This window comes from Homo sapiens, chromosome 1 (genome assembly GCF_000001405.40).
Source record: "Homo sapiens chromosome 1, GRCh38.p14 Primary Assembly".
Classification (NCBI taxonomy): Eukaryota; Metazoa; Chordata; class Mammalia; order Primates; family Hominidae; genus Homo; species Homo sapiens.
The window spans coordinates 33,432,804-34,457,207 of record NC_000001.11 but is presented as its reverse complement, the minus strand read 5'-3'; the positions used below and the strand labels follow the sequence as shown (position 1 = coordinate 34,457,207).

Sequence of the window (1,024,404 nt, the reverse complement as noted above, 5' to 3'; positions counted from 1 at the left end):
GTGGCTGAGTGAGTGTGCTGTAAAAGCTTAGTGACAGAAAAGCCCCACTTAGCCTATTTGTGATGATTTCCTAAACCGGGCAAATAACTCATCTGAATGGCTGAGGTGATAAACTCACAGGAGGAGAAGATGCTGGAGGAAGTGTCATGTGTCCTGCATGTAGGTACCACTTCACCTCCCAGCAAGGCGATGCTGATAGCAACGTTTTCCTTGGGTGTTGAATTTTCCATCCTGCAATTACGTCTTAAGCCATAGATAAAATTCACATCCACGTTTCACTCAAGATAAACCTAACATCATAATAATACAGAAGATTAATTCATTGGGGAAAAATAGAAGAAAATTGGTCTTGGCTTAAAGAGAAGTCAACATTTAGAATGTGTAGAAGGGGATTTCTTCTGGATCACACTCTGTCCTCAACAGTGGCATGTGAAAATGTATGTGGTTCGCTTTAGTGCATGCATGTTTGTGCCTGTCCCACTGACACATCCACAGTGTGACCCATAGAGGTCCACTTCTAAGACCCCTAACTCTGAGTCCAACCCACCCTTTTGGGCTCACTGCAGTCATTTCTCTCTGAAGTCTTCCTTGACAACCTAGGCATCATCAGTTTTTCTCTTCTCTGATCATCTTAGCAAGTGTATCCATAAGCTATAATCACAATCATGCTGCATAACAAAACCAAAAACTCAATGGCCAATAACAATGAACATTTATTTTTTGTTTTCATGTCTAGAGGCCAGGTGGGGGGTGGCTGATCTAAGCTGGGTTTTGCTCTAGGTTAGATTTAGTCTAGGTTGGCCTCACATGTCTCTCATTCTTCAGGTGTCAGGAGGCCACCATGGGCCTGATCTTCAGGACAGATGCCTCTTAAGACTTGGGCTTTGACTCATACACTGTTACTGCCACCCATGTCCTGTTGGCCAAAGTCAATTTCATTACCAAGCCCAAGATCTGTGGAGTGGAGAAATGCATTTTGAAGGGGAGGGAGTCAATCTGTAATGAGCACCATGATGTACCATAGAGCATTTGTAGTCATGAGCCTGATTTAGACACTTGGTGGGGTATCTCTGTGCTCTTAGGAATTGTGTCTCTGTGTCTGTCAGAGGTGATAACATTGGAGCTGAGCCTTAAAAAATAAAAGTTTCCTCAAACACCTCTGTGACTTCTGTGATGCCTTCTGTTCACCACCCACAGTAGCACTGAAGGAAGAAAAGTAGTAACATGTGAAGTGCATAGGCAGCCCAGGGAGTCATGCATCCTAGTTCTGCAAGGAGGGTGCCCCTAGCCAGCCCTTGATTGCCTCCCAGTTTTGGAGTTTGTAAGAGTCACAAATAATCACACTTCCCTCTCCTCAAAGTTCTGAACCAACTAAAAATTATACATGGGAATTTGATGGGGATGAAAATATGGACTTTATAAGTAAAAATGAATTTGAGAACAGCTTGGACCTGAAGCTGAAGGGGTTTCCTTGATACTTTTCATCTGGATCCTGTAGTCCACCTGAGGGTAGTTGTGGGTCTTCATGGTGGACTTTTAACCAGATGCATGAAAAATTGTGGCCAGGAGAGAGGCCACACCTGAGAGGGATGTTTACACATGAGAAACATAGACCAGTGGGTGTCAGCCTCTTGCCACCTCAACAATTATGCCAATTTCTCCTACACACAAATGAAGGAGAGAAGAGCTAAGTGTGAAAGGAAAGATGGAACTCTGTCCTCCCCATCTAATCCGGGATGGAAGCTGTCTGTTGCAGGGACCAGCATGAGGTGGGGAGGAAGGATGACCCCGGTGATCTAGAAAATGGGACTGATGCTATTTAGACGGCTGCCATCACTGAGTCAGCGGGTGTGGGCTTCTTTATGCACTTGCTAGAAATGGGCCATCAGGCCACTCCTAGTGTGCCCTGGAGCAACTTGTTCTTGTCTGCAAGTCCAGATGCAGAACACCTAACTCCACTCCACTTCATCCCCAAATCCCAACCCGTCTTCACTCATTTCCGACTGAACCAAGCCACCTGAGTGTCGTGAGTTCACCTGTGTGTTCTTGCCATCTCCTGGGATGGAGTCCCCACAGGTCAGAACACTTGAACTCATTGTGTAGAACCAGATTCTCTCCCACACTTTTCTCTCTCCTCTCAGAGGCCAATTTGTTCTGCAGTCAATTCTGCAGAAGTTAGAAATAAAGCATGGTGACCAATCAGAGATGAGAGAGGGTGTGGTTGGGCTGAGAGTCACTTTTCAGAGCTTATGAAAAGCTGCAAACCCGGTGGATGGCTTACACTCTTTCCTCAAGGGCAACACACTGAGTGAGAGGGTGCTGGAGGGGGATGCTGGGGAAAGCGAGCTTGTATTCAAGGAGGCCTGTGGTGTCATTATTTACAGTGTCACACCTGATCCTCCCAACGACCCCATCTCTAGGCTCTGGAAGTTAGTGGTTAAGAGCACATCTCTCAGGCTTGTTCACATACAGTTGTGTGACCTTGGGCAAGTCTCTGTGCCTCAGTTTACTCATCTGTAGAATGTTGGTAGAGGAGGATATTAAGAGTAACTACCACATAGTGGTGCTGGGAGGATAAAATGATTTAATAGATGTGATGGGCAGCTGTGGGGATGGCTCCCAGTGATCCCTGTCTCCAGGTATCCATGCCCTTGCTTGTAAGGAAGAGAATATGGCAAAGTTGATAGGCTGTCTCTTCCAAGATCAGGTTACAAGAGACTGTGAACTCCCTCTTGCTTACTTTCTCTTACTCTCTTTCTTACTCCAGTGGAAACCAACAGCGTGTTACGAGCTGCCCAGTGGAGAAACCCACACTACAAGAAACTGTGGATGGCCTCCTCTGGTCAATAGCCAGCTAGGAATAAGGCCTTCATCCAATAGCCCATGAGGAACTGAATCCTGCCAAAAACCACACACGTGAGCTTAGAAGCAGATCTTTCCCCAGTAGAGCCTTGAAATGACTGCTGCCCCCACCTGACACCTTAACTGTGGTCTGTGTGAGACTCTGAAACAGGGGGCCCAGCTAAGCCAAGCCCATATTCCTGACCCACAGACGCTTTGAGATAATATTGAATAAATTCTTGTGGTGTTAAGCCACTGAGTTTTAGGGTAATTTGTTAGACAGCGATAGATAACGAAGACAATACATTAACAATTCTTAAGATACCCAGTGGATAGTAAACCTTCAATAGATATTGACTGTCTTTATTATTAATATCTCAGTTTCACAGATGAGACAAATGAGGCTCAGAGTGACTTCCCAGAGTTCGACAGTTAATATGCAGTAGAGTAGGGGCTCTGCCTTTGTTCTATCTGACTTCAAAGTCAGTGCTCTCAAAGCATCACTATTTGGAAGACTCAGCTCCTTGAGGTGCCTAAGCAGGATTTGTAGAAAAACAGAGGGCAGATTTCCATGGGCTGCCTTAGATAGGTGAATGACCCCTTAAGGCTGTAGAGGGCCAGGCCTAGGGCTGGGGAGAGCCATGGCCAGCTCTTCAGGGAGTCTACATGGGTAGGAGGACTAGCTCCTGCACCCAAACTTCACTAGGGGCTAGGTCTTCCAGCACATGGGAGAACCAACGCATGGCTGAGTCTGCTCCTAGAGTTTGTAAGATGCTGTGTACTGAGAAATGGAGCTCTGGTCTCTCCTCGCCCTCTGCTATAGTTTCAATGTGTTCCCCAAAAAGCATGTGTTGGAAACTTAATCCCCAATGCAACAGTGTTGGGAAGTAGGGCCTAATGGGAGGTGTTTAGGGCATGAGGTCTCTGTCCTCATGAATGGATTAATGCCGATTATAAAAGGTCTTGAGCATGTGAGTTCATTCTCTTGCTCTCTCACAATGCTGTCTTGCCCTTCCACCGTGAGCCATGGGATGATGTAGGAATCATCCCATGATTGGTGGCACCTTCATATTAGACTATGTTGGACTTCGCAGCCTCCAGAACTGTGATAAACAAATACCTTATAAGTTACGACACCTCTGATATTGTGTTATAGCAACACAAAACAGACTGAGACTCTTTCTCTCATTCCCTCTGGGAGCTCATGAACTAGGAGCCTGAGATAAGCCCCATTCAGAGGAGTCTCATCTGAGCAAAGGCCGTTTTCGTTGCTATCCTATCATGCTATAGACAGCAATGATGAATCAACTTAGCTGATCGGAGGGCAGTCAGCACCATCAGAAACAACATGTCCTCTTAGCACAGTAACTGCTGGGAACATCTACAAGATTCCTCAGGGTGTATGGGCAACAGACACAGGGAGCGTGCAGAGAGGCAGGTGGCACAGCCCCTGATATCTGCGGTGGTGAGACGCACAATGGGAGCAGATTCAAGCTTCACCACACAGACACTCAAAGAATCAACGGATACACGGAGACACCCAGGCACCTGCATTAATACCCATATACTCCCAGACACATGGCCACACTCATAGACACACCTACAGAATGACACACTCAGACATTCAGTGTGAAAGACACAAATGCTCAGATAAATGCCCAGGTGGTAGGGAGGAACATTAAAATCCCACAACTCATGTTTCCAGGGAGGGGAAGTCTTTTCCATTGCACCATGCAGGAGGGAAAAGTATTGAAGGAACACTTCTTGCCCTTGTCCATCCCCTCACCCATTTCTCCCCAGAGGAGAGTTGGTGAGTTTGGGGGAGGAACAGAGCATGCTCAGTCTAGTCTCCCCTAGGGCTTCTCTGTCTTTTACCCTGCCTGCCTGCAGAGGGGAAACAACATTCTCATCAGTCCTCTGGTACTGGGTGGCCTCTCAGGGTCGGCTTGGCCCCTCTGGGGAGTTGCCTGGTGTGACCAGTGCCGATGGACACGTCTATCTAATTCATTGGGGAAGAATTTGCAGACCCTTTGGCTACATATCCAAAGCCACATTCTTTACTTGACTGTACCCAGTAATAGAGCTGACATTCTGATCTTCACCTCTATCTCTGAGGCCTTATTTCTCAGTTGGTGTCAAACTTGCGATTCCCCGGTTCCAACACCAAATATTCCCACTTAGAGGAAAAACAGAAACATGGACAAATGTTCAAAGACACAGCAGAGAAACATAGATGAGATGGTACATTTGCTCTCCTGAGTGGAGGGAGGATGGTTAGAAGAGCAGTTCATGAGTCTGGCTGGGTGTTAGAATCACCTGGGAAGAATTACAAATAGGTACTCATGTCTGGGTCCTACTCCAGACAAACTGATTCAGAATCTACTGGGTCAGGGCCTGGGCAGTGGTCAATTTTAAAGCTCCCCAGGTGATTCTAACAGGCAGCTTCCCCACTCCCCAGCACTCCATGAGGAGCAAAAGAGTGTTGGTGACTGGGGGCCTAACCCATCGGTCACAGACCTCCCTCAGACGTCACTTGCTTCCAGCTATAGCTCCAAATTTCTCTCCTATGGACATTCTGGGGATTCTGGTAGCAGCTGAGGGCTGTGCACTAAGCAGGCAATTGCCTTTGGCTGCTGCTCTTCTGACTCTTCTAACTCTTCTGGTGGACCATGGGGGCTGTCTCACCACTCTTCAAGCAGAAGTCCCTCACTCCTGCCTTGGATCCCCAACACGTACGGATGCTTAGGTCGACATGGTATTTTTCCTCTTGCTTTCAGTCTAGCTTCCTGTTGCATCTCTGCTTGGTTGGCCCCTGGCAGAGCAGGTGCACAGGACACCGAGTGGAGAACTGGCCCCAGTGACAGTGGCTCGGCACATGCTCTTCATCCCATAGCCAAAGGCACTTTCTTTGTGATGCATGGAGGCCAAACTCTTCTGCCAGCAACAGAGAAGCAAGGCCAGGCTGATGGCTGCAAAATGGTGAGGTTCACTGACCTTGAACCTGGAGCTATCCAGATCCTTCTCTGCCTTTTCTCTATGCATTGGAGAGAGCCACTGGAATTCTGACCAGGAATCTGGTTTTCTTCATCTGCCCCTTGCTCTAGGCCCATAATTCTCAAACTTGCATGTATTTGAATTACCTAGAAGGCTCATTAGAACACAGATTGGTGGGTCCCACTTCTAGAGTTTCTGAGTCAGTAGGTCTAGTGTGGGCCTGATAATTTATTTGTATTTCTGACAAGTTCCCAGGTGATGCTGATGCTGCTGGTCCAGGGACCACACTTTAAGAACCACTGCTTGAGGCTGCTTCTCTGGCCTGTTTGGTGTGTGTGTGCATGTGTGTGTATGTGTCCTGTCATATGAGGATCCAGGAGGGAGGCACCTAGGTAACTTCAACAAAAGGGATCATGATCAAGTTCCCTCTATTGACTCCTTACTATAAGCCAGGCACCATGCTGAGTGCTAATACGCATTATCTTACGGAATTCTCCCAGTTGCTCTTTAAGAAAGGTACTACTATTTCCCTGATTTTATGAATGAGGAGACTGAGGTTAGGTATTTGACTCAAGGTAACATAAAGCAGAGTTAAGAGGTAGCTGAGCTGGGACTGGAACCCAAGCCAGTTATAGTCTTAAAATACGCATTCATTCATTTGTATATACATAATGAATGTGTTTGACAAAAATTTCTTAAACATCTTCTATATTACTGGCACTTTTCTAGGTCCTAATGATGCATCAATGAATAAGGCAGTGCAGATGGCTGCTCTTAGGAAACTGAAATTCAAGAGGAGGAGACAATAACTCGCATATGTTTAAAATGCACATGAATTTTGATCAATTGTTTTGTTGTGATTTACAATGAGGGAGGACTTGACTCAGAGTGAGGTCAGGGTTTTGGGAGGATCCTCTGTGGAGGAGTAGTCAGTGTGATCTTCAACTGCCCTTGGACTCTCCCAGGTGAGATCGATGGGCAGCACCCGGGGCCAGCCCAGTCTTGGGGTCAGCAGTTATCAGCCCCCATCCCAACACAACTCCATCCTTGGTCAGAGAGCCACTGGGTTCCCTCCAGACTAAGAGATACTTTGTCCTTTGGTAAATTGCAGCCCTGGTCATGGCAATATGGCTCAGTCTGGGTGAAGATCATCTGATATTCATTGTATAAAGAGAAATGGCTTATTGAGCTGCTTCACTGAACTCATTCACAGGGTGAGCAGGTGAGGGGCCTGCCATGTAGCTTATTTTAGAAAGCAGCCATCAGCCTAATCTTTATACAACTCATATTGAATACCCATGCAGATGGAGTGCTAAACTGTCTTTTATTGGCTACACACACCATCATGACAGCCGCCTTCTAGCTCTCTCCATCACTTATCAATATATGTCCTCGAGCTTACTGAGCGTTGCCAATTTAACTGAACGTCAGAAGTCTGCTACTCGGGGGCTCTATGAAAGCACTGAATGGATCTTAAAAATCTTAATTTCTGCAGTATGCAGCAGAGTGCCTGACACTTAGATTTCAGTAAATGTTGGATGGATGGATGAATGGGAGAGTGAATGAATGAAAGAGATACGCCCTGCCCTCTTGCCAATCCCTGCTGCCCCTGGGGCTGCTCAGCTGCAGACACTAACAACCTCCAACATGCAGATTCAATATCATGACAGTTTGGCTGCCTGTGAGGAGCGCAGCCACACCAGCAGTGGGATCTGGGGTTAGTTCTGTGGCTCTCAGTGTGGTATCTGGAGGCAGAGGGAGTGCCTGGTCCTGAGTCCCCATGAGCCCCAAGCGCTCCTCATTATCCACTGAACCACCTTCTCCAAGCTTAACCATCTCAGTATGATTGCATGCTGCCTCAGTTTCCCAATTGCTCACTAGTCCCCTGCAGGGACTAAGAGCTTGCCTTAAAGTCACCTGCTGTTCTAGAACCCTACCAGCCTACCTGGATCCTTTTTTTTTTTTTGAGACAGAGTGCTCTGTTGCCCAGGCTGTAGTGTAGTGGCACGATCTTAGCTCACTGCAACCTCCGCCTCCCGGGTTCAAGAGATTCTCCTGCCTCAGCCTCCCGAGTAGCTAGGACCACAGGCATGTGACACCATGCCTGGCTAATTTTTGTATTTTTGGTAGAGACGGGGATTTTCACCATGTTGGCCTAGCCTCAAGTGATCCACCCACCTTGACCACCCAAAATGCTGGGACTACAGGCATTAGCCACCATGCCCAGCTTTACCTGGATCTTTTCAGCTCTTTGACTTAGGGGCTGAACCCTGCCTCTGTAATCCCAGCAGGTTCCTGGTGGGACCATCAGAATCGCAATGCCCCCAGGCTCCTGCCACTTACCTCCATGTACACATTGGACCCATAAACACCTCTAGGCTAGAGCTGCTGTATTTCTTCATACCTCAGCACTGGGACATGGTCACTCTTTTTCTGCCAAGTTAGGCACCCAAGATACAGTCAATGGGTTCAACTTTTCTTTTCTCAGTGGCCTACTGACACATAAACCTCTCTGGTTATAGAGCTTATGCAGGTCAAACTATCCCGGTTTCTCATCTTTAGTCTCCTTCATGTTTCTCCCTCTGGGCCAAGGAAGATTTGATGGGTGTCTTCTTTCCCCTTTCTACTAACTCTGGGCCAAGTCCTTTGCCTACTGCCCTGACCTTCTATCAATCTGACACTGTAAATGATCTCCTCAATTTCTCTCCTTCTCACTGCAGCTTCCAAGCAGACCCCTGTGTCTTCTGGGCACAGTAAGCCATTTCAAACAAAAATCCAGTCTTCCCAACATCGAATGTATTCTTGCTAATCTGCTCACAGGTGCTTTTGGCAATCCCAATGAGAAAAAAAAATACTTTAAATATTTAAGAAGCAGTTCATGTGTCAGTTAACTGCCCCATTTCTGGTGTCAGACTGCTGGGGTTCAAATCCTGGCTCTGCCACTTTCTAGTTATATAGCCAAAGACAAGCTAATGAACCTCTCTGGGGATTGACTTCTCCATTTGTAAAATGGGGGTAATAATGGTAACTGCTCTTAGGGCTTTTGAGAGACTATGCATAATAAGCACTCTATAAATGTGAGGTATTCTGGTATGCATGCTGATTGTGATCAAAGAGCTGTTTATTCATCTATGCAAGATATAGTTATTAAGAACCTACCATGTGTCAAGTCCTGTAGAGCAGTCAAAGATGCATGAGATAGGCTCTGGAGCTCCAGCATGAAGGGAAGCAGACCCAGGCTCACCGCATGCCAAAGAGCGAGTGTGGACATAGATGAGTGAAGAGAAGGGGATAGGAGGAATGAGGATGGCACAGCCCCAGCTGGAGGGTTGCACATAGAGGTGCTGCATGGGGGTGGGTTGGGAGGTGTCAGTTCCACTCTGTCCTTAAGGCAGTCTAGAAGGTAAAGAGATCCCTAGGTCTTGTGACAAGAGATCAGGCTGGACAGGGAAGCTCCTCTCAGCCGTGGACTTATGAAGCCCCATCCCCAGGGCTCCAGAAGTCATGATCTCAACATGTTATGGTGCCTCAAGCAATGGGGCATCATTGACTGGCAAGGGCCCGGGGGACAGTCTCACCCAGATGTTGGTGCCACAAGTGGGCTTGTGTAGACTGGAGCCTTCCAGGTCAGTGGATCTCTGGTGTGGGAGCCTTTGCCCTTACAGGATGGGGCTGATTTCCCCTCCAAGGTTTTCTTCCAAGGGACACAAACATTTCCTCTGCCTGCTCGGCAATCCCTGCACTCACCCTTCTAGAAAAACACTTTGAAAGGGGCTTTCTTTTATTTGCTCCTCAGCTTCTTTTTTGAAGCTTCCGGCATTAGAGGCCCTTTTTTTTCTCTCAGAGTTTCATGGAAAAACTATGATGACTTCTTGCCTCTCCATTTTGTTCATGATTTAAGTCAGATGGCTTCTCAGCATTTACCTTTCCCTGGCTATTTTTTCTGCCCTCTTGAGTCAGCCCACTTCTGTCACCCCTGTGCCACCTCCACCCCTTAATTCTTTTAACAGGCCAGTCTATCTTCAGAGGGCTCCTTGGAGAGGCTTGGAGAGTTAACTCTATCTTGGGGCTGATTCCAGTCCCCAAGCAAACTGCCGTCTTAACTGCCAGTGGTAGATTGCTACCTCCATTTACACAGAAGGTGCAGGATGTTAGACCACCCAAATAAACTCAGCAGACAGAAAACAAACATCTCAACAGAGAACTCACAAACACACGAGGACTTCATTATCCTGAGATGTCCCTAAGAGATACCAAACATCTGGTAGAAAACAGTAAAAGCCGACAATGGCTCCATTGTCAGCAAATGAAGCTTGCAGTTGAGGGTAGACCACCCTTTCTAGAAGTTCCCTAGAGGAAAGACTAGGAGAATAGGGTGGTAGTTGAAAAATACTTGAAGGAGGATTTTCTTTGTGTGGGGAGACTTGAGCCTGCCTGGAGATTGAGGAGAAGGATGTGGAGGAAAGGGAGAAGTAGAAGATACACGAGTGTGTGCATGTGTGTGTGCATGAGTGTGCGTGTGTGTGTGTGTGCGTGTGATCGATGGATGGGAAATAGGACCCAGGGTGCATGTTCTAGAGGTCGTCTCTGGAGAGGGGAAGGGGAAAAAGGCCACCAGTCTAATAAGAAGCCATATTTATTTAATTAATTTAATTTAATTTATTTATTTTATTTTATTGTTTTGAGACAGAGTCTCGCTCTGTTGCCCAGCCTGGAGTGCAGTGGTGCAATCTTGACTCACTGCAACCTCCACCTACCAGGTTCAAGCGATTCTCCTGCCTCAGCCTCCCGAGTTGCTGGGATTACAGGCGTGTGCCACCATGCCTGGTTAATTTTTTGTATTTTTATTAGAGATGGGGTTTCACCATGTTAGCCAGGATTGTCTTGATCTCCTGACCTTGTGATCTGCCCACCTCAGCCTCCCAGAGTGCTGGGATTACAGGCGTGAGTCACCGCACCCAGCCAAGAAGCCATATTTATGGAAGGCTCACTGCACTGCAGACACCATGCTGAGAACTTCACATGGATCATGTCTTTTCATGCCTCAGATGGGCACTGTCATGTCCTCATCTTCCAGATGAAAAACCCAAAGGCCAAGGAGGTTAAGTGACTTCCTCAAGGTTCCAGAGTTAAAAATGACACAGCCAGGACTTCAGAGCTCACATTCCCACTGTTTTATATTTGTTTAAGTGTTAAGCTTCTTGCAAAAAACAGTAATCATTGCTCACATTATTCACCTCATACCCTGTGCTAGACACTGTGTTTTACGTGTGCTAACTCATTTACTCCTCAGCAGCTCTGTGAGGTGGAAGACACCACTGCTGTCCCTATTTTACACATGATGTAACTTGCCTAAGGTCACACAGCTAGTAAGAGGCAGACTTTGCTCTTGACTCTGATGGACTGACTTTAGATCCCAACACTTAATCCATGCTTCACTGACCTCTTCTTTTAAAAAGAGAGCGTGGTGTAAAGATGGGAGCAGAGGTGGCGTGTACCCATCCAGTGGCCTTGATGCTTCTGTGAATATGGAGGTAAGAGGATCTACTGGAGATGGATGTGGGGTGGAGGGATGTAGGTTAGTGGGAAATGGAGGTAGCAGACTTCCGGAGAGTAGAGGGGATAGGGAGAACCCTCCCTACGCAGTGTGAGCAGGGGCAAGGGACAAAACAAAAGGTGGACTGTGAGGCAGACCCAGTTGAAGCTGCCATGATTGTTTCAGCTTGAAGTTTCCTTCAAAGTCCTCAGCAGAGAGCTCAGCAGAGTTGATGCCCCTGGGCCTGAGCTAGGTGATTGGGAATGCAGCCCAGGCAGTCCTAGATCTCAGACTCTAGGAGCTGATTGGTGTCATGGGGACCCCATGTTAGCTTTGAGAGCATCCGATGGACAAAAGGGGCTTTGCACAGAGAAGAGACCCTGTGAGGTTTAAGAGGGTATTAACTCAGGAGAGAGACCGCCAAGAATGTGTCCCTGAGGGCAACATGGGTGGTGGCAGAGAGAGGGTATTTGCCTTGGCACATTTAACCACTGGTCTCCTCCAGCCTCAGGGAGCCACCCGGACATAGGCTTCCTAATGAGAAGAGTCCTGGGCATTTAGAGACTCCGCATGCTTGTGCAAGCCGAGTCTAAAGTATTCATGGTCTTTAAACTCTTCTGGGTAGGAGCTGACTCTTCAGAAGAGGGTGCAGTAAGAAAGATTCAGAATTAGTCAGATGTTCACAGACTCCCTCGCCCAGGTCTCACCCCAGTCTCTTTCTGTCTTGGCTCTTTCTTCAGGGGCAGATTCCTGGCTCTTGGACTTGACTGGTGCACCCTTTGGTCTCTATCTCTGGTGGCTCATCTCCTTGGCCTTGGTAGCTCCATGACTTTCTGGAATCATAAACTCAACCTGGTTCAGAATTGGCCACTTCTGGGCCAGTGCCTGACCCACCTATGCTGCGACTTAGCACAGTCATTGCCACTGGAACTTCCTCCCATCAGTGTTCAGTGCTCAGAGGAGACAACCAGCTGTGGGAGCTCTAAGAGGGGCTGGGGCAAAGTTCCATCCAATAATCCTGTGGAATTTCTCTCTGGACAGCTGTGGACAGATGTGAGGGTAGTGACTGTTGATGCATATCTGTCCCCTGGAGTAAGAGCCTCAGGGGCTTTGCTCAGCTCTTGCCAGCTGGGAAGAGAGCAGAGCCCAGCCACATCCTTGAAAGGAATAGCAGATGTAATGGCCAGAGGAAGCCGTGTGCAGGGACGCATCTGGAGAGTTCAGAGGACTCATTAGAGCATCATCTTGCTCTGATAAGCTGTTAGTTAAAAGTTCACCTGGAGGGGCTTTTATTGCACCCCACTGAGAATTCCTACCTCCTGCTAGGAGTGCATATTGGGAAGGAAGAATTTTATAGATGGTATAAATGGCTAAATGTCTGAGTGTTAGTTATTCGAGCCTCACGTAATTGTGCTCTTTGGACCTATAGAAACCCAACCCTTTGTTGACTGTGTGGCAATCAAAGGAATAATGTTAGTGCAGAATTAGGGGCTAACCATTGTAATCATAATAACTGTAATAAGAATAGTAGCAGTAATTTATGGAGCTTCTATATGGTAGGCACTCTGCTTAGCACCTGCAGTGGGCTGAATAATACTCCCCCTAAAATATGAACCTGTGAATGTTACCCTATGTGGCAAAAGGGACTTTGCAGATGCAATTAGGTTAAGGATTTTGAAATGAGGAGATTATCCTAGATTATCTGGGTGGGCCCTAAAAGAAATCACAAGTGTCCATATTAGAGGAAGGCAGAGGGAGATTTAGCATAGAGGGGAAAAGGAAATATGACAATGGAAGCAGAGAGTGGAGGGATGTAGCTAACTGCCAAGGAATGCCACAGCCACCAGTAACTGGAAGAGGAAAGGAGTGGATTCTTCCCTGAAGCTTCCAGAAGGAACCAGCCTGCTGACACCTTGATCTTAGCCCTGCAAGACTCATTTCAGACTTCTGGCCTCCAAGACTGCAAGGGAATAAATTTCTGTTGCTTTAAGCTACTAAGTTTGGGGCAATTAGCAACAGCAGCAATAGGAAACCAAACACATACATACCTTGGCTCATTGACTCCTCATCCATCCTGTGAATTAGGCACTATTATGATTTCCATGTACACATGAAGAAACTGTGGTTCAGAGGGGCCAAGTGGCTGCTTCAGGTCAACAGTGCTAGCTAGTGGAAGAGCAGAAAATCAAACTCGGGTCTGTCTGTCTCTGGATCTCATGTCCTTCACCATAAGGCTATACGCCTTGCAACCACAACTCAGTATTGGCCATGATGAAGATGGCAAAGAAATTGGGCAGCCTCTGCAAGATTGGGCTAAGAAATCATGGAGTCAAAATTGAGACTACTTCATGGAGTGTCCTTGGGTACAGACACTGTCATGAGAAAAGCCCCCTGAAGAGAAGGAGGAGACACAGCTACAGGTGTCACAATCAAGATGTTGCAGGGAGGGGAAGTGCATGGAAGTTAGGTTCTGGGATAGACATGGTGGGAGCTCAACCATGGGGAAATAGAAGTAATTGAGGTACCAAGAAGGATGAGAACAAGGGTGGAGGTGCCGATCCAGAAATTGGTGGTGAACATCAGAATCTCTGTGGGCACCTCTGTATGACTGAGCCAGTGTTAAAGGTGTTATTTCCCAGAGAACCCATGCTAGGAGGGGCTGGGGGTTGTGTGTGACTGCAGCCCCTCAAGTCAGATGGGCACAGTGCTTCCCATCCAGAGAGGGTATTGCCCAGGTGCTGCCTGAGGGGTGAATGAGGCAGAACACCAGGTCTAAGACCTTGGTATGGGGTAGAGCTGACAAGGGCCAGTGGGGTGTTAGGGCCTCCTTTAAGTGTCATGGGTTTGGGGACAGGGCTCTGGTCCCAAGAAGACAGGTGCTGGTTCAGGAAACCAAAGCAGAACTCAGTTACTTGGGTTGAACCCACTCTACAGAGGCTGGGAAAATGTGTGCTTCACTGGGCATGCAGATGGCTAGGCCTGTCCCAGGCCTCCAGACTCCTCCTGTGCTGGGCTAAACTCAGCAGCAAGCTTGGCCTGCAAGTGAGGGGCTGGGGCTGGGCTTCCTCGTGGGTTCCCAGCTGTGCTCAGCACCAACTCAGAGGAGGATGCTGCAATTGAGTGGTGCAGGAGGGTGGGGAGGAGAAGGCAGGCTGGCAGCAGAGTCCCCTCAGATGGAACTCCCCCAGGCATGACCATTCAGGAAGATCTGGGGCACTGGTTCTCAAAGTATGGTCCCAGACCAGCAGCATCAGCATCACTTGGGAATTCGTCACAAATGCAAATTCCTGGGCCCCACTCCACACGCACTGAATCAGAAACTCAGACGGAGGTCCATCCATTTGTGTTCTAATAAACCCTCTAGGTGATTCTGCTACCTGATGAAGTTTAAGAACCTAGACCCTCACCTAGGAGATCATGGGGTTGCCTGGGAAGATTGGGGTCATGGACTAATCCTTTGTATTTTCTTCCTCCCCACCCATGCCACGCCAGTGGCAGATTTTCCAAAGATGTTCACAGCTGTATCCAATGCAATCTTGTGCACAAAAGGAGGCTTTTTATTTTTCTGCTTTCAGGGATGTGAATTTCTATCAGCAGATGAGTATCTCCTTTCACTGGGGCTTCTGAATTATACAGGACCGTGGGAGGAGTTCAGGGAATCAGATATATTAACTAGACCTTGAAATATTTTTTTTCCAAATGGATGCATAGTCTTTATTTAAGTAGAAAGCATTTCTGGCTAAATTTGGTGGCTCATTTGTAGGAAAACCAGCAAAAACCTGACTTCTGGGAGTCTCTATGATTTAAGCCATGTTAATATTAGCTGCTGGTTGAATCACAGGGAGAAAATCGACAGATTCATTCTCTTGGGGGCAGGGAGGAGAGGGAGCTCCCAGCTGAGCCAAGAATCTGCCAGTGCTGCGTCTGGCTGATTAATGGCATTAGACTTCGGTGCCCTCTTTAGCGGTCCAGCCAGTGACCTTAGGGAACCCCCGCAGCATTGGGCTTGTTTACGTGAAGCAGCTCTGCGGGTTGGGGACAGGATGTAGGGGCATCAGGGAGGAGACCGAGGCAAAAGAAACCACCTCCATCTTCCCTCCCCTGCGGAGCCGCCGGCCTGCAGTCTTGTGCGCCATGAAAAAATGATGACTTGACTTCATTAAAGCCTTGTCATCTTTCCCCTACTGACAGCTTGAAAAGAGCACTCTCGCCTGAGCAGAACGGGATTCCAGAGGCCCAGGGGGCACAGAAATCACAGACTGAACTTTCGGGAAGAAAAATCCTTCTCTTCTTGTTAAGCAAATAACTGAATATGAAAATGAAGGAGGGTGGGGAGGAAATTTCATTTCAGTTTCAGTGGTGCGGGGGCCTGTACAGCAGAGGAGAAGGACTTAGGTATGTCCCGCCTAAGGGGATGCGGTGCCGTCAGGCCCCTCCCCTGCCATCCTGGCTTCCTGAAGCTTGACCCAGTCTTGCTGTTTTGATCTGATTTCCCTCCAGCCCTTGTGGTTCAAGTTATTGATATCCACTGAGCATCTAAAAGGCCCCATGGTGGGCACAGCCTCATGTCATCCCCCTAATGCCCTCTTTGAAGGTGGTATCATTACCCTCATTTTACAGAAACAGAGGCTGAGAGAAGGGAAAGGGGTAATTTGTTCAAGGTGACACAGTAATGGGACCATATCTGGAGTTCAGGCTTGTCTGACTACTGTGGGTCTTCAGGTGATTGAGAAACAAGGAAAGTCAGGGAGGACGGAGAGCTTCGGTCTTGGACAGAAACCTAGAGAGATTCAATGCCCTGTTGACAGCCACTCAGCTCATGAGTGGGGAGACCAGAAGAGACCCCAGATCTTCGGCTCATGGCCTGATGATATTCTCATGTATTTATTTATTCAGCAACTTTAAAAAATATTTTAGAAATCTTGACTTTTATAAGTGTTTTAAAACAATGTACATGGTTAAAAACAAGTCAGATAATATAAAAAAGTTTGTAATGAAAAAGAGCAGTCCCTGGCCTAATCATTTTAAACTCTTTTAGGGTGTTTTTCCTGGCATTAACTTTAATTCTGTATCTCTAGGTTTATGCCTATACAGGACTTCTATTTCTTGATTTATGGGAGGGAGAATTTCACTGTCCCCCCACACCCTACTTCACCCCAACCCCAGCATCCTAATATAGTCCTATTATTGTTTTTACTAAAATAAGTGATTAGTGTTTACTCTATTTCCTTTCTTGAACAGATTTTGATTTTCTTTAGAGTTAATGGTTGCCTATTTCACTTGCTTATTTTTTTTCCACATATATGTCTTTAAAGTTTTCAAAATTAATCAGGTTATAATCTACCTATTATTATTTTTTACAAAAATTCCATCATATCACATATTTTATCATTCCCCCATGTAAAAAATTGCTGGAGCTCTTCATTGTAAAGAATTTCTTCCTCTTATTTTCGGTTGAACCAGTTAATCTATAGGCCTTCTGCACAGTTATCCTCCATGGACTTCCTTTGCCCTTATCCTGGATTGGATCCACCATTTCTTGATCCTTTGTCTTCCTCCTTCTTAGATTCCTCCCTAACTTTGCTGGAGCACATCCTTCAGCAGTTTATAAAGAAAGCGTGCATAAAAGTTATTTTTTTTCTGAGTCTTTTATGTCTTCAAATATTATCCTCACACAATTTCTAATGTGGCTGAATGTAAAATTTAAGGCTGAAAATAATATTTTATTTAAAAATGTGATGGCATCTAGCGTCCAGTTTTTTTCTTGGGAAGTTAAATGCTATTCTGATTATTATTTTGCATATAGTTTTTTTCTCTTTGGAATCTTTTGGGATCTATTCTTTCTTCCTGGTGTTCTGAAATTTTATATAAGCCCTAAAGTAGAAGATGCAGCCTAGTTCCAGGAAATATTATTCATATCAAATCAGATTTTTGGCAATTTCTTCCTCTCCCTTTTTCTCTGTTCTCATTTTATATTTCTCCCATTAGTCAGATATTGAATTGCTGGATTGGTTATCTAAAAGGTCTTATGTATTCTTTAATATTTTCCATCACTATCTTTTTCTTCTGCTTTCTAATAGATTTTATTATCTTTACTATCTATATCTTTTATTGAAGTGTTTTGTTTTTTCTCCTGTTCTTAATTTCTAATAGTACTTTCCTGTCTCCTTACTGTTGCTTCTTTTATAAACCCTATTCTTTAATGCATCAATATCTTCTCCTATGACTCTGAGTTTACTAATTCTATATTATCTTTAAGGTTTTTTTCTGAGTCCTATATTATCTCTATTTTCTTCAGCTCTTTTTTTCCTGTTTTGATATCGGTGTTATTTTGTTTATTTTATTCTATTTTTTGTTTTAGTCTTTTCTTAAGTGTCCTTCATTGTCCATTAATGTAATAGGTACTAAATAGATGATTGAAATCTCTGTGTATGGGACTGAGGGGAAGATTATCAGCTAGTGGGATTCACTTTAAGATGATCAGACACCATGCTGATGCTTCATTTGGAAATTCTCAAATGACAATATGTAAAGTCTTTTCTTTGGACCCATTTCATTTAACTGGAAAAAGAATCCTTTTATCTTTTGCCTAGCTGGTAGAGTTTTAGATTCTAAAGAATTAGACATGGGGCAAGGGATGGGCCCACCCAGGGATATCACCTTTCCATGTGTTGGCTGTTAAAACATTTTTTATTTGGGTATAATTTATGTATAGTAAATGTAAATGAAAAAATATTCATTGTACATTAGATAAATGTTTATATTTCAACCACCCTGAAAATTCCTTGATGCCTCATTTGTGTGCAGACTTTATTTTATTTACTAATTTATTTATTTTTTTAGATGGAGTATCCCTCTGTTGCCCAGGCTGGAGTGCAGGGGTGCAATCTCAGCTCACAGCAGCCTCCGCCTCCCAGGTTCAAGCAATTCTCCTGCCTCAGCCTCCTGAGTAGCTGGGATTACAGGCATGCGACACCACGCCTGGCTAATTTTTGTATTTTAGTAGAGATGGGGTTTCACCAAATTGATTCCTGTTTTCAGTCTTGTACTTGGCTCCCAGCTTCCCTATACCTGATGTCTCTGAATCTTGGTCCTCTTCTGTTTTCCTTCTCCAGAGAATAACTCCCTCTTTACCAAGAGTCTAGCTGTAATTGACAGAGACCTAACTTTTACTGGCTTCAGCAAAAATATTGTCTCACATAATTGGAAGTTCAGAGATAGGAAGTGCTCCCGGTGTGATGTGGATGAGTGGCTCAGTGATGGCGTCTAGCACTAGTGGTTTTTCAGGCTCTTTGCTTTGCTCTCCTTAGCATCTGATTTGAATGAGCTGATTCCTTTCACAACCATAAAATTGTGCCACTAGGACTTGAGCTATGTCTCTGTCATTCAAGTGTCGTCCTTGAACCAGCAGCATTGGCATCACCCAAAAGTTTGTCATATATGCAGAATCTCAATCCCTGTCCCAGGCATACTGAGAATAACCTGCATTTTAATGAGATAATCAGGTGATTCAAATGCACACGAAAGTCTGAGAAGCACTGGGCTATATACTTTCATGTTTGCATTCAACTGAAGATAACTAGAGAAAAATCTCTCTCCTAGTACATATTTTCTAGGTGATTGGACTAACCTGGGATATGATCCTGCCTCACCCTACCCCATCGGAGCCCATTTGAACTGTCATGTGCTTACTGACTTAGACAATCAAACTCCATCCCTTAGATCTGAGGATCGCATCTTCCCTTGAAGCATATGCTTCATGGAAGAGGGATTGATAGTCTAACAAAAACAGGGATCTGCTAGGAAGGAGGAAGTGAGTGAAATGGAAATTTCAGTGAACCACCTATACAATCCACAGGAGAGTTTGGCCACTAAATGTAGAGACTTTCAACTAATCTGTTTTGTAGCCCTGAGTTTCCCCCACTGCCCTCCACCCTGTCTAGGGCCTTCAAGTCATGACATCTCCAAGGACCCTCGCGTAGGGCAAATCGCTCTCTTTTCTTTACTCTCATGCGTATTTGCCTCTGGAAGGAGTTTCCAGTGCAGGTTCCGTCTCCCTGATAAAAGTTACTACACCTCCATTTGCTTTGCATTTTAAAAAACTGTTGAAACATTTCACTTGTGTTTTCTCTCCCTATACTTTTTGTTCTCTAAAAAAATTCATTGCTATCATTTTTTTGGTGTCTGGGGAAGTAGAGAAAGTCAACACATGTGACCAATCTACCCTCTGTAACTGAAAGAATTCAGCAAGCACGATGTTGGTGTAGACACTGTGCCACACCGCTTCTTTATGATCAAAACAACAAGGAGATGTGGAAAAAGAGGTGTGTATGTTTGTGTGTGTGTGTGTGTGTGTGTGTGTCTTGGGGGGAAACAGAGAGAGATACACACATACTGAGAGAAAGAGACAGAGACAGAGAGAACCAGAAAAGGTGGCCTGCAGCTCACCTTGAGGGAAGTGTGGGATATTCCATGAGCAGAAGAGATGATAAAATTGAGTGCCTAACTGCCTGGAGTGAGAGGATTTGCCATGCATACAGGGCAATCACTTGCAGCTGACTTGTGTTACCTGTCTTGTAAGAAGAAGCCTAGCAGAGTGTCACATGGCTGAGCCATAGACCAGCAGGGTCAGGATCAGAACAAGGGAAGGGCATGGCTGAGAGTGAGCACCTGAGTGAGTACATGGGTATGACTCTGAGACCAAGCCAAATGGGCTGTTTCCCCAAGGTCACAAGCTACTACACTTAAAGGTCAATGCTCGCCTTTCTTCTCATCCCTGCCTTGCTTATCTCAAAACCACTATGCTTTGAGGTTGCCCCAACAAAAGTGACTGTTTAAATAAATTGTGGTTATGTATGTGTAAAGAGAAATATGATTCATCTATTAAAGTGACAATGGCTACGGCTACTGAGATGGAAAGATGCATAGGATACATTGATGAGGTGCTAGTGGGGAAGGAGATATCTAAGAAGCAGGTAGAGTCTCGTTCCACTTTTGTCAAATATCTGTTTGTAACTAGGATGTCTCAGACTTCATCAGCCTGTGGGAATGTCTTTCAACTAATAGCCTAAATTACAAAGGCTCCCAGTGCTGCTTGGCTGCAGGAACAGAGCCTCCCTCAAAGGGTCATCCGGTTATTTCTGAGGGTGCTCCAGAGCACTGCCTGCTCACGTTGTCCTACTGAGTAGGAGCCCACCCCCTACCCCCCAGCACAAGGAGTGTTCTGAGACATCTCTGCTCCCAAGGTCAGGCCCAATAGCCCTGGGACCTGGAAGAGTAAGGCAAGCGTTCCTTAGTGCCTCCTCTAAGGCTCACCTGCCCAGGCCTGGCTTGCTTTCCTGGGATCTTTTCTTCTCTGGCAGTTGCTGATGCTACAAATGCTCATTACTCCTTCAGCGAACTGGGCAGGCCTGTCTAATGGCCTCTAAGCAGTCAACGGCATTGAGTACAGTAGCTCAATATCAGTTTCTTCCTCCAGGGCTGTGGGAGGGAGTTATTTGCTTAACGTTTTGTAACAAAAAGCCCATTTAAAGGGTTTTCCCAAAATAAATAGTCTACTCCTAAGATCAAAGTCAGTCCTTTCATGACAAAAACTGTTTATATCAAAGCTTTAACCATCAAGGTTAAAAAAAAAAACCCCAAAACACATTAGATCTAGAATTTCCGCTAGACATTAATTTATATATGTATTTAGGTATGGAAAATTTGCACAAAAATGTTAAAAAGAGGCGGCTATTTCAGAGTAGTGGGATGAAGAGTGATTTTTCTTAATTTTCCTTTGGCCTATCTGCTTTTATCTATAATAAACATGTATTATTTGTAAAAACATATTTTAAAGTTAGAAAAATGATGAGGCACACTGTTCGTGTTCCTTCAACCAGATCCTTAATAAAGATGCTAAATGCTGTGGGTGTGGGTACTGCCTCTTGCTGGCCTTGTGCCCCTAAGAGAATTCATCATGCTTTAGATTTCCCCAACCGTCAACTTTGCAGCTAATTTCAGTCCATTATGATGTCCCAGCAAATGTGGATGGATTTTCAAAAAAGGCTAGCATCAGCAAACATTTATTCTAAAATCTGAGCAGGAAAGGGGCCATAGAAATGGAAGCAGTACTCTGCAGCAGTGCCCCAGGTTGCCTCCTTGCCTTCCTGCCATCCCCATCCTGGGAAAACCTGTAATAGTGGCCACCAAGCCCAAAGGAGAGGAACAACCCCAGAGAAGCCCAATTCCAGGCAGCTCCAAGGTTAGGGACCCTTGGGAAGCAAAGCAGAGGTGGCCAGCGCACCAGAAACAGAGAGGGCTTTGTCAGGAGTATCTGAGGGAGGCACAGTCCAGGGCTATGAAAGGGCTTGCAGGACATGAGCATCACAAACCAACACCAGCCTGGCCAACATGGTGAAACCCCGTCTTTACTAAATACAAAAATTAGCTGGGCTTGGTGGTGTGCACCTGTACACCTGTAATCCCAGCAAGTCGGGAGGCAGGAGAATCGCTTGAACCCAGGAAGTGGAGGTAGCAGTGAGCCAAGATCACACCACTGCACTCCCAGCCTGGGTGACAGAGTGGGATTCCATCCGCCCAAAAAAAATTTAAAAAAGGAAAAGGAAAAGAAAAGAAAAGGAAAAAAACCCAGCAGAGCCCAGGTGGCTTCCGTGTAGTTGGCGACTGGGGACTTCAGCAGTGAGATCTGAGGACGAGTCTGAAGGTGTTCAGATGCTCATGCTAGGTCCCCTCTCTTACCCCCTTTCCAGTGGTTCAGGAAGGTGCCCCCAGCCCTGTCACCCAGTGCGTCAGGGCGCTTGATCCCTTGGGGTCTCACTTCTGCAAAGGGTAGCTGAGGGTAGCTTCCCAGACCAGTTCTGGTTTCCAGAGAGGTCTGGACAGAATAAACCTGGCAGTTTCTCCTACTCTTCTTGGCTCTGTGTGAGGTGGGCAGAGCTCAATTGGGTGAGGTCCACACGGTACTGTGTCTGCCAGTTTCCTTACCATGGGCTCACCATACCATCCCACCTTGTCTTCGCCAAGCCTCGGGCCATTGCTGATCTTTCTCCCATCCTGTTTGTGTGCACTCAGTTTGGGGCTCAAGGGTAGGAGCTATTGTGGATCCTTGTTAATTCTCCTTGCACTAAATTCAGTCCCTCTGTTGTCCCACACCTTTTGTGTCCCATGCAAGAGGGACTGTGGTGTAGTGGTAGGAACAGATGAGCAATTCAGTAGTAGTTGACCCTAGAAGGGATGTAGGGCTATCTCCTTAGGGCAAGACCATGGCACAACCTGGGGTATGGATTAATGTTCATCCCTAGTGGAGGGACTAGTAGAGTCCAGGGTTCTTGCCAACTGGGACAGGGGTGCAGGGCAAGGCTCCAGCCTTGGTGGGGTCATGAACACTGGGCAGGACTCCAAAACAGAGGCTCGTCGTATAGACTGCTCAACTGGATGGTAATCACGGGAAAGGAATTGTCTAGGAGGTGAGGCCCATCCAAGAGCTTGAGGATCTGACTTAGTATGGCAGGAGTCTCTCAAAATCTTTGTGCCTCAGATTGAGACATTAAGAGTGATTTCAATCTCTACATCATGGGTGGGAAAGGGGTTTCCAATATATTCTCAAGCCTACGAACAAGGCAAAGCTGAGTCAATAATTGAGAATGTACTTGTGCCAGACACTGTTCTAAGTGCTTCACACACATTAACTCATGTAATCCCACCTCATGGGATACAGAATTCTATTATTCTCATTCAACAGATGAGAAAACTGGTTTCATAGATGGCAAAGAAGATAATTTCAAAGTGACTGCCCATGAATAGACAGCCCACCATGTTCCTAATGGTGCCCTCTACCCTCTCCTCTGTCTCTCTCTCCTTCCTCTCTCTTCGTGCTTCTCTTTTACTTCCTCAGACCTGGGATCAAATCATGATGGAATGGAATCACCTGGGGGTGGCAGACACAGTTGGAGTGTCTAAACTTATCCTCTCTGCACTCACCATTCCCTTCCCAGCTAATGGTTTTCTTCTGCAAGCACCTGATCCCTCTGCCTTGTGGTCTTCTCTACTTGAAGCGTGCTCAACCAGAGGGTAGTACTGCCAGGGAGTTAGCACCCCTGAGAATAGCTCTCAACCAGGGAAAGAATAGAACATAAATACCCAGCTTCTTTGCCCTTGGGCATGACAAATGTGAGCATGTTCCACACAGTCTCCCAGAGGTTCCCTGTGGGGCTGAGTCCCAGTTGCCCATATTGAAAACCTGCAACTGGCTTCCTTCCCTGCCCTGTATTTTACTCTGCACTCTCTTACCTGGAATCAGCTCTCCTATAAACTACTTGCACTCAAATCCTTGTCTCAGATCTGATACAGCCCCATCCGTCTGCTCTTCATTTGGCCTGCCCTTCATTTGGCCTGCCCATTAAGACTTCTTGGGTCACACCCATTATAGTTGTCCTCTTTGTTTCCAGGAGCGCTTTCTGGGGGTGAGAAAAGATGGAGGAGGCACAGTTTCTGGGGGAGCTGTCAGCTCAGTTCCTGAGTTGAAAGGAATGACAGAACATTATGCTGTCAGAGAGATCTGCTGCTTTGCTCTTCAAAAGACAGATGCAGAAGCATCCCCTTCCTCACTTGTCTCTTAGGAATATCAGTTCACATCTGATTGAGGTGGTCCGTGAAAGATGTGTGAAGATGAGGGTGCAAAAGGTTTGCTCGGCCATTCAGCAATTTGGGAATGGTGTGCCGTCTCTCTAATTTGACTGGGAGCTCAAAATGACAAGCCTAAAGGATCTAGAGTCGGTCTTCCTCCTCTGATTTTAACAGGAACTACAAAATACTAAAGAGGGAATTAGAATTGGATCAGGTTTGCTTAATTGCTCCGAGCCTTAGTTTTCTTGTCTTAAACATGGAAAGATCAACCCAGTGAGAGCATTTTGTGGTATGAATGTATGGAAGTATCTGGCACACGGTGTGTGTGTTTGGTTGTTTGGGGGATGGCTGGACAAGGTTGTCAGTTTATGTTGGAAGTCACCATGGGAGTTCAGGGTCAGCTGGGGTTGGATGGGTTTGAGGAGTAGGAGAAGGGCCTGTGAAATTAACACAAATGTTTTTTCAAAGCTCTGTGACTGCAGTTAGACTTCCCTATAGTTAGTGAATGGAAGAGTGTTTTAAAGTCACTCGCAGATCCCTCATGCTTCAGGGTCATCCATGTTTCTTATGTCCCCCACAGAATCCCTGGTGGCCCACACATTCTGCTCAATGGCTATAGAGCTGGCCCCACTGCACCCTTTGGATTTAACTGATACTGGACCCATCATGACCTTGACCCAGCCATCAGGCTCCTCTGCTCATCCCTTCTATCTGCTGGAGAAATGCCCATCTTGCTCTCAGTGCCCGGGAGAGGCTCTCACAACTCTCAGCTTCTCAGGGTCCCCTTATGTTCAAACACTTCAAATGGACTTGAACTTGCACATCCAGATTGTCCCTTTTCTTTAGGAACTTGGGAAAATCCATGCAGGGCTGGGCTTCAGGGCAGTCTGTGTGGTGCTACACTAGAACCCAAAGTGCCCTATGACCCTCCTCTTCAAGTTTAACCAGAAACAGCTAAATTTGAAATGACTTCCTACTTAAATAAAAACTACACATCCATTTGGAGATATTTATTTCCAGGTCAAGTCAATATCTGGATCGTTGAACTCTTGTATAGATCAGCCTCAGTGAATAGAAATATTTGGTTTCAAGATGCCCAGCTCTGTGTCTGGATTTCTGCCTTCTCACTTCTTACTGGGTTTGGCCAATGGGGGACACCAGCAGATGATCCCAGGAAGGAGGTGAGTGAGGGCGGGTACATCTTCCCCTGCTTCTCTGCTTGTGGGATCATTGTAAGCTGGCTGACACCTTTGATGGAAAACCAGAGCTCTTTCTGTCTCCAGATTTCTTGTTCCTAGGGTCCTGCACCACCTCCTGGGGCTTCCCTATGCCCTGCCCTCTCCGTTACGAATGGTGCCTCTATAAATGCTCCTCACTGACCCTAGGTGAGGATCTGACTTAGTGAGGCAGGAGTCTCCCAGAATCTTTATGCCTCAGGATTAAGACATTAAGAGTGATTCCAATCTCTATATCGTGGGTGGGAAAGGGGCTTCCAAAATATTTTCAAGCACTGGAGGGCCCCTTCCTGCAACCCTCATTGGGCCACATGCCCAGGCAACCTCCATCAGGAAGAAAGCAGGAGCCTCTTGGGGCCATGTTTCCGCCTCCCAGATTATATCTTAAGGAGGTAAGGTTTGCAAGTTGCTGAGCACGAGGCCCACAGTGAGTATTCATTGAATGTTTTCTATCATTTTTATTATCACTATGTATGGAATATGGTGATACTCCATCTCTACCAAAAAAATTAAATTAATCAGCCAGAAGTGGGTGGCATGGGCCTGTAGTTGAAGGTGCCATGTATTTTCTGCTGGGACTCTGACTGGTACACAGAGCCCAGGACCTTTGACTGATTGAGGACCTTAGTTACAGGACTCAGCCTTGAATCCCAGTGAGGATCCTCTTTCTTCCAAAAGATTCTCTGCAAAGAGGTCACACCCGCTGTGCCCCAGCGCCTGAGATGGAATGAAAATTGCATAGTTAATAAGGTTACATCTTTTTCATTCCATGACGGTTCAGGGCCTTCAAAAAAAATGGCATTGATTATTTTTCTCCTTATTCATATTTTCCTCTTTATAGATGTCAGTTTTCAGAAAAAGGAATGTCCTGAGCCCTAAAACCTGAAAATAAGGATGCACTTTTTGGCATTTTCATAACACTTAAAATGAATGGCTCTCTGTTAGTATTTTCAATTGATTTTATTTACTTTCCTGGATGTCTCTATATGAAAACCTCCCTTTTTCAAGATTTTTCTTTCTTTCTTCTTGTTCTTTTTTTTTTTTTTTTTTTTTAATATATCGGAATTGCTGTGAGCTATCCTAAGGGCCTGGAATCTGGCTGGAGGTTGCTTGTGAAATTGGTATTTTTCTTTTTAAAATGTAACTATTCTTTTTTTTTTTGTCTCCCTCCCCCACACCAAATGGGTAACTTTTCTTTTAAAAAAAAAATCAATATGTTCATTGTGATACCTTCACTTGAGATTAGATCAGATTTTCTGTAATAAATATTAGCTTTTACCTCAGAATACCTCAGAATGATATTTGGAGGCCTCAGGGTACTTGGGTCCTGATGCACCTTGTCTGGGGGCCCTGGAAAATGCTGTTGCCTTCCTTGCTTTGTTGGTGGATGGTTACTTAGAGCAGAAGGTTCCAAGTCCTGTCTGTGGACTTTTGTTAGGCTGTGATGCAGCCTCGCCCGGCAGCAGTGTTTTTCCCTGATATGTTCCTGACTGCTGTGGGTTGGCTGATCCAGGAGGCTGATCCAGGCTCCAGGATTCACTGGGTGGGACAACCCTCATTGGCCCACACGCCCCCGCAGCCCCCATCAGGGAGAAGGCAGGAGCCTCTTGGGGCCATGTTTCCACCTCCCAGGTAAGGTTTGCAAGTTGCTGAGCACAAGTCCCACAGTGAGTACTCACTGAGTCTTTTCTATCATTATTATTATCACTATGTTTTGAATATAGATCCCCAAGGTGACAAATTTATATCAGGAAAAAAACCCCCATGTAATATCATAAAATAAAATTCTACATTGTCATTTTTCTGCTTTCAAAGAAAGTTTAAAGACCATCGTTTCTTGTTGGGGGATGGATATGTTCATCTAAGTTTACCCGCTGTTTGTTTTTGGAAAGGATTGTCCTTTATTCTGATGGTATGCCCTCCTGGTTTCTCCTATTAAAATGTCCTTTTTTTCATGAAATAACAACAATAGTAGGTTTTAAAAAAATATCCTAGAGCTGAATGTGGTGGCTCACACTTATAATCCCAGAACTTTGGGAGGCCGAGGTGGGAGGGTCGTATAAGCCTAGGAGTTTGAGACCAGCTTGGGCAACAACATGCGGAGACTCCATCTCTAGAAACAAACAAACAAACAAACAAACAAATAAATAAATAAATTAGCCAGGTGTGGGTGGCATGGGCCTGTAGTCTCAGCTAGTTGGGAGGCTGAGGCAGGACGATCACCTTGAGCCCAGGAGTTTGAAGCTGCAGTGAGCTATGATCACACCACAGCACCCCAGCCTGGGCAATGGAGGGAAGCCCTGTCCAAAAGAAAAAGAAATTTTTACAAAGTAAAAAAAAGTTTGTAAGTTTCCCTATATTTAAGCTCTGATTTGGAAGGTGAAGAGCTCTGGGCTTCTGTGGTTTTGCATGAAGGGTAATGATCAAGGAAAGGAGATGAGGTGGCACGGGCTGCTGTGGGCAGTAGCTGTTCTCAGTAGTGAATTTAAAAATCTCACAGAGCCTTGGCCCAAGCCTCTTGTGTCTTGGGCACTGGGGACATTCCAAAGGGTTGTAGAGCATACCTATTCACAATGTGGAGGAGAATGGAAGGCAACCAGCATTACTGTGTTCATTCACGCCACAAATATTTACTGGGCATCTACTATGTGCCAGCCTCTGTTCTAAGGCTATAGCTATGAACATAACAGAAAGAAGATTCTCTGTTCTCATGAAGCTCACATTATATTGGGCTTGGCAGGTTTTCAGTTTGATCCTCCAACAACCCTGGTGAGGTACCTATGAAACCTCCATTCTCAGTGTGAGAAAACTGAAACGGAGAGGTTAAGTCGCCACCAGAAGCTGTAGTTTAGTGCCCTGGTCTGCCTCCAAAGTTTCGTTCTTCCCATGGAGCCGGGGCCCCCCTGATGGTCATGCATCTGTCATCTGAACATCTGTCCACACCCTAGTGGTGCGGACAGGTTGGCCTTAGGAGCTGAATTTGTCTATGCAATTTTCACTCCAGAACTGTTTTATCAGCAGAAACCCCAGACTTTGATGAGAAGCCTGTACTCCATCCCTTAAAGGGGTATTGAGTAGGAACAAAATGATGGAAAAGTTCTGGCTCTACCCACAGCTCTGCCACTGAGAGCTGGGTGACCTTGAGGCCTTCACTTACCCTCCTCATGTTTACTCTGGCCATAATATTACCCCTGGCAGCGTTTTTGCAACTGTTCATAAAACAGCATATGTGAAAGCACTGAGCTCATTGCCTGGCAAATGTAGTTGCTCAATAAATGTTAGTTGAATTGGAATCTGAAAAATTAAGGCACAGGCAGTGAGCCTAATTCCTGAGACTGTAGACTTCATTTGGCTCATTGATTTGCCTTTAAGCAATTGGTTTTATATGCCAGGGCACACATCAGGATGGTGCAGGGAACCCAATTTAGCAAGCCTGTTTTATCTGATGTGGATGTGATCTGTGATTGAAATAAGGAACACTTCTACACAGGGCATCTGAATGCTTTATATATGGATGGCCCAGCACACACACACCTGTGGATTGTGTATATCTCAGTGCCAACCACATTGCACTTCCAGTATCAAGCAGGCCCCTCGTGCCTCTCCTCTAAGGCCAGCAGGAGGCTTGGGGAAACACAGAAGTTGTTTCAGAAAGCTAGAGGAGTCAGGCACCTCCTCATCTCTGCTGCCTCTGCCACACTTAGGATGACAGCCTTATCTTCTCAGTGAGTGGGAAACTCAGTACCTTCAAAGAGCAAGGAGTAGGGTGGTTAGGACACTGTCTTGCTAATTTTTTCGGGTGTCCATGAGAATGATGGTGATGGCATCAGTGGAACTCCCAGTCAAGGCAGTGGACTTTATTGTCTTGATGCAAGAAACTGTGGTGCTGCTGCTGGTCAACCAGGAGGGGCTGAGGGGCCATTTATTTGGAAAGAAGGTAGTTCCCTCTTTCCAATGGGGAAGGAGAGAGAAAAGAGGTGCAGCCATGCAGTCCTTCAAGCGGACTGGAAGGAGGAGTGTTTCTCATGCACACCTGCAGCACCTGGGAGCAGGCGCCAGAATCATGTTGCCAGGAGGAGGAGCCAAAGCTAGCAACAAGTGTCCAAAAAGAGCCATCAAGCAAGCAAGCTGGAGGTGGTGTCAGGAGCAGAGGTAAGAAGCTGAAATAAGGAAGAACAGGCAAGGTACCAGGGGCTCTGCTCAGTCCTAGCTCCTGCCTGCCCTGGACAGTAAGAAGAGCAAATGTCCAGCCACTAGCCTGGACATGGGTCAGAGTGGCCATGTTGGCCACGCAGGCTGGAGGTGGAGACCCCTGAACTCCTGGGCCTTCTGATGGTAATCAGGATTCATCCTGGAGGTGAGGCTACTCAGGTGGCTCTGGCTGAGGTGGCAGCAGGGGGGCAAAGGCAGGTCACCATGCCCATGATAGACTGAGGGCCCTGGTGAAGACCTGGGTGACCTCAGGAAGCTCAGGGGTCCTCTCTGGGCCTGGGAAGCACTCAGCATGCTCCAGCTCCTGGGGTGGGGGGTCCACCTCCTGAGATCTCTCACCTTCTAGTCACAGGCTGCCAAGGCGGCAACGCAGATGACCTGATGTCTCTTGCTGGCTGGGGCCAGGCAGTATGTTCCTACAGACACCCACATAGCTGACGGGCTCGGGAAGGTCTACTGCAAGGGACTTGTAAGTGAGTAGCTGTTGGGAGACTTATCATTTGTCTACTGATTGGAGTCCTGACAAGTTAAGAATGTTCTCCTTTGGTCCCCTAGGGACTCAGCAGGAGGCCCCCTCCTTACTTAGCCTGAGCAAAGCAGAGGACTGAAGCAATTACCCAGATTATTCAGGCAAAAGTCCCCACAAAGTGGCCATTGAGATAGGGAAGATGCAAGTGGCACCTTCTTTTAAAATCCTACATTCTCTACTTCAGTTGCTTTAAAACAACAACAACAACAACCAAAACCTATTGTGTTGAAGTGTCTTTAGATGTAGACTCAGCTGGGAACCCATTGTGCTCCCCCAGGATTCACATCGGCCCCAGCCTTCCCAGATCCTCCTGGGATGATTGCAGCATTGAGTTAAAATTGAACAGATTAGTAAATAGATTTCCATCTTTGTGCTACACAATAAACAATATTGGAAAGAACACATGAGAGGATTACTGGATAAAAAAACCTAATCAATCCAATCAGAAGGAAAGGAGTCTTGGCTATGACACAGCACAGGGTGTCAGCAAACACCTGGAAGAGAGGAGTTGCTGAAACTACTGAAGTCTCCTCTGGGAACCAGTGAGTCATCCAACCAGGACCAGAACTTCTTGTCAGTCCCTGCCCCTCCCTTTTCTGACCATTGGCAAATTCTGTTGACCTTTCCCCAATAGACTGAGTCCAAGCTGGCCCATCTAGGTCCTGTGTGAGTTCCACCAGCCACAGGGCTTGGACCTGGACTATGTCTTCCTGGTTCTGGAATGTAGCATGTGCTCATGTGCCCATGGAACTGCACCCTCCCCTGACCCTCCTCCTGTGTGCCCAGCTTACACAACTGGCCTCTGCCTTGAGTCTTGGTAGTATTGTTTGCATGGCCCAATGTGTTTATAGAATGGTGCCCAGCACAAGTAGTTTTTTTGGTGGGAGGTGATGAAGGGAGATGCATTATCAGGTGACTCTTCTTCACCCATGTCAAGCCCGAACATAGGGTTGATCATCACATTCCAACCAGGAAGCAGGGGCTCTGGGCTTCGAAATCCACCCTAAGCGTACAGGATCCTGGACTGCTGGCAGCATGGCTAGGCCTGGATATGTCTGCTTGTAGGGTTCTCACCCAGGCTGGGATAGGGCAGGATGAGCTCAGAGTCTATGTGGGTAGGATCTCCAGACAGGTAGTCATCTGAATCTAAAGATAACCATGAAGGTGGCAGGCAGGGGAGGGGACAGATAGCACACTCTGCCTACTGATCATACAAGCGTGACCCTGGGGATCACAATCAGGACTTCAGCCAGGGTCAGCAACTCCTCCCATCTCAGTGTCTGCCAACACTTACCTCATGTCATATCCTCAAGGCATGGAGGAGTCATCCCAGACTTCTTCCTGCTTAGAACAGACTGTGTTAGTTGAATTTTTCTCCAATCATCCTTTTGTTTCCTAATTCTGGAGGTGTCCATTTTCTAGTACGAAAATACAAATCCTCTTACTATGTGATCAAATTTAACTCAATATGACAATCACTAGCTTGATGCAAGGGCTGCATGTTTATAACTCATGAGGTCTCATAAGCAGTTGATTTGAAAGCAAGCTGTGTCTTCTGGGTTGAATGCTCCGCTTGTATGCATGCATGTAACTCCTGCGTGACCTTCCCACTGGTGTGTCCAGAAGAAGATACAAACATAGGGAGGATGCTGTGTCAGCACAGTGATGAGAAGATGCTGTCCACATGCTAGAGATGTCGGAGAGCCACTGGACATTGGGCCGCCTGAACCCCTTCCCCTGGGCTTTCATCCTCTCCATCACAGATTCTGGTCTCCTGCCCCCTGCACTCATACCTGCTCTGGGCCCTGCAGTTTGGTGGCTCCTCCCATCTCTCTCTGTGTTTCAGAATTCAGCTTTTCTTTGTTCTCATTGTACATTCTTTTGGTTTTGATGTTCTATGGAATATCAGGGAAGAAACTCCATCATTTTCTTGCGTTCACTGCGAGATAAGAGCTGCTTGGACGCTTCCCAAAACAGAGCTGCCAGTGAACCTCATAGTTATCTCCGCATATGGCTTTTCTGGGCTGCTATAGAGGCAGAGAGAGCTCCAGCTCAGGAGTTTAATAAATCTGACTTTAAAGCCTGGCTACACCACTTTATTGCCTTGAGTACCTGCCACAGTATCCTGTGTGCTGTGGGTACCGAGAAATTTTGTGCCTAAACAGATGACCAACAGTTTTACTATTAATTCTGGTGAGTCATGGGGCTAGGAAGGGTAGATCCTCAGCTTTCTTTACCGTATGTAACAAACATCTCTTGTTTTTGTCTATTCAACTTTCCTTTTCCCTTCTTGTACAGCCACATCTTCTGTTTCGATGATGAACACATAAATGAAATAAATTTAGTGGCTTGAAACACCATTTTATCCTTTATGATTCTGTGGATTTACTGGGCTAAGCTTGGTGGTTCTTCTACTCCTCCTGGTATCAGCTGGGCTGCAGTTATCTGTGGTTTGACTAGGCTGAATGTCCAAGGTGGTTCCTCATATGATAGTAGCTGGGACTGGCTGTCAGTTGGAAGTCAGCTGTGGCTACTGACCTGAGCACCTCAGTTCCTTTCCATATGGCCACTCTATGTGGCTTAGGCTTCTCACAGCGTGGTGGTTGGGTTGGAGGAGGGAGCATTCCAAGTGAGTGAAAGCAAGTTGCAGATTTCTTAAGTCCAGCTTTGGTGATAAAATAGCACCACATCTACTACATTCTACCAGCCAAAACAAGTCACAAACTAGCCCAGAATCAAGAGGGGGAGGAACATATTCCACCTCTCTATGCAAGGATGCCAAAAAAGTTTAGGCTTTTTAGTCTACCATAACAAACTTTGGAAAACTGCCAGTCAGAGCGCTAGACCCCTGTTCACAGAGATGGGCAATTGGTCCACACCTAGACAATCAAAGTTCCCTGTCATGACTCTCTCCCCTAAAAGCCCCATCTTGGCAGTTGGCCTACGGATAGGCACCATGACCAAAGTTGAGTCATCAAGACTCCCTCCTTGAGATCTAATATATGGGCAAAAGGAGAGACATGCTTCCCTCTTTATTTGGGGGCTAGGTGGCTGGGATGACATGAGCCTGAAGATGTCTATAGCCAGAGAGCTCCTCTAAGCCACCTATCACAAAAGCTCATCTGCTTTATGAAACAGTCCTGCAAATGTTCAGAAAAGAGTGGGGAGACAGGAAGGGAGGGAGAGAGGTTGAGAGAATGGTATGATGAGGAAGACAGCAACAATGATGATGACGATGTCATTGGTTGAGGCCTGGAGTCCGCAGAATTCCAGTTACAGCCAACAGATTATCTATTTTGCTAAAGCTAGTTTTAATTAGTTCTTGTCACCAGTGATTGCAAAGGTTCTGGGATAGGAGGAAGTCATTCGTTAAAGTTTGGCTTCCCATCTAGAAGAAAGTGATGATAGTAGGACCTATTATAGGCCAGGTACTGTGCCAGGTGCATTATATACTTTTCTTTTCTTTTTTTTTTAGACAAAGTCTCACTCTGTTGCCCAGGCTGGATAAAGTGCAGTGGCGAGATCCTGGCTCACTGCAATCTTTGCCTCCCGGGTTCAAACAATTCCTGTGCCTCAGCCTTCTGAGTAGCTGGGATTACAGGCATGAGCCACTGTGCTCCACCATATACTTTGCTTTTTCTTCATTTATTGCTCACAGGAATCCTGAAGGGTCAGTATTATTGTGCCCACTTGACAGATAAGGAAACTGAAGCTCAGAGACTCAGATGTAGACTTAGCTGGGATCTCACTGTGCTCCCCCAGGATTCAGGCCCTACTCACATTGAACACAACCAGGAAATGGTGTAGCCCTGCTTCCAACTCTTTTGAACAACCAAACCCAGGAGCCATCCACTGCTCTGCACTGCCCCAGGGAGGGTATGTAGGTCAGGCAGGGAAGGCATGGTTAGAGTGAGGCTTGGGGTGACTTTCTGGGACAAGTGTGCCAACAATACAAGGCCATTGGGAGAAAAAAGGAAAGGAAATCCCATATCTCCTCTAAATTCTCCTTCTTTGGGGGCATCTTCCTAGAATCACAAACTCATGGTCAAAATTAAGCAGAATCAGGTCATAGGTAGTTCTAAAAATTTGGGAAAAGAGTGTTTCTTTGTGTTTTAAATTAAGCTTCTAGTTTTAACATACTCCAATTTTGAGGAAGAGAAGAAGGAATTAATAGAGAGTGCAGGTCCTCCTGCCCCAGCTCTGGAGGAAACTCACAGGTTTCTGTCCCAGCTCCCAGCTCCCCTGCTCTGTGTTCTCAGCTGTCTTGTGAGAGCTGCTTCCTATCTGTTATTTGCAAGTCACTGACAATTATCAACCACATGGACGTCTAACAAGGGGATAAGCATAGCAGAGCAGATTAGGGCAGTCTTGGGATTGGACAGTTTGCTAAATGTAAAAATAACTCTACCCCTTTCCAAACATTTATTTCAATACCCATTACCCATATGAGTCTATTCAAGGCCAAGATGTCAGAGCTGGTAAATGTCTTCAGAAAGAGAGCAGCACATTTCACTAATATTTACTGAGCACCTATGATGTACCAGAATTGACCAACAGTAAACCTTTGATGCTGCTTCCTGTGTCAGGAACTTAACCAAAATCTCATCCCTACGCTGTCTGTTCTCTGGCCCTAGGCAAGAATTATGCAGAATTCAGTTAGCTTCCTGATGACAATGGACTTGAGGCTCTAGTGGGATAAATAAACACACACCGGGTGCATCCAATGCACCTTTTTCTGTTTCTCCTGGCTCTGCCTGGGGCTGGGCTTGGGCTGCACAGACTGAGGCAGCTCTTAAATGACACACGCCCATCCCTAGATACTGAAGATGTGATGGATTCCCCAAAACTTCTTACTAGGGGAGGTTCCTCCACCCTGGCACTGGAAATGATTGCTTTTGCCATAACTGTCCCCCTTCCCCATGCTCCCATTTTAAGACCTGAGTTTGGAAATCATCTCTCAAACTCAAGATTCTCTCAGTGCCTTTCAGAATAACCTCCAGGGCTCCTTCCACTGGAACCTGGAACAGCTTTTACTTGCTGAGATGTTAAATCTAGCTCACATCAGCAGTAACTGACCAAGCTTCCTCTTCCCATGGGGGGTGACAGTGGGAGATTGAGGCAGGCCAGGTAGGAGCAGCAACCTTAGGCTGGCAATTGGGGAAAGGAGGGTTTGGACTGATGCTGCCCCCAAGTCTGGGTGGCTATAGATGTCTACATTTGCTGCACAGCCCCTGCTGCTTGCCATAACCAGACAGCCCTGTCCAGCCCACCTGAGGAAATATTTGAAGCTTCCTCCCCTCTAGGAAGCAGGCTTTGGAGCACCCAAGTACCTGTGAATGAACCCATCAGCTGATAAACCACTGGCCCATCTGCCTGTCAGCCCTTCTGATGAACCCCCCTCCCCAAAAGAATGGGTCTCTGCACCTCCCTTCTGCCATCCCTTACCCAAAGAAGACTGGGATGCTGGTCTTGCTCCAGATCCTAGTGGCCCCCTTTGCTGGAGCCGGACTCTGTTTTAGGGCCCTTCCTTTACCCACCAGGACACACTTAGTAGAGTGAAGTTAGTCTCTAGAATGGTCTGATCAGGCTGTTGTAACAAAATGCCATAGACTGGGTGGCTTAAACAATAGAAATGTATGTCCTCACTGTTCTGGAGGCCAGAAGTCTGAGATCGCGGGCAGGATTGGTTACTGGTGAAGTCTCTCTTTCTAACTTGCAGACCTTCTATCTGTGACCTTATGTGGCCTTTTCTCTGTGAGTGCATGTGGGGAGAGAGAGAGAGCATGCTCTGGTGTCTTTTCTACTTCTAATAAGGACCTCTGTCTTATCAGATGGGGGTCTTATTGGATGGAAGTCCTATTGGACTGGGGGTCCTATTAGAAGGCCCCACCTTCATGACCATATGTAACCTTAATTACCCCCATAAAGGCCCTAGCTCCAAATACAGTCATATTGGGGTTGGGGCTTCAACATAGGAATTTTGGGGAGACACAATTCAGGCTCTAATAATCTCCTATGCTAGGATGATCCCAAACACTGCTTGAAACTCTGGGGAGCCGCCACTCACTCCTCCTCATCCCATCCCCTTTCGACCAAAATCCTTAAAAATCGAAGCTGAATTTGGGCTTGCTTCATGTCCCTGAAAACTTGATTAGAAAAATCACAGACATTTCTACCACTCTAGAACACCCAGTCCTGACTCGAAAGGTTTCCCTGAGCCCTGAGCAGCTGTCGTGGGACCCCATTTAGCTCCTCAGTCCAATCCCATGACCCTCCACCAATTCCCACCTGCTTGGATCCAGGGTTGGGTCCTGGGTGCCTGTTAGGAAGGTGCGGCAAACCTCGTAAGTCTCCTTTTCCATTTGCCTCAAGGTCCCCTGCATTCCCTTTGAAAACTTTCACTTTATAATGCTGGGGAGGGAACAAGCCAGGAAATGAGGTGAAAACATCAACATATTTTATCCTAAAATGTATTTATTTGATATATTTTGAAGTGGCTGCTCAAAGAGCCAGCCAGCAGAAGTAGCCCTGCAAAGCTGTCTGTTGTCGGGGGGATTTGCATCTGTACAGAATGTGCATTGATGCAGCCAGGTCTTCCCTTGTCCGGATCTAGGAAAGATTAACTGAGAATCTGACATCTTTAAAGGTCTGAAAGAAACATTTACCGTCTATTCTCTCTGAGGGTTGCTACCTTTGAGGTTCCATCTACAGAGCAAGACCACCTTTGCTAGCCAGGCCTCCTCTTCTCTTCCCTCCAATAACCTGATCACCACCATAACCTGGTTTGGGTCAGGCTCTGACCCCTGTTCTTTCTGTAATCTCAAAATGGTATATAAGGTTCTGCACACCATTGGAGATGCACGTGTTAAAAAATTTATGTGCCTTTTCTCCAATTAATCTGCCTTTTGTGAGCTGATTTTTCAATGAAACTTCAGAGGGTGAAAGGGAAGTTTTCCCTTGGCCCCTGCAGGAGTCATACAGATAAGGGTGGAAGGACTTGGGGCTGGGGAAGGGAAGACACTAAATGAACTCTCAGCAGCCCTGTGGGTAGATGCAGCAGGGAGGAAACCAGATCAGGCAGAGGTTGAGAGCAGCTGCCTCATCTCAAGCAAGGCCGCCTTTCTTTGCCTCCCCTGGAGCAGGGCTTGCTGTGGTCTGGCTGCTAAGAGCTTTCTCAAGCCAGCAGCTGTGCTAGGGCACAGAGTCCCCAGTGCAACGGCTGAGCTCCTTCACTCCAAGAGGGCCTCATATCCTTTTCTCTTGCAAACCCCTGTTAAAGGCTGAAATGTGGCCCTGTCTCATCCTCCCTTGGCTTAAGCTTTTGCCTCCGAAGGGCACCAGAGGGAGACATCCCTGCAGGTCCTGTGGGAGAAGCTTTTTCTCCTGCATCAGGGACCACGTGATAGGCCTAGAGTGTAGCAGCCAGAGATGCCATAGCATCTGGCCCTGCCCTCTTGTCTGCAGGAAGCATAAAGACCTCGCTGGCCTCCTGCAGGTCCCAGATGGGTCCAGAATTCCCTGGGGATCTATGAGGACTTCCTGATTTGTCTCCCACTCTGTGTTTCCCACCATATTCCTATGTATGTTGCTCGAGCCTTAGCTCACTCCCGCCAGTTCATTCATTATTCATTCACTCAACAAATACAGCACACAGATTCTAACAATGTGCTGGAGCTGCAAGAAGGAACAAATAAGACCCCCGCCCTTGCATAGCCCATTGACTAACTGAAACAGTCAATGATGAGTAAAGCAACAATAAAAACATAAAGGGCATATATTCTATACTCTAACTCATATATGGAAGCAAGGGGTGCTATGGGAACACCGAGTTGGGGCCTGCATTCGTTTCCTAAGGCTGCTGTAGCAAATTAACACAATTTTGGTTTAAAACAACAGAAGTGTATTGTCTCATAGTCCTGCAGACAGGAAATCCAAAATCAAGGTGTTGGTCGGGCCCTGCTCCCTGGAGAGGCTCCAGGGGAGGGCACTTCTTGTGTCTTCCTCGCTTCTGGTGGGTGCTGATGACCCTTGGCATTCCTTGGCTGGCAGCTGCATCTCTGTCTTCAGAGGCACATGGCATTCTCCCTGTGTGTCTGTGTCCAAATTTCCCTCTTCTTATAAGGACACCAGTCATGAGATTAGGGCCCACACCAATCCAGGATGACTTCGTTTTAACCTGATTACATTTGCAAAGACCCAATTTCCAGATGAGGTCACATTCACAGGTAGTTGGGATTTGGGGACTTGAACATATCTTTTGGGGGTTTACAATTCAACCTACAATAGGGTCCTTAACCTGGACTTGGATCATCAGGGCAGGCTACCTGGAGGAAGTAAAATGAACCTTTGAGAGGGAATAGGAGTTAGCCAGGTAAAGAATGAAGAGGGAAAAATGTGATAAGTCCAGGCGCAAGAGAGGGCTTGGAGCATTTCAGATGATAAAGGTAACCTGCAATCTGGCATTGATTGGCAGTAGGAGTGATACAGGGTGGAAATAGGGCTTAATGGTACCCCATGCTGCATGTTAAGGGACTTGGATTCTATCCTCAGGGGAATGGGAAGCCACTGAAAACCTTTATGGAAGAGACTGACATGGTCATATTTGTATTATAGAAACATCACTCTTGTGGCTATAAGTAGAATTGATGGGAGAGGGCACCTGGGGACAGGGAGACAGGTGAGGAGGCCTGTATTATGGTCCAAGCTAAAGAAGATATTTTAGATTATGGTCAGGGCATAGGAAGTGGAGAGAAGAGAATGGGCTGGGGAGATACTTATGTAGTGGAATCAACAAGACCATATGATTGAAGGGGTGTGGGGAGACACTGCTAGTCCATAGCTTCGGGGGTTTCAGGCAGGCCTCTGGCCCAGGGGGTTCCCAGAGGGGACAGATCACACCTCCCAGGGGAGCTTATGCCAAGGAGGGGGCCCCCTACATAAAGCATGTACAGACATGTTTTGGGCTTTGATGTAAAATGCTCATGGCATTTACACAGTGTGGAGCCAAACGCCCAGAAGGCGAGGGGCCTGTTGTTCTTCAAAGAAAGCTGTAGTCAGGTTTCCACCAACATGGAGCAGCCACAAATTATGACATTACTTGGAGGAAGCAAGATTAAAAGACAAAAATCCCAATCCAGGACCTACCTTTAAGACTGGGGTGAAACGAGGGAATGCTGCATGGGTGGGTAGGGATTGGAGGGGACCGTGGCATGCGTTAGGTAAAAGGAGCTCTGGGTCTCCATCCCACATGATTTGCTTCTGGTCTTTTGAGCTCACAACACCTGCCCATCTCCCTTCTCCTCCACCTCCCTCACCTAATGCTCTGGATTGATGGTTGTTCTGTCCCTTTCCCCATGTCCCACCCGAGGCTGGCCTGACTTGCCTGTCCCTGGACTGCAGCCGCCAGGTCTGCCTAGCTCCTGAGGTGCTCTTACAGGCCTCCCAACCTGGTCACAGGCACTCCCTTCCTGTCCCACGAACCCTCTCTCCCAACCCCAGCTGCTGATCCAGCACCTCTCCCAGCAGAAAGCAGCTGACCAAGAAACATGGAAATGAAGTTACATTTTAGACTCTGAGAATTAGAGAGGTTTTGGAATCCTGGGAGAAAAAAAACCCAGGATAATTGGAGTTGTTATTTATGAAGCCAGGCACTGTGCAAAGAGAATTGCATGCATCATCTCATTTGATCTCCACAATCCCCTGAGTATTACTCTCTCTGTTTTACAGATGAGGTGATGGAAGCACAGAGAGTTAAGTGACATGTCCACAGTCACACAACTTGCCCAAGGTTATATGACTAGTATGTGGCAAAGTCAAGATGCAAAGCCAGGTCTGTGTGATTTTAAAGCCTGTGCTGAGGATCCCTCCACTTCCTGTCTCCCAGCACCTGACTGCACGTGGACTGCTCCATCAGGGATCTTTGTTGCACTATGTCCCCTCGTGACCTCATCAGTCAGAGTGGGATGCTCCCATCCCCAAATCAACCCCAGAGCTAGGCTCAATGAGATTTAGAAAAAAATCTCTGATACAGAAATTATGTTAACCATACTCCTTGTCTCGTAGCTCATTATCATAAAAAGTCTGTGCAAAGCCTTCCATTGTTTTATGGGTTCCTTTCCCACTTTATCCACAGTCCTCACTCCAATTCCCTTTCCTCCCCTAGGTACTCACCATAGGGTATTTGATATATGGTCCTACATACTCATGGATCCTTGTTAAAATCTAATGTTGTTTTGTGGTGTGTATGTGTTTTTAATTTACACTGATGGTGCTGTGCTATAAATCTTGTTCTGTTCTTACTTTTTTTTTCCTACTCTGCACTAGGTTTTTAAGATTTATCCCTGTTGCTCTTTACACTGCTAGTCCATAGCTTCAACCACTTCCCCCATCTCTTTCCTTTCCATTCTCCCAGGCTTCAGCCAAACAGGAACAGTGCTTGGGTGATCATTCTGAAACATGTCCCTTATGAATCTGTTCCCGAAATGGCTCTGGACTCTTTTCCCAGGAGAATATTTTTGGGTCATAGACTTTAGACAAACTTAGTTTCACTAAATATTTCCACAACATTTTCAGAATGGCTCTGGACACTTATTTTGTTAGTAGCAAAGTTTCCCATCTCTCCATTTTTCTTCCAACACGTAGAGCTCACATGTTGAGCTCACAACAGGTTGAGCTCACAACACCTGTGAAGTAGTTTCAGCTACTTCTCTAATTGTGAGATTGATTGGTACTCAAAGGAGGGGAGCTACAAGACCACAGGGCCAAGCCCATCACCTACCCCAGGGTAACAGCTCCTCCTTAGCTGCTGGCATTGAGAACTATTCACACACCTTCCGTGCCCTGCCCTGTGGCATGTGTGAATCTCCCTCTTTCTCTGTCTGTCTTGACTTGTCTTGCCCTGTTTAATCAGAGCCACTGTCAGCATCAGGTAGAACTCAGAATTAGTTGTGTGATTTGGTGTTCTTGTGTCTGAGGATGTGCCCACTGTATCAATATTCCTCCCAGACCTTGCTTAATTGACTCCAAAGATAGCTGTGCTTCTTTCTCATCTCCAGTGCCAGCCCTTCAGGGCCTCAGTTTTCCCAGTCCTCTCAATCTCAGCTACTTATTCCTCCTCCCTGCCTCATACACGCCATCCGACCTAGGTGGGAATCTCAGAATGCTCTCCTCCCTAGGATGGATGACCATTTGCATAACTAGCAGAGTAAACTGCAGAGAACTTATTTTTGGCTTTTCACTATTGTAGAAAGACATTTCCCTAAATTTCCTTGGGGGGATTAATCAGAAAGAAATGGTGCTCCCTCACCTTCCACCCTATGTTGGGAAGGGGAAAATTCTCCTTTGTGTGTCTAAGATTTGGTTTCTTTATGACTGGCTACTCCACTGTGGAAGAGAGAGGCAGAAGAAGTCCTCTGTGTTCTGGAATTTGACAAATAAACTGGTCTGATGCTGGGAGACACTCTTGGGCTAACAGTGGAGTCCTAAGAATCAATTTACGTATAGCATCCATGAGGCAATGTGTAAATGGAAGAGAAAGCAAAGAAGCTGATGTTTAGAGACAAGGATGAGGCGGAAGAGCAGAGCAAAGTAGAAATGGAAAGGTCACGAGGAACTTGAAAACAAACAGAAATGGGGAGAATCACTGCTTGACAATAGTATCAGCTTACCAATGTTACAAAAATACTGCATAACAAACACCCAGACAATCTCAGTGTCATATGACAAGTATTTATGTAGCCTGTGCACCTATTGGCTAACTGGAATTGGCTGATATGGATGGGCTTAGCCAGTTGGTTCTGTTGGTTTCATCAAGGCTCACTCTTGCATCTGGCTGGCTGGGGACTGTCTGATCTAGGTTGGACTCTGTTGGTGGCAACTCAGCTTCACACTTCTCTCGTTTTCCTCTTGGGACTAATGGGCCAGCCGAGGCCTGCTATTCTCATGGGAGTGGCAAAGTGCAAGACGACAAGCCTAATCGTGCACACGCTTTCCAAAGCTGTGGTGTTGTGTAGCTTCAAAACGATTCCAAACACTTATATGGTTTGCTACATGAATGATATATGTGCTGCTGTGATAAGAGCTCAGAGTGAACTCCCTCTGCCTTTGGGATTATTACATCACATCTTATCAGACCCCATATATGAGTTACTGACCTGAACCAGTGGACTTCAAAATACATGGAAACCTAAGAGTTTGACAGACCTTTTGAGAGCTTAGGCTGCAGTAGGTTACACTGTTGGCTGCTTTTCTAAAGACAGAGTCTACAGTGTACAAGGCTGCACTCTGTCAGCCTCTTCTCCAAGACCCACAGCTCAGGCTGTGTGTGACAGGGCCACACCTTATTAGCCTTGCCTGCCAACACCGCACCACCCTCTAGGAGGAAGAAAGGACTGGCATGAAGTGGAGCCAGGGGTTAGAATCCAGCTGATGAAGCTGGGAGGAGTCAGCTTCAAGTCCAAGTTCAATTGGCCCAGGGCCATGGGATGGAGCCTTCATGCATGTGTGTGTATATGTGTGTGTGTGTGTGTGTGTGTGTGTGTGTGTGTGTGTATTTTATCATTGTACTTCAATGAGGCTGAGGCAGGTAGGTACTATAGAAGGCTGGACATCCAGGCGAGAGCTTCCTCTACTTCTTTCCCTTCCTCCCTCCTTCTTGGAGAGTGGGAACCATCTGGGCTACCCCTGCTGCCTGCCAATGCCACTGCAGAGTTATGGGTAGTCCCAGTGGCCCTATCCCTCACTTACAACAACTGTTCAGGAGCCAGATCTTTGGGAGTTTTATGGGTGATGAGAATGTATGAACCAGAACAAGTTTGACTCCTTGACCCCCCATTGAACTAGCAACAGGAAAAGTGAAATCAATTCTGGTAACCTGAGCAGCAGGAGAAAGCAGGCAAGAGTAATGGGAAACCATCAAGGCCATTTCTCACCTGCACAACAGGGAAGAGGAGAAAAAACCAAGCCAATAACAACACAACGATTGTGTATCGATGCCTGCTATGTAGCAGACCCTGGGCTGAACAATGGGATGCACAAATGCATGTCCTGGAACTGGTGCTAGTCTGGTTGAGGACAGGGTCCACACATATAGATACCTAAACACAGCACGCTGAGATGGGATGAAAGACAGAGTGCTGTTTGAACCTAGAGAAAGCAAGACCAGGCAGCTTGGGCAGGAAGTCCACACAGGGAGTCCTAGCATGGGCTAGGTTCTGCTGCAGCAACAAACCACCTCAACTTTTAAGGTTTAAAACCAAGGTTTTGTCTGGGCACGGTGGCTCATGCCTGTAATCCCAGCACTTTGGGAGGCAGAGGTGGGCGGATCATGAGGTCAGGAGATCGAGACCATCCTGGCTAACACAGTGAAACCCCACCTCTAGTAAAAATACAAAAAATTAGCCGGGCGTGGTGGCGGGCGCCTGTAGTCCCAGCTACTCGGGAGGCTGAGGTAGGAGAATGGCGTGAACATGGGAGGCGGAGCTTGCAGGGAGTCGAGATTGTGCCACTGCACTCCAGCCTGGGTGACAGAGCGAGACTCCATCTCAAAAAAAAAAAAAAAAGAAAAGAAAAGAAAACCAAGGTTTCCTTCTCCATTGTGGGTTAGCAGGGACTCTGTCTTACTCTGGGACCCAGGTTAAAAGAGCAGCTGGCATTTGGCTGTTGCTAGTCACCATGCCAGGGGGAAAGAGAATTCTAGAGAGCCTCATATGGGCGAGCAAATGCTCAGGCCCAGAACTGACAACTGTCACTCTCACCTATGACTTACATCAGGGCTTGAACATGCAATCCTATAGTGTGCCCAGCACATGGGGAAAATGAAAAATCTGGTGAGCAGCACTCAGGGATGCCACAGAACTTTGGAGATTCTTCCCAGAGGAGAAGAATTTTGGGATGGGGTTTAATGAAGAAGTAGGCAATGAGGCAGAGAAGGGAAGGACCTTCCAGGGTCAAAGGCTCCATGGAGACATAAAACATGTAAGGTGTGTTCCAGGAAGCCTAAGGGCGGTGGGTGGTGGAGGGAGACAGGCGAGGGGTGGCCTCAGTGTAAAGCTTCTTGTGAGCCTTACTTGGCGATTTGGAGTTTATCCTCCAGCAATGTGCAGGCAGCAGACGTCTCTGAGCAGCACAGTGCTGGGGTTGCTTAAAAGGAAATGCCCGGGAGGATTTGGGGAGAGCTATATCGGGCACTCAGCTTCCCAAGCAGAGGCCTGCAGTCAGCTGGCCTCAGCCTTCATTGTCTTTGTTTCCCTGGATAATGCTTTTTATAACTCTGCAATATCCAGTACTTGCTCTTATTTTAAAGATTTTAAAAACCTGCTGTTGTGACTGGGGCAGTTTGGGTGAATGAAATCATGCTTTTTGTTGGACTGTGGAGACAACATATATAAATGATATCATTGGCGCTGAGAGCTTGGCAGCTCCCGGATGTATCAGAGGTCGTTCTTAGAGCCCTCATTAAGGCTGTACATCACAAGTTGCCACAAGACCGAAGGAGGGCAATATGATTTTGTGATGAGACTTCTGAGGACAAATGTCTCTGAAGAGGGTGTACAGCTGCGTTTTCAAGTTCCCATCTCCCATCTCTCTAGATAATTCCCTCGTCAACATAAAGAGAGGAGGCTGGGCAGGGAGGGAGCTGTGGAAGGAGTTGCAATGTGGGAAGGGCTTAGTCTAAAATACCTTTGTCAAAGTTGAGTCCTTGGAACCATGTTTGAAACATTGCACTGCTACAGAGGAGTTTTCACAGACGGTGCCCCCACTGGGGAGAACCCTTAGCACTCTCTCTCCTGCTTGTACAGATGAAAGAAGACTTCAGTTCTGGTTCCCAAGAGGGACACATGTTGGAGAAAACACTGATAACCTCCCTCTTGCCTACATCACTGTGCTCACTTCCTCTGGTACCTGTATTCTTTCTGTTGGTGAGCTTGACACTGTTGGCCAGGGTTCTAGGGAGCAGGATCACACGGCAGTGCTGGTCTCTCTTTCATGCCGCGATCTCTCACACAGACACAGCCTATCTCAAAGAGAGATGAGAAGAGCCAGGCCCCCTCTCTTCTTCCTCCATGCTGTTAGCTCACCAGGGCAGATCTTGACCTCAAAGAATGCCGTCTTCCCTTCTGGAGCTGGTCCTGTGATGTGAACCTGGCTATCTTCAATTCACAGGATAGGGAGTAAGACATTTCATTTTGGCCTTAGGTCCAAGCCATCTTCTTCAATGTAGCTACTACTAGAGAGCCCACAATGAAGCCAATAATTGGCTCCCCATTTGGCAATTTGTGTCCCTTTTCAGAAAGAGGAAGGGTTAGTAATCAGCACTTTTAAGTACCAGCATGCAGCATTAACAAGTTCTCAAGGCCTGCAAGCCATAGGGTTTCTGTCTTCCCTGTACTGGCCTTGTAATCTCTGACCATGATTAGGGTAAGAGTTAAGACACTCCCAGGACAGGAAACAGAAAACATCAGATTTGTGTTTTGGAATGAACCCTCTTGGCTGGATGTGGTGGCCTGTAATTCAGCACTTTATAAGGCCAAGATGGGCAGATCACTAGAGCCCAAGAGTTTGAGACCAGCCTGGACAACATGGCAAGACTCCATCTCTACAAAAACTACAAAAATTAGCTGGGTGTAATGATGTATGCCTGTGGTCCCACCTACTTGGGAGGCTGAGGTGGGAGGATCCCTTGAGCCCAGGAGATCAAGGCTACAACAAGCTGAGATCATACCACTGCACTCCATCCTGGGCAATAGAATGAGACCCTGTCCCCGTCAAAAAAGCAAAAACATTAAAACAAAACAAATAAACAACAAACAAACAAAAAACCCAAATAGAATGAACCCAAATAGATGAACCTGGATTTATAAACCAGCTCTGTCACTTACCAATCTGTATGACTTTAGACAAGTCCTTTAAGCTCAGTTGTACAATGGGAACAAGGGTAGTACCTACTCAGGATGATTTGGGGGAGCAGGGTTGAAGGATGGTTTGGAGGAGCAGGGTTGAAAGCAAAGGGCCCAGTTAGAAGACTACGCAAAATCCAAGTCAGAGATGATGCTTGGGAAAAGGTGTGCATCGGTCAGGGCTTGAAGAGAAAAACAGAACTGGTAGAAGATGTATGTAAGAGATTTATTGCAAAGAATTGGCCGACATGACTGTTGGGGGCTGGCTAGGTAAGCCCAAAACCTGCAGGGCAGACCACTGGAAAGGACAGGCTGGAACTCCTAGGTGTGGGGTGGAGCTGCTGCCCACAGATAGACATTTGTCTTCCTCAGGGAAGCCTCAGCTCTGTTCTCAAGGCCTTTCAACTGATCAAATCAGGCCTACACCAATATCTAGGGTGATTTACCTTACTTTGAGTCCACTGATTATGGACTACACATCTACAAAATATCCACCTAGATTTGTGCTTGATGGAGTTACTGGGGACTGCAGCCTAGCCAAGTTGACACATAAAATGACCACTCCAAAGCGCTTTGTCCATTCTCCGTATAACAGAGACCCTAATAATTTAGAACAAGACTTATTAGAGGGGCTCTTTGGCTGTGCCTTGATGTTGGTCACAATAGCATAGCAAGCTCCAACTGGCTGGTTGTCAGTCACTACCTAAAGTAGCAAGGAGCCAACTGAGGGAGCATGGGTGGCTTGTTACTCATTTGCCCAAAAGTCCATAGAAGAATTTCATGGCCCCAGGCAGAAGCTGCAAAGAACTGAGCTCCCTGTTGCCACAGGTGTAACATGAGGGTACTGATACCCACTTCAGAGGGTGTTTTTGAGGATTAAATGAGCTAGAAATGACTTGTAAACTGCAGCTATACATATGTATCAGAGTTTCTGATCGAGACTATAAAATAATTTATACGTATCTGTCTCCAGGTCTAAATGTCTTCACTTATAAGACTAGTGTTCCTCACTTATTACCAATCAGCTTTAGCTTTGTTAATAAACTAGATTTCAACAATGTAATAATAAAGCTCAACCTTAAAAAGCATGAATCAGTATTTTAGAAAGTTATGCGAAGCTATTTCAAGAAGTGTGGTAGGAATGACATTTATGTGACTTGTTTCATACATAATCTTGGAAAACGCCTACTTATCTTCTCACATGTAACCGAAATGTTGCGTCCTTGGTGAAGGCTGCCCTAATGTGCCCAGGCCTGGTTATGGGCCTCATCACAGGGTGACCACTGATGACGGATGTCCAGAGACAGACTTAGCCACTTGCAGCCTACCTCAGCTGTCACCACCTAACATGCACCTCCAAACGCCATCCCCAAATCCTACAGTCCTGCCTGTTAGTGTATTTAGAGCCCCTTTCTGCTTGGTGAGTGGGATGAAGGGGGTCTGGAAACCTGGTCCTATCACACCTGGTGTCTGTTGTCCCTGAGGACCTGAGCCCCTGGATTGAGCTGAAGCTCCTTTCCTCCAATGGGTGAGCCACCATGCTTTAGGCACTATGCTAAATGCTGTACATGAATCATTTCAGCTAACATTTATAGATTTACTGCCTCTTACATTTTAGCCACTTTCCTAAGAACTTCATATATATTAATTTACATAACCATCATAACTCTATGAGTAGGTACTATCCTTGTTCCCATTGTACAATTGAGCTTAAAAGACTTGTCCAAAGTCATACAGATTGGTAAGTGACAGAGCTGGTTTATAAATCCGGGTTCTTCTAACTCCATGGCCAATGTCCTTAGCCATGACCCCATATAGCCTCCACAAAACAGCCTAGATAGTCCTGTCTCTATTTCACTCTGCCACCTGCCCCTCCTACACACACACACACACACACACACACACACACAAACAAAAAAACAAAAAAACAAACAAAAAAAAAACACTTTCAGGCACCTGAGATATTACTGTAGTTTGGAGTCTGTGGTAACCTTAACTTTGCAGTTTGGGCTCCTGAGTCCTCTCAAGTAACCCGGTTAATTCCTCAGTTAATTCCTAATCTTCTGTTTGCCTGTCTTACTCTCTCACCCCCCTCCATCAGTCCTCCAGCAGACATAGAATTAAAAAAAAAAACAAAACTGAAGAGCCAAGTCCACTTTCCTGTGACCATCGATCCAGGCTTCTATTCACTCATGGATCCCACCGCACCATCTATATCTGATGGTGCATCTGTCTCTTCACTGGCCTGTTCACTCCTTTCGGGCAAAGATTGGATCTTACTTACCTTTCTCTCCTCAGATCCCAACTCAGAGGACTCAATGAAAGGGTGAGTTATCTGCAACATTAGTGGGAAACCTCTGCTCAGGCACGAGGTGGAAATAGGGCCAGTGGGAAAAATTAAGGGGATTAGAGGGGGGCAGATAAACCTCATGGCTGCTGGCTGAGTGGAGATTGGAGAGTGGCAGTTTGCATTTCCACTGAGAGCTGGGGACTTAGGGAGCTGAGGAATTCATATCAGGGCTATGGTTCTTCCCAGAATCAGCTATGCAATGATGTTGACAGGGCCGGCCCCCTGATTCTGTCGAAGCATCATTGTCCGGATTTCTCTGCCATTTGCATTTATTGAATTTCACTCTTATTTCCAGGGAAAGCATGACAAAGATACAAATGGTAGCACCTTAACCAGTTTAGAGGAAGGTCATGAGGGAAAGAGAACAAAAGGGAAGAAGGCGAGGGGGCAAGAAGAAAGGAAGGAGAAGAGAGAAGAGGAGATGGGGAAAAAGCAAAAGCATGGGGGAAGGGAGAGAGAATATTTCAAACTGACTTCAAGAGGCTTTGTGGTGTGGATGTTAAGAAATCACAGATTAGAGGGTTCTAAAAGAATCTCTACCATCTGTCTTCAGAGTCTCAATTTTGCCCCTGTAAAATGGGCAGTAACAAACTTGCCCTTCACGCTAAACTTTGCCATGAAGAAGGATTTAGGCATGATCTCAAGAATGTGGTGCATTCCTTCCCAAGAATGTCACGAGTCTTGGTGAGTTGTTTTGCAAGATTTGGGACAGCTTAATACTGAGATGGAGAAATAGTTAATTTGCCAGACTTCCAGGAAGGCTGTGGAAGGCAGAGCAGCCTCACAGGGCTCTTGATTCGAGAGGCAATTGGAACAGGGCTAACTGGACCATCCCTCCCAGTGGGGCTGCATGTTTAGGTCAAGGTCTCTTGGCAGGAGCAGCAGGTTTGAATGAAAGCAGGGCTTGAGGGAGTGCACTAGAACAGCAGTATGCAGTCTTTGGTCCCTTAAAAATTATGGAAGACCCTGGCCGGGTGCAGTGGCTCATACCTCTAATCCCAGCACTTTGGGAGGCCAAGGCGGGCGGATAACGAGGTCAAGAGATCGAGATCATCCTGGCCAACATGATGAAACCCCGTATTTACTAAAATACAAAAATTAGCTGGGCATGGCGGCGAGCGCCTGTAGTCCCAGCTACTTGGGAGGCTGAGGCAGGAGAATTGCTTGTACCTGGGAGGCAGAGGTTGCAGCGAGCCGAGATTGCACCACTGCACTCCAGCCTGGCAATAGAGCAAGACTCCGTCTCAAAAAAAAAATTGTGGAAGACTCCAAAAACTTTTATGTTTTTTTAAACCCATTGGTTTTAAAAAAATATATTGGTAATTCAAACTGAGGACATTTTAAGATACCAGAATGCGCAAGCACACATTTCATTGGCCCTCCAATCAGTGACATCATCAGGCATCAGGTAGATGCTGGAGAACTTCTCTGTGCACTTGACAGAGCATGAGAGTGGAAAATGCAAACCACATTTGGCGTGGTTATGAAAACAGTTTAGATCTCTCAGACACCTGTGTACTCCCTGGCCCACCCTGTGAGAACCTCTGAACTACAGACGTGGCAGAATGTTACACCAGATGGAAATCCTGCTGTAACTCTTCAAGACCTCAGACAAGGCGGTGACCTCATGTGATCACAACTGCGATTGGATTTCTTGAGCTATGTGTACCAGTTAATGTGCAAACAAGTCAGAATGATTCACTCAGCCAGAGGCACAAAACTAGAGGGCTCCAGAGAGAAGTACAGTCAGGAATTTGGGGAAATCACAGAAAGGGCCCTGGATCCACGTGAGGTATGAAATTTGAGGATTTGGATCCACTTCGTCTAAATCTGCCAGAAGCAGAAATGCCCTGTGTATCATCTAGGTTCAAACTTGTTGCTGTAAGTTCAAAAATATAACTCTTCCCAAAGGCCTTGAGCCTATAGCAGCATCTGCACTCCCCTTATGAGGTCAGCGTCTGTGCTCAGCCCTACCAGCCCCCTCCCCTTTCCCAGTGCTAGAGAAAACATAAAGCCACTGCAATCAAAATGAAATGTCAAATTTTTAAAAACCCGAGGAACAGCTGTAATTTGCAAGGAGACAGAATGCAATTAGCATACACTTGTCAGAACGGGAGATGGCTCTGTGAGCCCTTTATTGCCTTAGTTTTATTAAGACTGGACTGATTATTACAGTTTCATTTGCTGTTTGCCCCATTAATGGCCAAAGCAGAACAATAAACAGGAAGGCAGTGGAGAGCGTTTAGGAGCAGCATGCCATGCCCTTGAGGGTCTTCATGGAGGTGAGAGAGGAACCAGGTACCTGCGTGTGATTTTGTTTGGAGAAAGGGGAAATGAGGGCCTCAGCAAGGATCCTTCAACCTCTAGTCTACCAGCACTTTTTGTAACTTTTGCTTCCTGGATCGCAGTGCTTTGGGATAGAGGCCAAGAAAATCAGGGCAGAAAGTAAACAATCACAGTGTTAACCTGGTAATCTAGATGAGGCCCTGTGGGGAGATGGGAAATTAGAGTTCCCTAGGCATGTCCCAGGGTGGTCTTTAAATTATTCTGCCGGGGCACTATTCTCTGCTAGGGGACATTTGTCTGCAATCGCTGCTGCCTGCTGGGCCTCTACCCCTGCTCTTACCTGACCTTGCACTGGGGGTTGTTCCCTGAACCCCAGTCCTGCTCTGATTGCCACTGCAGGAGTTTCTGCAGCCCTTGAATCAGACTCAGCCTCCCTGGGTGGGAGGCAGTGGGGTTGCCCCCCAGTCTGTCATCTGTGCTCACAGTCCTGCTGGAGTCTCTTCCGTGGGCTCCATTAAAGGACATGGAGCCTGCTCATTGAGTGAGCGCAACCTGAAGATACGACCGAAGAACAGTTTTATTTTTGCTCCCATTCTTCTTTTAAAATTTATTCAGTGAGGCCCATTTTTTCCCTTGCCTGAGGATGAAATGTCTGTGTCAGGCAGGCCCCATAATTTTCTCCCGGCTTTAAGGTAATAAAAAGATCTCTGGTCACTTTAAACCGCAAATAGTCTCAATTCAGTAATTAAAATGGTCTATTCCTAGATAATAAAAATTCTGGACTTGTTTTAATGCCAGCTAAAGGGGTCCTTTACAGTGGAGAAGCAGCGGGGTCTTTGGCTTCCCAGCCCAGTGTTTCTCCTTCTCTGCCAGCTGACCTGGGAGTTTCCGAGGTTTCTGACCCTTTCAGGGTTTGACTGGTAGAAGGTGGGGTAGGAGGAAGAGGGAGTGTCTCCAGGAAGCAGACATAGGTCTGTAGGCTGAGGCTTCCTCTCTGGACACCTTCTTCCAGCCTCATGAAGACCCCTTAACCTCCAGTTTTGCAGCACTATCTGCCACACAGCAGAATCAACTCACTGGAATATCTTTGCCCAGGTTCAGATTGCTTCTTAGAAAATCTGGGTGGCTGCAGGACAGTGCACTGTCCTTGCTGAGAAAGTGGGGCTCAGTTTGTCCTGCTGAGGTAGGGATTCCCATCTCTGCCTACATTGTTCTGTCTGTTTTGCTTTCTCAGGCTGACAGGCACTGCCTCTCACTTGAGATTCCACAGTAGTTTGTGTGGGAGTCAGACATCAGTTTAAGTGTTCCCACCACTCCAGGGGCCACATTGTGGGGCCTCTATGGGTCCCATTAATGGTACTTCTATAGCTGCAGGTGAAGGAGGTAATATAGACCACCATCACTGGCTTTTTGTTTTTCAACTCTAGTCACTCTTTAACTCTCTCTTGCATATTTTCATCTTGATCAGAGGTCCTGCTGAGAGGTCTAAGGATTGTGAAATTTGTTCTCAGCCTCTTCACTTTGGTAGGCAGCATCAATTATGTTGAAATTGCCTTTTTAACATCCTGTAATGACACTCATTGGATGCCCAGTGGCTGCACTCTCTCCTTCTGGGAATGGTGCTTGGGCAGGTTTGGGAAGCTGCTCTACCTCCCTCCTCAGCCATGTGGCTTGACAGAGAGGTGGCCCCATCCCAGCTCCAGCAGTGGGTCCTGATGGGTGTAGGCCAATCAGCATATTCTCTCCCTCTAACCACAGGGATTGACTCAGCCATGGGCACCTCCTATGGCTTGAATGTGTTCCCTCAGAAGCATGTGTTGGAAATTTACTCCCCATTGCAACAGTATTGGGAGGTAAGGCCTAATGGGAGGTATTAAGGTAATAAGGGCTCTACTCTCATGAATGGATTAATGCTGATTACAAACTATAAAAGGGCTTGAGATTGAGAGTTCAATCTCTTGTTCTCTTGACCTCTCTTTGCTTTTCTGCCATAGGACGATGCAGCAGCAAGGGCTTTGCCAGATGCTGGCCCCTCAGTCTTGGACTTCCCAGCCCCTAGAATCATGAGACAATACATTTCTATTCATTATAAATTATCTAGCCTCAGGTATTATGTTATAGCAGCACAAGGTGGATCTAGGCAAAAAATTGGTACTGGAGAAGTTGGTGTTGCTATGATAAATACCTGAAAATGTGAACATGGCTTTGGAGCTGGGTAATGGGCAGAGGCTGGGAGAGTTTGGAGGAGCAGGCTAGAAAAACCCTGTATTGCAGTGAATGGAGCATTAAAGGGGATTCTGGTAAGGACTCAGAAAAAAGAAGAACTGGAAGAAAAATCTGGAACTTCTTAGAGATTACTTAAGTGGCTATGATCAGAATGTTGGTAGAAATATGAACAGCAAAGGCCATTCCGATGAGGTCTCAGATGGAAAAGAGGAATATCGTATTGGAAACTGGAGTAAAGGCCTTCCTTGTTATGAAGTGGCAAAGAACTTGGTTGAATTGTGTCTATGCCCCAGGGCTTTATGGAGGGCAGAATTTAAGAGCGATGAACTAGAGTATCTGGTGGAAAAAATTTCTAAGCAAAATATTTAAGAAGCTGCATGGCTTCTTTTAACTGCATGCAATAAAATGAGAGAGATGATTTAAAGAGAGAATTTATAATTAAAAGGAAACAGAACTTAGGGATTTGAAGGATGCTCAGTTTGGTCATGTGATAGAGAATGAAAGAGCATTTTCAGGAGAGAAAACCAACGCTGTGGCCAAGCCACTGACTGATAACAAGATTAGTATGCATAAAATGAAGCCAGAGGCTATTCTTCAAGACAATGGAAGAACAAACCATAAGGTACTTTGTAGATTACTAGTGCTGTTCTTCCTACCAGAGGCCCAGAATGCCAAAGTCAAATGACTTCTGGTGGTAGCAGAGAAATAAGCTATACCTTATAGCCTAGGTGTGTAGTAACTGGACCATCTCGGTCTGTGCAAGTACACTCTATGATGTTCACACAATGACAAAATTGCCTAATAAAATATTTCTCAGAACTTAGCCCTGAATTAAGTGATGTATGACTGTATGCCAAAAAAGAGGCCTAGGGCACCCTGGGGACCTTGAGGCTCACTGTCCAGAGCTGCCTCAAGTCTCTGCTCCTGAAATTTTGGCAAAATGCTCCCAGGTCACTCCAGGTGTGGCTCAAGGGGGGTCAGGTGTGGCTCAGGCCACAGTTTCAGATGAAGCAAACAGCAAATCTTGGGTAGCATCCATGTGGTGTTAAGTCTGCAGGTGTGCAAATGCAAAAGCTGTGGAGCACAGTTTCTTCCATGTAGGTTTCAAAGGATATCTCAGGCAGCCTGGATGCTCAGGCAGAGACTCATCCCAGGGGTGGAGTCACTGCAGGGAGTCCCATGAGGGCAATGCTTAGTGGAGTCATGAGGATGGGATCACCCCCAAAACTCCAGAACTGTAGAGCTACCAGCATGCAACACCAGCCTGGGAGAGTGGCAGATACCTGACTTTAGCCAGTAAGAGCTGCTATATGGGCTGAGCTTGGTAAAGCTATAGGGGCAGGGCTGTTGGAGTCCTTGTGGACTCAACCCCCATGTCAGTGTGCCCAGAGGTGGAACATGGAATCAAGGAAGATTATTCTGGAGCCCCAAGATTTAATGTTATTTGTCTTTTGGGGTTTTGGACTTACTTGGGACTAGTTGTCCTTGTCTTCTTGCCTATTTCCCCCTTTTGGAGTGGGAATGTCTATTCTATGCTTGTCTCACCATTATTTTGGAAGTAGGTAACTCTCTTGGTTTCACAGGCTCACAGTTGGAAGGAAATTTGCCTTAGTATGAATCCTGCCTTGAGTCTTACCTGTATCTGATTTAGATAAGACTCTGACTTTGGACTTTTGAGTTGATGTTGGAATGAGTTAAGACTTCTGGGGCTATGAGATGGAATGAATATATTTTATATGTAAGAAGGACATAAATCTTGGGGGCCAGATGTGAAATGATATGGTTTGAATGTATCCCCCAAAAGCATATATTGGAAACTTAATCCTCAATGTAACAGTATTGGGAGGTGGGGCCTAATGGGAGGCGTTTAGGTCATGAGGGCTCCACATTCATAAATAGATTAATGCTAGTTATGAATTATAAAAGAGGATAACGCTGCAAGTTCAATCTCTTGTTCTCTCTTGTTCTCTCTTTGCCCTTCTGCCATGGAGGATGCAGCAGCAAGGCCCTTGCCAGATGCTGACCCCTCACTTTTGGACTTCCCAGGCTCCAGAACCATGAGCCAATAAATTTCTATTCATTATAAATTACCCAGTCTCAGGTATTATGTTATGGCAGCACAAAGTGGACTAGGACAGCACCCAAACAATCAGCACAGAGAGAGGCGAGGAAACATGCTGAGGATTTTGCGTGGGAAGATGCAGTCTCTGTTCTGTGGGAATGACCAAAAAAAGACCACTTCTCTTCCCCTAGGCAGTCAGGTCTAGGGGAGACTGTGAGGTCTGCAATTTTGATGGCCATTTTACTGACACAAGGGGAGAGTGTGGAGCTACCAGGGTCCACCATGTGTACCCTGAAGATGAGCCAAGACCACAGCCTTCTGTGGTCTTGGCTTATCTGTGCCTTGATCATGAGAAATCAGGTCCTGGTGACATCAATTGAGTCACCAGGTCAGGTCTCCTAAAGCTAGTTTTCAACTGGGGGGGATTTTGCTCCTTCTCCCCAAGGGGACATTTAACAATATCTGGAGGCATTTTTGATTGTCATAACTTGGGAGGTGGGGGAGGTGCTACTGACATCTAGTGGGTAGAGATCAGGGATGCTGCCAAATATCCTACAGTACACAGGACAGCTCCCAAAACAAAGAATCATCCAGCCCAAAATGTCAGTAGCAATGAGGTTAAAAAACCATGCTCTAACACCAAAACTGTATCTGGACTTTTCAATCATATGAGCCAATGTGTTTATTTTATTTGTTTTAATATGCAGTTGGTTTTCCTACGATTTGCAGTTGAAAGAATCCTGACTGACAGTTCCTAAAACAGGACACCTTCTCATTCCCAAGTTCCCTCCTCAGAGCCTCACCTAAGGCCTGCAGGCCCCTCCCAGGAATCACCGTTCTTGACATAGTCACTGTTTCTGCCTCCTTGGTAGACACTTTTCAGAAATAGTGTCCTCCACTCCAGGAATCCCCATGAAAAATCCCATCTTCTCAAGTCTTAAAGATACTTGGATGAAAGCATTTACAATTTTGCCCAAAAATTTCAAGATCACAATTTAAAAATTTTAGTATGAACTATTTCAGACCTACAGAATAAGTGCTCACCATCCTGCTTAAGAAATACATCCCTTTTCCTAATAGCACTTTCCTTTCCCTCCTCAAGAGAAAACAGTTTCCTAAATTTGGTGCTTATCTTCTCATGCTTATTTTTTGTATAGTATCTTCTCTTCATATATTCCTAAATACTATATTTCTTTGAATCTTTTATATACACTTATATAAATGATATCATGTGGTATGTATTCTCATGACTTGTTTTCTTTGTAATGTGTCTTAGAATCCACCAGACTGCTTTAGGTAGCTTTGGGTTCTTCTGGTCTATGTGATGTTTCCTTATGTGAATTTAGATATCCATCCTCGTGGTGAAGCTCAGCCCAATTTTTCCACAAGTAAAAAGATGCCTCTGTGGAGATTCATGAGCCTGTGTCCTAGAGCACATGTACACAAGCTTCTATTGCATTCACCTAGAAGTGAATGTTGAGTTGTAGTGTGTGTGCACTTTCACATCCTACTAGCTGTTGCCAAATTGGTCTCGAAGGTCACCTGAAATTTACTCATGCTATATATGTTGTAAAGATATCTTAGAGGACACAAATATTGTTCTTGGCCCTCATCCATCTCAGTCACTCCTGAGATTTTTTGGATCTTTGTGTGCAAATACTATGTGAATAAGTACAATAGAAAGAATAATGGCCTTCCCAAAGATATCCACTCCTAATCTCTGGAACCTAGGAATACATTAAATTCCATGGCAAAGGGACTTTGTAGATGTGATTAAATTAAGGATCTTGAGATGGGAACATTATCCTGGATTACCCTGGGCCCAATGTAATCACAAGGTCCTTATAAGAGAGAGGCAGAGGGGTCAGAGTCAGAGAAGTCAATGTGATGAAGGCAGCAGAGATCAGAGTGAAATGAAAAGTGGCACACGAGCCAAGGGATGCAGGAGGCTCTCCAGAAGCTGGAAAAGGTAAGGAAATAGATTGTCCCCTTAGAGGTTTTAGAATGAATGCAGCCTGTTAACCCACTTTGTGATCTTGATCTCCAGAAGTGTAAGATATTAAATGTATGTTGTTTCAAGTTTGTGGTAATTTGTTACAGCAGCAAGAGGAAACATGCAAGAAGCAAGGCCAACTCAGAGCAAAAATTCAGAAGGCAAAGCTGGTCTCTGGTGTGCCCACATGCCCAGTACCATGACTGACAAGTTGGCTGTCTTAGTCTGTTTGGGCTGCACTAACAATACCATAAACTGAGTGGCTTATAATAAACAGAAATGTATTTCTCATAATACTAGAGGCTGGGAAGTCCAAGATCAAGGTGCCAGCAGCAAGGTGCCTCTGTGTCTGGTGAGGATTCACTTTCTCATAGATAGTGCTGTGCCCTCCTTACATGGGAAGGAATAAGGAAGCTCACTGGGGCCTCATTTATAAGGACACTAGTCCCATCTATGAGACCTAATCACCTTCCAAAGGCCCCATCTCCTAATAACATCATCATCTTGGGGGTTAGGATTTCCATATATATATATATATATATATATATATATGGGGAGAAATATAAACATTCAGACCATGGCATGGGCATTTAACAAAGGTTTAGCCCCTTCTCTTTTCCTCCCTGTTCAATCAATCCCAAGTGCTGACCCCTCAGGCCACCCTGAAGGTCCTAGTAAAGAGGAAATCTCCTAATACAGGTTTTAATATTAGAACATCTAGGAGATCCCTTAGAAGCTCCAACAAAAGAAAATCACATTCTTATGTTAGGCACTGCCCGAGGTGCCTTCACATGGTATCTCATTTGAGCCTCACAGAAACCCAAGGAGGTAATAATAATAATATCAACAATCATAAATACTTATTATTGAGACGTGTTTTTGATTCTAGGCTCCATGCAAGGGATCAGTTGAACTGTGCAGCTAGGCATGGTCATCTCATTTTTATTGATGAAGAAATCAAGTGAGGCTAAGTGATTTTTCCAAGACTCCAAAGCTAGTATGTCATGGAGCAAGGGTTTGTAACGCAAGTCCATGTGATCTCAAAGTTTCTGCTTCTTCTATGGCAATTTCCTCAGAAAATAGTTGTAAAGAGAGTTCCAGCCAATCCTTCCCTTCATAGCACACAACCATAGTTCTTTTCCTCCCTCCTGTCAATACCCTATGTCCATAGTGAATCCCACCTCCTCAATGCCAGAGATACCTGTATTCTGCATTTAGTGACTGCAGAGAATTGGGCAATTCTTCCCCAGTTCCAATTCCTCTGCAAACATTTCTTCCTCCATCTGCTGATGATAATCTTCTGGCTTGCCCCCTGTCCTATCAGAGGCAACCGTCAGAGGGCGTCTGCAAGGAAACTGTGATGAGTTGCTACCAGCACGTTCCCGAGTATGCCTGTGTGTGTGTCTGTGTGCTTATACATGCACACAGGTGACTACTAGACTGCTGTATAAGTCCCTTTAGGATGGCTGGATTAGCCCAAAGGTCTCAAGCCTAGAGGCCACTGTAATCTTTGATCTATTTATGAAGCTTGGAGATAGGAGTAGGGCTGTGCATGAATGAGGAGGCTTCAGTGGCCACTTTCCTGGCAATGTCAGTTTTATGGGCCTGAAAAATATCCCATCTCTGCTTAGAAAGTTGCTTAAATGAAAACTCAGTTTGCCAAGTTGCAGGTAGTTGTGATCACATGACTAGGCATAGGGCAATAAAATGTGAGCAGAAGTGATATGTATAACTTCAGGGTCATTTCCAACAGAAGACAAGCCAACTTTCCTGGATGTGGCTCTATTTTACCCTTCCTGAAACTGAGGTTTCTGACTGACTTCATGAAGCGAAGCTGCCCATCATCTAGGCTGTCTGGATTGTTACACCAGTGGGAAATAAACTTCTACTTTATGTAAGCCACTCTGTTGCGGGGTATTTTTGTTACGGCAGTTGAGCAGTTTTACCCTAATTAATGTAACTGCATTCTACGAAGCATCAAGAGAGCAATTACCCAGGCTTTATATGTGCAGAAAGGATGACATCATTTTGGGCATATGCCTTGTTTTTTTTTTTCTTTTTTTTGACCAGATGGATTACAAACTGGATCATCCACCCCCATCTCTACTTCACTTTTGACTATGCAGTGGAATTGCATCTTAAATTGGGGTTTGTTTCTATAGTTAGGGCGCATAAGGTAAGAACCGTTAATATTAAAAATATTCTTATGGACTCTCAATAAATCCAGTGCAGCCAGCATTTTCTCTAGCTTTGAAAGATGTCTGTTTCTTTGGTCATGCTCTTGTTAAGGATTGCCATTAAGGACCTTATTCTATTAAAAATATGTTTTAAGACATGCTTATTTCTTTCCACTCTCCTTCAACTTTTTCTTCTTGTCTCTTGGATATAATTGGATTCACCTAGGTTTAACATGTGTATGAAGCAATTCAGTATAAAGACTGGTGGTCAACAGCTTGGCTGCCAGGAAAGAAGGGGACTCTGAATGCTGGAGGCCAGAGAGCTCCCAATCCATCTGGTTTGCTTCAGGTGCAGTCTTGCCTTAGGTTAGGGAGTTGGACACCATGATTTAATGAGATTGCTTTGAGCAAAGGCAAGAAGCCCCCAGAGTGGCAGAGGATGCAGTTGCTTGCATAGGTAATTATTTCTGTCTCTCTTCCCATCCTCTCCAACATCCACCTTAAGTATATACTGATTTATACCTAAAAATCTTCTTACTCTGGTTTAATGCTTTAAGAATTGTTTCAACACAAATCCTTGCAGTATTTTCCATTATTCATCATTTATATATCATTTTTGCAAACTCAGATTATTTATTAAATGTTCACTTTGGGCATTTGGTAAAGACAAAAGTACCCATACTCTCATCACCCTGCCTCAACAACTATCTTCATTTTAGCAGAATCCCTTTTAGTTTTTGTTCAAATGAATATATTTTTCCTTATTTGTAATTATACCAAACATACCTTTTTATTTCAAATTTTATTGCTGAATTCTTTCCATGTAGTTACACCTTTGTAATTATAATTTTAAGAGTTCCATAAAAGCCTATTGAATTTATGTATTATATTTTACTCTGCAGTTGGCAGAGTTCACAATGGAGAGAATAATTATCTACTTCTCTGAGTTGTTAAGGGGATTATAAAGGTATGTGGTGCTTAGCTCAGTACCTAACATACTACAGGATTGGTAGAGAGCATGGTTTTTGGACATAGACTTCCTGGCTTGGAATTCCGGCTTCACCTCTATCTAGCTATATTTCGGAAGTTACTTACCCTCTGTGTGCCAGTTTCCTCAGCTATAAAATGGGGATGATAGTAATTCCTAAACCATAGATTTGTCATGAGAATTAAATAAGTTAAGTCCTACATGTGTCATTGTCATTGTCATCATCCTTATTTTTATTCCTCTCCGATACACTGGGTCATTGCCAAAGTCTGAGAATCAATCCTTTGAAGTAATTAAATTTCGTGTCTTATTGCTTTATCTAAAATTCCCACAATAATAAATTATTAAAAGCTTATCTGGCATATTTGTTCTGTTGCTTATTTTAAAGTTGATACGTTTTTATAATTGTCATTAATTGGGTTTTTGTGTACAATGGGTATTATTTTTTATACAAAAGTGGACATTTCTGTCCCTTTTTAAAAATTCTTGACATAAGGAATAGATGTTAGATTGTATTAAATACTTTGTGTCACCCATTGAAATGATTATGTTGTTTCTTGCTTAACTATTGAAATGATGTGTGCATTATCTAATCATTTCTTTTGATTTCCTTTGGATTTTTGTTCCTGTTGTCCTTTTCCTGCTCTGCCTGTAATCTCTACACATAAGGTAAATGGTAGGTATCTTAGAGTTCTCCATAGAAAGAGAACAAATAGGGTATATAAGAGGAGATTTATTTTATTTTTATTTTTTATATATATATATTTTTATTATACTTTAAGTTCTATGGTACATGTGCACAACCTGCAGGTTTGTTACATATGTATACATGTGCCCTGTTGGTGTGCTGCACCCATTAACTCGTCATTTACATTAGGTATATCTCCTAATGCTATCCCTCCCCCCTCCCCCCACCCCACAACAGGCCCATTTAACATAAGAATTGGCTTATGTAATTTTGGAGGCCAGTAAATACCACAATCTGCTATTTGCAGTCTGGAAGGCCAGTGGTATTGTTCCAGTCCAAGCTCAAAGGCCTGAGAACTAGCGAGAACAAAGGAGGAGAAGGTGGATAACAGAGCTCAAGCAGAGAGCACATTTTCCCTTCCTCTGCCTTTTTGCTCTATTTGGGCTCTCAGTGGATTGGATGATGCCCACCACATTGATGAGGGTGATCTTCTTTATTCAAATGTGAATATCTTCCAGAAACAGCCTCACAGACACACCCAGAAATAATGTTTTACCAGCTATCTGGATATCCGTTAGTTCAGTCAAGTTGACACATCAAATTGACCATCCCAGCAGGAAAATTTAGACAAGGTTTATCTGGGCCTGGAGGTTATGTGAGTACTCCAGCCAGTGAATGGACAAGAACCAAGTGATGAAGTGAAAACTACTTCTATTAACTTCTAAACTGACAATAATAGATGGCTAGCAACAAGTATTAGTTAAAATAATTTAATGCATTTGAGTATTTATTTGCTTAATATTTGAAAATTAATCTTAGCATTTCTACAATGTGTAATGTTAAATAACTTACCTATTTTGAACTGAAAAGGATTTCTTGTATATGATTCTGTGACTGTTACATGAGCAGACATTTGACAGATCTACTTGTATCCTTGGAAACGAATATTTAGTCACAGACAACACTGCATGACTCAAAATTTTTTTCCGAACTCATTAAGTGTTTTATCTGGTAGGAATATGATAGTTAATTGTGTTTACAAGTAATGTGTGCATAAATAAGTAGAACAGGCAATATTAATAACTGTTAAGAGCTTTTAGAACAGCATATGTTATTACCAAGTATGGCTGATGTGAATAGATTTCTTCACTATAAACCACCTTTATTTTGCAGGAATAAATCATATATGTTCCTGGTACATTATTCCTTTAATGTAAGGCTGATTTTACTTATTGATATTTTATTTCAATATTTTCTATTTGTATTCAAATATTACGTTGGCATAGATTTTGCTTTGTGGCTATATCTTTATCAGATTTCAGACTCTGTATCATACTGACCTCATAGACTAATATAGTCACCCTAAAAATTTTTCTTGCTTTGGAATAGCTTATAGCACACAAAAATCATTCGTATGAGGAATAATTAGCAGCACATTTTTATGGCCTTTGTAAATAATCTTCAGGTTAAATCTAACACTGTTTTCCATTTTTTTCTTGCATCAGGTTTAGAATGCCATGTCTTTAAGGACATTTTTTTTCTACCTTATTGAGGTTTCAAATTATCTGACAATTCTGGATAATACTCTTTTATAATTTTTAAAATTATTTTATGTCAGTTGTTATATTAGCTTTCTGATTTTAATTTTGTTAATTTGAATTTGTTTTTGATTGGCTTTACTGGTTTAGGTTTTCTTATTTTGTCACTTATATTTTTCTTTCTTAGTTACTTAGGGTTTCTATTGCTGTTATCCTTGCCAATAGTGTCCCTTGTCCATGTAACTCTGGCCCCTTTCCTAGTCAGAGATAATTGGCTGACGCAGGCAAAGGTCTTCCAAAAGGTAGGATTCATTATTAGAGTCTTACTCACTCGAAGTGCAATTAAGAACCCCAAAGACGGCCGTGCACAGTGGCTCACGCCTGTAATCCCAGCACTTTGGGAGGCCAAGGAGGGTGGTTCACGAGGTCAGGAGATCAAGACCATCCTGGCTAACACGGTGAAACCCCGACTCTACTAAAAATACAAAAAATTAGCCGGGCGTGGTGGCGGGCGCCTGTAGTCCCAGCTACTCGGGAGGCTGAGGCAGGGGAATGGCGTGAACCTGGGAGGCGGAGCTTGCAGTGAGCTGAGATCGCGCCACTGCACTCCAGCCTGGGCGACAGAGCAAGACTCTGTCTCAAAAAAAAAAAAAAAAAAGAAAAGAAAATAAATAATAATAATAATAAAAAGAACCCCAAAGACTGTGATGTTAACTGTAAGGAGCCAATAAGCAAAGTCAGAGTGTATATGGACCAATATTGCCACCAGCAAAGCCCCATGCAAGCTGAAATCAAGGGAAAGAAGGATATCAGCTTGAGGTGTGAAAACTGATAGAAAGAAAGACACGTGTGTGGAGAAAAGCATGAACCAAGAGCCATGTAATCCTGGGGAGATGAAGGTGGACAGTCGAGCCACGTTTTATCCCTCTGGTTTCCATGAGGTCTGACTATGCTTCCCTACCACGTACTTCCATGAGGATACCTTTCTATTTTTATATAACTCTTATCTTACCCTTGGGCTAGAGTTCCTGTTTAATGCTATCAGGCATGTCTTAAGATATTTTCTTATGTTTTTAAACTTAATGCTCACTTCATTTACTTGATTTTTAAATAATTGAATAATTTAAAGTAACTAAGAGGCTGAAGTGGATGACAATTTATTATTTCTCTCATTAATTACTCAAATCATGCAGACCCTCTGATTCTTTAACAATCTTTGCTTCGTCCATTTTTTACCTATTCTTAGCACCCAACACGAGGACACAATTTATTCTCAATGGTTGTCTTAATGGTTTCCCAAGTAGATAAGATACCAGATTCTCATCTCATTCTTTCTCTGAATTACAAATACAAATTAGGTAAAAAAAAATCCATATTTCTGTGAATATATATCTATGTCTCCATAGAGAAAAAAAGATAGGAAGAAAATAGACCAAAGTCTTACCAGTGCTTATTCACAGTTTTTATTTTGTTTGTGCTTCTCTGTTTTCTGCAAACAATGAGAGCGTATTATTTTGTAATCAGATAAATGAAATTATATGAGACTAAAAAATGAACAATTAATTTCTGAGTCTGACTTTGCTGTAAAACAGAGGTTTTTACGTATAGTGTTTTTGTTTTCATTGATTTCCGCATTTGCTATTATTTGGCCCAAATGTAATTCTGCAGAGGATTTTTTTTTTAATTTACAAGCTTTAAACATGTTTTATCTATTTTAACTTATATTACTAATAGATCATTTTTTTTACCTGACCACTAGACTTGAGGGAAAATTGGGTCACAACCCTGGTTATTGGCTCTTCTGCATCTCCTCTCTTTACTGGTTCTGATCTGTCTTTTCTAGGCATAGGCAGAACATAAGTGCTTGACACGGGCAGATTTGTTCATTCATTGCTTTTAACAATTATTTGTGCGAGGCTTACAGCACACTGGTACTGCTCTAGGGTCTGAGGATGGGATACAGAAGTTAACAAGACAGACAAAACCCCTGTTTCTATGGAGTTGATATTCTAATGAGGAAGTAAGCAAGCAAATTAGTGTGCAATGTATAGAAATAAGAGCTACCCAGAAAAACAAGTTTACGTGGAATATGATAGGGATAGGGTTTTCAGGAAGGTGTATTTGCAGTGGCCATATTTACAATGCAATCTGAAAATATGGAAGAAATCACTCCAGGCAGCAGGGGCACTAGTGTGAAGGTCCTAATGTAGAACAAGTGTGGATATTGAGAAAGACAAGGAAGGTCGCCGTGGCTAGAGTTGAGTGGGCGAGAGAAAGTGAAGTAAGAGATGAGGCCGGAGAGGTGAGTACAGGGCAGTTCATGAACGTGCAGATCAGAGGAAGGGATGTGATTTTTAGGTTTGATGGGAACCCACTGGAGCATTTTAAGCAGGGAAGTAATGTGATTTGTTTTATATATTGAAAAGATAACTTGAGGACTTACATTCTGGGCAGATGGAATAAAAGTACTTTTCCCTATTCCTGCCACTAAGTACAACTAATAACCCTGGATGTTATACATAAAACAAATGTAAGAACACTCCTAAAGGTAGAGAGAAAGAAGCAGGCTGGATGAGGACCTTAGGACCTCACCAATGGTGAGTTTCTTATTGTTTCTGTAAATTTTAAATTTTTGCCTATATATCCCAGACTTGGAGCTGAAGAAGCCAGCAACTCAGAAAATGGCACTGATGAAAAAAAAAAAAAAAAGCCACAAACAAACAAAAAGCCCAAACAAAAACTTACTCTCTAGGCAAAGGACCAGGAAAGAGGCTGGCTAGCATGACAAAAAACGTTTAGACAATAACTGCTCTACTCTAGCCAAACACCACAAAAAAGCTGTGGGTCACCCACACCCATGCCAGCAAAAGCTAAGTAGGGAGCCTAGTCTTTTATCCTTTACTGTCTATAATGAAGACCACAACACCCTTGTGGGGGAAGTGTCAGAGAAAGCCAAGTAGGGAGCTGGGACTTTCATCATGACAGATGGTAACAAGCCCTTGACCCCCTGCAGTGTGAATGGAAACCAGCTGGATAACCTGTACATCCACCGCCACCTGGCACTAACTAGATGCCTTTCCCCTTTCCCATTGAAGTGGTTCAGACGAAGCCTAGTGGAGATACAGGACTTTCACCACTGCCCAGAAGTAAGAAGGCCACCACTTCCTCTTTGGTGTCAGTGGAGGTCACTTGGGGGACAGTAACAAGGCACCCCTACCCTTCTGAGCCAGGAAGGTATGAGTGGAGACCTAGTGGGGAGCCAGGACTCCCAATCTTTCAGTAGTAATGAGGGACACACCCTCATGGAGGCTGGATTGGGAACCTGAACTTCTATCCCCTCCTGGCAGTAACAAGGTGGCCCCAACCCCTTTTTCCTGGCAGCTAAGTGTCAGAAGAAGCCAGTTAAAAGAGATTTAAATAAGATTCATAGTACAATACCCAAAATGTTTCAAGAGAAAATTACTTGTCATACTCCAAACCAGGAAAAGTTCAAACTGAATAAAAAATGACAATCAATACATGCTAATACTGAAATGACAAGAGAGGTTAGAATCATCTGACAAAAATGTTAAAGCAGCCATCCTAAAAAATGCTCCAAAGAGTGATCATGTATGCACTTCAAGCAAGTGGAAAATAGAAATTCTCAACTAAGAAATGGAAGATATAAAGTAGAACCAAATTGTACTAAAACACAGAATAACTAAAATTAAAACTTACTAATGGGCTCAACAACAGAATGAAGTGGAGAAAAAGGAAGAAATCAGTGACCTGAAAGATGATAACAAAAATTACCCAATCTGAACAACAGAGAGAAAGCAGATTACAAATAAATAAGCAGAGCCTCAGGGACCTGTGCAACTATAATATTCATGTTGCAGGAATATTGGAAGGAGAGGTGAGAGAAAGTGAGAGTGAAAAAGTACTAAAAGAAATAATGGTTGAAAACTCCCCAAATTTGGCAGAAACAAAAAACATCAGACTCAAGAAGTTGCGCAAACCCCAAACAAAATAAACCCAGAGAATTTCACACTAAGACATCATAGTCAAAGTTCTAAAAACTAAAAGAAAAATATTGAAGACATTGAAGAGAAATGATACCTTATTTGTAAGAGAAAAAAATTCAAATGACTACAGGTTTCTCAGCAGAAACAAGGGAGGCCAGAAGAAAGTGGGATAGCATTTTTCAAGTGCTGAAGGAAAAGAACTGCCAACCCAGAATAGACAGTGAAACTGATTTTTAGGAATTCAAGAGAAATTAAGAAATATTCAGATGAAGAAAACTATGACAATATGTCACCAGCAGAAATGTCTTAAAATAATTGCTCAAGGAGGTTCTCTAAACGGAAAGGGACTGATAAAAGAAGGAAATTTGGAACATCCAGAAGGAAGCAAGAATGTAGTACAAAAAAATGGGCAAGTTCAATAGATTTTTCTTCTCTTCTTGAGTTTCTAAAATTACATTTGACAGTTGAAGCAAAAAATTATAACAGTGTCTGATGTGGCTTTCAATGTATATAGAAGAAATATCTAAGACAATGTATATTACAAATGAGAGAGGGTCAAGGGCCATAAAGGGAAGTAAGGCTCCTATATTTCACTTAAACTGATGAAATGATGACACCAGTAGAATATGGTGAGATATGTATACACAATGTAATACCTAGAGTGACAATTTAAAAACCTATACAAAGAGTGACACATAAATAAACAAAAACAACATAAAAATAAAAATATAATTCTAAAAATATTCAAGTAGCCAATTGGAAGGTGGAAAAAAGAAAAAGAACAAAAAATAGAACAGCACTAAACAAAAAATAAAATCGCAGACCTAGGCCCTGACATATCAATAATTATATTAAATGTAAATGGTCTAAATTTACCAATTAAAAGAGAAAACTGGCAGAGTGGATTAAAAAGTATGATCTAACTATGTGATGTCTACAAGAAACTCATTTCAAATATGACAATATAGGCAGGTTGAAGGGAAAAGAAATAGAAAATGATATATTATGCAAACATTAAAGCAAAGCAGGAGTGGTTATATTAATATCATATAGAGTAGATTCAGAGCAAATAAAATTACCAGAGCTGATAATGGACATTATATAATGATAAAAGAGTCAATACACTAAGGAGACATAACAAATCATAAATACATAGGCACAAAATAAGAGAACTATAAAGATATGTGAAGGAAAAGCTAATGTAACTGAAATGGAAAATAGACAAATTGATAATTATGGCTGGACCTTCAACACCCTTCTGTTAATAATTGATAGGACAACTAGACAGAAAATCAACAAGAATATAGAAGAACACAATAATATTATCAAACAATAGAATCTAATTATTGATAGAACACTCCATCCAACAACAGCACAATACACATTCTTTTAAAATGTCCACAGATAACAAGATACACCATATCCTGGGTCATAAAACAAACTTCAACAAATTTAAAACAATTGAAACCATACAGTGTGTTTTCCAACCATAATAGACTCAAGCTGTAAATCATTAACAGAAAGACAACAGAAAAATATCCAAACATTGGAAGCCAAACAATATACTACTAATAATTCATAGGTCAAAAGGGAAATCTCAAGGAAAAAAAATTGAAAACATTAAACTAAACAGAAATGAAAATACAGCATATAAAAATTTGTGGGTCACAGATAAAGCTGTGATGAGAGGAAGATTTATATCACTAAATGTACACATTAGAAAAGAGGGAACGTTTTAGATCAGTAATCTAAGTTCTTTCTTCAACAACCCAGGGGAGAATATGCAAAATGAACCCAAAGCAAGAAGGAAGAACATAATAAAGAACAGAAATTAATAAAGTCAAAAAGAAAAAAAGAATACAGAAAATCCATGGAAGAAAAGGCTTTTTTGGAAAATATCAATAAAATTGACAGACCACTAACAAAACTGATAAAGAAAGGAAGCCAAGACAGAGTACTAATATCAGGAACAAGAGAGGGAATGTCACTGTAGACTCCGCAGACATCAAAAGAAAAATAAAAACACTGTGAACAGTACTGTGAATATTATTCATAAACATTTGACAATTTAGATAAAATGGACCAATTTCTTGAAAAACATAAACTACCATAACTCACTCAAGATGAGATGGATAACTTGAATAGGCCTGTAGCTAAATAATTAATTCTAAAGCTGCCAAAAAATATTTCTAGGCCTAGATAATTTCATTGGAAATTTTGCCAAATATTCAAAGAATAATTCTTTAATTATGTTTACATTATAATTATAATTCTTTAATTATTTATATTATAACAATTATATTATATTATAATTATTATATTATAATTATTATGTTAATTATACTATAATATATTATATTATAATTATGTTAATATTTATATTATAATTATAATTCTTTCATTATTTTAATAATTCTTTAATAATTCAATAAATTCTACACAATTTCTTGCAGAAAACAAGAGATAACACTTTTCAATTCATTTCATGAAGCTGGTGTTACCTTGATACCAAAACTAGAGAAAAACATAAAAAAAGAAAACTGTGTTGGGGGTGGAGGCTCATTCCTGCAATCCCAGCACTTTGAGAGACCAGCATGGGAGTTTGAGACCATCCTGGACAACACAGTAAGAGTCTGTCTCTATAAATAATAATAATAATAAATAGCCAGATTTTTTAGGGAGGCTAAAGTGGGAGGATTGAGTCCAGGGGTTTGAGGCTGCAGTAAGGTCAAGATTGCACCATGGCACTCCAGCTGGGGCAACATAGGGAGACCCTGTCTCTAGAAAAAAAAATTAAAAAAAGAAAACCACAGACCAATATCCCTCATGAATATAGACACAAAAGTCTTTAATAAAATATTAGCAAATAGAATTCAACAGTATCAGAATTTTATAGTTTTGTTCATATAGATCTTGTACCTATTTTGTTAGATTTATTAAGTATTTAATGTGTGGAGGGGCTGCTGTAAATAATATTATTTTACATTTCAAATTCCAATTGCTTTTTGCTAGTATATATTAAAGTAATTTGACATTGTATATGAACCTTTTACGAAACCTTGCTATAATTGCTTATTAGTTCCAAGAGTTTTTGTTGTTGTTGTTGATTCTTTGGGATTGTCTACATAGACAATCATGCTGTCTGTGAACAAAGGCAGTTTTCTTTCTTCCTTCCCAATCTGTAAGCATGTTTTTCATTTTATTGTCTTATTTCATTAGCTAGGACTTTCAGTATGGTGTTGAATCAGGGTGGTAAGAGAGGAAATTCTTATTTTTTATCTTAAAGGCAAAGCATTTAGTTTCTCACCGTTAAGTACGTCGTTAACTCTAGGTTTTTTGCCGATGTTCTTTATCAAACTGAAGTTTCTTCTTATTCCTGGGTTGCTGAGTTTTTATCATGAATGAGCGTTGGATTTTGTCAAATATTTTTTGGCATTTATTTATTTGATCATATGATTTTTCTTCTTTAACCCATTGATGTGATGATTTACATTTATTATGTTTTGAAGAAGTCTTGCACATCTGAGATAAATCCCATTTGGTTCTGATATGCAGTTCTTTTGACACATTGTTGGATTTGATTTGCTAATATTTGGTTAAGGATTTTTGCATCTATGTTCATGAGAGACATTGATCTATGTTTTTTCTTTCTTGTAATGTCTCCATCTGGTTTTGGTATTAGGATAATATTATCCTCATAAAACAAGTCAGGAAGTATACCCTCTGCTTGTATTTTCTGGAAGAGGTTGTAGGGATTGGTGGCAGTTCTTCCTTAAATATTTGGTAAAATTCACCAGTGAAACCATCTGGGCCTGGTGTTTTCTTTTCTGAAAGTTATTAATTATTGGTTAAATTTATTCAATACATCTGTTAAGACTATCAAGAGTATTTATTTATTCTTGTGTGAGTTTTAGTAAATTGAGTCTTTCAAAGAATTGTTCCATTTTATCTAAGTTATCAAATTTGTGAGCATAGAGTTGTTTCTAGTATTCCTTTATTACCATTTTAATGTCCATTGCATCAGTACTGATGGCCCCTCTTTCATTTCTAATACCAGTAATTTGTCTCTTTTCTCTTTTTTATCCTTAGTAAGCTTGGGTAGAGGTTTATTAATTTTCAATAAACCAGCTTTTGGTCTTGTTTTCTCTTTCCACAAAATAGAGTGCATTCTGTTTTCAATTTCACTGGTATCTGCTTTAATTTTTATTATTTGTCTTCTGCTTGCTTTAGCTTTATATTGCTTTTCTTTCTCTAATTTCCTAAGGTGGAAGCTGGAAGCTTAGATTACTGATTTTAGATATTTCTTCTTTTCTAATATATGCATGTGATGTAATACATTTTCCTTTAAGCATGGTTTTCACTATAAGTCACAAATTTTGATAAGCTATATTTTCAGTTTAATTTAGTTTGCAATATCTTTTTTTTTTTTTTTTTTTTTAGACAGAGTTTCACTCTGTCATCCAGACTGGAGTGCGGTGGTGTAATCATGGCTCACTGCAGCCTCCCAGGCTCAAGCAATCCTCCCATCTCGGAATGGCCAAGTAGCTGGGACTACAGGCACACACTGCCATGCCCAGCTAATTTTTATTTCTTTGTAGAGACAGGGTCTTATTATATGGCCTGGGTTGGTCTCAAACCCCTGGGCTCAAGTGATCCTCCTGTCTCAGCCCCCCAGTGTGCTGGGATTACAGGCATGAGCCACTGTGCACAGCACACTTCACAATATCTTTAAGTTTTCCTCTTTGAGCCATGTGTTATTTAGAATTATGTTGTTCAATCTCAAATACATTGGGGTTTTCCAGCTGTCTTCTTGGTATTGATTTCTAGTTTAATTTCACTGTGTCCTCGGGCATATTTTGTGTCAATTTTAGTCCTTTAAATTTGTTGAGGTATGTGTAATAGTCCAGCATGTTGTCTGTCATGGTGACTGTTCCATATGAGCTTAAGAATAATGCATATTCTGCTGTTGTTTGATGAAGTATTCTGTAAACATCAATTAAATCAGTTTACTGATGGTTCTGTTTAGTTAAACTATTTTTACTGATTTTCTGCCTGCAAGATCTGTCAATTATTGATAAAGGTGTGCTGAAGTCTCCAACTATAATAATGGCATTGTTTATTTCTCCTTGCATTTCTACTAGTTTTTGTCTCTGTATTTTGACACTCTCTTGTTAGGCACATACACATTAAGGATTGTTATGTCTTCCTGGAGGATAGAGCTCTTCTCATTAAGTAATGCCTTTGACAATTTTCCTTCTGAAGTCAGCTTTGTCTGAAATTAATATAGCTACCCCAGCTTTCTTTTGATTTGTGTTAGTATAGTTTCTATTTTTATTAACCTTTTTTTTGTTTTTTTTTCTTTGGCTTCTTTCGATATTTTCTTTGTCTTTGATGTTTTGCAGTTTGAACATGATATGCCTAGGTACAGATTTTGGGGAGTATTTATCCTGTTTGCTCTTCTCTGTGCTCCTTGTGTCTCTGGTGGTTGTCATTCTATGGATCTGTCAATATCTGTCATTCATTTTTTAAAATTTTCAGTAATTATTACTTCAAATATTTTTTCTGTTCCTTTTTCCCTTTCTTCTCCTCCTCATATTCCCATTGCATGTATTTTACATCTTTGGCAATTGTTTCACAGTTCTTGGGGTGTGCTGTTCCATTTATTTAATTCTTTTTTTTCTCTTTGCATATTTGTATGAGTAGTAGTTTCTACTGACCTTTCTTCAAGCTCATTCATTTTTTTCAGCTGTGTCCAGCTATTGATGAGCCCATGGAAGTCCTTCATTTTTGTTAGTGTTTTTTAAATATATATTTGGCATTTCCTGTGGATTCTTTCTTAGAATTGCCATTTCTTTGCTTATATTACTCATCTGTTCTTGCGAGATGTCCACTTTTTCCATGAGAGCCTTTAGCATATTTATTTTCGTTATTTTAAATTACCGGTCTGATAATTCCAAAATCTCTGCCCTATTTGAGTCTGGCTTTGACACTTGCTCTGTCTTTTCAAACTTTGATTTTTGCTTCTTAGTATGCCTTGTAATTTTTTGTTGAAAGCAGACGTGTTGTACTACATAAAAGGGAAATGAGGCAAATAGGCCTTTGGTGTGAGGTTTTGTGTTTATCTGGGCAAGAGTTAGGCTGTTCATTCTTTGCTGTAGCTATAGGTGTCAGAGGCTAAAATTTCCTCTGGTACTTGCTTTCGTCTCTCTTGTTATCTTGGGCTTTCCCTGGAGACTTTTTCTTTATAAGGACTGAGACAATGTAGTTCTTCCTATTGCAATCCCCTGGGAGTATATTGAGGCCCTACTGATGTCGTGATAAGGGGTAGAGGTAGGGGAAGTATTCAATAGTCCTATGATTAGGTGTCAGTCTTTTTTTTTTTTTTTTTTTTTTTTTTGATACGGAATCTCGCTCTGTCGCGATCTCGGCTCACTGCAAGCGCCGCCTCCCGGGTTCACGCCGTTCTCCTGCCTCAGCCTCCCGAGTAGCTGGGACTACAGGTGCCCGCCACCACGCCCGGCTAATTTTTTGTACTTTTAGTAGAGATGGGGTTGCACCGTGATAGCCAGGATGGTCTCGATCTCCTGGCCTCGTGATCCGCCCACCTCGGCCTCCCAAAGTGCTGGGATTACAGGCGTGAGCCACCGCGCCCGGCAGGTGTCAGTCTTTTAGAGAACCTGTGCCTTGGGCTGGGACCTTCACAAGTACTTCTTACTTCTCCCCACCCCAACCCCTTAGATGAAAGACGGGAATGCTATAGGGAGTTGGAGTCGGGGGTTTCCCTTCCCCAGGTCAGTGAGGCTCTAGTAAAATAGTTTCCTTTGATGATGACTTTCATTAAAGAAGAATGAATGCTCTGGGCATTTTTCAGATGATTACTTTCCCCGTGCTCTTGTCATAAGCACGAGATTTATCTCAGGTTAACTCCCTGAGAATCTATCCGTTGGGACTGCTGGAGATAAAACTCATGTAGATGTGGGAGCCTCCCTAAGACTGGCCTCCCTGGAGTTTTTTTCTCTCAAGCATGTCCACACTGAGGCTTCAGTAATTCATCAGTTACAGCATAAGTTCTCCTACCCTACTTCTGGGTCCAGCAGCAGGCTTCTGTTCCTGAACTTCTGCTCCAGTAAGCTGTGATTTTTTGTATTTGCCTGCATCTCCAATTTTGGGGGCAACAGTTTTCTCTGTGACCTAAATTCTCTGACAGATCTATGAAGAGTTTTTGATTTTCTGTTTGTTCAGCTTTTATCTTGTTGTGAGGATGGGAGTGGTGACTTCCAAGCTCCTTACATGCTGGACTGGAAATCAGAAGTCTATCCCTTTACTTTTAATCTATCTGTGTCTTTATATTTAAAGTAAGTTTTTAAAAAGACAACAAGATTATTGGGACAGTTTAATCAATAACAACCATATTTGTTTCTATTTTCTATTCATTGTACTTGTTCTTTGTTTCTTTAAAAAAAATCTGTCTCTCTTTTTTTATGACCAGCTCAATATTCTGGTTGTAATTGGGGATTTTATATGATTCCATTTTCTCTCCTCTTTTACCATATCAATAATGCTTCTTTTTAAAATTTATCTAGTGATTGTCCTAGAGTTGCAGTATGTCTAAGTCCACTTTCAAATAACACTATACCACTTTATGGGTAGTACAGGTACCTTATAAAAGATTATTCCTGATTCCTCCTTCCTGTCCCTTATAACATTGTTGTAATTCTTTTACTAATTCACAAGCTATAATAATCACCCAACACATTGTTGCTATCATTGTTTTGAGCAAAGAGTTATTAGATCAGTTAAGAATAGGGAAAATAACAGATTTTATGTTGCCTTCGTTTTTTCCTTCTGCAACACTCTTTTCTTTATGTAGCTATGAGTTTCCAACCTATATAATTTTCCTCCTTTCTGAAGAACTTCTAACATTTCTTGCAATGCAAGTTTATTGGCAACAAATTATTTCAGTTTATGTTTGTCTGAGAAAGTCTATTTCCCCTTCACTTTTGAAGGATATTTTTGCTGGATACAGAATTCTAGGTCGGTGGATTTCTTCTTATTTTTTTAACGCTTTAAATATTTCACTCCATGCACTTCTTACTTGCATGGCTTTTGAAAAGAAGTCCTATGTGTTTCTTATCCTTTTTCCTCTATAGGAAAGATGTTCCTCCCCTCACACTCTCTTCCCCCAGCTTCTTTCAAGATTTTCTCTATGTCTTTGGTTTTCTGAGTTTAAATATAATATGCCTAGGTGTATTTTTTTTTGGTATTTATTCTGGTTGGTGTTCCTGGGTATGTGGCAGCTAAAACCAAGCTGGTAGCCATGAGGGGTGGGGAGTAGCATTAAATATATGACAATTTAGAAAGATGAGTCAATTGAGCAAAATACAAAAGAAGAAAATTTCAACATACTACAATCTCTTCATTCAGAATGAAAACTCTTATTACCAGTTGTACATATTTCTCAATTTTAATATATATAAAATATTTTATTTGCTAGCCTGCCTTATCACTTATTATAAACATTTTTCTATTTAGATAAATTTTATTCTAAAGCAATTTTAATAAATACATAATATCTGATTATGGGCTACACCAAAATTTACTTAACCCATTCTCTTCTACTGGACATTGAAGCTATTTTCAATTTTTCATTGTTTTATGAACACTTACTGCAATGTTTATTCTATTAGCTAGATATACACAGTCTCACTTAAATAAATAAGACTTTTTATAGCCGGCCTTGTCATCAATGCAATTTGTTAAGAACAGTTTCCTAGATGCATATGAAAGGTTTGCATGTTCTTAAGGATTTTAATATGTGTTTATCAATCATTCTTCAAATTATCTTCCTACCAGCAGTTTATGAATACCCCACAGCACCCATATTAATAACTATCTACTCACCACAGAGTATTATCTTTGTGTTTAATCTTTGCTAGGCTGATAGCGAAATAATGTTATCTCATTGTTTTAATTTTTTATTCTTTGGTTATAAGTGCGGTTGAACATTTCCTTGACTACATCGATTGACTCCTCTAGTCATGTATTCTGCCCTTAGGACTGGGGGTAGAGTCAGCCTCATCTGAAACAGATGGACTGAGAGAAGGGAAGTGGGGGAGCCTCAGCTGAACATTGAGATATTATTATCTAAGTGGGGCAAAAATGCAAAACTTCTACCACAAAGAAAGCAAATAAACCTTCTCGGCCAGGCGTGGTGGCTCATGCCTGTAATCCCAGCACTTTGGGAGGCCGAGGTGGGTGGATCACCTGAGGTCAGGAGTTTGAGACCAGCCTGGCCAACATGGTGAAATCTCGTCTCTACTAAAATTACAAAAATTCACCGGGCATGGTGGCACAAGTTTATAGTCCCAGCTACTCAGGAGGCTGACACAGGAGAATTGCTTGAACCCGGGAGGCAGAGGCTTCAGTGAGCTGAGATCACGCCACCGCACTCCAGCCTGGGCAAGTCAGAGCAAGACTCCATCTAAACAACCACCACCACAACAATAAAAAACAAAAACAAAAACAAAAAAAACCTTCCCTCTTTCTCTCCACCTAATCAGGCTCACTAAATCCATCTAGGACTCTTTTTCTTATATGTATGGTCCTTGGCTGGCATTGGCAGAGAATGGCTAGCCGGCCTTGTCATCAATGCAATGCCATATGGTACATATTTATTGATTATACACAATGGGCAAGAAACAATAGTGGTGCTGGAGGGGAAGGAGGAGGATATCCAGAGGTTTTACACATGGTTTCACCCCTCAGTGAGTTCTCAATATTTGAAAGAGGTGGAAACAACCAAAATTCAAAGCAGAAATTAAGTGAGGACTAAATGCAGGTAAAGTAACCTGAAGAGACAAAATAAACTGGGGTGCAGGCGGGTCATTCAAGGAAAGCTTTGCAAGGCAGCACTCAGGCTGAGCCCTCCACACTGAGTTGGTTTTCCATAGGTGGAGAGAATGATGATTCTTTCACATGAGCCCACAGCATTCAATATACTGTTTCCAAATCCTTTCTCGCAGAGCTCCGTGCAAATGACGACTTGTAAATTATAGGGAATTAATTGCATCATTTATATTCCCTGCAGATCCAAGCCAGATCTGGTCTCAGCCTCTTTAAAGCAAACAGCGCGGCCACATTCTTCCCGTATGGCAGATGCCACTTCTTTCAATTATTTAAGCTCATTTGGATGGCTTGCTGGGGCCCCGGCTGCAAGGCCCCAGCACTCTGTGCAGGCCCATTCCTGGGGTCACTGGGGGCAACTGGAAGGCAGGTCAGGCAGCACCAGGCAAGCAGCCCCAGCTGTGTTTGATCTGATTCCAACTGGGAAACACTCTTTAGAAAACAACCTTCCTCATAGTTACCGTTTTTAATTTCTCCTGAAATATTGACAGGGGAAGGCCCTGGGGAAGAAAAATGAGCCTTGAGAGATTATTCACTGACACAAGGCGCAGTCACGCTCACGGCCAAGCCAGGTTGCCTTATCACGGGCTGCTCTATCCATTCCCCTGCCCAAATTCCTATCAATAACCTGCTAACAATAACAAATTGCTACCTGACACCCTCAACATTCTATTGGGACTAAGCACCTGAAGAGGTGTTTGCAATAAATTGGACTCCTTTCCTTTCCTTTCCTGTTCATATTTCACAGAGTCCACAAATATTTATGGAGTACCCGCTTTGTGCCAGACACTGAACAAGACCAAGAAGGCCCCCTCCTCATGTGAGGCTGACATTCTATGGAGGGGCCCATACCCAAGCAAAGAAAAATAAACTCAGCATCTCAGACAGTGGACCAAAATGGGGTCACAGAAGAGGACCTGACTGCGAGGGAGCTATTTCCTACTGAGTGGTCAAGGTTGACCTCTCAGGAGGGAACATCTGAGTCATAATTTGAATGAAGAACAGGAATGAACTATGTGAAGAGCCAGGGGAAGAACATTCCAGAAAGAAGAGACAAACCAGGAATGTTGGAGGCGCAGAGAAGCCCATGGAGCTGAATTGCTGTGAGCCAAGGAAGGGGTGGTGGCGTCTGAGTACATTCTGTCTCCCGGCCCTGCTCCTTCTGCCATCTTCCCTCCTCCTCCCTCTAACCCCTTTCCTCATCCCTGTCCCCTGTCCCTTGCTCAAGCCAACAAGATTTCTCTCCGTCAGCTGCTCATTCTGTACCTTCCAAACTCATAGACTTCTGGGAGTCCAGGATATTGTGTTTTTTTGAAAGTTTGACTCTTGGCAAAGAGCCAGTGCTATTTCCATCTTGTGTGGAAAATATAGAATTACCGTGAATTATATTGAAAAATTAGATTCATTCACTGCTGTGATAATTTATCTCCCAATCTGTCTCAGAGAGTTAGCAGCTGGTGAGAAAATAAAATGTGATTTAGGCAAAAAAAATCTCACTTTTAATCTATGTCTGGCAGGGAGAGAGGCTATTAAGTGAGTTTACTATTTGCCAATCAGGTGGTTTTCCTTGGCACACCCTCAAATGAAATGTTGTGATAGAGACTAATGGGTAGCTTGCTCTCCTCAGATGGGCCTTGCCAGCCGTGGGCTGTGAAGTCAGGCCCCGCTTAAAATGCAAAGCTTCCTAACCGGGGGCTCCTCCCAGGGTTCATCTCCTGAGATCCTGTTGGACTTGCTCCTGTAAGAGGGTGCACTTTATAGCACTGGGGTTTTCCATGACAGTTTCTGCCTTGAGAAAGGAGGAGAAACAGCCCCCAGTTTTAAGCCTTATTGACTTAAGGTGTTTGAAATATTCCTCTCCAACTGGTAATCGTGGCCATTTTTCTTCTCTGGAGTGCCTGATTATGTGCCCTGCAATGGTCCTGACATCATTGCATGAGTCAGAACACTGAACTAATCATGCTTTGCCCAGACCGAGTCCAAACCTCCCCGCATTGGTGAGTCGGCCCCTCACAGGAGAGGCCACTCCGGAACAGCAGGCTTTAAGTGATAACCAACGTCCCTTCCCCCACAGCATCCCGTAGTGTCAGGGCAGGCTTCTCCCCCTCCTTGCAAGGGATTCTGTCTTCTTGGAACAGAGCAACATAGGGTTAATATGACCCACTTGCTTCCTGGGGAATGAATTTTCTGGGTAGCAAGGCTGGAGGGGTGGAGATAACAATTACTGCTTTCCATTCTACCTAGCTTAGAATCCTACATCCTTGGGAAAACTGAGGCGCAATTGAGCGAGAATGTCCTAGACTGGAATCTGGACTCTAAAGATGTAGTGGAGGTTCTGCCATTTGCTCATCATATGACCTTAGGGGAAGTCTCTTTACCTCTCTTGGCTGGAGCTGCCTCATCTATAAAGTGAGGAGCCTGGGCAAGATGGGCAAGGTCCCTTCAGCTCAGAGTTTGTTAATCTGTGAATTTGTTATTTGGGCTACACAGATGTGTGCCCAGCTCCACTCTGTACGTGCCAGGTGGAGCAGAAACCCTGCATCTAAGCTTGAGCCTCCCTGGGATACTTGCTCAAAGGACCCTAACTCAGGTGACTTCAGGGAATGGAGGGCAGGTTCTAACTTGGGAAGGGTGCAGAGCAGAGGGGATCATCAACTTCTCGTGGGTGACCCACATACTGGGTACATCTGATGAGATGTCACGCTGTGGTGATGGTTTCCTCAAAGCCGCTGGGACCCTCCCGACTGGAGAGTAGTAACAGGGAGCCTGAGTGTGGAGGGCCTTCCTAGAAGTCACCTGGCCCATCAGATGTCACTCCAGGCAGAACTGTGCTTCATCCATCTCCCCAATGATCTCACTGACTTCTTGAACATGACCTATGAGGCCAGGCATAGAGAGGAAGGGTTTGATTTAAATTCAACTTGAACTTCCAGGAAAGCCAGAGCTCTCATCACAGATTCCACCTGCCTCACCTCCAGCCCTCCACCCTGGTCAGGTTAAAACTACTGGTGGAATATAAGAGCAGGGGAGGGTGTACACTGGTGCTGTAACATGGGCAAAGCTGATAAGAATGTTAGGGGATTTTTGAAAGATGGAGGCAGACGAGTTCAGAGGGAATGAGGGCAGACTGTTTGCAAGAGAATGGGGTACATCTATTTGCTCATCCAGCCACTCTTTACTGAACACTGCCTATGTGCCAAGCACTGCTCTCAGTACTAGGGATCCGCAGAAGAGAATAGGAAGGACAAGATCCCTGTTCTCATGAAGATTTTATTCTAGTTTGGAGAGACAGGCAGAAAACTAGTACACAAGTACATAAACAAGATAGTTCAGAATGAGCAGTGCTGTGAGTTGTGATGGGAAACGCACATGGGTAGGCAGGCTACTCCAGGGTGGTTTGGAAAGCTCTCCAAGTGCGGTGAGTTTTGAGCTAATACCTGCATGTCAGGAAGGAGTCAGTCCTGAGAAGGGCAAGGGGAAGAATATTCCAGAGAGGTTCTGAGATTGGGGTGGCCTGACATGCGCCCAGTCTATAGAAAATGGATTGGGGGGCTCCCATGAAGTTAAAGAAAGAGATCCTGGCAGAACTCCACTATTATCACCCCTGCCCCCCAACATCTCAGAGGGAAATCCCAGAAGCAAAGATGGTGTGGGCATGCCCAGGGGCATGGATGGATCCAGCCAGGGCTTAGGGAAGTGCCCCAGGGCACAGGGACTCACTGGGCTGGGAGCTGTAGTGACCCCAGTTCCTGACAGGGATAGGGGAAGAAAGAACCACTGCCTCCTGCCTCACCAGAAACAGCCAGGCCACCTCTCTTAGGCAAAGGACCTCACAGCATCTGACTCCCCTATCTCCCTCCTTCCTACCCCAAACTGCTGAGTCTGAGTATGGACCATCCAGTACTTTTTCAGTGAACCTAATCTTCTCTCTTCTCCCTTGTGTCTGAACCTGACATATTTTAACAAAGACCACCCTGTCAGTCTCAGCCAGAACTTTCCCATGGCAGGGTGAAGGGACAGAAAATAACCAGACATGAGGAACGAAACTGAAGTTCAAAAGAAGAGGACCATCTGAGACATTGGATAACATGTCTCCCTAAATAGTAAAGTTACTGAAAGAAGCAAGAGATAATTTTAGACAAATTTTAATTGTCCTCTCAAAGAGATTCCAAATGTCATTGCATCTATGAATCTAAAGCAGAAACTCATCCAGAAAGGTATGAAGAGAGGACAAATTAGGACAGACTAGACTAGGAGATGACACAGGGTGAGGGGGAGGAGGCTGAGCTGAATTCTGGCCCCACACTTGTTGGCTCTGTGGTCTTGGACAAGTTCTAGAGCCCATCAATCTCCCATAAATAGGGGATTTAAAATAGCACCTTCTTCATGGAGCATTGCAAAGCTTAAACAAGATAACAATGTGTGAACAGCACTTGGCACAACGTCAGGCACACAAGAAGCACCCAATGCACGTTATTCTTTTTGAGAAAGTTCATGAAAATGGAACACAACTGCTTAATTTAGTGATTACAATGAAGGCAAAGAACAGCAAGTTAGATTCTTGAGGAAACCAACAGCAAAGTGGGAGGCAAGAAGGGGGAAATTCTCCCTCATTTCAAAAGAAAAGAAATGAAAGGTGAAAATATTGAGGTTTGAAAAAAAGAGGCATCAATCACAGGGCCAGTAAATTCAAGACAGATATAGGAAGTTGAGTAGGTGAAGCTGGAGCAAATGAAGGGGAATTAATTAATCTTTTTTAGAAAAACAATCGGAACACATTGTCTGCTGTTTCTGCAGGTTGAAAGGACTTACTACACCACAGGAAAGGAAAACAGACTGACAACTAAAAACATCTCAGGGAAAAGATTGAATTTCAGAGAGAAGGAAAATGATTTGCCAAACGTAAAAGAAAATAAAGGAAGTTTATTACAAAGGAAGAAAATCAGACCAGCTTTGGATCTCTCCACAAAAGCAAACACTAGACAAGAAGCAGCAATACGAGAGGAAAAGTGTGATGGAGAATTCTGATTGTCGTTCCAGATTATCATTCCTGTGAGAGCAGCGGGGAGGTTTTCTCATACATGAAAGGCTCAGAGTACACTTGCCATGGGGCTGCAATAAAAAGAATCACTTGAAGATATGGCTTAATGCTTAAGAAATGAATTATAGATAGAATTTAACACTGCGGAAGCCATAATTTAAAGAACCGTAGAATAAACTATGCAATGGAGTCAAGGCAAAATGATGATCTTTAATGGAGTTTCATAATTTGCAATATTTTGTTTAAAAACCATAAAATAAGTTAATGCTAACCCAGCTCTAATAATCTATATTTCTTTTTTCTTTTAAATGAGAAAAGGGAGTAATAGGAGGGAAGCAGAAGTTTCCTAGATTTCTTCTCTTTCGTAAGTATTGATAAAGGTTTCTGACATGAAGTAGAGAGAATAGTCATTTTTAAATTAAAAACAACTTTTTAGGACAAAAACAGGATATAAACTCCAAATTCCTGAGGCAAAAGGAAAGGCAAATACACAGAAAATGTATTTCCATAGAGCAACCACAAAAAAATTGAAAAAAAAAACAGTAAGCAAGCATAAAAACAAAAGCTTAAAATAACAAAGACACCTTTTTTTATTGTGACAACAGATATAAATGAGCTAAGCTCTCTTGTTAAAATTAAAAGACTCCCAATTAAATGATGAATTGAAGTCCGTCCAAGTTTATATCACAGAAAATTTAAAACCCTGCTCTAGGACATGAAAGGAAGTGAATTAATGTCAAAATATACCATGTTCCTTGATAAGAAGTCTCAACTTTTTAAAGATTTGATTTATTTTTAATTAATTCAAAAATAAAACAAAATTCTAATAAACATTCAAATAGAATCTTTTAAACCATGGCAAAATGAATTTTAAGTTATTCTGAAAAAATAAATATGGGAAAAATCCAAATAAAAATTGCAGCAGTAGAATAAAGGAGGCACTTATTTTTTGATATTAAAAATATTTTAAAGGTGCATTAATTAAGAGAGTATGGTATAGGTGAAAGAATGAAAATATCACTGCAACATACTAGAAACCCTCAGAATAGACCTACGTAAGTAAGGTAGTATTTCATGACACTGGGTAAAGAATAGATGATTATCATGCTGAAGTAAGTTGCTAATTATTGGAAATTAACAAAATTGATCACTACATCATAACCACTACCTAGATGAAGTTCAAATGTTAAATGTAAAAGATAAAAGTACAAAGTAACTGAGATAAAACAGTGGTAAAACCAGGATAAATATTTGCTTGATCTTTGGGTGAAGAGGGGATTTCTAAACCAAAAAGCAAAGGAAGAAAAAAAATGCAATTTAAGAAAATGTAGGACTTGACTACATAAATATTAGACAACAAGTTCTCTTTACCAAGAAGTTCATAAATCAAGTTTAAAGGAGAACAAACAAGACCAGAAAATGATATCAAACACACATGCATGCACACACACACAGGTTAATGTCCTGACTATATAGAAATTAATATCAATTAGGACAAAAGTAAGCACTCAGCAGGAAAAAACTTGACAAAACACACAAACTGATGAATTACAAATAAAGAAACACAAGTGGCAAAGCAACATATGAAAAAAATTCCACTTCACTAGTAGACAAAGATATTCAAATTCAAATAACATGTCTATCAAATTGAAAAAGATTAAAGTACATATATTACTGAGTGCTGGGTAGAGGGTACAAGAAACAGGTACTCCTATATCAAAACCCTTAAAAATATTTATAATCTTGGGTGTAGATATTCTCTCCCTAGGAATGTATTCTAAGGGAACATTCAGAAATTTACATTAAAATTAACTACAAGAGTGATCTTTACAGCATTTTTAAGGTGGGTCAAAATGGATGATAAGAGGCAAATCTAATATTTATTTATTGAGCATGTAAAATGGTCAGGCACTCTGCCAAGCCTTTCACATGCATTATCTCATTTTATCCTCAAACAGCCATGTGAGGTACATCCCATTATTATCTCTGTTTTACAGATGAGAAGATAGGGGATTAAAACAACTCAAATGCCCAGCAAAAGAGGATGATTATACATATCATGGAACAAAAATAATATGAATGTAGTAAAGCCATTTAAAACCATATTTCTCAAAGAATACAGACAGAAATCACTAAATGTTCACAGTACATTTGTAAGTCTGTGTGTGAACACGGTACTAAGCATATGGCTATATGATTTTGGAGAAAAGCATATATAATATATGTGTATCTCCCTAGGAAAAAAAGGACAAAGGGATAAAGAAAGAAGCAGAGAAAGAGAGAGAGGAAGAAAGAAAGCTGCTAGCATGGTTTTCTCTATTTAGGTTATAGAATTATGATAATTTCCTTCTTTTTGTCATCCTTTGTCCTCAAATTTTCTTCAATGAACATGCACTTATAGAATAAAATAAAATTTTATTTTAAGGCGGGGATAATTGACATCATTTTCAAAGGTTTTCTTTTTAAAAGAGAAGAAGGATTGCTTTCAGATTTACAGTCAAGCTCTAATGGTTTATCCAAGGTTTCTGGGGTCACTAAAGTTCTCAAAGCTACCTGATCCTAGAAGAGGAACAGGACTGATTTATTTACCTTGTAATAATTCCACCCTTTGGTCCAGAGAGACTCAGGCTTAAAAGACATTCCTCAGATCACTAAGTCCTCCCTCTGGCTAAGAGTTTTATTTTGAGGCTGAAGCCCCTTGTACATTTTCCCAGCGAAAGATATATGTCCTGATATTCATGGTTGCATATTGATATGTCTGAATGCCTCCAGCTCCACTCCAGCCGGGATAAAAGTGACAAATGCATGGCATTGTCTCCAGAATTTCCACAAATGAATATTTTCACTAATAGGAAATAAGAACCCCCAAGTTCCTGATCAGGTTATTGCAGCAGGTGATTTGGGCTATAGAGAGACCTAAAAGTAGAAGTGGATGTTAGGGTGTCTGTCTAGGCTGGCTGGTTTGGGGCATGCAGCCACAGTGATGACCACAGGTGGATCTGTCACAGCTATTCCTAAGGCCATGGCTCACAGGCAGCGGGTAGGGCTTCATAAATCTCAAGGGGTGGGGGTTCAGATCAGCAAAATTAAAGGCTGCCTCTCTCACAAATAAAGCAAAGGGAGCACAGAAAAGTCTCCTGCTGGCAGTATAGTTGTGCATGTTTCTATTTGATCTTTCCACTCATGAGCTCATGCATTCATTTATTCACTCAAAAACTAAACACTTGAAATGTACCAGGCAGTGGGAATACAGGGATGAACAAAACAGTAAAGTCCCTGCCTGAATGGAGGTTTACACCCTGATGGAATTAGATTTACAATAAACATGTAAACATATAAACAAACAAGTCGACAAGCAAATAAAAACAGATAATTTCAAATAGGGTAAGTCCTCAGAAGAGAATAAAACAGAGTAATGGGATGGGAAGTGACAGGGGGGTTTGTTTTCTAGGGAGGCAGTGGAAAGCCATACCAGGTGACAGTTGAGCTGAAACATGAATGGGCAGGAGACGCAGCCACTCTAAATGGCACTCAGCTTCTTTATTCTCCTTAGCCTGGCTCCACCTACCCACCAAGCCCACTATTCCAGGAATCTTCCCTGGCATTCCCAGCACATACTATTGCCTCCTCCTCAGAGCTCCCAGGCTGTGCCACCAGACAGTTCTTCCAGTGATGTGTGCATGTGTATGGGAACATGTGTGTATGTGCAATGTGTGTGCATGTTCTACCCTTCTGCTAGACTCCAGGGTCCATGGATAAGCTAGCAGTGCATCCTGTGGATAGTGTACAGCTGAAGGGTCCCACTTCTTCCCTGGCCTTGGCCCAGACCCCTGTATGCAGCTGCTCACAGGGTTGATTTACCTGACTCTCCCACAGATGCCTCATGCTTTGAACATCTAGTATGAATGAGGAGTTGGCAGCTGGACACTGCCTTGCCTGCAGTCTGATTCTGGTTCTGAGGCTCTATGAAATACATGAGTGGCAATAGTAAGTGATTCTGCTTTTAGCATGCAAGTGAGAAGCCTGAGGTGTCCAGGGATGCCTGTAGAGGGCCTTGGAAAAGAACATACTGGAGCTCCCCTACTGCCAACTTATGCAATAGCTTTCAGCCTCAGCCCCATCCCTTTTTCCTAGTCAGCCTGGACTAGGGATTTTTCTCCAGTTGGATACTTGGCCAAGAGTTGGCCTTTCGGACAATGGCCTCATTCCCAAGGATTCTGAGTAATGGAGGCAGCAGTTTGGGCAGGGGTAAAGAGCCCAGTTGACATTTTCTATCTATCTATCTATTATCTATCTATCTATCTATCTATCTATCTATCTATCTATCTATCTATCTATCATCTATCTATCTATCTATCTATCTATCTATCCTGAGAAAGAATCTCACTCTGTCACCCAGGCTGGAGTGCAGTGGTGTAATCTTGGCTCACTGCAACCTCCGCCTCCCAGGTTCAAGTGATTCTCATGCCTCAGCTTCCCGAGTAGCTGGGACTACAGGCACACACCACTATGCCAGGCTAGTTTTTGTATTTTTAGTAGAGATGGGATTTCACCACGTTGGCCAAGCTGGTGTCGAACTCCTGACCTCAAGTGATCTGCCCACCTTGGCCTCCCAAAGTGCTGGGATTATAGGCATGAGCCACCGCACCTGGCTCCAGTTGACACTTTCAATATACACAGACATGTTAGTGCCTAACAGTCCCCTGAGCCTGCCGGGCTAGCCAGGCTTTCGCTGAGGTTGTGAGAACAAAGCAAACTGAAGCACACAGGTCCCCAGGGGAGGAGATGAAAGGAGTCCATCAGGCTCCATGTAGCCCTTCAGCATTAAACACTGCACTGGCCTCAGCTCTTGATCCAGACTCTGAGCTCTTCTCAAGGTGCCCCAGCCATGTCAAAGAGCCCAACAGCCCACATCTTCACAATCAACTTGCATGAATCAGGGGGATGGGATACAATCATAGGTGTGAGACCCAGGGAAAATTCACTTCAGTCCATCAGCACTTCTGCAATAAGTTCCGAGGCTACAAAGAAACTGTGTCTGCCTCTGGAGCTACCATCCACATGAGAAGACAGACCTGGGAACCAACAATGCAGGCAGTGCAATGCACTCCTCTAACTGAAGTGGGTAGCAAGTGCACTGACAGCCCAGACAGGCCGAGGAGTCTTCCTCAGGGGATGGGGGCGGGGACCAGGGAATTGAAGACAGAAGAACACCTCTGAGCTGGACCTTGAAGGATGAGTAGGACTTCAAGGAGAGAATAAGAAGGGAAAGAGCGCCTTAGGCACAGGGAACAGTATGAGCAAAGGCAAATAGCAGAGCATGGCAGTTAAGCAGAAGAACTTGAGCCAAAATGTGAAGGCTGGAACAAGACTCTGCCCCTTACTAGCTGTGCGACTCTGGGCATGTTAACATCTCTGTGCCACAGCTTCTTCACCTATAAACAAAACAATAATAGTACCAATTGGATAGGAGTGGAGATTTTAGAAGTTAATACACATAAAGAGCTCAGAAGAGTGTCTGGCACACAGTAAGCTCTATACATGTATTAGCTACTGTTGTTGTCATCGACATTGTCTTCGGACAGCTGCCCAGTGTGGACTCAGTGAGGCTGCAGGTGTATGTGTGGTCAGATGTAAGACTGCAAAGGCAAACCAGCGTTAGACAGTGAAACTGTGAATCCATTGAGAATTTCAACCCTTCTCTCCCCTGGATGTATTTTCACAAGCAGGCCAGAGGTGCAATTAACAGGAGGCTTACAAGTGCCCATGTCCTGGACACCTGGAAGGAAGCCCCTCAGAGCAGGAGCCCAGCTTCTCCCTACTCTAACCATTCAGCAGGCTCAGTCTGTACTCCAGAGACCACTGGAGCAACTACAAATGCTCCCGCCTTGGTCACGAGGGCCCGAGAGAGAAAGCACAGATTTATTTGTCCAAACCAGACAGACTCTGGTGCATCTGAAGGACAGCCTGGAGCATGGTGGGGTGAGAGGGGAGAAATTGGGTGGGGTTAGAACCTGGCTACTGAAGGAAATCTGGAAACCTGAGGGCAGGATGGATTTGGGCCATTAGGAGCCAGTCAGTGGGTGAGCACCAATCAAGAAGTAGAAAATCTAGGATGGGGATCGGCAACCCTAGAGGGAGGCTTTGGCAAGAAGGGAACTGGATGCCAAGGCCTCAGCCGAGTGGCCTGGAGTTCAGCGTGGACTTTGGCCTCAGAGGAGAAGCAAAGCATCTGCGATGCTTCCACCGAATGAGCGGGATGCTGGGGTGAAAGCAAAAAACACCCTTTGCTTAAACTTATCCTTTTAAATTCCACTTCCCTACCTCTTGGGTGAAATCTTCAGCTGATCTCCTAATGTGGGCTGGTCACACCTTTATAATAAAGTCTTGTGGTCACCTTCGGGCACCAAATTATCTGGTTTCAGTAGTTACCATATCCAGTGCAGTGTAGTAGTTAAATCTCAAAGCTGTATTTAAAGTGACAGTTCTTCCCTCTCCTGAGATTGAGCCTGCTTTGGGGGAGTGGGGGCAGAGGCAGAAGGGTGAGAGGTTGCTTCTCCATTCCTCTCTTTGCCCATCCCTCCCTCCACCTTCACCCCTCCCCAGGCTGTCAGTGACTCCTCAGGGATAAGCAGGAAGAGGGAGAGAGAGAAAGGTCAGGCCTTACTGGACTGGCAGTGATTGGCATGGATTCTCTCTGGGCTTGAGTAATGTACAATGCTAACTCAAGGACCCTTCTTGGGAAAATTCCTTTTGACGATGTCTCCAGACTAGTTGTCTCTGTGAGTCCACTTGACTCCTGGGCAACCTGGCCTCCACGTCACTCTGCTCTGTTGGTATCCCCAGCGCAGCCTCCTTCACCCCATCAGCTGAGCCTTGAGCTTTTGCTTTAAATGAGTGTCAGAAACCAGAACATTGTCTCCCTCTATTTCCAAGGCACACATATCAAGCTTTCCAAGAGGTCCCCTCGGAGCCTCCTTCTCCACTTGGCTTAAGGTGAGGGGGATTGTACCTCCCTTCCCTGTGGGGTGGTGGTGGGCACACAGTTCACAGACAGCTCTCTTTAATAAATCACCCCACCTCTCATCCTCCGACATTCAAATGTGACCCATTATACCTTTGAGATGGAGGGTGAGCTAAAAATCTCAAAACTGGTTTTGGCCACCCCTTCCTACCTGCAGGTCTACCTGGAGGATCCAGCATGCTGCCTGCCTCCTCTCTAGAGTAAGAGGTCCTGAGGGCAAGGATTGTATCTGGCTCACTACTGTATTCTTAGATTCTTGAGCTGCACTTAGCGTTTAATTGGTGTGGTTGCAGCATAATGGCCCACAAAATGTCCTAGTACCCGGAAGCTGTGAATATGTTGAGTGACATGGCGAAGGGGAATTAAATTTGCAGGTGGAATTAAAGTTGCTAATCCTCAGACCTTGAGAAGGGGAGAGCATCCGGATTTTTTTCAGGGGGGCCCAATGTAATCACTAGGGTCCTTATACACAGAAGAGGGAGGCGGAAGATCAGAGTCAGAGAGAAATTTGAAGATGCAGCGCTGCTGGCTTTGAAGATGGAAACAAGCCACCAGCCAAGGAATACAGCCTCTAGAAGCTGCAAGAGACAAGAAAATGGATTCTCCTTTATACCCTCCAGAAAGAAATGCAGCCCTGCTAGCCCCTTAATTTTAGCTCATTTAGAACTTCCGACCTAAATAAGTGAGACTCATTTAGAACTTCCGACCTCCAGAACTGTAAGAAAATACGCTAAATGTGTGTCTATTTGTTAAAGAAGCTGCAGAAAACTAATACAATTAATGCTCAATAAATGTTGGTTGCATCATGAAACTACATTGAATCAGAAGGTTGCTTAATGCATATGGAATTTGAGCAAAGCAAGGACAAAAATCTGCAGGGTTGTGTCCTCCAGGCTCTGCTGAGTCAGCTGAACCATCCATGGATGCCCCTTCTGCTCACTTCGGTAGCCACGTCAGCCATGCTCGGAGGTGTAGCCCATGGACGGTGCTAGATCAACAGTGCCAGTTCCTCGTTTGCAAACTTCTCCCTTTCAGGTCTTCCTGCATATCACTCCCTTCTGCAATTTTGTTGCTGTTGTTTGAAAATTATAGAAGTAATATATGCACCTATCATTTTTTTCTTGCAATTTAGATAAATATTATAGAGTATTATAAACATGAAAATAGATGTCCCCCATCTCCTAACCCCTCATTTCTGATCTTCAGAGGTAAATTACTGCTCTTTCTGTGGATCCTTTGACACTTTTTTCACCTATATAACAGCATACATTTACATAATTATTTGTGTACTCACACACAGAAAGTATTTTGACACAGAATAAAACACACTGTAGATGTCGTTCTGCAACTTTCTTTGTTCATGTAACAGTGTATCTTGAATATCTTCTTCTATTAGCACATATAAGTTCACTTCATTCTTTTTAATGGTTGCATGCTAATCCATTGTTTGCTATAATTTGTGTAACCACTGCCATAGTGGCATTTAGATGGCTTGGTGTACAATCTAACAGATTCTTTAATATTTCATTACATTCTTTCAAGACCACATACTCACAGGCATTTTATGACTTTCAAAGGCCCTAAGTGCACATTTCTGGAGGTTCTACCCCACACCACATCAAACATATTTAAATATACCCACATCCCACATCAAATATAAATTTTTGCTGTAAAAATTGAGGGGATTTTTATGATTTTGCTTTTAAAATAATTTGGCTCTGAGTAACTAACCTGCAAATAGCTTTTAAGTGTAAAGACATTTTTATGAATATTAAATTTAACAATTAATGAAGGTGACATAATGCTATACTTCATAGGCATTTACATAAACACATTCATTTTGATTTTGCTGCTTTCTTTTTTCATTTTGAAGTCAATAGTTTCCTTTTTCATGCCTCATATTTTTCTTAGGGCTTTGAGAAGCTTGTAATCCCTAGAGGAGATGACTACAGTACCCAAGGGGTGCAATAACCCTGTGTACACGACCCCTTGCTGGATGCCTGGGTTTACTCTTGAGGTGAGTGGGTGAGAGAGCTGGGGTGTGCTCAGGGCTGGCTCACCAGGGTCCCCTAGGTGGGTGTTTCCCAAGGTAGCTTGAGGCAGCAGAGCAGGGTGTGAAACTGGAATGGATCGTAAAGAGAAGCCAGCCATAGCTAAGGAGAGTAAGGGACATCACCCGGGATTGGTCTTTCATGAAGGAACAAGACAAGTCAGGACTTGGGTGTCCCCAAATTCCTCATGCACATATTCCAAGACTGTTGTCTCCCAGAGGCTTGATTTTATTTGTTGTTACGGGGAGAGCTTCCCTTGTTCACCTCTCAAAAGGTGGCCAGATCTTCAGGGTCTGGAGATCTCTAACTCTGCTCTGATGCTCTGACTGCCCTAAAATTGGAGCAGGCGATTGATTGCTTATGCAGAGCTGGCTAATGGGCAAATGAGGGGTCTCCATCAGGAGGCAAATTTCCCCATCTGCATTGCTGCATGTGAAAATGTCATACTGATCAGAGCAGTAAATGCTCAGGAGGGAAGGGCAACATAATGACAGAGACAATTTGGCATCTCATTTAATTTCCTCACACAAAAAATTAACATTTTTGGAAAGATCGACTTTCTCCATGGAAATTCCTCTCCAATGTAAGCACTTGCTCAATGATGGGCTATTATAAATGCTTATGATCATGAGGATGAGATTTCTATAGCATCTGATGCTGTTATTACTTTGAATGAAATCACTGTGAGGACAATTTCAGGTCCCACAAGAAGCTCTTAGCTTTAAGAAGTCCCTGTGGATCAGAACACAATTTCCATAGCTCAGTAACACAGACAGTGAAGAATCCGGGGCAGAATTATGGGGCAGGGGCACAGGGAGGTGGAGGGTGTGGGATGCTGTGTGACCAAGGAAACACAGCAATGGGTCTAGACTAAGGCTCATAACTTTTGGCTCCTGGATTATCCCATCTGGGATAGGAAGGAACTCACAATTTCAGGCACATACAGTAGTTCCCTAGTTTAATCCTAACAGACTCGGTGGGGCTCTCTGGGAGCCTCCTGCTAGGGTCCGATTGTGCCTACATATTATTTTTCTTGGCAACCATCAATGTGCATCCTGTTTCTCCTCTCCACTCTAGGTCACTATGGGATGACTTCTGATATTCACAGTAGCAAACTGATCAGTTCTTGCAGCAATACGGCAGATACCAGTGCTTCAACCAGAGGAACTGCCAACTCTAGAGCAAGTTAATGCCACCCAACATCAAGGATATCTACATTGGTGTTTTCTCCTTGTGGGAGAGAATGCTGTGGTCTTCCACTATCATTTTTTTCTTATTGAAAATCTTAAATTTTTAGCTAGACTTATTGCCATCCAGTGAAAAGATCCTACTTCCCAGTAGTCCTTGCAGCTACAAGCAGCTGTGAAAGTAAGTTCTGACCAATAGAATTGAAGCAGAAATGCAACGTGAGACTTCAAAGACATCTTAAAACAATGAAGGTATACCCTTTCACTTCCTTTTCCCTTCCTCCTTACTTTGTCTGGAATGCAGGTGTGATGGTTGGAGCTCCAGCAGCCCTCCTAGACCATGAGCTGGCCTTGAGAATGGAAGTCACCTACTGAGAATGACACAGTCTTGCTCCATAATGACACCAAGGAACCACCACACAAGTTTGTTTAAGCTGCTTTCATTTGGGGTCTTTATATGTAGTTGAAACTTACACTGATACACACTTGTTGCTGTAAAAAGTCCTGGTTCCAAAGCACCTAGAAACCATACAGCAAAAGCACTGTGAAGCTGTTCACTCTCCATGAACGTCCTTTCACCCTGTACCCAGACAGAGGTTCATGAAATTGAGTGGCACTGAGCAATAGATGAGTCACTCTGCTAGGAGCTCCCCCTTCTCATATCGCCCCATGGACCACTCACCACTTTATGCATCTCACCCATTCTTTCCTTGGGGTGATTCACTTCCCAATAGGCTCCTCTGCCTCCCATCAAAATAGATCTCTAGTGGACGAGCCTCAGTATTCATTTGGCTATGATTTAATTTTGGGGTGAATACTCTTCATGATAAAGCTGCAAGTTTTGCTATACTCTTTCCCCTGTAAAGTACATGCAGATCCTACCTAATTTCTGGCCTTCATTCAAGATGCCTTTCTTAGAAAGACCAGGAGAGGGTTAGACTTCTTGCGGGCATGCTGGTCTTCAGCTGGAATCCCAAGGCACAGAGCGCTCACGTCATAATGAAGGGTATGACCACATGTGTGGCACTTTCTTCTGTTGTGATCAGGCAGGTTTGACCTTGGGTTAGTAAGTCCCCCTCTGTAGTAACTGTGATAGTTAGATATTTGCTCAACATGTAATTTCTCCTCCACCTTTGTGAGAGGAATATAGCCTCCCACCCCCTTGATGTGAAGCTTGGCGATGGGACTTGTTTGACCAACAGAATCTGGGTAGCAAGGAGCGAGGTCCAAGTGTTAAGATGAGATACCTTAATACTTTTCTGCTTGGCCCTCTGGGAGCATTCAACTTACATGATAAGAACATTCTGAGCTCCAGAATAAGATGCATGGGGCAGAATTTCTTCAGTTGACCTACAGACCTAGGGTCTGAAGCAAGGGCACTCTAGCTAATCTACAGACCGGCAGCTTGAAAATAGGTGCAACTCCAAATAAACGTAATAAATATATACTCTTCCCTTACAACAGCTCTAGTTCCACTAGTTGTACCAATCAGTGACTCCTGTTTTCAGCTACTACATTTGTGGGGGTTTGGACGTAGCATGATTTCAGGAAAAGCTTAGCCAATACAGTGAGAAATCTCTTTTATGCCTTATAACAGCTCTCAAGTCCTTGGGTGGAAAGACACCTTCAAAATCCACGGATGTGAATTCAGACTTGTAAATACAGACAGAACAGGCCCCACCCTTTCTCTGGCATTCTCTGTCTCTTGGTTTCTCTCTTTCCTGAATGCGAAAAGGGGTGGCTCCAAAACACACCCAGAGAAGAGTCTCTTTCCTCTGATTTGCTGCTGTCTCCTTCCAAGACCCAGTGCTCTCACGTTCTCTCAGCAGCAGTAGATTCTTTTCAAACCACCCTCCAAAATGCAGCCAGAGTTGTCTTCTGAGAACAACCAAAACACAGCCAGAGTTGTCTTCAGAGTGGTTCCTGAGACCATCCTGTCTGATCATGTCAGTCGTATGCTTGCAATCCTTCAGTGTCTCTCCACAAGTATTTAGTGAAAGTTTCCATGTCTTAAGGCACAAAGCTCTTCATGACCTAGGGCTTGCCAGCTCTTACTACTGTTCTCCTTACCCACCAGCCCCTCCAATTCCAGATCTTGCCAGCTCTTACTACTGTTAGGTCTTGCCAGCTTGGTCTTGCCAGCTCTTACTACTGTTCCCCTCATTCACCAGCCCCTCCTATTCCAGAGAGCTCCTCACACTTTCCAGAAGGCATCATGCTGCTCTCTGTCTCCACACTGGTGCACATGCCATTTCCATGGCTTGGACACCCTTCCCTTATTCCCTGGGGTGTGACTGTCTCAAGGTGACAGTGATATGATTGATGGAAAGATGCCAATAGCCACAGGAAAAGGAAACATGTTCCTTTAATATGAAGTAGAAGATACAACTACACACAGACCAACTCATAAAGCCACGGGTACAGAAGCAGGCACAGTCTAAGAGAGTGTTAGTTAGGATATACTTTAGCAGCTGTAGCAGAGAGAGCTGAATTCCTAATGCATCCATCAGAACCCAGCTCAAGCCTCCCTAAAGCCTTCTTTGGTTTGCTCTGTGGCTCACTGCCCAAGGCCTGATTTAGAAGCCCATTACCTGGGCTCTTCAGGGGCCTATCACTTATCGTGGCACTGGTCTAACCAGGTTCAAAAGCCGTTCTGGGATCTCCATGTTGCAGGTGCTCAATGCTTACTTAGTGAGCACCTGGGCTACTTGAGATGGGCATGGGAAACGTAGCAACATGCTTGGCTGATGTGTGCTGTGACCTGGAGAACAGGTGCTTTCCATAGACTTAGAACTGTGCTCTTTAAACTGCCTCCCTGCCTCTGGGCTTCTCTCCATAATGCAGCCAAAGCGATTTTCTACTGCACAGAGTTGGCCGTGCCACTCTCCTTAAAACCTTCCAAGAGCCCTCACTGCTCTGAGGCCAGCAGCTGAACCCTTCAACATGGCTCACAAACAAAGGTTGCCATATTTAACAAATAGAAATCTAGGACACCCATTTATATTTGAATTGCAGATAAACATCAATTCTTTTAGCATAAGTATATCTCATGCAATATTTGAGATATACTTATATTAAAAACAAACTTGTTGCTTATATGAAATTCAAACTGAGTATCTCGAATTTTATTGGCAACCCTGTTTACTTTGTCTATGTCCCTGCTTTTTTCTGCAGCATCCTCTCTCCCTAAGCATCTGCCTCAGACCTACTAAACCTCTTTCTTCCTCTGGACTTTCTATCATGGCGCTTCTGTGAGAATTAAATGACTTAACACATGTCAAGTGCTTAGAACAGTCCCTGTCCTAAGGGACTTACCTGGCTCATGGTGGAAGACATTGAAGTTTCACTGTGATTGTTGTTGCCCACTCCGACGGGCACACCCGCCCCAATCCCACTGCTCCACTTGGCCAGATTAACTCTTACCCATTCTATAGCAAAGTGGTAATCTCAGATTATCAGCCTCTTCTTTGGGACTCCTTTTCCAATTGTTCCTTGAATGAGATTGGAAGTCCTTGGTGTATACTCCCAAATGCCTTGTACTTCCCCTACAACAGCTCTTACCTCACTTGGTCATGTTTTCTTAGTCAGCTTTCCTACTAGACCATAATGTCTGCAGAGAAAGGAATCTCTATATTGCTCATGTATCTGCCCTCCGTGCCCTGCAGAGTGCCTGGGAAAAGAGGTGGTATTTAGTATATACTGAATGAATGAACAGCACCCCACAGCCCTCTATTTTTTAGGAGCTGGTTTCCTAAATAACTCAACCTCTTTGTGGTCAAGGTCAAGGGAGATTCTAACACTGCCCAGCTGAAGTGCCCATTCCACTTGGGGTGCTCAGTCCTGGTTCTGAGAAAGGAGGCAGACAAGCACTGTTTCTGTTTCAGTTCTGCCTTACCACCTGCAAACCATGTGTATGGTATCAAGCAGTTTGCTTCTCTCCCCTGAATTCCGGTGTCCTTATCTGAGATCTGGAGTCAATAAAATCCATCTGGACAGGCTTTGGGGGAGAATTAACTATGAGGTGATGCTATGCTTGCAAAAAGACCCGGCACATAGCAGGGACCAGACAAACATGAGTCCCTGCTATGGGCTAACTAGGGCCTCCTTCAGAGAAAATAAAAAGTTCGGAATCATGTGACCAATATCTGGTCAGTTTGCATGAGGCAGTGTATTTCAGATCAGAATCAGGAAACCCTACACTTTAAAGATGAGAGGGGAAAAATGTGAAAGGAGAGAGGCCACGTCTGCAGACTTGAGAGAGAGAAAAAAGGGGCTGGAAGCAGCAGATCAATCATCAAGGTGAAAACTTAAAAGACAATTGATTTTCCTCCTTGATGTCCACGTTTCAAGGACCTTGTTGGGCTCCTCCTGGGAAATCGACTTTGAGGCTCATCTGCCATGGAAAGACATTTCCTCTGAGCTCTGTTTCCAGTGACTCCCAGGATCCGGGCAGGGAGCAAACAGCAGGGTCTCTGGAGATCAGCAGCTTGACCTCAGGGCCATCCTGGCTCTCTTTCCCCATAGCCCAGAGAGTGTCCAGAGTGCTGCACCTGGAGTCACTGCCCCTGAATTCAACCCACTTGCCCTGGCTGTGTGGCCTTACAAGAGCCAATTCACCTGCCTGACTGACAATTGCTAGAAAAGCTTCAGGGTCTTGATGGTCAGAGATAAATGGACAGGATAGGGAGGAGCCAGATGATAGGAATAAGATGTGCCTTTGGGGAGCTGGGGAGGCAATGTTTTCCAGGGTGGAGTTCAAGAAACAAGCAAGGTAAGAGGAGTGGAGCCAGGCAAGGCATAAGGAAAGAGTGGACAAGATAGAAAGGTCCGCAGTGCTTGCCGGGAGCTGGGTAAGGCACCTATGTGGGGCAGGGTGCGAATCTGGTTAAAAGCCCAGGGTCAAGGTTGACCTCTGTAGCTCTAACCTTGTAAAGATGGCATGAGGATTACATGTGGTAATGGATGGAAAGCCCCTGTCACATAGGGCTTGATGAATGGGCTGAGTCAGAAGGAGAATATGAATCAGGCGAAGGACAAAATAATCCAATCCAGTTCCTCTTCCCTGTCCACACAGCACCTGCAAGCAGCACCTAACCCTGTTTCCTAGCCCCAGGTGCCCTGTCTATGGGCACCTCTCAGCTCAGCCTCTGGGGATGCCCTCCTGGCCCTGGGGTCTTGTGTGTTCTCCCAAAGGGACTGAGCTACTCCAGAGTAGTCCGCCCAGGTTCTACTTCCTTACTGCCCCTGCCCAAGTCTGGTCGGGTCCATAATCTTGTCCCGTACACCAGAACTGGCCTCCTCTGTGACCCACCAGGTGACCCAGAAGCTCACAAGCCTGTACCCTTCTCAAAGGGCCTAATCGTGGAGGTTTACCTGCCCCTCCCCATCCCAACCCCACCTGGCCATGACCTTCATTCAGGCCTTACCACTGACCCCTAGACTTGGCTGCAGCCTCCTCACAGGCCTCCCCAACCCCAGACCCTCCCTCTCCGGAGTCCCTTCTTTTCATAAGCACCTGAGAAGTCTTTCTAAAACATAAGTAAAATTTTATCACTCTCCTGCTTACAGAAACAGAAACAAAGAACAAAAATATTTTTCTTTTGTTTCCCATCACCTACACAGGAATGCTTTTAGTTGTTAGTGTAGGATTTTTGTTTTGTTTGTTTGGAGCTCTTTTGTGGACCCGGCGTGCAAAAGGTCAAGTTAATCAAGGTCAAATAATCCTTGGTCTGTGGGGGACTAATGTCAGGATCTTTCTGATTGATGTGTATTCTCTTTTGTCACTATTCTCCCTATTATAGGCAGCCACACACACATGTTGTATGGGTATCCTTGAGCTTGCATGAACCTTTGGAAAATAAGAATTGTTTTCATCTGCATAAGCAATAGTGTATTAAGACCTTGACGTGTTTCTTATTTTTTCATTCACTGTGTTAAATTCTGTTCATGTTGGTGCACATACACTTAGTTCCATCACTTCCACTGCCTTGCACGGACACTAAGCTCACCTCCAGCTCTCTCCCTGACAAATCGCATGTGCCATGCATATTATTGTACATGTCCCCTTTGGATTGGTGTGAGAATTTCCATGTGGGATTGCAGGTTCATAGGGCATATACTTCTCTGCAGTGTCGCTGCACCAGTCCCCACCCCACCAGCCCAAACTCCAGCACCTTCTACTCCCTCACTGCCTCTCCAGCCCCATTTTCTGCCACCCCCACCTGAAGTTCCCATTAACTGACATGCTCACTAATTCAATGAAGGTGAGTGTTTTTGAAAGCCATCTAGCCCAATCCTCTTGTTTTACAGACTAGGACTCTAGGGCCCAGAGAGGGGACATGAGTGGCCCAACTTCCCAAAGCTTAGAAAGGCTTACGTAGGGGAGCCTCTGTCTCTTCATAAACGCTACTCAAAAGCAAAAGTTTTCTTCCACTTTTCAGAAGCAGAAAATAGAGTTCCAGAGACACAAAGTTAGAAACTTTGGGTCTCATGGAACATTAGAAGGAAAGGGGAAAATTGTGGCTCATTTATCCCTGAAATTGCCTTCTTCCCTGATGTGTAAGGTTAAGCAAGGGCTGCATGCACCTACAGGGTAAGCAAGGGCTGGATGCTAGTGTCAGAGGAATCTGGGGGGTTGTGCTGCATTTGGGCTCACTTCATGTCATGTACAGCAGCAACATCCAGGGTCAGATGGCCCACACCACTGCACTCACCTGGCCCCAGTACCAGCCTCTGAGGCCTGGGTGATCTGATGGGCCTTTCGTCAGCCTGATCTTTGTGAGGATTCAGCTAGGGATAGCATATTTAGAGCAAAGTTTGTCTCCATGTAGTCGTGAATTATCCCCACAAATCAAAGCTGGTTTGGGAAACCCAAGGCAAAACTTAAGTCAGGTTAAGCTTATAAAATTGTTTGGGGACAACAGTAATATAAATGAGCAGGCTCTTTAATACATTTAAAATGAAGTCATTGCATTTTTCATGGGGTTTTCATTTCCTGTTCCCCCTCTGCCTCCAGGGCATCAATCCCACACTGAGAAAATGTTTGGGAAGCAGAGGCTAGAGTGGAGAAGAAAGTGATATTGTGGCTGGCTTCCCCAGGGCGCCTCTTCAGTCAGATCTACCCACAGGGGCCCCTACAGTGGTCCCCACACTGAGTAAAAAAAGAGAATTACCCATTTGGACTCAGGACCACTGGGTGCCCACCGTCTTGCACACCTAGACTGTATCACTTTCCAGCTTCTGCAAGGAGAGCCAGGGCATTTGTCTCCTGTGCGGCCCATACTTTATGCAAGAGCAACCACATTCCACCTCCACACCTCCACCTCCCCTTAGCTCCCCAAATCCACTCACAAGTTACAATTTAATAGGCAGATCTAATCTCACCAAGATTCCAAAGTATTCCAGTCAATGCATCCCAACTCTGCTTGTCTCTGCCTGTCCACAGCCTCCTCTTCTTCCTCCTCCCAAGCTGTGCCACAGCAGAGACCTGTCAGAGAGGAATCAGAGGTTCTCCCCTGTTTAGCTTTGGCTTGTTTCATTGGAATTCTCAATGGAAGAATGCAAAGTCTTTTTATAGTCTCCAATAAAATGTAGAGGCTAACGGTTGACAGCATGGCCTTTGGAGCCAGGAAGCCCAGATTTTTTGTCAGCTGTGTGAATTTGGGCAAGTTATTTAACCTCTCTGTGCCTAGATTCCCCAACTAACAAAATGGGAGTACTAATACATACCTACCTATTAGCAGTACTTCCCTCACAGGCTTGATTGTGGGATTTAAATATGTTAATGCCAATGGTAATATGATAAGAACATGCTTGGCTTGTGGGAAGTGTGAGGTTAAGTGTTAGCTACAATGAGGATGATTGATGAGGAGGAGGATGAGCAGACACAGACGGCAAAGAAAGATGTAAATTGGTTGAATTGCCAAGCTCTGTACCATCTTCCCCACATTATTCTTGGAGCTCAGAGATTCTACACATGTGCAAAAGAGCCTCCAGAGAACCAGTACTAACCTGGCCAGAGTGAAGTAATTTCCCTGCTGAGGTTGATGATGGATAGATATTCTAGACATATTGGAGGGTGGCACTCATGAGCAGATATCTGATACCAGACTGTTGCCAAGATGGCTGGGGCTTTGCCTTCTTAGGACAGAGAATTAGCACCCTCCACCCCGCAAGGTGCTCTAGTCTCCTGCTACTCAAAGTGTGGTCCAAGGATGAAGGACATGAGTTTCCTCTGGAAGTTTCTCCAATATGCAGAACCTCAGATCTGTCCCAGGTCTGCTTAATCAAAATCTGCATTTTAATAAGAGCCCCAGGCGATTTCTGTGTACACTAAAATTTGAAAACTGCTCTTGTCATCCAAACGCAGGGGAGTGGATGTGGTGACCTTCCCTTTCTGCCCCCACTGGACTGCATGAGCCACATATGGAGGGACGGTGTCTGTTTCATTACTCACCTTGTCCTCAGAATTGAGCTTCCTTCCTATCACACAGGGAGCACTTGTAAATTCTTGGCAGTAGATGGATGCATGAGAAACTGAATAGGTGAATGAGTGAGTGCATGACCGTGGGCTCAGAAGCCCAGTGTCTTGGTTTCAGGTCCTTGGTGAATAGTGCCGGCATATCCCAGCAGAAGGCAAAATTGGTGGACCAGACTAACACCTCTGCAGCACCGAATTCACTGCCAAGATTGAGCAAGACTGGCTTGAGAGACTTGAGACTTTCAGTAGTGTGCAGCAGGGTAGAGCTAGGTCATGCAGGAACTGACCTTGTGTCTACCACATGTCCCTGCTCTCAATACTCAAGTGGCCCTGGCAAAGAAGGAAATCAGGTCAGTCTGACATGACTTATTCTAAATGCACCCAGGCAGACCAGCAGTGAGCCTCGCATCCTTGTCTGGGCACTCACAGTCCAGTCCCTACAGACACCGGATACCCTTTTCTGGGTTGAGATAATGGCTTATAGAACTTGCCCCCTATGATGACTGAAAATGTGAATGACATTTACCTGTTTCCAGACTTCCAGTCACTTCCAGACTTGCATGATTCCTTAAATATCAACAAACTGTGGCTTGGTAACCATCTTTGCGAGTGTTTTAATAACTCTAGTATGTGGCTTGTCTGGGCCAATGGGCAAGGGACAAACAGGGTAGCTCAGTGTTTGATTGTGACACCCTCTTCTCCTCTTTTGGATGTCTTTTATCCCTACTAATCTTTATTCCAACCAGCACAGTCTAAAGATTATGCTAAAGATCTGCCCAAAGATATTAGGGGCTGTTTGTAATCACCTCAAAGTCTTAGAAGATCTATGGGCAGCTCAGAGAGACCTGCGCTCTTCAGATATTTCTTTGTCTTACTCCCAGCCAGCCGTTCCTCCTGTGATCACTCAACTACAGATCTTTAAGAATGGAGCAAAATGGGATGTGCTCAAGATTTCATGACAAACAGAGCAGGGCTTGGATCCCAGCTGGTGAGGGGCAGACAGCAGGGGAGAGCAGCTGGACACAAGGGGATTCACTTGTGAAATGTGAGAGTCCTCCTTTCCTCTTACCTTCCATCCTGCCCTGCAGGTCTCCCCTGCACTGCCTTGAAGCAAACCATTCTTGCTCTGCCTTTGCCCATGTGAGCTGGTAAGGGTGGCAGACAGGGTGGTTGCCAACCCTCAATATCTGTTCCCACCCCTGCTTCCCTCCTTTTCAGTGGAACCCCTATTTTGTTGGATATCCACCTTCCCCAACTTGCCCATGTGCCTTGGAGGAAGTGGACACAACCCTGAGTGGTGCATCCTGATGAGTCTAAACTAATCCCATCCCCATTGTCAATGACTGGGAATCAACTCTGGACAGTAATCTGGGAGGAACATCTGCAGGATTGCTTCTAAGAGAGATCTACCCGCTCTTAAAAGCATACCCAGAGAAGAGAAGGTGCTGTCTTTTTCTCAGTGTCAACAAGTCTAGATACGATGGCTGGAAATGGCTGTAGAGCTATGGGGAAAATCAGACTTCAGATGAAGCCAAGATATCCTGGATGGCAGAGAGAAAATATAAAAAAAGCCTAGGTCCTCCTCGATGCCATCGGTGGGCTTTTAAATTAATCAACCCAGAGCTTGCCTGCCTCTGGCCTGATTGTAATATGAGGTAATAAATCTTATTGTCTGGGCTTGTAAAGTTGGGTTTGCTATAGCCAAAAGGGAAAAAGCAAAGTGTGTGATTACATGTAGAAAACTCAGGAGGAGCTGGGATGTTTCTGTCTCCTTTGTGGTGATTGAACTAAAGAGGAGTCTAGTCCTCAGTCTGAGGCTTTAGCCTCCTATAAACACACACACACATGCTTCACGGACACACACACACACATGCATGTCAACAGCCACCAAGAAATGGAAGCAATTATGTGAATATTCCTAAGAGAAGAGCCTAGTTATGTTTAAAGCTTAAAGTACAAGCGCCCAGTTTTGTTCAGGTCAGGGAAATGAAGCACCACCCAGTGGGACTGGGTGAGAACAAGCCAATTAAATTGTGACATTTTATTAGTATCTTGTCCTTGAGCTCATGGCCTAATTGTTGCAAGTTTGTCCAGGAGAGGACTTCTGAAACCATAATTCTGTTGCTAAAACTCAAACTCATAATTTTCATGCTAAATTGTCCTTCTTCTATTCAGAGCCCATTATATAATTCAAGAGATACAGCCTGATGTGTAAAGTTCTTGTGAAGATGAAGATGATGGAGCCAAGCCTGCTGGGTTGAGCCTTGCCCAGGCCAACCTGCTATGGCCCAGGGGTCACCCTCTCATCCACCCCTCTTCAGCCTTGCAAAAGCCACAACCTTGCACCTTGTCTCAGGTGGGGTTCTCAGGGAAACAGACTCTGAGATGGAAATTTGCATACAGGGACTTTATTGTGCAGAGTATGGGAGGAGCGAGTGGTTTCAAGAACATCTGGAAGGGGACAAATGAGGGAAACAGGACTGGGCAGAGAGAGAGGTTGAGTTGGGATGTAGTAGTTTTAATGGAGACCTCAGCAGTTCCCACAGGGAGCGCTGGAGCTGGGTGGCCCTTCAGAGTTGTCCTGAATTAAGGTAAGGGGGTTGGGCCTTTGATTCTACTCATAGACCAGTTGTAGGATTTGGGCTGTCCCCAGGGAGTGTACATAACTTGGGCCAGGCAGTACCCTTTGGGGGAAGGAGGGAAATTCTAGGGAGGGAACTGTAAGCTGTCAGCAGGTAACATTCTTGACCACTCGGTAAATAAGTGCCTTGGCTGTGTCCTGTAGAGGGCTCTGCATGATACACCACAGCATCTCCTACATATCTGGTACAGACACCAGAAAGACTGAGCAGAAATGTTCTCTTACTCCCCTCTTTTCCCAGCACCTCCCAGAGTGCACATTGTAGGCACTTCGTAAATATTGTTGGATAAATAGCCATAGACTCCAGGGACCCAACTGAGGCAAAGATGCCCCCACCACATCTTCAGTTTACAACTCCATTCAAATAAATCACTGTTATCTCTAGAGCTAGCAGGTATTGTTTACACCCATAGATTTGCTTCAAAACAGGGGAGAAAGGGTGATACAGCATTGGGAAAGTTTCTTAACTCTTTGGGAAAATAATTAAAGTTATAGCCATTACAGCTTTACTGCATAACAAGCAACATAATAATTTCAGGTGGTTAAAGGGTTAAATACAAAAGAATTTAAACCGTAAAAGAATGAGCAGAACATTCTAGGAGAACGTTTATATCAACTTGGGGTGGTTAGGCCTTTCTACACATTACTAAGCATTCAAGCATTTCTAAGCAAAAACTAAGGAAAAGATTAATGAATTTGATTAGTTAAAAACAAATTCCTCACTGGGTTAAAAAACATCAAAAGCAAAATTAAAAGGCAAATGAGACACTGGGGAAAATATAATAAACATATATTATAGACAAAAGGTTGATGTACAAGAAGAGTTCTCAGAAGTCAAAAAGGAAAAGATAAGCACCCCCATAAAAAATAGGCAATTGACATCAATAGGCAATTCACGAAAGAAAAATTACAGATAGACAATACACATATAAGAAAAAATTTAATCTCACTGGAAACAAAGATATGCAAATTAAATCAACAACAAGTATAGGGAATTGGGCATTCTTGTACACTGCTGGAGGGAGCTTAAATCGGTGTAATCTTTTTAGAGGGCAATTTGGCAATATCTGTCAAAAGCCTTAAAAATGTGCATCCATAGCCTTGACTCAGCAATTTTACTTTTAGGAATTTGTCTTAATGATCAAGGGGAATATATGTGCAATTATGTATGTATAAGTATATTCAATAAAGCATTATTTATGTTAATGAAAACTAAAAATAACCTGCATATCCAACCACAGGCAGTTGGCTAAATAAATTATGAAATATCCATAATAAGGGATACTATGGAATAATTAAAACAAAGTTGTAGAAGAATATTTACTGACATAAGAGAATATAATGTATGGCTGAGTGAAAAAAAGCAGGCCATAAAACAATATAGACAACACTATGAATGTGTGTGTGTGTATATACCTAGAAACATGTATTTTCCAAATGTTAACTTGATTTTTCACTTGGCAGTGGGTTACTGACTTTTATTTCCTTTGTATTTTCCTGTGTGCAGTCCAAATTTTCTAAATTAACCAAGAATTACTTTGTATTTAGAAAGTAAAGTGCCAAAATAATGGGATTTGGCAGAATTAGCAAAAATAATGAAATTATTAGTATTATTTGCATCAGGACTGGACCCTCAACTCTGAGAGAAGCCAGACTTGGATTCATCTCATGTTTGGCGCTGAGGACTGATAGCCAGAGAGGAACTCACCTGAGTACCACAGAAGACTCCCAGCATGAAGCAATTGTTAGTATGAGACCATCTGTTGTTTGAGGGCAGGGATGAGTCCCGGGCATCTCTGCGACTAGCACAGGACTGGCAATGAGCTGAATGAAGGTATGAATGAGCAGCATAATTAGTAAGTCTGCCTTTTAACCTCACATCTCTCATGCAAAACTTACTGCACGAGAAAAGAAGAGCCCCACTCCTTGCTCCCAGAAGAGTCAGCAGGATGTTCTTGTCATCAAGAACACCTGACTCAGAGCAGAGGCTGTGGTCCTACGAAGACGACCTTCCACCTTGGTTTTCTCCCTCCTGTCTGTCCCTCCCTCTGGATCTTGCTAAATTTCCCCTCCAAAAACTTTCTGTCAGCTTCAAGGTAGAGAGAGTTGGCTGCCCTACATGATGATGTCTTGAATTGACCTTGCACCCAAGGCATAACTGCATGGAACTCCTAGGACCTTAAACATAGACCATGCTGATTTAGCTTTCCTGCTGGAAGAGATGGCAACACTGTAGTTATGCTTGGGTGGATGGATGGATAGAGAGATAGATGGGTGGATATTAGGTAAGTTATCTAAAAGCAGGGGATAGAGGTACTAGAAGGCATTAGAGACTGGAAGTAGTAAATGGCTGGAAGTAACTGAGAATGTTGACTCGTGAGAACAAAGGTATTCTCTGCTATTACACCAACCACCCAACTCCGACATGTCAGCCCACCCTCTTCTTAAGGACTGAGGGACACTCCACTCATACATAGCCCTGGTGGCTCCCACAGCCCATGTTTGTCTCATGGAGAAGCTATGAAAGTCTAGCAAACTACCTCTTTTCTTGTTTCTCTCCCCACCTAGAGAGTAAAGCCCTCTGAAGGTAGTGATTTGGTTTCAGTCAATTTTCTTTCAATTGCAGGTTAAAGAAAGCCCAATCCAAACTGGATGAAGTGGAAGGAAATCTATGGCTCTTGTAACTCTTAAGTTCCAGGAAATAGGACTTGCCTCAGGTGCAGTTTGGTACAGAGGCTCAAGGAATTTCACCATGCATGTCCTGGTTTCTTTTTCTATCTCTGTACTTTTGTCTTCAAGGTTGGCTCCTTTCTCAGACAGGAATTTCCCCTGTGGTAGGAAGAGCGTTGTAGCAGTTCCAGCAGTCACACCCTCTTTGCTTCTAGCCTAGCCAAGGAAACATCTCAGATTCCCCAAGAAAGATTCATTGTACCTGCAGGTTCTGATCAGACTTTATGCTCCTCCCTGATTCAACCACCATAGCCAGTAGAAGGCCACAGTGATTGATTTAAGTTTAGGCTAGTTAAGGGGATGGTTGTCCAGAGAGAAGCAACCAGAAGAGGAGTGAGGATGCTGAGTGGCACAAGGAACAGATGCCCCTAGCAGACCATGTCCTCTTCAGTACGAGGTCCTACCACCTGGCACACAATCAGTATTGATACATGTTACTTCCACAACCCCATTCCAACAGAAAACACAGCATGAGCTTGTCACAGAAGCCCTCAAGGACTTCATGTGGCCTAGCCAGGGCTCTGTGTCCATGTGGCTTATCCCTCAGCTCCCTCTATTTCCTTTGCTGCCTTCCTGCCAGTCCCTGGCCTGTCATGCTACAGCTATGGGCAGCTGTCAGCAGGCCAGACCACCCTCCTCCTTCCAGAGCATTGGGCTGGAAATGTGTGAAATTGATGCAAACTTAGAAAACTAGGATTTGGGTTTCTCTCTCTTCCTCTCAGCATGCTTTTTGCTCAACCAGCCAGAACTGGTGGCCATCAACATACCTGCCTAAATCTGTGCCATGATAATTACCTCAGTAGCAACAGTAATAGTATTCTTATTATAACTCTTATTTTAAAGACCTACAATGGACCAAGCTCTTTAAACATATCACCACATGTCTGTGCAATAACCTTGCGAAGTAGTGTAACAGGGACCACCACAGGCTTTGCCTACCTGTAGGTACAAATGGGACCACATTACTCATAACTACTCAGATTTCACAGATTTGTTGTCCCCAAATGCTGGGGCATAATCTCTAGCCTCTTACAAATATTTCTGTGGGTTCCCAGGGGTCCTGTCATCTTGGCTCATAGTTGCTTTTCCTTGCTTTTTCCCTGCTTTTTCCCCCGGCTTTGCCAGGTTCCATGGTCTCTACTGTTGCTGTTCACCAGCAACCATGTTCCTACAGTGGAACCACCAGACACTGCATTCTCTGCCACTGCACTGGAGCCTCCACTCTGCCATTCTGCATGGCAGAAAATTTGAGGAAGAAGTCTGTCTCTTCCCCCTCTACTCTATGCCATATCTGTTAGTGAGGCCCTGATGCAGTTCTGTTTGTGCCATGATGTATTATGCAGTTGCTGAAATGGTTCCATCAATGCCCCCGCTCTCACCTACCCCCTACACTTACCACTGGACAGTGGCATGACACCAGTGGGGACTAGGCTGGGAGAAAAACACAAGTGTCAGAAACCATGCTGTACTCAAGAATCACACCTCCCTGTCCTCCCGTTTCTTTTTCTCTTTCCCTCTTTTCGCAACCCCCACCCCCAACTCAAATTCAGTCCTAGGCTGTTTTACCGGGTCAAGACCTTGACATCTGATTCCTTGGGAGAATTTCTTCTAATTAGCTAAGAGTAGGCATTCAATAAATATATGTCAAATGGTTGGTTAGTTGGATTGTTGAATGGGTAGGTGGGTGGATGTGTGGATAAAATGCTTTATCAGTTCTTATACCAACTAGTTTCTGATGAGCCCACTCCATTTATATCTGAATTTCATTTAGACTCAAGCTGAGGTCCTTGTTAAAGTTGGTATGATTTTTCTCCATGTTACAGATTTAAAAGCTGAGGCCCATAGAAGTTAAGTCACTTGTCCAAAGTCATACTGCTAACAAACAGCTAAGCCGGGATTCCAACCTAGGCTTAACTGATACTCAAATCCTTTCTTTTTTTCTACTCCACTGTCTCTATGGCAAGGGGTTAAGAGTTGTGGTTCATGAGGTGCATGACTTGTGCCATGTGCAGGAATTACATCACTGAGGTCCCCTCTGGAGGAGGACAACATTAGCATTGCCCACTTCTTCGTCACTTCCTTTAACATAGCAAATCCAGGCTAAAGAAATCCATGGACGACCCATCCCAGCAGCTGGTTGGCCTGCTCATCACAGTGGTGGAGGATGGCAGCTCCATTGGCTGAGTCTGACTTTCCCTACACATCAGCCACTTAGACAGATGTATCTGAAAGTCCAGCTCTGTTCTGCAGGTCCTTCTGACCCTACCAGCTACCACATCCTTTCCCAACTCTCTCTGGCTCAGAGGAGAAGCAGCATCTCCAGCACTTTTGGAGAGGAAGAGTCAGACCTTTGGGGTCAGTTCCTGGCAGCCAACTCCCTTCTCTGAGAGGCAAAGTTAAACTCTCCCACTGCAGCCTCAGTCCCAGGACTCACGGGACACCAGCCTGGCAATGGTGGGGGATCCTGTCCCTCTAGTGAAAGAGGGAGTCATGCTTGCCCCATGAGCTGGAGATAGCCCCACAGGTCCCAAGCCACAGCCTCCCCCTCCTGCGTGTGTGCTGTGCCCCCAATGACAGGCTTCTGACCCAGCCCCTGGTTTTCCAGGGCCTCCTAAGTCCTGAATACTGCAGCTTTCTTGGCTGAGGCCTTGCCTCCCATTCCCTGAGATCCCCCATGCTTCTCTCCAGGCTGGCTCTGATTCCCTGTTTTCAGCCATTTTCTGGGTCTCTCAGGCCCATTAAATACATTCTCAGCCTGATATAACCAGGAATGCCCCTCCCTGCGCCGGGCCAACTTTTTTGGTGTCAACCCATGCCCAGATCAAATGAAGTTTGCAAGATTCCTTGAGCCTAGTTTGGCTGGCTGGCCCATCTCTCAGGCCCAAGTAGAGTCTCTGCCCTAAATCACTGCCTGACAGAGTCCTCATCTGGGCTCAAAGTGGACCGAGGTAAATGTGTGGGATTGATGTTATGCGGGAGAGTTGGGAAATGCCTTTCGCAGGAGGGTAGGTAGGGGCTCCATAAACCTATAGATCTGATTCTGTAGACGAGAGCCAGACAATGCCCAGGAGTAAATGCTAAGCTAGAGCCTGGACTCTTCCCTGCAAGAATCACTAAGCAAGAGTTAGGGATCAATTTCACGAGGTTGTATGCATGTGTGTGCCTGTGTGCATTTTACTGGAGGCATTTCCATCACTTTTATTAATAACAGTATTTACTCAGAACTTACTATGTGCCAGGCACTGCTCTAAGCACTGATGCATTTACATATATTAACTCATTTAATTCACATCACACCCTATGAGATAGAGACTATTGTTATCCTCACTTTATTCTTGAAGAAAGTAAGGCACAGGGAGATTGAGTAATATGACCAAGATCACACAGCCAGTAACTTTGAGGCAGGCGGATCACGAGGTCAGAAGATCGAGACATCCTGGCTAACACGGTGAAACCCCGTCTCTACTAAAAATACAGAAAAAATTAGCCAGGTATGGTCGCAGGCACCTGTAGTCCCAGCTACTCTGGAGGCTGAGGCAGGAGAATGGAGTGAACCCCGGAGGCAGAGCTTGCAGTGAGCTGAGATCGTGCCACTGCACTCCAGCCTGGGCGACAGAGTGAGACTCCTTCTCAAAATAAAAAATAAATAAATAAAAATAAAAAGTAGAACCAGTATTTCAGCCCAGATCTTTGTGAATCCACATCTATTCTTTGAACCTCTAGTTTTGTTATTAAAATCTCAGAGACATGTGTGACCCAATAAAGGCTGAGAGCGTTCACACAAAGAGAGGAAGCTTAAAAAGTAGAAAAGAACCTTCACTGGGTCAAACCCGGAGCGAGGGAGCATTAAAGAAGTCAGCCTGGACTCCGGGACTGTGGTATTGTAGCCACATTCTGCTGTCCAGGCTTGTGTAAGCTATTTCATTTCTTCCTTCTGAGTGTAGCAGGCCTCACAATCCCTATTTTACAGATGAGAAAAGTGTGGTTCAGTGAGGCTCAGTAAACTTCCCATAACCACATACTAGTCCATAGTGGTCCAGAGATTCAAACCCAAGCAAATCCCATGTGACTCTCAAACTGGTTCTGGGAGAGGGATGTGACTTGCCCCCCCCCCATGGCCTTGCCCACCATGGGCAGGGGAGGTGATGTAGGAAGGGATCCTGTGCTCCCCTTTCCAACCCATCCTGCCTCTGCCTTGTCTCCTCCTCCCTACTCTCCTATCACCCCCTCCCCACCCACCACACCTATCCATCTTCACTTGCTGGGGATTAAGTTAGGAAAACAAAAATGAAATGAACACTGCTCTGCCGACCCATCCCTGGAGACACTGACTTACACGGGTCTGATGCTGTTGATGATGTTCTATCGATTTCCCCTCTAATTGCTGCAGCTGGATCTATATTCATTTTCTGTCTCAAACTTCTCTTTTGTTGGTTCAATCAGCTAAATGAAGGGCCCATTTCTCTCTGTCCCTGTCCTGAAAAGCCAAAGAAGTTTCCAATGAAGAGCTCTCTTCGGAAATCAGTGAGGCCAGCAGACTGAGGACAAAGAGCGTCAGAATTTGATTACCTCTTTTGAAAAGTTGGCTAAGAACAAAGCTGGAAAAGAAAGTCTCGGGAGACCGAGTCCATTGGCAAGAAGAGGAGATATTTCCCCTTGAATTCACAGATCAGTTCATTCATTCATTCCACAACTTTATTGAACATCTACCATGGACCAGACTCCATGGTAGGATCTAAAAATATTCATCATGAACCAAATGGACACAGACCCTGCCTTCACAAAGTTAAGTGTGAGTAGGGTGGACAGATATTAATCGAATAACCTTATTGTTATATAATTTGTGCTATGGAAATGTCTAGGTCAACGTGGAGAGCCACAGGAAAAGCTTGCTGCAACCAACCCTGACATTTCAGGTTGGAAAGAAGGCTTGGTTGCAGCAAGCCTCACCTTTCCCTTTGTCAGCTCAGCAAGCTTTCTTTTCAGTTCCACTCAACTGAAGGTATACAAAGAAGGGAGTAAAGTACTGGGGAAGCAAGCCTCCAATCTGGACAAGACTTGGTGTTTTTCTTCCAAGAGCTCACTACCTAGAGGACAGACAGAACCAGGCACATGGAACTCTGGATTGAGGCAGGCAGGGGTAGATGTTACCATATAAGTATAGTCTGAGTGCTAGGAGAGATTGGGAAGGCCAAGATGAATCTGGCATGTGCAATGTAGGAAGACTTCTCTGAAGAGGCAGCATTTGAGTAGGGTCTTGAAGATGTCATCTAACCTTGACAGCCCTACTGCATCTTCTCAGTGCCCAGCATTTCGAAAACCCCTATGGAGGATAAAGCTAGAGGAGGGGCTAGCCACCTGAAATGACATCTGACTCCATGGAGATTCAGTGTCAGGAACAATGAGGGGACCAGAAGCTGCAACAATTGTACCTGCTTGTACAGGTCTTTGGGGGGTGGTGAGGGTGCATGCAAAATCAACTCTTTTCCTTTGTGATCTGCCTCTAGCTTTGGCCCTTTGGGTAAACCTGACACCCACGTTTAGTATTCACTCCTGAATGTTCACTACTTGCTCAAGAGGCATTTGAGACTCTTCAGTCTCCATTCTTGGTATGTGACAACACTTCATCATTCCAGTTTAGCCCATTGCCAGTTATTAGCCTTCACTTGGCCATTCTCCCCCACCCCCCAACTCTTTATTCATCAGGCTGGGTGAAGTGTACAGGTTATACAAGGGCGTTAGTTAAGATACACAGGTTATGCTGCAATAACAAATAACCTCCCCCAAGTATCAGTGGCTTAACACAGCAAAGAATTTTATTACCCGTGCAAAGTTTACAGCAAGCTCAGTGGCTCTCCAGGGCAATTCCCTTCTAATAAGCACCTTAGAGGTCTGATGGGCTTCCATCCTTGCCTCTGATATTTTAACACATGGTTTCCCATGTTACCGGAGAGAGCAAGTCAGTCATCTGAGAGCTTATGACTGCATTTTCCCAAAAGTGACACACATAATTTCTGCTCATAATCTTGACCAGAATTAGTCACATGGCATGACCAGGAAGAAAAGAACTAGATATTTATGAGTTCTACCCATGTTTATCACGGTTTGTCCAGCCTCTGAACATTTATTTGTTTATTTATTTATTTATTTATTCTGCCTTTTTACAGACATTCTTATCGGAGGCCCCAAACTTTCAACTCATCATAGCCCAGCTTCTCATTTCTCATCCCTGTTTCTGTGATCAATTCATAGCCCACGTCTCTGTCCTCACTGACATACTTCTCATCCAGTAACTGGTAAGCTGTGATTCAAGCTCATGACTATTTTTTTAAAAAAATTTCACATCTTTTCCTCTACATTAAACCACTTCCGTTGGAAAAGCCCATGTCCTAAAAACATTTCTGCTCTTGTTGGGACAACACAGTTGAGACATACAATAAAGGTAGAATGGCTCAAGTACGGTAGTTAAAAGCTTAGTTTTTGAAGTGAGGCTCACATAAGTTCAACTCTCAACTCTGACGATTATTTGGGTGACTTTGGTTAAATGACTTAATCTCCAATTTGCACATCTGTAAAATGGGAATTGTAATAATACTGATTCAGGGTGTTTGTGATGTCAAACAAGCTAATGGGTTAGTAAGAGCTCAATAAACAGTAGCTGCTATTAGTATTACTATAGATTTCTAGAAGTCAATATCTAATCAAGGGTTAGATAGTGTATTTTACTATCCCAATGCTGAGATGCCAGGAGAAGACGGAGGGGGAAGCAGAAGTACTTCGGGATCTGAGTTTTCTGCAGGCTCCAAATGAGTTGCTGAGCAATTAAGCTGTTAAGAAAGCCAGGATGGTAAGGATATTTCAGGCATGCACCTCAAGAGTAATAGGGCCTGGAGGTAGGGGTCAATACATCTCTGAGTATAAGGAAGAGGTTAGGGATATGGAGATAAAACCTCCTTTTCAAATTCTGCAACTTGAAACTTGGACTGGCTCCAACATTGTTTAAATTAAATATCGCCATGCTTATATAATGCTCAGCCCAGTCCCAGGCCTATAGTTGATGCTTAATAAGTAATAATAATGATCATTATGATTATGATTATTCTACTCCAGTAAGTTAGCACATTGAAGGGACAGACCATAACAAGGAAGTATCTCCAAAGATACTTATTCTATGAATTGTTGATCCACATCATCAGCATGTTAGAGAACCCTCTTTCAGGGCAAAATCTCCTTTAAATAGTGTGAGTTTGAAACTATGAAATGCATTTCTGACCTTGAGGAGCATAGCATTTAGCAATGGAGTTGGATATAATAGCGATGACAACGTGTATTGAGTGCCTTGTCCTCAATACACAAATAACCCTGCAAAATATCAGTAGCCTGACACAGTAAAGATTTGTTTATTACCCATGCAAAGTTTGCAGCAAGCTCAGTGGCTCTCCAGGGCAGTTCCCTTCTAATCAGCACCTTAGAAGTCTGGTGGGCTTCCATCTTTGACTCTGATATCTTAACACATGGTTTCCCATATTAGTGGAGAGAGCTGGACAGGACAGTCATCTGAGAGCTGAAGACTGCATTTTCCCCAAAGTGACACACATTATTTCTGCTCTTAATCTTGATCAGAATTAGCCATCACAATGGCACGACCTAACTCCAAAGCTTCTGTGCCTATCATAAACGTTATCTTCAAATGTCAAAGATAAGCTTTGAACAAGGAGGAACAAGGTAGTTGAACAAGGTAGGTCTTATTCTCCCCGATGTTATAAATGAAGAGAATTGAACCTCAATTTCCTTCACTTTAAAATGGGCACAACAAGAAGTTTGACCAACTTGTTGTGAAGATTAGAGACAGATTATAAAGGGCATAGGATTATTCTAGGCACAGCGATGTTATAGGAGTTAATAGGGAAGTCACCAGAGCACAACCAGGATGTAACCATTTAGCTGCTGCCTGTACTGGGAATGTATGTCGGGTGGGTGGGTTGTGAGTCAGGAGTCAGACAGCTGGAGTTTGGGATAGAGGAACTGTGTTGAGTGAACTCACAAGCAATGGAGGAGGATGGGGAAATGAGGAAGGTGAGATGAAGCCTGTGAGGTTTTTCCCAGAGATGTCAATCTCAGACTCTACAGGGCTGCCACCTGAGTCTGTCACAGGGCTAGAACTGGGTATGAGTGTGGGACAGCTCTTTCCCTGTCCCATACCTCCACCACCACTAACCAAGTCCAAGATTATCCAAAGTTCAGATCCAGTTCTAAGGACTGCCCGCATCTTTGGCTTCTTGTGTTTCCCCTAAGTTTCCTTAGTTTCCCCTAAGCAGATCCAGAAGTCAATGTGCCAGAGATAAGCCTTGGGTGTGGCAACTCCAAGTCTTCCCACAACCTACCACTCCTGCCCTCTGTATCATTCCTGGGTGCAGGGTTAGAACCCTGACTATCACTCTCATACACAGCACTCCAGTCCTGCCCTAATGACAGAATACACTGGAGTATTCCCTGGTACCATCAGCTTCTTTGCACAGGTTCTGCTACAAGTGACACATATCCATTCTCTCTGCATATAAATATTTGACTTAAGGGAACATATTTATGGGACCATAATGAAGACCTTTGCAAGAAAACAGGGGTGCATTCTCCTTAGGGTTAGCTGGAGATAGGCACTTGTAGGGTGGACCCAGCCTGATAAATTCCACTATTGGAGATTTTAAAAATCTTAACTTGAATTCATAATCCTTTAATGTGTAAATCTTTCAAGGAAAGGTAAAACATTATCAGAGTGTAGGCAAAGTCTTAACAGGGAGCTTCTTGATGAGATTGCCTGTGGCAAAGCCAATGATCAGAACTATGTAGAATAGATGGTGCAAAGTCAGTTTGGACTTCGTAAGACCAGGACTATGGAGAGTTCCTTCCTGGCTTATAGCAATTTCAGAGAGACTTCTAGATCTGCTCCATCTCCTGAAGGCACCACTGCCTTCAAGCCATCTGCATCTCTGGAGAAGAGTTCTCTAGGAGACCCTCATTAGATAATGGAACCTTCATCTCTGAGTAAAGGTGAATATCTTTTCTCTGAATAGAATTGGAGCTCAGTTTGGAGTTTGTATTCAAGAGATCAGATGGATTGAGACCTAAGGACACAGATCTTCTTCCTGGACTTATCTTGATGCTGCTGCTGCTGCTGCTAATGATTATGGTGGTAGTGATGGTGATAGTAATAATGGTGATAGCTAATATTCATTGTATACTTATTATGTTCCAGGTACAGCTTTATGCATTTCATGTGTGTTAATTTACTGAATACCCAGAATAGGCCTAGGAGGTGGGTACTATTATTATAGTGATTCTACAAATAAGAAAATAAAGAGCAGAGAGGCAGGGCTTCCCTGTGCCACTGCACCACACAGCTCCAAGGGTAGTCTATGTCAGTGGTGCCCCCTAGAGTTGTGTAGAGCACAAACTGTGCAGTCAGTCTGCAAAGAGGTTAAGTGACTTACCAATGTCTCAAAGCTAATAACAGGTGGGCTTAGAACCCAGGTAACATATGGCCAGGATTCCTGTTCTTAACCGCTACATTCAATAGGACCCTTTATATCAGGGTTTTCTTCTCAGGTAAGTATACTGTGTCATAAAGGGTCAAGTGGTATTTTTTTAAATTCATTTTTAATCTTTCTTTGCAATTACAAAGATAATGTATGATTCTAGCATCAAACTCAAAGATTACAAAAGCAATCAATGCGAAGTCAAAGCCTCCCTCCCCCATCCCTATCCTCACATTTAGCCCTGTGGATGTCTCTGCCCCACACATTTCCACACTTGTCAGTTTCCTTGCTGACAAGACATAGGAAGGGAAGAGACAATGCTAGATTGACTTGATTGCTATTTGCAGGAGGAAGGGAGATTGATATGGGAAAAGAAGGCAATAAAGCTAGAATTTTATGACAACTTGTTGGCACTGCAGGCAGACTTCCTGCTTGGATCTCTCCTATCTGGAGGGATGAGATGGGGACTCTGTCACATGCACAATTTTGAGATGTATATTTAAAAGAGCTCTACGAATGGGGTTTTCAGAGCTTTTGAATCTTAGTACCACCTATTAGACTCCTGCCGGGAGGACAAATCAAGCCTCAGTACACTGTATCAAGAGCTACATAGATATCTCTGTTCTAATTTTATGCACTCTGAAGATTGTGTGGTGCTTCTGAGCAGTTCCTTGGCCAAAACTATAGCAGCATCTGCTGGGATATTGCTAACCAAGGGACATTCAGCCTAGGCCTGGGATAATCCTCCTAATCTTATAAACAGATACATGTTTTCTCTTTTCCTTTAACAAAATGAGATTATACCACATTTGTCTACAATCAAATTTGCTGTTCAATTCACTTTTATGTATCACACACATCTCCTATGTCAGTACAAAAAACTTACCACTTCACTTCCACTGTGCAGCTACACTACAATTTTTTGTCAACTTCTTGTTGATGGATATTTAATTCTTTCCAATTTCTTTTTATTACTGTCACAAGCAGTGTTATCATAAATGTTCTCACCTACATCCTTTCAGTTTGCACTAATATTTTTATATGAAGGGGAATTGCTGTGTGAAGGGAAATGCCATTGGTTGATTTTAATGATATGGCCAGATGGTGTGGGAAACAAACGAGATGTGTTTTAACATGAGGGCGGAGGCGTAATGGCTTGTAAGTGGTCATGAGGAGCAAGGAGAATGCTGACCTGAGATTTTGTACCTCGGCAGTATGAGAAGCATCAGCTTGAGAAGACCAGGGAGGCAGCGGTGTCCTCTGGGGAGATCTCATTCTCGGTTAATGTGGGAGGTGAAAGAAGTGTTCTGGGAAGAGTTTGAGCTTGTAGGGAAGTCCATTTGCCACAGGATGAGGAGGACTTGGAGGGATGGGAGTGTTAGACTGGATCAGAGCTGAGGGGGCAGAGAGCGGTGTGGGGATGAGAAGGCAGGAGAATATAGAAGCTGGGCGTGAAGGAGGGTCTTCCATATGTGAGGTAAAAAATGGTAGATGACAAGGGAGTGAGGCTGGAGGATTCCTGCTACTAGGGTCAACTGGATCTCGGGTGAAAGTCCTGGAATGTTACCCAAGGCTTGATGACACTTGCAAAGCACAGTCTTGGCACAGGGTTTGCCTTAGGTTTCATTCTTTAGAAAGAGAGCCTGAAATATTTAATATTTGTTGAGGAAGAGCTCCTCAAGAAAACCTGTAACGGGCAGAAGGAAGCAGGAAATAGAAGGAAAAAGAGCCAAGCAAGACTGTGGACTCAGACAGTCTAGCTTTGCCCAACCCAAGGGGATGCTTTGGAGTGTAAATTACACCACAGCGTGATGATTCGGTGAGACAAAAAGGCCAAGTGTTTATCTGCTCATACCAACTGGCCATTAAGTGTAACCTCTCAGACTTCTCCAGGCCAGGAGTTTCCTACATTCCCAGGGCAAATTTTCAGAGGAGGTACTAGTCATAGGCCAACAGCCACAGCAGTTGCAGCAGCAGCAGCAGCAACAGCAGCAGCAACAGCAGCACAGGGGGAAATGTGTGAACAGGTAAAGGGACTTAGAAAAGGCCCAAACAGTAACTACAACATGGATCAAACAGATACTCGGAGCAATCTAATTAGGAGGCCTCCGGAGATGTGCAAGTCAGACATGGGGTGGAGGCAGGATTCACTGGTTCCCAGGAATCTTGCCTCACAGTGGATCAGCAAGAATGCCAGTGGGGTGGAAGAATCCTGCCTTCCTCAGGTGAACAGCTTGCCTAGTCCTGGCTCAGGCACACTTTGGAAGGAACAATTGTTTTATAGTGAGGTGGCTGTCCTGAGAACCAAAGTGAATGACTGATGCTGGTGTGGAGCATCAGAAATTAGCCACCACTTCAGGGCCTGTGGAAGGGGGTCCAAGGTCTCCGTGGAGAGTGTGCAGGTGAACTCTAGATAAGGCCAGGACTGTGCACACCCTTTCTTGTGTCTCTCTACATTTTACCTCCCTAGAGCATCTCCACACCTACCAATGCCCTGGAGGAGTTCCAATGGCATGTGCTTCACACACCCACTTTGGATGCAGCCCCTCATTGGCCATAGCTCTCCTGCTGTGTCTCACACTCCCAAAGATTAAATTTCTGGGGGTGAAACTATGCAGGTTCTGTTTCTTGCCCACTCAATATCTATTCCCTCTTTCTTCCTTGCTCATTGAACCTGATTTTGTTCATAGCAATGATGTGTCCAGTCCTTGTAGACAAGCCAGATTTGTCCCTAATCTGAACATAACAAGACCAGGCTTTGCTCTCCCAGCAAGTAGGGTTGGCTTTTGTACCTTGGTTTTTTTGTTTGTTTGTTTGTTTGTTTGTTTTGCCAGTGGCATCTGGAAGTCTTCTAAGTGGTTCTGGGAAGTTTTCTACCTCCATGATGAAGGGCGAAAGGCAGAGCTGGAGCTGTCTCTCTCTCTTTTCTCCTTCTCCTCTTCCTACCTTGAACACAGGTGCCCTGTCCAGAGCTGTAGCAACCAACCGTGGTCATGAAGCAAAATGCAGATGTAAAGGCCAGGAGAGTCTCAGAGATGCCACCCCTGACATTATCCAGGTGCTGAGCTATTTCCAGAAGCCTCCAGCCTCCAGGCACCTCGGATGTGAGAAAAATAAACCCCTATTTGTTTAAACCACTTTCAACCAAGTTTTCTGTTACTTGCAGCCAAATGCTTTCCTAAGCAATACAGGAGATGACAGGGGTCCAGTCTGAGTTCTCCATGCCCCTATGAGCATGGCATAAAGGATGGATAGCAATCTTTCTGGGAGTCCAGTGCCAGAGTAGAGCCTCCTGCTCAATCCTGGTTCCATCTGGTCCCATCTCCTTCCTCGTCTTGATGGATCATAGAAATGCAAATCTATGATGATCAGTCATAAATGAGGAACAGGCAAGGTGGACCAGCAGAATTAGGAAACAAAACTTGGAAAGATTCCCAGAAGAACAGAGAGAGAGAAATCCTTTTATGGGTGTTTGTTTTTAGGCCCATAGGCTGAGAACCAGCATGTACATTTCTGAGTGGTGACAATAATACCAATTCAAAAACACAACCATAAAAGCAACTGCCATTTATTGAGCATCCACTATAGGCTTGGTGATTCATATTCATTATCTCATTTGCACAACCACCCACCCAATGACATGATTACAATTATATCCATGTTTTTTAAGACAACACTGAGGTTCAGAGAGGTGAGATAATTCACCTAAGCTCACTTCATTAGAAAGGGGCAGTGGCTGAAGGCACACCCAGCCTGTCTGACTCCAGTGTCTGTAGATTTAATCTCCATGGTGCAAGGCATCAGTAGGTGTGGAAATGCTCTAGGGAGGTAAAATGTAGGGGGAGGAAAGGAAGAGGGATGCACAGTTCTGGCGTTGTCTGCAGTTCACCTGCACACTCTTCAGACTCCACAGAGATCTTGGACCCTCTTCCACAGTCCCTGAAGCAATGGCTGATTCCTGACTCTCCACATCCACACCAGCCATTAGACTTGGTTTCCAGAACGGCCACCCCTCTACAAAACAATTGTTCCTCTAAAGTGTGCCCAAGCCAAGACGAGGCAAGCTGTTCACCTGAAGAAGTCGGAATCCTCCCACCTATTGGCACTCTTGCTGTTTAATTGTGGGACAAGTTTCCTGAGAACGAGTGAATCCTGCCCTCACCTCATGTCTGGCTTGCACGTCTCTGGAGGCATCCTGCTGCACACAGCTCAACTCTATTCATTCCAGCAGTGGTGACCAGAGGAAGGCAGAGAGGTGTCTGTCACCACAATTTGCAGGACATGTCCAGATCCTGCCAATTAGAAACATGATTTTTCTCACTCCTTTGCAATTTTGTGCCCACCCCCTATAAGTTTCCAATAAGTGCCCTTTTGGCTTAAATTAGTCAAGAAAGCTTAACTAAAATGACTGTAAATATCAGGTTCCCTTCCTACATACAAAATATGACATGATTAATGGATATTCCATTTACATGCAATGTTATAGAGATTGCACAACGGAAGTAACCCCAAATTTTCTGTATTGCCACAATCACACCATGGACCTTTTTCAGCCTTCATGTCTCAATGTGTTTGCCCACACTACTTTCTCCAACCAGAATGCCCTGTCTCCTTGCAAAAGCCATCTCTTGGGGTAAGCACTAAGCCCATGGTGACCTCTCTTCTCTGAAGCCTTCTTCTCCAGAGGCCATGGATTCAGTGGTTGAGTCTAAGCTACCTGAATTGTGCCTTCAGGTCCAGATAAATAAGCCAAGAATGGACCTCTGAACCAACCTGGGCCAATCAAGTTCTTGTAAAAATCTGGAATTTTGGACCCAAAAAAGACCCAGAGACTAGGAGTTAGTGAAGATGCAAACTCAATGCAAGCTCTATAGAGCGTTTGGCTTCTTGCAGCTCTTGAGATGTACTTGCTCATCTCTTCCTTGGATTCCTTGAAACAACAAGGACTCTCCCAATAGCTGTCTTCTGTTTTAACCAATTAGTCACTTTCTGTTACCTGAAACGAAAACAACTTTATTCAACACACTCCAGATTCTCTGCCCATTTCTTCAAGATTGTTATGTTCCTTTTTTAGGGAAGCCTTCTCGGACCTACTATCCCCTATCAGGCAAATTGCCCCCTTCCTACTCTGTGTTCTCATAATACTTAATGCTCACTTTTTTTTTTTTTTTTTTGACAAGGTCTCATTCTGTTGCCATGGCTGGAGTGCAGTGGCGTGATCTCGCTCATTGCAACCTCTGCCTCCTGGGCTGGAGCGATCCTCCCACCTCAGCCTCCCAGGTAGCTGGGACTGACTACAGGTGCACACCACCATGCCCAGCTAATTTTTGTATTTTTTGTATAGATGGGGTTGCCCGGGCTGGTCTCAAACTCCTGGGCTCAAGTGATCCACCCACCTTGGCCTCCCAAAGTGCTGGGATTACAGGTATGAACCACTGAGCCTGGCCAACGCTCACTTTTACTGCAGCATTTTGTACCCTGTTTTTAATCTGTTGTGTATTTAGAACACGAGTTTCTCAAGGAGAGAAGCAGTCTTATTTATACTGGTGTTCCCAGTATAATCTTAGTGCCTGCCACATAAGAAGTATTTTTAAATTCTTCTTAAATTCTTCTTGAGCACTTGATTAAACAAACGAATGAATAAATGAACAATCAGAGCTAGATTGGAGACAGGCTCCATGAAGGGTTAAACCTGCTTCCTTTGTGGTGTGTAGGTAAACACACAGGGCACATCAGCAGCAAGCCAGCTCCATTCAGCTCACACCTCCGCCACAATGAGCTCCACCAAGCTGTCAGCGTTGCTTTGTCCTGTCACTGCCTGTTGCTTGGAATGAAAGGCCATGAGATGAGGGACTAGAGATTCCCTTGGTTGTACAGGGATTTCTTGTTTTCAGAAGGCCTCACCTGGCAGGTTTCTGGACCTCCCATTGACCCCTGGATGTCTGGAGCAAAACCCTGAGGAGCAGGGAGGGCTCCCTGTCTGCCTGAGGGAAGGGGTCCGAAAGGGAGCCGGGAGCGTCAGAAAGCCAGGCCAACCTGTCTCCTCATTCACAAGAGTTTCATTCTGTCAGTTGTCAGAGAATCTTCTGGCTGTGGATCTGAGCTAAAATTCAAAGACAGTTGCAGCATGGATAAATATGAAACTCCTGGCAGAGTAGGGATTTCCAGAATGACCAATCCAACGAATGTAACTCTGACCTATGTGGCACAAAACAAATGCAATTATAGAAAAGCAGGGCAAGAGTGGACAGATGGATCTGATGTTGATCGAGGTTCATGTGCTCAGGGCACAAGTCATCTGAGAAGCAGGGCCACAGGGCCGGAACCTGGGTTTCAATGGGGCCATAGCAGCTACAACAAACACATGATCTGCCCTGGGAGGCCGTGGTTGTTCCATGTAGATGCTGGATTAGAAAGGCAGAGGCTGCCTAGAGGGAAAAGTTTTCTGAAACAAGGACCCAGGTAAAGGTTGGCTGATCATTTTAACATAATTATGGTGATATAGTAACAATAATAACAGCTAACAAGTCAGGCATAGTTAGTATTCCAGATATGTTATCTCATTGAATCATCACAATATACTTATAAGATCAATGCCTCTATTATCCCTAGTAAACCGAAATGAATACAGCCCTGGATATTACATAACTTGTCTAAGCTCACACAATTGGCAGTGTAGATTGGAGATGCCCGATGCCAGGCACCTCATGCCAAGCCTCCAGGCCATAGATGCTTCCCAGCCCCCTTGAACTCCTTCCTGCCTTGAGACCTTTGCATGAGCTGTTGGCTATTCCTGGGACATTCTCAATAACTAGTAATAACAGTGTAAAAAGATGGAAGCTTTCGCTAAGCTTCTAGTGTGGTAGATCTTGGATCTCAGCATGAATTGCGAGACAGACCAGTCAGTAGAACCTAGAAAAAGTAGCTAAGTCACTGGTAAACAAATCGTAAATGTTTCACCCTCATAGAAAGTTAATAGGATCAGGAGAAAAGGGGATTGAGGAAGAGGGTTTTTGGAGAGAGAAAACTGAGACATGGTGATTTTAACTTACCCAAGGTTACCTGAGAAACAGAATTTGTCATTATGTGGTCTGGGGTAGGCTAATGTTGACCTTCAGTTTCTCCGTCATGGTAGGGACTCAACTGCTATCCATCAAAACCATTTCTTTTTCCCCCCAGGCACATGGCTGGCTAGATGATGTCTCTCAACCTCCCTTGAAGCTAGGTGTGATCATGTGACTGAATTCTGACCAAGGGAATGGGAGTGGGCATGTTTGCCACACAGTCCTCCCACTCAGGATATCTCCTCTCTTTCCACATCTGTTAGCAGGGGTTCTAACAGAGGACTCCCAGACCCTTAGGGGTGCTGGAACCACAAAATGGTTAAACCTGGGCCCAATAATTCCTTCCTGGTAGAGCACCCTCCAAACAACTGATTGGGCTTTTCGTGGGTGAGAAATGAACTTGTATTTTTTTAAGCCACTGGAATTTGGGGGTTATTGCCTGTACTGTCTAATAGCTCTACTGGGAAGAGAATACAGGTAAGCAAGCTCACCGTAACTGCAAAGGGCAATCAATTAGTTAAATCTCTAGTTACAGAGTTAGATGGTAAACCTCATTGCAGAACATCTCCCAGCCTTCATGGCTCCTCTTACATTTTGTGCAATCAATCTATCAATCAGCCTTTAGTAAGTACGTAACTCATGTTACAATCATGAGATTTCCAAAGGATACAGAAAACATCAAACACCCCTCCTTGCCCACCAGAGGTTTTTAAGGAAGACATAACATACCCATGGAAATCTGTGGCAAATGCATGGTACATACACCATTCATGGATCTCCTTGTACCTTACCAGTGGTAGCCCTTGGAATTATGTAAATTAAGACAGAGATGTCAGAATTGCAGAATCTTAGAAGACCCAATTGCCTTCATGCCCCAGGCCAAACCTTACTCAGTGAGAGAGGGCTTTTAAATAATTTACAAGTTACAAAATTGTATCTACCTCCCAGGTCCTTCCCACTGACCCCATCATGCTGTCATCCCAACACTATACCTTCCACATTCCCATGACAACTCACATGACAAGGAGTTGGGGAGAGTAGGTTTACTTATCCATTCATTAAGCAAAAGTTCATGGAGAACTACTAAGTGTGCTAAGTTCTGGACCTATAGCAGTGAACAAAACAGATGAGGAGCTCTGCTATTGGAGAAGAAATATGGAGGGAAATAAAGCAGAGGAAGGAGTTTGGGAGCAACAGAGGTGAAGGGATTGGAGCTGTCTCTGAGGAGGTGACACTTGAGCAAGGTTTGAATTAGGTGAATCATGCAGATCACTGGAGGAGAGATTTCTAGAGAGAGAATACCCACACAAAGGGCCTGAGGTCAGTGTTTGCTTGATACACTGAAAGAAAAACAAGGAGGCCAGTGTGGTTTGAGCAGGTTCAGTGTCAGCAAGAGCCTCAGGAGCTGAGGTCCAGAAGGCAGTGGGGGCCTCTGGCCCTTGTATACCACTGCAAGGCCTTTGGCTTTTTCTCGAGGTGAAAAGGAAAGCTAAGGGAGGGTTTGCTGCTGAGGGGTGATATGACAGGATGTGTATTTTTAAAGGATCAAAATCTCACCCAGGTGCTACACTGAGAATAGATGCAGGAGTGCAGGAGAACCAATTGGAAGAAGACTGAAATAATCCAGGTGAGAGATGATCATGTCTTTGGCCAGGGTGGTAATATCAGCAGTGGTGAAAAGAAGCCTTATTCTGGCTTAATTTTGAAAGAAGAGCCAGCTGGATTTGCTGACAGATTGGATATGGGGGAAGAAGGAGAGGAGTTGAGATAATTCCAAGATTTGAGGCCTGAACAAGTGGAAGAATAACATTGCCATTTTCTGAGATAGGAGGGAGTCCAAGTGGAGCTAGTGTGGTGATAGCTATGAGAAGTTCAGTTTTGGATACTTTAGGTAGAGATGTCCATTAGTTATTCAAGTGGAGATGTTCAATAAATAATCAGATATGTGGCTATTCGGGGGAGATATCTGGGTTGAAGTTACACATTTGGGTGTCCTCTGCCTAAACATGGAGTTTAAAGTCATGAGACCAGATAGGACGACCTAGTTCAGATAGAGAAGAGAAAAAGTTTGAGACTGAGTGAAACTGCACGTCAACATTGAAAGGCAAGAGAGACAAGAGGGAACCAACCTCTAAGTAGGTTGAAATTGCCCAATAAGGCAAGAGGTGGATAAGAAACTAAGAGAAGAAAGTGTTTCAGGCAGGAGGGGGAAAGTGGCTGTGTCAGCTGCTGCTGAGAGGCTGAGGAGGTTAATCACTGAGGGCTGACCTTGGATTAGGCAACAAAAAGTTGCTAGTGACCTTGCAGAGCTGTAGGAATAAAAGCGAGTTGAACAGGTTCGATGAAATGGGAGGAAAGGATGTTGATAGCATACATATGGGCAATGCTTCCAAAACAGTGTTGTAAGGAGGTGTGGAGAGATTTGGGAGGATCTGGGGTAGGAGAGGTGTCATAAAGACTGTTGTTGTTTTAACAATGTTTGCATGATTATGGGAATGATGCCACAGCAAAGGAGAATTGATATGAGGAAAACAGAGGAGATATTGTCAGGATCAATGGATGTCCTTCTGAGACAAGAAGGGATGAAATCTGGTGCATAGGTTGAGAGTGGCCTAGAACAGGAGCATGCACAGCTCAACAGGAGGGAAGGCAGCACGGGCAAAGATGCAGATACCGAGGCTCTGAAAAGCTGTGAAAGTTATCCTCTGAGCCTGTCCATGTTCTCAGGGAACTAGGGAGGAAGGCTAGTACTAAGAGTGAGGAGGAGGAGAAGGAAGAGGAGGTGTGAAATAATTATTCAGGAGATGGAGAGAGAGCAGGAGTCAGGGTCTGGTGCCTAATTATCAGATTGTGTTAAGGGTCTCTTTGACTTGGGTGGACATACACTGAAGAGGAGAGCCCTTAGAGGTTTCCCTCCAGCCACATCTGGCTGTAAGGATGCAGGGGTGAAGGCAGGCAGAGAGTTGGGTGTAACTCCAGCTGGGTTAAGGCAGACAACTCTGACAGTGAAGGCCACCTTCTCAGAAAAGAGAGTGCACCAATGCCACATTCACCTTGTGTTGCTCCAGAAGATCTCTTGTAATAGGATGCCTTTGTGCACTTGGAATTTTATGCAGTTTAAGCCTAGGAATAGTGGTTGTTAAGGTTTACTTGGTTCCTCTCATATGGAACTCAGGGGCAGCTCCATCCCCTTTCTAAACAGCTTGAGAGATGGAGGGACAAGGACTAGACCCAGGTATCCAGGCTTGCAGCTCAGGCCAGGGCAGTGGACAGGGGCTAAAGGACTGAGAACGTTCAGGGTGTAGGACCAGGGACTGTGCTACCTTCATTGGTGTGGCAAGAAAGGAAGGTACGAGTCAATGGCAGCACCAGAGGTATAGAGACTGACCCTACTTAGAGGGGCTGAGCTACTTAAAAATCAAGAATGTCCACGAGCCATGATGCAGACACTCATCTCACCCAGGAGACCCCTCAGGCCCTCGGAGAAATAGATATCCCACCCCGGGCCACACTGTGTTTCCCCAACTCACCTAGATCCCCAGATGAGTTCGCTCCAGGGACTGTGCCTTGTAAAGGCATTCTAAGCACTTTACAAAGACTCCATGGTAACCTTATGAGGCTGGTGCTCTCATTTCCCCATTTTGCTGATGGAAACACTGAGACACAGACAGAGTAAGATACTTGTCCAAGGCCACAACATAATAAGTAGTAGAGTCAGAAGTGGCATCTCAGCAGTTCCTATAAAGCCCAGGGATTCCACCACTACTATGCATACATGCTGCGTCTCAAGCCACACAAATACCACAGAACCCTGGGCTTTGCTGTTTATCTCAGTGCCTCATGCAAAATGGCAGATTTTCTAAATTTAGATACCAGATGGGAAAACATATTCCCACTTATAGCCTAATTTATAAAAGGCTCTAACTTAGCTCAAGTTCTGGAGGCAACATAGTCTAACAGAGGTATTCTAACCCAATTATGGAGTTGGAAAAGGGAGGAATGATGGCTGGTAATTCACAGCCAGCCTGCCTTAATTTGTTGGCAAATGGGGGTGGGAGAAAGTTTGCCTCAATTTCTAAACTTCCTCATAATTAACAATATTGTGACTCAACATCACATCCACACACGCCCACAAATGTTTGCATTTTGGCATGACAAGGGCGGAAGCCATATCCACCATGCTTCTCTGTGGTTAACCAGGGAGATGGCCTCATTGATCTATCCAAAGTGTTATTAGGGAAATGCCTCAGCCAAATATTTTAAAAATCACTGCGTTGTTCCCCAAACTGTTTTCCTCAGTTATCTTAATCTTCCGATTCCCATGCCCTAAAAGCCCCCAGTCACTGTGCGGTATCAACGATCACACTCAAACTTGCCCAGCTGCTAGAATCCGGCCACAGCTGCATCATCAACATAACCCACTCTTACTGGGATATGCTAGTTCCTGATGTGGCAAATGCGCTTTTGGTAAGAAGCATCAAATCTCCTCTTGTTTAAGTGGCTGGGGTTGGTCATTTTGCTTTTCGCAAACCCTTAAGAGGATACACTGACCCAGGGGCTCCTACAGGAGAAACTAGGTCAGTCAGTAAGGGAAGTACCTAACAGAGATGCTTCAGGGCCCATGAAAGTGCACAGTCTCCGGAGCGAACTCAGCTGGGGATCTAGGTGAGTTGGGGAAACACAGTGTGGCCTGGGGTGGGATATCTATTTCTCTGAGGGCCTGAGGGGTCTCCTGGGTGAGATGAGTGTCTGCATCATGGCTAGTGGACATTCTTAATTTTTAAGTAGCTCAGCCCCTCTAAGTCAGGTCTCTGTACCTCTGGTGCTGCCATTGACTTGTACCTTCCTTTCTGGTTGCACCAGTGAGGGTAGTAGAGTCCCTGGTCCTACACCCTGAAAGTTCTTGGTCTTCTAGCCCCCATCCACTGCCCTGGTCTGAGCTGCAAGCCTGGACACTTGGGTCTGGTCCTTGTCCCTCCATCTCCCAAGCTGATTGGAAAGGGGATGGAACAGCCCCTGAGAAGTTACCCTACCTCTCCCTTCGACACTGGCTTCCTGGGAACTATTGGAATGTTTCCAAGAGCAAAGAAAGGAAAAAGCAGCTGTTGGTGCCCTCAGGGAAAAGCGATCCCACAGTGAGGGTCAGGAGTGAACTGTTGTAGCTTCTGTGAAAACACACCCCAGAGCTTCGGGGAGGAGGCATCCAGCACACAGCCTGGAATTAAGAGGCTCAAAAACTCCTAGTGCCACCTTCAAGGCCTGGCACATAGCAGTGGTTCTGAAGTCTTGCCTTTATGTTGCCCCAAAGTGGCTCTCCCATTGCAACTTTTGAAAGAAATTTACTTAACTGATACATTTCATTGAAGAGAAGTTAGGAAAGCTAAGATAAAAGGGGGGGAAATCCTATAATCTTACAACATGAAGCTAGACAGCTTCCCATCTTTACATTTTTTACATATTTCCACCAAGACCTCTAGGTGTACATCTACACATAAATATATTTTACACAGATGGCTTTGTACTATATGTACTATTTTGCAACCTTCCTTTCCACTTGACAATACATCATGTTTGGCTTTCAATGTCAGCACACACAGCTCTACATCATTCTTGATGACTACATTGCAATCCTTTGGGTCGATAGAGTAAAATTCATTTAACCAACCCCCTACTGTTGGATATTTATGCTTCTTTCAATTTTTTTCTATAATAAACAAAGCTATAGTGAATATGTTTGTACATATAGACTGTGCCCTTGAGGAACTCACAGTATAAGAATATGAGAGAGGGGATTCCATTGTTTTAGTTTATGGTAGATGAGAAAACATCCGTTGTTTTTAAGAACAATCATAATAATAAAAGCCACTTTAATTAAGCATTTACCTTGTGCCAAGCACCGTGCTAAGGGCTTTATGCTCAAACGCCATTTGGTCCTTACAGATATCCTGCAAAGCTGATATTATTAATATTACTATTTTTCAGAAGAGAAAATGGAAGCTCAAAAGAAGGAAGTGATTTACCCAAGGTCACACAATGAATAAGCAGCAGAGAGAGAATTTACACCTAGGACTGTAGACTTCAAAGCCCAAGCTATAGGCTAAATGCTAGACTTTATTGTGACAGTTACTTGGAATTCATATTCCTGGATTTTAGCCTCAGACCTAATCCTTATCAGGACCAGGTTTAAATAATAAACCAGTATAACAGACCACCTGCAGATGGTCAAATGGCTGCAAGTTCTTTCTCTTCCTGCATGCATACCTCTATGCAACATGGATTCAAACTCCTTCCTTGGAGAGTGAAGCCTGTTTTCCAGATGCTGAAATCAATGCTGGCCTTTGTGACTTGCTTTAAACAATAGAATGGGGCAGATGGGATGTTGTGCCTATTCAGAGTTTAGGCCTCAAGAGAGCCCCTCAGCTTCTGTACTCACCTTGAAATCCTGCACAGCCATGCATACAAGCTCGGGTTAACCTCCTGGAAGACAAGAGATGTGTAGCTCACTAGGCTGGCAGAACTTAGCTGACTGACAGGTGACTGAAGCTGCCAGAGGGAACCCAGCCTAGACCAGCAGAACCACCCACTGAATTGTGAGCTGGTAAATGCTTATTGTTTTAAGCCTACAAGTTGTAGCATGGTGGTTACGTAGCAAAAGCAAATGAGTAGACTGCTGCCAGGTTGGGTTATATATGGTTGATGCAGTCTGGGAGAGAGGGGGCTCTGGTGGGGATTGTGAGCCACGTGGCTAGGAAGGCTTCACAGAAGAGGTGACAGCTCATGCACGGCAGGGCATGCAATAAACAGCAAAGCCTCCTGAAGCAGAACAGGGAGGTGGGCCTGCATGTGCAATTAGATAAACCTCTCCGCTGGAGGTGCGGGTTGCCACGACATCTCTCCAGAGCCTGAATTAAACAGAAACCTCCCTCCAGCCGGAAAGGCAGCTAGTTGTCATTTACACACCAATGCGGAAAAATAAAACACCTGGCAGATTCCCTGGCAGCCTCTTGCAGGTCTACCCTGGAGAAGAGATAAGTTAGATGATGTTCTCCCTTTCAAGTGGAGAATTGGAATTCCAGTCCTGGGCCACAGGGAAATGTTGCTTCTTCTCCAGCTTCTCCTCCCCCTGACTGGAGTTCAGCCCTGAGGCATCCTGTGCCCTGGGAAGTCCCAAAAGAACAACGCTTTTTCACACCATCCACGAGGAATGTTGTGCAAAGTATGTTTCCTAGTAGTCCTTACACAGGTGACCCTACTGGGTGTTCTTAGCAGTGTCCTGTTCAAAGAATTGAGCCAAATAATCTCCCAACATGTCATGTCACCATTCATTCATTCACTCACTCATTCATTCATTCATTCATTTCACAGACACTCCCAGCCTAGGCACTGTGCTGCACCTAAGATGCCCTTGTGAGGCTCACAGCCTAGTGTGGAAGGCAGACACAAGTAGGAGCTTGGGATACATAAAATCCCACATTTATTAACATTTATTAGCCACCTCTTTCTTTGTTGCTTCCCCTGGTTACTCAATAAACGTGCCTATTTATTTATTTATTTATTTATTTATTTATTTATTTATTTATTTATTGAGACGGAGTCTCTCCCTCTCGCCCAGGCCGGAGTGCAGTGGCCTGATCTCGGCTCACTGCAAGCTCTGCCTCCCGGGTACAAGTGATTCTCCTGCCTCAACCTCCTAAGTAGCTGGGTTTACAGGTGCATGCCACCACACCTAGCTAATTTTTGGGGTTTTTTGTTTTTGTTTTTGTTTGCTTTTTTTGAGACGGAGTCTTGCTCTGTCGCCCAGGCTGGAGTGCAGTAGCACCATCTCGGCTCACTGCAAGCTCCGCCTCCCGGGTTCACGCCATTCTCCTGCCTCAGCCTCCTGAGTAGCTGGGACTACAGGCGCCTGCCACCACGCCCGGCTAATTTTTTTTGTATTTTTAGTAGAGACGGGGTTTCACCATGTTAGCCAGGATGGTTTCGATCTCCTGACCTCGTGATCCGCCCGCCTTGGCCTCCCAAAGTGCTGGGATTACAGGCATGAGCCACCGCGCCCGGCCCACACAAGGCTAATTTTTGTATTTTTTAGTACAGACGGAGTTTCACCATGTTGTCTTGAAAAATGTGTGCCTTGTCTAAGCTAAACCTAGGTGAGAAAGTAGGTGGTTTGAAAAGTGGACCGGGAGTAGACCCTGTATGGTCTGGGCTAGTGATGCAAGCAGTGAGCAGTCTACTCTAGCATGGATGGAAAGGACCCTCAGGAGCTGAGATAGTGAGAAGAGAGAGATGATGGAGGGAGATGCGAGGAGAGGGTGTGCGGATGCTGAAACCCGTGCATTTCTGGGTTTTGGTAAAGCAGGGACTAGGCAGAGTTGCTGAGGCTTCCTTCTTGTGAGGAAACCAGGATGATAGGTTGGGATCCAAGAGCACTGTTACCTGGTATTGTGCCATCATGCAAATAGGAATAATTTTCCACACCTAAAAGTATTTTTGGCAGTGTTTATGAATGCCCTATAGTACTGGATTTATGGAAGGTGTCAAGAGCTAAAGAGGATTCTGCCTTCTGGAACTTGTGGTCTATTGGCAGATAGACCTGCAGACAAATTGTTGCATTCCAACGCGATAGACACTGTAATGGGAGTAAGCCCAGGATGCTCAAGGAACCTAGGAGAAGGGTCTGGGTGGGGCAGGGAAGGGTTTGTAGTTGACTTGGATGAGTAGGAGTTTTCAGCTGATGAAGAGGCTATCAGGAGGGATAAGGAATTAAATATTAAGACACCAAAATATAGCAGAATGAAGGAGCATAGAACAATCCAGCGTCCCTGAATATAAAATGTACAGAGTGCAGTGGGAAGCAGGCTGGAGAGAGGTTCACACGGGCCAGACCACCCAGGGATTTATGAGCCGATTGGAGGAGCTTGGACTTTATCCTGTGGAAAATGGGGAACCCTTGAAAATCTTCAAGCAGAGAGTGACTTGATCAGAGTTGTCTTTTAGGAAGAATTCTCTGGTAGCTGTGCAGGGAATGGTTTACAGAAGAGTAAGACCAGGGCACTTATGCCAGCTAGGAGATACCATAGGAATGTCAGCAAGAGTTGCTTGAGACAGCATGGTGGGAGAGGATCAGGGTAGTGGTTATGTGCAAAAGCTCTGAAGTCAGCTTCCAGAGTTCAAAGCCTGCTGGGATCCCTTACCAGCTGTGTGACCTTGAATAAGTTACTTAACCTCTCTGCACTTGACTTTCTTCATCTGTGAATGAGAGATAATAAAAGCAACTACCTGATAGTAGTTATTCTATGAATGAAATGAGATGATCCATGTAAAGCACTTAGAACTATCCCTGGTACATTGCATATACTCTATAATTACTAATTATCCTTATTTACTCCATTAGACTTGATGATTTGGTATGGACAGTGAGCTAGAGGGTATCTAGACTTGCTTCTACAGGGCTGGCTAGGATAATGCCATTCTCAAGAGTAAGAAATAGGAGAATATTACAAAAATAAAGTAAGTTTACTCCCTTTCAGGAGAATGAAAGTGGTTTCCAGTGCACAGAACTAAGATTCTGCTCCTTGCTTCTCTCTGAGGACTCCTGCTTATGCTGTCTTAGTTTTGTGTAGGTAGACTAGATTCCTGCCCAAGACTAAGAGCAATAAAGGACATCTGCAGAGACTCTATCATACCCTCTTGTTCTTTTTAAACTTCACAATAAGCTTGCAATCCAAGTAAGACAGGTATAACTATTGTCCCCATTTTTAAAGACAGAGAAACTGAGGCTCAATGCCATTGCCAAGGAAAGAGAGCTCAAAAGGGAAAGAGCCACAAGTCTGATACTCAGGTTTCCTGCGCCTCAAATCCAGTGCTCTTTCCAATCCACATTCTTCATGGGCTTCCCAAAGCCTATGTGATTGTGATACCAGGGCGCCCCATAAATCTGATCTCCTTGTCCCTCAAGAGTGGAAGGGGCTTTCTCATTCCCACAAGAAGGATGGATCAGGGTGGTGCCTCAGCTTTGCTTGAATTTCCATAGAAGGAATTCAGCACCTTGAAATCCCTTGCTACAAGCCCAGAGGTTTCTGACAACAGTGAGAGCAGGGAGGAGGGAGAAGTGTAATACTTAGCACCCTTTGGAGAATGGCCCAGAAAAGAGCAGCCAGGAAGAACTGTTAGTCTTCCCCAAGCACTGTTTTCCACTGCCAGACATTCATCATCTCGTCGAATGTTCACAGCCACCATGAGGTAATCAATACCATTTCTATTTTTCATATGAGGACACCGAAAGCCAGAGAAGTCGGGTATTCAGATTCCAAATCATTGTGCTGAGGCAATCCTGCCTTCGGCTGAAGAAATAGGGAGCGGGGACAATGCGTCAGGACGGCCTCTTTTTACTCAGCGTGAGCTTTGTTACTCACCCGAGGTGTTCTACCTTGAATCATGGCTTTTGTGAGGAAAACCAGGTGAGTTAAGTCCCATTAAAGGGGTTCTATGGAGTAGTAGGAGTGGGGGAAAGAACATGTTTTTTTCACAGGGCTCAGTGTGTATCTGACTCTCACCTGTATTAACAATAGTAACTAATTAAGAAGGAGCATGCTAACTGCCACGAAATGTGATCAGTACTTTTTATACATTATTTCACTTAATACCCCGAACAACCCTATGAATTGTGTTCTACTATCATTATCAATTTTCCATCTGAGAAACCTGTGGCTCCAAGAAGTGGAGTAACTGATTGCTCTAAGGTCATAGGGCTGTTAAATGGCAGAGCCCTGTCCCTGTGTTCTTAACTCACAGTTTATGCTGCCTTCTGAAGTTGAAGAAAACACCCCTGCTAGTTGCAGGAGAGAGTGGTCATGGCACATAGACCATCCATGCATGATATGTGAATTCTCCTTGGAGGTAGCTCCTGAGGCTAATCCCCCAAATGAGCCTAGAACAGGCACTTCCAACCTTGAGTTCCGTCCATGAATGGGGGTCCATGACTTACAGACCTATACCAAACCCATAACTAAGTTGCATAGACTGTTGTTTAATAGGTGGACAGTGATAGCACAGGCCACGCAGTATGAAAGACAAAAGATTGGCTGGATGCGGTGGCTTGCGCCTGTAATACCAGCACTTTGGGAGGCCAAGGTGGGTGGATCACGAGGTCAAGAGATCAAGACCATCCTGGCCAACATGGTGAAACCCCATCTCTACTAAAAATACAAAAATTAGCTGGGCGTGGTGGCACTTGCCTATAATCCCAGCTACTCAGGAGGCTGAGGCAGCAGAATTGCTTGAACCCCAGGGGCGGAGGTTACAGTGAGCTGAGATCACACCACTGTACTCCAGCCTGGTGAGAGAGTGAGACTCCGTCTAAGAAAGAAGGAAAGAAAGAAAGAAAGAAAGAAAGAAAGAAAGAAAGAAAGAAAGAAAGGAAGGAAGGAAGGAAGGAAGGAAGGAAGGAAGGAAGGAAGGAAGGAAGGAGGAAGGAAGGAAGGAAGGAAGGAAGGAAGGAAGGAAGGAAAAGAAATAAAGAGAAAGAGAGAAAGACCGAAGATTCTAATTCCATCACTTAAGAGCTCTGTGACTTTGGGGAAGGAATTTACTTTGTTTGAGTCTTAGAACACTTGTTTATAAAACAAGACCCATAAGAATGCCTATCTTTCTGGTAACTATTGCTTTGTAACAAATTACTCCATAAGTTAGCAGTTTAAAACAACTGCTCATGACTGTGGGGGTCATGAATTTTGGAAAAGCTAGGGGATGGGCAGATATGTGATTGCAATATGATTGCATATGATTGCACATGTGAATCCCATATGATTGCAGTATAATGTCACCCGGGGCTGCTGCATCTGAAGATTCAATTGAGCTGGACATCCAAGGTGGCTCACTCCTGTGCCTGGACACCCAGGGTTTCTAAGTCCCATACCTGAACATCTAAGGTGGCTCACTCCTGTGCTTGGACATCCAAGGTGGCTCACTCTTGTGCCTGGACACCCAAGGCAGCTCAGTCCCATGCCTAGACATTTAAGGCAGCTCACTCCCATGCCTGGACACCCAAGGCGGCTCAGTCCCATGCCTAGACATTTAAGGCAGCTCACTCCCATGCCTGGACACCCAAGGTGGCTCAGTCCCATGCCCAGACTCCCAAGGAGGTTCACTCCTATGCCTAGACACCCAAGGCAGCTCACTACCGTGCTTGGACACCCAAGGTGGCTCACTCCCATGCCTGGACACCCCAGGTGGCTCACTCCCATGCCTAGACATCCAAGGCAGCTCACTCCCATGCTTGGACACCCAAGGCGGCTCACTCCTGTGCCTGGACACCCAAGACAGCTCACTTCCATGCCTAGACACTCAAGGAAGCTCACTCCTGTGCCTGGATATCCAAAGTGGCCCACTCCTATGCCTGGACACCCAAGGCGGCTCACACCTATGCTTGGGCACTCAAAGCAGCTTGCACAAGAGAGTGTCTCTTCTAGCAAGGGGAAGCTGTACCACTTTTTATGACCAAGCCTCAGAAATCAACAAATTACTCACTCTGTGCTCTATTGATTATGACCAAGTTAGACGGAAGCCAGGTTCACAGGGAAGATAATTAAATTATGCCTCTTAATGAGAGTTGGGGCAAGTGGAGAGGTTCTAGAAGGACAAGTGAAACTGGTGGTATTGTTGAGGACATCTTTGAAAAATACAGTCTGCCACCCTTGCATTATGGTATAGTACATGAATTAAACAAGACATTGCATGGAAAGTACTTAAGACAATGCTTTGCATATAGAAAGTGCTTGATAAAGTTAGCTGTTGTTATTAGATGTGACATGTCTGAGAGATGTCTTTCAACATAGCAAGATGGTAGAAAGAGGTGAGGAGAGAATAAATGGAGAGATTGGTGGTGAAATGTTGGCAGCATTGGCTCACGTCAATGGCAAAGAAGATAAGCTTTCCACAAAGAGCAGAATCACTCGACCATTTAATGAATAAATGGGCCCTAGTGGAGAGCAAATGTCAGGACCTCTGGGAGAGTAAAGGAGTGGATTATCAGTTTTGTGCTGGCTGAAGGGCCTGAAGCTTTTAGTACGAGAAGGTGCAATCCAGGAGCCAGGAAGAAAGAAGTGAGAATGAGGACAAGACTGATAGAGGCTGAGACTCCAGGTGGGAGCTGCACATACTGGGCTCCTACTGTACAAGAAGAAGAGAAGACAAGTCTTGGGAGGGAGAAAGAGCCCACCTGGCCTGGCAAGGGGGACCCTCGTGCAGTTCAAGGTTGTACAGCTCAATCCACCGAGACTGGATAGCTTTGGACTTGTGTCTGGGCTGGTTCTTGAGGACAAGGACATTAGCTCACAAACCTGTTCATTTCAGGAGATAGGGGGATGGAGCTGCAGGTGTTTCCACCTTAGTTTCCTAGAACACTTCCTAACCCAAGAATTCACAACAGCGTGTGAAGAATATCTGGATTTCCTGAGAAAGTCTGAGAAAACACTTCTCTGTTTTACTATTACTCTGAAAATAGAATGCAAACTCCATAACATAGCCTGCAAGACCATGCATAATTTGGTCTCTCCTATTTCTACACTCTCATCTTGAACTCTCCTACTCACTAGAGTTTAGTTTCATTGAGCTTCTTCCAAATCCCAAAGCATTAAACTTGTTCTTGCCCCAGGACTTAGGCGCATGCTCTTTCCTCCACTTAGAATGGTCCTCTCCTCTTCCCTTTGCCTGCCTATACCACTTTTCCTCCAGATCTCAGCTAAGACATCACCTCTTCAGTGAGGACTTACCCAATCATCTAAACTCAACTGGATTCCCTTCTTATTCTCTTTTTAAAAACACCCTGTCATTTCCTTGATATCATTCATCACATTTTTTGTATTTATGTATTAGACTATCTCTTTGTTTATTGTCCGCTTCTCCCACTAGAATGTGGGCTATATAACAGCAGGGCCATGACTGTTATTTTTTCTCTATAAACCTAGCACCTAGACAAGTGACTGGTACTCAGCAGCTATTCAGTAAATGTTAGTTGTGAGGAAGTCTATAACCTTAGTATGGGTGAGGTAAGGGGTATGGACATTGTCCTCTCTGAGGCCACAAAGTTAGGGTAAGTGAAAATGTACTGGCATCTTGGCAGTGGTGGTGGCCTTGACCCCTCAGGTGAGACCCTGTGGATTGGGAGCTGAAGGGTTTTTGTTCCTTATGGTGAAGACTCTGGAAAAATGGCTGTATTTGAAGCTAATGTCTCTTCTCTAGTGTGCTCTTTTTGAGACAGTTTTCCAGGAAATACTTTTCCTGTGCAGACAAATGTATGTGTTTTCTGATGTTAGAAAACAAAACTCTATTGCCCAATGTGCTATTGCTACCAAGAAATAGACTCTAATTTATGATCTGCCACTTGAGATGGGGTCTGCCGGGGCCTGGCATCATCTGCTCTTTTAGGTCAGATTGCTCTCCTTGGTCCTAAAATGCCCTGGCTTTACAAAGTGTCCTTGCAGAAAGAAGCCTGCATCTCAAAAGACTTAAGAGTACACAAATTCACATGTACATGCACACACACACACTCCGGTACAGCACACACTCACATTATTAACTCATTCACATGTACTCTCATGAATGGCGAGATGGCAAAACTCATTTGAAACATATGCATTAAACTTCTATTATATTTGTGCCAAGACTATGATAGTTTAGGCTGTTTTTGGAAATAAGAGGGATTACATCACCTGAAGTAGATTGTTTGCAAAAATATCTACAATTATTTCCCTCTCTGTGTCCATGCTTCTTACAATGTGACTTTGCACCTCCTCCCAGGTAGAAGTGGAATCTATTTCCTCACCCCTCAAATCTGGGCTGGCCTTGTGACTTGCTTTGATCACCAAAATGTGACATAAATGAAGATGTGCTAGTCCCAGGCCTACCTTTCAAGAAGCCCCAAACCCTTTCTTGGAAACTTGCCAAGTTGCTATGTGAACAATCCCAAGCTATGCTGCCAGAGGATGAAAGACCACATAAGGCAGAGATAAGCCATCCTAGCTGGGCCCTTTCTAGACAAATCAGTTCCCATCAGACAGCAGACACATGGTGGGGGCACTGCTGGAAGCACTGTCATCCCTCCCAGGCCAGAACTGCCTAGCCAGTTGACGGGCTTGTGAGTCATCATGAATGGTTATTGTTTAAAGTCACTATGTTTGGGGTGCTTTAAAAGAGCTAACAAGTCATTTCCTTACATGAAGGACTAAATCCAAACTTTTCCTGAAAGTAATATGTCCTTAAAAGTCAGACATCCCTGTTTTACTAAAAGTCAGGGATGTCTGACTTTTAAGGACATATTACTTTCAGGAAAAGCAATTCTACTCATGACTGTTAAGCCCCAGGGGAATATAGTCAAGGAGTGCTGCTTTGCAAACAAATATACCTAGGTCTTTATTATGACTTTGCCACCAGCTGACTGTGTGACCTCGGGCAAGTCACTTGACATCTCTGGACCTTGATCCCTTTATCTGTATATTGAAAGAGCAAGTTTAGCTAATTTTAGGCCCTTCAGGCTCTGCAACACATTCTGTGGTTCTGTGATTCTCAGTCTCTGCCATTTTCACTTATAAAACAAGAAAGGATAATCCATGATTCTTTCTATCTTGCAGGATCATGCAGAAGGATGAAGTGCTATTTCCTCAGTGGCACCTTCAGTGCTACTGACACTTTCAAGAATATGCGTGTCTATGCAGCAGAAACAGACACCCTGAGATGCTGGATTTGAGATAATTCACTGAGTTTTATCAACATATGTGAACACACAGATTTTCAGCTAATATTAGAAGTTGAGATGAGACTGATTAACGTGACTCCTAGGCAGGCCTCATCATATCTCCTAAAAGAAGTGCAAGCATCCTATTTGAATACATACCCTGGCCCTCCTCCTTTTTCCCTTGAGTTCCCTCTTGAGGTTAATAAAACTTGATGTATGAGATGACGTTGAGTGTCCCAGGCCCAAAGAAGTTCAGGATGAGTACAAACATGTGCATACCGTGGTTAGAAGATAAGATTGCTTGGAGTTCTTTGCTTCATTCTGACCACGTGCAGATCAGCATAGATGGTGAGTGAGGAAAAGCTCTTCCTGTGGACACTTCTGAATAAGTTCTAATAACTTGACTAAAATTTATTCCAGAAATAAAATATTCAGAGTGCTCAATTAGAAATAAAAAACTGGGCTCTGGCTTGAGATGGTGTTGGTGGGTGAGGATTCAGCATTGCAGGTAGACTATGGGACTGAGGGATCAAGATCAGGCATTCCCATGAGGAGATACCAAAGTCAAGCCCAGTCAAGAGCTGTCAATTCAAAGTCCAGGGGGAAACCAAGGTCAAGGACTATGCACTACAGTCAGCATCAATGCCAGCACACAACAGAGAGTAAAGCAAGCGGAGAGCCTTCGGCTGGAAGTATCTAAAGGCCAGATGACTGGTGTAATTTTCAGAATTTTTTTGGCTGAAAATTACAGAAAATCCAACCCAAAATGACTTAATCAGGAAGAAATTTGGTAGATTACAAAACTGAAAAGTTCAGGGGGTTGGATTATTTCCAGGTATGGTTTGATACAGAGATTGAACAATGTCAGCAGAACCCAGTTTTCTCTGTCTCTTTCAGCCATGTTCAGCCCCATTCTCCCAGATACGTTGGCTTTGACAGATGCCTCCTTTGTGGCCATAAAAAGACTTCATCAGATCTTTCATCCTCTACAATATAGAAACAGCAGAAAGAGACTCATATTCTCTCTCTCTCTCTCTCTCTCTGTTTCTGTCTCTGTCTCTCCCTCTCTCTCTCTCTAATCGTTCACAAGAAGTTTTGGGTCTGACTCTTTGTGGCCCAATGGGGCCAAATAATCACACTTGAATCATCCCAGTGCTCAAAGTTATGCCATGCACTGATAAGCTTAGAATAATAAGGGCCTGCCCTGAGAGCTGGCAGAGATCAACCCCACCCATACTGCAGGAACTTAAAGTGGAGGAAGAATAGCTCCCCAAAGGAAACTCAAGATTCTTTCTTTAAATAAAGAAATGGGTCAATGAATGCTTGAAAAAAAACCACAGATGTTCACTGTAGGCAGCTAGGGATAGAAATATGGAACAAGAATTAGAAGACTTCCAGCATGAAAGGCTAAGATTTTCTGAAAGAGAAAAAGTTGTTGCAAGCTGGCAGAAGTCTAGACAATGAATGTTAGTAAAAATAAGATAAATCATAGCTAGAGATGAAGGAAACAGGCTTCTTGGAGAGCTCCTTCTAGACTGGAAGGCTCTGGCATTATAGCATTTCAGATCTTCTGGACATAGGGTCCAGAAGGATTTGCCAGCCTAGTTTTGGGTACCATTAGAGAATACACCTGAAACTATGAAAATAATCAAATGGAATTGATATTTCCAAGGACTAGGACTCAGGGTAAAGACAAGCTGCCCTGAAATAAACAAGTTGGATTTTTTTAAAAACCTAGACATTTTAAGACATATCAAGCAGGGCTCTGTTTCAGTTGTACTTTGTATATACCTCAAATGCAGACTGCAGATGCAAAGGAGGTCACATTTAATGCTCAAATTACCATAGCTCTGAGCTCCCACCTGCTGGATTATAATATTTATAAAATAGGATTACAGTCTTCTCTACAACTCTGTCACACTCTGTCACCTAGGCCCAAAGCAACTCTGCTTGTTCCTCAAGTCCATGATATCTCACAGCAAAACAATTCAATCACTCACTCGCTTTAGCCCTCTCACCAGTGAAGCTTAAACCTGCTGTCTGTAACCAAGCAGAAACAGATATCATGCCATCTCTCTTTCAAGTGTCTTCCATGTCTATCTAGTAGCTAGACTACAATAAACTGCTATCCTCCTTGCATAGCTTCTCAGTAGACAAAAAGAAATATAAGTGGGGTGTATTAGTCCCTTCTAACACTGTTATAAAGAAATACTGGAGACTGGATAATTTATGGAGAAAAGAGATTTAATTGGCCCACAGTTCTGCAAGCAGTACAGGAAGCATGACTTGGGAAGCCTCAGGAAACTTACAGTCATGGCAGAAGGTGAAGGGGAAGCAGGCATGTCTTACATGGCTGGAGTAGGTAAAAGAGAGAGAGGGAGAGGTGCCACACACTTTTAAACAACCAAATCTTGGGAGCACTTACTCACTATCATTAGATCAGCACCAAGGGGCAAATCTGTCCCCCCATGATCCAATCTCCTTCCACTATGCCCCACCTCCAACACTGGGGATTACAATTTGACATGAGATTTAGGTGGTGACACAGAGTCAAACCATATCATTCTACTCCTGGCTCCTCTCAAATCTCATGTCCTTCCCACATTTCAAAATACAATCATGCCCTTCCCAAGAGTATCCCAAAGTCTTGCATCATTCCAGCATTAACTCCAAAGTCCAAAGTCTCATCTGAGACAAGGCCAGTCCTTTCCATCTATGAGCCTGTAAAATAAAAAACAAGCTAGTTACTTGAAAGATACAATCAGGATATGGACATTGGGTAAATACTTTCCTTCCAAAGGAAGAAATTGGCCAAAAGAAAGGGGCTACAGGCCCTGTGCAAGTCCAAAACCCAGCAAGGCAGTCATTAAACTTTAAAGCTCCAAAATAATCTCCTTTGACTCTGTCTCACATCCACGGCACACTGATGCAAAGGGTGGGCTCCAAAGGCTTTGGGCAGCTCCATCCCTGTGGCTCTACATGGCGCAGCCCCCATGACCACTCTCAAGGGCTGGCATTGAGTGCCTATGGCTTTTTCAGGCATGTGGTGTAAATTGTCAGTGTATCTACCATTCTAGGGTCTAAAGGACAGTGGCCTTTTTCTCACAGCTCCACTAGGCAGTGCCCCAGGGGGGACTCTATGTGGGGGCTCCAACCTCTCATTTCCCCTCTGCACTGCCCTAGTAGAGGTTCTCCATGAGGGCTCTGCCTCTGCAGGAAACTTTTGCCTGGTCATTCCAGCTTTTCTACACATCTTCTGAAATCTAGGCAGAGGCTCTCTTGCATTCTGTACACCCACAGGCTTCCACAGCATGTGGAAGCTACCAAGGCTTATGGCTTGCACCCTCTGAAGCAGGAGTCTGAGTACCTAGGCTCCTTTGAGCCATAGCTGGAGCTATAGCAGCCCACATGAAAAGAGCAGTGTTCCAAGCCTGCACAAGGTAGTGGGACCTTGAGGCTGTCCCACAATACCATTCTTCCCTCCTAGGCCTCCAGGCCTGTGATGGGAGGAGCTGCCTCAAAGGTCTCCGAAATGCCTTTTTCCCATTGTCTTTGATATTAATACTAGCCTCCCTTTTTTATGCAAATTTCTGCAGTCAGCTTGAATTCCTTCCCTGAAAATGGGTTTTCCTTTTCTACTACATGGTCATGCTGCAAATTTTCCAAATTTTTACACTCTACTTCCCTTTGAAATACAAATTCTAGCTTTATATTATTTCTTTGCTCACAAACATGAGCATAGGCTTCTAGAAGCAACCAGGCCACATGTTGAATGTTTTGCTGCTTAGAAATTTCTTCTGTCAGATAACCTAAATTGTCACTCTCAAATTCAGTGGTCCACAGATCCCTAGGGCAGGGGCACAATGCCTCCAACCACTTTGCTAACACGTAACAAAAGTGACTTTTGCTCCAGTTCCCAATAAGTTCCTCATCTCCATCTGAGACCACCTCAGCCTGGACTTCATTGTCCATAACACTATAAGCATTTTGGGCACAATAATTTAACAAGTCTCTAGAAAGTTCCAAATTTTCCCTCATCTTCCTATCTTCTTCTGAGCATTCCAAACTGTTACAACCTCTTCCCATTACCCAGTTCAAAAGCTGCTTTCACATTTTCAGGTAGGTTTATAGCAATGTCCCACTTCCCAGTATCAATTTTCCATTTGGGTGGGGACACAAACCCGAACCATATCAAGGGAGATAGTTCATTCATTTGACAAATATTTATGAGTAAATAATATACTGGATGCTTGAGTTTACAGTCTAGTGGAGATGACAGAGAATGAAAAAAAGTAAACAGAAGTGCATGTGTGTGTGTATGAATACACAACAGTGATAAATGCTATTAAAAACTAGCCATATGAAAATCAATTAATGTAATTCATCACATCAGCAGATTAAAAAACAAATCATTATCATAACAATAGATGCGAAAAAAGCATTTGACAAAATCCAACACCCATTTGTAATAAAACTCTCCAGCAAACTATGAATAGAAGTGAACTACCCTAATAGGTAGAATATCTACAACAAACTTACAGCTAACATTATACTTAATGGTTAGAAACTAGACACAGCTGGTAATATTAGGAACAAGGAAAGGATGTACCTCTCACCACTTCTACTTAACATAGTATTGGAAGTCTTATCTAATGCAATAAGATAAGTGTCTTACTCTGTGCTGCTATAACGAAGTATTTGATAATGGGTAATTTACAAAGAGCATATATTTATTTATCACAATTCTTGAAGCTGGGAATCCAAGATCAAGGCACCAGCAAGTTCAGTGTCTGAGGAGAGCCCCATCTCTACTCCCTTTTGGAAAGGAGTGCTTACTCAGTGCCTATATTTCCATTGTATCTTGGAAGTAACTAACTTGGTTTTAATTGTACAGACTCATAAGTAGAAGGGACTAGCCTTGTCTCAGTTGCTGCACTCTTTTGAGGGGAGGAATGCTGTGTCCTCACATGATGAAAAGGATGAAAAGGGCAAAAAGAGGTGGGCTCTCTCTCTGAAGTCTTTTTTGTAGGGACACTAATCCATTCATTAGGGCATGGCTCTCATAGCTTAAACACCTCCTAAAGGCTCAGTCTCTTAACACGATCACATTGTTCATTAAGTTTCAGCACATTAATCTCGAAGGGAACACATTCAGGCTATTACAACAAAAGAAGGAAAAAAATATGTACAGATTTGTAAAAAAAAAAAAGATATAAAACTTTGTTTGCAGATGACATGATTGTCTATGTAAAAAATTTCAAAGAAACAACAAAAACCTCCTGTAACCTAATAAGTAATAACTAATAGCAAGGTTGCAAGATACAAGGTTAATATGTAAAAGTCAATTGATTTCTTATATACTAGTAATGAACAATTGAAATTTGGAATTAAAACACAATTCCATTTACATTAGCACCAAAAAATGAAATACTTAGGTGTAAATATTGCAAAATGTTTATAAAATCTATGTGAAGAAAACTACAAAACTCTGGAAAGGAAAAGAAATGCCATGAAAGATCTAACTAAATGGAAACGTATTCCGTGTACATGGGTAGGAAGACTCAATATTGTGAAGGTGTCTGTTCTTCCCAATTTGATCTATAGATTCAACACAATCCCAATCAAAATCTCAGCGTGGTATCTTGTGTATATTGACAAAGTGATTTTAAAGTTTACATGGAAATGCAAAATACCCAGAATAGTCAACACAATATTGAGGGAGAATAAAGTTGGGGTACTGACACAACCCAACTTCAAGATTTACTTTAAATCTACAAAAATCAAGACAGCATGGTAGTGGTGAAAGAAGAGATGAACGTATCAATGGAACAGAATAGTCTAGATATGGCTGACACAGATAGAGTCAGCTGATCTTTGATAAAGGAGCAAAGGCAATGCAATGGGGGAAAAGATAGTTTCTTCAACAAATGGTGCTGGAACAATTGAACATCCACATGCAAAAAAAATAATAAACTAGACATAGACCTTGCAGCTTTCACAAAAATTAATGGAAAATGGATCACAGATCTAAATGTAAAATTTAAAACTATAAATCTCTTAGAAGATAACATAGATTGAGACAAGAAAAAAATGTCTGTTGTAATCTCTAGGACAACAGCTAAAAATTGCTGAAAAGAGACATAGATAAAAAGCCAAGAGAGTAATCAAAATGGAATATTAAGGTTATTCACCTAACCCAAAAGAAGGAAAAATAGTAAGTCACAAAAAAAAAATAAAAACAGATAAGGCAAATAAGAAACAATATTAGGACTTTTAGTCTACACAAGGTGGTGTAGACCCATTTTTCCCTACTTCTACCTGGTAAGTAAAACTCTAAACCCTGAAAATAGTGCAAGAGACAACCAAAGGAGAACTCTAGTAAGAAAATAGTAAGATAGTAAGAAGAAGGTGAGCTGGTGTGCTAACCCAGGACTGGAGGAATAGCACAGTGTCTTCTGTCTTCTCACCCAACAGAGGAAGCCCACTCAGTCTGGCATTTTCTGACCCTCAGTCTAACAACAGAAGAAAGCCTAAGTATGCTCATTCCTCCATAGTTTAATAGAAGTCTCTCAAATGAGATCAAGTGAGCCCAGCATCTACAAAGAAGATAGATTGGCTGGGGAAGGTACTCTCCTTCCCTACTGAGCCTGAGATTCGCCCTTTCCACTGAAATAATAAGGCCACTGTGTAGAGACCAAAATACAAGCTATCTAAGTACAGGGTACAACCTTGCCTGTACCCATGGGTTGGAGACTCCTCTAGGTGTGCAAGTGGCACTAGAGAAACAGACCCAGTCATGGCAAGTGACATGGTCCAGGAAGTCACATTGTCCTCACAGGCCTAAAACTCTATTCATCTTCTCATAGAAACCAAGTAGTAGGGAGACAACTGTATGGTGGGTCTCACCATGACACACAGCCATGTTATTCAGGGAAATCTCTTTCTCCTCCTCGAGCAGCAATAGCTGATAGCAGCAGAAGCCCCAATGGCACCAAATAAACCAACTCCAGAACTGTAAGGTAATATATTTGTGTTGTGTTGTTTTAAGCCTCTAAATTTGTGGTAATGTGTTACCATAGCAACAGGAAAAGAATAGAAATAGGAGACTAATACAAGAAAAGAACACTGCCCACTTAATTTTATGAGGTCAATATTACTCTAATGCCACAAGCAGACAAGGACAGTAAAAATAAATAAAACAACAGATCAATATCTGTCACTAATTTTAACAAAAAAATCATCAAAAGATATGAACAAGCTGAATCTCACAAAGCATGAAAGTAATTATATGCCAATTATATTACCAATTATATCATGACCAAATGAGACATTTGGGGTATACCAAGCTGGTTCAGTGTTCAAAACTCAATCAATGTAATCCATCATAAAGCTAAAAATGAGAAATCATATGATCATATGAATTTATTTGGCAAAATTCAATACCTACTCATCACAAAAACTTTCAGAAAAATATAAATAGATGGAAATTATCTCAACTTGATAAAAAAGCATCTTCAAAAAAAAAATGAAGTTGACATCACATCTAATGGTAAAAGACTAAGATCAGGAACAACATGCAGATGTACACTCTCGTTACTCTTTTTTCTTTCTTTTCCCAACTTTTATTTTAGGTTCAGGGAGTACATGTGCAGGTTTGTTACGTGGGTAAATTGCATGTTGCTGGGGTTTGGTGTGCAAATGATTTCATCACCCAGGTAGTAAGCATAGTACCCAATAGGTATTTTTTCGACCCTCCCCTCCTCCCCCTTCCACCCTCAAGTATTCCCCAGTGTCTGTTTTTTCCATCTTTATGACCATATGTACTTAATGTTTAGCTCCCACTTATAAATGAGAATATGTGGTATTTGGTTTTCTGTTTCTGTGTTAATTTGGTTAGGATAATGACCTCCAGCCGCATCTATGTTGCTGCAAAGGACATGATCTAATTCTTTTTTATGTCTGTGTAATATTCCATGGTGTATAAGTACCACATATTCTTTATCCAGTCCATCATTGATGGGCATATAAGTTGATTCCATGCCTTTGCTATTATGAATAGTGCTGTGATGAACATACAAAGGCAAGTGTCTTTTTGGTAGAATGATTTATATTCCTTTGGGTATATACCCAGCAATGGGATTACTGGGTCGAATGGTAGTTCTATTTTAAGTTCTTTGAGAAATAGCCAAACTGCTTTCCACAGTGGCTGAACTAATTTACATTCTCACCAGCAGTGTATAAGCATTCCCTTTTGTCTGCAACCTCAGCAACATCTATTATTTTTTGACTTTTTAATAACAGCCATTCTGACTGGTTTGAGATGGTGTCTTATTGTGGTTTGTGGAAATGTTGATTTGCATTTCTTTAATGATTAGTGATCTTGAGCATTTTTTCATATACTTGTTGGCCATATATATATCTTCTTTTGAGAAGTGTCTGTTCATGTCCTTTTCACATTTTTAATGGGGTTGTTTTTTGCTTACTGATTCAAGTTCCTTATAGATTCTGGATATTAGAACCTTCATCGGATACATAGTTTGTGAATATGTTCTCCCATTCTGTAGGTTGTCTGTTTACTCTGTTGATAGTATCATTTGCTCTGCAGAGCTCTTTAATTTAGTTAGGTCTCACCTGTCTATTTTTGTTTGTGTTGTACTTGCTTTTGGAGACTTCATCTTTGCCAAAGCCCATGTCCAAAATGATATTTCTTAGATTTTCTTCTAGGATTTAAAACAATTATTTTAGGACTTATATTTATGCCTTCTATCTATTTTGAGTTGATTTTTGTATATGGTGAAAGGAAGGGGTCCAGTTTCAATCTCCCACATGTACATAGCCCATTATCCCAGCGCCATTTAATAAATTCGGACTCCTTTCCCCATTGCTTGTTATTGTTGACTTTATCAAAGATCAGATGGTTGTTAAGAGTGCAGCTTCATTTCTGGGTTCTTTAAACTGTTCCGTTAGTATAAGGGTCGTCTTTTGTACCAGTACCATCCTGTTTTGGTTACTGTAGCCTTGTAGTACGGATTGAAGTTGGGTAGTGTGATGCCTTTGGCTTTGTTCTTTTTGCTTAAGATACTTTTGGCTATTTGGGCTCTTTTTGGATTCCATATGAATTTTAGAATAGGTTTTTCTAATTCTGTGAAAAATGGCATTGGTAGTTTGATAGAAATGTCACTGAATCTGTAAGTTGTTTTGGGTTCTAAGGCCATTTTAATAATATTGATTCTCCTATACGTAAACTTGGAATGTTTTTCCATTTGTTTGTGATGTCTCTGATTTCTTTGAGCAGTGTTTTATAATCTTTCACCTCCCTGGTTAGTTGTATTCCTAGGTATTTTTTTGTGTGTGTGGCTATTGTGAATGTGGTTGTTTTCTTGATTTGGTTCTGAGCTTGAGCATTATTGGTGTATAGAAATACTGACTTTTGTACATTGATTTTATATCCTAAAACTTTACTGAAGTTGTTTATCTGTTCTGGGAGCCTTGGGCAGAGACTATGGGGTTTTCTAGGTATAGAATCATATCATCGTGAAGAGAGATAGTTTGACTTCGTGTCTTCCTATTTTGATGACTTTTATTTCTTTCTCTTGCCTGATGGCTGTGGCTAGGATTTCCAGTACTATGTTGAAGAGGAGTGAGGAGAGTGGGCATCCTTGTTTTGTTCCAGTTCTCAAGGAGAATGCTTCCAGCTTTTGCCTGTTCAGTATGGATGTTGGCTGTGGCTTTGTCAAAGATGGCTCTTATTATTTTGAGGTATGTTCCTTCAATACCTACTTTGTTGAGGGTTTTTAACACAAAGAGATGTTAAATTTTATCAAAAGCTTTTTCTGCATCTATTGAGATGGTCATGTAGTTTTTGTTTTTAGTTCTGTTTATGCAAGAATTACATTTATTGATTTGCTTATGTTGAATCAACATATGGTTGCATCCCAGGAATAAAGCCTACTTGATCATGGTGGATTAGAGTTTGATGTGCTGCCAGATTTGGTTTGCTAGTATTGTGTTGAGGATTTTTGCATCTATGTTCGTCAGGGATATTGGTCTGATATTTTCCTTTTTCACTGTCTCTGCCAGGTTTTGGTATCGGAATAATGCTGGCGTCAGAGGATGAGTTAGGGAAGAGTGCCTCCTCCTCAATTTTTGGAATAATCTCAGTAGGATTGGTACCAGCTCTTCTTTGTATGTCTGGTAGAATTTGGCTGTGAATCCATCTGGTCCAGGGCTTTTTGTGTTTGACAGGTTTTTTATTACTGACTCAATTTTGCAACTCATTATTGGTCTGTGCACGTTTCTTTCTGGTTCTATCTTGGGAAGTTGTGTGTTTCCAGGAATTTATCCATTTCTTCCAGGTTTTCAAGTTAATGTGCATAGAGGTGTTCATAACAGTCTCTGAGGGTTTTATGTATTCATATGGGAGTCAGTGGTAATGCCACTTTTGTCATTTCTGATTGTATTTATTTGCATCTTCTCTCTTTTTTCTTTATTAATATAGCTAAAGGTCTATCAATCTTGTTTATTTTTTCAAAAACAAACTTTTTGTTTCATTGATCTTTTGTATGGATTTTCACATCTCAATTTCATTCAGCACGCCTCTAATTTTGGTTATTTTTATTTTTTCTGCTAGTTTTTGGGTTGGTTTGATCTTGTCTTTCTGTTCCTCTAGGTATAATGTTAGGTTGTTAATTTGAGATCTTTCTAAATTTTGATGTAGGCATTTAGTCCAATAAAATTTCCTCTTAACATTGCTTTAGCTGTGCACCAGAGATTCTGGTATGTTGTCTTTTTGCTTTCATTAGTTTCAAATAATTTGTTGATTTCTGCCTTAATTTCATTATTTACCCAAAAGTCATTCAGGAGCAGGTTGTTTAATTTCCATGTAATTGTATGGTTTTGAGAGCTCTCCTTGGTATTGATTTCTATTTTTATTGTGCTGTGTGCTCAGAGTGTGGTTGGTATGATTTCAGGTTTTTTTGAATTTGTTGAGAATTGCTTTAGGGTAAGCGTGTGGTCGATCTTCACATATGTGCTGTGTGCAGATGAGAAGAATGTATACTCTGTAGTTGAGTGGAGTATTCTGTATATATCTGTTGGTTCCATTTGGTTAAGTGTCTAGTTTAGGTCCTGAATATTTTTGTTAGTTGGCTGACTCAGTGATCTGCCCAAAACTGTCCATGGGATGTGGAAGTCTCCTACTATTATTGTCTGGCTGTCTAAGTCTCTTTGTGGGTCTCTAAGCACTTCATTTATGAATCTGGGTGGTCCAGTGCTAGGTGCATATATATTTAGGACAGTTAAGTCTTCTCATTGAATTGAACTCTGTATTATTATGTAATAATGCTCTTCCTTGCCCTTTTTGATCATTGTTGGCTTAAAGTCTGTTTTGTCTGAAGTAAGAATAGCAACCTTCTCTTATTTGCTTTCATTTTACTTGATAGATTTTTCTCCATTCCTTTACTTTGAACCTATGGGTGTCATTGCATGTGAGATGGGTCTCTTGAAGATAGCACACAGTTGGGTCTCACTTATTTATCCAACTTGCCACACTGTGCCTTCTCAGTGAGACATCTAGCCCACTCTACATACAAGATCAATATTGACATGTGAGGGTTTGATCTTGTCATCATGTTGTTAGCTGGTTCTTATGTATATTTGATTGTATATTTGCTTTACAGTGTTAATGAACTACATACTTAACTGTCTTTTTGTGGTGGCAGGTGTTGGGCTTTTGTTTCCATGTTTAGCATTCTATTAAATATCTCTCATAAGGCAGTTCTAGTGGTAATGAATTCCCTTACCATTTACTTGTCTAAAAAAAGATTGTATTTCTCCTTCACCTATGGAACTTAGTTTGGCTGGATATGAAATTCTTGGTTGGAATTTCTCTTCTTTAAGAATGCTATATATAGGCCCCCTATATTTTCTGGTTCCTAAGGTTTCTGCTGAAAGATCCTCTGTTAGCTTGATGGGGCTCCCTTTGTATGTGATCCACCCTTTCTTTCTAGCTGCCTTTAAGATTTTTTTCTTTTATGATGAACTTGGAGAGTATGATGACTATATGTCTTGGGGATGATCATCTTGTATGGTATCTCACAGAGGTTCTCTGAACATCTTGAATTTGCATGTTGTCCTCTCTAGTGAGGTTGGACAATATCCTCAAATATGTTTTCCAAGTTTCTTGCTTTTTCTGCCTTTATTTCACAGATTCCAATGAGTTATAAGTTTGTTCTCTTTACATAATTTCATATTACTCAGATGTTTTTTCTTTTTTTATTTTTCTCTACCTGCATTGATTTGAAGGAGTGATCTTCAAGCTCTGAGATTCTTTCCTTAGTTTGGTCTATCTTGTTATTAATGCATCCAATTGCATGATAAAATTTCTGTCATCAATTTTTTATTTTTCAGAAGTTCAGTTTGATTCTTTCTGAAAATGTTTATGTCGTTTTTAACTCTTGGATCATATTACTGCTTTCCTTGAAAGGGATTTCAACCTTCTCCTATATGTCAAGGAAAATTGAGCTTCTTTGCCATTTACATTCTGAATTCTATGTCATTTCAATCCGGTTAAGAACCATTGCTGGGGATCTAGTGCAGTCATTTGGAGGTAAGAAGACACTCTGGTTTTTAGAGTTGCCAGAATTCTTGCACTAGTTCTTTCTCATCTGTGTGGCTGATCTTTTAATCTTTGAAGTTGCTGTCCTTTGAATCAGGCTTCTTGCTTTTATAGTCTTTGATGTCCTGGAGGGTTTGATTGTGGTATAAGTTGGGTTTCATTTATTGGCTTTGTTTCTGGATGCTTTCAGATGGCCGAGGCTCAGTTCAGCACTCCAGGACTGTGTGCTCTAGCTCTGGAGGGCTGGAACTAGGCCTGCAGCTTTGTTCTCTGGCCCCTCAAGGTCAAGCACTTGCTGCACTGGAGAAGCTGAGTTGTTCCTAGTTTGTTGCCAACAACACTTCAATGTGGGCTGCTGGCAAAAGTGCAATGGAGTGGTGGGGGTGCCGTAGGAGACTGCACTGTGGTGGGAGGACTGTAGGTGAGTGCACACCAATGGGGTAGTGAGGGCATTGTGGGTGCATGTGTGCCAGCAGGGCAGTGGTTGGTCCTTATGTGCGTGGGTGCTGGTGGGGTGGTAGTGGATCCCCATGTGTGTGTTCATTGTCAGAGCGGCAGAGGGATGCTGTGGGTGAATGCACATAGGTTGAGGAAGGCTGCAGGTAGATACATCCTGGTGGGGGTCTGCCTGCCTGGTGGAGGTCTGCCACCTATGGGAAGGTGGGGGGCTGCTGGTGAAAAAGCTATGGCAGTAGCCACTGAGAAGCATTTCAGCTGGGCAGCTCAAGCTGCCAGAGAGGGACCCTGGGAGAGGCTGGCAGACGGGGTATTCTGATGAGACTGGCCACATCCCATGGACAAGACAGCCCTGCTCTCTCCAGGTCCAGCAGATAACAAATACTAAAGTCACCTAGAAGAGTATGTCAAGCCTTGGGGGATGGCTGCCCATGGCTGTGCTCCAGTGTACCCATTCCCATGCCAAATCCTCTGGACTCCTCACAGACTAGAGTTATGTCTTTACCAACTCTCAAAGGAATTTTCCCTGCCAACTCAAATATCTGTGAGGGTCATGGGGTCTCCCACAGCTAGGATCCTGGAGGTCTGTAATGAGAGTGCGCCACTCTACGCTTATTTCACTCACCCCTTCTCTAGGAGCCACTCAGGGCCAGGAACACATCCTAGTGCTTAGCAACCCCATGCAGGGTTCTCAGCTTCCTTCTCTTTAACTCGAGTCTGCATCCTCTCTGTATCCATTCTCAATGCCTTCTTCCCGAAGATCTGTTCAGAGTTTGTTAGTCTACATGATGGTTTGGTCTCTCAGTGGGAGAAGCTTTTCCTGGCTGTGTCTAGCCAGCCATCTTCGCTCTTCTACTCACCATTCTTACTGAACAGAACTGGAATTCCTACCTACTGTAATGAAGCAAGAAAAAGGCATATCAGGCATACAGATTGGAAACATAGAAATAAAACAATTCTATTTGCAGATGACATCAGTAAACACATAGAAAGTAAAAAAAGAAACTGCAAAAGAAAACTTCTAGAATTAGCTAGTGAGTTCAACAAGGTTGCAAGATTTAAGATCAATACACAAAGAGCAATTGTATTTTATTACTAACATACACACCTATGAATATGTAGAAACCAAAACTAAAAACACAATTTCTTTTTACAGTAACTCCAAATAAAGTACTCAGGTATACAATTAATAAAACATGTATGGAATCTGTATGTTGAAAATTACAAAATGCTGATCAAAAAAATAAAAAACCAAAATAAATGGAGAGACAAACCATGTCCATGGATTGGAAGTCTCAATGTATTAATTATCCCCAAATTGATCTACAGGTTTAGTGGAATGCCTATAAAAATTTCTGAGAGAGATTTTGGAAGCATATACAGACTTATTATAAAATGTATATGGAAAAATACAGGCTCTAGTATAGATAAAATAATCTTGGCAAAGAATAAAGTAGGAAAAATACCCAATATTAATTAATATTGATGGATTGTATCAATGTCACTATCCTAATTTTGATATTATACTATACTTTTGCAAAATGTTCCACTGAGGAAAACTGGAGGAAAAGTCCAAGGAATTTCTCTTAGCATTTAAAAAAATGCTTTATTGAGGTATGATTGATATATCAAAAGCTATACATATTTAATATATACAACTTGCTATGTTCGGGGATAAGTATACACTCATGAAACCATTACAACCATCAATGCTATAAACACATCCATCACCTCTCAAAGTTTCATCCTACCTCCTTTATTATTATTGGTGGAAAGGATACTTGAAATAAGATATATCCCCTTAGGAAATTTTAAGTATGCAATAAAGTACTGTTAGCCATAGGGACTATATTTTATAGTAGATCTCTAGAACTTATTTTTCTTACATAACTAAACTTTTACCCCTTAATGATCTTACAACTGCAGGTGAGTCTATATTATCTCAATAAAAATTCTATTAGAAATCAATTAACAAATGACACACATAAGCCCAACTTTATCAACAATTGTGCTAAATATATATAGATTTCAGTTATTAGGAAGATATTTTCAGAATGGAAAAAAATCTTGGCCTAGCTATGTGATATCTACAAGATATACACTTTAAATACAAAGACCCAAATAGTTTTGAAGTATTTTTTTAAATAACACTTTCCTCTAAAAAGGCAAACAACTTCCCATTCATACACCTTTATTTTTTATTTTGTTTTTTATTTTTTTGAGATAGGGTCTCACTCTGTTCCCTAGACTGGAGTGCAACAGAGTGATCTCAGCTCACTGCAACCTCTGCCTCCCAGATTCAAGCGATCCTCCCATTTCAGCTTCCTATAGTAGCTGGTATTCAGTAACTGGGACTATAGGTACACTCCACCATGCCCAGCTAATTTTTTGTACTTTTAGTAGAGACAGGGTTTTACCATATTGGCCAGCCTGGTCTCAAACTCCTGACCTCAAGAGATCTGCCTGCCTTGGCCTCCCAAAGTGCTGGGATTACAGGCTTGAGCCATCATGTCCAGCCAATCTTTAAAAGCTGAAATAATGCTTTAAATATCAGATAAAATAGACTTTAAAACAAGGAGTATTACCAATTTTTTTTAATTCATAGGATTAAAATATGATTACTTGAAAAACAGGTAAGGAACATAAATATATATGCCCTTAATAATAAAGCTTAAAACACAGGAAATAAAAACTGATAGAATTAAGGGAAGAAACAGAAAACACATAATCATATTTATTTCACAGTAGTCAGTAGAATTACCGGAAATAAATATATATATATATATATATATATATATATATATATATATATATATATTTGATCTAATGTGACAGAGAACACATGCTTTGCAAGGGCACATATAATATTCACAAAGATAGATATTATCTTGGGCCAAAAAAATGGTCTCTTTAAAACTTAAAATATTAAAATGTTATCAAGAATATTTTCTAACCAAAATTAGAAATAAATAATAAAAAATATTTACAAAAGCCATAAATATTTCTAAATTAAATAATACACCTCAATATTATTCACATGCCCAAGATGAAATCACAAAGGAAAATTAGAATCTAGTTCACAATGAATTATGACAAAAAAGCAAAATATTGAAATTTGTGTTAATTGATTTTTTTTCAATAATGATGACAAAGCAATTAAAGGTAGGAAAGAAAGTTTTTCCAGAGAGGTGATATAAGCAAAATGGCACAGCTGACAGCTCTAAGCTCTCATTTTTCCACAGAAACATTGAAAATTAAGGAAATATCAGAATAAATTTTGTCAGTACTCTGGAAAACTGAAATGAATAGTTCACTAGGGGTTCAATAGCAGATTTGAGGAGGCAGAAGAAAGAATTGGTAAAACTGAAGGTAGTATAGTGGAAATTATAGAATTTGAGAAGCTGAAAGAAAAAAGAATGAAGAAAAGTGAACAGAGCCTGAAGGACTTGTGAGACGCTGTCAAGCAAACCAACATATGCATCATGAGAGTTTCAGAAGGATAATAGAGAGAAAAATAATATTTGAAAAAATAATAGCTAAAAACTTCCCAAATTTGATGAAAGACATAAATCTTCAAATCCAAGAAGTCAACAAATTCCAAGTATAATAAAATTTACAAGACCCACAGCAAGATACATTATAATCAAATTGTCAAAAGCCAAATCCAAAAAAGAATCTTGAAAACAGCAAGAGAGAGGCTACTCAACAAGGGATCCTCAATACAATTAGAAGCCAATTTCTCATCTGAAATTATGGAGACCAGAAGGCAGTGAGATGGCATATTTAATGTACTGAAAGAAAAAAATGCCAATGAAGAATTCTATATCCTAAGAAACTATACTTTAAGAATAAAAGAGAAATTAAGACATTTCCAGATAAATAAAAACTGAGAAAGTCTTTTACCCTTTGACCTACCTCACAAGAAATGCTAAAGTGAGTACATCAGGTTGAAATGAAAGGACACTAGACAGTAACTCAAAACCATATGAGGAAGACCTCTGGCAAAGTAAATACCTGAAAAATGTGAAAGCCAGTATAATTGTGTTTATAGCTTCTATCTCCCCTTTTTCTCATGTACGACTTTTAAGACAAATGGAGTTTTTAAATGATAAGTTTGTTATCAAGCACACAAAGTATAAAATATAATTTGTGACAACAACATAAGTGGGAGCTTAGTTTTTGTACAGAATTGGATAGCAATTCAAATTAGACTGTTATAAACTTAAGATGTTATGTATAATCCCCATAGTAGCCACAAATAAAATATTTAAGGAACATACACAAAAAGAAATTAGAAGGGCATCAAACAGTTCACTAGCAAAAAATCATCTATACACAAAAGAAGGCAGAAATAGAAGAAATTAGAGATAAAAGAATTCATAAGACATACAGAAAATGCATAGCGAAATGGCAGAAGCATGTCCTTCTTTATCAGTAATCATGTCAAGTGTAAATGGGTTAAATTCTCCAATCAAAAGGCAGAGATTGCCAGAATTGATTTTTTTCAAGCATGACCCAGCTATAGACTGGCTACAAAAGATCACTTTAGATCCAAAGACACAAAATAAGTTGAAAGTGAAAGGATGGATAAAGAAATTTCAAGCAAATAGTAACAACAAGAAAGCCAAAGGGGCTTTAATAAAATCATGCAAATAGAGTTTAAGTGAAAAACTGTTATAAGTGACAAAGAAAAACATTATATATTGATAAATGGGTCAACTGATCAAGAAAATATAACAATTATGAACAAATATGGACCAAAATATATGAAACCCCAAAATATATAAAACAAACACTGAAAAAATGGAAGAGAGAAATAGATAGTTCTACAATAGCTGTAGACTTTGGTATTCTACTTTCAACAATAGATGGAACATCTAGACAGAAGATAAATAAGGAAATAGCAGACTTGAAAAATACTATAAATCAACAAGACCTAACAGATATATATGGAACATTTCCACTCAACAACAGCAGAATATACTCTTCTCAAGTATACATGAAGTATTCTCCAGGATAGATCATATGTTAGGCCACAAAAGAAGTATTAACAAACTTAAAAATATTAAAATCAAAAAAATTAAAATCATAAAAAGTGTATTTTCTGATCACAATGGAATGAAACTTCAATCAATAACAGAAATAAAACTGAAAAATCTGCAAATTTGTGGAAATAAGACAACACTCTAAACCAATGGGTATAAAGAAGCCACAAGAGAAATTAGAAAAAAAAGACATGAATGTAAATAAAAATACAACTTACTAAAAGCTATGGAATGCAGGAAAGGCAGCGCTCAAAGAGAAATGTATAAATGTAAATGCCTAAATTAATAAAGAAGAAAGAATCTCAAATAACCTAACTTTACACCTTGAGGAACTAGAAAGAGATCAAACTACATCCAAAAGTAGCAGAGGAAAGAAAATAATAAAAACTAGAGTGGAGTTAAGTAAAACACAGAATAGAAAAAAAATAGAATTACTGAAGCCATAGTTGATTTCTGGAAAAGATCAGTAAAATTGCTCTTAGGTAGCCTGACGAAGAAAAAAGAGAAAAGATGCAACTAAAAGTAAAAACAAAAGTGGGGTATTACTGCCAACCTTACAGAGATAAAAGAGATTATAAAAAAATACAGATGCATGTATATCAATATTTATTGCAGAATTATTCACAATAGCCAAAATGTAGAAGCAACTCAAGTGTCTGTCAACAGATAAATGGATAAACAAAATGTGGGATATATGTACAATGAAATATTATTCAGCCATAAAAAGGAATGAAGTTCTGACACATGCTGCAAGATGAACAAATCTTGACAATATTATGCTAAATGAAATAAGCCAGACACAAAAGACAAATGTATGATTCATTATTAGAAATATCCATAATAAGCAAATTTATAAAACCATAAAGTAGATTAAAAGTTACCAGGGCCTAAGTGAGGAGGTGGAGAGATGAGCAATTATTGCCTAATGATAACAAAGTTTCTATTTGTGGTAACCAAAAAGTTTTGGAAATAGATAGTACAGATGGTTGTACAACACCATATATGTAACTAATGTCACTGAATTGCACAGTTGAAAATGGCTAAAATGGCTAATTTTATGTTATATTTATTTTATCACAATAAAAAAGAAAGTCTTTCAAAAATTGTTGCTGGAACAAGTGGATGACCCACATGAAAATAATAAACTTCAAACTCTGTCTCACATTGTGTACCCAAATTAATTCAAGATGCATAGACACAGACCTAAATGTAAAACATGAAACTGTAAAGCTTTTAGGAAAAAAAAACACAAAATACTACTGTAACCTGGGGTCATCAGAGATCTATCAGGCAAGGCACAGAAAGCAATGACTGTAAAATAAGAAATTGATAAATTAGACTTCATCAAAATTTAAATGTTCTGCTCATGAAAAGACACCATTAAGAAAATGAATGGGCAAAACACAGCCTGGGCTAAAGCATTCACAAAACATATATCTTACAAAGGACTTGTATCTAGAATATATAAAGAACTACAATTCCAAAATAAAAAGGACAAACAACCCAATAAATATAGTCAAAGGACTTGAGGAGAGTCTCAAAGAGTCTCAAGAGTCTCAAGGAGAGACAATGAAAAATATACGAATAATTGGAAAGCAAATGGAAAAGTTTTCAACCTCATTCATTGTCAGAGAGATGAAAATTAAAATCACGATGGGTTGTACTACATACTCATTAGAATAGCAAACAGTTAAAAGATTGAAAACAAAATATTACTAAGGGTATGAGCAACCAGAATTTTCATATATTGCTAGGGAGGACATAAAATGGTACATCTACTTTGGAAACAGTTTTGGCAGTTTCTTATAAAGTGAAGCCTAGAATTACCCTGTGACTGCATAATTTCAGTTCCAGGTATATATCAAAGAGAGATAAAATAAAATACTCATTCAATAACTTGTTCATGGCAAATTTATTCCTAATAACCAAAACCAGAAATAACCCAAATGTACATCAGTATGAGAATGGGTTTAAAAATTGTGATGTATTCATAAAATGAAAACACCAATCAACAATAAAAAAGTATGTTATGGATACATGCAACAACATGGATAAATATCACAGATATTGTACTGAGCAAAAGAAGCCAGACACAAAATTTGCTATACTATATTAACCCATGTATATAAAGTTCTAAAACATAAAAAAAAATTGTGAAAAAATCAAAACAGGGTGGTTTGCCTGTGGATTGGGGGTGAGAATTGACTGGGAGAGGACATGAAAGGGCTTTCTTGACAGGAGTGTAAGTTACACAGATGTATCTATTCATCAAAACTGTACAGCTTATGTTGTGCATTTCAATATATATTTGAATTTTATTTCAAAAAATAGGATTATTTAAAAATATATAAATAAGAAAGGGACAGCCATGTACACAAAAGGGAAATGGTTAAAGACAGATGGAATAAGATATGTAAAGCTTGATTACACAAAATGCTTGTCGTTTAAGAAGGTAAAAGGTCAATGGGGCTGGCACAGAGTTGATGAAAAAAGAGAATAGAATGGAAAACCATTGAGTTAGACATGGTCCGGATCACATAGGCCCAGTTAAGCCAGGAAAAGGAGTGTTCAGTTTTTTTAAAAAAGTATAATGGAAAGCCATTGGAGAGTTTTAAGAAGGGAAACACCATGATCCAATTTGAGTTTTTAAAAAGATTACTCTAGCAGCTGTGTGGGAAAGAAATTGGAGAAGCCAAGAGCCAAATCAGGGAAACTAGAAAAGAAGCCAGTGCAGTTGTCTTTGTAAGAAATAAAAATGATCAGAACTACTAGGTAGCAGCAGCAGAGAAAAGAAAATTGACCATTTCAAGACATATTTAGGAGATGAGAAGAACTGAACTTAATAATAGATGGATGTGGGGGAAGGAAGGAATTGGAAGAGAGAGAGAAACAAGGATAGCATCCAGGTTTCTGACTGGAGAAATTGAGCAAAGGGTGATGCCATTTCATTTGCAAAGGTGGGAAAGACTGGGAGAGTTGTGTGTGGCCAGAGGGAGGAGCCTGGGAACATCTGGATGTGGTAAGTCTGAGGATCAAGTGGAGAAGTCTGTGACATCTCTGGATATACAAGTGTGGACGTCAAAGGAGAGTTTGGTCTGGGAATATAGAGAGTCTTCAGCCTCTGACAGCAAAGCTGTCAGAAGCTCTGGAAAAGGATGAGAGTGAGAGGAGAGTTCAGAGAGAGCCAAAGCCCTAGGTAAGTCCAGGGGAACACACAGAAGAAAGTTGATGAAACCACGAAGAAGACAGAGAAGTGGCCAGAGGATAGGTGAAAAAGAGAAGACATCGATGTCATGGAGCGCATTTTGAGGAGGGAAGTATCAGCTGTGTTAAAGAAGCTGAAAGGGTCAGTAAAAGTACAGTGTCTACAGAATTTAATAACAAGGATATTGCTGGTAACCTTGGCAAAATCAGTCACACTTGGAGCAGGGGTAGCTGAATCCATACTACACCAAGTAAAGGAGCATTTACTATGAATGGAGCCATGAAAATTGTGGCATAGGAGGTTGGCAAGAGAGAAAGCATGAAATAGACCTCTGAGTGAGTGGGAAATCTGGACGCTGGGATTGCCAGCTACTGATGAGAGTCCTCCTAAAGACAGGCTTGTGTGGCACCAGTAAGATATTTCTTAATGTAAGTCTCAGTGAAGAAAGGGGTAAAATTAAAAAATAACACTAGCAAAGCTGGTCACCTTGGATGTGTGATGTATTTAACCTGCTTGGATATAACCATGGGGAAGAAAAATGAATGGGTTCCTTCATATCTGGAATTTTTCAACAGAGTATAAAAAATGAAGAGATGAACAAGGGAGTTGAGATTCTTTGCAAGGGCATAATTATGGTAACAGACTACAAAATCTCATTGGTGAAAGAAGAGAAGCAAACACAAAGGGGAGCTGAGGGCAGGGGGAAACGTGTGTGTGTGTGTGTGTGTGTGTGTGTTTGTGTGTGTGCTGGGGATGGGAGATGAGAATCAATAATTGGATTTCAGGGGGAATTGAGAAACTAAATGTAAGGATAGGTTGTAATCAGAGGGCACGGTGCTGGAATTTTAATTTTGGAGGTAGTAGTACCATTTGTGGTAATAATTTAGAGTTGAAGGGGAAACCTTGGGCATCAGTGGTGAAGTGGAAGAGGGTGTCCTTTGAGAATGAGGAGCTGTAAAAACCCAAAGGGTGATGTATTAGTTCGTTCTCACACTGCTAATAAAGACATACCCGATACTGGGTAATTTATAAAGTAAAGAGTTTAAGTGACTCACAGTTCAGCATGGCAAGGGAGGCCTCAGGAAACTTACAATCTTGGCAGAAGGGGATGCAAACACGTCTTCTTCACATGCCAGCAGCAAAGAGCAGTGCCGAGTAAAAGTTGAGAAAGCCCCTTATAAAACCATCAGATCTTCTGAGAACTCACTCACTATCACGAAAACAGCATAAGGGTAACCACCTCCATGATTACATTGCCTCCGACTGGGTCCCTCCCACGATACATGGGGATTATGGGAACTACAATTCAAAATGAGATTTGGGTGGGGACACAGCCAAACCTATCAGTTGATGCGTTCCTTTGCTAGGGCTGCTGTAACAAAGTACCGCAGACTGGGTGGCTTAAATAGCAGAAATGTATTTTCTCAGCATTCTGGAGGCTAGAAGTCCAAGGTCTAGGTGTTGGCAGGTTCGATTTCTTCTGAGACCTCTCTCCCAGGCTTGCAATTGGCCATATTCTTACTGTGTCCTCATAAGCCTGTCCCTCAGTCTATGTGTTTGTGTATCCTAATCTCCTCTTCTTATCAGGACATTAGTCATGTTGGATATAACTTCATTTTACCTTAATTGCCTCTTTAAAGGCCCTGTCTCTAAATGCAGTCACATTCTGGGGCACAGGGGTTAGGACATCAACCTATGAATTTGGTCAGGGGAGGGCACAATTCAGCCCATAACAACAGTGTATTAGAAGAGTCATTTGTGTGGACTTTGGGATGAGCAGTAACTAGACAAATGAGAAGATAAAGAACAAGGAACTAAGTCTTCAGTGAATGTAGGAGAGGGCCCAGGTCAGCGGTAGCACCAACAGTCATGTATGCCTGCTTGGGGGAGGGTGTGTTGAGACCCCTAGTTCCTGGGTCTCAACAGAGTGGTTGCTTTCAGAAACAGGACAGAGGTGGTCTGGACGCAGCCACAAGGAGTAAGGGGAACAACCAGCCTCCCTCCTTGGTCATGGGGTATTTGGAAACACGATCTTGAAAACACAGGCTCCACATGAGACCGCTGCCAGAGCAGGGCTGTCCTCAGGCAATAGCCATGTTTCCAAAAAAGGCAGTGGGGGAATGGGGTGTGGGGAAGAGGCTGAAGACACAGGGGAGTTCGCCAGTCAGCAGGAGTCCACATGAGAGGTGTCTGGTCCTCTGCCCTGCAGCGTGAGTGCTCGCCTGTGTGTGTATTCCATGTCCCATCTATTTCAAGACCACCATTCAGCCTTTCCCACCTCCAGAGCAACAACTGTCATTGTCTACTGCCCATGTGGGACATTTTTACCATTTTATTGTTTTTTTTTAACTTTTATTTTCAGTTCAGGAGTACATGTGCAGGTTTGTTATATAGGTAAACTGCTTGTCACAGAAGTTTGGTGTATGGATGATTTTGACACCCAGGTAATAAGCATAATACCTGGCAGGTGGTTTTTTGTCCCTCTCCCTCCACTTTAAATTGGTGGCTGGAAGAACCACTCTCAGGGGCAAAAGGGGATGCCTGTGAAATAGCAGCCGACTCGCCAACTGAACTTCCAAATCCATGTGTCAATTAGTTCCTGGTGAGCAGTGCCCCCAAGAGCTCAGGGCCAGCTTTCTCTCCATGAGTCCAAGGACAACCTAGAATTAAAGAATCACATCCTGGGTTTTGGTGTCTCTGCTGGCCTCTACCATCAAAAGGATTCAATTAAAGTGACAAGGATTGAAATGCCTCTTTATAAAGCCAGGTGATTCTTCCCTTCAGATTTATACATTAATGTTCAAAATAAAAGATCAGCTGTGTGCAGTGGCTTAAGCTACAAGACACATTTAGCCAAACAAGCATGTGCAAGTGCAGAAATTTGAGTTTCAAGCTGGAACATCTGAAGGACAGGATGTGCCTACTCGTTTAGTACATTTTACTCCGTGGACTGAGCCAGGCACTTTAGGAAGATGATGCATTGCTAAAGAGTATCTAGAAGCAGGAAAATAAACCCGAGCCAGGGAAGGCTTTCTCAGCTTACATAGAGGAGCACCTGAAGGAAATGGGCTGAACTTTGATTATCTTCATCACTAGGGAGAAAGAAAATCAGGATTTTATTAATTTTTTTCATTTTTATTTATTTTTTCTTTTATTTTAGGATCCAGGGTACATATGCAGGTTTGTTACATGAGTATATTATGTGATGCTGAGGTTTGTGGTACAACTGAACCCATCACTCAAGTAGTGAGCGTAGTACCCCATAAGTAGTTTTGCAACTCTTCCCCTCTTCCTACCTCCCCTGTCTAGTAGTCTCCAGTGTTTATTGTTCCCATCTTTATGGCCCTATGTACTCAATGTTTAGCTCCCACTTATAAGTGAGAACATGGGGTATTTGGCTTGCTTTTCCTGTATTAGTTTGCTTAGGATAATGACCTCCAGTGTCATCCATGTTGCTGCAAAGAACATGCACTTGTTATTTTTTGTAGTATTCCATGGTAGACATGTACCATATTTTCTTTATCCAACCCATCATGCATGGCCATCTAGGTTGATTCCATGTCTTTGCTATTGTGAATAGTGCTGTAATGAATGTACAATTGTATGTGTCTTTTTGGTAGAATGATTTATTTTCTTTTGGAAAACTGAACCAGAAATTATTTTCCTTTGGAAAACCCAGCAGAAACTGAATATGTGAGAATATCTGGATACCATCTCAAGTTAAATAATAATAAAATGATTATGTGTTTTCATTCATTCAACCAGAATTCTTTTTTTTTATACTTTAAGTTCTAAGGTACATGTGCACAACGTGCAGGTTTGTTACATATGCATACATGTGACATGTTGGTGTGCTGCACCCATTAACTCGTCATTTACATTAGGTATATCTCCTAATGCTATCCCTCCCCCCTCCCCCCACCCCACAACAGGCCCTGGTGTGTGATATTCCCCTTCCTGTGTCCAAGTGTTCTCATTGTTCAATTCCCACCTATGAGTGAGAACATGCGGTGTTTGGTTTTTTTGTCCTGGGGATAGTTTGCTGAGAATGATGGTTTCCAGCTTCATCCATGTCCCTACAAAGGACATGAACTCATCATTTTTTATGGCTGCATAGTATTCCATGGTGTATATGTGCCACACTTTCTTAATCCAGTCTATCATTGTTGGACATTTGGGTTGGTTCCAAGTCTTTGCTATTGTGAATAGTGCCGTAATAAATATACATGTGCATGTGTCTTTATAGCAGCATGATTTATAATCTTTTGGGTATATACCCAGTAATGGGATGGCTGGGTCAAATGGTATTTCTAGTTCTAGATCCCTGAGGAATTGTCACACTGACTTCCACAATGTCAACCAGAATTCTTAAAAACTCATTTTGTTTTGTGTCCTATGCTGGGTGCTAGGGATATGAAAAAGGCAGAGATCCTTTCCCTAAAGATCTCTCAGTCTAGGGGAAGGCAGATAGTAACAGATATGATCAACTCCCATTAGAAGATGGTCTGGACTAGAAAATGAGTCCCAATCACTAGACTCAGGAGCCTGGGACAAAGGGCATCTAGATTTGCAAAGTTTTACTGCACTGGGTATTTTCTAGAGGAAAAAAAGTTTCATACATATATGTGCCATTTTAAAGGAAAGTAGATAAAGTTGTGATTAACAAGAAGTAAATTTATTTGAAAGTTTTCCTGAATTCATAGAGCTTCTTGCCATCATATATTTTATCAATTGATGGATATTAAAACCAAATACTGCATGTTCTCTGGAGCTAAATGATGAGAACACATGGGCACATAGAGGGAAACAACACACACAGGGGCCTTTTGGAGGGTGGAGGGTGGGGGGAGGGAGAGGATCAGGAAAAAGAACTGATGGATACTAGGCTTGATACCTGGGTGATGAAATGGTCTGTACAACAAACCCCCAAGACACAAGTTTACCTATGTAACAAACCTGCACTTGTACCCCTGAACTTAAAATAAAAGTTAAAAAAAAAATAAAAATATAGGTGTATCTGGAAGTTTGGGAAATATTTTGACATCAAAAAGGGAACTTCGGACTAAGAGAATCTGGTAATTGCTGGTCTAGCCACCAGCATGAGGTTACTGTTCTCCAGTGTAATCCAGCAGAACTACATGTTTCCTCTGATCCAAGGCTGACCCCTCCACCTCTGTTACCATGCCCTTTTCCTCTTTGAGAACCTCACTCTGTCGATTACCTTCTCTCTTTAGCATCTTCAATCTTCACCTCTCTGCTAGAACTTTTTCCTTAGTCCATATCCACACTCAAATCTCTTCCATCTTTACAAGAACTTTCTCTATCATGTCAGTTCCACAAACATTTATTGGGCTTCTGTATAACACAGTCTGGAATGTCAGGAAAAGAGTCCCTGAAAAGACAGAAATTGACCTCAGAATATAAGGCAGCACTAACCAATAAATACAGGAGCAGGGGATAGAAAAGATGTTCCAAGCCTTTCATTTTACCTCCTAAAATATCTCCCACATCCATTTGTTCATCCATTTGCTTCCCTCCATCTCCAACACCAAGAGGTCCAAGGTGCAATCCACTCCTGCCTGAACTGTTACAATGGCTTCAATCACTGGCCTAACTATAGTCACTCTTGCCTCCTAGCTGTCTGGTCTCCACATTGCAGCCAGAGAGGTCCTTTCAAAAAGTGACTGTCCTGGACTCCTCACCATAATCCCCTCCAAGGCCTGTATAATCCGGGCCCTGCCTGACTCCTCCTCCTCACTGAACACCCCACATCCCCTCATGCTTCACTGACTAACCCACACCAGCCTTTTAGGACTTTGTATTTGTTCTCTGCCTCCTATCCAAGGACGCTTTTACATGATTTTTTGACCTGAAATCAGGAACTTTTGATTTTGACTTTATTTTGAAAGCAGTGGGAACTCTGAAGGACTTTAAGCAGAGAAGTGACTATATCTGAGTTAATCCATATTCCTAAAAAAACATCCTGGCTACTGTGTGAAGAGTGGATTTGTGGGAGTGGAGAATAAAGCAAGGAGACCACTGAGGTCTCCTTATATTTGGTGATGGATTTGGTGAAGGACAGGGAGACAAATGGAGAAACTGAAGATGACCCCCAGGGTTCTGGGCTAAACGACGGAGTGGGTGCTGGTTTCACTGAAAATCTGTAATAAAAGGTGGTGGTGAGGTTGCAGAGAAAAAAGCAAGCTTATACGTTGTTGGTGGGAGTGTAAATTTGTTCAACCTTTGTGGGAAAGCAGTGTGGTAAATCCTCAAATACCTAAAAGCAGAACTACCATTTGACGCAGCAATCCCATTACTGGGTATATACCCAAAGGAATATAAATTGTTCTATCATAAAGATACATGCACATGTATATTCGTTGCAGCACTATTCACAATAGCAAAGACATGGAAGCAACCTAGGTGCCCATAAATGGTAGACTGGATAAAGAAAATGTGGTACAGATACACCATGGAATACTATGCAGCCATAAGAAAATAATAAAATCATGTCCTTTTCAGGAACACGGATGTGGCTGAAGGCCATTATCCTTGGCAAACTAAGCAGGAACAGATAGCCAAATACCACATGTTCTTACTTATAAGTGGGAGCTAAATGATGAGAATACGTGAACACAAAGAAGGGAACAACATACCCTGGGGCCTATCAGAGGGTGGAGGGTGGGAGGAGGGAGAGGATCAGGAGAAATAACTAATGGGCACTAGGCTTAATACCTGGGTGATGAAATAATCTGTACAACAAACCCCCATGACACAAGTTTATCTATATAGCAAACCTGCACATGTACCCCTGAACTTAAACGTTTTTATAAAAAAGGAAATTTGCAGGAGAGACAGCTATGCGGATAGGACAGGCTCACTGTCCTGTCTCCACTGATTACCTGGTGTTCCCAGCTCTTTGTGGTCTGTGAGTTGTTAGGGTCATGGGGCTGTGGAGTTCTTGCTAGGAAGTAAACTGTGGAAGATACCAAAGTGTGGAGAAGATTGAAGAGCATGGGCTATAAAAAGCATGGTGCAAATTCACTCCTAAGAGATGAGCTTGAGATGTTACCTTGCTTGTCCATGATACCAGCACTCATTTTCCTCTGTATCTCAGCCCCCTCCTGTCTTCACTTCCTTCGCTATCCAGCTCAGATGTCATTTCTTATCATTTCAATCTCTCTCTCACCAATACCCTTGTCCCATTGTTCCCCCAATCCCACTTGTGGAAAAACACCAACTTTGGATGAATCCAATTATCGCTCATCTCTGGTTGCTAAGCACTGCTGGAAATCCACACACATTGGTGTCACTATAAATCATTGGTGCCACTCTAAATTTATGGTCTCTGACTTCAAATGGCCCCTCAATGCTGCTTAGCAATCCTTCTCTATTTCCCTTGTCAGCTCTCTATCTCATTCTCCACAGTGGTTATTGCCAGTTTTAACTCTCTTCAAGCTCACTTCCCCTTCTCTCCCTGAGCATATGAATTCACTCCAATTTACAGAGAAAACAGAAGCCACTGGAAAGGTGAACTACCTGAGCTTTCCTCCATCAACATATAAACTTACCTAAGTCTAAAACTATCCTTTCTGACCTCTCACCAGTTACATGTCTCTTCTTCCGTTTAAAAGTGGTACTTCAGCCTGGATTTTATTCCTCCATCAACATATAAACTTACCTAAGTCTAAAACTATCCTTTCTGACCTCTCACCAGTTACATGTCTCTTCTTCCGTTTAAAAGTGGTACTTCAGCCTGGATTTTATTCCTTCCCACCTTTTTGGAATATTCCTCTAATTATTTCCTTTCTTCCCTATATTGTTCCTCCATTTCTCTACCAGCTCCTTCCCAGCTGCATGAAAACTTGCTCAGATAACCTCATCTCAAAAAAAAAAAAGAAAAGAACCTATTCTTTCCTTTACCCCTAACTAGCTACTACCAAATATCTCTCCTTTCTTCCCATCAAAACTTTCTGAAAATATGGTCAGCACTTTTTTGTCTCCAATTTTTATGGCCCACTCTCTCCATGAACCACTGTAGTCTTACTTCCACCATGAGTCTGCCCTCACCATTGTTACCAGCAACCTTCATTTGGAATTTGGTGGTTACTCTACAGTCACTATGTCCCTTGGGTTCTCAGCAGCTTGACACTGTTAACTACGTATCTTTTCTAGAAACTCTCTCTTCTCTCTGGCTTCTGAAAACCACACTCTCCTGGTTTTCCCATATTCTCCTAGGCTACTACTGTCTTCCCCTTCTTGACCTGGAATGACAGAGTTACGTGCTGGGCTTTCTTCACTTTTTTGTTCTATACCCTGATCTTGAGTAGATTCTATGGTAGCTTATTTGCAAAAATAGTCCCAATTCGCTACCCCTCTCTGTACCTGCTCTTTGTAATGTAACTTTGCAATTCTTCCCATCAGCCGGTGGAGTCTATTTATCTGCCTGTTGAATCTAGACTGGCCTTGACCAACTTTAGCTAAAAGAAGATGGCAAAGCAACATTGTGCCAGTCCCCAGCCTGGGACTCACTGCCGTGTGAGCAAACCTGTGCTAGCCACTCGGATGATGACAGCCCTATGGTCTAGTCACTCCACCCAATAATCAGCCAAGCAGCTGCTGAGTGAGGCTGTCTGAGACCAGCTTCCTCAGTCAAACTTCAAAGCCTATTTTGTCACCATTATACTGCTTTCCTGAACCACTTGCAGTTTCAAGTACATAATAAGTTCTCATGTCTCTAACTTCACTCATGCTGACTTTTATTCCTTACGCATTCTATGCTTCTGCTTTTTCTGGCTAACTCCTACTTATCCTTTTAAACTTTACTTGAATATGTCTCTTTAAGAAGTTTTTCAGCCTTTCCTTCTTTCCACGGGAATGGATTAGAGAACCCTCCTCTCTGTCACTATAACATCTCCTGCACATTCTACCCTCCTCTCACAGCATCATACTGATGTTATGTCTCTGCTCCTAGACTATGAGACACTTGGGGACAGGAACTCTGGCCTCAGGAATAGTACCAGTGGGTGCTACATGCACTTCACCCAGCCAGGCACCATGAGCCAATATACACCAAAGGAATGGTTGCTCAGATACCATCATGGTACAGCCCAAGTTCAGACAAGTAGAGCCCAAGTACCTAAAAGTGCTCAAAATACCAGCTACTCCTATAGAATGGAAATTTCAATTCATCTGGCAATTTCTAAGGCAGTGGATCTTCAAATGAACTTTTCACAGATAGAGAATTTGCAAAACCACTCACCCTAAACTCAAATACGTGAGCTAGAAGAGAAACTGCAAGAGATCACGGGGTTCCTGCCTTTTCTTCCTTATTTCATCGATAGACAGTTTCTCATGAAAATGAACTCTAAAACGTGCTAGAAATGAGAGATTTAAGAAATGGAATAGGTCACCCTGGCTATAAGATTCAAATGGCCCCCAAAAGTCACTTTGTCTTTGACAGTGAAAGCCACCCCTCTCTAGGATGGGTGGGGCTTCCCTAGAGTCCCCAGTCTTAAAAACTGCTGTTATCCACTGGGGAAAGGAAGGTGTCATGCAGCACGGGACCATCAGTTCCACTTCAGCCATCTTTGATATGATGAGACAGTGATGAAGGAAGCTGCCATCAGGAGAGGAGAGTATCTAGAGAACAAAATCCTGGGTTCTAGCAAATGTCCCAGGCAATTAAAAAAAAACATTACAAAGTGTGTAGGGAGCACACACTGATATGGTGATATTACATGTCCAGAATACATTTTGCAAAGTTTCTCAGTGCAGCATCGGGGAATCTATAGCCATCTACCTTTTAAGAGATTTCTTTTAAAAGCCCTTAATTCTAAAATTAAGAGCACACCAATGAGGGGCTGTGGAGCCTGCAAGATCATAGGGTACTGTAGGTTAGTTTGTCATTGGGTTGGTGGTGTTTGCATTGTAATTACGGCTTAGCATAATTTTGGAATGTAGACACTGTTGTACAGAAGTGTGGCAAAGACTAATGCTTCTCACCAAAAATGTATCTTTACCTCTTCTTCTTGAGCACACAGTCAGACTACATTTCCCAGTCTCCCTTGAAGTTAGGTGTGGCCATAAGACTAAGTTCTCGTCATTGAAATGTGACAGGAAGTGATTTGTACCACTTCTAGGCTTGGCCCTTAAAAATTCCCATATCTCAGGTTTGCAAGATGGAAAAGGTCCTAGAGATGGATGGTGGTGATGGATGTGCACCAGTGTGAGTGTACTTAATGCCACTGGACTATACCCTTTAAAGTGGTTAAAATGGGAAATTGTATCTTATGTATATTTTACTACAATTTAAAAATAAATTTTAAATGTTTCTATACATGCTCCGTCATTGTTTTACTCCCTTTCAACTGGCTGATATGGAGAGAATTTCAGGGCAATCTTGGAAACCACTGAAAATGTTGAAAATGACAGGGACTCTGTAAGCATGGTTACAGGTAATTTGGTTACCCGAAATAAATTTCTATTGTATTTGAGCCATTATATTTATTGGGGTTTACATTAATTACCTATTGCTGTATAACAAATTGCCCCAAACCTTAGTGGCTTAAAACAACAACATTTATCATCTCAGAGTTTCTGTGGGTCAGGAATCCAGGTGTGGCTTAGCTGGGTCCTCTACTTCAAGGTCCCTCGAGACAGTAATCAGGGTGTCAGCCAGGGCCACAGTCATCCCAGGCTTGACTAGGGAAGGAAGTATCTGTCTCCAAGCTCACTCACGTGATCATTGGCAAGATTTGGTTCCTCACGGGCCATTAGGCAGAGGCAACTCTCAGTTCCAGGCCATGTGGGCCTCTCCACAGGGCTGCTCTCAACGTGACAGTGGCCACCAAGTGAGAAGAGCTGGCGTGAGGGAGTGAGTGAGGCCGAACTCTCCATCTTGAGTAACCTCATCTCAGAAGTGACATCCCTTTTTTGTGCCACATCAATTCACTAGAAATAAATAATGAGGTCCAGTCCATACCTTAAGGGCTTTTACACAAGAGTGAAAAAGGAGAATTATACAAGAGTATGAGAGCCAGGAGACGGGGATCCTTGGTATCCATAGGCTCTATTTGCTGCAACAGCTATCCTACCCTCACTATCATAATGAGCCTAATGGATCAGGTTGCAGCTTTGGTATTGGTGAGCATTTTTGAAGGTTGTTTGAATGTTAGCCCCATGCATCCTGCCTCTCCATGGGAGCAGAGGCAGAAATGCCCAATTTCAGGTTATTTGTAACTGAAGAGATGAGTGGCGGCATTTCAAAGAGGACTGAGTTTTTCTGGCATGATCCATAGCAGCATCATGACCACACCTGACCATAAATCCAAGACCCAAAGGAGAATTCATTTTCTTTTGCTACCAAATGCTCCCACTTCCTTTCACCCAGTGACTAAAAACCATGACAGCAGGATGTTCCCCACAGTGGTGGCTTTGCTATGCTCTTCTTTGAAGGGTCTGATCAGTTCCCACTACTTTGGAAGGTGGAGAAGGGAGCTTATAGGTCAGGCTTTCACAAGCCTGAATGGAGGCGGGGCTGGCCAGACAGCTGTCAGATGCAAAGATCCTGGCTTTATGTGTCGTTCAACATAATTGCTCATCTGGCTGAGCCCTGCTTCTCCGCAGATGTTGCATCACTGCACTGCTGGAATTGCTGCTCTCAGCCCCGTCTCATCACTCTAATTAAGCCCAAATAATAAGGCAACATGTTAGACACGATGATCGAGTTTTAATTAGACTTTGATAAACCCAATGTGAATTTGGTCTCATCAGGTGCAACATTTCTGATGAGAAGGAAGGCTGTGAATCATGAGACAATTTTGATATAAAAAGCTATTATGGTTTCAGTGTCATTTGTGTGTAGGGAGGTTAGAGGTTGGGCATGCATGTAATCATACTAACCCTTTACATTTGGGGAGTACATTACTGTTTTCAATTTCTTTCAGATCATTGCTATGTGACTGTGGGAGCTAAGGCTCATCTGGAACAAAGCATGCAAGCCCAGATGGGGAGAAGAGGGAGACGATAATGTTTAGTCAGTTCCTAAGGCATACCAGGCACTGTGCTAGGAACATCATACATGGAATAGAAGACAAATATCTCACCAAAGTCCCAGCACTTAAGAAGTCTCAGAACAAAGACCCCTGCTTATGTCTGTTCATTTCCTTCATAGGTCTCTCTTTACCACTTCATGCAAACAGTCTTCCAAAGCCATCCTGGAAGATGACAGTCACAGACGCAAAACCACAGAATTAGAGCTGAAAGTGCCCTTAGAGATAGATCCAACCTCCTCACTGTATGCATGGGGAAACTGAGGCACAGAAAGGCAAAGGCCATCATCCTAGTCACATGATGATTTGGTGGCAAAATCAGACAAGAATTTGTCTGACCCTACAAATCCCTCTAATTCATTTAATTCAATTTGATTCAACAAACACTTATGGAGCATCCACTATGGGCCAAGCACTGTTTTAGGATTGTATCCACAGATTAAAACAAATAGAGATCCGTCTAGTAGACTTCCATTCGGGGGGGTGGGGAACAGACAGTGCACAATAAATAATTTATATAGTATGTTATGAGAGGGTAAGTGTTATGGACAGGAAAGCGAGAGAGAGAGAGCAGGATACAGGAGGTTGGGAGCCCCAGAGATGAGAGAGCTTAAATTTAAAACAGTGTGATTAGGGTAGGTTGTACTAAGAAAACTTTCTAAAGGCAAAATTCTCCATCCATTCCTTTACCTATCTATTTCTTGGGAATTTATTGAACACTTCCTGTGTCCAGTCTTTTAATGGCAGTGTGCTGTGATGTCAGTGGGATCCAACCACCCATCTTTCTTAGGAATCTCTGCTAAATCCAAGGTCACCATGGTGTTCTGAGCTACTTTTTCCTAATAAATGGCATTTCCCAAGATCATGACCAGCCAAGTGGCTCCAATGGTATTGATCATTTCCACAGGGCACAAAACCTCTGGATGCAAAATAAGAAATACAATAGCGGGTGAGGAGGTGAGAAGGTGTCCCCTGCCACACTTGGGAGCAGGCAGTTTATCTGCAGAAGCCTTCCTCTCCTCCCACTCACTCATCCCATGTGGCACTCCCCATAAGCCTCCCTTCCTGGAAAATGCCCCACCTGACCTCTACCCACCTTTCCCCTTCATGATTCCTCCAGACTGGAGCTAACACCGCCATCAAAACCCCATTTGAAACCCTCAGTCATCCCTGTATGCTTAAGGGGTCTGTGGATTCCTGCGCCTACTCCAGTCTGCTAATTGGAGTCCACCGACCCAAGGCCATTCATCTTGTACCTTCTCCTAACTTGTTGAAGTAGCATTCTAGGCAGAAGTGCTCTCTATCGGTGGTCTTCATATTACACTATGTGGGAGCAATAATCTTTTGTGCTTGGGTAGAATTTTACAATTGACAAACAAGGCACTTTCCCATCCATCATGTCATTTGAGCCCCACAAAAGTGCTGAGCCATTATTCCTTTTTTTCTCCCCTAGATTAGGAAGCCTACACTCTTACGATTGAAAGATTTGTTCAATGTCACACAGCCATTGAAGCACAATTCAGTGTCCAGTGATCTTTCTGGAACCCTGTGCTGGCTGGCCCTGTGGACATTTGGTGACAGGCCATGTGGACAAAGTAGAAGTAACCGCACTCCAAGTTGAGTAGAAAAGTAATAGAACAGCATGAAACCCAGGGGTAGGACAGTGTCATATTTCTCAAACTTCAATGTGTGCAGAAGTCACCAGGGGATCTTGTCAACAGGCAGATTCAGAGTCAGCAGGTGTGAGGCAAGGCCTAAAATTCAGCATTTCATGAAAACTCCCAGGTGATGGCAATATAGCTGGCCACAGGCCACACTTTAAATAGCAAGGGGATGATACAAGTCTGCTCACCACGTTGTCCCATTGGATGGAGTTCTGCCCTTTAGGAGTCATGTGAGTTTGAGCTGGTCTCATGGACAAGCTGAAAGTCAGGGTGGTTATTTTTTCCTAAACTATGCAACAGAGAAATGCCATAGCGAACTTTCAGACAAAACCCTGATTGAGCTACACCCTGAAACTGCCACATAATGTTATGCAAGGTGTACCCTGCACAAAGGCACCTGCCTGTTGGGGATGGGTGTCAGCTGAACTCCAGCTCTCACTCCACTCACCATGCAGCACCCCTGCACCTAGAGAAAGGGGCACCATTTCTTTCATTGGTACAAGGGCACCACATGGACAAGCAGAGGTCTGGTATACTTTCCTGCCCTCCTTGACAACTACTCATGGTCTAATTGATCCACCTCTATAGGGCTTGATACAGTTAAATAGATATCTGTCTTTTATCTCCTCCCTTATGCCACTTGTTTCTGAGAGCTGTTCTGGTAATGGCCTCCTCTATAGACCTCTCTTTACCACTTCATGCAAACAAAGTCATCCTGGAAGATGACAGTCACAGAGGCAGAGCCACAGAATCAGAGCTGAGAGTGCCCTGAGAGACAGATCCAACCTCCTCATCTCCAGACCTCTTCTGTGTCCTCCAGACCTCTTCCGTGTCCTACCTCCATCAAGAGCTTGCAGTAGGGCCCATGTTCATTCATTTCCATTCATCCATTCAACAGAAAATATTTATGGGGTGGCCGCTATGTGCTGGGCACAGTTCTAAGCATTGAGAATACAGTCAGTAGTAAACAAACAAGACAAAGCCCCCACCCTTATGGAGCTACCATTCTCAAAGGGAAGAGAAAAATACATAAATAATGTTTATGATAATGGCAGGCAATATTCCTTATGTAAAATAAGGAAAATAAGGAAGGGTGGTTTGGAGATGACATTTGGGCAGGGACCTGAGGAAGATGAGGGAGTGAGCTGTGGGAGGGTGGGGTGGGTAGTGGGCAAGCACAGTTTTGGCAGAGGAAGGGCCAAAAAGCAGGAGCAGCAGAGGAAGGGCCAAAGGTCCTGGAGCAGCAGTGTGCCTGGCATGACTTTTCAAAGAGGACTGAATTTTTCTTGGCATAGCAAAGAGCCCCAAGAAGGCCAGTGTGGCTGGAGATGCATGTGTCAAAGGATGCATCTCGACCATGGGGAGAACTTTGGGTTTCATTCTAAATGTGAGGGATAACGCTGGAGCTATCCACCTTGGCCATTGCTGCCACTATGTGATGCCCCCAACCGTTGTCTCTGGTTTAAGTGTTTTATGGGGGTAGGGGTGTGGCACAATTCATTTAACAAATTCAACAAATATTTTTTGAGTCCCCTACCATGTGTGCCAGGCACTGTTCTAAGCCCTGTTCTAGGTCTTGGAAATATACCAGTGAACAAGACATGCAAATTCCCCACCCTAGTGGGGCTTATATTCCCATCAACAGGAAGACGAATCTTCACAATACACTCTTATCCTTGCTGAGACCCACATGGAGATGAGAGCAGCATGGGCACTGCATAACTGAGCCTCTCTCTGTTTAGATAGTCATGTTGGGGAGGGGTGAAGCAAGCCAGCAAGGGCAGAGGGGTCTGCTGCTACCCACACACAAATGTTCTGTGTTGGTGGCTCTTGTGGAAGTCTAGAACAAGAGACGGATGTAAAGCAGAGAGAAAGAATAGCTCCAGGAAGGAAAAGCTTGTGAGGCTGAGCATTTACCCTCAGAATGTATGTAAATTCTGGAAAAAAAAGAAAATGGGATGGGAAGCTTAACTTTGTTTGTATCTTACATGCACGTGAGAGGCACAAAAACAAAAATAGACAAATGGGATTACATCAAGCTGAAAAGCTTCTTCACAGCAAAGGAAACAATCAACAAGTGAAGAGACAGCCTACAGAATGAAAATATTTTCAAACTATTCATCCAACAAGGAATTAATGACCACAATATATAAAGAACTCAACTCAACAGCAAAAAAAAATCTGATTTTAAAAATGGGCAAAAGACTTGACTAGACATTTCTCAAGAGAAGACCACAAATGGCCAATAGGTGGATGAAAAATTGCTCAACATTACTGATCATCAGGGAAATACAAATCAAAACCACAATGAGATATCATCTTACCCCAGGTAGAATGGATATTATAAAAAGAAACAGAAAATAAAAAGTGCTGGTAAGGATGTAGAGAAAAAGGATCGCTCATACTCTGTTGGTGGGAATATGAAGTAGTATAGCAATTATGGAAAACAGTATGAAGATTCCTCAAAAAACTAAAAATAATCCAGCAATCCCATTGCTCAGTACACATCCAAAAGGGAAAATCATTATATTGAAAAGATAGCTGTACTCCTATGTTTATTGTGGTACTATTCAAAATAACCAAGATACGGAATCAACCTATGCCCATCAACAGATGAATGGATAGAAACTGTGGTAAATATTAAAAAATGGAATATTATTCAGCCATAAAAAAGAATGAAATCCTGTCATTTACAGCAACATGGATGGAACCAGAGCTCATTGTGTTAAATGAGATAAGCCAGTCACAGAAAGACAAATGTCACATGTTCTTACATGTGGGAGCTAAAAAGTTGGATCAAATAGAGGAAGACAGCAGATTGGTGGTTATTAGAGGCTAGGAAGCCAGGTCAGGGAGGGTGATGATAAGTTGGTTAAAGAATACAAAAATACAGTTAGATGTACAGTTAAATAGAAGAAATAAGCTCTAGTATTTGACAGTATTGTAGGCAAATTATAGTTAACAATAATTTAATGTGTATTTCAAAATAGCTGGAAGAGGATAATTATAATATTTCCATCACAAAGAAAACATAAATGTTTGAAGTGATAGATAGCCCAATTATCCTGATTTGATCATTACGCATTGTATACAGGTATCAAAATAGCAAATGTACTCCCAAAATATGAACAACTATTATATATCAATTTTAAAAGTGATTTTTAAAAAGACTTGATCACTTCTTCCTTTCAACAGATGTCTCATCCTGCACCTAGCTCAGTGCTTCTGGTATCTGTCACAGAACCTGGCTCACGCCAGGCACTCAATAAATACTTACTGGGGGAATAGTGGGATGGATGGATGATATGATGTCCATCTGGGTATAATTTTATCTCAGAGTAGCTTGTTGTTCTAGGGTGTATGCATGTGGGGATAGAGGAGCCCACAAGAAAGGTCTGAGACTCATTAATTCATCTATTTTTCCCCCTCTAGCACCTACACCATGGTCTTGTACATAATAAGAGTTTAATAAGTGTGTGCTAAATGAAAGAAGATAAGCTTTGATCAGAAATATGAGTCCAAGGGTTCAGGTTTTCCCATGAAACTTTAATGCCATAAAGGATTTCTGCATATGAAATTTACCCTTCTCTGCTCACCTTTACATAATTCAAGCAGCATGTGGCTCCTTGGGGACTTCTTTGGACATTAAGTTCTCTCTCAACAGTCCTAGGATTGAACAGCTGCATGTAAGCAATTACCATCTATTTGTCATTACCAGGGGGTTATGGGGAGCTATGGAGGAAGAGCATGGAGATGAGAGACAGTGTTGCAAAAGGGCCCAGGGACCAAGAGGCACAGGGATGGGGTCCGAGGCATGGGGCCTGCCTTTGTGGAGGTCCGAGCTTGGGGAAGTCAGGATACAGGACAAGACCATGAAAGCACCCCAGAGGCATGGGGGACTTTAAGCCACTTCTTGGTATGCTTGTTTCTTTCTCCCTGAACAATATCTAGCTCATGGCCCCTCAACATCTGCTTGACAAGCACATCTCAACAAGGAATGGCAGAAAAGGGAAGAGGTCGGAGAGGTTGTCTTTGTTTTGCAGCGAAAACCCAGGAGATGATGAGGAAAAGCACTGAGGCACTCTTTGAAGATGGGGGTCCCCTGAGAGCTGTCAGAGAAGTGGAAAATGCCTCAGGCAGGGTTTGCTGGCTCCCCCTACACCCCTCAATTCCCAGAAACATCTGCACTGATGACTTGGTAAGGACAAGCCCAGGCTGGAGATGATGCAGCTAGCTAGGACCCTCTAAGAAAAGATAAGAAACAACTCCTGTAGAGACCCAGAACTCAGAAGGGGGAAGCCTTCAGAAAAAGGAGAGGAGTAATGTCCCTCACCTGACTCCTCATTAAAATGAAATTCTCTCCAGTGGAGGTAGGCTGGGAGAAGAAACCCTTCGGCCCCAGCCACTTCATTGTGAATTAGTAGTGCTAAACCTTTTTGAGGACAGAGGGAGAAGTAGAGGAGAAAACTAACATTTAACACCCACCCACTCTGGGGCAGGCTGCCTCACACACCTTGTTTCAGGGACCTCTCATGACAACTCTCTGAAACAAGTTATGTGATTTTCATCTGTAGTAAATTGAATTTTCCCCCAACCCCATCCCCCAAAAAAGCTATGTCTGGGAAACTGCCAATGTGATGTTATTTGGAAAAAAAGGTATTTGCAGATGTACTTAAGGATCTCAAGATGAGATCATCCTGGGTTATCTTTGTGGGCCCTAAATCCAAAGGCAAGTAAGTGTCCTCACTAAAAGACAGAAGAGGAGAAAATACAGGGAGAGAAGAGGAGAGGCCATATGAAGATGGAGGCAGAGACTGGAGTCACAACCCAATCTCTGCCTCCATCACAACCTTGATTGTGATGCAACTACAACCCAAGGAGTGGCTGGAGCCAACACAAGTGGGAGGAGGCAAGGAGGGACTCTCCCCTACTGCCTTCAGCCAGAGTGTGGCCCTCCCACCACCTTGATTTCAGACTTCGAGCCTCCAGAATTGTGACAGAGTACATTTCTGTTGTTTAAGGCTACCTGGTTTGTGGCAATTTGTTATGGTAGCCCTAGAAAATTAATACATCTTTTCATAGATGAGAAAAATGAGGTTCAGAGAAACTGAGCAACCTCTGTGAAGATACCTGACTCGTCTGAGACAGATCTGGGTTACAGACCTTGCAGTGGGAGCAAACTGTTGGCATTTTTCAAAGAGCATCCTTCAGAAATGAGCCCATAAAGACCCCTGAAAAGAGTCCCATTGCCAGAAAGTTTGGGAAATGCTATGCCTTGAAGGTTTCCACAGCTAATGTGCATAGTAAAAGCTCAACAAGACCTTCCCTTGCCCTGGAGGAGGGTAGGTCCTTACCTCGGCTGTTTTTCCTCTAGCGCCTTCCCTAAGCTTCCCTCCTTGGCACTTAAAAATCATGAGGCTGAGTAAATGCATGTCTGGAATTTGTTTTGGTCTAACGTTTTTCTCTCCAGCTGGACCCCAAGCTCCACGAGAGCCAGGGCAGCATCTGATCTCTTCTCCACGGGATTCCCAGCCTTTTGCACAGCCCTTGGTGCATGGCGAGGGCCCATTGATACCTGCTGAATGAATGATCAAGAAAAAAATGTTGAACTTTGTTTAAGCCCAAGGTGTCCCAAACTTTACTAAACTCTTTCCCCTACAGCACCATAGAAGATCAGATTCAGGGAAAGGTGAGGGACCTCGCCAAGAAGTTGAGCTGTCTATGCTGTTTTCCAAGCTTGAATACAGACCTCTATCTGAAGAGCCCTTTGGCCCAAAGAGACTCTGCTGTCTCTCTCTGGGAAAGAAAGATGCTCATGAGCCCATGCAACCCCAATGAACACACCTGTGGGATCTGGGGGGTGAGGAGAAACAGTTGAGATGATTTAGAGTCTACTTGGAAAAATAACCATGTGATGCTAGCCAGGAAAATTCTAAAATTTAAAAAAAAGTGGGTAAAGGAAAATAACAACCCTTGCCAGATATATAAAAATAATAAAAATTAGCAATACTTAAAACTGTTTGGTACTAGAACAAGCTGGTAAAGGAAAAGAGAATTCAGATAGAAATCCAAGAACACACAGGAATTTAGTATATGAATTATATGGTATTTCGCATCAGTTAGGCAAAAAGGATTATTCAAGAAGGGGTGTTGAGACAACCGCCTTGCCATCTGGAAAAAAGTAAATCTGAATCTGGTCTTCGCTTCTCACACCAAAGCAAATTCCAGATGGAGCAAGGATTTAAACATAAAAAATAAGCCCATAAAAGTACTAGAAAGAAACATGGAAGAATTTTTTTTATGGCTATGGAGCAGAGACAGCCTTTCTAAACAAGACGTAAACCTTAAACTGAAAAAGTAAAGAATTGATTCATTTCAGTAGAAAAATTGAATGTTCTAAACTTCAAAAATTACAGTAAATGAACTCAAAAGTCAACTAACAAACTGGGAAAAAAAATCTGCACCACATATGACAAAGGTCTGGTTTACTTAATATATTAAAAGCTCTTATAGATTGATAAGAAAATGAAAAATAATCTATCAGGAAAAATAAATGAGCAAAAAACAAACAAAAATTACAACCTGACAACTCAGAGAAAAAGACTTGCAAATGGCTACTAATATATTTTTCATCATTTTTTAAAATTGACAGCATTGCATGCCTTTATCATGTATAACATGATGTTTTGAAGTATATACACATTGTGAAATGGTTAAATCTATCTAATTAGCAAATGCATCACCTCATAGTTATCATTTTGTGGTGAGAGCACTTAACATCCACTTTTTAAAACTTTTTCAAGAATATATTTTATTAACTATAGTCACCTTGCTGTACAATAGAACTCTTGAAATTTATTCCTCCTATCTAACTGTAATTATGTATCCTTTGACCTAAACTTACTTTTGTAATTAAAGAAATGCACATTTTAAATGAGACATGATTTTCAGCTATTAGACTGGCAAAATCCAAAAATTTCATAAGACATAGTACAGTGGTAGCACAGGGGTAGAGAAAGACACACTTGCCTATTGTTCATGGAACCATAAATTGGTGCAGGCCCTTTGCTGGGGAATTTGGTGATATTTGTCAAAATGGAAAGAGTGGACCAGATGCTCAGTGGATACAGTTCCTGCTTCAGTAGTGCTTAGGCTGAACCAGTGCTTGCCCTTGTCAACCCCCTAGAGCCTCAAGTCCACCTCTCCTCAGCCACCTATCAGGGTCCTGTATACCCCATGAACTACCTCCAGCGCCAGAGACCTCCCTCAACCCCAGATCACCCTGGAGCCATGTGTCTCCTGCATCAACTCTCCATGGCCTACCACTTTGTTTGAGATGACATGGCTGTGAATAACTCTGCCAAATGTCTTCTCAAATCCCATTAAGAGAAAGAACATACTGAGACCCCAGTGAAGCTGCAGAACCTACGGGGTAGCCAATCTTCCTTCAGAACACCAAGAAAGTAGCCCATCGCAAATGGGAGGTGGCTGAATGTAGTGAAGTCTGCGTTCCACTTGAGTGAGAGTGTGAGTTGGTCATTATTAAAATTGTGCACACTGGCTGCCAACACAAATGACCTCTGCTTTGAGAATTCTCTGAGACCCATTACCTGAATGAGTACAAGTAATCCATCAAAGAATAGAGTGGCCATGAAGCCAACTTAAGGAAGATAGGGTCCCAGGAGTATGGCATGGTGGCATAGCTTTTAGACAAGTGTGTCCTAGGAGACAGTGCATGTGAGAGCTAAGCCCAGGCTGGCTTCCTCAAAATCATGAGGTAGCTTCCTGAGGCAGCACATGCATCCTGTAGATATCTGTAACTTTTCCAAAAGCTGTGTCAAAACATCCCCCACATCTTCTTTGTATATGCCCACCATTCTTGCCATAAGGAAATCTTGTGACCTCTGTCAAAGAAATATTAAAACAGCACATACATTTTAACCTGGCAATCTGTCTTCTAGGAACTTATCTTTCAGATATGCTCATGCTTGTGCCAAAGACACATATAATTACAGGATTTGTAGCAATAGTAGAAAATGAAAAGTAATTTAAATGTCAATCAATGGAAAACTAGTTAGATAAATTATAGGACATCATACAATGGAAAATTAGGCAGCCGTGAAAAAAGATGAGACAGATGATATAGACATATCCAAGATATATTATTTTTTAAAAAAGCGAGGCACTGAATGTTCCATCACTGATGCATTGAAAGGATCACATGTACCTAGAATATTTCTAGAAGAAAAATCATCAGTGCAAAAGGTGTACAGTAACAGGATCTGTCCATCTCACTGCAGACGAATCCCACCGTAACTCAAAGGAGGGAAGATCCATTATCTGAAATGTGAGGGTCTTCAGGTATAGCCCTTCTCCCAGCCCAGTGGCCCAAGCATAGATCTGGGTTCTTGTTTAGGGTTGTCCTCCAAAATCTGCTTGACTGACTAGGCCCCCACCAAGGTTGGGATAGGGGTTCTCTGTTCTGGCCAGGCTCCTGACAGCTGCCTATGGACTCACACACTCAGGCCAGAAACCCATTCCCATTATGTGTGTCTTCCTTACCAATCAGCAATGCCCCTGAGGTGTGGAGCAGTCTGTGTGGAATATCCAGTGCCATCTCCTGCAGTCCTGAGTTGTACCTCCTTCATGAGCACCGTTTAATGGAGTATTGAGAACCATGCCTGGAGTATCAGACATGGCTTCCAGGAGTCCTGTGCTCTGCCTGGAGTGTGGATGGCCATCTATCTGGAGTACAGAGCACTGATTGCCTGGAGTTCAGAGCACTTCAATCCTGAGCACTTGCTGACTGGGGAACTAAGCAGGGCCTGTGAGTGCCAAATGCTATATGCCTGGACTATAGGGTGGAGTGTGCTGAGGGTTTTGAGCACTCTCTTGGAGTTGTGATTCTATACCTGGCTGACAGAGAAGGACACCCCTCCACTACCACCAGCACCACTTCCTCATGAACCACTTGTTGTTGAATACTGTCTGAAGCCAGGATTATATTTTTCTTCCTGCCTATCTGACCTCCTGTTCGGCACCTTCCCCGGAATAAATCTACCCTACAACAGTAGTAACATATTTATTGAATATCTATTTTATGCTGGACATGGTGGTAACCTTGACACCTACTGTGTGCTGGGCATGCTGGTACCTCGATATCTACTGTGTGTTGTGTATAGTGGTAGCCTTGACATCTACTGTATGCTGGGCATGTTGGTACCTTGATACCTACTGTGTGCTGGGTATAGTGGTAGCCTTGACACCTACTGTGTGCTGGGCATGTTGGTACCTTGATACCTACTATGTGTTGTGTATAGTGGTAGCCTTGACATCTACTGTATGCTGGGCATGTTTGTACCTTGATACCTACTGGGTGCTGGGTATGCTCGTACCTTGATACCTACTGTGTGCCGGGTATAGTGGTAGTCTCATAGGATTGGCAGTAATAGAGAAGGACAGGACCTGCTTCCTTGCTCCATGTCTTGCTTAGACATACACAGGGTGGTCTGGCAGTTTTCTGAGCTGCTCAGAGTGAGTTTAGCAGTCAGCATATAGATCATGGTTGGCCAAGCTCCCAGAAAGCCAAGGGTTAGAAAGATGGATTGACTTCATTTTAGGAAAGGCCAGAAGATCTGAGATTGGTTGTGAATGCTGATAACCCCACATGTGGGTCCCATGGGTCAGAGCCTAGACTAGGGGAGCCAAGGCTATGCCACAGTACCCAAGACTCCATCTACATTCTTCTATCTTGGGCCCTGCACTCCTTCCACCAACATCAATTTAGGCCACAGTTATAATTAAACCTCTCCAGGTCTCGATATCAGATTCCTTCTGCCCAGGTGCTCACTAGGAGAGGTATCAGCAGCTGTTTTGCCTCTGGGCTGCAAGCATGGGCGCGTGGTCAATGGTTAGTGCCTGGTAAATTTAGCAGTCTCTCTCTGCCAGAGGTTACTTTCTCTCTCACTCTTTCTCCATGCTGATCTGTATCTCCAGTGCTGGCTCAGTCTTTCTGAAGAAAGATGGCTCCAGGCAGTCTCATACCTGCTTGAAATACATCACAAATTCTAATACCAATCCAAAAGATTCTGCAGCCACTGCTATTATGTGTGACAATCCCACTGCTATTGTGTGTGACAATCCCACAGTGCTGGATGTAAATAAGTGTATGAGCATCAGGCTGCAAACCTTAATCACAGACAAGTTGCTCAACTTCTCCAAGCCTTAGTTTTTTTCACTGACAACAGAGGATAAAACTTGAATCTATTTCATAGGGTTATTGTGAAGATTAAGTGAATTAATATATTTAAAAGCACTTGAAACTGTGCCTGGCACACACTGAGTGCTAAATAAATATAAACTAACATCACTACTAACAATGATATACTGAACATCAAACATCGTCCTTTATAAGTGTTATTTAATTTTCACGCAGTGCCCAGGGCAGGTACTATCATCCCTCCTTTGCTCATAAAGAAACTGAGTCAAAGAAAGACAAGGCAACTTTACATCTAGAAAGTGGTGGAGCTGAGATGGGAACCTAGGGAATCAGGCTCAGAGCCCATTTTGACTCTAACCACTATGCTACACTGCCCAGCACCAGAAGCCTCCTCAGATGGGTTTGTTAGAAGCATCATAGGAAACCAGGTGTCTTCAGAAACAGGGAATCCTGCTGAGCTCTGCTTCACGTACGGCAGGTACAATGTCTCGTAGCACAGAAGGTTACCTGGGCTAGGGCTGCCCCAGGGGTGGTTGTTGGTCCAGGTGAGCTGGCTCCAGCCAGTGTAGGGAAATCAGGATGGAAGCCAGCAGTCACAAGAGCTAAGACTTACCTAGCTTTGAGTTAAACACTTTGCCTTCATTTGCACCTCAAGCAGCCCTATGATTTAAATATTATTTTATCTCATTTTATAGATTATGAAGCTGAGGCAAAGACAAGAAATCTGCCCAAGGTCACACAGCTAGGAAGTGGCAGAACCAGGATTTGAACCATAGACAGCCTGGCTCCAGGGGCCATACTCTTAAACACTACCCCAAACTACATGAGGAATTGGCACACCTGACAAACTGCCAACCCAAATCCCACACACTGAGGGTTCAGGGTTGACCTCCAGGCCCTTCTACACTTCAGCAAAGCAGGGAGGACCCCGAGCCACTGTCAGAAAATCTGATGCTCCAAAGGGACACATACGTGGAGCCTATCAGGAGGTGCAGGACTTTAGTCACCCCCGAGTGTCATGCTGAGAACTGCAGGAAGGAGGCCATAGAGCACAGCGAGAGGGGCACCCAGCTGGGAGCCAGAGGAGTTGGGCTCCACTTCCAGACACATGACCTGCAGAGCACCTTTTCCCTCTCTGGGCCTCAGTCTTCTCGTCCGTAAATTAAGGGGATCTGTTTATATCAGCTGTAAGGCTCTTTTGTTCTGATACTCTTTGTTCTGTCAAGAGAATTATGGTCCACTCTGGAAACAGAAACTTGCAATGAGTTGATCTGTCTAAGGATGACGCTTCCCAGAGAGTGAGGGCTACTCCGCAACTTGTCTTGGGTGTATCTGACTGGGGACAGCAATGGCATTTGTGTTGGCAGATGCTGAGAAGGTGATGCCTGAACCTCTGATGTAGGTGGCCCTTTGAAGGGCCCAAGAGGTGCAGTGAATCCCAGGCAGCCTCCCAGGCCAAAGCTTGAGCCAGAGGGTAGAAGTTGAAGAAGGACAGAACTCAGCTGTATATAGAAAAAACAGTGTAACAAGTTGTCTTACAAAGGACCTTCCTGTTACTGGCAATGTCTGTGCAAAGGTGCATGTTTGTCTTCCAGGGGCCTTGGAAAGGAAGTTCTTTCCTTCCCCACTAGATTCAGGATGTACCATCTCTTAGTCCATTCATTCATTGATCATTTATTCACCCAATGAATATTTAATGAGTGTCAGACACTGGGCTAAGCCTATGATGTGTCAGACACTGGGCTAAGAACAACTGATACAAAGGTGAACAAGACACAGGCCTGCCTTTGACCATAAAGGTGAATGTATGATCACGAGTATTGAGGACTGTCATCCGCAGGATTGTAACATTCTTGTAGGTCGAGGACCACTTGAAGAAAGCGTTGGACATGCACACCTATACAATATTTTATATCCAAATTTAAAGTGTGCAGGGGAATGAGAGATGATATCCTAAAGTTCATGCTTCCAAATTATGAGCTCCCATGCCTGCACAGCTGAGCAGAGACTGGCTAGCTGCCAGCCATTCTGGGAGATGGCAGACACATACAGGGACATGAGGATGGAGCTAGCAGGGATGCAGGGCAACTGCAAACAGAACAAGTGTCAAGGGAAGCCAGCCATGGTGACAGATTCCAAGCTCTAAGAGGGCAGAGGCAGACCTACTCCATCAGTTCATGGTCCGAGAGGAATCAGTGCTGCTGGCAGGTTGAGCAGAGAAGGATATTTCTGAAGTGCAGAGTAATGACTGGGGGAAGAGTTAGACCGAGAGCCAGGTCTTTTCTGGCATTCCAGGAGGGAGACAAAACTGAGCCCATTTAGGGGTGAGAAGAGTGGCCAAGCTGAGGACCCAGGCAGAAAACAGGGTACCCTGAGCACCTTGGAGGATTAGATGTGGGAAGCTGTGGGTAGAAAACATGACATGGACAAGGGATCTGGTGAGGAAAACGCCAGGCAGCCACCCCAGTCTCCAACAAGGATTTCTCTGCTTTTGTTCTGCAAAGAGCAGTCAAGACTATTCTAACCCGTTGCTGTTTCCAGGACAAAAACCTCTTGCTATTAAGCTCTGAGGGAGGTTAGGGCTGGCCACAGACCACGAGTGCCCAGGGGATGGAACTTTGAATGGGTGAGCACTGCCAAGAACCCTCAAAAAGACAACTAGAATCCAAGCCCCATGGCCAATCCAGGTCATCTAGGGAGTGGGAATAGGGCCTCAAAGCAAGCCTCTCTCTGGGTTAATCCTGGAAAACAAAGGGGCTTGGACCTCCATGAGGAGGCCTTGGAGATGCTGAAAATGAGATGAAAAGTTGGGATTAGAGGACTTGCCTCATTTCAGAAATGAAGCTGACCATTGATTCATCTTCCATCAAGGAGAGGTTCAAAGAGCTTCTCCCAGGGTGACATTTTTCCCAACTCTGGTCTTTCATACCCAAAGCCTTGGGTACCTGCTCTGGTTGGCAGGAAGGCCCATAGGACAGAGGCAGCCTGTCTCTATCCACTTTTCCATGAACTTAAAAAAGATAGCGCTCACAATCTCCCTGCTACTGTGCATCAGACACTTCTGGTCACTTTGCATACACATTTTCTGTTATCCTCAAGGACCATCATTGTCTTCAGGAGTAAAGTACAGAGAGAGAGAGAGAGAGAGAGAGAGAGAGTGAGAGAGAGAGAGAGTGAGAAATCTGAAGAATTTCAGTAATTGTCCGAGATCACCAGTTAGTAATGGTAGAGATGGAATTTAGACCCAGGTCAGTTTGGAAGCTGCGTCATTGAACATCCCTGCCCCCTTGTCACCTGTCCTGACTTGGCTCCTCCAGTGACATCACAGGAGCATCTCATTTTATGGCCTTTCATATGACATTTCGATAACCACACCAACCACACTCCTTGAGGAGGACCTGGACTCAGCTCTGGTTGGCTGTCTCTCTGGCTTTCTTCCTCAGATGGCTGCATTAACTCCATGCAACAGGTACACATTTCCACCTTCACTCTGGCATAATACATGTGGCAGCTGGTACCTTGATTTCTAATGCCCTTGATTCTAAGCCCTTGATTTCTAATGCCAATGCTTCTCCTTGGTTGATATTTTCCCCAAACTCTGCAATGGTGTTATCTCTCTGCCCACTTCTCACTGAAATGTCAGCCCACTCATAGCTCTGCCCAGTGAGACACTGTAGGCAGGCTGGCTGAACCTGATACCATGTGCTTTGCTTCTTTCTTACTATGATGTCTCCCTTAGTATCTTCCGATGATGTCACAGGCTTTAAGCCTGAGTCTCATCCACGTTTAGTCCAGCTCTCCCCAGCCACAGAAAATAATCTTTCTCCAAAACGGGTCCTGCCAACTGAGATTTTTTTATCCTCAAATGGTCTAACCCAAGAGGTCCAAAAGCCTGTCTCTAAGGTAACTGGGATCTGTTGTATTTCAGTCCAGAGTAGATCTGTAAGTTCAGCAAATTGGCCATCATGATTGACAGGAGAAGTCCCATCTGGTAATCTCTGAATAAGCCCAGGCATTTGGCCCTTAAACAAATGCCATGGTGAGTCACGAGTTAACTGTTTCTTGTCTTCTCTCTCCAACTAGGTTGTAGAGTCTTAAGGTTCATCTTGTTCTACATGTCCAAATAACGAATTGAATCAATAATTGTAGGAAGAGAGGGGAACTTTCATTTACTGAACATCTACTTTGAAAAAGGCACTTAGAGTTTGCTATGACCTAATTGTGACCCTCTCCCAAATTCATATGTGGAAGCCCTAACCCCCAATGTGACAGTATTTGGAGATGGGGCCCTTGGGAGGTACTTAGGTTTAGATAAGGTCATCAGGGTGAAGGCCCTATGATAGCATTGGTATCCTTATAAGAAGAGACACCAGAGAGTGTCTCTCTCCTTCTCTCCTCCCCACACAAAGAAGTGGTCATGTAATCCCATTGCTAGATGCTGCCCATCTACCGGCCAAAAGAAGAGGTCTTTGAATGAAACCTACCCTGATAACATCTTGATCTTGGACTTCCCAGCCCTTAATAAATTAATTTCTGTTGTGTAAGCCACTCAATCTTTGGTATTTTTTCATGCAACCTAAACAGATGAAGATGGACTTTCTGTCTTTTCACCCTCTAGCAACGTGGGAAGTAGCGGGGTAGACAACTCTGGTTTCCACCCCAAACCATTCCCCCTTCTGCCTTAGTTTATAGACCCCCAATTGATTTTCTTATTAGCTAAGTCTAATGTGCTCGGGAAAGTAGGTCACTTCGCCAGCCCTGGGGTCTCATCTTTTACCAGTCATGCTCTAAGGCTGAACAAGTGAACATACAACTGTCATTTAAATTCCAGTTACAGAACCTGAGCTCTATAGCCAAGCTTTCTGGGTCCAAATCTCAGCTCTGACAGTTACCTGTTGAGTAGCTTTGAGCAAGTTGTTTTAACCTCTCTCCATCTTAGAAATGGCACCTCTTTCTTGGGATTGCTGTATTAAGTTAACGCATGGAAAGTATATAAAAAGGTGCCTGTCATGTAGTAAGTACTCAATAAATGCTACTGTTGTTATTTCTATGAGCTATAAAGGGGAAGTCTCCTTGTTGTTTCTATGCAAAATTATGCTCTTTGATAAAAAGGGAGGTGACATAGAAAGCTGCCTCCTTTTTCCTTCCTTGAATTTGATTGCAATATGATTTGATGCCTGAAGCTGCCATTTTGGGATTTTGAAGCCATAACCCAAGGACAAAATATATATATATATATATATATGTATGACAAGATAGAAACTTGGAGGAGCCTATGTCAGAACTTTATGTGAGATAACAGTGAGCTATTATTAGCCCCGTTGTAGCAATGGGGAAACGGAGGCAGGGGAACGGATAGGGAGTGGTTAAGTAATTTGCTTAGGATCACACAGCTAGATGGAAGATCTGGGATTCAAACCCATGCCTAAGCTCTTTTCTTGGAACCAACAAGGCTGGAGGCTTGGAGAGAAGAGAGCATCTCTTGGAGAGGGGTGAGGGAGGGGTGCACTCTCCCTGACTCCATGCTTCCTCTGGAAGAGGTGTACTGGAGCAGGTGCCTGCCTGCCTCCAGTGCCTCAGCTGTCAATAAAACCCCCAGCCTGGCTGTGGCAAGCTGCAGATTCATGCAAATTCAGGGCCTATATTTAGCAGTAATTTAGCTGTCATCAGTCAGAGGGAGAAGAAAAAGCCCTCCCCAACGTAATGGTTATTCATATCGACTACCTACTCCTGTGGTGCCTCATAAATCCAATGGAATCTGACTCCAAGTGGCAGTGGCATGCAGGGGTCTGGCTGGCTTGGATTATTCGACCCCCCAGGGCAGAGATGATGGGGCAATGGCCTGAATACAAAGGGAAGGAGGGTGCATTTTTCATGGAGGGTGATGATAAGGAGAGAGATGGAGAAAGATGAGTCAGTCGTGGAAATCTAATAAAAAACCTGAAACAAGAAGGATGCCAATGAGTCAGAGGATGCTGGAGCTGGGAGGGCCCTCGGAAGTCAAGCAGTCCAACCCCCAAGGAAACTGAGTCAGAGAGGAGAGCAATCATAATAACAGCTATCCTAATTACCATTAATTGAATTCTTGTACTCTGTGCCAGATATTGTGCTGAGCATTTTCCTGGCTTGTAGTCATTTGGTTCTCTCAGTAACCTACTGGATCAGAATGATTTTCCCCATTTACACATAAGGGAACAGATACAGTCACTTGCCTTAGGTCCAAAAATGGCAGTGCTAGGATTTGAGCCCAAGTCTGCCTGATGCCATAGATCATTGCTCATAACCACTAACAATACTGTGGGATTTGTGGACAATTTCATAGTTAGTAAATGTCAGAGTTGGACCAAACTTTGGCTTGACCAACTCTTGGTCCACTTGTTTTTTTTCGTGTATCCCCCAGGTGATGATTAGTGAGAAGAGAGAAGGAAAGAGTGATGAGCAGAAGGGAGAATGAGTTTGTGCTTGAGACGGTTGGATGTTTGGGGAAACTGCAACTACAATGTACCATTTTCTCCCTTTAGTGATATGTCCATTAGATTTATTTGAGGGTGGCTATGGGATACCTCCTGTAGGACTGGAAAGGAGGGAGAGAGGCATGTATAGATAGATTTAGTGATGGGGGAGCTTAGGGCATCATGAGGGCATCCAGAGGGTGGAGAGACTGGACTCAAAAAGGGAGGATCGTGAAGTTAACTCTGCCTTCTTGTGCAGAAGGTCTGCTCTCCTGCCTAAAGTAGACCAGGAATCACTTTGGATGAGGAGACTTCAGCGAGAGAAACAACCCTAGAGAGACTGATATTCAGGCAACACACTTGTCCTCATAATGACTGGACTGGGAAGCAGCCATGCCCCTGCTCCCAACCCACAGAACCTAACCACAGATGTGGAATGAACTCAGGTTCCATGCCGGTGCCAGAATCTCTCACAATCAGCCCCTCCAGGACTAAAAACATGGCCTCTGGTACCAAAGTGACTGAGTTCAAATCCTTATTAGCTGTGTGACCTTGAGTAAGTCACTGAACTACTCTAAGCCTCGCTTTACTCGACTATACAATGGGAATAATAATATCCCTACCTCACAGGGTTGATGTGAGGATGAAATGAGTTAATGTAAATGATGCGCTTCGCACAGTGCCTGGCACCGAGTCAGTGCTACATCGTGTTAGCTATTACCATTGCTTTTGTTGTTGTTAATTCTGAGAAGCTTTTATCTGCCGAAGCAGAAGGTCTGTAGGACTGAGCGTTTCCCTCTGTAAACTCAGGATGATTAAATTATCCCCTTTCCATGCCACAGAATGTACACGCCAGTCATTCAGATGATATGCAAAAATATTATATTTCTATCCCTATCCTTTCCCCACAGTTCCCCACCCCCTACACACACCACCTCCTCATAACCACATTTATCCGGATAATAATAGAGAAAAAAAAATTCCTGCTTTGTCCTCAAATTGCTCAGGTATCTTAAGGCCAGTTGGCTTCATTTGGATATTTTGGTCCAGAGTGACTCTGGCCAGCCTCCTCTTCTACCCACACCCTCCCCCTCCCCAGCTGCTACTACATCATGGTCCCCCACCCCTGCCTGGTGCTGCTCTGGTCACCTGGGTCAGAGACCATCAGATCCCTCCTTCTGTCCTGGAAGTTTCAGACATCATGTGTAGCTTCGCAGTCAGCACTTTGTATCCCAAGCAGCCAGGAAGAGGAATTGCCACAAATAACCGTGCTAATGGAGGTAATGGAAGGAGGGAGACTGATGTCTGCAGTTCACAGGAGGGCTGGTGGCACAGGCTCGCTGAGCCGATCCGAGCCGAGCCCCATCTGAGTGCTTCAGCTGGCTGCCAGCTTCTTAAAAAAAGGAGCTATGGAGCAAGCTGTACTTCTGAGACTCTGCCGACAGTGACAGCATCTCAGGAAAGAGCTCCGCAGTTCTCAGGTCTGAGGAGGATCCTGAGAGGACATTCTATGCATCCTCCTGCCTCCACAAGGCTTGCTCCCATTTCCGCCTTGCAAAACCCTTCCCGGGAGGCAGGATGCACAGAGAGTGAATGGTGCCAGAGTGAGTGGTGCCATCCGTCAGTGGCTCTCAGCGTGTGGATCCTGCACTAGCGACAGTAGCACCACCAGGGAACTTGTCAGGAATGCAATTTGCTAGCAGGCTCCACCCCACAACTACTGAACGCTGATTCAGAAACTCGAGGTGGGTTCCAGCATGCTGGGTTTTAACAAGCCCTCCAGGGAATTCTGCAACACGCTCAGGTTTCAGTACCACCGGTTTAGTCAACAGCTCTCAAACTTTGCTGAATATTAGAATCACCTGGGGAGCTTTTAAAAATCCCAATGGCCAGGCTACACTCCAGCCCAATTAAAGCAGAATCCTCAGGGTGGGATTCAGACTTCAGTGTTTTTAAGTTCCCCTGGGTGACTCTGATACACATTGAGAGATGCGAACCACTGATCTAAATATTTCATAGACAAATCCACAAACATTCTCTTTCCAATATGACTGTGCTTAGCAAAAGCCATAAGGATATTTTGCCTCTGTGCAAGAGAAGAGATAACAAGTTTGTGTTATACCTATTGGATGCCAAGATATTACTGTATCTATTTTATCAAGGAATAAATGAAGACATGAAACTGAAGTACCCTGTCCAAAGCCAGAAGCAAAGCTATTGGAGGGAAAACTACACAAGTTCTAACCTGGGGCCTCAGGCTAGACTCTGGGTCTGAATCTAGACCATGACACCACATGCTGTATCAAATGTGCACACCATTACTGTCATAACAAATGTAGTTACTCCAACTCCGCTTCAGCTTTTGTGAATGACAGCACCAGGTGACACACCTGAAGTGCATTCAACCAATGAGAATTCAGCAGGGCCAAGATTGCACACCAGTCGGACACAGAGTAATGCCTACACTAGCGTCACAAAGCTGAAATTGAACTGTAGTTGTAGGGGGTGTAGCCTGATATAAAAAAGTAAAAATTCATTACCTCTGCTTAGCACCTAAAAATATAAACTAGAAATTTTTAACCACGGCAAGTACAACTTCTGGCCTTGGTTCCTCATTCAGTAAATTTGTTTTTTCTGTTAAGTAAGAATTGGAGTCTTCCTCTTCCTGACCCCAAAGCTTAGGCACTTAATAGTACTCGTGAGGATTCATCCTTAGGAAACAATTCAAAAGAAGCAAAAAACAAAAACATCTGCATGAGGATGTTCGGCAAGGTGCTACCTATAATAGCAAAAAAGTTGAAAAAGCACAGTAATGAAAATAATAGTAATGATGCTAGTGTCTGCCCTTTACTGAGTGCTCCCTATATTCCTGAGAAGCCGAGCTAAGAAATTTACATGTATTATTTCATTTTGCTTATATGTTGTAGAAATAATTATAATAGCATATAGTTCCACACTTCTTTGCTGTGGAAATTATCAAATAGTTCTAGTTTTCTCTTTCCAGAACACAAGGTAAAATTGTACTTCTGGTCCCCCTTGCTGGTGGGTGGGGCCATGTAATTCTGTCAAGTGAGTTATAAACAGAAGTGACCCATGTTTGCTTTGTCAGCCAGAGTCCCTAAGCAACTACAATGAGTAGAATCACACCACTCTCTCCCCATTCCCACCCTCTCCCCACTGCCACCCTCTCCCTACTCCCACCCTCTCCCCACCACCAGTCAACCCAAGATGTGCGTGTAACCAAAGGAAGGAAAAACCTTGTTTTTTTTAAGCCAATAAGACTTGCGGGTTGTTTGTTACCACAGCATAACAGCCTATCTTTGCTGATAAACAGTTGATACATACACTGATACACAGACTTACATAGTGTTGACCCTTAAACAGTGCAGAGGTTAGTGCACTGAATCCCCACGAAGTAAAAAAATCTGAGTATTACTTTTGATTCCCCCAAAACTTAACTACTAACAGCTTACTGTTGACCAGAAGCCTTGCCAATAACATAAACAGTTGTTACATATTTTATATGTTATACATATTATTACTGTGTTCTTACAATAAAGTAAGCTAGAGAAAAGAAAACGTTATTAGGACAATCACAAGGAAGAGAAAGTGTATTTACTATTCATTAAGTGGAAGTGGATTATCACAAAGGTCTTCGTGCTCATTGTCTTCACATTGAGTAGGCTGACGAAGAAGAGGAAGAGGAGGAAGAGGAAGAAAAAGAAGGGGTTGTCTTGCTGTCTCAGGGGTGGCTAGGTGGAAGAAAATCTGAGTCTAAGTAGATCTCCATAGTTCAAACCTGTGCCGTTCAAGGGTCAACCGTGTAATATCTCATTTTAACCCTGACATCTCTGTGAATTATTACTATTAATTCCATTTTATAGATGTAGACACTAAGACTCAGGGAGATTAAATTATTAACTTGCCCAAGTTCCCAGGGCTATTAGGTTTTGAATGAGGCTGGCTAACCCTAAGACCATGTTCTTAATCACTACATTAAGGAAATGGTATATCCCTTCCCAAGGCCTACTAGGAAGTCATTAAGATCAATAATTTTAAAGATAACGAGGGAGGGTACCTATGATGAAAGAAGCCAGTTACCAAGTGATGGCAATATTTTGTTTGCAATTATATTTCTATGTATCTAAGATGAACAAAACAAGAAAAAAATATGCAAAAGTGGAAATGATTGTTGTATTAGAAGAGTGGGATTACGTGTGACTCATCAAGTTTCTCCAGTGTTATTTCATCACTTGTTCATTAATAAAACAAATCAGTCTTCCTTTCCACATGCCTACATCTGCACAATGTCAAACACATTGGTGGAAGGTAAAAATGTGCCATCCGTCAGCAGCATGCATCTCTTGCCCAACATCAGACATCTGGAAAGTCTGAATAAGCCAAATGACTGAATTTTTCATGCCTCGCTCAGGATTTTGGGGAGTGGGGAGGACAGATCTCTCTGAATAACTTGTGAACTTCGTGGAGAAGCCAAGTTAGGTAAAGATGCTGCAGAGAGCAATGCCCTATGGAGGAAAAGTATGGGAGGGAGAGAACACAGTCTCCCCAGCAAATCGGGTGCAAGATACTTCCCTGATCAGCCACCTCTACCTCAGTTCCTGGTAAGAAACGTGGTCACTGGGGACCACGTGAAGTCATTTAGCTGAGGACAGATGCTGGGGCTTACAGGGCAGGTACTGTCTAGCCAGGACTCACCGACCTCCACCTCTGAATATGAGAAGAACTGAGGACTGTTTCAACCTGCCTGAAGGAGACAATACCCAGGTCAGTGCAGCTACCCCCATAGCGACCCCAGCTGAGGGACCACAGCAGAACACCTAAGCCAACCGGCAGGAAGCTACAGGCTTGCCAGTGGCCTCTGACGTGGTCTAGCCAGGAAGCTCTACTCAAAGTGACAATATTATCTCACAAGACGACCACCAAACTCTCTCTAGTGGGGGTACTAACATGAGGCAGAGATTGTGCACTAGGTAGCAAGAACAGAAGCAGAAAGACAGAGGAAGAAACTGAGATGAGAATGTGCCCTGGTCACCATCATGGCAGAGAACTGGACACTGTCTTTATTCCTGGGGTCAAGGATTGGTACTGAAATGACTTAGCAGTTAAGCAGTGTTAAACTCTGGATGGTCTTTCAGTTCCTAAGCTATCTTCCGGGCTCAAGGTCACCTGGCTGTGGGGCTGTTCTGAGGATGCCTTGTTTGGGGTTGTTTCCTTAGGGTCGTTCCTATAACCCGGAGTGTGCTAGAAGGACAAGAAGCTTTGCCCAGGGAGTAGGTCTATGACATGGATGCAAAACAGCAATGAAGGGAAGTGACAAGCGCTCCAGGCACACTTCTAGGTCTAACTGGGTGGATCAGAAGTTGGCAAACTTTTTTCCTGCCACGTAACCCCTTTTCAGCTTTGAGGGCCAAACAGTTCCTACCATAATGACTCCACCCTCATGTTGTGGCTTGAAAGCAGTCATAGGCGAAGTGTAAATGAATGCGCATGGTTGCGGACCAGACACTTCACTTACAAAAACACGCGGCTTCGGTCCTTAGGCTGTGGTGTGCTGCTCCCTGAGGTGGGCCTGATGGTGAGTGTCCACATGCATCTCAGGGGCGATGTTCCCAGAGCTCACTGGATGCTCCTCCTACACATGAGCAGCTGATAATGGTAGCGGAGGGATGGAGCATAGGGAAGACATGGCGTAATTGCTAGCTAATGTCCCTTTCTCCCACTATGTGGCCTAGAGGTCTTACAGCTCCTGGATTTTGGGGACAGCCTGAAAATGAGGAGAGAGGATCCAGAGCCTTGCCTCCCATAATTCCTCCGCCTTCTGGGGGAAAACAACTTCCAAAGGTGTGGGAAGATGTCGATTATTTCAAGAAAAGACACCATCTGCCAAAAAATAAGAAACTTCTTTCTTGACTCCGCCCATCCCTAAACAAGTGCCCTTGCTTGGATTCTTAACAAAACCCAGCCACTTTGGTGTCTATCGTTTCTCCCAGACATGCCACACTGCCTGATTGTGAAGCCTGTACTCTGAGCTCCAGGTACAGATAGACAACTGTCTCCACTTTGGTGTCCAGTCGACGTTTCTTGATTGATATTTCTTAATTTCCACTCCTCATGGAGCTTAGATCTGTTCTTGCCCTAGCTATTCCATGTCACCAAAATATCACCTTCAAATAGTCAACTGCTCAGAAGTTCAAGAAATCCTTGTCTCTTCTACCTCACGCGTCTAATCCATTGCCTAGTCTGATCAGTTTCACCTCCCAAATGTATCTCAAATCTTTTCTCCTGCCTTCACCCCCACTGCCACTTCTGTAGCACAAGCCTGATCATCATCTCTCACAATAGCTTCCAAAGTCCTTTTTTTGTTTTTTTGTTCTTCTCCTGCGCTCTGCATTCTATTCTCCATTGATCATCGATCAGGCGGAGTGATCATTTTTAAAGCAGAAAGACTGGGTAAGCTCATGTTTCATGTTTCATCCTTCAACCTCCTGCTTCAAATCCTTCATTAGCTTCCCATAGCTCTTAGAATAAAGCCCAAGATGCTTATGTGGCATTCAAGGCCTGGAATAACCTGACTCCTGCCCACTTCTCCAACCCTTTGCTAGAACACTCTCCTTATTCATAACACTTCCATGCAGGTTTCCTTTCTCCTCTTCAAATACAACAAAGTCTCCAGGCCTTTGTGCTTGCTGTTCTCTCTGCCTGGGGTGGTCCCCCAAGTCCTCTGCAGGGTTGGCTTATTCTGATCCTTCAAGTCTCAGTTCAAATGCAATCATCTCATAGAGGCCACAATATCTACAGCCTGGCCCCAAGGTACTATCACAATACCCATCTGTTTGCTTCAGAGCCCTTGGCTTAGTCTAAACTAATTTTTTGAAGAGAGAGAGGGGAATGCTTGTTTACTTGTGTATAGTTGTCCCTTCTACTGGAATCTAATAACTATGAGGGCTTAAATCTTGTCTGCCTAATCTGCTTTTGCTTCCCAATGCCTAGAAGAGTGCCTCGCACAGAGTCTGTGTTCAGTAAATACTTGTTGATTGAGTGAGTGTGTAACCTCATCCTGCAACATATCAGGAAAAAATCCGGTGGCCCTCCCTCCTTCCTTTCTCCTTCTCCTTTTTCTTCTTCTCCCCAGTCACTCAGGATACTTGGTCCACATTTCCAGCCCACAGGAGAAAAGAAGGAACCCTTTTATTATTATTCTTATTGTAAGAACAGATCACATGACATCTAGCCTCTTCACAAATTTTTAAGAGTAAAGTGCAGTAGTGTTAACTATGAGTGCAATGTTTTATGGGAGAACTCTAGAACTTACTCATTTTGTATACCTGAAACTAGACCAGTTGAACAGCAACTCCCCATTCCCCTCTTCCTCCAGCTCCTACCAACCAACCACCATTCTACTTTCCTTCTATGAATTTGACTATTTTAAATACCTCAAATAAATGGAATCATGTGGCATTTGTCCTTCTGTGATCGGTTTATGTCACTAGCATAATGTTCTCAGAGTTCATGTTGTCTCATATGGCAGGATTTAAGAAGGGATCTTGAAGCATGCTGGAAGCCCTATAGGCTTCCCTCCCAGCCCAGAGCAGAAGGAGTTAGACAAGCAAGGACGTGTACAGCCCAGGGGTCCAGGGCGGTACTGGTCCCTCACTGGCCTCTTACCCCCTTACTCCAAGGAAATCCCTTGCCCCTGAGTTTCAGTGTCCTTTCTGAGATGAGATCAACAATAGCTACCTCATAGGGTTATTGTCAGGATCAAATGAGAGGATATGTATGAAGCTAATTTGGCAAAAGGAATTTGGCCCTAGAAGCCTGGGGCAGGAGTAAGGTTTTGAGACACTGCCTTGGTGGGCAGGTTGGCCAGTGCCTCTTCAGAGGAGGACATGCAAAGACTCTTTAGAAGAAGGTAGGCTTCATGAGGTAGAAACTGCTTCATCACTGTTGTCTCCCCATTGCCTAGAACAGTGCCTGGTAGATTGCAGATACTCAGAAGTCAAGAGAGTTAATTAGTGGAAGCCAAGTGTTCTTACTCATTGTTAGTCAAGTATGAGAGAGGCAGGATTCAGATAAATGAGTCTGGGTTAACCCAGCAGCTCTTAGTTATAACTTTAAAAATAAAAATAAAGGCCAGGCATGGTGAGGAGGCCAAGGAGGGTGGATGACTTGAGGTCAGGAGTTCGAGACCAGCCTGGCCAACATGGCAAAACCCCATTTCTACTAAAAACACAAAAAATTGTCCAGGCGTGGTGGTGCGCACCTGTAATCACAGCTATTTGGAAGGCTGAAGTTCAAAAATTGCTTGAACCCGGGAGGTGGAGGTTGCAGTGAGCTGAGATCGCACCACTGCATTCCAGCCTGGGCAACAGAGCAAGACACTGTCTCAAAATTAAATAAATAAATAAATAAATAAAATAAAAAGAAAGAGTAACTGGGTATGGTCAAGACTGTAATTAAATATCTCAAACCTGTTTGGGAGTTAAATACCGGATTTAGCACCGGAGAACCTTGTTATTCGGGGCTGTTATTTTATCCATTTCTCATCTCTTTTCTGTTTGGACTCAATATATTTCCCAGCAGCCAGCCTTCCGTATTACTTTTCTACCATGCTTCACTTACCCCAGACAGACTCTGGGATTAACTCGGGCAATCCATTCTGTTCAGTTGAGGGAACTCTTCGTTTGGTCTGATGGATGTGGAAACACAAGTAAATTATTCACTCAGAATCGGTCATTCTTTGTCAGATGTGGGGAGGATGTAGCGGCCTAGGCTTGAGCCTCTCTATGTCCTGGCCCTGGTGCCTGGGAATGATGCTAGCAGGGCCCGTCCAAAATTCTTTTGTCTCGAAAGCGCGAAAGCTGCCAATTCCCTGCTAGGCCAGTTCCCAAGGCAAAACAATTCACAGTCATTTGTGTGTGACTACTAGCCACTTAGGATGTGAGTCTGAGCTTCTTGGCTAGGTTCAGAGTATGGATGGAATTGAGGAGAGAGGAAGCAGCATCTCACGGGCTATCTTGTCCCAGCCCTGTCCTAAGCAGCCCTCAGTTTGAATGTCATCTGAGCTTCCGCTCTTGCTATTTCCTATGAAAGAAAAATGTTCCCCCTTGTTTTTTTCCCCTGGCTTGTCCCTCAAGATTTAGCATGGATATTTCCTGGAAGTACCCATGCTAACGACTTCTAGGAAATCTTCTCTGATCTCGCTGACTGAATCAAGAGTCCTTCTTTCTGACCCTGCACTGGCTCCTAACACAGCCCTTAACTCACTGTCTCTCCAACTGCGCTATGCCGAGAGCTCCCCCAGGGCAGGAATCTGTCTTATTCCTCTTTGATCACCACTGTCTAAACAGAACTTATCACATAGTAAGCATCAGTGAATGCTGGAATTAAATAAATGAAGCAACTTTCTGACTATCACACAGCCCAGGAGCGACAAATCCAGGTATATTAGTCAGCTTTGAAGTATAATAAACAACTCCCAAATCTCAAAGCTTAAAGCAACATGCCTTTACTTTGTCCTCATGTGGCATGTGGCTCTACACCATGTAACTTCTCATTCTAGGACCCAGGTAGAAGAAGCATCTGCTATGTAGAATATGTCCATTCTCAGAGAAGAGGGGAAGAACTAGAGGCAGACACAGAACATGCATTTAAAGCTTCTGCTCAGACACGGTGTATATCAAGTCCACTCACGTTCCATTGGCCAAAGGTAGTAACGTAGCAAAGCAAAAAGTCAGTGGAGTGGGGACATACACTCCTCCTTCATGGATCATTTAAGAAGAATTAAGCCATCTACCACAGCAGTTGGTGTGACTCCAAAGTTGCCCATCTTTCCTTTGCACCTGGCTTCTAGCTTAGAAGCTCCCTCCCTGCAGTGCACGGTGGCTCATGCCTGTAATCCCAGCACTTTGGGAGGACGAGCTGGGCAGATCACCTAAGATCCGGAGTTCGAGACCAGCCTGGCCAACATGGTGAAACCCCGTCTCTACTAAAAATACAAAAATTAACCGGGCCTGGTGGCAGGCACCTGTAATCTCAGCTACTCAGGAGGCTGAGGCAGGAGAAATGCTTGAACCCAGGAGGTGGAGGTTGCAGTGAGCTGAGATCGAGATCGCACCACTGTACTCTAGCCTGGGCGACAGAGCCAGACTCTGTCTCAAAAAAATAAATAAATAAAAGATAAAAAAGAGAAGCTCCTTCCCTAGGGCTTGAATAGGGCTTGAACCACAGGAGATAAGAGAGGGAGAAGGATCCAGATGTAGAGAGTGAGGCTGATGGTTAAGAATCACTGGGCCGCCTTCCTAAAAATTTTGCATTTATTTTCCATCTTGATGAAAAATTTGCAATGTTTATACCATCACAGCACAAGTAGATCCATGACTTAAGTTTTGAAACTTCCATAACTGATTCCATGCATTTTTGGCAGTCTTATCGCGTTTCAAGGAATCATAAATTTTCTTTTTCGTCTGGAATCATGTCCTCAAAATACAATGCTTATAGAAATAATCATAGGAAACACATACAACATAAGGTAAATCCTGTTCCCAAGTTTACATGTGTGAGCCGCAAAATATTAGGTAATGTAAGAAAGCACTGTACCAAGCCAGCACCTGCAACTCAAGCCCAGATTACGACAATGACCCCAATTGAGAAAAGACATGTCCCCTCAGGAACATGGGCCTGGCTCTCCCTCCTTCCTTAATGCTCTGCCTGTTGGTGGCCCATGTTTGACTCCCCTAGGAGCTGGGAAGGAGAAGATAGAGTGGGACTAATGCCTATTTGCAAACTAGATAGGAAACATGAAAACAATCTTGAGATATTACTCAAAAATTCAGGTTTCCAGGCCCTAGAAAATTTGGAAGATGAAGCAAGATTAGTCTGCCTTTCCACGTGGCAAAAGTTGGCTAGAGCTGAGTGTGTGGAGCTGCGTGAGGACTGCCCCTGCTAACTGGGACACAGGCTCTGGTCTCTGGATGAACCCAACCACCCACTAGGGTCTGAATGTGCACCTACATCTAGCCTGCTTCACTCATTTATGGTATCATCTGGCTCCTTAGGGTATCTGCTGTTTTCAACTCTTTATTTATTTATTTATTTATTTTTTGAGAGCATTTTGTGCACAGAGAGCGTGATCTCATTTATTATTATTTTTTAATTATTATACTTTAAGTTTTAGGGTACATGTGCACATTGTGCAGGTTAGTTACATATGTATACATGTGCCATGCTGGTGCTCTGCACCCACTAACTCGTCATCTAGCATTAGGTATATCTCCCAATGCTATCCCTCCCCCCTCCCCCACCCCACAACAGTCCCCAGAGTGTGATGTTCACCTTCCTGTGTCCATGTGATCTCATTGTTCAATTCCCACCTATGAGTGAGAATATGTGGTGTTTGGTTTTTTGTTCTTGCAATAGTTTACTGAGAATGATGATTTCCAATTTCATCCATGTCCCTACAAAGGACATGAACTCATCATTTTTTATGGCTGCATAGTATTCCATGGTGTATATGTGCCACATTTTCTTAATCTAGTCTATCATTGTTGGACATTTGGGTTGGTTCCAAGTCTTTGCTATTGTGAATAATGCCACAATAAACATACGTGTGCATGTGTCTTTATAGCAGCATGATTTATAGTCCTTTGGGTATATACCCAGTAATGGGATGGCTGGGTCAAATGGTATTTCTAGTTCTAGATCCCTGAGGAATCGCCACACTGACTTCCACAATGGTTGAACTAGTTTACAGTCCCACCAACAGTGTAAAAGTGTTCCTATTTCTCCACATCCTCTCCAGGACCTGTTGTTTCCTGACTTTTTAATGATTGCCATTCTAACTGGTGTGAGATGGTATCTCATTGTGGTTTTGATTTGCATTTCTCTGATGTCCAGTGATGATGAGCATTTTTTCATGTGTTTTTTGGCTGCATAAATGTCTTCTTTTGAGAATGGTCTGTTCATGTCCTTCGCCCACTTTTTGATGGGGTTGTTTGTTTTTTTCTTGTCAATTTGTTTGAGTTCATTGTAGATTCTGGATATTAGCCCTTTGTCAGATGAGTAGGTTCTGAAAATTTTCTCCCATTTTGTAGGTTGCCTGTTCACTCTGATGGTAGTTTCTTTTGCTGCGCAGAAGCTCTTTAGTTTAATTAGATCGCATTTGTCAATTTTGGCTTTTGTTGCCATTGCTTTTGGTGTTTTAGACATGAAGTCCTTGCCCATGCCTATGTCCTGAATGGTATTCTCTAGGTTTTCTTCTAGGGTTTTTATGGTTTTAGGTCTAACGTTTAAGTCTTTAATCCATCTTGAATTGATTTTTGTATAAGGTGTAAAGAAGGGATCCAGTTTCAGCTTTCTACATATGGCTAGCCAGTTTTCCAGCACCATTTATTAAATAGGGAATCCTTTCCCCATTGCTTGTTTTTCTCAGGTTTGTCAAAGATCAGATAGTTGTAGATATGCGGCGCTATTTCTGAGGGCTCTGTTCTGTTCCATTGATCTATATCTCTGTTTTGGTACCAGTACCATGCTGTTTTGGTTACTGTAGCCTTGTAGTATAGTTTGAAGTCAGGTAGTGTGATGCCTCCAGCTTTGTTCTTTTGGCTTAGGATTGACTTGGCAATGCGGGCTCTTTTTTGGTTCCATATGAACTTTAAAGTAGTTTTTTCCAATTCTGTGAAGAAAGTCATTGGTAGCTTGATGGGGATGGCATTGAATCTGTAAATTACCTTGGGCAGTATGGCCATTTTCACGATATTGATTCCTCCTACCCATGAGCATGGAATGTTCTTCCATTTCTTTGTATCCTCTTTTATTTCCTTGAGCAGTGGTTTGTAGTTCTCCTTGAAGAGGTCCTTCACATCCCTTGTAAGTTGGATTCCTAGGTATTTTATTCTCTTTGAAGCAATTGTGAATGGGAGTTCACTCATGATTTGGTTCTCTGTTTGTCTGTTGTTGGTGTATAAGAATGCTTGTGATTTTTGTACATTGATTTTGTATCCTGAGACTTTGCTGAAGTTGCTTATCAGCTTAAGGAGATTTTGGGCTGAGACAATGGGGTTTTCTAGATATACAATCATGTCGTCTGCAAACAGGGACAATTTGACTTCCTCTTTTCCTAATTGAATACCCTTTATTTCCTTCTCCTGCCTAATTGCCCTGGCCAGAACTTCCAACACTATATTGAATAGGAGTGGTGAGAGAGGGCATCCCTGTCTTGTGCCAGTTTTCAAAGGGAATGCTTCCAGTTTTTGCCCATTCAGTATGATATTGGCTGTGGGTTTGTCATAGATAGCTCTTATTATTTTGAAATATGTCCCATCAGTACCTAATTTATTGAGAGTTTTTAGCATGAAGGGTTGTTGAATTTTGTCAAAGGCCTTTTCTGCATCTATTGAGATAATCATGTGGTTTTTGTCTTTGGTTCTGTTTACATGCTGGATTACATTTATTGATTTGCATATATTGAACCAGCCTTGCATCCCAGGGATGAAGCCCACTTGATCATGGTGGATAAGCTTTTTGATGAGCTGCTGGATTCGGTTTGCCAGTATTTTATTGAGGATTTTTGCTTCAATGTTGATCAAGGATATTGGTCTAAAATTCTCTTTTTTGGTTGTGTCTCTGCCCGGCTTTGGTATCAGAATGATGCTGGCCTCATAAAGTGAGTTAGGGAGGATTCCCTCTTTTTCTATTGACTGGAATAGTTTCAGAAGGAATGGTACCAGTTCCTCCTTGTACCTCTGGTAGAATTCGGCTGTGAATCCATCTGGTCCTGGACTCTTTTTGGTTGGTAAACTATTGATTATTGCCACAGTTTCAGAGCCTGTTATTGGTCTATTCAGAGATTCAACTTCTTCCTGGTTTAGTCTTGGGAGAGTGTATGTCTCCAGAAATTTATCCATTTCTTCTAGATTTTCTAGTTTATTTGCATAAAGGTGTTTGTAGTATTCTCTGATGGTAGTTTGTATTTCTGTGGGATCGGTGGTGATATCCCCTTTATCATTTTTTATTGCGTCTATTTGATTCTTCTCTCTTTTTTTCTTTATTAGTCTTGCTAGCGGTCTATCTATTTTGTTGATCCTTTCAAAAAACCAGCTCCTGGATTCATTAATTTTTGGAAGGGTTTTTTGTGTCTCTATTTCCTTCAGTTCTGCTCTGATTTTAGTTATTTCTTGCCTTCTGCTAGCTTTTGAATGTGTTTGCTCTTGCTTTTCTAGTTCTTTTAATTGTGATGTTAGGGTGTCAATTTTGGATCTTTCCTGCTTTCTCTTGTGGGCATTTAGTGCTATAAATTTCCCTCTACACACTGCTTTGAATGCGTCCCAGAGATTCTGGTATGTTGTGTCTTTGTTCTCATTGGTTTCAAAGAACATCTTTATTTCTGCCTTCATTTCGTTATGTACCCAGTAGTCATTCAGGAGCAGGTTGTTCAGTTTCCATGTAGTTGAGCGGTTTTGAGTGAGATTCTTAATCCTGAGTTCTAGTTTGATTGCACTGTGGTCTGAGAGATAGTTTGTTATAATTTCTGTTCTTTTACATTTGCTGAGGAGAGCTTTACTTCCAAGTATGTGGTCAATTTTGGAATAGGTGTGGTGTGGTGCTGAAAAAAATGTATATTCTGTTGATATGGGGTGGAGAGTTCTGTAGATGTCTGTTAGGTCCACTTGGTGCAGAGCTGAGTTCAATTCCTGGGTATCCTTTTTGACTTTCTGTCTCGTTGAACTGTCTAATGTTGACAGTGGGGTGTTAAAGTCTGCCATTATTAATGTGTGGGAGTCTAAGTCTCTTTGTAGGTCACTCAGGACTTGCTTTATGAATCTGGGTGCTCCTGTATTGGGTGCATATATATTTAGGATAGTTAGCTCTTCTTGTTGAATTGATCCCTTTACCATTATGTAATGGCCTTCTTTGTCTCTTTTGATCTTTGTTGGTTTAAAGTCTGTATTATCAGAGACTAGGATTGCAACCCCTGCCTTTTTTTGTTTTCCATTTTCTTGGTAGATCTTCCTCCATCCTTTTACTTTGAGCCTATGTGTGTCTCTGCACGTGAGATGGGTTTCCTGAATACAGCACACTGATGGGTCTTGACTCTTTATCCAATTTGCCAGTCTGTGTCTTTTAATTGGAGCATTTAGTCCATTTACATTTAAAGTTAATATTGTTATGTGTGAATTTGATCCTGTCATGATAATGTTAGCTGGTTATTTTGCTCGTTAGTTGATGCAGTTTCTTCCTAGTCTCGATGGTCTTTACATTTTGGCATGATTTTGCAGCGGCTGGTACCATTTGTTCCTTTCCATGTTTAGCGCTTCCTTCAGGAGCTCTTTTAGGGCAGGCCTGGTGGCGACAAAATCTCTCAGCATTTGCTTGTCTGTAAAGTATTTTATTTCTCCTTCACTTATGAAGCTTAGTTTGGCTGGATATGAAATTCTGGGTTGAAAATTCTTTTCTTTAAGAATGTTGAATATTGGCCCCCACTCTCTTCTGGCTTGTAGGGTTTCTGCCAAGAGATCTGCTGTTAGTCTGATGGGCTTCCCTTTGAGGGTAACCCGACCTTTCTCTCTGGCTGCCCTTAACATTTTTTCCTTCATTTCAACTTTGGTGAATCTGACAATTATGTGTCTTGGAGTTGCTCTTCTCGAGGAGTATCTTTGTGGCGTTCTCTGTATTTCCTGAATCTGAACGTTGGCCTGCCTTGCTAGATTGGGGAAGTTCTCCTGGATAATATCCTGCAGAGTGTTTTCCAACTTGGTTCCATTCTCCCCATCACTTTCAGATACACCAATCGGACGTAGATTTGGTCTTTTCACATAGTCCCATATTTCTTGGAGGCTTTGCTCATTTCTTTTTATTCTTTTTTCTCTAAACTTCCCTTCTCACTTCATTTCATTCATTTCATCTTCCATTGCTGATACCCTTTCTTCCAGTTGATCGCATCGGCTCCTGAGGCTTCTGCATTCTTCACTTAGTTCTCGAGCCTTGGTTTTCAGCTCCATCAGCTCCTTTAAGCACTTCTCTGTATTGGTTATTCTAGTTAAACATTCTTCTAAATTTTTTTCAAAGTTTTCAACTTCTTTGTCTTTGGTTTGAATGTCCTCCTGTAGCTCAGAGTAATTTGATCGTCTGAAGCCTTCTTCTCTCAGCTCGTCAAAGTCATTCTCCGTCCAGCTTTGTTCCGTTGCTGGTGAGGAACTGCGTTCCTTTGGAGGAGGAGAGGCGCTCTGCTTTTTAGAGTTTCCAGTTTTTCTGTTCTGTTTTTTCCCGATCTTTGTGGTTTTATCTACTTTTGGTCTTTGATGATGGTGATGTACAGATGGGTTTTTGGTGTGGGTGTCCTTTCTGTTTGTTAGTTTTCCTTCTAACAGACAGGACCCTCAGCTGCAGGTCTGTTGGAGTACCCTGCCGTGTGAGGTGTCAGTGTGCCCCTGCTGGGGGGTGCCTCCCAGTTAGGCTGCCGGGGGTCAGGGGTCAGGGACCCACTTGAGGAGGCAGTCTGCCCGTTCTCAGATCTCCAGCTGCGTACTGGGAGAACCACTGCTCTCTTCAAAGCTGTCAGACAGGGACATTTAAGTCTGCAGAGGTTACTGCTGTCTTTTTGTTTGTCTGTGCCCTGCCCCCAGAGGTGGAGCCTACAGAGGCAGGCAGGCCTCCTTGAGCTGTGGTGGGCTCCACCCAGTTCGAGCTTCCCGGCTGCTTTGTTTACCTAAGCAAGCCTGGGCAATGGTGGGCGCCCCTCCCGCAGCCTCGCTGCCGCCTTGCAGTTTGATCTCAGACCGCTGTGCTAGCAATCAGCTAGACTCTATGGGCGTAGGACCCTCCGAGCCAGGTGCGAGATATAATCTCGTGGTGCGCCGTTTTTTAAGCCCGTCGGAAAAGCGCAGTATTCGGGTGGGAGTGACCCGATTTTCCAGGTGCCCTCCGTCACTCCTTTCTTTGACTAGGAAAGGGAACTCCCTGACCCCTTGCGCTTCCCGAGTGAGGCAATGCCTCGCCCTGCTTAGGCTGGCGTACGGTGCGCGCACCCACTGACCTGCGCCCACTGTCTGGCACTCCCTAGTGAGATGAACCCGGTACCTCAGATGGAAATGCAGAAATCACCCGGATTCTGCGTCGCTCACGCTGGGAGCTGTAGACGGGAGCTGTTCCTATTCGGCCATCTTGGCTTCTCCCCATCAACTCTTTATTTATTAAGTGCTTACTGTATTCCGAAGCTGCTGTTCTCCTTATTCAGATACCTTATCCAAGATCAGTGTAAAAGACTGTCCTTTCCTTTCTAAACCTCCAACTTGATTCAGTATTCTGCTGAGGGAGTCCCATAATGACTTTGGGCCCAGGGTTACAGGTAGCCCCTAAGGCCTAGTGAGTGGTATTCTTTAGGCCATTAACATCATCCCCTCTGGAGCATTCCCTAATGATGTGTTCATGTTAGCTCTCATTGTTCACATCTACGATGGTGATAAGATTGAAAGAAGATGAGTTTTTGGTCAAATTGGCGTGGGCTCAAATTCCAGCTTCAGTTCAACTCATTCATATCAGTTCTCTGAGCCTGAGTTAATTCCATATTGTATTGTAATGTGGATAGAGTAAGTGAGGACATGTATATAAAAAGCAGACCACACATTGTAAGATATTCAATATGTGTTAGCTCTCTTTCAAAATCCCATTTGCTTACAGTCTCACAAAATATGAATACTTGATACAGGCAATAATTACACAGAGAGAAAGTTAGCTAACATATAGGAGTGGGAGAGGAGGTGAAAATTCTCTCAAAGGGACAATGGAAGGCTAGAAAGCTCCCTTTGTTTTAGAAAAGAAATATGCTATTGGCCATTAATGCCATGTCCCATGACAAGACTTCCTGTGGACAGGCTATCTCTTTTTGGGGCTAGGAAGGTGTTTTCTTACTTACTATTTGTACTTTTGTTTCTTACCATTGCATTTTGCTTTATGAATTTGGTTAGGCAGATGGCCCATCTTACAGATACAGAGAGTAAGTCCCAGGTATTCTAGTCAGGATTCTTGGTTGCAAAAGTTGAAAGCCACTCAGGCTACCTTTGGTTGGGCAATCTAGTGAACATGCAAGGCCTGGAGCACGAGGGCAGCTGAGCCTTGCAGGGACAGAAATTTGTAAGTCGGAGCCCAGGCTGCTTTTTCTTTCAACACCCTCACAGTTTCTCATCTCTTCTTCTCTCTGATTACTAGGCTTTTGATTGGCCTAATACGGCCACCAGCCTGACTCTATCCCCTGTCCTTTGAACTTAGAGCTAACCATTAACTATCATTTTTCCATACCCTAAGGTTGAGATTCTCTCCTGGAGTCAGAAGTTCTTGTCCTGCTGCTGGGAATACGATGCCAGGTGGAGGACCCTATATTAGATACTGCACCTATTTCCAGGGGAATTTTCCTGCCCTCTGGCCAGTCTTCATAATAGATAGAGTGGAGGAGTGGTAATATTCAAAGAGAGAGTAACTTGGAATTTTCCAGAATTGATAAAGGATCATATTAATATGTGCGCAAGTCCAAATAAATATTGGCTGTACAAATGATAATAATAATAATGTCTAATTTGCGATATTAAAAAATACTGAACAACAACAGCCTTTAGTCAAAAAGAGGATAATTGTAGTTAAAGTTCTAAATTCCTTCAATTGTCTGGGTGGAAAGCATAACCATTTTATTTATTCTTTTAAATATATATAATGCAATTTCTAAGGTAATGCTAAAAGGACAAAAACATGATGTGTAATTTCCATATTATTTGATGGATAATGAATAAGTTTAGGAGCAAAATTAATCCAAAAGAAAACAAAAAAAGTAGAGCAGGGTGGGAAAAAATAAAAGGGCAAGACCAATAGAAAGCACAAAATAAAATGGTAGAATACAGTGCCAATCCACCAGTGATCTCAATAAATATAAAGTGACTAAATTCTCCAGTTAATATTAAAAGGTTACAAGAATTTTAAAAAGCCAATTCGCTTCTATACTATATATAAGACAGAAAGCAATCAAAAGTAAACAAAAATATTATAGTGTAAAGATGGGAAAAGATGTGTCAGTTAGATACCAAACAAAAGAAAGCTGATACCTCTGTATCATTATTGTCTGATTAAATAGATTTTGAAGCAAAAATCATTACCAGAGATAAGAAGAGTTAGTACATATTGATAAAAGTTCAATTCACTAGGAAAATTTAACGATTCTAAGCTTGCATGCACATAATGATATTGCTTCGAAATAAATAAAACAAGAACGCAGAGAACCACTAAAGAAACTGATAAATCTGCCTCCATAAAGGGAGATTGTAAAACATTTTCACAGTGCAATAATAAATACATAAGCAAGAAAAAAGTCAGTAGAGATATAGAAGATCTGAATACAAAATTAAAATCTTCATTTAATTGAATTCTGTAGCAGCAGTTGGAGAATAACAATTTTTCCCATGTAAATAAGAAACATTAAACAAAGGCTAAACAAATTCCACGTAGTTTGTATTACACAGACTATGTTTAATGACCATAATGCAAAAAAGTCAGATGATAGTAACAAATGAATAACTTAAAACTTTATTTGAAAATTAAAAATCTCACATCTAAGTAACTCTTATGTTAAAAAGGAGAATATAATGGAAATTAGAAAATACTTAGAACTAAACAATATTGAAATACATAAAATTGTGGGATGAAGCTAAGATGATTCTTATAGGGAAATTTATAGAGAGAAATCCTTATTTTATAAAGCAAATTGCAAATTAATGAACTAAGCTTATTCCAACTTTAATTAGAAATGGATAACAATGGAATAAGTAATAAAAGGAAAAAATAATAGGAGCAAAGTTATTAAAATTAGGAATATGTATGATAAAGAGAATCTGCAAAGTCAAAAGTAAATACTTTTAAAAAGATCAAAATAATTGCCATATCATAGATAGGCACAGTTCATGACACCCAAAATAATTACAATAGTAACATCGAAGATCAATGACTACAGATTACTATAGAGATATGATAATAACAATAATAATAAAAGTTTAAAATATCGGCCAGGCACAGTGACTTACACCTATAATCCCAGCACTTTGGGATTGCTTGAGCTCAGGAGTTTGAGATCAGCCTGAAAAACATGGCAAAACCCCATCTCTACAAAAAATACAAAAATTAGCCGGGCATGGTGATGTGCACTTGTAGTCCCAGCTACTTGGGAGGCTGAGGTGGGAGGACTGCTTGACCCTAGGAGGTCAAGGCTGCAGTGAGCCATGATCACACCACTGCAGCCTGGGTGACACAGTGAGATTCTCTCTCTCTCTCTGTTTCTCTCTCTCTCTCTCTGTTTCTCTCTCTCTCTCTCTGTTTCTCTCTCTCTCTCTGTTTCTCTCTCTCTCTCTCTGTTTCTCTCTCTCTTTCTCTCTCTCTGTTTCTCTCTCCCTGTTTCTTCCTCTCTGTTTCTCTCTCTCTCTCTGTTTCTCTCTCTCTCTGTTTCTCTCTCTCTCTCTCTCTCTCACACACACACACACACACACACACACACACACACACACGCAGTTTAAAACATTGCAAGAGGCTGGGTGTGGTGGCTCATGTCCATAATCCCAGCACTTTGGGAGGCTGAGGCGGGCAGATTACCTGAGGTGTCAGGAGTTCTAGATCAGCCTGGCCAACAGGGTGAAACCCCATCACTACTAAAAATACAAAAATTACCTGGGCGTGGTGGTGAGAGCCTGTAATCCCAGCTACTCGGGAGGCTGAGGCAGGAGAATCACTTGAACCCGGGAGGTGGAGGTTGCAGTGAGCCAAGATCATGCTACTGCACTCCAGCCTGGGTGACGAGAGTATAATTCTGCCCCCCCGCCAAAAAAATGCAAGAATTACCAAAATGTGGCTTAGAGACATGAAATAAGCACATGCTATTGGAAAAATGGCACCAATGGACTTGTTTTGACGCAGGGTTGCCACAAACCTTCAATTTGTAAAAAATGTAATATCTGCAAAGCACAATAAAGCAAAGAGCAATGAAACAAGGTATGAGCCCGCAGTGTCCTGGATAACCACATCTCTCTATCTGACTTCTGCTGAGGTCGTTGATTGGATGCTTGAGTCATATACCTAATCTCTTTTGCAAATGGTTGTCCAGTCACACCCTTGTCCAGACCACACTATTTAGATAGGATGAGAATTCTCTAAATCATTAATTGCTGATTTCTTCTGGCTTAGCAATTCCTGCCTCAATTTATTTTTCTCTCCTCCCAGCAAGGAGACACTGGGCTCAACACTTTGCTTAGAAATCTTTTCAGTTAAACATGTAGGTTCAGCGCTTACAAGTTCTACTTCCCATCCAACAGAACACAATTCAGCCAAATCCTTTGCCACATTATAACAAGTCTGCTCCAGTTTCCAATAACATGTCTCTCATTTCTGTCTGAAACCTCACTAGAAGCACCTTTAATATTTATATTTCTAGCAGCATTCTGTTCATGATGATTCATGTATTCTCTAAGACGACAGAAGCTTTCTCTACAGCTCTCCTCTTTTCTTTCAGAGACATCACCAGAATGTCCTTTCATATCCATATTCCGACTGTTAACTTCAAAATCACACAATTTATACATTTAGAAGGGAGACTTCCTTTCTTATACAGAGTTGTAGCCTGCAAGGTGGCCATCCTCACAGGCTGGGAAGCATAGTCTTCAGCAGAAGCTAGAAACAGGCATTTCCAAGGAGGCGAAGGTGGAGCAGGGGTTTATGATGAACCGGCTGGCTAAACATACATATTCAACAGGCTATAGGAAGAGCTATGAATATTCATGAAGGTGGTCCTAACACATGGGTACTGAATAAACATGCATGTTACATATGACCCCGTGTTCACCTTGGGGTGGAGACTTAACAGTTCAGTGTATTACAGTTAGGCCCTGGACATCAAAAGGTGAAGCAGGGACACAAAGGCACTCAAGTGCAGCCTCTGTAAACCCACCAGAACTAGTCCCTGCTTGGTGGTCTTTTATCAGGAGAAAGCTACTGAAATCAGTCTCTTGTCCAATCAAAGATGTAGTCGTGGCTCATGGAACAGGGGACTGGTGGTGAAAGTCTGGTGGTAGATGAGCAGCAAACTGTTTTAATATTCCTAATTCAAATCCAGTGTTTTTTTAACTACTGCAGAAGAAGAAAAATCTTATGGCAATTAGAACATAGTTTATACTTTAAGTAGAGGGGGTGTGTGATTTAACCCTTGCCTTGCATGCCTTAGGTCCCATTTATAATTCAGTATCTTATTGCCACCGAATCTGTTCTGTCAGTCTTATGATCTCTATTTTAACATTAATACTGGTCCGTTGTTGTGTCTACATCACAAAAGGGAGGGAATATAACAAGGTGTGTCTGACCTTCTTTCCCGCCATAGCCAGGAACTCAGTTTTTAAGGTTTCTCTGGGGTCCCCTTGAACAAGAGAAGGTCCTTTCCGTGGTTGGGAGGCTTATGATTTTATTTCTAGTTTACACCACCAACAGCCCCTTCAAGGCATAGGCTCCAATTCAGTCTACAACACTACTGGGAGAGTCATACATTAAACATTATTTGAAACACCCTTAATAAATTTAAAAAACAGTGGGGGCTGGGAGGAGGGAGACCATCAGGAAGAATAGCTAATGGATGCTGGGCTTAATACCTGGGTGATGGGATGATCTGTGCAGCAAACCACCATGGCACACATTTACCTCTGTAACAAACATGCACATCCTGCACATGTACCCCAGAACTTAAAATAAAAGTTGGAAATTGTAAAAAATATATGAAAAGCATATTGTAAATCCCAAGGCATACACTAAAAAAAATTAAAATATAGATGTATAGTTAATAAGATAACATGGAAATAAAAATTGAATTCTTAAAAAAAGAAGGCAAGGAAAGAAGAAAAAGAAATAAAGAACAGATGGGACAAACGGAAAACAAATTTCAAGGTTGTAAATTTAAACCCTACCATATTGATAATTACATTAAGTGTAAATTAAAAAATCTAAGCACTCCAGTTAAAAGGGATTATCATATTGGATTTATAAAGCAAGGCCCAACTATGTGTTGCCTGTAAGAAACACATTTTAAATATAAAGACACAGGTAAGTTAAAGTAAAATGGCAGAAAAAGGTATACCATGCAAACACTAATTATAGAAATCCTGGTGTAATTATACAGATATCAAAGTAGGCCTCAATGCAAAAAAATTACCAGGAAAAAAACCAGATTCCTTTTACAACAATAAAGGGTTCATTCTTCAAAGAGATATCTCAATCTTAAATGTGTACACACAACGGAATTTCAAAATATGTGAAATAACTGATAGAGCAGAGAAGAGAAATAGACAAATGTATGATTAGAGTTGGAGATTGCAATGATTCTTTCTAAGTAATTGATGCAACAAATGGAAAGTCAGTAAGGTTATAGAGTACTTGATCTATCAAAAAACTGGAAATAATTGACATTTATAGAACCCTCCTCTAACAAAAACAGACTACACATTCTTTTCAAGTGAACATGTAAGATAAACCATATACTGGATCATGAAACAAATGTTCACAAATTTAAAAGAATTGAGATCATATAGAGTATGTTCTCTGAATATAAGGGAATTAAATTAGAAATAACAAAAATCTACCTGGAAAGTCTCTAGAGATTTAGAAATTGAACCAAACACTTCTAACTCATATCAAACAAATAAATCACAAGGTAAATGAGAAAATATTTTGAATTGAATAAAAACAAAAGCAAGACATATTCAGATCTCTGGGATGAAGCTAAAGGAATGCTTTGAGGAAAATGTAGAGCTTTATATGCTTATGTTAAGAAAGAAGAAAGGTCTAAAGTCAGTTATCTAAGATTCTACCTTAAGAAGATAGAAAAAGAAGAACATTTAAGACCAAAATAAGTGGAAAGAAAAATGTAATAAAGAGCAGGAATTAATTTAAAAAAAGAAATGGATAAAAGTGGGAAAGTTAATAAAATAAAAAAATCATTTTTGAAAAAAAAACACAACTTAATTGATAAACCTACAGTGAGTGAGCTTGATCAAGAAATAGAGAGAAGACACCAATTACCAATATCAGGAACGAAAGAGGGAACATCATGATATATTTTGTAGGGTATATTATGAACAACTTTATGCAATAAATGGACAAATTTCTTGAAAGACAAAATCTACTACAGCTTACTTAAAAAGAAACAAGGAATCTGAATAGTCCATATCAAATAATAAATGTGAATTTTTAATTAAACACCTTCCCATGAAGAAAACATATGGTGTGGACGGCTTTGCTGATGAGTTCTAGAAGACATTTAAGGAAAAATAATACTACTACAGTTTTATACAAAATCTTTCAGAAATAGACATGGAGAAAACACTTCCCAAATGATAATATGAGACCAGAATTAGCATGATAACAAAACTACACAAAGATTGGGAAGACAATATTGGTTTAAAATATAAAATTAATCAACAAAATTTAGCATATTAGTAGAATAAAAAGATTTTTTAAAAACTGTGATTACCTTAGTAGACAGAGAAAAAGCATTTGAAAATTTTCAGACCTATTCATGACACAATCTCTCAGCAAACTAGGAAGAAAAAGAAACTTTCTTAATATGATAACAGATGTTTACAAAAAATATCTGCCAACAGCATCATACTTAGTGGTGAAAGACTAAATGCTTTGCCCCATAAATTCGGAACAGGATAAAGATGTCTGTTCTCACCACTTTTAATCAGCTTTGTACTGAAGGTCCTAGGCAGCATAAAATGACAGGAAAAAGTGATAAAAAACTGAAATTGATATGATCTCTAAATAGAAAATCCTATGCAGTGTACAAAAGAGCCACTTGTACTAAGAAGTGAGTTTAGTAAGGTCAGTATACAAAATAGATTGTAGTTGTAAAAACTACCAACATTCAATGGGGATAAGAAAATCATGCCATTTATAGTAGCATCACAAAACATGAAATACTTAGGGATAAATTTAATGACATGTTACAGGTCTGCACACTAAAAACTACAAAAAGAAAAAGTGAAGAACTAAAAAATGGAGTGATATATCATGTTCATGGATCAGAACACAATATTGTTATGACGTCTGTCAATTTTTCCCAAAACAATCCATACATTCAATGTAATCCCAATGAAAAATAGAAGTTGGAAAAGTGATTCAAAAATTAATATGGAACTGCAAGGGGACTGGAACAACAAATACTGTTTTTAAAAAGAACAAAATAGGGGACTTACACTGTCTGATTTAAGGATTTATAATGAGGCTCCTTTTAAAGGTACAGTAACAAGACAATGTGGCATTGGCACACAGGCAAATAGGTAGATCAATGGAACAGTATGAAAATAGATCCACGTAGGTATGGTCAATTGATTTTTTAACAAAGGTGCTGTATTATTTTTCTATTGCTGCTGTAACAAATTACTACCAACTTAGTGGTTTAAAACAATACAAATGTTTTATTTTATAGTTCTGTAAGGTAGAAGTCCAATACAGGTCTCACAGGACTCAAAGTCAATGTGTCAGCAAGGCTGTGTTCCTCCTAGGGGAGTATCTGTTTCTTTGCCTTTCCCAGCTTCTAGAGGTTGCCCACAGTCCTTGGCTCATGGCCCCTTCCTCTATTTCAGTTCAGTGACGGTGGGTCAAGTCCTTTTCACACTGCATTACACCAACTTCTGCTTCCCTCTTCCATTTTTTAAGGACCTTTATGATTACCTTGGGTTGATGCAGACCTTCCAGGATAAACTCCCTATTTTAAGGTCAGGATATCAGCAACACGTTTCATCTGTAACCTTAGTTCCCCTTTGTTATGTCATTTAACTTATTCATATGTTAGGTTTGGACACGGACAACATTGGGCAAACAGGGACACTATGCTGCCTGGAACAAGCATGAAAGTCATTCCATAGGAAAAGGGTAGTCTTTTCAACAAATGATGCCAGCAACATTGGATATCCATATGGAAAAAATAAAGGGATCTTGACTGTTACTTTATCCCACCCACAAAATTATCTTGAAAAGGATCCTATACCTAAACATAAAACCATAAAACTTCTCGAAGAAAATCTTCATGACCTGAAGGAGGTATTAGAAGACAAGATATCTTAGGACACAAAAGGCATGATCTATAAAGAAAAAATCTGGTAAATTGGTCTACATCAACATTAAAAACTTTGATATTTGAAAGATTCTATTTAAAGAATAAAAAGGTGAGTCTCAGAGAAAATAGTCACATGCGTGTATCTGACAAAGAATCTGTATCCACAATATATAAAGAATTTTTGTCCCTCAATAATGGGAAGACAAAAATTCAATTAAAAATAAGCAAAAGAGGCCAGGTGTGGTGACTCACACCTGTAATCCCAGGACTTTGGGAGGCCAAGGCAGGCAGATCACTTGAGGTAAAGAGTTCAAGATCAGCCTGGGCAACATAGCAAAACCCCATCTCTAGTAAAAATACAAAAATTAGCAGGATGTGGTGGTGCACACCTGTAGTCCCAGCTACTCAATAGACTAAGGCATGAGGATCACTTGAAACTGGGAGGCAGAGGTTGCAGTGAGTCGAGATCGTAGCACTGCACTCCAGCCTGGGCAATAGAGTGAGACTCTGTCTCCAACAAAAACAAAAACTTGTACTTAAATGTTCATAGCAGTATTATTCATATTAGCCATTAATTAGAAACAACCCAAATATCCAACTTCAGGAAAATTGCAGCATATACATATAATGGGATATTATACAGTAGTGAAAATGGTTGAATAACTATTGAACACATCAAAATGAATGAATCTCATACATGTAATGTTGATTGAAAAAGCAAGTCACAGAAGAACATACACAGGTTGGAGCCCATATATAAAGTTCATAAACATATTTTGTTTATGTGTTTATATATAAGAGAACTATAAAGAAAAGCAAAAGGATGACAAACATAAAATGTAGGATAGCGGTTACCTCTTGGAGGATGGAGTATGGTTTGCCACGGGGCACACAGGAGGAGTACATGTTGTTGCCAATATTCCATCTCTTACGTTGAATCATGGTAACTTAGGTTTCCATTCTTCTTGATGAGCACACATTCTAACCACTCTTTTGTACAAATGTTATATTTATATGTAAACATTTTAAATCACATAGCATTTCAATGGTTGAGCTGGAACTTGAACTCAACTTTCTTGACCTCCAAGACTCCTGAGTCTACAAACTCTGAGCACAGGGGGAGAAGCAGACTTCACGACGGTGCCTCCAGGTAGAAGTTGAATGTTTGGGGACACAGGCAGTGCGGCAGCTGGCTGGGGAGATAGCAGTCATTCTGGGGGCTCTCTCATCCATGGATCTAGTGGACATCAGCTGCCTCTTCTCTCCATCAAATATCTCCTCTTAGTACTAGGACATTGGACAGCAGATTAGACCCTACACAGGTTAGATCTCCACCACAAAAGGGAGATTTTCTCCTTCCTAATGAGAATCATAGACAGTGAGGGTGCTGGCTACCCACACATGCTCATTCTATCCTGAAGCAGTTGGGAGCACAAGATTAAGCACTCCATTAGCGGAGGAGCCATCTGCTGGGCTTCCTTCCCTAATCACAAGCAGAGTGGAAATCCACCTCTGATAGTCTCCCTGGAAAAGACTGTCTCCATGCCACCCACCCTCCTGGTGGGCATGAAGGACCCACCATTTGTTACTCCCCCAAGATGATATTAAAGTAAATACACATTCTTTACTTTGGACAGTCAGTTGGCCCTCTCCCATTAGCACATCTATACTGGGGAGATCAAATCTCTCTAGGGGTTGTTCCTTCATCTGCTCATTAGACTCAATGTTTATTAAGCAACTACTAATGGCAGAAGCTGTCATAGTGGATGGGGCACAAAGATGATGAAGCGGTCAATGTATCATTCCAGAAGGAGCTTTTAAAGGGAGAAAAAATATAGACATATAATTGCAACACATTAATTTTGGTGCTAGTTGAGTTTTGTTACAGATGAAAAAGTGGCAAACTGTTGGTTTATCAGAAAAAGTATTAAACTGCTGGGTTCATCAGAGGAGGTGACATTTGAGTTGAGGCTCAAAAAAGGGGTAGGAATTCACCAGAGAGAAAGATGGGGGCAGAGACCCTCTGAAGGTGTGGAAGCTTCTGGTGCTCTCTGGAGAAACAAAAAAGATATCTCCACAGCTGGAGCTTGAATATATGTGGGAGGGTAGTGTTCACAGAGGCTCTTTACAAGTGCTGGGAGGAATAAGAAGCTTAGAGTTTAAGTTCTAGGCCAATTATTTCCAACTTGTAAGCCCCCAAAGACCTTCATAGGGCCATGAAGTTACTTACAAGGATTCCTCAAATTCTTATGTGCACTGAGCCTTTTCCACTGAGTGAATAAATGCTGCAAATATATATATATATATACATATATATATACCATTTTAAAATGTAAATAAATATTGCAATAATTTTTAAAATTCAAATATATTTAAAAGTCAGAGCATTTGTTGGCATTATGCATTTTCCCCACTGACAGTTACTAAAAGTACAGCTACTGTCATGGGTTGAGGTTTGAGGAAGTGTCTAGGAACATTTTCGATGTTAAAGGTGGGGGTGTTAGTCATCTTAAGTGAAGTCTGGGCATTCTCTAGGGCTGTGAGAAAACATGGAACAGTATTAAGAAGGGGCAGAACATTGTCAGGTTTCTCTTTTGGGAAGGTCCTATTGGCCGCCAGTGGGGCAGGATGGGTCACAGAAGTGATACCCCAGTGGAGAAACAGCCAGCAGTCCAGGGACTTGGGCAGTGAGGGAAATGAGAGATAAGGGTGTCCTGAATCAGAAGTGGAGAGAGAGTCATGTTCAGGAAGTAGCAGAAAGGAAGAACTGGTGGAACTTGGTGATCATGCGGATGTAGGAGGTGAAGGAGATGAAGGATTCAGGACATCAAGTTTCTTGTTTTGATGGTAGCCGAGACCATTTGTATTAGTCAGTTCTCACATTGCTAATAAAGACATATCCGAGACTGGGTAATTTATAAAGGAAAGCAGTTTACTGCACTCACAGTTCCACATGGCTGGGGAGGCCTCACAATCACAGCTGAAGACAAAGGAAGAGCAAAGGCATGTCTTACATGGCAGCAGGCAAAAGAGCTTGTGCAGGGGAACTCCCATTCATAAAACCATCAGATCTCACGAAACTTATTCACTACCATGAGAACAGTACAGGAAAGACCTGTCCCCATGATTCAATTGCCTCCTACAGGGTCCCTCCCACAACACCTAGGAATTATGGGAACTACAATTCAAGATAAGATTTGAGTGGGGACACAACCAAACCATATCACTGTTCATCAAGGCTGTCTACATTACCCTCTGTCTTCCCCACAGCCATCCTGTGTGTTGTGTCCTGCAATTAGTTCCTTTCTGGAGATGGCCTGAGCCTTTATATTCAGAAGTCAGTAAGCTCTGCATTTAAAGAGAAAAGTCTTGAAACCTCCGTGTTTGAGGGATAAGGAGGCAGAAGGAACAAAGTAAAAAGGTGCAGCCATGGATGAATCCCCAAGGAAGAGAGGTGACTGAATGGCACAGGTTACTAAATGCAGGTGCATAGTCATTATCTGGGTTATGCCCAAAAAAAGAGAAAACACTCTGAGCCTATAGATCACAAAGCTTGTCTGCTAAGCATTCCTATTTGCTCATGGGAATGGATATGCTACTGTAGGGGGACTAGGAGGGTAGTTTTGAAGCTCCAGCTTAGATTAAGTCACTCACACAGTTTCACAGCTGGTAAATGGTAGGGAAAGGGTTCTAATAATAATAATATCTAACACTTATGGAGCGCTTACTAGGTGTCACAAGCTGCTCTCAGTTCATAATATGTATGAATTTATTTAATAAACCTCCTAGCTCTGTGAGGCAAGTAGTATTATCATCCCCATTTTGCAGGTGAGAAAACTGAGGCTGACAGAGATTAAACAACCAATGTAAGATAGTACACATAGTAAGTAGGGAAGCCAGAAATTAGCCAGCAACCTTGCACCAAAGTCTGCTCCCTTAGCCACTACTCAATACCCGAGGTCTGGCTGTTCAGCCTGAGAATGATTGTGCTTAATTACTGAGCCATGCTACCCTGACATGGGAGGGAGTCCAGGTACAAAGGGAGGTGGTAAAGCCAGTCCAAGCTCAGGGCAGTGACAGGCCAGGAACAGTGGGTGTCACCCAGGAGGTGCATTTGCACAGTACAGTGGGTCTGGGTGAGCCTCTGGATCCAGAAAGCCTAGGAAAGAGTGGGGGCAGCAGGAGGATTGACAGCTATCCCTGCTCTGGACAGAGATAGGTGAGAGATTGAGGGACTGCAAAAATCCACTGAGGCTGGAGCAAAGGCACGGTGGTGGGAGGGGCTAGAAGACGGGGGTGCTGAAGCTTGTTGAGATTCTACAGGGACACTTTACAAGAAGAATCAGCCTTTCTGGGTCTTGTGAAATTGATTTTATTTTTATGTCTTAAGCTTGTGCCAGGATGTTATTTCTCAGTTGAATTCCTTCGACTACTTCTATCTCCAAATTACACTTTCATCTTCCTCCTGTAGCTGTGCATTCATTCCCACGTGCAAACAGGGACGGTAAGCAGACGAACCTTGTTTCCTGCAGGCTAAACGTGTTGTCTGCCCATTGGCCATGACCCAGAAAAAGAGTGCTCTTCTGACTCTAGCAATCCGTATTAATTCAGACCTTCTCCCTTAACACTGGTTTTGCTTATTTATTTATTTATTTTTAAATTCCATTTGCCTCATTAACTGTTCACTCCAGAGTCTGCTTTTTTTTAACTGTATAAATTCAGTGATACCAAAGTTTAAAAGTTCCAAGAGCACTAACATTTGCTTCCTGCCTTTGCCCTTAGCTGGCAGGCTCCAGCTAAACTTCAGTGCCCTTGGGCAAGGTAACATCCTACTTAAGACTACTTTCCCAGAGGCTCTGAGAGGCTCCTTCTGATAGAAGCAACCTCAGGAACAAGCAGAAGAGAAGGGGGATGTGGATGCACATTTACTGAGCCCCAATTATGTATCCTGCCGACACTGGACATTCTCCAATTTAACACATTTACTAGGTGCTGGACTCCATGCTAAGTGCTTTATATACCATGGTGGTCTTTAAAAATAAGAATCTAGGCCTACCATCTTCCTGCTGACAAACCATTTAAAGGCTTCCCATTGCTGTTGGGATAGAGTTCCAAGTGGGGTTCTTACCACGGTCTATAAGGTCCTATTGTTACCAGTAGAGGGTCTTTCTTGACTGCAAGTTGTCCAGGTTCTTAGTGTTTTAATCAAAGAATTGGACAAAATGTATAGTAAAGCAAGGAAAGAATGAAGCAACAAAAAATGAAAGCAGGGATTTATTGAAAATGGTAGTACACTCCACAGTGTGGGAGCCAGCCAGAGCAGCGGCTCAAGGGCCGGGATACAGAATCTTCTCCCGTCCAAATGCCCCCTAGAGGTTTCCCATTAGCCACTTGGTGCTCACCTCATGTAAATGAACCGGTGGCCCCCAATCAGAGGCTGAAGTGAAGTTACAAAGGTCACACTCCTGTGCAAACATCTGAATGTCAAGTTACAAAGTTGCACTTCTATGCAAACGAAGACTTGGCCCACAATCTATCTGAGTGTAGTGAAGTTACAAAGTTACACTCCTATGCAACCAATCAGAGATACCTTCAATTTCCCATCTGCCGGGCAGAAAAGGTGGGGGTTTGCTAAGGGAGTAGCCTCTGGTCCATTTGTTACTTAGATGTGGAAAGTTAGGGTTTTCCTTTCAATTTAGTTCTAGGAAGTCAGCGTGAAATGGCCTTAGGTTCCCTGCCTCCAGACCCTATTCTCCTGCCTCACTATGTGGTCGGGGCCCTGACTACACCAGCAGCCTCATGGCATCATCATCTACTAATTTAATTCTGATATTCACCCTTCAGATCTCACCTCAAAGGACATAGCATACAGGAGGCAGGGGAACACAGTGGTTTGATGCATGGCCTCTAAAGCCAACCGCCTGGGCTGAAATCCAAGCTGCACTTGATTGGCCTAATTTGGGTCAGGTGCCCATGGATAAGCCAATCACTGGCTGGTATGATGGCATATGCTGATTAGCTTAGCCAAGCTTCCAGTGCTATGTCCTAGGGCCCCAGAGGAAAATCAACTTTATTGGGAACCTGTGGGCTGAGAGTTGGGGAGAGATGATTCACCGAAGCAGATTAGGAAATTTTGCCCCAAGAAGGAAGAGTGGATGCATGAATAACAAATGACCACTTCAGTGTCATGCTATATTTTCCAGACTTTGACCGTATGACCTCCTCCATCATACTTGCCATATTCCTGTGCCAAGTGTACTATTATTTAAATAGTGTTTTTCACAACTCTCTTTTTGTACTTGGAGCTTCATTTTAAAATAGATTTATTTATTTATTTCACTGCTGTAAATGAAAAACCAATATCACTTGCCACGAATAGGAGGTAATGTTAAATTTTTTTTTACATTGAAAACAAAACCATATTATTAAATTCCAGCTAGAGACTGTGGCCTGCTAAAAATGCTCTGAGACTGTGGCCTTGTTCTTTCTTTGTTAAGAAGAGAGATTATCAAGTGTTACAGAGGTGTTAAGACATACTAACACCAAACTGAGCCTTTCTCCCTGATGTAATCAGAAGGCCCAAGAAAGAATTGAAAAGGAAATTACTTTCTCACTGTGTGATTCAATGTGATGTGATGCCATATCCATATAGCATCGAGAAGTCTTTTTCTATGCCACTTGCAATCATCTGGTAGACCACTAGTGCTACCTGCCCAACACTTTAAAGAACACTGTCTTGGAGTGTTTGAACTTGGTCAGAATTGTTAAATGCATGGCCAAAGACAGTGAGACTGAGGACTAGCTGGTTATTAGAGAGGATGAGAGCAAAATAGCCAGTACATTTTATAAATAGAAAATTACCACTTTGTCTAACTGTTCCTCACCTCTGGTGAGAGGTGAAAGGCAGTAGCTCAAGTCATCTTGTTTCTCACCCTGCCTTCCTGTGCAACTGCCAGTCCCCTACGTCATACCCTGTCCTTCTAAGCTGGTGCCTGCACAGTCTTCCCAATGAATGACCCCTCCTTCCACCCAGCTGTAAATCTGAGCTCCATCCTTGACACCTCCTTTTCACTCATCCCCTTCACTGTGATAATTTTCCTGGTGTATTCAATCATTCCCATCTCCTATTTTCTCTAGTCTGTCTGTTTCTGTTCCTCTCCACTGCGATCATCGTAGTTCACACCACCATTTGGTCTATTCCAGACTACTACAACTGCCTCCTAACTATCACTCGGCTTCCCCTTTTGCTCCAATTCCCCAATCCACTTTCCAACTTCCATCCAGAGTGATCTGCCTAGAAAATGAATTGGAACACTCACTCCCCTCTATGAAGACTTCAATGTTTTATTGAGGTTAGAATAAAAGCTATAGCTAGGTCTACCTGACTGTCATCTGGACTTATCTCAATCTCACTCCTAACCTCATACCACCCACCTCCTCCATTCCTGTATTGGAGAGAGACCTCTCATTACTCTTATTGGGGTCCTGGAATGGGTGACTCCCTGTCCCTGGAGCCCTCTTCCCTGAGGGCTCTGCACCTACTCCTCCTCTGGCTCAGTCCTTCTCATTCTTCATTTCAAATGTCACTCTTTCAGTAATGCCTTCCCTGGCTCCCAGTACATCCCCTCATCATAGGACCCCCATTCCTTGCCTTTATCGTGCTTTTCATCATTCTAACTTTATATTTGTGTGTGTGTTTGCTTAATGTCATTCTCCCCAATCAGATAAAAAGCTCTTTGAAAGGAGGGGCTCTGTCTGTCTTTCTTATTCCTGATCTAGCCCCCACCATTAGCCCAGAACGGACACTCATTCATCTTTGTTAAAAAGCATAAAGCAAATAAAGTCCTTAAGGTCTAAAACTGGCTTAGAGGGAAATGCATTGCATTAGAAGGAGAGAATTTGTAGGTTAAGCATTAAGTGTATTTGGTAAGAGGTTTGATAGTGGATAAGGTATAATTATGTGGCTTAAATATGTTTAAGAGTGATTTGTGTTTATGCATAGTTGGTGGAAATAAAAATCAGTTAAGTTGGGGAATTCAAGAAAACATAAAGAGTTCATTGCGTCGTCGGAAGAAACAGACAAAATAACTGAGATGGTGTGAGTGTTCACCTCCATGAGATCACAGGACGTGAGGTGAGCAATGGATATGGCTGGATTCCATGTCCATAAAAGAGAACCCTGCAAAGGCTAACCTATGTGGCCACCACTCCACTTGTCTCTCCTCCCGTTAAATATACCAGAAATGGAAAAACCCCCTGCAAATGGGGCTAGTACAAAATGGAGTCAAGCTAGCTCCAACTCAGAGAGAAGTTGGGTGTAAATAGGAGGGGTTTGAGAAAAGGCTAAAATGTGACATAACATGGGGATGACACTGAGGGGTGATTGATTTTAGAAGAATACACTGAGACTGTGTGCTTGAGAACGTCTTGAGCAAGTTACCTTACTGCCTGTTTCTCCTGCAAGCATTGTCACGGCCAGTGTAAATCAATTAAAGGTTTCTGAATCCATATTTCCTCCCCTGTCCTGCTCACCACTACTGCTGCTTGAAAGAGAAATGGAGCAGGGTAACGAAAAGTCAACAGTCTCCACCAGATGGTAAAAATCAGGTGCCTTCATCCAATAATACTAATAAGGCCAGTTGGGTGGGAGACATGCTGCATAGACAGGACAAACTCTCAGGGGATCAATGCATACACACTTTGTGTGTGTAGTTCATATACAATTCCCAGAACTCCAAAATAAGACAACTCCTTGAGAGCGAATTTGTCCAAATTGTCAACTAGAGAGTACGTTTGACCATCAGCACAAAGCCTCACTGCATAAACCAGTGATGTGCTAGAACCAGCTCATACTGGCTTGCAGGAGTTCATGGTTAAATTTGCAGAATTTTGTGAACCAGTTGTAAAGCACAAACATTATTGAAAGTTAAATTTTCTAAATCTGTAATTAAATGAATTGTATTAAAAACAAAGGTAATAAATACTCAGAATTCATCATTTCCAAATTATTGTACTTCATTTTACTACTATCTACGCTCTGGGGATTATTTGCATCTATTATCTCCGTATGGTGGAAATATTACATCATGGTGTGTTACTGCACAGCTCTGCCCAACTCGGTGTTCAGTAACATCACATTGGTAGCTTGAAGTCAGCCAAGGTGGGTGTATTTATACCATGGAAATGAAAAAAATGCTACAAATCAGGGCTTGCTTTATTGTTTTGTTGATTGTCTAGACTTAAGAAAGTGATAGAGAAATGGTAATAATGCAGATTAAACTTAAAAGCCTGTCATGTCTGGAAATGTTACATGGCAAATGGCATAAAAATTGAGAAAATACTCTTCCAGTATTTGAAAACTGTTATCTGGTTCAGCAAAGCAGTCGCTCATCTCATTCATGAACGAATGGAGTTCTGGCATGCCATTGTTGCTTCACTTTCATCTTACTTGTTAATATAAAAGAAAATATCAGCCAACATTCATGTCAGAACTACACTCATTTCCCAGTTGCTTCCCTAGATTGGCTATAGATACAAGAGCTCAGCAAAAGTCAATTAAAGTGTTCTGTGAGAACCGATTGGCTATATGGAATTTAAAATAAAGTGTTGTTGTTTATTTTATGATTTTATGAAATGGTGTGCTACACATCCTTTGTATCAGTTAAATTTTAACAAACTTACATACATAAGTTCAATAGATGCATAATTTTTCAAAAGCTGGTTATTAAATACTGACTTGCACACTGCTTGGTATCGCCCACACCAAAGCAGGGGACTGATCATAAGAGGATACTGGGCTCTAATCAATGACAGTAATAGTTTTGCAGGAAGAATGCCAGTGAAAGAAAGCTGGACTTCATGAAGCCCTAAGAGGATCTGACAAAGGGGAATTTCATTGCTTATGCAGCCCTAACCAGATGGGAGACACAGGGAGACTGGGAGTAATAGGCATTAAAGAGCTGTTTTTATGGTTGTTTTGGGGAGAACAAGGGTTTCACTGGGTCTCACTATTGTCTAGATCATGGTTTCTCAATCTTGGCACTATTTGGAACCAAATAATTCTTTGTAGTGAGGCTCTCCCCTGCGCATTGCAGGATGTTTGGCAGCATGCCTTACCTCCACCTACCACATGCTGGTATCTCCTTCCCAGTTGTCTGAAGACATTCCCAAAATGTCTGAAGACATTGCCCCAGGGTGACAATATTGCCCCTGGTTGAAAATCACTGACCCAGATGAAATATCACTTATATTTATTCAACTCAAGAAATATTGTCATCTGCTATAGGCAAGACACTGTTCTAGGCACTTGGGATATAGATGAAGAAAGCAAAGAGGACTTCCCTCATGGAGCTGCAATTGTGATTTTCTAATTCCATTGAGTTTTTTTTCCATCAGAATGTGAACCCTTTGAGAGCAGAAATTGGGTCTTATTTATCTCTGGGACTCCAGCCTGTCGGGGCACAAGGCCTGGCACCAAGGTCCTCACTAAATGTCTGTTGAACTGCATCAGTCTGAACCCCCTTGCTGGTTGAACACCCTGCCTACCCCTACACTCTAGTTTCTCATACTCTCACTCCTTGACCCACCCCTGTGCTTCAGCCATGCTGAATGTTCTCATGCTTTCTTTCGCTTGAAGATCTTTCTTAATGTTTTTCCCAGGGAGCGGCGGGGTTTTGTCTTCTATTGATGTGTTACAAACTGCTACAAACACAGCAGCTTAAAACAACATCTGTTTATTATCTCATGATTTCTGTAGGTCAGAAGTCTAGGCACAGTGTGGCTGGGTTCTCTGCTCAAGGTCTTGCAAGTGTGAAATCAAGGTGTCAGCTGACTCCATTCTCATCTGCAGCTCAGGGTCCTCTTCCAAGCTCATCCAGGTTGTTGGCAGAATTCGGTTTCTTGCTGGCTGTATTCTGGGGTTGCACACAGCTCTGAGAGGCTGTTCTCTTGTCTTTGTCACATGGGCAACTCCATGTTCAAAGGCTAAAGTGGAGAATTTCTCATACATCAAATCCTCCTCATGCTTCAAATCTCTTTCTCCAGGGAGGAACTTGTCCCTTTCAAGGACTCATGTGATTAGGTCATGTAATATGCCAGATAACATAACCTAACCATGGAAGTGATATCCTGTTATATTCACAGACTCCTTCACCTCATGATGCAGGGAATTAACAAAGGTATGGATCCTTAGGGATCATCTTAGCATTTTGCCTCTGGCACTTGGACTCCCCCACTCCTCTTAAACTTCATTACCCCATTCTTCTTGCCTTTTATAATAGATCTTGGCTTTTATGTCACTATTTAATAGCAATAGTGGTTTACTTTCATTGAGTTATTTTTAAAAGCTGTGCCCCATGCTTTGCATGTAGTATTGTATTTACTTTTCATGGCAGCCATATGAAGTAAATATTATTTTTATTTTTGCACTTAGAGTTCCCTCTGCCTACCACTCTTCCCCTACATAATCTTCCCTGATGATTCCATCTAAAAATAGCTTTTAGTAGAATGCCAACTAATACATGCAGAAGGAATGATGATGGAATTAGAAAATCACCTCTTGGCAACCATTGTGCTAGTAATTGATTCAGGCAAGAATCATTAATGGATGTTAAAACCAGTGGGTAAAAGTTTGATGGGGAACAGGAAAATTATATAAGCTCAAAGTATCTCCCTAAAATATTTTTAGATAATTTTAAAGGAAAAAGTAGTGTCTTTATGTTGGAGAAAGCTGGCAAACATCACTTTAACTAAATTACCAGAGTTAATATCACCAGTAATGGGATAAAACTATCCCAAATGCTCCCTAAGGTGAAGTGCTGAGAAGGACATCTCACTTCCAGGGTTTTCCCACCATATCAGATATGCCCAAATTGAGGGGTTACTCTGCAAAATAACTAGTCAGTACTTTCCAAAAATTTCAAGGTTATAAAAGGCAAAGAAAAGCTGAGCAACCATCCCAGATTAATGGAAATTAAAGAGACATGACAATTAAATGGGACGTGTGATCCTGGATTGAATCCTAGACCAGAAAAAAAAAACTACCAGTGTTAAAATTTTAACAAGGTCTGTAGATGAGATAATAGTATCAGTGTTAATTTCTCAATTTTTGTAATTATATTATGGCTATGTAAAGAAAACGTCTTTGCTCTTAGAAAATATACATTAAAGTATTTGGTGGTAAAGGGATATTATATCAGTAACTTACTGTCAAATAGTTCAGAAAATAACAACATAAAAGAAAGAATGACAAAGCAAACATGGCAAAACGATAATAGGGAACCTGAGTGAACGGTATATAGGAGATCTTTGTATTATTTTTGCAACTTTTCTGTATGTGTATTTGAAATTATTTAAAAATAAAATTTACCAAAAGAAAATATAATAAGAGTAGCATCCAATTCTGCATCCCTTAACCTGCTTTACTTTTCTGCAGGGCCCTTCTCACCACTGGCTATAGCATATGTTTTATTTAACTTTCACAGCAACCATACAAAGTAGGTACTATTATTGTTCTTTGCCTTTACAACTCTTTTTGCCTGAAAGGCTCTCCTCCCCAGGTATGTGATATAATTCCCTATGGTCTTTCTGGACTCCACTGAAATACCATTGATAATAGCAGCAACGTTAATTTCTTCCTTGACTAGGCTGCAAACTTCATGGGAGGAGACTTTGTTTCGTTCACTTCTAATTCCTCAGTGGCTTCAACAGTACCTGGCACAAAGTAGGCACTCAATAAATATGTGTTGAATGAAATATCTAGATGTTAGAGAAGGGTAAGCTTAAGAAGAACAGCAGGTGGTAGAATCAGACTTTGCATACAAGAAGAATGATTCTAGAACTACTAACTACTGTGCTCTTCTCGGGCTGCTTTTCCAGGCAACCCCCAGGTTTTCCCCATTTCAAGACAAGACCACTGTGGTAGTCAGCTTCCGATGTGGCTCCCAGTAACTCTCACCTCCTGGATTCATGCCTTTGTGTGTTCCCCTCTCCTGGGGCTGGACCTTGTAACTCACTTACAGCAAATAAAATATGACAAAAATGGTGGGGTGCCACTTCCATGATTAGGTTATCTACAAAAAAGATTGTGCCTTCCATCTTGCTAGCAGACTCTTGCTGGCACGTTTTCTTGCCTTCTTGCTGCTATGTTGTGAGATGCTCCCTGGAGAGCAACAAGGAACAAGGCGAGGCCTCTAGCCAATAGCGTGAAAAGAACTGAATCTTGCCAACAAACACAAGAGTACTCACTTTAGAAGCAGATCCTCCCCAGTCAAGCCTTCTAATAAGACTGCAGCCCTAGAAGACCCTTGGACTGCATCCTGTGAGAGACCCTAAAGCAAAGAAGCCAGATAAGCAATGCCCAAGAAACTGTGAGATCATAAGTGTTATTGTTTTACACTGATATGTCTTGGAGTAATTTGGGACACCAAGCAGTAGATAATTAACACTACAACCCTCTGCATCTCCATGGCACCTGGAAAACTATGATAGTAGAAACATTTCATAGTATATTTGTATCTCTCACCCTCCCCATCACCCATACTGTAAACTTTTTGGGCACAGTCTATGATGTATTTACCATTTAATCTATGGTTAATGCCTATCTCATAGTTAGAGTTCAACAAATGCTTGTTAAAAATTTTTGAGGACCAGGCACAGTGGCTCATGCCTGTAATCCCACCACTTTGGGAGACCAAGGTGGGTGGATAACGAGGTCAAGAGTTAGAGACCAGCCTGGCCAATATGGTCAAACCCTGTCTCTAATAAAAATACAAAAATTAGCCTGGTGTGGTGGTGTGTGCCCGTAGTCTCAGCTACTCAGGAGGCTGAGGCAGGAGAATTGCTTGAACCTGGGAGGCGGAGACTGCAGTGAGCCAAGATCATGCCACTCCACTCCAGCCTGGGCAACAGAGCGAGACTCTATCTCAAAAAAAAAAAAATTATTGAGGAGTCTCTCATTAGAAATAAATTACAGTTGGGTTTATGCATTAACCTGTGAATTAGGTCAGTTCTGAGGATCTGATAAAGTTTTCAAATTTGCAAAACTCAGAAGCAGAACCTGAGCTGAGGGCACTTTACTGTGGCTCTGATCCTCTCAAGGCCCCATTTGGGTGGCCAGCTAGTCTCTACACAGTATCTGTATCTCAGCTACTTCAACATCATAATTCTTGAAAATAGTATTTGTAACACTAAACCACGTGAGAGGACAAAGTGACCTGCCCATCCACCTGTTCTAATTAATATACTTTTAAACCTTTCAAGGAAAACCATTTCTCCTCCTTTCTTTACACCACACAAAGATTTAGCCATAAAATTTCGGCTTAGAGTAATCACATCCTGAATCAATGGCTTCTTTTTTGAGTTAAAAAAATTCCTCTAACATGTTCATTTTAATTTTAAAAATGCTATTTTAAATGGTAGGGAGCCTTTTAATTCTCCACTCTGGGTTATAAAAAAATAATAGATAGGGAGAAATGTGTTATTAAAGCTATTTTTCTTGGCGTTCTGGTAATTTAATAAACTGCTGAAGCTAAGCCTTAAGACTTTATAATGCAGCAAGAAGAGGACTTGTCTGTTGATTAATAGTTTTTGATCGTCCCCCACCCAACCTCCCTGCTTCCTGGGGTGATTCCTGAAGGACAACAGGCAATTTCTGAAGAATGAAGAGGATTTGGAGAAACATTGTACAAAAATGTTTTGTCCAGGGAATGTTAATATCCAGGAACATACACACACTCTTCTCTAAGGCTTGGTATGCTTGTGAACTGGTGGAGATGAGTCTCAGAAGATAACTCTTGGAGAGAATTCACTTCCACATTTGATAACTTCAGAGCATTCCACAAGCCTTCAAAAGTTCCCATGTCAAGGTTATTGGAGAATATCTTAGTCTGCTTGGGCTGCCCTAACAAAATAGTATAGACTGGGTGGCTTAAACGACAAGAATTTATTTCTCACAGTTCTGAAGGCTGGGAAGACCAAGATCAAGGTGCCACCAAGTAGGTTTTATTCTGAGGCCTCCTTTCTTGGCATGTAGGTGGCTTGATCTCGCTCTGTGCTCACATGACCTCTTCTTTGGGAGAGAGAGTAAGCTTTCTGTTGGCTCTTCCTATAAGGATGCTAAACCCATCTAATCTAATAGGACCTAACAGGACTTCATCCAATCCTAATTACCTCCATGGGTCCCATCTCTAGATACCATCACACTATGGGTGAAGACTTCAACATACGAGTTTTGGGAGGACACAAACCTTCAGTCTATAACTGAAGGTTTTCTAGTTTTTAGGCCAGTTACTTGGCTTCAAACACATTCCCAATGCTCCTGAAACTCTGTAAGCCATATTTTTGCTTTGCCTTCTGGTTCCCTGTCAGGCTCTACCAATAAGGGGCACTAGAGGCTGGAGGAGGAAGAAGGGATTATTTGGTCCCATTTGGCTCCTATGCTGGTCAACATCAACCTAGCAATAGCAATTTTTTCCAATAGCAATAGTTACACCCAGTTTACCATTTTCCCAACACTTGCAAACTTGCAAAACCAGCCTCAATGTGCCTTCTCCTCAGAGAATGGGTCCCTACTCCATAAAGCCCTCCTGTGTGCCCAGAGACACTAACATCAGCCAAAGAGCCCCTGCTTCCCAGATCCAGACATCAGCTCCTCGAGGCTCCTCCTCCAGCCTTTTAAGTTTTAATCATTACACCCTCTTCTCTTTGGGCAGCAGCTGCTTCCTGCAGTTGCTACTTCTGCAATACCCTTGGAATTCTTTTTATGCCTTTTCAGTTTTTCAATACAGACCTAACCATTATATATATTAAATTCTTTCTATTGAAATAATTGAAGTCACTTCTGTCTCATGCCTGGGCCCTGACTGATAGTGGGGACTTGGCCCCATTTATTGGACAAAAAGATGCAATGCTGGAAAATATAGATAGGCCACCTTTGCATTCTCTAGGACTGTTTATCTCCTTGTAAAGTGAAGCAAATGACAAATATGTTTCATTTATGAGCTTGACCCCACCAAGTCAACATTATCTCTTTCTCCTTTTGGTAATGTCTGGACAATGGGTTTGTGGCAAGGAAAGCTTTCTTTGTTGAAGTCTTTCTTCTTTCTTGCAAGATAGTTAGCTCTGTGAGGGCAGAGCATATGACTGTTTACCTATGTAACTCAGCACCTAGACCAATGCCGGGTACAAGGGAGGCATTCAATAATTATCTACTAAATAATTGGATGAATAAATACAAAGATGGGTGAATGGAAGAATGGATGGATAAATGGATGGATGAACATTGTCTAATCTGAAGAACATCTGGTAGCAAAAAGAGGAAGGTCTTCTTGAAGGAATAGTGTTACTTCATTTTAAAATGTCAATTAGGGGTCGGACGCTGTGGCTCATGCCTATAATCCCAGCACTTTGGGAGGCCAAGGTGTGTGGGTCACGAGGTCAGGCAATCGAGACGATCCTGGCCAACATGGTGAAACCCCATCTCGACTAAAAATACAAAAATTAGCTGGGTGTGTGCCTGTAATCCCAGCTACTTGGGATGCTGAGGCAGGAGAATCGCTTGAACCAGGGAGTCGGAGGTTGCAGTGAGCCGTGAGCCAAGATTGCGCCACTGCACTCCAGCCTGGTGACAGAGCGAGACTCCATCTCAAAAAAAAAAAAAAAAGAAAGAAACCCAAAATTACAGTAGCTTTTAAAAAGCATTCACTTTCCTCTCATGTAAACAAAACCTAGGGATAGGCACTCCCTTGTGGGAGGGTTGGTTTGGCCATTCTACATTCTCAAAGGTACTAAGAGGCCCAGTTCCTTCTTGAGGCTGGTTGCTCTACCAACCTGATCATGAGGACTCCACCTCCAGAAACCACACAGAACACTTCTGCTTACATCCCATTTGGCTGTAAGTAAGTCACATATTCTGGAAGGCCATGTGTCACTCTGAAAGTGGGGTTCCTTTACTAAGGAGAAAGAGGGAATGCATATTTGGTACCAATCGACAATCTCTGTAGTATGGAGGAACGTATAACACAGGACTGAGGAAGTCCTCCCAAAGGAGGGAGGCTGGGAGAAGGATTTGAAGCCCTGGAGGAGGAGTTTGAAGGCTGAGAGCTGATTTCTCTGCTTCAGGTGACCTCTCCCTTTCTTATGGAGAATCCACCGCTGCTTCCCTGACCTCCTCGGCCCCTGCCTCCTACTTTCTTATGACACTGGCTCATACTGGAAAATGACTCAGAAGTCTTAGTTGTCTGAAAATTTAATAGCCATGAACCATATGGTATAAGTTCCAACAAAGTTCATTCACTGCGGGCTGTGTTATGAGGAACAGGGAAGGACCAGGAAAAGTGGGTAAGAATGTTGGCTCACTGCGTGACCTGAAACAAGATATTCACTGTGAACCTTAGTTTCTGCACCTGTAATAAATATATATCTCACAGGGTTATTATGAGCATTAGATAATAAAGGTGATGTATATAGCACTGTGCCTGTTCCATTGTAAGTGCTTGATGATTAGTAGCTGGTATTATTTTATGAAGTATTTCTAGAACTCCCACAAAATGCTACTCCTCAACTTGCTTAAACTATATAAAGACCACTGTTAGTGTTAAGGTTCACAAATAGGCTGGGCTCGGTGGCTCACACCTGTAATCCCAGCACTTTAGGAGGCCGAGATGGGTGGATCACCTGAGGTCAGGAGTTTGAGACCAGTCTGACCAATATGGGGAAACCCCATCTCTACTGAAAATACAAAAATTAACCAGGTGTGGTGGTGTGTGCTTATAGTCCTAGCTACTTGGCTGAGACAGGAGAATTGCTTGAACACGGGAGGTGGAGGTTGCAGTGAGCTGAGATCGTGCCACTGCACTCCAGCCTGGGGGACACAGCGAGACTCCTTCTAAAATAAAAAAGAGAGAGAGAAATTCACAAATAGAGTGTGTCCAGGAAGAAAACTGGAGGCTTACAACTCGAAAACATGTCACATGGGAATTCACTGCAAGGACCAGGAATGTTAAAAGAGCAGACATCACTTGGCCTGGCACAGTGGCTCACGCCTGTAATCCCAGCACTTGGGAGGCTGAGGCGGGCAGATCACGAGGTCAAGAGATCGAGACCATCCTGGCCACCATGGTGAAAACCTGTCTGTACTAAAATTACAAAAATTAGCTGGGTGTGGTGGCACACGCCTGTAGTCCCAGTTACTCGAAAGGCTGAGGCAGGAGAATCACTTGAACCCGAACCCGGGAGGCAGAGGTTGCAGTGAGCTGAGATTGCGCCACTGCACTCCAGCCTGGCAACAGAGTGAGACTCCATCTCAAAAAAAAAAAGGAGCAGACATCACTTATCTGACCCTCTGAACTGGATTGGGTGATCCTGATATGTGCTCTCATAGCACCCAGTGTGTGCCTTTGGTAACCTCATCACCTTTCACGGTGACTATGATTGAGTATCTGTGCTTAAAAATTCACAGGGCCAGGCACTGTGTCTGTCTTGCCCACTGCTGTATCCCTAAGGATACGTTTTCAGTGACTGTGCGCTGAATGCATCGGGTGGGGGAAGGTGGGTTTGAAGGAACCCAGAGAAAAGCTGAGAAGAGCTGGGAGTTTTCAGTCCCATCCAGACTTCATGACGCTGGATCAGGAAAAGCACTGAGGGTCCCTGTTCCCATTATTCTTCAACTATAACTATTTCTGGAATTCCCTGAGAGGTGAGCAGAGTCAGGGGTGCAATGTGTTGGAAAAGCATTGGCCATTGGCTCCAGGCCCCCGCTTCAACTAAATTTTCTCCATAAGAATTTCTGGAGAAAAAAGTTTCTAAGGACTTCTGAGAATCTGATTCTCAAACATCCTGGGATGAGAGCTGGGGCAGTGGGCTCTATCTGTGTCAGAAGGCAGTTTGAGGCCAGGCGCGGTGGCTCACACCTGTAATCCCAGCACTTTGGGAGTCCAAGGCGGGCAGATCACAAGGTCAGGAGATGGAGACCCTCCCGGCTAACATGGTGAAACCCCGTCTCTACTAAAAATACAAAAAAATTAGCCGGGCGTGGTGGCGTGCGCCTGTAGTCCCAGCTGCTGGGGAGGCTGAGGCAGGAGAATGGCGTGAACTCGGGAGGCGGAGCTTGCAGTGAGCCGAGATTGCGCCACTGCACTCCAGCCAGGGCGACAGAGCGAGGCTCCGTCTCAAAAAAAAAAAAAAAAGAAAAAAAAGAAGGTAGCTTGATACAATTCAACAAGCATTTTTGATACCTACCATGTGCCAAGCATCATATTAGTGTTCTACATGCAACTTCTCTCTCTTTTAAATAAATCTTTATTTTTATTAAAATAATGCATACACATAGTTTAAAAGCCAAACAGTGCTATAAAGACTTACAAACAAGGCAGTGATTCCTGCACCGTCTTCCCCCACAAATCAATCCCCCTAAATCTCTTGGCTGTTTATCTTGGTGTTTATCTCCAGATTTCTAGATAATTATATGAATTCCACTATCTCTGGTATCATCCATTTTAGATATTACCTCCTGCCTTTCTATTATGATAAATGAGGATTTTAGCTCTATTCACACCCTCTCTCCACCTTCATCCTCCCACCGTGGTTATAAGTTATCACCATTTTTTGTTAAATCTATATTTGAACTTTTTATTGTTGTGACCAGGTAAATACTGTTCACTGCTGAGTTAATAACAATTGTTCCTTTTTTAATTTGAATTTATAGTTAAAGCTTCCCACCCCCACCAACTGCTATAAAACACCTCTTAATACAATTTTCCACAGAATCAACTCTGTCAGAATAATCTATCATTTTTTTTCTCCAGCCCTTCCCCAGCCCCCACTGATATGCCTCTCTTCTGGAGCTCACCAACTTCCTACTTACATCTGGACTGGTGGTGGTGGCTCTCAGAGGCTCTGTTTCATGGCTCCTGAGTGAAGGCATTCCTTTTCCGTCACCCCAGGAATCTCCTTAGCCTCCCTCCACATTGAATACCTGATTCCTGGATTCCATGTCTTCTTTCTTTGTTTACCCACTTGTCTTAGTGGAGTACATCTTCCCTTAGCTTCCTGACAGATGTGCAGGGTGGTCAATTTTTTGAGACTTTTCATATCTGAAAACATCTTATTCTACCTTCACAGGGCAGAGTTTGGATTTAGAATTCTTGGTCGAAAATTATTTCCACTCGAAGTTCTGTTGCCTTTGTTTCAGGATGTTCTAGGTGCCAGTGTTACTGTTGAGAACTCTGATGCCATTTTGGTTCTTGAGCATTTGTATGTCAGTTGGTTTTTTGGGAAATTTTAGAATCTTGTCTTTATCCTTGCTCTTCTGAAATTTCATAGGGATAGTCTTCAATGTACATCTTCTTCTTTCACTTTGCTGAGCACTTGTTTGGGCCTTTCAATCTGGGGGATTTTCTTTTATTTTTTTCATTAGTATTTCCATCCCCTTGATTTTCACTCTGTTGCCTAGAATGTCCCTTAGCCAGATATTGGTTCTCCTGGACTGGTCCTCTCATTTGCTTATCTTTTATCTCCTATAACCCACCCTTATGTCTTTATTCTCCTTTCATGAGATCTCTCTGATGTTAACTTCCAGCCCTTTCACTTAAAAAATTACATCAGCTATCATTGTTTTAATTTCCAAAAACACTTTCTTGTTCTGATTTTTAAAAATAAGCATATGGCATATTGTCCTTATTTTTAAAATGTACTACCTTATCTCCCTTAGACTATTATGGTCTGTCTCTCCTTAGTTCCTTCTTATCTTTGATTTATTTCCTTCTTGGTGGAGACTGCTCTAAAAAGTTTATTGGAAGCTCTTTGTAAAAGGACATTAATCATAGGGTAATTTTCACTGGTACCTCCAAACGCCTTGGGGAAATTCAGCTTCCCTAGAGGACCTTCCAAACCTCTGCTTCTTGGTTAAAGCCTAGCTGCTGGCATTGAGGAGTGTATGTGTATTTCACTTGATTCCAATTTTCCATCTGGGGCCTCATCTCCACAGTCCTTATGCATGGTCTGTACCTTTCTCCTGAGAAAATGCCTCCTGTCTCCTACAGAACTGGCCATGGCCTTTGGCTTTGTGGGGCCAGGTTGCTTTCACCTCTTCCTAGCCCCACCTTCCATGGAGTCTAGCACCTGGCACCTCCAATTCCAGGACCATCAGGGCTCTGCAGGAGAAATGGCTAGCTTCTTGTTGATATTTCCTTTGGCAGGCATTTCCATGTGATCTTCCTCTGTTCTGCTAAGGAATTTACCTTTCCTCCATCCCATTTCTGCTTTTGTATATGGGATGGGATTGCCAACTTCTCCGAGTTTTATTGAGGATAGAGTTCATACAGGTTTACTTGTTCTCCTTGTTATTTGGGGGTAAGTTTCAAGAGAAGAGGAAAAGAAACATCTTTACTCCACCATCTTAAAGCCACAAGTCTATGTTAAATAGACAAAGTTTATATTAAGTCTACATTATCTTTTAATCCTCAAAATTCAAAGTTTATATTAAGTCTGCATTATCTTTTAATCCTCACAACTCTTAATATGGCCAATCATGGAAAAGAGGTTCAGAGAAGTTAAGTTCTGTGCCCTAAGTCATAGTTGGAAAGCAGCTAAGAAGCCAAGTCTGGCCAAAGGCAAACCCATAATTTTTCTTTTACTGTCTCCTGTTTCCCAAAATGCTGAGATCAAGGGAGGGTGGCAAATTATAGTCTAGCCTGGATCAATACCTAGAAGTACAATATAAGAAAGACCTTTGGGACAGACTGTTAACCAAGGCTATCAAGAAGAAACAAGAAATGCCCAAAGTAGGGTCCAGCATTGGGGAAGGGAGTTGAAGGACTTCCAGGGAATCCTAGACTTAGGCCATGAAGAATGTAAGAAGGCATAAGTCTTGAGGGAACTTGGGAGAGAAATTGGTTTCCAGGGACCCAGAAAGAAAGACCAGTGAGGCCGATGGGGTTACACTGTGAGAGCATGCCACATGGGTTTCATTTCATAGACCAACTCTGATCAGTGACAGCTGCCTGGGGCACCACAGGAAGAATGACTCTGTGGCTTTCTCCAAACTCATGGGGATAGAATGACAGAGCTGATTAGCGATGTCTGCCAAGGGGGTGCAACAGAAGAGTTAAAGAATGTGTGCTGTCACAAATCCAGGCTGTCTCCTCTTCCCAGACTCATGTCCTCCATCAATGTGATCAAGTTGCTCTCAATGTCCTTATTCGAGTCATTGGTAAGAGTTGAACAAGACAGGTCTAAGGATGCCACCATTAGGTGCAGTTTTGACATTGACCTCTATCTTGGTACTGATGTACAATCATTGGATATAGTCTGCCACATTTAGCATCAATTTTGAAATTGTTTTCCAGGCTACATTTCCCAATCGTTTGTCCAAAAGAGACTTTTTATGGAAAACTTCCACTCGGGATAGGACAGAGTGCATTCCGTTTATGATGTCCCTTCCTGAGATGCATACACTGGGATGTTGAGAGGTGAGTGGATCACAGGGGAAAAGAGATAAGCCCTCTCACTTATGATCCCTGAGGTCCAATATTTAGATAGCAGCACTCTGAGGACTCCAGCCTGTGGTCTCCTTTCATGCCCTGAGTAAACGCTGAGTCTCGTGGGGAAAATGAGAGGTAAAGATTACACAGAACACCACAAAAATAAACAGGCACACTCCATTTCAAGTAGCTCATACTTTTATCATAAAATACAAACTTTCTAAAATTAAGTGTCTTACTTCTATTTTACCAACAAAAACAAAAACAAAAATCACTCATGTTAGCTAAATATAGATGCATAAGTGGTTGAGCAAGCAAGTATGAATATGAGGGTCATGTGTGTGTGTGTGTGTGTAGCTTGTGCCATGTGTGAGGAGGGCTATTTTTGTGTCAGTGTTGGCCAATAGATGAATCTGGTCTTGCTGTTTTGTCTGTGACCTGGTCAGAACCTTGCTTTTCCAAACTTCATACCAAGCTTTTGCAGAATCCAAAAATCAGAGCCCCTAGTCCTGATCCAAGGGCTAAGGGAGGAGAAGGGAGAAGAGGAGATCTAAAAGTTTATGCCATTCCCACTGGAAGAAAAATAGGGGCTGTGCATCAAGGGCCCTCCGGATGTCGAGCCGAACCTGGAAGAGAGGGAGGGTGGATGCCATGATGAGATTCCTAATGTTATCGGAGAGAATTAGAAAAATATATATATTAATTTTATGGTTGTCAGAAACAGTGAAGACCATGACAGGCTTGGAGGGTAAAGGCTTTGGCATAAGAAAGGCTTTGGCCCTGGGAAAGTAAAATATTAAAATAATACAATTAGAGGACAATCAAGCGCTTCTCCTTATGCTTACTTGGATCAGGAAGTCCCTGGGAGCCTGTAAAGATTGTTTCAATGGAGCCTACACTCTCTCCCTGCCCAAGACCCATAGAACAGGGACCCTCTCTGGACCTAAGCATCTTACCTGTATTCCTGTGACCACTCTACCTGCCTTAGAGGACCAGACATGTCCCTCAGGAAAATCTACAACATCAGAGAACTTAGAGGCAAGTCCAGCATAAGGTCTTTGGGGCTGGACAATCCCAGAGTCCCTCCTCCCCTTCCAGCACTAAGCTAAATCAGGCCCTTCACTCCATCCCTGACTCAGAAATAAGCATTGAGACATCACTGAGTGCCTAGGGCTTTGCTAGACCCTCAGGGAAGGAAGGGTTAAGACGTGAGCCTCACCGTCTAAGAGCAGAAATGCACACGCCTCTCCTTTTCTCCCTGGCACACTCCTATCCATACTTCAAAATAGAGTTCAAAAGCCATCTCCTCTGTGAAGACTTCCCTGACCTCTCCAGATGGAATCATTTACTCACACTGCTGGAATCCTACTGTAATTTCTTCACCCATCTGCTCAGATACTTTGAATGAATGGGAACAGAACTCAATACAAATTACAATAGAGCAAATGGCTAGATTTAATCTAATCCTGGGATTCTCAATCACTTTTCAGCTGGGCAGATGCATATTATAGAAGAGATTCACATTCATGGTACCCTTCTATGAATTGATGAAACAAAAAGCGGGAGCAGAGGAGGGAAGAAGCAATGGAAATAGACCACGGCATTCATTTGTAGTGCCTCAGCAGCTAACTCTGTCTCTTGCTCACTGAGTCTCCATGGGCAAGTTGGGCTGGGTTGTCTCACTAGCTTCTCACTAAAATAAGTGCCAAGAGAGCAGAGACTTTACCTATTTCATATCATGTGCCCAGGGCCTGACACAATGTGGGTCCCTCATAAGCAATCCATGCCAGCGGTAACCCCACCTCTGTTTCTCTCTTTCAGAAATCATATTGGGATCATTCAGAAATCATAATGATGTTATTATAGGGATACCCTGCCTTCCACTCTGACTTACAAAATAAAGGCTGTAACCCATACTTCAGTATTTAACAATTATCAGTAATCAACAATGATCATGACACAGCTCATATCTGATTGGCACACATGCAGCTAGGTCCTCCAGGTTGAGAACTTCTGATCAGATCAACGGCCACCGGCATGATCTAGACAGTATGTACGCTAGAGGGCCAGGAAGAGGAGCAATCTGTGTGGACGAGAGTTAACAAGTAATGCTTCCTGGAGGAGGAGGAGCTTGAGTTGCCTGTTGAGTAGGACGAACATATGTCCTGGTTTGCCTGGGCCGGCCTCTATGTTGGTATTTCTGGTATAATTATTTTATAGTTTCATTTATTTGAAACAGAGTCTTACTCTGTCACCCAGGCTGGAGTGCAGTGGCATGATCTTGACTCACCGCAATCTCTGCTTCCCAGGTCCAAGCGATTCCTGTGCCTCATTCTCCCCAGTAGTTGGGACTACATGTGTGCACCATCACACCTGGCTAATTTTTTGTATTTTTGGTAGAGATGGGGTTTCACTGTGTTGGCCAGGCTGGTCTCAAACTCCTGACCTCAGGTGATCCACCTGCCTTGGCCTCCCAAAGTGCTGGGAATACAGTTGTGAGCCACCGTGTCTGGCCTGATATAATTATTATCTGTACTCCTTTTAACTCTCAAATTTATTATTGCTTGGAAGATAAATTGTATGGTTATTCCACCATGATGAATGTGTGCAAATTGACTTGGCAGAGGGGAGGGCTCTACTTCTCCTTCCCTGAGGACATGGAAGCCTCTCACTCCTTCCTCTCCCCTTCACACAGTTTTGTCTCTTGATTCCACCTTTTCTGCTGACCTTCCTTGTCTTCCATGCTGAACTCTCTGCTTAGGCCCATGCATACTCCCCAGCCAGGTGCAGCCTCACCTTGATCTTGTTCCATCAGCACCTCGCGTCACCACCCCAACACCAGCACTTTGTTCAGGAAACACTTTCTTCACTTGGCTTCCTGCACTCCACTTTCCCATTTTTTTCCCCACCTCACTAGATAGTCCTACTTATTCACAGAATCTTTGCTGGTTCCTCCACATCTCCGCAGCCTCTACATGCTGGAAGTCTCAAGGCTCAGCCCTTGGATCTCTTCTCTTCTCTATACTTGTGTATTTTGGGCCATCTCATCCCATCCCATCCCTTGCCTTGAAATATCATGTATATGAGAATGGCTCCCAAACGTATTACCAGCCCCAACCTCTCCCCTGAGTTCCAGACTCCTATATGCACCTACCTATCCATAGCTCCACCCATCTGTCTAATGACTTTCTCAATTTTCACATGTCTAAGACTGACTCTTGGTAAACAGATCCTTGCTGTGGTCATCATGACCTTGGTCATTTTTTGTTTTTTGTTTGTTTGTTTGTTTTATTTTGTTTTGTTTTTGAGATGGAGTTGTGCTCTGTCACCCAGGCTGGAATACAATGGCATGATCTCGGCTCACTGCAACCTCCGCCTCCCTGGTTCAAGCAATTCTCCTGCCTCAGCCTCCCGAGTAGCTGGGATTATAGGCACCCACGATTATGCCCAGCTAATTTGTGTATTTTTAGTAGAGATGGGGTTTTACCATCTTGGCCAGGCTGGTCTCGAACTCCTGACCTCAAGTGATCCACCCACCTCGGTCTCCGAAAGTGCTGGGATTACAGGCGTGAGCCACTGTGCCTGGCCCAATGACCTTAGTGTTTTGGCATTGCTGCTGCTCCAGTTGCACAAGTCAAAAACCAAGGAATTTGTTTGACTTTTCCCTTTCCCTCATCACACATTCAACCATCATCACGTCCCACCAATTCTACCAAGAAAATAACACATCACAGATCTTTTCACCTGCCCCCTTTCCCAGGGTCACTGCCTTTATCCATCCCACCAATGCCTCTTGCTCAACTATAAAGCTCTAGCCTACTCCCCTGCCTCAGCTCTTACCCTCATAGTCCATTCTTCAGACATTGACCAATGTGATCTGTTTTATATAGAAGATTAGAACATGTCCTCATCAATTTAAAAGCCTACATGGTTTTCCACTGCTCCTGAAACAAGACTTCTAGCCATGCCTACCAGGCCCTGTCTAGTCTGGCCCTGGCTACCTCTTATTTTAATTCCATGCACTCCCTCCCTCACTGTTTGTGCTGCAGCCACAGGTTCCCACCTCAGAGCCCTTGCACTTTCTATTATTTCTGCCCAGAGGCTCATCCCCGAAATGTATGTGTGGTTCATTCTCTCATCTCATTTAGATCTTGGCTCAAGAGGCTGCCCTTGATTCTTCTCCCCACCCCAACCCATATCCTGAGGACCTGGCCTTGCATGCTTGCCTGTTTATCTCCTTATTGTCCATTTCTCCTTCTAGAATGAAAGCTCCTTAGGAGAAGGAAAACCTTTTTTTCGTTCACTTCATTATCCCTGGTGTCTACAACAGTGCCAGGCACATACAAGGTGCTGGATCAATATTTTTTGAATGAACAGATCATCCCCTCTGGGTACTCAGGCTTGCATCCCTTACATTATTTTTCCGACCTCATGGTCCTGGTCTCCCCAGCCTCTCAGAACGCCAATCCACCCTGCTCCTTCTCCTCACCCTCCTCTTTGCCTCCACTGTCTCTGGCTTTCCCCAGGCTGTCTCTCACTTCTCAGGCTGCTCCTTCCTCGGGCTGCCTACCCACTCCTCCGACCTCTGCAGACATGTGGAGACCAAGTCTCAACCTTCTGGTCTCACAGCTCCCAGTCGGTGGTTCCCGAAAGCTGACTGAGGAGACATTGAGACCACCCTCCCTCCCAGACACAGCCAGGGCTATCTCCTACAGCAAGTCTATCTTCCCAGAGCCCAGAGTCACAGCACAGAATGTGGGAAGTTGGCCAACCTGCAGGGGGCTTGTCTGGGTCTCTATTCTCACCTCCAGGGGATGATAATCTGTCCCATAGGCCCCTAGAGCCACCTCTAGACCCCACCCTATCCTGCTTCCTCTTTCTCTTACTTCCAGCCCATCAATTCACTCTGATGTGCATAAATCTTCCCTGGATCCCCAGGCCTAGCAGTCCAAAGCCTTTCATAATCTAGTCTCAACCTCCCTTTTCCAATCCTATTTTCCACCTTTTTCAGAGACAAATCTAATTCTTCAGCCAGACTCCTTTATTCCCCAGGCCTCCAGCTTGCCACTTGCTTTCCCATCTGAGGGCCTTGCTCCTCCTGCCTGGAATGCCCTCCTCCCAGTGCTGCTCACTGGAACCTCCCCCGCTGCAGGGATTCTGCCTTTGTCCTCGGGCCACTTTGATGGTTTTCACTTTGCCAGGGCACTAACATTGTTGTGCCCACATTTCATCTGCTCTCAGTTCTCTGAAGGGAAGAAGCATGTCCTATTCATCTATAGGTCCCCTGCAGGCTAAATTCAAATTAACTACATGTGTCAACACAGCGTTTCCCTGGGTGTGTTAGGTAGAACACACCATGATATACTCTACAAGAGAAAGGAAGAGAAAGGGAGGGAGAGAGGAAAAGAGGGAGGGAGGGAGGAAAGAAGGAAGGAAGGAAGGAAGGAATATTTTTTTTAAAAGGATGTGGATGCTGGGCACGGTGGCTCATGGCTGTAATCCCAGCACTTTGGGAGGCTGAGGCAGGCAGATGACCTGAGGTCAGGAGTTTGAGACCAGCCTGGCCAACATGGTGAAACCCCGTCTCTACTAAAAATACAAAAATTAGCTGGGTGTGGTGGTGGACGTCTGTAATCCCAGCTACTCGGAAGGCTGAGGTGAGATAATCGCTTGAACCTGGGAGGCGGAGATTGCAGTGAGCCGAGATCACGCCATTGCACTCCAGCCTGGACAACAAGGGTGAAACTCCATCTCAAAAAAATAATAATAATAAAATAAAAAAAGAAAAGGGTGTGGATTTCATGTTTAAATAATACTATCGACCACCTTCTTGAACATTCTCCGTGCACCCTAGGAAATTAAATGATCTGAGAATTCCAACAGTTAAGAAATCTGTTTATCTCTGTTTCCCACAGCTTTTCCCAAACAGATCTGACTACTGAAACCACTTGCTGCATTTATCCCTTTCAACAAGCTATTTGGAGAAAATACTGATTGAAAGGATGAGAGTTTGGGGACATGGGTCGGCACTGCAGGGAAGGTTCTGTGATGGGGAGGTGGAAGGATGGGAATCACTGTCAGGCTGGGAAGGTTGGCCTTAATCCTATAAAGTGAGTTTCTCAAACCCAGGCACCCATTCCCCAGGGTGTGCCCGGGAGACTGGGATTCCCAGGAATGACAGGGCACCACGTGCCCCTTGGAGCATCCATATTAGTGGAAGATTTGGTGGGTGGGAATGAATGGCTATGTATTATTATATTAAAACAAACACAAATTTATGACTCAACAGCATGCACAATTTGAGTAGAATTTTCAGCCAGAATGTTGAGTTTGTGCTGGCTGTTTGCTGTTAAGCCTTCAGACTGTCCCAGGAAGTAGGAGCTCCTTGCCTCTGCAGTTTGGGGAACTTGGTGGAAAAGTGTGGGCAGCCCTGATAAGCAGTCGAAGGCTCTTCCGCAGGGCCCATCACAAAGTCAATGGGATGTTGGGGAGATTAGCCTTGCAAGGAGATCAGGGTGCGGACAGTGGGAGGTGAGAGCTCTAAGGAGATTAGCTGGCCATGTCCTGTTGTAACCAAGCACATGGGTAAAGGCAAATGCATCGTTGCACCAACTGCCCCTGCCTATGGAGTAGGGGTATCCATATGTTATGGACCGTGCAGTTGCATTTCTGCAACCAGACCTGAAATGCACCTACAAAAGGGGCCCACCAGGCCCCAGACCCTCTTCATCTCTGCACCAGGTCCCTCCAGGACCCACACAACCACCAGCCACAGGTACAGGGCCCATCCCACCCCACAGCCATGGAACACACATACTAAGAAAGCGCTGGTAAGCCCACCCAACTTGCCCCCGTTCCCACCAGCTTTCTGGATACCCTTAGGCTCCCAGTGTGGGCTGACTCACCCATATCCTTGGGGAAAGAGGTACTGCGGTCCATCTCCTGCCATTAGGGGAGGGTCTCGGGGGTTGGCAGACATCTTTGGAGGTGTCCTCTGAGGGTAGGGATAATTGGGCTGGACAAAAGGGATGTAGCTCAGCAGAGGGGTGTAGGAAGAGCGGAAGATCTGCTGTCCCATCTGCTGTGGGTTGTATGGCATCACCTGCACATCACAGAGAAGAGAGGGGTGAGGTCACCATTCCCCAGCCCAACTCTAACCCCAGCCACCCACCCCCAGTCTCAGCCCCTGTGCTCCTCAGTCACTGCTGGGTACACAGAAGGCAACATGTTGGAATGGAGAAAGCCTAGGGCTCAACTTATGTAGTGAGCCTGGCAAGTTACCTAATTTATCTGAGCCTCAGTTTCCCCATCTGCAAAATGGGAAAACACTATCTACGTTGTTAGTGGGGATAGAGTCAGGTGATACAAGTAGAGAGACAGGCATATAGTAAATAGCAAATCAATATTATTTCCATTCTCTTCCCTGTTTGCCTAGCTTTTCCCTCTGTCAATAACCATCTCAAAAGCTCCTTGTTTATTTTTAAGGCTTTCATTATCCCCAAAAAGCTGTTGTGATTTACACAGCTCTGGCTTCTATCTCTCTTGAGAGCCTTTCAACAGATTGCAAGTCCGAGACAGCCCTACCCAGTGGAAAGTCCTGGGATGGCAGCAATGTCCTACATCTGTGCCGTGTGACATGGAAGCCACCGGCCACACACGACAATTGAGCATTTGAAATGTGGCTCATGGGCATGAGGAACTGAGTTTTGAATTATACTTAATTTTAGCTAATTTAAATAGCCACACATAGCTGGTGGCTGCCATAGTAGACAGTGTGAGTCTAGGAGGAAGGGCAAAAAAAGGCAATGGGGTTGAGCACAAACTCTAGGGAAATACAGGAATTCAGTGGTGCTTCCGAGATTGCCCGTGATGAACTCCGACCTAGAACTGGGGCTCCCACCATCTTGCCGCGACAAGTCAGAGACCTCATCCATCTTGTTGACCACTATCTCCCCAGCCCTAAGACAGTGCCTGGGACACAGTCACTGCTTAACAAACATATGTTAAATGAATGAATGCAAGAAAGGGAGAGAGAGGAAAGCAAAGACGGGCAGAAGGAAGGAGGGAGGAAAGAAAAGACCACTAAGGCATCTGCTTGAATACCTAAATGATGGGGGGCTCGTTACCTAATGAGCACTACATTCCACTACTGACAGCTCCAAATATGAGAAAACCTTTTCTCATACGGAGCTGATGTCTATCCTCTTGTGTACTGAGGGGAGTATCAGTTAGAATTTGAAGAAACTTCTGGATTTCCACTTTAATAGCAAGTCTGGGGTCCAAGTGCTCAGGAATCAGGCACTCTGACAGCCCTCTCTCACCCCATACACCCTTATCTAAAAAAAAAAATCCACAAAGGGGGCTGGGTGCGTTGGCTCACGCCTGTAACCGAGCACTTTGGGAGGACGAGGTGGGTGGATCACAAGGTCAGGAGTTTGAGACCAGCCTGGCCAATATGGTGAAACCCTGTCTCTACCAAAAATACAACAATTAGTCAGGCGTGGTGGTACATGCCTGTAGTCCCAGCTACTCGGGAGGCTGAGGCAGGAGAATTGCTTGAACCTAGGAGGTGGAGGTTGCAGTGAGCCAAGATTGTGCCACTGCACTCCAGCCTGGGCAACAGAGCGAGACTCCGTCTAAAAAAAAAAAAACAATCCACAAAGGCTAGCACTCATTGACTGCTTAAAATGTGCCCGGCCCTTCACATGGATGCTGTCGTTAAAACTCCAGAAAGCCCTGTGAGGTAGGGCCATTATTATTTCCAGTTTGGAAGCAGGAAATCTGAGGTTCAGAGAAGTGAAGCAACTTTCTCAGTGTTTCCAGCGTCTGAGTTGTGGTCAGAACCCCAGCAGGGTAAGCCCGGAGCCTATACCTTGGTTCTCACTAGCCTCTCTATGCTGTGTCCTCTTTGGAAACCTGAGTCCTCCCTCCCGGTCTTCCCCAATGTTCTCCAGTGGAGATGTGGGGCCTGGTGATGCTGGGCGCAGGCACCAAATCCCAAGGTGATGAGCTAAAGGTCAGAACATGCCAAGAGCACCTCGCAGGTCAGATGGGAGTCATGACCCTATGGGTCAGCATGGCAGAAAGTACCCCTGTCCTCATGGGGGAGGAAGTGCCTGGACCTGGGAGGGGATTGAAGTGGAGGAGGCAGGTCCTAGAGTTCACACAGTGTTATAAAAAAATGTGCCCCTGATTCCATGTATCTGATGAAACTATAAAGTAGAGCTTTGTAGCCTGCTCTGGAGCCATCTCCAAATATAATCCTCACTGACAAAAGCAATGGAACAGTGTGCCCAGAATGCCGCATTTATTTAAAAATGTTTATATAAATAGATATTGCCGGGAAAATATGTAAAAAACCATTAAACAGTGATTGCCTCCAAGTTTTAAAATTTTTTACCATGTTTTTATATTACTTTTTTCAAATACATACACATGCATGCATGCATACACATACACATAATTATTTAAAAATATTCTCTCTGGAGCCAGGTGGACGATATTCTTGTTCAAGGGGTGGAGGCAATGGGGCTGAGATTCCCTGACCCAGATCATCTCTCATCCCAGATTCATCTCAGGATGCAAGGGTTCCTGCTGCTGAGAAATCAGTGCTGGCCCAGGTAACAAGGCTCCCTACCCCTGCAGGCTCTTCCCTACCCTCCCGAACATTCTAACACATTTCAGGTCAGAGGTGCGGTTTGCACGGAGGGTGGGGCTCCCTGGGGAGACAGGAGAGGCAGAGGTTGTATGAGTTGGAGTGTGGGGGTGTCCACATTTGTGTGGAGGAGCAAGGCCAGCCTGGTGCTATGGCAGGCTGGGTGTTGGTGCCCTCTGCTCCTCCATTCTAAGCTCCTTTCCTCACACCCCCATCCCTGCCCCAAGACTCAATACCCCTCAATGTGCTTCTGTATCTATTTGTGTCCCTGTGCCTGCACACAGGCTCCTGCAGCTTGGTGGCATGTGTACAACTATACCTGTGTTTCTGTCTGCATGTGTGTGTGTGTGTGTGTGTGTGTGTGTGTGTGTTTGCATTTCTCTTTCTGCTGCTTTATTTTCAGGCAGTATTATTGTGCATCTAGGTACAAGATGTAGTAAAGCATGGTCATTGGAGTACCAGCCTGCCAAAGGTCAAACCTCAATTATTGTCCCACAGATATTTATCCTGACCTACCCATGAAAGTAGTGTTGCCAGATTTAGCAAATAAAAATACAGGACACCCAGTTACGTTCAAATTTCAGATAACTAATACATATTTTTAGCATAAGTATATCCTGTGCAATATTTGGGACATACTTACACTACACATTTTTTCCTTGTTTATCTGAAATTCAAATTTAACTGGGTGTCCTGGATTTTAACTGGCAACCCTGCGTGGGAAGAATATGACTCCTCAGTCTCACTGATGCTGAGCAAAGCCATGTCGTTTGCGTTGGCCAGTGGAAGGTGGGTGGAAGTTCCCACGGACAGGTCTGAGTTGAGGATTTCAGAGGCATCACGTGTTTCTGCTTGCCCTGTTGGGCTCTTGCCATCCACCGTGGAAAGAGCAAGAGGTACTGAATCTTCAGCAGAGGCCCAGGAGAGGCACATGGAACCCACCTAAACCTGATCCACAGCCCAGCTCAGCCAGCCCATAGACCCGAGCAAGAAATTAATATTCATTGTTGAAAGTCCCCGAGATGTGGCGGTTATGTATTGCCACAGCAACACCTAATTTGTATGTTCCCAAGTAACTTTATTACTTTGGGCAAGTTACTTACTTAATCTCTCTGTGCTTGGGTTTCCTCATCTATAACCTACCTCACAGGGTAATTTTGAAGGCTAAATTAGTTAGTGCAGACACAGTCCTTACGGACAGGCCCAGCACACAGGAAGGGCTCCATTAAGTGCCCAGTGTTGTCACATACGGACATCGGTTTGTGTTTTCCACACGCATGCCGGTATGTGAGTCTGTACTCCAGAGCCAATGGTGGGCCAGGTGTCTGGTCACCAGCTGGAAAAGGAGGAGGGAGCAGATGCACCCTCTGACCCAAAGGCCTTCATGGACCCAGGACAGAGGAGGAGAGATCGTCTACTCACCTGTTGGGAGTAACATCCCAGCTGCGGGTGCAAAGCCTGCTGATAGGGCATCCTCGCTGCCTGCTGTGGGTACAGGCCCTGGGGAGAAACAGAGGCTCAGTATGGCCAGGCAAGGGGTTTCCTGCCAGAAGGCATCAGCTACTCAGCTCAGTTCCCAGACAGGACTGAGTTTGTCCCATCACATTGCTGACCAGACCCATGGGCTGTCTGAGGCCAGCTGGAACCAGGCCAGGAGAAGCAGGACTCACATCACACAGGAAGCCCCTCTTAGGCAGCCTTCACAGCCTTTCTGATGAGTGTGGGAGACAGGAGCTTCAGGAGCCTGACTGCCTCCCGAGTCCCAGATCTGTGTTTTAGTGGCTGTGTGACCTTGGGCAAATCACATCTCTGAGCCTCTTTTTCCTTCTCTAAAAAATTGCATGTGCTCAGGCCTGCAAAGCCTATGAAGGTAGCCACATTATCTTTGTTGCTGTCCACACAACTTTTCTAAATGCCTTCCCCTAATCCCATACCTGCCCCCTGAAGACACAAGGTGTCTATGCACGTCTCTACGTGTGTGTGTTGGTTTGCATCCATGTTAAATACACCTGCATGTGTGTTTACATTTGTGTCTATGCAGCTGTGTATTTCTGTGTACAAATATACAACTGTGAACCCAGGTGTGTTAGTGTTGCTGTGTATCTATGTGCCCATCCATATACCTGTGTCTGTAGCTTACGGAGAGGGGCACTGTGAGGGTGAAAGTGTTAATACATCTAAAGAGCTTAGAACAGTGCCCTGCACATAGTAAGGACTCAATGTTCAGTGTGTTTGTCATCCATCACTGCCTCCTCCCTTAAACAGCTTTCTGGCAGTTCAGCCAGATGGGAAATTGACATTTTACTCACAATTCTGTCTTGAGGTGCTCATGTGTCCACACACAGACGTAAGACACACACACACACACACACACACACACACACACACACACACCCCGCAGAACTGCTGCTGTGGCAGTGGTCAGTTCTAGTCTCAGACTCTGCCTCCACCTGTCAATCCCGAGTTTTCCCTTAAGATGAGGCTCAAAACCCAAAGTACCCCTCAGCCCAGGACATCTTCTCAGAAGATCTGCTGCCCGAGAGGCTGCCTCCATTCTCAGCTCAGCTTGTGCCAATGACCAAAGTGTTGATGATGGCTGACCCTACACCCTTGAGGGTTCCCTCATGGCCTGTGGACTTTCTGATATGGAGTCTGCAAGTAGGTCTCCCTGCTCTCCTCCTGCTCCATCTTCCAGGTCCCCAAGAGTGTACCTCTTCTCAGAGCCCCTCCTTGCTCTCTGCTCCCATGCAGGGGACACTCCTGACATTCCCATGCTCAGGCCCCTCCCACTTTTGTCCACTCCTTCACCTGAAACCACTCACCTGCTCCCCTTTACTCCAAGCTCTACAGCCCAGGGCAGCCTCTCTCTCCTGTTATGACCACTGCCCGGTCCCTGCAACCCCAGCCTCTGCCTGAACCTGGACAGAGCAGTGAGACTGATGGTGTTGCCTTACCTGTTCTCAGCCCTCCATGAGCTCCAAGGCCACTAGGCATGTTGCTAAGTGTCCCTCCTCTGTTTCGCCGCCTCCTCTGATCCCTGTTAGCACTCATCTCTGCTTTCTACAGGCAGTCGTGCGCCTGCCTGTTTCTGTTTCTATGTGTGTGCATCAAACATGCATGGATATCGTTTGTGTGCAATTGTGTGTGTGCACGGCATCATACACAAAGATCTCTGCTGGGAGCATTCCATGTCACCATTTTTGAGACTCATCGTACCCTCTTAGAGGGTGACCAGAGCTATGCCTCCAGACCGCAGAGCCTAAGTTGCAGCAGCTGAGCTTCCCTATGGGAATCTTTCATCTTCCCTCTGCCTCTTTTTCATCATCTTCTCCCTCAGGTACAGCACTGAGCAGTCTCCAGAATGCCCAGCATGGGCCATGCCATCCACCCCTCACAGGAGCCCATACAGTAGGGACAGCAGAGGGCTTAAGCTGGTGGCCCTGGTCCTCCTGGGAGCACCAGGGAGGAAGGTGCCCCTTGCTTTCTACAGCCAACTTCCCCAGCCTCCACCATCCCACACCTGCTTGTGCCAGGCTGCCCTAGGCTCTGTGGATGGCAAACAGCTGCCCACCGCTGCTCAGTCCCAGGGCGGATTCTCAGGAGATGGTGCCACACTCATGAGTTAGAAAACACTGCATGACTTCAACAACATTTCTAGTTGTTAGAATTGCAAGTTTGTAACATCACAGGCAAGGGTAAATAAACATTCACTGTTCTTTGCTTAAGCCATGGTCCCTTCCCACGCACCCTCCCTCCTTCATTGGGAGCAGAGTTCCTTTATGCCAAGTAGCCCAGGAGCCTCTGAAGCTCCTCGGTGTTGGGGACTTTGTCTTTCACATCTCTGAGTCCTCCTACCACAGAGCTCTGAGTAAATTGGATTTGGGACCTTATCTTTATTCCCAGTGCTAAACAGGGAAAAGACCAGGCTAGACTGTTCCCCATTTCTCCTCTCTGTCCCCTCAAGGTCTGTGGAGCTCTCTGACCCCATTTCCTTGGAAGATTGAGGCTGAATAATAATAAAAACCAACATCTGTGTCACAGCTTAAATTTTACAGAGTCTTTACCCTTCCATGGACTCAATTAATCCTTACAACCATATCAGTAGCTACTGCTGCTGCTGCTGCAATTATTATGAACCCATTTCACAAATGAGGAACCATGGCTCTGAGCAGCTAACCAGCCTAAGGCCTAACTTGGAAGCAGCAGAACCTTTAAAGTCAAGTCTACTGGTTTCAAAACCTGCCTGCTATTATCTCAGGCCCCTTGATCAGCTATGTTGAAGCTGGACAGCATTGTGAGATCACAGAAGCTGGGAGAAGGTAAATTATGCTGTCCTTCCTTATTACCTGGGAGGACCAATGCCTTCCACAGCCAACTTCAGCTGGGCCCATTCAGTGCTTAAACTGTCTCAAAGAACCCAGCAGGCCTTACCAGCCAGGGTCCTTCTGCTGCTTCTGCTCAGAAGCCCAGGAACCTCATAGTCAGCCCTATGATGCTAAAGACAGAGGACCGTCATGCTCAGAAAATGATATGTCCAAATCTCACCCACTCCAAAAAGTCAGAAGAAATTAACATAGCAAAGAGATGCTATCCCCACTTAATAAAGCAAACCATTGCAAATTAGTTTTACACGGTGAGCTCTGTGAGGGCATTTTAGAGTGAATCGACTTGTACTAAATGAATTATGCAGTTGTTTCCCCTTTAGAGGTGGAGATGCATAGAGCTGATCTCTGGTTTATTCCTGAACTTGCATTAGACTCCAAGCTTTTCTTAGTCATCATTTTTTTTTTTTAGAGACAGGGTTTCACTATATTGTTCAGGCTAGTCTTGAACACCTGAGCTCAAGCAATTCTCCTATCTCAGCCTCTGGTGTAGGCTGGGACTCCAGGCACATGCCACCACACCTGACTTTAGTCATCTTTGAATCCCTCCACCTAGAACAATGCTCAGCCTCTAGTAGGCTTGTAGGGAGAAATGGTTTTCAAAATTACTTAAATTAATGAGTAAATAAATACATAGAAATGAGTAAATCGTGAGTAGGTGAGTAAATGAATAGTGAATAGGCACACAAAAATGAAAGGGTAGAATCATATTGGTAAAGGAGTCAGCGAATCAATGAACAGGACATTTCAAGACCTGTGTAAGGACAATAGACTACTGATATGAACAGGTCCATGACAATAGACTACTAATATGAAACTGGTCCACTTCAGCTTCCTTCTTAGGTCACCTTTCATCACAACCTCTCACCTCCACAATGGGGTGTGAGCTTTCCCTCCCTCGGGAGGGGACGGGTACTTGTTCTCTTTAGCAAACACACACACAAACAAAAAGCTTGAAAACAAAACAGAGAGAGACTTTGCTAAGTTCCTTTAAGATTCAGAAACTAAGCCTGGTGGACCAGCTTGAAGAGTCTTTATATGCAGAAGAGCCAATCCCCTTTCCCAATAGGACATAAGGTTTGTGCTGTGTTGAAAGGGAAAGAATGACATAGGGTTCCTAGGAGTGGAGAGCGGGGAAGGGACATAGCAACAGGACAAGCCGAGTTGGAAGTATTTCCTTCTTTGCTTTCTCACTTCAGGCTGTGCTGGGCCAGGCTGGGGCAGCAAATTGCCAAGGTCCTGAGTGCACAAATTTGAGTTCCTGCCCTTCCCCATACAATGACATACAATTCTGGAGAGAAGCCAGTGCGAGGAACAGAAGACAGAAATCTTAGGCATGGAGAATCTTTCCTGAAAAAATTGAGTTCTACCTAAAGGGACTATTTAAGTTATTGGATTGGGCTAAGGCTTAAACCAGAGTGGACATTTATTTAATTTTTCCCTCCTTCTACCCAGTGGGCGGCAGCTCTTAAGGGATATTAAGTTAAATCGACAAAATAAAGAAACTACATTTTCCCTGCATAAATAAGTTCTGTGAGTAGAATTTCCAGCCCTGCTACAGGTGCTTCACTGTCCCTTTGTGTCTGGCCATTGATTTTCTCCTTTAGCTATGATCCCAAGAACAAGAATGTGTGCCAAGCCACCTTGGTTGGTACAAAGCTAAGACTGCTTGGTGTAGTTTAAGTAAGGTGGCCATATACACTCATTCCACGGTATCCTCAGAGGATTGGTTCCAAGACCACCCTCCCTCCCCTGCCCTGTGGATACCAAAATCTGAGGATGCTCAAGTCCCTGATATAAAATGACATACAAAGATGCTCAAGTCTCTGATATAAAATGGCATTTGAGGGCCGGGTGCGGTGGCTCACCCCTGTACTCCCAGCTCTTTGGGAGGTGGAAGCAGGTGGATCACATGAGGCGGGGAGTTCAAGACCAGCCTGGCCAACATGGTGAAACCCAGTCTCTACTAAAAATACAAAAATTAGCGCACATACCAGTAATCCCAGCTACTTGGGAGGCTGAGGTAGGAGAATCGCTTCAACCTGGGATGCAGAGGTTGCAGTGAGCCAAGGTCATGCCACTGCACTCCAGCCTGGGCGATAGAGTGAGACTCTGTCTCAAATAAAATAAAATGGCATATGAGGATGATCTAGTCCCTGATATACAATGACATATAAAGATGTTCAAGTGCCTGATATAAAATGGCATATGAGGATGCTCAAGTCCCTAATATAAAATGGCATAGTATTTGCATGTAGCTTATGCGCATGCTCCTGTATCCTTTAATCTCTAGATTACTAACAACGCCTAATAATGTACTATGTAAATAGTTATTATACTGTATTATCTTTTACTCGCATTATTTTTTGTTGTTGTATTTTGTTGTTGTTGTTGTTGTTTTCTTCTTCAAGTAGTTTCCATCCAAGATTGGTTGAATCTGTGGATTTGGAACCCATGGATACAGAGGGCTGACTGTAATTTGTTGTCCAAACCAGGACACTTGAGAGTGAAAAGGGATGCCATTCATATTATTCTGGAACAGAAGACCTAAATTGGGACTGTCCCAAATAATCTGGGATATATGTCATCCAACTTCAAAGGAAGTCACAGGAGAGAGGTGGGAAACAAGGACTGTGACATCATCTTCTCCTGGGAGCCCAAGCACTTAACCAGCCACAACTAGCAAAGAGACTCTGCAATAAAGAGCACAGTGTGAACTGGAATTCGGACAATGGAAAGTTAGGACTAAATATACATATGTGTGTGTGTGTGGAGGTGTGCGCACGCATGCACATGAACCAAGGGGTAGATCTGATGTGACTACAATGAAAAAAATAACCAACAAGCTGACAAGTTGACAGCGCCCTTCCATAGCCCCAGCGAAGCCTCTTGCATGTAGGGAAGGGATTCAGAGGAGTCTAAAGACTCTGTGAAATAGACCCCCTGCCAGCCACTCCTTCTCTGTGGCCAAAACCCCCGTGGATGTCCACAGGAGAGCCAGGCCAGCTCACTGACCTGATACTGCAAGAAGGTAGAGTGATTCGTGAACACTGGTGGAGGTGGATAGTTCAGGTTGAGCCAGAGTGGCTGGTTCAGGGTTGCTGAGGTCATGGCTGTAGGAAAGTGTGGAGTGAAAACATTCCCTGTGTACTTCGGGTTGTTCTTGTCAGCAACCGTCACAGGTGCGTTAACTGCAAGTCACAGGAGAGGCAAAGCGGGTCAGTGATGGAGGCAGGGAGAGGCCAGGACACCTTCAGCATCGCAACTTCCTTAGGGATTCACAGTCTCACAGGTCAGGTCCTTTAAGCTCCAAGAGGGTTCTTCAAAGTTCTAGTACATTTCCAACTATAGGTAAACATCATTAGTTCACACCTTGCCAGTTTGGAAGGGATGAAAATCCCAGAAGGTCTGGCTTGGAGCTTTTCTTTCCATCATTCACTAGTAAAGAAGGCAATTTAGCAAGGGAATACAATAAGCCAGATTGCTAGGCCTATATTTCACCTACTTACAAAATGAAATTCTTTCAACTGCTTTGGAAAAATCCAACTTTATGTGAACCATTGCTATGCCATTGGAATTCATCCTTATCAAATGATTAAAGCAGCCCCTCCCTAAGGACATATATTTGGCAACACTAAGAAACTTTCACAGGTTGTTGTATCTATATGGGAATTTTAAAAATTATATTTTAAAACATTAAATAATTCAGCATGCAGTGACTCAAAATTGGTCTAAACAAATGAAGTTAGGTTGAGTTGTTTCAAGATCAGAATCCTGGATTCTTCCTTTCTACAAGATGTTGTGGGGGCTTATAAAATCAGAAATGGGTCCTCAGTTTCCCCTTATTGGCATCCTTTTGGGAAAAGAGGTTTGACTAGAACCCTTGTAGGAAAAGAAAGCGGGAACATAATCTCAATATAGAAATAATCTAAAGCAAGGATCTTTTGTTTTGGCTTGGGCAATTTGAGAGGATATAATACATGCTGGGTCAGGGCTATATTCAGAAGTGACCATTAATAATGCTGACGTGACCCTTGAAAGCCAACTACACTTCTCTAGCAACTGTATTCCCAACAAGGGATATGGGGAGAAAGTCATTGCCCCCATTTTATGGGTTTAAAAACTGACACCTCTAGAAAGGCAGTAGATAAGACAGCCACTTGGTGACAGAGCCACCCTGAAGCCTGTGAGGGTCACTGCAACCCCCTCCCCTCCAATCCCTCCCTGGGTAGGTCAGCTCACATTTCAGCTCCGGCCCATCCACTTCCACTTTGTTTCGAAGTCTCGGCTGCCCGCTTGGGTTCTTGGTGGCCCCAAGGAACTCATAGAGCAAGTTCTTCTCGGCTGGACATGTAGGTTTCTTGGGCGGCAGGGTCAGTGATGCGGTGCCCACTGCGTCACAGCAACCCTCCTCACCACAGGCGTCCTTCTGGCTCTGGGGCCACTGGCTGAGAAAGAGGCTCCCTTGACCCTTTTTTGGCTCCTTGGTGCCAGGGCTCCATTCTGTAGCAGGAAAGAAACTGAGTCAATGCCTCTGGAAGGCCAAGTGCTGGATGCTGGAAGCACCTTTTTGTGGACTAAATGATGAATCCTCTGCAGCACACACCTGAGGCTTGGACCACTTTGGGGGACTCTCTTTCAGCCAAATACAATCCCAATCTCTCCCTGAAACCCTCCCTGGCCCCTGCCCCCCGATCTCATGCATCCATCAATCCATCCATCTGTTCATTCATCCACCCATCTGTCCATCATCTTTGCCTTTCTTCCTTCTATCCGTCTACTTATCCATCCATCCATCTGTCCATCCATTTGTCTGACTATCCATCTTTATCTTCCTGCCTTCCTTCCATCCATCCACCCCTTCATCCTTCCTTCCATCATTCCTTTATTCGAATTACCTTTCTTTTCTTTCCTCTCCTTCCTTACTTTTCCTCATTCCTTCCACTATTCCTTCTCTCCAACCATCCATAGTGCCAGGCTGCGAAAACAAGGATGTTGTGGACACAGTTCCTGCCTTCAGTGAGCACATGGCTTAGTGAAGGAGTCACACATTCTTACAGAACATGTGGTCTGAGCCACACACTTTGGTCTCTCATTCTGGATTCTACTTTTGTTTTATTACTCACAGGTGATTCAGCTCACTTGTCAGTGCCAGGCCTTGACCTGAGTGCTGGGGACACAGTTGTGAGTCAGAGCTAGACTGTGCCCTGCAGGAGCTCATAACAAGAAAAAAAGAGAGACATGCCCAGAAATAGCCCCAGGATAAGGTAGATGAACACCATGAGGTGGCAGAGGGAAGAAATGGAGAACAGGGTGGCTGAGGCTGCTTCTGTCTGAGAAGGTTCCTTCCAGAAGGAAGTAGGGTTGCAGCGAGGCCTTACATCCAGGGGTATTGGGGAGGAAGGCATGGCAGGCAGGGATAACTGTGGGCAAAGGCCTGGAAGCATCAAGGAGACATTGTGAGTCACTGGATATGGCTAGAGTGTGGAGCAGGGACAAGATTGGTGGCAGACACAGGTTTCTCACTAAAGAGACTGAGCATTTATTCTCCCAATGCAGACATACTTTGGGGACCATCACAGGATCCTCCACAGCAGTGGTGGGAAACCTGGCCACCCACCAGATGGCTGTGCACTGTGCTGCCCAATAGCAGGCACCGGGATCTGTCTGGATGCAGCCAGAAAGGACCTGTGCCTCAGTGTTACCTGTTGATAATAATAGACCAGATCCCACCAGCTTTTGGCCCCCTAGCCCAGCGGCTTGGGGGCTGAGCTTCGGGGCTAAGGCTGTCTTCCTAGCACTATTCCAGCAAAGGAAAGAGCTGCTCTAGCCTGAGCCAATTTAGAAGGAAACAACATTTTTAGCAAAACATCCCTAGAGTCTTTTCCAGGAGTTCCTCCGGTTGCCGAATTCAGCCCCTAGCCTGTGAGCTGAAATAACAGTACCCACTGATAATAGCCCTTTCCCCAGAGACACACACACCTGCAGCTTCCCACTCATATTTACAGATGCCTTAAACATCTACGAAGCTCCCTCGTCCCAGGTCTGGGCACACAGACATAGACACACTCCTATCTGTTGTTCCTTTGACTTAGTTACACATACACAAGTACATACATGACAGACATATGCACAAATGTGTACACAGACATGCTTAGACACACCACTCTTGCATTTTCTCTAACAAATACACTAAAACCTTCAAAACTCCTTTTGGCACACTTTTGCTCACACATTCGTACACACAGACATGCACCAATGGTGGGTGGGGTGGGTGGGACCAGAACTGCCTCCAGTCCAGCAGCCCCATCCAACAGGGAAATATCTATGGGTCCCTTCTGGAGAAGAGGTAGGAGGAAGGTCTCCTCTCTGGGAAGAGCTCAACCGTCTCTCTCCTACAGCTCCCCATCCTAAAGCCCTCTGGCTCCTAGAAGCCTGTCCAGGACCCAGAGTTCAGCTTGCTATCCACAGCTCTGATTCCTTGGCCTTCCTGCAATGCTCCAGGACACAGAATGTTCAGGATGACTTTGCTCTTATTTTCTCAGGTAGATTAATTTGGACCCTCCCAATACGGGTGTCTCTCAGTTATCCATCCATGCTCATAGCCCAGAGGAAATTGTTCTTTTGGCTAACATGAGTATGATCACTCTCTTAGTGACTGCTGACTCTAGGCAATGGCCATGGCCATCAGCCTACCTTCTTGGAACCATATAGTCTGACTGGTTAGATCAGAACAACACACAGAATCCTGGGCATAAAGTAGGAGAAGCTTGGGAGGTGGCTGGCTTTCCTGGGAAGAATGTGAGCTCCTCAATAAAGTAAGTCCCAGGAAACAGATCCCAGAGTCAACAGTCTGCACTATGCCTGGATAATTTACGCATCTACCCAATACCCCAGAGAGGGAGGACCAGGCCTCATGTCCTCAAGGTACCTCCATGAGATAGATGCCAAATGACCCCAGCTACCAATCAAATTTCTCTTCTATACATCTTGGCATCTCCATGCTGTAGTTTCACCCTGAACCCAGCTAGGGTAAACACTTCCTTCAATGTACTCTGGACACCCGTTTGATTCCAAAGTTAAGCCAATTACTACATGGCGCCTATTTCTCTTCTCAAAGTATGTTGAGATCAGGGCCTCTGGGTTTGCTTACAAAAGCTGTGCCCTGCACAGGGGAACCCAGCAAAATAAGCCTGTGGGGGCTGGAAACAGCCCGTCCCTCGGGGCTGTGCCCACCAGAGAGGCTGCTTTGTCTTGCTTTGCATGAAGATGCTTTATGTACATGCTGCAGCCCTGATTGGCTTCCTGGGAAGGACCTCCTCCTTGCAGGCCCACTCTACCCCAGTTCCAACCCCACTCACCCATCAAGTGGTGCCTCTCCACAGCAGGGTCAGCCTTGGGCTTGGAACAGATCTTGGCAAACACTGGGAGCTGCCTCTTCTGAGCAGGGAGCTCAGGGAGCTTGTCAGGACGTGCAGGAGGAGGTCGGGGAGGCAGCAGCAGAAATGGGCTCAGCCCTGTGGGCTCCTTGGGTCCAGGGCCACTGAACAGGTTGTCCTGTAGGAAGTCCTTGGTGACCCTTGTCTTGTCCAGCACATTCTTGTTGTCAGGGACCTTGGATGTCTCAGTGGACTTCAGTGGGAACTGGGACAGAAGCTTGCTGACTTGCAAGTTGGAGTCACCTAGGATGCGGCCCCTGTCCTCTGTCCCCTTGCTGCTCTTGACCTCGGCGGCACACAGAATGTCTGTGACAGTAGAAGTGGCAGAATCACAGTCCTGCCTGCTGCTGATAACGGGCATGGCCACCTTCTGCTTCAGAAGCTTGTCTCCGACAATGATGGAGGCTCTGGGGCGCTCATTACTGCCTGCCACTAGAGGAGGGGCAAGAATGCAGGGAGCCAGCTCTCTGGTCCCCTCGGGAGAGCTGCCGGGTACCTCCAGCTCCCCAGAACTCTCTTCGACCAGGATCGAGTGCTCTTTGGTGAGGCTTAGGAACTCCTGTTCCACCAACAAGGAGATCTCATCTTTGCCACTGCTGAGCTCCAGAGCTCTGGAAATGGGTCAGAGAGACAGACGGTGTTAGTGCCAGCTCACCAAGGCGTGGCTTTGCAGAAGGACATAGGCCCCAGAAAAGGGAGATGGATGCATAACATGACAAAAACACACTTCCAGGCAAGATAACCCAGCAGACACACTGGACCCCCAGAGGGTCCTATACCACAGCGGTAGGATGCAGCACTGAGAGCATGGTTTTGAAAAATGGGGAAACCTGGATCCTCTCCCAACAACCTTGCTGAGTGAGCTGGGGCAAGTCACAGCCTCACTGAGCCTTAATTCTAGTCCATTCCTCCTTGTTCTTCATGCTCAGAACCTGAAGCAATGAAAGACCAGAGAAGGGGTTCACTGGGGAATTTTGCCCAGCAGCAAAGGGGTCAGGAGCAAGCCAACAGCTCTAAGTGCAGAGTCTAGGGTGCTGGGGCTGAGCCCTGGGAAGCCCCCAGGAGAGTAGCGCAGCCCCCATCACCTCACTGCAGAATGGTGGAGTGGACAGCCTAAGCTTACACCCTGATCCAGTCAACTCCCATCGGTGTGACCCTGGGCAGGTTGTTCAGCATCTTGGTATTCTGTCTCCTCCTCTCATTACTAGGAGTATCATAGAGGTGCAAAGCACTTTGAATGGTGTCTGGCATAGAGTAAGGGCGATTCAAAGGTCAGCTCTCATGTTTACACCACTGTCAGCCTTAGTTGGTCCCCGCCCCTGGATCTCATACGGTAGCCTCTTGGATACTCATGTTCACTCTGGCATGGCCTCTGACCCGATCACAGCCTCTGGACTGGGCCTCCCTTCATGTACAGCACCAGCAGTGGGGAGATCCCTGCACTGATCCCTGCACTGATTCACCAGGATCTTCCTGAACCTAAATAATGGCCTCAACCTGCCCCTTGGACCCTGGGTCCTCCGCTGCACACTTGCTGGTCTGCACCTGTCTGATAGCACCTGATGGTCTCCTGGCTTTTAGGCTCCTCGTTGCCACTTCTCTCCAGGTGTAGAGAGGATTGCAATCCTACTGGCCTGGCTGGTGGCCCCGCCCACCTCACCAGCACTCTTGGCAAGCAGGCACCCAGGAGGACAAGAGCCACCAGCCTAGAACCATCTGCTGTGCCTACTCAAGGGGCTCCTATGAGAAGTGGATGAGGTGGCCCACACCAAGCATTCTGGAAACTACTCAGCCTTCTATCATGGGAGCGCTGAAGGAGAAGATGATGAAGACCCAAGGGAAAAAATCAAGGAGTCCCATAGGGGAGCTCAGCTGCTGTGGCTTAGGCTTTGCAGTCTGGAGGTCCAGCACAGGTTCCAGCTCTGGCCAGCCTCTCAGAGGGCATGATGAGTCTCCAAAACGGTGACCATGGAATGCTTCCAGCAGGGTCCATGCCTTCCTGGTAATGCTTATTGTGTACAAACGCACACACACACACACACACACACACACACACCCACGAACAGAAACAGGCAGGCACACAATTCACATGTCACCATACACAGACCCAGGGGAGTAGTCACTGCATTTAACAGTCAATCAGAATGGACACAGTCTACAGTCTTAGAGGCTTCCTATTGTGCCAGACAGGAAACCTTTAGTTGCTGGGTCCTGATGAGTCCTGAGGCAAAGACTTGGTAGCCCAGGGTGCTTGGGGACCCTGGGGAAGAGCTATGTACTAAAGACATGGGAATGTACCAATAGTCCAGCAGCCAAGACAGCCGTACTTCTTGAACATGAGCCTCTCTACCCCCACATGGAACATCACCAGGCTTGGAGGCAGAGAGTAAAGCCTGCAAAAAGCAGACTCCAGACAAACAGACCTGGGTTTGAATCCAGGCACCACTGCTCTTTTCATGTCGGACCCTGGAACCTCAGTGTCCTCCCCTGTAAAATGGGTGTGACACCTAACATCACCTGCCTCATGGGATGGTTGGGAGCATTGGGCGAGGTCACTGGTACGTGAGCTCAGCACAGTGCCCTGTGCACAGGAAACATTCAGTCAGTGTCAGCTGTGAGCATTAGCTAGTGTGGGCTGGTCCCGGCCAGCTCCTGAAGGGCCACTGGAGCTATGTGTGCAGCAAGATCACTTGCTGTTATTTTCTCTTTCCCTCCACTCTCTCTTCTGTCCCCTTTCCCTGACTTGTCACCTATTCCCTTCCTTTGCCTCCTTCCCATGTCTAGACTTAGGCCTATAAATAGGCCTCACTTTCCCGGCTGAGTCCCCTGAGAACAATCAGAATAAAGGGGCTGCCAATCTGCGGTCTCAAGTTTTAGATCCCCCTCCTCTTCTTCCTCTTCATCCACCTCAAAAGGAACAGGTGAGTCTCAAGTCACAGGAGTCAGACTAGTTTTTGCCTCCCCTCCCCAAATACTTTGCAAAGCAAGCCATACACCAATAGCTTCACTGAATTAGAAAGACACAGTACAATTAGGTCAATTTTTAAAAATTGTGATAATGGTATTGTGGTTATGCCTAACAACAACAAAGAGTCCTTATCTCTTAGCGATACATACTATTTACAGAGAAAATTATGCCGGGGAATGCCTTTAAAATTAATCCAGCAGGAGGAGGGAAAAGAAGAGAGAGGGAGTAATAGATGAAACAAGATTGGCCATATGTTAATCATTGCTAAAGCCAGGTAATGGTTACATAGGGTCATCACACACTAGTCATTCTATTTGTCTGTATTTGCTTTCTGCTTTATTTTATACAAATATTACACGCACATACTCAAAGTAGCTTCTAGAAGCCCCACAGGGCCCTGAGATCCCTGTACCAAAAATCACCCCATGATGGTCCCTTCTCAGCACCTGGGAGGTCACTCCTGCCCTCCCCAACCTGAAGCCAGGCTAGCAGACAGGAACTACCAGGGGCTGAGTGTGAATCCCTGCTCTGCCTCTCAAGAGCTGCCTTCTACACCTTGTATTCCTCATCTGTCAAGGTCAGACTGTGAGCATTCTATAAGTTGTACAAAACACTTAGCACAAGCTGGGTGCATAGTGGGCCCTCGAGAAATGCTCACAGCATAATTATTATAATGTAATTATCAATGTTTAGATCTTAGTTACGATGCACCCATATGTGCCTCTGCACAACTTTTCCTCACAGGCATCCAGAACAATGAAGAAAGCATCTTCCCCATTCATTCCCACACTGCAGCCTTTGTGGTGTTTAAGGAAACACTCATGTCCCCCCCAGCTGCAACCACCTCCTTGTCTCCATTCTGAACTCACGGTGGGTTTCAGGGGATATGGCCTCCAGAACCAACCCCTCCAGGCCATTCTCCTCTACATACCACAGGAATCAATGAGGCTCTTAGAAAGCTGGCATTGGTGTGTCAAGAACATATGGGCCCGCCCCAGCTGTGAGCCCTGCTACGTGCCCTTGAAAGGTTGCCGCAGGATATCCATTCTTCTCTTGCCAGCCTCTACAATTAATATTTCCCTTGCATTTGCCGTGAGCCTACTATGGGCCACACAGGAAGCCAGTCATCCATATATGTGTTCATATTTAATCCTACCCATATGCCTGGGCAGTAGCCTGGATCATCCCCACTTTACATATGGGAAGAATGACCCTGAAAGGCTAAGGGCCTTGCCACAGAGGGAAGAAGCTGATGTAGGGACTTGGCTGGGTCCAGCTGCCTCCACTAATTCCTCCCCACCCCCAGCCTGGGCTTCCTTTCAGGAGATTGTTATCCAGCAAGGTCTCCCTGATCCCTGGCCAGGCGTTGTTCCCCAATCTGAATGCACTCAGGAATATTGCTGGTTTCGTCCCATCACTCCAGCCTGTGGAGGATCATCACAGTGAATCTTGAGCCTGTCATCCGTGGCATTAGCTGTCCCTGACAGCTCCATGTCAGCTGCATGTCTGATGAGCACATCTTCTGAGTCTTCCGCCAATTTACAAATAGAAATGTTGAACAGGAGAGAGTCTGGGGCAGAGCCTCAGGGACACTACCGGAGACTCTCCTCCCAGCCTGACAGTAATCCTGGATCAACATTTTGGGGGAATAAATCATCCCCATCACTGTCATCACATCTCCATTCCCTCCCAAGAGCCTTTATCAAACACTTCGCTGCCATCGAGATTCGCCATATAGTTAAAAGTCCCTGATTCAGGGTCTCCTTCCACCACGCCCCTCCACTTCAAGAAAACAAGATCTGCTTGTTCTTATTTATTCTAGAAAACTACGTGCCTGCAGAGCTAGGACATTCTCAGAACTCAGATCAAACCATTCCCCTGCTGAAAATCCTCCTGTGGATTCTCACTACACACAGGATAAAATCCAAACTCCTTTATGATGCCCTACACAAATTGGCCCCATCTCCTCCCTCTTCCAGTCATGTTGGGCTTTTATCTACCCCTTGAAATGCTAAGTTCATTCCAGCCCGAGGGCCTTTGCACTTCCTATGGAATGCTTCTCCCTGCAACCCCCCAGTGTCCCTTGACTGGCTCCTCCTCATCACTCAGGCCTCGGTTCCAGTGTCACAGTCTCAAAGTAGCCTTTCCTGCCTATTTTTAAAAGTGTCCCTCCCCCACCTTCCTCTGTCAATCTGTTTATTTTCTTCACAGCGTTTGTACCATCACCTAATTTAATAATATCCTTTTTGTGTCCTTACTCCACAAGGGCAGGGACTTTATCTTGTTCACCACAGAGGCCTCCAAACCTAGAACAGTGTTTGGCACATAACTCCAGCTCAGTCGGGATGTGTTGAATAAAGGACTGAACAAGTTCACTTGCCTTTACCCATGCCAAGACCTCTAAGAGCTGGTTGCAACCTGTCTGGCTTTGGTTCCATTTTCTGGCCTTTCATCTCACATCCCATCTCTGGCCTGGCATCCCTGTGAGCCGATCAGATGGCACTAACCATCCTGCTTGACCCAGTCCTAAGACCTCCCAAATTCTGCAAGGCGGTCCCATGGCAGACCCCACACAGAACCCGCATTGACCTTGAGTAATCACCTTGGGGCTCACAGAAAGATTTTGTGGGCACCCGACCACTTTGCTGGGTTCACGGTTAGGCCTGCTCACCCCCATTTCCTGTAATCTACCTTTTTCCCCCAAGTTTTGCCAGTCCTGGCATCTCTCCTGTGCTATTCGCTTTCTCTTTGGGGTTGGGAAAAACCACCTAATCTATCACAGACTCTATCACAGCGAATCATTCAGGGAGGTTAACCCAGCTCCTGGGCTCCTGACAAAAGAAGCAAGTCAGAATCAGTTCTGCGGCTCCAGCTCCACGCGGTGCCACCTCTGCTTTGCCCATCTCCAGAAATGATAGTTGTCCAATAGTAGCGCCATACTCGGATGCTGTGCATTATTTCTGCATTTGTGGTATACAGAGTCATACAAAAATAAAGGCTATTGACTGGTTGGCACCCCTTCTCAGAATAATGACTAAGCAAGCATGCTGTTAGCTCCCCAACAGCAGTTCTGTGTACATGATAACACAGAGCAAAGATGAAAACTGCTATTCATCTGAGCCAAACAACAGAAAAATGCAAGCAGAAAATTGTTAGTGCTGGAGGAGGATACCAAAACAAATATTTTCTTCCAGCTATGAAATTTTAGACCAATGACAAACACAGTACCCAAGGCAACCTGGCGGATTAGAGTGAAGTGGAGGGCTCTGGGGTCAGGCACAGACCTGGGCTTGAATTGTGGTCCATCTGCAGACTGACCTCATGGCTTTGGGTGAGTTTCTGCCATTATGTGTCTATGTGGGTAGAGCAGCACAGCATATTAGTTAAGAGGTCAGTCCCTGGAGGGAGGTGGAAACTAGATTCAAATCCCCACCGTTTAATGGGGGTGGGGGAGGTCAGGGAGAGGGCTGTCCTAAAGGAAGCTACCTAATATGTCAAAGCCTTAGGTCCTTTTCACAAAATAATAAGAAGGGCTCATTATTTATTTAGTGCTAATTAACAAGCCAGGCACTGTGCTAAGCACTTTACAAGCAAAACTCTCATTTTAATCCCCCCAACAGCCCCAGTGGGGTAGTGTGTTAGACTAATTATAGTAATGGCCCCCATTTTATCACAACCTCCTGTATCCATACTCTTTGGTAGTTCCCTCTCATCCTAATTTGTAAGACGTGGAGACTTGAAAAGTGTTTGGGAATTAGGGCTTAGTTTCCTATTTCTCTTGGGACTTGCAACCTCCATGTGAACAAGCCCAGGGTAACATGTCACACAGAGGAAAACTCCAAGTTGTGTCAGCCAATCCAGACCTAGCTAAGTGCAGATGCTTGGGTGAGCATGAGCCAAGTTCAGCCAAGCCCAGCCCACAGCGGAAGAACCTCCCAGCTGAACCCAACCCAAATTGCCAAACTGTAGAAATGAGAGCTAAATGAGTCACAGTTTTCAGCCACTAAGCTTTGGGGTGGTTTGTTATATATCAAAAGCTTCCTGTCACAGATAGGTACAGTCACCCCAATTTTCAAAATGAAGAAGCCAAGGGACAGAGAAGTTAAGTAATTTTCCTGTGGTCACAGACTTACTAAGGGACAAAGCCAGTGATCTGAGGCAATCTCGTTCCAATGCCTCTCTCTTAACCACTAGCTATGTTGCTCTAAAAAACCAACAGTGAAATGCTGTGTGTGAGAATACTAGTGATGGATACCTAAGTTAGGAGAGCAGAAGAGGCTTCTTTGCACCTTTGTCTTTTAAGCTGGGGCCTAAAGGAGAATAAGGACTTAGCCAGGTAACGAATGCAAGGAAGACCTTGTCAGACACAGGGAACAGCATGTGCAAAGACCATGAGGAGGGAAAGAGCTTGGTGCATCATTGGGAATAATGTTCAAGTGGATGGGGCACATGAATGGAGGTGGAGGGGAGAAGTTAGAGGTAAAGTAGGAGTCAGAATCTGCCAGGCCTTGGAGGTGATGCTAAGGCATTTTGTTCTAAAGGCACAGGGAAACCACTGGAGAGATTTAGGCAGGGAGCTATCAGGCTCTGGTTTCCATGGGTGAGGGTTATTTCTCCCAGGATAATCTAGAGGAGTGACAGGAGGGGACTGGGGCCTGAACCAGTATTTTTGAGGAGTTTGCTAGGTGCTGGGTTTTACAGGTGGCACTTGTCCCCACCACAACCATGAGGGATACAGAGCATCTTCCTTTCCAACTGAGAAAGAGGAAATTGAGGCTCAGGAAGGTTAAAAGATGTACTCAAATTGACCCTAGAGAATAAGTGTTGGGGTGGAATTGGGCCCCAGGCCCATGTGACTTCCAAATCTCCCCTCTTACCCCCTCCCTGTCCTCCACTTCCCCTAAGAGTGGAAGAAGGAGAAAGAGCAAGGGCTTTGCAGTCAGGAGACCTGGATTCAAAACCCAGCTCTGTCCTTTCTGACGGGTGACCTTCTACAATTCGCTTCCCTTCTCTGAGCCTCAGTTTCAGGCAGGGCCAGAGGCCAGGAGCCAGCCAAGAGCCAGGAGGATGAGGCAGCAGAAGACAGAACCCAGTGGACAGGCAGCTGTCCAGCATGGGGACTTGCAGGAGCTGTGGCAGTGAGTGGAAAGGGAGGTCACCAAAGGCCCCAGGCTAGGAGAGGCCCCTTATCATGTAAGCAGTGGCTCTGGCGTCCAACCTAGCATCTTCCCCAGTGGAGCCCACCCTGGCTCAGGCCAAGGCCGGTGGGCACTTCTGAGTCTACCTGTCTGCATAGGGATCAGAGACCCATGTTCTCTGACAGATACCTATTTCTCTGGTGCATGTCACAGCACCCAGTGTGGCCCCTGCCCAGTGTGGAAGCAAGGGAGGTGGCCACCTCTGCCAAGCTGCCTGTGTCTTCCTCCATCTTCCTTCTCCTCCAGATCCAAGATTCACTGAATTGCCCAGGTACCTTCTCCCCACATACACACCATAGCCACCCCCCGCCACACACACACACACTCGGGCACATATACACCCATGCACCATACACCACAGTCATGCACACACACTATGCACACATACACACATTCACACATGCACACACGTACCACAGCCATGCCCACATACCACAGCCATGCACACAAATATACCACAGCCATGTACAAACACCCATGTGCACACACATACATACACATGTACACACAGCCATGCACACACATCCATACACACACATCCTGCACACATGAACACACATCCATGCATACACATGCACACCTATGCACACACCCATGTACACATACACACCACACCCATGCACATACACACACAAACACACAAACCACCGTAGCCTTCCTGCTTGGAAAACCAGCAGGAAGGAAAGAAAACAGGGAAGGAAGGTGGATTCTACCTCTCTCACTATCTGGGGGGCCTAGGCTGACTTCCTTCAGCTTAGGGATAAGGGACAATTGAGAGAAATTGCAGATTCATTCAGTTGCGGTACCAGGGCTTGTGAACCCGTGTCCCAAAGGTACCTGGAAAACCCTTAAGCTCTGTCTCCTGGGACTTTCCTGATAGGAGTCAGGGGACTAAGCTTAGGGCTGGAGAAAGCTTTGGCCTCCCCACCCCCAGCCCTCCTCCACCCTCCGGGCCGCAGTGAGGATTAAGTGAGATGATGAATGTGAAAGCACTCGGTAAATTGTAACGAGCGCTATGCAAATGTTAGCAGCTCTGACTGAGACAGCCTGGTGTGGGAGAGCCAAGCCTGGCTGCAGGCTTTGGAGTCCTGCTGGCCCAGATTCACAGCCATGAGCCTGGTTTACTAAAGCTATACAATTAGGGGAATCACGGAGACCTCGGTCTCTTCATCTGCAAAGTGGGGATGGTGATACTCAGACTTAAAGAAGGCAACACCGTGAAATCTCTCAGCTCCCTGAATGCCAAGCCTGGACTTTATGTTCATCTAATTTCTTACCAAAGGTCTTCACACATAGTAGATTCAAATTTTTTTAATTGTCCCTGGCATACACTTAGAACTCAATAAAGGTCAATCTCCTTCCTTCCTTCCACACTTTTCTTTGAAACACCTCCTTCTCAAAGATGTACCAGACAGTTATCTTTTAAGCCTAAGGTTTTGTCATCTTTGACCCCCTTCCAAAGTATCAGAGAACCTTTCACACACATGCATGAGTCACCTGTAGTGCTGGTTTCAAATACAGATTCCTCAGCACCCTTGGAGAAATAGCAATTCAGCTGATCTAGAATGGGGCCCAGGTGTCTGCATTTTCAGCAGCTATTCTTTCTCCACTTGTGGCATCCCCGTTTTCCCCAGAATCTCGCATCCCATTTCTTCACCCTGGTTTTGATGCAATGGTGCACTTGCAGACACCCAGCCAGGTGAGAATGTCCCTCTAGATGCTTTGCAATAATTTCCTGCTCATTAGGGCAGGTGAGACAGCCTTAGATGGCATATTGTCAGGTGGAAGTGAGATACCCTGCTTCCCACAATGTCCTCCACCTGATTCTCCCTCCAGGGAACAGGTGAGTTGGGCAAGAACTAGAAGTGTTGGGTGGTGGGGGGCGGCGGGGGGGGGGGGGTGGGTGGATTCAGTGAGCTGGGGAATGAGACAGGAAATACCAGGGAATAAATACAGCAATAAAGAGTCTTCAGCTGGGAGCTACAGAGTGATGCTTATTGTTCAAATTGTCTTTAAAACTTTTCATTTGAATCTGTTTAATAAGGGAAGGCTTACCCTAAGGAAGAGGTGTTTTTTTTTTTTAATGTGACTTGGGAGCTGAATTGGAAATAACGTTGCAACAAAGATATTAAAAAGGGGATTAAACCAAACCACTGGTGGCCCATCTCTGCAGGCTCCCACAACCTGCGACACAGCTCCCGAAACCATAAAATTAAATTACAAAGGGGGACATGGGAAGTGGGACGTTAATCATGATTCATCTTTCTTCACCACTCATGGCTCCTGGTACTAAGCAGACGTGGAAGGGCTATTCGGAAGGGCCCATGGTTCCGGGTAGAACTCAAGCCTTGAAGCCACATCAAACTCTTATCCGTGCTCTGCTTCCTCTGAGCTGGATGACCTTGGGCAACTTGCTTAACCTCTCTGAGCCTCACCTTTCTCATCTATAAAATGGGAGTAATATTGACCTTTTACTGGGAAGGGTTGCTAAGATAGTGAAATAAAGCAGAAAATGAAAATATAGAGCCTGGCACCTATAAAGTACTCAAGAAAATGTTAGTTCTGTTTTCTGCAGCCTAAGACAGAAGGAGGAAAAAACCTGCAATGTCTTGAGCTATTGATATTCTGTGCTTCCTCTGATGACCGTGACCCCTTGCTTCGATCCTGGCTACCTCTGGGTGGTGGCAGTTTTATGGCTTATTCACCATTCACTTCCTTATTTATTCATACCCACTGCATAGCCACCAAGTGCCAGGAACTCAGCTGGGCACTGGGGAGACAAAGATGAGTAAGACACAGACCTTGCCCTTAAGAAGCCCATAGTGCAGTAGCGGAAGAGGAATTGTTGCCACAAGGCAGCACACGATATGTGCCAGGTGCCCACCACCTCATCAGAATCCCACACTGGAACTGGGCTGATAGCCCCGATTAAGGGGCTGTGTCCTTCCCTCTGGCCAATGGTCAAGAAGAGAGCTGATTTTAAACAGATTCTTCCATTCTATCGTCCTCAAAAGATCTATCCCATGTAGCTCTCAGAGCTGGGGAAGCATTTGTCTCTTATGATGACCCCTTCTGCTTTCTCTTAGAAGACAATATGAGTTATGAAAACCGAATGCTATGATCTCCCTTTATGCCCTGGCTGCCAAGAATCTCAAACCAGATGCTGTTATCAGTTGAGCAGTTTCCCTTCAGCCTAAGTTTCCTGGCATATATATCTCCTTGTCCCATATCAATCATGTCCTGTTATTTTATCCATGATAATGACAATGATGATGGTGGAATGGTGATGATGATGATGAACATCGAGTCCTTCTCTTATTCCCAGTGCTGTGTGAGCTCTACATATATCATTTCATTTGCTTCCATAGTAATCCCTTGAAATAGTCGCTGTGACTTTTCCCATTTTTTCAGATGAGGAAAATAGGGCACAGAAAGTTTGGGGAACTTGCTTACAGCTAGAAAGTGTGCTGGAACTCTAATCCACCTGTCTCCTTATTTTTTGTTATCTGGGCCACCTTAAAACACTTAGGAAAGAGGTGGGACATAGTTGTTTATTTCAATTAAAAAGAGGAATGTGGGAAAAAGAGAAAGAAAAATGTTGAATGATGTGAGCAACAAAGAATTCAGAGGACAACACACTTATTCTAGGTCCTTAAGGATGGATAAGATTTAGATAGACAGAGATATGGGAGAAGGGCATTCCTGGTAGTGGAATAACATGAGCAAAGGCAAGGTGACATGCACCTGCTGGTAGCTCTTGTTGGTTTATAGAGCATGTGCAGGAGACCAGCAAGACGTGCATCTAGAGATGGAGGCAGGGCCACTACAGAGACCCCTGAAAACCAGGCCCAAGGGGCCAGAGGACAAGGCGAGCCATGAGAGATGTCTGAGCAGTGCTGTTGACCTGCTTCAGAAGATGAAATTGGTGAAGGGTGGAGGGCATCCTGGAGGGAAAGGCACCCAATGCAGTGAGAAGAGATGTGGTGAGGGTGGCAGAGGAGAGACGAGCAGGGAGGCAAGGCACCAAAGGCCATCATGAAGGGGGACTGCCAGGACGTGTGGCAGGCTGGAGGAGGGAAGAGCCAGTGTCTGCCAGCACTAGCTCACTTGACAAACAAGAACAGGGGTGCATCAGTGTCAATGGGACTGGGGTGCTGAGACCCAGCATTGGGAAGCTCAAGAGAGGGAAAGGCTGGGTGCAAGGGCTCACGCCTATAATCCCAGCACTTTGAGAGGCCAAGCCAGGTGGATCACCTGAGATCAGGAGTCCGAGACCAGACTGACTAATATGGTGAAACCCTGTCTCTACTAAAAATACAAAAATTAGCCAGGCATGGAGGTGCATGCCTGTAATCTCAGCTACTTGGGAGGCTGAGGCAGGAGAATTGCTTGAACCCGGGAGGTGGAGGTTGCAGTGAGCCAAGATCGCGCCACTGCACTCCAGCCTGGGTGACAGAGCGAGACTCCATCTAAAAAATAAAAATAAATTTAAAAATAAAGTAAAATAAAGAGAGAGGGAGACACTTGCTTAAGGGTTGGGTCTCAGAGCAAAGGGTTCCAACTTGTGGCCCACGGGGTCTCTGAAATCATTCCCAAATACTGAGAGATGTGAGGATGTGTTTCAGACAAAAGCTGCACAGAAGCTTTTTCTCAGATTTTCAAAGAGGTATTGACCCCTCCAAGAGGAGAAAACACTAGTTGAGATTAGACTCCAAAGATCTTCAGAGCTGGCTTCTAGTCTGAGACATCAGCCTGAGTTTCCGTATCTGAGTCTTGTCTTTATCACTCCCATCACCAGGTTTCAAGCTTTTTAAAGAATAATGCTAAAAAAAAAACCAAAAAAAACAAAAGAGGCTATGTATTCCAAGCAACTTTTCCAGAGAAGTCGGGTTCACCTAATTGTTTAAATAACAGTAGCACAAAGAGATGTTTGTTGGGAGAGCCATTCAAGCAAGGAAGCCGAGTGGATTCCCAAATATCACTTGCTCACCAGTGTGGAGAACTGGCCAATGGAAGCCAACAGTGAAAGTTTACCAAAATAAGTGCAAAAAAGCCTTCTTCCTTCTTGCAACAAATAGCCTCAGAAAGCTGCCAATCAATAAACCACTTCTGTTTTTCAAAAAATGCTTAAACAGATTTCTTTTATTTCAGTAGATTTATCTCCCTACCTGAGTCTGGCTTGGAATAATGCTCACCAAAGCCTTTCCACTCTGCAGACCAAGTTTGTTATGACAGGTAAATGGGAAAGTCTTGGGTGCTGACAGAGGGCCTGGAAGCATCCAGGGAAGCCAACCACACCCAGCAAGCTCGAGCCACCTTCTCCCGGTCACTAACACATGCTACACTTCACTCCCATGTAACTTCTCATCTTTCCCTGCGCCTGCTGCTGGGCTCTTTCCATAGGCTGTTCTTTCTCTCTTCTCAAGACCTAGCTGGGGGACATAACTATGGAAACCTTTGCAGTTATTAATCATGACATCCCTGCTACCTGCGGACTACACCCGCATCTTTCATCACACAGTGCAGGGGTCTCATCTGTTGCTGCTTCAGATTGCTTCCCTCAGAGGAAGACTTCCCTAAGTACCAAGCCCAGTCCAGTAGTCAAGTACAATGTTCAGTCATGTGTCCCCTCAGTGCGCTTCCATGGCACTGGCACTTCATCACCAGAACACTTACTATAGTGTGTTGTGATCTGCCTTTTGCAAGATGTTGAAAGTTCATAAAGGAGGTCAGAGACTGTCCCCAGCTTTTCCACCATTGTATTTTTTTCAGACATTTCAGTAATAGGTGCATACTAATTTTTTTTTTTTTTTGAGACGGAGTTTTGCTCTTGTTACCCAGACTGGAGTGCAATGGCACAATCTCGGCTCACTGCAACCTCTGCCTCCTGGGTTCAATCAATTCTTCTGCCTCAGCCTCCTGAGTAGCTGGGATTATAGGCACCTGCCACCACGCTCAGCTGATTTTTGTATTTTTAGTAGAGACAGGGTTTTACCATGTTAGCCAGGCTGATCTCAAAACTCCTGACCTCAAGTGATCCACCCACCTCGGCCTCCCAAAGTGCTGGGATTATAGGCATAAGCCACCGCACCTGGCAATATTTGTTGAATGTCATTGTTGTCAGATGTATCTGTGTTCATGCCACCCACTAGACTGGGAGCTCTTTGAGGAAAGGCTTCTGTTCTGCTTATCTCTGTGTCCCTGGGACCCATCATACAGCCTGGTACTGCGAAGGCAATTGTGTTTGTTGAATGAATTCATGAATGAAGAAATGAACAAATGTCATTCTGTAGTTAGGGCAACGGAGTCAACAGCAAATCCAAAGACCTCATTCTGAGGCTTTGAAGTTTTAGAGATTAGGGGAATGAATGAATAAGTAATCCTTGAATAAGTGGCTTGCCACAATTCTCTAAGCCCAAACTTAAGACTAACTAAAAGATAACTGAACCAGATTTTGGAGTTAAATCAGCACTAGACAGAACTATTGATTTCTCCCCCAAAACCCATTGCTCCCCATTTCTTCCCCACCTTTGTAAATGGCACACCGTCCAACCAGGGGCTCAAGCTTGGAATACATAGCCTCTTTTATTATCATTATTATTTTGAAAGCTTGAAACTTGGTGATGGGAGTGATAAAGACAAGACTCAGACATGGAACTCAGGCTGATGTCTTAGACTAGAAACCAGCTCTGGAGATCTTTGGAGTCTAATGCTCTTGGCTAGTGTTTTCTCCTCTTGGAGGGGTCAACACCTCTTTGAAAATCTGAGGAAAGCTTCTCTACACCCTTTTGCCGGAAAGACATCCTCCCAGCTCTCAGCATTTGGGGAATTACTTCAGAGACCCCATGGGCCACAGGTTGGAATCCTTTGCTCTGAGGCCCTACACTCCCCACCTTGAGTTTGCCAGTGTTCGGTCTCAACACCCCAGTCACATTGATAGTGATGCATGCCCCCATCCTTGTTTGTCAAGTGAACTCGTGCGTGAAGCAGAGCATGAGCCTCAATGTGTCTGTTTGTGTACCCAAATCATGAGTAGGTCCATTGGCTCATCTTAAAACACACAGTTGAATCCTCCACTTTTTCCATCCCTACTGCAGTCACTCCTACCCAGCCACTGCCACCATTAGGCCTCCCCTGGACTCTGACAGTATCTTCCCAGAGGCCTCCCACTTCCTCTCCCACACACTTACAAACCATCTCCACACAGAAGCTGGACAGAGATTCAAACATTAGTGAATCTGTTCATGTCACACCCCTTCCTAAAAACCTGCAAAAGTGTTCCATAACATGTGGAATAAAATCTGAACTCCCCGCAGTGATCCTCCAGGCCTCCTGAGGCCTTGCCTGCCTGTCTCTGTTATACTTATACCATGGCCATGTCCCCATCCCTCCTGACTCTCCCGTCTCGCTGTCCCTCTCAAAGCTCACTCCCACCTCACAGTCTTTGCATTTGCTTTTCCTTTTGGTTTTGTTTTGAGACAGGGTCTCACTCTGTCGCCCAGGCTGGAGTGCAGTAGTGCAATCTTGGCTCATTGCAGCCTCGACTTTCCTGAGCTCAAGTGTTCCTTTCGCTTCACCCTCCCGAGTAGCTAGAACTACAGGTGTGTGCCACCATGCCCAGCTAATTTTTGTATTTTTTGTAGAGATGAGGTCTTGCCATGTTGCCCAGGCTGGTCTTGAACTCCTGGGCTCAAGCGTTCTGCCCACCTCAGCCTCCCAAAGTGTTGGGATTGCAGGCTTTAGCCACCATGCCTGGCCCTTGCTCTCCATTTTGCCCAAATGTTCTTTCCAGAACTTCCCTTGACTGGCTCCTTCTTAGAACCCAGGTCTCAGCCCAGATAATCACATCTCCTCAGAGAAGCCTTCCTTGACACCCAGACTAAAGGAGCTCTTCCTATCACTTCCCTCTGCTCTATTTCCATTATCACAGTTGTCACTGAAATTATCTTGTTTATTTTTGTGTGTTTCTTATGGGTCTCCTCCACTGGGAATACCATTCTTTTCACATTCTGAAGATATCATAGCTTTTGTATTTACTTGCTTCTTTTTTCTCCTATACTAGAATGTGAGCTCTAGGAAGGCAGGGATTAATGGAGTTCACAGCTCCATCCCCCTAGTTTCTCACACAGTTCTAGCATATAGTAGATGTTTAATAAATATCTGTTGAATGAATAATTGAATGAATGAATTAAGAGATTGAAAATGTGTCCACAGAGTGAAAGTCGACTTGGGGAAAAAAGTGAGTGTAGTATTGGTTGTCATTAACAGGAAACAGAATGCAGACAGGGAGGATCAAATCTGCATGGATTGGATCACCCCTGGATTATTGTACTTGGCTTTCAAAGTTACACTGCCACAAGGACCAACAGTGTGGACAGGAAACTAACCAAATTGGCACATGGGGAGAAACTTAGAAAACCAGAGGTGGTTAGCTTATAGAGACAAAAACATTCTGGGAGGAATATTGTTGCTGTCTTGCTGTCTTTCACTATCCAAAGGGGTATCGAAAGAAAAAAGACATAGATTTGGCTTGGAGTACTAAGGGCAGAATCCAGATCAATGGGAATTAGTTTGATAGAGACATATTTCAGTGATAGAAAGCAAAAGGTATTTTGAGGGGGTTCATAGCAAGGGAAGGGGCAGCAAAGGGAAGTGGTAAGCTCCCCATCTGATAAACTGTACCAAGTGGTACAAGTGCACCACTTGGCAGGGACAGTAAGGAGGGGATTCGAGCAGCGGAAGATGGCTTCAAAAATCTCTTTCAAATTTGAAATGTCTAGGTTCCTATGATAAATAGGTGCAGAGTCAAGAAAAACAAATTCTGGCCAAAAAGAATTGTAGAATGCACTTACCTATCTACCACAATACAAGAAAACACCACCAAAACCAGGTCTACAAATTAAGCAGCAGAAAGACCAGCTGAGAGATATCTTGTGCACCTGAAGGCATTCTAGAAATAGTAAGAACAGCTCCCTGGCTTTTCACTCTGTGTGTGATCATTCAGTATATGGGACTCCCAACTATTTTGACTATTCAAAGATGCCCCAGATTCTAAGACAGGACAGCCGACATTATTGCCTCAGGGCCAAGGCGGTCTTGGGTTTCATTTCTGAAACTCTACTACTTCCTAACTGTAGGAGCTTGGGCAAAGAAATTAACCCCTCCAAACCTCAGCCACGTTATCTGTAAAAGTAATTTCACTTATAAATGGAGGGGTGGAGGTAGCAATTGAAACCAGAATGGCACAATGTGATAATTATTGAAACTCAGTGATAGACACATAGATATTCACCATATTATTATTCTATGTGTTTGAAAATTTGCATAATAAAAAGTAAAAAGAGATGGAAAGTTTAAAAGAGTACCTACCTCATGCAATAATTGTAGAGCTTAAAGAAATGATCACATCTGAATTGCAAGGAATTTTTACAAATCTGAATTATTACCATAAATGTTTAAATATCCCATTTAATCATTCCAACAACCCTACAAAATGTATAGTATTAATCTCCATTTGGCAGATGAGGAAACCAAAGTTTAGATAAATTAAAGAGTAACAAATTCTTCAAATGGCATGGGGCTGAAATGGAATCTGAAACCAGAGTTATCTGACTCCACCAGCACACCGCCTTTATTTTAAGAATAGCTCATTGTGTTCTATTTGGTTGACAATTAGGATGTCGTTTATTCGTCTAAGTCATTGGTTTCCTATCTCTTTTCTCAATAGCAGAAACATGTTTTTCAAATTCAGCCCTACTCAGAACTCTAGTAAGTAAAACTGATAAAAGCTAAACAGCTCTGGCTGAAATGGATTTTGGGGCCCAGCAACCAGCCCACTTGACTCCACAGTGACCCCTGAAGCACCTTGAGGTATATGGAGCATAGTGTGAACCCCAGATTGAAGCCAACAACAACAAAAACAACAACAACAACAACAAATCCCAACCTGAAGAAGTACATGTTAAGAGCAGCCTGATTTGTATAATGCATCTTTCATTTCCCTGTCTCCCATCACATTGGATCCTCATTATCAACTCTGAGGTAGACAAGGCAGCACATATCACCCTCAATTTGCAAATGAGGAAGTAAAGGCCAAATGGAGTTAAGCAGCTGGCCAAAGGTGCACCAGTTCAATTTTCAGCCAAGTGCAGACTGGAAGTCGAGTCTGTCTCCATTAACTCTGTGTGACCTGGCAAAGAGGATGCCATCTACTGGAAATTGCTACTGACCCTTGGTCCACAAAGTGGACAATCAGCTTCTTGGCCATTGAGAGCAGAGCACAGCCCCATGGGCCCTCCTGCCAAGGCCCTGTCCCAGAGCAGATGGCAATGAGCAGGGGAGAAGGGCTCAGTGCCACTGAAGGGCCTGACAGCAGGATTTTAGCTGTAGATGGGCCATTCCTGTCTGAGCCTTGTCATGCTGAGCACAGGGCAGGGAGGCAGGACTAGCCAAAGTGCCTTCCACCTTCATCTGCAGTAAGTAAATGAGCCCACAGAGGGACAGCAGGTAGTGTAGAGCTGGGTGTCATTTACACTTTGCTTTTCTTCTTAGCTCTTGCTTAGGCATCCCTGAAACCCGAGGCAGCTGATAAATGCCTGAATGGCTCCCCAACTCCAGAGCATCTCTGAACTGAGCTGTAGCATGTGTTGGAGCAGGCAACACTTAATTATCGGTTAGTCTTTAATTAGCTCTTAATTATTAACACTTAATCCATCTGTAAAATGGGGACACTAATACCTGCCTCACAGGGACTCTGGGAACATTAATTAAGTTTACAGTCCACTTTGAAGATGCAAAACGTGAAATAAGTAAGTGCTCAACGGCGGTATTAATAACCACAGCAGATTTACTTTCTTTTCCTAATTTCCCTTTTTCCTCTCTGCTCCTTCCTTTCCTTTCGAATATCCATCCTCAACAATATCTGCCCAACTTTGCCCTGATGGAGAAACACTTAGCTCTGTGTTTCCCAGACACAGGATTTCCCATCCCGGAAACGGGCTATTTACAGCCATCTTCCCGCACTTTAATTTTCTATTATGTCCTCTGAATATGTCAGTGCCTTCCCAGTAAATATTTTGATGTGTGCTCTTGCAGCAGCTTCTGTGGAGGCTGAATGGGACAGCTGCTCCCTGTATTAGGGAATTCCAGATGTGATTTAAAACCATCAGACTCATCCATGTGAATGCCTAGCCTTTAGGTGGGAGAGGGGAAGGATCTTCTAGTTGCTTCTGGGGAAAGCCACAAGCCATATAACCCTTAGCCTTAGCTAGGGTGGTTTTTCAAGGACCTCAGATTCACATGCGTTTAGGATGAGAAATGTCTGCTTAACGGGCTGGTGAAGAGGCAGCCTGGAATATAGCCCTAATCTGACTCTTCACCCACAAAACTTCAGAACTTTGGTCAGCTCTTCTATAAAGCTTGGACAAAGGACCATGGAGGGGGCAATATACAGCCTTTAGGGTTTCACCAGCCTCAACAGTGGGCCAGAACATTCCCCCAGAAGGTCAGACTTCATCTCCTCCCTCCTCCCTTGCTGCCAATGGAGTAGGGGGGTACTTACTCTTCTTGAAAGCTGAGCTCATTGCCTCTTAGAGTTCCAACCACAGGGACAGAGAGCTGCTCCATGGAGGTCCAGGGCTGTGAGGCCTCAGGCAGGCCTTGAACTCTCTTCCAGATTTCATGGCAAGTCTTGTCTAGGCTGTCTTGGGGTGTGTCCTGGTGGATCCAGATGTATCTGGGGAATGGGCCCAGGGCGCAGGGGCCCTTGGCCACCAGGGCCGAGGATGAAGGAAGCCCATTCCCGCTGGCCATCCTCCTCCTCTCTTTCTGGAAGCCCCTCTGTCCACCCAGGGCTAGAACACAACCACCACCACCCCTCATTCACCAGAAAGGGAGATGAGGATGGGGCTTGGCAGAAGTGGGTCAGTTCTGTCTGGCTTTCGCTCCAGCAAGGTGGTTAGGTTCAGAGGCCTTCTATTTGTGTGGGAGGGGTGGGTGGAGGACAGCTTTCTTTTGGGGAGGGGAGGGCTTATTTTGATTTGTTTTTATTTGCTCTTTCCTGACTTTTGCCTCCCTCCCCCTCTCCCTTAGAAGAAAATATTTAAAAGTCAACAAAAACCAGTAGCTTAGGAACAGTGGAATGCTGCGGAGCTCAGGAACCAGGCGCCTGGGCGGGCAGAATGACATCTGGGAACAGCTGGAAGGGGAGGGCTGGCTCTCCCCACAGTCCCTGGCACTGCCCCCTTGCGACGCCGCCGTGACAACTTTCGGCGCCTGGGCTCAGCCCATGCTGTCCCGCTAAGCCACGCGGAGGACTGGGTGCGGGCCTGGCACCATTGTAGGCACTCGGGGGGCGGGGCCCCGCAGGAGGCGCTCGCCTGGGCGTTCCCAGGGAGCCCCTCGCAGAGCGAGCGTCAACGGCCCGACTCCCACCCCCGGCCCAGGTCCTGCTTTTCTCTCGCCCTACCCCTCCTGCTCCCGGTCTCCCGCTGCTGCTCTGCTGCCCCCGGAAAGAAGGGATGAGGCGTGTGTGGATGGGCCCACAGCCCTTAGTCCCCGGCCCCCAGCAGACCCCTGCCCCAGCCGCGCCGCGCTGCCAGGCGGGCACCGGGAAGGGCCCAGCGGCTCAAGAGCGCGCTGACTCGGCAAGGCAGGCTGGGCCGGGCGGCTCCCACCAATTTGCCTGCCAGTAGCTCCCACACCCTCGCCGTCGTCGAGCGGGGGAATTCTTTCTGTGGGTTTCAAACGCAACGGCTCGGTGCGCGGGGCGCCCTGGGTTCGGAGCCCAAGACCCGCCGGTGGGGTGGGTGGGGGTGGGGCCCAAAGGACCCCAGAGCGCTTCGGGGGATCAGAAGTCAAAGCCAAACGCGCCGCCGCCCCACTTCGCCGCTCCACACAAATCTCAGCTCCTGCCTGGGGGTCCCCCGGCAACCTCGATTTTAATCCTAACTGCCATTTTATGGGGCGCTTGCCCTGTGCCAAGCGCTGGGCTCACATTCAATCCTATTAAAGCTCGTGAAATTAGTACCACTTTTTATTATCGTTCTACACGGGAGGAAAGCGAATCTCAAAGTCATAAGGGATTGCGTCCAAGGCCCCCTGAGAAAAGGGAAGCTGAGACTCAGACCCCAGCACTCTAGGCCTGATCTAGCCCTTGACCACTGAGACAGCTTCAGTAGGTGGGTAGGAGCAGGAGTAGGAGGTCCGAGGTGCAGGGAGAAGGGCTAAGTTAGCTGTTTGCTGATCAACAGGCCCCTACCCTCACTGAAGCGGCTTCATTCAATTGGGCACTGACACAGTACCTCTGCTGAGGGAGACTTTCTGGTTCCGAGAGTCAGGGGGTTGCTTCTCTAGCAATTCCCCTGAAAAGGAAAAGCAAGAGGGTGGAGACGGAAGAAAGAAGAATGGACACAAATAGAGGAAGATGGCAGTCTATAAATGCAGGGCTGGGTTGAATCCTGACACTCATTTCCGAGCTGTGTGACCTTAAGAACTTTCTGAACTTCTCCCATCCCCATTCATAATTCCCCCAGTACTGATGCAACCCCTCCTCTGTGCCCGATGAGTTGCTGGGCACTGAAGAAGCATAAGGGTGGGCAAAAATGGCATGGTCCCTGCTCTCCTGGAGCCTGTATACTAGCGAGGAGAGATCGATGCAAACCAGCCAAGCGAGTAAAGCAGCAATAATTACAGATGCAATGGGACTCTGATGGAAAATAACTATTAGGTTGGTGCAAAAGTAATTGCGGTTTTTGCCATCACTTGCAATGGCAAAAACCACAATTACTTTTGTACCAACCTAGTAACAAAGTGAGGCACTGGGGAGAAGAGGGGAGGCAATATTCCATGGTGGTCCAGGCCGACTTCTTTGAGGAGAAAAATTTGAGAAGGATGAGAGGAATTCCTTTTCTGTAAAATGGTGTTAATAAATTATGAGGATCATGTTTCTGGCACATAGTAGGCACTCAAAAAATATGTGTTGGATGAATTAATGGTATACTGTATGTAAAGTGCCTGGTATACAGTAGGTGCCCAATACGCAACCTTGCTCTTTACAGAGGGGCTGAGTTCCTGGAAATGTTTACTCTAAATTTTGAAATCTGAGCTTCATTCTCCTTTGATTTTCATTACAAAATTGAAGATGTGTTCCTTTGGGGAAAATTCTGAGGGCCTAGACTGAATAAAATTATAGTTAAGAATGTAGAAAACCTTTTAAAATAGTGTATTTAAAGGAAAAGTGATCATTTCTGATGAAATATTAATAGTTCTGAAAATGTCACTCAGTGTTTGTGCTGCTTGGCATTTGGTTGGCTAACACCTTAAGCTTAGAGCAGAACGCCAACGACCCTGCACTGCCCAGGCCCCAGGATTCTGGAAGTTAGCCAGCTCACTCACTCTTCCTGTTCCCTCTCCCCCTCAGCAGGAGACCAGGCAACGGGGGCTAAATCAGAAAGGACTGCAAAAAAAAAAAAAAAAAAAATCAAATACAGCAGGGATACGGAACAAAGATAGAGCATGTTTTTAGAGTGCACAGACGAGATTTCTAGAAAATTCTGCAAAAATCTTAAGTGATGTACTTAGAAATAGTATAAAGCTATGTCCATATGGTAGCCACTAGCCACATGGGGTTGTTTTAATTTTAACTTTATTTTTATATAAATTAAATGAAAAATTCAGCTCCTCATTTGCATTAGCCACATATTATGTGCTCAGTAGCCACATATGGCTAGTGGCTACCATATTGGACAGCACAGAGAACATTTCTTATCATTAAATACATATTCTCGGGAACCAGAGTCCCTGGGTTCAGATTCTGAGTTCACGTTTTCTGGCAATGTAAGCTTAGGCAAGTTACTCTGTGCCTTGGTGTATTAGTTTGGTAGGGCTACCATAACGAAGTCCACAGACTGTGTGGCTTAAACAACAGAATTTTATTTCCTTGCCATTCTAGAGGTTAGAAGGCCAAGACCAAGATGTTGGCATTGTTAGTTTCACTCTGAAGTCTCTCTCGCTGGCTTGCACTTGGCTGTGTTCTCCCTATGTCCTCACATGGTCTTCCCTGTATATGTGTCCCTGTCCTAATCACTCCTTTAAAGGACACCAGTCATATTAGATTAGGACACACCCTAATGGCTTTTTTCTTTTTTTTAATCTTAGCTACCTCTTTAAAGGACTCATCTCCAAATACAGTCACATCTGAGGTATTTGGTTTAGGATTGCAGCATATAATTCAGCCCACAACATTTGATTTCTTAGTCTGTAAAATGGGATGATAATGAAGAATACTTGCTTTGTAGAATTACTACAGATGTTCTATTACTAACCAATTGCTTAACACATGGAAAGTCCCTTGAACAACAACTGACAGATAAACGTGTTATACAGTTGTTTGCTTGTTGATTACACTGAAATGCATGCCTTTGGAGTTTCTGAATAGCAGCTTTTGTGTTTTGTGTAGAGAGGGAGAATTGTGTTGTACTGGGGAAGTTGTTCTGTGATGGAGAAACGAATTCACATAATCACTTACGCCTTTCCAGGCTTTGTTCATTTTTGAGCATCCATCATGGGTCAAAATTGTGAAAGACACAGGGATTAGAGATGATGAAAAAGATGTCTACCCTAGACAGAATCACCTAGTGACAGAGGCGGGGCAAAGCATTCCATAAGTGCCTGGTGCAGAGCAGTGTGATATAAACTGACTTATTCCAGTTTCCATCCAACATGGAGTTATGTTCCTCCAACACATGTATCTATGCCCAGCACTGTTTGAGGTGCTGAAGATAGAGTAGTGAAGAAGAGGAGTTTGGTCTCTGTCTTTTTTAGAGTTTAAAGTGAAGCATTTAATGGTCATGGACACCATTTAATCTGTAAATTATTTTTAGCTTGGAAAACTTCTTGAATTCCCCCTGACTACTTACATTACCCTGGGCAGGTTGGTTTAACCTCAATGTCTCCATTTGCTCATCTATGAAACAGAGACAATAAAATACTGACCTCATAGACTTGTTTTACGATAATGAAATAATACATGTAAAGTGCTTATAATAGCTTGGCTAATGTATGTATCCAGTGAATGTTGGCTATCATTATTTAGAATTCTGGGATTCTTAGCTTTTCTCTGTGGAACCAGGAAGGCCTAAGGAGGAGGCAATTCTCCTTACCTCCCATCCAGTCAAAGCCTCTTCTCATCTGGCTTTCATCTCTGACACAAACATGGCTAGGCTGGAAAACTCAGAAACGTGGGAATGGCCTAGGCTCTTTTACAATCATCATATAGCCCCTAAGGCTGCTTACTCTTGTAGGTCCTTTTAGGTTCCTCATCTAACATATTTTAAACACACCCACCTCTCACCATAAAAATAACTTTTTGGCTATAGAGGAAAATTGAAAGGATTTTTGCCATTTTGCTTTTGAAAGTTTTTGGCCATGAGTAATTTATTTAATTTGTGATGGGCTGTGATTTCTCACCAATCTTAGTGCCTACTCGAGAAATCTTGTGCAGTGAGAAAACTCCAACCTACAAATTGTTACCAAATGCAATGAAATTTTTATGACTACTAAATCCAACAGTTAATGAAGTTGACATAATGTTATACTCTGCATTTAATTAAATATTTACTGATTTCCATGTGGCAGTTTTCTTCTTTGTATTGTGGGACTAATCATAAAATATTTAGGACTCAAACGCTTTTGTAGGTCCCTAAAACCCAGAGGGACCCCCATTCCCATGCGAATAATGCTCAATGGGTCAAACTGCCCAGAGGCAGGATCCATGCATAGGAGTATCCCAGGCAAATATCTTGGGGAATTAACCATCACAGCTAAAGGAAGAGGAGGTTGCAGCCATGTTTCATGGGAATGGGCCTCCCCCTCATGTTGTCTCAGCAACAGGACAGGGCTGCAGAGCAGCCAGCCATTTCTAGGACTTTGAAAAGGAACCTTGAATATTCTGCAAGCAAAGCTGTGACTCTGTGGCTTCTCTCTCCTGGCAACACCATCGGTGATCTCTGCCATTTCTTGGGGGTTTTTCCCTTACTATTGCCTTGTTCCTTGCCCACATGAGAGGAGGCAGTTAAGAGCTCGGGTGGTGGCAGCTGACACACTTGAATTGGAATTCCTACTCTACTACTTGATAAAGGTGGCTTTGTATATACTTAACTTCTCTGACATTTCTTCATCTGCAAAGTTGTAAAAACAATAGGTTTGGGGTAGGAAGAAGGTTTAAATATGGAAATGCACGTGAACTTCTCAACACAGTGCCTGGCTTATGGTAAACTCTCAATAAAAAGAAATGTGTAATTATGATTATCACTAGCTATTGTTATTGAGAGCCTAGCAATGTAAAAATGGCAGCCTATGAGATCTCCACTTAAAGTTAGGGAAAAGGAAGGTCCTAGATGACAGAATAAAAGAATATGGTGGTGGCAGTAGTGGTCCAGTGAGGTAGAAACAAAGTCAGAATTCAGCTGGCTTTCCTCCTGCTTTGGTTTTTCTGCCAGACCCCAGTAGTGATAGGTATGCCAAGGATTCCTGGCGAGGCCCTTTATGGGAAACCCTTCAGCTAGAAGCTTTATATTTTGCCCTTCCTTCCATAGCTTCCATGCCGGGACATTGGTCACTAAAATGCATTCACTTAAGACTTCTTCTACCTTACTGCTGAGATGATTTGAGGCAGCTTTCAGATTAAAAAGTACAAACTACAGCATCAAAGAATAAAGGAAGAACTGACTCTAAGGAAAACAGAAACAGTTGCTACTTTCCAGCACCCGAACTGGTCAGGCCTCATGGAGGTAATAAGGCAATAAAACTGGGTATCCTTATTTGTCAGCTAAAGCAAAAATGGAAACACGTCGGGTGGCAGAGTTTTTGTTTTCTGACAGCAGAAAATACACATCTTCATCTGCAGAGACAAAATGTTTCCAGGAAATAACCCCAAGCATGAATTTATCATGAGTCCTTGTATAAAGGACACTGAGTGACATAGTGGGCAATATATGCAATTCTGTTTTCATAAAAGACAGAGATGCTGTTAGGTTCGTCAGTTTCTCGCATCAGGGTTCTCTGAAGACAGCATAACATTAAATCATAACTCAGTGGAGGCATTTCTTTAAGGAACTCAAATAATGAAGTCTAGAAGAGATACCTTTGGGTCCATTCCACAAACAGTACTGAGCACCTACTTAACCATCCATTCATCCATCCATCCATCCATCTGTTTATCCATTCATCCAGCAAAAATTCCCTGAATGTTCACCATGTACCAGGCACTCTGAATGGCACTGACAAATACTGCTTGTAAGAACTGTCACCTGGACTGAATTTTGAAGGGCAAATAGGAGAAGGCTAGTCACAGAAGGAGAAGGGAAGCTTTCTAGGCAGAGAGAACAAAACACAGAAGGATCCAGGGGAAAGGGGAGAGAAAGCATGGCTCATTGCAAGAGTGCAAGGGTGTCAGAATGGCTTAGAGCTGAGGGATTTGGGAATAGGGAGATCTGAGGCTAGAGGGGCTGGCAGGGACAGATGATGGGGGCTCTTGTAGGGAGGGTCTAGCAGGGAGCTTGGATTTTACTCTGTAGGCCATAGGGGAAAGTCCGGGGAAGACAGAGGAGCTGTGAAATCAGGTGAGTGTTTTAAAAAGATAGCTGGTGGCAGAGAGGAAGATGCATTGAATAGGGCAAGAGCAGAGATGGGCACTTGTTACTCAGTTGTTGTAAGTAACCTGAAACATAGCCATTGTGGACTCTGGTTAGAATCTGGGAGGTGTCTAGGAGGCAGAATCTGGAGGGCTCAGTGATGGCTTGATGTGGGGACTGGGCAAGATGGGAGTCCAGGATAAATAGGTTTCTGGCTCAGGATCTGGGTGGATGTGGAAACTGTTCCCTGAATTGGGGAGCTGAGCAGAGAGGCAGGCTGGGGTGGAGAACTAGAAGTGGATAAGCCCAGGTCTGAGCAGGCTGTGGTGGAAGGGGTGGGGTGGGGCTCCTATGAGACATCTGAGGAGAGAGAATGCCAGATACAATACAGACCCTGGGACTTGGGAGAAAAGAGGTTTCCATCCTAGAGTTGCCCATCCACCAGCAGGGACAAATAAGAAAGCCAGCAATTATGGAGAGACTGTTGAGTCAGAAGAGAGGTCTATTTCCACCCCACACCCTTCCTTGGTACCCTGTGAGTGCTGCAGATTTACACACTGTGTCCTCCCTCCCTGAGCTGGCCCACTCTGTGCTTTCTTCCTAGAAAGTGCTGGTTCTCACCTGCCCTTTCCCATAGGCTGAGCTAGGAGCCCTTCTTATTTCCATCACATGCTATATCTCTTCTGGAGTAATCAATCATGCTTTGCTGTTTAACGCTGTTCTCAATAAACTCTCAACCCCCTGAGGACAGGGGCCATGGGAATGTCTTATTCTTCTTTATATTTGTTTCCTCAACACCTAGCACAGACTCTGACATGCAGCTCAGTGTGGCATGAACAAATGAATGAAAGAGTAAGTGAAGAGTAAGTGAATGACTACACAAGATACTATGCAAAAAATGAGCAAGCCTGCATAAAAGTATTGCTAGCTGCTGTAACAAACTCCAATATTTCAATGGCTTAACACCCTGTTTTGTCACTGGCATGAACTCTTTTTCCTTATACACAAATGAAGAATTTTCACCAAGAATGTCAGAATTTGGTGACCACAGCATGTGGTAGCACTAGAGGAATGGCCTAGGCTGTGGGCCCCTTCTCACTTCTCCCTCCTGGTTTCAGAAGCCCACAGCCTCACCTTGGTGTGGTCTGGGCTTTTTCCTCATGAAGCCCCTCTGTCGCCACTCCTTGGGCAGCAGATCACTGCCACCTCTATGGTGATAGCCTCGCCCTTGGGAGATACTCGCTTTGGCCTGATCATGCTCATGATTTTAAAATTGTGCCCCATTTGGGATCCTAAGCTTTTCCTCTGAGCCCATCTTTGTCCTGTAGCCCTTCTCTGCAGCCCTGCCTGCCCCTTGGCCTCTATTTCTGCCCTCGCATTGCTAGAATCTCCCATTTGCTCACTCTCTCTCTCTCTCTCTCTCTCTCTCTCTCTCTCTCTCAGCTTCAGAAGGCTTTTTGATCTTTTCCTGGGTCAGAATGAAAATTTCAGGGCATCAAGTCTACAGCTCCTCCTTGAATGAGGCAGAGTTCTCCAGAGCATCAGGCCTTGTATTCTTTCTAAATCAAACTCTGATTTTATCTGGATATTAGGCTTATCTTGGCTAGTCACTAGACTGCATTGGGCTTTTTTGCAATGTGATATTGTAAAGACACCTCAACCCACGACTGCCTGTTGCTCACAGGGAGAATGAGAGGGGCAGGCAGGGAGCCAGCACTTGGGGCTGGGCTGAGACCCACACTCTCCTAGGCTAGATGCGGGTAGGCTGTTATGTCTTTGACTCCTGCCTCTCCATTGCCCTGCAGATGTTTCCAGGGTCCCCATCTCTGCCTTTGCCCCCATGTTTCCTGGCTCAGACTATTGCAGTAGTCTTCTAAGTGGTACCCTTTCCTTTCTTACCCTTTCCTCACAGAGAAGTTAGAGTATATGTCAGGCCACATCACTTGGCGTCTCTTTCCCAGAAATGAAAACCTACCTTTCATATTCAGAGCTGTCTACTTTTCACTAAAGGAGCCATGCTATACACAGAAAATAAATGTAAACAGATATCTCTTTACATATATTTTCTGACTGTCAAGCATCTCTCTCCTCCCTCCATCTGAAAAGTCATCTCCTCCTGTTATAGAATGAATTGTGTGCCCCCCCACCCAAATTCATAGGTTGAAGTCCGAACCCCTAGTACTTCAGGATGTGACCTTATTTGGAGGTAGAGTCTTTAAAAAGTCAGTTAAGTCAAAATGAGGTCATTGGGTTGGGCCTTAATCCAGTATGACTGGTGTCCTGATTAGAAGTTTGGACACAGATATGTACCATGGGAACACATGTGAGGACACAGGGAGAAGAAGGCAGCCATCTACAAGCCAGAGAGAGAAGCCTCAGAGGGAACCAACTGTGTCGACCTCTTGATCTTGGACTTCCAGCCTCCAGAATTGTGAGGCAATACATTTCTGTTTTTTAAGCCACAGGGTCTATGGTACTTTGTTGTGGCAGCAGTCCTAGCAAATTAATACACCTTCTATTTCTCACTGGCTAAGAATAAAATGCAAACTCCTCGCCATCCCCTAATAGACCCTATGTGATCTGCCCCACTCCCTATCTCCCATTGCTTACCTGGATCCAGCCCCATCCTCCTCCTCCTGGCCCCCTTTCCTTTTTACAGCCTTGCCTGTGCTCACTATACCAAAAGCTCTTTCCCCAACTTTGCATGGCTGCCTTGCTTAATTCTATTATTATATTAATTAATTAATTAATTAATTCATAGACAGATAGTCTGGCTCTGTCACCCAGGCTGGAGTGCAGTGGTGTGATCATGGCTCACTGCAGCCTTGAACAGCTGGGCTCAAATGATCCTCTGGCTTTAGCCTCCTGAGCATCTTGCTTAATTTTAGATCCCATCTTCCACCGTTGCCATCTCAGAGAGGCCTTCTCAGACCATCTCCTTAAAGCACATCCCCATATTGTTTCTCCTAGCACCATAAACTTTCCTTTTGTAGCATCCTTAATTAGTAACTTTATGTGTATTTGTATACATATTTTCTGCCTTCATCAAGTCAGGGACTGTGCACTAGGTGTATATTCATTGTCTAGCACAGCACCCAGGCACATAATGATGCTCAATAAATATTTGTTGAGTAAATGAATCTTCATCTTTTCAAGGTCTTTATCCATGTCTCAGGTTCCAGACCAAATCCTACTTTCCTTCTTAAATTAGCCTTCTGATCCCCCAAGTCCAGGAAAAGCTCACTGTCTTGACATGCCTCTCGGTAGCATGCCGGTTCTTCAGTCATGGTGATTATCGCTGTCTGACGGTATCAGTTACGTGTGGGTTTCCACCTCTGGCCTGCATCCTCCCAAAGCAGGACCACACACTGTGCATCTCTGCAGGGCCCAGAGCACAGCCTCGCTCAGGGCCCCCGAGCACAGGAGGCGCTCAGTGAAAGCACGTGGACCCAAATAGATCAGAGAGCAGGAATGGCGGAGGATGTGAGTAACTGGGCCTTTTGCAGGGATAAAATAGGTGCCCTGCCCTCCACAGCCCCCAGGGAGAAGGATGACAAACGCTCCTTTTGCCCGGGAAAGTTCTGGGGGTAAATCTCATCTGCCCGTTGCAGCCACAGAGCAAAGTTCTGGAGCTGAGAAGAGGGTAAGAGAAAGCCCATTGGCCTGCAGCCCCAGAATTACAGAGCAGCCCAGACTCTCTTCTGCCCAGCTGTGGGCTGCACAGGAGGCCTGGGCATCTCTGCCAGTTCCTTTCTCTGGAGGAGAACCCCGCCTCCAAGAGAGGGGTAAAGTCGGAGCTTAGAAGCCAGGAGCCCACCCCCAGGCAAGCCCAGCTAACAGCCCCCAAGGCCACCACCACCACTCACTGCTGGCGTAGTCAGTCCCTTCCTCCTCTCCAGGGCTGGTGGGAAGGCTGAGCCCTCTCTTTCGGGGGCTGAGTCTGGACAATGGGAAGGGAGAAGCCCCCTCCTCACTGCCCCGGGAACATAAAGCAGGCCTTTCACTGAGGAGTTCTGGCTGCTTCGGTTGGTTCTTGGCACCCAGCAAGGCGGCGTCGGGAGGGGCGGGCATACAAGCGTGTTGGGGGTGGGGACCAGGCCCGCGATTCTGAGGAGATTCGCCCGCCCAGGGCCACCGGGCTGGCTCCCCAGCTGTGGGATGAGCTCATGCAGGGAAACCGGAACAACTTGGGGTGGGGGGAGGGAGGAAGAGTGGCATCTAGGAGGCTGCGAAAGCGTGGCTCTGGGGAGGAAGTTTTTCATGGGGAGTAGGGACAAGCCTCCACTCCTCCAGCCCTGCCCCCGCCCCCCAATTCATATCGTCAACTCCACAGCCCCTCTTCACACCCTTCCTTGGATGGAAATTCCTGGCCACGCTGACAGCCGGCCAACCTGGGTCGCCAGCCACCCCCAGCCTGGCTCGCCATCCCTACAGTCCCTCTCCACACCCTTCCCCGGAAATTCTCAGGCCCCACCGCCCGCCGGCCACTGCCCCCTTGGCCACACAGATGCCAACGCTCCGTTTTGGCCAAATCAGGCTGCCCTAAGCCCGGAGCACAGCTTCTCTGGGGTGTGTCGGCAAAGGGGGCGGGGGTGCCCATCGCAGGTGCCTTTCCACTGCACGCGCCAGCAGAAGCCTCCTCTCTGGACCTTGCCCCTCCCAGTTTCCTCCAGCCTCCCCCCATGAAGCGTCTCTTCCCTCTCGCCGAGAGTTTGGCGTAGACAGCGAAGGAGCCATCGTGACTGGCGGAGAAGCCTGGAGTAGACGAGACAGAGACGGCGACCGAGTCGGGTGGGGGATGGGGTGGGGACCGACACTAAGCCCTTGGGGCCTAGAGGCAGCCGCTACTGGGGAGAGGTGGGGAGCAGCTCACGTCCTTGGGAAGAACTCTCTTGGTTTGGGGCCTTGGCTGGGAGGAGGAAGGGGAGAAGAAGAAGTAGGATCCGATTATTTAAATTTGGGGATAAATTGTACTAGTAACTCTTGCACCGTCCTTCCACCAACCTCACTCCCCACCCCCAACTCGCGTGCACACAGGGACCGCCTCTGCCACCCTGAGATTTTTGTCTTAGGGTAGGAGTGGGACCGCACTGGGTCAAATGAACCGGTTCCCCCCCCTCCCCACCCCACACACAACCCCCCTCCACCGCCCTCCAATTCTTAACCCTGCCTCTGTCTACGCACACACGCCCCTCTCCTGGGATGGGGTAGGAGGCTATTGTGAATGAGGCTCATAAGCATCGCCCCCGGCCCTAGATGGCAAGTTCAAAGCCACCACCCAAGATCAGCTGGTAAGAGCCAAGACTTGGGGAACGCGTCCTTCTTTGGTTACCTTTTCCCAGACAGGATTCCAATTTCCAAACGTGGAAGAGGTGTGCGTGTATGTGCCTGTGTGTGTGAGTGCGTGTGTCTCTGTCACTGTGTGTGTGTGTGTGTGTTTGTGTGTGTGTGTGTGGAGAGGGGGGTGTATTAATGGGTGATGTTATAAATGAAAACAGGAGGACTGAACTTAAAAGAAACTGGTCAATTGCAAAACAGACACGGATAAACAACCCTTTAGATGTAATTTGTGGTTTATCTGGAGGTGGAGGTGGCGCTGAAGAGGAACCCCCGCCCCCCAATATTTTATCCTTAGCTGCGCCTCCACCCCCAGCATTTGGAGCGGCGGAGAAGCGGCTCCGGAGTGATTAATCCGGGGATAATTCACCCCCTCCCGCCCCCCGGCGCGAACCCCGCGAAGCGGGATTGGAGCGAGTCATTTCCGAGAGCGCAGCGCGCCTCTCCCCGGCCGGGCGGACACTTGGTTCATTCCAGCCGCAGAAGCTCAGGGCTCCCGCGTACCGGGATTTTTTCCGAGCAGAAAAAAGCTCCAGAGCTCTCCTGACCTCCTTTCTCCTCGGCGGCGAGCGGAGCCTCTCCCTCGGCGCTGCCGGCCGCGCCATGCCGCGCTCGCGGGGACGGGAGCTGGGGCGCTGCGGCTGCCCCGCGGGGAGGGCTCGCGGCGAAACCGGGATTTCGGCGCTTGTGCCGGGCGCCGGGAGCCGCTGGGGCCGCCCGCCGCCGCCAACGCCGCCGCCTCTGCTGCTGTTGCTGGGCTGTGGGTTGCTCAGCGTCTCGGCCGCCGCGGGTGAGTCCAGCCGCGCCGAGGAGCCAGCGGCCGCCGCGCGCCCCACCCGAGCCCCGAGCCCACCCATCCTCGACCCGGTCCCAGTCCCTCCCCCCGCCTCTATCCCTGCCTGAATCTCCCACCCTCCCAGTTGCCTACTCTCATTCTCATCCCTGCCTCCGTCTCCCACCCCACCCTCAGCCACGTCCTCACCTCCACCCTCACCCTCACTGCTGCCCCAACCCCAGCCGCAACTTGGACGGATGCGGCCGGTGTGGGGGCCTGGGAGACAGACATCCCCGCCCGGGGTTGCGGGGCACCTGGTCTGTGGCTTCAGTTTCTCCAGCCTCCCAGCCCCCACGGTGCTAGGCTTTTTCCCGATAAACTTTCCGGGAGCCCTACTCCCCCGGCTCCTGATTCTGCCAGGCACGCTGGTCCTGGGGGCTGGAGAGGAACCGTGCGCCCCCTCCCCATTTCTGCGTCTGCAAGGTCTGCCCTTCCCTGCCCCCGCCCATTTTCTCCAATTGAAACCGGTGCCCCCTCTGGAACCGACTGCAGACTGCGGCCGCCATCCCCCTCCTCAAATGCTACCCCTCCCTCGGCGCTCGGAGCTAGGAGGGGGTTCAGGTGGACGCGTGCCCACGGTGGGGGTCCCGCGCATTCCTTGCAGGAGGGTGCAGGTGGGGGCTGGAGGGTGTTGAGGGATGGGAAGGAGGGGGTGGGGGTTGTAGCCCGAGGCGGGGGAGGGAGTGCCGCCGCCAGGCTTCGCGCTGCCACATTCCCCTCGGTGCTCACTCCGCGCCAAAGTGCCCTTTCCCGCGCCCTGCTGCAGCCGAGCGCCTCGGCTGCGGCAGCGGCAGCGGCGGCGCGGGCGGCGGGACCAGCTCCCGACGACCGAGTCCGGGAAGGGGCAGATCTAGCGGGTGCGGAGAGTCCCGGAACTTCGCGGGTGTCTGGCTGCAGCTTGCAGCGCGCGGGGGAGGTACGCGAACCTTCGAGGGAACCCGGTCCCCTGTGGAGGCTACTGGCCGCGACTGGTGCCCTCCCGCTTTACCCACAGCACCCCTCCGAAGCTCAGTTCTAGCTACAAGCTAGAAAGTTCCGTGTGCCCGGGTGGAGACGGGTCCAAACCGGGATGCCTGGAACCGCATTTTCATTTAGCCCGCGAGGCTGACACCCACTGGGGGAGAAACCGAAACACCTGCTGGCCAGGCCTAGACCTAGGGCACCTTCGACCTGGAGCCGTGTTTTCTTTTTTGTTTTTGTTTTTGTTTTGTTTTGTTTTGTTTTGAAACCACCGATTGAACCTCTGAAGGCTTGGCCTGGACCACCCCAGTTCCCCTTCTTGGGAAAGTGCGCCTCTCCTCTGGCAGGTCAGTGAGTGGCGAGCTCTCTGGCCCACTCTGGCCTTCAGCGTCTTGTGAGTCTGTCCTCGCAGACCGTGTCGCCCACCGCTTAACCGCGGCATGTTGGGGTTCTTGGTCAGGGAGGGCGCCCCGAGCCAGCTCTGGCTCTCTCATTCCTAGCTGACGGGACTTTCTTAGGTTCTGCTAAGAGTCATAGCCACCGACACCCAGAGAGGGGCGCCCGCGGTGCGCGCGCCTGGGAGCTCTGGCCTCTCGCACACCCACACCCACTGGGAGGCTGTGCATACCGACGCTGCTGGTCACCCAGACTTGCCACATGGGCGGTGGGGGAATCGCTGCTACCTCCCGCCAGGCCTCCCGGACGTACGTTGAGGCGAGGCCGGTCTCTGGCTTAGCTGATTGGAGAATGTCTCGGCATCGGACTGAATTGTTTTTCTGGCTAGATTTGTCCCTGCCCCTTGGGCATATCCTGCCCCTAGGGGAGAGAAAAAGGCCGACTCACCGGCGCTTGCACCGCTCAGCGGTGCTGGAATCCTGCCCTATAGAGATCCATTTGCTCGCAGCTCCTTGCTCAGTAGAGAAGTTGCGGGGAGGGGGCCTTGTGTTCATGGCTTGGGGTAGTTCCTCTCCGGCAGGCCCTGCTCTGGCTTGCAAGCTTCCAGTACATTTCTTTTCTTTTCTTCTCTTTCTTTTTAAATTTTTTTTAAGACGGAGTTTTGCTCTTCTCGCCCAGGCTGGAGTGCAATGGCGCGGTCTCAGCTCACTGCAACCTCCGCCTCCTGGGTTCAAGCGATTCTCCTGCCTCAGTCTTCCGAGTAGCTGGGATTACAGGCGACCGTCACCACGCCCGGTTAATTTTTGTATTTTTAGGAGAGATGGGGTTTCACCATGTTGGCCAGGCTGGTCTCGAGCTCCTGACTTCAGGTGATCCGCCTGCCTCTGCCTCCCAAAGTGCTGGGCTTACAGATGTGAGCCACCGCGCCCAGCCCAGTACATTTCTTTTTAAGCCTTTCCCGCCTTTAGATGGGCTGTTTGGCCTTGCAGGCAGCAGAGATTTGGAAATGGACTTGGTGACAGAAGATCGGCAGGATTTGGTACATTAGAAGGGGAAACACATTCATTTTGTGTTCAGTTCACACTGTTGAATTTAAAAGATGCTCAGGACTGAACCGTCTCCCTTCCTCGGCTCAGTGATCACTGGATAAATGAATAAAATAGTTTGAAAAAGGGGAGTCTCCTCACCCACCCATACCTTCTCCCCTCAACCCCTTTAGTCCTTGTCCTGCCTTGCACTCCCCCTCCCCCTCCCCACCCCAGCCTCCCTGGAGACTTCCCACCAATTACCTGCTGTCCCTATCAATCATCCTCCCTTTTTTTTTTTTTTTTTTTTGAGAGGGAGTTTCACTCTTTTGTTGTCCAGGCTGGAGTGCAATGGCGCAATCTCGGCTTGCTGCAACCTCTGCCTCCCGGGTTCAAGTGATTCTCCTGCCTCAGCCTCCTGAGTAGCTGTGATTACAGGCGCATGCCACCATGCCCAGCTAATTTTGTATTTTTAATAGAGAAGGGGGGTTTCTCCATGTTGGTCAGGCTGGTCTCGAACTCCTGACCTCATGATCTGCCCACCTTGCCCTCCCAAAGTGCTGGGATTACAGGCGTGATCCACCGCACCTGGCCACCCTCCCTTCTTAAAACACATTTCCCTTTGACCTGTGAACAGGCTCATCTTTACCACAAAACAAGCCAAGAAGCCTTCTTGGCCCTATTGACCTATCTAAGCCACTGCCCCATCTCTTTTTGTCTTTTAGTCACTTCTCTTCAAAGGGGTCTTCATGTCAGTTTTCTCTACTACCCGTCACTCCTTACTTCAACCTCTGTCTCCAGGATGACACTGGAACACTCTAGAAGAGAGCACCAATGACCACCTCAATTGCCAAATACATTGTACTTTATCTTTATTTTCTTTTATCTCTCTGTGGCTGTGGCCACTTTGGATGAATTTCTCTTCCTTGGGCTTCTGGGACACTATGTTTTACTGATTTTTCTCCTATCTCTTGCGTGTTCCTTCTCAGTCTCTAATACTAACACTTATTCCCCTCCCTGAAGTATAGTGTCCTGCAGCATTTAATTCTTTGTACTTTTTCCCATTCCTTTTCACCACTCTCTGGGTGAGCTCATCCTTGCCCAACCCTTTCACTACCACACTCTGAAGCTTCCAGACAGATCTCTTCTGCCAAGACATCTCTCCTGAAATTCATCTATTGGCTTCCTGGTCCATGGGAATTCTGGGTCTAGGTAACCCATGTATCCAGCTGATCCTTGGACATCTTCACTTAGATATTTCCCTTCCAGAGCAATCTTATTAGCTTCTTTCTTAAGCCTCCCGTATTTCCTTTGTGAGCTGGTGGTTCCTGTAGCCTCCCAGTTATGGAGCCCAGAAACCTTTGGATTATCCTCAACTCCTTCCTTATCATATGGTCATCAAATTCTGTCAGTTTCATATCCTCAATTATTCTCGAACCTAGCTACTTTCCTTGAGGAGCTCTGAGCATTGAAAAAGCTATCATGCCTTCCACTCCCTTACTAACTAATTTTTAAAAAGCAATATTAAACTATAAGTAGATAGTTTAAGTAGATGGAATTCTGACAAAGTTCTGATTTTTCCCGTGCCAATTACATCATGGCTTTAAAAAAATCAAATGCCAAATTAAAAAAATTTCCCCTGCTTTGTATGTTGTCTGAGTGCTTGCTTTTAGTCAGCCTCTTGTAGACTAGAGCACTGACTGTACTCAATGTTCTACTGTAGTACAAACTGAATTGTATTAAAAAGCATTTATTTGTCTGCCTTATATATTAAAATGTGAGCTTACTGAAGGCAGGGATGGTGCTTTATTTCTCTTGGTATCCCCATATCCAGCTCAGGTTCTGGCATAGAATTGGTGCTTGATGTATGGCTGTTTGATCAGATGATTTTTACAGTTTTCTTTTTCTTGGAGAGTTTTCCAAGGACTGATAAGACTAAATCGGGGGTCAAGGAAGCCAGCTGGTTTGCAGAGGTAATAAGATGACAAAGACATCTGGTCCCCTGTTCCTTTCCCCACAACTAAGTATCACCGTTTGGTTACAGTTCCCTAGGTTCTAGAACCAATGCAACAATAAGCCCTTGGCATACCACTCTCCTCCAACCCTGAGCCAAGGAAAGGCGTTTCACTACTCAGTCACCAGTGTGTGTATGAATTTGAATTTCCATTTGCAATCAAGCTGAGGGTTTATGGTTTTTAAAAAATGAGCTGACTGCAGCGGAGAGTGCCCACCATATCTAGGGCTGGTGAGTGTGTGGCTTTGTTGAAGGTGAGATTAGAATCATGCACCAGGGACTGGAGGACCAAATTGCAGGGTCTTGGACACTGCCTGGTTTGGGTTTCTCCGGCAGAGCCCAGCAGGCAGCTTCAGCAGCACCCCCTTCACCCTCATTCATGTGCCTGACCTGCCTGTTTCACCCTCATCATCACGCCAGCAGGATTAAGGGAACCTGATTGCTCCGCAGAGCCTTGCTGGAGACCCAGCTGATCTTCAGGCCTCTCTAGGGCTCAGTCTCCCTGCTGTAAAAAGGACAAGTAATTCCTGAGTTTTTGGAAGGATTAGAAACCAGAGATGCAACGAGTCCAGTGCCATACCTCATCGAATGTGCCTATTAAATAGAAGCTGGGGCCAAAGGAATCAGCCAGGAAGTCTATGTGCCCTCACCATGTCCTTCCCCACCTACCATGCTCAGAGAGCTGTTCTGGACACCCAGGGGAGTTATAATAACAGCTCATATTCACTGAGTACTCACCGGCACTGTCTTAAGCACTTGGATGTATTAACTCAATCCTCTCAGCAACCCAGTGAAGCCTGCAGTATTATTATTCCCATTTCATAGATGAAGAAACAGGTTCAGAGAGGACACATAACTTATCCACGCACTAAGTAAATAGCCGAGCCACAGTTTGGATGCAGGCCTGGCTGACGCCATATCTTTTACTCATAACCTTGTTGCCATTCAACTTCTTGGGGACCCAGCTGGTACCACGTCCCTGGAAGCGTCTGCCCAGGCTGCCTTCTTTGGCCTTGCTCTTCCCACTGGGCTGTCCTCATCAGTTATACTGTGCTGCTTTTGAGGCCTGAATCCCACACTTCTAATCCTCAAGCAGCTATTGTCCATTCCTTTCCACCACAAGCTCCTGGGTGGGGGGGGGGCAGGCTGTAAAGTCATTCTTGGTTTCTAGCCCCAAACACCCATCTAGATGGAACTCTACTGTGGGTTCTTACAACTCCTCACATTTCCTTTGTTGTCAGAGTCATCAGGACATATTGGAATTTCTTGCTTAGTGAGGTGGTTATCTGTCTCATTTCCCTAAAGGACTGTGAACTGAGGCAGGGCAGTGTAGAGCACATAGTGGACACTCAGTAAGTGTGCTGATGAGACAGTCAGAGCTGATGAGACAATCAGAGGCAGGTTGTTTGGAGCCCAGGGCTCCCTTTCCTTTAGACCACCCTGTTGGGCATTCCCAAGGGCAGCTGGGGGCTGGGAAGACTGGAAACGGGTTAAGGGGCATCTTCAAGTAGGAGGCAGCCCCAGGCCCATCTGCACAATAATAATAGCTCTCCTTTACCGAGTGCTGGTTAAATGCTTTGTAGACATTACCATTTAATTATCACTGTAATATTGTATTTGAAGATACTGAGGCTCAGAAAGTAAGCAGCTGGGCCAAGGCTGTAGAGCAGGTAGGTAAAGAAGGCGGGATTAAACCTCAAGTCTACCTGACCCTAGGGCCCATCTTTTTGGAAAGCCCTTGTTACAGTGCTGGGCCCATTGTTACCATTCAATACATGTTAGATACTATTACTATTACTACAACTACGGTCTACTTGCTTTCAGCACCAGCCTCTTAGAAATATAAGAGAAACAATTCATACACTCTGCCACTCTCTGGCACCACTATACCCAGTGGGGGGAGTCTTTTCTCTTTGCTCCTCTGGCTGAAAGCACACACCTTAGAACCTGGTCCCCTCACTCAACCCATCAACCCAGCTCAGTGCCCTTCATCCAGGAGGGTAGGGAGGGAGAACCCTCTACCTCGAGAATGCACTGCATTGCCCTCCCTGGATTTATCTCCTTGGGTGGCATATGGCCTTGCACCCCTCCTCTCCATCTGCTGCAGTGTCGTGAGAGCTTCCCCAACAACAGGGGAACATCGGGGTGAACCTGCAAATAGAGGATTATTTCAGAGTCTTTATGCTTACAAAGACTCTGTCTCAGGGTTCACTCGCTTTGAGAAGGGCTTGGTTTTCCCTTGGACCCACAGAAAGCAAAGAGTGGGCTATGCAACGTGGGAGTTTCTCTACTTGAAAATGATGGCGTGGCTCTCAGAGCTCTTTTCTTACTCTTGTAAGTTAAGAGAAACAAAGGAAACTCATATTTATTTTTCCCCTGGACTCTAGAGAGCTCAATCTCCTGGACTGTCTTTTCATACTCCTCTTCTAAAAATGAGATTCTTTATCTTCTTTTCTTCTCTCCCACCCAAACACACACTTAGTTCTTAGAGCTTTGGGAGAAGGTGAGACCCCTTTGGCCTTCTCAGGTAGCTTAATGTCACATGAAAGATAGTCATGACCCACTATACATCCACAAATGTGAACTTTAGCCAAACAGCAGATGAGAGGGAAGGAGATGGAGTGGAACATGATGGGGTGGGATTGGAGAAACAGCCTAATTTGAGGTAGACTGAGCTCAAGTAGGAAGGTGTAAGTTGGGTAGGATCAAAGGTGGGTTGGGATGTGTTGGCACAGGATAGATAGAGTGAGACAGGTGATGGAATGGAATGGGATAGGATTGAGTGAGATGTGATGTCGGGGATGGGATCGAGAGGGTGGGGTGTGCAGTATTCAGGGGATTGACTGGGATGGGGGGTGAGGTGGGGAGGGAATGTGTTAGAAGACACTGGGGTGGGATGGGATAAGATGGGGTGGGTGGAGTTGGGGTCGAGTAGAATGGAACAATTGGGATATGATGGAGGGGAGGTGAGATGTATTGTGGTAGAATGGCATGAGATAGAGGTGAGTCAGATTTATTGGGATGGTTTGGGTTGGTTGAGTTGGAACAAGAGACTGGGAGATAAGATGGGGTTATTATATAACCAATTGAATAGGCACCAACTGAGTGGACATGAGGAAATGGGAAGTGAGGGAGGGCACTGGAAATACCTTGACCCGCCTCACATTGTTGTAGCATCTTCATCTTCCTGACCAGGACTTTGTGAACGTTGGTCAGTTTCTTTCTCACCTGAATTGTGAAATTTCCAGCAGACATAAAGTCTCCATTAGCCTTTGGTCCCATAAAGCATGAATCCTAAAATGCTGGAGGCTCCCTTTTCCTGCCATAAGGGATCATTCTTCAGGGAGACCCTGGGAGTCCCATGTGGCCACCACCAGGAAACCATCCGAAAAATATGCCTGGCACAAACCAGGAACCCCAGGGCAGCTCCTATCAAGTCCACCATCAGAGAAAGACATTGTGCCTACCCTAGAGCTAGCACAGTGGCTCCACTCACAGAAAGGAAAGCCGAGGATGGAGTAGGGGTTTACCTCCATGGCCCCCTCTGCTGGGCGAGTCTCTCTCCTAGAGACTCTCTTACTTTCCACCTGTTTGTGTTTGTATTGTTGGAAAATTTTAAACTGAATTTGTCTTTCAAGGGATGTCAGTCCCACCCTTGAAAAATCATTATTATAAGGAACTTTTATGATGCTAAAAATAATGTATGTATAGTTAAATTACTGAGAGCACCAAATTACTCTGAGAAATTTACTTGAGAATCTCCTGTGCCATCTAGAACAGAAAATAAGGGCTTATATTGCAACACAAATAGCCTTCCTACCTGCTAATGTCTAATTTATACCAATTAAGTGCAATTATAATCCATAAACCTCAAAAAATTATGTGTCCATCTTCAAGGTTTTCAAATAGAAAACAGAATAAGTTCTATTATTAAGTAGGTACATCTATTTATTGATTGAAAGTAAGTGAGTGTGACGGATGTAACTGTAAAGGGAAAAAGCAGAGACTTTGAAATTTGAGATACAAGTATATTATGAGAGAATGTGCAGACATTTTGTGCAGAATGATTGATGGCCCTTTCTGAGATGAGCAAGTGTGGTAGAGTCGACTCAGGCCTCGGGAGGTTTGTCTTCAGGTTGCTGCCTGACCCCAACCCTTTCCCTACCCCAGCCTCAATCTGTCTACCTACCAACCTTCATTGCTTCCTCCATTGCCATTTCAGGAATGGAGAGAGTTCAGTGATTGGGTGGGACTTGGTGATGGTGTGTGGACTTGGCAGTAAGAAAGAGATGACAGTTTAATGGTTTATTTTCAATTAATGCTAAAATGTTCCTAGCACGAAAACAGACATCTCAATGTTGGCATCCCCTCCTGCCAGGGACCTATGTGGCCCTATCCTCCTGGCCTTATCATATGTGCATTCCTAGAAGGGCTGACTCATAGCAGATCCTCAGCCAGGAGAAAGGCCTTGTTTGGCCTAGGAGTCAGGAATTCAGCCTTCCAGGCTTGGCTATGCCCCTAACCACCTATGTGAACAGAAGCCAATCGTTTCATCTTCCTAGGCCTCTATTTTCACACCTATAAAATGGGGATAATAATACACAGTGTGTCTATGCAATGATGGACTTGGAAGCTCTTTAAAAAAGAAGCGTCCAAAGAGAAGCCAGAGCTATTAGAATAAGACCAAAAAAGTTTCTAGTTTAAGCCCATCCAGTGGGAGATCCTGCCCAGGGCTCGGGCTGCTTGGCTTTCCAGGGATGGGGAGCTCACGACCTCTGCAGACAGCTTGCCAGGCTATTTTTCAGGTCTCAGGGGTGAGAAGGAGGGTGGGCTTGCTGAGCTTCTTGGCCTTGATCCATTCTTACCCTCCAGTGGCCTGTGGGACTGCTCCTGAAAACTCAAAAGGGAAGAAACAAGCCATCTCCATCCAGAGCCCATCAGACATCCTGGTCACAGCCTTTTCCCCAACCACCACCCACCCCTGGGCAGCAGCACTGTGAGTTCAGTCTCGGAGAGTTGACTGCTTGGGCTTCACTCTCACTAACACATTCGTCCAGGGTACCAGATCTGAATGAGGCCTTTAACTATAGCAAGAGGAAAATTCCCTGCATTCGAGAACCTCTGGGACTCACATCTCCTACGATATTTTGTTCTAAGGAACATGGAAAGAAGACAGTGTTACAGGGACAGTTTTCCTGAGTTACGTGGAAGGCACAGTTGACGTTTTCTGTTTTCTGCACCCCACCAAGTCTCAGGTGGGTAACATTTGAATTAATCCTACCCTCAGTCCATTAGCACTTTATGATCACCTCTCTGTGCAAAACTTCTCTCTTATTTACAAAGTTTGCCTCCCTTCATCCCCAATCCTGAAGCTAAGCTATCCCAATCCCAATAAGTACTCATTCTGATGTGTTTGATATATGTCTTCAAATATGCATGGATCCAGGCAGGGCGCGGTGGCTCACGCCTGTAATCCCAGCGCTTTGGGAGGCTGAGGCAGGCAGATCACGAGGTCAGGAGTTTGAGACCAGCCTGATCAAAATGGCAAAACCCCGTCTCTACTAAAAATACAAAAATTAGCCAGGCGTGGTGGTGTGCACCTGTAATCCCAGCTTCTTAGGAGGCTGAGGCAGGAGAATCGCTTGAACCTGGGAGGTGGAGTTTGCAGTGAGCCGAGATTGCATCACTGCACTCCAGCCTGGGTGATAGAACAAGACTCCATCTCAAAAAAAAAAAAAAAAAAGCCTGGATCCTTATAAAATGTGTAGGGTTGTTTGTATGTATATGTATTTTTTATTTCTATAAATGATATTGAAGTCTAAATTTCATCTGGTTTCTTACTTTATTTACTCAACTCCATATTTTGCATATCTCACCATGCTCATTGAGTGTACCTAGTCAGTGGTTTCTAACTGCTTCATTGCATTATGAGTTATACATCCATCACGTTTTACGTATCTGTTCCCCTGAGGATAGCCATCTAGCTTATCAGCAACTCCCCCTTACTCCACCACTAAAAGTTCTGAAGAACATCCTTGTACATTCCCATTTGGGACCCTGTGTGAGAATAGTTCTGGACTATATGATGGAAGATTTGGTCCCTGGGTTAGTGTGTTAATTTTTCATGTTCTGCCATGATGTTTTTCAGAGCACCATGGAAATGGTGTGCCAGGTCACATTTCCACTAAGAGTGCCCAAGAGTTTCTGTCTTCCCACGTCCTCATGAGTACCTAATATTAGCCACCTGTCCAATTTTGCCATTTTTAGGAGTGTAAAGTGCCATCTCGTTGTATTAATTTACACTTCTCTGATTACTAGCAAGTCTGTTAAGTCTAGTAAGCTTGTTAGCTGTTTGAACTTCTTTTCTTCTGAATTACCTATTTATATTCTTTGCCCATTTAAAAATTGGATCTCTTGCCTTAGAAATCTTCCGGTTGATTTGTAGAAGTTTTGTTTATAGTCTAGGTGTTGCCCTTTGTTAATTTTAGAAGTTGCAGATAGCTTCTTCTAGTCTTTAATCCATCTATTTGGCATATGGCAGCTTTCGTTGGACAGAAATGCTTCCTTTTGATATAGTCAGATCCATCAGTGTTTTTGGGGAGGTAGAAATTGAGATAGGAGGGCACTGATGAGCTAGAGAGCATGGTGGGGTCCCATGGGCCCACTCCCTTGCAGGGCTGGCTCTCTGTATAGAGGGCTCTGAGGAGTTCTAGAACCTTCCTGTCCATCCATCCTGGGCCCCCACATCCTACAGGAGGTTTCTGGCTCAAGGCCCTGTGTTTCCCGAAGGCCCCAGTTAAAGTACAATTTAATGGATGGATGCTATACCTAGAGAATGGGCAGGATTACTCCTTCAGCAGGCAGTTATTGAGTGCCTCTGTGCGCCTGAGCTCTCAGCAGCACTGGGGACATGGGCAAGTTTCAGTGCTGAGTGTACATAAGAGAGGCAGCTACACACAGGCTCAGAGCAGCATTATTCACAACAGCCAAATGGCGGAAGCAACCCATGTGTCCATGTGCAGATGAGTGGATAAACAAAATGTGGTATATCCATATGATAATCTTTCAGCTTTAAAAAGCAAGGAAATTCTGACACCTGCTACAGCATGGCTGAACCTTGAGGACATCATGCTAAGTGAAAGAAACCAGTTACAGGCCAGGTGCGCTGGCTCACACCTATAATCCCAGCACTTTGGGAGGCCTAGGCAGGTGGATCGCCTCAGGCCAGGAGTTCAAGACCAGCCTGGCCAACATGGTGTAACTCTGTCTCTACTAAAAATACAAAAATCAGCCGGGCACGTTGGTGCGCACCTGTAGTCCCAGCTACTCGGGAGGCTGGGTCACAAGAATCACTTGAACCCAGGAGGTGGAGGCTGCAGTGAGCCGAGATCGCGCCACTGCATTCCACCTGGGGTGACAGAGCGAGAGTCTGTCTCCAAAAAAAAATTAAAAAGAAAGGAGCCAGTTACAAAAGGGCAAATAAATACCTACCATATGCTTTCACTGATGTGTGAGGTATTTAGCACAGGCAAATTCATAGAGACAGAAAATAGAATGGTGGTTGCCAGGGGCTGGGGAGGGAGAGATGGGGAGTTAATCATTTAATGGGCACTGACTTTCAGTTTTGCAAGATGGAGAGAGATCTGTGGATGGATGGTGGGTGATGTTAGCTCAACAGTGTGAATGGACTTAATGCCACTACATTATATACTTCTAAGTGGTTCAGATTGCACACTTATGTTATATGTATTTTACCACAATTTTTATAAAAGAAGAGGGACAACTCTTTAGACACAAGGGATCAAGGAAAGCTCCCAGAGAAGGATGTTCAAGCCGAGACCTGCAGGATCAACAGGAGTGAGCAGGTGAAGAGGGGAGCAGGAAATGGCTTGCGACAGTGCAGGTTCATCTGCATGGGCTCCTGGTTGAGTGAGAGTGGGTTGTTCCAGGTCTGGAAGAAGGTTTGCTCACCAAAGAAGGGCATTGAGGAGGCTGGAGGATTTGGAGAAGGGGGATGGCTGGCTGGCTTGGCCGGCAGCCACAGGTCTCTGAAAAAACACAATGAGGGTAGGGTGCTACTGGCAAAGGCAGGCCTTGGTGAGGGTGCCTGGAGCCCCACATCAGCAAATTGGGGCTGAGGGGATCCTTTTTCTTCCACAAGTCCTCTACCTGGTGCCCTGGCCTCCCAGGGAGGGTAAACAGCTGAGTGAACAGTCAAAAGTACATGAAACCCATTCCATGAATCATGGATCATAAGTTATGGTTCTGTTCATCATGCCTCCATGAGAACATCACAAAACTTCCATCTAGAAAGGAAATAGGCCAAGTGTGGTGGCTTGTGCCTCTCATCCCAGCAGTTTGGAAGGCCGAGGTGGGAGGATTGCTTGAGGCCAGGAGTTTGAGACCAGCCTAAGTGACAAAAAGTGAGGCCTCTTCTGTATAAAAATAAATAAATAAATAATTAGCTGGGTATAGTGGCATGTGCCTGTAGTCCTAGCTACTCGAGAGGCTGAGGCCGGGGGATGGCTTGAGCCCAGGACTTGGAGGCTGCAGTGAGCTATGATTGTGCCACTACACTCCAGCCTGGGTGACAGAATTAGAAGACCCTGTTTCTCTTAAAAATGTGACTGAAAGAAAGGAAGAGAGAAGGGGGGGGAGGGAGGGAGGGAGGAAGGAAGCAAGGGAGTGAGGGAGGAAAGAAGAAATAAAAGAAAAATAGAAAGTCTACCTACTTGGGCTGAGTCAGCAAGTCCTTTCCAGGTGCTGTCTGTGGGGAGACCTGCTATCTTCTACCTTGTCCAGGCCATGTGTGCCTGTCAACCTTTTGTTCCTTCCGCCTCTCTCCTTTCCTCTCCCTTCTCTGCCAATCTCCTCCACTTATGTCTTTTCCTTTCTTTTCCTGTCCATCCCCTTCCCTAGTCCTGCTACTTCCCAAGAAACCAGGATTCCCTCTCATTGTAAGTCATCCTCCTCCCCATCCTCAGCCTTGCCATCTGTGAGAGCCTCTTCCTGACCTTTCACCTTGCTGCCTCCACCCTCACCCCAGCCAGGACCCTCCCCTCCGTGGCCTTTTCTTTAACCAGGCTTCAACCCCATACCTCTGTCATCAAGGTGGCTTTTTAAGGCCTTTAGCTGCTCCCGTCTGCCTAGGAGCATTGGGACTGGCTCATGGAACACTCACTGAGTACCTAGTGCAGTGGCCCTGGGTTGGGGGTCATGGACACAAATACCTTTTAAAACCAAGTTCCTTCCCCCAGGGACAGTTATAAGCTACTAAAGGCCAAAGGAGCTCCAAGCACAGCAGAGGGGGAGAGGGGAAGAAGGAAGACTTCATTCAGAAGGTGCCAGCAGGCTCTTCAAAAGTGAGCAGGGATTCGGTTGAAGGAGAGCAATTTGCAGGTAGAATATCTTCGAGGGAGCAGCTAGACAAAGACTTAAAGCAGCAGGCTGTGCTTGGGAGATGTCAAGTTTGCATCCCCCGCCCCCCCTTTATCAGCATCATAGTCTTCCTTGTGGAAGCTGTCCCTTAGTTTTTATTTTTATCTTTTTTATAGGCAGAGTCTTGATCTGTCACCCAGGCTGGAGTGCAGTGGTATGATCATGTCTCAATGTAACCTCGACCTCATGGGCTCAAGTGATCCTCCTGCTTCAGCCTCCTGAGTAGCTGGGGCTATAGGCACATGCCACCACCCTTGGCTATTTTTTTTTCTAAACTTTTTTGTAGAAATGGGGGTCTTGCTATGTTGCCCGGGCTAGTCTTGCACTCCTGACCTCAAGTAATCTTCCCCCTTCAGCCTCCCAAAGGGCCAGGATTACAAGCGTGAGCTGCAGTCCCTGGTTGGCTGTCCCTTGTTGAACACTCAGGCCCTATGCTTAGTGAGAGCTGCTCATTCCTCCCTTACCCCTTACAAAACTCCTAAGAATTCTGTCATTTTGCAGTTGAGGAAACTGAGGTTTAAGGAAATTAAATTACTTGCTAAGACCACACAAGTAGGGAGGGGGAGAGCCTGGATTTAAACCTAGTCTAATTCTAGAGCCCATAGGCTTAACCACTGTACAGGTTTCCCAGTTAAAAATGTAGATTCTGGCCAGGTGCAGTGGCTCACGTCTGTAATCCCAGCACTCTGAGAGACTAAGGTGGGAGACTTGCTTGAGGCCAGTAGTTCAAGACCAACCTGGGCAGCATAGTAATACCCTGTCTCTACAAAAAATAAAAATATTAGCTGGGTGTGGTGGCGGCACACGCCTGTAGTCCCAGCAAGTCAGGAGGCTGAGGCAAGAGGATTGCTTGAGCCCAGGAGGTCAAGGCTGCAGTGAGCCATGATTGCACCACTGCACTCTAGCCTGGGTCACAGAGCAAGACCCTGTCTCAAAAAAAAACAAAAAAAAAAGAAAGAAGAAAAATGTAGATTTCCAGGTCTTCCTCTGATTTTCTGAATCAGAGGATCTGAGAGCAGGGTGCAGGGATCTGCGTCTTTAATGAGTTCTTCCTGCTTACCTTCTGATGACCCTGGTCTTAACCCCACTCAGGAATGACTAGAAGAAGGGCTCAGGTCCTGGGTGTCTTTGAGCAAAGGCTCTGCCTCCACAAGTCAGCCCACACCTGGGCTACCTTTGCAGCACCGCCTTCCCCTCCCTCTGTCCCTCCTTTACAATTAGCCCTGGTGCTGGTGCCATAAGGACATGTTCCCAGGGAGTGCAGCAGCCCAGAGGTTGTCACCAGGCTGACCAGATTTGTGTTGATGAGATTAGGCAGCCCCCTGGAAGAGCCTGGGAAGGCACCAGCCCCAAAGGCACGCATTAGCATTCCTAAACTGCTTAATACACTTCACAAAAGGGCTGTTGGTGAGGGTTGGCCTGACAGCTTGGAGCTCCTGAATCACTAAGTCTTTCCTCCAGCCCTGGATTTGTTAGGTGAGAAATCAGGACACTCAGGGGAGTCTTATCCTCAACTTCTTCCGTGTACTAATTCCCATTATTCTGGATTTAATACTCTCTGAAGGGCAGACACACAGCACTGAAATGCCGTTTTCTTCGGGCCTGTTGGTGGGGGGCAGCTGGCATTTCAGGATGAGGCATTGCAGGCAGGCTGAGGTGAGGCCAGCCAGCCGGGAGATGAGGAAGCTACAGAGGGTGGGGCTGAGGAGGCCAGGGTCCAGCCTTCACTTTCTCCCTGGCTGGAACAGGACCTCGGACCCAGGGCGGGGAGCAGGCAGGGTAGAAGGACCCTAGCTCAGTGAAGGGGTATTTAGAGAGTCTGTGGTCCCAGTGAGGACCCAAGGGGCTCAGCAGGGAAACTGAGGCAAATGGCCAGTTATGCAAATAGGGCTGTGAAGGTAGGAAGCACAGTAACACTGGGAGGCCCAGAGATGGCATTCATTCATTTATTCAGCCATTCCTGGGGTTTCATTCATTCCTTGGGTTTGAGGAAGTAAAGTAGGGACTAGTAAATAAATGCTCGGGGAGGGCAAAGGTTTCATGACCAGATGAGTGTGGGAAACACTAGACCCTTGGCTTCTGAGGTGTGGTTCAAGGCCTTGCCAGGAAGCTTGTTAGAAATGGAGCCTCTTGGACCCCATCCGCCACCTACTGCACCTAAATTTTAACAAGATCCCCAGGTCAATTCCTGTGCCTGTGAGAGTCTGAGAAGCACTAGGCGGTGCATTCTCTGAGCACAGACTTTAGAATAAGGCCGACCCCAGCAAACCTTCGTCCTAGTTCATTCTTGGCCTCAGTTTTCACATTAGTAAAATGGGGCAAAAATCCTGACTTCAAAGTCATGCTTGTAAAGGTCCATGCTTGCAGAGTGCCTGGCTCAGAGCATGCAGCTCTCCTGCCCCTTTGTCCTGATGAGTCTGTGCCCCACTGAAGGAGGGGGTTTGGCCCTTTTGTTCACTGCTGTGTCCGCAGATGTAGCACAGTACCTGCAGCATGGTGGATGCTCAATAAATATTGTGAATGAATGAATGAATGAATGAATTACACGTCAAGTGGTTGTCAGATCAAACTGAACATGCTGGAGACTGCTTTCGGGAGCAGCAAAGATGCAATTTTCCTTTTGTTTTCTGTTGCTGCACCAAATTACGGCAGATTTTTCAGAGTGAAGGATTGCTGAGAGACTGGGCAAGGGGCCGGTGGAGGTTTTTGATGCGGAGCAATGAGATAGTTGCTCTGTGTCTGCCTGTGTTTCAGGAAAATTCTGTTATTACTGAAATCTTTGGTTTGAAAGCCACTGTTAGAACTAAATATTTTGGGAAATGTTAGCCATTAACACCTTAGTAAGAATGAGCCGATTAGTCCAGAAAGTAGGATCAGGTAGGTGGCAAGGGGGTAGACTTCTATGGATCTGGACCCTCCCAGTGTCCCTGGGCCTCAACGAGATTTTGAACCTAGAAGTTCATCTTACCCAATGCTGTGCCTCTCTTTACTCTTGCTCCAGCCCTTGTGGGCCCCTCCCTCTCAACTCAGTCCCTAGAGTGTCCTGCCTCTGGCTTTCGACCACTCTGGACCACAGGCTCTGTCCTGGGGCCATTCTCATCTCTGTGGCAGCCTCACCCGCTCACTCTCTTGAACAACCTTGTGTCCTACTTCATAGAAAAGTTGACACTAAAGGAAACAGCTGCGTGAGCCTTGCTGCTGAATTTGTGCAGGGAAGCGCTGAGGACACCATACCCTGTGTTACGCAGGGACGTCACTGCCATAATTGGCATCCCTGTGCCCCATTTCTCTAACTCCTCCCTCCCCTCTGTTTCCCTCCCATTAGCCCATGCACACACTTTCTTTGTGTCTTAATAATACACTAAAAAACAGCCCCTCCCTGACTGCACCCACTTTTGGCTGTCACCCCGTCTCTCTCCTTTCCTCCCCAGCCATACTTCCTGAGATGGTGTCTGCCAATTCATTTCTCAGCACCTGTTACCTGGCTTACACCCTCCTCACTCCGGGGGAGGTGCTCCAGCCTAGGGCACCACATGACTTCCTGTTTACTAAATCCAAGCATCTCTGCCGGCTCCTAGACCTTCCACAGTCTGGCCACAGCCAAGCTTCCTGACCTTCTGACCATCCTCCTCCCTCCCCTCCCCCTCTTCAGCGTCTGACACTGCCCATCACTCCTTCCCACTTAACATTTGCTTTAATATTGGAGCTTCCAGCATTTGCCTTGACCTTCTCTTTTTATTCTTTATTTCTTTATTTTTTTATTTTTTTATTTTTTGAGATGGAGTGTCGCTCTGTCACCCAGGCTGGAGTGCAGTGGCACGATCTCGGCTCACTGCAAGCTCTGCCTCCCGGGTTCATGCCATTCTCCTGCCTCAGCCTCCCGAGTAGCTGGGACTACACGCGCCTGCCACCATGCCCAGCTAATTTTTTTGTATTTTTAGTAGAGATGGGGTTTCACCATGTTAGCCAGGATGGTCTTGATCTCTTGATCTCATGATCCGCCCGCCTCGGCCTCCCAAAGTGGTGGGATTACAGGCATGAGCCACCGCGCCAGGCCTTATCCTTTATTTCATTCGCTCCTATGGCTTTCATGCCACTGTCCAAATGCTGAGACTCTCCATACTTAGGTCTCTAATGAAGACCTTGCTCCTGAACTCCAGAACCGCATAACTCCCCACTCCACACACTGAAGTCTTCATTCCTGCTGTCACCTATATGACTCTCTCCCACCCCCAGAAACTTTACTCTCCCAAACTTTTGTGGCCCACCTCTATGAATTGCTTCATGCATCTTCACAGTCATGCATCTTCCTAAGCCAGAAACCTGGGACTCATCCTGGAATTCCACCCCTCTCTGCTCCCTTTCACTAACCACATCTTATGGATTTTACTTCTCAAATCATTCTCAAGCATTTTTCTGCATCTTTGCTTGGCTTGGAACTCACCCCTTTTCTCCTGAACAGTTGGAACATAGCACTCTTACAACTGCAGTGGCAGGGCTATGGCCTCCCACATCTGTCCTAGCTTCTTCCAATAGGTGGTTCCTGCTTCAGTCAGACAAAGGGAGTGACTTTACTCTTTAGAATGGAAGAGGAGGGACAAGACAAAGGTCAATGAGAAGTTGGTACCTCTTGAAGAACTGGCAAAGAGTTTGAAGCTTTTGGGTTAAGACTGGCTTTGGAAGGTGCTTAAACTGATATGCCACTAACACCTGCTCCCTGCTGGGGCTCTGATGAGTAGGGTAAAGACCTAGAATAATGGTCAAAGGGAAAAGTACTGATTCATTTATTAATAGCCAGGCGTGTGCCTGATACCCCTCAGGGCACAGGTCCTGAGCTGGGCTCTGGTGGTACATTCCTGTAATCCTGGTGACTCGGGAGGCTGAGGTGGGAGATTCACTTGAGCCCAGGAGTGATCATGCCATCGCACTCCAGCCTGGGTGACAGAGTGAGACCCTGACTCTAAACAAACACAAATTACTGGTCTTTGGTGTATCATGTTGAAGAACATGGCTTGGCCTGTTGAGGCTGAATGGAGCTTTCCACCTCCTTTCACCATGAATCTAAATCTTGAGAATGGAGCACTCAGGACATCTGCAGAGTTAGGGCTAGGATTGTGCCTCTCGAGAAGCCTCAGTGTCCACTTTCCCAGCCAGCTCTTGGCACGAGAATGATGGGGGGCTTGTTCTACTCATCAGTTTCAGGTAGAACAGGCGTCTGGTCCCTTGGAAGCCCTCCCTAGCCTGGGCAGAAAGGAGGTCCCCCTCTCCTCTGTGTGCTGAGACTGCCATGGGGAGGGGAAAAGACTCCTAAATGCCTCCCCGTTCCTCGACACAACCTAACTTTGTTATGGCGCGGGATGTTCTCCCGTTCTCTGAGTTCCTCCCAAGAGTCTTGTGTTTCAAGGCACTGTTTCTACCAGGCTGCACTCATTAAGAAGGACATGGATTCATTTCCCCATTTCTATTTCTGTGTTTTCAGGTCTGCTGGTACAGATCAGCTCTCCCCAGATCCCACCTACCCTACAAAAATTACACTGGGAGATGCTGCCAAGGGGCAGGGAGGAGGTTCATTAGCATTCTCAGCTGCATTCAGAGCCACCCCTCCAGGCAGCAAGAGGGCAAAGCCATGGCCGAGTGAGGAGGTGCCACTCAAAGAAGCAGGCATGCAGCCCTCCTGCCTTTCTGCTGTCCTGGTACAGAACCTCAGCCCCTCCCAACTTCTTATGGCCTCGACTTTCCTTTATCCCCCATATGTGGTCTGAGTTGAGGCCATGAGCTATACACTTTCCTAACTTGGGTGGTTCTGTTCTTTGGCCCTGGGAAAAGGCATCTTCTTAGGACCTCATTCTTATTCACTTTGTCTAAGATTGAGGCTACCCTCATTCATCCCCCAAATGCACCTCATTTCACTTTCCTCTTTCAAAGAAGCAGGCAGCCTTGCCAAGGGGCTAAAGTTTCTCATGCAGTCAAGCGGAGGGGTTGGGGAACCACCATCCCTTAATTGGCAAGCCTCTGGTGTCCCCCAAGGGCCACAGCTCGGTCTCACCGATCAGAGTGGACAAAGGGCAGTGTGACCTCACTGATTGGGAATAGTTCCAGCCCAAAGCAGACACTTGGCATTTATTTGGCCTGTGCATTTTGATCGCGGTTAAATGCAGTTTCTGTTAGGCTCTTTGAAATATTGAAAATAGCTCACAAACTCTCATTACTGCCTTTGAAGAGCCACAGGGGTCTGGGAACCCCAGGCAGGGAATGCCGTTCTTGTCCAATTTCTCCTCTACACCCTCAACACCCCCTCCCTTACTTCCCCTCTCAAGTTTGGAATGAACTGCCTAAAAAACACAAGAGGAGTCACATGGAGAGATCAAAATGTCAGCTTCATTACCTTACCGATAACGCTGATTGGAAGACATGGCTTTGGATATGTGGCAAAATTGTCTTGTTAATACATCACTCTTGAATTGAAGAAGTTACCCACTCATTCACCAGCAAAGGAAACAGCCTCAGGCTTCCCTCACAGGAGCAAGGCTTGCTGGGTAAGTTAAGGGGGTGCAAGGTGGGTTGGGGCTGAGCTAAGTATGCCAAGTTATTTCCCCACAAATGCCCTTTGGACAAGTCACTCTTCCTCCAAGGTAGGGAGAGAGTTAAGGGTCAGAGAGAGACTGGAAAAATGTGTGCCACTGGTACTTGGTCCTCTGGAGCATGGACTGGGAATTCATTCCCCTCTGTGGAGACAAGAGTAGGATGAACATGTTCTCTCCTAACACTGCATGGTGAATCTGGACCTGAGCTGGTTGGCACCGCCTGCAGCTGGAGGTAACTGGGACAGGCAGGACCTGTCCCACCCCATCAAGAGGAATGGTAGGAGCCCCACCCACCTTGGACTCAGCTGTAGATACCAGACAGCCTTGGAGGTTTCTCAAAGCTGTTATCCAGACTGAGAGGAGATGTTGACTAAGACATTGATCATCTGGCCCGCTTATCTCTGTGGCATATTTAAATAAGAAAATAAATTGTTAATTTTTCTCTACCCTTCATTGTCCCCTGGAAGAGTAAATGGAGAATATATTTCAACTAGGTGGATTGTTAGGAAATGGGACAATGGTTTAAAATGCATCAGCTCTGGAGTCAGACCTGATTCTCCTTGGTTAACTCCTTGATAGAAACTGATGTCAGATTAGGGCCGGGCATCACACATTTGCTTTGCAGACAAGGGGCCAAAATTGACTTGAATAATAGACCCAAGGCAAGAGGAGCAGGCTGGAGATGACAGAGACAGTTACTAGTATAAAGCAGTAGCAACACCAAGACTTTTCCCCTCCTTCCTTCCTTCTTTTTTTCTCCCATCTGTGTATATGTTTAACCAAGTTGTGTTGAGCTACCACCTTGTGCCAGATACCATGCTGGGTTCTGGGATATAGAGTTTGATGACATGCATGGGATCTGTCCTTTGGCCCACATCCCCCTAAGCTTTCAGTCTTTCTAATATATCACCTGCAGAGTGGACAGATAATTACACAGATAATTTAAAAGCAATGTGGTGAGCATCACAATAAAGTTTAACACGGGGCAAGGAGAGGGGTTATGGGAGCACACAGGAAGGTCAGGAGTCTAGCCAGCGCCTATCAGGGATGACTTCCTGAAGGAGGCAATGTTAAACTGAGACCTGGAGGTCTAGGGGGCAGTTAGTGTAGAAAAGACTGAGAAGAGTCAATCGCAAGTTTTTCACCTGGTAAAGCTATTATTGTTAATGGCCTGGGAGGCTGCTGCTCTGGGTGGACAGGCACTGGGACCCGTGAGGTGCCAGTCTCATTCTGACTCTGATTATGTTGAACACGTTGCTGTACCCAGGCACTGTGCTAGATTTTTATATGATTATCATATTCAGTGGGCTCCAGACCCCACTGAAGGTAGGTAGTATAATGATTCTCATTTTATAGACATAGTCTGAGATTTGGTGGAATAAGATGACTTGCCCAAAGATCACACAGCAGGTAAAGGATGGAGCTGGGACTGTTGTTACCACATAACAGCATCCACATGCGGTTTCTTAATCATGTTTTTACAGCTGTTTCCACACAGCACACAATGTCGCAGCCCTAGATAGAGTCCAGCAGTGGCACAAATCACAAACCATTTCAATAATAATAGCACTGATAATATCATCTTCATGTATGGAGTCCCTACCATGAGCCTCTGTGCCAAGCATTTTGTATACACCATCTAATATAAACCTTAAAACAGGTCCGTAAGAGAGATGGCATTATTATCCCCATCTTGCAGAGGGGCAGATCGAGGTTCAATCATGTTAAGTAATGTCACAAAAAGTCACACATGGTTGGTAAATGTTGGAGTTACATCCAGGGCTGCATGACTCCAAAGCCCATGCTGCTGAGTGGAACACTATTTCATTCCTGATACAATTTCATGCAAGAAGATGGAGAGAGGGGGCCATTCTCTTCTTCCATCACCCCCTGCCACTTTCCAGGCCTTCGTTTTCTCATCTCTATAAAGGAGACAGCCTTCTGCCTGCCTTGAACAGAGATGGTGACGGGATCACCAGGGTTTTGCAAAGGCCAATTCCGCTGGGCTTGTAAGGTGCTTGCAGCTGAATTTCAGGACTTGCGTCTCCTGGGGCACCAGGTGGCTTCTGAAAGGAGACTGAGGGGGCAGAGAAGAGCCGATCTTGGGCCTTGGCTCCAAGGACAAGTTGTCTGATTTGATCCTGCAGACCGTTCATCTCTGGATGAGTGTACCCCCATTTGCTCGTAGTTATTAGATGTGTAAAGATAACCTATTTGGAGACTGAGGGGGCCGCCAGGACAGGATGACCCATCTCTTCCCCAAAGGCCGTGGCAGCAAAAGAATGGCTCAGAGAAGCTGCTTAGGGACACTTCATGACTCACACATGCAGCAAACATGTATGGGGTGGGCCCTGTACAGTGTCACAAAGAGGGAAGACAGCATCCCTGCCTTAAGGAGCTCACATTTCTATGAGGGAGGCACATCAGAGCAGTCACCGTGCAACGTGGTGCCCAGAAACCTGGTGGTCACCCTTGATACCTCTTTCTCCCTTTCCTTCTCTCCCCACATCAAGCCATGAGCAAATCCTGTTGGCTCCACCTTCAAAATAAATCCAGGATCCCAGCCCCTGGTGCCACCCACATCACACCCAAGGGTCCGAGCCATCTTCTTCTTTTGCCTGGACCCTTCCCTGGTTTCCCTCCTTGCATTCTCGCCTATTTCCATTTTCCTCCAACCTGGCAGCTGGAGAGCTTTGAACATGGTTAGGCAGATCATTCATTCCCCTGGCATCATTCAGAAATAAGTCAAGGTCCTTTCCATGTGCTCACCCCTCATTTTCTTCCTGACCTCATCCCCCTAAGACTTGCTCCTGCTTACTCTGCTCCGGCCAGTGGCTTCTCTGCTGTTCCTCAGACACACTGGGTGTTGGGGCATGCATGCAAATAGATTTGGGGCTCTCCATCCCCTGGGTAGCCACAAGGCCCAGCCATCACTTCAATAAATTCTTGTTCCAACGTCACCTCCTTGGAGAGGTTTCCTCAACCCCCTCATCCACAGTAATCCCTTCCTTCGCTTACCCTGCTCTGGCTTCCTTCATAGTTCTTAGAACCACCCAACATAGGATGTATGCATTTTGAAACATTTACTGACTTCTCAAGCAAATCCCATGAGATCAAGGAGCTTGTCTATCTTGTTCTCTGTGGTATGCCCAACTCCTAGAACAGTGTCTTCCACATAGTAGGGGCTTGATGAATATTTATGGGATGTTGAATGAATGAATACAGAGGGAGAACCAAGACATGAAAACCCAGTAGATGGAGTTAATAACTCCAGTGTATGGGGGTGGGTGGGGGGTATGGGTAGGTTCACTGTTGGGTGATGTGACATTTGAGATGGGACTTAAAAGGTGGAGCAGGTAGTTTTCAGGGGAGGAAAGGAGTGGGATGTATCCCAGGAAGAGCCTCCAAACCTCAAAAGGCCCTATATTCACAGGAGGAAATGAGAAGTTCTGTGTGTTCGAGTGTTCCTTGTGTGTGTGTGGTGGCTGGGGCTGCAGGAAGTGAGGCTGGAGGGGGACAGGTTGTAGAGGAGGGGAAAGGCTGTTCAGTGGGAAGTGATTATGAGCCTGGTCTCTGGAGCTAGCCCAGCTGGGTTCAAATCCCAGCCCCACGTGAAAAACTTATAAGTCACCCTGGGAGGAGGGTATGAAATCTTTGCTTAGGACCTCAGAGAAAAGTGTTGTTCTCTGTTCTATATTCTCAGAGGCATAGATTGGAGATTGGGAGAGACCCAGGCTTAAATCCTGTCCCTGCTTGGTACTAGCCTGTGTAAGGGGCATAGTAATCTCTTTAGGCCTCAGTTCCCCATCTCTAAAACAGGAACAGTAGTGCCTCATTCACAAAACCTTTGTAACAATGCAGTGAGATGATATACATGATGCATTTACCTAGGCCTGGCCTGGTACTCCCTCGTGGTTGCCAAGGTGATGGGACCTGCTAAACACAGTGGGATCCGAGGCATTGGGAGAACACTTGCCTTGAAGCTCTTGGTGAGGCTGCAGGTGTTCTCTAGACATTTGCCAGGCCTTGCTTGCAAGTGGCGGTGCCTTTGCTCGGAGAGCCAGAATTTCAGCCTGCTGTCCCCTTCAAGCTCACAGGGCCATGCTTTCTTCTGCCGCTGGGTTTTTTTTTGTTTGTTTGTTTGTTTGTTTTTTTGCATATGCCGATTCCTCTGTCTGGAGTATTATCTTCCCCTTTCACTGCATTAACCATGGCTCAAGTTTCACTTCCTCAGAGAAGGCCCCCTGCCCCCGCAGTCTAAATCATTCTCATAGAATTGTGTGTCTTGCCCTTGGATAACTTATCTCAGTTGATCATGATACATTGATCAAAGCCATTAATTTATTATTATCAAGCTTGCTGTCTAGACTGGAAGCTTCAGGAGGTCAGGGACTTTGCCTGGCTTTGCTTATTATCCTACCTCTGGACCATGGATGGTCCCTGGCAAATAGTAGGCCATTAGTTAATATGAAGAATGATTTAGGGACCATGGAAATGACATGCACAACTCTAGTAAAACATTGCCTTTGCCTGTTCCTTCCCACACAAGACTGGCAGGACAGGGGAGCCACTTTACCCATGAATCTCACAGCTTTAGGAGGGATGCCAGTTTGTCTTTTTAATTTATAACAACAACAACAATGAATAAGATGTACTCAGTGCTCCAGCCGCTGTGCTAAGTACTCTGTAGACATTATTCCTTCACTTAATGGAAACATCATTATTACTGAGAGAAAAGAAAGATGCTGAGAAGTTTGTATAATGTGGTACAATTTTAAGGAAACAAACAATGGCAAACCCCTACTGTATATGTAAATGTGTATATGTGGGTATGTCAGTTTATGTTTGTGACTCTGTCTGCTTTCTGTAGCTTATAACATAATTACCACAAAAATCTGAAGCCTATAACAAAATTGCCACAAACTTTCTGTTGCTTATAATAGAATAACCACAAAATTCTAAAGAACAAAATTACCTGAAGACGGATAATTTATAAAGAAAAGGAATTTATCTCTTACAATTCTGGAGGCTGAGAAGTCCAAGGTCGAGGGGCTGCATCTGGTGAGGGCCTTCTTGCTAGTGGGGACTCTCTGCAGAGTCCCATGGTGGCACAGGGCATCACATGGTGAGGGGGGCTGAGTGTGCCAGTCCAGGAGGTCTCTCTTCTTCTTCTTACAAAGCCACCACTTCCACTCCCATGATAACCCATTAATCCATTAACCCATTACCCCGTTAATCTATGAATGGATTAATCACCCCTGAGAGCAGAGGCCCTCACCTTTTAAAGGCCCTGCCTCTCAATACTGCCACTTTGGGGATTAAGTTTCAGCACAAGTTTTGGATGGGACAAACATTCAAATGGTAGTAGTATGCATGTGGTTTTATAAGAAAACATAGAGATTTGGGAAAATAAAAACTAGACTTCAATATGGGTTGCCTAGGAGTGAGTGTTGGTTAGTGGGTCATGGGGTTAGGTGAGGATGGGGGGTGATGGAGAGGAAGTCGAATATGAAAAGGAAAAATAAAAATAAAATTTCACTGAAATCCCAATATGATACACAAGAAGATCATATTTATGCATTCATGCAAGGTTATATATGAATGTGTATGTAAAAATATATAAAAATTGTTTCAAAAAAAGGAGTATATGCTGGCAAGGGTGCAGTGTGATGGGCACTTCAATAAACTGCCTGTAGGGGTGTAAATTGTTACAAACTTGCTGGAAAGCAACTTGGCACTATATTATCAACAGCCTTTAAAATATTCATATATTTGGACTCGATATTTCATTTCAAAGAATTTACCCTAAAGAAATAATCAGACATGTAGTCAACCATTTATGTAGAAGATGCATAGCATTACTTACAAAAGAGGGAAAAAGTGAAAATGAAATAAGTGGCCAACCGTAAGAGAGAAGTTAAGCTGTTACATCAGAATCTTAATTGAAGTCTCTTGACAGTCCTGTAGATATGGTTACTCTTACCACCTCCGTTTTACAGATGGAGAAAACAGAGGCTCAGGGAGGTGAAGGAGGTTGGCTGCAGTAACACAGCAAGTGGTGTAGCAGGATTTGAACTTCTACATATTTGCAAACATATGAGATTCCTTACCTTAGTGACAAGCTTGTGATCAAGGTAAACATCTGTCATTCAAATCCCTCTCCTGGAGGAAATCGTACAGTTCCAAAGTACAATGTACATGCCTCAAACCCTTAAAACCTTGATCTGGGACCTGCTTAACCATAGTATGTGGAGGGACCCCCCAGAAGGATCATAAAAGGGACTTCACTTTCTTTTAAATAAATAGAAAGCTTGTTTAGCCAGCACCTGACATAGACTTACCACTTAGTAAATACTACAACTTATGATTCACATGATTGTGTTTTCTTGGTTAGAGAATCAGTTCAGAAAATGGGATGTTTTCTTGCTTATCATTCTGGTTTCCCCTACTTGGTTTAGCTTGGAAATTGTCCTCTTAATAGCAGCTTGTTGGAGTGGCAAGGCTGAAGCTTTAGAGTCAGACTGGGGTTTGAATTCTGATACTGCTTCTCAGCAGCTGTGTGATTTTAGACAAATTACTTAACCTCTGTGAACGCAGTTTCTCCTCTGAGCCCCTTTACCTAACTCAGAGAATTGCAGGGAAGATGAAATTAGGTGTCAAATAGAAAGCACTTGACAAGTCCCTGTCTTGTATTAGGTGTCTATTACATGTTAGGTTCCTTGCCTTCCCAATTGGAAAGCACAGTCTTCAGTCGAAGCACTGGATTGTGAGTTGCTTTAGCCAGGTTGGGCCAGGTTGGGCCAGGCTGGAACAGGCTATACACTGGGCCAGGAGCGCTGGTGTCATGGCTAGGGCTTCACCCCAGGCTAGAGTTCAAAGGCAGAAGGGTGAAGGAGGGAAGGGAGCATAGTTAGCTGGGCCCAGAATGGACACTGGAGGTTACAGGGTAGTTTTGAGCCTGATGTGTTTACTCTTACTGGTAGCTAGAAGTCCCAGCTGGTCAGAGACCAGCGGGGGAATCTGGGCATGAGAGGAAGAGAAGGGATATAAGTGTGGAAAAAGACTTGCTGTTAAGAGTGCTCAAAGATGTTCTGGTGAAAAGAGCTTAGTGGGCCTTGTTGAAAAAGTAATAAGGTTTCAGTCACTTTTTTTTTCTTATACTCACTGGGCCTTGCTTGCCGCAGTCTCTTTGCCTCCAGAGAGATAAGTAAGTCTAGGCTATGGGGTGGGATGAAGAGGTGCAATTGCTGAATGGATGGGTGGACGGATGGATGGGATGGATAGAGATAGTGGGTGATGGAAGAATGGATAGGTGGATGGGATGGATTGCTAGAGAGCATTGATGGGTATTTGGGATCAATGAATAAGTGGATGGGGTATTAGATGGGGGGATGGATAAATGCATGGATGACTAGGATGGAAGGATGTGTTTGATTGATGAGTGGGTAAAGTGGAAGAATAGATGGGCTAGATGGGATCAATGGATGGAATGGATGAGTGAATGGAAAGATGAGTGGAAGGGTGAATGCATGGATGGCAGGATTGGCTTGATAGAGATTATAGCCATGAAATGAGATGGCTGAATGAAACAAATGATGGAATGGACAGCAAGTAGATTCATGGGATGAGTAGACATATAGACAGATGAATGTACAAGAGGAAAGACCCATGGTTGGTAGATGGAAGGATGATTGAATAATAGATGGATCGGAGTTTTCATAATTTATTGTTTAAGCAAACTCATTTGGGGATTGGCTGGACAAAAAATGGTAATAAAGGCTGAACTGGATAATTTTATTAAAGGCATCATGGGAATTGACAAGCGAATGATGCAGAGAGGAGTCCAGGCTCCTATCCCAAGGAAGTTTCTCTAACAAGTGCCGTTAATGAAAAATCATGATATGTCAGGCCTGTAACCCCAGCACAGACCATGTTCACATAGCTCTGTGAAAGACTGTGTCTGTTCTCATGCACAAACACTGTCTTCATGATCTCTGATCTGCAAATATGGGATACGTCCACACTGGCGTTCACACTCACATGTAATATTTAATAGATAACACTTGTTCACACTTTTTTTGGAACCAAAAGAAACTCAATGGCTAACATCCACAGCACATTCAACTGAGTGGGCTGAACCCACAGGAAGGAAAATCAAGTGGCTTAGGGGTTGCCTTGTTTAATGGATGTGAGGTTTTTTCTTAGTTAAATAAGTAATTTATTTTGAAAGTCACCAGTTCAGTGAAATAGTTTTTAAGTTTTCTTTACTAGAGCAACCTGTGTGACTGAAGATAAAGTATAGACCAGATCTCTGAGTTTCTCAGGCAGGGCCTGGATAGTCTTCAGGATGCAGTTACCCAAATGACCTAATTTTTCTCCCCTTCCAGCCATGCCTCTCTCTCCTGCTTGCTCCTTCTCTTCCCTTTAAGTTTAATTAGTTATAACTACTTTTTAATTACTATAGAAGTAATACATGCTCAGGGCAAAAATTCGAATGGCATAGAAGAGCATATGGTGAAAAAAGCCCTTCTCCCCACTGCAGAGCCCAGTCCCACTTATCAACAGTTTCTTCTGAATTACTTCAGAAATTTTCAAAACATGTAAGAAAATGTAAATGGAACACAAATTATATTTCACAAAAATGGGATCATTGTAGATATATCATATACATTACTCTGTAACATGCTTTTTTCTCTTAGAAATGTCTCTTATACCTCTTTCTGGGTAGGTGTACATAGATTTATCTCATTCCTCTTAGTGGCTACATGATATTTCATAAGTTACTGTAAATTAGTCAATCAGTTCTTTTTTTTTTTTTTTTTTTTTTTTTTTGAGATGGAGTCTTGCTTTGTTGCCAGGCTGGAGTGCAGTGGCGTGATCTCTGCTCACGGCAACCTCCGCCTCCCGGGTTTAAGCGATTCTCCTGCCTTAGCCTCCCGAGTAGCTGGGACTACAGGCAAGTGCCACCACACCAGCTAGTTTTTGTATTTTTAGTAGAGATGGGGTTTCACCATGTTGGTCAAGATGGTCTCGATCTGTTGACCTCATGATCCACCCGCCTCGGCCTCCCAAAGTGCTGGGATTACAGGAGTCAATCAGTTCTTTATTATTTAGGCTTTTTCTAGTTTTGGGCTACCCCAAACAATATCACAACAAAATAATTGTGTGTGTGTGTGTGTGTGTGTGTGTGTGTGTGTGTGTGTGTGATTTCAACATGAGGGCAGATGTCTATAGAATGGATTTGTTGCCTCAAAGGATATATGCATTTGATAAACTTGCCAATTTGCATTAATTTAAACACTGCCAATAGTATTTGAAAGTTCTTTGTAACGCTACATTTTCGAGTACATCAGAATCACCTGGAGATCTTGTTAAAATACAGATTGCTTGGCCCAGGAGTTTCTGATTCAGTGAATCTGTGATCAAATAGGTCTGCAGTAGAGTAGATTTGGGATGAGATCTGAGTATTTGAATTTCTAACAAGTTCTCCGGTGATGCTGATGTGCTGGTCAAGGAACCACTGCTCCATCCTTTCCCAACAACTTTTTAAAAACTTGCGAATCTGATGGAAATCAGAAAAGTAGCTCATTATTGCGTTCCTTTAATTATAACTGAAACTAAGCATCTTTTCATGTTTCCCAGTTGTCTGTATCTCTTCTCCTGAAAACTATCTGTTTATGCACCTTGCTTGTTTTCTATGGCATTGTTTCTATTTTTCTTACTGATTTATAAGAACTCTTTGCATATAAAAGACACTGGCTCTTTAATCTGTAGTAGCATGGCAAATCTTTTTTGCAGTTTGGACCTGTGTTTACACTCTGTGGTATCTTTATTTTATTTTTTGCATAGAGAGATTCTACATATTTATGCACTTAAATTTGTCAGTGTTTTGGCTTCTGGTTTTGTGTCATACTTAGAGAAAGACCTTTTTCCCTTTAAGATTATATACAATTTAACAATGAATGTGTCTTGATGCTTTCTTTTATAATAATTTCTAATCTAAAATAGGGCAGCAAATGTTACTATGGTAATGTAGTGACTACTTATTTGGAAATGAAAATATGAAGTTTTCACATTTCTGAATTAACCTAAAGGGATATTTGCGGCCTCTTTATCCCCTAGGCCTGTCAGAGAGAAAAGAAACTCCCATTTCATGGCTTTCCCCTCTCCAGACTATTACTATAATGGGTTGAGATTTAAAGAAGAGTTTGAAGATCTAGGGCAAAGAGTGTTGGCTGTTGTCAGGCAAACAGATGTTTCTAATGTGATGGAGGCACCAAGAGAACCATGGAGACCACAAGCATGAGGCATCACAGCACACAAATGCTCCCTCCTATTTCTGCCTGTTTGGCTGCCAGAGCTGCTCAGTATTTTTTTTTTTTTTTTTTTTTTTTTTGAGACAGAGTCTCACTCTGTCACCCAGGCTGGAGTGTAGTGGTGCAATCTCTGCCTCCCCGGTTCAAGCGATTCTCCTGCCTCAGCCTCCTGAGTAGCTGGGACTATTGGCACACACTACCACACCCGGCTAATTTTTGTATTTTTAGTAGAGACGGGATTTCACCATGTTGGCCAGGATGGTCTCAATCTCCTGACCTCGTGATCCGCCCACCTCGGCCTCCCAAAGTGCTGGGATTACAGGTGTGAGTCACCATACCCAGCCTGCCCGAGTTTTATATTCACACTCCCTACCCTTGGGCATGCTCTCTTTGACTAAGTAGCAAGATGTACTATGGGAAAGGAACACAAGGGATGGGAAAGTGTGAAACATAGCCTTTTGCACAACCTGTAACTATGGGCTAACTGATTTTTTTTTTCTTTTGGACAGAGTCTTGCTCTATCACCCAAGCTGGAGTGCAGTGGTGCAATATTGGCTCACTGCAACCTCCACCTCCTGAGTTCAAATGATTCTCCTGCCTCAGACTCCAGAGTAGCAGGAATTACTGGCACCCACCACCACGCCTGGCTAATTTTTGTATTTTTAGTAGAGACAGGGTTTTGCCATGTTGACCAGGCTGGTCTCGAACTCCTGACCTCAGGTGACCCACCCACCTGAGCCTCCCAGAGTGCTGGGATTACAGGCGTGAGCTACTACACCCGGCCTGGGCTGACTGAATTAATGGAACCATCATTATTTTGCAAGGCTTGCTTTTCTATTATTCAGACAACTTCAAGTGCAGAGTTCAGTGCTAGATACTGGGATGATATCATTCACAAGCCACTGTACTGGCTTGGGAGGAACTGGCAGTCTAGTGGACAGCTAGATACAGAAACAAGTGGTATTGCAAAAGAGGGAGAGAGGTGGTAATAGAAGGTGCTAGACTTTACAAGGACAGGAACTATGCCTTATCTGTCATTCTGTCCTAGGACGAAGCATGAGGCCTGACACTGAGGTGCCCAACCAATGTTTGGTGATTGAATGAATTAATTTGAAAGCTGTATTAGTCAAGGTTCACCAGAGAAATAGAACCAAAAAAAAAAAAAAGGTGTGTGTGTGTGTTTGTGTGTGTGTATAAAATTTATTATGAGAATTGGCTCATGCAATTATGAAGGCTGAAAAGCCCCACAATCTGCCACCTGTAAGCTGCAGACCCAGGAAAACTGATGGTGTAATTCAGTCTGAGTCTGAAGGCCTGAGGAAAGGGATGTGGGATAGTGGGGGTGAACCCTGGTGTAAGTCCCAGAGTGTGAAAGCCTTAAAATTAGGAGCTCTGATATCTTATGGCAGGGGAATATCCCAGCTCAAGGAGAGAGAATTTGCCTCTTCTCTGTCTATTTCTTCTTTCGGGGACCTCAATGAATTGGATGAGGCCCACCCACATTGGTGAGGGTTGATCTGTTTTATTTAGTCTCCTGATTCCAATGCTAATATTTTCCTGAACACCTTCACAAACACATCCAGAAATAATGTTTTCCCAGCTATCTGGGCATCCTTTAGCCCAGTCAAGTTGACACATAAAGTTAACTATCACAGGAACAGAGGGGAGGGAGCAAGTAACTACACCTGGGGGAGGTCCCAGAGGAGGGGATATTTGGGTCTTAATCAGAAGAAGAGGGGTGATAGAGAAGTGGGTAACAAGCAAGATGGTTCTCGGTGGGTGCCACCTGTTACCCACCAGGGCCTGGGATGAATTCCACAATGTCACATGGTAAGAGTGAATCGGGGCTTTATTAGGGGAAGGGAAAGCTGACTAAGGGTCAGCAGGACGAGGTGCCACAGGTCTCCCATTCTCCCTTATGTCCATGGAGGGGTGTGCTGGGGCCATGATATTCTGCCTGACATCCATCCCGAGTCTGTTCCAGAGGCGAGTCCTCCCTCTCTCTTGCTCTTCCTCCTTACAGGTCAAGTGTGTGAGTCACCTCATCAGTGAAGGGACATGCAAGCTGCTTGGGTGTGTGCTGTTTTTAGGAATTGTCTATAAGGTTAGCTGTCCCATACTTGGGGGAATTTGTGGCCCATGAGAGGTTGGAATCCCTCTTGTCTCTTGGGAAGCTGAATTTGGATGCCCCTGGCCCCAGCTAGCTCATGATTTAGGCAACCCCGAGTGAGCGCTCAGAAGTATTTTCAGGGGATCCTGACCCTTGCATTGCAGTGGGAAAGGGTGTGTGGGCTGAGAGGTGAGCTTGTGCAAAGACAGAGCTGTGCCACTGGATGGGAGGCAGAAGAACCCCCTGACTGGAGACTCTGGCCTGGGCTCATTTGAAAACAAGAAGGAAATTTTATGCCTGATCAGGAATGAGTAACTTGGTGATGGTGGCCTCAGGGATCCCCACTCTGTGCTGCCTCAGAGAGAGGCCTGGGCCTGGAGGCTGTGGATGGGTGTCAGCATGAGTCTGTGGCTTCAACCTGATCTCCACTTCCTGCAGTTCCTGATGGTGAGTAAGCCCCCCTCAAGCTAGGTCCCTGGAGTGGAGTTGGGGAAGAAGGTGCAGGATGCCAAGATTGATATGACACCAGGGCCAAGTCAGCAGGCAGGGTCTGGTCTACACACTCTCCTAGAGAGTGCAAGACAGGGACATCCCCAGGCAGGCTGGCCTGTGTAAGTAACTTGCAAGATATATTTCCCTGTTTGCTTATTGAAAAGAAAAATTAAGACCCCCCCCTCTCCTGCACCTCCCAATAGAGCAGACAGAACTTTGACTTTGGGTCAGGTATAATTCATTCTTGTCTAGTACTTTCACTATTGGCTGGCTCTGCCAACCTCTCTTCACCTCAGTGTCCTCATCTGTAAAGTGGGGTTATAATAGCCCCTGCCTCATGGGATAGTCAGGAAGGAGAAATGAGAGCATGCACTTGCAGGGACCTAGTGCATGGCAGGTACTTAATAATGTTTAACAAAAATGAAGCATTGCTTGGTGAGGTGGGAGGTGGAGAAACAAGAGCAGGGAAGGGTACGGAATGCTAGGCAGAAAGGAACAGGTACCACATTGAATGCAAGCATTTATTGAACACCTACTATATGCTCTATCTGGTGGGGAGATACATAAAGGAGAATCAGATGCCATATTTTTTTCTTGATTCCTGGATAGGATGGTCTCGGTTTGTCCTTTAAACCAGGAAGCAAGCTGTGGATGTGCGGAGATGGGGACCTGGGACGGGTTTCTGGGAAGGAGGCCCTTGAAAACGGGCTCCAAGAGTTGGAAAATGGATGCTATAGTCAGGAGTCATCAGAGAAGAAAGACATCCTGAGAGAGGAGCCTAAGGATGGGTGGAGGGCAGGGAAGGCATTGAGCGCAGGGCTGAGCAGGGTGAGTCTTTAAAGCCTTCTCTGTCTCTCCCTGGGACAATCGATCCCTGGCTGGTCCACCTGCTTCCCCTGTTCTCACCTGTGGTTCCTTCTTCACACAGCAGCTGGAGAAATCCTAAAACATGCAGATCTGATTCGGTCACCCCTCCCACTGCATACACACAGTTGAAACCATCCCGATTTGATCTGGCCTTGACTGCCAGTCTACCCACGCTTCCCCTCCCACCACTCCTGCATGCTTCTCCATACCCCAGGTGTACTTGCCTTTTTGCTCTTACTGGAAAACAACAAACTTTTTTTTTTTTTTTTTTTTTGCCTCCAGACATTTCTTCCTGCTGTTTTTTTCTGCCTGGAATGCTCTCTCTCCCATCTTCAAACAGTTCGCTCTTACCCTGCAGATACCTGCTCAGGGATGGCACTGTCAGAGGTGACCACAGTAGATGAAGGACTACATCACCTTCTTCATAGCTCTGATCATGCTCATTATATGATCTACTGTTGTTTACTTGTTTACTGTCTGTCTCCCCCACTAGACAACAAGCTGCATGAGGATGACTACAGGGACTCTGTACCCCCAGTGCCACACACAGCACTTGATAAATATTTATCAGTTGCATGAATGAAAGGCACAGGGTGGAGTGGAAGGGAGAGAATGAGTGGTAATTAATGTTTCTTGAGCTCCCCAGGGCCTGGAGTCTCATGTTCATAATCTTATTTAATTTTCCCAGCATGCCTGTGAGGGAGGTATTATTAATATTATGCTTTCCTTATAGATGAGGGAGCTGAGACTCAGAGAGGGTGAGCAGGGCGCCCCAGGTCACACAGCCAGCAAGTGGCAGAAGGGACTGTGAATTCAGTTTTGTCTGACTCTGCAGGCCAGGCTTGTTCCTTCCTGCAGTGCTGCCGGATGCTCTGTGTGTGCAGGGAGCACTGAGCCAGTCAGAGCGGCGGAGGCCCTGGCACATGTGCATGTCTGCAGTAGAGGGCAGTGGTGAGGATGCAATCCCAGCTATCGTGGGCTATTTTATTTTATTTTATTTATTTATTTTTTTGAGACAGAGTCTTGCTCTATCGCCTAGGCTGGAGTACAGTGGCGCAATCTCGGCTCACTGCAAGCTCCGCCTCCCGGGTTCATGCCATTCTCCTGCCTCAGCCTCCTGAGTAGCTGGGACTACAGGCGCCCGCCACCATGCCCGGCTAATTTTTTTTTATTTTTAGTAGAGATGGGGTTTCACCGTGTTAGCCAGGATGGTCACGATCTCCTGACCTCGTGATCTGCCTGCCTCAGCCTCCCAAAGTGCTGGGATTACAGGCGTGAGCCACTGCGCCCAGCCTATCATGGGCTCTTTTAAATTCCTCCCTATTTACACATATCCTTCCATGTATTGTAACTGATACATGTAAGCACATGTGCACACACACACGCTTCTACACACAACATGTGTTCACATACACAGTTTCACAAGACAGGTACACTGCTTTACCACTCACAAACACAACATCAGGTGGAAGGGACACCCAGACCTTTACACAGATTCTTCCAGAAGGGCACTGATACCCTAGTGGAGGGAGGGGGTGGCAGCGGGACCCATGGAGCCTCCATCCAGGATGGGAGGGTGGGCATGCAGCCACGTACTAAAGAGCTGTATGCATGAGAACCGTGTGTGCAAAATGTATATGTGTGTGTGTGTGGGGGGGGGTACACATGTATGTAGTGGACGTGGACGTCTGTTTCTGTAGCTGTTGATGTGTGTGTGCACAGGTGTGAATTCTGCATGCCAGGACTTGGGCAGTTGTGAGCATCTTGCTTAGCCTGGGTTCCAGCTCCCAGCTCTCCAGCCCCAAGGGTGGGTCAGGCTTTGACCTTGAACCTCCCCCATCCCTAGTCACTGTCCTTCTGAGCTGGCAGAGTTTAGGGACGACGCCCCTCCTGACTACACTTCAGGCTCTGTGTGGAGTGGCTTTCCTGGGAACAAAAGCCGGTCTACTCACTCCCCGATGACCCAGGATATGAGTCTGCACTTGACAACCATGCCTGGTAACAGCCAGGGCTCAACAAGGCCGACAGCTGCACAGAGCCTGCCAGGCTGTGTGGGTCCTTCAGGGAGGCGGGGGCCTGGTGCTCTGTGCTCAGCAAGACAGGTCTATGCCTCTGCCTGAACTTCAGGCTTCTTTGAACACCCAGGTCTTCTCTTTTGGTGGAGCTGCCACCACTTCGACAACGTGCTGGCTTGGAGCCCTCACTGTCTGTCTGTGCTTTCTCAGGGAGGAGGAAGGTTAGGAGACACACCCTCAGACCCGAGCGCAGCATCCCTTCCTGCGGGTACAGTCTTTGAAGGACATGGGATTCCCACAAATTCTACCAAGAGTCACCACTGAGTTGAGCCGGAGAGGTTTTCCGCCTCAGTCTCTGCACTCAGTCCTTCAGGTGCTCTGGGGAGGAGCCTCAGAAGCTTCCAGTGCTGGGGGCTAAGTGGAGCAGGCAGGGGTCAGCTGCCTGGGTTTTGCTTGGAGAGAAGCCCTCAAAAAGGTCCAGATTGAGCTCAGAGTCCAGAGGGAATGTGGGAGGAAGGACACCCCTGGTCTTGGGTGTGGAGCAGAACTGAGGTCAGGGCGTCGGTGAGGCCGATTGCTGAGAAGGTGGAGGAAGAGGCCACTTCCCACAAGGAAGAAATCAAGAACTGCAGCCAAGGGGCAAATGGAGGTCTTGCTGGCCTGAGAAGAGGGTGGGACGATGGGTGTGGTGGTGCCCAGCCATGCAAGGTCCCTTCAAATGCTGGAGACCCCGAGACTCTCAACAACTCCTCTCAGAGCAGCCCCTTTCCTTGGTTACCAAGGCCGGCCAGTCTCCACTGTGCATCCCTTGAACCACTGTCCCACTAGGACCCTCAGTCTCTACACGCTCCAGCCCTGGGTCAGTCCTGCAACTCAGCTCTGGGCCTGCCACCTGGACTATGAATCCTGCTGCCACTGCGAACTCACATCTCTAACCTACGCCCAGCACCCCTTAACTATCTTTCTATCGGCCACCTGGTCAGCTTCCTGTCCTAATCCTAAGAGTGGCCATTCCAAGGCACAAATCCCTGGTTCCATCACAGGATGACTACCCTGGTACCTCACTGAGAACAGGCAGACCATCAGAATGGACTTCCACATCCTCCTCCTACCTGTGGTTACCTGCTTCTGCAGCCACTCCTCCTCCCCTCACTCCTGGAGGAAGAGGTGGGGTCTCTCCCACAGTCCCCAGTTCCCAGAGCCCAGGACCCCTTTCTTCCATCTGTCTTCTTTGTGATATGCCCCTTCTCTCCCCTCTACCCTCCCATTTTATTTTTCTTCTCCACTGACTTCACTCCTTGAATTTAAAACAGGTTCAAAATAGAAGGTAGAAGCTTTTTGGGCCCTGAACTCCTCTCTGGCTGCCGCCCTGTTCTTTGCCATTTAAAGCTAAGTTCCTCAAATAGTCCATACTCAGTCTCTGGTTCTTCCACTTAGCTCCCATGGGGACCTGGGGGGTCGGATGCCGCTGACGGAGCCTTTGTTGTGAAGCTGTGCGTGGCTTCTTGGTGTCTCACTCTGGGTCATGCCCTCGTTGCCTTCCGCTATCCCTATCTGGTCTCTCTGTTCCTGTCTGCCTCTTGCCTGTGTCTCTGTCACTTTTCCGTCTCTCTGTTTCTTTTTCTGTCCTCTTGCATCTCCCTGGCTTGCGGTCTCACTCTCTATCTGCCGTTGTGTCTCTTTTTCTATCTGCCCATCTCTCTTACTGCCTGTTCTTTTCTTTGAGTCCCTGATTTTCTCTGCTCTGTCTTTCTTTCTACCTGGCTGTCTCTGTGGGTCCTGTCTCTGTGTCCCTATTCCCTCCCCTGCCCGTCTCTCTCCCCATCTATGTCTCTCTCTCTCCCCTATGTCTCTCTCTCTCCCCGAGTCTCTCCTTGCCTCCGTTTCCTTCCTCCTGGCCACAAGGACAGCCTGCCTTGCTAGCTGTGATGCCCCTGACAGCGAGAATCAGTGTTCTTTCCCACTCCACTCCCTCCTGCAGTGTCTCCCAGCCCTCCCCATCTCCCTCGTCTGGGTGTCTAACTGCTGCTACAAGGGAGCGAGGGCACAGGACTCTTAGAAATCCCAAAGGGTGTAGATTTTGAAGCAAAATGGGAGCACAGCACCTTTTGTGTCCCACACATAATACTTGGGGGATGGGCAGTGGCTGCAGGCTGGGCCCCCCATGAAATGCTTCAGCTGTGCCACCTCCCATAACCGTGGCCTTAGAGGATCACAGAGCCTGTGCTCATGGGCAAGGATCCTTGGGTTCTGCCTAGCCCCATTACAGGGAGGTAGTTTAGTTCAGGTCTCAACCAGCAGCAGGAGGTATGTGCTAGGTGGGCTCAGCCAGAGTCCAGGGCTGTGGGGAAGAGCTCGGCTTTATTTTCTAGGGAATGGATTGGGAGCTGCCGGAAGTGCCTTAGGTTGAGCTCCCCGGAGGCAGACCTGAGACAAGGATTAAGTGTAAGTAGTTTAAATTGGAGGTGGTCCAAGAAATACCAGTTGAGGAATGGTAAGGGAGAGTCATCAGTAAAGGGTTTGTCTCCAACCCAGCTACTGCTGTGGGCAACTGGAGTGGGTCTGGATGAGGGCATGGGTGGAACGGACTCTTGGCCTTCCCATGCCCTGCAGTGATGTCTGTTGGATTTTCTTTGGAGCTGAAGAAGTGAGGCTGGGGCTTCACAACCCTCTCCCTTCTGAATATCACTAGGATGTCAGGTCATGGATGGTGTCACTGAACAGACCCCCACTGGGTCCTGGAGATCTCCCCCTCAAAAGCCCTCCCGGGGCCTGAACTGGAGCAGCATGTCTGGCTCTTCTGGGGCCTGGCATGATGGCCTCACCTAAAGAAATTCCTTCCAGAAGACAGTGGGGCTGGGGGAGAGTCCACCTCTGTGTGGATCTGTGGAGCACCTCCAGTTAGTGTAATTACATTCTTCCTGCTGACAGTTCCCACCATGGTCTCAATTGGATGTGACATTCTTATTAAATAACTTCAGTAACTAGTAATAATAACACAGTCCTTACTTCCTGACCTAAATTGCTTGATGCTATTTTGGTGAGCAACCACGGTGCTGCAGGGCTTCTGCAGAACGGCCTGCCAAATTGCTGCCAACACACACACACACACACACACACACACACACACACACACACACAGCCAAGGTTGATGGGAAGTGTGCTTGCACCATCTGTGCATGGCCTACCTGTGTGTGCCCTGGAGCACATGTGAGCGCCATACCTGCCGTCCAAATGAAGGAGCCCCATATGCCTGATGGCAGGGCAAGTTTCCCTGGCCAAGGGCTAACCTTCCCAGCCTGGTTGTTGCACAAAATGGAGATTTGACTTCCAAAGTACCTCTTATGCCATGTCCTTCCCTCTCTACCTGCCTCAGCTTCTGTGCATTTATATCTGTCTTCCCCTGTCTCTGAAGTTTCCTTCCCTCCCTTTTCCACTTGTGAAATTTTATTCATCTTTTAAGACCCAATGCAGATGTTACCTCTGCCAGGAAGCCATCCCTGATTCCACTATAGAGGGATTTGTCACTCCCTGAGTTGGCCTTCTTTATTTGGTCTGGCCTGGCTCTATTCTAATTACGTTAGCTGGATATATGATGGTCAAGGGCAGGGACTGGGTCATAATCATTTCTGATGATTGACACACTCATTCCCATTGTAAGACTCCCTGAGTGTTTACTGAATCGAAGTCATGGAAGTAGACATAGATTTATGGGGAGGGGGCATTGATGGAAACTGAGATTTTCTGGTGGTGGGTTTCTCCACAGAGATGAAATGCTTGCAATGCCCCTAGTTGGTCTTTGTTTTTATTTTCCATCTTTACAAAAAAATGTGAGATGTTCACTCTTGCAGAACAAATAGAACTGTGACTTTTGTTTCACAATTTATGTGGCTGATTTTGTCTGCTTTTGACAGTTCTGTTGTGTTCCTGACAGTTACAATTTGGTTTCTCTCTGGGACCTTGGAATGATAAGTTGGGATGCCAACCTCGCATTGATCCACTGGGGGAGCACAGACCCCTTCTTGTTTCTCCCCATGCTGTGCTTATGAATGGGAAGTTCTGAGCAAGCCAATGAGAAGACAAATGGGGAGAAAACAAGGCAACATGAAAGTGTGCAAGTGTGCACCAGGAGGCAGGGTGTCACCTGGATCATCTGACCCAGGTGACTAGCCGATGGCATGAGCAGTGGACCCTTGGGTTTCTCCAGACCCTATCCCCATATCTGTCCAGTCTCCCAGAAGACAAGTGTAAATGGACTCCTCTGCACTCCTATGCCCTTCCCTTTCTCCTAGTCCACCCACCAGCCTGTGGCATGTCCCCCAAATTTTATGTGAGTTCCAAGCAGACATAAATTCAAAATGGTTGAATTTTCTCTGGATCCTCAGCTCACAGAACAAGCCTCACTGGCAGGAAGCATCAATATATGTGTGCTGAGTGCATGATGGATGGATGAATGAATGAATGAATGAATGGATAAATGGTGCCATCTTCTAAAGCTTATAATTTCCTTCCTTGGCCTAAGCATGGAATTTCTGTTTTGGATTTGAATCCCAGGACCATGACTTACTAGCTGAGTGATTTTGGAAGATTATTTTGCCTTTGAGGAACTGGATTCCATCTTCAAAACCAACAGCAGAATCCAAGCCTGCCTGGGTTATTGTCAATGTCAAGCACATAAGGGACTGTACAGTGTAGTGGTTAAACCCATGGGTTCTGGACCTAAGCTGCCTGTGTTCACAACCTTACTCTACTACTTCCTAGTTGTATGACCTTGGACAACTTACTTGGTCTCTTACTGTTTAGGGAAAAGCTCTCTTAAGCCATGTTGTTGTTTTTTTTTCCTGCTCTCACACAGCCACCACCAACACAACAACAATCATCAATACAGAGGAAGACTTCTGTGACCAAAAGTGTGGGTTTTTTTTCTCCACACATTAAGCAGTGGACACCAGCCAGGCATCCTCCAATTCAACTCCTACCCTATCTACCTGATGATAGAGTCACATCCCATGGGTTGGGGGCTCAGTTCCCGAGACTCCCCCCCGCTTCAGACACCAGTCACATGTCCAAACCTCCAGAACTTCTGACCAATTGGCTTCAAGTTGGGGTTCCCACAACCCCCCCCCTTTAAGTTTGATTAATTGGCTGGAGTAGCTCACAGAAGTCAGGGAAACACATACGTTTACCAGTTTGTTATAAAGGATATACAAAGGATACAGATGAACGTTAGATGAAGAGGTGTGTAGGGCAAGGTGTAGGGGGAGGGGCTTGGAGCTTCCATGCCCTCCCTGGGCACACAAACCTCCAGGAATCTCCACGTGTTCCGCTCTCTGGAAGCTCTCTGGACCCCGTCCTCTTGGGTTTTTAGGGAAGCTTCATTACGTAGGCATGATTAATTAAGCCATTGGCCATTGGTGATCAACTTAACCTTCAGCCCCTGTCCCTTTCCCGGAGGTTCAGGAGTGGAGCTGTTAAGTCCCAACCCTCTAATCCTGCCTTATTCTTTCCAGTGATCAGCCCCACTTTGAACCTATCACACAAAAGAAAGACAGCACTTGGGAGATCCCAAGGATTTTAGGAGTTAGGAACTACAGGAACTACAGACAAAAATAGCACCACTTAACCTCAGGCTGCTCATTACATATGGGGATGACCTTAGCACCTACCTGCCAGGACTCTTGGGAGAATTTCATGAGGCAAAGCACTTAAAGCAGGGCCTTCACCTAGCAAGTGCCCAGGACATATATGACAGGGTGTCTTGCCCGAGTTGCCATTGAGATGGGATTAGGAAGGCATTTGGGGATCAGGCTATCCTCCCTCTAGTGGGCCTCTCTGTCCCCTGGTAAGATGCCCTTCACCTCTCAAAGAACTTTCAGGATGACTGGCCCCAGCCCTGATTTGCATGGGTGTAGGAATTTCATGAGAAAGAACTTGAATCCTGAGCACAGATGGGGTATGGAAATAGGTGGACCTGTGTAATAGGTGGGAGGAGGCTCTATGAAAATTAAAACTCTGGGGGAGATAAAGTAACACCAGAGAGGAAATAGGTAGACCTTTATAATGGGTGGGAGGAGGTTCTATGAAAATTAAAACACTGAGGGAGATAAATTAGCACCAGAGAGGAAATTCACCCACTTTGCATGAGGAAGAGGATTAGTGGAGTGGGCTGGACAGGGAGGGCCCTGCTGCTTGAGGGTAAGAAAAGACAGAGGTTCTGGATACAGCAGGAGGCTACTCTTGGACGCAGCCCATCCCATTTTGTCCCCTGCAGATCCCGGACCTCGGTGCCTGGAGGAGAGGGTAGCTTGGTAAAGATGAAAAAGGTGCCCCAAAGGCTCAGCTGTGGGTCTCCCTTCTCCTGCACGGTTTCTCAGCCTTGGGCATTTTGGGCTGGACACTGTTCTGGAGCACTGTCCTGTGCATCATGGGAAGTTTAGCAGCCTCTTCAGAATCCACCCACCAGCTGCCAGTAGCGGCCCCCTACTCTGAGTTGTGATAATTAAAAATGTCTCCAGACGTTGCCAGATATCCCCGGGAACAAAATCGCCCCCAAATTTAGAACCGTTGTTCTGCTAGACTGGAAGAGGATATTTTCCTACCAGCTGGAAAGAGAGATGAAAAGTGGAAGTCAGGAGGTAGAAAAAAAAAAAAAAACCAGAAAAATTCCTTCCAGCTGCCTGAGAGTGTTAACTAACCCTATTGTATATCCAAGATCAAGGCGTGCCTGTGTTCACCTATGGCTCTCAGCAGACGCTCAGCAGCAATAGTGAAGTCTCAGCAGTCCTGAGGTTGTGGAGAAAGGGGACAACAGCTGGAAAGAAGGCCTACAGGGTCCAAAACAATGGCTTCCATTAGAGTTAGCGACCTTGGAAGAGCCCCTGGAGTGCTGGTTCTCAACCTCGGCCATACCATAGCCAGGGTCCCACTCCCAGAGGGCTAATTTTAATTAATTTAATTTAATTGGGACACTGTGATTTTACAAAGCTTCCCAGGTGCCACATGGTTGAGAACCAGCCACTATAAGCAAGAATTTATATCAGTATCACCTGGAAGCTTATTAGAAATGCAGGTTTTCAAGCCCCACCCAGACCTACTAAATGCCAAGGTGATTTGTATGCACATTAAAGTTTGAGAAGCACTGACCCACTGACCTAGGATATAAAAAGTGGGAACAATGAAGACTTTTTATTCTAACAGGTAGAGTCTCTTGATTCAGTAACAGCTACACCAAACTGGCAAGACCTAGTGGTCATAGCCTCCATCTTTTGCTTAAGCAGAAGAGACCCGGGACAGGGACTGTATAGTAGATGGATCTTCCTCATCCTTCGTACTTCTCAAGCTGATCTGGCTGCCCCCACAAGCCCAATGAAAAGACATCTGTCCTTCCTAGTCTGTTACATGTCTTCCTCCCTCTCCTCTTTTCTATCTTCCCCAAGTAGATGGAAGAACATAGGAGAAAACCCCAGACTTCAGCTGCCCTTTGGCTCTCCTAACCTCCACATTCGCTCATTCATTCAACAACTATTCATTGTGCACCTCATGTAGGCACACACTCTTCTTGATTCTGAGGATTCAGTAATACACAAGAAAGAAAGAAATTCCTGTCTTCTGGGAGTCTGCATGTCTGGTTATTCAAAGAAAATAAACAAATACGTTAGTAAATATGTAATATGTTGGGTGGTAAGAGCTCCTAAAAAAAATAAAGCAGAGAATGGGTGGTTGGAAATGCCTCGCTGGGCATATGGCAGGAGGGGGACCATGTTTTATTTTCTTCTAATGGAAAGATATGAAACTAAAGTTACCAGGCCAGGTGTGGTGCCTCACGCCTGTAATCCCAGCACTTTGGGAGGCTGAGGTGGGCAGATCGCCTGAGATCAGGAGTTTGAAACCAGCCTGGCCAACATGGTGAAACACCGTCTCTTCTAAAAATACAAAAATTAGCCGGGCATGGTGGCAGGCACCTGTAATCCCAGCTACTTGGGAGGCTGAGGCAGGAGAATCGCTTGAACCTGGGAGGCGGAGAGTGCAGTGAGCCGAGATTGCGCCATTGTACTCCAGCCTGGGCAACAAGAGCAAAACTCAATCTCAAAAAAAGAAATTACAGTTACCAATTAATTGTTGTCCTACTATACACCTCATATTGCTCTGTATAAATCTTACACAAACTCCCATGCCCCTCGTTTCTTCACTGTAGTAAGGAACACATAATATAAAATTTACTGTCTTAACCACTAACTATACAGCACAGTAGTGTTAACTATATGTGCCTTATTGTGCACATAGAACTCTAGAACTTTTTCATTCTGCAAAACTGCAACAACGCTACACCCATTGAGCAACAACTCTCCTTTCCCCCAGCCCATGACAATCACCATCTTAATTTCTGTTTCTGAGAGTCTATTTTAAATATCTCATATAAATGGAATCATGCAGTAATATCTTTTTGTGACTTATTTATAGGTTTAATGACTTATTTATTGTTGGTTTATTGCACTTCATATAATGTCTTCAAGGTTCATTCATGTTGTAGCATATGAAAAGATTTCCTTCCTTTTTTAAAGGTGGAGTAATATTCAATTGTATGTATGTACCACATACTCTTTATCCATTCATCCATGTAGGTACATTTAGGTTGTTTCTACCTCTTGTCCATTGTGAATAATTGCTGCAATGAACATTGGTATACAAATATCTCTTAGAGATCCTGTTTTCAATTTCTTTTGGATATAGACCCAGAAATAGGTTGTTGAATCAGATGGTAATTCTATTTTTATATTTTTGAGGATCTTCCATGCTGTTTTTTATAGCAGCTGTACCATTTTACACTCCCACCAACAATGCACAAGGATTCCAGTTTCTGCACATCCTCACCAACACTTGCCATTTTCTGTTTTGTGGATGGTGGCTATTGTAACAGGTGTGAGGTGATATCTCATGGTGGCTTAAATTTCATTTCCCTAATGGTTAGTAATGTTGAACATAATTTCATATGTTTGTCAGCCATTTGTCTATCTTCTTTGGGGAAATGTCTATTAAAGTCCTTTGCTCATTTTAAAATCAGATTATTCATTCAGTTATTGTTGAGTTAGAGGAGTTCTCTGTATATTCTGTATAGCCACTCACCAGATAATATGGTTTGCAAATATTTTCTCCCATTTCTTAGGTTGCCTTTCCATTCTGTTGACTATTTCCTTTGCTGCACAGAAGTTCTTAAGTTTGATGTAGTTTCGTTTGTCTATTTTTGCTTTTGTTGCCTGTGCTTGTGTTGTCATATCCAAGAAATCTTTGCCAAATCCAATGTCATAAAGCTTTCCTTTTATGTTTTCTTCTAGGAATTTTATAGTTTCAGGTCTTGCTTTTAGATCTTATTCCATTTTGAGTTAATTTTTATATATGGTATATGGTAAGGGTCCAACTTTATTCTTCTGCATGTAGATATCCAGTTTTCCCAACAACATTTGTTAAAGAGGCCATTCTTTCCCCATTTTGTAGGTTTGACACCCTTGTCAAAGACCATTTGACAATATATTTATTTCTGAGGTTTCTATTCTGTTTCACTGGTCTATTTGTCTTTCTTTAGTCCAATGCTATACTGTTTTGATTACTGTAGCTTTGCAATGTGTTTTGAAATTAGGAAGTGTGGGGCCTTCAGCTTTGTTTTTCTTTCTCAGATTTGTTTTGGCTATTTGGGGTCCTTTAAGATTCCATATAAATATTAGAATGGCTTTTTCTATTTCTGCAAAATGTGCCATTGGGGTTTTGATAGGGATTGCATCGAACCTGAAGATCACTTTGGGAAAATATGAGCATTTTAACAACATTAAGTCTTCCAACTCATGGACATGGAATGTCTTTCCATTTATTTGTGTTTTCTTTAATATCTGTAAGCAATGTTCTATAGTTTTCAGTTCACAAGTCTTTTGCCTCCTCAGTAAAGCGTATTTCTAAGTATTTTATTCCTTTTGATGCCATTGTAAATGAAAGACAAGATGAGGAGAAAGATAAAAAACAAAACAAATCTCCTTTTTAGATTGTTCATTGTTCATGTATAGAAATGCAACTTATTTTTGTGTGTTGATTTTATATCCAGCAACTTTGCTGAAATTGTTTATTAGTTCTAACAGTTTTGTATGTACGTGTGGAATCCTTAGGGTTTTCCACATACAAGATCAGGTTGTCTGCAAACAGAAATAATGTTAGTTTGGATGACTTTTGTTTCTTTCCCTTGTCCTCTGGCAAGGACTTCCAGTATTATACCGAATAGACTGGTGAGAGAGAGCATGCATACCTTGTTCCTGATCTTAGAGGGAAAGCTTTCAGTTTTTCACCATTCAGCATAATGTTAGCTATGGGCCTTTTATATATGGTCTTTACTATATTGAGGTAATTTCTTTCTATTCCTAGTTTGTTGAGTGTTTCTTCTTTTTTATTTTGAGACAGAGTCTCACTCTGTCGACTGGGCTAAAGTGCAATGGCATGATCTTGGCTCACTGCAACCTTCGCCTCCTGGGTTCAAGTGATTCTCTTGCCTCAGCCTCCCAAGTAGCTGGGATTACAGGTGCCTGCCACCATGCCCAGCTAATTTATTTTTATTTTTAGTAGAGATGGGGTTTCACCAAGTTGATTAGGCTGGTCTTGAACTCCTGACCTCAGGTGATCCACCTGCCTCAGCTTCCCAAAGTGCTGGAATTTCAGGCATGAGCCACCACCACGCCTGGCTGAGTGTTTTTTCTTTTAATCATGAAAGGGTGCTGAATTTTTCAAATGCTTTTTCTGCATTGAGATGATCATGTGGTTAACATGGGATATTATATTGATGGATTTTCATATGCTGAACAAAATTTTTGCATTTCAAACATAAATTCCATTTGGTCTTGCTGTACAATCCTTTTAATATATTGTTGAATTTCATTTGCTAGTATTTTGTTGAGGATTTTTGCACCTGTATTCATCAGGTATATTGGTCTGTAGTTTTTGTTTGTTTGTTTTCTTTTTTTTTTGTAGTATCTTTGATTTTGGTATTAGGGTAATGCTAGGCTCATAAAATTATTTTGGAAGTGTTCTGTCCTCTTCAATTTTGGGGGAAAGTTTAAAAAGCATTGATGTTAGTTCTCCTTTAAATGTTTAGTAGAATTATCCAGTGAATCCATGTGGTCCTGGGCTTTTCTTTGTAGATAGGTTTTTTATTACTGATTCAATCTCCTCACTAGCTCTAATTCTGTTTAGAGTTTTTATTTCTTCATGATTCAGTCTTGGTAGGTTATATGTTTCTAGAAATGTATCAATTTCTTCTAGGTTATCCAATTTGTTGGCATACAATTGTTCATTGTAGTCTTTTATAATCCTTTTTACTTATGTGTCATCAATTGTAGGTCTTGTCTTTCATTTCTGATTTTTATTTGAGCTTCTCTATTTTTCTAAGCTAGTCTAACTAAGAAAAAAATCAACTCTTAATTTTGTTTATTTTTCCCCATTTTAAAAATTATTTATTTCCTTTGTTTTTGCTCTAATCTTTATGATTTTGTTCCTTTTGATAACTCTAGGTTTAGTTTGTTCTTTCTCTAGTTCTTTTACATGTAAAGTTAGGTTATTGATTTGAGATCATTCTTTTTTTTAATGCATGTGCAATGTGCTGCTGTAAACTTCTGTCTTAGTAACACTTGCTGCATCCTGTAAGTTTTTGGCATGCTTTATCTTTATTTTCATTCGTCTCAAGATATTTTCTAATTCCCCTGTGATTTTTTCTTTGACCCATTGGTTCTTCAAGAGTATGGTGTTTAATTTTCATATATTTATGAATTTCCAGTTTTCCTTTTGCTGCTGCTTTTTAGTTCTATTCCTTTATAGTTGGAAAATGTAACTGGTATGATTTTAATCTTCTTGAATTTGTTAAGACTTATTTTATGGCCTAGCATGTGATCTGTCTTGAAGAATGTTTCATACGCACTTGAGAAGAATGTATATTCTGTTGTTGGGTAGGGTATTCTAGATATGTCTATTTGGTCCAATTGGTCTATAGTCTTGTTCAGGTTTTCTGTTTCCTTACTGATTTTCTGTTTGATTAATTATCCATTATTGAAAGTGGGGTATGGAAATCTCTCTTCCTTATCATGTTACTGTCTATTTTTCTCTTTAATTCTGTCAATGTTTGCTTCATATATCTGGGTGCTCTTCTGTTAGGTACATATATGTTTATAATTGTTATATCTTCCTTGTTGAATTGACCCTTTTTTCATTATACAATGTCTTCTTTGTCTCTTGTGACAGTTTTTGATTTAATGTATATTTTTTCTAATATAATTATATAATCACCTTGCTGTCTTTGGTTACCATTTGCATGAAAAATCTTTTTCTATTCTATCACTTTTAGCCTATTGCATGGAATATCTTTGTCCGTTCTTTTACTTTTCATTTATGTATGTCCTTATGTCTAAAACGAGTCTCTTGTAGACAGCATATAGTTAGATCTTGTTTTTATAAGTCAGTTTAACTACTTTATGTCTTTTGATTGCTGAGTTTAATCCATTTACATCGAAAGTAATTACTGATAGAGGACTTACTATTACCATTTTCTTATTGTTTTCTGTGTGCCTTATAGTTACTTTGTTCCTTTTTTCCTCTCTTGCTACATTCCTTTGTGTTTTGTTGATTGTTTTTGTAGTGACATTCTTTGATTTCTTATATTCTTTGGTGCATCTTCTATAGTTATTTGCTTTGTGGCTACAATGGGGATTACATAAAATATTTTATAATTATAATAATATGTCTTAGACTGATAATAAGCCTCAGTTGCATATAAAAACTTCACGCTATTACACCTTCTTTCTCCCTACACACTTTGTATTAGCAATATCACGAATTTCACCTTTTACAATTTTGTATTCATTATACTTATATTTTTATACTTTCATCTTTTAAGTTTTATACTAGAATTAAAATGATTTAGGCATCACTATTATAGTATTACAAGATTCTATTTGTCTATATATTTATTTTTACTAGAGAGTTATATATTTTTGTATGCTTTCATGTTGCTGTCTGGTGTGTCCTTTAATTATAATTTTCATAAGGCAGATCTAATGGCGATGAACTCCCTCACCTTGTTTACCTGGGAAGGTCTTTATTTCTCCTTCATTTTGAAGGACAATCTTGCTAGATAAAGGATTCTTGGTTGGCATGGTTTCTTTTTCCTTTCAGTACTTTGAATATATCACCTCTTTGGCCTCTGGGCTTGTAATGTTTATGCTGAGAAATCTGCTGATAATCTTATGAGAACTCTTTTGTAGGTGATGAGTCATGTTTCCTTGCTGCTTTCAAGATTCTTTCCTTCCTTGTCTTTAACTTTTTCTTGTCTCAATATTGACTTCTTTGGGGTCATTGTAGTTGGAGTCTTTTAAGCTTCTTTACTTTGGATTTTGATTTTCTTCTTTAGATTTAGGAAGTTTTCAGCCGTTATTTTTTTCAAATAAGCTTTCTGTTCCTTTTTTTCTCTTTTCTCCTTCTAAGACTTTCATAACACACATATTGGTCTATTTTATGGGGTCCTCTAAGTTCCTTAGGCTTTATTCACTTTTGTTCATTCTTTTTTCTATTTGTTCCTCTGACTTAATAATTTCAAATGACCTGTTTTTGAGTTCACTGATTCTTTTTTCTGCTTAAGTCTGTTATTGAACCCCTCCAGTAAAATTTTAAATTCAGTTATTATAGTCTTCAGCTCTAGAATTTCTGTTTGATCTTGTATTATAGTTTCTAACTTTTTGTTGATATTGTCATTTTGTTCATGCATCATTTTCCTGATTTTATTTAGTTTGTCTATTTGTGTCCTCTTGTAGCACATTGAGCTTCTTAAAGACAATGATTTTGAATTCTTTGTCAAATAATTAATAGATCTCCATTTCTTTAGAATTGGTTTCTGAAGATTTATTATGTACACCACCCTTCCTTTTTTTTTGAGACAGGGTCTCATCCTGTTTCCCAGGCTGGAATGGAGTGGTGTGATAATAGCTCATTGTAACCTCAACTTCTGGGCCTAAGTGATCCTCCTGCTTCAGCCTCCTGAGTAGCTAGGACTATAGGTGTACCACTATGCCCAGCTAATTAAAAAAAATTGTTTTTAGAGATGGGGGTCTTGCTATCTTGCCCAGGTTGGTCTGGAACACCTGGCCTCAAATTATCCTTCTGCTTCGGCCTCCCAAAGCACTGGGATGACAGGTATGAACCACTGTGCTCAGCCTATTTTCTTCCTTTAGTTGAGCCATGTTGCCTTGTTTTTCGTTTTTTTTTTTTAAGTGTGCTTTGTTATTTTTTTAGTGATTTCTGCATTTGAAAAACAACAACAACAACAACAACAACAAAGGAGTTCTCCCAGTCTTTACAGAGTAGTTTTACACAAGGGAAAGTCTTCAGCAGCTAGAGGTTCTGGGGGCTTTCCTTGGGATATATATTCTCTGAGCTTGCATGTGTACTTTCTTAATTAAAGAGGTTTACTGGGTCTTGTTTGTTTTTCCTTCAAGGGTTTGTAATTTCTTGCTCCCTCTGGTGTCTGATTATGGTACTCAGGTTCTCTGGTGTTGCAAAAAGCCAGTGAACTGTCTTTTGTTCTCCATGGCCCCCAGGCATTGAAAGTATGCTGGTTCCCCATCAGCACTCTGGTTTCTGTCAGGTGAGACAGAAACCGGTCCCTCTGCAGCCCACTGAAAAGTGGGAACACTGAATGTATGCTATGCTCTTCTCTTTCCTTTCCAAGGGGGAAGCTGCAAGTTGAACTTTTTCCTTCAGTCTCACTGAACTGTGACAGTTGGGAGAAGGGTTTTTATGGTTGACATGAAACAATTTTTCTTATGCATTTCAATATGGTGGCTTTTCACTTTGAGCTTGCCTGGGGTACTGTAACTTCTTAACTGGTTTCTAGAGTTCTCATAAAGGCTTTTTTGGACTGTGTATTGTTGTTAAGTCAGTGTTTCTGTGGGGCAGAATGTCTGGGGCTTCCTATTCTGCCATCTAGCTGATGTCACTCCCAAGCCCCTGGCACCTCCTCCAGGCACCTTTCCCCCACTGCCCCTCAGCAGAAGCCACAGGACTGTAAGGGCCATGAGGGGGCGCCAGGGATTTACAATTATAAAGGTCTTGTTGGGCCATAATAAAGTCTCTCCCAGCTAACAAGTGACCATGGGGCATGTGATGGTCTTGCTTTGTTCACCCATGTGCGTCTTGCATATTATTCATGCTATGGATGAACATGTGCTCCTAGCCATTTCAAGGTTAGACATGTTTTGAGAGGATGTTGCATCTGTGACAACTGTCAGGAGTCACAGGTCCTGGGTCGCTGCTCTGCCACCCATGTGTGACACCTCTGGCTCTCTCAACTCATGCGTTTTAAGACCCACACTTTCTCTTGGAGGGCATGGGGAGATAAATACCTCTTGATCCTAAGAATTCAGTTGGGAAGTGTCACAAGGAGGGTATGAGGAAGCTCAGAGACACAACCATTTCCAAACCCAAGTTAAGAAGTCTGAGCCATGAGTGACTCAGCCAGGAGTAGAGCTTAGCTCACAATGGTGGGGTTGAAGCTGGGTCCTACCTTCCCATCCATGTCCTTCTTTTTCTCCTTTCTCCCGTCCAAGTACTAACAAGGCCTGAACCTGCTTAGCTTCCGAGATCAGACAAGATCAGGCACGTTCAGGGTGGTATGGCCGTAGATCTCTTTTTCTCCTTTCTATAAATTCCTTGCTTTCCTATATTACACACCCACACACCAGCTGCCCCTCAGCCATGAGCATTGTCAGGGAAGGGTCAGACTGTCTTTTAGGAGGCCCTAGTAAAAATCCATTGAATTGGCTTGAATCCTTTTCTTTCTATATCCCCATGCTACTCCCAAGCCTGTGAATTTCTTGCCAGAAATCTCTAGCATTGGACTAACTAGATTCTAGAGGCCTATATAGATTTTACTCTTTATAGATTATCTTATTGGAAGGCACATTCATTCATTCATTCAACATATACTTTTGATTTTTCTCAAGGCTGCCCATATGACCCAGAAATTCATGCCCCAGTCTCTGGCATGGTGACAAAGCATAGTATGCCCACAGGAGAAGAAGGCTAGTATTGGAAGTATTTCTGGAGGCTTTGAAGGGTCTCCAGGACATTCATTCACATAACTCTGCAGAGCAGTCCACTGGGAAACCCTTTGAGTTACCTCATGGCTGGAGTGCCTATAGATAGAGCTGTCTGCTGCAGTGTGGAGGCGGTTGGACAGCAGGTAGTTATATAGGCTGGGGCTGCAGCTGACAAGACTGGGGAAGCCCAGGGTGAGCAAAGGCCATTAAGGGCAGAACTGGGCATCTGGGGAAATGGCCATGGCAATGTCTTCTAAACAGAAGTCTGAGGTCACTGGGCTGGGTTCTGAACCCAGTGTCTCCACATGCCCAGCCTGATCATGTTTTTCACCTTGGTTTGCATGTGTATGGGCAAGGGGCAACAATAAGCTTGTTAGGGTTTCCTTTTATAGAGACTGTAAGAGGAAGTACATTTCTCTACTACTCCCTGACACAATTTTTAGATTATCTGTCCACCCACTCAGATATATTTTTCCCTCAGTTCATTCAAACTGCGAGAGAGAAAGAGAGAGAAAGAGAGAGAGAGAGAGAGAGAGAGAGAGAGAGAGAGAATTTGAAAGAATTTATTGAAATAAGGTTCCTTTCAGCCAAGACTGCCACCTCTGTCCTTCCTCTGGGGGCAGGGAGACAGAGACAGGGCTGTAATGGAGTCGTGTCTAGTTGAGAAAAGCTTCTTAGCTCTGGTCAGCTCTTTTAGGCCTTCATGCTGTGTCTGGCATATGACCAGCCCAAATCTTTTTCTCTCTCCCTCCCTTCCTGTTTCATACCAGTGAGGTGGTAGAGCCTATATTTTAAGATCTCAGTCTCAGGAGTCAGAGAATCCTGTGTTTGAACCCCAGCTTTGCCAGATGTTATTGTATGTGTGAGCTTGGGCAAGCTACTTACCCTGATCCCCATTTGTTAAATGGGATGAAGAATAATACCTGCTTCTTTGGGATATTGGAAGGTTTAACAGAAATAACGCAAGGACCAAAGTCATGATTGTGTGGGGCACACACAGTCAGTGCCTGATAAATGATGGCTGAAATTCCTTCAACTTCCTGCTTACTGACACATGCATCCTGTGGCAGCCCTGTGCTGGATCCTCAATGATATAGTGGTAAAAAAGGCAGACCATGCTCTGTGTCCCCAAGGAACTCAGTCTGGTGGGGAGATGGTTATGGAAGTCATGGGCAAGTGGCATTCAGGATCCTTCCTTCCCAGATTTTCATTGTGGGCTGGGTTTCTGGGTCTGTGTGCTACCAGACAGAGCCACACCAACTGGTTTGGTTTCCTAGGCCTTTAGGGAGTTGGGTCCATATGAATTGTACTTTTGTAAAAGCACTGGATTGTAGTTTGTTCATTCATTCAACCAATATTAACTGAGTGCTGACTATGTGCCAGTTACTGTTCTAGGCACTTGGGACGCATCAGTGAGTAAAACAAAGGCCTTTCTCTTGTGAAGTAAATATTCTAGCAGGAGGAAATAAACAATAAACAGTAAGTACAATATATAAGTAAATTACATAGGGTGCTACAGAGTGATACATGCTATTGAAATAAGAAAACATAGAGCAGGTAAGGGAGATTGGAGGTGCCAGCGATGGAAGTAGGGGGTTAGTTAATATTTTATTTCATTTTATTTTATTTTTTAACTTTTATTTTAGATTCAGGGGTACATGTGCAAGTTTGTTATATAGTCAACCCATGTCATGGGGGTTTGTTGTACAGATTATTTTGTCACCTAGATATTAAGCCTAGTACCTAATAGTTATTTTTTGGATCCTCTCCCTCCTCCCGTTCTCCACCCTCAGGTAGTCCCTCGTGTATGTTGCTCGCCTCTTTGTGTCCATGTGTTTGCCTCTTTGTGTCCATGTGTTCTTATCACTTAGCTCCCACTTATAAGTAAGAATATGTGGTATTTGGTTTTCTATTCCTGTGTTGGTTTGCTAAGGATAATGACTTCTAGCTTAAGATGGAGATCTTAATATATATGCTTCATTCATGTTCCTGCAAGAGACATGATCTTGGTTTTTTTTTTATGGCTGGATAGCATTCCATGGTGTATATGTACCATATTTTCTTTATCCAGCCTACTATCGATGGACATTTAGGTTGATTCCATGTTTTTGCTCTTGTGAATAGTGCTTCAATGAACATAAAAACGTGTGTCTTTATGGTAGAATGATTTATGTTCCTTTGTGTATATACCCAGTAATGGGATTGCTGGGTTGAATGATAGTTCTGTTTCTAGGTTTTTGAGGAATCACCAAACTGCTTTCTACAATGGTTGAACTAATTTACACTCTCACCAACAGTGTATAAGCATTCTCTTTTCTCCACCACCTTGCCAGCATCTGTTATTTTTTTACTTTTTAATAGTAGCCATTCTGGGTGCTGTAAGATGGTATCTCATTGTGATTTTGATTTGCATTTCTCTAATGATCAATGATATTGAGCTTTTTTTATATGCTTGTTAGTCTCATATATGTCTTTTTTTTTTTTTTTTTTTTTGAGACAGAGTCTCGTTCTGTCACCCAGGCTGGAGTGCAGTGGCGCCATCTCGGTTCACTGCAACCTCCGCCTCCTGGGTTCACCCGATTCTCCTGCCTCAGCCTCCCGAGTAGCTGGGATTACAGGCGCACACCACCACGCCCGGCTAATTTTTTGTGTATTTTTAGTAGAGACGGGGTTTCACTATGTTGGCCAGACTGGTCTTGAACTCCTGACCTCGTGATCCGCCCGCCTTGGCCTCCCAAAGTGCTGAGATTACAGGCATGAGCCACCGTGCCTGGCTCATATATGTCTTCTTTTGGAAAGTGTCTGTTCATGTCCTTTGCCCACTTTTTAATGGAGTTGTTTATTTTTTTCTTGTAAATTTGTTTAAGTTCCTTACAGATGCTGAATATTAGACCTTTGTCAGATGCATAGTTTGCAGATATTTTCTCCCCTTCTTTAGGTTGTCTGTTTACTCTGTTGATAGTTTCTTTTGCTGTGCAGAAGCTCTAAAAGACTTAAATGTAAAACCAAAAACTGTAAAAACTCTGGGGGACAACGTAGGCAATACCATTCTGGATTGGCAAAAGTTTCATGATGAAGATGCCAAATGTCCATTGAATGATGAGCCCCTGCTGGCATCTAGACTGGTCTGAGCTGAGCCAGGGCCATACTGACCCCATCACTAATTTGCTTGAGCAGAGGGAGCTGATTTGAGCTCTCCCTTTTGATAGGAACAACTTTCAAATCACCATCAGTGCTCATACAATTCAAACGTGTAGTTGGGGGCATCAAAACACAAAACCCTTTCCTTTATATGTAAAATGAGCAACACGTCTGCTGAAGATTGGGAAAGCAAAGTGAAATTGCAGATGACCTTTGAATGCCTTAATTTAAAGAATGATCTGGATTGATCTTGCCCTGGATCTGCTGCCACTGTCTTCATGAGTGAACCTTCTGGATTCCCAGTAGATGTCCAGTCTGAAGCTGTCAGAGGAATGAGGGGGTTGGGCTGCTATGGAGAAACAAGAGGATGCATCCAACAGCTGGTGACCACATGTCATGCCCTCCTTGATGCTGGCCCTCATGCTTTCTGATTTCAAGTCTTACCACCCCTCATCTCTAGAGAGTTAGCCTCCCACCTGTCCTCCTCTGTGTCATTGGCTACTGAAGAATAAGTGCCAGGAACATCTCGGGAGTACACCTTGCAAGGATTGCCCTCCCTATCCCAGGACTCCTGTGTCAAATCACCTCTACTGTGGTTCCGTCTGGCCCAAGGCAGGAAGACAGAGTCTCGGGCACTCAGGATTCTGAATGGAGCTGCAGTGCTCTCTCTTCTACCTTCACCCCTTTCCCTCTTCAGCCTCTTTCCCTCTTTCTATCCCTTCATTCCTTTATCTCACCAATTCTCTTTGTTACTTTCTTATCATTGTAGTTCCTTTTTCTTCTGGTGCAGAAATTATGGGAGAGGTTGGACAGGCATCCCCATTGGCTTAGGAGCAGAAGAAACAGCCTCCCCTGAGGACATTTACGGTTCCGGACCATGGACAGGGCTACTCTTGCTCCAGTCAGGCACCAACAACTCACTTGGGCTAGCTGCATCAGAGCATCTCTGTGAATGTGGTCTTGAGAACCTCATTCCATAGATAGAGGGGCAGGGGCCATAAGTGACTAAGGGACTTGACCATACCCCTTGCTAGCAAGTGGCAAGGCAGAGTTAAGAACCCAGGCTTTCTGATTCCATGGCACTATGTTAGGGTTTTGGGTTTTTTTTTCTCTCTCTCTCATTAGGGTTTTGTTTTCTTTTTCTCTCTCTCATTTTTAAAATTAATTTTCAAATATGTCTCACATAAGGGCACAGGGCTTGAAGTTGCCTATTTTCTTTAGGGATGAGGCCAGTTCCACCAGATAAAACAGGAGCCATGTGTTTTTAATGGATAAAGAAACAAATGAAAAGAAAAAAGAAAGACACCGTTGACAAGCAGACAAATTAATCCATTTACTTGACAAATATTAATGGAGTGTCTATGAAATGCCAAGCCTTGTGTTGGGATTTAACAGTGAGTCAGGCGTGGTCCTGCCCTCATGAGATTCTCATGGTGAGAGAAACAGCAGCATAGGCTTGGTTTCACATATTTTGACAATTCACTCCTATTTCCCGAGTTATTATGATTCTTTTTCTTCTGGGAAGTTCAATGTGCTCAGGCGTCCCCATGTGGTCCCCTTTCTGCCACTGTGCTGAACCTCACCATAGTGGACTCATTCCCCAAATGTCAGGCAATGGGACAGAAGCCTAGGAGTTCTAACTGACATGACTGACACTTGAGGAAAGGGCTACCTAAGGTGAAGTTCTTTGCTGTATGAGAGTGCTGTAGAAAGGAGTTTAGCTTACTACATTGGCCATCCTTCATCCATCCACCCACCCACCTATCCATCCATCATCTATGATAGAGTAGTGGTTAAGAAGACAGGATGTGGCACCAGATTGCCTGGGGTTGATTCCTATTTCCATTTTTATCAGCTGTCTGACCTTGGGCAGATTACTTAACCTTCCTAGACCTCAGTTTCCTTACCTATGAAATGGGGAGAGTAATAGTACCTATCTCATATGGTTGTGAGGATGGAATGAATTATTATATGTACAGTGCGTAGGACAGTACTTGGCACAGAAAAAATGTTTAATAATATATTATTATTATTATACCGTAAGCTCCATGAGGGCAGGAAGCACTCACTGGGACACAGTGGGTGCTTAATACTATTTTCAAAATAAGTAAATGAATGAATCAAGCATTTGCTAAGCCCTCAACTTTCATGAGTCTGTTCCTGTGCTTAGCCATTGTCCCGTGGACCAAAGCCATAGCTCAGGCATCTTCTCAGCTGGGGAGAACTCAATGGTAGTTCCTTGTTTTCACTCTGAAAGACCCAGACAGGAGTAGAATCAGCCTGGCAGAGGCCCCTGGCCCCAGAGATACCTGGCCCTTTCTCTTGCTGCTGATCCAGGGCTGTGGCATAATAAGAATCAGTAAAGCAGAGATGCTTCTGCTAGTCCAGGATTCCCTGTCAAAATAATAAACAACCCTTGACTAGTGTTGGCTTAGGATGATGGAAAATGAACTGCATCTGTATCACCATGCAGGGAAAATCATGTTTGGTCCGCAATGGTGGCTTCTGTGTTAAACATGTCCAGGAGAATCAGAAAGCCTGGAGTTAGAATTAGGAAGCTGAGTGGCATGGGATTATTCCCACGAAGCAATTGAATATGGTACAGGGACAGGCTTGCTGCTTCACCCCACCTGCCATGCATTGTTTTGTGCCTTTGTTGCATGCATCCCCAGCTTGAGAGGAAAAAGGAGACCCGTTTTGTATCCAGGTCCCTGAGGCACAGCAACTGTGCTAAGCTCTTTTCAATAAATCCCAGGCTCTGACCCCTGGTGCTGGGTGCAGAGTGGAACCAGAACTATAGCTTTGAGAGTATGTCCTGAGATGATGTGTGTGAAATATTTGCAGCCTGGCAGAGGGAAGGGTGGTAGGGTTGAGAGCCTGGGTTTTGCTTTTGTACAGATCTGGGTTTGAATCTCAGCTTTTCCATTGCTACTTGTTTGACCTTGAACATGTTTTAAACCTTGAAGAGCCTTAGTTTCTTTACCTGTAATATGATGAGGGTGGGGCTGTAACAGCCATTTCAAAAGGGTCATTGCAAATGTTAGAGAGATAATGTTAGTGAACCACAGAAATGTTGGCCCCTTCTCAGACTTGCATGAAAGCACCAGTCCTTCTAGGTTTGTCTGTGCTCCTTTCTGTTCCCCTAAGATTGAACAGCATGGTTTCCCTGAACCACTTGTCACGTGGAGATGGCTAGTAAGATGGGCCATGTCTGTCTCCTACAATCCACTGTGAACTCCTTGAGGGCATGGACCATATTATATGCAATCTGCCCCTCCCATCTCCCCCAACTCCCTACTGCCCATTAACACCCCCACCTATAAACCCTGGAACTAAGCCATCCATTCCCCAGATTTGCTGACTGAAAGACTGAATTTGTCTTGGACCTCTGGGGTTCTTGATAGAATCCATGGGGTCCCTAACTTGGATGAGGACAATTGCATTATTTTCACTAATCTCCTACTGAAACAGCATTTCTACCAATCATGAAGATAGGCAACAAACACGGAAGTGGTATTAGCAGTACCTGTGAATTTGTCACTGGTAAGATCACAGATATTTCCATAGAACATTACAGTTGTTACAATTATCTTGAAGTAGCATTTATGCTTCAAACTACAATATGTATCAGGCCCACTGCTAGATCTTATTAATAATGCATTAATAAAGGAGCACTTATTAGTGTATGATCGATTTTCAGTATATTTTAAAAACTATATTTCAATCTAGCTGATTTCCTTTGCAATTCTATGTATTTTGTTTTACATATTTTAAGACACCATTTGAGGTGGTGTCACGAGGCTCCAAGGAGGGCATGGCACGACAAAGATGGAGGACTTCAGGTCATGGAGGTCCAGGGATAGGCTTTTTTGGCCTGCTAATCCCCTGAAATGAATGAAAACGGCAGAAGGTTAGCTTCCTATGTATGTGATTCTAGAAAAAGTATTTCTGACTTTCATTAGGAACTCCAATATGGCTAAGAATTAGACCAGTCGTTCTCAACTAGAGGTGATTTTCCCCCTAGGGGACATTTGGCAATATCTGGAGAAATTTTGGTTGTCACATTGGGAGGTGCTACTGGCATTCAGTGGGTAGAGGTCAGGGACGCTGCTAAACATCCTATATGTACAGGACAGCCTCCCACAGTGAAGAATTATCCCACCCAAAATGTTGATAGTGTTGAGGTTGAGAAACCCTGGATTAGACTACTGCACATTCACAGAAATCTCTCCGATTGTTAAGATCTGTAGTAAAAAAAAATAGTGCACATCTTCATTAAAAACATCTGTGATAATTGTGTCACCCAGCACTTAATGCACGAAATAGGGAGATGGGGGTAGCGGAGAGCGAAGAGTAACTGCCTGCAGACTAGAGGAGGCTCCTTAGAGGAGATGAACTGAGCCTGGGACCGTGAGTTAGATTTGCTAGGTTGAGAAGGTTGCAGTGGAAGGGCGTATGAGGCAAAGGGCCAAGCACTGCAGGTGACAAATTAGTGGTGTGACTGAGGCACATGCTGTGCAGGGGAGAGGGGCTAAAATGAGGCTCAGTGCCAGCATCCCTAATGACCTAGTTCTTGGTCCTTTCCTAAAGGATCATTGTAGAGAGCCAAAGATACTGTTTGACCCCTGCCTCTCTCATCAGCGGACAAGGTGCCCCTGCCAGAAGGCATGCATAGTGATGGGCCAGAGGCTGATTGTAGACTTGAGGTGTCCAGCTGGTGCTCCGTGTGGCAGGTGAGACACCTTCAGCGGGCGTGATGATTTATCCAGCATCTGCAGCTCCCCGCTGTGTTTCCTCTTAGGGCAGTTTCATTAATTGCGTGGCTTCAACAAATCCATATCCCCAGTCCAGATTGCACTCCCAAACACCAGTCTACAGCCCTAACTGCCTTCTGGCCATCTCCGTCTGGATGTCCCACTGGCATCTCCAACTAAATTTGTCCAAAATTGACCTTATCAGTCAATAAATATTTGCAGAATTGAATTGAATTTTCCTGCCAAACTTCTCAAGAGAGTTATCTCCTTAAAATTATCATTATTTGTAGACAACATGATTGTGTACCTAAAACACCCAAGGGAACCAACTGAGAAATTTTTAGAATTAATAAGTGTTCAGAAACCTGGCTGGATGTGAGATGAATGTATAAAAATCAATAGGTTTTCTGTATATCATAAAAACCAGTTAGAAAAAAATAATGAGAAAAATGACATTCACTAGTGCGGCAAAAAGTGCATAAAATGTCTGTGAATAACCTTAACAAGATGTGACTGGGACTTAAAGAAAAGCATCTAATCTTTACTGAAAGATTAGGTGGTGTTTGCTGTGCCAGGTTCTGTACTGAACATTTAGCAACTCAGCAGATATCACATTAATCTGTACAACCATCCTAGAAGTGGGTGTTAATTTTAAAGATGTCAAAACTAAGGCTTAAAGAGTTTAAATAAGTTGCCCACACACAATATTAAGTGGCAAATCTGAAATTTGAACCCAAAGCTTTTGTTTCCAAAACCTATGCTTTTAACCTTTCCACTAAGCCACTTCCAAAATAAACCATAAATACACAGATAAATGAAGTTGGTGAGTATTTTCTGAATATTAGATTAGTGCAAAAGTAATTGTGTGTGTGTGTGTTTGCCATCATTGTTAACGGCAATAACCGGAATTACCTTTGCACCAACCTAATACAAAAGATTAATTCATTTCACTCACTCATTCATTTAAAAATGTGTACTGAGTGTCTACTATGGGCAAGTACTGGGCTAGGTGATGGAAATAAAATTGAAGAAAAGCTCAAGGAGGGTCGGACGCAGTGGCTCACACCTGTAATCCCAGCACTTTGGGAGGCCGAGGTGGGCGAATCGCAAGGTCAGATCAAGACCATCCTGGCTAACACGGTGAAACCCCGTCTCTACTAAAAACGTGAAAAATTAGCTGGGCGTGGTGGCGGGTGCCGGTAGTCCCAGCTACTCAGGAGGCTGAGGCAGGAGAATGGCGTGAACCCGGGAGGCGGAGATAGCAGTGAGCCGAGATCGCACCACTGCACTCCAGCCTGGTTGACAGAGCGAGAATCTGGCTCAGAAAGAAAAAAAAAAAAAAAAAAAAAGCTCAAGGAGTTTGCTGGTAGAGACAGCCACATAAACATATCATTATATCACCATTGATGAAGGCAATGACATTCATCATGAATGATAAACAAGGAGTGGACGAATACTTGATGGTGTCTTGAGGGTTCCCAGAAGGCTTTCTGGAGAAGGTAATGAGTTTGAAAATGCCTGGAGTTAGCCGAGTGAAGGAACAATCCAAGCACAGAATGCTAGGTGGGCAATTAATATTCATTTATTCATTCATTCAACCAACAACTATTCTGTGAGCATCTATTATGTACCAGGTTCAGGTCTGCGAGCTAGAGATAGAGCAGAGAAAAAAATGGTGCCCCACTCTCATGGAGATTGTATTTTACTGGGGAGGGTGCATCAGAAAATTAACAAGAGGAAAATATATGGCAGAGGTGCTAAGTGCTATCAACAAATAAAGCAGGCACCAGGAACACCTGGCTTGAGAAGCAGGTCTGAATTGTACTTAGGGTAGTCTCCAAGGAGGTTATATTTGACTAGACACCGGAAATAAGTAAGGGTCCCATGGCTACTGGGGAAACATTTTCTGGGCTGAAGTCTTGGCAAATGCAAAGGTCCAGCATGGCCGGATTACAGGGATATGGCCGGATTACAGGGATATGGTTGGATTACAGGGATATGGCCGGATTACAGGGATATGGTTGGATCACAGGGATATGGCCGGATTACAGGGATATGGCTGGATCACAGGGATATGGTTGGATCACAGGGATGAGGGGACAAGAGATAGGAGAAGAGGTGGACAGGCATCTGGGTACCCATTCATTTAAAGCTTTGAGGACTATGGTGAGGACTTTGGCTTTTATGTTGAGTGAGATGAGAAGCCAACCAATCTTTAGTTGAGAGAAGTCTTTCTCAGTGTGAACAAGGGAAAAATATTACCAAGAAAAAAGAGATAAATGTGACTGCCTATAGAAAGTGAACATTTTGGCCAGGTGCGGTGGCTCACGCCTGTAATCCCAGCACTTTGGGAGGCCGAGGCGGGTGGATCATGAGGTCAGGAAATCGAGACCATCTTGGCTAACACAGTGAAACCCCGTCTCTACTAAAAGTAAAAAAAATTAGCCGGGCGTGGTGGCGGGCACCTGTAGTCCCAGCTAATCGGGAGGCTGAGGCAGGAGAATGGCATTAACCTGGGAAGCGGAGCTTGCAGTGAGCTGAGATGGGGCCACTGCACTCCAGTCTGGGTGACAGAGCAAGACTCTGTCTCAAAAAAAAAAAAGTGAACATTTTAATCTACATGGGAAATCTAAACAAAACAAAAAGCACACAACCAGGTAGAAAACAATATTTGCAACAAATATGACAAAAGATTAAAATTCTGACTCTATAAAGAGTTAGTACAAATTAACAAGAAAAATAGTAAGACCTAATAGAAGATTTAAGTATATAACATTTAGAAACTTCAGTATGTCAAACATGATAAAATTAAAAGGCCAAACAACTACAAAACACATATATAGCACATGCGATGCATAAAGGATTAATATATTACACATATATAAAATAGATAAGTAGGTAAGAAATGAGGGAAAAAAATACCACAATGAAAAATGAGCTGAGGATTTGATCAGCTAGTTCCAAAAAGAAGAAATTAAAATTATTAGAAAAAGTGAAAAAGATGTTGAATCTGAGTCATAAAACATCACTAAGTAAAATGAGATCACATTTTTTGCACCTAATAAGCAGGCAAAAAGTTTCCAAATAAGACAATACACAAGGTTGGCAAAGGTGCTGTGAGATAGGTATTCCTAGACATAACTATTGAGAGTTTAATGGGTGCACATTTCCTAGAAAGGATATTGTTAACCCAGAGCCAAAGCCTCAGAAATGTTCATACCATTTGACCCAGTCATCTGCTATTTGGAAGTCTGTCCTGGGGAAATCATCCAAATCATCCAAAACAAATGAATGAGCAATGACTTGAGGAGTCTAGTTCTCTGAGATTGTTCTGGAGCCTGATGGGGGTAGCTGCATTGACCAGAAACTCAAAGCATGGGTGAAAGAAGGCAGACCATCCTGGCTAGAGAGAAATGCAAGGTGCCGTCAAAATGGAGGTCAGTAGCAGCATTCCCATCTACAGGGCAGAACATCAGTCACTAGAAGTGAAGAACGGGTAGACTTTTTCTTGAAAGAAATTCAACGTTTCATGGGCATGAAAGGACAAAGCCATTCTGGCATGAGCTCCCATTCCATTCACATTTCAATCTGGAGTGGCTGCTCTGGGTTATAACTTCTTCAACTTACTAACATACATTGGTTTCAGGGAGGTTTCCAAATGAGTCAGGCTTCTAACCCTTTCTAGCCATCCCTGAGAGAGGTCAGCCAGCCTAATGTGGACAGTACCTTACCCGACCCCACCTGAAACCAAAGCTGGAGGCAGTTACTGTATAGGGGAACATTTATTCTGGGACTCTGGCCGTGGAAAGGCATTTTCCACTGCATTGACCAGCATCCTATCACCAGATCTAACTAAGGGTCCAGGTCTTATTTACAATGGAACAAAAAATCCAGAAGCAATTTAAATGTTTGACAATAGGAGAATGGCTAACTAAATTCTAGTATAACCATACACTGAAACGTTGTGCATCCATTTAAAATGCTGTTTATGAACAGATTCAGTATCTTAGGGAATGCTCACGTTATAATGTTTACTGAATTGTTACAAAAGAAAACCGAGAAATGACCTGAATGGCCATCAACAGGGGAGTGGTTGAATAAATTGAGATACATCCATGGCATGGAATATTACACATTCATATAAAAAATAAGTTAGATCTGTATCTACTGACCTGGAACGTGTCCCCGGTGTATTGTTAAGTGAGAAAGCAAGTTGCAGAAAAATGAGCTAAACTACAGTTTTATTTTTTAAATGAAATAATCAAAATTCTCCCAGAATGTGTCTGTGTGGTTTGCATGAGAGAGAAGAAGGTGAGGGAGGGACACATACCTGGCTGTTAACTTCGGTAATTTTGGATTGGGTGGGGAGGAGGGAGACTGCATATATATTTTTTTATACTTGCATTGCGTATGTGCATATCTATGCATATTACAAGTCCACATTGCCTTTTTAAATTGAAGATTGAAGAATAACTTACAGAAAAAGTAGCACACAAAATTATACATATGGTGTTATCTCACCAGTGTGAAATATGCATGGAAAAAAATCTCAGAAAAATGAAAATATTAACAGCAGTTGCCTCTGGAAGGAAGAGATTATAATCAGTTTTCTCTTTTTAAATCTTGCCTGTATTTTTCAGTTTCTACAATGTAGAAGTTATTGTTTAGAATACAATGGCCTTCCACCTTCTCATCAGCCAATCTTGCCTATTACAATCTGCCCTCTTTCCACCTTGCCATCCTCCCACCTGCCTTTGCTGAAATTGATCTATCCATTCAGCAAATACTTATTGAATTCTAGGCACTAGGGATGCAGCAGGGACCAGGTCAAGGCTCCAGCTCTCAGCATTGCTTCCAGAGGGACTATTTAGACACCAGACAGAGTGACCTCATTCAAGACCCTCATCTTAGTCTTTCTGTGCTGTTCACCACATTGAGTCAACCTCTCCCACATGGAACTGCCCTCTGGATCCTCTCCGACTATTCTACCTGTTCCCTGCTCTGTCACCTTTTCTGTCCCCTTACATGGGAGATGTTCCCAGAGGCTCTGTTCTGAACTCCTTCACTTCTTTCTCTATAGCAGAAGATGCCATTCACACCCAGATTCTTAATCAGAATCTCCTGTCCTTGGCAGGTCTGAGCCAAGGCAGAGGTCTGGGATGCTGGAGATGGTGGTGAATGTTGATATTTCATTGGTTGTCCACAACACGAATCGGGGAGGCCCTTAAGATGTGGCCCCTGTGGCATCTATACTTCAGAACCACTCTGTGTACCCCTCTAGCATGGTATTGTCTAATGACATATTTTGATTTACTTGTTTCTAGTCTATGATCCAGGTCCCCATGGCTTATCACAGGGTCTATCCTAGAGGAATGAATGAATGAAGGAAGGAATTAATGGCATGATGCAGTGACATTACCAGGCAGGTTTTAGGGACAGGAGCAAAGTAAATCTGGTACCTGTACCAGTGAGGGAAAGTTCAAGGAAGTGTACTCAGGGCTTCTCTGAAAGTTGTGGAGTTAGAGGCTTTATTTCATTATCACTGTGGTTGGCTATTTTTCTGGCTTCTGGGCCATTTATGTCTTCTTTTGTGAACTAATTTGTTCAGATCCTGTCCAATTATTACTAATAGTACTTTTCCCCCTAAGTATTAGTAATAGTTCTTTCTATATTCACCATATTACTTTTCTCCTAACATTTTTGTATGCTTTCTGATATTCTGTTGTTGACATATGCATACTTTTAATATCAATCTTGTAGTATCCTCCACAGCTATTATGCTAAAAAATCACGGTCAGATAATTACCTAGGTTTTCTTCTCATTATTTTATGACTTTATTTTTTTACCATGTAACTCTTTGCTCCATCTGGAAGTTATTTTTGTATATGGTGCGATTCGAGGAGATAACTTAATTCTTTTCCCAAACAGTTTATTAGTTGATCCAGCAAAAGTCTTTTTCTTTTCTCAATTTTTTTTAATATTGCCTGATACATATTTCCATTTTTATGTGCATTAAAGATATTCATGCAATACCATTTCATGTCCTACCTGTTTACTCCTGGACCACCCCCACACTATTTTCATAAGTGTCATTTATGATGCTGTTTAGTATCTTGTGAAATGAGACTGCTAAATTTACTATCTTCTCTAAACAATGCATTGTGACAATCTATTTTTCTTTTTTTTTCTTTTTATTTATTTATTTATTTATTTATTTTTTTATTATTATACTTTAAGTTTTAGGGTACATGTGCACATTGTGCAGGTTAGTTACATACGTATACATGTGCCATGCTGGTGTGCTGCACCCACTAACTCGTCATCTAGCATTAGGTATATCTCCCAATGCTATCCCTCCCCCCTCCCCCCACCCCACAACAGTCCCCAGAATGTGATGTTCCCCTTCCTGTGTCCATGTGATCTCATTGTTCAATTCCCACCTATGAGTGAGAATATGCGGTGTTTGGTTTTTTGTTCTTGTGATAGTTTACTGAGAATGATGATTTCCAATTTCATCCATGTCCCTACAAAGGACATGAACTCATCATTTTTTATGGCTGCATAGTATTCCATGGTGTATATGTGCCACATTTTCTTAATCCAGTCTATCATTGTTGGACATTTGGGTTGGTTCCAAGTCTTTGCTATTGTGAATAATGCCACAATAAACATACGTGTGCATGCGTCTTTATAGCAGCATGATTTATAGTCCTTTGGGTATATACCCAGTAATGGGATGGCTGGGTCAAATGGTATTTCTAGTTCTAGATCCCTGAGGAATCGCCACACTGACTTCCACAATGGTTGAACTAGTTTACAGTCCCACCAACAGTGTAAAAGTGTTCCTATTTCTCCACATCCTCTCCAGCACCTGTTGTTTCCTGACTTTTTAATGATTGCCATTCTAACTGGTGTGAGATGGTATCTCATTGTGGTTTTGATTTGCATTTCTCTGATGGCCAGTGATGGTGAGCATTTTTTCATGTGTTTTTTGGCTGCATAAATGTCTTCTTTTGAGAAGTGTCTGTTCATGTCCTTCGCCCACTTTTTGATGGGGTTGTTTGTTTTTTTCTTGTCAATTTGTTTGAGTTCATTGTAGATTCTGGATATTAGCCCTTTGTCAGATGAGTAGGTTGCGAAAATTTTCTCCCATTTTGTAGGTTGCCTGTTCACTCTGATGGTAGTTTCTTTTGCTGTGCAGAAGCTCTTTAGTTTAATTAGATCCCATTTGTCAATTTTGTCTTTTGTTGCCATTGCTTTTGGTGTTTTAGACATGAAGTCCTTGCCCATGCCTATGTCCTGAATGGTAATGCCTAGGTTTTCTTCTAGGGTTTTTATGGTTTTAGGTCTAACGTTTAAGTCTTTAATCCATCTTGAATTGATTTTTGTATAAGGTGTAAAGAAGGGATCCACTTTCAGCTTTCTACATATGGCTAGCCAGTTTTCCCAGCACCATTTATTAAATAGGGAATCCTTTCCCCATTGCTTGTTTTTCTCAGGTTTGTCAAAGATCAGATAGTTGTAGATATGCGGCGTTATTTCTGAGGGCTCTGTTCTGTTCCATTGATCTATATCTCTGTTTTGGTACCAGTACCATGCTGTTTTGGTTACTGTAGCCTTGTGGTATAGTTTGAAGTCAGGTAGTGTGATGCCTCCAGCTTTGTTCTTTTGGCTTAGGATTGACTTGGCGATGCGGGCTCTTTTTTGGTTTCATATGAACTTTAAAGTAGTTTTTTCCAATTCTGTGAAGAAAGGCATTGGTAGCTTGATGGGGATGGCATTGAATCTGTAAATTACCTTGGGCAGTATGGCCATTTTCACGATATTGATTCTTCCTACCCATGAGCATGGAATGTTCTTCCATTTGTTTGTATCCTCTTTTATTTCCTTGAGCAGTGGTTTGTAGTTCTCCTTGAAGAGGTCCTTCACATCCCTTGTAAGTTGGATTCCTAGGTATTTTATTCTCTTTGAAGCAATTGTGAATGGGAGTTCACTCATGATTTGGCTCTCTGTTTGTCTGTTGTTGGTGTATAGGAATGCTTGTGATTTTTGCACATTGATTTTGTATCCTGAGACTTTGCTGAAGTTGCTTATCAGCTTAAGGAGATTTTGGGCTGAGACAATGGGGTTTTCTAGATATACAATCATGTCGTCTGCAAAGAGGGACAATTTGACTTCCTCTTTTCCTAATTGAATACCCTTTATTTCCTTCTCCTGCCTAATTGCCCTGGCCAGAGCTTCCAACGCTATGTTGAATAGGAGTGGTGAGAGAGGGCATCCCTGTCTTGTGCCAGTTTTCAAAGGGAATGCTTCCAGTTTTTGCCCATTCAGTATGATATTGGCTGTGGGTTTGTCATAGATAGCTCTTATTATTTTGAAATATGTCCCATCAATACCTAATTTATTGAAAGTTTTTAGCATGAAGGGTTGTTGAATTTTGTCAAAGGCCTTTTCTGCATCTATTGAGATAGTCATGTGGTTTTTGTCTTTGGCTCTGTTTATATGCTGGATTACATTTATTGATTTGCGTATATTGAACCAGCCTTGCATCCCAGGGATGAAGCCCACTTGATCATGGTGGATAATCTTTTTGATGTGCTGCTGGATTCGGTTTGCCAGTATTTTATTGAGGATTTTTGCATCAATGTTCATCAAGGATATTGGTCTAAAAGTCTCTTTTTTGGTTGTGTCTCTGCCCAGCTTTGGTATCAGAATGATGCTGGCCTCATAAAATGAGTTAGGGAGGATTCCTTCTTTTTCTATTGATTGGAATAGTTTCAGAAGGAATGGTACCAGTTCCTCCTTGTACCTCTGGTAGAATTCGGCTGTGAATCCATCTGGTCCTGGACTCTTTTTGGTTGGTAAGCTATTGATTATTGCCACAATTTCAGCTCCTGTTATTGGTCTATTCAGAGATTCAACTTCTTCCTGGTTTAGTCTTGGGAGAGTGTATGTGTCCAGGAATTTATCCATTTCTTCTAGATTTTCTAGTTTATTTGCGTAGAGGTGTTTGTAGTATTCTCTGATGGTAGTTTGCATTTCTGTGGGATCAGTGGTGATATCCCCTTTATCATTTTTTATTGCGTCTATTTGACTCTTCTCTCTTTTTTTCTTTATTAGTCTTGCTAGCGGTCTATCTATTTTGTTGATCCTTTCAAAAAACCAGCTCCTGGATTCATTAATTTTTTGAAGGGTTTTTTGTGTCTCTATTTCCTTCAGTTCTGCTCTGATTTCAGTTATTTCTTGCTTTCTGCTAGCTTTTGAATGTGTTTGCTCTTGCTTTTCTAGTTCTTTTAATTGTGATGTTAGGGTGTCAATTTTGGATCTTTCCTGCTTTCTCTTGTGGGCATTTAGTGCTATAAATTTCCCTCTACACACTGCTTTGAATGCGTCCCAGAGATTCTGGTATGTTGTGTCTTTGTTCTCGTTGGTTTCAAAGAACATCTTTATTTCTGCCTTCATTTCGTTATGTACCCAGTAGTCATTCAGGAGCAGGTTGTTCAGTTTCCATGTAGTTGAGCGGTTTTGAGTGAGATTCTTAATCCTGAGTTCTAGTTTGATTGCACTGTGGTCTGAGAGATAGTTTGTTATAATTTCTGTTCTTTTACATTTGCTGAGGAGAGCTTTACTTCCAACTATGTGGTCAATTTTGGAATAGGTGTGGTGTGGTGCTGAAAAAAATGTATATTCTGTTGATTTGGGGTGGAGAGTTCTGTAGATGTCTATTAGGTCCGCTTGCTGCAGAGCTGAGTTCAATTCCTGGGTATCCTTGTTGACTTTCTGTCTCGTTGATCTGTCTAATGTTGACAGTGGGGTGTTAAAGTCTCCCATTATTAATGTGTGGGAGTCTAAGTCTCCTTGTAGGCCACTCAGGACTTGCTTTATGAATCTGGGTGCTCCTGTATTGGGTGCATATATGTTTAGGATAGTTAGCTCTTCTTGTTGAATTGATCCCTTTACCATCATGTAATGGCCTTCTTTGTCTCTTTTGATCTTTGTTGGTTTAAAGTCTGTTTTATCAGAGACTAGGATTGCAACCCCTGCCTTTTTTTGTTTTCCATTTTCTTGGTAGATCTTCCTCCATCCTTTTATTTTGAGCCTATGTGTGTCTCTGCACATGAGATGGGTTTCCTGAATACAGCACACTGATGGGTCTTGACTCTTTATCCAATTTGCCAGTCTGTGTCTTTTAATTGGAGCATTTAGTCCATTTACATTTAAAGTTAATAGTGTTATGTGTGAATTTGATCCTGTCATGATGATGTTAGCTGGTTATTTTGCTCGTTAGTTGATGCAGTTTCTTCCTAGTCTCGATGGTCGTTACATTTTGGCATGATTTTGCAGTGGCTGCTACCGGTTGTTCCTTTCCATGTTTAGCACTTCCTTCAGGAGCTCTTTTAGGGCAGGCCTGGTGGTGACAAAATCTCTCAGCATTTGCTTGTCTGTAAAGTATTTTATTTCTCCTTCACTTATGAAGCTTAGTTTGGCTGGATATGAAATTCTGGGTTGAAAATTCTTTCCTTTAAGAATGTTGAATATTGGCCCCCACTCTCTTCTGGCTTGTAGGGTTTCTGCCGAGAGATCTGCTGTTAGTCTGATGGACTTCCCTTTGAGGGTAACCTGACCTTTCTCTCTGGCTGCCCTTAACATTTTTTCCTTCATTTCAACTTTGGTGAATCTGACAATTATGTGTCTTGGAGTTGCTCTTCTCGAGGAGTATCTTTGTGGCGTTCTCTGTATTTCCTGAATCTGAACGTTGGCCTGCCTTGCTAGATTGGGGAAATTCTCCGGGATAATATCCTGCAGAGTGTTTTCCAACTTGGTTCCATTCTCCCCATCACTTTCAGATACACCAATCGGACGTAGATTTGGTCTTTTCACATAGTCCCATATTTCTTGAAGGCTTTGCTCATTTCTTTTTATTCTTTTTTCTCTAAACTTCCCTTCTCACTTCATTTCATTCATTTCATCTTCCATTGCTGATACCCTTTCTTCCAGTTGATCGCATCGGCTCCTGAGGCTTCTGCATTCTTCATGTAGTTCTCGAGCCTTGGTTTTCAGCTCCATCAGCTCCTTTAAGCACTTCTCTGTATTGGTTATTCTAGTTATACATTCTTCTAAATTTTTTTCAAAGTTTTCAACTCCTTTGCCTTTGGTTTGAATGTCCTCCTGTAGCTCAGAGTAATTTGATCGTCTGAAGCCTTCTTCTCTCAGCTCGTCAAAGTCATTCTCCGTCCAGCTTTGTTCCGTTGCTGGTGAGGAGCTGCGTTCCTTTGGAGGAGGAGAGGCGCTCTGCTTTTTAGAGTTTCCAGTTTTTCTGTTCTGTTTTTTCCCCATCTTTGTGGTTTTATCTACTTTTGGTCTTTGATGATGGCGATGTACAGATGGGTTTTTGTTGTGAATGTCCTTTCTGTTTGTTAGTTTTCCTTCTAACAGACAGGATCCTCAGCTGCAGGTCTGTTGGAGTACCCTGCAGTGTGAGGTGTCAGTGTGCCCCTGCTGGGGGGTGCCTCCCAGTTAGGCTGCTCGGGGGTCAGGGGTCAGGGACCCACTTGAGGAGGCAGTCTGCCAGTTCTCAGATCTCCAGCTGCGTACTGGGAGAACCACTGCTCTCTTCAAAGCTGTCAGACAGGGACATTTAAGTCTGCAGAGGTTACTGCTGTCTTTTTGTTTGTCTGTGCCCTGCCCCCAGAGGTGGAGCCTACAGAGGCAGGCAGGCCTCCTTGAGCTGTGGTGGGCTCCACCCAGTTCGAGCTTTCCGGCTGCTTTGTTTACCTAAGCAAGCCTGGGCAATGGTGGGCGCCCCTCCCCCAGCCTCGCTGCTGCCTTGCAGTTTGATCTCAGACTGCTGTGCTAGCAATCAGCGAGACTCCGTGGGGTAGGACCCTCCGAGCCAGGTGCGGGATATAATCTCGTGGTGCGCCGTTTTTTAAGCCCGTCGGAAAAGCGCAGTATTCGGGTGGGAGTGACCCGATTCTCCAGGTGCCGTCCGTCACCCCTTTCTTTGATTAGGAAAGGGAACTCCCTGCCCCCTTGCACGTCCCGAGTGAGGCAATGCCTCGCCCTGCTTCGGCTCGTGCACGGTGCGCGCACCCACTGACCTGCGCCCACTGTCTGGCTCTCCCTAGTGAGATGAACCTGGTACCTCAGATGGAAATGCAGAAATCACCCCTCTTCTGCCTCGCTCACGCTGGGAGCTGTGGACGGGAGCTGTTCCTATTCGGCCATCTTGGCTCCTCCCCCCGACAATCTATTTTTCCAGTTAAACTTAGGTATCATTTTACCAAACTTAAAACGGGTCATTGGGCTTTTCATCCGAATTGCATTAAACTTATAAATTAACTTTTCTGTAACTTGTCAAGAGGTTAATATCATAAATTAACCTTTCTGTATCCACTCAAGATTATGCTATGTCTCTCCAGTTATTCAAATTTTTTATCCCTCTGTAAAAGTCATTTTCATATCGTGCCTGCACACTTCTTGTTAAGTTTATATGTACTATATGCATTTTGTAGTTACCATAAACAAGATCTTTTTTCTTTATATTTTTATCTGTCATTGACATATAGGAATGTTACTGATTTTTGTATATTATTTTGCATTTGGCTAGTTTATTAAAATTTCATATTATCTATAATAGCTTTATAATGAATTCTCCTGGGTTTTCTAGGTATATTAATGTATCATCTACAAACCATAATTTTGCTTCCTCTTTTCTCATTTCTTTTTCTTGTGTCACATGGGTTAACTCTTCCAATAAGCCGTGAAATCCCAGAGGTGATGGTGGCACCTCTGTCTTGTTCCCAATCTTAATCAGGTGTTTCACCTTAAGTACAATGTAGAGTATTGTTCTAAAATTGAAGCTTTATCATAGTAAGGAAATATTCTTTTTCCTAGTTTTGAATGCTTATTTTAATCAGGGTTACATGCCTAATTTTATGAAATGCCTGTTTAGGATTTATTCAGAAGACCTTAACATTTTTTTTTCTCATTTAATGGGATACTTCGTGTTAAGAGATTTCTTAATATTAAAGTCCTTTAGAGATTAACTGTCCTTTGTCAGTTAATCCCTAAAATGGGCTTTAAAAAAATTAGTGTCGAGTCAATTTATCAGCATCATGGTGAAGAAAATGGATTCGAAGTGGAATACTTATGTTTGAATCCCACCTTTGTGTAACAGTGACTTGGGCCCCATTACTTAATTTCTTTCTGCCTTAGTTCTTCGTCTGTAAAATGGAGATGATAGTAATAGTATCTACCGTATAGGGCTGTTGTGAGGATTAGACAAATCAATATAGGTAAAGTTTTTAGGAGAGTGTCTAGCCAAACACTAAGTAAATACAAACAAAATATTAAATTATTGAGAATTTACCATGTACCTAATACTGAGCTTGGGACATGGATTCAAAGATGGGCAAACTCACATGTGGTGTCTGCTCTCATGAAGCATTCAGCCTGGTGAGAAGACAGATACTTGTGAAACAATCACTTGGAAGCATGGAGATTTACTTTTATAATAAGTACCACCAAGGAGAAGTTACGGTGTCATGACACTGTGTAGTAGTGGGCTTGACCTGACCAAGGAAGGACACTAGGCTGAGATCTGAAAGATGGGTATGCTAAGAGTGTTGTAGGCAGAGAGAACCGCGCAAAGGTCCTGTGGCTCTGCAGTGCAAGAGTGTGGCAGATACAAAGGACAGAAACAGGCAGGATTTGGCTGGAAAGCTGGTGGATATGAAGCTGGGAGGTCACTAAGGGCCAGGCCATGTGGAAAGCCTTGTATACTTTAATTTTCCTTATTGAAGAGCAAGGAGGAGCCATTGAATGTTTGGGGCATTTGGGAGGTTGGCATGACCTCACCACCTTCTGCGTGCAGTGTGAAGAACAGATTGGCAAGGACCAGAGCAAATGTGGCTGACCAGTTAGGAGTTAATACGGCAGTTTAGGAATGAGCTTGGTGTAGGGTGGGGACAGACGGAGATAGAGATAGAGTGGTAGATTAGCCATGGGGTTGTGAAGAAGAGGAAGCTTCTAGGTGAGCCTTACTTAGATAAAGAGATGGAGGCATGATTCCATTCACTGAGTTGGGGGGTAGGCAACAGAAGAGGAGAGAGTGGGTGGGGGGACATCGAGAGCATCCCAAAGGGGTGATGGGCCTGGCCCACAGAGGGATGGCTGGCCTGGATCATGACGTTGTGAGTAACCAATGCACAAGTGGGAAGTCCCCCAAATCGGAGAGAGGAGCAGAGGCCTTGGCACGGAGACTGAAAGGAGGCAGAGAAAGAGCAGGAGCAGGAAAGGAGTATGGTATTGTGGGAGGAAGCTCAGGGCATTGCTGCTCAAAGTGTGGTCCCACAGAGGGCATCATCACATCACCAGGGAGCATGGTGGGAAGGCAGTCCCTCCAGCTCCACCCCGGTGTCGATCTGAATCTCCATTTGAGACAGATTCCCCAGGTGATGCGTGTGCACAGTGAGGTCTGAGATGCTCTGGCCCGGAGGAGTGTTTCTGAAAGGAGGGTGAGCAAGAGCAGTCAGAGGCACTGAGCAGTAAATTAACAAGAAAACGGAAAAATAGCCACTGAGCCCATGGGTAGTAGATCTGTTTGGGTGGATCAATGGGACCAGAAGGCAGAATTGACAGGGTTGGAGAGTGAGTGGGAAGTAAGGAAATGGAGACAGAAAGTATAGACAGATTGTGTTTTCTATAAATTTAGCTGTGAAGGAGAGAGAGACAAGGCTGGAGGGAGACGAGGAGTGGGGTAGGGAATTTTTTTCTTAACGATAGAGTCTTGAGCACATTTAAAATGAGAAGATACTAGTGGAGAGGAAATGACTGAACACACGTTAGAAAGAAACAGGAACGTATACTGTTCTTGAAGAGTAGGGAAGAGTCGAGACTCTTGGCAAGAGTCCATTTAGATGGAGGAAGAGGTAGCTCCTCTGTAGCAGGAATGAAGACAGCATGGGATAGGCTAGAAGGGTTTGGAATTGGGAAGACAAGGGAATCCTTAGGAATGGCTTTTATTTTCTATGGAGAGTGAGGGAGAGGAATTAGCTGAGAGCCAGGAGGTTGCAGACAATGGAGAAGGTTTGAAATTGTGGTTCTGACATTCCATGTTGTAGAGGGGAAGTCTGAGTTCAGCCTGGTATTGGTGGCTGTGTAGTTCAGATTCTCAAAGCCTTAATTTTCTACTGCATAGAGTTGTTGTAAGCCTTGATTAAATGATACACAATGTATCACCTGGTCAGTACACAGCGCACAGCAAGCCGACAATCAACGTTAGTCACCCTTTGTACCTCCCTCGGTGCCAAGTACAGGGCTGGCTCATGGGAAGCACTTGGAAAAGTGGGTTCATGATTTGCTAACACATTGCTCCTGACTCTCTAGAAGCTTCTAGGAGTTATTCTGGCTATTCTGAACTGCTCCATTTCTCTTTCCCAGGCCAGAACTGCACGTTCCAACTGCACGGTCCCAATGGGACAGTTGAGAGCCCAGGGTTCCCATATGGCTACCCCAATTACGCCAACTGCACGTGGACCATCACCGCGGAAGAGCAGCACAGAATCCAGCTTGTGTTCCAGTCCTTTGCCCTGGAAGAGGACTTTGATGTCCTGTCGGTGTTTGATGGTCCACCCCAGCCAGAGAATCTGCGTACGAGGTACCATGCTGCCCACCTTCCCTGTAGCAAACAGCTGGGCTATGAGCCAAGCTCACTAGGAGGAAGATCTTTCTCGAGTGAAAAGTTTATGGTCATCAACAAAGACCACTGTTTTCATGATGTCCTCCCTCAACCCCTCTGGTTTTCCAATTCATGTCTCTTGCTTAGAGGTTTCCGGTTGGGAGGATTGATGAGTAGGACATTTGGGAAGACTAGAGAGAAAACACAAGAGGGTTCTAGACAAATTCAGCTCTTTCTTTTGAAACTGATTTTTCATGCACAGGGTGTATTATTTGTACACACAGAAATATAAGTTGGAACCAACAGATATGGGTGTTGAAGGCTGATAGTGATGCAGTGAATATGTCTTGCGTCACAGTATTTGAAACCATCAATACTTTTCTGGACTTTGCTTTGCATTTCCAAGGCCTTGGTTGTGGATGTAGACTCTGGAATTTGGGGGAGTTCTCACCCTCTTAACCCCCATCCCTGTGATGGAAGAGATCCCCATGGAGAGAGTAAGATGGCTTCCTGTACCCCTGAGCTGACTCCCAAGGGGAAGAGCTTACAGGAGGGAGATGGGAGGAAGGCTTCCAACCTCTGCAGAAAGGGCAGACTTTTCTGGGGCAAAGGTGAAGACCCCAGGGTCAAAACTCTCTAGGTGACCCGGAGGCCAGCCAGGGTCTGTCACAAGCCTTGTCCAGGTCAGGTCAGCGTGGCTTCCCGGCTCTACAGGAAGCCAAAGGGTTAATGGCTTACAAGCCAAGCCCTGGGGAGCCGGAGGTGCTAATTGCTTCTAATGACATGATGCACTAATGAGTGGTTCCCAGCCAAATGCTTAACCTCAAAGCTTTGTTTAAGATGCATCTCAGCCCTTGGCCTCCAAGCTCCTGCAGCAGGGTCACACACACATTTACTGCACAGTCTTCAGCCCTCTTCTCTTTCCCCTCTGGGCAGAAGTGAGTCTGGGAAGCCTGCAGCAGAGGCGGGGGGGCATCTGGGGCCCCCTGCACCCCTTCTGCAGCTTCTCCCAGAAAAGACTGGGCTAATCATCTTCCCTTGAGGTTCAGCAGGGTTCTGTGAAACATTGGTAAAGGGCTAGAGTCCTCTTCAATCATTCATTCCACAAATATTTCATGGGTACCTATTATGTCTTGACACTGGCCTAGATGCTGGGGAATAGCAGTGAGAAAAACAAAGCCACCGCCTTCATGGAGGTTACATGCTAATGGGGAGGCAGGCATGGAAATATCTAACATGTCTGGTCCTATGAAGACAAAGCACACAGGGTAAGAAAGTGATGGCAGGAGTGCTGGCTTTATTATTATTATTATTATTATTATTATTATTATTATTATTATTATACTTTAAGTTCTGGGATACTTGTGCAGAACATGCAGGTTTGTTACATAGGTATACATGTGCCGTGGTGGTTTTCTGCACTCATCAACCCATCATCTACATTACGTATTTCTCCTAATATCCCTCCCCTAGCCCCCAACCCCCTGACAGGCCCCGGTGTGTGATGTTCCCCTCCCTTTGTCCATGTGTTCTCATTGTTCAACTCCCACTTATGAGTGAGAACATGCAGTGTTTGGTTTTCTGTTCCTGTGTTAGTTTGCTGAGGATGATGGTTTCCAGCTTCATCCATGTCCCTGCAAAGGACATTAACTCATCCTTTTTTATGGCTGTGATTGCTGGTTTTTATAGGGTGGTCAGGGATGGTCTTTCCCAGGGGAAAGAGAGCTATGAGCAGAGAGCTGAATCATGGAATATCATGTATGGTGTGGTATCCCATGTAGGTATCTAGGGAAAGCTTCTAGGCTAAGGGCACAGGAAATGTAAAGGGTACAGGGCCACCGTTTGGAGGATGGTCTTGCTGTGGCAGAGCCCACTTTGGCCAAGCCAGTCATGTTGACTAGGAAGACCTGCAGTTTTGGAATCCTCATTCTAGATCATCCCAGGTGTTGTTTTTATGCTCTGCTAGTTTGAATTCCTCTCACAAGCAAAGGAGGGTATGCAGGAGGTCAGTGGTTAGAGGCTAGAGCAGAGCCAGTGGGTAGGAGTTCTGGAAGGGAAAAAGTGAGGCTGGGAGGTGGCAGAAGGTGGTAGATCCTGCAGGGCCTCATAGGCCATGCAGGGACTTTGGCCTTGATCCTGAGGCACAGGAAACCCTTGGAGGGTTCTGAGCAGAAAAGGGACCTGCTGTGACAGGCCTTTGCCATCGTGGGGAAAATGGAGTGAAAGGGGTGAGGCTGGAGGCTGCTGTTCAGGGCAGAGAAGAAGGAGGCTTGGGTCTCCTGGAAGTGGGGACATGATGAGAAGTGGCCAGCTCTGTGCTGTATTCCAAACACAGAGTGGACAGGATTTGTTGTTGCATTGGGTGTGGGCTATGGGAGAAAGGAGATGAGGATGATTCCAGTCTCCTTGGCCTTAATGATTATGGAAAGAAGTAGCTGTTTCCTGAGATGGGGACAGCAACAGGAGGAGCTGGAAGTTAAGATTCAGTTTGGCCCTATAAAATTTTAGATGTCTATTAGATATCCAGGTGGAGAAGGCACTTAACGTGCACTTGAATATGTGGTTTTTGAGTTCAAGGCCGTCAGGGCTAGAGATACAAAATTGGGAGACTAGGACTGGATGGTGCCTAAAACGTAAGACTGGATGTGGTCACAAGGGAGCCAGTCTTCTCCATCAGATTTTGAGCTCATGTGACACCATCTATGGGGCACCTGTGTAGACTTTTGATGAATGTTGAATGCATGTTTGAAAGATAGAAAGTCAGGTCAAACCAATGGGGCACTGATTGAGGTATGGACAGCTAGAGGCAAATTCTCCAATTCTGCCTGCTGGAGTTATTTAAGCTTGTCCTGCTCTTAAGGCAGAGTCCCCACATGTGTGGTCGAGTCTTTGTTTTCTGACACTTGGTTTTCTTTCTTTCTTTTTTTTTTTTTTTCCAGGAAACTTAAGATTTCATTTGCATAAGCCACAGTAATTAAGAAATTCAATTTGGTTTTGAAATGGAGATTGACATACAGAAACACAACCCCATACACACATTCTCACACAGTCTGTGGGAAGTGTTTCCAGAGCAGTCTTGTTTGTGGTATTTGTTGTGTGGTCCTAGTGGGGAAGAAGTAAAGAGTCTTTGTTCACCTCAGACAAATTTATAAACTAACTGACCAAGAGATGGACTTTGTTTACAAGTCTGTTTATAAATAAAATGACGTTCTAATTTTTATTAAATAATAGGCAGTTAAGCAGCAGTAAAAATAAGTATACCAGAATTAAACAAAGAAAGGGGTTCATATCTCACTTTCAAATGGTCAGCTCTTTTCCCCCTAAACCTCAAAAAATCTTCTGTCTCCTCTCACCATCTTGTTTTAGAATTGACTACCAACTATTGCAGGAAATTGAACTGTTTTTGACCTACATTTGTGATGAGTCTGCCATAATGTAATTCTGATTGTGCTGTCAAAGAAAACCACATATTCCCCCCACCAAAAGAAAATAATTATGTATAATGCAAACGTGATTATCATTGTTAGTGTGGAAGGGTACAATTTATTTATTTATTATTATTATTATTATTATTATTGTACTTTTAAGTTTTAGGGTACATGTGCACAACGTGCAGGTTTGTTACATATGTATGCATGTGCCATGTTGGTGTGCTGCACCCATTAACTCGTCATTTAGCATTAGGTATATCTCCCAATGCTATCCCTCCCCCCTAACCCCACCCCACAACAGTCCCTGGTGTGTGATGGTCCCCTTCCTGTGTCCAAGTGTTGTCATTGTTCAATTCCCACCTATGAGTGAGAACATGCGGTGTTTGGTTTTTTGTCCTTGTGATAGTTTGCTGAGAATGATGGTTTCCAGCTTCATCCATGTCCCTACAAAGGACATGAACTCATCATTTTTTATGGCTACATAGTATTCCATGGTGTATTTGTGCCACATTTTCTTAATCCAGTCTATCATTGTTGGACATTTGGGTTGGTTCCAAGTCTTTGCTATTATGAATAGTGCTGCAATAAACATATGTGTACATGTGTCTTTACAGCAGCATGATTTATAATCCTTTGGGCATATACCCAGTAACGGGATGGCTGGGTCAAATGGTATTTCTAGTTCTAGATCCCTGAGGAATCGCCACACTGACTTCCACAATGGTTGAACTAGTTTACAGTCCCACCAACAGTGTAAAAGTGTTCCTATTTCTCCACATCCTCTCCAGCACCTGTTGTTTCCTGACTTTTTAATGATCGCCATTCTAACTGGTGTGAGATGGTATCTCATTGTGGTTTTGATTTGCATTTCTCTGATGGCCAGTGATGGTGAGCATTTTTTCATGTGTCTTTTGGCTGCATAAATGTCTTCTTTTGAGAAGTGTCTGTTCATGTCCTTCGCCCACTTTTTGATGGGGTTGTTTGTTTTTTTCTTGTCAATTTGTTTGAGTTCATCGTAGATTCTGGATATTAGCCCTTTGTCAGATGAGTAGGTTGCAAAATTTTTCTCCCATTCTGTAGGTTGCTGTTCACTCTGATGGTGGTTTCTTTTGCTGTGCAGAAGCTCTTTAGTTTAATTAGATCCCATTTGTCAATTTTGGCTTTTGTTACCATTGCTTTTGGTGTTAGACACTTGGGTTTTCTGACTCTGAGAGGAAGTATGGAAGACTCAGCAGAGACTGGTCTGGCCTGTGTTCTAGCATGGAAGGGTGGGAGTTTCCATGACCTGGAGAAGTGGTTCTGGCAGGGAAGGCTTCCTCTTGTCCTTAGGATGCAGAAGAATCAGATGTGTCCCCAGCCACGGCACAGCATTCCTGGCCAACCAGCCATGAGGATGAGGCTCTGGGGTTGAACCTTCATTGGGTTTTCCCTGCTTGTGCTCCTGATCTCTGTCATCTTTATGATCTGCTTATTCTAATTCATTTCACACGGGCTTAGCAAAGGGGAAGGGCTAGAAGGAGACCACTGCCTTTTTTTTTTTGATTGATGATGACAACAATAGCCACAGCAACAGCTAATATTTATTGAGTCTTTAATGTGTATCAGGCATTGTTCTACATGCTTTACTAGTGAGGCTGGAGAGCAGTGGTGCAATCTCAGCTCACTGCAATCTCTGTCTCCTGGACTCAAGCACTTCCCCCACTTCAGCCCCAAAAGTAGCTGGGACTACAGGCATGAGCCCCCACGCCTGGCTAATTTTTGCACTCTTTCTGTAGAGACAGGGTTTCACCATGTTGCCCAGGCCGGTCTCAAACTCCTGAGCTTAAGTGATCCACTTTGCCTCCATCTCCCAAAGTGCTAGGATTACAGATATGAGCCTCCATGCCCGGTCTACTAGTGTGTCATTTAAGTCTTAAAACAGTTTATGGTTAAGTGTTACTATTAAGCCTATTTTAATGAAACTGTAGCAAACTTAGTTATGTCACTTGCCCAAGCTCAGATCATTTTTAAGTAGGGCCAGAACTTTATCCCAGGGATAAATAATATTTCAGTGGACTGAGAAGTTGAATTAGGAAAAATGAACCTAATTTTGATTTTGAGAAATCTATTGAATGTTCCACTCATAATTAATTTACAACAATGAACAAAATAAGGGAAAAAATCATCACTTAAAACACAGATATATAGGGTTGAACAGAGAGTGACAAAGAGCGAGAGCTAGAAGATTCTTTGGGGGCCCCTCTTTCCTACATCTCAGCCTCTCTGGTTCTATCAGATGAGTCCTAGCAGCATTTTCCATGCTGCACTTTTTTGTGTGTGTGATCTAACCACACATTCTTCATCAAATACCACCTCACTTCTCTGCTCCCTTTGCCAGACAATTCTCCAAAGAGCTGCCTATGTTTTCTATCTCTGCTTCCTTGATTTCTTTTTTTTTTTTTTTAATTTTTTTAGTATTTATTGATCATTCTTGGGTGTTTCTCGGAGAGGGGGATTTGGCAGGGTCATAGGACAATAGTGGAGAGAAGGTCAGCAGATAAACATGTGAACAAAGGTCTCTGGTTTTCCTAGGCAGAGGACCCTGCGGCCTTCCGCAGTGTTTGTGTCCCTGGGTACTTGAGATTAGGGAGTGGTGGTGACTCTTAACGAGCATGCTGCCTTCAAGCATCTGTTTAACAAAGCACATCTTGCACCGCCCTTAATCCATTTAACCCTGAGTGGACACAGCACATGTTTCAGAGAGCACGGGGTTGGGGGTAAGGTTATAGATTAACAGCATCCCAAGGCAGAAGAATTTTTCTTAGTACAGAACAAAATGGAGTCTCCTATGTCTACTTCTTTATACACAGACACACTAACAATCTGATCTCTCTTTTCCCCACATTTCCCCCTTTTCTATTTGACAAAACCGCCATCGTCATCATGGCCCGTTCTCAATGAGCTGTTGGGTACACCTCCCAGACGGGGTGGTGGACGGGCAGAGGGGCCCCCCCACCCCCCAGACGTGGCGGCCAGGCAGAGGTGCCCCCCACCTCCCAGACAGGGTGGCTGCCGGGCGTGGGCGCCCCTCACCTCTCAGATGGGGCGGCTGCCAGGCGGGGGCGCCCCCCACCTCCCAGACGGGGCGGCTGCTGGGCGGGGTCGCCCCCCACCTCCCAGACGGGGCGGCTGCTGGGCGGAGGGGCTCCTCACTTCCCAGACGGGGCGGCCGGGCAGAGGGGCTCCTCACTTCTCAGACGGGGCAGCCGGGCAGAGGCGCTCCTCAGTTCCCAGACGGGGTCGCGGCCGGGCAGAGGCGCTCCTCACTTCCCAGACGGGGTGGCGGCCGGGTAGAGACGCTCCTCACCTCCCAGACGGGGCGGCCGGGCAGAGGTGCTCCTCACATCCCAGACGGGGCGGCCGGGCAGAGGCGCTCCCCACATCCCAGATGATGGGCGGCCAGGCAGAAACGCTCCTCACTTCCTAGACGGGATGACGGCCGGGAAGAGGCGCTCCTCACTTCCCAGACTGGGCGGCTGGGCAGAGGGGCTCCTCACATCCCAGACGATGGGCGGCCAGTTAGAGACGCTCCTCACTTCCTAGACGGGGTGGCGGCCGGGAAGAGACGCTCCTCACTTCCCAGACTGGGCGGCTGGGCAGAGGGGCTCCTCACATCCCAGACGATGGGCAGCCAGTTAGAGACGCTCCTCACTTCCTAGACGGGGTGGCGGCCATGCAGAGGCGGCAATGTCAGCACTTTGGGAGGCCAAGGCAGGCGGCTGGGAGGTGGAGGTTGTAGCGAGCTGAGATCAGGCCACTGCACTCCAGCCTGGGCAACATTGAGCACTGAGTGAGCGAGGCACCTCGGGAGGCCGAGGCGGGCAGATCACTCGAGGTCAGGAGCTGGAGACCAGCCCGGCCAACACGGCGAAACCCCGTCTCCACCAAAAAATACAAAAACCAGTCAGGCGTGGCGGCGCGCGCCTGCGATCCCAGGCACTCGGCAGGCCGAGGCAGGAGAATCAGGCAGGGAGGTTGCAGTGAGCCGAGATCACGGCAGTACAATCCAGCCTCGGCAACAGAGAGAGACCATGGAAAGCGGGAGACGAAGAAGAGGGAGCGGGAGGGGGAGGGGGAGGGGGAAGGAGAGGGACGACCACTGCCTTTTATTGACCTGGAACCAGAGGAGCTCACACCTCGGAGGATGATAGGAGGGGAAATGACCTTAGAGGACAGTCCAAGTAACATTGGAAGATGCTGTCCTTGATACTGGAATGGTGCTACTCTGGGGGTGTGGAGAGGCAGCAGCAAGCATGCTTGGTGGGGACCCTTGGGTCTTTGTGAATTTTTTTTTAATGTTCTTGCATGATTTTTAATCTACTGAGATTTCCTTCTTATTCATGAATCATTTTTGTGTGTGTGTTAGTCCAGGGAATCACCAATAAAATCACCCATTTTATTGAGAGTGTCAAGTCTATTATCCTAAGGTTGTACACTGTTTTCCCACTCAACCTTTCTTTCTCCATGGTGTCTGGGTCACATCCCTTTCTCACATCTGCTCCTGTGCATTTCTTTCTTTCTTTCTTTCTTTCTTTCTTTCTTTCTTTCTTTCTTTCTTTCTTTCCACTCAGTTAGTCTTGCCAGAAGTTTGCCTATTTTATTGGTCTTTTTAAAGTTCCAATGCTAGGGTGATCCATTTTATTCTCTTTTATCTAAATTATTGATTTCTGCTTTTATCTTTATCTATTCTTTTCTCTCACTTTCCTTAGGCTAATATTGTTCTTTTGCCAATTTTGTAAATTAAATTAGTTTTATTATTTCTTGTTTGATAATAAAAACATTAAGAGACATTTTCCCCTAAGTATAGCTTTGACCACATTCCATAAATTTTTATGGCTAGTTGTTATTTTAGAAAGAGTTTCTAATTGCAATTTTGTTCTTTCTTTGACTCTAGGGTTTTCCCCTTAAATTTTGAAGTAATATTTGTTTATACTTTAGAAATTATTATCTAGCTTTATTTCATTATGATTAGATTATGATTTCTACTTTGGAGAATTTGTTGACTTGTTTCCCTCTGTATAAGATCATTTTTTGTCAGTATTCTATGAAGAAAGATATTCTGTGTATGAAAGGTGAAAAAATTATGTTATTAATATCATTCAGTTTTTCTAATTTCATATCTATTGCCTAACTGATATTTGCGGATAGGCAATATATTGCTCTCACATTCTTACTATAGTTTATATCAGTTCCTCCTTTTATTCCTAAGTTTTTATTTTATATACTGTGATCCTATACTCTTCAGCACATTCATATTTTCAAACATTAGATCTTCAGAGTGAATTTTGTATATGTATATATATATTTCCAATATGAAAATTGTAGTTATTCCCTATTCTCTCCTTTTTTTTTTTTTTTGCTTTACATTCTACTTTGTACCAATATTACACTCTTTTTTTCTTTCAGATATGCATTGATTGGGTCCATTTTTGCCAATTTCTCTATTTTTAATATATCTATATTATTGTTTTAGGAATAGTTCTTAGCACAATATACACAGTAGTTAAATTTTTAAAAAATCCTGGCTAAGAGTCACTATCCTTTAACAGGAAAATTTAGTTCACTCATATTTTTTGGTAACAACTGATATGTTTGCTCTTCTATTATACTTAATGCTTTCTATTACTTTTAAGCGTCCTTACTGTTACTTCCTTTTATCTGTCTTCTAGTGCAAGTTGTCTTTGTTTTTTCTGTGATTTTTATTCTATTAGTGCTTAAAGTTGCTTCTTTAGAACATGTTTTAAGCTGTATTTTTCTGTCAACATCCTGCCTAGCTAGCTTTTGTCTTAGGTAGGTCTTACTGACTCTATCTTGTAGAATTTTCTTCGTGTTTGTAGCATGTAGGTATCTATCTGTATTCCTTGGTTTCCAAAGTTAATGTAGATATTCCATCTCTTTATATACTTTAGATCATTTTCATGAGAATTTAGGGGGTCAGGCAAGGCAGAGTTTAACATGTTATCGTTCCTCTTCATCTTGACATGGAAATTTTTTAAATAAAAGTTTTATTCTTTTTGATGCTATTGTGAATGGGTTTTTTAAAAAATTTGTTTTTGGACTAGCCATTGTTAGTATATAGAAATACAATTGATTTTTGTAAATTGATCTTGTATCTTGTGACCTTGCTGAATTTGTTAGTTCAGTTCGTTTATATCTGTGAATAAAAGTTTTAATTCTTCCTTTCCAATCGGGATACCCCTTATTTCTTTTTTTCCCTGATTGTGCTGTCTAGAACCTCCAGTATAATATTGAATAGAAATGGTCAGAGTGGCTAGCCTTGACTTATTCCTGATGTTAGGGGAAAAACATTTCGTCTTTTAGCATTAAGTATGATGTTATCTGTAGGTTTTTTGTGGATACCCTTCTAATAAAAATTTTTAAGCAGAGGATTTTGGCATGATTTGGTGGCAGTGTGGAAAATGCACTGGGGTGGAGGGCAGACTGGCGACCGTGGGGCAAGGAAAGAGACAGCAGTAGTCTGGACTAAAGCAATGAAGGGTAAAGATGGCATGGATGTGTATGATGCTATGGGAAAGAGTTATCCCCAGAGTTAGTAGTGGATGTATAGGGACAGTGGACTGGGAGTAAGAAAAAGAAAGGAATGGAGGATGACTCCGCAGTGTCTGCCTTGGAAACAGAAAACAAACCAAATCAGTCTGCAGTGAATTTCAGTCTCCAGTGAAATGTGTTCTTGGGGCCTACCAGGATATTTGCTGCACTGACATTTTTCTTCACTTGTCTGGTAGATAGAGCAGGTAGGTCACCTCCTGTCTCAGTGTTTTCCTGTGAGACAGAAGGGTGCAGTGGGGACAGACCTAGATTTATACCTAGCTAGGCTCTACATTTATTAATGCTATGACCTCATACAAGGTTTGGTTTCTCTGAGCCTCATCTATAAAATGGAGGTGACATTTACCCGCCTTACAGGGTTGTTGTATGTGAGCCACCAGCTATAGATGCTTACGTGGTCCGGAAACATTGTTTACGTCCTTTCCTGCCCTTCTGTTCTTAGGACTCAGTAACTCAGACCTTTCCAGAGAGTTCTAGTGCCTGTGATGACACTTCATCTGTGGCCAACTCATCAGACATTTTAGACTGGGAATTTCAGGTGTGGTAGAAAGACACTGAAGGAGTCACTGAGCTCAGGAACAGTCATTAATTGTGCATGTATGTATCATGTGTATGTATGTAATGTGTACGTATCATGGCATTACTGATCCCATGATAGCCTCCTCTCCTCTCCCTTCCCACACAGACAGTGGGGCCAGACCACCAAGAGGCCTGCAGCAGATTTTTCTCTGCCTGCATCACCTGGGGGATTTCCATGTTTATTGTCTAAAACTTAATGAGCTGGGCACAGTGGCATCCACCTGTAGTCCCAGCTACTACTCGGGAGGCTGAGGCAAGAGGATTGTTTGAACCTGGGAATTCAAGACTAGCACGGGCAACACAGTAAAACCTAGTCTCTGAAAAATAAAAATAAAAAAAAATTTCATGAGTACAAGTTTTGCAATTACTGCTTTCACTACATTTTAAAAAATTATTTTATTTTAGATTCGGAGGTTACATGTGCTGGTTCTTTACATGGATACATTGCACAATGGAGGGGTTTGGGCTTCTAGTTGTATCCATCACCCAAATAGTGAGCACTGTACACAATAGGCAGTTTTTCAACCCTCACTGCCTCCCAAACTCCTCCCTTTTGGAGTCTCCTCACAGCATTTTTTTTTTTTTTTTTTTTTTTTTTTTGAGATGGAGTCTTGCTGTGTGGCCCAGGCTGGAGTGCAGTGGCACAATCTCAGCTCACTGCAAGCTCCGCCTCCCGGGTTCACACCATTCTCTTGCCTCAGCCTCCCGAGTAGCTGGGACTACAGGCGCCCGCCACCACGCCCAACTAATTTTTTGTATTTTTTAATAGAGACGGGGTTTCACTGTGTTAGCCAGGATGGTCTCGATCTCTTGACCTCATGATTCGCCCGCCTCGGCCTCCCAAAGTGTCCTCACTGCTTTTTTTTTTTTTTTTTTTTTTGAGACGGAGTTCCGCTCTTTAGCCCAGGCCGGATTGCAGTGGCACAATCTTGGCTCAGTGCAAGCTCCGCCTCCCAGGTTCACGCCATTCTCCTGCCTCAGCCTCCCGAGTAGCTGGGACTACAGGCGCCCGCCACCGCGCCCGGCTAATTTTTTGTATTTTTAGTAGAGACGGGGATTCACCGTGTTAGCCAAGATGGTCTCGATCTCCTGACCTTGTGATCCACCCTCCTCGGCCTCCCAAAGTGCTGGGATTACAGGCGTGACCTCACTGCATTTTTAAGGCATCTCTCTTCTCTTCTCTCCAACACTCTGGTCTTCTTTCTTTATGGATGCGTTCCAACAAAAGGCTGAAACGTTACCTCCCTACCCCAATCCTAGCCCCCTTTAACCTCACCTTTCTCCAGCTGCTTGCTCCTGGATTGTGTTGTGAGAAATGAACTTTCCTCCTATTAGATTCTAAGCTCCTTAAGGCTGGGAGTCATGGGAGTCAAGCCTTCTATATATATATATATATATATATATATATTTTTTTTTTTTTTTTTTTTGCTTTGCTGTAACAGAGCCATACAGTGGAATATACACCAGTCTTGCCAGTAGATGACATGAGTTTGCTCTCCAGCTCCTCCCTAGCTGCATAGCATTGGCAAGTCACTTTCACTGATATCCACAGTATGCTAATTGATAAACGGGGTGTATCAAGATCTACCTTATAGGTTAGTTGATCAAGATTAAATTAAAACAGTATGTAAACTGCTTTAATTATGATGAGATAGAAACAAAAGGAATACTCCTACATTTATAGGAAAAATTAGAAAGCACTATTTAGCAAAAAGACAAAATAATTTGTGAATCATGAGGTAGAGCAGTGGTTCTCAACTGAAGGCAGTTTTGTCCCCCAGGGGACATTTGGCCACATCTGGAGAAATTTGTGGTTGTCCCAACTGCAAGTGGAGAGGTGCTGATGACATCTACTAGGTTGAGGCCAGGGATTCTGCTAAACATCATCCCACAATGCACAGCACAGCTGTCTACAGTAAATAATTATCTGTCCCCAAATGCCAGTAAAGCTGAGGTTGAAAAACCGTGAGGTGGATTGATTTGAGAGGTTCATACCTTTAGCATAAGACATACCTGGGTTTTACTCCTCTTTCTATGTCTGTGAACTTGGGCAAGTGAGTCAACCCATTCAAGCCTCAGTTTCCTTCTCAGCAAAATGGGAACTTCTCACTGATGCTATGTACTGGCAGCTTCACCTGGCATCATTGATGAGAAGGTGCCAATAGACACACTGCGCACAGCTTGTTCTATATGCAGATGCTATTCATCTCCCAATGACTCCCTTTCTCTACCAGGAGTTCATAGCCATCTCCTTGAAAGCATCTCACATTTCATCTGGAGCTATTCACAAGCAACCACATCCCAGGGTGCCAGAAGGCAGCGTCTGGCTGCTTCAAATTAAATTTACAATAGAAGCTGATCAGATTCTTCTCATAATGGATCAGGGTGGGGAACGGGAGTAGGAGCTGGTCCTGAAGGCCGGGAGCCTGTAGGAGTTTGGAAATTAGCAAGAAAAGAACAAAGAGCCTTCCAGATAATGCAGTGTCAGCCCTGCCTGGATGAATTACTGAAACAATCCCCACGTCTCTGCTTTTGCACAATTAGATGGCCTCTCCGTGCTGGCAGACATCCTATTGCATTGCAGTTTAATGTGGAATGAAGTTTTCTAATGGGACACGAGCAAACATAATCTATGAAGACGCTGCTAATAAACTGCATCCCGTATATTGGAGGGTTTATAGGGTGCTGGTGATGACTGCACCAGTTAAGCACAGCTAAGCATCTCTTAATTTAGACATTTGGGCTCAAGTTATGGGAAACACTACAACTCGTTCCCTCAATTATTGGAAATACACATTCTGTCATCAGCCTAAGGTGCAATGTAGTTTTAGTCATTTGGAGCTAGTTGCAGATTTCACTCAACTGGCGTCAGACACCTGTTTTGGAAGTTGTAAAAATCCACAAATTTGCCAGATTTACTGTCTTCTTATGAATATGTATCACAGCAGAGGCCCCCAAAGGACCTGTTTTTTGGATTCCTTAAAAGGTGTGCCTTGCACATCAATAGGGACGTCCTTGAAGGGTCTGCTCTCCAGAATGCCTCTGGGAATGTGCTCTTGTGGGCAGAAGGAGGCTGGGAGGACCCATGGGGATGAGGGAAAAGTCTTTGTTCAGGATTGAAACAGAGAGGGGACACTGGAAAGGAGAACAAAGGAATGAGGACACTGAACGGCTATTATGTTCCAGCCACCATGCTGGACACTTGTGTTCATGCTCTCATGGTAATTTATTCTACATTTATTGAATGCCTAACAGGAATGCCAGGTATCAGAGACACAACAGTTAACAAGACAGCTTCTGCCTTCAAGGAACTTAACGATATCTTTAGGGAGACAGTTAAATAATCAGGGTATAAGTGCTATGACTGGGGAACCTGACCTCGCCTTGGGGGAGATCTTTGTGGATGCTCATCTGGAGGCTTGGGATGAACCCCCTCCATCTGCCCCTTGCTTAGTTGTCCCTTACTCATTCCTCAAGTAACTCAGTTGTCCCTTCCTTGCCCAGGACACCCTTTCCTCACAACCTGGTCAAACCCTCCTGTGATACCTGCTCAGATTACCATGCATTCACCCTTTGTGGTTTTACACACGCGTGTGTGTGTGTGTGTGTGTCTTCTTCATTTATGCCCATCTACCCCACAAGGCTGTAAACTCCTTGATGACAAGAACTCTTTCTCTTTTACTTTTCATTGTAGCTCTCCAGGGCCTAACAGAGAGTCTGGCTTATAGCAGATGCTAAACAAATACTTATGGAGTGAATGAATCAATGCTCTCTGGAGGAAGAGATCCCTAATAGAGTGTGGAAGGAGGGATGAGAGTGTTTCGAGCCAAGAAATAGTATGTGCATAGGTCTAGGCAAAAGTGAGAGAAAGGTGAGGTGCAGAATGACAATGGGTAGGTTCATTTTGGCTGGTGTATAGTGGGAAGGTGGAGCAGTGGCCCGGGCCAGCTCCACCAGGGACCCTGTATGCCCTGCTGAGGAGCTCGATACATTTCTAAGAAAGATGGTTCACAATGAAAGGTTTTAAATAGACATTGTTCACATTATCTAATAATTCAACAACACCTTTAGGAGGTGGGTAGTATTAATTCTCTTTGCAGAAGTTAAGCAAGCATGTAAGGCCCCTAAGCTGCCAAATAGCTGATATAGTTTGGCTCTGTATCCCTGCCCAAATCTCGTGTTGGATTGTAATCTCCAATGTGGGAGGTGGGGCCTGGTGGGTAGTAATTGGATCATAGGGCGGATTTCTCATGAATGGTTATCACCATCCTCTTGGTGCTGTCCTGACGTTAGTGAGTGAGTTCTCATGAGATCTGGTTATTTAAGTGTGGGGCACCTGCCCCATCTCTGTTGCTCCTGCTTTTGCCATGTGATGTGCTTATTCCCCCTTTGCCTTATGCCGTGATTGTAAGTTTCCTGAGGCCTCCCCAGGAGCCAGGCAAATGCCAGCATCATGCTTCCTGTGCAGCCAGTGGGACTGTGAGCCAATTAAACCTCTTTCCTTTATAAATTGTCCCATCTCAGGTATTTCTTTACAGCAATGCAAGAATGGACTAACATAGTGGCTAAAGAGGGGTGGGCCAGGGGTCTCCTAGAGCCAGAAACAAGGCTTTCCCCCACTATACCAAAATGCCTTTTCATTGCTTTGGATTTATTTGCATTCATTCATTCAATTTCCTTTTAAAAATCCATTCCTTTTTCCTTTTTAAGCAGTTTCTCTAAAATAGTAAATGTAATAGGTATTTTCTGCTTTAAGAAGGTCAGCAGTGTATAGAGTGAGAAAAATGCAGCTGCCTCCTTTCCCAGGCCCTTGTCCCAGCCTCACTCCCTAGAGGTAACCGCTGTTAACAGTTTGGTGTGTGTCCAATTTCTTTTTAAATAAGGATTCATTAAACTGCCCATGAGGCTTATTGGGACATCCATCAGACCTTTAAAAATTGTTCTGATGAATTAAGTGTAAACTAATTAGAAACATGGATTCAATTACCCTTGAAACACACAAGGGTTTAATAATTAATAGGAAGTGGGTTTGAGGCCAAAGGCATTATGGATTTTATCAAACCCCTAACATCAGAAAAGTAAATATGTTTGATTCACCCTAAATGCTGGCAAATTTGCCATCCGGAGGCAAACCTGTTGGTAGGAGCTGTGTAGTTAATCAGGAAAGTTAGCTGTGGTTAATAAGGAGGCAGAGGAAGAGGGGTGCAGAAGACAAAACCCGCTGATCATTGCTGGGCAGGGCTTCTTGGGACAGGGAAGTGGCCTGTTTTGTGGGGTTACTGCAGTCTGCTTCCTTCACAATCCAAAGCAGGCTTTGGAGTGGGAGGCTGGATACCTGGGACCCTGGTATCTGCTTGATATCCAAGTTCACACAGGTCAGCACCACCTGACCAGCACCGAAGGGGGTTATGGAAGGGGAGGAGTGGGGTCTGCCAGGGATGAGGCTCTGGAAACCAACTGCAGTGACCCCATGGGGCAGCCATGTGCTCCATCCCTAATGCCAAAGGGAGGGTCTGGGCAGACGTGGTGGGGGAGGGGTTGGCAGCAGGTGATACACAAAGCCAGGTGGGCAGCAGTGTCGGGGTCCTGAGCAATCTCTCCACTCACAGTAGGACCCTGTGGTTCAAGGTCAAAATCAATATTTGTGGCAAAGCCTCACCTTGCTCATTCACCAAGTCTGCTGTTTAATAGCAGCCAAAATTTAACACCCCCTGGAGCCAGAGTCTCAGTCCAAAAGGCTGTGCTGCCTGCATCACTTCTCACAATTGGTCCTGCCTGCAGTATCATGAGATATTGGTCAAAGACGCAACATTCCCCTAGAGCAGACTTGGCCACCTCTAGATCCTCATCGGCCCCTCTCTTCCAAGTGGCTGCTGACAGCACTGTTGCTGAGATAGGAAGTTTCCCCCTTCTATATCCTCAGCTCTTACTCCCTGAACTTCTGGGGCCACAGAATTTGCTCTTCAAGGGACCCTGGTGTCTGCAGGGTGGAGGCAGGTTTGGACTTGTCATTCTAGTCTTCCCTCTGTTTCTTTTTCAGCAGACACGGTACCCAAATAAACACTTCCCAAGTATTGAGTCCCTCATTCTCTTGGAATTAAAGTAAATCTAAAACTAAATCAATTCTCGACTTTTAAGTGACAAAAGAGCCAAATTATTGTACCCTTAAGTGGGTCTACTGCCACAACTACCCATAAACAGTGAGGCCAGCCTTTTGCTACTGCATCAATTTCTACTCTGTCACAAGATGTGGTGCCAAGAGCCAGACCAGGGGCATGGAGAGCTGGGTTCTGTCCCAGCTTGGCCACTGGTTTGCTTGTGATCTTCACTAAGTCCTATTCCTTCTCAGGGCCATCTGCGTTTTCCTGACTTACAATATGAGGATTTAAATCTAGAGGAACTCCAAAGCTTCTTCCAGCTCTGAAATTGTGTGATTGAATGATGCTGGAGATGCATATAGAAGGACTATAAAATATCCCTGAGCTTCTGGGATTCTTTCTACTCTACGTAGGTACTGCTCTTGGCTGTTTCAGCAATTCCAGCAGTTGTCTTTGGCGAACAGTTTATTTTCCAATGGCACGTTAAGCAGTGTGGCAGAGAAGGCTAATTGCCCACCATCAATCTTGCTCCTTTTCCACAGTGTAGGTGTTAGTGGGAAGCAGCTGCCTAGCTAGGGACAATATTTTCCTAGGCCCCCTTGCATCTAGATGGAGCCATATGACTTAGTGGAAGGTAGATGGAAATGATGTGTGCCTCTTCCAGGTCTGGGCAGAAAGCCTCCTCTGCAATCCTCTCTTTCTATCTTTCCCTGGGACAGGAGATGAGAGAAGCCTAGATGCCTGGATGACTGCATGGAGCAGAACCCACCTCCTCCCCTATCTGCTGCTGATTGATTGAATTTTACATAAGTGAGAAATAAACTTTTATGTAAACTTAGACCTCACGTATTACTGCACCAGTTGCCCCAGGAGCTGCAGCTGACTGGGTTTGCCTAGATGACATGGTAAAGACACTGTAGACAGTATAGACTACTAGCCTGGCTGTTGAATTCATGGAAGCAGTTTCTGACCACGTGATGCCCCTAGCATCTTGCAGACTGGCAATGCAGCATCTTCAATCCTGCCTGGAGGAGCAGATGTTTTCACGAAGTTTATAGTGGCTAGCTCCTCTGCACCTGGCAGTCTTTCACTGTGCCAGTTCAGTCTCTCGCATCATCACTGCCACCTTTGTCCTTCCATAAGCAATGGCTGCCTTATTAAGTCTCATAAGGAAGGAAGCGTGAACAATTGACTCCACCTTCCAATTTGATTATTTTAACCCAAAGGGCTCTTAACTAGGGATCTAGGGGCTTTTGTGATGCCCTGGCAAGCTGGTAGAGCTGCATACAACTTCTCCCTCCTCCAAAGTTCCACAGCTACATATCAAAGACAAGGCAAATCTTAAACTTACGTAAACCCTACAAAGTAAAGAGGAACGGGGACGCATCTTGGCTCTGATAGTTTAGCTGGATTTCAGTTATAAGAGGAATTCCTCACCATCCAGAGATAAAGAAATCTGGACAATAAAGAAGCTTTCTAGTTCTGCAAGAAGCCTTGCAGTAGTGGATATTTTCAAACCTGCCTTGGTCTGCAAGGGTGGGGGTGGGGGAATGCAGACACAAAGAGTTCTTGCAGACAGAGGCAGATTTGTATCCACTACCGCAAAGCTCCACCCATGTAAGTGCCCAGTGTTACTCCTCTCAATTCCGTTTGATTGTTGTGGCTTCTCAGGCGCATTATGTTATTGACTTCTCCCAACAATCCAATTGAAGTGTCATATTCATCCCATTTTGCAGAGGAGAAAGCTGAGCTTCAGAATGGCTCATAAGCCCTATGCTAAGAAGGTGTGGCTGAGTTCTTAGCATTTTCTCCCTGCTCTGAGCCAGTGCCCTCCAGCCACAGGAGCCTGTGGAGGGCGGGAGAAAGGCCTTGGGCAACAGTCAGCCAGAAAAAGGACCCATCTACCCTAAAGGACAGAGATAGATGAGAGGAAACCTACCAGAGACGGGATTCTACAGTCCTGTCTCCTTCCATGTTTGGAATTTGCCTGCACTTAGGCAAGAAGTAAAGGAAGAGGGAATGGCTGTCTTTTCTCCACTGCACTCTTCCTCCAGTGTAAGTTAGGTGAAGGCCTCAAAGTGGCAAATTATTTGTAGAACCCCAAAGGAGTGGGCTTCTTCTATTTTGGAGTATGTAGAAGAGTAAAGATTTTCTTTAATTAGATAGTGCCGGATAGATTTAATTAAAGCTTCAAACCTGCAATTTTCTTTGTTTGATTGATCAGTTGGTGCTGATTGCCTGGAGTAATTATGAAGGGGGAGGTGGAGTTTTCAAAGTCTGATGGTGATAAGAAGCAGACTGAGTCAACCCGTGGATACTTGGTTGTCAGAGTCATTCTGAAAAGATTTAAATTGCACAAATGTTTGTTGGCTGGTCAAATGAAAAATAAGGTATCTAAATCACACTTTTGTCTAAATCATGCTCCTGGTGGATGTGCTTCTGCAGAAAAGGTCCCCTTTCCCCTCCTTTCTCCAAATCTAATCACACCTCTGAGACCAGGCAGTATTCTGTTATTTTTGTCTTTCTTTTATGAAATAATTGAAGCACATTGTTGGGAGTGTCTCATAATGGCCTTCTAAAATTTCTAGAGCTTACTGGAGGGTCAGGAGAGAAAGAGCATCTTATAGTCTCCATGTGAATTTAGGGAATTCAGAAAGAGCTTTAAAGTCAGGCACTCCTGGGGTTGAATCCTGCCTTTACCATTTACTACCTCTTTGACTTTGGACAAGTACCCTTGAACTGCTTTTTCCTCATCAGCAATGCAAAAGAGTTGTGAAGATTCTTTGAGCTGATGTATGCAAGCCAAGCACCCACGGTTAGCCTGTGATGGGTTCTTACTGGATTTCTGTCTCTTTCCCTTCCTGTGCTCTGTTGCTTTGCTGAGGTCACCACCATAAAAGTTCCATGAACTCACGGGACCAGAGCTGTCTTGTTCACCACTGCAGACAGAGACCTCAGCACACTGCTTTGTACATGGGGGGTCTCAGCAAATTCTTGCCCAATGAATGAATAAATAGTTGAATACCCTGTATATTTAGGCCTCCCTAAAAGTAGATGACACCAGTACAGAGTAAAAGAAGGGGTTCCAAAGAGTTGCCACATTTATGAGGCCCTGGGGGGTGCAAGATGAACAATGTCATGCAGGCTGCCATGTGAAAGCATTGGTGGAGAAACTGTTCTCTTTTTCCTCTGAACTGGTCAAACCATCTTTATTAGTCCATTTTTCATGCTGCTGATAAAGACATACCTAAGACTGGGCAATTTACAAAAGAAAGAGGTTTAATGGACTTACAGTTCCACATGGCTGAGGAGGCCTCACAATAATGGCAGACGGCAAGGAGGAGCAAGTCACATCTTACATGGATGGCAGCAGGCAAAGAGCAAGCTTGTGCAAGGGAACTCCCCTTTTAACTATCAGATCTCACAAGACTCATTCACTATTATGAGAACAGCAGGGGAAAGACCTGCCCCCATGATTCAATTACCTCCCACTGGGTTCCTACCCCAACACGTGGGAATTCAAGATGAGATTTTGGTGGGGACACAGCCAAACCATTACCAACATCTTGGGGAACTGAGTTCAGTTCTCAGTTACACACTGGAATGGGAAGCTAATGATTGTCAAGACTGCTGCAGCATAAAAAATGTTTAAGTTAAAAAATAACAAAACAGGCTACAGAATTATCTGTTTATTATGTACATTACCATGTAAGCATGTATACACAGGTGAATAAGACTAGAAGGAAATATAGCAACATGCTAATAATAACATGGGTATGAGGATGGCTTGATTATGAATAATTTTTTAATCTTTTGTATTGAAAAGTTTTTTGCAACATAGTTACATTGTTTTTATAATAAGAATGCATGTTTTGATTAATGTAAGATTAAATGTAAAAGAAAAGAGAAAAGTTTAAGTATATCCCTTGCTACCCATACCCAAAGAGGGACATTGACAAACTCAAGTGGGACCACGGGAGAATGACCAGGATGAGGAAGGACTTTATGTTGCAAGATGGATCTTGAGGACTTCAGGCTGTTCACTTGAAGGAAGGAGACTCTTAGGGGAAATGACGACTGTTGTCAAAAGCTGACATAAGATGGTGGCACTCAGGCTGTGAAATGTACATTCCAGGGAAACAAACTTCAAGTCATTTCTAACACTTGTGTCTGTCTAGAACTGAGGGTCCCTGTCTCAGGAAGCACCAGTGCAGAAGTTGGGGCTTCTAGGGAAGCACCTCTCTGGGCTACAGACATGCCATCTGCACAGTGGGGCTGTAGCTCTCTGTCAGTCATTCTTTACCTGGGGATGTGCCTCCCCAATCCTGACTTCCTGGAGTCATGGAGAGTGGTTCTTGCATCACATATTGTAAGTGGGAGCCAGAAGGGAGGTACGTGTGCAGTTTGAAAAAGCATCTTCAGAGTGACCTTTACTTTGACTTGTTTTTATTCATTTTATTTTGAATTTTAAACCACATTGAAGAAGGAGGCAGTCATTTTATGTGAATCTTCATAGGGGGTCCCTGATTTTAAAAGGTTGACAAACTGCTCTGGAAAGGGGCTTCTCAAACTTTCACACACATGCAAATCAGCTGGGAATTTGTGAATGTGCACAATCAGATTCAGTCTGAGATGCATTTCCAAGGAGCTCACAGGTGATGCTGGTGCTACTGGCTCATGGACTAGTCAGGATAATCCCTGAGGCTCTTCCTGGCAGCCCCTGGGGCTCCTGGCTCCCTAGAATGGCAGAATATTGGTTTCTTATGTACAAGCCGTTGGCCCATCCTTTGTAGAGTTTGTTGAATGGAGAGTAACCATGTAAGAATGCACCCCCCACCTAATCCAGGCAGCACATAAGAACTGCCTTCAGTAGCAATAGAACTAAGCATTCCTTGCTCAGATTTACATCTTTTGTACATGTTTAAATCTGTGCCCATGTCTGTTTATCATTTGCAAATAATGCTCTGTTGTCTTAATCCTACTTTTATGGCTAATGATGTGTGTTTCATTCTCAAGTGTAGAACTGGAGTAAATATATATTTCTCAATAGTTTTCCCTCTAATCACTACCCAGAGCTGTGAGTCATTGGGATAACTCATGTATGAGGGAGCTTGTATCTGGAGTCCATCCCTCAATGCGAGCCTTCTCTGGCTGCCTGTTACAGCCCTGGTGCGGGCATTCATCCTCGCCTGTGCCTTCCCTGCAGGCTGAGGGAGGCACCACAACTTTCTCCATGAATCTGCGAGGGCATGACAGGCTTGCCAATACCATCGATCCTGTCCCCTTCCAAGCAGAATTGCTTCACTATCATTTCCAGGAATTTGTGATGTTTCTAATTTGATGATTGAGTGTCGCTCTCCACCATTCCTGCTCAGCTGCAGATAGTGCTGTCTGTCCTGCAGACCCCAAGCCCATCCTGACTGTGGAGAAGCCCCATCTTTCCCAGAGAGCGGCACAGGACTGAGCATTCTAGGACCAGGACACTCAGATGCCTACTGTGCTGCAGTGTACCCAACCCCCTGGCTGGTCCACATCCTGCTGCGTCCAAGCCCGCCAGACCCCTGCCTCCCTAGGCTAGGGCAAGACTCCACCTGCCTCTCTTGAGCCCACTTGTCTCTGCAGCTGGACTCAGACCCTGACTTCTAACTCCACGTCAGAGCCAGCCCCCAGGGCCTTAGCAGCTCCCAAGACTTGCAGCTCGAGCTTCATGGCATCCCCCCTCTACTAGGCTGGTTTCTGAGCCCCAAACTTTGATTATTTCCCCTCTTCCTTTCTCTGCCCATTATTTCTGCTGACTTTGTTGGTGTTTCAAGATGCAAAGGATCAGGGAACGCTGAGGGAGAGGAAATTCCGAGGGAAAGGAAATTCCAAGGCAGAGAGGGGGATGCAGGAGGGAATGAGCAACGAGTAGGGTGGGATGAATCAACTGCAGGCTTTGGAACAGCGCTTCCTGATCATAAAAATTAGCACTTATACAGTATTTGTATATGCAGTGTATATATTAGTATGTGTGCTGTGTGTATGTGTCTGCATAAAAAACACTCGTACATATAACACATCCTTGCACCCAGCACTCTTCTCAGCTTGAAATGCTACATCTCACTGAGTGTTCTCAGCAGCCCTATGGGGAATGTATTATCATTAGCCCCATATTACAAATAGCAACTGAACTGAAGGAAGGGAGGGAGGAAGTGTCTTCCTACGGTCACACAGCTGGCTGATCCAGGTGGTCAGACTTCAGAGTTGACCATTATGTCTTGACCATTCTGTAATACTGTCTCAAGTTCCTAATTGGGCAGGGTGGAGATATGGATCCCTCTGAACTTCTGATGACAGCCAGGGACTCTCTCCCATAATATACACACATTGAACTAAAATTTTGCATTTAATTTCTATGGGTGGACTCACAAACTACTTGAAACTCATCTTTGAGCCCCAGGGTAACAACTCATGATTTAGAGGTTGTGCATATAGATGGCAATAATGATAATAGGAATTTAAACTATTTTTGAGCATTTACTGTGTCCTGGGTACAGTGCTAAAGGCTTTCCATGAATTACCTTGCTTACAACATTTCCATAACATTTCCATTCACCCGCATTGCACAGATAAGAAAATTGAGGTTTATAGAGGTCAAGTCATTGTCTCAAGCTCAAGCAGCTAGTAAGCACCAGAGATGAACTAAAACCCAGCTCTGCTGGTTCCAAAGTCAGTGCTCTGTGCACTGTGCAGCCGGCCCTGCTTAGGGCTGGTGGTACCCTTGTAGACATAGGCCTGAGGGAGAGAAGGGGCAGTTTTGGGGATGGTTTAGAATGTGTGCTTCTGGACTGTTTTACTGCCTGAACCTTTGGAGATTTGGACCCCAGCCCATGCCTGATGGAGTCTGCAGTTTGGCATAATGAATTCTGTGCATACCCAACAATTCGGCCCTATCTTTGAGAGCAAAAAGGCAGAGTGGGGCGAAGAAGGAAAGTGTTGGTGCACCCAAAGGCAGAGCTGGACATGGGAGAGAAGAAGAAGTCTGTTTCAAGCTGTCTGTAAGACACTCTCAGAGTTAAGAGACCATCATGAGGTGGGGTTGGGGGAGGGGAGCAAAGGAAGGCCTAGGGGAAAGAAGAGCTTTCAGGAAGCCTCCTTGATATGGTTTGGCTCTGTGTCTCCACCCAAATTTCATCTTGAATTATACTCCCATAATTCCCACATATTGTGGGAGAAACCTGGTGGGAGGTAATTTGAATCATAGGGGTGGTTTCCCTTATATCATTCTTGTTGTAGTGAATAAGTCTCACGAGATCTGATGGTTTTATCCGAGTTTTCCGCTTTTGCATCTTCCTCATTTTTCTCTTGTTGCCACCATGTAAGAAGTGCCTTTCGCCTCCTGCCATGACTCTGAGGCCTCCCCCGCCATGTGGAACTGTAAGTCCAATTAAACCTCTTTTTCTTCCCAGTCTCGGGTATGTCTTTATCAGCAGCATGAAAATGGACTAATACAGTAAACTGGTACCAGTAGAGTGAAGTGTTGCTGAAAAGATACCCGAAAATGTGGAAGCAACTTTGGAACAGTAAGAGGTTGAAATAATTTGGAGGGCTCAGAAGAAGACAAGAAAATCTGTGAAAGTTTGAAACTTTGGAACCTCCTAGAGGTTTGTTGAACGGCTTTGAAATGCTGACAGTGATATGAACAGTAGGGTCCAGACTGAGATGGTCTCGGATGGAGAGGAGGAACTTGTTGGAAACTGGAGCAGAGGTGACTCTTGTTATGTTTTAGTAAAGAGACTGGTGACATTTTGCCCCCGCCCTAGAGACTTGTGGAACTTTGAACTTGAGAGAGATGATTTAGGGTATCTGGCAGAAGAAATTTCCAAGCAGCAAAGCATTCAAGAGGTGACTTGAGTGCTGTTAAAAACATTCCATTTCAAAAGGGAAACAGAGTATAAAAGTTCAGAAAATTTGCAGCCTGATGATGCAGTAGAAAAGAAAAACCCATTTTTTGAGGAGAAATTCAAACTGGCTGCAAAAATTTGCATAAGTAACAAGGAACCAAATGTTAATCCCAAAGACAATGGAAAAATGTCTCTAGGCCATGTCAGAGACCTTCACAGCGGCACCTCCCATTACAGCCCCAGAGGCCCGGGAGGAATACGTGGTTTTGTGGGCTGGGCCCAGGATCCCCATGCTGTGTGCAGCCTAGGGACTTGGTGCCCTGTGTCCCAGCCACTCCAGCCATGGCTGAAAGGGGCCAACATAGGGCTCATGCTGTGGCTTCAGAGGGTGGAAGCCCCAAGCCTTGGCAGCTTCCATGTGGTGTTGAGTCTGCTGGTGTGCAGAAGTCAAGAATTGAGGTTTGGTAACCTCATTTCAGATGTATCCAAATGCCTGGATGCCCAGGCAAAAGTTTGCTGTACGGGCGGGGCCCTCATGGAGAACCTCTGCTAGGGCAGTGCAGAAGGGAAATGTGGGATCGGAGCACCCATCGGAGCTCCATCTAGTGGAGCTGTGAGAAGAGGGCCACCATCTTCCAGACCCCAGAATGGTAGATCCACCAACAGCTTGCAGTGTGTGCCTGGAAAAGCAGCACTCAATGCCAGCCCATGAAAGCAGCCCAGAGTGGGGCTATACCCTGCAAAGCCACAGGCCGGAGCTGCCCAAGACTATGGGAATCTACCTCTTGCATCAGCATGACCTGGATGTGAGACATGGAGTCAAAGGAGATGATTTTGGAGCTTTAAAATTTGACTGCCCCATCTGGATTTCGGACTTGCATGGGCCCTGTAACCCTTTTGTTTTGGCCAATTTCTCCCATTTGGAATGGCTGTATTTACCCAATACCTGTACCGCCATGTAGCTAGGAAATAACTAGCTTGCTTTTTGATTTTACAGGCTCATAGGCAGAAAGGACTTGCCTTGTCTCAGATGAGACTTTGGACTGTGGACTTTCGTGTTAATGCTGAACTGAGTTAAGACTTTGGGGGACTGTTGGGAAGGCATGATTGGTTTTGAAATACGAGGACATGAGATTTGGAGGGGCCAGGGTTGGAATGATATGGTTTGGCTGTGTCCCCACCCCAATCTCAACTTGAATTGTACTCCCATAATTCCTACATGCTGTGGGAAGGATCAGGTGGGAGGTAATTTGAATCACGGGGGCGGTTTCCCCCATACTGTTCTTGTGGTAGTGAATAAGTCTCATGAGATCTGATGGTTTTATCGGGGTTTCCGCTTTTGCATCTTCCTCACTTTTATCTTGTTGCCGCCATGTAAGAAGTGCCTTTCACCTCCCACCATGATTCTGAGGCCTCCCTAGACATGTGGAACTGTAAGTCCAATTAAACCTCTTTTTCTTCCCAGTCTCGGGTATGTCTTTATCAGCAGTGTGAAAACGGACTAATACACTCCTCTTGCCCATAAGGGTTTGGCCATAGGTTTCTATAGCCAGTTCTGTTGCTTTGCTTCTCCAGGGACTGTCAGTTGTGGCATCAGAGAGCAGAGTCTCAAACACCAGCAGAAGCAAGGGTGTGGCTGGAGGCCTTTCAGCAGAACAGGCCAAAGAAGAGCCAGGTTCAGCCACAGATGTTGGAGGCTCCCCCTGGCCATCCTGTCCTCCCTTGCCTGGCTGTCCCACCCTCGGGATGGACCCTCACCTTGGGATCTCTTGCTCATGGTCTTGCCCCCGGAGCCCCTCCCTCTGCCCTCTTCACCACCTTCCCTGTCCTCCATGTCCTTCCTGTACCCCCTGTCTTCACTGCCAGCTCGAATGCATGTCCTGAAACATGGCCACAGCGGGACTTCCTGGCTTGTCTGTTTTAAGGCATCCACATTAAAGTGACTGTCAGAAGGTATAAGCTACTCTTTTGCTACCAGTCGTGTGTACCATGGACACCCCTGATGGATGTCAATGACATGTGTTACTTGGTAATAAAAATAGTTGAAGGCTTAAGGGTTTATTTTTAGGCTGGGTCCAAATGCTACCTCAGAATGCCTCTGCAGAGTCTCAGAGGGCCTGGTGGGTGCTTGTCTGGTTTTGCTTTGAGCTATTGCCAGCACCTGGGTCCCAGCAAGGTCAAGGGCTGTGGTAAAATGTGCTCTTGCTGATTTTATATTCACCAAGTTCATAAAGAACTTAAGAGTCCAAAGAGCCACATGTATCCTGCTGGACTCCCCATCAGAGGGGAAGCCAGCACACTCATGACATTGGGGTCTTAGCCCATCCTGATGACCTGATCTGGGGATCCCATACACAGATCCCATACACAGATATGGAGAGGCTTGAAGCAATTACCCTAGCTGAGCTGACCCAACCATTGCCTCATTTGGAAAAGGAAGATAATGCTTTCAACCTCTAGGGCCATGTGCATAGACGGCAATAATGGTGTCAGGTTATAAGGCCTCCAGGAGGTTTTGTAGGATCCAGCACGGAAGCCTGTGCCTTTGTGTGTGATGATGGGGATGCATTGCAGTCACGATGAGCTATGGTGCCCAGCAATCTCTTTCACTCATCTGAGTAATAATATTGATAATATTAATGGCTACTATTATTGAGCACTTACTATGTACCAGGCACTGCTCTAAGCACTTTGCATATATTAACCCTTTTAAGTCTTACAAGAACTCTGTGAAATAGGTGTTGCCATTCTGCAGATGAGGAGCTGAGGCTCAGGGAGATTGAGTAACTCATAAGTGGTGGTGCTGGGATTTGAGCCCATGAGTCAGGTAGTTGAGCCCCTGAGCCCCACTCAGAACACAGATAGCAGAGAAGCAGTGAGTGGTGGCCCTGGGTGCTAGAGAGGAGCCAGGGGCATGGTCTTCCATGGTGAGGCAGCCTTGGTGCCCTGTGTCCCAGCCGCTCCAGCCGTTGCGAAACGGGGCCAATCCAAAGTCTGGATCAGCCAAGGATGGACAGCCATCAGAGCACAGTCTGCCTTGTGGTCAGAGTGAGATGTGGCACACAAGGGCCTGGCACAGAGCCTGGCACACTGTCCAGCCTGCTTCTCACCATGGCACCCTCGATATTCAGGACTATGGAGTTTCTTTGTTGTAAGGAGAGGTCCTCCACCTTGTAGGATATTTAGCAGCAACCGTGGCCTGCCAGTAGCCCCCCTCTCCCCATTGCAGAGAAGAAAAATGTTCTCAGACATTGGCCAATGTCCCAGGCAGGGTTGGGGTGGAGCAAGCTTGCTGCAGGGGTTGGGAAGTGCGAGCTTCCCTTTGTGCCAAAGACTCTTCCACGGCTACGGATTATGGTCTCTTATGCAATAGCTGTCTCCAGTCGTGACAGAAAGCCAACTTTTCTGACCCAGGGGATACAGGTGGGTGGGGCCTTTGTGCATCTCAACCACCAGGCAGAAGCATGGCTAGGGGAGGAACAGGGACCACGAAGATGAGGCCTGGCTGAGAGGGGACTGGACAGTGACTGCTTTCCAAGCCTTCACAGCCTTTTTATCCTTTTCCATTAAAGGGATTCATGACATTTTGGTTACTCCATTTCTGCAAAGAATCAATTGAAAAGATCAAAAATATGGCATCTGGAGAATTTAAAATTAGATTCTTACAAAATACAAAGTAGAAGAGAGAAGAAAAAAAAAAAAAAGGAAACAGGGAACCCCATGACTTGCACAAATCCTGCATTTGTTGCCTGGGAGCTGAGCAATCCTGGCTCTAGATGAGAAGGAATTCCAGGATGCCTGGGGGCGAGGTACGCTGGGGAGGGCAAGGCAGCCTCAGAGCTCCCCCCAGGCTGCCGCAGTTGCCTGTCCTCCCCCAGGGGCCCTGCATCCTCCGCCTCCCGGTCTTTCTCCTTCCCATCCTTTGATATATATGTTTTCAGTATATAAATACATTCTAATTATAGAAAACTTGGAAAATGAAGACTGTCATAAAGAAGAATTTTTAAAAGTCAGCTGTCATGTTGGCACCCAGAAAGAACCACTGATAACACACCCTCACACACTTATGCATTGATTTTACCCAAACTGAATCCTACTGTCTGTTCCTTAGCTGCCTGCAGTCATGTTTCAGAGCCTCCTTTGCCTGCAGATCCTCTTCTTAGGATGTTCATTCCCCTGACCCAGGGGACTGTTCTTGGCTGGTCCTCCTTTTCCTCTGTGGCATCCACTCCTGTTGACCTTTCCCATTCCTGGCCCTCATCCTCAGCTCCTGGCACCCTGTGCCTTCCTGGCATTCTTCTTTCCCTCTCTTCTAGAGGTCACAAATGTGATGAAATCCAAGGAGCCAATCGCAGCCATGGCTGTGGCTTCTGTCAGGCCAGAGGTGACCCTATGATGACCTGATGGTCCAGCAGGGTGGGGGTGAAAGGGACATTTGAATGAACACAGATGAGATGGGACCAGCCAGGCAAGAGTCCAAGGGAGTGGTGGTTGACAGGGATTCAGCCCAGAGGGATCTGGGCAGGGGAATTAGGAAAGCAAGAGTTACCCACCAGGATCCAGGGTGTGCTACAGTACTGACAATGTCGACTTTTACTGCTTGTGTTCATTCGTTCATTCATTCATTCATTCATTCACGTATTCATTCCCCACATAGTTACTGAGCACCTGTTAGGGGCCAGCCACTGAGGGAGACCATATAATATGTTAATTATACTGGGCCATGTGGTCACTCTGCAGGGTTGAACAGGCATCGCAAAAACAGTGGGGGAACAAAATACACAGATTCCCATCTCTCCCAAACTTAGCCTCTAGTAAGGGAGATTAGTAAATAAACTAGGAAACAGACAGAATGATTACAGATTTGATAAGCTTCTGAAGGAAAGAAATAGGGTGCTAGAATTGACATGGCCTGGGGAACCTACTTGGGTGGCTTGAGTATTCAGGAAGGACCCAGTTAGAATGAGGGGGCTGAGGGAAGAGGGTGTCAGATGGAGGCACATCTAGCAAAAAGCTGTGAGCCAGGAAGGTGGTGGCCTTTTGAGGCACAGAAGAAGGGCCCATGGGTCTCGCTCCACCCCTCTCAGCCCTTGGGGTGTAGCTTTTGCTGGTCACTGGAAGCACCTTGACTTCTGATGATACTGATAGCTCCATCCTTTTGCATGTGTAGCAGTGACCTTAGGGTCATAATGTCACCAAATACTTGAGCTGTGACTTGGGGAACCCTTGAGCCTAGCAGGACCTTGGGGATATTATTGTCATTGCTCACTTACTTGTGTCCTGCCATGACCCCTCATGCTTCTGTCCTATGAGACATAGCAAGTGGCCCAGTCTCTAGATTTGCAAATGGGGACCAGGGCTGGGTTTCTTTGCCTAGGACATTCACTGACCGCCACCTAAGAAGCAGCAGGTCCTAAAGTTTGGTTTAGACAAGGGCCCCACCCAAGGTTCAAGGCTAGTTGAGATCTAAAAATATAGCATCCATGGCTTCCAGCTTGTAAAACGGCTTCATGTCTGGCAGGTGGTAGAGCAATCATGTAATTCAGGGCTGGGGTGTGGGGAGCAGGGTCCAGGCTTCTGGGGACCAGGGCTGACCAGCCCTAATAAAGTAGGGCGAACAGTGCTGAAGGCCAGGTGTGCGGTTTCAACCAGGGTGGGCAGCCCAGTGGGCACTCAGACCCTCAGAGCTGACACTCACTCCAAACCCAGATCCCCAGACAACAGGCATAGGTGGTGATTCCAGCTCTAAACCCTGCCTTCTCCCTGTCTCGTCTGCCTTGGTAGATATAGACTTCCTCTGCTACTGTGGGCCCTTCACATATTCCATTCTGATGCCACAGCCTTGCACGCTGTAGCTCAACAACTTCCCTCTCCTTGGGGTAGGTCTTGGTTTATTTATCTTCATAAATTTTGTTTGATAGCTATAGGAATGTAGAGGATTTGTTTTTATATCATCATCATCATCATCATCATTTCAAGCCCTTGCTCTAGGTCAGGCATCATGCTAAGTGCCTTCCCTATAGCACCCCATTGAATCATCACAAAGATCATCTGGGGTAGGTACTGTCATCTCCATTTTGCAGGTGTGGAAACAAGGATGAGAGAGGGGAAGTGACCTGCCCGGGGTGACACAGCAAGTAAATGGCAGAGCTGGAGTCTGAAGTGCACCCGTGCTCTACCCAGCTCCTATGTGATGCAGGAGCCTGGGACCCTGTTTCTCCCAGCTCACAAGCCATCCTTGGCAAATGGAGTTGTCACTCCCACTACAGCTGTGCTCATCCTGTCCCAACTAGGTGACTATGACTGGCTTTCCCTCGTCCCACGCCCCTACTCCCAGGCTAGTTCTCTCTGCTTTCAGGCCAGGAGAAGCCAAGCCTGCCAGAAACAGCTCTGGCCAGTGTCACTGCCAGCCCAGAGCGTGCCTCACCTCCTCACCCCAACCCCCAGCTTGCCTGCCAGTGCTCAGATGTGTGGTGCTATAAAAAGCCAAGTAGTAATATGCAAATTGCCCTGATTATTTATGGCCAAGTTAGTAAATAAGCCAGAGAGACAAGGTGGGTAGTTGTTTTTATGATCTCTGCAGTCCTTGCAGGAAAATCTACAGTAGGCAGAGTCTGGGTGGGCAGAGCTGGAGCCCATGGTTTAACAAACACAGCCTAATTATCAGGCACTGGGGACAAACAAGCGAGGGGGCTTGTGGAAGGGAGTAACGGGAAGCGGTGGCCAAGAGGCGGAGGCAAGGGGCTGGAGGACTGAGTCTGGCAGCTGGACCCTCTCTGCCCACCTCTCTCTGGCTCAGCCTTTGAGCTGCCTGCCGGGAGGGGGCGGGGACTGAGACACCAATCAGTGTAAGGTGCTGTAGTGTTGCTAGGAGGGGAGGGGTCCTGACAGTTTGCCAGGGCATCGCCTCCACCAGGAGCCTCCCACTCTAAAGCTGCAGGAAACAGCATAGAAACAGCGAGAGGCTCAGGGCTTAGGGGTCTAGGAGAAGGGAAAAGGGAAGCTTCCTGCCAGCCATCAGCCTATGCTGAGGTTGGCGTGGCATCCTGGGTGGGCACCTGAATTAGTTTTCAGCGCTGTTGCATATCTGTGATTCCAGCCCTTGGAAGGTTGTGGTCAGGATGGAATCAAGCAGAGAGACCAGGGCAGAGGCTGTGGTGCTCAAGGGACTTGAGGAGATCAAGACTCCAAGCAGCCACAGGGCACAGTCAGCAGTGCTGCTAGGCTTTCGCTCCCACTCTCTGCTCAGGTGTCACTGGGAGTGGAGGGGAGACGCAGCAGATCCAGTAGATGCCACATCCATAGTTCATTGGTTGGAGCTAATGACCCCAGGAGCAACCAGCAACCCAAAAGGAGGGAGTTAGTGTATTGATACCCCAGCCTCTTCTTCCTGTAATAGGATGACTCTGAGTTGCGTATTCTATGCTCACTCCCAGTGTTCCCCAATGGGATTTAGCTCAATTGACTCCCAGTGGCACCTTATATGACCAGGTCCCCTTTCTCAGCTGCCTTCTCTTTTCTGTTTCATATCCCCTCCCCTCACTGTGCTCTTAGGGTCAACTCCCAAATAAGCTCACTTGTAGCCAAATCCTTAACACAGGTCTTGTTTTAGTGGAAATCCAACCCAGGTGATATAGCTAAACAGGTGCTGAACATTTTGATAGAAATAATTGTAATAGCTATGAGCACTTATTCTGTGCTAAGTACCATTCAAAACATTTTGCCTGTATTAAGTTATTGAAACCTCTCAACACTCTGTAAGGTAGATACCATTGTTAACCGTACATTTGATGAAGGGGAAAATGGAGCACAGACATGTTAAAGAACTTACCCAAGGTCACACAGCTGAGCCAGGATGCAAAACAAAGCACTACTAGCTTTAGAGACTATTTTCCTAATTATTATACTAAATTGCAGGCCTTTCAGATATTCCCCAAAGACCTCTTCATTCCAGGCCTTATGCTTAGCATTGGGATCCAGAGATGAAGCAGACATAGGCCCTGACCTTGGAGAACTCAGTCTTGAGGCAGAAACATGAAGGAAATAGACAAGCCAGTGCAGCATAGAGGGATGTGTCCAGAGCTGGGAGAGATTAGAGGCAGAGCACCAGGAATCAGGGAAGGTGTTCCTGAGGAGATATCACTTGAACACAAGTCTTAAAGAAGAAATGGGAGTTGGGAGATAGCAGGGGATAAATGGAGTAGGAAGAATAGTCCAGGCAGGGGAACAGTGGTGTAAAGGAGCTGAAGCGAGTGTACCACGGTGATATTCAGGGAATTGCATGCCATTCTATATGGCTGGTGTGGTATTGTGAAATATACATTTGGTCTTTGTCTCTTGTCCTGACATACGGCTGCTGAAATCCTTGGAATCTCCAAAGTGATACACATCTTATGAATGCTAATGGGTTGACTGTTGGCTTGCCATCCCTAAATATCTTCAAGACCGGGGTTGGTTACTGGGAAGACCAAGCCATGATTAAAGAGTTGGGATTTTCAGTGTCAACCCGCAAACTCTGGAGGAGAGAGGGGCTGAAGGTTGAGTTGATCACCACTGGCCTATGATTTAATTAATCATGCCTATGTAATGAAGATTCTATAAAAACTCAGAAAGACTGGGCTCAAGGAGCTTCCAGATAGCAGAACACATGGAGGTTCCTGGAGACTGATATGCTCAAAGAGGATGTGGAAACTCCATGCCTCTTCCTCCATACCTTGGCCTCTCCATCTCTTCATCTGGTGTTCATTGGTATCCTTTGTAATATTCTTTATAATAAACCAGTAAATGTAAGTATTTCCCTGAGTCCTATGAGCCACATTAGCAAATTAATCAAATCTGGGGGAGGGGGTCCTGGGAATCTTGCTTTACAGCCAGTTGGTCAGAAGTAAAGGTAAAACAACCAGGGTCTTGTGATTGGCATCTGCGGTGGGAGGCAGTCTTGTGAGACTGAGCCCTCAACCTACGGGACCTGATGCTAACTTCAGGTAGATAATCAGAGTTGAATTGCACTGGAGGACATCCAGCCTGCATCCACTGCAGAAATGATTGCTTGTTTGGTTTGTGGGGAACCCCATCCCACCTCCATTTGGTTACAGAAGTATTCTGTGTTGATTGTCGTAGAGTGAGAGCAGAGGAAAAACAGTTTGTTTTTCTACAGCTGAAAAGTTGGGAGTAGACTGGCTATTTGCTTGTTTATTGTTATTGTTGTTTGGGGAGAGAGTGGATGACTGCTGGGAGAAGCAGCAGAGGCCAGATTACAAAGGGTCTTGTCACCATGCCAGGGGGAGGCAGAGCTACCCAGGGGCTCCAACTATGTTTACAGTGTTTTATTTCCTGTGTGGGTGTTGTATATACAGGTGCTTATTATATTATTCTTCATCCTTGTGTCTCTAAAAGATTCTTATTTTTGAAAATGACTTAGAAAAAATAAAAGCATTTAGGAGGTAAACAAACCCAAAGAATAGACTGGAATCATCACCTCTCCTTACAGAGACGTAGTTCTGGGAAGGTGCCCTAAAGTCTCAAGCTTTTTTCACACCAGCTCACACGATAAGAGACAATCACCAGCTCCAATAATGTTTGACAGTGGCCTGGTTGGAAACCACTTTTTTTTAAAGAGACAGAGTCTCGCTCTGTCGCCCAGCCTAGAGTGCAGTGGCGCGATCTCGGCTCACTGCAAGCTCCGCCTCCCGGGTTCACGCCATTCTCCTTCCTCAGCCTCCCGAGTAGCTGGGACTATAGGCACCTGCCACCACGCCCGGCTAATTATTATTATTATTTTTTATTTTTTGGTATTTTAGTAGAGACAGGATTTCACCGTGTTAGCCAGGATGGTCTCGATCTCCTGACCTCGTGATCTGCCCACCTCGGCCTCCCAAAGTTCAGGGATTACAGGCATGAGCCACCGCACCTGGCCAGAAACCACTTTTATAGTTTGGATCTCAGACCCAAGGACAAAAGTTCACTCATGCCTGTCTTTAGTGCAAGTTCTCTAGATTAAGCCTGAAGAAACTTTTTGGATTCTGGTCTTAATTATTATCTAGGACATTCCTGCTGGCTTCGTACTAGTCATAAATTGATCAGTATGCCATCTCTGTTCCCAGAGAAGATATTAAAAATTACAGGGCAAATGCAATGTAGTATCCTGGATTGGATCTCGGAAGAGAAGAAGGACATTTGTGGAAAAACAGGCAAAATCCAGATAAAGTCTACAGCTTAGTTAATAGTAAAATACCTATGTTATCTCTTAGTCTTGACAAATGCGCCATGGTTATGTAAGCTGTTGACATTTAGGAATAGTTGGATAAAGAGTATATAGGAACTTTCTGTGCCATTTTTGCAGCTTTTATATAAATCTGAAATTATTTCAAAATTGGGAGTCTATTTACAAATTCAGGTGGGCTGGGCAGGGCTAAGGATTTAGCTCTGCCGCAGGCTGCTAGAGCCCTATTCCCAGTTGACAACTGTGTACAGTTGTTGAGCCAGTAATCAATGGGTCTTATTGTGATAAAGTCTAGCTCATCTTTCCCTTTCTTGTGCATTTATAAGTGCCTTGTTGAAGCTAGTGCATTCCATATCTGTTGTATTTTCCTGCTTTCCCACCCAGTAACTCTTTTCAAAAGGAAATAAAGATGATAATAGTGCACTTTGCAGAGAAACTCAACTTGATCAAAAGATTTGCCGGAGGATGCCTGGAAATAGCATGTTTCTTACTACATTTTAAGAAATTCATCTACTAAAGTTGCATGTTCATATGCCTTTTCAGACTCTGAAGCAATGCGGACTTGTTTTCCTGAGGAAACAAAGGGAGAAAGAGGGATTCTAGGGTAGTAGAGCACCGCAATCATAATGGACCTGTATTGAAACTACACACACCATTACATATTAACCTTCCTTGGAGCTTTCTTGTGTCCACTTTGCTAGGAGGGACCCAAGAAGGTGGACTAAAGAAGAGCCAGTCACCCATGGAAGCATCCCATTCTGACTTCGAGATCTGGTGACCTTTCAGTCTTTCCCAGACAGGCTACACGGCAAACTGTCCTCCACTTACATCATTCTAATTGTCCCTGCTGATTAATGAGGTCACTTACGGTATCAATTATTATCCTATCAAGAGAATGAATATGAGACTGAAACAAATGCCCATGAACTTGCTTATTCTATTAAAAAATAAAGTAATGAGAGATGATTGATGGTGTGTGCCCCAAGAGAAGGCGTGGGAAGGGATGGACAGTAGAGAGAGGTAGAAATGAGCATGTTCTGATTAGGGGTTAAAAGAGGCTTTTGTTTAAAAGTAGTTCGCCATTGACCCTCTTCCTTCCAAAGCCACTTATTGAGAGAGCTGTCCAAACTCCTTGTCTCACATGCTTCCTTCCCATCACCAGCTTGCTCTTTGTCCCCCAGTTTCAGCCTTGCCACTGACACTGCTCTCGAGCAGGTCACCACCACTGTCCTCATTGCCAAATCCACGGACCCTCTTAGTCGTCTCTTACCAAGCCCCTCAAAAGCGCTTGCTGCCAATGACCTAATTCTTCTCGAAACACTTATACCACCAATTCCTCATTCATTCATTCAATCTCGTGTATATTTACTGAGCATCCACTGTGTACCAGGCACTGAGCCAGGGACTGAGCATACTAGAGTAAGCATGATGGACACAGTCCTTCTTGTTCTAAATGGAGTTTGCATTCAGATAGAGGAAGATAGGCAATTAACAAGTACACACATATAAATGAGCTGTGTTAGTCTGGGTTCTCCAGAGAAATAGAACCTATAGGATACTCAATAGATCCTATAGGATACTCTCTCTCCTCTTTCTCTTTCTTACACACACACACACACACACACACACACACACACAGTTGTCCCATAGGGGATTGATTTCTCGACCCCCCCCCCATGGATATAAAAATCTGCAGATGCTTAAGTCCCTTATTTAAAATGGTGTAGTAATTGCATATAACCTCCCATATCCTCCCATATCCCTTAAATCATCTCTAGATTACTGACAATACCTAACACAGTGCAAACACTATGTAGTAATTGTACTGCGTTGTTTTAAAATTTTTATTATTTTTATTAATATTATTTATTATTTAATATTTTCAATGCATGGTTGGTTGACTCTGCAGATGGGGAACGCTACTGTGTGTATGTGTGATGTGTGTGTGTGTGTGTGTGTGTGTGTATACATATGCTTTATTATAAGGAATTGGCTCACATGGTTGTGAAGACTGAGATCTGCAGTTGGCAAGCTGGAGACCCAGGAAAGCTGATAATGTAAGTTTCAGTCTGAGTTCCCATCAGAAGACGAGAGAAGACCAATACCCCCGGTTGAAGACAGTCAGAGAGAGTACCTTCTCCCTTACTCAGATTTTTGTTCTATTTAGGCCCTTAATGGATTGGATAACCCCCACCCCCATTAGTGAGGGCAGTCTACTGATTCAAATGTTAATCTCACCCAGAACCTCCCTCACAGACACACCCAGAATAATGTTTAACCAAATATCTGGGCATCCTGTGCCCTGTAAAGTTGGCACCTGATATTAACCATCACAAATCCACCCCTTGTCAACTCTGCACTATATACATCTTAAAACACACTTAACTGCCAAATAAAGACAATAACAAACTTACAATTTTGCCTAATATGACATGACTATCCTGCATTAACCCCTCACCAGAGGAGGAGACAAAATCTTGGAATGGTGTTTACTCTTCCTGATATCCTGCAACTTAAATACTATGGTGTAAAAGTAACAATACTTAAATACCATAACATAAAGTTATTATATCTTATGCTATATGAAAAAGGAAAAAGAAAACAAATACATATTACTTAATATATATGTATGTGTGTATATTTATATATTTATATTTACGTATATTTATATACACACATGAATAGATATATCCTTATATACACATGCAAACACTCATAACAAAATAAAGAGGGATACTCATAACAATGACAGTCTTTATTTCTGTAACTGGCTATGTGGTCACAGCTGGTATTTATAACTAACTCTTTCACTACCCATTCTGTATTCCCTTTGTCTTCAGCAAGCATCACAGCTGATCATGGTTCTTTACCACGTGGGGTGACCTAAACTTAAAGTGCCTGAGCCATTAATAGTCCTGCCTGGATTGAGTTGTTCTGGTTTTTCATTGATCTTAATCATAGGCCATGATAATACTAAGAGATAACCTAAGGGATCTTCTTTATTCCAGACATAATCTTCCTTACCTCCATTGTGTAGTAGCAGTCCCATTTCTGTTTGGTAGTGAGAATCAATCACCCTGGCTAGCATAGTTACTCTTTTCTTTGCCTGTTGATTCAGAGGTATGAGGAGTGCAAAGTGCCCGGGTAGCAGTCTTAACTTTCAGCACAGTAGGATCATTGTTGTGACACCTGGAACTAAGACCTCTGGGCTAGCATAGCATATGCTAGCCTCTGGACTTGCATAGCATATGCTAGCCTCTGGGCTAGCATAGCATTAATTTTCAGCTCAGTAGGATCATTGTTGTGACACCTGGTGGGAGCATTCCTCCCTTTGGAACTAAGACCTCTGGGCTAGCATAGCATAAGGTCATAGAACAGGAAGGAAACACTTTGTCAGTTGGTCACTAGAGGTAATAGTAAGTGGAGCTACTCCTATTTCCATCCCTTGATTTCTAGACTTGTGAATCCTGGCTATGGGAGAAAGAACACTATATATGCATGCTGATTCAGAGCATATACAGCCTTCTGGAGAACCTTGTCCCAGCGCTGCAAGGTATTGCCACCTAGCTGGCATTGTAATTGAGTCTTGAAAAGGCCATTTCATTGTTCTACCTAGCCAGCTGCTTCAGATTGGAGGGTTCACATGGTAGGACCAGTGAATCCCATGAGCATGAGCCCACTGCCACACTTCTTTGGCTATAAAGTGAGTTTATTGGTCAGAAGCAGCACATTGTGGAATACCATGACAGTGGATTAGGCACTATGTAAGTCCAAGGATGGTAGTTTTGGCAGAAGCACTGCATACAGGGAAAGCAAATCCATATCCAAAATAAGTGTCTGTTTCAGTAAGAACAAAACACTTCTCCTTCTACAATGGAAGCAGTCCAGTGTTATCTAACTGCCACCAGGGTAGTTGGCTTATCATGCCAGGGAAGGGTACCATTTTGGGAACCCCACTTCTGGTACCAAAATCTGTTTTGGTCTCTTTGGGCTGCCATCAGAAAATACTCGTAGACTGGGTGGCTTAAACAGTAGAAATTTATTTTCTAACTGTCCTGAAGGCTAAAATGCAAGATCAGGGTGCCAGAATGGCCTGATTCTGGTGAGAGGTTTCATCCTGGCTTGCAGATAGCTGCATTCTCACTGCATCTTCACATTGCAGACAGGGTCGGCAAGAGAGGCAGAGAAAGGGGTCTTTTCTTATAAGGGCACTAATCTCATGTTGGAAGTCCCATCCTTATGACCTCATCTAATCCTAACTACCTCCCGAAGATCCCACCTCCAAATACCAATTCAACATATAAACTTTGGGAGTTCACACTCAGTCCATTACCTAAGCCATCCAGGTAGTGGTAATTGTTATGAGAAAAATAAAGCAGAGCAACTGGCAGAGTATGACAAGGCGCAATCAATGGAACCTTTTTGGGAAGTGATACCTCACTTGTTTTCACATGTCAGTCCCTTAAAGCTTGCCACTGTCTTCAGGGTTTCATGTTTTCTTCTGTGGCACCTCACTCTATACACTTGGATTGGATCTTAGGGGTGAGCAAGTCCCTGTTTTACAGTATGTCACTAAAAGTGATTCAAAAGATGGCATCTGGGGTTGGGGGGCAAAACCCAGTTCCAAATTCCAGCTGACAGTTATCCTAAGGGTCCAGGCAGAAAAGCAGAATTCAGGGATAAGGCAGCAGTTCAGAATCCAGGGTCATCTACCGTAATATGAATGGTGCTCCTGAAAGATGTGCAACATAGTGGCCCTGAAAAATCCTAGAAGCTGCAGCAGAGTTAGAGGTTCACAACAGACACTGGGAAGTAAGGCCTGAGAAAGTCCCTGAACCACCTGCAAAAACTCTCCAGTGACCAAACTCTCTTACTGCCTCTGTGGCTCCTCCCTCTCTTGTCTACAGATGAGGCCCACAGGTAAAGCCTCTTTGCTATTAACTGCAAATATCGATGGTTTGGATGTAATTCAGGTTGACCCTCCACTGTTCACAACGTGTGACTTGGGCTTGGGTAATCACGTTTCACACTTCACAGCTGTGGGCTCAGCCTACCCTGCAGTCCCAGCCTGAGCAAAAACCCTGGAGCCCCTCTTACTGAGAAGGGTCTCTCCACATTTCCTTCTGGAGAAGGAACCATGGTTCTGGAGACCATGGTTCTGGAAGCTCCTGTTTCTCCTAGTTCCCTGGAGTATGGGAAACAGTGGGCATAGTGTCCTGGTGCCTGACCCTCCCTTCCAAGTGGGCCAACAAGCATTTCTGTCCAGTTCACAAAGACAGGGCCTGATATTCTCCCACTTCATGGCCAACACCTTCTGGTGGTGGCTATGCAGCAGCTGATAATAATATGTTTAGTATTAACCTGTGCACAGGTGCTGCCTGTAGCACACTGCAAAGCGCTGTCTTTAAATGGAGACCTAATCTTTCAAACCAGGTGCGGTGCTCAAAACCAGCTCTGGCGGCCAACAGGAAGGGCATTGTGGTACAGAGCAGGTAAGGAGAAGACCCCCATTCTTTCTGTCCATCTTCTCCATCCTCTTGCAGGCATGTTCAGCATCTTTTGCCTTCTTAGAATTCTCAGAGGCTCCACCTGCTCCTTCCCCAGGTTGGCCTGAGCAGCTGTCCGAGGGGGTAGGTGGGCACAAAGCCCTCAGGATGCAGAATCTGCTGACCATTCACTGATATTTTTATAATTGTTGTTTGTGTCTCTCTGGCACACAAGGAACAAATCCTAGCCTGGCACCATCTGAGGGCCTGGGTAAATCTCAGCTGTTCCATCAAACCTCCTGGGGTGGTCCAAACTTTAAGGGCTGCCTTGACAGAGAGCAGTTTCCATTCCTAAATGGGTGATGTCACTAAGCCTGATTTAGGGGAGGTAGATATGGAAGGCAGCACCTGTGCACGGGTTAATAACAAACATCATCATTATTATCAGCTGCTGCATAGCCACTGCCAGAAGGCATTGGCCACGAAGTGGGAGGCAGGCTTCTGGAACATGACGACCTCTCTTCCTCAAAGCTTCCTTCCCCATTTCCATCCTTGCCAACCTCCTGACACGTGGTGCTGGATACTTCAGTCTCTGTCATGGAAGACCAAGTTGGCTCAGGGGTTTTCAGGCTTCTGTGGAAGTAAATGAAGTCTGCATCTGCTAGAAGGCTGAGCAGCCTCCAGAAAAATCCCCTCTCTTGGGGAGACTGGTAATTAAGCAGTCATGGCAAACAAGTGGAGGAGGAACATCTGGTTGTATCCATTTGTTCTCCTGTCATTAGTTGGGGAACAATTTTATAAATTACACGTAAAGTGGGTTTTGTCTTTCCTCTGCTTGTGCCATCCTCTTTGAGATGACCTCCGTATCCTACCACAGCCCGCCATGCCCTTTGGATGATTGGCTAACAATTTATCTTTTTAGATCAGCTCAGGCTGGTGCATCAAGTTCCCTGGATGCATCCTTATCACTGCACTTACTATATTGCATTATAATTGTGTCTTCAGTAATTACCTCCTATGGTGTATCTGGTGCTGTTCTCAATACTGGGGTTAGATAAGTGAACTAAGTGGATAGAAATCCCTGCCCTCGTGGAATTCACACACTGGTGGGAAAAGGTAGACGTAATAAATAAGGAGTGATCAAATATATAGGAAGTCAGATTATGATAAGTGTTAGGAGAAAATGCAGGACAAGGGGAATCAGGAAATGGGACAGGAGGGGAGGAGGGTTGCAATTTTAAGTAGAATAGTTATCAAAGCCTCGGTGTAAAGGGTATGTGAACAAAGACCTGCAGAAGATGAAGGAACAAGCCATACACATCTGGGGGAAGAGATGAGGTAGCTGGAGGAAACTGAGAGAAGAGCAGGTGCAAAGGCCCTGAGGCAGAACTTGCCAGGTGTGTTTTAGGAACAGCAAGCGGCCGTTATGGTTAGAGTGAGTGAGCAGGGGGAGGTAGTTGGTGATAAGGAGGGTGGTGATGGAGTGGGAGCGGGTAGTGGCAGCAGAGGATTCCCTAGGGCCTTTAGACCATTATGAAGACTTTGGCTTTTATCCCAAATCGAGTGGGATGCTTTTGGAAGGGTTTCAAGCAGAGAAGTGACATGATCTGACTTAAGATGATCACAGAAGCTGCTGTGTTAAAGAGGATCTGTAGGTGGACTAGGAGGAAAGTAGGAAGACTGGTTAGGAGGTTACTGCAGTAATTGAGGCAAGAGATGGAGGTGTCCTGTTCCAGGATGGTAGTAATGAAGGTGATGAGAACTGGCTGGATTTCTAGATAAATTAATGTAAATGCCTCCGTTTGAGGGTAAATCCCTCGAGAGTGAGTCCACGTCTTAGGCATTTTTATCCTGAGAACCAAGCATAGTACATAGCGTTTAATAGGGCATACAATTAATATTTGTTGAATGAATGATTGATGAGAAAAATTTGTAATTGTTACCGGTGGGAATAAGCCAGCCTTAATCTCTTTTGTGAACCTATCAGATCATAGAGACAAATCATGGGTAACATCTATTTAGTTTCTCAACTGATGTCGTAAATAAAGCTATTCATGCATGTACTGAACCAAGAAGTGTGGGGTACGCTGGATCCAACTGTATTTGTCTATTATTCAGGACTTTCCAAAGCTTTTCATACAGTAATGCAAAGGTTCCCAAAGTTTCTTAGGTGCCATTAGTGTCTCAGTAATGTTTCCACGGTGCTCCATGGGTAAAAGAAATACCTATTAGCTCCACTTATTAAGTAGTTAGGTCCAAATAACTGAATAAGTATTTATACCCCAACAACTCTGTATCTGTTTGAAGATAATATAAATTGAAAGAAAAACATTTTTGTTTCATCCTTAAATAATTGTTAAATAACAATTGATTGCTAATGGTATGTGTTTCCTTGTTGGTCATTGCAAAGATTCTCAAACCTTGGACTCAGATTGGACACTACCACCTGCATATCCTGTTCCACACTGATTCACACATGGTCCCTAATTCCCATCACACCAACTACCAAAGCTTTGCAAAGATATGATGTCATCTAACGGAAGGTAGCTTTACACTGAAATTGTGAACCACCTTGAGCTAATAGTTTGTGTGTCCAGCAGATATTAAGTGCCACTATTTCCTTTGAAAGTTAAAAATAGTCCTTGGTTACCCTTGTAAACTCACTGCAATGCCCTGGGGCACCTTGGTGCACCGTTTGGGAACCATGGTGCATTTCCCAAAATTACTTATTTTTTTCAGGCAAACCTACTAACATCATATTGGATAGTATTCTGTGCAACATGATTTGGGAACCGTTGGGGTAGAGCACATCAAGAGGGCTCCCTGCTGCAGAAGGAGACGCTGCAGTCCAATGGGAAACACCCCTGAGTTTTGATGGAGCGAGTGTGCTTAGAGGATTTGCATTCTGAACGTAGTGCTTCTCCCCTATTTTTAGACCTCAGCAGGTGGGTCTGCTGTGACTCCAGATCTTGCTTCTAAAGAGAGTCCACATCCTAGAAAGTGTACTGTATATGGGGATTTGGAGGTCTAGCTTTGCTCCCATCCAGTCATACTTAAGACAGGTATCCCAGCCTCCAAAAATAAATGCACATGTGCAGCTGAAAGCAGAGGTTTGCAGAGCCAGTAGATGTTTTCTGGAGAGGCAGGGACATTCTAGACAAGATCCTTTGGACATAAGTTGGGTTTTTTCAGCAGATATCTAGCTAATGCAAGATTGCCCTCTTAAATGGGAGTTTATTACAAGGATCTCCAGATCTTGAGACAGCACAAGAATAATCTCTTTAGACTTCCTCTCATTCTGGGTTTCAGGGTGTTGAAGACTGAGAGTGTCAGTGGTCTCATAGCTAATGTAGCTACAGCCTCAGCTCCATGATCTACCTTCTCTGGGCATATCCTTTCCCAGAGAGATTTCCACAGAACCCCAGCCCACAAGATGCTTTAAGAATAAAGGAGTCTATGATGTATATATAGAAAGGCACAAAAAGCCTAGATTTTCCACATTTCCCAGTTTTAGAAGCTCTTGATGAAATGCAAAGGGGAATTACCAGTGAAAACCTGTGTTTGTAGGGGTGTGTGTGTGTGTGTGTGTGTGTGTGTGTGTGTGTGTGTATGGTGTGTGATTATGACTAATGTCCATCAATTACCTGCAAATTACTAGATGATGCCTGTAATGATAGTTCTGTTTTTAGCTTAATGGTTTATGTATCTAACTAGTGGCTGCTGTCTGGAGTAGGGCTGCTGGCAAATCAAAACACTATTTGCCAAGCCTGTCAGTGTGACAAACGTTGCTTACATTTACTCTTTTATTCCCAAGGTCAATTGGTATGTCTTTTTTCATATCACTGTTTGATGTGCTAACAGCCTTAAATGAGAACCATTCAATAAAGGCCCAATTTGCTATATTACTATTTATTCCTAGGTAATTCTATATTAGTTTGGCTCTTTAAGATTGCAAAGAAGAGACATGCATAGATCACCCTCGGAAGTGGAGGCTTATCACATGGTTCTCCAGATCTCGGGGCAGCACAGAACCACATCTCAGACCTTTGGTCACTCTGGGTTTCAGAACTTTCAAGATAGGGAGTGTCAGCAGCCTCATGGCTGACATAGCAACAGCCTCATGATTGTTGTAGCAACAGCCTCAGCTTCATAATAACCTGCATTCTCTGGGCCTATTGTTTCCCAGAGAGGGTTCCACAGAACCCCAGCCCACAGGATGCTTTAGGAATAAAAGGGGCTATAATATAATGGGTTTGGGATCTGTTACATAATCTATTCCAGCCTTGAAGGTTTACATTGACTTAGCTTGTTAAAAGTCCTCCTACGCATTTTATTTTTTAATTGTTTTCTGAAAAATCCCTGCTTTATTTAACCCAGCATTTCCCAATTCTGTTTAACCGGTGAACATTCTAGAAACATGCTTTGAAAAATAACCTAGTTTTGGTACTTTCCAGAAAAATCTGGTTGTATTAATTTGTCAGTCTCTGTGTTGGGGGGTCTGCATCACCACCCGCATGATTTATTAGGACTCATAGGATTCAGTATAAATTTGTACCCATGGCTATGATTTATTATAGTGAAAGGATACAGAGCAAAGTCAGCAAGGGGAAAAGGTGCATCCTGGGGCGATGGCTGGGAGAAGCCAGGCACAAGCTTCCAAGAGTTTTCTTCTGGCAAAGTCACACAGGTCGTGCTTCAAACCCCTGGCAACTAATTGTGACAACACATATGAAATATTGCCAACCAGGAAAGCTCAGCAGAGACTCATTGCCCAGGGTTTTCCCACAGAGATGATTACCTAGACCCCTCTTCCTGTCACATACCAAAATTCTAGGCTCCCAGGTGGAAAGCAGGTGTTCAGCATAAACCATAATGTTTGTACAAATTGTTTAGACCTCTCTTGAAAGTACTGGAAATGGAGGGAACCCTCCTGAAATCCCGGTTCCCAGATGCCAGACAGGGATTATACTTGTAAGCTGGCCTTTCAAAGGATAGCAGTCAGGCCTTTTCTGTCTGCTTTCTCATAGTGAAACCGTCATTTATTGACTCTATATTGCATCTAATATGTACTGTGCACTAGTGATATAGTGAAAAGGTTATAGATAGTCTTTGCCTCCAAGAGACTTACCATCAAGAAGGAAAGACAGATATATAACAATTCAGTAAGAAAATCGATTCATGATCATTGGGATGAATGTTACAAAGTAGAAGTACTCTATTCTCTGAGGACATTTATCAAGGATCCCTAAACTCTTTCCCAGAGGAACTGATGCTGAAAGTGAGCCCTGAAAAGCTAATGCAGGGTTGGGGGGAAGGTAAGGTGGAGGCCGCCTGGGTGGCAAAGGGATACATCTGGGCACAGAGTCCTAGGGACAGCATCTGCAAAGGCCCTGAGATGGGAAGAGATGTGGCACCTTCAAGGACAGTATAAGAAGCCAGCTTATGCCTGTAATCCCAGCACTTAGGGAGGCTGGGGCAGGTGGATCACGAGGTCAGGAGATTGAGACCATCCTGGCTAATACTGTGAAACCCTGTCTCTACTAAAAATACAAAAAAATTAGCTGGGCGTGGTGGCGGGCACCTGTAATCCCAGCACTTTGGGAGGCCAAGGCGGGCAGATCACGAGTTCAGAAGATCGAGACCATCCTGACTAACATGGTCAAACTCCATCTCTACTGAAAATACAAAAAAAAAATTAGCCAGGCATGGTGGTGGCCTGTAATCCTAGCTACTCGGGAGGCTGAGGAAGGAGAATGGTGTGAAACCCCGGAGGCAGAGCTTGGAGAGAGCCGAGATCACGCCACTGCACTCCAGCCTGGGCCACAGAGCGAGACTCCTTCTCAAAAAATAGAAGCCAGTGTGGGTAGAGGGGGAAAGACCAAAGGGGAGAGAGCCATGAGCTGAGGTAGAAAGAAAGGCAGGCCAGGTCTTGCAAGGCAAAGCCTCGGGCCACGTCACCCAGAGAGCCATCCATCTCTGTCATTCCTGATCATTATGTCCTTCTAGCTGATCCAGATCTCTTATTTCACTTGAGGCCTAGGGAACCAGTCCCAGCAACACTCACTCAGGGACGACTCAGGGCTCTGCCTCCATCCTCAGAAAGTTATGAAAAGTGGGGGTTTATCACATGGTTCTCCAGATTTTGGGGCAGCACAGAGACAATCTTAAAGAGCCCAACTAATATAGAATTATCCAGGAATAAATGGTAATATAGCAAATTGGGCTTTTATTGAATGGTTCTCATTTAAGGCTGTTAGCACATCAAACAGTGATATGAAAAATGACATGCCAATTTGACCTTGGGAATAAAAGAGTAAGTGTAAGCAACACTTGTCACACTGACAGTCTTGGCAGATAGTGTTTTGATTTGCCAGCCGCCCTACTCCAGACAGTTTCAGAAAGTTCCATGTGCCTGGAAGACATTTGGACAAAGCCTAATTCTTCCGTCTTTCCCTGTCTTCTATGTTTTTCTATCAAGCAGGAATCAAGACTTACATTTACTCCAGTAATGGGGTCAACCCAATGTACTAATAGACTCCATAATTCCAGGTTGGAGTTTGTTGAGATCAGAGTTTCATTATGGCCTTTCTCACTGGTTCTCTGACTGGCAAAAGCAAAGCCATGTCTCTGAGCTTGGCCCAAGATTCAACCAGGTATGTTCCTCCTCCTCTCTGAGGATCAGCATCTGAGACCTGTTGCCACTCAGTAAATATTTGAGGGATTAAAATTGGATTGAACTTGAGAGGTGGCACGCTCATACCTTTGGCAGATGTGAATGCCAGTGTTCTTCTCTGCGTGGAGCCCAAGTGTGTCTCTCTGGAGCCTCTGTCCTGTGGTCCTTTTTCTTTGCCAAGCATTTCATGAGGACATTGGTGTGTCAAGCATGGCCCTAGGGATGTGGAGACAGTTCTTATCCTTTGCCTTGCCAACTCTGTTGGACCCCAGACTATACGTGCCTACTGTCTTCAACTGTTCCTCACCCCACAGGGTGAGGGGTCTTTTAGGGTCTCCTTGCTGCAAGCCTGGCACGTCAAAGCCAAGAGACCCCAGCCTGAGGAAGTGAGTAGTTGGTCAGCTTGAGAGCCTTGAAGTTCTCAAACATGGGCACAAACTCCTGGAGTAAGAAAATGAGCTTTCATTTCCATGGGTAGGAATTTGCAGACACTTCACTTGGGTGGAAGAAATGTCATATTCCTGCATTAAAAACAATTTGACTTTGAGTCCCATGCATAAAGGGGAAGAATTTCACTTCAGCCACTGTTGGGATTCTCCCAAGCAAGGTCTTACATAGACCTGGCATTCCAGGAAGACCCTCAGGTCTCAGTCCACACTGGGCATTGTTGATGTGCTCAAGGCCTCAGTGACACCTGAAGGCAGGAAGCTCAGTTGTATCCGAGCCAAATTCTGGTGGGGGAGTTCAAGTCCTTCTGCTTAGAATGGGAGTCCTTTTGTGTACAGTCCAGCACTTCTGTCCCCTCTTCCTTATTTAAATAAATAAATAAATGGCCCATTTATTTATTTTTGAGACAGGGTCTCATTCTGTCACCCAGGCTGGAATGCAGTGACATGATCATAGCTCACTGCAGCCTCAAACTCCTGGGCTCAAGCAATCCTTCTGCCTCAGACTCCTGAGTAGCTGGGACTACAGGCATGCACCACCATGCACAACTATTCTTGAAAGTTTTTGGAAAAACAGGATCTCACTATATTGACCAGGGTGATCTCGAACTCCTGGCCTCAAGCGATACTCCTGCCTCGGCCTCTCAAAATGTTGGGATTACAGGCACAAGCTACTGCACACAGCCTAATAATACCCTCTTTAAAATAAAAGCTCCCACCCTTTTATTTTTCCTGGAATGATTAGGAAGAAGTGGAGGTGTTCGAAGCAGTCTGCTTTTTCCTTATATCTCGCCTCATTTCATGGGTGTGAAGGGGATTTGCCATGTCACTAAGTGTTACTTAGCCCAAGTCTGGATGTCTCTCCCTCCTGTTGTCTATACTGCCAGCATCAGAGTCACCTAAGACTCTGTGTGGCTGCTCCTCGAAACACCAAATAGTTGGCCATTCATTCATTTATCCATTCATTTAGAAATACACATGCAAGGTGAGCAACACAAACTCAGCCATGGCTCTTGGGGTGCTTTCATCTAGTCAGGGAGACCTTAATGAAAACTACTCACCCCAATAAACATCTAATTAGGAATTATGGTTAGTGCTAGTAAAGAAAAGAAAAGAAAAGGGATGTCAGTCAGGATAGGTCAGGTTATACTCTGTGTACTAATCATGGTTTTTTAATTGTCTGTATTTTCTGATACTTTGACATCTTGGGACTTTGTTGACCTAAAATAGCAAAGAGCTCTCCCGGAAGTATGCCTTTCATATGCAAACTGATGATCCCAATTGGGTAGAGCACAACTAAGTCTTTTATTATTTTTTTTTTAATTTAATTTTTTTTTTGAGTCAGGATCTCACTTTTTTGCCCAGGCTGGAGCACAGTGGTACGATCGTGGGTCACTGCAGCTTCGAACTCCTAGGCTCAAGTGATCCTCCCACTTCAGCCTCCTGAATAGCTGGGACCACTTAAGCCCCCTGAGTAGCTGGGACCACAAGTTTAGCTGAGTAACCACCACACTCAGACAAATTTTTGAAAACATTTTTATAGAGATGGGATTTCACCATGTTGCTCAGGCTGGTCTTGAACTCCTGAGCTCAAGTGATCCTCCCACCTTGGCCTCCCAAAGTGCTGGGATTACAGGTGTGAGCCACTATGCCTGGCCTCTACCTCTTTTATTGAGATCTCATTGTTTATCTACTATCCCCCTGCCCTAATTACCCAGGGCCATACATCAGACAGCTAAGGGTGGTCCACATACCCTGGTGCCCTCTGAAATTATTCAAACTAGGCAATCCTAAACCTGCTCAGCTGCTTACCTGATCTTGCCCATTCCTTCTTGGGAAAACCACAATAAAGGCTCTTGCCCACATTTACCCAGGCTCCTTCTGCCTTGTCACTGACGCTGGAGCTTCTGACATGCTTGTGGCCCTGCATGGCATAGTATGCCCCTTCCTCTAGGAAACTGTGTTATCTTTTCAGCGGCAGTGTCTTCTGATCTGTTGGCCTCACCATACCTGAATGGTAGTAACAAAACCTACAAGTGAAAACATGGTGGTAGCAAACAACCCTCAAATTGAAATGGCTTAACTCACCAAAAGTTTATTTCTTGCTCATGCTGCAGATTCAAAAGAGGTTTGCAGGGGCTCTTTGCTTAGGGGAGTTGCTCAGAGACCGTGGCTGCGGAGGCCAAGGATCACTGACCTTGGATAAGGGGAAGGGAATTCAGCAAAAGGTACACAGGCTGTTCAAGCCTCCCTCCTGGCAACAGTGACCTTCACTGCTACCCAAATCTCCCTGGCCAAGCTGGTGTCATGGCCAGGCCTGACCTCCACAGGGGTGGGAGGTGCTGTTCCACTCTGTGTCTAGAAGGAAAGCTGGAAATGCAAGGTGAACCATACCAGTGACTTCACTGGGACCTCTGAGCATGCAGAATAGGCTGGTCTGGGATGTCAGGAATGCACCTTTCTAGAAGTAACGTTGAGACACTCGTGATAAGATTTGAATGATGAGAAAGAGTTAATTAGACAAATCCCAAGGGTTAGAAAGTGTTCTAAATGGGAGACAGTGCGTGCAAAGACCCTGAAGATGGGGCATGGCAAATTGAAGGAACTGAAACCACAGGTGTACGAAGGAAGGGAGTGGGAGAAAAGCGGGGGAAGAGTATTTAATCACTGACATTATTTAGAACATGGATGCATGGTGATAAGAAGTGAACTTTTAAAGTCCATTTTATTATTGATTTCAAATTCCCTACAGGAAATTAATGCCCTTATTGCCTGCACTTTGGGCTGACCACTTCCTTTGCCCTTGGGATGGCCTTGACCAAAGAAGACTGGGGGGCTGGAGCCAGGCAGGAGACAGAGCAGAGAATCTGTCAGGGCCAAGCCATGCAGGATTTGTGAACCTCGTTAGGGATTCTGGCTTTAATCCTAAGAACAGTGGGAGGCTGTGGGTAGATTCTGAGCTGAGAAATGAGGAGTATATGGTGTCCTGGCCGTCCCATTTTCAAGACTCTGGGTTACTTTTGGCAGGAAGGCAAAAACAAAGAAAAGACAGTGGAGAAAATGAGAAGACAATAAGGCTGATGTAAAGCAGAAGATGAGTATTGTTTTACACGTTTGGCTATGCCACCTGTTTGCAAAATGCTGTTCTCTGTGCATTTTAGAGTCTGCAAGGAGGATAACTCATAGCAACAGGGGACTCTCACCTGCCTTGCCATCATTTTACTGCATTTCTCTGCTAAGTCTGGATTTCACTATTGAAGGATACCTCACTCCTTTCAATATGGTATTTAATCTTGTCAGATAAAAGATGGGAAAGTCTGAAAGTTTTATTTGCTCATTCTGTCATGCAACACCATAGCTCCTCCTAACTGCGGGGTCTTCAGCGTGTCTAAAATCGATCTCAAAGATAAGTGGGTGGGGGAGCGATGATTCAGGTATCCAGCTGGGGAGATTCAATTTCCCATCCCCTCCCCCAGCCTTAGCTAGCGCCTTTGAGGAATCCTCCCTGCTGGAATTTATCTACCAACCCTGGGAAAGAGCAGAGCAGTGGTAAATATCTGATTAGAGAAAATGCCTAGCAAGCTGCAATTCCATATATTGTAAGTGATAAAACTGTAATTGTTTGTTGACAGTGTACATTAGCTATTCACAGCTCGCATCAATATAGTACCGAGAAACTAGGGTCTAGGAATCTTTAATGGCAGTGCAAAAATATACTGGAACTAAGTTGGGGAATAAAATCAACAATTTCTGCTTAGTGAGAGGAATGCCATTCTCAGAGAGGACTTCATAGGAGAAGGCCTGGTGAGGTTTGAGCTTCCTCCATGAGGCTCTATGTAGTTGAAGGAAAGGATGGTCCCTAGGCTGAGTGTCTGGGAAGGGCACCCAAGGGCATAATTCTGGTAGACATGGGTGAGAGACAAGTTGCAGCTGCTGTGAATTGGGCCCACCTGGAGATGGAGACAACCAGCGCTTGCTAGGATGGGGTCTGGGGAACCAGATATAGGTCTGGCCTTGCTGGGGACAATTTACTATTTTAATCCATAGGGTACAATGGGATGATGTCAGTCTGTCACTGAAGATACGAATATTTCGGGGGAGGGAAAGGGCAACTGGTGCATGGGCAAGTCAACAGGAAGCCAAGGAATAGGCTAACGGGGGCCCTGTGGCCTGAGTTCTGGTACTGGTAGTCAGCAAGGCTGCAGTCAGTGCCGCCGGTGGGGGCGGGGAGGGTGCAATACAGGCTGGAGTGGATAGGAGGCGGCTGGAGTGAGGGGCCTGGAAAAGACAAAGCTCAAAGCCCAATCCAGGGAGACTGAGTGTAAGTCTGATCTAATGGAGGACTGGCGTACTGTCCAATAGCAATATAATATGAGCCATAGATATAATTTTTTAAAACTTATTAAATTTAATTTTTTATTGGTAGAGGGTGTTTTACTGGGGAAATTCACAGACAGAAGCATGGTCTTGGGTAGCCACAAGGCAGGTAGATCTCTGCAATGTTACTCCCCAGACCCAGGGCATATGTACCATAGGGAAAGGGTGTATGTGTCCAGCCAGACAATGAAAAGCAGCCTCTAGAACAGGCAAGGGTACTGTATGTGTCATAGCCTGTAACTTGTATGATAAACATCAAGATTGACATATTCTTATGCTAGGAACAGTAAATAAAATAGGAATCAGGAGGCATTCTCAAGACTGGAGCTAATCAGAAGTCAATATGGTAGATTTGTATTCATGAAACTTTTTATTTTGAAATAATAATAGATTCACAGGAGAGGTTCCATGTACCCTTCTCCCAGTTTCCTCCAATAGTTACATCTTATGTAACTATAGCACACTCTCAAAACCAGCACACTGCCACTGGTGCAATGTGTGTGTATACTTCTGTGTCATTTTATCACATGCAGATTCCCATAACCATCACTGCAATCAAGACACAGAATGATTCCATCACCCAAAGATCTCCTCATACTACCTCTTTGTGGTCATATCCATTTCCCTTCCTCTTACGATTCCTAATCTCTAGCAAGCACTAATCTGTTTTCCATCTCTTTAATTTTATCATCTCTAGAATGTTATATAAATTGAATCACATGGCATGTGATCTTTTGAGATTAGCTTTTTTTCCCTACTTGGCTTAATGACCTTGAGGTCCACCCAAATTGCTACATGTATTCATAGTCCATTCCTTTTTATTGCTGAGTAGTATTCTGTGGTATGGATGTACTCCAGTTTGTTTAGTCATTCACCTATTATTGTAGGACATTTTGGTTGTTTCCAGTTTGGGCTATTAGGAATAAAGCTGCTATGAACAATTATGCATAGGTTTTTGGGCCTAATGGATATAAGTTTCCACTTCTCTGGAGTAAATTGCTGAGTTGTATAGTTATGTGGTTTTTTTTTTCTTAAAGAAACTGCCAAACTATTTACCAGAGTGGCTGCATGTTTTTGCATTTCTACCAGCATTGTATGAGGAATCCAGTTTTCCTGTATCATCACCAGCATTGGGTATCGTGACTATAGTGTTTTATTTTAGCTGTTCCAATGGGTATGTAGTAATATTTCTTCATGTTCTTAATTTGTATTTCCTTAAAGGCTAGTGATGTTAAACATCTTTTCATGTGCTTATTTGCCATGCATATGTCTTATTTGGTGAAATGTCTCTTGCATGTCTTTTGCGGATTTTCTAACTGAGTTGTTGAATCCTTGCCTTTTTCTCAATCTTAAGGGAAAAGCATTCAGTCTTTCACCATGAAGTGTGATGTCAGCTACTGTTTTTTTTTTTTTGTAGATGTTCTTTATCAACTTCAGAAACTTACCCTCTATTTGTAGGTTTCTGAATTTTTTTTTTTCGTTTAACTACAAACGGGTGTTGAAATGTGTCAAATACTTTTTCTGCATTAGTTGATGTGGTCATGTGATTTTTCTACCTTTAACCTGTTAATATGGTAGATTACACTGATTGATTTTTCAAATGTTGAACCAGCCTTGCATCTTTAGACACAACCCCACTTGGTTATGGTGTAAAAATATTTTTATATATTGCTGAATTCTCCTTGCCAATATTTTGTTAAGGTTTTTGTGTTTGTATGCATGTGAAATATTGATCTTCATTTTTCTTTATTTGTATTGTCTTTGGCTTGGTACCAGAGTAATACTGGCCTCATAATATGAGTTTGGAAATGTTTGTTCTTCTTTTCTGGAAGAGATTAGAGTAGAATTGGTGTTAATTCTTCTTTATATGTTTGGTAGAATTCTCTAGTGAAATCATCTAGGCCTAGATATTTCTTTTTTGGGAGTTTTAAAATTACTAATTCAATCTCCTTAATAGTTATAGGGCTATTCAAGTGATCTGTTTCATATTGGGAAACTTACGGTAGTTTGTGCTTTTCAAGTTTGTGCCCATTTCATTTAATGTGTGAAATGCATGTGTGTAATTTGTAGTATTTCCTTATTATCATGTTGTTAAGTGCAGGATCTGTTTTCCTTAGCCCTTGCCAACTCTAGATAGGTGAAAAATGAGTCTTGGGGTTTCAGTTTTCACATTTTTATATTAATTAGGTGGATCATTAATTTGTATTGTATCTTTTGCTCTTTTCCTCCTGTTTACCGTTTTCTTACTGATTTGTAAGAACTTTTTCTAGGTTATAAATACGAATCCTCCTCCTGTCACATATTCGTAACCTTTCAGGTTGCACTTTTCTCATTATCTTTTACAGTTTTTTGTCACACATACATGCTTTTAATTTTCATGTAGTTATTAATCAATATTTTCCTTTAAGGCCTCTGGGGTTTTATGTTGTATCCATTAGCACTCAATTTCAAGAGATAGAAAACCAAGTCAAGCTAGTTTAAGAAAAAAAGAAAGTAAAGAAAGAATGTTAGCTTATGTAACTGGGCATTGAAGAGATAAATCTCGCTGCATGGATTAAGGATCTGAAAAATACATCATCAGGGTTCTGTTTCTCTTCTCTTGCCACTGCTCAGCTTTTATTTATATCTATCTGGCGATATCATTTTCTCTAAAGCAGATAGTCTCTGTGTGATGATAAAAAGGCTGCTGGGAGTCTCAAGCTTATATTGTAGTAGTTTAAGGTCCAAAAATAAAAGGCTTTCAGAGTCTGTATATTATATCCCATAGAAGGACTCGGAATGACTCTGCTTGGGTGGTATGGTCTCTTCCCTCTTCCCCATACCCTGAATCCGTCCATAAAAATGAGGGCTAGTATGTCGCGATTGATCATTTACCTAGCTCTGTGGCTAGTGGGTAGGTGGAGTACCATCAGAACTCCATGCCATGGACAGCTCCCATGGAAGACTGACAGGGCAAATAGGTGCAAAGAGAGTCCTCTGCGTGTCTTGCTTAGGAGGCCTTTCCCCAGCATAAGATGATTAAACAAAGTTTGTTTCCTTATAATATGTATGATTTCATTATTTTATGTATACATTTTTGATGAGAGAGAGTATATGAATATGGGGTGAGGTAGGGATCTTTTGCTGGATGTGTTTATATTTGAAGAGAAGATGCCCTTGAAACTTATTTGGTTGCCTGCTGCATAATTTGATAATTTTTTCTTTGCTTTTTCTTGAGTCTATTCTGAGTTAACATGAATCCCACAAGGTTAGGATGGTGGGAAGGGCAAGGGCTTCATCTAGCATAAGGGTTTTCACAGTGTCTGTTAACAAATATCTGGTTTAACTCATCTGAGCCCGATACTCATGCCCTTCAGTGGATATCCTGGGCATCAAGATATTGTATAGCAGTGGGAGGTATACAGCGGCACCCAGGAGAACCACGGATATTTCAAATTACCTAAAAATGGGGACAAAGTTAAACCTTGAAATTCCTCCTAGATTCCTACCTGGGTGTGGTAAGGCAGGCTGAGGCTTAGAGGGGGTTAAGGACAAAGGTGTGTAGGAGACTGGCCACCTCACTATGACCTGTGTGCACAATCAGGTCCCTGTGAGGGTCACCAGGCATGGATGCCCAGCAGTGGACAAGGTCTTTCCTAAATGTATTCCCAAGTGTTCAGTGGTATCTTTTTCCCTTAGAGGAATCTTTAAAAATGATTATCTTGTGCTAAAAGCATATTATTTCAGGTTCAACAATTCCTTTAGCTTCACACCTGTTTCCTTTTATTCAGTTAAATTCCAGAAAGAAAATTTAAACATTTTAATTTTAATAGCACGCACAGTTTGATCCCATTTGTATGAAATTATTTCATTGAATATGATTCCATCTATTGATCCCACCATCTCTTTGTATGTCAACTGTCAGGAATAATTATTTCTAGATTGTGTTGGTTTTTTATTTTTTGCTTTCTTTAAAAACTAATAGGCACTTATTTCTATAAAAGCAGTAGACATTCCTTTGAAAGAATAAAGTCTATGATAAGAAGCATGCTCATTCTTCTACTTAGAGTTGGCTCTATTTCCCTTACTATGTGAATAAATATTGTCTACTGGCAATTGTTAGTTGTAAACTCATGGGGAATTATACCCAGAGCCTCACAGGACCTCAGCCAGAAAGAGAGGAGACAGGAAAAGAAATCAGAAAAGGAGAAAAGAGGAAACACAAAGGAAGCAGGCAAGCCTCCAGGTTGGGGATTAGACCATGGCTTTGGCGGAGTCACTTCCTCATGTTTCTGGGGCAGAAGCCTGCTGGTTTTCATCACCTCTGCTGAGAATCACTTTGTCTTTGAACACCCTCTGTGTGCCTAGATCAGCACTGTGTATCCAGCAGGCACTCAATAAATGCTTCGTGGATGTGTAGTTTCCCAAGGGGGTCATTCTCCCTAATCCAATTCTTTGTCTTTCAGGCTCACAGGCTTTCAGCTGCCAGCCACCATTGTTAGTGCAGCCACCACCCTCTCTCTGCGCCTCATCAGCGACTATGCAGTCAGTGCCCAAGGCTTCCACGCCACCTATGAAGGTAAGTGCCTCCCTCATCGGCCACAGGAGCCGGAGATGTGATGTCCTAATAGCCACAAGCAGGACTGCATTGCTCACAGATGCAGGGAAGTGTTCTTCAGACCCAGAGCTTGCGCCTGTCCTGACAAGGCTGGTTACTAACCAGTAACTCAGTTACTTAAATTGTCCCTCTTGGTTCCCAGGAAACTGAGAATTGAAATCAAAGCTCATGTGCAGTAGTTTATCCTGAGGGCCTGGTAACATCTACTTCTCTGTCCCCTTTAACTGGGTTTTGTTGTGTTTTTATTTTTTTAATTCTGTTTTATATTGGGCTTCATTGTATAAGGTACCTCAGGTTGTTTTTGAAAATAAAAGACATATAAACCCTAAGTAAAAGAAATAAAATAAGCAACTGAAAACACCATACAATGACTGCCAAGAGTCAGTTTTATATCATTCAGAGAAGAACAATCGATTTTTCCTTAATAGCATGGATTAGGGGCTTTTGGTTTGTGCTATGCAAATAATTTGTACTTCTCTCAGTCTGTTTAAATATGGTGTTAGAATTCAAATTAACACTAATATCTTCAGATTATACACTATTATTATTATTAACTTTATTATGTTCAGAAGGTGGTACTTCTAGATCTCTGTCATTTCCCTGGGAAATTTACATCTCATTAATAGGTAATTATGCCACTCTTGGCTAAGACCTGCACTGTTATTTTGTGTTAAGATCATTAATAGGCATATTTTAAGACTGTTAATGATAATTAATAACAGTAATGACATAATACCCTAGTAAAGCACGCCAGATATCCAAAAGCTTTTTTTTTTTTTTTTTTTTTTTGCCTTTGCCTTTGTTTAAGAACTTAAAGAGTAAGCGATGCTTTCTTCAATGAAGAAGCTATAGCAATACAGAAACAGACACTCCCTGTCTTGGCCAGGGGTGTAATGCATAAAGAGGACAAGTTCTGCCTCCTTAGCAAAAAACCACCCCTGGTGGCAGGGGGTATAGGGGAGATGGTTTGATGCTTTAACCTGAGCAACTGGGGGCTCCTGGGAAGGCTTCAGTTATTTTTAACTAAAGGTTGCTGAGAAGGCTCCTGAGAAAGTTCCACCTGTCTTTTGCTGAGGGCTTCTGACATAACTCTATTTTACCTTAACTGAGGGCTCCTGACAAAGACTGACCTGTCCTTAAAGTGAGGATTCCTGAAATAGCCTAATTTCTTTTTAAAAAATGATCAGATCTCAGCCGGGTGTGGTGGCTAACACTTGTAATCCCAGCACTTTGGGAGGACGAGGCGAGTGAATCACTTGAGGCCAGGAGTTTGAGACCATCCTGGGCAACAGGACAAAATCCCGTCTCTACTGAAAATACAAAAATTAGCCGGGCATGGTGTTACACACCTGTAATCCCAGCTACTTGGGAGGCTGAGGCACAAAAACTGCTTGAACCTGGGAGATGGCACTGCACTCCAGCCTGGGTGACAGAATGAGACTCTGTCTCAAAAAAAAAAAAAAAAGTTCCTACCAATATCAAGCCTGTGATTTTTGTCATCCTATTTATTCCTTCAACCTGGCCCTGAATCCAAAGTAATTCTCTCCAAGTTTGAGCAACAAGCTCCTCACTAGGAGAAGCCTCTTCAGAAGCTTCCTAAAGTCTGTCTGGCCATTAGCTCCTTCCACAATAGGTTGGCCTTGGGGACATTGACTGCACTTGGGACCCGGGGCCAGGAAAAGGGAGACTGGGTCAGGGACACTAGAAGAGGTGCCAGCAAAGATGCTGGGAGTGACTGACACATGGGGGAACTGGCCGGGCCCTAGGCTCTCATGGTGCCCTCATTTCTCAGTCCTGGTCGATCTTTGAGGCCCTGGCTTCCCTGAGGCTTGAGGAAAAAGGTGTCCCTGCCCACACTGCCCTGTTAGGGGCACAAGCACTTCTCATTAAGCAGAGCAGATCTGAGGGCACATTCAGAGTCCCGTGAAAACAGACACTGTCACCTGGAAATCATGAGCAGGGTCTGTAGTTGGGCAACAGGAGGTCTGTAAACTCCATGACATTAGAGACAAAAATTCTGAGGGTGGGTATATCTTTTTCTAGGGAGAATATACAGCAGGCATTAGAGAACTCAGATCCCCCTGGCCAAATCTAGCCAGAAGGTTGTTTTTGTAAATAAAGTTTTATTGGAACACAGCCATGCCCATTCGTTGACATGTGTTTGGTGGCTGTCTTCATGCACTACAACTGCAGAGTTGAGCTATTGTGACAGAGACCCTATGCAAAGCCAATGAGATACTTACTTTTTGACCCTTTACAGAAAAAATTTACTTACCCCTGGTCTGCAGCTGTATTGTCCAATACAGTAGCCATCAGCCACATATGGCTATTTACATTTAAATTAACTAAAATTGAATAGAATTTAAAATTCAGTTTCTTAGTCACACTAGCCTTGTGTCAAATGTTCAGCAACCACATGTGGCTTGTCTGCCATGTAGAACAGCCCAGATACAGAATATTTCCATCATTGCAGAAAATTTTACTGGACAGAGCTGAGCTGGAGCTTTCATCGGATTCACAAAGAGGCCGGTGATTCAAAAGAGATTGCAAAACATTAGGGATAAATTAGAGGCCAGTGGATCCCTCCTCCCACCTGCCTGGCACAGGTGAGGCAGTCCAGGCATGAGAATGCTCAACATTCCACAGCAAGACTCACAGGGCAGAAGGAACAGCCTATTTCACCTCAGCCACATAATGATGTCAGGTGTCTAAGTCATTGGCACTAAGGAAATAAAGCCTTGTAGGCAAGGCCCCTGCAAAGGCTAGACCAATGCTAACAGATTGCTGTAGCCGAGCGAGTCTCTATGCAGTCACCTGTTGCAGGGTTTCTGCAAACTACGCAGGATGTGTGGCTGGCTGTTTTGTACTGCATGGTAAAGTGGGTCACAGGTGTCTGTGCTAACAAAGGAGTCAGACACCCATAAGCCAAGGCTGTGGCTATCACTGAAGCTCATTAATTTGATTTGGGACTGGGCTATGTGGCAATTCATGCATCTGGACAAATGTGAGTTGCACTTACTTTTGGAACACCCACAGTGGATGGACAAGGATGGAAGGTGGGAGGCATGAGTAGGGTCAGCCACAGCTGTGAGCATACCTACCTGATATATGCCCTGGGATGTCTATCGTTGAGCTTATTCAACAGGCAACTGAATCGGGTTGAACCTGTACCTGACTCACTGGGTGACCTTGGGCAGATTTTTAAGCTCTCTGAGCCTCATTGTGGGGTGGAGGAGGGGAGATTCACTAGTCAAAAGGAATTTATGAAGATTTGGCTCTCAGGGAAGGAGCTCAGCCCCCTTCCTCCATTGCAGAGTCCCCTTGGACATTTGTGCTGGGTGGCAAGCAGGGAGAATGACAGACAGGCTTCAAAGAAGAGGCCCCCACTTCCAGCCTAGGCTGCCCCCAGTCAGGATGGTTTCCTTATATTCGCTATTCATGATGTTGTTGTGTCCGTTTCAAAATGGCATCAGGGCCCTGCTCTTGGTAGCTCCTCTTGGCTGACATCCCCAAATGTCTGCTATCAAAGCGAGTTTGATCCTCCTCCACCCTCATCCAGAATGTGAAAAGTATAGATAAGGAACTGAACTGCTGCTAGGGATTTTGGAGAAAGGTGAAGTCAGGTGATGAGTGTCAGCCCACGGCTGCTGCCGCCGCAAGGAAAAGATCAAAAAGGCCGGTAGTCAAACCCTGAGATGACAGAAGGTGCTTGGTTTGTAATCCCCGGGGGCAAGAGCGTGGGCCGCAGCAGCTGGACGGGAGGGAAGGGGATCAACCTGTATTAAGCACCGACTGTATGCCAGGCACTTTACATACATTATCTCATTTAATCCCCCACCACAACCCTGTGGACAGACATTGCTATCCATCTTACAGAAGTACATGCTGAGCCTCAGGGAAGTTTTGTGTGCAGCTTAGGGCCTGATGGCCAGGAATTTTAACGTGGCTTTTCTGCAAAACTCTTTGAGTAAGGCAGAGGCTAGTGACTCCATTTCACAGGCAGGTAAACTGGAGATAAGCCAGAGGCAGGGGAGGATGTGGGAACTTCCAGGCTGGTGTGGGTCATCCATGGAGGCAACAAGAGATGTGTTCCTGAGCTTCTCAGCTAGGGTCACCAGATAAAATACAGGGCACTCAGTTAATCTGAATTTTAAATTATTCAAATTTTTGAAGTGGGAATAATGTTTAGTGTAAGTATACCCCAAATATACTTATTTTATTTTATTTATTTAGTTTTTTGAGATAGGGCCTCACTTTTTCCTCCAGGCTTCAGTCCAGTGGCACGATCTCAGCTCACTGCAGCCTCGACCTCCTGGGTTCAGCCTCCTGCCTCAGCCCCTGAAGTAGCTGGGACCGCAGACACGCGCCACCACAGCCGGCTAATTTCTTTGTATTTTTGGTAAAGATAGGGTTTCACCATGTTTCCCAGGCTGGTCTCGAATTCCAGAGCTGGAGCGATCTGCCTGCCTCGACCTCCCAAAGTGCTAGGATTACAAGCATGAGCCACCACACTGGGCCTGAAATTTAAATATAACTGAGCATCCTGCATTTTCAGTTGCTAGAACTGACAATCCCATTTTCAGCAAAGAGTCTGAAAATAGGCCCCAGGAGCCCTCGCCCCACTTACCTCCTCCTCCTCCTCCTGACTCCCATGTCTGCCCATGTCCTGCTCTGCCCATGTAGGGCTGTCTGCCCATGTAGGGCTGTCTGCCCAGGTCTAGCCTCAGTTCTGCCATTCCAATGAATATACATTTAGACATCTATCTGCTCACACACATATGCACACAGGTGTGGATCCGTGTGCACTTGGGATTATGCTATCTGTGCAATTCTGTAATCTGGTTAATGAAGCCAACGTTTTTCTGTGTTAATAAAAGTAGCCCTGATTTGTCTTTCTAATGAACATCACTGAGGAAGCCATTGTGGTTTGCATATACCATAGTTATCTAACCAGTCATCTTCTGTGGACATTTAGGTGAAGAACATCCTTGTACATACAATTTAAGCCCTCATCTAATTATCTTCTTAGAATAAATTCTTGGAAGTGCAATTGCTGGGTCAAAGAGTATGTAGATTTTCCATTTTATACATAATTCCATCGTGTCTTCAGAAAGGTTATACGAACGCACACTTCTACCAACAGTACACAAGCAGGCCTGAGCCCATTCCTCCCACCTTGCCAGTGTTACAAGTCAGTTTCATGGATTAAAATGGGTGGAAAATGACATCCCATTTGTTGCGATAATTGGCATCTCTTTGATTGTAGGTAAGGTGAAGCACCTGTCATCACTTACTGGCCATGTACTGATAATTGTATAAATCCTCTCTCTTGGTCTCTGCCTACTCTTCCATGGGGGTGTTAGAATTTTTCTTATCTTCTTTGTAAGTGCTTTTTGCATATTAAGGATATTAATGTAATGGGTTTCCTTTAGAGGTACAGCAGTTTTCATTTTTATGCCACTCATTTTACATTTTAATTTTTTAATTTTTCCTTTATGCTATCTATTTTTGGTGCCATGCTTGGAGAGGCTTCTTCTGTGTGAAGATTAGATAAATGTTCATTTAAAGGCTCACCTTATTCTTTTAGTTTTATTTTACTGTTTATTTTTAAATCCTCCTGGAACCCAGATGTGTTGATCTTGGTTTCTGTGTCTCCCTTTCTGTCTTTGGCTCTCTGATGCTTGCCATGTGTCACTCCGAGTTCATGGAAGCCTGCATCTTCCCCACTCTACCCCCAGTGTGTCTCTATCTGATGTTTCCAGTCTTCCTGCCATTTGGTCATTTTTTTCTCACCCTAGCCCCAGACTTCCCACCTTCCCCACACACAACTCCCAACTGTTGCATGAGATTGTTTCCGATTATTCCAGACTGATCGCCAGGTAAGCGAGCGTGATGGGCAGATCAGAAATGCCAATGAGGGAAGAGTCTCTGCAGGTTTTTAGTGCTTAATCCTGGTTGCACCTCTGCATTTTAGCAGCATGGATCTCGTGCACTCTGACACTTTTGTGAAGGAGAGCCCATCTCTGAGTGTCGGGTCTCAGTCTGTTAGATCTACTTAATACTCTAGCTCTCAAAACAGGTATTTCTTTGTTTAGCTAAGTCTAACTGTGATCTGGACATCTCACTATCAAACTATAGGCTTCCTTAAAAATCAGACCTGTTCTATTCCACTAATGATCTCTATGAAGAATCTTAGAAGGATGAGGTACCCTTATTTTCCCTTATTTTTTGTGGACTCCTTGGTAACCATAAGGGGAAAGGTGGCATAGTACAAGAATTAAGATCTCAGGTTCTGAATTCAGACACCTGGAATCAAATCCTATCTTGCCACTCACTTGCTGGTTGACCTTGGACAAGTTATGTCATTTCATTGAGCTCCAGCCTCTGTGCCTATAAAATCAGGATAAGAATAATACTTCTTAGAGCTGTTGTGAGGATTAAGGAAGAGAATGCACAAGTCACAAGATGTGCTCAGTATGGGACCTGGCAAATTGTCAGCGCTTGATAAATGTCAGCTAATTAATTAAGTCACTCTCATCCTAACCTTACTTGACTGGGATTATTTCAGGGGATGGAAGGAATATGTCAACTTCATAGTTCACAATCCCAGCCCCACCCCAGTACCCTGGCTCCAGAGTTTGCATAAAATCCTTAATCCAGCTGTTCGTGGTGTGTCTAGCTTTACAGCCAGACGGTGGCTTTTGGAGGGAAGAAGCAGAGTGTTCTTCATATTCATGAGCCTCTGGCACTGCTTGAGCCTGTGTCCATTGGATAGGGATGAAGTCTCAGGTTTTGTCACTTGGTGGATGGGAGCTAATGAGGCCAAACCAGGAACTTAGTCTGTTCATGGCCTCTTCTCTTTGTATCAGAGATGTTGGCTTTAGAGCTAAGGGTCCTAGTAAGAAGTCAAATAGGCCCTAGGCTTTTGAGGTCATGGATTTGAAAACTGTGACACACACACATACATGCATGTACACGTACTCACACAAATACAACTCTTCCATAAGATTCACAGGGAGTTTACAGATGCCCTGTGGCCACCCCGATCCCCTAGTTCACCTAAAAAAACAGCCCAGAGAGGTTGACCTCACACATTAAGTTGATGGTAGAGATTTCTTCGTTCATTGAGCTAATATTTACTGGGCACATATTGTGTGCAGTCCTTGACTTTCATCCAAGCTTCATTTTCATTGTCACGATTTGTGCTCTCTCCCTAGTCTATCTCCCCTCCCAAAGGGGAGCAGGGAGAAAGAAGACATGCTCCACTTAGTGTCACTTCTGGAAAAAAAAAGACAAAACCCTGGTATGCTTTTGCTACCAATGGAAGATCGGTAATATCATCTCTGTATAAGGACCACAGCGTGTTGCAACAGGGTAGACAGACTCATCTGTGAGGGATGGACAGATGGAGCCAGAGCTGCCCGTTTTGCTGTTCCAGGAGACGCAGGTTAGGAGCAAGCCTCAGAACACAGTGTGCTTCTGTGATGTTTGGAGGTGGGAGTAGGGTTGGAGGTGATCATGCCACTGTGCACGCAGATAAATTGGGGTCCAGAGATGGAATTGGAAGCAAGTACATGGGAGAAATGGGCCTTTCCTGGTTTTGTTTTTTCCTGTAATTAGACCTGCTGATTCTCTCTCTCGGCCTCAGCCTCTCAGACAATTTCCTCATTCCAAAAGAGTTCCCCAATTCTGGGACATGATGCAGACATCTCAAAATTGGGCTAATGGAAGCCATTTGATCACATATATATAGATAGACATACACTGAATATGCAATTTGCAGCATTTAAGCCACTCCAGGCCAGAACAGCAGAACAGCAGGCCAATGCCCTCCTCCAGGGAGGGAGGTGATAGATGTCCATTTCCTCCGCTCAGGAGGGATGGTGTGTGCTTCCTGAGTGAACCTGTTCCATTTCCGATGGCTCTGCCTTGGGAGTTGGAGAACATTCATTTTAATCAGTACTGTGGAGTAGCAAATTAATACATAGAGACGTGACATTTGAGACAAATTGGGCAGCACTTCTCAATAAGTGGAGAATCAGGATGATTTTCATATCACGTCCTCAATAATCCCACAAATAGTTCATCATGCATAGTAATATTTTACCCCTTTGGGGAAGAGTATTAACATAGCTTTAAGATGATATTATGCCAAACTCTAGTGCCATGACCGTCTTCCTGTCAGGGTGTCAGGAGAAACAGTGATGAGGAGGAAGGAGCATTCTCACGCAGCTGCCTGCTTGCAGATACAGTGTACCTCTGCTTCACTTCTCTGTCCCCATTCATTCATTCTTCATTCATTCAACAAATATTTACTGAACACCTGCTATATATCAGTCCCAAAGTAGGCTTTGAGGATACAAGAAAGAATAAGAAGTGGCCCCTACATTCAAGGAGCTCTGAAACCTAAAAATGTTGGGAGAGAAGTAAGGGCATAAGCCCAGGAGACAGGAGATGTGGATCCAAACCCTAGCTTTCCCTCAGGCTGGCTGTGAGACCTTGGGCAAGTCTCCCAACCTCCCTGAAATGATTTTTTTGCAAAACAGAAACTATAATGCCCACTTTAATAGGTTGTAATGAGGATTAAAGAGTCAGTGCGTGACAAGTGCCTGGCACAGAGATGCTATTCAAAAACAACCAATTCGTCTACCACGTGGAGAAAATTGCTCTCATGCCCGGTTAGGTTTCTGGAGATCAAGTTTGAGCTCTGCCATATCCCCAGTGTATGCCCTTAGATAAGGAACTACACCTCTCAGACTCCTCCTATGAAAAATGGGGTAATTTTCTCTCCATTTCAAGAGGACTGTGAGCATGAATGACAAGGTCTAGAAAGAATCTAGGGTGACATTTGGCACATAGTAGGCACTCAGTAAAAGGAAGCTAATATAACAAGGCATGGTGGGTTTTATGGGAGTGAAAAAAACCCAATTCTTTCCCCTGACAAAACCTTTGGTCAAATCTTGTGGCTCTCCGAGGGCAAGAACTATCACTTACTTTTTTGTTTTCTCTGCCACCATGATACCTTAGTCTAGGGCCTGCCACACAGTAGGAGTCCTGCAATGGTAGCTATTGCTTGCATCTCCTGACCTGGATCCCTACTAGTCTATATAAGGCTTTTGTACAACACAAAAGTGGCTACTCTGAGAAGACCCTGTCCTGTGAGCATATGGCTCAGTGGATAGCGTATAGGCTGGGTTCTAATCCTTATCACCCCTCTGCCTGGGCATACTTTCGCAGTACTCAACTTGAACAACTTGAAGGTTTTGGAGCTTTACTTCAGAACCGTCCTCTTGGGAGTCTGTGGTCATTCACTATCCAACAAAAGATTCAGAGATTCATTGGATGCTTGGGAGCAAAGATCTCAGAGAGCTTTCACTTGAAACCCTTTAATTGGGTTAAAGGGTTTAGCCCTTTAAATCCTTCGAGTGTGGTGGCTTACACCTGTAATCCTAGTACTTTGGGAGGCCAAGGCCAGAGGATCATTTGAGGACAGGAGTTTGAGACCAGCCTGGGTAACATAGCAAAACTCCATCTCTACAAAATATTAAAAAGAAAATTAGCTAGGCATGGTGGTATGTACCCGTAGCCCTACCTGTTCAGGAGGCTCAGGCAGGAGGATCACTAGAGCCCAGGGGGTTGAGGCTGGAGTGAGCTGTGATTGCGCCACTGCACTCCAGCCTGGGCAACAGAACAAGATTCTGTCTCAAACAAACAAACCAAACCAACAACAACAATGGAAATCCCCAACCATTTAATTGCTTCCAGGATGGAGTCCAGACTCCTTACCTGGCCATCAAAACCTCCGGCATGAGCCCTACCTCCATCCCCTTCCAGTTCTCAGATGCACCATACTCTGTCTTCCCACTTGTCTTTCAAACACACTGAGTCCCCTCTCCTGAACCACCTCACCACTACCACCCAACTCTTCTCTTCTGTTCTCTGCCTAAACTAAATCCAAGAGGCTGCCCCTGTGTACAACAGCCCTATTCTATTACCTCTTGGCTCCCTGCACTTCTCCTTCTATCATGTGCATCACTCGTGTATTTTCTGTTCCTTGTTTACCTTCTCTACTCTTGTGTGTGCTTCTGGACAGGAAGAACGCTCAATAGAGCACTGAAGTCAGAGCTCAGGGTCTAAAGGAAGACTTGACTCCCAACTCGTCCAGATAGTAGCCAGCATGTGACTTTGAGCAAGTCACTTAACCTCCTCTGACCCCTTATCATAGGAGGACAATAAGAATAATAAACCCTACTCCATGGGATTGTTGTAGGGAAGAAATGGGGTAACACATCAAGTGCTCCTAATAATGCCTGGCATAGAATAAACACTCACTAAGTGGATGTGTAAGCTATTAGGATCACTCTTCACAGTTGTGCCTAGCCCAGGGTCAGACACATAGTAGGTGCTCAATAAATACCGATTAAACAAGTGAATGGATAAATGATCGTCTTGCCCCATGTGAAAGGCCCAGGCAAGAAAAGAGATTTAGGCTCAAGGTACCTGATACCATATTTCTTTGACTCTAAGATGCCCCCAGTCGTAAGATCCAGCTTTAGTTGATGTACCATTAAGAAAGAAAAAAATGCTGCCAATTAAAGTGTGACATGCCATTGACTATAAGACACATCCTAATTTCAGAGATATTAAAATATGGAAAAGCTTGCACCCTAGAACCGATGAAATATGGTAACTGCTTAATTGCTCCTAACCACCCCTTAGCCTCAGTTGAGGTGTACTTATCATTCCAACCTGTTCTCTGACCCAGAGCTCTCTGATGGTCAGGATTCCTCCTTTTCAGCATTCAGGTGGGGACTCTTTACCATGTGATCACCTGTTAATTTATTCTCTTGGCTCCAAGTCTCATTACTTCTCAATTTTCTGCATTGAACTCTATTTAACACTTATTAGCACAGGTCTTTAGCTGATAAACACCCTTTTCACGGGAAGCAGCAGGGTGCCCCAGGCTTGACCCTGCCTCCCATAACCGTGCTCAAGGCAGGGGGGCCCAGAGACCCCCAAACATGGCTAGCTCAGGACCACTGCCAGCCCACTCCCAGCCCCTCCCAGGATGGATCCCTTGGTACCGAAGAACCACTGGGTGGGGACCTGGATGTGATTTCTCCCGTGTGGATAGAAGGGGAGAGGGTTGTCCTTCAACTGCTGCTCTGGTAGGGACCGTAGCTGGACATGCATATCTGTCTCCTTCCTGTGCCCTTGGGTCAGGTGACCCTGTTGGAGCTTCCTCCACTGACCCCAGCCCTAGAGGTTTAGGGGATGCATGCCTTTCTGCCACCTCTTCCTTGGGGTGACTTATTTCCCAACCCATGAGCCCAGCATCAGTGGGGAGAGAACACTTCCAAACAGAAGTGTCAAATTGAATATTTCAGTCCCACCTCTTGCCATTAATGAATAACTCAGGAGTGATTAACCACTGTTTTGGATTATTCTTTCTACCTTTTCCTTCATTAATGTGAATAACTGAGAGTTGAACCCACTGATATTTCATTTTAACAGCAGGAGAGAAAAGCACTTACCGCATTAGGTAGGAGATTCTGATTTGGAGATTTGGCGGTGGACAGATGGCATCCCTGTCCTTCCCCTGTGGATGCCGTTACATGATAGGAGTTGTTTCACAGTCCTTTATCCTCATACAAGCTGCAGGGTCCATAGCCCAGGGCCTCTGAGATGAAGACAACAAAGGAACTGGCACTTGTCGAGCACCTTCGACATGCTCAGCAATGCAGGGGTGGGGGCTTTATAGACAACAACCGACACATAACCACCTCGTGAGCAAGGCCTTAGGATCCCCATTTTACAGATAAGGAAGTTGAGGCCTAGAGAGGTGAGTTACCTTGCCTGAGGTGAACCAGGACCTAAAGGTCATGCACAATTTAAAAATCAGTCTGGTTCCAAAGCCCACACTCTCCACCGTGTTCCTGCTGAAAATAAGCCCTGCACAGTTCTCCAGGCCTGCCCCACTCGCCTACCCCTACCCCACAGCAGGAGAGGCCTGGGAGAGTCGGGTGGGCCAGCAGCATGACGCTGGGGCATCTCCTTGAGCCTGTGGTCCCCAGCCCTGGCCTTGCTCAGGGCGTTGTTGCTGCCTGAGACCCGTCTCATGGACAGTGGCTTTGCTTCCCAGCTCTGTCATCCTTCCTTCCAGCTCTCCGCTTCCTGTTATCCCTCAAGACCTTTATCCAGCTATATTTGCAGAGTAAACAGACTGGGCTTGGTAATGAATTACTTGACCAGGAGCTAATCTTGGGAAGTGGAGGGGACAGGGCAGGTGAAACACATTTGAGCCTCAGGGCCTCCATACATTCTGTTCCCCTTGCCTGTACCCAGTGGCCCCAAAGCCCTCTCCCTGGTTCCATTCAGCTCTGTGCTCATGTGTCTTCTTATTGAGAAGCCTTTTCTGACCACACTGTATATAACACAGCACCTGTTACCCATCACTCCCTAGCACCTCCTGACATATGCTATGACTGTTTATTTATTTGCTTATTGTCCTTCTCTGCAAGAATGTGAGCTTCCTGGGGTCAGGAGCTTTGTGTTGTTTTGCATTACTATTGTTCTGTGCTGATTCCTCAGCTCCTAGGACAGGTCCTGTCACATGTTAGGTACTCAGTAAATATTTGGTGAATGAATGGAATCAAAGACCAGAAGAAAGAGCAAAGGCATTTGAGCAACTGCAAGAAGGGCAGTTGTGGAGTATGAGGGCAGGGGTGTGGCCGGAGCTGAACTGGCTTGAGGGACAGGGAATAGCTCATGTAGGACCTAGGAGGCCACAGGAAGGAGTTCGGGCCTTACTCACAAGAAGGGGACCATCGCTGAAGGGTCTTAGGCAGGGAAGTGGCTCCGTGAGATTTATGCTTTAGAGACATTGGGGAGAGCAGGGGCAGACTGCGGGGAAGGAAACCAGTCACAGGAGGCAAAGCAGGGACCACTGTCGAGCATAGAATGTTTCTGAACCTTCACCAGCACTGAGGATGGTGCCAGGACAAGGGGAGACCAAGCCCAGGGCTCACTCCCTACATTGCCTTTATGGATGGACATTTACACTGCTGGAATAGAAGGAATGCCCTCTACGTGGAGCAGCTTAGCCTTCACAATTGCTTACACAGTTGTTTGTGATATTTCTGTCTGTTCTGCTGACATTCAGATGTGACTGTAACTGATTGAACAAGCTCACCTGAAGAGTCTTGCTGAATAGATGAATGTTCAAGTGCTGGGGTCTCCAGTTGTGAGTGATGTGGGTGGAGCCCTAGAGATCATACTGGGAAATTATGCAGAGGAGTCAGGGCAGGGAGACATAGCAAATGCATTGGGTGATGATGATCGTCAGGATGATAATGAAAGCTAGCATTGCTGGGGCTCTTACCAGGTGCCAGGCACTCTTCTAAGTGCCTTACATTTTAACATTTAATTCTCAAGCAGTCCTTTGAGGTAGGCCCTATTATTATCTCCATTTTACAGATGAGGCACTGAAAGTTAAGTAACTTGCTTGAGGTCACACAGCTAGTAAGAGGTAAAGTGTGGGTTTGAATCCAGACAGTTTGACTTCAGTCTACAAAAAGGAATAAAATAATTTCACATAGTTGCGACTATTGGATCCAAATTAAATATTCCACTATAATAGGGAGCAGTGTCAAGCTTTGTACTTTAAAAAATCTAACAAAAGGAAAAGATTAGTGATCAGACTATATTCAAATGTAAAAGTTCTGCACAATAAAAATCATGTAAAATGGGAAGAGAAACAACTGACTTGAATAATATTCTACCAAATGTGGCAACAAAGGGTTAACCTCTGCATTGTATAATGAACCCATACAAAGTGGTAAGAAAGGTATCAAGGAGTTCACACCAGAGGAAATAGAGTCAGCAAATAAATACATAGCAGCACTACCTGGTCCTGATAGTTATCAGTGTAATGTCAATTAAGACAATGAAATGGCACTTTATCCCTATTAAATTAGGCTGAAGAACTTCGGTGGGTATGATGCAGTGCTGGAGTGGTGGCAAAGACACAGACACACTCGCACATGGCTGGTGCTGATGTAAATTAGTCCTTTGGAAATCCAGCTTGACAGTATGTATCAAGAGTCATAAAATGCTCATGTCATTTGACCCAGTAATTCCCCTCCTGGGAATATATCCTAAGGAAATAATTCAACAGAAGAAGAAAGTTATATGCATGAAAGTGTTGATTTCAGCATTATTTATAATGATGAAAAATTGGAAACTGTAAAAATGTCCAACAGTAGGGGCATGGCCAGGCAAATTATGGTAGATCTACCTAATAGATTTATGCAGTCATTTAAAAGTATAATAGCATTATTTGGCAATACAGAAAGATGTTTATGATATTATTTTCTGTGAAAAAACCAGAATGCAAAATGGATTCTTCATATTTATTACAAACATGTAAAGTAGGTCTTATATGAACAGGGACTGGATGGAAATAAAAAAAGAAACAGTTGACGTGGGCAGGCAGTGAGATGTGGGTGAATTTTTTTTTAAGTTCCTCTTTATGGCTACTCAAGTGTTGTTTGTGTGATAAATAGCAAATGGGAGAAAAACCAAAATCAGAGTAAACTAACACTCAAACCAACATCAGTGAAGTCCTGGCTTGTGTGAAAGCTATGTGGAGGTGTCAGTTGGCTATGAACATAACATGAATCAAATGTCACATGGCTCTATTAATGGAAATATAGACTCTGGATCTTGGAGGGTGGATGCATTCAGAAGAAGGAAATTCATGTAATAAAGCATTGATCAGTAGCAAGGTGTTTTGTTTTGTTTTACGGAGATAAGGCCTTACTCTGTCACCCAGGCTGGAGTGCTATAGTGTGATCATGGCTCACTGTAGCCTTGACCTCCTGGGTTTAAGTAATCCTCCTGCCTCAGACTACTGAGTAGCTGGAACTACAGGTGTGCACCACTATACTCGGCTAAATTTCTGTAGAGATGGTATCTTGCTATGTTGCTCAGGCTGGTCTCAAACACCTGGGCTCAAATGATCCTTCCATCTCAGCCTCCCAAAATGCTGGGATTACAGGCATGAGCCACTGTGCCTGGCCACAAGATGTTTTTGAGGGTCATGGATTGTATCTCTAGCACAAGACCCAAAACTAAGTAGGTATTTGGGAGAAATTAATGAGACAAGTAACTATGAAACAAAGAATAGTTAAGGAGAAGATCTGGAAGTGACAAGAGAGTTTCTCTCACAGAAGACAAATAAGGATTCGTTCTGCATTGCTGCAGGGAGTAGAACAATGTCCAATGGAAAGATGTTAAAAGTAGGTGAATTTCAGCCAAGAATCAAGAAGTTGTTTTATATAGCTTTAATTACCCTAAATTGGAGTAGGCTGCCTTGTGATGTAATGAGTTCCTCATTTCTGGAGGTGATCAAGCAAGGCTTTGATTGATCAAGCTCTGCCAAGGATTCTGTTAACATACTTTCCAAACTGGCATATATACTGGATTTTATCAAAGTTGACATTCTATTGACTGTAAGATGTACCATTATTTTATGCACCACTAAGAAAGAAAACAGTGCCAGTTAAACGATCACGTACCCTTGGTTGTAATACTCATTCTAATTTCTGAATTGTTTATATGTGAAAAAAAACTGTGAAATACAATATAGCCCTGAGGGTTGCATGATGGGAGCACCAAAGCCTACAAGCTAAATGTGGCACGTTTTCTAATCTTATCGTAAAGCAAATATACATACAATCATTCTATCTGTCTATCTATCTATCTATATCAAATAGTAAACTAAATACATATATTTCAACCAAATATATATTTTAAAAATATGTTTCTTTATGCAGTCTATCACTGATGGGCATTTGGGTTGGTTCCAAGTCTTTGCTATTGTAAATAGTGCTGCAATAAACATACATGTCCATGTATCTTTATAGCAGAATGATTTATAATCCTTTGGGTATATACTCAGTAATGGGATTGCTGGGTCAAATGGTGTTTCTGGTTCTAGATCCTTGAGGAATCGCCACACTGTCTTCCACATATACACCATGGAATACTATGCAGCCGTGAAAAAGAATGAGTTCATGTCCTTAGCAGGGACATGGATGAAGCTGGAATCCATCATCCTCAGCAAACTAACAGAGGAACAGAAAACCAACACCGCATGTTCTCACTCATAAGTGGGAGTTGAACAGTGACAATACATGGACACAGGGAGGCAAACATCACACTCTAGGGCCTATTGGGGGTGGGGGGAAAGGGAAGGGAGAGCATTAGGACAAATACCTAATGCATGAGGGGCTTAAAACCTAGATGACGGGTTGATAGGTGCAGCAAACCACCATGGCACATGTATACCTGTGTAACAAACCTGCACATTCAGAACATGTATCCCAGAACTTAAAGTAAAATTTAAAAACGTATATGTTTCTCTATAAATAAAATGATAAACTATAAATCTTAACTAAATATATGTATATAAATAAAATATTCATGCACATAAACTAAATACACACATACACACACACACACACACACACACACACACAGAGCAAGGAGTCCAGTGTAAATGGGCATCTTTCAAAAGATAGAGGAGGAGATTTCAGAGATATCCTTCTGGTGGCTGGCCATACTTTCTTGAGCCCCATGTCCCAGGTGCATGCACCCACATTCTTTTCCTGCTGAAGATTTATTCGTGTGAGAAGCTTGGCTGAACTGCATAGGGGCTTGCTCTAGATGCTTTCTAAAATCCATGACAAATCTAGGAGTCGCTAATCCAATGGATCTATAATACTTTAAATCAGCAACTCCTTATCCACTCATTCCATTGACTTTGATTCCAAAGTGCTTTCTAATCCCTAGTATTGGTCTAGGCCCTGCCTCTCAGATGCCATGAACAATAAGACTGCAGGGATCCAGGCCTGTGGCCCTCCTGTTGTACCAGAGCTCCAGCATCTCTGGAACCCCTACAGCCCTTTGTGATCCAGGAATCTGCAGAGTGCCTGGGAAGGGATGGGTGCTTTACCCAGGCATTAGCTTTCCCCAGGCCCAAGTAAGCCTAGACCCAGTGCCATGGTGGCTCCTCATGCCTCTCACCTAGCTAGTCTCCCACCCACTTCTGGAGGCAGGGAAGAGAAAGGACACTGCTGGGACAATAGGATAAGCCTACACTTTGGAATCATAGAGTTCTTGGGTTAATCTACCACTCACTGTGGAATGCTCTGTAATATCTCTGAGGCTCAGTTTTCTCAACTGTAAAATAGGGGTATGAGCATAATGAGATAACAGCAGAGCTCACATACAGCCATGCCCAGTGAGGTCGAGTGTGCTTCCCCTCCAAGATCCCATTTTGCCCTGGGAAGGAAAAGAATTTTCAGCAGGAAAAGAATGTGGGTACATGCACCTGGGTTCTGGGGGCTCCAGCTAGTATGGTCATGGGACACTTCTCCTAAAGCTTCTGTGTCCGTCTCAAATGAGGGGTAAGATACAGGAGGACTTCCTTCTTTTCTTGAGAAATATGCCTGGAAGACTGTAGTTTTAGCAGCTCCACCCTTCATAAGCCAGGGAGAATACATATTTTCTTTCCTGTGCTGCACACCCAGCTGTCTTGGGGAAAAGCACAGACCCTGCTTAGAGGCACACATGGACTGGTTGGCTTCTGGCTGAGGCTTCTTGGTACAGAGAGTATCTTTGTTTCTCATTGTCCAACCAAGAACAAACAGGAGGAAATGTCCTCAAACACTATAAAGGTTATGCAAACCTAGGTGTTTTGTTGTTGCTGTTGTTCATCTACCCATCCATCCATTCATATGCCTTGAATACCTCTTCTGAACAAGGCCTGGAAAAACCCACATGGGTAGCACCAGCCCTTGCCCTTGGGCAATCATGGTCTAGTGGAGGAGACAGATAAAAAATCAGACAACTGTGACAACTGCTGGAGAGCTGAGCGCTTAGGGCACAGTGGTCGCTTGCCTAGGCTCCAGGAAAAGATCACACTAGAGCGACTGTGGATTCCACACCATGGCCTACTGGGGAATTCCCAGGCTCTGAGCCAGCAGCACTTCTGACCTCTCAAGGTGAGAGTTCCCCTGGCATATCTGGAGAACAGAGATGCAACCAGTGCTCCTGGAGCAGAGTGAGGGAGACGAGTGGTAGGAAGAGATAAAGTTGGAGACAAGGGACCAGGTCACACACAGCCTTTACATTATGGGAAGAACTTGGCTTCTACTGAGTTTATCAGGACCCATGGGCAGGTTCTGAGCAGAAGCTGACCTGGTCTGACCTAGCTTTAACCAGCTGCTGTGCTGAGAATATGCTGAAGGAGTGCAGAGTGGGAACAGGGAGACTGGCCCGGAGTCTAATGCAGCAATGCAGGTGAGAAGCCAGGGGGCGCTCTGGGTGAGAGCCGCAACGGTGAAGGCGGAGAGAAGTGGGCATCTTCCAGACAGTTTGAAGGTGGAGCTAATAGAACTGGCTGGCAGATTAGAAGTGGGTGCTGGAGAGGAGCCAAGGTTAGCTCCCAGGGTTTGGGGGGATCAACGGGCAGTATGGAGCTGCCCTTAACTGAGGTGGCAAAGCCCATAGGAAGAGCAGGTTTGGGGTGCGGAGATCAGGAGCTCAGTTCAGACTGTTAGGTGTGAGAAGCCTGCCAGGAATATGGGAGGAACTGGTGGGTAGGCAGCTGGATGGAGAGAACCTATCTGCCCATGTAAGTTGGAGCATCCTTAGCGTGTAGATTGTATTGAAAGCCATGAGGTCAGATGAGATGACCTCGCAAGGGAGCAGAGACAGAAAAGAGGGATTCTCTTTACTCCCCAAGGCTGCCTTTGCCTGTGGTATTCAGAGAGTGCCCTTTGCCCCTTTTTTTCCCCAGGTGTGGACCTGGAAAACAGTTATGTCTGTTTCTGGTTCTTGCAGCAGTTGTAGTGTCAGCTCCTTCCAGAGGTCTAAGAAGGGGCAGATCAGGCTGTAGAGAGCTGGGAACCAAGAACAGTACCGCCCCTGGCAAAGGAGACCTAGCCCCTGCCCCGAAGGGCTTCCCAGCTCCCTACTTATCTCCCTGAAGCAGGTGCCCAGCTCCCAGCAGGAGCTCAGCACATGTTGGCTGAGTGGAGGGATTTGGGGTCTCAGGAGAGCTGGTGGGTTCTACCCCGCGGTCCTGAGAGAAGCAAGAAGGACTGTGTTGTCAAGAGGATGCCCCTCTGAGGGAGAGAGGCAGGTCGTGTGTGTGCATGGGTGCCAGGGAGCAGATGGCAGCGCAGACAAAGGCTCGCCCATGGCACAGAGCACAGAAGCTCATCTCTGCCTGGCAGGCACCTATTGCCCAGGGAACGATGGATTGAAAACTCCATAATGGCACGATGATGACTGATAATACTTGAAAGGAAACTGCAACGTCTGCTTTCAAAGCAGCCCTCCCCGGAAGGCTGAACTGCCCTCAGCTCCCATCTCAGTGCCTTTGTCGATGGCCATAACGCTCAGCCAGCTTGCTAGCGTTCACACCTAGAGAACAATTAATCAATCTGTGGCTTGGGCTTAGTGTTGGGCTTCTTCCTAAAGGCTAATCGTTGGTTCACAAAAAGGAAGCTTTGCTGGCCCATTGCAGATGGGAACCCCAGGAAAACAAAATGCAGACAAGCCTGGAGAGGCAAATGTATCCCCTTTGTGCCCAGGCCCTGGCAGCTATGTTGAAGGAAGCTGTATGGGACTTGGTTATATTTCACTGGCTTTGTTTATGTGACTGTGTGTGTTTGAAGGATAATCTTTTATTCATTCAACATATATTTATTGTGTACTTACTACTGTGTGCCAGGCATAATTTGAAATTCTAGGCTCAGAGCAGTGAATAAAACAGATAAAAATTCTCTGTCCTTATGGAGCTTACATTCTAGTATATGGAGCAGATAATAGACAAGCTACATGATGAAATCCTGTCTTTAATAAAATTACAAACATTAGCCGGGCGTGGTGGTGCATGCCTGTAGTCACAGCTACTCAGGAGGTTGAGGCAGGAGAATCACTTGAACCTGGGAGGCAGAGGTCGCAGCGAGCCAAGATCACGCCATTGTACTCCAGCCTGGGTGACAAAGCAAGACTCTCAAAAAAGAAAAAAAAAATAGACAAGTTAAAAGAGAAAATTGTGTAGTATGTACATGTTGATGTGCAAAGCAAATTAAGAAACAGAGGAGGATAAGACGGATCTGGGGTGGAGGGATGACCATTTTAGATGGGCAGTTTGGGAAGACCTTGAGAAGGTGGTATTTGTGTGAAGAGGTGAAAGAGGTGAAGGACTGAAGCCTGGGAGAAGAGTGTCCCGGCAGCGGGAAGAGCAAGGGCAAGGCTCTGAGGTGGGCCTGATCTGCTGGAGGAGCAAGGAGTCCTGGGTGGCTCGTGGGGATGGGTGGGGAGAGAGGCATAGATGGTGGAATCGGAGAGGCTGTGGGGCCACAAGACAGTTCCTGATAGACTTAAAACTGGAAGAAAACTGTGAACCATTCAGCCCAAATTCCCAGTTTTTCAGATGAGGAAACGGCTTCTAGCCACTCAAAGCGATGTTTATAGTCTCACTGTCAGTAGCAGACCTGGTTCTATCACTCAGGTGCCTTGATGTCCAAATTACTCCTTTTCATTTAACTCATCTCGTCACTCAGAACGTGCTTATGGGTTACCAGAGGCTGGGAAGGGTTGTGAGTGGGGAGGGAGGAGGGGAGGATGATTAATGGGTTGAAAAAATCATTATCATGAATAAGACCTACTATTTGATACCCCAACAGGGTAACTATAGTCAATAATCATTTAATTTATGCTTTAAAATAACTGAAACAGTATAATTGGATTGTTTGTAACACAAAGGATACATGCCTGAGGGGATGGATACCCCATTCTTCATGATGTGATTATCACCCATTGCATGCCTGTATCAAAACATCTCATGTACCCCATGAATATATACACCTATGTACTCAACAAAAATTAAAAATTAAAAAAAAGAATACACTTATAGGCTTTTCACTCACTATTGGACATGAGCTATAAACAAAACTGGTGGAGAGGCCCCGGGAACTAGGGTGGGGAAAGAATGGACTCTCTTAGGCACGTGCTCATAGCCTCTCTTCGTTTCTGTTTCCCATCTTGATGGAAACACTGCAACGTTTACCTCACCTCAGAGCAAATGGAAATGGGACTCCTTTGCCAGTTTACCAAACTGATTTCCGGACTTTTGTCAGTTTTGATAGCAGTCCACCCCAACCCACCTTTATATGTAGAAGTTATTAGAAAGAGTTATTAGACTGGGGCTCAGCCTCTGGTGGGAAAAAGAAGGGAAGCATGTAGTAATCTGATCAGGAATTACTAGCACAGTGCCAGGCAGTGGGGATTCACTCATGAGCACAGGCAGCCTCTCCCTGAGACCTCCTGGAGCCCCCAGCCCAGCTTGGGGCTAGACCAGTAGTCAAAACACAGTGACCAAGGCTGTGAAGGGGTTGACACGGGACCATGGGAGTGAAATGGAAGGGCATCCAAGCCAGACTTAAGGTGAATGGGTTAGGGAAGGCCTCCTAGAGGAAGTAAAGACCTAAAGGATGAAAAGAAGGTGGCTAGGCCTTCCCAAGGCAGAAGGAAGCTCAAAAACAAATCACTGGCCAGGCGCGGTGGCTCATGCCTCTAATCCCAGCACTCTGGGAGGCCGAGGCGGGCAGATCACGAGGTCAGGAGATCGAGACCATCCTTCACCGAGGCTAACACGGTGAAACCTCGTCTCTACTAAAAATACAAAAAATTAGCCTAGCGTGGTGGCAGGCGCCTGTAGTCCCAGCTACTCAGGAGGCTGAGGCAGGAGAATGGCGTGAACCTGGGAGGCGGAGCTTGCAGTGAGCCGAGATCGTGCCACTGCACTCCAACCTGGGTTACAGAGCGAGACTCCGTCACAAAAAAAAAGAAAAAAAAGAAAAAAAAAATCAAGAGAGTCAGTGTGGCAGGCCCTGCTGACGATCAACCTGGATTCGGGTCCAGCTCCATTGGTTACACCCTTTGTGACCTCGGGCCAGTCACTGAACCTCTCTAAGCCTCAGCTTCCATGTTTATAAAATGAGACTAACAATAGAACTTACCTTACAGAGTTACTGTTAAAAGGACATAACAGGAGAATGCAGGTAAACTATGTGGCACATTTTAAATGCTCGTAGATGATGGATTATCCTTATAATCCAGTATGGTAGAGGGTTGTGGATGATAACTCCCTTACAGGCCCTGCTTCCTGGAGGTGGCACCACTGTGGCTGAGTCTTACAGGAAGAGGGTCAGTGAACTAAGGGAAGGATGAAGAAGTGGAGAGGAAGGGATTCCAGACAGAAAGAGGAAAGACTGAGCAAAGACTGGAGGCCAAGGCCCACATAGAGTGGTGGAAAGCTGCATGTGATTCAGTCTCTGGGAATAGTATCAGAAGGCAAGGAAGGCTCTACAGCAGACAGACCTGTATGAATATTAAGGATCTGAACATTGTCCTGTAGACAATGGAGAGCCACTGAAGGGCTCTTAGAAGCAAGGAGGTGACACAATTAGACATTTCAAAAGATCACTCTGGCTGCTGAAGGGAGAATGGATTGCAAGGATGCAAGACTGGAGGCTGGGAGCCCACTTAGGAAAACATTGCCTTGGTCCAGATAAGAGATGATGAGACGTGAGCTAGGATAATGGCCATGGGAATGGGATGTAGGGGAGAGACTAGGGTTGAGTCACATAGGAGTGAAATCAGCAGGAGTTAATATTTTATTAAATGTGGGGGAGTGGGGGTAGGAGGAAGCAATAAGGCAAAGGAATGTGCAGAATGTCCAAGAAGTCAGCAGTTTTTGGAAAGAAACTCCTGATGGATTTAGGAGTTAAGCGCTACTATATGCTAGTTAACCCTCCAGGAGGGTGTGAGATCACTCAGGGAGAGGCAGTTTCAGTGGGGAGGGCAGTGGTTAGCGAGGGAGTCTTGGGAGAGACCCAGGGCAGGCAGAGGAAGAGGCTTACATGGAGGGACCATCACTGAGGTCCCAGGAGAGCTGGGAGTAGATTGAGCAGATATTGGGGTCAGAGGCTCCAGGAGTGGTGTCAGCAGGGTAAAGGCCCAGAAAGATCAGGGCGGCACAGTGTCTCCTGGCTTCAGCTCTCAGATGCTACCCTGGAGTATGCAGAGTTCACTGTGGAAGGCCCTTCCACCTTCCCCCACCCCCGACCCTCAATTCAGGGGGCTGAGGCAAGAATTGGAGGTGAGCAAGTAGAGAAGGGTGTCTGGTCACCTCTTATAGGACATTAAAATGATAAGGGGAGACGTGGGGCCAGCTGGGGTTCTGGGTTTGTTTGGCTTTGTTTTTCTCATAGGAGAGACAAGGGTGAGTTTAAAAACCAATGGAGCTTGCTGGAAAAAAGAGAAAAGGATCACTAAGTCCTGAGAGAGAAAGGGTCCTGAGAAGGAGGAAGAGCCCCTTATTCTCTGCAGCTGGCTCCAAGTGGTTAAGGATGGGTGAGTTTGTGTGGTATGTTGTGTGTTGTGTTGTGTGTGTGTCAGAGGGTGGATGGGGTAGGCAAAGTGGATGGGGTAGGCAAAGAAAGCTGGGGAGCTCACACCAAAATATCCTCAATTTCTTCCATAACAGGCTGAGGTGAGAAGGGTTGTGAAGATGTCAAATCAACATTCATTCATTCATTCAGCAAATAGTTATGGTGCACCCACTGTATGCAAAGCACTTGAGAGGCACTGGGAATATAGTCATGAACAACACACACCCTGTCCTCATGGAACTTACAGCCTAGTAGGGGAAGAGATGTTAAACAAGCAACCACACAGATAAATACAAAGCTATTAATGAATAAATGAATATCGTAAGACTTCACTTATATTCCTACAAAGCTCCAACTTTATTAGAAGCTGCCCATCTGTGTGTTTAGGTGAGAAAGAGTTTTTGAACGTGAACCTATTGTTCTCCTTAGTTCTGTTGAACAGAACAGCATCATGATAGAGCCCTGAGGCAGAAAACTAGAGACCACCTTCAGATGGGCGCAAGTCTACTGACTTAACCTACATCTTTTTATTAGTACTCAGACCTAGCAGTTCTTTGTATTGACTCACAGAAGCTTCTGCCCATCCACAGTACTTTGTATGAGAAGAAACAACATGGTACAACTAAAAGAGTTGGGATTTGGGGTTGGAAAACCCGATGTTAAAGTCCCAGCCATGCTGCTCACTAGGGGGACAAGATGAATGAGACATTTAACCTTTCAGGACCTTCATTTCTTCCTGCATTAAAATAGGCTGAATCCTGACACCTGCTCTGCCTTCTTCACAGGGTACTTTGGAAGGTGAAATGAAGGAACCTGTGGGGAGATGGGTGGTAAACGTAAAGTATGGAGCACGTCTGTGGTTTTATTTTTCACCTGTGCCCACTTGGAGTTGGAGCCAGTGACAGATGAGTGCAGAGAATTGACAGCAAATTTCAGAATTCTGATTTGGTTTTGCGCACTCCATAAAGCATAATTATTTGTTGGTTTAAGTGAGATCTCCAGGCTTTTTCAAATAGTCAAACAATTTATACTCAAACTGCATTTTGACAGCCAGCCTTGGATATGCTCATCTTTTTTCAAGACCACATGTCTTGCTTTTACAGATTGTGTTACATGTTCATGGAAGAAAATGGGAGACATTCACAAGAGCACAAAGAAGAAAATTAAAATCAACTATTATCACACCCCCTAGATATAACCACAATTAATATGTAATTTATTCTTCCAGGCATATATGTGCATATTAGTGCATAAAATTCGAAATATATATATTTATGCTATTTATATTGCTATAATTATTCAGCCAATCCCCTGTGTTTAAATTTAGATTGTTTCTACTCTTCCCCTTTGACAGATAATGCTGTCGTGAAACATTCCTATACATAAATCATTGGGATGCATCTGATTATTTCCTTAGAATAAATCTATAAGGGCATGGCCATTTCAAAGAGTTTTGGTATGTGGCTTCAAATTGCTTTCCAGGGAGATTTATGTTCTTATCAGTAATGCATACCCATTTCTTCACTCCCTCCCCAACACTGAATATTAACAATTTTAAACCAATTAGTTTAAAATTGGATGGGTAAAAGGTGGTTCAACAACAGGGGTCAGAGGAGGCCAATCTTGAGGGATTGCCCATATCCCAACAGCTGTAGGACTCTTAGCAGAACTCCTGTTTCTCAGAAGCTTGTTGTTCCATGGCCAGGGTCTGGCCTGCTTCCCATCCACAGAGGACCGAGTAAGTGCTCCTTGTATGCTTTCCCCAGAGTGGGCACTTCCATGAGGCTGAGGTCACTTCCATGAGGCTGAGGTCAGGCGTGATGCTCAGGGGTGTCTGAGTCCTGGAGACAGAGAGGGAGCTTCAGGTCGAGGCGGGCCAGTCCTCTGCTTATCATCTTGGATGCAATTCTGGACTTCGACTTAAATAAAGGTCCTTTTTTAGGTTCCACCAGAAGTGGGCACCAGGATGCTCTGGTCATTCACAGGGCATGCCTCTTTCCAGACTAGATGCAGAATCTCCAGAGGCAGTGAGCTAGCATTCTGCCCCGGGAGAGAACATTTTTTATGGCTAGATGGGAGCGTGTCACAGTTTCCATGCCTGAGAGAGTCTGGCAGTGGAATCCCTGGGGGACACTCACCTTCCTCACCAGCACTTGCATACTCCTTGGGGGCCTTTACTGTCTTGGACCTGGGGAACCTTGGGGTAGTTACGACTCCACACTGGACATGGCTGGTGGCTTATAGGGGATGAGAAGGCAGAGAGCATGAACTTCCTGAGCCTAGTACCCAAGAATGAACTGTGGCTCATTTGCTTATTCATCCCACCTTGCATTGTGCTAGTTATTAGATGGAAAAAAAATGAAGATAAACAGGACCAAGTCTTTTGGTGACTTGTAGGAGCTCACAAGTAAGACAGACAAACCTGTCAACCAGCAATTGCAAAACAATGAAGTGTTTGATAAGCCCTAGAATAATTTCTTTCTGAGGCTCTGGAAACCCAGGCTACTCACCTATCTTTATCTGTTATTTATACTCTAGAGAAGTTCCTCTGGAAACAGTGTGGAGGTGAACGGTGGTGAGAGGGTCAGGTAATGAGATCTGGGGTGGGATGGGGTGGAATAGGAGCAGTTGATCTATTGGCGGCTCTAGGTTGAAGCTCCTGGAATAATAGAAGCAGGTGTAGGTGGGGTCTTGGGGACACAGAATTCTCCAGGTGCAACGTACAGCATCCCCATCCTCTAGGCAAGATATTAATCTCTGAGTTAAGGACTAAGGGACCCTGATGAGGTCTGGGAGGACTGTCTCAAAGGTTCTCTAGACTGAGGCACCTTGGCTTTGTATTTGGCTGGGATTCAGGATGGAGTGAGTGATGAACCAAGATGGGCTGGAGTTCTAAGAGGGCCAAGTATATACTGATAGAAGGATATGGTAGTGAGGGCAAATGGACTTTGTCTTGTATTGCCAATATCAGTCAATTGGTTGTGGTTGACAAAAACCATGTGTTCAGACCACATCTAGATTCACTGAGAAGAGGGCAGAGATCAATTAGTGATGTCTGCATGGGGGTGGATGAGCAAAATAGTGGCACATGTGCTATTTGTGTCATTTCTGACCTCAGGCATCACAGAGCATATTGCTGGATGGCAGAGAGGATAGCATCATAACAGTGTGCATGATTGATGCTTATACCTGGGAAGCAGGCTGCATAGGCTCTGCTAGAATACAAATCTGAGGTATCAGAGGAGTAGGAGCCATCCATGGAAGAAAGACTCTTGAGCTCAGCAGTGTCCCAAACCTTGGTGACCAGAATCTGACAAGGTTCCAGTGCTAGGAGACCTATAGCATGAGTCAAGGAAACTGAGGCAGAAACTCAGTCATAGACACTATACCAAACCGGTGAGTGCAAGGAAGGTTCAAGCTTGATGGGCTCCTCTTGACTCATAATATTGGGCCTGTGGCCACATGGCTAATTTGGACTCCACCTTCTAATGATGTCCTTGCCCTAGTCAGGACCACATTCAAGGCCTGGGCGTGGTAGAGCCTGCAGTAGCCATATGGGTTACACCTAATCATAAATAAATCACAGATTGGTTCTACAAAGGGGAAGTGGAGGATTCCTGGCAAGTGAGATATTAGGAGCATTTAAAAGTTCTCTTTTCTCTCCCCACCTAATCCTCTCCCATAGCCTAAGCACTGTCTGTATTTTCACTATCACAGATGCACCCATAAAATGCCTAAGCCAGAAATGAGCACATGACCCGTCATTGCCCAGGAAGTAGGTCTTTCACTCTCCCTCTGCCTCTTGGCCAAGGCAGAGAGGGTCTCCCTAGCTGAATGTGCTTGGGTTTGGGAGCTCTTCCTATTACTCTGGGAAGATTTCTCTCTCTCGTATCTAATTAGCTTTCTTATTGAGAGGTCACTTTCTTTAAATGGGAACTCTGTTCATGGGTTTCCCATGTCAGCATGAAGAGCCACTGATGGAAAGTGGTGGGGGATTCTACAGCTGCTGAGCCATCCATGCCCATTGTCTTCAGGGGTAATTGTCGAATGACCCCCAGGTCAGGGCTCAGCCCAGCCCAGAAAGGATTGAGAAGAGGTAATTGCTGAGGAAGAAGGAGAGCGAGTGAGGATTGGCAAGTCCAGAGCCAGATGGGGAACACTCTCAGAACAACATCAAGCTCCTACATGTAGGAGAGAGTTGGAAATAATAGATTAGGTGGAATTAAGATGCTATTTGACCAGGCCATAGGAATACTTGGACCCTACCTCAGGCCATCTCGTTCTAAAAAGCCCCCTAGGGAGATTTCATATATTCTCAATTGCAAGATGTACTCCCTCCCCTCCTACACCCTAACCAATAGTTTAACCTTTTGGAAATCAAAACAAATCTTACTATCAACAAATGCAGTTTATGCTGTGTTTTTCTTTCTCTCTTTTTCCCAAAAAGCCCTAATTAAATTGACGACACATGTTATTATTGATGGCGTGCTTGAATCAAGAAAATATAGTATATGTACAAAGAATGGCGCTGGCAAAAAACAAAAACAAACAAACAAAAAAAAACCTTGATTACTAGGTAAAGCTGTGGCTCCAAATGCTCTAGCAAGCTGGCTAGATGCCAATGAGAATGTCTTTAGCCTACTTCCATGATTTTTCTGTATGAGAGAAGGCCTACTCAAATAAATTTTAACACGAAAGGGAATCTATTGGCTTAAGTTCCAGGGAAATCCAAAGGGTGGCGGGTGTGGCCTCAGGAACAGCTGGATCCAGTGTCACTGGGACCTCATTCATCTCTCAGTCCTGTTTTTTCTCTTTTATGTGGCAACAAGATGGCTTCTGGGAGCTTTGGATTCACATGATCCTAGAGAAAGAGAGAGATTATATTTCCCCAGACATCTGCAGATCTAAAGTCATGGAAGAAGTGTTTTTGGCTGTACTCAGGTTGTGTGCCACACCTCAAGAGAAATCCCAGCGGACTAAGGGATGGGGTGTCATATTGGCTGGTCTCCTGGGGCTAGAGGGCAGGTAGGCATTGTGATTTGATTGAGAGTCTGCACAGAGCCACATGGGATGGGGGCAGGGCAGTTCTCCAATGGGAAGAGAAATGCTGGACAAATAAAAGCAACAGCTGTCCACTCTTGGATCAGCCTGAAAGGCCTCGGACCAAGACTTCTTCCATCTAAAGCTCAATCTGAGACTTGACTTTTACCACTTCTGTTTGAGGAAAGGCCAGTCTAGACTAGACCATTGGAATGACAGAGGACAAGGAGAGGAAGAGGCAGGGTGTGGTGCCTGGATGGTGCAGTAGAGTCCCTCCAGGGTGTTGGCCTCTGGACATGTCCCCACCAAGGGGATATGAGAAGAAGCAAAACAGCCAGAGAGGCTTAGAGCAACCTAATCCATGCCAGCAAAGAAGGAAGAAGCCAGAGAGAGACTGCATCCTCCTGTGAAGATAATGCATGGGAATGCTTAGCCCATTGCCTGGCACCCAGCGTCCAATCAATAAATGGTAGCTATTATTATTACCCATTAGGGATCATCCCTCAGCGCCTGCAGTCTGGGCATGATGGATGCAGGCTGTGCTTGTGTAATGGGGATTATTTATTAGTCACCTTGTAAAAAGCAATGACAGAAAGGCGCAAAACTATGTTACCACAGAGGGATCTTATCTCATGGAAATCAAAAGCTTCTCTGTTTTTCCACTAAGAAACAAGAGCACTTGTTCTCAGAGATTAATCCAATTCCACTGTAAAGACCTCAAGGGGAAGGAGGAGATGTAATTCAAACAGATTTCAGCACTGCTTTTGGGATAATACTCCTCCAGCTCCTAAGTACCTGGGACTTGGGCATGGATGGGAGGGAGGGAGGGGAATGGGAGTTGGAGAAGGAAGGAGGGAGTTGGTGTGAAGAGGCAGGAGAGTACCCTTGGAGCTCGCTTAGACCTTGCCTGGCCTTCTCTACTGGTTCAGGGCAAAGCCCCAGAGGTACTGTTTATGCAAATAGGTTGCTATCCAATGAGGGAGCCTGACCCACTTTGACCACTCCCTGCAGCTGCACCTGCTTTCGGCTTCCTCTCCTGGCCCACTGCAGATCCAGGGCTCATTTTACAAAACTTGGGCCCATTACCCATTGCCATTTAATTACAAATACTGTTTGCAAACCACTTTAAATTTTTTTTTTAATTTATCTTTTCCATTAACAGATGTAGCAAGAGTATATTTATGTGGCAATGCTTATACAACAATTCAGAGTGGCCACTAAATCCCCATGTGTGGGCTTAGGCCTTTTGTTAATTATTTGTTTCACAACAACTCTGCCTGAAAACAATCAGCAATGGCTCCCCAAAGAACATGGGAAAATTTAAAATTTATGTGGTTAATAGGAGGCAGCATACAAATCACTTCTAATTAGCATGCAACGAGACTTTGTGGCCACCCTGAATATTAACATTGATTAAGCACTTAAGTCGCCCCAACCCCTCATAATAATTTTTTTGCATATACCCCACAACTATCCTCAGAGGTAGCTGTTATTAACTATTATGTGCCCATTTTACAGGTGAGAAACTGAGGCACCAGGAGAGTAATAGTCTGGGGGAGTGTTGAACCCAGAACTTCAGAACTAGGCCCTGCCATTGTCACAAGACAAGGCCTCCTGGTAGAAGCCACCTAGTCAGCTTGTAAACAGGAATTATGATTTAATTTTTTAAAATGACCCATGTCTATTTTAAGCATTCAAGCAATACAGTAAGAATATAAATATGAGATATTTTATAATCACTACTCACAATTCAACATTCCAGAAGTAGAGCATTGTTAAGGTTTTCAGGGCATCACCCTTGACATCTAGCTATCTAGAGGGATAACAAACTAATGCTAATGCTGGAAAGACAGATTTTTCAAGAAAACAAAGTGAGCTTGCTACATACCCACCATTTTATTTTTACTTTTCAAAATTTTACTTAAATTCGACAGATGGAAAAAAAAACAAAGGTTGAAGGAATCATTAAACTTCAGATCATTAGACATTAGCTCCTCAAATATACCTCTGAAGCTAAGACCAAGTTCAAACAGCATGTTAAGAAGTTGCAGTCATTATTATCCTTTTTATTATTATTATTTTTGCAGCATTTATTAACCACCCCTGCATTGAAGAGGAGGAGGTTAGCGCATGTATATTTGTTCTTATTTCCATAAACTCCCTTTCCTGGTTTAAATTCTTTTTAATTTGGCAAGATCTATAACATTTATATTCCATTCTGTACAATCCTCAGGGTTGTGTAATCTTAGTTCCATATTTAATAGGATTTAACACTCACCACCAATTTTCTTGCCATACATTTTACATTCCAAGTGTTGTATTTTGATTGATTTCTTCATTTGCCAGAGTCCACTGTCAGATACTTCTTACAAGAAAGGTTCATGGGTGTTGTATTCCCTGAATTCATGCTCGTGAATGTCCACCTGTTGTCTAAATATGTAAATGACAACTTCAATGAGTATACACCTCTTAAGCTGCAGTTCTCCTCGGAGCTCGAATGGCTTGATTGGAGGCCAACCAGACTTATTTCTCTCTTGTTTAGCTTGGTGTTTCTGCCTAGATGTCCATATGATTCATTCTTTTCCCTTGAAATGTAGTATCTTCACCAGAATACATCTTTAAGGTGATTGCTATATATAAAATTTTTGGAGACCTCATGTGCTCTTTTGATCTTGAAATTCAACTTTCACTATTTCAGGGATGTTTTTGTCGATTATATCTTTGTATGTTTTTCTCTATGGATATGTTGAATTTCTTTTGTCAATATTCCCTATCTGTGATCTTCCATATAATCATGTTTATATATTTGATCTTTTCCATGTATTTATTTAATTTTCCCAAGTTTGCTTGCCAAGTTCATGAGTTGAGTTTTCAGATATGTTTAATTCATTCCTCCTTCTCCTTTTCCTCCTCTTTTCTCTCCCTCCTCTTCCTCCTCCTCCTCTCCCTCCTCTTTTTCCTCCTCCCCTTCTTCCTCCTTCCCCTTTCTCCTTCTCCCCTCCTTCCTCCTCCTCTTTCTACTCCCTTTCCTCCTCCACCTCCCCTTCTACCTCCTCTCTCTTCTCTTCCTGTTTTAGCTGTTTTCAGTGTGGTACTTCTTTTTCTTTCCCAGCTCATCTTTCATGGTTTTCGCTTATCTTACAATTTTTCTTTTAGGTCCTTGAAACTTTTCTTTGAATTCCTTTTTAAAAACTCTGCAATTTCTTTGAGATTAGACAACAGTGGTTTTCTGAATTCATCTTGCTTCCTTTGACAATTCCCTCTGAGGTCTATGTGTTCCATAGCCTTTTACTTTATTCATTTCTTCCTTTCTTATTTTGTTTGTTTATTTTGTAATTTCTATGACACTTCTCTGGCTAGTTCCCTACTAATTATCTCTCCCTTTTTTTGAGTTGGACCAAATATTTGCCAAAGAATAGTGTGCAGAACTCTGGGGCCTGGGAAAGGGGATTATGAACCGAGCGGTTCTGCATTGCCGGTATGGTTTTGTGGTCCATTTGTCCTCTCACCAGATCCGGCATTTCTCTTTGCTCTGTGCCAAAGCTGCTGCGTGTGGTGGTTTGGGGATGGATGTCTCATTTGTCCACTGCCTTACTCTGCAGCCTCTCTAGGACAGAGACAGGGCCGTCCATCATTCGGGTGAAAAGGCACATGGTCTCTCCTTCAGTCTCCTCACATTCCTTCCTGCTTGAAATGCTGAAGAGGTTTCCGCGGGACACTCCCATGGCTGGTCCACATTCCCACATCTTGTCACTTTCATCAAAAAGTTTATTGAAGTCCTTTTGAGGACTGAGATACTTTGTTTTAAGAAAATTTCGCTGAAGGTCTGAGGATTACTGTGTAGACTGTCAACACTTCTTGTTTAGATTCACGTTTCTCAGTATTTGGCAAATATGCCTAATGGTTTGTGGTCAAGACCCATTTCCTTGTTTCCCTAAAGATACAGTTTCTACTCCTCTGTATTTTTGTTCTTGTTGTCAGTGGATTTCAAGAGAGATTAAAAAATGTAAATACCTTCACTGGACATCTTTAAAAAGAAATCTCCCTTTTCAGTGTTGTTTAATAGTTATACAGAATTCCACTATGCAAATATAGTAACATTTACTAAAATTCTCTCTTGAAGGACATTAATGCTATTTCCTTTTCTTCTTCTTTTTTTTGAGTATAAACAAGGCTATGATGAATATCTTGGAGTGTATGTCCAGTTATCCTCATCATATTTTAAAGAACTGGGGAAAAGCCTTAGAGAGGTTCAAGGATTTGCCCAGGGCCAAGAATCTAGTTTCTGGTTAGGCATGGCAGCTTATGTATCTGTAATCCTAGCACTTTGAATGACTGTGGCAAGAGGATCACTTGGGCCCAGGAGTTTGAGACCAGACTGGGCAATATAATGAGACCCTGTCTACCAAAAAAAAAAATTAGCTGGGTGAGGTGGTGCATGCATGCGGTCCCAACTACTCAGGAGGCTGAGGCAAGAGGATCCCTTGAGCCCAGGAGTTAAAGGCTGCAGTAAGTGAGCTATGATCTCGCTACTGCACTTCAGCCTGGATGACAGAATGAGACCCTATCTCAAAAAAATAGCAAAATAAAAAAAAATTTTTAAAAAGTATCTAGTTACCATACACCTGGATGCAAGCTCAACCTTGAGACATCCGTTTCAAAGCTGTCCAGCCTGCCACAGCCCTGCCTCTTTGTTCATCTCAGGGAAGACCCTTCCCACTGCCCGTCCTCTCCAATTTTATTGCCTCCTCCTCTGGCATTGCAGTCTTGTAGATTTAGCCCCTATTCTCAAAGGGATTAACTGTAAGAGGATTTCTATGCAGCTTTTCTCCTGGATTCACACAAAAGGACTTAGATAAGTCTTGGCTTATGGGGCCTTAATGGGCTGTTAGGGGAAAGTGGAACATCTGGGGCCACTCAAACCAGAAGGAGGCATCAGAGAGGCTGGCCATACCTGGGGAGGACCTTCCAAAGCCTCTTCTTCAATGTCCTTATTAAGGACAGAATCCGGGAGCCTGGGCTGTTTATGCAACCCAGATATTTAGACTTCCTAAGTTGAGGATCAACTCTCTGGGGGCATCCACACATCAACTACAAATAATTAAGTATCTAACAGGTAGCCAGAGCCAGCTTCATAGATATCTGACCTATGCAGTCATACAGGGCCCTGCTCAGGGAAGAACCCTGAGCTTGGTTTAATGCTCTTCTGTTGACCTCTTGAAATTAATAATCATATTTTAACCAGGGGCCCTGCCTTTTCATTGTGTACTAGATGCTGATTACGTAGCTGGTCCTCCATGTACCAGACACAACACCAGGCTCTTTCACCTGTGCCAGCTGAGGCTGCCACAGGGAGAAGCAGAGAACTGGATCTGAGGGCTGCCAGGCTAGGAGTCTACAGATCTGCAGGCTGCAGTCTGAGCAGCGTTGCGTGAGAAAAGCAGCAAAGTTAACGAAGCTGGGCAGACAGAAGGACACCTGGACAAGGTGACTGTCCTCTGGGCCTATAGCCACAACTGGTCCTACTACAGACTGGTCATTTTGCATGTACGTGAGCTGGAGATCTTAGTCTGTTTTCTGTTGTTTATAACAGAGTACCTGAAACTGGGAAATTTATTTAAAAAGGAATGGAGGCTGAGTTATGGAGGCTGAGAAATCCAAGGACTAGGGGCCACATCTGATGAGGGCTTTTTTGCTGGTGGGGACTCTGCAGAGTCCAGAGGAGATGCAGGGCACCATCCAGCACAGAGCAAGAGACCTGAGCATTCTAATGTGCTAGCTGAGGTCTCTCTTAATTTTCTTATAAAGCCACCAGTTCCTTTCCCATGCTTGCCTATTAATCCATTAACCCATTAGCCCATTAATCCGTGAATGGATTAATCCATTCATGAGGACAGAGCCTCATGACCTAATCGCCTTTTGAAGGCCACACCTCTCAATACTGCCACATTGGGGATTAAATTTCAACATGAATTGTAAAGGCAACAAATATTCAAAATCATAACAGGGTCCTTGGTCTGCACCTCAGGGGCAGAGGAGATGCCCATCCTATCTTGCTGGACTGCACCCTGATGACAGAGGCTTCGAGAAAAGAAGGCATTCCTTAGATTGCCACTACATTTTTCTCCCATCACTAGTCACATTACTGAAGCAAAGGAGCCCAGTTCCAGTAAATATGCAGACAGATCCTCGCATTTCATCCTAGCTAACTGTGGTGGGAAGATGGCCTCCTTCTTTCTCCCCTCCAACTCTCTCTTTCTCTCTTTTCTTTCTTCTGTTTTATTAGCTGCACACAAAAAAAAGATTTTTATTACTCAAATGAGCTCTCAGCACGTTTGTTAATATACTCCTAATGGGTTTTAAGACCTAAAAGCAACAGCATGGGTCACCGTTTGCCTGCTCAGCAAGAATTTGCCTGGTGGGAGGGTGGGACTGAGAGAGGGGAGGAAGACAGGGAACAGGAGCTACCTCTGTTGGCCAGGCCCACCATGCAAATGAGCTGGGATGCGGTCCCAACATATTAAATGGATCAGAGCAGCTTCTCATTCACATGTGCAAATTAGATTAATCAGACCAGATGCAGAAAGAGGAGAATAATAATGCCGTTACTAAGGACACGCAGGCACCCGCAGGGACCCGCAGGAGACATACCTGGACTGAGAATCATATTTGGACACCGAGTCATGACCTGGCTTCTCTCACTGAGCCATTCCACTGGGGCCAAATCTGCCACATGATCCCAGCCTCTGCAGCTCTCCAAGTCCTTCCTGTTGGGCCCAGCCTGCCCAGGCAGCTTCCAAGGCATCGATGAGCAGGGAAACCGACTCTCGTTTCTTCATAGCCCCTTTGGTGCCTAGGTCTGAGCCCTGCAGAGAGGCTGGGTGTCAGAGTGATTCAGTGTGGCCTGAGGGTTGAGAACACAAAACCCAGTATGTGATGAACTGACATGGTCCTTACCCATTGTATGACCTTGAGAAAGTGACTTGAACTTCAGTTTCTGCATGTGCAGAATAATTCTCTCAAAGGATTATTCTGCAGGTTAAATGAGATAATATGTGCAAAGAACTGTGCCAGATGCAATAAATATTATCTATTATTGTCTTTCTTCTTCCGGTCCCTTTTTTCTCCTTTCTGCTTACCTTCCTGCCTTTCTCTCTGCTTTCCCCTCTCCCTCCCTCCCCTTCCTCTTCCTCCCGCCCTTTTCTCCTTCCTTTCCTCCCTTCCTTCCTTTTTCTTTTCTGCTTCGTAGAATCGGTTCCAGTTTTCTATAAGTTGATTCATAGAACTGATTCCATGATTTATCTAATTTGATCTTCCAGGAGAGGCACACAAGTCCAGAGATGGTGGTGTCCTTTGGATGCCCCAGCTGCCTGCCTAGAGGGGTGGCCCCTTGAGTGAGCAACCCTTTCCTTCCAGTCCATGCAAGCTCCTGGGTCTCCTTCCTCAGGGCTTGGCTCAGTCCTCTTGTCTGCCCAGCTCTCAGTAGCTTCAGGATGAGTAGGACTTGCTGCCAAGACATTCTGTTTGTTCCCTGCGTGTTGTGCCCTGACAGCTGATATATGCAGAATCCACACACCTGTGCCAAGGCTGGTAGGCAAAGAGGTTTTCGTGGAAAAGCCAGGGCGGAGGGATTCAAAGCTTGACCGAGTATGGCTTGTCATCATCCTCTGACACTTTTTCATCCCTCTCCGAGTTTTATTTTGGTGGACACTGTGTGTCCAGGATTGGGGCAGAAGGAAAGTGTGGCAGATCCAGCCAGAGGGCATGGTGATTGCATATTGCTCTGATTACCAGTGAGGTTGCGCATCTTTTCATGTTTATTGGCCATTTATATTTCCTTTGCTGTGAATTTTCTGTCCATATCCTTTGCCCATTTTCATAGGTCATTTGAATTTCTTTTCCTTTTTTCAGTAATTTGCAGGAGGTCTGAATAATATTAGGACATTTGTTCTTTGTTTGTTGTGTCTATTGTGCAAATTTTCTTTTAGTTGGCTGCTTGTCCCTACCTTGTCAATTGTATTTCCCACAAAGTGACCTCAGCGAGGGGTGCATCAGCACCAGGGTGTGCACATCAGTAAAGATAGTTGGAGTCACACCTGGGAATAATATCCATCAGGTGCATATCAACAGAAAAATCTAGATGAACCACTGCTCCCGGTTACTGAATATGAACACAACTGGACTTTGGAATTTTAAAAGTGTTGCTTTTCCTATTCGCGATAAGTCCATTTCTTTCCTGGGTGAAAAGAGAGCAGAGATATGGTAAACTCTCATAGCTCTGCTGTAGCTGGAAGCTGAATTTGAACAAACTCATGAGGGGGTGGTTCAGAAGTGGGGACTGGTGAGATAGCTGCCATGTTTTTCTGTCTCCTGAGAGCTGAGCAGGATCTCAGACCTTTGGAGGAATCGAAGTTTTGCACAAGCCCTGGGTCTTGACCCAGAGGCCGGTTGCAGAGACCATATCCCAGAAGCAGGAGGCCAGACTGGCTTTTGATCCTAGATTGCTGGGCTGGTAACAAGTGGAGTCCAAAAAGACAAGGTCCGATGTCCCAGAGCTTAGCCCTGAAGCCACTAGGCCCTGTTGAATCATCTACTTGGCAGCCTCTGATGGTGACAGTGTCGTAGTCCTGCAGCTGAGGGCTTAACTTGGGTGAGTCCAACTTTGGTAAAGCCAAAGACCCCACGTGCATATACAACTGGGACTTGTCATTTTGTGAGAAGCGAAGACAGCAGAGTCGTCCAAGTGTGGACTTCGTTGGAGTCTTGCTGGATCCACTTGTGGATAATTTACACTCTTGGAGAACCTTTCTTCTCTTTCTCTTCATCACTGGAAACATTTGCAAAGAACCCATTGGGTTCAGGACTGATGAGAGCTCATGGAAAACACTTCTTTTTTTTTTTTTTCTTTTCTTTTTTTTGAGACGGAGTCTTGCTCTGTCGCCAGGCTGGAGTGCGGTGGGGCGATCTTGGCTCACTGCAACATCTGACTTCCTGGTTCAAGCGATTCTTCTGCCTCAGTCTCCTGAGTAGCTGAGATTACAGACATGCACCACCACACCCAGCTAATTTTTGTATTTTTAGTAGAGATGGGGTTTCACTGTGTTGGCCAGGCTGGTATCGATCTCCTGACCTCGTGATCCACCCAACTCGGCCTCCCAAAGTGCTGGGATTACAGACATGAGCCACCGTGCCCGGTGGAAATACTGCTTAGCTACGTAAACCAACTGATCTATGAATGAGGCCAATGAGATTAGATTCCTGGGCCCATCAGTGTTTGAGAAGTAGAAGTGGGTTTAGGGAAGTGGTTCTAGGGTGAAGGGCATTTTAACTAAGAACTAACTAAATTCCTTTTTTTTAAGATGAATATTTATGGAATATCTACCATGTGCTGGGTACTGAGTTGGGCTCTGGAAATATAATGAAAAACAAAAATAAGTACAATCCTTCCTTTCATGGATCTTAAAGGAGAGAGTAGGAGACAGACATTAATCAAGGAGCCCCTAAACATATGTAAAAGACAACTGTGAAAACGGCCATCCATGGTGCTGTGAGCGTGGGATTGGGAGAGCTGGCCTAGTGGGAGGCAGTGGTCACTCAGCTAGCTCTGGAGGAAGAGGGGACTCATCAGGGGGAAGACAGGCCTTCCCAGCTCAATGAAATTTGCCTGCCTGTCACTCATTCTCCCTTCTTCCTCTCGCTCACCTACCCCACTCCCATAACCCAAAGCATACCCCGCTGGATCCAATGGATTATTATGTCCTATTTATTCTACCTCTGAAAAATCCCTCAAATTTAACCACCCTTTTCAGATCTCCCTACTGGCTCTGCCTCAATTATCTTTTTATCTCTCCCCTAGATTCCTTTAAGGGTATCCTCACTGTTATATTGCCCTCCAGTGTCTCCCTTCACTAATTCACACATCCTGGAGTCAAACAATTGTCTCCACCCATGGGCAAAAGCCTTCTTAACAGAACGTGACCTTTTTCATTTAACCCATTCACATTTAGAGGTGGTTATAAGCTAGACACATTGGACTTACTAGAAAGAAAGGGCTAGATTTATTGGAAGGGGTAGCCTTTGAGCCGTACAAAGAAGAATGGATATGGAGATAAGGTGCGGGCAGGGGAGGCCACTGCAAACAAGCAAAAGAGTGGTGGTAAATATTTCCAAGGGGGTCTAGGAGAGTGAGTTTTGAGAGAAAGCAACTGGGTGGGGCAGCCAGGAGGGGGACTTCCAAGGAAGTGTTTCCTTAATGTGATAGGAATAGATAGAAACTAGATAGTATAGAGTTATGAATTATGAGAGACATAGGCAAAGGAATGCATTTCTCTTTCAATATTATTGGTCATGAGAGCAAAGCAAGATGGTGGCTGGAGGTAGAAGTAGCAAAGGAAAAAAGAAGTGACGAGAGAGAGAGGGAGAGGCTGGCTGAGGGTGTAGAAGTGTGGACTTGCTGATAGAGAAGGGCCCAGGAGACACAGAGTGGGCAGAGGCGGCTGAGATGGGGTCGAGAACACAAGTCCGAGGACTCCCAAAGAGAGAAGCCCTTCTTGAGAGAAAAGGCAAGTGGAAATCAGTGGCATTAGTGGAATGAGATGGACAGAAGCAAGGTGAGGGAGGGAGCCAGTGTGACCTGTTGTGGTTCTGTAAACCAAGTTTTTAAATAATAAAAATAAATGTTAATAGTATATTTTGCTATAAAATTTTCAGACAATGCAAACTACAAACTGAGGGTCCCCCTTCACCAGCCCTCTCCTGCCTTCCCCTCTCAGAGGTTTATAGGGTTCATGGATTGATGCGTAACCTTCCAGGTTCTTTTCTATACATTCACAGCACTGTAAATGTATCTAGATAGAGATATATACATAGACACAGACATATACATATATAGAGACACATACATGTGCACACAATACACATATACATATGCAGACACAGTCATACTTTTTTACATAAGTGGGACAATACAAGATGTACTATTCTGAAACTTGCTTTTTTTCATGTCATATGTCTTTAGAGCTCTTTCTCTATTCATATTCATTCTTCCTGGTGGATCTATGGATCTCTGTGCCATGAGTTATCTAACTTTTTTTTTTTTTTTTTTGAGATGGAGTCTCACTCTGTCGCCCAGGCTGGAGTGCAGTGGCACGATCACGGCTCACTGCAAGCTCTGCCTCCCGGGTTCACACCATTCTCCTGCCTCAGCCTCCTGAGCAGCCAGAACCACAGGCGCCCACCACCACGCCCGGCTAATTTTTTTTTTTATTTTTATTTTTAGTAGAGACAGGGTTTCACCATGCTAGCCAGGATGGTCTCGATCTCCTGACCTCGTGATCTGCCCACCTCAGCCTCCCAAAGTGCTGGGATTACAGGCGTGAGCCACCACACCCGGCCGAGTTATCTAACATTTTATTGATGGACATTGAAGTTGCTTCCAGTGATCTCTGTTAAAAAAGCCATGCTAGGGCTGGGTGCAGTGACTCACGCCTGTAATCCCAACACTTTGGGAGGCTGAGGTGCTGAAGTGGGTGCATTGCTTGAGCCCAGGAGTTCAAGAACAGCCTGGGCAACATGGCAAAACCTCATCTCTACTAAAAATACAAAGAAGTAGAAGGGCATGGTGAGCCTGGTGAACATGGTGGCGCACGCCTATAGTCCCAGCTACCCAGGAGGCTGAGGTGGGAGGTCGAGGCTTCAGTGAGCCGTACTGTCATGAGTACCATCATCAATGCACTTTTATGAGCTTATATACGAATGTCTGTCAGATGGAAAGTGAGGAGTGGAATTTTTGCATCAAAGACTATGTGGGCTGTAATTTTGTTATTGTGAGACTGTCTTCTCCAAAGCTTGTTTACACTCCCACTAACCACCTGGGTTGATTCCCCTACCCTCTCCCAACATTAGATTTTATCAGGCTTTTTCATTTCTGCCAATCTGATTGTCAAATAATGCTATCTCATTGTTTTGATTTGCATTTTCCTGATTAGCAACACGGTGCCTCTTTTCATATACTTATCCTCCATTTGTGTTTGTGATTTTTTTTTCAAGTGGATTACCTGTTCATATCTCCTGCCCATTTTTTTTCTGTTGGGTATTTGCTTTTTTTTTATTGACTTGGACCACTTAATATATTCTTGGTATCACTGTGTTGTCCATTATATATGTTATGGCTGTCTTTTCCTACTCTGTAATTTGTATTTTAAGTTTGTTTTGAGGCCTATTTTATTGAGTCAGAGACAGATAGCTTAAATGACTTGCCCAAGGTCCCTCTGCCTAGAGCTGTTTTCTGACTCCCCGTGGTGTTTCACCAGATCCAGTATTCCTCTGCAGAACAGCAAGACCGTGTCTTCCTTTGGCTCCCTTTCAGGGGGATTTTTTAATTGCATGCACTCCTGGAGTAAGCTGACTTTGATCCTGTTGCAAAGCTGGCTGAGGCAGGGAAACCTATGACTATGGCTGTTGCTGGGTTCTACTCCACCTGTTCCATTTCTCTTCTCAATTTCGATGGAAGAATTTCCAAGATTTTCTAGCCCACACTTTCAAGTTCATGTAGGATGTACAGCGGTAAACTAAAAGGTTTCAGTGTTCTCTGGAACCCTAAAGATTCAAGGACTGTGTATCAGGAGCCACCTGGAATCAGGTTGCCAGATGTTCCAATTGGAAGTACAGGACACAGCCATGGGAGGTGGCTGATGCCTGTAATCCCAGCACTTTGGGAGGCTGAGGCAGGAGGATTGCTTGAGGCCAGGAGTTCCATGCCAGCTGGGAAAACATAGCAAGACCCTGTCTCTACAAAAAATGAAAAATATCAACCAGACATGGTGGGGAGTGCCTGTAGTCCTAGCTACTTGGGAGGATCGCTTAAGCCCAGGAGTTCTAGGCTGCAGTGATCTAAGATTATGCCTCTGTACTCCAGTCTGGGCAACAGACAGAGGCCCTGTCTCTAAAAAAGAGGAAAAAAAAAAAAACCCAAAACACCCAGTTAAGTTTGATTTTCACATAAATAACAAACACTATTTTACCATAAATATGTCCCATACGATATTCTATTATAAGTATGACCCATGCAATATTTACTTACACTAAAACATTATTCATTTTTATCCAAAATCAGATTTAGCTGGGATTGTATATTTTATCTGGCAACCCTAATCTGGAGGAGACAGGAAAGGGTAGGAGGTAACTGGGTGAGCTCAGTAGGCTCACCCCTGGCCTCAACCTAAGGCTGGCACTGTTTAAATGTCTTAGATTTTTAGATTTAAGAATGTAAGGTACGAAGAGATCAAGTGACTTGGCAGAGCTGAAGTTTGGATCAAGATAGGTCTGATAGAAGAGCCCATTGTTTTTCCCAAGTCCCTTGAGTTTGGGGTGACTGATTCTCCTCTTCATAGCCTCTCCCCAGGGTGTGGAAGAGACAGCCCCAGAGCAGCAAAGAGTGTGAGGAGATAGGCCTATCAGAACCGGGCTTTCCACGTGCAGAAAGTGTGGGGTGAGGGGAGAGTAATGTGTTTCGTGCAACACTCTCATCACCTTAAATGGGGTGAATCCTCATTAATTCCAATTAAATAACTGTTTAATTGGTTCTAACTCCATTTCCAGGAGTGAGCTCACAGCCCATGAATAGATCTTTGGACTTCTGACTACTACATATCTTACATTACTACTACATCCTATCACTTTTTTTGATACCTAGTCTAAATTTTTTTTTGAAATGGAATTTCACTCTTGTCGTCCAGGCTGGAGTGCAGTGGCACGATCTCAGCTCACTGCAACATCCGCCTCCCAGGTTCAGGTGATTCTCCTGCCTCAGCCTCCTGAGTAGTTGAGATTACAGGCGCAGGCCACCATGCCAGGCTAATTTTTTGTATTTGTAGTAGAGATGGGGTTTCGCCATGTTGGCCAGGCTGGTCTCGAATGCCGGACCTCAGGTGATCTGCCAGCCTCAGCCTCCCAAAGTCTTTTTTAAATCACTCTTATTGATATGTAATTAATATACAATAAAATACACCATTTTGGAGTGTACAGTTTGGTGCGTTTTCACAAGTTCATGCATCCATCTAGCTACCACCACAATCAAGACATAAACATCTCCATCGCCCCCAAAAGTTTCTTTGTGCCGGTTCTTAGTCATTCTCCTCCCATCCCTGACCGCAGGTAACTGATCTGCTTTCTGTCACGTCAGATTAGATTTGTCTTTCCTAGAGTTTCACATAGCAAAATCGTACAGTGTAATCATACAATATATACTCTTGTGTCTGACTTTTTTCAGTATAACAGTGATGAGATTAGTTCATGTGTTGTCATGTGTATCAGGAGTTCATTCATTTTTTTTACTGCTGAAAACTATTCAGTTTTATTAATATACCATAATTTCTTTATCCATCCAAATATCCTTTTGGTGAAAGTTTGGGTCATTGGTTTGGGGTCATTATAAGTAAACCTGCTGTGAATGAACATTGAAATATAAGTCTTTGTGTGATTATATGTTTCATTTCCTCTGGGTAAATTCTTAGGAATGAAATTACTAGGTTGTGTGGTAAGTGTATGTTTACATAAAATACTGCTCAACTGTTTTCCAAAGTAGTTATACCATTTTGCATTCCCATCAGCCATGTATGGTGGACATGCCCTTGCTGAAACTTGGTATCTTTATTCTTTTACATTGTAACCATTCTAATGGGTATGTGGTGGTATCTCATTGTGGTTTTAATTTTCATTTCCCTGATGGCTAATGAGGATAAACATTTTTTCACCTGTTTATTGACCATTTGGAAATCATCTATTCAAGTTTCTGCCCATTTTTAAATTGAATTATTTGTCTTATTAGTGAGTTATAAGATTACATATATATGTGTGTTTTATTTCTATATAATTCATATATATTAATATACTATAATTTGTTTATGCATCCATATATATATATATATATATATATATATATATATATATATATATATATATATATATGGAGAGAGAGAGAGATTTTTACCTGTCCCAAAGCCATGAAGGTTTTCTCTTGTTTTCTTCTGGAAGTGTTATAGTTCTAGCTTGTATATACACTCAGTTGTATGATTCCTTTTGTGTTAATATTTGTGTATGGGGTGAAGTGAGAGTTGAGGTTCATTTTTTCCCTGTGTGAATATTCAGTTGTTCTAGCATCATTGGTTGAAAAGGCTATTAGCAGATCGTATTTTGAATAAGATGCCGATACAACATGATTGATTCCCTATCAGCATCCCCTCCTTGTCTTAGTATTTTTTTTTTCCATCAACAAGTATTTGTTGAGTTTCTGTGACATGTCAGGTGTTGTTTTAATTGCTGGGCATCAGTCCTGAATAAAGTGGAACAAGTCCCTGCTCTCATGGAGACCGTGGCTTAGCCACAGGAGACAACAACTTAACCCAAAATAATAATAGTAGACCTGGCCCTAGAAAGATAACTAAAATAGGGTTAGGAAACAGAGAGTGGCAGGACATTCCAGAATGAAACAGAGAGGGCAACATTTCTAAGAAGACAGCGTTTGAGCAGAGACCTGCAGGGTGGGGGATGTGAGGGCCTGGCTCTCTGCAGATGGGCTGTTAAGGGGACAGACTGATTGCCAGAGCCTCCCATTCCCAGCCCAGCTTCTCAGACACTCCCTTAGGGGTCTACAGTTGTGACAAGGGCCCTCTGCAGAGCTCATGTGCCATCACATGTCACTCGGGTCTCCTCCATGTCCTGGCTACTCCAGCCACTGCTCACAAAGCTGCATCTGACAGCAGGGAGTGACTTTCGCAGATTTCACTCCTTCATTCATTTCTTTAATTAAAAGGTATGTATTAAGCCCAGTAAGTGTGCTTGGCACTGCGCTAGACTCTGGGGAGACAGAGATGAACAAATGAATGGACCTGAGTTACGGCTTCAGCAGGAGCCAGCTCAAGAAAAGTCTTAAATGCACTTGGTACATGAAGTGTTTGCTCTGCAGACAGGAGAGCTCCATGAATGGCTAAAGCTACTGGATTTGGGGGAGTGAGGAATGGGAGACAAGGAGAGTTTATCCTAGGAGACTGTTGCAATAGGTCGGGTGAGATATGATGCAGGTGTGAATTAAAGCAGTGGAGATGTGGGGGCTGGGAGAAAGAATGTTGGATGATCCAGGTTTCTAACTTGAACACAGGGGCATGGTGGTGCTACTGATTTTAGGGGACACAGGAGGAAGAGCAGGTCTGGAATAGGTGAGTGCATGGGTAAAGTGATGAAGAGTCTGTTTGGAGGCACGGCAAGGGTGAGGTGCTCCTGGTAGAAATGTCTAGGACTTAATTTCACTTGAAGGTCTGAAGCTCATGAAGGAGATCTGGGTGGGAGGTCAAGCCTTGCAATTTATCCACAGAGGAATTATAATTGACAGCAGAGATGGAAGAGATGCTCCTGGGAGGTATCTAAACAAATACTTGCTCTGTGTCAGACTTTTGCCTGGCGTGCTACTAAATGTTTAATATACTGGTTAGGACATTGAGTTCTGATGCCCAACTCCCTGGGTTAAAACTTTAGCAGTAGCACTTGCGAGCAGGGTGACCTTGGGCAAGTCAACTCAACTCTATATTCCTCTGCTAAATGTTGATAGTAATAAATTTACCTTCTGGGGTATTATGCGGATTAAATTATCTGGTATGTGTATAGCACATAGAATAGTGTAATACCATGTGATTGGTAAATGTTAGTTGATCCTAATATCCTTTAACATACCTATAGCATAGGGGGTATCATTACTTGTTTTATAGATAAGGGAATTGTCCAAGGTTATGGAATTAGGTAGTGGAAGAACAAGGACTTGAATGCAGGCCTGTGTGTCTCCAGAGTCTACCATTCAAGGCTGTCTTCTACTGGGGGATAAAGGTCTGTGCATTCATTGGCTACTTGATGAACTTAGCCCCTCTGGGCAGAGGGGTTCCAATGCCTGGCTAAGCCCCCATCCCTGCTGTGCCATCGGCCATGGCTAGTATCTTCTACCTGCAACCTGGAGCCAGCAGACCCTGCAGCCCCTCCTGCAAGCCTTACACACACACACGAGAAGGATGCTGCCTTTCTCACCTCCTCCAGATGCTTGCACCTACTGTGCCACATTGCAATCAGGGGCTGCATGTCCGTGCCTTGGTCCCAGAACAGAGGAGGAAAGGAGCCCTGGAGTCCATGCTGACAGAGGTCTGTTTACCTTCATGCCCAGTGCCCTGAGTTACGCTCCAGGTGTCCCATTTGGAGAAGAGAAGCTAGTCAGGAGCCCTGTCTGAGAGACTGTGGCAGCTTGGGGTTGAAGCCAGGAGAGCAGACTTGGAAGGACTTTAAGCTATTAGCAAATACAGCACAGACAGAGGCCAGAAGTTCTGAGAGGAACTGGGATTAGGGAACAGTCTGAGTCATGGCCTGGCAGGGAAGCATGAAGGCAGCCAGCTCTGGGGAGGGCACTGAGAACAAGCAGGCCCAGGCTGGATGCCTGGCTCTACCTACTCGCTCTGTCACAAGATTTCATGCTTCTCTGAGCCTCAGTTTCTTCAGCTGTAAAATGGGCATGGCAAGGATACATCCCTTCTAGGGGCAATGTGAGGACTCCTTGCTATGCCAAGGATGTTACGTGTTAGCTTCCCTTCCCTTCCCCTGCCTACCCAAGGAGGGAGGATTTCCTGCAGAAGGCAAGCTTTCAGCAGCGCTGGAGAGGTACAGAAAGACATGGATTGAGAGAGTAGAGGTAGGAGGGTGTTGCTGCAAGGGCCTGAGCCTTGTATCCCCAGAAGCCGGAGCTGAGTGGAAAGCTTCAAGGTGAAGGGATTATTGGGCATAAATATGTAAAGAGGAAAGGAACTGGCTGCTGTCATTCTAGTAATCCTGGCTGCTGCCAGCTCTGCGGCAGGCATTGGGCTGGACTGGGGTGGTGCCAAGGTGAATGAGGTGCCACCTCTGCCCTCAAGGAGCTCCCTGGGTTGGGGCAGTCAGACTTATTAATGGAGCATCTCCATCCAGGGTGCTAACTGATGCTCAGGGGTTGGACAAGGGAAACAGCTCAGAGCAGAGAGTGACTGCTCCTTCCACCAGAACATGAGTCGCTGTGCCCTGGCAGCCTGCGAGTGGACTGAGGCCCCATGCATTCCTCTAAGGGTGGGGCGATCAAAGAGATTCCAGGCCTCCGCTCTATAGACTGGAGGCTTGAAAGGGAGCACAGGTTTGTACCAGCAGGACTAAGCTTGGCAGTGCACCAAGGACCTTGACCTCCAGCCAGGGAAAACAAAGGCACAAGATCTACTGGGGAGCAGGGACTTTCACATACATTATCCTACTTAACCTCCTTAAAGTATTGAGTGTCCCTTTTTTATCCAAAGCCAAGAGAGGTTAAACAACTTACCTAGAGACACACAGTGAGCAAGTGGCAGCACCAGGATTCACACTCGGGTACGTTTCGACTCCACTGGCTTGATCTTTCCTACAAGCACCCTCCAAGCCAGCCCCATGCCTTCCCAACAGATGGACCACTTCCACCTCTCTGCCAAGCCCTGCAGACGTGGCTACGTCCTGCCTTCCTCCAGAGGAGCCTGGGCAGCCTCAGGGCCTGGCCCACCGCAGTCCCTCCTGTCCTCCCCAGCTGCCAAACCACTAATTAGTGTGCCTGGCATTGTTCCTCACAGTTTCCCTCTCACTCTCGCCTCCCCTAGAAAGCCTAGCTCCCAGCTAAATTTAGCTGTGACTACTTCCCAGGGAGGGGTGGGGTGGATGGGGAAGGAAGGCTAAGTCCTGAGTTTTGAGTCTCCATAGTGAAAGGGAGACAGCCCAGGGCTCCATCCCTCCAGGACAGCTTCCCCTCCATCGACCTGCTGGTGAAGCCTTGAAGCTGTGGCATTGCGTTACTGCACACACTTGGCTTGAATATGATGGATTCTGAGGTCCATGTACGATAGCAATGGGAACCGTTAACGCCACACGTCTGCCTTCATCAAAGCTGCCTTGTTTTCTTTGAGAGGTTTTATAATAAGCAATCATTACCCATTTGTGCAATACTTTTATATTAACATCACCTCTTTTATACACTGGGGTTCTGGGGTTCTGTGTGAGATTTCCTTCCTTCCTTCCTGCCTGCCTGCCTGCCTGCCTGCCTTCCTTCCTTCCTTCCTTCCTTCCTCCTTCCCTCCTTCCCTCCCTCCCTTCTCCCTTTCCCTTTCCTTTCCTTTTTCTTTTGACAGGGTCTCACTCTGTCACCCAAGCTTGAATGCAGTGGAAAAATCTCAGCTCACTGCAGCCTTCAACTTCTGGACCCAAGGGATCCTCTCACCTCAACCTCCCGAGTAGTTGGGACTAAAGATGCATGCCACCGTATCTGGGTAATGTTTTTACTTTTTGTAAAGACAGAGTCTCGCTATGTTGCCCAGGCTGGTCTGGAACTCCTGCAATCCTTCTTCCTCCACCTCCCAAAGCGCAGGCGTGAGCCACTGCACCCAGACCAAGATTTCTTTTGGGAGGGATTTGTTTTCTTAAAAAGCAAGTTTGGAAACCAGAGCTTCACACTTGAGTGTCTTGCTGCTTTGAGTGTGATCTGAGAAGCAGCTGCATGGGCACCCCCTGAGAGCTTGTTAGAAATGCAGAACTCAGCCCCCACCCCACACCGAGTGAAATAGAACCTGTTGCACTTTCAAGATCCACAAGTGATCTCTACACTGTTGAAGAAGCACTGCCTTAGTCTAAATCAGGATCACTGAGGAGCTTGTCAAAATGCAGATTCCCTGGCTTCCTCCATGAGATTCTGACTCAGGAGTAAGGGAAGGCCCAAGCTATGTCCATTTTGTCCTTTTTTTTTTTTGGTGGGGGGAGACAGAGTCTCGCTCTGTCACCCAGGCTGGAGTGCAGTGGCGCGATCTCGGCTCCCTGCAAGCTCCGCCTCCAGGGTTCACGCCATTCTCCTGCCTCAGCCTCCCGAGTAGCTGGGACTACAGGCATGCGCCACCACGCCTAGCTAATTTTTTGTATTTTTAGTAGAGACAGGGTTTCACCATGTTGGTCAGGCTGGTCTTTAACTCCTGACCTTAGGTGATCCACCTGCCTTGGCCTCCCTTGGTGCTGGGATTCCAGGCATGAGCCACTGCACCCGGCCTATGTCCATTTTTCATAACACCCCTGGTTATGGTGCAAGTCTTTCGTCTGCCCTGAGATGTTAATGTTCACTCTCGGCTAACAGCTTCAGGGAGGCAGGCTGCCCAATACATGCACAGAAACAAGCTTCCTCAAAACGTCTTTCTCTCCTTTACAGAGATCCTGTCCTCTGATGTCCCTGACCTCAGAGGTAGTAGGATGGGTGATGGGCTGGGGAGAAAGCATGCCTGTGACCTGCAGCTTCACAAGTTCTCACTTTAGCCTTGACCACCGAGACATCCTTCTGCTACAGGGAGAGATAGACTAAGACAGCAGACGTTCTGTGAGAACCAGGTCTGTCCCCAAGAAGAGGAAGTCTTGCAGATTACAGACCAGATCTGCAAATATTCCTGCAGACTCTTTGAAATTACTTTCTACATAACCAGTCTCCAAGGATTTGATGTCAGTTCTTTCCTCCCTTCTTGCCCGCTAGAACTTCCCACAGGGAAAAATGTTCCCAAGTAGAGAGATGCCCCAAGATAGGTGGCAAGGAGGGGAGAGGCAGGTGATTAGACCTGCTGCATTGCCCACATCCTTGAGCATGAGGCCATAAATAAGTTCTTGGCATCTGCTAAGTGCTCAAAAAATAATCATCGGATATTTTTTTAAAAAGCCATCTCCCACCTGGATTGTTGCACTGCCTTCTAAGCAGCTCCCTGCCTCCAGTCTCCCTCTGCAGAGGGCCCTTGTCATAACTGTAGACCCCTAAGGGAGTGTCTGAGAAGCTGGGCTGGCAATGGGAGGCTCTGGCAATCAGGCTCTTCCTGTAACAGCCCATCTGTAGACAGCTGGGTCCCCACTCCCCTGATCCTGCAGGTCTCTGCTCACACCCTGCCTTCTTAGAAGTGTTGCCCTCCTCATCTCACTCCCCTTTAATTCATCCTTCTTGGGCTCCTAGCCCTGCCATCCCTTGTTCTGAGTCCCTCAAGACTCCCTTGGACTCCTAGGGTCTGGTCCAAATGTCTTGGATGTACAAAGCCTTCACGAGCTGGGTTCTGCCTACCCCTTCACCCACATCTTTGCCAGCCCTCCCTGTGCCCTGTGCTCCACCAAGGCCACAGTAGATCCAGCGCCTTGAGGGTGCCATGCCCTTGCGGTCATCTCTGCCTGTGCACCTGCTGCTCCCTCTGCCAGGGATATCCTTTCCTCCACCAACTGGCAGGTCTCCTATAACCTATTCCAGGAGTCTCTTCACAGGTCCGTCATTCATTCAGTCATTCAACATGAATTGAGTGAGTTCCTACCATGTGCCACATACTAAGCTAGAGTCTGGGGACGTACAGTGCCTGTGATAGATTCATCAACTCATTTAAAATACTCCCAGTCCAAGAAGCTTCAGGATAACCTCTCTCCTCCCTTCCACAGTTTGCTAATGAGGAAACTGAAGCACGGTGTGGTTAAATGGCTTTCTCAAGGACAAACTACTAGAAGGTAGAGGGTCAGGACTGGAGCACAGAGTCTGGCTTCAGAGCCCAGGGCTTGGGCACTGTGGCACTGTGCCACTGTGCAGCCCCTTTGCAAAGGTCTGTTTCTCAATGTCTCCTGTGATCTTGCTCCTCCTTCCTCCCGCCCTGGTTCTCCTCTGTTGCTCCCAGCTCAGAGGATGGAACGTCTGTTCATCCAGTAGCCCCCCAAGAAAACTGGTAGTCATTTTGGCCACTGATCTCTCCATCACCCACTTCTGTTTGCCTTCTGAATGTTTCTGACATCTGTCCACTTTCCACTTTTCTTCACCGTCCTGTCACCCACTAGCCTGAGGTTCCATCTTGTCTCACCTGGACAGCTATGGTAGCTCTAAATTGCCTTCTCTGCCTTCACCCATGCCCTCGGCACAAATCAGCAGACTTACAGCCACTCTGATCAGGGCACCCAGTGTGACTTCCACAGGCCTCCCATACTGCCCTCTCTGCCCTTTCTCAGCCCTCCCTCTGAAGCATCTGCACAGGGGACCCCTTCCACCTGGGGGTGCTTCTTATCCTGCAGCCCCATCCCAGCAGAACCTCACTGTGCCCATTCCTCAGCTCTCAGCTCCAGACTCATTGTCCCAGGGGTTCTCCTCTGATGGCCTGTCCAGCCCAAATGCCTTTGCTTCCCTCATGGGCCAGTCTGGCTCTATGATTACATACTTGGCAGTGTCATTGCTGTATGAGCACCTGTCTCCTTCATGAGACTGAAAGCTCCAGGAGAGTGGCAACATATCTAGTTCTGGTCTCTACTGTATACTCAGTGCGTGGCCCAGGGCCAGATATAGAGTAGGACGGAAATACGTGATGAACAAATGAAGGGGTTGTTATGACGATCAAATGAGAAAGTATAGGTAAAAGTACTCAAAACAGCCCCTAGCACAAGTCAGATACTCAATTATAAGCTACTAGTAATGAGTCTTGTTGTTAGAACCAATCTTGAGCAAGCCTTACCTGATGCCCAAAGGGGGATGAAAATTGCAAATAACGAGGATGGCAACTGCACACAGCTGGAAGGGACTATACAGAGCTGAGGGTGGAAGCTGCAAACAGCTGAGAAAGTGCTTATGAACAGCTGGGGCTGTGACTGCACACTCCTGAGGATAAGGCCTGCAAATAAGTGGGAAGTGAGTGCAAATAGCTGGAATGTTGAACTGCAAACAACCGGGAGTAAGGACTGCAAAACAACCAGAGCAGAGGCTGCATCTGGGGAGCAGAAGAGCTTCGGAGCACTCACATCACCCACTGCCTCTGCAATACTGGGTCCCTGCACTTTCTCCTCTCTCCCAACAGAAGTGTGCCCAAGAGACCCCAGGGGTATCTCTCACGGGCCCACAAATAAGACTGGTTCGCCTGGTCTATTCTGAAGTAACTTTTCCCTCCCCTCCCATGCTCCACCATGTTACTTTCTCTCAGTTCTTCAGATAGGCTTGTATCCTCCCACTACCTGACCTTTGCACATGCCAGGCCCTCCTTCTGGAAGTTCCCCACCCCATCCTTCAGATCTGAGTTCCAATACCACTTTATCAGAGAGACAAGATCAGATTATCCTTCTCCATTTTCCTTCGTTTCATCATCTTCAGTGAGAACAATGATTAGCATTTGCATATACTTGTTGGGCTTTCTGATGACTGCCTACCACCCCTACTAGACTCTAATCTTCTAGAGAGCAGGGACTTAGCACCTAGTCCACGGTCTGACACGTAGTAGGTGCTCATAAATATGAGATGGATGGAAGGATGAATGGAGGAACTGGAGCAATGGTTGAGTGGACAGAGAGTTCCTCAAAGGCACAAGCGAAGAAAATAAAACAACTGTCTTAATTGAGTGCTTACTGTGTACCTGGCCCTGGAACAAGTCATCCCTTTCTTGTTAGTGCTTGGGATGTATATGAATGAATCATTCTTTGTCTCTCCAGGGAGTCAGAAGATCTTGATTCTTTCCTTCATTCAGCCAGTGTTTCACTGTGAGACCTGACCTACTAGGAAACCTGTTAGGAAAAGACAAAATATTCCTGCCAGTGCTTTGCACTGACAGCTACCCTTCCTGCAACCTACCTCAGATAACAGCAAGGAAGGAGCCAGTGGTCCTGAGGCTCCAGTTTACCCATTTATGAGAGAGGGATTTGGGTTCTAAGATGATCCCTAAGGACCATGCCAGGTGGGATAGTCTGAGTCTGTGAAACTTCTCAGGAGGTTCCTTATATCTTTATTTTGTAACTGGCCAGGTTCCAGAGTCCCAGCCCCAGATAAGAGTTGAGGGTTCTGGCCACTGGTGCCCACTGCCTTGGCCAGGAAAGGGTCCACAGTGAAGGCTCTCCCCTGGTTCCAGGACACTTGTTCTATCTACCAAGTTGCCTACAAGAATCTCAGATCTCTAAAGCGGGCACAGAACCCAGACTTACACAGACACAGAAACCCACTAAAACCCCCAAAAATAACAATAGTCAATCTTTATAAAGCACTGGCTAGATGCCTGGCATTGCTCTAAACTGAAGCTCAGAGAGGTTAAAGAACTTGCCCAAGGTCACACAGCTAGTAAGTCAGAGCTGGGCTTTGGACCCAGGCAGATGGGCTCTGGGGTCCCTGCTCTTAACCCCTGCATCATAGTCTGAGACATCCAGTCACACTCACCACCAGACACACAGGCTCACAAAAGTACACACACACACATAAAACACACACAAGCTTTTCCAGTGAAGGCAACAAAATGGCTGCTGTCTCCCTTCTCTTTCCTTTCTTGTAGTGATTTAGGCTCTGTGGGCTAAGAACTCTGCACAAAGCCAGAAAGGGTCTCTTGTTACCAGTCTGTTTCTCAAATGGATTGGCATTCACAGTCGCTCTGCCAGCCAGTCTGGACAAGAGGCTTGGGAAGCACTGAGCCTGTAGTGCCCTTGGATACTGGTACCCACAGTAGGAGGAAGGGGCAGGGCTATTTCTCAGCAGGTTGACGACGCTTTGGATGGTAGCCGAAATGCCTCCTTCATCTCTGTCCCATTAATTCAAAGATGCCATAGGAAACCTGCTAGGAAAACACAAAATAGGCTTGTCTGGCTCTCTGCACTGACAACCACCCCTACTCCACCCTGCTTCAGACACAAGGAGGAAGGGAACCTGGGCAGCTGTGACGGGGCCAGGTCCTACTGGGCACAGCCACCCTGGGCATCTCACTGGCAGGGGATCTGGCATGGGGTGGGCAAGGAGAACCTCAGAAAGACAGAGAAGGGCAAAGTAAACCAGCAGGTGAGACAGGAGCATGTCAGATGGGCACACAAAGCAACAGAAACGTGGAGTTCAAGTCCAGGAGCTTCCAGAAAGGTATATGTACCTGCAATGATGGGAGGGTGGAGATGGCTGTGGTTGATCCTGACTCTGATTCTTATTGACTATGTGATGTGGCTTTGGGCAAGTTACTTAACTCTCTGTGCGTCAGTTTCCTCTTCTGTAAAATAGAGATGGCAATAGTACTCACTTCTTGGAGTTGTTAAGAGGATTTAGTGAGATAATTTTGCAAAGAGCTTAGTATGATGCCTGGAATATCATAGACATGCAATAAATGTTAGCTCTCATTCCTGGAAACAATGAGGAGGATGAAGATGCAGCGGGGTCAGGAGAGACAGAAGGGTCTGTGCCAGGGCTAGGTGGCTCGTAAGCATCCTTGCATCATCCCAGCCACTCTGAGTTTCTAGGGTTCTTAGGTACGGTGTCCTCTCCTGGCCTTTGCATCTGCTGTTCTCTCCACCTAGAGCACTCTTCCCTCTCTTCTCTGGATTAACTCTTGCGTATCCTTCAGGTGTCAAACTTAGACCTCTCTCTGCCCGGGAAGCCCTTCCTGACCCTGACCCTGCAGGTCTGGCTGAAAAGCCTCCTCTCAGAGCTCCCACGGCTGTCTATACAGCTCATCATGATCTTTCTCGCCCTGGAGTGGGTTGCGGGTCTACCTGTCTGCCCTCTGTGATGTGTCATGCTCAGCACCGAATCCCCAGAGATTCACAGAGCCTGGAACACGGTGCTAAATAATAAGTTGGGAATGAATGAAATAACGACTTGTATGTTGAATAATAGAATATTGTCCCATTACACCCAGCTGCTTCTCAAAGACAAAATTTGAAGCACCAGACATAATGAGATGCTCAATGTGGTGGGGCCAAGAGTACAGGCTCTGGAGTCAGACTTCCTGTGTTGTAATCTCATCTCCTTCCCCAGTACCTGCATGACCTTGGGAAAATTGCTTAACCTTTTTCTTCCTCAAGTTCCTCATCCATATAATGGGAATAATAAAGTCTCCACCTTGCTGAGTTGCTGCAAGGATAAACAACACACTTAAAGATTTTAGACAGGGCTGGCCCAGATGAGCTCTCAGCAAGCCTTAGTCCTCCTTAGAGGTGTGCTCCACCTCACACCTGCCCTTCCCACATTGTGAATCGTGTCAGCCCCGACCGGGACCCCTGCCCGCTTCTGTTGACTCTTTCAGTAGTTTATAGAAGCTGTTGCGATTTTTTTCTAATTTAATGTTTATATCCTTTTATGTCCTGACCAAAAAACAAATGACCCAAGAGGAAGGCTGGGGAGAGGGGACATCTGAGTTGAGGCTTCCAGTCCCACCACTGTAGATTCTGTTTCTTGGGCTCTTATTCCACAGGGTCAGCATGTGGAAGGGTTGGGTCAGGGAAGGGCATCTCAGGCAGAGGCAGCAGCAGGAGCAGGAGCTGGCAAGAGCACAGCTCAGTGCTCCTGCTGCAGTAAAGGATGGGGAGGTGCAGTGAGGGGTTGGCAGGGGATTGGTCATGGGGTGTCCTGAGGGTCCCTGGAAGTTGCTTGGAATCTAGGCTGCAGGCAACAGAGCACCACTGAGGGCTTTGAGCAGGTGAGACCTAAGAGAGAGTGCCCTGATGGAAGGATGGACAGAGATTTGCTGGGTAATAGGGAGGGTGTCTGAACATTCATGGGGTTGAATCTCCTGCTCCCACAGGGTCCTGTTCTGCCCTGATGGAGGGATGGACTGAGGAGAGTTTGCTGGGTAATAGGGAGGGTATCTGAACATTCATGAGGTTGAATCTCCTGTTCCCACAGGGTCCTATTCTTGCCCACTCACCTCCCTCACCACCAACATTCACTGGGCCTGTTTGCCCATCTGCCCACTCCCCACCCAGCCCTGCTGCCAGGCTGGGAGTTCTATGGGAAGGTAGTCATTCCCGGCCAGCTGTTTACCTCCAGCACCCTGGACAGGATCTGGCTCAGAGTAGGTGGAATTGTTTCCCTCCATCCTTTCTTGCTAACTTCCTACCCCTCTCCTCCTAACTTGAACTTTCTTACCTGCTTTTGTCCCTCTCTGCCTCTTTGCTTGAATAACAGCCTGTGCTGTGAATTAATTTCTGTCCTCTGTTTCCCCTACACCCTCCCCCATATCCCATAAACTGCCACTTCTTTTCTGGAAAAGCTCTGAACTCCACGACACTTGAAGAACCTAAAGGGAAGGGGTAAAGAACCAATACCAGTCAAACAGCTTTCATATGCCAAGAACTATGCTGGGAACTCTATATGGATTCCTTCATTTAACTTTTCAAACAGCCCAAAGAGGAATGTATTAGTGTCCTACCTTATAAATGAGGGTCAGAGCAGTTCAGAGTTGCCCAGTGTCACATTGTGGCAGAGCCAGAGGCCTCATCAAAAGAATGGTTCTCTGATGGTGGAATCTCAGGCATTTTGAGGGGGCAGCGGGAAAGATTTGGAATAAGGAGACTCCTGGACCACTCGCATCATGCCCTGGTGGTGTTGCCTCCATTGCTTCTGCCTTGGGTCAGGGATTCCTGATCCACAGCCCTGCTCTGAGCTGGAGTAGATTCCGTGAACCTCCCTGGGTCAGATGGTGCTCCAGGAAGGCAGAGAGGGCATCCCACATCCTGCTGAGATAGTGCTGCAATGGTGGGTTGGAGCCAGCGGAGAAATGAAGCCAGAGGCCAGATCCCCGGGGCTAAAGTTACACCCTAGGCTGGGAATCCCCAGGTGGGTTCTGAGATTTTGTTTCCTTATCCCCAACCACCCCCTTTTGGATCCATCAGCCTTTGTTTAAACCCATTTTACCAAGTCCTCAATCATCTGCTGCCCCTGATCCTGTGCATGACTCTGGCCCTGGTCACAGCCCTTGGGCAAGACAGATGAGCTCCCCTTCTGTGTCTCACCATGGCAATGGAGACCTGCAGCCATCCACATCCTGAGCTAGCTCTGAAAGTCAAACCAGCACATTCTACTCAGGTGAGACAGCAACCCGGGTCCCTTGGCTCAGCATCGAAGGGTTGGGAATGATCAGCAAGTTGCTGTTGAGAATAGAGAAATGAAATATGTGAGGATATAACTTTTAACTTAAAATGCGGTGCCCCCTGCATTTGGATGTCAGGAGGGATCTTGAGTGACGTTTGTGGAGCTGCTGGGGTGAGCATGTGAGGTCAAATATACTCATTAGCCATGCTTAGAGGCAATGGTGGAGGGAGCGAGGAATACACTGGTTCCACCTGCTGGGTTTCTCCCTATCAAGAGGGAAGCAGAGCTCAGATTCAGTTCGACATCCCCAAAGCAGGCCCACAGCCATGCACACAGAGAGCATCCGCACAGGCCACTGGAGCGTCAGTGGAGTCCAACCAGGCTGCACCAGCTTCCAGATGCCCTTCACCTGCTACAGAGGGGAGGCCCTCCCCTCCCCCCTGGTGGTTCCTTTCGATGGCACCTGTGTAGCATCATCTCTGCTTGGAATAAACCAGGTTTTGGCTGTCAGGAATCTTATTACAGAAGGAATCTGGGTGGATGGCCAGACTTTGTGTGAGATTCCCTAATCGGTGGACTTGGGACATTTATGCACTTGTGTGTGTGTGTGTGTGTGTGTGTGTACACTTGGGAGAGGGAGGATCTGTGGATCTACTGAATGTCTTCTAAAAGGGATCTATTCATTTATTTAAATAATACCGTGTATTATGTCCCTGATACTGTTCCAGGCACTGGGGATATAGCAGTGAAGAAAAGTCTGTTTGTACTCTAACCCAGGAGACAGAAAATAAATACATGACTCTAAAACTGTCAGGAGCCCTTGTGATTACAGTAAGTGGACTCCAGTCTAAGTGAGGGGTACCCCTGGATCCACTGCACCTTGCAGAGGAGGTCTGAGTGTAGGCTGGATGCCCTCAGAAGCCAGGCCCTCTGGTGCTGGGCATGTACCCTGGAGAGTGACACACTGATTCTTCCCAGCCTTCCTTCCTACACCTAGCCTGGGGCCAGCCTCCTGAAGGAAAGGGTGGGAGCTTGCCCAGCCAGGGGCAGTCTGAGCAGAGCTTTGTGCAGTGGAAAGTGCCTGGCTTCAGAGTGTTGTGAGGTGAACTGGGTGGAGGCATTAAGCATCTGGCATCATGGCTGACTCAGGGTGGCTGTTCCGTCCATAGAGTACCCTCTTCATTTGCCTTATTAGGGACACTCAAAGATGAAAAGTGTGCAGTCATCTGAGTTTGCTCTTGTAGAAGGGGCCAGGAAGCTCCAGTCCTAAGAAGGTCATTCCTTGGAGATACTCCTTCCGTTCTGTGGGACTTGGAGGCTTTAATGTGCAATGTAGGAATTGGATCCTGAGATGGGCCTTATCTGACTTTCAAGCTCATGCTCAAACACTTGCCAGTATTCTCCTGCAGTGTGCTTTGTGTCGAGCCCTGTGCTGAGATGAGTAACTCTCAGCCTCTGACTTTGGGACACTCACAGTTCCATGCAAGCAAAGCACCTCTGCCACTGACTAGCCCTGGGACATCAAGCAGGTTACTTAAATTTCTCTAGGTCTCTGTTTGTTTCCTCATCTGTAAAATGGGGATCGTTGGAGTGCCTTCTGGGACTTTTGCAATATATAAAGCACTTAACACAGCATTCAGTAAAACTTGCTCCTTGGGGACAGACAGCCTGACTGGCTCATGTCTGTGTCCCTAGTGCTTGGCCCTATGCCTGGCTCAGAGGAGCATTTCCAGAAGAAAGGCAGAATGAGCACGCAGTGGGAGGAATCTCCTCTGTATGCTGCTGGGTTATCAGTTTCTGGAACCATGTGAGATTTGTGCGAGCCCATGTGACCAACAGACAGTTCTTCAGGCTGCTATAAAGCAGTCTCCAACACCTGTCCCTGTGAGCCGCTGCATTGTGTATTTGAGCCTTTGATATACCGGGGATGTTTGCCAAGGGAGAGAAATGTTATTGGACATTTTTCGTGGCTGTAAGGATTACTTCTTGATGAAAACACACACAAAGAAAGACTTACAAGCTGCCCTTAAGGTAGGCAAATGAATGATGTGTGTTTACAGCATCCAGGCCATTGCTCAGGGCTGTCAGCTCTGCAGACTCCTTGCAGGGGCTGCAGCAGAAGAAGGGAAGTGGCCAGCACATCCATGTGGCTGAGCAGAGGGCAGTTCTGCTCAGACTGCAGCAGCCCATTATTCTGATTCATCCGTTGATTCTTCCTACCCCTCTCAGTGTGTTGACGTCTTTCCTATAAAGACTGAGGCTTTTACCTGAGCTCTGCCCTGGTCACTCCCCATTCCCCAAACTAGAAGGCACCTTCTCCTCAGTGCATCTGCCTAGAGAGCCTGTCCCTGCTCAGGCACCCTGGGGGCTCTTCCTTCTCGTGTAGGAGTCCTGTCTCCCCAGCCAGCTCTTACGTGCTAAAGGGCAGGGTGCATGGCCATTCCTCTTAGGCTCCTTCTACCCTCAAGTGCATTTTCCTGCACTAACAGGCAGGCAAGAAAGAGAAGAGAAGAATCATCTCACCAGGTGCACTTCACCTTCTCAATGCAGTTATCACACCCAGCTACCTTGTACCCTGACCTGGGAGTCCCCTGGGGCAGGAAGCTTTTCTGATTCAACCCAGGACCCCCTCAGGGTCTGCAAAGCCTGGGGCAGTGCATGGGGTCAATGAATATCTGAATGAATGAGTGAATAATGGAACCCAGCTTTAGCTTCTATGCTGACCCTTCTCCCATTCCATTTCAGACCCCATCTCCTGTGCAGGAAGCCCCTTGGCCTCCCTAGTGGGTAGCAATGTCCCCTCTCAGCTGTCTGCACTGCCTCCTCCTCCGAGTCTGCTTACTGGCATTGAGTGTTCTTCCTGCTGTCAACACAGCTTGGGGACATGCCAGCGTGCTGGGCAATAGGCCCAGCACATCCTAAGGCAGATAGTGTGGGCAGGGGAGGATCCTAGCAGGGCTGGATTCTGGCACGGCCAGGCCTGGGATCTGGTTGAGGAGAGGGTTAAAGAAAGACAGGGCCTGGGTCTGGAGGGGTGGCTGGGAGCTGAGTCTTGGGGTCAGAGGCTGAGGCCTACTTGCAACTGGGCAACCTTGGATGGATGGCTTACCCTCTCTGAACCTCAGCCGTCTCTCAGTCTGCAAGGGAGAAGCCTGAATGGAGACTCATAGTCTTTTAGCTGTGAAGGCTCATCCTGCTGCTTCGGGTCCTGTGCAGAGCCTTGGAGAAACATCAGTAGATGAGTCAGTTGCGCTCGTGCAGGTCGTGGTCTGTGTGTTGGTTTCCTATGGCCTTTGTAACAAATCTCTACAAGCATGATGGTTTAAGACAGCACAGATTTATTCTATTACAGTTCCGGAGGCCAGAAGTCCACAATCAGACTCACTGAGCTACAGTCAAGGTGTTGGCAGGGCCGATTCCTTCTGGAGGCTCTAGGGGAGAATATGTTTCCTTCCTTTTCCCAGCTTCGGAGAAGCCACCTCCTTGGATTATGGCCCCGTCCTCCCGTCACTCTGATCTCCTACTTCCACGGTCACAGCTCCTATTACTGACTCCAATCCTCCTGCCCCCCTCTTATAAGGACACTTGTGATTACATTGGACACATCAGGATAATCCAGGATGACCTCCCCACCTCATCCTTAACTTAATGACATCTGTAGTCTCTTTTGCCATGTAAAGCAGCATATTTCCATGTTCTGGAAATCAGGGCATGGACATCTTTGGGTGGGGGTGAGGAGTATTATTAAGCCTGCCACAGTGTGGTTGAATCTAAAACTATGAATCAATTAATCATCAAATAAATGAATTACTATGAACTCTAATGGCACCAGCCACAAAGCAGCACTGTGCTGTCAAAGTATCACAGGGACCTGGCTTAGCCTCGAGGACAGCAAGGGCTGGGCCACATTCCCCTTTTTCTTTTCTCTGTTCTCTCAAGCCCTGTTCATCCCACTGCCCCCTCTGCTGTCCAGAAGTCCCCAGGGAGTCCGTTTCTGCAGTTTCCCACCACCTACTCCCGCGGTCCCTGCCCCAGCCTGGAACATCCTTAAGGGGTGGCTGTCGTGAATGTTAGCAATGCTTTCACCTCCTACGCAGCAGTCCTTTGAGGACTAGCTTCCCTAGGGAGTACCAGTGATGGAAATATCAATATTATAAGTATTTGTCTCCTGGGCTGGAAGAAGTATCGAGCTGTGATTTAGTCAGTTGTGCTGCCTCTCTCTAACCACCCAAATTCTCCTTTGCCTCTTTGGAAGACTTACAGGAATAGATCTCGTCAACTCTCCATGGCTCCCAGGGCACTCTGAGGAACCAAGCTGGGAGGGTGAAGTCAGGTAGAATTTGGGTTCCTTGGAGGCACCCCCTCTCACCCACCTCCCAAAACAGGCACCCGCCCAACCTGCCGAAGGCACTTGAACCAATCCCACATGACCCTCCCAAGCTTGCAGAGAAGGCAAAGAAGTAATCAGCTGCTTGCCACTGGGCTCCACGGGGAAAACCCAGCTCTGTCCTTTCACGAGGATGTGACTCCAAGAGCTGCTCGGAAGCTGCTGGCTCTGCTCTCACCCACGCACAGCACAGAAAAGACATTGGAATGTGCCTGGCTTTGCACAAAAGCTGAAGCAACCAGGATCAGGGGAAAGACCTGAGCCAGGCACGATGTTTCCCGAGGCCCTGCAGATCTCCCAGCCTGTGAGCAGTGTCAGGGCTGGACCCAGTGGCTGCCCCACCATAAGGCCGGAGGAAGATTGGTCGCGGGCATGCATTTCCATGAAGCCGCCACACTGGCTCACCCATGCACATGAGACACTTTTGCCGGCCTCAGGGAGTCTAGAGGTCACAGCTAATGTGGCCCAGGTGGGGCCTCAAGGGAGGACAAAGGCTGGTGTTCATCTGCAGCATGTTAATCGTGAGTCCTGCTCTCTGGGAAGGTGTCCTTGGCCGTGCCAGAAGCGTTGAAGGAGATCCTGTTAACTGCTAGTGACTTCCCACCAGTCCCGGCAGACACCGCAAGGGCTGCCATAATGATAATGATAATGGTTCTAGTAATGATCATTGCTCTCATTTGCTGAGTGTTTATGTTGTGCCAGGCACTGTGCTAAGCTGTTTATATGCATTACCCCAATTAATCCTCCCAGCAACCTGATTGTTATCATCCTGATTTTACTGATGAGGAAACTGAGGCAGAGGGAATTAAGCAACAATGCACATGGTTGGTTGAGGAGAGAGGCAGCATGGGTTACGGTAAACAGAGCACACATTCAGGGGTTACACAGAATTGGATTCAAATCCAGAGTTTGCCACTTACCAGTTAAGTGACCTGGAAAATCACCTGCCTGCTCTGAGGCTCAGGGAAGCAGGAGGGAGCAAGTGGACACATATGGACATAGGGGCCCCTCCCCAGGGGCCCAGCCCTGTCCCTGCACGCACCTGGACTCAGGTAGGCCCTGAAGGCTGGGGATGAGCCTCAGAGGAAGCCATCTCCCTTCTGGGGAAGGCCCGGGCTGGGAAGGAGAGCTGCCCTGTTGAGTGGGCATCTGATCTTTCCTGCCAGGAAGGGTGGGGGGCAGGAATGTGCCAGGAGAGCACCTGTAGTATCATCTGCTCCTGGGTGCCCAGGCCTGAGCTCAGGCTTGGGTGCCATTGGATGTCACTTTGAGATCCCACAAGCTGGCCTCACTTTACGGGAGCAGAGACAATGGGCAAGATCTGGAATGAGGGTGGGATTAGCGATTGCGGACACAGGGATTCCTGAGGGAGGGAGAAAAAGAGGGAGGGGATTGAGTCTTGGGCACCATCACCACATGGGGCCTGCTATTGCCTAGAGGTCTGGTGTGTAAGAGCTGAAACTGTTCCACCTTTCTTCACCATCTGAAGCATACACACTCACTCACTCATTCATTCATTCATTCATTCATCTAAGGAGCCAGCCAGCACAGTGGCTTTGGAGTCAGATGGGACTGCCTTTGAATTTCTGCCTTTTCTTTTCTTTTTTTTTTTTTTTGAGATGGAGTTTTACTCTTGTTGCCCAGGCTGGAGTGCAATGGCGTGATCTCGGCTTACTGCAACCTCCGCCTCCCAGGTTCAAGCAATTGTCCTGCCTCAGCCTCCCAAGTAGCTGGGATTACAGGCATGCACCACCACGCCCGGTTGAATCTTTTTTTAGTAGAGGTGGGGTTTCTCCATGTTGAGGCTGATCTCAAACTCCTGACCTCAGGTGATCCGCCCACCTGGCCTCCCAAAGTGCTGAGATTACAGGCGTGAGCCACCACGCCCGGCTGAATTTCTGCCTTTTCATGGATTCTTAGTGTGATCTGAGGAAAGCCACTTACAATCTGAAGCATACACACTCACTCACTCATTCATTCATTCATCTAAGGAGCCAGCCAGCACAGTGGCTAAGAGCACAGGCTTTGCAGTCAGATGGGACTGACTGAATTTCTGCCTTTTCATTAATTCTTAGTGTGATCTCAGGAAAGTCACTTAACTCTCAAAACCTTAACTTTCACATGTGTAAAATGGAAATAATAATACCTAATTCACAAGGCTGCAGGTAGGGTCCAATGAGATAGTATTATAAATCACTTAGCATAGTGCATGGCATCTGTAACTACGCAATAAATAATTTCAAAATCTCTATATCTATCTATCTGTCTATCTATCCATCCATCCATCGCACTGTCTAGTAGAAATGTGATCTAAACCTCAAATGTGAGCCATGTGTATAATTTTAAATTTCTAGTAGCCATGTTAAAAGACTGAAAAAGAAACAGGTGAATCAAATCCAGTAGTATACTTTAACCCCATCTGTTCAATATATTACTATTTAAAAATGTAACCAATGTAAAATGCAATATTTTACATTGTTCCTTTCACACTGTCTTTGAAATTGGTTGTGTATGTTATGCTTAAAGCACATTTCAATTCAGAGCAGCTGCCTTGAACAGTGTGGCCATTCCCCAGGATTTGGTCCTTGTTTTGTTCTTCTCTGACCATGTTCTTTCTCCTATGATCTCACTGACTCCCACCGTTTCAATGATCACCTCTAAGTGAACAACGCTGGGAGTGACTTACAGGACCTACTCCTGGGAGCTAGAGAACAGACAGGATGTGTCCAGAACATGCCAAGGGGGACATGTGACTGACAAGGTTGAAGGCTAGCAGAGGCCTGAAAAAGTAGCATCAAGGTGGTAAAGTCCCAGAACAAGCTGGGTGTATGAGTTTCCTATTGTTCCCAATAAATTATCAAAATTACCAACGATCACAGTTATAGTTAATCACAGTTATAAAATTGTCACCAACTCAGTAGCCTAAAATAACACATGTACATTCTCAGTTTCTGTGGGTCAGGATTCTGGGTATGGCCTTGTGGGTCCTCAGTGCAGGGTTTCAAAAGGCTGCTGTCAAGTGATGGTGGGGCTGCATTTTCATCTGGAGGAGGAGTTCAATTCCAAGCTCATTCAGGTGTCTGACAGGTGGATGTCAGGTGGAGGCCACTCTGAGGTTCTAGAGGCAGCCCTTTCATCCCAGAGGCCAACTTCAATTCCTTGCCACATGGCATCTCCAACATGGACCCTTCCTTGATCAAGCCTGCAAGCAGATCTTATCTCTAATCTGCTAAGACAGAGTCTTACACAATGTAGCATAATCATAGGGGTGACATCCCATCCCCTTTTTCATGTTCTGTTGGTGAGAGGCAAATCACAGGCCTCACTCATACCAAAGGGGATGGGAATACAAGAAGCCATGAACACCAGATGCTAGAGGATTGTTGGGAGTCACCTTGGGGGCCATCTGCCACCTGGAATTTGTAAAAAACTCTAAAGATGGACAGCAAGAGGTTAGCGGGCTTAAGACTCACCCCAGCTCCCATGTGAGTTCTAAGTTAAGGAAGCATGAGATGCAAAGATAACTCACCTAACATGACTCAAAGAACCAGCTTGATTCATTTCTAGACAGGCTCCCCGAAGTGTGGGACTATGACAGGGCCAGGCTGGAAAATGGGTCGGGCTTCTCATCTTCCTCCTAAAGAGGAGACCACTAGGCTCATGGGGCAAGGCTGACCAGTGATAGTTAGCCAGGGGTTGAAAATAGTCGCGGAGATGGGCAGCTTCCATGCTTTAGCATCTAAGAATACTCCTGCAGTGATGGGATCTCATCTGTGGTTTCTGACCGCCTTGCAGAAAACCATGTAAGGAAGACATGGCATCCTTCTGACTCTCTGTTACCCTAGAGGATGGGGCTCTTCAGACAAGCCCTCCTTCCTTCATCTCAAGGTTTATCCTGCCCCGTGGAGGTTCTTCTTCACAGACTGGAGGTCAGAAAGTGCAAATAAAACTGAAGCAAAGAATGTGATCTGGGCTCTTCTCAGAGACCCATTGCCCCGAGTGAGGCCCCCCAAACCTATTGGCCCTACTCTCATCGGGAAGGCCCCGTGAGGCATTCCCTCCCAGATGGAAGCCCTGACTTCCTGGTTACAAAGAGTTAATGTATTGTTTTTCATGATACCTCTAGAACACCTGTTGGGTGACCATCATGGACGTTTGGCTGGGATTTGATGTGGGGAGTGCAGAGGGGGACGTGGATCACTACGGAGATAAAGAAATCAATAGAGATACCTTTATGGTGTAGGGAAAGAGGGTGTGCACACTTGTGCCTGGGTTCACCTGTGGGTGCAGGTGTGCTGGGCGATTAAACAGGAGTGTACATGCATTTGTTCACGCTGGGGTGTGGATGTCTACCTGTGTGTGTAGAGCCTTGAAATTCAAGCCAGGCATATCCTGAGAACCTGACATTCCCAGATCCTCAAATATCTTTATAGACTACCCCCCACCCCCCGCTTTAAAAAAAAAAGTCTGTGAAGTGTGTACTTAAGAAAAAGTGTTTTGGTGACCTCTTCAGACCTTTAATGATTCCATAAATATGAGATCAAAGCCATTTATAAAATATTAAAATCAATTCTCCACTAAAATATACTCTCCTCTACCTCACCCCACATCATTATGACCAACACATTCGCATGGAGTTTAACTAAAGCTTCTAAGACTAAATAGAATCGTGATGAATAATAATACCACGCCCCTATTAACTTCTCCTGTGGCAAGGGAAAACGTTTGCGAAATGTTTAAACCTTTTCTCGTACTTAAAGGTCAGCTCAGCAGCCACAGGACTGCCTCCACCACCTGGTGCTTTATGGAAATGTTGACGTGGCTCCCAGCTGTTGTCTAGGCGCATTTCCACAGAGAGTCATGGGTTTCCTGGGCATATACTCACAACACTCTCAACCGCCTTTTTAGCTGTCACAAAAGTATTCATTCCCACTCAATAAGCAATTTTTGCCCTGGCTGAAGCACTTGCTGAAATGATTTCATAAATCATCTTTTTCTTGTTTTCAAACACTTGCAAATCAGAGCCACCATCAAACTCAACATCCACTCCTTAATTCACCCGCAGCTTCTATTTTCTTGCTAAAAACCATTACTTCCTTAGACTCCCTCGCTTACTTTTCAGTTTCATCACCACCCTGGGCAGTTGGCTCTATTTTGGGAAATGATTTTTCACAATAAAATGAAGATTCTTATCACTTTACAGGAGTTGCCACATAAGCCCCAACAACAAACCCCCTAGAACCCAAGATCCTGAGAAGGTCAACAAGGTTTCTTCACTAGCTGAGTGTCTCCCTCACATGCCAGCCTCCTGGCACATGTGATTCCCATTTAAGCCTCAGCATAATTGGGAATTACGTCCTGGATCAAAGATCTACTTTATGTAGACCAGGCCTTCAAGGATTTGCAACCATCAGGGCAGAAAATTTTCATGGTTGCTTCTAGGGATGGGCAGGTGAGATCAAGGTTGGCCTAGAATTGCAGTCAAGAAGGCTTCACTGCTGGTGGGCTGGCAGAATCTGGAGTCAAGACCAGAGGCTCAAGGCTGGACTCCTTGGATTAGGAAACTCCCTGGAAGTTCAGGGAGCCATGTAGGTTTCCTGTCCTGTAAGATTTGGGTCTTGCATCATTTCTTACGGGAAGTGATCTCTGACCTCTCCCTTGTCTCCCCAGAGCAGGTGAGCTACTTCCACTAAGCTCATGCCATTCCACCTCGTTCCTTGGCCACTGGACTTATTCCCTGTGCTGTGCTTACTGCTGGTTTCTCCCGTCTCTGCATCCTGCATTAGACTGTGATTCCCTGAGAAGGGACTCTGCCTGCTCATTCATTCTGTTGCCAGTCATATGGCTTATGGAAAGGATGTGCTTCTAATGTGGCTATCCGCATTCAGGGCCAGCTTCCTGGGTTCACAAACTGTGAGGTCACACAGGTCACCGAGGAACCTATGCATGGTATTATGCTCTGCTATGACCATCTTGAAATTCTGAACCATTTTTTGAAAAAGAGGCCCTGCATTTTCATCCAGCACTGTGCCCTGAAAATTAGGTAGCCATTCTTACCTGTATTTAATAAACTGGTAGACAGGAAGTATTTTTAGAGGGTTGTTGTGCCTAGATGTCTAATATCAATGTAGCATTAGATGAGAATCCCAGAAGGCAAGGACCCCAGTTATGGAGCACTTCCTGATAGCACCCAGCATCAAGCCGAGGCACAAGGGCATCCTTCACCATCACACTTACCCCGTGGCCTTGGCTGGAGCAACTTGAAAGTATGGAGAGGGTCACCAGCACCCAAGAGGACCCTTCAACAAGAACCTGGAGATTGTGTGTTTATGGCACTAAGTGTGGCATGCATTTGTTCTCTTGCATAATTTCAGAGCCAGACAGTGAAATTATAAAGCTAGGAATGACAAGAATGATGAGGCCCTGCAAATCAGGGAAGACACATCACCATAAGCTCTTTATCAGGCCTTCCCCCAAGAGGCCCTCTGTGGAAAGTGGGAAGCAGGAGGGCCTTCTTCACTCCACGGTCGAGGGGAAGAGGATGAGTGGAGAGAAGAATTCTAACCCCATCCTGGGTGACTTTGATTCAAGCTCCATAAGGTTTACCAAGGGGAAGCTTGATGATTTGAGGCAACCTAGAGGGACAGAGTCAGTCCAGGTGCCTGGGCCAAGCAGCCCTCTGCCTCTGCACCTTTGAGGTGTGAAGAAGAATAGTAAATTCCTGAGTTTCCTGAGTGCTTTCCATGTGCTACTTGTCACAGTGCTAAATGCAAGTTCTCATCTGATCCTCTATAGTCTTGCTAGAGAGGTGTTATGAGCACTACCATTTCATAAACGAGGACACAGAGCACAGAGAGGTCCAGTGATGTGTCCCCAGTCACTCAGCTGATAGTTAAGGGGAGAGTCAGGATATAAAGCCAGATATACCTGGTGCTGAAACCTGAACTCCCAGTGCTGCAGCGCCCTACCCCTCAACCATCTAGGGCCAGGAAGGCCTCACTTCTGGGGTCTGGGAGCAGGGGCTTTCATATGATGGGAGGGGTTGTGCATCCATCTGCCTGGACAGATCAGAAGGAGAGAAGAGGCTTGGGGTCCCCATCCTCAGAAATAAAAACAAAAAAGCAGAAGTCTTGTTGGGAGTGGGAGGATGAGTCCTAAAATTATCTCAAAACAAGTCAGAAACCTGGAATATACAAAACTTAAGGCTTCTAGAACCTCTGCCCTTGTCCTATTCCAGTTGCTTATTTCTTCATTCATCCAGCAATTACCTCCAAAGAGCCTAACATGTGCCAAGCACGTTTTACTGGGGACTAGGAGTGCAGAGATTCAAAGAGAATTACAGATATGGATGAGATGCTGATCATGTGCCAGGGGCTGATTTAAGTACATTCTATGTACTTCTTTCTTCACAATAGCCCTGTGAGGCAGGCACTGTTATTATCATCTCCATGTTATAGCTGAACACATTGAGACATAGAGAGGTTAAGTCCCACATCTAGGAAGTGGTAGAGCCAGGATTTGAACCCGGACAGTCTTGCTGCAGCGCCTTCTCTCCACCACTCCATGGCACCACTTCAATCTCAAAGATCTTACTGTTTAGAGCAGTTGTTCTAATCCCCAACCCCACATTAGAACCACCCAAGGATCTTTTAAAAATCTGCACCCTCAGGGAGACTCTCGTACACTGTAGGTGAGAAGACAAAATGGCACAACCACTTTGGACAAACACCTTGGCAGCTTGGCAGTTTCTTGAAAAGTTAAAGACACATCTGCCATCTGACACAGCCATTCTACTTCCAGGCTTTACTGCAAGGAAAATTAACACATATGTCCACACAAAGACTTGTACCCAAATGTTTATAGTGGTTCTATTTGTAAGAACAGAAAACTAGAAATAATGCAAATGTCCATCAACAGATGAATGAATAAATAAATAGTAGTATATCCCTTCAGTGGAATACTATGCAGCAATAAACAAGAAGGAACTGATACAAGCAACAGCATGGATGGATATCAAGTGAACTATCCTGAGTGGAAGAAGTCAGACCAAAATGAGTCCTGTATGATTACATTTATATGAAATTCTGGACATTTTAAACTAGTTGAGAGTGAGGGAAAGCAGATCAGTTGTTGCCTGGGGAGAGAGGATAGAGAGGAGAGGAGAAAGGGACTGCATGGGGTGGGTCCAGAGGAAAATCTCGGGAATGATTGATACCTTCATTATCCTGATTGTGGTGATGGTTTAAGAGGAGTATACATACTTTAAAATGTAACAAAGTGTACATTTTAAATATTTGTTGTTAAAATAAAGTGTGTACACTTTAAATATATGCCAATTATAACCTCAACAAGGCTGTAAGAGAGCCCATGCTGAGACCTCATCCAAGACCAAATAAATCGGAATCTTTGGGAGTAGAACCCAGACATCTGTATTTTAAAGTTCCTCAGAGATTCCAATGGGCTGTCAAGGTGCAGAAGAGCAGATGCAGTGAGGAGACTGTTGCATAAGCCAGGGGTAGGTATTCAGATTAGGTGAGGGGCCCCATAAGGGGCTTTGAGAGGAGAATGGTGTGGCTGGGGTTGCATTTAAGACACTGTTGTTGGATCCAGGGTGAGGAAGACAGGCTTTAGACTCTCAATCTTTTGACAGCAAGATCTGCACTCTCAGGCAGGTGACACCTGCTCTTCATTCTTCCTTTCCCTTATTCATTCATTCACAGATATTTACTGAGGGCCAACTACGTACCAGACATTGCTCTAAGCCCTAAGGACAAGAATGAAGGAAACAGAAATCTCTTCCTTCATGAGTTTGCATTCCAGAGAAAATAAACAGTGTGGTTACAGGTTCTGCATGATATGTTAGATGCTATGAATAAAAAGGAAGCAGGGAATAGAGGTGGGGAGAGATGGGTCTGGATGCAATTTTAAAGAGGATCTCACCGAGCAGCAGACATTTGCGGACACACCTGAAGGATATGAGGGAGTCAATCTTGCTGATTTGGGGGAGGAAGATTATTCCAGGCAGAGGGAGCTGCAAGTACAAAGGTCCAGAGGCTGGAGCAAGGGAGGGAGTAGAGAGGAAGGCAGGGAAGAAGCAACTCACCTGGGGCCCTGCAGGCCATTGGAAGGACCTGGCATTTCCTCTGAGTAAGAGGGGAAGCTGTTGGGGCATTGGAGTAGAGAAGCAGTAATAAATTTTTTCCCTCAAGGTTCCTTGTAAATCAGATGTTTGTCAAGTGAATCCTGCTTCAAATCCCCTATGAGAACCTGGGCTGACCTTGCTTGAAAGTGGCTGGATTCCACAGAGCATGTGTGTTTGCACAGATGCTGCACATGCTTTACTCAAATGAAGTCTTTCTGTGGCCCCCTAAACCCCCAACTCTTTTGGGTAAGAGCAAGCCCCCTAAGTAGCAACATGCCCACATATAGAACTCGCTCCCCCTCCCCAGGGACCGCTTTCAGGCAGACATGCTCCTCATCATTAAAAATGGATGAAGCCTGAACAGAGGGAGGGAAGCATGCAAGGAAGATGTCAACTGTGAGTGAGGCTGCTGGCCCTGCAGTACGAGTCCTGGGCAAAGGAGCCTGAGCATCCTCTCTCTTGCCCAGACCGCATGAATTTGCTGGAATGTTTTCCATTCCATCCATCCCAAACAGCTAGTGTACCATTTATTGAGTCCTTACTAGGTGCCAGTGTCTGTGACATGTGTTTTTCACATGATCTATCTCATTTAATCTTCTCAACATCCCCAAGTCTTAATAACTCCCTGTATTCTTCCATTTGTGTTGCTATAAAGGAATATGTGAGGCTGGGCAATTTATAAGGAAAAGAGGTTGATTTGATTCATGGTTCTGCAGGCTGTACATGAAGCATAGTGCCAGCATCTGCTTCCAGTGAGGCCTCAGGAAGCTTACAGTCATGGGGGAAGGTGAAGGGAAGCCAGCGTGTCCCATGGCAAGAGAGGGAGAAAGAGAGAAAGGGAGGGGATTTCAGGCTCCTTTAAACGATCAACTGCGTGAACTCATGGAGTGAGAACTCACTCATTACTGCCAGGACAGCACCAAAGCCTTCATGAGAGATCCACCCCCATGACCCAAACACCTCTCACTAGGCTCGCATTCAAACCATCTCACTCTCATCTCACTGATGAGGCCCCTGAAGGTCAGAGAGGTACAGTGTAGTTCTCAAAGTCACACAGCTAAGGTGGATGCCCAGGCCTATCTGATTCCAGAACCGTGCTTGGAACCACACCATGACATTACCACTCCCTCCCAGATGTCACTGAGATACTGGCCTCCTTTGCCTTCCAAGCAGGACAGGGCATGCAAGGCCAGAAGACTCCTGTCCCAGTGAGCGCAGCTCCTCAGTCTTACACAGGCCTAATGGGATTTTAGAGGCAGAGGCAGGCTGTGAGAAAGAGGTGGGGTTTGGGATCAGGCTGGTCTTGAACTGGGGGAAGCACAGGCCCTTGTTAGGATGCCCAGTGACATCAGCTGCAAAGCCTTCGACACCCACTGATGCACCTGCAGGGGGCTCTGGGGCAATGGTGAGACCAGGCAGGGAGGCTGCCAAGCCATGAGTTGTGGGTGCTCCTCCTTGGAAAGTGTGACTACAGCTGGCAAGTAGGGGATTGGCAGGGGAGGGGGCTGATGCGCTGTAGCGCATTGATGGCCTGGATTTCATATAAGGCCCAGTAAACCAGAAACAATAGAGAATGGTAGGAGATGGAGTCAGAAATTGTGGCCTGGGGTTGTCTGTGCCCACACAGGGATCAGGAAAAGGATGGGAGATGTGGCCCACTTCAGACCCCACCTGCCATGGACATGCTTCCTGAATCACTGCCTCCCAATAACTCACTAATTCCAGAGTCGCCCTCAAACCAGATATGTCCCTAATCAGTGGGCGCTTTCTAAAGACATCATATACATAGACTTCTGCTAAGTACTGAGACTGAAATGCAAAACTCTCATCCCCCAGAGAGATCCTGTTAGCTGGGAGAGGAGGCGTCTGATTCCTGAGCTCAGAAAGGTTGGCAAATGAGAGTCTCTGTTTCCATGGGAAATGCGTGCGGTGCCCCTGGGCTTCCATGGTGCCTGGCACAGGCTTCCACTGCAGCACCCCCTTATCTCTCTGTAATTGTTTGGCTGCACATCTGTCTCCCCCACAACACCATGAGCCCCTTGAAGGCAGGACCTATGTCTGATCAATGTCCCTGTCCCCGATGGCTGGCCCAGACTGCTCCACAGAGTTATAAAATAAATTATTGAATAATTAGGAAGAAACTGCTTCCAGAGAGCATCAGGGTTCCAAGTCAGTGGTCTGATAATGTCTGTGTGAGCGAATCTACCTCCCGTGGATTTTGTGTGTTGAATAATTGAGTGAGGTATGCCAGGGGCAGAGCAGATGTGAGATTGCTCAAACCTCTGACAAATGAAAGACAGTTTCCAGCACAGAGGAGGTGGTCTGAGGCCGAGACCCATCCCATGGGGGTGGGCCTCTGGGGATTCCCAGGAGGTCCACCTGAGGAAGAATATAGGGTGGGGCAAGAGGCCAGCTTGAGTTGGAAGACGACAGTCAGCACAGCCCTGGAGGCACCAGGGATGGTAAGAGTGGGCTGGGGGCAGGAGCAGGGTAGGGTCCTCACTGTGGACCATTGTGACCTCCTGAGACCCAGAGGGCTTCTGTCACGTGGGGATCAGGATTTGGAAAGGGGCCGAAAGTCAAGTTGCCAGACAAAGCTTTATTCATTCATTCATTTGACCTATGCCCACGCTGCTAGGATCCAGCAGGAATGCAACAAAGCCGCTGCCCTTGTAGAGGTTGACTTCTGGTGTGGAGACAGCCAGGGGGCAAGCCAATCAAAAAATAATTTCAGATTGGGATAAATGGCATGCAGAACAAAAGCAGGGTCAGGGAAAGAGAGTGGTGAGCTGCATTACATGGGACAGGGCAGTCTGGGAGGGCTTCCTGGAGGAGCTGACCCTTGAAAAGAGACCTGAAAGATGTGAAGCCAGGAGTTTTTGCAAACACCGCAAAGGGCTTTGAGTTTGGCAGGTGTGAGGAGCCACCTGAAGGCCCCTATGGAAGGAGTCAAGGGCAGCAGGAGGGAGAGGGGGCAGGGTGAGCAACTGTGCTGCTTTGCTTTGACAGAGGATTTTCCGGGACACGGGACTTTCAGTACTAAACCTGGATATGTCCCGGGCAAACTGGGACTAAATTGGTCACCTAGAGGTAGGGCCTGAGGACAGAGAGGCTGCTGGGGCGAGAACACGCAGGCCCACCTCTGAGGTCACAGGGAGGACTTTGGGTTTTATTCTACATTGAATGGAAATGGAAGGCAAAAACTCGTTTCTGACTTAAATATCTGTGTGTGTCTGGCACTGTGCTGGGCAGTTGATAAGGATGAGGCATACACGATCCCTGCCTTTGCGGAGTTTCAGGCTTTTGTGTTTTCTCACATTGGCAATTAAGCCAGCAGTGTCACACGTGTCACCACACGCCTTCTCTGTGGCATTTTTTATCTAGGCTCAGAATAAACAAAGAGAAGCATCCATAGTCTTCAGAGCAGGCGCCTTTCCTCTCCACCTAGATCAGCAGGTTGCTATTTCCAGACATCATCTCACTGTGACCACGAGGGAAGCACATGTTATCTGATCTGGAAAATTGAGCAGGGGCTCACCTTTACTGGGCACCTGTGTGGGAAGGTCACAGGTCAGCAGGGAGTCGAGATAAATAGGCAGCTACAACACAGCATGGCGAGGGCCTTGTGTGGGCAGAGGGGTATCATATCCACAAGCATGAACATCTCTTAAACACTAACTGTTTCAGCTTTCTTTCTGCTGCATAAAAAAAATCACCACGCACATAGCAGCTTAAACCACATTTACTACCGCACAGTTTCCATGGGTCAGAAGTCCAGGCATGGCTGAACTAAGTTCTCTACTAAGGGTCTCACAAAGCTGTCATCCAGGGGCAGCTAAGGCTGAGGTTTTATCAGAGACCTGAGGGCCTCTCTCAAGTTCACATGATTGGTGGCAGAATGGTTTCCTTACAGCTGTAAAATCAGGATGGCTTCCTTCTTCAAGGTCAGCAGAAAAGTCTCTACTGCTTCAAGTCTCTAACCTCTAAACCCTCAGGGCTTACCTGATTTGACCAGGCTCACCCAGGAGAATTTCTTTTTGGATTAACTCAAAGTCAACTCATCAGGGACCTCAGTTATGTCTGCAAAAAAAAATCCCTTCACCTCTGCCATATAACTTTACCTAGTCATGGGTGTGACAGCCCATCATCTCTACGGGTCCTATTCACACCCAAAGGGAGGGGATTGTGGAGATGGGACCAAGGGGTGGGATGCTGAGGGGCATTTCAGAATTCTGCTTATCACACTAACCATGGAAGAGGTGCTTTACACTTACAAACTCATTTCATTCTCAGAACAATGCTATGTGATAGGTACTATCATTGTCCTCATTTACAAGTGAGGAAACTGAGGCAGAGAGGGGGTAAGTAATCAAGTCAAGGTCCCACAGCCAAGAGGACCCAGTGCTTTGGAAAAACACAGCCTCATGGAATGAGGATCCCTGTGGCAGTCAGGAAAAGGCGTGGGGGTGGGAGCGAGCCTACCAAAGTTCGCCTTGCTGTTTCATAAAGCGTTGCCATGGAAACCCTGCATGAAGCATCCCTCAAAGAGCTGTTTGATTATTTTTTCAGGGTGGCATCTGCAGTCACCTAGCAGCAGCACCAACACACACACATGCGTGCGTGCACACACACACACACACACACACACACAGTGACTGAGTTAATGGGTCTAGTACAGGCACATGGCAGGAGATCTGGAAGGTCTATTGATAAATGAATTGCTTATTGGCAGGATCAGGGTTCTGTTCGGTGTCTCTACTGCAGGGAACCCAGATCTGGGAACCTTTCAGGTCCTGATGGTCATGGTGCTGTCGGTCTTCAGTCACTGTGGGTCCAGAGAGACTGTCTCTCAGCTGCCCCTTCTGTCTCCTCCCACTGGCTTATCCTTCCAGCTCCAGCCCTGCCTGCCCTTCCTAGACCTTCTCATGTCAGCAATCTTAGTGTCTTTGGCCAACCTGGGAGTGGGATAGGATTGTGTAGAACTCATTGACATTAAGCCTGAACACACAGACCTATAAGGCATGAAACTTGTTCACTCACAGCCCCTTTGATGAATTCCAGCTCCTTTGATGACACAGAAAGTCCTGGACACTTATTGATCTTGTCCCAAATCTTAAAGCGAGGTCTAGCCTTGCAGATCAATGAGGCAGGAGGCCCAGGGTAATCATTATGATGACAATGATGATAATAATAATGACTGCCATCTAGTACAACGTCTTGCCAGGCAGCATGCAAAGTGCTCTGTATACATGGTTTCATTGCTCATTTGTCAGTTCATTCAACAAGTATTTATTGAGCAATGGCTCTCTGCCAGGTACTGGGTCTATACTAATGAATGAGTCAGAGAGGCTCCCTGCTTGCATGGAGCGTACCTTCTAGTAGGGAAGATAGACAGTAAACAAAGGGGGGAAAGACAGCCAGTTGTGATAAGTGTCATGCAAAGACTTGAAATAAGACAGCCTTGGAGAGAGGACCTGTGGGCTTCTGCCTCTTTGATTTGTGTGGTGAGGGGAGGCCTCTCGGGGGAGGTGATAGGTGAATGCAAGAGCCCTGAGGTAGGAACTTGGTAAGCCTGAGGACCAGAAAGTTGGGCCACAGTGGCTGGAGCATGGTGAGGAAGGAATCAAGGGCACCAGCAGAGACTGGCCACGGAGACTCTGCAGGTCCAGGACAGGAGGGTGATTCTTATTTAAAGGGAGATGAGAAGATTTAGGGGGGTGTTAAGCAGGGGAGAGACATGCTCTAATTTGTATTTTAACAGATCCCTCTAGCTGCTGTGTGAAGAGTGGCTGTGGGGGCAAGAGTGGAATCAGGGAGCTCAGTTAGACCTTTGGAGACACCGGGTGAAGGAGACTGGGGCTTGGGCCACGGAGGTAGCACAGGAGCCAAAGAGGAGTGCTTGGGTTAAGGTATGCTCAGCAGGGCTGACTGATGGTGTGGGTGTGGGGGTGGAACATAGAGAGGATTCTGGAATATTCCTAAGATTTTGGTCTGAGCAAGAGGGTAGATAGAGATTCCATCTTCAGAGCAACTCTAAGCTGTGATGTTTTCTGCACTGCATAACTTAAAAAGCAGACACACAATGGCCTGACACCTGCTACAGCATGGATGGCTCTCAAGGACATTATGCGAAGTGAAGGATGCCAGTCACAAAAGGATAAAAACGATATGATTCCACTTATATGCAGTGCTTGGACTAGTCAAACTCATAGAGACAGAAAGTAGACTGGTGGTTGCCAGGGCCTGGGAGGAGGGGGAAATGGAGTGTTATTGCGTAGTGGGTACAGTTTCAGTTTTGCAAGATGAAAACAGTTTTGTGGATGGATAGTGGTGATGGTTACACAACAATGTGAATATTCTTTTTTTTTTTTTTAATACTTTAAGTTCTAGGGTACATGTGCACAATGTGAATATTCTTAATGCCACTAAACTACACTTAAAAATGGTTAAGATGCTACATTTTATGTATATTTTACTATAATTAAAAAGAACAGAGCCAGGATCTCATAGTTGGTAAAAGGCCAAGCCAGGTTTGAACTCAGATCTGGTGTGTTAATTGCCGCATCACCCTGCTTCCAGGAACACAGGCCCCAGCCTTGATGTGAGCTCCCTCATGGTACCAGTGTCGAGGTGGAGATCAGCCTACATCATGCACTGGTGTGGCCACCATAGGAGGACACCAACCCCCAGGTGTGGCTGGTTTGGCACCTGTAAGTGGGATGTTTGAATGGAGAGATGAACAATAGAAAGTAGACTGAACGCCGGCACTTTATTTTGTCTAATAGTGTCAGCATATACAAAGCAACCCAATAGAAATGATGATGATGATGGTGATGGTGGTGATGATCAGGGTGACACAAAGTCAGCTTCCACACACTGGCATATCAGTGCCAAGCCCTTCACACATGACATTTTATCAATCCTCACCACAACCCTACAATATAGGTACTTTCATTATTCTACATTTCATTCTACAGATGAGAAGACTGAGGCTGAGTGACTTTCGTTAAGATTGCCCATGAGTAAGCGGGAGTAAAAGATCAAAACGTGGTCTGTCTCCAGAGCCTGAATGCCTTTCTAGTAATGACCCGGGTTAAATGAGGAAACTAATTAAGAAGGTATAACAGCACTCACTCCTGAGTGTTCTATTTTTTGGGCCAACTTGAAGGGACACGCGGGTAATTATTTCCTGGAATAAGCATCCTCTGCACAGGCCCCAGGATGCTCCATGCTCAGCCTCCTGCGTGGAAGCTGACACCGCGTTTGCTTGGCGACAAGTCACAACAAAGCTCGGCACACTCCCACCCCGCCCCACTCAGGCGGCGCCTCGTGGGGGAAAATAAGATAAAACAAAATCAAGCTGAGCTCCTAATTCACATTCCATCTCTGGCAGCTCCTTGATGATGAATAATTCTGGAATTGGAAATGAGGCAGGAGAAAGGCAGATGGGGATCCGGGCAGTGTGGCCCAGCAGCCCGTTCTACTCGGGATCGTCCTCTCTTCCTCCTTGGGATGGCGAGACAGGGTCCACGGGTGATAAATGAACACCTTGACCTCCTCCTCCTTTTAAAAGAATTATTATTTTCAATCGTGGTGAAATACACATAACACCACTCATTATCTTAACCATTTTTAAGTGTGGAGTTAGTTCATTGGCATTAAGTACATTCACATTGTTGTATAACCATCCCCGCCATCCATCTCCAGAACCTTTTCATTTTCCCAAGCTGAAACTCTGACCCTTTAGTCTGTACTAACTCCTCTTTTCCCTCTCCCCCAGCCCCTGGTAACCTCTATTCTGCTTTCTTTCTCAATGAGTTTGACTACTCTAGGTGTCTCATATAAGTGGAATCATACAGTATTTGTTCTTTTTGTGACTGGCTCATTTCACTTACCATGATGTCCTCACAGTTCATCCATGCTGTGTAGTATGTGTCAGAATTCCCGTCTTTTGTCAGGCTGAATAACATTCCGTCGTTCGGATGTACCATGTTTTGTTTAGCCATTCACCCATCATGGACACTGGAGTTGCTTCTCCCGCTTGGCTGTTGTGATAGTGCTCCTATGAACATACCTCCTTCTCCTTTACCGGAGGCTGACTTAACCCTGGCTACCCTCAATTGTATAATTGTGGGTATTTGGATGGCCGGAGTTAAGTCAGTGTTCCCTCCCCCCACCACCAACAGAACTGCCACCCCCATACCCCTCACTTGGCCTCCACTAGATCTTACCCTGGGCCCTACAGGTTTCCATAGCAACCCAGTACCAATCAGCTGTGGAAGGCAGTCAAGTTTAGGGGTTTGAGTCCAGGCTTGTTACTTACAAGGTTTACGACCTAGGGCAAGTTAGTTCATTTCTGCGGTCTTCGTTTCCTCATTTGTAGAAACAAGATCATGATAGTACTATACCTACTTCGACTCTCAGGGGAGGGGGTTGAAGGAGATAATACTAGCCCTAGGTCTGTGCCAGGTGCCTTGCATGGATTATCTGCCTGGGTCCACATAGCAACCCTAAGGGGTAGTTATATTATTATCCTCTTTATAGATGAAGAAACTGAGTCTTGGGGAGGGAAAGGACTTGCTCGAGGTACCATGATAGCATGGGGGATTGGAGAAGGGAGTGAGCATGGCAGGGAACCAGAATCACTGGGCAGTGGTACTGGGATTCTGAGCACTGGGCTTGTACCCTTATCCATGGGAAGTGCCCTGCAAATGAAGGCTAGTCTGATAAATTTTGGACATGCTCATAGCTGGCTCCTGAGTCAATAAAATCAATCCGTATCTCTCAGGGAGCAGGGTCAGCTTGAACAGGCAAGGCCCTTTTCTGGCAGGGACATTTTAAGCTTGGAATGGGGCTGTCAGGTGAGCCATGCTGGGCAAAAGCACTAGGAATCTATGCCTGAACTCGGGGGCCTGTGGCTCCTTTCTTCCTGGGAGGAGGGTCCATGTGTTTTATCTTCTCTCAAAAGATCCCTGACTCCAAACTGGTAAAGACCCACTTGGATTCTAGCCCATGGATCTCAGAAAAAGCTACAGACTCTATAAGGACTATGAGCTACAGAGATTGGGTTCTACTGCAAGCTTAGAGAGGGCAGGTTCCTGGGTCAGCTGGGCTGTAGGCATCATGGAAACGTTGCAAGTTGGCACAGGTTGAGGCTGCAGGACAGACAGACTGTGCGAGGATTCAGGGGCATGTGAGAGAAGCTGGTTCTGGCTGTGTAGCAGAGAATGGGTAGGCCATGGCTCTGCAAATTTAAATTCATTTATTGCTCATGTATCTGTCCTGGGCAGGTGTTTAATATGGTGGGGAGCTCTACTCCACCTGGAAATTCAGGGATAAAGCCTCCTTCCACCTTGGAGACACACATCCCCTTGGGTCTGATCAACAACATCCAGCCAATGTAGGAAGAACATGCAGGAGGCTGCATGGAGGTTTTTATGGGCTAAGCCTGGCCATGGCCTGTATCACTTTTGCCCATGGTCCACCTAACTGCAGGGAGGTCTAGGAAAGGTTGTCTAGCTGTGTGCCCCAAGAAGGGAAGATGGAATTTTGGTGGAGCTAGACTTTTTTTGCCACGTGCAGCCATCCAGCAAACATTTGCTGGTGCCCAATGCCTTACGGAATGTTTAAGGAACAGAAGCCCTGTGACGTGAGTTCAGTAAACATATGGCTGACAATCTCACAGAAAGCTAAGTTCATTGAGGTTGTCATCCATCCACTCATTTATACATCCATTCATTCATAGAGTCGTTGATTCAAGAAATAGTTTTTGCGTGTCTACTGTGTGCTGGCCACTGTGCTATATGCTGGGATACAAAAGTGAAAAAAGTCAGACAAGGTCTCTGTTTGCATGGAGCTTAAATGTTTGTGTGTGTGCATGTGTGTGTGTGTGTGTGTGTGTGTGTAAACAACAAAAACAAGAACCACATAAAATGATTACTCATGACTGTAAATGCTCTGAAGGTATAATAAAGGGTGGTGAGGCAGAATAGCTGAGGTTGGATTAAATGTCAGGATTAAATGTCTGAAGGTATAATAAAGGGTGGTGAGGCAGAATAGCTGAGGTTGGATTAAATGTCAGGGTAGGCTTCTCTGAGGAGGTGACATTTGAGTTGAGTGCTGAAAAACGATCATGAATGAGCAATGCAGAATGGAAGACAGAGAACTTCTGGGCCAGGGAATATTGTGTAAAGGCCCTGGGGCAGAGAAGAACTTCATGTACTTGAAGATTATCCACCATCACTACTGTTATTCTTATTCAGACCTCTACCTCTTTGCTCTATTAGTTTTCCTCTGCTTAATACCACTGGTTCTGTAACTGGACCATCAAATTCAACAGCTCTGTTCAGTCCTGTTCTGGCTTTAGCTATCTTGGTGGCATTTCACACATTGCCAGCCAAGTTTTCATTCTCAAGATACTTGGGGTCATCACAGCCTCTTGGTCAGAGTTTCCTAGGACTCAGCCCTTAACTGCTCTTCTCCTTCTCTCTACCTTGGCTCCTGTGGCCTCCCCACCATGCTGAGTGTCCATGGAGGTGTGTACAAAGCACACTGGACCACTTGGCTCCACGGAGGAGAGGGGGATGTCTTCCCAGAGGTGACATTTGAACTGAGTCTTGAAAGGTTGAGAAGGATTTGCCAGATGATGAAAATCACAAGAGTACTTCAGAGGTGGGGCCAGCAACTGCAGAGGCCAAGGGGCGTGAAAGGGCACAAAGGAGAGATCACAGAAGGAGAGGTGACGAAGGAGCAGGAGTGTGCGTGGTTGAGGGTGTGGTAGGGATGGAAGTAGCGGGAGGAAAACCTGGACAGATGGCTGAGTCCAGATTGTGTAGGACATTAAATGTCTTGCTAAGAAGTAGACAGTTTCTTCTGCCGGCATCAAAGAGTCACAAGAAGCTTAAGGATGGTGCCTGGGTTTGTTTTATAGGCAGGTGAGTGTTGGAGCGAGGATTGGAGAAGGAAGTGAGCCTGGCAGGGAACCTGAAGTGGAGGACGGGCGAGGGGGTAGGTGGGAGAAAGCCAGGGAAGAGATTGATTTTTCTTGGCAGTCAACGATGTAAATGGCTGGCATAATTGCTTGACACAGAGCCTATCCTTAAAGGTCATTTGGCCTCACCTCTTCTTAGGGGTTGCAGCCCGGGATGGGCTCTGATAGTTTTTTAAATACAAGAGCACCTTTTGTAGAGTGTAAGCATAATGAGGGCAGGGAGGACATTCATCATCAGATCCCAGCAAACCACCAAGGTGTGAAGACACCAGTTGAATGAGTTAATGAATGAGCAGCTCCAGTAAGCCATGTGCCTCTTGAACAGATGACAGAATGGAGTGCAATGTCCCTAACATTTAGACAAATTCTTGTCTCATTGCTCAAGGGAGGGAAGAGAGAACCAGGCTGGCTTCCGCAGCCTCTCTCCAGCCCTGGAGATGTGTGCTAACAGACTGGCCTGGGAAAAGAGGGTGGAAGGTTGGAGACTTGGCCAATGTCAGTCAGGAATGACTGTGGGTCAGATTGTCAGATAGAGGACCAAGGGGAAAGAGAAATTGGGGTTCTCAGGTGTCTAGAAAAACACCCAAGGTTCTGGATGATGCCCGACTCAATGCTGTAATCAGTTAGGAGCTGGAATTAACAGCTTTCTATCTTTGGTGAACAATCACCATGGTGGAACAATGAGGTCAACAGCAGCTCTTCAGAGACATGAAGACAGACGCATCCCAATCCTTGGCTGAATAGGAAGGAGGGAGACAAGATACCCAGGGACATGGCATAAGGCTTCTTCTATGCATATGACCTGTGCCCCAGGACAGTTGCAGGCCAGGTCTAGAGAGTGTGGAGTGCAGCTCCCTCTTTTTCACCTGGGGAGATTTAGGGCCTGGTAACACCTAACTCCCAGGCCTTGAGTTCCTGGGCCTGTCAGTAGCCTAGCCTTTGCTGTAAATGTCATCTTGCCCAACTATGCCAACCACTGGCTTCTCAACCACGTTTCCCTCAATGCCCATCCTCAACAGGCTCTCCTACCTGAATACCCACATGCCATGTCCCTGCACATACCCACATACCCACACATTTCATAGTTATGCAGTTTACATGCATATATAGACACACACATGCTCATGTAACACCAACACACCAGCATGACTATAGACACAAACTCTCCTCTCTCTCTCTCTCTCTCTCTCTCTCTCTCTCTCTCTCTGCTGGAGGAGAAATAAGGAGAGCCATTGTTGCTGGAACATTGGGTGTGAGGAGGAGACGGGTACGTACAGTTGGAGACATGGGTGGGGCTAGCTCATGGAGGACCTTGAGTGATATTCTAGAGCTTGACACCAACTGAAGCGCTTTTAGGAGGGAAGAGCCATGATCCTACTAGTTGTTTAGAGAATGGGTTGGATTGGGGCAAGTCTGAAGACAGAACAATGAGGAGGCTATCTCCAAGTCCAAGAGAAGAAACTGAGATAGGGTAGGGCCTGGTCCTGGAGCCTGAGCAATGGGGTGGGGGCAGATATGAGAGATGGAAGGAAGGTAATTCAAGAGACTGGGTGTGAGACCAGATGAGGTCTCAGCTTGGATGGCTGGCTGGATGATGGGCCAGTCCCAGATGCAAGGAACCCAGGGGAGAGATGGGTTTGGGGCAAGGGCAGGAGAGTAATTTGGGCCATGTGCAGTTGGAGGCACTTCTGAGATTTTCACTTAGAGAAGCCCGAAAGTAGCAAGACTTGGGGTCTGGAGTCAGGAGGAAGGTCTGGGCTGGGATTTTGCACACAGGAAGTTAGGAGTCACTAACCCTGGGAACAAGAGCCTGGAAAGCAAGCAGTGGGGGCTTCTGTACTCTTGGCCATGTGCCACTTCTTGTCTCTGGAACATCCTTCCTTCTCTGTCAAGACCATACCAAATGCCTCTTCCAGGAAACTTCTCCAAATTATTCCTTCCCCTCATCCCTGAAGTTGTGAGCCACTGGCTGGTGAGCCAGGGCAGCACAGGGCAGCTGAGGCGAGGATCAGAGAGGGGACAAGGTCTGAGTCCATTGATACACAGGGTCTCCTCTTGCATTTCAGTTTGCAGCTGGGTAGGACTATTCACGAATGATTCTTATTAGGCTGTACGGGAGGTCTTTAGAATTCAAAGCAACAGACCGCTCCCTGGCTCAACAAGAGCAGTGTAGGTCTAAGGGATGCCGCCTGCCTGGCAGAGCCAGGGTGCATCCCATGTTCTGGCTCCTGGGGCCATCTGCCCTCCCCAGCCACTGTACCCGGCTTCTCTCTTTTTCAGCTCCAGCCTCTCCCACACTGCCCTGGCATCTTCTCCCAGGGAATCCAGGGGCTTATATGTAATCACATCCTAAACTTATTGAGCACTTCCTGTGTGTCAGACACTGAGATAAGCACTTTGCCTGGTTTATTGGACTTAATCCTCTCAACAGCTCTCTAAGCTGGGTGCGATTATTACCCCCATTTTATTGCTGAGGAAGCTGAGATGCAGGAAGGTGAAGTAGCTTACTATTTAAGTAACAGTGCTGGGGTTTGACCATGAACCCAGAGTACAGCTCCAGAGTCCACTCTCCTAATCCATACCTGTTATACAACCAGTAACCCACAGCCAGGAGAGGCACAGATGGAATTCACACCCAGGTCTATGGGACACCAGAGACATTTTCTGGACCATGATGCCCTGTGTCTCCCTGACCCTGACAGCCCTTGATCCCTACCTCTGAAATCACAGACTGAGCCAGCAGATGCTTGAGGCGTCTCTAGGGTCAGATCTACCTCTGCGCCTCTATCCCTGCATTCTGTACTGTGTCTGGGAAAACAGGAGCTTAAACACAAGTGTCAGGCAGGCCCCATGAGTGTGTGATATAACACTGGCTTCTGAGGGCTGTTCTGGTTGTATAAAGAGATACCTGTGCAAAAGTTTATTAATCCAAAGAGGCTATATGGAAATGGATCGGTATCTTGAGATGGACGTGGCTTGTACATAAACATGAGTGGTTTATTCAAATGTGTGGGAGAGTAAGTGTGTTGTATCCATTGTCATGTGTGTGAATGTAAGAGCTGTGTTCAGACGCATCCTGAATTTGCCTGTTTTTATATATGCATGTTTATGTGTATGAGAATGTACATGTGTGCATGTCTCTTGTAAAGGGGAATATGTAAAGGGGATGTGAATGGATGGATTTGTGCATGTTGAGTGTGAGTGTGTGTTAGTATGCCTGTGTTTCTGTGTAAGACATTTTTGGGTCTTCCAATTAAGGAGCTTGTCCAGGGCAGAAGGCAGAGGGTAGAGTCCATTCTACCACCTGCCTCTATGACTTCAGAGGACCTGAACAGATGGCTTCCCCCTGCACAGGGTCCTCCATGAAGCCTTTGGAGAAGTAGTTGGACTCCAGAGATGAGTGAAAATTAATGGATGAGGCAGGGGCTCTCCTTTCCTACTGTTCCTGATCCTCAAACTGCAAAATGTTCACCAAGTACCATCTTTGGCCCAGTTAGGGAGACCTGTAGGAAACAAAGCCTCAAAGCAGACTCTGTAGCCAGCAAGATAGTCTTATGACTCACCAACTCTTCCTTCACTTCTACAGCAGCTAAGAAAGAAGGTGCCAAAGTCAGGCTGACTAGGTGTACACCCCAGTTCCCCTGGTTCCATGCTGTGTGAATGTGAGCAAGTGACTCACCCTCTCTGCGCCTCAGTTTCCTCTCCTGTCCAATGGGCACAGTATCCACCTCAGTGCTATTATGAGCATTAAATGAGAAAGGATTAAGTGTGAAGTTTGTCATAGAAGTGGTCCGTAAGCGATGGTGCTTATGCTGAAGGAGGAAGTGAGGAGGATGAGGATTCACAGGACACCCTACGGGAACTCAAGTGCACCACACGTTGAATCCCTGTCTTTTGCAGTCGCCCTGTTCACCATCATTTGCAGAAGGTGGTTGATGGTGGTCAGACGCCTCTTCCTCAGTTCCTCTTTGGGCCCCTCTGTCTAACTCTTCTTGGAAGGAGAGAGGCCGTGGGTCTGGAGCCTTGGGAACATGGTGCTTCTTCCAGTAAAATACAAGTTCAGCTGTCTCTTGCCTTAAGAGAGATGGCTGTGAGGTGTGCTGGGGCTTCAGGGCCGTGGACGGGGAGCCAAGTGGAGGAAATAGGGGCTCTGGAGTTCTGTTGTCTAAGGGATTAGTTGATGTGTGGGACATCATTATGGGCATCCCAAGTAATGCAGGTCCTCAAGGCAATACTTCCCTACCAGCCAGCAGGATATAGGGGACTAAGACTCAGCCTTGGGCAGGGGCAGCAGAGCCTGGCCCAGAGCAGGGCTCCCACCCTGGGGGAGGTTAAGGAGATAACAAGGCTAGTTATGCAGTCTGTTAGGACAGCCCTGGCAAGGGATAGAGTAACCTTCCAGGTGTGCAGCCTCACCAATAGTTATAAACCCCAGCCTCAAGGCAGGACCCTCCAGCCAGGTTCAGAGCCTCCTCCTCTTTGAGCTCCTTTGCCAGGATTGGTTCAGGGCTGAGGCCATAGGAGATGACATTCTATCTGCAGCTGGACAGGGATGTGGGCCAAACATGGCAGCCCTGGCCATAAACCTCCCAAAGCCTGAGGGTCATTCTGACCCAGACAAACAGAAAACCTATCCTGCTATAAAAATTGTCAGGTGGCCGGGCGGGGTGGCTCATGCCTATAATCCCAGCACTTTGGGAGGCTAAGGCAGGTGGATCACTTGAGGTCAGGAATTGGAGACCAGCCTAGCTAACACGGTAAAAACCCCATCTCTACTAAAAATACAAAAAAAAAAAAAAAGTTAGCTGGACATGGTGGGTGGTGCGCGCCTGTAATCCCAGTTACTCAGGAGGCTGAGGCAGGAGACTCGCTTGAACCTGGGAGGTGAAGGTTGCAGTGAGCCAAGATTATGCCACTGCACTCCACCCTGGGCGACAGAGTAAGACTCCGTCTCAAAAAAAAAAAAAAAAGTTGTCAGATGAAAAGAAAGAAGGTATCTCTTTGTCCTCTTTGTCCTTTCTTAACATGCTACATTCCTCTGGAAGTGACAAGTTTACTTCTTTTGTAAGAATTGATTTTACCACCACAAGTTACTAGCCAATGGGTCATAGAAGACCTTAGGCCAATCCTGCCCCCAGAACAAACAGTTGTTTGCATGTTCCAGTGGGAGACATGTTTGTCAAGAAAAACATTTTCACATTAACCTGGAAAGTTCTATGTAAACGTCAAGTACCCTTGCTATTGTTGTTTTATTTTCATAATGACTAGTACAGAAAGTAAAGCAACTCAGGTTTATCTTATTCCAGAATCCAACACCTCCCAAAATGTGTTTCGCAGAACAATTCAGAGTTTATTAGGCATTACTGAGAGTAAAGTTCCAAAGTCAGGGCAGTGATTATGTAGTCAAATTTTTGGAAATTCTGGATTAAGCAAGGTTAAGCAGGTTTCTCCTGCAGAAACTCTCAGATAAACTTGTGAGCACTGGTTTCTTCAAGAGGGAGGGAGTTTCTGTTGTATTTTTTAAAATTACCTGACACACTGAATGTTTTTCTTATTAAGTTTATTTCTCAGCCAGTGTATCATAGAACACACCGGAAAATAATTTTCTACCCCACTATGCAATTAATCAAATTTAGCCTCAAATTGCATATTTAGCTATTCTAAGCCTAATACTAACAGTATTTAGCCATGTTTCACCATAGGGTACCACTTATTTTCCATGTGTTTTTCTGTCTAGATATATTTGATCATCCCTGGGCTAGGGTGCTGTCGGGGCAGATCGGGCTGAGCAGGGGGCAGCAGGGCAGGTGCTGGAGAGGTTCACATAGGCCGCAGGATGAAGGACCTGGTGCCAGCCTAATGCTCTTCCTCCAAGGGACCAAGGCTTGCCACAGTCTTCTGAAACAGGGGCAGCACGTGTTACTGGTTTGGAAAAACTGAACTTCCCTTAGAGAGTGACAGGAGCAGGAAGGAGGCAATGTGGCTCCCTGCTCCCCTGCAATCTTGCTGTATCCCAAACCTTCTCAGGTCCTACCCTAGGAGGCCCTGAAACATCCCCCTCTGCATCCACTCTTCCAGCTCAATATTAAATTCCTTAAAGGCAGGGTCTAGCTCTTCCCCTTTTCCTCTGCCCCATTTCCCCAGAGAAATGGCCCCAACTTTTTAAGAGGTTGAAGTCTTTGACGCAGAAGAGATACCTCTTCCCTCTGGGTCAGGGTTGCCCAAATTGGCAAATTAAAATACAAGAAACCCAGTTAAATTTGAATTTCAAATAACAAAGTCTTTTTAGTATAAGCATATTCCAAATATCCCAAGGGATATCCTTATACTGTAGAAGGGTTTGTGTTTTTCTGAACTTCAAATCGAACTGGGAGTCCTATATTTTACTTGGCAGCTCTATTCTGGGGCCTATGATGTTTCCTTCTTGGTGGTGCTTCTTTAAAGAATCCCAGGTGGAAGAGAGGAAGCCATGGGTTCTGTGGTTAGGAAGCAGCAAGGAGAGTTCTGTTCTGACAGCCTCTCTGTGGCCCCTCTGGTGCAATGATGGATGTCTTTGCAGCCCCAGCTAGTCTAGGTTGGAGGAAAGGGGCCAAGGAGAGCTCTGACTGGATGTGGGTTGGGAATCCTCTAGGCCTGGCAAGGAGAGGAACTCTGAAGTTACCAAGAGCATGGACTCCACACTGGGGAAGCAGTGAAACAAACAAGGGTCTTGAATCCTGGGAGATCAAGATTACAACATGGTAAAAGGCACAGCCCTTAGATCAAGCAGCTTGGGTTTTAACCCCAGCTTTGATCCCAACCTGCATTGTAGCCCCGGGTAAGAGTTAGCCCGGCTGTTCCTCAGTTTCCTCCCTGTAAAAAGGAGACAGTTGTAGTACCTCCGTCCGCATAAGATGAAATAGAAGAATGCTAAGCAATGTGCCCAGCTCATAGTAAACACTCAAGCCGTGACTATTATTACTTTCACTACTCCTACTAGCTGTGTGACCCTTCGGATCTCTAAATTCAACTCTCTCTTTGGTAAAATGAGGTCATCTTTACCAACCTAAAGATTAGCTATAAAGACTAAAAATGAATCCTATTTTAATGGGGAAGGGTGGAGGCTATAAATACACAAGCCCTTCCCTGCAGTCAGCACAATGCCCACCTGTCCCCAGGGCCAAATGGTAGGGAAAAGGAAATTTGATGTAGGTCTCAATCTTCAAGTGCCACCTGCCTGTCTCTTCCAGTACCTGCTAGTCACCTCTGTCCAGCACCTTCCCTGGTGCAGCCCACTCGCCCCACAGTCCCTTCCCATCGTTGACTCCCATCAAAACTGAGCTTTCCTCACTTGCTTTTATCACAGGAGTTGGGGGGGGGGCGTTCCTGAGATATGAATCATATGCCTCACATAAGTACATAACTGAATAAACACTAGTTCAGGGTCAGCAAACTGTGGTCTGTGGGTCAGCTGGCTATTTTTATAACTAAAGTTTGGTTAGAACACATATTGCCTGTGGCTGCTTTCACACTGCATGGAAAAAATCAGGTCCCTGTGACAGAGACCATATAGCCTGCAAGGCCAAAAAATATTTACTATCTGGCCCTGTATGGAAAATGTTTGCCAATTCTTACACTATTTATTGCTTCGTGTGTGTGTGTGTGTGTGTGTGTGTGTGTGTGTGTAATTCTGATTAATATATAATATATATTTTATTATGTATACATATATATTTAATTCACTCAACACATTCCGGCTTCAACTAAGCACTCGCTTCCTGCCAGACATGAAATCAAATGCTAGATATATAAAGAATACAGCACTGTTCCTGCCCCTCAAGGAGTCCAGAGATGAAAATAGACACCTAAAGAAACAATTACAACAAGCAGGCTCAGCTCCTGTTTGGAAGCCAGGGTGTTATAAGTGGATGAATGAATGAATTACAATGTACAACAAAGTGCAGGAATTGAAGCGCAAGGAAACCCCCACGTAACTCCTTAGATGGGGTCCAAAAAAACCCAATCATGTAAAATGTGGGCTTGTGAGATTGCAACATTAACAAAATGAACAGAGGGAGCCTGCCTATTTCATGGGCCAGGAGATTCAGGATTCTAACAGCCAATTGCCAATGACATTGTGACAGTATTTATAGTCAATCAAGATGTGTTCTTGTGGGATCTTATGGGTTATACAAGACACTTAGGGTATCAAGGAGGGCTTTACGGAGGAGGTGACATTTAAGTGTGGCTTTGATGGAGTTTGCCAGATGAAGAATTTGAGAGAAAAGGTAGAGAGGACAAGATGAGAGAAGGCAGAAAAAACGTCAGCAACAGTCAGATCACAAGGATGGGGGCAGCCTAGGCCTAAGCTTTAATTCGTACTGATGGCAACAGAGAGGTTCTTAAGGTTTTCTTTTTATTTCCTTTTTTTAAAAATTAATCTTTCAAATTATTATGTATTCTCATGAGAGTCACCCAGAAGACCATAGGTTCTGTGTTTGCCTGTGCCTTGGTGGTAAGGAACTTACTTTTATAATGTGGGCTCCTGGCAGGGTCAATAGGGCATGGCCATGGTGAATTTGTCATTCTAGAATGCTGGCTCCAGCATTGCTGAGGACAATGCACTGGAGAGGGCAAGGCCAGCAGTGAGAAGATCAGAGTTGGGCACAGAAGTCCAGGGAAGAGACCATGAGGGTCTTCAAATGAGAAGGAAGTTATAGGGCTAGTGTGGTTTATGGAGGACAGGAAACTCTAGGAGAGAGGCCACATTTGCTGCTGTCAGAAGTAAAAACCTAAAAACAAGAAAGGCCCTGGAGATTGAGCAGTTAAAGCTCAGAGAGATAAACCCAGCTGGGCCAGTGGAATAACTTACATGAATAGGTTAGTGGGAGTTGTTCTCAATCTCAGCTTTTCAGTCTCCTGGAGCAGCCGAGGCTCTGTTTCTCACGTTATGATTCAGCAGGTTTAGGGACAGGGTCTAAGCATCAGTATCTTTATAAAACTTTCCACATAACCATGATGCTGAAGGTTGCAGAATCACAAACATGAGTCGAGAGAATAGGCTTATGGCGGAGGGCTTCTGCCTGACAATGGTTAGGGCAAAGCCCAGCAGGGCGGGGCCCTCTGACTAGTTGTGGGTGGCATCCTCCATCTGATGCCCTGGCACCTCTGCCTCTATTTGATTGACAGGTAGCAGGAAATATACAGGACCAACCTAGAGGTCAGCTTGCCTGGTTGTCACCCCAAATCCTCTCCCTCAGGAGAATGCATGTGAATTCCTTGTGAGAATGTTTCAAGGTACAGTAGTCACTATGGACTTCCTGTGGAATGGACTGTGCAAGAATGGCCTATTGCAGGCAGAAATGTGGAATCCCAGACAGTGATGTGAAAACCTGCCTCTGCCCCTGCAGTGAGCTACGTGGCCTTGGATAAATGCTCCAACATCTCTGGCAACTATGCTTATCTCAACAAGTGATGATAATAATAGCACCTCTCTCGATAGGTTGTTGGGAGGATTAAATAAGATCATTAAGTCTCTCAGTAAGCTTTTATGAAGTTATTATTATACATCAGGCACTGTTCTTGGAACTGAGAAACAGCGTTGAACAAAAAAGACCAAAAAATGCCTGTCCTTATGGAGCTTACACTGTAGCAAGGTGAGACTAACAATAAACAGATGGATGTATCAAGCAAAAATACATATCATTTGTAGTATATGAAGTATATTAACTTTATATATGACATATATAAAATGTATAATTATATATCTCATGTATAATAAAATATAAATATATATCAGTTGAATGGAGAGGAAATGGAGACAGCAAGTATAGAAAACTCTTTGGGGATGGAAATATATGAAAAGCACTTGACATTAAGGATAGCACAGAGTAAGTATGCTATGAATTATGTTTAAAAGGCCAAACCGCTAAAAATAAGGGAGTCGTAAAGATTAAGTAAGCTAATATATGATGCAGAAGTGCCTAGCACAGATCTGGGACTCAAAAAAGAGTAGTTTTTATTCTTCCCTCCCTGATCCTGCCCACTGCCCCCAGATCACACACATATGGACACACGTACACAGGCATCACCTTCTCTTCTTTCCATGATGAGGATTGTGGGAAGACTAAATCCTTCTCCCTGAATTCTTCTTCCCAACTAGCCTACCACTTGGTATCAATCGTATGGCCATGGAGATGAAACAAGTTACTTGATGGAAGAGAAGAAATCAAAACATATGGAGGGTGCTTGTCCAGAGAGCATAAATGACTCTTCATTATAATAAGGGAACCAAAGTCTCAAATTAAAAATAAAAGAAGGCATGATGTAGCTTTTGCTGCACTTCAGCCACAGAGGAGATTCATTGTCATGCAATCACTGAGAATATTACGTTGATTGGCAAGAGTCGGGCTTTGTAGAAGAGACAAAAATTCCCCACAGCTAATCTACAATGGAATTGTTCAATGTCAGGCACTGCTTTAATAATATTGTTCTGGGCTGCGTTGGATGTAAATATCCCCCTCTTCATTTGGTAAGCAATCAAAGGGAAGCTTTATAGATGGGAGAGCATGAACGGTTATAGTATCTGTGCTAAAAAATACACGGACATTCTAAAAAAAAAAATCAAAGAACACGGTGCCTTAGAAAGGATTCGCTTTGTAGCTTATCTCCAATCTCCTATGTCTGTCCAGCAGGTTGCACATTAGACACATAACAAAAGACCACACTTTAAATGTTGCCCTTGACATTATTAAAAAGTACAGGACTGGCAAATCAGACTGGGAAAAAAATCAGACTATTAAATCTGGACAGTCGGGTAATCTCTCTTCATCTTATTGCAGTGCCTAGAATGATGAAAGGAGTAAGGGAACTCTTGTTTATTAAGCACCCACTATGTGCTTGGATGCTTTGCCTCTGTCAGAAGCAGTCTCACATTCCAGAGTGCTGAACAATGGAGGCAGAAAGACCGAGGTCCTCAACCTAGCTCTGCCATTTTCTAGTTGTTTGGCCTTGGGCAAGCAAGTGAATGAAGCTCTCTGTGCCTGTTTTTTTTTCACCTGTAAAATGAGGATACTCCATATCCCACAAGATAAAGTGCCTGGTATGTTTCAGGTCCTGGACTAAAAGTAAAATAAGCTTTTAGTCCAGGACCTGAAACGTACTAGGCACTCAGGGGTAGGTATTATAAGTTGAATTTTAATCTGCGCAACAGCCCTGTGATGAGTTGAATTGTGTCTCCCTAAAAGCTATGTTGAAGACTTAACCCCCAGTACCTGTGAATATGACCTCATTTGGAACAGGGTCTTTGCAGATGATTAAGTTAGGATGAGGTCATTAGGATGTGTACCCTATCCAATATGAGTGGTGTCCTTATAAAAAAGGGACATTCAGACACAGAAACAAAGCAAGAGAACACCGTGTGAAGACAGAGGATTGGAATGACGCATCTGCAAGCCAAGGAACAACAAAAATTGCCAGCAAACCACCAGAAGCTAGGAAGAGAAAAGGAAGGATTCACCTACAAGTTTCAAAGAGATCATGGCTCTGCTGACACCTTGATTTTAAACTTCTAGCCTTCATAACTGTGAGAAAATAAGTTTCTGTTGTTTTCAGCCACCTAGTTTGTGGTGCTGTTACAGGAGTCCTAGCAAATGAAAACACCCTTACAGGATGAAAAAGTATCCCCAGTTTCTGAAGAATTGAAGGCCAGTGAGGGAAAGTTTACAGCTCAAGATTGCGCAGCCAGATCGGGGATTTGAACCCATGTCTCTCTGAGCCTAAAGTCTGGCCTTTCTCCATCCACTGTGGGACCTCTCAGGAGTGGAGCTTGGCATAAAAAAGCAGGTGGGGTTGGAAATGAGCCCCATTCATTACACCCAGGTCCCAATGGAAGCATCAGGTCAGAGTGGTCTGATTGTGAACAGCTCATTAAGTAAAGAGCAGTGAGCTTTTGAGAGTGACTTTTTAAGAAGAATCGACTTTTATTTATAGTGATGTTCCAGTCATTAATTTCGAAGGAAGAAAGCCCAAAGCAGAAGCAGGTTCATTAAAAATTTGACATTAGTAATTTAATTAAATTGGGTCTTTGCGTCTCATTGCGGAAAATGACACGTTAGTTCTACACCAGTTCTCAGCTCATTTCCCCTAGTTGGCTCCCTCCCCTCACCTTAGCTTGCTTTTTTCTCCAAATGTTTACCTGACCTGCCCTTCCCACCCCACACTCATAAGCACACACACATCACAGTCATTGCCTCTGCTGTAAGACACCTGCATAGGATTATGGGAAACACCAAGTGAGCCAGCAGCAGGGCATCATGGGAAATGCCAAGTGAACCAGCAGCAGGGACTGATCATAGAAGATGCTAAATAAGCCAGGAGCATGGGATCTCATGGGATACACCAAATAAGCAAGCTGCAGGGGATCATGGGAAGTACCAAGTAAGCCAGTAGTGTGGGATCATGGGAAATGTTAAGTAAGCCAGCAACAGTACAGGATCATGGGAAACACCAAGTAAGTCAGCAGCAGATCATGGGAAGTATCAAGTAAGCCAGCAGCATGGGATCATGGGAAATGCCAAGTAAACCAGCAGCAGGGGATCACGGGAAACGCCAAGTAAGCCAAGAGCAAAAGATGGGAAGTACCAACTAAGCCAGCAGCATGGGATGATGGGAAATGCCAAGTAAGTCAGCAGCAAGGGATCATGGGAAATGCCAAGTAAGCCAGCAACATGGGATTATGGGAAATGCCAAGTAAGCCAGCGGCAGGAGATTATGGGAAATGCCAAGTAAGCCAGCAGTGTGGGATCATGGGAAATGCCAAGTAAGCCAGCAGCAGGGGATCATGGGAAATGCCAAGTAAGCCAGCAGTGTGGGATCATAGGAAATGCCAAGTAAGCCAGCAGCAGTACAGGATCATGGGAAACACCAGGTAAGTCAGCAGCAGGAGACCATGGGAAGTACCAAGTAAGCCAACAGCAGGGGATCATGGGAAATGCCAAGTAAGCCAGCAACATGGTATCATGGGAAATGCCAAGTAAGCCAGCAACATGGGATCATGGGAAATGCTAAGTAAACCAGCAACATGGGATCATAGGGAATGCCAAGTAAACCAGCAGCAGGGGATCATGGGAAATGCCAAATAAGCCAGCAGTGTGAGATCATGGGAAATGCCAAGTAAGCCAGCAACATGGGATCATGGGAAATGCCAAGTAAGCCAGCAGCAGGGGATCATGGGAAATGCCAAGTAAGCCAGCAGCAGTACAGGATCATGGGAAACACCAGGCAAGCCAGCAGCAGGGGAATATGATAAATGCTAAGTAAGCCAGCAGCACAGGATCATGGGAAATGCTAAGTAAACTAGCAGTGTGGGATCATGGGAAATGCTAAGCTGGGCCAATGGACAGGGCAATAGAGGTAAATCTTTTCATCTAGATCATCTCACTTGGCACAGGTAAAGAATGGGCAAGGAAGAGCTCTTCAGTCTTTAAGATTCACTCTCACAAAAATATAAGCCTCTGAGGGCTGGCCCCACTGTGCCAAGCACGGTAAGCCCACAATGAATTTTTGTTGCATGAAGGAATTAATACATGAATGAGTAACTCTCCAAATAACTAATTAATGAACATGCACATATGTCCCTACAAGTGCCAGGCACTGTGCTAGTCTCCCAGGATATACCTATGAACCAGACTAGGCCCACGCCCTCATGGCCCTGTGGCCCAATGGAATGAGAACATTTGCCATTTTGTGAGCACCTACTATGTTCTGGGCGTTGTGCCAGGCATGCAGCATTTATATTGGTAACTCCCTCAACCGCTAAATATTATTGGCCTCACTCCTTTCTCATTTGAAGAAACTAAGGCTCAGAGAGTTCATGTGACTCAAGGTCACACAGAATAAGACATGATGGCACCTGGTTTCACACCCAGATCAGGCTGGTTCCAAAGTCTACCATTACCCTCTACACTGAGCTGTTTCCTCTCAGAGGAGGAAGAGAGGAAGGGGGAGGGAATACCTTTTTTCAGAGGGTTCTGAGATCATCAGAGCTGGTAGAGGGTTCTGGAAGGCAGATACTAACAGCAACATTGGCAGGAAGAGGGTATTGCAAGGACTAGGGGGGCCATTTAGAGTCCAGGCCTGCCCACTTCCACTTCCCCATCACTGCCACCCCACTCTTTTACTCCAGGCTCCCTCAGCTCCTGGGTTATCTCTGGCCTCAGGGCCTTTGCACATGCTGTTTGCTCTTTTTTGCTTAGCTAAGTCTTACTAATCTCCCAGGGTTCTGCAGAGATGTCACCTCCTCCAGGAAGTGATCTCTGACCTCTCCCCCAGCTGGGTTTGGTTCCCTACCTGTTCCTGTCCCATCATAACTCTTAGTGTGCCATTAATTGTGCACAGCACCCACTGTACCGAGGGTTAGATTCACTTGCGTTGTACTCACTGTACATCAGGCTCTGTCCTAAGCACTTTGCATACCTGAACTGGCTTAATTCTTGCAACAATTATTTTGATATAAGGAAGGTGCTGTTGAGCTCCCTATCTTACAAATGAGGAAACTAAAGTGCAAAAAGGTTAAAAGACTTACTCACGGTCCCACAGGTGGTAAGATTTCAGGCTGGGAAGTGAACTCAAGCACGGTGGCTTCCAAGTCTGCACTTACCACCATCCGGCTGCATGGCCTCTCAGAGACAGCCTCAATAAGTCATTGCCAGGTGGATTAATGGAGAGGTACTTAAACGGTAGTCTGGGCATGACTAAGACCCCTACTCCTCACCCCATGGGGGTATCCTAGAATGATAGGAGGTGTTGACCTTTAAGGCACAGGCAGTTCTAACTCTGGGGGACAAGGCAGAGGGCAGGGGGAAGCTGGGTCAGTTAGAACAGGTGACTGACTTATGGGCACAGAGAATCTGTGTCCTCCCTCCCTCCTTATTGCCAGGTCATGGTGCTCTTGCACCTTCCCCAAGACCATTTCCTCTGCCTCATGAGAGCACACTTGCAGGTGACCATGATTGCTTGGCTCTGGCCACACACTGTGCATGGTGTTTCCTGGCTCCCAATTTTCCCCCTTTAAACCAGTCAGGCTGATGAGAACCCGGGTTCTTGTTTTCCCACTTCACTGCCTATTCTGCCTAATCCAACCCTTTCAACTCCCCTGAACCTGCGGGGCCAAAGTGCCCCTCTGGCTGCCAGGGTGGATCACACATGAAAGAAAGGACACTGGATTTAATGAGCACCTACTCTTATGCCATGCCTTATGTCCCTTCCATGGTATTTAGTGAGGAGTGTGGAGTCTGAAATCAGGCCAGCCATGCCCAAGAGGTTAAAGTAATATTCCTGGAATTGCATCTCTAGTGATCAGGATGAACATAATTCACATCCATGGCTGCGCATTAGAAAAGGCAAGAGACCTGGACATCCAGTTGTAAACTCATGTGTGAGATTTTGAGTAACCCTTGTCTCTTATGAGTAACCCATTCCCAGGGAATCTACAGCCTTGAGAAGCGGGCAGATCAGCAGTGGGCAATGCTGTTCACAGAAGAAGAAATGAGTTCCAGGAAGCCCGAGTGGCCTAGGGAGTTGCTACTAGGAAGCCCGGTGTCAGGGCTCCAGCCCAGCTCACGGGGTACCCGTCTCTTTCTCTGTTTCTCCTCACAGTTCTCCCCAGCCACACATGTGGGAACCCAGGGAGGCTGCCCAATGGCATCCAGCAGGGTTCAACCTTCAACCTCGGTGACAAGGTCCGCTACAGCTGCAACCTTGGCTTCTTCCTGGAGGGCCACGCCGTGCTCACCTGCCACGCTGGCTCTGAGAACAGCGCCACGTGGGACTTCCCCCTGCCTTCCTGCAGAGGTAGGTGGCCAGCAAGGGGTCTGACAGAGTGGGGCAGTGGCTGGGAGGTGATGCTGGAGCTTCCAGTGACATCCAGTCTCAAAGGGCAAAGCTACACCCCAGCAGGGAGGGGGGTACCCAAGTCTGGACAGCACAGAGGGTTTTCAGGGTCCTCAAGTGTTCTAGGGGTATTTCAACCTCACCTGACCTCCTAACCCTCAAGTGTGCACTCCCTCATTTTTTCCCCTGTATCAACAAACTTATATGTAGCCAGTCTTCCCTTACCTCTAGCCCTCCTGTCTCAGAAGAAACATCATTTCTCTTCCTATTGCAGACCCTCTCTCCTCTTGTGGAAGCCAGATCACTTTCCCAACAGCTTTCGTACTGACCTCACTGTAGGAATTATTCTTTTCTCTTTCCTATAAATTCAGCCTCTCTCCCTATCTAATAGTTTCTTCCTTTCAGCCTCCAAATATGCTCAAAATCTCTTTACTCCAACAACCCCCTCCCCCAGAAAAACACCTCTCTTCTATGCTGTGTCGGCCTCAGCCTCCCAGCTAGGTTGACCAACTTGTTCATATTTGCCCAAGACCTTCCCAATTTTAGTCCTGAAAGTTCCGCATCCTGGAAACCCACTCAGTTTCAGGCAACAGAGACATTTGTCACTCTACTCCCAGCCTATTCCTTACACAATCTTCTTTTTTTTTTCCTTTCTTCCTTTCTTTTTTCTTTCATTCTTTTTCTTTTTTCTTTTTTTTTTTTTTTTTAATTTTATTTGAGACAGGATCTTCCTCTGTCCTCCGTGCTGGAGTGCAGTGACGTAATCATGGCTCACTGCAGCCTCAAACTCCTGGGATCAAGCGATCCTCCTGCCTCAGCCTCTGGAGTTGCAGGGACCGCAGGCATGTGCCACCATGCCCGGCTAATTTTTTTTTTTTTTTTTTTTTCATGGAGACAGAGTCTCTCTATGTTGCCCAGGCTGGTCTTGAACTCCTGAGCTCAAATGATCCTCCGGCCTTGGCATCCCAAAGTGCTGAGATTACAGGCATAAGCCACCATACGTGGCACACGATCATTTTTAAAAGCTTAGAAAATACAGAAGGGAATAAAGAAGAAAGAAAATTTACCTGTTTTAACTGTGATTTTAATGTATGTCCTTTCCATCTTCTTCCAATACGTATTGCACATATGCATATATTACAAATATGTACATAAATTGAGATTATGATGCATGCAGACAATTTTTAACCACCTTTGAAAAACAATCAATCACATCACACTGTAAGATTTCCCATGCCATCAACATAGCCCAGCATCTTGAAAGCTCCATCCAGCCTTGTCCCTCCTTTTCCCTTCTCATTTACTCCTCTGCAGACTGGCCTTTGCCCTCAATATTTGCATCATTTTGCCAAATCAGATGGGAATTGTTTTGGCTCTTGTATTTCTTGACCTCTTAAGAAACCTTTGCACTATTGACCACTCTTTTCTTCTAGTAACGCTCATCTCTAAATTCCATGGATCCTGAACATCCATATATCAGTCTGGGAGGAACATTTCCAGGAGTTGAGAAGTCATTGGAATAACTAGCTCCTCCTTTAGTTCAAATTTTATTTTTCTTTTGGAGGAAGATTTTCTGTAATTACTGTAAAAGACTAGCTCCAGGGATAAGCAACTCCTTCTTCCTGCCACATGCACACACTTTTTGTTATTGACACCAAGGATAAAAATTACATGGCATGTATACCTATTCCCCTTCTTCCCAATCCCATGGCAGACATAATTAATTGTTCATTGCACCCTTTCTGCTTGGGTCCAGACACAGCTGTGAATTCCCTCCCAATAGGCAAGCCACAGCCAATCAATCTGAGTTGCCACTTGACTTCACCTTTGTTTACCTCTCCTCAACCAATAGAATGGGCCTTGGCCATGTTGAGCCTTCTTGGTGGACCACAAGGGAACTAGAGTTCCCTTTCCTGCTTTCCTAAGTCCCATCTTCCCAGGCCCCATTCCTAACTCAGGAACTGCCTCTTTCCATGATGGACTTCAGGAATTACCAAACCAATCAGGTGAGACCTTGGCCCCTACACAGGTGTGTGGCCTAACCACAGCCTGAAAGCTGCTGTATCTGCCCTTCCTTATAGCATCCTTACCCACCCCCTGCCTTAAGGATGTTACCGTTAACATTCTGATCTTCCAAGGAGGGTGTCAGAGTTGTGACACGATGATAGAATATGAAATATGATAGTAAATAAAATCAAGTGTCTAAGTTATGAAATATAAACTGCAGTTCTTTTTCTTTTTGCAGCACTATAAATGCCATGCTATTTTGTTCAAGATAAAAACCAGAAACAAATGTAATCCAATTACTGGATGCAGCGGGGGTATCACTCTGCTTGGGGAAGTAAAATACTCAGCAATATCCAATGCTAATATGGTGGAAATCCACTAACCCTCCTAATATCTCCAGGAATCTGTCAGCTTTAGCTTCCTCTGAATCTTGAACTCAATGCCCTGTCTCCCTACCCCTGCTTCTGCTCTGCCAACTTAGGTTGGGAACTGGGTCCATTTTTCTTGGATCCCCTACTTCTCCAAAAGACAAAATACAAGCCAACAAACAAAAACATCAACGAAGGCGTCTGCATGTAGTTCAGGCTTTATGGAAGGTGTGGCAATGCAAGGAGCTTACATCTTAGCAATGCAAATGACTTAAAATGAAAGTATGAGCAACCAGGAGCTTCACAGTCTTTTGGCCCCTCCTCCCGGGAAGCTTCTCCCTGGCTTCTGTCTTGGCAGGCTCCAGGTTCCCCTGTGATGTGCATTGTACCCTCTCTTCTTTCTCCAGCCTCTTCCACCTTGGTGCTGCCTGCACCTTGAGCCCATTTCAGAATTTCCATCAACTTCTTAGGCACAAGAGCCTGGTTTCCTCTTGGTTTTGTCATCTCCTTGCAGTCTAATGTCTCCCCTCCTCCTCCAAGCTATTTAGGTATAGGGTAGTATTTTCCTGAACAAAGAGAACTCTCATTCTATAAGACACTCTGGGGCTGGATGTTAACATATCTTTTTGTTACCCCACCAGCCAGAGATAAGTGATGAGGGGCACCTCATGGAGGTCTTCTACCTCTTGGATGTCTTCATGTCCAATCAAGGCTCACAACCCAGTGTCTTTGTGTCCAGGCACAGCGGGCAGCAAGGGCTGGCCCTTCCGAGGGAAGGAGCAGGGTGGAGAGATACCACTCTTCTGGCATTCACACCACACAGTAATTCATGGGCCTGGGCGGGGGTGGCATGTCTTTTGGTGGCACGACTCTCTGAAGTCTTCCAATTCTTTTTTCGTCGTCTGAAATGATGATGATTCTTTCCCTCCTTCTCCTTCACTGACTTTCCACCCTCATTCCCCTTAAATACTGGAGGGCCCAGCTCGGCCTCTTCTCTGGGGATTTCTTCCATCTCTTGGAATTTCTCATCTACTGTGTTGCTGTAATTGTTACTAGGGGGCAACTCTCCAATCCCCACCTCCAACCCCATTCTCTGTCCTGAGCTTCAGGCCCCTGTGGAGAGTGAACTATGCTAAAGTTCTCCTCAGCTTGTTTCAAACTTGGCCCATGAAAACCTCACTCTTCCTGCTTTCCCCAAACCTGCTCTTTTTGTTGCCTTCCCCAGCTCAGTGAAAAGTGTCCCCACCAACAGTGGCCAAGCTGAACCCCTCAGGGCATCTTACATTCTTGCTTTTCTTGCTGTTCACATCGCATCATCGGCCCCCATGTCCCTCTGCACCAGCCTACCCCCTCCACATCTCTGTTGCTCTTCAGATGATGGTCCAGGCTCTCTCGTCTCTCACTTGCCTCACTGAAGGTTGACCCTCTGTAGGCAGGTGTGCCCCAGTTCTCTCCTGCTCACACCAGCCCATTCCTACCTGTACTGCTAGGGAGAACTTGCTAAGGCACAGATCTGACAAAACTGAGTGGCTCAGTCCCTTAGTGGCTCTTCATCACTGACGGGGTCTAGTTCAGATTCCTTAGCATGGAGCAGAAGGCTCTTCCAGAAAGAGCCCCACCCCAATCTTTCCAGTCTGTCTCTTAGACTTATTTTAAGTAGCTTCCACTTTAGCCACACCAGAGAATGCTCCCTTCCAAACGCCCTAGGGAAGCCAGCTGAGGATGTCAAATCCTGCTTCTAGAAGGGCTTCCAGCCCCCTGCTGCCTGAGGGGTCTGAGATGTGGTTCTGCTCAAAGGCTGGGAGAGAATAAAATGACTTTCCAACTCTCAGACCCCCTAGGGCTTCCCCCCACCCCCAGTCACCTCCCTACCTTCAGGTTCATCTCTATTATAATCCCCACAAGCTACAAGAATATCCTAAGAAACATCCTCAATAATGTCAGTGATTTTATAAAAGTGATTTCCCAAACTGTTCTTCCTTAGGAGGCCAAGCTAAACAGGAACAAAGGGTACCCACCATACACCCATCCTGTGCCAGGAGTGGTGGTCATGCCAGAGTGAACAGGTTCATACTTGGGAAGCATTAAAAGCCTTTTGGCCTTTCTTCCTCTCGTGTAGAACTCTCAAGAGCTGGCATCTGCGAGTGGGTAAACCTCATCCACTGGGCAGTGGTCCGTAAATATTTGCTGAATGAACGGCTGTCTGGATGGGTCTAATTCACCATCAGAATCATGCTAGCATACAAGCCCGAAAGGGAAATTACTAGCCTGGGTTACCCCACCTGCCCAGTAGCTCTGAGTGACAATCTCTTTAAGTCCAAAGCTTCCCGGAGCAGACTGGAAAGCCGTGTGTGTCTGTTTTATCTAGGAAATGTCATGTGCCCAGCTGGAGGGTGGACTTGGTCTGGGGACACAGCACAGACTAGGAGTGGGGGAATAGGGAACAGCTGGGAATAGGGGGGAGCCAGGTGTAAGGCCGACCCCCAAGGAGGCCCATCCCAAAGATCCTGACCCATCAAGGCTTGGTCCAGCTGACAGAGGGAAGGAGATGGGGCCTGTGACCCCCCTTCACTTTGTGTCACACTGGGCACGTTTTCAAAAGCAGAGGTCCCTGGGAGGTGCTGAGCTTTGTGTCATCTCTTTGATCCACAAGAGGGAAGATCATGTGGATTTCAGCAACAGGCCTCTGATTTATGAGGGCCATTGGCCCTGGATCAAAGAAGGCTGCATGGGGAAGTGACGGAATTCATATGCACTGGGGACTGAGAGGCAGGTGGTAGGGAGAAAGCTGGCCAGAGCAAGAAGTGCTTAGCCTCTGAGGTTCAAGCCAAACACGGCAGGCTGTCACCATACCTGGGGAAGACGGAATACGGTCTGCAGAAGCTTGGACTGCAAGCGCTGAGCTGTATTCCAAATTTTCTGGCCCCAGGGGAAGAAACCTGCAGAATGTGAAAAAGAAGCAGTGGTGTCGGGTATGGACAGTGCATAGAGTCAGACTGGCCTGGGTTCAACCCTAGGTAAGCCAGCCCCTAGCTGTGTGGTTGCCAGGGGTGCTGCTAAACCCCTCTGAGTTTTAAAGGTGGGACACAAGTAGCAGCCTTACAGGGCTGATTGTGTCCTCATTTTATTCACTTGGCTACTCAACAACTTTCTCTTGAGTGCCTGTTATGAGCCAGCCAGTCATTAATTCAATTATCATTTATTGACTGCCTATACAGTGCCAAATATTGTTCTAGACTCAGAGAATTGGAATGATGAGCAAATCTGACCAAATTCCATGATCTCTTGGAGTTTACATTCTAGCAGCCAGGAGGCAGAAAACAGATACACACGCCAAATAAACAGGTGGTGGTAGGAGCTACGAGGAAGTAAAGTCTTAGCCAGTGATGGGGAAGGCTACTTTAGACGGAGCAGTCAGGGGAGGCCTCTGTGGGGAGGTGGCCTCTGAAATGAGTCCTGTGACAAGGAGGAGCCTGTTGTGTGAAGACCTGGAAAACGGCATTCCTGGCAAAAGAAGCAGCAAGTGCAAAGGCCCTGAGGTGGGGGAAAGTACTGGACACGCTAGAGGAACAGAAAACAAGCCCCTGTGGCAAAAGTAGAGTGAGGGGTGGGTGGAGAGGGCAGGGATGGGGTGAAGCAAGGTAAGAAAGCGGAGGCTGAAGCGGGCAGATCGCGAGATCAGGAGTTTGAGACCAGCCTGACCAACATGGTGAAACTCCATCTCTACTAAAAATACAAAAATTAGCTGGACGTGGTGTCACATGCCTGTAATCCCAGCTACTCAGGAGGCTGAGTCAGGAGAATCTCTTGAATCCGGGAGGTGGAGGTTTCAGTGAGCTGAGATCATGCCACTGCACTCCAACCTGAGTGACAGAGCAAGACTCTATCTCAAAAAAAAAAAAAAAAAAAAAAAGTATAGGCTTGGTTCTGAGTTCAGGAGGCAACCAGGGGAGAGTTTTAAGCAGAAGTATAGTCCAATTTAACTTAATTTTTTTAAAAGATCACTCTGGATACTAGCTGAGCAAGAGCCACAATAAGAAGATCAGTTAGGAGGCAGCTATTATGGGCAACCAGGCTGGAGTTGCTGCATCTTGGTCGAGGGTGGCCGGAGTAGAGGTGGAGGGACAGGCGTAGATTGGGGCTGTGCTTTGGGGATACAGCCAACAGACCTTATAGATGGGTTGGATGGCTGATAGAATAAAGGGCCAAAGTTGACTCCTAGGCTTTTCCTGGAGGGCTGGTGGGTGGGGATGCCAATGACCAAGATGGAGATGACTGGCACAGAGGGCAGGAAGCATGTGCCCTAAAGGGAAGCAAGACAGCTCACTTTGTCCAGGTAACGTTTGAGACGCCTGTGAGACATCCAAATGGGGGCATTGATTCTGCAGCTGGAAGGAGTCCTAAGCTAGAAAGAGATCTGGGAAAGGCATAAGAGGGCAACACTGTAGATAGCAAAGAGGGTCTGGGCACTGCATGCTGGACACCATTGTGTTGATCAAATTTAACAACATGGAGAAGGCACTAAACACTATGCCGGGTGCAGTGTGCACCTTGAGTGATTCTGAGCACTGGGGCCTCAACAGCGACCACAGCTACCCAAGGCCACTCTTTACGATAGGGTAACTCTACTGCTACTGGGATAACTAGCCTTCCATCACTTTTGCAATTACTGTTACTATACCAGAACGTTTCACGATATGGGCTCTGGAGGCCAGTCACCTGGATTCAAATCCTGGCCTTGCCACTTACACCCACTGGCTGAGTGGCTTGGGACCAGTTACTCAACCTCTCTATGCCCCAGTTTTCTCATTTGTAAATGGGAATAATAATGGTACTTAACTCATAAGTTGGCAGTGAGGTTCACATTGATAAATGCTAAGCACATAGCAGAGGGCCTTGTTCATAGTTATGACTCAGTGAGGGGTATCTATCATTGTCATTCTCACTGCCACAGCCTCACTGGCCACCATATTGAGCCCTAACTAAGTACCAGGTCCTGCATTACCTGTTGTAATCCTCACAACTCCCAAGGAGGTTAAGGTAATGTTATCTCCTCTTACAAGTGAGGAAACTGAGGCCCAGAGAGGTGCAGTGCTTTACCTGTGATTACACAGCTTGAGAGTGGTGGAGCCAGGATTCAGCGCAAGTCCACGTGCCTAACAGCCATGATCTTGACCACCACCCTCCACTGCAGGCAAGGATGGTGGCCTCTGGCCCACAGCAGGAGACTCACAATGATGCTGTGATTTCCAGAGCTTCTCCAGCCTGATGGTTCAGGGCCTGAGAGCTTGGCCTGCAGGTGCAGGCATCCCCTGCATGGCTCCACCAGTCAGGGACTGGCAGTCTCTTGCGGTTTCCCCTTGACCTTCCATGCATTCCTGAGGAGAGAAACCTCTGGGAAAGGGCCTGAGGTCATTCTGTTGGACAGATGCTGCTTCAGGGTGGGGGCTGGAAACTACTTTTCCATCCTATGAAGAAAGCCAGACCCAAGGTTCACCCACCTCCACTTAAGCACTGGTAGCTGGACCAGCACTTTTGAGGCAGCACAAAGGCCCCCAGGCAGAAGAGAAGGGAGCAGGAGGAAGCGTCTCATGCCTGGAAAACCCCATCTCCAGGGTCTGGTGCTTCCAGGAGCCTGCTCCTAGCCCATGTCAGGAACAGGATTATAGTGACTGAGGCCCAGGAGGCAGACAAATAGGTGGGTAATGGTGTGGGCCTGGAGTCACAAGGTCTTAGGTTCAAACCCTAGCTCCAACATTTAGTAGCTATGTGACCACAAGGAAGTCTTAAAAACTCACTGAGCCTCTGTTTCCTCATCTGTAAAATGTGCACGATAATACCTATGCTCTCGAGGGTTTGAAGATTAAAGGGGAAAATGCAGGTGAAGCATTTTGCACAATGCCTGGCCCATAATGAAAGCTCACTAAGGAGTGTCATGTAATCAAATACCATGTCCTGTCTACATTCTTCCCCTCAGAAGGATACCTTAGGTGGCTGTAACTATAGGAGTCTGGGAGCAATAGTGATGTTCTCAGAATTGGTCATTTCTTCATTTTAAGGAGTGTCATTGATAAAGCCAAGGATAAATGGGCAGAGTCCAAAGCCCCCAGGAAGAGGGGACTGAAGAAGTTGAGCAAGTTCTGGGGGCCCCAGCATGTTTAGGCACACGAAACCATTCACCACAAGAAAAGGGGGTGGGCCGCAACTTTGGGGCACTCCTGCCCTGGTGCTCTCAGTCTTGCACTGGAATTGGAAGATGGTGGCTTCTCCTTTGGGGCCTGTTGGCATCTTCATTTCCACAGAGGCTGAGGGGTCCTGGGGAAGATGATATGAACAGAAGCCAATTCCAAGGACCCCAAATCTTCTAGGCATGCAAGATGGTACCCTAGAGCTGGCCTGAAGTAGAGAGGATAATGTCCTGTTTTCTCCATTTCCTGCCTGAAATTTGTCAGTCATTGTAGAGTTAACAGAAATCAAAGAGGATTGAGGGAGAGTTCTCTAAAATTATGGCTAATTGAAGAGATTTCCGTAGAACTTAAAGTCGATCATAAATAAAGTCATAAACTTGGAAAGGCAACTATCAGCATAACACACCTGCACCTGAGAATATGCATGACTTAATGGTGGTGCAAAATGCCCATTGCCAGAGAAGGAGAAAGTGTAAATGAATATTTTAGGACTATGGTGTCAGCTGAAGGTTATATTTTATGACTCTGGAGTTGTAACCATGAAATATGATGCCTTGTCTAAAGTGGGAGAAAACCTCCAAACAGCTTTTGCAGGATCTTCAATCAAAACAGGATGATGCAAGGGCCAGGGTGTCGGATGAGCCCAAGAGGCAGGGATGGCTAAAATGGTAAAGGTGCCGCCTTCAGAGGAGACTGGTAGCTCTGGCCAGAGGATCTCAAGTTCTCAAGTCCTCAGTTCTAGCACAAGTCCAGAAATCATTGCCTACAGTTGGGAAGTTTGAAAATCTCGGGATGGCTTACCAAACCACTATCAAGCAGGGATGTGGAGGAGACTACCATCCTGGTACCAGAGACACTCAACTGAAATCTTGACTCAGCCACTCCCTATGTGACCTTGGGAACATTACTTAACCTCTCTGAGCTTCAGTTTTCTGTTACATTTATTTGTTCAGCAGATATTAGTCAAGTGCCTGCTGTATGCCAGGAAATCTGCTAGGTGCTAGGGACAGAACAGACATGGCCTCTGTTCTCATGGAGTTTGCTATCTACATGTTAACTAAGTAATGATATAATTGATCAATTAATTATGGAAAATCATTAATTATGGCAAAATATGTGGTGCTCAGAAAGTATATGATGGGGGAGGGATTATTCTATTTCTGTAAAGATCCTCGAGGAAGCAGCACTTGGATCGGGACCTAAAGGCTGAGGGCGAGGGGGCAGTCAGGCCCAACGAGATAGGGAAGAAGTTTCCAGAAAGAGAAAATAACACTTTCAAAGGCCCTGGAGCAAGGCAATGCTTAGTGAATCGGAAGAGCTGGGAGGAGGCCAGGGTGGCTGCAGATAGTAGGGACAGAGAGACTGGCATGAGGCAAGGCCCTGTAAGGTCCTTGTGAGTCATCGGGTATTCCACTTTATCCTGAGTGACAATGGGGGTTATTGATGGTTCCAACAGAGAGAGTGGTGTAATCAGGCCCATGGTTTCCCGTATTACTCTGGCCTCTGTGAAGAATGGACAGAGGCTGCAAAGCAACCTACAGATTCAATGTAATCTGTATCAAAATACCCGTGTCATTTTTCACAGAAATAGAAAAAACAATCCTAAAATTCATAAGGAACAACAAAAAAGCCTGAAAAGCCAAAGCAATCTTGAGCAAAAAGAACAAAGCTGGAAGCATCATTCTACCTGGCTTCAAAATATATTACAAGGCTATAATAACCAAAACAGGATGGTATTAGTATAAAAACAGACACAGACCAATGAAACAGAATAGAGAGTCCAGAAATAAATTCATATACTTACAGCCAACTGATTTTCAGCAAAGGCACCAAGAACATGCATTAGGGGAAGGACGCTTGCTTCAATAGTGCTGGGAAAACTGGATAACCATATGCAGAAAAATGAAACTAAACACCCATCTCTCACCATATACAAAAATCAACTTAAAATGAATTAGAGACCTAAACTTAAGACCCCAAACTATAAAACTACTGGAAGAAAACTTAGGGGAGTTATTCCAGGAGATTGGTCTAGGCAAAGATTTTATGGCTAAGACCTCAAAAGCACAGGCAACAAAAACACAAATAGACAAATGGGACTATATTAAACTAAAAAGCTTCTACACAGAAAAAGAAACCATCAACAAAGTGAAAAGACGACCTGTTAAAGACGAGAAAATATTTGCAAGCTATTCATCTGAGAGGGGACTAATGTCCAGAATGTACAAGTAACTCAAACAACTCAACAGCAAAAAAATAATAATAATAACAATCCCATTAAAAAGTGAGCTAAGGACATGAATAGACATTTTTCAAAAGAAGACATTAAAATGGCAAACAGGTATATGAAAAAATGTTCAACATCTCTGATCATCAGGGAGGTGCAAGTCAAAATCACAGTGAGGTATCATTTTACCCTAGTTAGAATGGCTATTATTAAAAAAGCAAAAAACAACAGATGTTGGCAAAGATATGGAGAAAAGGGAGCTCTTATACTTTGTTGGTGGGAATGTAAATTAGTACAGCCATTATAGAAAACAGTATGGAGATTTCTCAAAAGACTAAAAATAGAACTACCATATGATCAAGCAATTCCACTACTGAGTATTTATCCAAAGGAAAGGAAATCAATGTATCAAAGGGATACCTGCACCCCATGTTTACTGAAACACAATTCATAACAGCAAAGATATGGAATCAACACAAGTGCACACCATTAGATAAATGTATAAAGAAAATATGGTATATGTAATATATATGTGTGTATGTGGTATACACATACATGGTGGAATACTACTCAGATGTTAAAAAATGAAATTAGCTAGGTGCAGTGGCATGCGCCCATAGTCCCAGTTACTTGGGAGGCTGAGGCAAGGGATCTCTTGAGCCCAGGAGTTCAAGTCCAGCCTGGGCAATGTCCAGCACAACTCCATCTCTATTTTTTTTTTTTAGAAGAGTGAAATCCTGTCATCTGCAGGAACATGGGTGGAACTGGAGGTCATTATGCTAAGTAAAATAAACCAGGCAGAGAAAGACAAATATCACCTAACACTCATACGAGGAGTTAAAAAAGTGGATCTCATAGAGGTTGACAGTAGAATGATTGATAGTTACCAGAGGCTGGGAAGGCTGTGTGTGTCCAGGATTGGAGGATGTAGGGCATGAAGAGAGGTTGGTTAACAGGTACAAATACACAGTTAGGTCAGTGGTCCCCAACCTTTTTTGGCACCAGGAACCAATTTCATGGAAGACAATGTTTCCATGGACAGGAGGTGGGGGATGGTTTCAGGATGAAACTGTTCCACCTCAGATCATCAGGCATTAGATAACTTGCTCAACACTCACCTCCTGCTGTGCAGCCCAGGTTCTAACAGGTCCCGGTCCATGGCCTAGGGGTTGGGGACCCCTGAGTTAGGTAGAAGGACGAATAAATTCTAATGTTCAATAGCAGACTATGGTGACTATAGTTAAAACAACAATGTATATTTCAAAATAGCTAGGAGAGAGAACTTGAAATGTTCCCAACACATAAAAGTGATAAACTCTTGAGGTGATGGATGCCCTAAATACCCTGAATGGATCATTACACCTACTGTGTTAGGCTTTTCTTGTATTGCTGTAGAGAAATGCCTGAGACTAGGTAATTTATCAAGAAAAGAGGTTTAATTGACTCATGGTTCCACAGGCTGTACAGGAGGCATGGCATTGGCATCTGCTCAGCTTCTGGGGAGGCCTCAGGGAGCTTTTACTCATGGCGGAAGGTGAAGTGGGAGCAGGCACTTCACATGACCAGAGCAAGAGCAAGAGAGGGAGTGAGGGAGAGGTGCCACACAATTTTAAACAATCAGCTCTCGAGATGACTCACTCACTGTCACAAGGACAGCACCAAGCCATGAGGCATCCATCCCCATGACCCACACACCTCCCACCAGGCCCCACCTCCAGTATTGGAGATTACATTTCAACGTGAGATTTGGGAGGGACATTCAAACTATATCACCTACTATGCATGTCAAAAAATAACACGCATACCCCATAAAAATGTACAAATATTTTATAACAATAAATTTTTTAAGGGAGTGCTCCAAGATAAAGTTCTCAATGCAAAAAAAAAGTATGTGAGTTGATTGATATGCTAATTAGCTTGATTTAGTCATTCCACAATACATACATATATCAAAACATCACAGTGTATTCCATAAGGACATACAATTATTGTCAATTAAAAATAAAATTTAAAAAACTGAAAAACCAAAAGAATGGATGGGCTGGAGGAGGAAGGAGGCTTGGAGACCAGGAGGGGGCTTCATGGCTGTGGTTAACTTGGAGTGTGACATGGCTTGGGGTACAGCAATGGCAGTGATGGCGGGGGACAGGATTGACAGCCACCTAGATGGACTGCCAGCTGAGTCCCTGGCTGGATGTGGGGGTGTGGGAGGAGTTGAGGATGTCCCCTGAGCCTCTGCCATGAGGAAGTGGGTGAATAGTGCTGACCCTCCAAGATGGGAAAGTCTGGAAGAAGGCTAGGCTTCTGGGAGGAAAGGATGAGAGTGATTTTGGTTGGGTTGGGTTTGAGAGCAATGTGGAATATCTAGTTGGGTTTCTAAGACTGGAAGTAGGCAGAAGGCTCTGGAGTCATTGTCTTTCCCCCAAGACCTGCTTTTCTTCTGGAATTCTTTGTTGTCCACCTGGATGTGCAGGCCAGATTAAATGAGACTATGTGGACCAAGGGCCTGATTGGAGACTTGGCCACACAGAGTGGCTGTGCCTGCTCCTGAGCCACTCCCTCCCCCTCTAATGTTTCTCTTTGGCCCCTGCTTACTTTCCACCTGAGTGCCCCTCCCTTCCCACCTTCTCTTCTTTCAGGTATCTTTGCTTCTGCCTGCTCCATACAGGTCTGTTCAGTCCCCAGCCTTCTCCACTCCTGTGGTGGGAGCTTCCCTCTCTGTCCTGCTGATTCCCTGCCTCACAGTCTCTGGGATCCCAGGCCCATAGGTATCCCCATCTGTTTATTCCCCAGGATCTCACACTCAGCATGGGAGTGGGGAAGAGCAGGGAGGAAGGGCCGTCACTTCCTGCAGAGCTGCGTCTCCTCTAGCGTCCCTGTCTCTGCTCTCTCCTTCACCATCCATTTTCTGTTGGAGACTTCACCCTCTCATTCCTCCACAGTCTGCCTCCTAAATCCCTTCCTGCTGCTTCTCTTTCCTCCCTGCCTAGTTGCAGCTTTGATGATGGGAAAACCTCTTCTCCATTCTCTGTCTCTGATCTCCCCACCGGCAACCTTCCCTGGCCACCAAACCATATCTTTCATCCATTACTATGGGACCAAATCATCTTTCTAAAATAGGTCTGGACTTGTACTTCCTGCTGAAAACCCTCTTCTCCACACCTACCATGACTCCCCTGCACCTGCAGAGGAAAGTCCAAACACCTCGGCAGTGCTGTCAAGGCCTTCCCCCAAGCAGCATGCCCTTCCAGGCCTTCTTGCCTCTGAGGGCCTGTTTGCTCTGCCTGGAACCCCTCTATTTCTTCCCCTTCCAGCACACTCCTGTGCTTTTTTGAAGGTTCGGGCTAAATGTCCCTTTCTTCACCATGATCCCTTTCCCCAGTACAGTCAAGACTCAGCCATTGTGCCCAGGGCGAAGACAGTTCCACCTGGTGTAGTGAGGGCCAGTGACAGGACTGTTGGGGACCAGTGGGCCCGGTGCTTGCTCGGAACAATATTGGCAAATCTCCCACTTGTTGGCTGGCTCCTGTGGCTTATCTCCCTGGTAATGTTCATGGTGAATTTATTTACATCAGAAGGCGACAAACTCTGCCTCAGATGTCAGACATCATAGCCTCCTGCCAGAGAGATACTCAAGGCAGAAATACTGTGCAACTTGATAAAACAAATCAACAGCACCACTGAACTGGATTTAAAGCCAAGCAAGGCCAATCTTGCCTACCTTCCCTCCCTTCCTGCTTTCTGGGGCCTGGGAAGCTGGGTTGAGGGTAGCAAAGGAGGAAGAGGGGAGGAGAACAGAACCTCAGCTCCTCTACTCGGCATTCAAGGACCTTCGCAGTCCAGCTCTTGCCTTCCTGTCCAGCCCAGCTCTGTCATCTCTGCATGTCCCTTTCAGTTCAGACGGTCCTGCCTAATAAGTCCCTAAACATGCCACACTCCCCAACTTGAACTGTCCTTGCTGTTTTTCTGCCTAAAACACCCTCTCCCCTGAGGCCTACCAGGCAGGCACCCTCAGCTGATGTATGCTGCCAGCTCAGTGTTGGAAATGAAGCCAGACTCTGACTATGTCTCACTGTTACCACCTGGTCTTAGCCACCATCACCTCTCACTGGATTATTGGGGTAGCTTCAAGAGGCCCCCACCTTGTTCCCTTGCCCTCTCTGGTCTGCTGTCTACATGGCATCCCAAGGGATCCTGTTAATACACAAATGACATCATATCATCCTCAGCTCAGAACCCTCCACTGGCTTCTCAACTCATTCCGAGTAAAAGTCCACATCCTTACAGCGGCCTCTCAGGCCCTCGGAAGCCCTGCCTCCCCTGCCACTTTCCTCCTTCTTCCTGCATTCCAGCCCTTTGGGTCTCTTTTTTTTTTTTTTTTTTTTTTTGAGACAGATTGTCGCTCTTATTGCCCTGGCTGGAGTGCAATAGCACAATCTCGGCTCACTGCAAACTCTACCTCCTGGGTTCAAGCGATTCTTCTGCCTTGGCCTCCCGGGTAGCTGGGACTACAGATGTGCGCCACCACACCCAGCCAACTTTTTTTTTTTTTTTTTGTATTTTTAGTAGAGACAGGGTTTCATCATGTTGGCCAAGCTGGTATTGAACTCCTGACCTCAGTTGATCCGCCCACCTCGGCCTCCCAAATTGCTGGGATTACAGGCATGAGCCACTGCGCCCAGTCCTTGGGTCTCTTGATGCTCTTCAACGGTGCCAGGCCTCTGCACCCTGGTGACCTTTGCATTTGCTGCTCTATCTTCCGTGAATGCTCTTCCCCCAGGTAACCATGTGTCTTCCTCTCTCATTCCTTCAAGTCTTGGCTCAAATGTCAACTTCTCAGTGGGGTCTTCCCTGACCACCCTTTCTGAAATATCCACACCCCCACTCCCAACACCAGATAGCCCATTTTCCTCTGCACTTACCAGCTCATTTACTATAGAGTTAATTATTTATCTTGGAGTTGTCTTTATCCTTCTGACCAGAATGTAAGCTCTGGGAGGATAGGAATTTTTGTTTTATTCACAGCTGAATCCCCAGCACCTAGAACAGTGGCTGACACATAGTAGGTGCTCAGTTAGCATTTGTTAAATGAATGAATGAATAAGTGAATGAATATATTAACACAAATTCTGTCTCTTCCATAAAGCCCTTCCTAACTATGTGCTATCACTGCGCCTTGAGCATCCCCATCATAACTATTCTGTGTTGCCATTGCTGGCTTGCCTGCCCACCTCCTCCCTCAGAAGCATTTGAAGGCAGAGAGGAAATCAAGCTTTTCACATTGTAGTGCTGGCCCTACCCAGTATTTGGCCCACAGTAGGTGCTCAGTTAATGGGTATAGGAGGGAAACCTTCATAAGCACCTACTCTGGGAGAGTAGGTGTATATCTTACATTTCTGCACTCATAGAAACTTAGAAGTTAGCATTGAGAAATGCTATGAGTTGGCTCATGATTCTCTTGACCCTGTAAAGAACATTAGTAAGAATAGTTCAGAGCTGCTAAACAAGATCACTTTTATCTCTAGCCCAGATGGCTCCTATATATCTGTTAATCTGATCTCACCATTGGAGGCCCCACAGACATACCCACTTCTGCGTGTCCAAAACTGAACTCCTGGTTGCCTTCCATACCACAAGGAGCTCCCTTCCTGGGTTTTCTGCCTCAGGAAATAGCACCTTTCATCCATCCAGATGCTTATACCAGCAACCTGGATTTTATACCTCCTAGTTGCTGAATTCTGGAGATTCTGCTTCCTAAATATCTCTCAAATAAGTCCTCTCCCACCCTCCACACGACCTTAGCTCGATCTCATCCAGCCTCACCTGGACTGTGGTGGTTTTGGTGATACCAAGAGCATCCCATGCGCTTCCCTGACTCAGACCTCCTTTATACCATAGCCAGTGTTCTTTCTAAAATGCAAGTTTAATCACATTTCTTCACTGCCTTTGATCCTTAAGATGAAGTAGAAGGAAAAAGGAGAATCTAGCATTAGCATCTACCCACATGTCAGTCACTGGCTAATGCTAGTTACTGTCACATTAACTATCTAATTCAGTTATCACAACAGAGAAGCAAACTGAGCCTTAAAAAAAATAAATTTCCCAAAGTTATGCAGGTGGCTGGGAAATTGTGGAGTCTAAATTCAAATCTAGACCTTCCTTACCCTAAAATCCATTTCCTTTCCAATGCACTCCCCTGTCTCCAAATCTTTTTGGCTCAGTGTTCTCTGCCATGTGACTTCTCCTACATGCCATTACTATCTTATATTATTCATCTTTTTTACCCTGTGATGAGTCATCTAGAGCTGTTTATCTTAGACATGCCTTGCACGTTCATATGTCTCTGCTTATGACCATTTGGTTCCTTCTTCCCTGAAATGTCCTTCCCCCTCTTCTCCATCTAGTGAACTCCTACTCATTCATCAAAACCCAGCTCTAATGACACTTCCTCTGTTAGGCTTCTCAGATGGACTTGTCCAAACAAAGTCATTTGCTGCTTTATCTATGTCCACAAACTGTGAATTGTACTCTTGGGAGACAGAAGGATGTATTGCAGGTATAGCCCATGGTGAGTGCTAGGGCTTGAAAACCAGACTACTCATGTAAGCCTCTTCTCTCTGTGCCCACAGCTGATGATGCCTGTGGTGGGACCCTGCGGGGCCAGAGTGGCATCATCTCCAGCCCCCACTTCCCCTCGGAGTACCATAACAATGCCGACTGCACATGGACCATCCTGGCTGAGCTGGGGGACACCATCGCCCTGGTGTTTATTGACTTCCAGCTGGAGGATGGTTACGACTTTCTGGAAGTCACTGGGACAGAAGGCTCCTCCCTCTGGTAAGCACAACATCACCTTCCTTTCCTACCCTATTCTCTGCAACTGTGAATTACTGGGATGCTTGCAGTCTCCTCAGTGCCTGGACCTGCAGCCAGAGGCCTCTTAGCCACTTCCTTATACCTACTGTTAGAGTCCTTTCATCTCATCCTAATGAAAAAGCACTGCATATTTTTAGAGCTGGGGTAATTTTTATAGTGATTTTGATATCTGATTTGAAACATGTTCTTGCTGAAGATTTTTATGATGGGTCTTGGTTGAATAACTTGCATTAAGACTAAAAATGTTCTGGTCTCAGGATGTGGACAGGGTCTAGTAAAATGATTCAAAATATTGTTCCATTTCTGGAAGACATATGCATAGCATCCAAAAAGGGACTAGAACCATAAGTGACCATTGCTGAGACTAGAACATTTTTAGTCTTAATTCTTCCCACTCCAAGGGTCCTGATACATCAGAAAGGCATTATGTCCCAGTGTCTGAAGGGTAGGACTTACTTTCTCCCTCTTGTTCTGGCTTTGCTAAAAAAGTGCAGGCTCTTCTGTAGTGTGCTTCATGGAGAGTCTCAGTTGTTGATGGGTTAGGGAGGATATGAGTTATTGAAGCCATCGTTGCTTATCCCAGACTTGGGCTTGCAGGATGTGCTCAAATTGAGGATGGCTTGAGGAAGTATCTGGCTTTCTGTTTGGGTGAGAAGCATCACAAGTGGTATTGTGGCATTTGGAACACTCTCTTGTATTCTCATTGTGGCTGTGTTATCAGGAGGACTTTTGTTAGCACATGAGGAGCCAATAGAAGGATATGTCCAGGTGTACTTCAAGCAAGGATGGGGCATCGTTGGAGCCTTAGTTGCTGCATAGTGTCAGGTGAAGGTGGGGATTCCACTTCCTGATGTCAGGCAGGAGTCACGGCGTTGGCTACCAGGGGGTGCCGCAGTGGGAATAGCGTTCTGGTGGAGGCCCTGGGTGCGGGGCTGGGCCCGGCCAGGTCTGGCGGGGCTGTGCTCCAGGAGTGGATGGACGGAGGGCATAGGGGTGGGAGGAGGTGTCACTGAGGATTCTGAGCGGAGCAGAAAGTGGGTGTCTGCAAGAGTCAGAGAAGACAGAGACGTGGCAGTCAGTGGGAGTAGGGAGGAGGAAGATGGGAAGGAGAGGAGAAAAGGAGGGGAATGGGGCACGTTTATTGCACACCTTCCCTGTGCCAGGTTTCATGGCGGTAGGAACACCAGTTGAGTGAGACATGGTTTTTTAAGGAGCTCATTGTCTATCTATCTGTTAGGTAAGAAAATCAGACAAACCCATGGTAGGAGCCAAGTGTGACTATTAAATATTTAAGAGGGATAAAGGGGGAATGGATTCTTCCCAAGTATAGGCTCAGATTTGGGAACTAGCATAAGCAGAAAACTCAAGTTTCCTGGTGCAGTGGAAGGTGAGCCGACATGGGAGTCAGAAGACCCTGGTGTCACCATGAGCTTCTCACAGGAAGCTGGCCAGGTCATTTCCTACCCTGGTCAGAGGGCTGAGAGAAGCACAGGTGAGTGAGGACAACCTGCTCTGTGGAGGATGACATTCTATAAACTAGTCCAAGAGGAAAAGCTGGTGATTTTAAGCTAGGAGTTGGGTTGAAGGTTAAGGTGAGTCTTCACTCAACTGGAATCCTGATGATCTGCGCAGTGTGAAGACCCTTGGACCTCTGCCTCTTTTGTAAAATACCTGTTTACTGACTGTAAGTGTAATGCATATGCTCCTTGTAGAAAACATGGAAAATCTACAAAGGTATGGAAAAATTAAAATTATTACAATTTTGATGTACTCCCCTTTGACCTTTTTTCTTGGCCTAGATTAAGCTAGCTGGCTATTTATATATATTTAATATGACCAAATTAGGATCTAAAAATATCTGTAGTTATATATTTTTAGCTAATTATTGTGTCATGAAATGTTTTCCTGTACCATCACAGATGCCTCCAAAATATACAAGGTCTGATAATAATATCATTTGTTGACCCTTTACTACCAATATGTGCCAGACAGGTTATAAGCTCTTTAGAGCTATAATTTCATTTCATCTTCATAAAAATTATATGAAGTAAGTAGCATAGTTTTCCTCCTTTTACAGAAGAGGAAAATGAGGCCCAGAGAGGTTATACTACCTGCTTGAGATCACACCGGCGAGTAAGGAGCAGAGCTGGGATTCAACCCCAGGTTAATCTGATACTAAAGGCTGTCTTCCAAGCCATGACAGCATGCTATTATGACATGCGATATCTGTGATGAGTTTTCCGGGCTATGTAGCATTCCCTTGTAAGACTGTAGCATAGTTTACTCATCAGACCTCTTGTTAGGTGGTTCCCAAGTTTTCACTTCTATAAACAGGTGCCAAGACGAATACCCTTGCCAGTTCCCTGTCTTCCAGTCCCAAGGCCTTTTCGACTCACTTGTTTATCCATGGGCCAAATGGTCTCCTACAGCTTCTGCCCTCCAGGTGTGAGTCTACACGTTGTCCAAACTTTTGGAGTGAAACAAATCTGAAAGAGTTCCTTTTCCTATTAAGTCACTCAGTGGGGAAGGAATTAAGCAGAGGAAATTATTAGGGGAGTCACTCAGAACTCTTTGCTATAAGATTACATTATAATTATTTACAGGGTTGGTGTCACCACTGCCAGGATGGATGCATTTGTTGTTCTAATTTATACTTGCATAGCAATTATGGATAAACAAACTTGGAGACTCAGGACGTATGTGTGGGAAGAATCAGCTCTCTCCCTTGCCCCTCTCCTTTATGGATCCCTGGATTCCTGTAAAAATTTGATGCTGCTGGTTTATGAGTATACTGCTTTTGTAAGCATACATTAAGATTTCAGGATGTTCTCTTGCATTCTGTGCCAAGGCATAGAAAAACAACAGATCCTGTTAGCAAAGATGGATTTGGACAACTGGGCACCCCCTTCACCTATCAAGAAGACAAGAATTCCTTTGAGAGAAAAAAAAAATCCACTACCTCCCTTACCAGATAACAAGTTCCCACTGATTCAGAAGGGAGAGTGGCATGCAATGTCCCTGACTCAGTTTCCACACTCTTCCCCTCCCCCTAAACGGGATAGCAACAAATTAGGGCTTCTGGACTAGTAAAATTTCCAAACAATTGGAGAAACATAGGATTGGTCATTTTTTATTTTGCCAAGTAAGGATGTTAGAAGAAAACCTGCCAACTCCTCAGAATATTATTCATAAAACAAAGGACAATTCAAAGCCAAAACTGTGGCAGGAAATAATCAATTGGAAGTGTTGTCCTGACATCATGAAAGATAAGGTGCGGGGAGCACACATAAATAACAGTATGTGCCCATCACTGGAGTGGCCAACAGTATACATGCAGCAATCAGTGGGCCAGTTCTCCCTGTTTTGCTGGTCCCGGTCCAGCCTTTGGGAATCCAACAATACATGTTTTGAACAGGAAAAAGCTGTTACTGTGGTGAGCACTGAACCCTGTAGCTCTGACATGTTGAGCTATTCCCTAGTATTTTAGACTTACTCCCCCTAAAAGTTAATTGCATTTTTGTGTGTGTGACCATGAGCAAAAGCTGGGCTTGGACTGACTGAGGGTTACAACCCACAGAGAAGAATTGGTATTACACCCTGACTACACATACATGTGTGCAGCCCTCACCCAACATACACACAAACACACACACACACACACACACACACTGCCAAATCGTCTCTGACACATACCTTTCCAAGTCACTGCCAAATTCACATCACCAAGTCATCCCTCACCCCCAGACCACCTTAAGCACATGTACACACCTGTCCCCCCTTACACACAGTTCCATTTCCAGTTCAATGTAGGAGCCAGACTTTCTCTCACTGACCCTGCTGGAGTGTGGGGGTGGTGGGTTTTCTTTCTCTGCTCTGCTCTGACCCAGTCACTTGGCTCTGACCATCATGGAGCTCCATTCCTTTCCATCACGTTCTAAGAAAACACTCTCACCTTTGATAAGCTTCCTCATGAAGCCCCAGGACTTTTTCAAAGGACTGGGACTGGGGATACAGAAGACCCTTTTAACAATATGGGGATGTAGGTCCCTGAAGGATATCAGGATCACGTTATACTGAGTAGAAGTGATCTCCAGCCCATCACAGAACTGACCTCTCCATTGGTTGAGAAAATCAGCAAAGTGAAGCCCCCTGAGAAGCCACTAGATCCAGAATCTGTCTCCTCTTTCCTCTGTCTCATACCCAACACTCTCCATCTGAGTCTCTCCAGAACCATCCCCAGATTAAAAGAGAGGAGGGAAAGCCAGACATCCTCTCCTAGAATATAGGAGAGGAAGTTTGTGCAGTTTCTCTGGAATTAGATATCGAGCCTGCACCATGGCATCGAACTGGGAAGGGGGTAGGCTTGGGAGTCAGCAGAGACACTTGGGCTCAAAACCAGCCACCTCTCAGTAGTTGTGTCATCTTAGGATATTTACCAGCTTTTCTGAGCCTGTTTCCACATCTGAAAAATGGGTCTCAGTATACCAACCTACAAAACACTTTGAGAGGGTGAAACGTGGCAACTGCTGCCTGGCTCACCATAAGTACAATACTCCTGGAATGAGGCTTTGAGAGGAAAAGAGTAAGATGGAGCAACCCCAGCAATTCAGAGCCTCGTTGGCCCTATTTTTGGTGGTCCCACTGAAGCCAACATATGAGCTTTCCAGCCCAGTGGCATCTCACCAGCAGAAAGGCACAGCCTGGCTGCCCTGACTCTATCTAGCCTCAAGGGGAATTGCCTGGAAACTCAGATAAGGTTAGTGTGGGGAGAGTCTCTGGGTGAGACTGGAGGATGTCCTTGCAAAAGTTAGAAGAGGGGACAGTGATTTTGTTGGAACTATCTTCCCAGAGCTGCACTTGGCAAGCACATTATGGATAGCATCACTTCTGTTCCTGGATCTAGCCCCACACTGGCCAGTTAGCTGCTTTGTTAAGCAGAAGAGGGCCGGATGCAGTGACTCACACCTGTAATCCCAAGACTTTGGGAGGCTGAGGTGGGTGGATCACTTGAGTCTAGGAGTTCAAGATGAGCCTGGGCAACATGGAGACACCTGTCTCTACAAAAAATACAAAAATTAGACGGATGTGGTGGCACACACCTGTAGTCGCTGCTACTCAGGAGGCTGAGGTGGGAGGATCACCTGAGCCCTGGAGGTAGAGGCTGCAGTGAGCTGAGATTGTGCCACTGTACTCCAGCCCGGGAGACAGAGTAAGAAAGACTCTGTCTAAAAAGCAAAAAGAAAAAGAAAAGCAGAAGAGGATTCTACCAATTCAGCTACCACTAAGAGCTCTGTGCAGGACTAGGAAAGCAGAGGTACTCCACAGTGAGTCAGGCACAGCCCCTGTACTGGGGTGCTCACAGAGTAGGGGGGCAGGGACCATAAGTATGGAGAAGGCATTCAGGAGACAACTACCAGAGATGGGAGGGGCATCTCTGCTTGTGCCCCCTCGCTCTCTCTGGACCATGTGGTTGGAGGGTTCTATTGGGCCTTCTTCTCTCCTTCTTTCCTCTACCCCTCCCCAAGGGGCAAATTCTTCCTACAACAGGGAAGGCAGACAGAGTCTGACCTGCACTCAGAATTGAAGCCACTCTTGTCTTGGGGGCCAGTGGAAGTGCCAGCCTCAGGAGTGTGTGTGGGGGGGTGTATGATGCGGGGGTCGTCCAAAGCTCCTTTCCACCCGTGGGATTTCTGTGTAGATCCTGGAACAAACCTCTGCCCCTCCAATTTCCTTGGCTGTGACTCTGTGGGTTAGTTTTGGCCAGTGGTTCCCAGTCTCTCTTCCTTGCCCTGGCCACTGTATATTGATTTTCTTTTTTTATCTATTTCACTCGGATCACCCTGGATGGGCTCTGCCTGCCCATTCTCTATGTCCCCACACTCCCAGGCCCAGTCCCCACAAAACTGTGTGCTAATAAACTCCACCAAACATTCAAAGTAGGAAGAGAAAGGAGAGCACCTTCCAGGGCTCAGAGGAGGACACTGTCCTGGGGCAGGAGACCAAGGCCTCAAGGCAGAGGCTGCACTTGAGACAGGTCGAGAAGGATGCATACCATTTTAATATAGGAGATGAGGTGGTGGGAAGCGCATTCTTCTAGGGCTTCTGCCTAGTCCTCCTGGCCAAAGTGTGGGAGTTCCTTGATCCCTGGGACACAGTCCAAGAAGAAATAGTCCCAGAAATTCTCTAAGGAAGATGCTGTCCAGCATGCACCCACCCCGGGGCTCTGGCATCTACCTTTGAGCCTAGGCATCTCCCTCCACCTGCAGAAGAATAGGATGCCTGCTCTATCTGTCTGGACTTCCCAGATCCTGGCCCTGTGGCCACTGGGTAGACTTTGGCTGTTTTTGGAAAGAGAATTTCCCTGGGAAGCAGGCTCAACCTACTCTCTAGGTCCAGCAAGTAACCCTTTTGAGTTTCAACATTAAATTTCCTTAATTTCATCCCTCCTTTTCATGTCCTTAGAGCTTTGACGGATTTGCTTCACTTCATTCCCTTCATTCATTTGCTTTTGTTTTTGTAGGTGGCGATACAAAAACTGTCTACTCTGCAGACGTTCACTTTGAAAATTTTGCTAGCAACACTCTTTCTCCTCTTGAATGATCTTGCTTTAATTATTAGGCATTTTACCCATGGAATTTGAGCCAACTAGAACCATTTGATCTCAGTGACGTTTAACTAGATATCTCATTTAAGAGCCATTAGATCCAGATATAGTTAGAATGAGAATTGCACGCCAATGGAGATTTGTTAATAATAACTATCCACTTATTTATTTATTCACATATGCTTTATCAAACCATTGGTTTAGCTCATTCATGTTCTTTGTTACTTTTCCCCTATTTATTTTCTGTAATCATTTATTGAGACTCTTCTATGAACGAGGCTCTCCTAGGTGCTAGAGGGACAAAGCCACAGTCTGGGTTCCTAAGGAGTTATTTATTCCTTCCACAAATGTTTATGTAATAGCCAAGCACTGTGCTGGACCCTGAAGCTCACAGTCGGGGCAAAGAGGCAGAATATAATTAAATGCTTTGCAATATCATGTGTTAGGTGCTTTTCTAAGAGGTATAAAGAAGTTCCCCTAGGAAATAAGGAGAAATGTAATAGCCAGGATTCTTTGGGTTTAAGAAATAGAAACCCACCTCCAGCTAACTCACGCTACAAAGGGAATGTGCTGGCCTCTTTAACTGAAAAGTCCAGAACTTGACTTCAGGCAGTGCTGGATCAAGGTATGCAAATAATGTTTCTCCCCATCCCAAGGCTTTGCTCTCTTGTGTGTTAGTTTCATTCTCAGGCAGGCTTTCCCAAGAGGTGGCAAAGGGGACCACCCTCAGCTCCCTATAACCTACCTCTCTTGGCAATCCCAGCAGAAAGGGAGCATATCTTTCCTAATGGGTCCTACAAAAGCCCTCGGATAAACCTTGGTGGACCAGCCTGAGTCATGTGCCCACCCCTCAATACCAGTGTAGCCAAGGGATGTCCTCATTGGCTGGATCCAGATCATGTGACTGTCTGCCCTCCCCAAAACTCAGGCTGGGAGTGGAAGCCCTGGCAAGACAAAAACTAAGACTGTCCTTGAAACAAGTCATCAACCTTCCTGTAAGAGGGCGGTGATGCTGGAAGGGCTCGGAAAAATTAGTCCCACAGGATGATTTTTGAGTTGAACTGAGGGGTAAGATTTTGCCATTGGCATGGAGCCGAAAAGAGCCCTGGTGCATTTGGGGCATTGCAAGTCAGGTGCAGGGAGCAAGAGAGGAAGTGCAGGATATGAGGCCCAAAATGAACACAGGAGGAGCATGGACCAGGAGCAAGAACCCTGCCCCTTGTTCATAAGCCAGAGAGGATTCCATAAGCTGTGGAAAGCTATTAAGAGACTTTAAGCAGGGAAGTAAAATAATCATTCTGAATTTTAAGTGGGTTAAACAGGAAGGCCCAGAAATCAGCTATAAAACTTTTTTTGTGACTCTGCAGGCAAGAGAATCCAGCCTTGAACTGAGGCAGCTATGAAGGGGTAGAGAGGAGGAGGGGCTGATGATTATCAAGTTCTGGCTGAATGACTATGGTGGGGCCATGTATTGAAGAGAGGAACACAGGAGAAGAAGTGGGCTGGGGTGGAGTGGGGAATGGCAATGCCCATTGGTCTCTCCAGCACAAAATGAGCACCAATAGGGAAGTCAAGGCTGCAAGAAGGAAGAAGATAAGGCTGGATGTGCTGGGACACAGCTGCCCTTGGTTACGAATTCACAGTCATTGGGATAAGACTGGTGAAGGTGGTCAGATAAAATCAACAGCTACACCTGAAAGCTTGGTGTTCAATACCCTGGCAGGACCATGAGCGGTCATCTTCACAATGAGCACCAGCATCGTCTTTCATAGGGAAAATCTCCTTCATTATGGTCACTGTCATCTTACCATTTCATCTTCATTACCAGCATCTCTCCATCATCATTCAATCATTCAAACAAACTACTCAGGCCCTTCTCCTGCTTGACATTGAACTTGGCACTGGGAATGCAATGGTGGAGAAGACAAGGCCTCTGCCTTTGTGGAACTTACGGTCTATTTGGGGGAGACTGAAGTTAGTAAAATATTCAAACATAAATGTAGAAAGTATGACACATGTCATAAAGGAAATGAACAGGATGGGGAATAACAGCAGTGGGGACCCTATTCTAAATCTGACCTCTCTGAGGAGGGTAGGATTTAAGCTGAGACCTGACTTTTGAGAAGGAGCCACAGGGGAAGAACTCAGGTGGCAGCTTTCCAGGCAGAGGGAGCTGCACATGTAAAGGCTTATCATCTCAATGTCCTATTTGCTCCTGAACTTCGTACATGGAGGTAGCATAGGCCTGGTACCTGTCCTCTGAGGTTTCCTCTTTGAATGTCAGGAGCAAGGCAGAGTCAAGGTCTCAAGCTAGCAGAGACACTCAGAAAACAGCTCAGATGGTGCATGACTAAGGATGCTGAACCCATGTTGGCTGAGCTGGTAAGCGAATAAGGCCCATTCTAACCGAGCCTCAGACCTCCTGCCTTCCTGTGGGCTTGTGACGCCTTTGCTTCTCTCTCCTTCCTTGACACATCACAACTCTTTAAGTCACACTAAGTAACTGTCCTTTTTTGATGGAGCCCATGAAATTGCATCTGCTGTATCCATCAGGAGCCAAGCCATAAATAACCAGCCCTTTAAAATCTCGTCTCCTGTATCTCTTGGAGTTGGAAATAGCATTACAAGCTCTGCCGCGGAGCAGTAAGAAAAGATTAGTGCCTTAGCATGCTGCTGGCACAAATGTGTCCGGAGGAGTGAAGGCCAGGGCTCCAGCACTCTACATGGAGTATCAATGTGACTTCCTTGCTTCCACTAGTGAGAACTTGCTCTCAAAAAGAGAACAAAAGTCACAGCTGGGAGGAGCAGGAAGTGAACTGGTGTTGTCGCAGTGGGCACAGCGGCTCTGCTAAAGCTTGTGACTTGGCAAAGTTCTGTGCATGGGAAGCTGAGGTCGGGCAGCTGGCCTGCCCCCCATGGGTCTGACTGCATGCAACAGGTTTGTACTAAGTGCCTCATCTGCGAGGCGGCCTGTGCCAGGACTGTGAAGGGCACCAGAGAACAAAATGCTGTCCTCGACCTCTCTTGAGGAGCTGCCAGATGCCTGATGGTGCCGCTAAGACAGATGGAAGGAGTTGTTCTGGGTCCTCCAGAGCCCCTTGTTCTGGCAAGACCTGTCTTCTGGAATGATGTTGCTTCATTCTGAATGTTCAAGGCCCCCTCCTGGTCTCTGTTTTCATGTTTGGCCATGAATGTTTGTTCCACTCACTCTCAGCTTAACCTACATGTTGTTTCACGTTGGTTTGCGTCTCTCCTGCTACTGCAACCACTTCCCAGGTTCCCAAGACTGACTTAAGTCTTCAGTTCTATCCCTTAGTCTGTACTTTTTTCTTTTTTACTTTTCTTTTTTTTTTTTTTTTTTTTTTGAGATGGAGTCTTGCTCTGTCAGCCAGGCTGGAGTGCAATGTCACAATCTCGCTCACTGCAGCCTCCACCTCCCAGGTTCAAGTGATTCTCTTGTCTCGGCCTCCCGAATAGCTAGGACTACAGGCACATGCCACCATGCCCAGCTAATTTTTGTATTTTTAGGAGAGATGGTGTTTCACCATATTGGTCAGGTTGGTCTCAAACTCCTGACCTCAGGTGAGCCACCACGCCCAGCCCAGTCTGTACTTCTTTTCATCCTAGTTTCTCTTTATCCAGTGGCTGATGGGTGACATCCACAGACTCACCAGAGAGGCAGGATTCACACAAAAAACTAGCAATGACAGTCCGATGAAATGGCAAAATCACCATTTCACATATGGTGAAACTCAACAGTTCAAATTCACATATGGTGGATCTCAACAGTTTGGGTCATTTGGGGAGGGAGAAGGCAGAGTTTCTTTGAACAAAATGAGGTGGCTTCATGGACGAGGTAGATCTCTAGCATCCCTGGGAATTTCTCACCCAAGCTTCTTGAAGAGTGGTCTACACTGGCTACCCTCAAGTCTTCTCTCCCCATTCATTCCTTACCTACTTCACTCCCACTCTTCAACCCTCCAGCCTCCTCCTGAAATCACTCACATTAAGATGATGATCAAAGGGCCGGGTGTGGTGGCTCTCACCTGTAATCCCAGCACCTTGGGAGGCCGAGGTGGGCGGATCACGAGGTCAGGAGATCGAGACCATCCTGGCTAACAGGGTGAAACCCCGTCTCTACTAAAAATACAAAAAAAAAAAAAAATTAGCTGGGCGTGGTGGCAGACGCCTGTGGTCCCAGCTACTCGGGAGGCTGAGGCAGGAGAATGGCGCAAAGCCAGGAGGCAGAGTTTGCAGTGAGCCGAGTTCACGCCACTGCACTCCAGCCTGGGCGACAGAGCCAGACTCCGTCTCAAAAAAAAAAAAAAAAAAAAAGATAATCATCAAATAACCAACCCCACCCCTACCCCATTCCAAAGACTACCACTTCCAATTACCAATGCCAGAAGGCGTTTTTCAGGTCTCACCTTCTGGACATTTCTGCATTACTTTACACTGTCAGTCATTTTCTCCTCTGGGGGCTCTGCTTTCTGCTTGCCTCCATGCCACTCTTTCTGATTCTTCTTGGATCTCTCTGGCCATTCCTTCCGTGTCTCCTTTGATGTCCATTCCTTCTTGCTGTACTGCTCTGCTCACTCCACACATCTCCCAGGGTAGTCTTACCTGCTCTCAAGATTTCAGGTACTACCTATTTCCTCCCAAATATGGCTCCCTAGCCCAGCCTACCCACTGAGCCAGTCAAACTGTAGAGCCAGCTACCTGATGGACATCTCCACTTTGATGGACCACCAATATCTCCAACTTAACTTGTCTCAATTTTGCTCATAATTGACCCATAAAATCATCAGTCTGTGTCCTTTCCTAGTTTATGGTACCATTCCCCACCTAGTTATCCAGAAATCTGGGAATATCCCTATTTAATCCCTCTCTCTCACCAGCCACATTCAATTAATTGCTAAGTTCTCCCAATATACTGTACCTTTCCATCCTTTCTACCACTGCCTGAATTCAGCCCATCATCTTTTCTTCTTTGAGGGATGTAATAGCCTCCTTACTGATCTCCCAGCATCTTGGCACTGTCCAATTCATCCTCCTCACTGCTACGAGAATGGCTTAATTAAAATGCAGATCTGACATGCTAAGCCCCAGGCAAAAGCTTTCAATCATCTTCTGTTGTCTACAGATTAAAATTCAATCCCTTGATAGGGCACACAAGGCCCATCTGGATCTAACCCTTGCCTAAGTAACCACCCCAGGCTCACATCTTGCCACTTCCTTTTTTAAATTTTATTAACCCTAAAACTCAGTGGTATAACACCACAAAGATTTCCTTCTTGCTCATGTTACAGATTTGTGATGGACCAGTGGGAGTGGCTCTGATCCACATCATCACACATGTGGGTACCCAGGCTCGAGGGGGTTGCACCATATTCTAACCACACCATCTGAAATATGTGGCCTTCTTTAATACCATGACAGGGAAAATGAGTGGAGAATCCAGCATGGCTTTCCACCACTCTAGCTCAGATATGCTATACATAATTTCCAACTCATATTTCATTGGCCACAAACAGTCACACAGTCCAGCTTTGCTGCAAGGGAGCCAGGAAACGGGGATGAGCAGATGAGATGCTTGGTGAGCCGAGTTCTCTGCCACACCTCATGCTTCTGTAGACAAGATGCCGTGGTTCCTGTCAAAGGCCAGCCCTCTCCTGTACTCCAGAGCTCATCTTCCTCCAAAATTTCCCTACTATATGTATCTCCTTTTCCTTGCATTCCACAATTGTTCTCTCTATTGAGCACTTCTAACACCATAAAGGCATGTTCCAATATCTGCCACCTAAAATCAAAATAAAAACAGCACCCATCAAACCCCTATTACTCCATCCCACTCAGCTACCACGGAATGGCTCAGCCACTGCCAATTGCTGAGACAGTTCTTTCTCAGTTTCTGCCCTGCTTTGTCACTAAAACTGACCTTGCTAAAATTGACAGCAACCTCCAGGTTGCCCATTCCAGTGTCGTTTCTCCATCTTCATCTGACTCAGCCTCTTGGCAACACATGACACTGATCACCAGTCCTTCTTGAACTATTTCCTTCTCTTGGCTCCTATGAAACCATGTAGCTGGTTACCCTATGGCCATTCCTTCTTAGTCTGTTTTGCTGTTTCTTCCAACGTCCACTCTCTGTCCAGCCTTTATGCTTGGACTACCCAGAGGGTCCTGGGACTCTCCTCTCTTTTATTCTCTTTCCCAGCTAGCCCCAACAAATCACACATGGGCTTTCAATATCATCTAGATGCCAGTGGCTCTTGATTTAAATTTTCAGTCCTCAAGGGTCTTCTGGGCTTCATGCATATTAACAGGAATCTTAAAATGAACATATCGCTGGGCACAGTGGCATGTGCCTCTAGTTTCAGCTACTTAGGAGACTGAGGTGGGAGGACTGCTTGAGCTCAGGAGTTCAAGACCAGCTTGAGCAACATAGGGAGACCCTGTCTCTTAAAAAAAAAAACGGAAAAATATATATAACATAAAACCTATCGGCTGGACACGGTGGCTCATGCCTGTAATCCCAGCACTTTGGGAGGCCGAGGCGGGCAGATGATGAGGTCAGGAGATTGAGACCATCCTGGCTAACACGGTGAAACCCCATGTCTATTAAAAATACAAAATATTAGCTGGGTATGGTGGTGGGCGACTGTAGTCCTAGCTACTCAGGAGAATGGCATGAACCCAGGAGGTGGAGCTTGCAGTGAGATCGTGCCACTGCACTCCAGCCTGGGCGGCAGAGCAAGACTCCATCTCAAAAAACAAAACAAAACAAAACAAACAAAAAAACCTATCATTCCATTTTTAGGTGTACAACTTAGTAGCATTAAGCACATTGGCTATTTAGTGGTGGATAACACCACTATCTATCTCTAGTACCTTTTTTGCCTTCCCAAATGGAACTCCATGCCCATTAAAGAAGAATACCCAGAATAGTCAGATTCATAGGCAGAAAATGGAACAGTAGCGACAAGGAGATGGGCCGTCATTTCTTTTTAAGGCTGAATAATATTCCCTTGTATGTCTAAACCACATTTTGTTTATCCATTGATCTGTTGATGGACATTTGGGTTGTTTCCATCCAGTTTGGACTTCTCATCCCCTCCCCACTCATAATCTGTTCTCTTAGCCTTCTCCACGACCTCCCACATCTGTTTTCCTAAGAGGAAGCTGCTTCTGCCCATTTGGTTCCGCCAGCACCTTTGGGCTGCTCGGGGGCCTTGTCTCCCTGCTTCTACCCCTCTGTAATCCATTCTGCAGATGGCACCTAGAGTGACTTGGGTTTATTAATCAAATCATGTCTCCCCTGTTTAAAGCCTCCCAATGGCTTACTATCACATTTAGAATAAAATCCTACAAGACCCTACATTGTCCAGCCACTGCCTACCTGTCTGACTTCCCTCCTATCCCTCACTCACACCCATTCTCTGTGCTCTTCATCCTGTCCCTAGGGTGGGCTAAGCAGGTTCCCTGCTCGGGCTTCTGCACTAGCTGTTCCCAGGGCTTAGGATCCTCCTCCTTCACAGTCTTCAAATCTTCCTTCCAAGTTAAAAAAACAAAAAACAAAAACCACTGTTTTTTTGAAATATAGAGTTCAATGTAAATTTCCTATCTTTAGAAAAGACTTTCCCGTCCATGCAGCCTAAAGTAACCCTTGCTGTCTATCAGAGGATCTTGTTTTATTTTAAACATTCATCAATACCTGATATTTTCTTGCTTACTTACGTATTTCTTTTTCTTCTGTGCCCTTCCCCTCCCCTGCCATTGCCAGCAGAACCGTGACAAGCCCCTAATGTGCATCTTGGCACTTAGTAGGTATCCAAGGTTGGTTTGTTTGGAGGAGAGATCTGCTTCTGCCTTGCCAGTTACAATGTCCTGTGGCTAATTGCAAAGGTTAACATGGAGCCTCTCCACCAAGTATTTTAAGTAATAACCTTCCTGGGGGACATTTGCAAATTAGCACTGACTCTTGCTGATTACTCATCCTAAACTCAGTCTGATTAATAATTAATCAGCAAACTGCTTGGCCAGAGCGGGCTGATCAGTGCTAGAAAGGATCTTAAATTATGCAAGTCACTTGGCCAGTCTTTAAAAAAAAAAAAAAGCTCAGCAGTCGACAACAGAACTGGAGAGGTTTGATTGCAATGTGAGATCTCTCTCAGTTGTTTGTTTTTTCCTTTTTGGCTTTTTTTTCTTTTGACTAAGAAATCAATTAGGCTCAAACTTGCAACCTCAGAGAGAGACTGTGTAGCACAGAAATAGAAATGTGTTAAATATCACTTTCTTTTTGTTTCTTTCCTTCCAGAGAGTTTTGGTCTGTGAGGCAGAGGTTAAAATTAGCCAATTTGCTAAGCAAATGCCTGTCTGGCACTTGATGTCAATTTCTGCAGCCACGTCAGTTTCAGCTATTCACTCACTTCCTCTGAGCTGCAGTGCCCTGTGTCTGGCAGGAAGGAGGTGAGAGATTTGATGGGTACTGTCTGCTTGCCCACCCTGGGGTTGGGGTGAAATCAATTTGCCAGCAACCTGTCCCACCAGGAGTCCATATAGTGCTCTATGTCTCTGGCCTACAAAACCCAGAGAGACAGGAGGAAAGGCAATCAGAGGGTGATGAACAGGCTTCCCACTCTCAGGAGTGAACTTGGGGACCGCCAGGGACCCCTCTTAAGCCTTATCTGTAGCCTCCAGCCTCCAGAGCCAGTCCTGCATGTGGCTTTATCTTTCTTCTCTAGATACCTCTTCTGGTCACTGGAGATATGGCTGAGGGGGATACTTAGCGAAAGCTGAGGGGTTTGTGGACATTAATCTCCGGGCCAGAAAAAAAGGTGCAGGGATAAAGGGTTTAGTGCAGTCCATGCAACTCGGATCCTGATTAGAACCAGCAGGGTGACAAGGTGATTCCCCAGACCAAATAAGTCAGCATGCCCAGGGAGGGACCCAGGCATCGGTGATTTTTACAGCTCACTGTGGATTCGTGTGCACCAAAGAGGAGAAACATGATGTGATAGAGCATGAGAGGCTTTTGGGAAAGAGATTATGAAGGACATCAAAGAGTGAAGTAGAAAATGGGCTTTTCAGGAGTTGATTGTCTTTCTGGAAATAGAGGGACATCTCTCTATGTTGTGTCAGGCAGGGTAAGGGAAGAAGAGGCAGCCAGATGGGGCGGTTTCCAGGAGCCCTGCAGTTTCTGATCCATCTCAGTTACACCCCCAACTTTTAAAAAAAATACCCTGTGTTTCCTTTAAAAAATGCCCTCTAGGACTTATCCTGTGTTTCTCAAACTGGGTTGCACTGACCAACTCCCTGCTTCAGAAGACTTGCTTGAATGCTCTTTGGAAGAATGCAGATTCCTGAGCCCCACCTCTGTAAAATCATGGATTCCTGAGAATAGAACTCAACTAATTCAGTATTTTTAACCATTTTCCTGGGTGTTCTGAAATAGATTTAAGTTTAAGAGTTACCCTGGGCCTAAATAGAATACTTTCCAGAGTGATAATATAAAGGAAGTAGATTCTGCCCATTATGAAATGATTTGTCTTTTTATGAATTGATTCATTATTGAATTTCTCCCCAGTTATGTTTGACGTATAGGTTTGGTTATGGCTTATGCGTGAGTTTGGGCAAGCACATCTATTCCATAAAATGAAGCACATTGACTCCTAGTAAACTTTATTTATTTATTTCACAAATATTTTTCCTTGCCTACTCTGTGCCAGTTTCTGTGATAAGCTTTGTGATTACAATGCTGAACTAGGAAGTCTCAACCTTTCAAGGAGCTGCTAAAGTTTAGCCTTGAAGTCTAGTCTCACCTCCTTGTCTACCTGGTATAAGCCTGTGCAAGGGTCTCCCTCCTGAAACCTTTAGATGCATTGGGACCTGTGCCCTCCCTCAGCCCCACCCACACTGGGCAACCCCAGGCTCCTACGACGCACTGGCACAAGCCAAACTTTTCTAGAATACAGAGTCCTCCTCCCAACATGAACTCTTTCAGAGCATGGACTTGGCCCATCATCTCTGAATCCTCAGGGCTCAGTAGAGTCCTGGCACAGACAGGTGTAAAGATTTTCTGACAATTTGTTGAATAAATATAGCCTCTGAGATCTTAGAGTCTCAGCACCTTCTCACAGCCAACCGCATCTCACCAGCATCAAAGGGAAAAGCATATGGCACTTGGCTCACCTCGCCTGGTGTCAGAGCCCTTTGGCAACAGGACCAATGTCAAGATAAATAAACAGGCAAATATTCATTGTTTGCCTCTATGATTGAATTGAGGCCATCACATGTGTGGAATGCCATCTTGCCCCATTGGGTCTTCACCCCCAAGTTTGAGTTAGGTATTGGCATACCCATCTTGCAGATAAAGAAACTGAGCCTCAGAGACTTAGCTTCCTCCTCACCTACACGTGGTTCTCCCCAGCTGGGTTTTCCCATTTTGTTCCCTCTGCAGATCCTAGGCCAGCCACTCCAGGATCATTTCTCACCCTTAAAGTAGGCTTTGATGCAATCTGTCCTCTTTGAGTCTCTATCTGCCTTCCTCCTGCCTTAATATACCTTCAACAGTATAATCACTTTGAGAGCTACCATGTTTCAGGCACTGTACTAAGGTTTTTATATGCATGGTCTCATTTAATGTTTACAAAACTCTTTTTTTTTTTTTTGAGATGGAGTTTTGCCCTTGTTGCCCAGGCTGGAGTGCAATGGCATGATCTCAGCTCACTGCAACCTCTGCCTCCCGGGTTCAAGCAATTCTCCTCACCTTAGCCTCCCCAGTAGCTGGGATTACAAGTGCCTGCCACCACACCTGGCTAATTTATTTGTATTTTTAGTAGAGACAAGGTTTCACCATGTTGGCCAGGCTGGTCTTGAACTCCTAACCTCAGGTGATCCACCTACCATGGCCTCCCAAAGTGTTGGGATTACAGGCGTGAGCCATTGCGCCCAGCCACAAAACTCTTGTAAAATAATAATATTATCATAAAGAGATTAAGAAACCTGATGTAATATAGCTAGTAAGTGTCCGAGCCAGAAATTGGATCCCCATCATCTGGACTCTAAATCCTGATCTACCCCTCTTTCTCTTCTGCTCCTCTGGGATCTAATTCATTTTCTTTCCTGACACCAAGGAGGGCACCATGGAGCATAGATAGCATTTGGACTCAATGTTGGGTTCAAATACCAATTCTGCTACCAACTAATCGTGTGACCTCAGTTAACTTTCTGACCCTCTCAAGGCCTTTCATACAGTTATAAGAAATAATTGGGCACAGAAGACTTTGAACAGCCCCAGATTCCCAGCTTGTAAATCCAGCTTGTGTCCTTCTTCTGCCCTTTCATGGTTACAGCACCTGGAAGGGCTTTCCTCCCCTCCTCCCCTGCCCCTCTCACCCTGCTCCCAGAGCCTCCCAGCATATGCTCCGTGCAGACAGCTACACACAGCTTCTTTCAGAGGTTTAAGGTCCTGTGGGTCTTGGCCTCTGCAGTTGATAAGTCAGGGAGGCAGCTTCAGGCTGACCGAGGCAGAGGCCACAGCAAGAGGTTGTCATGTCTCCTTGGGCCAGGCAGCCCTGAGGTCCCAGGGCCATTTGGCAGTACCCTGAAGGGCACATGGGGAAAGTCGGGGTTGAACAATAATGGCTTTTACTCTTCTCTCACAGCAAGTCACTTAGCTTTCTGAACTTCAGTTGCCCTAGTTTTATAAGGCAGGTGATGGGTCCTCACCACCCTCACTGTAACCTGCTGGGAACATGCAGATTGGTGTACAGAGACCTCCTAATTTTTCACATATAAATCCAACCCCACAGATTCCCTTCCAGTGGGATCTGCCTCCTAAGGTGATTTTTCTGGAACTGAGAGGGTTTTAAGGAAGAAAATACAATTACTATGTGTAGGGTACCAACGACATGCCAGGAGTCTACACTGATTTTTCCTTTGTGCCTTTAAGCAACTCTGAGAACCCGAGACTCAGTGAGGTCATTTACCCAAGGTCACAGAGCTAGGAAGTTGCAGCCTGAAGCCAGGGCCCTTTGCCTCCCAACCTCTGCTCTTTCTGCCCCTCTGGATTTTGGAGGTTGGAAAGAGACCTTGGGTATCCTGGAGAGATGGCCCTGGGCCTATGCCATTGGCTTCAGCTTCTTCCCCCTGGGGCTGCTTTTGGGCCTTGGGCTGTGGTTGGTTGATGTGGGCTGGCTTCACAGATAGCCAGGCTCATCGAGGCCTTGGCTCCCACATCCTGCCAGCTCCCTAGATGCCAGCCCTGGTGAGCGTGGGACAGACTGCCATCAGCGTTCCCCTTTCAAGAGAGCCCTGTCAATGCAGATAAATGGCCCGTGTCATTTAGCCACATCCGTCACGTCCTTCTCGTTGCTGGTCTGTGGCCTGAGTTGTCCAGATAACCCTTTTCATTTAGTGTTGTCTTTATGGATGCCACAGAGGTCTCCGGGCAATGACAGCCCAGCCTTTGCACCGACCAGGAAGAGTCACAGGCAGGCCTGCTTCCTGACTTCTGTTTGCTGTCTGTTTGGCTCTCACAATTATTGGAATCTGTCAAGCTCCATCAAGTGACATTTTTCACATGAGGGCAAGTGTCCTTCAGGCCTCACTCTGAGCTGGGAATGACATCCTGGACGCTGACGTGGCCTCCATCTTTCCACCAGCGGTTTCCTTCACAGTTGCCAAGCTTCCTTCAGCCCTGGCTCAACAGTGCCCTCCTAAGCTTCCCCCTCAATGCCCTCAGTCCCTCTTTTTGTAATTACCCTTTCCCCAGCCCCACATTCCCCTGGTGCCTTAGCAAGTAATTACCTTCATAGGGAAGTTGACAAGTCTCTGGCGACTCCTAGCCCCGGCTGGAAAAGATTCATTATTCTGTGTCTGGAAATAACCAGCCCCATCAGCACAGGGGCTGAGATAACACCAGTGTAAAAGTTCTTTATTCAGGGGGATTAATTAGGATTCCTTATTAAAGATCCAATTAGGCAAAAGGGCATTTTTATCTGTGATAGTCAGCTGCTCCTATTTTTCTAAAGCTGTAACTCTTAAGTTTTTTTAAAAAAGGAAAAAGCAGGGGGTTGTGTTTTTGTCTAAAACAATTCACTCTTTCATTGTCAGCTATGTCTTCATCAGGATGTGAAAATAGATTTTCTCATTCAATTTGCAGTGCTTTATCTCTTCGGAGTCTGGCAATGACTCCACGATATCCCTTCAACAAGAACCGCAACTCAGATGGGCTGTTGGGGAGTGGGATGTTTGGTTATCATGACTGCAAGAGAAATAGTAATAGCATTTTTTAGCAACCTGACTCCATGAGCTGGCAGGAAATGCCATCTCTGCCATGTAATGTCTGTGTGACCTTAGGCAAGTCCCTTCACCTCTCTGAACCTCAATGTCCTCCTCTCTCAATCTAACTCCAAGGATCAGGATAAGGGTTTAATTGGGGCAATATTACAAAGTGACTAGGAACCCAGGGTCTTGACTGAGACCACCTTACACCCACACTCACAAGCCATGTTGACTTCTGAACCTTGGTTTCCTCATCTGCAAAATGGGAGGGAAATACCTCCTCCGTCGGGTCTCTGGGAGAATTGAGGGAGATAACATTTGTGGAACCACCTTGCCCATGGAGGGCCCTTGATACATGTTTATCAAACCTGAATCAACTCATTTTGTATTTCCCTCAAAGACGCTCAGTGAGGTTCCCTGGAGTGAGCTGTTGCCGCTCCCCATCTCAGGTGAATTGAGCTCATTTTGTCCCTGGTAGTGCCTGGGTGATTCCACAGTACAGTGAGGCTGAGACTCCTGGCTCTGTTGTCACCCGGCTGTGTCCTCAGTTGCTCCCCACGGAAGCAGTGCTGGCTGCAGGAGGGGTGACCTCTTGACCTCAGTCATGATGTGGACATACACAGTATGAACCCACAGGTTTTTACTTGCATTGTTAAAGACAGCAGCAGCAGCTTGTTTACCCCAGGAAAGAAAGCCCTGGAGAAATAAAATAATCTGGCTTCCAGAAAGTTCAACAGAAAGTGTTTTGTCCAGTTGCCAGATTCCACAGATGAGGAAATTGAGTCCCAGCATCACTCAGCAAACATGTGGCAGAGCCAGGGCAGAATCGAAGCTCTTCATGTCTGATCCAGATCTGTTTCCACCACCTTCAATGTTTGCTGGCCACCTAGCACTGAGCCGGCGTTTGTAGACTTCACATGAGAGGGTCACAGCAGCACCTGGCTCCAGCAGGATCTGAATCCACATAAACCCTACTTCATGTGGTGTTCCTCACCTGTCTGCCTGTCCTGGCTCCTCATTGCTTGTGCCTCAGTGCCTCAGTTTACCCCATAGAGGAGCCACTTTAGCTTCTGGTTCATCTTCTCACCTTTCCACAATACTGTTTTGGCCTGAATACCCTCTTTTACAGGCTTGCCCCCTGTAACCCTGCCCCCTCCACCACGGCCTCTGTGACCTTACCTTCTCCTACCCTCCCTCTTATTCCCTTCCCCAGCCACAATGGCTTCCTTGCTGGTCCTTAGATGCCACGCGTGCTCTTCCCACCTCAGGGCCTTTGCACGTGCTTTCCCCTCTGCTTGGAATCCTCTCCCCCTGAGATATCCACACATCTGACTCCCTCCCCTATTTCAGGTGCCACCTTTAAGATCATATGCACAGTGAGGCCTTCCCCAATCACCTATTTAAAATGGCAGATGCCTCCTCCCAGTCAGTAGAGTGTCTGCCCATGTTTGCTCCTTCTCAGCCAGATCCTCACACTTCAAAGTGTGCCTAGCTCATAGGGAGCCTGGAAGTTGGGAGTTCAACCCCTCTTCTTGGTTCCAGTCCTGAAAGCCCTGTTGCTCCACAGCCATCATTCTCCTTCGCCAGATGAAGAAACTGAGGCACAGGTGGGTGGCATGTGACTTGCCAAAGTCACCCAGGGAGTTAGTGTCACAGGAGGGACTGCTGGGGTAATCTTAAAACAATGGTAAAAATAGTTGTACTTGTGGGGTTATTTATATCTCTCTACCTGGTTTGCCCTGAATCTTGGTGTGACCTCACCAGGTGATGTCCTCAAGCTTCACCGAGGCCTCCAGTATGTGGCCATGTGTAAGACCCATGTCACAGAAACAAATGGTCCTACTGCAAAAATGTGCTGATGGAAGAGAACACAGTCTGTGCTGAGAACCAAGAAATCCTCTCCCCCTCGCTACTCCCCTCCTTACCCTCCTACCCCCTCTGCCAATTCCCCCATCAAATAATTCCTGATAATGAAGTTAGGATGATTCATTGGTTTTCTGATGAGCATGAATTCATCATCAAAATCTACATATTTCAGTCCCCTGATATGTGCTCTCATATTCCTAACCTGATTAATATGTAAAGTGCTTTATCCTGTGACTTAACAAAAGAAAACTCAGCTTGGATTTAGGGACCTGCAAGCCTCCCAGACTCTGGGGTTCTGGGAAGCGTGGGGAGATGCCACTGCTTCCGTCTTGGAGGAGATGACGGTATCTCATCAGGGACTGGGTCAAGGTGCCAGCAGGTGCTACAGTTGAGAGGGGAGTTGGTTGCTCAGGACCAGGCCCTGGGATGCCTGAGCACTGCGGCTTCAGACCCCTCATCCCATAACCCAGAAAGACCTGGCTGCAAAGTTGTTTAATATTCACAACCCCACAAACTCATGGGGGCTGGGAACAGCCTGCATCCCATGCCTAGGGACCCGGATGAGATGCGGCATCCCCCTCTCAGCCTTTCTGGAGGGCGGCCAGTGTAGCCTGCCACCTTTCTGCCAAGGCCACTTAAGCCATATCCCTGCACCAAGTCCCCCTGCCTCTCCAGAGGGCGGGCTCAAGCTCTGCATGAATGCCTCAAGCCGCGCTTCCCCAGCCACCACCCGTGGGGTGGCCCTGCTGCTGCTAACCTTTTGTCTTACCCATGATTCCCTCAATATAAGGTCCAGCCTCCCAAACCTCTGTCACTTCATCCACCATACATCCCCATCCGCTCTACTACCAATTTTGGCCCACACCTCCTTGGACTCAGACCATTTCCCAGTACCCCCATGTAGGGCCAATCCCTGCCTCTTTCACCCCTGACCCACAAACCCATACACCCTGCAGGCATTCCCACCAGGTGCTCTGTGCCTGTATCATGAGAAGCTGTTTGCCTAGAGGGCTCTAAGGTCAGATGTGGATTCAAAGCTCTGCTCCGGGATTTGGGGAAGCTATTTAACCTCTCTGAGCCTCGGTTTCTTTAGCTTTAAAACAATGCTATCAGGAATAATAATTTATATTTCTTAGGGCTGTTGTCAATTTCAAATTAGCATTAAGCAGAGAATCTAACATACAACATGTAGGTAACACTCAATAATGTAGCGATTATTGATATTCATCCTCATGGCCACTGACTGAGGTGGGCAAGAATTACTTCAATTTTTCTGATGTGGAAGTGGAAGCTCAAAGATGTTGGGGTTGGATGTGGTTGACAGGAGCAAAGCAGCACCTCTTCTCCACAGAAGTACCTGGGGCATCTTGGGGGAAAAGGATTTGGGACCCTGTGGAAGACAGGATACCTGAGAGGAGACTTGCCCTGCAGGAGATGGGGACCCAGTCAGTGACCCGGATGCCCCAACAAGACAGAGGTCCCAGAAGAGGGCTGCTCCTAGGCATATTATGTGTCTGATGCTGGAGTTCTTGCCCCTCTGGAACCAGGGTATTTTCCAAGTTTGGGTTCCCCAAAAGCAGGCCTGAGACAAGGGTTCAAGCACAAGTGTTCTATTAGGAAGCACAGGTGACACTAGCAGATAAGAGGGACATAATACAGGGAAGAGACTGTAGCTAATAAAGGGTGGTCATACCAGCTACCACAATGGGGGTCTGGGCCATAATCCCACAGGGACACTCTAGGAAACCCAGGTCTGCAGAACCCAGATCTTAGAATTATCCCACCCAAGGAATGAGGGAGCTGAGGTATTTATACACCAATTCCTGAAAGTCATTGAATGAGGGCTGCTCCTGAGGGGTTATTAACTCCCTAGCCCTTCCAGCCTGCTGTGCACATGGGCAAAGTGGCCTAGCATTGGGGGAAAAAAGCCTTCGAGCACAGGGATGCAGACACTGGGAGCTTGCAGTCAGCTGGCCCACTCTGAAAGATCGAGTATTACAGGAAGGACACTGGCACCACCTGCTACAGGTGTACGTGTATCAAAAGGCAGTGTTACTGACAGAGCTGTAACACTGGGGGCCTAGGCAGCTCTGGAGTGAGACCCAGCTCACTAAAAGTGACCCTTGGAAGGACCACCTTCCCTTCAGCCTTGGGGAGCCACTGAAATTTGAGTGAATCCACAGAAACCTGTGGTGTAGGCAGTGGTCCTAGCAAGCAGGCACAGAAAAAAAGAAGAATCCATTATCCAGGTGGCCCCATTAACAGTAATCCCCCTGTCCCTGTCACCACTGTCAGACAACAGCTGTAGACCCCACATCGGGATATGTTTGATCTCCTGCCCTTCTAGCAGGCTGCAGCCAGTGAGCAAGAGGACTGCCTCAAAGTCCAGTATCAGCCACCCCAGCATCCTGGAAAAAGGCATGGCTGCCTGCTAGCTTGGCAATTAACCATTGAGATTTGGAAAATCAGGGCTATGAAACTTACTTTGTATAGCCACAGAATGGTAAGTTCTGTGGATTTAGGTCACACACACACTCATACAAACCAATTATTCACTGGAATGCAAGACAGTCTGCTGTCAACATTCAAATATTTTTGGAAAGTTTGTATGTTTCTGGCTGTGCTCTGAGTGAAGTCGTGCTTATTTCACAAGTTGTAGGCTGGGAGATGAAGTCACAAAGAGCTCATGCATAGCTGAGCAGGAACTCCCACTTGGAGGCTTTATTTAGATGTGCCCCAGCATTCCCTCCATCGCTCTCTTGAACTGCCAGGAGAAGTTTCAGAGCTCAGCCTGGGGAGGAAGAAAAGGGCTCAGAGTTCAGATACATTCTTCTCTATGTAGGTGAAAGCTGCTTTGTGCTTCACTTCCCCATCCTTTCCCCTCTCCTATCCTCTGCCTGGAAGGCCCATGGGAAGAGGCCAGGATCTGGACTCAGATAAACCAAGTTCCACTGGGCAATCTTAGGCAAGTGACTAATCTTTCAGTGCTCCTAGCTGCAAAATAGATAGAATAGTGCCAAAAATTGTGCTTACGAGGTAAGTAGCACAGAGCAAGTACTCAATGATAGCCACTCCCCCTCCTTTCTTATAAGTAATTTTAGCTCCCTTTCTGTTTTAATTTCTTTCCCCTCCTCTTCCATTCAGATTGTACCAGGCAGAGCTGTGACCCAGATGTTTCTAGTGATGTGGGAATTGGATGGATGCAAAGCATGATGATCCATTCACAGTCATAATCAAGCATCATCAATTTATTATACAGATACTATTATGCTAGGAAATCCCATTAATCATTTTTGATAGGATAACATGAACCCTTTCACCAGACCTGTTTGCTCTTGAGCCTGTCTGCATTTGGTCATTCACCTCCTACGAATGCACTCAAGTTGGTGCTGAGGGCCCAGGGATGCCCAGCCTCACTTTCTGCTTCAAAGTCACCCAACCAGACTCAGAGGGAAAGAGAAATTATTTTACTGAATTTGCTTACAGCAAAAAGTAAGCAGAACTTTAAAAGAATAGAGAGTATTAGTAGCACAATTTGCAATTGCAAAAATAAGAAACCAACCTAAGTGCCCATCAACCAATGAGTGGATAAAGAAAACGTGGTATATGTACCCCATGGAATACTACTCAGCCATAAAAAGGAATGAAATAGTGTCTTTTGCAGCAACTTGGATGGAGCTGGAGGCCATTATTCTAAGAGGAGTAGCTCAGGAGTGGAAAACCAAATGCCGTATGTTCTCACTTATAAGTGGGAGCTAAGCTATGAGGGTGCAAAGGCATAAGAGTGATATAATGGACTTTGGGGACTTGGAGGAGAAGATTGAGAGGGGGTTGAGGGGTAAAAGACTACATATTGGGTACAGTATACACTGCTCAGGTGATGGGTGGACTAAAATCTCAGAAATCACCACTAAAGAACATGTCCATGTAACCAAAAACCACCTGTACACCCAAAAACTATTGAAATGAAAAATAAATCAATAATTTTTTTTAAGATTAAAATTTTTAATCCTATTTTTATTTTCAATTTAAAATATCCCCCCATATGAAATTAAATATGTCTGACATGGTGTCCTCCAGTTTGCCAAAAGCTAAATGACTTTAAATGCAAATTATATTTTATTGAAAAACTCACTAGTGTATATACTATAGTTGTCACAAATATACATATTTGTGACAAAAAATAAATTTCCATTTTTTTTTTGATGGTGTCTTTAGGGTTTTCTTTTTATTATTATTATTATTATTATTTTACTTTAAGTTTTAGGGTACATGTGCACAATGTGCAGGTTAGTTACATATGTATACATGCGCCATGCTAGTGTGCTGCACCCATTAACTCGTCATTTAGCATTAGGTATATCTCCTAATGCTATCCCTCCCCCCTCCCCCCACCCCACAACAGTCCCCAGAGTGTGATGTTCCCCTTCCTGTGTCCATGTGTTCTCAGTGTTCAATTTCCACCTATGAGTGAGAACATGCAGTGTTTGGTTTTTTGTCCTTGCGATAGTTTACTGGGAATGATGATTTCCAATTTCATCCATGTCCCTACAAAGGACATGAACTCTTCATTTTTTATGGCTGCATAGTATTCCATGGTGTATATGTGCCACATTTTCTTAATCCACTCTATCATTGTTGGACACTTGGGTTGGTTCCAAGTCTTTGCTATTGTGAATAATGCCGCAATAAACATACGTGTGCATGTGTCTTTATAGCAGCATGATTTTTAATCCTTTGGGTATATACCCAGTAATGAGATGGCTGGGTCAAATGGTATTTCTAGTTCTAGATCCCTGAGGAATCGCCACACTGACTTCCACAGTGGTTGAACTAGTTTACAGTCCCACCAACAGTGTAAAAGTGTTCCTATTTCTCCACATCCTCTCCAGCACCTGTTGTTTCCTGACTTTTTAATGATTGCCATTCTAACTGGTGTGAGATGGTATCTCATTGTGGTTTTGATTTGCATTTCTCTGATGGCCAGTGATGGTGAGCATTTTTTCATGTGTTTTTTGGCTGCATAAATGTCTTCTTTTGAGAAATGTCTGTTCATGTCCTTCGCCCACTTTTTGATGGGGTTGTTTTTTTTTTCTTGTAAATTTGTTTGAGTTCATTGTAGATTCTGGATATTAGCCCTTTGTCAGATGAGTAGGTTGCAAAAATTTTCTCCCGTTTTTTAGGTTGCTGTTCACTCTGATGGTAGTTTCTTTTGCTGTGCAGAAGCTCTTTAGTTTAATTAGATCCCATTTGTCAATTCTGGCTTTTGTTGCCATTGCTTTTGGTGTTTTAGACATGAAGTCTTTGCCCATGCCTATGTCCTGAATGATAATGCCTAGGTTTTCTTCTAGGGTTTTTATGGTTTTAGGTCTAACGTTTATTTAAGTCTTTAATCCATCTTGAATTAATTTTTGTATAAGGTGTAAGGAAGGGATCCAGTTTCAGCTTTCTGCATATGGCTAGCCAGTTTTCCCAGTACCATTTATTAAATAGGGAATCCTTTCCCCATTGCTTGTTTTTCTCAGGTTTGTCAAAAATCAGATAGTTGTAGATATGCAGCGTTATTTCTGAGGGCTCTGTTCTGTTCCATTGATCTATATCTCTGTTTTGGTACCAGTACCATGCTGTTTTGGTTACTGTAGCCTTGTAGTATAGTTTGAAGTCAGGTAGCATGATGCCTCCAGCTTTGTTCTTTTGGCTTAGGATTGACTTGGCGATGCGGGCTGAAAAAAAGAGCCCACAAAAAAAAATTTAATTTTAAAAGAATAGGCAGGGCACGGTGTCTCATGCCTGTAATCCCAGCACTTTGGGAGGCCAAGGCAGGCAGATCACAAGGTCAGGAGATCGAGACCATCCTGGCTAACATGGTGAAACCCCGTCTCTACTAAAAATACAAAAAATTAGCCAGGCGTGGTGGCAGACGCCTTTACTCCCAGCTACTTGGGAGGCTGAGGCAGGAGAATGGTGTGCACCCGGGAGGCGGAGCTTGCAGTGAGCAACGATCGCTCCACTGCACTCCAGCCTGGGTGACAGAGCCAGACTCCATCTCAAAAAAAAAAAAAAAAGAAAGAAAAAGAATATGTATATTCTTTTATATATATTTAGATCCCCACAAAAGCAGACGAGTATTATATTTTTTATTTCCATTGTAAACATAAAGCATGGTCATTAAAGAAAATTTAGAAAATTGAGAAAAACTGAATAAAGAAACTCTATGCATGAACATTTTGATTCATTTCTTTCTCTTTTTTTTATAGGTATGGCTTTGTTTTTAAAGAGCTGTGTTCATAGAGTATTGTGTGAGTGTGTGTGTATGTGTTTAAGTATATACCCACTTTTTATTATGAGTAATTTATACTCTTTGTGAAAAATTCAAAGCATACCTGAGAGTACAGAATAAAACGTTAAAGTCGTCTATGTGTTAAATCCCTACCCTAATTCCACTGTCTTCCCTAAGCATTATTAAGTTGGTCTATTAGCCTAGGCATTACACACACACACGCTGGCGCATGCACACACACACACACACACACACACACACACAGGATAGGAGGTGAAACATAAACATATTATTCTACAGCTTGCTTTTATTCTCTTAAATGTCTACGTTAAATATGTTTCAATGTCAGTATATATATATATGTCAGCCTCATTTTTTTTAACAATTTCCCTAATAATTGCATTTTTCACTATTTCAAATAATGTTATAGTTAACATCATCATGAATATACCTCAGTGCACATTGGAGCATTAATAGGATAGCTTTCTTTAAAATAGAATTTCTGGGTCAAAGTATACATTATTTTTAAATTTAGACTCTGCTAAAGTGTACTCCAGAAAGACTGTGCCAATTTCATGTTTCCATCAACCATGTATAACAGTGGCTATTTCCCTAACTCTTTTCCAAATTAAAGTTTTGTTTTTATCCATCTCAGTGGGTGAAAAACATTCCTCCAATTATTAGTGTAGTTAGTAATCTCTTCATATGTCCATGGTCACTTTTATTTTCTGGATTGCCTGTTCATATTCTCTACCCATTTTTCTATCAGGTCATGTTTGTTTTTCCTATTCATTTATAGGAGCTCTTTGTATATTTTTAACATGTATTAAAATCAATATATGTTGTAAAAAGGTTTTATCAATCAGTAGCATGTCTTTTAGCCTTACTTTGTTGTCTCTCACAGCATAAGTTTTATTTTGTGTGTGTGTGTTGAAATCAGTTGATCTTGGCCGGGCGCAGTGGCTCACGCCTGTAATCCCAGCACTTTGGGAGGCTAAGGTGGGCGGATCACAAGGTCAGGAGATGGAGACTGTCCTGGCTAACATGGTGAAACTCCGTCTCTACTAAAAATACAAAACAAAATTAGCCGGGCGTGGTGGCGGGCGCCTATAGTCCCAGCTACTAGGGAGGCTGAGGCAGGAGAATGGCATGTACCTGGGAGGCGGAGCTTGCAGTGAGCCGATATTGCGCCACTGCACTCCAGCCTGGGCGACAGAGGGAGACTCCATCTCAACAACAACAACAACAACAACAACAACAAAAATCAGTTGATCTCCTGATTTGATCACATAAAACTTCTCAGTTTTGTGTCTTGGTTAGGAATACCTTCCTGCTTGGAAATTATAGAAATAGTCTTCTCTATTTATTCTGGAACTCTCAGAATTTTTATATTTTACATTTAGCTATTTAATCTGTGTGAATTATATTTTTGTACGAGGTTTGAGCTATAGATCTAGCTTTATTTTAGTTATAAATGAATAATGAATTAACTCCAAACCTGTCCTTTCTGATTTGAAATAGTCCTTTCATCATAAACTGAGTTCAGCTCTATTCATGGTTCTACAACTGGACTTTTTCTTCTATTTTATTTCTCTGTTAATCTATTTCTGTGTCATAATTGTATCATTTGAATTTTGCCATAGCTTTGTAATAATTTTTGTTTTCTACCCAGAAAAGACCTCCTTCATTATTATTACTTTGAAAATATTTGTTGACAATTGTTGTGCGTTTACTTTTCCAGATGAATTTTAGAGTAAATTTTTCAGATTTCCCCCAAAGAAATTTCACTGTGACTTTCGTTGAAATTTCACTGAATTTGTAGATTGATTTGGAGAGAATTAAAATTTTTACAGTAAATATTCCTATCCTGGACGATGGTATGCCTCTTATTTTCCAGGCCTTTTTTAATGATCTTGAATAAAATTTTATAGTTTTCATCACATAAGTCTAGTGAATTTCTTGTTAGGTTTTTTTCCTAGGTCCTTTTATAGTTTTTATTGTTATAGTGAATAGGGCCATTTGTCACTGCATTTTTTTTCTAGTTGCTTATTGCTGGTAAATAAGAAAGCTATTGATTTCTGTACATTTCTTCTGTAACCAGCCATCTTACTGAACTCTCTCATCAGCCCTAATAGTTTTAAAGTTGATTATTTTAGATTTTCTAGATTAGACAATCATATTAGCTGCAAGTAATGTAATTTTATTTCTTCTTTCCCACATGGATGCTTTTTTTTTGGCTTCTTATATGACTACTGCCTCCAGAATTATTATATTAAAGAGGAGTGATAGGTTTGGCAGCTCTAGAATTTCTGAATAAGAGGGACTTAAAGGCAAGCATAGCTTTTACTAAATTCTATATTACAGATCAATAAAAACAGCAAAATTAGTTCTAGAGTTTTTTCTCCCATTATATAACATTAAGAAATTATGTGTTTTTCTTATTAAGTAGTGTTATTTTTTAAAAACTCTGGAGTGATTTGGAAGGAGCTGATAGAGGTTGGAGAGGAAAGTTCTCTAAATGGAAACCCAGTGGTTCTGTAACACCATCGCTTGATGAGGCTAAGTACAATTTTGTATCCTGATTATTCTGCACTTATAACATTAGCATTTTCTCTGTTATTATAAACCCTTGACCTCAAAATATTCATTAAGTGGATATATCACAGCTTACTTAACCATTCCTCTTTCTGTGAACATTTAGGCTGTTCCTCGTTGTTTATGTTATAAATATTGCTGCAAGGAACATTTTTGTGTGCAAAGCTTTTTTTTTTCTGAATTTATGATTATTTCTTTAGGAGCAATTCCCAGAATGAATATTTTTTAAGATACTTGATTCTTATTGCCAAATTGTTTTCTAAAAGCATTTGATCATTTTACACTGCCACAGTATGTGAATGTCCGAGGAAACAGACCTTTTAAAATTAAGGATTATAAAATATGTCATAGAAGAAAGAGAACGGACTTTGGAGTCAAAGAGATGGGTTTGAATTCTGATTCCTCCACTGAAAAATGGTCGTATTTAAATAAATTTAAAAAAAAAAACCTCTGAGTCTCAGTGTCCCCCTCTGTAAAATGTGCAGCTAATTCTTCTTCAGTCATGCTGAAGGCTGAGTGAGAACAAACTAGTGATGGCACTCAGCACAAAGTAGCTCTAAACAAATGGGAGTCACTTTCCCTTTATTTGGACTGTTTTCAGAGGTTTTATTTTCTAAACAGCTTTGGAGACTTCCCCTGAAAAACATGCTGCAATTAGGAATGACTTCTGTCCCTTAGCCGAGGCCTGTCTGCCAAGGGGAAACCCTTTCCTGCGGCTGGCTGCTGGCCCCAGTTGTAAGCTCTGAGATCTGTTATGCAGAAGAATTTCCCATCGGCTGCCCACTGTGCCCCACGCTGTGTGCAGGCCACACATGAACCTCTGCTCTGTGCTGGGGCAGAGGAACAAGCAGCACTCAGCATTCCCGGTGAAAACAGTGGCTGGGGGCTTCCAGAGAGGCCATCAGCTTCTCCCCTGATTCCCTAACTGGATTCTTCTTTTCTGACATTGCACAGAGCAGGGTGGTTGTCATCTGCTCCCATCTCTTGGTTGCCAAGTCCTGCCAGTTCTGCCTCCTAAGTATCTTTCCAATTTTTCCCTTTCTCTGCAACACCAGTACGCCCGACTTTGTTTAGGTGCTCTCACACCTGGAACACTGAAGCAGCCTCCTGCTTGTCTCCAGAATTTCTCCCTCCTGCCCATCCTCTATTCTGGTCCAGTGTGACCTTTCTAAACCAAATCTGGCTGTGCTGTTTCCTTGCTGAAAACTCTTTGATGGCTCCTGTCACCCATGGAATATAGTCCAGAGCCTTAGCTCAGCATCCAGTATCCTCTAGCTATCTGTCTCTCCTAAGTTGTACATTCCACTCATGCATTCTTTTATTCAGGAGACATTTATTAAGTATCAGCGACCATAAGAATTGTATTCACTAACACTTTTTGCACCCTTTCTAGGCACTTTGGGGCCAGGCTAAGCACTCGATATGCATAATCTGTCTTAACCCTTTTAATAACCCTATGAGGCTGGTATTATTTTCATTCCCCTTTGACACATGAGGAAATTGAGCCCAGAAAGTTAACCTAGCCTGCCCAAGATGGCTCAGCTAGGAAGTAATAGAGCCAAGACTTTGTCTCCCAAGCCCATGCTCTTAACCACTCACCAGTCCCAATTTCTTTCATATATATTAGGCCTGAGAATACCTATTAGACTAAACTGGTGGTATCTTTCTCCATACACATATTTTGTAAGAAATATGGGCACAGAATTCATACTACTTAAAAATTATAGAGCTTGCTGCCAACCAGACACTGGCATAGGAATTTGGCAGATTCTTCTCCTAAGTGCTCCAGGGCTGACCACAAGATTCCTGCCTTGAACCCCAGATCCCAGAACCCCCATTCCTGCTTCCTCATGTGGTGCCCATGCTTGGGTTAGTTATAATTTCCCAGGAGGGACCCCTGCGTTTCTCTCTGGACCAGCCCTATGGGGTATGTGGTGGGCACTCAATAACTGCACTGAATTAAATCGGATTGAATTGAACCAAATTGAATTCACAGGCAGATATTCTCCAGCAGTGGCTGGGTCTTAAGTTCATTGTTGTCTTAATCATCTTGTGGTAGATTGCATTGCCTCCTCCATAAGCCAGGCTAAGCACTTAGGTTTTTGAGAATAGTGTATCTTAAGGGGTTTCCATTCAAGCAGGGTAGCTCTTCTGCATAGGCCACTGGAAATAGGTCTGAGTTGTGCGTGTTCTTTGACGTAGTTTTCTGATATGTCTCGGAAGTCAAACAATGTGGGCTTAAGAATCACCCGTACTGCTTACACTGCTGTGTGACCTTTGGCAAGCTACTTAAACTCTCTGGTCTCTGGTTCTTCATCTGTCTGTCCCAACAGGATACTGTGAGAATTAAAATGAGGAATTTAATGTGAACTCTTACTATGCACAATGCATAGTAACAGAACACAGCTTTTGGCAATAATTATAACAGTTGTTTTTCTTTCCATGTCTCTCCTGTCCATGCTGAATTGGACAGTGAGCTGGATTGGGAGCAGGGACAATAAGGAAATGACAGAGGCAGAAATCAGAAAGCATGGTCTTCAGTGGGGCTTGGTCAGCCTAGGGCTCTGGACAAAGGGGGAATTCTTAGCTTCTATGCCTGGGAAAGTACCTGAAGGATATGGAAAATTGAGAGAGGATGAGCCTGGAGAGATAGATGGAGGCCAGATGATTCGTATTTTATTCTGAAGGCAATAGGAAACCGCTGGAAGGTTTACAGCAGGGGAGTAACATTATCAGCTTTGCATTTTTGAAAGACCACCCTGGCTGCTGCTGGAGTACAGGATGGAAGGATGGATGCAGGCACAGACACAAACTGCTCATTGTTGCAGTTGCCCAGGTGAGAGATGATGAGGCCTGAATTAACACAGACAGTATTAGTGGAGACTGAGAGGAGGGAGAGGTTTAACAGACTTAAAAACAGCATCATTTGGTTAGCAATGCAATTAACCTGAGGGACAAAGCGGGAGGAGGAATAAGATGGCTGTCAGCCCTTGGTTTGAGTGGCCAGTGTGTGGGATGGCAGGAAGTGGCAAAGGGGGTGATCATCTTAAGTTTGAGGTGCCCCTGGGGTGATGGCATCTTAAGTTTGAGGTGCCCCTGGGATGCCAGAGGTAGAAGGATGTAAGGATCTAAAGTTTTGGGGAGGAGTAAAGGTTGAAAATAGATGTCTGGGAGCCATCAGCTTAGGTGTGAGGAGAGAGCTTACAACGGGGACACAACAGGGAAAAAGGGAGGATGAGAGGACAAGAGGACAAGCAGAATAAATTAGAGTATTAGGACTTCCTGGGAGCCTAGACTCATCCACTAGAGAGGGTGGGCATGGAGTTGATTGCGCTGACATCCAGCATGTCAGGGAAAGCCCTGGGAATTCCACTGTGTGTCCACTGTGTGTCTGCTATGGTCATGGGAGGCCCTCTAGCTTCCTGCCTGGCCTAGAGAGTCCACTGAATTCCAGTCTGTTGCACTGGCCCATGAACCCCAGCCCCGCCCTGCCCAGCTCATCCTCCTTCTAGGGCTGACCCTCTCCTTCTAACTCCTTCTAAGTTATATTGAAGAGCCCTGGTCTTCATTGGCCATTGCCAATCTCTTCCAAGTCCAAATTCCATAATAAGAGGGAAGGCTTCTATCTGAGAGTGGGCAAAAGAAACATCTTGAAAGTGGGGCCTTGTTTCCCAATTCAAGGCATGTGTCCCAGGGATCATATGGGTCTTTGACTGTAGACTCCCTGAGAAGGCTTGGAGAGTTCCCATATGTGTTAAGGCCTTCTAACTTCTTGGCTCCATGGATACTTCTCTGAACTAAACAAATGAAAGTGTCTAGATTTCACACTCACAGACTATAACTCGGTTGATTAGGAGTTGATCCGGAAATCTACATTTTCAATACTCACCCTAGGCTATCTCGATACAACTAGTCAGAGACCACCTTGGAGAAATACTGACTTAAAAAAAAAAGGCAACTGTGAGGGGACCTAACATCTAACAACCATCCACAATTTGCCCTACTATTGACATTTCATTTAGTCCTTACTAAATGAGGTGAGGTAAATGTGTCATCATTTATTCTAGAGGAAATCATCTGAGGCTCGGAGATATTTAGCAACTTGCCCAACTACACACAGCTGGTTGCTGGCAGATTCAAAATTGGAAGCCCAGGTCTTTTTTACTCCGCAGCCTAAGACATATACCAATATATCACCTACTGAGAGGAAAATGGCCCCTGTTTTTGGGTAGCTAAATGTCCATTCTATGGAAGAAAGTTTAAATAACTGGGAGAAACTGAACCAATGGGTAGTTGCAGGAGTCAAACCTTGACTCAGTGCAAAGATCTTTGTAATAAAATGGAATAGCTTCCTTGGGGAGACCATTGGAAGAGTCAAGGAGGGGCTGGACAAACACCAGCCTCCAGCTGGTGTGGTAGAGAGAATTTATGAAGTAGGCTGGAGTACATGACTCTGAATCCCTTTCAAGCCTGTGATGAGTAAGATATGGAGCTTTGATAACTTGATTGCCTGAATTTGGTGCTCCTGTTGGCTCTAGACTGCATCCGTAGCCACGAAGGGAAGAAAAGGAGGAAGAGAAGGGAAGGAAAGAAGGAAGAATGGAAGGAAGAAAGGAAAGGGGGAAGTTAGCTAGTAAATTCAGGGTATGAGGATTGAGAAAACTATGGATCCTGAATCTTCCATTCTTTATTGAGTAATTTCTTAACTAGGAAACAACTGAGAAAGCATGCTGTGACCTCAAAGAGATAGGTACCTCCATTTTTCTTTATGGATGATTGAAGTGTATGCCCAGTGTTGACCTCTGCAGTGAACTCATGGCATTAATGGGGAATCCTCCTTGAACCAAATTTTAGAGAAACAGGCAAGTTTTCACATGTGCCCTTATCACTAATGCCAGCCTAATGCCCTATTCTACAAAGGATTAACAGTCAATAGAAAGGTAGATATGTTTCATTTCTCTTTGGTCTGAACATTCTCAAGTGGGAAGAGTCGTGACATAGGCAGCTTTAGAGAAAGTATGAAATTACAAATGTTGTCCATTGACAGCCTGTCCTTTGAAGCTGTCTCATTAGACCATCAGTCTTCACCTAAGTCACTTTCAGTCCTCCAGACTCAATTACCTCTGGCCACCCCACTCCCATCTCCCCACTGAAGTTCTGCCATAGCCCCGTGGATACCAGTACTCACATTTGCCTCCAGTTCTCCATTCATAGCTGTTTAATCTTAGACAAGTCACTGAACCTCTTAGAACTTCATGTCCTGTTGGTGGGATTATAAATGGCACAACTTTTTTGGAAGGTAATTTTCATGGTAGGAATTAAAACGTGAAATGTGGATACCACTTTTAGGGATTTATACCAAGGAACTAGGGAATAGTGAGAGGCTGGTGCAAAATGATATGTGCAAGGATGTTCACTGCAGCATTATTTATTATAATGGGGAAAAGGAAACAGTATATGTCCAATATTAATGGTTCCATAAACTGGCACCTGTGGCTGATACAACACATGGGGATTAAAATTATAATTTCAGAAACTTTCGAATAAATTTGAAAATGCTTAATATAGGATATTAAGTTAAAAAATTAATATACAAAACTGAATATGTAGTTTAAATACACAGTACTAATGCATTTTATTATTTATGTTCTTTTGTATTTCTAAGTTTTATAATAAGCTTATATTACTTTCTGCACACAGAAAAACAAGTAAAAGTTAAAATATATTTTGAAAGCTCCCACCACCTACAGGATTAGGAACAAATTTTCTAACAGAAGATTTTATAATCCGACTCCATCCCAACTCAGCTCCTTCATTTTCTGTCACTTCCTCCCCATCATCTTCAGTTCCCCACACCATTCCCTCCCTTGCACCTTGCTTTAACTACCCCACGCTGCTTGGCATTCTGTAAACACACCATAACTATGCATACTGCCATGCTGCCATGCCTTCATGCTTCCTGCTTTCCCTAGCCAAAACGACCTTCCCCACATTTTTCAAGAACTAATTCAGGCATCTCCACTTCTTCCTTGACAGTTAATTATTTCCTGCCCCTTTCTCCTACAGAACAGTTTTTATATACTTAATAATTACTTATTTAGTAGCTGTTATTCTCATTTTACTTTTCTTCAACATTTGTGGGAACCCCAAGGAGGGAAGACTGACTGTCTCAGAGGATCAGGAAAGGATTCACAGAGGAGGGTTGCAGGAAAATGAATAGGAGTTTGTCCACTAGACAGAAAGACAATAAATGCCCTGACAGAACTCCAGAATGAGTTCCCAGCTTGTATCTATTTCTCTCATAACTCTTTTCTCCCTGCGTAATGTGTTGCTTATGGGTACATGTCTCTTCCCTACCAGCGAGGTCATTAAGAGCAGAAAATGTGCCTTGTTTGCCTTGTGGTGTTTAGCACAGTGCCTGGGCATCATAAATATATTTTTGTCCCAGAGCATGAAGGTCCAAAAATAACAATACAGTAATTACCTTTCTCCTTGTTTCAGGGTGAATGGGGGAAAATCATATTCTTATTGTCACTTATCACTGGTTTCAAGTATGAGCCCAGAGATGCTGAAAATGCTTTATATTTTGCTAATTTGAACCAAATTGAAGAAGTTGTCCCCTTGGTAGGTCTTAAGAGGATATTCTGCAAAATTTGTACTTTCTTTGAGTATAAGAATTGTACCAATATGAGCTTTGCTTCCCCTTTAAACAGCATGCCACAAGAATGATGCCTTTGAAATAAATCCTGTTTGAGTAATGTTTCTCTTGGACTCATAAAATCTTTATGGAAATCTTTTCTCATCTCATAGACTATGAGAAGAAAGAGAGAGCCAAAACCACTGAGCTGTAAGTGAAGAGCGCAGTCTTTTCTCATATGTGGGTCACACTTTAATGTAAATAGTTTTTAAATGCAAATCCCATACCGACTACACATTAGCTCAAAAATCCTAGCTCTGTCCAAGTGCTGAATCTGTGAGTTAAGATCTCTTAATCTCTGATTAAAGAGTAGGTGGTATGGAAATGTATCCATTCAGATAGAAAGTTTGAATGTATTAAAAGATCCAGTAATAGCCATACTAGGGATAAGAACACAAATGCTGGCAGAAATAAAAACAGCTTTATGTCCTCCCTCAAAAAGAGAGAGAGAGAGAAGCAGTAAGTTGGCAGAGCTGAGCTCTCAACCCAGCTATGCAAAGGGGCACTGACTTGGGAGCCATACACTCATTCAGCATACATTTTTGGGGTGCCTGGTATATAATAGGCATTATACAATGACATTAAATTAGATAAATCATCATTTTTGGTCTCCATGAGGTCACAATCAGTGTTTGCTCATCCACTGACTAGCTGTTAACTTTGAGCAATTTACTTAACCTTTCAAGCTTCAGGTTTTTCATTTTAAAATTTTGGATAATAGGATCTTACTAGATTACTGTGCAGATTAAATAAGGTAATGTTTACAAAGCACTTTGCATAGAACTTAACATATTATAAACTCTCAATGAGTGTTACATATTAGTATCAGGTGTGATGCGCTATGCTAAATTCTTTATATTCATGCTCTCATTTGTTCTCTCATTTGCTCTACACCTGTCACCTTGAGTAGGTTTTAATTCACCCTTTACACGGACAAGAAGAAGGAGGATCAGAAGAATGTGGTTTGCTAACTTGCCAAGTTCATACAGTTAGTAGTGGGAACAGCATTCAAAGCCAGTTCTTTCTTCATCTAAAACCAATGCTCATGATTATAGTGGTGGTGGTTAGAGCAGGAATGGGGGAGAGACACCAATGCTTGCTATCAGCCACCCAATATTGTAAGACAAAATCTCCTACCCTCATCAGGACTGGCATTTTTGGGAAGGCAAAGTCTAAGGGAATGAGGTGGTCACATGACTCAGGTATTTGTGTGACTTTCAGGTCAGGGACATTTGTGGGTTAATAGATATGGGGAAGATAAATCCCAACCCTTGGGAGAGTAGGCCCAAAGTCCATCCATCCAGAAACAGTTTCACAAAACTGCTAGCCCATGGGGGAGCAAGAAATGGGACCAGAGATTGAAGCAGACCAACCAGACAGATGGGCCACACTTAAGTGGAGTGGTTAATGATCAAGGCTGCAGGGATTCCAGGGACTAAATCCCTGGCTCCTGGGATCTTAGTGGGAGGTGGTGGGGAGGACAGCAGACTATTTCCAGAATCTACTCGACAAGTGGAAAAGGGGCTCATAATGAATTTCCTGCTGGAGACAATTGTCACTGGGACAGGGCAGGTTGACCCTGAATATGTGACCAAGCAAAGGCTAAGCAAAAGCTGGCACCATAGAAGCCACCAACTCACACATTCCAGTTGGAACCTCCAGCCGAGAGAACTCTTTGATTGTGTTGGTCTGCATCCTGTGGCTTAGGGACAGTGGGAGTTCTGAACTAGTGACCACACATTGTTACCGCGGTAAGAAGAATGTGCTTTTTCTTTTCGTTCAAGAGCTTATGATTCAGTCCTATGGATTCATATAAATAGATATTCTCTTTGCTTTACTACCTGTGGCAAATAGGACTACAAAGCACAATAGCACCCTGTCCCCCTCCCCAGGGCTGTCCCATAAACAGTGGGAGTTATCTGAGTTCCCTTGATTGAAATTGGAAAGGTCATATCTCAATAGTATCTTTAGGGCTTGCTTTTCCCATTTGTGACAATCTTGGACTGTCCTCAGGCCTCCCTAAGGTGTCCTTCCAGCTCTGACCTTCCAAGGGTGTCTTTCGGACACAGAGAGTTTGGCCAGCCATCAAGCAGGTAAACAGATCAATGAGGGCTGTTCACTGAATTGTGCTCCTGGGCCTCTACTACTGCTTTCAGCCCTTGCTGCCACTGTCAGATCAATGCGGGGAGCAGATGGCTGTGCTGTGTCACAATAATGGCTCCTTTGAAGAGACTTTGCTCAGTCCTTCTCCTGTAAGCTAGGGAGGTGAGGGGCAGCTGCACCCAACACCTGGCAGCTCAAGGGAGGCCCATGTTGGCTTCTAATAAAAGCAGCGGGGGTGTCTGGAATGGACCACATGTGGGTCTCCCACTCACCTGTGATGCTGTCTGTCCCCGTCAGAGGGGAAGTGTGGTTGCTCACATCTCATGTACATCTAGCCCATGTGGTGCTGGCCTCATCGTCTACTGAAGCTGAAGGAAAGCATGTTGTGTCCAAAAGAAACAAAGCAGGATTTTCAGCTTGTTTGCAGTAACGGCCTCACGGGATGGCTCCTGGCTTAGGAATCAGAGAATTTGCTGAACAAATACATGGGCAGAAAGTGCTGAAAAGCAACTCTCAGATATTACATGGTCTATTCCCCTTCTCTCTGCTTGGTCCCAAATGGTCACTCCAGCCCCTGAGTCTGCCTGACCTTCAAATCCAGGAACCCAACTCCCAGTTTCCACATCTCTTAATTCAAACTATCAAGAGAGAGAATCTGATTGGCTCCACTCATCAGTCGAGTGTCTCCACTCCTTGTCCAATCAGCTGCAGCTAGAAAGGGGCAAGCTCAGCTTGTACCAGTATAGCTGCAGGAGCCCCTCCCTTCAGCAGCGCAATCCTGAAAAGAGGGCAGGGGCTTGGCAGCAACCCTGGGCATATCTTCGACATTAACTTAACATCTCTCTCTTCTCTGTGGTCTCTCTCAGAAAGTAATAGGGAAAAGTATTCTTTTCAATTTGCCCCCTTGAGCTACACAAAATAATACAGACTAAGGGCCTGGCATTCAGTGAAGAGAACTTGAGAGCAATTTCGGGGTGCCTTTACCACTACAGTATTGTCTTGTCTGCCTTTCACAGTCTGCAAAAGGGAGCTCTGTAAATACCAGGGATTTTGTGATTATTATGAATCCTCTAAGCAGCTAAATTTCCCAAATTCTCAGAGTTGTAATGCCTCGGGATTTAGAGATATAATTAAGAACAGATGAGCCTCACAAAGGTTGATGGTGAGGATCTGGGATTGCATCAAGCCACAGAGAGAATTTTGCTGTGAGTTCCAGGCCCTCATCTCCCCCAGTGCGACAAGGGGGACAAGTCCAGTGGGACAAGGACTGGAGGGGGTGATGGCACACAGGACCTCTGTTAACGAGCCATTGGGCCCAGGAATCCTGACCTCTCATTTTCCCAGAACTTGTGACACAATCTATAAACCCACTCAACAGGTTAGGAAGAGGCAATGCTGAGTCAGCCCTGGGCTGTGCGCCATAGCCATCCTGAACAGCTTTCTGCCATTACAGGATAGAATAAGACCAGCCAGGTGTGGCCCATTTCCTCTCAGCAGCCATTTGCCTTCTGCCCACACATCGATCTTGCCAAAAGAGGGCTTGTGCTGCAGCATTGAGTCATTCTCCTACCCTCTTTAGTTTATACTCATTTTTCAGGGTTTTCTCTGACTCTACTACTTACTGAAAGGTGTAGAAATACTAATAAGGCAATACTATGTTTTATTTGATCTATAGACTGCAGCAACCTGAATCTATATTATCTGTCATGCCAAGAATGTTTTGACCTTCTAAAAGGAAATGAATGCTCTCCGGACCAGAGCCAAGCAAGCAGCTTAGACCCATTCACAAGCAAAAGTCTGGGGCCTTGAGAGTTCCAGGGCATTAAATCACCATCAGAATAAGACTAGGGTCTTGAAGCTCATGATCTGGAGCACTTAGAGTGGACAAGGAGCAATGACCCCACAGCTACTATGACACATGGTAGAGTGTGGGTGCTGCAGCCAGGATGCCTGAGTTCTGCTACTTGATAGCTGTGTGACCTCAAGCAAGTCGCCTAACCTCTCTGTGTCTCCATCTTCTCACCTGCAAGCCACAGGTTATAAAGGGTTGCTGTAATAGATGAGTAAATACATGCGAGGGACTTAGAACAGTGCCTGGCGTTCAGTAAATACTCAGGGCAGCATCTGTGTCCCAAGTGGTACGTAAGTTCTTTATGCCATGTCTTCTCATTCTATTCCCATATGACCCTGAGAAACAGCTTTTGGTGTTGCCATTATACATAAGAATAAAGTGAATTTCTCATGTTCGACAAATTGCCCAGGGCCACATGGCTAGTAAGTAGCAATGACAGATTCCCAAGGTAGAGATCTCTGACTACAAATCCTGTGTTCTATCTCTTGACCAGTTCCCCTCATGGTCAGGCTGGCTTCCCGTAATTACAAACTCTCCCCTTTAGTTCCCTCTGTTGTCTCTTGATGCTCACTTGACTTTCAGGGACTCTGGAATCTCTGCTGCTTCCCAGCTGTGAGACAACTAAGACCAGGCAATCTGTCTTTGCCTCAATTTCTTTATTTCTGTAAACTGGCATAGTAACAGGGCCTGCTGAGAAGGAGAACAGCAGCCCCTGATGGCTGCAAGCTGGCCTGGCACTATCAGTAAGGCCTTTTGCTGCCGAGAGCTGGCCTGGCACCTACACCTAGACCTTGGGGTTCTCCTGTTGACCATAAACAATTTCACTGAATGTCAATGCCGGACAAAACCACTCTAGGACCCTGATAGATGAAGACAAAAACAAGACCATTTCAACATCATGAATTCAGACAAAAACAAGAACATTATTCAAAATACAAAGATGACTTAACAGCCCCCCTCCCTCCACCTCTTGGCTGATGTGAGTGATGGCTGCTTCTTTACCAATTACAACTCTTATCTTCCTTCATTCCTCCTGCCTTGTAAATAAAATTTATGAAGTACCCAACCAGAGAATTACACCTACCTCCAGTCTCCAATCCAGGGCAAAGCTCTGCTTCCTTGAACCCTCCCCCAATTAACTAACACAAGCCCGAATCCTACAGTGAATTATTTCTTACCTTCTTACTGAGACACTGCACAGCTCCCTGTGGTGTGCATTCTCCCTCACTGCCACCAGTCAGCAAACCCAACTTTGTTCAACTACAGGGAGGTCCATGGTGGTCATTGGCCGGGGGCTGACACTGCCTCTAGAATTATACGTGATGATATCTGGAGAACACTTAGAAATAGGGCTTAGTCCATAGTAAACGCCCAAAACATGTCAGTCATGAGCATGACATTTATTATAAGAAATACCCTTCCTCTTTGGACAGAGCTAAGGAGCATACATTTGCTCTCACTAACCAGCCCCCTTCTTTTCTGAAGTCCATGCAGTTCCCCCGCCCCTTATGTTTGCCCTGGGCACTGAAGCATTCTCTTTTTGCATTTCACAGATCTTCACACTGCAGACCTCAAACCTAGAAAAATCTGTTTTGCCCATGACATTGGAGGCTGTTGTCTGCCCTGTCTCTGGGATCCCAATGAAGGACATCCTCTCAGGGTATTTAGACAGCATAGAGGGGTGGGAGTGGGGGCTAGATGAGCAGTGGACTGATGATCAGGCCTTGGCGGCCCTTTCCCACTTCCTGGCAGAGTAGATACTTTGCACATGGAAGTTCCCTCACCCACTTGCCAGGGCTGTGCGGGCCAGAGGAGCCTGGCCAGATTCTTCATCACAAATGTACTCGCAGCTGCATCAGTGAGGGACAGCCCCAGGGACCACAGAGTTCTTCCATGCCCACTGCTGCTAATTAGAGATAATACATTAAAAATACAGAGCCGCATCTGTTCGTTGTAACATGGGTATCGAGGAATTTACGTGGTTTATAATGACAGAGTGTGGGGAGAGGAAAATGCTGATTCTGTCTGGGAGCCAGAGGCACAGCTGTGGGCGAAGAGCTGGAGGTGTGGTTTCTGGTGCCCATCAAACTCTCTGGGTGCTAACCAAGCCCTCCCTTTGAGACACCCAGGGATAGATCCAGGTACTTATCTGGAAATACCAAGCTAGGTAACATGACCAGTCAAGCACAAAGTGGATGTCCAGATGCCCAGGAGGCCTTCTGGCCCACATGCAAAATACATGTCCCTTCCACACACAAAATACAAATACTCTGGTATTTGCAAAGAGTTCTTGAGAGAAGGGAGACACAGGACAGAAGAAAAAACATGCTTCTCATGATTCAATTGTTCATTTTCCATCAAACATGAACTGAGCACCTAACCTGCTGTTCAAGTTGTCTGTAAAATGGGGTGTTTAAAGTACCGCTCTCATTGAATGTTTTTCTTAAGTAAAATAATTGCATTAAATGGCTTCAAACAGTACCCAAATCATCTAACACAAGCCCAAATCCTGCAATGAATTATTTCTTACCAGGTATGATGTAGGCATTCAATAAAAGTGTGCTATTATCATTCTACTCCATGTGACGCATTGTGTTAAATTTTAGAGCACTGTGATGAATAAGGCAAGATCCCTTCCCTTCTCTACCAGTTGAGGGGACAAACAGTTGCTATAATGTGCTGTGCATTGGGATGGCATTGTATGAACTTACATAAGCTATTATGGGAACACACAAGGGAGTTGGAGCATCAAAGACAGCTTCCTAGAGGAAGGGATACCTGACCTAAGTCTGTAGAACAGGTTGAAGTCTACCAGACCTAAAAGGTAGGAGAGATGAGAAGTATGTGCAAAGGCCCTGGGGAGGAGAGAGTGTAATGTTTCTGGGGAAAATGCAGTGTAGCCCGACCTTAGGGCAGGTGCGTTAGGTGTCTGTTGCTGTGTCACATATTACTCCAAAGCTTAGTGGTTTGAAACAACATTTATTAGCTCATATTTTCTCTGTGTTAGGAATGTAAGCGTAGCTTAATTGGGTTCTCTGGCTTAGGGTTTCTCATAAGGCTTCAATCAAGGTGTCCACTAGGGCGGCAGTCATCTCAAAGCTCAACTAGAGGGGAGGACAAGCTTCCAAGTTTCTTCACATAATTGTTTGCTGGATTCAGTTCCTCAGTGCTATTGACCAGAGACAGCCCTCAGTTCTTCTCCAAAGGGAAGCTTTCAACCCAGCTGCTTCATCAGAGCAAGCCAGAGAGTAGAGCCAGAGAGAGAGGATAAGACAGAAGTGACAGTCTTTTATAACCTGATATGAGAAGTGACATTCTATCACTTTTTCTGTATTCTATTCTTTAGAAGCAAATCACTAGGTCCAGCCCACACACAAAGGGAGGGGACTGCACAAGGACATGAATACCAGAAGAGAAAGAAATTTAGAGTCATTTCTGAAGCTGCCTATCACAATCTACCCTCTGGCTCTCCAATGATTCTTGTCCCTTCCACATGCAGAATACATGTCCCTTCCACACACAAAATGCAATCATCCTTCCCAAGGTCTCTAACATCTCCTCCCGTGGGAGCACCAACTGAAAGTCCAGGATCTCATCATCTAAATCAGGTGCAGGTGTGGATGAGGCTCTTGGGTATAATTCCTTAAGTACAAGTTCTAGAATACTGTTACTACAGATTTGGTGATTTGAAAAGCTAAGGAGATAAATTATCTGCCCCCCATATGCCCAACATACAATGGCAGGTTAGGTATAGAGGAATGGCTATAAACACTGCTACTCAAAGGGAGGAAAATGTGAGGAACAAAGGCGTCACTGGTCCGTAACAATTTTGAAATCCAGCCAGGAAAAGACTGCAAGTTTCTTGGTTAGGTTTCAAAGCCTGGGGATAATTCTCCATGACTCTTAGCTCCACCTTCTAAGCTCTTGGTTCTTCCCTCTGAGTAATCCTTCCTTTTTCATGAAAGGAAACCTGTGTTTAAAGCTGACTTGTTTTCTCAGCCTGTTTCCTGCTGAGAATTTTAGGGGTCCAATGGCCTCATTTTATTTTGTACTGTCTCTGTTCCTTTCTGTCCCAGCTGTGTTTCTTCTCATAGGTTTTCTCAGAAACCTTCTGGGTCTTCTGTAAATTGCACTGAGATTCCCTCTATTACACAAAAAAACAAACCCACAAATTTCTTTGAGAACTAAACTTTTCAACCTGAGCCTCTTGAAAAGATGGCCAAGGGACAGCCCCTTGGCTTCCTAGAGTCCCTATTGTTTGATCTGGAGGATCTATGAGGCCTACCCTAATCTCTTTAAAGGGCCTTTGTATGACTGAATAATACCATGATCTTTTGATCTTTCTGAAGTCTTAACCAAAGGCCCACAGTCACACCCACAGCTTTATCTCAGACCACCATTTCTTGCTCAAATGCCATTTCTTAATTTTAGCACCTTTTGCTGACTTGGGAGACTGAGAATTTTCAAAACTATCAGGTCCTGTCTCACTTTAACTTTTTTTTTTCTCTCTTCTCACATAAGCAGTAAGAAGAAATTATTTTCAACACTTTGCTTGGACATCTCCATAGCTAGATCACTAAGTTTATTAGGTACATATTTTGCTTTCCATGTAACTGCAGACAATAGTGGCACTAAGCTTTCTACCACTACCTAACAAGGATGTCCCTCCTCCATGATATGGTTTGCATGGGTCCCCCAAATGTCATGTGCTGGAAAGTTAATCCCCAATATGGTAGTGTTGAAAGGTGGGGACTTAAAGAGGTGATTGGATCATGAGAACCCTGTCTTCATGAATGGGTTAATCCATCCATGGATTAATGGGTTATCACAAGAGTGGGACTGGTGGCTTTATAAGAACAGGAAGAGGCCAGGCATGATGGCTCGTGCCGTAATCCCAGCACTTTGGGAGGCTGAGGCAGGTGGATCAGGAGTTCGAGCCCAGCCTGGCAAACACGGTGAAACCCCATCTCTATGAAAAATACGAAAATTAGCCAGATGTGGTGGCACACACCTGTAGTCCCAGCTACTTGTGAGGCTGAGACAGGAGAATCACTTGAACCCAGGAGGTGAGGGCTGTAGTGAGCCGAGATCACGCTACTACACTCCAGCCTGGGCAACAGAGCGAGACTCCATCTCAAAAACAAAACAAAAGAAGAGAGACCTGAGCAGGCACATCAACATGCTCAGTCCTCTCTGCAGACAGTCCTCACCAATAAGAAGGCTCTCACCAGATGCAGCCCTTTGACCTTGGACTCCTCAGCCTCTGTAACTGGTAACTGTCAAATAAATTTCTTTTCTTTACAAATTACCCAGCTTTAGATATTCTGTTACAGGCAATAGAAAATGGACAAAGACATTCTAGTTTCCAATAACATGTTCATCACTTCTTTTAAGCCCCCACCAGCTGTATCCTCAAAGTCCAGATTTCTACAGTGTCTTCAATTGTCTTTGAGGCAATTGAAGATTTCTCTAACAAGCTTCTCAGAATACTTCTCACCTCTGCCCACTGCCTGGTTCCAAAGCTATCTCACATTTTTAGGTATATGTCATGATACTATCCTTCTCTTGATGCCAAAATCTGTACTCATCATTTCAGTTTGTAACAAATTATCTGAAGCCTTAGTGCCATGAAACACCTATTAGTTTCTATGGGTCAAGAATCAGGTACAGTTTAGCTGAGTCCGTCACAAGGCTGCAGTAAAGGTGTCCACTGGGGCTGCAGGCATCTCAAAGGGGAGTGATCCACTTCCAGGCTTACTTACGGTTATTGGCAGGGTTCAGTTCCTTGCAGGCTGTTTGACTGAGGGCCTGAGTTCCTCACTGGGTGTTGGCCAGAAGCCACCCTCTGTTCCTTGCCACATGAGCCTCTCCATAGGGCAGCTTTCAGCATGTCAGTTTGCTTCAAGTGAGAGAGAAGAGGCAGAGAGAGCGGTCACAGCCTTTCATAGCCTAACATCAGAAGTGAAATCCTATCACTTTGGCCACCAGGTCTAGCCCACACTCAAAGGGAGGGGATTACACAGAGTGTGAATTTCAGGAGTTGGAGATCACTGGGAGCCATTTCAGAAACTGCCTACCACGGTGAATATCAGGGACAGCACAACTAGCAATGCCCCAGTGGCCTGATTATGCCATGTCAGACTCCCATAGGTGATGGACAACCACTGAAATATTTCACCGTTGAAGGGGAGACATAGAAATGTCACCCAGCAGCCTGAACAGAGAAAGCATTGGAAATGCAGCACTGGGTAGGGAGAGCTGTTGCAATGCAACTACCTCAAGGGATGGCCTCATAATGAAATGTTCATTGTGTCACTGGTAATCCAACCCAGAGGTCAGGGCCAACCTGAAGGGTCGTATCCCCTTTGGGCCCTGGGCCAAGCTTTATCTCCTGCTTGAAGCTATCTTCTTGTGTGCTGCTCTTGCCTTTTGAACCCATCCTTTAGAGACCAAGGCAGGCAACCCCATTCCTAGGGCACTGCTTATGCATCAGATGCCACTTAACGATGATGTCCCAGGCATTTCATTTATTCCCTAGCACACCTAAGGGGCAGGTACTGTTTGATGGAAGTGTGACAAGTGGTCACATGATAGGACAAAGGGGCATCAATGCCTTTGTGACCTCATCCTGGTGACCTCACCCCATCCACAGACCTGACTTCCTATCTTAAAGGCCCAGGAATTGGACATTTTTTGCCCTCAAATAATTGATATTTTAGTGGAAGCTAAAACCAAGATTCCTATGCTGCTGTGTGGCCCGGATGCCAGTTGATTGTTTTGCAACTGATACCAACTTCTCTGTTGGAATTTGAGGGAAACCCAATAAATAAATATACTTATTCCCCTCTCAAGTGCAGAATCAATTGGCAGATGCAAGAGAAAAACAGATGAGGATCAGCATGTCACCTTTATTACTGATGAACTGATTGGAGAGCTGTCTGAATATGCTCTGCAGCTAGGGCGATGGGGAGAGAGAGAAAGGGAGAGTGGGGAGGGCTAACTGAGCATGGTCTGCTCCTCCTCCCAAACCCACCAGCCAGATGAGCCATGCCTCCTACGCAGAGTGAATGAGGGGCTACAAGAAGGAGAATTTGTCTGTGGTCCTGGGACCAGGAGCATCAGTATCACCTGGGAACTTTCAGAAATGCAAATTATAGATCCAACTCCCAGAAATACTAAATCAAACTCTGGGGGTAAGGCCCGGCAATCTGTGTTTTAATAAGCCCTGCAGGTGATTCTAACACAGGCTTAAAGCTGAGAACCACTGGCCTTTTGGGAGTTGTTCCCCACAAGGCCCAGGAAGAAGTATTCCCCTGGAATATTTTGCCACCCGTGCCCACCCATTTCCTCCATTTCCTGAGAAAACATATCCCAGAGATAGGATTCACAGTTCCCACATTTGGTTTTTAGCTTCCAGCTGCTCCAAGGAATACCAAGTGGAGGCTTCTCATTATCTCCCTTCTTTCCTAAGGGAAAAAATGCCATGGATTTGGTGTCTTCTTTCTTGCAATCCTTTAGAGGGGCAGAGGGGTAATCCCCTTGTTGGCACTTGATAGTCTCTGAAGACCCTAGAATGATGAGTAACACAAAGTCAGAGATGGAAGCACGTGGTTCTCCACTACTGAAATCTCTCTGTGGCTCTCAGTTGCACTTAGATTTCCACATAAACCCCTTGCCAAGGCCTTCACCCTTCCAAACACATCTCGCCCATTTGTTCACACCTCCAGTTGCTCCGGCCTCCCTCTGTCCCTCTAATATGCCAAGCTCGCTTCTGCAAGGACCTTTGCACTTGCTTCCCTGCTGCTTGGAGGACTCTTCTCTTACACCTTGGCTTGTCTGGCTCCTTCTTGCCCTTTAAATCCAAACCCAAATGCCAGCTCCGCAGAAAACTTCTGACCATCCATTTCAAGTGCCCTCTATCCTATCTATCATCATTTATCTCATTACCCACGTTTATTTTCTAGTGAGTACTTTACCCTATCAAAAACTGATTCGATATATGTATTTGTGTTGTTTGTTTGTTTGTTTGTTTGTTAAGATGGAGTCTCACTCTGTCACCCAGGCTGGAGTGCAATGGTGCAATCTGGGCTCGCTGCAACCTCCACCTCCTGGGTTCAAGCAATTCTCCTGCCTCAGCCTCCTGAGTAGCTGAGATTACAGGCACGTGCCACCACACCTGGCTAATTTTTGTATTTTTAGTAGACATGGGGTTTCACCATGTTGATCAGGCTGGTCTCAAATTCCTGACCTCATGAAACACCCACCTCGGCCTCCCAAAGTGCTGGGATTACAGGTATGAGCCACCGCGCCTGGCCTATTTGTTGTTTTTTTAATTGTCTGTCTCTCCTCACCGGAACGTGAGAGATGAGGAACCTTGTTGTATTCCCAGCACCAGAATAGTTGCTGTTATATTGCAGGCATAAGATTTATGTAAATATCTGTTGAATGAATGAGTAAGTAAATTAATGACTACATGAACACAGAAAAACGGTTGAGGAGAGAAGGATCAGAGTTGAGTGATTCAGTCATCAAGATGGTGATGGGCCTGCCTTCCTCTTCTCAAGGACAGGAGCACCTGAGGCCAGCTGAGTGGGCCTGGAATGCTGGCACCACACCAGATTGTCCATCTACTTTTTCTCTCACCCATTATCTTAGGTCCAGGCTCCCCCAACTTCTCCTCCTCCTTCCCTCCCTCTCTCTCCATTGTCATTACATTACAGTCATTAGAAGCCAGCAGATTCAGACCCTCCTATTGTCTTTTTCATAAAGGACTGTTAATGGAGTTAGTTTTCAGCAGGGGAACTGCAAACTCTTGTCAAAACTCTGACTTGGCCACCCACATTCACATAATTAATCACACAGGAAACCAGAAAGGGGTGGCATGAGAGCTGGGGCCTAGCTGTGTGGGGGCCCTCTTCCCAGAGAGGAGTGTGGTACATCACACAGCTGCTGCCCACCAAGAGCCCACATTTCAGGCTGGAAACAAGACAACCCAACTGGAACTACTACTGGGTAATACAAATCAGGATCTAATTAGCACTGGACGGTGGGAGGTGGCCCTCCACCTTCAAGATGTTGGTAACAAGAGATTGGTAACAAAGGAAAGGAAATTAAATGGGGAAGGTAGAGGCTGGAGATAGAAACAAGATTAAAGACAGTCTCTTCTAGAATTATAAGGAAGAGGGCATTTATTGAGTAATGTATTCTCTATTGCTGTGTAACAAATTACCACAGACTTAGTGGCTTAAAACAAAATACACTCATATGGTTTAAACATTTATAGTTTTAAACTTACATTTATACAGTTTCTGTGGGGTCAGGAGTCCAGTAACAGCTTAGCTGTGTGCATTGCTTCAGGCCTTGGTCAGCCAGGGCCAAGTTCTCATCTGCTGGCTTGACTGGGGAAGGATTCACCTACCCACTTGTGTGGCTGCTGCAATATTAAGTTCCTTGTGGTTGGTGGACTGAGAACTTCTGTTTCTCACTGGCTAATGGTCTGAGGCCACCCTCAGCTTCTAGACATTTCCCACAGTTCCTTGTCATTCCTTGCCACATGGGCTTCTCAAACTTGACCACTTACTTCATCAAGCAGCAAGGAGAATCCCTAGAGCAAAGTGGCTAGCAATATATAGTATTATTTATCATCACATAATCACAGAAGTGACATCCCATCTCCTTTGCCACATTCTATGGGTTAGAAGAAAGTCACCTGTCCAGCCCACACTTAATAGGAGGGGATTATACAAGGGTGTGAACACCAAGAAAGGAGGAAAGGATTATGGAACAGCCACCCTAGAGTATATCCGCTATATTACCTATTAGATTTAGGACTGTGCCAAATACTTTTACATGTATTACCTCAGTTAATTGCTAAAACAACCTGTAAGGCAGGCATTATCCTCCTTGCACAGATAAGAACATGAGGCTCAGAGGAATGAGAACTTGCCCTAAGTTCTGCCAACATTAAGGTGGGGACCACCATATCATGGCATCAAGTGAACTTGTATGAGTGTACAGGCTGGAGGGCCAGCACCCTTATAGTAAGGAGCAAGGGCCCCAGGGAGGCAGGGAGAGGGCAGGAAGAGCAGGAGGGGGATAGCTCTCCGTGAGGGGTGAGACCAGGAGGAAAGGATTGGTATGGATTACATTTCAAGAATGAAGGAAACTGAGAGCACTTATATCTGAGGATCTCTATTTTCTCAATGAAGCAGAAAATGCGGGCGTCTCCTGAGAGGGAAGAGAAGCAGAGCCAAGTTGGAATAGCAGCTGTGGGGAATGCGGAACGGGAATTTTGCCAGCATGCCTACAAAGTTGTCAAGTGGAATAAGGCTGCTTCCTTCATGAAGACTGCAGCACAGGCTTGCTGGGTGGTCCCCAGTCCCTCCCCCATTACTTTCTGCATTCACTTTCATCATCTTGCTTTGCAGTGCTGCAATTTATGCCCAAGTCCATCTCTCCTGTCAGAAGGAAATTTTTTATAGGGCGGGAACTTAGCAGTAGTGCGTAATGTGCCTCCCTGTACCCAGCAAATGGCCTGGCACATGAAAATCCTCCACAAATGACCTGTTTGATTCCAGACCCTGAATTTCTAAATCACTGTATTACCTCTCATCCCCTAAAGGCTCATGCAGTTCTAAAAGACTGTTCAAAAATATGTATTTTTACTGTTCAGCGCAGTAGAGTAGAAAGTGTAGGTCCCTCTATCATGGAATAGGGGTCCTTAGAGGTGGAGTTAGGGAGATCTGTTGCATGTATAAACTGGTGACAAAAAAGCAGCTTTGCATTTTGGCCCAGTATTTTTGATGTCAAGAAGTCAGAAGAACCATTTCAAAATATTCCATTTCAATCTTTATTGATTGGTATGGAATGTTGCCTACAGTATATTCTTGCCTGAAAAATCTAGTTACCAGACAGACACTTACAGCACAATCCCATTTGTGTCAAATTATAGTCAAGTAGGAAAAAACCTAAGTCAAACCATGTCAGGGAAAAAATGAAATGTGTTGTTCATCTTCAATGAAAAGTTTAGGAGACTGTTCTGATGCCACAGGGATTCTAGCATCTCGGCCTCCTTCTTGGGCCCTATGAGATGGCAAATGGCTGTCCACATTCCCTGGACTGCGGTGTCCCCCAGGACTCCTTACACAGGTCCAGAGGTCCACCCTGATAGGACCAACTTGGGTCACATGCCCACCACTGAGCCAATGACTGTGGCCAAGGCGATCCTGCCCTCTTATCCAGCCTTGGTCACGAAAGGGAGTCAGAGTGCTATGAACAAGAGGAAGAGGAGTGGAGGCCACATATTATACATCTATCCACTGAAAAACGATTGATCTGGTTCCCCAGCCCCCTGCTTTTTTTTTTTTTTTTTGGTAAAATCTGCCCCTTGCCTCCTCCTGATTAGGGAACACCCCTGGGAGTTCACCCTGGCCCCACTGAGCGTATCTAAGTGTTGCTGGAAATCCTGGGTTCCCTCAGGCCTGTCTCAACTCAGATGCCATATGTTTCTCCTGGGGCCTCAAGTGTGAGCTTGAACTCTAGGCCTTCTAGCCCTGGCAGTCTTCCCAGTCCTGCCACTGCTTAGCAGAGTCAGACGTCATGTTCCTGAACCTGACACTGAGTAGGGTCCTCTCACCTGGATCACCACTCAGAACCACGGTGCTTCTACCTCCATGACTGCTGCTACTTTACACCTGGAGGCTCCCACCCAGTGGCCCAAGTCACACCTTTTGTTTACTGCTGACACTTCTCTCAAAGCCAGCCCTTCCCTCCCTTTCCCTCCCCTCCATTCCCCTCCTTTCCCTTCCCTTCCCCTCTCTTCCCTTCCCCTCCCTCCTCTCCTCCCTTCCCCTTCTTTCCCTTCCCGTCCTCTCCGTTCCCCTCCTCAGGATCAGTCTCTCCTCTACCAAGCCACTCCCTCCTCCACAAAGCATCAGTCACAGCTACTCTAATGCCACACATGAGACCAGGAACAGGAAATACGGTTGAATGGCATTTTGTTTTTTCAAACTGGATCCATCAGCTCTGCCTGACTCTTTTCCCTCTGCACCGGTTTCTAGCTGACATTCGGTACTTCTTCCTGGCATTACATTGTTTACGGTAGAGTTCAAGTTCCTCGAAGTACTTAGCTCTCAGGAGAGCCACTCTTTGCTCATAAGGGTGCTTCTCCAGGTCTGTCGCTGTTGACCACATCTTCCCTGTGGCCTTGGCCACCTGCACCACCGACCAGTTCGGGTTCTCCCTCTTCAGCTGAGCATAGTGGTCTTGGCAGAAGAGTAGGAAGGATGATGGAGGCCGTCTGGGTTCCTGGGGATCCCGCTTTCTCCGTTTCTTCCTCTTGCCAACATAATTCATCATTTCTTCCTGGTATCGGGCTTTGTCGAGTTTGGCCAGGGCTTCATATTTGGCCTTTTCATGCTTTGAGATGGATCTCCATTTTTCCGAACACTTTCTAGAGAACTCTTTAAAGCCAACATAGGTATTTGGCTGCTGCTCCTTGAATTTGTTTCTGTAATTCAGCAAAAAGTGAACGTAAGAAGAGACATTTGCCTTAGGCTTTAGCTGGATTTCTTTTCCCATGTTCGTAAGTTCACCTTTTTTCTGGATTCAGTAACGTGGACAGGAGAGACTGTTGTTCCCACACTCCAGGAGCAATCTAGAAAGTGCTGTACTTGCAGCGAATTTTTCTGTCTGCAAGAGCTGTAGTCAGGGCTCAGCCTTTTCAGTGCTGATGGCATTGTTGAGTCAGAGGAGGGAAACTGTGACATCATCCACAAGCCAGCCAATCCCAGCCAACACCTGTGGGCATTTGTGTACAGGTGCTCGTATTGGTTGGTTACTTGAGGGTCAATGTTTGCCTCTCATGAAAGATGATGGTTCATTCATAGTAGGCTATGAGGCAGCTATGTCCCCCAGAAATAATTCTCCTTGGCTTCCTGGAGGCAGTGGGTTTTGCTGCACTTTAGGGGCTTAAAATCCCTAGGCTGTAGTGACAGGCCATGGGGTCTGCCTTCCTCACTATACGATTTTCAGGATGCCTCATCATCCCTTCCAAAGACAGGCTGAGCATAATGAACATGGGGAGGTGGATAGATCCAGGGCTGTCATGATAAAATGTGAAGTGTTTCTGTTTGCCTTGAACAGTGGCAGCTCATGCCATACAAAGGGTTTAGTAGTAACTCTAAAAGTAATCAGGTATGACAGCTGTGACTTGGTTCCTGTCAGGACAAAGTTGTCTAATTTAAAACCTGAGCACTTGGGCTATGAGTTGGAACTCTTCATTTCTCTGAAGAAATGTGAGGCGAAAGAGGGGGGAGAACCTTGAGATTTTATTAATTAACACTGGAGTTCATGAAAATGAAATGGAATTTGTAGCACATCCAGAAGCCTCCCCACTCTCATGTGAGGGGTCCCCATTTCTTAGGTTTAGAACACAAAGCTGTAACAGCTACACTCAAACTGGCCGGCTTCTGGCTTTTGGTCAAAGTAATTGCAGATATTCCACTAGTCTTTCAATTGGAGGGAAGAGAAAAGATGAAAAAGTGTCATTCTGGGGGCCTTTGGACACTGCTAGGTACTTGCCTGTGTGGCACTGGGTTTAATATCACTTAATGGTTGATGATAGCCCCAAATTTATAGGACTAGAAAACTGAGTTTCATTAACATAAAAAGTAACATGTTCAAGGTTGAACAGCCACTCACAGGTGAGAGTGTGGATTTTGACGGCTGATTGCTTGACCTAAGCCTGTGCTTCATCCTGCCTGCACAGAGCTGTTGCCAGGGCACTGAGGGTCCAGATATGTGGTCTCAGCAGCTGAGCCGGACAAGGAAACTTGCCTAAGACTAGACCATATTTTGAATTTTTCCAGGTTCATTCCCAGGGTTCCAAGACTTCAGTGTTCATCTTCTGTAAAAGAAAGATGGAAACTAATAAGAGTCTCCAATCCTGAATTCTTGCCCAGCTCTGCTGCAAGGTGGCTGGCCTACCTAAGCCATCCCCTTCCTCCCTGTGAGCCAATGATCTCTCATAAATTGAGCATTCTGGACTGGCCAGGGAAGCCCCTCCAGGGGACAAGCTGTAGTTGTGTGGCAGGATTTGGGGGCCTATAAGATATCAGGTGCCATCAAGGAAGTCTGGGCTAGTAGGGGGTCTCGCAAAGGAACGGATTACTCTGGGGACACTTCTCAGCCTAGGTAGCCTTTTTCCCCCTGGCTCTTTCTCCCAAGGGGCCAGAGGTTGACTCACACATTTTTTGGACATGAGCAGGGCTGCCTAGATGAATGGGACACAGCTCCTTTCTGAGATCAAAAGATGGGACATGAGGAAGAACTTTAATGAAAGTCCACATATTCATCAGACTCTGCTCAGGCTCAGACACACACACACACACACACACACACACACACACACACACACACACACACACAGAGTAGCTTATCTGTGCCTCTTAACCTTCCATCCCTCTCATGATAAGATCCAGGAAGATTAACCCACAATAGCTATCGGGAAGCTAGCAGATTTAAGAAGAAAAGGCAGTAAAAGGGAAAAGCTATGTCAACCTTTTGGTGTTGTCAAAGTTCCAACTTGGAGGATGAAGCAGGGGAAGTCCTTGTTTAGGGGAGCTTAGGAAAGGTAAATAAATCTGGCTTCCTAAATCAATGCTGTGTGCTGGGTATCTAAGAGTTGCCCTTCCAGATCCCCTTTCCAGCCTTCTCCAACCTCTCTTCAACCTTCTCTGGCCTGGGAAGCTGGTCTGTATGAGCCACATCAGAGGATCCCATACCCTCTGGTTTCCATCTCACTTTGGTCAATGGGGCCCTCAGGAGATCAGAGATGGAGGAAAGTTAAGTCAAGGCATTTATTCTCCTGGATCCCCACCCCAGGGTCACTTGGAGCTGGTTCTGTGTCCCTGGACTGAAGGTCACTGGTCCTCATAAGGTGTCCTCTCTAAATGACTCTCTCCTTCCAGTACAGGCATTGCCCCCTTTCTTTATCTCCTCCTGCCTAGGGTGGTAAAACTCTACTTTTATGAGCCTCTGAGGTCTCTGCTACTTTCCCACACTCTGCCCTCACCAATCATTTTAATTTGAGTGGCCATCTGTTTCCTGCGGGGACCCTGACCAAAGTACCATGGTTTTAGCCTTTCACCATGTAGGCATCAGTTTAATAGAGAAGAGTAATGAGCTTCTGGAGATCCAAGTGCCTGGCAGTCACACAGCCTAGAGCAAGCATGCCTGCAAGGACAGTAGCATGACCAGACCACATGCCCGGGAAGAGGTGTCCAATATTCCCTAGATTATGAGATGACCTCCAGGCAGGAGCATTGGTCTAGAGGGCCAGGTAGTAAATATGATAGGCTTGGTGAACCACAGGGTTTCTGTTGCAGGTACCCAGCTCTGCCACTATACCTCGAAAGTAACCATAGAAAATACCTAAACCAATGAGTGTGGCTATGTTCCAATAAAACCTTATTTTTAAAAAATAGGCTGCAAGCTGGGGGTCGTAAATCTGCCAACTCCTCGTCTACAGATGTGAGTTCAGTATTTTCAAACATCTTGATTGCAGTCTGCAATAAGAAATACATTTTACATCATGACTCGTTTACATACATACATACTTAATATTTATATAATGCTTAATATGAGCCAGTCTCTCTTCTAAGCACTTTATGTACCTCATTCCATTCAGTCCTCATAACAAGCCTATGGGAGGGCTATTTTTATCTCCATACAAGGATAAGTGAATTCAGATGAAGGTAGCAAAGCACAGAGAAGATATAGAGATAAAAAATTTCTACTTGTGTGACATACTCTTATTTTCTACTCTGTTGTAGTCACCTTTACTTTATGTTGTTATTTAAAATGCCACCCACAGACTGACCTCATGACCCACTGATGGGTCACACTCCAAGAATGGATTTGAAAAACACTGTCCAGACAAGCTGAGAGGGAGCTTCCGCCTCGGAGACTGTGAGATCCTCTTTACTTGGTGGCAGTAACATGAAGTGGAAAGAACATGGCCTTTTAAGCCAGACACATATAAGTTCAAATTCTAGCTTTGCCATTTACTAGCTGAGTAACTTTGGGCAAGTCTAGCTCATTACAACCATATCTCTAAAAAGTAGTGAGGTGATAATAAAGCCATGAGGATTAAACAAATTGAAATGATAGGAATAAAAACAGATGGCACTCCCCCTCTCCAGTGTGGGCTGGACTTAGCCACCCACTACTAATGAATAGAACATGGAAAGGGACAAATAGTAACTTTACAGCGGGGAAATCTGGCAGACACCACTTTAACCAAGTGATCGAAGTAAGCATCATCAATAACAGGTCATGTTGAGATCACAGAACCCCTTTCTGTGTTGCCATAATAACAGCATCTCACCGCCATGATATTCTTCCCAAAAATCCATAGCCAAGGTCTATGAAAAAACATTAGACAAACTGAAATAAAGAACATTCTACCAAATACCTGATCAGTACCCTTCAATAATGTCAAGATTTTAAAAAACCAGGGCAAGGCTAAGAAACTGATGCAGATTGGAAGAAACCAAGAAGACAGGACAAATGCAATGAGAGATGCTAGACTGAATCCTGTGACAGACAAAAAGTGGGCCACTGGTGGAAATCTGGGGAAATCTGAATAAAATGTTTCATTTAGTTAATAGTACTGTACCATTGCTGATTTCTTAGTTTTTATGCATGACCCAGGGTTATGTAAGATGCCAACATTAGGGAATCGGGGTGAAGGGTATACAGGACATTTCTGTATGATCTTTGCACTCTTATTTCAAAATAACATTTTTTTAAAGAAAAATCTTTCCAGTTGATAGCAATGTGCAGCCAGGGTAAAGACACCCTGCTCTTGATCCATCATCTCCAGGAATCACAGGGCCAGATTTTACCCTCAATTACAGCAGCATATGCTCTTAGCATATCTCTGTCAAAGTATCTCTCAGATTTTGCAGCATGATGGAATCACCTAAGCTTTCCAAAACCCTCAGTGCTCAGGCCACAGCAACAACAGCAAACATACCTGGCATAAGCATGTGTATGTCAAATGCTTTGAAACTTCCTTCATCCCCCTCCTGCCCCTTCCTCTGTGGAGTGGGACTCACTGGTTGCATTTACCCTCTGAACAAGGCATCTGCAAGTGGCAGAAGAATGCCTCTCCAAAGATGCTGGCGTCCTAAGCCCTGAAACCTGTGAATTTGTTCCTTACTTGGTAAAAGGGACTTTGTAGATAAGATTACTCTAAGGATTTAGAGCTAGGGAGATGATCCTGGATTATCAGGTGGGCCTGATAGAATCACATGGCCTTTGTAAGAGGAAGGCAGGAGTGTCACAGTCAGAGGAGATGTGATGAGAGAAGCAGAGGATCAGAGGTGGAGAGAGATTTGAAGATGCTACACTGCTGATATTGAAGACAAGGGAAAGAGGCCACAAGCCAAGAAATGCAGGTGGCTACTAGCAGCTGGAAAAGGCAAGCAAAAGGATTGTCCCCTAGTGCCACCAGAGGGGCTCAGTCCTCCCCACACCTTGATCTTGGCCTGCTGAAACCCATTTTGGATTCTAACCTCCAGAATTATAACACAATAAATTTGTGTTCTTTAAGCCCTTAAATGTACAGTTATTTGTTAAGGCAGCAATAGGAAACTAGCACAGTATCTTTCTCCTCTGGCTGCTGGTCTGTAACTTTTCTTCTGCCATTCTTAACCCCTGCTTGTGTTAATGAAGAAGACACATTTGAGGGTGAAAGTTTTATACCACGGCATATTCAATTTGTTGAGGGAAAAGAACATGATATATTCAATCCTGCACACTCTTCTTCACTCGCTGACTCATTAAGTCACTAATTCACTAATTCACTTAGCAGTTAATTCACTCTTACGTTCTTTCAGTTCATTCACTCACTCATGTACTCACACACCCATCTCAATAAATAGCTGTTGAGTTGCTGGAGCAGTGTGGCTGCTGCTTTGATGGCCAGTGATGAACAGTGTTTGAGGGATGGATGTGTCCCAGGAAGGAGGGTGGTAGTCCAGGGAATCATCTGAATTCACTTGGATCGCTACATAGTAAGAAACCAGATAGGGAGGCCAGGCCATAAGCAGTCAGTCCAAGGCTCTTTGGCACTGACCTCGTGCCAGGAACTGTTAATCAATCAGATGTGAGCACAATATTTTAATAAAAATGATGATCATACTTTGGGTACATCATCTCTGGAAGCCTGGAAGCGTGAAAAGAGAGATTAATTTATCCAAGGCCACACAGCAATAAGTGGCAGAGCCAGGCTTCGAACTCAAGCTTGTTTGACCCCTTGGCTCATATGTTTAGCCTCTACTGGTAGTCTAGGAACTCCCTTGGCTGGGGCTAGGGTAAGGAAGCAACTGGGAAGGAACAAGGCCAAGTATTGCAGGAGGAGGGAAGAAGGAAGGAGAAAAAGTTATCTAAATTTCAACGTTTAAAAGATTCAGGTGAGTCTTTTCTAATCTGGGTTGATCCTCATTCTGGATAGATCTAGTCAACTTATCTCTAGGTCATGGGATGTTCTAAGTCCAGGAGGTCAACTGACTTGGATGACCCATAGAACTTCACCAGCATCTGAAGATAAGCACGGAGCCTGCATCTACTCCCAAGGGCAGAGGCTTGCCAAAGCCAGGCGAAGTGTCAGCACCCAGCCCAATGGACTAGTGGGCAGGTGGGCAGGCAGTGGTCAGATGATTAGACACAGAATGGGATCAGCCTGGTTGGGGGATGCCTGGCTACCTATGAAAGGATACAGGACAGATCTAGAACAAGACCAACTCTGGGTTGATAACTCACACAGTGATCTATGGATACTCCTCACAGGTCTTTAAAAACCTACTCCTTTATAGCATAGGAGAGTGGCCCTGATTATTCAGTCCACCTACTTCTCTTTCATCCACAGTAGACATCTTTTGTTTTGTCTGCCTAGCACTCCTCACTTCTTTTGAGCACATTCCTTCTTTTGGAGAATTGTCCCCAAACTAGTCATGGGGTTCTAGTGGAGGCTACCTCCTTGGCCCCAGGAATGGGTACATTCCCCAGCTAAACTAATCAGAGGCCTCTGATGGGCTTTTTCTAATTAGAGTCACGGAGAGAGATTGTCATCTCTCTAGTGGTGAAGGTGAGAGAGTGAATCACAGAGCTACTAAGGGTGGTCATGGCTCCAGCCTCAAGCAGCCGCCATTTGCAGTAGAGAGAATGATGCCAGCAGGCAGAGCACAACAGAGATGGGGCACCGAGAGAGGGCCTTTGTAGCATCTGAGTTCTTGGTTCTGGCCATCCCTGGGGCCAGCTACAACTCTACTCTTCCTATGGTTTAGCTACAATCCATAGCAGCCAATCATTTCTTCTGTAGGTGGATGTGATCTGGATTTCTCCCATCTGAAAGCCAAAGTATAAGGCATTAATCCAGGTGGACGGCAGCAAGCAATACAAGAAGAGAGGAATTCTCCTCTCCCCCATTTTTGATGCTTTTTGGGCACATGCTATGTGCCAGGCACCTTTTATATGCATCACCTCACTTAAACCTTTTAACCACTCAATGAAGTGGGTGCTGTTATTATCCTTACTATATAGATGGGGAAACTGAGGCCTAAAGCAGGTCAGTTACTTGCCCAAAGTGAGACAGTAAGTTTAGAGCTGATGATACTTGAACCCAGGCAGTCTTCTTCTAGGGCCTGCGTGCTAAGTCTCTACCCCAAATTAGTTTCTACTCAGTAAATATTATTCCCTTTGCCTACGAGTCTACCTTGCTGTACAGAGATATGGCAGGGCCAAGAATTGTAGATGTCGTGTCTTGAGGCCTTAGAGGGAACTTTGTGAGCGTCACTCACAATCGCACTATGAGATATAAACTGGGGAAAGAAGGGCTCAGAGAAGTGAAGCCACCTCTCCAAGGTCACATGGCCAGCAGACAATGAAGGCAGGATTAGAACTCAGCTCCATGGGACTCTAGGACCACTTGCTCACTAGCCTTAGTGTGTGTGAGATGTTTAGCCCACCCATCCTCCAGCTGTTGGGCAGCTCACTCATTCTTCTGGACATCAGAGCTGCTGATCTCTGGCAGGGACCACTAGCTGCCTCCTAACAGGGGAAGGGACATACATGATGCTCAAACTCAGAGTGGCAGTTAAGTGGCAGGCACACACTGATGTGGGCAGCTCCTCAAGAAGCCATTTACAACAGTCCCTCTGGGTGAGAAATAGTACTAATTACAAGCAGCGGAGGCTTCTGCAAGGCAAGCGGTGCCACCCTCTATGGCAGGAAGCAGGTTCCTTCTCCAAGTCATGTCTGCCAGTGACAGGTGGAAAGTGGGCAAGGCTGGGAAAGCAGGAGCCAGTGGAGGCCAGGCTGGGGTTCCCCAGAGAAAGAGGGAAGTTGATGGCCAGGTGTACTGGCTGGTCTGGGTACCACAGAGTGCCCTGTCCTTCTACCCCTGCACTGCTCTATCACCAGAGTAGATGCAGGTGCCTCATTTCCCTGGAGAAAACTAAGCCAGGCTGCTCTGCGGTCTACTCTGAAGGGTTGGGTTCAAGGCATTGGTAAGATCCCACCACCTCTTCTCAAACCCCAGCAAGGCAGGGGGAAAATAGTTCACATTTGTGAGGCACCTACTGTATGCCAGGCACAGACTTGGACACATTATACACATGAGCACTGCTGCTCAGAGGAATCCCATTGCACAGATGAGGAAACTGAGGCTCAGAGAAGTTACGTTGCATGCCCATGTTCACACAACTAGGAAACAGTAGAACGCAGATTCAAATATAGCACTGTCTGGTTCCGAAGGCCTGGCCCTTAACCCTTAACCTTTTTAAACCTATTGCTTCTGTGAGGAACAAGACAGGTGATGAGCCAGATAGGTGTCATCTTTACTTAGGCAGAGACTCCAGTCAGGAAGAAGAAGAGGGTTGAGTAGAGTTGAGTGTGAATATGCTGTAGTCACCACGCTCTTGAGGCCTGCACCCTGTTTCTGGGCCAAGCCTGATGGGGATAGGCTTTAACATCCTAGAGCATGGAGGCTGCCAGTCCTCAGGACTGCCTTCCCGGATCTCAGATCTGACATATAATAGAGACTTGGGCTGGGGACAGGGGACAGCCAGCTAAAGCCTCAGCAGCTGGTCAGAGTGGAGACTGCTCTTAGATTCTGTCCAGTCAGACTGACTCCTGGAGGATAAATGTACAAGGTTCAGGACATCATATAAAAGTAATAAGGGCAAGTTGGGGAGGCAGCAACAGAAGTGGAAGAAATGATGCTAGGACACCATTTCCCAAATCTCCCCTGGGAAAGCCAAGCCTGTGGGGTCTTCTCCTCATTAAAGTGAGTACTCAGCCCTTCTCTCCATCCAAACCTCAAATGGGGGCCATAGGGACCTACCTTCCTGATAGAAGTTCCATCAGCTCATTGGCCCAGCTTGGGACACATGACCACCAGGATCCAATCAGCTGTAGCCTATGGGTCATATGATGTACATGGCTACCCCTGTCAGGAGCTGTGGGTTGAGGGAAGGAGACTGATCTTCAAAGGCTTCTGGTCTTCATAAGAGAGTAGAACTGCCTGATTTAGACCTGGAGACAGTAAAGGACGGAGTGGGCAACTCAGAAAAGCAGCTGGGGATCCACCCACAAGCCTCTTCACCCAGAGCTTGGCATCAGCACCAGTTCTGATCTTCAGACCCAACCCTGTTCTGTCACTTCAGCACGATGGGAAGATCCTCTCTATAGAGGCAGGAAACACCTTACCCATCAGCTCTGCCAGCTGAGCAGCTGAGCTAGCAATGGAAGGAAACTGACACACCAAGCCACCCCTAGACCTTCGCAATATGCCACCACCCCATACACAAGACCCAGCGTGTTGGTGAGGAAGCCCTCATCCCGGCAACAGCCAGGCTCCCTGTTCCTCAGCACTCCAAGCCTCAGACATGTGTCCTCCAGAGAGCCGTGCATCTGGAGGAAAAACATTTACCTGATGTGGTTTCTGTGGGTTCCCTGGAGCTAACAATTAGCTGAGCAAGAAAGAGTTCTGATAATTTGTTGAGTTTATTGAGTTGCTTCTGGGGAAAGGGGAACATTTGCCCACATTGATTAGCAGACCTCACTGTTGCTGCTTTGGGGATAGGTCAGCATGAGAAGAATCCCCAGGAAGGTACCAGCAGCTGCTAAGTGAAGCAGGTAGTGGGGCACAGCCAGAGCTGAGGAACTAGGACTGGGGAAGCATGTCTTGACAGGAGTGGGCAGTGCCATGGGAAACCCGGGTGAAGCCCGCGTGGCACTGGAGGCCCTCCCTCCTATTCCCTGGCTCACCTGCTCACTGCCTCTTTCTCTGCTTTTCCCCACATGTAACCTCTGCTTTCACCAGCAGGCTCTCATTCATTCATTCATTCGGCCAATCATCCCTTCTTCCACTGAGTGATATTTACTGAGCCCTTTCTTTATGTCAAGCACTCTCCAAGGTACCAAAGAAAGAAACAGCTCCTGTCTTCAGGGAGCTCATAGTTCAGCAATGCATGGTGAGAGAAGCACTATGGTGGAGAAAGTGCAGGGTGCCCAGAGGGGACAAAGGAGAAGTAAACCAGACCTAGCAACAAAGGACAGGTTTCCTGAGCCAGGGGCTGATACACCTGCACGATGAGTAGGAAGTAGCTAAGAAAAGAATGGGGATGGATCAAGATTGGGAGAGAGAATTTGGCAAGAAGGTAAATTCTTAATTGTTGGGAACATTCAAAATAGATCATAATTGACCGTTTTTCAAGAATGCTGTGGTTGAGACTCAAATATAGCTGGGCATTAGACCTAGAAGACCTTTGAAGTCCTTCTCAAATCTCAGATTTTAAGGTTAGCTGGTTCCCACTCTCCTGATAGCAGAGGGGATGTAATTCGATATCCCACCACTGAAAGTAAGCTACTGCTGTTTGTTCATTTATTCATTCATTCACAAACATGTCCAATAAAAGTGTTCTTAACCCACCCTGCCTCCCCCAAAGAAGCCAGCTGGACTACCCAGCACTCCCATGGCCTCAGTAGATCTTCCTGACTGGTGCCCATGGCACCCCCAGCAACTGCTGCCAACAGGCAGTCTCCCACCCCCACCCTCAATGCCTGTGCACTTCTGCTCCTATCAGCTGAGTCTTGCACTTTCCGAGATTCAGTTGGGTTTGTTGCCAAGTCTCTCAGTGCCAGTCATACTTGTTATTGTAATTATGTGATTTAAATTAAACATCACATAAACTGATGAAATATGAGTGTGAAAGGAAATATAGTTGCATCTATGGAAACTAAATTGAATGCTTTGGAATGATTCCATGAAGGAGAGTCTCTTAAAAGAATTGCTTACTAAATATTAGGTGTGAGTGAATGAGACAACTGTACCCCACTGGGTAAATTACATGAGGGGAGGGGGATGGGACAAAGCATCCTTATCACCTTGATGAGAATGGATGTCAATTTCTGGCACATAGTAGGTGCTCAAGAAATATTTGTTGGCTGGACGATCTGTAGCAACATTTGAAATGGTGAATGATGCATTGTGGTTGTAGTTTATATAAGACAGACAATGTGGAGAACAAACCCATGATCAAAGGGAAGGCCTTGGTCCTGCATTAAACTGATTGGCAAATAAATGTATGCTTAAGTGTTTTACATTATAATGAAATGTTGAAGCTACATCTGTGTCCTTTTTTATGATTCCCTACTTAGAAATTAAATTTTTATTTACCAACCAACTACATCATCTGTGAGGCTTCTATGGTAGGAATTAGCAAACTTTTTTTTCTGTAAGAAGCCAGAAAATAAATATTTTGGGCTTTGCAAGTCATCATCTTGCACAACTCCTTAACTCTGTCATTGCAATGTGGAAGCAGCCACAGACAATTTGTAAATGAATGAATGGGCATGGTTGCAATCTGGTAAAACCATATTTACAAAGACAGGCAGCAAGCTATAGTTTGCCAACCCCTGTTCTATGAAATGTATTTGTTCTGTGTGCCAGGCACTGTGCTGTGCACCAGAGATACTGAGACAAAAAGAAGATTTTATTCCAGCTCCCATGGAGCTTGCCTGCTAGTTGAAGAGATGGTCAACTCAAAAGATGAGTACAATTTGGTATGCCCAGGATCATGGCAGGGCCATGTCCACTGGGGGCAGGGAGAGGGAGAGATAGAGGAAAGGAAATATTTAGTTAGGTTTATAGGATCAGTGATATTTTCCCAAGTAGCCAGGTGGGGCAACAGGAAAAGGGCATTACAGGTAGAGGGAATAGCATGTGCAAAGGTCTGGAGACACGAAAGTACTAGTCGCATTCCAGGATGTACAAGCCATTCTGTGTAGCTGGATCTCAAAGTGTGTGTCATTGAAGAGGAAAGACATTAAAAAGCTTGGACTTTATTCTGGAGCCAGTGGGTTCAACCATTGCTGCTGGCTTTCCAGCAATGCAGGGATTTGATCAAAATTCCCCACAAAGTATGGAAGATCGATCAGAGGCAGAGGGCAAATCAGAAGCCCATCTCTGTAGTCCAGGTGAGAAACGATGAGGACATGAAATGGAGAAGACTTGGCCACAATTGGCGATAGGGGTGAAGGAGAGTGGGGAGTTGAGGATGCTGCCTGGGTTGGGTGACCAGGAGGATGGTGTAGATTAGGGGGAGCAGTTGCACTAAGGAGCAGAAACGACTGGGGGAAAGCTTTGGTTTGTTCAGAGCATAGTAACCAACCCCAAACACATACTAGGTAGCCGGGAATTGAATCTTTAAAGGCTGGCTCAGATCTTTCAGAGCTGTCCACACAACCAGGGTGGGCAGGCACTGCTGGTAAAAAAAAAAGCCTTGGGAGGCTGAGGGGCCTCTTTTCAAAGATAAGGCCCAGCAACTCATATTCAAAAGAAACTTCCATTTGTCCCAGGCATTCACTCAGTTCCTGGAAAATATATAACATCATGGGATTGTCTTGGGGAAAGAATTTATCTTGACATAGCAAGTCCTAGGAGTTTAGCTAAAGGAAAACTGATTTTGGAAAGCATTTTGATAAGAATGGGTGTCAAGGCTGAGTCATTAAAGGTTTGCTTCAGGAATGAGAGGTGGCTTAGGTTTGGCAGAGGAGGGATCAGCCTCAAACAAGGGCCTTGGGACTATTTGCCCACCACTGACAAAGACATTTTCAAAAGGGTTTCTCTGATTGTATCCTGGTGTCCTCTCCATTCATCAGGGAGGAAAGCAGGTGACAGGTGGGAAGGGAAGAGGGCTTGGGAGTGGGGATAAGGTGGTGAGGACCTCCTATATTTCACATTCTCCTAGGCCAGCCTTGGGGATGGGGAGGGATGGTTTATACTTAGTACTGGGATGCAGAAGTGCTTCAACTCTGAATCAGACCAGGGCCATGCACATAGCTTACTTAACAGATAATGCCCACAGGAGATGCTCTGGGAGGACAGAAGCCAGATGCTATTGATGGAGAAGGAATGGAGGCTGAACAGAAAAGAAGGCATTGCAGCTGAATCGTGTACATTACAGGCTTTTCAGGGACTCCCTATATCTAGGGAACCACAGTGGGAGTGGCCCTCACTTGCGAGCACAGTGCCTTTTACAAAATATGTGCTTGGTGATTGCGTGAATGAATGTTCTCCTGAAGATGTCAGTTTTCAGGGATGCTAAGATTTAAACTAAGATCTCCTAACACTCCTCCCCCTCGACTTACAATTAGGCAGCAATTCCTTGCACAGTCACTGTTGTCATCTTGATGGGGGTATCTCTCAGCTCCCCAACATCCCGACTGCATGAGAAGCTTCTTAAGAAGAAATGCTTCCCACAAAATCTGCTCTGAGCTCTTCTTCATGAAGGGAATGGCTCAGAGCTTTCTGCAGAGGAGCTCAAAGCCACTTTTCTATAATCAACTACATGCATTACAGGGAGTGATTTTTTTTTAATTCTTCCCAAGCCAGATTCCATTAATGAAGCCCCACTTAACAGAAGTCAATTTACCAAAAAGAAAAAAAAAATTGAGTGTAATTGCTTAAATACATTTTATGTTGTACTGCAATAGCAATTTTCTGGGTGAACTTGGAATTCCCCAAGCCCCCCGTAGTGAAGTTAATGTGGACAGAAAGGTTTGAAAGGGAGAATCTCTCTTTGTGTTTCTCTCCTTTAATTATGATTCTAAGAGGGAGCAAAATTAAAGAGGATCCTGGGGGAAGTCAGGAGGGGGGAGAAGAGGAACAGAATGGAATTCAGCCTAAATGATTCCACTGCCTTCCTTCATGCTTGCATGTACATGTGAGTGTAATGCAGTGGCTGAATGCATAGGCTCTGGATGGGATGGCTGGATTTAAATCCCACCTCTGCCACTTAATAGCTGTGTGACCATGAACAAGTTTCTTTACCTCTCTGTGCAGCCAGGTGGTACAGTGAGAAAAGGCATAAAGAGCATCAAGGGCAAAGACAGAGAAGCACAAAAGAACAACGTGTATTCCTGAATACATGAACTCTTCTGTTTGACGGGAGAACTGTGTGTGTGTGTGTGTGCGTGCACACTCAGGGTGAAAGGCAGGCAGGAGTCAAACCGGGAAGGCTTCACTGAGAAGGTGACATTTGTTCAAAGCCTTGGAGGAAGCGAGGGGCTAAGCCAGGTGGAGTTCTGGGAGAAGTGCCAGTGTAGCAGGCAGAAGGGATGTCAACTGCAAAGACCCTGAGGCAGGAGCAGGCCTGGCCAGTTTTGAACAGTGAGGAGATATCTGTGGCTGGGGCATAAAGGGTAAAGAGGAGGAGGCAGGAAAAGGAAAGGAAGAGTGGCTTTTTCAAGGCCTTATAGGCTATAATAAGGTCTTTTACCCTGAGGATTGGATCCATTGAAGGTTCGTTTTGTTTTGATTTGTTTTTCACTAACTCTATTATAATATAGTTTACATAAAATAAAATTACCATTTATTTTATTTACCTATTTACTTATATTTTGGAGATGCTATCCAAAATATAAGTAAATAGGTAAATAAAATGGGGTCTCACTGTCTTGCCCAGGCTGGTCTCCAACTGCTAGGCTCAAGCAATCCTCCCCGCTTGGCCTCTCAAAACCCTGGGAATACAGGCGTGAGCCACTGTGACTGGCTGTAAATTACCTATTTTAAATGTACAGTTCCTTGGAGTTTGCCCAATGTGTACATCTCATCTAATCAACATCTCATTTGAGATGTAAGACATTTCCATCACCCCCAAATGTTCCTTGCACTATTTCCCAGCCAGGCAGTCCCCAACCTTTATCTCTCACCCCCAGCTCTGACAACCACTAATCTGCTTTCTCTCACTAAACTCTTTTGCAGAGTTTCATATGAATGAGTCACTCAGTATATACTCTCAGTATATCCTCTTTGATGGCCCAACATAATGCTTTTAAGAGTCATCCATGTTGCAGGTATTGGTAGCTGGTTCCTTTCATTGGAGAGTTTCGAGCAAGGCATGACACCATCTCAATGGCAGAGTCTGATGTGATGATTCTGCCATGTAAGCCCCCAATTCTTTGATAGATGCCAAGAAAACTCTCAACTGCCCAACATTTGTGTCCAGGGAGGTAGGAGCAGAACAGAGTAAAGCTGCATGGGCAACACAGGGCCCTGAGAGTTTAAGCCTCGGAAATTAACAGTTAACAGGATTTCTAGGAGTGGGTAAATGTGTGGGAGAAATGGGAGGTGGGAGATGCCCCTTAGGGCTTCTCCTGATCTCACAGGCCGGGGAAGTCTCACTGACTTCCTGCTGCAATCTTGATCATTAATCTCATCCTGCTCTTGAGACCTCAGCACCCTCCCCTCATTCCATTTTGCAATAAAGAGCTTTTGGTCCTGAATTATTCAGGTAGATTCTCCCTACTTCTACTTCCCTTATATAAATAGCCTCCAAGCTTTGTCATTGAGATAGAATTGAATTTGGCCTGGAGAAAAAAAAAAAAAAACCCACAATACGTTTGTGGCTCCTTAGAAAACTTAAATGACTCAGTCTGTAATAAACTATTTTAAATGGGATCTGGTGAAATACAGTAATTGGTTTTTATAATAGTTTTTACCATAGCGGTATGGGTTATATTCCTGAAGTTTGGTGTGTGTCAGCATTTTCATTTAGTAAGAATTCAGTTTTGCAGTGCGTGAAGCTCCTTGGTTAGTTCTTTTGTTTAATGCATATTTATGAAGACCCACTATGCTGGATGTCTTCCATTTGCACCTCCAGATCCTCTCCCTTGCCTTCTCCTTGCTCCATGCCTGAGAATACTTACCTAAGGGGCTGCATCAGTATGCTCTCTTGCTCTCTGGCTTCCAGTTGGGCTAGATCAACAGGAGAATCAGTGGGAGACTGGAGGAGGGGAAGGAAGAGAGTGAGTTCTGCGTATTCATTCTTTGCCTCCTCTTGATGGGCTTTTCACAAATTGGCTATAGCCCCAGATTGTGAAAGAAGATCTGGGTCCTATATGGTGTCTTCTTACATGCAGCCCCCTGTTTGGAGATAACTATTTTCTCTCTGCTCCAGGATTGGGAGTGGTAACAAGTCCCTCAGTTGCCAGCCCCAGGATACTGCCCCTCCCGGGTGGTTCCCCCATAGTCGGCCCTCACCTTTATAGTTCCAAGAGTTTGATGAATGACTGTTTCACATAGGATATAAGGACCTATGTGAAAGAGTATAGAGAAAGGGTATAAGGACCTATGCAAAAGAGTCACTCATCAAACTCCTGGGACTCTTCTTACATGACTGTGACACCTGTTTTCTGCTGGAACCCTGAAATGCCTACTTTGTGTCCAGTATGGTGTTAGAAGCTGGAAATCAAGATGAAGAATGGAACAGCAGCTGCCGTTACTGACAGCTTGTTATTGCCAGGGACTGTGCTGAGATCTTCTTTTGTGTATTATCTCATTTAATCCTTGCAAGCTTTTGAGGGAGGGGTCATCATGATCCCCATGTTTTAGATAAGGTCACTAAGTCTCAGAGGGTTTCTGTAGTTTTCCTGAGCTCACACAGCTGATCCCTCCAGAGCTCAAGTTTCTTCACTACTAGGCCACATTGCCCCCTTTGAGGAGTTATCTTAAGGAAACCACACACTTCTATAACTGAATTATAATTTGAATAAAATGTTGTGGCATCACAGAGGAAGACAAAGGAAAATTATATTTATTAAGCTAACATGTGCCAGATACTGACCTCGATTCTTTGTGCGTAAGATTTCTTACTTATTCCTACAAACTCTTAGGGCTGGTATTACTCCTGTTCTCCAAAAGGTTAAGTAACAGGTCCAAGGTCACACTGGTGAAACCTGGATAAGAACCCAAATCTGTGCTTCAAAGCCAAGGAGAGTAGGGAATGCTTTACTGCAGATGTGATACTTAAGGGGCTTCCCAAAGTCATCTTGGGGGACATGGATGGGCAGGAGAAAGCGTTACAGGTGAATATATTCCAAGCAGAAAAGGCAAAGAACTAGAAAAAAGAAAAAGGATGGAATGCTTAGGGAATTTAAGCAGGAGGTGCTGTGGTCTGAAGGATCAGTTGCCTCCTCCCAGCAGCTGAGGGAAACCCAGCAGTGGGATGAGACCCTGGAGGAGCCATCTCAAGCTGCTCAGGCCTAGGGTACTGGAGGGGCCTGGGGCAACACCGCCTTCCCTTCCTGCTCCAGAGCTGGGCTGAGGCCTTGGCACTCAAGGGAAGTGGAGGAACTCCTGAATGCTCATACACCTATACCACTCAGCTCTGGTCCCTGAGCCCATCTGCTTCCTGTTCCCACAGGTTCACCGGAGCCAGCCTCCCAGCCCCCGTTATCAGCAGCAAGAACTGGCTGCGACTGCACTTCACATCGGATGGCAACCACCGGCAGCGCGGATTCAGTGCCCAATACCAAGGTAGGCAGGTCCCAGGACTGTCTGGCTTCCTCAGTGGGCAGCAGAGATGACACCTGGAGGGCTCATCACCTCTCCCTACTGGGTCCGGTGTGGCTTCAGGCATCCTTGCCTTCTTTGTACGTTTCTATTTGCAGACCAGAGGTCTGCAGATTTGCATCTCTGCATCTGCCCTTGTCTTTTGCCCCAGAGAGGGATGTTTCCCAAATTATGTAGCTGGAGCTGCCCCTCACATGCCAGGCTAATCATAATAGTTAATACCAGATGCCTGCTAAGAGCCAGGCACAGTGCTAGGCACTTGGCAAGTAGCATCTCCTTTAATCTTCATCATTATCCTGCAAAGGAAACACGGTCATCACCTCACTTTATGGACAAGGAAGCTAAGGCCCAGAGAGGTTAAGCCAATTTCCCAAGGCCATCTGAACTCCTGCCTTTTGAGTCTGGAGCCCACCCTCTTAACCACCAGCCTTTGCTGACCTCTGCAGCCTACATTTCTACTCTTTTTCATTTTATCTAAAACATGAATATATTCCAAAATCACTTTAGGGAGCATGATAGCTTTGATGCTCAAATCTGTGAAGAACTGTCTAGTGGCAACAGATCAGACCAGGAATGGCAGGTGGAGATCGCAGCTAAGCAGATTTCTGCTGCAATAATGAAGAATTTCCCAACCCAAGAACCACCTATAAAAAGGAGTGGGTTAACCCAGAAGCAAGGAGCTGTCTGTAACTGGAAGAGATCCAAAAATCCAGCTGATAGATGGGAGCGGATGAGCACATTCCTTTTCGACATTGCGTTTATTCAAAGTACTCAAAATTTATAGAGATAAACACCAAGGGTTGGCCTCATAACATGCTCATTAAGCCTTTAGCTATTACCACTCTCAAATTGTTATTGGTTTTAATAGAATAGACAGCAAGCTTATATTGTGTACCTATTAAGTATAAGGACCTGTGTGAAGCCCTGGGCTCCAAGGCCAAATGCCTGCTGGCTCACCCTCAAGGTAGCATAGGGCAGAGTAGTGCCCCCTCCACAAGGCTCCTAGGGCCAGGCTTTCTGGCTGGAAACTGGGATAAAAGCAGCTCTGAAGGAAGAAGCGTTACGTTCAAAATCTGAACCTTTTAGGAACGGCCTAATTTACTTAGCCTTGGGTGGTGTACCCATTTGAAATATCTAGAAAGTAAACAAGAAACCAACTTGGTTCAGTAGCTTAACAAAGGCTTACCCTGAGAGCTTTCTTGGAGATGTTTTTTCCACTGCTGAGGTTGGGTCTTTGTGTGAGTGGAACAGCTGTCTGTATCTTTCTGCTGTGTTTCTCAAAAGACAAAAGCAGAGATGAATGCTATAATTGTATCTGATTAAGTAAGTGCTGGGTGTTTCTAATATTTCAAGTTACTGAGGGCCCATTTGTCAGTTTTTAAGGTTAAGGTTTGATGCCAGCAATGGGCGACAAGAACCCAAGCCTGGCAGTCTCCAGATCACACATCGATTCCACATCTGTGCACACCAGGCCCCGTGCTAGGCACTGTATGTACATTGCCCCACTCAGTACTCCCCACAGTAAAGTGATACATTTGTTTTTATTTCTGTTTATTTTTTCTCCAGCTGAGGAAGCTGGGGCTCAGAGAGGTTGTAACTAGCCCAAGATCACACAGCCTGTGAGCTGTAAAGCTCTAATTCATTCTGTATTTGCAGAATTACAGGGCCTCCTCTGATGGTGCTTTGGGTGTCTTCCATTTCCTATTAACCGTAGCTTTCAAACTTTGTTTTGCTCATCCCACCCCACTGTAAAAAACAAAATCACAACCCAGTATAAGCATATATCTGTAGAGCTAAAAGGAAAATATGACCAAGTGGTATTTACTGTGTACAATGTAGTCTGAAAATGTCATTTTTATTTTTAAATGCTAGTTGCAGCCTCTAAATTAATTTTACAAATCTGCAGCAGGGAACAACTCACAATCTAAAAAGCACTGTTTTAGTTGCAAACTTCTTGAAAGCAGGCCCTGTTCTCTGTTCCCTCTATCATCCTTAGCATAGCCCAGAATGAAGTTTTGCATGTTAGTGTGCGCCAGTGTATAAAGAGGACTTGCTAGATTTTAAGCGCTTGGCATTTATTACTTTGTTCAATCCTAACAGCAACTGCGTGAAGGAGATACTATTACCCGTCCCATTTTACAGTTGAGGAACGAGAGTCATAGAGAGGGTAACTAGCTGGCTCAGGTCTCATTAATAGTATGTAGGAGCCAGGATTTGCAGCCCAGCAGTGTTGATTTGGGTCTGGCATGCTCAATTATTGTGATTCTGTTAATAAATGATTCTTCCTTGAAACCTGCTTTTTCTAGTGTTTTCCTGACTGAGACCGCATAGTGCAAGGATATACAGTGATCGTTTAGTAACTCCATTGTTGACTTTCTAAAGCAAGGTTTCTCAGGCTCTGCGCTATTGACATTGTGAGCTGGATAATTCTTTGTTGTGAGGAAGTGTCCTGTGCATAGCAGGATGTTTAGCAGCGTGCTTGGCCTCTGCCCATTAGATGCTAGACACAGTGCAGTAGGAGGGAGCCACAGGGACCAGCAGCCATTAGCAGCGCCCCCCCACACACACACAGTCATGACAACCAAAAAAGTCTCCAGACATTGCCAGATGTCCCTATGTGCACAAGCACCTCCAGTTGACAACTACTACTCTGAAGGAATAAAAACTCTGGAGCCAGGAAAGACCAAGCTAAGCTTTATTATTGCAAATACACCCTAAAACAGTGGCAGAAATAGATTTCAGTCAGGGGTCCAGCGGGAGACAGGAGGAATACTGCACAGCTTTAACGGTAGAGGGTTTAGTGAAGGCACAATGTACAGAGGTGAGGGTGGAGTCAAAGGAGCCCGCAAGAGATGGTGAGGCCCCTGAGGACTAAGCAGCAGGTGGCCTACACCACCACTAGGTGTGCAAAGGGACCAGGGAAGAAGGTGGCAAGAGCTGGAGCCATAGAAGAGAGGTCTGCCCCTTGGCAGACCTGGAAAGCTATTCCCTACCTGCAGTGCAGGAGGAGGGGACCACAGGGATCCATAGTAGCCAGGGCGTGAGGAGGGGATCAGGGGATCAGTAGCTTGACCTCTCTCCTCTCTCTCTCCCATCCACTGTGCTTCCCATCTGCCAATCCAACAGGAAGCCAAGAGCAAGGAAACAGAGGCCCTGCTCTGTCCTGCTCCCTGCCCTGGGATCTCTGGCTGGCATTACCACCAGGCTCCCTTGCTCTCTAGCAGTCCACAGAGATCAGCTTCTTGGGGCACAGAACAGGGCAGAGAGGTTTAAAGAATGGACCTGGAAGGGCAGGGGAAGAATCACTGGCATTGGATCAGTTTCACCCACAGTCAGCTTTGTGGCACTATAGTCTTAAGTGATTTATGGCACTTCAGAGCTAATGATTACCAACTTCTAATGGTATTGACAGAGATTTTTTCCCAGATAAACAAAAAGAAGTAAACTTAAAATAAAAGATAACCTACAACATAGTACATTATATTCTGGTCTCAGTCCAATCAGAATTTAGGATGTCTGTGGCCAGACACAATTTTACCTAATACCACAGGGTATCAGAAGGCCTGAGTTCTAGTCGGGCTCTGCTTCGGACTGGTTATCAGGAGGTAGGCAACTGTGTTCAGTTTAACAAGCATTTTGGGGTGACATTACTATGTGACAGCAAAAAAGATGAATGCGCCTAGGCCAATCTCTGCTCTTAAGGAGAACAGGTTAAAGAGAGGCACAGACATAAATCTATAACTTCTGTACAGCATGATAAGAGCTGTAATTGAGGCCTGATTAAGAGTTCCTGGGCTAGAGATAAAAGGGCAATTAGTTTTGCCAGAAGGATTTAAGGAAAGCCAAAAAAGAGGCAGTGACTTAAATGTGGGTCTCAGAAAGATGCCAGACAGACCATGGGAAGATATGTTCCAGGTCAAGCAAAGGCAAGAAAGCATGAAACTACCACATCTAATGAACCACAACTACTTCCATGCGTCTAAAGCAGCAGTCACAGACCAAATCCGGCCCTCCACCTGCCTTTCTATGGCCCTCCATCAAAGAATGGGTTTTACATTTTTGAACAGTTGAAGAAAAGAAAATTGAAAAAAATAATATTTCGTGACACATGAAAACTGCATGAAATTCACATTTCAGTGTCCAGAAAGGTTTATTGAAACACAGCTACGCTCATTCATTTACACCTGGTCTATGGCTGCTTTAGCACTGCCAGGGCAGAGCTGAGCAGTTTATGACTGACACAAGAGGCCCACAGGCCTAATATATTTACTATCAGGCCCTTTACAGAAAAAGTTTGCCAACCTAGAGGCAAGTCTGCCACCTAGAGAAAAGCAAGCAGGATAGGTAGCGAGCACTGAGACTGGAAAGTGTGGTAGTGGTCAAGTTGTGAAAGTCTCAGTAGAGTTGGGCTTGATTCCATGAGTCATAGATGAGAAGTGATCAGAAGTTGTTAATGAAAGGGGAGACGTGATCACATTTTCGTTTTAGGAAGATCTTTGCCCTAGAATCCAAATTGAGAAAATGGTTAAGAATCTTGGGGAATTGGTAACAAGGGCCAGAGTTTAAACAGGAGTGAAGATGAAAAGGAAGGGACAGACCAAATGTATTTCTGGTAAACCCCACTGGACTCATGGCTAGTTAGATTTGGTGGGAGTGGGAGGGGATGGGGTTGAAGGAGATGAAGGAGTCAGGGATGAATCTAGCTTAAGTGGTTTTAGCAAAATGATATTAACAAAGATGGTCTGGGGCAGAAACAGATGGGGGATGAAGTTTGCTTGGGACACATTGATTCTGGGTAATGTTGGGATGTCAGGGATTGGGAGACTATCTAGTGAGCAGTTAACTATTCTGTGGGTCTGTAGCTCAGGGAAGAAGGGTCTGGGCTAGAGATAATGATGTGAAAAGTTCAAACCAAAGTAGAGGCTGAGACCACCATTCCCCTCCCCATGTATAACATGAGAGGATAGGGCCAAAAAAGTGGTTTTCAAATTGGGTTCCTTGGAGACTAACAGGTCCTCCAGCATGGTTTGATAGTGGCTGAGTGGGTGGGACTTCAGGTTTCCACCCCTACTTCAACCTGAGCAGTTTCTCTTTGAAGTATTTTATGTAGTGGGTATTTACCTAAGAGTATGTTAAAATGATAAGTTCCTGTAGCCAAAGTGTTTGGCAACCACAAGACTTTAAAGTTCCTTAAGGTTTTTTTTTTCAGTTCTGGTAGGCCTATTGAGGTTGTGTAATCAATCCGTCTGCCTCCAGGCCAGGAATGTTTCAAGTCTATGGAAATGATGGTGAGAAGAACCTTTCTTAATGCACTCAATGCCTGCTAATCACAACTGGTGAGGGGCTTCCCTGGCTGGGAGGACAGCACCCTCATTATCTCCCTCCTCATCTGTAGAGAGGGGCTCTTGTTAACCCTACAGGGCTATTGGAAATGAAAGAAGATCCCAGTATAAAATACCTGGCACTTGGTAGGTTCTGAGGAAGTGGAACCCTCAATCCTCATATTCATCAATCACTTTGACTCACTTGTTAAATGGTGAAACCCTTGCACAGTGAGAAAGAGCTGGTGCCTCTGGCTCTCCCTTAGACACCTGCTCTTTGCTTTCCACTCTGACCTAATGATCGTCATTTGGCCCCTCCCTTCAGTCAGATCCCAGCCTGCCTTTCCTATACCTGTCACTGCCTCTCTTGCCAAGTCAACCCTGCTGACTGAGAGATGGAAGATATTCCACAGTGAAAACCATTGGCTCCTTTGCCTTCTAGAAGTCCTGCACTGAGTTTCAATTGTCTGCAGAATAAACTTATTCATTTGAAAACATTTGCATTTACTGAGATGGTTGAGGCTTTTTATAATAACAAGCTGAAGCTTCTGTTTTCCATTGAACATGTTGGGTTCTTGCCTGTGACTTGGCTTCAATCTGAGGCCAGAATGAAAGTGCTTCAGGCATCCTGTGGTCCATGTTCTGACTCTTTTGTCCTATTCTTGGCCTGCTGATCTGCTAAACTTTCCAGCCTAATTTCCAGGTTCTGCACCTCCAAAGGTCTCTGCAAAAATTGCAGGCTTGTTGCTGCTTGGCTCAGGAGCCCAGGGTCCACAAAACTGAGCTCGTGAGTTCAGTCCAGAGTGAGCCTGTTACTGATGTAGGCACACAAAATATGGCACCCGTGACCTCACCAGGTTTCAAGCGTAACCCACTCCTTTTGACAGGAAATGAATTTAAAGCACATATTCTTATAACAGTCGTTCATTCACTCAGTCATCAAACTGTCACTGGGAAACTTCTGTGTGCCTGGTTCAGTGTCATCACAGAATATAGATGCACAAGCTCATGGGGCAACAGCTAGAAGAACAGGACATGATTTTGCAGTGCGTTGGGGTTTCAACAGAGGTCTGAAGGAAGTCTTGAGGAGGGCAATGACTTCTACCTGAGAGATGTAGACACCCATAGGGAGGCAATAACATTTGAGTGAAGTCCTGGGTACCTACAAATAAGAGGTAGCCAGGCAGAGAAGGGGAGGAAAGAATGTCCCAGGTAGAGAAAACAGTATTGCTTAGGCCGCATAGGCTATCAAAACCAATAACCAATGGCTAGAGTGATTTCTTAAACATCTCTCTTTCCTCTCATCATTGTCTCCAGCTGAATTCACCGAAGTTAGTGAATAACCCCACATGGCTTATTAATAATGACAAAGCACTATTCTGGGAACTAGAACATGCTACTCCCAACACTGCTTCCCATTTACCATGCCAGATCCTTCTCTTCTTTAGGAATTCCAGTGGTCTCAGTTTTGCTGTGGTTAACTGAGAATCCACGGAAGCAGCATCCAACAAAGCACTTTTTACAACCTTAGTTGAGTTGATGATTATTTTTTCTACCATTTTCAAAAAATCTCTGAGCGTAGTGCATAACCAGCTTCTGGGGAGCTTTGCATAATTTTCTCGACTGTCGGTGGGTGATCCTTCAACACCTGAATTCTTAGCAATAGCTATTGCCAGAATTTTGAGTGTTCTTTTAATTATTTCTATACTAACTTTTTACTCTTCATTAGCTGGAGCAGTGAATCTAAGGATGAAATGTACCAAGGCAAAACACCCAAATGATATCTTTTTCAATTGTAACTCCTGTAACATTCAGTGTATCTGACTCTGTTTTTTTCATTCTCTTCCACATCATTTTTCCCATCAACCTTCAGCACAGCTATTGCATCCAAAATTTTGCCGGATGTTCTTCTAGTTTTCCTTTTTCATAGACACTAATAGTAACATCTAACTGCTCAATTATTTCTTGCATATTTTTCTCAGTTTGAGTCTTGTCACCTTTTCCTTCCAAGAACATGGCATCATCTTTGGTCACAATGACTGCTCCAACTTTTCCTAAGTCATGAAACTGAACATCTTCAAGCTTTAGGGTCAAGCTCTCTTCCAAACACCATGCCATTATAGCAATAGCTTTGTTTGGTCTTTCTGTGTCACCAAAGCCTGGAGTTTTGACTACTGTAGCCCAAATGCCAACTTTTATCCTATTTTAAATGATCATACTGAGAGCATCTTCAGCAATTATGACCAAAGACTTTCAGTGGACATTGGCAATTTTAAGGTGGGTACAATTAACTGCTTACTGGAAATCCCAAGCATCCTAGAATTCTCCTTTCTGGACTTCTCATATGTTATTCAAGTAGGAAGAGATGTAATCTTGGTCAATCTCTGTTGTCTAATTCATTCAGTATTTTTCTGTCCTTTACTGTGATGACACCCTTCCAACATTTGTGATTACATCAGAAATGATATTGCTGATTTGTTTGTCTCCATTTGCAGACATTGTGTAAATGGAGAAATCTCTTCAGGAGTTGTCACAGGTTTAGGCTGCTTCTTAAGTTTGGTAATTACAGTATCAGCACATAACATCACACCTTTCCTGGTTTCCACTGGATTAACACCTTTGCTAATCTCTACCAAGCCTTCCATGGTGATGGAGCATGCCAGTACAGTAGCAATGGTGGTGCCACCCCACCCTCTTCATTTGTGTGTTGGCAACATCCTGATCAAATCTGGTGCCAACATTTATCTTGTAAGTCAATTGACCCGCAACAGACACATCATCTTCTGTTACTTTGAGGCTTCCCTATCTCTGTTCAGGAATCACTGTTCTTCCCTTTGGCATCATAGTAATGGCTACAGCACCTGCTAGAAGGTCTGTACCTTGAAGCATTAGGTCTCAAGCATGTGCACTGCATTGTCCATCTTTGGGATAATTCTGAGTGAGGTGAGGAACCAGTGTGCCAAACCCTGGCTTCATCTGGCAAAAGACTGTGGGTAATGAAAGCATTTCTGCAGGGTAGGTGGCTAAATGGCAAGGCAGCCCTCAGCTACAAGGGAGGGGCAGAATGCAGGATGTATACCCAACAATTTTTCAAGTAGGAAAAAGGCAAGGTCAGATTTCAGTTTTTGAAAGATCACCCCCTGCAACTTTTTAAAAGATGGGCTGGAGGGGATGAATCTGCAAAGAAAACTCTAGCAAAAAAGGATGAGTATAGGTAGGAGTGTCTTAGAACATTGAAAGAAGGATACACATTGGAGAAATTGTATAAGGCTGAGCAAATTGGATTTGGAGAAGGAGTAGTGGCAGGAAAGGAAAAGATGGTTCAGCCAGCAAGACTGGCAAGTGGCAGGGCAAGGGGAATGATCTAGTTTATTGGAGGGGCTCACCCTCATAGAGGGAAGTCTGAATCCATTGGGAAGAAAAGAAGATGCAGATTCCCTCCACTTCTTGACTCCCAGAGCCTTGGAGACAGGTTAGGCCTCCCTTTGCTCTCTCCTCTCCTAACAGGTCCTTGTCTCCCACTAGCTCAGCCCAGTAAGTCATGCTGCAGACTAGAGAGACATTTGTATTGCCAGATTCTTCTAGCTAAATGTGTACCATGTGTCCCGCTAACCTTTACAACAGCGGGAAAATGTCTTGTAATTAACCAGAATATAAAGGATGAATGGAGCAGCCTGGCAGTCTCCTGTAGTCATTATCATTCGGAGGAGATGAATGTACCTAGTAAGATTTCCATCAACCAGTTACAGCCAGCACTTTTCCCTTGGGAGTCCTGACTTTGTTCACATACAGTGAAAACCATGCACAGAATATATGTATGATGTGTATGACTTCTTTTTTGTATGTGAATATTTGTATCCATGTGTTTACATGTGCTTGAATATGTACTTGTGAGTGTGCTTGTTATACGCAGAAATGTGCATGTATGCATGGGTAAGGGCACAGTACGAGAAGCAGCCCAGTGAATATTAAGCATACTATCGGGGGTGTGCATTAAATTGTAGCCAGACCATTGAGCCAGCCCCAGGTTCCATTTTACCTCCACTGCATTGATAGTAAAAAACTTCTTTTTACAGACAAGTGGTTCAGTATAATATCATTGGGACAAGGCTAGTGGGTGCTCCATGAAAAAAAATCCATGTACAAACAACATGAATGAATATATCCCAGAAATTCTCTATGTTCTTTCTATGTTGTTCATCTTCTTGTTTTGACCTTCTTTTCTGACTGGGTCTGCTGGTAGTGCACTCTGGAGTTTTGGAGACCTGCCTTTGTTCTCTGACTCTCACAACCTGGTCTGTCCCAGTCTGTTGAGTTAGCTCTTCAATGAGCTTATTTCATGGCTGATTTCCCATGGTGCTGCACATTCCATGATCACTCATCACCCCACCCACCTGAGCAGACTGTTAAAAAAACAAGATGGCTATATATAACTCAGGGTGTGACTGCTTCCCTGGGATTGCTCAAAAACTGAGACCCCAGCATCTGGAAGTGATGTCTTAATGCTAATATTCTGGAGGTGGAGCCAAGATGGCCGAATAGGAACAGCTCCAGTCTACAGCTCCCAGCGTGAGCGACGCAGAAGATGAATGATTTCTGCATTTCCAACTGAGGTACTGGATGCATCTCACTGGGGATTGTCGGAGAGTGGGTGCAGGACAGTGGATGCAGTGCACTGAGCCTGAGCCGAAGCAGGGCGAGGCATGGCCTCACCCAGGAAGTGCAAGGGGTTGGGGAATTCGCTTTCCTAGCCAAGGAAAGGGGTGATGCACGGCACCTGGAAAATCGGGTCACTCCCACCCTAATAATGTGCTTTTCCGACAGTCTTAGCAAATGGCACACCAGGAGATTATATCCCACGCATGGCTCAGAGGGTCCTACACCCACGGAGCCTCGCTCATTGCTAGCACAGCAGTCTGAGATCAAACTGCAAGGTGGCAGCGAGGCTAGGGGAGGGGTGCCCACCATTGCTGAGGCTTGAGTAGGTAAACAAAGCGGCTGGGAAGCTCGAACTGGGTGAAGCCCACCACAACTCCAGGATGCTGGTCTGCCTCTGTAGATTCCACCTTTGGGGACAGGGTATAGCCAAACAAAAGGCAGCAGAAACTTCTGCAGACTTAAATGTCCCTGTCTGACAGCTTTGAAGAGAGTAGTGGTTCTCCCAGCACGCAGCTCAAGATCTGAGAGCGGGCAGACTGCCTCCTCAAGTGGGAACCTGACCCCCGAGTAGCCTAACTGGGAGGCACCCCCCAGTAGGGGCAGACTGACACCTCACACAGCCGGGTACTCCTCTGAGACAAAACTTCCAGACGAACGATCAGGCAGCAACATTTGCTGTTCACCAATATCTGCTGTTCTGCAGGCTTCGCTGCTGATACCCAGGCAAACAGGGTCTGGAGTGGACCTCCGGCAAACACCAACACACCTGCAGCTGAGGGTCCTGACTGTTAGAAGGAAAACTAACAAACAGAAAGGACATCCACACCAAAACCCCATCTGTATGTCACCATCATCAAAGACCAAAGGTAGATAAAACCACAAAGATGGGGAAAAAACAGAGCAGAAAAACTGAAAATTCTAAAAATCAGAGCTCCTCTCCTCCTCCAAAGGAACACAGCTCCTCACCAGCAACGGAACGAAGCTGGACAGAGAATGACTTTGACGAGTTAAGAGAAGAAGGCTTCAGATGATTAAACTATGATGAGCTAAAGGATGAAGTTCGAACCCATGGCAAAGAAGTTAAAAACCTTGAAAAAAGATTAGACAAATGGCTAACTAGAATAACCAATGCAGAGAAGTCCTTTTTTTTTTTGAAATGTATTTTTGTTTGTTTTTTTTGTTTTGTTTTGTTTTGTTTTAATTTATTTTATTATTATTATACTTTAAGTTTTAGGGTACATGTACACATTGTGCAGGTTAGTTACATATGTATACATGTGCCATGCTGGTGTGCTGCACCCACTAACTCGTCATCTAGCATTAGTTATATCTCCCAATGCCATCCCTCCCCCCTACCCCCACCCCACAACAGTCCCCAGAGTGTGATGTTCCCCTTCCTGTGTCCATGTGATCTCATTGTTCAGTTCCCCACTATGAGTGAGAATACGCAGTGTTTGGTTTTTTGTTCTTGCGATAGTTTACTGAGAATGATGGTTTCCAATTTCATCCATGTCCCTACAAAGGACATGAACTCATCATTTTTTATGGCTGCATAGTATTCCATGGTGTATATGTGCCACATTTTCTTAATCCAGTCTATCATTGTTGGACACTTGGGTTGGTTCCAAGTCTTTGCTATTGTGAATAATGCCGCAATAAACATACATGTGCATGTGTCTTTATAGCAGCATGATTTATAGTCCTTTGGGTATATACCCAGTAATGGGATGGCTGGGTCAAATGGTATTTCTAGTTCTAGATCCCTGAGGAATCGCCACACTGACTTCCACAATGGTTGAACTAGTTTACAGTCCCACCAACAGTGTAAAAGTCTTCCTATTTCTCCACATCCTCTCCAGCACCTGTTGTTTCCTGACTTTTTAATGATCGCCATTCTAACTGGTGTGAGATGGTATCTCATTGTGGTTTTGATTTGCATTTCTCTGATGGCCAGTGATGGTGAGCAGTTTTTCATGTGTTTTTTGGCTGCATAAATGTCTTCTTTTGAGAAGTGTCTGTTCATGTCCTTTGCCCACTTTTTGATGGGGTTGTTTGTTTTTTTCTTGTAAATTTGTTTGAGTTCATTGTAGATTCTGGATATTAGCCCTTTGTCAGATGAGTAGGTTGCGAAAATTTTCTCCCATTTTGTAGGTTGCCTGTTCACTCTGATGGTAGTTTGTTTTGCTGTGCAGAAGCTCTTTAGTTTAATTAGATCCCATTTGTCAATTTTGTCTTTTGTTGCCATTGCTTTTGGTGTTTTAGACATGAAGTCCTTGCCCATGCCTATGTCCTGAATGGTAATGCCTAGGTTTTCTTCTAGGGTTTTTATGGTTTTAGGTCTAACGTTTAAGTCTTTAATCCATCTTGGATTGATTTTTGTATAAGGTGTAAGGAAGTGATCCAGTTTCAGCTTTCTACATATGGCTAGCCAGTTTTCCCAGCACCATTTATTAAATAGGGAATCCTTTCCCCATTGCTTGTTTTTCTCAGGTTTGTCGAAGATCAGATAGTTGTAGATATGCGGCGTTATTTCTGAGGGCTCTGTTCTGTTCCATTGATCTATATCTCTGTTTTGGTACCAGTACCATGCTGTTTTGGTTACTGTAGCCTTGTAGTGTAGTTTGAAGTCAGGTAGCGTGATGCCTCCAGCTTTGTTCTTTTGGCTTAGGATTGATTTGGCGATGCGGGCTCTTTTTTGGTTCCATATGAACTTTAAAGTAGTTTTTTCCAATTCTGTGAAGAAAGGCATTGGTAGCTTCATGGGGATGGCATTGAGTCTATAAATTACCTTGGGCAGTATGGCCATTTTCACGATATTGATTCTTCCTACCCATGAGCATGGAATGTTCTTCCATTTGGTTGTATCCTCTTTTATTTCATTGAGCAGTGGTTTGTAGTTCTCCTTGAAGAGTTCCTTCACATCCCTTGTAAGTTGGATTCCTAGGTATTTTATTCTCTTTGAAGCAATTGTGAATGGGAGTTCACTCATGATTTGGCTCTCTGTTTGTCTGTTATTAGTGTATAAGAATGCTTGTGATTTTTGTACATTGATTTTGTATCCTGAGACTGCTGAAGTTCCTTATCAGCTTAAGGAGATTTTGGGCTGAGACAATGGGGTTTTCTAGATATACAATCATGTCATCTGCAAACAGGGACAATTTGACTTCCTCTTTTCCTAATTGAATACCCTTTATTTCCTTCTCCTGCCTGATTGCCCTGGCCAGAACTTCCAACAGTATGTTGAATAGGAGTGGTGAGAGAGGGCATCCCTGTCTTGTGCCAGTTTTCAAAGGGAATGCTTCCAGTTTTTGCCCATTCAGTATGATATTGGCTGTGGGTTTGTCATAGATAGCTCTTATTATTTTGAGATACGTCCCATCAATACCTAATTTATTGAGAGTTTTTAGCATGAAGGGTTGTTGAATTTTGTCAAAGGCCTTTTCTGCCCCTATTGAGATAATCATGTGGTTTTTGTCTTTGGCTCTGTTTATATGCTGGATTACATTTATTGATTTGCGTATATTGAACCAGCCTTGCATCCCAGGGATGAAGCTCATTTGATCATGGTGGATAAGCTTTTTGATGTGCTGCTGGATTCTGTTTGCCAGTATTTTATTGAGGATTTTTGCATCAATGTTCATCAAGGATATTGGTCTAAAATTCTCTTTTTTGATTGTGTCTCTGCCCGGCTTTGGTATCAGGTATGAGGCGGCCTCATAAAATGAGTTAGGGAGGATTCCCTCTTTTTCTATTGATTGGAATAGTTTCAGAAGGAATGGTACCAGTTCCTCCTTGTACCTCTGGTAGAATTCGGCTGTGAATCCATCTGGTCCTGGACTCTTTTTGGTTGGTAAGCTATTGATTATTGCCACAATTTCAGATCCTGTTATTGGTCTATTCAGAGATTCGACTTCTTCCTGGTTTAGTCTTGGGAGGGTGTATGTGTCTAGGAATTTATCCATTTCTTCTAGATTTTCTAGTTTATTTGCGTAGAAATGTTTGTAGTATTCTCTGATGGTAGTTTGTATTTCTGTGGGATCAGTGGTGATATCCCCTTTATCATTTTTTATTGTGTCTGTTTGATTCTTCTCTCTTTTCTTCTTTATTAGTCTTGCTAGCGGTCTATCAATTTTGTTGATCCTTTCAAAAAACCAGCTCCTGGATTCATTAATTTTTTGAAGGGTTTTTTGTGTCTCTATTTCCTACAGTTCTGCTCTGATTTTAGTTATTTCTTGCCTTCTGCTAGCTTTTGAATATGTTTGCTCTTGCTTCTCTAGTTCTCTTAATTGTGATGCTAGGGTGTCAATTTTGGATCTTTCCTGCTTTCTCTTGTGGGCATTTAGTGCTATAAATTTCCCTCTACACACTGCTTTGAATGTGTCCCAGAGATTCTGGTATGTTGTGTCTTTGTTCTCCTTGGTTTCAAAGAACATCTTTATTTCTGCCTTCAGTTCGTTATGTACCCAGTGCAGGTTGTTCAGTTTCCACGTAGTTGAGCGGTTTTGAGTCCGTTTCTGAATCCTGAGTTCTAGTTTGATTGCACTGTGTTCTGAGAGACAGTTTGTTATAATTTCTGTTCTTTTACATTTGCTGAGGAGTGCTTTACTTCCAACTATGTGGTCAATTTTGGAATAGTTATGGTGTGGTGCTGAAAAGAATGTATATTCTGTTGATTTGGGGTGGAGAGTTCTGTAGATGTCTATTAGGTCCACTTGGTGCAGAGCTGAGTTCAATTCCTGGGTATCCTTGTTAACTTTCTGTCTCGTTGATCTGTCTAATATTGACAGTGGGGTGTTAAAGTCTCCCATTATTATTGTGTGGGAGTCTAAGTCTCTTTGTAGGTCACTCAGGACTTGCTTTATGAACCCGGGTGCTCCTGTATTGGGTGCATATATATTTAAGATAGTTAGCTCTTCTTGTTGAATTGATCCCTTTACCATTATGTAATGGCCTTCTTTGTCTCTTTTGATCTTTATTGGTTTAAAGTCTGTATTATCAGAGACTAGGATTGCAACCCCTGCCTTTTTTTGTTTTCCATTTGCTTGGTAGATCTTCCTCCATCCTTTTATTTTGAGCCTATGTGTGTCTCTGCACGTGAGATGGGTTTCCTGAATACAGCACACTGATGGGTCTTGACTCTTTATCCAATTTACCAGTCGATGTCTTTTAATTGGAGCATTTAGTCCATTTACATTTAAGGTTAATATTGTTATGTGTGAATTTGATCCTGTCATGATGATGTTAGCTGGTTATTTTGCTCGTTAGTTGATGCAGTTTCTTCCTAGTCTCGATGGTCTTTACATTTTGGCATGATTTTGCAGCAGCTGGTACCATTTGTTCCTTTCCATGTTTAGTGCTTCCTTCAGGAGCTCTTTTAGGGCAGGCCTGGTGGTGACAAAATCTCTCAGCATTTGCTTGTTTGTAAGGGATTTTATTTCTCCTTCACTTATGAAGCTTAGTTTGGCTGGATATGAAATTCTGGGTTGAAAATTCTTTTCTTTAAGAATGTTGAATATTGGCCCCCAATTTCTTCTGACTTGTAGAGTTTCTGCCGAGAAATCCGCTGTTAGTCTGATGGGCTTCCCTTTGTGGGTAACCTAACCTTTCTCTCTGGCTGCCCTTAACATTTTTTCCTTCATTTCAACTTTGGTGAATCTGACAATTATGTGTCTTAGAGTTGCTCTTCTCGAGGAGTATCTTTGTGGCGTTCTCTGTATTTCCTGAATCTGAACGTTGGCCTGCCTTGCTAGATTGGAGAAGTTCTCCTGGATAGTATCCTGCAGGGTGTTTTCCAACTTGGTTCCATTCTCCCCGTCACTTTCAGGTACACCAATCAGACGTAGATTTGGTCTTTTCACATAGTCCCATATTTCTTGGAATCTTTGTTCGTTTCTTTTTATTCTTTTTTCTCTAAACTTCCCTTCTCACTTCATTTCATTCATTTGATCTTCCATCACTGATACCCTTTCTTCCAGTTGATCACTTCAGCTCCTGAGGCTTCTGCACTCTTCACGTAGTTCTCGAGCCTTGGCTTTCAGCTCCATCAGCTCCTTTAAGCACTTCTCTGTATTGGTTATTCTAGTTATACATTCTTCTAAATTTTTTTCAAAGTTTTCAACTTCTTTGCCTTTGGTTTGAATTTCCTCTTGTAGCTCAGAGTAGTTTGATCATCTGAAGGCTTCTTCTCTCAATTCGTCAAAGTCATTCTCCATCCAGCTTTGTTCCGTTGCTGGTGAGGAACTGCGTTCCTTTGGAGGAGGAGAGGCGCTCTGCTTTTTAGAGTTTCCAGTTTTTCTGCTCTGTTTTTTCCCCATCTTTGTGGTTTTATCTACTTTTGGTCTTTGATGATGGTGATGTACAGATAGGTTTTTGGTGTGGATGTCCTTTCTGTTTGTTAGTTTTCCTTCTAACAGACAGGACCCTCAGCTGCAAGTCTGTTGGAGTTTGCTAGAGGTCCACTCCAGACCCTGTTTGCCTGGGTATCAGCAGCGGTGTCTGCAGAACAGCAGATTTTCGTGAACCACGAATGCTGCTGTCTGATTATTCCTCTGGAAGTTTTGTCTCAGAGGAGTACCCGGCCGTGTGAGGTGTCAGTCTGCCCCTACTGGGGGGTGCCTCCCAGTTAGGCTGCTCGGGGGTCAAGGGTCAGGGACCCACTTGAGGAGGCAGTCTGCCCATTCTCAGATCTCCAGCTGCATGCTGGGAGAACCACTGCTCTCTTCAAAGCTGTCAGATGGGGGCATTTAAGTCTGCAGAGGTTACTGCTGTCTTTTTGTTTGTCTGTGCCCTGCCCCCAGAGGTGGAGCCTACAGAGGCAGGCAGGCCTCCTTGAGCAGTGGTGCACTCCACCCAGTTCGAGCTTCCCAGCTGCTTTGTTTACCTACTGAAGCCTGGGCAATGGCGGGCGCCCCTCCCCCCGCCTTGCTGCTGCCTTGCAGTTTGATCTCAGACTGCTGTGCTAGCAATCAGCGACACTCCGTGGGCGTAGGACCCTCCGAGCTAGGTGCGGAATATAATCTCCTGGTGTGCCATTTCCTAAGCCCGTTGGAAAAGCGCAGTATTCGGGTGGGAGTGACCCGATTTTCCACGTGCCGTCTGTCACCCCTTTCCTTGACCATGAAAGGGAACTCCCTGATCCCTTGCACTTCCCGAGTGAGGCAATGCCTCACCCTGCTTTGGCTCATGCACGGTGCGCTGCACCCACTGTCCTGCGCCCACTGTCTAGCACTTCCTAGTGAGATGAACCCAGTACCTCAGATGGAAATGCAGAAATCACCCTTCTTCTGCGTCGCTCACGCTGGGAGCTGTAGACTGGAGCTGTTCCTATTCGGCCACCTTGGCTCCTCCAGATATACCTAATGTTAAATGACGAGTTAATGGGTGCAGCACACCGACATGACACATGTATATATATGTAACAAAACTGCACGTTGTGCACATGTACCCTGAACTTTAAGTATAATAATAAAAAAAGGAAAGTCATTTGAAGAGACTGTAAATAAAAGTAAATTTAATCTAAAAAAAAATGCTAATGTTCCTGGTGATGTGGATCTTGCCTAGAGCTTACCCCTCAGTGAAGGATCTTACATGACCCATCAATCAGCTCCCATATGGTGTGTGCCAACTGTAGGTTCTACCATCAATCAGCTGGGCCTGAATATACATTTTGTAGAGTTTGTGTTGTTGGTATGCAGAACCCTTGCCCAAAGAGCTGTGACCCCTGTATTTCCCTGCGCTAACATGATGAGGACAAAGACTCTACCTGTGGATTCTAGCATGCATCCGATGACCATGTGGTGGCTACAGGCAACACTGGTGATATAACCTCTCAGACCTAGCTCAAAGCGGTAATCACCAAGTTCATATGTACATTATGGAGCTCCCTGCAGCTTTTCAGGTTCCTTCTCACTCAGTTCTCATCACCTTGACAAACTCCATCCTATGCTAAGTAGCAGGAAGTAAAAGAGGAAGAACAGAAGTTAGCTCAAGCTTGCGTTGCATGATGACATCATCCATTACTAGAAGCAGCCCAATGAATATTAAGCACAGATCCATTAGGTTAGGCAGTCTTTCCTTGCGGAGGAATGAGTGGAGAGGGTGGACACAGAAATCAGAAGGATTCTTTCTGGGCCCTTGAGAGAGGCAAGGAGCAGGAGACTTTTCCTCAATGCAACCGTGAGAAGAGAGGAAGGGGAGGCTCCCTCTTAGCATCGCCTCCCCTCATGGCCACACATATCTCACAGTGCCCACATCAGCCCCTACATGGAAAATCCAAGCAGCTTTGCCCCTGGGAATGGCCTCTGTGGTGCTCTGGTCCCCTTCCTCATTCCCCTTCCTCTAGCAACACTAGAGCCAGAGACAAGGAGACGATGAAGACTCTTTCTTCACCTCCCACTTGGCCAGGTGCCCTGAGCCATCTCCACAGACCTGACCACAAATGGGCTGCACCGGGTCATAGAGACCCCTCACCCACTGCTGCCCTGATGCTGGGGTACCAGGGCTATCAGGCTCAAATTGTTGTTGTGGTGCTGGAACTGCTCCTGTTCTCCCAGGGATAGTGAATCAGAGGGCTATCCCCCTGCCGCACTGTATTAGCTAGGCTTGAATAATGTATGTTTCCCTACTAATGCCCTCTGTTTGATCGTGTGTCCATGTTAGTGTTCATTGGAAATTTTCCTGCTGGATACACATGGAGAGTAATGCACATTTATAAAAACGGTTTGAATGCATGTTGGGAGGCTATGACTCCGTGGTAATAACTGAATTTTATCAGGCATTCAGATTACACAGTGACTTGCCTGCCAGGGAACAAACCCTTGGGGAACTTTTTCATGTAGCCAGAGTTGGGGGACTGGGAGGCAGCCTTCCTTGCATATCTGATTACTGTGAGCTTTGATTTGGGGATTGGCCTGTTACCTCAAGTCCAGAGCAAATACCTGAGTTTTCAGAGCCTGAGCTTGGGAGCAGATCCTGGAGAAGGTTTACAGTTTCCCTGAGATTGCTTTGGGTGCAGATCACAAGAAAAGAGGCTGAGGCTCAGTGAAGAACACAGCTGTTTCCTGGCTGTGTGACTTACAGCAAGTCACCTAAACCACTTTGAACCCTGATTTGATTATCTATTGAGTAGGTATAATAACTACCAGTCAAGGTTGTTGAAAGTATAAGGACCAAATGAAATGATTCTAGGCGTTGAGGATACACCCATGAATAAAAATCCCTGCCTTTGTAGAGCTTACATTGCAATGTGGAGTGACAAAAATAACTACATAAATGGTATAGTATGTTAGAACATTGGGAAGATAACGTTGGGAAGGAGGCAGGGAGAGCTGGGGTTGCAGGTGTCATTTTAATGGAGTGGTCAGGGAAGGCCTCAGTGAAGAAATGGTGTTTGCACAAACACTTAAGGGAAAAGGGGAGCAAGTCGTAGAGATACCTGAGGAAAGGCCTTTTGGGGAATTGGCAGGCTGAAGCAGAAGCATGCCTGGCATATTGTAGGCACATCAGAGAGGCCCATGAGGCTGGAGAAGAGCAATCGAGGCCAAATACAGAGTCAGAGAGGTCATGGGGAGAACAGATTGGTCTTGCAGGCCATCTTAAGGACTTTTACTCTAGAAGACATGGGTTGCCACTGATGAGCTTTGAGCAGAGATGTAATATGGTTTGACTTATGTTTTAATAGGATCCCTCTGGTTCTTGTGCTAAGGACAGACTATATAGGGACAAGGGTGGAGAATGGGAGGCCACAGTCATGAGGGGAAAGGTATCTCAGACTTGAATCAGGATGATAGACAATGGAAGTTGTGAGAAGTGGTTGCCTTTGGGATATATTTGGAAGGATTTTCTGATGGATTGTGTGTGGGTTTGAGAAAGAGGAGTCAAGGACGCTGATTTAAGTAAAGAACTTGTAAAGCACCCTGGACCTGGCACGTATGAAGTGCCCAGTTACAGTTGTTGTCACCACTCCTGGGTATCAATCTGAGCAGGGCTAAGTCAGCAGGCGGGGCCAGCTGGAAGATGGCACCGTGGGTAGCTGGGATTAAACAGCTGCTCCAAGGCATATAACCAGAGACAGGGTGAAGCTGTTAGAGGCCAAGAGAATGCCTTGGGTAACAGGGGTGGTCAGACCAAAGGCGGCTGATGGGTACAGAGGAATGGCCTTTGGAATTATGGAGTTCTGGCTCTGGCACCTTTTGTGTGCTATTTGGCAAAGTTCTGATGAACTGAGGACTAGGCTGGACTTAGTGACAGGGTCAAAGCCAGATCTGATCCATCAGGCACCCACTTGAGTCAGGCCCCATCTCCCAGTGACCTCCAGGATTCAGCTTCCCCTGCCTGTAAGAGGTTGGCTTATGTAGGCTGGGCTTGGCTTGGCTAATTCCCTCTTCCCCCATGTGTCTCTTATCCTCCTGGGAGCAGCTATGTTGTCTCACAATGATGGCAGAGATGCAAGAGGCCAAGCCTAATCTGGCAAGTGCTTTTATGCCTTTGAACACATCAAGGCCTCCAAATTTCCCATGGCCAAAGCAAGTCACAAGGCCAAACCCAAAGTCAAGGAGTGGGGGAATGTACTCCACCTCTGTAATGGAGGGAGCTAAAAAATCACATTGCAAATGGTGAGAATACAATGAGTAGTGACAATTTGGGCCCATATTCTGATCTACCATACCCTGTCAGGGCTGACTCAGAACTGAGGTAGAGAAAAAGCTGTGGAGAAGCAGAGGTGGGCTGCAAGGCTGCACACGTCGACGCTCATGAAAAGTTTGCTGAGGAGCAGGTTGAATTCAGTAGGTCTGGTGAAATCTCAGACATCTGTGAGAGGCCACCGGGGGAGTCCCAGAGCCTCTCAGAGCCCACCCAGTAGGAGACCACATTTTTGGCCTCCCTCAGAGGGCTAGCCTTGATAGTAACTTTTCCTTCATGTCTGAGGTCCTATTGCCCTTGACCACTACCCTTGGAATGTCCCAGCCCAGAAGTTCCTGGCTTTGACCCACCATGGAATGTTCCAAGGCACAAGGGGGAATCCTTCTAGAGGGACCCTTATCCCTGGTCACAGGCAACAACTCACATTGTTTTTCCTCTTACCTCCTCTCTAGTCAAGAAGCAAATTGAGTTGAAGTCTCGAGGTGTGAAGCTGATGCCCAGCAAAGACAACAGCCAGAAGACGTCTGTGTGTAAGTGTCCGCCCGCCAGCCCGCCTGCCGGGCCTCTTGCTTGAGGTCACACGTGCAGGCACTAAACCGTGGGGAAGCCAGATGATGCTGGAATGACTTTCCTTCAACCCTGCTTCCTCCATCCTGGGCTCTGCGCTTGGACACACTGACCCAACGGCCAGAGAGCAGCCCTGGGGCCTGCCCTTTGCCTTCTCCTCCTCCTCTTCCCATTTTCCTCCTTGTCCTCTTTCTCCCTCACTTCCCATTTGAACTGCAGTCCAGGGAGTCATTACTGCTACATTTCTCTCTTTATTTTCCTTTTGAATCACTTCCACCTGCTAAGACAGTCCTCCTTCAGCTCCTCTTTTAGGAGTCAGTAACCTTGGGCTGGGATCTTGGGGGCTGTAGGGCCCCAGTTCCAGCTCCCAAGGCCAGATTGGGAAAGGGAGGCAGGGGAATGCCTAGTAACCTCCTCCAAGGGCCCCTGGACCTGGCTGAGCAAAGAGAGGACTGGGGAAGTGTGGGGGTGGGTCCTGCCTCGGGTCAATGGGGAGGCACTGGGGGCTCTCTTCTTGGGCATGGGGAGGATGACATCTTTCAGAACATGTTCCTGCTACCAGTGTTTGTAAGGTTAATAGGGGTCTAGTTCTGGGGAATGGTCTGGAATGTGGGTCCCAGAAACACCTGATCAGGGCCTGTGCTAAGGGGCTTTTGAGCTGAAGCCCAGGAAGGGCTGGGGAAGGTTCTGGGCACCTCCACAAGACTGGGCTTAAAAGCAGGGGAGGTTTTTTTCCAGAAACCTTCCACTTTCCTTCTGGGCCGAGTGGTAGGGAGCCTTCCTTGGTCCTCCAAATGACTGACCTGGTTTTCCTTCTCCTTCCCTCCCTTTGCCCTTCTCCTGCATCTCTGGTCCTCTCTCCCTTCACTTTTTCTCCTCTTGCCACTTTCTGCTCCATCGTTCTTCTCATCCTTCTGCTCCCGCCTCTTCTCTCCCTGCTTGTCTTCCTGTCCCTGACTTGCTCCTCCCACCCTCCCCATTCCTCCCCTTCCATCTCACCTCCATGTGCTCACTTTCCTGGAGATGCTAGAAGTACTTATTGAGGAGAGAAGGGCATAGAGTGGCACCGGTGGTTTTCGAGCTCTGTGCCGATGTGTGTGGCCGGGAGAACATCAGGAGAAGAGGCACTTTGGTCTCAGGCTCCGACTGAACCGAGCCTGGGTTGGGGATTGTCTGTGGTCTTTGAAGTTGTCTGAGTGGAGACAGTTGCCACAGGCTGTTGGATACAGCCAGGAACTGGCATCTCCAGTCACCACCCTCAGGGACTGGATGGCAGAGGGCACCAGAAGAGCCTTCTTCTGTGCTTGACTGGGGGTTTAGGGGAAAGGACAGGGTGCTAGGAGAGCCCAGGGTCAGGCCAGGAACCTGCAGAGGGCTCAAGCCATGGCCCTGACCCTCACAGGCTTTTTCTTTCTGTAGCCACAGGAGACCCAATGAACTGAGGCAGGCACAGTTTAATTTCACAGTTTGCCCTGGAGCCACAGGCAAACTTAAGGAAATGGCCCTGACTTGGGAGATCAAATATTTATCCCAACTGTGTCCTCAGGGAGCATGTTACCCCAGACACTAATGTTTCAGTTTTCACATCTGTAGAATGGGGATGCAAAATCCTACCCTGCCTTCCTCCCAAGAGTGTTGCCAGATCTAAGATGGGTCTTGTTGACCTAGGACTTCAGGAGGCCCATGGACTAGCCAAAAAAGTACATGTGATGCTCTGGGTGCATTTTTCTGGAGACAGGATGCAGGGTTTTCATTAAGCCGACTAAGAAGATGCCAAAAACTCCCTCAGGAAGATAAAGAGAAACCCTGTTCTAATGAAAGAATGCAAATGCTCTTTGCAAAATAAATATATATATCTCTATTGAGAAGATATTAGCCTCCATTCTAAGAGTTCCTCAGAAAGAATGGGTGTGTGACTCCAGCTGCCTCAGACCCAGGTAGCCACATGTCTTCAGGTGGCTGGCCTCCTGTGTTCTGCCCAAATTCCCTGTGGACAGCTGCCCTGAAGTTCATGGGGAGAGTGGACCCAACTCTCTACCTTGCCATCAGTTCTGACCACCCACCCACCTGTGACTCCCTGCGTTGGGTAGAAGGTGGTGCCTTCCTGAGCACATTGCGGCTTCTCCCTTGCCATAGTGGCCCTCCCAGAGTAGAGTAAGGATTACTCCCCATTCCTGTCCCTCAGTAGCCAACAGGAAAGCAATGCTGTAAACACAAGCAGCTGGTTTTGAGTAGGCAGAGAAGACTGGAATTAAAAAAAAAAAAAAGAAAGGGAGAAACACTTCTTGCCTCCATAATTCAGACAGTAAACTGATCGCTGAGATTTAAGTTTGCTTGTTTCCTGGGGAAGCTTGAAGATCCTCGTGGGACCACCATCCCCTGCTCAGTCCTCCCTGGAAGGGGGCACTGGCTGGGTATAAGCCGCGTCACCGTTGGGTTTGTGACTTTCTGGATGGTGCCTGGGTTTCACCTGGGGCTGGCTGAGGAAAGGGGAGGCGGTAGGGTCTGCTCTGTCTGTCAGGGGCTTGTGGCTTGGCGGGTGGGCTTTGCCATGGTCTCGCCTCTTGAGTCCAGCCCCGTCCTGATGGGGCAGACTTCTGTTCGTTCTGCTTCCTGGGTGATGTCAATACTGAATGAGAGGGCAAGAGAAGGGGAAAGGGAACCGCCATATGTTCTTCACGTGCTGCAAGGGGGCTGTGTGGTTCCCATGAAATGGTCAGCAGAGACTTTGGGATGGGTATGACTCGTGGGTCACAGGGTTGACTAGACAGAATCTAAAGAAGGTGGGTGCTTAGCTGGGAAGTCTGCAGTAGGGACGGATCACTGTGAAGCTCTAGGGGGACCTGGCTTACCACAGATAAGGCAGCAAATACAGCTCAGGCTTCCTCCTCCTTCCCACCTTCTGGGTGCCTTAGAGGACCCCCTAGTTATCTCCGTTCCATTACTTGCAAAAAACTGAGGCTTCCAGGAAGCAGGAGCTTCCTCTGCTTCGGGAATGGCACTTCCATCTTACTTTCCCAGCCTGAGGTGTCTGGACTGGTGGGAACGGCTCAGGATGTGAAAGCTTTGGAGGTAAAGGCTTGGCAAGGAAGGGGATGGGCGTAAGAGACAAGTAGGGGTAGGGGTAACTGGCTTGAACGTGCACTGCACACAACCAAGAGGATACCTGTGTCTGGCTTGAGCACACAGTCTGTCCAAATCCTCAGGTTCCATGGCCAGCCATAGCCTGGGCTACCTGGAGGTTTAAACACGGTCTACTTCAGGCCTCTAACTGTAGACTCCCTCAGTGAGTCTAAAACGAGCTCCCCACCTTCCTTACTTCTATGAAACCACCTGCATCCTCACAGGTACCCAGGCCCTGGAAATCCTGGAAATGCCCTGCTCCTTCTCCTCATGCCCTAGGTCCCCTGTGAGTCCCAGGGATTCTTTCTTTGCCACATCCATTCCTGCTGTCTCATGTCTAGCCTCACTCCAGGCTCTTGTTGTCCTCAGCCTGAATAATCACAAAATTTCCTAACTCATCTCTAGGTAACTGGCCCACCTTTGAGCCAGCGGGTCTCACCACGCCTTCTCCCCACCAGAACTCTCCAGCGGCTCCCCATCATTTTCAGGATCAGACTCAAACCCCGTAAAAGTCTGATCTCTGAAACCTCACCATCCACTCTTCCTTGTCACTCTTCACCTTCCCTCCTACTCTGGTCACACTGCATAACACGCATTCTCTTTCCAGGTTTCCACCTCACTCCTCGTGCCTGTCTATCTTTGTCATCTCTGTTGCCGTGTGTCTAAATCCTATTAGCTCAGAAGGTCCATGTTCGATGCCACCTCTTCCAGGCAGCCTCACATGCGGGTGCATCCTTCATCCCTCCCCACTGTGGTCCCACAGTCCGCTTCCGTGGTTTATGTCCTCACTCAACTGGAAACTCCTTGAGGACAGTGGTCTTATCTGACTACCTTTCGCATTTCCATGGTATCCAAATAAAGCCTTGTACACAGTAGGTGCTCAATGAATGCTTGTTGTGTACCTATGTGAGCAAGTGGGTGAGTGAGTAATGGAGTGCTTTGTTCACCTTATGGGACATTGAATGGGATGGGAGGGACATGCGCAAAGTTGGAAAATGCCGAATGCTGTCCAGATGCCCTGGAACCCTTGTCTAGAGGTTGCTGTTGGGGTCATGGGATTGGTGAGGCTTTGAGTGGAACTCCTCCGACCAGGCTGTGTGCCTGGCTCCAGCTCCTGGTCATCCTCAAAGCCAGGAATCCAGCCTCCTCAGTACCAGCATCCCGACGAAAAGGAACAGGCAGGGGCCAAAGGGTTGCCTACCCTCCCTACTGTGTGTGTATCCGCTGCCCCCTGACCAAGCTTCTCCTCTAGCCAAGACAACTGTGCATATGGTTTTTGTAAATAGGACTCTGGCGCTGGCAAGTGTCAGAGCATTGCACCACCTACCAGAACCATCACAGGTGCCATCTCTGCCCGGTGCCCTTGATGGGTGGCACTGGGTAGGGGATGCTCTGGTGACTGCTTACTCTGGCTCGAGAAGTATCTGATGGGAAGAGGTTTCTCAGAAGAAATGTCTGTGTTTGAGCTGAAGTCCCAGCTTTGAACTTTGACTGCAGCTTTCTCTTACATTCTTTACCGTTTCTGATCATGCACCCACCTTTTATTTAACTTTCTTTGAGTCATTTCTCCATCTGGGGCTGAGGTGGGGGGCTCATTTCATCTAGAGTCTCCACCCCAGATCTGAAGCATAGGCGTGGTGGGGGGAGGTCACCAGGGGCTGTGGATGGTCCACTTCTGGCTGCTGGTGTGGGACGAGGGAAGCAGGTGGTGGTTGGCATGGAGGGCCTGTCTCTGAGCCCACACACTCGTGATGACTTTGCTCACAAAGGAATTTGTCAAAAGCAGCCTCCTATCTTGCACATCCAAGAAACCCCAGGCCAGTAGACTCCGGCCACCCCACACAGCCCCAACAAAGCAGGGCCTCATTCTGTCTCTGCCTCCACCTCCCACCCTGAGACATTGCCCCAGCTGGTGCCTCCCTGTGACTGTCCATCTCTGTGTGTGCTGTTTTTTTTTTTTTTTTTTTTTTTGCCTTGTAGTAACTCAGGTTGGTGTGTCCCAAGGACATAATATGTGTCCAGACCCTGGCATACCCGAAAGGGGCAAAAGACTAGGCTCGGATTTCAGGTAAGATCTATTTGGGAATTTTCTGATTGCAAGAAGGGTGGGGTGGCCTGGCTGGGAGGAAGACAGGGGCTGGCCTTCCTGCAGGTGGAAATGGAGAGGATGGCATGGATATAGGAACAGACACTTCCTGGAGAAGAGCTATGGCTTTGACATTCTCTCCTGGTTCAGTCCTTGGCATAGTGCCCATGCTTTAGTGGGGGGAGAGAACTGTAGACTGCCAGTGTTATCCAGAAAACCTATGTACCCAGGGTACAAAGGGCTGCCATCTCAGTAATGACACGCCAGAAGGCAACTCGCGCCTGCAATAATCTAGGAGACCATTTTCCTTAAAGTTTATGGGTATCATCCACCCACGCTTAGCTGCCCTAACTGGTGCTTATCTCAGAGGATCGCTGTTTTGCTCACAAAGTCACCTTTTAACTCAATCCTAAAACCATTAAACAGTCCGAAAAAAGAAGATGAAGAGCAGATGTTCCTTCCAATGGAGATTTTTAGTGATAAAACAGTGGAGCAGAGATTAAGGGCCAGAAGGAAAAATAACATGTGCGGCTTCTTTGTGGAACCAGGAAGGACTTGGGGCGGGGCTTGGCAGGCCCAGGGATGGAGCTCACAGACACACTTTGTCTCCCAGGTTAGGATCCAGCGTCCAGTTCACCTGCAACGAGGGCTATGACCTGCAAGGGTCCAAGCGGATCACCTGTATGAAAGTGAGCGACATGTTTGCGGCCTGGAGCGACCACAGGCCAGTCTGCCGAGGTGAGGGTGCCCTGGGGAAGGGAGGCTGGCCAGAGAGTTGGGCTGAGCCTGGAGGCTGAAGCCCAGCTCCCAGCACCTGAGGCCCAGGCTCTCAAGCAGACTGGCTCCCCTCCCCCCTCACTCCCTGCACTTATTTACCAATAAGCATACTTATCCAGCCCTTTCTCAGTATCAAGGCCTGCGCTAGGATCAGGAGATACAGAGATGGGGAAGATAAGCATTATGGTGCTTGCCCTGCATGGACCTTACAGTCTAATGGGTGAGGCACGTAAGAAACAGCTTGCTACCTCATTGAATGGATACTGAACCACACCTAGATAGGAAAGGAAGTCACCTTTTATACAGTCACCTTGAATCCCTCTGTTACAACACACATGCATCTTGAACCCTGTTTCTTTCCCCATATTGCAACAGACAGACTTGTCACTTCTGCAAGAGTGTTTTTACCTATGTAGTGATGACATGCTTCTAACCCCCTATCTGGGTGTTTTGTTCCCCAGGGCCCTGCCACCACATCCCCAGGTGTCACATGAGCCAAGCCTGGGCTGGCCTAGCCCCTACCCCCCAAATAATCTTAAAATAACAGAGCCAAGTGTATTCCTGCTTTGGGGCAGGGCTACAGCTGCTTCTGTGGTAGAGAAGCCCCTGACCTCATCCCCCAGGGAACCAGCAGAGAGAGCCCCTGTGCACTAGGCTGTTAGGTAGTCTTTAAAAGCCAACAGGTGCTCTTTTGAGTGCCCCTTTAGAGGAGAAGATATGTTGCCCACTGCAAAGTTACATGCTGGATCCTTCTGATCTAAGAAAGAGATTCTTTGCCTCTCTTTGGCATATGCATCAAGATAAAATTCATGCAGAGTAAGAGGATCCAGGAAAAATAATATCTCATTATTATACTGAGAAAGGGGCAGAGTTGGAGCTGAAACCCATATCCTGTTTTTTAACTGAGTCCATAAGTAATCTAGAAGAGTGTCACTATAACATCTTTCAAATAAGCCTTACATCCTCATTCAACTTTGAGGTGGCCATGTTCTACAGTTTATAATGTTCTTTGCATTTTCACTGATTTTAGCTATATTATCTCAAGGATTCTACATAGCTACTATGTTTTTAAAAAATCAAACAACAAAAAAGAATTCTTGTCATAACTCTCAGCAATTGGGCAAATCACCCATTTTCCCTAAGCCTTTCTTACCTCCAAATGTTGCTAATAGTATGTATCCTACCCTTCTTCTGTTTAATGTGGAGATTGAATGGAGTTGTGAATGTGTAAGCAGTTTATGAATTGAAAAGTGCTAGAAGAAAAAAAATATCCTCATGCCAGTAGAACATGAGCTCTATAGGGCAAGGACTTCTGTTTTGTTCACTGCCTAAAATGGGGCGTGGCATGTAGCAGGTACTCAGTAACAGGTGTTGAATGGATGACGGAATGAATGACTCATTGAATAGCATACCACTCCAATGCCAGGGAGCCCAGACACCAGCTGTGCAGAGAGGCATAGAATTATCAAGTCTGAGGACCAAGGGACCCTGCCCATCTGTCGTTTCAGAATTCCTTTTGAGAAGCCAGGATGACAATGCCTTTTGCAGTGGTGGGATCTGGTCCCTCCTCAAGACCTTTTCACTAGAGGAAGGTTGTTCTCTTAGTTCTCAAGAGATGATGATTGTTTACATGAACATGCCAAGGGTGGAGAAGGGCTGGTTTTGACCTGAGGGAAGTTTGTAGCTGAAAAAGTGTGTTCATCCTTTTCTCCAGTGATTTGGACCCACTGAAGTCTGAGTTCTCTGCTGCATTGTAACTAAGCATTGGGCTGGGCTTTTTCACGTGGTCATCTCATTCCATCACCTGCTACTGTAAAACAACAGGAAATCATGGTACAAATCCAACCATCATCATTTTTAGCTGGGGCCCTTGGGCCAGTTTCTTCACCTCTCTGAATCTCTTTTTTCCTGCCAAAAAGTGGTGATAATAGAACATTACTTCGTGGGGTTACTTTGAGGACTAGATGAGGCAGTCCTTGTTTAGAAGTGATGCCAGTACGTCTGTGAGACTTACGTGCACACATATTCAGCTTAACCTGCTGGGCACTGTCCACATAAGCTTCCTCAAGCCCTGGAGCAAACCTCAGCCTCTAGTTGCTGCAGGTTCTTTTAGAAGCTGTCTTGTCTAATCCTATTGCAATCATACAGTTTGGGAGTCACATGGACTTTGATCTAGATCACAACTCTGACACCTTTTAGCTTGCTGGCCCTGGGCGGGTTCCTTCATCTTTTTTAGCCACAGGCCTTCATTTGTGAACAAGGAAAACAAAATCTTCCCCGCCTACTGATTATGAAATTTAAACAAGGCATTTTCTAGAAAGTGACCAGCCCTGACGGTGGTGGAGGGTACATTCTCAACACAGGTTAATATTCCTGCCTTCTTCTCTCTTTTTTCTCCCCTCCTATAGGCCATTGTGAAGGAGAAAGAGAGACTGCTAAGTCTCCTGGGTTTGAACTTGGATGATATGTCCTGGGCTTCCCTGAAGGCCCAGGGCTGAGATAGATATTAGAGTAAAGCGTCTTTTTATTTTGGCAATTTTAAGGTTTTTATTTTAAAATATTTTGTTTTCAATTAATCGCAATCACTATTCTGTGATTTTTAGGACAGTTTAGGTGAACCCCACCTTAAGAATGAAAACGAACAAAACTCTTTCCATTCCAAGAAGTTCCACTAACAAGCAGGTTACCAAAAGATCACATTCTAAAAAGGATTTTACCATAATAATGGTATTATTTTTTCTTTAATGCAGTTAAAATATGATTTGATTAGAAATACTCATTTTCCCACACAATTAATTCTACTAAAACATGGGGCCTGGCAAATAATAGGTTCTCAGCTAATGTTTGAGGACCACCTGAATGAATCAGTGATTGAAATGAATGAACAATATGGGACTGTGCCCTCATTTTGAGATATGAAATTAGGCGTTCACAGGCCTTTCTTTTCTTTCCCTCCCATCAGAAGAAATAAGCTTCTAATTTGACTCCTAGAAAATTTTCATCACACAAAGGAGATTGAGGGCAATGTGAAACACTGTTAAACTAATTCTGTTCAGCCCCAGATACAGGCAGAGTCCATAGATATAGAGCTTTTCAGACTTATTTTACATATGGAGCCCAATATTCAAAAATAAGTTTTTGCAGAACCCTAATAAATAAAACAGATACAAGTGGAGCATCTCTGATTAAAGTTGGGTCAGGGGATTTCTAGTCTCCCCTCCATCACCATTTTCAGTAGCCTTTGAGTCCTGGTACCCCTGGGGCCCCAGGGAACACTGTAAACCACTGGTATAGTGAGAGGACCAAATTAACAACCAGCTCTGATTTCTTGTGATCACAAATTGGTGTTGATAGAGTTTAGGGACTGAGTACCAGGCCCAGATGAAACTCTTACAGTTACTGATTCACAAAGTAAATAATTAACAGGAACTTATATATATTATTTTTCCTTTGTGGCTAAACTCATATATATGTATATGCCTTTGGGTGGCTAGAATACCAAGCTTGGGACTTAGAGACCTAAGTTAAAGTTCCGACTTTGTTATTAACCATGTGGCACAGGGAAAATCACTGAAACACTATGGATCTTTTTCCTCATCTGTAAAAGGGCAGTAAAACAGGAGAAATATGGCACAAACCAGGGTGAATTAAATGCCATGATAATTACAGGTGGCTGTCTTCTTGGTGGATTTCATTAGATCAGCTTTCTGGTTTTACTCCTTAAACATAATTGTTATCCAGAGTTCTATTTTCAGATCTCTTCTCTTCTTTCCTCTCTTCTCCTCTCCACTTATTTTCCCTGGATGACACATACTGATTGTACTAGAGTACATGCCCCATTGCTCCAGCCCTGAGAATGTCCCTCAGTCCCTTACCTATATGTGCTAATGATAAAGCTCTTATTTATTAAATTATGTATACTTGTATATAGCATTGCACTAGGCATTTTTCATAATTTCTTTATGAGTAAAGTGGCAATAACCATATTTTATGTTTAGCTGAAGCTTAGAGTGGGCAGCCAACTTGCCCAAGGGCACAAAGCTACATCTGTTGAGTTGAATTTCAAACCCTGACTCCAAAGGCTGAATCCTACTTCTACTTGAAAATTGTACCTGGACATCCTTCGGAGTCAATAGATTGGATGGAACCATGCAGAGCAACTCCCCCTCCACTCCCCACTTTTTTTGGGTAACTTTTAATTTTGATATGATTTTAAACTTGCAGAAAAGTTGCAATTAATGTGCAAAAAGCTCCCATGTACCCTTTCCTAGATTTAAACAACTGCTTTTAAAAAGTTAGTGGAGAAGAAGAAAGCTAAGAAGAAATTCGGTCAGAAACGTAGGAGAAAAGCCAAAAAGCGTCACTGAAGCCAAAGAATGTGAGTTTCACAAAGAGAGAAAGATCAGTAGTGTCAGATACTCTAGAGAGGTCAAGTATAATCACAACTGAAAAGTAAACATTGGGGTTAGTGACTCAACCAAGTGTTGAATATTTGAACTTGTTTCTGCAAGGAATTGGTGAAGGAAGACATGGGAAATGATAGACTTGGGCTGAAGTTTCTATTGTGATGGCAAACCATGAATCTGTCGTGATACCACAGTTCTCCTGGTAGCCCCCCAGCCCCCAGGATTAGAGATGGAAAAGGTGAGTGGTAGAATTGATGGAAAGCAGGCATTTCACCAAGCAGATATGAGAGCGATGAGGAAGATGTAGGTATTGGTGAGTGGTCTTGAGGTCCAGACTGGATAGTGAGGGAAGAGGGGTCAGGCGAGGATCAATAGATGGGATGAAATGTGGGAGCCAGAAGGCTAGAGGGGCCTATGATGTAGGACAATGGTGCATTGAGACCCAAGTCATTCTGCTGGGAACACAGGCAGTGGGGGAAGGAATGGAATGACTGGGTTTAAAATCTGTGAGTTGGACTTTCCTGGCTCCCAGGATAGCAAGGCCCTGGGTGTGGCTATAAACATGGTTGATCATGAGTTGGAGGAAGAGCAGGGTGTCAGATCTCATAAGAGGGCAATGCCCTCCAAAACAAGGGACATCTCTCCATTGAAACAGGAGGGAAAAAGGAATTGAGTACACGTGCAGATAGAATTGCATTCTTAGAGAGTGGGACAAAGGACCCGCCTGCTATATGGCTTCTGTTCCCTCCAAAGAGAAAGCCAAAGTCATCGGCTAAGAGTAAGGGGAGATAAGAGGAAGAGGAAGATGTTCAAGGAATGTCTAGAACATGTGAAAAAGTCTTTGAGCAGAATGAGAGAGTGAGCTAATAGAGATAAATGGTAGGGTCACTGGGCAATAGCTAGGATTTTTTTGAGATGAGTAATCAGGAGTTTATAATAGACATTCATCTTCCTACTAGTGATTTTTTTCACAGCAAAGCTCAACTGTATGGTGGCAGGTATGGAGAAGGCAGGTAGAGAGATTCATTCCAAACTGATGTCTTCTAGGCAACTGATGAAAGGAGGAAGAAGAAAGGGACTTGGAACAAGCAAGAAAATGAGCCTAATGGTGGCCCATGTGATCAAATTTGCATAAGGACAGAAGACAAGACCGAAGGAGCTGATGGGTAGAGAGGAGATATTGCTGTCAACAGAGTGGAGGTCTCAGTGGGGAAAGATGAACTCTACTGGAGGTTCAGAAAACAACTGTGAAAGAAATACTTGAGGGTGGGAGCAAGATCTTGACTACAGAGGGCTGCATAGGAGGCAGTGGCATAGGAGGGGAAGATGGGCTTCAGTCAGGACAGTAGTGGGAGTAGGAGGTTCCGAAAGATGTTGCAGCTACAAGTAGGATTTGTTTTCCTTAGAACTGGTAGTGGGAGGTGGTTCCAGAGGACTGTGGAAAGGGTTGGGAGGGAGGCCAATAGGAGAAGCAAGGGAAGGCAGCATGGAACAGGATGGGAATCAGATTTGGAGAGAAGATATGAGACCAGAGGCACTTGCACCCGGAGCAGTTCTCTTCTTTGGCACCAAGTTGTTTCAGTGTCAGAACTGGCTGTGGGTCCAGGTGGTAGCTCCCTATGGTCCCCTGGGATACTGTTCCCATTATATGATAATGTCCAGAGGAAAAATGGGAGTAGCTGCAGAGCTCAGGCATGGAAGATCTCAGGGAAGTCTCTCCTGAAAGCGATCCAGAAGAGCATTTCAGGGAAAAAGGCAAATAGAGAAACAAAATGATATGTTCATTCATTTAGTGAGATATTGAGCACCTACCATTCTGCCAGCCCATCTGGGTCACTGTGATGAACTTTCTATCTGTTGATGGGATCCCATGGAGCTGGCTGCTCAGGGTGATGTCTGTCTGTCTGTCCACAGAACCCCTGACTTTGCTCAGATAGCAGAGGAAAAAAGTAGCTAATGCTTCATTTTGAACCTAGTTTAAGGTGCTCTATGCTATCTGCAGACTGTAATATTTTAATTAAACCCCTCTAAGCCCTTAAAGTGGTAACTGCCTTTTTGGCCTGTTCTCTCTCATTACCTTCAGCATGTTTCAACAGACTGCAAATATACCATCTAATTCTTGGAAACAAGTACAAGATAAATTGATTCTGAAGCTGAGGGCTTTGGGCAGCAAAATCTGACTTTCCGGAAGAGGTGTAAGATGGTGCTGGTGGAGCTTTGTAAGGATTCTCTGCAGGGCTAGAGTTCTGAGTCCACAGGTCCTCTTTGCAAAGGTGGGACGGAATCAGGGCTTTGATTGTCTTATTTTAATTTGTTTAGTAATGTTGCCAGTCTCGAGTGTACTTGTGGGGGAAAAAAACCTATGTCCAGAAACTTCAGGAAAGGCAGAAAAAGGATCCTTAGCCTTGAGAGAAATCCTGGGCATAGAGAAACAGAATAGACATGGCATTGGGAGTCTGATTATCTCTTGTCCCAAAGGTTGAATATTGACCACATCCCAGGCCCTGGGCTGAACCTTCACATCCATCATCTCATATAATTTCATCCTCACCATATCTCAATGAGGTGGTATCATTTGTCCCATTTTACAGATGAAGAAACAAAATCAGATTTTCTAACTCATCCAGACTTAAGCGACCAGCAAATGGATTTAGATCCAGAAGGCTAAGTTCATAAATTTTAAAACCTGACCTCGCTTTAACCATGCCACATTGCCATAGGGCCCAGTTGTATCAAGTGCAATCTAGGAATCTAAGTGTTTCTCAGTACAGAATGAAAGGAGCAATCAGATATACATGGGGGAATGGAGTGGGGGTTCCCCCAGGACTTGTTCAAACTTGATTGAACAGATTCTTGAGCTCAGGATGAGGGAGGAGGAGATCCTTCCAGTGCAGGACTACAGTGAGAAGAAATCTCCTCCCAGGAGGTGATGAGCTAACAAAAAGGAGGTAACAGACCTGTCCCAAAAGCCCCTTGCAAATAACCCTCTGACAACACCTGCTCTGCTTGATGGTGAATGTTTTTCCACCTGCTCCCTCCACTTGCTGTGGCCCTTCAGAGAGGAGGGGCTATGTCAGACACTTTTTTCTCCCCACACTTTTCCTGGCCCATAGTAGGCACTCAATAAATGTTGGAATGAATGAGCTAAGCGCAGGAATGAGTGCATGAAATGAGAAGAGATTCATTATGTCTAGGAGCTGCAGAACCTGCTTCCCAGACCCTCCTAGGAAGGGTGTCCTGGGAAAGGTTTATCATGGCCCTTTCCACACATGGCAAGGAGCTCTAGGATATTTGGCCCCATCAGAGGAAACTAGGTTTGACACCACTTTCATTTTATATAGTTAAGCTTGTTGAGTTTGCTCACTATTTCTTTACTGTTAGGCACTTTGCCTACAATTAGGATAAATTGCCATGTGGGCAGCATGAGAACAGGCTCTTAGAACCTTTTATTAAAATAGCTGAACACTAACGTTAAAGAATGAAGTGGCTAGAACTAAGCACACATTTTTAAAGAAAGCAAATACCTAGGTACAACGTAGTACCTTAACTGTTATAAATCACTACTTAATCTAATTAGTTTAGAAGCTATTTTAAAGAGCTTAATTAGATTAAGCTGTGATTGATAACACTTTATATCTACTTGAGTAGAACACTTCTAATTCACCTTGAATCTTTATGCTTCCAGTCAAAAGCCAGTTTCAGGGATAAGCTGAGTGTGGAGACGGATTTGGGAAGCAGTGAAATCACTCTGGGGGCCTGGCACTGAGCTGAGTCAGGGGCCTTGGCAGAGCTCTTGGGCATAGACATTCTGAGACCTAATGGAGTGGCCTTGACAAGGATATCCTGAAATTCCTCTTCAGGAGGACCAAGGGGGTCACGGAGGAAGGAACTGAGGGGCAGGCAGAACCTGGAATGAGGTCAGACTCCTAGTTAAGCAGCATTAGGTCCACAGCAGCACTCAGCTGGTTTGGAGAATTGGAGTGCAAATTGGGAAACAGACAGGTCAGCAGAGTAAGGCGTGGGCTGCTTAGGTGTCCATAGGTGCCTGCGATCCACCTAGCTTTATGTCAACCTGACAGGTTCTAGCCCACACCCTCTTGACAAAGAGGAATTGCATGATCATAGTGGAGTCGGGGTGTGGGGGTAAGTGGGGCATGCAGAGGGGTCGCTTAGCCTGCCTTAGAAGTTCATCATTGCCTACAGAACAGCAGTCACAGTGCTCCAGGCACTGCGGCTTCCCTTCAAGCCTCCCAAGAACTGTAGAGGAAGGACCCAGGAAGCAGAAGGTTATGTCCAGGGTGGGAACTGTACAGATGCAGTGTCTTCTGGGTGGGGAGTGGGAGGCAAGAAGGGGAACTGGACCTAGTCTTAATTCAAAGGCTTGTCTTTCATCTCCTCTGCAGCCCGCATGTGTGATGCCCACCTTCGAGGCCCCTCGGGCATCATCACCTCCCCCAATTTCCCCATTCAGTATGACAACAATGCACACTGTGTGTGGATCATCACAGCACTCAACCCCTCCAAGGTAAGCCTCTTGGGGAGCGGGGTGGTGTTCTGTGGGCAGGGCTAGGTTGGGGACAGTTGGCCTACAAGGTTTTTCAAACCCAGAACTTACTGATGGTAGATTCTCTGCAGACAGTTCTTTTACTTTTTTTTTTATTAATATCGAGTGGATAAAAAGCAGATTATAAAATATAAGCAAAATATAAAGAACACCAATACAACAAACACCTGTGCAGCCATCGTTCAGCTTAAGGGGAAAAGAAAATCGTTACCTTAGTGATGCAGGTTCCTCACCAATCCTGTTTCATTCCCTACACCCTCAGAGGTAACCATTACCTCAATTGTGTGTTTATTATTCCTTTGTTTTTCTTTATACTTAGCACTTAAGTGTGTATCCCTAAAAATACATTGCTTAGTATGCTAACGTTTGAACTTCATATAAATGTAATCATGTATGTATTCTTAATCAACCTCACTCAAAATTGTGTTCCTAAGATTTATCTAAGTTATTGTATGTAGTTTGTACTTCTACATACATTTTTTCATGTTTATTTCCTGTTGAGTTTTTTTCTCCTGTGCCCTTTGTTCTCTCTTATAAATTTTACAAGTATGTTGCCAAGATCCACAAAATAACCTGTTGGAATCTTTATTTTAATTTTATCAAAACTACAGATTAATTGGAGAAGAACTGATATCTTTTTGATACTGAGTCTTCCAGTTCATGAGTATGGTATATCTCTCTATTTGTTTAGGGTTTCTTTAATGGCTTGCAATAAACTTGTATAATTTTTTCCATTACAGATCTTATGTATTTCTTAATATATTTACTCCTAAATATCTTATATTTATCGTTGCTATTATAAATCAAATCTTTTAAAATTGCACATTCTACTTGTTTCTTGCTGGTGTTTAGAAATGCAATTGATTTTGTACTTTGATTTTTATATTAGCAACTATCTTGTAAAAATGTATCTGAATTCTTTGGGCTTTTCTACATGGATAGTCATCATCTGCAAAAAAATGATGGTGTTGTTTCTACTTTCCATTTCTTATACCTTTTCTTTTTTATTTTCTTGCCTCAGAGTTCTGGTTGGAACCTCCCAGTATAACATCAAATCATTATTATGATGGTGACCCCTATGGTCGTTGTTTGATATTTAATAGAATGTTTTTATTTCTTCACCATCAAACATCATCAAGTATGATGTTTGCTGAAGCTTATTTTTCATTTGTAGATACTCCTTTTATAATAGAATTAGGGAATTTACTTCCTAATCGTAGTTTGCTAAGAGCTTTTATCAAGAATGGTTATTGAATTTTATGAAGCATCTTCCTATATCTATTGATACAATCATATAATTTTTCTCCTTTATTCTCTTAGTATAGCAAATATTGCCTTTTCTCATGTCAAACCAACCTTGCATTCTTAAGATTAACATAACTTGATCATTTAGTATTGTCATTTTTATACATGCCTATATATTGTTTAGTAATTTGTTTCTATTTTGTTAGTGAGCTTGGCCTGTTATTTGTTTTTTCATATTGCCTTTGCCAATTTTTGTGTCAATATATTGCTAGCCTCAGAAAATGATTTGAAGAGTATTTCCTCTCTTTCTATCCTTTGGGGTTATTAGTGGAAGATTGGCATAACTTTTGCCTTGAAAGTTTGGTAGAATTTTTCAGCAAAACTATCGTGGTCTGGTGTCTCCTTTGTTTGAAGATTTTAGACTATAGACTTAATACATGTAATGGCTAGAGAATTATTTTGGTCATCTGTTTTTTTTTTCTTGACTCCATTTTAGTAAATATTAAAATTTATTGGATATAAAGTTATACATACTATCTCTTATTATAGTTATGATACCTGCCATTGTTGTGTTTCAATTCCCTTTTTCATTTCTAATATGTATCATTTTTTAATTGGTATTGGCAGTGGTTTAACATTTGTTAGTCTTTCCAGAAAATGAATTTTTGTTTTCTTACTATTCCTTTTAATATATTTATTTGCTAATTTGTCAGTTTCTGCTCTCATCTTTATTACTTTCTTCCTTCTAATGCACTTGAGTTTATTCTGTTGTTCTTTTTCTAGCATCTTAATTTTGATGCTTTGTTCATTATTTTTCAATCTGATTTAAGCATCAAAGGCTACAAATTTCCCTCTGAGGACTACTTTGGCTACATTCCTACAGATTTTTACAGTTATTTATTTTCTGTTATAGTTTAGTTCTGAATATTTTTTAATTTACATTATTGTTTCATCTTTTAAGCATGAGCTATTTAGAAGTATTTTTTAATTTTCAAAGGATTTTTGTAACTCTCTCTTTCCTACTGTTTCTAAATCTTGTGGTCAGGGAACATTGATCTGTATTTGAATCATTTGAAATTTGTGCTTTTAGGACCAGAAATGGTCATTTTTCACATAGATTCTGTGTAGGCTTGAAAAAAACCCTGCATTTTGCAGTTTTTGTTTTCTAATATGTCCATTACATCAAGCTTGTTAATTGTGTTTGTCTCTTTTATATCTTCATTGATTTTTCTTGTCTTCTTCATCAATCAACGGCAGAGGGAGGAATATTAAAATCTTCCATTATGATGGTGGATTTGCCTATTATTCTTTAAAGTTCTGTCAATTTTTGCTTCATGTATTTTGAGACTGTGTTATTAGAGCATCAAAGTTAAAACTCAGAATTATATATCTTCCTGGTAAATTGAACTGTTTCAAAAATAATTATGTAGTAACTCTCTTTATCTGTAGTAATGTTTTTAACCTTAAAGGCTTTTTCCCTCCATCCATTGCATCAGTTTTCTCTTGGTCTTTGTCTAATAAATATTTTCTATTCTCTTACTGTTAACTTTTCGACTTCCTTGTGCTTTATATGTGTTTTGTGTATAGCTGGATTTTCAAAAATCCCCTCTGACCATTTGTCTTTTAACTAAAGAATTTAGACCTTGTGAATTATACAATCATTTCTATTCTTTGAAATTTGTCCTAAAATACTCTAGAAATAGCAATATGCCTACTTAATAAAGCCTAGCATTAAACAATAATTTTGTGTTCTTCCTGAAAAGCCAAGGATCTTAGGACACTATGACTTTAATCATTCCTTCCAATTCATACTCTATGGTGTGTGTATATTATGTTACCTTAATTTTTTCTCAAGTTATTATTGTTATTGTTTGATAAAGCCACTGTCCACTTAGGTTTACTCATATATTGACCACTTATTTGTTTACCACTCCTTCTTGTATATCAGTCCTTCTCTTTGGAATATCTTTCAGTGCAAATACATGCTTTAAAATTTATTTTCTTGTCAATGATAAACTCTATTAGTTCTTGTTTGTCTTTTTAAAAAATAATTTCAATTTTTATTTTAGATTCGGGGGTACATGTGCAGGTTTGTTACATGGGTATATTGCATGATGCTGAGGTTGGGGTACGGATCCTGTCACCCAGTCTGTAAGCATAGAACCTAATGTGTAATTTTTTCTTTGTCTTAAAATGTCTGCTTACCCTTGTTCTTGAAAGAACGCTAGTATTCACTGGACATTTGATTATCAGTTGATAGTTCCATTCTCTCTGCACATGGAAATATTGTTCTGGTGTCTTCTGGGTTTCACTGTTGCTGTCAGTTTATTGTCATTGCTTTGTATAGCATCCTTCTGGCTGCTCTTACTGTCTTTTCTTGTTCTTTAATGTTATGTAGTTTCACCCTTATGTGTCTAGGTGTGAATATTTTTTGTATTCATCCTGTTTAATTAAGTTTCTTGAATCTATGGATTGTATCTTTCATCAGCTTGGGAAAATGTTTACCCATTATCTTTTCAAATGCTTCTTTTTTCTTCTTCTAGAAGACTGACAAGATATGTTCATCTTTCTCACTCCATCATCAGTATTTCTTAACCTCTCTCATACTTTCTCTCTTTCATTCTGTTCACTAATTCTCTGTTCAGCTGTGTCCAGCCTCTGTTAAATCCATTCACTGAAGATTTATTTTAATTTCAAATGTAGTCTGCACTTTATGAAGCCCTATTTGATTCTTTTTCAAACGTTCTTAGTCATATTGTCATATTTTATAAACTCTTGCTCCATACTCTTATGTTTAGATCATTCTTGAATTCTTTCCATAATTAAACATACTTATTTTATATTTTGTGTCTGTTAGTGTCAATATCTGAAGTTTTTGCAAATTTGATTCTGTTTTTTCTCACCTCTTGCACTCAGAACCATGTTTCCTTCTTTGTTTTATATTGTTTGATTATGTGGTTAGAAGGGTAAATTTTCTCTCTGGTAATTCTTTGAGACCTGGGTGGATGGTGGGTTCTTCCAGAGAGGGTTTGCATCTGCTTCTGCCTAGTGCTGGGGGCATTACCAGCCAGAAACCTCTTCACACAAAATTCTCAGTATGGAGGTTTCAAACCACCCAAGTAATATGAAGGCTGCAAACCCATGTGAAAACTGACTTACTGTTGTGAATTCTCAGTGGAAACATTTTTCTTGTCTACTCAGTGTCAAGGTCTAAGATAAACAGTCAGCCTCCAGATCCTCCCAGAGGGTGGTAGTGACAGGTGAGAAGGAGATAGGCTCATTTCTAATTCACCTTCACACTATGGGTGCAGATTTAACTAACCCAACTCTTTCAGAAGTATCGTATTACAGTCACCATTGTGCTGGGCCCTGAATTTTGTCTCCTGTTCCCTCTTTTCTATGAGTTGCTGAAAAGTGAAGCTATATTGACCGAATTTTTAAAAGGTACTCAAGACCAAAGCCGTCTTCATGTTCTGAATCACATTTTAGATTCCTCCATTCACTGTGTTGAGTATTCCTTATTACACTAATGTAGTCTACTCAGGCTACTGTAACAAAATACTGCCCACTAGATAGCTTAGACAACAGACATTTATTTTCTCACCATTCTGGAGGCTAGAAGTCCATGATCAAAGTGCAACTAAATTCGGTTTCTGATGAGGGCTCTCATCCTGGCTCGTAAATGGCCACCTTCTCACTGTGTCCTCTCATGGCTTTTCCTCTGTGCACACACGAAGAGAGTGCTCTTTGATGCCTCCTCCCCTTCCCATAAGGACACCACTACCATCGGATTACAGCCCCATCCCTATGACCTTATTTAACCTTAATTACTTCCCTAAAAGCCCCATCTTCAAATATATTCACATTGGGGATTCAACATGTGAATTCAGGGGGACATATTATAATTCAATCCTTAACACTAACTTGGAAAAAGCTGCTTTTTTTATTTTTATTTTTATTTTGTCATTTTAAAATTTTACCTAACACTTTAAAATTGTTTGGTCCGGGTGCCTGGAACCACAGTGCTGGGAACACTGGAAGCAGATTTCCTCTGCACAACATTTTACAAAGAAAGATTCACATTTAATTAAATTATTTCATGATGTACCTAGTTAATGGGAAAGGACACTTCAGCCACATGGGGTGAGGGTGGAGGCTAGGCCAGAAGGACTTAATACCATGAAATCATATTAAGTTGTTGACTAGAGGGCTCTTCCTTGGGCACTGTTACAATCCTTATCTCCATTTTCTTTTGAACCTGAAGGTGAGGTGTCGGGGGAAGTCTAAGTAAAGTCTGAGGATTTTCTAAGAAACAATTAGATTCACCCCCAGAAGGCCTAGCCTTGGTCAGTGTGTGGAGACCAGTGACCTCCATATGGTCACTCCCCTACATGCCTTGCAAGAGATCCCACCAGCCTGAGTTTCTAAAGATAGCACCTCTGCAGAGCACCGCTTAGAGTGTGCAGAGCAGTGTTTCTAATATCTCTGTGGGGCCTTGGTGGGCTTCAGGTAGTGCTGAGGGAGCCCAGAAAGGCTGAAGAGAACCCTATCCTGATCCAGGCGGGAGGAGACCCAGGGAACATACAATGCAACAAGGAGGGTCTAAGTGTGGAAACTCAAAGTCTAAGACTGAGGAATAGAAGTTGTCTTCTGGGAAACAGCAAGGACAATGGATGCTGTGTGCCTAACCCTGTTCATGGAACTGGCCTACAGGTGAGATACAGGTGTATCCAAGGACTGCCTATCCACTCACCTTCAGACATCTCCTTCAGCAAAAAGCATAGTCTCTAAGCTCACAGTATGTTTTATGAGATGAGCATTCATTCATTCATTGATGTAGATATGGCCTCTGCCCTTGAGGAGTGTGCACGTAAGAGTGAAGAACAGGTCTGAAAAAAAAAAAAAGAGTGCAGGTAAGTCCTGATGGAGGCATGTCCAGAGCGCTATGGGAAAACTCAGGGAAGAGCTGCTAACTGGGAGATAAGGGAAGTTTTCACAAAGGAAGTGACATGTCAACAGGGTCCTGAAGGATGAGTAGGCTTGGAAATCAGTATCTCAGGGAGGACAAATGTGCAAAGGCACTGAGGTTTGGAATAGCCCCTTAGAACTGGAAGTAATTCAACATGCCTGGATGCAGGTAAGGACAGAAAGGTAAGCAGGATTCAGATCATGGTGAGCCCACATGCTTGGCCCAGAAGTTTGGGTTTTATCTCAAAACACAGATTGCTAAGGCTAGCAGTGTTAGGCTGTTGTTAACAACAATAATAGCTCTTATTGTATGCCTGTCCCATTACAAGCTCTAAGCTAAGCTGTCTATATGAATGATTTTATTTCATTCTCGTAATAGGACAATGAATTTTATTTTAATATACCTATTTGGTAGATAAAGAAACTGAATCATGGAAAGGTTAAAGGTTAGGAAACAGCTGAAGCACAGAGCCAGTAAGTGGCAGAACTGGGATTTAAACCCCGTCTTTCTAGCTCCAAAGCCCATGCACTTACATAGCTGGGCTGTGCTGCTGGATGGAACAAGATCTCAGAGTAGATGAAAGGGGCTGGGCTTCACCTCAGTGGGATGAGCCTGGAAGGACGAGGATCACTCTATCTCCTGAACTAAAGCAATAGCAGGAAGATCTGAGTTTTTGGAAAATTACTCTAGCAGCAATGGAGAAGTTTAGAGGTGGATACTGGAAGGAGAAAGACCAGTTAGGAGGATGAAGCAGTTACCTAAGTAGGAAAAATGGGGACATCCACCAAGGCTTTGGAAATGTGGAGGGGAAAACAGATGAGAGAGATTTAGGAGATAGAGTGGGACTTGGTAGCTGATTGGATGTGGGAGCTGAGGGAGGAAGAGAGGTCTTATTCAATATTGTATCCCAAGTGACCAACGTGGTTCCAGGCACATAGTAGGTACTCGGCCTATATTTATTCCATGAACAGATGAATGATGACTTAGTGCTTTCTGGCTTGGTCCAGTGGTAGAGTTAAAAAGGAAATACAGATGGAGGAACATGCTTTGCAGGGGTCAGGAGAGAAACAGTGCATTTGGAATGTCTGTGGTTCATTCAATGTCATTTGGATATACTGGATGGAAACTCTGGGTAAATCTGAGTTTAAGAGAGAGGTTTGGGTGTTATCTCAGCACGTGGGTGAGAATAGAAGCTTAAGGAATGGACAACATTTCTTGGAAAGACTGAAGAGAATAAGAAAATTCAGAATGGATCTGAGAATACCGTCGTGACAGGAGAAAGAGCAAAATCCAGTGAAAGAACAGAGAAGGAGCAATCTGAGAGGCGGGAGGAGAATCGTGATGCAAACACAGGAAGAGTTTCCAACTAGGGCATGTCTGATCATGGCAACGATGACAAATGTCTTGCTGGAAAAGTGCTAGAAGGAGACCATTGGCTTTGGCCTTGGAAGAAGACTTTGCAGTGAAGCTCTAGGGGCAGCAACAGACAGCAGTAGGGTGGGAAGCAAATGGATGGGAGGTGAGGCTGTGGAGGCCAGGATGGGCAGTAGCCGGCAAGGAACATAAGATAGAGAGAAAGTTTGGGGTTACTTTGGGGCATGTGTTTAAAATATTGGAACTGGAGTATGTTAGTAGGCTTAGGAAAAAATATGCACAGAGGGAGAGAGTGAAGGTACAGGAGAAGAGGGATGGTGACAGAAGGGAGATTCTGGAGTGAGAGGGCCACGGGATTGAGAATGCAGGGCTCCCTTTGCGAGGAGCAGGGGGAGAAAGATGCTGTTGTTAGAAGGAGCTGAAAGGTTTGCTTGTGGGAGTGTAAGAGGGACATGTGTCCCCTTGCTCTCCTCATAGTCATGGAATGATTATGATGCATCCCTGACACCTACGCAGGAGGATCCTTCCTGTAATTCCATCTCCCTTGTAGGACCTCTGCTACCTGGGCTTGGCAAGGAGCTAGGAATGTCCCAGGGACTGGGGCCCTCCAAGGGCAATGAGAAGGCCCAAAGAGAGAAGCAGGGATGCTGTGGTGTGGGAATGGCTAAGAACCTACATCAAGACACCAGCATTAACTGAGCATCTATGGGCTGTGCGCCTCTGCACTGTGGGAACAGGAAGAACTTACAGTCTTATTGGAGAGGCAAGTTAAGGATATGTCTGTACTCAATAAACTAGGAGTAAGGGAAATAAAAACACCCCAGTGCATCCTCCTGGAAACTTCATAGATTCAAGGAACAGAGGAAAGAAGGCTCAGAGCAAGTGATGCAGGCCTACTCCACATGCAGCCTCCATGCCCTCCCTTCGACTGGGATGTCCTCGGGCAATGTTGACCTCACCTTGGGCATTTGGGTTATCTCAGTCCTTATAATATTAATCTGACATTAACATCTGCCTACAATAATTTTTCCCAAATTTCATCAGAAATGCCTTGGAGACACTTTAAAACCACAGATTCCCAAGCTCTTTTCCCCAAAGATCTGATTCAGTGGGTCTAGGGTAGGTACCAGAACTTATTTTTAAAGACGACCCTGGTGGTTCTGACCAGCTAAACTTCTGTCAACAATGCAATTCCTTCTTCCAGCAAAGCACACAGTGGTCTCTCTGCCCCATCTCTCCCTTTGGGCAGCCCCAGCTTCAGCCACACTGAACTCAGGTTCACAGACACACCTGGCCCTTTAAGACCTGTCTGGGCACATCTGGTCCCAGTGTGCCTTCCCTTCTCCTCCAGGCAAATTCCTATCCCCCTTTGAGAGACAGTCCAAACAACCCCTCTTCTGAGAAGCCTTCCTAACTTCATCATGTGTTGCTCCTTCCTGTTCCTACAGCACTTTTTGTTTTCTTGCATTTAGAATCTATTTCCCCCATAGCTCGTGAGCATCCTGAAAGCAGGAATAGCACTTTGTTTATTTCTTCCACAGTTAGCACAGTGCTGGGCATAGAGAAGCAGCTCAGCGATATTTGAACATGTGAGTGACTGTTGGAGGAGGAGCTCCTCTGGGATGGTTCTGCCCATCCCAGAGGCTTGAGATTCAGGCCTTCTTCCTCCAGGGCCTCCTCTTGTTAGGTCCCTTCAGCTCAGCCTCATGGAAAAACAAAGATGTAGACAGGACTGAAACCCAGACCTGCCTTGATGCCCCCTACCTACACACATCTGTCTTTCTTTTGCAGCTTCTCAGTATGAACACAAAACATTTGATCCAATTTGCACATGAGCCTCACTTGATTTGATCAGGATAGTTAATCCACCTTTGCTAGAAAAGAATGAAAAGCGAGACAGAAGAGAGATGGAGAGTGAGGATGGGAGGGAGAGGGAGGGGGCATGGAAGGAAGAGGGAAAGGAAAGCTCGTTATATGAACTTCAAAGCAAAGATAACAGCGTTTTGATTATTCACTCCTTGGGGATTATCACTGTCACTGTTTCCTTTGTAGACCTGAAGAACTGAGAATTAATTCTCCAGGCAGGTGATCGGCAGCTAGTGCAAATGTCAGGGACATACTCGTTGGCCCATTTGTTCACTCACTTATTCATTCAGCAAACATTTACTCAAACACCCTCTCTGTGCCAGGCCCTGTGCAAGACACCTGCGATCAGAGGTTTGCCGTGTGCCTCCACAGCCCCTCCTCACATCTGGGGGACCCTTTAATAGCCTCCTCAAGTCCAAAGCCTCATTCCTTTCCCTTTTACAGCTGTCTCGAAATCATGTGCTGGCATTTCCCCTCGCCCAGATCTGGCTGTGGCCATGTGGTATCCCCACACACCTTCTCTGTTGCTGAAGACAAACCCTGCCCGCTTGCTAGCCAGGATTTTGTGCCCCTCCTGTCTCCCATCCATGCTTCCCTGGTTTGAGCCCTCATCCCACTGTATTGTAGTCTATGTACTCAGGGTCTTCTGTGAAGCTTTCTAGAAACTTAGAGGTCTCTATTGGCAGCAGCCATGTTATCTTGCCTGCCAATGCCCCTCCAAAGCCCGGCACTTGGCAGGTGTGTAACTGTTGAATGAATCAGTGAATAAATGAATCAGTCAATCCATAAGTGAATGAGTCCAAGGGCTTACTGCTCTCAGAACCACCAAAATGAAACCTCAGGTAGTGACCAAAGTTCCAGAACCTCTGACCCTTCTTAGTACCTGCTGGAGGCCTCTGTCCTTGAACTCCTGGGAGTTCAGGTCTTCAGCCTTCCTACTGGCCTCCCCTCCTCCTCACCCCAGGAGTTAATTCTCTAGCTCTTCCCTAGGGCCTCAGCAAGACCCTGGAGGGAATCATGGTTCAAGCTGTGCCCAGGAAAAGTGAGTTCCCTTCCTTTCATGGAGCTAATAGTTACACTGGCAGCAACATTGTAAACTGAGGCTGGGTGGGCCAAGGTCAGCCCTCAGGGGCTCAAAGAAATGCTCTGAGGAGAAATATGGGAGGTAAGGCTGGAGCACAGCATTGTGGCAGGGCCTCTACCTAGCCAGGAAGTGGCAGGGGCAGGCCTTGCAAAGCCCACACTTTCCAAGCCAAGATGCTGAACTCTATCCTGCAGTTTCAAGAGTTGGCAAACTCTTCTGCGGTGACAAACACCTGTCTTCAGAACCTGTAGCCATTAGGTCGTAATTGACTGGGAGGTGCAGAAAATTCCTCTGCAGAAGCTTAAAAAACACACCGTTTATTTTCTCCACATACCAAAAGTCCAGAGGCAGAAAGTCCAGGGCTGGCTTGGTGGTTCCCTCCGGGTCTCATGCTCCTTGTATTTTTCCCTCTGCTGCTTTTCATATGACTCTCATCCTCATGATCACAAGAAGGTTGCTCCCTCTCTGTCCTCACATCTGTATTCCAGGAAAAGCAAGGAGAAAGATGAGGAAATGGTCTGAGGACTCCTCAACCCATGTTTCCTTGCCCAGAGCTCTGTCACATAGACATCTTTAGCTCTGAGATTGGCAAGATACATACATTGCCACACTCCCAATAAAGTTGGGGTTCTGTTAGGGAGAAATAAATGGAGGAAGGGACATTAAGTAACCCACTATCCATGGTGTTCACAGCATCCCAAATTATGAACTAGATCAAAATGGAGCTGTTTTGGTTTAAGCAGAGGCTTCCCTCCTCTGGCTCCTCTTCCACCCTTGTGGGTTGGCCCTGGAGTACCTTTATGGAACCCTGGGGTACCTGGGAGCCCAGTTTGAAAACCATTGCTCTAGGGAAGCCATCAGCAAACTTCTTCTGTAAAGAGCTAGACCATAAATATTTTAGGCTTTAAAGTCCATGTAAGGTCTCTGTTGCATATTCTTCTATGTTGTAGGTTTTGTTTTTTCACTCATTGAAAGTGTAAAAAATCATTCTTAACTCCAAAGTCCACAGGTCCACATATAAAAATAGGCTATAGGACAGATTTGGTCTGAGAGCTAGTTTTCCAACCCCTGCTGTAGGAGATAGGGAGGTGCTAAGAGCATTTGGTACAGAGTGAAGGATGGGCTGCAGAGACAGACAGCCCAGTTAGGAAAGTGTTGTAGCAAAGCAGTCCTTAAACAAAACAGCCTCAGTCTACATCTCCCGGGACTCTAGCTTCCCACAAGACTGCCCTGAGCTGGCAGATCCTCTGCAGGCTTGTGCAGGCTTTGGGCACATGCTGGCAGCACCTGGAGTCCTGTCTTTTGGCTAATCCTGGACAGCACGTGGCAAGGGGAGAATGTTCTCCAGGGCCTCCAGTGGGTGTCCTCCAGGGTCCCACTCCATCTCCCATGATTCTCAGGACAAGGTGGCTGTGACACCCCCTAATTTCTCCTCATGCTCTTGGACCCTGCATCAGCCTCCACTGGTCTCTCTGCCTCCAATCCTCCCTTCACACTGAATTATAGCTTCCCATCGACTTGACCATGAAGTCCAGACTGCCTGCTCTGGCTGTGGGTAAAATCCCCTGCAGACTCAGCCAGGCTCTTCTTCCTGTCCCACTCTCCTTGGCCCTTCACTTCTCACAGTGTAGCCTGGGCTGAGCCCACACACACCCTTCTCCATCCCGCCAGGCCCAGACCCACCTCCTCTATGGACCCCCTTCCATCTCTCTCCTCTTTGCACTCCTCCAGCACTCACCATCAGCACCATGTCCTGGGCATTTAGATTCTACTCTAAATTGTCAGGCAAGCAAGATAACTTATGGGAAGCAGCTAGCTCTGGGCTTGGCACATGGCAGGTGCTCAGTAATTATGTCCTAGATGATGGGTTTGTTTATTCATTTATCTAATGGGTTTAAATTGGGTGTCTGAGCTGTATACAAATGTGCCTCTTTGATCATGCCTATTTCATGTGCTGCCATTTCTCCTGCCTCCGAAAGGCGCTTTGTGAGCTTGATTGATCTGCATGTTAGTTAATGAGTCATTATAGGAGCCTGTCTTTAAACAAAGGCCAAAGCAGAGAAGGAAAAAAAGAAACGAAAAAAAGAGAGTGCTAGTACATTGTGCACTAGAGGCTCGTCCTGAAACTGCAGCATTGTGTATGTTGAACAGTCTTCTTGTGTAATTAGCTCCTGCATCAGGGTCGGCACTCTGAAATGTGGTTCACATCAATGGCAGCTCTAACCAGTGATGTGAATCATTTTATAGCTCTGGGTTCTGGCCTTCAAAGCAATATTTTCCCATTATAGGCGTAATAATCATACACTCCCTTTTTGGAGGTGGCTGGGTGAGCCGTGTCCTCTGCCCCAGGGCTGGCTGGAAGGGGCTGATATGGTGAGAATATGCAGCCGGGCCCCTCAGTCCCTGCAGAGCCCAGGCCCTTCCTCCAGCAGAAGACACTACCTGCCTTGTGGTGTTTTATATGCAGCAGCTGTTTCCTGACCCCCTGCTGGGACCCAGAAAAAAGAACTCAAGGAAAGTGTGAGAGAAAACAGAGGCTTAAGTCATGCTTCCTACCTTGTGGGCCTGTGACCTTGTTGGAACATCATGAGGCAGTAGAGCAGAGTGACAAAGAGCCTGGCCTCTGACTGCCTGCCTGGTGGGAGTCCCAGCTCTACCACTTGCCTGTGTGACCCCAGGCAAGTTGCCTAAATTCTGTGCCTAGCCTGTCCCATTTGTGAAATGGAGGTACTCAAAATAGCTATTGTGCTGTATTGGGGGAACCTGCCCCTAATATTTAGACATCGATTCTTTCTATTTTCCATAAGTGTCAGCTGGCTGAGAAATAAAGAGAAAGAGTACAAAGAGAGGAATTTTACAGCTGGGCCTCCAGGGATGACATCACATAACAGTAGGACCGTGCTGTCCACCTGAACCTTAAAGCCAGCAAGTTTTATTAAGGATTTCAAAAGGGGAGGGGGTGCAAGAACAGGGAGTAGGTCACAAGATCACATGCTTCAAAGGGCAAAAAGGAGAACAAAGATCACATGCTTCTGAGGAAACAGGACAAGGACAAATTCAGAACTACTGATAAGGGTCTATGTTCAGCTGTGCAGGTATTGTCTTGATAAACATCTTAAACAACAGAAAACAGGGTTCGAGAGCAGAGAACCGGTCTGACCTCAGATTTACCAGGGTGGGTTTTTTTCGCCACCCTAATAAGCCTGAGGGTACTGCAGGAGACCAGGGCTTATTTCAGTCCTTGTCTCAACCACATAAGACAGACACTCCCAGAGCGGCCATTTATAGACCTCCCCCCAGGAATGCATTCCTTTCCCAGGGTCTTAATTATTAATATTCCTTGTTAGGAAAAGAATTTAGCAATATCTTCCCTACTTGCACATCCATTTATAGGTTCTCTGCAACAAGAAAAATATGGCTCTATTCTGCCCAACCCTGCAGGCAGTCAGACCTTATGGTTGTCTTCCCTTGTTCCATGAAAATTGCTGTTATTCTTTTCTTTCTCAAGGTGCACTGATTTCATATTGTTCAAACACACGTTTTACAATCAGTTTGTACAGTTAACACAATAGTGGTCCTGAGGTGATGTATACTCTCAGCTTACAAAGATAACAGGATTAAGAGATTAAAGTAAAGACAGGCATAAGAAATTATAAAAGTATTAATTTTGGGAACTGATAAATGTCCATATTAAAATGAAATCTTCACAATTTACATTCAGAGATTGAAGTAAAGACAGGCGTAAGAAATTATAAAAGTATTATTTGGGAACTGATATATGTCCATATTAAAATGAAATCTTCACAATTTATGCTCCTCTGCCACAGCTCCAGCTGGTCCCTCCATTCAGTGTCCCTGACTTCCCACAACAGTGCTGCATTTCTCATGAGTTGATATGTGTAAAGTGTTCAGAACAGAATTGAGCACATTGTAGGTCTCAGCTCTTGGAGTGATGAAATCGCATAAGAGAAGATGATCAAAGACTATGATTGTCTTGAAGAATCTCCTAGACCAGGGATCAGCAAACTATAGCCTACAGGCCAAATACAGCTCTTTGCTTGTTTTGTAAATAAAGTTTTGTTGGAACACAGCCACACCCATTCATGTACACATTGTGTATGGCTATGTTCATGCTACATCAATAGAGCTGAATATCTGTGATACAGATCACATGACACACAAAGGGGGAAATATTTACCATCTGTCCCTTTACAGAAAAAGTTTGCCAACTTTTGTTCTAGATGGTAACCACTGTGAGGGGTCTGAGAGCCTAGCAATCCATCCATGCTAGAGAAGCAGGAAAGCTTTGGAAATTGTTCTCCCAGTCTACATTTTTTCAGCCCCTGGCATGGGCCTGGCCCACCGACAGGAACTGGTACAGAGGCAGTGAGGCCTGACCCCTGCCCTCCAGGAGTTCATGGTGTAGTGGAGGAATAAGTAAACAGACCCATCACAGTCCAGCAGGTAAGTGCTAAAACAGACGAGAGGAAGGGGCTGAGCAGGGGCTGCTCCCCTTGTCAAGGTTAGTCAGAGAGAACTGAGACAAGTCAGGCTCACAGATGAGAAGAAATATTCTAGGGCAGTGACAGGGAGCAGGAAGAGCCTGCGTAAGTCAGGGTCATGAATAGGCTGCCCTGGTGTGAATGCCCAGGACTTCAAGTGGCCACACAGGCTGTGCAGTGGAGGGCAGTCAGCAGGGAGCAGGTGCAGAGATGCCCTTCTTATGTTTCATGCTAGGAAATGAGACTCCAGGAAATGTTCTGTAAAGCAGGAGTGTGGAGTGTGAGAGATGGGTGGGAGATCCCAGCCTGAGGAAATGATCCCATGATGATGCCATTAGCCAACAGGGAACATTCTGGATAGGAAACCCAGAAGGGCCAAGGAATCCCCACTCACTATTGACAAATCCCATCTCCTCTTTAATAACTCGCTCCAAACACTGATTGCTACAGGCTCACACCCCGCCTCACCTAGACGTTGCTGCAGGCCCACATCCTACTTCACCTAGACCTTGCTACAGGTCCACATCCCACCTCACCTAGACCTTGCTACAGGCTTACATCCCGCCTCACCTTGACCTTGCTACAGGTCCACATCCCGCCTCACCTAGACCTTGCTATAGGTCCATACCCTGCCTCACCTAGACATTGCTACAGGCCCACATCCCACTTCATCTAGACCTTGCTACAGGTCCACATCCCGCCTCACCTAGACCTTGCTACAGGCTCACATCCTACCTCACCTAGACCTTGCTACAGGCCCACATCCCACCTCACCTAGACCTTGCTACAGGCCCACATCCTACCTCACCTAGATCTTGCTACGGGCCCACAACCCACTTCACCTAGACCTTGCTACAGGTCCACACCCTGCCTCATCTAGAACTTGCTACAGGCTCACATCCCACCTCACCTAGACCTTGCTGCGAATTGGACTCCGAGCTTTCAACTCTCCCTCAATGCTCCTGCTCCTAGAACAAAAATCTCATGTCATGCCTTTACTGCCAACCCTTCCATAACTCCCCGTTGACTTTAGGACAAAGCCCAAAATTCTTAGCATTACCGGCAGCCTCTCATAATCTGACTGCTCCTATTTCTCTCCTATCGCCACCCTCCACCACCTCCTTGCTTAAACAACTACTCAGTAGTTAGACCTCTCTGGATAAGTCATCCTGTTCCACACCGCTGCCTTTCCCTCTGCCTGGGTTGCTTTCCCTTCCATATCCATTGGTTGAACTCCAGTTCATCTTCCAAACTCAGCCTGAGTTTCCTTTCCTCCAAGAAGCCTCCTTTAACCTTTCTCCCAGTCAAAAGCAATCACTTCCTTCCTCTTCTGTGTCTATCTGTAGACCCACTGACGTGCTCACAGATACTATTATCCAGAGATGCATCTTTCTGTGACTCTCAGGCCACTGCAGAGGGGCCCTGCATAGACACTACCCAGGCTTATGAATGAGGGCAGTGTCAGTTTGCCTCTGGGATACCTGAGAAAGCACCTTGGGGTAAGGCTCTGCAGGGTCCCTGGCAGGATGTGGGTGCTGAACGGTTTGATTTGGATGGAGGAAACCTGCAGAAGGCGTCAGCCACAACTAGGAAAAAATATCCACAGAAATTATATACTCCTTGAGTTGTAGAACAGAAAGCAAAGGAGCAACTTCAGTCTCCCTGTTGGGGGAATGAGGATCATCATCAGATTGAAACCAGACTGAAACAGACAAAAAGAGATACAGATTAGACATCAGGAGTGAGTGCCTGTGTGTGTCCTGTCCTTATGAATGGCACCATCCCCCACCCAAACAATTGCACAAGCCAGAAACCTGCAACTTATCCTGGATCTTTCCCTCCCCTCAGCACCACATGCATCCTGTCTCAAAGCCCTAAATATCACTAGGACCCTCCCTCTTCTCCGTCCACACTGCTACTCTTCCATCGTTCACCTGCACTACCAAAAAAGCCTGCAACCATCCTCACTCCTGCCAATGAGTTCCACACATACTGCCACACTGACATTTTCTCAAACACCTATGCGTCCCTGTCACCCACTATTTAAAACTCTACTGCTCCTCCCCTGGCATAAATTCTAATTTTGGAGGGTAGAGGTATGAGACCTTTTGAACCAAACTCCAGGAAAACTTTTCAAATTCCAGACCTTCCCAAGTCACCTTCTTGCACTGAAGGCCCAGTCACATTATCCCCGAGAGCCAGGCAGCTAGCAGGTATGTTCAGTTTGTAGATCTGCTAGCAACAGACACTGAATAATTTCTTCTGGAATGTTCCATCTCTGCCATAGCTCAGGCCCTGTGCACCTGACTCCTTCCCAGAGCATCCCCCTCCCTCCCTCTCCAAGCATCCCCCTTTGGCCTGATGGGGTCATCAGTAGCCTTCAGAATTTCCTCAGACACCCCCATCTCCAGTAGCACCTGCCCCTGACTCCAGCTGGGTGAGCCATAGGCTCCTCTTCGCTCCCACAGCCCCCTGTAGCATCCATCCCACCCCAGTGCTGTGGTTATCAGTTTGCATTTCTATCTCCCCTTCTTAGCGAGGGCAGATACCATGTCATGCTCACTGTGGAAACCCACCGCCCAGCCTGGCATATGGGGAGTGCTTAGTAAATATTTGTGGAAGGCAGGATTAAAACAAGAGGGGGGAATCTTGTTGAAATCTCTTTCTGAGAACATTCATTTATTCAACAAATAAACAAAAAGGATGGAGAAAAGCAGTCAGAGGAGAAGACGAGAGAAACTTCTGCAGGTCCCTGGGGGCAAGAGAGCTGAGATTCCACATGTGGCCTGAAAAGTTGCCAACAAGCCCATGGGGATTTCTGTGCATTAAGGCGTGAAGAAAGAGTCTAATCATCTCGCTGTTGGCCAGATGTGCCCGGTTGCTGTGACAGCCACCAGAATTGGCCAGATGTGCTATGAACATCTTCAGAAACATCAGGGGGCCCTGGAGACTGCATGGCCTGGAGAGAAATAGTTCACACTCATTAAAGTGGGACAGAAATGGTCAGTTTGTTTAGGATGGTGTCACCAGTGACTCTGAGCATTGGGACATAACACAGAAAATCCTTCCTCCCCTCAAGGCTTTGGAAGGCTTCCTCACAGCCCCTGCCTGCTCCTAACCCTGTGTTCCCTCCCTAGGTGATCAAGCTCGCCTTTGAGGAGTTTGATTTGGAGAGGGGCTATGACACCCTGACGGTCGGTGATGGTGGTCAGGATGGGGACCAGAAGACAGTTCTCTACATGTAAGTGCAGTGGGGCATGTTGTTTGGAAGGTGGGACGGTGGCTGGGGTTGGTGGGGTGGGGTTTGTGGAGTCCTGCCTGGTCCCTAGACCATACTACAGCAAAGACAGTATCCTGCAATGTTCCTAGTTTCAGCAATAATCCTTCTACCTCTCTCTACTCTGACCAAGGGGAAAAGAGCACTGGGCACCTTCTCACTGAATTCATATGAAATGTGAATAGAATGAGCAGTCTGTTAGGGGGCAGGGGAGATCGAGGTTTTGTGGATGAACCTGGAGCCTTCCACTGGCTGGCTGCTTCCATGCAGACCTTGATTCTGCCACCCTGACAGTTTTTACTCCAGGCCACATCCAGCCGTGGCAGCCTGACCTCAGACAGAGATAATGGAAATGAGTTGCTAACCTTTCTGCATGCTCAGAGCTCCCTGGGAAATGGATGGTTTCAGAGAATCAGGACCATATAGACATAGTGGCCACACTTCCTGAGCCAAAAAAGACCAGTATGACATGTTCCAGACAAGGGAGAGGAGAATATCAAGCTGTCATGGGATTCTGCTATGTTGAGTCTGTGCTCTTGGGGACCATTTAGCTTCTCTTTTGCCCACCACCAATAGCCTGACTTGAAAACCAGGAAAAAGGCCAAGCGTGGTGGTGTATTGATGTAATCCCAGCACTTTGGCAGGCCAAGGCAGACGGATTGCTTGAGCTCAGGAGGTCAAAACCAGCCTGGGCAACATGTTGAAAACCCATCTCTACAAAAAATTCAAAAATTAGCTGGATGTGGTGGTGCACGCCTGTATAGTCCCAGCTACTCAGGAGGCTGAGGCAGGAGGATAGCTTGAGCCTGGGAGGTTGAGGCTGCAGTGAGCTGAGAGCATGCCACTACACTCTAGCCTGGGTGACAGAGTGAGATCCTGTCTAAAAAAAGAAAAAAAAAGTCAGGAAATGCTTCTGCTCAGGACATGTGGCTTAGCTTCAGAGACAAACACCCTGACCACATCCATCTCCCTTCCAGGAAGGAGGTGGAGTGTCACCAACATTAAACACCTACCATGCTCCCAGGCACTGGGATGGAAACTTTTGCATCAATTATCTCGCTTAAGCCCTGGTGTTATTATTCTCTTTTAACAGATGGGGAGACTGAGGCCCAAAGGTTTCAGAGAAGGTTGATAGCAGAACCAGCACTCAAGTTCATGTCTTTTGATTTCAGCCAAGGACAATGTCCCATGCCACACTCCTTCCCAACAAGGCTAGCTCCAGGATATCTCCTTCTGGTTCTAATGCTGAATGAAAAATGGCCATTTAGTAACAGCTGGCTTGTCCTGAGGCTGTTCTTTTCTGGGTGTTTTTCACAACTTCCCTACACCTACCTGGAGATGATGCTATACAGGCAGTTACATGACTCATCTTATCCAATGGTACCCACTGAATCAGGTGACATGGCTGGGACTTGGGATTTCTCCAGACAAAGGAATGGAATGTGAGCCCACAGGGCATTCTCCCCCATGCCTAATTCACTGTATTAGTGAGGGTTCTCCAGAGAAACAGAACAATAGGAGATAGAGATAGATAGATAGATGATAGATAGATAGATAGATAGATAGATAGATAGATAGATAGATATTAGAGAGATGATAGACGATTGATTGATAGATGATAGATGATACACAGATAGATGATAAATAGATGATAGATGATTGATAGATGATAGACAGATAGATGATAGATAGATAGATAGATAGATAGATAGATAGATAGATAGACAGACAAACAGCAAATAGATAGATAATTTGTTGTAAAGAATTGTCTCATGTGATTTTGGGAGACTGACAGGTCCCAAGATCTTCCAGGTGAGTTAAGAAGCTAGAAACCCAGGATAGTCAATAATGGAGTTGCAGTCCAAATGCCAGTAGGTTCAAGATCCAGGAAGAGCTGATGTTACAGTTCAAGTTCAAAAGCCAGAAGTGAGCTGATGTCTCAGTTTAAAGCCAATTGGACAGGAGGAATTCTCTTATTCAGGGGAGGGTCCATCTTTTTGTTCTGTTTGGCCCTTCAACTGATTGGATGAGGTCCACCCACCTTGGAGAGGGCAATCTGCTTTACTCAGTCTGTCGATTTCAGTGTTCATCTCATTCAAACACACTCTCACAGAAACACCCAGAATAATGTTTGACCAAGTAGCTGGGTACCCTGTGGCCTAGTCAAGTTGACACATAAAATTCACCATCACACTTACCTCTCCCCCTCACTTGGTGCATCCCCATCACTCATTTTCTGCCCTAGTTTACTGACCCATATGGTGCCTCAGCTCTTTGTGCCCAAGAGACTAGGATCCCAGCTCTCTTTCCTCCCACAATCCCAATGTGCTTTGACATAGAGAGAACCTTAGAATAGCAGAACTTTTGAAAAGGCTATTGAGGATCATACCATACAATCCCCTCATTTAACATAGAGTGAAAAAGCCCAGAGAGGCTCAACCACTTGCCCAAGGTCCCACAGCAAATGAATGGTGGACTCAGAGCCTGGTGCTGTAATTGGGTCAAACAGAGGAAAAGCAGGGGTCCCAGCCTTTTCCCTTGCTCATCAGCACCCCAGAGTCAGGAGCCAGCACTGGCCTGGCCACAATCCTTACTCAGCTTGTCAGAGCCCAGGCTCAGGGATGTCACACAGGCCAGGCTGTTGGATCCCATGTGCTCTATCCGAGCTCCACTTCCATATCCCCCATGGTGTGATGACCTCTCTGCAGCTGACTCAACAGCCTCCCAAGCTCTGAGACCCTGGGTGAAGCAGAGATTAGGACTCATTAGTTCAGTTGCCCACTCCACAACCCCCTGCCTCCATCTGTGCTGGTAATTTGTCTGATCTCAACAAAAGAATGAGGTTGGATTTCTTCTGGAAATCCCAGCCTGCACAGGGGACCCCTGGCTCTGCCACTGTATCAGGTTGACCTTGGAGAAGCCACTGCCCATTCTGCACTTCCATATTCTCATTGTACTATGGGCTGACAACCCCTACCTTCCTGGCAACAGGGCCATTAAATGAGATAATGGGTAGGAAATTGATAAGTGCAGTATCTTACATGGGTAGGTGCTTGGGGTTGGGATTGTGAATTGAATCCCCCCCTCCCCGCCCCCACACCCATGCTTAAACCCTCTTCTTCAATAAGAATGTGGCCCTCAGATAATGACTACACTCTAAGCCTTGTTCCTTATCCTGGAATGGAAGGAGATGTCTCATTGAAAGAATGGCTTGGGTTCCAACTGGAGAAATGGGTTTCTGTGAGGGGAAACCCACATAAAGACAGCAAGGAGGTGGGGGTGGCGGTGGTCTTTTCTGCAATACAGGTCACACAAGAGATCAAAAGTTGCAAGAATGTAGACACCCTCTTGATTGGATTTGGCTCCAACTATCCCTGTCCCCTGAGCAAGTAAGGACACAGATCTCCCTTGTGAGCCCAAGGGTCAGGGCTAGAGAGTCAAAGTTGTGATTCAACCCATGAGATTCTACCCACAGCCAAGGGGAAGACAGGATGAGTCTTCCCAGCACAGGGAGAGCATGCTGCTGGGCTCCAGAGTCAGAAACACAGTGGGGCCCAGAATTTGCCCGAGCGGGCCTGGATCCTGGATAGTCCTTTAAATGTCATCGGTCAGGCAATCATTCTATTCGGGTGTCATGGTGGAGAGCACACCTCTAAATATCTCTCTCCTGCCAGCCTGACAGGTACATCGGTCCCGGATCTCATTGTCAGCACCAATCATCAAATGTGGCTCCTCTTCCAGACTGATGGCAGTGGCAGTTCCCTGGGATTCAAGGCTTCTTATGAAGGTAACTGCTTTTGGCAAGCCAGATGAACTGTGTCCTGGGAGTCAGAGACGGGGTCTGGATTTGCAGTCAGAATTTTTTTTTTTTTTTTTTTTGAGACGGAGTCTCACTCTGTTGCCCAGGCTGGAGTGCCGTGGCACGATCTTAGCTCACTACAGCCTCCGCCTCCCAGGTTCAAGTGATTCTCCTGCCTCAGCCTCCCGAGTAGCTGGGACTACAGGCGCACACCAACATGCCTGGCTAATTTTTGTATTTTTAGTAGAGACGGGGTCTCACCATGTTGGCCAAGCTGATCTCGAACTCCTGACCTCAAATGACCCACCTGCCTCAGCCTCCCAACGTGCTGGGGTTACAGGCGTGAGCCACCATGCCCGGCCACGGGATCCTGGTTCTCCCCTGCACTAGCTTCCTCCCCCTTAGGCATGTTATTCCACTTCTCTGAGCCCCAGCCACCTCTTTGTTCTGAGGGCCTTCTGGTTGTTTTGAGGATTATCTGGGATAAAACACTTAAAATGCTAGGCACCCAGCATCAGATGCACACCTCAGTTCCATCCCCAATTCATACCTGGTTCATGGAGACTTTTAAGAGGCCTCACTTATTTTTAAAATCTTTAGAGAGGACAATAGCTTCCCAAGATACCCTATTGGGTTGCATGTGATGAATGAGTGACTCTGTGCATAGGGCTAGGAACAGATAAACACCACTGTTGGTGGCCTGAGAAAGATGCAGACAAGAGTCTTCATCTCTTGCTTAGAATAGGCATTAAGGGAACTGCAAACCCTGGGGCCCAGGAGATACCCTCAACATCACCCTTCTGACCACTTCCAAACCCCCTTTGGCCAATAACAGCTAACGCCAGTCCCTACAAAGGTGGAAGGAGAAGCCATCCACAAGTTACTGTTAAGCCCCTCTTAGGTACTAGACGCTAGACCAGCACAAGGGGGACAGACACATCAAGTCTAGGCATCGTCTCAACTGACTTGTGCTCTAGTGGCGAGATGGAGGGGAAAGCAAACGAAGTGGCATGCAAAAGAGCTGCCTGGACAGTGCCAGTGGGAGCACAGAGAAGGGAGCAGACATCTTTTCAGGAACATCTGAAAGGGGATCAGGAAAGCGCTTTGTCACAAAAGTGAGCCTAAAGTCCTCAGAATGACTAGGTGGCTACTAGGGAGACAGGCCCAGGGAGCGGGGAGAAGGTGTCCCTTCAGTGTGGCTCACACAGCATACCCCCAGTGTACCATAGGTTCCTCCTGCTCCAGGACCTGTACTCTGTTTCGAAACTGGGTACAGGTACACAGGAGGTGTATTCGTGTTCTTGGGCTGGCTGGCTTCACACAACGGACATTTATTCTCTCACATTCTGGAGCCTGGAAGTCTGACGCCAAGGCTCAGCAGGGCCATGCCCCCACTATGGGTAGAATCCTCCCCTGCTTCTCCCTAGCTTCTGGTGGTGGCTGTGAGTCCTTGCTGTTCCTTGGCTGTAGCTGCATCACTCCAGTCTCTGCCTTTGTCATCACACAACCTTCCTGTGTGTCTCTCTGTCCTCTTCTTATAAGGACACCAGCATATTAGACTAAGGGCCCTCCCTACTCCAGCATGGCTCCATCTTAACTTGATTACATTTGCAGCAACTCTGTTTCCAAATAAGATCACATTTATAAGTACCAGAAGTCAGAACTTCAGCACGTCTTTTTGGGGAACACAGTTCACCCCATAACAGGAGGCTAGCCCATACTACACTAACAATGTCATACAATGATGTCTCCTGGGGTAAAGATGACAGCTATACTGAGATTTTTTAAGAATAGGAGGCCATGTGTCTAGGGAAGACAGAACAACAGACAGAAAATACTTATGGGGTGACAGACTCTGAGTGCAGATCCTGGTTCTGTCACTTTCTAGCTCCATGGCAGGTCATGGAACCTTTCTCAGGATCTGTTTCTTCATCTGTGAAACAGAGATAATAATACAACCTAGGTCTCAAGGGTCCTGTGAAGATGGTTAGATTAAGAAATGTGAACATAAGAAATGTTGCAAATTGCAAAGCAATTAGTGAGTAACTAATGAGCCAGTACACAGGTAGTTCAATGAGCGGGCTGTTCCGGTGCATAAAGTTACACATAAGCAGCTGTGGGGCTATGAGAGGAGCAGCAGACAAAACTATCAGGAGACCTTGATTCAGGTCCAAGCCCTGTCACTCACTACTTTGAAAAGGGGAATGGAGATGGATGCAAAGTTGCTAAGTTTTCACCCATTTCAGAAATTCTATGGATGTTCAGCAGTGAATGTTCCCAAAAGCAGGGAGAAATGATTCCATGTCATCCTCATGCCCTTAATCTGTCCATATTTTGCCAACGGTTTGAATAAGAAGTAAATAGCGTGAACTTGAAAGGGATGACAATACTAGTCAGCAAACAGAGTGCAGAAAGATCTGGGTGGGGTAGAGCCATTGACTAAATTAGTAGGAAAAGATAAAGTGGGAATAAATATCAAGTCATGATTTAAGACTTAAAAAGAAATTAGCTACTGGAATTTATCCCAGGAAGTTAGTTGTGCTTTATCCTGCCCTGAGCAGGCACCAGAGAATTGAGCTTAGATGTGGGACCTCAGCTTGGGATAGATAAGGAGAGGATTTAAGGCAATTCCTGTAAGAAATGTTGATGGCCCCCGAATGTTTATGCAGGAGAAGAAGTGGACTTGGGAGATTTGAGAGCTGTGTCCAGATATCTGAAGGGCTTTCATGTGGGAAAGAGGAATTAGATGCATTTGGTGTGATCTTGTTGGAAAAGAAAGGGACATACCACTTGTTGAAAGCCTGCTATGTGCCATAGCTTTATGTTCATTATCTCAGGGTTTTCACAGTGTCTTGCAAAGACCTGCGGTACCCTCCAGGGACCTCCATGGTAGGATAGGGCATGCCCAGGATGGAGGGTTCTGACCACCCTGCCTCTGTTTCTTCTCCTTTCTTCTCTTTTGCTCTTTGTAAGCCTTCTTTTAAGAGAGGATTCATAGCTAACCACTGGCTTGAAAGACATTACTTCATCTCATTCATTGCTTACAATGATAAAATGGCTGCTATTTTATGGATGAAGAATCTGAGACTCAGAGGGGTGAAGTAATCTGCCTGAGGTCACACACAAGTGTGGAAAGTAGCAGAGCTGGGATTTGAACCCATGTCTCCCTGGCTTCAGAAGCCCATGGATTTTCCCCTTGCACCAGAAGCCTCCCAAGGTTACATAATTTCAATTCCTTATAAAATCTTTAATAGAAGCCAAAGCTTTGCCCCAGTCAAATAGACCAAGTATCATGAGCCTGGATTCCATGTCACCAGAGGTTGGGGAGTTAGTTCACAAGTTCATTTGTCCATTTCACTCAGCCAGTATTGGCTAAGCTTTTGTTATGTGACCAACATTTTGCTGGGTGCTGTGATTATAATAGCTAGCAGCTTGGATGTGGTATAAAGCATATGCTATGTGAATGCTGCTCATGGACTAGGTGTCAGCAGGACTTCTCCTTGGAGCCGTGACAAATTAGGAAGGACAGTCTGGGTGTTTAGAGACATGGCAAACCCACAGGGACTACGTCAGGTTCTGTGCACAGAGGCAGTGGATTCTAGAAAATAGCACAGACTCTGAAATTGCACCAGACCTAGTAAATCCCAGTGTGGTCCCAGCTGTGTAAGCTTGAGTCTTGTGGTCTCTCTGAGCCTCAGTTCCCCGACTTGTACAATGGAAATAATGATGCCAATCTGAGAGCGTTGTTAGGAGAGTGAAATGAGATCTCAAAGCTCCTTGCACATTGCCTGGCATAGAGATGGTGCCTTCCCTGGGGGTGTCACCAAAGTTTCTCTCCAGCCAAACCTTCCACATTTCTTGTCCTCCAGGCCAGGCACCTGGATCTGCCTCCAGGTGCTCTGATAGGCCCTGGGTTTAGGTCCCTGCCTTACACCAGCACTCCCCACCTAGGGCCCTCCCTCCCCATACTGGCAGAGAAATGAGGTGGCTCTGTAAGGCCTCAGTGCAGGGCGTGGAGCCAGAAGTGGCAGGAGGCAGAATCAGGCTCGCAGGAGCCTGGAGGCCTCACAGTGCGTTGGAACCTGGCTCAGTGAAAATTCAAGGGGCTAAGTTGGGTGGGCCACTTTTTTGTTTTTGTCCCTTCCACCTTTGACTTTTTATATGAGGGGCAAAGCCCATCATTCTCACACCCTCCTGGTGAGGAGCCCCCTCTACTATAAAAAGGTGGGTGGGTTGAGTCCCCGGCACCCCGATGTGACTCCCTGTCCTTGCCCATCCTGCTCCTTGGGCTCCTATCACCTCCACCTCCTGGTTTTCTTTTACCTCTCTGGCTGCTCCTTCACAGCTCCTCCATGGCTCCCCACTGCCCCTCAGAGTCTATCCTCAGCCTTCAGTCCTCTTATTCTAGAACCTTCTGCAGTTGATCACGTGTACTTCCATGGTTTCAGCCTCAACCCAAACTCTGGTGACTTCCACATCTGTTCTCCACTTGCATTTCAGTCTTCCTGTTACACATTTTGATATGGCTTCCCTCTCAGCTGTCTCAAACCCACCCACCTGTATAGTCTGCTGACAACAAAATGCCCTGGGATAGGGAGTCACATGGTGGGGGCCGGGGACTCAACCCACCCACCTTTTTATAGTATAGGGAGCTCCTCACCAGGAGGGTGTGAGAATGATGGGCTTCGCCCCTCAAATAAAAAGTCAAAGGCGGAAGGGACAAAAACAAAAAAGACTGGGTGGTTTACATTTGCAACAACTCTGTTTTCAAATAAGATCACATTTATAGGTACCGGAGTCAGAACTTCAACACGTCTTTTTGGGGGGCACAGAGCACCCCATAACAGAAGGCCGGCCCATCTTTCCTACACTAACACTGTCATACCACAATGTCCCCTGGGGTAAAGATAACGGTTGTACTGTTTTAATAGGAGGCCATGTGTCTAGAGAAGGCAGAACAGCACCCCGTTTTCTCCCAGTTCTAGAGGCTGGAAATCCAAGGTTAAGGATTTGGCCAATTTGGTTTCTGATGAGGGCTTTCTTCGTGGCTTGTAGACAGCTACCTTCTCACCATGGCCTTGCATGGGCTTTCCTGGGTGCATGCACACACAGGAGAGAGAGAGAGAGAGAGAGAGAGAGAGAGAGAGAGAGAGAGAATGAGAGAATGAGCATGGTGTTGTTTCTTCTTAGACATCCATCCTCTCAGATCGGGGCCCTGCCCTTATGACCTCATTTAACCTTAATTACTTCCTTAGAGGCCCCATCTTCAAATACAGTCACACTGGGGGCTAAGAGCCTCAATACAGGAATTTGGGGGAGTTGGGGGAACACACAAGTTCAGTCCGTAATACCATCCAAAACCAAGCTCGCCATCTCTGCCCCCACACCTGTGACCTGCACCTGTGTACCCCATCTTCACGAACAGCACCACCATCCATGCCATCCCTAGGCCTCATCTCCGCCTCCTCCTTTTCCCTCTCCCCACCTCTGACTCCATTCCCAGATTCTGTCAGTTTTCCGCATCCCACTTCTGTTTCACTGCTGAGCTGAGTCCCTCCCTCATCACCTCTCACTTGAATAGTGGCAGAGTCTTCCCAACCAGCATCGCTGGCTCTAGTCCTCTCACTCCCATCTACCCATCTGCCACATGGAGCAGTGATCTTCCCAGAATCCAAATCTGGCACAATTCCCCCCTAGTTAAAAAAAAAATGACAACTTCCCATTGATTTTAGGATAAAGTATAACGTTTTCTACATGACATCCGAAGTTCTCCATAATAATAATTCCACCAAGTTCTGGTTTCTACGAATCCATTCAAGACAAAAATCTCTGCAGTCCTGTAGAGCCTAATTCAGTGCCTGGCACAGGACACATGCTCAGAAAAGCATGTAGAATTAAATTGTAATGAGGATCTACTCAGTCATAATCAGGTACCCTCCTCAGCACCCTCTCAATTCCCTTTTGGTCCACTTTACCACCTTCCTAGTGCACAGATGCCAACAGCCCATGCATTCTCTATTGTCCCTGTAGGATTTGGGGTTGGGCAAACCCAGCTTATAATCAGGATCTTCCTTTGACTCCCTGTGTGCCAGTCTCTCCCCATCAATGAGCCTGAATTTCCTAACCTGTGAAGAGGGGCTGATGAATGGTTATCTTTCCAGGGTCTCATGAGGACTCAGTATAGTCAAGCACCCAGCATAGGGCCTGACATTTAGTAAATGCTCAGTTGGAAGCTTACTCCCTTCTCTGCTCTCCAAGGCCTACAGCTCTTCTTCCAACCTACATCATTACCTGAAGCTTCAGAATTACCTCTGCCTCCATTTTAGCCCCTGTTATTCCAGCTCCTGGGGAGTTCCACACAGGATAGACATCTCGACTCAGGAACGAGCAGGGGTTGGGGGGCGGGTAGCTGTGATGCAGGTTTCTCGTAGGATGGCATAAGGCATCCAAGGGCAGAGACCTCCCATATCCATCATTTCCACTCATCCCTTAGGCACATCTGGCTGCATCATCATCATCAATACCCACTCTGTCCCAATTTGAGCAGAGAGATACAACCTTAGGGGCAGGCAGGTGGCACTCCAGTATCATCCTTTCTTCCTCATTGAAAGCATGAACCTGGTGGGAAAATTGGGGCATTTGCTTCCCAGAAATCCCTCCAGTTCTGCTTGTCACAATCCCAGGTCAGGGGGCGGGGGAGGGGACTCCTGATCTGTCAATATCTGAGCACTCTGAGCCAGTCTCCCTCCATGGGGGCGACCAGCTGTGGGAAATGCAGTCATAGTTGCAATTTCTTTGCTTCCCAGTAGAACAAGAAATATTTAAGGAACAGGCAATTAGCACTTACCAGAAACATTATAAAATTACATACAACTTGCTAACAAGTTTTAGCATCAATCTGGAAGTCTCCTTGCTTCCTTACTGGAGTCTGGAATCTGGCAGCTTAATGCTGAGTCTGGGAGGCTGGCCCAGGGGAGGAAGAAGCTGGGACCTGGACCCTACAGACATGAAGGAGCAGGACAGTAGAGATTATGCAGAGGGGCTGCCCAACAGTCCAGGGCACTCATGTTAGAAATGAGCTCATCTGTTTGTTCAACATTTTCTAAGGCCCTGTGATGTGTTGCAGACAATGTTCAGGACACTGAGGCTACAAGGACAGCAAGACAATCTCTGCCTTCACCTAATTCATAGTCCATTTTCAGTAGCATAGAACAAGTGCTAGAAGACAGGGAAATACAAAGGAGGGGCAGCAAATCTTGCTCAAGGGCATCAGGGGAGTCTCCCTGGAGGAGGTGATGTCTGAAACTGAGACTTGCTTGAAGGATGAAAAAGAGTTTGTCAGACTCCCTTGAGAGAGGGAACAGGTGGGCTTAGAAAGCTGACATGCAGATAAGATTGAGGCTAAAACCTCAGTAAAAATAAAGTCTGAGAGCAAGTTGGGGAGAAGAGGGCCAAGACTTGCTCTCTGCAGGCAGTGCCACATCCCCTTCTTCAGAACTTCACTCCAGTGGTGGGCACTGCTGAGCCCCCAGAAGAGGTGGTTTTAGAAGCAGACTTCAAAGGAGGCCAAGGGCAGCCGACCAGCATCACTCACCACTCCCTCTAGGACACCGCCTTTCCTCTTGTCAGATGCCAAGCACATGGCTATTTTCAGCCTCTCTTCTGTTATTTTCAGTACACCTCTATTTCTTGTCTTTTCCCCATAAACTGGAAGGCCCAAACATTCCAACTTTGGCCAAGAATGTCACTAACATGTTCCTAAGATGCCCGCTGAGTTTCCATGATACCTCTAAAGGTTTTTCAGGCACTGGGAGCCAAAGTTGAGCTAGATACAAGCAGCAGCTGCCTCTTCTCAAAAAGTCCCAGTGGGATCCAGCCTGTTCTAGCCCCTGGAGGCTGGGCTGGCAAACAGCAGAGGATGCTGCCGCATTAAAATTTGGTAGAAAGTAATTTGTCAGTGAGATGTGCTCTCTAAATACATAGCTTTTGCAAACGGTAAGCTTTAGTTTGGGGCTAATGCAGACAGCTTGGAGGCTACCTCCATGTCCTTTGTTTCCAGCCTCCTTTGGCTGGTGACAAACCCATGACAGTGTTATAGAGGAAGGAGATGGGGAGGGAAGAATGTCACCCACTTCATCCAGCCATACCTCCATTCCACTTGTGGCAATCGTGTGCAGAAAAACACATCAGTCCCCATAGGTGCACATACAGATGTGGGGTCTCTCACCTCCTGGTGCCCTTCGCATAATCAGAAGTAGAAAAGCAGAGTGGGGTGTGGTTCTGAGGCAATCCAGGTGGTCTGGGCATGCCCACAGGGTGTTCCTAATGCACCGAAGATGTCCTGGTCACTCACTAGGAGTTTGTGCTGATTCAACAACAGGTCTGAGCACTTAGTATGCATAAGGCACTGGGCTTGGTTCTGGAGATACAAAGAGTGGAAGGGATGCGACCCCTGGCTCTGAGGGAGCTGACAACCCACAGGATGGAGCTTAAATGACTTATTACTCATCGAACCAAGCCCTTCAGGGTCTCCCTCCAACCATCTCTCCGGCCTCTTCTCTCTTCATCACTTGAGCTTCCCACTACACTGAGCTTCTAGCTCTTCTCTAGACTCTACGCTGTTGTCCTCCATTTCTCCTTTCCTGCTGCTTTCCTTCCATCCTCTCCTCCATCCTCCCCCATCATGCCTCAAAAGTTTATTGAATCCCCTCTCTGTGCCTTGCACTTCACTAGAAAAGCTGGGATATAGACATTTCAAAAAACATTGGCTCGGTCCTCAAGGAACTTACCAATTAACAGTGGGAAACACACGCCCAAAATTGCAGCACCCGTTGCTATAACAACAGAAATGTCCAAGGGGGCTGGGAGCGAGAGAGAAAGAGCTCCTAAGTCTGCCTGGGCGATTCGAAAGAAGGTCCCACATGGGAATGCACTTGCACCAACACTGAAAGATGATTCTTTGTCTGGTAGACAAAGCAAAGGGTGTTCATTTCGGGAAGAGAGGATGGCAGGTGCCACGTTACAGCCATCTGAGGGGCGGCTGGGCTCTGCAAACAGCAGCGACAATAACACTGAGGAAATATGGTTAGTCACTGGTTACACACTGCATACTGGACATTTTGACAATTATCTTGTGTACAGAAGCTCATTTAATCCTCACAACAACCTTGTTATTACCATTTCCATTTTACAGATGACAAAACTAAGGCTCAGAGAAAATAAGTCACATGCCCAAGGTCTGTTCCTTAGTATCAGAGCCAGGATTTAGATCCTGGACTTTGTGATCCCAGAGCTCTTGCCACTGCACTATTCTACCTCCCTACAGATCACTCATTGCTGTGCCGTGTAAATCTCAAGGTCGCTGATGGCCAAAGAGCAGGCTGGGGTGGGAGGGGTAGGCAAGGGTCCTGCCATGCTGAGGAGTTAGGATTTTAGTCTGTGGATTTCAGGAAGCTGTAAAAGGATCAATGAGCAGGGGATGGTAATCATCATATTTTTATTTCTGAGTGATCTTGTGCTCCTTTGTAGAGTATGAAATAGAAGGAAGAGCCAGGGGAACCATAGGCTGCTACTGGCACCCAGATGAGGAGTTGCAAGGGCTGAACTCAGGCAGGGAGAGACGGGGTGGATAGCAGAGGGTTCTGGGTATGTGGGAGGAGGAGTCAACAGGAGGAGACTAAGGAGAGCTGAGGGAGAAGGACAGGGCAATCCAGGCTGACTCCCAGATTTGAACAACCTGTAAGAAACCTGTCCAGCGCTCCCAGCCAGAGGCTTGAGCTGCCCCTTCTGCTATCACCCAAGTCATGTGGTCAGGTCTACATCCTCTCCATTGCCCTGGTCATTTGTATTGGAATTATCTCCATACCCACCTGACCCTGAGTTCTCCAGGGGCAGGGGCCGTGGGGCAGGCAATGCTATACCTTTAGTGCTTAGTGTGGCATTTGGCACGGTTTCCATGCAAAATATTTGCTAAGCTCAGAGTATTCTGTGTGTTCCAGGGACTGTGCTAAGTGCCGGGTACACAGTGATCAAAAATACATAATGGATGCCTGCCTTCATGGGGCTTACATTCTAGGGGGTGGGAGTGAGGGGGGCTGGGTGGTGAATCATCTTGTGCCCAATGCCCAACCAGAGCTCCAGAAGAACAAATTTTCATCCTTTTATTCGCTGTTATACCCCCAATGTCTAGAACAGTAACCAGTAAAATACTTGTTGAATGAACAGATGGGTAGTTACAAGGGGCATCATTGCTATAAAGGGAAAGAATGTGGTGCCAAAATGGGAGGATTGCTCGAGCCCAGGAGTTCGAGGCTGCAGTAAGCTGTGATAGCACCACTGCACTCCAGTTTGGGCAACAGAGCAAGACCCTGTCTCAAAAGAAAAAATAAAAAGAATGGGGTGCAAAGAAAGAAAAGTAAAAGGGAAATGTCTAAGATCTAAGGTGTGTGGTCAAGGAAAATGTCTTGGAGGAGGTAACATTGTAAACCAAAGTCTGTTAATGCAAGGCGTTAGTCATGCCAAAGGAAGAGGAGAGGAAGCTCAAGCCAGGGGAATAATGAGTTAGTGAAGGAGCCAGTGAAGCCTCCCAGCCTCATGTGAAAGGCAGCAAATCCTCGTCTTCCTCCAAGCAGTGCCTCCCCTCTTGGAGCACATCAAATATTCAGTGAATTTACAGAACCACATGATACAGTCCCTTCTGTACAGACATTTTCATAAAAGACGATTCCAATTTGGTATTAGAAATGGAAAAACCTGGGGAGAAGAGTGAGATTGATCACAGATGATGGGGATAAAACAGCTGAGAAAGGGGAAGCAAATATGCTGAGTGGCAGAGCTCAGTCATGATGGACTTCTGAGGCATCTTAGAAGCAATCATCTCATGTTTTCCAGTTTGCTTTTGGTAGGCAAAAGGAGAGAGACAGGAGAAACACTCATAAAACGGAATTATATTAAACCAGATAACAGGAAATTGCATGTGTGATTTTTCTGCAAGTCAAAATCCATTTGTCTATTTGCAATTCTGGGTCCTGACGTCAGACTTGGTCAGCACCTGACCAGAAGTGCCAAGATCAAACACCTTTCAGGCAGGGCAGTGGAGCACAGGGAGCCCTTTGCAGGAAGGCAGCGGCCGTGGTCTCTGTGTTTCCAGCAGGAGTTGACTCTGAGCTTGGAGAGAAGGCTTAGGCCAGGACAGGAGGTGTCAAAGGGACAGAAGCCAGCCAGCAGCCCCCTCTGCCTTCCTGGAAGGAGCTCCCAAACTCTCACCCCACCCTGCTCTGTTCTTCCTCTTCCTTCCACCCAATCTTGATTCTCTGAGCAACACATCCCCCAATGCCTTAGAACTCTTTGCCAAATGCTTCCTTGAATCTGAGTTCCCGTGAAGTCACCACGACCCTGTAGCCCTCTGCAGTGCTAGCAGCTCACTTCCCCACACCCAATGAACTTCACCTTGAGAGGGGCTCGTATGCTTGCTCGCCGATGCCATTCCACCCACGTGTAAACCCCTTCCCCTTTGACCTTATGCTGTCTTCAGCTCTGACACTTTCTACCCCTCCTCATCACTGTCACTGATCTCCTCCTCCCTACTTGCCATCACCTTGCCTCTCAGGCCTTGACCTTCTCACTTCCTTTCAGTGTACTTCACCCTGGCTGCAGCTGGACCTCATCATCAAGCACCTCTGAAATCTCAATTCCACATACTTCAGCTTTTTCACATGACACTCCCTTTACTCCTGCCCATCATCCCTTCCCATCCTCTATTTCCCCCATCGCCCCCTGCTCCTTTCACCTCTTTCCTTCTTCATTCTAAGCCTCTTGGATAACACTTTGGCCATTCTTTTTAACAACATGTTCAGCTCCTTTGCCCCGTTGTCTTCCATTTCTCCAAGCCCAATCCCCCCTCACTCAGTCAATCCTCCTACCCCTTTCTCTACTTCTACAGGAACTGAGTGGCCAAGGGCTGCTGGGACAAGTCATATAGCCCTGCTGGATGGTATCCCTACAAATGAGTCATCTGCACCCTCGGCGGGCCCCAGAGGTGCATGGCAATCCATCTAGGCATGATTTCCTCTTCTCCAGAGTGACAGCTTCAGACATTCTCTTCAAGTCGTTTTCCCATGACTTGTCCCTCACCTTCAGCAAAGACTGTGACCTCCTCCACTTAGAAAATAGAGCCTGTGTCATCACAGGATCTCCCTCGGTCTCCTGCCATCCTACCTGAAAACTCACTGCCACCACTTCTTCCCTCTTTACTGCAGTCTTGAGGGAAGGACATCCCTCACGGTCTCTAAGGCTGGGCCTCTAGTGTGCTCTCAGTCCCATGCCTCTCTCCTTCTCTGGAGCCCCTGTAGGGGGCCCCTTTCTCCTCCACATCTTCAGCTAACCATTCAATACATCTTTCCTCCCACCCCTTCATTCTTCTCTAGCATTTCAATATGGTCAAGTTTCTCCTGTACTAAACTACTTTAACCACTCCCACCCAGGCCATATGCCTCATGAGCTGCTACCTAATTTCTCTAGAGAGAGTGATATCACCTTCTCTTCTCCTGTTTGGTATTGGCCCCATCAGTACACACAATCCTGGCAGTATCAATGTGACCTCTTTTTGCTAACCTGTTTTTCAATCCTATGTAAACTTCCCTGCAGCATTCAAGGCTGTTGATCTCCTTCTTGAAACTCATTCTTCTTTAAGCTCCTGTGACCCCACTCTCCCAGTCTAGCATTCTGCTGGTCCCTACATTGTTCCTAACTGTCCTGTCCTAGACCAACATCCCTTCTCACTCTCCTTGGGTAATTTCATCCTTGTCATGGCTTCTTTTACAATCTATGAGCTGAATTTCTAGACCAGGCTTCTCTCTTGAACTTAAGACCCATATAGCCACTTCCTGCTAGATATTTCCACTTGGAGGTCCCACTAGTACCTTAAAACTCAGCATCCCCTACTGATGACCCTCCATTCAGACCTATACCTCTTTCTGCATTCTTGTCTCAGTGAGGGTACACCCAAGTGCTCAGGCCAGGCACTTAGTTATGTAACTAAAGTTAGCTGTGACAATAACTATTGGGTTATTGGAGGACCACATCCTCCAAGAAGCCTTTCCTGACCCAGGTCTGGGACTAGGGTCAGGTGAGCAGGGCACTCATGGGCACGAAATTTAAGTGATGGGGAAAAAAAAACTCAGCAATTAAGATAAATAACACTTAATGCAAATTTTTTTTAAAAATTAATATTAGTGCAAAATATCCGTGTTAAAACACATCAACATTTGAATCAAAGACAGGCTCTGACAGTGCTGGGACTATGGTGAAGACCAGTGAGGTGAGTGATCTGAGCATAGGGTTGGATCCAGGCTTTATTTTAAATGTTGGTATTTTTCTTCATTGTGAATTGGATTTATGGCATTAATTGTAATTTTCTAGAAAAAAATATCGCACTAAGATATTATTTGTCATGATAACTGAGATTTTGGCGCCCCTTGAAATTTTGTAGATGAGGTTAGTACTTCCATTCTCCACACCCTATTTCCAGACTGATCCTCCACATTTGAGTTAGGTGCTTCTCCTATGTGCATCCACAGCACGAATCCCCTGTATCATAAACACCTATTTCCTTGTCTGTTCATTTCTTGAGGGCAGAGACCATATCCAGATGTCAAGGGTCTAGCACAGCAACTGGCACATAGTAGGTGCTCATTGCATTGTTCGTAAGTGGGTGCCTGTGATTGCATGATGGTAGGAGGAAGTGATGGGTGGGTGGATGTGGGCATGTGCGCAGGGCTGTGCCTACACGATGGGAAGGCTGGGCAGATTCCTTCATCCCCCTTAGGATCCCCTTTTTCTTAAGCCAATCACAGCCTCAGACTAGCTGCTGTGGGCAGGAACACAGGCACATGTACCCCACGTGCATATCTCCTGCAGCAATGGTGGGGCCTCACTAGGAAACCTTATATCTGGGTTCTGCCCCTGGCAGCAGGAAGGATCCAGCTCTGTCTTGAAATGCTGTGTAACTTTCACCAGGTCTCAAAATGCCTGCAGTGACAGCCCTCACACCCCAGGCTCTCGCATCCCAGAGAGCATGTCTGGGGACATCTGGAGGCAGGTGGGTCCTGCTGCTTGCTTCTCCACGTTGACTTATCACAGGAGCCCCTTCTTTCCTTCAGATTCCCTGGAGCTCTGGGACCTGTAGCAAAGGGACCATGTTCCTGGAATGCCTCAGTGTATCCCCTCCCCCATCCCTGAGCCTGAGCAAAGCCAGCTTCAGAGGGGTTTCAGCTATGTTTTCAGCAGATGTACTTGTAGAGGGTGAGGCCAGGGGGACATGTGAGGTGAGAGGCAAGTGGGCTGACTTACATTTGATTTGAGATGCCTCACACCTGGCACATGGTCACACAGACTCCCCTGCACAAAGGGGAGGACCCTTGTTGTTCAACTTAGATGATCACACACACACACACACACACACACACACACACACACACACAATCCCAGCCATAGAATGCCTTGTCCTGCCTGCTCTCAGCACAAAGCTGGCAGCCTTCGTTTTGGGTTAACATGAATGCAACAGTCAAGAGCCCGCCCATAAAAGGCAGTGCCTGGAGCTGCCCAGCCCACAGAAGCCCCCAGTGTGGTAGGAAAGCCTTTGCAGAATCATCCCTGTCAGGATCACACACACCAACTTCAGGGACTGTGGCTCTGACAGCCCATGATGGTGTCTACCGAACAGGCAGGGTCCCTTTTTCCTGAGAATCCTAGGTAGTGTCCAAAAAACTCCCCTGATGACTCTGGGCCCCTCTCTCCCAAATCTCGGGACTCATACAGTCCTCACCTCACCGTCTGGCACTGGCTTCATGACCTCCTGTCTATCCTGCAGGACGCCCTTCTCCCCGGAAACAGAGCTCCCCTCCTTCCCTCTTCTTCCTCCTCCCCTCCACCACCCCCTCCTCCTCGTCCATCTCTCACAGCATTAAGCACAGCATGAGTGGGAGTGGAGGTGACTCCAGAGGAAGCTCCAGAGGCTTGGCCAGGACATACTCCTTTCCAGAAGCATCTGGATCCTGACTGCCTCTCCGGTGAGGTAGCCAGCCCATCATGCCCACTGGGTTCAGGGCCCCCAGAGCTGTCTCAGGGAACCCACTCCATGTCTGTCTCACCACTGTTGACTCAAGTGAACTTTCAAAGCATACTCAATGAGTCATTTGTTTCATTTTACCTGCTACCATTGCAAATTGAATTAAGGAAACATCTCCATGAAGGTTCTTCCACATCAGCAGGCAGTGAACATTTATTCTCAATTAATCTCTGGTTTGGGAAAAAGACAGGGAGCAAAGCCTCAACTGCTGTGTCATCTTGACTTGCCTTTGCTGCTCAGAAATGGACTGTACTTGAGATCTGTCGTGACATTAGCAGTTCAGATGCAAGGTCAGGTTCAGTGAGGAAGTCTCCAAAGACTTCTAATGCTGTGGAACTTGTTGCTCCTGGGACAGGTAACCTGTGAAGAATGTAGACCCACCTTCTCCCTAAAATTGCTTCATCTCATATTGGATTTAGGGAGGGGTAAGGGATCAAAACATCCAAGCATCTAGAACACTTTATGTGGACACAGAGTCTCAGGCACTTGATAGCTGGAAGCCCATTCATCCTAGGATGCTGCGATGAAACAGGACATTGCAGGATTTCTCACAAACCTCATTCCTTATAAGAACGTTGAATCCTACCTGTGTCACTCTGAGCACTGACTTATGGCAGAAGAGCAGTAGAGCTTGTCATGTGGACCTTCAGCTCCAAAAGAGGTATAAAGTCACCTTTTGTCTCTGTTTTCTCATCTTCCTGTCTTTCAGAGATCGAGCAGGGCAGTTGCGGTGACCCTGGCATACCTGCATATGGCCGGAGGGAAGGCTCCCGGTTTCACCACGGTGACACACTCAAGTTTGAGTGCCAGCCCGCCTTTGAGCTGGTGGGACAGAAGGCAATCACATGCCAAAAGAATAACCAATGGTCGGCTAAGAAGCCAGGCTGCGTGTGTAAGTGAGCAGGGAGGAGGCCACGCCAGGGTCTTCACTGAGAGGCAGGGGCCCGTTTCCTAGCTAATCCAGGGGCCCCGTCCCTGGGAACCTTGCAGGTTGTAACAACAGCTGCACTCTGGTTGGTTTATTCTACTCCTCGGAACGTTGCTGGTGGGGTCCTTATTTCTGGCAGGAATGTCGACTGTAGCACTGAGAACAAGTGCTCCTGACATTTGGGGATGCTCTTCAACACCGTCTTACCCTTCTTGGTGATCCTTAAGAGCAAGGAGACACCACTGGGACAAAGCCCACCAGGCTCAGACCCAGACATTTCCTGCTCACCGTCATTGCCACCCCTGACACCATCTAATCCAGCAGGGTGGAAGGGACTGTCAAGTTTGTAAGGCTGTAGACACCACCAGCCTCCAGTAACTGTGGGAAACTGGCCTTGCCAGGATATAAACAGTTTCCTAAAATTGCTTTATCTCATATTGGATTTAGGGAGGGAAAAGGGATCAAGCTATCTTTGGACTGTTGATCTTTTGGGGAAGGGGTTGGAGTTGAGTGCTCTGTTCTGTGGAGATAACAAAGAAGCCCTTCTTCCTTCCTCTTGGATGACCTGACCATACTTTGCAGCACAAATGATATCTTAAATCTTCAGTCGCGTTGGGATTGGCAAGGATGAGGGGCTGTGTGTAGCCAAGGGAGGCCCAGACATGGTCTCTGTGGGAAATCAAAATTTCCAGCTTCTCTGGGCTGTTACGTCTTCTCCCATCCCTTGTCACTCCACCTTCTCCATCTCTTTCCATGTGCTTCTCTCAGGGAAAGGCAGGCAGCCTGACCCTCAGATCCTTCACCCGGCTCAGTGGGTTACTTGGGGCCTCGAGTTCTGCACACTAGAGATCGGTGATCCCTCAGGGCTGGGAGAGGAATAGCCTGGGAGACTGTCAGGGTCTCTGTGATGACTGAGAGTTTGGTGTATGAGTTGATGAGTTGGGATGAACCATGGTGATGATACTTTTTAAATGAAAAAAAAAAATCACGTTGTCCAACAAAGCATTTTGATGACTTTTGAGTTTATTTATGTAAAAAGTCTTGAGAGGTTTAAAGATCAAGTCACCCTTAAATACACATTGAACAACTCACCCTTATTGAAAAAAAAATAAATTGCATGATATCTGCCCATCCCTGCTCCCCACTGTGGTTAGAATATAGAGCCCAACAGCATTAGCCACGTAGCATGCTGGGAGCCACAAGGACCTGGAGGAGCAGGGAGCAGCTCGGGGCAGGCAAACACAAAGGCTTTGCCCATTGCAGAGACCAAGCCCAGGGACAGGTGCACGGGGCAGGGCTCTGCAGAAGCAGGGCCTGAGAAGATAAAGGTACACACAGTGGGAGCCCCAGGTGCCATGGGGGCTTAATCTCTGAAATCCATCTAGATAAAACAAGGCAGGGAGAAATGGAGGAGGGTCTAGCTTCTGCGACAAAGAGCTGGGAGGATTCACATGGGAAGCAAAACCAGCCAGCCTCTTAGGACCAGGATAAGATTCACTGTCCCCCAAGCTGAAAGAGGCAGGTAGCAGAATGCCAGCTGAGGGACTGTTGCTTGACCCCTCCAAGAGTTTACTTGGCCCTTTGGCTCTTAGGAGCAGGTTTATAACATCCCTGTAAAACCTTCACCAAGGGCAGAAGACCTTGAAGTGCTGCCCAGCAGGCCCTTGGTGTCCACAAGCAGGGCCGGCAGCCTCCAGTGAGCTGGGCACTGCTTGCAAACAGCTGAGAAGGAAAGAAGATAGGTCTGTCCCAACAAGTATGTGTCAGTGCTCCCTGTGGTTTGAAACAAGGATGAGGGGTCTGAGGCTTATGGATGAAAGCTAAGCAGGTACTCTGGGGAGCTGACATGGCATTTCTTCTTCTAGACAATTCTGGGATAGAGCAGGATGACATCCCCAGGCCCTTCCATCACTCAAGTGTGTCTGGACATTGGAGAGTAAGAGGACACAGCTTGAATCTCAGGGATGCTGGCTTCCATGGAGGAAGCCAGAGGGAGCCAACCGGCCCCATGCCTTTGCAGCATATAGCCAGGTCACCCTTGCATTTCAACAAAGTGAGGGACTTCCATCTGCCCACTCCCTACTGAGTACCCAGCAGGTAAGCTGATGCTTTTATAGGTCCTGGGCATTGCCCTCAGGGAGCTCATAGTCCAATTGGTGATAAGAAAGTATGGTGATAAGAAAGGCCTGGTACACTGAGATGACTTTGGTTTCAAAATCTGAAGACCAGGTTCTTAGTTCTAGCTCAGCTTTGTGGCTAAAGCCAAGCATCTTCTCTCTGGATTTTCATGTACTGACCTATCCAATAGGGTAGCACTCCATTGTGGCTCCAAATATTCTAAGCCTCTATGATCATATTTGTAGAAAAAGATGACTATGACATGAATAGTCCTCACATTTCCCACAATAAATACCTGGAAGCTACTTTGAAAGTGGATCATTACAGAGCAGGTCATACTTCGATTGAGAGACAATGTTAAACTTTGGAGTTCTGCTCTTAACTCTAGATCAAATATAATGTTATCAATAGAAAAGGGACAATACCTATAAACATCTATAAAAATATAAAATATAAGGTTGGTCTCTGTGTTTTACAAAGCGCTCATAAATGTACATACAAAAGCTCCTCTAGCAAAAGTCAGCATAAGTGCCCTAAATTTTCCAATACATTAGTCACAATAAATATTAATACAATACTTGGCAAATAACATTGCCCTTTCCTTATTGAGAGCTATAAGGGGATTGGGGATATTATTTCAATGGCTCAAATTTATTTGAGAAGTTGTCTGAAGAGGTGCAAAGTATTGTATTGTTCTTCTCTTGAAACATTTTCTTCAAAACAACTCTTTACTAGGGAATTACCCTGCCAAGAATACACAAATACACTCTTCCTTCATGTTCCAAAACATTTTCTGTAGCAAGCAGAGACTTCAGAATCATTTTGTTGGCTTTTGAGCTGCCCTCACAGTAGTAGATGCTCAATAGATAGTCTTTTTTTAATTTAGGTTTTTAAGAAGATGATTTATCTCACAGTGAAAAACGTTTTGAAAGAAAAGGTGGAGCTAGCTTCTTTGCTCTTACTCTCTGGTCCTCAGTTAATTCACATCTCCCGGGACCCCTGCTCAAAATCAATGGGAAGTAATACCACTTTCCATCCATTCAAGCTATTGACTGCCTGTCTTCCCTGTGCTGAGCACCATGCATTGGATTCAGAGTTGTTCAGTCTCTGCCTAGGAAATTGCTCATCCTGGCTGTCATGGTGGGAAAGCTTTGGCCAGGCTGCATATATTCTTTACCTTCCAGAAGCTTTGCCATTTTACTTCCTTCCTTACAAAAGAATAGAGAGCATTTCCCATACAATCTTGTCCAGCTATTCTTCCACCACAAGAGATACAATGGCAAGGAAGATACAAATAACTCTGATGGTGGTTTGCACAATACTTGATGCTTTGACGACAGGCTGGCAGAATGCTTCACACTTCTTAAGGAAGCCAGGAAACCAATTATCAATCCATTAGCAGCCACTTTCAAAAGAAGCTTCAAAACAGCCTTCACCAGAGATATGCCAAGAATGCATGAATGCACACTTTCCTTTGCCATTTTGTAAACCACCTTAAGAAGATGTGAATCCTAATTGCTCAGTTCTTAATGTGTATAGTATATGTGTGAAATGTGAAGGCAGGAACTTCTTGGATGTATACGATTTAAGTTACAAATCAGCAATCTAATCTTGAGAGGTCAAGGGAGGGAAAATTGGATCCTTGGGTGCTCAGGGAAAATGTCCCAGAAGATACAAGACTTGAGCTGGGCTTTTGGAGAGTTGGAAGGGAAAGAGATGCTGTGGGAAATGGCCCACAGAGATGCTGTGGGAAATGGCCCTACTGGCCCTCTGCTAGTATCTTCCTGTCCTTTACTCTGACTTCCTCCTTACTTATCCCACCTTCTGTTCTGGTGACACACACACACACACACACACACACACACACACACACACACATGCACGCACACATTCCGGGATGAATTGGGTAATGGGATCTGCAAGAATCTGGTCTCTCCCATGGACCATTACTCCAGAGTAGAGTTTCTCAAACTTAGCACTATTGATATTTTGGCCTAGATAATTCTTTTTGTGTGGGGCAGTATTGTGTATTATAGGATATTTAACACATCTCTGTCATCTACCAGTAGCACCCGCCCCACACACCAGCTGTGACAGCCAAAAATATCTCTAGACATTGCCAAATATTCCCTGGGGGAAAAAAATCACAGATTAAGAACGACTAGTCTAGGATAACTTAGTTTTGTCAAATTCCAAATATGAAGAATCCTATGGATTTGTGTTTTAAGTGAGGCTATGATTAAAGTCTGTAGCATTATGACAGTGGGAAGGCATGGGTTAGAGGAGAATGCCAATTTTATTAAATGTTCTACATTATTGGGAATATATGAGTCCTCCCTACTGTGTTATAGGGTATTTATTCTCTCAATTTATAGATTAAAACAAGGTTCAAAGAAATATAACTAACACGATGGTCATAGAACCACTAAATAATAGGCTGGAATTTGAGCTGTTAATTAACAGAGCAGCAATTTGCACCCAGGTTCTTGCTGCAAGTCTTGCCCTGTCTCCATTGCACTAGATTTCTAGAAGTTTAGGGATCATCTGCAAATGTAAGGACAAGGAAGCCTTAGGATAAAAATACTAGGCCAGAGTATAGAAGCAAACTGCTGGCCGAGTTACCTGTATGAAGCAACAAAGGTTGACAGGAGTTAGACAAATCCAAGAAAGGTAGATTTGTGACCCTTACTGGAAATCTATCAATATTGTATACCCCCAACATACAATATACTGGGGTTGAAACCTCTTCCTAATCTTTACATTTTCTCTGTTCCTTCTACCCGTTCATTTATTTATCCATCTTGATTTATTGAGTACCTGCTATGTACAAAGTTAGCTGCATAAGAGGGTATGGCTGTTCCTGGTCAAATTCTAAACTGAAGGGCCTTTGGGGATGATCCTGCTAAGGTTAAAGGGACAATCTCATGGTGTCATGCCCTATATAATGTGCTGTAACTCTATCTCTAGACGTATCTGGAGCTCAAGGGCCAATACTTGACAGAGACTTTTGGTATGTTCTCATATTTTTCAAGTTTAAGCTAATTTAATGGTTTAAATAAATCTACAAGTTTAAATAAAGAAAATATTCATATTCTCTCTCCCTTAAACCAAACTGATTTCAAATTCGACCAGTCTTTTTTTATTCTTACCCATCTATACACATATGTTATGTGGTCTTCATCAGAGTGAGCATACCATTTTGCATTCTATGTTTTAAAGCCCATATTCTGCTGTGAATCTTACCATGTTGCTACATAGTTATCATTCTTAAAAATCTGTGGGTTCTTCTGTCAAGTGAATAAACCATGACTTATTCAACCAATTATATTTAATTATTTTATATAAGGCTATAATGAGCATCTTCAGCCTATGGCTTTTTCTTCTCTTGAATTATTTCCTTAGAATAAATTTCTAGAATTGACATTATCCGATCAGGACATGAGTATTTTTATGACTCTTGATGCATACTGTTGCATGGTTTCCCCAAAATATGGTGTCGGTTCATAATGCCAGTAGCAAAAGCTGTAAGATTAAGAACAAGACTCAAAACGTATGGTCTTTCCATCCAGAAACATGGCATGCCTCTATTTCATGTTTATCTACTTTCACTTTTCTAAAGATAACAACTTTGTGGTTTTCTCGTTTAGGTCACATATATATTGCTTGTAAACTTTGTTAGCTTCACTAAACTTCAAATATTTGTGTGGCCATTTAAAAGTTGCTAATTTAATAGCTGTAAGTTGAATCTATTTCTGTAGCACACCTTTGTGGACTACTGTGAAGTGCCCAAGGTTAAGTGCCACGAATTCAGAGATGAATTGGGCACGGTCCGTGTCCTCAAGGAGCTCTTCTCATGTGGAGATAGACACCATTATATAAATGAAGTGGGCCCTTGTGGCTTATAATTTAGTTTTTCAATGAGAAAACATTGATGCTATGAATATTAGGTTCATTCTTTTATTTAACACATATTTATTGAGTGCCTGCAATGTGGTGGGCATCATAGTGGGTGCTGAACAGAAGAGCAACAGCCCCTCTTCTCATGGGGCATAGACTTGACATCTTCTCTGTTAGAATGGTTGGGCCCGAAAGATGAGAGGCCCTGCTGGAAAAGGAGACATCCAAGAGGCAGCAGTGGGTTCTGGGAGAAGCCACTGGGTTTGGGCCTATGCAAAAGGGACATGTTCCGTAGATACATTGACGCACACATAAACACCCACACACACACGCGCGCCCACACTGCAGGACTGGGTACTTGGGTTTGTAATGGTTCCTATAGGGGTTGGCTGTTGCCTAATGGATATGAATGAAGAAGGGAGGTGGGTTTATGGGAGCACAGTCTGGAGACAGACTGCTGGGTAGCCATGGGCCAGAGACATGTCCCTGTTGGGGTAAGAGGTATAAAAGAGGTGTCTGGAGGACTGCCAAGATTGCCATCACAGGGCACTGGATAGAGACTTCAGTCTTGGCCTTTCTTCAGCCGACCTGGTTCCAGCCCTGTCTAGGAGGGACATGGGGCATTTGCTGTTTCCAATCCCTGTATAGTGACTACTGGTACTGACATGTGGCTACTGAGGTGTTGGTATTCTTTCCCAATTTGAAGGCATTCTTTCTACATTGTGTATAGAAATTCTTTGTGGTATTTGATATATGTATTTTCCCAACCTCATTTTCCCTATTTATTTTCTATTTTTCATTGTATAGTTGTCTTACATTTCTATATAAACAAGTCTCTCAGTATTTGTGATTTATTTTCAAAGCTGACAAAGTTATTCTGCCATGGATCTGAGAAACAGTTCGTTCTATTTTTGGTTATTTGTCAGTAATTTGATTTTTTAAAATATAATTTGTTACTCCATCTGGAGTTTACTTAGATGAATGTATAATATTGTCCAAACTATTATGCAGTTTTCCAACACAATTTATTAAGTAATTCATTTCCCTTTTGATTTGAGGGAAATGAATTGTTTTATTACATACTGAATCCTCAAATGTAGTTAAGTCTATTTCTTGAGTCACCACTTTGTTCTGCTGCTCTATTTCTATCTTAGCACTGGTATTGAATAATTTTAATTGTTGTTTTATAATGTGTTCTAATATCTGGCAGAGCTAGAAACAACTCCTTCCTCCCTGAATTATTTTCTCTTTCAGAATATTCATTGTTATTCTCATCTGTTTGTTGTTCAAGATTAATTTTAGAATCATTTTGTCAGAGTAAAAAAAACATCCTATTGGGATTTTTGTATGTGCACTCCTGTTAAAATATAAATTAACTTGAAGAAAATAGGCATTTTTATAATACACAGCCCTCATATCCAGACACATGTTTTTGTTCGCCTACTTCCGTCTTTCTAAATATAACAGCTCCATGGTTTTCTTCATATAGGTCACATGCATTGCTTCGCATACATTGCTTGTCACCTTTATTCTTAAATAGGCAGGTACTTTTTTCATTTCTCCTCCCACCCTGACCTCAATGCCACATGCACAGGTGAAGCATGCTCTATTTTCCCTCCCCTCTATGGCTGAAACCTAGTGTTCCCTGTAAACATACAATCCCAGATTTTCCAGGACAAATGCAATTTCAAACATCATTTCCCTTGGCCCAGAAAATATGATCACAATAGCTAGAGTCCTTGGAAATTGCCTTTTTCAAATGATCAGAGCCAGAGTTGGGATCAGCAAAGATTTAAATGCATCAGCCTCAGCATGAGGGATAATATTCCTGGGAACTGTTTGTGATTAGGCCAGGGACCGTGATCGGTGTGAGCTTCCTCTGCTTAATGTAACATTCCCCTCATTTCTCTAGACTTCTTTCAAGGTTTCATTGACCTACAGATAGCCCCAGAAAATAAACAGGGAACTTAGGAAGTCCCAGGTCTCCCTCCCTCTGTTATCCAGTCCTCAAGAACCTGAACACTGAAGACCTGTGGTTTCCCTTTGCTAGTGGCAGGCAGAGCAGGGGGTGCCCGCTCTGCAGAATTCTCCCAGTGATCTGAAGGGGACGTCGCCTTGAGTGGAAAGTCAGGGGTGGTAGCAGGATGGGGGAGGGTCTGTATCTGCTACTGTACTGGAGAATGGGCACTAGTCATAGCTATGAAGCGTCCCAGGGCCATGGGGCAGCCTGGGAAGTGTATGCCAGAGTTGAGGGAGTCCAGGGCTGAAAGAGCTGACCCTGGATGAAGGAATGGGTCACAAAGGAGGCTGCTGGTGTTGCCTCTCAGAATGTACAAGGAGGTGGAGTCAATTCTTGTCCTACCAGGCCAGTATGGGTCATATCATTGCCTGTTACCTTTGTTTTCAAATAGGCAGATACTTTATGGGGGAAGGAAGATTCTGGATTGACTCATGTCCTCACCCAAGGGAATAGGGTGTATCCCGGCAAAGTATATCCTTGACCCATCCAAAGGCTTCAGTCTCCAAAAAGAGACTTCAGTCTCACAGCAGAGACTAGAGAGGAAACCATGAACCAGAATAGAAGCCCAGTCCTTGGACTGGGGCATACATATTGAAGAAGGGTTAGCAGGAGAGGGAGATCCTAAAACTGAGTGGGCCTATATGTATGCTGGGCTTCTCACAAGCCCACCAGTTACTGGCTCTGTGCAGCCACACACATCTCACCCCAACAGTTTGTAGGACTAGAACTTCCCAAAGTACCATCATGCTTAGCTGGGCTTGGCTTAGAATCTGGCTGTAAGAACCAAGCCCGTGGGATCCAGCTCTTCAGTGTACCTGGCCAGGGTGAAATCAGGCAGACTGAAGGGATGGCTCACGAAGGAGGCTCCCAGCATTTCCTATCAGGATGTCCAAGGAATTAGTCAACACTTTCCCTGCCAGGCCAGTGTGAGTCACATACATCACTTGTTTCCTTTATGCCTAAACAGTCAGGTACTTTATAGGAGAAGGAAGTGTCTTTGGTGGCCCTGCGTGGTCTAAAGTAGACCCAAACCCAGCTAACCATTAGAATCACTCATAGGCCTTTTAAAATACAAAATTCTTGGCCTTGTCCCCCAAAATTCCAATTCAGTAGGTCCAAAATGGGGCCTAGGAATTGTAGTTCTAAAAAACTCCTAGATGATCTAGACATTAGGTCATATTTCTGAACAACTAGTATGGAACACATACTGTATGCCAGTTGCTTGGGGAAAGTTTTGTGTCAGTTCTGTGAGGTTTGGTCCCTTGAATTTGTCTCTTGAATTCCTTTCTTGAATTCCTCTGGGCTAATGGGAAGGCTTGAGCTCTTGGATTACATCATGCCAAGAGACTTTTTTCCTAGCTAATACTTGTGTCATGCCAAGATACATGGGGTTGTGATACATGTGGTGATACGTTGTGTTCATATGCTGTTGCTATTAAGTTGGCCAGGCTGAGCTGCCATAACTCAGTTATTAGGATGATTGTAGTCTCCCAGGGTCCGTGGGATGTTGACCTCCATGTTGGTATCCCATCAAGGAGTGAGATGCATGGTCCAGTACTCCCACATTACAACTTGATGTTTTTCATTTAATTTAAATGCAGCAAAATGTGGAAGGGAGTGGGTACTATGTACTGGCCATTACACTCAGCACCGGGCAAGTGATGAAGATGATTCAAACATGGTTCTTGCCCTCCAAGAGCTCATAGTCTAGTGAGTAAGATAAGCATGTGCTTTTATTTTAAAGCAGTCTCTGAATTATTGCACATAGATGTGGTCACAAAGTGCTACCAGAATGTAGAGGAAGAAAAATTCATTCCAACTGGCAGATTTTCAGAAGTCTTCTTGGAAGATTGTAGCACAGGCAAAAATTTCAGTCCAATCCAACCCAGGAATCTGTCCAAAACCAAACTGTGAACACAGTTTAATCCAAGGCCCAGTTCAAAGGCCTTATTCCAGCTAAGAGTCCTGGTCCAAGGTATATTAGGACCACAGCTACCTGCGTGGAAGAGGAACTGGGAAAACTGGTCAAGCTTTAGGAGTCTAATCCTGGGCTGTGACCTCTACTTATAGGGGAATGAGGTATCTCTGTCATTCTCATTTCAGCTTTCACCTTTGGGATCAAGCCAACAGGCTCTGTTTTCTCTGTAAAATATCCAAAGTTGTGTGTATGCATTCTCCACTGTGCTCTGCCATGCCTGACTCAGAGAGCTGTGGAGGCCAACAGAGTTTCCCCAGCCAGGGTCTGTTTTCACAGCTGCTGGCTCAAAAGCTGGAGCTTGAAGTTCTATCAATACCCCAACCCTGTTCTTTGAGCCTCTTGGTGAATTTGTCATCTTACTTGAACATATGTGCATTACTATCAGCCCTCAGTGATGTGGGTGTCCTCAGACTCTGTGGTCCTCGGGGAAGGCACTACATACCTTTTCTAGGGCTTGGCTTTCTAAGAGGGCCTTGGGTTACCCCCTCTTGTGTTGATTGGCCCTTCCTCTAGGCCTTATGTACAAGAGCAATCTTTTGGGTGACTCAGGGGAGGTGGGTTCAGAGAAAAGGCTCCTGGCCCTAGGCTACCTGATCAACTCTCATCTTGCTCTGGGACTTAGATCAGACTCCCCCATGGTCTTGCAGGGAGCTCCCCCAGGCTACCTGTAAACTCCCTTGGATTATCGTGTTTCCCCTGGAAGAAAATCCAAATGTACTTCCTTGTGTCATGGAGAACAATCAGCATGTATTGTTTTCCAGTCTTCAGTGGGTGGTGGTCTGAGGCATGAATGGACCATGGCAGTTCTAGACTCCTTGAGTGAGGATGCTCTGACGAACAGGCTTAGAATGCATGATGGAGCTCTCTAACAGAGCTCAGGGGCTCAAGTGAAGAGGACAGGCCCTGAGTGCCTCAAAGACCCAGGGACCTGGGCCTACAGTCCTGAGAACATCCCCTGAGTTGTTGAAGATGTGATCCACACCCTTCCTTGAATTCCTCTGGGCTAATGGGAAGGCTTGAGCTCTTGGATTACATCATGCCAAGATACTTTTTTCCTAGCTAATACCTGTGTCTGGCTGACCAGATTAATAAGAGCAGCTGAAGCTAACCTTAGCTGGGCATAGAGACCATCTGGGATCTGCCCATGTAGGAAGAATAGGACGCTACGAGTATCACTCATAGGATCCTGGGGGCTGGGTGCAGGCAGCTGTGGGATCTCACAGGAGAGAAGCACTTTTGAGTAGCCTTTGCTTGGGACATGGAAAGACTGGGTCATCAGGACTTCCATCTGTTCCCCAACATGTCACAGTTCCTCAGAATCTCACAGTGAGACTCAAGACTGACAGAATATCCAACACTCAAGTGAAGGGCTGTTCAGTACCAGGTACCCCCATGCAGCTGACAGTGCCTCTCCTTTCTAAGGTTATCTGCCCACAGATCTGCTCACAGAAGGTGCCTCACCAGGTCACAGTTGGCAGTCGAGCAGTCAGTCATTCCTGCAAATGGGGAGTTTTGTCAGAATCTTCTGGACTTGGAGTTACCTGTTCATTCCTTGAGGAGAGGAGGGACTGAGGATCAAAGAGCAAACCTTTTGGCCTGGGGTCTTGCTGGATTGAGGGTGTGGTAAGGGAGAAGTGGGGAGACACCACTTTTGCTGCCTTAGTAGGCTGATTAAGACTAGGAGATACACCAAGCAGAAGCATGCGTGGAGACAGCCATCAGCAGCAGAGTGGGGATGTCCCTCTTGTTTCAAATTCAGCCAAAATTGAATGTATACCTTCCCTGAGCCCAGCACAGTGCTGTGTTCCATGCCTTCACAAACTTCATTGCGTTGAGTCTTCACAACAAAGCTGTAATTTAGAAGTTATTAATCCCATTTTTATATATGAGGGGAAAGACTCAATGATGTAAAGTACCTGCCCTCTTCCTTCCTCCCAAATGCGTACAGCTAATAAGTGAAAAATACATGCAAACCCCCAATTTTTAGAAGGATTCATATTTGCTCCAACTTTGGCATGGTGGCTTGGTCTGGCTACGTATATTTTCCAAAGAACTTATGGTCTGTTTTCAAGGTAAAAGCTGAGCCCCAAGAGTGTGGACTCAGCTACTTCCCAGTAGCATAGGGCAGGAGGCCTTTTTTGTGCTTTGTTCCATAAGGTATCAGAATCTTTCCTGTGAGCTGGGGATATGAGTTCCTCAGCCAGCCACTGAGGAATGCATGAAAATCCCAGTGCAGAGCCTGGCCTTGGGAAAGACCTCTAAACATCTCAATGAAGAGGGCCTAAAGGCCGGGGTAAGCACCTGGAATGGTTTGGTGGGGACAATGCATTATTCCAGAGGTGTGGCAAGAATCAGTCATGGCCACAGGGTAATTCCAGGCAGTGGGTAATTTCCAAAGGTTATGCTGATGAACAGTCATGTAATTTATACCAAGAACCTAGCCAACCTCTATGGGATACAGGTAACAGGGTCCAGCCATAGAGGGCAAGAACTTAGCAATCATCAGACCCCTACCAATGAGCTTCAGTTTAGGATTCCAGTTCCAGAGGGGATTGAGTTGTGAATGAGGAACTTGAAGCAAAAGCTAGTTTCATGAATAGCTGCTACCATGAGTAGGGTGACAATATATCCCTATTTGCTTGGGACAATCCCAGTTTACATCTTTTGTTCTAGGTAATTATCCATAGTGCCATCTTTCATTCTCAAAACCAGTTTGGGCAATATGTTACGTGGGTACCCTAACATGCCAAAGACCTCATGCCAAGAAAGGAATTGGGCCTCAGTGATTGATTTGAATGCCATGCCAAGAGGGATCTGAGTCAGAGGTCTATGAGGCTATATATAGTGGTTTATCTTTTTTTTCTTACTTGTCACTGACTTGAAACTCAAGCTCTGGGCTGGGCACAGTCGCTCATGCCTGTAATCCCAGCACTTTGGGAGGCCAAGGCAGGCAGATCACGAGGTCAGGAGATCGAGACCATCCTGGCTAACACCGTGAAACCCCATCTCTACTAAAAATACAAAAAATTAGCCGGGCATGGTGGCGGGCGCCTGTAGTCCCAGGTACTCAGGAGGCTGAGGCAGGAGAATGGCGTGAACCCGGGAGGCAGAGCTTGCAGTGAGCAGAGATTGCGCCACTGCACTCTAGCCTGGGTGACAGAGAGAAACTCTGTCTCAAAAAAAAAAAAAAAAAAAGAAAAAAAAAGAAAAGAAACTCAAGCTCTGTATGATTAACCCCTTCCTACCTCTCTCCCCCTCATCCCATGCCGCTCTTCCATCAAAACTCTTGCCTACCTCAATGCCTTTCCACTTACAGTTCACCATGTTGGAGTGTCCCTCACAAGACTGGCTCCATCTCATCATTCCTTAACTGTCACATTCCCAGAGAGACCATCTCTAACCACCTTATCCAGAAGAGCGATGTCACTTTTTATTTCCTTCATACCCTTTTTTATAAGTGTATTAGTCAACTTTTGCTGTGGCATCAACAGCCCGAAACTCTCAATGACTTGAAACAATAAATATTTATTTATTACTCATATCTCAAGAGGGTTGTAAGTCAGCTGCAGCTCTGCAGGGCTCTCCTGGGCTCCACATAACATCTCGTTCTGGGACACAGGCTGAAGGACCACGTTGTGCCTAGAGCATGTTGTTCTCATGCCAGAAGGCAGAAGCTTCAGGGAACAGAGCCAAACTACTCAAGTACATTTATAGCCTCTGCTTGGAAATGCCTACGTCATGTCCACTCACAATTCCGTGGGCTAAAGTAAATTGCAAGACTAAGCCCAAAGTCAATGGGGATAGGGAAGAGAGCACCACCTCAAGAGATGTATAGCAAGGGCAAGGAGAGAACAAATGATTGTGAACAATTAGTATGATCTACCATAATAAGTGATGCTTATTTTATTTGTTGATTATCTGGCACCCTCACTAAACTATAAACTCCCTGAGGGCAGACCTGTATATGTCTAGTTCATTGTTGTACCAATCATACAGCAAATTCTTTGTAGTATTTTCCTATTTTTGTTACAATTATTATTAGTAGTGTTATATTGCTGCTATTATATAAACAAAGCCAACACAGCTGGAGTGAGAGAGCATTTGGTTTGGAAGATGCTTGGCCACCCAGGGTCTACTGGCAGCAGGATTTTATTCCACAGCCCTCAAGCTAGTGTAGTTATAGCCAAGAGTGGCTGAGGCCCTGAGTGCAATGAGCCTGTCATACAGACTCTATCACTGCAGCTAGGAAGGGTAAGTGGGGGAGGAGCGAACATTCTAGAAAAAGAAAATCACTGGGGCAAAAATACAAACATGGATTAGCCTTGCACATTTGGAGAGCTGCAAGTAGTTTAATCTGACTGGAGTGTAGGGTGCAATAGGGGAGGGTGGGGAGAGTGGAAAAATAAAAAAGATTGGCAAGGGCCTTAGGTCACTGAGAGTCTTTTGTGCCCCTACGAGGAGTCTAGACTTTATCTTCTGTGCAGCAGGGAGTCTTTAAGAAGTCCCAAGCACGGATGTAACAGCAAAAGAATTTGTGAGTTTCAAAATTGACCCTGGAGCCGATATGGAGGATGGATTCAAAATGAGTGAAATTTAAAATAGGACACCAGGTAGACTCTGGCAGTAGAAAGAGGGCCTCCACTTAATAGGGATGTGATGAGGATGTGACAAGTACAAGAGATACTGAAGAGATAGAATCAACAGAAGTTAGTTACTGATTGAATATGAGAGCGAGGGAGAAGGAGTTGACATATTTTGCTTAGGCAACTGGGTGTTGTCATTCATGGAGATAAGGAATGAAGGAGGCTTAGGAAAATAGATAAAGAGTTCAATTTTGGACATGCATTTGAGGTGCCGGTGGGATCTCCAGGAGGGATGTACATCAGACAGTTTTGCCTCAAGTCTGGAGTGTGGTAGGAGGGTTTGGGTTACTAGAATTTATTTTGGAGGCAGTGGCATAAAGGAAGCAAGAGTGGGGAGTGAGAAGAGCGCCTAGGGCAAACCTATACCTGGGTGATGGAAGGGCTGAGTCATTTGTTAATGCCAGGGAACATTCCAGGTCCCAGAGAACCTTGGTTCCCTTGAGAACCAAGTTTGGGGAACCTTAGCCCCTGAGAATCAAGTTTGGGGAAGAAGACAAAAAGTTCAATTGTGGACATGTTTTAAGTTGCTGTGACAAAATCCAAACTGACTCTCATGATTTTTTTTTATTATTATACTTTAAGTTTTAGGGTACATGTGCACAATGTGCAGGTTAGTTACATATGTATACATGTGCCATGCTGGTGTGCTGCACCCATTAACTCGTCATTTAGCTTTAGGTATATCTCCTAATGCTATCCCTCCCCACTCCCCCCACCCCACAACAGTCCCCAGATTGTGATGTTCCCCTTCCTGTGTCCACGTGTTCTCATTGTTCAATTCCCACCTATGAGTGAGAACATGTGTTGTTTGGTTTTTTGTCCTTGTGATAGTTTACTGAGAATGATGATTTCCAGTTTCATCCATGTCCCTACAAAGGACATGAACTCATCACTTTTTATGGCTGCATAGTATTCCATGGTGTATATGTGCCACATTTTCTTAATCCAGTCTATCATTGTTGGACATTTGGGTTGGTTCCAAGTCTTTGCTATTGTGAATAATGCCGCAATAAACATACGTGTGCATGTGTCTTTATAGCAGCATGATTTATAATCCTTTGGGTATATACCCAGTAATGGGATGGCTGGGTCAAATGGTATTTCTAGTTCTAGATCCCTGGACTCTCATGATTTTTAAAAGACCTTGCCATCCAACTCTCATAATTTTTAGAAGACCTTGTCATCCTCTTTAGTTTGTCTTGTGTTCCTTGCTCCATCTGTCACCCTGCTTCTACCTACCATGCTGGCCTCCCTTCTGTCCCTCACATGCACCAAGCTCATTCCCACCCCAGGGCCTTTGCCCTTGTAATTCTTTCCCCCTGCAGTGAACCTTCCTTAGAATGATTGGTTCCTTATCATCAGACCACAGTCCAAAGGCCACCTCCTCAGACAGGCCATTCCTGCTGCCTTATTAAAAGCAGCCCACCTCTATGCCATTCATTCCTTTTTTCGTCACCTCTTAGAATGTAAACTTCAGAGGGGCTAAGGACTTGCTTATCCATCTTGGTGGCTGCTGATCCCATACCTAGAATAGGGACAGACACATAGCAGGTGCTCCGTCACTCCATCAATACTTGAGCTAGGTGGAGACATTTCAAAGACCACTGGATACACAGGTCTGGCGTTCAGAAGAAATGTCTTTCCTGCAGGCATACACTTAGGAGTTACGTGAGGATGAGGTGCCCTAAAGAGGACAAGCAAGTGAGAAGATGACCCTGAAATGGATCTGTTCATATTTCAAAAGGTAAAAGCCAGGTAGAGAGGAAAGCTTTCAAATGACTGCCAAGGGACGGTCAGAGCTAGAGATGGAAAACCTGGAGAAGGTATTATGGAAGAACCAAAGTGTCTTAGGAATGAGAGAGGGCTAGCTCTGTTGAATGCCCTTCTAATTTGTCTCAGAACACCGATGCTCAAGTTCTACCTGTCCAAGAGGTGGAAACTGGGCAGAAAAAAAAGAAACACAAAAACTTGTGTACAAGCCAGGTGTCTAAGACCAGAGTGAGCAACATAGTGAGACCCCCCTCCCCCCGCACACACACATCTCTTAAAAAAAAATAAAAATAATTAGTCAGACATAGTGGCACACACCTATAGTCCCAGCTACTTGGGAAGCTGAGGTGGGAGGATCACTTTTAGCCCAGGAGTTCAGGACTACAGTGAGCTAGGATTGCACCACTGCACTGCAGCCTAGAGACAGTGAGACCCCTTTCTCTAAAAAATTGTTTAAAGAAAAAATAACTTGGGCACAATTTATGGTTTTTGGACTGGATTATATCAAATATGAATCTAGGAGGACATACATGTGCTCAGGAAATGTGCAGCCAGTATTGCCCATTTATCCTTCATACTCCTTTTGGAATGTGTGTGAGTTTCTAGACTGCATCCTCAGTATTCTCCTTAGAAAGAAAGGAGCCTAAAGTTAACTTAATCTTGTTTATGATAAGGATAAGCCCTGCCCAGTAACTAGCTTTGCCCTGATGCAGGTGACCTTGAGAAACTCACACAGTGTCTTTGGGACTAACATAGTTAAATGATAACTTTCACCAGGCTCTAGTGCCAGAGATGACATTAAGATAACTGAGACACAACTTTACATACACTGAGCTTCTGAGCAGAAAGAGGTGAAAGAAATTTAAGGTTGGGTTTGTGAAGCCTCTGCCTCCAGCTCAACAATAGCTGAATCAGCAGAGCTGCCTCAGTTTACTTACCTAGATTCATACACTGAAGCAAGAACAATCTGATTGGGCCACTTCTGCTTGGGTGAGCATTGCTGGATAAAATCACCCAACCAGACAAATTGGCACTGCTATAAATTCATGAACACCAATCTCAGTCAGGCTTACAACAGTGCCTAGCAATCCATCTGTGTTTCTCAAGTCATTCTCTTCTCCATTTCTCCATGGAAACTACCCCAAACATTCACTACCCTGCTCGAACCCATGAACAGCCCCTTCTCCTCACCTTACTCCTACCTCACAGGCAACACTCTCAATTTTCAAATACTAAAGACACCAAGCCTACAGACCAACACCCATCCTCGCCCTTCCTCTATTCTTCCCACCTTTTATAAGAGATGATCAATCCTTTCTCCCATCAAAAAACAATTTCCCTATAAATTACCCATCAAAAAATTTTTAGCATAACTCCATTTATGCTTTAGATAAGGAACCTTTAAAAACTTTTAACATAACAGTGAGAAATGTATTTTTACCTTGTAACTTTGTACACACTTGCACATAATTGAAACATACATTTCACAAGCAGTACTTACCTTTACTACTTACATTGAACTCAGATATTTCCTATGCTCTTCCTTTATTAGCCCATTCTTGCATTGTTATAAAGAAATTTCTGAGGCTGGGTAATTTATAAAGAAAAGAGTTTGAATTTGGCTCACAGTTCTGCAGGCTGTACAGGCATGGCACCAAGATCTGTTCAGCTCCTGATGAGGGCCTCAGGAAGCTTACAATTATGGCAGAAGGCAAAGGAGAGCCAGTGTATCACATGGCAAGAGTGGGAGCAAGATGGGGGTGGGGTAGGTGATAGGTACCACATTCTTTTAAACAACCAGATCTTGCATGAACTAGCAGAGCAAGGATTCACTTGTAGCCAAGGGGATGATGCTAAGCCACTCATGAAGAATCTAACCCCATTATCCAAATACCTCCCCCCAGGCCCCATGTCCAACATTAAGGATTACATTTCAATGTGCTATTCGGAGGAGACAAATATCCAAACCATATCATTCTGTCCCTGGCTCCCCAAATCTCATGTCCTTTTCACATTGTAAAATACAATTATCCCTTCCCAATAGTCCCCCAAAGTCTTAACTTATTCCAGCATGAACCCAAAAGTCCTAAGTCTAAAGGCTCATCTGAAGATGAATTCCTTCCACCTATGAGCTGGTGAGATCAAAAGCAAATTATTTACTTCCCAGATACAATGGTGTGCAGACATTTGGCAAACATTCTCATTCCAAAAGGGAGAAACTGGCCAAAAGAAAGGGGTAACAGGCCCCACACAGTTCTAAAACCCAGCAAGGCAGAGATTAAATCTTAAAGATCCAACATAACCCTCGACTCCATATCCCACATCCTGGGCACATTGGTGCATGGGGTGAACTCCCAAGGCCTTGGACAGCTGTGCCTCTGTAGCTTTGCAGAGTGCAGTCCTTGTGGCTGCTCTCATGAGTTGGACTTGAACACCTGTTGCTTTTCCAGGCTCAGGATGCAAGCTTGCCATGACTCTACCATTTTGGAGTCTGGAGGGTGGCAGCCCCCTTCCCACAGCTCCACCAGGCACTTCACTGGTGGGACTCTGTGTGGGGGTTCCAACCCCACATTGCCACTCCACATCATCCTCTGAAATCTATGGAGAAATTGCCAAGCCTTCTTCATACTTGCATGCTGTGCACCCACAGGCTTAATATCGCATGAAAGCTGCTAAGGCTTATGGCAGCTTACACTCTCCAGAGCAGCAGCCCAAGCTGTATCTGGAGCCCTTTGAGCTGTGGTTGCAGCTGGAGCAGCCAGGATGCAGGGAGCGATGTTCTGAGGCTGCACAGGACTGCAGTGCCCCAGGCCTGGTCCCTGAAATCATTCTTTCCTCCTGGGCCTCTGGGCCTATGATGCGAGAGGCTGCTGCAAAGATTGCTGAAATGCCGTCAAGGCCTTTTTTCCATTGTCTTGGATGTTAGCACTTGGCTCCCTTTCAGTAATGCTAATCTCTCTAGCAAGTGGTTGCTCTACAGACTGCTTAGATTCTTTCTTTACCACAGGGTCAGGTTGCAAATTTTCCAAACTTTTGTGCTTTTCTTCTCTTTCAAATGTAAGTCCCAACTTTAAGTCATCTCTTTGCTCCTGTTCTGATCATGAGCTGTTAGAAGCAGCCATGCTAATTCTTGAATGCTTTGCTGCTTAGAAATTTTTTCCATCAGATACCCTAGGTCGTCACTCTTAAGTTCAAACTTGCAAAAAGCCCTAGGATATGGACTTAATGCAGCCAAGTTATTTGCTAGGGAGTAGCAAGGGTGACCTCTACACCAATTCCCCATAAGTTCCTCATTTCCATCTAAGACCTGTTAGCCTGGCCTTCACTGTCCCTATTTCTATCAGCATTTTGGTGACAACCTTTTAAACAGTCTCTAAGAAATTACAAACTCTCCCTCATTTTCTTATCTTCTGAGACCTTCAAACTCTTCCAACCTATCCCTGTTACCCAGTTCCAAAGCTGCTTCCACATCATCAGGTATCTTATAGTAACATCCCACACCCCTGGTACCAATTTTCTGTGTTAGCCCATTCTTGTATTTCTATAAATACTTGAAGCTGGGTAATTTATAAAGAAAAGAGGTTTGATTTGGCTCGTGGTTCTGCAGGCTGTACAGGCATGGCACCAACATCTGCTCAGCTCCTGGTGAGGGTCTCAGGAGGCTTACAATCATGGCAGAAGGCAAAACGGAGCCAGCGTATCATATGGTAAAAGTAGGAGCAAGGTAGGGTGGGGGCACCACACTCTTAAGAAACCAGATTTCATGTGAACTACCAGAACAAAAATTCACTCATCACCAAGGGGATGGCGCTAAGCCATTCAAGAGGGATCTGCCCCCATGAGTCCCACCAGGCCCAACCTCAAACATTGGGGATTACATTTCAACCTGAGATTTGGAGGAGACAAAAAACCAAACTATATATTTTTTTGTTTGTTGTTTGTTTTGTTTCTTAACATGAAATTTATGACCAGCTAATAACGGGTTGCAATCCACTGTTTAATACATTTAGCTATAAATTCTTCCTCACCTTTCACCTTTTCATGAATCTTATGCTTCAAATAATTCTTCCTCCTTCTGCTAACTCTTCAGCCACTTCCCTTCTGCCAGTTGCATTCCATCAACATTGAAATTTTCTCAGGCTGCTCTCATCAAAACAAAACAAAACAAAAAACACCCAACTTGGCTGGGCACAGTGGCTCATGCCTGTAATCCCAGCACTTTGGGAGGCCAAGGCAGGCAGATCATGAGGTCGAAAGATCAAGACCATCCTGGCCAACATGGTGAAACCCTATCTCTACTAAAAATACAAAAAAAAAAAAATTAGCTGGGCGTGGTGGCACACACCTGTATTCCCAGCTACTCAGGAGGCTGACACAGGAGTGCATGAACCCAGGAGGCAGAGGTTACGGTGAGCCAAGATTGCGCCACTGCACTCCAGCCTGGCAACAAAGTGAGACTCCGTCTCAATAATAATAATTTTAAAAAGTATCTTTCTTCACACTCTCATCTCCTTGCAGGTTCTCTAAGTCTCTTTCATACCCAAACTTCTGTAGCAGGATGTCTATGTACCCTTGCTGTGTTCATTTCTCACCTCCCAGTACCCTGTTACCCCACTCCATTCTGATTTCTGAGTCCACCACGTCTCTGAAATTGCTCTCACAAAACTCACCAATGAGTCTCATGTTGCTGAAACCCAGTGGATCATTTTCAGCCTAGATGATACATGGCGCTCAGCAGTCTTTCAAAACAGATGTCCCTTCCTCCTTCTGGAAACCCTCTTTCCTTGTCTGTATGACACCACTCTCCTGTGTTTTCTCCTACCTCTTGACTGCTTGGTCCCTGTCTGCCCTGCCAGTCCCCTTTCTCTCAAAAAGTTCAATGCCATCTTTTTTTTTTTTCCCAACTCAATAGCTCTGTTGTTTTAAGTTTTTGTTTTCTAATAATATTATATGTTTTTTCACCTCTTTATTAACCAACTTTATTTATTCTTTGTTGGTTGCCTCTTAATTTCCTTGGCCAATATTTCTATGTTGAGTGTACATCTTTCTGTCAAATTCCAATTCTTCATAGATGAAGGATAGTAAATATTTAAATGTAGTAACTTGCACATATTTTCTCTCCATTTGTCTCTCATTATTCAGCTTTTGTTTATGGTGATTTTTGAAATCTAAAATCTTCCATTTCTGTAGTTTAAAATTTCCCTTATGATTTCTAATTTTGGTGTAATACTAATAAAGTCCTTCCTTGCCTCCAACATTATACAAATATTCCTTATATTTTCTTCTAGGACTTCTCTGGTACATGGAATGAAGTGTGGACCTAATTTTGTCATTAACTGGCTAGCCATTTGTTCTAGCATCAGGTATTGATCAATCAACCCTCTCTCTGCTAATTTCAAAAGCCCCCTTTATCATATATTTTTGGTTCCTTTTCTGGACTTTCTTTTCCAGCTCTGTTGATCTCTCTTTTGAAGTCAATATAGTATAAATTATATTATTACAGCTTTATAATATGTTTTAGTATTTAATATCTGGGTTGTCAAGCCCTTCCTCCTCTGGGAGGAAGTAGGTGTCGTGGTCAAGAGCTTGAGCTCTGGTACTGGCCTGACTGGTTCATCTTCCCAGCTCTATCATCTACAGTGACTGTATGACCATGGGCAGATTAATTTAACATTTGGACTCAGCGTCTGTCTCTGTAAAGTAGGTTAATAATAGTACCTATCTCAGAGGGTTGCTGTGAGAGTTAATGAGTTGAGATACAGGAAGCTCTCAGAATGCCAACTAGCACCTTATATGCTATTATTCCTTATCTGTCTCAAGGAGAGCTCGGCTGTTTTCACCTGTTTACCAACAGATGGATCTTGCAATGGTTTTAAGTTCCAGAAAAAAAAAAGATCTGGCCTGGAATTGTGTTAAATTTGTACCATGATTTAGGACACTTTTCATCTTAGTAATATGAATTATTTTCAACCAGGAACATAGTTTGCCTCTCCATTAAAAATTTTTTTTCTTCCTATCAGTACAGTTTTGTTGTTTTTGTTGTGTAGGTCATGTTGGCTTATTGTTGTAGGGCTGAATTTGATTTTCTAGCACTTTGCATGAAGGATTTTCTATACTGTAGGTGTGTCATTGTGTTGGTGGATATGATTGTGTGTGTATCATACATATCATTGTTATGGGAGTATTGTATCAAAATCAATTTAAATAGCATGGCTATTACAAGTTTGTTTATAGTTTTGAAGCACTGGCCATGAAACCACCTACCCACTAAGTATTTTCCAGTTTCCTCAGGTTTTTCCCTTCATGCTAATTTTGGTAATTCAAATTTCTCTAGGAAATGCTCCATCTTATCCATATTTCATATGTTATGTATACTATTCTTTTATAGTTGGATTATCACCTTAGTGTTATTATAGCCTCCTATCCCTATGTATATTTATCTTTTCTATTTCTACTTATTGAGCAAACCAATCAGAAATTTTTATTGATCTCTTCAGAAGCCAATTTTTTTTTCTGTTTTTGTCTTTTCTAAGTTTATTCTCTCTTCTCTCCTTAATCATGTTCAGTTATTCTTTTGGTAACTTTTTAAGTATAAACACTAATTGCACTTATTTTATTTCTTTATTGTTTAATCATGAATAAAGCTATGAATTTTCTCCTTACTACAGCTTTGGTCTAGTATCATCATCATTATAAGAAGTCTGTATTGGCTGGGCGCAGTGGCTCACGCCTGTAATCCCAGCACTTTGGGAGGCCGAGGCGGGTGGATCATGAGGTCAGGAGATCGAGACCATCCTGGCTAACACGGCGAAACCCTGTCTCTACTAAAAATACAAAAAAATTAGCCGGGCGAGGTGGCAGGTGCCTGTAGTCCCAGCTACTCGGGATGCTGAGGCAAGAGAATGGCGTGAACCTGGGGGGGTGGAGCCTGCAGTGAGCCGAGATCAGGCCACTGCACTCCAGCCTGGGTGACAGCGAGACTCCGTCTCAAAAAAAAAAAAAAAAAAAAAAAAAGAAGTCTGTATTGATAGCTTTGTTTTCCTCATTGAGCTCAGGAACTTATTTGGAAAGAGTTTTATGAATTTTTAAGTGATTATGGATTTTTCTTTGTTCTTTTCTTATTGATGTCTAGTTTATTTGTACTGTGAACAGAAAATGTGGCCCAACAGTTTTTGCATTGTGATAGAATTTATGGGGATTTTCTTATAGCCTAATGTAAGGTCAATTTTGTAATAGTCCATGGGCACCTGTAAAGAAGTTTGCATTCCTTGTTTGAAGACTACAGAGTTTCATATAATATACACACTCATAATATTTTCAGATCCTTTTTATCTTGATCTTGATTTCAGGGTAGTATATTTTATTTTGTCTCTTTCATGCTTTTGGACATAAAGTATTATAACTGTCATATCTTTATTTTGTAATGGGCTCATTATCCATGTTTTAAATATGATATTTGGATTTTGTATTAGGTCTCTATAAAGGACTACTGAAAACTCTCTTTGTTTGGTGACAACACCAAAAGAAAAACATAATAAAAGAGGGGTCTTCAACAAGCCCCTTTTATTTTCTACTCAAGCTCATGTTAAATAATAACCTAATATAATGCACAGTAATTACACATCTACCTGTTAATAAGTTTCCCACCTTTATTATTTGTCAACAGTCTGACGCTTCTGACTTAAAAGTTTAGTCGACATCAAGATCCATGAGCACAGTCTGGTCACTACTCTGAAGGAGGAAGGTGCCTGATCTCCTTCTTTTAACCTGGGTGATTGAGGGTGATGAGATCCAATTACAACTTTTTAAAAATCCCTCATTTGCGACACTGAGAAGTAGGCTCTTCCTATTCTCTTACAGAAATATTACAATACAACATGCATACATAATTTTCCAGAGCAAGAAAGATTAGATCTTTGTAAGACAACGCACACTTCCTCTTCCTGCCCTTGTTGCAACAAGTCTGAGTACTCTTTTGAGATGGAAGACAGAGCTTTATAAGGCCACATTCTTGTTCTAAGAGTGTCAGTTTATCAGCCCTGTCTCCTTCCAGGTATAATAAGAAATGCCTCTTGGTAGCTGTCCAGAAAACTCTTGGCATAAGAAAAGGATCATCCAAGAGTCAGGTGTAATATAATATCCAAGGATCAGATATTAATATTAAAATTCCTTTTTTGTTGTTCACATTTGCCTCCACCAGTAGTTCTCAAACCCTGGCTGCAATTTGGGATCACCTGGGGAACTTTTTAAAATCGGTGATGCCCTGAGCCCAGTCCACCAATTAAATAGGAATATTTGAGACTTATATTGATAAATTACAGCACTCTTCTAATGTAAAGCCTGAGCTATCTTGGCCCATTCCTTTACTTTTGAGTATTCAGAGTCACTTTGTCTTAGCTGTGTGTTTTGTCCCAAAGAGAGGGTTGTATATTACTGGGAGATTAACCTGTATACATTTATTGTCATAACTGATGTTTTATCTTTTTTAAAGCATCTTACGTTACAACCCCCCTACCCCATGCTTCCTTGTTGTTTCCTTTGAATTTCTTTTTTCCTCCCTGAACTACTTTGCTTTTTCCCCTTTGGTAATTTTGAAGACAAGCTATTTCATATTCTATTACTAATTACACTTAACATCTTTAAAAGCATGCTCCAACCTATATTTCTCTAATTAACCACAGAAACTACAAAACAGGATTTCTTGCAAGATGAGCAAATTAGCATATCTCCTTGCTCCAACTTTACTCTTTGTGTCAGTAGAATCTGGAATATTCTACCCTAGAGTTTGGGCAGGAATAACGTCTTATATTTTCTGTTCCAAGGAATATTTGTTACGCTTGCATTTCATTTTATAACTATGTTTACATAAATTATTTAAATTCATTACCATATTGGTTTATTTGCTCATTGTCAATCTTTTTTTATGCTTTTTGTTAACCTCAACTTTATCCTACTTGAGTTTGTTGTTTAAATTCATCTCTTGGTTGGATAGGAGACATCTTTGAGTGGATGTGAGTAGGACATGTTTTGAGGCCTTTGATATTTAAGAGCAGCTTTCTGTTGCCTTTGCTGTTTAACAACTTGGCTCATTCATACCCTTTTCCACTGTAAATTATCTAGGGACACATCTGTACTATGTCTAAGATAAATACATGCAGGGTTACAGCACAGTATGTTTCTCTGTTTTCCAGAGTTGACACAGGTATCCATCTATTAATATTTGTACAGACTTTGGTCAATCTGTTGGTCGAGGTTTGGAGTGGGATGGGGTTATGAGACCCACATGTTCATGTCACCTTCTTTCAGAATGGTTTCAACCATTAGGTACTCATTGATTCATTCAGCAAATATTGGTTGAGCACCTACAATGTGTCAGGCATTGTGGGAGCCACTAGGGATTCAGCAGAATCAGATGAGATTTCTGCTGTCATGGAAGATCTGTGTATGTGTTGGGGAGAGGGAAGGACTGACCATCAACAGCTAAACATGTAAACAAGATAATTTTAGAGAATGATAAGCAGAGCTATCATATATAGCTGCTCAAATTCCAAAATGGTGCCCCTGGAGCTTTGCAACATGACAATCCTGGTTAAAGGTTCTAGAGAAAAAATAATACACTGATAGAGTGATGGAGGTGGGGAGAGGGTCTCAGGCCTTATTAATTAAATAGTCCTCTGCAGCAAATTTATTTGCTCACATACTCACAGTGCCCCTGACCATCTTCCCTCTGAAACTTTAGCACCTTTCTTTGTCTTCATCTGCCTTGGACTTGCTCAGCAGGCCCTGTGACTTGCCCCCTCTGCCTTCAAGGTCTTTGCCTTTGGGTTTTGATTCCTCATTATTTGCATTATGTTCCCAACTGAACTCCCACAAAGCTGGAGACAAGATGGCTGTGTGGGGGCATCCATGTCCAGCCTAGAGACTCCCAATTCAGTGCTAATGTAATATTTCAAGTCGACAGATGAATCTTCAGCAGATTTGAGGAACGCCTTCTAAGACTCCACGGTCACATAGGCCCAGGGGGAAGTGTTATTCTCATACTGAGAGACATGGTGGGGGGTTAGTAAGAGCTTGGTCTCTAGAATCAGGCTGCATTGATTTGGCTTTGGCGCTACCATTTACTGGCCCTGCATTACTTAACCTCTGTGTGCCTCAGTGTCTTCATCTTTAAATGGGGTTAATAACAATACCTACCTCGTAGCATTATAGTGACAGTTAAATTGAGCAAGTGATGGAAGTGCTTAGAATGGTGTCTACTCTTAGTTAAACCCTCAATAATATATAATAATAATTGCCATTAACTATATATTACATTACCTAAAAGCCTTTTCATGTCCTTCTCTCCCCTTGGCTCGAATTCTTTCTATACTTAAAATATACATGGATTACAGGGATGAGACTGAATGTGTCTTAAGAACCAGGCTTACTTTGCTGAATTGCATGGGAGGGCTTTTACAGCTGCAGACTGGAAAAGAAATACTTAATGCAGAAAATGGGGAGCTGGGCAGAGTCAGGGAGAATCAAGACTAAACTCATCACAAGGAGTCACCAATTTTTTTGTTTTAATGTTTTCCCCCCTTTGGCAAACATGATTTTATTATTTTTCATCTTAGCATCATTACCTTTAGTAAGTCAAATATTTTACTCACTTAAATATCAATTTAATTAACACCAAACATCTATATAAATGTTATAAATGGACTTAAATGTTTATCCATATTTGGAACTACCTTTTTTATGCTTGTATATATTAAAAGATGTTTAGAATGAACCTACAGCATTTTTGCAATCAGAAAAATTAAATGTTGTTTCATTTTGAACGCCTACGACCCTGATATAGTTTTTATTTGGGGGCTTATGTCCAGTCTTTATCCATTTATAAACAAATATTTAATAGCTATAATCAAAAGCATGCATATAATTTTATGATCTACTGCTTTATTTAAAATTATGTTTAACATTCTTTCTACAGGGTCATATTTATCACTTTAATGATTGCAGTCAAACTGTATCACATTAAAGGCTATAATTTACCTCACATTATTGGGCTGACATATAGTTTGTTCACATTTTTCCTCTATAATAAAATTATGTCATTGTAAACATCTTTGGCTAGGTGGCTCTTTTTCTTTTGAATTAATTCCTAGAGATTACTGAGTCAGTCTTTGAGTAGTTCTGTGGCTCTGGATGCGAACTTACATACTCCCTTCAAAAAGGATCATATCAGTTTTGCTCTGCAATTGGCAATAAATGCATGTATGAGATTCCATGAAGCCTCAACAATATTGGATTCTATATTTTTTCTTTATTTTTTCTATTGAAATGGACTGTGTTGTCATATTAATTCTATTTTCTTTCATATGAATCCTCTAAGCACTCTCTTTACTCATCTTAGTGATGTTCTTAGATAATTATAAAGGTTCTAATTCAATATTGATATTTTTCCTGTGTCATAAGCGTTGTGATTATTTTTTTCATTTTATTATTTTCTTTTATAATTTTGTTTTAGTATTTATTTGTTTTCTCATTTACAGCACTTTCTTTGCCTATTCTTATTCCAGGGTCTGCTACTAGTTGGCATGAAAATAGCTTAAAATAAGGGTTTTTGGAAGGGTGGATCCTTAGGGTGAAATAGGGGAGAGAGAACAGGACGTGGACAGGGATCACAATGGATGCTGTCACCTCCCTCCCCCAGTTTCTTCAGAAGCTTTGGTCTCTGAAAGATGGTGCTCCTGGCACCTCTTTAGCATAGTGTGGCATCTTGGGGTTGTCAGAATCCCATGGCACACCTATCATTTTTCCATCAAAAATGTTTGAAGGAGACAAATGGTCCTGGGCTGTCTCCACCCGGTTACCGCCTGGGGAATTAGCACTGCTGTGTCATTAAGCAATGTCCTTTCCTACTGCTGTAAACCCAGCTGAGAGGGGTCAGGGACTGTGACTCTACACTTAGGCTTGAGTTGTGGCTTTGCCCCACCCAAGGGACCCAAAGCACGAAGACGCAGTGTTTCACATCCAGACACATCCAATCTGTAAATACTCAAAAAATGGGAGAGGTCAAAGGAGAGATGTTAACCACTACCCAAAATCCCCCAGCCAGAAATGATCCTTGCCAACAATTGGTGGACACTATTACAGATATCACATAGTTTTCTATGCATTTATACAAATAGACAGTTGGATGGATTGATAGAAATAATTTTTAAAAATCTGGGCCGCATCCTAGGTGGGCGTGCTGACCAGGGGAGAGGGGCCAAGAGAAGACCAGTTCTGCCATGTCTGCCTTTTGCCAAAGGGGCCCTACCCATTGCTAAGTCCAGCATGGAGCCCAGCATGTCTCCCCACCTGGAGCTCAGAGCCCAGCCAGTCCAGCCCAACCCTTGTGCCACTCTTTCTTTCTGTTGCTTTTTAGACTAAGAAGATGTTCCCCCTGCCAGCCCTCAGTGGTGCAGGCAGAATGTTGGGGATGCTTACTGACCTCCACTGCTCTTCTCTTGCAGTCTCCTGCTTCTTCAACTTCACCAGCCCGTCTGGGGTTGTCCTGTCTCCCAACTACCCAGAGGACTATGGCAACCACCTCCACTGTGTCTGGCTCATCCTGGCCAGGCCTGAGAGCCGCATCCACCTGGCCTTCAACGACATTGACGTGGAGCCTCAGTTTGATTTCCTGGTCATCAAGGATGGGGCCACCGCCGAGGCGCCCGTCCTGGGCACCTTCTCAGGAAACCAGCTTCCCTCCTCCATCACAAGCAGTGGCCACGTGGCCCGTCTCGAGTTCCAGACTGACCACTCCACAGGGAAGAGGGGCTTCAACATCACTTTTACCAGTGAGTCCTCCCTCTGTCACCAGCTGGCCCTCCATCTGAGTGTCTGCCTCTGAGGATGATCGAAGGTGCTCCCATGGAGGGAGGAGGAGGTGTGGATGGGGCAGTTCCCAGGGCATTGCAGGGCTGCAGTGCCCAGTCATGGAGCTCCCAGCATGACCAAGAAAGGGCATAAAGCACTGGCTGCCAGGCAGGGTGCTCTTTTCTGGAAGTCCCTCTCTGAAGGGCATTTATCTCCCATAGTTGTGATATATAATGTAAAAGGAACCTGGAACCTCATTTTTGCCCCAACCTTCCCCATCCTACAAGACCCAACCAGAACTAGGGAGGGCCCAAGAGAAAGAAAGCCTCTATCATTCTCATTGGTTTCTGATGCCCTCTCTGAGGTGCTCTCCGAAATCCCTGAATGCCTGCCTGCTGCTGACCTCTGAGTTCGTGCCGGGGCTGCTCACTTTGCTTTGCCCAGTTCCCATTCCCATAGTCACATCAGAATCAAAGCTTTGGAGCAACACTTCTGTTGGGCTCCCAGACTTACTGGGGACAACTCTTAGGGAATTTCCTCATAGCCCCTCTGAGGGCCACCATCTGAAAGTTGCCACCTCCAGTTTCAATCCTGGGCCCCTTCTCTAGAAGCAGCCTAAACTCAGCAGTGATTATTTTTATTTCTGTATCTCGTGGTTACAGAGGGGGTTGGGGGGGGGGGGGCAGAAGCTTGGTGACTAGAAATAGCAAGCCACCAAAGATAGCAAGAAGTGGTTATCAGGTCGTAAGAAGCTATAAATCCAGTGGACTTGGCTGATGACAAACAGTCAAGTGAGGCTGGAGGTGGGTCCATCTGAGCAATTAACTAGATCCTTTCCCAGAGGCTGCTTGTGAAGGGCGAGTCCCCAGTGCAAGCTCTGCTCCATGCCCACAAACACTGATCTCCCAACCCCCATTCCCACCGTTGGCATAAAGGCCTTGCCTCCGTTTTCCACCTATCTCTGGAGTCCAGTTGGACTGAAGACATTAGATGCTACCTGGTGGGCCATTTGGGTCCCCCGATTCCAAGAGACCAGCCAGGTAAAGCCCATTCCATTCCCCTCACCACTCTTGTTTAGGACACAATCAACCTTCTCAGGGCATGTCTCCTCCAGGGGATTCCTGTTTCATCTGCTGTGGGCAGGAAGAAGCAGGGGGAGATCCTAGTTCTGTCTTTCCTAACCCTAGTCTAGCACTGACCATGCTGCTTCACACTAGAAAGGAGCGAGTATGCTTTCCTTATCTTTATATCCCTTGGCCCCGCACAGGGCCTGGTGTGTGCTAAGGATCAGCAAATGTTTACGGAATGGAAGGATCCATGAATGAGTAAATGCTTTCTCTTGCCCTGGCGGAGTAGGAAGAACAAGGATAAAAGGTATCCTGGGGAGCACACTTATCCAGGATGGTGAGGGCCAAGAAGTCATGTGGGTTTGCAGCATGTGTGGACACTGAGTGGGAACTTGGGAGGAGGAGGCAGCTGATGGCCCAGGGGCTGAGCTTCATCATGACGGCAGCAGACTAACCTGAGGATAGCTCTTACTTGTATTTCTTTCCAAGGTTTCTCTACCATTGTAAAAATGATACACATCCAATCTGTAAATACTCAAAAAATGGGAGAGGTCAAAGGAGAGATGTTAACCACTACCCAAAATCCCCCAGCCAGAAATGATTCTTGCCAACAATTGGTGGACACTATTACAGATATCACATAGTTTTCTATGCATTTATACAAATAGACAGTTGGATGGATTGATAGAAATAATTTTTAAAAATCTGGGCCGCATCCTAGACCTGCTGAATTAGAATCACTAAAGGGATGGGGCCCCAGAATCTACATTTTTGGTAGGCTTCTGAGGCGATCGGATGCAGTCAGTGAAACAATCCTCCATGGCCAAGTGTCAGGGAATTAGTGTAGTCTCTCCCATAGGATTTTAATCTCCTCCTACATCCCAACTGATGATCACTGAGGCTGAGCTTGAATTTGCCCAGTGTCAGGGAGCTTGCCTCCCCAGACAGCTCTCTCCATAGCTAGCAGGCACTCTAGATTTCAAGTCAACTTATGTTGACTTGAAATCTGTGTCCCTGTAACAAGGATCAGTGGTCCCACTTCCACCCCTAGAACTCCCGGTAACAAGGCTAATTCCTCTTCCACATGGAACATAATGAACAACAATGACAGTAGCTGCCATCCATTAAGCACCTCCTGTGGGCTGAACCTGGTGCTGAGCACTCAACAGTCATCACTGGAAGCCTCACAACAAAAACTCCATAAAGCAAGATCTACCCCTTTCACATGCCAGAAAACTGAGGTTTGGAAAGGTACACAGGGAGAAGTGGGTCCTTGACTCAGAGCTTTTGCTCCCAGATGTTGGAAATAACTCCATATTCCTGCTATGTGCATTTGCGCTTGTGTGTGTGCGCATGCACGCGCGCGCGTGTATGTGTGTGTTCATATGTGGGTGTATGTATCTGTGCCTACATGTGTATGACTGATGCATTTGAAAGAAAAATGCCTGGACTTCTGGGCCCCAAGCATCATTTTTTTTCCCACACCATATTTCTAAATGTCAGGGTGACTTCGTGGTCATAGTTTCCAACGAAGAAAGGTTGGGAGACTCAAGTCTGGGCTGACCTAAGCGTTCAAATGGAAGGGTGTTGGGCACTCAACTGAAGCCCTGCATGGGATCATCACAGTCATCTCCACATCAGAGGCTCCCTTACCTCATCTGCAATGGGAAGGGTCAGGTTTGCAGGCCTCTTGCCTCTAGCAAGATCCAGCAGCCCCTAGGGCCACTGCTGTTTCTGAATGTGCAAATGTTTCTATCACTAGGGAATTTCAGAGGCCAAGAAATTTTTTTTTCAAGTGGCCCATACCCATGCAGCCATGGATCCTGGTCTCCACTGGAAAGCTGCCATCCTCAGAACAACAGGGGTGAAAATAGAGCCTGGCTTCGGGGTGAAAATAGAGCCTGGCTTCGGAGACATTTAGTAAGAGAACTGTGATGCCCCTGCTGGAGGAAGGCAGGGAACATGCTTGGTAGAGACTGAGCAGGAAAGAGTATCTTCCCATGCAGAGGAGGGAAGAAGGAAGGGAACTCATCTTCAGTGAGCACTTACCATCTGTCACGTGCCGCACCGAACAATTGCCACTCTCATATTCACATCAACTTTCATTTTATTTCTATCTCAGAATGACCCTGCAAGTGAAGGATGATCTCCATATTATCAGTCAGGAAACTAAGGCTCATCAGAATTGCATAAGTTGTCCAGGACCATGTAACGAATAAAAGGCAAAGCATGATTAAATCTACAGCGTTCTGACTCTGTCCTCTCCCCACTCTGCATTATCAATTGCCTGGGTAGAGTGAGAGGCAGCCCTGACAATAGGCAAGGAAATAAAGGAAATAGCTTCAGACAGGGTTAATTCTAGGGCACCTCCTTTATGATGCTTAGAGTCTATTAGCGTCACAGAATTTAGAGTCCAGCTCACCTCAAGCAGAAATGATCCCATAACTGTCTGAAGTTAGGGAATCTTGGAATGGATTTGACATTGAGGAGACAGATCAGCTCATTAACCACACTGAGCCTCAGTTTCCTCATTTGTAAAGTAGGGTAACAAGAGCTACTTCATAGAATCATTATGTGGTGTAAATGAGCTAACAGCAGAAACACTTAGCTTATTGCCTGATCTATAAATGTCCATTAGAATGCAGTGGGATTAGGTGCTCGGGAAGGCAGGAAATCAAGTTTAATGAGCACCTGCTTAATGCCGAGGTCCTAGAATGCCTAGCTCTCCCGCCAACATGGCAAGTTCTTGGGGAGGTGGTGGAGTTCTAGGGTTTCCCATCCCAAGGAAGCTAATTTTCTTTAGGGATTCTTCTCTACTCCAGCAATGTCTGATCATGTCCTTGAACTCCATCTACACAGCCTTCCGACACAACGAGTGCCCGGATCCTGGCGTTCCAGTAAATGGCAAACGGTTTGGGGACAGCCTCCAGCTGGGCAGCTCCATCTCCTTCCTCTGTGATGAAGGCTTCCTTGGGACTCAGGGCTCAGAGACCATCACCTGCGTCCTGAAGGAGGGCAGCGTGGTCTGGAACAGCGCTGTGCTGCGGTGTGAAGGTACGAGCCTGCAGGCTGGGAGCAGTGGCCATTGTCAGCCAGAGAGGCTGGGGAGGGGGAGCAAGCAGCCCAGGCCATGGTGGTTCCTTTCTGCGTTGGTCCTTCCTCTTCTCCCAGAACGAAGGGCCACTCTCTCACCCTCATGCTGGAATAGCAGGGGCTTCATAAGGCCACTGTGCGTAGGAATTTAAATTATAACCAGAGATTAAAGTAGAGAAACGGCTCTGGATTGTCAGGCATCAAAAGCACCTCTTCTTTCAAATGAGAACTCTCTTCGGTATCACAGCCATTAAGATCCCTGTTTCCAGCTCCTGCCCAGGGGAGCTCCGGCAGCCCAAAGTAGCATTGGCAGCGCTGCGAGTTTTCGGGTCTTTCAAGCTGCCTGTCACTCTTTCCTTCTCCACATGTTTATTTTCCCCAATTCCCTGGGATGTCTCCCAGTCTCGGCCTTTGTGCCCTGTTAAATGCTGACTTTATATCCTTGTGGTCAGTCTCCAGGAGACTCAGGGCCAACCAGCCAGAAGAAACACAGCTTGCAGCAGGCACACGGCTGATGATGGCAGTTCTTCAGTCCTGCCTCGCCACACAAGACAGTTTTTGACTCAATTTTCAAGACCAGCCATCTGTTCCACCAAACTACAGACATTTAAAATACAGATAAAGCTTCTTGAGGCAGGAGTCAGGTTAAATTTGTGTACCAAGCATGGTGTACCAAGCATTTGTGCACCAGGCAAATTTGTGTACCAAGCATTGTGTACCAACCGTGGTACCTGGCACGGAATAGGTGCTTAATAAATATTTGTGAATAATGGATGAATAGTGAGTATCCCAAGGGCCCCTTGGGGAAACTGACAGTATCCAAGGAGACGAAGGCTGTGATTCTCTCCTTTTAGGAGGCAGAAACCTTCTTCTCACATTTCATGTGATAGAAAGAGGATAGAGACTTAAGAGACCTCTTGACTTAACCCAATTCCTAAACTCAAATCTGGGCATAGTGGCCATGAACAGGAAGGACAGGAGAATGAAGAAGGGAGCATGCCTGAGAGAGAGTATTACCCAGAGCTTACAAATGGCTCGATGGGAGACAAGGGACCACTGAGAACACTGGAGGTGGCAAGCAGTCCAGGTGGGCATTTGAGTGAGAGGGGCCCAAGCTGGGATCCTGGCAATTCACTTTTCCCCTTGAGCCTTTGTATTTTCCAGCTGGAAAAAAAAGGAGGGATAATGATAATTATCAGATGTGTATGGAGTAGGCAGTCCTGGTATAAAGTAAGTCCTCATAAGCTGCGCCTTCACTGTCACGTAAACTCCATGAGGTTAGGGAATCTTCCTTGGCCTCATATTCCCACAGCTGGTGTGTTGTTTGATACTTGGTAGATGCTCAATCAATACTGGTTGATGAGTCACCGAATAAATGAATGAATGAATGGCCTTTTAACTAGGCTAGAGCCTCCCTAATGAGACGCATATCAATGAAAGGCCTCCAGAGCCCCGACTCTCACCAGACTGCCTGCTGTCTCCACCCTGCAACTTATCATCCAAGCCACCCTGGGGAAGTAACTTGACCTCTCTGTGCCTCAGTTGCCCCACTGTAAAATGCAGGTTGATAATGGGAACCCGCTTGAAGAGTTGTCTTGAGCATGCACAGTTCTTGGAGCAGTGCCTGGTGAGAGGTAACACTCAATAAGTGTTGGCCATTAGCGTTAACTTGATTTTAACTATTTCTTCATTGGACCAACCAGATCAATATTTGCTCCACTTTGGGGGATCAAGTGGTGCGTTTCCATCCTTCCAGGAACTTGCCCCAACCGTGACATGAATAGACATTTTTTTCTGACTTCCAAACTTCCCGCAGTGTGGTCTGTACAACCTCATCTGCCATTCTTCCTCAGTGCAATCAGCACTTTTGGAAAGAACAGAAGCTTTGGAGTTAGAGAAACAACACGAAACTCAGTCTCCATGCTTCCCAGCTGTAGAATTAATGGGCTTAGGTTAAGTAACTAGACCTAGACCTCAGGTCCCTCACTGGCAACAGGGGAATAAGTATGCATATCTGATGGAGTTATTTGCTGGTGAAACAGGTCACCGTACAAAGCATCCATGCAGAACCCAGTCTGGAGGGTTGTGAATCGGTGGTCTTTCACCTTCCTACAGACCAGCCCCCTCATTTTCCCTTGCACTCATTGACCACTTCTAATTTCTTTAGTTTTCGTTGTGTTGGTTCATATCTCTGAGATCTTCCCTGCTGTCTCTAGCTCACCTGATCTCTTCCTTCTCCTAATTTCTATTATTTTTCATGGGCCACCACCACTGGACCACTTTCTTGGATACTGGTTCTTACCATTATTACATTTACCAGTTCCACAGGCCTTGGTCCTGTCTGCCCAACAAGACTGTGAGTGGTCTCAGGGCAGAAGGCCAGATTCCCATTGCCCCTGAGCCTGCAGGGGCTTAGTCCCAAATTAGTTGACTGCTCTGAGGAACCCTCAGGAATTAGTAACTGCACAATCCTCCTCTCCACCTGCCACCCTCCTGAATCAAGTGCTCTTAGACTTTAGCTCTGCGATGCATTGAAACCTTCAAGGCCATGTATGAACACATGAGATAATTTGACCTTTGTTAATGGATCTTCAAGTGGCTCACTATTTTTTTTTTTTCTTTGAGACGGAGTCTTGCTGTCGCCCAGGCTGGAGTGCAGTGGCGTGATCTTGGCTCACTGCAAGCTCCACCTCCCAGGTTCACGCCATTCTCCTGCCTCAGCCTCCCAAGTAGCTGGGACTACAGGCGCCCACCACCACACCCAGCTAATTTTTTGTATTTTCAGTAGAGACAGGGTTTCACCGTGTTAGCCAGGATGGTCTTGATCTCCTGACCTCGTGATCCACCCACCTCAGCCTCCCGCGGCTCACTATTTCATAAGCAAGGTCTTCATTTTAAAGTTAAAAAGGTCTTTTTCATTCTGTCCCTGGAGGGGGAAATGCTGTAGGGTTGGGGCAGTAGGCACTAGAAGTAAGGGACAGTCTATTGGAGACCCTGACCCCAGGGAGAGCCCGCTCGGTTTTCTCAGAGCGATGGGCATTTGATGCCAGCCTGGTTTTCAGGGATCTGGGAAGTTGCATGCCAGGCAGAGTGTGAGAGCCTGATGCCACTTAGGGTGGCTGAATCCCAGCCTTAAAACCTTAGACAGAGCTGGCTAAAGAAGCCCCTGGGAACCTGTCCCTTCTTGGCTCCTCTCCCTCCTTTTGTCTGAGCCTTGGTAGAGCTCTGCTTTGCAATCAGCATCTTTGTCTTTTCCGTTTTTTTTCTAGTTTTGTTTTTGATTAAGTGTCCCCACCTTGTGGACAATTAAATGCAGAAGCTAATGGTCTTTTAGAAAATCTTTTAATATATGCTAAGAGCCACTTAGCTTTTGAGAGGCTATAATAGGACAAGAGAGACGATGGCTTCTCCTAAATTTAGAAAGAAGGATGATTATCTGGAGGATCTAAAGCAGGGGTCGGCAAACTTTTTCTTAAAGGGCCAGAGAGGAAGTATTTTCGACTGTGTGGGCTATAACTCTGCTGTCCTAATGCAACAGCAGCCTTAGACAATACGGAAGTGAATGGGCTAGATTGACCAAGTCTGTGATCTTGAGTTCACAGGACACAGGAGTCCCTTAGGTGTAAAATCAGAAATTTCCCAAGAAAGACTTCCGGGTAGTGAAGGCAGCTACACCGGCGTACCTGCCTGACTTTCTCTCCCCTACACTTACCTCTTCCTTGTCTCTTTAAAGGAAAAATAATCATACCCCACTAGGATAAGTGTCTTACAGTGTCACCTCATTTCAACCTTGCACCAGTCCTAGGAAATAGATGTCGTTATTGTCCCTGCTAGGACACAGACAGGTTAAGTCACCTGCGTAGGATCTTCCCAGCTTGTAAATGATGGAGCCAGAATTCAAATCCAGACTCTTGGCTACCCTGTTACTGTATTTTTCTTGAATTATATCACTGAAGAGAATATAGTTTCCAACACCTCTATGAAAGACTTAAAAGCATCTCCAAATAGAACGAAAAGCAGGATTTCTACTTTCGACATCCCCGTAGAAAATTAAAAGGAAATACATTGCCTAATGCATAAGACAAAGAAGACAGGACATCACATGGAGACATCGGAAATTGACAGCATGAAACAAAATGACAGCAGAAGACAAACATATCAGTTATGATAATAAAAGTAATTAAACTCCCTATTAAAAGACAAAGAGCTGAGCTTTAAGAATATTCTGCTTACAAGAAATACACACAAAAAAAGATAAATTATCTACAGTGAGTGTGTATTTTCTTTTTTCTTTTTCTTTTTTCTTTTTTTTTTTTGAGATGGAATCTTGCTCTGTCATCCAGGCTGGAGTGCAGTGGTGTGATCTCAGCTCACTGCAGCCTCTGCCTCCCAAGTTCAAGCGATTCTCCTGCCTCAGCCTCCCGAGTAGCTGGGACTACAGGTGTATGCAACCATGCCTGGCTAATTTTTGTATTCTTAGTAGAGACGGGGTTTCACTATGTTGGCCAGACTGGTCTCAAACTCCTGACCTCATGATCTTCCAGCCTCGGCCTCCCAAAATGCGGGGATTACAGGCTTGAGCCACCACACCTGGCCCCTGTATTTTCATTTTTTAAATTTTAAAGAAATACTCGGAGGGTTGCTTGAGCCTGGGAATTAGAGGCTGCAGTGAGCTATGATTGTACTACTGCTCTCCAGCCTGGGCGACAGAGCTAGACTCTGTCAAATAAACAAATAAAGGAATACTTGGTGGTTGTAAAAATTTCAAATGATGCACAAGTGCAATACAGCTCAAAGTGGAAATGCTCATTTCCCAGTCCCACTCCCCAGAGGAAAATGGTTTAACAGTTTGGTATAAACACATCCACATTTATTCTCTATCTACACCAAATGTGTTACTTTTAAAATCAGGAAAAAAGCAAGTACTGTAATAAAGAAAGAAGGTCAGTTCTCCTCATGACCACAAAGAAATCTAAGTGGTGGTGGTAGCTCATTTTGGCATTAAGGAAGAACTATAAGGGTAGTTACTGCATTTCTAGCAATCTCTCATTTAATCTTCTTGCCACTCTTGCAAGAAAGATGTAATTGTGCTTTATCCATGAGAATCCGCAAAAACAGTGAGGTGAGTTGACGTTCCCAAAATCACCCAGCTGGTAATCATTGAGCACATACTATGTGCTAAATACCAGGCCAATTGCTTTACATCTGTATTAGTCCATTCTCACATTGCTATGAAGAAATGCCCAAGACTGGGTAATTTATAAAGGAAAGGTTTAATTGACTCACAGTTTCACATTGCTGGGGAGGCCTCAGGAAACTTACACTCATGGTGAAAGGCAAAAGAGAAGCAGGCACCTTCTTCACAGGGCGTCAGGACAGAGTGAGTGCAAGCAAGGGAAATGCCAGATGCAAACCATCAAATCTCCTGCGACTCACTATCATGACAGCAGCATGGGGGAAACTGCCCCCATGATCCGATTACCTCCACCTGGTCCTGCCCTTGACACGCAGGGATTATGGGGATTATAACTCGAGGTGAGATTTGGGTGGGGACACAGAGCCCAACCATATCAACATCCACTGCCCCATTGACTCTTCATGAGGAGGTATTGTTATCCTCACTTCACAGATGAAGAAACTGAAGCTCAAAATGGTTATGTAACTTGCTTAAGACCATAGCTAAGTGAATGAGAGAGTCAAGGTTCAAATCCAGATATTCTGATTCCAGAATCATCACTTTTAACCTCCAAGTGAGGTCTGAGTCCCAAGTTCATTCTGCTTATATTCTACCACAAAACAGTGGAAGACAGGTGGTAAGGGGCACAGGTGGGTAGTGGGGAGGCAGAGCTAGAGAGTAGGAGGCAACACTTCCAGCCGCAGGGCTGAGTAACTCCAGAGGCACTCTGGTCAGAGGAAAGGACTTCCACTACTTCTGGTCACTCACACTGGACAGCTAGTCAACAAAACCCCTTAGCAGCAGCCTACATCCCGTTACAGAAGCAGTGGTTGAGGTGGGCATTCCCACGTCCACCCAGAGTGGTTAAAAATGCAGGCTCTGGAGCTGGACTGCCCAGGTTTAAATCCTGACCCTGCGACTTCCTAGTGTGTGTTCCTGGCCAGTCGCCTAAGCTCTTTGTACCTCAAGTATGTTCCCTCAGCTATGAAATGAGGTTAATGTCTGTGCCCGCCTTATAGGTGGCTGTGAAGACTAACACACAGGGGAAGCAAAAGCATACATGAAGGTCAGAGCCTGGCATGTTGTAGAGCTCAGTGCTCAATGAGTATTTGTTCTCTGTATTCTATTCTGTCACCATTCCCTATTCCTCTTTGCCTTGCACAACTTTAGCATCAGGGTCAGGAGAAGTGGCTCATCCCTCACAGGGGACAGCAACCCCTCATCAGAAGCTCAGTGTATCAGTCAGCCTGGGCTGCCGTAACACAGTGCCACAGACTTGGTGCCTTAAACAACATAAATTTATTTTCTCACAGGTCTGAAAGCTGGAAGTTCAAGATCAAGGTACTGGCAGGGCTGGTTTCTCCTGAAGCATCTCTCCTTGGCTTGCAGATGCCCACTTCCTCTCTGTGTTCTCACGTGGCCTGTTTTCCTGTGCACATGCACCCCTGGTGTCTTCCTCTTATAATGAGGACACCAGTCCTACTGGACTAGGGCTCTATCCTCATGACCTCATTTAACCTTATTTACCTCCTGAAAGGCTCTCTCTCCAAATGCAGTCACATTGGTGGCTAGGGTTTCAACCTCTACATTTTGGGAGGACACAATTCCATCCATAACACCCAGTATCCCTGCCTATCAACCAGTATTTCATTCCTTCAACAAATATTGAACATCTAGTGAGTACCAGGTGCTGGGACAGTCACAGGGTCCCTCTTTTGTCTTATTGCTGAGCTCTTCTCCCTGTTCAAGAGAGGATCCTTCCTTCTTTTTCCTTCTTTTCTTTGTGTGTGTGTGTGTGTGCATGTGCACGCACACAGACATGTGTGTGCTTCCCTGTTTTTGCCTTCACCTTGTTTAAATGAAAAATTTCAAACATATACCAAAACAGAGAGAATAGTATAATGAACCCACATGTACCTATCAGTCAACCTCAACAATTATAAACTCATGGCCTATTTTGTTTTCATTTATATCCCCACCCATTCCCCCACAACCACCCTGCTGGTTCTGGGATTATTTCGCAGCAAATTTCAGTCATCACACTTCATCTATGACATTTTAGTAATGTGTCTCCAACAGATAAAACTAGCTCTTTAAAACATAACCACATTGCTATCATTTTAAAAAATTAAAAACAATTAATATAATCAAATTTCCATGATTGGCTAATACGTTCTTTGATAGTATTTTTAAGTCAGTATCCTTGTTAGCTTCATACATTATAATTGGCTGATATGTCTCAAGTCTTTTCTAATCTATAGGTGTCTACTCCCCACCCCCTTGAGATTTTTTTGTTGTTGCAGAAGTCGGGTCATTTATCTGGAGATAAATGAGAATTATTCAGAATGAGGAGTCTCCTGCATTCGGAATTTTGCCAGTTGCTTCCCTGGGAGGTTGTTTAACACAATTGTCTCTCTTTTATGTTCCCTTTAATTGGCAGTAAGATCTAGAAACTTAATCAGATTGAACTTCCATTTTTTTAGCGAGAATATCTTGTAGGCAATGTCTTCAACAGAATCATATGATATTTGGGTATCTCTCTTTTGGGGTCATTAGGAACCATTAATGATCATACCCTAGGAATTACAAAATGGTAACATGCTATAATTTATTTTTTCATAAGCTGAAATGCTACACTTAAAGAAAACTTGTCCTCATCAACTATTTGGTTACTCCGAGATACAGTTTGTAAAGGAAAAGCAAGGAAATAATTATTTGTATTTGCCGGTTTTTGTATTAATGAGTTGATTCCCTAACACCTTCCAAAGTTGCACATTTTTAAATATCATTACAATCCAAACATACTTTATGTATTTAAATCTACTGCAGTTTGTTCTAATTAATGCTCAAATTGTGTCATTGGCTAGTGGGAGCCTTTTGAAGTTGGCCTAACATCATCTTGTACATTTTCTGTCTCTGACCCAGAATCAGTTATTTCTCCTAGAAACCCTGGTTCCTTTTAGTGGAAACTGATATTTAAAATTTGGGCACTAGGGGTACTTTTTATTATTGACTTCGTTCCTGTTTCTAAGCCTTTTCAATGAACACAGCTAGGAAACAGTTTTTAAAAGAAAATTCGTCATGGGTTTATTTCATTTCCAATGTAAAAACACTTTTTCTTTTTTACTTAACTTCTTTAATATCATATCCATATCTCCTTTCACTCTTGCTGAAAATCCCAGTTCCCAACACCATTAATATAATTTCCCAATTCATAGGACATGCCTAAGAGTCCCAAAGTAGTAATACCAATGGCTACCAACAATAATATAATTACAGAGAATAGTTTAAGGGTTTTTTTTTTTTTCATTTCTTTTTGTATCCTATTAAGGTAGGCTATCAAATTATTGTGTTTTAAAATCTCTTTTACTAGTTTCTTCATGTGGGATTATGCTACCAACTAATCTAGCATTGCATTCATTTATTTCACTCTGCTTCTGAGTTTCTAGAAATTGCTTATCAGTTTATTGATTTGCTTAATCTTTCATTTTAATTATTTAAAATATTTACATAGTTCCAAAGCTAAATATATAAAAAAGGTATATTCTGAGAAAGCCTAGCTTCTATCCCTATCTTCTCTACCCTGTTCCCTCCGTCCTTCTGTGAATAATCTTTTAGTTTTTGGTTTATCCTTTCAGTGATTGTTAATATGAGTGAATATGTGTGTATGCCTCTGCCCCTTTCTTAGATAAAGAGAATCATACCATACCTACTAATCTCTACCATGCTTTTATTCACTTAACAACATAGTCTGGGAACCACTCCATGATATTATATAGAATATCCCTCATTCTTGTTTTATAGCTGCATAAATAGTCCATTTTGTTGATTACCCTAGTTTATTCAGTTAGATCTCTACCACTGAACATTTGGGCTGTTTCCATACATTTGCTATCACAAATAGTGCTACCTTGCATAACCTTGTACATATATGTCATTTCATATTTTTGCCAGTGTATCTTTGGGAGAGTTCTAGAAATAGAATTGCTGGGTCAGAGAGTAAATGCATATGCATTTTGTTGGATATTACCAAATTCCTCTGCACAGCAGTTGTACCATATTGCACGTTCACCAGCAAGGTCCTAGAATCCTTGGTTTCTCACGGCCTCATGTGTCATTAAACTTTGGATTTTGCCTATCTGATGGATGAGAAACAATATTTCACTGTGCTTTTAATATGTATTTTTATGTTTAAGAGTGAGGTCAATCATCTTTTCAAATGTGAAAGAGACATTGCATTTAAGAATCCTCCCCTCCAACATCACACTCTGGGGACTGTTGTGGGGTGGGGGGAGGGGGGAGGGATAGCTTTAGGAGATATACCTAATGCTAAATGACGAGTTAATGGGTGCAGCACACCAGCATGGCACATGTATACATATGTAACTAACCTGCACATTGTGCACATGTACTCTAAAACTTAAAGTATAATAATAATAAAATTTTAAAAAATTAAAAAAAAAAAAAAAAAGAATCCTCCCCTCCAAATCCCTGCCGGGCAACTACCACTCTGCAATATGAAGATGAACAACAGAGAAAGTGAAGGACAGAATGATTAAATAGGTCACTGGACAATCACAGGTGCACAGGAAGAGATTAACTAGCCAAACTAATGAAGCAACACAGCAGAGAAAGAAAGCAAAGTGGTGACCGCCAAAGGAAGGGATTGAATTTCCCTCTCTGGAGATTGTAGATGGGGTTTCGTTGATATGTATGCACTGAGTGGAGAGTGGCCTAGACAGGCAATGGAGACTGCATGATCTGTAGCTCCCCGGGCAGTAAATGGGGAAATCACAGTCCAACAACCAGAGATGCTGGGCCTGTGCTGAGATGGAGCCAAGAAAGAGTCCCTCCTCACTGCTGAGATGCAAACCTGTATTGTAACAATGGGATGTAGCAATAGGCACGCCCCTCCCCACCTCTAAGGTCTCATGTGTCCACCTGAGAAATGGAGGAAAGCATTAGTAGTTGCAGTGAGATGGATGGATGGGTTTTGAAAACTGGGGTTACCCAGGAAGTGACAATACACATACACAATTTACTCTCCCAATGTTTGATATAGCTCTATGTAATTATTTAGTTTCTCTAAGCCTCAATTTACTGAAAATGGGGTAATAATCCCCGCCTATAAAACGAGGATGATAATAGTACGTGCCATTTAGTGTTGCCATTGTCACAAGGATAATCCACATTAAGCCCTGACACATAGTAAGTTATCGATACACATGAGCTTATTACTGTTGGCTGTGGTTGTAGCACTATTATGTGTCACGGGGGATTTAGAGACAGAAGTCTTGAGATTCAATCTCAGCTCTAATTTCATTAGCTCTGTATCCTTGATCTAGTCTCTTAACCTACTTGGCCTTAGTTTTCTTCTCTATAAAATAGGGATAATAACTTCATAAATGCATGCATTTAAATGAGATAACACATGTGTAGCAATTAGCATAGTAAGTCATCAGTAAGAGTTGACGACTACTACCCTTATTATAATCTTCTTTGTTAATTAAACTTCCTAATATAAGTTTCTATTAAGAATACTTGACAACTATTTTAGATAATTCTTGAAGGTTATAGCATTAAAAAAAAAAGAGGATTGGGTATATTAGACTATCTTTTATGAAACTGATTACCTCGAGAAATCTACAAAACTTTGCAGAGAGAGAAGTGCTATGTAGCTCTTTATTCCTCCCCAGTCTTGTTCAGGGAATTTTTGGCATCTGATAGCTCCATAGTAAGGGAGTACAAAGGAGCAGAGGTTCCTTTGACATGGGAGGCGGCTTAGCTTAAAATCTCTGGATTTACGCTGTCTTGCCTAGGTCTGAATCCAAGCTCTGCAACTTGCTAACCCAAGGCTAGTTACTCAACCTCCGTAAGCCTCAGCTTTCCTAGGAGGTAATAATAGCACCAACCTCACAGGGGATTTTGTTTTGCAAAGAGTGAACATGATTACGTATGTAAGCTCAGTGCCTGACTGAGGTGGAGTCAACCCCCAGTCAATGGCAGTGGTGATGGCAGTGACAGAAGCAGTAATAGTGGATGTCATCATCATCCTCATCATCAGCCTTGGGGAGGTGTGCTAGTCTGGGTGGGCTAGGCTACACGGTGTTAACTTACAACCTCCAAATCCCAGCGGCTTAAAAATCAGGAGCTTATATCTCACACAGACCACTGAAGCTACATATTTAACATGGGTCATCAGGGATGTCTGCTCCTTAGAGTCACTTAGGGGCCCAGATTGATGAGACTTCCCTCTTGACACTTGCTTCCACAATTACCGAGGCCGGAAAAGGAAACTGTGTGCAGATCACACACAGGCTTATAAAGTTTCCACAGAGACATGATGTACAGCACTTCTGCTCTCATTTTATTGGTCACAGCAGTCACGTGACCTTGCATAACTTCAAAAGGGGTGGGCAGTGAAATCCAATCATGTGCCCTTGAAAGAGGAATAGCTCTAATGACTACCTTAGGGGCTGAGGGTCTGGTTGCAGGAAGAGACAGTGGTGGTGGGAAAGAGGCAGCTGAGAATGGGGAAGCCCAGGATGGGACATGTGGACAGAGGCATAAATAACAGACTTTGCAAGACCAGAGACAGCCAGCAGCTGTGCCTAGGCCTCCCAGTGTCCTGTGGAGTTCCCTGCCTTGGACTGTATTCATTCATCCTGTCATTAACTCATTGATTCATCCAACCAGCAATCATTGAGAAACAACTGTGTGCCAAGCACCATGCTCAATACTGGGGATACCCAGTTGTGTAACACAATTAACACATCCCATGCCCTCCTGGAGTTTACAGTGAAGCAGGGAGTACCGGCACCCTGAGCTGAACGTCTGAGTTGTAGGGTCCTGGGGTTCTGACCTTCTCCAGGGCCAGATGTGAGGAGGTTGGCTGGGTCTATGCCCCTGCCTCAGGCCTGACAATTGAGTGAGGAACGAAGGAAAAACACCATGTGGCCCAAATATTAGTTGTACTTCAGCCCTTCTAGAATGACAAAGGGACTTTGCTTAAAGGATTCTTTTCATTTCTCCCATCTGGCCTTTAATAACACTCCACATGATATAACTGGACCTACCCATAAAGGTCCCAGTAGACAAAACTCACAGTTTATAGTTTATGTAATTTTCCATAAAAACAAAAACTATACTTATTGCCTGACACATTTTATAGAGAGATTTTCTGTTTGTTTACTCATTTGTCCCTGAAGAAAGCTGCCTCTCTTCCTTCTGTCCCCCCAGCTCCCTGTGGTGGTCACCTGACTTCGCCCAGCGGCACCATCCTCTCTCCGGGCTGGCCTGGCTTCTACAAGGATGCCTTGAGCTGTGCCTGGGTGATTGAGGCCCAGCCAGGCTACCCCATCAAAATCACCTTCGACAGGTGCTTGTGACCACAGCCTTGGGGGAGAGGGCAAGGGGGAGATTTTTACAGAGCCACGTGGGAGGGAATGCAGGGTGGATAGGGGACCAGTACCAACGCTGAAATGTCAGCAAGGTTGGAGAACACTGGACCAAATTGCCCTGGGTGGGGCAGACCTCACTGGCTCTGCCCTTGGGCTTGGTTTGTGCTGTTTAGGGGACTATGGCAGGAGGGGTGAAGAGAAGGCTTGGGTACCATTTGGGATGTTAGAGCTCCCCCCTCCCCAGCCCCCAAGGAGGGGGAGTGGGCAGATAGACACCATCAGATGTTAAAGCATGACTCTGGTATCTGACGAGCATTCTCCTGGAAATGTCCAACGTGGGAAGGCAGCCCCCCACCTCTGCCCCAAATCCTGCTCATGTGCCCCACTTCTAGCTCCCACCCTGGCTATGCCCCTTGGGTGGAGAACGTAGCCACCTAAATGTGAAAACAAACTTCTTCCGGACAAAGTGTTCCTGGCCTGGAATAGCAGTCTGCAAACTTTTGTGTGAAGAGCCAGATGGTAAATATTTTAGGCTTTGTGGGCCACTTGCCTACTTGCATATCTCTGATGCATGCTCTGCTTTGCCTTTTTTTTTTTTTAAGATCTCTTTACAAATGTAAAAAGCATCCTTAGCTCTCCAGGCTATAGACCAGATCTGGCCCTGAGGCTTTAGTGTGCTGACCCCTAGCCTAGAATGTTCTGACCTCCATGAGGCTAGTCATTGTGCCTCTAGGTCTTAAGCTGGCTCACAGATCAGGCCACAGAGAGGATGAGAGCAGTTTCCAACCATGGAAGGAGGAGGAGGGATGTTAAATAGAGTGGAGAAGGTCCTTCTGCATCGCTAGTGAATGTGTGCAAATTATATTAAAAGATCCCAGCCTGCCAAAATCTGGTTATTCGGAAGCCCTGGGTCAGGCAGGGCTTTATGTCATTTGCAAATTAATAAGCTTGGATTTCTCAAGAAGGCTTCATTTCTGTCATTTGGCAGATTCAAAACCGAGGTCAACTATGACACCCTGGAAGTACGCGATGGGCGGACTTACTCAGCGCCCTTGATCGGGGTTTACCACGGGACCCAGGTTCCCCAGTTCCTCATCAGCACCAGCAACTACCTCTACCTCCTCTTCTCTACCGACAAGAGTCACTCGGACATCGGCTTCCAGCTCCGCTATGAGAGTGAGTCTCAGTGGGCTCAGGAAAAGGGATGACAAGGTCAGCCCAGGTGGGTCAAAGGCCTCAGGACTGTGCTCCACCACAGGCCCCTGCTTGGCCCCATCCCCATGGTGTTCTTGGCTAGGCTGTGCCCTTCAGAAGGCCCTGGGGAAGGCACTCTGTTGCTCTCAGCATCCCTCAGGTCATGGGAGCTTAGAGTTGTTCACAACCTTCACGCTAGGCCCTTGCGTGCAGACCTCCTGGCAGGTGATTGGGTGCCGCCACGCTGGGCACTCTGGGATCAGAACATTTGACTGACCATGAAGTTAACCCAAGATGGCATCTCACACCCACACTTGTCCTTCCTCATCACCTCCCACATTCATCCCCTCGATTTAAAGGATCATTGTCACTTCAGTTCTCTGTAGACCAACATAGAAAGCTGGAGCTGCGAGCACCATGAGGACAAGGTCATTTTCTTACTCCTAAGCCTTAGCATAGCACCTAAGCCACTCTCAGCAAATTCTGACGGCCACATTTCATGAGTCAGTAATTGGCAACTTCTGCCTTTAATAAACCAGGGCTCTCTTCTTACTCTTTGGAGTCAACTGGGGTCCCTCTGTAGTGACAGTAAGCTGTCTGTCCCAGCTGTGGCCTCTCTCTTTCAGCTATAACACTGCAGTCAGACCACTGTCTGGATCCAGGAATCCCAGTAAATGGACAGCGTCATGGGAATGACTTCTACGTGGGCGCGCTGGTGACCTTCAGCTGTGACTCGGGCTACACATTAAGTGACGGGGAGCCTCTGGAGTGTGAGCCCAACTTCCAGTGGAGCCGGGCCCTGCCCAGTTGTGAAGGTGAGGGACACCATGAGGGGGCGCTAAAGTAGCAGACTCCTCTCCTGCCACAGAAACACAGGTGCTCAAAAGACCACTGACTCCCTCACCCCATCAGCGAAGGTTGGGCTTTCGAGAGATGGGGGATGGGGTCCCAGGAGGATGACGGGGGTGCTCCCTGAGGCCCTCTGGTCTTTCACTGCCCTCTTCACTCCTTCTGTAGCTCTCTGTGGTGGCTTCATTCAAGGCTCCAGTGGGACCATCTTGTCGCCAGGGTTCCCTGACTTCTACCCCAACAACTTGAACTGCACCTGGATTATCGAAACATCTCATGGCAAGGGTGAGTGTTTCAGCCCATAGCAGGCATTGGGATGTGACGAGGTCAGGGACCCAAGTTCCTCAGGTCAAGTTGACCTCAATGGGGATCTCCCTAGATAGTGACCTCTGGGCTTCGTCTGAACTTTTCTCACCAACAAGAAAACTTCCAGAGTCTTCTCATCCCTTTGAATGGTAGAACTTGTTCAATAAGTATTGTTGAGATTCTAAAATCTCCCTGCTGGAAGAGCTCTTAGAGGTTACCAGCTGTCCAATCTCACTCAGTACAGGAACCTTCTCTAAATCACTCCCTGCAAGATGGCAACACGCCAGCTCAGCTCACCCTCTGCCTAAACATGCCTGATGTGGGGAGGCCACCAACCCGTTCAACAGATGGGCACCTACTATCATTTTTGCACAGATGCTTTCTTCTAATAGTCTATTAGGTGTCTCTGAAAATGTTTTTCTTGTATTGCATCCTGGAGGAGCATCAGATACACCTGCTCCCTCTTCTTCACATTCACCCTTCAGATACTGAACACAGCGATCCCCTTCTTGCATAACTCAGCTCCTCCCCTGATGCCATCTTTCATATGGGTCACCAGCCTGCACTGCTGCCTCAGCTCCCCTAACGTGAGTGACCTTTGGGAGTCCAAGTTCAAAGTAAAAGTGCTGGTTATAAATAAATGTTAATTAATATATTAATACTCTTTTCTCAACAAATATGTATTCGGTGCCACCCATGTGGCTGACACTGGGGCTGGGCATCAGCAGTAACCAGGCAGATTTGGCTTCTAGCCTCAGAAGCTTATTGCCAAGTTCATCCAGAGTCATGGTTCTTGCAGTTTGGCAAATACACTAATGCTTAGGCCCAAGGCTAGAGGTTTTGATTTTCTACGTTGGCGGTGGAAACCAGGCATCTATGTTTTCAGAACACTTTGCCAGTAATTTTGATGCATGCTTTTAATTAAGAACCTCTGATCTAGAAGAATTAACATGCAGAAGAGCCAAAAAACTAATTTTAAAGGAAGATTAATCCTTCCGGATATTAAAATGTTGTTATGGGCTAAATTAATGTTAACAATGTGGTATGAGTACAAGAGTGGACATACAAATAAGACGTGGAGAATAATTGTCCAGAAATAGATCCCTCCGTGTGTGCACACACATGCCTGTGTACGTGTGAGAAAGAGACAGACTTTAGTATATAAGTAAAGTGTCATTTCAGATCCATTGAAGAAAGGATGGATTATGTAATAAATGGTGTTAAAACAGTGGGTTGAACCATTGGAACAAAAGAAAAAAAAACCGTCTATACCTCAAGCATTCTCAAGCATTTAATCACATAAACTCCAGCACTAGAGGAACATGAATCTCTAACCTCAGGTGGGCACGTACTTTAAAGAGTAACAACAAAGGTAGAATCCATAAAGGCAAAGACTGCTAGATTCAATTAAAAAAAACTTTGAAAGGATTTAGGTTAAAAAAAAAAAGTTCCATAAAAATTTAAAGTCAAATACTAAATAGAAAAAAAAAAATCGCAACATGTGATCGACTAAGGATTAGCAACCAGACACACAAAGAGTTCTTTAAAATTTTTAGGAGACATATGCCTAGCCAAACCAGCCCGCAAAATGAGCAAAGCTATAAAGTAACACTTTGTAACAGAGGAAATACAAATGGAAAATCATGGACCTCATTAATAATGAAACAAGTGTAATTTTAAAAGAGAAATACCATTTCCCTTTTTAAGTCATCAAAGAAAATTGTAACAGTCTGGGGGATAATGTGGACACTTGCATGCTATTGACTGCTGACATTGTGCGAAATGGTTCAGGCATTCCAGAGGGTGACTTGGTGATGTGAATCAAAAGTCTCGAAAATATATTGTAAGGGACTTAGGAATCTGCAGATTTTGGTATCCAAGGGTGGTCCTGGAACAAATCCCCTGCAGATACAGAGGGACAACTGTACCTGCCTTTGCATCTAGCAATTCCACTTACTGGAATTTATCTGAAGAAAATAAGTAAAACTCTACATCAAGATTTAGCTTCAAAGATTTCCCCTAAGATATTATGTATTATACTGAAAAATTAAGAACTATTAAAATGTCCATCAATAAGGAAATGTTAAATAAACATAGGGTATGGCCATAGAATAAAATACTAGGCAGCTCCTAAAAGGAATAACATGAAAGAATATTTAAAGACCTACAGGGGTGGTTGCAATACTTTGTTAAGTAAAAAAAATAAGTTTGCCAAAAGAATATATTTAGTTTAAAAGACATCCTTGTTTGCATAGAAAACAGCCTGGAAAAAATATACCCCAAGATGTTGTCTCTTATTTTCATCTTTTGGCTTTTTTCTAATTTTGAGCAGTAAACACATTACATCTAAAATATACTATTTGTATAACAAAGAAGATTTGAAAGAAAAGTCATTTATAGTCCCACCACATGTACTTAAGTGTGTCACTTGGCCTTTACTAGGCCTGCCCTACCCAGGGCTAGGGTGGCCTGGAGCTTACTGCATCAAGGCAAGACTAGCCAGGTGGTCAGGGTGAGGCCCAGGATTGTCCGCTTCCCACAACATTGTTCCTAAGGAGGGGAGGGCTGGAACAGTGTCCTTGTTCATCCTGCAGAGCTGTTTCCACCAAGCCTGGTCAGAGGAGACCATTGGAAAGAAAAGCAGCCCCTCACGATCCCTAGAGAAACAACCCCTGTCATTGTGGTTTTCTCTGTGTCTGGGCATCTGTGATTACAGGAGGTGTATGTTTTTCTGTGAGTTTCTATGTGTGTGTTTTTTCCTGGAAGTCAATCAAGCTCACCAACTATTTTACAAATGTTTATTTGATACTTGCACTACCCAAATTGCTAGGAAAACAGCTGAACAAGCCACTCTGCCAGTGCCTGCCTTCAGGAAGTTTATGCTTTAGTGGTAGTAGACAGCCTAAACCAAGATCTCAGTATATAGCATGACCAATATGTGATAGAGCAGACAGAGATGTGAAAACATCCCAAGCCCAGCCCAGGGCTTAGGAAGGTGTCCTGGAGTTGAGACTTCAGCTGGTCTTCAAAGATGAACAGGACATAGCCCGGTTGAAAGGTGCTCAGCAGAGAATCAACAAGAAATCATGGATGAATGACCAGATCACTTCTTCCTTAGAACCACTTAAAGGCATCACCTAATTCTTAGCATAGATCCCCAAATTATAAAATCGCTAGGCCAGGCACGGTGGCTCATGCCTGTAATCCCAGCACTTTGGGTGTCAAGGCAGGCAGATCACCTGAGGTTGGGAGTTCGAGGCCAGCCTGACCAACATGGAGAAACCCCGTGTCTACTAAAAATACAAAAAAAATTATTTGGCGGGGGTGGCACATGCCTGTAATCCCAGCTACTCAGGAGGCTGAGGCAGGAGAATTGCTTAAACCCAGGAGGCAGAGGTTGCGGTGAGCCGAGATCGTGCCATTGCACTCCAGCCTGGGCAACAAGAGCAAAACTTCATCTCAAAAAATAAGAAATAAAATAAAATAAAATAGCTGGCACAGCCTCATAGTCCTTACCTGTCTCAGCCTCATTCTGAGCCCTCTAAACTAAGTTCTAGCTACACAAAACTTCCTTCAGTTTCTGGAACTTGCCAGGCTTCCCTTCTCCTCTAGAGCTTTACACATTTGTACAATGTTCTTCTCTCTGGAACACTTCGTCTCCCCAAGCAAGGGGAATGGGAATCTCTGCCGTTGCCCTTGCCTGGCCAGCCCTTCATCCTTCTGAATCCCCTTCCTCTAATGAGCCTTCCCTGACCCCCTCTCCCCAGCTCTGCATCTAGGTTGGGCTCTTCTCCCCTGGGCTCCCATAGCATGCATTCTATACCTCCATGATTTCAGACTTTACTCCACTGTAGAGAACTTGCATTTTCATCATCAGTCTCCCTGACAGACTAGGAGCTCTGTGAGAGATAGGTCTGTCTTGTTTCCTGTAGTTTTCTTGGCTTCTGGCTCTATGCCCGGCACATAAGGAACTCAAGAAGCATTTGGTGATATGAATCAAATTGAACTGAGCCCAGGCCCTTCTCCAGAGGGCATTCTTCGTTCTCTGTTTCTAAGAGTATCTCGGGTTAACAGACCTATTAAGCTGCTGTCTGTGATTGCTCCCTAAGAGGCAGCAGTATGGCTCAGGAAACTCAAAACTCTGTGAAATTTGAAATAGTTCAACTTGCCACCTGCCCAGTCCAAGGGAGCAGCCAATTCAGGAGTCCTGAGAATGTGCCCTTGCTGAGACCCCAGAGCTGACACCTTTTAACCCGTGAGGCTTTCCGGGAGTTAGATGAGTTGAGCAAAGGGAATGCCTTCTGTTGCACCCCTACTGTGTGCCAGCCACTATGCTGTGTGCTTTGCATATACTTTCCCAGTTATGACTCACTTCGGGGGTAAATGTCACCTGTAAGAGAGATATTATTGCCTACATATTACAGTTGAAGAACCTGGAACCTGAGGTGTTAAGCAACCTTAGCCAAGACCTTTGAGCAGGTAAATGGGCTTTTGATCCAGGTGTTTCTTACCCCCAAGTCCATGCCTTTTCCACTGCCCTGCTCTTTCTGCTCCTATGTGGTATTGATGTCATTGGTACGATTTTGCTTGGTTCAGTCAAGTGAAGTATTTGTGTGTGCATCTGTCACATCAAATCTGGATTCAAACTCCAACATGGGGCCTCTCTATTTCTGCAACAATGTCTTCATTTTCACACAATGGCCCAAAAAGCCCCAAGCAGTCAGCGCAGCTGGGAAACCCAGAGGTTTCAGCTCAGATGTTTGCTCATCCTTAGAATCCCAGCCAAATGTTTACCCCTTTGGAAGGGCTCTATTTGCATGCTAGAAGAATAGAGTGCAAAGCGCGATGCTTAATCAACTTGTTTCCACCTGTGACTGGGTCTCACCCGCTCTCCACCCAACTCCATGTCCTAGGTAGGAGGGAAAGGACGTATATTTCCTAAGCTGTATAGACTGAGAACAGTTTTCTCATTTGCAGACATGTTTGTATGTCAGGAGTAGAGCATGCACGTGGGCACATGCACCCACAAGCCTTTTCACATCAAGGATTTTGACCCCCGTGAAGCCTTCCCAACCAGTGAGGCATAGTTCCCATTCTTCCTCCATGCCCCACTCTGAATTCTCACTAGTAGTGATGTGTCTGTCTTCTCCACTAAACTGGGAGATCTTTCTCAGTGCTTAGCACAAGGCCTGGCACTTGGTAGGTGCTTAGGCCTTGATGCTTCTCAGTTGCCTGGGAACAGGGTATTTACAAGCTGCATCTTTGGTCCCATCGCTTCTGTTGGGTTCTGTCTCCTCCACCTCTATCTATAGAAGCCCAAATCCTCCAGGATCACCAGCCTCTATCAACAGAGATGCAAGGATATAAAAACCTTTAAAATGCTTTAGCATTAGAGGCTTATCTCCAACCATCATTTATAAAAAATGTAGCAGTAATTATCTAGAGAAGTACTTCTCAAATTGTAAGTGTGTATAAATCATTTGGGATCTGAAGAGCATGCAGATTCTGATTCAGTAGGTCTTCAGTGGAGGCCAAAGATTCTGCAATTCTAGTAAGTCCCCCAGTGCTGACCACACTGCTGGTTCATGGACCATACTTTGAGTAGAAAGTGGGATCACACTTGGAGTAGCAGGTGGGTCCTAGTCTAACATGAGTTCCTGTCCTGGCACCATCCACAACACATAGTCCCAATAGGATACTCACTTGGTGTGATTCTGCATGGTTCATTCAAGTTAAGTATTTGTGTGTGCATCTGTCACATCAAATCTGGATTCAAGCTCCGACATGGGGCATGGCCCATGTGCATGGCCACGCACTTACACACATGCCCACCAAACACAACTGCCATCTGGACAAGTTCTAGAATTGCTTTGGGTGTTAAGACCATGCTGCTCTATAACTTCCCTCACTACCTGATCTCTTACCCTACCTGGCTGTTCTTAACTACCTGCTCTCTTTCTGTAGCCTGAGAGGCCGCACCCTGGAGTAGCTGAGAGCACAGCCTCTGCAATCGGATTGCCTTAGTTCAGATCCTAGCTCTACCACATACTAGCTGGGCGACCTTGGACAGATGACTTCATCTCTTTGTGCCTCCGTTTCCTTGGATGTAAACTGGAGATGATAATAACATACCCACGCCACAGGGTTCCTGGCAGAATTAAATGAGTTTTTCTGTCTCCCTTCCAAGGGACAGGGGCTGACTATAGTGCAAGTAAAAGCAGTTAGGACAGTAAATATTTAGTGCTTGAAATGTTAATGAATATCATTACTTTGATTTTATTTTATGCTCTTAACCTTCCCCCTTACTGGAGCTCCCTCCTCCCTCTTTCCAGCTCTCTGATTGCTCTTTGACCATCTCCCCCATCGCTCCAACTTCACCTGGTCTCCTACTCCCTGTCACTTCTGCCCATGCTTCCAATCACCCCTTCTCTGATTCTCACTCTGCCCTCTTCTCTCCTAGCCCTCTTCTCCTTGCTTGTGGCTTCAGATATCAACTATTTGCTGGTGACTCAAATCTACCTCTGTAGTCCCCCTTTAATCCTGAACTTCCAAATCTGTCCTTCCAGTGGCCCACTAGCTCTCACTGCTTGCATGCAGAAAAGGCTAAGTCCATTACTCTTCTACAACCCACACCTTCCTCCTGCGTGCCCTTCCCTAGGTAACAGAAGACATCACCATCCTTCAGGTGGACGTGCCACTGGATGTCATGTTATTTCTCCTTTGCATTAAGTGCCTGCTGTCTTGGCTACCCTACCCTGACCCCTGAAGGCTCATGGCCATCTCCTGCTCTTGCTCCTTCTGCCAAGCCCCATCCTCTCCCAGTGCAGAGCAGCCACCAATATAACTGATCTCCCTCCCTGCTCTCCCTCCACTTCATCCTCCTTACAGCCACCAACATCTTGCTAAAACTGAGATCTGGTCCACTCTGGATAGGATGGCTTCTCATTGCCTCCAGAAAAATATTGGGTCTGGCCCCCGTCTACCTATCCAGCTTCAATTCCAGGAGTAGCCACACCCAGCTGCTGCTCAACAAACCTGGAATTGACAGTCCCTTTACACATATGGGTCTCCTGCCTGGGACACTCTTCCTTCCCTTACCTGGTTAATTCCTGTGCATCCTTTTAAGATCCATGTCAATTGTTTACTCCTTGGTGAAGCCATCCTCCACCTGCCTCTTCCTGCTGTCAACTGCTTTCTGTTCCGGCCCCCATGGCATGCTGTCTACATTCATTCCAGCACTCAGCACTCTGTATTGCAGCTATTCGTTTAATGTCTGGTATATCCTCTTGCACCTAACCCTGGATCCTAGCCCATAGTAAAGACTCAACAAATACACAAATGCTTGTTGGATGAATTAATGAATGTCTCTAAAGCATTCTCATAGGTCAAGCCATAAATCTCTCTTTTAAATTTTGAGAACTGTAAAATTCTCCCTGTAATTTTAGAACTGTAAAAGAAGAACTGTAAAATTCTTCTCCCTGACTGAATCTCTGGGCACTTGTGTGTTCAGGTTCCTTCATTCAGATTCACCTGTATGATTTGTCAATGCATGCTTGTAGTCATACACACAGATAGACATTTGCAAACTGGAAATGTTTGTGTAGATCCTGTCTTGCAGCTGAGGTTCTCCAGCCATCTCGCCATCAACAACCTGACCCTCTGGTCTCTTGGCAGGTGTGTTCTTCACTTTCCACACCTTCCACCTGGAAAGTGGCCATGACTACCTCCTCATCACTGAGAACGGCAGCTTCACCCAGCCCCTGAGGCAGCTAACTGGATCTCGGCTGCCAGCTCCCATCAGCGCTGGGCTCTATGGCAACTTCACTGCCCAGGTCCGCTTCATCTCTGATTTCTCCATGTCATATGAAGGATTCAACATCACCTTCTCAGGTAAAGAGTATGAGGGTCCCTGAGGGGAAGAGACCATGGTGCTATTTGCTCTCTCCTTCTGCTACCAGTCTCTGGTTTTCCTAGCAGATAGATATTAATCCACTCTCCAGTCCCTGGGAAGTTGACCTTAGTGCTTCAGCAAAAGATGCTTGGGTTAGACCCAAGTAAGAACTTACCTATAATGGTCTTGGAAGGAGTTAGCATAATCACTGAGGATTCTTATTCTATGAAGGTGTTTAGGATTTGCTCTGAACATGGCCCACCTAGCTGGATGAACTAGAGGACTTCACAAAAGTCCCTTCCTACCTTAGTTATTCGAGATTTTTCTTCTGATTCCACTTCCACATTGCCAACCCCAGCAATATGAAAAAAAAAAAAGGTTTGAAATTAACATATTGGAGTGGTTTAGTCTCATTTGGGATCTTTTTCATCAATGCTAATTTTGTAGTAATAGATATTTATCTCTCTGTTTAGGGATTTGGAAAAGAAAGTGCTTTTATTTGGCATTCAGGGAGAAAAGAGGACCCTTGGCTCCTCTCATACCGAGCCCTTCACCATTCTTGTCCCGTAGCACCCCAGAGTACCTCCCTCCACCTTTCTCAGCCACGGCCAGGAGTATCAGATGGATTCCTCCTGGGATGGACAAGAGGTATCCAGCTTCTAGGAACTGGGGTGTGGCCCAGCTTAGTCCCCTGCCAGGCCTCCAATGCAGAAGTCACCTGTCACATCCCTGGATTCACTTGGCCAATGGGACATATCCAGCCAGTGAGACTCAACCCTTATGAGAGAGACCCTCTTTCTCATCACACATCCCTGGAGGACTGCATCCTGAAGGGAGAAGCCCTTGCAGACGAGGGACTAGTCACTTCTATGCTGTCACTAGAGGCCCCAGGCAGGGCTTTGGCCCATAAATGCCCCTGGTCATGCTTGCCGTCTGCCTCAAGTGCCAACGTAGCTGAGACATGGCTTCTCGTCAGGCATTTGGAGTGTCTTCACCAGTGGGAGTTGCCTGAGGCTAAGTCATGTATTCTGACCTTCTAGAACCTGCTGGTTGAATGTATCTAGTTTGTTGCCCAGAGACAAGGAAGCAGGAGAGCCTGTGAGCCCCAAGGCACAGGTTTAAAATGGAGATAAAAGGATAGCACAGAGAAGAGCTGAGTCCTGAGGATCCTCAGAAATCCTCCTGGGAAGCCTGTCTAGGAAAGGCTGTGCCCTTTCACTGCTCACAGGAGTGGGTGCAGACCGCCCGTCCTGGCCTCCCCGTGCTTCTCTCTGCCTCTGCCTCCCCGTGCTTCCCCATGTTTCTCTCTGCCTCTGCTCCCCTCGGGCTCTCACTTCTTCTCTTTTTGGGCCAGTGTCACCTTTTGTGGGCCAGTGTGCGCATGCCCTCTTCTCTGTCTTTCGTTGTCCCTGGCCCTTTCCCCCTGGTGTTTTGCCTGTGCGTTCCCATCTTTTTGCTTTGTGTCTCCCCGCAATGTCTCTGAGCCCGGATCTCCTGCTACCTTTCCAGAGTACGACTTGGAGCCCTGTGAGGAGCCCGAGGTCCCAGCCTACAGCATCCGGAAGGGCTTGCAGTTTGGCGTGGGCGACACCTTGACCTTCTCCTGCTTCCCCGGGTACCGTCTGGAGGGCACCGCCCGCATCACGTGCCTGGGGGGCAGACGGCGCCTGTGGAGCTCGCCTCTGCCAAGGTGTGTTGGTAGGTGGTCACGTGCTTTCATTTTGCTTCACTAATGGGGTGGGACAGATTATAGTCAATTGATGTGAGGTGGTGGACGGCACACAGGCCAAGAGGCTGACTTAGCCCACACTTACCACACTTACCTGCAGTGGGACCCGGGGCAGGTAACCTAACCTCCTTCTGCTCCATCCTCCTTATCTGCAAAATAGGGATGGCAATCCCTGCTTCATCAGGCAGTTCTGTATAAACTACAGTGACCTTTACAAATTAGGTCCACAGTGGGCACTCACATGAAGTCGATTTCAGTACTCTTACCTCCCCACCCTCAGCACACAGACCCATGGCTTAAGGATGCCTCTTACCGAGGAATCTGGATGGGCACTAGGTGGGCCTGTAGGAGGGGTATATGACCTTTGCCCAGGGGGAGTCCCCATCTGGAGGAGTAGATGGGTGCTTTTACTAATCCAATGGCGGTGCTCACTCTTAGAGACGCCTTAGGAAGGCTTCATCCATTCAGCAGGGGAGGACAAAAGGAACAGGGGCGGGGTCATTTATAGATGACCCACTACATCTCAGGCATCTGCTAGGTTCTGAAGGTACAAAGGTGAACAAAACAGAGAAATTCTTCACTCGTGGTCCACATTCTGGTGGTGGGGACACAAGCTGTGAATATTTAGATATGTGATGTGTCAGGCAGTGTTGAGGCATACAGAGAAAAATTAAGTCAGCTTAGAAAGTGCTGGAGCTAGGGTTGCTCTTTTATCATGGTCAGAAAAGGCCTCTCTGATGAGTTGACGTTTGGCCAGAGATAGATATCTGGGAGAAGAGGGAACAGAGGACCAAGACCCAAACCATGAGCATGCTCAGCATTTGAGGAACAGCTCAGAGGCCAAGCTGGAGCAAGCGGCAGGGAGAACAGGAGATGTGGAGGTTAGAGGCAGCTGTTGGAAGTTGGAAGTGGGCCCTGCCAGCCTCCTTGCAAGAGCTTTAAAGAAGTCTGTTCAGAGCGCTGTGCCCAGGTAGTAGGGGAAGCAAGTATTTTCCCCAGGGCGGAGTGATTGCTGTCTGTCCCTAATGTATGAGGCTCCTGGGTGCCTGTTTGCTCAATCCTTATAATGTAGGGCTGGATAAAACACTAGCTGCATTCATGGAGTATTTTCCATGCTCACTGTTAGCCATGGACCTCACGTAAAGTGAAATAGTATATAAAACCCCATAAAAATATACAAAACAGATCAAAGCAGCACTGCACTGACTGAAACAGGGACCAGCATCTCAAATGCCAGTGAGGTCAGCTGTGCCCGAGACAAGTCCATGGAGCCCTCAGGCTATGCCGAGGACAGCTTAGACAGGCTGGCAAGATGAGCCGGGCCCAGGCTGTGCACTCATGCAGGCCAAGGTGGGGTCACTGCTCTGCCACTTACCAACGCCTAGATCTCAGGCAGGCCAGCAAACCCCCTTAACCTCAGCTTCCTTGTTTATAAAACAGAGATAACAGCATCCAATTCACAGGCTTTACTCTACCTTAGATGACATCATTTACATAAACCAAGAGGTGGCATATAATTATCAGCATTTTGCCAATAACATTTTTATCTGTATTTATCAATAACCAATTATTGTTATTTTGCCAATAACCTTTTACAATCTCAGAAAGGAAACATTAAAACAAAGAGCTACAGAATTCCATTTCTGAACAATTAAATAACCCCAGGGTTTACTCCGTCTCCTATAACCATCCCCAAAGGCATCCACCCACCCTGATCTGGCCACACACACTCAGAAACACATAGAACCCCGCCACCCACCCCAGGAAGGTTCAGTTCATGTCTGGCTGCTAGCAGCTCCTTTAGTCTCTGGGAAAGCATCCTCAGCTAAATGGTTCTGGGGGAAATTCTCCTTGAATGGAATTAACCAGGACCACAGATGCACACAGCCCTTAAGCTCTTGCCTCATTGATCTCATTACATAAACTCATTCTTTAACTTATTATTCCAATTACTGTTTGTTCATGACACCTCACAATATTTTCATTATTACATTTGTCTTCTGTTTCACATGTTATTAATAATGCACAGTAGTTATAGTCACCTCTAATTACCACCAGCCCTGCTGCCGAGGCTCAGGCTGGAGGCATCTCAGGAATGCCCACCGGGGGCTGCTCCCAGTCGCCATGCAAATTGGATGATTTAGTCCACATAGTGCTACCAGGAACATTTCCAGCCGAGAAGGAGATGAACAGCCCTGGGCTTTAATGCATGGTGTGACGTGGGTGGCGGGGAGGGAGGTGACATAGCCCCTGACATCAGGGGCCCCTGAATTTGATGTAGAAGAGACAGCCCTGACCCCAGGGGACCCCAGTCTGCAGCAAGAGACATGGCCCTGTCCTTGGGAATCCTGGTGTGATGGAGAAGACCTAACCCTCTGCCTCAGAAGCCCCAGGCTGATGGATAAGGTACAACCTCTGCCCTTAACGAGACCCCTTCTGATGGGGGCGACAGAAGTCACAGATGCCAGAATCAGCCACAGCACTTACCTGTGGTTGTGACTGTTTGTTTCTCTGGAACATTTATTTGTTTCCATTTGTGCCTGTGTTTGGCTTCTAAGTTCATCTGTTCACCTCCCCTGTTACTTTGGAGACTCTCCCGGAAGCAAGTGCCCCGTCCCTCTATCCCTCCTGTCCCCTCCCTGGTGCCCAGGACAAAGGCCTGACAGGGAGTCAGGACCTGGGGATTGGCCAAGGACTGGCCACATCTAAAGCTATCAGCCCCTCCTCGTAAAGGTATCAGGCGTGTGGGAAGGAGGAGAGGCTCGTGCTGGGGCAGAGGTGGGGCACATAGCTCTTATGCAGGAAGCAGGGCCAGGAAGGAGGTCCAAAAACACACCCAAGCCCATGTTTAAGGGAAGCCAGCTGTCGAGAATTAGGCAGAGGGCAAGAGGCATCAGGAACCATGAGGGTGCTGTGAGCCTCGGGCAGCTAATGCACGCTTCCCATATGCTTCTCAGGCTTTCTGCCAGTCCCAGAATCCAGGCAGTTAGGGTTCCAAATGGAAGCAGGTAATCCATGTAGATTCACCTGGGACATTGGTGGAGAGGCTACTATGTGCTAACCATTCCCCTATGTTTACCTATCTTATATATAAAATCTCATGCGTTGATTCTACAGTCTTATGAGAATGCTATTATTGTCCAGATGAAGGCAGATGAAGAGATTAAATTTCAGTGAGTTGACACAATGTATCTAACTCCAAAGTCCATGATCATCCCACTGCACCACAGGCCTCTGCCTAGATGGAGGGGAAAGGTAGTAATCTCAGAGAAAATGGAGAGATGCTTCAGAAGGCTGCCCATGTGATATGACTGAGTAATAAGTGTTTACATATGCATGGCCCTAAGCAACTCCCCCTCCCCCCGACAAATCCTCACCCTCACCCTCATCTGAGATCATCAAAGAAATGTACACATGCTGGAAACGTCTATGTAAATTATCAGCAGCCACTGCCCCCAGGGAGCCTGCCCACCACTGTCCCTTGAGTTTTATGAGCCATCTCAGCACATTCATCATGATATTTGGAAGTTTTGCAAACAGACTAAGTTTAAAAGTACTGTAAAGTTAGATTTCTCCTCCAAGAGAAATAAATGAGGCCATATATAAAGTCTTAGGAAACTGAAGCTGGTCCTGAATTGAGCAGGACACAGGGAGGAGGGTCCATTCAGAAAAGTAGGGACTTGGTGGTGGGACATGTGGCCCCCATCTTCAAAGGACTAATGAGGAGCCTTAGGACAAGATAAAACACAAGATGTATAACTAAGCCCATGAGCAGCTTATGTTTCCATGTTCTGAAGGTTTCCATGTTCTCCATCTATGCTGCCTCAGCCTAGTACGCTCCTGGCTTAGGGTAATTAGGGTTAACTATAAGGCCCAAGCAATGGCCCTTTGGTCAACCCCAGGGCTTTTCTAGCCACAGACTGTGCCTGGACTGAAGGATACTGAGGGATGGTTTAGAGAAAGCAGATTTGCTACCAGCCGCCTGAAAGATTCAAGGCATGCTCCAAATTCCCCATATGTCCACACGAATAACAGGCCTGCCATCTGGACTTGTATTTACATCCTTCCGGAACCTAATTATTATTTTTAGGACTGTACATCTTCTGAGGTCAGTGTACTCCATATCCATTCATTCATTCATTCATTCATTCATTCAGTAAATATTTATTTTACAGACAATCCAGGCTAAGCCTTGGAAATTCATAGATTCATCCAGCATGACCCTAGCCCTCAAGTTACTGACAGTTTAGGTGGGGGACACAGGACAGGCAGCAAGCAATCAAGGTGCAATATGGGAGGTGCTCAGATACAGGAAGGAACAGGGAGGGGCCCCCCAATTATTAAAGATCCCATTCCTCTGTGCATGCCCTAAGCCTGCCCTGCCTACGCACTGTGTGGGTGTTAAGGAGACAGTAACACGACCAAGCCCCAAAGGATCCACAGTGCAGTAGAGGACATAGAAATGTTAACAAATAAGTGAAGTAAAATGGGATGACTACTATAAATAAAGGTATGAGAACAATGGGGAAAGAATGACTAATTCTGGAGGAGGAGAAGCAGTTTCCAGAGGAGGGTGTGATTTCATTAGCTGTTGAATGAAACAGGCTGCAATGAGACTATGCTAAAAACTTTCCCCAGGACCCAGGAGGTTGAGTTCTCAGCCCCCTCCTCCTCGTGAATCCACAGAGAGGCTTGGTCTCAGTGGTTGAGTACCTGGTTCCTTATCTTTAAACCAGAAATGATCATTGTGCCTACATTATGGGGCTGGCTGTTGCGACTAATGACTGAAATGGTCCTTGTAAAGTGTCAATCGTGCTGTTTTGCACATAAGGGTTAGCGATTATGATGTGATCTTGCCCCCTCTTAGTTTCTATTCTGTGATACTGAAAGGCTTCATCTCTCCTCACTTAACTGCCCCCCTCTTCCCCTGACCTCCTCCTCGGTCATTTCTGTTGCTACGCTACTATATGAATAGGTATGTGGCACGGCTGCTTTATAGCACTGAGAAATTGTAAAGGATGCCTGGTGGGTTAGCGTCTGTTTCTGTAGGAGAGAGACAGACAAACAGCACAAGAGACAGAAACAAAGCAGGCAGCACCATAGGTAGGGAAGTATTTTTTTTTTAAGTTTGAGAGGCATTTCTGTAGACAGTCCAACAACTGGACAGACACGCAGGCACCTTGGCAGGTAGACAGGCAAACGACTTGTCATCTTTGTCAGGTTCTTCAGAGCTGTGAGTTGCTTTCTGGATGCAGCTGATGGGGGTTAATCTATGGTTATTGTGATTCTCTTTCCAGCTGAGTGTGGGAATTCAGTCACAGGCACTCAGGGTACTTTGCTGTCCCCCAACTTTCCTGTGAACTACAATAACAATCATGAATGCATCTACTCCATCCAGACCCAGCCAGGGAAGGGAATTCAGCTGAAAGCCAGGGCATTCGAACTCTCCGAAGGAGATGTCCTCAAGGTAAAATTGATCGATTTCAGAGTATGTGTGTTATAGTATGCAATAGTCTAGTCAATACTCACTCCTTTGTCTCTGTGTGAATGATCCAAACTTTCTCCTTCCTTCCTGAGTCCCAAAATACTGTCCTCACTCATCTGGGAGAAAGAGAGGACCAAAAGAGAGGGGTATATGGGTATCTAAGAATATGGTTTTAGAGTTTGTTTAGAAGCTGCCTGCTATCAAATGCATGTGTAATTGAGTATGGGTTGACTGCATAATAAAAGACAATAATTTAGCTTAGGGAACATGGCAAAGCCCCATCTCTACAAAAAATACAAAAATTAGCTGGGTGTGGTGGTGCATGCCTGTAGTCCCAGCTACTGGGTAGGCTGAGGTGGGAGGGTCACTTGAGCCAGGGAGGTTGAGGTTACAGTGAGCCATGATCATGCCACTGCACTCCAGACTGGGTGACAGAGTCAGACCCTGTCTCAAAATAATAATAATAATAATAATAATAAGTTCGGTTGGAGCAGCCAATGGATCCAGTTTTCCATTTTGAGCCCTGACCGTCAACATGGATGATGAAGAGCTCATAGAACATGTATATATATGCATGTGTGTGTTCATTTGTGTAGCTATGTATTTATGGATATAGATGCTTTTTTAAATATGTTTCCACCTGTGTGTGAATCGGTGTCCATGTATTTATTTGGTTTTGGGGATCTGTGTCTGTGCATACCTGTGTCAGCATATTGTGTGTATGTGCACTTGTGCATTGTGTATGTTTTGGTTGAATAACAGGCTATTGCAGTAGCTTCAGTGTACTACGATGATGGCCTGGTGTGGCAGTGGGGTTAAAGAAAGTGAGTTTGAGACATATGTAAGGGAAGGAAATGATAGGACTTGGATTACAGAGAAGGTCATAGAGAGGGATTTGTTAAGACACTGAGCATATATGTCTTATGTTTCTTTGCATAAATACAAAGAATATGTGATTGAGTACCTCCAATAATGTGTGGTGTATGTCTGTGTAATCACAGAGTTGAGCGTGGAGAATTTATTAAAGAGCTGCCTTAATAAAATGAATGATAAGGAAAGCCTCATACAAAGCATGTTCATTTTCATTCTAGGCCAAGGAATTTTTTTAGCTTTTTCTAATATAGTTTTATTCCTTGTAGCCAGAGAAGTCCTTACATTGGAAAAAGTTGAACCAGAGCCCACTACTCTGGAAAATCCAAAGATAAACCATTAAATTTCCATGCTTTCAGATTATCTCCAGATGTGATAAATGTGCTGTCCTTTTTATGTACAGATGATGGATACTCTTGGCCAACCCCCTGGGGCATATGTCCTCTGGGGTGTATGGTGTGTGTGTGTGTGTGTGTGTGTGTGTGTGTGTGTGTGTGTGTGTGTGCGCGCGCGCGCGTGTGCACGCGTGCGTGTTTGAAATGCATTTCTCACTCTTACCTAATCCTTTTTGAACCCAAGAAGATTCACTCATGAGATCACTGGCTGGGACTGGATGTGCCTGAAATGGGATAGAACAATCTCATTGGCTTCTTAAGCTCTGCTTTCCAACCCCACATAAAAACAGTGTGTGTCTCCCAACAAGAGAATACAAGACAAGGGTTTTATGCCCTTCCAATAACCATGTCTTTAGGCATCACCCTTGACCTTCACTTCCCTCCATCCATTTGAGTCTCAGAGGGTGCAATCAGTACAGCAGCACCAGAGGGACCTCCTCTCTGTAGAGGTACAGATGGAGTAACGCAAGCTGGGCAATGCAGAGGCTTTCTTGGATGAAGGCCATTAGCACAAAAAGCCAGCTTTGAGGCATAGTTTACAATTTTCAGGTTTTGAAGGGAGTATAAGCAGTGGTTCTGTGCAAGTGACCTGATAGAGCCAGCAGAAATGGCTCCCAGGTTGCTGGAGGTCATATGGAGTATGGCCAGTGCCCATGCTTCCTCACTAAGGGGGTCTAGATTCAGAATAGCACCTAAGACATAGTCAGCAGGTGTGCACACTCAACGGCACCGTCAGGGTTCTGGCTTCAGGGTCAGGTGGGCAGCTCAGTAGATAAGCAGAGAGAGTCTTTCTGAGGTGGTCAGGGTAAGAAAGGAGGAGGGACATGGGGCATAAAACCTAGGTCAGAGTTCAGGGAGGACTAACAGAGGATGCAGGAGCCCAGGTAGTGCACACACATACGTGCACACACACACGCATACACAAACACATGCACACACATGCACACGCACACAATGCACACACGCACACACACATACACACGCACGCACAAACACATGCACGCGCACACACACACACGTACATGCACACACACACACACTCTTTAGCACCAGGGTAGGAAATGCTCCTGCTACGGCCTCTTTGAGTTTAGCTCCTCTGCTCTCCCTTAGAGACTGCTGAGTGTTTCCATTCCCAATTTCCATTTTCCCTCTGTTGTGGTGTGCCAACAAGAAAATTAACTGGATATGTGTAAATATTCAGTAGATCAGAAGAAGAAGACATGTCTTCGGAATCAGAGCTAATTGCCCCTCTGTAGGCAACGAAGAACAGAGACATACTTTAAAAGCTCCTAATTTGTATTCTTAAGAGAATTTGAGAGAATATTATATTTATGACACAAAAATAGGCAATAATGAAAACAGAGCAATCTGAGATGAGGAGAGATTGAATAGAGATGAAAAACATGATCACCCAATTAAAAAATGGAATGGAGGCAATGAACGGAAGATGGTAAACCACAGAAAAATGAAATCAGTTTATTAAAAGATAAATTTGAGAATTTCTCCCACATCTCATAAGGAAATGAAAAAGAGGATTATTTTATATTAATAAAATGGATAATCAATCCACAGTAAAACTTTATGTGCCAAATAACATAGCACGAATAAATTAAATAAAAACCGCTGGAAATGTAAAACAATTTAATAAAGTTACAGCCATCATGGAAGATTTTAATATACCTCTGTAAGTCTGTGACATATCACCTAACTTAACGATAAATAAAGATTTGGGTAGCTTGAATAATGTAACATAATAAATCAGAAGAAAGTAGGAGAAAGATACTTTTAAAGATAAAGGCAGAAATGACTAGAGAAACAAAACTAAAAAGCAATAGCAATTGTCAACCAAACCAACTGTTTTTTTTTTTTTTAAATAATAAAGTAGACAATACTAGCAGAACTGATCAAGGAATAAAGAAGCCACAAATATGTAATATTAGGAATTGAAAAGGGACATAATCAAAGATATAGGAGAGATTATGGAAATAAGAAAATGTTTAGGGATCACGCCACTGCACTCCAGCCTGGGCGACAAAGTGAGACCCTTTTTCAAAAAAGAGAAGGAATGTTTAGGAACAACTGTAAGCCAAGAAATCTGAAAGCTCAGATGAAATGGAAATTTTTATAGATAAAAAGTACTAATATTAAAAAAAATCTGAAAAAAAAACAATGACCATTAAAAAATTATGATTCCCCCGTATCCTCTCTCAAAAGCCCCAGGCCTTAACTATTTTACAGGTAAGCTTAACAAAACTTCAAGAAGCAATTAATCCCTGCAATAAACTCTTCAGAAGAGAGAAAAATAAAGAACCATCTCCCAACTCATTTTTTCTTAATGAGGCAAGTAGAAACTTTGGTATCAACGAGTAAAATTATGGTTACCAGGGGATTGAGGGAATGGGGAGATAATGGTCAAAGTATAGAAAGCATCAATTAGACAGAAGAATTAAGGGTTTCTTTTTCCTTTGAGATGTATTGCACGTTACAGTGAATATAGCAAATAATAATGTATCATACATTTCAAAATCACTAAAAGAGTAAATTTCAAATGTTCTCACCACAGAAAAAGATAAGTATTTGAGGTGATGGTTATGTTAGTTTGATTTACTAATTCCACATCGTATTCATAAATCATAACATACTTTCTACTGCATGAATATATTCAGCTATAATTTATCAATTTATAATTTAAAATAAAAATTTTAAAAAGAACAGAAATCAGAAACTATTAGGGCAGTCTCACTTTTGATCACAGATCTAAAAATTTTGAGTATAAATCTGATTGAATTTGGCTATGTATTAAAACAAAGATGAGACCATCCTGGTTAATACAGTGAAACCCTGTCTCTAGTAAAAATACAAAAAAAAAAAAAAAATTAGCGGGACGTGATGGCGGGTGCCTGTAGTCCCAGCTACTTGGGAAGCTAGGGCAGGAGAATGGCGTGAACCTGGAAGGTGGAGCTTGCAGTGAGCCAAGATTGCAGCCACTGCACTCCAGCCTGGGTGACAGAGAGAGACTCCGTCTCAAAAAACAAACAAGCAAACAAAGACGACCAAGTAGGTTTGATTCCAGGAATGTGAGGATGTGTCAAAATTAGAAAAGCTCATAATGTTATTTGTTAGACAAACCATATGAAATTGCTATTTTTGTAGGTCAAAACTGTTAAAATATTGGCAATTTCATGGCTCAACCTAATAGCCTATAAACAGATTAGCAAAGAAAAAGACATTATCCTGCTAATACACCCCAAAACATCATGTGATTAAGTTCAACACCCACTCATGATTTTTGAAAACATCTCATAAAACTACAAATAGAACTTTCCTAACTTGATAAAAATATTTCTACCAAATGCCTATAGCAAACATTATACTTAATGGCAAAACTTCCTAAAGATTTTCAGTAAAGTCAAGAACAAGATCAATAGTTCTACTATCACCAATAGAACGCAGCATTGTACTGAAGAGACAAACCATTACATTTATACCAGAAAAAGAAAAAAAGGAACTATAAAAATTAGAAAGGAATATAGAAAATTGTGACTTTTGTTTCAAAAATACAAAACAATCAACTAATAAACTCAAAATCAATAAGAAAATTCACAAAGCTTCTGGTGTTTCTATAACCAAATAAAACTTGCAATCAGGAGGGAAAGTCTCATTTATAATAGAAACAAAAACTGTAAGACACCTAGAAATAAGCCCTCCAAAATGTGCATGATCTTAACTGAGAGAAGATAAAATTTTATTTTGATATTGATGTAACTAAAATAAATGCAGGGAGATTTCATTCTCATGGATGCACAGAGGGTATGAAAAGGCAGGCAATTCACAGAAAAGGAAGTAAGAACTGTTGATAAACATAAAAAGATGCTCAACTTCAATGGCGATCAAGGATTTACATATTAAAGTGAGATACCACTTTACACTCATCAAATTGGAAAACATCATAATGCCCTAAAATACCAAGTATCAGCAAGGATATAAAGCAATGAAAGCTGTCAGACGTTGCTGGTGAGAGAGCAAATTGCTATTCCTTTTCAAAGAGCAATCTGGTAATATCTAACCAAATTGAAGATGTGTCATCCCCACAACCAGCTTTTCCATGCTAGATGTATGCTCTAGAGAAACTCAAGCACACGTGTGCAAGCGGACATGCAGGAATATTCATAGAAATTATGCTTACATTGTTTGTAATTGTGTATAGAAAGCTTTCTGCTTAGCATATTCATTTTGAAACCAGCCATCTTGCTGACCTGCTTTATTGGATGTAATGGATGTGCATAGATTCTCTTGGATTTCTCAATCACCTGCACATAATGATGAATTGGACCATCAAGCAATATTCTGTTAGGAAATAAATGTATACAAAGGCCCAATTCCCAATAGCAATCAAAAATATAAAAATACCCAGGAATAAGAACAGAATGGTAGTGAGAGACATAAAAGACATTTTGATTAAATGGAGCTAGACACCATGTATATGGATTGGAAGACTCAATATCACATAGATAGATTTTTCTCAAATCCGTCTATACATTTAATGTAGCTCAGTCAGAATTACACAAGTTTTGTTGGGGAGTTTTTTGTTTTACTTTTTATAATTCAGGAAAATTCTTGAGTTTAGAAGAGTACATCTGGGAGAATTTTGTTTAAGTTAAAAGAAGACAAATGAGGACTTTTCCTACTAATTATTTAAATATATTGTAAAGCTACAGTAGCTAAAACAGTGTGGGTCATGCACAGGAATAGACAAATAGACAAATGCAATAGAATAGAAAGTTGACAAACAAAACCAAATGTATATAATTATATGTTAATTATATATGTGATAAAGACTGATTTGAAATTAGTAGTGTGTGGAATATTTACAAACAGAGTTTGGTTAAATGACTAATCTATCAGGGAGTTAAGGTAGAATTGTATATCATATCCCAAAATAAATTCCAGGTAGATTTAACGACATGAATTCTAGAGGAAAATATTGGTTTATTTATCATACATTTACTGAGTGAGCCTTATGTGCCAGAGCATATATTTTGGGCGCTGATATGTAAATAATTATCTTGCAGATTGGGTTAATTTTTATTATAGAAATTCCTGCCACCATTTAAATGCTGTTATGGAAAAAATATTTAATGACTTTAAAAATATACACATTATATTAAGTGAAAGAGCAGTTTGCCCTATAGTATCTATAATTCGATCTTATTGTTATAAAAAATTATAAAAACATAAATTTATGCAAGGAAATAAATGCATAGAATAAAGGCTAGAAGGACACTTACCAACATGTTGTAAGTTCTGAAAGTTATTTGCACATTTCTGTTTTATAAGTTTTTCTGCAATTAATATTGTAATGATGCAAGTAACATTTTTGTTCTTGATGAATTAGGATGAATTATGCTTGGAAATTAAGGAAAATATCCTGTTCCCATCATACTTTTTATTAATTAACCATAATTTCTTAATAGCATCATATATCCAGTGAGGGTTTAAATTTCCAATTATCTCATAGATGTCATAATATTTTTTAAATTTATAGTTTATTTGAATCAGGATTCAATAAGGTCCACACATTAGATTCATTGTCTGATGTGTTTTTTAATCTGTAGGTTTCTCCCTCCATCTCTTTTCTTTTCCCCCTTGTAACTTACTTGTTGAGGAAATCAGATCATTTGTTCAGTGGAACTTTCCACTCTGGATTTTGCTGAATGCACTCACAGGGTATCATTTCGTATGTTCCTCTGTCCTCGGTATTTATTGCCTGTAAGTTGGAAATTGGATCCAGTGGCTTGATCTGATCAGGTCTGATTTTTTGGGCAAGATAACTCCATGGGTGATGGTATATCTTTTATTAAAGAAACACATGGTGTCTGATTGTCTTTCTTACTGCAATTGATGATTATTATTTCTTATTGCAATTGATGATTCCTAGTCCATTGATGATAAATGCCTTGGTCCATTGATTTCCATATGTTTCGGTGATTAAAAATATTTTTGTAACAATTTAAGCTAAACTCTTTGAACTTGTATTATCTTGATGTCTGTTGGAACCCCAGAATTCACTCAGTCTATCAGTGATACACAGCAATTACACAAGGATCTGGAAACAGACTTCAGGCTCCCAGGAGCCTAAACAAATCTCTGTAATATACAACACTGTTAGTTTGAAGGATGGCTTCTTTTAGAAAGCTTTGCTTCATAAATAGTACAATGGAAATATTGTGCCAATTTGCTGGCAGCTGGCATCACATTGTGTGCCATGCACAAATATTCATCACCCACTCAGAGATCCCATCTTTGATATTTACAAAAGCACCAGGGGGTCTTTCACTCAATCACAACTTCTGTTGTTATTTGTACAATTATCTGGAAAGGAGCAGCAACCTTGAAACCTGGGGAGCCAGTTCATTATTCTGATGATTGTTGTCTTTGCTGGTACTAAGAAGTTCAGGGGACAGATGGGAGTGAGGGAAGCCAGATGCCTGTACGATTCCACCCTTGGCAAGCCCAGCAGGCCCTAGCTGGAGCCCTCATTTTAGGAGGGAAGGGGCAGAGGCTGAGCTTGGGGAAGAAAAAGTCACCATGACATGCTGGTGTCTGGATCCCAGGGATGATGTCCAGCAGAGTGCTCAAGACAGGCTACTGCCACAGTGGGGTGGGATCAGGTGAGAGGATGGCTGTCTCATCTACTGGAAGGACAGGATTGAGGGTTTAGCAATGTAGAGATGAATGCTTTCAGCCTGTCTCTCTGAAGAAACAGATGGTTTGACAAGCAGGCAACCCAAACCTGGCCTCCCCAGGCTGCTAAAGAGTAAGCTGGTGCTATATGGGCATTGCGGGAACAAGAACAAATCTCCACTGGAAAGATTAGAATAGCAATGAGTTCCCAAAGACTAGATTCACACTAAAGATGGGCTGAGCATAGAACTGACATCAAGGGAAAACGAGATAACTTGCTCAGTTGATAGCTTCCCTCTGCCATCTTCCTTGCATCTGATAACTCACTGTGCCTCTGATAGTTGTTACCAGTGCTAAACTCCAGGAGTGTGGGTTGTGGGGTAAGGAGGTGTTGTTCAACATAAGGCCATGCTGACGACATTGGGTTGGGGGTCTCTCCTGTGTCCAGGTTTATGATGGCAACAACAACTCCGCCCGTTTGCTGGGAGTTTTTAGCCATTCTGAGATGATGGGGGTGACTTTGAACAGCACATCCAGCAGTCTGTGGCTTGATTTCATCACTGATGCTGAAAACACCAGCAAGGGCTTTGAACTGCACTTTTCCAGTAAGTCTTTCTTGCATCTGTGTGGACAAGGAAGTCAGGGTTTCCCATTTTATTCATTTATTTGAGCTTCTGCTTGCTCACGAGATACAAAGAATGTGCTCTTAAGACTGTTTTAAAATCCAATATGTATCCATCAGTGGATGCATGGGTAAACAAAATGTGATATGTTCATACAATGGAATAGCATTTGTCCATAAAAAGGAGTGAAGTGGCCGGGCACAGTGGTTCATGCCTATAATCCCAGCACTTTGGGAGGCCAAGGCGGGTGGATCACGAGGTCAGGAGTTCAAGACCAGCCTGGCCAAGATGGTGAAACCCCATCTCTACTAAAACTACAAAAATTAGCTGGGCGTGGTGGCGGGTGCCTGTAATCCCAGCTACTTGGGAGGCTGAGGCAGGAGAATTGCTTGAACCCGGAAGGCAGAGGTTGCAGTGAGCCGAGATTGCGCCACTGCACTCTAGCCTGGGTGACAGAGCAAGACTGTCTAAAAAAAGAAAAAAAAAAATGGAGTAAAGTATACATGCTTTGACATGGATGACCCTTGAAAAGATTGCAGTAAGTGAAAGAATCCAGTCTCAAAGGCCACATATTGTTTGAGCTCCATCATATGAACTGTCCAGAACAGGCAAATCCATAGAGCCAGAAAGTAAAGGGCAGTTGCCTAGGGCTGAGGGAGTTGGGGGAAAAATGTGTATGGAACTTCTTTTTGAGGTGATAAAAATGTTCTAGAACTGATTATGGCAATAGCTGTACAACTCTGAATCTACTAAAAGACATTGGATTGTACACATTAGGTGGGAGAATGTATGGTATGTGAATTGTATCTCAATAAAGAAAGCTATTGGGGAAAATCATGCACGGAGTATAGTCAGGTTTCCCCTCGTCTGGGCTCAAGGCTGCCTGGCAGAGGATCCTTGCCTGTTACAGCAAGAGGTTCAGTGGAAGAGGATTAGAGACACCTTTGAATTCCACTTCTATCATGTGAAAATTGTGTAAGTTTGGAACAATTTATTTAACCTTCCCAAATCAATGCTCTCCGTTGTAAAATGCAGATAATTATACCCACCTGTAAGACTCCTGTGAATAACAAATGAGAGAGAACACATGTATAGCGCCGTAGAGTGGGAGCTCTGCATAAATCTGTTTCCTTTTCCAGCCCATTTCAACAGCGTATGTTTAAGCAGGTCATAACTCAGCTTTTAAACATACATTTAAAGTGACTTCTCCATATTACACCATCTTATCAGAATGTCTCAATAAGCAAAATGAAAAGAACGCTCCTGCTAGCAAAAATGCTACGGGGTCAAACAAAAGAAATAGAAAATGCAGACCTTAGGCCTGAAAACTATTAAAAGCAGAAATCATTTACATATAGCAACAGAGAAATGGATGTTCCTTAATATACCCTCAACTGAGCATAGAAATGAGGAAATCCTGACTGGTGAATCCATCAGAACCCAGGGTCCGTGGCTGAGACAGCTTCCTTGAGGACGTGGGCTTTGAGGGAAGAGAGGAAGCATGGTTTCTGCCACAATAGGTCTTACTCACTCTACCTCTTCTCTCCTCACCAGGCTTTGAACTCATCAAATGTGAGGACCCAGGAACCCCCAAGTTTGGCTACAAGGTTCATGATGAAGGTCATTTTGCAGGGAGCTCCGTGTCCTTCAGCTGTGACCCTGGATACAGCCTGCGGGGTAGTGAGGAGCTGCTGTGTCTGAGTGGAGAGCGCCGGACCTGGGACCGGCCTCTGCCCACCTGTGTCGGTAGGAGGGCTCTTCCTCTGCAGGGAACCCTTGGGTCTCCCATAATACCAAGCTCTAGTCCTGGTCTCATTCCAGTTAGACCCCATGCTCCAGGGCCTGGGGGCCATCAACTTGGACTGAATCCTCTTGTTAACAGGCATCATGGTTCACCTGCACCCCTTCTCCACTTCCTCACTTTCACACCTCATTACACCCATGCAGCAGTGCAGTCAGGCGGGTGGCTTGCCTTTGTCGCACATTTAGCAAGTGGGACCACAGCCAAGTCATGCCCTCAAAATTGTAACGCGGGTGATAGCGATGAGGTGGGAGAGTCCATTAGAAAGGGAGAGATGGGGCTTTTGCCTGAGTTCCAGGGCTTATCGTAACGCCAAGACTCAAATGAGTCTCCCACCCACTTTAGGTCTCAGTTTCCCTATAGGTAAAATGGGGCTCATTCTCCCTTTACTGGAGGAATGTCAAAAGACATAGTAAGATAAAGAACACCCATTGCTCTCACTGATAAAGAATGCAATAATGAACTTGCATCTTCTTAAACCTGTGATTCTTCCAGAATGTCATCAGAGGTTCTCTAGAATCTTTACACATGTGTCACAGGACAAGAGACAGTGATCTGAGGCAGAAGTGCAAAATAGGCAAAATTGGTTGTTCTGTTTGGCCTTTTCATCTCTTACCACCCATCTCCCTGCTAATGTGAGTTCCCCCATACTGCTTCGTCCTGCCTCCTACCTTTCCAAAACCAGATCTGTCTCTCTCTCCACCCCCTTCCCCATGTCCCACAACCTCAACGTGTCTGTGCCAGCACTGGCTAATCTTGTAAGAACAAAACCTCCACTGGAAAAACACATACATGCCTACCAAGCCCCACATGCCAAAATTGGTGCACATGTATGTCTGGGTATTTGTGGAGGCAGAGAAATAAATGAAGAATAAAACCTGTTCACTGCCCTTGTCAGGGCCCATACTCCAGCATGGAGAATAGACACATAAACAGATAAGTATAATGTAAGAGAAGCACTGTAAAAAGAGTTAAGTGCAAAATGTTGGGAGGATATGAGAATGTTTTGCATGGGAGGTGATATTTCAATTGAGACTTGGAAGAATGGATTAGAATTCACCAACAGGAGGGAGAGGAAGGGAGGTTGACATTCTAGACTGAGCACGTGCAAGGGTGAAAGTGTGAACCAGCATGGTGGGAAGTGTTAAAGGCCACAGATGCTTTTCCCCTAGACGACTACATTTTCACAGGATCTTTAACACTGTTATACAATGGAGGGTCTAAGTGGACCCTCTGCAAGTGGACAGACCGAAACAGTAGCCTTTATGGAACCTCTAGGGTCTTCCTCTCCCTTTGCCTTTGACCTGGTCTTCAGGCATATCTCCCCTTTCGCCCTCCATCTCTTTTTATATCTCCCCTCATTCATGTGCCAGGAACTATGCTAGGCACTAGGAATACAGAGAAGAGCAGATCTCAGGCCAGGAAGGGTGATGCTTGCATAAACACACAACCGTATAATGCCACAGACAAGCAAGCCAGAGCACACAAAATGAAAAGGAGGGATGATGACTCGTATTACAAGATAATTATTTGCTTTGCAGAAAAGATTCACTGTAAGATTACTTTGAATATCAAATATGCCAGTTGGACTGGACTTATTGGGTTCACTCAAGCAGTATAAGAGCATTTAAACTTAGACTTACACTAGAACCTTGGAGGCCTTCCCCATTGAGACTGCCTCTAGCCTGCTAGGGGATTGAGGCTGTGTATTTGAGATTATGTGCATATTTTTGTATATGTCATGTTGTGGTCGACTTCATCATGGTCTACCACAAATGACTGCTATAGCTTAAAACATCCAAATGTTTTATTCTTCGGTGAGTGGACTCTGCAGCCCAAACAAAGCAGCCAAGACTCAAGGGTGGGAAGAAGGGAGAAGACCAGAAAGAGTAGACTTACATGTTCTCAATGTTGTTGAATCTGCTACATGCTGGCCCACTCAGCCCCCTCCTGCCCACCTGCCAGGCCCCAGGTAAGGTATCTAGTTGTCCATGATGACATGTTCCCAGTGCTGCTGCCTCCAAATCCTCACTTCCCAGGAAGCAGGAGGTCCTTCTCTGTCTGGAATATGGAAGGAAGCTCTAACCAAGGACATGGATAATGCCCTCCCACCTTTCTAGCTACTTCCTCTATTTGTGGAACCAGTCAAGCCTCCTCCCCACAATTGTAGTCCATCCTCTCACCAGCACCCTACTCCCTGCCATGGGTCCATTCAGCCTGGCATCTTTCAATCAGGTTGGCACCTCCCACCCCAACAGCACCTTGGAGAGAAGAGTGAAGCTTGAGCAGAGGGTCTTGTAGAGGGCCTCTCCTGCAACCCTTCCTTAGTGGTCCTGTGTGAAACCAACGGGTCCATGAAATGTTTGATGTGTCCTTTATAGCAACAGGTAGGGGTCAGTCTTCCATCTGTGACCCTGATCCCTTCTTCTCCTATTTCTAGCATCTTGCCTAATCAACTATTCCTTTTCCTAAATAGCTCTGCAATGAACATCCTCCTCTTCATTTGTACTCATTCTCCCTTGATTCAGACGCTTATAGTAATTTGCATGGAAAGCAATAATCTGCTTCCATTCATTTGATTGTCCAGCCATCCATTAATTCAATAAACGTTAAGCATCTATAATGTGCCAAACAGTATACTAGGTACTTGATGTGCAGATATAAGACAAGGTCCCTGCTGCCAAGGAGCTCTTAGTCTTGTGGAGGAAATAGACATGATTTTAATAACATGTTACACATGCTATAGTAGAAATCTATTCACATTGTAATGCAGACACAAAGGAGGGCAGTGTCAGTTCTACCTGGGGAGGGGAGGTATGTCACAAAAGATGTCACAGCGAGGATGTTTATTCAGGTCCTCCATCCAAATAGAGCTTGTGGACTTCATCAGCCTAGACCAAAGAGTTCACGGAGGCCAAAGGGAGCCACTCTGGTGGGCTCAGTGGGCTCTACTGAAAAGTTTAGACTTCATTTGGGGAGTGAATGCAAGCAGTGACTTGTTTGCATTTGATAAAGATCCGTTGATGGCACTGCCTAGAGCGTGGGCAACTCTGCCAGCCTAGAGATTGTGAGGGCCTGAGTCAAGACTCCAGCAATGTGGGCAAAGTAGAGTCAAACATGAATAATACCACACAGGTTTAGCGACTGGGTCTCAGAGGCAGATTAGATGTCGGGGAGGAAGGAGGAGAACACCAGCAGGAACCCCCAGCTTCTGACTTCAGTGACTGCTCCAATGGGGAATGTAGACCTCTTCACCTGCCTCCCTGCCTCCAGTTTCACCCCTGCTGTACCCCATCATACTGCCACCACAGTGACTCCTCCTAACATGCAAAGTTCACTGATGTGTCATGCAGTCAATTAACTCACATGTATAATCACTGCAATTCTTTCCTGGAACAGTGAATATATGACAGCCTGGTATCCAAGGTCCTTCAACCTGTGATGCTTCCTCACCTTTCCAGTCCCATCTCCCCCATCTCCCTATCTCATACCCCAGCCTCCAGCCTGCCATGCTGTTCCTCACCTCCAGGAACTTTGCAGTTACTCTTCTGTCTCTCTCTGCAGTGCCCTCCTTCCCATCCTACCCTTGCCACCCAACCGACCTGGTCAACTCTTGCTTCTCCTTCAAGGTTCATTTAAGACCAGCACCCTCCCTGACCCTCGCTGTCCTTTGCTCAGGGAGATTGGTCACTTCTGCTGCTACTTGTTGTTAGGATACCTAGCACACAGTGTGGCTGTCTTCTCTACTAGACAGTAAACTCTTCCAGGGGAGGGCAGTATCCTGTTGATCTCTGCTGTCCTGGCAGCCAGCAGAGGTCCTGTTGCTATCAAGAAGCAGGTTGAAGTACTTGCATGTTCCTCCCTAGGAGGCTTTGAGGAGGTTGGTCACAGAACAGGCAATCAGCCCTACACTCAGGGACCATTTTTATTTACCAGTGTACAATTCAGTTGTTTGTAGTTATATTAGTCTGTTCTCACACTGCTGTAAAGATACTACCTGAGACTAGGTAATTTGTAAAGAAAAGAGGCTTAATTGACTCACAGTTCCTCATGGCTGGGGAAGCCTCAGGAAACATACAATCATGGCGGAAGGGGAAGCAGGCACCTTCTTTACAAGGCAGCAGGAGAGAGAAAAGTGAGAGAAGGAGGAACTTCATAAGTTCTGATGGAACTTATAAAACCATCAGATCTCGTGAGAGCTCACTCACTATCATGAGAACAGTATGGGGAAAACTGGCCCCATGATCCAGTCACCTCCCACCAGGTTCCTCCCTCAATATCTGGGGATTACAATTCAAGACGAAATTTGGGTAGGGACACAAAGCCTAACCATGTGAGTAGTATACTCACAGGCTTGTACAGCCATCACCACAATCTAATTTTTGAACATTTTGTCCCCCACAAGAGAAAACCCATGCCCATTAACAGCCACTCCCCGTTGTCCCCTTCCCCAGGCCCTGGCAACCACTAACGTACCTTCTGTCTCCAAGATTTGCCTATTCTAGGTATTTCACATAAGTGGAATCGCACAATGTGTCTGACTTCCTTCACTTAACTAATGTTTTCAGCGTTCATCTATATTGTAGCATGTAGCAAGCCTTGATTCCTTGTTGTTGTTGTTGTTGTTGTTATTGTTTTGAGATGGAGTTTCGCATTTGTTGCCCAGGCTGGAGTGCAATGGTGCGATCTCGGTTCACCACAACCTCCACCTCCTGGGTTCAAGTGATTCTCCTACCTCAGCCTCCTGAGTAGCTGGGATTACAGGCATGTACCACCACGCCTGGCTAATTTTTTGTATTTTTAGTAGAGATGGGGTTTCTCCATGTTGGTCAGGCTGATCTGAAACTCCCGACCGCAGGTAAGCCACCCACCTCAGCCCCACAAAATGCTGAGATTACAGGGATGAGCCACCATGCCCGGCCGCCTTGATTCCTTTTTATGGTTGAATACTATTCCATTGTATGGCTATGCCACATTTTGTTTATTCATTCATCAGTTGATAGACATTTGGGTTGTTTCCACTTTTTGATAACTATGAATAACGTTGCTATGAACATTCATGTTCAAGTTTTTATGTGAACATGTTTTCATTTATCTTGGGTATATGCCTAAGAGCAGAATTGCTAGGTCATATGGTGACTATGTTTAACATTTTGAGGAACCACCAACTTGTTTTTGAAAGCAGCTGCACCATTTTACATTTCCATCAATAATGATGAGAGTTCCAGTTTCTCCACTCCCCACCTACGCTTGTATAGTCTTTTTGACTATAGACATCCCAGTGGGTGTGAAGTGATATCTCATTGTGAGTTTGATTTGTATTTCCCTAATGACTAACAATGTTAAACATCTTTTCATGTATGTATTGGCTATTTATATATCCTCTTTGGAGAAATGTTTATTCGAATCCTTTGCCTTTTATAAATTGGGTTACTTGTCTTTTTATTGTTGATTTGTAGGGGTTCTTTATAGGTTCTGGATATAAGTCTCATCCAGAGACCTTTTAATATGCTGTGCTCAATCACTTGAAATGAATGGGAGAGGGAAGGGACTCAAGAGCAAACAGGCAAAAGGAGCCACTGAGTGACTGCTGGCAGCTCAGGCCACCCCATGAAGCTCACTCTTTTGGGATTTCTTTCAGCCGAGTGTGGAGGGACAGTGAGAGGAGAGGTGTCGGGGCAGGTGCTGTCACCCGGGTATCCAGCTCCCTATGAACACAATCTCAACTGCATCTGGACCATCGAAGCAGAGGCCGGCTGCACCATTGGGTAAGTGTCAGGGCTGACAAAGTAACTATCGCCAGTTGTTCAGGGGAGCCATCATCAGCATCATCACCAGGCCATCCAGCTAGTGCCTGGCCTGCCTGCCTCACCTGGAGAACCTTGTGATCAATAGTGGTTGCTATACTGGATGCCTTAGAAAATCTAGAAAGGTCAGTCTCAGCCTCTCAGGGCTTCATGCCAAGTCCATACACCTCACTGGCCCAGATAGCACAGTTACAGCAGAGTAGCCGAGGGCATGGATTGAAGGCATGCAGACCCCCATTTGAATCCAACCCTTCCATGTACTGTTTGCAGGACTTTGGGAAAGTTCCTTATCCTCTCTGCATCTCATTGTCCTCTTCTGTAGAGTGTGGATCTCAGGATAAAGCACTTGAATGAGATATTGCATGTAATATGCTCAGTATAGTATTTGGAACATAGTGAAATATTTAATAACAGTTGCTGTGGTTATTTCTGACAGTTAGCAAGCACTAACTCAGCTTTAGCTGTATGGCCCCTGGCAGATTGCTTCCCTTTTTTAGGCTGTTTCCTCATCTTTAAAATGAGGACAGAAATGCTTGTATTTTAGAGTTGTGGAGGAAGTAAATAGCAAAAGACCAGCAGTGGTATGTACTTCTTCAAAAGATAAATTCCTTCAAAATAGGTATGCCATCAAAATGTAACTTCCTTCCAGGCATTCCTTATTGGAATTTCAAGGAGTCAGAGGAGAAAGAACCATCACCATTTACTGAACACAGAGCCTACCTTATTAACTCCCTGCAATAGCCCTATTGATAATAATAGTAAGCCCTAATAACAAATAGGCATTATTGTAATTCCCATTTTATAGATGAGAAAACTCAGATTCCAAGAGGATGCATAGCATTTCTAAGTTTGCACAGGGAATCAAAACTCTGAGATCCGAACCCAGGTCTTTCTGAATCTTCACACTATTGCACTGCTGGCAAAACGGGGCCTTGAGCCATGGCTCAGGTGAGTTAGGAGGAAAAGAGCAGGTTGGGGTAGCAGTATGAGCGGAGGTATGAAAGGAGGATAGAACAAGGGAATTGGGGGGGAAACAGTCTGGCTGGAGTAGGGGAAACACATGGGTAAGGAATGGGAGATAGATAGGGGTAAAGTATAGCCTGGTTATGGACCATCTTAAATGCCAGTAACTAAGAGGGAGCCATGGAAGGTTCTTGAGCAGCGTCGGTCCACCAGGGTTATTTGCAGTGTAGAGAGCTCATGGGGAGACACCATCAGGAGTCTGTTACAATGATCCAGGAAGTAAGTGCTAAGGATTTGGAATAGTGAGGAGCCAAGAAAAGGAATAGAAGTATAGCTAGGAGAAGATTCCTGCATGTAAGAGTTTCCAATTAAGAAGAACTGGCTGAATGGGTGTTTTGCTGCAAGAAATATAGATATTCACTTATGTACACAGTTCAATTAATGTTAAGGAAATGTATTAAGTATTTAATATGTACAAATTTTTTAGCTAAACTCTGAGGAAAATAAGGTCAGCAGTGTACATAGGGACTTTGCATTGTTAGGGAACAAGTTAAATATGCACATTCATCCTGCACGGCACTGCTGGGATAACCTTCTGAAAGCATACCTGATCAATTCACCCTCTGATCAGAAACCGGATTCCATGGCCACCCCACGCTCACAGAATAAAAGCTAAACATTTTATTCTGGCCTTTGAGGCTACAGCGACTTCAGCCTCCCTCCCCAACCTTATTTTCCACTTCTCTTCAATGACATTCCGGCAAAGCAAAATTATTGGTGACCCCTGTACATGGCCTAGCTCAGGGCCTAGCTCAGGGCCTTTGTTTCTACTCTGCCCTTCCTCTGGAACGCCCTCCTCCCTCCAAAGGCTTACATCTAAAATTATCCATCCCTCAAAGTCAAGTGCAAATGTCAGCTCACCCGGGAGGTCATCCCTCACCCCCTCTCTTGCGGGGCTCCTAGGAGTCCTTTCTGCCTCTTTTGAACTTCCATTACCTGTTGCATATATTTTCCTGATGACACTGACCACTTTTCTCCTTTATTTATGCTCATGCCTTACCTCCCCTCCTGGAGCTGTGGTCTCTGCCTGATTCATCTTTGCAAGTCTCCCAGCTCTTAGCACAGTGCCCCCGGCTCAACAAGTGTCAAGTGTTTGATGAATGAAAGAATGAATGAAGCAAGACCCAAGTATAAAGGTAGTTATATGCCTAGTGGATCTATGATAGTTCCTCGGTGACTAGTGGTTGAACAATGAGTGGATCGAGAACATAATGACTATTTCACTTTAGTATACACATGTGCAAATCAAGAGGTTTTCCCACTTTCTTCACTTGGAGCATCATTCATTGATGCATTCATTCCCTCATATTCACAAATATCTGTTTGTTTACTACCTGGTTGTGCCTGTGCCAGATGCTGGCATTATATAAATGAATGAGATGTGGCCATGGTTCACAAAGAGCAGACGCACATGTCTGTCCAGAACAAGGTGGTGGCACAATGAGGAAGGGGAATGAAAAAGCAGGACAGGAGGAGATGGGAGAAGTTATTCTGGAAAAGGTGACCCTAGAGCTGAGTCCTGAAGGAAGGAGAGGAGGTTGCCAGGTAGCCAAGGAGGAAGGTGGGTGGGAGGGTAATGGGCCTCTAGGCAGAGTGAAGCAGTGTGGTCAGCCTCAAGGAGCTGGAAATGGTTCCCGCAGCTGGATGATCACCTGCGATTTGGTGGGTGGCGGCATTCATGGGAGATGAAGCTGGTGGTGGAGGCTGTGGGGAGCACAGAGGGCGTTGGGGCTATGAGGCTGCGTTTTGACAGCTCCTGGCAGTTTGGAGGAGAATGGGCGGAGTGGGACGGGCTGGGCCGGTAAGCGCAGTGAGGAAGCTGCCTCCAGAGTGTGGCTGGGGACGAGGAGGCCAGAAGTCAGGCAGTGGCAGTGGAGATGGAGAAGAAGAGAAAATTCAGGGGACATTCAAGTGATCACACCAACTTTTCTCAACTACTGTTTGTGACAACAATACACCAAGTACCCGCGTACCTACCGCCTACACCCAAATGGCGTTACTATTTTGCCATATATGCTTATGTGCTTTCTTTGTTCTTCTCTTTCCATCCTTTTGTTTTCCTTTTTGCTGAGCTGCTGGAAAGTACACTGTCAACATCATGATACTTCATTTCTAGATGCTTTGGCACACATCGTCTAAAGAGAAGGATGTGTTCATCCATGGCATAGCGGCCGTAATGTACCTAAAAGGCACAGCATTAATTCTCTGGGAATTAAGGAGAGCAGAGCAGATCTAGGTGTGGCTGGCACAAGGAAATTACAATAAACTGATGAATGGATTTCTGGGCAGTAGTGAGGACCATTTTCACTGATGAGAATGGTGGCTATGGGGGTGGAGGGGAGACAGGAGGCGCCTTTCTAGCCCTCAGGAAGACAAGATCAAAACCAATACAGGAAACGTCCTCTCCAGAGTAACATAGCAAGAAATATGAAGTCATGGGGGGCATGCTGAGGATCCCAAAATGGGAAGAAGAAAGTAAAGGTCCAAAGAAGGTAAAGATAACATCAGTCCTTAGTCTGGATGGCTTCTTGGAGCCACAGCAACCTCAAAGGAGCTAATGTGAAGTAAGAAGATGTCTTCCCAGTTTCACTGAGAGCTGCAGAAAGATGGAGATAGAGTGGCAAGACACTGTCCCTTCCTCATTCTCCCACCCCAGTCTGCCATCCCAGCCAGTATGCATAGCATGCACACGTACAGCTGTATTTATGTGTGCTCACTCCGTCCTCCCCCTTTCTCTCCCCTTCCCTTCTTCTTTCCCACTCCCTCTCTCCCTCTCCTCCTCTCCTTCCCTCCTTCTTTCCCACTCCCTCTCTTCCTCTCCTTCCCTCCCTCTCTCTCTTTTTCTCCTCTCCCTCCGCCTCAACCCCCAACACACACACACACCTGTCTTGAATAACCAGCAGCAAAGTTAGGATAACTCACACTCATAATTAGACAAACACAAAAAGCCCCTTTGTGTTTGAGTCCTTATTTAGTTATTATCTTTTTTATTAGAAATATCTTTATAGAATTTTTCTATATACAAATTAGGTACTCTTTTTTTTGGAGGAGGGTTGGACAGTCTTGTTCTATTGCCCAGACTGGAATACAGTGGCACTGTCTCAGCTCACTGCAACCCCTACCTTCCAGGTTCAAGCAGTTCTCATGCCTCAGCCTCCCAAGTAGCTGGGATTACAGGCAAGCGCCATCACGCCTGGCTAATTTTTGTAGAGACAGGGTTTCACCATGTTAGCCAGGCTGGTCTCGAACTCCTGGCCTCAAGTGATTCTCCTGCCTCAGCCTCCCAAAGTGCTGGGATTACAGGTGTGAGCCACTGTGCCCAGCCAGATAATCATTTTTTTAAAATTCAAAATTTAAACAAATTTATAAACTCGAAATGAAACGTTTCCACAATCTTACTCTGTAATCTTACTCCTCCTCACACCCCACATAAAATAACTATTAATGTCTGTCTGCTCTACTTATTCTTTTGGATATTTTGTGTGCCAATATGTACATAAAGCAAATGTAATGCACATGTTTCTAAACCAAGTTCATCCACATGCATGGCTTAGTAGCTTGTTTTCTGTTTTACCTCTTAATCATATGTCACCATCTCATCATGTCAATGTCTATAGACCTACCTCATCCTGTTTGATGGGTACAGAGAATTCTATTGTATGTACCACCATAATTTATTTAACTATTCCCCTGTTGAATAAGTGAATCTTTTCAGCTTTTCACTCCAACATTCTTATTCCTGAATCTTCGAACAGTTGTCCATTTATTTCCTTAGGATATATTTTTAGGAGGTAAATTTTGATACATGACCTCAAATTTTCTTCTAGATATTATAGCAATTTACAAGTCTACCAGAAGTCTATGGGAAGGCCTGCTACCCCACGCAGTATCACTAGACATTGTCAATACTTTCAGTCTTCACCGCTTAGATGGACAATAGGATATTTAATTGTCTTTGCTGTTTCTGGTTCTTTGTGTGTTTTCTGTTTGGACAATTTGTCTTTTTCATATAGAGTGTTCAACTGGGCTCATTTCTAGTCTATAACTCATTTAGGTTTCTCTTAAATCCAATAATATTTAAGAATTTTTTCAGTTACTAAGTGGTTTATAGATCTTGTATGCTTTTCATTATTTTTATTTTGACTGCATTGTGCCTTTTTTTACTTTTCAAACTTTTTGTTTTATTTATGTTCCATGGGCATTGAAGAATATGAAATGAGTACAAGGGGCTATATTTCTTTTACATAAAATGTATTATGCTTTCTTTCAAACAGAATACATTATGCTTCTATATTGCTTTTTTTTATTGTTAACTCTTCCTGTTGTTAGCTGATCTGCTTTAATTGGCTTTTTGTTCTAGTGATTTCAGAGTTCTATATCCTGTTTTTATTTTGCCAGTGATCTTGTGTTTTCATTAATTCAGTTCTCAACAGTAATTATCCTGTTCTTTACCCTCTTTTTGTTTTGGAAATCTTGCTTTTGTTTTTATTTCAAGGAAACTAATTTTCTGTTTCTAGACTGCTCTTGACAGCCTACTTTTGTTTTTATCAATATGTTATCATCTTGTATCCCTGAGAATACTATTTGTGTTTTGTTTTACAATGGTTGTCAGTTTTTCCCTGTGTCAACTGCATTTTGCACTTGAGCCATTTGGTTTGATTATTCAGCTGGATTCTTTATGTCCCATGAGTTTTATTGTTTATTCACTATCAAGTCATAGCTAAGCGCTGGACTCTGGTACCAGCCTACCTGAACTCTTATTTGCTGTGTTGCTCAGGGAACTCTTTAAGCCCTCTGTGCCTCAGTTCTCTTATGTTTAAGATGGTAATTAAAGAGGGTACCCTCCTTAAGGTTGCTATGAAGATTGAGTGAACATATATAAAGCACCTAGAATGTGGCTGGCTTGTAATTCCCAAATGATGAGAACTCCCACCTGGAGCTAGGTGGATAGTTGTTCATTTTACCCAAACAGAGTATTCCTAAGCACAGCAGGCTGTAAGTCACCCCTAAAGGATCTCAGGTGGTGGGTGCTGTACTGTGGGTGGGAGCATGTGTGCTAGGTGGGAAGGGACATGGGCTAGGCAGCAGGCTAGCCGATGAGGCTATTTCCAGGGGCACAGACAGGAGAAGGCTTGCAGATGCATCTCCCTACCCTGCTTCAGCCCTGATCCAGCACTGAGGGTGACCAGAGGGATCTGTAGCCAGGTTTGCTCCAGCAAGCTGGGCAAGGATGGTCCCTTCCCAGGAGTGCCCAAGAGGCAAAGTAGTTGGCTGCAGGAATCTACAGTCAGGCTTACCCTTGGGTGTGGTCCAAGCTGGAAAATGGGTCCTGCCTGGATGTGTGTGACAAGAGTGGAATGGAAGGCAGCCCCTTTCCTTGAACCCTGGTAATACCTACAGCATCTGGCAAGTGCTTCTTCCTAAGTGCCAAGAATGGGGTGGATGAGCCAATGCACTCCATCCAGGCCTGGCAGCTGACAGCAGGAGGGCAGACCCATGAGCTGCTCCCTCCCTGTCACCCTTGCCTGTGTCATCAGTACATAGAACACAGAAGTTTCATCCTATAGGAGTGGAAACTCTTCTCAGCTTCTGGTGTTGAGCTGGAGGGTTTTGTTTTGTTTTGTTTTTAATAATCAGTGGGCGAGCTCAGATGAAAACTGGAAAAGAAAGGGAGGGAAAGCCCTTTGCTCTTGGTTCTGCCCCTCTAAAACATTCATCAAATACCTATAGCACACCAGGTTCTGAATCAGTTATTACTGTCCCCATTTTATAGATGAGATCATCGAGGCCCAGAAAGAATGAATGACCTTCCTTGAGATCTGACAATTACCCAGTAATGTGGGATTGGAACATGTTCCGTCTAATGTCAGTCTTTGCTCTTTCCCATCTGCCATTCAGGCTGTGGTCTGATTCCATCTAACAAAATATGCAATGATTACCTGCTCTGTGCCAGAGACTGTGTGATGCTGTGCAGTCGGAAACACAAAGTCCAGACCAAGGCCAGGCCTTGTCTGCCAAGAGTTCACATTCTAGTGGGGAAATAGTCAAACAGACAGGTACCTCCAAGATAAAATAGATGCTATAAGTGCAAGCCAAGTGACGGAGTTCAGTAACAGAGAAGAGAGAGAGGAGTTCTGCCTGGGACTGTAGAGGCAATCTTTCCAGCTAGGGGTAAGAGAGCAAAGGTATGAACATAGGGGAAAATACAGGATCTGGCCACGAAAGGGCACTCACTTGACGTGGCTGGAGCTGCGTGCATGTGGGCAAATAAGGCTGTGTGGGTAAGGAGGAGTCTTTACACACTGAAGGCCAAGACAAGAACTCTGAATGGATTTCTCAGTATAATAAGGAGCTGTTGGAACACTTTAAAGACAGTAACAACATTCAGTTCAATTTAAAAACTTGGAGCATTTACTCAGTGCTGGGCATTCTGCCAGGCACGGGGGTATAAATATAAATAAGAAACAGCTTTTCCCCTTGAAGGTCTCAGTATTATAGACAGAAATTATATCAGTTAGGAATGAAAATAGAAAAACGGACTAAAGCTGGCTTCAACAGATGGGGGTTCATTTTTCTCCTGGAACAAGAATCTGAAGGTCCCATCCAGACTTGGTACCGCTGCTCAGGAAGCCATAACCTTCCTTCTTGGTCTGCCATCCTGAGGCTTTCATCCTCGTGGCTACCTAGTTGGCTGCCGCAGCTCCAGACATTATGTCTGTGTTCCAGTCTAAAAGAAGAGGGAAGAGGAAAGGGCACGGAGCTCTCTCCTGATGAAAGTTTGCTTGTGTATTTGGGAAGAACCACTATCCTTAGAGATACTGTCCTACATCTCATTAGTCAGAACTTGCCATGCCTGGCAGGGAAAAAGTGGGAAATCAATTTTGCTTTGCTTTTAGAGCCTCAATAGTAGAGAGATGAGAGGTTTGGAAATGAAGCACAGATCATCCAACCCACAGTTTCTGCTATAGATTCTAAGATAATGTGATGAATGCTATAGTGGAAGTATGCACGAAACACAATAGAAAAGTGTCTGCGAGGACAGATCATAATTCTGTATGGCAGTTGGGGGTGGACTACAGGGAGGAAGCACCTTTCCAGCTGCACTTTAAAGAACAGTAGGAGCTCACCATGCAGGGTGGAGGTGAGGCCCTCCCAGGCATGTGAAAGGGAGGAAGATATGAATGTACACAGCTGCTTCTGGAAGAGCTCATTGTCTAGGGGGGATATGAGGACTTCAGGAAGATCTGTGGCAGCAGTGCAGAGGATAAATTGGCTGGGAAGCCAGGGAGGAGCCTAGGAGCACTGTTGAGGGATCCTGGTTATATTCAAAAGAACTGAGTCATTTCTTATGCGCAAATGTGGTTCGGGTTGAAGCTACGGTTGTCTGGCTTCGTGGAGGGGGAAGGAAGAAGGGAGAGGAGACAGTCCTCTGCCGATGTGCTTTCCCTGCAGAGATCTGGGACCCATGGAAGGTGGAGAACTTCTCACTCTGGACACTCGGATTTCTGCTATGCCCATAAAGCTCATATTTGGCTAATAGTCCTTGTTTTTTAACTTCAGGGATACTTCTTAATGATTAACACACAGGGAAAACTGAAAACTCCATTCTTGGATTTTGGTCACCATGCAGCAGGCATTGGCGGGCATGGTTTTGATTAACCAGGACCCCTGCCCAGTGGAGCTTATCTTCCTGGGAGGATGCTGGGCTAGAAAAACATCTGGTTGTGCCTGAAGCCTGGATTCCCTTGCTGTCGTTTCAGATCAGTCACAGGGCAGCAACTCCCCACAGTGGTCAGTGTTGCCTCCCTCCAGCCAGCAAGTGGGCAGCTGGCCCAGAGGAGGCAGAAGGCACCAGAAGTGAAGCTTGCATTCACAGCTCTTGCCAGGAATCATGGCCACAGGTTCAGCAGCTTCCAGAGGGTTTATTTCTGAGCAATTATAGCAAGTTAAACCTTAAACAGAGAAGGTTCGTGTACTTACACTGCAAGAGCTGATCTCCTAAAGGAACTGAACAGAGAAGCACACACACAGTGGGGTATTCCTTTGTCAGATTTAAGTCTTCAACAAATTGGAGAATAGCCAAAAGGAATGTACACATTTTTTGAAGGAGAGGATGTGGATAGCCTGGAAGGTATAAATGAAGCTTTGAGAATGGTGGCACTCTCCGGCCATTCAGTTTTTCATAGAACACCTCTAGAGAAAGAAACACAAACTACTTCAAATTATCCTCATACGATAATCTAACCGAGCTACACTGAGTAGTTGAATTGGCCAGAATGCATCAACTTGACTGCCAGTTTAAGATCCCAAAACTGAATTCCAACATCTCTTAGGAGGAAAATAAACTATTCAACCAAAGAAATGCACGTTCCCTGTGGGTTGACCACACTGAACCAGTATAGATCTCTCCCTTTCCAAAAATAAGTAAAGAAATAAGCAAAAAGTACATAAAATAAACTTGTATGATGCCACTTAAAACATACCACTCATTAAAAGAGAACCATCTCCCTAAAAAAATACAAAATTTTTTTCTAAACATGTTTTACTATAATAGACATGAAAATTTAAATGGATATAGACATAATAATCTCATTTAAATATAAGAAATATGCATGATCAATAGAAGATGGATGATGAAATGCAGGAGGAGAGATTCTGAAATAGACAGACAGTGATTAAGGTAAGAAAGGAATGCGAAGAAATTAAACACACAGCAACAACTAAAATCCACAATAGCAGCATTTGCCTTGTAAGAAATAAAAGCATTGAAGTAGTAGACAAGCTAGACTCTAAGTAATGAAAAGTAGACAAACATGGAAGACAAAGTGCCAATCCAGGAAGCACAAATGCAGAAGAGCAATGAAACTGAGCAGAAGGAATAATAATATACAAAAGGCCATCACCTCCCCTGGGGAAAAGGTGGGGAGTGGGTTGACCAAGGCTAAAATGTGCTCAGTGAAGTGAAAGGAGTCGTTGAATTTCCAGGGAAAAAATAAATTAGATACAACGTGATGAAAAATGAAATCGTTCCAAGGGGTGGGAGTGCTTACTCCACAAAGTAATTCGGGGCTCTAGACCTTGGGTGAGGTAGAAGGGAAAGGGGGAGGCAGAGGCAACCTCTAGAGCAGACCAAGGGTATAGGAGCTCAGGATGAATTATAAAAAATCCCTACAAGCATTTGGCAAAACCGACTCACACAGGCAAGTACATAGTCATCCCTCATTCTATAAAATATTCATTTACAAAACCACCACAACTAATCCAACCCTCCTAAGACTCCTTTTCTTTTCCATAATACCAAAGTCCAAAGTCAGTGGTGCTATTGGCCTCAAGAATTGTTGATTCAGCCAGGAAATATGATTCACTTACAAAGGTAACATATTATCCTCAGATATGCACAAAAGCCACATAAAATTGGCTCTCATCGGCTTCCTGAGGAACTTACAAAAACATTGTAGTAGGTTGAATGGTGGCCCCCAAAAATGTGAGGTTCCAATGCGTGGAACCTGTAAATATTGCCTTATTTGGATAAAGGGTCTCTGCAGGTGTGATTAAATTAAGGATTTTGAAATGAAGGGGTTATCCTGGATTATCTGGGTGAACCCTAGATGCCACCACATGCAACTTTGTAAGAAGAAGACAGAGGGAGATTTTATACACGTAGAGGAGAAGGTGATTCAAAGACAGAGGTAGAGGTTAGAGTGATATAGCCATAAGCCAACGAATGCCAGCAGCATCAGAAATTGGAAGAGGCAGGAACAGAGTCTATTCTGGAGCTTCCAGAGGGAGCATGGCCCTACTGACACATTGATTGAAGCGCAGCAATACTGATTTCAGACATCTGGCCTCCAGAACTATGAAAGAATAAATTTCTGGTTTTGTTTATGTTTGTTTGTTTGTTTGATTTGGAGTCTCGCTCTGTTGCCCAGGCTGGAGTGCAGTGGTGCGATTTCAGCTCACTGCAAACTCCACCTCCCGGGTTCAAGTGATTCTCCGACCTCAGCCTCCCAAGTACCTGGGGTTAAAGGCACCTGCCACCACACCTGGCTAATTTTTGTACTTTTAGTAGAGACAGGGTTTCATCATGTTTGCCAGGCTGGTCTAGAACTCCTGACCTCAGGTGATCTACCTGCCTCGGCCTCCCAAAGTGCTGGGATTACAGGCATGAGCCATCATGCCTGGCCAAATTTCTAGTGTTTTAAGCCACCAAGTTTGTTGTAATATGTTACAGCATCCACAGGAAGCTAATACAGACATACAATTTTTAGCCAACTGAGATGTTTAGAAAAACTACACGGTACTAAGAATTGGTGACTATGAAAGATTGTGTGTAACTTGGGCCTCTAGTCCCTACTTATATTGTCAATGGTTTGATGGTTGGGAGAGGGCATAGGGAAAGGTGAAACCTTTTTAAGATTTACTGTCTTACATAAGAAGAAGTAAAATGGTATAATATATTATTTTTCTTAAATTTGATGATTAGAGAAAATACAAGTTTAGGAGTACTTTTGAAAATGCTTAAAGAAAACCACCCATAGAATTTAAAATAAAATGTGTACTTTGCAAATCACTAAAGAAAACTTACAAACTAAGGAATATTACCCAAAAAAGCAAGAAAATATAATAAACAAAAGCATAAAACACAGCCAGGCGTGGTGTCTCATGCCTGTAATCCCAGCACTTTGGGAGGCTGAGGGAGGTGAATCACTTGAGGCCAGGAGTTCGAGACCAGCATGGTCAACCCAGCTAAACCCCATCTTACTAAAAATAGAAAAATTAGCCAGGCATGGTGGCATGCACCTGTAGTCCCAGCTATTCAGGAGGCTGAGGCATGAGAATCACTTGAACACAGGAGGCGGAGCTTATAGTGGGCTTAGATCATGCCACTGTACTCCAGCCTGGGTGCCAGAGTGAGATTCTGTCTCAAAAAAAAAAAAAAAAAAAAAAAAGCATAAAACAGGATGATGGAAATAAGCTTGTATTATTAGTCAACAGTAATGGCTAACTGATATAACAGATAACCCCCAAATCTCAGTGGTTTAACACAATAAAGGTTAATTTTTCACACACTTCACAGTCCAGTGCTAGTCTGCAGTGGGGAACAGGGTCCTGGGTGGGGCTGGAGGTGTCTGTTCCACAAAGTAATTCAAGGCTCCAGGCCTCATGTAGGGAAAAGAGAATGGGGGGAGAGGAGGCAGCCTCTGGAGCAGATCAAGGTTACAGGAGCTCAGGATGGGCAGGAGACTGAGAGGCTGACCGGATATAAGGCCCAGAGCACAGAAGTGCTACCGTCTGAGGCTTCTCTGAAGGATCAGCAAAGAGCTAAAGTCAGGTGCCTGGGCGGAGTGCAAGACTCAGATGCTGAGCAAAGGGTCTGCAAAGGGAGCAAACACAGGATCCCAGAGAGAGGCCCCAAGACGACGGTGCACAGGGAAAGGAAGCCTCTACCGTGATGTGTAGAGTAACTACTGACTGACCTGTGGCAGGGAAAGCAGGAGCCGTAAAGAGCTATGAGCTGGTGCCCACATGGGAAACATTCATATTGCAAGGCAAAGATTCTTGGGTTGGATAAAATTTAAAAGAATGCTGCTAAACAGAAGAACAACAAAATATTAAAAATAAAAGGTTGGGACAAAAGAATAGCATGAGAACACATGGAAGTAAAAAGCAGGGATCACAATATTGCTTTTCTGTTAAAAAAAAAAAAAAAAAAAAAAAAGGCGAGGCCATCCTGGCTAACACGGTGAAACCCCGTCTCTACTAAAAATAAAAATAAAAAATTAGCCAGGCGTGGTGGCGGGCACCTGTAGCCCCAGCTACTCGGGAGGCTGAGACAGGAGAATGGCTTGAACCCGGGAGGCAGAGCTTGCAGTGAGCTGAGATTGTGCCACTGCACTCCAGCCTGGGTGACAGAGCAAGACTCCATCTCAAAAAGAAAAAAAAAAAAAGTAAAATTCAAGGTTAAATAACATTAAAAGAGACACAGGGAATGCTTTCATATGATAAAATGCATAGTCCACAATAATGCTAACAGTCATGAATCTGCACTAAGTAACCTAATGAGAAAACATAAAGCAAAATCTGTCAGAAATATGAGGAGAAATTGACAATCCTTATAGGAGACTTTAGCACATCTCTCTTAGTCAAGTAAAAAATAAAATAAATTGAACAAAAATGGAATTATTTTAGGTGATTTTACCATTTGATGATTATTTAATACTATGTGCTAGATGCTTTCTATGTGATTTCATTTATGATAATACTCTTAGCAACGCTGCTTGATAGATTGAAATTACAGCCATTTTACACGGGGGTAAATTGAGGCTCTGCAAGGTCACCAAGTTAGCTCTCTCAGAACTAGTATTTGAGGCTGGGCGCAGTGGCTCACGCCTGTAATCCCAACACTTTGGGAGACCGAGGTGGGTGGATCACGAGGTCAGGAGATTGAGACCATCCTGGCCAACATGGTGAAACCCCATCTCTACTATAAATACAAAAATTAGCTGGATGTGGTGGCATGAGCCTGTAATCCCAGCTACTTGAAAGGCTGAGGCAGGAGAATCGCTTGAACCCAGGGGGCGGAGATTGCAGTGAGCCAAGATGGCACCACTGCACTCCAACCTGGTGACAGAGCAAGACTCTATCTCAAAAAAAAAAAAAAAAAAAAACAACTGCAATTTGAACCCAGGTCTTTGGTTCCACAGCCAGTGTTTTGACTTTATGGAAACATTTCTTCCAAGGACAAAGATACATTGGCCCCTCACAGAATCCCTGACACCTACAGGGCAGACTCTGGACTCTGTCTAGTGATAGGCAGTCTCAGAGCCTCCAGTGACAGGGTGATGAGGAAGAGAGGGCAGCTGGCCGGAGGTCACCCAGCACGTTAGAGGGAAGCACAAGGTCACAGCTTAAGTCCAAGACAGCAGTCACTACCCTGGAACATTCTGCAACGTTTTCAGTGACCTGAAGCCCAGTTTTATTTTTCCACTTTAGAAAATAACCAAAGAATCTTTTATTTCTTTTGCATGCCAGCTGGTCCCTGAAGAGAAGAGCCTTTTATTTTGCTATAGACACCAATGCTGGATTTGGGCTTTGGTCTGTCTTCTCAGTTTTTGCTCTTTGGATAGCGTGATACTTAATTATTATTGTCTGCTATTATGATCATGGTTTAATTGTTGGTTTGCAGCTCGGTCAGCTTAGAGGGGGGCATTTGATAAAACAAGTATTATTTTCTTATTGCCCTTTCCGATGTCACCAAGGATAATTGCAGCTGCATTCTCATGTGGGGACAGGAGTGATTTCTGACCCCCTTCCCCCTGCAGCAGCTGTTCATTCACATGCCATTTTCCCCTAATGTAAAGATCCACCATCATGACTCACATCAGCGATGGGTTTATTGTGTTCCTGCAGTGGTGACTGTTGGTTGGGAACATCCAAAGCCCTTTCATATTCTGGGGCCCAGTCAGAAGGCAAGTGAAATCAACAGGTCAAGGTGCCATGAATTTTTTTTATTTTCTCATTTTTGCATGTCTTTCTTTCTTTTTTTTTTTTTTTAATTTATAAAGAAAAGAGGTTTATTTGGCTCATGGTTCTACAAGCTGTACAAGAAGCATGGTGCCAGCATCTCCTTTTGGTGAGGGCCTCAGTAAGCTTCTACTCATGGTGGATAGAGAAGGGGGAGCGAGCATGTCACATGGCAAGAGAATGAGCAAGAGAAGTCGGGGAGGAGCCACGCTCTTTTTTTTTTAATTTTATTATTATTATACTTTAAGTTTTAGGGTATATGTGCAGAACGTGCAGGTTTGTTACATATGTATACATGTGCCATGTTGGTGTGCTGCACGCATTAACTCATCATTTAGCATTAGGTATATCTCCTAATGCTATCCCTCCCCCCTCCCCCCACCCCACAATAGTCCCCAGTGTGTGATGTTCCCCTTCCTGTGTCCACGTGTTCTCATTGTTCAATTCCCACCTGTGAGTGAGAACATGCGGTGTTTGGTTTTTTGTCCTTGTGATAGTTTGCTGAGAATGATGGTTCCCAGCTTCATCCATGTCCCTACAAAGGACATGAACTCACCATTTTTTATGGCTGCATAGTATTCCATGGTGTATATGTGCCACATTTTCTTAATCCAGTCTATCATTGTTGGACATCTGGGTTGGTTCCAAGTCTTTGCTATTGTGAATAGTGCCGCCATAAACATACATGTGCATGTGTCTTTATAGCTGCATGATTTATAATCCTTTGGGCATATACCCAGTAATGGAATGGCTGAATCAAATGGTATTTCTAGTTCTAGATCCCTGAGGAATCGCCACACTGACTTCCACAATGGTTGAACTAGTTTACAGTCCCACCAACAGTGTAAAAGTGTTCCTATTTCTCCACATCCTCTCCAGCACCTGTTGTTTCCTGACTTAATGATTGCCATTCTAACTGGTGTGAGATGGTATCTCATTGTGGTTTTGATTTGCATTTCTCTGATGGCCAGTGATGATGAGCATTTTTTCATGTGTTTTTTGACTGCATAAATGTCTTCTTTTGAGAAGTATCTGTTCATATCCGTTGCCCACTTTTTGATGGGGTTGTTTGTTTTTTTCTTGTAAATTTGTTTGAGTTCACTGTAGATTCTGGATGTTAGCCCTTTGTCAGATGAGTAGGTTGCCAAAATTTTCTCCCATTCTGTAGGTTGCCTGTTCACTCTGATGTTCGTTTCTTTTGCTGTGCAGAAGCTCTTTAGTTTAATTAGATCCCATTTGTCAATTTTGGCTTTTGTTCCCATTGCTTTTGGTGTTTTAGAGATGAAGTCCTTGCCCATGCCTATGTCCTGCATGGTATTGCCTAGGTTTTCTTCTAGGGTTTTTATGGTTTTAGGTCTAACATGTAAGTCTTTAATCCATCTTGAATTAATTTTTGTATAAGGTGTAAGGAAGTGATCCAGTTTCAGCTTTCTACATATGGCTAGCCAGTTTTCCCAGCACCATTTATTAAATAGGGAATCCTTTCCCCATTGCTTGTTTTTCTCAGGTTTGTCAAAGATCAGGTGGTTGTAAATATGTGGCATTATTTCTGAGGGCTCTGTTCTGTTCTATTGGTCTATATCTCTGTTTTGGTACCAGTACCATGCTGTTTTGGTTACTGTAGCCTTGTAGTATAGTTTGAAGTCAGGTAGTGTGATGCCTCCAGCTTTGTTCTTTTGGCTTAGGATTGACTTGGTGATGCGGGCTCTTTTTTGATGCCATATGAACTTTAAAGTAGTTTTTTCCAATTCTGTGAAGAAAGTCATTGGTAGCTTAATGGGGATGGCATTGAATCTATAAATTACGTTGGGCAGTATGGCCATTTTCACAATATTGATTCTTCCTACCCATGAGCATGGAATGTTCTTTCTTTTCTTTGTATCCTCTTTTATTTCCTTGAGCAGTGGTTTGTAGTTCTCCTTGAAGAGGTCCTTCACATCCCTTGTAAGTTGGATTCCTAGCTATTTTACTCACTTTGAAGCAATTGTGAATGGGAGTTCACTCATGATTTGGCTCTCTGTTTGTCTGTTATTGGTGTATAGGAATGCTTGTGATTTTTGCACATTGATTTTGTATCCTGAGACTTTGCTGAAGTTGCTTATCAGCTTAAGGAGATTTTGGGCTGAGATGATGGGGTTTTCTAGATATACAATCATGTCATCTGCAAACAGGGACAATTTTATTTCCTCTTTTCCTAATTGAATACCCTTTATTTCCTTCTCCTGCCTGATTGCCCAGGCCAGAACTTCCAACACTATGTTGAATAGGAGTGGTGAGAGAGGGCATCCCTGTCTTGTGCCAGTTTTCAAAGGGAATGCTTCCAGTTTTTATCCATTCAGTATGACATTGGCTTTGGGTTTGTCATAAATAGCTCTTATTATTTTGAGATACGTCCCATCAATACCTAATTTATTGAGAGTTTTTAGCATGAAGAGTTGTTGAATTTTGTCAAAGGCCTTTTCTGCATCTATTGAGATAATCATCTGGTTTTTGTCTTTGGTTCTGTTTATATGCTGGATTATGTTTATTGATTTGCGTATGTTGAACCAGTCTTGCATCCCAGGGATGAAGCCCACTTGATCATGGTGCATAAGCTTTTTGATGTGCTGCTGGATTCGGTTTGCCAGTATTTTATTGTGGATTTTTGCATCAATGTTCATCAAGGATATTGGTCTAAAATTCTCTTTTTTTGTTGTGTCTCTGCCAGGCTTTGGTATCAGAATGATGCTGGCCTCATAAAATGAGTTAGGGAGGATTCCCTCTTTTTCTGTTGATTGGAATAGTTTCAGAAGTAATGGTACCAGCTTCTCCTTGTACCTCTGGTAGAATTCGGCTGTGAATCCATCTGGTCCTGGACTTTTTTGGTTGGTAAGCTATTAATTATTGCCTCAATTTCAGAGCCTGTTATTGGTCTATTCAGAGATTCAACTTCTTCCTGGTTTAGTCTTGGGAGGGTGTATGTTTGTAGGAATTTATCCATTTTTTCTAGATTTTCTAGTTTATTTGCATAGAGGTGTTTGTAGTATTCTCTGATGGTAGTTTGTATTTCTGTGGGATCGGTGGTGATATCCCCTTTATCATTTTTTATTGCATCTATTTGATTCTTCTCTCTTTTCTTCTTTATTAGTCTTGCTAGCAGTCTATCAATTTTGTTGATCTTTTCAAAAAACTAGCTCCTGGATTCATTGATTTTTTGAAGGGTTTTTTGTGTCTCTATTTCCTTCAGTTCTGCCCTGATCTTAGTTATTTCTTGCCTTCTGCTAGCTTTTGAATGTGTTTGCTCTTCCTTCTCTAGTTCTTTTAATTGTGATGTTAGGATGTCAATTTTGGATCTTTCCTGCTTTCTCTTGTGGGCATTTAGTGCTATAAATTTCCCTCTACACACTGCTTTGAATGTGTCCCAGAGATTCTGGTATGTTGTGTCTTTGTTCTCATTGGTTTCAAAGAACATCTTTTTTTCTGCCTTCATTTCGTTATGTACCCAGTAGTCATTCAGGAGCAGATTGTTCAGTTTCCATGTAGTTGAGCGGTTTTGAGTGAGTTTCTTAACCCTGAGTTCTAGTTTGATTGCACTGTGGTCTGAGAGATAGTTTGTTATAATTTCTGTTCTTTTACATTTGCTGAGGAGTTCTTTACTTCCAACTATGTGATCCATTTTGGAATAGGTGTGGTGTGGTGCTGAAAAGAATGTATATTCTGTTGATTTGGGGTGGAGAGTTCTGAAGATGTCTATTAGGTCTGCTTGGTGCAGAGCTGAGTTCAATTCCTGGATATCCTTGTTAACTTTCTGTCTTGTTGATCTGTCTAATGTTGACAGTGGGGTGTTAAAGTCTCCCATTATTATTGTGTGAGAGTCTAAGTCTCTTTGTAGGTCACTCAGGACTTGCTTTATGAATCTGGGTGCTCCTGTATTGGGTGCATATATATTTAGGATAGTTAGCTCCTCTTGTTGAATTGATCCCTTTACCATTATGTAATGGCCTTCTTTGTCTCTTTTGTTCTTTGTTGGTTCAAAGTCTGTTTTATCAGAGACTAGGATTGCAACCCCTGCCTTTTTTTGTTTTCCATTTGCTTGGTAGATCTTCCTTCATCCCTTTATTTTGAGCTTATGTGTGTCTCTGCACGTGAGATAGGTTTCCTGAATACAGCACACTGATAGGTCTTGACTCTATCCAATTTGCCAGTCTGTGTCTTTTAATTGGAGCATTTAGCCCATATACATTTAAGGTTAATATTGTTATGTGTGAATTTGATCCTGTCATGATGATGTTAGCTGGTTATTTTGCTCGTTAGTTGATGCAGTTTCTTCCTAGCCTTGATGGTCTTTACAATTTGGCATGTTTTGCAGCGGCTGTTACCAGTTGTTCCTTTCCATGTTTAGTGCTTCCTTCAGGAGCTCTTTTAGGGCAGGCCTGGTGGTGACAAAATCTCTCAGCATTTGCTTGTCTGTAAAGGATTTCATTTCTCCTTCACTTATGAAGCTAGTTTGGCTGGATATGAAATTCTGGGTTGAAAATTCTTTTCTTTAAGAATGTTGAATATTGGTCCCCACTCTCTTCTGGCTTGCAGAGTTTCTGCCGAGAGGTCAGCTGTTAGTCTGATGGGCTTCCCTTTGTGGGTAACCCGACCTTTCTCTCTGGCTGCCCTTAACATTTTTTCCTTCATTTCAACTTTGGTGAATCTGACAATTATGTGTCTTGGAGTTGCTCTTCTCGAGGAGTATCTTTGTGGTGCTCTCTGTATTTCCTGAATTTGAATGTTGGCCTGCCTTGCTAGATTGGGGAAGTTCTCCTGGATCATATCCTGCAGAGTGTTTTCCAACTTGGTTCCATTCTCCCCGTCACTTTCAGGTACACCGATCAGACGTAGATTTGGTCTTTTCACATAGTCCCATATTTCTTGGAAGCTTTGTTCATTTCTTTTTATTCTTTTTTCTCTAAACTTCTCTTCTCGCTTCATTTCATTCATTTCGTCTTCCATCGCTGATACCCTTTCTTACAGTTGAACGCATCAGCTACTGAGGCTTGTGCATTCGTCACGTAGTTCTCGTGCCGTGGTTTTCAGCACCATCAGGTCCTTTAAGGACTTCTCTGAATTGGTTATTCTAGTTAGCCATTCGTCTAATTTTTTTCAAGGTTTTTAACTTCTTTGCCATTGGTTCAACCTTCCTCCTTTAGCTTGGAGTAGTTTGATCTTCTGAAGCCTTCTTCTCTCAACTCGTCAAAGTCATTCTCCGTCCAGCTTTGTTCCATTGCTGGTGAGGAGCTGCGTTCCTTTGGAGGAGGAGAGGCACTCTGATTTTTAGAGCTTCTGGTTTTTCTGCTCTGTTTTTTCCCCATCTTTGTGGTTTTATCTACCTTTGGTCTTTGATGATGGTGACGTACAGATGGGGTTTTGGTGTGGATGTCCTTTCTGTTTGTTAGTTTTCCTTCTAACAGTCAGGACCCTCAGCTGCAGGTCTGTTGGAGTTTGCTGGAGGTCCACTCCAGACCCTGTTTGCCTGGGTATCAGCAGCGGTGGCTGCAGAACAGCAGATATTGGTGAACTGCAAATGCTGCTGCCTGATCGTTCCTCTGGAAGTTTTATCTCAGAGGAGTACCCAGCCGTGTGAGGTGTCAGTCCGCCCCTACTGGGGGTTGCCTCCCAGTTAGGCTACTCGGGGGTCAGGGACCCACTTGAGGCGGCAGTCTGCCCATTCTCAGATCTCAAGCTGCGTGCTGGGAGAACCACTACTCTCTTCATAGCTGTCAGACAGGGACATTTAAGTCTGCAGAGGTTACTGCCGCCTTTTGATTGTCTGTGCCCTGCCCCCAGGGGTGGAGCCTATAGAGGCAGGCAGGGCTCCTTGAGCTGTGGTGGGCTCCATCCAGTTCGAGCTTCCCAGCTGCTTTGTTTACCTACTCAAGCCTGGGCAATGGCAGGCGCCCCTCCCCCAGCCTTGCTGCCGCCTTGCAGTTTGATCTCAGACTGCTGTGCTAGCAAGGCTCCGTGGGCGTAGGACCCTCCGAGCCAGGTGCGGAATATAATCTCCTGGTGTGCCGTTTGTTAAGCCCATTGGAAAAGCGCAGTATTAGGGTGGGAGTGACCCGATTTTCCAGGTGCCGTCTGTCACCCCTTTCTTTGACTAGGAAAGGGAATTTCCTGACCCCTTGTGCTTCCCAGGTGAGGCGATGCCTCGCCCTGCTTCGGCTCACACACGGTGCACTGCACCCACTGTCCGGCACTCCCCAGTGAGATGAACCCGGTACCTCAGTTGGAAATGCAGAAATCACCCGTCTTCTGCATCACTCATGCTGGGAGCTGTAGACTGGGGCTGTTCCTATTTGGCCATCTTGGCTCCACCCCCCTTTGCATGTCTTTCCAATTTGCAATGGGATAGAGATAAACTGCCTATAAGCAGGGAGGTGGGAATCATTTGTTTGTTTGTTTTTGTTTTTGTTTTTAAAAAATACCTAGTGTGTCCAAGTTTCCTTCAGAGTAAAAGAACTGAGGACCGTGATCTCAGAAGCAAGTTTTGCCTGTGGGCAGCACTTGAGAGGGACGGGCCCCTGCAGTGAAAATCCACTGTCCTCCCAGCTTCTTAGATTTAGGCTCTGGTAGAAAATCTCCTGTTGCTGAAGCTGAGTGTTGTGAACCTTACACTAGCCTCAGCAAAGCACAGTGGAGTCTCAGAGGGGGCTGGTGGGAAGAGGTACGGGAGTGAGGGCCAGGTGGGTCCACCCTTAGCTAGGGCCTGCTATTGGTTGGTGGGGGCGTGGGTGTGGCAGTGGGAGGTGGAACTCTGAAAACACTTTGAGGAAAGGCATGTGGAGATCTCAGACTTGAACAGGGTTATCTGCACATCCCAGGGTGTCCCTGCAGCCAGCAATGAAGTCAAGATCCAGCCCCCGCAGAGCAAGCAGAATTTCAGGGCAGCCCCACCAAGGAATGGGAGGGAGAACCAGGGGCCCAGTGAGACCCAGTTACCTGAGCTGGCATACTTGCTGGAGTTAGACTGCAGATTATCATGAGTGCCCAAGATGCAACCTAGGCAAACCAGATACCAGACTTAGGATGATGAGACCAACTCAAAAGCCCTCCTTTGGTGGAACCCCTCCCTCACTGCCCTCAGCCCTGCCCCAGCACCAAGGAAACTGCTCTCACTAGGAGAATGGGGACCATGAATTCCTCACTCCTCTGCAGCTTGGACATTATCACCATTCCCTGAGCCACGGCTTCAGGTCTCAGCCACCCGCATTTCATGCTTTGTCTTCCTGAAGAGCTTGTCATTTCCTGGGTGGGCCAGCCTCTACATCCCCTCTGTGTCTTTGCATACCCTATTTTCTCTGCCTGCATTCTGTCCCCTTCTCACCCTCCTCACCCACCCCCTTCATCTGGACTCATCCTGTTAATCTCTCATCTCTCTTTTCTCTTATAAAGATATCAAGACTCAGCTCAGTAGTTACCTCTCCCAGGAGGCCTGGTCTCATACCCTTGGCCTAAGTTAGGGGGCTTCTCCGTACATACCTTTACTGTAGACTGTACCACATGCAGGGGTGGAAGCATGCCATATTCTTATCTGAATCACCAGTGCCTAGTATGCTATCTGAACCTAGTACTTACTATTTATAGATTTAAAGTATGACTATCAGTATCACTGTAGGCTCAGGGAACCTACAGGGCTGGATTTTAAAAGTGTGAGACCATGGTTGCAGTATCCCAGTTTCTCCCAGATTTAGATTCAGCAGTGAGCTCTGGCCCAGGTTCTGTGTGGCTAGATTCTATGTCTTTGGTAGTGTAGAGCACCAAAGATACAGCTGTAAGATCCGAGGGGCTAGATGTGGATGGTAAAGGAAGAGCTCAGAACTTCCAGAGAAATAGGAAGTATCCTCCTTAGTATATAGGATTTGTTTAAGTTGCCTCTTGTAGAGTGACAGATGCTTGGCAAGGACAGTGGGTGAGTTTGGATGAACCACAGGGGTCCCTGAAAGCTGGTGAGCCATTCGTTCATTCATCAATTCAGTCAGACAACATTCACCAAGGGGCTAGTACAGGTCAGGCCTCATGCTGGGTACCAGAGATATAGAAGTGAATGAGACACTGGCACAAGAGTTAAGGGATTCAGCAAGACAGGGAAGTCAATGGATGACTCTGATAGAGCAGGAGCCTGTAGAGGGAGCATCTCACTAGACTGAGGGGATGGGGAGGACAAGGAGAAGCCTGTGGAAAAGCTCCCCACTGGATGTGAGGCACCTACCAGTACACATCAGTCAGGGGGTAGAAGAATTTACTAGGGCTGCTGTAACAAACTGAATAGCTTAAAATAACAGAAATGTGTTTTGTTCACAGTTCTAGAGGCTAGAAGTCCAAAATCATGTTCTCAATGGGCCAAGATCCCTCTGGAAATACTGGGGAAGAATCTGTCTCATGTGTCTCATAGCTTCTGGTGGTTGCCAGGAACCCTTCGCATTCCTTGTGTTGCAGACACATTACTTCTATCTGTGCCTCCATCACATGGTCTCCTTCCCTGTGTCTCTCCTGTGTCTCTGTATCCAAATCTCCCTCTCTTTTCTCTTACGATATCAGTCATTGGATTTACGGCCCACCCTAATCCAGTATGCCCTTCTTGTCATAACTTGATTACATCTGATTCTATTTCCAAATAAGGTCACAGTCACACAGGTACCAGGGGTAAGGACTTGAGCATATCCTTTTGGGGGACACAAGTCAACCCGCTACAAGTGGCATGGGGCCATTTGCAGGGGGAACTTCCAGGCAGAGAGAAGGCTCTGAAGCAAGAGAATAAGAAGGAAATCAGTAAAGGGTTAGAAGAATGGGAGAAGGCAACTGGGGAAGCCCAGGGGGGACTTGGTGTGTCCCCTCGGAAGTCTGACTTTATCCTGTAGAGAAGGAGGAGAGACTGGGTCAGAGGAGTGGTTCAGAAAGATAGACGTGGTCCTGATGGAAAAGGTGGATTGAAAGGATGGGAGGGGAACTGGATCCAGGAAGGCCAGTTACTCTTTCGATTCCTCTTAATTTGCTTTTCCCTCTTTTGCCATCTTTCTCTCCCTCAATTTCTCCACACTTTCCTTTCTTCAAAACTGTTTCAAAGACACTGCCTCCTTGAAGCTTTCCTTGCCTCTTCAAATTAAAAGAAAAAGAAGATGGTGTAAAAGAAAGGCCTTTGGTACCAGACAGACATGGTTTGAATACCGTCTCTGACCCTTGCTAGTTGCCTCTGTTAATCCCTTGGAACTTCAGTTCCTCCACAGCAAAATAGTGAGAATACACTCTCAACTGCAGGGCTTTATGAGGATATTCAGCAATGTACATAAAGCAGTTGGCACATGGGAGATTTTCTACAAACGTTTAGCTCTTTTTGTCCTCCGGTTATTTTGATAGCATCTTATTTATTCCACTCTTTAGCACCTATTGCACATATTATTATGTTTTGGGTGTCTCCTTCAGTAAGTTTCCTCCAGGGCAAGCACAGAGCCTTGCACATTTCTGCAGCTCTCAACACAGAGCTTGACATGCAACATGCTTCATTTCTCTTCCCTGGAAATGGCCTGTTTTGTGTTTGTGGTCCAAAGAAACGCACACACAGACAAGCAAGTCATCAATAGGAAGGAAGATCTTTTCACCTCTTTCCTCCACTTCAGTTTCTCCTACCTAGGGGCACAGTACAATGGGGAGGGGAGCTGCAAACTGTTCTCAGGATATCAAAAGCCAGAAGAAGACCCAGTGTTCACCTACAGGGGAGCTGCTCACACAAACCACAATGGCTGTTTTGGCCTGGAATTATCTCTGTCGATCAGAACTGCTCATTAGCATTTATAGACTCTGATTTCTATAAGATAAGTATTCAATAAGAGTCTTAATAAATGTGGTTGGGTTGGCAAACCAAGTCTTTACTGGCCATCATCAAAGGTTTATAATAAAAGGGGTCACTGGCCCCCTGTGGCAGCCCCTAGCTAATTTCCCTGCATCCACTCTTGCCCTTGTCAATCTTTTCTTACCCAGGCACCAAGAGTGATCGCAAAATGTAAATCGGAACCTGTCAGAGCTCAGCTTAAAATATACCAATGACTTCCCTCAGCTCCTATAGTACACACCAAACATCTCCCCCCATCCACGGAGTCCCGCCAGCCCTGCCCCTGCCTACCTCTCCTGGCCCAGTGTCGCCTCCATGGCCTTTCCATTGTGACCTTTGCACATGCTCTCCTTTATTCACTGCAGGCTTCCTCCCACCTCTCACCCCTCCTGCTCTCCATGTGGCTTGGCATCTTGCTTAAATGCCACTTCCTTAGAAGGTCTTCTCCGGCCACTCTGTCTAAAGTGGATGCTCTGCCTCAGCACTCTGCCATGTCCTGCCCTGTGCTAGACACAGCTGATAATTTTTTAGTGAGTTTGTGTCTGGGGGGTTATTGCCCATCTCCAGAAGCTCCCGGAGAATGGCACCCTGTCTGTCATCTTCACTGTTATACAGCAGCACCCCGCATATGGGAGGCGCTTAAGTGAATGAGTGCCGAAAGGGGCTTGAACTTTAGCCTCTGTCCTTTCCGTTGCCAACTTGTATTGTTCGTGCACACAGAGAACCCCGCCTTCTCCTCCCTTCTTCTGCACTCCTCTCCGCAACATCAATGCCAAGCCTTTGACTTTGTCTGTTTATCAGATCAGCTAAGCCGAATGCAATCAACTGGCATTTTTAATTCATATCAGCTTACGTATGACTCACATATAAACTGTTGATGATTGATAGAGCCTCTCCAGCCCCTGCCTAGCTCTCAACCACAGCCTCTTCCTCCCAGAGATGTGGGCAGCATTGTTAGGAGAGAGTAGAAGCACTAAGGTCTGACCTGGATTAGTATTAAATAATAGCAATTCCAGCTTACTGTCTAACCAGCCCATGACCTTGTGCAAGTTACCTACCCTCTCAGAGCCTCAGTATTCTCATTGTTAAAGATGAGACTAGTCCTAGCTACAAAATAAAGATGCTTGCATGGACTCCATGGGCTAATGTGAAAGTGCCTTATACACAGTGGTTGTTATGGAAACACGTTTTCCTTCATGTCTATTTAGTCCCCATATTCTTGCTTTTCTCAGCTTCGTGTCAGACTGGGGTTTCATTCGTTCATTCATTGATTCACTCACTCATTCATTCAGTTGTTCACCCTCAGGATTTCACATGGCCTCTAGAGTCAGTCTCTAACTAGAATACAATAAAGCCCAAACTCCCATAGCTAATTTTGAGACTCATTCTCTTCCCTCTCTCAATCAGCTGTATTCTCTATGGCATCCTAATACCACCTGAACTCAAGTATGGAGTTGCCTTTCTTCCCGGACAGCTTCACCTCCTCTCTGCCTCCAGGTCTTATCTCATGTTATTAAATCCAAAGAAAGCACTCTCCTTTCACGCCACCTAAACTTCAGGTCTCATTTCCTTTTGCCTTCCCTGATGAGTGTGGCCCACACCGATGTCTTTTCTGAGAGCACGTACAGCCACACCACACGGCTGGCACTCGGTCTCCTCTTGGCTGCTGATTTCACAGTGCATTGATCACCACAGAGAAAGCAGAGAAGGCAGGGGGCAGCCTGGCACAGCAGTGAGTATGTGTGTTTGTGCTCTGTCCTAGGGATCTCCTTCTCCTCTTTTCAAATCAAATGTGGGGCCCCAGCCTTACACAGGTCCTGGTTTTAAGGAATCCCCTCCTATATCTATAAAAGATTCTACCTAGGAAATCCAAGAGATTCTGTTGGTTTCTAATAGTACTAACTAGTGACCGAAAGTAAGAAACACACACACACACACACACACACACATATATATATCTGACAATAAATAACTAGAAAATGTAACTAAACATTAAATCTCATTCACAATAGAACCAAAACCATAAACTTGTGGACTGCCAAAGAGGAAATTTAACAAGAGGTGTGCAAAGAAGAAAACCATAACAAAGATGAAAAACATAAAACTTTGCAAAGTACATAAACTAAGTTATCTACAATGTTCCTGGCTGGGGAAAATTAGTAACATAAAGATATCAATTATCTCCAAATTAATCAATGTGTATATAATCCCAATCAAAATCTCAATCACATTTTTTTGGGACTTGGTAACCATAAAGTTTATCTAAAAGAGTAAATTTGGGAAATTAGTAAGTTTTAGGGAAAAAATCAAAATTTGAGAATATGGAAACCCAAGTAAGGTGAGTAGCTACGTTCCTGGTACCACAAGTAGATTCTAGTATAGGGAAAGGAGAGATCACTGGACTTGAGAGAAGAGTCCAGAAACAGCCCGCAACTAAGGGGATATTTCAAATCAGTAGGGAGAATCAGGATTCTTCAGCTATGAGCGTGTCATCATCCATGGGTATCATGAGCACCATCCAAAATGTCAGATACATCTTAGGCAAACAAGGCCTGGTTCCACACTCATGAAAATTATGATCTAGTTAGGGAGAAGCATAGTCTACAAATAGGTACACTAAAGATAGACTGGTAGATGCTACGGAGGGAGTAAACAGATGTTTTGGTAGGCAAAGTGTGGAAGAGGCTACTTTAGATAGGTGTTGGGAGAATTGAGTGTCAATTTGGAAGAGTAATGAACTTGTTAGCCTCAAAAAATGAAACTAGCCAGGTGCAGTGGCTCACACCTGTAATCCCAGGAATTTTGGAGGCTGAGGCAGGAGGATTGCTTGAATCCCAGCATTCAAGACCAGCCTGAGCAACACAGAAAAACCCCATCCCTACAAAAAATAAAATTAGTCAAACATGGTGGCATGTTAACTGTGGTCCCAGCTACTCAGGAGGTTGTAGTGAGTTACGATTGCACCACTGAACTCCAACCTGGGCAACCAGATAGGCCCTGTCGCAAAAAAAAAAAAAAAAAAAAAAAAAAGAGAGAAGAAAGAAACTATACAAGTCCCAGGAAAGTATTAAAGTTTTGATTAAAGTTTTGTTTTGTTTTTGAATCGTTGGGTCGGGGAGAGGTCTGCCCAAGCATAACATGACATCCAGTATCCTTAAAGGAAAATATTAACGTATTTGGTTACATAAAATTAATCACTTCTTACCAAAATGGATACCACAAACCAAAGTTAAATGAGAAAAAGTCACCAGACACTAGGAGAAAAGATTAGCAACAAATATATCATATAAAAGAGAAATCAAAAATATAAGGTAAATAAAAGTCATAATATATAAGTAGAATTTCAAAAGTTTGCATCCATCAATTAAGATGGATAAAGAATTTGAAAGCTACAAATGCCCAGTAAATATGTGCAGAGATACCCAACCTTACTAAATCATCTAAACTCAAAACTGCCAGAGAGATTCCACTGTGGTCTAGCAGATGGGGGAGTATTTTCGTAAAGAATATATTTACAACATTATAATATCTAATGCTGATGAGGTGAACTTTAGAGAGAATAGTAACATCAATACTGATTAGTGCGAATATAAATTGAAACAATCACTTGAGAGGATAATTTAGCAAGATTTATTTTAAAATTTTTATTTATTTTATTTTCTTTTTATTTATTTATTTATTTATTTTTGAGACGGAGTCTCGCTGTGTCGCCCAGGCTGGAGTGCAGTGGTGCAATCTTGGCTCACTGCAAGCTCCACCTCCCGGGTTCATTACATTCTCCTGCCTCAGCCTCCCAAGTAGCTGGGACTACAGGCGCCCGCCACCTCGCCCGGCTAATTTTTTGTATTTTTAGTAAAGACGGGGTTTCACTGTGTTAGGATGATCTTGATCTCCTGACCTCGTGATCCTGACCTCCTGACCTCAGCCTCCCAAAGTGCTGGGATTACAGGCATGAGCCACCGCTCCTGGCCTAAAATTTTTAAATAGATGCCCTTCTTCCCCTAGAATTACTTTGGCAAGTCAACTGAAATATTAGCAGAAATGCACAAAGCTACATAAAGATGCAAATGTTCCTTGCAATTTCATGTGAAATTGTGTTATATAACAATGTCCATTTCTGCAGAAAAATGAGGGTGATGTTTTTGTCCATGATATAGTATTAAATGAAGAAAGAAAGTTATAGAAAACTACATAAAATATGTCTCATTTTGAGGGAACAATATATTTGCGTGCTCATTGAAAAAAACTCTGGAAGCATATGTACCAAACCTACTATTAATTGAATAGCTCTGGAGAACAGGTTGGCTGTGTGAAAGAGAGACTTTTTTAAAATTCAGTACATCTGTATATTGTTTGCCTTTTCTCTGCCTTGAGTATGTCTTATTTTTAAAATTTAAAAAGATATTTTTAAAAAGAGATAGTGATAAATGGATTGGATCCTGGAACACAAAAAAAGACATCAGTGGAGAAACTGGTGAAATTCAAATAAAGTCTGGAGTGTAGTTCATAGTAAGTATGCCAACATTGCTTTCTTAGTCGTGACAAATGCACCGTGGAAATGTAAGATGTTAGCAATAGAAGAAATGGTGAAAGGTCTATGGGAACACCGTATTGTCTTTGCAACTTTTCTGTAAGTCTAAAATTATTCCACAATAATAAAAAAAATTAATTAACAGAGAGAGTCACACAGGCTTGTAGCCAAGGTATCTTTGGCTGTTGGAATCTTTGGTTCCAGAAAAATTCAGGTTACTACTTGAGCTCCCTTGCTCTGAGAGCTCTATCTCTGTCCTGCAGACCCCCACACAGGGAGACTCCCACCTGGCCTCCTGAGGTCTGCAGAGATTATCTAAGCCAGGCCTACATATAGCTAATATCCCCAGAATTCTGCTCTGGGAAAGCAAGGTATGAGGTCACCCCTACCTGCACCATGGCTGGGCCAGCTTCTCAGAGACTCCACAGTTCCCCCTGCCCTCTAGCCCCAATTATTTTTTTTTTTTTACCTATATCCTTTGTCCAAGCCAGATCCTGCCTTCTCAGTATTCCCCTTCCAACCTAGAATGGTAACAATATGGGCTCAGGGAGAGGTCTGCGGGCTATGTAAGGTTGAGGAGAGGGATGCAGTCTGACAATGGCAACATGGAGCTCATAATAAGAAAAGGATGCACAAAACCTACACCTCGCACCCTTGTCCCCATTGCTGGAGGCCCCAGTGGGAGGAGCTGGCCTGGTGAAATGAGGATGCTGCCAGACGCTGCCTTCTCTCCCCTCCTGCTGGGCTTCGGAGGTTTAGGGCTTTGTAGGTTTAGGGCCAGTCTTCGTAGGTTTAGGACCTTCTGACCAGAAGCCCCTGGAAAGAAGGGCTGAGTCCAGATGACCACTGCCTCTTCTCTCCGTGCAGGCTACACTTCCTGGTGTTTGACACAGAGGAGGTTCACGACGTGCTGCGCATCTGGGATGGGCCTGTGGAGAGCGGGGTTCTGCTGAAGGAGCTGAGTGGCCCGGCCCTGCCCAAGGACCTGCATAGCACCTTCAACTCGGTCGTCCTGCAGTTCAGCACTGACTTCTTCACCAGCAAGCAGGGCTTTGCCATTCAATTTTCAGGTCTGTGCGTGCCCTCTGCCAGCCCCACTCCACATGTCCTGACACATGGCACCCACCTTCCTCTGGCCCTCACTTTCCTTCATCCCTCAGTCCATGTAAAGATAGTTATTGAACATCTGCTATGTGCCTGGTACATGGTTAGCACCTGTTCAAATGTCTGTGCTGAGCTCACTCTGGTAGGGAAGACAGGTGGGTTAATAGACACATACAAATAGGTAAGCATCTGGATGGAGACATACGGTCCATAATGGTCACCTTGGAGCATCAAGGAAGATGTTCCAGAAAAGATGATGTCCAAGCTCAGACCCAACGGACAAGTAGAAGTTACTCAAGAAAAGAAAGTGTTTCAAGGAGCAAGTAGTCATCTATGACAAGGAAAGGTGCCACTGAAATGGACTTTGGAGGACTTGTGCACCCCTATTAGATGGAAAAGAGAGAAAAGGGCATCCTAGGTGCAAAGAACACATGAACAAGTGTAGATGCAGGAATGTGGGCTTTGGAAGTGGAGGGCTACCCCATGTGGCTGAAGCACAGGGAGCAAGGAGGGATGTGGGAGGTACAAGTAGACGGTGGCTTGGGGCATGGTTATGAATAAGCTGATGGGACATGCTGCACGCTCAGGTTCTTAGTTGAGTGCAGATCTCAGCAAAGACTGGAAGTGAACATGAGTCATCTAAATTTAATTAATTAGGCACTGCAATAGCCAATTATGGAGGAGCATGACAAAGAGCTACCCAAAATGGCCAATGCTCAAACATCCAAATCCCAGTATGAGATAATTTATATGATTGGTCCTGCCTCTCCCTGGAATGCATCATCTCATCTCCTCTGAAGTGCCTCTTCCATCATTCCTCCCCCTGATCAAGTGACTCTGCTTCGGTTTCTGCTCGTGTTTATTATACAGCAGCTGTCTTCATTACCATCTCCTTACTCCACTGTGTGTGTGGTGGGAGGGAGGGGGGGAGTTTCCATGGTGATTCCAGAGCAATTTCTTGTGGCACCTGTGCCGTGGCTTTGCCCCCGAGCTCTTTCCCAGTTGGTGTATCAGCTAAGGGTGGTTGGGGTATATCCCTGGCACCACTGAGATTGTTACAGAGTTGCAAATCCTGCTTCTAGCTCTTTTCTGCTACGTCTGTCATCTCTGTGGAAATAAGCATTTAGCAGCGTGGGGAGCAGATGAGAGTCTCCAGGATCACATTGCTTTATACTTATAAATTTGTCCATTTAACACTCATGCATGCTTCTAGTCTAGCATTTTCCATCTATTCCTAAGAGTTCCATGGAATACTAATTGATATTGCAAGAAAAAAGAAGTTTGCATGATCAAGTGATGCTGGGGAGGTGCTCAGGCTGATGCAGACCCAAGGAAATGATCTGCAATATGGGGCCTCTGAGAACGTTTGCTATGCTAATGCCCTTAAATTCAAAAGATGTCTGGTAGGCCACAATTTCCAAACATATTCCATCATGGATGACTTTTTTCAAGGCCATCTCAAGAGACTAACATTTCGTGGAACAAACTTGGGAAGTTGCTGGAATAAGCAATGGAAGGATCTCCCAGCAGTAAGGAGGGTAGAATGCTAAAGAGACGGCTCGATCCACTCTCTGGGGAAAGAAGTATTATGAATAATTAAAGCCAGACATATTTTCTCCAACTGCGCCCAAGCTGATGGGTGCGGCTTAAAAGAAAAGAAAAAGCCCATAATTATGCTGACAAATTCACCCACAGATTTGCATTATCTGACCTCGACTGCATACTCAGTGTAGCCACGCGGGACAGAGTCCCTGGGTGCTCTCCTATGCTGTATGCAGGCTGCTTTCTCATGCATTGCCCAGCTCATGGAAGTCCTATTCATCCTTCAAGGTTCATCTCAGATGCCACTGCCTCCTAATCTCCCCATTCAGAGTAAAACTGCTATAGCCCACGGCACCCTGGCACTTTACTTCTATTTATTCAATACCAGGCATTCTGTCTCGTCTTGAAGCTGGGCACCTACTTGACATCCCACTAAAAGCTCTTAGAAGACAGGGTCATGCCATGCCTCCCGACTCTCTCATAGTGTATGTATGCAGCAGGTGCTCACTCACAGCTTAGTGAGCAAATGGGCACATGAAGATATGAACACATGAATGGATGGTTTTCTCTAACAGAAGGGTTTCCTTGGGCAAGCTGCCCTTAGCATTGCTTAGGCAGAGTAGCATGGTCAAAGCTACCTAGCCTGGGCTCCAGAAAGGTCATGACAGCCTGGCCCAGTGTTATGGGCATAACCAAGGTTTGGGAAAGGTCACCTTCCCTGTTGCTGTCATCAGTTAGCAAATACCAGGACTACTCTAGGGAAGAGAGAACGGCTCACCCCATGTTAACTTTATAGTGTGTATTTGACAGGGGATTGTACAGAAATGCCAGGGACGATTAGTGCAGGCTTGGCTTTATTAAGTAAACATGACTGTGTAACATCTAACATCCTGTCTGTACCACGTGGATCCAGCCTTTCCCCGGGTGCTTTGCCAAGCAGCTCCAATTCAGGAGCATTAAAGAGAGAAAGTGAGAACAAAAAAAAAGGTGAGCGGGAAGCATAATCACAGCCATTCCTATTGAGTGGCTGCCACACTAAGCTCTCCACTACATCAGCTCTTACAATTTTCACAAAACCCTTACAGTATGGGCACCATTATTACTCCATGTTGCAGATGTGGGCTCCGAGGCTTCTCATACAAGGTCATCTAGTTAATAGCAAAAACCATGTGTCTGTTTCTTAAACCTAAGCTGCTAATCATTGTACTCTATTGCCTCCCATATAAATAATCCTTCCAAGTATGGCCAGAACAATGAGCTATTTTTCTTCTAGGGGAACATTTACATGTGTACAGTGCCCTATAAAGCTAGAGATGAAAGCTAAGTCTGATTTTAACTGGGAAGGAAAAAGATTGATGCATATTTGACTTTACAAATAAGTTCAGTAGCTGTCAAATGTTGATATGTAAACAAATGAGTGTGCCTGTGTTCCAGTAAAACTTTATTTACAAAAATAGGCATAGGCCCAGATATGGCCGTGGGCCATAGTTTGCTGTATGCTTCCTTAGGTGTTATTGAGTAGAAGGTATCAGATTGTGTAACTCAAGACTCGTATACAATCCCAGAGGTTATAATTAGTGACATCAGTGTATACAGTTGCCCTAGGCTGCCGCTTCTCAAACTTTTCCGCTGATGTCCTCCTGATAGCAGAAGAGAATGGGTGTGCATCCTCAGGATGTCTGGTGGCTGTAGCAAGCACAAAATATCTTTAAGGCTTCACATTTTTGCTTAAAAACTAATATGAATTTTACCTTGTAATCCAGAATAAATTCTTTTGTTTTAGTATAAAAGTAGTTTTTCCTTAAATTGTTGAGAAAACTGATATTCCAATCAAATCAGTATTATTTATCCTGTGGTTTCAAGAACCTCCTTGCCCTAGAGTGCCCTGAGCACAGGCTATGAGGGATGACATAGCTGGGGACTGGGACCGGGCCCCGCTGTCAGCTCTGGGCTGTGGAGGCAGCCAGGGTTGTTCCAGCTCTTGAGATTCCTTTCTCTGGACTAACTCTTGCACCCATTCCTCCGGTGTGTTTTCTCATGCCACATTTGTTCATTTATTCACCCACTCATTCTCCTATTTATGTATTCCTTCCATCTAGCATTCATTCAGTATTCGCTTATAAAACACCTGCTCTATGTTAAACTAGGTTAGGTAATAGACACGAAGACGTCGCAAATTCCTGAGTATTTTGAATTTTTAATATATCTCAGCTATTTTTGAATTCTTCTCTGCCCACTTGCTACAAATATCTGACTTTTCTTCAAATATGGTTTCAGTCTAATGGATCCTTGGTTGTCTGCCATTGCAAGAGAGAGCATGATCTTGACCTAACTTCAGTAACTCCCGGTAACCTCACAACCACTGCTTAGCATTTAGGCAGGCCAACTCGCAAAGTCCTTTGCAAACCCTTCCAATTGAATACATGGAGTTTATTTGTTTGTTTGTTTTAGAGATGAGCTCTTACTCTGTCACCCACACTCGAGTGCAGTGACATGATCATGGCTCACTGCAGCCTTAACCTCCTGGGCTTAAAGGATCCTCCCACCTCAGCCTCCAGAGTAGCTAGAATAACAGGCAACTATCACCACACCCAGCTAATCTTTTTTATTTTTTTGTAGGGTCAGGGTCTTGCTGTGTTGCTCAGGCTGGTCTCGAGCTCCTGACCTCAAGTGACCTTCCTGCCTTGACCTCCCAAAGTGCTGGAATTATAGGCGTGAGCCACCATACCTGGCAGCATGGAGTTTAGACTTAATTATCTTGTCACTTCCTCCTTCTGATCATGTTAGTTACATTATACAAAATTGCAATGCTTTGTTTATGTAACAATGCTTGTATTCTTAAGCTGAATTCAATTCTATAATTATAACAGTATAATCATGCTTAACTCATAGCATCTCATGACAGGCAGATGACAGTAATGGTGAAGGTACTGGAAGAATGGTAGTGGTGATATCAGTGAGAGTGACAAGTGTGATCACAATTGGTGGTGGAGGCAGTGATAGTAATGGGAGTGAGAATAGTGGCACTGTGGCTACAGCTGATGATGATGATGGGGAGGTTCTGGTGGTTGTGGCAATGCACGGATGATGGCAATCAGTGAGGGTGATGAGCTGGGAGCCTCCTGAGTGGCAGACACCCAGGCGACCTTACCCTCTCTTCTATTTCCTTGCCCCAGTGTCCACAGCAACGTCCTGCAATGACCCTGGGATCCCGCAGAATGGGAGTCGGAGTGGTGACAGTTGGGAAGCCGGCGACTCCACAGTGTTCCAGTGTGACCCTGGCTACGCGCTGCAGGGAAGTGCAGAGATCAGCTGTGTGAAGATCGAGAACAGGTTCTTCTGGCAGCCCAGCCCGCCAACATGCATCGGTACAAAGCAGCTGCAGGGTGCACTCTGCTCTTGGGGCTCACAGTTGTGTGCTCCAGAACCTTCCATGCACAGCAGCTGCATCTTGGGCCTGGGGCCAAGAGAATTGAAACAGACAAAAGTTGCAGAAAACCCATTGTTTACCCTGCTTTGCATGCATGTGTCCCCACACGCACTCACTCACGTTCACACTCTATACACAGAGCACTACAAATTCCTCACTTGCTAAAATTGTCCCAGAGATTTCCAAGTCAGACAGGTCTGTCCCTTTCTCTCTGGCCCAGGCTGTACAGGTCAGAAGGAGGACAGTGGGTCATCTTGGGTAATAAAGGCTAACAGATTCCGAAATGACCCTTCTATTACCTGAAGCAATAGAAGGGCACCCACAGCCTCAGAATGTAAAGAAAAGAACCTTGCTTTTGCTGTTCTCAAGGAAATTATTGGTTACCTGGGTTTTGGTTCTTTTAGGTTTTAGAGATAGAGTCTCACTCTGTCGCCCAGACTGGAGTGCAGTGGCACCATCACAACTCACTGCAGCCTTGACCTCCTGAGCTCAAGTGATACTCCTACCTCAGCCTCCCAAGTAGCTGGGCTTGCAGGCCTGTGCCACCACACCCAGCAAATTTTTGTATTTTTGTTGTTGTTGTTGAGATGGAGTCTCACTATGTTGCTCAGGCTGGTCTGGAACTCCTGGGCTCAAGTGATCCTCCTGCCTTAACCTCCCAAAATGCTGGGATTACAGGTTTTGTTTCTTTAGATCTGTCCTCAGTCTTAAAACCTTCCTGTATGAGAGATGAAGACATGAAGGACCTGAGACTTGTCTAAGGTCCCATCACTTAAAAAGGGTGGGGCCTGAAAAATCCTGCCTCTAACTACTTGAGACTGAGAGGAGGAGGGAACTTGAAGGGAGGCTGGGATGGGAAAGAAAGGTAAATAGATAGAGACAAACCCTCCAGGTGCCCACTTCCACATGTCTATTTTGCTCAGGTGAAATAATGAGTGTTTATCTCCCCTGTCAATGCTGGCTGTTAGAAGAGAAGAGAACCCATGGTCACTGAGTCCTTACTGTGTACTTGCCCCATACTGGACATTTACTTAGATAACCTCATTTAACTTTCCCAACAGCTCTCTGAAATTAGCACCATTTCCTCATTTACACTTGAAACTGAAACTTAGACAAATTTGGATATCTTGTCCCAAATCACAGAGCTAGGATATGGCAGAGCCAAGATTTACACCCACGCCAGTCTGAATGCAAAGCCTCTCATTTTCCTACCTCCCACACTGCCTCCCCTGCTGGAGATGGGTGTAAGGGGCTTCCTGAGACAGCTCCTGCAGGAGCGTCTGCCCTGGCCTGCACCTCTCTCACTCAGGCTTAATGGGAGGCAGTACGCTGCCCAGGCCTCTGAGGACTGGCCTATGACAGTCATGGCTCTGAGGCCTGGCCCTGAAGTTGACACACTAAATCCTGCTCCTCAGTGGGAATTAGGAGCCGCATAGGTATGTGGGGCAGGAGGTTGAGACCTGGGTTTCAGATCCAGCTGAGTTCTTCACTACGTATTCTGCTGTGTAGGGAACAGTATGGGATACTGAAGTAGACACATCCAGATTTACTTTCTAGCTCTGCCATTTACTACTTTGGTGACCTTGGGAAATTACTTCAACTCTCTGAGCCTGAGTTTCCTTATCTCTGAGGGTAAATACACTTCCCTTATGGCATTGTGGGGTGAGGACACGCCTAACCCCAATCTCAAGAAATACTAATTTCCTTCCTTTCTATCTTCCTTCCTTCCTTCTTTTCATCCTTCCCTTCTTCGATTCCTTCTTTCAAGTCTTCAGACTCCCTTCCCCTTCCCTAAGCCAGAATTCCATCTGCTCAAGGGAATTCTGTTGAGGCCCAGGAGAGAATCTGGGAACCTCTGAGGCTCCTTCCAAATTCAGCCTTCTGCAAGGCTGTGATTCCTTAGACTTATTTTACAGAAAAGCAGGTCCTGAGATGAGATTGTCCCAAGTGGAGAAGGAGGATTGTGCTAAGCTGAGGAGAGCAATAAATGTGCAGTGGGTAGGGTGGAGAGGTTAATTCAGTTTTCATCACCCGTTCTTCTACACTCGGCTTTGGGAAATGTTCCTCAGGCAACAGAATAAATGCCTTTGCCTCTTCTCTCAAATGAACTGGAAATCCCAGTGACATGCTTCTGATTTCCAGCTCCCTGGGCGTTCTGCCATGAGCGGGTCTAGCTGGCCCTGATAACCCTTCATTACAGGGAGGAAGCAAAGGAAGAAAACAAATACTCATTGGATGCTGTCCCCGTGATAGGCACCGGGCTAAACATTTTAGCTACATTATTGCAGCTGAAATCACTCTGTGGTGAGGTTAGAGCTCGGGATTCCACTCCCTGGCTCAGGTCTGCCTTCACCACAGCAAGCTGTGTGGCCTTAGACAAATTGCCCAACTTCCCTGTGCCTTAATTTCCTCACCAGTAAAATAGTGAAAATGGTAGTACTTACCATCTAGCATTGTTTTGAGGATTAAAAAAGAAAATACTATAAAGCAATAAGAACTGTGCCTGGCTCATAGTTAGCACTGTGTATGTTAGAAGCCATTATCATCATTATTCTTTTACTTTCGAGATGAGGAAATAGAGGCTCAGAGGGGTGGACAGCTGGCCCAAACTCACACAGCCAATGAGTGGCATTGTCAGAATTTGTGCTCAGGATTGTATGACTTCCAAATCAATGCCCTTTCCACAACTCTCACCCTCAGTCCAACCTGCCCACTTCTTGGCTGTCTAGAAGGATCTGCAGCTTGCACCCACTCCCATCTGGGCAACCATGGTTTAGTAAGCTCAAAAGGACCCCTCGACTAACCCTGAGCAGTAGGAGCCTTCCTGTTGGCGAGGCAGCCCAGGGATCCAAGCAAGGCCTTGGGGCACAACTGGCAGCAGCCAGGGAAGCCCATGCCCGATGCCATGGAACTATCTAGAAGAGATCTGTGCCCAGACAGCAGCCTAGAACCCAGAGACACTGATAGTACTTTGGGGGTTGGTGGGAGAGTAACAGGGGCAGTTTCAGAAACACAGAGACTCACCCCATCTGTGGCAAACTTAAGGGAAGAAGCCCCTGAGCTGGCAAAGGGACGTGGAGGCTGGGAACCAGAATGGAGGCCTCGTTGTGCCCCCTTGGGAAGATTTCCCCAGAGTTGGGACTTCTGATATGACACTGGCTTTCCACTCTCACTGGCCACATCAGACTCTGTTTCTAGGCTGGCCTGGGCAAGGCCACGCTCCATGGACTGGACATTACAGTCTTGCTTTGTTAAGCTCAAGGGTCTAGACTGATTGTACTGGCCTCTGCTTGGCCCCACTTATCTAGCCCTCTGCTCCTGAAGGATTCAGTGGTGGAGACACAAGTGAGACATAAGCAGACCCAACTTAAGGCACCACCTCGCTCAGAAGCTCCTGCAACAACTGTGCTCTCCCTGCTGGCCAGCGGGGAGAAGCACGCCTCCTCTACTCTGGCTACTGCTACCGACTGTATGGAAGTAGAAAGGGGGAAAACAACAGACTTTGGAGCCAGTCCCATGTGAGTTTGAGTCTCAGAGTGACTCTGGGCAAGTTACTTAGGCTTTCTGAGACTCACTTTCCTCCTTTATAAATCAGGAAGAATAATCCATTGCTCATTGAGTTGTTAATGAGACATAAATGAGATAGTGTATCTAAAATGTGATTTGTTAAGTCTAATACGTAATAGATGCCTATTTGAGTGTTTCTGATACTCAGGATGGTTCTTGGGATATATTTTCCCATGGAACAAAAAGCAGACTACTCATGACCACTCGGATTTTATGTTCAGCCACATTAGGGCTCTTATGGCCTGACCTGAAGACCTACCATTTGTTTGAGACCCTGTTAGGGATTGACCCAGCCCTTTAAGCCTCACCCTGAGTAAAAGCCACAGCCAGAGGTGGCTCCATGACACAGCTAAAGTACCAGTGCTCAGCTCTATGACAAGCCAAAGGCTGCTCCTAACTTTGGAGTCAGGTATACCCTTTTGCTCCCCCCACAAAGACTCATCTTGGATTTTCTAGCCAGCCCTTAAATGGCTCTCTGTGTTCCTGTGGGCTCAGTGTTGACAACCTCTGATGGTGCCCTGTGGTTTCCAGACCAAACCATACCTATAGTCTTGGCCATCCTGCTAACGACCCCACACGCTTCCCAGCTCTTACTCTATCCAGTCCTCATGCCACGGTACAGCAGCCCCAGCCATGGAGGAAGAGACCTGATCCAGGCTCTGGGGAAGCTGCCCCAGAAGGTCCCTAGGTAAATAGGTTGCTGTGTCACCTGGCCACTTTCTCCCTCCCCACCTGCTTGAGAGACCTGTCATCTCAGGGGAGGGCGACCACGTAGACTGATTGGGGATTAATAATAGCTCCATACAACTGAGGTACACACATACTCTTGGACAAGGCCTTTTGGAAAGTTGGAAAGTATCTGCAGCCGCGAGCAGATGCCAGGAGCACTGGCAGCGTAGGAGACCAGCTGCGCTTGGCAGGCGAATGTGAGCCTGTTTCCCACTCCTCCTGACATTGAGTGCACGGGAACTCACAGTCAGTACCCACAAAGCTTGCCGGGAAGCCGATGTGAGGCAGTGAAGGAAGGCCATGTACTTCATAGGTGTACAGACAGTGCCGGCTCCGTCTATCAACCATTCACTCTCTACCAAATACTTCAGCAGACATCTCCAATAATCTTTACAACCACCCCACAGAGAAGATATTGTCTCTTTTTATGATACGGGAGAGACATCGAGGGCTAGAGAGGCTAGATGAGTTCCCTGAGTTCACACAGCTAGGAAGTAGCAGGGTCAGGTATTTTTAAAGAATAATTTATTAGGCCGGGCGCGGTGGCTCACGCCTGAAATCCTGTGACTTTGGAAGGCTGAGATGGGTGGATCACAAGGTCAGGAGATCAAGACCATCCTGGCTAATACAGTGAAACCCTGTATCTACTAAAAATACAAAAAAAAATTAGGTGGGCATGGTGGCGGGCGCCTGTAGTCCCAGCTGCTTGGGAGGCTGAGGCAGGAGAATGGTGTGAACCTGGGAGGCGGAGCTTGCAGTGAGCCGAGATCGCGCTACTGCAATCCAGCCTGGGGCTGGGGGACAGAGCGAGACTCCGTCTCAAAAAATAATAATAATAATTTATTGAGGTGAAATGCACCTAACATAAAATTACCTGTTTTTCAATGAACAGTTCAGTGGCATCTGGTACTTTCGAAATGTTGCGCAACCACCACCACTATCTCTGAAATATTCCCACCCTCCAAAGTAGAAGTCCATCATTTCACCTTCTCCTGAGTCCCTAAGCCAGGTTCAACTTCAGCCTGTCAGCCTCAGCCTCTCCTCTCTCAATAGTGCATTAGCAACACCCATGAAAATGAGCCCAGGGTGAAGAGGCAGCCTCACCCTCGTCTTCTTCTCTCCTCAGCTCCCTGCGGGGGAGACCTGACAGGACCATCTGGAGTCATCCTCTCACCAAATTACCCAGAACCCTACCCGCCAGGCAAGGAGTGTGACTGGAAAGTGACCGTCTCACCAGACTACGTCATCGCCCTGGTATTTAACATGTATGTACCTTTCCCCCGGGTGGGAGACGAAGGGTTCAGAGTGGCTAGGGGCTCTGGGACCTGGGTCTCCAGGTGAGTATTCACAGGTCTGTAGCAGAGTTCTCAGCTCCAGGGAGGTGAAGAAGCCGAGAGAGAGAGAAACTAGCATTTATTGAACATCTACGTGCCAAGCACTGTGCTCAGTGGTCTCATGCATATCATCACATCTAATCCTTGTAGTAATTTGTGAGGAAGCAATTATTATTTCCTCTCTACCTCTGAAGATACTGGGACCTGGAAAGGAGGCCTTTGTTGGATGCCCTTGCCCTGCCCTCTGCATTCCCAGTCTGCTTCCCCGGCCCCTTCCACCCCACTCCAGAGGTATAAACAGGCGGGCTTGGGTCCCAGGCACCCCCCCCAATCTAGCTCCTGCACTTGCTTTTCCATTCCTGCTACAGAAAAGCTCTTCAAAAGAACTGCCTCTGCCTTTCTCTACTTCCTCACCTCCCGTTCACTCTCAACCCCCTGGAACCTGGTTTCTGCCTCCATGGTTCTACTGGAAACTCCTCTGATAAAAGCCACCCACGAACTCCTGGTTCCAAACAAAATGGGCCTTTCTGTGTTTTATCCACTCCACCTCTTGATCACCCTTTCCATCCTTAGACTGCTTTTTCCCTTGGTTTGTGTGAAGTTACTCTTCCCAGTTCTCCAAGCTCTTCTGTGACTTCACGTGGACCTCTTGTTAAACCATCTTCTTTTGCCGGGCTTTGTCAAAACCTCCTCTTCTTCCCCTACACCCCTTTCCTGGACAAGTTCGGTCATTCCTGTCTCCACTCTCCTCTTATAAGTGGAAGACTCCATTCTGCTGCCCACCCTGGCTTTATTCTGAGCGTCAGCATCGCTATCCAGATGTTGGGCATCTCTGTCTGGGGCCTGCAGACACTGCAAATGAGCATGTACAAAATCAAGCATATTTTTTCTCCCCCAGAAGAGCTCTGTTCTGAGCCTTGGGGCTGGCATTGACACCTGCTCTCACGGCTTCTTCCACTAGCAGCAACCAAGGCATGCAGCCTCTATCGCCTTCACTCTCCTCATGTATTTCCTCTTCTCCATCCTCCTAGCTCCTGTCCTGGTTTAAGTCCTATCATTTCCCATCTAAATTACTGCCCTCATCTCCTAGCTGGTTCCTCTGCCCCATCTTGCCTCCCATGCCGATCTCTCCCTTAGCTAGCTGTCAGAGTGATCGTGTCACTCAAAAATGCTGAAATAACCACCCTACTTTCCATTTTAACATCCTCTAATGACAGTGCTCAGCAATAAAAAAGAATGAACTACTGATACATGCAACAACGTGGATGAGTCCCAAAAATATTATGCTGAGTGAAAGAAGACAGACATAAAAAAGTACATAATGTATGATTCAACTCCTATAAAATTGTAGGATCAGCAAAACTAATCCCTGGTGAAGAATTCTAATCAGTGTTGGCATCTGAGGGTAGGGAAGGTTGAATGGGAAGGGGCATTTGGAACTCTCTGGGGTGGTGGGACAGTTCTGGGTCTTGATATGCATGTGTCAAAACTGATAGAGTGGCACACCTTAGGGCTGATCATTTCACACGGTGTAAATCATACCTCAATTCAAAAACAAAGAAACAAACAAATAGATCCTTTATTTTTAAATCCTATCATGGCCCTCTATTGCTTATAATAAAGGCCCAAACTTTGGAGTTTCATTCCAAACAATCTGGTGCTTGCCTACCTCTCCAGTCAGCCCCCCACCCCATCCTAAGCCCACCCCATCCTAAGCCCTAAGCTCCAGCCAGATGGAACTCCTTGCAGTTTCAGGGCCTCACGGATTCTTTCATGCCCTTATGACTTTGCCTCTGTTTCTGCCTTCACAGCAACTTCCTGTTCCCTCCTTGTCCTATCTGTAAGGGTCTTCTCATCTCCCAAGACTCAGTTCAGGCTTGATTTCCTCCATAAATGTTTGATTTTTCATCCTCCCCAAGGAACCTTGCTTTGTGTTTCTGCTCTGCCTCGGGCTGACTTCATACATTATTTTGTTGTTGATATATCTGTCACTTCCTACAGCACCATCAATTTTTGAAGGCAGAAGTGGTGTCTTACATGTCCCCATGTCCTTGGCACCTTGCACAGTGCCTGGAATATCGAGGGTGCTCAAAATTTGATGATGGAAGGGAGAGACAGAAAGAAGGCAGTTAGTTAGGAAGTGGTGATGCCATCATTTGTGACCAAGACTCACTCCCTCCGAAACCCTTCGCCGGTGACTTTCAAAAGAGCAGATGTCAAGAAGCTGAATTACAGGGGCAAGAAGACCGTGTCACCCAGCCATGGTGTGTTGACCCCGCAACTGACACCAGTGTGACAAGGTGCCAGGTGGGAAGGAGGCCAGTGCGCATCTGGCTCTGTGCCCCGTGCCTCCCAGTCCCCCATCCTGTCTCTTAGCCAGCCTTATCTCCTTTGTCCTAGAGATGTATGACCTCCTCCCCCTGCTATATATCTTAGCCAAAAGGTAGAACAGTCATTTTACTCTCAATCTCAAATAGAGTACAGTAAGTCCTCAGTATCATCAACAGGTTCTTGGAAACTGTTGACTTTAAGTAAAACAAAGTATAGCAGGTCTTCAAATGTTTCCTTCAATGTCATTTCATTATATTGTTTTTGTTTTGTTTTGTTTCTGAGACAAAGTTTCATTCTGTCACCCAGGCTGGAGTACAGTGGCACAATCTTGGCTCACTGCAACCCTTCCTTCCTGAGTTTAAGCAATTCTCATGCCTCAGCCTCCCGAGTAGCTGGGATTACAGGTGCATGCCACCACACCCAGCTAATTTTTGTATTTTTAGTAGAGACAGGGTTTCGCCATTTTGGCCAGGCTGGTCTCAAACTCCTGGCCTCAAGTGACCTGCCCACCTTGGCCTCCCAAAGTGCTGAGATTACAGACATGAGCCACTGTGCCCAGCCTGTATGTTGATGAGAAATAAACAATTGGTTTTGTTATATGTCATTTCACTTAAAGTCATGGTTTCTGAGAGCCTGTGGACAATGCTGAGGACTTGCTGTATCTGAGTATCCCAGACCATGGCTGGGCAGGAGCAAATTTGCATCTGAAATCTATTCTCTGCAAGCTCATTTACTTTTCTATTGTTTTCATCTTTGCACACTTGATTGGTATCAATTGCCTTTGTTAGATATATACTTAAGAGTGGAATTGCTGCACCAGAGCACAGGCATACAGGGGGGACTTCAAAAAGTTTGTGGAAAAATTGAATTTAAGATGAAAATAAAAAATATAAACTTTATTACTCAACATAAACTCCATCAAGTTCAAGACACTTTTGTAACCAACTATTCCAGTCATTTTGTCCATCCCTAAAGAACAGAGGGTCCTGGTAATTTAACCATGTCAATGTAGTCTTTTTTACTTTATTAACGGAAGAAAAAATGGGTGCTCTTTAAAGATTTTTTTAAGATTAGAAAACAAAAAGCAATAAGAAGGAGCCAAATCAGGACTGTAAAGTGGATGCCTAATGATTTCCCATTGAAACTCTTGAAAAATTACCCTTGTTGGATGAGAGAAATGATCAGGAGCATTGTTGTCGGGCAGAAGGAGTCTCTCTCGAAGCTTTCCAGGCACTTTACTGCTAAAGCTTTAGCTAACTTTCTCAAAACAAACTCCTAAGAAGCAGATGTTATCATTCTTTGGCCCTTCAGAAAATCAACCACAAAATGTCTGGAGCATCCATAAAAAAGAAAAAAACCCATTACCTTGACCTTTGCTCCACTTTTGCTTTGACTGTACACTTCCATTCCCTGGTAGCCATTGCTTTGATTGTGCTTTGTCTTCCGGATTGTACTGGTAAATCCATGTTCCATCTCCTGTTCTTGGGAGAAATGTTTCAGGATCTTGATCCCACATTTTTTAAATTTCCACTGAAAGCTCTGCTTTTTTTTTTTTTTTTTTGAGACAGAGTCTCGCTCTGTCACCCAGACTGGAGTACAGTGGCACAATCTCTGCTGACTGCAAACTCCACCTCCCGGGTTCATGCCATTCTCCTGCCTCAGCTTCCTGAGTAGTTGGGACTACAGGTGCCCACCACCACGCCTGGCTAATTTTTTGTATTTTTAGTAGAGACGGGGTTTCACCGTGTTAGTCAGGATGGTCTCGATCTCCGGACCTTGTGATCCGCCCACCTCAGCCTCCCAAAGTGCTGGGATTACAGGCATGAGCCACCATGCCCGGCCAAAAGCCCTGCTTTTGTCTGCAGCTGATCTAGGCACAATGGTTTTGACACCCATCAAGTAGAAAGTTTGATCAACCTTAATTTTTTAGTCAAAATTGTGTAATCTGAACCAGTCGAGATGTCTATGGTGTTGGCTTTCGTTAGTGCTATTAATCATTGGTCCTATTCAATTAGGACACAAACAAGATTAATTTTTTTCCTCTCCAACTGATGTGGAGGTCCGCCTTGGCAGGCTTCATCTTCATTATCATCCCCTCCCTTCGTGAAACAAGTTATCCATTTGTAAACTGCTGATTTCTTTGGGTCATTGTCCCCATAAACTTTTTGTAAAGCATCAGTGATGTCACCATTCTTCTACCCAAGCTTCACCATAAATTTAATGTTTTTCCTTGCTTCAATTTTAGCAGAATTCATGTTGCTCTGATAGAGGCTTTTTTCAAGCTGATATCTTGTCCTTCTTAATGCCTCACATTAGATCCTGTGCAGACATGTTATAACAAGTTAGTGTGAGTTTATTTTGGTGCAAAAAACTTTTGAACTCCATGCATAATTTTTTCGTAATATGCATTTTCCATCATTTTCACTCGAGCCATTCCAGTGGGATAAATTACATTCATGAACTCTAATATTCAATTTGCTCAACTAAGTTTTTAAAATGGATTTTTCTCTCATACCAGGGTCAGAATAGCTAAGGGTTAGGACATTTGTGGGTGCTAGGCGTGGGGCAATAGCAGACCCTGAGGAGAGCTGGAGCACTGGCTTGGGATGAAGGCACAAAGCTAGGGTCCTTCATGGTAACAGGTCCCTTCCTCCCTGAGAATGGCACCATAGTTGGCTCATTCTCTCTTAGAAAATGAGGTTCAGAAGAGCACAGTATAAGGACATTAGTGTCAGGTAAGAGAGTTGGGTTTTGGACCTACTTTGGTTGACAGCTTGGTGTCCAGAGTTGGCAACTCATTTTCCCTTCTGTATAAGGAGGACGTTAGGTTTTCAGCTCCAGATTTTTAGACACTGACTGGAATCTGACTCCTCTGCCCCTGAGCCTGCCTCTTCCATCTTCTCACCTGACTGAGGTCATCAGGGCCTCATCTTCTCCCTTCCCACCAGCCAGTCTTCAGGGGTTGGGTACCAGTGGGATGGTGGGCTTGCTCCCTGGGAGGCCCTATGCTTTGGTTGAGCCTAAGACCCCGGCAAAAGCCTTTATTTGACCTTAGTGGGGTGGGGGTGGGATGTTTTTGTTCCCCAGCTTTAACCTGGAGCCTGGCTATGACTTCCTCCATATCTACGACGGACGGGACTCTCTCAGCCCTCTCATAGGAAGCTTCTATGGCTCCCAGCTCCCAGGCCGCATTGAAAGCAGCAGCAACAGCCTCTTCCTCGCCTTCCGCAGCGATGCATCTGTGAGCAATGCTGGCTTCGTCATTGACTATACAGGTAAGGGCCCTGGTGCCAGAGAGTACTGAGGACAGGTCCAGCTAACAAGGCAGAGGGCAAGTAGTGTAGCGTAGTGAGGAGAGCCCTGGGCTGGACCACAGCAAGCCCACACCAACCCTAGCACTGCTGCCGCCTGCAGAAACCTGCCTTTCCTGCGGCCCCCATCTGGGCTTAGTCTTTCACCCCTATATTCTCCAGGGGTGGGAAAAAAGGGAACCAGCATTCTTTTTGCACCTCATCTATTTCCAACCACTAGTCCTCTTCTCTTTTTCTATGAGGGTCATTCCTAACTCTATTTCAACCTCATAGCTATCAGCTGGTATCTTCCTTCACTCCACTTCACTAAAGAGGATTCTGATATGAGGCACAATCTTCCTCTCCACTCAGAGCTTCTCACCATCCTGGGTAACTTCAACATCCCTATGGACAGCCCATCTAATCCTAGGGTCATGGTGCTTAGACCTCTGTCCCAAGGACACTCCTTGGCCACACTCTGACACCTCGTCATAGACTGGTCACTTTCTGATACCTCCTGATCACATTTGCTCATCCTTCCAGCTGTGCTAATTAAGGCAAGTTCAGTAGTGTTGTGGTAGAGAGCAAGAGTCAACAATTTTTCCCCTAAAAATAGTAAATATTGTAGGTTTACCTATCACAACTACTCAGCCCTACTACTGTAGTGCTAAAGCAGCCACAGACAAAACAGAAAGAAATGGGCGTGGCTGCATTTGAAGAAAAATTCACTTACAAAAACAGGCTGTCCCTGCCCAGTTAAGAGCATTGACTGTCAAATTAATTGGATTGAAAGTTCATGTTTATGACTTAACATTTGCGTGACCTTGGATAAAGCATTGAACCTCTTGAAGCCTCCATTTCTTCCTTTATAAAACGATGGTAGGAAAATTCCTGCTTCATAGAAATGTAAAGATCAGTGAGTCCACACATGAAAGTCCTTGGTACAGTGCCTGGCACATATCATGCATTCTGTAATGTTCAAGTATCATTAGTAGTAGTAAGAGGAGTTCCAGGCTCTCGAGCACTCCACTGTCTTCTACGCTATTATCTCTTTTTGACCTTTTAGTCTTCCCTAATTATCCCAAATCCCATTATCTAAATCCCAGCTCCCTTCCTTGCTTGATTTGTGAGCTTGACAAGTATTATCTCTTGGAACATCATCTACAAATTGTTGCTAGTAATAATTATGTTGCAGGAGGTTAAGATTAAAAGATATTTTATACATGCATATTTTATATATGTGTGTGTGTGTGTGTGTGTGTGTGTGTGTGTGTGTGTGTGTGTGTGTATAATGCTCCATATGTACTAAACACTCTACAGATGCTCTGGGAATGATAGATTTTGTTATTGTTACTATAACCCGGGTTCACCCAGGCCTCATCAGCCTGAGCATACAAATGGGGTCGCATTACCAGCTAAAATTAAAAATTTTCTGGCTCATGTTCCCCACTTGCATAACATAAGACCTCAGATACCTTTTAAAGTGTCCCCTAATTAAATATTTCCGGCCACCCCTGGGAATATCTCACATGAGCTCACACATAACACTAATTAGAACAATGGCAAACTTAGTGTTTTCCCACTGCCAGCACCAGCCTAAGTGCTCTATATCCATCAACTCATTGGACTCCTCATAGTTCTTGATTATCTCCTGTTTGTCGGGTACAGTTCTAGAAGACTGGTGTGCAAAATGGAGAATGTTTTACTTGTAGTCTTCTTGCCTCACGGGGCTGGCCTAGGCAATGGATATTCTGCCATCCTTTCTTCCTCCAGGCACCTGCCATTTGGTAAACCTCCTGGGCCCAAACCCTCTTCCACACACTGATATCAGCACAGTCAGACACTTTGGAATTCTAACAAACAGAAGCCACAACTTAGACCCAGTCTGGGACCTCCATTGCTCCCACCACCACCATCCCCACTGCCATATCATCACCATTTCTTATTATTCATCTCTTCCTTCATATTCTCATCAGTACCCTCAATTGTCCTGCCCGCTAGTCCTCCAAGTGCATAAACCTTGCAAAACTGTACCCTTTGTTGAACCCACACCCACACAGCTGAGGACACCCAGACAAAGCTGCACAAACGTGATACTTAGAGTCACTACGAGTGATGTCCTTTCCCCCAGCCAAGCCTTAGCAACCACCAGAGCTGCCTCCGACTTGACCCAACTGAGTTCTTCTTGGCAGAGATTCCAAAATTCACCCCAAATGTCACCCCGTCAGCCTCATTTTTTATAAGATGATTTCATTTCAGCTTCCCTGGATACAGTAAGCTATTGGGTAGAAACCCCCTGAGCTTCCTCTCCAGTCACCTTGTTCATGCCTACCTGCCTGTGGCCATCTCTCCCCCAGGTCTTCTCCAAGGAAATTCATGGTCCGAGAGCCATACTTTCAAAACCTCTTTCCCAGTGAAGTTCTTTCCACTTTTGCCTGTTGACCCAAGGTGGGTATCTAGAGGGGTCTTTAGGTCTAAACCATAACCCGGGGAATAAGACCTCCCCAGCTGCCATCGGAGCCAGCCAAGCAGCCAATTACTGGAGAGAGGGGAGAAGAGAGGCACATCCTACAGACGTATCCCCCATCACCCTATTAGGATCTGTAGTGCAAGTACCAAGATAAAGATAACTATGTGTGTTTGAGGGGTAGGGGGTGCCTGTTGGAAGCCTCAAGCATCCTTCATTATTTCATTTGTTCCTTCCTTCCTTCCTTCCTTCCTTCCTTCCTTCCTTCCTTCCTTCATTCCCAGACTACACACCTCCTAATATTAGTCACCCTCTACTATCTCCCTGGGCCTCTGGTCTAGTAGCCCATTTGGTGGAACCTAGGGACCCCTACCTTACCCTCTGGTCTGCTTCTGCCTATGCCAGGATCCCTGGATTCCTGGAATGGGTCTACTTTGCTATCAGGTCCCATGGCTTTGAGGATATTTTCCCATGTACACTATCTTTCTTTATAGGGTAGGCTCCATCACTTCATAACTGTATGCCCTGAAACAAGTTGCCTAACTCCTCTGAGCATTGCTTCCTCATCCATGAAAAAGGGACAGTGACACTAAACGAAGGAGTTGTTGTGAGGATTAGCACATAGGCACAGCATCAAGCAGAGTGCCCAGTGCCAATAAGTATTTGATATGTACTTTGATCCACCCACTTTCATCCCACCTCCTTTTTCCTACGTCACTGGTATTGCATTTGTTGTGCCTTTGTTTGGAAGGGAGAATGGGGCTAACCCAGGGGAACACGGTACATGTTCTTTTCTGTTTACTGAAGATGTAAAGTGTGAGCATAATGTTTTGCACATGTAATAAGTGTGGGATATTTATAACATGAATATTTGTGATAGACGTATGTGTCCCATATGCTTTGCCAGCCCATAGCAAAGAATTTAGACATTCCACACCCTGTAAGTCTGGAGAGAACCATAGATGGAGAGGCAGCCCACTGAGGACCTCCACAGGGAGGCAGGGCTGGGTCCTCAGGAAAAGCAGAATTGGCCTCTGCATCCAGGAAGCATCTGTGTCCATGTCTTTTAGAGAGATCCAGGGCTCTGCTAAAACTGAGAGTCTGGGTATCCTGGGAGCTGTGGCTTCAGGGGTCTTGCTTAGGGAGGTGAAAGGGGCCTACGAGCGCCCCACATAGAGAGATGTTGCTGGACTCAGTTGGGCTCAGCACAGGGGAAATTACTCTCTGAGATTAACCCTTCCCCTGACCCAAGGCAGAGAGACCAGGAGCCTTTCTCCACACACAGCTTCCCAAGTGAGAAGCAGAAACAGTTTGGTAGAATCTTAGGAAATATCAAAAAACCACTCAGAGCAACTTAAGCAAACAAAGGGGTAACTTATTATAAAAACACAAGAAACAGAAACCCACTCAAAACAATCTGACACAAAAAGGAGACATGATTATGAGAAAACAACTAACAGCCTAAGTAACTTAAGCTAAAAGGTTTCTATATTTTAACAATACAGATAACAATAACTCTGACACAAAAAAGCAAAATACTTTTAGAATACAAGAGCCCAAGGGCAGAAAGCATAAACTCCCAAAGGACTGGAATCAGGATGGCAGAGGCACAGACTGAGACCATCATCCGCACTCCAGAATCGTTCTCTCTCCTCCCTGCCTCCTTCTGAGCACTTGCTACATTCTCCCCTCCCTGCAGATCAATTTTCCTTGCTTTTCCATTCTCCTGGGATAAATGTGGCTGTCTCACTCCTGACTTTTTTTGTTTGTTTGTTTGTTTGTTGTTGTTGTTTTCTTTCCTTTTTTTTTTTTTTTTTTTGAGACAGAGTGTCACTCTGTCACCCAGGCTGGAGTGCAGTGGCGCAATCTCAGCTCACTGCAACCTCCACCTCCCAGGTTCAAGTGATTCGCTTGCCTTAGCCTCCTGAGTAGCTGGGATTACAGGCATGCATCACCACACCCGGCTAGTTTTTGTATTTTTAGTAGAGATGGGGTTTCGCCATGTTGGCCAAGCTGGTTTTGAACTCCTGACCTCCAGTGATCCACCCACCTTGGCCTCCCAAAGTGTGATACAGGGTGTGAGCCACCGTGCCCAGATCACTCTTGGCTTTGAATCACTTCCCAGTTTAGATTCCAGTTTCAGATCCCAAAGGATCATCTGAGGGAACAGGCTTAATTCAAGTGTCCACTGAGCAGCATCATGGGATTAGGCTTTTGCAGAAGGGGCAAGAGCAGGTCAGGCATTTTTATTTATTTATTCATTCGGTAAATACGAATTGAGCAGCTACCATATGCCAGACCTTCTTACAGGGGCTGAGAACAGACCAGAAAACCAAACAAAGTCTCTGCCTCCATGGAGTTCACATCCTCGTGACAACTAGACCGACGGACCCTTCTGTAGATGAGATGTTGGAAGCCCACCTGGTTCTAAGGCAAAGAGGGGTGGGTTTTTAGATGTCTCTGTTCAGTTGCTTCTGAAGGGTGACTGTAGTGTCTTAGTCATCTCTGGGCAGACTTTCTAGGAGATGATTCTGAATGCAGTCATGTCATCTGTGGATTTCTATTAGACCATTGATCAGAGGCACTTCTATTCTGAATTCATCCTCCTGGGTGGCTTTACCCTTTGCTAAAAGGAAACAAAGAACAGCAGGGATCCTGTGTTTTGGATACAGTTACCAAAATGGAGTCACAGGGAGGTTTATGTCTTTCTCCAGGCCACGGATATCAACAGAACCAGTGGGGTGGAAGGACCTTTATTCTCATATACCAGCATGTGTGGCAGCCTTTTCCTAGGCAGGAATGTGCTGAAACATCCACGCACATGCAAGACATATTCATTCATTCAACAAATGCTTGATGACTCCTACTTCATGCCATGCCCTCTGCTGGGTGTTGAGAATACAGCAGGGAGCAAAGTAATCATCATCCCTACCCTAATGTAACTTACAGGTGAGTGAGGGAAACAGCAAGAAGTAAGAAGCATAAGAAGTTAGGAAAGAAAACAACAGGCTCCTCTGAGAAACAAATCAGAAGGGTTGCTGTGAAGGCCTCTCTGAGCAGGATCCATTTAGACAGAGCCCTAAAGGTTAAGTAGAAGCCCTCTGTGCCAGAGTGGGGGCCAGGGGCGTTTCAGAGGGAAGAGTTTGAAGTGTGTGTTAGAGAATCTGAAAGAACACAGGAAAGACCAAAGTGAATCGATTTTTAATGGAAGGTCCTAAAAAGCATGTATTTTCTCTTTCAAGCCCTTGGAAGTAACACTGTGGGCCTGGAAGCTACGGCCACACCTGCTACCACCCCTATTCCCACCACCTGCTGCTGTTATGGGTCATTCTTCTTAAATGCAAATTAGAACTATCTTATATTCTGCCTCCTTTTAAAGGAATGCATGTTTGTTGGAAAAATTCAAACAATATATAAGCATATAAGATATACTCTTAAAGACTTAGCATGCCCCCAAATACCATCATCCCGTGCAATACCATTATTAACAGCTTGGTATCTCATTTCGGATACTTTCTATAAATATAAAGTAATGTAAAGTCTGTATCAGGAGTTGGCAAACTTTTTCTGGAAAGGGCCAGAGAGTAAGTATTTTTACTCCAGATGGTCTCTGTTGCCACTGCTCAGCTCTGCTTCGTAATGCTAAAGGCAGCCACAGACAATATGTAAACAAATGGCTGTGTTCCAGTAAAACTTTATTTACAAAACCAGGCAGCCACCGACCTGTGGGCTGTAGTTTGCTGATCCCTGTTCTATATGAATGAGATTGCACCATATGTACTCATCTGTAATCTGATTTTTTTGTATGTGAGCCCAAGAATAGATCTTGGACTCCTTCCCATATCAGTATTCAAAGAATAGTGCTATTCTTTTAAAAGGCTGCTAGTGTTTCAGTAGATGGCCCTAATCCACCCTTTGTAACCAGTTCCTTACTGGTTGAATGTTTGGGTTATATTCAGATTTTTGCAGTTATAAGGTTTGGAAGTAAGCCTCATCTATTAGGACCAGAGAGAAGCTGGCTCTTCTCATTTTCCCATTTTGAAGGGCTTGGGTTTTATTTATTATAATCACCATGATGTTTTAGTCATTTAGTGTTATCATTCACAGCTGAGCTTTGGTTTGGCTGACTAAAGACCTGATTTTGGTCTTAATTCTACCTCTAAATAGCTGAAAGGCTTGGAAGACTCATTTGGCCTCTCTGATCACCATATTCCTCATCTATAAACTGAACATGAGCATAACCGGCCCTGCCTTCTGCAGAGGGTATTGTGAGACACAAATGAGATAACGGCTTGGAAAGTGCCTTGAAAATTATGAAGTGATATTCCTATGTAAGGGGCTATCATCACTGTCATTATCCATGTCATTATTATTAATGTGGTAATGCTTGGGATGATGAGCTCATCTTTCTCTTACGTGTGAGTAAATATAGAATAGAGTCTGTAGTTGGAATCGTTGATGTGGTTGTTGATTTTCCAAGCCTCAAAGTATTCAGCCAAACAATTCAGCAGCCATTTATTAAGCCTCTATTATGTGCCAAATAGGGCTAGCCTTGGTGCCAAGTTCTGTGCTAGTTGCCAGGGTTATGAGAAGATCAGGTGATGAACCTTCTCCTCCAGGAGTTCAGAACCTACTGGAAAGAAATACCCTTACCCAAGTTACCAAAATAGCGTGATACATGTTATAACCAGGGAAAGAAAAACAGAATTCTGCCAGAGAGAAGGTGGCATTAAAAGTGTAGGATTTTGCCACACAAATAAGGAAAGAAAGGACATTCTGACATCTGTAAAGTTCTGGGCCAGTCATTCCCAGCTAGGGTCCAATGCTGGTGCAGCAGTTACCCAAAAACACAGTTGCCTGAACAAGGTAGACATTTATCAGACTTCCTATAAAAGAAATCTGGAGGACAGCGCCCAGGATTGATGAGGGAGCTCCACCTTGGCTGCTTTTGTCTCCCTACTCTACCATGCTAGTCCATGGATCCCATTTCAACGTTATCTCCGATCCAAGATGGCAACTGAGGTTCCAGCCATCATGTCTGAGTTCCAGACTGAGAGAAGGAGGAAAGATGCAAGGAAGGAAAGGCCAATAAGCATTTCCCTCAGCTGAGTCAACTTCCCTTAAACAGTCTTTTTAAAAGTTCCACAATAATCCACTGAAGATATTTGTTAAGTGCCCACCATGTGACAGACACTGGAATATGGCCGTGAACAAAACTGAACAGCTGCCCTTCTGAAATCTATATTCTAGTGGAGGAAGACAGAAAAAAATAAGGTCAATATAGAGTCGATGAGAGAGTATTAACTGCAGTGGAGAGAAATATAGCAGAGGAGGGTGTTGGGGGCATTGGGGAGAGGAGTATTGCAATTTTAAGTAGCTGCTCAAAGAGTGTCACTGAAGGAGAAATTGAGCTAAGTCCTGAAAGAGGTAAGACAGGGAGCCACAAAGACCAGAGGCCAGTGTCGTTGGAGCAAAGCTAGCATAGAGACGACAGGAGCTGAGGTCACAGAGGGGACTATTGGGGCCACATGTGCAGGGCCTTGAAGGCCTGTAAGGATTTTGGTTTTACCCCAAGTGACACGGGAGGCTATTGGATTGTTTTCAGCAGACATGATCTAACTCGTGTTTACACAAGGAGGCTGGGAAATGTAGAATTTAGCTGATGCCTTCAAGCTCTGGATAAAATTGGAGTTCTGTTATTGATGGATGAAGGTGGGGAAAGTGGTTATTGGGGACTACAGCTAGTTTTGCCTCTTATGAGCTGTGTGAACTTTGATTCCAAGTTACTTAATTTTTCTGAACTTTAGTAAGATTTAACCCACTTTGAATTTATAAAAAGGATAGATGAAACAAAAGACATGATGACAGGTCCCTGGATCTCTATGACTCACATATGGGTCACCCAGTGGCCAGTTCTATTCTGGCCAGAGACACTAGGCATATGGAGAAGACAGATTTGATAAAGGAGGTCAAGGCAATGCATCACGGGGCACATGAGGAAACCACTGAGGAGTGCCCTGTGACGAGTGGCCATGTTGTCGGTCCCACTTGGGTTTAAATGCAGTAGTGCATCCAGAGCTGCTCCACTCTCAGCTGCGGGCAACGACTTAAGGTGCAGGATCTTCTCACATGCTCCTGTGCAATAGTGAGACTCTCAGAGTTCCATCCCATCAGTCAACCAGATGATTGGCAGCTGAGTGACAGCCTCAAGTAGTGGCCGCCTCCTGTGTAGGTAATCTAAAAGGTACCCAGGTGACAAGGACGGCCCTCAGCAAAATTCCTCCTGAGCCATTCATCTCTGATGAATGAACACTGATCCCTTCTATTCTGGTTCTTCCCTCCTTAACTCCACTCTTTGAATTTCTGAGTCCTTCTGCAAGGACTGTCAGCACCCTTTTGTGAGTCCCCATCTCTAGACCTCTCTGTTGCCCCCCAATAATGTATCCTCCAAAATGCTCATCAGTCAACCTGATACTCAGTTGCATCTCCCTGGTACTGACTGGCCTCAGCTGTATCCTGTTACTGCCCAGCCCTGGTGACAACCCTCTTGACCATCAGTTATCTTAGAACAAGGAGGACGGAGGAAAGGTAATCATGCATAGAAGCGTGAGCATGGGCTCCCAGTTGCTGCTCAGGATTTCCAGCTGATGGTGAGGGATGCTGGAGAGTGTCCTACTCCAGAGATTTGGGACTTGGACTAGTACTCTCAAGCCACAGGCAATGTCAAGAGTGGTCTTGTTTGATGCAGAGCGACAGAGTAGAGGACTGTTTATTCATAAACTGTATGACTGATAGGGAAGACATGTAAGGGTCAATAGCCACATGAAAAAAATACTGTGGTTTTCATAAACTGGCAAGCACCCAATACCCAGTGCAGAGCCCTGGAAAACTGCACTGGAGACATCAACTTATCCCACCGGTCGGGTAACCCAACCCAGAGGTGGAAGTGAGTTTTGTACTTCCTCCCTGAATCTAAGTATTGGTACCCATGCACTCAGAAGAACCTGCAACAGATGGGTATGACTGGGCCTGCAGAACAGATGCCAGCTCTACTCCCCAGCCAGTGGTACAGATGGGGCAGAAGAGAGAGGAAGAGAAAGAGCATCTCCAAAAGCAGACTGTCTGCCCTGCTTCTCAGGTGAACACAAAAGGCCAGGAGGCTGCTGAGTGTGGGGGGTCAAAGATGAGTAAAGTGATGGGCTGTACCTAAGCACTGACCTTTACCACAGTGACCCTGCCGGCAGCTGAGATGTGGTCCAGGGACTGTCAGCCCCCACCAGCCAGAGAAACACATGTTTCCCTTGGGGAGGAGCAAGCAGGGGATGAGAGAGGGCCTCAGCGATTTTGCTGGGCCTCCTTCCTCTGTGGGTCAAGGCAAGAACATGGGGGGAGGAGGGGAAATTGCCCTCTTCAATGTGATTTCCATCCTTCAATTTCTACCCAAATTTAGAGACGTTTCTAGACCTGAGGGGAATAGGAGCCACAGTCACGCATCCCCGTGTGCTCTGTGGCTAATTAAAGTCGGGTTCTCCTCATGGGCACTGGAGCCCAAGAATAGCCTCCTCATGAGCCCTCTGTGTGTGTGCACGTGTTTGTATTTCTTTTTCCCAGAAAACCCGCGGGAGTCATGTTTTGATCCTGGTTCCATCAAGAACGGCACACGGGTGGGGTCCGACCTGAAGCTGGGCTCCTCCGTCACCTACTACTGCCACGGGGGCTACGAAGTTGAGGGCACCTCGACCCTGAGCTGCATCCTGGGGCCTGATGGGAAGCCCGTGTGGAACAATCCCCGGCCAGTCTGCACAGGTGGTGGAAGCCTGGGGATGGCAGGGGTCTGAGGAACTGAGGGCATGCCAGGGGCAGAGGGTGCTGTGGGCTGGGGAAGGGAGGGGGGCAAGGTCCTCAAGCCCGGCTCCTCCAAGCCTGGCAAACCTGGGTTTGCCGTGGATGTGTATAGAAGTGGCTTATAATTCACTAGGTGTGCAGTTCCTTTCAAGGTATCATCTCAGAACCCATGGTGTCCCTACCCCCATTCACATAGATGCTCATGCCCTCAACAGAGGCCCCCAGACATGCCACATCAGGGAGCTCACACCAGGGAGAAGTCATTTAAAGGTGGCTCCTGGACTAGTTCCTAGGCCTAGGGAAAATCACTGAGAGATCAGATATGTTGAAGTAAGGCCCGCAGGGTGTGCTGATTCCAGGTGGGTCTGGGTGAGCCATGGGGGTCCTGACAAGAGAGATAGGAATGAGTATCAGGGCTTTAAGAGCTTGGTGACCACCCATTGAAAAGCCAAGCATACCCCCTTTGTCATGGTAAGAGAGGCAGGCTCAGACCCGCCCCTTGTGGAAATTGGGCACCTTGGAGAGGAACAGAAGGTGGCTGGGTCACATGGGCTGGCCACTCCCCATGGGGTTAGTCCGGGGAAGCTTCAGCTCCCTATTCACACTGACACTCACTGTCCAGGTTAGATGTCAGCCAGGGCAGCAGATCATTTCTAGGCTCCACGTGTAAGCAGAAGAGGTTCCTAATGTGCTCCCTAAGGCTGTGACTTCAGGGACCAATGCCAGGGTTAATAGGTAGAGGGCAAGAACTGACACCTGCCCAAGAGGGCCCTCGGTAGCTTCAGGGCAAGTTTCAGGCTACATGCCAGGCCAGGGGTGCACGTTCTTGGGCAGGGCAGGGTCCGCAGGACTTGCCTTCTCCAAGCTAGGGCCTGCCCACCTCAGGGCAGCCCTACTGGGGCCAGAAGCTCAGGCTGGGGCAGAACAGAGGATGGTCACTGGTAAGAGGCCCACAAGGTCACCTGACTCTCTATCTGGTTTCTCTTTCAGCCCCCTGTGGGGGACAGTATGTGGGTTCGGACGGAGTGGTCTTGTCCCCCAACTACCCCCAGAACTACACCAGTGGACAGATCTGCTTGTATTTTGTTACTGTGCCCAAGGACTATGGTATGGGTTTTGGTTGTTGTTGTTCATATGTTTTCTGACTCCTCACCCTCATTCCAAAATGAGCAATTCCTCAGACGCCTCCCAATTATATACAGCCCCATTGTGGGAATCGCAGAACAGTCTCCCCAAAAGGACGGCCGAGTGCTGACGTTTCTCAAACGGGCTGCAGAATACATTCCGGACACAAGAGGGCAGAAGGGCACAAGTGAGCCCCGCCAGAACCAAGGGGACAGAGTTGGTGAGAAACTGGCCAAGACAGAGGGAAGGCAAGGTGCCCCAGGGGACTACCCAGTATGGCCCAAGTCCTAAGGGAGGTGCCGCAGATCTAGACCTGTTAGGAACCCAGGGTGAGTGGCCAAGGAGCAGGAGGGAGGAGAGGAATGGGATGGAGCTGGGCTTGAAAGTGCAGGTGAGGGAGACCAGGAGCCACATCATTCTGGTGTCCCATCTGAGAACCAAAGCCTGGTCCAGAAGCTATAGGTAGGACAAGCAAGAAAAAAGTGAAAAGCAGACCAGTGCCCTGGGAAGACAGAGAAACTTCCAGATTCCAAGAGATGTGGGCAGAAAAACCAACCCAGGCTCATTACCTGGTTGGCAGTGGGGACATTCAAGAGTCCTGCCAGCCTTGGAGGCATTCAGGAAGATGAAGGGCAACCAGGTGACCAGGCTGGCTTCTTTCTTCCTGGATCTCCTCTTTGTAGGAGGACTAACAACCATATCTAAACACAATTGATGTTGGATGTGGCAAAGGACATCAACATGTCCCGACCACCCAGGGGAGGAGCAGGACGGAGGGAGCAGCCTGCAGAGAGCCAGCTCCTTATTCCCCAAGACAGGATGGGCAAGCACAGAGCAAGGCCTGATGCTTGAGGCGTTCGCCAAACATTTAGTAAGCACCCATTGGGGGCCACGCACTTTACTGGGTCCTGGAGTTGCAGAGATGAGAGAGACATGTTCTCTGTCCTCTATAAATTCCCAGTCTCATCTCTACCCATAGCTCCAGCCATCAGTACACCCACTCCTGCCCCAGAACCAGGACACCTATGTACATGTACACACACTCCCCAATATACTGAGGTGGCAGGGGCCTCAGACCTGCAGGATCGCAGTTAGAAAAGTCCTGAAAGGCTGTCCAATCTGATCTGCTACCCAGAGCAGAATCCTTGGTAGGTGGGCATGCAGTTTGTGCCTGGATCCCTCCAGTGATAAGGAGCTCACAGCACTGACTACAGATCTCTGTATACAGTTTTCAACTCAATGACACTGACTAACTGACGTTGGGACGCATGAATGTGGGGTCCTGACATCGCATGGAGAATGAGGGATGGTACCCAAAGCCCTCTGATGGCCTCCAGATAGCTGCTGCAGCTGCTATCTGGGAAAGGAACAAAGTTGGCTCCATTTCGCCTCTACCCGCCTGACCTTTGGGTGCAGCCCTCCATGTTGTCTTGACCCTTGTGAAGGCCAGCCCGGCCTTCCCAGCTCCCCGCCTCCCTGTGCCGGGTGTCTGGCCACTGCCAGACTGTGCCACTGCACTAACCAGTGCAGCAAGCCACAGCCCAGGAACCAACAACTTCCCCAGGGCTGCCCTCCTCCTGGCTTGGGCCCCTAGACCCCTAGATCCCCTCTCCTGCCCCCAGCGTGCCTGCCCAGTCCCCACACTGTGTCTCCTCCACAGTGGTGTTTGGCCAGTTCGCCTTCTTTCACACGGCCCTCAACGACGTGGTGGAGGTTCACGACGGCCACAGCCAGCACTCGCGGCTCCTCAGCTCCCTCTCGGGCTCCCATACAGGTATCCGGGGCTCGGCCAGTGTGGGGATGGTTGTGGGCCGGGGGCATCACGTCCGGCTAAAGGAAGGAGGCTCTAGAAGCACCCCATGGCCGCAGGTGGAACCCTACGGCTCTGCGTGCCTGTCGTGTTCTGGTGCTTGTCTACAACGCAGCAGCCAGCTCGTGAGAGCTCCAACTAGCGGGGCCTTCAGCAGCTGCCCTCACCCAGACTGTGTCTACACCGCCCCCTTGTGGTGTAGCCTTCTCCTGTTGGTTCGTATTCAGATGCAACTTTTTTTCTTACTATAAATGTATTGCATTTTCATTATAGAAAACTTAGTGACAAAACAAAATAATTGCATACAGAATCAAAATAAAGACTACCCCGAAAGAGCCACTGACAAGATGTAGTGGATTTCCTTCCAGTCTTTGTATCTACTTCGACGTTTACATATTTTATTCAACAAACCAATATACATATTTTATTGAAATATTCGCTACGAGCTTTTCTCTGTCATTTTTTTTCTTCTAGGCTAGGATTTTTAAGTGCTACATAGTAGTCTCTCATACAGTTAGTTAAAATTTATGTAACGAATTCCCTATTATTGAACATTTAGATTGTAATGTTTTGTGCTTATGAATAGTAATGCAATGTATTGTACATACATCTTTATATACATTTCTGTTACTTTAGAATATCTAGAAGTGGAATTGTCAAGTTAAAGGATATGTGAGATCTTTAAGGCTTTTTATGCAGATTATCAAATATCCCTCTAGAAAGATCTTGTCAGTTTGATCACCAACAAGAAAGAGGGCATGTTTTATTCTCACAAAAACCAGGTAATTAAAAAAACAAAAGCGTCATCAGTTTGAAAAGTGAAAATGGTATCTCATTTTCTAATTTGCCTTGTTTTATTACTAGTTAGGTTAAATTTTTATAATGTGTTTATTGGCCTGTGCATTTTTTATTTGTGAATTTATTGTGAATTTGTGTCGATTTTTCTACAAGCACTTATTTTCTTATTTATTGAGTAGAGCTCCATATTTTATAAGCTACATAAATATATATAATATGCTATAAAAAGCCCTCCTCTCCAGCTTGTCTTTTGCTATATAATTTTCTTCAGGGTGCTTTAATGTCAGAATATGTAAATTTCCCATGCTATCAAATCTATCAATGTTTTCTTATATAGTTTTCTCCTTTGCTTTTATGCTGGTCAAATAAATATTCCTCTGTGTTTTCTTTCACTTCTTAGTTTCATCACACTGCTTTAATACCTTTGGAATTTATTTTGATTTATTATTTGATATAGGGAATCTAACCATATTCTTTCAAATATAGTTAATCAGTTGTCCTAGCAGAATTTTCAAAATGCCAAATTTACATATACTAAATTTTTATGAAGGGTCTGTTCTTAGACTTTTTATCCATTTCTTCCAAGTGTCTATTTATTCCTTTTTTAGTTTTAATTATTATAACACTATAATAGTGTTTACTATATAATAATTTTAAATACATGGTACTATAAGTCCCCAGAGCCATTCTTTGTTTTGAATTTTTATTGGCTGTTGTTGCTTACTTTTGCCTCCAAATTATATTTAGAAATATTTTGTTAAGTTTAAAACATTGCATCAGAATCTTGACTGGGATTTAATAAAACTTACACGTTAAATTAGGGTGAACTCACGTTTATATTAACTCTTCTTCCCATCCAGGAATACAATATGTCTCTCCATTTGTTTATCTTCTGTAGCCCTTGGGAGGGTGCTATAATTTTTATTTAGGCAGTATTCATTGTTTGTTAACTTTATTCCCAGATATTTCATGGAGATTTTTGTTGCTGTTGTAAATGGGTCTTTTTTCCCCCATTATGTTTTCTAGCTGGTCTTTACTAGTATATTCAAAGACTGTTGTTTTTGGCATATTTGCTTTGTAAAGTCATCAGACTCTTCATAATACTGCTTACACTGCCAACTAATTCTCCTGGCTCCTCTAGGCAAGAAGTAATATCATCTGCAAATAAATTTGTCTCATTATTTTATCTCCTCCTTTTCAGTGGCTTTTCTTTTATTTTCTTCCATGGTTATTGGTCTATTCAGGTATATTACTCTAATATCAATGTTGATATTTTAGCTTTTAGTAAAAAATCCATTTCATAATTTCATTTACATTTAGTACCACAATGTATATAATGTACTATGGTGATGTTTACCCTGCTTTGTATTAGTGGTGATATTCCTGCCTTTGTTATCCTGCATCGTGCATTCATCATCCCCTTTTTACTCGGCTGTACCAGGTGTTTTGTGTTTTTGTGGGTTTTTTTTAATTTTTATTGCTGCAATTTATCAATTATTCTGCAGTTTGTTGTTGCTTTTTTTTATTAATCTCTGCCTTTATTTCATCATTTCCTTCCTCATATTTTTCTTCTGATTATTTTGTTCTTGTTCTAACATCTTGAATTGAGAGCTCTGTTCATTATTTTCTCTGTGTAATAAAGAACATGTTTACAGCGATGTATTCACCTCCAAGCATAGTTTTGGCTTCATGCCATAAATTTTGATATGTACTATGTTCATCATCATTACTTTTTAAATAGCTCATCATGGTGTTGTTTACTCTTTTTGCCCAAGTGTTGGCTAAGAATGTCTTTTCTTTTCCCCTAAGAATATGGATTTTGTTCTTATTGCATTAAACTTTTGTGTTAATTTATATTTTTATTTCCATGTAGTGAAAGAATGTGGCCTGTACCATTTCTTCTTTGGGGATTAATTGAAGTCCCTTCAGTAGCCAAGGACCTTTTTTTTTAGTTTTCTAAATATTTAAGAAGGATGTGTGTTCTCTGTAAGGTAGAGAAGCAAGACGAATGAGCTCAGGCTCTACAATCACACTCTTTTCTTAGCTCTCCTATTTGTTTTCTAGGTGACTTAAGGCACAATACTTGACCTCTCTGAGCTTCAGTTTTCTCCTCTGTAAAATGCAAAGAAAAAGAGTCCTACCTCCTAAAGTTAGTGTTAGGAGTAAATGAGTTTTGTAATTGCCATTAAATCAATCTTACTCAATTTTGTTATTCAGATCTATTGTATCAGTGATTCTCAACCAAATGAATTTTTTGTAACCACCACCTCACACATACACACCCAACCAAGAGTGTAAATCAGGAACTCCTGGAGTAGGATGCCTTTTCAAAACAGATAGATAGATAATGTATAGCTATAGATTTAGAGTTATAGTAAGGATTTTCAAGTAAAGAGCTATAGAGAGGTCTACATTTAAGACCTATAGATGTAAATATGGATGTAGATATAGGTGTATAGGACCAATAGAAACAGGAAGTAAGGAAGGAAGGAAGCAAGGAAGGAAGGAAGGAAGGAAGGAAGAAGATGGGGGAGGAAGATGAGAGAGTGAGAGAGAAAGAGAGAAAGATGTATAAGACCTGTAGATATAAAACTCCTGACCTCAAGTGATCTACCTGCCTCAGCCTCCCAAAGTGCTGGGATTACAGTGAAACCCCATCTCTACTAAAAATACAAAAATTCACTGGGCATGGTCGTGGGTGCCTGTAATCCCAGCCACTCGGGAGGCTGAGGCAGGAGAATCACTTGAACCCGGGAGGTGGAGGTAGCAGTAAGCCAAGATCGCGCCATTGCACTCCAGCCTGGGCGACAGAGAGAGACTCCGTCTCAAAAGAAAAAAAAAAAACCTGTAGATATCAATATCAGTATATTCAGAGAGTCCCTTATTCCTCATTTGGAGAAACACTGATAACAAGCCATTGGTACTGATGGGAGTGCACTATGTCCCTGTCCCTGAGTTGCGTTGGGGGAGAAAAAGCTTAAGGACCGCTACTCAACAGTCTTCATTTTGTTTTTCTATTTGATGTATCAATGATTGTGAATGTTGCATGAAAGTATTTCCCATTACAGTTATGATATTTTGTTGTCTTCTTGTATATCTAGCAATTTTTGCATCTGTTTTCCTGACATATCTTCTCTCATTTTCTCCAAGTCTTTCTCTTTTAAGAGGAAGTTGACTCATTTATTTTACAAGTGAATTATTTGGTCTGATATCTGTCATCTTGTGTTGTTCTTTCTGCGCTTTTGTTTGTGTTGTTTTGATTTTGCTTCCTCGCTTTTCCATACATACCTGACCCATCTCTAATTTTCAAGTTTTTCTTGATATATTTGGACTTTTATATTAATGTTATAGTAGTTATTTTTTAAATTGTGGACTTCTTCCCCAAGAGCAAATTTTTGAATTTGCATTTGCATTTTGTTTTGTTAGCTCATTGACAATAGTTATTATACTTTTCTGGTTGTATTTATCCCTGCTGGTGTCTGAATTCCCTACTTTAGTTTTGGGTTTTGTTTTTTTTTTTTTCAGTAGGGCTTATAACTGCAGTACTTTCTGTACCATGCATATATGAGAATGCTTTCCTTTTGACATGGGATATAAATGACACCTTGATTGTAAATCAAATTACGGGTCAAACTTTATCTTTCAAAACTGCAGTAATTATTCCACTCTATTCCAACATTTACTGTTACAGACAAATTGGGGTCCAACGTGATTCTTTGTCCTTGTAAGTAACCTGTGCTTTTCTGTCTATGTGATTTTCTTTTTTTGTTGTTGTTAATTAAAAAGCCCACTGGGAGGTGTTGTGGTGGAGGTCTCTTCTCACTAATTCTACCTTGCACTTGGCAAATATTTCAATCTGTACCTCACATCTTAGGAAAAGTGTCTTCTTTCTTAAATGATTTTTTTTTTTTTTTTTTTTGAGACAGAGTCTCACTCTGTCACCCAGGCTGGAGTGTAGTGGTGCAATCTCAGCTCACTGCAACCTCTGCCTCCCAGGCTCAAGAGATTCTCCTGCCTCAGCCTTCCGAGTAGCTGAGACTCCAGGTGTGCTCCACCATACCCGGCTAATTTTTGTATGTTTAGTAGAGATGGATTTTCACCATGTTGGTCAGGCTGGTCACAAACTCCTGACCTCAGGTGATCCGCCCGCCTCAGCCTCCCAAAGTGTTGGGATCACAGATGTGAGCTACTTCACCCTGCCTTAAATGATTTTTTTTCTCCTTCAATTTCTCTGTCTTCTCTTTCTGAAATTCCTGATACATGCATATGGATTTTTTTTTCATCTTTCACGTCACTTGTCATTTCTCTCGTTATTTTAATCTCTTTATCCTTTTTCTGTGGATTCTGAGAGAATTTCCCAAATTTCATCTCGACTTCACTGTTCAGTTTTTGTGGAATCCAGCTGCTTGCACTAGCATTTCTCATCTCTTTGCAGCCTTTATTGATCTCAGATCCTTCTTCCTCTGACTTCACAGATGCAATGCTAGATTTAATCTCATGACAACCATGACTGAACATCTGCTGAGAGTTTTGCCTGTTCTTTGTTGTGGTTCACATAAAGTATTTGCTTTGACTTCTTAGAGTGATCTCCTTCCTCAAAACTTTAACATTTTTTCTTATGTCCAGTGATTTTACTATTTGCTCTCCCTTGAAGATGGAGGCCCGTGTGCCTTCAGGGCTGCAGTTGACATGGGTTCTGTGAGAGCTCACTAGGGTCGTTATCCACATCTGTCAGGCCAAATAGAAAAGTTGAGTTTCACTCTGCTCACATCCATCTGGAGGAGGAGTTGGAGATGGCAGTGATATCAAAGGGATGCTTTGCCTTCATGAGTTTCTTTCTGCTTTGGCAGCTACATGTTAGCTGGGGGCAATAACTGTTAGCTGGGACAATGACTCCTAGCCAGGCTCAGCCTTCTGGGTCACATACACATCTAAGCCTGCCTTGCAAAAGCTCTCTGCTCCCATATTGGTGGCATCACATGAGCTTCCTGGAAGTACAGGTGGACCTCCCAGTAGTTCCGTTGTGGGTCCCAACTCTAGCCCTCACTGTAGTGGAGATAGAGCCTGGTTCTCTGTAATCCCTGCTTCGTCCTGAGAATGGGGTCTGGGGTCAGCAGCGCTTCTCAGGGGTCCCTGAGGCTGCAGGGGGGCAGCAGGCAGAGTGGCCATGCTGCTGCCTCCACCCATGTTCTCCCTGCGCTTCCCCAGAATGGCAACTACACTAATTGGCTGCAGGTCCAGTTGGTGCTGTCTCTCCCCTGGCCCATCTGTACTGCACCAAGCAGAAGATATACCTTTGTCTTCTGCTACAAAAGCTGTCAGTCTACCCTGGTTTCCTGTGCCCATGCAGGTTCCCCCCAGTTTGTGTGTTATTGGCCGGCAATAGTACATCCTGGTTTGCCTGGGACAGTCCCACCATAACTATTGATAGCACTTTCTTTGACTCTCAAAAATGTTCTAGTATGAACAATACATTACACCATCGCTCTGGTAATCATTTCACAGGATGGTGGGAGAGTGTCTGGGAAAGACCAGTTGCTCCTAGATGATCACATCATCCTCCTTCCTAGAGGCCAATGCTATTTTTAAAAACTCAGATTGATGTCAGTTTTCCAAGTAAACCACCAGTCAGCCGGCTTGGTAACAGCTGCTGTCTCCATCCCTGTCGCTCCACACATCCCTAGCAGCCTTCTCCTTTCCGGCACAGGTCATTTAATCTTTCTGGACCTCTCTTTCCTTCTTTATTAAATGAGGGTACTGAACTCTGTCATGCCAACCTCACAGTGACCACAGGTCAAGTTAAGACCGTGAATGAAAAAGCTTTCTATAAACTTTAAATTGTAAAGTGCAGTAAAAATACGTGAGATTTTATTTCAGGAAGGCCTGGAATGTGGAAGGAATTGCTGCATGGGGTACTGGCAGCCCCTCCTTCCTGGCCAGGATTTTATCTTCTGGGCCCACCTGCTGGACTCACTGTTCTCTCCTCCTTGCCCCTTATCTCGGCAGGAGAATCACTGCCCTTGGCCACCTCCAATCAAGTTCTCATTAAGTTCAGCGCCAAAGGCCTCGCACCAGCCAGAGGCTTCCACTTTGTCTACCAAGGTATGGAGGACATGGACGCCGGAGGTAGGAAGGTGATCTCGGTTCTTAAGGGACTCGTGATCGAAGGGACAGGGATCTTTGACCTCTAGTCTGAGTCCCTTTCTCAGGGTGTTTGGGGGCAGTTACTAGTTTGTAGGGCAATTCCCTGAAATCCAGTTAATTTTATGCATTCACTTACTCAGCAGACATTTCTTAGACAAGTTCTGTGTTTAATGAGGAAGGAAATCAGACAAAGGCAGCCAGTTTTTTCCCCTTCCCCACTCCACCCATTGTCTGGCATGGTCCAGATGGCACTGAAGAGACCAGCCCAGGCATCTTACCTGGACTCCCCTGGAGCTTGGTTTTGTCTGCCAGGCACAGTAAAGGTGCGGGGAAAACACAGGCTTTGAAGTGCCGTGGACATCGATTTGAATCCCACCTCCCCACCTTCGAGCTAGGCTCCAGCTACGCCAGGCCTCAGAGCCTGTTTGCTCACCTGTAAGGAGCGGGCAATCACAATGCCTCACTGATAGGATGCAAAGAGGCTTCGGGAAGTAGCTGGTACCAACCAGCCAGTTGGTGTTAGTTCCCTTCCTTATTGGCCCAGAAAGGTAGTTTGGAGCATCCTGGTTTTCACCCCCAGGTCCCAACCTCTGCTTGCCCAGGAGAACATCCACTTTTGTAGGGCCCAGGTTCTAAGCATGGTCCTGTTCATTCGACTCTGCCCAGGATGAGCTGTGTTTCTCTTTGCAGGAGTGATCCTATCACAGGGGAGGCCATCCCGGGCCCATCAGCCATTCTGGGCGGCAGGAGGGAGGGGAGACTGGGGGTCATGGAGGGCAGGGCCCCAGGCAGGATCTTAAGGCACATGGGGAAAACAGGACAGAGGCAGGGCAAAGGCCCTGAAGGTAGAGGAGGAAGGCCCATTCTCCTTGCTAGGGAACGTGGGACCCTGATGAGTGAGGGGCGTCGTTGGGAAAGCAAAGAACAAAACTGGGCCTAAGGTCTGTGGGAGGTCCACGGCTCTACCTCCCGTGCTTTCCAGGAGCTGTGCTGTAGCGCTGTGTGTCCAACTATAATTCGGTATAACAGGCATCCTCCTAGTTAGCCCTCGAGCCCTTCCCTACGGGAGAGCATCCAGAGCCTCCCAGGGTTTCATCCAGACGGTCTTTGTTCCAGACCCGTTGTATGTCCGTCCCTGGGCCAGTTTCTGAGGGGTGAGGCCTCCCCTCAGTGCCCTTGTCCCCCACAGCGGTTCCTCGAACCAGCGCCACGCAGTGCAGCTCTGTGCCGGAACCCCGCTATGGCAAGAGGCTGGGCAGTGACTTCTCGGTGGGGGCCATCGTCCGCTTCGAATGCAACTCCGGCTATGCCCTGCAGGGGTCGCCAGAGATCGAGTGCCTCCCTGTGCCTGGGGCCTTGGCCCAATGGAATGTCTCAGCGCCCACGTGTGTGGGTGAGTAACCAGGACCCGGGCGTTGAGGGTGCGGGGGGCGGCACGTAGTCCTTTCTCTGTAGGGGAGGCAGTCAGCCCCAGTGATGCCCCACGACACACAGCAGCCGCTTCCCACCGCATGGCTGAGGTGGGGTGTCCCAGTCAACCCCAGTCCCCGGCGCTGTGGGCTGTGTGAAGACAGCCGGTGTACTGGGGACGGGGCACACGTGGAGAGAGGAGCTGGGCCCAGGGCCCCGAACAGAGTTGCATGGGGAGAGGCCGTGGAGAAGGCAGGACTGGGGACATTAGGGAGACACCCCCATGGGGAGGAGGACAAACAGAGGCTGGGGGCCATGAGGGAGGAGTCAGCTTGGGAAGGCTCCCACGGGAGGCCACAAAGCCTCTGACCCGATGGCCTCTCCTCCCAGTGCCGTGTGGAGGCAACCTCACAGAGCGCAGGGGCACCATCCTGTCCCCTGGCTTCCCAGAGCCGTACCTCAACAGCCTCAACTGTGTGTGGAAGATCGTGGTCCCCGAAGGCGCTGGCATCCAGGTAGGGGCAAGGGGGCGCCTCGGTCGGGCAGGTGGCCGTCTGCTCCCAGGTAACAGCTCACAGGTGACAACCACAGGTGCTGGCTGGTGCCAAGGCCTGAGTCAGGGTGAGCCAGGAAGAGACATATCAGCCCTGTACCTGCCCCTGCGGCTAAGGAGGCTCAGTCCAAGTGTGGAGATGTGGCTCCCATGCAGAAAACACAGCAGGTTCCAGGCCCCAAGAGCTTCAGGGACATGCGGTGGGAGTCGGGTAACCCAGGAAGGAGGAGAGGTGGGCATTGATTGGCCATGGCCAGGAGGGGAGGCTAAAAGAAGAAATGGGCCTGGAGCTGGAATCTGAAGTGTGGGAAGGATTCATAGAAGTTGTTCCTCAAATGGCTAAAGATTTTCTTAAGATTGTGAGGGTTAGAAGGGGAGGCAGTGCTAATGAGAAGAAAGAGCAAAGCACCCAGCACAGCTGAAGCACAGAGAACCCCCAGGCACACACCTAGGGAACCACGCACAGCATGAGCTGTAGAAGCTGAACTGGGGGCATAACTGGTACCCAGGGGTAAGAGCCAGGCAGAGGGAGGCCCCAGCATTGGCGTCAAGGCAGGGAAGAGGGTCAGGAGCCTGCAAGGCCAACAGAGAGGCAGCAAACTGGGAGTCCAGCAGACAGATCTGGGCAGGAGTGGGTTACGGGCTCATTGCTGCAGGACGTCTGATGAAATCAAGGCAGGAAAGTGGGGAAACCCAAGGAACATTCCAGAGATGAGGAGACAGTCAGTGAGACTGTCTTTCCACTTCCTGGAACTTCTTTTCCCCATTCTCTGCCTTGCAAAATATCCACTGTCTTCTAATCATTTTTTTCCACATCTGTCTTCCCCACTGGACAACGAGCTCCTTGGAGTCGGTTCTGCATCTTACTTTTATTGAAAGGGACTAGCACAGTGTTAGGCCCAGAGTAGATTCTCAACAAATTGAATTAACTACGGGAAGGGCAGAAAGGGAAAGCAGAGAAGGAGGGAGGGACGCAGGCTGCCTAACCAACAATTCACTCTTCTCCCTTCCCAGATCCAAGTTGTCAGTTTTGTGACAGAGCAGAACTGGGACTCGCTGGAAGTATTTGATGGTGCAGATAACACTGTAACCATGCTGGGGAGTTTCTCAGGTAAGCTGGGTTTCCAGGGGCTTCAATTTGGAGGGTAGTACTAGAGCTCATCATCATGAACATTGTTATTATCATTATTATTATTGAGATATCACTTATATTCCATGAAATTCACCATTTTCAAGTGGACACATCAGTGGTTTTCAGGAGATTCGAAAGGTCCTGCAACCATCACTACTATCTAATCCCAGAACATTTTGACCACCCCAAAATAAACCAGGTACCCATTTGCACTCCCCTCCCCAGCCCACACCTAGCCTCTAGTAACCAGTAATCTACTTTCTATCTCTCTGGATTTGCCTATTCCAGGCATTTCATATAAATGGAAGCCTTCTGTGTTTGGCTTCTTTCACTTAACGTGATGTTTTCAAAGTTCCCCCAGTCACAGTATGGTTCAGCACTTCATTGTAAGGACAGAGCATATTTTGTGTGTCCATTCATCAGTCAATGGCTTGTTTCCACTTTTGTGCTGTTATGAATAATGCTCATGCACAAGTCTTGGTGTGAACACACATTGTCACTTCTCTTGAGTATATACCTAGGAGTGGAATTGCTGGGTCATGTGGGAACTCTATGTTTAACTTTTGGAGGAACTTCCTGTTTTCCAAAGTGGCAACACCATTTTGCCATTCTAGTAATGGACTTCTGACTGAGTGTGGTGTATAGGTGTGCCCAGTGGCCAGGGCAATTATCTGAATCTTTTAGGCCCAGAACTCTAGGTGGCCAAGAGATAAAGAGGAGTCACATGCTTCAGATAAACTGTCCACACTGCAGGACTGCCCAGAGAATAATACAGGTCAGAGTTATCCTGAAGATGGCTATGAGGAGACCCAACTCATCCCTCACCCTCCTGCGGGCACATGGCTCTGCCACTGCTCATCTTACAGGAAGCAGATTGGAGTTTCCCCTCCCTCAGCCAGTAGAGACCTAGCCCTCTGAGGAGTGCTAATTTGTCATTTAGTGAGTTTCATAACTGGGGACATCTGGGGGCCTTGGGAGCAGAATGTCAGCAGGTAGCAAAATCCAGAGGAATGGGGAGGAATGCAAGGGCCTGGAGGAGCCAAACTTAAATGGTTTTCCCTGGTGTCCTTGCCCTAGGAACAACCGTGCCTGCCCTTCTGAACAGCACCTCCAACCAGCTCTACCTTCATTTCTACTCAGATATCAGCGTATCTGCAGCTGGCTTCCACTTGGAGTACAAAAGTGAGAATCCAGGGTCTTGGCTGGTACAGGGTTCAGGGTGGGACCTAAAAGTTGCTGAGCCCCTTCTGAGCAAGGATTAAACTGGAGCTGCATATTGTCCATCCCACTTAAGCCTTCCCACAAACCTAGGTGAAGATGCTAAAGCCCAGAGAAGGTCTGAAACCTCCTCAAGGCTGTGTTCTCGTCCAAGTGTCTGTTACTCGAAAACCTGTATGCCTGTTCAGTATCCACACCAGGAATGGGAAGGGGACTTGCATTGGCCAAGGTCCCAGTATATAATTGGGATGTAAGAAAATTGTGCTTTCCTCCCCCAGGTCTAAAACCTGGCCTTTCTAACCCCTAGTTCTATGATGCGATTATTTTTGAAGTTCCTCCTTTCATTGGCTACCTCACTCATCTTCTACCAGATTTCTCACTGCAGGCTCAAACCCTTATATCCTGGCTTCTGGCATCCCTAAGTGGTCACTACCAAATACTCTTCACAGAGAAAGATTTGTGGATGTGCCTTCTGGGGAACAAAGAAAGAGGTTTCTAGGGAAACTGCTTGCATACTGGGACTGCCTGCCCTACCCCCTTTCTCCACTGGGTACAGGAAAGAATAGGTAGGCAGCAGCATTTTTTACACTTTTATTCGGCAAATATTTATTGAGCATTTACAACATGCCAGGCACTGTGCTGGGTTTTGCCACGATTGGGAAAGATTAAGATGGGTCAGTCAAAGTCCACTAAAGAGAGGTAGACACATAGACAGAGAGGTGCATGACAGCATTACAGGTGCTCTCATGGATGGCTCTAGATGGTAGAGAAATGGTTCAAGGGAGAGAATGGTTGTGGGCGGGTGGAGATGCAAATGTTGTGAAGAAACATTGAGCACCTGCAATGTGCCCCGCCCTGTGTTAGGTCCCCGCAGTACAAAGGTCAATAAGACAAGGCCCCTGCCTTCAAAAGCACAAAATCTAGAAGGAGAGATGGACATGGGCACAGTCATTTTAGTGAAACCTAAGAAAGTGCAGAGGAAAGGAGAGATGCTAAGAAAGTACAAAGGAAAGGAGCTAAAGCTAGCCATGTAAGGCCTTGCAGAAGGGGATGCCTGAGTTAAGTTTGCAATGAGAAGTGAAAAATGCAGGAAGGCATGGTTGGCTAGACCATCTGCGACAGCATGGGCCTGTGCAGAAAGAAGGCCCACTGGGTGCTAGATGTCTGATTGGGTCAGAACTGTGTTATGCACATGCCCATCTGGGTCTGTGAAACAAATGAACTTCATCCAGCTGCTTCAGAAAGAATTAAACAGGTCCCAGGATGCTCATCACCTGAAAGAACTGAAGCATGCACCTGGAAAAAAAAAAAAAAAAAAAAAAAAGACCCAGGACAGCTAGAAGCAGACCCTGCAGGGTAAAGGGTAGGACAGGGACCTCTGAGACTCCTTCCAGCAGATATGTAAGGCTTCACTCCCCTGGTGGAGTGAAATATCCTGGGTTTCTCGACTAAATCACATTTTTTTCCTTTCATCCCTTCTTCTCTGTTCTCTCCAGTTTTCTCTATCCAATATTTTGAGCTCTTAAATGTTCCCTAGAATCTTCTCTGTTCTTTCTTCTTCCAAAGATACATTTTCTTTGTAAATCACTTTGCCATTCTACTGCCTCATTCCCAGGAAAAAAATCCACCTCTTCTCAATTTTCTTCGTCCAAGGGGACTGGCAGTTTTCCCAGTAGCTGACATTTCATGTGTTGTCCCCTCATGATGGGAAGAGCTACGGAGAAACAGAGCTTCCCACTGGTATTTGGAGACTGGAATTCCTAGGAGCCAGGGCCCTGTAGTTATATTTTATTTTGTAGGATAATCTACAAAGAGCTCACAGACAATAGAGAATTAACTGCTATTGTACAGGCAAATGGTTTTGAAGGGTACTGAAAAGTCACATCCACTGCTATGATTCATAATTGTTTATTTAATTTAAATGGAAATGGAGCAATATGCTTTCAAAAGTAATAAATTACATATGATAAAAAATAATTTTTCCTTTGTTGTAAGCATGGCTTAAATAAAATCAATCTGTGTAGCATAAGATAAGTTAGAATGGACTTTTCTATATCCCCCTCCATTTTTCTCTTCAGCCTCATCTTTCTCCCATTCCATTTTTCTTCCTACCACGCTTTTTTGTCCTCATTCTGCTCTTCTCTCCATCACTGGACAGTAAGTAGGTCTTTCCAATAAGTAGGTCTAGTTAGTTGCAACTACTGCACTAAATAGTGAGTTTTGTTCTACTTGGAGTGTGGAGAGGAATGGGGAGAAATAGACAAGATGACAAGTGAAACACTTGAAACTCAGTTTGATGGGTTTTTTTTAATGCTTGTCCTTGGGGTCTTTTGTCTCAGCTGCTGAGAGTTTTGGACAAGGCTCAAAGAGTTTTCATTTCCAAATATCACACTCATATCTTAAAAGCACATGTGGGACAGGAATTGCCTGGGAAAAGTGTGAGGAATTTCCAGAGTGATAGCAACGTTCTGTGGTTTTGACAGGTGTTTGGGTTACAAAGGTACAGGCATTTGTCAAAACTCAGCACATGTACACTCAAGATTATGATGTTTACTTGATTATTACCATGTTCATGCACAGTTTTTGCATTTTGTTATATGTGAGTTTCCCTCAGAGGGAAAAAAAGCACATGTAGTTATCAGAGTCTCATCTCTGAATGTGGCATGAGGACTCATTAGCTGCTGCCTGGGAAGATGGGTTGGTGGCTGATGGTCTAGGCTGATTGGTCCTTTCCTGTTTCTTTTCCATGAGCCCCTAGCTGCCTGTGGGCACTGGATACACGTGGGCTCCTCAGGGAGCCTGTATCCCCCAAAGGAGCCTGTATCCCCCAAGGGAGCCTCCAGAAGGGCCAAGGCTGCCATCTCCCACATTCTCTGGGCCATGCCACCCAGATACGGTCTGCCATCCTTCCATTTCTGCCGCCTTGGTTAGGAAGACCACTTTAGAGTTTACAGCTACCTCTCCGCCTCCTCATGAGTCTTCTGGCCCTTGCCCCTGGACAAGTGCCCTCCAAGTCCAGTCCAGCAAGACACAGAAACTTTTTAGTGCATGTGAAGTGCCTGCACCTGTACATGGACTCCTGCAGAGCACAGGAGAGGCAGGAAGCCCCCTGTCTGGAAATGCTACACTCCCATTTGCTGTGTGGGAGGCAGCCAGGGAGGGATTCAAAGCAGGATGAGGACTGTTTTAGGAGGGGAGGCAGGGAGAGCAGGGGACAGGGTCAGACATGGGCTCATGTGGCCTCAGGGCTTGGCTTCTGCTTGGCCGACCTGGGGTCAGACTGGGCTTGGTCTGAATCCTGGGTCTGTGGCTTACTAAGGAAATGTTTCAGTGCCTCCTATGGCCTGTGTCCTCATCTGTGAAATGGGATGTGAAGACCTGCTTGAAGGGTATGAGGGGATACCCTCACCAATGGGCCCCAGCCTTGCTCATGGAAGTGCTCAGTGAGCACTTCTCTTGGGAAGATGGTATGGACTGGCAGAAAGGAGGAGGAGGAAGATTAAGCTGGGTGCTCTAGCAAAACATTGTGTGCAATGCCAGGCATGTAATGAGGAATAAATGAGTGCAGGTTGAATTTGAAAAGTCAAGAAAGGAGACTGAAGGAGGAGCATTTGAGATCCTGTGGAGGTGATCTTGAAAGAGGACTAGGCCAAGATCATGAAAGTCCTTAGAACATCAGGATGAGAAAGTTGGATTCCATATTATAGGCCATGAGGACCTGCTTCAAATCACTGAGCAAGGAGGTCCCACAATTCAAGGAGAGATTTTAAGCAACACGAGTTGCCTGTGAGTGCAGGGTGGACTGGACTAGCAGTGGCTTGGGGTAGGGGATGAAGGAGGGTTTTAGCGGGGCCAGTGCTCAGTGAGGCCAGAGCTGAACACGGGAGTTGAAGTGTGAGAGGCCACCAGTGCTGCTCCCAGAAAGGGGCTGGCCTGACCTTGAAAACACAACAGGAGAAATAAGGCAGTGGAGAGTCTTATCTGCTAACACACTTTTCTCAGAGTCTTGGAAAGTCGGACTCTAACTGAGCCCCTGAGCATCGCTGATGTGTCCCTCCCTGCTCTCCTTCCTTCTTGACCTTCTTTTCCCTCTCTCTCTCTCTGTCTCTCTGTCTTAGCCCACAGGATCTGTCTTCTTAGGGTAAGGAAGACAGAGGGGAGTTAAGAGTAAGAAGCAGGAGGGATGTGGGAGGAGAGCATGCAGAGAAGTCTCCCTAGCTAAGCCCCCTAGCTAAGAGCTCAGTGAGTGGACAGGACAGCCAGCATCCCCTGGGATCACACCCACCTTCTCAAGGAGCTTTGGTCTGTTGAGCCTCCGTGCCATGTAAATATACTCTTTTTCTCTGTGTGCTGCAAGGTGAAGAGAGTTGGGAAGAACTAGCCTACAGGATGAGAGAAAGCACAAATTAGAAGCACCCCTTCTCCCTGCCACCAGCATCTCACCCCAGCCTACCGCCACGTTGACCTGCTGGGCTAGTCCATTCTCCTTTCCTTCTGTCTCTGTCTTGTCTAGCGGTGGGCCTGAGCAGTTGTCCGGAACCTGCTGTGCCCAGTAACGGGGTGAAGACTGGCGAGCGCTACTTGGTGAATGATGTGGTGTCTTTCCAGTGTGAGCCGGGATATGCCCTCCAGGTACCTCCCCTGACACCCTAGAGCAGGAAACAGGTGTCCCCTGAGATGTGGTTGGCCAGCCTTACACCAGCAGAGCTACAGTCACCAAAGAACAGGGAGCAGCCCCCAGGTCCCCCGGGTACCATTATCCTCTCCTGGAGCTGTTCATGCAAAAGATAAACTCTGCTGACTTTAACAATTTGGCACAAGCCAACCTCCAATGTGTTCCTGCAAAGTTGGGTTTGATTCGGCTTTAGGGAAATTTAATTTCCCTTTGAAGGCCATCAGGGAATTTAGTAATTAAAGGACTCTCACAAGGAAACCTCTAATAATGAGAATTCTTTAGTAATCGTTGTTAATAATTGTCCTTCCCCAAATTCTCTCTCCCTCTACCTCACTCCCATCCCACAGTGGATCTGTGTGTCTTTGTGTATCTTGTTCCTTAACATGAGGCCCCTGAACCAGACCCCTGTACAGCCCCTGGTTGTACATACAATTGTGCCCACGGGGACAGCTAGCCCATCCCTGTTCCTGATTCCTCCAGGGCCACGCCCACATCTCCTGCATGCCCGGAACAGTGCGGCGATGGAACTACCCTCCTCCACTCTGTATTGGTAAGACAGCCCAGACTTTACAATTCATTCCAACCAATTTTCTCTCAGGGATCTTAGCTCAGTAGTGTATCATTGAGTTCAAGTTCAAATCAGAAGAAAGTTTGATATTCTGGATTTGTTCCAAGTCAGTCATTTTAAACTGATGTTTTTATAATCTCTAACTCCCATTTAATGCAGTCATCACTTTTGGAAACTCTGCCCCACCAAATGAAAAGTTACAGGAGGTCTGCCCATTTGAAAACATGATGATGACCGTTCTGGCTCTAGTTAATCAACCAGATCCCAGATGGAATTTCTAGGCACTTTGGGCTTCCCCCGTGACTTCTTGTGGGACAGACAGACAAATCTAATAAAGAAATGATGAGGTTGGCCGGGTGCAGTGGCTCATGCCTGTAATCCCAGCACTTTGGGAGGCCGAGTCAGGCGGATCACTTGAAGTCAGGAGTTCGAGACCAGCCTGGCCAACATGGTGAAACCCCATCTCTACTAAAAATACAAAAATTAGGCAGATGTGGTGGCACACACTTGTAATCTCAGCTACTCAGGAGGCTGAGGCAGGAGAATCACTTGAACCCAGGAGGCGGAGGTTGCAGTGAGCTGAGACTGCACCACTGTACTCCAGCCTGGGTGATAGAGCACAACTCCGTCCCAAAAAAAAAACGAAAGACAAGAAAAAAGGAAAAGAAATGCTGAGGGCTACGTGCGAAACAAGGACTTGGCTTCGTCCCTTACCCTGTGCTACGGCAGTGATGAGCAGATCAGCAGACACAAGAAAAGACAGCATCTCCCCTTCAGAAGCTTCTGGTCCAGTTAGGCAAAGAAGAAAGGCACATTTATTTAATATCTACTATATGCTAGGCATGGAGCTTCATATTTCCTCAGATCAGCCCTGCAGGGGAGGTACCATTACCCTCAATTTGCAAACAGGAAATCTCAGTCTTTTAGGATTAAAAAGGAAGTGGCAGAGTCAGGAACGGAAACCTAAGGTTCTCTGGTGCCCAGTCGATTGTGAGGTGCCCCTCAAGGCTGACCTTGGGGCAGGGAGGTAAGGGAGTGACACTCAAGCACGATGGCATTTCTCTTCTGTGGTTTCACCACGGTGTAGGGCATAGGCATCTGTGGAGCAGGTCAGAAATGTGAACGGTCAGCCCAAGGCACTTTCCCCCATTAGAGACTACAAAGACCTTGCTATGGAAACCATTCATTTAACGGCAGCTGCTGTTCATTAGGGGTTTACAACATGTGCCAGCCTTGTCCCAAGTAAATGCAGTCCTTTCTGATATGACCTCACAACAACCCCATTAGAAGGGTGCTGTCACTAGTTCCATTTTACAGTTGTGGGAAACCGAGTTCTGGAGGGTTTTGAACTTGCCCACGGTCCCATCGGAAGTGAAGGTGGGATTGTGACACAGGCAGTCGAGGCTGGAGCCTACTCTGCACTGTTTTCGGGTCTGTTTGCCAAGCTGTCCTCTCCCCAGAAAGCACTTGCCTGGACCTGCCAATCCCTGTTCTATGATCCTTTCCCTGGGTCTCTAAGACTGGCTAGCCCCTTTCTGTTCACACAACCTTTTCCTAATAAGATGCAAAAGAAAAGAACTGATGTCAACTGACCAGACTGCAGGGGTGCCCCAGCCCTGCATCCTCAGATGACTCTGAATTCACCTTGATTGGCATATCAGATGTCCCTAAGCCCCTGGGTCACTCAGACAGCCTGGTGGTTGGCTCCTGTGGGATGCTGATCACCGTCACTTTTCTGAGGATGGGCTCGTGGTGAGCCTCCCCTGCCGCCCACCCTGCCCCCTGAAATATATATTTGAGAAGAGCCTGGCATGGTGCCGGGCACAGAGTGGGGACTTGATGCATGCCAGTCCCCTTCCTTCATCCTTTTTCTGCAGTCTTGAAAGAGTAGATTGGGCAGTGAGGAGAGGGAGATTTGGGGGATACGGTAAGAAATGGTTGGACTTCTTTTGGCACAGAACTTCCTCACTTTTCCTGGACATCCTCACCAGGGAACTGACCTGTGAAGGGCATGTTCAAGGTCAAGAGTCCATAACTTGGGTTTGTGGACTTTTAGGCTGTCCTAGAATGTACCTCCCTTCCTGAATGTACATATTGAATGTTGCCCGTGGGCTTAGTCTTTTAAGAAGATTCCTTTGGATTCTCAAGGGGCTATATGACTCATGAAAGCTTAAAAACTGCTGCTTGAAGGGAGCTTCCAAACATTGGCAGGGCCCTGTACACCCCTTGATGTTGTCCTGACCCTCTGTCTCATCTCATTGTCACAGCACAGTGTGGGGGAACAGTGGAGGAGATGGAGGGGGTGATCCTGAGCCCCGGCTTCCCAGGCAACTACCCCAGTAACATGGACTGCTCCTGGAAAATAGCACTGCCCGTGGGCTTTGGTAAGTCTCTGCAGCCCCCAGAGGAGACAGGCTTCAAGCCCAGACCCTTGAGCTTAAAACTACTGTCCGCCAAAATCTCTTAGCACAAACTTGGGCCAAGTCTGTTTAGTACTCTGCCTCTCTGTTTTCTCATCTGTTGACCTCTTGTACAATTGTGAAGACCAATTAAGAATGGCAGAGATTAACATATAGGGGGGAGAAAAATCTTAGGGGTTGCCATTATTATTATTTGAGCCATAAACTAAAATCCAGGAATGTGGAATGAGAAATTACTCGGATTATACCTAACTAACACTGTATCACTTGATATTAAAAATAAAAAATAAAAATAAATTACTCAGGGACTTAAAAAAAAAGGCGGGGGTGGGGCGGAAATCTGTCGTACAGAGACTGGACCTCAAGTTGTACTTTTAACCCCAGTGTCTAATTTATCATCCTAATTAAATTGAGCCAAATCAATGAGAAATCGAGTTTGCATTCTTCTTCGTATGCACATTCTAGCTGGCCTAGAGACTGGGAAGGTTGTTTTTTTGGTTTTGGGGGGTTATTTTTGTTTTGTTTTGTTTTTGGAGCTGGAGTATGCTAGGCATGGGAGGTTGTCAGGGTGTGGAGGACATCAGTGTGGGTACAAAATGTAATTGCTGGTGATCCACATATTATGCACTGGGAATATCATTTAACCCAAATGTCTCTGTTGAAGGGATGAGGGCTTTGTGCTGACATGGAACTGATGGGCCGTACGCACGGGTCATCTTGCCCAAGCCATTGCACTGCTTCTAGGAATGAAATGTCCCAAGGGGATTATGCCTGCATAGCCCTGAATGCCAGTCTGTGAGCCTCAGAAATGAAGATCTCCCATTTTATCCTTCATTATTCAGCCTGGAGTGTGATTAGAGATTAGGGAAGGGGCTTTTGGGAGAAAGCAGTCTAACTGGCCTTCTCTAAATCCGGTTGGAGGGGAGGAGAGAGCTTGGTGGCCCTCTGAAAGATGTTATTTTCTGTTCAGTACCATCTTCTGAAGGAAACTGGGTGTTCAGTACCATCTTCTGAAGGAAACTGGGAGCAAAGCGATGACGCCCTCGGCAGTCTTAGGAGACTCCAGACTTTGAGACATTAAGAGGATCTGGGAGACCCTGTACCTCTGCATCCAGTCTTGAGGCAGAACCAAGATGATAGAAGGTGGGGAGGGCAACATCCAAAGGCAAACAGAAGTTTGAATGAGGTGGCTTTCCCTGTAAGTCCTTATGTTCAGCCACCATTTTCACCTCTAAATTCTGGGTGCTAATTCAGGTTTCAGGGAAGAAGCTACTGCTGGGTCCAGTTGCAAAGGCCCGGGATCCCTTGCTTTCAAGTTAATGTTGGATTCTGCCGAGGTCCCTAACTTGGTACCTGGTCTCAGCGTGTAAAGAGCTGCTGCAGCTACATGCTGCTCCACTAGATGGCGGTCACAGTCCAGTTCTTTCCTTGGAGTTCAAGTCAGAAATTCCGCCATCCTTAAAGAGCCCCTTCTGTGGGCCTGCAGCCCGCAGGGCTCCTATATGAGGGGACGATGCCTGGGCAGTGGAATGGAAAGCACAGGCTCCTCAGATAATGTATACAAAGATGTCATCACAGCCTAACACGGTGAAAACCCGTCTCTACTAAAATACAAAAAATTAGCTGGGCCTGGTGGCGGGTGCCTGTAGTCCCAGCTACTTGGGAGGCTGAGGCAGGAGAATGGTGTGAACCCGGGAGGCGGAGCTTGCAGTGAGCCAAGATCGTGCCACTGCACTCCAGCCCGGGCGACCGAACAAGACTCTGTCTCAAAAAAAAAAAAAAAAACCATCACAAAATTATCTGCAACTTGGAAACAATCTGCATGTTCATGAGTTGGGGAGTGAACTGTATGGTTGGATAATTCATAAAATGGAATTAACATGCAGTTAAAATGAATGAACTATATTTTTGTATATTAACATGGATAGACCTTGAAAAACACAATATTATGTAAAAAACTGTATGTACAGTATAATATCATTTATGTAAATCTTGAAAACACATAAACCCAGATACATATTTAAGAATCCAAAACCATGAACTGGAAGGATAGCTTCCAAATTCATGTGATTGCTTCTGTGGAGGGCAGGAAAGGAATGGAACAGGGCAGGAGATGAAAGATCTTCAACATTAAGTGTCGAGTCTTTATTTTATTCTTTAAATGATCAGATGCAAAAAGAATTATACTCGTGCTTATTCTGAGCTTATTTGATAGCACAGATAAGCCAATTTTAAAAATGAAAATCCATCTATAATCTCATCGTGCAGCGATAATCACTAATGGCTTAGTCTCCCAGCGTTACCATGTAAGTCTCATGAAGACAAGGACCTTCTTGATCTTGCTCATCCTGTACAATGCCTAGCACAGCCCTGATGTACAGCAAATGCCCAGCAAATATTCCTAGCAGGCAAATTAATATTCTTCCATGTTTTATAATACAAAAATTAGAATTGTATACAGCATACTATTTGTCATCTGATTTTTACAATTATCAATGCAATATGGGCTTTTTCCTATGCTCAGTAAATATATTTCTTCAATAACATTTTCCATGGTGATCTAATTTTGAAAAATCTTATCAGTAAACAAACATAAATGTTCCCACCTTCGTTCTTGAAAGAGTATATTACTATGTACATTAAGAACTTAATTAGATTTATTTAACCTGTCAGGTTGCTAGAATGTCTTGATTAACTCACTAAGATCCCAAAGTAGAAACTTTATTTGGCTTCTTTATGGAACAGAGGGGACAATGTATACTTCTAAGCCCTACGTTTCTGAATTATCATAAGAGTTCTAGAAAACAGCAGTATTGAAGGTCTTGTCTTTTGATTAAGTATTGGGGGTGTTATTTTTAAATGAAAAGTTTATTCTAGCAAAACTATCTTTATGCTGATATTGGACATATGAATCATAAATTTAAACAAGTGTTGACCCTGAACTTTGTTTTCAACAAAATAAAATGAACTCCAGTGGAGCTCTGAAATGACTGATGCCTTTATTTTTGAATGAATAATACACTTTTAAGTTCAGCCCTGTCAAAGACAAGAGACTTGGCTGGACGGGCAATTCCCAAAGCCAGTTCTAGGAGCCTTGGCTGGGTGGGAAATCAGTAGCAGGGACTCATGGCTCTGGCAGGAGCTGCTTTCATGAGGCAGCACACTTGAGGCAGGACTGTGTTGCTTTGGGCACTGTCTGCCTCTGTCTTGCTCCCAGGAGCTCACATCCAGTTCCTGAACTTCTCCACCGAGCCCAACCACGACTACATAGAAATCCGGAATGGCCCCTATGAGACCAGCCGCATGATGGGAAGATTCAGTGGAAGCGAGCTTCCAAGCTCCCTCCTCTCCACGTCCCACGAGACCACCGTGTATTTCCACAGCGACCACTCCCAGAATCGGCCAGGATTCAAGCTGGAGTATCAGGGTAAGGACAAGGAGCACCGCCTTTGCTTCTCTGTCTATCTCCATCTCTTGCCCCAGCCACCCACCTTCCCAGCCTTCCATGTGGGGGAAAACAGAACACCATAAGGGGTGGGTTGCGGTGGCAGGCCCAGTCAGGGAAGCTTCCTTTTGGTGGCAGATCTCTCCGGACCCCATTTGTCAGCTTAAGTTCTCCCACAGCCTTTTCAAGAGTGGCAGGCCCAACAGCACCCTCTGAGGCTCCCACTCTGTACAGCTGTCCCTGGGCAAGTGGCCCATCTGTGCCTTCTCAGGTGTCCCAAACTGTCCAGCCAGTCACTTCCCCTCGGGCTTGATAAACTGAATTACTTCCCCAGGGTCCTTCCCTGCACATCAAGCCCAATTACTCTCAGCAAAGCTCTTCCTATGACAGGATGGAGGATTCTAGTAACAGTCCCAAGGGCACCTCTAAGCCTTGCACAAGGAGCAGGTTTTCCTGTGAGGCCCAACCACACTCACCACAGCTCCACCTCTCTGAAGTGGGATCCCGTGACCGGCCCCACTCATTCTGGGACATTCCCTGGAAAGAGCCCCATCTACACTCAGGTTCCCCTGTGTTGTAGACCATCCATCACCTGTGGATGTGGAGATTGTGCCCAACCTGTGCAGCTGTACATGGTCCTGAGTAAGCCCAACCTCGCCCTTGGATGCTTCCCTTATTGTGACTGACCGAAGCATTTGTTCTAATCCCTTTCCCAGATTCTTCCACTGAATTTTTAAAAATATTTTTAGATTTTTTTTCCAATACTAATTCATGTTTGTAAAAAAAAAAAAAAAAATCTAAACACTGTAGATAATTTTGTGAGCACATTGTGTTAGCTCAGGCTGCTGTAACAAAATACCATAAGCCAAGTGCCTTACAAACAGCAGAAATTTATTTCTCACAGTTCTGAGGGCTAGGAAGTCCAAGATCACAGTGCCAGCAGATTCCGTGTCTGGTGAAGACCCACTTTCTAGTTCATAGACAGTATCTTCTCACTGCGTCCTCACATGGTGGAAGGGGCAAAAGAGCTCTCTCAGGCCTCTTTTATAAGGGAACTAATCCCATTTAGGAGGGTGGGCCACCAAATGCCCTGCCTCCAAATACCCTCACATGAGGGATTAGGTTTCAACATAGGGATTTGATGGGACAGAAATATTCAGGCCCTAACACCCGTCACAGGAAGTCAAAATCCTCCCATAATCCCATCCTGTCACTACCCTATGCAGAGATACACACTTTCAACAATTCAATATGTATTCCCCGCTTTTCTCGGTATATATATTGCTGTAGCTATATTTTTAGCCAAAATTGGATCGTACTATAGTTTTCCAATTTTGTTTTTTAAAGTTAATTTTTAATTACACAAACAATTTACAAACATATTTATCTTTTAAAAAAAGAAAAATACAAGAAAGAAATTAAAACCTTACAAGTAAGGCCAAAGCTCTCTTTGTCTATAGCCTCCAAACCCAGGATTATTCTCCAGAAACGGCTACTATTGTTTAGTTGTGACCTTTCCAGGCCTGGATATATGTATGCTACATGTACCTGTGAAAAATATGTAACATTTTATAAAATTTTTTGACCACGTTTTCTATATAAATAGTACCATCCTATATGCAGCTTTCTGAGAGTTGACTTCTTTATTCTGGAAATAATATGGTGGGGATGGAGCTCCTCCCTTGCCAGAGAAGAATACTGAGGGGGTACTGGGCTTCTCATTTAGGGAAAGCCTTAAAGGGCATCCCACGAGGTGGGTGCAACTGAATCAGTTCTGCAGGAGACTTCAGGGTTCCGGGGTCCATCTCAGGGAAAGCTTTGGTAAGTGCGGCTGGGCTTGTCATCTAGAGGGAGCCTCAGGAGAAGCTGGGCCTTGCACCCAGACAGAGCCACTTCACTGGTGTTAGCACAGCTGCCACACCCAGGGAAGGTGTGTGCAGGCTCATCACAGAGGCCAGCCTTGCCCAAGGATGTCTGTGCCTATTATCTGGGAGGTGTGTACCTGTCAAACAGGTCATGACGCGTCGGATGGCCGTGATGTCACAGGAGGGACTTGGTCCCAAATATGTCCTCTCAGAGACAGATGCAACGCCTTCCCCCAAGGCTTTCCTGTGTCTTAGTTTGTTAGGGCTGCCATAAGAAAGTACCACAAACTGGGTGGCTTAAACAACGGAAACTTACTGTCCAATGGCTCTGGGGCTGGATGGTCAAGATCAAGGTGTCAGCAGAGTTGGTTCCTTCTGAGGCCCATGAGGGAGACTCTGTCCGGGCCCCTCCCCTGGCTTCTGGTAGTTCATGACAATCTTGGCATTCTCAGCTCTTAGAAGTATCACCCCGACCTCTGGCTTCATCTTCACATGGTGCTCTTCATGTGCCTCTGTCTCCAAATTCCCACCTTCTATAAAGACACCAGTCATATTGGATCAGAGCCCACCCTAGTGACCTCATTTTAATTTCCATAAGTTTGGTAAAGATCCTGTCTATTTCCCATAAGGTCATATTCACAAGGAGTGAAGTCTTCAGCATATGAATTTTGGGAGACATATTTCAGCCCCTTGCACCCCTCCCAGGCCCAAGTGCTCTCTCCCTGAGACCTTCCTTCTCGGATAAATATAAGGAATGGCAGTGCCACCATTGTGCCAGGGACAGCTGCCCTGGGCCCACCCCGTGCACTGTGCCTTCACCCTAGACAATGGGCACGGTCCTGCCACTGAATCCCTGTGATGGGACCAGCCACTCGCTGTGCTCCCCGTGTGATGAGCCCACTTGTCCTTGTAAAGGTTGTGCCTGTGTGACCGCCTCAGATTCTCCATTGACTCCCTCGACAGAAGAGGCCTAACTACCCCCACAGAGCCCTGGCCTTGGGCTCACTCGCCCCTGATTCCCCAGCCCCCATCTTTGGAAATGCTCCCACTATGGCCACCCTGCACAAGGGGCCCCGCTGTCCCCCTGAGGTTTCCTGGACGACAAGCCAACATTCGGGACTAGTGTCCCTCCCTGGGATGGGCCTGTCTCTCCCACTGAGGTTTGCAGCCTCCACAGGCCCAGTCCTCCTCTGATAACTTTCCCTGCGTAGGGAGGCCAGGGGGCAGCGAGTTGCCTTCAGACACCCAGCTCCTCCACCAGGAGTTGGCCCAACATGTGAGAGGCACAGCGACATCCAATGGGGCTTCCACCCTATAATGGGCCCCCTCCTCCCACAAGCATGTGACCTTCAGGACTTGCCTGGATGTTCCCCTTCAGTCCCAGGCACAGCCACTCCCTCAGCGTTCACCTGTCTGCCACAGTCCCAAGGACTCCTGTGGAGCCACACATGGTGCCGGGGCACCTGCTCCCCTCAGACTTGGGCTCCACCCCTATTAAGGCTTCTCGTTTGGGGCGATCCCAACCTCTTGGGCTAGGTTGCCTCTAGGGCCAGAGGCCTAAGTATTCCCACAGAGGCCTCATCATTTGTGATAGGCCCAAATAACTCTCCCTGACCATAAGCCCACACTCTCTGTTTACACCTTCCTCCGCCGTACGGAGCGGCACCTCGTAAGCAAGCTCTGACCACTCTCCCCAGGTTTTTCCTCTGGGGAAAAACCCAGCTTCAATGAACGAGCCATTTGTCCCCACTGAGGCTGTTTCTGTCAGACCCAGCTCTCTATGGCCCCTCGACTTTCCTTAGAAGTCCAACTCTTTACTCTTTCTCAAAATTCCTCCAACTGATACTCTGCACTTCCCATGCTAGGGTCTTCTTTTCTCTTCTTTAAGTAAAGATTCCCATCAAGTTCTTAGTAGCAGCATAAGCAACTCCTAGCCAGGCCTCCCGGTCCGACATGCTTAATGTGTTCCATGACAATTTCTCAGGAGGGTTCTGTTTATAAAGAACTTAGCAAAATGGCTAAGATGTACAATTGTCCCCAAATGCTAGGCATCATCATTATTAATGTTTTAAAATAATGGCATTTTGCTTGAAATTGTATCTACCTGATTATGGCACTTTGTTTGGAAGTGTGTTCCCACTGTCACCAGGTGTGTCCCTTTAGAACAAACCCACTTGCTTTCCTGAGGAGTCCTTCTTTGGGGAAGTTCATCCTTCCTCCTCTTAGGGTTTATTTCTGCCTTATATGGCCAACCTCTCCCTTTGAAGCTTCTTGCAGGGGAACAGGCTCTGAGGTTTCTCTCAGTGTTGAGGTACTCTCACTGAAGTTTCTGTCTTTTTGAAGAGCCTAGATCCTTCCACTGGAGATGATTCCTGTAGGAGAGGCCCAGCTGCTCTCATCAAGGCTGCTCCTGGCTTCCCACACACAGCCACTCCCTTCCTTCTCTCCCCGTCTCTGAGTCCACGTGGCTACCCTGAGCCTTTCTGTAAAGACCCAACCCATCCCATTGGGTTGCCTCCCTGGGCAAAAGGCCCCCTGCTTCCGCTGAGACTTTCGTTGCCAAACGGCCCAAACCCCCGTGCTGCAGGGCCAGGCCTGTCCTGGGGCTAAGCAGCCACCCCACCCATGTGGTTGCTCAGTTTTTGGCACACCCAATTACCTCAATGATTTCCCAGGGAAACCTGCCCAGTTCCTCCCCCTGAGACTTCCCTGTGAGGTACTGAATGGAAACATAACACAGCCACGTGAGTGCTCAGGAAATGTTATCTTCAAGATCCGCGTTATTGATGTTGTTATTACGTATGAGAAACACATGTACTTCTAAGAAGCATCTATCCAGTCCCAACTACTTCCACTGAGGATTCCCACTGTAGGAACGTTCTGTCTCCTCCCGCTGCCAATTTCCTGAGTGGAGTGGGCGCAATTACTGCCACGAAGGCTGTTCTGTGTCCTGTGGACCCAATTCATCAAAGGCCTTGCTCAGGAATCCCTCAGCAGCCTCTCCCCAATGGACTGGCCTCAGCTGCTTCCATGGAGGCATCTCCTGTGGAGTCAGGCCACCCACTCTCATGGAAACAGCTTCCCTGCCCTTTGGAGGGACTTGCTTTGTGACAGCCACACGTCCCTTAGCCCAGCTACTCCCTCTGAAAAGCTTCTCTCCTTGCCACAGATTTGACTTACTCCCACCAGATTTCTTCCTTCCTGAGAGGTTTTGATCTCTCGGAGTTGGAAAGAACCAACTCAACTCCTCCCGTCGCCGCTTCCTATGTCTGGGATCTTGATCCTGGTTGTGAAGGTTCAATGAGATAAGCAACATGAAAGGAGTTAGGCTGGTGCCTGGCCCCCAGTGGCACTCAGTGAATAGAGGTTCAATTGAGCAATGTCTTCCTTGAGCCTCCTTTTCCTACGGAATTACTAATAATAGATACTATTTACTGAGCTTTCACCATGTGCCAGTACTGTGGAAAGAGCTATGTATGTGTTATCCTACTTAGTCCTCAAAATAATCATTCTATACACAGGAAAACTGAGGCGTACACAAGTTAAATTACTTACCCAAAGCCAATGACTTGTACATGACAAAGGTCCATCTGAGTCCAAATCTTGAGGCTTCACCACTATGCTTTCTGCCGCTCCTATTTTCTGGTCAGAGAGAATAAAGTGACCTTTTCTCCGGATCTTTTCCAGCCTATGAACTTCAAGAGTGCCCAGACCCAGAGCCCTTTGCCAATGGCATTGTGAGGGGAGCTGGCTACAACGTGGGACAATCAGTGACCTTCGAGTGCCTCCCGGGGTATCAATTGACTGGCCACCCTGTCCTCACGTGTCAACATGGCACCAACCGGAACTGGGACCACCCCCTGCCCAAGTGTGAAGGTATGTCGCTCCCTCATCCCCAGCAGTTCTTCCTGGGGTACTCGTGGAGACTGGTCCAGAGCAATCCCATGTTCCACCTACCTGCTCTGTGGGATCTCCAGGGCTGGAGGTCCAGGCAAACTGTGGTCCATCCTGTTTTCACATGGTGTGGCCCAGCCTCTCCAGGGAGAGGGTCCTGGTGACAGGGCTCCGGGCCAGCACTAGGGAGGACCTGGAGGAGATGTGGGCCACAGCCAAGAGGAAGACACACCCAGCCCTTGGGAAGATCCACCCTGACAGACTGGAGGACTCCCATTGGAAGGGAAGGCTCCATGTGAGGGAGTGGGAGCCCAGTGGTATGCTGAGAGCTAGAGAGGTAGAGTTAATCCAGGCACCTGCCCAAAGGGAGAAGAGCATGAAGCCTCTTTATAAGAACTCTCTTGCTCCCCTCTTCATCTTCCCCCTCCCTGCTCCATTATACTCTCCTTCTACACAGGGCTGGAGAGACCTGAGTTGATCTATCAGGGAGCTGGAGGTGGCACTTTCTTGGGTCTTCTTCCTTACCCAGAACCAGGAAGGAAGGTGACCAAGAGCTTGTGCTGCCTCCACCCTCATCTGCACACTTCAGTTCCATTTGCCTTCCCTCTTCATTCTGGCATCCCATCATTTTCCTGGAGGAGTGGCAGAAATTTGTCTTGAAAAAGGAAGCCTTAGCAAGGGCAGTAATCCAGGAAAGAGTGCCCCAGCTCTAGGATCAGATCACCCCAGGCTCCAACTCAAACCCCTTTGCCTCTCTAAGCTTCAGGTTCTTCCTCAGTAAAGTGGGACTTCTCATCTTTATTTCACAAGAGCTGGAGGACTTCACAGATGGCTCACTCTCAGACTCAAACTCTCAGTTTAACTCTCGATGGAAAGAGGACCTTGTTTGCGAAACTGAGCCGTTCTGGTGTTGGAATGTAAAACCATGATTTCTAAAACTATTATAGCCTCAGTTAGTTTTTCAGATTTTCAGAGCTCTGCTCTGCGTAACCAGTTGGTCATTCCGCAATTGTTGGCCCATCACGTGCTGTGCAACAAGCCTCATCCTGGGCTTTCTTCCATTCTCACACCTTGTTTGTCTTTTTGTGGCATCACAGGAGAGAGAAAAGAGCAGCGCTTTCTCAGTCTGCTAGCTTGAGCCAGAAGCTGTTCTTCCTCCTCAGAAGCCTTCTTCCCTTGGCTTCTCTGACACCATACTCTCTTGCTTTCTCCCATGTCCCTAATGGCAAATTTTAAGCCCCTTAATATAGCACACATGACCCTTAGGTTAGGGCCTAGTCCCTGCTGACCTCCCATATTCTCCAGTCTTGCAGATTTTATGTTCCAGCCTAAGCTGAAATACTTTGTTTTCCAATGTGCCATGTTTTCTTGCCTCTGGGTCTTAGCATATGTTGTTCCTTTCCCATACAGCATTCCTCTCTCTTACCTTGCCTACTTAACCCTAGTCATCCCTTAGGTCTGAGTATAAATATGAATTCTAGAAGGAGTCCTTTCTTACTCTCACAAAACCAGATGCAGGGCTCCCCCAAACACCCCCGTGGCATTCATGATGATGACATGGTCCAGCCTGTGCTACAGATGCTGGTGTGTTTGGCTGTGTCCCAGTGGTGTGTGTGCCTGGGACAGAACTAGAGTACCTTGTTCCCCACTGTCTCCCAGGCCATGGCTGGCACCCAGGAGATATTCAGCTTATGTAGCAGGGATGGCGTGTACCTGTGCACCACTTTCAGGATGTACGTGCATTCACAGGACCCCTGGCCTCTGCTTGGAATCTGTTGGGATTCTCTCTCCTCAGTCTGGTCTGCCCCAACCAGATGTCTGCTTGATGCCCCATGTCAGCTACAACACTCATTATTCTGGACCATGGTGTTTGGGGATTTTTGTCCACCATCCCCATCTATTTTCCTCCATGGTGACTGATTCTGAATACCATGAAGATGTCAAAGTCTTTTCATCCTCCTGCCTGAGGCCTAAATCAGTGAGACTAAAATTGAGTATTGCTTTTGGGGAACAGGAAGATAAGGAGAGAGGATCTTATCTACATAGCAAATGCGTCCTCTTCCAGGGCCTGGGCTGAACATTTTGCCTGCATCGTTTCACCTCATCACCACCACAATCCTATGGGGGAGGTATTCTTAGTTCCATTTTACAGGTGAGGAAATGGAGACTCAGGGAGGCTAAACTACTTATCTAAGACTATCTGCTCAATACATCGTTCAGCTATGATTTGAACCCAACCTTAGCCTCACCCCAGGAACCCTCAACTCGAAGTCTAGACCACAAGTACCACTCTAGAAAGAGCAGATCAAAGAGGAAGAAAGAAAGACTTTCCTAATTTCTTAGCTCTTCCCAGCAAAAGCACTGCAGCTCTGACCCTAACGTCTGCTCCCTCCCATTCCTGGGAAGGGAGAGGGGACAGCTTCAGGGCATCCTTTCTTCTTGGCAGTTCTCTTCATAAGAAAGAGAAAGAGGGAGGCTGAGGCAGACCCACAGAGGGGCCTGCAGTGATGATTGAGAGCCAGCCAGGGTGTTCTGTGTGGGGACTGGTGGGTAGAACCAGGTGCAGCCATCCTCAGCTTGGCCTCCCCTTCCGCATCCCACCCAACCTCCCTGACAGGATGATTAGTTCTGGGAGCTGGGATTTCCTCAGGAAGGCATCTGAATTCTCAGGTGGGTACCGAGGCCCTGCACTTACGTTTGTGTTCCCTCCCTGGCAGTCCCTTGTGGCGGGAACATCACTTCTTCCAACGGCACTGTGTACTCCCCGGGGTTCCCTAGCCCGTACTCCAGCTCCCAGGACTGTGTCTGGCTGATCACCGTGCCCATTGGCCATGGCGTCCGCCTCAACCTCAGCCTGCTGCAGACAGAGCCCTCTGGAGATTTCATCACCATCTGGTAGGCCAGGTGCCATGTCAACAGCCAATTAGAAAGGAGCATTACTGGGGTTCTACACTGGGTTACCAGTCAGTTACCTATTGGTTTAGAAAAACCAAGAGGTGAATGGTTTTTAAAGGCTGTCAGCCTCCTGGGTTTCAAATAAACATAGTGGAATGGGGCTCAGCTCCAACTGGCCATTATGGCTCCTTAAAGGGAGAGGAATGGGAGGGCAGTGGCTCCCAGCCTGCAACCCTGCCAGGGCCAGGGAAAGTACCAGTGGGTGTGTTAATGGGAGTAGGTGTGGGTACACAGACTTTCCTCGGTATTTCCAGAGTTCAAACCAACATTCTACATGTACCTGGGCTAAGCCACCCAGACTAATGGAAGAGATTTGAGGTGGAATTTTGTGATGTCCCGTTGGTCATCTGGTGCTGAGCCAGCACTTTCCAGCAGAACTTTCTGCAGTGATGGAACTGTTCTATGTCTATGCTGCCCAATATGGTAGCCACTGGCTACAGAGTACTTGGATATGACTGAGGGTCTGATTTTTAAATGTTATTTAATCTTGATAATTTAAATGTAAATAGCCATGTGTGGCTGGCAGTGGCTGAATTGGACAGCTCAGCTCTGAGTTATGTAGTTATATACAACAAGAGTTAATTTTACATTGGGAATACAAATTAGCATTTGATATGTGCAGTTTCCTGGACAGTTTCTTCCCAAACCACTGGATCTTTGGAAGAGCAAATAATTTTAAAATTCCTTTGTTTGGTGGTTACTGCCATTCTGAGAATCATCGGGGTTAGGGGAATTCTCTTCCAAAATTCCCAGGGCTTGGATAACTGTAACCAGACTGCCCTGGGTTAATTTCCAGCATGATTTCCAAGCAATGGCTAGGAACAGACAGGAGGGGTTAGATAAGGTTTCAGGGAAGAAATCTTTTGTCCCAAAAGGCATTGTGGGTATACTCTTTGCTTGGAAGACAAGGCAATGGAGCATGGAGCCGATATGCATAGCAGCAGGTTTTCACACCAGCTCCTCAGCCCTGTCCTAGTGCTGCCCCAGACTGAGAGGACCTGTGGTAAGACCCACACCCCTGCTCCATGGAGCCTAAATTTGCCCAGGAGCCCATTGGGCTGGTGAAGAATCAGGTGGATGAGGAATCAGTGTGAGCTTCACCAATTCTATCAACTATGTTGGGAGACCAAGTTGGGAACGGTTGGGAGAGGTATTTAGGGCATGGTGTGGGGAAGTGTTGGTACAAAAAGAATCATAGCCTCCCACTCCAGGTCTGTCTTAAGGCCACTGATGGCACCAAGTGGAGCAGGCAGCCATGGTGACTAGTGACATGCCAGGACCTTGTTTCCTGTGTACAGGGATGGGCCACAGCAAACAGCACCACGGCTCGGCGTCTTCACCCGGAGCATGGCCAAGAAAACAGTGCAGAGTTCATCCAACCAGGTCCTGCTCAAGTTCCACCGTGATGCAGCCACAGGGGGGATCTTCGCCATAGCTTTCTCCGGTCAGTATGGAAGCCTGGCCTGGTGGGAAGGGCCAGGCTTTCAAGTCAAGGCTGAGCTTGACTCCCGTCTCCACCATTTGCGGATCATGTGACCTTGAGTGAGTTGTATAACCTCTTGGAGCCTCAGTGTCTTCAGAGTTATGAGAATTAAATGTATTAGCCTATGTGAGAGCTCTCAGTGCAGGGTTCTGTAAATGCAAGTTTTCCTCCTATTCCACACTGCCAGGGCAGAGAGGCACAGAAGCCCAAACCTTGGTGCCAAGTCCACTCATTCACATCAACTCACTGGCTGGATCATCCCTATACCTGTGCCCCAGCTTATCCCTTAGCACTTTCTAGCGGGTTCTCCTTCTCCAAAGGGATCTAGGGCTTCTGCTGACCTCTCAAGGAGCACTGTGTTTTTGTGCACAAATGAAGATATTGTGATTTTGAGTAGGAAGAGTATGAACAATTCAGAGTAGGTATGCCTTTATTGGCAGCCTGTTTTCTTCTACAAGTCCCAAGTTAGGGATCTGGATATTTCCTCATTTTTATTATAGTGGAATTGCCTAGAGAAACTTATAGAATGTTCTCTGTGGACTTGTGCCTATCTATGGAATGATGCACATATTTGCAATTTACAGATCACTGCAGATATTTTAACCAGAAATCAGGAAAGCTGGATTTTACTCCCAGCTCCACCTTGGGCCAGCTGTGTAAAACCTTGCACAGGTCCCTTCCCCACTTGAGACTTCAGTTTCTTCACCTGTAGAATTACCGGCTTGGAGTTTGTGACCTGTAAGAATTCTGTGAGGTAGTAAGGCAAATATTCTAACCCCCACTTTACAAATGAAGAAATAGGGCAAAGGAAGGCTCAAGTACTTGCCCAAAACCATGTGGATAGAACTGGAAACAGAACCCAGCCTCCGCAGTATCTGCTGCAGTATCTGCTACAGTATCTGCTCTGGTGTGACTATACAGTGTTATTACATCATGCGTGCACTTGCAGAAACACACTAAGACTGTGAAAGAGGTAGTGAAAGAAACAGGAAGCAACAGAGAGAAACAAGGATGTAAAGAACCTAAGCAGCTGTGACTGCCATTCCCAGGAGCTATCGTCCAGGGTGAGTGCAATGTGGGAATGAGACTCCGCCCTCTCCATCTGCTCAGTTCCCATGCCCCTCTCATTGGGCACACCTGTCGCTCCACTAATGAAATCCAGGCTTTAAGGCTCTGTCATTTTGACTTGTGACTTTCCCATAGAGTGATAAGAGTATGGACTTCAGAGTCACAGACGGGTTCAAACCTTGGCTCTGACACATGCAAGCTATGTAACTTTGTCTGTCATTTCACCCTTCTGAGCCTCAATGTTATTATGCACAAAATAGGAATCATATAAGTACCTAACCTCCTAAAGTTAAATGAAACAATGCTTGGAAATCCTTAGCTCCAGGCACAGAGTATAAAAGGTGATCAATAAATTATAGTTCTAATAGTCATCATTGTCATGATTATTTTTATTATATCTAGATATTGACAGGCTTGGTGTAAAGTTACCTTGGTGGTAGGCCAGGTCTCTTGTTCCTGTTCCTGAGCCTTCACCTGTACCAGAACCAGGCAAAGGAGGCTCAGCACAGCCCCAGGCCATCCTTATTTCCAAGTTCTTCTCAGCAAGGTCTTTCATTGAGAGTGCTTGCCTAAGGGCACAATGCTCCTTCTGCCTCTCAGATGAGACACAAGGCCCTTGCTATGGTGTAAATGCTTAGGCCCCCCTAGAATTCATATGCTGACATCCTAACCCCCAAGGTGATGGTATTAGGAGGTGGGGCCTTGGGAGGCAATTAGGTCAGACAACAGAGCCCTCATGAATGGGATTAGTGCCTTTATAAAAGAGACCCACAGAATCACCACACTGAAGCCTTCTCAGTGGAAAGAGCTAAGAAGCACAGGAAACACAGAGGCCGAGGTGGGCGGATCGCCTGAGGTGAGGAGTTCAAGACCAGCCTGACCAACATGGAGAAACCCTGTCTCTACTAAAAATACAAAATTAGATGGGCGTGGTGGCGCATGCCTGTAATCCCAGCTACTCAGGAGGCTGAGGCAGAAGAATCGGTTGAACCTGGGAGGCGGAGGTTGCAGTGAGCCAAGATCACGCCATTGCACTCCAGCCTGGGCAACAAGTGTGAAACTCCATCTCAAAAAAAAAAAAAAAAAAAAAAACACAGGAAACTCATTTGCTGCTTTTACCACATGAGGACACAGCATAAAGACAGCTGTCCATGAACCAGTAAGAAGGCCCATACCAGACATCAAAATTGCCAGTCCCTTGAACTTGGACTTCCCAGCCTCTAGAACTGTGATAAATAAATTTCTGTTGTTTAGAAGTCACCCAGTCTATGGTAATTTGTTACAGCAGCCTGAATGGATTAAGACAGCCATTCAGTCCCAGCTCAGACCAGAGCCCAAGGCTTCACTGACCACAGGAGCAGGCAAGGGTCTGGGGCAAGAGAGGAGGAACTGCTGTGCCCAGATCGGCAGGCTCAAGTGGGAGAGGCACTGGACTAGGGGATGAGTGAGCAAGAGAGGCACATTCCATGCCTCATAGAACTTTTGGTAAGTTGTGGAATATATCCTACATATAAAAATGTATGTAACATGTATGTGCAGTTTAAAGAGTAATAAAATGAACACCATCATTGAGCCTAAGAAAAAGAACACCTAAGCCTTTGAAGCTCTGTTCCTTCCTCAGCACATTCCCCTACCCTACCCTGAGAGTTAACCATGATCCTGTACTTTTGGTTAATATTCATTGCTTTTCTTTTTATTTTACTCCATATGTGAGTCTCCAAAAATATGTTGTTTAATTTTGCATGTTATTTCTGTTATGTAAAGACAATCATTCTATAAATGTTCTTCTGTGACCTGCTCTTCTCACTCAAAATTAAGTTTTTGAAATTCATGTTGATGCACGTGACTGCACTTAACTCATTTTTCAATGCTGTATGATTTCATTGCATGAAAATATAGCAATTTATTTAGTCTACTGTTAACACTTAAGTTGTTTCATTTCAAGCAATAAGAACATTGTTGCTTATTCCTTATTGTGAACATGTACAAGGGTTTCTCTTGAGTACATGTCTGTGTGGAGTTGTGAGGTTGTAAATATCCACATATTTAGTTTCACTAGGTAATGCTCAATTTATCTTAGAAGCAGTTATAACCATTTACACTCTTCCCAGCAACTGAAGTAGAGTTCCTTTTGCTGTACATCCTTGCAAACACTGGGTTTTAGCAGACTTTACATTTCTACCAGTCTGGTAGGTGCATGAGATGGCATTTCACTTGTATGCTTGTGATGAGGCAGAGCATCCTTTCCTGTGTTACTGAGTGTTCATGCTTCCTGCTCTGTGAAATGTCTGCTCCCCAGACAGCTTTCCTGCTCCAAGGAGAAAGAGATAATGAGTAACCAAGAGGACAAAATTTTTGCAAATTGTAACAAATGCTTCGAAAGACATAAAAGGATAAGATAGCAAACAAAAAGTTGTAGAATTCCATGCAAAGTAATTGTGGAAAACCTAAGAGAGGATATTCAAGATAAGAACTAAAGAAAAAAAAAGGAGCTAGACTTGCAAAAAGTGGACAGTGGAAGGGAGTGGGGGAAAGAATTTTTGCCTTTCTCCAGGCAAGCAGCCCTAAGGAACTTTCTTTTCATATGAGGATCAATAAGAAAAAGGAAAAATACCTTAAGGAGACCTGTGAAAGATTTTATAACATTAAAAGTTAGAACATGAAGTTTGAATTACAGAGAAAAATGCCCTTGAAAAAAAAACATGGTTTAGGAACTAGAAGTAATAGAAATAAATTTTGGGAAGCATCTTCTTCTAATATAAGTCTAGATAACATGGACTCCAAATAACAGGTGAAATGTTCAGACAGCACACAAATGAAAAGAAAGATCTGGCCAAGAGATAAATAAAACGAAAGCTAAATCTCTTCCCTTCCCCACTTGAATAATTCAGTCCTAAAGCTGTGAGATGGGACAAAGCAAAGACATCTGATATGGTTTGGCTGTGTCCCCACCCAAATCTCATCTTGAATTGTAGTTCCCATAATCCCCATATGTCATGGGAGGGACCAGGTGGAGATAATTGAATCATGGGGGCCAGTTTCCTCCATCCTGTTCTCATGATAGTGAGTTAGTTCTCACGAGATCTGGTGGTTTTATAAGGGGCTTCCCTCTTCACTGGGCTCTCATTCTTCTCCTTCTTGCTGCCATGTGAAGAAAGACGTGTTTGCTTCCCCTTCTCCCATGATTGTAAATTTCCTAAGGCCTCCCCAGCCATGCTGAACTGTGAGTCAACTAAACCTCTTTCCTTTATAAAATACCCAATCTCAGGTATGTTTTTATTAGCAGTGTGAGAACAGACTAATACAGCATCCATACCTGTCAGGCAAGAGGGAGTGTGAACCATTGTAGCCCAGGCCGGGGTGTCAGGGGGAGCCACACTGATGGGCTGCCTGGCATGGGCAGCTGGAGCTTAGGTATCTGTACAGGGATGGAGCTGGCACAGGGTGTCAGAGCTCTGCGCAGGATGAGCAGACACCCATGTAGGGTATTGGAGCCCAAGCAGAGGAAGGCGGACAGCCACACAGAGAAGGTTCAGCCCAGGAAAGGAAGTCAGAGCCCAAGTAGGGTGAGGAGGGAGGGGTCAGCAGAAATGAAACCTTGGTTCCAGATGGGTGACTGATCGAATACGTTAATACGTCAAGGACAATAGAAGGCAGGTGTCTCACTGTCAGAGAAGAGGGTTAGAACTATGGATAGAGCAAAAATTATAATATACCCAATGGTGTTAAATTTGAATTGGATGTATCAGTGTGAGCTTATGGTTTTCAATATGTAGAGATATGGAAGAAAATAGTGTGTGAGTGGGGCATGTTTGAGTACATGTGTGTTTGCACATACATTTCTTAGCTCTTTCTACTGAGAAGGCTTCAGAGCAGTGATTCTTCAATAGTAATGAGCACATCTAGCACCAGATATTGGTTCCTAAATAACATTTTCCACTAAAATGGACCAGGGCTCCTTGAAGAAATGGCTAATCCCAAGCCTGGGGCAGAGAAAGTAGAAGACAAGCCAGGAATATCTTATGGCAGAAACTAAGGAAATGCCCAAGGCATGATGGAGACATGTCAAAGGGACATAGAATCTGGCTTGGAGGGGTTCTCATTGACCATATTGGGGATAATTTGAGAATCAAAGTTGTTTAAAATAGTAACAAATGGTGGTGACCTATTGAATCAAACAGAACACTATGTATATCCACGCAGACATTAAATAATTACAAGTTTTTATAAGGAAGGGGATATTTACATAACTTCAAACTACCCCTTCCCCCACCCCACTCCACACACAATAATAACAAAGGGAAAAAGAAGTGGAGAAGACTGGAAGACACGCCCACCTCATCAATAATGGGACAAATTGAAATCATACTCCAGGTGAGAGGATGCAGTGAGAAGAAGCCAGCATCACTTCCATGATTATCCAGTTGCAGAAGACAAGCTGAACATAATCAGGAGGAAACACCAGGCAAACCTAACTTGAGGGACGGACTGTCAACTCCCTGGCAGGCAGTCTTCAAAAATATAAAAGTTCTGAAGGTCAAGTAAAGACACTGGAACCATTCCAGACTAAAGGAGACCAAAGAGACATGACAATGAAATGCAACATGTGATTCTGAACTGGATCAATAAATTATCAAGGAATTTATCGGAAAAACAGGTGAAACTTGAATGAGATGTGAAGATTCGATGGCAGTAATGTGTCAGTGTTAATTTCCCAATGTTGATGGTTGTTTTGTGGTTATGTGAGAGAATGTGCTAGTTTGTAGGAAATACACTAAGATATTCTGGGGTTACAGGGCAACATGTTGGCGACTTACTTGCAAACGGTTCATGGAAAAAGATTTTTGTACTATACTTCCAACTTCTCCTATACCTTTGTGGCTGCTCCAAATTAAAACTTTTATTTCCAAGGGAAGCTAGATACTAAAAAATAGCAAGACTGAAAAGAAACAAAATAGCGTAATTTTCATCATCACAAGAATCAGCGAGAGCAGAAGCAACACTGTAGAAAAACAATGCAAAGATGAGGAGGACAAACCTGAAAATCTCAACCCAAATAGGGAGAAGGGCAGAGGCGTGAAAATGGTAGAGAGAAGATAGAAGATAAGAAATAAGGAGACCCAGTGGACAAAGAGCCAAGACACTGATAACAAGCATTCAGGAAGAAAGGAACCAAATGGAAATGATAAAACTTTTCTGAGATGAAAGAAAACCTGTGTATATAAAGGAGCTCTCTGGATACCAAGAGAAATAAAAAAGAGGCTGGCAATTTTTTCAACTTGTAAGGGTGAGGAGTAGGGGAAATCTACAAGAATCCAGGCTGAGAAAGTTACCTTAAATGAACCAAAATCAGACAATTCTCAGGCTAATTTTTGACGTTAGATTACAGAAAATGAAGGAGGTGATGTTTAAGGAGGAGAAAAAGTTAGGGGCTTCATGTGTGAATGCAAGAAATTGTTATTTGCAGGGATTCAAGAATTTACAATTATTGCCACTCTATCTCAAGCGGGGCTGTAACTCCAGGTGGCTGTAACTCCGGATGAACTCCAGATGAACCAGTAACTCAAAATAGAGAAGATGTATGAAAGAAAAGATAAAAATGGAGTGTTGATACTAGTTAAGCACAGACTTAAAGCTAAATAATAATGGAACATATGGATTCAAAGCAGTGCAAATACAATAATTCTTAAAAGACTACAAATAATTATTTTATATTAATAAATGTGCAAGAAGGTGGAAAAGGGATAAGAGAATGTCCTTATCTTTTGTGACGGTGGAATCAATATATATTATCCAATTGTTGACTTTGATCACTAGAGAAATAAGGATTTTGAACATATACTTTAGTCACTAATATATTTAAAATAAAGTATAGTACTTCTAAATCACTAAAAGAAAAAACATGTAAAACATAATCCAAATATAAAAGGCAGAGAACAAAGGAAACTATGTAGGGACAAAGATACAGCAAGCACAAAATAAGATACAGCAGTAGAATAAAATCATTCAATTGTAATGAAAAATGCAAATTTACTAAAATTCAATTTCCTGTTAAAAAACAAAGACTCTTAATGATCTGGTTTGGCTGTATCTCCACCCAAATCTCATCTTGAATTGTAACTCCCACAATTCCCATGTTGTGGGAAGAACCTGAATTATGGGGGTGGGTCTTTCCTGTGCTAGTCTCATGATAGTCAGTAAGTCTCACAAGATCTGATGGTTTTAAAAAATGGGAGTTTCCCTGCACAAGCTCTGTCTTGTCTTGTCTGCCACCATGTGAGACATGCCTTTCAACTTCCACCATGATTATGAGGCCTCCCCAGCCACGTGGAATTGTAAGTCCAATAAACCTCTTTCTTTTGTAAATTGCCCAGTCTCAGGTTTGTTTTTATCAGCAGCATGAAAATGGACTAATATATTTAGATTAACCTAAATAACATTCAACTATATTTTCTATACCAGGAACATAACTAAGACAATGTGACACAGTTTAAAGATAAAAGGGTGGCCAGAGATTATATTGGGCAAACATAAACAACAACAGTAACAATCAAAGAAAAATGCAGAATTCATAATGTCTTCAAGGTTCCATGTTATAGCATGTGTCAGAGTTTCCTTCCTTTTTAAGGCTGAATAACATTCCACACATGTGGTATATATTTATTAATAACGTTAGTACAGACCACATTTTGTTTATCTGTTCATCCCTCTATGGACATTTGTGTGGCTTCTACCTTTTAGCTTTTGTGAATAATGCTGCTAAGATCATGAGTGTACACATATGTCATGATAATTTTTTTTTTTTTTTTGAGACAGAGTCTTGCTCTGTTGCCCAGGCTGGAGTGCAGTGGCGTGATCTTGGTTCACTGCAAGCTCCGCCTCCCAGGTTGGCACCATTCTCCTGCCTCAGCCTCCCGAGTAGCTGGGACTACAGGCACCCACCACCTCGCCCAGCTAATTTTTTGTACATTCAGTAGAGACGGGGTTTCACCGTGTTAGCCAGGATGGTCTCGATATCCTGACCTTGTGATCCGCCCACCTCGGCCTCCAAAACTGCTGGGATTATAGGTGTGAGCCACCGCGCCCGGCCGTCATGATAATTTTTAAAGTGATTATCCAATTAGGAAGGTTGCAGAAAGATGCCCACTTAGTGATAGGTAGTTTGAGAATTGCAGATCCAAAACCTTAACACAATATGATTAGCTACACATTCCAATCACTTTGTGGTGCCTGTGCCACTCATAATGTTCTCTTTAACTGCTCCTCAGGGCACTTGGCAGCTGTTTGTACATTGTGACACCCCTCCACGCACACATCTGCCCCCCAGCCACAGAAGCTTGGACCAGAGGTGGACACCTGAGCTGACTGCAGCAGGGGCAATCAGATGTTCTCTCTTGGGAAGTTGAAATAGGACCCAAGAGATTCTACTTTTGCCTGGACCCATCTCCTGAAAAGATAAAAATCCAAGTGCAATGGATTGCTGCTCTTCTACTTTCCATGTGGACCAAAAAGTAGAACAATCCTATGTGCAGAAAGAGAATGATTGAGAAGTGGAAAAATTTCCTTGGTTTCTGATGGCCCTTCAGTTCCTCGTCCTCTACCTTTGTGAAGTCTGGCTGCAAACCCACCCTTGGGTTCTCTCTTCTCTGAGAGGCTTTTTTGCTTATTCTAGCCTGAATTGATTTATTTACATCCAAAGGTTCCCAAGGAATACAACAACCTAGGACCCAGCAATCCTACTTCTGGGAATTATGCAAAGATATGTGCATGAAGATATTGCTTGATATGTTATAACAGGGAAATTAGAAATAATCTAAATGTAAAAATAGTAAGAGATTAGGTATTATAAATTTAAAGTGTATACTCAGAGAGAGAGAGATAGGGAAAGATACAGTCATTACAAATCATTCATGTATGAACCTGGGCAACATAGTGAGACTCTGCCTCTACCAAAAAAAAAAAAAAATTAGCTGGGTGTGGTGGTGCATGCCTGTAGTCCCAGATACTCAGAAGGTTAATGTGGGAGGATCAGTTGAGCCCAAGAGTTTGAGGTTACAGTGAGAGCTATGATTGTGGTACTGCACTCCAGCCTGGGTGACAGAATGAGAACCTGTCTCTAAAAAGAAAATAAAAAGAATCACTCATGTAGAATACAATTCACTGATTTAGGAAAATGTTTATTTTATATTGTTCAGTGCAAAAAAAGCAGGTGATTTTAAAAACTCAGGTGATGGTATCACAAGAAAATGCAGTGATTATGGACTCCCACCCTAGACCACACTCACCACTCCTTGTGATGTTCTGAAAAAGAGATACAGACAAGAAACAAAGGCAAAGGAAGGCATTTCAATATTAGCTGGGCATGGACCCCAGATTCAAAAGCAGAGCCTGAGTCCTTTGGTAAGCTCAAATGAACCATGTGAGCTCACATTTTTTTCTAAGCTAATTTGGTTTTAAAGGCTGCAAATGAGGCCGAGCATGGTGGCTCACGCCTATAATCCCAGCACTTTGGGAGGCCAAGGTGGGCGGATCACCTGAGGTTGGCAGTTCTAGACCAGCCTGACCAACATGGAGAAACCCCGTCTCTATTAAAAATACAAAATTAGCCAGACGTGGTGGCGCATGCCTGTAATCCCAGCTACTCGGGAGGGTGAGGCAGGAGAATCACTTGAAACCAGGAGGTGGAGGTTGCCATGAGCCGAGATCGCACCATTGTGATCCAGCCTGGGCAACAAGAGCAAAACTCCATCTCAAAAAAAAAAAAAAAAAAAAAAAAGATAAATAAAAGCTTCAAATGAAAGGCCAATTCAGCACACCCAGCAGCTTGAGGAATAACATTCCCAGGAAGACGACAGGGACCATTGCTCACAATGGCTGCTGCTGAGCCAACTGCTGCTTAACATTAATAAAGCAATTGCCCCCACCGTTCACGAGTTAACATGTTCACACACACCAGAATCTGGCTATGCTCTCTCAACACCTCACCCTCTTCCCCTCAGGGGAAGAAGAAGGGTATTCACAAAATGAAATGGAAGAGTCTGCCTTGAATGTCCCCTGCCCTAGAGTTCTGTAGCAATAACATGGTGGATACAGTGGGATACCATCAATGTGGTAAGAGTATATGTGTGTGTGTGTGTGTGTGTGTGTGTGTGTGTGTGTGTGATGGGAAATAGGGAGGGCGTGTCTGTAAAAGACCCAAGATCCTACAGCAAAATCTTCACAATGCTTATGCCTAGATGGTGAGATTTGGGAAATTTTTGTTTTGTTGCTTTTTAGTATCCCATGAGCTTCCCGCATTAAACAGAAATTTGTAATTTTATGGCCAGGCACAGTGACTCACACCTGTAATCCCAGCACTTTGGGAGGTCAAGGTGGGAGGATCACTTGAGCCCAGGAGTTTGAGACCAGCCTGAGCAATATCTTGAAACCCGATCTCTACAAAAAAAAAAAAAAAAAAAAAAAATTTTAATTAGCCAGGTGTGGTGGCATGAGTCTGTAGTCCCAGCTACTTGGGAGGCAGAGGTGAGAGGATAGCTTAAGCCCAGGAGGTCAAGGCTGCAGTGAACCATGATTGTGCCACTGTACTCCAGTCTGGGTGACAGAGCAAGACCCTGAAAAAAAAAAAACCTAGTTTTAAAATGTAATGGAAAATCACCCCAATCAAAACAGTAATCACAAAATATAAAGTACCCAGGCTGTATTTAAGTGGGGATTTGTTTTTATTCATTTTTTTTTCCTGGAAAAGTTTAGTATGCCTTAGAAGTTTTGAAGATAAGTATGACACTGAGAATGGAAGGCACCAATTTTTTTAACTTATTAAGAAAAATTATAATTGGCTACATAAAAACTTAATACTTCTACAAATCAAAAGTGCCATAAATAAAACTAAGCAAATGATAAACTGGGAAAATATAATTAACGGCTAAGGTCAACCTTGAATATTCAGAGTTCTTCAAATTTATAAGAAAAATAGGGGCAAAGAAAGTCTTTCATAGCTAGACCTTCTTTCTGCCTAGAGTTTTATAATGTGTCAAGCTGCGGGGTTTCACCGTGCACTGGATGTGGATGGTACAGTATGCAATGCACAGAGGCACTGTTTTGTCACGCCATATTGTTGGGTGATCATGAAGTGATGTTTTAAGTATTTAAACTTCTAACATATTGGTTCATCACAACTCTTTTAATAGACAGTTAAAAAGAGAAATGCAAATAGGCCATTAACGTGAAAAATGCTTAGCCTAATTAGTTATCAAATGCCAATTAAAATAAAATAAATGCTGCTTTTTTGTTTAGCAAGTTAACAAAGATTAAAACAGACGACTATCTCTCCCAGTGGGGCCTAAGTTCTGTGAGGGCAAGGGATGTATTTGTTTTGGTTGTTCTTGTAACCTCATCACCTGACACAGTGCCTGACCCAGGGTGAGCCCTCCATAGACAATCATTACATGAACTGGGTGAAAGAAGAATGATGGCACCCAGTGCTGGAGGAACAGTCACTCTGTTGACAGTATCAATGGGAACCATTTTCCTGGAGGGCAAAGTGGAAGCATGCAGCAAGTGTGGACGTGGCCTTCCCAGGCTTATGTTAAATCAAAGGTAAACCCACTTGGTTACCTCAAGAGTGCCTCTTAGTTTTAACACCCACATTTCATAGAGCTTACGTATCTCTCAGTACGATACATTTCAGCGAGTGCGTCTATAGAAAACATTTACAGTTAGATCCCCCAAAACATAGTACACCATTTTCAATAAATCTATATGCAGGGAAAGTCTCAAGCTGCATTCCAACTACAGTTGGTAAAATGTCAGAATCCCATGCGGACTTTTGGAAAGGGGCTCCAATTCCATGGCGGGGATGTGTGTCTCAGAGGCTGCTGGCTCTGAGGTGTCACTCCATGCTGTTCATTGTAAACTGTACTCTACCACCTAGTGCCAGTCCTGAATGCATTCCCACTGAGTCTTTCATAGCTAGACCTTCTTTCTGCCTAGAGTTTTATAATGTCTCAAGCTGCAAGATTTCATGGCGCACTGGATGTGGATGGTACAGTATGCAATGCACAGAGGCGCTGTTTTGTCACACCATGTTGTTGGGTGATCGTGATGTTTTAAGTATTTAACTTCTCTAACATAATGGTTTGTTGCATATATTTAGGTATTTTATTTTGTCTTAATTACTTTTTGGATTTTGGGTTGAAGTACAACACAGTATAATTTTTTCCCACTTAAAATAATGGGATATAGGCTCCTAGTTAATATCTTTACACAGAACATTTGATTTCCAGGAAAGGATTACTGACATTCAGCAGGAGATATCTGTACTTTCAAAAGGGTCATGTACTTGAATCTTCCTAGTTAAAAAAGAAAAAGAAAAAAACGTAAAAGATGCATATATAAAAAAAGATTTCATTGCAGCTTTATTTTAAATTGCAAAACTTTGGAAACCTAAATGGTTAACAGAGTATCTGTTAAATACATTCTAGTAAATCTGTATGATTAAATCCTATGAAGTTATTTCAATCATATTTTCTAAGAAATGTAATTATATGGGAAATTCTTGCAATATAATAATAAGTGTGCAAGGATCAACACAAGCTATATAACATATAATGCAAGTTGTATAAAACAAAAATATTTATATTTGCAGAGAATAAACACTCCAGGAACGTACTGTAATTGGTTAACAGTCGTTATCTCTGAGAGGGCAATGGATAAGTTTGATTTCTTCCTACTGTTCCATAGAATACCTCAAATTTTCTTTAATGATAATGTACTATATTTGTATTTATTAAAGAACACTTTTTTAATATAGCAAGGATTGGGGTGATTGGAAATAGTAACGATAACAGCAGCAGTGGCAGCAGGAGCAGCTAACACTTGTATAGCACTTGACTCTGTGTTAGTAATAAAAGCCAGGTTATGAGCCCACACTGAACTTAGCCTCAGTAAATAGCATCCTGCCTCTAGCATCATCCAGTCTCTGCCCATAGGGATGAATTCCAGCCTAGAAAATTTGTGAATCCAGAAGTATCTGGTCAAAGATCAGAAGGGTCAGCTTGTCAGCTGACTTCAGTAGGTACTCGCAAAAGCCACATGCAGCATGTAGATGCTCAGTGGTGGGAAGAATACAGGGTTTGGGAACAGCCAGACCTGCATTCAAATCCTACCTGTGCCACCTAATTCCTGTGTGACCTTGAGGAACTTACTTCACCTTTCTGAATCTCACTTGCTCACGAGTAGAGTAAGAGCACCTCACAGCATGGTCAGATGTTGTGAGGGTTAGAGTGGCAGCCTATAAAACGCCTAATATCCACGAGGCACTCAGAAAACGCTCCTCTCCCACCCTTCAGTGCTGGTGATGGTGTCACTGACTCCTTAGATTGCCCCTCTTTTGTTATTATTAATTTCAATAAGGATGACAGAAGATAAGCAAAAAGGACTTGGCTAAACTTGCCCTGTTTACAGATAAGTACTCATGAATATCTGTGTGTGAATAAATGAGGGATGAGAAAGTGAAGAATTGAACAAATGAATGACGGTGTACCTGGAGAATGATGATCTTACCCTGACTTGCCTGCTTTTATCTTTTCAGCTTATCCACTCACCAAATGCCCTCCTCCCACCATCCTCCCCAACGCCGAAGTCGTCACAGAGAATGAAGAATTCAATATAGGTACCACCTCCCAAGCCAGCAAGGACTGTGAACCCAGGACTGGGGAAGGAAGGGAAGGTGGCGGGGGGAGCTGTCGGGCCAGTGGACCTTATCCCCTGCTCCTGTCTGTGGAGAGAGAAACAGTAGGCCCTGTGCCAGAGGGTTCTGCCCACTGAGTTTACACCCAAAATAAAATCAAAAGGGGAGGCAGAAAAATAGTTTTCTTTTTTTGGTTCAAGTCAGCATCTTTTTGAGAAATAAATCCATGCAAGACAGTATAAAATGTCCTGGAATATGAAACATTCTGAGGCTCACACAAGGCTGAGTTGTGAGAGGGGAGCAGTCGTCTGGGCCATTTGATGGGAGCTGAGCTAGTTATTTAAGTCTGAACAGAACATGACCCGCCTCTGATTATCTCACCTGGAAGTGGGTTCAAGGTACTAATGACTGGACTTCTTAAGAGGGTCTACATGTTGGTCTTTCTTTGACAGGTGACATCGTACGCTACAGATGCCTCCCTGGCTTTACCTTAGTGGGGAATGAAATTCTGACCTGCAAACTTGGAACCTACCTGCAGTTTGAAGGACCACCCCCGATATGTGAAGGTAATTGCATGGAGCCGCATCTGTATGGGGCCTAGAAGTTCCTCCTGAACAAAGCTCTTGTTTTGCTCCTCTTTCTATTCCCAGTTCTCAGCTCAGTCACTGCCCCATAACATGAAAGGTCACTTGGTAAATGTTGTCTGATGGATGAGTAAGTGCATGAGGAATGAGTGAGTGATCACTCTAGATAGGTTCTCTGCCCTGTTCTGATATCTGAACCTGTGAATTGGCCACAGTGGCCACATTTATTTTCATCTGCCTTTTTTTCATTCCTGGGAATTTCTTGGAATTGCATACTGAGTACTGGAAGGAGGAAGTCCCTCCCTGGTGTGGGCGTGGGCTCACACACCATCCCTGCTTTACTGATGCGCGGATGCACTCAAGGTGCTGTGTGCCAAACCAGGCAACTGAGAGACCACAGCAGTCTTTATTCCAGTGTACCATGCCTTGACAGAAATGAATTCGCTTCAGCGAGTCACCCCAATTAAGATCAAAAAATAGTCTCCACTCATCAGGCATCTGACCTAAGGCAAGGTACCTGATTGTCCTGCCCTCAGCCTTCCCTTCTATAAACTGAGGATAATGATAGTACTTATGCCATGGCGGTATTAAATGGGTTAATAACATAAACCAGTTTAGAATGATGCCTGGCATGCAGTAATTGCTCCATATTTGTGTTAATATTATCATTAGTGCGACTACTGTTTCTAGAACTACTGCTACCTGCAAATATTCAGTAGCCTATGGGGAAACAGGTCAGCCTTTCCCCCACTTCTGGGAAAGCAAGAGTAGGAAGAACCTGCAATATGGACTGTCAGTAAGGAATAGCAGACCTGGTAGAGGCAGGAGAGGACCACGAGGCCTGAGAGAACTTAAGTATCACCACATCTCAGTGCCCTGTGCTGGTCATCGGATTAGTGAAATCAGGAACATGTCAAAGCTAAGCGAGTTTCCTCTTAGAAGACATTAGTTTTCCTTCTCCTCTTAAAATTAAAAAGGAAGCTCTATTGGGAAAAGTCAGTGAGTACCTTTCAAAGCTACTCAGGCAGAATCCTGGATGCGTCCTGTGAAATTCTGGGCCACAGCAAGACTCTAGGAGCCCAGCCCCCGTGCTGATTACCAAGCCCCACTTCTCTGAAGGCAGAGGTGAGATGGGTGAACAGCCCATGGCAAAGTCTTGTACCCAAAATAGCATTACCTGAAATTGTAATCCTGGGATTAATTTTTGGTCTTGCAGTTCCCGTTCCAGAACCTCCCTTTTAGCAGTGTCCCAGAATCCAGCAGACCCAGGAAGCCTGTCTAAAGGCACATCTACTGCAAAACACTGATTTCTCCGTGTGCAGTGATAAGAATACTTACAACTATTGTCAATGCACACCTTTGTACTGAAAGAACAATGTACTGAAGAAGTTGATTTAGTCCTCAGAACTTTGCTTTGGCGTCCGCAACCCAAACAAATGGAGGTGGATGGTCCTGAAATTGCTTTCATGCTGTGATGCTTGCCTGTGCCCCAGGACACAGCATCTCCTCAGTGCTGGGGAAGGGCCTCTCTGAACCAGCAGCTTCCCTCCCACTCATGGTGATGACGAAATAACGAATCCTGCTCCTCCAGCTCCTCCTTTTCTAAGTTCCAAGCTCAATGTCTTCCTTAGAATGACATTTTTTTCTTTAGCTATATAAATAGTACTAATTAAGCCACAGCCAAGTTCTGAGACCTTTCTGTTCAAGATGCAGTTTTCATCATTCCCTCTACAATTTATTGAAGCACTATGTTGCATGCTTTACATATATTATTTCATAATATATATATATACATATATGTATATAGATATATTTTTTTTGAGATGGAGTCTCACTCTGTCGCCAGGCTGGAGGGCAGTGGTGCAATCTCAGCTCACTGCAACCTCCGCCTCCTGGGAAGCAATTCTCCTGCCTCAGCCTCCTGAGTAGCTGGGACTACAGGCACATGCCACCACACCCAGCTAATTTTTGTATTTTTAGTAGAAATGGGGCTTCACCATGTTGGCCAGGATGGTCTTGAGTTCTTGACCTCATGATTCACCCGCCCCGGCCTCCCACAGCGCTGGGATTACAGGCATGAGCCTCCGCACCCAGCATGTAATATTTTATATAATGCTCACAACAGCCCTGTAAGGTCTGTGTTATCTCTGTGTTGGAGATAGAGAAGCCATCACACAGAGAGGAGATAACTTGTTCAAGACCACACCATTAGTAAGTGGCAGAGGTGGGCTATGAATCCAGGTGTATTTGACTCAAAATCCCATGTACTTACCTCTGCCCTATACAGTACAATCTTTGTTCAAATAAAACCCATTTTATAGATTATCTCCTTTGGATCTGGGGAAGCCTTACTGTTGTCTGTATGTATGTTCCATCCTCCCCTACTCAAAGCCAGGTAGTAGAACCCACAACTTATCTAGGAAGTGATTCCAACCAACTGGCAAAGCTCAAGTCCCAGAAATACTGCAATATTGACACAGGATCTAAGCCCACCTCATGTCATGGAGCAGCACAGTGATGGATGTGGGATCTTATCTGAATGTGCTCAAATACTGATTTTCTAGGGGTTGTCTTTAGTATTGGGAAAAGCAAATGTATTGGCCGTAGTTCCATCTCCACCCCCACGTACTTGGTGTTTCTCTTTCTTTCTCCAAGTGCACTGTCCAACAAATGAGCTTCTGACAGACTCCACAGGCGTGATCCTGAGCCAGAGCTACCCTGGAAGCTATCCCCAGTTCCAGACCTGCTCTTGGCTGGTGAGAGTGGAGCCCGACTATAACATCTCCCTCACAGTGGAGTACTTCCTCAGCGAGAAGCAATATGATGAGTTTGAGATTTTTGATGGTAAGTCAGTCAAATGCCTCACAGTTCTCTGCTGCAGAAGACATGGACTTGCTCCAGAACCCGAGGAGTCTGTGCTGCAGTTTTCCTATCAGGGCTTGCCAGAAGCTCCACAGGATGTCCTTCCCTACCACAGCAACCCCAAGGCCATGGGACCTGAGGGGTGGCATGGCCCAAGCAGCAGAGCTGCTTGTACTGCAACTTGAACCTGTTACCGAACCTTTTCTTACTCTAGCTCCCACTCAAAGCCATTCCTGTTCATGTCAGCAGATAAATGGGTCAAACAGTATTCCCAAGTGAAGAGTGTGCTTCCTCCAAAACCCAGAGATCTACCAAACATTGTGCTGCCTCTTTGGCTTTAAGAGGGAAAATGTGCAATAATTTGCTCTTTAATTTGGAGGGCATGTCTCAGCATGCTTCAGACCACTGGACCCTAAAAATTCATAGCAGAACTTTGTAGGATTTACCTCTTACCCTCTGGAGCACATGCATCTTGAAAAGTCATCTTGCCAAAGCACTAATTGTCCCTTCTCACTCATCAGGTCTAATTAATATGATGTCCTCAATAGAGTGAACCAATATGTTATATTCTGCAAGATGTCCAGATGGTCCACATCCCTTTATACTCGGTTATGACAGAGAGCAGGAGAAGTAACATAGCTCTGGGGGAAACCATGAATGTATACTGTTGTCTACCTCATGTGAATGCAAAGTGCTTCTGATCCTCATTTCTGAAGGGTATGGAAAAGACTACATGGCCAGATCAACAGCTACATTCTATGTAACCAAGGCTGTGTTAATCTGTTCTAATAAAGATATGCGCCTCACACAGCTGCTACAATTGAGGCTCCTACTTTGTTAAGTGTGTACTGTGAGACGGACCTGGGCCAGGACTCCATTTATTCCCAAAACCACCCTTCATACACCACTCCTCTGGCAGAGTAGCTATGATAGTGCTTTGGACCCCCAGTCATCAGCATCAATTAACATCCTGTATCCAGAAGTCTTTGATATATCTGAACATTCCATTTTCTATAATATTCTGTTTTCTGAGTAAACAGTAGTAGGTCTTTTGGGGGAAGAACGGTAGGAACAACTACTATATACAATTATTGTCATTGTGCGGGGTCTTTTTTCATAGGGACCCAGCCTCTTGGGAAATGAAACCTGGCTCAAGTCTGCAAACTGGGCAAAGGATTGCACCTTTCTGCTGGGGGCAGCTTTTCTCATCCTGCAGTTAGCTACTAATGATCTGTTTTGTTCATATAGTTATACTTGTTTTGGCTGCTCTTCTTGGCTTCCTATTTACCTTGCCCTTAGGAACATCATGCTCTATGAGCCATCTTCGTAGATCCCGTAGGCCAGGCTCTCCCAGCTGCCATTCCAGCCTTGCTTCCCATTTTAGTAATTATGCCAACTTTGCTTCTGACTGTTAAGTAATTCCACCTGGCCTCTGTGTTCTAGGACCTTCTCATCCCCATTACTGCTAGGGAGCCCAGTGTCTCTCCCCATCAGTTTTGACCCACAGAGGATAGCCATTAGTTACTCAGGTTTTCAGCAATGCTGGTGCTCACCCGCTCCAGGAAGGCTGGAGCTCCTCACCTCCTGATTGCTTTAGTAAATGGAGTGTCCTCCAGGTCTTCCTGAGAACTATGGTCAACTTTTACACAGCAGACCTAGCCCAGCATGCCACTTCTCCCAGCCTTTCCCTTCACAGTTTGCATGGCAGTTCTGGTGACTCTACTTTGTTTAATATGATCCATTAATTTTTCCAAGCTTCTAAGAGCTGTCTCAGTGGCATAGTAGAGCCATCATTCAGGGCCTTTTCCAGAGTGATAAATCCTGTGTTATGGGTTATCCAGCTTTATATTCTGCGCCCCTTCAACCAGCCCCCTCGGGATGCAATCTCAGACATTTAAGGTAGGACAAAAGAAGAGGGAGGTCTTTCTCAAAGAGCTTTCAAAAGCAGTATTAGGGAGCTCTGTTACTTATGACCCCGAGACATGACATTTTCCTCTAGCTTTATTGCTATGTATTCATTCCATAAATATTTTTTTCTATATGGCAGGCACTGAGCTTTTTTTCTTTTCTTTTTTTTTTTTTTTTTTTTTTTTTGAGACTGAGTCTTTCTCTGTCACCCAGGCTGGAGCACAGTGGTGCGATCTTGGCTCACCACCTCCTGGGTTCAAGCGATTCTCGTGCCTTAGCCTCCCCAGTAGCTGGGACTACAGGCATGCACCACCATGACCAGATAATTTTTGTATTTTTTTTTTTTTTTTTTTTTTTTTTTAGTAAAGATGGGGTCTTGCTTGCCAAGCTGGTCTCAAACTCCTGGGCTCAAGTGATCCACCTGCCTCACCTTCCCAAAATGCTGGGATTACAGACATGAGCTTAAATACACACAAGAGAAGTAGGGTGGCCAAGTGGAAGAAGTTCCCAGTTTGAAAACCAGCTCTTCCATTAACCAGCTACTTGACCTTGTCAAGTCTCAAAATGCAAATCAATTTCATCTTACCTGCCAGCCCCTAGAGGTAGGCAGGGACTTCCTAGAGCACTGCTTTAGAGCTGGGCTTAGGAGAAAAGAGCACCTTGAGCAATGCCTGTGGATGCAGAGAGAGGAGTGCAAGTACAAATGATTTTGCTGACTCTGAACAAGTCACCCCACCCTCTGAGCCCTGAGGTCTTCCCTGGAGGCTCCCTGTGATGGCTCCCATGGTCTGTAATCCTGCGTCCTTCTCACCCCAGGTCCATCAGGACAGAGTCCTCTGCTGAAAGCCCTCAGTGGGAATTACTCAGCTCCCCTGATTGTCACCAGCTCAAGCAACTCTGTGTACCTGCGTTGGTCATCTGATCACGCCTACAATCGGAAGGGCTTCAAGATCCGCTATTCAGGTGAGTGAAAAAAACACAAATAAGCCACAGGCCCTCTCCTCATCGAAGCCTCAAGCTCCTCTGTGGAGACCGGGCGGCCATTCCCCTCCTAAATCTGCCTCACCTGAAGCTAAGTGGTCTTTGCCATTCCCCTACCTCCTATTTTTCTATTCCATTCCCCTCTTGAACCTCTTCCCTCTTTTCTCATACTGCCAGCCTTTGTCTTCAGGATAAGTTTAACAATTTTATATGATCTGATAATGCCTAACAGTGATCCTGTCCCTTTAGGAAAGTTAGGAAATGCTAATAAAAGTTTCTTAAAACTAAAAAGCCCTAAGGCATAGATCTCTGACTGGCAGATGTTAAGCATGCAGCAAAGGATGGGCTATATTTCAAGGCCAGGTGCCTTTCTTCTGCTCTGCAAGCCATATCTTATAAACAGAGTCAGATCAAAAGGCCAAAGACTGACCCAGGCAACAATCTATAAGGACTGAAAAAAATAATCCTGGGAATATAATGAGATGGAGAAAATTGAATTTATCTGATCTCTCGTCATGGGGATTACTGTCTGTGGTTGGAAGAAAACTTCACAAGGTGCTTGATGCCCACTTTGAAGAGAGGTGGGTTCAGTGAACTGCTGACTGGGCTCCGCAAGCTTGGAGGCAGAAATGAATTACTTAAGACCATGGGGGGTTCCATCACACACCAGTTCCCTTTCAGCACTCTTTCCCCTGGCTACCTTTGGCCTACATTCCAGGCAAACAATGAACAAATTTCTAAAGAATATTGGTTGGGGGCTAGGTGCAGTGGCTCACGCCTGTAATCTCAGCACTTTGGGATGCCAAGGCGGGCAGATCACCTGAGGTCAGGAGTTTGAGACCAGCCTGACCAACATAGTGAAACCCCATCTCTACTAAAAATACAAAAATTAGCCAGGCATGGTGGCATGCACCTGTAATTTCAGCTACTTGGGAGGCTGAGGCAGGAGAATCACTTGAACCTGGGAGGTGGAGGTTGCAGTGAGCCGAGATCACGCTACTGCACTCCAGCCTGGGCAACAAGAGTGAAACTCTGTCTCAAAAAAAAAAAAAATTAAAAAAAAAGAATCTTGGTTGGAAGGAATGTCAAATTCAGTGCCTGAAGTCCCACTTGCCACAGTCCATCTCTTCTCATGGGTCTCCTACTTGCAAGACCAGCCCATACTCAGTGGGTGGACAGTCTTAAAGAATCCCTGGGTGTAGCTTTCAGGGGAGAGCCAACCAGAGGAAGCTGAGGGCCCCTGGGAGAAGGTGGGTCTTGACTGTCTCAGAGCCCATATCCTCTGCAAAGTCCATCCAACCTCTCCTTTCCCTGGTGCACACGGAGAGGGGTCTGGGTGGCTGCAATGACTGAGTGCCCCAATGTCAGTGACCAGCTCTCTCACCTACTAGCTGTGGGATTATTAGGCAAGGTACTTAACCACTTCAGGCTTCAGTGTCCGCATGATGGAAAAGAAACTTTAAGGTGCCTCTTAGGGCTGAGTTCCTGGCAGCTGCTCACTCAAACAGGAAATATAGCAGTTTGGTAGCATTTCACTATGCTGGTTGCTAAATTAGGAACTGAACGTTATTAAGGAGTTACCCTTTCCTTGATGTTCTAACGTGTTTGGGGATAATGAGTCAGTTGTAATTACAATACATATGCCACGTAGAAAGTGAGTTAATTACATGGCGCAACAATTAGTACTTAATAATTCAGATCGAGTAGATGAGTGTAATTTGCACCTGCGTCTGTCACTGTGACTAAGTATATTTTACAACCGAGATTCTTGTTCCTGAGGGAGGTAACCATGTGGATACAGCACACATAGGACACAGCGGGCAAAGCAGGAGTAGGGAAACAAATTCGGCTTGGAAGGCAGCTATTTAAAACAACCATTTCACCGGCAGACGGATATGATCACCAAGAAAGAGGCCGGGGACCTCACCAGGGGTGGCTGTAAGGGCCCCACACGCGCATCCTGCCTTATCCATCTCTGCCTGGAAGACCCCACCAGGGACTCCTAGGGCAAACAAAGAGAATTATCTGCCTGCTCCTTTGGTCATCCCTCTTTCCTGGCCTCACAGAACTCCCCCTGAGGATCCCTGGCAGGCTTTATAATGTGAGTCCTTTCAGGCTGGGATTTTTTGTTTTGTTTTTTTTGTTTGCTTGTTTTTTGAGACAGAGTCTCACTCTGTCACCCACGCTGGAGTGCAATGGCATGAGCTCATCTCCCTGCAGCCTCCACCTCCTGGGTTCAAGTGATTCTCCTGCCTTAGCCTCCCGAGTAGCTGGGACTACGGGCACGCACCACCACGCCTGGCCAATTTTTATATTGTTAGTAGAGATGAGGTTTCACCATTTTGGCCAGGTTGGTCTTGAACTCCTGGCCTCAAGTGATCCACTGGCCTCAGCCTCACAAAGTGCTGGGATTACTGGCGTGAGCCCAGGCCAGGGTTTTGGTCTGTTTTCTTCACTGTTGTATTGCAAGCACTTAGAACAATATCTGGAAGATAATAGATACTTGATGTCTATTTGTTGAATAAATGAATGAAATAAGTTGAAGCCATATGTGGAGGGGAAATGAGCACTGTAGGGAAATGTGTGTCCCAGGTTGCCACAGGTCAGTCTCAGCACATTCCCCCACACAGCACAAAGAAGGACAATGACCACTTACTGAGCATTGAACAGTGAGTGCCCCATGCTGTGCTGGGGGCTTTATGTACGCAATCTACATATACAGCTTAAATTGCCCAAAAATCTGTGAGGTGGGTATTACCAGTCCCAATTTACAGGCGAGGAAATTGGAGCTGAAGTGATTTGCCCCAAGTTACAGAAACTGGTCAGATCAGAAACGGGACTGGAGCCCAGCCCTCACTAAGGTCAAAGTCCACACCCCCGCAGTCGCAGCTTTCTGGAACCAACCCCATTGGGTTCTACTTTCTAAGTCTGTTTCGGAGCTGAAGGGATTTGAGAGCCTGAACTTAGCCATACACCAGATCTACCTTTGGACCGCAAAAGGGACCCAGTGCTTCATGAAGCTGGTTTTTTTTGTTTTGTTTTGTTTTGTTTCCGTTGTTTTGTTTCGGCTTTACCAACCTGACTGGGTGTTTTTCAATATCCACCATTCAGACTTTCCTCAACAGCAGAGGATGTGGCAGTGGCAAAGACAAGGGGATGGGGGGGAGACGAAAGGGAAAGGGGCCTGCATGAAAGACCATGTCTGTCTTCCTGCTGGTGCCAGTTCCCTGAACCTCATCTTGTTGTTCAGCCCCTTACTGCAGCCTGCCCAGGGCTCCACTCCATGGCTTCATCCTAGGCCAGACCAGCACCCAGCCCGGGGGCTCCATCCACTTTGGCTGCAACGCCGGCTACCGCCTGGTGGGACACAGCATGGCCATCTGTACCCGGCACCCCCAGGGCTACCACCTGTGGAGCGAAGCCATCCCTCTCTGTCAAGGTGAGAAGCAGGTGGAAAGGGGGTCACAAGGTAGCTCGGATCCAACTCATATCTTGGGTTTGTCCCAGGACTAGTCACTTCCAAATGTGGGTTTCCTCTTTGATAATTATTTCATTCTTTCCACAAGCATTTACAAGATCTGTAGTGCGTAGCAATCTCAGTGTTTTGAGATCCATGGGGGAGATGGGTATGTGAGCACATCAATGCAAAGTGGCAGAGGAAGGAAGTGTCGTGTCAGGAGCATAATCAGTGTTGTGGGAGCCCAGAGGTGAGAAAGGATCTGCTTCCTCCTGGCCAGCTGGGGAGGGCTCCCAGCAGAGGGGATGCTTGGGTTCCGGCTCATAGAGCAAGTGGGTTGATCAAACACTTGAAATGTGTCAGTCAATTTGCATGCATTACCTTTTATGATTTATGATTTTATGATTTATGACAGTTTTTTCCCTTCAAGTAATATACATTCAAACTAAAAATCTGAAGAAGAAAAAAAAAAACGGTAGATAATGCAAAAGAAAAAAAGTGAAAATGAACAATAAACCTGAGATCACCACTGTTAACATTTCAGCACATTTCCTTTGGTCTTTTATGTATTGATTATAAAAATAGGATCATCCGTGTACAAAGCTCTTATAGATTTTGTTTCCCATAATGCTGTGCAACCACTGAAAATCATGGTGAGGAAGTATATTTAACTATATACTATTTTTTGAGACAGAGTCTCCCTCTGTCGCCCAGGCTGGAGTCCAGTGGCATGATCTCAGCTCACTGCAACCTCTGCCTCCTGGGTTCAAGCAATTCTCCTGTCTCAGCCTCCCGAGTAGCTGGGATTACAGTCACCCGCCACCATGCCTGGCTAATTTTTGTACTTTTAGTAGAGACAGGGTTTCACCATATTGGTCCGGCTGGTCTCAAACTGCTGACCTCAGGTGATCCGCCCACCTCGGTCTCCCAGAGTGCTGTGATTACAGGTGTGAGCCACCGCGCCTGGACTCTATTGTTAATATTATACTTCGTCACCATTATTTTCAATAGTTGCACAGCATTATGAGAAAATTGTCATTCATTTAAGTATCATTCTCTTGTTGGTCATTTGGATTTCTATATTCTTTGTGACGATAAACTTATAATTCCATCTTTATGAATATTACATATTTCCTTAAGGCAAATTCTCAGAAATGAGATTCTCGCATCATAACGTATGCGATTGACAGCTGTCGATACTGATTGCCTCCCAGAAAGTTTGTCCTCATGTATAGCAGCATGTGAGAACTGTCTTTTCTCCCACAGTCTCAACGTTAGGCACTGCATTTAAAAAAAGAAGAAAACATTGCCAACTACATAGACAAAAACAGGAAATCACATTGCTATTTGATTTTTCCTTTGGTTCCCAGTAGTGGTGAAGTACTTTTTAATGACATCTCTCATCTCTAATCCTCACAACCTTCTCGCCTGTGCCTGTGCTTTCTCAAAGAACAAAAACAATGTGCTATTAATAATCTACTCTACCCCTAAGCAAAGGTCACAGTGAACTGGCTGTCCACAAATGGCAAATGGCATTTGGCTTTGGTCTCTGCGTCTCTAACTGCATTAACAAGGACAAGTCTTTTTTCCGGAGCGCCAGTTGGAACCTACTAAGCCTCTCATTTCTGTTACCTTACATCACCACCCAAAATTAAGCCTCCACCAGACTTCAGTTGACCCATCCCCATACTACTGTGCATGTCTTCTCCCCACTGCACCCCTTGCCTCCCACTGATGCCCTTCCTCTAAGCCTCCCACTGTGTTCTCTGGAATCCTAGTTCCGTGGCCAGCAAGCGTACACCCTCAGTCCCTACCCAGCTGGCTGTCTTCACTTCCTCCCTCCATGGAGACCATGGCTGTCCTCTGAGAGCACGTATGCTGTGGCCCTTTCAAGTGGATTGTTAATCCCCCTCCACCCACCTCCTACTTCCCACAGAATTCTGGGCCAGGAAGGGCCTGGCATTATTCCACTTCTCTACTGCTGTTTCCAAACCATGACTTTTCCACTCTTCCTTTAGAGACTCTATGCCTCCTAATGCCTTCTCTCTCCTTCCCCAGCCCACTCTCTCACCTGTGTCTCTCTCCCTCAGAGATCTCATTCCACCACAAGCCTCAAATACTTTGTGATTGTATCCCCTCCTCCTCCTACCCACAGGAAGTGTCCCTCTTACCACCGGGTTTTGGGGACTGCATTTTGGCATGGAGATCATGAGACACAGGCTTTTAGTATCTCAGGCTGGAGTATTATCTTCTGTCCCCTTAGTTATCTACAAGAGCAAGGCCAGGCCAGGGCCTGTGAGAAGTGGCTGCCGCCCACTTCCTTCACTGCCCTCCCTGGATTGACTCTCCATGCAAGACACCAGTGGAGATCCAAGTATTTCTTCCCAAAGGATTTAAGGAAGCTGGGCAGGTAGTTGATGTAATATGACAGCTTAGCTAACCTAGTTCCACTGAAGGAGCTCATAGCCTTTCTGATTAGTCATTAAGAGTCTCATGTTTAAACACTCTCTTATTTCTCATTCCTTCTGTGTTCCTGATCCTCCTCTTCTGGAAAGTCCCACACTTAGATCCTTCTTCCATCTTGGTATTCCAACTTCTCTCCCTCTGAACAGTCTACCCTCCTCCATTCATAATGGAGCCCCAGCCTGATGCCTCTTATTGGTTCTGGAAATTCTTATAGCATCAAGCATCTTGTTAGGCAATCTCAATGGGACTCTGCCCAAGCTTATTCTGGCTCTAAGCGAAAAAGTTCTGAGCTCTAGACTAGTAGCCAGAGGGGATAGTGGATGGAGGCAGTAGTGGGTACTTTGACGGATTAATCTTTCCATCTGTAATACCCCCTGAGCTGTCAAAGAGCAAGGATGATTTATAAGTATTACTTTCTTTCAAAGACCAAACAGTCTACTCTTGCCTAAGTAATTCCTATTCCTCCTATAAACATAATGTCGACCCTACTCCTTATAAAATAATAATCCTGGCCATGTTGCTGCAAACATTTCTCTCCTGAGTTGTCCCTTTGAGATTCCTTTTCTTTGTATTCTTGAGTTAGTTCTGTCATTTTTCATATCTCATATATTGTCCTTTCCTGGTTTTCACCCTCTTTTTCATGGGGTATATCCTTAAGTAAATTCCTCAGAAAGGGTTCACAAGAGGTGCATTTTCTGAGACTTTACATGTCTGAAAGTGTCTATCTTTTTGCCCTCACACATGTTTGGTCAGTTGACTGGGTAAAATTCTAGTTTATAAATCATTTTCTTCAGAGGTTTAAAGCTTTGTTCCATTATCTTTGAACACTCACTGCTGATGGGAAGTCTTATGCCAGTTTGATTCTCGTTCCTTCACAGTTATGTCATTTTTTTTTCCCTCTTTCTAGTAATTTGGAGGAATGCCTGTGTGTCTCTGGACTTCTTAGATACACAAAATTCCGTGATGGTGAATCTAAGAGGGATTCTCTTTGCATTCCTTTGGCTCCCTTTCCATCTGAAGACTTGTGTCTCTCTTCAGCTCTGAGAAATTTTCATCTATGATAATTCCATCCCATCCACTTTTTGTGTTCTCTCTTTTTGGAGCTCTGAACAGTTGGATGCTGGACCTTCTGTATTGAGGATTGATCCGTGTTTTCTGTCATTTTCTCTCATTTTCGGTCTCTTTTTTTTCTATATTCTGAGAAATTTACTTTTCATCTCTAATCCTATAATGCTTATTTCGGCAATCATATTTTTCATTTCAAAGAGTTTGTCCTTGTTTTTTTTTTGTTTGTTTTTTTTTCCTTCAGAGCACACTGATTTTATTTTATGAGTACCGTATGTCACCTTGACTTTCTCAAGATACTACTGATCAGAAGTTTAAAGATTGTGTATCTTCTGTTTTCTAAATTAGCTCTGTTTCCTAAGGGGACATTTATTTTAAACTTTATCTTGGTTTGTCTTGTTCGCACTGCTGATTTTCTTCACATGTATAATGATCCTTGATCGTATTTTAAAAGTAAGGGCCAGGTTGATTTTTCCAGCTATGAGATGTGGATTACGTTTGTTATTTTTATATACAGATATCTTGGTCCACAAAGTCTCTCCTATCAGTGAGAGGTTGAGTTGAGTATGTGGCAGACCTGAGTAGGCAATGGGGCAGCCTTTAGGCCAAGAGACCATAAATCCTAGAATTAAAAGAGCTTTCCTCTGGGATGCCAACTCCCACCATAACAGCCCTAATTCATCCTAAGAGAGATCCCCCCTCAGTGGAAAAGAAAATTCTCTCTTTCGTTTGGAGAGTAGATACTTGAATGTGTCTACACTGTGTTTGTGGGAACAGATGGCGGAGAACTGGTTTCACCCTGAGGCTCCCTCCCATATATTTTGAGCTACAGCTTCTTTGCACTTCTATCTTTATTCCTTCTTCCAAACTTAAAAAAAAAAAGAAGAAAAAACTCTTCTGCTGATGATCCTCCCATTTTCTTTTTTATTATGATACTTTACCCTTTAATTAGTTTTTACTAATAAAAGGACCTTGGGAGGGGAGGAAGGATAAAAATAGTTTCTCAGAATACCATCTTAAAACAAATGCTCATGACATTGTTTTCCTTTTGCTAGCTCTTTCCTGTGGGCTTCCTGAGGCCCCCAAGAATGGAATGGTGTTTGGCAAGGAGTACACAGTGGGAACCAAGGCCATGTACAGCTGCAGTGAAGGCTACCACCTCCAGGCAGGCGCTGAGGCCACTGCAGAGTGTCTGGACACAGGCCTATGGAGCAACCGCAATGTCCCACCACAGTGTGTCCGTGAGTCCTCGGGCAATGGAGGCGGGTGTAAGGAAGGGCTAGGTAGGCAGCTGGAAAGATTCCTGCAAGGAGTGAGCTAAAAGCAAAGTAATGAGGGGGAAAAAAAAAAAAAAACATGGACATGGAGGTTGGAGGATTTCAGAAGAGGAGGCAGGTGCTGAAACTGCTCTCAGCATTGATAACCATTGTGCCCTAAGATGTTTCCACAAACCACCATGGAACTTAGGAATGGCCTGGTCCACTCCCTTTTAGATGGAAAACCTGTCAGAAAGTTTGCATGAATGTCCCTTGATTCCAAAGCTCTAAAAACAACAACTTTTAGGCCAGATCACAAAATGGCAACCTCCTCGACTATGTCCCATCCAAAGACAGAGGTTTTTGTTTTGTTTTGTTTTTTGGCCTACACGGTGCTTTATAACAAATTTTGAATTACTCCACAATCTTTTAAAATCAAGAAATTTTACATTAAAATCCAGATTTCTGTCTTCTCTTGAAAAATGAAAATCTAATCAAATGCAACTCAAACATTCAATAGTCAACCTTGACTGAGTACTATTTCCCTTTTTTAATTTTTAATTTTTTAGCAGAACTGTACTCCCCAGTTTGCCACATCCCCCACCCAACCCACCTGTTCATTTACCAAACCTGCCTGAGAACTGAAGATTCCTGGATTCTTCATTATTGCATTAAGGTCTCCAAGTCCCTAGATCTGGGCTCTTACAAGGTCTTCCAGAATTAATCAAGTAATTAATCCTCCTTTCTTTTCCTCATTTCCCCAGCTGTGACTTGTCCTGATGTCAGTAGCATCAGCGTGGAGCATGGCCGATGGAGGCTTATCTTTGAGACACAGTATCAGTTCCAGGCCCAGCTGATGCTCATCTGTGACCCTGGCTACTACTATACTGGCCAAAGGGTCATCCGCTGTCAGGCCAATGGCAAATGGAGCCTCGGGGACTCTACGCCCACCTGCCGAAGTAAGCCCAGGAAGGGAGGGTGGGCAAGTTTAGCAGGGTCCCTCCTACCTAAGCTGTCTCATGCATGGAGTGAACTGGGGTGGGGGAAAAAGGGGTATCACCAGGGATTGCAGTGTACTGCTTTTTAAACTCTCATCTAGTAGAATCAGGAGCTGGGAAAATGCCTACTCCTTTACTCCTTTAAGGAAGTATTTCTTAGCATCTTCTCATCTTATCAAAAGCTGCTTTTGTCCAGATGAGCATGCACTAATTCATTTCTTTAATATTCTTAGGCTCTTACTATATGCCAGACACTGTAGAGGTTTGAAGATAAAAGATTTTGGTTCCTGCCCACAAGGACTTTATAGTCTACTGGAGAGGCAGACACATAAAGAAGTGATGATAATGTGGTGCGATAAGACCTGAAATGGGAGTGTATATAGGAGGAATGAGGGTAGCACAGGCGACAGGTCACCTAAACCTGCCTGCCTTCTCCATTGTCAATTGTTTTTCTTTGGTTCTTTAATACACTTTCAAAGGTCGGAATCTCTGGGAAGACACTCTGAGACAGAGGCTTATTAGGGGGTGCTCTTGAGAACACCACCTACAGAAGGGAAAGGAGGGAAGGAAGCAGGACTGGGCAGAAGGAGAATTGAGCTCTGATGCAGTATCCATGAAAGCCTTAGCTCACCCCCCAGGGAGCTCTGGATGGCCCTTCAGAATTGTCACAAGTTGGAGCAAGGGAACTGTTATACTGCCACACTGACCAGCCACTGGATGCAGGCTGGCCTAGGAATGGGACATGACCTTCCTAGGTGGGAGGACTCCTCAACCACAGCAATCTGAAAAGGGCTGCCAGCCAAGGGTTGTTTTCCAGCAGCTGGGGAAATAAGTCCCTCGGTCCTAAAAGGGGCTCTGAGTAGCTCATCGCAGCATGCACTACGATAGGGATATGCTCATCATATTTATGTGACCAATGCAGATGTCACAGAGGAGGCAAGTGATTGTAAAGAGGTAGAAGGAAGTGGTCAGTGAGAAGTGGGAGTTTGAAACTGGGAAGGAGGAGAAATGGTGTCTTCCAATGCCTGTGATCCAGGTTGGGCATAGATCCCAGCATTTGAGAGGCTGAAGTGGGTGGATCACTTGAGGTCAGGAGTTCGAGACCAGCCTGGCCGACATGGTGAAACCCTGTCTCTACTAAAAAAAAAAAAAAAAAAAATTAGCCAGCATGGTGGTGCCCACCTGTAATCCCAGCTACTTGGGAGGCTGAGGCAAAAGAATTGTTTGAACCTAGGAGGCAGAGGTTGCAGGGAGCCAAGACTGTGCCACTGCACTCCAGCCTGGACGACTGTGCAAGACTCCGTCTCAAAAAAAAAAAAAAAAAAAGCCAATGTCCGTGATTCATGACACTGTTGTCTTTGCACACTGTGGTGCAGACTGCACAGTGGGATGTAACCACATATGTGGCAGAGTAGTCCCAAGCGTTTGGCAGCCTCACTACAATGCAGCCACTCACATTTCAGTGCAGCCTTGGCGATTAGGCCTCACCTCATACATCAGCCAGAGGCTCTCAGCAGTGCTCTGTTGACAAAGAGTGTGAGGCTGCTGGGCTCAGAAAAGAAGGGCAAGGAAATTGATTAGCAGTGTCTGCCCAGGGCACTCAGGAGCATACCACAGAATCGCCATCTCTTCCTAACCACAGTGCACATCTCAGCCACCTGAGGAGGATTAAAAAAATACACAGGCCAGGGCGCTATCTGCAAAGCTGGTGAGTCAGGCACCTGCAGTGGAGCCGGGCATTTTAAATAACCTTCAGGGGCTTCTGGAGACACCTCCAGTTGAGGTGCCACATCACACAAGTCAGCAACACAACCCATATTCTGGTCAGGAATTCCAGCAGAGTAAGGTTAAACAGGTCTTATTTTTGTCACAGTTCTTGCTAAGCAGAAGCAGCCATGTCCCTCCTCTTGGGGCTGGCTTACTGAGCATCTTGTGATCATTTTAGTCATCTCCTGTGGAGAGCTCCCGATTCCCCCCAATGGCCACCGCATCGGAACACTGTCTGTCTACGGGGCAACAGCCATCTTCTCCTGCAATTCCGGATACACACTGGTGGGCTCCAGGGTGCGTGAGTGCATGGCCAATGGGCTCTGGAGTGGCTCTGAAGTCCGCTGCCTTGGTAAGTGACCTCTGCAGGCCTATCCTGCCCAGTTTTTCTCCTTGAGATAGATTAGATCTTTCCAAAGCTGAGATCCAGTCTTTAAACAGTATCATTTCACCTATTGACATAAAATGCTTAATCCAAACACCAACTATTGGCCATCAGGCATGACTAAAACCCTGGAACAGCTTCTCCTGGGCCACCCAAAAGAAGGAGAAGAACCTCAGATCTAAAGAGACAAGCTTTTGAGGGGTTCTCATTCTGGTTAGAAAGACAATCCCTTCCTATTGGCCTTTGTATAATGAGTGAAGCCCCAGTCTCCATTTTTGGCAAATTTGCAGACGCATTCCTGTAACACACCTAAAATACCTTTTATATTATCTATTAGCAAATTTTACACACAACATATAGATCTATACATATATACTAAGCAAATTACAGAAACATAAAACAACCTGGCTTCCAAAGGACAAAGTTATCATTTCCTCCATGGCTAATCCACTCCCTGGTTCTATGGTTCTGTCTCCTCTCACACCTTTCTTGGACCCCTGGAGTCTAAAAGAGGGCCCCAGCCACATAAACCTAATAGGATAGATTGAATGGTCTGTCCTGGGGTGAACAGTGCTGTCTTGCCACTGTCTCAGGCCCATTAAGGACACAGTCACAGGTTATTTCCACAGAGAGCCAAAGGAAGCTGGTAGAAATGCCAGGAATATATTCTACCCAAATCCCATATAATAAAAAGAATTCACCTAGGTGCTACTCAAGGAGAAGGAAGGAAAGATGAATTTAGCCAAACCATCTGTTTTTACATAGTTGTTTCAACACAGCCAGGTTTTGACTGCCTTAATGTAGACAATGGTGCCCTCCATGCAGCAGATGCTCGGTGAAAAACAAGATGCCCAGGCTAGGTGTGGTGGCTCACGCCTGTAATCCCAGCACTTTGGGAAGCAAAGGCGGGTGGATCATTTGAGGCCAGGAGTTCGAGACCAGCCTGGCCAACATGGTGAAATCCATCTCTACTAAAAATACAAAAATTAGCTGGGTATGGTGGTGGATGCCTGTAGTCCCAGCTACTTGGGAGGCTAAGGCAGGAGAATCCCTTGAACCTAGGAGGTGGACATTGCAGTGAGCCAAGATCGTGCCACTGCAGTCCAGCCTGGCAGACAGAGCAAGATCTTGTCTCAAAAAAAAAAAAAAAAGATGCTCCTGAGTTTGAGTTTTTGGGGGCGTTTCTTGTTTGTTTGTTTGTTTTTTTATAGAAGGCTTTTTTGTATCTGGTTGGTAAGAAAAAGTGGGGGATGATCCTGGGGACAGTGAGGTAACTGATCATTTTGCACACATCTGTGTAGAGACACAGAAACTGAAGCTCAGAAGTGAGTGGCCATTTGGGGTACAACCTTGGGATTTGGGGTGCCAAGTCCTCAACACTATTTTTGTCATGCTGAGGGTTCCTGAAGTCACTCCTAGATTGCTACTCTCAGGGAGAGGTGGGAAAAGTAATGAGTTGTGGGATAGTTGGTCCTTTTCCCCACCATCCCTGTCTCTAGCCACTCAGACCAAGCTCCACTCCATTTTCTATAAGCTCCTCTTCGATGTACTCTCTTCCCCATCCCTCACCAAAGCTGGACACTGTGGGACTCCTGAGCCCATTGTCAACGGACACATCAATGGGGAGAACTACAGCTACCGGGGCAGTGTGGTGTACCAATGCAATGCTGGCTTCCGCCTGATCGGCATGTCTGTGCGCATCTGCCAGCAGGATCATCACTGGTCGGGCAAGACCCCTTTCTGTGTGCGTAAGTATGTCATCCACTCTCCCTAGTCATGGGGCTCAGATTCAACATGGACTTTCTCCCTGTCTCTTAATTAGATTAGCTAGAGGTTTGTTTTAAATATATATATATATATATGATTGCTATTTTTTTTTTCAAAACTGAAAGCATTGTTGATCTAATGTTTTCAGTTCTCTGCATCATTAATCACTGTTTTCACCTTTATTATTTCCTTCCTTGTGATTTCTTTTGGTTTACATTTTTGTTCATTTTCTAGCTTTTGAGTAGGAATTTAATTCATTTATTTTCATTCTTTCATTTCTATTGAGTTTTATTGCTATAAGTGCTTAAGACTATGAAATTTCCTCTGATCACTGCTTTAATTGTATCCTATAGAGTCTAATAATAAATGTTTATTATTTATTAGAAATTCTGTAATTTTGGTATTGATTTCCCCTTTTACATAGAAAATTTTTAATAGAAGGATTTGTTTCTAGGTGGAAGGCCCTTTTTTTTCATTGTGTTATTCATTTCTAATTTTATTGCATTGTATGTAATATTTCTACTTCATGGAATTGACTGAAGCTTTCTTTGTGACCTAATAGTTGGTCAGTTGTTATGAATGTCCCATGTGCACTTGAGAAGAAAGGATATTAGGATGTCATGTTTTATTTATATATTCATGAGATATATCTGATTGATTATGTTGTCTATGTCCTTTACATTCTTACTTTTCACCCACTCAATCTGTTTTATTCTGAGAGATGTGTTTAAAGTTTTCTATTATTAGTGTGTTTCTGTTTTTCCTTGCACTTCCTGTAGTTTCTGTTCTATAAAGATGGTTGCTGTCTTATTTGGTGCATAGATATTCATAACTAGTATCTCCATTGCACATTGTGGTTTTTAGCCTTTAAAGATTACTTTTTTGTCACTTTTAACATTTTTTAGCTAGAATTGTACTTTGCTTGATATTAGGCTTACAACCCCTGCTTTAATTCTTTTGCCTGATGCACCTTTGACCATTCTATTTTAGCCTTCTGCTTCTCTTAGGTGTGATTCTTGTATGCAGTATAAATTGCCTTATAAGCTAACTTAACCATCTTTTTCTTTTAGTTGGTTAGTTAAACTCATTCACATATATTAATATGACTGATATGTTCGGTCTTAATTTTGCCGTCTCCCATTTCCCCCACTTCTCCACCCATGGTAACCACCATTCTGCTCTCTGTTTCTACGTATTTGACTTTTGGAATTATAATATTAGTTTAATTCTATTTTTCTTATAGGTTATTTGGTTGTTTTTTTTTTTTGAGGTTCCTGATTATTTTTCCCTTTATCCTAAAGTCTAATATTTTTACTAGGACATGCTTCAGAGTTAATTATTCCAAGACAATTTCCTTAGGTATTCTATGGGTCTTTGAATATATAGATTCAGGTCTTTCTTTATTTCCAAAGACTTTTCTTGGATTATGGTTTTAAACACTGATATTGCTTTGTTTCCCACTGTTTTTTTTTTCTTCTTCATCAGCTCTGATTATGTGTATGTTGAATCTTCTTTGCCTATCTTCTCTCTCAGCCTCTCTCTCATTATTTTCACCTCTTTATCTCATTTTAATTCCCTTGGTTTTTTGCCTGACTTTCTTGAGTAACTCTTATTAAATTATCATTTGAGAATATTCTTTCTTGGGCCTCTTATAATTTAGTCTTCATTTCTCAGATGGTTTTGTCTTTTTCTTTTATCTCTTTAAAGCATACAATCAGTTATCTTTTATATTCTTCCACCTTTTGTCCATTTGTGCTGTTTAGTTTTTGATTTTCTGATTTTCATGGTGGTTTTTAAAATATCTCCAGATGCTTATTTGAGAATATTTAGTTCAGTTTAGAATGCTGCTACATTTTTCTTACGCTTCACATGTTTTGTTTTTGGTGAGGAGGTTTTCATCAGATGAAATTCTTGAATTCTTTTCTATTTTTTTCTTAAAGTAGCTTCGTATACATTTAGGTTGATGTCTTCTATTCATTTTATGGCTTTAGTGTGGTTTAGTAGTACCCTCTTCTGTCAGTGTTACAAAGTCTTTCTCTCTGATTGTTTTTACTTCTTTATCTCATTTTGATTATCTTGGATGTTTGCCTTTGTTTTGTTTATTTATTTTTTTTAATATAAGGTTTTGTGTGTGGTAAGGAAGAGGTTGTGTGTCCTTCATTTTTGTTTGTTTGCGTGTTTTTCTTTTGTCTTGCAGAACCCCAGGTTTTCCCATCATTGCTTCTTATTCCCTTTATCACTCAGAGGATGTCACTTTCTTTTCTTCCAGAAGCAATGAGGGAGAATCACACACACTTTTATGTCCCTTTTCTGTGGTTGTACATTGACATACCAAGATTTGTTTTCAGTATATTCATATATGAGATGGATTTTCTCCTTCTGGCAGTGATTTTAGATCAGTGTTAAGCCCTTCACCTGCTCCTCTCTTCTCTTTCTCATACAGTCTTGCTCTCCACAAAAGCTTGCAACAGAACCATGAGAAGTAACTCTGCCTGGGCTTAGTGTATATTTCTCTTACATGTAATTTAAAGTTTGTAGCACTCTCTGGCTTCTAGTTAGGCTGCAGGCCTGGGTTTTCTATTATTTATTCTTCTGGTTAATCTGCATTTTTTTGATTTAGGCAATCACTGTTATGCTTAGCTGCCTGGAAGTAATTTGGATAATTCTTCACTTTTTAAATTTCCCTAAAGTGAGCCTTTATGTAAAGTGCAAGTTTTCCTTCTTAATTTTTGTAAGGCAGTTTTTTTATTTTAATTCTTCTTTTGGCTTTTTATATATGGGATGGGGCCATAAAATAATGAGAACTTCTCAAAAAACAATGCCTGAAATTAGTCTTAATAACTTCTTAAGGGTTACAGAAAGCAAGACCCAAGCCAGATATTGTAGCTTGTGCTTGTAGTCCCAGCTATTCAGGAGGCTGAGGTCGGAGGATCCATTGAGCCTGGGAATTTGAAACAAGCCTGGGCAACATAATGAGATCCCATCTCAAAAATAATAAAAAATAAAGTTCCATCTGTATTCAGTCACTCTTTCAGATGTGTCTAAATAAAACATGTTTAGTTTCACCCAGAAGAACATGCAGATGCCCTCAGGAAATTGGTGCACGATGTATACAAAGAGATTTAGGTAATAAATAATAGAGACTGTCGGGGTCTGGGTGGAGAATGTCTGCCTGGCCTAAAGACATTGAACGTTAGACTGGACCATATTCAAAGGCAGTGAGTGAAGTAGTTAGGCACTCAGGTGTGGACCCAGATTGCCTGGGTTTACATCTCAGCTCTACCATCAGATCTGCTGTGGCTATGTAACTCTAGGTAGGTCGATTTACCTCATTAGGTCTCAGTCTTGTCACCTGTAAAAAGCAGGCACCTCAAAGACTACTGGGAGCATTAAATAAATTAATACACATAAGATAGTTAGACCGGTGTCTGATCCAGATGTTAAGCAGCAGTTGCTGCTGCTGCTGCTGCTGTTGTGTGATGATGATGATGATGAAGATGATGGTAGTGGTGGTAGTAATGCTGCCACCATCACATTACAGAATCCAGGATCTCTTACACTAAGGCCCATTCTCTCTTGGAGCACAGAGGTTTGGGAATTATCTGGAGGAGGAAAGCAAGAATAAAAGAACAAATATTTGTAAGTGTTTACTCTGTGCTAAGCACTGTGTTAGCTGCCAGTACATACAAAGTCAAGGTTTCCAATGTCAACCAGACTCTCAAAATTTTCCAGCTGTCCTCTTCATTTCCTCAGTCAGTTCCCTTGCCCTTTCTCCATACAGCTGTTTGACAATTCTGCCTCCTTTCTGAAGACTTATATTCCATCGCCCCTACCTACGTTCTCAGCAAATAACTAAGTTAAACAGTTAAGATGGCCTGGAATCAGAGAAGCTGGGTTCAAAATTCAGATGAGACATTTAGAAACTGTGACCCTTGAACAAATATCTTGAGTCCTCTGAAATTCTGTTTTCTGTGGGTATAGTGGTGGTGCCTACCTCATAGGGTTGTGAGGATTAAGTGAGACAATGACTGCGAGCCCCAACAATTGTTAGCTAATCATATAATATCACTTTCTATTCTGCAGAGATGATAGAAGCCATCAGAAAATAGCTTCTCCTACTTTCAGCTTCCCCACCCACACATCTGCTCTGTGTACATCCATCCTTGCCCCTTCTCTCCCACCTCAGTAGAAGAATCTCTCTCCCAGCCCATGGTTAATCCCTCCACCAGTCTCTGGATCTCCTTCCCTCCTGCCTCCTTAGTGAGGTTAGTCTATTCTTAATCCTCTCCTATGTTACCATGGACCTTCCCTTTCTGTTTCCCTCAGCTTCTAAGACCATATTCAATAAAGATTCCCTTAGCATCTACTATATGCCAGACCCTGTGTTAGGTGCTGAGGATCAACATGAATTGAATGTGTCATACATCATCTCTGCCCTTAGGAAACTAGGTCTAGTTGTCCTGAAATGTGCTCAAAAGCCCATTAAGTGCTCAAGCCTCATCAGGACCTCTACTTTCCTCCTAATGATGCCTTATTCTTCTGCCCATGGCAGCCTGTATTAGTTCAGAGTCCTCCAGAGAAACAGAACAAATAGGAGGTGTGTATAGAGAGAGAGTGCAATTTATTTTAAGGAACTGGCTCACACAATTGTGGAGGCTGGCAAGTCCAAAATCACCAGCATAGGCTGGCAGGGTAGAGACCCAGGAAAGAATCACAGTTCAAGTCTGAAGGCAGGCTGCTAGCCGAATTCCCTCTTCTTCCAGGGATAGCAGGCTGCCTTTTCTCTCAAGGCCTTCAACTGATTGGATGAGGCCCACCCACATTATGGAGGGCCTCATAATCTATTTCACTCAAAGCCTCCTGATTGAAATGTTATCTCATCTAAAACATACCCCTTCACAGAAACATCTAGAATAATGTGGACTAATGTTTGGCCATATGTCTAGGTATCACGGCCTAACCAAGCTGACACGTGAAGTTAACCATCACATGGCCATGCTGCTTGAGACGGTTGCCTACACTAATTGCCTCCACCTCTCCCCTCTCATTAGCAGCAAAGGCCACTTCTCTGCTCTAGCCAGAAAGAACTTCCATCCCAGTCAACAGTATCTCTGGTCCTAGGCCATGTTCTAGAATGCTCAGAGCCTCTGCTACCCAAGAGCTGCAGAGCAGGAATCTGAGAAGTGCCAGCCAAAGCTTCCAAGCAGCCAGAAAGCCTGGGACCTAAAGAGAGCAAGAAGAACTTATATGGGGGCACCAGAGATGACACCTGGTCGCAGCAGCTTCTTCTCCTGCTGATCCTGGTCCAGGGCCTGTGGCTTGGGAATATGTGGGAAGCAGTGGGTAAGAGCCTGAACCAGGCAGGGGACACTTGCAAGTCACCAGTGGTCCTATTGATGAATCCGATGAACACATTTTCATCTTTATCTTATTTGATCTATCAGGGATATCTGACAATTCTTGAGGCTCTTGGCTCTGTGACAACTACCCCCTCCTGTAGAGCTTTTTGCTTTACTACTTTTTTGATCACTCCTCAGTTTCCTATAGGTTTTTTCTTTTTTAACATCTGCCCTTCAAAAAGTGGTATTCCCAAGGGTTTTAATCCTCAACATTCTTCTCTCTCTTTATATGAGTGATTTCCGCCTTCAGGGAAGGGGCATCACGACCTTTTCCAAATCCGGTGAAAGTAATGGACCCTCTCCCGAGCTGGCTGCAAACACCCAGTGCCTTGCATATAATTTCAGGGGTTTACAGATGCTGCGATGCTTATCCCTGCTCTCCCACCACCTTCTTGACCTGGCGAAGCCCTACTCACCCTTGAGACCTAGATCAGACCTCATGCCACTCCCTGTGGGACCCTCTTTGACCCACTCTCTCCCCAGAGGAGGGTAAAAGCCACGGTCCACTGCGCTGGGCTCTATCTCAGCACCAGCCCACTGGGTTTAACAGCCGCTTCCCTGCCTGCCCTCCTACAAGTCTGTAAAATGAGCTTCCTGAGGTCAGAGAACATTTTATATTCTTCTTTGTATATTCCACTCCATAGCAGAGTACCTAGCTCATAAAAGGCACTCAGTAGACATTTGATTATAAATAATTATGTGAATTGAATCTATTTTCAAAGCAACCCTGTGAAATGCATATCAAAATTCTTACTTTGCAGCTATAGAAACCAAGGCTCAAAGTGAATTATCCTTAGACCCAAAGTCAGGAAGGGGCAGAGCTGAGCCGAAATCCTGGTCTGCTGGCCTTCATAGCTCATTCTCATCTCACTATGCCAGGCTGCTTTGAACCCCTGTGGTCCACTAACAGCATGTCCCCTGCTCTTCCTGGCTCCCTCCACTGGAGTCAGGGTTGCTACTACTGAGATTTACAGAAGAGAACTAGCCCAGAAAACACCAGATCTGGCCACACCAAGGACTGGGTGCTTCCTCTTCTTACACCCCCGTCCCCATTATCACCATTTGGGTCTTAGGTGGGATCCTCATGGATTTAAGTATTGGACAAAGAGAACATCCCTTATAGTTCCTAATCTTCCCACAAATTAAAACCCAGAACAAAGCGAGAGGCCTGGCAAAAGCATCAGGTGGGAGTTCAACTCCATGAGACCAGGGTGCCAGGCTGGGACGAAATAGAACTAAGGACTAAGGATCAAAGCAGAAGCCTAGGCATCCATCCATTCATGCACTTACTCATTCGCTGATTCACTCAGCAAATATTTATCACACTCCTGCTGAATGTCAGGCACTGGTACATACACCAAGGATGCAGCAATAAGCAAAACCAAGTCCCTGACCTCAAGGAGCTTGCATTCAGCTGAAGGGTGATAAGCAATAAACAAATACAGAAGTGCTGTGGTGTGTTGGTTGCTGACAGTGCTATGGAGAGAGGTTGAGCAGAGCAAGGGACCTGGCAGTACTGGCCATGCTGGCCAACTAGGGACTAAGGGAAGGCCTCACTGACATGGTTAATTTGAGGAGAGACCTGAGAAGAAGAGGGCAGGAGTTAAGGGATATCTGCAGGAACAATGTCCTAAGTAGAGAAAAAAGCAAGTGCAAAGGCCCTGAGGCAGGAACTTGCTTTGTATATTCATGAAACCTCCAAGAGGCCAGTGCAGCCAAATAGAGTGAGCTATACCACTGGGAGAAAGGGGGAATCAGAGGGATGCAGGGATAAGCATGGTGGCCTGCAAATACCACATCCCTTTTCTCTTCCCTGCTCATGTCTGAACAAAATAGTAAAACAGACTGGTAGGTGGAGGCCCAAATATTACCTCGCTTACTAATAAAGGCTAAGTTGGAAAATGGAGCTTAATGTGACAGTCAGATGGAGGCTGCTACATGAACCCAGAATGAGATGGATTCACCCACCCACAGAGGCAACACTGCAGTGGGGCATGCAGCCCTGCAATGTTGGGGATAGCCTCCCTCCTCAACAGCTGAGAGCAGCCGAGAACATTGCTCCCTGCAGACAACTAGGTCCCTAGAAAAAGAAGGGATGCTGAGCCAAACATGCCAGCTCATTACTCCCAAGTTGCACAGATCAAAGTGCACTAACTGAACTCCCTTGCCATGGAAGGAATTGGAGGTAGTGGGTTCTCTCCAAACAGCAGCTCTGCTTCCCCAGTTTACCTGGGCTATTGATCTAGCAGAGTGACTGAACTCTGCACCAGTCTTGGTTAGTATTCACTCTGGTTCTACAAGGTTGGCTCAGGAATGAGGATGGGCCTAAACCAGCTGACAGTTGGCCATCAGTATACCCAGCAATTAAGAATGGATCTGGGGAGCCGAGGGCATCAGAGGCAAGGAAAGTAAGATAGCACTGACCGCTCAGACCACAGAGAACCACAGTCCAGTCCTAACACCCTATGGGAAGTCATAGAATGATTGATCTCAAGTTGTCCAAGCTACAGACATATCTTCAAGGCAGACAGAATGTTCCCCTGACAATTTCAGTTTATAAAGGTTTTACAGCAAAAGAGATTGAAGTTAGACTTAGGGCTGAACTTCACTGATGGCCTAAGAGATGCCAGGTGAGAGGTGGATAAATTCTGAGGGGTGTGGAATAGTAGGAGGGCTTACCTATCTTCTGTTTTGGTTACAGCAATTACCTGTGGACACCCAGGCAACCCTGTCAACGGCCTCACTCAGGGTAACCAGTTTAACCTCAACGATGTGGTCAAGTTTGTTTGCAACCCTGGGTATATGGCTGAGGGGGCTGCTAGGTCCCAATGCCTGGCCAGCGGGCAATGGAGTGACATGCTGCCCACCTGCAGAAGTGAGTCACCCTTTCTCTCCCAATCCAGTCCCCACCATCTCTGCTATATGTGGTTCTGTAGCTCAGAAAAAGAAGCCAGTGAATTCATTCTGGCATCATTCTGATCCAGATAGGGAAGATGGAGCAGAGAAGGGTCATAAATGAGGACTTTCTCAACCCTTAGATAAAGAGCCACATAAAATTTCATCATCATGGGTTATATAAGGAAAGCAAAACTTAAGTTTTATCTTTCAAGTCGTCTTTTTTACCTTTCATTGAACAAATAATGTATCATTATCTTATAAAGCCCCGTTATTTTTTAACAGAGGTTTATTTTTCTCACATAAACAAGAGATCTAGAAGTAATATTATTTCTGCAGCTGCTCCACGAGATCAGGAGCAATATCTTGGTCTTTCCTTGTGGTTGCAAAATGGCTGCTGCAGCTCCTTTGGAACCACTCTTAAGAGATCCCCATTCTTGATGAAAAAGCAGAGGGTTAAAAAGCAGAGAGCCTAAGAGTTGAGATAAAGGGGGTGAGGGCTGGGGGAAAACACACAGAGAGGAAGCCAAAGACTCAAAAGGCAGAGAGAATACAGAATGTCCTGGCTCTATTTGGAGTATTTAGGAAATAGCTTCTAACGCTTTTAGAGGCTTTTGACAGCAGTGAAGCCTCAGAGAGCCTCATCAAAAGTAAAAATCCTTAAAGGCTTATCAAAGATTTTTAAAAAATACCTTCCTGCCCACTTCATATGATAAGTTTGAGACTCAGGTAAGATAATGGATTTGAAGATGTTTGGAAAGAAAAGTATAGTCATGGGTTATGAATAATGTTGTCATTATTCTAAAATCTTATCCTGATTTTGAGTTAAGCTGCTTTGGAAACACTTTTAAGATTTTAAAGTCAAATATATCCCCCAGGATATTAATATGTCCCTGAAATACTCATAAAAGTGATTAAAACCATTTTCAAAAGAGCCCAACCCTGTTCAAGTCAGTTCAAATGCGTCAGTTTTACAATTGACAAGCTTTGCTGTGGGAGGCACATTGTGCTACGATCAGATATATGGAGACTAGACATTCATGCCCTCAAGGGACTCGTGTGTTCAAACAAGTCACAGCACAGGCTGGTAAAGTCAGCAATAGCGATTTGTGCAAGGGAGTACCAGAAAGAGAGTAATCAATCTGGGAAGAGGTGGGAGGAGTTCTCTAAGGAGGTGATGTCTAGCTGGACATGGAAGGATGACTCTTCTGACCAGGTAACCAAGGTGAGGGGAGAAGTCCAGCAACCTTGGGACCAGCTCACCCTCCCGACAGGGTCTGCTTCATTGCCTAGTTTTGCTCGGAAGATTTTACTATACTGGGAATCCATGCCTGTTTGGACTTCTGTTCAATTGCAGTCATCAACTGTACAGATCCTGGACACCAAGAAAATAGTGTTCGTCAGGTCCACGCCAGCGGCCCGCACAGGTTCAGCTTCGGCACCACTGTGTCTTACCGGTGCAACCACGGCTTCTACCTCCTGGGCACCCCAGTGCTCAGCTGCCAGGGAGATGGCACATGGGACCGTCCCCGCCCCCAGTGTCTCTGTAAGTAGATGTCACCTGCTCAAAATGACTGATGGGGTGGCCCGTGTCAAAGAACAGTCCTCCCCTCTGTGCATGTGTGTGTGTGTGTGTGTGTGTGTGTGTGTGTGTGTGTGTGTCTGCACATGTATGAGTTGCCTTATGGTGACAGTCACTCTGGCTACTCCTGGGATTTCAGATTCCTTCTTGAGCCTCTGTTGGGTGACTTCCATACCAATTTTTGTGTTCTCACTTTCCTAGCTAGAGGCCTGGTCCCTTTCCTCTCTAGTTACCACCCTCTTCAGCTTACAGAGTTCCCTTTTTTCAGAACTGGCTGCCTCGCGGGACATCATCTCCCAACTTTACCTTTTCCTTGCCCTTCCAGAAACACAGCACATGAACCCCTTCCCTTTAAAGGACTGAAGCAGAGAGGTCACAGACTCTGGAGGCAGACCAACTTGGACTGGAATTCTGGCTTTGCTACTGAACAAGTAGTGTGGTTTGGGAAAAATTCACTAACCTCTCAGAGCGTCAGTTTCTTCATCTATAAAAATGATGCCAGTACCTATTCCATAGGGTTATTAGAGGATTAAAGGGGAAACAAAATCTATTAAAAGTCCCAGCATAGTATCTGGTACATAGTAGCTACTCAATAAACAATGACCACATTAATTATTGTTAGGAAAAGAATTGGGGACAACTGGTTTTTTAAAAGGGGTTGGGGAGGTGCTCAGAATCCTGATGTATTAGTCTGTTCTCCCACTGCTATAAAGAACTGCCCAAGACTGGGTAATTTATAAAGGAAAGAGGTTTAATTGACTCACAGTTTCACAGGGCTGGGGAGGCCTCAGGAAACTTACAATCATGGTGGAAGGAGAAGCAAACATGTCCTTCTTCACATGGTGGCAGGGGAGAGAAGAATGAGCAAAGTTGGGGAAAAGCCCCGTATAAAACCATCAGATCTTATGAAAACTCACTCACTATCATGAGAATAGCATGAAGGTAACTGCCCCCATGATTCAATTACCTCCCACCGGGTCTCTCCCACAACACGTGGAGATTATGGGAACTACAATTCAAGATGTGGTTTGGGTGGGGACACAGCCAAACCATATCACCTGACATCTGGTCCCTGGCCTTACACGTCCTTAAGAGAAGAGCAACCCCTTGGTTTCCTGCTCTCCCCTCTGTTTCCTAAAGGTGAATCCACATAGATTTCTCTCTCCCCCATCTTCCAAGAAGCAAAGGTGAAGATGCACTCAAGAGGGAGTAATAGATATGCAGTTAAGGCCATGCAGCAGTCCACCTACCTTTGGCAGATTATATACATTTTGTAGGCCCTCCAGTCTGGACAACTGCATTTTTTTACGCCCTCGTGGCTGTAGGTCTAACAGGAGCCTGGTATAGCTGCTCACTGCTTGTATTTTCCTCGCTTGAGAACTCTGGCCTGGCCATCCAATCCCATTTATGACCAGCAAATAGTTTGGGGTCAGAAATGGACACCACCTGTGTACAGTGGTGCCAGCTGAGAGTCACAGCCCCTAGTGGACTCAAATTGTTTTTTCTTCTAGTAAAATGCAGCTTTTATCATAATAAAGTGACCCTATCCATATTAACTTTTTGTCCCAATGCTTGTTTTCTCTAAAGTTAATTCAGTCACATATTCAGGCTCCTCTTCTAATTCTGGTTCTCTTGCTGCTCTAATTCTGGTTCTCTTGATGCTGCTTCAGTGGAGGAGTGAGATCCTCCAATGAAGTCTTGAACCCATCAAAGTCATGCATGAGGGTTAGAATCAGCTTACTCCAAACTCCTGTTAATGTTGCTGTTGATATTACTAATAGGTATATATATTAATATAGAGGCATACATTGGAGATATTGCAAGTCCAGTCCCAGACTACTGCAATAAAGCAAAAATCGCAATAAAATAAGTCACACAAATTTTTTAGTTTTCCAGTATAATCTAAGTGTGCAGTAGTATCATGTCAAAAAATATGCACACCTTAATTAAAAATACTTTATTGCTAAAAAATACTAACAATCATCTGAGCCCTTAGCAAGTCATACTCTTCGCTGGTGGAGACTTTGCCTCAATGTTGATGACTGCAAACTGATCGGGGTGGTGAAGGCTGGTGTGGCTGTGGCAATTTCTTGAAATAAGACAACAGTGAAGTCTGCCACATGGATTGACTCTTCCTTTCATGAAAGGTTTCTCTGTAGCGTATGCTGCTGTTTGATAGCATTTTACCTACACAGTATAATGCCTTTCAAAATTGCAGTCAGTCTTCTCAAATCCTGCTGCCACTTTATCAACTAACTTCATGTGAAGTTCTAAATCCTTTATTGCTGTTTCAACAATGTTCACAGCATTTTCACCAAAAGTAGTTTCCTGATTCTTCTCAGGAAACCACTTTCTTTGCTCATCCACAAGAAGCAGCTTCTCATCTGTTTGAGATTGGTCATGAGATTTCAGTAATTCAGTCACATCTTCAGGCTCCACTTCTAATTCTAGTTCTCTTGCTACTTTTACCACATCTGCAGTGACCTCCTCCACTGAAGTCTTGAACCCCTCCAAGTCATGTGTGAGGGGTGCAATCAGCTTTTTCCAAACTCCTGTTAATGTTGATATTTGGACCTCCTCCCATGAATCACAAATCTTCTTAATGGCATCTAGAATGATTAATCCTTTCCAGAAGGTTTTCAATATACTCTGCCCAGATCCATCAGAGGAATACACTATCTGTGGAAGCTATAGCCTTATGAAATGTATTTCTTACATAATAAGACTTGAAAGTCAAAATTATTTCTTGATCCATGGGCTGCAGAATGGATGTTGTGTTAGCAGACATGGAAACAACATTCAATTCCTGTACATCTCCAGTTCTGATGTACAGGAGCTCTTCATCATTTAGCACTTGGCTGACCAGGTGCATTGTCAATGAGCAGTATTATTTTGAAAGGAATCTCTTTTTTCTGAGCAGTAGGTCTCAACAGCGGGCTTAAAATGTTCAATAAACCATGCTATAAACAGATGCGCTGTCATCCAGGCTTTGTTGTTCCATTTATAGAGCACAAGCAGAGCAGATTTGGAATAATTCTTAAGGGCCCTAGGATTTTCAGAATGGGTAAATGAGCATTGGCTCCCAGTTAAAATCACCAGCTGCATTCATCCCTAACAAGAGAGTCATTCAGTCTTTTGAAATTTTGAAGCCAGGCATTGACTTCTCTCTAGCTATGAAAGTCCTGGATGGCATCTTCTTCAAATAGAAGGCTGTCGGTGGCTCATGCGTGTAATCCCAGCACTTTGGGAGGCCGAGGCAGGTGGATCACAAGATCAGGAGATTCAGACCATCCTGGCCAACATGGTGAAACCCCATCTCTACTAAAATACAAAAAAATTAGCCAGGCGTGGTGGTGTGCACCTGTAGTCCCAGCTACTCGGGAGGCTGAGGCAGGGGAATTGCTTGAACCTGGGAGGTGGAGGAGGTTGCAGTGAGCTGAGATGGTGCCACTGTACTCCAGCCTGGTGACAGAGCAAGACTCTGTCTCAAAAAAAAAAAAAAAAAAAAAAAAGGCTGTTTTTTCTACCTTTAAAATCTGTTGTTTAGAGTAGCCACCTTCATCAATTAGCTTAGCTAGATCTTCTGGATAACTTGCTATAGCTTCCACATCAGCACTTGCTGCTTCACCTTGTACTTTTATGTTATAGAAATGGCCTCTTTCCTTAAACGTCATAAGCCAACCTCTGCTTGCTTGTACTTTTCTTCTGCAGCTTCCTCAACTCTCTCAGCCTTCATAGAATTGAAGAGGGTCAGGGCCTTGCTCTGGATTAGGCTTTGGCTTAAGGGAATATTGTGGCTGGTTTGATCTTCTGTCCAGATCTACCTACCTTCCATGGTAGGTGGATGCCAAGGACGATGCTAAACGTCCTACAATGCACAGGACAGCCCCCTACAATAAAGACTTACTCAAACTTTCTCCATGTTGGCAATAAGGCTGTTTCATTTTCTTATTCATGTATTCACGGAAGCAGCCCTTCTAATTTCCTGCAGGAACTTTTCCTTTGCATTCACAATTTCACTAATTGTTTGATTCAAGAGGCTTAGCTTTAGGGCTGTCTCAGCTTCCGACATGCCTTCCTCACTAAGCTTTTAATCATTCCTAGCTTTTGATTTAAAGTGAGAGACACAACTCTTCATTTCACTTGAACACTTAGAGGACATCATAGGGCTATTAACTGGCCTAATTTCAATATTGGTGGGTCTCAGGGAATAGGGGCACTCAAGGAGAGGGAGATAGACAAGGAATGGCCAGTTGGTGTAGCAGTCAGAACACACACAACATTTATCAATTAAGTTCTCCATTTTATGTGTGCATGGTTCATGGCGCCCCAAAACAATTACAATAGTGACATCAAAGATCACTGATCACAGATCACCATAACAGATGTAACAATAATGAAAACGTTTGAAATATTGTGAGAATTACCAAAATGTGATGCAGAGACATGAAGTGAGCACGTATTATTGGGAAAATGGTGCTGTTAGGCTTGCTCAACACAGGGTTACCAAAAACCTTTCATTTGTAAAAAAAACAACATCTGTAAAGCACACTAAAGCAAGACACAATAAAACTAGGTGTACCTGTAACTTATAACCAGCTTCCTTCTTTTAGTATTGGCATGATTTTTTTATCATTTTATTTTTAACTGCTCTCTATGTAAAAAGCATGTAATTGTGATTTTTAAACCCTATCTGACAATCTTTTCTTTCAAGTGGAGGATTTAATCCATTTGCATTTTTTCTTTCTTTTTCTTAGTGAAATATAATTCACACACCATAAAATGCATTCTTTTAATGTATACAATTCAGTGATTTTAGTGTATTCGCAAAGTTGTACAAGTATCATCACTGTCTAATTCCAGAACACTTTCATCATTCCCAAGCAGCCCTTAAAAGTCACTCCCCATTGCCCACCCCACCCCAGCTTCTGGCAACCTCTAATGTACTTTTCTGTCTCTGTGGATTTACCTATTCTGGACATTTCATATAAATGGAATTATATGTGTGTCTTTTGTGTCTGGCTACTTCCACTTAACATAAAATTTTCAAAGTTCATCCACGTTTTAGCATATATCAATACTTTATTCCTTTTGGCCAAATACTATTTCATGGTATGAATATACCACATCTTGTTTATGCATTCGACAATTGATAGATGAACTGGGACTATTATGAACATTTCCACTTTGGGACTATTATGTTTCCATTTTTTAGCTATTATGAATTATGCTGGTTTGAACATTTGTGTATAAGTTTTTGTGTGAACACGTTGTCAATTCTCTTGGGCATATACCTTGGAGAGAAATTGCCAAGTCACATAGGAACTCTATATTTAACTTTTTGAGGAACTGCCAAACTGTTTTCCAAAGTGGTTGCACCATTTTCCGTTTCTACCAGCAGTGTATAAGGATTACAATTTCTCCATATTCTTTCCTATGCTTGTTATTGTTCATCATTTTTATTATAACCATCCTAGTGGATGCAAAGTGCTATCTCATTGTAGTTTACATTTGCATTTCTCTAATGACGAATCGTGTTAAGCATATTTTTATGTGTTTACTGTGTAACAAATCATAGTGACTTAATGCAACAGCCATTTTCTTGCTTATGATTGGCAATTCTGGCAGGGTTTAGTAGAGACAGCTCATCTCTGCCCCACATGTTATTGGCTGTTGTGGCTCAGGTGGGCCTAGAAGATCCGAGATGGCCTCACTCATATCTTGGCACTGGCTGTCAGCTGGGGCATTGTGATTGTCCATGGTCCCTCCCCTCATATGAGTTCTTGTCATTCCGTAGTCTCTGCCAAACTTCCTTACATGGTGGCATAGTACTCCAAACAGGGAAGGTAGAAGCTGCCAAGCCTCTTAGGATGTAACCTGGCTCAACATCACTTCCACCATGTTTTGTTATTCAAAGCAAGTCACAAGGCCAGCCTGATTCAAGGGGAGGGGAAAGGGGAAAAAGACTCCACTCCTTGATGGGAGGAATTGTTAGTAGCAGCAGTCTTTGCAGATAATCTACCATAAGCATTTAGAACAATGTTTGACCCATATTAAGACCACATTGAGAAGTGAAGATACCTAAGACCCATTCTTACCATCCCAGTACCTACCAAAATTCATCATCAGGGTCAGCACTGGCCCAACCCAGGTTTTACCACTTGGTCACCTGTTGTGGTCTGCCTGTATGCTATGCCCTGTGGGCTTTCTGGGTATGATGTCTACAGGGATCTCCTACCAGACTCCAAGACATTATCATCTCTCCTTGAACTACTGCAACAGCTCCCTCTTTCTTGTACCACCTGGTCCTTTCTCTACACAGTAGCCAGTATAATCTTGTTAAAATGTAAATCCGATCATATAACTCCAGTGGCTTCCCAAGATGCTCATAATAAAATCCAATTTTCATGCCATGATCTGGCTCATAGTGACCTCTCCACCCTTGTCTTCTTCCATTCTGTCCTGGCTCATTCCAGTCCCAGCATCCTTGGCTTCCTTGCTGTCTCTCAAACACAGCAAACTCACTCTGGCCTCTGGCCCGTTATACCTGATGTTCCATCCCCAACAATACTCTTCTCCAAAATTTTGCATGGCTGGCCTCTTCACATCATTCAAGTAACTTCTCAAAGTCACTTGATCTTCCCAAACACACGGAGTGTCTAGCACATGACAGGGACTCAATAAATGTGTGTTGAGTAAATGAGAGAATCTTAGGATCAACCTGTGATCCTGTGACAAGACCAATGGGAAGACCAGCCCCAGTAATGTTGAAAGCATTACCCTTGCCTAGACATCTCAATTCTGGTGTTCTATCTTCTCACTTGTTTTCACAGCTATACTTCAGTATTTTAGTAAAGGGAACTTGCATACTGAGAGGGACAGGTTGGGGACAACTGATGAGGCAACTGTAAGATGCAGATGGAAAAGGGCTATAATTGGCTTTCATTCTGGAATCCTTGGCCAATGAAGACAATCTGAGGGTGACAGAGCTCCCATTTTTGTCTTGTGTATACTCTGCGTACCACCTTCCTGCCCAGAGACATCATGAGTATGAGGAAATAGGGAGAGGTAAGCATAAGAGGCAAGAGAGAAAACAATCTAATGTTATTGTATATCTGCTACATGCTGAGAAGGTATTATTCCTCATTTCATAGATATGGAAAACTGTCCCCTGAGTGGACATTGTCTGCCAACGCCAGGTGGGCATGCCAGCAGGAAGTTTGCTTCAACAGATACCCTTGGGTTTCTCTTCTTCCCAGCCTCTTGCTTAAAGAAGCCTAGCATGGATTGTGTGATGGTGAGCCATCCCTGTGCAGAGTCATTGAGATGTTTGCTTTTCCCCCACAGTGGTGTCCTGTGGCCATCCGGGCTCCCCGCCTCACTCCCAGATGTCTGGAGACAGTTATACTGTGGGAGCAGTGGTGCGGTACAGCTGCATCGGCAAGCGTACTCTGGTGGGAAACAGCACCCGCATGTGTGGGCTGGATGGACACTGGACTGGCTCCCTCCCTCACTGCTCAGGTATGGTGCATGGCATTGAGGAAAGAGCTCCAGTGGAATGCTTGACTGATGGGAGGTAGACGAGCCCCCAAGGTGTGAGTGTGATTGATGGATGGGAGGGAATCAGACCTCAGAACCCTTATATCTACCCTAACAGGTAGAAAGCACAGCAAGACAAGGTCCCAATGGAGCTTCAGCTTCTGGTGGGCTGAGCCCTGCCTTATCCCCTCAGTCAGCCCTGACCATGCCCAGGGATTGCAAAACTAGGAGGGGCACAACTTTTTAGGTCAACCTATGGCCAGAGTCCTGTCCAGACACTTGATTTTATGAGTTCCTGGGGACAGTTCAAGTCTTCCTGTTGATCAGCTCAGGTCCAAGCCCACTCCTGTGTTCTTTTCTTCTCTGTTTCAGACTCGTGCTCAGGTCCAAGCCCACTCCTGTGTTCTTTTCTTCTCTGTTTCAGACTCGTAGGCCCCAGCCTCCTTCCCTTTCTTATCACTGCCCCTCAACTTGTCCTATGTCCTGGCTACCTAGTGGGGTACAGTCTTCTTCTCTACTGCCTTGAAACGCCAGTCCCCAGACTTTTCCTGTTAAGTTCCTTTTACTGCTAATGAGGACACTGACAGATGCTATCAAAATCGCAAATGTAGAGAACTGCCAAAGGTCCTATGTCCACAGTATCCAAACCAGAAATGAATGTGTAATGCCATATAGCAGAACAAAATTTTGCAAGTGAATTGTCCTGCCAATAGCAGAAACCACCAAGCTAAAATATTAGTGCCTTGCAGCTTTGTCTTCTTTGAGGGGGACCTGCCTGGCCCTAGGAAGGGATTCCATGTTGCCTGCAAGAGGGAGCTGCTTGTGCAGCTTGATGTTCCTCGGAGGGCCCACCTTGGCATTGAAATTAACCCGTAACCCTTCCCATGCCAGATCCCTTCAGAGGAAAGGATCATGACCTCCTCCTAATACAGAAGCCTTCTCCTTGATGTAGGACCTTACCCATAAGATGTGCCACTGTTCTTGCAGTTTGACATTCCCAGATGAGCCTGCCTCCCAAAAGTTAGGTCACTGCCAGAATATTTAATGAGATATTCATTAGATCTCTCCAGAAAGAAAAGAGTCCCAAAGCCACTATTTCAAAGGGCTGTTGGTTGCCCAGGAAATCCCAGACACATCACTCTATATGACCACCCAGGACTTTGGCCTCTCACCCCTATTAATCTCATTAAACACCTAATTAAGGAACCGGGCAGGACTATATAGGAGCCATGATGACTCATTTAGCTGGGCTAGAGGAAGGCCTATTAACTGTGCCCTGGCTTCTTTCTGTTTGGACATCTGGTAGAAGTGATAGGCAATACAGCATGAGAGGACAAGGGTCATGTACATTGCCTCTCCAGCCTCCCTGGAGCTCTCTGAAAACAGAATTAGAAGGAATTCAATGTACGCAAAGGCTAGACAATGAGTGAACCTTAAATCCCTTGGATGAGAACATAAGGGATGAGAAGAATAGGCAATTAGGAAGTAACATTAGGTATATACCACAGATATAGAGATAGTTCCTCCCTTCCTGAAACAATGTCGTCTTTTGCAGTGGCATCTCCTGCCAGTCCTATGAAATACACATTCATGAATTCCAGGTCAAAGTTTTTAGTCTCATTGTGTGCAAGCAGTGGACCCAACTGTTGCACAACAAAACCTCTTAAGTCCTTGAGTCATACACCACTGGGCCACCAAGGCTATGGAGAGATTTCTGGAGTTTGAGACCTACTTCAAGAAGTTCACCACCCACATCTCCACTGTCATTCTCTTTGCCTCTTCGGTAAATAGTTGCCATCTATCTACTCTGCCCCCATGGTGCAATATCCTGTCCAGACTCCCTTCCATCACTGAACTAGAAGCCTCCAATACTGTAGTGGGGGCCATTCTTTCAGAAAAAGCCCCTAGGACTGAACACCATTGTATTAGTCTGTTCTCATACTGCCAAAAGACATACCTGAGCCTGGTAATTTATAAACAACAGAGGTTTGATCAACTCACAGTTCTGCAGGCTGTACAGGCTTCTGCCTCTGGGAAGGTCTCAGGAAACTTACAATCATGGCAGAAGGGGAAGCAGGCACATCTTCACACGGCTGTCAGGAGAGGGAGAGCAAAGTGCAACACACTTTCAAACAACCAGATCTCATGAGAACTCACTCACTATCACGAGAACAGCAAGGGGGAAATCCACCCCATGATCCAATCACCTCTCACCAGGTCTCTTCCCCAACCTGGGGATTACAATTCAACATGAGATTTGAATGGGGACACAGAGCCAAACCACGTTAACCATCTTGTGCCTATTTTACAATAGTGCTAGCTCCAGCTGAGGTTAGCTAGCCAGTGTGTGGGTTAGAGCTGCTCACCATCAAGATTGTTTCCAGGGAGACCCAGTTCTGCCTGTTGTGTGAATTACATCCTGGCAACCTTCAAAAGATAAGAAAACCTAGCCAAATGCGATAAGCTCTCTTTTATTAATGTTTACATTGAAGGTTGAAAATGAATCCCTCTTCCACAGTGGGAAACAGAATGGAGAACATGTGGTTAGGTAGTGTCTCACAGTCTGAGTCGAGACTAGGAAAGGGAATAATCCCAAGGTTGAGAAGTGGAAAAGACATAAATGGCAAGTGGTGGGGTACACATGACTTAAACATTTATTGGCTCCAGCCAACTAGATGTGGTCACTCAGATGTTACCATTTGATGCCCACACATGGTTACATGAGGAGATAGATTCCATGATAGTTGTAACTTTATCTTTTCATGCAGTTGTCATTTATTCGGTAATTGTTCTCCTCTTTCCTCATGTTTACCATGGCCTGGTCTGATCTAAGGACATCTCCTACACATTTCTGTATCATGAAATGTGTTGGCCCTGCAGGGGACCATAGATCTTGTGGCTTTGTCTCCTGTTCTCTACCCTTCTTCGCTCCTTGGGTCCTTGGAGGTCTCTTGAGTGGGTTTGCACAATACCAGAAGCCAGAGAAATGTAGGAATGTAGCAAGAGGAAGGGGGTGAAGCAAAAATGAAATGAGAGGGTCTGAGATGTTTATTCTAGAGCTCACTTGTATGGCATAATTTGTGAGTAGGGAATCCTTAATGAAAGGCCCAGCATCGATCACCTTGAATATTTATCATTTCTTTGTGGTGAGAACATTTAAAATTCTCTCCTACAGCTACTTGGAAATATACAATACATGCATCAAAACATCACTTCCTACCCCATAAATATGTACAATGATTATTTGTCAATTAAAGATAAAATGAAACTTTTTAAAAAGTAATAAATAAATAAATAAATGCCCAAGATCAAGATTCAAGCTAGGCGGTTAAGAAATGAAGCTATGCTAAGCAGTTTGGACTTTATCCTATGGCATCGGGGAGCCAGTAAAGATGTTTCTGCAGGAAAAAATTTTTTGAAAAAAAAAAAGGTCAGATGGTTAGTGATTGTTAAGATTAGAGGACAAAGTAGAAGATGGATTAGAGGGAGAGTTTACAAGGAGGGGACATTAGTCGGGAGGCTCTTGCAAGAGTTCAGGCAAAAGAATGTTGAATGTCTAAGCTAAGACAGTGGCACAGGAGAGGAGATGGGACTACAGAATCAGCAGGTGTTTGTAGAGAAGAGGGGAAGGGGAGAAGGAGGACCTGTGGCCAGTTTGGATCACTGAAATTCCAGACTGGCACGGGCCACAGAGCCTTTCCTCTGCCTTCTTGCTTCCCCTCCCTGTGTGGTTCCCAGGGACTTACCCATGGCCTCAGATCTTTGTGTTCTTCCACCATTGCATATGGAGGCAGGAGCATGTGCAGGTAACTTGTGCTAGGCCTCATTCGTGGGACCCACTGCATCCCCTTAGTCCCATCCCAGTATCTTTCTCCCCTGCTTCTCCACTCCCTTTTCTTCCCTGAAAAATAATGGGATTTGTGTGGTTCTGGTCCATAGGAACCAGCGTGGGAGTTTGCGGTGACCCTGGGATCCCGGCTCATGGCATCCGTTTGGGGGACAGCTTTGATCCAGGCACTGTGATGCGCTTCAGCTGTGAAGCTGGCCACGTGCTCCGGGGATCGTCAGAGCGCACCTGTCAAGCCAATGGCTCGTGGAGCGGCTCGCAGCCTGAGTGTGGAGGTAATGTATGTGACCATTCTGCTTCTCCCCTTTGCCCAGCCCCAGAGCTCGCCCCTGCTCCTGCTCTTATTCCCAGGCACCTGCGCTCACAGAAAAAAACCGTGGCCCCATTTGAACCCTCAGCCTGGCTGATAGGACTGCAACAGATAATTCATGTGCATTTTCATTAGTAATCAAAAGACAAACATATTCCCACTCTCACCTCAAAAGGGAAGAAATCAAAAAAGACTGAATTTGACCCACTATTTCATTCATTTCCCATATAGTTTCATTCAGCATCTATGTGCCAAGTGCTGTGGAATGTGCTGGGGACACAATGGTGACCAAGACGGACACTGCCATGGTCTGGATATTTGTGACCTCCCAAAAATCATATGTTGAAACCTGGTCACCCAGTGATAGTATTAGGAAGTGGGGTCTTGGGAAGTTGTTAGGTCATGGAATGGGATTAATGCTCTTATAGAGAAAAGAAAATACCTTAGAATGCTCCCTTTCCCTTGTGCCATGTGAAGACACAGCAAGAAGGCACCATGTCCAAGCCTGAACAGACGGAGACACACATCTTGATCTCCTGGGGCTTACAGTCTAAGGGAAGAGACTACGTGAAACAAATATTCAATGTGCCAAAAGATATACAAATCCAATTTTAGAAAACTCTCAAAGTAATCTAGGCCCTCAGTGATGTTGCCTGAGGTAGCACCAATGGGAGAAATTATCATTTTTCCATATATTCCTAAGTTTCTGGGGAAAATGTATATTTTTAAATCTCTCTCTCCTCTTGCAGTTGGTCCCCAAATCTCTCTGTCTCTCTCTTTCTAAAATACAGCTTGCATAGTACTCTCCTAGGCAGGAAGCAGGCTTAACAGATGAGAGTAAGTTTGAGTGAGAAGATCTGGAAGAGGAAGGAGATAATCATTTAGCAAGATACAAGTGGAATGGAATTGGGAAGTGTGTAATGGCCAGGCAGCACTGAGCGCTCACTTAAGGTGGGGGGATCATTAATTTAAAGTGAGAGCAGTCAGCATGGGACCATGTTTTTGTTCAAGCTCATTTTGCTACCTAGTTGTGGGCACAGAGCAGACAGTGCATTGGGTACAGAGCTGGAGATTTGACAGGCAACTAAGACATTGGCAGAAGTGGCAAGGGAAAAGAGGGTGAATGTGAGGCAGAGATTATATGTGTATATATATATATATATATATATAAATGCACAGTGGTCAAGTCAGGGCATTTACAGTGTCCATCACTCAAGTACAATACATTTTTGACTATAGTCTCCCTACTCTGCTATCAAGCATTGAACTTATTTTTTCTTTCTAACTGCATGTCCATGCCCTTTAACCCACTTCTCTTCATCCTCCCCCTCCCCTGACTCACCCTTCCCAGGCTCTATTATCTGTTTTTCCACTCTCTACCTCCACGTGATCCCCATGTATTTTCAATTTAAGAAGTTATTTTCACAGCTCTAACTCTAAAAGTCTAGAATCAATGACCAGATCAGTGGCAATGAGTACTCTTACTGCCTGGATTGTGGTCCATTCTCCATTAAAAGAAACTAGACTCTCTGGAGAAATGGCTAATTCCCGGGCTGGTGCAGGAAATATACAAGACAAATATGGAGGCCGGGCGCGGTGGCTCACGCCTGTAATCCCAGCACTTTGGGAGGCCGAGGCGGGTGGATCACGAGGTCAGGAGGTCGAGACCATCCTGGCTAATACGGTGAAACCCCGTCTCTACTAAAAATACAAAAAAAAAAAAAAAAATTAGCCGGTCGTGGTAGCAGGCGCCTGTAGTCCCAGGTACTCGGGAGGTTGAGGCAGGACAATGGCATGAACCCGGGAGGCGGAGCTTGCAGTGAGCCAAGATAGCGCCACTGCAGTTCAGCCTGGGCGAAAGAGCGAGACTCCGTCTCAAAAAAAAAAAAAAAAAAAAAAGACAAATATGGAACATCTTGTCACTCCAGCGAGGATTCCACCAAAGATAACTGAGGTCATGTTAACTGGACTCAGGAGCCAACTAGAAGAGGCTCCTATTGGCTAAAGATGGAGAATCTGAGCATCAATAAGAATAATAATGGCAATGGATGGGAACATAAAAAATATCTTTAGATCCATGAGTTCAAAATGATTCTTAAATAAACACATTGGTCACCTTTGGAGTTTGCTAGGAAACCAACTCATTATTCTGACATTTGATTTAAAATAAAAACCACACACAAAAAATCAAGCATTATCTGGCGTTCCTATATGAACAGTATTTCAGGGTAAGCAAATATTTGATGATAGAAAATGTCTTTCCTAAAGAACTCTAGCTAATGCAGAAAGAAGGATAGAATTAGAATATCACCACTTTCCAATCCCTAATGAAATAATGAATCTGGTCAATGACTGCTAAAACTATTAAATGAAAAACTTCATAATGGAAACTTCATAATGCCACATTAGGCAGGCATGCCCGAAATCACTGATGAGCCTCAACATCATGAACAAGAAAACACCCAGACATTCTTTGCTTCTTATCCAATGCAATAGGAGAGGCCCAAAACCACCTATGAATACCATTGCCAAAAGGCGGAACTTGATTACAGGAAGGAACTACAGGGGATAGAGGAATATGTTAAACTATATCTCATTGATGCAGTTAGCAAAATCCAGAAAGTGTGAAGTTCTATAGGACAGATGTTCTGGTTTCTGTAACAAATAAATTATAGAAGCAGAAATAATCATCTCTGGGTTCAAAGTCTTAGAGACGTGTCAACCAAATGTCATGTGTGGACCCTATTTGGATCCTGATTCAAACAAATCAACTGTTAAAAAAAGAGAAAAACAACTGAGGAAAATCAAGCACTGATTGGATATTTGGTGATATTAAGCAATTGTGTTTAAAATTTTAAGGACGATAATAGAATAGATCATCTTTTTTCTGTAAAAAACTGGAATTTGCTCAGAAATTTCAAAAGATTCATAGGGGTCTCTCCTTCCTGTCTAGGGGCAAGATAATTCGATACAAAAGCAGCATGAGAGGCATTTCTATCCACGAGGTCCCGAGGTAGCATGTGGCTTCCACTCTGGGCAGTTATCAGTCCCCTAGGTGATACCCACCATTGTTCTGGTGAATAATGTGTATTTTTGTCTTCCTAGTGATCTCTTGTGGGAACCCTGGGACTCCAAGTAATGCCCGAGTTGTGTTCAGTGATGGCCTGGTTTTCTCCAGCTCTATCGTCTATGAGTGCCGGGAAGGATACTACGCCACAGGCCTGCTCAGCCGTCACTGCTCGGTCAATGGTACCTGGACAGGCAGTGACCCTGAGTGCCTCGGTGAGAGCTCAGGCCCTACGGGTTCCATGGCCAACAGTGGCCCAGATCCTGCATGCCAGAGGAGAAGGCTATCCATGGAAGATGGTGCAGAATGGTTGGGATGGTCGGACTTGAACCTGAACGATAATCATATGAATAGCCTCTGTTGAGCATATGCTATGTGGCAGCCACTGAGCGAAGTACTTTATTTCATATGCACATTTCATTTGATCTTCACCATAACTCCGTAACTCCGTGAAGTAGCTACTATTATCCCCATTTTGTATATGAGATGGCTGAGGCTCAGAGAGGCAGAGAATATATGTTGGCCATTTCTCAGGCTCTAGCCAATTCCTTGGGCTTTCCCTTTTATCTCTTAGAATCAAACCCCAGAGCTCAACCTGATTCTCTTTTCACTTCAAAGATGCAGCTATCTGCCATCTTTGTTGCTTCGTTCTGTCCTTGTACCCGACCCCACCCAGTACGGGTTCCTGAGCACGGTGTAGCCTCACAGCTCCAATTTCTTGCTTCTCTCAAGGGTAGTCCCAGTTCTTTTCTGGGAAAAGTGAGTCACTGTGGGATCCAGATGGAGGGAAGAGATAGGATGAGGAAATGTGACAAGATTCTCCCTGTCAAAGTCCTAGTCTGTGATTTCGACTCCCTCTGAAATCCCGTGTCAAGTTCACTTTGGTTTTGAGACCAGAGCTCACCAAGCCCCACCCTCAATGATATGATGACATAGGCATGACCCTTTCATGGGCCATAAGACCCTGCTTCCAGGCTGTTGTCCCTAGGAGTCCTGTGTAGGTGCTGTTGGGCCTACAGAGGCCTCGTAGGTACAACAGCAGGTGATAAGATGTACCCCTCAGCAGACAAATCAATTGTCTCATGTGGTTCATTAATATACCTTAGGTTCTTCAAACAGAAAACTCCCTTTCCCTGGGTCCTAGCCTCATTTAGGAACTGAGCCCTCTGGATACTTCCTCTTAGAGGGGGCACTTTGAATAAGGTGAATCTTCATAGCCCAAGTTGCAGCGGTGCATAAGGACAGTGTGGGCAAGGACAGGACTGATGCCAGGGATTTGACAAAACAAAATTTAAAATGGGCAAGCTGGGTGTGGTGGCTCATGCCTGTAGTCCCAGCTACTCAGAAGGCTGAGGTGGGAGGATTGCATGAGCCCAGGAGTTCGAGGCTGCAGTGAGCCATGACTGTGCCTCTGCACTCCAGCCTGGGTGACAGAGTAAGACCCTGACTTAAAAAAAAAGAAATTTAGAATGGGTAATGTCCAACTGGGATCCTGTGAGGAGACAGGGCATCCCTGATCTGACAGTTTCCCTTCTTGGATGCATGCAGGGAGTGATAGGGATGGTATTGGAGGAGAAGTGGGGTCCTGGCCAGGAGTGAACAATGCTATATCTCTCTTATCCTAGTCATAAACTGTGGTGACCCTGGGATTCCAGCCAATGGCCTTCGGCTGGGCAATGACTTCAGGTACAACAAAACTGTGACATATCAGTGTGTCCCTGGCTATATGATGGAGTCACATAGAGTATCTGTGCTGAGCTGCACCAAGGACCGGACATGGAATGGAACCAAGCCCGTCTGCAAAGGTGTGTCTGGGGCTGCAAATGTGGACAGAGAGCCAAAGAAGATACAAAAGTGAGATGTAGGCCCTGAGCATCTCTCTAGAAGGGAGAGGGGTGAAAGGCCAGCCCTAACATCTTATCAGGGGATGTGCAAGGTGAGAAAACTGGCCCCTGAACATCTGCCAGGAGTGAATCAGAAGTACCAAAATAAGGCCTGGGCCATGAACATTGAGGGGAGGGTCCCGCAAACAGAGGACTGGGTTGTCACACTTGAGAGAGGGCATTGTAAGGTGCAAAAAGATCAGAACTCCCACAGTAAGAGGGCCCCATTCTGGTTCTTCCTGTTTAGCCCAGGCTCTAGGTGGGTGCAGGGTAGTCGGTGATATCAATGATGGTGACGGGGGCTGGTTTCCCAGGACAGCATCAGAACTCAGCCTGCTTTGGTCTCCCTCCAGCTCTCATGTGCAAGCCACCTCCGCTCATCCCCAATGGGAAGGTGGTGGGGTCTGACTTCATGTGGGGCTCAAGTGTGACTTATGCCTGCCTGGAGGGGTACCAGCTCTCCCTGCCCGCGGTGTTCACCTGTGAGGGAAATGGGTCCTGGACCGGAGAGCTGCCTCAGTGTTTCCGTAAGTTGCTTACAAGGGCCTTTGGTGCATCCTCTTCAATAGCTCCTTCCCCTTGCCTCCTCGGAGCTTTGTGGCTGGAAGGCCCAGAATAGGTAGTCCCCTCCCCAAAACCAGGGAGGAGCTTCATCAAAGACACTATTAAAGAGGGAAGGAAGTGGAAAGGAAGAAAATGAGGATCCCTTAATTGAGCCCTGGTGTCAGATACTGTCTATGGTAACAGAAGGAAATTAAGCTAGAGATATTGGGGGTGTTTTTTTTTTTACCTGAAGGGTTGTTAACTGTATGGAATAGTACTCCAAGATCTGAGGGTTCCCAGTGCTATATACATGTCTGTTTTCATGAAAAATGACCTGCACAGAAAAGACTTCTGGGAAACCTGTGATTTTCTGGTGAGTTGCTTTATTTTTTATACACCTGGCCCAGTTGTATCCTGAGGAGCCCCAAATCTATTCCAGGGCTTACTCTTTACTGAGATCCCCAGTAAGCAGGTTCTGGGTCACTTATTCTTGTCACACCCTGTGAATGGGCTCTGGAAGGTTTTCTCCATGCCCGTGCTTTGGGCAAACAGTAGGACGTATTTTTCTAATTGCCATTTATCTAATTCTGCAGAAAACTATCCACATACTCATGATACTGTTTTGGGTTCCTCTGAAAATTTGCTTCCATCTGGGGATTTCCTCAGAGATTAGGGCCAGCAGCTCAAAACTGGACACAGGTATTTGGTGCAATGTTACCCTTTCCAACCTTCACATACTACCAGGGTCAAGTCTGGACTCAGCCACCTTGCTTTTCCTCTGGAGAAATAGCTGAAGTGCCTTTTAACAATGAATTATGGTCATCATGAAAAAAATTTTACCCATTAGAAAATACAAAAAAGAAAGTAAAAGTCATCTGAACTCACACTTTCCAATGATAACCACAGTTCAGCTTTTGATGGTGTCCCGTGTGAATCACTGTGCATTTTTGAATAGATAGTGATATGTATACATTTTCTAGAACTGGTATTGGCTCATGCTGTACATACTGTTTCATAACTTGTATTCACTGATAGGCCACCAAAACCTTTCCATCAATACCTTTCTACCTTTCTTTATCAATATTTACTGATCTATGCATCATCATTTTTAATGGCTTTAAAGAATTTCCTTGTAGATACAAGTTATTTAATCTTTTTGCACTGGTGATGAATTTAGATTATCTCCAACTTAATCACGTTAGAAGCAGTTCTGCAATATGTATTCCTGAAAATTGCCTTTCTTGGCCGGGTGAGGTGACTCATGCCCATAATCTCAGCACTTTGGGAGGCCGAGGTGGGTGGATCACGAGGTCAGGAGATTGAGACCGTCCTGGCTAACAAGGTGAAACCCTGTCTGTAATAAAAATACAAAAATTAGCCGGGCGTGGTGGCGGGCGCCTGTAGTCCCACCTACTCGGGAGGTTGGGGCAGGAGAATGGCGTGAACCCAGGAGGCGGAGCTTGCAGTGAGCCAAGATCGCACCCCTGCACTCCAGCCTGGGCGACAGAGTGAGACTCCATCTCAAAAAAAAAAATGCCTTTCTTTACTCCTGCAGCAAAGCCCTAGGCATGAGAATGCTGGGCCGAGGGCAGTCATGCCTCCCTTCTTGACATATGTTGTCAAACTGTCTTCTAGAAACTGTCCCAATTTACATTCCCCACAGCAGTTAATGAGAATGTTTCTGGATGCACACCCTCATCAATAATGGATTGTGCCAGTATTTTTAAATATTTACCAGCCTGAGGAGCTTTAAAAGATCGCTCATTACTTTAATTGGCATCACATTGCTTATGAGAAAGGCCACGCTGGTTGCTCTTCACTTGTCAGCCGTTTGTGTTTCTGGTTCTTTCAGTTGCCTCCTTCTGGATACAGTAACTTCCCATCAATCGATTCTTAAACTGACTTCTAATTGGTCAGCATAGACACCCCAACCTTCAGGGCAGAGGATGCAGGTCCAGCTTCATTTTATTTTGCATGTGGTTATGTATCTCATGACTCCATATACACATACACACAGACACACACACACACACGCACACGCACACACATTTGCATCATAGCATAAAGCAATGCTTGAAGTGACATCGTGGTGAGCTTTGCCTTTGGTAGTCAATTTTTAATGGCACTGCCTGATGTTAACATGGCCTGAATGAAATGGGTACACCCATGCACTACCCACCGCAGTGTAAATGTGTACCCTTTGGGGAAAGACATTTGACACTACCCATCAAGAGCTGTGGATGTGTTCAGCCCTTTAAAAATAATAAGTTCACTCCTAGAGAATTCTCCTAAGAAAGTAATACATGTGAAAAGAAAAAACAAAAAAGAAAACAAAACAGGTGAAAGAAGAGTTATATATAACTGTATAATAGAAAATGCCCAATATAAGGATTATGATAAAATATAATTATGGTACAACCACCTGTTGCTAATTGTGTAGCCAATAAGCGATGATGATGTCATAAACATAGGAAATATTTACAAGATAATGCTAAGTGAATGAAACAAGATTTACGATCACATAGGCTTGGGTTTGCCGCTCCGCACAAGTTTCCATACAACTGAACAAAGATTGGAAAAGAATGTGCGTGAAAATGGAAAAAAAGTTTTGAATAGTGGGATTTTCGTTTATTTCTCTTTCATGTTCTAAACTTCCTGTAATGTTACTCCATTACTTGGATCATTATTAATAGGCACTTTGAATGTAGAAGGGAGAGGAAGCCCCCATCAGCAGCAGCACCGCAGCAGGTGGAAGCACCTACCTGGGGCTGCCCCGGTTCCCAGAGTTCAAGCTCAACCAGGAAGGGAGCAGTGCAAAGAACAAAGATGGGGGTGTGGGACTGGAAGATTGGGTTCTGGAAAGCAACTTAGACCTGCCTTTCTCCCTTCGTCTTCCCAGCTGTGTTCTGCGGGGATCCTGGTGTCCCGTCCCGTGGGAGGAGAGAGGACCGAGGCTTCTCCTACAGGTCATCTGTCTCCTTCTCCTGCCATCCCCCTCTGGTGCTGGTGGGCTCTCCACGCAGGTTTTGCCAGTCAGATGGGACATGGAGTGGCACCCAGCCCAGCTGCATAGGTGAGAGGTCATCTGGAGCAGGGAGCGTCTTGGCTGGGGTTGCGGGAGACCTTCTTTTGGGCCTGAGATGATTACTTTCCTTCCCTGTCTTCAGTGGTCTCATCTGCAAAAGGGAACATCTCATCCTCTGAGCTTCTGCAGCAGGATGTAAAATAGCCAGAGCTAGTGTGCTTCGAGGAGTCAAATAGACAGCCAGGGCCAAGGCTCAGGTGGGGATCTCAGTGGGCAGGGAAGTCAGGATGTGGCCGCATTTTCTTTTCTACACCTATTTCCCAGAGTGAGATGAGGCCGTGAAGGCTTCCATGACCATGTGATCTGTGTCTTTGTTTTGGCCATCCAGATCCGACCCTGACCACGTGTGCGGACCCTGGTGTGCCACAGTTTGGGATACAGAACAATTCTCAGGGCTACCAGGTAAGGAGGTCAGCCAAGATAGGGTCTTCCTACATCCTATCCCTTCTTGTCACTGTCAACATAAGAGGACCCAGAGACCTTCCTCAGGACAGCACTCAGGGAGGACAAGAGCTTGGAAAGCGCAGAAAGAAAGCCCTCTGCCTCTTTGAACAGTGCTCCATGGGAGCACCCTGCAGAGACAGCAGGACCCTAACATCCGTCAGAGAAACTGATGAGGAAGGACAGATGGCGTGCAGTTCCATGAACACTTCCCGGCAACCCCAGGCAGGGTGGTTGTGGAAATACGGAAATGAGTGAGACCTCTGTCCTCACGGTGCCCACCCCACCCACAGACACTGGGCTCATGCACAGTGGCAACGAGCATGTGCCACACAGGAGGCAGGCCTGTTGGCATGCCTGGCCCACCAGGACACAGGCCCTGCGGACACACCTCAGATGAGCTTTGGGAGGAGAGAACCTGGACAGTCTGGGTTGTGACACATTGAACAGAGAAAAGGATGGCCGGGTGCGGTGGCTCACGCCTGTAATCCCAGCACTTTGGGAAGCCAAGGCGGGTGGATCATGAGGTCAGGAGATCGAGGCCATCCTGGCTAATATGGTGAAACCCCGTCTCTACTAAAAATACAAAACATTAGCCGGGCATGGTGGCGGGCGCCTGTAGTCCCAGCTACTCGGGAGGCTGAGGCAGGAGAATGGCGTGGACCCAGGAGGCGGAGCTTGCAGTGAGCCAAGATCGCACCACTGCACTCCAGCCTGGGCAACAGAGCGAGACTCGGTCTCAGAAAAAAAAGAAGAGAAAAGAAAAGGAAGAATGGGTGTGTTCAAGGCAGGACAATTAGGTGGAGTCCAGGACTTGCCCAGGAAAATATCGGACTCACCTGGACATGACAGGCTGGGATCTAGTCAAGTAATGTGACTTATTCACTTAGTCTGTACTCACTCGGCACATGCTTATGGCCCTGAACTGTTCTAGGAGCTAGGAATACAGTGGGAACAGGACAGACTGGGTGCCTGTTTGAAGGGAGCTGCCTGGCTGAAGATGATAAATAAATAAACGAGCTAGCTTCTGAGAGCAGTAGACACGACACGGTGATTGATATAAAGGGGTGTGAACGGGGTGGGTTACCATTTTAGGAAAGGTGGTTAGGGAAGGGTGACATTTGAACTACGGCCTCCATGATGAGAAGGGCTAGCCCTGTGCAGAGCAGGGTGACATTCCTGGCTGAACGAAGGGCTGGTGCAAAGGAGTGCTGAGGGAAGTGCTTAGCAGCCTGGGGGCCTGGAAAGTAGGCCAGCTAGCAAGTCTGCAGCCCCGTGAGGGAGGATAAGGAAATGTAGTCAAGAGTGAGGCTAGGTTGGAAAACAGCTTGGTCCTGGTGTGTAAAGTTAAACATTCACACACTCTATGACCCAAAAGTTCCACCTCTGCAAACATATCCCAGAGGCACTCTTGCACATGTCACCAAGAAACAGGAAATTTGTGGGTATAGTCACGTGATGGATTATTATACAGCAAAGAAAATGAATGAATTACAGCTCTGCATGACATGGATGAATCTTAGAAACATACTATCAAGTGACAAAGGTGGCATGACACTACTTTTACAAATATTAAAACCAGCAAAAACTTACTAAATTGTTTAGAGGTATGTATGCACATATGTGATAGGATTGTTTTTTAACAAGGCAAGGAAATTAACACAAATTTCAAGACAGCCATTACTACGGAGGGGTGTTGAGGAACACAGCAGGGAAAGAGCCCCTAGAACATTACAACCATGTCCATAGCTCTTAAGTTGCATGGTGGATTCAATCTAAAATATCCATTTTATTATTATACTTTATATGTGTTCCATATATTATTTTGTGTATGTCGGATATCACATAATTTTTGCAAAGGCGGCAGCATGGGACAGGTCATGCAGGGCCTTGAAGCCATGATAAGTATTTTGGATTTTATCTAAAATGCCATTTGAAGGTGACACAATCTGATTCTTCATTTGAAATATTACTCAGGCTGCTGAGTAGAGAATGAATATCAGGGAGTTGAGAATAGATGCACTTAGGCAAGGAGGACACTGTTGTCATGACTCCAGGGAAAAAGAAGGTGAGAAGTGATCCTGAACGCTTGTTCGGGATACATTTTGTAGGCAGAACCAAGAGGACTCATTGATGGGTTGGATTGTGGGGTCGAAGGGATCAAAGATGACTTGAGGTTTTTTATTTGCACAACTGCATGGATAAAGGTGCCATTTGCTAAGTCAAATGATGAAATCCAAGACAAAAAAGTGTTCAGCATGGAAGAAGGGAGTGGAATTTAAGAGTTACACATTGCATTTGCACATGCTCCAGTAGGTAATAGGGACACATAAGTGTTTGAACTGGGAAGTAGTATAATCCGAGTTGCAGTATAGGAAACAGATCTAGCCGCATTACACCAAGTGGATTGGGTAGGGAGAGATGGAGCCCGTGGTTGCGGGGTGTCGAGTTGTACAGTGAGGGGCTGGTGGAGGGTTAAGGTAGGGAACATAACTGAGCAGAGCAGGGAGGGAGGGTGGCAGTTCGTTCAACAGATTCTATGGGGGCCATATCTGTAAAGACAAGTCTCCCATCCTTAAAGAATTTGCAATTTCATTGAGGAAAGGAACACACACACAATATTTAATTTGCACTCTTCTTCACATTTTGTAAAATGCTGTCAAATCCGCCATCACATTTGAGTGTCACAACATTCCAGTGTGATTGTGGCAAGGATGGTCATCCCCACTGTATCCTTAGGAAGACTAAGGTTTACAGAGTTCCATGCAGCCTGCCCTGAGTAAATGCAGAAGCCAGAACTCGGATCCAGGGTCTTCTGACTCTGAATCAGCCACCGTGTCCACAACAGAGTGTAATATTACAACTTTGTTCAGGGTATTAGATGAGGCCTTGTGGAGGAGGCATCCTATCAACTGCCTCAAAGGAAGAAGAAAATTTAACCAGGCGGAGAATCAGAAAAAGAGTTTTGCAGGCAACAGTGCGGGAGGAGTTGGGCCATGTGAAAGTGGTCAAGGGACAGACGTAGGAAGCACCGCTGAAAGGAAGGGGCTGATGGGACTTTGTATCTTGCCGCAGGTTGGAAGCACAGTCCTCTTCCGTTGTCAAAAAGGCTACCTGCTTCAGGGCTCCACCACCAGGACCTGCCTCCCAAACCTGACCTGGAGTGGAACCCCACCTGACTGTGTCCGTGAGTGCAGACTTCACCCACATCCCAAGAAAATTCCTCTTGCCCCAGCTGGGCATCTGGGTCATGTTTGAATGCTCTGAATGACAGGGAGTTCACAACTCCCCATGCGAACCGACATCGGTCTCTTTGTAGTCCTTACACTTTGGGGCCTCACAGAAGACTTCCACACAAAAGCCTTTCTGATATTGGAAGGCAATCCCTATGCCTTAGCAAAGAAAAAACTATCCAGTGGCAGCAGCAAAAACTAACAACTGCAAGGCCAGGCCTCAGGATGGAGATATCAAGCTTTTGACCCAGTTACTCCTTTACCCCTCAGGAAGTGCTGCAGGCTTAAGTTCCCCCAACTCAGAGTCAACCAAGCCGATATCCACATGATCTCCATCTTGGCCATTCCTCTAGACACAGAGCTTGGGTTAGGGTGGAGGATTAGGGAGGGGGATGCTTGGCATGAAAGGGACTGGAAGGGAAAGGAAGAGGATATTCTATCTAGGAACAGGGGAATGGTCGAAAGGGCCCCTGAAGCCCCTAATCTCCTCCAGTCCAACAGGGTCTTTCCTCTCATCCAGCCCACCACTGCAGGCAGCCAGAGACGCCAACGCATGCCAACGTCGGGGCCCTGGATTTGCCCTCCATGGGCTACACGCTCATCTACTCCTGCCAGGAGGGCTTCTCCCTCAAGGGTGGCTCCGAGCACCGCACCTGCAAGGCGGATGGCAGCTGGACAGGCAAGCCGCCCATCTGCCTGGGTGAGTGTGCCTGCTCGGGGAAGCTCTCCAGGGCGGGAGGCTGAAAGTGCTGGCTGAACTTGAGCTGAAAGAGGGCAAAAGAGAAGGAAGGAATTGCGTTTCAAGGAGCTGGATCCCGCTTCTGATTTTCTAAGGTTTTGAGTCTAGAAGAGCAAAGCAGAGCGGTCTAAAAAGGTGCATACTCAACCCACCCCAAGGGTTGCCCCTTTTGCCTGGGCTGAAACACTCACAGGATCACATTTCATCATCAGGCAGAGGAAAGTGCTTTCTTCCACCAAACTGGAGTGACGCATTACACATATTGCACCCTTGATAAAACAGCACCCGCCTGTAGGTCCCTTGGGGTTACCAGGATGTCCCAGACCTCCCTTCCCCTCTTCTTCATTCACTCGTTCTCTATTTATTGAGAGTTCATGTGGCCCCATGCTTGCGCTAGGCATGAGGGATTCAGAGGGGAAAGACACAACCCTGCCATGTGGAAGACAGACACGTTATCAGATTTTATATTTGGAGTACTTGGAGGAACATGGAGATGTGCCAAATGCTGTAGGAATGAGGAGGAAGGGCACTAAAGTGGGGGAAAGGAGAAGTCAGGGAGGACTTCCTGGAGAAGGTGATGTCTGAGTCCAGTCTTGAGGGAAAGGATTAAGGTTAAACGATTAGTTCAGTGCTGGAATAGCATTAAACTCTCTGATAGGCACTCACCTCACCAGATACCAGGCATTGTGCTAAATGCTTTGTATGTTTCAACTCATTTAATCTTCACAAGATCCTATGAGGCTATTTAATATATGAGGAAACTAGGGCATAGAGAAGTTAATTAATGTGTCCAAGGTCCCCAGCTGAGAAAGGTTAAGTGCTGAAGATCTATACCCTGATGGTCTAACTTTAGGATCTATGACTATTTTGCTATCCTGCCACTCAGAGGGAAGCCTTCAGGGTCAGAGACTATATCAGAGCTAGAACTTACTAACGGTGTTTTATTTTCATGGTATCACTTGGAAATTTCTTTTGTTTTCCACATACAGTAGTGATATAAAGTACATTTATTAAAGTACATTTAAGTTTTTATTGTGATAGAATATACATAATATACAATTTTAAGTGTACAATTCAGTGGCATTAGTTATGTTTATGATATTGCACAGCCATCACCACTATCCATTTCCAGAATTTTTTCATTATCTCGAACAGAAACTCCATACCCATTAAACAATAACTGCCCATTTCCCCCTTCTCTTAGCCCATAGTAACTGCTATCATACTTCCTGCTTCTGTAAATTTGCCTATTCTAAGTACCTCATGTTAGTGGAATCATACAATATTTGTTCTTTTGTGTCTGGCTTATTTCCCTTAGCATAATGTTTTCAAGATTTAACCATGTTGTGGCATCTGTCGGAATTTCTTTCCTTCTTATGCGTGAATCATATCTCATCATATGGACATCACTTTTTGTTTATCCATTCACCTGTTGATGGCTGTTTAGGCTGTTTCCACTTTTTGGCTATTACAAATAATACTTCTGTGAACATACATGTACATGTTTTGTTTTAATATGTTTTCAGTTCTCCTGGGGACATATCTAGGAAAACAGTAACTCTATGTGTAATATTTTGAGGAATTGCCAAAGTTTTCCAAAACTCTTGCACCATGTTATTCCCACCAGCAATGCATCAGGGTCCAATTTCTCGACATCCTTCCCCACACTTGTCCATCCTGTTTTAGTGTATCCATGATCAGTGGGTATAAAGTGGTATCTCATTGTGGTGTTTTTTATTGTTTGTTTGAATTTTCATCCAATTATTTTTTAATTGACAAATAAAAGTTGTATATATGTAGAGTGTACAGCATGATGTTTTGATATATGTATACATTGTGGAGTGGCAAAGTCATGTTAATTAACATATCCATTAACTTCATATACTTGCCATTTTTTGTGGTAAGAACACAAAATCTACTCTCAGTAATTTTCAAGTACACAGTGCATTGTTATTAACTATGGTCACCATGATGTACAAGAGATCTTGAACTTATTCCCTGTCTAACTGAAATTCTGTGCCCTTTGGCCAACATCTTTCCAATTCCAACCCCCCAGTACCACCCCACCCTAGCCCCTGGTATCCACTATTCTACTCTCTACTTCTATTAATTAGTTCAATTACTTTAGATTCCACAGATAAGTGAGATTGTGCAGTATTTGTCTTACCGTACCTGGCTTATTTCACTTAACATAATGTCCTCCAGGTTATCCCTGTGGTCACAAATGGCAGAATTTCTTTCTTTTTTAAGGCTGCATAGTATTCCATTGTGTATATATTCCATGTTTTCTTTATCCATTCATCCACTGATGGACACTTAGGTTGTTTCCGTATCTTGGCTATTATGAATAATGCCTCAATAAACATGAGAGTGCAGATATCTCTTTGACTTACTGATTTTGTTTCCTTTGGATATATACTCCATAATGGTATTGCTGTATCATATGGTAGTTCTATTTTTAATTTTTTGAGGAACCTTCATACGTTTTCCATAATGGTTACATTAACTTAAATTCCCACTAACAATGTGCAAGAGTTTCCTTTTCTCCACCTCCTTACCAACACTTGTTATCTTTAATCTTATTTATAATAGTCCTTCTAACAGGTAGGAGGTGATATCTCATTGTGGGTTTCACTTGCATTTCCCTGATGGTTAGTGATGCTGAGCATTTTTCATATACCTGTTGGCCATTTGTATGTCTTCTTTTCAGAAATGTCTATTCAGGTCCTTTGCCTGTTTTTAAATCAGGTTATCTATTTTCTTGCTATCGAGTTGTTTTAGTTCCTTCTATATGTTCCTTAGATGTTAATCTCTTACCAGATGTGTGGTTTGCAAACAATTTCTCCCATTCCACAGGTTGCCTCTTCACTCTGTTGATTGTTTCCTTTGCTGTGCAGAAGCTTTTCAGTTTGATGTAATCTCATTTGTCTACTTTTGCTTTTGTTGCCTGTATCATTGTGCAAAAATGATTTATATTTCCTTAATGGCTAATGGTGCTCAGCACTTTTTTATGTGTATGTCTTCCTTAGAGAAATGTCTATTCAAATCCTTTGTCCATTTTTTACTGACTTATCTTTTTATTGTTGAGTTGAAAGTGTTCTTTCTCTATCTAAAATACAAGGCCTTTATAAGGTACATGATTTGCAAATTTTTTCCCATTTCACGGGGTGTCTTTTCGCTCTCTTGTTGGTGTTCTCTGAAGCACCAGTGTCTTTAATTTTGATAAAATCTAACTTTTCTATTTTGGGGGTTGCATATGCTTTTGTTGTCATATCTAAGAAACTGTGATACATCCAAGGTCACAAAGATTTATGCCTATGTTTTATTCTTAGAGTTTTCTAGTTTTACTTCTTAGATTTATGTCTTTGATCCATTTTGAATTAATTTTTTATGATATTAGGTTAGAATCCAAACTCATTCTTTTTTATGTGGCTATCCAGTTGTTCCAGCACCATTTGTTGGCAAGACTATTCTTTCCCTGTTGAATTGTCTTGACACTCCCGTCAAAAATCATTTGACCATAAATGTATGAGTTTATATCTGGATTCTCTATTCTATTCCATTGATCTCTATGACTCTCTTTATGCCATTACCACCCAGCCCTGATTACTTTAGCTTTGTAGTAGGTTTTCAAATTGGCAAGTGTCCCAGTCTGGGCACCCTAGGGAGACTACATGTCTACAAAAAAATAAAAGTAAAGAAATTAGCCAGGAGTGGTGGTGTATGCCTGTAGTCTTAGCTATTCAGAAGGCTGAGGTAGGAGGTTCACTTGAGCCCAGGATTTGGAGGTTACAGTGAGCTATGATTACACCACTGCACTCCAGCCTGGATAACAGAGCAAGACTTTGTCTCTAAATAAAAATAAATTGTTTTAAATGAAAGAAAACAAAAAATATTGGGACGTATCAATTATCCAACTTTGTTCTTTTTTAAGACTGTTTGCCTATTGTTTTGCCTTTTGTTTCTATACAGATTTTAAGATTGGCTTGTCAATTTCTGCAAACTAGAGAGCTGGAATTTTGGCAGAAATTGCATTGAACCTGTAGATCAATTTGGGGAGTATTGCCATCTGAACAATATTAAGGTTTCCAAACCATGAACATGTGATGTCTTTCCATTTATTTAGATAATTAATTTCTTTCAATGATGCTTTATATTTTTCAGTGTACAAGTCTTGCATTTCTTTGGTTACATTTATTCTTAAATATTTTTATCTGTTATTATAGCTACTTTTATTTAAAAATATATAATGTTTTAGAGGCAGCTGAATTCAACCCATTACTGTATGATCTTGAGCAAGCCCTTTCATTTCTCTGCCTCTCAAAAAGTTTCTGTGCTATAAAATGGGGAAAATAATCTCTACTTCAGAGTTTCAAGAGCAGGAGGAAATGAAGAAGTGCCTATCACAGCACCTCGCACATAAGATGCTTTCTCCTTCTTTGCTCCATTCATCTTATGAAACCTAAGACGATAAAGCATTTTGTTCAGAAGTACACTTGCATTGAGTCACTGCAGAAACTTTCTCCACAGCATTCTGTGTACTGAGGCATAGGCTGACCTCCAGAGTTGAAGGAGATTTGCTAAAGCTGTGCTCCCCGCCAAGGCAGACAGTGGGGAGTCTGCCCTTAATGGCGACAAGGCAGATTTTCTATTGTTTCTCTGCAAAAGAAGAAAAGACATTAATACTTACTGGTCATGACTTTCCTGTTCATAACCTCATTTATTCAGCATAGACCTGTGAGGTATGTTTCAGTTTTTTCCAGGTTTCAAATGAGGAGGCAAAGACTCTGAGTGGTGAAGTTACTAGTCAAGGTCACGCAGTCATTAAGTGGCACTGCTGGGACCTGAACCTTGGCTGTCTGGCCCAGGCCCAAAGCTTTTGCCTTTGCTTTGCCTGTGAGGGCTTCTTGGTCTTAATCTCATCATTCCAAGGGAGGAAGGTGCTCCTCTGCAACCCCCACCAGGACTCACAGAGTTCACCGTTGATGGGTAGAAGTTCTTCCTTCATGCGAGGCATCTGGAAGAAAAGCAAAGTCGAGGGCAGGACTTTTTTTTTTTTTTTTTTTTTTTGAGACAGAGTCTCACTCCGTCACCCAGGCTGGAGTGCAGTGGCATGATCTTGGCTCACTGCAAGCTCCGCCTCCCAGGTTCACACCATTCTCCTGCCTCAGCCTCCGCAAAGTTTTCAATGAGGACATTCAGGGAGTCTGTGCACTTGGATGGGAAAATATACACCTTTTATTCCTTTACTTCTTACTGAAATGTAGCCTCTCCTTTAATTTGGAATGTAGACAACAACCCTTAGGAGTGTTAGCACCTGTGACTTTGTCACCAGTAGAAATTGAAAAGACTTTTGTATATATTCCAGTTGCTACCAATATCATGAATATTGTTCATGTTCCTGACTACTTCAAGATTATGGTTATTTCTTGACTCACTGCTAGATCCTGTTATTTAATGCAGTAATAAAGAATCATATATACCACTATATCCTAATGTCTTGTCTAATATTGTAAGAACTCCAACTAATAAAATGGACTTCCTCTGTAATTCTTTGTATTTTTTATTCTGAGAGGGATCCATAGCATCATTAGAGCATCAAAGCAGTCTACCTCCTGGTCTAAAAAAAATAAGGGGAAAGCAAGATCTCAAAGAACCCATTGACCTAAGGTCAGACAGGTGGTCATTATTTTTCCAACAGAGTGTGAACCAGAAGCTGAACCTGTTTTCTTCCACTCTTTTTCCCCAGCAGAGGTCCGGCCCAGTGGGAGACCCATCAACACTGCCCGGGAGCCACCGCTCACCCAAGCCTTGAGTACGTATGGTCCAGATCATTGGCTCAAGAAACTGGTGTTACTTTTTTCACACAGTTAGCCAGAAAACTCGTGTTGCTGAGAGTTGCTGAGTGCCTAGAGGAAGGGCATGAAAACTATCTATAAATCTGGATGGCTTTCCCTACCCACCTCCCCAGCCCAGGCAGACTTCAGAAGAAAGTGAGCCTGAAGGAAGCAGAAACTTCATCTGGAAGAAAGAGCCAGCAACTTCCAACTGGAAGCTCTGGAACTGTTGATTACTACAGCCCCTCCTGGCATAGGACTGGCCAGTGTGTGGTCATACAAACACATTGACCCAGGCCATACCCAGGGAGCTTCCTGGAAATGGTTACAGTTTAAGATAGGTCTGGGGTCTTTCCAAGTATCACATCCAGAACTGGACACAGACTGCAGATGTGGCCTGACCAATACCAAATTCTTAGAGACTATCACATCCTTTCATGAACCTTCTACTTTTATTTACCACATTAACATGTGTATTATGCAGGAAACGAGGCTAGATTTGGCATCAGAAACTCAATTTGAGTACCATTTTGGTCACTGACCAGCTGTGTCCTTGGACGAATGAGCTTCGCCTCTTAAGCTTCAGTAAAATAGAGATCATAATAATTGCCATAGAGAATGATTACAAGGATAAATGACAATTTTAGTAGCTATCACTGATTAGGTGCTTTTACACATGCAACATCATGTAACATACAATTTACAACATTAGTCATTTAACCCCTAGAATAACCCTGATAAGGTAGATGGGATGGCCACCATGTATAGGAATACAGGCATAGCCTATACAGGGAGAAAGTCAAGGCTTTTGCACATGATCAGACAACTGATAAGTGACAGAGCTAAGATTAGACTCTGGGTCTGTCTGACTTCATTTGCCCATGTTCCAATTCACCATGCTATACTGACATGTCAGTTTTCTCTCTCTTCTCCCCTCTTCCATTTCTCCATCTTTTAAACACCTTTCCTTTTCTCCTCCCTTCTTCTGTCACTCCTTTCTAGTTCCCTCTCTATATCTTTTTAAATATTTTAATTTTAATTGACAAATAATAAACATATTTATAGAGTACAATGTGATGTTATTCTATATGTATACATTATGGAATAAATAAATCAAGCTAATTAACATACCCATCATCTCACCTAATTATCATTTTTTTGTGATGAGAACATTTAAAATCTACTCTTTTGGCCGGGTGTGGTGGCTCACACCTGTAATCCCAGCGCTTTGGGAGGCCAAGGTGGGCGGATCACCTGAGGTCAGGAGTTCGAGACCAGCCTGACCAACATGGTGAAACCTCATCTCTACTAAAAATACAAAATTAGCCGGGCATGGTGGTGCATGCCTGTAATCCCAGCTACTTGGGAGGCTAAGGCAGGAGAATTGCTTGAACCTGGGAGGCAGAGGTTGCAGTGAGCCGAGATCACACCATTGCACTCCAGCCTGGGCAACAATAGCAAAACTCCATCTCAACGAAAAAACTACTCTTTCAGCAATTTTGAAATGTACAATACATTCTTATTAACTATAGTCACTATGCCATGCAGTAGATCACCAAAACTCATATCTCCAGTCTAATGGAAACTTTGTACCCTTTGACCATCTCCCCATCACCCTCCACTCTGCCCCAGCCTCTGTAACCATCATTCTACTCTCTACTCCAATGAGTTCAACTTTTTTAGATTCCATATATAAGTGAGATCATATGATATTTATCTTTGTGTGCCTGGCTTATTCCACTTAACATAATGTCCTCCAGTTCATACATGTTGCTGCAAATGAAAGAATTTCCTTCTTTTTAAAAGCTGTCTAGTATTCCATAGTGTATGTATATATACCCTTTTCTTTATTTGTTCATTCATTCACGGACACTTGGGTTGTTTCCCTATCTTGGACATTGTGAATGATGCTGCGATGAACATGGGAGTGGATATTTATCAGTTCCCTCTATCCATCCACTCTGAGACACAAGACGAGAAGAGGCCAGAGCATTCTACCACCTTCCTCACATGGTAGACATTGGGGAAAGGAAACAATCCCAGTGAGTGGGCTGGGATCAGTCATCAGGCTACCCCAATTCTGGCAGCACACACAAAGTCCCTCTCACATCTATTTCTCAATTCCTCTAGTTCCTGGGGATGTTTTTGCCAAGAATTCCCTGTGGAAAGGGGCCTATGAATACCAGGGGAAGAAGCAGCCAGCCATGCTCAGAGTGACTGGCTTCCAAGTTGCCAACAGCAAGGTCAATGCCACCATGATCGACCACAGTGGCGTGGAGCTGCACTTGGCTGGTAAGGAGCAGGCCCCTCTATGAAAGCCGGGAGGATGGATGGGCACACACCCTTGGCAAGGATGAGCCTAATGGCATTGCATCATACTGTCATGCAAGGCTCAGACTTGTCTGGTGGTCAGGGAAGAGGAAGTGTCTATTCATCTTTACATGATAAAGCACTGTGGACTAAAGGGAAATGTTTAAATGGCAAATATTAATAACCTGAATACATAAAGAACTCTTATGAACAAAGAGAAAAGACTGATATCCCTAAACTGAACCAAAAATAGGGGCAGAGACTTCCCAGGATCCCAAGTACAATCAGTCAACAAACAAAAGAAAAAATATTTTTCAGCAATCATCAAAAAAAAAGTAAACTCAAAATGTCATTTTCCACTTACACCATCAACTCAGAGTGTTTTTAAACAATAACACTTAGTGCAGGTCGGGTTCAGCCATGAACGCCAAATTCTAAAATGGTACCATTCTGGGAAAACAATTTGGCGATTTGTGTCAAGATCCTTGAAAATGATTGGACCCATTAATTACATTTCTAACAATTTTTATCATAAGAAGATACGGAGGGAGTCAAACATTTATGAATAAAGGCTGTTCCCATTACAAGGCCATTTGTAGTATATAAAAACTGGAACTAGAAAATTTCCCTAAAATAGAGAAATGGATATTTTAATGATAGTATATCTACTAGATGAAATATTATGCCAGTGTTGAGGGAAATGCATTCATTATAATGTATTTAAAATATGACTCCAGTGTTTTAAAGGAAAATATTACATTCATAAGAAAGAAAACAGGAATAATTTACAGTAACGTGGTTATTTCTTAGTAAGATCAGGAGAGATCATTTTTTCTTCATGCATCTCAGCATTTTCTAAAATTTTCCCAATTTTCAATCTTTCTATAATCAGAAAAAGTAAGTACCTTAGAAAATAAGTGTTTGTTGAATAGATGGATAGATAAGCAAATGTGTGAGTGAATGAACATATTAATGCACAACCCCACATAAAATCCTATCTACGCATTCATACGTGCACACACCTACGCAACTGCAGGATGACATTTGCTCATTTCACACATGATAATAGACATGTTCACATGCTCCCATGCCCAGGACCTCATGAACTATTGCACCCATTGAACTATCTATGCATTAGTGGACAGATTAAAAGACAAAATCATATTCTCACACATGCCTGTGTCAATAGCATCACAACCTCAACCCGGTAATCCAATTATTAACATACATATGCATATATTAATAATTCTTGCATATAACCACGTTCAGCCTACACAAACCCACACTCAACACTACACTTACGACTTAAAGGGATGTGGAGAATGTTTATATCAACATCTACACATGAAATTCCATCCAGAAACTTACACCCACAAACCCACAAATTTGAGTTTTGAAATTTTCCCATATCTTTCATGTGTAACACCTGAACTTTATTTCCCAGGAACTTACAAGAAAGAAGATTTTCATCTCCTACTCCAGGTGTACCAGATTACAGGGCCTGTGGAGATCTTTATGAATAAGTTCAAAGATGATCACTGGGCTTTAGATGGCCATGTAAGTTCAGCAAACTCACCTCCTCCCCTGACTCCCAGATCACTGGCAGGGAAGAGGAGGACAAAAGGGTGTGCAAACCCCTAGGATCAATCTGGCAACTTGGGAGGAGGTTTTCTGTGGGGCCCTGCCTAGGAGCAGCAAGAGGATCCTCATCTGCTAATGAAATAGGCAAAGGAAAAGATTTTAAAAGACAGAAGACTCAGAGTCCAGAGGTTCACCACATTCAAGAGAGTTGGAGTAAGTTCTGTTGTTTGAACAGAAAGCAAGGGATGGAGGTTGGGGGCAGAGGGAATTCAGGCTAGTTGAAGGTATTAATGTGGTGGGTGGGAGCTGGAAGAAGGCAGTGAGTCTCACATGACTACATTGAACTTCTCCTCACACTTGAGGATGCAGATTGTGAGTGATTAACACAGCTTGAGAGACCAGGACATGGCAGAGGGATAGGACTTTCTTGCATTCCCTTGTGGAAAAGACATTCTATTCTAGGGCTTTCTTGAGGTGGAAGCTGGATCTCCAGTGACACTTCTCTGGCCATACCTTCCTATTTCACACATAGTGGAGTTGAGCATAGCATCCCCTACCACGTCCTCCACTTCTCTGTCTTGGATTGCTGGAGCTAGAAGAGAAAGGATAGAATGAAGCGAGAGGTCATGGTAGACCAGAGTAGCAGAGAGCTAGGGAGTCACAGTGCATTCTCATGGACAGGACCAGCTGGTGGAGGACTGTGGCATAGTTGACTTTGCTTTATAAACACATCAGGAGAACCAAGTGGCTTCTCCAGGGGCTGGCACATACAGGTAGTTCCTTGGTAGGCCCAAGGGTATCTGTAGGTCCCCTTCATAATCCAAGTATGGGCCAGCTTCAATCATCGTGGCCCAAAAGCTGTGCAGGAACAATAGACTCCACCATCCAGGAGGGTCAAAGTTGGGACATGGAGCTAGCAGTGCAGGCCAGGGGAAGATGAGGATGGGGATCCAGAGGGCCAGGAACAGCTGGAGCTACTGCCTAGGACGCCAGACAAGCGTCGAGCCTTTTGATAGCCAGCAAGGTGTGTTTGCGGGGACAGCTGCGGAGGGCAGACAGAGGCTGCTCCTAGCCATGGAGCATAGGTTGGGAGTACCCAGGAGCACAGGCATCCTCACAGCATGCCCTCAGCCGCTGCGGCCCCAGACTGCACATTTGGGGGTCTGCATCTGTCACATGAGCATCAGTAGCAGGAGTTATGTCCCCAGCTACGCCCCCTAAAAAATTAATAGCTCTTAGAACTGTGACGAACTCTCCAATACCTTTAATCTGCAAGGGACATTTTCAGCATGGTTCTGTGTGTTCCATAATGCTCCAAAAGGCGGTTTTTCATCACAGTAATAACAGCTACCATGCATGTAAGGCCTATAAATTAAGTGTTCTGAAGTATTTCATCTTTATTAACTCATTTAATCCTTACAGCCACCCTATGACATAGGTACTGTTACTATTCTCATTTTGCACATGACAAACTGAGGCACAGAGAGATTAAGTGATTTGACCAGTAGAAAATAAAATCTTCCTCCTACCTCATACATGTAGCTGGTGCCCCTGCCCCACCCCGGGCTCCCCGGTCACACCCACCCTTGCCTAGGTGTGGGCAGAGAACAAACCCTGTGTGTCAGAGCAGCAGGTCAGTGGGTGACCTGCTGGGCAGCGTGTATGATGAGAGAGGAGTTCTAGATCCTTCCAGCAGCCTCCCACCTGCTCTCTGTGCTCCCCACCATCACAGGTCTCGTCAGAGTCCTCCGGAGCCACCTTCATCTACCAAGGCTCTGTCAAGGGCCAAGGCTTTGGGCAGTTCGGCTTTCAAAGACTGGGTAACTAGTGCTTGTCCCCCGGAAGTGTGGGCCCGGGTGGGTGGGAGAGAAACCGTGTGTGCCGTGGTCAGGTAGAGGACTGGGGAAGTTGAACAGTCTGAGGCGGGGGTGCTTTGGCCTCTTTGGGATCAGGGATGCCTCTTGAGATTCTGACAAAAGCCATGGAATATCTCTCCAAAAGCAAACACATGTGCATAACCCACTCAACCTTTGACAAAGTTTCCTGTTCAGACCTGGAGAGGAGAGCCCCCAACTCCAGGGACATTGGCTCTTAGATACAGCCCCCAGCCACACCCTCCAGCCAGCCCTGGGTGTCACCCCTGCCTCAACAAACAACGACACTGTGGAGTGTCTTAGAGCTCTCAGGGTGCCTTGACTGTGATGTCGTTTCTGCCCTAGCCCAGCCCTAGAAGACTGGTTTTGTGCCCATTTTACAGATAAGAAAACTGAGCATTAAGGCCACTTCCCTCCCTGGTCCTTCCCTGGCCTCTTTACCTAGCGTGCTTCCTGTCATCCATGTCAAACATCCACACCTTGGAGCCTTGTCCTGGCCCAGAGCCTCTGGGTGCCCAGCCTCAGACTCTGGTGGGGGGAGGGGTCTGGTTTCTCAGAAGCAGGGGAGGGGGAAACAGGAGGCAGCCGCAGGTGCGTGACAGCCTCTCTGTACCCCAGGCACTGACACCTCCCATCGCCGGGGCCCTTGCCTGCCAAGGCAGTCCACTCCATGTCCTCTGGCTCCAAGCTCCTGAAAGCTTCTCTGGACTGAGCCACGGTCTGCTCCCACCCTTTCCCACCCACACTGCTCCTCCCCCGGAGTTGTCCCAGCTCTGCCCTCATGAGCTGCATGGACTGAGACCACTGTCTTCCACACAGCACCCTTCACCTACTGCAAGATGGCCAGGCACGCTGCAAAGGCCTTAGAAAATCACAGTTTTTGTTCTGGCTCCACAGCAGACATCCTGTCCCCTCTCAGAGCCCCAGCCCCTCAGTTAGCAGGGTGCCTACTGGGGCCACAGTTTCTACTTGTGTTCTTCTGAGCCTTCCCAGTCTGCAGGGGAGGGTGAGGAAGGAGGAGAGGCAGCCTTTCAGAAGGAGATGCTTCAGCTTCAACCAGAACAGTTTCACCTTCATCTGTCTTATATTTTGTTGTGCCTGTAAGGTTTCATCTGATAAAAGGCTGCTACAGCCAAAAGAACTTTAGAGACTTCTAAAGGGCTGCACCCTTGTAAGAGTTTCTGTTGAGCCATGGTTTCAGGCTCCTCTGCGGATGGTCCTCTGGGTGCCATCTGAGCAGCACAAGGTAGATGCATGCAGGACCCTGCCCCCAAGGACTGAGTGTGCACGTGGAGGCAGGCGGGCAGCCCTGGGCACACCTGCCTCCCGTGCTGAGCAGGAGTGAGGAGCACCCTGAGTGGCAGCCCTGCTTCCCAAGAGTGTATAGTCGGGGAGGGTAGCCAACGGAGCCTCAGACTGTGTCTCGTGACTTGACTTTTCTGCTTTGGGACTTTACAGACCTCAGGCTGCTGGAGTCAGACCCCGAGTCCATTGGCCGCCACTTTGCTTCCAACAGCAGCTCAGTGGCAGCCGCGATCCTGGTGCCTTTCATCGCCCTCATTATTGCGGGCTTCGTGCTCTATCTCTACAAGCACAGGTACCGTGCAGGAAGGAGGCAGGGCGGGCATCAGGCAGGCCTCCCTCTCTCCCTCCAGGGCCCCCCGCACCAGACCCCTAAGCCTCTCTGTGTCGCTCTTTTCATGCCGTGGGCACTTCCTCTTTTATCGCCAGGAGAAGACCCAAAGTTCCTTTCAATGGCTATGCTGGCCACGAGAACACCAATGTTCGGGCCACATTTGAGAACCCAATGTACGACCGCAACATCCAGCCCACAGACATCATGGCCAGCGAGGCGGAGTTCACAGTCAGCACAGTGTGCACAGCAGTATAGCCACCCGGCCTGGCCGCCACCACCGCCACCGAGAGCCCCGCCTCCAGCAGCCGGTGAGCAGGGGTGTGGGAGGAAGACAGGCCATGACAAGCACAGACAGGGACCTATGCGTGCCAGGGGCTCCACCCAACGGAGTCGCACACACCACATAGACACACCCAGTAAGAGGAGAGCTGTGCATTGAGCATCATTGTGTAACAGGCACTGAACCAGGCCCTTTGTGGATCTAATATATTGAATCCCTGCACGCCCTGTGAGGTAGAAGCTTGTGGGAGCCCCATTACAGATGAGAAAACTGAGCTGCATAGAAACTAACTTGAGCAAGGTCACACAGCTCAGAAGGGGTGGGGTCGAAATCCAATCCCAGGCTGACTGGCTCCAGAAACTGCTCCTCACCCCTGGGCTTGGCAGAACATCGGCATGTACTAGTCTGTTTCTCTCTAGAGAAACAGAACCAACTGGATATATACATCCTCTGGGTCGAAGTCAAGCCCTGGAGATCTGTAGAGCTATACAGAGATGCACATATATCTGTGTATATAGGTATATTGTGTATATATATACATTCATACACTATAAACGCAATACATATACCCCATATCAAGATATATCCATACCTATCCATCTATATATAGATACGCATCTCCGTAGAGCTATATGTAAATGTTATATAGAGATAGAAATATAAATAAATATATATTTAGAGAGAGAGATTCATCTAAGGAATTGGCTGGCAAGGTGGAAATCTAAAGGGCAGGCCAGCAGGCTAGAAATTCCAGCAGGAGTTGATGCTGTCATCTTGAGTCCAAAAGCAGTCAGAGACGGAATTCCTTCCTCTTTGGAGCACCTCAGTCTTTTTCTTAAGGCCTTCAGCTGATTGAACGAGGCCCACACACATTATGGAGACTCAAAGTCTACTGATTTCAAAGTTAATTTTATCTAAAAAGATACCTTCACAGCAATATCCAGATTGGTGTTTGACCCATCAACTGAGCACCATAGCCTAGGCAGGTTTACTTACAAAATTCCCCACATTGAGCACAACAGAGGGGAGGAGCTCCCGGAAATATAGACAGGGGGCAGACACACCCACACGTGTACACGGTCATGCACACACACACACACACATACGCATACATGCACACAGGCATGCATCTGACAGGCCCACTGGGAAGGAACTGATGAATCTAAAAGGCACTGCCTCTTCCTCACTGTGTCCTCCTTCGATGACACCCTCACCTCTGGGACCTATGACCCTTCAGGAGTTGCCCCAACACGATGTCCAAGCTGCACCCCTCTGAGAACTGTCTTCTCCCACACATCCCGCTTTCTGGGGATAGGCAGGTGCCCCCTCTCAGGTCCTGTGCTGAAGGACTCTGGGGAGAAGAGTCACAGAGCCAGCCAGGTAGGGATTCCCAGTGAGGGCGGTGGAAAATCCGCCAAGTGGGCCACCAGCCAAACCCAGGGCTAGTGTTGCGCTCCCTCCCCACGCTCCTGTGCATGGCCGCTCACGTGGCAGATTCTCCCAGCCACACACAAATGGCAGTGCAGCGAGGAAACAGGCTTTTATGAGGGTGCCTGCAAAGGCCACCAACAGAGATGGTGGGGACAGTTCCTGCGGAGGGGGTTACAAGAGCAGCAAATGTCATTATCACTGCCCAGCCCCTGACGTGCTTTACTCCCTTTCTGCCTCACAACTCCTGGAGGATTTCACAGTTTCAGCCTGAGTCCCAGATGGTGAGTGAGTCAGGGACTCAGCAGATGCAGCTCCTGAATACAAACAATTTATGGAAAGAGCTTTTCCCCATCTTTTTACGTCTCTCCAAAACAAACATTTAAATAAGGGTTCCCCCTTATTCCAGTGGGATTGTTTTAGCATGCCAAAATTACTCCTCAAGTTTCATCTGTATGCCCAATCTTTATTTTTTCCTTCTCAGAACTCTTATCAATAGAAGGCAAAAGAGAAAAAGAAAAATCCCCTCTGATGATGTAAATCGGGGCTTGGAGATGATCAGTGATGAATCTGATTCACTGCATGAATTATTGAACAGTGTAAGAAAGAAACAAGAATGCCGCTGACCTCCACACAGTCACTCTTGCTCCACACCTGGGTTCTGCTGGGTTCCAGGTGCTGGTGTGCGCCATGCTGTCACCTCCGGGTCGGCTGGGGTTGGTGGCTCCACATCTGGCCAGCCCTCAGCATTGGCCCCTTGCCAGCAGGCTCTGAACCCACTGCCCAGCCCACAGGTCTCCAGCAGGGCCCCTCTGACCACTTCTGCCCACAGCTGGAGCATAAAGAAAGCAAGAGCCACCCTGAACAGACACACACACATTGCAAATGAGTGACTAGATGGTAATTTTTTTTTAAATAATGCCAAGGAGAAAAGCTGAAATTAAAATAAACACCCTACTAAGGAAGCAACGAGGCCTGTGCGGTCAGTGAGTAACAGGGCGGGGGAACAGGGCTGTGTGATGATGTTTGCCAACCCTTCCTCCATTAAAAAAAAGTATCAAAAATGAGATTTCACAACTGTGTCACTACAAAAATGAATATAATCCAGCCTGGATTCTTTATTACAGAGCCATTATTATCCTAGTCATTTTTTTTTTTTCATCTGATTTTGAAAGAAACTAAAATTAGAATGTTTTCCTGGGTTCCTAAAAGTATGGTGGCCCCCAAGCACTGGGCCTCCAGGTCTAATGGCGAAGTTGGCCCTGCAAGGGAAAAAGACAGAAAAATACATGTTCTGCTGCACGTATTCCCTACCTACCCCCATCCCCAACCTGGGAAGATTAAAAATCAAAGTGAAGATTGAGGTGACTCATCTCTTTCCCGCTTGTGCCTTCTTTTCTTTGCCGCTTTGCTTTTCCTCCTCTGCTCCCGGCCCCTCCCCTCCCACTGCCTCTTTTTTCTTTGCAAACTCAGGTGTGATCTGTTTGTTCCCAGTTCCCCAGGGGGCAGGAAGTAGGCTCCCCTGAGCACAGTGCCCAGTGCCCATCTTCGTTCGTCTCCTTGCCTGTGTCTGCTACTGCTGGGACTCAGGCCCTCGCCCTGCCGCCATCTATGCCAGTTACCCTGGAGAGGACTCCTGCCGTGTCCTGAAAAGGCAGAAAAGGAAGAGGGGCTGCAGACAGAGGAAGAAAGTTTATGGATTTAAAATAGCAAAGCAACTTGTGGATCTGTGTGTGTGTGTGTGTGTATGGGCCTGATCACACACAAACACACACACCTCTCCTTCATTCACGTCCTATGGAAGAGACCATAAAGGCTTCAAAACTAGAAGTGCGCATGAAGGATGCTTCATGCCCTGTTCCCCACACAGAGAAGAGATGAAGAGGGGGAGGTACGGTCAGCTTTCAAAACAATATGCCCCCCGCCCATCCCATGTGTGAGGACATGGTGACTCGGTGACTGTAACAGTAGGACACATCCCATCATGCGGTCAGAGTGCAGAAACCCGGTCAGCGTGCAGAAACCAGCTGTCTGCTGATGAACGGCCCATCTGCACAGCGGCAGCAAGGATTACCCCAAGGGCAGGAAAAAAGTCTTTGGAAATAGATTGAAAATCAGTTTCTTTATTTTTTTCAAACACTGTTTTATTGAGTTCTAAACCCAGTGGATTAAAAAGTCATTTGGGTCCTGGGAAGCACTGGGAAAGAAGGGAGAGCCGGGGAGGATAGGGCAGGAGTCTGGCCAGGAGCCCAAGGTCAAGTCTGGCTGTCAACTGACAAAGAGAAGAGAAGACAAGTCTGTGGCCCAGACAGGATGCCAAGTCTGGGGGCAGCAGCAGGGTCCTTGAGAGAACAGGGGAGCAAGCCTGCCCCAGTACCCAAAAAACAATGGCTATCATGTACTGGGGTTATTCTCTGTGCCTGACACTTTACCTGTAGTATTTCTAGTCTGCACAATAACACCAAAATGTAGGATTTGTTATTCCCCTTTGACAGATGAGAAAACAGAAGCCTGCAAAGGTAAAGACAGAGTTAGGAAGTGTGGAGTCAGAATGCAAACCCAGATCAGTCTGCCCCAAAGTCCACTACACCAGCTGCCAGAAACCCTGTTCTAGAAGGGGCAGCTAAGAAGGGAGGAGCCGATGAATCTCTACAGTAGCACTGTGGCCAGGTCTGGAAAGCCAGGCAAGACACCTGTGTGTCCTATCTGGGTTCTGCTGTCTCCGCGTAGGCAGCTTCGGGGCAAGGATTCAACTCCCCAGGCCTCCCACGGTTGGTGCTGGCTCCTTGGCTCCCAGCAGCCGCTGACCATAGCCAGCAAAAGACCTGGCAGGTCCTGAATCAAAACAACAGAGTGGCTGAAAGTCACACCTCTCCAGCTCCTTGCGAGTGGGTTTGATTGATTTTGACAGCTATATCATGCTTGGGTCGTTCATGAATTCCATGAGAATTGTTGGGAAGTTCATGAGTTTAGGAATCAAAGTATAGCATTTAGGGCCACTTTCTCTGTCCTCGGGAAGGCCCCCACAAGCTTAAGCCCCTGTATACGTGTGACATGCTGGCCTCAGAGATTCATGTCACATATTGAAATAGCAAATAGAAATGTGCAGGAGCGGAGGGACAGCGACACCTGGTTCTTAAGCAAATTCTAGATTGGAACAATTAGAAGATCTGACTGATGTTAAGAGTGGCCAGAGGAAAGTGAGAGGCGTCCATTTCCAGCAGACACAATGGAGGCTGACAGAGGCAGGAGCCTACCCCTGGCCACACCACCTCTGGGACACGGCACCCCCCTGGGCCTGGAGGGAGAGGGCCAATCCAGACACACTCACACTCTCATCTCTTTCCTTGGCTGGAAACAAGTGCAGGAAGCTCCCCTCCCAATTTCTTATGCTCCCTTCCCCCTTACACTCCTCTCCTTCGACTGCTCCCTTCCCCCTTCTTATGCCCCTCTCAGACCACCCAGCGGATGCCTATTCCCGCCCCCCACCCCTCCCCTGCGTCTCCTTGTAAAGTTCCATGAGATGCTCGAGGAGCACCTGCTGGTGGGGCACCCAGCACTCTGCTGGGCATCACCCTCCGCACCCCTGACATTTCTCTCCACCTCCAGAGGCTTGGAAGGGAACAGGGCAGATGAGGCCCTTCACCCACCATCTACGCCATATACCCATCACCATCCCATGAGGAAAAAAAAAAAAGTAAAACAAAGACAAAAAAAATCTTTTGTACAGAGATATATTTTTATTATACAAAGTTTGTACAGTACCAAAAAAGAAAAAAAAAAAGGTGTAAATTTTTTTTTCATTATTGTAGGTAAACGGTAGTGGAAGCCTTTTTTGTAAATGTAATAAAATGTATAAATATGGTTTTCAGAAAACATCAAGTGCTGTAAATATGTAATCTACACACCTTCTTGGCTTGTCTGCAGTATATACATTTAATTTATCTGTCTCTGTATATGAGGCTTCCCCCTGGGGTCCTGCATTATGGTACTTTCCTGAATTTGAAAGCAATTTTAAATTTTTTGAATTCAAATAAAATATAAATTTTTGCATTGGTTTTCTTACATTTTTATGGCCTCTTTCATGACTAGGGGCAAGTGTTTGTTGGGAAAGGGAAAGAAGGACATATTTTCGCCTAAAATCCAAGGGTAGAAATATGGGAGTCCATTTCTTAACTGCATTGTGTTATCACTGCTACATGTTGGAAACTCTGAGCAAAAATGATAGTGCATACCCCACATAAAAAAAGTTAACTCAAAATGGATCAAAGACCTAAACATAAGCCCTAAAATTATAAAATGCTTACAAGAAAACGTACGTGGAAAACTTCATGACATTAGATTTGGCAGTGATCTCCTGCATATGACATCAAACGTATAGGCAACAAAAGAAAAAACAGATAAACTGGACTACATCAAAATTCACAACTTCTGTATATCAAAAGATACAATCAACAGAGTGAAAAGGCAAGCTATAGAATGGGAGAAAATATTTGCACATCATATATCTGATAAGGGGTTAATATTGAGACTCTATAAAGAACTCTTATGAAAGACTTGAACAGTCATTTCTCCAAAGAAAATATACAAATGGCCAACAAGCACACGAAAAAATGCTCAACGTTACTAATCATTAGGGAAATAATCAAAGCCACAATGAGATGCCACCTCACACCCATTAGAATGGCTACTATCAAAAAACAATAAGTGTTGGTGAGGATGTGGAGAAATTGGAACCCTGGTGCCCCATTGGTGGGAATGTAAAAAGGTGCAGTCACTATGGAAAACAGTATGGCGATTTCTCAAAACATCAAAAATAGAATTACCATATTGTCTAGCAGTTCTACTTCTGAATATATACCCAAAAGAGTTGAAAGCAGGGTCACAAAAAGATATGTTAATAGCGGCATTTATTAACAAATGCCAAAAAGTAGAAGGAACCCAAATGTCCATCAACAGATGAATGGATAAACAAAATGTGGTACATATGTACAATGGAATATTATTCAGCCTTAAAAAAGAAGGAAACTCTGACCCATACTGCAACATGGATGAACCTTGAGGATGTTATGCTAAGTGAAATAAGCCAGTCACAAAAAAAAAAAAAAAAAAAAAAAACAACCAGATACTATGTGATTCTATTTATAAAAGCTACCTTGAGTCATCAAATTCATACAGAAAGTAGAATGGTGGTTGCCAGGGACTAGGGGGAGGAAAGGATGGGGAGTTACTGTTTAATTAGTATAAAGTTTCAGTTTTATAAGATGAAAAGTTTCTGGAGGCCTGGAAGCCCTACGCGTTCTACTGGTTTTAAAACAAAGAGCTCAATTGACACCAGGTATGACTTGTCAGTCTCTACATTCTCTCCTGATGGAAGAGTTTTTTGAGTTGAATATGCTGTGAAGGCTGTGGAAAATAGTACAGCCACTGGACTCAGATGTAAAGATGGTGGTGGCTTTGGGGTAGAAAAGGGAGTCTTCCTAAACTTTATGAAGAAGGCTCCAACAAAAGACTTTTTAATATTGATTGGCATGTTGGAATGGTGGTAGCAGGTTTGTTGACAGATGCCCCTTCTTTGGCAGATATAACAAGAGAAGACGCTTCCAACTTTAGATCTAGCTTTGGCTATACCATTCCACAAAAACATCTTGCAGACACAGTTGCCATGCATATACACTCTGCAGTGCTGTTAGACCTTTTGGCTGCAGTTTTACAGTAGGGTCTTACAGCGTGAACAACAGGGCACAATTCTGCAAGATGTTTCGTATGGTTATTGGGGCTGTACCCTTGGCAAAGCCAGGCACGCTGCAAAGATAGAAAATAGAAAAGCTTCAGGTGAAAGAAATGACCTGCCATGTTATTGTTAAGAAGTTGCAAAAATATTTACATAGTATATGATGAAGTTAAGAATAAACCTTTTAAATTAGAACTCAGCAGGGTTGGTGAATTAACTAAAGGAAGAAGACATGAAATTATTCCAAAAGATATAAGGGAAGAAGAAGAGAAACATGCCAAGGAATCTTTGAAGGAAGAAGATGAATCAGATGATGACAATATATAACATTTACTCCAGCATCTATTCTATTTTAAATTTCTGCTACAGTCCCAGGTTAACATTTAGCCCCCTGTGGATTATACACACTCACTAACCAATTTTCATTAAATGTTTGTATTGTGAAAAAGGAGAAAGAAAAGTTCTGGAGATTGCACAATTACGTGAATATACTTAATGTACTTGATGCCACTTAACAATGGTTAAGATGATCAATTTTATGTTATATATATTTTACCACAATACAATTTTTTTTAATTTATAGTGGAGGCCACATCAGCTCAGACCAAGAACCTGGGGACAAAGAAGTTGCTCCCCTCAGGGCTGGAGTTTGGCTTGGACTGAGGAGCTCAGGATCTGAGGACCGCGGTCTAAGGGCAGGTGGGCTTAGGCAGTAGAAACTCCATAGCAGAGAAAAGCCAAATCAAGGAGGGTCATCCAGGCAAGACAGTCATGAGAGGAGTGGTGAGGAAGAAGAGGAAAGAACTGGCAAGAGCTAGTAGGAGCCTATCCTTTCTTAAATGTACTATGCATTTGTTAGCAGTCATCATTTTAGGTGGAAAATTCATCCAGACTACCTTCAGTTTTCTGACTCCCACTACCCTTCACTTTTGCACTGTACCTCGGCTCCAGCTGCCCCCCTTGTCACCTCAATAACCTGATTTAGACCAACATTCCCAGTTTTTTGTTTTTGTTTTTTTTGAGACACAGTCTCACTCTGTCGCCCAGGCTAGAGTGCAGTGGCACAATCTCGGCCCACTGCAACCTCCACCTCCCGGGTTCAAGTGATTTTCCTGCCTCAGCCACCGGAGTAGGTGGGATTACAGGCACGCGCCACCATGCCTGGCTAATTTTTGTATTTTTTTTTTTTTGTAGAAACGGGGTTTCAGCATGTTGGCCAGGCTGGTCTCGAACTCCTAACCTCAGGTGATCCACCCGCCTCAGCCTCCCAAAGTGCTGGGATTACAGGCGTGAGCCACCGCGCCTGGCCCCCAGTTTTAATAAAGGCATTCCATCTTGGACACGCTGCCTGGCATTTCTCTCCTGGACACAGGGAATCAGCAGGGTGGGTGTAGTCCTCCCACTGGAACCTCAGGTAGCTTGGCAGGGATTCAGGGTCAGGAATTGGACTGTTGTCCAACACAAGCTCCGGTTGGATTGGGAATCAAGAGAGCAAGGGAGCAAATATTAAGTCTAAGTTCAGAAGACAAGTTCATACCAGCATGCAAATATGCAAACACTTTATAAGAAAATAGCAGATGGGCTGGGCACAGTGGCTCATGCCTGTAATCCCAGCACTTTGGGAGGCCAAGGCTGGTGGATCACTTGAGGCCAGGAGTTCGAGACCATCCTGGCCAACATGGCAAAACTCTGTCCCTACTAAAAATAAAGGAGAAAAAAGAAAGGAAGAAAAGAGCAGATTGCTGGACACCACATAGAGTGGGGAAAGACTTCCAAACATCAGGCCAGGACAAGTTTTCATAAGCCGTAGGGCATAGATAGAGGGGGCAAGCCCAAACTACAATGCCTGTGAGACAAGCTGCACCCCACAAGATCTACCTATACCAAGAGAACAGAGTGTCCCTGAACTAAGAAATCAAATAAACACTAACACCACTCCATTCCCTCACTCCAGCAGAAGCACCTGTTATTGCTGGTCTAGGAAAATCCTACACATTTCTTTTCTCACGGACAAAAAGGGTTCATGGACATATCTTCAAAGCTTCTATAAGAATAAAACAGCTCTCCCTCTCCCTCTCCCTCTCCCTCTCCCTCTCTCTCTCCCTCTCCCTCTCCCTCTCCCTCTCTCTCTCCCTCTCCCTCTCCCCACGGTCTCCCTCTCCCTCTCCCCACGGTCTCCCTCTCCCTCTCTTTCCACGGTCTCCCTCTGATGCCCAGCCGAAGCTGGACTGTACTGCTGCCATCTCAGCTCACTGCAACCTCCCTGCCTGATTCCCCTGCCTCAGCCTGCCGAGTGCCTGCGATTGCAGGCGCGCACCGCCACGCCTGACTGGTTTTCGTATTTTTTTGGTGGAGACGGGGTTTCGCTGTGTTGGCCGGGCTGGTCTCCAGCTCCTAACCGCGAGTGATCCGCCAGCCTCGGCCTCCCGAGGTGCCGGGATTGCAGACAGAGTCTCGTTCACTCAGTGCTCAATGGTGCCCAGGCTGGAGTGCAGTGGCGTGATCTCGGCTCGCTACAACCTCCACCTCCCAGCAGCCTGTCTTGGCCTCCCAAAGTGCCGAGATTGCAGCCTCTGCCCGGCTGCCACCCCGTCTGGGAAGTGAGGAGCGTCTCTGCCTGGCCGTCCATCGTCTGGGATGTGAGGAGCCCCTCTGCCTGGCTGCCCAGTCTGGGAAGTGAGGAGCGCCTCTTCCCGGCGCCATCCCATCTAGGAAGTGAGGAGCGTCTCTGCCTGGCCGCCCATCGTCTGAGATGTGGGGAGTGCCTCTGCCCCGCCGCCCTGTCTGGGATGTGAGGAGTGCCTCTGCCCGGCCGCGACCCCGTCTAGGAGGTGAGGAGCATCTCCACCTGGCCGCCCCGTCTGAGAAGTGAGGAGCCCCTCTGCCCAGCAGCTGCCCCGTCTGAGAAGTGAGGAGCCCCTCCGCCCGGCAGCCACCCCATCTGGGAAGTGAGGAATGTCTCCGCCCGGCAGCCACCCCGTCTGGGAGGGAGGTGAGGGTCAGCCCCCGCCCAGCCAGCCGCCCCGTCCCGGAGGGAGGTGGGGGGGGGGGGGTCAGCCCCTGCCCGGCCAGCCGCCCCGTCCGGGAGGTGGGGGGCACCTCTGCCCGGCCGCCCCTTCTGGGAAGTGAGGAGCCCCTCTGCCCGGCCACCACCCCGTCTGGGAGGTGTACCCAACAGCTCATTGAGAACGGGCCATGATGACAATGGCGGTTTTGTGGAATAGAAAAGGGGGAAAGGTGGGGAAAAGATTGAGAAATCAGATGGTTGCTGTGTCTGTGTAGAAAGAAGTAGACATGGGAGACTTTTCATTTTGTTCTGTACTAAGAAAAATTCTTCTGCCTTGGGATCCTGTTGATCTATGACCTTACTCCAACCCTGTGCTCTCTGAAACATGTGCTGTGTCCACTCAGGGTTAAATGGATTAAGGGCGGTGCAAGATGTGCTTTGTTAAACAGATGCTTGAAGGCAGCATGCTCGTTAAGAGTCATCACCACTCCCTAATCTCAAGTACCCAGGGACACAAACACTGCGGAAGGCCGCAGGGTCCTCTGCCTAGGAAAACCAGAGACCTTTGTTCACTTGTTTATCTGCTGACCTTCCCTCCACTATTGTCCTATGACCCTGCCAAATCCACCTCTGCGAGAAACACCCAAGAATGATCAATAAAAAAAAAAAAAAAAAAAAAAAAAGAATAAAACAGAAAATGAGTAGTAAAGACATTGTAACTTGGGTATATATCTAAGAGTGGAAAAGAGAAAAAAAGCAAAGAAAAGAAAACATTGTAACTAATTAAAATACTCCCCTAAAAAATAAAGGAAAGGAAAACTTTTTTTAAAGCATCCCAACATTAATTAAATATAATCAAGCAATTGTAAATATTAACATGTAATACAAACCAGAAGCTTGAAAACTCAGGATACAAATAGACATAAAACAGGAAGAAATAAATGACAGCTTACAATAAAAGAACAAGCATATCTCAGAAATGAAGAGCAAAGTGCAAAGTGTTCAATGGGTAACATACAGAAAGAAAGTATAATAAAGCACATACAGGAAGAAAACTTAAATATCTAAGAAAACAGAAGTTATGTAAAGAGCTAAAAAATATGAGACTGAAAGTGATAAAAGGGCACTTTGGGAGGCCAAGGCAGGCGGGTGGATCACTTGAGGCCAGGAGTTCAAGACCAGCCTGGCCAAAATGGCAAAACCCCAGTTCTACCAAAAAATACAAAAATTAGCCAAGCATGGTGGCACGTGCCTGTAGTCCCAGCTACTGGGAGAGTGAGGCAGGAGAATCGCTTGAACTCGAGAGGTGGAGGTTGCACTGAGCTGAGATTGTGCCACTGCACTCCAGCCTGGGCAAAAAAGCGAGACCCCCAGCTCAAAAAAAAAGAAAAAGAAAAATAAAGAAAGAAGGAAAGAAAGAAGGAAGGAAGGAAAGAGAAAAAGAGGAAAGAAAGAAGAGAAAGAAAAAAAAGAAAGAAAAAGAAAGAAAGAAAGAAAGAAAGATAAAAGACAGGCAAAGCAAGCCAATTTATGTACAATAGGAGTCCCTAAAGAAGAAAACCTAAATAAATTAGACAGAATTAATATTTAAAATTATACTCTAGGAAAACTATTTAGAACTAAAAGAAAAACTTAACATATATATTGAAAGGTCCACCAGGTTCCTGGGAAAATTATCCTGCAATGCTCAGCTCCAAGACAAACCCCAGTCAAACTGTAAGATTTTAAAGAAAAATAAAACATTCTCTGAGCCTCCAGATTAAATTAGGTTGCTATCAGATTTCTTAACAGCCACACACAAAGCAAAACTGAAGGAAAGAAAGTACAAACCAAGAATTTTATATGCAGTGATTTTTATGCATCAAGACAATGAGAACACAGTAATGAATATTCAAGAATTCAGGAATATTTTCCTCAGGAGCCCTTCCTGAAGAATCTACTGGGAGGACAAGTTTTAACCAACCAAATGATAGTTAAGGAATTTCAACAACAGGACTGATGTTAAGAATTGAAAACTGCATATTGAAATCTACAATGAAGATGAAAATAAAGACCGAAGAATAGTATGTAAATGTCCTAGGTTCTGACAAAGTGGAGATAACATGATTTTTTAATGGGAAGAGAAAGAGAAAGGGGAAAGTAAAGTGACCCCACTCGTTGCCACACAGATAACAGGTGGGAGTCAAAGACCATCTAAAGGTTTCCCAAACTTGGCAGTATGGACATTTTGGGCCAGATGATTTTTTTGTTGTAGGGCCTGGCTGTCCTGTGTGTTATAGGATGTTTAGCGGCATCCCTGGCCTCTGCCCAATAGATGCACACCTCTCCCAGTTGTGACAACCAAAAATACTTCCAGACATTGCCTAGTGTCTTCTGGGGAATAAAATGGATACACTCCCCCCACCTCTGTTGAAAGTCATTGATCAACAGATGCACTGGTTGAGAACCAGTTAATAAAACAGTTAGAACCTAAGTAGAAAAAAGAGGACTAAGGACATTTATAAATATATTAATATAAAAGTAATTACTAGAAGAAAATATAAATTTTGCCAAATACTAATACATATATTTTTAAGTACTCCAAAAAAACACACTGTGAAAGAACCAGTAAATATGACAAATGCACCAAGTAAATACAATACAAAATAATATGACAGACCTGAAAACAAACGTAGCCACTATATTATTAAATATAATTAGGTTTAATTATAAAGATGTTCAGATTATCTCACAAAATAAAACTTGACTCTGTGCTATCACAAGAGGCATACCTAAACAAAGTGATTCAAAATGGCTTAAATACCATGTATTGAAATCTAAAGCAAAGCAAAGCAAAGGAATAACAGGCATACGCAAACAAGAAAACAGGAATCACCATCCTCACACCAGATAAGTTAGAATTCAGGGCCAAAGGCATGAAAGAGGACAAGGAAGGACACTTTACAGCACTAAAGGAGATTATTCACAATGAAGATATAACAGATATCGATAACTATGCACCCAATAAGAAAGCAGATGTGTCATAAAGCAGAAACCAGGAGGTGCAAAGACAAATTGGAGCATGCCAATAACAGCAGTTTTAACTCACCACTCTCAGTTCATAACAAATCAAGGAAACAAAAGTAAGGCTGTAGAAGACCTAACCAAAATAATCATAAGGAAGTTTTTATGAATATGAATATCTGTCAAACTCTGCAACCCAATATTAGAGAATATGCTTTCTTTTGAAGCATACATGGAACATTCATGCAAATATCCCTTATACATAGAGAACTCTTAAAAATTGAGAAAAATAAGTCTAAAAGTACCATAAGCAAACATTCAAAGACTGTGAAAGAAAAGACATGCAAAAACCTTGAAATATATGAAAAGGTACTCAGTTTCACTCCATTATTCCTTACCTATTAAATCAGCAAAAATCCAAAAGCTAGGCAACACACTGTTGACAAAACTGTGGGAGAAACTGGCACTGTCACTGCTGGTCCAACTCACAGAGGAGAATTTGACGACATACACTATTTGAACAATGAATACACTAAAAGCCCAGACTCTATCACCACACACTATATCCATGTAACATGACTGCACTTGTACCCCTAAATCTAGAAAAATAAAATAATAATAATAATAAGGCAATGGATGAAAAATAGTAACTGTGTTTGAATCTATGAGTTCGTAATAATATTTTTAAAACAAATAATCCTATTTAAAAGTGGGCAAAGGGCATGAATAGACATTTCTCAAAAGAAAATATATGGATGGCCAGCAAACATATGAAAAAATACTCAACATCACTATTCGTCAGGGAAATGCAAATTAAAACCACAATGAGGCCGGGCACGGTGGCTCACACCTGTAATCCCAGCACTTTGGGAGGCCGAGGCAGGTGGACACCTGAGGTCAGGAGTTCGAGACCAGCCTGACCAACATGGTGAAACCCCGTCTCTACCAAAATATACAAAAATTAGCCAGGCATGATGGCAGGCACCTGTAATCCCAACCACTCGGGAGGCTGAGGCAAGAGAATCGATTGAACCCAGGAGGCAGAGGTTGCAGTGAGCTGAGATGGTGCCACTGCACTCCAGTGTAGGTGACAGAGCAAGACTCTGCCTCAAAAAAGAAAAAAAGAAAAAAAAAAAACACAATGAAATACCACCTTATTCCTGCGAGAATGGCCATTATGGATAAGTGAAAAAACAATAGATGTTGACATGGATGTGGGGAAACGAGAACACTTAGACACTGCTGGAGGGAATGTAAATTAGTACAACCTCTACGGAAAGCAGTATGGAGATTCTTTAAAGAGCTTAAAGTAGATCTGCCATTTGATCCAGCAGTCTCACTACTGGGTATCTATCCAAAGGAAAATAAGTCATTAAATGAAAAAGACACTTGCGCATGTATGTTTAGAGCAGCACAGTTCACAACTGCAAAGATGTGGAACCACCCTAACTGTCCATCAGCTAATGAGTGGATAAAGAAAATGTGGTGTACGTACACCATGAAATACTATTCAGCCATTAAAATCAATGAAATAATATCTTTTGCAGCAACTTGGATGGAGCTGGAGGCCGTTATTCTAAGTGAAGTAACACAGGAGTGGAAAAACCAAAAACTGTATGATCTCACTTATAAGCGGGAGCTAAGCTATGAGTATCCAAAGGCATACAGAGTGATATAATGGACTTCAGAGATTCAGACAGCAGAGGCTGGGAGGGGGCCTAGAGATAAAAACTACACACTAGGTGCAATGTACACTAACTCACACAGGTGCACTGAAATCTCAGAATTCGCCTCTATATAGTTCATCCATGTAACAAAAACCACTTGTACCCCAAAAGCTATTGAAATAATCATAAATAATAAATAACATTTTTTTAAAAACTCATTAGTCACTTATGGAAAACATTAAGAAACCAGCTATATTTTGATAACCAGTAAGTAAAAGGAGGGAAGAGCAAGCATTCATCCTGCTTTTTGTATGCAATGTATTTCAGGGTAACTAAATATTAAGAAGCGGAGTCTCTTTACAAAAGTATTGCAGCCAGTAAATGAAGGATAGAATTTATCACCATTTTGAAACCTTTATTAAAATAAATTCTGGCAATGATCATCAATGACTGCTAATATCACAAAAAGCGAGGCAACCAGACATTATAGGCCTTCTGATGGAAGTACATAACAACCACCTATGAAGTATTCTTGCCAAAAAAAAAATCAAATTTGAATCTGTTTAAACCTTTGGATCTAAATACCAGTTACAGGAAATACAGATGACAGGGAAACAAGTTCAATGATACCATAAGGATGTAATTGACAACATACAGATTCTGGAAAACTCCTCAGTGAAAATGACCTCATCTTAAATCCAGTTGCGATGTATGACATTAACTGAATTCAAATTCAAACAAGCTGTTCTTAAAAATTTTGAGACAATATATGAAGTAGGAACATCATATATTGTTGGTTCCATTCATATATTTGAGACAATATATGAAGTAGCAAGTTATTAACCTGAGCCTCTGAGGCTCTGTGGTAAAATGGGGATAGCAACAACAATATTTCATTGAGTCGTGCTGAGGCTGAAATGATGTCATCCACCCAAGGTCCTTACCAGCATGCCTGGCCCCTAGGCTCTTTATAGCTATTGGCTGTCAATTACTGGTCAAATGAATAGGGAGGAAAGAAGCTATGATCTGGAGGCAGCCTCAAGGAGTGAGGAGAAAGAACAGCAACCCCACCTCCCACCAGGAGGAACTTGGGCTGTATGCAAATAAACAGCCTCCATTTGAAAGGGCTGCAGGGAGGTGGGATCCTCTGGATTTATTTATTTATTTAGTAGAGACGAGGTCTCACTATGTTGCCCAGGCTGGTCTCCAACTCCTGGCTTCTAGTGATCCACCCACTTCAACCTCCCAAAGTGCTGGGATTACAGGTGGGAGTCACTGCACCCAGCCCCAGCAGCTTCTTGACATGGGGCCAACAGATGGCCAGCCCCAGCCATGAGGCATCTCCCTCAGGTAGGGCTTTTTCCTAGTATTACGTTCTCAGTTGTACTGGCCTTGGCCAGCTCTCTGGCTACCTATGTTGGACCCCTTCAGGTAACAGTTCTTGTTCCTGCCTGAATTGGCTGGCCAGCCTGAGTGGACCCTGACATTTATAACTGACCTGTATGCCTTACTGGCATTTGTGGTCAAACTACAGCTAACAGCAAGAGCATGGACTATGAGGAGTCTGTGATCTCTGTCCTGTCTTCCAGGAAGGTAAGCCCTGTGGGTCTGGTCAGTATTGGAGTAACTGCTAGAAAGAAGTTACATGAAAACATGTAAGCAAGACCCAGAGCTTTCTCCTCAGGGAGACCATGACTCATTTCCTCCAGATCTCATCTTCGTCCCAAGACATGCAGAATATTAGTACATGCCAACCACTAGTAACACCTATACTTGAGATCTGACCCCTACAAGAAAAAACAAGTTCTCAGTGGATTCCGAGCAAAACGAATTCACAATCAAAATTCAATGATAACAGAGCTGTATTAGTCCGTTTCTACGCTGCTATAAAGAACTGCCCAAGACTGGGTAATTTATAAAGGAAAGAGGTTTAATTGACTCACAGTTCCACAGGGCTGGGGAGGCCTCAGGAAACTTATAATCATGGCGGAAGGGGAAGCAAACACGTCCTTCTTCACATAGTGGCAGGAGAAAGAAGTGCAGAGCAAAGTGGGGAAAAATCACTTATAAAACCATCAGATCTCATGAGAACTCACTCACTATCACAAGATCAGCATAGGGGTAACTGCCCCCATGATTCAGGTACCTCCCACCAGGTCCCTTCCACAACACATGGAGATTATGGGAACTACAATTCAAGATGAGATTTGGGTGCAGACACAGCCAAACCATATCAAGGGCCTAAAAGGCAAAGTTGCCTATATCTCATTCAATAAGGACAAAAGAGTGAGCGTGTATTAGGAAACTTCAGCCTTGAGCTACAGTCTTTTGAATGTCCTCAGTAGGACAATGGGTGGAGGAAGGCCAGAAAAGAATATAAAGACGCTCCAGCTCTCCCCTCTTTCTCAAGTACGAAGTGCGATCAGTTCTGTTCCTGAACCAGGAAGCAAATGAGAGGAATCAGGTAAGTTTCAGCCCCCTGGGAACTCTTTCCTATGTTTTCATCCATAATTATCCTTGTGTTATTTGGATTTCAGACACCTCTGGTTTCCTAGCACAGGGATCCTGAGGGACATATCAAAGTAGATGCATAGGGACCAGCAGACTGAGATGCCACTCCTCCCTCCAGGGGGCCCCATGGAACGCAGGGCCCTCACTGGCCCTGGGGACTGGGTGACGTCAGGGGTGAGCCTCTCGTGATTGGCTCCCTCACCCTGCGTAAGATCAAAGGGACAAAAGGACAGCCCCGACACCCGGAGCCACTGTGGCTCCGGCCAGTTGCACCGGCCACTGAGGCCATGGCTCCTGGGGTTGTGGACATGCCTGAAGAGCCACCCATGTCTGAAGGACCACAGGGAACAATGAAAAGAAGACACCTGCCCAGCACAAGGGGCTTGAGACCTTGGCCCCAATCTCCCTGACAACCTGTGTCTCGATGACTTCCCTTCCTTTTCTCCCCCATGCTTTTGGTGTAACCAGGAAGAAGCCAGAAGAATCGAAAACACATTCCTTTTTTGGCAGTTTAATATAATTTATTAACTTATCAGGCCATTCCATCCCAAAATATGATTTGACCAGCTTTAAGAGATGTACATAACAGCACAAAAAAAAAAAAAATAACAGAAAATGGGGAAGTGAAAGCAAAGCCAAATAAAATGAAGCCAGGGATTGGTCCACAAATTGCAAAACAAAAGGGCCTGTTCAGGTTTTAGAATTGGACATTAAATCCCTGAGGCTCCTGATGGACAAAATTTAATCCATTTTAATTTCACAGTCCCTAAGAGGGAATTAAAATCAATTACAAATGTCTCATTTCCATAAATTAGTTGGTCGAGAAAGGTCCCTGGAGATGACACCTGTGCTTCTCCAGGACACACCAACCGGGTTTAGCGTGAGCTCCTGCCCCTACTACTGATGCTGGCGCTCCAGCCTAGCTGGCCTTACCTCTCCATCTATTTCTGGGAAACTTCAGGAACAGGGTTGGGTTGGCGACCTCATACGTGGTCATGAACAAGCCCTTTCCTCTCAAGTGCTGTCCACAGAGGGATTCTCTCCTGCCTTGCCCCCTGGGTGAAGTCTGCAGTGGAGGGTTTCAAAGTGTCTCACCACCACTTCCTGCTGGTCCCCAGTGCCTATAAATATGCGGAAGCTTCTCTGTGGTCCACGAATCCCCCCAAAGCACTGAAGCCAAGTGTGTTCTATGTGGAAGGAGAAGACTCCTTTCTCCTTTGTGCCACATTTGTCACCTGCCACCAAGTTAGGGCTCCCTGAGCCCCAGTGACTCGAGATTCTAGTAGTCACAACTCTGCCAGCCTGGGCCTGTGGCTCCTCTCCTGCTTGGGCTCAGATACATCTGTCATGCTGCTCCAGGACCAGCTTAGAGACTGATTCTTGTTTTCCTGATCCCCCTTCCCGTGGCCCTCGCCCTCTAGGGGGCACAATTTTTATGGGATATTTTTCTACAATGAAAATGTAAAAAAAAAAAAAAAAGTGACTTTAGAAATAAGTATCATGTAATAGCAGGCATGATCAGAAGCATCTTTACACACAAAAAGAATCACCAACAGCGCCCTCATTAGAAAATCAATGTCTATGTGACTCCCTAGTCGACTATAGCATGTTTAGGTAAAATTATCTAATTGTATTCTTCTTTTTACTCTTCTAATGCTCTTGACTTAACCAAGTGGCTCTTAAAACAAAGAAGCTCTCAGCTTTGAGAAGTGGGGGAACCAAACACACACTGAAAAGAACTGGGACCTCTCAAACTCTCTGTCTCTTCCTCCAAGCAGCATAAAATGGGGTTACTGGGGTGCAGGCTCCTGTAGGGTTCCTAACAGAGACTAGGTGAGAGATGCGGCACACGGAGGTGAGGAGAAAGGTCACCCACTCAGCTGCAGCATGGGGTGGGGGAAGCAACAATAAGGTAAGGAAGGAACCTGCCTTTGCCCCCCGAAAACATGCATTTATTTGGAGGTAAGTGCAGGCTTGCTGAAAGTCAGAGGGAGGGCAAAATGATGCTAAAGACATGCTAGCAGTAATAGTGATGCTGGGAGTGTGAAGAAACAGCCAGGAGCTGTGGGGGAAAAGGATCCAGTGTCTACCATCCCAGGCCTCCAGGCCCATTTCAACTCCCTCCTCTCCTGTAAAGCCTTCCCTGCACTCCCACTGCATGGAACACTAACCCCTTGTAGCAGATTGGGGCAGGGGCTTGAGATTGGTGTTTGCTATTAACAGGTGGGGGAGCTGAGCAATGCCCAAATGGAGGATGGGATCAAAACTGAGGTTAAGGGGAGCTTTGGGAGGCTGAGGTGGGAGGATCGCTTGAGGCCAGGAGTTCAAGACCAGCCTGGGCAACACAAGACCCCCATCTCCCCCCCAAAAAAAATGGGGTAAGGGAATATTTTGAATGATTAATTTTGACTTTAGATATTGACTTCATTCAGAAAGAGACCTCTCAGGCAGCTGGGTAACTCCAGCCCAACTGGAAATGCTCTTAGAAGGGAGAAAGTATTGGCAGAACTGAGTCCAAGATGAGTCCAATGGGCAGGTCTCTCCAGGCACGTGCAGGGGAGGCTTGGATGGGAGTCACTGAGTGTGTACATCAATGCACGTGCTGAATGGGCAGGCCAAGAGCCCCATGATGGGTGATGGTAGACACCGGGGCTTTGAGATGCCCAGGAGTCACCCAAGCACAGCTGGTTGGCAGGCAGCTGGGATCCTAAGAGGAGAGGCCACAGCAGGACACAGATCTGGAAGTCATTAGCATCTACACAGAAGAAAAGAGAGAAAGAAAGGAAAAGAAAAAAAGAAGAGAAAGGGAAACAGAGTGAATGAAGAAGCAAGCCTAGGACAGAACTCTGGAGTACAAAGACCCAGAACAGCCTGGGTGAGGCAAGTTCACCTGCAACACCCACACCCACTCCAGACATCACTGCCTTCATTACTTCAAAACTGCACCCCTGTCCCCAAAGGGTGTTACTCCCCTACAGAAAGTGACTCAATTCTTTTCTGCAGCCCGAAAGCAGAGAGCTATCCCCACTGGGGGCCCCAGAACAAGATGAGGCAGGACGGACTACCCAGAGCGCCTGACTACATTATTTAGCATGGAGGGACCCTAGCTGCTTTACTCGGCTTCTGGGAGGAGGCTACAGTGGACAATAAGGCCAAGGCAGCCATGACCATGAGTTCAGCTGCTGAGGTCAAGGCCTTAGAAAAAACCGAGTATCTGAAAAAGTCTTGGCCCCTCCTTTCCCTGCCCCTACCTTTGGGTCTGCTGCCTCTGGGGGTCTGAGGAATGGGAGGCCTAAGGTCCTTTAGGTACCTTTTTGTCCCTTCAGAGGAGCCAATGCCCTTCTTGAGGTGGAGGGTGAAGAAATCAAGGGGAGGCAGCCATCTGGGGAGACGATCCTGCCTTTAGCAGCTCACATGATGTAACACCCTCCCAGGGCAGCATTTGCTGGTTTGGTTTTCCATAACCAGGGTCTGACCTGTGGCCAGGAAGGCTGAGAAACTGTCCACCCATTCTGCAGAGTGAATCTACTTCCCAAGAGCAGAATCACGCTAGCAAAGCTCAGGGTGTGTAAAACCAGATGTCAGTTTATCTGAGCAGCACAGACCTACTGGAGGGCGCCTGGGTGCCCAGCAAGCTCTTGGGTAGACAGCAAGCCTGGAACACTGAAGCCCCCTGAAAGAGTGCTTCTTCCAAAGGAAGTCAGGTAGACAAGGAGGAAGGGACCACCTGGGCCATTTTCTCACCTGGCCCACACTGGCCTTGCTTTCATGACTGAACCTCTATTAAGATTCATGAGACAAGAATGGCAGATAATAAACATCAAAACTGTTCACTAAAGATATGAGACACTAACACACTACCAAACCCAGGGGAAAGGGTGACCAAGTGGAGAGAGGACTACCACCTCACATCCACACAGAGCTCAGCTTGACTTCCACAGTGAGGGCTCCAGAAAACTCAGGGCTACATGAAGAATTCAGGGGTCAGTAACAAAGAAGACAGGGTCCAGAACATGATGGTAGTGGGTGGGAGTGGGGAATGGTCTAGATCTCCTTTGAGGGCCATCTTCCTCTCCATTCAGCACTATCAAGTAGCTCTGTCCTAGGCCCAATATTTGAAACTGAAATTCTTCCTTTCTCATTAGTTTAACTACTTCGCATACACAGATCTCTAGTCCTAGCCTCTCCCCTAGCTGCTAGCCGACATCCAAATGCATAGCATCACCATGATTTCCCTTAAGCACCTCAAGTTCTAGACATACCAAACTAAACTTCTCATCTTCTGCCCTCCTGCTCTATCAGCCTCTCCTCCTTGTGCTCCCAATTCTGAATGAGGACATGCTCTACCCAGTCACCAAAGGCATTCTAGCTTTCCTCTGATGTCCTCCCCTCTGCCTCTGAGACCTTTCCCATTCATTCCCTCCTCCTCAGTGTCACCACTGCTCTAGTTCAGACCCTAGCCTTTAGCTGAAATACCACAACAGTGTCCCAAAAGGCCATCCTAATTGCAGCATGTCCAAGTTCCATTCAGCTGTCAGATTTCAACCATGCACATCTGAACATTGCCCCGGGCCTGGTGTTGACACTCCATTCACATGTGAGGTCCTCAGTGACCTTGCTCCAGCACTCCTCTAATATCAGCTCCCTGTTCCCAACCTCCCATCATACAACCCCACCCTGAATCCATGCTATTCCACACAACAGTGCCTTTCCCTGGAATTCCCTCCCTCTCCCTCACCTCAGGATCCTTCCTCTCAGCTCACATTACTAGACAATATCACTGTATTACTGCAGTTACTGACATCTGCTGACTTCTATCCAGGGTTCATCCCATGACCCCTGCCCCGCAGAGATAACGTGGGCCAGAAAAGGTAAACTGGGAGGGAGTTGACGGTGATCCTAGTGGGGCTGGTTCTTGGGAAAGGAGGTTCTGAAGCAGGGGAAGGGGTTAAGAAGGGATATCACTCTGTGGGAGTAGCAAATCTCTCCACTGGCTTCCTCACATGTTAATAAAAGTTCCATTCTTCAAGGCTGCTTCACATCCACTATCTGATAGGTACTTCCCCAGCCCATGAACCAAGCAGGTTATGAATACATCCTAGTGTCATAAGAGGATGGCAGGAGGGGGATTTTCCTTTAAAGTCCTATGGAAACCGAAGTCCTTGGTCAACAGTTTTAAACCCTTCTAAGGAGAAACTCTGGAGGCCAAAGTGCTGCAAATGTTAAAACCATCCTATGTGAACCTTTCTAACTTAGCCTGTCCATGTGGGAGGTGAGTCTTAAGGGTCAACATACAGAAAGCCCTGGGCAGGCCTGGGACAGGATGGCTCAGGGTAAAATTGTGCCAAGAACCTGGTACACAGAACAGTGGTCAAGGCCCTCTCAGTAGATGACCATATACACCAGCACCTCCCACCTCAGTCTTGGCATGGGGACCAAGAACAAAGCTTCTGCTTGCCAAAAGGAAAAGCCAGACAGACAAAAATGTAGGGACCCCAGGCTTCTGTTAGGGTTAACCTATGATCAGCCAAGCATGGCAAGAAGTAGGACTGTCCCCTGAGAAAAAGAGAACTCTTACATCCCATTTCCTTAGCCAAAGCAGTATCTTATTGGAAGAAAAATTACTTAGGCCGCATATTTTTCCCAATCTCAACCCACCTATATCTCTCACCCATATTATTGCGAAGATGGAAACTCACATCAAGTATTTTGATAATAGCTCATCCTTGCTCAAATCACTTCACCAATTCTGGATATCCCAAGTCCTTTAATCCTTAGGGATTCTCAGTTTCCATATTTGTTTAAAAAATTCAAAATGTGGAAATTTCATAACAGGAAATGTGGTCTACAAAGTGCATGGAGATTCTGGCCCCTAAGTTACCTAACATGAATGGGAATTCAGTATAGCAATAAGAGCACGATAGACTCAAGACAGACAGATCTGTTGAATCCTGCCTCTCCCACTTACAGATGTGTGACCAGTGCGAGTTACTTAATTTCCCAAGCCTCTAGGAAATGGGGAGAAAGTTAGTACTTATCTCCTGGGGCCGTTGTGAAGATTAAATGAGATGATGTATACAAAGTTCTTAGCACAGAGCTTGCCAAAGAGCAACAGCTCAATAAACACCAGCTATTGCTGCTATTGATGATTTTGTAATGATGTCACTGTTCTTCCTACTCTGTGCTGAGCTCACAGTGGCCTGCTCTAGGCCAACTCCTCTCTCACCAGAGTCACAACATTCTCCCTTGAGGATATGCCCCCACTGAGAAAGTAGGAGAACCACTGCTGATGGGGTGGATTACACATGGATGGTGTGAAGGCACAGTGAGAGTTTGGAATCACTGCTCAGGACCACTGATTTAACTCTAATCTCGTAAGTTGCCAGTTTGGCTCAAATACTGACACAGCTCTTACATGATAGCAAATACAAGGACAGTCAGGATTCTGTGTGGGTCTTTACAGAAGAAAAACAAATTACACTTAAAAGTGCCTTCAAATCTGGATCCTTAGTATTTGTAATTCACTTCCAAATTACCTGGTTTATACCAAGATAACTTCCCTGGGTACACACCAAGCTTAAAAATTGGAAAGTTTATCTCTAGCATACATCTTATGATATAAGATATATACATTGAGTCCTCCTTTGTTGTTGAGGAAACTGTCCCCTACGACGCCTTCCCTCCTGCATGGGTTCTCCGGTGAGCACTGAAGTGGGAACTGTTGTTGAAGTCTTTGCCACACTCTGTGCACTTGTAGGGTTTCTCCCCTGTGTGGATTCTCTGGTGAATAATAAGACTGGAGCTCTGGTTAAAGCATTTCCCACACTCTCTGCACTTATACGGCTTCTCTCCCGTATGAATCCTCTGGTGAGTAATGAGGTTAGAACGGTCACGGAAGAATTTTCCACACTCAAGGCATTTGTAGGGCTTCTCTCCTGTGTGCACTCTCTGGTGTGTGATGAGCTTGGAGCGCTCACTGAAGCACTTCCCACAGTCCACACATTTATACGGCTTCTCTCCAGTGTGGGTGCGCTGGTGGTTGGCCAGGGTGGAGCTCTTACTGAAGCTTTTCCCACATTCGGCACATTCATATGGTTTCTCTCCCGTATGGATTCTTTGGTGACTAATGAGGGCAGAGCTCTTAGAGAAGCTTCTTCCACATTCAGAACACTCATAAAGTTTCTCCCCTGAGTTTGTGCTGTGTGGTCCAGGAGAATTCAAGTCCTTACTGATACTTTGAGGTTGTTCAGGAGCTGTCTCTTCTGTAGAATTCCTCCAGTGAGCACTAAAAGATGGGCTTTGGGCAAAGTTTCCCCCAGGCTCACTACACTGGTCAGGATTTCCTCCCAAGTGGATTCTCTGATGTTTCAGAAGGTTTGAGCTCTGGTTGAAGCTTTTCCAACATTCTCCACATTTATAGGGCTTTTCCCCCGTGTGAATTCTCTGGTGAGTGATGAGATTAGAATGGTCACTAAAGCTTTTCCCACATTCAAGGCATTTATAGGGCTTCTCTCCAGTGTGGATTCTCTGATGGGTATTGAGGTTAGAGCGGTCACTAAAGTTTTTTCCACATTCAAGGCATTTGTAGGGCTTCTCACCTGTGTGGATTCGCTGATGGGCAATGAAGTGGGAGCTCCGACTGAAGCTCTTCATGCATGTGTCACACTTGTAGGGTTTCTCTGCAAGGTACAGGCCTTGATGGTCAATAAGTTTTTCTAAGTCCTCTTCAGAAGAACTTTCTTGCCACTGTTCCTGTGAGGGATTTCCCCACTGCCCTTCATCTTCATTTTCATTTTCACTGTCTTCTCCCCAGTCAAGAGGTTGGCAAACAGCTTCTGTAGGACATTTTGATAAGGCTCCAGGCAAACCCTCAAAAATGTCCTGCTCTGAAATCTGGTCTTCATCCTCATGCCTCATTTCAAAACCTGAAAAAATGGACAGAAATGCAGTTTTTCTTCACTCATTAGCGCGCGTGTGTGTGTGTTTGTGTGTGTCTGTATTGTACATCTGTGAATTTGGCTAACATGAATTTGATTCTTATATCTTCTATCGCACATCTTATAAATGTGACTAACAAGAAATTGATCAAGTTTTGGTACACACAAGTGTTTGTGACCTGCAAAGCTGAGGAATGGACTCTGGGACATGGTGACCCCACCAAGTGAGCCATGGGGCTCAGCCCAGCAGCCACAGCCAACCTGTTTCCCCATCAAACTCCTCTATCTTAGTACTCAATCATGAACACCTCCTTCTTCTAGTACATTCCATATATCCTGTGTCATACTGGATTGAATAAAGTCTCTAACCGCCCAGATATACCTAGTAAAAGATAGAATGACTGACTGACTGACTGATTCGGGGGATCACACAAAGCTAGAGACTGGATAATCTGAGCAAAGCAGAAATACTTTTTCCCATTCAATCCCATTCTCTCTTTTAGTTAAGAGACAAAAGATAATGAGCCTGGCTTCCTCATTCTCTCCACATGCCCACAGATTTTGAGAACATCCAATTACTCCAGGCTTACCCATGTCTGGGGCTTTAGGACACAAGGTTGAAGGTTTGACAGCATCTTCATTGGCCACTTCACCCCAGGCCTCCTGGGCATCAGTCTCAGCACTACTCTGCCCACACCTAGGGAGACCTGCAGCCTCTCGGACAGTCCCCATGGCCCTGACTGCAGCCCGAGCCCTCATCAGCGAGTCCAGTTCCTCATAGAAAGGGCATGTCCCTGGTGGGTGGCTGCTCTTGGCTTTCCGGTAGCTTCGAAGGAGGTTTTTGAATCTGTAGCGACACTGCTCCAGTGTCCGCAGGAAGCCCAGAGCACACAGCCGCTCTGCAATGGCCCGGTACACCTGGCTGTTCTGGTGACAGGTACGAAGCTTTTCCGAGAATGGGGACTCACTGAGAATTGCCAGGAAGGCCTTGGTCTCCTCATAGCCCCAGTGCACACCTGCTGTCAGGAGTGAAGAGTTGAGAACTGTGAGACTTAATGAGATGTGCCTAGGTCATCAGAGAATAAAGTCACCTGCCCTTCAAAATACCTAGAACATAGGCATGTCAGAAACTATCCAGGTACCTGGAGAATATCCCTTTGCTTCTCAGGGGCATGCTAGGACAGCCAGCCAGAGCTTCCCACCCTCACCCTCTTCTAAGAGATTCTATTAACACTTCAAGTCTTGGCTGAAGGTGAGGACTTAAGTAGCCATGTTATATCAATTATATCAGGTGATCCCATGTGCCTGGCTTTAGCTGATTAGTTCAGGGAAAGGCCTGTAATTGGGATGCATGTGATTTTCCCCATATTCACTCAATACCTGTACTCTATTTATTTTATAAATTCTCCTTTTTTTTTTTTTTTTTTTTTTGAGACGGAGTCTCGCTTTGCCGCCAGGCTGGAGTGCAGCGATGCAATCCTGGCTCACTGCAATCTCTGCCTCCTGGGTTCAAGCAATTCTCCTGCCTCAGCCTCCTGAGTAGCTGGGATTACAGGTGCATGCCACCACACCCAGCTAATTTTTGTATTTTTTTTAGTAGAGACAGGGTTTCACCATGTTGGCCAGGATAGTCTTGATCTCCTGACCTCGTGATCTGCCCACCTCAGCCTCCCAAAGTGTTGGGATTACAGGCGTGAGCCACCGCACCTGGCCATAAATTCTCCTTTTAACAAAACATGAAAGCTGAGAATTCCTAAAGATTAGAGGCATAAATGAGTTTCAAATAGTCCTGCAAGAAAGGCCAAATGAGGACACACTTTCCTCCTTTGCAGGGGAATGAAAAGGAGGTGGTCTAGTCTCAGCTCCTCTGCAGGAAAGTGATGTAGCCCAGGAAGGCAACATGGTGGAGGGAAAACCATGTGAAACCAGCAGGCAGGAGCCACAGGCTCTGATCCGGGCTCTGCTCCTACCTGTGCGTCTATAAGACGCCTCATCTCATGGACTTCCATGTTTGCACCTTTACAATGATTGGATGTTTCCCAGACATTGATTATTCAAGTCTACACTGTCGGGATTTCTGCCATTATCTGTTCAATATTTCACTCGCCATCACTCTTTACCTAACTTTGTTATCTGTGAAATCACAGGTTGATGCACTCATACAAATTAAGAGAAATATATAAATACAAGAATTTAAAGTTCATTCATGTAACGTCGATGATCATCCCATACTACCAGTGACACACTTTTGGAAATACTGGATTCACTCTTTGAGGCCCCTTAAGGCTTTAAAAATGTTTGCTTCTATAACTAAGAAGACTTTTGCAAAGAGACTTGGTCATGGGAAAAGAAAGTTGGAGTTTGAGGATGACCTAAGGAATGTAGCTCTTCACTCTAGTGGCTTCAATCCAGACTTGCAGCCTGTGCCCTGACCTCAGGGAATAGCAGTCTAGCTGGTAGGAGGGTTGGAAATCTGAATCTGACTAAACCCCCATGTTCTTACCAATACGACTCTGGAACAGAGCTGGGGCCCCTGCAATCCTGGGCCCCTGGGTAGACTCAACATTGACCAGGCCAGCACCGTTACAGTCTTCTGCCATTTCTTCAGGATCCCAGCCCCCTTCCTCCTGCTCATCCATCTCTGCGTCACTATACCCGAGCCTGGGAAGTGCCACGGCCTCTCCTGGGCCATCTGTGGCTCTGATGGCTGTCCGAGCCCTGACCAGGGCCTCCAGCTCCTCATAGAAGGGGCAGGTACCTGGTGGGTGGCTGCTCTTGGCTTTCCGGTAATTCCGTAGGAGGTTTTTGACCCTATAGCGACATTGCTCCAGTGTCCGCAGGAAGCCCCTTGCCCTTAGCTGCTCTGCAATGGCCCGATATACCTGGCGGTTCTGGTGACAAGTCCGGAGCTTTTCAGAGAAAGGAGATTCACTCAAAATTGCCAGGAAAGTCTTGGTCTCCTCATAGCCCCAGTGAACACCTGACACCTTCATGTCCTCCACATCCCACTGGTATTGTTCCTCCCAGGCTCTTGAATCCCTCCAGGTCAATGCCTGAGCTGGCTCATTATCCAGGCTGTAATCTGCAGTGCTCCTTTTCCCAGAATTTATAAGACTTAGACCCCAAAACTCTGGTCCTTGCTCTTTCTCGGAGGTATTACTTGGTTTTGAAACTGGAACTCCTACAAAAGGAAGAGAAATGACAGAGTAGAAATGGTCTGTTGAGCGGCATGTTTGTCCAAAATCTCCCTGAAACTTCTATCTTTTCCTTGCAAGAGGCTAACGAGAAATTCCCAAGTTGATCCCATAAAATGTTTACAGGAATAGGGAGAGAGAAGAGGTAACACGACCAATATATGAGAAATGTTAAGTGACCTGTTTACTTTGTTCATTTGTTTGTTGTTGTTGTTGTTATGAAACATGAAACATCATATAAGAGTAACTCATTGGTCCACAGATGGGCACATGGCCTAAATTGGCCCAATTAGACTGAACTCCATGGCTGGAGGAAAAGGGTGTGTGGTGTGTGTGTGTGTGTGTGTGTGTGTGTGTGTGTTTGTGTGTGTAGTGAGTCTCTGTCCTGCTAGGCATCCATTGCCACCATTGGCATCTATCTTTTGACCATGAAACAAAACAGCTTTAATATGAAGCTAACACTGAGGATGGCAGACAGAAATAAAGAACACAGACCCATTAAGACATTGCTCAGCTAGTCTGTACTGTGGCTGGAGCATGTCCTCCTCTGGACTTCTAATAATGTGAGAAAATAAATTTCCTTATTTTTAAAAGTTAGCTATGTTTAATGGACTGCTATCCCAACAGCTCCCGGCCCTAACAAAATAGGAAGCCTTTAATTGAAATAAATATTTGAAGAAAACTAGATGAAAAGGGTTTAAAGAGGTATAAGGATAATTTAATTCACCGTTTCCCAAAATCTGTTCCTTTGAACACTATTTCCCCCAGATATCATGTGTAAAAAGGGGTTCCACTGTCAAGCAAGTAGCCAGCGAGCTTCTGGTATCTAAACTTACCATGAGTCAGGCCTATCAGAGTCTTTTCTATTTCAGCTATTCACATGTCTAACTCCCCACACAGTGATCCCGGGCTCCACAGGGAAACGGCTCCCTATTATTTGGCTTGCCACATAGGAGTGCCCACATAGAAAGGAGTCTGTGCTGCTTATATGGGCTTCAGGTATTTTGGGCTCTGTGATATTTATTCCTATTGGGTTTAATTCATTGGTCTCATGGGTTTAGTTCACTTAAGTCTGCCTGAGAGAGAGATCCTATTTACAGTGCTAAAAAAAATCAGATTTCTGAGATGGCAGTCCAGGCCTGGCCCCTGGACTGTGGTGAATGGACTGAGGTAAGGAAGGTAATGTGCCCAGAGAGGGCAGGCTCTTGGAAGCCATCCTGCCACCCCGTCTCCAGGCAGACTCCATCCCTGCCATGAGAGTGCTGGCTACAAAGGGCAAGTCTTCTTCCTATTTCTGAAATTCCAGAGACTGCAGAGCCATGATTCTTAAAGGAGCGGCAAAACCCTCTTTGGGAACTGGGTGTATCAGAAGCATGACAACATCACCTTCAGAGGGTACGTCTCCTTACCCAGGCACACGCTGTTCCCACAGTCGTCTCCTGGGGGGTCTTTACAGAGCTCCTTCTCAGCATGTTTGCCAGGGCCCAGGGCTTCCTGCGAGATGCACAAGACAAGGACCCCAAACATCACTGACCTTTGACAACAGCCTAGGAACCCTAGCAGGCTCCCAGGAAAGATGATGGGAACAGAGGGATACCATGTGTGAAGCTGGCATCATAAGGAGCAGGATGGCCATTTGGTACATACATGTGTTTGGGGATGTTTGGGGCCCAGCAGGCTGGGGGTGAAGGGCAAAGGCTAACACCCTGGGCCTCATGCCCTTTTGCTGAGCAGAGGTCATGGAGAGAGAGGAGGAACACTGTGGGGGCAAGAGCACAGGAGCAGCAATGACAGGAAAGGAAGAACGAGTAACAGCTTACCTGGGACTCAGCTGTCACCTCCCAATCTCCAACGCTCCCCATCTTTGGGAGAGTAGGGACTCGGGGAGTGAGGACAGCTGAGGAAAAGAAAAAGTCACTGAAACCCAAGCTCTGGTTCCCAAAAAATCACCTCCCTTTGAGATTGGCTTTCCAAAAGTAACACTTGGATCAAGCTAGGGCTATCCCTATGGCCAGTGCAGACTTCCCCTTTACTTCCCTTCTAGAGTGTGTAGCTCCTAAGCTGCTGTGAGTGGTGTGCCATGTGGGAGATGCCAGCCCTGACCTCCTGTGATCACCACCCACCCCTGTCCCAGCCTGCACCTGCTGCAGGACTCCAGCTACAGCAGGGCATGATGACATCATCGATAGGCACAGCCTCTTTACGAGGCTTGCTTACTTCTCAGTAAGTGTGCCCACCACACTGCAGCCTATCCCTTGCTTTGAATTCTGCACATCCTTCTTCCCCATGCACCCTTCCTCACCTCCCATCCCTCTCCCCTGCAGAAGGCCTCATTCCCTAATGTTCTCAGATGTACTCACCACTCTCTTTCAAAGGCTGTGGTGCCACCTCGGCATTTAGGTGATTGGGAAGGTCAGGGCATGTATTCTTCACCCCCTTCTTCTGGGACTGTCCCTCAGGCCAGGGATCCACTGGCTGCAGCTGGAAGCTCTGAGCTTCTTCCCCTGTCTTTAAGGGCCTGGTCTCTTCTGTATGCAATTCCAGTCCCTACACACAAATAGTCAAAATTCCCAATCAACAATTCAGTAAGACCCACTTTGGTATTTTGAGTACAACTGCAGTCCAGAGGCTAACAGGCTCTTTTAAGATCCAAAATGGCTTGAAATAGGATGAGAAAGCCATCAGAGTGAGTTTGGTAGGTAGACCAGCATTTATACCACCAAATGAGTACCATCTGTTGAACACAGGGTGGCGATCCAAGTGTTTCAATGAGAGTCCCACTGTTCAAAACATTTTTGATTCATAAAGAGATAAATTATGTAAAATTTGTGTAACATTAAAAAATAACCCATAAGCATCAAAAATAGGTTGCTTACTTTTTAAATGATCAAAAAAAGATAAAAGTTATCAAGTTGTATATTAAAAGGCAAAGGGAGGCATAAAAACAGGAAAAAAATATAAAATTATAACCCCAAATGCAATTGCTCTAAATATCTCTGCTGAAAGAGAAAGATATTTTTAAAATAAAATTTTTAAAAAGGACAAAGAATTACAGATGGAGGCTGGGTGCAGTGGCTCATGCCTGTAATTCTAGCATTTTGGGAGGCTGAGGCAAGGGAATCACTTGATGCCAAGGGTTCAAGACCAGCCTGGGCAACATAGCAGACCCTCACCTCTATAATAAATAAATAAATAAATAAAATTAACCAGGCATGGTGGCACATGCCTGTACCCCCAGCTACTCAAGAGGCTGAGGCAGAAGGATCACTTGAGCCCAGAAGTTTGAAGTACCAGTGACCTATGATCATGCCACTGCACTCCAGCCTGGACAATGGAGTGAGAACTTGTCTCAAAAAAAGAAATTAGATGGAATTTTAAAATGAGATAAAAGTACGTGTTGTTAATCTTACAATAGAAGGACATGCAAAAGACAAGGCACTCTAACTCAAAAGGAAAAAGGAAGTGGCAATTTTCATTTCAATGTTGGATTTCAGGCAAAAAAAAAAAAGGTACTCAGAGATATAGATATTTAAAATAAAAGGGAGTAATCAACTAAAATAACATTACCCAATCAACTTCATCAATCACACAGCTAATTTCTTATCTCTATTTCTCAGCTGGTTCCAAGTTCACAGGTAGAGAGGTCAAGGTGTTACCCAGGCTATAAAACCTCCAAAATATAACAATCTCAATACTTTATAGAAACACCTAACTTTTAAAAACATATTTCAATTTTTTTCAATAGATAATAGACTCACATGGTTTAAAAACAGAAAATACATACATGGGTATATTCAGTGAAAATGCCCCACCTCCATCCATCTTCATCCCATCGACCCCGTTCTTTTCCCCTCTCCTCATCACAGGTAACTATGCTCTTCTGCATTCTTTTAGAGTTTCTTTCTACATACAAGCAAATGTAAATGTGTATTCTTAGCTTCCCTCTTTTTTATACAAAAACTTATGACTAGATATACTGCTCTGAGTCTTATTTTTTTGAACCAAAATAATAACAACTATCTTCATTAAATTACTGAGTTTGCCAAACTTAGCTCCAAAACTTTTTTGGCTGGCCTGAAAATTCAGATCCACTCACAGAGAAGGATTTTTACCATTGAGAAGACATATAGGAATGGGCCATGAGCATCAAGGGCCATTCCAAATAAGAAGATCCACCAGTGTCCTGTGTGACTTCACAGGGAGAAAGCATCTGCTTATCAATCTTCTTATATGGTCATGTTAAAAAAAAATTCACTTTGTTATCATTATAACCTACAGAGGAACTGTGTGACTAAATTCAACAACAATCTTTACTCTCAACCCCAGTGCCTCCAACTATTACCATCCCTAAGCAAAGATTCTGATTCCATGGATGGTAATTTTGGACACAGAAAGAAGTAGATTCAAGTGACAACCAGGAGACAAAAAATTAGTAGGTCAGACTTCTAGTTTCCAAGAAGTCTGTAGTCTACAAGTTGCCCCTCTAGACTCTACAGTAACAAGTAAAAAGCTGAACAAACTGAAAAATCAACAACTCTCCTTAGATCTGTCAGAGAAGTGAGGTCACAGGGCAAACCATTCTCCCCAAAATTGGAGAGACAAACAGGTAGAATCAGAGAATCACAACTTAGTGGAGCAGAAGCCTCTGTGGGAACCAGTTCCAGGGGAGAAAAACCTAAACTGTAATTGATGAACTGCTGGAAGGTCAGTGTGGACAACTCTGAGAGGTAAAAACTCCAGGGCACTTAATCACTGAGCAGGGGCACATTTTTGTAAGTTTTATCTCCAGGAGCTCAACCAGACCCTCACAGTGAATATCAGAGAAAAATCTCTTCATGCTTATGGCAGATGGCAGGAAAAAAGAACCATTTTGAAATATGCCAGGGCACTCTGCTCTTCTTAATAAGTCCTGTCCTCAGCAGAAACTATTTTACCAAAGCCTAACCTAACTGTCGGAAGAGAAATATGCAATTCCAGCTCCCTCTGCTCTTCCACATGCAAGATAAGAAATACCCAGTGCAGCCCCCTTTAGGCATCCTGTCCCACCTAAGATGGGAAAAAATTGAGAAGCACTGGCAAAGGTCAGAGTCCAGGGACACAGGTACACCAATATAAGACCTAGAAAAAAGAAGAGCAAATTAAATCCAAAGTAAGCAGAAGAAAAGAAGTAAAAATTAGAGCAGAAATAAATGAAATTTAAAATGGGAAATCAATAGAGAAAATCAACAAAACCAAAAGCTAGTTCTTTGAAAAGATTAATAACATCAATAAGCCTCTAGTCAGACTAAGAAAAAAGACAGTCCAGGCACGATGGCTCACACATGTAACCCCAGCACTCTGGAAGGCCAAGGTGGTGGATCATTTGAAGCCAGGAGTTCAAGACCAGCTTGGGAAACGTGGTGAAATCCCATCTCAACAAAAAAAAAATATACAAAAGTTAGCTGGGCATGGTGGTGTGGTCCTGTAGTCCCAGCTACAGGGGGCTGAGGCAGGAGGGTTGCTTAAGTCCAGGAGGCAGAGGGTGCAGTGAGCCAAGGTCCCACCACTGCACTCCAGCCTGAGTAACAGAGAAAGAACCCGTCTCAAAAATAAAAAAGAAAAGAAGACAGAAGACAAATTATTAATATCAGAAATGAAAACAGAGACATCACTACAGATCCCATAGACACTGAAAGTATAATAAAGGAATATTATGAACTACATAAAGGTTAATAAAGGAATATCTATGGCCACACACTTGACAACCTAGATGAAAAAGACCAATTCCTTTACCCACCCCATCTGCCAAAACTCACACAAAAATAAACAATCTGAAGAGGCCAATATCTATTAAGGAAATTGACTGAATAATTAATAACCTTCAAAACACAAAGCACCAAGCTCAGATGGGTCCACTGGTGAATTCTACCAAACATTTAAGGAAGAAATTATAACAATTCTCTACTATCTCTTCCAGAAGATAGAAGCAGAGGGAATATTTCCTTATTTAGTCTATAAAGCCAGCATTTACCCTAATACCAAAACCAAAGAAATTACTTACAAGACAAGAAAGCTACAAACCAATATTCCTCATGAACAAAGATGCAAAAATCAGCTGGGTGTGGTGGCTCAGACCTGTAATACCAGCACTTTGAGAGGCCAAGGCAGGCAGATCACCAAGTCAGGAGTTTGAGACCAGCCTGGCCAATATGGTGAAACCCCATCTCCACTAAAAATACAAAAATCAGCTGGGTGTGGTTGCAGATGCCTGTAGTCCCAGCTACTCGGGAGGCTGAGGCAGGAGACTCACTTGAACCCAGGAGGCAGAGGTTGCAGTGAGCTGAGATCATGCCACTGCACTCCAGCCTGGGCGACAGAACCAACAAGACTCCAGCTAAAAAAAAAAAAAAAAAGATGCAAAATCCTCAATAAAATATTAGCAAATCAAATCCAACAATGTATAAAAAAGAAATTACACACCACAACCAAGTGGTATTTATCCCAGGTATGCAAGCCTGGTCCAACATTTGAAAATCAATTAATGTAACCCATCACATCAACGGGCAAAAAAAGAAAAATCACATGATCATATATTATATCAACAGATGCAGAAAAAGCATTTGACAAAATCCAACACACATGATAAAAACTTGGCAAACTAGGAATAGAGGGGAACTTCCTCAACTTGATAAAGGACATCTACAAAAAACCTACAGCTAACATCCTACTTAATGGTAAGAAACACAGTGCTTTTGCACTAAGATCAGGAAAAAGGCAAGGATGTTCTCTCTCACTATTCTTTCATACTGGAAGTCCAGACTAATACAAGATAAGAAAGGAAACAAAAGGTACGTAGATTGGGAAGAAAGAAAAAGACTCTTTGTTCACAAATGACACGATTGTCTATGGAGAAAATCTAAAAGAATCAACAAAAAAAACTTCTGGGAACTAATAAGCAGTTATAGCAAGGCTGCAGGGTACAAATATGCAAATATGCAAAAGTCAATCGCCTTCCTATATACCAACAATGAACAAGTAGAATTTGAAATTAAAGGCATAATAACATTTACATTCTCATCCAAAAAAAATGAAATATTTAGGCATAAATCTAAGAAAATATGTAGAAGATTTACATGGGGAAAACTACCAAAGAAAGGCATCAAAGAAGAACTAAATAAATGGAACAATATTCCATGTTCACAGATAGAAAGGCTCACTGTAGTCAAGATGTCAGCTTTTCCCAATTTGATCTACAGATTCAACACCCAATCAAAATCACAGAAATTTATCTTGTGGATATCAACAAACTGACTGTAAAGTCTTTTTTTGTTCGTTTGTTTTTCTTTTTTTTTTTTTCAATAGCAATGGGGTTTCATCATGTTACCTAGGCTGTTCTCAAACTCCTGGGCTCAAGCAATCCACCCATTTCGTCCTCTCAAAGTGCTGCGATTACAGGTGTGAGCCACTGCACCTGGCCATGTGCAGTTTATATGAAGAAGCAAAGACCTGGAATAACCAACTCAATATTGAAGGAGAAGGAAAAAAATCAAAGAAATGACACACCTGACTTCAAGATTTACTATAAACTATAGTAATCAAGACAGTGTGGTATTGGCAAAAGAATAAAGCGATCAATGGAACAGAATAGAGACCCCAGAAATAGTCCCACATAAAGATAGTCGACTGAACTTTGATAAACGAGCAAAGGTAATACAGTGAAGCAAATATATTTTCAACAAATGATACTAAAACTGGACATCCACATGAAAAAAAAAAAAAGCTTCTATCCTATCCTTCACAAAAATCAACTCAAAATGGATCACAGACCTTAACGTTAAAATGAAAAACTATAAAATTCCTAAAATATAGGAGAAAACTGAGATAATGTCAGGTATAGCAATGACTTTTCAGATACAAAATCAAAGGCATAATCCATGAAAGAAATAATTGATAAGCTGGACTTCGTTAAAATTAAAAAATACTGCTCTATGAAAGATACTGTCAAGAGAATGAGAAGACAAGCCACAGACTGGGAGAATATATTTGCAAAACACATATCTGATAAAGGACCGTTACCCCGAACATACAAAGAACTCTTAAAACTCAAGAGTAAGAAGACAAACAACCCAATTTAAAAATGGGCAAGACTTTAACAGTCACCACACCAAAGAAAATATACAGATGGCAAGTAAACATATGAAAACATGTATAACATGGTAGGTTATTGGTGAATTGCAAATTCGAACAACAATAAAATACCACTATCTACCTATTAGAATGGCCAAAATCCAAAACACCAAATGCTGGCAAGGATGTGGGGCAACAAGAACTCCCATTCATTGCTAGTAAAAATGCAAAATGGTACAGCCACTTTGGATGACAGTTTGGCAATTTCTTACAAAGGTAAACATACTCTTACCATATGATCCAGCAATCATGTCCCTTGGTATTTACCCAAATGAACTGAAAACTAGGTCCACACAAAAACCTGCATATGAATATTTACAGCAGCTTCATACATAACTGCCAAAACTTTGATGGAACCAAGATGTCCTTCAGTAGGTGAGTAGATAAATAAACTGTGGTACATCCACACAACGGAATATTGTTAAGCATTAAAGAGAAATGAGCTAACAAGCCATGAAAAGACGTGGAGGAAACTTAAATGTATACTACTAAGTAAAAGAAGCCAATCTGAAAGGGCTATATACTGTATGATTCCAACTATGTAACATTTTTTAAAAGGCAAAACTATGGAGACAGTATAAAGATCGGTGTTGCCAGGGGTTGGGGGGAAGGAAGAATAAACAGGTAGAACACAGAGGGTTTTTACAGCAGTGAAGCTACTCTGTATGTCACTACAATGGTAGATACATGTTACTATGTCACTATGATGGTAGATACAGTTTATAATAGGGCTCTTAATGTCATACATTACAGAATGAATAACATTAAGAGCCCTAACATAAACTGCTACTTTGAGTGATGATAATGATGTATCACTGTAGGTTCATCAATGGTAATAAACATATTGCTCTGGTGCAGGGATGTTGATAGTTAGGGAGGCTTGTCGGGGAGGGATGGGAACTCTCTGTACCTTCTGCTCAATTTTGCTGTGAGTTTGAGCCTAAAATTGCTCTAAAAAATAAAGCCTGTTTTTTAAAAATCCCTGTGCACCTGATGGAGAGGGGGCATCTGACAGAGAGGGGGATTCAACAAGATGGTGATGACAGAAGAAACAAGTAACAATCACAAAATAGCAGAGCTGAAAGATCCCTTTTAGGAAATTACCTTAGGGGCCATTTAGTCCTGTAGGCACCAACCTTTTTCAGGTTCACTTTGAGGAATATTATAACTATATTTCATCCCATTATTAAGACTTGAAAAATTTTACTTGCAGAGAATGCAACTAAGTTATATATCTTGCAATGTAAGATCACAAGCTACATTTGCACCTGAAAAAAACAAGCTCCTCTGCTACTTGTCCATTTGTTTTGAAATTTGTGACCACTCAGGAGCAGGTAGGAAAGTTTAAAAATAAAAAAAGTCACAGTAAAAACAAAAATACATAATAGACAAGATTCCATTACCTTATTTTTTTCTCAATTTTAGAAGCAGTTCAACTTTTGGTCAGCTCACAGGGGCATAATTTGAGAACCTTTGGTCTAATCCAACCCTCTCATTTTACAGATGAAGAATCATAAAGACCTTGATTTAAATCCGTTTTCATCTCTGGGTCTCAAGTTCTTTATGTCCCAACTCTGAAGCCCTAAAACTTCCATTTGTTTCTTCACTGCCACTTAAGACAAACAGCTGGTTTCTTTAAAAGAAATAATATAGGGGGGTGGGGAGGTACATTAAAATAAGGCACACTCTCTCATACTTAGTTCTGTAACTTTATATATTAGTCTCCCTGTATCTTCAATCAGTTTGTAAAGGAATCCAAAGAGCAAAGTCACCGGTCTAAAACCTTTGCTCCCCCAACCTCACACTGTATAGAACTTTACAGTTTAAATGTACAGAAAACCCCTGCCATTTGCAAGGGATATGTTCCCAAACCTGTAATTTCCCCCAGCAAAATGGGGGTAAGTAAAATATCACAAGAATTACTAACTATAACAAGTAGAGAAAAAGTCATGTTTAGAGGAAGGTTCTGGATCCAGCTAAAGGATCTGTTCTACATATACCAGCTTTGAAGCAGGATTCAAAATGTGTGTCATAGCAAAATTATGCATTATATCATGGGCTTTCAGCGGTCACTTGCAAATTGTTGAAACTGCGAATGTTAAATCCATACTTTCATTTCCCTTACCTCAGCTCTATCACGTAGTTATATAAAGTTAGATAAGTTACTTACCTCTCCATCTCTGTTTACCCATTTGGCAAATGGCAATGATAATAGCACCTACCTTATTGGATTGCTGGGTTGATTAGATGAGGGCTATATATATAAGCTTAGACCAGTATCTGACACACAGTGAGTGCTCACAAAATGTCAACTAATATCTCATTTGAGCCTCATGGCTCAAAGGTATTTTAATTCCCATGGTTTGCAGAGGAGGCATCTGACATGCAGTAGAAAGAACAATGACCTTGGAACCTAAGGATTTGGCTTTAGGCTCTGGTCTATTCACTGATGACCTTTGTGGGCCACTTGGCATTTTGTTTTGTTTCGTTTGTATTTTTTGTAGAGACAGGGTTTCACCATGTTGCCCAGGCTGGTCTTGAACTCCTGAGCTCAAGCAATCCACCTGCCTCAACCTCCCAAAGTGCTAGGATTACAGGCGTGAGCCACCACTCCCGGCCAACTTTTTGGCTCTTAGTTTAATCTATAAAATGGGGACAACAGTACTATTTCTGTCTACCTACATTACTGCTATAAGCACTCAGAGACATCACATATGCAGAAAGATTTTGTTAAGTATAAAACACGAGTTAATCATATTGTGAATACGGTAGTGGGAGGCAGTTTGGAGTAGTGGTTAGGCATACCAGCTTTAGAGTTAGAATGCCTGAGTTCAAATCCTGACTCTACCATCTAGCAGCTGTTGAGACCCTGGGCAACTTACCTATCTTTTCTCTGTCTCTGTTTTCTCACTGGTAAAATTAGGATAATAGCACCTATCTCATTAAATTGTTGACAGGACTAAGTGGGTTAATACATGTAAAGCACTTAGAACACTTCCTGGTATACAGTAGTGGTCAATAAGTGTCAGTTCTCAATAACTATTGTTATTTTTATTGTGAATTTGGCAATTATTAACGTAGTCACAACCCTGCTGCCTTGCCTGACCCACTCCTCTGCAGGAGAAGACTGTTTGTCTCACCGACTGTCCTGCAGTCCTGGTCTCTCGGTGCCAATCCTCCACCAAGGCCACAGCCTCCTCACCACTCTCAGGGTGGCGTGCCTGCACCCAGGTCTGGACCTCCCTAGGCAAGATAGTCAGGAACTGCTCCAGCACGAGCAGCTCCAGGATCTGCTCTTTGAGACGGATCTCCGGCCTCAGCCAACGACAGCAGAGAGCCCAGAGCTGGCTGAAGGCCTCGTGGGGTCCAGCTGCATCCCTGTATTGGAATTGCCTGAAGCGCTGGCGGGAGGCCTCTGGGCCAGAGACAGAGCCACGGTCCTTCTCCCAGAGTTTGGATTCTGATCCCCAAGAGTCCTCTTCCAGTTTCACAATCAGGAGTTCTTCAGGCTCTGGCTGCGGAGATGCCTGGGCTTGCAATTCCAGGGCCATAGCCATTGTCTAACCCAGACACCTCACTTCAGCTATGCTGACCTCATCCAATGTCTTCCTGCATCTACGGTGAGTCCTTCAAGAGGCTCCTAGAAAAGGGACTGCTCCCCAAGGCTCTAAGGCAGAAAGACAAAGGATAGAGTGTGAGCAAAAGGATGCAGAAGCTTCATTCTCCCCCTTCCCCCATATCTTCCGCCACCTTTGCATGGGGGCAGAGGTGCTAAGAGATGCCCCTTTCCCATAGGCAGGAAGTAAGGCCACAATCTGGCACCAAAGCCAGTAGCACCTACCTTACTTGACTGCTGGGTTGATTAGATGAGGGATCTATATATAAAAAGCTTAGACCAGTGTCTGACACAGTGAGTGCTCACAAAATGTCAATTAATATCTCATTTGAGCCTCACACTTTGGAGGAAGACAGCACTGTATTCAATCCTCTAGGTCATGCCTGAACACCTTAGCCTGGCATCCCACACCTCCATGATCTGGTCCAGTGTAGACTTCCTCCCTTCTACACATGTCCAAAGTCCAACCTTCCCTCAAGTTGGGTTCCAAATGTCACCCCCTTCCTAAGGCCTTTCTTCCCTAATCTTAAAGCTTGGCTGGCATTCCTCTAAGGATGTTCTCCTTGCAAAATCCAACAACTCTATGCTATCCCCTGGTCATCCCACCTATTTGGCATTATTCATCATCCCTATACATGACTCCTAAAACTCCAGCAAGGACCTGTTTCCAGACCTCCAGACCCCAAAATCCAAACCCCTTCATGACACTTCTACTTGACTGTCCCTTAGGCACCTCAAACTCAATGAGTCAAAAACTGGATTTGTTATTTTCTCCTGCAATCATGTCTGCCTTCTGAAGCTCCCCCTTCAGTGAAGGCACTGCCATCAAGTTCTCCACACCAGAAACCTGGTCATCATCATTCTCTAAGATCCCCAAATCCAATTCATCACCACGCTGTGTCCACTTGGCATCTCCATCTCCAATGCTACCACTTCAGTGCAGAGAATCATCATGTCTTCCACCTGATCAGTCTCCTAACACGTCCCTGCCTCCACTCACCTCACCCCAACCTCTGCTCTATTGTTTGCACAACAACCAAACTAGATCAAAGCCTGACTACACCACCTCCCTGCTAAACACCCTCCAGTGATCTACCATTTCCCTCAGGACAAAGCACAAGCCTTACCCAAGTCTCCAACTCGTCTCTTTACCATGCTCCACTAGTCATGGTGCTCCAGAAGCACAGCTTCCAGATCTTACACCACGCTGCCCTCTGAACCTTCCCCTCTTTGGGAAGGTCTCCTTTGGGAATGGTCTCCTCCCTTCCTTCAGCTAGCAAGGTCTCAGCTTAAATTGCTCTTTTTCCGTAAGGCCTTCCCTGCACCCTGAAACAAGATTCAGTCCTCGACCACAAGCTCCCATAGCATCTTACATTTTCTCTACCATAGCCCAGATCATGCTTTACTGTAATTTTCTTACCCACTAGATCATTAGCTTCCCAAGAGACCTAGCACAGTGCTCAGCACATATAGGAAGTACTCAATAAATAATAAAGTCACGAATGATTGACTAATGATGATGGTGTGTCATTAAGCAAGGATTGCAATTAATCCCTTTCTGTGCACACTAGATAAAAAATAAATGACCTTCGCGCTCATGCCAAAAGGAATTCCTTTCTCTTTTATTTCCATGTCTCTGTGACACTTACCACTTTCTACACTGTATGAGACATTGTATGAGAAGGATGTGCGTATCTATGTGTGTCCCAGAGGAGATTACAGCCTCTCTGATGGCACCCATGCTGGGTTATTTGAAAAAATGAGCTCTCTGTGTCATCCCAACAAGTCTGGGTGACATAAAAAATGCCCACTCAAAGGAGATCATTAGCTGCTTCCAAGTGGGAATGACACAACTGAATTGAGAATGGAGAGATGGTGGTATTTTTCATTTTGGGCAATCTGACTGGACTGAAGAGAAACAAGACAAGGGTAATAAAAATTAAAGTCTTGCCCTAAAGGCCTCCATATGCTTAGGAAGAGGCTTAAAGCACAACTCATGGCTACCTGGCAGCTTCCTACTCATCCTTCAACCACCAGCTCAAATGTCACCTCCTTTGATAGGAGTTCCTTGACATGCCCTTTTCATGTCCTGCCCTCCAAGAATTGCCTCCCTGATCCTATATCACCAAAGCAATTGGTACATACCTCTAATATAGGTATTATCCTACACTATTGTAGTTACCTGTTACTATATCTGACACCCACATTATACTATATTACTAGAATCAGTATTGTATGTTACTAATTTCTGTATCCACAGTGCTCAACCCAGTATCTGATAAATAGCAGGGCCATTAAAAAGTTTTATTACCATGTATTAAAATGATAAACCTGGCGTATCAAAAGCCTAATGGGATACAGATATTCCATAATTTATATTAAACTAAACTATTTCTGTCTACCTACATTACTGCTATAAGCACTCAGAGAGATCACATATGTAGAAAGATTTTGCCTTTCATGAAATTTCTTTTTGAACCTAAAGAATTCGCCTTTCATGAAATTTCTTTTTGAACCACAACCTTATTGATGCATGAGTTCAAACACATTTCTGTCACCCTCTCACACAAGGAGCAATTCATCAATCATTTATAGAGTACCAGCTATACCCTGTTTGGAAGCTACAGATCTACCAGTAGCTGGGACTGACAGTCCCTACCTTCAATAAAATTACAGTCTAGTGAGACAGACAGTCAATAAGCAAGCAAAGACATTTGCGTTCCTGCACAAACAGGACACTACAACAAAATAGGCAATTAGCAGTCACACCAGGCCCAAAGCTCAGAGTCTCAGATAATAGGTATTTTCTCCTGGAAAGACTTGAAAGTCCCAAAGGTTTGTTTCAAATAGAAATCGGAAAGCCCCAGGGACCACATATCACCATAACCTTTTTTTTCTAAGGAACCATAACCGTAACTTTCTAAGGAAGTTAGACCGAAGTATGGATAGCAGGCTATTGTGGGGAGAGGGAGGCCAACAGAGTCGGCCAACAGCCGGGTGACTTCACACAGAAGTGAACAAGGGAAAATGGACCGGGGCATTCCTCAGTTCCGAGATGACCAGGAATATCGAGCCTCATTAGGACCAGCAATTTCTAAGAGTACCCCTTTACTGAGTGCCCACAAGGTGCCAGGCACAGTGCTGTGTTCCACATTCATAATCTCACTGAAGCCTCCAGGCAGCAACTGGAGTCTCATTAGGTGTTGAGCTGCATTTCACTGATCTGTAACTTCCACTGCAAAGATCAGAAAGAGAGAAAGAGGGCCGGGCGCGGTGGCTCACGCCTGTAATCCCAGCACTTTGGGAGGCCGAGGCAGGGAGATCACAAGGTCAGGAGTTCGAGACCAGCCTGGCCAACATGGTGAAACCCTGTCTCTACTAAAAATACAAAAAAAAAAAAAAAATAGCCAAGCGTGGTGGCTCGTACCTGTAATCCCAGCTACTCGGGAGGCTGAGGCAGGAGAATTGCTTAAACCCAGGAGGCGGAGGTTGCAGTGAGCTGAGATCGTGCCACTGCACTCCAGCCTGGGCAACAGAGCACGACTCTGTCTCAGAAAAAGAAGAAAAAAAAAAGAAAGAGAGAAAGAGCATGATTTAAATAGTGCAGCCAGTTGCGTTCACTATCTGTTCGAGAATAAGCATGTGGTGGTGGCACCTAGGACTTCGCTATTCACCAGGTTGGTCTTGATTCCCTCGTGCCTCTCTTTCCACTAAGTGTGAGTAAAGTGTCTTTCATACCGCACAGTCCCTAATACAAGCGAATTCTCATCTAATGTTCAAACAAGAAAGCCCAGCTGTGCTGATTAGTTTATTTATTGAAAGGCAGCGTGTTAGTTTCTGAAACGGCTCCTTGCCAAAGGATTTTCAAACTAACTGTGATTTTTGGCTAAAGTGATTTTCACCCTTAGAATATTATTATCTGATAAGGTATGACTGCACTATATCCTCAATTACCTAAAGGGAAACTGAGTGTTTATGAAGATTCACTTAAGGTTACACAACTAGCAAGTGGTAGAGTTAGGGTCTAAGCCGAGATCCCTTTTCTCCAATCATTTTTCTTAACCATGTCTTATAGCCTCCTCTATGTGTGCTAGTCATCCAAACTCTTAAGATGACAGTACGGGAGAATGGAAAGAACATTAAGGCAGGAGTGAGCAGACTGGGGTTCTAGTTCCACTCCTGCCACTAATCAGCTGTGTTACTTTGGACAAGTTATGTAGCCCCTGTGGCTGCCTAGCTAGGCTGCAGCTTACAGCCTGATCTTACTCAGCAGTTGCCCTAGGTTCCCCAATTAGTATGATGGGGTAGAGCAAGGGAGAAGGGAGACTAGAGTCAGTGGCTACAAGTTTAAATGGGTATAAGGACCTAGCAATGTAAATGAGTCAATGACTGAAATGAACTGGGTGGGCACTACAGCCAACTATAGAGTGCCAGGGGAACATATGCCCAGAATATTCCTAAGCCTGCTGATTTTTCCAAAAGAAACTAGCACTCTGGATTTTTAAATGTTGGTAACCAACTCAAAATTTTTTCACACACTATGAGATTAAATAAAGCATGATGGTGGACTTCATTCAGCATGGGCTGTCGCTTTGCCACTTAGATTCAGCTAAGTGATCTCAAAGCTCTCTTCCAATATCCAGAAAGACCTAGAAAGAGTACAGAGCCTCCCAGGTCATGAGGGATAAGTGCTGACTGCCATCAAAATCAAGATGTCTTTACAAACACAGGGAAGCTGAGGGGCATCTTGACTCCTAGGGCAGTAAGTATGAACGTGGTCATGAGGAGCCCACTCAGTGAAAAGGGAAGAGAAGATGCTCTCCAGTTCCACAGGAAAGGCCAAGACTGGTCTGTGACCTCCAAAGAGAAAAAACTGGGAACTCTTAAAGGCTGTCAGGCCCATTTGGCTGACAGTCCAAGCTATGGCTTAAAGCAGTCTGACCTGACCTCACACATAAGGGCTTAAGCCAGGGAGAGCAAATAGGTTTCATTTAAAGCAGAAACTTCAATCAACTGGAAGTGGCTGCCTAGAGTAGTGTGCTGAGGGCTCTGAGTACAGTGTGAATATGTGCTGAGAACCAACCAATTAGCCATGACTGCCAGGGACACAGGAAGGGGCACTGGCAGCACACATTCCATGTATTTGTCACCCCTGGCTTAAACTCCCATTGGCAATGAATCAGCTTCAGCTTCCAGCAGATAGCCTTGCCAGGCAGAGGAAGACTAAAGCTCCTGCCCTGGAAATCCACTGGCAATAGAAGTCTTCAAGGCTGGTATAGCAAAGCTTACCCTGCATGGTCTTCATTCACACATACATACATCAAGTATTTACTGCTTTACATCAAGTGTTTACTGCTCTAGACTGGGCAATGGGGAAACAGAGGTGATTGAGACACTGTTCCTGTCCTGGAGATGTTCACAGTCTAATGGAAGAGACACACACTTCACAGATAATTATGATCAAATGTGGTAATAGGAGAAGTTATGGGAGCTGAGGGTTGGGGGTGACTTAATTTGCTTAAGGGAATTGAGCAAAGTAAGAGTTGAAATTTTTTTAAGTTAAAGAAGTTCTCTTGGCAAAGAAGGTGAAGGGCAAGGAGAGAATATTCTAAGCTGAGAGAACAGCATATATAATGATGGAAAACCAAATGGCCTACCCAGGAAACGAGGAAAACCTTGACAGCCCTGGAGTGTGAGGTGCATGAAGATTAGGCTGCAAAAGGAGTTTATGAAGGACAAGGTGTTTGGACTTTACAGGTGCTGGGTGCCAATGAAAGTTTTCAAGCAGAAGGCATAATCAGATTTGTAGGTGAAACAGATCACACTAGGTGCAATGTGTGTGTTCATGCTGGGAAACTGAAAAGGCTTCTGCGAAAACCCTACAAGAAAGAGGCCGACTGAAAAGATATTAAAGAAATTAAAGATCGGAAGATCCTTGGACGTGGAAGAATGCAAGAGGAATCAGTGGGTAAGTAGGTAGGTAGGTAGGTAAATGGGATGATCGTGCCACTGACTTCCATAAGACATAAGGAAAGAAGTGCAGGTTTGGGGCAGAACACAATAGCCAGTCCCATCCACTGGGTTCCAGAGGTAACAATCATTAGGGAGGTAACAAATTAGATATGCTTGTTCTAGATGGGAAGGTAGAGATTGAAACACTATTTTTAAGGTCGGGCTTCAAGCTCAGGCCCTCTTCACTTCTTGCCAGGGCCCCAGACCCTCTATCCTTTCCTCTGTGGTCTCCAGACCTTTCTATGACTCTCCCACCTCCAAAACCTCCCTCAACCCCCTCACCTTCAGACCCTTCTAAGGCCCTCCTCATTCCCAGGGCCCTCTATCGCCTCCTCATCCCCGACCCCTGTATGACCCTTCCCATCTCCGGCCTCTACATCCTTTGACCGTCCCTCACCCTCCACCCCCACATATAAGCTTCTTTCTCCCCTCTCACCTTCCCCAGCCCCCTGTGTCACCACCACCTCCTAAGTCTCCAGCCCAGAGCCTGCGTCTCAGCTGCCCCCGCCCCGCCACCCGGACTCACCCACCGAGACACCCACTTCACAACAGGGCGGAAGTGCTCCCGGGCTCGTGCGGGGAATGCTGGGACGCGGAGTCCGAGCGGCGCCACCCTGGGAATGGAACGTCTGAGACCACAATTCCCAGAAGGAACCGCGCGAGCGCCGGGGGCGGCCCCCTCCGTTTGCTGCCTTTCAGACGTCTTCAGCCAATAGATATGTCATCTTCTAACGGACCCTGGCACTGGAACAAATCGGAACGGGCGCGACACATGGGGGCGGGACCTGTTGCGATCCTGGCCTTTTCCATAGGCTTCCGGATAACAGCACCGCCCAATGGGAGGGCACTCGAGCAGAAGGGGGCCCAGTTCTACTGAGGGGTCGAAGTGAGAGCCTCAGACCCTGAAAGATCAAAGCAGACACAATAAGAAATAAGAAGAGAGAATGACTAGAGGTGACCAGCCCGATAGGCAGGAGAGAACTGGACAGTTGTAGCTTTAATTTCCAGCTTACAGCTAAGCTGTGTGACTTTGGAAGAATTCTGAACCTCGTTCTCTTCAACCATAAAATGAGGGTAGTAATGGCATCCATGTCACAGAGTTTTGTGAACTTTCAATGAGATAATACACCTAAAACGATTAGCTCAGGGCCTGGCTCCTAATAATGCACAGCGATTGTTAGCTATTATTATGTAAATCAGTTAGTACAGAGCTTGGCACTTCCTAGGTGTTGGAAGAATGTTAATCATTATTACAAAATAATCCTCATATAAATGCGGGTGCTCTGTACCACTGTGAATACTTTGGGGCATGAACAATCTAATGTGGTGTTGAGAATGGGGGCTTTGTAGTCAGACATGGATCCAAATCCCAACTCAACTACTTCGCAGCTGTGTGGCCTTGAACAAATTACTGCCATCTATTTTGTCTTTGGAATTTTCATCTATAAAATGCAAGTAATGTAAGAGAACTTACATCACAGGGTGTTATGAAGGTTAAATGAGACTATTTAGGTAAAAGTCTCTGAAGTCAAGCTGCTTGTGTCTGAAAGTTCTTACTTTCAAATGAAGGATGCAGGTCATACCACCCGCGTTGTGAAACCTTGGGCAAATTACTTAGCTTCTTTATGCCTGCATTTTCCCAGCTGTAAAATGGGAATGATAATACTTGCCTCTTCCTGAGACAGTTGTTGAGAGGAATAAATGGGAGAAGGTATGTAAAGAGCGTGACACATGTCTGACACACAGAAAGTGTTTAATAATCATTAGCTAGTCCAGGCACGGAGGCTCATGCCTGTAATCCCAGCCCTCTGGGAGGCTGAGACGGAAGGATCGCTTTAGTCCAGGAGTTTGAGACCAGCCTGGGCAGCGAAGTGAGACCTCGTCTCTATTTTAAAAAATAGAAAATACAATAATATACATAATCATTAGCTATTATTATTATTACCAATGGTTATGCGGCTTAGGGAAAATTGACAATACCTAGCATCTGGTAAGAGCTCAATGCATGTTGGCTAGTGTTAAAATAGGAGAATTCTTAGCTTTAACGACCCAGTTTAAATTCCTTCTCTGTGAAACATGTTCCAACTTATTTGTAGTAATAACTCATGTGATTTTACTCAGTAAACATAATAACAACCCGTAAATACTCCTTGGTGTTGAAGTCTCACAGTAGCCCTATGAGATTGGTATTGTTTGCTCCACTTTACAAAGAGGGAATGAGACTTAGAGAAACGAAGTGACCTACTCAAGATCACAGAGCCAATAAGAACCAGGGCTGCGATTTGTCACCCCCTAGGCATGTGACTCCAAAGGTCCTACACTGCATGAGGAAGAGACCATATGTGGAAGTAGGAGGGTTTGAGATGGGGAGGGACAGTGCAACAGTGTGGGGTGCCAAGGGAGCCGGAAACATTTGAGAGAGTGTCAGGATCTGAAGCTGGAGAGGCAGCTTTGCAGGGTCAGGTAAGGACGTGTCCACTTCAGCATCATCTGCCCTAAGAGGAAGAAGGGAGGCGAGTGTGCAGAGAGAGGAGAGGACATCATTAGGACACAAGAGGGCGCGCCTCGCCCTCAATACAGCCTCGAATTATTCTATGGTTTCCCTTAGCCTTTGTCTAATTAAAGCCTGGCATTCTACAGAAGAGAAAAAACTAACGAAGTCCTCAAGAGGCCAACTGCCCTTTAGTGCCGTGTAGAAATAAGCAACAGAGCCTGAACCTGTTCCAGGTTCTCTCTGGTTCAGCACCCATCAGGATTTGGTTTGCAAGCGTTCTGTCTGCATTTGTCTACCAGGACTCTCTCTGATTTGGGCAGACACTAGGCTCTAAGGATGCAGAGATGAAGCAAACCTGGTCTCTGACCCCAGGGCCTGATCTCTAAACTTTCCCAATAGAGCGCTCCCATAAGTGAAGCCTTTTTGAGTTTTTGAGTTGAGCACACACTCCCAACATATGTGTATTTATTTACTTATAAATGATGTGCCTGTAATAGCTAACTTTCCTTGAACATTTGCAATGCATTATTAGGTCCTTCTCTCAGTGCTTTATATGTATTAACTCATTTAATACATCCAAAACCCTTTGAGGGAGAGTCTAACACTATCCCATATTACAGAAAAGGAAACTATGGTATAGAGAGGTTAAATAACATGCTAACGGCACGTGGCTAAAAAAGCAGGCAGTCTAGCTTCAGAATAAGGTAAGATTTTTAAAAAATAGAAATAGAAGTTATAACAGTTTCTTTGCAACCATAGTGTGATAATCTTGTGCACTCAGCTTTGGAGACCACTATTTCTGTGGCTTTCAGGCCTGTGATCAGTCCTTTGAGAAAGGGAGGTGCAGGAAATTGTGGGAGCCCAGGGGCAACAGTTATCTAGGCTGGGAGATCAGGAAAGGCTTCTGAAGAAAGTGATGGCTGAACTGCATCTTAAATAATACTTAAGAGTTCCCCAGGGAAAAGGTATTTTTCAGTGCAAGAACAGCATATGCAATGGCCCAGAGACAAAAGGTGTGATGATGTCCTGGGACCCACAGGTAGTCTAGCATAGTCAGAGTACAGAGTGACAAGGGGGTAGGCTTCTCCTCCCAGTGTTGCTATGAGGCTTAACTGGAGATAGATGGGAACAGGCCTTCATGTTTTTTATTGAGGGAACAGGCAATCAGTCTGCTGTCTCCTGGGCAGCATCCCAGCTTTTTGATCCTTAGCTGCCAATCCCTCTATAACCCAGATGGCAAAAGGGGTCCCTTGGCCCCTTGAAGATCTGGTTGAACTTGACCTGGACCCCATTCCACAGCTTAGGACTGGCCAAAGGCTTCTCTCTTTGCCCTCTCTCTCCATGAATTTCCAACCTTATTTCCTCTGGACTACAGTTTCTGTGAATCCAACCCTTTCACCTTCTGCCTCATTGTACTCCAGCCCGGACAACAAGAGCAAAACTGCATCTCAAAAAAAAAAAATTCAATCAAGCCAAGCATTCATGGATTTAGTACATTTATTGAGGGTTTGGAGATCTTGAGATTACATTACGTACCACATGGCCACCTGCCATCTCCCAGATTTTCTTATTCAGCCTCCAGAGCCTTCCCAAAGCCTGTGTTCCCATTTGATTCTCCCTTGCACACACAGTAGCCCCACCTTCTACTAAAAACTGAGTTCAGTCTCATAGCCCACACATACTCACTATCTCCCTGCCAAGCTGGCTTGCTTTTCTTACCCCCACCTTCCAACACACACGCACCCATTCTACCCTACCCCAGGGTGCTCCAGCCTGCTCCCTAACCAAGCCCAGAAGTCATTCTTTCTTTCCTCTTCCTTGGGCCACATGCAATAGTCTCTTCAGCGGAGCAACCAGGCCAATCTGTGGCAGCAAGGGAGCTAGTGGCGTAAGATGGGCTCCAGGAAGACCAGCAGTAGCCCTTGGGGGGTGGGGGACAGCCAGCAGAAAGGAGGTGGCCAGGAGGAGCTCCAGGCATCAGCAGGGGGTGTGCAGGGCCTGGTGACTCAGCACACAGAGCGTGACCCAGCTGCCCACCATGCTGTCTGCTGCATTGTCAGCCACATCCTTGCCTGGCTCAAAATCCCACTCATGGAGGCAGAGTGGCAGCCCCCGGCCAGCTGGAGGGCAGTCCTCTAGAGCAGGCAGCAGCTCCTGCACCATCCAGCCCTGGTCTTGCCTGCAGTGGGACACAAACACGTCATAGAGGAACCTCTTGCCTTTACCCTTCTGACTCCTCAGACTCTGGAACCAAACCCTGAGCAAGGCCTTGAGTTAGAGGATCCAGGAATTCCTGGCTTCCTTTAGGAAGGGCAAGGAGACCAGCAGAAGCAGCAGGGCAGAGCTGCGCAAAAAAGAGCTCCAACCCCAAAGTCTTGGGGCAGTGGCTCCAGAGAAAAGGGAAAAAGAGATTCTTTGAGTGGCCCCCAGCTTCTGAATGGCACAGCTGCTGTGATACTATGTGCATGTATGTTCTGGGGGACTGCTAAAGCCAGGGCCCCACGCAGGCATTGGCACACTGGCAGGCCAAGGATGAGGTCAGAATATAGATGTACTGGGGCATCCGAGGACTGTGCTCCTGGAGGCTGTCATCCAGCATGAAGTCTTTCTCCCTGTCTAGTACTAAGACCTGGAGACTGCCGAGGCCCCCAAAAGCAGCAGCAGACAGTGTCTCCAACCCTGTTTGGGACAGCTGCAGCATATCAAGCCTGGGCAACTCACCCACCAGCTCCTCAAGCCGCACTGGGCAGGGGCATGCTTGAGACTGCAGTGCCTGCAGCTTCAGCTCCTGTAGACTGGGCAGTCCCGTGATGCAGTAGGGCCTAGGGCTATGCCTGTTTCCCCATCCTTCAAGGACTTGAGCTTCGGGAGCTGCCAGAGGAAGAAGCTGGAGGTGTCCTGGGAACAGAGGGGCTCCAACCTACTGCCAAGCAGGGAGAGTTGATGAAGGGCAGGGAAGATCTTGGAGATATTCTGGGTCTCTAGCTGCAGTCCCCAGCCCTTTAAAGTCAGGATCTGCAAGACTGGAAAGACATTAGGAGACAACCTCCAATGCTTCATGCCTGAAACTGCGTGGAGCTCCAAGCTAGTCAGTCTTGTGAGCAGGGAAAATGCTACTCCCGCAGGGCCAAAGGGAAACTGTATTCTCAAGCTGTGCAGACTTTCTGGGCCCCGGAAGCCCCAGGTTGGGCTCAGCACCATGTGAGTACCTACCAGGTTTTGGGTGGTCAGTGTAGGCAGAGGAGCCAGCCAGCCCTCACCCAGGGTTACCAGTGGATTATTGCCCAAGTTCAAGGTCTGTAGCCTCTGTAGGCCCTGGAATACCTGGTCTTTCAAGCAAACCAGTTGGTTCCCTTGAAGTAGCAGCTCCCGCAGGTGGGGCAAACAGGAGAAGATGACTGGGGACAGGGTACACAGCCTATTCTTGGACAGATCCAGGGCCCACAATCCTGACACAAACCCTGTCTCATTCATACACAACATGGCGCTCCTCAGTTGGTTGTTGGCCAGGTTCAGTCTCTGAAGCCTGGGCATGGCAGCCAGGAAACCTCGTGGTAACTCAATCAGGCCATTGCTCCGAAGACCCGAGCTCTTCAGGCTGTGACAGGAAGCCAGGCCTTCCAGGGCTATGTGCCTTGTCCGATTAATCCCCAAATTCAGCTCCTGAAGCTCAAAATGGGCAACCATCCTGGCAGGCAGCTCAGCCATGTCAGTGAGTGTCACAGGGCATCCAATCTCTGCAGCCCCCGTCCCACCAGTGCATCTGCCTTCATCTTTGTGTGGTCCAGATTCAGAGTCCCCAGCTTGAGGACCTGGAAGGCTCCAGGACTGGCCAGCTTCAGCCTACTATTGAATGACAGGTCCAACATGTCCAAGGCCCAGGCATCCCCAGAGGAGGGGCCATGCACCAGATCTGGGAAGATATCAGCCAGCACCCCCACATTCTGAAGGAAATTACACCTGATCGACAGCCATCACAGACTGGGAGGCAACCGGACACCCAAGCTCCCATCCAGGCAGGAACCCAAGAAAGCAAGGTCCTGGAGGGATCTCAGGTCACCAAAGGCATCAGCGGTAGGAAGATTAATGCTCCCACGGTGGGAGCTATGAAAGACATAATGCAGCTGCCCCAACCCCCAGAGAGCTCCTGGCAGGAGCTGGGTGAGATGCAGATTCAGCCCCAGGACCTTGAGCCCAGGAAAGCGGGAGAAGGCATCCTGAGGCAGAGCAGAAGTGGAACCAGATTGACAGAGACCCTCCACGTTCTGCAGCACAGTTTCCAAGGCCCGCACCAAGTTGATCACTGAGAGGCATGTGGTGAGGAAAGGCAGGCTGGAGTCCAAGAGGCAAATCAGGAAGAAGCGGGAGACCATAGACAGCCGGGAGCCTTCAGTCACTAAACTATTGGAGATGGTCCAGCCTGCGGTCAGAGGAAGGGACAGGAGCAGACCAGGCAACAGCAAGTGCCTGTCCATCTCAGCACCAAGTCTAGTCCACAGAGAAGCAGAATCAGAATCCCACTCTATCCCCTTCCCTTTTCCAGACCCTATCCTCCCCCTCCAAAATACACATACACAATACTCACAACAGTGAAAAGATACACGGCCCCCAGTGTGCCACGGTCAAAGGACCAACAGTAGAACTGCTAGGGAGTTGAATGGAAGAGTGGGACAAGGAGATACTTATAGCTGAGGTTCCAAGGGTCAGGAAAAAGAAGAAGCAGACTAATGGTGAGATGGGGTCCCGGTCTCACTTCTCTGTTTTAAGGAAGCAAGCAGGCTGGGCGAGGTGGCTCACGCCTGTAATCCCAGCACTTTGGGAGGCCAAGGCGGGCAGATCACCTGAGGTCAGGAGTTCGAGACCAGCCTGGCCAACATGGTGAAACCCCATCACTACTAAAAATACAAAAATTAGCCAGGTGTGGTGACAGGCTCCTGTAGTCCCAGCTACTCGGGAGGCTGAGGCAGGAGAATCGCTTGAACCCAGGAGGCAGAGGCTGCAGTGAGCAGAGACCATGTCACTGCACTCCAGCCTGGGCAACAGAGTGAAACTCCATCTAAAAAAAAAAAAAAAAAAGGAAGCAAGCACTGTTTCTGAGCACAAGACTTGGGATCACAGGTCTAGGAACCACTCTGTCATTATTCTGGGCACGGTACTTCACCTCTCTAAACTTCAGTTTCCTCATCTGTAAAATAAATATACTACTGCCTGCTTCATAAGATTGCTGCAAATGACACATGGATGTCAGAATGGGCTTTCACTCCTCATCATCCCTCATTACTACTTGCTCTCCTTACTCCTAACAGAAAGTGGGAAGAAATCAGGGTTTTCTAAAAAGCAGAAGTCTTGTAAGCAAAATAATACATCGAAATGTTGCTCTCTTGGATATCTTGCAGTGTTCCAAATGGAAGATTCCAAAAAGCCCAAACTTCAGAAGACTATAAGGCTCCATTCCTGCTCTTCCAGGCTGCAGCAAGGAAGGAAGGGCCCTGTATTGGGCCATTATTTGCGTTGGTATAAAGGAATACCGAAGACTAGGTAATTTATAAAGAGGATTTATTGGCTCATGGCTCTGCGGGCTGTATAAGAAGCATGGCACCAGCATCTGTTCAGCTTCTGGTGAGGCCTCAGGAAGCTACATTTTCACAGGCAAAGGGAAAGCAAGAGTGTCACATGGCAACACTGGGAGCGAGAGAGAAGGGAGAGACGCCACATGCTTTTTTTTTTTTTAACTTTTATTTTAAGTTCAGGAATAGTTGTGCAGGTTTGTCATATAGGCAAACTGGTGTCATGGGAGTTTGACGTACAGATTATTTCATCCTCCAGGTATTCAGCCTAGTACCCATTAGTTATTTTTCCTGATTCTCTCCCTCCTCCCACCACCAACCCCCCACTCAACCCGCCAACCCTCAGGTAAGCCCCAGTGTCTGTTGTTTCCCTCTATGACCACACACTTGTAAAGAACTAGATCTCAGTCAACTTAGAGCGAGAATTCACTCATCACCCAGGGGATGATGGTAAACTATTCATGAGGGGCCTTCTCCCACAATTCAATCACCTCCCAGGGGTGAAAAAAAAAAACAACTTGAGATTCTTCAGCCACAGTTATAAAAGCTCCCTAGCTTTTAGGTAAACACTTTAGTTGAGGAGTTATGATATGAACCTATACAGTATAACTAGAAGCAACCATCCTGCCTCATGGCCCCTTGAAATCTTTGTGGCCCTCAGATTACCTTACAGCGATGGCCACTCTGCCTCTTAGAGGCTTGCTTTCAAGGGGCACTTCATTCCAGGTGACTAGAAATTTTAACTTGGTTCTTTCACCAGTGTATGCTCAATATGTCAGAATCCCACTGTCTGACGCTGGATTTTCACTGCCCTCAGTCCCAACAGGCCCAAATAACCAATCCTCAGATTCCCCCTCTTTTCCTGAGGGTCTCTTGTCCACAACCATTTCTTGTACAAATTTCTACATCAGTCAGGGTTTTGTTATATGCAACAGAAACTGATTCTAACTGATTAAAGCAGAAAAGGAACTTGTGAAAAGGATTTTGGGGTATCTCATGGAATCGTCAGATGCAGGGCAGCCAAAGTGATGGTAAATACCCACTAGTCTGTATGAAACTTACTGAGTTTATGATACATGTCTAGAACTGTGTGGTTAGGGGAGAATGCGTGTTACCCACTTCTGATGTTTTCTTCCATGTGAAGGGACATCCGTTAGTATAACCCTCTAGTTTGTCTTCACCCCTTCACAACTCCTCTGGGAGGAAGTGGGACTTATATTCTTGATGAGTTTATGGAAGAAGATGGGCATATGTAGCTCCTTTCCCTTTGGGAGTACCTTTTATTCTATTCTATTCTATTTTATTTTTGAGACAGGGTCTTGCTCTGCTGAAGTGCAGTAGTGCAGTCATAGCTCACTACAGCCTCAAACTCCTGGGCTTAAGCCATCCTTCTGCCTCAGCCTCCAGAGTAGCTGGGATTACAGGCCTGCACCACCATGCCTGGCTAATTTTTATATTTTTAGTAGAGACGGGGTTTCACCTTGTTGGCCAGGCTGGTCTCGAACTCCTGACCTCAGATGATTCACCTGCCTCAGCCTCCCAAAGTGCTGGGATTACAGGAGTGAGCTACCATGCCCGGCCTGGCTTTTACTTATTTTAAAGTGAGAAGAGTGGAATTTGCAGTCAAGCAGAAAGGAAGGAAATACTTGAATGGGACTGCCTCATTCTCCTTGTAATGGTAGCCAGGAGATTGATTTGCTTTACCCTAATTTCCCAAGTGAGGGGTGTAGGGGAATGCAGTGTTTGATGGGAAATCCTTTGGGACTCCTGTTCATGTTTCTTTCCTTTCCCCAGTCATACCCTTCAGAGGTCTGAGACTTACAGACTGCCTGAGCCATAAAAGCCCTCTGAGTTCATCTAGTCCAACGCCTTCCTTTTCATATGGGAAAACTGAGGCCCAGACAGAAGAAGGGGATTTTCCAGGGCCAAGCAGAAGGCAGGTGGCAGAGCTGGAATGAGAACCCAGGGTCATGGTCAGGCTGGGTGGGGATGGAGTGTCAGCATAGCAGCAAATAGATCCACCCTCAAACTTGAGAGGCCAAATGTAGCCCTTAGAGCCCAGAAGACCCACCTGTAGCCCCCTTGCCCATCGCTCCCCACACACACCCAGAGGACTAGGTTTGCACCATCCCCACCCGAGGCTAGCGTGAGAAGTTTACAGAAGGAGGCTGAGGTCAGATCAATTCTCATGCTGCAGTCTGGCCAGGGCTGCCCAGAGAGAACTGTTCTGGAAAGAAAGAGAACTGAGAAACCAGCATTGCAAATAAACAAAATAATAAATTGAATGAAATGAAAACAGACATCTTTGCTTTGGTCCGGGCCACCTTCTGGAGGGCCCTTTCTCTTTCTGTCTCCATCCACCTGTCTCCCCTCCCTCCAAGCTCAGCGGCTCCTTTCTCCTCACACAGGCTCCGGACCCCCTGTCTCCACCACCCCCTTTTCCATACACTCAGTGCTCCCCAGCCCCACCTAGGCGCTCCTGTCCTCCTGGAGGACAGACTTGTGACCAACCCAAGTGATCACACTTGCTGGGAGTGGTTAACTGGTCAGCAGATATAATCCCTACTCATAACAAGTGCTTAGCAATGTCATCGCATACCCATATTAGGATTCTAAATAAAGAGAAGAAACTGTTCATCCACAGCTCCACCACCAATTCAAATGGTTTTCATGGGCCTGAGTTCACTTCAGTCCTTGTCCCACCACTAAATATTTTTCATAAAACTATCATTTTTTGCACCTTCCTATGTGCCAGACAGCTTGATAAGCACTTTTTTTTTCTTTTTTTCTTTTTTTTTTTTTTTTTTTTGAGATGGAGTCTCTCTCTGTCACCCAGGCTCTGGAGTGCAGTGGCATGATCTCAGGTCACTGCAAGTTCCACCTCCCGGGTTCACACCATTCTGCCTCAGCCTCCCAAGTAGCTGGGACTACAGGCGCCCACCACCATACCTGGCTAATTTTTTTGTATTTTTAGTAGAGACGGGGTTTCACCTTGTTAGCCAGGATGGTCTTGATCTCCTGACCTCGTGATCTGCCTGCCTCGGCCTCCCATGCACTTTTTTATGTATTTATTTTTATTTTGAAACGGAGTCTCACTCCGTTGCCCAGGCTGGAGTGCAGGGGTGAGATCTCGGCTCACTGCAGCCTCTGCCTCCCAGGTTCAAGCGATTCTCCTGCCTCAGCCTCCCGAGTAGCTGGGACTACAGGAGCCTGTCACCACACCTGGCTAATTTTTGTATTTTTTGGTAGAGATGGGGTTTCAACATGTTCAACATGTTGGCCAGGCTGGTCTCGAACTCTTGATCTCAAGTGATACACCCACTTGGCCTCCCAAAATGCTGGGATTACAGATGTGGGCCACCATGCCCAGCCTGATAAGCACTGTAAACAACATAACCAGAAATGTTTTATTTCCCAGAATTCCCTCTTTTGGCTACCCAGAATTCCTTTTACTAATAAAAATAACTAGCACTTGTTGAGAAGATACTGTCTGCCACCACTACGTTCTCTCCTAATCCTAACCACCCAGTTTTTGTGTGCGTGTTCCCCCTGACCCCAGTTCTCCAGATGAAGAACTGCAGCCCAGGGAAGACCAGTGACTGGCCAAAGTCCTTGAGACAGTTTCTTCCTCTGCAAAAAGTGAGAAAACCTCAGTTATGACTTCCCCATTTGGGCATCCAGGGGTTAGTTGGGGTTTGACTGCAAATTCCTTTGTTGTCATTGCCTTTGTGACTTTGGTGTTTTCAGATGTAATTCCCAAAGAGCCTTGAGGAAAGGGTGCCCTTGTTTCCTGTTATTCCAAACATCATGAGAATAGGCAGAGAGGTCTCAACAAGAGCTGTAGAACAAGGAGATATTTTTATTCATCCACAGAACAAATGGGAATGCAGCCAGGGGCAGCCGGGCAGAACTTTCAGAGATTTCCCTATATATAGACCTGCAGGGAGGCAGCAGCATCAGCCCTTTTGGGGAAGTGAAAGAGGCCAGGCTGAGAGTAACCCAATTACTCTATTGTCTGAGTTGGGGTTCCTTTTCTGTCCAGAAATAGAAATTCAGACTACCCAGGCAGAATTTGTTGGGAGGGTGTGTGGGTGTTCACGGAACCCTAAATCAGCTGGGCCTGGAGAAGGACTGAAGCCAGGGAGTGGAGCCATCAGCCAGGCCATAGTTTCACTGTCTCATCTCCGCTTCAACCTTCTCTTCTCTCCATAGAAGAGGAACAACAGGTTGAACTAAAGCCAAAAGCCAGCTGAGGTGGGTGCAGAAGCTCCTTTCCTTCCTGATCTAGTCCTACTCATCCCCCACCACCCATCACCCCCTAGACCTGCCTGACCTCCCTTCCCATGTTGATGCTCTCCCCACTCCCAGCCCCCTTGGGATCCACTGTGGGAGCTCAGAGGGAAGGAGAAGCCAGCTAGGAAATCTCTGTCCATGTGATTCCTGCTCTATCCTGTGAGCTTGCTGAGATGCTCTGCCTGGGAATGACGGGGTTCTCGACGGTCCTGGGAAGAGAAGCAAAATATTCTCTCACTCAAGGGAGCAGCAAAACACACCACTCTCCCATCCCCAAAAAGGGCTCGTAGGTTGGACTCTTAGGAGTCATCTGGTCCTGGTTTCTCAAGATCTTTTGTCCTTTTGGCCTGCAGACTTTATTATTTAGAGTCCCCTCTTTAGATCATGTGAACAAGGTCTGTTAGACATTCACTCTGTTCATTTATTCAGGCCACAGCTATTCTGAGCTGGGCACTTCTCAGGCAAAGGCGGCAGAGTGCCTGCTCCTGGTGGATGGGGATGACAAACCTGTAACAAGAGCAGTGACTCAGATGTCTTTTTGTTTCCTCTGCCAGCAAGCCACACTTCCTTTTAACAGGTAAGCAGCTACCATCTGAGCTCTTCACCTGCAAGACTTCAGGAAATCCTACCACGTTCTCATTCCCGAGGATCTCCAAGAATTCTTACAAGTTCCACCAATTCACTGTGGTGTCACTTGTCACCTCTGTCTGCCCCACTAGACCCTGGTCTGGTCTCTGGCAGAGCCTGCCTCTGGACCTTAACTCCCTCATCTGCTGCTTCTAATTCAACTTTGCCCAAACATAAGCATATTTCCAGGGAACACTAGGCTCCCTTCTCGCCTCTGCATTCTCTCCCTAGGTGATCTCATCCAGTCTCATGGCTTTTAAATACCATCTATTTGCCAATAACTTTCAAGTCACTGTCATCAGCACTGACTTTTCCCTGAGCTCCAGACTCATACCCAACTGCCTATTTGTCATCTTCACTTAGAGGTCAAACAAGCAATTCAAAGTTAACTTAGTCAAAGCAAACTCCTGATTTCCAGCCCTGCCGTGTCCATCCCAACCTGCTCCCCTCCAAGTGTCTCCGTATCAGGGGAAGTTTCAGCACACAGCATGACACCATCCACTTAGTTGCTCCATCCACAAACCTGAAACTCATTCCCGATTCCTCTCTTTGCTCATCCCCAGCAGCTAGCCCTGTTGTTGACACCACATCAGGACCTACCCTGAATCTGCCCACATCTGTCTATCTCCATGGCTAGGCTCCTAGGTCACAGGGCCATTAACTCTTGCCTGGATGATGGCAATGGTCTCTTGACTTGTCTCTCTGCTTTCATTCTTGCCCCCTGCAACCCATCCTCCACACAGAATCTCGAGTGAGTTTTTAAAAATATACCATGGCTGGGCGCAGTGGTTCATGCTGGTAATCCCAGCACTTTGGGAGGCCAAGGTGGGAAGATCACTTGAGGTCAGGAGTTTGAGACCAGCCTGGCCAACATGGTAAAACCCCATCTCTACTAAAAATACAAAAAAAAAAAAAATTAACCGGGTGTGCTGGCAGGCACCTGTAATCCTAGCTACTCAGGAGGCTGAGACACGAGAATTGTTTGAACCTGGGAGGCAGGGATTGAAGTGAGCCAAGATCGCACCATTGCACTCCAGCCTGGGAGACAAAGCGAGACTCTGTCTCAATAAATAAATAAATAAATAAATAAATAAATAAATAAATAAAAATATAAACCATATCACAGCACTCTCTTGCTTAAGCCCTTCAATGGCTTCCCATCACATTTATAATTTTTTTTTGTCTGACCTACAATGCCTTACCTGAGCTGGTTCTCACCCACCATTGAATACCAACCATGCAACTCCCCCCATCTCTCTCTCTCTCTTTCCCAACACACTTGGCCTTCTCTCTGCTGATCAGAAGGGCCACGCCCACCTCCACCTAAGGGCTTTTGCAGTAGCTGTTCTCTTTCCCTGGTAAGCTCTGCCCACCTGTGATGGGTTTTTGCTTTTGTATTCTGGAAGGTTTGTTGTTTGTAGATGTGTCTGTGTGTATGCATGCGTGTGTGTGTGTGTGTGTGTCTGTTTTTACTAACCATGAGTTAATGCTACAAGACTGATGGTTTTAAATATGAGTCACCACGTTAGGAACTTTTGCCTGAGACAAAACAATACTCCCAGGACATTGAGAGGCTCTGTTCTCCCACCCTATTTTCTTAGCAGATAGCATGACTTTGAACCTAAAACAAAATAAAACTCTTTGAAGTCTTTCCAACAATGAAAAGACATAATTTGGTAATAATAACAATAATATGAAAACAAAATAGAATTTAAGACAAATCATTAAGTGATTAAAGAGGATCATGTGGAAATAATAAAAGCTCTATTACTAGAGCCACAAAACACACACATCAAAGCTTTTAGAACTATAAGGAGAAGGTGACAGAAGCACAATTGTAGTTTTTATTTATTCACCCAACAATGTGCCAGGCACTGCGCTAGGTGGTGGGGAATAAGCAGTGAACAAAACATCTAAAATTCCTGAGACTGTGGAGCTTACTTTTAATGGGAGAAAACAGACAATTTTTAAAGTAAATATACAATATATTATATAATCATGAGTTATATGGTGAAAAATAAAGCAATGGGCCGGGCACGGTGGCTCACGCCTGTAATCCCAGCACTTTGGGAGGCTGAGGCAGGCGGATCATGAGGTCAGGAGATCGAGACCATCCTGGCTAACACAGTGAAACCCCGTCTCTTCTAATAATACAAAAAAATAGCTGGGCGTGGTGGCGGGCGTCTGTAGTCCCAGCTACTCGGGAGGCTGAGGCAGGAGAATGGCGTGAACCTGGGAGGCGGAGCTTGCAGTGAGCCGAGATTGCGCCACTGCACTCCAGCCTGGGTGATAGAGCGAGACTCCATCTCAAAAAAAAAAAAAAGAAAGAAAGAAAAATAAAGCAATGAAGGTGGATGGGGAGAAACAAGGGTAGGAATCAAGGTAGAATTTTAAGTAATGTGTCTAAGAAGACCTCTCTAGTGAGGTGACATTTGAACAGAAGCTTGAAGAATGGAGAGGGAACCACCCATCTCTCTGGCAGAGGAAGCAGCAAGTGCAAAGGCCCTAAGGTGGGAGGTGGAAGCCAGGAGGCCAGGGCGGCTAAAGTGGAATGAGCCAGAAGAGGGATAGCGGATGAAATCAGAGACATCTGCAGGGCATAGCCGCTCAGGGTGGCGCCGTAGACTGTTGTCAGGACTCTGGCTTTTATTCTGTATGAGATATGGGGTCATTAGAGGGTTTTCATCAGAGGAGTGACACAAGCCTGTTTATACTATCAAAGAATCATTCGGGCTGCTATGATAAGAGCAGAATTGCTGGGGATAGTGGTGGTTGCATGAGGACAGAAGCAGAGGGATAAGTGAGGAGTTGTTGCATTAAGTCAGGTGTAAGATAATGTGGGCTTGAACCCTGGTGATAGACTTGGGATTAAGAGGTTAAGACATGGTTAAATTCTGGATATATTTTGAAGATGGAACTGACAGCATTGGCTGATGAGTTGGACGTGGGGTGTGAGGAAAGAGAAGTCAAGGATGATGCCAAGACTGTGGGAGAACAGATTTAGAAGAATTAGTTCAACTTTTAAAGTACTCAGTTTAAAATGACTGTTATAGGCCAGGGGTGGTGCCTCATGCCTATAATCCCAGCATCTTGTGAGGCCAAGGCAGGTAAATTGCTTGAGCCCAGGAGTTTGAGACTAGCCTGAGTAACATGGTGAAGTCCCATCTCTACAAAAACATACAAAAATTTTCTGGGCGTGGTGGCACATGCCTGTAGTCCCAGCTACTCAGGAGGCTGAGGTGGGAGAATCACTTGAGCCCAGGAGATAGACCCTGCAGTGAGCTGTGATTGCACCATTGCCCTCCAGCCTGGATGACAGAGTGAGACCCTGTCTCAAAATAAATAAATAAAACAAAACAAAACAAAATGACTATTATATACCAAGTGGCTGTGTCAAATGACGCAAAGTGCTAGGCATAGGAGGCACTTGATACCTGTGTGCACATGTGTGTATGTGTATACATGTATGTGGCACATTTCATATGTGCATGTATGTATGTATGTTGTGGTTAGAACTACGTCCACCTCTTGGTGGCTGTGTGATCTTGGTGAGTCACCCAGCCTCTCTGGAATACAGAGATAACAGAGCCTACTTCACAGGGCATGGCGATTTTAAAACATGTCCACAATTTTTTGATTTTCCCCTTAAAAAACGGTGATGTCCAATTCCTCTCCCTTTGCATACAAGCAGGCCTTAGTGACCGGCTGCTAATGAGTGGAATGCGGCAGAGGTGGTACAAAAAGACTTCCAAGGCCAACTTAGAAAAACTTCCTCCTGGCTCTCACTCTGAGGACACTCGCCCCGGGAACCCAGCCACTATGTTGTGAAAAAGTCCAGGCCACAAGGAGAGGCCACATGGAGGTGTTCTATCTCACAGCACCAGCTAAGGTTCCAGCATCCACTGCCAGACTTGTGAGTGACAGCCCTCAGGTGATTCCAGTTGTCCCAGCAAATGCCAGATGGAGCAGACATGAAATGTTCCTGCCAAGTCCTGCCCAGGTTACAGGTCTGAGGGCAAATGGATGCTGCTCTTTTGGGTTGTGTGTTATACAGCAGTAGGGAGTTGGAACACTGGGAAATTGCTAAAGCATTTTGTACACTGGAAAGCCAGCTACAGAAATGGCTCATTAGTTGGTAGGCATCCTGAGCTACTCACTAGTGACTCCAGTTAAGTCTTCCAGAGCAGAATGTCATCTCAGGCCAGGCTCTGACTCCTTCCAGCACCAGGTGGCACTACAGTCATATCTGGCCCCTTATTTCCTCCTGCCCATCTTATGTCAGATCCTCACGCTCTCTCTCTCTCTCTCTCTCTCTCTCTCTCTACCACAGCATTGAACTTCTTCAACATGCTGCACCCACCTATGCCTCTGTGTCTTTTCTCATACTGTTCCTTCTGTCTAAACCACTTTTTCCTCCGTGGCCCCCCGGACGTCAATTCCCAGCCACCTCCTTCCCTCTCCTCTGGGCCTCACTTCACCCAGTCTCATCTAAAACAGGATCCAAAACCTTCTTGTAGGAAGAGCTTCTTTCCACTTCCCTAAAGGCTTGAGATCTGCGGGGAGGGGAGAGCACTTCCCAGAAATATGCAGGGCACAGTGACTTTTAGCACTGAAGTCCCAGAAGATGGGAGAAGGCGGAGGAGAGGTGGTACCTCCAGTGGCTGATGGAGAGGGAGGAGAGGAGGAGAGGGGAGGAGGGGTCGGGACAATCTGTGGGAGTTTGTGAAAGCAATTTTCAGTAATCAGATCATCTCCAGCCCCCTGGAAAGTGTTCCCACCAAGTTTTGTTTTTTGTTTTGTGTGTGTGTGTGTGTGTTTTTGTTTTTGTTTTTGTTTTGAGATGGAGTCTCGCTCTATCACCCAGGCTCAAGTGCAGTGGCACGATCTCGGCTCACTGCAACCTCTGCCTCCTGGGTTCAAGTGATTCTCATGTCTCAGCCTCCCAAGTAGCTGGGATTACAGGTACCTGCCACCACGCCCGGCTAATTTTTGTATTTTTTTTCTTTTTTATTTATTTTGTTTGGTAGAGACATGGTTTCACCATGTTGGTCAGGCCGGTCTCAAACTCCTGACCTCAAGTGATCTGCCCGCCTCGGTCTCCCAAAGTGCTGCAATTATAGGTGTGAGTCACCCACCAAGTTTATCCCAGGGCATGTCTCACTTATGCTAAAAGCAAGTCCATTCCCACAGTAGCCCCACTGCCTTGCTGACCCCCAGGGTCTCTCCACACTCCTCTGTGGAGCTTATCCACCCTTCTGAGCCTGATTTCACACAGCTGCTCCTGCAAGGCACAGCTGATCTCTGCAGATGCCTGCAGCCATGCTGCCAGGGAGCCCAGGCAGTATGCTGCTCCCACTCTGCTGCTGGGCAGAGCATGCACAGCTGCCACTTCCTGCTGCTCCATGGGGTGCCTGGTCCTTCACCTGCCAGACCTCACAGCTCTCCGAGCCCCCAAGATGGTGCGTAGTGCCAGGAAGCAGAACAGGGGAGAATGGCTCTGCATTTGTTTTCCAGGGCTGCGGTAACAAAGTTCCACTCCCTGGGTGGCTTAAATAACAGAAATGTATTCTCTCACAGTTTGGAAGGCTGGAAGTCTGAGATCAGGGTGTCAGAAGGCTCGGTTCCTTCTGGGGGCTGTGCGGAAAGGCTCTGTTCCAGGCCTCTCTCCTTAGCTTGTCAATGTTCATCTTCTCCCTGCTTCCCTTCACATGGTCTTCCCTCCATGTGGCCTAGCTTTGGGTTCAAACTGACCCTTTTTATAAGGACACTGATCATATTGGATTAGGGTCCACCCTAATGACTTCATTTTAATTGCCTCTGCAAAGACTACCTCCAAATAAGGTCACATTTTGAGGTGCTGGAGTCAGGACTCCAACACATCTTTTTTGGGGGAATACAATATGATCCGTAACATGCTCCTTCCCTTTGTATTACAGCGTTGATCTCGAGGCCATAGACCTCATTCATTCGAACGAGGCCACAATAGCATGTGGACACACATCATGCTAGCTCAGTATTGCCCCACGCACAAACCAGGTAACTGCAGGGCTCAGAACCATCACGAGGTTGCTTTGCCCCTCAGTGTCTTTGGGAATTCCTGCACTGTCTAGGCCAGGCAGGGCCACTGCTCACGCCACCTCTTCCACGATGGCCTTTGACTTCACTCTGGTGCTCCACGTGGTGGATGTTCATATGGCACCACTTGCTCTAAGGTACCTCTTCAAGTTCTGTATAACTGCTGCCTGACACCCCTCGCAAATCAATGCCTGGGACCCTGATCCTGGGCCTTGCCTTTTTATTCCAAAAAGGATAGAGAAACTGATCTACCTCCCCTTAGAGGAGAACCACAGCAGAATTGCTCAAGTCCTGAGGTGGTACATTATCTAGAAAGATGGCTATTTTTCCCCACATCTACAGATACATACAGATATTGGACCCAGAGCCACAACCCACCTCCATTCCTCAGATCCTCTGCTGAGTTCTGTTGTTCATTCCAGACTCCTTCATTCATTCAGCTACTATTTACTGAGTCCCTAATATGTTTGAGAGACCTAATAATAACTACATGTATTAGTTTCCTATTGCTGCTATAACAAATTACCACAAATGTAATGGTTACAGGCAATATAAATGTATTCTCTCCCAGCCCTGGAGGTCAAAAGTCCAAAAAGGGCATTCTTCTGGAGGCTTGAGGGGAGAATCCTGTTCCTTGGCTTTTTCAGCTTCTAGAGGCCTCACATTCCTCGGCTTGTGGCCCCATTCTGTCCTCTACTTTTTTTCTTTTTCTTTTTCTTTTTTGTTATTTTAATGTTTTTGAGTACATAGTAGGCGTATATATTTATGGGGTACATGAGATGTTTTGATACAGGCATGCAATGTGTAATCACATCTTGTAAAACGGGGTATCCATCCCCTCAAGTATTTATCCATTGTGTTACAAACAATCCAAGTATACTCTTTTGTTGTTTGTTTGTTTGTTTGTTTGTTTTTGAGACAGAGTCTCACTCTGTCACCCAGACTGGAGTACAGTGGCGCAATCTCAGCTCACTGTAACCTCTGCCTCCCAGGGTCAAGCACTTCTCCTGCCTCAGTCTCCCACATAGCTGGGATTACAGGTGCCTGCCACCACACCCAGCTAATTTTTGTATTTTTAGTAGAGACGGGGTTTTACCACGTTGGCCAGGCTGGTCTCAAACTCCTGACCTCAAGTGATCCGCCTGCCTCAGCCTCCCAAAGTGCTAGAATTACAGGCATGAGCCACTGCGCCTGGCCAAGTATACTCTTTTAGTTATTTTAAAGTATACAATTAAATTATCATTGACTATAGTCACCTGTTGTGCTATCAAATACTAGGTCTTATTCATTCCTCCTATTTTTTGTATGAACTAACCACCCCAACCTCCTCCACAGCCCCCCACTACCCTTCCTAACCTCTGGTAACCGTCCTTCTATTCTCTCTCCCCATGAGTTCAATCGTTTTGATTTTTAGACCTCAAAAGTAAGTGTGAACATGCAGTGTTTGTCTTTCTGTGCCTGGGTTATTTCACTTAGCATAATGACCTCCAGTTCCATCTGTGTCATTGTAAATGACTGGATCTCATTCTATTTCATGGCTGAGTGGCACTTCATTGTGTATAAGTACCACATTTTTTTTATTCATTCACCTGCTGATGGACACTTCAGTTGCTTCCAAATCTTGGCTACTGTGAACAGTGTTGCGACAAACACAGGAATGCAGATATCTCTTCAATACACTGATTTCCTTTCTTTTGGGTATAGACCCAGCGGTGGGATTGCTGAGTCGTATGGTAGCTCAATTTTTAGTTTTTTGTAGAACCTCCAACTGTTTCTCCATAGTGATTGTACTAATTTACATTCCCACCAACAGTGTATGAGGGTTCCTTTATCTCCACATCCTCATCAGCATTTGTTACTGCCTGTCCTTTGAATATAAGCCATTTTAACTGGGTTGAGAGGATATCTCATTGTAGTTTTGATTTGCATTCCTCTGATGACCAATAATGTTGGGCACTTTTTATATGCCTGTTTGCCATTTGTATGTCTTCTTTTGAGAAATGTCTATCCAAACCATTTGCCCATGTTTTAACTGGATTATTAGATTTTTTTCTTGTAAAGTTGTTTGAGATCCTCCTATATTCTGGTTATTAATCCCTTATCAGATGGGTAGTTTGCAAATATTTTCTCCCATTCTCTGGGTTGTCTCTTCTCTTTGTTGATGATTTCCTTTGCTGTGCAGAAACTTTATTTTTTTGTTGTTGTTTATGGTTTTTCTTTTTTGTAATCCAAATTTTATTTCAAAATTTGGGAAACTTGATTTTCTTTTATATTTTATTTGCTTTTATTTCAACAGTTTTTGGGGAACAGATGGTGTTTGGTTACATGGATAAGTTCTTCGATGGTGATTTCTGAGATTTTAGTGCACCCATCAGCCAGATGAAAAATGCTCAGCATCACTAATTAACGAGGAAATGCAAATCAAAACTGCAATGTAATACCACTTTACTGCTATAAGAATGACCATAATCAAAAAACCAAAAAATAATAGATGTTGGCATGGATATGGTGAAAAGAGAATGAACTAATGGCATTCGCAGTAACCTGGATGGAATTGGAGAACATTATTCCAAGTGAAGTAACTCAGAAATGGAAAACCAAATATTATATGTTCTCACTCATAAGTGGGAGCTAAGCTATGAGGATGCAAAGCCATACAAATGATACAACGGACTTTGGGGACTCAGGGGAGAAAGGGTGGAGGGTGAAGGATAAAAGACTACACAATGAGTACAGTGTTTCTATACAGGTGTATAGTGTGTAAGTATCTTTTTCATATAATGGCTTCTTTTCTCCTGGGTAGAAACCCAGTAGCAGGATTGCTGGATCAAATGGTAGATCTGCTTTTAGTTCTTTAAGGGATCTCCACACTGTTTTCCACAGTGGTTGTACTAGTTTACATTCCCACCAGCCATGTAAATGTGTTCCCTTTTCACCACATCCACAGCAACATCTATTATTTTTTTATTTTTTGATTATGGCCATTCTTGCAGGAGTAAGGTGGTATCGCATGGTGGTTTTGATTTGCATTTCCCTGATCATTAGTGATGTTGAGCATTTTTTCATATGTTTGTTGGCCATTTGTATATCTTCTTTGGAGAATTGACTATTCATGTCCTAAGCCCACTTTTTGATGGGATTGTTTGTTTTTTTTTCTTGCCGATTTGTTTGAGTTTCTTGTAGATTATAGATATTAGTCTTTTGTCAGATGCATAGTCTGCAAAGATTTTCTCTCACTCTGTGGGTTGTCTGTTTACTCTGCTGATTATTTGTTTGGCTGTGCAGAAGCTTTTCAGTTTAATTAAGTCCCATCTATTTATCTTTGTTTTCGTTGCATTTGCTTTTGGGTTCTTGGTCCTGAAGTCTTTGCCTAAGCCAAAACGTCTAGAAGATTTCTCCAATGTTATCTTCCAGAATTTTTATGGTTTCAGGTCTTAGATTTAAGTCTTTGATGCACTTCGAGTTGATTTTTGTATAAGGTGAGAGATGAGGATCCAGCTTCATTCTTCTACGTGTGGCTTGCCAATTATCCCAGCACTGTTTGTTGAATAGGCTGTCCTTTCCTCACTTTATGCTTTTGTTTGCTTTGTCGAAGATCAGTTGGCTGTAAGTATTTGGCTTTATTTCTGGGTTTATTTCTTTGTGCCTATTTTTATACCAGTATGATGCTGTTTTGGTGACTATGGCCTTATAGTATAGTTTGAAGTTTAGTAATGTGATGCCTCCAGATTTGTTCTTTTTGCTTAGTCTTGCTTTGGCTATGTGGACTCTTTTGGTTCTATATGAATTTTGGGGTTGTTTTTTCTAATTCTGTGAAGAATGATGGTGATCTTTTTATGGGAATTGCATTGAATTTGTAGATTGCTTTTGGCAATATGGTCATTTTCAGAATATGGATTCTACCCATCCATGTGCATGGGATGTGTTTCCATTTGTTTGTGTTGTCTATGATTTCTTTCAGCAGTGTTTTGTAGTTTTCCTTGTAGTGGTCTTTCATTTCCTTGGTTAGTCATATTCCTAAGTATTTATTTATTTATTTATTTATTTATTTATTTTGCAGCTATTGTAAAAGGGGTTGAGTTCTTGATTTAATTCTCAGCTTGGTCACTGTTGGTGTATAGCAGTGCTACTGATTTGTGTACATTAATTTTGTATCCTAAAACTTTGCTGAATTCACTTATCAGTTCCAGGAGCTTTTTAGATAAGTCTTTAGCGTTTTCTAGGTATACAATCATATCAATGGTGAACAGCGACAGTTTGACTTCCTCTTTATAGATTTTTATTCCCTTTATTTCTTTCTCTTTTCTGATTGCTCTGGCTAGGACTTCCAGTACTATGTTGAATAGAAGTAGTGAAAGTGGGCATCATTGTCTTATTCCAGTTCTCAGGGGGAATACTTTCAACTTTTTGCCATTTGGTATAATGTTGGCTGTGGGTTTGTTACAGATGGCTTTTATTACCTTCTATGCCGATTTTGCTGAGGGTTTTAATCATAAAGAGATGCTGGATTTTGTCAAATGCTTTTCTGCATCTATTGAGATGATCATGTGATTTTTGTTTTTAATTCTGCTTACTGTTTATGTGGTGTATCACACTTATTGCCTTGTGGATGTTAAATCATCCCTGCATCCCTGGTATGAAACCCACTTGATCATAGTGGATTATCTTTTTGATATGCTACTGGATTCGGTTAGCTCGTATTTTGTTGAGGATTTTTACATCTATGTTTATCAGGGATATTTGTCTGTAGTTTTCTTTGTTTGTTATATCCATTCCTAGTTTTGGTATTAGGGTGATACTGGCTTCATAGAATGATTTAGGGAGGATTTCCCTCTTTCTCTCTTTTGGAAGAGTGTCAATAGGATTGGTACCAATTCTTCATTGAATGTCTGATAAAATTCAGCTGTAAATCCATCTGGTCCTGGACTTTTTTTTGTTGGTAACTTTTTAATTACCATTTCAATCTTGTTATTGGTCTTTCAGAGTTTCTATTTCTTTCAGGTTTAATCTAGGAGGGTTGTATATTTCCAGGAATTTATCCATCTTCTCTAGGTTTCCTAGTTTATGCTCATAAAGATGTTCATAGTAGCCTTGAATGATCTTTTGCATTTCTGTGGCATTGGTTGTAATAGCTCCCGTTTCATTTCTAATTGAGCTTATTTGGATCTTCTCTCTTCTTTTCTTTGTTACTCTCGCTAATGGTCTATCAATTTGATTTATCTTTTCAAGGGACGCACCTTTTGTTTCATTTATCTTTTGTATTGTTTTTGTTGTTGTTTCAATTTCATTTAGTTCTGCTCTGATTTTGGTTATCTCTGTTCTTCTGCTGGGTTTGGGTTTGGTTTGTTCTTATTTCTCTAGTTCCTTGAGGTGTGACCTTAAATTGTCTATTTGTGCTCTTTCAGACTTTTTGATGTAGGCATTTAATGATATTAACTTTCTTCTTAGCACTGCTTTTGCTGTAACCCAGAGGATTTGATAGATTGTGTCACTACTATCGTTCAGTCTCTACTTTTTCTTCTCGTATCACTTTCTGTGACTGTCCCTCCTGCCTTCTTCTACTTCTTTTTTTTTTTTTTTTTTTTGAGACAGAGTCTTGCTCTGTCGCCCAGGCTGCTGTCTTCTTCTTATAAGGCCCCTTGTGATTACACTGGGCCTACCTGGATAATCCAGGGTAATCTTTCCATTAAAAAATCCTAAGTTAATTATACCTGCAAAGTCCCTTTTGCTGTGTAAAGTCATGTATTCACGGGTTTCAGGGATGAGGAAGTGAACATCTTTGGGGGGCTGTTATTCGGCCAACCACACTGCATATCCAGTTGAATGGATTCTACCTCATAGTTTTTTCCTCTCATTTGCCCTCTGTCACTGCCTCCTTCTCTCCCAGTTGGCCCAACATACTTGTTCATAACTAACCCCTAATCATGGACAAAGTTTAAGTTCTTTTCTCAGAAGCTTTCTCTTCTGCTCCCTTGTAAATCAGGGCCAGAACCCTTCCCTTACTGGAGAGCCCTTCACCCTCAGAGGCAAGGCCTCTAGCTCTCCTGTTAGTGTCACAAACCGTAGTCAGGTATTTGGACAAGGATAATGCATCTATGGTGTGTGTGTGCAGAGTACAACCATGAATAAGCCTCCTGTGCTCTTCCATTTGCCCCTCCAGACCCACTCTCCACCTTTTTCCACCTTGCTTTGGATGCCAAGCACATAAACTCTAGGAACCAACCACATCAGTGAGCTCTCTTGTCCTCTGGCTTCCTGCTGGGCTTAGCCAGTGAGAGCACTGGCAGGAGTTGGAGGGTGGGAGGAGGATAGGGGTAAGATATGGACTCCTCTGACGCCTCTGCGAGGCTGCCACGGGCTGCCGCATCCCTTAGTGGAAGATCTCAGCTCCTGCAGGATGGCCCTCTCCACAGAGGCCTCTCTGAGTTCAAGCAACTTCTCTTTCCTCTCACACTTTCAGGTCTAGTTTTCCTGTCACCGGCCCCAGGTTCTGCACTGTCTCTTGTGCTTTGGCTAAATCCTGCTCACACATTTGTAAAGACTCTTTATTAAACTTTTCTCAGGTTACCCGTTGTGAGGGTGTCAACTGTTATCTGCTGGAATCCTGACTGTTACACTCCCCAAAATGTAATTTAGATGTCCTCCAAGCTGCCCTAGCTTATGGCTACAAATGAAACTATACTGTAATTTAGATCCAGATGTTGGTATTTCAACCCCACACCTAAATCAAGGCAGGAACCCAGTTCCCTTTCAAGGTTCTAGAACTCCTGCATCCCCAGGGATATCTCAAGCTTGGCTACTCCTCACATTTCCTCCTTGCCCCATATGCCATGGACCCCCCACTGAGAGCGTAGAGCTATCCAGTTCATTGGATCCACGCTCTTCCTGAAGCCCAGAGGCCCTCCTGCCTTTGGTATTAAGATACTCCGGGCCGGGTGCAATGGCTCACGCCTGTAATCCCAACGCTTTGGGAGGTCGAGGCAGGCGGATCACCTGAGGTCGGGAGTTCGAGACCAGCCTGACCAACATGGAGAAACCCCGTCTCTACTAAAAATACAAAATTAGCCGGGCATGGTGGCACATGTCTGTAATCCCAGCCACTCGGGAGGATGAGGCAGAATTTCTTGAACCCGGGAGGAGGAGGTTGCAGTGAGCTGAGATCGCTCCACTGCACTTCGGCCTGGGCAACAACAGTGAAATTCCATCAAAAAAAAAAAAATCATACTTTTTCTCTAAGCTAGATTGAGCTGGCTTTGGTAGACTATGGATATGTGAGTCAAAGTCACGTGACCCTGAACCCGACTGAATCTAGGCCTGGCTGCCCAGATCCCTTCATTGCTGATAAACCCTCTGCCCCTTCTGTGCCAGGAATCCCCTCCCTCCTGGTTTACTCAGAAAAAAGAGCTATAGGGCAGGGATTGTTTGACTCACCTCCCCACCCCATATCCACAAATGTAACCACTTCCCCACCTGTCCTCACTGCCTTCCTCTCATCTCAGAAGAAATGTTTCTGTCTCTCCATCTTTGTGCTTGATTCCTTCCTGCCTGCTCTGAGAACTGCCTCAATGGGGTACTGACTCCTCTCTTTCCCACATCTTCAAACTCTCTTCTACTAAAATAATTCTTTTTGCCTGCAAACATTCTCAAAGTTCTCCCAAATGGTTTTTAAAAGGCCTCCTTTGTTCTTTTGTTCTAGATTTGGCTATTTCTGTCTCTCTTTCCTTCCCTGCTCTTCCAAATGACTCAAAAGAATTGTCTAATTCTTCCAGCTCCATATCTTCACTTCTCATCCTCAACCCTGCAGACTGGCTCCTGCCCTTTGAGGCCATAGAAACTCTTAAATGCCAAGCCCAGTGGGCTCCTTTTGTCCACATCCTACTGGGCCTCCCTACTGCATCTAACTATTCCAAAGCCCTTGAGCTCTTCATCTCCTCCCCCAAGGGCAGGGTACCCATAGCAGAGGCTTGGGATTGCCCTCAATGAGCCTCCATCCCTTCCTTTTGTTCAACACCCCCCACAGAGTTTTACTGGAGAATACAAATGCCCAGTAGTACTCTACCTTCCCCATCCTCCCCTGCAGCTGGGCGTGGCACTCTGAGCTCTTGTCACTAGGATGTGAGCATTCTTGGTGCTGCGGAGCAAGAGGTGGGAGGCTCATGTTAAGGGTAGTAGCATCAACTCACCAACCTGGTCCCCAGAAGACACCCTGGATCAGAGCTAGCCCTGCAGCCATGGACTGCTCCTCTCTGGACTATAAAATAAACTCATATCTCATTTAAGCTATTATATTTTGGGGACATTTTTGTTATAGCAGCTTGGCCCATACTCTAAGTAACAGAGTATTGGTTGGAAGGAAGGCAATCTATAGGCCTTATAAAACCTCCTCCCTGACACCCAATATAATTTAGGTCCTCCTGTTACCCACTCTTTTAGCACCCTGTACCTCTTCCAAGTGTTTATCACAATTTGTGATTCAATAATGATTTGTGTAATGTAGTGGTCACTGTTGATTGCCTTCCCAGCAACTATCCTCCACCGCTTACTTTCTTTTTACTCCACAGAAGCCTGATTTTGTTCAGGTATGCATGCCTCCTTCATTCAGATTCGTGCTGCATAAAATGGTGAGCTTAGACCAATTAGGTTCTCTCTTGTAGATTCTGAATTAAAGAAACAAATAATGAGCCACTTACCAAAAGGATCTAAGACTGAAGAGTCTTAGATTTATAATGTAGAGAGAGCTAATGAAGCTACAATGGACCATGTCCATGCCCAAGTGCTAGGGAAACCAAAACTAAGTGCTAGGGAAACCAAAACTTCCTGCAGGGTCCAGCAGGAAGGACAGAAGCAGGATGTGATGTGCGCCGTGATGACCCGTGCATCCAGCCTGCGGAGGACCCATAGCCACCTTGGATCCAGTCATAGATAGTGTATTAGACTGTTCTCATGATGCTAATAAAGACATACCCGAGACTGGGTAATTTATAAAGGAAAGCAGTTTAATTGACTCACAGTTCCACGTGGCTGGGGAGGCCTCACAGTCATGGTGAAAGGTGAATGGGGAGCAAAGTCAGGTCTTACATGGCAGCAGGCAAGACAGCATGTGCAGGGGAACTCTCATTTATAAAGCCATCAGGTCTTGTGAAACTTATTCACTGTCACGAGAACAGTATGGGGGAACCACCCCCATGATTCAATTATCTCCACCTGACCCTGCCTTTGACACATGGGGATTATTAAAATTCAAGGTGAGATTTGGGTGGGGACACAGCCAAACCATATCAGATAGGATCCACAATTATCCCTAAAATATACCACCTTTCCCTGGTAGTAAAAGAAAGTGCACCCCTCTTTCTCATAATCAAGTAAGGCTGGATTCAGCTCTCCAAAAATGCTGCCTCTTTCATGCTTGCAGGCTTTGCATGCACTCTGCCATCTACTTGAACATGGTGAGGAAAGATGACAGGCAAGAATAAGGATGGTGATGGCGATAGTAACATTACCATTTATCAAGCATTCATATACATCTTATATACATTATTCTTAATCTTTATAACAATGTTGCCAGCTAGGTTCTGCTCTCCCTACTTCACAGATGAAAAAAACTGAGGCTTCAGAAGGACATTGACTTGCTTCAGATCACAAAGTTAGAAAATGGCAAAGCCAGGATTTGAATCCAAACCTATTTGACTCCAAAAAACAGGTTGCCTAGGCCTGCTGTCTCTTTGTCATTTTTTAAACTCAGCCTCTGGAGACAGACAGACACGGGTTTGAATTTGGGGCTCCAACACTTCCTAAGTGGGTAGCTTTGGGCAAAGCACTCCACCTCACTGAGCCTATTTATTCATCTGTAAAATGAGTTCAGCAATAAAACCCACTTCAGAAGGTTACTGAGTTTAAAATGAAATTAATGTAAAGTGTTTGGCTTGTACCTGACCCATCACATCAATGAAAGCAGACATCGTTGTTTCATTATCATTTTTACCCTTTTCACTTAGGCAAATAGCTCTGTCTCCTTTGCCCTGCCCAAGTTAGAGCTCTGTATCTTGTCACAGACACAGTCTAAGAGCTGCTTCTTCACAGGGCCTCCTGGGGCCAGGCCTGCATAGCTCTGTGGAAGTAAGCTCGGGTTGGCCGAGGAATGGCCTGTAATTGATCCCAGTTAGGGCTGGGCAGGTCCTGTCCTCCTTGGCTGGGGCCACAGGAAGCAGGACGCTGCCTGATTTATGTCCCTGTTGCACCGAGGATGACCTGGTGTCCTCTCTACGTGTTCCAGCATCAGACAAGGTCATAAAACAGAATTGGTGCTGCACATTTGTTCCTTCAGGGCCAACTTGTACACTGTTGCACCCAGCTTAGGTCAATCCCTTTCAGGGCCCTCCCTGGGAAATGCTGGTGTGTGTGGCCACCTTGTGAGGTCAGGCCGCTGGGAGTTCAGGGCCCTGTTCTTGGCCCAACATCTGGGGATAATGTACGGAAGGAAAATCACAATCTCCTGTGCTATTGTGACTTCAGTGACCATCTATTTGCAAATGACTCCCAATCCACATCCTGAACCTACACCTTCTTCCAGCCTCAGCCTCAGCTATCCACTGGCCTGCCAGGCACCTCCTCCCTTATGTTCCCCAGTTCCCAGCCTGAACTCATCATCTTCATCCCTCTACCTGCTGTTCTCCCTGTGTCTTCCCTCACTGGTTAGCATCACATCCAGCCCGAGAAAGCCACTTCCTCCTAGTCTGATACAGCATCTTCTACATCTTCTTTATAGTTCTGATCACTCTGTTTTGTAATTAAGATATGTATCTCAGGCTTACCATTATCCATATCCTCGTCTCTCTCCTCCAACAGATTATGAATTCCTGGAAGCAAAAGACCAGGTCTGACTCATTCCTCTACCCCCAGTTCCTAAAGCAGAGCCTGGCACAGACTGCACGCTATCAACTTTTGATAGAACAGCTAAAATGAATGAGCAGATGACCAGAAATTGGCAGTTTATCAAGATTATCTTTCAAGGTAGTTTTTAAATAAAGAATTCACTTGGAATGGTGAAATTAGATACTAGCATCTTAGAGCCAGGAAAGACCTTATTAATTGCATGCTCTGAGCCCTTCCATGTATAAACACTGAGATCAGAGAGGTTAAACAACTTTCTGAGTTTGAACAGGGATATAGTGGCAGAGCCCCTGAACCAGCCCCCAAGCACCCTAACTTCATATTCTGTGGCCTTTTCCTCTCTTTCTACATGCTGAGCTGAATTAAGCTCTTTACAGACCCCTGAGTTTGGCTTCCAAACATGAACTTTAGAAGGCAGAGGGTATTCTAGACTCTCTACAAGGGTCTTTTTTTTTTTTTTAATAACAATTGGATCCATTGCAGAAAACTGAGGTGAACCTCTCAGAAACATCCTGTTCTAAAAGCAAGTATAAAACTATATAACTGTGGGGCCCTTATCTTCTCTAAGCCTCAGTTTCCTCATCTGTAAAATGGCAATAATAAAAGCACCTGCCCTAACATATGATGTCTGACTTTCATTTTAGACTGTTGTGGTAAATAGTATTATTATTCCCAATTATTCGTTGGACTTTCAGAAAAGGGATTACCCATCCCTGCCTACCGTGTAGTGTCTCTCTATGGGGGCTGTATAATTCACTGGCCCCAAAGAAGCTTTAAAAGCCATTGCAAGATTCAATTATTGCATTTTTCCTGCTGTCTTCAGACTGACATAGGAGCTGCTCCTTCAGTCTAAGACCTAGAATGTGAGGACGCATACAGCAGAAGCTTAAATAACCTGCAGCTGTTATTAACATAAGTGGGAAGAAAATCTTTGTGGTTGTCAGTCTTTGAGATTTAGGGGTGGTTTCTGTAGCACAGATTAGCAAATGCTGACTAATAACCCTTGGATATAATATAAACAGAATCATTTGGGACACTTTAAAAGAGGAGGTGGGGTTTGTGGTGAAGATATCCATAAAATGCATGAAACCCCAGGTAGCTCTAGGGCTAAGTACTAGTTGGTGTTCAGGGTAAGCTGCGACAATAAAGAGGCTCCAAAATATTAGGTTGGTGCAAAAGTCATCGCAGTTTTTGTCATTACTTGCAATGGCAAAACTCACAATTACTTTTGCACCAATCTGATACAAGTCTTAGTAAGGCACACAATTACCTCTCTCTCATGAAATGGTACAGAGGTTGTTAGGAAGCTCTGCCCCATGAGGTTGCCCAAAAACCCAGGTTATCTCTAACTTACTGCTCCTGCTGTCCACTCTGGGTCTGTCCTCTCTTAAGCCATGTCTGCATTTCACCCTCAGGAAGGGGGAAAGGAAGTAAATAGGGCCCCCAGTGATCCTTTGAAGGATGTGACAGAGAAGTTGCCCATATCACTTCTGCTCACAGCTCATTCCCCAAATCATACTTACATGGCCATATATAATATAAGCAGGCTGGGAAATATAGTTTCTAGCCAGGTAGCCAGGTGGCCACATCCCCTGATGAAACTGGAAGAAGGCTTCCCATTAGAAAAAGAAGAAAGAAGGAAGAAGAAGGAGAAAGATCGGAGGAGAACGGAGGAGGAAGAAAAAGGAGAAAAAAGGAAGAGGGAGGAGGAAGGAGAAGGAAGAAGGAGGAGAAAGAGGAAGAAGGGGAGGAGGAGGAAGAAGGGGAGGAAAGAAAGAAAAGAAGGAGGAGGAGAAGGAGGAGGAAGAGGAGAAGGAGGAGGAGGAAATTCAATGGTATCTTCTGTCCTGAAGCTGGCTGACATAGGCTCATGAAAGGCAATGGCATGCATTTTCCCCCATTTCTGCGTTCATTGTCATGACTTGAAATCAACCTTGATAGGAGTACTTACACCACAGAAATTGGCAAACACTACAGATTTGGACTCTGCCCCTGCCACACCCTCCACACACCAAGGGCCCATTGTTAAACACTTGTCAGCACTGAGGATAATGGATACTGGGAGGCAATCAGCAGTGTCTGCCCAAAGTCGGGCCATGTTTCCTTGGTGCCTCCGCTGGCTTCTCCCCTCCCTCCTGCTCCACGTCCTCACTTTCTGCTTTGCAAGCAGTCTTCCTTTGGTTCAAATTTGTGAGGGCAGCTCATCTGTTCTTGCTTCTTCCTTGCCTGTAGATTGTCTGCCCTGGGGCCAGGTACCCACACTTGGGCTACTCAACTCTGCCCAGGGGTGGAGAAGGTGGATCAGGATCATGCATAAAACTGCCTTCAGAGGAGCTGTGGGCAGAACTGGTGCCAGAGCAGGTTCTATGTGGGGGAGTGAAAGCTCCTTCTCCCACCCCCACCAGCGTTTAGCTTTGTAGACAGCTGTCCTTGTGTAACTTTTCTAATATTCTTTTGTACCTCTGGAGATTGGATGGCTCAATTAGGTGAAATATGTACTTGCTGAGGTAGCAGGAGGCCTCTGGCTGAGACACGGCTGTGCTATATATTACAAGGGTAGTTTTTGTTGTTGTTGTTTGTTTGTTTGACAGAGTCTAACTTTGTCGCCCGGGCTGGAGTTCAGTGGTGCAATCTCGGCTCACTGCAACTTCTGCCTCCCAGGTTCAAGTGATTCTCCTGCCTCAGCCTCCAGAGTAGCTGGGATTACAGCCATGCACCACCATGCCCGGCTAATTTTTGTATTTTCAGTAGAGATGGGGTTTCACCTTATTGGTCAGGCTGGTCTCGAACTCCTGACGTCAGATGATCCTCCCGCCTCAGCCTCCCAAAGTGCTGGGATTACAGGCGTGAGTCACTGCACCTGGCCAATGGTAGCTTTTTATGGTATAAGTAGTACAGTAGTGATTTGCAGATCTGAGGTCCACACCCAAGGATTGAGGAAACGGGGCTGAATGAGCAGAGGCAAAAAAATCCAGGAGGACAGAAAGAACAGAGACTTCAGAGCCAGTCAGACCAGGACCCAGAACCAAGCCCTATCCCTTTTCTGCCAGGTAATCTTGGGCAAGTTCACCTAACACCATATTCTTCATGTCTGCTGTGCCCTCTGTGCCTGAACAGCTCTGCCCTTTGTTTGTCTGGTTAATTTCTAAAGTACTTCAGAGGCCTCTCATCTAAAAGCGAGTCTCTACATGATTCTGTCCATGCTTTCTCTTTGGAGCACGAGTCAGTTTGTTAGTACATGTTTATCTGCTTAGCTCCTAATTTTTCATCTGTCTCTGCACCAAGCTGGACTCTTCCATGTCAGTTTGGTTCAGCATTGTATCCTCAGCACTTAGCTCAGGGCTGGCAGAAAGCTGTCACTCAATAACAATGTGCTGAATGAATGAATGACCATGTGAATGAATGAATGAAGTTAACTTCTCTAAACCTTATCTGTAAACAAGGATATTTAAAATATCTGACAAATAAGGCAGGACAGGAATGAATCAGAAAGCATGCCAAGTGTCCAAAACAAAGTTGTAGAGATCCTGGTGGTCCCTGCTGTGCCAGTTATTAACCCTTTAGTTGCTGGAAGCTGCAGAGGTCTGAGGGATCCTAGGGGAGGAACTGGGAGTGTCGAGGAAGGTTGGAGTTGGGCACTTAGGGGGCTTGGAGCAGCAATCAATAGAAAAATATTTTGCTACTAACAAGCACTTGAGGCTGTACTGGTGCAAACCAGCTAAATGTCAGCCTTGTCTGGAAAACGGAGGAACTGATACGTAACTAATCAAAAGAGGTGCTGGAGGAGATAACATAAATCAGCTCCATGACATGCTAGGAGAGGCAGGCCTAAAATAAGGAAAACACCAGAAGCTTATGTAATAGTAGGATGGAAACAGCTGTACTTCACCTTCCTGCTCCCCATCTTAGCCCCCAACTACAAGAGAGATAGATACATCCTAAGCACCAATTCCAGGTGTGTATGGGAAATCCAGCTCGATCTGGAAAGAGTATCAGTGTCTGAGGAATTGTGAGTATGAAGAAACAGAAGAGGCCCTGGGCATGACAGGCAGCAGAAGAGACTACGGCTCTCCAGAAGACTCTTCTTTGGCCGGGGAATGTTAGAAATAAGAATCCCTTCCATGAAAGCCTGGCCAGGCACCCAACTAGTATTCAAGACCTCAGGCAGGCCCTTTCCTCCTCTCTCTGCTTAAAGATCCCTGACCCAAAAGCTTATTAAAGTAGCAACAGAGACTCCAGAGCCGGGCTAGGGCTTTTTGGTTTTAAGACTCCAGACCAGGATCCCTGAATTTATTTCTCCCTTGAGCAACCCTTGGGAAACAGACATCTTAAGCACGGGAGGACCAGCTGTTGGGGATAAAGCCTGACTTCCAAGCATAAGGTAAAAACAAGTTATGTCCCCTACATCAGACTTAAGCACAAAGAGGAACTGCTATAAGGGCAATGGATGAGTTACAGAATCCAAGGCTGGAGATGGTGCTGGGCCCCGGGTTAGGGAAGCAATCTGGAATCTTAGTACCCTGAAAAACCCAAGCACTGACTTTTCTTTCTCACTGAAGACTGACTGGCTCTATTTTCTGGTATGCATGGTGGAAAATGTCCACAGCCAACCGCTCCTGCATTTATACCACCTCCTTTCCAGAGAGCAACCAGAGTCAGGCAGAATCGCTTCAAGGGCCTGGAGATGGGATATGATTGGTTTAGTTTGGGTCAGGTGTCCACTTTGACCAATCATGTGTGGCCTGGGATGAGGGGTGGAAGCACAGGTATATTTGACTGTTCTCCCAGCCTTCTAGATACAAGAGGAGCAAGGCCATTTCTAGAACAGGGATTCAGGGAAGGCAGGAGACAGAAGGTCTTTTGCATGTGATTTGTCCAGTGCCACGTAACTAGAAAATGCAATACCAAGTCCAATAGATTCCTATGTTTTTTCCATTTTGCTCTATTTCAAGGTTATAAAATGAAGGTCATTGTGCCTAAGGGACACCAGAAGTGAAGTCCAGAGCCTCAGAATCCAATAAGGGTTTGGAGAGCTAAAGGCAATGAGTAAAACAGTGCTTCCCAATACTAGCTTCCCAGGTAGGCCATAAACTGGGGAGAGGCTGGACGTGATGGCTCACCCAGTAATCCCAGCACTTTGGGAGGCTGAGACAGGCAGGTGGTTTAAGCCCAGGAGTTCGAGACCAGTCTGGGCAATATGGTGAAACCCCATCTCTACTAAAAATACAAAACATGAGCCAGACATGATGGTGCGCACCTGTAGTCCCAGCTACTCAGGTGGCTGAGGCGGGAGGATCACCTAAGCGCGGAAAGTCAAGGCTGCAGTGAGCTGAGATTGCGCCACTGCACTCCAGCCTGGGTGACAGAGCAAGACTTTATCTCCAAAACTAAAATAAAACCAAAAACTGGGCAGAATTATGTGTATCTAGCCTGGGTCCTGGCAGGTAGGAGTACTCAATATTTGGTTCTAGAACAAATGAACAAGTGAGTGAATGAGTGAAGGAAGGACTATGCTGCTAAGTCACTTGTAGAGCCTGGTAAAAAAGAAAGATAACAATAGTAAGCATTATTTATTGAGCACTTAGTATTTCAAAACTTTGCAGGTATTAAATCATCAATCTTCACATCAAACCAATGAGCTGAATATTATTATTCCCTTTTATAGATAAGATACTGAGGCACTGAAACATTAAGAAATTCACTCAAGTTCACTGGGCTAGTGAGAAAAACATCAAAAACCTAAGCAGCCAGGCCTGAGTGTCCACACTCAGCCACTGTATCACTGCCTCTCAAGATGTGAGCAGCTCGTCCCAGATTTAGGGAATCAGAATCTCTGGGGGTGGAACCTGAAAATCCGTATTTTAACATATTTCACAGGTGATTCTGATGCACAGCCAGAATCAGACCTAAAACTGTGCGTCTAAAAACTAGCAGTAAGCCTGGAGCCATATGGCGAGAATAAACAAGGTTATTTCCAGGTTTTCAAAGTTTATCTGATTATGTGAACATAAGGTCTGCGGAATAATGTTGACTGATTATATCCCCCTTGTGAGGGGGAACTTCAAACCCAGATCAATTACAAAGAACCCTCTGGGGACCTTCAAACAGAAAGCCTGCTAAGAGGACCTGCTTATGAGCTGCTTTCCCAAGGAGCTGTGCAGCGGCTAGCAGGCCCCCATCCTTGGGAGAGTCAGGACTGACTGTACCTGCCCTAGTTCCTGGACTTTGATCACCAGTCTGACCTCCTTCTCACCCCTGCTCTGATCTGACAACTCCTGCTGGGTTGACCCCATCTCTGACCCTGGCCTGCCCCAGTTTTCAGGCTCACTGCTCCAGACTGATATCTCACATCATGACAGCTCGAGGCAGGACAATATTTGTATCAGCCAATATTGGAATCAAAATACCATCTCTTCTAATGATGTAGTGGTAAATGGAAATTCCCGTCAAAACAGCTGTGACTTTGAGAGTGGAATTCAGATATCTTAAACCAACTCAGCACTGCCACTGAGCATGGGATATAGAAACAGTAAGATATAAATAGCCCTTGGTACTAACTGGAGCAATGTTCTTTCATTCATTGAACAAATGGTTATTGAGGGCTGATTCCACCATGGTTTCTGTATTAGCAGTGGGGACAAAAAAAGATGAACAAGATGTTGTCTCTGCCCCAGGGAGTTCCATTACACCCAATTTTGCTGTTGCACCCAGAGATGATGTTTCAAAGATTAGGCAATTAATTAGAGCAAGGAGAAGAATGGCTACAGGATTGCACTTTTAGAGAGGGCATGTTTCTAACTTTGCCCAAGGCTTCAAAGACCCTCAAATACTGGACCAACCTATGGAAGCTCAGGGAAGTTGGTAATGCGCCTCAGAACACAAACGTTTTTCAAAAACTTAGATCTGTCTATGCACCAAAGGTTCAGGTCCAGGGGGATTGATAACCTTCCTAGTAGTCATCAAAAGGGCTCAGGTCTGGACTTTGACATACCTTGTTTGACATACCTTGTTCTGTTCCTGGCTGTATTCTAACTTGATGTGTGATCTTAGACAACCCACATCCACCCTCTGGGCCACAGTTTCTTCAGACCTCATCTTTTCTCTCTGCCCAGCTCCTCAAAGAATATTTGATAAATGTTTGTCGAGTGAATGAATGACTCCCCAGCGTCCCTTCCAGCACTGGTATTGTAAGTCTGTGAGCTAGACACTTCTTTGGGAAAGAATGGAATTGGCCTAGAAGAGAAAGTTTGGCCCATTCTTGAGGGACCCTTGGTCACACTTCATTCTGTCCGTGTGATCCGCCCCTCATGAACAACCTCCCCTTTCTCTTCATTCCCTCCCTTCATTTTCCATCTCCTCTCCACTCTACCCCAAACATATTATTGTGGGTTGTGTCCCCCAAAAGGATATGTTCAAGTCCTAGCCCCCAGTCCCTGTGAATGTGACCTATCCAGAAATAGGGTCTTTGCAAATGTAATCAAGTTAAGACAAAATCATACTGGATTGGTGTGGGCCCTAATCCCATGACTGGTGTCCTTATAAGAAGAGGTAAATTTGGATACAGATACACAGAGAGAACGCCATGTGGCAACAGAGGCAGAGATTGGAGTGACACATCCACAAACCAAGTGATGCCAAGGATTGCTGGCAGCCACTAGAAACTGGGAGAGAGGCATGGAACAGATTTTCCCCCTAATGCCCCAAGAAGGAACCAACCCTGATGACACTTTGATTTCAGACTTACAGCCTCCTAAACTGTATGAGATTAAACTTGGGCTGTTTTAAGCCACCCGGTTTGTGATATTTTGTTAGGGCACCCCCAGCAAATACATCTATCCAAGGCCATTATTTGGAAATCACCCTACTGATGTATATTAACAGAGCCCTAAAAAGCTCCAGGGGTCCTAACATCTCTCCAAATGCACACTGAAGATGAGTCATCACTGTGTCTATTGTGGATCTCTGACACCAAGAAGCCTAACTCTCCCATGGGGAAAGGAGGGAGGCCTCCCACATTATTATTCATCAGAAAGAGGATACTAGGGGGTGGGGAGGAGAGTCACCAGCTGCTTTTATTCCCACCTGGGACAGCTCGAGAAAAAATGGACTTTTATCGCTATAAAAGGATGTCATAGTCACTTATTTTCACTCATTCAGTAAATGTGTATGGAGCACCTACTATGCCCAGTGCTGGTGGGTGACCGGAAAGAGTGTATATATGGATGGGGGAAGGATGCTAAAGAAATGTAACACACATTCCCTGGGTCCTATGAGCCAAGCTGGAGTAGGAGGCATGCATGTAGCGTGGTGGGTTAATAGCATGGACTTGGGAATCAGATAGTCCCAGCATAGATCCTGGCTTGGCCACTGACTTACAGTGTGATCTTCTTGAACATGTTACTTAATCTCCCAGAGGCTTAGGTTTATTTTGAGGATTAAATAAAACGATGTATATAGCACAAGGCCAGGCTAAGTGCTCCATAAATGTTAGTAATTCTCATTAATGTAGAGCAAAGATGTTTGCCAGAAACAACTCAGGAAAAGAACAAGGTGATTTTGATGAGGTATGACCTCTGTCCAGTTCAGGCCCTCATCACCTCTTGCCAGACACTATCTGATTGAGTGCTCAGAACAACTCTGGGAGGAAATTAGTCTCATTTCACAAATAATGAAACTATGGCTCAGAGATGTAAAATAACTTGTCCAAGTTCACAGAGCAAGGAATGTGGCAGAGCCAGGTGCAAACCAAAGTTCCCAAGCACATGTCTTCCTACTCCTGGGCAACATTTATATGCCAGTCAGAAGGGGGTTGGAGGGCAGGCAGCACATCAGAGAGGGCCTAGGGAACTTCACTTAAGCTGCAGTGTCTTCTATAGAAAGTACGTTGCTTGTACTGGATTTATACATTTATTCTTGTTTAATTAGCAAATACATCTCTAGTGTATACTATGGGGTGTTCTAAGCAGTTTATGTTAGTAACTCATTTCATCCTAACAAGAGTCTATAAAATGGACACTGTTATTATTTCCATTTTACAGATGTGGAAATTGATATGCAGGGAGGTTAAGCAAGTTTCCTAACATCACATAGATAGTTGAGTAGTAGAAGCAGGATTCAAATCTGGATCTTTGATTCCAGAGACAATGCTCTTAACCAGTGTTCTATTCTGCAGTATCTTTTTGTCAGGGGGTAATAGGTTGGCTGTTGGAGTGTGCACATATGGGGAAGTGGGGAGGATTAACACCACACACACAAACACACACACACACATACACACACCACCCTTTGGTGCTATTGCTGCAATAAGACCATGAGTCATTTGACCCTCTAGGGTGAATGGCAGGATGGGGGCTGTTTAGCCCTGGGATTCTCTGAGTCAACAACTTCTCATCCCTGGCCCACTTCCTGAAAACTCTTTGCGCCTCAGCTTTGGAAACCTTTTGAGCACAAAAAGCTCATTTCCTGTGGTCAGGAAGGATGGGATGAGTTCCTGATGACAGCTCATCTCCCTCATTAAGGCGCTCATAAAAGTGTTTCAAGGAGCCTGACTTATGACTCCACTGTTTGTCAAGATCCCCTTCTGCAAGGAGCAACTCCAGTAATTTGGTGCTAGGAGATGTGCAAGAGAAACCAGTTCCTTTGAGTGCAGGAATTATTTATGATCCCAAGAAGAGAGAATGTCATTTGGAGAGATAACAAGCCTTCAGCAGCACAACAGGCTGTTTAATATGCCACGAGGGAAGGAAGGCAGCTTCAGAATTCCAAAGCTAGCTAGGAAGCCTTGAGATATTGTGTACATGTGGGTTGTCTGTTCCTAGGAAAACTCCTGGGATAATAACAAAAATGACATTAGCTATCAATTATGGAGGGTTTATCCTTGGGCCGGGGCCTATATATGAAACGTTTATATATATATATATATATGAAACCGAGACTTTGGGAAGTTAAGTGTGTGTATATATATATACACACATACAGTAAGTCATTAAATTCTCACAACATTTCTATCCTATTTTACAAATGAGGAAATTGAGGCACAGAGAGTTTAAGTAACTTTCCCAAGGTCATACAGTCAATGAGTGGCCAAGTCAGGATTTTTAACCCAAGCAGGTCTGCTTCTATGTTTGTGCTCTTAAGCACCAGTCATGTTTTAGGAGGAAATTGGGTTTTAAAGCAGTCTAGGAAGGTGAAATGTACGTATATTCAAAATTACCTTTGATGATCCCTTTAAATGTCTATAAAGTTTAGCACATTTAGTTTGAGGCACAGAGCCCTGTCCAGTAATCCATAAATATATTAAAGTTAGAGAACCATGGCCAGATGTGGTAGCTTACACCTGTGAATCCCAGAGTTTTGGGAAGCCCAAGTAGGAAGATTGCTTGAGGCCAGAAGTTCGAGACAAACCTGGGCAACATAACAATTACCCGGGTGTTGGGGTGCATGCCTGTAGTCACAGCTACTCCTCGGG

General features: G+C 44.8%; 4 protein-coding genes, 3 long non-coding RNA genes and 5 pseudogenes across 34 annotated transcripts, besides 33 other annotated features; 3 read left to right on the top strand and 9 right to left on the bottom strand.

The window, feature by feature from the left end:
• Positions 60,721–61,317: an enhancer, noted in NCBI's record as "OCT4-NANOG hESC enhancer chr1:34861492-34862088 (GRCh37/hg19 assembly coordinates)". NCBI's record gives its function as "activates a minimal SCP1, AML or CMV promoter by ChIP-STARR-seq in naive and primed H9 embryonic stem cells {active_cell/tissue: H9 hESC(naive and primed)}" and the evidence as "EXISTENCE:reporter gene assay evidence [ECO:0000049][PMID:30033119]".
• Positions 95,154–95,223: an enhancer, noted in NCBI's record as "active region_714". NCBI's record gives its function as "activates an Ori minimal core promoter by ATAC-STARR-seq in GM12878 lymphoblastoid cells {active_cell/tissue: GM12878}" and the evidence as "EXISTENCE:reporter gene assay evidence [ECO:0000049][PMID:35858748]".
• Positions 96,290–96,339: an enhancer, noted in NCBI's record as "active region_713". NCBI's record gives its function as "activates an Ori minimal core promoter by ATAC-STARR-seq in GM12878 lymphoblastoid cells {active_cell/tissue: GM12878}" and the evidence as "EXISTENCE:reporter gene assay evidence [ECO:0000049][PMID:35858748]".
• Positions 123,785–123,894: an enhancer, noted in NCBI's record as "active region_712". NCBI's record gives its function as "activates an Ori minimal core promoter by ATAC-STARR-seq in GM12878 lymphoblastoid cells {active_cell/tissue: GM12878}" and the evidence as "EXISTENCE:reporter gene assay evidence [ECO:0000049][PMID:35858748]".
• Positions 131,607–132,806: an enhancer, noted in NCBI's record as "CDK7 strongly-dependent group 2 enhancer chr1:34790003-34791202 (GRCh37/hg19 assembly coordinates)". NCBI's record gives its function as "activates an origin of replication core promoter dependent on BRD2, BRD4, P300/CBP, MED14 and CDK7 cofactors, with strong dependence on CDK7, by STARR-seq in HCT116 cells {active_cell/tissue: HCT116}" and the evidence as "EXISTENCE:reporter gene assay evidence [ECO:0000049][PMID:35650434]".
• Positions 161,260–177,360, bottom strand: LOC105378639 (uncharacterized). The gene is made up of 4 exons (XR_947169.2): positions 176,938–177,360; positions 176,201–176,270; positions 164,109–164,279; positions 161,260–161,547 (listed from the first exon to the last, which is right to left on the bottom strand). It is a non-coding gene; the product is annotated as an uncharacterized LOC105378639 (long non-coding RNA).
• LOC100420336 (ferritin, heavy polypeptide 1 pseudogene) lies at positions 179,844–180,349 on the top strand (annotated as a pseudogene).
• Positions 238,077–290,215, bottom strand: C1orf94 (chromosome 1 open reading frame 94). 2 transcript variants are annotated; one of them, NM_032884.5, is made up of 7 exons: positions 290,037–290,215; positions 259,295–259,983; positions 256,176–256,436; positions 254,949–255,124; positions 248,974–249,051; positions 244,802–244,998; positions 238,077–238,522 (listed from the first exon to the last, which is right to left on the bottom strand). In NM_032884.5, the coding sequence occupies exons 2-7, from the start codon at positions 259,731–259,733 to the stop codon at positions 238,447–238,449; spliced, it is 1,227 nt and encodes a 408-aa protein (NP_116273.2). In that variant the 5' UTR covers positions 259,734–259,983; positions 290,037–290,215; the 3' UTR covers positions 238,077–238,446. The 2 variants fall into 2 exon arrangements, with proteins under 2 accessions (NP_116273.2, NP_001128206.1); NM_001134734.2 differs by lacking the exon at positions 290,037–290,215 and adding an exon at positions 279,099–280,301.
• Positions 268,274–268,827: an enhancer, noted in NCBI's record as "OCT4-NANOG hESC enhancer chr1:34653982-34654535 (GRCh37/hg19 assembly coordinates)". NCBI's record gives its function as "activates a minimal SCP1, AML or CMV promoter by ChIP-STARR-seq in naive H9 embryonic stem cells {active_cell/tissue: H9 hESC(naive)}" and the evidence as "EXISTENCE:reporter gene assay evidence [ECO:0000049][PMID:30033119]".
• Positions 277,491–277,991: an enhancer, noted in NCBI's record as "H3K27ac-H3K4me1 hESC enhancer chr1:34644818-34645318 (GRCh37/hg19 assembly coordinates)". NCBI's record gives its function as "activates a minimal SCP1, AML or CMV promoter by ChIP-STARR-seq in naive H9 embryonic stem cells {active_cell/tissue: H9 hESC(naive)}" and the evidence as "EXISTENCE:reporter gene assay evidence [ECO:0000049][PMID:30033119]".
• Positions 279,706–280,000: a silencer, noted in NCBI's record as "tiled region #230; HepG2 Repressive non-DNase unmatched - State 22:ReprW". NCBI's record gives its function as "represses a minimal TATA promoter and a strong SV40 promoter by Sharpr-MPRA in HepG2 cells {active_cell/tissue: HepG2}" and the evidence as "EXISTENCE:reporter gene assay evidence [ECO:0000049][PMID:27701403]".
• On the top strand, positions 291,366–943,210 carry CSMD2 (CUB and Sushi multiple domains 2). 12 transcript variants are annotated; one of them, XM_047443685.1, is made up of 71 exons: positions 291,366–291,461; positions 368,015–368,231; positions 424,502–424,614; positions 521,254–521,448; positions 538,907–539,114; positions 610,212–610,324; positions 631,434–631,511; positions 636,652–636,739; positions 637,371–637,495; positions 646,344–646,465; positions 664,682–664,785; positions 668,496–668,608; positions 684,457–684,639; positions 713,602–713,928; positions 717,874–718,068; positions 730,523–730,661; positions 731,672–731,859; positions 732,504–732,692; positions 732,895–733,011; positions 740,707–740,922; positions 742,433–742,621; positions 747,950–748,119; positions 756,535–756,691; positions 758,264–758,455; positions 764,152–764,278; positions 794,116–794,318; positions 799,071–799,262; positions 804,747–804,885; positions 810,373–810,560; positions 820,654–820,848; positions 821,878–821,994; positions 823,673–823,786; positions 830,627–830,722; positions 831,954–832,157; positions 832,565–832,689; positions 833,742–833,838; positions 834,937–835,041; positions 839,591–839,709; positions 840,233–840,302; positions 842,588–842,704; positions 845,958–846,167; positions 851,738–851,926; positions 854,662–854,839; positions 856,198–856,343; positions 870,040–870,120; positions 870,591–870,704; positions 873,378–873,566; positions 876,309–876,455; positions 879,724–879,912; positions 884,517–884,702; positions 885,482–885,676; positions 887,661–887,834; positions 889,442–889,615; positions 897,735–897,908; positions 899,286–899,474; positions 906,858–907,031; positions 910,989–911,171; positions 914,312–914,488; positions 915,899–916,078; positions 916,510–916,683; positions 919,599–919,772; positions 920,113–920,186; positions 923,301–923,412; positions 923,979–924,158; positions 929,950–930,012; positions 932,165–932,326; positions 933,789–933,901; positions 935,658–935,745; positions 937,258–937,396; positions 937,531–937,743; positions 940,638–943,210. In XM_047443685.1, the coding sequence occupies exons 1-70, from the start codon at positions 291,395–291,397 to the stop codon at positions 937,688–937,690; spliced, it is 10,701 nt and encodes a 3,566-aa protein (XP_047299641.1). In that variant the 5' UTR covers positions 291,366–291,394; the 3' UTR covers positions 937,691–937,743; positions 940,638–943,210. The 12 variants fall into 12 exon arrangements, with proteins under 12 accessions (XP_047299641.1, XP_047299612.1, NP_443128.2 ...); XM_047443656.1 differs by having other exon boundaries at positions 929,947–930,012; XM_047443642.1 differs by lacking the exon at positions 291,366–291,461 and adding an exon at positions 291,978–292,297.
• Positions 293,468–293,527: an enhancer, noted in NCBI's record as "active region_711". NCBI's record gives its function as "activates an Ori minimal core promoter by ATAC-STARR-seq in GM12878 lymphoblastoid cells {active_cell/tissue: GM12878}" and the evidence as "EXISTENCE:reporter gene assay evidence [ECO:0000049][PMID:35858748]".
• Positions 293,948–294,077: an enhancer, noted in NCBI's record as "active region_710". NCBI's record gives its function as "activates an Ori minimal core promoter by ATAC-STARR-seq in GM12878 lymphoblastoid cells {active_cell/tissue: GM12878}" and the evidence as "EXISTENCE:reporter gene assay evidence [ECO:0000049][PMID:35858748]".
• RNA5SP42 (RNA, 5S ribosomal pseudogene 42) lies at positions 344,145–344,259 on the bottom strand (annotated as a pseudogene).
• Positions 368,784–369,304: an enhancer, noted in NCBI's record as "NANOG hESC enhancer chr1:34553505-34554025 (GRCh37/hg19 assembly coordinates)". NCBI's record gives its function as "activates a minimal SCP1, AML or CMV promoter by ChIP-STARR-seq in naive H9 embryonic stem cells {active_cell/tissue: H9 hESC(naive)}" and the evidence as "EXISTENCE:reporter gene assay evidence [ECO:0000049][PMID:30033119]".
• Positions 395,437–395,936: an enhancer, noted in NCBI's record as "H3K4me1 hESC enhancer chr1:34526873-34527372 (GRCh37/hg19 assembly coordinates)". NCBI's record gives its function as "activates a minimal SCP1, AML or CMV promoter by ChIP-STARR-seq in naive H9 embryonic stem cells {active_cell/tissue: H9 hESC(naive)}" and the evidence as "EXISTENCE:reporter gene assay evidence [ECO:0000049][PMID:30033119]".
• Positions 395,937–396,438: an enhancer, noted in NCBI's record as "H3K4me1 hESC enhancer chr1:34526371-34526872 (GRCh37/hg19 assembly coordinates)". NCBI's record gives its function as "activates a minimal SCP1, AML or CMV promoter by ChIP-STARR-seq in naive and primed H9 embryonic stem cells {active_cell/tissue: H9 hESC(naive and primed)}" and the evidence as "EXISTENCE:reporter gene assay evidence [ECO:0000049][PMID:30033119]".
• Positions 405,987–406,089: a silencer, noted in NCBI's record as "fragment chr1:34516720-34516822 (GRCh37/hg19 assembly coordinates)". NCBI's record gives its function as "represses an EF-1alpha promoter that drives an FKBP-Casp9 reporter gene in an ReSE screen in phorbol 12-myristate 13-acetate-treated (for megakaryocytic differentiation) K562 erythroleukemia cells {active_cell/tissue: K562(+PMA)}" and the evidence as "EXISTENCE:reporter gene assay evidence [ECO:0000049][PMID:32094911]".
• Positions 418,018–419,012: an enhancer, noted in NCBI's record as "H3K4me1 hESC enhancer chr1:34503797-34504791 (GRCh37/hg19 assembly coordinates)". NCBI's record gives its function as "activates a minimal SCP1, AML or CMV promoter by ChIP-STARR-seq in primed H9 embryonic stem cells {active_cell/tissue: H9 hESC(primed)}" and the evidence as "EXISTENCE:reporter gene assay evidence [ECO:0000049][PMID:30033119]".
• Positions 437,095–437,913: an enhancer, noted in NCBI's record as "OCT4-NANOG-H3K4me1 hESC enhancer chr1:34484896-34485714 (GRCh37/hg19 assembly coordinates)". NCBI's record gives its function as "activates a minimal SCP1, AML or CMV promoter by ChIP-STARR-seq in naive and primed H9 embryonic stem cells {active_cell/tissue: H9 hESC(naive and primed)}" and the evidence as "EXISTENCE:reporter gene assay evidence [ECO:0000049][PMID:30033119]".
• CSMD2-AS1 (CSMD2 antisense RNA 1) lies at positions 571,750–588,252 on the bottom strand. Its single transcript, NR_038372.1, has 8 exons — positions 588,159–588,252; positions 587,871–588,005; positions 586,200–586,336; positions 581,616–581,742; positions 578,858–579,038; positions 574,974–575,045; positions 572,394–572,638; positions 571,750–572,122 (listed from the first exon to the last, which is right to left on the bottom strand). It is a non-coding gene; the product is annotated as a CSMD2 antisense RNA 1 (long non-coding RNA).
• HMGB4 (high mobility group box 4) lies at positions 592,417–596,733 on the bottom strand. Of its 3 annotated transcripts, none has more exons than NM_145205.6 (2): positions 596,318–596,733; positions 592,417–594,343 (listed from the first exon to the last, which is right to left on the bottom strand). In NM_145205.6, the coding sequence occupies exon 2, from the start codon at positions 593,014–593,016 to the stop codon at positions 592,456–592,458; it is 561 nt and encodes a 186-aa protein (NP_660206.2). In that variant the 5' UTR covers positions 593,017–594,343; positions 596,318–596,733; the 3' UTR covers positions 592,417–592,455. The 3 variants fall into 3 exon arrangements, with proteins under 3 accessions (NP_660206.2, NP_001339913.1, NP_001366230.1); NM_001352984.2 differs by lacking the exon at positions 596,318–596,733 and having other exon boundaries at positions 592,417–592,945; positions 593,031–593,129; NM_001379301.1 differs by lacking the exon at positions 596,318–596,733 and having other exon boundaries at positions 592,417–593,129.
• Positions 617,071–618,687, bottom strand: HSPD1P14 (heat shock protein family D (Hsp60) member 1 pseudogene 14; annotated as a pseudogene).
• On the bottom strand, positions 651,904–666,217 carry LOC124903976 (uncharacterized). The gene is made up of 3 exons (XR_007065710.1): positions 666,154–666,217; positions 657,377–657,519; positions 651,904–652,638 (listed from the first exon to the last, which is right to left on the bottom strand). It is a non-coding gene; the product is annotated as an uncharacterized LOC124903976 (long non-coding RNA).
• Positions 820,204–820,374: a silencer, noted in NCBI's record as "fragment chr1:34102434-34102604 (GRCh37/hg19 assembly coordinates)". NCBI's record gives its function as "represses an EF-1alpha promoter that drives an FKBP-Casp9 reporter gene in an ReSE screen in HepG2 liver carcinoma cells {active_cell/tissue: HepG2}" and the evidence as "EXISTENCE:reporter gene assay evidence [ECO:0000049][PMID:32094911]".
• Positions 820,337–821,267: an enhancer, noted in NCBI's record as "OCT4-NANOG-H3K4me1 hESC enhancer chr1:34101541-34102471 (GRCh37/hg19 assembly coordinates)". NCBI's record gives its function as "activates a minimal SCP1, AML or CMV promoter by ChIP-STARR-seq in naive H9 embryonic stem cells {active_cell/tissue: H9 hESC(naive)}" and the evidence as "EXISTENCE:reporter gene assay evidence [ECO:0000049][PMID:30033119]".
• Positions 821,268–822,199: an enhancer, noted in NCBI's record as "OCT4-NANOG-H3K4me1 hESC enhancer chr1:34100609-34101540 (GRCh37/hg19 assembly coordinates)". NCBI's record gives its function as "activates a minimal SCP1, AML or CMV promoter by ChIP-STARR-seq in naive H9 embryonic stem cells {active_cell/tissue: H9 hESC(naive)}" and the evidence as "EXISTENCE:reporter gene assay evidence [ECO:0000049][PMID:30033119]".
• Positions 823,167–823,673: an enhancer, noted in NCBI's record as "H3K4me1 hESC enhancer chr1:34099135-34099641 (GRCh37/hg19 assembly coordinates)". NCBI's record gives its function as "activates a minimal SCP1, AML or CMV promoter by ChIP-STARR-seq in primed H9 embryonic stem cells {active_cell/tissue: H9 hESC(primed)}" and the evidence as "EXISTENCE:reporter gene assay evidence [ECO:0000049][PMID:30033119]".
• Positions 848,745–849,245: an enhancer, noted in NCBI's record as "H3K4me1 hESC enhancer chr1:34073563-34074063 (GRCh37/hg19 assembly coordinates)". NCBI's record gives its function as "activates a minimal SCP1, AML or CMV promoter by ChIP-STARR-seq in naive and primed H9 embryonic stem cells {active_cell/tissue: H9 hESC(naive and primed)}" and the evidence as "EXISTENCE:reporter gene assay evidence [ECO:0000049][PMID:30033119]".
• Positions 849,246–849,746: an enhancer, noted in NCBI's record as "H3K4me1 hESC enhancer chr1:34073062-34073562 (GRCh37/hg19 assembly coordinates)". NCBI's record gives its function as "activates a minimal SCP1, AML or CMV promoter by ChIP-STARR-seq in naive H9 embryonic stem cells {active_cell/tissue: H9 hESC(naive)}" and the evidence as "EXISTENCE:reporter gene assay evidence [ECO:0000049][PMID:30033119]".
• Positions 851,024–852,223: an enhancer, noted in NCBI's record as "BRD4-independent group 4 enhancer chr1:34070585-34071784 (GRCh37/hg19 assembly coordinates)". NCBI's record gives its function as "activates an origin of replication core promoter dependent on BRD2, P300/CBP, MED14 and CDK7 cofactors, and independent of BRD4, by STARR-seq in HCT116 cells {active_cell/tissue: HCT116}" and the evidence as "EXISTENCE:reporter gene assay evidence [ECO:0000049][PMID:35650434]".
• Positions 882,880–883,049: an enhancer, noted in NCBI's record as "experimental_7293 CRE fragment used in MPRA reporter constructs". NCBI's record gives its function as "activates a minimal promoter by MPRAs in K562 erythroleukemia cells, with activity observed for both the introgressed and non-introgressed 1:34039844 variant alleles {active_cell/tissue: K562}" and the evidence as "EXISTENCE:reporter gene assay evidence [ECO:0000049][PMID:34662402]".
• Positions 937,083–937,619: an enhancer, noted in NCBI's record as "H3K4me1 hESC enhancer chr1:33985189-33985725 (GRCh37/hg19 assembly coordinates)". NCBI's record gives its function as "activates a minimal SCP1, AML or CMV promoter by ChIP-STARR-seq in naive H9 embryonic stem cells {active_cell/tissue: H9 hESC(naive)}" and the evidence as "EXISTENCE:reporter gene assay evidence [ECO:0000049][PMID:30033119]".
• Positions 944,424–945,317, top strand: LOC100422287 (proteasome 20S subunit alpha 3 pseudogene; annotated as a pseudogene).
• Positions 946,802–947,710: an enhancer, noted in NCBI's record as "H3K27ac hESC enhancer chr1:33975098-33976006 (GRCh37/hg19 assembly coordinates)". NCBI's record gives its function as "activates a minimal SCP1, AML or CMV promoter by ChIP-STARR-seq in naive H9 embryonic stem cells {active_cell/tissue: H9 hESC(naive)}" and the evidence as "EXISTENCE:reporter gene assay evidence [ECO:0000049][PMID:30033119]".
• ZSCAN20 (zinc finger and SCAN domain containing 20) lies at positions 955,565–984,563 on the bottom strand. 14 transcript variants are annotated; one of them, NM_001377376.1, is made up of 8 exons: positions 984,517–984,563; positions 977,503–978,029; positions 968,557–968,743; positions 968,017–968,093; positions 967,606–967,690; positions 965,506–966,183; positions 963,593–964,021; positions 955,565–962,990 (listed from the first exon to the last, which is right to left on the bottom strand). In NM_001377376.1, exons 2-8 carry the CDS (start codon positions 977,917–977,919, stop codon positions 961,732–961,734), a joined length of 3,132 nt encoding a protein of 1,043 aa, NP_001364305.1. In that variant the 5' UTR covers positions 977,920–978,029; positions 984,517–984,563; the 3' UTR covers positions 955,565–961,731. The 14 variants fall into 14 exon arrangements, with proteins under 14 accessions (NP_001364305.1, NP_001364306.1, NP_660281.3 ...); NM_001377377.1 differs by having other exon boundaries at positions 963,593–964,018; NM_145238.6 differs by having other exon boundaries at positions 984,521–984,563.
• Positions 986,306–986,600: a silencer, noted in NCBI's record as "tiled region #11456; HepG2 Repressive DNase matched - State 12:CtcfO". NCBI's record gives its function as "represses a minimal TATA promoter and a strong SV40 promoter by Sharpr-MPRA in HepG2 cells {active_cell/tissue: HepG2}" and the evidence as "EXISTENCE:reporter gene assay evidence [ECO:0000049][PMID:27701403]".
• Positions 987,990–988,514: an enhancer, noted in NCBI's record as "H3K4me1 hESC enhancer chr1:33934295-33934819 (GRCh37/hg19 assembly coordinates)". NCBI's record gives its function as "activates a minimal SCP1, AML or CMV promoter by ChIP-STARR-seq in naive H9 embryonic stem cells {active_cell/tissue: H9 hESC(naive)}" and the evidence as "EXISTENCE:reporter gene assay evidence [ECO:0000049][PMID:30033119]".
• TLR12P (toll like receptor 12, pseudogene) lies at positions 988,233–990,959 on the bottom strand (annotated as a pseudogene).
• Positions 988,515–989,041: an enhancer, noted in NCBI's record as "H3K4me1 hESC enhancer chr1:33933768-33934294 (GRCh37/hg19 assembly coordinates)". NCBI's record gives its function as "activates a minimal SCP1, AML or CMV promoter by ChIP-STARR-seq in naive H9 embryonic stem cells {active_cell/tissue: H9 hESC(naive)}" and the evidence as "EXISTENCE:reporter gene assay evidence [ECO:0000049][PMID:30033119]".
• Positions 994,109–994,158: a silencer, noted in NCBI's record as "silent region_625". NCBI's record gives its function as "represses an Ori minimal core promoter by ATAC-STARR-seq in GM12878 lymphoblastoid cells {active_cell/tissue: GM12878}" and the evidence as "EXISTENCE:reporter gene assay evidence [ECO:0000049][PMID:35858748]".
• Positions 996,116–996,195: an enhancer, noted in NCBI's record as "active region_709". NCBI's record gives its function as "activates an Ori minimal core promoter by ATAC-STARR-seq in GM12878 lymphoblastoid cells {active_cell/tissue: GM12878}" and the evidence as "EXISTENCE:reporter gene assay evidence [ECO:0000049][PMID:35858748]".
• Positions 996,316–996,365: an enhancer, noted in NCBI's record as "active region_708". NCBI's record gives its function as "activates an Ori minimal core promoter by ATAC-STARR-seq in GM12878 lymphoblastoid cells {active_cell/tissue: GM12878}" and the evidence as "EXISTENCE:reporter gene assay evidence [ECO:0000049][PMID:35858748]".
• Positions 1,001,841–1,002,340: an enhancer, noted in NCBI's record as "H3K4me1 hESC enhancer chr1:33920469-33920968 (GRCh37/hg19 assembly coordinates)". NCBI's record gives its function as "activates a minimal SCP1, AML or CMV promoter by ChIP-STARR-seq in naive H9 embryonic stem cells {active_cell/tissue: H9 hESC(naive)}" and the evidence as "EXISTENCE:reporter gene assay evidence [ECO:0000049][PMID:30033119]".

Bases quoted from the DNA above. Each gene is read 5' to 3' on its own strand.
- C1orf94 (NM_001134734.2), bottom strand. From the start codon at position 279,418: ATGAGGGGTGGTGGTGGTTGTGTTCTAGCCCTGGGTGGACAGAGGGGC. The intron at 244,999-248,973 runs GTGAGTAGACGA...TGTGATGTGCAG, and splicing joins TGGGATGTTACTCCCAACAG to GTGATGCCATACAACCCACA. The intron at 238,523-244,801 runs GTGAGTCAGCCC...CCTCTCTTCCAG, and splicing joins CTCTTTCCCCAAGGATATGG to GTTCGGCTCGACATCCGGAG.
- CSMD2 (NM_001281956.2), top strand. From the start codon at position 292,111: ATGCCGCGCTCGCGGGGACGGGAGCTGGGGCGCTGCGGCTGCCCCGCG. The intron at 539,115-610,211 runs GTAAGCACAACA...CTGTTCCCACAG, and splicing joins ACAGAAGGCTCCTCCCTCTG to GTTCACCGGAGCCAGCCTCC. The intron at 933,902-935,657 runs GTAAGTTCAGCA...CCACCATCACAG, and splicing joins ACTGGGCTTTAGATGGCCAT to GTCTCGTCAGAGTCCTCCGG.
- HMGB4 (NM_145205.6), bottom strand. From the start codon at position 593,016: ATGGGAAAAGAAATCCAGCTAAAGCCTAAGGCAAATGTCTCTTCTTAC.
- ZSCAN20 (NM_001377376.1), bottom strand. From the start codon at position 977,919: ATGGCTATGGCCCTGGAATTGCAAGCCCAGGCATCTCCGCAGCCAGAG. The intron at 968,744-977,502 runs GTGAGACAAACA...ATTTGTGTGTAG, and splicing joins CCAGGACTGCAGGACAGTCG to GGACTGGAATTGCATACAGA. The intron at 967,691-968,016 runs GTAAGCTGTTAC...TGCATCTCGCAG, and splicing joins AGGTGACAGCTGAGTCCCAG to GAAGCCCTGGGCCCTGGCAA.